Raw genomic sequence first — 915,838 nt, 5'->3', positions numbered from 1 at the left:
CCTCTGCACCCCAGTCTGTACCGAGTACTTGGCTCTGGGTGCACATCGCCGCAGGCTGTGCCTCGGGCTGGCTGATCCACTGCACAGCCTCGCAAGCATCGCTTTCCGCACCAAAACCCACCACCTCTCCCAACCTGCAGCGTTGCTAAGTGACAGCTGATTTACCACATCGCTTACCCACCCTGGGATGCAGCAGGAAAGCCAAGGAAGAGGTATGGGCAGTGCTGGCTGGACCTCAGCCCCACCGTGGCCAGGCAGTGTGTAACCCACATCTGGACAGGCCACCTTAACCTTTTGCTGTCTGCTGTTGAAGGTCTAACACTGGTGAAATGGAGAAGGTGGAGAGGTTTGGCCGTGCGTGCCAGGAGCTGGTGGGCCCAGTGGGTTGTGGTGGGTATTGCCAGGGAGTGGGAGAGCTCAGCCACACGTGGTTTTCTCCATTTGCGCCTTCTCCTGCAACAGCAGCACCTGATGCTCCTGTAATGCAACCCACAGAGGCTAAAGGGAAAAGATGCCTTCCTGCAAAATTTCCTGTGCAAAATTAGTGGGCAATGGGGTTAGGATTAACAAAAAATTCATTTTCAAGTGTCTCACCTGATCTTCATTCTCTTCTGCATGAAAGGAGTCAGTGAAGGAGTCTTCTTGTAAAGAGCAAACCCCCACATTTCATCTCGGTGCAGTCGTGCCACCCTGAGGGAAGGGGGTAGGGCACCATCTTAGGTGGGAACGTGCAGGAGAGAAGCACTGTGCTCCCTGTTGACAAGATTTCTCACCAGCAGTGTCATGGTGCCGTTCCCACCCAAAGCCTGCACCGACGTACAGCGGAGCGAGCCAAGGAGCTCTGGGCCCATCACCAGGGGAAAAGCCTGAAGTAAGAAGAGGGCAAGGTTGGCTCTTGTGCAGGAACCATGGTGACCTGCAGCTTGTTCCATCACTTCACACGAGTGACAGCTGCTGCCTCCGGTAGAGACACTGGAGCCTCTGCAATGGAAAACCAAGGACCGTTATCCCACTTTGCCGGTGTGGAAACCAGCTTACCCAGAAAGATCATGGCTCCCTGGTTTCCAAATGTAGAGATGCTTCTGTCCCTCAGTGTATTAGGCTCCAACTTTTGAACTTATTGGCTAATTTGTAACAAAATTGGAGAACAAGTTTTGTGAAAACAGAGTGTGCGAGATGTGCACACAGAGGACTGGTTGGTCAGCACACACGTGTGACCTAGGCATGCTTGAAGAATATCCTTGTTTTCTGCTGTTACCTTAAGGCTTATAAATGCTCATAAAAGCCTGTTGGCTTGAAGGCAATTATAACGCACACAGCACCGGTGTTGAACTGCAGAGAGCCACAGCCTGTCCCAAAGCAGCAAGTCTCTCCCTTTCAGAGTAAGCTTGGAGGAACATGGCAAAAAAAAAGCCCAACACAACCTCCAAAATCTCATCCCATCAAATGAGCAAATGTCTGTACAGAGCTAGTAAGACAGCAGAGCACCATATTGATGTTATTTGTTCATTTATTTATCACCCTTTCCCCGTGCAGCCAAAGGGAAGAGATGGATCTGCTTCCCCTGGCCTTTCCCCTGGCAGCTGAGCCAAGCAGGCAAAGGCAGCACCGACGTTTTTAGGGCACCATCGGGACCCTTTGCACGGGTTAGGAGCTGCTGCATGCATCTCACTTGATGGTTGACCTCACCCAGGCTTGCACCTGGGTCACACTGCCACCAGGATGGTTCTAGGCAGGGGGCAGGGGAGGTAGCTGTGGGGGCAGCACTTCCACCACCCCAGCAGGGCAGTGGCTGGTCTGCTTTTCTCACCCCATTGCCTCCCCCAGCCGAGCCTGCCCTGGGGCTGATCTGCCACATCCCTGCACCTACCAGCCCGTTCTGGTGGGGTTTGTTTGCCTTTGAGACTGACATGGAGAGTGAACCTCCCAGAACCCAACTCATTTTGTGTTTGCAGCAGGAAGCTCCCCACTCAGATTTCTGCTGGTGAGAAAACAAAATTCCCTGAAGGATTTTTGCCTGTAGACAGACATTTACATCCTTAACACCATTTTTTTTTCCTCTTACTTGACAGTATTTTCCTAGTGTGGGTTTTTTTGTTATTATTTTTACTTTTTCCTGGCTGTAAAAACCTCTGGGAACACATGTAAACTGCTTTCTCCTTTCCATACTGCACATGCTGTATGGATGGGGGGTTTAATGGTTTGTTAAACTGTGATGGATCTATCAGCTTCCCTCCTGATCCCCATCCTGCAGCTTTGAACCTGCAAAGTCTATTCAAAGGGGACTGCGAGCTCTCAAACACCCGTGGGTTTTGAGCCAGCTTGTCACCAAAGAGGAGCATCCCATTAATGTATCCCACAGCTCCCTGGGGATCTGGATGGAGTCGAAGGGGAGAGGCAGGGAGCAAGGGGCAGGGCACCACCAGCTGTCTCAGCATCCCTCTCCCTCAGTGCCAGCTTAGTCTGAATTAAAAACCAGCATAAAAAAATATAATTCTGGGGCGTGTTGCTGCACTCGTACGTGGTGAGGGACACCAGCACTGGGTAGCAGTGCGTGCTCTGAAGGGCAGGGCTGCAGCCGGGGCAAGCAGGAGTTGAAGGGTTCCCCCAGCAAATGGACTCAGTATCGCCTTGGGTTCATTCCCTGGGGGTCTTGCTCCTTTGGATCACTTGGGGATAGAACTGACGAGCATCCCGGCACCTGGCTGAGCTGGCAGGGCAAAGGACTAGAAATAATTCATCTTAGCAGGACAGCAAGAAACACACTCCGCTGCTGCCGGCAGGGCTGAGCACCCCCGCCTCAGGAAGGCAGTGGGGAGAGGAGCCCTGCAGTGGGTGCCTCTTGGGGACAGAGGGAGGAGGGCGGGTGAGGGACGAGAAAGGGAAACCTGTTGGGTGGCAAAGACCTGCCCGTGGGAGGGAAGGCTGCGCATAAGCAAGAGGCCAGGGACAGCCTTTGGGAGGCCGCTGGAGGCAGGTGCCCGCAGCCCTGCCTGCGGTGGGTGTCCACAGAGGGGGCTCCGGCTGCCCTGACTGGGGCAGAGGGGCTTCTTTGGGGAAGAACAGCAATGCCACAATCCTGCAAAGAAGAAATGAAGGTAATTAGTCAGCCTGTCAGGCTGGTACTGGTTTACCTTGTCATAGAGACTGGCTTTTGGTGCACCCACAGCATCTGTTCAGTGTTCACTTCCTCTGGACAGTGAGATGGAGGTGCTGGGTGAAGCTGAAGCCCCCCAGGCCTGTTTCCCCACAGAGCCCAGAAAAGGGTGTGCAGGGATGCTGCAGGGGGGCTGGGGCAGCTGGGCCACCGTGTGGGTCCTGGGCTAGGGCTACGGGGGGCTGGGGCTGAGGTCTTCAGGGTTGTCTGAGCAGGACTGGGGGGATGTGCAGAGCATAGCGGCTCTTGAATACCGACGTGTGTGTGTGTGTGTGTGTGTGTGTGTGTGTGTGTGTGTGTGAGAGAGAGAGAGAGAGGGAGAGGGAGAGGGAGAGGGAGAGGGAGAGGGAGAGGGAGAGGGAGAGGGAGAGGGAGAGGGAGAGGGAGAGGGAGAGGGAGAGGGAGAGGGAGAGGGAGAGGGAGAGGGAGAGGGAGAGGGAGAGGGAGAGGGAGAGATTTCCTCAGCCCTGGGAATGCCAGTACATCACCACTGTTAGGGGCTGGGGGGCCACAGCTCTTCTGTGTGTGTGTGTGTGTAAATGCATGACGGGGGGCACAGGCTACATCTCCCCAGCCCTCTTCGGAGGAGGCACATGCATCTCTGCGTACATGTACGTCTGTGTTTGTGCACATGGGAAGTTTTGCACATGTGTGTGCACATGTGTGTGTGTGCATATACAGGGGGTGTGGGGGTGTGCCCATAGGTATGTGCACGTGTGTGTATGTGTGGGTGGGTGGGCATGTGTCTCCGCAACTGCATGTGCTTATATTTGTGCCTGTGGAGATGGTTGTGTGCATGGCCATGCATGCACATATGTATACATACATATATATATATATATATGTATGTGTGTATAGTTTCCAGGTGTCTGGCTGTAGCCCCTGGCCCGGGCTGCACCACCTGCCTGCCTGTATATGTGTGTGTGTCTGTGCCATACGTGTGTGTGTGCATCTGTGCCATATGTGTGTGTGTCTGTGCCGTACCCACATGTGTGTGTGTGTGTCTGTGCCGTACCCATGTGTGTGGGCCAGTGCCATACGTGTGTGTGTGTCTGTGTTGTACCTGCATGTGTGTGTGTCCGTGCCATACCCATGTGTGTGTGTCTGTGCCATACATGTGTGTGCGTGCCAGTGCCATACGTCTGTGTGTGTGCCAGTGCCATATGTGTGTGTGTGCCTGTGCCATACGTGTCTCTGTGTGTGCTGGTGCCATACGTGTCTGTGTGTGTGTCTGTGCCATACGTGTGTGTGTGTGTGTGCTTGTGCCGTATATGTGTGTGTGCCTGTACCATACATGTGTGTGCCTGTGCCATACCTGTGCGCGTGCCTGTGCCGTACCTGCCCTCCCGGCCGCGCGTGCCCAGGCCCCGCCGTGCCCGCGGGGGTGCCGTGCCCCAGGCTGTGCCCGCCGGGGGGCGGTGCCGGCCCCGGCCCCCTCCCCACTCCCGCAGCCGCGGCCCCGCCCCCGCTCCCGCCCCGGCCCCGCTGCCGCTCCCGCCCCGCTCCCTCCCTCCCGCCGCCGCCGCAGCCGCACCGAGACACAAAAAGCGGCTGGGGCAGGGCTGGGCAGGGCCGGGCAGGGCCGCGCCGGCACCATGACGGAGACCACCAAGACCCACGTTATCCTGCTGGCCTGCGGCAGCTTCAATCCCATCACCAAGGGCCACATCCAGATGTTCGGTCAGTGCGGGCGGGACCCCGGGGGGGGGCGGGGGGCGCCGGGGGGGCGCAGCCAGCGGGCACCGCAGCGGGGGCGGGGCCGGGCCGGCCGGGCGCTGTCCGCGGCCGGTGGTGCTGAAGGCGCGGAGGGCGCAGGCGGCCCCCTGGACCCCCCGCCCGCCCCGGCAGGCAGCGGCGGAGGGGCTGGCAGCCAGCCCCGGGCCGTGCTGCCCTCACATAGCCGGGTCGTGTCCCCCCCCGCACTCACCTGGCCACGCTGCCGCCCCCGCAGCCCCCCGGGTCGGTGCTGGCGAGGGCTCCTGGCCGTGTTTGTGAGCCGGTTGGCTCTGCGAGCCTGCGGCCGCTGCAGCACTTTTCTATCCTCCCTGGCCGGGGAAGGAGGGAGGGAGGGAGGGAGGGAGCGGGCCGAGCAGCTAAAGCCAGGTATGGCACCAGTGAGCAAAAATATAGGCAGTTAACTGAAACGTAGGAATATCCAAGCTTTAGACTGATAACAGGTCAAAGGAATCGGAAATGTTTATGTGAGATGATTGAGATTACTGAGCATCCATGAGATGATCCAGATGACGGGGATGCTAGAATTGCTGCTACAGCCTGTTCAGGCAAGACAAGAGGGAGGGAGGGAGGGAGGGAGGGAGGGAGGGCAGTCTCTGCCAAAGGCAGTCTGACATGCCATAAATACTGACGGTTTGGGGAGAGCTTGAAATGCCTGGAGATCCCTGTGTGAACGGCGACTTACCTGGGGTGGCAAGGAGTGCCGTAAGGGTGAAGTATCCACTGCAGAAAAAAACGGGAGTAGAAAGATCAGCTCCTCTAATATCCCTTCCCGGAGCGCAGAGAGAGGAACCATCCTTGATGTCTCATAGGAGATCTGAGGCTGGGGAGCAGATGCTGAAGGTCTCATGCCACAGCTGGAGAAGCATCCCTAGGGTTTTGAAAAGCTGTACCTAAGTTTCTAAGCACAAAAATAATTGAAAACAGCTTGGGGTATCTCTCTGTCAGGCCTTGGTTTTGCAGATCTTAATGAGTTGGGCAGCAGGCTAGAAAATGATGGCTTTCGAGATGCAAATGATCACATTGTTACTCCATTTCATAACTGCCAGCACAATGTAGTCCTGGGCACCAATATATCTGAAACTTCAAAAAAATCCTTTTTCCTAAGCTAAAAGCAACTGCGAACAACAAGGCACAAGAGGAACTATTCAAAAAGAAAAACAATAATTAAATGAAATTACAGGGACTTGGTTAATAGAAGCAACTATTGATAAAACAGATTTCTGTAATTCATATTATTGACTCTAGATGATATTTTGATCGAGAAAAGTAATACTAAAAATATTAATGTGGCCCATATTCAGTGAACTGAAAACCGGTAACAAAATATATTTTAGAAAATAAGGATTGGTGAGATACTGGTATGCAGTGGGTGTTTTTACTAGGCTCGTGATGAGATTTTTTTTATTTTCCTCAATACTGTTCAGTATCTTTATCAATGACCTGGAAGAAAACGTATAATTCCCACCAGTGAAAAAGTGCCAATAACCCCAAAATGGGTAGAATAGCAATTAATTATGGTAATGAGTCAGTTGCGCTGCCTTACTCTGGTTGTTTGATATAAAGGGCTTCTTCAAATACCGAAGTCAAATGCAAAGTCATATGTCCGGCAAGGAGGAACGCACGTCAATTATAAACAACAGGCAAATGTCTTCTGCCAAACAGCGACTGTGTCAAGGACTGAGGAGTGATTGTACACAGCCTACTGAATACAAACTCTGTGTGATGCTGTAAATAAAACAGCAAATGCAATCCTTGTAGATACAAGCAGGGGAATATCAGGCAGAGGAAGAAAGGTTGTATTATTTTCATGTATGGCATTAACAAAACCTTTCTTGGAGGAACAGTAACAAGAATTACATTAGCTCCGGAAACCAGGCTTTGTGGCAAGAGTCTAAAGAGGCTCAGTCCAGACCCATCCTTAAAGATGTTAAGCAGCAAATTGATCATGGCCTTTAAGGATCTGCCTGGGGGAGGGGGTATGTGATATGTGAGGGAAAGGGGCTCTTTATTCAGCAGAATAAGGACTGGTGAGATGCCAGGAGCAGGTCTGGAGACCACACAACTTCAGACTAGAAATATAGTGTGTGGTTTTGAGTGAAGGTAATCAAGTAGTACAAAGAAGTACTTGGGTAGCCGATGGATTCTCTGTCATGTGAAGGCTGTAAATCAAGACTCAGACATCTTTCAGGAAGATACGTTTTAGCTCCAAGAGGATGGCTTGCTGTGGAAATTTTCTATGTGTATGTCCTATAGAGATCCTGGAATTTAAGTCCTGAGATACCTGATGGGGACAAATGAGTCTTTCACAAGGAAAGGACACAATTTAGCTTCTAAGTCCCTCCTCATTTTTGCTTGAGGAAGACTTCTCCTCAATTCTAAAAGAATAATCACGTGAAACCATGGGAATCTCATCCGAAATCTGTGTTACTCATTTAGCTCTCTGCTATATGAATCCAACCCAAACAGTACTCCATCCTGTAAATGTTGCATTTCAAACAGCTGAATCTGTGCAAAAATATTGTCTTTATCTTTCAGGCAAATATCTGGGCTTCGTGAGCCTGATAGGAGGATGTTTTGCTTAACACAGAGAGATACAAGTTATCTATTTAACACATGGTACTAATTAAGCCAAAAGGAAGTATAAGATTTGCACTGGTATGCCACTATAGACATACCATTGCATGCCAACCATAATTTTTCCCAGTATGGACCTCACCATGTTTTATTCGTGCCGAAAGCCAACCTTTTCCCATAGATTTTTCCCTGACTAGGAGATGGGTTACATATTTGGAAGTCTCTCCTAGTGGGGGGAAAGGTTCCCACTGGGTTATTTTTTCCACCAGTCATGTGAACTGAAGACTCAGTATCATCATTATACTGAAAGCTGGGCTGCTTCTTACAACCCCAGACCAGCAACTGCAACCACTGCTGACCCTCGCATCTGAGCTGAACTTCTGAGCTCTGAGCTCGTATGGAGCTGAACTTACTGCAACAGGGCTCCCTCCATCCTCTGCCAGTTGCAAGGCTGGGTCACTAGGGCTCGCCAGATGAGACTGATTCAAGTCTGTGTATAAAAAATCAATATCATGCATATAAATTAATACTTAAGATATATAATGTATAATAAAAAGGTAGGTGAGATACAGTGCTATGCAGCCATCCATACCAAGGGGTTGAGACAAACACCCACATAGCCCTGAAAACACTTGGAGTTATTTGTGGTATCAGATGTGCTTTGAGATATACATATGTTCTGAGTCACAAATATGAGTTGTATTTTCCAGCTTTATGGGGCTATGAGAAAGAGTTTAGCATGCTAATGTGGCGGGGAGGCAGGGTGAGAGGAGAGAAGAGGGCAGAGGTGGTTTCTAAGGCTTGACATGAACATTGGTGGCCTTTAGCCTGCAATGAAGCTCCAGATATATCCTAAAGAGGTATAGAGAAGGAAAAGCGGATCTCATGCAGGAAGTCCTAATAATTTGAGAAAAATAAGATTCAGAGCAAAGTCCCGCATTAAAGCCACAAGAAACCCCCCACTGTTTGGTGCCGGCGAGCCCGGCTGCTTACCTTGGGCACCGAATTCAAACCAATTCACTTTAATTTCCCATTGACACTCGGAGAAACACTGAACACGGGGTAGATGCTTAACCCTCCTCCCCCGCAGCCAGCTCGGGAGGGGAACCTCTGAGATGTCCCCATGGTGGCTTTGGCATCTCGGTGCCAAACCACTGGGGACATGTGGAGCGGCACATTATTGCCAGCCTCAGGATTTGCTGCCTAAAGGACATCTCCTTCCATCTTGGCCCTGCTGCAGTTCCCCTGCTGCTTCCTCCCCGTGCAAGTGATGCCACCCAAAGGACAAAAGCCAACGAACCAATGTCAAAAGCAAAACCTAATCCGTGCAGCCCTGCAAACGAATCAAGGCCCGTGCTGGCACTCTTCCAGCTGATGAGCTTGTGCTTGCTTTGACAATTCAATCATTTCCCCACCTTGTCCCAACTCAGGGAACCCAAACACGACCTCTTCCTGCCTGGGGTTCAGAGCATGAAAGACAAAGAGGAGCCCTGCAGAGTAAGGTAGAAAGCATATTTTTTCAAATTTTTTTTCAAAAAGAATTCACTTTGAAGGTGGTCTCGGGTAAACTACTGGGATTAAAGATGTCACTGTGCAAGGTCAGAGGCTCCAGATTTTGTGTGGTTCTCCCTCCTGGGGAGAACCACACAGATTTGAGGATTGGAGAAGAAGCCAAAAAACCACCAGATTTGGAAGGAAGATGCTGAGTTTCTTCATAGTTCTGCAGGGGAAAGGTCTTGTACTGTCCCGTGGGCATATGAGAACTCAAGGATTGTTCTGATGATTTCTGCAACCTGGAATGAGGGGTTTGGTGAGGCGAGATGGTAGCAGGTCGATCAAGATGCAGTGTTTTGATATTGATTTTCTTTCTATTTTCTTTTTATTCCTTTTTCTTAAATTATAGAAGAAAAGGCCTCTCTGTAAATGCTCGCATTCCTCATTTTAGCACTTTAGACATTTTTGTCTTGCCTTTTTAAAGTTCTGAAATTCCTCACAACCCATCCTTTCACGTGCAAACTTCTGGCTTCAAGGAAACGGCCTTGGTCATCAAACACAGTTTTGTTTCTGCCCAGCTCTAAGAACAGCCTGACACAGCTTCATCTTCAGGGCTTGGGTCACCAATCAAGCCCAACCCTTTCTGACACATCTCTGTCCACCTTTCCACCTCTGCTCATCAGCCTTTGATTAGAAGAGCTTTACTGGGGACCTCCCTACCCTTGTAGAGGAAGGTTTCAAGCTGTCCTTCCCCTCTCCCGGTGGCATGGTGCCCACGAGGTCCAGCGCCGAGGAGGCTGGGGGCCACGGGGATGCTCAGAGTTGGGCTCAGAGGCAGCAGTTTGGGTGACCCCCAAGGAAAGGGTTGGGACATTATTATAAGACTCTGCCAGAAGCACTTGGCCCTTTTTACAGCTGTTTTTGGGGGCATTATCAAGCATTTGGCAGCAAACAGGCAATTTCAATCAAATCTGTGCCATCTGCATGTACCTCCCCTGTTCCATCTCCTGCACGTTGGTTTGTAGAGTTGCTCCAGGTCGGCTCACATGGGAGGAAGGGATGTGTGAGCTGTCGTTCAGCTGTGGCCTTCTCAGAGGGAGCCTTGGTACCTTAGATGTTCTAAATCTGTTTGGCCATAGTTTCCCATTCACTTCATTTCAAACAGTGCCAAAACCTGGACTTATGCAGAAAAATGTAGCTTGTAGATGGGGTGAATCCTGAAAGTCAGCAAATCTCCACTATTTTTCCTCTTCCTCGCCCTTTCTGTGTAATTAAAATTAAGTTTTCCCCTATGTCCTAGGTCCACCTGTTATTGAAGAGAGTTTATATCCCAGCCAACAGCTGGGTAAAAACCATTCCTGATGGAAAACAGTGAAAGAGGACTCTGCCATGAAAGTAAAACTCTCTGTTGCATGGCTTCTTACGAAAATTTGAGCAATTAAACATCCCAGCAGGCTGCTCTTTGATTATGCCATGCAGCCTTTCTCGAGGAGCAGCACCGAGGTCTGCTGCATCGCACTATGCGGGTTTTAGAGATGAAGGGATGGAGCTTTGTTAGTAAAAAGAGAGGAAGAGGCAGGAGCTGCGGCTTTTGTTTATGGTGTGTTGCTTTAATATCCTGAATGTCAAGAATCACTTTTTCGTAGTTTGTTGAGATGACTGAACTGCAGAGCAGTTTAATGAGAGCATTGCTGCCTGGGACAGAGCTGGGAGAAATGTGCGAGCAGGATGACAGCTCACCCTTTCCCCTTGGGCTTAAACACGAATATATCTGCAAATGACCAGAAGCAAAATTCCCTCCCTACCCCGCCTCTAGCAAAAGCTCATCAGGAGCTGGAGAGAGGCTTCGCCTCCGCTGTCTGCAACATGAGTGAGAAGTCAAGGCCTCTGCAAGGCTGCCTCGTGTTGCCATTTCATCTCCGGGCTGAAACCTGAATGCGTGATTAGCCGTAGTGATCGATAGAGCAAGCGGAGGGTGATGGGACTGTGGGAGGAGGTGGCAGGCAGGTGGCCTGGCTGAGCCCAGCACGGCTTAGCACCGGCAGGGCTCATGGAGCACAGGTGGAGCGGCAGCGGGCAGGATGCGACCTGGGGCAGAGCCAGGACAGGCATTACTTATAACACCCCGAGTGATGTATTGGACATGGGGAGTTGTAGTATCTGTTCTCACCTCCCGGCAGCTTTTGAAATGCTGGCTGGGCTCTGTGGCACAGTAGAGGAGCTTCCACTGATACCCAAGTTGCCAAAATCTCTGCAAACAGCCAAAATCTTCCATAGGCACAAGGGGACTGGGAGGGCAAGATGTGCCTGGCCTGGCGGCAGACAGGGCAACCGGTCAGCCCAGCCTGGTGCTGTGGCTGGTGAGTCACCGACACCTCCACTCCCAGTACTTGCCCAAAATGTGCTGAAACAGCAGGTTTTGGGTGCTGTGCTGGGAGGACAGAGCAGCGCCAGCAGGACTGCAGCACCCATGGCTCTTTTGGGTGCCATTATAGATCAGTTAATGTCACATTCCCATCGCTGCGCCCCATACAGACTTTTTTCATGGCCTTTATCACCGGCTTCCTGCATCTCAAGCATCTCATCTCCTTTTTATGACCCAAGGAGAGGAGGAGTTTTCCCAAGCACCAGATTAAACTCCATCAATAACTACTCAGGGATTCTTTTAAAATATTTATAGGCTCTTAAATATTTAGCAGTATTTATTACTGTCTGTGAGACATTACATTGTCTCTATGACAATGCCACCCCCCAAAATGCGCCACGTACCTTCTCCTACTTCCACTGACTATAAACAAACCCAGCAGTGAGAAATCCAGTCCTACAACCTCATTCAAGAAAGAAACAGGGGCTCTGCTTCTATTTAAATACTGTTTGCGCTCGCTAAGATGCTCGCACCTCCCGCATCGTCTTCTCTGATACATGTTGATAGCAGCCTGTGCAATGCCGAGGGTATAAATTAGCTGAATGCTACATCCCAACAGCGGCAGCCCACATCTTTCCTGTGACCTTGGGCAAGTCACTTAATCCCTCTCTACTGGTGCAATGGGGGGGACTCACATCTTGGCTTTCCCTGCCATGCTGTGGGTTAGCATCAGGTACCGCAGCAATGGGGGACACAAGTAGGAGCGGCTCGTGATTAGGCTGATCTTTGTGCATCTGAGCAGCAGCTGGCCCAAAATAGACATCCTCACCCCTGCATGCTCTGATCTCTGAAATCCCTTCTGGCAGCAAGGCAGGGGGGCTGCGAGGGGTCCCCTGAGCTGAGGAAGAAGGTGTAGAGATGCATTGAAGCTGGGGCCAAGACCACATCCCACCACTTGTGGCCAGGGGGCAATGGGCAAGCAGAAACAGTCCAGTTGTGTTAACTGTGCAGCACGAGTAACCCCAGCATTAATATCTACCTGGGACGGGGGAGCCCAGAGCAGCTACAGAAAGACCCAACAACCTCTAAGACAGAAAAATTACCCTAAGATGGAGACAATTCCAGGGCATCTCTGCATTTTGAGACAAACGTGCCCTCTCTGACATTTATAAACCCCGAATCCAAGGGTTTGTGTGGTGCCACTGGTGCCCAGCCAAGCAGGGCTGGAATTTTGGATTGCCCTTCGTGGAGAAGGTCAGGCAAAGTCTGTAGTGCCCATCACAGCCCTGAAAACAAACCAGGGCCAGGGCACAGCTCTTGTCCCCCCAAAAGCAGCATTGCTTGCACATGTTGATGGTGTGCAGTCATACCTGGAGAAGACAGGCTAGGTTGGGAGCACGTTTTTTTTGCTCTCCCTTTCCAGCATCAACTAGTTTCCTCCAGTAAACCTGAGCTGCTGGATGTAGCTTGGTCATACCAGCAGAAAACTGCCAAATCCATATTTTGGGAAAAAGAAGAAGCTGGAGTCTTTAGAAATATATATTTTCAAGAGCCACTATAGGTCTTGCCCTGGGAGGAGATGTACTGGGAAAAGTCTGTTCTGGAGGTGGAGTAGGAGGCCAACACAGAGGAGATCCCCATGGGATAGGTGGGGAGCCCGTCTCTCAGCCAGGCAAGGACAGACTTGCTCAGCCCCTGCTCCACAAAGGTTTCTACTTTCACTGAAAATCCAACAGCCCCTAATAGAGCTTAAGCCTTCCCTGAGGAGATCACATTTTGCTAAGGCTTATTGGCAAAGGAACTAAGAAAATCCAGTTTTTCCAGCGAGATCTTGTGAGCTGTGTTGGGGATGCTGAAAGGCATAGCTTTGCTTCTGGTGCCTTTGTTTTGTTTAAAGACATCATTGATGCTTCTTTTGGGGGAAATGGAGTCTTGGGAATAGATCTGCAAAGGCAGAGGGTTCCACTGAGCCATACAGCCAGGTGAGATACAGCTGTGGTAATGGGAACGTGACAACTCTTTGGTGTTACCATGGGACTAAAGTCCTACCCTGGCTGCCTCCGCCACCCCATGTTGTCACCAGCATCCCCCCAGATTTTCTGCATCTCTGTAGATGGGATATTTTCTGCCTGCACAGTCCTGGATAAGCCAACACAAATCCCTGCCATGGTCAGCATCTTTGGATGCTTTGCCAGCAAAGACAAGCCGTGGTTAGACTCACAGCACAGGGGTCAGCTCCACATAGAGGCAACCCACGACCAACAAAAAGCCGCCAGGAAAACGCTCCCCATCTTTGCTCCGTGGGGAATCAGGGACCGTAAATCCTCTGCTGCTAGTAAGGCTGTGATCCCACAGCACGTCATCCCAAAGGAGCAGCACGATACGCACCGGGGCGTACAAAGCGCTGCCTTTGATGTGCTACAACGGCTTGGAAATGAAAACAAACGGAGCGCTTGCACAGGGAAATTAGGGCAGCAGAAAACAAGTGTGGAAATCTGTTGGGGCTTTTTTCCCCCCTCCGTTTAAAAAAAAAAAAAAAAAGTGACACCGATTTCCCAGCCTGTGGCTGGCTGAGATGGGGACTGGGACCTCTCCAGGGATGAGCTTTGATGTGCCTGTCCTACTTCGGACGTGCCACCCACATCCTGGTGAAAGCAAAACACAAACTCATGGCAGGATAATGAAAGTATTCGCCAGGTGCCTTTTGCTGCTTCCCTTGTCCTGATGGATGCTATCGGTGGGCCCAGGGTGATAAAAATCATTTTGAAACAGAGCAGTTGGGGCTATCTGGAATACCCTCCCCTTTGCTTGCCAAACAATTATTTTTGCTTCTGATATTTAGACTCTCACTGAAGCTGAGATACAGCCACAGAACATCAGCTCCAGGCCAGATTCATGCCGCAAATAGATGCCACTTTACCTTGGGCATTGAGTTTACATCGCTTTACACCAGCTGGAGAGCTGTTACCCTTAAAAAACCCCTAGGAGAGACAGATTTCAGTCAAACCCACACTAACTGCTTTCTGCCCAGTCCAGCTGTGGTGACGTTCACTCCCCTGGTTTGTACTTAGATAAAGCCTGATGCTCAGAGGAACGTTTTACACCGAGCATGGGCAAATGCACACTTTGGTACATTTGCCTCTGAAACCCAACGAAAATACTGCGGAAGAGGAAAATTTTCTCCTCCCCACCATGCACGGCCCTTGCTGACTTAGGGGGCAGCCAGCGACTGCAGCAGCCAGGGAAAGGTAGTGACCTCTCCCATTTCACTTCAACACTGTGTGTACAGACACTCATCTTACCTAGAGACACGTAATCCTTTTCCAAAGCCTTCTAAGCAGGGCGTTTCAGTGATGTCCTGCAGCAGGGAGCTCAGAAAACATCTTTCTTTAGGTGAAGTCATCTTCTTCATCCATTTTTACCTGCTAAGAGTTGCTTTTACCAGGTTAAATGCTGACCCTCACCTGGCCAGCCTCAGGACCTCTAAGATGCCCAAGCAGCAGCTCTGGATGTCAGATACCAAGCGGAGGATGGTCCACCTTGGCAGAACTCAGCTGCCTAGCCTTCAGGTGAGACCCAGCAAGGTGCTGAGCATGTTCCTCCTCACCCTGTGGTACCAGGATGGGGATCTCTGGGCAATAAATGATATTGCTTCTCCTTAGCAGTAGTGACAGTGACAGTGCTGTGCTAATCACCTGCCTGACAGAAAAGTAGGTCCAGTCCCTACCTAGAGGAGCTGGTGGCAACTTCAACTCAAGAAGCATCTCCTTGTACTTGTCCTTATGGTGCTCACCTGATGGTCATTGCCTGCTCCCACCTGCTTCAACACAGCCAGGTGGGATGCTCTAGGAGGGAAAAGCACTTCAGCCTGTGTTGTTTTGCCAGGCTCTTCCTCAGATGCTTCTTCTTAAGCTCTGGGAGCTGGAGAGTTTCTTACTGGGCTTCTGCATGCCCTCTCACACCCACTGACCCCTTGCAGTACTTCAGTGCTGAAAGAAGAGGGGAAAACAGGATGATGCCTTGAATTTAAACTTCAATTTCAATAATATCAAACAGCCTGTTTCTCCCCAGCTTCATTTAAGAAACCCAGATCACCTGAGACCAGCCAGGTGCCCTGACCAGGCCCCATCTTGTTGGGTCTCCAGCAAATGCTCTGCTATTTCTAGGTCAGCTCACTGTGACTCAGTCTTCAACCTTTTTTTTTGGTTTGTTTTAAACATCTCATTCCTCTTTTCTGTCATGAAGCCATTAGTGGTCAACAGATGGTGCTTGTTAGTCATCACTCCGGCAGCTCTCGGAGCTGGACACTGGTGGGGGACCTCGGTGGGCTGGCAGGTAGGAGGGTCAGGTGCTGCAACATCACTTCTCTGGGGCCTTCCGTAGTATCTGCGTCCACCCACGAGTTTTGAGGTATTTGGTGGCCGATGCTTTTTTGTGCCTAAGAAAAGCCGTTAAAACAAATGTGCAGCAATGAGTGAAGCCATTTAGCATGGAAGCCCCTTCCAAATCTGTTACTTCTACAATGCCTGGGTGCAGCTATGGACTAACGGGGTGGGGGGAAAAACATGTAACAGCAAATTAGCTCAGAGATGAAAATCATTAAGCTTTAGGGGGCTTAATGGGATTTTTCTACCAATCAAAAGTCTCCTGGGAATCTGACTGAGATCATCTAAAAGGCACTGAGCTCGAGGCAGGACAAGCTGTTTGGGTCAGTGGGACACACTGGGATCTCCCTGCACTTGCCTGGGGAAGGGTCAACCCCATGATGAAGAATTACTCTCTGCTCCTCTTCCTGCTTCTTCCCAAAAAGAAACGTCCCTTGAAGAGCAGTCAGGGCTTGGTCTCCTAAAAGAAACATCACCTCGTCCCTCCAGGAAGTCCAAGGAATGAGTGTGCCAGTGGTTACTCCAGCTCCAACCAAGGGGCGGCTGTAGGCGGTGGGTGGGCAAAGACACAGGAGGGGGCAGAGAAAGTGGCCCTGAGGCAGGCGGGAGGGCTGGGCTTTGAGATCAGTACATCTCTGATGAGTACATCCCTGATTTGGCATTCCAAGTTGGTTTTTCGTTTTGTTGGGGGTTTTTTTTTGGTGTTGTTTTTTTTTTTTTTAATATATATATAAATATATACACACGCACCACTCAATTAGACTGAGAAAAACTGCTGGCTCCTTGCCCGAGTTGAGCTCAGGGTAGGAAGCAACATTTAGGTCCTGCAAGTGCTGCTAGCTTGAGAATAAAGCAAAGTGTGCTGGCGTATCTGGGTCACTCTCCCCTGCAGAAGAAGGTATTTTAGACAGTGAGAAAGCGCCTGCCTTGCCCTCGGCACCTCATGGCTGCCTCCCGCCTCCCACCCAAGGATGTCGGGGGCCAAATTGCTCGAGATGAAAATGAGACAGCTGGGAAATGGTTTTGCTGCCTTCATCACTCGTGGCTGTGCACCCTCCTCTGCTCTGGCTCTCGGGGAAGAGCAATTAAGACTGTGCAAAACTTTCTTGCCTCCCTGCTACCTCCTGTGTGTTTTCAGAGGGCTGGTGCGGAGCGGGAACGGTCTGCGGCTTCAGTTCCCCGTGGTGAGAAGGGCATAAATCAGAGCTGGCCAGCAGCGTAAAAAAAAAAAAAAAAAAAAATAAAATTAAAAGAAAAAAGGAAGTCTTAGGGGTGTGGATGAAAGAAGTACAAAGGCAAAGTAAATAGAATTTGAAATTACACCTTGAAAAGTTGAACACAAGGAATATTTGATTTCATTAACATCAATTTAGGTGATGGAGCAGTGCCAAGGGAACCGAAACGCCATGATTAAATATACTCAGTGAGAACCGCCAAAAAGAAACATCTCTTAAATAAGCACTGATTTCCTATTGGGGAAGCAGGATGTTCTTTTTTCATTCAATCTGGGCAAAATCATCACTTATGTTTTTGTAGCCCTGGACCGTATCTCTGATTGCTCTTTCCCCACCATCACCTTGCAGGAAAGTGGTAGACCCAAAAATATTTCTGCAGGGGAGGTAAGCAAAGCTGGGCTGGGGCAGCAGGGAGATGTCACCAGTGCTTGGGAAGGGTCCTAGTGTCACCCCTGTCCCTTCCTTCCCCAACACAGCAAGACTAAGCCCAACCACGAGCCGGGAGGCGTGGAGCTGGGAGCCGCGGCTGAAAGCTCTCTGCTGCAAAAGCACGCTGCCGGTGGGCTAATGCACCTCTTGGCAGGGGCCATCACTGGCAGTTTATTTCTGTCAGGGTTTAAAAGCCATGCAAGACTGCCTGGAGCATTAAGGACAATTTATACCGGAAAAGAAAAGAGCTTTTCTCTTCCAACCCAACATCCTTGCATTGGTATTGCAGGCTATGAAGTGCTTCTAGAGAATGAAAATACCAGAGGGTGTTTTCTGGGGTCTGGTGTGGTCTCTTGGACATCACAGGTATTCAACAGGCAAGGAACAGGCTGGGAAGCCGTGACAGAAGGGTGAGCTCAACGACAACAGCCAGGCCAGAAACCCAACACACCAGCCGAGAAGCAGGAGCAAGCCTCCCCAGATGGATGGCTTTTAGACCAAAACCTAGTCTTTCCCAGGCAGAAATCTTTGTACAAGCAGGGAAGAAATGTTGGGAGCTGCCCAGATGGCTGACTGTAAGGAATATGGATGAGAAGAGAAATACAAAGCTGCTTCAGTGTCTTTGGCATCAGTGACGTCTGCAGGGAAAGCATGAAGCTGGTCTCCACAAGCAGCGTATTTTGCATGAAAGATGCAAGAAATTTTATTTAAAAAGGTCTTTTCTGGGAACATGGACCTGGGGGTTTGGAGGAAGCACCACAACATCAGAGCAGCCACAGCAGTTCCAAGAAACGACCCACCCATTTCCAGAAACCCAGAAGAACAACAAGTGCAGTGCTTGAGTGTGGACCCTCATGCCATGCACAGCCCTACTTTCTTCATTTTGGAAGACCCAAAGGCAGCAAGACACCCAAGGACAGCAGGAGACTCACCCTTTTTGCCCTTTCTGTGCCAGCCATGACCTCCATCCCATCTCCTTACCCTGGCTGCCCAACTCCTAGTGGCTTCTCACATGGAGCCACGTTGCTGATTGCCCATCATTTCAAGATGCTGAGACCCACACCTCCTCCTGCATGTGCCAGGAGCAGATGCGGTGGCAGGAGGCACTGTGGCCTCAGCCTGGGGTGGGGAATGAACAACCAACTTCCCTGGTGTCTCTTACAAGAGCTAAAGCAATTTTGTCTTACCTTGTACAGAGGATGAGGCTCCAGGCTCTATGAGCTAATGCATTCAGACAGGCTCAGCTACAGCTGCCTATTGCCCTCTCCATTTAGCCACTGAAGAGCATGTCAGTCTAAGAAGATTCAACCTGTTAAAAATATTTTTTTAAAAAATATATAAGTACTGAAGCTTTAAACGCAGCATCATGATTGCAGTGCGGACACATCTAGATGCTGCAAGTTTGCCCTGCAATCTTGTGCCACCCCAAAGCCACAGTGCCACTGGCTCCGAATCCTCTGCCACCATGCAGTGAGGATGCCCGCCCCTGCCATGGTGCTGGCCCCACTAGTGGCCTCCCACTACCCCCCACAGCTCCTCCCCAAGCAAGACTTGAGATGGCATTTCAGAAAATGCAATCTTTTTAAAGGCTTTTGCTTTGAAGTGGATGGCTGTGAAGGTCTGGCTTAGCTGACAGTTACACCAACCAGTGAGCCAGCCAAGCTGCGAGCAAGCAGGCAGAGCCACCTGATGGACACAGCCCTGCAAATGGACGTGCTCTGCCCCCAAAACAAGTGAGAACAGACTAGTTTGGGATGCAAAGAGATGTTCTGCAAGTTGTAGGCAAGGCGGGACCAGGAGGCATGTCTTCCCATTCCCAGCTCAGCCCTCTGCTATACCATACTGCTGCTTCATAGCCTGTGTGTTCACCCAAATACTTGCCTGGCAGAGATTCAATAGTCAATAAATATTTATTTTTTCCCATGCAGATTTATTTCTGTTTGGTATTTCTAAGGTAGACAACACACTCTGGAAAATGCAGATCTCAACTTTTATGTATGTATTTTGGAGAGCAGCATCATTTTTACAGGTTTCTCTAAGTATCATTGTGCAGATTAAAAACCAAATGAACAGTTTCGAGGGTGACTCAGAGAGCAGCAGCACCCATCTCCTCCCAGCAGCACACCCCTCCATGAGCACTGCGAGGCACCAGCATCCCATAGGATCTGTCCCGCTGAAGCTGTTGGCCTTGCTGTAGAAACAGGCAAATATGTTTTCCACCTCCAGAATTACATTACTTTGTTTCGATTTCCAATACTTTGCATGTGTTTGGAGGAGATGAACTGTTTTCTGCAGGAAAAGGTGTTTTATTAAGGCAGGTGGTGAGGACTTGGCGTGAGCTCCCAGGAGCCAGAGCTGAGATGTTGTGCCTCCAGCGTGGATCACGTCCCCTGAAGATGCAGGCTTGGCACCCGGCTATTTAAATACAGATCTTGATAAACTGATGGCCAGGCAAAATCTCTGGCTTTTGCCACCAAAAATCAAGGTAAATTAATACCATCAGCCACCCTGAAGCAGAGGTTACGTGCAAGGAGTTCAGTCTCTCTTCAGAGCGAGCTTTATAAAGGTGCTGTATGCAAAGGAGACAGGTGTGGGGATGAATGGATCAGTGTTTTTAATCTCCTTCTGGCAAGGAAAATCAAGTCGGGGCAAAGCAGGGAATAACGAGAGGATGTGTTCATTTAAAATTTGATGGCAACTTTTTTGTTAGGGAATTTCCTTTTCATTTTAATTTCCATTTTAAATAGCATTACAATGTAAAGGTAAATGCGGGTCCATCGATCTTGGCTCCTCTGCACACTGAAAGCCCCAGCTCTCCTGCATGGCAGCATGCATCGGGGATGCTCTGCTTTGGCTTTTCCAAAAATCTTGCCTAGATTTGTCCCTGCCTGGCAGCAATCGGCTCTGAGCGTTTCAGCTGTCTACTTGTGCATGCTTCCAAGGAGGTCAGGATAGCTTTCCTGCAGACTTCTCTGCTCCTAGGCTCATCCAAAACCACTTCTTCAGCCCTTTTAATTTATCTTCCAACATCATGGCTCAATTCCTTTTTTTTTTTTTTTTTTTTTTTTTTTGCTATAAAAGTGTCTTGATGCTGTTGTCTGTAACTTATATGCTATGCAGTCTTCATCTTTCTAGAATTTATCTAGAAGAGGTCCCAGGACAGGGTTTGTGTGAAAGATTCCCCAAAAAGCAGAATCAGAAAAAAAAGGCACTTTTTTTCTCTCCCTCTTGATTAGCCTTGAAAGCACCAGTGGGAAACCCAGTAGCATTTATAAAGGCAAGTGCAGGACAGGAGAGGGAGAAGTGCTGCTGGCACCCACTGATTCCTCTTTTTAAAACTCAGAATGGAGAAGAAAGAGGAAATTTTTGCACATTTGGCTTTCTGGGCGTGGGATTAGGGAGGGCTGTCATGGCAGGCTGTGAAGGGAACCCCACCACCCACAGAGTTTGGTGCTTTTATTTACTATGCACCTTCAACCTCAAACCCTGCTGCCCATGGAAAAAAACCCAAGAATATTGCATTTTTCTGTGCATGCTCCCCTATAGGGTGCTTTGCTGGGTGTCCCCTGGTGCACAGATAGCCATGGTCATGCACAGGGCTGGGTCCGGTCCCCTCACCACCCCAGCAAACCCGCTGGCAGAGGGAGATGCTCCCAGCAGGCGGATAGCTAGCAAAAAATACAGTTTGAATGAACTTGCTGGTGTTAACCCCTCTGAGCTCAGGATTTTGAGGGCAGGGACGGAAACTTTCAGTACATCTAATTCAGGCAGTTGAATTTTACTCCCTGCACCAAGCAAATGATTGAAGCCCATTTTCCTCTCCCTGGGGGCTGGCACGCCCAGAGCACCAGAGCTGGGAAGAGAGCCAGGGAAAGGATTTCAGGTGAGTCTGAGGAAAAGGTTTTATTGATACTGGCAGATCTCCCACAGGCTGTCACGGGGGCCTGGAGCTGCTCAACACTCTTGGCAGGTGAGGAAACAGTCCATGGCAATTATAGTTCCTTAATTGACTTTTCACCAACCCAATAGCTGAACAATATTCCCTGGTAGAAATTTTAGAAATTGGAGGGGGAAAAAATCATTTCACTGCAGCAGTTCTTCACCAACATGCCTACCTCCCTGCCCTGCTCAGCCCCTCTCGCCTCCCTCGATGTATGAGTGCTCCCCATCCATCCCAAGCTGTTGCAAGGGAGCTCTGAAATAATTTCAAAGCTAATTTTTTGTCCCAAAGCAAAGCAGGAACAAGGGCATGGGAGCTGCAAAGATGCGCCACTGTGAGAACAGTCCTTTCTAAAACAGCACAACCCCATCCACACCACCCTGAGACAATAATTTGACCAGGAAACGTGCAGGGAAAACGTACCCATCGATGTACCCATGGAAAAGCCCCTTTCCCCACAGCTGGTCCTGCCAAGCTATGCTCTCATCTGCCCATCATGCTGAGCTGTAGCCCAGGGCTCAGCTGCCACTTGTACGTGCCTGAACCCAGCTGGTGTCACCCTCATGGCACTAGCAGGCAGTAACAAGCCAGTGGTTAATTTTCAACCAGCAGCAGGACAGCAAGGTCTTTCTGCTGCCATTAGGAGGCCAGGAGCCCCAGTTCAGCTCAACAGCTCCAGAAGATGTAGCAGGATCCCCAGTATGCTCATCGTTCCTCTTTGTGGCCACTGGACTGTGCTTGGGCACATGGCAAACACTGGCTGTTCTCTTTCCCCTCTTTTTTCCTATTTCTCGTTGGGAAAGTTTGTTTTGGAGGGGAAACAGGAACGTGGCTGCTTTGGCAAAGATGTGTTTGTAGGCTGTGTCCCCTGCCCCAACAACCAGTGCCACATTGAGCAGCCGGGATGGGGAAGCATCTCCCCAGACAGCAGGAGCGAGCCATGCTGCTTTTTCCCAAGGAGTACCACAGCTATACCGCCGAGGGAAGCAGGAGCCATCCCACGCAGGCTGAAGAGCTTTGCATCAGCTTTAGGAGGTGCCAGCTGGGGCTGGGTGCAGGTGGCAGGGGGGGGGAAGGCTCCCTGCCAGCCTCTCCCAGCTGCTGGCACACAGGCGGGCACCAGCCCTTCAGGCAGGGCTGCTCCCGGTCCCCTGGGCGAACACCGGCGGCTGGAATGGGCTCCTGCAAGGTATGATGCGCAGGGACATCTTGGGATGGCTGATGGATCCCGGACTCACCTCAGCTTCAGAAATGCTTGCTTTCTTTGTAAAGGCAAAATATTTTCCAGATCCTCCACTTGCAAAAAAAAACCAACCAAAAAAAACCCAAAGAGGCACTTTCTACTGACTCATCAATCTCATTTCCCTTTTTGCTTTTGCCGTTGCTGTATTTTTTTCTTTCTACTCTCTCAGTAGCTGGGGTGGGCACTGCTGTGCTGTTCACTCCCCGACCACCCTCCCCATGTTGGGACAGAGACAGGGCCAGCCCAGCTGTGGCCATCGCCACCACCGACCTGCCCCACGCTCACACCCCCAGCCTGTTGCTCCTCACTTTCTGCTGGGCTGCAACCCTGCTGCGGTGCCGTACTCGTGCACAGGCATGGTGGGCCTGAGGGACCAGGCGGCTGCAATGCACCCAGTGGGAGAGCTCGAGTAAAGCAGGGGGTTATACAGCTGCAAAAGCTTGGGGTGCAGGAGGTATCACTGCTGCAGCATGAGAAGGTGGGATGTTCCCTCTCCGGCATCAGTGAGAACCCTTCTTTGCTTCTCTGAGAGCATCTTCAGAGAACCATCGGGGCACGAAAGCATGTGCTCTGGGGCAGGAGGAGGGAGGCTGGATATGCCATAGGAGCCTACGGCAGATTAACAACTCCTCACCAGCATTTTTATCCTCAAATGTCACCATTTAGAAATACCAGCCTGAGCCTGTGCATCAGGCTTGTCTCTTGGCAGTGGTGGGACACAGGCAGCAGGTGGTGTTGAACAGGTAGGGGGGGTGTAAGAGCCCTTCGGCTGCTGAGGAACCAGCTGGGCTGCAGGTGATGGGTGCCATAGGAAGGGGACCCAAGGGAACCCCCAGGGATGTCTCAGGTGACATTCAACAGCGTGTGTCGGGGGAGTGGTGAGGATTTGAGGGAGAAAGGGCTGAAGGTGCATCTGCAAATAACAGCATCACTGAGGCAGAGCCATGATGAAGGTGGGTACAACCCCGCGAGGCATTGGCAAAGAGGTTTCTAGAAGGGGAGAACATAACCACTATTGCCCAAAGCCTGAGGCAGCCCTGCCAACAGGCAGGGGGGGAAGCAGGGTAGGGGGCTGCATCAGGGGGCCATCCCAGAGAAAGAAGAGAAAAATGTCAGAAGCAAGAACCTGGGGGTCAGCTGGCCACCGTGGGGGACCATGCTGTGACTGACCCTGCATTGCTCTTGCAGTGGGGCTGCTGCTCCCCAACTGGGCAGCTCCATCCGTCTGTCTGAGACCATGCTGGGCAGACCCCAGGAGCCCATATGCAGGGCACTGGAGCCCCTCACTCCCCCCAGTGCATGCAGGAAGGGCTCTTCCCTGTCCCACTGTGATGACATGCTCTCAGACCAACATTCCCTCTCCTCTGCCAAGGCTTCATCCCGCAGCTCCCAGCAGCTGCTGTCTGTGAGTTGGATCAAGCAGGGAGCGAGCAAGCAGGGTACAAGCAACAGTTGGAGCAAGCAGGGTTAGAGCTCAGAGGTGGTGAACTCACCTGCAGCATCCCAGCACTTTCCAGCAGAGAGGAGCAGATAGGGACGAGGGTCTTGGTCCTGGTGGTGTGCAGCTCCTGGTGAACTCTTCAGCATTTCCAAAACAACGGCACATGAAGTGTGGGTCTTGTGGTGAGAGCGGCAGGGATCCATCTGTGCTAAGGACCCATGCCTGCAGCCCTGTACATGACAGCAATTCTTATTTAGGCGGTCAACCAACAGGGACATCTTTCATCAGGTTGCTCAAAGCCCCATCCAACCTGACCTTCAATATTCCAAGTAGTGGGATATCCACAACTTCTCTGGGCAAGGTATTCTAGTGTCCCACTACCATTGTAAAAAAGAAAAAAAAAAATCTTCCTTATATTTACCCTAGATCTACTTTCTTTTATTTTAGCACTGTTGTCCCTTGACCTGGCACTACAGGGGTTGCTAAAAAACCCTGCATGTTTCTTATAAGCCCCCTTAATGTATCGGAAGGCCAGAGCAAGGTCTCCCGGAGCCCTCCCTCCCCCAGGCTGAGCCACCCCAGCTCTCCCAGCCCGTCCCCACAGCAGAGGGGCTCCAGCCCTCCCACCGTCCCCGCGGCTGCCTCTGGGCCCGCTCCAGCAGCTCCATGGCTGGCGGGTACTGGGGACCCAGGGCTCCAGGGGGGTCTCACCAGAGCGGAGCAGAGGGGGGGCACCCCCTCCCCGGGCTGCTGGCCACGCTGCTGGGATGCACCCAGGGCACGGCTGGTTTGCTGGGCTGTGAGCGCACAGTGCTGGCTCATGTCGTTTGTCACCCAGCAGTGTTCCCTTCTTGGCAGGGCTGCTCTCCATCCATCCATCCATCCATCCATCCATCCATCCATCCATCCATCCCCCCATCCCCCCCAGTCTGTACTGTTCTCCTCCTGCAGGGAGGCACAGCTGGCTGCCGACGCATGAGCTAGCAAAAGTTTTCGGCTCACAAAACCACAGTGTTGTCCCTGCAGCCCAGCAGCAGGTGAGGTGGTGGGATTTGTTATTATCCTGGGGTTTTTGATCTTGCCCACATCTAAGGGGTCTTTGTCAGCTCGAGGTTAGGAGATCCCTCTGTCATCTTCCATCTGCTAAGAAATCTTTTGCCTGGTAGTCAGCAGCAAATCATAGTAGGCAAGGAAGGGAGAAGTCCTGGGGAGAGAAAGGGTGGATGTATAGTTTATGGGCAAAGAAAAATAGAAAGAAAAGGATGTGTCTGCAGGCAGTGAGTGAACCAGCTTCACGCATCACCTCGTGAGCTCGATCTGGCTCCTCCAGTGCTGCAGAAAGAGCCCATCTCTGCTGAGCAGCTCCCGTCAGTGGTGCAGGCTCTTGGCTGCCCCTCTGATGCCCTGGCGAGGTGGTTCAAGGTGATTTGGGGTCTGAATGTGATTTAGCTTTTGCTAAAGACCTGTCTTCTTCCACCGAATCCTCCTTCCTGGAAGGTTTGGGGTCCCCAGGAAGGTCCATGCTCAGAATCACCAAGGATGGCGCCAAATGATACAGGCAGTGAAGATGAAGCCAGTCCTTCCCTTGGTCTCCTTCCCCACACAGCGCTGCCTGAGCTGGGATGAGCTGCTCCACAGGGAGCAGCAGGGCATTGCAGGGGCTCAGTGGGTCCAGCTGAATCACCCTGTACCCTTTTCCTTACCCTCCTACTCCAGAGCGAGCCCGGGATTACCTGCACAAGACTGGACGCTTCATCGTCATCGGTGGCATTGTCTCGCCTGTGCACGACTCCTACGGGAAAACGGTGAGTGGTCCCCATTTTCCTTTTCTGCCTCCTACAAGAGATGGTACCTCTGAAGCCAGGGCTGAGCTCTGGGCAGCACTGCCTATACCTGTGGTTCTTTCTTGGACCTCTTCTGCCCTGGGTGTCTCCTGAGCATAGGAAAGACCCTAAGAGGATGAGAGGATGAAACCACTCACTCTTAGATAAAAAGTGTAGGAAGATCCTACAACCAGCCAAAGTACTAGACAGCAAGGAGAAACATTCTCACCCAAAATGGTGGTGGTCATCTTGCTAGGTTGTTTTGGGCTTTGGTTGTTTGGGGTTTTTTTCTGTTTGAATGATTTCAAAGCCAATTTTATTGTGGGATGGTGACAATGGAAACAGGAACCTTTAAAAGCACTTTCTGGGGTGGGGGAAAATCCAAATTAGGAGAGAGTTTCCTCCTCTTCTGAAAGCTGGAGAAATTTCATCAAGAAACCACCATCCCGGGTCTGGCCCCGCTGCAGTGCAGGGCTGAGCGCGGTGGTGCTGAGCAAATCTCACCGACCGGTATTGTAACCAGGGCTGAAGCGAGGCAGGAACTCCTCCCCTCCAGCAAACAGGAACTTAGATAAATTTTTGTGGGTAGGAGGGAATCCTTCTGGGCTGTCGTCTGAGCAAGCCCGAAGCTCTGCCCCAGGAGGGTCTGCAAGCCCAGGCTGGCCAGGGCACAGTGCTTGCCTCCCGTAACTGTTCCTCCATCACCCCCTCTTGCAGGGTCTGGTCTCAAGCCGGCACCGCCTGACCATGTGCCAGCTGGCCGTCCAGTCCTCCGACTGGATCAGGTGAGTGGCGGAGCCCGCACCCACTGCGGCACCCGCAGCCCCTGCCCCTTCCCCGGAGCCGTGGTGACAAAGTCCTGCATGCGGAGTGGAGATGCCACCAGCTGCTAGGGCTCCAGGATAGACTTTCTCGTCTCCCAGCCAAAACCTGATTAAAACCCAGAGGCCTTCCTCTCCTAGTCCATGATGAGGGATGCTGTGCCGTCCTTCAGAGGGGTCCTTTGGCTATAGGGGGTCTTGCAAGCCCTGTCCTGAGTCTGTGGTGTCTGGGTGAAGCTCAAAGTCACCCAGCCCACCCCAGCCTTGTGCCGTGGCACCTTCCCTTTCTCTACACCTGCTGTACCTGTGCATGGACTCTCCCCTTCCCAGCATTGCCACATCGAGTCCGTCAGCTGAGGCGGGACCAGAAACATCTCTGGGCTGCCCTAAGGAAACAGTTAACACATGTAGTTAGATCCAAGCCAAATGCGAGCTTTTGTACCAAGAGTTGGGTACTGAGAGTGGAAAGGTGTCCAGGCACACATTCAGCTTGCCAAAACTATTAGGGAGAACTGGATGGAAGGGCCAGAGGAGGAACATGGTCCATGGTAGAGCTGAGGGACTGATGGTAGCTGCTCACGGCACTGCTGGCTGGCCCACTGAGGAGAAGGCAACATGGCCAGGAGGTCCAGGCAGTGGCCACCACCCAACACTGTTGCCTTGCTGTTCTCCCTGCAGGGTGGACCCCTGGGAGTGCTACCAGGACACCTGGCAGACCACCTGCAGCGTGCTGGAGCACCACCGCGACCTGATGAAGGTGAGGCAGCCCCCACGCCATGGGTGCACCCGGGCTGAGGGCGTGGGGAGCGTGCAGGATTGGGGGTGCTCTCCACACGGCCATCAACAGCCAAAGCACGGCTGGGACAGCCAGAGAGAAGGCTTGCAGGAACGTGCCTGAAATCCTGACCTGGAGGTGGTGCGAGGTGCCTTGTCACGGTGGCTTTGAGCTCCTTGCCCTGATGGTAAAATCCAGTTGAGCCCTTCAGTTGGAGCCAGCAGCCGTCCCAGTCCCACTTGGGGACTGGGGAGCAGGGGCAACTGCAGGGGTGGGCATAAGCCAAATTCATTGATGCTGGCCACCACCCTGAGGGGAGGGATGGGTGAACAGGCATCCCTGCGCACCAGCTGAGCCAAAACTCAGGGGGAAAATTCATCACCTGGGAAGCCCCCAGGGAGCACAAAACCCAGGAGGAAAAGTTCCCCCAAAGCCCAGGCAGGCCTGAGAGCCAGGGAAGAACGTGACTACACTCAGGTGATGGCAGGGACAGGGAGGGCAGGGCTGCTGCCAGCGCCGGGCATAGCGAGCAAGCCAAGGAGGGGAAATGGGGAGAACAGCATCACGCAAACTCACGGGCAGCCCGGAGCAGAGGCGCAGCAGCAGCGTTACCCAGCCCGGTGGGGTGTCCAGTGCATCCAGGGACCGTGGTGTTGAAGGCAGGGAGCCCCTGGAGATGCCTTCCTTCTCCTGCAGGGGCTGGTAGAGGAGAAGAGGGTACATGTGCTCCTGAGGTAATAAGCCACTGGCTTTGCCCGTTGATTCATCAGCCACTGTGTTTTTATTTATTCATCAGAATGGTGCCTGCCTGCAGGCAGCGTGGCTCCAGCCTTGCCAGCCCCGTGAGTCCACGCAAAAAGTTAATCCCACCATCCCCAGCCTTAATCGCAAGTCATTATCTGCAGGGTCCTGCTAGCCCCAGGCCCAAATGAGCTTGGGTGTACCTGTCACCAAAGCTGACCTTCACCCTGGGGTGCCCAGGCTTGATACGGGGGTCATAAAGAGTTTGGGGGGTAGCTGCGGTGAAGGCTACATCTCTCCCTCATTGCAGAGAGTGACTGGCTGCATTCTCTCCAACGTCAACACGCCCTCCATCACCCCCGTGATCGGCCAGCCCCAGAACGAGTCCTCGCAGACTATCTACCAGAACAACAACAACGTCTCCAACAAGCCCACCGCGGGTAGGTGGCAGCAGGGTAGGGAAGAGGGAGATGAGCACCCAACCCCTCACCTCCCAGCAGGGCTGCTGAGCATTAGGAACAGTGCTCCATCACCTTATTTTTGGATCACTGGGCTCCATGCACCAAGCCCAGGATTGGGTAGGTTTGTGATGGAGGAGTTAGCATCCAGCATAGGAAGATAAGCTAAGAAAAAGGTTACCTGGTACCCATGCGGCTCGTGCAAGGGATGAATTGGCAGAAGAAATGACGTGGCTGGATACTCCATGGGATGTGGGACACTGAGGACACAGCTGGGGAGGAAAGAGGACATTACTTAAATCCCATTAAAATGAACATCCTATGATTTTAGCTGTCCAGCTGGTTCCTTCAAGGCACAGCGTAGCGCTCTTGGGAGTTAAGACCATGAAGGAGGTGGTGGGGAGATGCTGAGAGCAGTTCCTGCACCCGGGCTCAGGAGTATCTTGCAGGACCAGGGTGGCTGAAGTGCTTGTGTGGTTTGGTCACACAGCTTTTCTCCCATTAATTTCCTTCTTCACTTTTAGCAAAGATCCTGGGGAAGGTGGGAGAAAGCCTGAGCCGGATTTGCTGCGTTCGCCCGCCCATGGAGCGCTTCACCTTCGTGGGTATGTAAGAGGAAAGATCCATCACCTCCACTTTAGCTCCAGCCCCCAGCCTTCCTCCAAAGCCCCCTCTTCTAGACTGGGCACCATCACCTCTCTTTTGCTTCTTTTCCCCAGATGAAAATGCCAACTTGGGAACGGTGATGAGATATGAGGAGATAGGTGAGTATGCAGCCTCCCTCCACGTCACTCCAGCTCCTCTGGGCTAGTGCCATGTGGCTCGGGAGCAGCTACATGACAGACCCAGTGGTGAGCGAAGGATGCTGGATCATCTCGCCCTGGTGCCAGCTATCAGGGCTCAGGGGTGAAACAGGACCAGTGCAAAACTGGCCTGAGCCCATTCCCATTGGCAGGCAAGCAGCCTGAAATAAGGGAGCGAGCAACGGGGACCTGGCTCCCAGCACTGGCATGGACCTGCCATGGCATCATGCCTTGAAAGTTGCCCCCACGTGCCATCAAACTTGCCCTCCCATGGTGAAGGGCACATCCTTGCGGTGCCTGGAGCCCTGCAGAGCTTTGCATGTGGCAGCAGGAGGGATTTCAGCTGCCTGACCAGCCATGGTGCCTCTTTCCCTAAAGCCCTTTAGGGGTTGTAGACCCACCAGGCTGCCATGCACTGGGCACCACTGTACATCACCCAGGGCTCTGCATGGGGAGCTTGCTGGTGATTTTAGGACCTGTTTCATGGGCTAGCTCACACACAGCCTAGCACAATACCCGTCCTAGCACCAGCACCCCGAAGAGCGCAAAGGCTTTGGCCACCTAGAAGTGCCACGCAGGGAGGCATCTTCCCATGCAGCTGCCTCTTCCCCCCACTCTGGGCAGGTTTATGGCTTTCCTCTGGTGGTTGTGCAAATAAATTAATCATCACAGGCCCATCAGAGCAGAAAGCTCCTCCCCACAGGACAACTTTCTCACTGAACAGCAAAGCCAACCCTCTAAGGAAGCTGTCAGCAAGCACCAGTCCCAGCCTGGGGAGAGAAAGGGAGGACATGGAAATCCTTCAAGATAAACAAGGAAAACCTCCAGTGCTTCACCACTAGCTTTGCTAATGCAAACACAGCCATGCCCAGGGCTTTGGGCAGTCCCCTGGGCTCTCCCCATCACCCTGTGGCCGGAGCCTCTGCAGCAGATCACAAAGTGGTGGTGGGTGCCCACAGCACGGAGAAATGACTCCCTTTCCCAGGGATACCCCACCTCCAGGGCTGGACCACAGCCGCAGTTCACCAGCACTTAGCAATGCTGACAGCAACTCAGCAGCATGGGAGAGGAGCTGAAGTAAATTAGGGTGGGGGGTGTTTGAAGTTTGGCACCTGCAGGGATGTGGGAAGGACCACAGCATCTTTAGCAGGACTTGTTTTGGCAGGGGAGGTCTGTGCAGAAGAAGGTGCCCCCGAGCAGTGCAATGGGGTGGTGGGAGTAGCAGTGCCTGCTCAGCCCTCTTTGCTCCTACGTCTGAGCTTCTCCTCTTCTTTTCTTCAGAGCTTCGCATCCTACTGCTCTGTGGCAGCGACCTGCTGGAATCCTTCTGCATCCCTGGTCTCTGGAACGAGGCAGATGTGAGTCACCACCACTGGGCACCCCTCCGTGCTTCTCTTTCCCTGGCTCCCTTCCTCCTCCTCCTCCTCCTCCTCTGCTTCCCACACCCAGCACTCCTGGGAGCTGCCCAGGTCCCCTGGCATGGCAGGAGCTATCCCCACCATCCCCGCTGCCTCCCCCATCCCAGCCCTGACCCTCCCCTCTCCTACACACAGGCAGCCTGAGAGACAGGGTCTTCTGCTTCGGGGTCACCAGCCCTACCCTGCCTCCCCTTCCACAGACCTGAAGCCCTGCTCCCACTCACCATTCACACAGGGGATGTCACTTGGGGTGCAGGGTAAACCCCCTTCCAAGGGATCTCCAAAGGCTTCGCTCCCACTCCTTGTCCCTTGGAAGGAGTCAGCATCAAGTAGATGCCAGTCCCAGCAGAGTGAGGTGTGGAGGTAGGAAATAAGGGATTTACAAAAGTTGGCCAGATGTTAGAAATTAGACATGTTTACAGCCAAAACAACAGCTTTCACTTAATAAACGGCTTTTTCTGCAACGTGGGATACCCAAGTACCCATCTTTACAAAGATCGAGAAGTAAACCCATCCCAGCCCATCTCAGCATCTTCACTGCCTCAGCTCAAAGGGATGAAACCCACTGCCCACTTCTCTGTGCCCCCACCCCCCACCAGTAAAACATTGCAGCAGGACACCTTGAACACCACAGTCCCTGCCTGAAGAAGCCATACTTTCCTGGAAAGACACCAGCACTAGAGAAGAACTGGGTTACCAACCCACATGCTGCTCCTGGCAGCCAGACTAGTGCTGGGTATGGGACCTCACCTGGCTCTTCACTGAAATCGGCCAGCCAACACAACCTCCCCACTCCTCCCGGTTGAGGTTGAGCCTCTCAACCAATTCTAAAATCAGTTACCGCATCTTCAAGTCCCAAGGTTTTTAAAACAATGAGCTGGCAGATATCTCCTCTGAAGGGCTGCAAAGTTGGAGATGAGGCAAGTCCTGATGCAAAAAACAGCACAAAGGATACAAAAACTGGACACCAGAGTGCAGGCGGCGGAGTCATTCTGCACCAGCACCACCTCACGGGCTCCTGCTGCCTGAACATGCTGACCCAGAGCTCTTCCAGATGAGCCTGGTTTGTCTCGCCCAACACAAGCGGGAGCAGAAAATATGGCCACCAGCCTTGGTGCAAACAGCCTTGGAAGAATGCCCCTTCAAGACCTCTCTCAGGACCAACATGTCCATCCTGCTCATAAAGCCTTCCAGCAAAGCAGAAGTCATGTCCTCTCTGGGCAACCTCTTCTACTGTCACTCTCCTTCTGCTGCAAGCCCTCCCTAAAGCCTAACCTCAACATCTAGTAACAGTACCTGACCCTGGGCCTCTTGATTTCATCCCCTGCAGACCACTCGCCATGCCATGATGGTCCCAAGTTTCTGCCAAAGGCAGTTGTGATAGCCTCAGATTCACTTTCTATCTCATCCCAAACCACGGCCCAGCTCTTCTGGTGCAGGGGAGCTGGTGGACAGTGGCAGGTTTTGCGTGGGGTGGTTATAAAGATCACTCCACTTTGGTTTTTCCTAGATGGAGGTGATTGTCGGGGAGTTTGGGATCGTGGTGGTGCCTCGGGATGGAGCAGACCCTGACCGGATCATGAACCACTCCTCCATACTCCGCAAGTACAAAGTAAGTGGGTGCCAGCATGGCCAGGAAGGCTGCAAAGGGACCTGCAGCCCCTCCTTACGCAGGGCAGTGCTCCTGCCACAGGGCACAGAACACCTCAAGGCCAGATGTTCTCAGCTGCTAGGTGGGACAAGCAACGGGGCGACCGCACAGCAGCCCCCCGAGGCCAGCGGGCTGGGGAGGCTGGCAGGGCAGACGCCCACGTTCAGGCTGGCCCTTCACTCCTCGCTTCCTCCTTCCCCTGCAGAACAACATTCTGGTGGTGAAGGATGACTCAAACCACCCCATGTCGGTCGTCAGCTCCACCAAAAGCAGGTGGGTGGTGCAAGGGGACTCCCCCCACAGAGCGGGGAGAGGGGTGCCCCCCAACCAGCCGCTCTGCTTGCGGGGGGCACCTGATGCACCCAGGAAGGCTCTGACCCCTTTCTCTCCCCCCGCACCCCTAGACTGGCCCTGCAGCACGGGGATGGCCACGTCGTGGATTACCTCTGCCAGCCCGTCATCGACTACATCCTCAAGAGCCAGCTCTACATCAACGCCTCCGGCTAAGCGCCAGAGGTCCTGCAGCAAGACAGCCCTCGTGTCTCGCCTGCCTACAGCTCTCCATCACTTTTTTTTCTCTCTCTCTCTCTCTCTCTCTCAGTCCGTGTCTCCATCTCTCTCCCCCACCCCATGGCGTCCCGCCCGTGCCTGCCTCTCACCCCCGGCACCAACGCTCCATCATGCAGCAATGTCCAGGGAACCGCAGCACGGCCCCGAAGGGAACGGTTTGGTCTCTTTTTTGGGGAAACTGCCCTCTTCGCGTATGCAGGCAGGGAGGGGGTGGCCGGTAAAAAGGCGATGTGCTCAGTGCGCTCGAGGGGAGGTAGCTCAGACACCCCCCTCTCAGCATCACTGGGAGATGGCCCCCCTGGTCGATCCTCCCAGCATGCTCAGAGCAGGGGCTTTCTCTTCCGCATCATCTTACAGTACATCAGCTCAATAGATCTAGGTGGACTGTTTTTTTCTTAAATAGTTTTAGTGTGAGCCCGTTAGATCTCTCAACATGATGACCAAATGAATCCTGGTTGGCAACAGGCAGTTGTAACCCAGCTGGCTTGGTGCCCCACGGCAGGTGAACCTCCTCAGGGCAGCAGTAAGACAACCCAGCTCACAAAACCCTCTTCCTGGCCCTGAAAAATCACAGGGAGGGCATTTCTGAAGGGAAGCAGAAGCCTTGGCAAGCACTGCTGCCAAAGCATGACTAGGGGGGATGTGTCTCACCTTGCCTTGGCTGCAAGTGAAACCAAGCCACCCCTTAGGCAAGTGGAGTTGGGGTGATGCTCTAACTCTTGACTCAGTGTTGGAGGGGGCAGCCCACAGCACCGAAAAAGGGACCTACCATTTGTGAAGCCAAAAAATGAGGGAAGCAGCAGCAGGTAGTGACCCAAAGCCTCTGGTGAGAATTTGCCCCAAACCCCACTGAGCTTCATGGGGGCTTGGGTCCATCCCCATCCTCCAGCTCTCTGTTTCTGTCTGTAAACTTCCCCTTTCTCCCTCTGCTCCTACCCTCTCCTTGAAGAGTTTATTAAATGCATGAAACTTTCCCCCTCCCAAACTGGCTGTGGCTACTTCACACATCCCTTGGGACATGCCAGGCTCCTGCTCTCCTGCCTGCGACGTGCCCTCAAATGCCAAGGATGGATCCTAGTGGAGATGCTGGCATTAAAAACGGGGCAGGTAACATGGAGCAAGAGAAAATTACTTAAGACCTGCAGAGAGGAGGGTTGCTGAAGCAGGCCCTTGCCCTGCTGAGCATCCCTGGGGTGCAAGGACCCTGCAGAAGCCCTGGGAAAGGCCACAGCCACAAGGAGGAAGGTATGGTCCTGCTTTACTCCACACCTTTTCCTCTCCCTTTGCTCCATCTAACCTTGTGTTGCTTTGGGTATAGCCCTGCTGCCTATAGCTCCTGGACACCTGCACACTCCCCACCCATTTGGGCTAACTAGGCTCAGGCTAGTCCACAGCACCACCCTCTCCCAAAGCACAACCATTGCCCATGTTGGCTTTGTGGCTTTCCTAGGGCAGCGCTGTGACTAGCTCCCAGTCCCCAGCAAGGGACATCATCACACTGAGACACCTGAAGGCTAACAGTCCTCCAGGGCATTTTAGGGAAAGATCAAAAATTACCTTTTTTTTTTTTTTCTTCCTTAAAAGTTTATGGAGGGTCACAAAAGTTTATGGAGGGTCACAAGCTGCTCTCGTGGAAGCTCCCAAGATGAGACATAGTGCTGAATTTGGTGACCTGCTGAATGCTGCTGACATCTCCATAACAGCAAGCAACTTTGGGCAAAAGCAGGTAGCCTACAGCCACAGGCTCTTTGCAGCAGGCAGGGTTTCGTGAGCAATAGCTAACAGCTTCCAAGGAGGCACGGCCCTTCCCAGAAGGGAAAGCAGGAGAGACAGAAGTGATGTGACTTGCCCAAAGTCCAGAAGAGGTCTTTCCTTGCCAGGGATTTCCCTCCACATGGAGAGGCTTGTTCTTGAACTGTCGTAAATTCATCAGCCAAAGCCCTCAGCACCAGCTCTGGTATCTCCAGGTGGTTGCGTACATATGCCATGGGGTGAGGAGATACGGAGATGCCAAAGCAGAGAGGGTGGTGAGTGTATGTGGGACTCTGAGTGCAGGGATGTCCCTTCTCCAGGGAGGTCTTCAGCCACTTCAAGCTGTTCACCAATACCCTACTGAGCTCCCTTTAGCTGGCGCGCTAGGCCGGTGCCCGTGGCGGGACATCTCATCCATGAGACACCCACGTATGTAGCTGGACTCCTCCCCACCCGTTCTTACATGTTCAGTTTTTCAGTGTCTCGCCCCTCTGCACCCCAACACAGAAGTGATTTCAGACAGCCTCCCCTCCTCGCCAGGCGTCACACCCACGTGTCTTGGCTCCAAGCAGGAGGAGAAAAAGCAATTGGTGGCAACCAGCCTCCAAAACACACACACACACGCAAAGAGAGGGATCTCACCCCCCTGGGGCAGCGATGCCTCTCTGAAGGGGGAGGAAGGACAGTAGGTTTTCACTGAGGAAAAGGCACAGGGAGATAAAACACAGGAGATGGAGAAGGCAGGCAGGTGACACATCCGAGAGCCATCTCAGATCATCCCTCCCTCCCTCAGGTACGCAGGATGGGGCGCAGGGTGAGCCTGCCGGCTTCCCATCCCGCTGCGGTTAGGACGGCATGCCTTGGAGACGTAGCGTTGTGGTACGGGTGATGAGTACGTTCTGTCTTACTAGTCTTACCTGCGCCTTCGTGTATCCGCTCAGCAAAACTCACGGGACCGGGGGGGGGGGGGGGACGGGGGGTTTGTAACTGGTTGTTCAGTTCTGGGAATGGTTTGGAAATATGTCTTTGGGAAGGTATGGAAAAGAAAAGAATTATCCCTGCAGATCCACGCGACTGCCTGGGATTGGGGTTTCCAGGGTGCAGGGGAGGGGTGGGAAGAAGCTCGTGGGTTATGGTCTTTGAACCTCCACTTTTAAACAGTGCAATTTGCTGAAAGAAAAATTAATTTCAAATGCCTTTTGGAAAAAATAAGTAAAGGGGGGGGGGGGGGAGGGGGGGGGGGGAAGGGGCTGAAGTTGCCATGCCACCGATTTCACCTTTGTTTCAAGTTTTGGAGCCTGATTATTTTTTTTTCTTCTGTTGCTATATGAAAAAAAATGGTCATTGACAAAAAAAAAACTTTATCAGCAAAATGTTTAAATTATGTAATAAACAAAACAAACCAAAGATGTTACTGGTGTCATTTCAATACAGCCCCAAGACTGAGTCAGCACAAAGAGAACAAGCAACTGCACTGCTGGGACAACTGGTAGCCCAACTCACCCACACCAGGGAGCCGGGAAAAATAAAACAGGCTGCAAGATGCCACCCAAAGGTATTCATTATTTACTGACCTCCTCCCTTGTAAAAAAACCCAGCTTGTGGAAGAATGAAGTCAGGTCCATAATACCTGTCCCTATGATGTACAACGGGAGAAGGAAGATGTACCAGAGACAAGGAGACATCTGGCTTAAATAGAAGTATAAGGCAAACAGAGTACTCTGTATATCCTGATCAAGCAAAAGCATGGGTGATGCTTTATCAGAGCATCAGAGCTCGTGAGGGGTGAGTCCCCCGGAGTATCCTCCTGTCCAGGACCTCCTCTTTCACCACCACCCAGGTCAGGGGCTTCAGCAGAGCTGACTTCTAGCATCTGCTAGATCTTTTTTCCCCTGAGATGGCATCTGAAGGGAGCTGGGAGCGGTGTCAGAAGGGAGCTGGACCCACAGGAAAGCCGCAGGCGGGTGATGTGAATGCTCCAGTCCTCAGCTCCTCCAGCTCTGCTCAGGCGTATGGTGGGAAGCATAGGGCGGGCAACTGCTCGAGCCTGAGAAACATCCAGCACCACACGGGAGGGAGCGGGACCGGGCAGCACCACACCAGAGGCAGAGACACATTCCAGACATCTTTGATATTTCCAAACCGATCAAATCAGGGCACAGGCACTCCAGCAGGATGGGACTGGGCTCTCGGACATGAGAGCTCGTGGCTGCGGGTCCCTGGAGAAAACCCCCATTCCTGCGACATGTGCTGCAGGGTCCTGGGTGCTTGTGCCGAGGGGACAGCCACCTTGCTTCTCCTGGGCTCTGGAACACCCAGGAAGCTGCCCAGTACCAAACTGAGCTGTCTTGGAAGGAAAGGTTGTGCTTGAGCGCAGAAGGTAAGGAGACCTGTGTCTGCCCAGGAGGAGCTTTGACAAGAAAGCCACCCCTCAGGGGCTTTGGGACTTGAAAAGAACTGCAGGAGAAAGCAAGGGGACCCTCTCCTCCTGGCTGAAGGGATCAGGTGGAGCAGGAAAGATTTTCCACTTCAGGAGACCCAGCAGTTCTCTCTGCTAACCTGCTGTGCCTGGGACCCCCCCTCTTCCTCCACCCAGCCCACCGCTACAAGCTCGGAAGCAGCTGGCAGCTCTTCCCCCCGCCCCCTCCCCCCGCTTTAGCAGAACAGTAACCACCTTACTGAGAAGCACCATGGAAGACCTGCAGCTTTATGAAAAGGGTCATCAGTGGCGCCTGATGCCAAATGTCTAAGCCACAGCCGTACCATGCCAGCAGCACTCCCAGCAAGGTGAGGACTGGGCAGGCTGGGAGGAGGAAGCCACGTGAAGCACCAACGGTGCCACAGCTCAAAACTCATCTCTTCCAGCTGCCTCTTCACAGTGCTCATTCCTGGCCTCCTGAGCTACTGAAGGCGAGGAAGACGCCGTGGAGAACATAAGGAGGAAGGAGGTGGCAGTGGCAGTGTCAAAAGTAAGGCAACTTCTAGTCCTTCTGTGTGTGTGCCAAACTGGGAGAGGGGATCCACAGCGGGCAGAGAACCTCTCAGCCATGAACTTCAGGCTCTGAACTGTGCAGACTCCCAAGGCTGACAACACAAGCAACCCCCCACCTGCATCTCAGAGAAATGTTGGAACGGGCTGTTCTTCAGCCAGTAGCACCTTCACGCAACCAGGCATCTCCTTCCTCCCGTGACCGAGGGACGGACCACTTTGAAAAATCAGGGAATCTCCAGAGCCAGCGTGATGACGTGAATTTCAGCCGCCACGCTGAACTGGAGGATAAGGGTCAGTTCAGCACAATCGGTGCCACCAGGTTTGGGGAGGGCAGCTGGGCCAGGCTCTCCTGCCTTCAGCCTGGCAGGCGCTGCAGCCTTTCCAGAGCTTGCTCACGGCAGCTCAATGGCTTTGGTGTTGTAGCAGCCTGGAGGAAGATTCCTCTGGATATCCTCCAGGTTCTTAATATCCACCAGGATCTCATCAATGCTGCTTTCCAGCACCCGCACCCGGGCCTTCTGCAGCGCAGCTGTCTGCTCCAGCTCCGACATCTCATCCTTCAGCTGGTTGCTTCTGGTTTTGGCTTTACGAAAATTCATCTCAAGCTGCTTCAGGCCATCCTCATCCACAGCACCAGGCTGGTCTGTTGCAAAATAGGAAAATCAGGAAGAAGGAAACATGGATGGAGGCTGAGGTCTAGATCTTTCTAGATATTTCATCTCCATTCCGTTGCTCGGCCCGTTTACAGGCACCATCTGAGGCAGCTCCCCACCACACTGCCAGCAGCCCTGCCTAGAGCCCAGCAGGGACCCATCTCCATCCATACCCTACAGCAGCATTGCAAAACCTACTCATCAGACGCAGCAGCTCTTCCAGGGCACTCAACATCTCCTGCACGACCACCCCTGCCTGGCCAGCCTTGGCGTGGACCTCCTGGGCTTCCTGAGCTGTCTGAGGAAGGCAAGGCAGCAGCTGTCACGTGAAGTCTAGTCCCAAAGTCAACAGGGAAGGGGGGCAAGGCAAAGAAGATGGGGACCGACCTCCTGTATCACAGCAGCATCTGCCTCAACCTCCGAGAACTTCCTCGTAAATTCAGCATCCACTTCCTTGGCCTCACGCTGCAGGGAGGCCACTGCCTTCTCCAGGGCGAGGACACCATCGGCTGTCTTGTTGGCTTCCACCTTCAGCCGTGTAATCTCCTAGAGAAGGCAAAGGCACCTTCAGAGGGGCACGGCACAGCTGAAATCAATCTGGGTGTGCTGGGACATGGAGCTGGTGGAGACTGGTTCCTTTTACAGGGACCCAACATTGTCACAGGCTGTTCTGCATCCTTCATGTCCTCCCACCAGTTGCTCCAGAGGGTTTTCTACAACCATGGATCAAGCCCTCCTGCACATATTAGCAGATCCCTGGGGAATTACAAATCTGGGAGCTGAACCCACCAACATCAGTTTTGGGAGTTCACAAGCCTGTCAGTGACTCAGACTGTGGAACTGGAAAAATCCCCTTGGTCACCAAAAGGTGGCTACAGAGATATACCACAGAGATCCGCATGGGACAAAGGTGCCTGCAGAGATCCACCCCGCCCCCGCCCCCCCCAGTCATCTACAGCCAGCTCTGGTATCTGCAGGATCCATTGTAGACAAATCTCAGGCCAAAACCCAACGCATCAGGTCCACCACGAAGGTTACAACCATCTCCTCCTCTTCCATGGTTTTCCCTTCCAAATGCTTTTCTGCCAGCAACAGGGCCAGAGCCTGTCCTCACCTGCTGGATCCCTGCGGTGATCTCCTTCGCTTCCCCTGCCGCGCTGCTGGCCGCCTTGGATTCAGAAGCGGCGGTGCCCAGGATAGCTTCAGCTCGGTCCGTCTTCTCCCTGGCACTCGCAACCATGCTGCTGATAATCGGGAGCCTCCTCATGGCATCCTCAGCTTCCCTTCTCTTGTCATCTGCTTGCAGGTTAAAGCCTGAAAAGAAACACACGCGGAAATGAAGCAATGAAGCTGTGCTGCCTTCGTGAGATCCCACAAGGGAGGGGAAAGGAAAATTTTTTTTCTAGGACATTACCCCGGAGGCTCTTCAGGATCTGTTCCACCTCGTAGAAGGTGGCGTTGCCAGCGCTGACGGCTTGCAGGGCTGTGCTCCTGGCGAGGTTGGCTCGGGATAGCAGCTGCGTCAGTGTCTGTGACAGGCCAAAGGGACAGGACAGATGAAGGACACTGCACGGGAGCACTGGACAGTCCCAGAACAGCCTGCAAGGAGCCACACTGGGGGAAGAGACCCATCAGCCTGTTCCCAAATGCCTGAATCCATCTACCACAGCCTGATCCATCAGCAGAAGCTTGTGCCAGTGCTCCTCAACCAGCCCCTGACTGGACTCCGATCTTTCCGGGAGCAGGTCTTCAACCTGCCTCATATGGAGGAGATGTGCAGCCGAGACCCTGCCCGGCAGCTCCGTGCATGCGGTGGGGTCCCACCAGCTCCAGCAAACCGAGCCCAAGGGGCTGCACGGCTGAGGACGGGTGCTGCCCCGCAGCAGGCAGGCAGGGCTGCGTCCCCGTGGTCGTGGTGGTGCTGTGGCCGTTGCACCGTGGCTCCAGCTCGGGCTGAAGATGCCCCAAGCTGCAGCCCCCAGCCAGCCTCTTACCGCTCTCTCGCCCTCTCCCTGCCGCAGCAGCTGCTTGATTTCCTCCTCCCAGCGCCCCGTGCGGCTCTGCAGCTGCCTGTACTGTGCCAGGTAGGTGTCCACCAGGCTCAGGAGAGCACTGGCATCCTGCTTCAGCCGGGTTGCCTCCCCCTGAAACAGAGATGCAGTGACTGGGATCTCTTGGAAGAACCCAGCATCTTCCTGGTGCTCTCCAGGACCCACAGCAAGCAGCAACAGATGCTTCTCTCTTACTCCTTCTGCCATGGCCAGCTACAGGGCCAAAAGAGTGGGAAGATGCATATCCAATGGCTCTCCAGTGGGACAGAGCCCTGGGAAGGGCTGAGCTGCTAGTAGGGAGGGCATAGGGGAGAGCAAAAGGGGGTCTCCTCGTCCCGCAGGCACAAAGCCCTCACCTCAAAGGACCCAATGTCAGTCTTGGTCAGGCGGGACATGGAGTTGAGGAGCACCAGGCTGCCCTGATAAGCCTTGTCTGCGTCAGAGGCCACCCCATCAGCCTCAGCCTTCAGGCCTCCGGCCAGCAACTTCACCTCCTCGTACCTGTAGGGATGTGAGGTTGAAGGACACTGCACCAGCCACGCTGCCAGCCTCCCACCACAGCACTGACACTGCCTCCTACATTAACCTGTTCGTGCTTTCCAAGGCCCCATGCAGATTGATCACATGGGGAAAGCTACTTGCAAACACCCCCCACATCCCAGCCCCTCTGCCCAGCGGGCACCCGCTGGCTTCTAACTCCCACTCCAGAAACAAAACGTGCTCCACACCAGCTGAACCGGCACAGGCTCCACCTGGGTGCTGCTAATCCCTGCCCTACCGCTGGATGTTTCCTCCTACACAGCCCCATTCAGCTCCATAACTTTGTTCGGGGCTGTTGCTCATACCCCCCAGGGGTGTGAAAGATCCTCACGCCATGGCGGGCTCTGAGGAGGCACCAGCCCAACCTAGAGAGCCACCCAGCCAACGCGGGGCTGAATCCACCCTGGGGCTAAACCCAGCCCAAGTTTGCAACCGTGTGCGGAAGGTGCTCCGGGGAGCCCGTTCACCCACGTGGTGTTAAACCCCTTCCCGCAGCTGCAGGCGGGCCCGCAGGAGCAGCGTGGTCTGCGGGGTGGGAAGCAGATGCTCCACAGCGCTGCCCACCCTGCACCTCCGCCGCTCAGACTGCCTGGCCACCCAAGTCCGGGTGATTCCCTGCCTCCAACCACATTTCTGCGGCTCAGCTGGGTGGGCACGGACCCTTGGCCACCCCACTCCTCCCTCCCGCACCCCCCCGTGACACGCGGGCGAGCGCAGCCTGAACTCACTTGCCGAGCAGCCCTCGCAGGGAGCCGGAGACGGCCGCCTCTCCGCCAGCAGCCGTGCGCACCAGCTGCAGCGCCTGCCGCGCGTCCTCCCGCGCCGCCTTCGCGGCTTGCTCTACGGTGTTGGCAGCTTGCGCATGGCTGCAGGGTACAGGGGAGGGGGCGCGTGAGAAAGGGTTCCCACCCGAGTCTTCTCCACCACCTCGCTTTACCACTGTATCCAGCGGTGATCACACCCTCTCAGGAAACACATTGTGATGGAGAAGGGCGCCCACGTTTTGCTTGCCCCTCCTGTATCTCCCAAGGGTAGAGAAGCACCAGGGGAGATGCTGCCCATGCCAATGGGCCAAACTCTGACCCCAAAGATGCTTCCAGAACACACCCAACTCCCCCCTGAAAGACAACTGAGGGCAGCCCTGTAGGGCAGCGAAGCCAGCCCAGCAGCCACATCTTCCCCTGCTGCAGGGCTGGCACAGAGGTGGTGGCAGCTGCAGCCTGCTGAATAGACAAGGACCCCCAAAAGGACCTCTTGGGTGCCCAGCAGGATCTCAGTCCCACTCCCCTCCCTCTCAGCTGACAGCAGAAGCGACTCACTCACCTGTTGGCCAGTCTCAGAGCCTCCTGGGCTAGCATCAAGAACTGATTTGAGCCCCCAGGGAGGTTTGAAACAGGAACGGTCTGAGGAGGGAGGAAGAGAGGCATGAGTGCTCTTTGCTGCCCTTCACCCCGTTCAGCAAGCGGCAACTGCAGCCCACCAAACCTCCACAGCCCCACGAACACCCCCGTCAGCTCCTCTCCAGCTCCCAGCCCTGCAGACCGGGCCACCAGAATATTTTCCGCTCTCACAAACAAAATGTAATAACTGGAATATGTTAAATTCTTGCTTTCTCCATGGAGTTTTTTCAGCCCTGGGCTAGACAAGCAGCACATTGCACATGGATGCTCTTACCACTCGGCGCAGAGCAGCTGTGCTGCGGTCCAGGTCCAGCCTGGCTCTTTCCAGCAGCTGCCGGGTGTCCTGCACCTGTGTCTCATACTGGCTCCCAAGAGACCTCAGCCTCTCCATTGTTGCCTTGATCTCATCCAAGCGGCTCCAGAAACGGGACCCTTGCCCCTTCATCCGGCCCACACGGCTTTCCAGAGACCTGTCAGAGGCTGGTGAGAAGGAAAGAGGAAGGCTGAATAGAAACTCATTGCTGAGCAAAAAGACACAGGCAGCAAAACTCTCCCCTGATAGAGCACAGATAGCCCCGTCCGAGGGCAGGGGGCAGATGGTACCTTGGAGGCTCAGGGCTTCCCTGAGGATGCTCCTCAGCATCTCCTCAGCCAGCTGCATCCTCCCCTCCAGCTCCTGGCTCTCGGCCCCACCACCAGCTTGCACCTCAGAGAACAGCAGCTCCAGCTCTGCCAGCTGCCGCAGGTACAGGTCCACCTGCAACCACAGCAGATCAGGCCATCAGCCGGTGAGATGCCAAACCCACGTTTAGAAAGACTAGGGTAGGAACCATGTCCACGGTCCATCCAGAGGATGGAGAGCAATGCAAGGACTCATTTCTTGGATGGTGCACAGCAGGCCAGCAGTTCTAGGTCATCAGGTTTTTTTATCGGTTGAATTGGGTACAAACCCAAAGTTCAGGTGCAGCTTGAGGGGGTCAGGAGGAGATGCTTGAGGCTAAGTGTATCGCTGCACCCCCAGCCACTCAGTGGCCCTGGGGCTGGCACAGATGCTCACCTGGGCTTTCACCTGGCTGTAGCAAGCCGGGCACTCACTTTCTTCACAGTTGGGACCCTCAAAGCCGGGCTTGCAGATGCAGCTCCCATCTCTCCCACACTTCAAGGGCTCAGCACCAGCTGAGTTGCAGGCGCAAGCTGCAGGTCAGAGCGGCACAGGTTCAAAAGGAGCCTGTCCCCACCTCAAGTCTTAGCACATCCTTCCACCCACCCTCTCCCCCTGCTTTCCTCCCACCGTTTACCCCCTCTGCTCCAGTTCCTGCTCTCTACTCCCGCTTTCCAGCCTCAACTTTTGCAGCATCCCATTTCCCAACAAGCACTCTGCACTCTGGCACGGATTTTCTTACTCACCCCCAGCTCAAACAGCGCCTGGCTCTCACCTCTGCACTTGTCAGCGGGATCGGGGGCCAGGGGGTTCCCAAAGAAGCCATCTTTGCAGCGGTCGCAGTAGAAGCCAGCGGTGTTGTAGATGCACTTGAGGCACTCGCCTGTCCGGCGGTCGCAGTTCCCCACGGCGTTGGGCTCCACGTTGCCGTTGCACCGGCACGGCTGGCAGGCGCGGGAAGCCGCTGGGTCTCCAAAATAGCCGTCAGCACAGTACTCGCAGTTGGCTCCTGGGAAAGAAGAGGTGAGGAGAAGCTCATGCTCTTGCCCAGAAGGCAGAGGCTGCTTCACTGTTCCTGCCCCTCAGAAATGAGGGTGTTCAACCCCATCAGGGCCTTCACAACATCATCTCCCCTCCCCGCACCGCCAAATGCACAACACACTAGACAGGTACTCAAAAGCTGGGTGCAACAACTAACCTTGGGTAAGTAATTTCCTTCTTGTTTGGGTTTGGGGTTTTTTTTGCTGTTTTTCTATTCCCCTCCCTCTCCACCCATCCTTTTTCCATCCACGTTATCTGTTTAGATAAGAACCTTTCCCAGGATGGGGCAATGCATGTGTACTCAGCCCTTGGGGCTGAAACACCCCCTGACCGGCAGGAGCGGCAGTGCCGTAGGTAAGCCGGGCTGAGAAGAGGGGTTGATCTGCCTGGCTCTGAGCATCCTGGCCTGCTGATGCCTGCATCTCCCTGTGCAGCAGGTAGAAGTTCTAGAGAAAGGCAGAGCAGAAGCAACCTGGAGAAGGGCATTACCAGCAGCTCCAAGAGGGCATTGGTCACAGACGACCTCCTCGCCACCTGGTGCCACCGAGCAGCCTTGGCCGTTGCTGCAGGGACATGCCCTACAGCTGTGCGGCTGCCGTGGGTCTCGGTAGAAGCCGAAGGGGCAGCTGACACTGTTGGCCACGTTTTCATCTCCCGAGTAGCATTCGCCTGAAGGAGGAAGGAAAGGGCTTAGGGCAGTTTGCTTTCACCCCCAGTGGGACACCCTCCACCAATCCACCTCCTGGCTACCCTTCACTGGTGGCCATGCCACCCACAGCAGCACAAGCACCCATGTTCCAGCATCTTCCACTGGACTCCTTGAGATCCCCACGCCTGCCCATAAGTGCTCCATTGCTCTGCCCATCAGTCCCTCACCACGCAGGAAGGACCATGTCCTGCTCCTGCAATGGAAGCCCAGCGAGACCCCACCAGGAGCCCATCCCAGGGCGGGAAGGCTGGCCATCACCACCCAAAGGTGGCTGTATCTCATTTGTCACAGCTCACATAGCTCCCAAGGAGCCACACATTGCTTTTTGTGCTTCCTGTTCAATGCTCAGATTTTTAGAAATTCCAACTCAGACTTGGAAAATACCGATAGCTTAATTTCACGTTACTTTGACTTTACATGGCAACACTGTGGGCTATTTTAACAAGACAGGTAGTAAAACATGATCATATGGTTGATATCTACTCACACCACATAGAATCATAGAACGGTTTGGGTGGGAAAGGACCTTTAAAGGCCGTCTAGTCCAACCCCCCTGCAGTGAGCAGGGACATCTTCAACTAGATCAGGTTGCTCAGAGCCCCATTCAGCCTGACAAGTTACCGTGCTTACCTTTAAAAGAAAAGGTCAGAAGACATATTTTTAATGCTATCCAGGCAGTAGGAGATGCTTTTTCTCTCTCGAATGAGCATTATCTAAACCTGATTTGGTCCAAATGCATCTTACCCATATTTCTGACTGCAGCATCTCTAGGCTCTGGGGAGTTTTGTCCATGATGTTCCCCACACTCCAGCCCCCCAAGTCAGTGATCTCACCCCATTCAGTGCCCCACACCCCCCCCTGTAATTCAGTTCTTGGGAAGCAGGCAGCCACCCTGTGATCCCATACACCCTACAAGCACAGCGTGGCAGTGGCTTCTCTTACCGGTGTCAGGATCACAAATTCCTCCCCCCTGGCAGTTGCACGGCATACAGATGCTGAAGGGCCCCAGGTGGGGGTCACCCCTGCGGTAGCCAGGGGCACACCTCTCGCAGAACTGCCCCCCGTACCCCGCCGGGCACTCGCAGTGCTCTACCCAGGGCGCAGGGACGCCAGCCACGGGCTGCGCCGACACCAGGGTGACGTTGTCGATGTAGCCGGTGCCTGGAGGGAGACAGAGCTGGTTCACCTGTAAGTCCCCTGCACCCGGGACCTGCGCAGGTCGTGTGTTTCATTGCAAACCCATGGGCAGATAGACTGGAGCCCAGGCTTTGCTGTCCCCACCGTTGCCATCCTGCTTAATCTCTCCATAATTATATTTTGCCCATCTTAAGGCACTACTTTTATTTTTATTATTATTTTACTACCTTTTAGAAAAGGTGCCTCCATCTGGAGACTTGGCACCTCCAGCAACAAGAAGTCAACCTAATGCTTGCAAGCTCTCCTCCAACTTACTGTACTCCCCAAAGGTGGCTCGGATCCAGATTGCTGTCAGGTTTCCCAGCAGCCTGCGATATTCAAAGTGATTCAGCCTCGGGCTCCACTTGCTGCTCGGGTGCTCATCCAGCCTGCCCGTGGGAGGGGGGAGAAGTGGAACCGGTTTCAAGAAAATAAGATGCCTTGCAAAGAAAACGCAGCAGCCCTCTCCCCATCTCCCTCCTTCAGCTCAAGGCTTTGGAGAACAACCTCCACCCATGCAACTGACACCAAGCACAATGCCCAGCCCAGCCTCAAGCCAAATTTTCTACTGCCCCTCTCACAAAGTGCCCTCCTCATCCAGGAGAGAAGCACCTGAGATGCATCCAGCCCAAACCAGGCAGCTATTTGCCACCTCCAAGGGATCACAGCTGAATCCAGGAGCTCTTTAGAGCTGCAGCCTTCCCTGCTCACCCTGCCCCAAATGCCCCAGTGTTCCATTTACCTGAACGTGTACATCTGGCTGATGCCACAGGGAAGGACCTTCCCCTGGGGCAGGAAGGGGGCAGTGACCCTCAGGCCATCTCCTTCCAGGACCACGTCATGTGGAGATGGCTGGCGTCCCCCTCGGTCCAGGCGGTAATCGAAGGAGAGCATCTGGCCGTAGCTCAGCTGCTGGTTCCCGAGGAATTTTGCTGTGAAGGGAAGAAAGGGAGGAAATTAAAGCCTTAAAAGCTGGCCTTCCTCCTTCCTGAAGGCTTGGTTCCCAGAATCAGACCAAGCAAAGGGGACACCGTCACCTCTCCTGCACCTACCGGGCGCCACAAAGTATATCGGCTCCGATCTCCTTGCCGCTATGAAGGCATCCTGATGGCGCGGGGACCACTGGAGCTGGGCTGGGGAGCCACTTTGATGGATACCTCTCCAGCCTTCAGCACCTGGAGCACCAACAAGGACCAGTCAGCAGGGACAGTGAAGGTGCTTCCAGGACTCCAGCAAATTTCTCAAGCTGTGTCGCATCCAAACCCTTCAGCTCCCTACCTCTTGACCTCTGAGGGAGCAGCACAGATATCCCTGTGCCAACACATCTGTAAATAAGCCAGGCTGGGCACAGAGGTTTCCTCCCAAGTGTCAGGAAAGACATGAAGCAAGCCTATGGTCCCTGCCACCCTCACACCCCACTTCTGCCTACAACCAAGCCACCCCACCCGTCAAAGCACAGGGAGCCCCCGCAGGGCTGCGAACCAGCCAGCTCCTCCAGCACGTCAAAGAGAAGGGATGGCAAACACCCTCAGGCGCCGTAGGGATGTCCTGCTGGGGCTTCACCTTGCTGGAAGGTGGAGGTGATGTTGTAAATGCTGTGGTTGTCCGCGCTGACGCACACAGCTGAGTGCCCGTAGCAAAAGCAGGGGGAGCATCCCGCAGGGTTTCCCGCATCCAGGTTATAGAAGTTTCGTTTGCACCTGGGGAAACACAAGGTGACAACATTCAAGTCCACTTTCTTTTTTTTCAAGACAGTCAGCCCTCTAATGACAGCAGGGCCAAGGTGTCAAGGTCATTGCCAGGCTGGGATGGTGAGATGGGCAGGCACAACTGCCAGGGGTGTGACTGCCAGAGAGACTGAGGACATGCCACACAGTGGTTCCACAAGTGCTCCTGCCACCCACCTCTCGCACCGCTGTCCGGTAGCGCTCGCCTTGCAGACGCAGCGGCCGGAGATGCAGTCCCCCGTGCTGCCGGCCGGGTCACACTCGCACTGCAGGGTCCTGCAACAGGGACAGCGGGGACCTCCGCCTGCATTTCCAGCTCAGCCAGGGAGCTATGTGGCCCCAGCTGTTATACAAGACAGTGGAGAAACCCCTCCCTGCCCCACCAGCTACCAGTCCCATGCTAGAAGAGGAAAAACAACCAGCAGAGCCATCTCCCTAATTAATCCAGCTGCACCAGTATGGGTGCCAGGCTGAGGTAGTGCCCAATGCTACTGCCCCAGGACACCCCCGAGCACCAGACCCACCTAAAAGAGCAAAGCGAAGCTCTGCTGAGCTTAACAAACCCTGGTTGAGCTTAACAGTCCCTGGCTGGGCTCCAACAGGCAGCAACACCCCGGGGAGGCTCGGGCAGGAGGCCAGGCACGGCAGCACAGCTCAGGCAGCCACCCCTCACCCCCACCCTTTGCCTGCCAGGGACCCCGAAGGAGCAACAGCAGGGTGAAGCAGGAAAGAAGAGGACACAATGCTGAGGAAACCAAACCAGAAACACTGTGGAAGGTGCTTAAACAGGGCTTCATGCAAAGGAAGGGGCTGATCTTTGCGTGCACATCTTTGTGCTGGAGCAGTCCTCGTGAGCGGCACCGACACCAGGCAGACCCACGCGTGGGTGGGTTTTATGTCACATTGACTAGCCTGGCTGTTGCCTGTTTGGTGTTATCTGGATAATAAAGCCAGCTCCTCAGAGTGTGGTTAAGCTCAGCTTTTGATGCTGTTGCATGGCGGTGAGCCCTGCAGGCTGGAACGGAGGTCCAGCCCTGGTGGAGCCCACTCTCTGCCAGCAAGGTTAGCTTAAGGCTGTCTGTGCTGCCACGAAACACAGTGCCTCTGCCCTCGCCCAGGGTGCTTTCAGCCAGCGTGGGCTTCTTACAGCAGCTGGGAGAGCTCTGGAGACCGGCCCACCAGCTGTCCCCGTGCCACGGGTAGTGGCCAGCACTTACTGCCCGCTCCTCTGGCACCCGGCCTCCGAGAGGGACTCGAAGCCTGGCTGGCACTGGTCACACTTCTTGCCCATCACGCCAGGTTTGCAGCTGCACCGGCCGTCACTGCTGCACTGTGGGCTGAGGGCGCCTGCGGGAAGAAGGGAAGGATCGGTTTGGGCAGGCACCTCCCTAGGATGCCACCAGTGGGCCAGGGGAACAAAGCACCACACCAGCGTGAGGAGCAACCCAGCCCCAGCAGCAGGTCCCACCTTGAGATCCCAGCACCGTGCTGAGACACCAGGGCTGGCTGTTTAAACTGCTCTGGCCTCCCTGACTGATGCGGGAGGAGATAAATTCCAGCAGGCATCGACCACATGCCCAGGACAAGGATCCTCTTTCCTACCATAAAGGTCATTGTGGAGGACAAGATGGACTCCAGGGCATGCAAACTGGGCAGAGAAATTTCTTCTTCTTTGCCAGACCCTCTGCTAGTAAACATCAGTAGAACTTGATTTTGGTGCCTCTTCAAGGACCCTAGGGGGCCAAAGGCCATGGCAGAGTCTTTGGTTTGACCTATGCTGTGCCCACGCAGGTGCCAAGGGGAGAGGATGCCAGAGCCATGGGCACCCATCCTGCTGCTGGGCCCTCCCTGCATGCCAGCGTGGGGGGTGGCCAAGGGGATATTCACTCTCCTACCACCCTAAAGCCTATTACTCTGCCTCCTGCCATCTGTTTTTCATGTGCAGAAAACAGGCTGAGACCAACAGGCATTTCAGTACCCACCACACCTCAGTGCCACATGTACGAGCCACCTACTTGCGGAGCAAGCTGAAACCTGATGAGGATGCAGGAGCCATCACATCTACTGTGTAACCACCACAAGACCCATCGAAAACACCACAGAGCTACAGATCCCACCTGGCAGCCCTGCAGTCTGCAAAGAGCTGCTGGAGGAGCTGGAGAGGCTGAAGCCACCAGTCCATCCCCAAGCACCGGGGCACTTTGCACCACCTCCCCTCCCAAGGCACAACACTGTGAACTTGGGAATTATCCTTTTGCTTTTATGGTGCAATTAAAAGCCTTTGCAGAGCCCACCAAATGTTGCGACACTCAGGAAGCATCATCAGCCCGACTGACAAAGCTGGCAAAAGCCGCCGCTCCCTGCGTGGGGGTTGGGCCGCAGTCCTGGAGAAGGGATGGCAGCTGGGAGGGGCAAGCAGCTTCCCGAGGGCAGCTCCTGCAGGTGGCAGTGGGTTCATGCCCACCCCCCAAATTCAGTGGGGAGCAGAACAGGGTCCTGCTCAGCGAGGCAGGGATCAGTGGTGGAGGTGCTGGAGGGAAGGAATGCCACCCAGAGAGATGCCGAAAGGCTGAAGGAGTGGGGCCATGTCAACCTCATGAAGTTCAACAAGGTCAAGTGCAAGGTCCTGAACTCGGGTGAGGGCAATCCCCAATATTGGGACAGACTAGAGGAAGGATGGATGGATGGATGGATGGATGGATGGATGGATGGATGGAGAGCAGCCCTGCCAAGAAGGGGACACTGCTGGGTGACAAACGACATGAGCCAGCACTGTGCGCCCACAGCCCAGCAAACCAGCCGTGCCCTGGGTGCATCCCAGCAGCGTGGCCAGCAGCCCGGGGAGGGGGTGCCCCCCCTCTGCTCCGCTCTGGTGAGACCCCCCTGGAGCCCTGGGTCCCCAGTACCCGCCAGCCATGGAGCTGCTGGAGCGGGCCCAGAGGCAGCCGCGGGGACGGTGGGAGGGCTGGAGCCCCTCTGCTGTGGGGACGGGCTGGGAGAGCTGGGGTGGCTCAGCCTGGGGGAGGGAGGGCTCCGGGAGACCTTGCTCTGGCCTTCCGATTTATAAAAGAGGGCTCAGTGTGTAAAGGCGAGCTTTGCAAAGGCTTTTAATTGCATCATAAAAGTGAAAGGGTAATTTCTGAATTCACAGCGTTGCACCTCGGGAGGGGAGGTGGTGCAATGGCAGAGAGGCTTTTTGCCAGGGCCTGTAGCGACAGAACAAGGGAAAGAGGTTTTAAACTGAAAGAGGAGGTTTGGATGGGACATAAGGAGGAAATGCTTTGTGATGAGGGTGGGGGGACACTGGCAGAGGTTGCCCAGAGCAGCTGTGGGTGCCCCATCCCTGGAGGTGTTGAAGGCCAGGCTGGACGGGGCTTGGAGCAACCTGGTCTGGTGGGAGGTGTCCCTGCCCATGGCCGGGGGTTGGCCTAGGTGATCTTTGAGGTCCCTTCCAACCCAAACCACCCTGTAAGCCTGTGATAATTTCAGGGGGCAGGTGGGTTTTGAAGCCTGGCTGCAGCCCTGAGCTGCTGAGGGGCTCAGCACTCCCAGCACCGAGCTGTGAAGCACCCAGGTGGAGGAGCAGCTCCTACAACTTATGGTGCAGCAACACGGCGCTGGGCTCCAGCACCCCCCAGTCCCACACCTGGAGCCAAGCTGGCCCCGCTCCCTCCTCCCACAGCGCTCAGGCCCAGCGCGCAGGGACCCAGCGCCTGCCCCAGCCCCCATGCTCAGCAGAGCCTAGGGACATGGTGGCAGCAGGCACCGTAAGCCCCCCGACCCCCGCAACCCCTCCTGGCTATAGGCCACGTACCCTGGGGGTGGCAGCGGCAGGGCAGGCAGCAGCCCCGCTCGCGCTGGCGGAAGAAGCCCTCCTTGCAGCGCTCGCAGCGGGCGCCCTCCGTGTTGCCCTGGCAGCCGAGGCAGCGGTACCCATTGCCCGTCTCCCTCAGGAGGTGCCAGTCGAAGACGCACTGCCTGGACATCCCATTGCAGTCACAGACTGGGGAGAGGAGAGAGAGATAGAGAGAGAGACACACATCTCAAACCATCCTTAGAGATGAGGGCACCAGCTATGAAGCTGTAAACCCACCCTGCTGGCCAAGGAACAAGCCCGGGCAACGCAAACCTCCTTCTCTTGCCCTGCTAATAACCTCCCATCCCCACGCATCTGCATCCACCAACCACCCCAGTGCCACCAGTGCCCACACCACACTCAGCATCCCTCCTGCTCTGAAGCGATGCCAACATCTATTTCCCTGCCAACACAGCTCAGGATGGACAACCCCCCCCTGAGCCAGACAGCCCCTCCCCACAGTGCAGCATGGCCAGGGATGTTCTCCATCCCTTCAGAGGTCTTCCAGAACAACAAGGTCTTTGAGTAAGCAGAGATGATAAGAAAACCCCAAACTTTATCCTGAGAAAAGCACGGGGAATCGTACAGGGAAAAGGGAAGGATCCCTGAGGTTATGTGTTGCTTCACCCAGCCTCTGACTGGGGTGAGCCCAGAAGGAAAAGCTCAACAAACTTCCACCAGGTCCCTCCGTGCAGGTGTCCTCCCGGCCAAGTGCACGGGTGATGAGGAGAGGTTTCTGATCAGAGGAACCTTGGCAGAAGCATGCCAGCCAAGAGGTAGATTAAAAAAAAAAAAAAAAATGTTTTTGGCAAGATTATACAGGTCATCTCACCTCACCCTCCACAGAAAGAAAGGGTACAGCTGCCCACATCACTGCATGATGGATGCCAGGGGAGACAGGCATGAGATTTTGCATCCCACTGCAGCCAGGACAGACGGGACCTCTGGAGAGCAGACTGGCAGGTATCTCACCAGACATGCCCCCTCCAGCTACCTTCTTCATTGCCTTGCCCAGGTCTTCTCTTGAAGCCACTTCTCATATACCTGCCAAGCCCTCAGTGGCCAGTATAGAGTGTGTAAGCCTGAGGACCTTTATTTCAGGTGAGCTCCTCAGTGCCATGGAGCAGAGCAGACACAACCGAGGGAATGGCTGGCAGAGACAGGCAGGAGAAACACACACCCTGAGGGAAAAAGCAGGGTCTGCAGGGGTGCAGAGCCTGCCGGCGAGCTGCTCCAAACCACCCCGGTGCTGCCAGGGTTTCCTCAGCCTCCATGGGTGAAGCTCTGCTCACTGCGGAGCTCCTTGGGAGTCGAGAGGTGTCCCCAGCTGCCCACCCCCCGCTCAGGTCACCTCCGGCAGCGCTGGCAGGATGAAACCCAACAGCAAGCGGGAATGGCAGCAGGGGTGCAGACAGCGGGTTGTACCTGGTACATTCCTCTGTCCCAGCGCCCTTCTGGCACCGCTTAGCCGAAGGCTACAAGGTCCCTGGCTTCTGCATCCCTGATTGCCGGGACCAGGCGCAGCCTCCTGCGCTCACTGCCCAAGCACGCAGCACCCAGCGCTCACACCCGCGCCTCGCACACACCCATCGCACCTGCATACCAGACGGAGGCACTCAGCGAGCCGCGGCCCAGCCTGCTGCCAAGAAGAGATGACCTCATGCACCAGCAAACAGAGAGGTATATTTTTTTTTTCCCCACAGCCCCAGCAAACATGGTCCTCCCCTTGCAGTCTACCAGGAGACCGAGACCTGGCTGCAGAAGGTGTCCTGCCACCCCAGCCCGCTGGGAGGGCACCTGTGGGTGCACAAGTCGTGCCACTTAGGGTACGAGAAAGCATCTAGAGCCTCAGGGGACATCACTAGTGACCAGAGGGCAGAGATGAAACAAGACAACCCACCGAGAGCAGCAGTGCAGGGCTTCCTCCAGGTGTTTGTGATCACCTTCACAGCGGGACTGCTTGGGGTCCATCCCACCCCATCCCTCCACACAAAAGCTAGGATACCTCAGACTGGAAGGGACCCATACAAGGATCGTCATGTTAAACCCCACCCATGCATCACCCTACATCTACGTAACCCAGAGGATTACTGGGTTGCTAAATCACAGGCATGAACACCATTCCCCCGGGGAAGGAAAACCTTTTTTCAGGTCTTGCTCTGAGGCCGCAGCAGTTAAGAGCCAGCTCTCCAGCGCTGGCATGGGTTCAGGGTTCATTAATCTGAAGCCATTTAAGATGCTGTTACAGATTAGTGCCACCACCTCACCAGTGTAGCTGTTCCTGTTGCTGGTCTTCTCCTGGAAACTGGAAAGCTCGGGCAGGTTAATCTTTACCAAGAGCGAGACGCTGGAGTTGCTAACGAGACAGAGCATGCAGGAGCTGCTGGAAGATGAGCACCAGCTGAGGACAGGATCAGTTTTGGATCCAGGTGCCCTGAGGCTCTGCCCTGAGATCATCCAGTTCTCAGACAACTGTGGAGAAGAACAGGCTCTACAGAGGAGAAGTTTCCAGCCGTATTTCTTCAGCACTGTGTTGGGATGAAGGAGGTCATGGCATGCATCCGGCAAGACATCACTCCCCCAGCTCCCACCCAGTGGAACGAAGTGTGAAAAATGCCGGTTTGCTGTGCCAAGACAAATTCCCACATCAGAAAGGCTTGGAGAAGGAGTCGGGCAGCTTCGGACGTCTTAAATTGTCTTTTTAAATTCACAAAACCAGAAAATGAGGTTGGCCCTGGGTCTGCAAGGAGCAAATCCGATAGCCCTGTACGCACGAGCTGGTCTGCAATGTCTATTTGTTTCATCAAGAGATCCAGCAGAGCTTTGCATGCAACGAAGCCTCCACGACAACACAAGCCATTCCCTGCTCTGTGCTTTTGGGACAGTGACCCAGAAGACTGTCCCACCTGCTGCCCCAGGTCCTGGGGATCCCCATTCCCCCACCCCACAGCTTTCTCGCTGCAGGAAGACCTGCCCGTGTCTCCATCAGCATCGTCAGGGAGAGACCACACACCAGGAGCCAAAAGCTGGTGCCTTCTTTCCAACACACTGAGTTAGACACCTTGTTGAGCTCTGACCTCCACATCCAGCTCTTCCCCAAAGCCTGGGAGACCCCTCCAGGGTCTGAAGGTGATGCAGGCACCCACCACCCAGGCCAACGCTCGCCTGCTCAGGCAAGGCTCCGTGCAGTTTGCCGGACAAGCGCCCTGACCAACGCTCGACCAGATGGTACATGAGCCCAGTGTGACTCAAGTACCTCATTTGCAAGCAAACGGTTGCTAGTTACAGGCACACATCTAACGCCACAATCGGAGGAGTAACAGTACAGGAGACTAATTCGCACCACTGAACCAGCTCGGAAGGTCTGCTGCAGCATAAAAGCACAGTCAGTTATCGGCTACGGCTTTTACCTACGTGCAGAAAAGGTTCAAGAGCCCATGGAAAAGCAGCAGCTGCCCAAGTGCTGCCAGGCAGAGCCAGGGGAAGAATCTACATGAGTATTTTAAAACTTGCATGCAATTAAGGCTGCTGTAATAATTACTCAAGTGGCATGCAAAGCAAATCAGGTTTAGTGGTTGGTTTTTGTTTTTGGTTTTTTTTTTTTTAAAAAAAAAGGAAAACCACTTATTCAGCACTTTTTTCCCTTGTCACATTTCACTACACTTCAAGATTAATAAAAGAGCCTCTTTTGGAACTTCCAGCCCTGTGAGTGTGTTTCAGAAGGCCAGGAGTGCAGACAGAAAAAACTTAAATCATTATGTGTTCACAAAACACATGTGAAAACCTGGTTTTGGCCAAACATAGCCATCTCCAGACTATTCACCAATGCAACTGAAACCCCATTCCTGTATCGCCACTGGGCTGCATGCACGCAGACATCCCTACATTGCGCTCTCTGCTACAATTACACGTGCAAGGGGATTCTCTGGACCTCTACAGCTCGCCGTCAGTCTGTGTACCGTGGGAGACTCGCCACCTCCCGTGGGGTGCAGTGGGGCTGGGGGCATCTCACAAGCCCTACAGACTTGCACAAAATACAAACACCACACGTGTTGCTACAGCAGACTGGCTGCTTCCAGCTCCGTCTCGGGCTTAGGGAAGGTTTTGGTTCCAGCAGCAGCAGCAGGCAGATCAGCCACCCGCTCCCTGGGCGATGCTCGTGCTCACACCCAAATCCCACCCAGGTAGCAGGGCTTTATACAGAAAGCAGTGAAGTAATTGCACAGAAGTTATTTAAAGGGAATGACAGCAAAAAACCCAAAAGCCTTCATGGCCATGGGATATTTAACCCCAGGGGAAATGTAAGGAGAAGCACCTATAGATCCAGTTTTCACCCCAAAGGCAGGAGGGGCGAGCACCCAGCCGGCTCCCCGGCGCTGGGGCAGGGCTGCCAGCCGGACCACACGCCAGCACGAAAGCAGGCACAGCCGACCTCCCCGAGGCCTCACCTTCTCCTCCGTTGGCGCTCCGGGCTGCGGGCAGGAGAGAAGCCACGAGGCCGCAGAGGGGCAGGAGCCAGCACCCAGCCATGTCTGGTGCCGGGAGCGCACGGCCCCCGCTCCAGCAGGCGACGGCAGGGCTCCCCACCGGCTGCCTATTGCTTTTTCCCCCCCCTGCGTGGTTTTTATCGGCTGCTCCACCGGAGTCACTCCCAACAGGAAGAGCACGTGTGCCGTGGGCTGACTCACGCCCAGCCGGGAGAGCCCAGCCCAGGGCGCGCAGACAGGCGCCCGCCCCGCCACAGCCAGGCATGGATGGGGCGCAGCACCCCGGGGACCTCCTGCCTGCACCCTCCTCGGGGCGCGACCTCGCAGGGAAACATAAACCGCAGCCCCCGCAGACACCCCTCCTGCCCATCCCCTCCTCGCCCAGCTCATCCCGCTGCCGCGGTGGGCAGGGCACTGGTGCTGCTGGGGGAGCTGGGCTGCCCGGGCACGCAGGCTTGCAGGGAGGGAGATGAAAGCGATGAGCTCACAGGAAACCTGGGGAGGGTGGATGGGGACCGCCGGCTCACCAGCCACCTCCAGCCACCCAACCCACAAGAGCAGGGCCCAAAACCAGCCACAAGAGGTGACTTAGCGGGACTCACAGCCGAGGGCTGCTGGGGGTGCAATGAGGCCCCGCGATCAGCTTGGCCACATACTGGGACCGCAGATCTGCTGGGATTTACCAGGCAAGCATCACGTTCAGGAAATTGCCAGACCTAGAAATGGGGTGGATGCCGGGCATCACCGCACATGTTTGTTTGCATTTAATGCCGAGACAGAAGGTGAGGTTAGATAGCTCCTTGGCCTGACCTGGTATAAGCACTTTTATGCTAGAAAGAGGATGAGGAGCGGAGACAGAGAGGGGAAAAGGCGTCCTGAGGCTGCTGATGGAGCTGGGGTGAGGATGCCAGGCTCCACAGCCCAGGCCCATTAGCATTTTGGCCTCAAGGGTAGCCAACAAGCCACAGAAGACATGAAGGCCAGTTCCACCTTATTTCCCACCTTAGCTTCAAAGGAGGACGTAACCACTTCTACAGGGGAAGACAGAAACCCGGAGGCTGGAGTCCCCCTGGCCCTGCATACATCAGGATAAGGGAAATGCTGGTACATCCACCTGGTCGGCAAAAGCCACCCACCGGAAGATCACAAGGAAGGACGGTCCCACAGCATCTCCCCTGCTGACTGTCCAGGGGACACCTACAAGTGACTGCGAGTGGTCCACGAGTCCCTTTGGGTGGAATGAAGACACCTAACAAATTTGCCCCCAGTCTAAGACACAAGTTGCCTTTCAGGTCACCTTCTGCACTAGGGACTGGAACTCCACCCAACAGTGCTGACACGCTGCTCGTTTCAGAGCTAACAAGCCCGGGTGATTAATATTTAGGTCCTCATCTGAGACTTACATTGCCCAACAGCCTCCAGACATTGTGCACCTGGAGCTGACTCAGAGGGCTTTCCTCTGCGGCTCCTGGTGAGCTCATGGGCACAACCAGCCCAAATTCACCACATCTTCACGCCTCCGTTTGTCAAGCTTACCTGCCTCCGCCGATTGAGTCAACTCTTATAAACAGGCCGTTTCCTTTGAATTTCACACAATGGGTCTTAATATAGTTGACAAGGAACCCAGCTTCATGAACTCGCTGGTAGCATGTAGGGTTTTAGCACCCAAGGTTGTCTTCTGTGTATTTTCTTTATTATTATCTTTTTAAAGAAGTGAGACAAAACCACTTACGGCGTTCCCACCGATTTGGCCGTTCATAGGGTCTACCTATTCCTCTAAGAAAAAACACTTAACCCCTTCTGCTCTGAAGTACATCACTTGCCCCAAACACCTCTGCTGCATCCTTCCCACCCACAGAGACCCCTCTGCTCAGGAAATCCATCTCCTCCAGCAGCACCATCGATACAGCGGTTCCCTTGGACCTTGCCCAGCCCAAGCGCTTGGCCGATTTCTCTCTTGGAAGACCAACTTTCACCATCAGGAAGCTTTTCCCTTATCTGGCTCCTCCACGTTATTGCTTCTATCTCACCGTTATCACCCCACCTCTCCACTTGGGCAAACAAGGGACTGACACAGCTCTCCAGTCATTTCTGTATATTTACTTAGGTTACTCTTACCTTCTCGTCCTCCACCATCCTTAAGATCTCCTCTGAGAGCCACATGACTGCGTGCCACGAGTGTACCAAAAATACATTTTCTGGGGCCCTGATGTTCTAAACACACCAGATCTGGAACAAACACCACCCTCCCTGATGCCCACCACCCTCCCCACAGGAAATGCTGCCCACTGCAACCCATCACGACAGCAGCACTGTTTGGGAAAGGTCTCCTATAAACATGGGTAACAGAAATGCTGCCTTTTAGGGTGAGCAGAAGTGTAAGCAATGGGAGGCGTGAAGAGTAGCGGTGCTCATCAGACACTGCAATGAAACAGTATTTCTTTGCTGCAGAACCCAGGTCTTTTAATCTGCAACATAAGAATAGTCCTTCTGAAGACGTCCCGTTTCTCATTCTTCATAACAGAGCTAAGAAAGCTGCTACTGCAGGGAGACACCTCAGTGGCTGGCAAGTTTATCAGTCCTTGAGGACGTGGCCCTGGCAGCTTTAACCACTTCCAAGGTCATCTGAATCCACGTAATAATCTGAATTTCACCGACGGTTGCCAGTGGCAAGCAATGGATGTGTGAAAGCCCGGAAGCAATAGTTTTATCCATGTAAGAAAACCCATTTTGGTGGCTCGTGGCAGATAAACGACACCAGGATGTTGCACATGTCCTTGCAGCACAGCTCATCCCTGGCACCCACAAGCCTCCCTCCACAAGGGACATTCCAAGCTGCAGCATCCTCCTGCAGCTCAGGTCCTGGCTGCTTCCGCAGGCTGGTGCTGCAGGGTTTGTTGAGAACCTTACCTCGAGCTATTTTCTCTTTGCTTGCCCACTGTCCTTGCCACCACACACATGCATGCACGTGCTCACCCCCAGCCTCCTTGAGCCTGAGGAGTTTCTCCTCCAGTCCAGCAGCAGACCTTGATCCTGCCACCCAGGATTTCCTCAGTGGGGAAAATCAGGGATCCTGCCGCGCCGGTATCGCCAGGTGCATGGTGCAGCAGCAATAAAGCCTGGACTTCAGCCTCTCCTCTGCCAGACGGGTGCCCTGGGCTTCCCGAAGTGGCTTGGGGCCAGCACGCCCAGCTGCCTTCCCCGTGCCGGTGCGGAGGTGGTTCCCTGAGACAGCGCGATTTCCAGACAGAAAATCTGTTAGGTTTTAAAGGACTGTGATGTTATCAGTTGATCCTTTAAAATTAAAAAAAAAGAAAAAAAGAAAAAAAGAAAAAAAAGCGTGTGTATACCTGTACATATCTCTATCTCCTTGCTCGGGAACACAAGGGCTTCCTTCAGGAGACATCACTTTCTGGCAGGGTTGGGTGGGTCCAGAGGTGCGGTTGGACAACTGGGGCAGCCCTTGCTGGGGGGTGACCTAACTGCTGGCAGCCAGAGACATCTGGGGCAGAGGAGGTGGCTGGGGCAGATGGTCCGTGGGGACGGGCAGAGGCAGGCAGGGAGCCGGCAGGCAGCGGGACACGGGGTCACGGCGGTGAGCAAGCAGGGCAGCAGCACGGCACAGAAGGGCTGTCACGTCTGGCCTTGCCTCGCCTGTGCCCTGCCGGTACTAGTGAGGGGTGGGACGGACAGACAGACCGACAGGCGGAGATGAGGGAAGGCAGCACTGTATCCCACCGCATCCCCGTCTCCGACCCGTGCCCTGCAGCGGTGGCTGCGGGCTCCTCCGGGGACCGACGTGGGATGTATTTTTAAGTGGCATTCCTGATATTTCTCAGATGGAGCACACTGAAGGTACCAGTCCAGCAACTAACTAGAAAGATTAACTAACCAGAACGTGGTCCAAGATGTCACAGCTATAGATGGGGAGTGCAGGACACTGCCAGCTTGGTGGGACAGCTCGATGTCCTCTTCTCCTTCCTCAGACCCACACAGACATGCTGGAGCCACTCCCCGCACTTGCTAACTCCTGGCAAAACCTCACCCTCCTCAGAAGCGAGGAAGAACCTGGCTCTGCAGCCCCACGAGGTCAGGTCCTCTGAACCTCAGCCCCCCGCCCCGAGCAGCCCATGGTACCTCCCATCCCCCAGGGAGCACCAAGCCCCCCTCCTCAAGCAGCTCTCTCCCATCCTGCTGCGAGAAGCACCCCCATGATTTTTACCCAGCAGCAGAGACCCTGGCTGCTAACTGATCCCCTAACTGATGCCGCTCTGTTCAAGTCCTTCCCACGGCCACCTGGCTCCCCCTTGCCCCCTGCCAGCCTCTCACTTCTCCAGAGAGCACATGAGAGATGATGGAGCTTGAACTTGGACCATGAGAAAAAACACAGCGAATCAGAGGATAAAAAACCCACCCGAGCACAGCTCAGTCCCTCATCAGCAAGGTCCCTCCCCTTGCACCTTGAGGTCAAGCTCAGCCCACGCTGAGCAAAGAACATCTGAGGAAGGTGTTTCTACCTGGACTTCAAGTCAGTGGAACACTCTGGCAAGCTGGAAGCAGTGCTCATGCTCCCCTGGGTCTGCTGCTCTCCCTGCCGCGGACGGCAGCACACGTTGCCCCCAGAAACCTCCTATTTCAGACCAGCATTATACATCTGCTCCAGAGTCAGCAGCAACCTACAGAAGCCAAAAGCTTCACTTGAATTTGGGATTTTGCCCAGGCTTCACAGGACGAGCACTGACAGTGGGTGATCTGAAGATAAAATAAGAGGCACAGGCTGGCTTCCCAAGCCGGGTATTTCAGCCCAAAGATGTTCCGAGAGGCTCCGTGACAAGCCACAGCCAACGCAAGGTCAGCACTGTCCCACAGCCCGACTCCCCGCTCCCTGACTGCTACCTACAGTCCCTCTGAAACATCAGACAAGACAGGAAAAAAAGGTATTTTAGAAAACAAATGCATTAGTGGCAATTGGAGTTGAAGAATGGAGCGCTGAAGCTAGACAAACCGGCATAAAAATAAGTAACGAACTTACCGACTGAGAAGGGATTTGCTCCATGAAGAGACAAACATTTTCCTCTGGTGAGAAAAATAAAAGAAATCCAGTCTGCAGCTGTGAGACAGGTGTGACCGCAGAACTGCCCAGTCCCTGTCACAGGAATCTGTCGTAACATTAAAAACTTGCTTAATTCAGGAATTAAATTTATCCCAGGCTCTGGCAGACAGGACCCATGGAACAGCACAAAGCACCAGATTTATGGCAGCTCCTAGTAGAGAAGTTTCGGCTCTTTCATTTAGGATTTTGGGTTTTCTTCCCCAGGAGCCCTTTTCCCACGTATTCAGCAGCAAGCAAGAAGCATTTTACCCTTCTGCTGTAAAGAAGCACCCCCTGATTACCCAGGGCCTTCCAGGACAGTGCTGCTCAAACAGCATCAGCACCAACAATCTGATTTTTTTAAGGCCTGGAAAGGAAAACCAGCAGGAAAAAATCAAATTCATTGTAGCCATGGCAATGGAGCAGTGGACGCGAGGAGAAACCAGCATCGCTAGGCCACCCGCAGCCCATCACCTGAATTTCCAGGCAACTTTTCCCTTTCTCCCACCCCAATCCAGTTCATCTAGTTAAGAGGCAAATCTTACAACTGAGACACACCCTCATCAACATCCCTCCTCCACGGATCCAAAAACAATACTCAAAAAGAATGGCAAGGTATAAGGGGTTACAAATATTCAGACTTTATTATAAATAAGAAATACTGTTTTATACATAAAAACTGCAAGTGTTGCATTTTGTTCACCGCCCCAGACAGCAAGACCACAGATTAAGGCAAAAAAGCTGGAGTGAAGGCACGTACTGAGGGGGCCACAGTCAGGAATAAGGTGATGAAGGGACTGTCACGCATCGCCCGTGACACCCAGCATTCCACCAGCAGCTGTTGCATCATCACATTACGTAAAGAAATAACTGGACTTATACAATGAATAATGGCTGTAATGCAGTAGTGATTAAGAGATCGCTTATAAAGATTTTTTTTTTTATTTAAAAATAAAATTCTGTTAAAAACAGCTTAAGGAGAAGAGAGGGAAAAAAAAAAAAAAAAAAAAAAAGAGAGAAGAAAGCAGGAAACCTTAGGCCTGAGGTCAGCCAGGGCATGCGTGCATCTTCGCATCTGCTCTTCTCACAGCCTTGGCAGAGGTGACGCGGTTGCAGCCAGCCATCTGACCAGAGCAGCCGGCCGGGACACTGAGCTCCACATCCCCCACCTGTGTGTGGGGGGAGCACGGGTAAGCTCTCCTCCGGGTAACTGGGTATGTTTGCAGGCAGGGGGAAATCCCAAGCTGGTAAAATTGTAAGAATCTCTAAAAGAAGGGGTACAAGAGCGCTGCGGGGTTTGCTGGGAACACCCTCCACCCAGCAGTGCCATTCCTGAGGGTGCACCAAGCCTCTCGCCTCGCACAGTGGTACCGAGGTGTCCCCAAATCCAGCTCTCCGACCACCTCAGTAATGGGTCTGATCTCCCAACAGTGCTACAGCTCCTCACAGCCCAGCTGCAAAGCCACAGCCCCTGCGCTCCTCCAGGCACAACGTTCCTGGGGACAGGGGACACAGAACGGGGTGCTGCGGGCACCACGCAGTGGGGCTGGCTTTGGAGAGAGGGCTAGAAAGCATCCACCCCGCTGGCAAAGTGGTTATGGCTGATGCCCATACAGGTGCGGAGGATACAGGAGACGGAAGAAAGCAGGAGCCCAGCTAGGAAAAATCCTGAGCTCTAAGGAAATAATACGGAGAGAAGCAATATATGGTGCACGCGCTGCAACGGCTGTAAGGGCAAGTACATAGAGGAGGCCAGGCTGTGCCACTCTGGAAATATGGCTGAGTATATTTACACACACATACGCACACACAAGAGACTTCCTCACACTATAATCATGATAAAAAAAAAACGGAAAAAAAAAATCACATTCACACAAAAAATATAAATTTGAAATAATTAATAGCACCAGTGTGTGTCAGATAATAATTTCTTCCCCGCTACGCAAACGTACAAAGTTGCATAGTGTTTAAAGATAGATATATACTGGATCTCAGGGAAGGGGGGCGAGGGATGCCAGGCTGGAGGCAAGGAGGAAGCCGCAGGGGATGCTCTCGTCTCAGAGGAGGGCTGCAGGAGGAGCAGCGGGCTCCCACCCCGGTAACAGCCGGGAGGCACTGCCTGGGGAGGGATGCCAGGGAGGCTACGCGGTGTGAAATGCAGACCTGCCACCCCAGCCTGGCCTGAAGTCCCCGTGCTGCGGTGGCTTTACGGTGACTGGGAGATAGGCAGGCAAAAAGAAAGGAGTGCACTGGTAAATCCAGCTTATAAACAGGCAAAAGGCGAGAGCAATATCAGGAGGTGGAAAAATGCCACTGTCCTCCTTCAGGAAAAAGACGGGAAGAAAGACCTTTCCATATCCACTTGCACGCCCCCTTCCTTTTCCCCCAGAGACATTCAGCAGGAAGGCCAGTGCAGCTGTCAGAGCTCTCTGGATGGCAGCTCTCCTCTTCAGCAAGACTCCTCCCGCTTGAACAAACTCATCTGTCAATCAGACATTCGTAGCCTAAAATAAACAGATGCTCTGGCAGTTCAGTAGCAACACCTACAGATGGGAACGCAGCTCATGGCTTCCACACTCCTCAGCCCCGACCCAGCACGTAGCGGCTTACAAACCAGACCCAAAACTTCTCCACAGGCCAGGAGTGCGGCTGGCAAGACCTACCACTCCACCAGTACAGAGCTACCACTCCACCAGTATCCCATCTTCCCAAAGAGCTCCTCTCAGAGGCTGAGTTTTTCTCAGAGCGATGCATCATCACAGAAAACATTTCAGAAAGAGGCTTCGGCTAGTTTGTCAAAGGCTACCAACGCTGTTGGATTGGCCACTAGTTAACAATAAAAAAAATAATTCACAGGGTTAGAAGTTGGGAAGAGGGATCTGAACGAGTGCAGCTATACTGGCCATTACAGTAATACTTTGGTAGCCATCCCCTTCCTTCATAGGGACAGAGAGCTCCAGGACAGAGGATTGTACAGTCGAGGGGAGAAGAGGAGAGAAAGGGTTAGTTTTGCCTTGCTGTACACAGCTCACATGGTTATTTCTGAACCACAGTATAGAGTCCAGAGCATCTCTCATCCTTGTGCTAATCAAAGGGAAACCGTGTCTGAGAAAAGGGCAAAGGTGGAGTGCTCAGGAAGACAATTTATATTAAAAAAAACCCTTTGATGCCCAAAGACGGATATTTAATTTGCTTCTCTTAAAAAAAAAATAATAAAAAACCCACTTTCAACGTATCCTGATTTGAAAAGAAAACAGCGGCTGTGAGCAGCGAAGAGTTGGGGATTTGAAGAAGGTAATGTGTGTTAAGGCACTCCATAGCCAAACCACCGCTCACAGGGGGAATACCCCCCACCCCCAGCACACCCTTAGGGTTTTTCAATGGACGGGGTGTTAAAACAGCCAGATGGCAAGGTCTTCTTGATGTCTTCCAGGTTGCTAATGTCCTTCAGGATCTCTTCAATGTCCCTGTTGTAGGCCTGTATCGCATCATCTTGCTTCCTGGCCTCTCTCTCAAGGAAAGACACTTTCTGGTCCAGGTCACTCTCTTTCATCTGGTCTTTGGCACTGTTCAGGGTACCCTCGATTTCATTCAGTTTGTTCAAGTCCACCGTCTCCAGTTGCCCTGAAAAGCCAGAAGCAAATAAAGTCCATTAAAAAGCCTTTAACACTCCACTTTTGGGTGCTTACACAGCTGAGCCATACTGACACCTCCATCAGGCCCTCTCTGCATTAGAAACAGCATTTAAAACAGGACCAACCAAATGGGTTACACCTTCAGTGCCTCAAAAAGTCCTCAAGCTCGCAGAGAAACAGTACCGAACACTGCACAAGCTCTGAGGCTACTCCAGGAAAGAAAAAAAAAAAAAAAAAAGAAAGAAAAAAACAAAACACACAAAACCCTAAGTACTTGCCAAAACCCATGCAAACCCCATTTCCAGAAGCCAACAGACCCATTTGATTCCTTGCACAGCAGCAGCAGGGAAGCCAGCACACCACACCAGCTGCCAGCACTGCCACATCAGGAAAACACTCAAAAGCATATGGCACATTAAAGACAGTGTTACCTAATTGATCCAGCAGGTCATTAATGACAGCAAGCAAGCTGTTCACAGAGTTCTTCGCTTTTCTTGCACTGTCTTCTGCCTCCTGGGCAGCCTGTGAGGCCTGCAGGGTAGGAAAAAAAAAAAAAAAAAATGAAAGCCCAATAAAGGCTGTAGGGATTACGAAACTGCTGCCTCTCCTCTTCGCAGGTCTGCCCAAGCAGTTAGTCACACACCTCCCTGCCTCCTCCAGGATAACACTCCTGTGCCGAGATCTTTTATCACAGCTCGCAGAGACTGACAACATTCAGTTTTCTGACTATTTCAGGATGGAAATCCCTGATAACTGAGCAGGATTTTGCAGAACAGAGTCAACAGGGCTACAGTCAGGTTTCTGACCTGACCAAAATTAAAGGAAGGTGTTGCACGAAGAAAACTGGCTTTCAAATTCCAGCAGGGAACCTATGCTAATGCCACCAGAGGAGCTCCTTTGCTCGTCTCATGTTTTTAATCCCACCTGAAACTTTGAAGACATGGAATACTGGCTGGACCCAGCGGTGTGTTTACAAAAGGACAGCAGGGAGAAGGCAGTTCCTTGCCACTGCTGCCACCTGCCATCGTTACTTACCATGCCTGCCATCATCATATCCTGCTCAGCATCATCCTGCTTCCGCTTCAGCTCTTTTTCTGCATCCTGTAATTGCTTCATCATGTCATCCACTTCTCTGGCCAACCCCGTCACATCAGCAAAAGTCTTGTCAGCTTCGGCTTTGGTAGCAGCAGCGCTCTACAGCCAACAAGGGGAACAGGATGGAAAAAGGTGGTGATGGTGCACAACTTCCTTCAATCCTTTTCATTAAAATGCACCAATTTTCTATCATGCCATAATTTGCATTCCTTGGTGGGGAATACAGCAGAAAGCACGTGGGACTCACCAGGAAATACTGGAACAGAGGATTTTACTTACACACCAATATCTCAGGGAGGTGGCCTCAGAACCACAAAGGACTCACCTTCTGAACAGAACCGGCGATCTTCTCTGCATCATCTGCTTTACTCTTGGCTTCGCGGGCATCAGCAGCAGCATTGCCAAGTGCCAGCTCCGCCTGGTATGTCTTGTTGTTGGCTTCAGCAATGGTCTGGGTAATGGCAGGAATCTTTTTCAGAGCCTCCTCAGCTGCCGTCTTGTTATCATTCACCCGTTTATCAAAATCTAAGAAAGGGCAAAACAGATTCTTATCACTTGCTCCAGAAGAACCTTTGGGTGCTTCTTTGACCAGACTACCCAGGCTTTGCCACCTTGACATTAGAGGGACAAGGCAAGAAGGTTGTGGGGTGCATATGCTTGCAGCTCTCCCTATCACACATCTTCTGATGCTAAACAAGGAACTTAAGAGAAGAGTTCTAATCGCTGAAAACATTTCTGTTTTTTAGCTTTGAAGAAAAAAAAGAAAAAAAACACAAAACCCAAAAGAACCCCCCCCAATACGCAGGTACTGGCAACAGCATGGCCTGTTTAACCAAGATACCTTACTGCCAATGACTTCTCACACAGGAACTGAAGGATTTACTGCAAGTGCTTTCTCTTTACCTTTCAGGTTGCTGAGAATAGTAGTAGCCTCCTGCAGCGTGCCATTGCCTTTCCGAGCAGCTTCTTCAGCCAGGGCTTTCGCTGCATCTGCTCGAGCCAAGAGCTGGTCTGCAGTCTAAGGAGACATGACACGTATCAACATATTCTTATCTTCTGAAGGACAACTAATCCAGGTGTACCAAAAAGCACTGCTCACCCTGAAACACCAACACCATACAAAACAGCATCCATCCCCAGGTGGCAACGCTTTCTCTGAAACCAGGTGAATTTAGGTACCTTCAGAATACCGTTCTGAATACAAAGATGGCACCACACCTGGCAAAAATCCCCTGTTCTCCCATACAGCCTCAAGGCCACTGCTTTTACCAGCTTTTTGTACTTCCTTTCCAGGACCGTTCTTCAGTGTTAAGTAACAAGCAGCCCTAAGGTAAGGCTGAATAGACCAAGTCTTTCATATCTGGCCAGCTACTTGTTTTTCCTTTGTTTTTTTCTAGGGAACAAAAGCCTGCACAGAACAGAACTGACCTGCTGCTCCGTCTTCCCTTTCTCCAAGAGGTTCTTTACTTCTAGTTCCTTTCCTTTCATGTCTTCTCTCAAGTCCTCATAATCTTTCAGCTTCCTGGCAATTAGCTGATCTAACTCCTCTGCTTCCTTCTTGATTTTATTTGCTTCATTCTGCAAGTGGAAATTAGAAACAGAGATTCCTGAACGTTAAAGAATTTCTGAACAGGTGGAAAAACATGGTATAATTTCCAACAGTGAAACAGGCAGAGGCTACGACAGGTTTCCATCTCTTACAACTACAGTTGTAACTTTGCCTTCAAAGCCCCGAATATACAAGGGTCAGTGCAGTGAGGGACTGAGGTTGCAAAGTGTTTCATGTGCAAGAGAATCTACTGTACTACGATGAGCACAGGAGGGGGAGCGGTTCTGCAGGCTTTAGAGGGAACCAAAACTTTTGCACTTCTCTGTTCAAGTCAAGATGTCTGGCAATCACCATTTCACTTTTTTTTGTCCTTCAGAGACTGGGGGAGATGGGGGGGTTACATACATAGTTTCCTGCACACAAGTCTCCTACATAAAAGCTGAAATGCACAAGCTTGGACTATGCCTAGATGGACAAAAATTCCAGACTGTCCTCACGCAGAAGAACATTAGTAGAGCACGTACAAGGTATGTCAGCAACGTAGCACACTGCCATGATGCTTGTCCTCGTTAATCTTCAGAAAACACTGCGCACATGATGCTTCCTGCACATACCTCTAGCCCTGTGGAATCCACGCTAGGCAGACTGGTGAGATTAGCGTAGATCTGCAGAGCTTTGTTTCCGGCTTCCTCTGCCTCTGCAAGCACCTTGTTGGCCTGTTTCTCTAGGTCTCGAGAGATGTTCCTTGCCTGATTATACCTGAAAAACCCCAAGGATCCAGTTATGCTACCGTTTTATTTTTTAGAACTGGACTTACTAAGAAAGAGAGTAGAGGAGCTAAGAAACTGAAAGACAACTCCAATAAAACCCAAAGCATGCAATGCTATCAAAGACACCTTTGTTTTAAGCGCTGCTCTAAGGCCAGGAAATAAAACCTGTTTTCTGTTACTGACTCACTTCTGGTTCAGCTCATCAATGTCATTTGCAGTTTGGTTTTCTCCAGCCAGGGTCTTCAGCAGCAGTTGATATGCTTCTGTGGAAGTATCATTTGCTGCCTTGGCTATGCGAACGATTTCATCAGCTTCTTTTTTATGCCTAAACAAGATCACAGAAGAAAAATATTGTCATTAGAATTGTCAGCCAGTAGTTTCTATCTTCAATTCCAGATTTTATTCTTTCTTCCAGATTTTAGTCTCTCTTCCTTCCTTCACCTAGATTTGCACATGGAAGATGCTGAAACATTTGCAATGGAAGATCTTGTTCGAGACAACCTCTGCAACCAAGGCATCGCTCCAGCAGTGCCCGTGAGATCAGCTGAAAGGCACCGCTGTGGTTGTACGTGTCCCTCATTCACATGTGGTTCACCCTCGGTCATCCACAGGCACGCACTCACAGTGCCAGTCTCTTACTCAATGGGTATGTGTTTTGTATCAAGCAAATGAAATTTTGCTTCCCCCTTGCAGGGAAGAGCAGGGCCATGACGTGGCCTGTGAGGAGTGTGTTTTGCCACAACCTACCTTTCAGCCAGCTTACGGGCCTCTTCTGCCAATAGAGTCATGTTGTTAGGGTCCCCGCTTGACTCCGGAGGTGTAATGGACTGGAATAAAGAAAAAAAAAAATCTTCAAGCTGTTTTTTCATCTTTTATTCATCTTTTCTTTAAATATTTATTGGCATGATCTAAATGCTTACAGATGTGTCTAACCTACTTCTGACTTCTCTATATTTTTTTTAAGCCCATGCAGTTTCCACCACTGGTTATCCCTTAAAAACAAATGGGCTAATATTTATTTAGGGGTTCTTAACACTGGTTTCTTTGAGCATAGGCTAAGATACAATCTGTAAGAGACACTGATGATCTTCCTTTATTTATTTCCCATTATCTTGGGAAGGGGAGAAGAGATATTTCCATAGCAAAATTTACTATATGAGCGAGAGAACAAGCAGAGAAATACACCAGAGGGACAGAAAGGCCCTCTCCTGTCCTAACCACGGGGGATCTGGGCAGCACACTCACCACATTGTCAGCTGCCATCTTCGCCTTCTCAAGCATATCGGAAGCTAAGCTGATCAGGTCCTCAGTGTCCTCCACCCGCACCCGGGCTTGCTCCGCCAGGTTCTCAGTCTCCCGCACTGTGCCCTGGATGTTCCTCAGCCTGTTGAGCTGACTTGCTAGTGTGCTGTTGATGTCTTTGAGACGATCCAAGAGGCCCTGATCTACATCTGAAACGCATGATATAAAAGAAATTTAGCGAAATTAATTACAGCGGGAAGAGAAGCTGGAGCAGCCGCTTACCACTGCGGGCAACACATTGGTAGGTTAATTCCCTCTTGAAAAGGGACCAGCAAAGCCATTTCCTAAGTCAGTCAGCTTGAGATCAAAGCCATCATCAGACTGTGCACCAAATATGACAAATGAAAAGTCATTAACTACTAATAAGACAATCCTGCTGGGTGTTAGAACCGACTGATGGGGAATTTTGTGTTCAGAATCATGTTTCACCTCTATCATTGACTTTAAAAAAAAAAAAAAAAAAAAAGACAACAGAGTTGCTCCTCAAGAGGTACGGGATAAATTCTCTTTAGCTTAACTCCTAGAAGGTAAGCAGAGATTAACAGTGGGACTGTACGTTATTCCCCACTTTGGGCACTGGTGACTACTGCTGAGCCAGGCAGTCTCCATACAGAGCAGCTAGAAGAGGTGCGGCATAGCAAAGCCACCCCAAACCAAAGGGATGACAGAAGCTGGCAGGATACAGCCTTGGTCTCCAATCTGTAGGACCCGTGAGCCTCACAAGCTTCCCCAGATTTCTGGACCACCAGGTAACTCCCCACAACAGCATTTTAATAACGGATCCATAAAAGCACAGACACATGCCTCATGACCAGGGGCAACTGCTTTTCAAAAGGTGAGAGCCTTATTAAGAGATTAAGTACAAGCAGAAGCCTGCAAGTCTAAGATTTTTCCCCAAATATGTTGCCTTGACCTTGCAGCACAACTTAAGCATTGCACAAGAGTATTTGACACATTACAAAAGCATATTACAAACCACATATAGAGTAGAAAACCACAAATAAATGCTACAGGCATGCACAGGTTTCTGCAAGGGTAGTTTTTGTTGTATTTGACTTGCTTCTTAGGGAAGAGCAACAGAGCTGGTGAAGGAGCTGGAGCACAAGTCCTGTGAGGAGCAGCTGAGGGAACTGGGCTTGTTTAACCTGGGGAAAAGGAGGCTGAGGGGAGACCTTACCACTTTCTACAGCTGCCTGAAAGGAGGTTGTGGCAAGGTGAGTGTCAGTCTCTTGTCCCAAGTAACAAGCAATAGGATGAGAGGAAACTGCCTCAAGCTGTGCCAGAGCAGGTTTACATTGGGTATCAGGAAAAATGTCTTCACTGAAAGGGTGGTCAGGCACTGGAACAGGCCGCCCAGGGAGGTGGCAGTCACCATGCCTGGAGGTATTTAAAAGATGTGTAGATGTGGCACTTAGGGACATGGATAAGTGGTGGACTTGGCAGTGCTGGGTTAATGGTTGGACTCTCATACCTTAATGGTCTTTTCCAACTGAAATGACTCTATTGTTCTGAGGTGGAAAGAAAGACTAAAAATACCACCACAAAATCCAATCCATTCCCCCACCTTTCTCCAGTCCCCATGCTCCCACCTCCATACGTAGGACTATTATCTAGGCACGGATGCCAAGCAGGCAGCATAAAGCTACCTCAGCTAAAACTGAGAAAAGTTTCAGTGATCATTCCCACTGGCAGGAATCTTCCCAAGCAAATGCAAGCGTCAGATGTGTGTCTGCTTTTTCCCAGCTTCACGCAAAGGAAACAGATTTTTCCAAAGTGGTCTGAAATCACTGAACCAACTCCCAAGGGAACATCTTTTACTGCAGTCAATAGTCTTCAAGTTGCTCTTCCCCAAAACACGTCAGCTTATACATTAAATAGACCCTAAGGAGAAACCACTGTCATATGGCTCAACATCCTGGTCACAAACGTCCTATGGTAGAGGTGACAGTACAAGAATCAATTTGAAGCAGAGTTCAACAGAAAAAAAAAAGCTACATGCCACCACAACAGCACTTTTCAGAACATTACACACTTTATAGTGCAATAACTAAGCTTGCCAGCAGGATTTTGAAGCCTTCATTCTCATCACTGACAATATCCCAACAAGAACTACTTCATCCCAAGACATCTGAGCAAATTTAGAAGCGTAAGTAAATAGATTGCAGTCTTCTGCTTGCTTAGCAAGTAAAAACCTCCTTTGCATCTGGAGAAGAGGTTAACGCACACAACGCTTGCATCTGTACAGAGCTAGAAGCAGATCATTACTCTGCATGCACAACAGAGACTACTAGGAAAACAGCATGGATAAAAGCACAGCCACTGTTGTTTTGATAACAACATACAGCCCCAGCGCTACCCAAAATAGCTGTCTGTCCTGATGCACAGTATAGGCTTGAAATAAGACACGCTGTGTCCAAAGGGAACAGGAACATCAAGAAAAGAGCTTATTTCACATTGATCCATGTCTGATCAGGTCAACTCACCTTTGCTGTTTTGTGCTTCCTGGAGCAATTCCATAACATCTCTTTCTGCCTGCTTCAATCTCTCTTCAAAGGCTTGATCAGTTACAGTTTCTTCTCCCGTACCCAGATTTGCTATAAGATTTTCCAGTTCCTGCAGCCTCTCACGTTGCTCCACCACCTACGCAACGGGGAAAGAGCACAGCTATGACACCTTGAACCTCTCTTCTTTCAGCAAGCATCAGCCAACCACGGGCATAAAAGCTACTGCACAAGCAAGCACGTGCCACTGCCTCCAGCGGTACCAACAGTGGCATTTGTAGCCTTACCTTATCTTTCACTAATCTGTAACAGGCTGGACACTCCTGGCAGCCTGGCCATGAGCGGTTGTAGAAATAGTTCTCTTCACACTGGTCACAGCGGCTTCCCACAAAGCCTTCCTTGCACTCGCAGCGACCGTTCTCCCGGCACTGCAGGGAGCGTGAACCCTCAGGATCACAGTCGCAGGCTGCAGGGAAGTTAAACCTCAGTCAGGCTGGAGGAGAGGCAGAAATACCCTAAAACCCACAGGGCAAGAGCATACCAATACCTTAAAATACCCTAAAATGTCTGCAAGAGCAATGTGGCACAAAGCCACAACTGGAGTCCTGCTCCTGATCAGGGTGCTTGTACACACAGCAGGGCACTGTCTAGCTGGATGCAACATTTATTGTGTCTGTTCATACTGTTGCTACTGCCCCTCCTGCAAAGCATGACAATTTTCTATCCCATTTCATTTTAATCAATTGCAATTAATTTTTCTGCTCTTCACAGGCAGCGATACTGAGGGTAAAAGTTTGGATGATACTGTTTTTCAATCATGTTTACAAGACCTGTTGCTTCTCAAGACAGAACCTGTACGTTCAGGTCATTTGTAGAGGAGCTGCACAGAGATTTAACACTAGAGAACAGGATTGTTGCAGGACAAGATTCAGAGAACGTATTTACACCAAAGGTATCTAACAAGCCGGAGTTCTTCCTACCCCCGGTTTAAGAAAAATAATAAAAGCAAAAGGGGATAAGCTATTGTACAGACATCAAATTTCACCAGGCAGGGTGTGGACATGAAAGTGCCAGCTTCTGCTGTGATGAAGAGCGAGGTGAGAAAGTACCTTCCCAGAGACAGGAGGAAAGGCAAGGCAAGGCTGGTTGTGCAACACCCTGACCCTCTGCCCCGCTCCAGCCTTTCAGACTTACGTTTACAGCCTTCAGAGCTAAAGCCAAAGTGGTTGACCTCGCATCTGTCGCAACGCTGGCCAGCGACACCAGGCTGGCACTCACACTGCCCGGTTCGGATGTCGCACTGGCCGTTGGTGGAGCCCACTGCGTGGCAGTTGCACCTAGGGGAGGCAGCCACACGTCAGGCATGACACAGAAGGGAGGCACGGGCGAAGTGGCTCTTGGAAGGAGCCCTAACGAGCACAGCTCTGTCTCCATTTGTCAAAAGCCACTTTCCTGCACTGCACAGCAAGAAGGTGAGGCACTGAGCCTTTGAACTGTGCAAGGTCACTTGGTGCCTGCACTAAAAAAGCAACCCACGAGCCCCTGTGACCAACAATCACACAGTCACATGGCACTTTTCTATTTAAACCCCTGATTTAAAGCTATTTATAAAGCTATTTATATCAGGCTTTTTGTACAGCCCTCATAGCTGCTCCTTGACTGCTGCTCTTCCCCACCCACAGCGGCACCAAGGCACACCAGCTACTTGTGCCAAACATCACATTCCTGCACAAGCTAAGCACAGATACACCAAAAGCAGGCTCTTTGCCCCGAGTCAAAGCAAATGTCACCTCTCACAGCCGCGTCCGCTCTGGAGGTTGAAGAAGCCAGGCTCACAGGCACTGCAGTCCCTCCCGGTGACGTGAGACAGGCACTCACACTGCCCAGTCACTTGATTGCAACTTGTCTGCTGATTCACAGTGCCATAGGGATTGCAGTGACAAGCTGCAAAAACAAAATGGATAGAGAAATATGCAGAAAGTTAGTAATCCCTTGTGGTGCCGGTACTCTGCTAGTCAGTCCCTAAATAGGCCTGGATCCAAAACACATGGCAGCCCCACCCCTGCATCGCACAATGCTTTTGCTTCGACGGCACTAAGCACCCACAAACAGAAGCATTTCAGCAAGCCAGAACCACCAAACCGGGATAAAGCCATGCCTCGCTGCTGACAGTCACAAACAACAGCCTGACATTGCATCCTGACAACACATTAGGAAACAGCAGCTCCTGGGGACAAAAAGATTTTCAAATGCAAGGTAAACCAGCTCTCACCTCTGCACTTGTCAGCGGGATCGGGGGCCAGGGGGTTCCCAAAGAAGCCATCTTTGCAGCGGTCGCAGTAGAAGCCAGCGGTGTTGTAGATGCACTTGAGGCACTCGCCTGTCTGGCGGTCACAGTTCCCCACGGCGTTGGGATCGATGTTGTCATTGCACTGGCAGAGACGGCAAGGCCTCACAGCACCGTTTTCGCCCAGAGGGTCTCCAAAATAGGCATCATCACACAGCTCACACCTCTTGCCTGGGACACACGGGAAACACACGTGCTGCAGCAGAAAGCCCTTTGCTGCCTTCTTACCTGGGCCCCTCTTTGCAGTCCCTTCTGAAAAGTAAATTCTCCAGCTTCCTCCCCTTTCATCCTACCACTGAGGCCAGAAAGGTGCACAAAACCACACACAAATCCCTCCTCATATCTAAATTTAAGCCCTTTTTTCCCTGGAACATTGCATTATGAATTGTTTCAGTTCTTCCTTTCCCTCCTATCCCTTTAAGCCAAACCTATTTGTTGTAATCTGTTGTTAATTTAAGAGTCCAAGCAGGTAGAGCTTTGTGGGGCATCACTGCTCCAGGAAGCCCTGCTGTCAATGAGATCTGCCAAACCTCCACAGGCAGCCACTGAAGCATCCAACTCGGCAGCTTCCTACACTTACTGCAGATCTGACCTCCCCAGCCAGCTACAAGCTCCATTTCTTAGGCAGTTCTTGCACAAGCAAATCCTCTTTTCCCTTGCTTTTTCCTTCACGTCCCAAGAGGGCAGCAGGGGACAGGATGAACTCTTGTGCAATCACACAGCTACAAGCAAAGATGAACTTGTACTGACACTGGAGCTGCAGAGGACCCCGACCCCTGGACTCCACTTCTGTTCACAAAGCAACAGCACCCATGGAATCTCCCACAAGCTGCCTGTGTGCTTGGTCAGGGTTTGTTGGGGGTTTTTTTAGGCATTTCAAATATTTACAGGTATTTTGTACCGCGGACCCTGCCATGCCAAGCAAAAAATCAGCACAGAAGCATGGAGGCTGCCAGCCATCCTGAGGCTTCCTTGCAGTTTACAGGCAGAACAAAAGGCTCTGCTTAATGACTCAGGTGCATGCTCAAATGCCACAGTTTAACACCAAGAAAGCAATCAAACAAAACAAACAAACAAACAAAAAGATCTGTACCCCTTCACATATTTCTTTAAAACTGCTAAGCATAAATTTTGCCTTTTAGTTTTTGGGCAGTGTTTTTGAGTCACTGCAGCCTTCCTGCTTTTCTTAAGGCAGGGCACCGGTCCTCCCCTCCAAGCATCCTGCAGTGCCTCTCTGGCTGGCAAACTGTGTCTTCTAATTTTGTTTGACCTGCCCTCCTGGCTCTTCCAAATCTATCCTATTTTCTGCCCCACACCATGCAACTAACAGAGCTCTCTTAGAAGCTAGCATAGCTCACCTACATAGCACAGGAACGTTCAGACTTCGTACAGATTAAGCCTTTGTTTCCCTTTTATCCTCAAGAGACACGCACAAAGAACATGGGTAGGCCTGAGCCTCACACAGGACAGAAAATAGGGCTGAGGAAGGGAGAAGGATTTGAACCAGAAGACACAGCAGCTTTCAGCACTGCTTGCTGTGGGCCAGAGCTCCAGAACTGGCAGAAGACTTATTTTCACAAGCATGTAGGGGTGCAGAAAAAACAAGACTTTTTATGCAGGAACACACCTGTAGTGCCAGCCTGGCAGCTGGTGCACACAACCTCCTTTGTGCGGGGCACGATGGCACAGCTCGAGCTGCCTGGGCACGGGCAGGGCTGGCAGTCTGAGGCTGTGCCCGCTGTCGCATCTCCATAATACCCGTCACTGCACTTCTCACAGTGAGATCCTGCTGTGTTATCCCTGCAATTGCACACACCTAGAACAGAGAGGGACATGGTTTTTGCTTCATCCAACCCAGGAAGAACCACCGTCCCCTTGCTGCTCCCTGTTTTATCAGCCCCTCTTACCCGTCTCGGGCTCACACGTCTCACTGTGTCCGTTGCAAGCACAAGGCACGCAGGGGCTGTAGGGCCCGAGGCTCGGTGTCTCTCGCCGGTACCCAGAGGAACAGCGCTCGCAAAACTGCCCCTCATATCCCACTGGACAGGAGCAGCTCTCCACCCAGGCCACGGGCACACCGGGTCCAGGACGAGCACTTGTGATAGTAACATCGTCCAGGTGGCCGGCACCTAGAAAGCACCAAGGAAACATTTCATAACCACAAAGGCTCTTCCCACCGCCTCACCAACCACACATCCCAGTGCTACCAGAGACAGACAGGTGGATGCTCACAGTCGGTAAGGTGAACCAAGCAGCAAAATCCTCCAAGAGAGTTTAGACTGATGAGAAAAGATGTACTATAGCTCACAGAGGGCATGTGCAGGGCAGCAAAGTTCAGAATAACAATACAGAGGATGCCAAGAACAGCACGTGAGCAAGTACGGTCAGCTAAAATAAGTTACGTTTTGTAAGCATATGGTTTCCATTTCCAAATCAAATATCCAAACCAATTCCTGTCTTTCTAGGGAGGACAGACCTTCTCTCGGGCAACCTTAATACACTGTCTCTAACACAGTGTCTGCAAACCATGCCTCAGGGCAAACTCCAGCTATTCCTCTCAAGCCATTCCTTCACCTGGCATTTGAGTGCTCCCCCCACCCCTCGCTGTCCCTTCCCTGGAGCAGAACAGAGCCCAGCCACAACACAGCTGTTTTTTAACTTTTAGCTCTCCGAGGCACTGAGCAGGAGCCTCAGCTCCTGCATATCTGCAGTGGCTCCAGCACTCCGGATGGCTTGCTCACACCTTTCCTCCCCTCCATTTCACAGCCCCACTTGCCTCTTTATGAGCCATCTCTAGTAAAAACACTTATAGCTGTCCCACCTTCCCTAAATCCAAATTAATCCTTTGCATCTTTCCACAAAGATTCTTTTTTCACACAACAGTACCCAAGGACCCAGATATTTTTGCTCCTTATTTGTGCCGGATTTTCATAAGTTGTCATCACAAGGAACTTTCACTCAAGTTCAGCACAGGCACAGCTTTCGGGACCTCATCCTTGCCATTTGTCACGCCAATGCAAGACCAGGAAACAGGGAAGATTTAACCATTCCCAGTGTAGCAGGAACAGGCCAGATGTTGTAAACTCTCTACATCACTCCTACCATGTACTTCAGGACTCTGTGCTATGTATTTCTATCAGTTTAGAAGACACTGGCTGTGCAACACACCAAAACCATACATTCAGAACCAATCAATCAGCAGGGGGATGGGTACTCCACGTCCAGACTCTTGAAGGCAGCCCCTTTCTTTCCCATGTCCTCTTCAGGAGGCCTGGGAGAAGCCATCACACAGGAAGGGCAGGTGAAAAGCGATCGGCAAAGGCTTTGCCAAATAAACTGCCACTTATGACTGAGCCCTACAATAAAGCAACCCGAGCCCAAGGTGAATGAGTCTGCTCTTCTCTGCTGCAATGTTCTGCTCAGCAACTTACTTCTCTCACTGTACGTCCCACGGATCTTGATGGAAGTCAAGTTGTGGAGAAGCTTCTGGAAGTCAAATGCTGTAAGAGCAGGCCTCCACGGGTAATCTGCAGCCTCGTGGAGCCTAAGGAGAAGAGCCGTGCATCATCAGCAAAGCTTTCAGATACTAACAGCTGTGCCCTTTTAAAGCACCCTTGCCAACAGTGGTATGCTATTGCAACATAATTCACATATGCTTATGCAACGCTGCTAGACAGCAAGCTTCAAATTAACCTGATAAGACCACTCTTCCGAGCTAAAATTAATGCTGCTTGTTTTCTCAAGAGCTCAGAGGCCAGGGCACCACAGGCTAGGTCCCAGCTGCTCCCACCACACCTGGGGAGTCCTCTCACCTGAAGGTGTAGGTCAACGCATTCTCACTGGGGTAAGGGTTGCCCTGGGCAATGAGCGGCACTGACACTCTCAGCCCAGCCCCTTCCAGCACCAGGTCCTCTGCAGAAAGGCGCGTGTCCCGTCTGTCTACGCGGAAGGAGAAGGTCAGGTTTTGCCCATAACTCAAAACTTGGTTGCCCAAGAACTTGCCTGAAAGGGGAAGAAATCCTTACAGTTAGGGGACAGAACAGAAACGGCACAAGCAGCACAGAAAGCCCCTCACTTCTCAAATGACCTACGTGGTGCCACAAAATACATGGGGAAGTAGCTGTCAGAGATAACAGAGATATCCTGGGTCTCTGCACTCCACTGGAGTAAGACTTCTGAGCCATCACGCTGCTCAGCACGCCACTCATCCTCTCCTGAAAAATCAAATACACAAGAATTAACACCCTTTGGAGACACAGCTTTGCACACACTTGTCACATCATACTGTATGCTGCTCATACAGAACTAACACACAGTCTGTACACTGGCACTAACAGACTTCAGAAAGCAGCTGTGCAGAAGAGCATAGATACCAAGCATCATCTTCCCAATTTAAGACCCTAACTCCAGTGCTGATGTGAACCCTCTGAACTTCGAGCCCTATGACAGCTTCTTGTTCAAAATCTGCTCTTCTAAATAGCTTAAGCAGGGATGGGAAAAACCTGTAGCCCCCTATGACCTGACGAGAGTTTCACCCTTTGTATAAACTGTTCTCCTGTGGAATTTTCAAACTAGGCAGCACGAAAACATGCATACATGCAGGAAACGGACCATATGAGAAAAGATTTTTCCTGAGCTTACAGACCCACTGGAAACACAACTGTTTTATTCAGAGCCATGTATATCCCAAATCTGGAGTGATAATAATCCTCTCAATCAGAAACTCCTGATTTGGTTCTAAAACTGAGGAATGCCCCCTTGCCAGCACCTCTCCCAAGCTATAAAAGATTTGCATTTGTAATTCCCACTTGCACCTGCACTGTGTACATTATGGCTGGGCACCCAACACCAGAGCTGGGCACCCAACACCAGAGCTGGGAATTCATTCCTCCCTAGCTGAACAAATGAGCTGCGGGCATGGAAGCTCCCAGTAACTTCAGAAGTAACTCAGTACTTCCAAAGAGAGATCCTAGACCTGCCTGCTGAAGGCTTGCAGCCTTGCACAGAGAAGGAGGAGCAAGGGTTTTTTAATTGCTTCTGACTTGAGTCTACAGCCTAACCTGAGATACAAAGGAAGGCTCGATTTTACCAAACTGGAAGTTGGAGGTGATGCTGTAGATACTGTAGCCGACAGCACTGGTGCAGACTGAAGAGTGTCCAAAACAGAAGCAGGGAGTACAGCCCCTTGGATCAGAGGAATCCAGATGGAAAAATCCAGGTTTGCATCTGAAGATGTGAAGAGAATTAATTTCCTTGATGCTTACCCCAGGCCATTGCTCAAATGTTTCTCATTCTTGAAACAAAGCCACGGGAAGAGAAACTCACCTCTCGCAGTGGAAGCCTTCAACATTGTCCTTGCATGTACACCGTCCTGTCTCAACATTGCATTCCCCTGTGCTGCCAGCCAGATTGCAAGAACAGGGCCTGAAAGAATCAGGAAAGAGGATAACTCATTAAAAGCCACACAGAAAGCTTTAAAAAGGTGCCTAGTTTTCTGTTTAGAGAGCTGCAGTCCCCCTTACCTGCATCCAGCTTCAGACAGGGAGTGGAAACCTGGCTGGCACCGATCACACTTATCGCCCATCACGCCAGGTTTGCAGCTGCACTGGCCGTAGCTGTCACACTGTGTGCTGAGGGAGCCTGCAGGGAGAGCAGGGACACGCACCTCAGCAGACCCACCCAGTTCTATGAGGCTGCTATTTTTTCAACTTCGTAAAACAGGCAAGAAATACGGGAAAAGAAAGTGGGAAGCATAGCTTCAAGCCGATGAGTAACAGCTTACCTAAAGACTGCCTCTAGTACACAGAGATTTTTCCCCTAGCAGCTCTAGAGATGTCCGAACTATATTCAGCTTTTAAGGATTCTTACCAACCAACCTCATAATATATAAATACAATTTTTACTTTAAATAGCATTCTCATCCTTTTTCCTGTTTCATCCTCAATTAACCTTTGCATATCTCTAACTCCATATGCCTGTTTTACCCTGCAATGCACCATTTCTGAGATTTTTATTCTTTTTATTCCCCAAATCCTGTGTGTTCTCCCTAATCACCAGCTCCCCTTTGCCAGGGGATATCCTGACTTCTCCCTTTCATGCTCAGATTTCCTCCCTAGATTCCCAAGTTGGATTTAAAGGCTAAACTGCCTCCGGTGAGGCTGCATGTACCAGTATTAACCCTAACAAACCCTTCAGTAAACCTCTTTTTTTTTTTTTGAAGGGCATCTTCCTTAGTACTGCTCCGTTCAAGAGGACTGGCACAAAACACAGCAGCAGATTTCTTTAATCCACAGCAGACAAAATGCTTTCTCCTCTCCCAAGCACCAGTACAGCTAGCAGCCCAGGAGTTCTCAGCACTCTAAGAGTTAACTACCAGCACAAAAGTATTTCAATATACAGAAATAGTTGCTTCTTTCCACTTCAATCCACACCAGAAATTTATAACAAAGTGAAGAGTTATAAGATGATTAGGCTGGACAGGACAGAAGAACTCACAAAACCTTTACCATATACAGCCAAAGTTCAAATCCCCTTTGCAGTCCCACTTATGGTTATTTAAGAAAAAAACAGTACTTAGACAAAAATAGCCATCTAAACCTATCCAGGGGCTTCAAATACGCCCTCGGTGCCAGTGTGCCATGGGATACAAGCTGATGGCTAAAAGTTATAAAGCCCTTTGAAATCTGTCCTTAAAGACCTGAGAAGTCACCTCCCTGCTTCTTCTTGACCATCTCAGCTGACACCAATCCTCACCCCTCTTAAAATAAGGTCTGACACGAGGACCTGGGAGAGCAGATGGAGGAAGAGGCCTTTCTTGGTCAAAACTTTCACAACTGTACAACTTTCCAACCAAATTAGATAGGAGATGTACCCTGGCAGACCTCTCACGGGCTGCTTTTAGGACATGCTGCAAGCAATTACTTATTCCAGCTACTCTATTTTGGAACCTCACATCATATCTTACTATCTGTTACCCTTTTGTCTCCTTCCTCATTTGCTGTGGGCTGCTGCAATTATGGGATCACACCATACAGGTCAAGCGGTTCCCTTGACGACAAAAGATTTGCCCTCCTGCCAGAATTTGCCCCCCCCTTTTTTTTTTTTTAAAAAAAGAAGTTTATATATTTTGTTTTTCTCACCCCCACCCCTTTTTGTGTTTAAGGTTTCACTGGTTTGTATTTATAGTGCTTGGATACTCAGTAGGAGAAACTGATGCAGCTAAAGTTCACTACAATTATTCAGTATGAAGAACTTCCAGAAATATCCACTCACATCATCTTGTTTATTAAGGATTTAAATGAGCTCTTTAGTACTGGGAGTGTCCAGGGTAACACATACACAGTGGGGGAAAAAACAAAGACCAACCCAAAATGGATTTCAGAACACATCTGAAATAGTAAATGCCGCAGTGGTGAACCATCTGCCCCTGCCACCCCAACCCCAATTAGATCCAAGGATAATTTAAACCAAAATACAACCCAATAAAGATTTCCTACGTGCTTGGGGGGGGGGGGGGGGGGGGGGGGAAGAAGAAAAACAAACAAAAAAGCCTTCTTTTTACCGCGTAGTTTGCAATTTGCTGCACAAGTGAGAGAAGAGCTAGCTTTTGTGCATGCAAATTTGCAAGCAGAAAAGTTTGCTGTCACGACTTACCAACTGGGTTGCAGCTGCAGGGCAGACATCCCTCCTCGCTCCCCAGGCGATAGAAGCTGTCCCTGCACCTTTCGCAGTGGGGACCATCTGTGTTACCCAAGCAGCCCGTGCAGTGGCCCCCGTGGCCCGTCGAGCGGTACAGCTCAGGGTCGAAGTAGCACTCCTGCGACCTCCCGTTGCAGTCACAAGCTGCAAAGACAAGGGTGCTACCCGTGAACAGCGCGTCCGGCCACCCCACCCCAAGAGGCACAAAACCCACTATGCAGAACTCGGTATTAAGTTGTAGGGGAGCTGAAGTAGGAACCTTTAACCATCCTGAGACCCACACACCGACCCCCTCATGTTGTGCCTCAACGCAAAGAGGGAAGCATGTCTTTGTGGTGGTTGAATGTGGGGAGGGGGAAGCAAGGCTGTAACAATGCAACAGGCTCCTCGAGACCATTCTCATCTACATCCAGAGAAGAACCAGCATTTTCTACCATACTCCCTTCACTGGCAGGCTGTCATTTGCAGCTGAGATGCCACTCTCCTACCCAGGAACTCCAATCTCAACCATGCGAACAAGCATGAGGTGATACCAGCAAGACTGACTCCATGTTGTAAGGACAGTTTCTTCCCGGGACTACAAATCCTATCTGTCTAGGCAGCAGGAGACCCAGGTTTCACCAGCCTGCCAAAGAAAGCCACAGGTCTTGACCAGACAGCTGGGACTGATCAACACGCAGAGAGGTCAGACAGCAAGAAAGCTTTACTGTCTGAAAAAGCTTCCCCATAAAGTAAACTACCAGGAGCTGTGGTCTGCAACACAAAACCAAGCAAAATAAATTGGCGTTCTGTCACAGAGATCAACATTTGTGGTCCAGAACTGTTGCAACAGCTTCGGAATTGGATTAAATAGTTGACAACTGTAAAAGCCAATAACCTAAATACAAGAGGAAATCAGCGATGCTAAATGAGGAGCTTTTTAAAGGGCAATTATACTCCGGCATACTAAATGCAGAACTTTTTTTTTTCCCCTATAGGCCGCATCAAGTACAAGCCTGGACATTTTTGTGGCACTCCTCTTTCCTAAAGGTCACTCTCATCCTTCTCCAGAAACGGGATACCCCTTTCTAGGGATCTGCCAGAAAGCTCCCACAGGATACGAACGGATTGACCAGGAGTCTCAAAAAGTCTCTGCTGAAAGACACCAGAACTATCCTTAACACTGGCTAACTGCAACTGAGACACCTTAAAACCATGTAGGGTCAGCTTCTGGAGGCCAAGAGAGGCAGGGGACCCAACCCCTGAGAGATTCTGTCCTCAAGCGTGGCCGCACATACGCAAGCATTCATTGGCGCTCTCCGCTGTCGCTCTCCTCCAAGGACGGTCATTGAAGAAAGGAAGACACTTTTCACAGTCCACCCCAAAGGTGTTGTGCTTGCAGTTGCAGACCAGCTTCCCCAGGTCATTCTTCACGCACTCGCTCGCATGGCCGTTACATTTGCATCTGGTTAATGAGAGACAAGGAACAGGTATTTAAATTCCAGGGATCCAGGTCACTCACTGAGCGATCCCAAAAACAGAGCCCACATCTGAAAACCTAAGACAAGGCAAATTACAAAAAAACCAAAATTGAGAACATAACTGCTACTCTTCACCCTGAAGAAGATGAGACTAAGGAGACCTTATTGAGGCCTTTCAGCGTCTAAAGGGGGTTTACAAGAAAGGTGGAGACACACTTTTCATCAGGGTCTATAATGACAGGACAAGGGGCAATGATTTTAAATTGAAAGATTGGATGTATGGAAGGAATATTTTACAGTGAGGGTGGTGGGACGCTGGAACAGGTTGCTCAGGGAAGCTGTGGATGCCCCATCACTGGAAGTGTTGAAGGCCATGTTGGATGAGGCTTTGAGCAACCCAATCTAGGGAAAGATGTCCCTACCCGCTGCACAGGGCTGGATGACCTCTGAAGGTCCCCTCCAACCCAAACTGTTTGATGAAACAAAGTGGTGTAGCATGCTCAATGTAGGCATTTAGAAATGCAAGAATGTTAACCAATTCCTTTGCAGTCTGTCACTAACAGTAAGATGAGTAGGAGAAGCAAAGATTTTTTGGGTTTAGGTTAGCAAATTCTCCATAGTTTCTCTCTTGTGAGAGTCCAGGAAACAGCACGCATGCTGGCCACCTGCTACTGCTTTATCAGTAAGAAACTAAATAGCACAAAGGTGACTCATCCAGAAGCCCAGGGACCTCCAGAGACTGGTGGTGGAGCCAATGCAAATCTCCATGTTGTCAAATCCCAGTCTCGGGACTGCTCTCTGCAAACAGTCCAAAACACTGCACTGGTCTCAGTTCTGTTTATGGAAACATTTTATCATCAACAATTTAATACTTCAGCATTCTGCAGTATGCTTTGGTAGAAGGAAGGGACAACTACTGTATCACACAATGTTTCAAATCTTCATAGGAGATAGCTCCCAAAATACACGTGAAGCAGAGACACTTAGGTTTTCTACTTACTATTATTCTAGCTACAGATACAGGCATTTAACATGTTAAAACATAAAACACAGTAGAAAAAATCCGGGGTTTCTTCTTTTTTGTTTTATTTTTGTCACTCTCTTCACCCTCCCAAATCACTTAACATTTAATCTAATCAAGGCGGGGGGTGGGGTGGGGTGGGGTGGTGCAGTGCGAGTTCAGTCTTTGCCCTGAAATTATAGTTACAAGAGGTTATACACAGTATTTGCAAGCTTCGTAAGATTCATTCTACTGCATTTTTGGCTTAGGACAGCCAATAAAGACCTGAGCCTAATGGTACCATGTGAGTATAATCAAAATCTTTAAAGCACTCTAGTAATCCTGACCAAAAGCTTTAAATAAGTACAAAGGTTTATTGTCTACTCACCTACCACCCACAGCAAAATCAGAAATTGCATAGTAATAAGACTTGAGGACTTTTGGGTCATTGAAAACTTCATCTCCAAATGTGTTCAGACGATTGAGGGTCACTCTGATATCTGTAGCCGTCACCCATTCCTAGAGCAGACAGAAATCCCATCAGATTAAACATCAACTATCTCCCTCAAAAGCGCACCACAGCATAATGCTGTGCCATTAGCAGTTCTATTTACAAAGCCATTCACAAGCGGCAAGTTCCTTCCTCACAATTTTCTCTGTGCACCTTGGAAGCTCACCCATCCCTGCTCAGAAGACCTTACACCGCATTCTCTTGGTTTGAATGTGTTTTCCAGACCCTGCTCCTCTCTGGGTACTTTCCAACACCTCTTCAGGTCTTGACTGCTCTCAGCTGGGAAGCAGTGGGTAACCTCTCCAGCAAAAAGCGCAGTGCAGGCAATCACGTGAGCTTGCTCATGGTATGCATCTGAGTGCAGTTCTCCTGCAAAGCTCCACACCACCAATGGGAAAAGCTTTAGGGTGCACTTGTCTGCAGACATATCCCACCAGACAAAAAGACACAGACAGTGAATGAGGCTGGGGGAGGCTGACAAAGAAAAACAGACGGGCAGATCTGACTTACAACACAAGAGCTTTTCATAATATTTACATAGCACCTTCAACACACTACTATACCCTCCTCCAGCAACAGCCAGCAAGTGTAGCCTGTCCCCAAATTTCACATCACCTTCAGCCAGTGATTCTCATTAGTATCTCCTTGGTTTTATTACAGCTTTTTGTAATACACCATTTTCCTTCAAACACCATAAAAAAAGAACACAAGAAAAACATCCCTGTATGCACAGCTGTGCTGCAGCTTCGTCCCCACTTAACCAGTACAGTAAGATTTACTGAATTACAAACACTGGCATAAAAGGAAATGCTAAGCACAAAATACACATTTACTTCAGTTCTGAAAAGCAATGCCAGGTTTGTACATATTTTGGGAAGCTGACAGTCAGGTCTCTATTCCTAACACAGAGAAGTTTATCAGAAAATTATACACCACACCCCTAACTTGAAATCTCTCTCTTCACCTTAAAAATTTAGGCCCCGTTTTCTGCACGAGCTAGCTACATCAACAAGATGGCCAAACTGATTCCTTTCCATTTCAGGAGTTCTCCCTTTCCCATTGATCTTTATTTTCATTTGTACAAGCAAGCCCCTCCAGATTCCGCCCTGCTGCCTGCTGGCTGGGGATCAGAGACAGGCGAGCCCTGGGCCTGCTGGGTGCTCCCACTGCTCTAAGAGGAAAGGGCAGAAGTGGTGATCACGGCTCCGAAAGGAGATGAGCGCCAGTGGGGCAAACCCCACAGCTTTAGCTCCTTGTTGCAATATAAACTAGAAGTCATCAAGCAGAATACAGGAAGTGGCAAGTAAATCAGATAAACTGGTGCTCCCAGTATGCTCCTGACCACTGCCCAACCGGCACTGTGAATTCTAACAACAAAAAACCCCCGATCAAACCCCATTGCTGAGATGCTTGTAGGAGAAAACAAATACTGTGGATAAAATCAAGCTCTCCTGCCCCAAAACAGGTGTAAGAACAGGTTATGGTTTCCAATAGCCCTTTATTTATTTAGAAGAATCTCACGTTTCTTAAATTTTTGTGCTCAAAACATACATGCAGATGCCTCAAATACTCATTTCACTTGGGCTTTACCTTCCTCTGTACTTCTATCTGAAACAACAGCAAAATGCCCACAGCTGCTTTCTAAGCAGGCAGAGATACACATCCATTCTCTAAAGACTTCCCATCGTGCCTAATGACAAATCATCCTCAATGCCACCTACCTTACTTTTTGTACCATAATCCCACTAATACGAAAGTCAAGAGTTTAACTCTTCCTTCAAAAGTGTCTCTTTGGATTGTCCATTCCAACTTACTTGTGCAAGGAGGGCCTTCCAGTATAAGTAAGGGCTGCAGAGCAGCCCACAGTCAGCACAAAGCCACCACCCACAATGACTGAACAGAAAGGCTCTGCCCATGCCACCCGACTGATTTAGTCCTGTTCACGTACCTGTAGCACAGGGCTGTTGTCAAAGTTATAGGCACTGGGACGCCCCTCCAGCGTTGAAAATGCCACATTGCCCCCAGTGAGAGGGGAGATGTCGCTGAACTCATCTGTACAGAGCGCCTGCTGCTCATCCTCTCCAGTCCGAATAAAGCCACGATTGACTTTGTGATACGTGCTCTCACAGGAACCACTGTAATACTGGTAGGGCACCCACGGGCCATCTTCCCTGGTGCGTTTGTAGATTGCAAAGCTCTCTGGTCGACTGGTGTGAAACTTCAGACGCACGTACGTGATGTCAAAGGCCTTTCCTGCAGGTGAGAGAAGACAGACATGAGAAAGGCTCAAACGAAACAGAAAGAATGGAAAGAGACGCACTGCAATGCTCTCTTTGGAAGAAACATCTCCTCTAGTACTATCCAGCAGGATGAACAGCATCCAGTAGCACCACAAGTATCTCCTCCAGTCCTACATACTGCCTCTCCTGGGAAAGACCAGGCGAAGGAATTGAAGGCACACGCTGAGAGCAGGCCCAGTAGATAAGCAGCCCTACAGATTTCTGTGCAACCAAACACACATCTCAAGGTGCAATTCTCTTCTGCAGACAGCACCAACCCCAGCAGATGACAGGTTACATCATACCCACAAACAGTTTGTGCATATTTAAAACCCGGTCCAAGTTAACCGTGCCATTTGATAACAATTCTTCCAAACACACGTATGGGATAAACAGTATTAACCAGAGAGATGAGACACACTGTAGAGCCAGTTTTGTACCTCTGCTTCCTCCCTAAAAAAAAAAAAAACACAATACTCCAAACTCTTTCTACTACTCATGAAGCCTCTCCTCCAGTACTGAACTAATTGAGTACACCCTCTTCTACGCATTCCCCTGGAAAGACAAAACAAGGGTTAAGTTTCCCAGACCATATGATTAAAGTTGCCAAGACACTTTTCAGATCAGTGCAATGATTTACAAGCTAGCCACGTTCTTCCTCTCCTAGGACTACAAATGTAAACCTGCCTCCCTGCCCTCTCTTCATGTCCTAACAGGTTTGCAGCAATCAGCAGATCGTCCTCCTTCATGGATTCTTCTCCAGCAACCTGAGCATCTACCCCCGTGCACATAAACCAACTGCCCAGGGGATTCACACCCCTGAGAAAGCCTGTTAGGGGAAAAGGACCACAGCACGCTTCAGCCACCTTCCCCTGCCATCCCTGCCAGCTAAGGGGCATGTTCCCAGGAGGAGGTGTACAGCTGGAGACCAGCTGTTCTTGCCCCACCTTGGTGAGCAGACCATGTACAAACCTAGCACACATGAAGAGCTTGCTAAAACCTGAGATTTTTCTGGGACAAAACCTCGCATGTTTAGTCCCTGCCATGCTCTTCTACACTCCTACCACCCCCAAGAAAAACACTGCTGTCAGCAGAGGTTGCAGCTGTTACTGGTTCCTTAGGTGACCAAAAAAAAAAGCTAGTAGAATGTTTCAACTGATTGAGAAACAGGGTGTTTTTTTCCACCTGTAGATGTCACACAGACTTAATCTCAACTTGTAAAATGAATTAACTCCACCACATTAAATTTTAACACGAGGCTTTGCACCTGATGAAGAGTGGCTCATTTCTCATTAAAGCAGACCAGAGAACACCAGGCAACAAGAACAGTGTGTGTCTCAAAGCACACACACACACACAACCTGATGGCAATGAATCAGGTCACGAACCACTGTTCTCTCTTGCAGGCCACCCACCAGGTAGACCAGGACCAGCCTGCATTAGGCACATCACACTCATGTCACACTCAGAGCCTGGCCAGTGCAAGGGAGGAACCTTTGTCCTTTCCGATTGCTGGAAACATCAAAGTAGCAAAAGCAGCACAGCAAAAGGTCCAGAAATCAAAACCGCAGAAAAAAAACCTAAGTAAAAATCAAAACATACAGCACCCAAAAAGCCTACACCTACATGACCCAAGGATAAAAAAAAAGCCCCATCTTTCATTTAATGCCAAAGAAATCTGCCAGTACTCCAACGTACAAAAAGTACTATCTATGCGGGATGTGCAAGACAGCTAGGACACTGCAGAGCTACAAACCCTCCAATACGTCCCACAAAATACCCTTTCCTATTTATATCACATGTGAGGTTACAGATGATCTAAGCACAAGACTGGAAGCCAGGCTTTCACAATCGGTGGCTCTTGCTCAATACTAACTCATCGCTGGTTTGGCGTCAAGTTATTTAATGAGATTTTCTTACATGCAGAAGACAAGCGAGAAGCAGTCACACTATTAATGCCAAACGGCTTCCAAAAGGGCTAGACACTGCAAAGGATCAGCCCTGTAACAGCTTAGGCATGCCCTCCCTCTGCTGCCCAATACAAGAGATTAATCCCATTCCATTGATTTGGAAGGATTGTTCTTATTGAATCTAAATGCAAGGCAAAAAGCAGGCATCACACGTACAGATCAGCCCCTCCGAGGTTTTCCCTTTCTCCTGCTACAGGGTCTCTTCTCAAGAAGAGCTCCTCGCTGAGGACAAAGCGTGCTTCAGCGGTGAGGAGCATACACATGCAGACACTCAAGATGAGCACGCTGGACACCAGCCAACAGGCCAGACGTGCACAAATATCTTTTTCAGGCCCATGGTATAAAAAACCTCAGGATATGCTCCCCATCTCTTCCAGATAAAGGCAAGGAGCCCTAGAAGCAAATGCTTCCTCATTCTTCTGCAGGAAAACCCCAGTATATGTGTTGACCTGCAACTCGCCAGCCTATCTGAGAACTTCACCAACACCTTGGATGGGGGGCAGAAGGGGAAGCCAGAGCAACAGCATGAAGATCACTTGATTAAATTGTGTCAACTGAATTGTCAATAATACCCTGCTACTTAGACTTGGGAGGCTAGTGTCAACTGAATTCTTATGAACACCCAGCTACGCTGACTTGGGGTAGTTAGTTTATTTCTACTAGCACTGCATTCTTCTAGCATGAAGCAAAAGCCCTGCATTCAGGCTTCGTCAAGATGATTTTGAGGAGGAAATGCTTTGAAAGAATCCTGGGAATGGCGAGGGGGCCAGGCACGTGCTCTCACTACACACACACACACCTTTCTGCTCTAGCATAAAGGCCAGGTCACAGCCTGCACATCCCAAAGAAGAATTTTATTTTTTTTTTTGACTCTTCACTATAACTGGATTACAGTCCCTGTTCCCCAACAAGGTCTCCTACAGCTCCTTGTGAAAATTCCAGCTCAGCTAAAGGCATAACATGTGCAAACTGCACTCTGGACAGCACAAAAACATTTTCCATAGAAATCTCTTGTGCTAAATGGAAAAAGCACTTCCTTTTTCATCTTCAGTTTTACACAGCAGCCAAAGAAAATGCATTCAAAACCCTCCCAACTAGAGCAATCCAGGTGAAAAAGACATTTATTTCAGCTGGCAGTGTAACTACTTGAGCAATCCTGTTAATGGCATTAAACAGGAATGCAGTTAATGCACACAGCACAGAGCGGCTGTGCACTAGCACCGTATCAGCTTGCTGTGGGTAAATACTGCTGGAACAATAGAGTTTACCCAAGACCAGCTGACACAGTGTTGAAACGTGTTTCCCCGCTGTTCATACTGAATGCAAAAGCTGTGCTAAGCAGCCTGGCAGCTAGTAGGGCTCTTGAAGGTTGCAGAGCCCTCTTCTAGCAAAGATAAGCCACCTAGGTCACTTTCAAGTCTTGCAGGGCTAAATAAATATATACTGCTATTACACGGAGAAATGGCGATAGCAATAACCAGGTGAAAGGTAGTTTTAAAGGTTTTGTTTGGATGACAAAAAGTCATTGTCCTCCTCTTCCTAGAAGCTGGTAATTATTTTGATCTCATTTGGGCTTAGAAGCTCTGATAGTGTCAGGTATCAGATAGTAATTCCCTCTGTGTACTGAGAAGCAGCAGATCTACTTTGCAGGAAGAACTCCAGATGTTTGTTGTAGAAGTTCATTAGTAGAAAGACAACACATGGCCATTAGTGACTATGAGTACAGCACTTCCTAAGTGCAACCTGACATGTCTTTAAAGCATCCAGACCTCAAAAGCAGGAGCCACACATTTTAAAACTGCACCTTTTCTGAGGCATGAAGCTATTCACCAGCAAGTGACAAGGTGACAAAATATCCAGCCTCCTTCACTAATTCAGGCTGATGTAGAAACCCTACAATACCTTTCTCTAAAGTAAGCAAGCATATGTAGGAGCCTTCAGGACAGTACTACAATTACAAATTCAACAAGGAAGCAAGTCTGGGTGCCTGCAGAGATGGCAGCAGTGGCATTGGAAATGTTCAGCGTTGTTCGATGCAGGGGATGCTCCCCCGTGTTCACATTGTCGGGCTGACCACAGCCGCCACATGTCATCGGCAATTAAAGCCCTTCCTCAGCAGGGTTATCGCCCAATACTGTATCCCAAGGTCCACCGGGAAATGCGCCATGCTGAAACCCACAGACTGGAGAAAATGGAAGCAAATGCTATTTAGATCTTTAGAAACTCCTCCTTTTTCCCCCAAGTTAGGAATTTGTCCCTACACACAAAAGGCCTCCTTGTATTCAGACCCCTCAGAATGGATGGATAATTTACATCAGGAAAATGTCCCGCCAGCTGGCACAACAGCTACAAGCACTGAATTGTGAGCAGATGCCTGGATGAGATAAACCCAGACAACACCCGCCTCCATTATCAGTTCACTCACATCCCCTGCACGGGAAGAAACCACACTACCTCTTCTGCGCTCTCTGCCATCCTTTAGAGCATCCTCCCAGCAGAGAGCTTCAATATACAGCTGCTGAGTTTTGCTGCCCAGGGAAGGAAAAAAAAAAAAAAAAATCCACTCGAGAAGACTGTACTGGGCAAGAACCAAGCCTTTGCAGATTTGTTTTCAGCAAAATTCGCTGAGCAGTAATGAAATGGTTAAACTCTGCTCTGTTTCTCTTTTGGTTGACTCCTGCTTCAAGACAGCATTTTTCACACAGGTACCTGCTGACAACTGATTTCTATGTAAAATTAGAACTGAAAACAAACCAGTAAAGAAATACAGCCTACTTACTACTTTTTGATTGGATTTTGTTTTTGTTTTGCAGTGACAGGACAGAGAGCAAACTACCATTTGCATTTAATTTTGCTCTTATCTGACCTGTCTCCCCATCATTCCCAGGAAGAAATGCCAGCTTTCCTTTCCCAGTTTGCTAGACTGGAACATGCCTCATACCATTCACCAATCTTGTCCTTGCTCCTACCTCAACTCTGCCCTCCTTAAACCATCAACTCTCCCCACCGCCCAGCACAATGGTGGTGGACCAGCTATAAGCAGACAGACTGACTCTGCTGCTTGAAGATGCTCATCTGCTGCTCTAATAAGGAGCTACCAGCCACGACAGGAGGCAGCACCTCCCACTCTCATGCTACACACAAAGGGTAGTGCAGATACAAGAACCTCTCACAAGCAACAAATTGCAAGGGACAGAAACGTTAATGTCAGTAGACAGAGGCCAGCAAGTTCACAAGAGCTTGTTCAAGACTGATCACTGCTTCTTGAGTCAACCAGCCGCTCCAAGTTCTCAGCTGCTGTGGTATTTTGTTCAGCCTCCCATGCCAGAAACCCTCCTGGAGGCTCTCCTCCTGGAGCACAGGGGCCACAGATGAGAGGGGACTATTTAAGGAGAACGAGTTCTCCCATCCCATAGAAGGGACCAGGCTTTTCTGGCATGCAGATGTGTGTGCAACAAAAGCAGGACAGTGCTTAATAAGGAGGGGAGTGAGAAACATCCTGAGCAACTTGCTCTTTTGGAATAAAAAAGTTTTCATAAACAACAGCCCAACACCTGCAAGACACATAAGCGATAAGTTATGCTGCTTGCATCACATGTGCATGAAAAAGCCAAACTTATGACTGAAAGCAAGCAATTACTGCAGTTGTAGAGCAAATGTCCTTTGCAACTACACCCTAGCTTTTTCTGGGAAAATTTGCGGAGGAGGAGGAAGATGAGAGCACTGCTATTGCACAAGCAAATGGAATATCCAGCATGTGAAGAAAGAAAATGAAGGATTTCCATTTTCTGATGATCTTCACTGGGGAAATAACTCCACACAGGAGCACGAATGACAACTCTCAAATGCCGAGTAGTGAACCTATAGGAACACAAACTAGTAATACTAAACCTTTGGTTTATTTTCTTGTCCTCACTTAAGAAGCCTGGAGATTTAGGTGCGTATGTCATGAACAAGAAACAGCTGAAGGATTTTAACAAGTCTTAGCATAAACCACACTCCACCAAACCAAAGACTTTGGCATGTGGAGCTCTACCACAGACAGGCGCCTGGATTTTAAGAAAGCCCAACTGAGATGTAAATACAGGTTGCTTTTTCTGGGCACCCGTACTAAGACAGGACAGAGGAAGGAAACCGGTTTGGGACACTGAGGGAATAAGCGCAGCCTTGAGCACGCTGGAACGAAGGCGAACTCCCACCACCCCATTAGATCATGCATTCTTGAAGCGCTCCCGAACAAAGGCACCATTGACTTGTGCACGTGGGCGGTGCTGGACAGCAAAAAGGCTGCCCAGTAAATTATTGCATGATAATCCAACATTGATAAGTCATCGAGGCTGCTTGTTCTAGTTATGTTTCCAAAGGGGGGAGGGGAAGAAACTCATTTCCGCCCCCCCGCGCGCCACATGGGCTGAAGGCTGCCTAAGAAATGCGTGTTTTCATTTGATTGCTCCTAAGTCAGCGTAAAAGTCAGAAAACATTATCCAATAAATTCAGCTTGCTGCCTTATCTGTACAGCTTTGATGCAAAGATGTGAAGTCCGTTTCCCAAAACAGCCAGCTGTGTTTATTCACTAGGGACTGGAAAGATCCCATGTACAACACGGAAGTCCTATCTGCACAGGAAGCCTCAAAGTCCTTTTTCAGCACAAACTATAAAGGCTCTTTTAAAAAGGCACTTCATACTTGGCAAGCACCGCCAGATCACAGATGATCAAGGACACCACGGAGCCCTCCCCAAAACGGCCCATTTCATTCACGTATCTAGATAAGCAAAGCTAATCCTGCCACCAGTGTCAGCACCAAGACGAGCAGGATCTGGGTTACAGCGGGTTGGGACCCTTGAAAGTTCATCTGCTTGTAAACATCCAGAAGCTGCTCTGTGACCCATCCACAACAGGTACAGGTGAGACCAAGTCACTCCCCCAACTGAAGGGGCACAGAGAAGTGGATAGCTACTCTTCCAAAATGGAAGTTTTAGCCAACGAGAGGAGAAAAAACCACTAACACTGATCTAAAGAGCTTGCTTACCAAGACAAGAAAAAAAAGCTGTCTTTTGCCCTTTATTCTCAGTAGAAGAATGCACAGCAATTACCAAGAAATCATCACTTCATCAGCAACAGTCCATGACACCACCAACAGTGACTTCACTAATAGCAACCCTTTAAAAGTGCCAGTTTCTACCCATTACTAGTCACTGTGGGACCTCTGTGCCCCAGCAAATTACATTTTCCCAAGAGTTTTCCTCATGCTGGAGATACAGCTATCACACAGTCCAAACCTTAGCAAGCAACCACCACCACCCTACAGGATCAGAGCAGCTGGCAGCAGCAGGCCAGAGGAGATTCACCAAAATGCTTTCAGCTGAATTGTACAATGCAATACTTCTCATCCTTGGCAAGACATCCCTCGTGAATGTTTCTCGTATTAAGACCACATCCGCAGAGGTATCACAACAAAGCAACAAATCTCACCCACTTTCAAGTCATTCTCATTAGCATTCAACTTAAAGCAAAAAAAAAAAAGCAAAAAAAAAAGCAGCAAATCACAGTTGGATAATCTCCCCTCAGATATTTTAATTTGACAGTAGAAGATACAGGAGGGAGTATTCCTGACGTTTGGCTCTATCTTTTCAGATGTGGAGATGGAAGAAGGAGGGTGGGGAAGATGAGACTAAAAATTACTTTCAAACTTTGAAAGTTTAAATAGCTAAACAAAAATGAAGTTGCAGCTTCTTTAAATACCATATTTGTCCAATTAGCAAAGACATGACTTCTTGTAAAAAGAAAATAAGTTTATTGGACTGTAGCACAGTACCTTGTAAACCAAATCTAGTATCAGATAGTCTGCTGAGAATTACAAAACTGTTTAAAAGACAAGTAAATTTTACTGACTGGTGACCAAAAAAAAAAAAAAATCCCAAACAAACTAAAAGCATTTTGCAAACGGTGCAAATGGAACAGTTAGAGCAGGAACATTAAGGGCTTTCCCTGAGGTCTGCTTTCTTTCTGCATGCCCTCTCAGGAGCCTCACTCTCCAACAACTCGATGTCCCTTCCCTCGCCCTTAGCATGCATGCTTTCAACTAGCACACCTAAAGTCAAACCATACGACTTGAAAAACTTCAGTTTAAGAAGTTCAGCAAACCCATTAAATGACCAGAGTTGAAAATGCCCTGACCAAAGGCCGGACAGAAGTTATTTTGGATGATGTCCGTGCGTGGGGGTGAGACGCCAGACATCCCCTGCTCCAGCCCCAGCACTCCTGAAGGGGAGGTACACCAGCTCCCACCGCAGCGCTGCCTCTCGACCCTGTTCAACGGCTCCATTGATTATGATAATCAGCCACTAGTTTCTATTAAATAATATTTTGAAGCCTTTTCCCCTGCCTGTTGAAAGGCAGCGCTTTCCCCACTTGCCCCCCTCCTCCTCCACACGCACTCATAGCCCACAACAGCTCTAACGCCTGGCTTTGCTCCTATCTGAATTAGATATCAAAAACACACAGCTTGCATTGTTGAGCCTAATTAAGAACAAATTAAGTGATATGACTATATATGAGTGCTCTGAGCAGCAGCAAGTTCAGCAGCTCTGGGAGCAAGACGACCTTACAGACTAGCTCCCACACTGCTGGCTCTACAGCCATGGAGAGGCCAGAAATGTTCCTTACAAAAAACACTGAATTCTCTGGAATTTTGATGGTTTAATCTCTCTCCCGCCCTTGCCCTTCTGCCTCCCACTCACCAGCTACAGATTTTTTTCAGACACAGGCCATAATTAAACACCACAGCTATTTGGAAATAATACTGTTGCTATTAGCATCCGTCACCTGGACCCGATGCAGACAGGACAGCTTTCCTTTCTTGAGTATTTTAAGGAGTTCTTCGATAAACATTTAAGAAAACTAACTTCTAGTGAATTTGAGTCACGCTGCTAAATGTTGCACAGAGTTTGCACGCCATCCCCCACTGAGAACTCTCCCCCTCCTCCTAACAGACTCCCACTATGGATTTTAAGTAGCAGTTTACATGCCTTCATGCTATCTTTCAATGCATTTTCAGTCCATTACAGGCTTATGCACAAGCTACCATTATTTATGAAACACAAATTACAGCAATATCCATACAGACCATTTTCAACCACCCACCCACACAACAGTTTTACTTTCTCAGCCTATTAAGCTGGTAAGGAATTGGGATAAACAAACCCGACAAAAACCATTGTTGGAGCAAGGCCATTTCCAAAACAAAGCTTGCCACTGAGTTATGCTTCACATGTGTTTTGGAAAGTCAGAAGCAAAGCTCTTCCAAATTTTTCTTGAAGCAGAGAGGGGAATTGCACTCCAGTTCTCAACTTACAAGTAACAGCCAGCATGTGCCTTCAACTATCTCTGGAGAAGAAAACCGCACAAGCTGCCAATGTTCATGGAGGTTGCAAAGGTGTATTAAACACACGATCGTGCAAGTTTATGTTCATCCACACATTCTGTCTGGAGATACATGAAGAACAAGGAACTAAATGTAATGACTATTTCTAAAGATAGCAGAAAACCACATGTACTTGAGAAGGCAGTGTGGCTTAGCATGACTGGTCTCTCACAGAAGCGACTCCCTGAGATTATTTTGGAACACCCTGAACAAAGGAAAATGAAACTAGATGCTCTCTGCTGACCCTTCAAAGATAATACTAACTCCAGGCTTCTCAATACTTCCAGCTGCAAAATCTGAAGCCCTTGATTTAATTCACAAACTAGAATGGAGCCAAATCTGCTTTACATCAGGCTCCAAAACACCTCAATGCATCCACAGGAAACCTAGGTTTGGAAAGTTACCTGCAGGTCAAAACTCCTTCCACCCAGGCTAAAGGCTGCCTATCCAGGAACAGAGAAAACTCTGAAAAAGCAAGAAGTATGTATGTGCAGAGTCTCTCCTTATCATTTTTTGTAAGAGGGAGATGTCCAGACTGCGACAGCATTACTTTGCTGCTCCTTTGTAAAGGAAGGATTTAAAATAAAGTACCAACATAGTCACTCAGCTGGGACCAAAAACCACCTGGGATAGTGCTGAGGCAGTATTACATCAAATGAGTTTTCTACAAAGCACGTTTTCCTACAACAGCCCCAGCAGAAAAAATAATTTAATGTATTTAAAAGACCTTCCACAGGGACTTCAATTTGTTGAGCTTACCTACTGCTCTTGAAACCACGGGCCATACAGCTCATGTCAGTGCCTGGTTCCCCATGGCAGGAATGCAACTGAACCCTAGTAATTCTGGATGTGCAATTAATTCACCTTGTTAGCAATGCAGCAGTGAGGCAGCTGTGCTGTGAAGAACAGATTGAGTAGTCTGGTGGAAGCTACACAAAGAAATACATTTTATTCCCAGATGGTCAGAGGTCATGGTGCTCGAGAACTCAGACCTGCATTTAAGTAAAAAAACATGTGGATTACAAACAGCTGCAAAAAACACTTACAGAACAAAGTCTGGACAAGGCAACAGAAAACCCATCCAATTCACAAAAATTAGGTCCATCAGGCCCTGGACTGTTGCAGAAGACATTGCCAGCAAGGCCACCATGGAAAGAGGATCCCTGCAGGCAGCCTTCCAGCAAGTGCCCAAGAAGCATCTTGCACACTAGAAGACAAGCCTCCCGTCCCCAAGCACCGTGCCGAGGCACATGCTCCGGCTTGTTAGATCACACTACATCCTCCCCAGTCACACACCGGTTCTTCAGCAGCGTAAGAACAGCTCAGGATTTCCTTAGGTAACAGCACTGCCCAAGAGAGGGTGATTGCACAGAAGATGAGTTTAACCATTTGCACTGAATGCCAAATGGTATTTTTTTCAGGCACACTACATCACTGAAGCCCAAATGAACTCTATCATAAGTATTTTTCCCAGGAGAGAGACTATTAAAAATTCATTTTCTAGTTAGTACTGCTAAGGCAGTAACATTCTTTAAAAAATGCTGAATCCCAGCATAGTTGATGACAAAAAAGGCCTTTTTTCAAGTTATCTTTTAACTCTCATAACTCAAATTAGTAACATAAACCACCACACATTAAAACTTCAATTTGTTGACCATCAGTGGCAACCCATGAAGTAGGGGCCGAGATATTTCTCCCTATGCTTTAGGGTCCTTAGTATGCATGCTGACTCTTTTGACAGTATTTTTGGGGGGAAGGGGGAAGAAACAGCTGCTTAAACGCATCTGTAAAGCCACTGCCTTTCTGAAGTCTCTAACAATGCAGCAATCTCAAGCCTTTGTTTCCACTAAATCCCTGCACTTGGCAATAGGTCAAACCCAAACCAACCTACCTGCAGTCCTTCAATCTACAGACATCCCAAGAAAGCTGAAGAGCATCACACTCTTTAAACTACCACTGAGTTACAGCATCGAGGGCTTGGCTTCTCCAGAAGCTCAGACTTTCAGGACCCCGCAGTATCCCCATGTCTCTGTTGCCTGGATAGGTACCTCAATTAGGAGTCAAGGGAAGCTACCACCATGCAACCCCAAACATTGATCTTCACAGATGGGACTGTTACCAAGATGTCAAGGTGCCTGTACAAGATCGAAATTTGGAGAAAGCATGGACAGCTCAAAAGGAAGCCAAAGCTATTTCAGTTGGAGAACTGAATCATTTGAGAAACCCACAGAGCCTATTAAGACTTCATTTTCCACAGGAGATATGCAGCCCACCTTCACCAAAACACTATAAACCCCTTGAACTCTGGAAGAACTTGAACTAGGAAGACATGTTTCTCACCTTTGCCCTCTTAAAAACTGTTACACTTCTTCATAAACATGGATCTGGCTAAAGCAATCAATGCCTTTATCACTTCAAAAAAAAAAATTGTCTAACTCAGTGCAACAGAAATGGAGAAAAATCCGAAAGATACCAAATGGTACAAATTCTTGAGGCTTGCTTCCTTGATGGCCTGATCAGATAATTGTTTTTAGAAGTCTACCATTTCCCAGTAAGCTTCCAATATCAAATGAAGATTAGTCCTTATCCTTAAAGCAATTAATAGGGCCAGTCATAGGCAAAAGTACCCTAATTTTAAGCCCTCAATAGCAGCACACATCAGGCGTAGTAGACAGCAGCTATCTTCTGGCACAATGCAAATCATGCTGGGTCTCTACTTCAAAGACATAAAATGCAGAGACAAAACATTTTACCAAAGGGATTCAGCAGCCACATGAGCCTCTCAAAGAAGAAAATAAGTCAAACCCAGGATCTGCCCATGTTAAGGAAATGCTGCAAATACATTGGAGCAGTGGGGGACAGATCTTCATTCACACACACGCAGCACCAACATGACCTTTTACCTTCAAACCTACTCAAAACTTTTACTTATAGAACTTAATGCTAAAATAAAAGTGAAAAGCCTTGCTCTATAGTGGTTTTAGTTTGAAAGTAAGAGTTGCTAAAGATTAAAAGCTTACCAAGGACTTCATCACTGGTCTTAAAAAAAAGACATTTTGTTACCATAGAGCAGCAGATGAACACAAGACAAGCAGAAGGACAGCCAATGGCTGTCAAGATCTGCCCAGGTAAAGTGGGACATTTTAAGCCACTTCACCCAGAATTACACACAATTTCTGATATTGCTAACACAGGAGGGGTAGAACAGAAGGAGCCTTGCAAGTGGAGGAATTAATAACATGTGGCTTCCTATATGTGAGCCATTGGGTTGAGTTTTAGAAGGGAAGTCTTGCTTCTTCTCAATTCCACAACAGCGGTATCTTCAGAGTCACCCCTGACTGCAGAGGCTAAAGACTGTGAGAGAGATACTTGAATCCTGGTTTCCTCTTTGGTTGAAATTTTCCGTAACACCAATGAGAACTGTCATTATTGTGGAAAGCTTCTTGCTGCTACCCACCCAAGCAGAACAGCAAAGGGTTCAGAAACTATGTGGGACATGACGAGGCACAGACCGAATTCTTAGGCAAGTTTTACTTCCATAGGGCACTGCATTCCAGCAAGAGACGGAACTGCCTCTTGTTTGCAAAGAGTAAACTAACAGCCATGCCTTCCTGACTCATTGCAAAAAATTCCATGAGCCTCTCACGACCGTCAGGAAAAAGCCTTTAACATATGAAGTTAATGGAGCAGTATCAGATATAACAGCTTCCCTCCAAATGAGCAAATGGACAGTGACAACCTTCTTGGACGTCTCGCTCCTTCAAAGACTCAGAGAGCAGTTTTAGTAAGTGGTTTCATTACCGGTTTCTACTCTCAAAAAATAAGAATACTTGAATTACTTCAAGTGCACAGACAAGCGCTCAGGTTTCCGTTCAACAAGGTCCGATGGCCCTGTATTTTGCTGTAGATTATTCACATTACTAGGAAAATCTTATTTTATCTGAAAAAGCCCTTTTATGAGATACAAATTCTATTCCCTTTAAAGCCATTTAGAGTAATTTTTAAGCTCGTTCAACATTTGCACTATCACTTGTTAACTCAGATACTTGCTGAATTTTCTTAACACAAGGGAAAAAAATGCTCAAGTACACAGTATAGTTTAATTTTAGGTCTCCTTATATAAGCTGATGCAAAGAAAAGCACTGCTATTAAAAAAAAAAAGCTATCAGCCCATGATAAGATACACTAAATTTCACACAAATGTCAAGAGGAGAGCCTTAAATCAATACCAACAATAACATAATTACTTCCAGATCACACTGGGATGCTTCTGCAATAAGTTATTTGGATTTCTTATCTCGGTTTTGTTTTGCAAAGCTAAGGATAGCAGTAACAACTTAATTTTCAGTCGACTGAGAAATGGCAACATTCATTTCTTTAACAAGTGTATAAAGACATCCAGATCTGCATTGCTGATTTCTGAAACACAAGTGACGATGATGGGGAAGAGGTACAATCCTGGAGAAGAAGTTGACAGTGTTGGCAACTCAGAGGGAGGATTTTCCTGCAAAAACTGATTTTGCTGAGGATAAGGGAACAGCTTTCCCTAATCTTCAAAGTGCAGAATTACTCTGGTAAAACTGCTAGAGTAAGCAAAGCTTACTTTGCGTGAGCCCTGGGAAAAGACCTTCAGGGAGTTTTAATATTCACTCATGCTTAGCCTCCTACTCCTCACTTCAGCTGCAAGACTGCGATTTCCTTCCTCCTCCCAGTCTTCCTTCACCTAGACCCCCTAAGTACTGGAAGTAAGTACATCGGGGGGTGGGGAAGAGATAAAAAAACCCACAAAAGTTGGAGAGAGTACAGGTAAAAATTTGTATACAACCCACACAAAGGTTACTGCTAAAGAAATAGCCATTATGCTGATCACATACTGCTTCATTTTCTCAAGTATCACAGAGTTGATCACCTAATCAGGTCTGGTTACTTTTTATTTTATGTTGTAGAAAGACAGGGCAGTTGAACAGATAGGCTTTTTAAAGGCATTTCAATCTCCCAGGAACATTAAGTACACAAATTATTCACCGCTTCATTAACCAAGTGACCAGATAGTAATCACCTTCAAATTTAAGCCACATTGCCCGACATGAGCATATCCTCCCCCAGACTCAATGGTTGAAGACTAATCTATTCTCCCACCCGCTCATTCTCCAACAACTCATGGGAAAACAAAGCCAGACTGTTCCCAGCCTTTTCAAAGACATACCAATAAGCTCTGGAAATAAGATGAACTTCAGCGGGTAAAGCTGTAAGCATGAAGATGCAGAAGAAGAAAAGTCATTGTGCTGTCTAGTTGCAGTCATATTATATTGCAACTTTTTTTGTAATCAAGTCTTCTCAAGATTCAACTCCTTCCCTCCAAAGACAGGGCTCTCAAATATTTCAAGGTCCCTCTGACACAGCCATTTTTACAGCTGAAAGGTGGATTTACTCATATATTTGCTAAGCAAAGTCTCTCTAAATATTTGTATCTCTATAGCAAACAAGCATGAAGCTGTGCCACAACTATTTGTATAGGACAGTCTCCAGATAGTATTTAAATGAGCACTACACTAAGGGGAAAAAAAAACCCGAACAACAACAAACCACCAACCAAAAAAAAAACAGTAAGTCCTGGTTATGAGATCTTTGAGCTTGTACTCCAGGCCTGCATAGATGCTCAGCACCACCACGCAGAAAACTTACAGCTCTCCCTTTTCCCACACCACTTTTAAACCCTTTTAAAAGCAACTAATTCACCCAGTTCCCATTTCTGAGTCTAACAATGAAGTGCCACAACAGCTCCCCAGATAATCTCTCAATCCTAATACCCACCATTAACTGCAAATCCTAAAAAGTATACTCAGACAAAATGCCATTTAGGGGAAAAGAAAAATGTACCTTCACACCTATGTAAAATAAAATAAAATAGCAAAAGCTTGGTAACAAACTTGTAGGCGAACAGATGGTTTAATGCTTGGTCTGATCCATTTCTTTGTCTAAATCGGGGGGGGGGGGGGGGGGGGCAGGAATTGAACATCTCCCAGCTAGTCAAGATATTAAAAGATTTTAAGGTATCCCTCTTTCTTTAATGATTCTTTATGTGTGTTATCTTCAACAGTGTGATACTGCTTTTATGCTTCAATTCCAACTCAAAATTAAACTCCCAAGTTTGTTTTCCAAAATAAGATATCAGCTCATCCTCTACAACATATTTTTAAAGACTTCTTTCTTCCCCCAGGCTGTGTAACTATGAAGACCTTCAGCATCAGCATTATTCCAAACAACTGCCCAAATACTCAAAAAAGAGAGAAAAGCATTAATACTGGCATTATATCTGAAGTCCTCTGGCACTAGCATAGACTGGAGGAGAGGTGATCATCCCACACTGGTCCCTGCACAGCTTTGGGAATGCTGGATTAGGGTTTTCCTGCTGCACGTTAAGTGTTTATTGTTATGAAAACTGCTCAGATGAACCACCTCTGTTGCTCAAGACCCTCACCATTCTCCCACTCCCAAAGGGGAAGCATTAAGAAAGAAGAAATTAATAAAATTCAGGCCTACAGCGTGGTCTAAAGGCAGAAGCATATAGTGTCCTGCATCCAGCTGAGCACGCAACCCTGGGGAAGGGCTGTGCTCCACAAGGACTGCCAGATCCACTCGAACCAGATAGACTGCATCTGCTCCCTTTCGATCACCCGGAGTCGGGGCAGCCCGGTTGAGAACAAATTGTACGAATAGTTCTGTTTTTCCTCCTGTTTACCCTTAGAACTTGCAGCTGCAGTGGGAAGCCTTTCCTCCTCATCACAGAAGCCCCGCCGGGCCATGAGTTGCAGAACAGCACGTAGAGCAAATCCAGCTCCTCCGCCCCCACACGCTGGACGCCCACATGGAGGAGCTCCAAATCTATGGCTGACCCCACCCCACCAAGCCACAAGGTCCAAAGCTGCCCACACAAGGGTCCAGGACCCATCCTGGCAGCAAGGGACCACATTTCACAGAGCAACTGTGTCAAGTGCCATCAGGGACAGATAAATCACCTGTGCTTCAAAAGAGCCTGTTTGGGGATTAAATGAAACAGATGTCAGCACAAAGGACATGGCCTGTTCCTCTCTTACCCACAAGAAGCACCTGCTGCTTCTCTCTGCCTCTTGCTCCAGCTTGCAGATCCTTCCTGAACGTGCAAAGGAGCTACAGCTGTTTCAGGCTGCGGAGCAGGGACAAGGAAACAGCCAGTGCCTTAGAGTATGCTCCAGGCTTGCATGTTCCCGAAATGAGTGGCAGGATGGCCAAGAGAGATTTCTGCCCTTGCACTCATGGCCAACTGCTTTGAGGATAAGTGTCCATATGTGGGGTAGTGGAGCTGACCTTCCCCCTCCTCCCAAAAATACATAAATGGAAGATTTTTCTATTTATTCAAGCACTGTATATTTAAAATTAATCAGGGCATTATCCAATAGTAAGTTAGAGTACTGTGATGCTGGCTTAATAGTTGAAGTTCTTCAGTGTTTGAAGATGTTCTGCTCCTTTCAGCCAGTACTGAGGTTACCACCCACTCCATCCCAATTTCAGAGAACAGTAGGGAGGGGTTTAAGATAATATAGGCACATACTCCTTCAAAACTCAATCCAAAGACCTTTAACTAATATTCAGCATCAAGTCAGCAGATCTTAAATGATCCACAGCAGCAGTGGGTGCCGAATGAGGTATTTTGCACCAGGTGCTCCTGTTAAATGATATGAAAGCCCAGTAAGCTCTGTGGTGGGACTGCAGCGATATCCAGCTTCACCACAGTATGCCCAAAACCATCTTACAGTCACATTGCCTACACTACAGCAAAGGATGCTGTTTCCTACACCAACTTTTCTCAAGTCTTTCCATCTCTGAAATTTTTCCTCCCCTTCTCCAAGCTCTTCTAAGTTTAATCCATGCTGTCAGCCCCCTCATTTCTCCAATAACTTCTTAAATTCGATCGCCAATTCCAACCAGCACAGAGGTCTCAAGATTTATGGAGTTCACATGAGGCTTGCAGAGCAGTCATAGTGGTAACAATTTAGTGGTCATCTGACATTCCCATTCTTGCTTGGTTATATTTTCCATTACTAAAACAAGAGCCAAGATACAATTAATCCCACCTACCAGTGGAGATGCATCCAATAACTCTGGGAAAAACACTTAGCCATGCATTAATTGAGACCTCATCAATAAGCAAACAGCTCTAATATTTCCCTTCCGGCACGCAATACAAAACACGTCCATGGGGTATTTTATCTGCTGAGGCACTACTGAATAACCTGATCTTGCTGCAGCCTTTTGAAATTCATGAGAAACCACATAACCAACTTCATTAGCACTAACTTCACTAGCTGTGTCATCTGAAAATATTACCTCTTCACTTTTAAAGAGATTAAAAGCCACAGATGCCAACAGAAGTTCTTGAGAAATCCTATTTCTAACCTCTGATGAAAAGTGACTGTACTTGTTTTTCCCTCCCCACCACAAGCAAATCCTGGAGCATAAAAAGCTTTCCAAGCCTACCCCATGCTCTAACAAGTGTTCTCAGAATTTTTAGTCCCAGGAACACAGGTTGGTTTTTTTTTTTTCTCCTTTCACTAAAGAGGCAAGTTGAGCTCAGGAGCACCACTGCACCCATCTGTCCTATATCCTACTCCCAGTCTAAACAGAGCCATAAGCCTGTTCTCTCCCTCTCTTCCAGAAAACCTGCCACTCACCAAGTACCCTCTTGGCTGCAGATGAGGAATACGAACAGGGTGTTTTCCTTTTATTTTAAATAACCTTAAGACCACTGCAACAAAAACTTCAGAGCTTGAAGCATTTACTAGTAACTCAACCACCTCACAGCTAAGCTCCTATGCTCCTTGCCTTCACTTTGAGGCAATGTCGCTGTTTTCTCCGGACCACAGCTGTCCTGGGATGGGCAATTCCATCCAAACGTTGTTAAACTCACAAGAAACAGTGAGCACCCTCCCTTGGTAACAATGGCATTTGGCAGAATCTACCAGCTGAAGCTCAGCAATGAAGAGCAGAAAACGGCTTGTGTGTCACTTGTTCTACCAGTCAAACCTCCAACTAGATGGTCAAACTGACCCAACATCGTGCCCAGTGGGGCTTCCCCCAACACTTTCAGTGCAGAGCAGCAGAAACCCACATAACTGGTAACATCAACCCTTCATGAGTTCAACATTGCCAGCTATAAACAAAGTTATCAGTAAAAACAAGGATGCTGCCCTGGAAAGGGAGATCAGCGCACCGGGAACCCCTGCCAAGGATGTAATGCGGCAGATGAAACCATGACCAGGATTCATCCACACCCCAACACAACAGCTCCTTTTGTTCCAAGGTCCACAACAGCAGGTGGGCTTTAAGCCTCTGAACCCAGCAGAAATGGCTGGGGTGACCCTGTCCTGTTGGTAGCAAGAGCTGTTGTACCAGCTCAATAAGTGCTCCCAAAGAGGTGGACTCAAGCAAAGACAAGAAGTGACCCACACCTGAGCTCCTTCTGCCACTCCTCCTCCTCTGCCTGGAGGCTGGGCGCACGTTTTGTAAACCACTGCTCCCACACGTGCAAACCAGAGCGATCAAGGATATGTTTACATGTATTTACACATTCTGTTTACAGAAGTCTCAGGAATTAATAAGATAAATAATTTCATCTGTCCACAGGGGGTGGGGGCAGGGGAGAAAACACTGTAAATTCAGAAATAAGCACCATCTGCTCCTCCTGACTGCCCCAGCCCACCCTTCCAGCTCTGATGAGCTCTTTGAACCAGGCTTCAGTACCGCAGAGCAGAGAGCTGCCTTCCACATCACCCTCACTTTCACACACACACAGAACGATGGCTCATTTGGCCAATAACCCACACATGAAGCAGTGGGGATGAAAGCACCGTACACATCCTGCCTGCAGAGGCAAACGGACAACATGGGCACACACACGCAGATGTTTTCCAGCCTCCCCAGACACCTCATCTGTGAGCCTGAGACACTGCAATCTCTGCACAACCCCTGCATGTGCTGATGACTGTCCTTTGTAACGCAGCTGGTGAGATTTCAGCTTTCTGTGTTGCCTGAACTGCTGCAGAACCACAAGTACTACGTGGGGAAACACTTACTGCTATAATCAAATCAGCCACAGAAACCTCAGCTGTATGTTCGACCTGTTCTTGGAGTTTAGTATGTTGACATCCTGAACCATGAAAGATTGAAACAAATAAATCTAGCAGTCCTCAGATTTTTACTATAACCCCCAAACTGTAGCTCTTAGATCGGTAGGGATCAAGACCAAAAAGAAAGACACGCCAATTTATCTAACAATCCACGTACCCCTCCAGCCTACTTTTCTTGAGATGTATTTCTACTACAGTTTCTGCTTTCCAAAACAGTAGAAAAAAGAAAATAAGAGATCAGCTCACTACTGACAGTAGTAAAAACCAGCCCAGGGAAGATGTGGTGGGGAGAAGGTTTCAGAATTATCCGAATGGGAAATCTCAGTTGAGGGTTTTTTTCCTACCCACCTGCTTTTACTTTCAACCATTTTAAAGCTTCAAAGCTAAAAAAAAAAAAAAAAAAAAAACCCCAAAAAACCCACCACCAAACCCAAAACAAAACACCAAACTCAGAAGTAAGGCTTTTTAGGACAGCTCAGGGCCCTTCCAAGCTCTGGTAGCAGGACATAGCAGCTGCTCCATCACACTAACCCAACAAGAGGGGTCAAGTTCATATATTCCTAACACTCAGTGAGCAAAACTCACCTTGCATGTTATTCTACCGTGTGTCAGAACCAGTTCCTTGCTCTGGGGCGCAACCACCAGTGGTGCCTTTCAGACTTCGGTTTTAATAACCCGATAGGGAGAACATGACAATTCACACCTTTCACTTACTACTACAGTTACTGCAATTGAGGTTTGCAGAGCACCCAAAGAGAGGGACACTTGCAATTTCTTAACATGGCTTTGCAAACACCTAATTCAGGAGATTACTTCTTGAAAGAAAGTACGAAGTTCTGCAGAAAATATAAATTAACAAGAAAGTCTACAGACCTTCAATGCAAGCACGTCCCACCATGAGGAACAGCAGGGGCAGCAAGACATCCCTCGATCCTACCCAGCATGTTCTCTGCACAACCACTGAGACGTTCCCAAGTTGCCAGCTACAGTAAACGAGTGAGACAGCAGAGAACTTCACCAGTTCAGCTTCCCCTTTATCTTCTTTCCTGTCACTCAAGTGTTTTTTGTGAAGGCAGTATCTCTATGTTAAGTGGATGTAAGCACCCAAAACAGTGTTTTCTGACAAGTTACCTTCTAACTGATGTTTAACCACCAGGAGCTCAGCAGTCCGCTTTGTGATCGTTACCTGGAAAATCAAGATCGTCATGAGCAAGAAACCATAAAAATCCCAAGAGGCACAACTGCACAGGGGGAAGTCCTCAACATGAACACCAATGCAGTGAGTTACTGTATTACTGCATGAGGAAGTGTCACGAAGAGGGCTTGGAAGTTTTCAAAACCAGATGGGACCAAGTCCTGAATAACCTGGTATAAATTCAACATCTATCCTACTCCAAGCAGGAGTCTGGCTGAGAGGGGCTCCTGAGGTCCCTTTCAACCTCAGTTCTTCTATGAAGAGAAGCAGAATGGGATTAAGGTCCAGGCTTTAGACAAATAAACTCAGACACCTCAATATACATGACTGACCTCCTATGACAGCCAGTGGCACCCAAGTCAAAGCAGTCAGGAGACCTGGAGAGCAGTCACACTAATGCTGATTCCAAGCCAGTCAGGTGAAAGTCTCAAGATTCACTAACCAAAAGCTACACTCAAGCCCCACACGGCCACATACCACTGGGAGTGAACTATCATGAGCATATCGCAGATGCAGACCTACATGTGCTGCTGCTGAAGGCTGACCTCTCAGTACACACAAGGGTCCAAAAGGGTTTAGAAGCACACAGAAAGGTTTCCTCATTTGGGCTGTTTTCCTTCACAGGACAGATTTGTTCAAGTCTGATTTTTATAGAAATTACCTGAAATGAGCAGGACTGCTGCTGAGCACCACAGATGGGAACAGATGCTGCAGTCCCCTGCGCCGGCTCCGCGGCCCTCAGCTAACCTCTGCTGTACAAACCCAAACCCACACCCGCAGTCAGTCTGCGCATAGCGGACGCGGCAGATGCAAAGGCAGTGTCAGTCTCTGGCACAGTCTTCTCTGCAAACAGCATAAAGCTTTCTGCAGGGAAGTTACTAAGAAATCAGAAACCCTTTTAAGGAAACTGAAAGCTGGGGGCAGGGTGGGGGGTGTGTGCGTGTGAAGCATTGCATGCAAGAACATTGTATTTGCTAAAATATTTTCAAACTAGTAGAAAATTGAAATAATTTTCCACCACCTGCACAAAACGGGAACAGAATACAACCCTGCTCTGTACCATTACCACAGGACAGGCGGCACACAGCACCCTAATTCTGCCTGAAACAGTTCAAGGAATCCACAGCCAAGGAAACCGTTGGTTACTAGAGAAGACATACCTACCAAACACACACACCACCGCACCCCCACAGCAATAGCAAGGAAACTCAGCAATGAGCATATTTAAAGCCTTTATTTAACAGGGCCAAGGGGAAGACAGTTCCGTTTCATAGCAACCTCCAAGGTTTTGAAGTTTGTTTCTGTTCTTTTTTTGGGACAGAAACAAAATGTCCCTGACATTTTTCAGGAACAAAACTGTAATATGCTATCAGAGCTGGAAATCACCACCTTGCCCCTTCCAGGGGCATCACTCCACAAGCAGGCTGGGTAGAGATGCAAAATATTTCATACTCAAGAAAAATTATTTGGCACTTTCCCTACCAGTTCAGATCAAGAACTTGAAACCCTGTCTCTGCAATCCAGGCTCGTGCTTTAAAAAAGTAAATACATAAAAATGTTATCAGGCTACACCAGACCAACTTCTCTTCCTAAAGCTTTAAAGCCAGAAGTGTTCCTGGTGATACACAGCTTTAAGTAAGAACGCCTATTCTGGCAAAACCTCATTTAGCTGAGGGCACTCTGCTCTTCAGGAGGTTAGGAAGGAAGCATCCAGCTGAGAGCCCCCAGCTATCTCTGCTCTCTGAAAAAAAAAATCCTATTTCGGAGCAAACACTGCTGCAAATGAAGTTGTATGCACCACCTTCAGAGGAATAAAGAAATCTTCACTCTAAGCCCATGCCGCTGCAGCAGGCATGAACGACAAAAGCCCCCCCAGGCAGCTGCTCCTCCTGGCACAAGCCCACATGGAGCAGCACAAGCGCATCGCTCAGCAGCAGCTTCACAGAAGAGTCCCCCAACAGAAGGATTTGGGCTTCTTTCCCAAAACAGAGCTGCTACTCCCAGCTCCACCATGATGTTGTTAACTTCTCCTCGCCCACACAGACCAAGTATATCAGAGGGTCAAAAACCATGTTGATGTCAAGTTATTAGACGGTCCTAAAGGCATTGCTTGCCCTAGGTCCTGCTAGAAGCTAAAACCCAAACCCAGTGCAACGTGCAGCAATGGAAAAAAAAATATATATTTTTTTTACCCCTTAAAGGTTCACATGTGTAGAAGAATGTCTCCAGGTTTCAGGCAGCCCCAGGGAAGGCAAGAAGGAGAAGAGGGCTGCAGAGCTGTGATACTGTGTGAAAGGACCAGCCAGGTATTGCCACCACCTCTGCTTCCTCCAGATTCCAGTGGGATTCCCAGTTCCTCAAGTCACAGTAAAAACCACTGCATTCACACAGGGACCACCACAGCTATACCTGCTGGGCACAGTCTGCACACAGGGGACCCCATCTGCGCTTCTGGCACCCAACATGAGCCCCGTTTCTTTGTGAGGCAGATCAACCACCGTTGTTGCCTAGATTTGATTCATGTCTCCACACCACAACCAACATATCTGTCCATTTAATCTTCTACTTCTCTGTCTGGCCACTAAACTTCTTTAGAGCGGGGACAGGCAACGGTCAATTCCTAATACATACACACACAGAGATTTATTTTTATAATTGCCTTCAAAGAGGTGTTCATAGACTACTGCTTATATTCTTTCCCTCTCATGCAACCTTTGGTTGCATCACATTAAACTGCAGGTGGGATCCCCTCAATTGTCAAGTAGTAATTACTAATACCAGTTTTATGATCCAGCACAGAGTTTTGAAACACTGTTTCACCTCAAAGGCAGCCTCGATCAGAAAGGCCCACTGACAATCAGTGCCTGACAATGATCAGAAAGGCCCACTGACAATCAGTGCCTGACAATGTCTACCTCTGCAAACCCTCATTTCAAGGGGCTGTGCTGCACTTAGGAGTATAAAGACAAAAAAAAAAAAAAATAGAAGGAACTAAATACCAGTTTGGGGTTTTTTTTTAATGGGCTGTTGGTCCAGAAAGAACAGAAGGGAAGGAAAAAAAGAATTGCCAGTGCTTTATTTTTGCACACTCAAAGACAGGGGAGGAGAGGTTTCCCTCTGACACTTCCAAACTGATGTATTTTCAAAACCAGGAGACAAAAAACACACATGCAAAGGGGTAGACAAGAGTCCTGCAGATCAGTGCAAAAGCACTTTACTTCTAAGAGGCAGGACAAATACTTGAAAGCCAGGCTGAGTAAACAGGAAAGCTGTAGACCCCAGAAACAATAGGATCAGTCGGGTTCCTTTTTTGGGTTTTACCACCAATTATTTCCCTGTGGTTTTGGAGAGAAGTTCCTCTTCAGCAATCCTCTCAAAAAGCATATTAGCTCCCAGCAGTGTGATGAGTATCACAGACTGGATGGGCTGGAGAGCAGGCCCTTGCAGCGCTCACCTGCAAGCCTCTGAGTGCTGTGACCCACCAGCCAACATAAGCAGGACAGACATCAGCAAGACAAACAGGGCTGTTCCCCAGATAACTTGGGAAGGGGTACTCCAGCTAACAAGGGCCAACACTTCTTATGTCATTATGAATAAAGTGAACCTAGTTTGGGGGATTTGGGTGCTTTTTGTTCAGGTGTGCATCACAGTGCTGCCAGCAGCCCATAGACGACATCTTCCGCAAGCCTAGGAACAGGTTATAAGGAACTTCTTGCAGCACACTTGAACTTCTAACACCATGCAACTCAGGCACCAAGCCAGACATGGTGGTTTTTCCACTCACCAGTCACTCACAGCACAGACCTGCCTTGAGGTTTCAGGCTGGTCCAGTACCATTTGCACCCTTTTCATATACATGACAAATTCATGGAAGTACCCTCGAAAAGATCAGGTGCTGGAGCATCCCAGGTCGTTTGGGTGTGGACCACGACGTGTTATGTCTGACACGCACCAGCTGGAAGCACTAACCCAGCTGACTACTAGCCATTGGGTGTGCTGCACAGCCCTGCCTGAAGGGCAGACACCTACAGACTTGGTGGGTCACATACTCCCTTGTGTTGAGCATTCCTTCTAGTCAGCAGCATTTGATTTTGGGAAAAACACCAGTAAATGGAAGAGGAAGGCATGAAGAACAGCTTGGCTTTTCCTATCACTTTTGCAGGAGAAGCCATATCATTTGACACCATTGTTAAAGTCCAGGCACTAGCAGCCAGGTGAAGATCAGTAATCTCTGGGTCTGCCTTTTTTTTTTTTTTTAAATAAGAAATTTGACTAGCTAAAATACTGGGGGGGGGGGGGGGGGGGGGGAAGGGAGTGGGATTTCTTAAAAGCAAAATAATGATATGCAAAATACTGGAAATAAACACAGAAAAACCCTAGATCTCTTTCACAGATTTTCATCACACTCTACAATTTTATGCCCCATGCAGTTGTGCCTCTATCACACACCAAAAGCAAAGAACAACTGTGTGGAGATTCTCAAGCTGGTACAAAGCCACAAGTGGGAAGTGGCTCTGAAATACAGAGGTTTGGCAGAAAACAATGAGAAACCACAAAGAGGAAAGGCCTCGCACGAGAGGCAAGACAAACGTGACGCTGAAAACCAAGCAGCTGCAACAGCTCAACCACTTCAAGCTTCACTTTCTTCCATGACAGTGGAAAAGGCAGTGAGGAATACAAAAGCAGTGGAAGCAAAAATGAGAGGAGAAAAAAACCCCTGAAACTAAGAACCTTTTTCCCCTCAACAGCTAAGTAGCTAAAGCTTTCTGTACCAACCTGGCAAGAAAGTTCCCAGGGAAAAAGCTAGCTGCCAGCTATATTCCCAAATTTAGCACAGAAATGTTGTGACCTATGACAGTAAATATTTCCTAACTTACAATCACAAGGATAAATAGAAACTGGGAAAAAAAAAAAAAAAAAGACTTATGGAAGCACACTGCTCATTTGAACTCCAAAAAAGCCTCAAAGCATAATAGCATTTTCTCACACACACAAAAAAAATTAGTAGTCTCCACTGTTTTTTTAAAGGAAGTTGAAAACTACTACTGTTCTTCAATGAAAAACCTCCAGAAATAATAAAATCATTTGCCAAAATCTACAAAATTAATTTCTGAAGATGGAAAGTGAATGTATGCACTTGCTCTGAATGTGTTTTAGCTGTGCACCATGTGAAGTTGCAGGGGGGCTACTCCTCTCACACTCTAGCCCCAGCACTACCACGTACCTACCAGGTCCAAACAATACACTTTTGCATGTTGGAAAAAAGGCACAACCAGCAAGTGACATGGAGTGATCTGGTTATTTTTACAAAGTTTTTTATATACACTTTTTAGGATCTCTTTATATTATTAACACCATCTGTTGCACAAGTGTCAAAGCTGCATAGAAAGCAGCATCCCCCTGATGACGTATGATCTGATTTTGGGATCATTCCAAGTCTGGGTGAGGAAGCACCATTACTTGCTCATTATCAAAATACACATTCCCCTGCTGAGCTCGGTCTTGAAGATTAGATGATCCTACTAAATTAGGGGGAATACTAATTACATGAGGAAGAGAGGAAGGAAAATCACAAACCTGTGCAGCACAGAGGAAGAAAGAAGGGAATAATCACCATGTTGAACTGAAGTTCAGAACCTTCCCTGATTTCAACCATTTTAGGAAAGCTAAAAAGAACCCTCCAAAAAAACCTCACAACCCCACAGCTTTTTACCTTTCCTTTACGTTAGTCCTATGTCCCAGTTTCCCACAGAACTGTGGTTCCACACAAGTTACAGATGACTTTCACAGCTGCACAAGAAACAGTTGGACACAGAATACCACCTGGCAAGCATTGTGCAGGCTTGAGATAAGCCTGTGGATCTGCTAACACCATCAGCAATGGCACAGTAAAATCTGTGTGGTCACCGTAAGATTTCCGTGATGACAAAATGCAGATACCAACAGCTAACTGCTGCTACTATAAAGAAGCCAACTTGAGACTGAGAGCTCAGGAAATTGCTCCCCATCATTTCATGCACTATTTACATTTGGAAGTTCATCCCTGCAAGCGCGATGGTCAGAGATGCTCATGGTTTAGGTTTATATTTGGGGACACAGCTCCACAGTTACAGAATCCCACCAAATAAGGGCCTGAGTGCCTCTGTCTTCTCTTCTGAAAGCCTGCCTTTGGTTTGGGACAAGCTCGGTGAAGTTAGGGGTCCTGAAAAAAATTCATTTGTTTTTTACAGTGGTTACAACTGCTGGGGAGAGGGAAAATACAGAAACTTATTTGCTGCATGGTACAAATCGGTACAGTGTCATTCCTTCCTCTGTATCATCACTTGTGCTTTATTCCCTTATATATATGGGCTTGCCTGCACAGCGGTGAGACAAGGAACAAAAGAGGTTTTTTAGTAGAGAAAAGAGTTGTACCAGAAAGCAAATGGCTTATTTCAGGTTCTTTCACCAACTAGCTTTGCAGTTGGTGCCCCTTAATTACAAAAGGCACCAGTTCTTCAGAAATCCCAAGCTCAGCCTATTACTTGCAATAATTGCACTACCTCGTGAATGGTATCACTCTGAAAACCTGATTTATCCCAAAGACAGTCTCTTCTTCACTCAGAAAAGCAGCTCCTCGTGTAAGGTCAAGAGGACATCGGAGAGCAACCCCTTCCAAAATCTGGTGCTTCTTAAAATACAAGGCGTGCTTCAGCTTCCAGCAAACCTATCAACACCAACACAATGGCCCTGCCTTGAGCATTTCTATTTTTAACATTTTCCATCCATGCAAAGGACATCTATTTAATAAACATAAAGAAAGCGTAACAAAACAGAGTTGAACAAAACTTGTTTCAGGGCCAGCCTGATGTACATGAGCACAAGCTATAACCTTAGACAGCCTAAACGTATAGCAGGGGTTACCTAACTGCCAGTGTGTACCAGCCTCAGAGACAGGGGAGGCGCTGAGAACTGATGCCTGATCACCTCGAAGCAAGACAGCACACGACAGAGTTGAATCTGATGCCAATGTTGATGCACGATATGCTTGTGTCACACAAGTGAGTGCCATCTGGTATGGCTGCCATGAAGAACAGATGCTACAAAGCATAAAGTTGACCTTAAATAGCTCGTTATTCATTAGATGTATCTGATCTCTTTAATTTTCTTTAGGATGCCTAGGATTGCACTGTAAATCCGAGTACTCACAGAGCGCCTTAAAAACCCCCTGGACCATGTACATGTGTGCACGCTATCTTTAGCAAACAAGCCTTTGCTTGCCTTGCTGGCAGGATTTGTCTTGCATTCAGGCTGAAGACACCCTGCTCCACAACGATCACAAACTCGGAAGGAAACTGTGTGTTTAGCATCAAAAATAAAGTGACCTGGAGGTTCTCCAGTCTCCCTCCCGGCAGAGAGGGCTGAGTACTCCAAAACCCCCAGCAGGACTCTGTGGCTTACATACCCCAGTGACTTCATGCTACTTTTGAAACCAAGCCCATTTTGGACAGCTTTCTAACATTATCTGGGGAGGAGGGAGTTGACTATTCACCACCTTTCCCCCAAAACGGAGGGGAGGGGAAAGGATGAAGTTGCACCACAAAACTGTGCCGGCACTTGCAAAGGAGCTTTCAGTGATCTGACAAAACAGCATCTGTCCCTATGCTCTACTTTCAGGCATCACTACCCATACATCCCTTACAGGGATAAAACAAAAGTCCTCGGTGTGTCCTCTGCCCAAGCACCCTCACAACCCCCCACCAGTGATCACCAAATCTCTTCCCAGCACATCAGAGGCAGCTCCAGGCCAGCAGATGGGCTGGATCCTTCCAGCAAGAGTCGCCTGGGCAGGAACTGCTGCATACCCATGCAAAAATGCATCGCTCTAGGGTTTTTTCTTGCTCATCTTTATCTCTGTGTGGGCAGGACACATACTAATGGGAGACTTCTGTAAGAAAAGCCCTCAAGTATGCTAAACTCGTTTTCCATTCCTCCAGGAACCTGCAGATTAAGCAAATAGGTGAAAGTTGCATTAAAAAAAAAAACCAAAAACCAAACACACTCCTTAGGACTCATGAATACAGTTTATTTGCAGGACCAACAAGCACTTATTTTGTGCCCATAAACAGAAGGCAGAGACACAAGAATAGTTATATTCTACAAAGATTTATAACCATTTACTGGCTGACTGTTCACAGCAGCGCTACAAGCTCTGTAGAGGTGGCAGGTGACTTGCAGGAAAACCTCCCAGGAGACACACATGCCAGTTTTTCATCTTTTAGGAAGCTTTGCTGACGCAACATCAGCCCAGCCAACCTGACACGTGAAGTACAACAATTCTGCAGGAGCTGTTCTAGTGATTAACCCAAATCGCTGAGACTCTTCAGCCTCCTTCTCTCCTTCAGCATACATTTAACTCCTAAATATGCCATGAGTATCAGCAGCACAAGAGTCTTTTATGGGCTCTATCTCATCCATCGCTATGGGAACTCCAAGCCCACAAAGAGAAAAGCAAGTCATTATGGTATTATTAATTCTAAAATGAGTAAGCCTACAAATTGGATTGCATGGGGATATACCATCTCAATCTTCAGCACCATTTATGAAAATTAGTTTCATAGAACTTTTTTAGCCATTCTTTGTGATGAAAAGCTTTTTAAAAAGACAAACAAGTGAACTGTTTATCAAGTGATTCTTCCACTCTAGATCAATCTGTTAACCTTCAGTCTGCTTCCAGAATAGTCAAGCAGCTGCATAAACAACAGTTTGCCTACTTATTTTAATGGTTTATTAATTTAAAAAAAACAAATTTCATTATTACTGCTTATGCAAAGTCAGCTAAAACAAGCTAAGACAGCTGAATCTCTAAATAAAGACGTTTTGCATAAACTGAATTCTTGTAGAGTTTTACTTTAACTTACACACATGAATGTCTTCTCTATGAAAATTCTGCCTCAGAAATGCTCTCTGATCTCTGCTGATCTTTTTCTCCAGTTTCTTACTTCAACCAATGACCTGCATCCATGTCCAAGGCACAAAAGTGGAAATTTCAAATTGCTCATTTCCTTCCTTATACAAGCCTCAGCTTTCAAAGCTCACAGTAGCTTACCATAACCTGAAGTCCTCACTTTGACTTCAGCTTATCACAAAAGTCCTTTAAAAAAAAAAAAAAACAGTTTTAGGGTGTTCTCAAATTGGCTGCAGCTGATAGAAGTCAGTTCCCCCATCCCCCAGCTGTGCATCCCCAGTGCCTCCTTCCCACCAGCCAGCACTTACACAGCCACAGGCACATCCCAGTATCACCAAGGCCACCAAAAGGTTATCTTTCCATCAAATTAGCCGCTGGGTCTTAATCAAGCAAGCTAATACAACTAGCCAAGGGCTGTGTGACTCCTTGCCCCCAGCTGCTGTGAAGTGGGTAGGGCTGAAAGAAGCTAGTGTGCCCTGAGGGACTGCGAAGCCACACCTTCATTCCTTGCCTCCCAAATTTTAAGCACCCCACTGAGCCACAGGACCCCTGTTCCACAAGGACACTGTGCAACTCACACACACAAAAGGCTTCTGCCTTGCAATCTGTTGTCACAGCAACTGACACAAAACACACGGTATCAGCACGAAAGGCTTGCGAGGAGTGGAGGGGGAAAGGGAAGCGGTACATGGGCAAGCACAACGGTATAGAGATACAGGGCGAGTATTTGATCACATCTTGACTGCTGTTAGTCAAGCCCAGAACAGAAAGCCCGAGCCTCCTACAGCTCATCCTCATGGTTTATGCTTCGTTCTGGAAAATCACGGGAACGTTTGGGTGAGAAGGGACCTTTACAGGTCGTTTAGTTCAAACCTCCTGCCATGAGCAGGGACATCTTCAGCTCAATCAGGTTGCTCTGAGCCCTGTCTGACTTGACAGTTAATGTTTCCAGAGGTAGGGCACCTACCACATCTCTGGGCAACCTGAGTTGTTTCACCACCCTCATTATAAGAAAATTTTCTTTCATCTAGTCTGAATCTACCCTCTTTTAGTTTAAAACCACTATACCCTGTCCTATCGCTACAGGCCCTGCTAAAAAGTCTGTCCCCATCTTTCTTATAAACCCCCTTTAAGTACTGAAAGGAAGTTGTTTAATGACGATTTGGCTGGTAATGACTATTTACCTTGGTAACGTTCTTCAAAGATACAGGCATGGTAGACAGAAGGTGCTGCAGGAATGCCTTACCAATTATTTATTAACCTCTTTTTAACTGCTGATTCAGAATGACCAGTAATCTTTTCCAACAAGGTAAGAATCCTCCCCTTCCAAATCTTTAAACAAGTCTGCCTCAAGGATGGAGGGAAAAAAAAAAAAAAAAAGCACACAGAGCTAGGAGTTGCACACTTTTAACTACAAATGCTTGTTTACACTTTAAAGAAAATCTCTGCTACCAGAACTTAAATAATCATTAACTCCATGACAGAAAGACTATGATGTTCCACTCCACAATATGCAAAACCATCATCCCTTGTCCCAGAGGCTTTTTTCTGCTTCCATCTCAGCAAGCAGATGGAAGAATAAAGAAGGGGTCTTAGCATCTACCGCAAGAAGCAGGACAGTCAGAAAGCCAGTACAATTTTTTTTATTTTTTTCCCCCTAGAAAGTAGTGAGACTGCCCTTATTTTGGACCTGGCAAGACACCTTATAGTACCACCTGAAGCAAATGCCATCTCTTTCCCAAGGGTAGCCAGGCACCCCATAACTTGATGAGTAACTGCTACATAGAAAACAGCTTTCACAAGCTCCATGCCTACTTTCCAACCAAAACTTTCTGCAATGCATTACCTTTTCTGCTGAGTTACCTGTGCTGAAACCTGGCTTTAGAACACCAGCAGCAAGACAGCAAAACTAACAGATTTAAACTGTATGTTTTAAGACAAGCTGCCCCTGAGCAGCCAGCACAGCTACCTGAACAAAGCAAGCATTTCTGCAGACTGCTACAGGAGCACATTCTCCATTTGGATTTTGGACTACTACCAGCAAATTTCTTAAGCAAGTCTGGACACACGTCACTCCTCAGAGGGGGGCAATAAAAAGTTTTCCCCTGTTACACTAATTACACACAGAGATCAGAGGTATGACCCAGCACTCTACACTTTCACATCCTCCACAGGTCCAATGGCAACACCAATTCATTTACTTGAGGTTTCTTCCAGCTGGTCTCTTGTGGTTTCCTGAAATCCATGAGCAGCTTTCTGCAGCCAGGGAGGAAGCAGCAGGGATGCCAAGCACATGGGATGCCCGAACCAAGCAGCTGTGTGTTTGCAGGAAGGACAAAAGCCAGCAGGGCTGCCAGCACTGCTGTGAATTTCAAAGACTCATACAATTTAGCCAGGCACAGTTTAAACTTTCCGTTACACAGTGCTAATGGCACAGGTTAATGACTCCAAACTCTATTCCTTTTGCTGAACCACATCTCTTCCCACAACCCCTCTCTATGTGCTGTATAAACACTCAATACCACTCCTATCGATAGGATCACCATTTCAAAACGCGTTTCATTCCCTCCCACTGTTTTCAAGTTAACGTCGACTTTTTAGAGGTGGGAGCAATTAGAAAAAAAAAAAGTTAAAAAAGCAGGATTTGGGGGACAGAAAGGCTGAGAGACAGGGTCCTTTCCATCTGCCAGAGCAGCATGTTTAGTTTCTACCATACAGTTCACAAAAGAACATGCCATAGCCCTGGTGTTGCAACACAGGCCAAAATGACATGAAAAAGGTGATTAACTCACTGACAAATTAACAAGGAGACATATTTATTACAGGGTTTTGCAACTGGAAGAATTAAGATTCCTATAAAAAATGTAGCCTTTTCCATGTAACAACTAGTGACACTGTCCAGGCAAAGATCAGTGTCAGCAGCGCAGACCGTAGCACAGTTATAACCACACATCCAAACCAATTTGGTGAATAAGAAAAGAGAACAGTCAAGCACACCAGAAAACCAGTCCAGTTCGTCCCCTGACACAAATAAGAGCTTTAACCAAAGCTTTCAACCTCTGCTGGCAACTGCAGTACTCACGAGCAGCTAGTGCTGCAGCTGCACCACAGCTGCACCACAGCTGCTCCAAGCTTTTTCGGGCACCATGGGTAGGTGCTATGAATGAGCTGTAAAACATTACTTGTCACCAAAAACCCCAGGACTGTTACTGCCATCTTTCTGCTTGAGCTTGCAGAGAATCAAAACACAGAAAGGCAACAAAACAGACTTTGGGAATATTCTTACGTCCTTCCCCAGTGCCACCTATGTACATTCAGAGCCACAGACAAAACACATTTCTCCAGAGATTTCTAAATATATCGGTGGATACCAAATTAAAAGTCTTTTAAGGGAGCCTCTTGGATAGTTTTTCATTAAATTGTGTGCTCTGTACCCAAAGACCAGTGGCAGTCTGCCAAGGAATGGAGAGAACCAGCCTGGAGCGCAAGGGGTATGCCATGTTCAGGATTTACAATCTTTCCAGCATTTCCAAGCAAGTTATGGACTTCTCATGGCACAGCTCCTACATCTTACAAGGAATGGAAGTACAGAAACATAAGGCCAGAAAGAAACCAGTGGCAGAGAAAATACACCTTAGGCTGACCAAAACCTTTCAGTGCTATCCCTTGCCTGCTCACCAGGGATAGACAAGCAATATGGTGTCATCCCGCAGCCTTTCAGCCAGATGCTCACTCATGATCTATGCTGGCAACTTCTAGCAACTTCTTCACCCAATAGCCTCGACACTCTGATTTAAAGAAATTTAATTCTGGAAAAGGAAAAAGACGTTACTTGTTCCTGCCTTTTTTGGAAAGGGACAAGCAATACTAAAGTCACTTGCAAGGGAACTGTGGTTTCAGAGCTGTAGTTCTGTTTCCTAGAGTTATTTACCAAGACTGGAAATAGCAATCCTTCATGAAAACCCCAAGCTTCCCTTCCTAACCACAAGCCAGAGACTCTGACACTGCAACAACCTACTTGCAATGTTTTCAGCTAAACTGCCAAAAAGAAACAGACATTATATGCACACTTTCTCGCAGTAGTTATGATAAAAGTAAAAAAGGCCCTTATTTCCTAAAAGTGCTCTGAAGCCCTTGGAAAAGCTTATCTCTGCATCATTACTTCCAAAATAATCCGTAGTTTGTTCAATAAGGAACTCAGATTTAGCTGTCTCAATGCTGGAGGCACCAGGGACGGCCCTGCTTGCTCCCTTGCAACCGGGGACTGCTGGCAGGAGGGTGAGAAAGGGGCAGCACACATGTAGGGATGTATGCCGAGTCACTCTGCTTAGAAAGCAGAAGAGCAGTGACTCGTGTAATGCTGGTAATTTAATCAGTTAACTCATGCCTGCAGAGCACGGATAGAGGGGACCAAAAAGCCATCTCAGTCCAGAGCACCCTTCCCAGCTCCACCAGCAATCCCAGCAGAGGGGGGACAGGAGAAGGAGCAGGCTGAGAGGCAAGGTAGGGAGAAAAGTAGATTTCATTAAACAGACACTGCATAAAAGGCGAGACCTTGCTTTATTTAGAGTTCACATTTCACTCTGGCAGCACCAGCAGCCCCTGCAGCAGCTGCCCCATCCCTGTTTGTATCTTCTTCGTAACCCTGCTGGGAATCAACAGTGGAAAACATTAGTTCTTTCCGACAAAAAAAATGGCTTCAACTCAGGAAAACTTGTCCTTCAACAAAAGGCTTCCCCTCGATCCCAAACCCTAATGTGTGCAAGAGGAAAAGCTACAAAACAGTATTAAGCATTTAACAATTTTGGACTTCCATCATACTTATCTGAGCATCGCTGGAGTCCGACCAAAATGAAAACCACCAGCCTCTTGTCCGAAGACATGTATAAAGCGGCGAGCATAGGAGGGCAGCAGCCACACTACCCACGCAGGCTGAGAAGCTACTGCTGGGATGAGAACCGCAGGGACATCTCAGTTCAACAACCCCATCCCAGGGAGCAGGGGGAACCTTCCCAAACTGGACAGCCCAGGAACATCTCGGTACCCAGGGAACGGGAGCAGGAGGGAGGTGAAGCCCAGGCAAGCTCCAAGGAGCTTCAGAAAGGAGAAGAAAGGGAGAGGGGTCTAGAAAACACAAGTAAAGCAAACAGGAGGTCTGCAAGCTTAGAGCAACCACCGCCTTAAGCATCAGCTTCTTAACTAGTCCATCCAGAAGCTGATTCAGTGTTGAGAATTACTCCGGACAGGACAGCAGGACCCACAAGACCCGTGAAAGCAGCTACCGAAAGCAGAGAAAGCATCAGCTGGAAGGAAAGCATCAGCTGCTGTAACAGAAGTAGGTTGCTGGGCCAGCCCCTGCACCCCTACCGCCACAGCCAGGAGGCAGGGCAGAGGGAGACACTCCAGATCCCCACAAATAAACCACATTTTTTTCAGAAGCTGGGAGGCAAGGGCAGCAGGCAGGGCAGCCTGTCCACAGCTGCTCCCCAGGGACCAGCCCCACACGCTGCCGGGAAGAAAATCCCACTGCAAAATCTCACCGGATGGGAGCATGTAAAGGACTGCAGATGAAAGGGCTATAAATAATCATCATGCACCACAGAAGTCTTAGGACAAGAACATTTTCTTTTTACTCAGTCAAGCAGTCCCACTTAACACTTTGATACCAAGAAGCATCTGATGGTAGTTTTTCCAGAAGGGACTGATTTTTATTCCACTAACCTCAGTAAGAGATCCTCCCAACACAAAGCGCTCCTTTCAAAGCACGTAGCTTATACTCCACAACCTTGTAAGCACAGCATAAGAAAGCACCAAGAAAACAGCCCATCTATCCCTCTTGATGAGGTTCAATGCAACCATTTGCTTAAAGCGTCTGAGACACATTATCTTCTAATTAGAAGATTAGATGGATTCACTTTCCTGAAACAAAATACACAGGAAAAAATATTTAAAAAAACAAAACAAAACCACAACTGTTTGGGATCCTTGATATCCCACCCACCCACCCCAGAACAAACAAAAAAACCCACAGCCCAAGTGCGACATGCTGCACAAGCAGCAGCGCACAGCGGTGGGAACAAGGTCCTTCCTGATACCAAGTAGGTTGAGCTATAAAGCAGACCTTGAAAACTCAAAAGATGAAAGCAGTGTTGCTTAGAACTGGGCTGGTGCCAACCCCAAAATCTGCAGTGCTCCCTTGGCCCTGGAGCACCTGAGAGAGTGAGCATTTCAGGCAACCCACAGGCTACTACATGCAGTCAGCCACTGGCCACTTGAACACACAGGTGCTGGGGAAGAACAGCCCCTGCTACCAAGCAGGTTTTGATGTTTGGTAGATTTTTAGGGGGTTTTGGTGGTTGTTTTTTTGTTTTGCCTTTAAAAAAAAAAAAAATACTCCCTAGATATAGCTGATCTTTCTGTTGTAAAGGCCCCTACCAACGCAAGGGCCGAGTCTTCCTCCTTTCCACTTCAGGCCATTGATAGGGGCCAGCTGCCAGTCCTGACACCATTTAACAGTTCTGCACCCTGATCTTCCCACACCTCAAGATTCAAGAAAATTACCTCGTCCTCCTGTAAAACACAGGAGCCACTACAAAGCCAAGTCAGATAAGTAGTTCTCCAAACATACCAAACTCTGCAACAGAGACTAGAACATTCAGAAAGCTGACCCAAGAACCCAGAAATGCTGGATCTTCACAAGATCTCAATAGATAGTCTCTAAAAAAGCCTTAAAAATCTTCCCCTTCCCCCACAAAAACAAGAAACCCCCAAACCAACTGAACAAAAGAAGCCCTCAAGCTACCTGGAAGTCTACCTCCCATGTACAAGATGGTACTAGCTTACCTACCAAAGGAAAAAAAAAATCCAATAATAGTTTTTGGATACTATTTCTAAAAGAGGAAATTTTGAAATTCTCCATTACTGAACACAGCTGTGTTGTGTCAGAACTGCAGGCATGATTACCAGTGGAAACAGCTCTTTGATGACTATCACACTGGAATATCTAAAACAAGTAGAAGCATGGAAACCAGAAGCGCTTTGCCACCCAGTTTCAAAACAAAATGCTGAAGATCACTGAATAATATATAAGGGGGTTGGCTGGGGTTTGGTTTTGGTTTGGGTTTTTTGTTGGGGTTCCCCCCCCCCCCCCAAAAAAAAAAAAAATCTCTCTCAAATAGGCTGGACTGAGGAGGAGATTAAAGACCGAGGCTCATTTGTTTTCTTTAACTTGAAACAAAGTTACCTTGCCATTTCAGAGCCTTTTTACAGGTGATGAGTTTTCACCATTTTCCAAGCTTTTACATCTGATAAATTCTGAGAAATCATTGTGTCTTACCTCAAAAGCACCTAACACACCCCACAAAGGCTTACAGCAGCTTGCACCTGCAGTCTGGCAGACTACAAAAGGCTGGCTCTCCTCTCAGCATTCCCTGTCCCATTTGACAACTGTAAATGCCTACTAGTAGCAGCTCTTTAATCTCCTGGTGCAGTTGCTTCATTAGCAGCTGTCCTAAACCTCTCATCAATGCTGATGCGACAGCCAACATCACCATAGTACCAGCAAGCTGCTAGAAACACGACATTATTCAAGGGATGCTACGGAGAGCAATCCCAAGTACATCCTTTGCAGATGGCTTAGCATTAGGAGATTGTCCTAGCATTACAAAGAGCTTTAAACACAGCTAGTGATGCCACAGGTCCTCCACACCAGGATCCACATTCATCCCTCACTTAAAGACCATAAAGCTTAATTTGAGACACACAGGGCTACTCTGCACCTGGGGGGGGACCCCAATATACTCCTGTTTGCACGGCAGTACAACATACCCAGCAAGAGTTTTTTGCAGAAATACTTCATTTTCTTATCAAAACACACCGTGGTGGCCACCAATAAGCAAGATTTCATGGTTAAGTGACACGCAAAAGCAGGCTGAAACAGCTCTTCTCAGGCAGGAGCTTACAAGAGGGCTTGCAGCCCCAGGCTGAGCTCCTGAAGGTTATTATGAACCAGAGACGGTGACGTTAGATGCGACTAGTTCAATTTAACACACCAGACCTCGTGTCCCAGCTAACTCACAGGTACAAAAAAAGAACCAGACAGTGAGCCTGCGTGAAATCACTCAGCACTGCAGTCACCAGTGATGGCAAGTGATGAATTAAGGCCCTGAGGACACAAGCGGGAGGTCTCCGTCTGACAAAGGTTGCATGATTAAGGACACACTCACAGTCGTGTTTTTAAGAATTATGGTGAACTAGAGATCCAAATTTCCCATCCTATCCATCTGCGCTGGAAATTATTTTCTCTACATGTTTGCAGAGCAATCCCATTTTTCATTTCCGCGGGAAGTGGCAGCCTCGGATTTTCACTTGCAGAGTCAAAGAGACTGCGAGAGCCTCCCGAAGCCTCAGGCTGCAAGAGAAATGCTACCGAATAAGCCAGAAAATTTTCAGCAAGCTAACCATTCTGAGCAGCAAACGACAGTTTCCAAGATTTAAACCTACAAAAGCAACTATCTGACTGTGTCAAAACCAGTAATTAATCCTCCCAGCAACGCAGGGCAAACACCACAAATAGCAGCTGTTTTTGCAGCAAAATACCACACAAACTCAGCTCTCTCCATCCCCCAAAATAAACGCTCTGCCACATACAGTACTCCCAAAGACGTCACACAGTGGCATCAGCACCCCAAGAAAGATGCAGGACAGAGGAACTGGAGAAAACCTGGGAATTTAAAGGGTATGCGGGAAGCGATAAAGAGCTTTAAAGCGACTTTATATAACCGCACTAAACAACTGCTGGCCATTAAAAGCCCTGATCTCTTAACTACTCATGTTGAAACCTGCAAATTGTAAATCAAGCCTCTGCAAAACCAACTAAAATAGAGTCCCCCCCAGGGCTCCTCAAATACCACCGCGAAGCCACTGTGGCGTAGGGCTGGCTCTTCCCAGCCCTGGCTCAACAAGTCTGCGAGGGCTTCCCAGCGCACCCCGTAACGCCAGCCTAAGTGCCGGAAACACTCTCCCAGAGCATTAATTACCATTTCTCAAGAGTTTTCAAATTGCAGCTATGCTACGCAAAACTTCACGTGCGTCCGTCCTGCTTGCTCGCAGTTGGTTTCACGGTGGTTCCCTAGGAAGGCAACGAACCGCAGCCTCATAAACTTTTGATAGGATAAGCAGCAAACCAAGGGCATCGCTCTGCTGCACTAAGTAAAACAAAGCAACTGATTGCGTCCCAGCAGCATAAACTAGGTACTTAATTTAAGGCACACTTTATAGCCCTCCATTAAATGAAAAAAAAAAAAAAAAAAAAGCTGCTTTTCTGCACTAAAGAAAAAAAATCTCACCTGCTACAAACAACTGGCAAATCAAGCTGAGGCTGAACACAAGAACTGGCATCTTGCCTAGGTTGCCTTGTAAATGCCTTCAAATGGCAGTCATACCCCAAACTACACTTTGCAGACAAAGTATATATAACCAAGCATCATCGCTCTCCTCAAAGCCAAATAAAGGACTGAGTGGTTAGAAAAGGAGGACGTGAAAGAGACAGGCAATCCATTTCTCCTAACCACCAACCGCTTTTACAAGTCTTTCTTTTTATACATACAAGATACCATCCGGCTGGGTGACATGGGTTTCTAGGCTGGTCTACAGCAGGGATTTCAGAAGAATTCAAGATCAGGAACACTCAGCTCTAACCACAATCCATGCCCACAGACGCAGCCGACATATTTTTAATGAAGGTAACCAGCAATTTCATTTTTCTTCTTGAAAAGCAGGCTAGCAGAAGGCTGCCTCCCAGCACCAAACACCAGCTCCTCTTCCCAGGCAATGACAGGAGTAGGAATTGGTCCTTCCTGCCTACATGGTATCCCTGAGTTCACAGCAGAGGCCACCAGCATCATCGGTCAAGCACATCTCCTGGGCACTGTCCCTGCTGAGATGCAGTGGGGACTCACCTGCACTGGGAAAGCCAGACCAGAGCGCTCCTAGCTTGCAGGCTGTTGATAAAAGCACAACTGCTCTCAGCAGAGGTGGGGCCACCCCACAACCACCAAAGAGCCACCAGCATGCTGAGGACGCTGCCTCTTTGTCCGAGGAGCAAAACACCAGGATCATGATAGCTGAAATCAAGCAGATCCAAGCAGAGAGTAAAAGTGGTGGGGAAAAATGAGAGATGCCTCCAGCAGGGCCAGCTGGGAAAAGAACAGGGAGGCACACGTAAAAGTGGATTTTAAAAGGTGTGGAAACAACAGAAAGCACAGCAAAATTAGAGCTCCAGAAGGAAGAAGTGAGAATCTGCTCTGAAAGAAGAGATAAATCTGAAAAAATATAAGCCCTTAATTAACACCATTCAGCACCAAAAATACTCCACGCTACTTCTTTACCCCTTCTTTGAGTGCTCAAAGGAGCATCTTTAACACACGTCTTTGTTTTGGTGCATTAGGGGTCTAAATAGCAAAGCTGTGCTAAAACATACGCACACAAAGTGCTGGGGAGATGCCAGAGCTATCCCAATGCTCCCAGCAGAAGCAAACAGCACAGACTGTAAAAATAACGTGACATTCTGGCTTCAAAAAAAGCAGACAACTATCTACATACTGTAATGGCTCGGCTGCCATCTTCTATTTAAAAGCTGGCACCGCTGCCGCATAGTCCTTTATTCCTGGAATATATGGGAACATGGCGGGAGGGTAGTGTTGGGGGGCTGGCGGGGGGGGAACTAAAAGACTGGTTGGGCCAAGTCAAAATTAGAAATAATTCAACCTGAGGAACTGGAAAACGGAGGAAGTGAAAGGAAACTTTTAAGATAAGTGGAAGAAAGGACACAGCAGTGCTCCCCCTCCTCTCGCCCACTAACCTAATTACCCAGACACCACCCTGGGAATGGGTTCAACTTCCCCCTTCTCCCGATTCACAGCTGCAGACTCACGTCTCCGAGCCTCTCCGGGGAGGCCTCTTACTTAGGGGGTCTTAATACCCTCTCATACAAAGAGAAACAGCTTTTATAACTCCAGATGTTCCTTGTGCAGGGACTGGTAATTACGCCAACTCCCCTCTCCCCAGGGAACACCCTAACTTCTGGGCACGTATTTCCTCTCCAAACACTTCCAGGGATCCAAGCCCTTAACTCGGTAACAGTGATCTGCACTGTATTTTTCTGTATCAGGCTCTTTGCTGGCATCTAGTCCCCAAACCAAAGGGGTTTTTTAACTTGTTTTGAACTACAAGTTGTAAGATTCAAAGAAACCCACATTCACATGTTGGCAACAGGCCCACAGCTCTTACTGACCTCTTGCAGGTTCCTCCAAAACATTACTCTGATCTACACTGACTTAACATCACTGGATGTTAATTGAGACATCCCAAACTGCAGAAAACTCAGTGCAGGACGGCATTTACATGCTGAAAGCCTAGAGTCGATGCTGCCGGTCCTGAATAGGTGCAAAGCAGCACTAACCATTCAGGATACCAGTGCCTTTAGAAATAAAGGCAACTGCGGAATCAAACAAGGATACGGGTTTGAGCACACAGCCTAATCCTCAAAGATCTTGCAGAACTAACTGCATAAAAGGGCTTTGTGTCCCAGAATGCATTTACGTCCTACCGAGTACAGAAATACTTGTTAAGCTCTTTGCCTCTTCTCTCACTGAGGTCAATAATTAAGTGTCCCGCAGACCATGGTGCGCCATGGGGAATGGCCCTCAGGCACACAGAATCCAAATGCGGCACCCAACAGCTCATGCACACAAAGATGGTTTGAAGAGTTCACAGAAGCAGAGCAGAGCAATGCTGCAGAGTTTGGGGCACCGGAGATGCCCCAAATGGCACTTTGCAGTGCTTGACGGTTCTTCAGCCTGCAGTGAACTCAGCAACGCATACAAAGTCATACAGGAATGTCTACTGCTCACACAGCACATGCACAGATAGCTTAATGCTTCGCGGCTAGCTGTCTTAAAACTAAGTCCTGCCACCACTACCATGCCAGTAACAAGCTTCTGATCCTTCAAAGGCTTTACACTACAAATATGCCACCCAAAACCCTAACTCGGGGCGGGGGGTTAACAAATGGGGAAAAAAAAACATCAAGTATCTGAATGTCACGCAGCTTCTGCTTAAAAGTTATACTCTAGCCTAAAATACGCCAGAGCAAATATACAAAGCTACAAGAGCCTGCAAACAAACCTAAAACCCAAGTGACTAGGAATCATATTGCAATATTACAGTATTTTAAAGATGCAGTTGTTTTCTTCACAGAAACATGCACATTTCTTCAGCGCTCAGGACATGGCACATTGTTTGCTTTAGTGTGTTGAAACAACGTTATTTTTGTAATACCCATGTGTATGTATGCATATGGGTGCACAGAGTCAAGGACAGCAGTAATGCAGATGTGTCTATAAACTAAACTTTACCTTGTCAATGAAGAATGATGATGATTTATATTAAGAAGTTGAGATAAAACCTTAGCTTACTGTTTTTTCCAGGCACCTCCCATAAAAATTTCCAAATGTACAAAAAAAAAAAAAAAGAAAAAGATAAAGAAGCCTTAGTGACTACCTCCCCTCATCCAAATGACTACACATGCTTCTGTGGTGTATTTATTTAGAAGCTCCTAACACAAAGAAACACTTCAGGGCAGCAAGGCACTCCCAGCTGCTGGGGCAGATGGATGCGCTCAGGCGACCCCGGTACAGGGCTGGGCACCATCATCACCTCACCAGCTCGGGTGGGAGCTTCCACACAACCTGCTCGCAGGCTGTCAAACCCAAGATCCAGCTGCCTGACCCCTAACGCAAGTTTTTTTCCTCTGGAAGTGAGACGCGTTACTGACGCTAAACTTAAGATTCAACAGGCTGCTCTTGATTAGAAACTGTGAATGGTTACAGCAGGACTTTTTTTAATTTTCACTTTATTTGATGACATGAGGATATAAGCTGTGGTTTTAACTTTCCGTTGGCTGGCTTGTCCTCCAGTTCTAAACAATCACCCTTCCTCCACGTCATGAGAGCTTAAACAACTGAATGCACAGGGGAAAAGAAAAGCTTGCCCACAAGCCAAAGCGAGGGCTAAAACACTTTATCCCGAAGGAACCTCTGGACATGCCAATTATCAGAAAATTCACCTTCTTTGTTATTGACTCGATGTTAGGAGTTCTGCGGCAATGCTGACCGCTCTCTGACAAAGCAGCCCCCCCCCCCCAGCACCTCACGGGCAGCGCTGCCCCGGCGTACGAGGGTACCGGGCAGACGCGCCCGGCAGCCTGCAGGGCAGCACAACGCGGGCTGCGAGGGAGCGACCCCTTCAACACTCGGTTTGGCTCTGCCTCTGCGGAGGAGGCTGAAATCCAGGTTTGGAAAGGGCCGTTCTGCAGCTCAGGTTCTCCTCACGGGCCAGCAGCCGCGGGGCGAAGAGGAGCCCGCATCGCGCCCTACGGGACCGAGCCCTCGGCCACAGCCGGGACTCCGCAGCCAGCCCGGACCCGGGACGAGCCTCCCCCAAGCCGGCAGCCAGCCGCTTACACCCACCGACACCCCGCGCCAGCCACCCGCTGCCCCCAGGGGCCCGGCCACAGCCCCCCGAGCGCCCCTCAGCCCGGCGCGGCCCCGCCGCCTTGGGCGCCCTTTTCCCTCAGGGCGGCGCGGGGCGGCGGGCGCTCCTTACCCAGGTGGAGGGTGAGGTTGACGGCGGTGGGGTGCTGCACGCCCGCCAGCATGGTGCGGCTCTGCCACCAGGTGGCGTCGGCCGGGCTGTTGTAATCGGTGAGGAAGGCGGCGCCGTGGCGCAGGTGGGGCTGGGCGGCGTCGCAGAGGTGGCAGGACTGGGTGACGCCGGTGACGCCGGTCTGCACGCAGTACTCCTCGGCCGGCGTCCCGCACGTGTGGGTGGCCAGCACCGTGGCGTTGAAAGCGGCGTTGACGAACTCGGGCATGCAGCGCTGCGGCCGGCCGCTCCGCTCCTCCGTGCACTCGTCCATGGCGCCGCCGCACCGCCCCGGCAACCACAACCACAGCACCGCCAGCCACAGCGCCCGCGCCCGGCGCTGGCCGCCGCCCCCCATGGCGCTGGGCCGCCGGCGGAGGGGCTGGCCGAGCGGCGCGGGCCGGCGGAGGGGGGCTCGCTCACTGGCTGCCGCCGCTCCGCTCCTGGCCGGTGGACGGGACGGGATGGGCCCGGCCCGGGCGAGGCGAGGCGGCGCGCGCGGGCGGGGGCGGGGCTGCCGGCGCGGGGCAGGCCGGGAGCGGCGTCCGTGCTTAAAGGGGCGACGGCGGCGGCGGCGGGGCCCGCCCTGAGGGGCAGTGGCGGCCGCGCGTGCTGCGTCCCTCCGCGCCGCTTGGCACCGCGCTGAGGCCGGCGGGCCGCGCGCCACCCTTCCCCCCCCCGCCTCTGCCCTGACGGGGCCCGGCGGCTGCTGCCCGCTCCGTGCTTGTGCGGACTTTTCCTAGAGGAAAAAACTCAAGCTTCTCAAGAAATGTGGGAAAACTGCGTGCGCTGTGCCAGCCCGCTCGCCCTCGGCGCGGCTGGGGGTGTGCGGGCCGAGCCGCGGGTCAGAGGGGGCCCGCCACCTCCCCCTAGTCATTTGTAACGAACGTACTTTCATATCTAAGTCCACATCTCTGTGCTCCTGAGAGGCATCAGCTCTGTCAGGCGTGCCCAAAGGCCGGATTATGATTTTAGCTGTCACCATGAGATCTCCCTGTGACTTGTCAGGCCGAGGGGCTGTGTGAAGATCAGCTCTGTAAAATCCAGGAGTGGTGTCAAGCCAAAACCACTTCTGTGGGAGAAAGTGCTTCCAGAAGCCTGCTCAGGACACGGGAGACCACTCATCGAGACAGAAATTGATAGGCGAGTCAGGGAAACACTTTGTAAACTCTGTGTTTGTTATATTCTGAGGAAGCGTGAATGCAGCCTGTGGCCGAAAGAACAGAAAACACGGTCTGTTCTGGGAAAAAGATGCACATTCTTCTTTTAAGGTAAACACACGTATCCCTACAGAAGCCAGCCCTTCGCTTCCTGCATGAGGAGCCTGTGTTGGACTGTTCACAAGGTCCACACAACACATACTTGCAAGCCAGCCTGGGAATTACCCTGCTGCTGGTAGATGTTACTGTTACACCTGGTGCTACGCATCGGTGTGGTGGTTCCTCTCTCTGCTTCCCTAGCAGAGCATTAACCTGGCGGCGATGAGAGAGCCGCCACGCTGGGAGGCCCCTGGACACCCCTAGCACCAGCAGAAGGGATGCGGTTGCATTACAGAGTCATTGCTGCATCACTATTGTTTGGGCTGGAATTACACATCTCCAGCGGAAAGTCTGATTTCCGCTGCTTCCCCCGCCTTTTCCTCAGTTTCTGAAAACAAGCCAGCTGCTGTGAAAGCGATGCTGAGCTGATGACATCGAGGCAGAAGCTCTGGAAACGGCGTGTGATGGAGCTTCTCGGGTTCTCTAACAGCCTGGCTGATGCCTGCAGTTGAGAGTGGACACAGCAGGGCAGGCGACAAGGAACAAGAGCGCAGGAAGCCACGTGGAGCAGATGGATGGGAGGCAGGGAAGGATTAGGATAGAGGGGAGAAGGGGGTGAGGACTCTGAGCAGGATCAGAGGGTACTGCCACAGATCCCACTCAGTGGAGTAACAGGATCATCTGTCCATGCATGGGAGGTTCCCATGGATAATGGAAAAAATTCAGCTTAGTGCAGAATTCTTGGGTTTAAAGGTACTCAGTTTAAATACCTGAAAACTATAATTTGCTAGAGTTTTTTAACTAATCCATTTTCCAGAATTTTACAGTACATATGTAGGACCATTCTCAGCAGTTTATGTGAAGTCCGCCCTGTCATTCCCAAGTTATTGATTCTAATAAAGAAATCCTGAAAAAGAGATGTCGGGTGATATTTGCCATCAAAACCCACTTCATACTCTTAACTGCAATTTCATCTTTGGCATACATATTTAAAGTACTCGGACAGATCGAGCGATGCAGTTATATTTCATTCAACAAACCTACACTCATCTAACTAAAACCAGAATTAAACCTCATAGCCCTATAAATGCATGGCTTGTGCTTTCCTTTTAATGTCTTACCTGCTGAAATACTCAAAGTCTTGCAGCATATTCCCCACAAACCTGTTTCATTTCCAACACAGGAAAAAGCACCCTCATGTGAAATAACTGTGTCTTAAAATACAGAACCTGGATAGCTTCTCTGACTTTGCAATGCCTGCAGAGGTGAATAATAGTAAAAACACCTCGGTCAATAAATTCTTGCGACTGGAAACTCCCAGGAAGTTGAGTGAGTCATCCTGCATGGCAGGAGTGGCCCGAAAGGAAGGAAGGACTGTTGGATAGGATGGGCACAACAACGAAACTTTCAGTTAACCATCTGTAAAATTAGAATATTTGTGGATAAGGTTCATGACTGTGCTGGGCTTAGGCAGCACGGGCATAATGAAACAAGGGTGAAAAAATGTCATGGCTGCTGCTTCAGAAGCAGGTGCAAGTCTTCAAGTACCTACTGCCCCAAATTGTGCTAATGACAGCAATACCAAGTCTCAAGAAAATTTGCTTTCTATTTAATAAAGAGGTGGTCAGGGAAGAATGTAAATACATGAAGTTAACTGTAGAAATCAGCATGTTATTACTTCAGTTCTTTTTTGAAGTACACAGATTCAAGTTAAATGAATGAGAACAAGTGGGGAGAGAGTAAGAACAAAGAGAAGAAATGGAAAAAAGGAAAAGCAACATAAAAATCTGAGAGGAAGCAGCCTTTATAAAAGCAACTCTTACAGGAAATTCTGTCAGCTTTCAGAAGGGCAGAACTCCCAAGGCTGGCAGTCTCGCTCTCTGAATAGACCCCCTTCAGGAAAAAAAAAAAAAAAAAAAAGCAGTATTTTCTTTCCTTTTGATCAAAAAAAATTAAAATTGCAACAATGTGGTGATCACCCACAAGCAATCTGAAATAACAAATTAAGAGCACAGTCAGTCTCTGTCCTACAGCAGCTCAAACCAAGCGCTAACACAACTGTGCACTAAAACATCTGACCCATTTGGGGCTTATGAGGTCCAGAATGTCTTCAGGAAGCGTCACGGGGCAACAAGCACTTTAATTATCAGTCTTCACACACTGATTTAGCATCAGCATTTGTTCACAGGCAAAATCTGAGTGCATAACACTAAGGTAAACTGCTTAGAAGTTTCAGACTGTGATAGTGGAGCTTGGTTGCTCCATGGGTGCCAATTATTAAAACAGACTGATAAAAGTAAGCCCCACAGAGAAAAACAACCCGGATTTGCTAATAAAAGTAAATAGCTACGATCCCCAGATGAAAACTGCTGTACAACCAAACATTTCATTACCAGTACATATATGTCAGTTTACACTAAAAAATGAAGGACAGAAAAGCCCCGTGCTTGCCATCAGCCTTAGAGTTACCAGCCACTGGATGAGCTGCCCGAGCAACCTTACAAAATGTCATTTGTCACAATCTGGCTGCTTTGGGCAATATCAGATGAAGTTTCCAGCAATTTCCTGCCCTGCTCTCCATCACACAGGGGCTTCCCGCAGGCCCCACCATTTTTCTCAGTGGACGCAATCAAAACAACAGTAATTGCAGCAGACAACCACTCCTCCGCCACCAAATAACCAAAACCACTTAAACAGAAGCAAGCAAGTCAGCAGATTCACCAAAGAGTCAGTGCAAAAGAGTCAAAATTCTGGAAGGCTGGGTGATAAAATTCAGATGCTTTTACAGGTGGATGTGAAAAGAATCCACGCTGCAGTCTCCAGTAGTGCATTGGGGAGCATGGAAAAAAACCTGCTCTAAACCATTTCTTTTTATGAAGATAAAAGCCAAGCTTTAGGCTTGGTTTTCTATCTTGGTTGAAAACTTTATTTTACCAAGTCAGAACAAATACTCTACAGTCCCAGCTGGCCTAATCTCTGTGATTCCACTGAAGCATGTAAACTGCTGCAACTTTGATCAACGGATCCGTCACATCTTTCTACTGCCCAAAGTGCCCGTATGCTGTGCGAGGTGGGATTTCAATTCTGTTCTTACCAGCCGGGCGCTGCTTCAGTCTCAGCATCAGCAATAATGACAAAACATTGATTTCTGCAGGCAATGGCCCACAGGCACATCTAAAACGGGAGAGAAAAGCTGTACAGAGTTAAAGCGTCTCACACCTTATTTCAACGGGGCTGGCAGAAAGTGCAGATGGGGGAATGAGGTTAAGGACTGGACGATCTCCTTCCACATGCAGTGCAACAAATGCAACTTAGGACCAATGTTACAAATGTGTAAGAAATGCGCTGCTCTATTAAAATATGGTTTAAAGCCACCCATTTAGAGAAGTTCTTCTGCAATCAACGATAGGTGTGCAGAGAATGTGAATTAGTGTGGTAAATGTCTGACGTATCTACTATCAGTAGAAGTACAGAATAAATCAGAGAACCATACTGGTTACTTAATATTCATACCTGTCATGATTTTATGGAAGCAGAATGTTACTGTAATCTTATTACTAGAACTGAAAAAGAGAGCTAATAGGCATGAAAGCAGAAGGTGTTTCATAAAATGGTTTAAGTTTGACTTCCTTAGTTGCTCTTTTGAAGATTATCCTAAATAATCCTGTAGAGTGAGTACAGGTAGGTGAATAAAAAAGTATCTCTGAACCTGTTCATGAGAGGTAATCTGCTGCTTACAAGTTTCTGCAAACCAGGAGAAATGAAAGACATAAGCTGATTATTTTATCTCTTTTCTGAAGTGAGTCTGGGATGTAGCCTCTTCTTAATACTGTGATGTTGGGAAGCAATATGCTAAAACAAAATAAAATATGAAAGGACTGTGCAGCTTTTCATCTTCCTATTGTGGATTCAAACACAGCCCATCCTTTTAACCAAAACCCATTTTGGTTAATGGATGTCTGGTGATGTATATGAAATGAATTCATAATCTTTGATTCCTAGCAGATAAGATTTTTATCTTTTATCTTTACTCCCTCTTTTTATTCTGCGGTGTAGTCCTGTGCTGAATTTAAGGAACCACATCTTGCAGCCTACATTAGACCATGTCAAGAACACCAGAAGGACCCGAGCCAGCCCTAGCTCAGCTTCCTTCCCCTCTCCAAGACATCCACTCGCCTGTCCAGTATCACTGTGACTTTCACAGCTGCCTTTGTAAAGCCCACTGATGAGGGAACTGGGAAAGGGTAGTGCGTGGATGGGCACACTGAGCCTTGAAACATCCAGTGGGATTCTTGGAGATGAAATGTTCCTCAGCGCTTATTCCCTTCCAGCTCTCCCATTCTCAATCGGTAAACCAGCAGTGCACTGCACAGATGAAAGTGTGCCAAAGATTAAATTTATTTCTCTATGATACTACATCTATAGTATAGAGCCACTAAATTCACTGAGAAGAGGCTGAGGCTCAGTGCCACCTTCATTTTTGCACTACAGAGTCCATTGATGGATGCTCTGCTACCAAAAAAGTCCAGCAATATTTAGGTTTCTGACATGCTGATGTAGTTCTCTCTGTGAAGAGCAGAACTTGTTTACCCAAATCCATTTGGATAATGTCTGAGTCCTGTTCTTCACTGACTTGCATAGCTATGCAAATACTTCACATGCATGAGCTGGGGCTGTTTACACTAACTGTAAAACATTCCCAGTAGAACTATCTTCCAAGCCTGATAAAATGCCATCCCAAAAAGTAGTGCACGTCTTGGGGGTGGTCATGAGTATCTCACCATGAAGGCCGTTAACCCATGTGATCACAATGAAGTTGTTGAACAAGTATCCTTCCTGACCTTCCAGCAGAATTCCCAGGAGTGTCTTCAGCAGAAAGTTGGATAACTTCTTTTGACCAGTGCCAACAGGGTTGAAGTTGTCTTCCGATAGTTCTTAACTATCGTTTATGGTCACAACCTCTTTTTTTTCATAGCACAATCTGCCAGTCAGTCTTGCCATGATCATTATTTTATTAATAGTAAATTGTGTTCCTGTTTTATCGTTTGTAAAACCTTTCTTTTCTTCATGCAAGATGGCTATTGAAAGCAACCTTAATTCAAGCACCTCCCTCATTGTAAGAGCTCACCTTTGTAAGTTTGATGTTCTTTAAGCATGGTGTTTAGGAACTTTCCCTTGCTTTTCAAAAACAGACAAAACAAGAAAGCAGTCTCTAAGAAACTCCATCTTCTTTTAGTTCTTTTTCCTGTAAAAACCTGTAGTGCTTTGTATGCTGTATGCTTTTAGCCGAAGGTCTTTCTTCGCCATTGGACTCATGCTTTAAGACTTGCAGAAAAATTGATGTGGAATTTGTAGATGTGGTGTAGGTAGCATTTGTGTATGGTCATGGTCATACATAAAAGCGGGAACTAATGATTTCCTTCTGCTCTGCAGTTTGCTATAGTTTGCTAGCCATGTTTTAGCCATTTCTAGCCATTAGAACCCAAACTAGACAGGTTAGATGCAGAAAATAACTGGAAAGAAATCAAAAGGGATAGTGGCTTTATTTGCCGACAGGCCTCACCAAGCAGTGGAGAGGGTTATTTAAAAAACTGTCGACAGAAGTCCTAGCAGATTCAAATCCACTTGAACTGCTTCAAGAAGGAAACCTCATCACAGGAAGTACATGATTCCCAGTGATCCAAGGTCAGATCAACCATCTAACGGAGGGGACATTCAAGGAAACACTGTATAGTTGGACAGGGCTCAGAGCAACCTGATCTGGTTGAAGATGTCCCTGCTCACTGCAGAGGGAGTGGACTAGATGGCCTTTAAAGGTCCCTTCCAACCCAAACCATACTATGATTCTCTGACAGTCGATTGAGAAGGCTAGTCTTTCGGATGACGGATCTTAGATGAGCAGAGCTCACGTTTCTCCTGCTAAATAAATAGTTTGTCATGATGAGCAAGCTGCAGTTTGATTTTTTGTGACACCAGAAGAGTTAAACCTGGATGCCCAGCTGGAGGATGGCAACACTAACATGTAATTTTAGTATCTGGAGATCACTATCTCCCCAAACCACTTGTTTCTCTCCCTAAAGCTCCTCAGCAACTTGTCTCTGCTCCCACATGGAACTGAGCTGAGGCAGAGCTGCTTCCCCATCGCATAACCTGGAGCATACAGTGAATGGTGAGGAGCTACAAGGAGTCTGACCCACAGAGCTGCCTTTGGGGTACATACCCATGCCTGTTCTTGGCCATCTGTCAGCATGCCCCATCTCTAGTCCCGGTACCCTCCAGCTCACTACGTTCTCCCTTGCACTGCCTGTGTCTGTGGATGGTCAGACAATGACCAGCTGAGAGGACAGATAAGACATTCTCTGTACTCAAAGCCCTCCAGCCAGCAAAGACTAGACAAAAGCAATTCAGAGAAAATCTGTTCCATCCCTGTAGCCAGAAGCAAAACAAAAAACCAAAAAAAAACAAAAACAAAAAAAGGACTTGGAATGAACAGAATCTTCTGAAAATATAGCTATTAAGCTCTACAAAGTCTCTGCAAAGCTACAAAGCATACATGAACTGCAATTTTCAGAGGCTTGTAACTCAGCCATCTTAAGGTATATGTTTGTGAGAACACCAAAAGCTTATTTTTCACATCAAGACCATTCCCCTATCAAACATTAATCCCTTGATCTACTGTTCAGAAAGAACAAAGTGTTGCTGTGAAATACGTACAGTGGCTTTGATATAAATTGCTGTACACTGTAGTATTCCCTAATGTTTTTGTTTGACCCAAATCACTCTTAGCTGAAAATGAGCATAAAAGCTCAACAACCATAAGGATAATGAGACACGGACTGCATGCAGTTTCAGTCGGGGGAAAAAAAAAAAAAAAAAAGAATCAGTTTTGCAAAATTACAAACCGCAGAAAAGACAAGGTTGAAATTGCTACGTTTGACAATACTACCAGCTTTCTTTACAGTAAAACAAGGAACCACTAGTTTTGGTTTTAAAAAAAAAGAAAAGAGGGGACACCCTAGTGGCTTGACCTTCCTACCAGCATCACCACTGTAATGCTGACTTTGTTTATGTTCCTTGGCAGAGCATTTAAACACTACCCTCATTCCTTCCTGACTATAAAAGGATCGAATACCTATCCATTAACACATCGCTATGAATGCTAAGTGCCCTTAGGCAAATCATATCAAACTCATCCCCCTCTGTGGTCTGTCACTTCTATTGAGACTGAACTTTCCATTTGAGCAGTAGGTAGCCAGAAGATGGACCACCTCAGTGGGATAACATGGCACCATTACTGACTTAATATTACTTTATGTTTCTTCTTTTTCTTTCTCTGACTCTAGACTGTTGGGATTTATGACTCCTCTCTCTCTTGCTATGCCTTCTGTTGGTAGTAAATAAATAAATAGCAGGTAGATAGGGGTCTCGGCAGCTTCTGAAGAGCACCTGCAATTCATGCTGCAAAAAGCTGGGAGAAACGCCAGTGCTCTGATACCCTACCTGCCTTCCCTTTTCTTTGAGCCAACAAAAGATTCTCCAAAGACCCAGAAGGCCAGGACTTAGGGCAGAGTATGCAGTCTGCAGAGGCCAGAGGTCGTGTTGACCCTACCAGGTCCTCAGGTAAAGAGAGCAAGCTACAGCTTCCTGGGAGTATTAAGTCTTATGATCTTCTAGTCATAATAGGAACTGGGAAGAATGTAAATGTGCAAGACAATTCCCTGGTTGTTCTGTCATTCATAGGTATCACGGGACTGGAAGATACCTTAATTTTGCAGGGACTAGGAATTAATCCTGCTCCATAAGGCAGAGTGTTGGAACCTCATTCATTGGGAGCAGCTGAATTCCTGTTTCCTTCTGCATCTGTAATTTTTTGAATAACAAGAGAATTTATCCTAGTATAAAGCATGCAAAAAGCTGTACAGATGCTCACGCTGCTACTTATGGAATATCAAAGCAAAGAGAAAAATTAAGATTGTTAGGGAAGGAAATGACATTTTTAAACTTACCAGTGGATATGACAAACAATGGAAAAATGTCAAAAATGCCTTATAAATATATATATATATAAAAGATTGTTTCCTTCTAAATGTCACTTTTTTGTGCTTTTTGAAATACCAGTAGCAAGTTACCTAAAGGAGAGGTTTTGAACACGTATTAAAATAAGAACTCAGTAGGCAAAAAACCCTGTAGTTTTCATAGCTGTAAGCTGCATTTACTTGACGGGAACCTCAACATACTACCCACATTTTTATTCCTGACCCTCAGTTCATGGAAATATCAGAAAGACAAGGTCAAGTGTTCAGAAAAATGCAGTGATTGCAAAGGAATGGGAAATTTTAAGACCTGTGTCCTGCTTTTTTACTTGTCAGATGTTTAAAGAATAGGAAATCTATAGTCTCTTCAACTGTTATTCATTTCTTCCATTTTGGAGCACAGGGAAATTATTACATCAGAGAATATAATTACATTAAAAGCATTTATACTAGTAGATCAACTGCAACATTTACCTGATAATTAATTTTTGATACGTTAATTTACCTCCAGCTATGAGCATGTTATTTTAAAATCATACAAAGAAGTTAAAATCAAGATTTGGCATGTTGATTTATTATACAATCAACTGTAATTGTTTGCGTTATTTTGTAATTGGGGTTAACTTATGGTAAGCACCAGGAGAGGGTACAGAGGATAGGTGACGTCTTTATGGGATGGTAATGTCAGTCCCTCCTGCTCCTGTTTTCTCGCAAAGATTCAGATGCCTGTCAATGAAAGGCCGGTGTATTTTAATTAACATTGAATTGACATTAGACACTTGGAAACCAGAACATGCTTCTCAAGTGTTATATGATTTTAAATCACAGAATGCTCTTTAAAATAGCACCTCATTGTGAACTGTCCAGTGGTTTTTTAACGTAGAATGTAGTTTTCGTTGGTCCACTTTTTGGCTTGAGTCATTCTCAAAACACATTTCACACCACCCCATCAGCCACTGGCTTGTGGCAACTGAGTTTTTGCCACACAAACTGTTTAGCTTCAAAGGTTAAGAAAACAAAGACTCCAGAACATAAACATCTTTATATAGTACTACATACCTAGCATACCATTTTCATCAGTGCTTCAGTGCAGCCTCCAAAGCTCTAACACAGCATGTGAAATTTTGTAAGTTTGTTCATTTCTGCATTTCCCTGTATTTCGAACTAGCCAAGTGTCCCTGGCTACGGACGTTAGCAGGGAAGGTTGCCTTATGGCATGTTACTGATTTACCAGACACCACCAGATAGAATTGTTATGAATTTTATACCCTTGTTTGAGGGCTTTACAAATCCGCAGAGATATTCATCTTCTCTTTTATTGGGCTGAAGCGCCTGTGTTTCTTCTTACAAGGAAGTTGGTTGCATAGCGGGTGAATTGGATGTAATGAGTTTTGCCCAAGGGGGGGGTAATCCCTTCCAATTCGTTTACGCATATGTAAATGTCATTCCCCGAGCAGTACCTGAAAGCACAGTAAGCTTCCAGATAATCACTAAGAGTTCTTTTCAGCTTGCCTTAATTCAGGAAAATATTTAAAGTCGATTTCTTTTTTTTTTTTTTTCCCCACCTTGTGTTTATGTCTCCCAGACATTCCTTGCCCTCCTGGATGTGAGGCTGTTAAGTCCCAAAGGAGCCAAGCTGCAGGAGACTTTCCTGGTTTGTTCACCTGCAGAAGTCAGGCTTGAAAGCTTTTACTCAAGTTTTCACCTTATCTCCCACTCAGTTGTGGACAAGTACAGGTGCCCAGTTTTAAAATTCTGTCTCTCAGGACAAGAGGCAATAAAGAATATTCACTCACTGGAAGTCACAGGGCCAGGTCACAGTTTAGTAACATCTGGCTTTCTGAACAGAAGGGAAAAAAAGAAAAAAAAGCTGCACAAACAGAGGACACATAACTTCATCGGTCCCCTGAAGTGTACAACAGACAGTTAGCATTTTTCTCATACTGAACCCAAGTACTCACGGTCACGTTTCCTTCCAGGTCGCAGTTGGGATGGCAGATGTTCTCCCAGTGTGTTACTCTCCTCGCATCCTGTAGTTGGGATTGCCAATGTATTCAAGTTCCAGAGTATAAACAGGAGTTAGCTCAATGAAGCAATTGTTCATTCTGCTATTTTATTTCTGCTAAATTATGTGAGCTCATTTTGCAGGCTTCTCTCGGATTCCTGCTTTGGGGAAGCTCAAATGTGAAGAGGTGAGGGACAGACCTGGTGGCACCGTCATGGTCTAACCCCAGCTGGCAGCCACGCACCAGGCAGCCGCTCCCTCACTCCCCCACGGTGCTTGCAGTTGCTGTCAGTAAGAATGCCTACTGCTGTCCTGCATGGCTGGGGGGCACTGGAAAAAACATTTCACACTCATTATTAAGTCATTAACATGCCTTTTTTTTTTTTCTTTTGCCCTACATTTGGTGTGTTTAGGGACTCGTCAGTGCTAGTTCTTTATAAACTGATCTGTGTGATCAACAACGGACAAATTCAGTGTCCTTTGGTAGATCAGACATATACAGGTTTATCCTGAGATATTACAAAAAAATTTTAATAGGGTTGTAACAGGAAGAAAAAACTTGATTAAATGTATTGGTAACAGCTGATACTGTTCAGCTGAGTATCGAGTAATGAAAACTCAGTATGTGTTGTAGAATATAGCGATTTAGAAAAGGCAAACAGAAATGAGCTGACAGATGGGCTGTGCGGAAGACAGCGCAGCGCTTACTACCCTTGTGCTGCCTGGAACTGGACAGAAAGATTGCAAGTCTTCTCAACAAGGACAGATTGCCAGTTGTCTGTTTGGTTGTTGTCCCAGCCTGAACCATAATGCTCTTTCAAACCGTGGTCCGTACAGTGCCACCAAGACTCTTCCCAGCACGTTAGTTTCTGTAGCTGCACACCATAACTTCCTGTGTTTTTCACATTTCCTGGAGCTTGGGGAGCTGGAATTCTCCAGTGACTGGCTAGTCTGAAGAACGATTACCAGGGGTGGCACAGAACAAGCACCCTTGTTAGGTATGTGCAGTCCTGGAGCTGTCAAGAGGCAGAACCAACCTTGTTACCGGGGTCTTAAAATAGTGATACACTACCCGGTTAATACAACAGCAGAGCAGAAGATAGATAGTCTATAGGCAGAGGATGACAGCAATGCAATGGCCAAATACCTCTTGGAAAGATGAAAGAAAACTGGCTTGGGATCTGCAAGAGTAGACCAGAACATGTCATCATCAAGATTTAATTACATCTTCTGTTGGAATACTTGTTGAGATAACTTCTCTGGCCATCTATTTTATGTATCCTTGATGGTATCCAGGATAATACGTATCCTGATGATCCATAAAAACTCATGTTAAAATCAGTAGGCTAATGACCGATATAGTGTATTTAATATAAGAGAATTTCACCACGGGTCTCTCTCAGTGAAGGATGAGCATTACCAAGCACAGTATGTTGTGATTAGAGATATTATTTTTTTCTTAGAAAGACAACTAACGTTCTCTTTTAAGACTTCTGTTATGTAAACACTTTCAGCTGAAGATTAGGTTCCCAGCCATCTCTTGAATAAGCTAACTAGGCTGAAGTCTTTTCATTAGACCCATTTTTGACCTTGATACTTTATAATCACTTTGAACTCTCTCCAAATTTTCAGCACTGTAAAAATGCTGGATGTGAGAATTGGGTACATTTTAGTAAGTAATCTCTCCATTAGCATATGGAGAAATAGTATAAATGTTCTTATACACACACCTGTCTTTGCAGGCACTAAACTTGCTTTCCTGACAAAGATTGTTTACTTGGAACAAAACAAACCAGACCTGAGTCCCTATTTAAGTTTACAGTAACTCCTCCTCCACTGATCTCTTTTGGAGAGCCTCCACTCAGAGTTTGAAGGTCACCATTACCAAGGCTGAACTGGGAAGGTTTCAGTCTGAAAACAAACACTCCATCGAAGCTGGATGCAGCTCAAAGTAAGTTTTATAGTGCGGGAAAGCCAAGTAAGCTACTTGCATTGTTTAGACAACTTTGAAGATGTAAGTCACAGGCCGTGAGGAAAGGAACCATCCTTTAAAAATGTACATTCAGAAACCAGCATTTGGGACAGCTTAAACACACTTCTCTTGCTCACTTGTAGATATATATAGTGACTATAGCTACCAGCATACTGGACATAGACTCAAAAACACTCTGCCTGGGAAGAATGACAGGGTGAGATGCTGTTCTCACAAATACTGATTTTTAGTTTAATGCTATAGACAGTTATTTAAGCAGCTCTGTGCGTTGAATCGCAACATCATACAGCTCCATCTGCCTCTGTAGCTCTTTGTGCACATGATGATGCTAACGTCAAGAGGTACCAACATGCGTAGGCTTTTGTCTGAATTAGGTTACTTGCAAGCCACCTCAGAGCTCATTGTGTCAGCAAAAAGCCTCCATATCTTTTGCCAAACAATTTTCCTCTTATTTTGAAATACACTAAGAGAACTGGTTGATAATGTTCTGGAGGAACTGGAGCTTGGCAGAACATTGTTGGAAGCCCGGCCTGGAGAGGGACAAGGGTGATGCTGGATTTGAATTGCCCAGGTGTTGGAAGTTGTAAGGCATTTAGCTTTTTGCATTATTTTGCCATTCATAGATGATACAACATTAACTGAGGAGCTGTAGCCACAGCATAAATATTTAAAAGTGTACTTTGTGTTGTTAATGGTGTAAGAGGAACCACATAGAAAACCTGAAGCTAAAATGCAGTAAAACTGAACATGAGTTTTGAGTAAATCTATGTCACATTGCTGGGAAGCTTGTCTGGCTGAGTTGACCTCATGTAGAAATCTTTATCAGTTTCTATTGGCCCATCCTTGGCTCTACAGAAAAGTGGCACTTGGTCTCCTCACTCAAGCTGTGTGTCCTCCCACCTGATTCTTGTTACTTCCAGAGGCGTTGCTCCTTGTCGCTTTATTGTTCCCGGTGCATGGCATTTTTAAAGCTTCAGCAATTTATCTTGAGAGCTGACAGGACATTTTAAAACATCTCTTCAGTCAAAAATGTCAAGTAGGCAACATTGGTATGGATCCTGATGACCCTTGCGATTGAGAACCACTCAGGGAGATAAGGTTGTTGCAACATTGTCTTTGTTCCCAGTGATAAATTTAAAGTGACAGTTCTAAGGCAATCAGTTTGAATCCCAGAGATTTTTCTTTGCAAAATAATGAAGACTAAATTGTTTTAAAACTTTGTTGAGTAAAGAATTTGGAACTCTAAAAGACAAAAGTTTTTCTAAGTTTTGAAAAACATAGTCTTGGACTTTGAACTGAGTGACGGAAGAGAAAGAAATCTTAATCTCAAGGTCTCAAGAGTCTGCAAATGTGAAAATGCTTTCACATTTAGCTGTTGATTTGTTTTGCTTCATTTTTGGTGCCTCACCCTTAGAATAAAGATTCATAAGCAGATTTTTTTCCTAATGGTTTGACTTTGGTTTTCTCACTTTATGTATTATAGCCTACTTCAAAAATTGCAGACCCTTAACAACAGAGTAGATGAGGGTCATACGAGCATGCAGTTAGAGGAACCTAGGGAATGCATGATTCCCAGCAGAGAACAGCAACATTCATTTACACAGTGGGTTTCGTACCTGTTGAAGTCTTTCCTGGTAATAATATTCAAAGTATTGTATGAGTAAATCATCTCCAGGGTGTTAAAAATTTTTTGTGTTATTGCCAAGAGTGAGCACGGAGGATCTGCTTCCAAACAAATGCAGTAACTGCTTGCTTTTCATCCAACGTAAGATTGCCTCTTTCAGGTTTTTTAATACGTTTGATGTTAGTGAGATGGTTGTTGTTGCTGCTTTGGTGGCTGTTCACTATGAGTTTTGAGAACAAACTGATATTAAACCTAGTGTCCAGCTCTGAGTCTCTCACTGTCTGATGATGATGGTGATCCTTTTTTTAGCAGTCACTAGCATATGCAGAGGAACATCTTCCTGCGTGATTTATCCTAATTTACATAAAGCCAAGATCAAAGTGCATTGCACCTTCAACTTCTACCTAATATCCACATCCTCCTATAGATGCTTTGTGAACCACTGTAACGACGTGAAAACAGGCACTCCTATGAAAAACAAAAAAAAGCTCTTTGGAGACAAACTTCTGTGATAACTGCTGCATCAGAGATGCTCCGGAGGCTGACAGCCTCTCCAGTGCCTCTCCTGGGCTGAAGAAGTTGGAAGTTCCTTAGTGAGCTCCTTGACAGGCTCTTTATCTCTCTGCTGTGGGAAGGATTGGCACAAGATGAAGATGCTGACCCACTGGTGTCTATTTTCGGTCTGTTCTTGTTGGTCAGTGTGGCTTAACCCATCTGTTTTTTCATCGCCCTTGCTCACCTTCTTCTTTACCAGCGTAGCAGAGCCACCCAGCACCTGCTGGGCTAATCCAAGTGCAGCTCTCCCACCCGAGTGCACCAGAAGAACAGGTTTTTAAAGACAAAGGTGTGATAATTTTTTAACACCTCTTCTCTTTTTCTCCTCTTGTGGCAGACCACTGCCTCGCCCAAATGATGAGCAAAGCCAAACTCCATTCCAGAAGCATTGCTGACTCTCTGGCTAGTCCTACGAGCAGCCTGCCAGCTCTGCTAGCCAAACCAAATGTCTGCATTAGCCCTGAGGGAGGAGGAGGAACCATTTTATGGCAGCTGTAAAAGGTCACGCAGTAAACACCGGCGCTACTGCTCATCTGTTGTCCTAACTGATCCAAGCAGTTTGGATGCGTGTGCGGTATGCATGTGAGCAAGCGCTTCAAAGCTCTCTCCTGGCTCTTCGAGATTCAGGTTACAAACTAGAGAATTAGCAAAATGTAGTTGATTAATTTGAGTTTCTTCTATCTCATCTGAGACTGGTTGGTCAAATGAGATGGGTCTCAAGACCTATAACGCATGAAAACCTGTCCTAAAATACACATTCTGCCTTTCTTGCATCAATCTGTGCAAGATCCAGGGCTTTTGGGCTTTGTTTGTTTATGAGCATAGGGGCATTCCAAGAGATTACAAATATCTAAAAGTCTAACGTTGTTTCACAGTCAGGGATGTACCAGAAATCTTCTGATTTGGCTTCTCCTAAGAACAGAACCAAGCTAGTTCCATTGTTGTGATTAGTTTTCATATTCTGAGTTTAGGAGCCTTTCCTTCTGCTTGCACAGTTGGTTTTGCAATATGTTTACATGTTCCCATGTCTTTCAGCCATATCTCCCTGCAAGGATGTATTCAGGAGATTCCCTGAAACATCCAATAATGCTACCGACCTCAAATTCTTGTCTTTAAGAAAGTTTTGCTTGTTCTGTATGCTACCAATTATATTCTGCAGAACAGGTAAGTTTTATTGTCCTGGAATGCTTCCTACTCCTCCTCTTCCCTCCCACAAATGATAGTTATGCCAGAACTTTCCCTCATTTAATTATATTTTTTGCAGTCTTTCCATATTAAGAAAATTATTTGCAAGCTTTTACATATATGTTTTTTTAAAAAAAGACAAAGTTTTCCTGCTCTCTATTGCTGCTGTATCCACTTGCATACTGTAACGTGATGCTATCCTTTCCATTCTTCAGTGGCATCATCCGGAGGGGCCGGGATGATGATGAAAGTTGTGAGAAATAATCAGCTCTGACTGAGGAACTTTTTTGTGCTGCAGCAGGTCACCATTTTAACAAAACATCTGGAAATTTATAAAATCTTGTGTTTGGAATTGATTCATTATCAATGTAATGTTAAAGAAGATCCAGCAGCTGGACAAGCTGATGAATACTGGAAAAAGTGAACTTGTAAGGCTGTCTGAACTGCTGAAGATACAGAGGACCTACGTCTCCAGTAACACTTTTGGTTCATTATGCCCCTGAAAATTTAGGAGAAAAAAATAGAAAGAAAAAAAACCCTAATTATTCCAAGGTACGTTTGATGCTTGTTATCCTTCCAAAATGACTTTTTGTTAACAAGTGCCACAATTGTACATTACAAAATTTGTGTGTTTTTTTCCTGATGCTTTGTAACACTTGCAACAGCATTATTATAAAAAAGTAAAACACTTGATGTTGCCCTTTCCTGTAGGGCTACTACACGGGTAAAATTTAAATCTTTAGCAGTCCTGCCTTGGTTTAGGTTTGGTGAAGAACTGGTAAATGCTAATGAATGAGCAGCTGCAGGACTGTATTGCATCTCAAGAGGGCATGTGTGTAGATTCATACTCTCAACAGTCTACATGAAATGAGGTTAAGATCTTAAAATCATTTAGAAAGCAAAAACGGATGCCTGTGCAGCTGCCTTAACACATTGCAGAAGTCAGGCGTGACCGCACACTGCTTTTGAGCCTCCTCCGAAGGCAGCAGCTCCGGGATTGCCTGCCCACCACTTTCCCTGCACATTTCCAAAACTCCTGGCAGACTTGGCAAAACCAGCTCAAGGGCTGAGCCGCACCAGTAATTTTCGATGAGTTTGAGTAGTGCAGATAGGCAGACAACTGCCTGCCGTGAAATTACATACTTTAAAGGCAGCTCCACAGCAAACCATATTTCATCAGTGGTGGGGTCCGTAAAATAATGGCATTTTTAATTGGATGTCTGCCTTGTTTAACGCAGAGCCTGAGTACTACCCTCTGAATGCACAACTGATTTATTACTGTCCTCAATAAATCCATTTCACTGTAAATAAATGTTTACATTCAATCCACTACTATGAATATTTAACATTTCCAGCATGATCTCTTCATAGTCTTCAGGTGAAAGTACATTGGTTCAGTATGAAAACTAATGAATGTATTATTCTACTGCTTCTAGTGAATGTGGGGGTTTTGCCACCATTTTAGAGATAAGAATTAAGATAAAAATAGTTCAGCGGAGGGGAAAAAAGATTGTTTTGGTTGAATAGTCTGGGGCTTGTTTTCCAGGTTATTTAGCAATCTGTAAGTACTTTGAAATTGCAGTTTTCAATGCCTGCATATTCATGGGCTAACCTACAGGTGCCTTGCATTGCACACAGAATATAAAGAACGTACAATTAATGTGAAACTGGATTAAACCTTCTGGTGGGATTACATAGGCAGCGTCAGGGAGAAAAATCTCTTTTCTCATGTAAATAAGTGTATAAAGTCCTTAATTATGACTTGAGTGATTATGTGCCAGAAGTACTAATGATAAGAAATATTTTGTATTTTAAGAAGTATATTGGGCAAAATGTTCTATTTGGTATCTGGCCCAGTATAATAAAGGTTTTTTTTGCTTTTTACCGTAATGTGTCCTTGTATTAGATAATGTACTGTGTTTTAATCCTGACTTTTACATCCATGGTCTTTGGTTGTCCTGAGACTTTTGAACTCTGATCAGCAGCTGTTATTTGTGGTTCTTTCTCCTTTCTTCTACCTTGGTTCCTTAAATTCATCTTTAATTGGATTAGGAGAACTCCTAACGTCAAAGTCTACCCTTCCTCCCACAGCAGATACTCATACTATACCAGCAAAGCTCATACTTCAGACAGTGCCAGATTTCTGAGTCACTCGAAGATTTTAAAAAAATTAAATTTATAATAGTGCCTTGGAAAATATGACATTACTGGGAGTTTCTCACAGAAGTTTTCTGCTCTGAGAGCATCCGGCAGGCCATGCTTATACAGTTCCCACCGTGCAGAGTTTAGATCATTCCTAAATCCTCAAATTCTTTCTTGCCACCAAATCCCAGAATTGATCAAGCCTGCAGAGTGAAGGAGTAAAAAGTGGAGGATGAGTAGAAAACAGATATAGAAAACATCTTCAGGAATGTCACTTATGGGTGGATGGAATGAAGCAGAGTTCCTGTGTAAGAAAGAACAGAATTAAAATTACAGTAAATCCACCATGAAATGGTGATTTAGGTTCTATAATCAAACTCCATCAAAGCAGTTTTGGCTCCAGCTGTATTAGTTTGTCAAACAAATGTTCTAAAGGTGCTACACTGGAAGAGCTGTGTTTAAGACTTCAGCACTTGTTTTCAAACAAGCCAAAGCCCAGAGCCTTGGTATTTCATGAAGCTAAAGTGTATTTTCAGGATTTGGATGTGGCAAGTAGGTGGTCTGAGCCACTGAGCACGACAGGGAGAACCAACTGAAGTGGTTACTGCGCCGGAATTATCCCTAGTGCAGCATGAAAATGGGCCATCAGTTGAAAGAGAAATCATCTTCTAGGATGCTTTACAATAAGTAACATCAACAAAAAAACCACAAAGCCTTGAGGTACCTTTTCTTCTTCCTTGGAAGTCTTTCCAGACTCCTAGGTACCACCTACTATGTATCTTTTCAGGCCTGGACCTTCAACTTTTTGTTTTCCATCCGCAGGTGAGAATTCTGGGCCATCATTACTGTAATAGTGGCAGATGGCACAGAGTACGTGACCAAATATATTATTATTCTTTCTGTTCACCACAGTCAAGAATTCTCTTTTTCTTCCAATTTCTTTCCTTGAAAAGCATGCTGATGCAGTTGAGACAAACTCTTACTCCCCTTCCCCCCACTCCCACCACCCAAAAAAACAAACAAACAAAAAAACCCCACAAAAAAACCCCAAAACCCAGTTGTCTACATTGAGCAACTAATTTCTTTAGCAAAAGGCAAGAGAAACAGTGGGGAGTTACACAACAGACACTAACTATAGGACAGGAGCTTAGACGTGCACAAAAACAGTAGCTAGGAAAAAACCCCAGTTCTTCATGTATTTTCCAATACAGTCTCTCTGAATGTCTCTTTGCAGATGGCAGCGTGGGAGGAAAACTTGGAATTCCAAACACAGTCCTGCTATCTAAAAAGCTCTTTGCAAAATGAACTGACTGCAGGAAACAGAACAGGGTGGAACATTTTTAAATTGCTCGTAAATCTGAAAATTTACTTTTGCCTTTCTTTAAGGTTGCTCAAATGTAGAAAGTGGTGCTCACTCTTTCCTGTACGGGTGGAAGATTTCTCTATGGACACTCCATTTGAGCAACACGATAATTGGAACATGGCTTTAGAAAGCTGGTACAGTGGAGACCATGCAGTCGTTTTCCCAGGAGAATACGAGGCTGTAAACTTCAACTACAGATGTTATTATTGGACCTTAGTATTGCATTCTCTGATAATATACCTCTGTCTTTCTGAAACATAGCTCAAAAGCAGTCCTGGTTAACGGTTTTTACCAAATGATAGGAAACAGGAAGTTTCCCAGAGCTTTTAATGGGATTTAAAACTCTCAGTGTGAAAATAAACAGCCGAGTATGATTTGTTAGCTACTACCTAGGGAAAACATACTGTGCAACTCGAATACAATATAGCAGGAATTCAGTGAAAAATCAATTTCATAAAACATATGTATATATAAAAATATACATATTTTACGGCAGCATAAAGTTAAGCAGTAGCAGCACCTCTAAAATAGACAAGCCCTCTTCCCTAATGGATATTGAAATGTGTTGTTTGATGTTGTTGGTTGGTCGTTTTTTTTAATAAGAACACCAACATCGGCACTGTATTTAACACTCCCATAAGGTAACAGGCTTAATAAGAAATGAGCATCAGCAAACTTTCCAGCCACACTTCAGTAACTCACACCTTGCAGATTCAAAGCCTGCAAGCACTGAACACCTGCATTCACTCGTACACGTTTCCTTGTTCGGGTTGATGCCTACACCATCACATGTATCTTGCAAAACATGGCATTGGGTACCAAGTTTTATCTTTTACTCCATCAGGTTTTTTTATGCTTTTTAGTATTCCAAAAGTAATACAAAAGCGCTCCTTCAGCTGTCCCTCGGTCCCAGTGTGCTGTTTTAATGGGCATTACCTCCAGGAGCGAAGGGTCACTGCCACACATCCTGCTAAAGCTGGCGGTTCTGCGACAGGAAGGCTTGTGCTAAGCGGGAAAGCAAAGCTCCCAGCAGAAGAAATACAGATAAACGGAATCCGTTACTTGCCCTTTTAGCTCTGCCTTTTCTGCCCAGGCACACTGCAAACGCACATGCTTCACCAACACTAAGGCAGCACCTCCTGCTTCTTTAAAGGACCTCCTCATCCTGCTAGACCCAACGTAGCCTCACGCAAAGCTACTGGTGAGGACTTTTTATCCAGTTTGCTTTAAGGATGCATTAATGTATCTTTCCATTATTGCCAAAAGGAAATACGAAGCAGGTTTCAGAGCTCTTGACAGTGTCAGGAGAAAAGCACGAGGAAGCTGGTGAGCAAGCAACAAGGGAGATTTGGAATGAGGCGATGGAAAATGTCAGTGAGTCTCAGAGCTCATGTGTGCCAGTGCAGCATGCCCTTCTGCTGCACACAGCGAGGCCACACACTCTTGGCAGACAATGTTTGAACTGACAAAGTGCTTGTAGGCAGCCATTTTCAGATCTCTCTCCCGTCAAAGCACAGGGTGAGCAGACACATTCCAGATTAGAAGCCTTCATCTCAATTATTTTGCTTTCAGAGACAGGTAAGGCATCACAATCTCGCATGCTAAGCCGCTCACCTTGATAAAGTTGTACCTGTGACATGAACTTTCCTCCAGCTGGCATAACTCACCCTATTTTTTTATTTGAAGGCAAAAAAAGAGATCAATTAGCTAACTGCAATGCTAATTTGGTCAGTGTTCTTAGGAGCAATTCAGTGTGGGCACACTTTTAACACATGCTCTACAGACCAAGTACAAATGTTTCTAAATAACTCCATAGAGAGACTCTTCCTATAAAGAAACCGCTTAAGGGAAAAGATTTCCTTTCAAGAGAAGGACTTATCCTCCTTGGAGATGATGGGATACCATGTCGATGCCACAACTGACCACTTAGTTTTCCTTTAAACTTCCTCCAAGCAAGGATCATAGCATAGTTCATCCGATCACATGTTGAATTTCTCTCCACTGGTGGCGATCTCTCTATGGCTAAAGACATTTTTCCAGTTGTTACCCTGGAGTACACTGTGCAAAGTGCTCCTGGAGTACCAGTGTGTAGAGTAGAATAGCCTGCATATTTACTCAAACAAAGCAATAAAAGGCAGACACTTAGATTTCCTCTGTGACTGACTAAATACCACCTCAGAGACAAAAGCAAAGATGCTGTTTCTCATCCCTCTTGTGCAGAGACACACAATCTATGCCTTTGTGCTTTGTGTTCCGCTCACCAGGCTTTTGAAACTTGAGCCGTTCGCATTTTGTTTAATGCACCATGCTGCATTAAAATCACGCAGGCAAGCACATCGTCCATAAATTAAGAAGTTGATTTAACACCAACTTCCTAATGAGTTGGTAGCATTGTTAGTATTTATGTGAGAGGTTTTTAAACACAGCAGATTACTTAATCAACTGACCAGTGTTGTCCTTCATATTATGGGTTTGACGCTATTGCCAATATTACTTTTACTCCTCTCCTTTTCCACTTGGAACCGGAAAACCAGAATAATCTGCAATTGTTTCCAAACCCCCTCATGAGAGCTTTGTGGTATCAAAAGCCCAAGACACAAAGCTAAATGTACCTTAGGTTGGGACAGCAAAGAACAGTCAACGGTGGCTGCTGAGCGTGGTCAGGTGACCATAGCAAACTGTGTACGAAGGTGCGAAGGAACTGGTGTCTGTGCTCGCTGGGGCTGCTCTGACCGCCAGACAGCGAGCTTACTGGGGCTCAGGTAGCTCTTCCTGAGTTTCAGATAACTGATTTTGTTGCACAAGAAACATGAGCACTCTGACAGGTTGGCTTCTTGAAACAAAGCACAGATCAACTTACTGACACAGTAAATTCATTGCAAGCTCATTTTTTGCTCTGAAAAATGTACATGTCATTTCAGGTTAATATTCAGTTTTCTGTACCCAGGCTGTTTAAGCTCCTCATTAGCACATCAATCCTTGTTTAGACTGTGCTATTAATTTCTGGCGTGGGAAGTGCAGGCAAGGCTTACTGCTTTCCCACTTAATGGTCCTGATGGATGAGATATTAAAAACCAGACTGAATATTGATAAGCAGCATTTTTGTGCTTGACACTCCTTAATATGTAAAATACTAGGCACATAGATAAAACCAACTAAGCTGTAATTTGTAGACTGTAATTAGTCTGCGGCACCTGCTCCCTCTGCAATCTGTGACATGAGCGCTCCTCAGGACCCGTATCCTTGCCAGCTCCATCCCAGCAGCAACTCCCAATGCAGGTGTGTGAACTACGCAGTCTCATACGTTATTAAATCTGGCTGTACCCTCAAATACCCATATTTTTTTTTTAACAATTCTTACAAGCAACATGAAATTACATTTAATCTTTTTGTTAATGAACAGGGCTCTGGTGTTGAGCTGTACCCAAGAAGCACAGCTATCTTGGAGTTACAGAATTCATCACTGCAATCATACCAGTACCAGGGAGACCTCCTGTCACAGCCAGGGCTGCACTAATGCTAAGGTGACTTATTTTGGTCTTTATTCATTAACAGTGAAAAATAGCTTTGCAGATACAAATTAGAGTAATTTTTGTAAACAGACTGGAGAAACATCAACTTTACTCTAAAAAAGGGAATTTCTTTAGCTAGGACTTAACATCAAAGTGTGCCCAGTAAAACCATTTTTTGCTAGTATCATAGAATATTGTACACATCCTTGATAATCCCTGGTATCCTATTCCACCTCCTAAAAGTTACCAGTAACTTACCAGTAGAAGTATGGAAATGCTAATGGTAATTGTGTAGTTGAAAGCAGGCTGCTGCAAAGGGCCCCACTACACATGAAGACCTCACCAGAACAAAACCTTCAGTGAAACAGCACGACTCAGTCATGGAACCGCTGGCAACACTGTGCTCCAAGGGGAGGCCAGCTCACTGGAGTTCATCTGAATTTTTCCCAGTACCTCTGGTTCTGTTTCTGCATGTGTAAAGACTGAGGCAGTGCTGAACAGCCTGTTGCTGAGGGGCCCTCTCTTAAGCTCTGGTCTGTGCTCGCCTTTCATCCGTCTCTCCTTCCTCCTGTTTAAATGCTGACTTCTTTTGAAGACCAGTAAGAGCTAAAGGAAATTAGAAAGCTTTAACAGATACTAGATCATACTTCAGACTTGTAGGTGAAATACTAACATTATTAACTATAGTTCTTTTTAAAATCGTTTGCCATCTGCTTCATGTTTCTGGGTTTGTGTTAGTAATGCAACTGAGCTAACACAATGTTTGAGGGACAAGCCAAGGAAAGCAAGTTTTGTCTGGATGCAATAAATACGTATGTGGAAAGGCAAGGGGGCCAACACTACAGCACATCTTTCAGCATCCATCCCTTCTGATTCCCTAACAGGTTGTTCCTGAACCCAAAATGGACTGAGTAACCGTTCTTCAGTCTACAGAAAAGTCTACAATCAGCCAAAAGGACTGGGGAACTTACTGCGTTAGATGACGCAGAAGATAATACATGCTCCAAATGAATCCCATATTGAAGTTTGGAGATGAATACTGATACACTTGATGATATAGTTCATAGCTGGGTATCTAAGCTTCATGTGCTGTCTGGCTTTTAGCAGTTTTGATTAAGGAAAGTCCTTCACCCTTACCTACGGTTTTAAGAACTCTGTTAGAAATACGAAATATGTTGGACTTGCTTTGAACTTCACTCAAACACCAACATCTTCCACACCCCAGTAAGCACAACTAATTATTGGTTCTGAATAAGCATTCCAGTTGGATTAGTGGTGAGTTTAATCTCATCAGACTTGGTAATGTAACAGGATTCATACCGAGCTGTGCCCACAGATGTCTTCCTCTGCTGCTGCAGTACATGGCACATGCAAGAGGCAGTACCTGCCTGCTGCTGCCCCAGGCAGCACAGCTGGTATTGTGGCCATGCAATAAGAGGCAAGAGAGCCCAACAAGTTTGGGCCAAAAAACCCCATTCACACACATTTATAGTAAGCTGGAGCACTTCTCTCCTCTTGCTCACACAGGTGTTCCTACACAACACTGCCTGACTGTAGGAAACCTTTGAGAGGAACCTGCCCCTGAGCGCACCCCGTGTCACTCGCCCCTGCTCAGGGTCACCTCCCAGGTGCTAGTCTGAGAGGTACGGAGGAACCCACACCTCACTGGAGGGCTTTTTACCCCCTCTGTGTAAATATACTTCTAGATGCACCAGGCAGCTAGCTGACCTTTGAATGTCTGGAATCCACAGGCTGCAATCAATTTCAATGAATTCTCATTAAAGAATTGCTGTTTTTCACATGCATTTGGAAGAAGGAAGCGTGACTATTTTGGAGGAGCGATGCAAATGAACACTGCCTCAGACGAAAGGCACAGTTCACGCTGCTGAGATCACTTCAGGTTCTGCAGAGACAAGAAGCATCACATCAGTCCTGAAAAAGGTATTCCGTGTTCCTGCGTTATCTGGATCAGCAAAAGAGCTCATCATCTGCTGCGCCATGAAGTGTAACACAGCACGCAGCAGGCCAGCGGCTGGCTGCGAAGGAACCAAGTGCTGCCTGGCACAGGCAGAAAACCACAGCAGCAAGGCCTATTTGTGCAGTTTATTAGACAACAAAGAAAAATCCTCACTGAGCCCAAGTTCTGTAATTCGGAATTTGTTTGGCAGAGGATGATTTTAGACACTGAAAAGTTTCCTCAGAGTGCCTTATCCCTCCTACAAACAAAACTAACAACAGACTGCTTCAAAATCTGAATCTAAATCCAAATGCAAAATTAAATGTATCGAAAGTAAGTCTTTAAAAACAAACTCTTTATTAAGACTAAAATCATACAACTTGCAGTAAATTCTCTAAAGGCATGATACATATTACAGAGCTGTACTTGTCCTAAGGAACTGAAACGACAAACTGGTAACAGCATGAAAGGAATTCGGGAGAGAAATGCACTTTTGCCAAAGTGGAAAGACCTCGGTGAATTTCCCTACCACCCACCCCTCCCCAGATCCCCACAGCCTCCTCTGAAGCCACCACTGGCTCCTCGATAGCCTCCTCCTCGATAGCCACCCCCACCTCCGTAGCCTCCCCGCAGGCTACCTTGGTATCCCCTTCCCCCTAAGCACCTGCCAGGGTAGCTGTAGCCACTGTACCCTCTACCTCTGTAGCCGGAGCCACGCGAGTAGCCTCCCCAGCCTCTGAGACCACCTCCACTGCCATAGCGAGCCATTTTGGGGGGGCGAGGACCATCCCCGAACCTGGCAAAGAGAAACATGATACTTGAGATATATCCATACTCCATGCAATCTTACAGATTCCAGTTTTTAAAATATTACAGGAATAATCAATTGCCAAGACACTCTGTTAAGATGCCTCTATTTTCTGTTAACAGAATACAATGTTTGAATTCCAGTTGTACTTTTGCATCTTTTCCACTGCAGTAAAGAAAAGCTGGTGGCCTGCCCTGCCACATAAGCAGTCCCTCCTCTAAATTTCCGACAGGACTACACCTAGAAAGTTTTCCCCTCAATCCCACTTCTGCAGCTCACACAAACACATAGGGACCCCTGTTCCTGTTTACATGAGCACAGTGATATTTACTTAGCTCCTCACAAGACACAGTGAACCATACATCGAAGCTGGGTTTTGGTTTGTTCCTTAAATTACTAACAGCTCACCGGTGTTTTTTCTTTGTTTCAGAAGCAAGACATGAAAACAAGGGGCAAGAGGGGTGCAAGCACATCCAAATAATCATTTTAATTCCAGAGGCAAAGATGAATAGGTTCGCCCAAAATAAATGTGGATTGTCTTTTCTTTAAAAGTCATTGTGTTTTGGAAGAGGCAATGACAGCTTTTATTCCTGAGAGTCACTTGTCCTTCCTGTGGAAACAGGTAGTGACCTGCCTGCATCAGACTTCGAACATGACAGTTTTACATACACTAAGACTATTGACTTTGAAGTGAAAGCCTGAAGCTCCTGACCACATGGGACAAGACTCTCCAGGTTATTTGAGCTACAGACTTCTGCAGCCACTGTGCAGGGAGTGAGCAGTGGAGCTGACAGCTCGGACCTACTCTGTTTGGGTTCTGTGATGTCCCTGGGGGCAAGAGGTGGCGAGCGCTCCTCACCCCAGAGCTCAGCCTGCACAAGCCCACGGAGCCCAGCTAACCTTGCACTGGCAGCCATCAGAGTGATGCCCGCGGCTGACGGCCTGGAGATCTGACGGATCACATTCAACATTCGCTCATGTGCTGGATCCAGCATTCGAACAGTCTCAGGATCTTTAGTCACTTCCACAACCAGAGCCTCCATCGCAGCACGCAGAGCAGTGATGCAGGCAGCCACATTGTGTGGCATCTTCAGCTTGATCCTAGAGCAAAGTGTATTAGATGTATTACTGCTCCTAGGAGAGAACCTGTTTCAAAAGATGTTCATTCATCTTTCCATTGAGTGCTGCACACACTGAGCCAGACATTATATTCTCATCTTTGCAATTTTAATTCATCAACGAAGAGGCATGAAATTCAGGAAGCAAATTGGAAAGATCCCTAAAATTTAGCATTGTTAAAGCATAACTATCCTTCTGCTTAAATCTGCTCTTCAGATGTAACATACTCAGATCCAATACATAACCCCTAGCGTCAAAACAGAACAATAAAAAACCAGTAAATAAAACCATGAGGCTCCTCAAGATTTTGAAAACTCCAGGCCACCCTCAAAGTTATTAGCGAATTAAGCTTAAGCAATTCTTCACCTTCATTTTACTGACTGGGGAGCAGCAGGGGGGAAGACAACATCCAGATGGTATTTGGTCACGGCCATAAAAAGTATGCTGCTAGCGGCAACCATTTCTCTCCTCAGGCTGTGTTTCCGAGACTTAAAAACAAGGCTTCCTCAGCCTCTGTCTGAAGAGGAGGCCCAAAATACATAATAATTCTGATTCACATTCCAGTTAAAGGGGAAAAAACCAGCAGTTTTTATGGAAACTGCCTGGCACCATGTTTTCGATTTAAGCAGACAATCTGGATGACAGTGCTGCTAATATAAACCTCTCTCTTCCCCACAGGAAACAAAGGTAACACCTTCACAATCAACCTGCTTGCTCTAGGGTCCCTGTTCTAGGGAGGTTTAGGTCTGTATTAGCAGCTGCTCCCCCTCAGCCTGTGCTCTTTCATAGACCTGAACATTACAAGCACCAAGGAGGCCCATACCAGTCATCTACCAGAATGAGCTCTCCATCCGACCAGACTTCCTTGGAGGCAAAGAAAAGCAGCTGCAGCGGGCTCACCAAGGTCATTGCTTTGGCAGAGATGGCTCGTGTTCGAATCTGCAGGTGGAAGAGGAATATGATCCTTGAAATAGAAAACAGATCCCTACACCCTTCTCTGGTCACTGAAACCAGAGAATTTTGTGGAAAAATAACCCAACAACCAAACACCCCACATAAAAATCTAGGCATAATGTTAGGGAATTACAAGAGCACACATAGACACAAAATTGAATGCTAGGCAGGGATTCAGTACTGGTTGGTGTGAAAAAAACCCAAAACAACAACCTCTACCACCAAAAAACTACCTGCCACTTAAAAGTATTCATTTTTCCATGAGTGCATATCTACAATTATACAGCTGACATTTTTCAAGGGCCATCTCATGCTTTGCCACCTAAAAATGACCAAGGCATAGCTGAATTATCTTCCTGCTTCTGCAAGTCCTACACATGCAAATTCTGAAGTAGCTGCACATCCATGCAACCAGCCTGCTTTGTCATTTTCCAGAAACGAGACCTTAAGCTTGTACTTGAAATGAGCATTTGGACCATATCAAGCCGTCTGACCAGAGCCAGAGATAACAGCACTGACTACATGGGTTACTGCCCTTCGTTTTAAAAAGGAACTGAAGAGCAGGACTTAGAATTTCAGCCTCCCACCCTGACATTGCCTCTCTCCCTCCTTTCTTTTACACAGGAGCACAATGGGCAGAATCTGTTGTATTTGTTTATCCTCAGAGAGATTTGCTCCTGCCTGGAAGTTACCAGCCATGCTGAAAAGAGAGAAAATTCCAGAATAGAAATTGTGGCAGAAAAATGGCCAGTGCAAGGAGCATTGAACTTGCAGGTCAGAGGGATATTGCCAAACGCAGCAAGAAACAGATGACCAGACCTCAGAAAGAAACTTTCTTTTAGCAGGTACATAATGGCTAGGAGAGCACTGCACAGAAATCCCTCCTTCACCCCAGCCTCCCCCAGGCGCTGTCGTAGCCACAATTAAACCACCATCTTAGCTACTCTTAGTTTTCCATCTGCACTTTGATTTAATAAAGCACAGCTTTTTAAGTTCAAAAGTCTTTTGGTGTTTTTAGAAAACCTCACTTGAAAGAGATGGTCAAGACATCCTGACATCAGGGGTGAAGAAGAGGCAAAATCTCACCACAACTCTGAACTATGTATGTGGAAATCCAAAGTATCAAGCTGAGCCCTCAGCCAGTGCCCAAAGGAATCAAAATTCCATTTATAACCAGTGAAATGGTTTATCTGCCATTACTAAAATAAGCTGCATGTCAGCAAAAAGGACTGAGGATATAAAAATCAGAATAAATAAACCGTAATTCTGAACGGCCCAGTGTAGACAAGCTGAATAAAAAACCCTACAGCATCACTCTGCTGTAAGATCTTAAGAGGCTCTCCTTACAGCAAGATACTCTGCTATTTTGATGCTTATTCGCAAAAACATCTTTACAGCACCTCCCAGGCAGGAGGAACTCCTATTGCGCACAGCTGGTTTTGACAACAGGTGACAGAGCACTTCAGGGCCTCCCCATTGCTGTGCCAGAGTAAATGTGCACAGGCAGCACAAGCAGGCTGGCAGCCCCAGGACCACCTCCTGTGCATCCTACACAAAGGCATCACCTTCATTTGCTCCTTGAAAGAAGGGTGAGCAGGAGCAGCTGAATTCATTATGGCTATCACTGGAGCACAGGAGAGCACCCAGGAGCTTAAGTGTACGTGTACGGTATGTGGTGAGTACACGGAATTAACGGGATGGAGGAAAAGGTCATGGAGACCCTGGCGAAAGCATCTCGGGGGTTTTATGAGGTGCTTGGGAAATGGGAGTTGTCCTCAAGAGATGACCAATTACCTACATGCCAAAAAGGAAGCACTTCACTGACATGTTACATGTTCCTGTTTTCTCTCTGGATTCATAAGTAGCAGAAGTGCTAAGGGCAAAAATTCTCTAGTGCCTAATTAGTATGGAAGAGCTCCTGAAGCTATCTCTTAAAGAAGAGAATAATTTAGATCTTTGTCTAGGAACTGGCTGTTTCCACAACACTCACAAGAACTTTCTACGCAGCTCTACTTCTAGAGACTGGAAGTTACTGGAAGGCTGAGTGACACCATGACCTCATAAGGTACACTTTGGGGGGAGGGGGCAGGGAGAGAAACACCAAAAAAACAAACCCACCAACAAACAAAACCCAAACCCCAAGCTAAATATTGTACAGTTTAGGGTTTTTTTCATATGACTTGTTTACCAAAAAGAGCCTCTTAGACAACTTGGCAGCATGTGATCAAGAACAAATTCAAAAGGCTTTACCTTTTCTCCAAAAACAAAGAAGGGCGATGGATACTTAATGTCCTGGCTGCTGAAAGGGCAGTTGACAGATGACTTGTGGATGAGCGCATTGTGCCCCTCAGTGGTAAGAATTTTTCTCTTCTCCTTGTGGTAGCAGACATTGGGGTAGACCCCAAAAGCAAGCAGGGAGATTACAACATCCAGATTATTATCTGGTCCAGTGTTGTTAAACGGTTGAGTCATCAAACATTCTGTTGACAGAGAACAGAAGACTGGCTTGCATCCACAAGTCACGTAGGACAGCACAGCAGAACTGGTTAGGATCCTGGATCAATGTATTTTCTGATTCAATCAACTGGTAGATGTGCATCTTTTCTCAAATGACCTCTGCACTCAAAGCATTTCAGTTCTACATTCAATTTATTCACGAAGAGCAAAAAGCTGAAAAATACTACTACAAAGAGGTATTTTTCTCTCCCAAGCTCTTCAAAAACAGGGAGAGAGGGGTTTGATTGCTGTACCACAATGTGTTTACCATCATCTGTTTTGGAGACAGATCTTTTGAGGGAGGTCAGAATGGATGTTTTCATTAGTTTATTTGTTACAAACCTCCCCAGAGACTCTGGTGGCTTGTTTTCAGGTCATCTTGCCCAGAAATAAAGTTAAGGATAAATGCAACAGTGATCCTAGCAGCATGAGGAGAAAAAAAATTAAAGGAATTTAAAAAAAAAAAAAAAAAAAGAGCGAGGAGGGAGATGAACATCTGCTGAATCCAGCCAGCCATGCTATTTAACTGAGCAAGCTTCTCAGGAACATCAAGCAAATTCAGAACCTGGTTAACTTCAAGCATTTTCTTTTTCCTTAGTGTCATGGTTTAACCCCAGCCAGAAACTAAGCCTATCCCAGTTGAAACCAGGACACTTCGAAAATTGACTATTATGCCACACTACTGCACATCCCTCCTGTAGCACAAACCCAGAAAATCACAGGGCACATAGCTCACTGTTTAGATCACACCGGCTTCTCCCCAAGGAGAAAAGGATGAAAAGGAGCGGGGAAGCACAGCACAGCACATTTTGGAGATGCAACAAGTGAAGGAGAAAGAAAATCAGGGATGTAAACTCTCTAAGGACAATTGCTGAATGGATTTTTAATCCTGCAGCCTCCAAAATCTCCCCGTGTTGCACCACAGCCATCACAACTTCTCTGGTTTAGACAATTATGAGAGAATGAGACAGCACTACAATTTCATCTGAACACAGCTGTAAAAGCAGAACAGCTTTATGGCAAATCCACTACAGGCCTCTGTGCTTGTGTGCGCATGATAGATTATCTTGTTTATTTTTCTCTCATCTCAGAACAAAAAATGCAATCATTAAATTATAATTTCCAAGCAGGATCACCTTCAGGGAAGCCAGAATTAACAAGTATATCTTTTAGCTGGACCTTTGCTTCCCAAGTCATTCTAAGAGTAGCCATGCTGAGTCTTCTGCGTTCACAAAATCTTTTTTCTGCTTCTTCGCCACCCATTCTAAAAAATAACAGAGTGAATTAGAAGTCTGTTCAAGAAAAGTGTGACAGCCAAAGCATCCATTGACTTAATCTAGTCTGGTCACAAAACTGCTCACCCTGCATTACCCTTAACTTCTCATCAAATTTTGTGCCAAGACAATATACCTTGCATCATTCCAGGCTTGGAAGACAGAGAGCAAAGCAACATGATCTGAAAACCTGTTCCCAGCAAAATTCCTATGGATATAACCCAGGCGTTTGCCTTCACTGATGAAAGGTTCAGGGAAACAGGTGGCTGCAGAGATGGTACAAATAGCATCTCCCACACTGAAAGAAACCACAAAAGGTATCAGGATCGAGTTTATTCACAGTATTTCTGCCAGCAGCTGTTATAGGCTGTTGATACTAGTAACAACATCTTTGCTAGAGACCTTAGTAATGTGGCCCTTACCTACCAGAGTTCTTCACAGAAACACTTCCCTGGAAGTGGATGTTAAATTAGCTCCAATTCCAGTACTTACACACAAATCCTTTTATCTTCCCTCCCCTTCCCCCCATGCATACATCATGGTGAAGAGCCATCACAATTACAAACAACATATCTTTACTTCTGCTAAAGTAAAACGTGTGATTCATTTTTCTTCTTATCTAGGTGTCAAATTTCACATCTCCCCACCTCTAGCTCACTGCTATACTTCAGTATTTAGAGCCCCACTCTTAACTCTTAAGCATTCAGCCTCTACTGGTCCCTTGCAGTTAATTCGGACTTTCGTGACTACTCTATTCCCTGTACTGTTAGTTATTTATCCTCTGCTCTCATGAACATTTAGTTTCCTGTCCGCAGGTCTAGTATCTTCATCACAAAGGCAACCAGAGGGCTGGAGCACTTCCCCTATAAAGACATGTTGAGAGAGCTGGGGTTGTTCAGCCTGGAGAAGAGATGGCTCCGGGAAGACCGTATAGCAACCTGCTAGTGCCTAAAGGGGGCTTCTGAGAAAGATGGAGACAGACTTTATACAAGGGCCTGTAGCGATAGGGCAAGGGGTAATTTAGATTAGATATTGGGAAGAAATTCTTTACTGTGAGGGTTGTGGGGCACTGGAACAGGTTGCCTGGTGAAGCTGTGGACGCCCCATCCCTGGAAGTGTTCAAGGCCAGGTTGGATGGGGCTTGGAGCAACCTGGTCTAGTGGAAGGCGTCCCTGCTCATGGTCAGGGGTTGGAACTAGGTGAACCTTAAGGTGCCTTCCAACCCATCTAGATGTATTGTTTTTTCTCTTGTACAGTGCACATCTAGAGGCTCAGGAACTCAGAGAAATAAGATAGAAGAAAAAGACCAAGGGGACTGTTAAACTTACTAAAAAATACAGCCCATTATCATCATCTTGCCAAGACGAGGCTCAATGGGAAGCTTAGCTAGAATTCTTCCAAGAGGTGTCAACTCGTCATTGGAATCCAGGGCATCAAGCTCTGAAACAAGATCTCTTATTATCAAAGATGGTTACCTAATCCCAGAAATCCTTAGATAAAAAATTCAGAATTTTAATAATTGTGTTTAAACAGAAGCCCACCTATATTTAAGTTTAATGTTGTTCACAATATTGCCAACCTGATTTTCAAAACTGGTCCTACAAACAATACCTTAGTGCATGCTCTGCTTCAATGACAATTTTACTTCAGATTTACCGATGTTTTATACCTCCTCCACAATCAAAATAGTTGCTATTTAAGTCACATACATATTTTTCCATTTCTTTTTAGTTTGCTTCTGTACAAACCACTGTTACACTATTAAACCTTTTCAAGTCCCTGTATTTGATCCAATTAACCTAAACTAATTCCTGTCCCAAGAAAATCAAAGCAGCCCTACCTCAGCCAATTGTAGTCTTCATTGCAATTACCAAATCACAGAACCCTCTGTTCATCAAAAAGAGAACACTACACTCTCTCTTCCACGAGGCTTTGCCTGCCCTTGTCTCCTTCCATTACCTAAAAATTATCACCTGAGCTCATCCTCAAAGCTATTAACCACTGTCAATAACAAAGTCAAACAAGTTTCTGTGGCTGTTTGACAGACTGAAGGATTTCATGAGTCTCCTTATCTTTCTAGCCATTTGGCCATAACCATTAAACTACACTTCCTAAAACTCTTAAGTTTGCACAAGAAAAACCAACACAAGTGTGATCTTTAAAAACCCTTTTAAGATATAAATTAAAAATGCAAACTCATAGTTCATGTACTCCATTTACAGATTACTTTGGGAAACTTCAGCACAGCTAAAAGCTTTACACAAAACAAAAAAAAAAAAACCACCAAAAAAAACCCTTGCAGCCTCAGCAATTAAAAGGAAAAATGAATAAAAAAAAGGATTCCTTAGCTACATTTTTCTTGGTATCTACTGAACTGAAAAGCCTAGGGAATATTTTGAAGAACAGCATGTCTCATCATCCTAAAAACACGCTAGTACTATACATGCACTGCAAAAAAATCACAGGTCATCCAGGAAATGGAGGCACATACAGAAAGGTCTATTTGGCGTCAAAGCTGAAAACATTTGCCTTTTTCCCTGGTTTTGCATTTCTTATCTGAAGTGCAAGAAACACACTAATATTTTTTAGATCAGAAAGTCATTAAACTTTAATATGTATCCCTAGCTATGTTCTTCATTCTGGTCTCCCTTCTATATACAAGCAATCTAGACTCCTCACACATTTTTTCATAAGATCAACAATTAAATAGATTATTTCAGTTCTTAAAAATGTTAGGTGCTTATTTAGTGACATTTACAAAGCATGTTGAAGTTTGAGATCACTGCTTCAAATCTGAAGCATGAATTCAGGGTTCCTCCCTGCTTCGTTTTACTCATATTCTGGTTAGTTCCTTGAAGAAACTGGGGAGACAGCTTAACCCCCACCTCAGTTTCTCCTGTTTTACAAGGATACTGACATTTGCATATTTATAAGCTGAGGATTTAATTGCTTGACAAAATACTGAGATCTTGGGTCAGCAAACTGTACAAAGCAGTAATCATACAATAAACTACTAACCTCTCTTTCTCAGTACTTCTATAGTAGTTTTTTAAGCGCCTTAGGCACTAAACTGAGTCTGTCATACACAGCAGTGCCACAGCTGGAAAACAGGAAGCTGGAAGCTAACATAAGTTACTGGTAAAATAACAAAACAAGCCTTAAGTTTGAAGGCTCAAGTTTCTTAAAGGAATGACACTCCACTTGGGAATTTAAGTATTTCTTCAGCTGCAAAAGACACTGCCACCCACACGATGCATCCAGGAAACACCTTGCTGTTTCAGACAGCATGCTACTACACAAACAATCTAACCAGAGATGTTAAAGCAGGTTCATAAGTGATCATTATACACGGGAAATCACTTGGAGTCAGCTCCATTAAATACAATTTTGTGGACAATGGTACCTCTTAGCGTGCGTTCTGCTTCAATCACTGCATCCAGAGGTGGTGGTTCTATTGCTTTGGCCAAAAACTGACCAATTCCTCCCAGCCGCAGCAACTTGATGCTCAAAGCAATTTCATGAAGTGGTGTTCGAAACATTTCAGGTGTCCTATGAGTCTGAAGTCTGGAATGAGAAAAGAACAAAAAAGCTCACGTTTTTCTGAACATAGGCTTTGATCACCAGCATGGGTCATTCCATCAGCAAAAACTACCACCCTCCAAAGCAAATACAGCCTCCCAGCCCACCCATCAGCTCTCACTGTGCTCCTGTAATTTAGGCTCTTCTACCAGTATCTACCTTTCATGCTTCTCAATTCTCATCTCTGGGTAAATTTACGCTGGAAATGCACAGAGGGTATAGCCCTTGCGTCATCACTACCTGGTGTAGTTTCTAGCATAAGCTGAGCACGTACAAAGTTTGCATGGCTGAAGCCAGATTCACAGCATGGCTGTGTCCAGCCCCACACTTGTCCCCTTACAGTCATCTCCTACTTTGCTAAGGAAGGTTTTCCACTCCTGAGATGACAACCTGCTTTCAGTCTGCCTTATGTAAAAGCACTTCTCCGCTTGTCCTTCTATCAACTCCAAACCACCCAACTTCTGCACATGTCTGCTTTGATCACTAAGAAGATGAAGTATTTTTCCTGGATGCTTTCCAAAGGTGTTTTTCTGCTAGGAAAAAGACTCGATGGAAACAGAGCTCTTAAAACTTCAGCACAGTATCATTAGTGATCCTTTAGCTTGTTGGTTGAAATACGAACTCCTAGGAATGACTGCACTGAGCAACAGACAGCCAGAAAAGGTTTCAAAACACCTCAAACAGATTTCCAGATTCAGCTGGCACCAGATTTAGACAGTATCTCTCAAAGGATTATCTGCACCAGTGACAAACAATTTTTCTTTCCTAGGCACCACAGAGCTTATGATTTGGGTTTATATTTTTTGAAGGAAGGTAACCTTAAAGTCATGAAGTCCCATGATTACTGCAGTAGCCTAAAATCCGTTCACTGTCAGAAATTCTTCATTAAAATCACTCCACTGTACTAGAAAGAACACAAAAATAAATTTGAGTGATTTAAGGAAAGTTTTTGATCAATTGATGCTTTCAGAGGTTACAAAAAGTTGAACATCAAAACATAGCTAAGCTCTAACAGCCATCTGAGAAAGGGGCACTGAAACTTTCATGGGAGAGATCAAACACTGAGCGTAACAGCTGTGTAGACTTCTGCAACCAGCAAAAAGATTTCCATGGCTCTAGTAACTGAGAAAAAGCTTGGCAGCTAGAAGAGGTCAAAAGTTGCAGCAGCAGGGAAGGTGCTAGGGCAGCGTGAAGGGCCTTTCTGGCCACAGAATGGGGATGGAGGGAAAAGTAACATCTGTATTCCCTGCTTTTTACTACTTTCATGACAAAATTGCCTGTTGGGTGAAGATGCCAGGTGCCAACAATATTTAAAGGCAGACTAGAGCCTTACCCTCATTACAAAGCTTTTTTCTGCCTTACCTCCGTCCCCCAGCAGCATTGTTTTTCTCCCAAGAGGTTCTGTAGGTTGCAGTGAAGTGCTTACTAATAAAATCATGAACTATTTATCCATCTCATGCCATGAATAAAAGCATATAAACATGTAATTTTTTTTTAAGCAAAAGAATGGAGATATTCCAGTGTGAACAAAGTTCATGCACCTCCTCTCTGTGCTTTCTAAAATTATTTCCCCAGTTTGATCAGAAGTAGCACAGAACAGTTCTGGGAGAAATCTCTGAGGTTATTTCTAAAGAGCACAGCCTCACCTTTCAAAGCGAGCTCTGCTGCACAAATGGAAACAAAATCCAGCACGCACACGTCCAGCTCTTCCTTTCCGCTGCTCCAAATTAGTTTTTGATGCCCAGACTGTGGCATAGTTTGTCATGTTATTATGAGCGGTAAAAAGCTTCACTTTTTGTCTGTTACAGGAAAAAAACCCAACACTTAAGATCAGATGTTCTTCATCTTAAGTCCTGCCAAATCAGTTCTTATTTTATTCCCTGCAGCCACACTGCTTTTAAGAAGCAAACCACCCCTGTTTGACTAGCTAAGATTTGGCTAGTTAGGCATCTATCTGGAAGCTAAAGTATCATACTCTTTATAAAGCAGCGCCCCAAGCTATACGCAGAATGAAGTTTTCACAGTTGTCTCAAAAGCTTAAAATTCTTATGCAATTAATGAGATCCCTATGTGTAATCTGCTCAGAGAACATGCATAGCAACACAGGATCTGTAACAGTCTACAAAAATCTTCCTCTTTCCCATCAGCTATACACTGAGCGTTTGTAGTACTCATTTGGCAGATAACATATTTCAAACACGCATGGAGACCCAGTGACACCTCACATGAATAGTGCCAGCGTGAATGCAGCCGACTGAAACCAGCCCACTGAAATGCCAGTGTGGTTTATAACCCTGCCGAACAGCTAAAGACAATGTAAATTTGTCTTGAGTGAGTTAAAGCCCTTAAACTCAGCTCTGCGACTATGGGAACACAAGGCAGTTCTATGTGTTCAGAAACCCTTTTTGCATTCCAAAGAACAGGATTTACACAACAAAAAGCTGCTTCATGAACTCACTTGCAGGAGTCTATAACATAGACCACATCGTTGATGGTAATGCTAGTCTCAGCAATACTGGTAGATAAAATAACCTACAAAAAACAGGAAATGCATAGTGAAATATATTTGGTCTGAAAAAGTTAAGGATGGACTGCAAGATCAACTACATAACTTATACAAGTCAGCAATACATTCCACAAAAGCACAACAGAACTCCACACAGAGAAGGCTGTCATACTTTCGTTACTCCAGGAGGCACAGGATCAAACACTCGACGTTGTTCCTCCAAAGGAATTTGTGAATGCAGAGGTAAAATTCTATACTGGCGGCCTCCTACAACATAAATACAAGAAGGTTGGTAACTACTACTATGTGAATCTCATTTCTTCTTTGCACAATACAAATACAAATTTCTATCCATGCATTCTCATGACAAATTAATTCAGCTCCCTAAGCCACTCATCCAAGTCTCCTCTTTACACAGTCAATAGTTTCCTTTGGAAAAGATGAAATATAATAGAACACAGTTGCTTGTACCAAAGTGTGGATTCTTTTCTAGATGCTTCTGCATTGTATATATCAAGTTCCAGCCAGGCAAGAAAACAAGTACAGCTCCCGGGATGTTCAGAGTCTTGATATAAATTAGCAGGGCCTCAATGAGTTCAAAAGAAGTTTCTTTCTCATTCAGCTGAGCCATGGAGTGCTTTGTTTCTGGGCCATATTCATCACTGCAAATAAGGTTGCAATTGGCCTACAAAAATCAAAAACCAAACAAACAAAAAAAAGACACAGAAGAAGTCATATAAATTAATTTATGTGGAGACTGGCTGGCCAGGCAAATAAGAAAATGAAATACATGGGTAGCTGATAGGGAAGACCATCCTGGGCACAGCTCACAGAAACACTTGCAATAAGCAGTTCAGGTTCTGCTCCCCAGCTTTCTAATATAAAAACTGAACTATGAATCCATTGCACTGAGTTACAGCTCAATACAAATCTGCACCAGTAAAGCATCAAATTAATGTAGCTTCTGTTCAGGTGAATGGGGATAACATCATAAAAAGGAGAAGAAAATGCTTTTCTCATTAAAAACTGGTCATTTTTTAAAATTTCAAATAACTTACTTAAACAATAGTTTCAGACCTACAAATTAAGAGCGGTATCATGAAAGTGATAGATTCTTGACAACGGATGTAAACACTATTAACTGCAAGGAAAGAAGCAAAAGAAGGGACAGAATCTAAATTTTCACCTTGAAAAGATATCACCAAGCTCATATTTCTGTATCTATTTCTTCTTCCAAGGTCACCAATCTTTTCACATTTAAAAGCATTCCAAGTTTATCTTTAGAGAGAAGCAAACTGACAAAACATGAGAATTTTAGCTTTAAAAAAAAAAAAAATAAATCTTCAGTTTACAGGGGCAATGAGAAAATTCAATTCCATTTCTGAAGTTAACAGCAATCTTGGATATTAAAAATACAAAAGCTGCTAAAGATGTTGAAATTCAACAATGCCAGAAAAATTACACTTGAGCTAGAGTCCTAACTGGCACTTGTTTAATTTTTCGTATTAAAAAAGTCAAACATACATCATCATCGTCAGCGCTTTCCTCATCCTTCTCTTTCTTCTTCTTTTCCTTTGGTGGAGGAATGAATTGAGTCATCTGAATGCAATCTTCCAGAAAATAATCTGCAAGGACAGACAACCACTGGTTATCAAGACTGACCACTAAAAGCCTGTGTAATGGAACATAACTCTTTTCATCTTCTCTCGAGATTCTCCTGATATAATTGTGATGTTTCTAAGTATGAGGCCAAGCTTGGAGAAAACTTCTTGGCTGTACACTAGGGGATGAGAATTATTCCCACATTATCCCAATGATTATTCCTCTATTCAGTATACTTCCACATATTTTTTTACCTTTTTTTTTAAATACTGGCTGATTTAAAGCTATTTCCATTACCCCCAATATCACAGACAACTGATCTGAAACACCATAGCTTGATATTACCATGTCTCTGGTCCTTTGAGGGGGCAGAGATGTGATTTTTTTTATTTTGGGGGGTGGTGGGTGGTGTAGTGGTGGTAGTATTATTTGTTTGCTCGTGTTTTTAAACCAAATGGTGCTACAAAATGGTTTGTGAGCCACATCTGTAAGACGTGACAATACAAAAGAAATTTATATCTTGCTGTCCCATAATCCTGAAGCATATAACCGAAAAAATAAAAACTAAAGCAGTTCCTGAAAGTGCAACTAATGATTTACCTTGGACAGGAAAGGTTCTGCCGAAGACCTCAACGATAGGACAGTTGAAGAAGTATTCACAAAACATATTAGTATCGATGGTGGCAGACATGAGGATAACCCTGATTTCAGGATATGCCTGAACTACATCTCTCAACACCACCAAAAGAAAGTCAGTCTGCATATAAAGAGAATAAACACACCATTAATTTCCCACCCATACAAAACAGTGTCTTCCCAAGAGACCAGAAGGAATTACAGACATACACGTTCACTGAACAGGAACTTTTCGGGACAAGAGAAGTAACAAGTATCACAAAAATGTTCTATAAACAGAAACAAGTTGTCAGTGCTTTATTTAGAAAATACAGCAATTCCTGGGATAAGTGAATTTTAGGATTTCCAGTGTAAAGGAGGGTTATTCTTTTATCAGAATGAAACAAACTAAAGAAATGCATTCAAAAATGGTTTGCTTCCTTCCTAACAATACATTACAACTTAAGGTACTTTTAAACTTGGTTTACACATTAAGTAGCTATAGTTCATAAAATTAATAGGAATGACTAGCTGCAGTTTTATTGCAAAGTTTTATAGTTCTATTTGAACATGACATTTACTTAGTTTTGCCATGCAGCTAGGCAGGCCCTTAGTTCAACAGATAAAATTCTAACCTCAGTCAAAATTTCAAAACTTATATTTTACATCATTAATATAAACCTAATAAATGAAGAGATGCACCAGAAGTATCTGCATTGCAATTCCATCCAAATGAGTCCCCAAATTCTGTCAAAACAAGCTTAAACATCATGTCAGAACTCAGTGGTTTCTCTCACTCATTCTCTGCCGCACTTGGTGTGAGAATCAAAGGGACAGAAAAGGTTTCTCATTTCTTAAATTATATATAATCCCTCCCCTAATTCTATTGTCAACTTGTGGCTTTTTTCTTCATGTCAAAATCAAATTTAAATGCATCACTCTCAAGACTGCAGCTTCTGTAAATACTACTGCTGTTCTGTTACAGTAATACATCATTGTCAGTAGAAAAAGCACTCCAAAATAAAAGCAACATTCAGCATGCTCCCACATTTGGACAAGAAGCGCTTGTACCACAATGTTCTATTTTCCAAAGAGAACAAGGAGATAGAAGGAGATTCTAATAGGAAAAAAGACACAGGGCAGCAAGGTCACACAGGTCCTTGCTCTTCTAACCAGGCAAGGAGTAATTAAGAGTTTCTGAAAATCTTATCAAAGATGGAAAACTCACATATATGGCATTTAGTAAGACACAGTTTCCTTTCATGTTAGCTATTACACAAGAACACACACAAAAGTTAAACACAACAGAAGCACAGAGAGAAATAGGACTGTAACCACCAGCTAACTCACATTAATGTCTCTCTCATGGATCTCATCAACAATAACATGACTAATGCCACGGATCCCAGCCTCCACCTTTCTCAGAAGAACACCTTAAACAGACATAGTAGTTAAATGTTCATGTAACAGCTCAATCTTCCCCCCCACCATTTCATCACAAACAGTTGCAGCGGTTTAAAAATCAAGAAGTGTGCCGGCTGCCCAGCACCTTTTACAACCCCACCTCTAATCACCATTTCACAAGTGATGGCGAGGGTATAAAGTATTATGACTAGAGAGACTCTTTCTTCTTTCCCACCCGATAGTGCTTCCCCTTCTGTCTTCTACAGACAATCAATATACAGCAATTTTATCTCTTCAAGAGATTATTTCTGTGTGGTATTAGACCTGTATTATCATACATCTGAACAACAATCTTTCTTTGCACAACAGCGTATCAGCAAACTTCTTGAATCCAAAAAAAAAAAAACTTTAATCTTTCAAACAGACCTTCCAAAGATTTTAATCTCCCTCTGCTTTTGTTGCTAACTCGAAAGAATTCAGATCCATAAGTAACAAGCTCCAAACACAAACAAACCAATACAGACCTACAGTGCAGAACATCACACTGGCATGCGGCCGAGGAAGCACAGATTCAAACCGCACACTGTATCCACAGCTTTGCCCAGGTTGCTCTCCTCTCTCGTATGACACACGCTCTGCTACAGAAACAGCACTAATCCTCCGAGGCTGAGGGATGAAAAAGTTTTCCCTAACTTAATGATGAGGTTTTATAAGTTTATCAGAACACAGCTGAAATAAGAAAGTAAATTATAGAAGTTATAGGTGCCATGTCCTAAGATTCCTTTACAGAGTAGTCATTAAACAGTAGTATCTCTAACAGCAGGCTTTTTTCCTTCTACAATGGTTAATTCTGCACAAAAAATCACAGAGGAGAGAGACAAGGATACATAGGAACTACTAGCTGGCATTTGCCAAATCGTTTTCCCTCAGTCTGCCAGAAAGTTTTCACCTGGGCAAGGTACAAGCCAGATTATCCCAATCGTAGATACATGAAAGAGTAACACTCCAAATGAAGATACACATGATGCTGAGGCTTCTCCTACACGTAGCACTAAGGAGATACTTCTATGAACAATGTCCTGCAATGATAACTATTAGGATGTGTTGAGAGATCTGATTTTTTTCCAGTATCCGATCACAAAATTTAAGTGGTTGCATTTTTAATGTATTTCTCACCTGTGTCACTATTACGTTGCACTCCGCAGCTCTGTTGGTTTTGATGTATTCATCCAGGATGTACTGTGGCACTTGTGTGGTTTTGCCACAACCAGTGGCACCACGAATTACAACAACAGAGTTGTGACAGATTGCATCCAGAATTTCACTTTCAAAATTCTTCACAGGTAAGGCCTCTCTCTCTTTTTGGATCTGGAAAAGAACGCAGCACATTTCCAAAAATCTCCAAAAATCAACCTATTCGGCTCCATGTCCACACTTCGTCTCACTTTCTACACAGGTTTTGCTGACACAAAGGAAAAACTGTGCAAGAACAAATCATAGTTTGTAGTTTTTCCTTGCACAGCGTGACATATCCCCACATCCATCCCAGCGTAACATCCAGCACTTCTGAAAACCTACTGAAATCCAGTCTTACACAACTTTGATTACACTATGTTCAACCACTTCTGGAAAATAAAAAGATTACCACAAGCACACCATGTTACAGGAAGCACTTACCCTTTGTAATTCTTGATCCTGCTCCAAACGGTACAAGAAATCAGTTTCAAATCCATGCTTATTGCTCTGGACTGAGCTGTAAACACAAGACATTATTTGGAGGCTTTTTGACCCCTCTGCTTATCTGTATCGTAACTCCAGTACAAAAATCAGTCACACTAACATAACGATCCCAAATATCGTAAAGGATCATTTCCTACATAAATCCTGAAATGAGTTACAACTATGAGCAATTTTACTTCATTCATTCCAGTTTGTTAAAATTAAATGGCCATCCTCAAAAGTTCTCAGAAAGATCTAAAACACTGAAAAGAATGACGGTCTGAATTTAAATACTTTAACTGCTCAAGAAACACACTCCATTTAGCAGTAAGCCAATGAGATACTTAGATGATCATTCAGACAGGATTTTTTTAATGTAAGGATGAAATAATGTAAGCACATAACCACCCACAGAACGGTAGCTGAAAAGGGAAAAAGTGAGCAGAGAGGGAAATTTATCAGGCAACTCCTGTATTTCAAGTAAGAAAAAAATTCTAAAGATATTCAATTTGTTATCAAACAGCTAATTGGTTTTACTGAAAATGAGTTAGCTGCACCATGACTAGTACATAGAAATGTGAGATTTGAAGCCAATTCAATCTGCAATGTCCTAAATAACATTAGGTGTTTTAAGCAGCAATGCTCAAGTTTATGTCAGTTCCATATTTTTAAATCAATATATGATGATCCATGTTAATTTAATGTCATCTATGGAAAAAACTGCAGTCAAAGGATTATTATTAAATTATTGTTTTGGTCATAAGTACTCTGGTTCCCTGTCATAGGAAACTGACGTTCCTGCCCTGAGAGTTTTTTTCTGATCATATTATACCAGTGGCCAAATTACACCACTGAGCTTGGAAGCCTACTATTTGTTCCCTTCTTCCTCATTTTATCATGCCACATGGATGTTTTTTATTTGTTCTGTGTCAAATGGGACAAGAAATGACAAAAAAAGAAGCAGGCCGACTGGGTAGTGACACTGGCTTGCAGTACTTTCTCCTCCCAGAAAAGAAAGTCCTAGCATGGAAATACGAGAAAGAGAGGCTAGTGAATTATAAAATTACATGCCCTACACTTACCTTGCAATTTCAATTAGAACTTTGTATGGCTGCACAATAGCAAGCAAAAGTGAAACAAAGCAAAGAACTGGGACATCTAAGACACTGCTGCTCAAGAACCTAATAAAACATGAAGTAAATACAAAGAACTCCTACCAATGAAAAGAATCCCTTCCTCCAGGTCAAGAAGGGAAGAAATTTATCAGTGGACTGTTTTCCCTCCTTTGGAATAGCTCAAACTTTAAATCCTGGGGGAAAAAAAGCATTTAAAAGTTCTAGAAGCATGGGAAAACAAACAATAATCAATTTTAAAGCTATCTTACGTTTGCCAGAGGACCCTCATCAATATTGCAGCTGGTCCAAGGGTTCCAGTTGGAATGAGGTGGTGACCACAAGGAACAACTCCCATATGACTTTGTCTCTGCGATGGTTCAAAATGTGCCAACTTTCCAACATTAATCAGAACTGGTTACTGGGATCCTCAGAGCTATAAATCCAAAGTAAAGTGGGCCAAGAAAGATAAATACATTAAACAAACAGGCCTGATGGTTAAACACTGGATTATATGAACCACACACTCACCAAAGGCACAGTCTCCAGCGACAGTTCCCGTACAGTCTTTTTGCAGTTGATTTTCTAGGTCAAAGACAGCATGACCTCATATGGTTCCACCTAGTAAATGTTTAAAAAATTACATGTTGATATACAGAAAAAAACAGACAGTGGAAGCCAGAACCTGCAGGCTACTAGGGAGTATACTGAACTATCAGATATTTCCTTGGAAACCAGGCCCAAAGAGCACCATCAGTTCAAAATTCACATTCTTGAAACATTTTGCTGACTTTTCAATCCACCAAGAATCTGCAGAATGTTTTTAAGTATCTAAGTTTAATTTCAGAGGAAAACATTCCCAAACTTGTAACTAAATACCAAAAAAATGCTGAAGTGCCAGAGAATTAAACCAAATAGATAAGAATTGTATGTAGCATAAACAGAGATCTTTACACTTGTAGAAAATTTATGCTGAAAAAAGCATTTGTTTTACTATTTCATTGTATACTATTTCATTTAATATGTTGTGAAACTAGTTTACTGCTCCATTCACATACACATGAAACTCTATTTCTGATCCACACCACTGACCAGAACAGAAACAGCTGCTGGTCTAAAGAATCAAAACTATTAACTTGTAAGCTGTTAAATATCAAGAGCAAACTCACTCACTCATCTTTATCAAGAAGTGCTTGTGTGTTATTAAAATGAAAGCAACAATTCCTGACCCTTCTACCACACTCACCGATTCTCCTTTTTTTTTCTTTGTCTGTCCAGAATAAGGTTCTATGACACCAAGATGGTAGAGCTGTCTAACCAAGGAAAGTGCACAGGACTGTGCTGCCAGCTTTTTGTTTGATCCATGTTCACGACTGAAAATCCCTGCAGCACAAAGGTCAGAGCTGTAGTAGCTGATGAGCCAAAGAGCTTCCACAGAAGATACTACTTTGAAATGGGCAAATGGGCTTTCTGATTGTACACACATGCTAGGTTTCATGGAAAGTTTCAAATTTTGGTAAATTCAGAGTTTCAACATAAAATTGAACCAGGCTCCTCCATCAACAGATGCACACTAGCTGTGTAATGTTACTTACTGACTTCCTGGGGAACTCCTGAAAAGTTTTTTCTGCATTCAGTGTCTAAGTAGTATGATTATCTTGTACCACCCAGCAACACTGTACAAATTTCACAGCAAGCTCTACATAATGAGGTATGGACAGCACGCCCATTGCCTGGAAACATATGAGACACCTGCGTTTCTCAGATATGTGAAGAAAAGTAATTAAGAAAAACAAAAGCTACCATGTCTCACAAGCGTTTCTTTGTGCCGAGACATAAGTGGAAGCACGTAATGCACAAGCAGTAGACTGCAACAGGCACAGCACACAGAAAAAAGATTCCACATCAGGAAACAAACATGAACCTTCACCTCCAGAAGTGGCTCGAACACATTATAAAAGTCTATACCCACAAGTACAATCTATTCCTCTACACCAACATCCATCTCTTGTTAAAATAAAAAATTAAATAGGAACACGTACTTCGGCCCAGCTGCTTCACATAATGTTCATTTCTGCAATAAAGCTCCTTAAGAGAAAGAAAGGACACAAAGGTATGATTACCAATAGCTGATACTGACACCGCAAAAATATCCACTCTTCCAGTTTCTCTAGGCAAAGATATCTATGTCCTCAGTCAGAAACTCTTAACAAGGGCCAAGCTCCTGTTTTCTGCTGGGATAGAGTTAATTTTTCTTCTCAGTTAGCTGGTGCAGTGCTGTGTTTTGGATGTGGTGTGAGACCAATGCTGATAGCACACTGATGTTGTAGTTCTTGTGGGTCATTTTTATACTAAGTCAAGGACTTTTCAGTTTCTCAGGCCCTGCCAGTGAGAGGGCTGGAGGGGCACAAGAAATTGGGAGAGAACACGGCCAGGATGGCTGACCCAAACTAGCCAAAGGGGTGTTCCATACCACAGAAAATCATATTCAGTATAGAAATTGGGGGGAGTTTGCTGGGACCTGCCAGTCACTGCTCAGGGACTGGCTGGGCATTGATCAGCAGGTGGTACGCAATTGTATTGTGCATTATTTGGGGTTTTTTTCCCTTCTCTTGGAATTTTATTCCTCTCCCCTTGTCTCTCCTATTCATTATTATTATTTTCTGTCAAGTATTAAACTGTTCTTGTCTCAAGCTTTGAATTTTACCTTTTTGCATAATCTCCTCCCCATCCCTCTTGAGGCAGAGGTGGAGCGTGGAGTGAGCGACTGGCTGTGTGGTACTTAGCTGCTGGCTGGGGTTAAACCACGACACCAAGGTAAAATATTACTGCTTTTAGTCCCTTTAATCCCAAGTTAGTAGGTTAATAGACTTGCCATCAATAGAACCAGTAGATCTGTTAAGAAGAGTCCAGCAAATGCCACCATTCAGTGCCAGCATTGAAATTTAAAGCTACATTATTAGGAAGTATGCTCTGAGCTGCCTAAAAGTTTAGGGCAAAAATTATAAAGCAGATACCATGTTACTGCAATATTAACATGCATCCCACTGTACCATTAACTGTATCCCACATTATATTAACATAACCCACTAGTAGCCTGGGTTTATTAACTCAGATGCAACACTTTACATACAGCCACCCTGGGTTTTGCCACACATTTGGTCAGGTCAGAGCACAGACAAAACTCAACCAGATCAGTCTGCCAAAGACCAGTGCACATATCTGTACAGAAGGAGACAGTATACTTGAATTTTTATTAAGCTCTTATTCCCATACTCTGGACAGAGCATACAGTCAAAAGTAACTCTGCACAGCGGATGTAATAGTTTGTCTAGTAGGCATGTAACCCATTAGAAGTCAACTGGTATATCAGTTTAGGTTTAAAAATAAATGAGAAAGCTATATGTCAACAGAGGAGGATGGAAACCAAGATCCATGTCTTTAACAATCAGAAACCTAAGCCTGTATTTGCACAGATTAAAAATTAAAGCCAAATTCTGGTAAGACAGGATTTAAACTGGCAAATGTGATTCAAGATGTATGACTGGGCTTTATCAGACTGAGATCCTCTTTGAAAACTATGCCTTGGTACTTCCACAGCTGCAGGCTGAGCCTTGCATCTGTGTCCTTCATTTCTTGCTGTAAACAAACAAACAACAAAAGGTTAAGTGAGCAATTTAAGTTTCACCTAGAACTCCTTCCTGTACTATCAGTGAACTGACCTTCAGGCACAGTGGCTTCATGGGTCAAAGGCCACTGGCTTTCAGGGACACAACAGCCAACTAAGGCACCGAAGACAGTATGTTTCTCAGCCAGGCCTATAGTCAGCATTCAATCTCATTCTCCTCCACCTAAGGGGACAACAGCAACATCAGAAATCAGTTCGCAGCAAAATCCCGTGTGATTCTTTAGTACAGCCTCAGTAGCCTGTGTGTGAACGCACAGATCTTTAGCATCACCCACTGCTACCACCTTCAGCAGGAACACAAGGAGGCAAAGGTATCCCACACTACCAATGGAATCCCAAAAGAGAAAAGCCACATCCCATCCCTTAATTTTTAGTTCATACTTTGTGTATTAGGAGAGCTATGTTTACATTTATGATTTATACCCTCCTGTCATAATTAAAACAAAGTTTCCAAACCCAAATTTTCCAGCTATTATTAAATTCTTGTATCAAATGACTATGATTAATTGACAACAAAAATACATTTCTCTTTTAAAAACCTCTGAGAGCAAGGCTGATATTTCTGGTATAAAGACTGGTATTTAAAAAAAATAATCAGATTGGTAAGATATAAGGCAACTCATACTCCTTAACAAAAAACCAAGTAAACTATATTACTGTCCTCAAACCTCCAAAGCCATCTGAAATTACTCCTCTCCTATTACACATACCAAAAGGATTAAATCAAATAGTTTGCCCTCTCTCAATGATCACTAGAACACATCAGAATTGTCATGCCTATACAATCCATTCAAGCAGATAGTTCCCCCTTCTGCCATTCCATCCAGGGCAATTCACAAGCTGTCTTGGATATAGTAAATAGGAAACCCTGAAATGCTCTCCAGAAGAATGGTAAGCAGGCTGAGAAACATACTGTCATCTGTGGTCACTCCATTCTGCTCAAGATTATATACATTTAAAATAAAAAATGGGATTTAATGCTTTTACCTGCAGAAGGCATAACAAAATCAGCTGCACAAATAATCTGCAAGTTACAGAATAAAAGACATGCTGAAGAACAACACCTGCAACAAGCTTATTTAAAATTCCTAGTACCGTACTGATTTTTTATGTCACTCATTTAAGGGAAAGAAACATCCTTGCTTGAGAACATAAATGGAGATAAACTGAATTGAAGATAGTTCCAAATTAAAACCTTTCTGACACCAATACACATATTTTAGCTGTTCTAAATGCTTGTAAAGCTCAACAACAAAAGAATACCAGAAGTCCTGTGAGTAAGATTCTCATGGAAGACTGTAATAAGAAAAGTCACTTGTCTTTCTAAAAACAGTAACTCTCATAGAACACAAGTTTCTAGAATACAAAAAAAAAAACCCAACCCCAACCTCAGCTACAAGAATCCAGCAGCAGAAGCCAGCTACAAGAATCCAGCAGCAGAAGCCAACATTTCTGACCACAAAATGTAATTATATTTCACAAGAAATAATACAATGTCATAAAGTTTTGATGACTTGTAAAGAGTATTCCAAACAGAGGTAAAAAAAAAAAATAATCATAACAAAACATAAATTCTTTATGCACAATCTATTATGCATTATTTTCATTTGGGAGAAGCACATGCAAATTTTCTGATGGAATGGGCAGAAAGTCAAAAGAGTAATATCCAGCTGGTTTCAACTGAAATTTAAGACCCTCAAAAACTCCTCTGGGAGAATTCTGCCAAACTATTTTTTCCAGTAGAAGATTCTGCTGCCAAAAAAGTTAATTGTAAATAAAAAATATAAATTTAATGTCCTAAAAGTACCTTTCTACATATGCAAATATAAGCATATTTAAGATTAACTCAAAATGTACAAAGACAACTACAGCCATACAAACAATTACTGCAAGCAATTAAGAGCTCTTCCATTCAAACTGACGCCTCAAAGTTAGCTAGAGCATAGCAATCATTTTAAAAGCTGCACATCCATGAAAATCATCAGACAGAAACTTCTTCAGTCGCTCAGATCTTGACACCAGCGTTCAGCACACCCATTTCAAGATTTAGGGATGTTGTTGGTCCTGGTAAAGAACACTGCTTTCTCAAACAGCACTACGGAGCACTGCAAACAAACATGATTAGCCACTGTCACCAAAAAATATTTCTAACGCTTCATACGCAGAATGTGACTAAAAGGTGACTAACAAACCTGTTGTGATCAGGCCCCACTTCAGTGTATTTATATTCTTCCTGAATCTTCTCCTTTTGGAAAAACTGGTTCAGACGTGCCTTGGCATTTTCCAAGGTCCAACTCCCATGAAGATCAGCATTTAAGTCCACTTCTGACTCTGAGGACTAATATTTAAAAACAATACCATTTACTAGTTTCTAACAGATTTCAGTTTTAAAAATTCTTACAAGTCTTAAAATAACTTGTCTAGATGCTCTAAATTAAGACATTCCAGAATATGCTAGAAAGTCCTCATTATTTCCTTATTTTCACAACAAAATGTCTATATGAACAATTCACAGCATCCTGAGTGATTTATTTTGTTCCTAGCTTAAACAAGTTACTTTTGTTGAAAATCAGCAAGTAATCTGAAGCTTAAGTTAAAACCAACAGCAAAACATCAAATGAAAACAGAAAGCTTGATTATAAATGCTAATAAATCAAAGGGACTGAAAGATACCTAAGAACTAAAGGAGAATTCCACAGAATGACTTACTGCCTGCACTTCTTGTTCCTCTTTCCTTGAATAATAGTCTTTCAAATTCGCACCTCGATCCCACTGACCTCCAAGATTGCCACTGTTTCCAGGTGTTGTACCTAAGCCATTGCCTACCACATGGAAAAAACAAAAACAAACTAACTCTCCCGAAACATGTTTTTAGCAATAGAGAGGTACTGCCTGGCCATCCCGATAGGACACGACCAGTCCCGCATACCTCATGCAGTCATTCACATCTCTGCTTCAAAACCACAATGACTTCTAACTGTCTTCTGTCTGCAAAATTACGCTATTAGGGAGAAAAGAACCCACCTAAAGCTATATATGCATATATTCCATCTACGTACATGTAAATTACAGTTTTCACAATCTTACCTATTTCAGCCTCTATAATCAAATGTGGAGGAAGAGGTCCACCCAAAGTAGGACTGGAACCAGTAACATCTCTAGCTGCTTCAGATCCTCCACTGGGGGTATCACCTACAGCTGGCTAAGAAAGAGAATGAAGGAAAACCTCAGCATATTTGTACAGAGTAAGTCTTTTTACTATTTAGCTAGAAAACTCAGGCAGTTTGAATAGCTCATGCAACATCACACAACAGTTACCCGTAGCAGTAACACCCAATAGTAACACCCTTCTAAAAACTGAAAGAAATGCAATTGCTTGAATATTTGGCTTTTTGTGGGTGTTCTGTAAAAAGATTTCCAACCAACAAGTAGCCCTGACTTACTGAAGTTCAACAGTTATAAAATTGACTGTTCCAGCATCCAGGGAAAAATAACAGATGTATTTCATATTGTAGATTCAAGGGAACTCAAAAGTACTTCATGAACACATAAGAAAAACCCCGTAAGAAAACATTAGTATCCTTAGGAAATGACAAAATTACAGTTAACCATTACATTTTGAATTCTTCCCATTTTGAGATATGTACATTCAGCTAACTGATCACACCACCGCTGCTTTATTCAGGACCCAGAACATGCTGTCTGTGTTTAGAACCCAGCCGTGCAGCACGCTGCATTGCCATGAAACTAACTGCTACACCAGAAACAATATAGGTTCTGTCACCATAGGGCTTCACCTAGGCTACCAAGGCAGGGACACTGCTTCCACCAATCAAACTATGTCTCTTATGCAGATAAATCCTTGATAAGGCAGTAGAAAAAGATTCTTCCATCCCAATGTATAACATGTAGCTTTGTGCTTTATTTAGTGTTCTCTAAAATTGTTGTAAAGACAGAGTTGCCCTCCTGCTCAGCTTTTGTGATAGTCACTGCTGGTACTTGCATGGTTCATAAAACATCATAAAAAGCAGTGATCCTGTTACACACGTGAGGAGTTAAGGCAGAAAGCATTTACAGTTTAAAAAGTGCCAAGTTTTGAATGTTCGGGTTGAGGTATCTGTGATCTTTTTACTGTTGTGTTTTTGGGGTTTTTTTTACGTACATGGTATAATATATCATAACATGCATTTAAAACAATTCCAGTGTTAGGTGTGAGTATTCAGCACTTTTCATATCAGGCTGCACCTTACAGCCTCTCTGAATTCTTTCCAACCTCATCAGTTATGCAGACCAACATGCAGCTGTTTTTACTAGATCACCCTACAACATTCACTGCGTGTATTCCATCCAGCCTTCCAGCACTGCGAGCAGACGTTCCACACATTCAGTCTTCTTCACTGCACATGGGTGCCAGACTGAACTCCAGGGATGAAATGCAACTGGACGCACAGCACTGCAATCAAAGATTAGTCTTTGGTAAGGAGAAAAAGCAGCTTACTCCAAACGCAGGAATTTCGTCTCTCTTCATCTCATTCACCCGAACTAAGTAATTGACGAAGTCTCGAGCAGCGTTGCTCTGCGCATCTTTCTTGTTAGTGGAATTACCCATGCCAACATAGTTAAAGCCTTCCACTCGAACCTGCAAATAAAAACACACATCTGTAGCACGTACAAGTGAAAGGGTCTTGAAAACCAGTAAAACTGACTGAAACACCAAATTTCAGTTGTTAATAAGTACAGCAGAAATATTATTACTAAGTGTTGTTACACACTATTACACATCTATATATTTCTGTAGGTTGTGAATGTATACTTTATACCTATTGAAGGAAACACCCACAGTCCTTTCTCAGAGAGCATGAGGGTCTCCCAAAACCTCACTGAAGAATACGAACCAGTGCAGGAAGGGATCCTGGCAACACAGAGCAGCAAACTGTGCAGGTTCACTTTCCACAACCCTAATCCCAAACCCTCAGACAACAAGGGCAGGAGTGAGCTTGCGTGTCCTCTGCTGTAGCTCCACGTTATTACAGCTAGCACCGTGCAATATATTTCATAGAGACAAGCTTCAGAGCAGCAATTTCATATCCCACTAGCATGCCTGACAGGCTGCTGCAAAACCTGATCACAGGCAGTTTATTCAAAATTTAGACTAACCAGGTATTTTACACCTGCTTTTCTGCAACCACTGACTGCCCCTCATCTTAAAGGTTATTGTCCTTCTTTTACATTTACAGTCAGCAACTCCATTTCAGTTTCACTTGCGCAGACTGCTTACACATTTCTGATTTCCACTGCTGACCACATGAACAGCTCTTTACTAGTTAGTCTGTATTGGGGGGGGGGGGGGGGGGGAAGTAAACAGACTTGCATATAACATTCCAGCTAGTCCCAACCAGTTTTGTACACCCCCAATACCAAACTGAAGAACAAAGGCAGTGTTGAATCCACTGGTAGCCGATACCCATTTTCTCATCAAACACCACATTTCACTAGTATTTTGCTTAACAGGTTCCAAACGATAAGCTTCTGCTCCCAGCAGACTATCAATCTACCAGGACAATGGTATCACCAACAAAACAGTAACCTCACCGGATCCACAACCATCCCACCAGACCGTGCAAATCAGCAAAAACAAATGTTTCAGCAAGACCGGTCCTTTCATCTCTTGTTGGTATGGATGCTCACAGGGCAGCAACGCACAAAACCGAGAACAACGTAGCTGTCCATACCACCATTTCAACCAAGCCGTGCCCCAGCTCAGTCCCAACACCTTTCAAACTGGTTTACCATCATTAAAACTGGTTTACCATCATCGCACTTCTCAGCTGTGTAACAGGTGTGGAAGATAAACGGGGGAAGAATGGCAGAATGGCAGATTCAAGGCGTTTCGTGCCAACCCGCGGCATGGCGAGCGAGCCCGCTGAGCGCCCGGCCTGCCGTGACTGCCAGCTCCGCCGAGCCCGGCCCGGCCCCGCTCCTGCCGCCGCAGCCGCCCCCCGGCAGCGCCTGCCCCGCGGCCCGGCCGACAGGGGTTTCCCAACACACCCCAGCTCAGGCTCAGCCGGCCCGACGCTCCCCACCGGGGTGACACAGCCCGCGGCGGCGCTTGTCGCTGCGAGCAGGGTGGCACACGCCGTGCGAACGCCCTTAGGAAAATCCGTTCCTTTTCACCGTAAGAGCGCGGTGCCAGGTGCTGTACTCTCACAGCCCCCCGAGTTTACCTCACGCCAGCCCCGCACCCTCCCGCCGGAGCCCGGCCCGCCTCTCCCGGGCGGCAGGCAGGGCCCGCACCTCGCACTGGAAGGTCTGGCGGCTGCGGCCGCCGCCGGCGCGGATCTCGTAGGCCGGCGTCACCCGCCTCCTCCCACACCAGGCGTACAGGTAGTTCTTCACGTCCCCCATGGCTCCGGCCGGCGGGGCGGGGGCAGCACCGGCCGAGCCGCGGCCCGCCCGCGCCTCACAGCGCCGGCCCAGCGGCGGGCAGCACCGCCCGCCCGCGCCTCACAGCGCCGGCCGCGCATGCGCGGCGACGGCGGCCGCGGCGGGGCGGGGCGGGCCGGGAGCCGGTAGGGCCGCGCTCGCCCTCCGCAGTGCCGCCGAGCGCGCCCGGGCTCGGAGCAAAGCAGCTGAGGCTTTGGCAAGGCTCAGCCCGTCCGCAGGCGCCGGGACCCGTGAGCCGCTGGCAGCGCCGTGCCCACGCACTCCCTTACCCTCAGCCGGCAAAAATAAGCTTCCCTCTGGGTTTACCAAATGCACGGCGGGGGATAAAAAAAGGACCCCTTTTTTCCTGGGTATGCCAGGCTCGGTGGTTATACAGCCAGAGGAAGATCGCAGTTTTTCACGCCCTCACATCTCCGCATTTACCCCCCTCTCTCCCCTTTTCCACCCGTGCCCTGTCCTGGTGTTCGCACGCAGGAGCAAGGCCCAGCACCTCACATCTGTCACCTGCCCGCACGATCAGACAGTAAAAGCTCGAGCTGGTGGAGAGAGGTTCAGCTCCGGGTACAAAAGAGCACCTTTCCATCTGACAGCAGGTGACTTTCCGTCATGTACAGGTCGTGCCTGTGACGTACAGCTCAGTCGTGCCTTTGGTTTTGGTGTAAGGAAAAAGACATCTACAGGAAGACACAGAGGAAAGACATGTAAGCAAAACCATCTGCTTATCAGACAGCCAAAAGCTTTCTGTTGCAAAAGGTTGCTTTTAATTTTGCATCAAGTAAAGGTGTATAAACACGGTAAGGCAACAGCAGGATTTTACATGCACAGTCAAGTGTCCCAGTGATTCTCACAGACAGTGGGATAGCGGTACGAACAACCAGGCGGTGTCACTCCGTGGTTTAAACACTCAGTGTAGTGCTCATGAACGTCTCCCTTGGACAAGACATAATCTAGCTGTAGGGAGGCTGGAGACAGATCTTCCTTCTTTCTAGACAAAAGGAGTCAGTATCCTCCAATTGGGGAAAATTTGCTTATTTTTTATTAAAAGAAACCACCTAGTCCTGCAATGTGCAGAGCTCCAGGGGAACAGTTGTGCAAAAAGGTGGCTACATGTGCACCAACAGAGCCAGTCCTAACGGGAAAGGGCTCAGGCACATTGCCAATTCCCTGAAAGAAATTGCAGCCCATCGCGTGGGGAACGTGCCATGTGACAGTCCAACTCAGAAAAGGAGCCTCCACTTCCAGAACATCAATTGCCATCAGGCCACATAATGCTATCCAGCTTGGCTTTGGCCTTGATGATGAACTCCTCAGAGGCATCAACAAGTGGAAGCCGTGGAGGTCCCATGGGAATGCCAGAAACAAAAGTCATTACAGCTTTAGTCTGTGCAACACCAAAACCTGGGTGGACAAAAGCAAAATCAGAACATTTACAGATCATTTTGCTTAAAGCAGTCTCTAGACAGGTGTCAAAAAGCAGCAGCATACACATTCCTGTGTAATCTGGCATAAAGCAGGGTCTAAGCACTTCATGGAAATGACAACAGTGTAACTAAGAAGAAATGATTGTGCTTGCAGACAGGAAAGACATTACAGTAAAAGTTAATGCCTAGTTATTACATTTGTATATCTATTATACCATTATTGTTTCCCTCCTAAAGATACCAAGCAGAGTATATTCCTACGCACTTCAAAAACTACTGTGTCAGTTTTACAGATAATCAGGGCTGTACACGTGTTCCGTTCTCCTTGCCAAAATCTACTGCCACACACAGCCCTGACAATTGAAAAGATGGTGCAAGTTCTCCATACGCAAAACAAGCAAAAATCAGGCCACTTCCAACTCCCCTTCACTGGTAGGCTGAGCTAGCCCAGCCAATTTGTCTCCACAGCACCCCGATGTCTGCAGCCTTGGAGGTACCCCCTGATGCAGGCTCACGTAAAGGCAAGCCCTGGGAGTAGTAACATCCTGCTGGCACGTGACAATGACATGGGGTGCCAGCTTAAACCAACACAGGAAACTTATGGAGGCCTCTCTGTTCATAGCTCCAGCCCCCTTACGTACCTCTGGCATTTTGCCTCTTTATAAGGCTAAATAATGAAGCATTTCCTCTGACTTTTAACCCAAGAAACACAACCAAGCACTGCAGCTCCGCCAGATTCATTGGGGCTTGCCCATGTACAGCAAAACCACAGTGAACAGCTCTCTTCATTAAGTGAAAACCATGAAACGTCCGATTCTGTCTCCCTACACTATTCTGTCTTGGTTGGTTTTAATTGTTTTTTATATTAAAAATTGGGCTTGTTCCTAAAAATCATTCCATTTTAAAATGCTTTGGTTTTGTACAGGCTTGAACAATGTTACTCTTACAAGGCAGGAGAGACAAGTGTCAGATCTGTTTTCCTACCGGAGCACCACCATTTCAGAAAAATTACTCTAGAAACAGAGCTAGAAATGAGCTTTTGGAGACTGAATGAAGAAGAAACAACCCATCAAAAGAGTCAGGATAAGAAAAAGGATAAATCACAGACCCACAGCTTTAAAGCTGTGAGACTTCATAGAAGGAAGGAAGTGAGAGTGGAATCTGTCAGGGGTGCTTGGTCAGCTCCCTTTGTTGAGCTCCCAGCTGCTACTAACTTGGGAAACAGCAGATGCAGCATTTTCTTACTGCAAAATCTTCTGGGAAGGAAGTTCTCAGGGTACAGCAACATGAGAGTTTTGGGAGCACCAAATCGGCATTTTTAGATATAATGAGGTAGACGAGCAGTGCAGGACTTACCTAGTTTGATGACAAAGTTGAGAAATTCCCCAGTGAGAAACTAGAAAAGACACAGTAGTTTATTAACTCCTTCAAATTTTAAGATGTAAAAACATCTAAAGCTATTATGATATTTACATCTTATACAATGTTGCACAGCTTTGAGAAAAGCCTTTGGCCACCAGTCTATGGGAAATACTAATTGAATTCCTTTGGAATAGTGGAGGGAGGGAGGGATACAATAAAACGATCACTCCTTCTCAGTCTGTCACTCCTGTTCAAGCCATCCCTCACTGCAAGCAGTCAGAACACTGGTAAGTCTCATACTGGGCTCTAAAGGTTTACAAATATGAATATCCACTGTCTAGTGAAGAGATTTCCCAGAGCAGATAATCTCTCAGATGTCTTTGAGACTTTCAACCTGCAGTCACTTCTATTTTAAGGCAAAAGTAGGATACCTCAAATGTCCCACAAAAACGTTGAGTATAGATTGTACACTGATTGCTCTCACAAATCTTCAAGCTGCCAAGACCAAGGGGGTCCAGGCAGAGCTCATTTGGGACACCTTTCTGCCCTGTATCATGTCAGGTATCCCCAGAATATTCCTTGTCAAGGGGCCTAGCCATTGAGGGCTTGTTCAAGGAAAAAGGCCAGGCCATCGCTCACTTTGCATAGATCACAGAATCACAGAATGGTTGGTGTTGGAAGGGACCTCTGAAGATCATCTGGTCCAACCCTCTGCTAAAGCAGGGTCTCCTAGAGCAGTCTGCAGGCAGGTTTTGAGTGTCTCCAGAGCAGGAGACTCCACAATCTCTCTGAGCAGCCCGTTCCAGCGCTCTGTCACATCAAAGTAAAGATTTTTTTCCTCCTATTCAGATGGAACTCCTTGTGTTTCAGTCTGTGCCAGTTGCCCCCTGTCCTGTCGCTGGGTACTACTGAAAAGAGCCTGGCCTGATCCTCTTGATGCTCCCCCTTAAGATGTTGGTGTACATTGGTAAGATCCCCTCAGTCTTCTCCAGGCTAAACAGGCCCAGCTCTCCCAGCCTTTCCTTCTAAAAGAGATGCTTCAGTCTCCAAATCATGAGATGAGATTAGAGAGTTGAAGGATAAGCAAGGCAGATCTTGGTTAAAAGTTAGTATGGACCGCTCAAAAAGATGAGGAGAGACGAGTAACAGGCAGAGGGGCTGGAGCTGAAGGAAGTTTGCTTTAATAAAGCTACCTTAGGGTATGGATGACAAAACCACCTGGAGAACAGCCCCAGTAAAGCTACAGGAGAAAGAAGGCTGCTCCCAGTAGGGACAGTGAAAATACTGTACCTGATACTTCCGTGCTAATGCAAGGTCTGGCTTTGCAAAGGCTTGCAACATCAGATTGGTTTTTCGGCCCAAATAGTTGTACGTACTGCCAAAAAAAACCCAAACCAAAACCAGAATCGGTACATGCAGAGGAGGAGCTCAGAACCACTGAAACAAAAGACGGAGCCACACACTTTTGCTGATGACATTATAAGAATGCCATTATTACGATAGAGATTCATGCAAACTATGTGTGGTTTATACTGTCAAGCATCTGATGTATGCTGAGCCCTATGGAGGAGTTTAGAGAGCAGATTCCTCTTCCTAGTTCTTTCCAAATAGAACCACTTTTCACAATTAAAAATCAAAAGACACAATTAGGCAATATGGAAAGTCAGTTGCTTAATTTACCAATTTCTTGTTCATTTAATGGATCATCTAGACAAGAACACAGATATCAACAGTAACTCATCTAAGCAGTCTGGTATGAGGGGCAGAAATGCAAATCAGAAATTAAACTCAGTGGAGCACTCTTCCTCATAGACTTCACATGCAAACTAATAATTTTAGTCTCTATGGGCTTTGGTTCCTTACCCATATAATGAATATAAAAGCGATTCTCTACTTCACAAAGTTGCTGTGAGGTTAAAGAAATATGTTGAAACCTTTGCGTCGGCTTACAGGCTGCAGCCATAATCACCCCAACGAACATAATCCAAGATCCCAGGTTATATGACTGTCCCACCACTAGCACCAGAGCTAGCTTATCTGTCTGCTTGCTACTGTACAGCCCTACCCTGCAAAATTCTCCACAGCGTTGACAGAAGATTGTTAGAGAAATTCTGTGTAGGTAGTGGAAGATACAACAATACAGTGTGTGTGTTGAGGGGAAGGAGTCCAAGCCATACTGACCTTCCAACTGCTCCGTTTGCCCCTATTGCCAGTGCACTCAACAGTTGCTAGTTTGGGGTAGGGGGGGAAGAAAAAAAAAATTACTTCATGTAACAAAATAAAGAAAAAAAAAGGGGTGGTGGGAGGTCAAGCAGCAAAACTACCCGGCACCAAATGTCCAAGGTTATTTTTTTCCCCAAGGCTGAAGCAAGAGAACGCCTTAGAAGAAACTATTTTTAAGAGGAGCCTCTCACCTCATCCACCCCATACAGGAATGCAAACTGCTCTCTCTCATTCTTGTTTATACACTGTGCAAGGTCCAAGAGGTCCGTGTCGCTGAACTTCACTCCCTGGAAGGTGGGGATCTGCTCTTTTATGCCATCCAGCAACTCTTCAACGCGAACTGTGTAGAACAGCAATCTCATATGAAGAAACGCACCCCTGTTCTGGGAGATTTCCCTGCCTTGTCCCCATGAGGGAGACTTACTAGTTCACAAGTTGTTCGCTTTTGGCCTAAGCCTAGTAAACTATATAGTTCTAAAACAAAGAGTAAGACAACTTCAGTGTAATTATTTCCCAGAGTTACACAGAAGATATTTTTCCACCCCCTCTGAAGCATTCCTTTTACCAGATCAGAACGGAAAACCCCTGGATAACAGATTAGGAATGAACTGTCAACAACATATTTAAGAATAAATATACATTCATACGTCCAGAAGCACCACATAACCTGCTGTCTAGAGCAAATAACCAAAGATCTGTATTCTATTTCTCATTCCTCTGCTAAATAGTAAGACTTGAGAAGCATTGTGGTTTCACACGTAATTTACTAGCAAACGTGACTACGCAGTCAGTGCACACCAAGAGAGATGGTGGCTGCTATCTTGCAAAAAAATCAGGATTCAACTATGAGTATCCAAAGCAATATCCTATCCTGGTCCACACTAATTGCAAAGCCATGGTCAGCACCTCCATCCCAGTTGTGCATCACTCACAAGCCATGACTTTTCTTCTGATGAAGAGGAATTAAATTTATTTTCCAGTCTTGGAATCACCTCCCATTTTCAGAAAGGAGCCTTTCCAGTACGGCCGGCATGTGATGGGAACAGAGACCACATACCTAGTTTGGTTTGGCAGACTAATCACACCAGCCACAGGATTACTCAGGTTGCTATGAGCCTACATGCTTGAGAAGAGCTGACTAAGCAGTACTTACTCTTCACACCTGTCAGAGAAGGAATGTGATAGTAATAAAATGGAACCTCAGGGGCTTCAGACGCAATCTTCTGTAAGAAAGCAGTCAGTTCATCTGAAAGAAAACAATCGAGTACCTCCATAAGGGAAGGAGACTACCTGTAGTGAAAGACAGTTCAGATTCACAGCAGCCAGGGTGTGTGGAGAAGCCATCTACAGCTTGTGTACCATACACAGGAAGTACACATCATAAAAAATTCAACATAACAAAACCCAGTGGAAGACCTTAGGGAAGGCAAAGATGATACTTATTTCAAACGAAACCAATTTCAGTAATGCACACTCATCCTCTTACCGAGGTAACTCATGCATGCTCTCACACATGCAAGGCCTGTGTGCCAAAGTGGTCTCACCAGGATCACTTGTGTGCAACACAGAGGACAAGGGATTAAGTTCACATTCACCTCCCTTGGGGTCCTGCTTGAGGGTGATGACAAACAGGATTTTGGCCAACTTTTTCATACAGTTTTAGGAATCAAAGAGTTATCATGGTTGACATTCTTCCTGAGAATCCTGTACACTGCATCCTTCATAGATCTTGGGCAATCTTCTTATCACCGCAGCAGGAAGAGGAATGGCAAAAAAACAATGTGCTGAAACTTCGCTTCCATCCTACTACTATCAGCAAGGTCTTCTGCTGATCTTTGTGCTGTTCCTTTGTGCTGACCAGTTTGATTGCCCTGATTGTATCCTTGGCTGTCAATACTGGCCATTCTTGCAATCCGCTCTGGTTTCTTCTGGTGCTTTCATATGAACATTGCCATTCATAATTAATTCAGGCAACTTTTACCATTTCTGTTACATCCCTCCACTTCGTGTGGTTCTTTTATGTTATGTTGATGATATTAAAAGCAAAACACTTAATGTGTAAGTTCTGAGGAAACCTTATATGCACAGAACCAAACCTGATCACCTCAGTAACAAGAGGCACATCTGTGTATCAGCAGTTTATCAACTTGGTCAGTGTCCAGCAAGGATCAGCATGGAACCAACTGCTTCCTAGAATGGCCCAGATCAGGCGTAAACTCCGTACTATCTATTCAGAAGACAGACTGGTTAACTACTCTTTCCATAAGCAACTCCCCCTTGCACAAGAGGCTAAGAAAATACATCCCAAAAGACATCCTTGCCACTTCTTACTGGGAGAATTCTGATACCATCTTTAAAAAATGCTGCTTCTGGGTTTTGCTTTTGCATGGCAACAGACATGGCAGGTGTACAAATGTCATCACCAAAATATTTTCCCAAGAACGAAGATGGCATTAATCCTTTATCTATGATAAAGGATTTGGAGCGCAATATAAAACTGGCATTAATCCTTCATCTATGGTAAAGGACTTGGAGGGCAATATAAAAGGCCTCAGCAAGTCTGGCAATCACATCTACTCACCTTTGTTTGCGGGTCTGAAGAAGAAGGGGGCTATTACAGCAATACCACTGGCACCTATGGCTGCTGCGTGTCTTGCCTGTGGAAGAGAGAATGGAAAGTACTTTAAGGTACATCATCTTTATATTTATTACACACGTAGTGAAAAGAAATCATAATATATACACACCAGCTCTTGGGATTCTGGCAGACTCAGTGCTCCCACATGAATGATCACATGATCCAATCTGCACAAAAACAAATTCAGAAGGTTTGGGGAGGTTTCAATGATGGTGAAAAATACCAGTGTGTCAAAATGACTCGTTTCACACCAGGGAGCCACAGAAAAAAAACTTCACTGTGCTAGATAAAACCTGTGTTGATGCGACAAGCAGACACACAGGAAAAATGCTGACATTGCCAAGCAGCTGGTGATGGAAAAAAGAAAACACATTTGCAAATATCAGTCGTGTGACTCCTCGGTGTTATCTTTGCAAGGTTGTCAGGAGGGACAAATCTTAGCATTTTATTAGGAAGTTAATATTAAGACATTAAGGATTTAAGGAGAAGCTGGGAAAAGGAAAGGATATTGAAGCACATATTTGCTTTCTAAACCTGCATCTCTGCAGAACTGCCAGAAGAGTTCAACCTCACAGAGCACCTTTGTCTGTTCCTGCCAAGGGAATCTCTCAGGTTCCAGTCCGTCAGTCCCATTGCTGTGTTTCTCCTTTATATCCATACAGACTGTGAGCCTTCACACCCGTTTATTTCTGCTCACTCTCCTCACCCAAAACACCTCCTCCTCTTCACATCCTCTGACGTAGCAACTAACAAGGCAGCAGCAGTGAGTAATACAAGACTGTTAACAGGTACAAGAGATGGAGAATGGAGCTGCAATTTGGATACACAGCTGCAGATCCAGGTTGAATTCCTTCTTCTGGCACTAGTTTTCCACCTTTAGGGAGGCAGTTAAACACTGCACACCTCAGCTTCCCCCATACCAAATCATTTAATATATGAAAAGGTTCAGAAATGCTCACAGGGCATTAATAGGCAGATTGCTCTTTACTTCCATTTCTTCTCCAGAATCAATTGCAACGGGCACAGCCCTTTTTCTCCCTCTGAGCCCTTTTTGGTCCCTCTAGCCTTCACTGTACCAAAGAGAAGGACTCTTACAAGCTCTGTAAGCAGCAGAAATGGACACCAGCTAACTGACAGTGATAAAAACACAGACTTCTACGACAAAGGAGCCGGGGGGAAAAGCCCAACAATACTCAGAAAAAAAAACCAAAAAGCAGGTCTTCAGCAAATCTGACTTTGCAATCAGGTGTGCCTATATCATAACACGAGATCGTGAATCCCCTGTTCCCTCTCAGCTACTCACTTGTCTTTTCCTTGGTGTATCCATTCTTCTGCCAACTGCTTCCTCTCCTGGATGTTAAGGGACAGTCCTTCTCCTGTTGTGCCATTCACTGTTTCAACACAACGCACACACTTGCTGAGGCCTGGCCTACATGCATTGGTTTTATCAAAGATAAGAACTGATGATTTTGACATAAAACAGAAATATTTTTCCCCAAACTCATTTTAAGACAGCAATGGCCTGCACCAGCATCTGCATGGGGATTGCAGGGTTATCATCACTAAATGCTTGTGTTCAAAACCTGGGTGTTTCAGAACCGGCAGCTTTGGGAGGCAGGAGGCAGAATCAGTTGCTGAAACTGGGTAACTACCCCACAGCATCTCCTCCCCAGCAGACACTAACTACCTCCTTTTCCCAGCAGTGAGGCAGGCTGTGAAAGGTGCACAAGGGGTTGCTCAGCGAGCCAGGCAGTGACTGTCTATCCTCCAGCCCAAGGAAACAGCCTGACCCGAAATTTGCTGTCTCTGTTTTCCAGGGGTGCTTATGACAACAAGACATCAGTATGTTCAGTCACAAACAACAGATTAAACTGGGATAGCTGAAGTCACTGCCACCCTCTGCTCTGCATCTTGGCAGTCTTTCCACTGAAGCTTTGAACCACAATCTTATCACTTTCAGCTTACTTTACTATGGCAGGCTGTGAACGGAAGTGGTTTGGCAGATACTGTATTCTCTATCCAGCCATCCCTGTTGTCCCTGCAGTAGTCCCCAGGACAGGAGCAGAGCAGAGAGATGGGAGCAGCAGCCACCTCAGTATCACTCTGCACCATGGGTCTCCTCAAGAAGCCTATTTGGCTTTGATGAGCCCATTTAATTTCCTGGCCTCCCAAGCTGATGTTTTTTAATCAGATGATTGTATCTTGCTCAAGCAAAGGGGAGAATCATTTGGTTGAGTCTTCTCTCCCAACACAGCGTTATCCATTCATCTTTGGGAATATCACCATATGAAAGCAACACTTATTTTATCCCACAGAGAAATAGGGTGTGGGCAAAAGCAGATGCCTTAAGTATTGCTTGCACTCTCTCTACTGGTGAATATAAACGTCTAGGATGATCCCACATTCACAGTCCTCCCCACTACAGCTCTTACCAGGTAAGATATCACAGTATTCCCATCCAGGCAAAAGGGTTGTAACATAGTTTCTGTCAAAAAAAACACTTACAAAAAACGTTCTTCACATTCTGCTCCCCTACCAGATAATCCACATATTGACGAATCACCGAAAGGTTAATTTGTCTGAAATGAAAGGAACCAGAGCAACTGTAAGGCTCCACCCACAGATACCTTAAAACTTGGAGATTAAGAAACAACAACAAAAATACATGCATTTTTGAAGCCTTGCCTTTGTACACACACAGATTACCCCAAGATACGATACCCTCAACATGTATTTAACATTTCAGGTAAACAGCTCAGTTCTGAAATTCTTTCTTCCAGTTTCTCTTCTTCCTGACAAGTAGGTCACTGTCCTAACCTTTTATCTCAATTGTTAATTACTGCAGGCTCCTCACAGCAAAGGACTTTTTTAGGGAGATATGAGAGAACAAAAGGCACTCAAACCTTTTTGACTGTTGAAGGAAACACAAGTCCTCTTGAGAGCACAAAGATTATTTGCGCAAGTGCTGGCAAATAGTTAAACTACACTTGTAACTGCTGGACACAGAAGGTGAAATGGCATCTGCTGGATGTGACTTTAACCTCTCTTGCATTAAAGGATGAGGAAAGCAACAAACTTCCCTGACAAACAGGGGAAACTGGATTCCAGATTTATCTTCTCAGCCAGACAAACTTATTTTGTTTATCAGTGTCTGATAAACAAAATTCTCATTTTGTTGTTCTCATTTGTCGAACATACAGACCAACCCTACAGTCTGGCAGTCAATTCTGGTACCTTGACTGGGTTCACTGGTTTCACCCAAAATGTCATTGCTGCTTCCCCAGAACATATCTTACAAAGGCCGTGCATTCCAAGCAGAGGGCCCAGGTCACTCTCCAAATACCATGTTGCAATAAAATTTGAGTTCTAATAAAAAATTAAATCAGAAATAAGTTTCCTTTAATGCAAGAAACAAAGCAGTGACTGCAATGCAATTGAGTTCCCTGAGACAGAACCATGCTTTACAGGGCTTGTTAAAAGCAAAGGCTCACTTTCAGAGGACTGTACAAGCAAATCTTCACCACCTCCCTAAAAACCACATACAGATCTTTAAACATCACCCATCAGAGAAGCTCAGGGTCCTTTGCTGACTCCAAACAACTTTGTCATCTTGCAACATCAAAATGCGGCAGGAAGGACATCTGTTTACCATCACTATTTTGAGGAAGGCTGAATTTAAACTTTCAATTCTATGTTATTTTCAGCACTGTGCAGCCCTTGCAGCATCTTCTTCAGATTTAGACTAATTCCACACACATATACATACACGTGAACCCATGCATGAGTTAGCTAGGGTAAAGTCTAAAAGGCCTTCCAATTTTAACAATTATTTTCTAGCTTCCAAGAACTCTCATTTAACTAGGACTGTGATTTTCCTTACTCTGACTTAATTTGTACCTACAAAAGCAGCAGAAAGAGAGATGTGAGACTGATCCAAACTCTCCAAACCCAGACCTATAGCACTTGCTGGGCAACAGGACAATGCAAAGGCTAAGGGATCCCACTCTAGTCCTATGGGACAAACATAATAGTTTCCTTATCACACCAGAGATCTGATTTAAAAAAAAAACAAAACAAAAAAAAACCAAAAAAACACACAACAATGAAACAAAACTGATCAGTCCCAAGTAAGAGAAAAGGAAAACAGGGGTTCTAAAGTGACGGTAACCAGTGCAACTTCGACAACTCACCCATCAGGAGTCATTGGAGTGACTGTAGCAGCTACAAGACCCTGCAGCTTCTTTCCGGGTGTCATTGAGCTGTTTGGAAAAGAGATAAAACCGATAATGATCTTTTATTTCAGAGATGCTCAACTTGTGTTAAAGACCAAACTGGAGAGGCAAAGTTCAGAAAAAGTGGACTGTGGGAGGCCGTTAATGTTGGTTAGAGAGCGGTCTTTTCGCTGTGTTGAAGGAACAGTTTACTGGGGCCAGCCCCACACAGGGCAGGGCTGGGAGCACCAGCAGCAGTTACACTGCAGAGATGCCCCCAGTTTTACCTTTCCTCACCCACACGCCGGCGGTGCTCTGCACCCACCCGGTCACGCCTGGCAGCCGGGAGGGGAGCACCGTTTTGCAGAGGACCGCGCTCAAACCCTCCCCCGGCCAAAGGCCGCCTCACCCCCACCCCCAGCAGATCCCAGCCGCCCCGCCACGCCTGCGGGCAGCAGCCGGCCCAGCCCGGGGTCCGCCCGCCCCGCCCCGGCCCCGGGGACGCGGGGTGAGGCCCCCCGGCCTGCCCCCGCCTCGCCTCGCCTCGCCCGACCGCCGGCCGGCCCAGCTCCGCAGCGCCTCCGGGGCGGCCCTGCCGGCCGCGTCGCTCCGCCCTCGGCCCGGCCCGGCCCGGCGGGAGGGGGCGCTGCCCCGGCTGCCAGCGGCTCCTCCGGGCCCAACCCGCTGCCCCGGCCGCGCTCCGGCGGGCGCCGCTCACGGCTGAGGTGCAGGCGGCGCGGCGGAAAGGCGCGGAGCCGGCAGGAGGCGGGCTGCCGCCGGCCCGAGGGCGGGGGAAGCCGCCATCACCTGACAGCTCTCCAGAGAACGCAGCCCGCCTCAGCGCGCCGCAACGCACCTCACCCCTCGCCCCGGCTTCCCATGCCGGGCCGCCCGTAACCTGCCCGTAACCCACAGCTGCTGCTGGAAAGCCAAGGCTTGTTCGGATGGTTAATCGCTATTTGGAAACTTTTAAAAATAAATAAATAAATAAATAAATAAAGAGATAGATAGACTGACTGACTTTTAAGAATAACTACACGACAGGGTGGAGAGGTAAAACAGAGCTGGCTGCACACCTGAGGAGACGCCAGGCTGCCCTGCAGGAGATCTGCAGGAGAGCCAGGGGGGGCTGGTTAATAGCTCTATGGATTTCAGCAGGGATTTCTGCCCAGGCACAAGCCACTTGGAAAAAAATAGGGGATATCTTTTTGTTGTTGGCTGGAAAAAACGCAGGAAGGCTAGCTGCAAACGGGAAGGGTGTCCACCTGAAGGCCTGCGGCTCAGCTCTCCTCACGCCACCTTGCCCTTGCAGCGCAGCACATGTACCGCTGCTGCTCGAGAGACATCTGCTGCACCACGCAGTAGAAAGAAAAAACATGTTTTCTGCAGTTCAAGGGTCCTTGAATGAGAAGGATTTCAACAGGCAAGTCATAGTGAGCGGGGAAGCAAACCCACCCTGCCTTGTGAGGGAAACAAGCCCCACTGGCATGTCAAAAGCTTGTGAAGGCCTGGGCATCACGGATTAACAGATTTTTTCGAAACAAATTGAGTTAAATTTCATCTTTTCTCTGTTCCCAGACAAAAACAAAGGTGCAAGTGGAGATGAAACCTTGCTTGGTTCTCTGCAAGGAAAATTACAGCTCAGTAATTTAAGGGTGATCATCAAAATATTATCATTATTGTAAAACAAAATCCCATATGCCCCCCCCAAATTCAGCATTGTTCCAACTCACCTTACACCTCTGCATTTCTTTTAAGTGACAAACTTGCACATTTCACCCTCAGGGTCTCAAATCTGTACTCTGCATCAAATTTAAAAGTTGCAGTGTTGAAGAAATAAGCCAGTCATTGATCTCTGTGCCTTAGTGCCCCTTTGTACAGGTTGTATTTAGCTCTTCTGTTCCTTGCCACAGTTACCTAGCTGCAAGCTAAGCACATACTAATTGTCTCTGATGGATGCTTGCTGTGGCGGAGACCTGCTGTTACTCAGTGCCTCCAATTTGCTGTTCTTCTACAAATCATCACTATTTGGATAAGAGAAACCCAAGCCAGTTAACATACAAACATACAGTGTATGAATAGAAAAACCATGCCATAAATCAAAAACCATGAGGTGCACAGAAATGAGAAGTTAAGGGGAAGACCTGCTTCATTTTGCCCCCGCTATGTACACCACCATGACCTGGGTGCAGCTCATGTCATGGGGGCTGCAGGACACCAGGAAAGGCTCCGGCTGCCCATTTCCTTATCTCCTGCTTGTTTCTTGTTCCACTGTGGTGCTGGAAGCAGTCCCAAAACCAGTGCAGTGCTCTGGCTCTGGGACATGCAGTGTGGGGAGCTGGGAGGATCCATGTTGCTGTGTGAGTAAGGCAAACAGAGGAGGTCAGGCTATGACAATCGAACAGAAAACAGTGGCTCATGGGGAGCTAAACCCACTCCTTGTGTGCAGCCCATGTGGCTCCCGTTTTCCTCTCCAGCATGTGGTTTTACCAGATGTGCATCACGTGCAGGGTCTGGGCCCCATGGCAGAAAGGCAGCTGTGCACAGCACAGTCCCCCTCCGCCCTACCAGACCCGCAGCTGGTGCTGAATTCAAATCTTCACCCAGCAGATCCGAGCAGCAGACCACCAGCATCTCTTAAGACAAAGCAGTGCCCTGCACATATTTGTGGCTGACATTTAACAGACTCAGAAGGAAAGAGGCTATGAAAGGCCATATAGAGTGCACATGGACTGACCACCAAAGGCATCAATAGATCTTTCTTGAACACGCCCCAATGCCTGCAGCTTCCAGCTCTCCTGTGGGCTTGGTTTGCTTCCCGGGGAAAATCTTTTGGGTTTTCTACACCCATCCATAAAACGGGTGCAATAAAACATTCTGTCTTCAGTGTGTGCTTTCAGATCTTCTATTAAAGCGCGTTTTGAGAGCATCCAGTGCCTGCAGTAAAGAAAACAATCCCCTCTTGTGCATTCTGGGAGCACATTTTTCATGTATTCACATAATAATCTCAGGAGTTTGGGTTTGTGGTATTCCTCCTCCGCTCCAAAATATGCTCACTGTGGGCTGTTCACATGCTCTGGGGTTTGGATTTATTAAGAAGTTCTCACAAAGCACATGTATTTTTCTTTTCTTCGAGGCTCATCTTGTTCTTCCAGAAATCCCCTCTTCTCTACGCATTTCCATTCCTATGGGTAATTTCTCTTTCTCCAGGCTGAACAGTCCCAGCTCTCTCAGCTTCTCCTTGTAACACAGATTTTGCAATCCTATGATCATCTTTGAGGCCCTTCACTGGAGTCACTCGAGGAAGTCCACGTCTTCCCTTTACTGGGGAGCCCAGCACTACACATGCACGTCACCAGAGCTGAGCAGAGGGGAAGGATGACCTCCACCAACCTCCTGGCAGCTCTCTAATGCAGGATATTGTAGGCTCAAGTTCCTCTTGCCCATCAGGACCCCCAGGTCCTCTTCAGCTAAGCTACTTTCTTTCCAGCTAGGTGGCCTCCACTCTGTACTAGTGCCTGGGCTTATTCCTCCCTTCTGCAGGACATTGCAGTTCTCTTTGTTGAAGTTCATGAGGTTCCTGTTAGTCCATTTCTCCAGCCTGTCAAGGTCCCTCTGCAAACTTTCTCCAGCCTGTCAAGGTCCCTCTGCAAACTTTCTGAGGGTGCTCTCTGCTCCTTCATTCAGGTCATCAATGAAGAGGTTAAGCAGTACTAATCCAAGAAGAACAGTGTATTTTGGGAGGTTCAGAGACAATTCAGTGGTCTCTAGAGTAATTTAGAGAATGTTGAGAAGATCCTCTGATTATTTTACGAGCCTGCTTTGTGCTGTTTGATAGCATGCGAGAGAAGTTTTACAGTGGTTTACTGCTGCTTAGAACAGTTTTTAGAAGTTACAGATTGGTGTAGAAGGGTTTTAGAGCTGCTTAGAGCTCTTTAGAGGAATTCTAAAGCTGTATGAGGAGTTTAGAGTTGTAGAGATACAGAAGCATTTTAGATGTATTTAGAGACACATTAGTGCTGATTACAGCAACACAGAGGATCAGTTTAGAGGTGCTCTGAGGTTTTTAGAAGAGGTTTAGAAGAAGTAAAGGAGTTTACAGTTGCTCAGACAGCTTTACAGGAGTTTTGGCACACTTTACATGATTTTAGAGCTGCTCAGAACTGTTTATAGGGGTTTTAGAGCAGTTACATCAATTTAGAGTGGTGTGAAGCTGCTTGTGTTGTTCAGAGTGGTTTTAGAGGACTTCAGAGAAGTTTTTATCGCTGTTTCTCTAAACAGGAGTTTAGAACTGCAGAGAGGAGTTCTAGAACAGTTGCAAGGAGACTGAGAGGAGTTTGAGATCCATTTTGAAGCATTTTACTGCTGCTTAACACAGTGTGGAGGAATTTTAGTGTTGTTTAGAGGATTTTCAGAGGTAGAGTCGAGGTTTTAGAGGAATTTATAGCTTCTTACCATTGTTTCCAACTGATCAGAAGTGTTTTAGAACTGTTCAGATGGGTCATAGAACAATGTAGTGCATTTCAGAGATATTTTGGAGCTGTTTAAAGAAGTCCAGACTGGCTAAGCGGCACCCTAGAGCGTTTTAGAATCAGTTACATGATTTCAAAAGGTCTCATTTAGGGGGTGTATTAATAGCTCTTTTGGAGCTCACCAGAGGTGTTTTGTAGCTATCTTGACAGTATTTTAGAGGGGTTTAGAGCACCTCAGAGTACATGCAAGGAGTTTTGGAGGTCCTTAGCAGAGATTAAGAGGCCCAAAGGAAATTCAGGGATCTTCAAATCCATGCAGAGGAGTTCTAGATAAGATCAGTCAAATCTGAAAGCTGCTTAGAGGAGGTTTAGAAAGATCTTAGTGCAGTATAGAGGACCTTAGCACTCTTTCAAGGGATATTACAGCTCCTCAGAACTGTTTAGTGTGCTTCTGAGGAGCTGTGGAGGAATTTGGAGTTATTTTTCAGATCTTTGAGCTGTTTACAGGATATATAAAGACATTTTTGAAGTGGTTATATATTGTTAGAGATGTTTAGAAGCATTTAGTGGCAGTTTAGAGCTGATTAGAAGAGTTTTAGAGTGGTTTAGAGACCACTTTGAGTTGCGTAAATTTCACCTGTTTTGCGGCAGTTGCCTCACTGCAGCAATACAGAGGTCCTGACAGTCTTTTAGAGCAATTTAGAAGAGGTAGACAGTGATTTAGAGCTGCCTAGAGGGGATTAAAATCTTAGAGTAGTGGGTTAAAATCTTACAGTAGTTCAGAGAAATTCTGAAAAATTTTAGGGTTGCCCCAGCTCATCACCTCCCCCGTTCAGTGCTGGTTCACCGTTGAGACTCTTCCCACATCTTTCAAAGCCTCGATCGCCGTTTCTGACTCCCCTCACTGCCTCCATCCATCTCCCCCAGTCCTTGGGTGAAGGTTTCATGTTTGAGGGCAGTCTTTGCTCACCTTTGGAAGGAATGCATTTAAGGAAATGATGGTAAAGATTCTAAGACTCTCTGATATTTACACTGATAAAGCCCTATGTTATTACCAGAAGGAAACAGAACTGTGCTTTAGCTAAAACAAATACCCAAGTTATTCTACAGGGGTTTAGAGGACAGCTCAGGTCCAGTTCAGCAGTGCTACGTAATGCAGTGGATAATCACTAGCTCTCTTCATTCCTCCTGCAGTCACCAGCAAATGAATATCTGCATGTCCTCTTATGCTAATGTCCCGAGTGCTAGCATACCGCATGCAATCAGCAGTCCCAACGATGCGTATGTGAGCTCAGAGTCTCAAGGATAAAAGAAAGAAGAAACGAGTTTACTGTTGCCATTTAAAATACTTCTTCTCCTTTATACTCATTTCAAGTGCATGCTTAATGCCAAATATATCCTTCCAATGGGAAAACACAAAAAAAACCAAAACAAAACATTCAGGAAGACTTGAATGGCTGTGGGAATTTATATTCAGGCAAATCTGAATACATGAACTCACATTCAGGTTCCAAAATCTGCATTGTAAATTTTGGGCAATTTGCAGCTGCAGCATGCTGTGCAGTGACCGGAAAAGTGCCTTCCTGCTTCCCACTGAAATAATCAGTAAAGTGTAGTGGTGCCAAAGCTTGAAGGAGAATAAGGATACCAGTGAAAACAACAAAAATCAGTTGCTATTTTTCCAAAACAAGTATAGGAATAAAACCACAGCTTTATAGATCTAAACAATTTTTCTAAGGAAAAGAAATAAACATGAATGTCAAAACCTTATCTAAGTAACCCCATAAGGTAATTTTGAATAGGGAAGTTATGAACACTTTTTTGTGGCCATGTGCCAACATAGGGGATTCACGTATCTACTAAGAACTCCATTACTCAAATAACTGATTTGCTGAGGCAGCTTAACTACTAAAGCCAAAGGCCCTGCAAGTTTCCTCCAGACTTCTTTGTCATTGCTGTGTTAACACTTCAAACATTTTCTACGCTGACTACAGTTTACCACCCTCGTCCTTTACTTCTAGTTTCCCCAAATTACACTTCTCTCTACCTATACACTGTTTTGACATCTGGATTTTCCTACTTCTCAGGTTACCATGAGCGCAGTTCTGGTTGGCCGTAATTAAACTACAGTTCTGCTTCTGTTTCTCTCTGAAATAAATAAATGTATCCAGACACAATATTCTTCCAAAGGCAGTCCAAATCTATTTTCAGAACACATACAAAGGGCGCAAGCCTAAATGATGGCAGAAATTCAAAAAGGCAACACGTGTGAAAGTGATGAAATCCTGTTAAATCTCGTCTTGTCTGGCTGGTATTCAGAAGGTCATCATCTGAGAGGCTGACATGATGTCCTTACATGCAGAGCATCTACCTCCTCTTCTCTAAATTGAAAGATGCAAAAATCAAAAGAAATGCAGATTTTAAATTTGAGTTTTAAACTGCATCGTTGGATAGCAATTCTGCCCAAAAGCTTGCAAGTTTAACTCTTCTAGAACTGAGCATAACCTGGAGAATCACTAATTTAGGATTTTCTTAACTGTCTTACACAGACATTCAGACTGGTGTGTCTGCTGCATAAAAGATCTTTAACATGCCAAGATGTTAATTTAAATGTTAGGGTGCTTAAATATTTAATCTTCCCATTAACAGTCAACTAATAGGTACTAGAGTATATTGAAATGTAAGGCTTTAGAAACAGAGAACTACTAAGGTACACTGGATCCATTAGTGAGCTAAAGTGATCACTGCCAACCAAGAGTTTGAGGGACTTTTGTATTGAAGTAAAACTCACCTCTGAACACAAATAACAGTGCCATCTGCTGCAGAATGCAGCACTGGATCATCTTGGGAAAGGAGTGAAAGAGAGACTGGGTTCTTAAAAAAATCCATCTCTGCAGGCCTTACTTGCAAATCTAAGTAACAAAAATGCCTACCGAAACCCCACACCCACTACCAATATCCCCACTGCTAGAGAACGGGAGAAGTTCTGGTATGATCCATACCCAAATAAGATCAGGAAGCAGCTTAGGAGACAAACGCTCAGCTAGGGTAACTGGTCAATTTATGCTTAGGTGGCGAGTTGGATTGGCAGGCCAGAAAGAGAACATGCTCCTACAGGCATGCATTGCTAACGCCTGTGCGCTGACAAACACTGTCACGCTTAGATTGCAAGGGCTTCACATTCACGCCACCCAATTCTGTTTCACGTTACCCAGTATGTACCACAGTGGTCCTCAACTCATACTGCTGAAGAGCTGTCACAACAGAGATGCTCCGAGCAAGAAGCTCACTAGCTCAGTTTCAGTTACCTCTTCATGTCTTTTTGGTAAAAGTGGAAAACAGTATTTTAGGAGCGCATTTTATTTAAGTAATGAACCCTTATGCTCTGGGGCTGTTTCCATCATTTCTGGACATGTCCTTAGGTCCTCGGGACTCCATATGGAAACCCTGGGCTCTCTAGGGCAATTTCTGCATACCTGGGACTTCTTCAGACTCGTGGGGCTGTTCACATCATTTCTTAATGACCCTTCAGCACAGTCAGGACCTTAACCAAGGTCCTGGGGCAGAGGAGCTGCCAGGTGGTCTCACCCCATGCAGCACATAGACTGGAGAAAGCTGAGAACGAGAAGGAGGGAGGAAGGGAAGGTAGGGGCCAAAGCAGGTGAAGAGAAAGGAAAAGATCATCTTACAAGTCTAGGAAGGTGGATTGAAGAAAGAAAATGCAGAGCCACTGTGTTCCTGCCCACTGAGACAGGACAGAAGGTATCTGGATGGTATCTGCTGGAAGATGCAGATATAAAAATTATTCTTGCTGGAGCTGACACTGAACTCCTACCTTCATCTGGAGAGACTGCCTAGCAGGTGAGATGTAAGAGGCCTTGGGCTGCCACGTGCTTGCTAACTACTCCCTTTCTCTGTACTGCTTGAGAGCATTATCTGTGGTACGGGTTGTCAGTGACTTCAAATACTGGACTGTCCTATTGATAAGAAACATTCAGTAAATATTCTCCTTAAGGCTGTTTTTTTGAGCCCTCTGAGTCATGTTTTCAGATGATTGATGCCTGGTTCTTTCCTCCTGTTTGCAAAGAAAGTGTATTCTCTCTCACCTTAGGCTATAGCTTAAGTCATTGTTAAATACCATTTAAAAAAGAAAAAATGCCAATTAAATAGATTTGTGTCAAGGCTTTGTTCTAGCAAACATTGTTACCTATGTGACCTTAATCCTGTTTCCCTGAATGAGATGTTCTTATCTTGGAGATAAAAATTCATCTTCTTTCACGTTCTTGTTTCTGAGAAGAATCTGTCAATAGCAGAATGCAGATGGATTTGTAGGGAAAGAATTCACTTCCACGTCTTCCAGCACTCAGAGAGAACTGCAAGTTTTCTGTGGTTTTGGATGGAGACAATTACTTGTGGGGTTCAGCTGACAGCTAGATCCCTAAACAGATCTATATTTAAAATAACCCTTATTTTGGAAATAATCCAAGTGAATAAAGCAGTATATAAAGCTGAGACAGCTTCCAGTCTCTCTCTCTGGCCTCTATGGACAGAAGACAGAAAGGTTTAGGAAGGTTTTTCATGCAGCTGGAAGGAAAGATTAATTTAGGTTTAATTCTCCAAACCTAGAATGATTCTAAAATGTGACCTTCATCAGAGAAATCTTGGAATATGCCAAGTCAAAAGTGCTCTGGAGTGGTGTTGGATGTAGGAAGTTTTTTATTTGGTCAAGAGCAGTCATTTCCATGCAATCTCTGATGAAGTGAGCAAAAAGCCACTAATGTAGCAAGATTTTAGGTAATGCTGCCATTGAGTCAGCTGTTTGAAGTAGCAGGGAGATGCAATAGTTTCATGTGTCTTTTTTAACAAATTAGCTGGAATCAGGCAAAAAGCAGATGGACAAAATCCACATACGCACCTCCAGAAAGCAAGTGATTTTTGGTTGAAGGCCAGTCCAACAGTAACAAACTGGTGTGCTGACATAAGATGCATAGGTTAGAGCATAAGTTCTAATTACCACCTTATCAGAGTTAAAGCAGAGATTTCATTTCCACAATTTGCAAAGGATAATATAGAACCTCATTGGAACAGCGCTATAGTACGTTCAACTGCTTCCTTAGAAGCTGCTATGCTTATGCTTCTTCATTTTCCTTGCTGCAAGTGAGCATAAGATATAAAATAGAATTTGCTAGAAGGGCTTATCTTTCATTTAGAGCAAGGAGATAAAGATAAGAGCCTTCTTTTGAGAAATGAATTTGCAGAAAATCACAGTTCATCTAATAACATATAAAGACAATTTTGTTGCCCTGGACTGTTATTTACAGTAACTACAGTAACATCACATGCTCAACTTCTTTGATATGAAGGGCTTCTGCATCATCTGAATGTGCATTCAGAAAAGCAAATGCCATTTAGATATAAAGAATCTCAGTTCTTTTAAATCAAAATCATTATCAAACACGGGGCCAACTGATGTTCTCACAGGCTTAGGCAGAAGTGCAAAACTGCCTGGGGCATCTGGGTTGAGATCACTTGCTAGAACATGTGAGTGGCCAGCCTGGAGACACCTGCACCCCTCTCTGTCCCTCACACACAATTTTTTCATATTACGCTACAGACTTGTCAGTTACAAGAATATGACTCACAGTTATCACTACCCATGCTGTAACAAAACATCTTTTTTCCCAGGCTTCTCCAATCCTGACACAATTAGGTCAATGGAAAAGATTTATATTTTTTGTGCAAGCGATCTGTGCTTGCTTCTAGGGCTAAAGGCAACTTGCAACACATTTGCATGAATTTGACAGCAGCCATTGTAACGTCGCCACAGAGCAGACATCAAGCATTTCTAAGGTCTGTGTTTGTTATAGATAGGGTCTATCAAGAGGAAAAATGGAAATTGCAAGTGATCATATCACAGGTTTGTCCTTATCCAACTGAAGCTGCAAGCCTGAAAAGCCATTGCTTAAGTACAAGTTCGTTATGGTGTTCTGTGCAGAGGCGCATGCTGAAAATAGTAAAGTTAAGCTACAGACCACATGCTTTAATGTGCTTGTGCCATCATCTCTATTCCTTGTGTTTAAGGCAAAACTAAAGAAAAACATTGCTTTGCCAGCTATTCTAAAAAATACCAGTCAAGTCCCAGACATTATGTATGACATTAAAACAGAAGTGTCATAGGCTACTGTTGAGAATTACTGCCTGTTTAATTAGTGCATTTAGGGCTCCTCTGTGGGCAGCAACACTTTGCACTAGAGGTATAGCAAATGGTACTTATATAAGCAGTATGAACCTTTATTACTGTCTGGTTTTGCTTTTCCCCCTGCAGTAGATAGCCATCAAACTAGCAATATATGTATGCTGTTGAACTTCCCTGCCATATGTTCTGCAAAATACTGGGAACCTCAAGGTGCTAAAACAGTTCTTTCACGTTACTTTCCTGTGTAAAAGGGCAAGGGGTACAGAGTATAGTGCACCCAGACTTTCCCCTATTTGGAGGTACCAGTTCAACTGTGTGTCAGCTTCCATCATAATCCCTTCCCCAGTTTGGGTACGTATAGGGTTATGTACAGAATACATGTCTTCATGCCTGCCCTACTGACTCTTCCAACTGTTGACATGTTCTCTCAATGTATATGTGAAAAACAAGGGTGTTGGAAAACAACCTCTCTGGAAAACACTGATGATTGTTCTCCAGCCTCGGGCTACTCCACCAGAACAGTTAGCTCTTTGTCAGGACATCAGCTGGGCACATACAAACTGACTGGGGAATTGTTCTGGGCATCTCTGCTTCAGAAACAAAATGAGAATCCACAGTGGGCTTGTGTTTATCCACAGATTAATTGCCCCCCGTTTCAAGGCAATCCTTCTCTGTGCTCATGATTGGAGCAAATTTGTGGAGATTTGCCAAACTGTTGCGGCTGGGTATCATGGTTTTTTACATAGCCTTCTCTACTCTGTAGAAAATAATTACTAGTACACGCTTGACAGGAATGTTGGAGTGTAAGTGAAATGTAACGGCTAACCTTACACGAGCACGTGCCTGTGCACGCCCATAGCTCTTGAGCAAAGACCACCAAGCAGCAGCTTCTCTTTCTCCAAAATGTCCTGCTGGTCTTCCTGTTTGACCCAAACACAACGCGAGTAAAACTGAAAGTTTACTCTGGAATACAGAAGTACAAAGCAGGCACAGAAATGGTTCTGCATTTCAGGCCTTAGCACGTCCTAATAGGCTCCCTCACTAAAACACTCTTTACACCACCCCACTTCTGTGGCTTTAGAGAGCTTTGTGGCTTTAGAGGTAAGTTTGCAATTGCTATTTGGCATGGTTTTGGGGTTTTTAATTTCTCCTTTCAGAATAGGAGTGTATCACGCAGCATCCTGACGAAGTTCTGTGCAAGCAAAGCATGTTTCCTATTAAAAGTCAATCCCGCCTATTGATTTCAAATGTCCCAGAGAGCTTAGCTGAATTTGCCTGCAAGGAATTTGCACAAACCATGGCAAGCACAGGAGGTGTTCTCAGGACTCAAACTGTGAAGTTTAATCTGCCCTATTGTGCTGGTACCTAAGTATGTCTGGAATTGCGGCTGGTTAAATGAAGAGTTCAGCTTCACTCTATGTATTACAAGCAGGAAATAATTTCACAATAGCTTTGTATAACCCCTTTGTGCAGATATCCAAGGGCTAAGGGGGCTGATTAGTCTCAAATACCGCTCAAAACAGACAGCCATTATAAAACACTGCCTGCCTTTCATAACATGCCAGCAGAAATCTCGTGAGGATGGTCTCAGCTTAGTTTGCAGCCAGATTTCTACCTACCATTTTACCCCGGGGTAAAAAGGACAAGCTGCCATTCTGTACCATCACTCTCATGTAATCTGAGTCAGGGGGGACATGGACAGACATTATTTATGTGAAATTCTTTCTCCCAAGAGCACAAAGCCCACTGCTGACCCCGACATAAGTAGGAACAAAGCCATGGAAACCAGGGGAAGTTACACAAGGGTGCAAAACTGTTTATGGAGCCAGATCACACGCTGGCTCCAGCGTTGCCTCGTGGGCAGTGTGGGTGGGGCTTTCGGCATCTGTGTGGGAGCTCTCCAATGAGACCCAGAGGAGGACAAGGCTACAACGTTCTGGTTTTTGTAACAGCATCTCCCACCAGTAAGGCTGAGGCATGGGCGGAGTCTGATGAAACTAAAATAAACACTGCCATGCAGCATCTTGTGAGTATGTGCAGCCTCAGACAGACTGCGATAGCTGGAAGGATAAGGACGGCTTAAAACGTAAGTATATCTACTTCCTCCACTTTCTTAATATAATTAGTGGCTTGTGAAATGGTATGTTCTGGTTACAGTTACTTGTGGCATCAGTAACCTGTAAAAATGCCTACTATGCTTTCTGTCCCTTTGGCCTGTGTATTAACAGCTGCAGAAAAAGCCCAAACACCCTCCAGTAATATTTATATAAGCAGATGGAAATCTCAAAGCTTAAGCTTTCCTGTAGATCTGAAAATTCATTCAACTGTAAATATTTGGAGGATTCTTCTCAGTTTGTCTTCCCCCCAAAAAACCCCCATTTGTTTCGTGTAATTCAAAAATACTTCTTACATGTGGTCACCCACAGTACTGGCCACAAAGTTATAAAAGACAGAGCTGTGAGCCATCTCACCAGCAGTTAAGAGCAGGTGTGTTGGGGAGGGGTTGGAACCGGCAAGTACAGAGACAAGCCAGCTCACACTGCAGCTACTACAACAGCATGCGTTGAGACAGAGAAATGCTTACTTCCCTGCTTTCTAACATACCCAGACAGCACATAAAAGGAAGCAATGTCAAGGTGTAGCAAGGCGAAATGGAAAGTGAAGTGACAGCAAAGGAGCAGCATCTTTGCCTTTGAAATGGCAACGGATTGAAAAAAAAAAATACAGGAATTTTCAGTAACATTCCTCACATTTGCTTCTAATAAAATGATTGCATTCCTGCTTTACTGTTATGCTTCGTTGACTTGTAAATACTATTGACACAGAGGTTTTTAGAGTAAAACTGTCCAGCTGGGGACCGTGCACCAGAGTCCCCGGTGGTGAGTCATTCTGGTAAAGACTGCTGAAGATGTATCTTCAGGCTGGGACAGGGCAGGGGACAGCACCTGCTTTTAACTGCTGGCATCAGTCTCCTGCTACATGGTCCTCTGATCCTCCCTTGCTCTACAGTGACAACTGAAGGAGCTGCTAGAAAAAGCTCAGCACGCGAGTGCCCAGTTCACTGCTTACTTTAAGGATTGTAAGCGAAATCAGTGCCATCAGGTTTTTGGTGTTTTGTGGATTTTTTTGTTTTGGATTTTTTGGTGTATTTTTTTAAAGCTTCTCAACCTCATAGATGCCCAAGAGAAAACTCCTTGTAGCCACCTCTAAACCAGAGTATAGAGCGGGATTAATAGCATTCAACAGTGGCCTGCATGTCAGAAGAAAACAGAAACAGTGAAGAAAGCAGTCAAGTAGCACAAGGCAGTTCTTGATTTTACAAAAGCAGCCATGGTCTTATATTCACAAACCATGTTTAAGATGGCATACCTTAAAGGCTTTAAAAACGCCTACCACAGATTACGAATGGTCCATCACTCCTATTTAAGATACCACCGCAACCCAGAACATTGTTCTGGACCTCAAGAACAGACAGTGCCGCTGCCGGCAGTCCTAGGTGGCAGGATTTCCCCTTGCCACTCAGACATGCTGTACCACTACTACTGCAGGCAGCATATGCTGTGCTAATACTAAAAGCCCATGGAGAAAGTAGAGCCTTGAGTGACAGGAGAGTGGCTTCTTGTTGTATGGGTAGCTATAAACAATTGAGGAGATAGAGAAATAAAAAATAATCTCAAAGTCTGCTGTTACCCAGGAAACATGCAATTAAGTTATACTCTGAGAAGACAACATTCTATGATCTAGGAATCAAGATAACTGCTGAATTAACTACATTATGTTGTTGCAATGTGAAGTGCAAAGGACATTGTAACTTAATAGAAAGCAGAGACTTTCTCAGGATATAGATTATGGGCTACAATCTGCCCGGCAATGACAAAAATCCAAAATCAAAGCTCCTAAAATCTCAAGACTTTAACCAGATGCACTTATTTCAATAGTGATTTTGATTATTTCGTCTCGCTTTGTTTTAGGATAGTAAGAGGAAGTTGAGTGTTTTCACGCTTTCAGCTTCTTCCTTCCGTGAAGGCTCCCTGGGCAAGTAGCTACATATTCATAAACACAGAAAATCTCCTCTATTCACAGGACTCTGGGGCTAAAGGCCTTTAAGAAAGGCATCAGCTATTATGAGAGGCCCAATAAAGTTACAGGCAGTGTCAATACCATCACCACCCATGCCTTCTCATCCAGGAGCAAACTGGCTGAACTCTGCGAGTCCTTTTTACTTGTGCATCTACACAGACGTGCCACTTGTAGGATTCCAACCTTCTGTTTTGCACCCAGGAAATGGTCTCACTAAGGTAGAATACCTTGAAGGAGGAACACCCCCACACCAGCCTGGAAGTAGTTTGTTTCTTGGTCCTGGTTCTCCCTGGTTCCTTCAGGGCTAAAAGATTTCAGCCCTTTTTGTTGAACCGTTAGGGATAAGCCTTTCACAATTTCAGGGACAACTGAAACATCAGGCAGAAAAGCCCTAGGGGTTTCTTCTGCCCCATTCATACTGTATTGGTTGGGAGGCCAATGAACTGTGTCTGCCTTTCAGCTCTGGCAAGATGATCAAATCCTTCAAGCAAACGTTTCTGTCCCTGGATCTGCAGTCCCCTCGGTGGAGCTCAGCAGAGATGACGGTAAAGGCTGAAGGCCAGGGGAGCAGAGCTCTCTGCAGTCAGGGTGCTGCAGAGCCAAGGTGGATTTGGGATTCTGTCTGATGAGCATGGAGGAGCTGGGAAGTCGCTATACACACCATTCACACCTCATTGTAAAGGGGCAGAGGAACACGTGTTTCCAAGCTCTGCAGAGCTCAGCCTAAAGCAGAACAGCATGGTTTTGCAAGGGAGGCATCAAACACTTTGGACATTGGGGGTGTGCCTAGTGCCTGCAGCAAAGGACACCCAGTGTTATCTCATTGCAACAGTATTTTCATGCCAGTTTGGGAAAAGCAGCTATTAATTTGTTATGCTTAATATTCATCTCATGGTTACTTTTGCTACCTTTCAGGCAAAGGATTACGAACTGCGTCAGTATGAGACAGCCAAGTGGGTCAGCACTGTCATTAGGGGAGAAACCCAGAAGGAGGCGATGCGCCAGGGCTTCTGGAAACTCTTCCACTACATCCAAGGGAAGAATGAAAAAGGTAGCGTGCCGATTTTAAACTGCAAGAAGCACACACAGGAGATGAAGCCGAATAGTATAAAGCAGTAGATGAGCTACAGGATGCAGCAGTTCCCCTTCTGGGTCTAACACCCTTGTGACTCCACTAAGCCATTACAGCCATGAGGCTGCTTGACCACCTGCTTTTAGGATAAGCCTGCACTGCCATTCACAGCAGCATTCAGGCACTGTCTTTGCTTGCAGCTTAGACAATTTCTTTCCCCCACCCCCCCTCTAGAAATGAAGATCGACATGACTGTACCAGTGACATGCCTGATAAAATCTGGCTGCGCAGACTTCAAGATCTCTTTCTTTGTGCCATTTGAACACCAGGACTCCCCACCACAGCCCACCGACTCAGATGTGTTCATTGAAGAGAGGAAGGCAGCAGCCATCTTTGTTCGGTAAGCAGCACCAGCACAGCTGACAAAGGCAGCTACTGAAAGGAGTTGATCTACTAGGAGTCTGAACTAATTTTTCATACAGCTTATTTTTAACCATGGATATATCCTGCTGTTGAGCCCTGAACTTCCACAGAACACGGCAGTTCTCTCATCGCATGAAAAGCGCCCAAAGCTATACTTGCCCCCCTCTGCCTCTATCAAAGCCACAGGCAACAGTCCATGCCAGCTAATGCTCTCATAATTCCAAGCAACTTAGGTGTGGGTTGTTCTGTTTTTAAATGCTACTTTTTAAAGTAACAAATACAGCCATATACTCCTGAACAGCTAGTTCTGCTGTACCACAAGTGTTTAAACACTAATTTTTTTTTTTTTTAAGTCTGGAGCTCCCTTCTGTGAAAAGAAGCAGCAGGGGGGCTCAAACTCTTAACTCCTCCCTTTTCACTCCTACCAGGTCCTTCGGTGGATTTGCTTCCCCAGAGAAATACGCTGAGGAAGCTGAAGTCTTGGCCAGAATCTTAAGAAACAGAGGCCAACCATTCCATGAAGACTTCTTCTACACTGCAGGCTATGACAGTCCCTTCAAGCTCTTTAACAGGCACAATGAAGTGTGGTATTTTAAAAAATAATAATGCTGGGGGGAATACTAAGAGGCTACTAATCAGCTCTGGATGAAAACAGACCTTAATAATGGCTTTTGCTTTAGTGCAGAAGAGATTTAATTTGCACATGGACACAGAATCATGTCTAACTCATTTCTTGAGGATGAAATACTGTTCTGGCCAAGAAGATTTAAGCTCTTTCTATGAGATGTAACTTGACATATATTGTACCAGCTGGAGCAGGAGATATTGCTCTTAAGGTTCCAGGGAACACTAATCTGAAAAATATTCCTGCAGAACAGTCTGAATGTCTAAGCTTTAACTTCTCATTTAAAGTGCTACAGCAATAGCTCAAGTGTTATGGAGAATCAGTTCTTCATAGAGCTGATTTTTCGCGTACTGATGGAACTCCCAAGACAACAGAAAGATGGGGAAAGTTATTTTTTCCAAGAAACCCAAGCAGGAATACCTTAGCAGGCCTTAGTGCCTCATAAGCAGTTAACTTTAAAAAGTAGTACTATCAAAATCAACCACCTCTTCACTGAAGTATTTTTTTTTGCCCTCATGGAGGCTGAATGCTCTTTTCCTCCAGACTAATGCCAGTGATCAGGTTAGACCAGGAGTCCAGCAGAAGAGGGCTGAGCCTCCAAGGTGTATGCTTACTCTATGCACACCTGCATCTGTACATGTAACACCAAACTTACTGGTGGCCTGTAGTTTTAGGAGCAAATACAAAAGTAGTGTTTAGCTCTCACCTATAAGCCACTAATTACTACAATTATTTAGCTTTGTCAAATTCTTGGTATTGGTCAGGTCAACTGCAGTCTGCACACTAGCAGTATCTGCCACCTAGAGTTAAGACACCTGCAGAACTACCATATAAAGTAGTTTAGTCCCTGCTCTAAATCAACCATTTGAAGCTCTTGTAAAGCAGCCCAGAGCTGTTTTACAGCAAGCAGTTCAAGTCACAAAGCAGTTCACAACAACAGGTAGAGTTTACAGATTTTTATTGGTTCCAATCAGTATCAGGCAAAAAATATCAGTGTGGTAAAAAAACCCCTTGGCTTAAATGCTGTTCATGCAAGTGTAACCTATTATTCTGCAATCTTCCACCTATTAAGACAGACATAAGAACCATTGTAAGGCACCAAACCAGCACAAGAAGCTTGCTGAGAACACCTCAGACCTTAGATTTTCATCTCTGTTCAGAGAGAGAGTTCAAGCTAAGGTTTTTATCATCATTTGTTCCAGCAAATAAATTTCATTATTACTCCAGTTACACTCACCTTCTCAGTTTTTTATACAGTGGTTTCGAAGTTGCCTCCCTACCTAAAGCAAGAAAACACAATTAACATATGCAGCAGCACAACTGCTAAAAGCTTCACAGCAGCTTTGTAACCTCAGACAAAAGTGGAACGGAAATTGTAATATCATAGTAATTCATCTGGCAGAATCAAGTTTCATCAGTGGGTACAAATATTCCCAGAAATTTTTAAACAATTCATCTGCTGTGTGATCTTACCTAATGAGGTTGCAGACAGCACAGTCCTTTCCTGAAAAAGAAGTTGTTTCAGAATAACGGACATCACTATATCCAAGTTAAATTACTCATCTATGAAATTCTACTCACCAAACCAATTTTATCTACAAAGAGGCTACGTTTCGGCTGGCAGCTGACAAGAACTTCAGCTTGCAACACCCAACACCAAATACAAAGTTTACAAATCCTAACTAGATTGGAAATACTAAATTACTAATACTGGAATAACTGGGGAAAATTACAATGTTACTAGTTTTTTGATACTGTCTCTCCCCAACATAGCTGTATCCACTGAGTTTTGATACCTAAAACAGAAGTCCCATAGAAATCATCTTGAAAACCTATAGACAGGAAAGCCAGGCTTGTTGGAGGAAACAAGTTTGTGCAGTAATCATTACAACTTAATCTTAAATTTGTATATGGCCAATGTAACCAAGATCAGCAAAAAATCCTGGGTAGTGACAACCACAGCATATAGGGTTGTGTCTTCTTTTTAGTTTAAGTGCAGCATTACAGGGTCAGTTCAGACTAATTGGATACATCGGATGTGAGTTGTCAGAGTTACATTTGCTGATGCGTTTTGCACTACTACATAATCAACAATGTATTGACTAAGTGGTCTCCACTGATCCAGCTCCTTTACTATTTCCATTGTGTGAAGAAAACCAGCAATAAACACAGTTTTTAGTCATTGAGGCCACACCTTCTGTTCATACAAACAACTCAAATTCACCATTGACCACAGTTCAGGAATTGTCAGGGGATCTGCACAAAAGCAGCCCTTTTTCAAGTCAAATTCAGAACTGCATAGAAGTGCATTCTTCCTTCAAGCACAACACTTTTATTCCCACAGTAGCAGAGTAGGAGAAAGAATACAACAAAGGAAAGATCGGATTTATTATTGGACTAATTTTAGGCACCCCTGTCTAGGCATTTAGCACAAAGACACGTATTCCAGTAATTACCAAAATCCAAGTACTCTACACTTACCTCAGACTTAAGTTACTTGTTTCTCACACAAACTCCCCAGCAGCTTCACCCTGTAACAAGTGAAATTTTATTAACACACTCTCCTTGGCAGAGCTTCAAGAGTCAGTTTGCACATGGGTACTGTTTCAGCATAGAAGTCCTCCTCAGCCTCTCTCAGAGAGATTCCCATTGCTTAGAATTATTCATCATGAACAGTACACACGCTTAGAGAAGGTTAATGTTTTGTTACTTTTGTTTCTTAAGAGGACTCAGCCTCAGTATTTCAGACCTTACCCCCACCCACATGTTCATTCACATCAAATCTCTAACCTAGCTGTTGAGGTAATTTACCACATTACTTCCAACTGCTGAAGATCAGTGCTACTCCCTGCAAAACCCCCACTACTTAACCAGCAAAAAGTTAAAACAGCAAGTAACTGTATGGTCTTTGGTTAGCACAAGCTCTGCACTGTCAGGCTACCACACTTAACTAGAAAGTCAGGTAGTCCATAGCAGTTATGTATTTCAACTGGCCCACACTTTCTTTTCAGTTACAGAAAGGAGTTAACATTTTCAAATAGTAAAAAAATTATGGCAACTGAGAAGCAAGCTTCTTACTTGGTAAGTTTCATTTGTCTAAGTACTCAGCAGTTCTTCCATTCTCAAACCTAGGATACATGTAAGAAAATGAAACATCAGTCTGATACTGATGTTGCTTCTAAAGCCTCATTAAGGCTTCCAGAAACTCCTCTGTCCGTTACTGTTACGATCATCACTATCTTGGTCATGAAGTATGAGATTCAGTCCCTGGCACCTTGGGTGAGCGAGCCCTGCAGGCTGCTGGTAACCTGTGATCTATTGGGAGAGGCAAGAATCCTGCAGGAACCTTCTGCTTAACACTGCACCTGCACTGCGATTAGAAGCCAGCATCTAGCAACCTCCCCATCCCCTATCACACAGTTCCAACCAGTCACACACATTTGCCAGCAACTTACTTTCACTGGTAGCACTAGTAACTGCACCACTTCCCAGCTCCAGCATGCCAGCCCTGGAACAAAGCAAGGCATCAGGACAGCGCACAAACAAGCACGCAAGGATGAAATCTAGTCAGGTGCCTGAAGTCAGATAGAGCTAATAGGAGACCTCCATGATTGAAGTCAAGGTAGTCACATCTCATCACGCAGGCAGCTCACAGGCACTGGACAGCTATCTGCTTTAGGCTAAGACTGCTACAGGGAAGGGGGCAAATACACAAATAGTGCCACCAGAGCAACTGCAGCTCACACTGCCGGGCCTTGCCTAGCAGTTCTCCCCTTAAACATCCTCCCATTTTGGACAAGATGCACGCAGCAGCCAACGGTGGCCCCTTGCACCACCACCCCCACAGCTCACATGCAGTTAAATACTTCACTTCTAGGCATTTTTTTTATGCCAATACTTGCAAAGTTAAAAGTACTTACACCCAATGAGAAACACACTGGAAGCCTGCAAAGGAAAATTTGCTGTTAGACAGGGTCCAGCAGAAAGTTTTCATTTAAGAACAATTCCACTGAAATACTGTATCAGCACTTAGTTAAGTGTCCTCATCAGGATCAGAGACCTGATTCAACATCATCTACAGTATACTGCAACACTCCCATCCCCTCCACAAGGAGGGTGTAAAGCCATCCCCCAGCATTCAACATCCTTGAGACACAAATTCCTTCACTCCAAAGACTGCTGATGTTACAGAAAGGAGCAAGCCTCTCAGTTGCAAAGTTCAGCAACATGCACTAGGCATAAACATCTAAATTGGACTAAAACAGGAAGAACATTTCAGGTATCAAGTTCATTGTACTGCCACATTCACCATTTTTGTCTCAACAGGCCGATTCTACACATCTTTAAGACTACAAAACACATTTATTGTTAAACACAAGGGATCTGAAGGCAGCTTACAAATACTAGTATCTTGGCTTCAGATTTTCCAGAAACAAAATAGATTTTCAGACCCTCTTATCTCCAAAAGCAAACTCTGAAGCTCAAACATAGCATAAATCTTAAAAGTGTTTTTCAATTACCTTCAATTAGGCACCAAGATCAGTAACAGGTTAAACAGCTTCTCAAACTAGAGGCACAGGCATCCTCTGTCCAGAGCAGCCTGCAAAGAAACAAAACACTTCTATACAACTTGAAGCACTAACACCAGATCAACCAAGATATTTTCAAAACACATTTATGAAGCAAAAGTAGTTTCACTCTCAGTTTTCCACATAAGTTGTCTAACTGCCTAAAGGTACAGGAGGCTGCATCAGATAGGAGCGAAAGACAGTTGCAGTATGATCACCACGGGTCATCTGCTGAACTATGCAGTCATCACACACAGCCTTTTCACACATCAGAGATACAAATTAGTTTTTACAGATACAGGCAATACAATAGTTACCTTGCACAGCTTATCACTTCATCTCCCAACACCTGCAACAAAGCGGAAAAACAGATTGCCTCAGCTTTTGTGGCCGAGCCTACAACTCCTACCAAGAGATCACAAAAGCTAGATACATCAGACAGGAGCGAAAGACAAAACTCTACTCGTCACAGGATATTCTGCTGAACTATGCCATCATCACTGTATCTGCTTTGGAACAACAGTACCAAGCAATCACCTCTTGTGACAGCTTTGAAAAATTGAAGTTCTCCAAATAAAACAAAGAAATATTTAAGCTTTTGAATACTAGCAAGTTATCAAATCTTTCTGCAAATTAATTCCAAAAGAGAAAATTAATCCCAAAGTACTGCCCTCCCACTTTACACAGCCCATCCTTTCCACTGCAGTGTTTCAGCAGCTCCATGGAAGAAATCCCATATACAGACTACACATTTCTCACCAGGTGATGTTTCTTCTGCAAGTCTTCCAAGTGCATGATTCAGATCCTGTAAGAAAGAAGCTTATGAACACTATATTCAGAAGTCAAAACATCGGGGGAGTTCTCAGTTGTCGTGCCTCAGCGGAAAGTTATGGTGGTAAAAGTGCTCGTCATCCTCTAGGTCAAGAGTAGCAAATAAATGTCATCATTGTGGCACCACAGGGAGAACTTGGCTCCAAGAATAAAGTCTGCCTGCTGATGATGGTATTAGAAGACACTATGTTGAATTTTCAATAAGTACTTTTTACCTTGTGAAGTAGCATCAGGTCCCCATACTCTGTGGCAGATCTGGAAGAGAGGCAACAGTTTCAGATGCTTGTAGAACTAGGTAGTACCCTGGCAGCAACACTAAGCACAGAAAAAAAGCCTCAGCACAGGGTTTTCAGAAATCACTTCTGTCCACTACTCTTGTACTGAAACCATCATAGGCTCTCTGATTTAGTCAACATCAATCCTGACAGCTACATGTTTTTTCAAGCATGCATCAGGCACTTTTCTCCAAACAAACTATTGCTGTGGATGATGAAACAGCAGTAGTGAAGGAAAAAAGGCACCTAGGGTAGGTACTATTGTAGTCTGAATACAGGGTGGTTCAGAAACAGGAGCCCCACATCTACTTTCCAATACAGAGAAACAGGTGACTTCCCAGTAGAAGAGTGAGGTGCCTGAAGAGACACCACACTACTCCAGGCCAGTTACTGTTAAGTGCACCACACATTATTTCTTCATTTAAACTATTTCAGAAGCAACACCTACCTGTTTTGCAGCTGTAAATGCGAAAAGTGTAGCTGATGCATCTTAAACTGTAAACAAGAAAGCATCTGTAAGTTTTAAGAATGAAGATGTTCACATACTCTTTGAAAACTACGTAAAATTCAACCTTATAGCTCTCACCTGATGCCATCTACACATCAGGCCTTTGAAGAGACAAGGCCACAAAAATAACCGCTAGCTCCTATTTTTAAGCAGGACAGAACCACCCGACTTGCTAATTTTCTAGTTTCAATTCCAGCACATAACCACAGAGTTAGTCAACCAGTCCCAAACTTCCTCTGGCTGCTCAGGAAGGACTGTGCAGCGTTTCAGCCATCCCAGGTACATCACCACACACTACTCCATGCCCAGCTCAGATATGTTGGTATTCATCACCCTCTCAGATGTCCCTACCAACATAGTTTTCATCATGTGCAGGCACGTGGAACTCCAAGTGAGCTAACACACTACTTTGTTATCACGAGGCCTTTAGCTGTAACACTTAGAAAGTTAACTATTGCCCAGAGATCACGAGACAGGGAAGGCCGTCTCCTCATCTACTAATAAGATGTTCTGCAGGGGACAACCTCCACCTCCCCCATAATGAAATGGCCCTCCCCGGCCTGGCAGCTGCTTCCAAGCATTAGCTTAACAGAGGAGCGGGTAACCCTTAATCCTACAACAATACATTTGGCACAACACTTCTTGAAGTCTAGTGCAGAAGCTGTGGGCGGGGGGGGGGGAAGCCCTAGCGCTAATCTCTGCGGCAGGCACATGCCAGCTCGCCACCTTTCAGGAGTATTTCCCACGGGAAAAGGGCTCCCAGGCGAGTCTCGGTAAGGGAAACCCCGCCTCAGCAGGCACCCCGGGCCGCCAGCCCGGAGCCCTGGCCGCAGCGCTCACACGCGGGGCGCTGCCCTGCCCTCCCCGCCGGGCCTGCACCGGCGGCCTCCGCCCGCAGCTCGGGGGGGCTCCCCTCTCCCGCACAAGCGCCCGCCGCTGCCAGCCCAGCCCCGTCCGGGCCGCCACGAGGCCAGTCCCCTCACATTGCCCCAGCGGCCTAGGCCGCAGGTCGGGCCCCGGCGACTCAATCCGCCCCCATCCTTCCCCGCCAGCGCCCATCGCGGATCAAGCCCCATCGGCAGCGCCCGCGCATCAACCCCCGGAGGGGCGCGGGCCCACAGCAGGCACGAATCCTGCTACCCCCCACTCACCGGCCGGGCGGCAAGGAACCACCACACCCCACGCCTCCACGGAACTAAAAGGCCGGCGGTGGGCCTGCGCGCCCCTTATATACCGCTGGCGGCGGTCACGTGAGCGCGACGCGGGGGCGGGGCGCGGCCCCCTCGCGCGGCGGGGGCGGGGCACGGCGGGGCGGGGCACGGCGAGGCGGGGCGAGGGGGCGCGGCGCGGCAGCGGGCGGGGGAGCGATGCGCGCCGCGGCCTCACGGGCGGGAAATTTCTTCCGGGGTGCGGCCCGCTCGGGGGGTTTCGCTTCCGGGACGGTGCTGCGGGCCCTTCCCACCCCCGCCAGGTAGGTACCGGCGCGGCGCGGGCCCGGCGGGCCGGGCAGGGCAGGGCGGGGCGGGGTGGGGCGGGGGGAGGCCCGGGCCCGCCTCGCCCCGCCCGTGAGGCGCCGTCACGCCCGCGGGGGCCGGCGCAGGGGGCCGGGGAGTGCGGCCGCGCCCCGCCGCCGCCCCTCCTTCCCTCAGGACCGCGGGGCGGGGGCCGCCGGGCCCGCTGCCCCCTGCCCCCGCCGGCCGGGCCCGTCCGTCGGCGGAGGCCCCGCGGCGCCCCCCGGGCTCGGCCCCGCCGGCGCTGTACCCCGCGGGAGGAGGGCGGCGCGTTGTGCGCCCCGCGGGCGGGACGGCGGGGCTCGCGGTCGCCCTGGGGGCTCGGGCGGGCGGGCTCCGGCCCTTCCCCGGCGGGTTCGGGTCCGCAGGCGCCTCTCGCAGCTGTCAGCGCTAAAAATTCCCCGGGATTGCCTCGGGAGCGCAGGCCTGGATCCCCGCTTGGGAGCGACTGAGCGGGAAGAGCCCAGCCCGGTTAAATCCGCTTTTTCAGCTGAGGCAGGGAGGGATGAGGAAGGCACCATCCCTCCTCTCAATTTAGAATTGCTATTGTTTTAATCTTTATTAAGGTCCCACCGTAATTTGAAAGTAGTCGAGTTGACCAGTCGTGGTAAATCTTAGCCCTAAAAGCAGAGTTTTCGGCTCCACCTCCTCTGTAGCTCCCCGGCTTGACAGCTGTCTGACAAAGGACAGATTGGAGCGAACATCAGCTGCTGCGGGCGTCCTGTCCCGGCGTTTCACAAGGGTCTGATGTGTGGAGAATTTCTCCTGGTCTCAGTACTTGGCAATTGCCTCGAAGGGTGAAAGGCATTTTCTGAGATAAGCAAGTCTAAATCTCAGCTGGTGCCACTTTAAATTGTATTAGAAACAGATAAGTGTCTCAGTTTGTTCTCTGTGAAGAGCACTGCTCAGCAGGAGATCCTGCTCATCCTGCAGGGAACGGCTGAGATGATGAACTTGCAGTCCAGTGCCAAGAAAGACAAAAATTGGGATGTCATCGTGCTGCCAGCTGAGGTGCCTGAGCTTATGATAGACCACTTACCTGGGAGGACAGAAATCATCCTCTGACAAGGGCAGTTTGAACCAAAAAGATAGATTCCCCTTTGCCAGCCTCCGACTGAGGTTGTCCCCAAAGCATATCCTAAAATGCTGCTCCTTGATACTAAGCCGAACGAAGCTAGGTGGGTCCTTTTCTCCTGCCATCAGCAGCAGTGGACTTTTCCCTGCCTTCAGAGCAGAAGCTCGCAAATAGTTTTTCGGGCTCCCCTGGGAGCAGCTGACTTCTGACCAGGGCTGTACAGCCACGCTCAGCAGTTAAGTTTTTTCCCCTTCTCTGTGTGTCCTGAGCTGACCCCCTGAGAAAGGAGAAGTCAGCCTCTCTCTCCATCCTCGCCTCCCTGCGTGAGCCTACCTGGGCGCTTGCTGCCTCGGCAGGGGTGTTTCACCTAGCAAGGGCTGCCTGCGCCCCTTGCCTTCGCTTGCCTTCCTTAAGAGAATGCTTTGGGGTTTATTGCTTTAGGAACTGGTGGTTTGGGAAGATTATGAGATTACAGGCTCCCCAGTCCTGTAAACATTTGCACATGCTCAATGTGATTTTGGCCGTGTGAGTGTTCCTGTAAGTGAGACGGCTCATTTGAGGAAAACCCTGCATGTGTTTAAATGCTGCAGGGTTAGTGCCAGAGACACCAGCTTCTTAAGAGAGGAAATGACTGACGATGTTTGCACCTCCATTTTTTTTATTTTAACAGCAATCAGTACAACACAAACACTGAGCAGAGAGTGGGGAAAGATCAGTTTGATAAGATTCAGTGTTTCTCTGTGGTTTGGGGTGGGACATCATGTAATGGTTAGCTAATCCTGCTGCTGTATCCTCCAGCAAAACAAAGAATGATGAAGCTTGACATTCTTGATTGTGCTTAGGAGAATCCAGTTCTTCTGTGCTACATTTTTTCTTTCTTTTCTTTTTTCCTCCTAAAGGGGAAGGGGGCAAAAAGCTTTCAGACCTTCTTACTACATCAGAAGAAAAAAGGAAAACAACAAGTTAACAGCCCCGTTTCCTCCCCTTTGCATGTTACTTGTAACGTTACAGGTAAGGTGTCGGATTTTCTATTTTACCTTGTTTTGTGCATTTGAAGTTCTGCTCTTAATGTTGCGCTGATGCAGACCTGTGTGCTATAGTTCCTTGATTTTTGTGGGTTTTGCTGCTTTCTTCTCAAGATAGGGGAAGGGGAGAAGAAGCCTTAAGACGTGATGCTGTTAAGCTGTACCTTGTGAAGTTCTGTGCACCCCTGATCTCACCTACCCCAGAGACACGCAGCCATCCAGCCATTTAGTAATCTCTTTGCATGACTTCACAAGATTGACAGGCTGTCCTGCAGCTTCAGGTTTAGTAACATATTGTAAGAGACTGCGTCAGTTAAAAACCACGGCCACAGCAGATGTTTATCTCAACACTGCTATGGCAGGAAACTGACACCACCACCACGGCAGATGTTTATCTCAAACTGCTATGGCAGGAAACCGACACCACCGCCAGGGCAGATGTTTATCTCAACACTGCTATGGCAGGAAACCAACACCACTGCCACGGCAGATGTTTGTCCCAACATTGCTATGGCAGGAAAACCACCGACTGACACCGCAGAGCAATGAGGGGAGCTAATTCTGAGAAACTTAACCAAACCCCTGTGCATGCGCCCAGACCCAGGGTTGTTGTGGAGATTGAGGGGCCTGGAGACCCCTGAGGACCACCTGATGGTATTGGGCACATGCACCACCGCCGGGTGGAAGGTGTGATTAAGCAGGACTGCTCATGACAACCTTATGAAAGAACGGAACCAACCAACATCGGACAGAGCGTTTCCCCACCGGACTTGGAAACGAATCGGAGTGTTGGGACACCGCAGCTCCAGGGTGGTAGCTATTGCTGTGAACTCTTTCCTTCCTTCTTTCTTTCCTTCTTTTCTCTCTTTATCCCTCACTCTCTCCTTTGCATTTGCAAACCTGTTGTCGGGCAAATAAAATTCCTTGGCACTTGACTCCGTTTTGAGTCTTAATTCTGTTCCCGAGATCACAAGCAGAACCTCGCTCCCGTCTTTGATCGGCGTGTGACACCTATTTTGCCAAGTTTGCACAAAGTCTGCTTGGGCATATGAACATGCGCTATCCTGCAGCATTCATAAATTTTAAAAAAATGTCTTCAAAGGCACACATGCGTTCCTGTGTGCTAGTCCCTTCAGTTCTGAGATTTCTCAGAGTGGGCACTATGAGCCTCAGTATTCCCAGCCTGCCTGAAATTGTTTTGATATCTGCAGCACACTGCTTAATTGACACTTCAGATGCCATCCAGCTTGGAAGCTGTTCATGCCGTGAGTGGTCTTTAACAAGCTTATTTACTCTCCTTTCTTTTTTTTTTTTTTTTCTTTTTGGGCGAGTTTACGTCTAATTTTGGATCATTCTGAATTTTTACCATATATGGTCAGGGCTCCTTTTCAAACTTTGCCAAAATGAAATGCGATGATTATAGGAAAATGAATTATGGAAGGGAAGCTAGGAGAGCTAGGTTGTTAATCCCCATTGCTCCTAAGTTTTCTTTTGCTGTGTGCAGTATCCCAAACAACACAAACGCCAGCTTTTTGCTAGGGATTTACTTGTACCCAGTGGATGCTCTGATAAGTTGGTGTTTAGAACGGGATTCTGTTCTTTTTCTTTCGCCATCCTGTTATATCTTTTCTGCCATGTGTCAGAAACGCCACATATGATGAGTATCTTGGTTTTAACTGTGTACCTGAGATGCCCTGAGGTCAAATATGTGCTGGTCAGCTTTTGAAAAGTCTCTCAGGAGAACGTAGGTCCTGGTGTCTCCTTCCTGATTCCTGTTCTAAAAGGAGGGATAACAATATTGCTTTTTTTTCAAAGTGCTTAGAAGGTACAAGTGCTAAGCATTTTAATCCATTATGCAATCAGCAGTCTATTTTTAGTACCTGAACCATTTTTAATGTTCTTTTTACAATGCAAATGTGCTTTTATTGAGGCTGACAGAACAAACTGTTTTGAGCACTTAAGGCATGGGGAATGGGGATCTATCGGGGACTGGTTTAACATAGTGGTTGTGAAAGGTGGTGTACAGCGCATAAAGATCAGAGAACTGCTGCAAGGCCTTGTAAATTAAATGTTGAGAGAGTTGTCTCAAAATCCCAGTGTCTCAAACTGCATCAAAGTAGGTGAAAAATGTTTTAAATGCAAATGATAGACTAACTCTGTTAACAATGGTATTTTTCCCCCCTTTCCAGTAAGGTCGTGCGCTTGGAACTGGGACAGCCATGGAGAAGAGTGGGAACATTCAGCTAGAGATTCCCGACTTTAGTAACTCTGTCCTGAGCCACCTGAACCAGTTACGCATGCAGGGTCGCCTGTGTGACATCGTGGTCAACGTGCAGGGGCAAGCTTTTCGTGCTCACAAGGTGGTGCTGGCTGCCAGCTCTCCCTACTTCCGTGACCACATGTCCTTGAACGAAATGAGCACCGTTTCCATTTCTGTCATCAAGAACCCTTCTGTTTTCGAGCAGCTCCTTTCCTTTTGTTATACCGGTAGGATATGTCTGCAGCTGGCTGACATCATCAGTTACCTAACGGCCGCCAGTTTCTTGCAGATGCAGCACATCATAGACAAATGCACGCAGATTCTTGAGGGAATTCATTTCAAAATCAACGTGGCAGAGGTGGAAGCGGAACTGAGCCAGACCAGGACAAAGCATCAGGAGAGACCGCCGGAGTCTCACCGGGTGACGCCAAACCTGAACCGTTCCCTGAGCCCACGTCACAACACCCCAAAGGGGAGTCGCCTGGGCCAGGTTAGCACAGTGCTGGACATTCGGGAACTCAGCCCACCTGAGGAGTCCACCAGCCCCCAGATAATTGAGCAGAGTTCGGATGTGGAAGGCAGGGAGCCCATACTACGGATTAACAGAGCGGGACAGTGGTACGTTGAGACGGGAATGGGAGACCATGGGGGACGGAACGATGACGACGTCCGGGTGTTGGGAGGAGTACGAATTAAAACAGAGAACCTGGAGGAGTGGCTCGGGGCAGAGCATCAGCCATCAGGAGAAGATGGGAGCAGCGCTGAGGAGGTCACTGCTATGGTGATTGACACCACAGGCCACGGATCTATGGGCCAAGAGGCTTATGCGTTAGGGTCCTCCGGGGCCAAAGTGGTTAGGCCAACCAGCAGTGAGATTGACAGGTGAGTTTTCTTTAATTTAATTACTGACCTTGACCCTAAGAGGAGATTGTGCAAGATTTTCACTTGGCTGGGCTAGTCGCTTTGGAATGTTTCCCCCTTCTTTTTCCTGTGGCCATCTTAAGCGTAAGAACTGAAGGAATGTTTTTTCCCTGGTGTTAGGAAGCGTGTCTGGTTTGGGTTACAGTGTTTTGGCTGGGTAGTGATCAGACCAGATCTCTAGGTACAGGCTAGCTTGGAAAATTAATTATTAGCACTTAGAGGTGCATAGGTTGGAATCTCTACCGCTCGGTGTTTCAGCTGAGGTGGGATTTTTGTTTAAAGGTGTTCAGCCTCAGCAGGTACCGGGCTCAGCATGAGAGTTAACGAGGTCACTATGTGTTATGCAAAGTGTCATTGCAACGATGCCTTCTGGCCTGAAGATGTGAGGGTGGTTCTGTCTGAGAAACAAGACGGTCATCAGCTGTAGGTCAAAAGGAAATATTCTTCCCAATGCTTCAGGACAGCAGTGGGTCATGGGTTTACTTCTTCTGAAGCGGTTGAAGTGGGGAACCCATCAGCCTCTGCCGTTGTTTTGATTTATATGAGAGAGCAGAAAGCCTTTGTTGAAAATAGGTGGTGAAATCCGTTGCGTTTTGATTCTCCATCCATCTGCTTCCCCTCTACTCCAGCATTTGTTTTCTTGTCCTTAGCTCAGACCAAAGAACGGATCTGGTAAAGGGCAGGTCTGTTGTGTTTGGTGGGGGGGTGTTTGTATTTCTGGGGTTTCCCCTCACATCTGCCTCTCTTCTCTTCTAACTCAATCCCTCTGGTCCCATGGGGGAGCAGCTACCTGGAAGCAGTGGATATTCTGTCACTTGTCACTTAATAAATCAGTCATTAGGAGTGATCTTGAGCTCTGGCCCTTGGGAAAGCAATCCTTTCCTAGTTCCTTAACTCTTTTCCATGGATCAGCTAGCCTCAAGCATAGTTTTTTGCAGTGCACTCAGTATCCACTGTTTCTCACCTGGAGTCTATCGCGTCACTTTTTTTTCACACTTGGACAGGGGGAGGAGGGCGTGGGAGGTGAATGCAAGGTGCCCTTAGAGAAATGGTTTCTCCTCCTGTTGTGCAGTTCCTGAGTCACCGGGCCCATACTGCTGTACTTGCGATAGCAACCAAAAAGCACTGTTACTGAACTGGAAGCCAAATGACTCAGTTTTATTTTTCAGATGTTAAGACTGAAACCACAGACCAGTATGACTTGGTTTTTCCTTTATACTTGCGCTGTTCCGCCTCCTGTGTGTTAGCTGGTGAGGATGAAGAGATGCTATACAGGTGCCTCTATTGCTCACCCGTTGATCTAAACACCGTAGTGACCTGATGCCCTAAAAACTCCGTTTACACTCTTCCCCCACCCCACAGATTTAGCCCTTCTGGCAGCATGGTCGCTGTGACTGAGCGGTACAGATCAAAAAGCGAGTCTCCCGGGCGGATGGATGAGCCCAAGCAGCCCAGTTCCCAGGTAGGCAGATCAAGAAGTTTGCAAGTAAATGTTGGCATTGAAGGTGAAGGGGACTGTGTTGTGATGAAGTGTATAATATTTTATATTTGCAACCAATGCTGTGTGTGAAACAAGGACCTTTTACTGTTGCAAAGGGTTTAGTTGCCCACACTGAGAACATATGCCGTCCGTATATGATTTAAAACTGATTTTGGCTGTCGTTTGGGATTTTGGCCAGATACCTGGCAAACACAGGGAGTTTCTCTTGTTGTCTGAGGGCATAAATATCAACCCTCATTCTGGGCAGGCCACCAACTCCCGAGGAGAAACCCCGTTTGCCTGCGGGGTTGGATCTGCCCTAAAACACTGGCAGCAAATGCCAGAGCTGAGGGAGGTGTTAGTTGGCTTCTGTGGAAGACTGAGGGGTGACAACAGCTGAACCTGTCCATGCTAGCACCAAAACCATTCCAAAAAGCCCTTCAGACACTACACCTGTAAATCTTGAGGGTGGAGTGTCAAAGGGCTGTGAATTTGTACAGAGGTCTCTGTCTCATCCCCAAGGGACTGTGTTGAGTAGCAGAATCTGCAATGTAAAGTAGCTCTGAATTCTCTGCTTTCTTCGGGTATGGGCACAGTTTTGGGGTAGGAGGGAGAGATATGCAGAAACACGGGAGGGCAGTGGGCTATAGAGTGCAGCGAAGTGGGACACGGTGGTATTATCTGTGCCTAATCATTTTGGTCTGACTTTTTTGTTACATACAGTCAGCATGGCAGTGCCACTGTAGTGCAAGTGTATCACCCAGCACTGTGTAGAACGACTCTTGTGTGCCCGGCAGATAAGTAATGTGTAAGTTCGTAATCAAATGACTTTTCTGGAGGCAGGTGAGGAGTCACCAGGCTGCTTTGCCCTTGAGTAAGACCGAATGAAGCAAGGGGGAAAAAAAATCACGATTGCTGCCTGCTAACTTTGTAATACACTTCCGTAAAACATAAGATACCTTTTTGATCTTGTTCTGCCGAAGCTTTGTTTTGTGTCCTTAGATTACACCTAGAAAATTTCAGGTCAAACTAACCCTCCAGGGCAAATGCGACATACAAAGCAGTTTTAGCTCCACATACAGAAAAGCTGCTATTATTTCTCCATTGTGAGATGGCCTCAAATGTAAAACCAGAGGCTTCCATATACATGGGGAAGTACCATCACCTTCCACTCTTCTGGTATTGCCATATTGATGCTATAAGTAGTCTGCCTGTGGTCCCTGCTCAGTGGTAGAGCGGAAAGAAATACCACAGCTTTGTGCATCTCCTTTAGTCCTGAGCAGCTTACCAGTGCTTGTACAGCCAAATTCAACAGCACCTGGCAGAGTTATGCTGCTGCTGACACGTGCACAGCCCTGGTTGCCAGAGGAGAGGCCCTCCTGTTGTTGCACTGGTTGGTTGTCCGCGTTTGGCATTGTTGGAAAGAAGCATAAGGGGTGGGAGTGCAAATACTGCATCCTCCAGCGTGGAGGCATTCAGGAGACTGTCTGTTTGTGCTCACTCTGAACACGATAGCCAGAAGCGTCAGTCCAAGAACCGGAGCTTGCGGTTCAGAGTTACCCTTGGCTGTTTGTCTTTCTGGCTTCAGAAAATAACAAGGAGCCAGCTGGTCCTTGCTGTGTGACTCGGGCCAGGCAGGCTAGTTCTCTGCGCTGCAGATCCTCACCTGCAGTGCCGTGGGGCTGGGATGGGTTACACAGCCGTTTAGGCAAACATGATTCGTTGTAAAATGAATCCTTACTGACACCTGAATGAATACCTGTGTAAAATCACACCTGAAGAGGTTCAGGTGTGATTTGTAGTTTATTCCACCTTCGTTTTTCTGCAAGCTCATCAACTGGCTTCTTTTTTTAACCCTCAGTAAGTAAACCAGAACGTGGTATACAGTATTTTAATCAAACTGGCCCAAGTTTTAAAAAAAGTAACATGTATTGACATGTTTGATCCACAATGCAATGCATGGCTAAGCGCCCTTCTGACAAGGGCTGTCATTTCTTCCCCAGATCTGGCAGATGACTTGGCAGAAGGGGCTGCCATAGCAGAGGTTTCTAATTGATTGCTCATTTGTCTTCAGCCCCAAGGCTCCAGTTAAGCACTTAAATGTGTGCCTGAGGTTGAAGATATTAGTGCTGCTGATTTCGAGGTTTGGCACATGCTTCAGTGCTTTACTGGCTGGACTGAGGCCTGATCTTCTTTCCTGCAGTTTGTGTTAGGCTGCTTGTTATTTAAATCTGTGTTGTTTCCTTCGCAGGGGGAGGAATCGGCCATGCTTGGAGTGAGCGGTTACGTGGAATATCTCCGGGAGCAGGAGGTTTCAGAGCGCTGGTTCCGGTACAACCCACGGCTCACTTGTATTTACTGCGCCAAGTCCTTCAACCAGAAAGGCAGCCTGGACCGGCACATGCGTCTCCACATGGGCATCACACCTTTTGTCTGCCGCATGTGTGGGAAGAAGTACACCCGCAAGGATCAGCTGGAGTACCACATCCGCAAGCACACAGGCAACAAGCCCTTTCATTGCCACGTCTGTGGCAAAAGCTTCCCTTTCCAGGCCATCCTCAACCAGCACTTTCGCAAGAACCACCCTGGCTGTATGCCTCTGGAGGGGCCTCACAGCATCTCCCCTGAGACCACCGTCACATCTCGGGGGCAGGCAGAGGAGGAATCTCCTCCACAGGAGGAGGCTGTCGCTGTGGGGGAGACGGCACAGGGATCTGTGTCCACGACAGGGCCAGATTGAAACACAGCTGCAGAGTCTGGGGAGAAAGGACCGTCTTCCCATTTTTGGCTCTAAAGAGTCAGCACCAACCTGGCAGGCTGGTACTGTAATTAGTGCAATGCCACCACTGGACAGAAAGAAGCTCCCAAGATGTTGCCAAAATAGAAAAATTTCTCTCTCTTTCTCTCTCTTTCTCTCACACCCCCCCCTGTACACACACGTAGAGTGTTTAAAGTTTTTCTCCCTTATTCCTCCTCCTCTTGGAGAAAAACAAAACAACTGTGTCAATCAACTTCTTATTCAGGGATCGACAGGATTTTAAATTTTTTTAATGTTCCATAGTGATCTGGGACGAGCAGTCATTTGTATTTCTCGACAGCGTTTTGGCCCAGCAGCTAGGTCCTGCCGGCGGTGCCGGCCGTCAGCCATGCAGATGCAGCGAGCCTAGCGTGCGGGGCTGCTCCTCGCCATATCTGCTGGTCCAGCTCAAGGGGAGAGCAGGGGCAAGGTGCCGTTGCCTTTCTCCCTTGCCCAGGTAGTTGCCACATTAAAGAAAACAAAAAGACTGTCCTGGTGGAACCTGCCTTGCCCGAGTGTATTTATCCCTGTCTTATTTTTGGTGTGTCTCTTTACGTTTTTACTTAAACTATTATTTTAGGGCTTTTGGCTTGCCCGTTCCAGACGTGTGGCCTCAATGCCCCTTGTTACAAGCGGGCACGGCTATACAGCGGTATTCTAGAGGTCAGCAAAATTTGAAGCACTTCGGCTACTGAACGTGAAATTTAGCAGCTGTGAGGTTTGCATTAGACACTGATGCATTGGGAGAAGGGTTGGAGGGGTTGTTCCAAGGAGGTTGTCCTTTGCTGTTGCTGATCTGTAGAGTTCAGAGCACTCTTGACGCCCTGACTGGTGCACTGTTGTGCTTCAGGTGTTGCCGAGCGTTAGGAGTTTTTCTGGACTGGCTGAATTGCGGAGTTAGAGGCTGGCTACCAAAGTCGTCCTTCACCCCTACTCCCCCCTCGACACGCACTTGATCTTTTATAACAGCAATATGGTATACTGAAATACTACCATCCCAGCTGAGCAATCGTGGGTGGTTGCTTTTAAACGTGTTTCTACAAACTGGTTTGATAACTTTTTTATCAATGAAATGCAAAAAGAAAAGAAAACCCTACTTTATTTCCTTGTAAAGGTTCAGGAAACTTAAAAGTGAACAGTTCCTAGAGCAATCACAACTCTGTCCCCTTGCATGGACTTAAAACTTTTGTATTCTAAGCAGCTCTGATGTTTAGAGCAAGTTTAGCAAACCCGGAGAGACATGCCTGCGTTGTGTATTGTAGGTGTTTGCACGTGCTTACGTGTTTCATAAACGGAAAAGCATGGGACAGGTAGAAAAGTGCAAATATCTTGACATCTTTTGAAGAAGTCTTTAAAAAATATGCAATACTTTAAGAGTTTTCTCTGGTTCTGATGCCGAGTTGTTCATGATGGAGGGGGAAAATGAAGGACAGGTTGCGCAGATTGGGTTTGGGAGAGGACATTTGCTTGAAGGAGTTCTCTTGAGGATGTATAACATGTACAATAAGGAAAGATGAAGTTCTGATCCTTAAGGTGATGGGAGGAACAAGGAGACATTGAGCAAGAAATACGCTTCATCGTGCTTTGGCAAAGAAAGCCGGGTGAGCGGTTAGAGCACGGGCTTGGCAGGCAGGCGACTTACCGAGTGAAAATAAAGCTTGCCCCGCAGTCTTAACTGCACAATTTTGGGCACGTGAGAGCATCTCCAGCCCTCACTTTCCCCACCTGTAAACTGGGACTCGGGGTCATTTTCCTGCCTCTTTAAGAGGGAAGAATTTGTAGTCTTGCCTCACTTTATATACTTTTATAAGTGTGGGGTCTCACTGTTCCTCCCATCTCTCTCTCAAAGAGCAGATGTGGCTCTAATGTTTTTTTTCATGTGTGTGGGGAAGAGAAGGGCTTGGTGCCAGGATCACGTGTAACAGGGATGTGCTCCTAAGAGAGGAACCTTCACAGGTCCTGAGCTGGGCACCTGCAAAGTACGATTTCATTGACCATTTCAAACAGGAAAACTGATATTTCACCTCTGTTTTCCTTCTGTCCCTTCTTCCTCCTCTCCTGTCAAGTGCATCGTCACACAGTGAATGATTTTCTAAGCGGCCACCCGAGGGACCAGCCCCATTGGGTTTCCTGTCGAAGGTCACGCAGGATTGTACCGAAACAGTAAGGTTGCCAGAGAGCAGTCACGGAAGATGAGATAAGAGGGTGGCTAAGGTAGGTTTCGTTGCAATCGAGGTGTGGGGAGGAGCGGAGATGTGCAGAGTATGCTGCTTTAGTCATAGCTTTTGAAGTTACCAAAAATCAAAAAGAAAAAAGTTAAAAACTTTGAAATCCTATGCTGTTCACACTAGAGAGCATCAAAAGTTACTTTTAGTTGCTTAAAAGATTTTTAAGTGTTTTAAAATAGAAATTTTAAAAGAATACTACCGAACTATAAAAACATAAAATTATTTATATACATATATTATATATAAATATAGTGGGAAAGTTTCCCTGCTAAGCTTGCTGTGAAGAGAAGGGTGAAGGTGCAGTAACTGCTATACAAGCAACATTTTTCTGAAACAGATGGCAACCGATCCATCAAAACGCAGCGATGAAGGGCTGACATAAAATGGTAAATGCCTTTATTCATACGGCATAGCTGTGAGTTTCTTGAGCAGGTTTTTGGTTTACTGTATTGATACTGTGAACGGAGGAGCATCCTGACAGTCAGGGATGCCAGCAGTGCGTCCCGTTTTGCTGATTCACTACTTTCAATTGGCCTGGTGAAAACCGTGACATTCGTCCTTCATATTGTACTGGGCTAGTCTGAAAACAAAGCTTGTGAAAGGATTTTGTTTTTTCCTCTTTTATGTTCTGTTTTGTTTTGTTTTGGGGTTTTTTTTTGGTGCAGAGGTTGCCACTGTATAAATGATCATTTCTGATTGCATGCAAAAGAGCCAATATTCTTGCCCAGGCCTCGCTGAGGTGAAGTTTATAGCTTGTAGCTAGAGTCAGTATAAGGTATGGTAGTGGGAATCATTTTAATATTATTTCTGTACATTTAATGGATGTTTATGTGTATGTATGTGTGGGAATCATGGTGTCTCTAATGTTTTCTTGAACAGCGCTGAAAGCAGTTTAGGTCCATCTGCACTAGAAGATGGAACCAGTTCAGAAGGAATAGTTTATTAAACTTTTCTTTCAGTGGTTGACTTCCTCAGTGCAAATAAGGCCAAGGTTCGAGAAGAAGGGGTTGGAGGTCATATACAGTATGGAAAAACCTCATGTGAATTTTCCGGCAGTGGTGTAGCCACTTGGAGCGGCTTTCCGTAACAGAACGGTACCATCTTTTGTTGCCTCTCCATTGGCAAACCGGAGCTCTTGACGGTTGCACCGAAGCTGTGGAGAATCAGATGCCAACTTTCCAAGTGCGAATGATTCTGTGATGGGTTGAGGCAGAGCTCTGCATTTCCACGTCTAGCTGCAGCTTTTTCCCCTCTGCCAAAACTGTGAGTTCAACTGTGATTTAAGGAGGATGTGAAGAGAACTCTGTTGTATTTTAATACCTCTGTATGTAACTTCTCTGTCTGCTTCAGAGTTAGGGCTTACTAACCCGTTTGTTTGCTTGCCTCGGGCAAGAGGGGGAGCACACTCTGTTTCTGCAGTTTTCTTTCTTGGAGGTGGAACACATTTCTTAATTCTTTGCTGTGGCAGAGAAACCTTCCAAATGTGAAGTGTTGTGGTTATCTCCTTGAGCCTGCAGAAAGCCCCGGTGCCAAGTCGCAGCATGGTTGCCGTGGCCGTTCTCTGCTGCTGCCAGGTTCCCTGGGAATAGCTGTGAAAATAACAAGAATTGTGTTAATACTGTGCTGCTGCTTTCGGGAAAAGCTAAACCTCTTCCTCTCAGGAGGATGACTGACGTGAAGCTGGGAAAGGGAAAAAGCAGAAGGTCTTTTTGCTCTCTTGCAATGGGAGTATGTGAAACCAAACCGTACTTCTTATTTCCAGCAGCTAGATAGAGAGGGATGAGTAAGGAGGCTTTATGAAATGTGAATTTATAACAGGAGGCTGAGAACACACTTAGAGCCACGTAATAAGATCGGGGGATATCAGCCTGGTAAGAGTCAGAGCAGCTGCTGCAGATGGGCAATCCCTCACTTGGCCTCCCCACGTTGTCCGGCCATCGGGTTCAGTCCTGTGACTTACCTACATCTTCTCTACAATATTTTCAAGCTGTGATCTGTATAATTTAACTTTCAAAAGTTCAGGTGGCTGAAGGGCACGCAGAATAGAAAGTGCTTTGTGTCCCTGCTGCCGTTTTAAATCCAGCTGATGTTGGTAGTGACTGACTGTTCCCAACTGACAGCGATTCAGAGCTGAACCTGCATTTGGAACAAGCTGGGATCTTGCTGAAAAGCATAGCGGGGCCGGCTGGGGGGAGGGCACAGAGCCAGGCTTGCAGCCCCCTGCGAGATCAAGGTTGAAATAAATTGACAGAACGGGTCTCCTCGCTTGTCCTGCTCTTGTTTTGTGACAGCTAGGTGACTTTGTGTTCCAGGGCAGGCTGTCCCATGCCTCTGCGCAGTAGTAATGTCACTTAAAAGTGTGATGCCTGTTTTGGTAAATGATTCTAAGCGGGCTGGGCTTCGAGCAGGGTCCTGCTGCTGCCTTTGGGTGACTCAACCTTAATGATGTATTTGCAAGAGCAGCTTTTATTTGCTGCTGACTTCATATCTCCTGTAGAACCTAATGTATAAAGAGAAGGACAGCTGAAAAGGTGCATTTTATTTGGGTGGAAGGTAGCGTGTGAGGTAGACAGAGTGATGCACCTTTAAAACTAACGAAAATTAGCAGCCCTTCAACTTAGTATTTAAACTTTATAAAATTCTCCTCTTCGATTCGTGCCTGCCGATTCAGCCATACCAGCATCCAGGTGACTCTGGAGATCAGTGACACCGAATGCCGTTCTTTCTCTACCGGAAATATTTTGGGGATGGGAGAAGCCAAGGAGCTGTAATTTAGGAGACTTCTAATTTTTGTCCAATTTTGGGCTCCAGGTTTCCCCTGGGAGCTGAGCCTGTAGCCAGGACCGCAGTCGGAACACCTGGGGTCTTCCGATGGAGCTGTGGCTGACGGCCAGCCTGGTCTCCTCCAGTGATAGTGACATTCTCAGAGATGAGCATTAGTCCTATCATGGGTGAGATTCATGCTCAGAGCTTCGATGTCTTCAGTGGAAGGTCCTAAAGAGGAGCTAAGTATCTTAATTTTAATCATCGTCACTCAAAGGATATTTTAATATAAAATACATACGTATGTATGTATGTACACATATATATATATTTGTAACCAAATAAAAGCTAGAACTATGCAAACGCTACTGGCTGCTGCTTGAAACTAATATCCGCCAGAACATTTTGGAATAGAGTAGATTCGGAGTAGGCTTGTTGTTTTCTTGTTTTTAAATAAAATGCAGCAGACCAAAGTTTTGCTGCAGTTAGTCTTACTAGAAACTTAGGTTATTCCTAACCTGGAACCCACTCAGGCGGGTTATAAAAATTATCTGAAGAGTCCTGCCATCTCTAAAATATTTCCATCTGCCTTGGTATTATTGCTGAAAGGCCTTCTTTTGCGAAACATGGGAAAACACAGAGGCTGGGACTAGGAGAGATTGAATGTGATGTTAGGAATGATAGAAGAGAAGCAGATTCAGGAAGGGGCTGGGAGCATTTTCTTTTGGACGTAGGATTGAGTCGGCTTCAAGGAATCTTCATGCTTGTGCAAATGTCGGTCGCTGAGATGGAGGCAGTGATCAAAGCATCCCCAGGGGGAATTCTGGTCCTGGTGGAGGTGTCAGAAATCTTCCCGCTGAATCTGATGGTACCAGAGTTGAGTCTGCTGGGAGGAATTTCATGTGGCTTCTAACGCTTCTTGGTGTCAGATCTGGTCTTTGCTTTTAGGATTAACTACCATATATCCAGCTGTAATCTTCAGTGACCTTTGACTTTTTATTCCTCGTGACTGTAGAAAATTCAGGTTTCCTATAACATTACCTTCATCCCAACTGTGAACAAGTTACTACTGCTTCTTATAATTTATTATCTTTCTGTTCTTGAACATCTGTATGATCCAGCTGTTCACCAGCACCACCTTCCAGTGCTTCATTAGCTTTTATGCACAGGGAATTGTTGCAATGGATAAGCTGACCACGCTAGTTGGAAGAGTAGAAGCCTTTGGAGAATGACTTTTGCTTCCTCTAGCTGTCATTAGGGAGTGCACACACACATACCTGTATATACATATATATGTATACATATATAAAGTGTTTCAGTATAAACTCATTTAGCATTATTCTTATTTAATTTATATTTTAATCCAGATGTAAACCAAAGTATTACAGCTTGTGAAATTATGCGTCTTGGAAATAGGAGGAACCTTCATAGATGGGAGCTCTGAAAGCTCTTTGCTGACAAAACCACGAATAAGACTTAAGAACTTGTGCTGCTGAATCCTAGAGATTTGCAGCCTCAGAAGGATTTAAGACTTACTGGGTAGAGTTTGACGGTGGGGAGGCAGTGTGGGTTACCGTTTGAAAACGCTGTTGTTATTTTTCTCCTGCAGTGTAACTTGGTATGGGAGGAATTGCTGCAAGAGCAGTATGGCGGGGCATCTGGTGGAGATGAGGCATGTGGTTAAAGCGTAGTTTAAGCTAAAAGAGTGATGTCATGTAGTGCTGTTTGCTTCTGGTGTCTTCCATTCACAGGTCTGGATTGAGGTGTGCTGTGTTCAGCTCAGGGCATCTCGGTACCACCTCGCCAAACGACCCTGCAGGGAGCTGGTCAGTTGATGGTTTCAGTAAGCACATTAAAAACGCGTCTCAGCAGTGTTTCTGCTGCTGGACTTCTCCAGCAGAATCACTTTGGAGTCTCTGCCATCTCGCTGTGCCTGCTGGTCACAAAACCTGGCAGTTCTGCCCTGCCTCTTTGAATTGGGGTACTTTAAGGAAGCACTAGGACTTGCCTACTAGAATGCCTCAAAGAAATCCCCTGCAAGGGACAATGAGGCAGGAGCTTAGGTGCGGGTTTGCTGTGTATGCTGTAACAGGGATCTAAAGTGATTCCGTACGGTCCTCTGCCTGGCCCCTTCCTTATAAATGCAGGGTTTGGATGAATTTTTGTAAACACACATAGAAAACATGGGACAGGCTGCTCAGTGCTGGCACTGCGTCTGCCCGCGTCCCCTTTGGCTTGCTGTTTCTTGCTGTGGTATCCAATAAAGGCTGGAGCTGCGAGGGGTTTGCTGAGATGAAGTCCAGCTGCCATCAGACCAGGAGCTCCTGGGCTTTGGCTCGTGGGTGCTGTCAGAGCGGTTAAAGCAACCCTTGAGGCGGGGTTCAGGGCCTTCTAAGGAAAGCTTGGAGATTGTGGTGTTTTTCATGAAACTTAACGGTTTTGTAGGAAAACAAGTATGTTCTGGCAAGCCTAGAAATAGAAAGGGAGAAAACAGCAGATGGGACTGTAGTCTGGCACAACTGGGAGCTAAGAGAGAGGAAGCCACAAAAACAGCTACTGATGTATTTAGTGTCCAATTTATAGTTTAGAAAACCAGCTGTTGCTATTTACTGATGTCTAGAGGTGACTGGGGTTTGTTTTAGTGACTTCTGTGGAGATGCATGTTCTACTGTCACCAATGGGCAGAAAAGATGAGTTCAAAGATAAGATCTTACTGATTCTTCTGTGCTGGGAGTAATTGCCTTTCCAAGGAATTCTCCGGAATCTGAGAACAGATTCACTTCTAACAATCCCCCACAGGCTTGGCAGCGGCTCTGCTTCCTCTTGTTCTTCTGCTCAGCCCGCAGGATAGAGTCTCTTTTTGCGGAAGGTTTCCCTGCATCCCTTATATTGAGCACGGTGATGGTCCACCTACTTTTGTTGATCAAGTAAATTCATTTCATACTCCCCAGCAGGATTAGTGCATACTCCCAGCTCATGGTGCATCAAGCACTCTGCCAGCCACACGCAGTACAATTTTTAGCTACTAGATCTGGCAAATATAAAAAGACTGTAAGCTAATCTAATTGTAGTCACCAGATACTGTGGGTTGAGTACAAGACCCCTTCTGTGCTGCATGCTGTAGTAGCCTGTAGGAACATCACCCATCACATCTAATTCCTTTTGATCGAGGCATCCTGTAAGCAACCTCAGTGCAAAGGTGCTTCTCAGGGTGGCTGACAGGAGAAACTGGTCTGAGAGCAGCAGCAGATCCTGTCTGGCTGCTGTGTCAAATAGCGGTTGCTGTGATGAACCAGGCAAAAGAAGAAGGGAGAGCAGGCTCAGGAGGAGAGAGGTACCTTAGACCAAGTGCTGGCTGAAAAGAGTTATTTGAGTGAGACAGTGATCTGTACGTGGACTTTGTCATTTTTATTCAAAGAACTTTTAATAACTTTTTTTTTCTCCACCAAAAATTTCCCAAGTTGATTATTAAGTGTCAGTATGCTGCATCCAGTGACTCCTCGGTGTCTAGTTGGTGATGATACATAAGCTGGAGCTTTGGGTGAGGGGGTTGTGAATGCATGCTGCTAGCTCTCTTTCCCTATAATCATTCCGATGGCTTTGGGACATGGACCAAAAATGCTTCTTTTTGTTGGAAAGCTTTAATTTTTTTAATGGAAATGTTGAAAAATCTTAGCTCCCCCCTCCCTCCCATTATTTTTATGTTCAGTTCAGTTGAATTCTTATCTGGTATCAGTTTGTGATCTAAGAACAGTTTCTATAATAACCATCGAGTAGAACTTTGCAGATCACAGAAGGTTTAAAAGCTGTGGCTGTAGGAGGTGATGTTGTTAACGCGGTTTTTGTGCTGCCGTAGAGACTGGGAGGAATGAGGAAGGGTCTCGGTGGAGAGCCAGTCTCTGTCGCGGTGTGACTCAAGTCGCTGGGCACTGGTGTCTGCTTGCAGGAGTCTTTGAGGTTAGAGGTGCAGATGGGCTTTTCTTCAAAGATTTTCCCCATCGTTTCCCATTGCATGAGTGCCTCAGCTCTCTGCTTCAGGAGTGAACAACAGGCTCTGCTGCCTTCAGCCTCAGGAACGCAGTCAGCATTGAGGCTGTCTGATGGGAGCCCGTGGGGGGGGGTTAGGAGGGCAGCTGTGCACCTTCAGAACCAAAAAGTTGAACTTGTCAAAAGCTTTTGTGAATGAGGAGTTAAACCTGCGTTCGGCAGGGTGGTGGAGCAGGCTGGGGGCTTTGGCTGTTAACATGTATTCAGTTCCTTGTTTTTCTGCAGGGTCAGATGGGCCATTTCAGAATCTGGGCAAGGAAAAGTCGTAGCAATTGAACCTGTGTTCTTATTCCGGGTTTCCATTGAGAACCACACCAGGTATGTCAGTGCCATCGGTGGGGTGGAGGGGGAGTTGTGCAGCATCATGTTAGGCAGCTGGGAGGGTGTATGGGTGACGCTGGGGGGTGCTGGGAGCCCCGTGCCAGAGATCCCCCGGTGAACGGACACCCGTTGGGACCAACGGGATGGGGAAGTGTTCCTAAAAAGTGGTCTGAGCTGTGCTGGTAAAGTTTGTGGGTTAGTAGTTTTCTGGTGAGCTGGCAGTGAGTGTCGGGAGAGGAAGGGGATACATTTCACCTTAAGCTCCGTGCGCGGTGCTGCTGCAGAGCCCCAGGGCTGCGCTGTACCAGAGCCCTGCACGAGCTCCCCCAGCTCATCCCTTACTGCTGCACGCAGCGTCAGTGGGGCGAGCCGAGCATGTGGTGCAGGAAGGGAGGCAGAGCGAGGTGGGGGTTGTGCCTCAGCTAGAGCCCAGGCCTTTTAGCCCTGGGGACAGAGAGCTCAAGACCTGCTGTGTGTCAGCGAGGGACACCTTTGCTAGAGGGAAGCTGTCACATCTGCTAGAACAAAACTGCGTGTAGGGTCTAGGGTAATTCTTGCTAGGAAACCTGTTACATTACTGGTTATATTCCAGCAGCAGAATAATCCACAAAATACTTCTTTTGATTAAGAAAAATAGTGTTAATTCTAATCTGGTGATGGTGACCGGCTTACATCATGTAGCATGTGATCCACATCACACCTTACAAAGCTGGTTTGATTTTCCCACCTTAGAAGTGGTGGCAAAGCTCCCTGCAGCCGCTTTCCCTGCGTGCTGCTGAGCGCTGTAAAGGATTCAGCCCTCGCAGTGATTGAAAACAGCAGCACTCCAGCCACGCAGATAGTTTGCCTACGTTAGCCAGAGTTTTTTTAGATAGCCAGGGACACGCCATCTGGTTCTTCCTTAGCCTGAGCCATTTGTTGTAGCAGGGAAGAGATCTGCAACGTGCAAACAGCAATAGCAAGGAAAGGAGGTTGGCTTAGCAGGGAGGAGGGAGACACCTGGAATATGAAGAGTGCTCATCTGTTTGCAGCGCTGGCTGGGGCTGTTGGCACTGGAAACCAGCTGGAGGTGGTGGGTAGAATAGGTGAAACAACAGCGAAGTGTCGTTGGGAAGACGCATGTGTGTGTCTAGTGCGTTGGGGGTGCTGCGGGCAGGGAAATGCCAGTGTTAGAACGTGCACGTGTCTGGGAGCGCACAGGAAACCCTGCTGCCTTGGGCAACGGGTGTGCAAAGACACCCGTACCCTGTTCAGAAACATTAGAGCTGAGCATCACCGGTGTCTTCCATCCTGGATCCGCAAATGGTACCGAAGGAAGATGAATCAGTCCCTAGCGGAGGTAAATTCGCTGCGCAGAGTTCAGAAACTCCACTGGAAGGAGCTGAAGGGTGGCAGGTGGGCAGTACAGATTTCTAAGTGCCATTTTCTGAATGTTAGGTTTTCTGTCAGGTATTTAAGCTGTTGAAGACTGAAGTTGGCTTTTGTTTCAGTACTCTCTCCTTCACCCATGTCACTTCTTCTATTGAAACTCAGCAGCCAAGGGGAGGGTGCAGAGAAGACAGAGCCAAGCTCTTCAGAGGCACACGGTGGAAGGAGGAGCAGCAGTAGGCAGAAGCTTATACAAGGGAGATTCAGGTTAGGTATTACAAGATTTTTTTTTTCAGACTGTAGCCAAACAGTATTGGAACAGGTTTGTCCAGAGAGGCTGTGAAGTCTCCATCCTGAGAAATAAGCCAGACTTGCTGGGGCAAGACCCTGAGCGCCCTGCTGGACGTTAGTCCTGCTCTGAGGGGGGAGGCAAGGCTGGGACCCAGAGGCCTCCCTCCCACCCTCCATTCCTCCCCTGGGCTATGAAATACTGCCCCACGGCATAACACAAAACAAGGGGTAGAGAGTTGTATCCTGCCAGTGCATTTCCAGTTGCGATATTTTCATTTGTCCATGATGAACCCATGCAATAGTATCTTCTCTGCCACAGTCTACAGAGAAGTCCAGCTGCTCCCCATACGTGAGTGCAGCCTCCAGGTTCCCGTTTCCATTAGACTATGCCAAGCTGTATTTTTGTTACCTTTTTTTTTTTAGTATTATCATGTAAAAATGGGCAGCTTCAATGGGCTTCCTAGTTCGTATCAGTTAAGCTTTTGAAACATATTCAGGTATCTTTTAAATACTGCTGTGTAAGTTCCTTATTTAATCTGACATATTCTGATTTATTATTTTACTGCAGTTATCTAAGGCAGTACTTTAAAAAAAAATCAGTGCATTAATGTTTTGCAGACTGTCAGTTATGTTAAGCCTCCAGCTTTATTTAGTTTTTGTCAATGTACTTAACCCCCTCCCCCCCAGATCTATGGTTAAATGTCTTCATTATGTTTATATTGCAGTGAAGCTCATTTATTTAAACCTTCCCGTTACCTTTGCAGTCAGACCCAATACCATTGGCTGTGAAACTGTCAAACGAATTAGAAATGAAAAACGAGACTAGACTGGTTCGTTTTACTGCTGGTTGTAAAATAACACAAAAATAGCAGCATAAAAGAGAAAAATGCAATTCAAATTACTCAGTCTGGGGCAGGGGCAGGAATTGCAAAACTACGGCTGAGAAACTTCTTGGAAAATGGGTTTTAACCTGATGATGTTGCTTCAGTGGTTCCCCATTTGGTCAGGTTTAAAAGCTGTTTCTTGAGACCGAGAGGTTTGTCCGGGGTCTGTTTGTTCATCTACGTGTCTAGGGCATTGGTCTGATACGGGAGCTTGCACTCCTGGGATGTTACTTTCTTAGGGTTTACGTGTCTAAGGAAACTCTGTGGATTACTGTGAAGCTTTTATCTAATACTTCATCGCATGTCAGTTGGTAACTGAACACAACTCCTGGCTGGAAGAGGTGAGGGCTGGCGGGGAGGAGGAAGGTGCCGCTTCATGGCGGAGGCCGGCAGCTGGGAGTTACCCTAAGAGGAGGTGAGCAGTGCGATGCTCCCACTGACACCTTTGATTTTGGCAAGAGGCGTGAAGCCCCGTCACCCCTGCGGCTGTCCCCTGCCCGCGGGGGGCTTTTGAGCGGCTGCACTCATGCCAGAGTCAAGGTGAATCAGGCCTAAGCTTGCCCCGTACAGCCACGGGGACGCGTGTTTGCACGGGCTGCCATCGGTGGGTGCGTTTACAGGCCGAGGGCCAGCAGGCTCCCCGATGGCGATGTCGCAGGGGGCACAAAGGTACTTTTCTCACATGTTAGAAGGTTTCCCAAGCCAGGGTTGTGCTGTTGGGGGAAGCAGCCCGTGCGGAGTGCGGGTGAATTTGGGACGGAGAGCAGAATGTTGGCATACCCTTTGCTTATGGCTAATTCCTTTTGGCTCCCCTAAAGTGCTTGCCCAGGCAGGAAGCTTGATGTGTGACAGCTTGCAGGGCCACGTTGTCACCGGGCACGTGACTGTGAGAAATATTTTTGAAGTGAAAAGGGAGTTTTGTCATTCAAATAATGCATGTTTCTTTTGTGTTTGTGTATGTAAAATTGCTGCGAGCGTGATCCTTCTTGGTGGCAAAACAGGGACTTTTCTGAACAAGCTCTTTCAGAAGCCCAGAGAGGAAGACAGCAGTATGGGGCTGGCTGTTCTTGTGGTAACGTAGCCCTCGCCTCGTGCCCCACGCTTACCGGAGGGTTAGCGCAGGACGAGAGGAGACTGTATCCGAGGTTAGTTCACAGAAATGGAAGCGCTGCCTTTGGCTGAAAAGGGAAAGGAACAAATGGGGGCTGCCCCTGAGCCTCTGGTCCCTTAAACACTAGCTGAATCCCGTGAGCTGTGCCCTGCTTGTCTCTGAATCTGCCCTCTGCCCCCTCCTTCCCACAGCGTCACCCCCCACCTTTCCTGGACAACACTGTGAATACGACACCGGTAGCTCTTTGTAACGTTTCCTTTAAAACTGCTCGGAGCACGAAATGCTGTGCGGTGTGAAATGCTGTGCGGTGTGAGGGAGAGCCCTGCTCAGCTGGGCGCTGACCCCAAGCAGGGCACCGAGGGTTGAGCACTTCCCTGCAGAGCAGCGGAAGGGTATCCTGACGGGAGTTCACAATGTCAGCGGCTTTGTGTAGCAATTTGCTAATCAAATTTGATTTCGTAACGAACTAAACTGACAATCAATTTCTAAAAAACTAAAAGCCTCTTAGAGGGAATAGTCAAGTATGTCTTCAACAGAAAGATTTAACTGGGATAACTTTTAAGAAAGAGCACAGGATTTTTTTTCCTTTTTTTTTTTTTTTTTTTTTTTTTTTTTGAGCAATCACTCCAGAAACTGAGTTGCGTTAAGCAGCAGAAGATTCACAGGACAGTAACTACCTCTCTCTCTCAGAGTGCTGAGGTTACCACGCTACACACTCTATATCAGCAAAGCTTTCACTTAAAAGAGATTTCTTTTCCTTACCTCTGTGTTTCAGAAATGCAGGTCTGCTCTGTAAAGTGACTCTATGAAAATGGCATCTGGCAGGAGCAGGGGGAAGCCGCCTGGGGTCTGTTGTCCCTCTTTGCTGCCAGTTTCTTGCTGTGACCCTCGCAGGTTTGCCCTGGGGTTGGGACAGTGCGGGGTGCGTTCGGTACTTCGTGTATTCTGTGGAATAGTGAACTGTCCCGCGGGCCAAGGGCTGCTGCGAGGCTGCGGCTCCGCTCCCTGCGCCAGGAAATTAGTGGGATGGAAGGTAAGAGGAGAGTCCACCTCCCTCCTGCCTCCAAAGGAGCAGGCAGCATTTTAAAAAAAAAAAAAAAAAAAAGCAATAAGATAAAATACAAAACACTTTTATATATTGTTCATTAGTCAGCAGATCTGACTGCAAATTTATATATATATACAAACACATACAGAGAGCAGATCTCTCATGTGAAAAGGTGCCATTTTTTTTCTAAACAAGAGTCCCTTTCCAAACTAGAACAGCACTTTAAATAGGTTCCTCTTTTAAAAAAAAAAAAAAAGAAAAAAAGAAAAAAAAAAAAAAGAAAAAAAGAAAAACCCTTTACTGAAGAAATGCACTTTAAATCGTAAGATGAGTATGGCTGTTGCTGGCTTTTGACACAGCCGTACAGGCAGGCAGCTTCTTGTCAGCCAGAGCCCGGGAGGGAGCGATGTTGCCAGACCCTCGCTGCCATCGGCGGCCCACAAACTACCGCAGCTCTACCTCCCGCTCCCGCAGCCCTCCCGGCCTGGCGCTGCCCCTGCCCACACTACAGACAGGAGTTCCCACCGCAACCGCAAACCTGGTTGCAGCTCAGCCGTGCTGTAGCACTAACAGGGCCGGCATGCAGCGGCCTGTTAGAATACTTTTTGTAATCGGTCAAGAAAAACCCATCCTTGCCTGTAAAGAATATTTAAACCCCATTTATAATAGGTCAGAAGTTACACCCAGTTGCAACACAGCAGATGGGCCGTCTGCCTGCACAGGGCTGAGCTAAGTCCCACGAGCAAAGCCACAACAAAGTTGTTACTGGGGTTGTGGGGTTTTTTCCATAACATGGATATGGAGCCCTAGTCAGTTCAGTATTTTTATTTTTTTTTTTTAAATCCAAGTTTGTGCATCCCACATTGATTCCGCTCTGAGCTGGTTTGAAGAATAACCATTTGGAAGAAAAGTTGTGCTGTCACCTTCAACTGTTGACCTATAAGTCATGCTTTTTAGGACAGGTGTCCTAACACTCAAAGACTTACTTTCACAGTTAAGATTTCCTGCTGTACTAATTCTTCTTTTTTTTTTTTTTTTTTTTTTTTTTTAAATTTTTGGTCGCAGTCCTTATTTCAAGAAGAAAAAAAACAAAGTCAGTGTTCACACTAGTCTGCAGTAGGTTGAAGTGTAAGCCTGCTGTAACTTGTGGATATCAGACTGTTCTATGATTTTAGAAGCTGGTCCCAAGCTGGTCCTCAATCATCGCTTTCCTCTTCCTCTCCCAGCGGAGCGGGCAGGCAGCAGCCCTCTGGAGGGGCTGGTGGCCCCGTGGCCAGTGGCATACAGGGGTGGCCAGTGCTGCTGGAGGAGGGACAGGCAAGGTGGTAAGAGAACCAGAGTGGGGGAAGGGGGAAATAAAACCAAGGTAGAGGGGACTGTACAATTGCATTGAAAGCAGTTTAGCAAAAAGTGCGCTCGTTGGACAGCTTTAAGAACAATGTGAATGAAAACTTAGCAACTTGGGTAGGAATCTTTGAAAATTCTATAAATGTATACTTGAAATTCTGTTTGTATTAAAAAAAAAATCGCATTTTCTTCTTTCTTTTAACACTGTGTAAAAGAACATTATGCATGTGAGTGGTTTGAGAATTAAATGGTTTAATACTCAGATCCTTGTCTGTGTCGTGTAGCTGACTGCTGGGATCCAACAATTTTCTCTTTGCTGCCCACCTGCCATCATCGGGGTGCGAGAGCCTGGTCCCTGCTTTAGGCAGCTCCGCGCTGCACTACGTCTAGTGACGTGGGAGAGGCTGGGAAGCGCCAGGCTGCTTTTCCTGGCGTCTTAGATGACTTCTGTCCTCTTTTCATGAGCTTTGTCTCACTAAGTACGTAGACTCAGCCCTTTTTAGGTCTCACCAGGTGGAGAAAGCACTACGCTCTCACTGCAGGCCAATTCCTGTTGCAGCAAGAGGCTTTCCCAGCTGCCGAGGGCAGGGGAAGCAGTTTGGTCTGGTGCCACGCCAGGGAGACCCAGGCCCGGCCACAGCAGCCCTCCTCTTCCACCAGCCTCCACCTCCGCAGCCTGGAGCACAACGGCAAAGGCAAAGCTTGCAGGAGGAGCTGGTATGTTTCTGGAGCTGCACGGTGAGCAGATCCTGCCAGCAGAAGACGGGATCCAGCAAGAAAAGCCACAGTAGGGCAGCGAGAGGAAGAGCAGCTTCCTGAACTCTTAGCTATTTCCAAAGTGCTCCTGCTCTTCTCTCCCAGGGCCCCGGCTCCTGCGTTACACGCAGCTGCGTTCCGAGGGAGCGCCCCAGGCGAGCACGTCAGCACGAAGGGGTAAGTGCTTTATGGGTCCCTTCAGCCTGTAGGGGACCGACGCCATCACCCCGTGATACAGCACAGGAGGTGACTCCCATGGCCAGACCACGCGCTGCTGGCGGCACACGCACCGCGGCTCAGACCTTCCTGCTGGGGCACAGGAGTGACGGTCCTGCCAACCCCCTGACCGCTTGCAGGGCTACAGACGGAGCCACTGGACGCCTTTTTGCAGCAGCTCTGCCACAGCTGGGTGCATCAAAGTGAAGCCCCTTGGTGCTTGGCTTGCTGTGGCCACACTGCTGGGGGGAAGCCCTTCCCAAGGCACATGTGTCACTGGTTTTACACAATCCGGTGCAGATGGCACGCTGGGCAATGCCATCTACTGGTGTTCTAGCAGCTGTCTGCACGCAACGCTCCCATAACGGACTGCTGAGGGGGCAGGCACCTGCTGTCGCTGCCCTTGTTTTAAACAGCTGCCCTCAATGCAGGAATCCTAGAGGAGAAGCTCACCAGGCGTTCTGCAGCGTCTTGAGGACAACCCCATCAGAGCTCCTGCAGCGGGACGGCCACCTTGCGTGGCCCAGAGGCGGGAGCACACGTGTGGCAGGGCGGCAGGCCAGGACACCTCAGCGCTGGGAGTAAACTTGCAGGTGAAGGAACAGAATTTCAACCGAGTTACAGGTACACCGGGTTGGGTCACCTTACCTGGGCACAGCCACGGTTCACCGCCACCCCCACCGCATCAGCTATTCGCACAGGGCCAGGTTAAATCTTTCTACCCAAAGGGACAGATTCGGAGCCTCGGCTGCGCAGGGCTTTCCCCGAGCCGTGGCTCAGCGCTCGGACACGCCGGGGCTGCCGGCAAGCAGGGCGCTGGCGTTGGGCAGCTCCGCCAGCTGCCCGCAGCACGGGGAGACGGTGGCGTTCCTGGCCCAGCCAGCACCGGCCACCGGGCTGCTGCCCCCGAGCCCTCCAGCGCGGGGTTGTCCCGCTGGGGCTGGCGAGCGCTGGGGAGGGCCCGTTTGTGGAAAAAAGAAAGTTTAAGTCTGGGAAGTGACTTAGTGAAAACTGCCCATTCAGAGATCAGCTCGTTAGGTACAGATCTATAGGTTTTTAATGAACCAGGGGAGCAGAGTTACAGCTTGAGGCCTGAAAGGGAGGAGGGCTGGGTATAAGAGGGACAGCAACCTTGGACTCGGGTTTGGGTGCCAGAAAAAAAAAAAAAAAAAAAAAAAAAAAAATACAGCTTCCCTTTGAAGGCAGGAGGGTGCAGCAGGTGAGGTGCCCTCGGAGCCCCCTCACCCGACACGGCGAGGAGGAGCGGTCACAGCCCACCCGGAGGCAGCCCCCCTGCAGCTTGCACCAGCCAGCAGGACCACCCACCCCAGGAGCAGCCTGGGCTTCGTGGCGATGCCCTACCCCTCGTGCGGGGGCGGAGGAGGGAGAAGCGAAGCCCTGAGAGCCCCTCTAGGAGCAAGGATCGGCTATTCTGCCCATGAAGAGGACGGTGTTGAGGGCGGCCTCCCGGATGAAAAGCAGGAAGGGCCTGTTGGCGTTGAAGATGATTCTGTTCATGGGGAAGGAACGGCCGGAGACTGTGACAGCCATAGCAGCCGATGCCTCACTGCCTTCTTCGTTCACCTAACAACCAAAACAAAAGAGATGGGATTCAAATACGGGCATTACGCCGAGGGCTGGCCCTCCTCCTCCACAGACAGCGGGTGCCAAGCTCCCCGCTCCCCCCAAGGCCCCAGGAGGCCGAGGAAGCCAACATCGTGGGTTCAGAGCTATTTTTTTTTTCCTTCAACGCTTCACGGTTTTGAAAACAAAGAGGAAGATGCCGCTGGGACAAAACCAAGGGTTACCTCGAGGAAGGCTTTGTGGAAAGCCTCGGATACGTAGAGGTCTGTACGGCCCTCTGCAACGATACCTGAAATACAAAATAAAGATGGTTCTAACTAGGTTTTTAGACAACAGCTCAAGAGAGAACAGCCTTCCATCCTTCATGGCCTGCGTTCAAGCAGAAAGCACGTCTGCCCTAGAGCAAAAAATAGCCTCCGCCAACTGCAGCTGACTGCTTAACTCCACAGCCTCAGCGCGGAGCTGGGCTGCGTTCCGTGATGGGCTTGACCACAGAGCGCATCACTGACTGCAGCAACATCTCAACACCTTCGTGTTCTTGTTCCTCATGTGCTGCTACACTTAGTGCCCTGGTGCCTGTGGAGGAACGATTACCCTCCACCCCCACCCCGCACCACCCTGTCCCCACATCTGACCTGGGAGTCTGGCACTTTCTGGACTGAAGAGATCTTCCAGCCCCATTTTTCTTAGCTTCTCTTTGACACTGAAGCTGTCCTCGACACGGAAGCGAGGGAGGTAGACGAAGAGAGAGACCTCTGTCATGGAGTCTATCCAGTCCTGCAGCTTCTCCGATGTCAGGTCCCGCTCCACCTCCACCAACGATGTCCCAGGATTGGGCAGGACCAGCACCATCGTGATATCATCCCCTTTGTAAGGCAGCTCCAGCACCTGGACTTTGTCCTGGGGGATGAACACGTGATTGAATTTGGACTCTTGGTACATCACTGGGACCTTGCAGGTCTCACCGTTGGCTTTATGAAATGAATCCAGTTTTGTGTTTGGAGCTGGGAACTGCGATTTCCAGTGCCCCTAAAAAGGGAGAAGGGGAAAACAAATATGAGTGCCGTGTTTCCCCTAGGGAAGTGGGCAGCACCCCCAGTTTTGTTAGCCATACCTTAAAATAAATGGTGTTCACCAGGACCAAGACAGTGAGATCATCAATACCTTTTTCTGGGATCACTTCTGTAATACGCCTCTCTGTCTTATTAGCCACCCACTCATTAATGATCTTCCTGGAAAGTTCTGGCTTCTCCTGAAGGATGAGACCAAAAGAAGTTAAGTCTAGGGTTTAAAACACTTCTTTGTATCCCTTCTGCAGCAGGCAGATTAACAGGACACCGATCCCAGCGTAGTGCTGCAGCGTTTAGCAGTCAGGAGTGGGGAAGTGACTGCGGTTAAGGCAAGCTGGGACAGGAGGAGCTGCATCCCAGATTCCCTCCTGCCTTCCCCGACGTCCCACACCCCAGAGCAGGGCACTCCCTGTGGGCAAAAGATAGGGACGCAGCAAAAGCAGGAGGACCGGAGTGGAGGCGGTGGACACGAAACCAAACAAAAAAAGATAAATCCTGAGCACTTCAAACTCACTTTGAAGTTCAAGGGCCAGAGTTTCGCTCCATAAACTATTTCGCTGATGTTCTGGTAAGTCTCATTAAAGACCAAAGACTTCTCCCCGAAGAGGCGGTTGGCTGATACCAGCTCTGAGGATTTGTTGGCTTTCTTGTAAAGGCGACAGTTCAGCTTGGCAAAGAAGAAGTGGATCTGATCAGATGTCTTTTCCGAAATGGTGTCAAACTGAAAGACCTGGAGGAGCCAAACAGTGAGGAGGAATCCATGAGCAGGCCCTTGCGTCCCCACAGCTCCCAGCGCCCACGGCAAGTGTGATCCAGCCTTTGCTTTCTGCTCAGCAGCCTAAATCACAGACGCAAGAAACCTGCAGGCCCTCGGAGCTTCACCCCCCGCGTTTATTTGGGAACCCAAACCTACGTAAGAGCAACACGTCACCAGCCTAAGACCTAGTTTGGGGACTCCCAAAACACGGCACGCAGAGGGGCTGCTCCTCTTTCTAGCTCTGGTTCCCTTGCTCTCCATACGCCACCTCTCACAGGTCCCAGCTTCTGTCTTCGAGCCCGTCTTACCCGAGGGAAGACTCAGCTCTTGCTCACTGCAGTCCCTGCCGGGATCTGCCTCTTTCCCTGCCTCTGTTCCCCACCCCCTTCCACTGCCCCAGCTGTGGGCAAGACACATGGTCTTGCAGATCTCCGGCTCACAGGTGGGCATGACTTCGCTAGACCCTTTAGGTGGTTGTGCAGAAGCCTAAGAACTTGGCGAGCTGCTCACGCGCACCTTGGTTTTCGGGTGTCAGGGGACAGATTCTAGCTGGGTGCACGAACCACGGGGCTTCCCCCGGTGCTGCTACAATTAGCATCACTCGTGCACGGTGCTCACAGCCCCTATGCCCCATGGCCAGAGCCTCGCAGGAGATGAGCTTTGCTCTGGCCATGGAAGCTCTGGGGCCTGGAAGCAGCTCCCAGGTCAGTGCAGGTGTCGTGGCTCCAGCTGGGACAGGGTTAATTTTCTTCTTAGTAGCTGGTGCAGGGCTGTGTTTTGGATGTGGCGCGAGAACAATGTTGATGACCGATGTTTTCAGTTGTTGTGGGTCGTGTTTATACCAAGTCAAGGACTTCTCAGTTTCTCAGGCCCTGCCAGCCAGAGGGCTGGGGGGGGGCATGGGAACCTGGGAGGGACACGGCCAGGACGGCTGACCTGAGCCAAAGAGATATTCCATACCATGGGGCATCATGCTCGGTGTATAAACTGGGGGAAGAAGAAAGAAGGGGGGGACACCTGGAGTTATGGTGTTGGTCTTCCCAAGCGACTGTTAGCCGTCCTGGATCCCTGCTGTCCTGGGGGTGGCCAGACCTGCCTGCCATGGCGAGTGACGGATGAATTCCTGGCTTGGCTTTGCTTGCGTGTGTGGCTTTTGCTTTAAGCTATCAAACTACCTCAGCCCACGAGTTTTCCCACTTTCACCCTCCCGATCCTCTCCCCCACCTCACTGCGGGGGGGTGAGCGGGCGGCTGCGTGGGGCTGAGCTGCCGGCCGGGGTTCGACCACGACAGCAGCTCCCAGAAGGACTCACAAGGTTTGTGCTAAACCCTCCTGTGAGGGACAGTGCCAAAAAGACTGCTCCTTCCCAGGAGCAATTGTCATGGCCCGTTGAGTAATTCTGGCACCCCTTACCTATTTTTGCAGGGAACGGGAATACGTAGCAAGCGTTTTGAGGGTTGATTTCTGCAGCACAGCGTGTTTGGTCTTATTTGCTCCCAGCTACAACGACAGTTACACTTTGCCTACCGCTATCTAACCTCAGGGCCTTATGGCACAGAAAATCCCACAGCACGTTGCTCCACACAAACACCCAGGATCTCTGGCACAGTTTCCTACCAGGCAAAGTTGGTGTTCCTGGCGCTTTTGGAGGGAAAAGGGCGGATTAGGAGCGCAGCTCCGCAGCCTGGGTGGCTCAGTGAGAAAAGGGTCCCCATCCAGCAGGAAGGGCTGCCCGGGGGGGAAGGCCTGAGTGAGGGTTTTGGAGATGCAACAGGAAACCCCAACATGACTTACTCCAGAGACAAGATCTGCCAGGACAGCGGCAGTGGGGACAAAAGGAGCAGTTGGATTCACACCTCCTCGTTGCAGGGAGAAAGTGTCCCACCTGCGAGGAAGGTAGGGGCAGGACTAAACCCCACGGAGCAGGCAAGCGGGGCTGACACTGAGAAAGGTGCTTGGACAGGCAGGGAGTTACCTGGTCCCACGGCAGAGCCAGCACTCGGGATTACCCCTCCAGTGGGACCAGGGCTCCCCGCTCCGAGCGCAGGAGCCACGGCCGGTGGGACACGGTCCCCGCGCACGGGCTGGCCTGCCTGGGACAGTCTGCTGTCCTAGTCCTGGCTCAGACTGCTCTTACACGTACTACAAGGAGGCCCTCAACCAGTAACTGATGTTCCTGCGTTCCCAGAGGGTGGCAGAGCCCTGGAAGCCAGCTGGACTGGGGGGTGTCCCACCTGTCTGATTTTGTCCCAAGGGAGAGAAAGGGAATGTGAAAAACAGCCTCTCCCAATGGGACTTGGTATCCCGGCTTTTCCTGCTTTTTGCTTAAGAAAAGGCTTAGCCACCTGCTCAGCTACGTGCTGGCCCAGCCTGCAAGGAACAAACCGTTCCCGTTCCCTCCCCTCAGCTCCCGGACAGGCGAACGCTAACCTCCCAAACCCAGGAAATCCACCCTGAATGCCGGATCCGAATAGGCAATCAGAGGAAAGAGCTGGGATCTAACCAGATCCAGAGACAAGTGCAGCCTGTGCACGTCCTTCCCGGGGGCTTGTTTAACTGGAGGCCTCCCTTCCCAAGCCACAGAGCCATCCCGACCCGGACGGGTCACCCGCTGTCCCCTCCGCTGCCTTCCCAACCCTCGGCACCCACCTCCATGAGCTGCTGCAGGGTGCTACCGCAAGCCCCGAGCTTGGTCATGGCGAAGGCTGTGGAGATGCTCAGGGGCGACATGAAGATGTTTTCCCCATTGTCCTTGGAATCAGCCAGGTACTTGTAGAAGACAACAGCGAAGCGCGAGTTGGCCTTCGACAGCTCCCAGACCCGGGGGTTGGTGGCCTCCGGGAGCTTGCTCTTCCCTGGCTCTTGCCCCTCGCCCTCCTGGGGCTTCTTCTCAGGGTTGCGATAGATACAGATGGGATTCACCGGGATGTCGCGTGGCTTCGCCGTGCAGATGTCTTCCACGACGTAGTGCTCCGGGGCAGCTAGACCCCAGATGCCGAAGAGACACAGCACAAAGAGACGCATTGTCCTGGAACCAGAAAGAGGGAGCTTACACACGCTCACCTGCCCAGAAAGCCCCATGCTGCCGGCACAGCACACGAGCCCCGTTTCGGCCAACATCAGACAGGAGCCCCGCAGTCCTCTCCAATGTCCTCCTGTCCTGTAGCTGCAGGATAAAGCAGGAGGGTGGACAGACACCACCAGCGCACCCCTGAGCACACACCGCTTTTAGAAACACCACGCTGAAACCTCTGCTTTCCCAGAGCCCTGGGAACCGTCTTGTTTAAGCAGCAGGCTCAGCCCTCACCAGGTTGCCCCAAAGCCTATGACTTGAACTTCGGGGGTTGTCCCCAGCAGCCAGCCGAGGTGGCTACAGCACGATGCCCAGGCGCGCCTGTGCCTGGAGCCGCTGCTGCCCACTGCCTTGCCTGGCTGGTGGCAGGTGGCCCAGGCTTCACTTAGACAAAGTGGGTTTGACCATTCCCTTACCCCCTTCCTGGGGGAATCCTCCTAGTTCTCCTGGTCTCTTTTTTCTCCCTTCACCTGAAGCCCTCAGTCCCCTCCAGGTGCTGTCTGTGCTCAGACTCACCTCGGCTTTATGCTATTTAAGTTACTGATGCAGGAAACACCACAGCCAAGAGAGGTGATGAGGAAGAAGTCTCCACAGGAGTTGGTCCCTTCATTCATTCAGCATCTTTAATCCCTAAAAAGTATATTTTATAAGCGTGCATGGTACAGCTGGTACGGGACAACTATTCCTGTCCCAAGTCCACACCACCTCAGTGCAGACTGTCCCTGGCACCTGGGGAGCGGAGGCTCACGTTAATAACCACGCTCAGCACAAGCAGGTCTCTGCAAACCTCCCAGCAAGGCAGAGAGAATTTGTATTTTCCAACTTTGCTGAAGCAGGGAGGGGGTCCGCACATCCCACCACCGCTGGCGGCCGGACCTCAGAGCCATCCTGGGGCTGAGTAGGCAGCACGCGAGGTGTCCCGTGTGCCGTGGGTTGAGATGCCCGGGACACGGCTCCACGTTGGGTTTGCTCACACCCCTCATGGGAGTGAGCTCATGGACACAGCCACAACAGCTCGGGAAACGGCTGCTGGGAAAGGCTGGCAGCCCGCCCAGGACCCGCCTGCCATGGGGGACTTTTTCAGAGATGTGGCTAACGCTGGTAGGGCTCTGCCTGCCCGTGTACTCGCTGCCACCGCAGTAACTACAGACCGGCTGCGTTTAGCACCAGCGACCTCCCCGCGGTCTTGCCAGTGCTGGTGGGCCAGCACCGGGGGGAGGAAAATGGGAGCAGCCCCAGGGCTGACCTGGGATGCAGGAGACCTCTGGGTTCTTTCACAGCCCCCTCCCCAGGCTCTTGGGCAATGACTTCATGTTGGCTCCGGCTCCTCCGCAAAAGCATTAATGACCTCATTTGGCACCGAGGCCACACCGAGCCCCCGGGGCCCCTCTCTAGCACACGCTAAGAGCACAGCAACAAGCTCTGCATGAAAACATGCAAAACAAGACGTGCTTGCTGCGGCCATGGCCACCGCTCCTGCTGCTAACAACAAACCAGTTATTTTCCAAAGGGTTTAGGATAGATACAACACCACAAAGGGCAAAAAGAAAAATTATCTAAAAGGGGAGAGGAGTCAACCAAATACAGAAACAAAAACAACACCCAGGGCAGGAGGGCAAGAGAAAGGAAAACTATTCAGACAATTGAAAGTACTCCAGGAAGCACTGCTCTTCCGAACCTTTCCCTCTTACAGGAAAAATCCGCCAGCAAGAAGCGAGGCAAGCGTCTGTGCTGCGCAGCGCCAGGGCCAGGACCAGAGCGACCCCCCCCCCCCGCTGCCTGCCAGCCCCCCTCACCCACGCTCGGGTCCTCCTGGCTCCGGCAGCACCGAGGCGCCTGCGGCTGCCGGTCCCACCGTGGAAAGGACAAGCTGGCTGCCGTCCCTGCCCTGTCACTTCGCTCACCTCCCGGGACAGGCATGCCTGAAGCGGGTGTGGGTCTGCCCCTGCAAGCACAAGTGCCTGCTTCTGTCCAGAGGCAGCCCGTGGTGCCCGCTGTCACACGCAGTGCTGCCAACTCATGCTTAAAACCCAAAGGGCAAGACTGGGGAGAGCACCTCATCTTCATCCTGCCCTGATTAAACGGGAAAGACCCCCCCTGCTTCTACTCCAGTCCTGACTCCACCAGCTTAGAGGAGATACAGGACTTTAATGCCTTAAATCAAAATTTATCAAGTGCTCAGGCTGGCGCTGCCCCTAACACGTCCTATCTTGTCTCTTACAGGCAAGAGCCCTTGCGAAGTTTTGGGCCAGCTCTTCACTGCAGCACTTGGCTGAAAAACACTCCTCCTCCCTCCGCAGCCCTTCAGCACAGCCTTTTCCATCGCAGCACTGCCACGTACTCCATATGTCAACTGCTTTCATCCTGGAAGGATCCCAAAAGCATTACCGCAACATCACTGCCTGAAAGGGGTTACTGGCAGGAAAGAATGTAAAAATTAGGAAGGGCTCTCTTTTTCCTGCTTCACCCCTGTAAGGAGCATAGAACGCCACAAAACAAATTGCTGATTCAGCTCAGTATCAGGCTGCTCTGGGGAAGCGCAGAGAAACTCCCCCATCCCACGCCTGCCCTGCGACACGCCGGGCTCCAGCCGGTGCAGGCCATCTCCATCCCACTGCTTCTCATGGCTGCACGGAAGGACAACGAACCAGCTTGCAGACCCCGCTCGTCTTCCAGCAACCACCCTACAGAACCCACCCGTGCTACCCACGGCGGCGTGACCGGCCCGCAGCACCCTGGCAGCATGCCAGCCGGGCAGCAAATGTTAAGTAGCTCAAACCATTTTGAGACTGAGTCGGGCTCTTGAGAAGGGAAGCCTTCCTCGCCCCCACGCACCCCAAAAGCAGAGCGCAAAGCACGTCAGCGGTGCTCTCTTACAGCCAGGCAAGGGATCAGTGGACCCTGGGGGCAGCCTGGTCTCCTGACTTGTTCTCCGCACCATGAAGCATTGCTACAGCTTAAGGGTAGAAGTCAAGCAAGACACTTCAGCGAGCTGTACAGAAGCGAGCTTTCGGAGGACGCTCCTGAAACAGCTCCTCGGGCCCATGCCCAGAGCAAAACAACACTCTGGCAGCAGCCACAATTCTCAGGCTCCCACAAAGGCAAAAGAACCTGTTACAAGGACTTAATTCCCAATGAAAGATAAGCGGAATCAGTTTCTCTTACCTGCCCCCGTACCTCCAGCCTTCTGCTTTCAGGATGCAAATGCAACCACTAAGAGGACAGTCTTGCTTGAGCCCAAGCCAGTCCAAGGCAGTTTCCCCACTGGAATTCTGTGCTCAAGCAGAGCTGAGACAAAAGCAGGGGACGGTGGGAGGGGAGTAGGATGCTGAGGCCAAAGGCTGATGACCAGCTACAGAAGGTTAAGCAAAGAGCGGAAAAAAAGCAATGTTTAGTTTGAAAGAGGTTTTAAAGTTCAATCTGACAAGGGAAAGTTCGACCACCCACCTCACGCAAGTGCCTTCAGTTCTTGCCAATAGAAAATTAACTGCTTACACCATGAAAGAACCCCCCAAACTTTCAACAGTTCAAATGTGATCTAAAGTATTTGTAGATCTCACTTCGGTATCTTGTAGCTCAGCAAAACGTTTTGCTCTGCCCCCGGCCCCGTCACCCCCCTTCCCAAACCGGCACAAGCTGGGAGAAACTGCCCCACTTCACACTTCGCAGCTTCAAACACGTCCCCTCTTAAACACACTCACCTTTTCACTTGCACAACGCGAAAGCTGATTAACAGCATCTCTCCTCATCTCTGGCTCACACAGAGCAGCACTGGGAGAAGGACTGAGCAACACCATTTCCAAGGTACAGTGCGGCTGCTCCCCAAACCCAGCAGCGTCGCCTGCCGAGCCCCAAACCCAGCAGCGTCGCCTGCCGAGCCCCAAATGCCAGGAGCTGGCTGGCGCAGGGGTGCTCAGCTGCACTGCTACTGGCCTCCAGTAAGAACCCAGCTCCTAATAGAAAAAGCAGCTGCAAACTGGTTTGAGGGAAGTAAAAGACCTTCCTATACCAGTATGGGCTAAAATTAAATGGGACAGGGATTGCAGAAATAAATGAAAGGATGCCATGCTCAGGACTCAACTTTGCTTTCCTGGGCTCCCCTCCACAGCCCAGGCGCACAAGTGCCACTCTTAAAACTGCCTCTGCCCAACATAACATCATTCTTGCTCTCTCCAGTTCTATAACCAGGGCTTCATCCAAATCTTCATTAAAAAATAATAAAAAAAAATCTTCACCGCAAGCGAGCACAACAGCTATGCAATCCACACTGAACACCGCCCAGCAGCACGCCAATACCTGCTCCCCAGAACCGCTTTCAGCCCGACAGCAGATCGGGGCAGACCTGCCACGCACGTCAGTACCCGCGGGTCCGGGGTTTGTAATTCGCGGCAGGAGGCAAAGCATCCTCCACGAGAAGGGAAGGACTTGTGCACCATACCACGTTGCTCCAAGTGGCTGCTGGTTTGGTTTCCCAAGGTAACTCACACTTGCGGGTCCCAGGGGTAAATTAGGGATCCTCCCCAGCCCACGGAGAGCAGCAGGCAGACACCCAAGTATAAGAGGTTTCCATTTACCCAATGCTCAGATGGAGTTTAAGGCAGCCAAAACGAGAGCAAACACCTTTGTGTCCTGCACATCCCATACAGCTCCAGCCAACGTGGACGAACTCCTGCCAGCAGGACAACGCACGCTGGCATCACGGCTGCATGCTTGCTTCACTGTAAAAAAAAAAAAAAAAAAAAAAAAAAAAAAAGAAAAAAGAGCCAGACGGCTAAAACCGTGCATAGAAATGCTTTCTTTAACGATGGTGGCCCTATTAACAGCGAGGTTAATTGCAGAATTGATGCTGTAGGGCTGAAGGGATCCGGATCCGTCGGCTACCCAAGCCACATCCTCCAGGGGAGCGGAGTAAATCTGTTTTTTGAGTGCAGCAGTGGCAGTTAGTAGCTGCTTGAGCTCAAAGCACCAACCCAGCACTCGCACCCGAGCAGAGCTGTGCCTCGGAAGCATCCAAAGTGACTGAGTGACCCAAAGCCCCCCCTGCTCTGGAAGACCACAGGCTCTGCTTTGCAGACAGAAGAGCCCCCAGCAAGTTCACAGCAGCAGGGAGCGTGCTTCCTCCGCGAGCTTCCACTGTCCTCTGAACTACCCCCTTTTTTTGGGGGGGGGAGTTGGAAAGAAACAGCCCCTAAACACACCCGAGCCATGAGCAGGAACACAAACGTACTTGGGGCTTGGGTTGTGCTTTGGGTGCTCGCTGTTGAGTTTTACGGTGACACAGAGGGAGGAAGACTTGTACAGTCAGAGCAAGACAGGATGAAGCAATCCCACGTTCTGGGCTGGCCTTTCCCAGCGCCCTTCTATCCTGGTACCCACACCCAAAGGGAAAAGAAATTGCCAGCAGCTGCTGCCCACTTGAGCCCAGTCTACCCTCTTTTCATTATACAAAAGCCTGGAAATTTCTCCAAAGCCCTTCTGATGCAGAGCAGCCGTGGCTCCCTTCCAAAGGGATCTGACTCTTCACAGCACTTCAACCTTCTTCAAAAGCCAACCGCTGCAGAAATACAGCTCCCCCACCCCCAAGCGACCGAGTACCTGAGCATCCAGGACCCTCAGACTGGTGGGGAAAAGGGAAACCAGCACCAACTGAAATACCGTTTTCTGGACTGCCCACAAAATACAACTCCCTTTACAGAAACATAAGGTTCCAGGTCACCCAGCAAGGAAGCACCACTGCGTGGAAGTGTGAGGGGGCCCAGCAACGAGCAGCGATGGGCTTCAGTCCAACAAAGCACACACCTCAGACTGGATCTGCGGTGCCTGCGATCAAAAGTAAAGACAGAAGTAATAAACGTGCATAAGCTTCCAGGGCAGAGGGCTGGGCTGGCCCCACAATAGGAGAAGGAACAAGTTTTTCAGCAAAGCAGCAGCTTATTCCGTGTCAGACTACGTTCAGCCAGTCTCAGACTCAGAGCTAGCTAACGGCCCACAAAAAGCAGGGAAAAGGTTAAAAACCACGAAGCCGACTGTGCAGCAAACGTTATATTCGCTCTAAGGCAAGTTCCAAACCTGGTGCAACACCAGAGGCACACTGCGTGCTCCTTCAGCTACAGGGTTTGTTACGTTCGGGTTTGTTTTTTAAATATGCAGCTTCTCTTCAACTAGGAAAAGTGATTATTTTGAGTATCCTTTCTTGTTCCGAACGCAGGAAGAAGCCACTTTATTCACAGGCAGAGTCAGAAGAGAACAGACCGGACCTCCAAACAGAGGCAGGCAGCTTCTCCACTATTTGGCATCTCTCATGCTGCAGCCCGGCAGAGAACACACACATCTTGACCTGGAGGAAGCCTTACACAGTCAGTCTTACACCTCACACAAAACTTAAAGAGGAATGCACATTCAACCCAGACAGAAAATGAGAGATATTTCAAAGGGTTCTCCATTAATTTATCATTTAATATAAATGCCGACAGAAAAGCAGGTAAGACCTTGTAGACACTTCCATCTATTTACAAGCCAAGTAGCGAATCACCACCTTTCCACTTTTTTTTTTGTTGAATCAGCAACTCAAAGGACCCTTAGACACTATGTGAAAGCAAGGTGAGGTTGAGTCATCTTTATGAGAGAAAAGCAAGGTGAAGAAGGAAGAAGTAACATTTCAACATATGGCTTTTTCTATAGAACCACCATGCACACACAATATGTCTCCGTTTCCTTGTTCTTTAATATAAAAGTGATACTGTTGCTGTATAGTTCTAAAAAAGAAATAAAGGAGACAAATACTGACTTCCAGATCTCTGGATCCTCTTGCCTTTTGCCTCCTTCAATCCACTCTGTCCCACCTCAGCATAGTTTTTAGAAGGCTTTTCTTTCAAGTTTTAGTATATTGCAGGAGTAAAGACACAGGGAGTTGGATATAGCAAACTCTTTCTGCTACTCCTTTTGTCAGCTCAGATTTTTTCCAAAAGGTAGTAAAGCATCTAATCTTTCCAGGAAAGAGGTATCACTGCCTTTTGTGCCTCTGAACGTGTCCCTCGTGACCAGGCCTGTATGTACAACACTCGAGGATTCCCCTGAACTTGCAAAGAATTCAGATTACAGAATTCTTCTCATATATTCTACTTAATCTCTACTCCTATTACAAATGTTTTGATAGTTACAAACAATAAATATTCACAATATCAACCCAGAGTCAGCCATTCCCATAAAGGCTCAAGAATTTTGTTGATGGGGAAGAGAAGCAGGAAAGGAAGAAAACAGTAGAAGAAGAAAAGCAAGAAAAGAACCAGTTCAAACAGAGAATTCATGACATTTTGTTTAGCATTGATTTATGATAACAGCAGACAGTGAATTTCACTTATCCAGGATCCTAAATAAATTCAAGAAACAGTTCATAACCTGACTCAACAGATCTCACGGTCTCCTTTATTACCTAGGCTATCCTTTTTATTTTATTTTTTTTGTTAAATATACCTCTGCAGGGCACAATCACATACAATCAATACGATTGGAAAATTACATGAGCTCTATCCCAAGCATATATGCACCAATGTTAAAAAGTTATTTAAAAAAACCCAAACAAACCAAAAAATAAACTCCACCCAAAAAGGTGATAATGACTGCAGAATGTCTCGGGGAGACTTGTACAGAACTAACAAGATCAAAGAAAACTAGGCTTACAAAAAACAGGAAAAAATGTCATCTATAGAGAAATCCCACAACTGGAAGTAGATGATTCCAAAGAGGGAGCGGGAGCTATCCTGTACGAGATCCCACAACTCTTCCTCCCTCCTCCCACACGTGCCTTGCCTCACCGTCTTCCTCCCCCATAGCAACAAATACAATGGGGAAAGAGCTCGACACTATGCCACCGGTTACAGAAAACAGGGCAAAATAACCAGGCTACAGCACAGTTGCTAAGCTGACTTCAAGGAAAGCTCCTCTTCACATAGAGGCTGCTTACACAGCAAGCAGAGGCCAAAGGGGTAATGGGAACTCCTGAAAATTAGAAGAAACAATGTCATTTGGTGCGCCCACGTTAGAGCAGCTTCGCTTAAGAGGCTGCAGATTAAAGGTACCAATTGTAAACTGTGCAGCAGCTGTGATGTGAACAGGGTTTCTTCTGTCTCAGGTTGCTTTATACATCTACAAAACATTTTCAGAAGGCTAGAAATGAAGAGGTCAGTGCACACATCCAGTTGTGGGATCCATCCAAAACACAATCTGGTTTGGATGCCAAAGACTTGTGAGTACTGTCTGCCACAGAACTATTAATAAATCTTTTTAACATTACAAAGAAGCAAGTAATTTCTTAAACATCAAATACTCCACAAGATTTTCTTTTTTTTTTTTTTTTGCTTACAGATATATTTTCCCCATATACATTTCATATGTAATTCCATCATCTCTAATGCTTTTTTATTTTTAGAGACACTGCACCACCTGTTGCTTCCATCTTTCCCAAGACGGTATTTTTCAAACTGAAGTTGATAATTGCGTTCTCCTAAAACTTTCAGATCTCAGAATCAGTTGTTTCCCAGAATATGAAAACATTCAACCTGTATATCCAAAGACACCCGTCTTTCTTGCTGGACGAAGCCAGGCACCTAAAACTTTCCCAAATGCTGAACATCTAGCAATCTGCACTAAAATCATACACAAGCTCACTGGAATTGCGAAGATTGCCTGGGAAAGATCAGTTTCTTATTTAAGTTACTAAGCTACAGGCATCCGATCGTCATTACGGTTATGTATTTCAACCTTCCAGTGATGGGATGTGGATTTTTCTGCATCAGGAACATTCCCATGAGCAATTTTTATTGGAAAATTTCAGAAAAAACTGCACCCTCTTTGCTTACCATAGTGTTCAAAGAGTTTCCAAGGCATGATATTAGACTCGCCATTGGGAAATAAAATTAAAAAGAAAACCCAACAGTAAGCTTGTTCTCCTTTCCCTGCTAATCAAGGCTCTACCTGCATCTTAAGAAGTGCCTCGAAGACTGTGACAACACTAAGCAGTTACATTCTTCTTCCTACATAAGAATGAAGACCACACGCTGACTGTATAAGGACACTGTGCTGGGACAACCTTCCCTCCGAATAACTTACTTATATTGTGTAACTTGAACTAACTTACTCTAGCCTCTTTCAGCCCCCTGACATCTCAAAAGAAAAATAACGCAGCTGATAAAACAGTTGAGTATGGAAAAGAGAATCCCCAATGAAGTTTCTGACATTTCAGATTACCTGAATAAATCAATCTGTGCTACATAATCTGTATGCTGGTATACTGCAAGTAACAAACACCCAACTCTTAGCACCAAGGCTACACCTAAAATGTGGCTCAGAGGAGCTGCTTCACTTCCTTCAAATTCAGAGTTTACATTTACTCAAGCAAGGTAGATGTTTTGCCAGTTCATGTCTAAACTACCATTTATGAGAACTCAAGAACTTTTGCTTCCTTTTTTCATCCAGGGGAACTGATTTATTGTTAATACAAAAAAATAAGCTGCTGACACACTGACATTTTTGGGTTGTTTTTAAATCAGTGCTACCAGCATTAGGAGGCGGGAATAGGAAGCACGTATTTTGGGGAAGTGAACAATGACAACATTTGAGTATAAATGCCCCAGCCTTGCTCTGTGTTCCTTCTATCTACTGTAGGACTACAAAACCTCCTGCATACACACACAGCCAAGCAGAAAACTTGCACACTGCTTGTATGGGGTTTTCCCCCCCATTTTAGAACAGAGATGATGAGTTAGCACTCCTGCTGTTGAACTTCCCGATTACTAGCACTGAAGCTCTTGGACCATAAAAGTGGATCTGAAATAACTAGTCAACTGAAGATATATTAGTTGGCTGAAGAACCCCAATATATCTTGTAAGTCTGCTTCATTATAGTTCAGATTTATAAATGGGAATGGAAATTAGGGTTTATGCTACTCTGACTTACAGATTTCTCTCTAAATCCAAAAGCCTTAACAGTCTGCAAGAGTTTAAGTTAGATCAAGGAAGGGAAATGCAAGCGGCTTTCTTAACATATTATTAATGAAAAGCCTCACTCCTAGCCCTTGCTAATAGAGGATTTGCCCCACCTTACTCAATTGGTGCTGTCAAGAGACAGTATCAACATACAAGTTTGCTTCTTCCACATCTAATTTAATGTAATGCTACAGTTTGACAAGTCTTTTCAGTTCCAATGGGCTTAAAAGTCAGTTACATTTGCAACACAGATTTATCTTTTACTGTAACTGAAGAAATTTTAAAACAGTATTCAATTTAAACACTTAAAGACAAGGCTTCTTTGATTATATTACATTTCTATGTTCCTTCTCCCTCTTTAAATGAGCCATTCCATCAGCTGAGAGAGTGCATGACAGACCGAAAACATGTCAGAATACCCCAGATACATCTCAGTATATTGCAAATTGTATGACTAAATGGAATGATTTTCCACAATTCAATGCATGGATAAGGCTTGACAATCATTAACTTTTGTAAATTGTTATTAGGATAATACAGTCAACTCACAAAACCCTACAAAGATCTGACAATCAAAATGGTTACACCAGGGAAAAAAAAAAAAGTGTAAAGCACAAGTCTTTGGCTCTCCTTTAAAGAAAAACAGCAGTTTACCATGTTTATACAGATCCCCCGTTTGCCTACCAGTAGGGGCAATATCACATTTGTGCATCACTGAGTAATAACACCATTAGAAAAGGCAACTTCACAGAAGTTATTGGCTAAGCGAATTCCTTTGAATGCTCTGTTTTGAGGCAGCAAGCTGTCACTGTTACACAATCAGGGAGGGTGAATGGGCAAGCCACAGAAGGAAAGGAAGGAAGATAAGGACAAAAGGGAGAGAATAAGGCTCAGAAGAAACTAGGACAGAGAAGAACTTAAAGGGGATAACAGTGCTGCAAGTTTAAAAGGTGCTCTGGTCTAAGTAAAATAAGTCCTATTCTGAAATGGGACAGAACACTGTAATATACAAGAGGGCCAGAAGAAAAAGTCTAAATTTCTCCTATTAGGAGAACTGGGTCAACAGAAAGGAAGAAGAGATGTTGACAGGAGGAGGAAAGTAACACTACAGAATAAACAAACATCCTTTCTACAGTGCCTGAATCACTGACATACTAAAAGTTAACCTAACACTCGAAGCTTCCTGTTCCTGGGGGGTTTGTCCATGCTGGGGCTGAAACCCAGGTTATCAATGAGAGTTGAAAGTTGTCGACTGCAGTAGAAGATCTAACCTACCTACCAAACGATGCAGTCGTGCCCCAACACCATTGTAATACTGCTTCCTCTTGCCCAAGTAGAAGAAAGTAAACCTTCTAGCAAAACCAATTTCACTGAAGCAGACAGCATTCCTGTAAAACTGGGACAATGACAGGCTGTAGAAATGAATGTATCTGAATACAGAGTGACTCCAGAAATTTTCATTTCCTGCTTATTTGTTGTAACCATCAATGCTTCCTTGATATGGACAGCTACCTGTCCTCCCAGTTCTACCAGCATGCTTTTCCACAAAAGGGGACAATTTTAGGGGCAGCTTCCAGAAAAGACTTCAAAGCATATACTATGTTTTGCTGTTTGGCTTGTTTAATCAATTAAACCTGAAAAAAAAGCAAGAAAAGGGTAAGAGGAGGAGGGGAAAAAACAAAACCAAAAATCAATACTGTTAGTAGACATTAAACAAACTATTTAACAAGCCAAACTGTAATACTGGGCAAACAGGGCATTCACCTGGACACACTGATCACAGCAAGGACACCATGCACAAAAGTACAGCACACAAGAGCTGGATGAAGGAGAAAAAACAACAGTAAAGTTTCCTTTCTAATCCACAGGTTTTGGAAACATTCAGTATATGCAGGCCAGCAATCTGGATAGCTCTTACTGCAGAATTCCTCCCAGGAGGAAAAGTGGAGAAAAAAAAATTAATCCCTAATCTGGCAAGGAAACTAGCCGGCACAAGTAACGAAAGGTAAAAAAAGTTTTTGCCCCTTCAGATTTTCTTCCTAGTGTTCAAAATGAATCTGTAGATTCAAACATATCATAACCGTCTTTGAAAAGTCATTTTACACCAAGAATTATAGCAGAAAAAAAAAAGGTACATTCTGGGCTTGTCCTCCTAGGTTAGAATATTGCACTAATTATCTCAACACTAGAATGAACTCCCTGTGTTAATAAAGACACAGCAGGAAGAAGTACACTAATTAAAAACAAGCAAGCTGACCTGACGGTGGTGCTCTGCACTAAAGGATGGGGAAGAGGGCACCGTGCCTGTATCAGTTGACTTGTGAGCAGGCTGCCAGGGGAACTCGTTAATCATCATCATATCCAGAGCAGAGATGGGAGAACAGACCTGACAGGCTCAAAACTGCCTCACCCTAGGTTCTGCTCGGCTCAGAGCGGGGAGGGTGTAACGTTAGGCCTCAAGTAGGAGATACAGATGGATGGGGGCAAAGCGTAGATGAAACTATTCTAGTACAGAGATGATTCTTTGCCAAAAGTTTAGAAGGGTTAGAAAAAAAAGCAAGCTTCAAAACTCCTCTTGGCAATTAAGAGGCCAAAGTTCAATTAAGAGCAAAATAAACCTGTGTGGAGACATATGGAAAGTGTGGGGGGGTGTGCCGAAAAAATGCCTTTATTTTCATTCAGTGCTTCTACCTCCCAGACATTTGATCACAACAGCTGCGCTCATGCGAAAAAATTCTTAAAACATACCCAATATATATACATATATAACTATGTATATATGTATATATATATTTATATATAAATTTTTATTTAAATAAAAAAGAAAGCTCGAATCCCAAGCCAATATGTGTATCAAATCCTTGACCAGCCAGGTCTGTAGGGCATAATCAAATTCAATGTGAAATAGTATATAAACGCGGTGCCTTGACTGGGCAAATTAAATAATTGCTACTCAAAAGAGTCTTCTGTTTGGACTCTCCTACTGGTAGGCAATACTGGGACTGTATCCCCTCCCACCCCCCATTTTGTTTTATTTAACAGTATGATGAATGCAAAGCTTAGCCCAAGGTTGCTATGACCTCAGCAGGAGTTAAGGTTAAGGAAAAAAACTAAAAACCAAGAAAATTTATTAACTCTTGCTTTACCCAACCAAAGCAATGCAGTAATTTATTACATAACCAGTGCTTTCAGATTTAGTAGTCTAACCCAGAAAGAAAAAACGAGAACAGGCCAAGAAGGTGCAGAGAGAGCAGCACTTAAAATTGTTCTCCACAGAATTCTTTGCATACAGGGTCTCACCCCAGTGCATGTCGACAGAGTCAAAAATGTGCAGCAAGAACAAGATTTCTTTTATTTCTTTAAGAAAACGTCTAGAAAGGCCTATGGTTTCTTCAACTTTTTTTCTTTTCAATTATGAAGACCTACCTGGAGAAGTAGCACACTAGATCTATCAAGCAAGATTTGCCTTTCAGTACTCCTAACTACTTCTGACAGATTCTGTGCTGCACCTTCAAGTGATAGGTTTTGATGCAGCTTTTCCCCTATGAAAGGGGAATCTAGGAAGGATTCACCGCAGCAGTGGCAGACAAGCTGCAGATTGACTCTCAGATATCAAATTGTAATACAAACACACACACACCTTTAAAAATGCCAACTTTGAAAAAAGAAATTAAAATTCCCCTTTATATTTTAAAGATCACCATCACTGACAAGCACAAATCAGAGATGTTTGTCTCCTTCAGTAAAAGGCCCTCACAACAGCATTACAATTAAATAACTGATACATCACTGAACAAAAGAAAGGGGGGAAAAAAAAAAAAATCAGGTTGTGAAGAAAATTGTAGTTTTAATAATCATCGTAAAATAGCAATGAAGAAAAAAAAGGCAAGATTTGCTGAGAAGGATGCATATATGAAAGACCTGTTTAATAAGGCAGAGAGGTCAGTAAGTCCCTCTGCATCAATTTTTAGTATGGACTTTGGGTAAGCTTGTTTTAAAGGCCTAGTGAAAGGGGTGGGGGGAAAACACAACCAGCAGACGCTAGATGAACTAAGATGGATCACCAGCTCATCAGCAGCTAACATCCTTCCAGAAACTGTGTAACTTTGCGTTCCCTCTGCTTCCCATTTACTAGAAATACTACCTTGGTCATGGCTGCACAACCTTTACTGGTTAGTTAAGTGTCTCTACCACAAGCCCCAGCTAACCAGCTTCAGAAATACTCATGCTGTAGTAGATCGGTCTGCATTCTGCTGACCCCTTCACTCCCAACAGAAAACAAAAGGCCAGCAACCTTCAAATAATGTAACATATGCCTGACAGTCGTTTTGTTATCCTCTTTAATTACACGTGCTGTGCTGGGACATACAGTAAGGACTGCACCTGTTGCATTGCAAAGATTCTGTCACTTGTAGTTTAAAATAATTTAAGCAAGAAGTCTCGCACAAGCTAGAGTTTAGTTCCTAGCCACAATGGGGGGAATTGTTTTAAGAACAAAGTTTGCTGCACATCTTTTGACACTGCAGTTCACAGCTACCCTCCAACCCTCACTCCTTGTCTACCCTTAAACCATACAAGGAAGCGGCCAGGTTGTTTTAGTTGTTGAGAAATTAAGGTGATAAGAAATTATGCACTGGGTATGTAATAATACCAAAATAAAAGAAGAAACCTACTTCATTAAGATCATACAATTAATCAAACAGAGTATATATATATAATATCTTTTTTTTTTAAGCCCTGGGATCCAAGGCGTCCAAAGTTATTAAAATAAAGTTCATTCACAGAACAAAAACAAATTTAATTTGAATTGCTTGCAGATACTGCTAATTTTCATTTTTTTTTTAATTAAAAAATGCGTTAATGTGAACTATGTGCAGGATTTGTTTCTAGTAGTTGTGTTTGTGCACATTGCCTCTGGACCTGCTGCTCTGCTACTGCTGTTGCTCCTGGGTTTCTCCAATCACCCCTGGAAAAAAATGTGATGGAAGCTACCAACACCCCAGCAAACGAAACTCTGGGGTATGCTGGCCTCACTTCATGGAGCAGATGTGGGTGTAACTCCCGCTCTCTGGGAGTCGTGGTTTTCTCCTCCTCCCTCTGGGTCCTCTGACAGGCTGAGAGACACTGTCTTGCTGGACAGGAGGCCAATGTTCTCTTGTGTCAAGGCTGATCCATTTGGAACATCACTGCTGAAAGAAAGTTGAGGATAAAGGGGGAAGGGGGCAAAGAGAAGTAATTACTGAGATTTTTTTTATTTAAGTAAAAGGATGTCAGTTATTTGTTTCTGCAGCATCTCAATGAACAGTTGGGAACGCACGTAAAGACTTGCCTTGTATAACAAATAGGTCGTCTGGTATGCTGCAGATACTTAACAGAAAAGAATGAACCAAGATATGGCTAATTGAAAACAAATCAGTCAATGTATTTTTAAGGTTCTAGATTAGTTATGCTTTGCAAACTATTTCAGCATGTGCCTTAAGATGTACAATCTGTACAGTGCAGACATTCCAGAACATTTAACTTATCTGGATCATTTATCTTGATTTTTTTATTAAAAAAAGAAATATTTGTTGCAGTTTCATTACTTCCAGAGTTCCATATGGAAAAATTAGTTTCTGCTCTGGAGGCCTCAACCTAATGGTGCAGTGCAGAACTTAATAATTGGTGCAGACTTCATAAGCAATCGAGAGGGATACATTTTCTGAATAAATATTCAGATTCCAAACTGCTCACATCAAGTTATGTAAACTTAATGAAACGTCTGAGCTTTTCTGTTCAAAGCTTTTAGCTTGAATACACGCAGATGCTTGCAGCCATCTGAAAATGGTTGCTGTATAGATTCCCAGCATTCCCAGGCAACATCTTATTTCAATTGAATATCAAATGTCAATTGAAATCAACCCCAACATCTACACAGATAAAGATTACTGCTACAAATCAAAGTGATCTTTGTTTCAAAGCTACATACCTTCCTAGATATGACCCACACCACAAACATTAGCAGGATGCAGTAACTTTCCTCCCACATTTGGAACATTTCTTTTCTTTGAAACTAAAGCAGCAGATAAATGTTTCTTCTAGGGTTGTTTATCTCCTGCTCCTCCCTACTAATAGTTGACTAGATGGACTTCTGGTCTTACAAACACTGAAATTCTTCTGTTGTGCTAATTGATACAGAGCCTCATTCCACTCACCTACTCATCAGCTGAAAGGGCCCTTAATTCACACATGCACGATAAAAACTTGTTTTCTATCTTTTCCTAGCAGATGCTTCCACATCAGAGCCAATGTGAGACCAAGGGTTATTATTATTCATACACCAGAGAGTGACCCTGATTAAGTCATTCTGCTGTTTCACGACGAAAGGTTGAAAACCCATGTTACCTGAATGTCAGTGCGAGGTCTTCAGCTGGAACCTTGCTTTGCGGTTCTAACTGTCCATTTTCTGTCTGTTTATTCGTGCCCAGTTTGTTTTTCATATCCAGTGAAGACTGGCTTTCCTTTTAAAAAAAACCAAAAGGACAGAAGAAAAATTCTTTAAACACAGTGTTAAAGGTATTTGAGACTCGATCCTTTAGGACCAACGATGAAGGCCTGTAGATTGGGAGTTATACAGCGTAACCCACAAAAACCATGAGACAGGAAAACAGACTAAGACATGCTTATCCTCTCAGGACATTGTATTTCCTGAAAGAAAGGGATGATTCTCATAACAACAAGCAAAGACCACAGACTGTAACAGCACACAGACTTCTGAATGCTAGCCTGTACCTGCAGAAGATGATTTCTATGTTAAAGCAGTTTACAGCGACCTTGGAGACTATGCAGTTTTCAACTAATTCAGTGGCACGCTTATTTTCAAATGGCAATAAAACAGCAGTAGAGTATTTTAAGGTGGCTAGAATTAAAATTCTTCATGAAGAAGAATCAAAGAACTCCTCAGGAGGTTTGGAAGAATAAAGAGGGAGATGGATGACTCCAGCTGTGGTTATCCCAGCAGAGAGCCCTTCTGCCAGGCTAAAAGGGCTGCAGCCAGCTGCACAGCTCTCCACTCCACCTCTCTGCCTCCCACCCCCACAGCACTCACCATGCTCAGCTCACGGGTTCTCTTCCCAATTTCCCTTTCCACCTGGTGTAGCTCCAAGCTCAGCTGTTCACTTGAGATCATCCCAGGCCACTTGGGAGGTGGGGGTGGGGGCTGTGGTTGGCCTGCCAGGGTAGTCGCCTCCCTCTGCAACAGCAGCCTGTTACTAACAGCCTAAATGCATAAAGCCAAGCACATACACAACTGAGCACACAACACACCAAGCACAGAAAGAGCTCTAGGCCATAACTCTAGAGTATTGCTTATTTGCAAACCCAAGGCTGCCTCTCTCCATGCTTAATAAGGTCCCAATTGAAATCACTTCCAATGCAAGTTCAAACGTTTTTTACAGACTCTCTTTTCACTTTAAAATAAGCAGTGTTAAATACCTTTTACTATAATAAGTTTGCATGAGTTTTCCCCATATGCTGCTCAAAACTAAGATTAAAAGCACAGGAACAAGACCACTACTCTTTGTAAGCTATTTGTTGAACAAAAGATAACAGCAGATAAGCAAATCTGCTGCTTTATTTTACAATAGTAGAATTTATCAAGTTTTACAGTAGAGCCAGAATTATTGCTAAATCATATAAAATATCTTGAGATGTGGGTGTCAATTTGTAGCGCTTTACTGACCCAGATTAGGAAGCACAGAAACAAAGAGGGGCAAGCAACGACAGTTATTCACAAGTTGCAAGCTACTAGCAGCCAAGTAAAAGCAGTAACCCCATCAGCCGCTTCAGAAATCTGCTAATACTTGGGTGTCAGTTCTGTAAGTGTGTGCTCTGCATTTAAACACACTATCTACTACTCCATGCAACCAAACATGTGCCTAGTCTTCAAGCAGAAATGCTCACTCATTTGAGAAAGCACAACAATCTAGCTCTTCATGCTGTGACTCAATTAAGCAATTGCTACAACCTTGTAACAAGTAAATCAGCAAAGCCTCCTGGATTCCAAGTACCTACTTGCCACTTTGAACACAGTAGAAAGCTGTTATTACTCAAAATAGCTGATTAGTTCTGAGAAATTCAAGTTACGGTAAAAAAAAATAAATCAATGCTCAAAACTCAATTATGTAGGACTTAACACTGACACAATCACAGTAATAACGGGCAGGAGAGGCAGGCTACTGACGGGTTTTGCAACTTTCCAATACTTTTGTATTATGGCACAGGAAGACATGCAAGATTTAAAACATTTTCTCCTCTTGTTCCCAAACAAGAGCACAAGAACATGAGTTACGTTTTAGCTAAGAAATCCGTACTACTTGTAACTGCTGCTGCAACTTAAAAATTGTGAGCTCTTGCAATTACTCTGCAATAACCCTCCTCTATTACATGTGTTCTTAGGTAACTATACCTTCAGCAGAAGCTGTTCTCCATTACCTATAGCAATTCCTTCTGGGAAAACATTAATATGAACAGTTGCTGAGGTACCTAGAATAGCTTTCTGGTAAATATTTACTGATTTTCTCCTAGAAGGAGGAAAAAAAAGTAACTAAAGCTTTGTTAAAACAATTCTTTGATTATGCCTTAACATTTCCCCTTCTGCATCTCACAAAATACAAAGATTTCAGATCATTAATTCTTTTATGAATGCAGACTCCCATCCTTCCTCATGTTGCAAATTACTACATTTCTTCTACACAACGAGACATAAAATACTAAGCTTTAATTTTTCAAGCTGAATATCTTGGATATTTATTTTCTTGACTCTTCTGGTTTGTGCTATTTAGGAAGAAACAGGTACAACACGAAGCCAAACATGAAACAGATGAAGGTCAAAGACTTCTGTACATAAAATCACACATTTTCAATGGCAGTAAAGCCAAGAGGAACAGGTTATCTACACCACAAGTTTAACTCCGTGTAGACAGGTGAACAGAGGGGGCGGGCGGGGCAGGGGGGGGAAGTGAGAGAGAATGAAAGCAAACATGAATAAGCATAGAGTGCAGATTCAAGTATGTTGTCAATTTCCAGCTGAAATGCAGGGAAGTTTCTGCTGCTAAGCAGAGAGGTTTAGACTTGTACCATAGTCCTGATGCCTGACATCACAGAATTAAGTATTGTTACTGAGTAGTATTACAATCAAAGAAAGATCAACACATGAAAAGCAACTTTACCAGCTTCATCTCTCATACCATCACACCACCCCTCACCATTCTTCCAAACACTGGCACCAACCTCTAGTCCTCGCATCTGTGTCTGCTGGCTAATCTGATGGTCTACTTGCTGCAGCTCCATGCGCAGCTGCTGCTCTCGTTCTGCTGAGGGTAACTGTTTCCCATGACCAGCCACATCTGACATGGACAGTCTCTCCCTTTGGGATCAGAAAAGGAAAAATAAGGAGATTTAGGGGAAAAAAAAGCTTTACTCAGCTGGCATAGAAAAAAGATAAAGAAAATTTTAAAAAAGGTAAACTAAAACGAAGCAATCCTACCTGTCATTGAAACGTCCCTGAGAAGGTATATTTTGATGAGGAGAATATGGAGAGCCTCCCCAGCCACCGTGAGTTCCGTAAGGATTGTAGTCTGTCAGTGAACAGAAAGAAATCCATGTCACATTACTACAGAAGTATCCTTTAAGTAGTTCAGCCAATACACAGAACTGGACAGACATTAGAGAATAACCAGAAAGGCCAACCCTCTAACAGTGCTGGTCTAATGTTTCTTCTGCTGAAACAAATACAGAAACATAACATGTCACTAGTCTCATGTGCATAATGCATGACCCTTCATGTACATCCAACAGATTTGTGATAGTCTCCCAGAGTGTGAGATTGTGAAGGACTTCAGACACTGAGAGACAGGGACACAAACTTACATTCACTATGTGAATTAAACAAACATGGGTTTGTTTTGTTCCCAGCAGCTAACTCCCGAAAAAAATCTAGAAGGAAGTTTGGAGGAATATAATTACATTTTTTGTTATGATTATTTAGTGCACCTCAAAAAAGGACCACTTTTGGATTAAGGTATACAGCCACACTATACATATGGTTAGAAAATATAAACTATTCCTACTTTATTTGCTCTGCCTAACATCACACAAAACCTTGGCTGCATTAAGCTTGCAGCGGCAACTATCCATAAAGTAGGAGTGCTGTACAGTACTTCATTATGATGCTTTTGAATTATTTACTTGAGAAAGCAGTAAGTTTCTGCACTGTAATACAACAGATTTAAAAAACCTCCCACCACAGGGGACCAGCAGAACAAATTAACTTTTTCCAAATAGCAACAAGTAGTCACCAACACATGCACAAACCTGTCCTTGGGACAGAAAATTGCAGCAGCCTTCTTCCTCAGGCTGCTCAGCATAGCCCTACCTAGAGTTATTTTTAGTAGTGTAAACACATACATCTCATCTATATTTCTAAGACAAGAAACAAGTTTACAGGGTTTGACTTCCAGTTGTACTGCGCCATAGCACTAAAGGATACAGCAACAGCCAGGAAAATCCAAGAGCACACACTGTACCTGAAATGACCGATTTGGTGGTAGCTCCCTGAACAGCCATGGCCTGCATGGGACCAGAATTCTGGTACATCGCTTTGGAAGTACGAGAGATAGCCCCAAATCTCGACACAGTTGGTCGGTCTCCAAATGGAATGAGGTCATCATCACCAGTCTCTGCTGCTCTTCGCTGCATGTCTAATCGTTGGTCACGCATGGCTTTACTATCTATGTTCTAGACAAGACATGGAAAAGGCAGTCAAAAACTTACTCAGAAATGAACAAACCCACATTCCTTTTACAAGCTGGTACCAGTACAGTAAGTCTCTTTTGTATTCTCTATTCCCTTCATCCTTCAACTAGTCTTCCAATTCTTCAGTTTGTAACTCCACTGTTATACTGTTAACGAGACATCACTCCCAACTTCAGATGACAATTACTACCACCACTGTGAAACAGTTGCATAATTATTTACAAACAAATCCAAGAGAAGGGAGCAGCAGCAAAAGGAAATTAAGACAGAGGAAAGTCTAATGGGACAGAAGGGAAAAACCCCTCCAGAATCAAGTCAGACGAGATCAGCGGGCATCTCTGAGGAATACACTCCTCCTTCCAAAGTCCAAAAGAAATTTCTCTGAAGGCAAGTGTTAACAACCATATCATCTAACAGCTTAAGAGATGACTCAAAATGGGAATTACGCAGCACAGCACTTACTTGGGATGTCTGGTACATCTTTTCAGGCACATTTTTCATTAACTACTAGTACTGCTTGGAACATCACAGTTTCTAACTAAGCTTCAGACTCAAACACTTTAACGGGCTAGCATATAGATAAACAGATAAAATGTTCCCTCTCTACTCACAGACCTCTGTCAAGCAGTCACAAGGGAGATGATGTGCATAGAAAACAAGCTCGATTTAGCAGGGTAAGTCAATGTGATTTAACTTACTGAGAAGAAGAAACAAGACATTATCATAAAGATTTTTAACAAAGCTTTTCCTGAGATACAAGTTAGGCCAGTTACGGGAGAAGTCACCTGGAGTAACTTAAAAACACATGTCAAAGGGTTGGTTCCATGAATAAAAATTGATTTTAAGAAGGCTCCTCAACACAAAACAAAACAAATAAACCCCACCCCCAGAATAATCACCCCATCCAGATAAACACAAAACAGTGAAAAGAAATAAACAGATTTAAAAAAAAAAAACAAAAACAACCACACAAAAAAAAGGAAAAGCACTTAGTTAAATGAGAAGCTGTCTGTTGGCTGCCAGAGAATGTAACATGGTAAGAACTTACAAAACAGAGTTAAGACTGCTGAAGAAGTAAAACTGTAGCACAGTGCTGTGTACAATAAAAAGAACAAGGTAAGTGGGGCTACTACACAAAAAGGACAGACTGAAGGCTAAAAACTTCATTATGGTCCAAAATTAAAATGAAACTCTGCAAGCTTTCAGTGACGTTAAGGATTGCTAGAAACAGACACAATAAGATAACTAAGGGAGGAATAAAGGGGTGAAAATGGCAGTCACAACAGAGTTGGAAGCTAAACTCAAGAAGTGTAACATGTTGAAACTGGAACAGGCATTAGACACCATCTACTTTGGAATTCTAAAAAAATATTGTATCAACCTTGAGTCCATAGGATGACAGTACCAATTTAATTTATTTCCATATACTGAGTGGGGGGAAAGAACACAGTAGAGGTGCAATGCTATCTGCATAAAATCCAGCATTATGTGCTCTTAGATGATACTATTCTTATCCTTGAAAAAAGGAATCTCTTATGAGCAATTAAAAAAAGGAAGAATTAATTCACTCGCCATCTGCAGTAAAGGTCTCCTGAGAATTTTTTCCTGCGAGGAAACGAAAAATGAAGAGCAGCAAAGATCCTATTTGCTTTCTCTGAAAATTACCTCGGGGGCAGAAGAATGCTTTGTTTAGCAATGAAAAAGGAGGCTGCTTCTCCAAAACTCTATTACTTCTCTTAATTGAGTTCCAGTTTGTTTGCACAGTTTTTTAGCAGCAGGGATGAAAGACAAGAGCTGTTTGTTGGTTCCTGAACACTGCCACTTGGAAGCAATAACCTGATTCTGAGCCACCTTACTTCCCCAGGTCAAACGTGACAGCACTATAACTCAAGGCAAACACGCTGTGTAGGACAGAGAGCAAAAGGACATAAAAAACCCCAAAGCTGCAAAGAAACGCCTTTTCTTGCCCTGCTTTTTCTGAGAGAAAAGCCTCCTTTTTGCTCCCATTCACACAGTGCCTTTGAGGTCTTACAGGAAAGCAATTCAGTGGACAGAAACCAGATGCATTTAATTCCAATAAGGCAGATGGGAAACAGGGAAGCCTGCTTGTGCACAAAGAGAAGAAACTAGACAGAAAAATCCTATCATTTAGTTAAGTGGTTGCAATAGGTGAGCACCTGTCCACAGAAGATTGCTTCCCCCTCCCCTTATTGGCCAAAGAAGAGTCGCCATGACAGTGACAATATATAAACAAAAGATGATTGAACACTTTTGCAGATGGGAATTGAAGGAGAAAACCAGATCCATCTCTGTAAAAATGTCCCTCAGACTAAACAATCCTTTCTCTTGAAGACTTGAAAGTCTTCCTACTTGCGTGGGCTACCATGCTACATACCTACCTCTTGCTGTTGAGTGATGCTTAAATGTTAGGAAAAAAAGAACAGTGGTGGTATTTCAGAATCCTATTTCTTTTCTTCACATTCATGACTCCCAATAATGACACCCTAGTAGTCCCTTCTTTTTGCAACACTGACCTAGCAAAAAGGCAGCAGCAAAAGTAAGTTCAGAGTAAGACACCCATGGCTTCTGTGAAGGACTGAATGCGCACAGCATAGAGCTAGAAATTGCCCTCAAGAAGAATCAGCCTGGTATTATGACTACACCTCTCTCAAAAGCTTCATGCAAGTTTTGGGTATTCTCGTAGTCACAAATCACAGAGTCTCCTTCAAGTAAAGATGTTGTTAACAACAGTAACAATCACCTCAAAAGGAATTAATAGCACAAAGTTAAGTTACAACATCTCCCCCGACAGAAAAAAGTACAGATGGACACGTTTAATTAACAAACTGCCATTACATAGCAATTTCTGGATTTCAAGTTAAGTGTTAAGAATCATGGCAAAGTATCTCTTGCTATCCATGCCTTTAGAGCAGAGTGGTTAGCCTGCATCTCTACCCAGAGCTTTAAAGCAACTACACAGATGCAGGACTGTTGATAGCTGTGAAAACAAAGCACTCTGCACACTTGCAGATGCATTTGTTGACTGCAATGCACTTCTGAGCTTAAATACAGGCACTGCCAGCATACTGGAAAGCAAATGAAAAGAGTCCCTCCCAATCCACAGAAGAATCAGCTTTTCTTCTGTGCTCCCCTCATCCCTACATACCGCCATCTCCACACTCCTCGCTGCCACAACATCTTTGGGTTTTGCATCTTTGGTTCCAATGTAGGAGCCGATGGTGTCACAGGACCAGGGAGAGTACTGGCTGTAGTCATTTCCTTTGTATTTCCCAGCTACCTTCAGGTCTTCATCCAAGTACTGTACGAAAACAAAGATCTGGTTCTGTAAGTGAAGGGAAGAAGCAGCTTCACAGCCACCACTACTTATTTCAACAGCAATGAACTTGAAAAACACCACCAGGATTATTTTTTTTTTAATTAATACATCACCATTTGGAATTGGGCCAGAGCAAGCATGAAATACAAGAAATTCTGATCACCTGGCTACACTCCCAGTGCTGACTGTTCGCTTGGCCAGTATAGAAGTGGTATTTTGACCTTGGTTAAAACCCACAAACTTCTATCAAGCTGTTACTTAATTTTAAACATGTCAGAAGCAAACAAAGCAAAGTCCAGTAATGGTGAAGACTGACTATTTCAATTAATAATGGCTCAAAACTAACTCCCTTCATTGCACCAAAACCAGCTTAGGATCACTGGTAGATCCGGCAACCAACAGCCAATCAAGAAACTGGAGACTGCACTATCAGGGCTTCCCATCTGAAGCACAAAATCTACATCCCCCATCACTTGCCAACACTGCACCATTCCTATTTTTTTGTTGTCTTCACCTACTAGCACACAAAAACTCCGAAGCATTTTCTAAACATGAGAGCAAGTCACATTTTTGTCAAAATATGCTTACCTCCTCTGAATGAAAAGGATGAGGCAAGGTTGGTGAGGATGCAAAAGGAGGTGGAGAAATCACCTTCCTCTCTTCTAGTTGGGCCATGATCTCTTTTCTGCGTCGGTGAAGTTCATCCAGGCTGGGATGAGGCTGAAATGAAGACAGAAATACGTTACAAAGCTTCTGAAGCATTAATGCACGAAACTAGTAATTTCAAAAAGGTTGTTTACCCGAATAAAATACGATAACCATATACTGCAAAAAAGGAAAAATACAGCGAATAGACAGTATCATTAATGAAGTGATCATTACTTGTTATTATCCAGTCTATCTGTTAACTTTCATGTTTAATATAGGACACAGATGCTCCTACACTGGCCAGCGTTAGTGCAAGACATGCCAAAGGCAGGGATTGTTATTTGCCTACAACTGATTAGATCCTCAACTAACCCAGCATTTCTAACTTTTAAAATTACTAATCTTTAAGTCACTGGTAGCTCAACATGAACTCTGTGTTCCAGCTTCGCAAAGTTTCCCCTGGAACGTGTTCCAGTATGGCACATCCCCCTTGCAGTCATATGGGGGAAGTGTTGATAAGACACTGATGTTTTTAGTTATTGCTGGGTGATGTTTATACTAAACCAAGAACTTTTCAGTTCCTTGGGCCCTGCCAGCAAGAGGGCTGGAGGGGCACGGGAAATTGGGAGGGGACACAGCCAGGACAGGCAACCTGACCTAGCCAAAGAGGTATTTCATACCATATGACATGCTGAGTATATAAATTAGGGGAAGAAGGAGGGGAGGGACATTTGGCATGATGGCGTTTGTCTTCCCGAGTAACTGTTACGCGTGATGGAGCCCTGCTTTCCTGGGGGTGGCCAAACACCTGCCTGCCGATTAGAAGTAGTGAATGAATTCCTTGCTTTGCTTTCCTTGCATGCAGGGGTTTTGCTTTAGCTATTGAATTATTCTTATCTCAACCCTTGAGTTTTACATTCCTTTCCGATCCTCCTTCCCACCCCTCTGGGTCGGGGGAAGCGAGCAAGCGGCTGCATGGTGCTTGTTTCCCAGCTGGGGTTAAACCACGACAACTTCTACTTTGAGCACTAAGTAGCAACCCACTCTTTTACATATTAACATCATCACAGTTACAGAGTTGACCAGTAACTAAACAGCTTTCCAGATTCCGATCAGCTTCATCAAATATACCCCCTCCCTAAAGTTCAAACTTCTAATTCCTCACAAAACCCACCACTTCACTGCAAAAATATTCAAGTAGTTTATAGTTTCTCTCTCAAACAACTACAAACCCACCACATAAAAACCATACCCTGTGGCATGAAGGTCTGATCTGACCGAGATGCGGAGCCACTGGGCAATAACCCTCCGTTTGCTGGTATCTGTCTCTGGATTCAGGAACGTAGGATGGTACAGCTGCTTGTGGAATTTCAATGGGTACAGGGCTTCCTCGGACAATCTCCTCTCGCTGATACGGCTGGACAGGGGGATACACGCGACGGCTGTCATAGTGCGGTGGGTATATGGGTTGTCCCATGGGAGGATACTGCTGTGGCTGCGTGTACTGTGGGCTCACCACACGATCCTGAAGGTAGGGTGGGTAATGGTCTAAATAAGGTGGACCAGGTTCAGGAGCCGATGGAGGAGGTCGGACAAAGCGAGACATGGACTGAGTGGGATAGTAAACTCCTGAAATAAGGCAAGAGGAAAAAACACAAAAAGGATACAGAAAGTAATCATCGCAACCATCCACAAAAAAACCTGTTTCAAATACTCGAGTCTACAAGTATTGTGAAGAGAAGGGTGTAAATTAATTCACATTTGTTATTTTCCCTCACTGTAACTCGTATTTCTACTCAAAAATTAACCACAGAAAACCTTGAAAAAGCAAAAGCTGACCCAAAGCTCAAGTGACACGGTTCAACCATCTAAATGTGATCTCAGGAAGGTGTAAAAGGTATAGTAGCTGGAGAAGAGGTGGTGTGACTGAGCACACCACAGGTACCACAGAGGTGCTGCTAGCATACCAAATGGAAATAATGTCTCTGCAGATTGATAAGAATGCTTTTAGCTAGACAAGACCTAAAAAGTAAACTGAAGATTAGCCTGCGTATCTCTATTTTATGCAAGTAAAATTCTATTTGTCCCAAGGTATCAGAGCCACTGCCTGTGTTGGATTAACTATTATTTAAAGTTACCTAAAGAATTGTTCTACCTCTTGAAGAGTAGAAGGAAATTTCAGTACCGTGAATCACCAAAGACTTCCAACATCACACCTCTTAGTTACCTGACGCTTTTAGTAATCTGTCTGCGATCTCTGGATAATTTAAAAGCATGCATGAATATGAACACATGGTCAACACCACACACATCAAATTCTGTGGACAACCTCAGATCTTCATTTGCACACAATCAAATGTTAAGTTTTTTTCTCCTTCTTCAAAACGCTCTGTCACTTTCTCAAAAATGGTCTGTACCCCCAGCCCCCTTTCCTTTCTAGGTTTTTTTTTTTTTTTTCTCTTTCCGCTTCTTTTGGTCTTTCATTCTTATTTTTCTTTCATATTAACTTCACTTTGTATCATTTATCTCTCCAATCTTATGCTGCATAAGAATAGCTCCCTGTCTTTATATACAGCTATAAATTTTCCTTTTAATCCCCTTCAGTATTATCTTTCTCTGCTTGGTCTCGTAAAACTTTTCCTCTTAGTTCCTTTTTTTATGATGTTTTCTTTTTGCGCCCTGCCCTTCTCTAATTTCACTTGTCTCTACCCATACACATGCAGACATTTATGAAACACACACACTTTTCATTAAGGACGTAAGTATTTTCATCCCTCAAGCACAAACCCCTCTGCTGGTTAAAGTTTATTTCCATTCCCCCTGCCCCCCAACTCAAACTGAATTAAGGTTTACCATATTAGATCCTTGACCTAGCCCAGTCAGGAAAAACTGAAGAGAGGAGCATCTGCTACACTGGATGGATACCTCTGCTTTTGCTCGCATTAAAGTCCTCAGTCAAGACACAAAAAGCCTGTCAATTTCTATTTTATTATACCATCACCACATTAGTGCCTATACTCCATGCGATATGCAAGACAATTTCAACTTGGGGCTTAAGTAAACAGCAGAGTGGGAAGGAAGAATAACATCAGTACAAAGATGAAAGAGAGCTTGGTCTCAAAACCTACCTTGTTGGTAGGGTGCTGGCTCGAATGGTGGGGCAGCTCCTCTAGGATCTTGATAAAACATATCCGCTTGTGGAGTATTATACAACTGAGACCCCCGTGGTACCATTTGCAACTGCTTGGTGACAGACACTGAAGGCAGGTCTGTTGGAGCCCGAGGGGGTACAGGATGAGGGTTCACTGGCAAGGCAGAAATAGAGCTCTTGGGGACAGATTCCAGCCTAAAAAGCAGAAAGATGGCACTGCTCATTAAGGCCTGATATAGCACACTACTTAAAAACACTGTTCTTTGCCTATACTCCATGTTCTGAAGGCTTACATCACCTTCTCCAATTAAAATAAGCAAACGGGGAGAGTAAAGCAGTTTAAGAGTTTTAGCTTTAATTTTCTACTCTTTAATCACTTAAACTCAAAACCAAACCAAACAAAAAACAAACCCTGTTCCATTTCTTTTCTAGAGAATGGGTTTACTTTGTTTCTACTGCATATTTACACACATGACACTTGGAACAAGTTAGGAAGACCCGTACAAGTCAGGAGGAGATCCAGGGGCACTGCTACTCAGATGTTCCATCTTCCCTGGCTTCAGAGCAGTTTCATAACCGGAGTCAGTCCCTCGAGAAATAAGTTGCGTCACCGTGCTGCCTGTTGACACAATTCCATTTGGCAGAGCAGAAGCTTTTCTATTGGGCAAGTCCACTCCCCCTTCCTCCGAGAGGATAGCTCCTGAAGGCAGGCCCACCTCATTTAGCTGGCCCAGGGAGGCACTCAGGGGTCTTCTGGGAACCAGACGCTTGTTCATTTTACGGAATCTTCAGAAAAAGAAGCCACACAGGAAAAAATTGAAACAAGAAACTAAAAGGAATTGCATTTTCAAGATTTTGCAAACGCAGATGCTACCAAAAGTTTCAAATTTTAATTCAAGCTCCCTAAGGGCTTGCAAGAATATCTATTAGACTACAACTTCACTGCTGTCTGAACAGTTAATAGCAGTTTCAATCAGAAGAACAAGGATGGATTTTTAATGACAACTCCACCAAGAATTCACAGCTAAACCTCACGCAGCAAGTTTAAAGTCTTACTTCCTGTACATATATGCATTTCAACTGTACAGAAGAAAACCAAAACCAAACATCACACAAAATACTACCTATAGTAACAGAAGCTTCAGAATATAGACCACAGACTATTCAAGCCCATTTTATTCAGAGAAGAAAGTAACAGCAGAGAGTTAGTGACAAATAATGAGGATTCACTTGTGCATCATGTGGCCAATAATAAGCCAAGTCAAGTATTTATTTGCATGTGCTATCCTTTAAAGCAGTTTGTTAAGATTTATGTTACTATACTATACACAGCTTATACCATTTGTGTGGTTTGACAAATAGACTGCAGAGACAAAAACTCTGAACGTACTGTAATTCAAAAAAATGTAACTGCTTCCGACAACAGTCTGAACAAGCATGAACCTTTTAACTAATGTTCCACAAAAATCAGCAGACTTATGGCACTGGAGCACTGAAGAGAGCAAATTCCAGAGTTGAAAGTCCTCCACTAAACATCCTGCCGTTAGCTTAGACACCGGAATGCAAGTGGGAGGGTGTATTTGTAGGCCTGCGTGTTCCTGCTGTTTATATTGCAGAACAAGAGGCAATTTCTTCAACAGGGTTGAAGCCAACACTTTGATATCATACCTAACAAGCTAAGCGAGATGGTAACACAGCCTAGGAAGGTGCATGCATTATTGTAGCAAAAGGGGGCTGTTATACTCTATTGCTCAATCTTCAGATAGTCTTTGTATTTGCCCACATGCAACAGAATTAACAGCAATACTAGAAGCAAAATGTTCTTTTTTGGTTTTGTGGCTGTTTTGTTTTTTAGATATGACTGAGCATAGAGTCAGACAGTGTGATACCACTGTACAAATTTGAGCCGTTGATCTCTTAAGAGTTCATTGACTGTCTTCTAGCCACCTTCCTAACTCTCCCAATTTCCTGTCTGGATTAATCTTTGCCCACATAATCACACTATAAATTCAAGCTACAGCTGACAGTGGGCATCATTCAGAATGCATTAAAAGAGAGTAAACAAATTAGGCCATCGCCACAGTAGAAGCACTTGAGCAGGGGCAGACTACAGCTTTCTAAACATGCTGCTCAGAAGTTCTTCTGGCATCTCATGTCAGCTGGACACAAGAGGCAAGCCAAGTGAGCTTCCCAGGCTGAACTTTGGGTTTTACTTGGGCATCCTGCTCAATACCCAAACCAGTTGCTCCCTGAAAAGCAGCAGCAGGACACTGGGAAACCACTGCCGTGTTCTCCCTGCCAGTTACTTCTGGATGTCTGCCTCCCATCAGGTCCCCTGGAGGTACATTGTCCAATGGCTCCTGACTCTCTGAACGCTTGCACACTACTTTTAAGACAGGAGGACTGGCCATCCCCACCCATTCATCTAGAACACAAAAGAATGCTCAAGAGAGACAGGAGCACGTATATAAACACCTATTCAATCAAAGGTGACAGGAAGAGTTGATACAACACCCTCTCATGATAAAAATACTTAGAATAAAAGTAGTACTATGCTGCCCTCTGGATTGTTCTGAACAGGTTTATGAACCTTTGTTGCAGTCTCCACATGTGCAGGACACAAAAATAATCTAAAAAAGTTTCATATATGCCTATGTATACTGGGTCTTTGTCCCTTGTCCAGAGGGGAATGAGCTGCTGCTGTTCAAGCAAGTGCAGACTACAGTTTGCTATCTAAGGCTTTACTACACACTTCCCCATAATCCTCCTGCTAACTTAAAGCTACATGTAAGATACAGGAACTACATAACAATGGTAATGCATATTATTCATACTAAGCATTTTAAAAAGGAGTAACCCTAATGCAGTATCTACTCAAAGGAATTAAGCCAAGATAAAAGGTACAAGGAAGAATTTGAACTCAGAAGTCCCCCAGCCACCTACAGAAACCACTGTACCTTGAAACAGAACAACCACCCCATGACAACATTATTACCAAGACATACAAGTCAGTCTGGACAAAACAAGTCTCTTACATCTGCAAAGCTGACAAACAGCCCTTCTTGATACATACAGCTAGTTCAGAGATACTAATACTGACTCACCACTCTTGTTAACCATCCAAACCAGCACCACCAATCTCTATTTTCTTAACATCATGACGAAAGAGGAAAAACCCCAACTGCTTCTGCAGAACACAAGTATCAAAGTCCTATTCTCTGTTCATTTGAGTAACTGCCTTTGTCATTCTAACACCATGTGCTCTGTTATTTTTTTCTTCCTGTCTTGCCTATGCACCGCATGCTGGCTATACAGCCAATGAACTGCCATAATAATGTTTCAAGTTTTAGATTAAGGAAAATTAAAAAAGCTGCATAACATTTCCAAATCTTTGGCATTTTATTCTGATTGGAGAAAAAAACACCTCTTCTTTAAAAGACATTAACTATTTTAGCCTGAAAACCAAGTTTTATGTACTGTATAAATTATATTGTATTTTTTTCTTTCAACTCTTAAATAATCCATTTTACTTTAAAAAAAGTTAAGACAACCTTCAGAACAGCAGATAACTGGGTGCCCCCTCCTGATCTGTAATGCATGTAGCTTATTTACTGCAGGCTTTGTATGACCACCATCTTTTAACCCTTCAACAATAGCTTTAACCACTTTAAGGTTACTGCATGTGCAATCTGCCAAGAAGTTTCAAAGAATAACTGTTGCAGGAAAAAAACAAATTGCAATGATAATTTCTAGCTCTCTGGATAGCCCTAGCAGCACAGAAAAACAAGAGAACCCCTGCCATCTGGAGAACTGCCAGGAACCTAGCTGAATATAAAGGCAAGATGAGAAGTACACACAAATAAACGAGCATAATGGATGCAGACAGCATGTTTAGTCACACTTAAGAAATAAGAAAAACAGCCCACCTCCAAAGTCTCAAATAACACCCGTGTCAACATAAGACTTTCAGAGCTGCATTACTGCTGAACAAGGCAAAATATCCTGTATTTAAGAACAAACAATTCCAAAACTTGAGATGACTGCTAAGTTTTTCAAATTATTTCTTGCTAACATGACAGACAAGTGATATCAAGGAATGAGTACAGGAGGCACGCATGACTCACGTGTAAGACAAAACAGAGACTGGACCCATTTCTGCTATAAGAGGTAACACTTACTTTTCTAGCTCCTCCTGTGAATGTGCAAAGGTGCAGCTGGCCCCTCGGGGGCATCCTCCTCTCTGTTTCATGTCTCTGCACATGTATGTCTTGTACTTGCTGTGTTGAGGAGGCTGACAAGGTTAGAGACACCACGTGAGATACCTGAAGACAAGTACGCTTAACCAAGAGCTGAACATACCCCTCTATTAAAAGGCCCAATGTTTGACTGTTAACAACTCCTTCAATTTAAATGTTCCAGAAGTACCTACTGTGAAATAAATGACTGGAGCAGTATTGGTATTTGGTTCTTCAGAACTACTGGATTCAGGAATTAATATTTTGACAACTAAGTCACTATCAGGTTTTTAAAACATTGTTATCTGAATTCCTTACTGAAGCTTGATTGGAACACAGCTGTATGTTTCAGGCCACAGTTAAGTGGACAAAACTGATACAGGCTGAAAAAATTATCATGCTTAACCAGAAATCACCAGATATTCATCAAACTTTGTGGTAGATTGAAAGTTTAGTCAATTATTTCTCCCTTGATTTCTCTTAGCTCAAAATGGCACTTGATGAAATCCAACTCTCATAGACAAAGGGATACTCAAGACCCCTTTTAGCCCACTTTGGACTAAAAATCTCTTCACCATCTATAATAATTATTTCAGTCAATCGCTGAGAATGCAATCTTACTCCTACACACATCAGCAGGGTATGGGTTGTCTTCTGTATTTTTCTTAGTTAAGTTTCCCAAGAAACAATTTACTGCAATCTTACTGTCTGCATATACACCCATGTGCCAGTCTCTCTAAATAAATTTTGACAGAAGGCCAGAGGTGGTCTCAAAGACATTTAGGTTCCTACAGTTTTTAAGGCAGAATTACATCAGTGGCAGAAATACTTTATCAGAGCTCCCACTGAGGGAAAAGGTCTGTAAAATAAACTTTTGCTTCCTGAAAAACAGCCAAAAGATGTAAATCTGTAAGAAGCCACCTGCAAACTGATTATTTTTATAATTTTTTTTTTGTCATCTACTGCAGTGAAAAAAAAGGATTTAGGCAGGGTGCACGTAAGCTGCACAGCCTTCTGCTGGCCACTGCTGCCAGCCAGCAGTACTCTGCCCAATGATCAGCAGATGTCCCCTTTCTCACTTGGGAGGCTCTGAGTTCCCTTCCAAGCAGCACAGCATGTACCAGGTCTAGGCGATGGTCTCACCAGAACAAAAACCCTCACTGTTTTTCCCACCACGATTCCACTTGTGTATTCCTACTGCTTTTCTTTCTGCTGGTAGCAGTGCTCATTAAGCTTCGCAATGAATGCAAAAAAGGTAGAACAGCAGAAATAATTCACTTCAATTTTGCCTCTTTTTTTTTTGTTTTTGGCAGAGATAATCTTTCTACTAGTTCTGCTCCCCAAACCAGCTCTCCAAAAGGATAAGTGCCAAAGCAAGGGAGGGGGTGGGGAACTGCGTGACAGGCAGCTCTGTCTTGCAGCAGCAGCTAGCATTTGTATCAACTTAGCTATAATACAAAATGAGATCAAAGGAACATGTGGTAAGATAACTATGAGGTAAGCTAATTATGTATGTGACAACATCATTTTCTTTCAGATACAAAAAAAGTTTCAGGAATGTGAATTGCATCTTTATATGATGTTACCCCAAATCTTCAAACTTTACAGACCACTAAGTACAGGTATAAGAATAATTCATTAACACAGAGCCATCTGGCTGAAATATGTCCCGTTAAAACAAACCCAAGAAAATTCACACAGATGATAGTGCCAGGCACCCCGACCTCTCTTCCCCACCCTCTAGTCAGGAGGGTTGTTTATTCATTTCCCTAAACTTGCAGCACAATCAGACTGTTTTCACCCTAGTGAGCTGTGCAAATTAATGCCACAGGTATAGGGGGGCGTGAGGCGTAGTGATTTGGGTTTTTTCCTTTCTTGTTCGTTTCTTTTTTGATAAATATGTCACAGCAGTGATGTTTTCCATCAGCTCTTTGTCAAAGCAAATCTCCTCCAGGTGACATTAGTAAACCTCTACTATTAGGTACTGCCAATAAAATTTAGGGGTAAGCACTTAAATTATTTGGCTTTTACCTGTTGCTGATCTGTTCCTTTCTTGCTGTGATTCTGGATATAATCAACCAAGCCGTGAACCACAGTCCTCACAGCAACTAGTCCGTTTTCCAACTGTTCCCATGTCGGAGGTGGAGCATCTATTGCATTGACAGCAAACAGAATATAAAAAGAAAGATCAGAAGGAGTCTTCCAAAACCAGGTATGGAGAAACCATCAGTATTGCAAAACTTCACCAGACAACTGAAGAGTTTTTATCAGAAATGTGTTATTAGATAAAAGCATTCAGCACCTTAATTCAAGGGAAAAGCACCACTTAAAGAATAAAGCTACCTATAGACTCAAGATTAAACCACACAAAATACCAAACGAGCCAGCAAGACTAGTATTAACACGTCAAATTATTTCCTTTTACCAGAATCTCCACATATCACAAGAACTCCAGAGTAAATGCATTGTACAAATTCCGCATGTAATTAAAAAAAAAAAAAAAAAAAAATCAGGCTGAAAATCTCTCTTCACATTCAGACCCCAGTAGGTAAAATCATTCTGTACAAATACCATCACTGGCCTAGATCACACAGACACAGTCACTGAACAGCAACAGAAATTGCTGCTTCTCAGATGGAAAAATGTCACAAGGCGCATCTATGTATCAGAACACCCTCTAACAGAGCAATGTGAATAAACTCTACAGTCGCAATTCTATAGGGGCACTTGTTTCTTCTAGCCAATTTCCTTTTCTAATTGTTTAATCCATTCCAGCAGATGACACTCCCACCACGTGCCTACACACCCTGCTGTAAAACAGAAGACCTCAAAGTGCCTTTCAAGATCTTGGCATAATTACATTCTATTCTGCTCGCAAGGACTACACTTCCAGAGGAACCTCAATGTACCTATAGAACAACAGGGAAGCAACTCAACAGCACAGAAGAGAAGCATCAAGATCAGACTCACCTACTGAAACTGATTAAGACTACTAGCAATTCCACTTTCCATATCAGCCTTTGGCTAACAAATTTGCAGTACACACAGAGTTTTGTCCCTGACTTGTTACAGCATGAAAGATTTGGGAAGAAAGCACTGCATCTCCTTTATCTGTAAAGTACAACTGGTCCCCATTTGAGAGGTAACTATTTGCTTGAACAAACAAATTGGTAACTAAAAATTTTTACCTCCCGAAACCAAAGTTTAGGTCTTCACAGCATTTTGATATTGATTTTGATAATACTAATAGGTATAAAACAAAACTTCAGCCACAGCACTCTGTTCTGTCCCTTCCCTTCTCCCTCAGGCAGTCCATCCTCACAGTGCCGCTTTTTCAACAATTTCCATTTTTCTCTCCTGTCAACAACGTAAGATTATTTCCCAGTTATACTCTTTCCAACTATCGTCCCCTTCCCCGACTGTCCTTCACACCTTTGCAGAACTACGCATGAACAAGGAAAATACTGAATTCCCTAGCATAACAAACCTTTCTTGCCTAGACTGATTTTTTCCCAGCTTCTGTCTAATCAATCCATCAAAACTGTACTTTAGAATCCAAAACTGTTTACACAGAAGGTGCCTTATGATTTAACGCTGCCTCTGAGAGTCTTCCAAGTGAAATGTCTGCAGGCTAGAGACCTCAGATCAAAAACTAATACACAGAATTTCTAGAACAAAGAAAAAGACATCCTATTTTTAGATAAGTTAATAGAAGTCCTTAATTTGGTGTTTTCTTGACTACTTTCCCTACTTGTTCACAAATTATTTCCTCTGGTGAAGGACTGGAGAGAAAGATCCCAGTGACAGCTAAGGCTCTGCATTAAGCACAGTGGTTCTAGCAATCTTCCTGTTGCTTTGCAAATCTGATTTCAAATGGCAGCACATGTACTAAAAAAGGGGAAAATAAGGAAGCCAAGACTGCTGCCACTCCCCCTGGTAGCATTGCCCAATATCAAGTACACACCATGTCACCTCGCAAGATTGTATGTATTCAACATCCTCATCCATGCTCATGCAGAGCAGTCAAACAAGGAAGCTCTCTTCAGAGAAGCGGTGAAATTATTCCTGCCATACTTTTGAATCTTTTTTAGCTTCAAAATAGTTTAGTTCCTCACAAAGATTACTACCGTTCCCAGGCTGATTATGAATATCACTCAAGAATCTTAAGTTTATGAGTTAGAAGACGTTCCTTGCATTTGATGAACAGCTTTCAATCCTTCAACAGGGCTAAGCTCCTCTTTGTAAACTGTAAGTCAAAGGTTTTTATAAAACATCTAAAACTTACCTGGACTGGGATCAATGTTTGCCAGGAGCTCTAGGTGAGGTCGAAGACGATTCAGGTTAGCTGGATCTCCGGTCCTCTGAAGAGCAATAGTTAGTTCCTGAACACTCTGCGCAAATGAGGCTGGGGTCTGCAACTTAAAAAAATTATTATAATTAACTTTCTACAGGCAAAGCAATCCTCATGGTTTCTGAAGGTTGGTCCACAGGCTCACAAGAGCAGTCTTCCAAAACTGGAATAAAATGCTTTTCACACAAGCCCATTTCAGTCAGTACCTTCTATTAAATTCTTTCTCTGGCATATGAACACACAATTCTTTGACACTGCAGGTTAAAATACAGCTCTAAATAGACAAAACAAAGGCTGGTATTTTTTCTACCAATACAACCTATTTCTTTTCTGTGTTGTGCTGGCACCCAGAGAATATTAGAAACCATTTAATTTAAACTTCAAGGGATCAGAGCATTTCCAGAATCAAGTAATTTTATTTAAGGAATGTGCTTCCACATCTTTCTTACTTCAGGTGTAGACCTGCCTGGAAACATGAACCATTAACCCCTGTTACTACATTGGCAGTTATCAGCTGTTAAGAAAGGACACATCCCAACCGTGTAGCTAACCTTTGTGGCTTCCCACCTGCAGAAAGAAGTAAAGTAGAAAGAGATGGCAGGATGGCAGAGGGAGCAAGATTCATTAGGTTGGTTACAAATACATATTTGAATTAATTAGGCCACAACAAGTTTTGAAATAACAGGGGAAATGATTAATGGGCGAGTACACATGGGCACAACTTGTAAAATCATGTTACAAGCATTTAAATCTACTACAGTTGCAAACAAGATAGACAAGGCTGATTTTAGGTGGCTTTACCTTGTCAATGATGGACTGCATGTGGGATTTGTGGGACTGGTCTCCGTATAACAGTGAGGACCACTGATCTGGTGCAATGCGTAAACCTGCTTCCATAGCTATTTGAACTATCTGGGAATCATGTTCCCTTCTCAGAGCTTCGTAAGTCCGAAATTCCTCTTTCAGTTGCATCAGAGAGGAATCCTCATCCCGCTTTGTCACCTAATAGGGAGAAACGAGCCAAATACAATTAAGCAGGATAAAGCAGAGATTACGTAAAGTCTAAGGCAAGTGAAATCTTCAGTCAACAATGAAGTTCTTCCTCCCAAACTCAACTATGACACCACGCAGCAAACGCTAGTTCCTACTAAAATAACACACTCCTCATAAAGCTGAACCTCTATGAAATGGATTATTGAACGTAACTTACTCTGACCCAGATACTGGTGGAAGTGTCAATACTTCCTAAAACAACTTTATAGCATCCACACCTTACTTCTCCGGTCAGGGTGTTTTGTGTTTTTTTTTTTTTTTTGCAGAATTTTGTTTGAGGGTACAATTAGAAGCACACAAAATGTTTTTCACCTCAGTTAGCAAAAGTGAATGACATTTAAGTTGAGGACCTAGGAATGGACCATTAAATACTGAAAGCAGATCAAGCAGCTTAAGTTCCCTTTATACAACACTGATATCCAAAAGCCTCACATTCCTTTATTTCTAACTACATCACTACTCAATTAACTGAACGGGGGCTTTTCCAGCTTTAAGCCTCCTTTAAGGAGATAAGCCATGCTGACTTACATACAAGTTTTCTTACTGGGCACCTATTAAACCTGGACAGAGTCAAAACCTAGCTTTACAGCTTACAGTTGCAATTTTAGCCTACATTGCCATCATAGCTGTACAACAGAGAACTCTCCAAATATGTGTGACTACATGAATAATATTTTCTAGAACTACATCTATTTTTATGTTACAGAACAATGAAAACTCAAAGTGTAAACCCAATAGTTTTCACAGCATTATGAAATCTCCAAAAAGAATCTTCTTCATACCTTGAAGCATGAGGCTCTGTAAAGAAGCTGGACAACATGCCCAATGCTAGTTTTAGAAGCTTGAGGAAATCGCGGCTCCAGCCTCTGAACCACAAAGAGAACCAAGACCTTTCGTGACAAAGCAGATCCATCTTCCAGAGCCAGCAGAACCAGCTTTAAAGCCTCCTCTTGCATTGCTGGTGGGGGGGAAAACGCAAAGAAGAGACAAAGAATGAGAGAAGACCAAGAAAGATTTCTGCAGATTCTTGCTTTCCTACAAGTGGGAGATGGCTACAGGCCCCCTCCCCCACAACACACACACTCACAGATGGGAAAGGGAGCTCAGCAAGAAGGGAGGGAAAAGAGCAAAGGAACATCTTCAGAGTCCTAGACTGTGCCCGGGGAAATAAGACTTAAATTTTAGTAGTAGTAGTAGTAGTTCTATTTTGGGTTTCAGATGATAGGAAGACTTCTTTGTTCCTGTCTCTATGTCCCTCTTGATTATTAGCAATTTTTCAAAGTGTACTATCTACATCCCACATCTATCCCAGCAGAAAAAGCTGACAGGCTGAGTGCAAGGTTGGTTCCCACACAGGTAAAAGAGAACTGATGTCCACACAAATAAATCAGGTGCTGTAACACCACATATTTTGCCATTTAACAAGCCTCTCTTCCCCACAGTAGTTCAAAAGTTAGCATCCCAAAGTTACTCTTCCATAGTTTGGTTCAGTGGGGGAAAGCTTCTTCATTTTTTTCTTTAAGAAACTGGCTTCCTATTTCAAGGCATTCTTTCTGTTGGTCTTCAAGTTAAGTCTACATTTTCAGTAACAAAACTTCAATTATTTAAGCAAAATTGATTGCTTAAGAATTCTATGAAAAGGAATTTAATTTTTAAGTACTTTTTAAAAATGCATACACACACCCCCCCAAATGTAATAAAACTCCCCACAACTGTTTTGTATGTTTGTTACCAAAGAGAAGGAAAAGCAGCTATGTCCAGTCACTTCTAGTAACATAATTTTTTTCCACAAGGGTCTTCTGAGTGTAGCAAGTGATGAACTACTTCCATTTGAACTTAGCACAAGAACAAAAGGACACACATTATTCTGAATTTTATAGAAGACTTGCAAAAGCACTAAAAATGCAAGAAAATCTGTGACAGCAGCCCAATAGATGTATCATTAGTTCTGAAGACTTACTATTAAGAAATTAATCCACTGCCTAATTAAAAAAAATAATAAAAATCACTCAGGCAATCTGACACCCATTTATCAATCCTCATTTCTCAGTTGCTTCTAGTATAGAAGTAGTACTGTGATGTTACCTACCTGGTCCAAGGAACTGGCACCCCCTGGCTCTCACTGCAGCCCAGAGGTTGGAGGAGAGCTGCTGAGGATTTTGATGCTGAAGAATGAGCTCTGTGACTGTTCTTTCACCAAGTGACCGTGCTGCACGCATGGCTCTGATCCGCCCTTCTTCCTCCACTAGCTGGCAATGAACTAATGTCACAAGTTTCCGTTGCATGGGACGACTTAGCACGCTCTGAGTAGTACTGTTAAGACCCACACCTCCAAAACAAAGTGAAGCAGAAAAAAAATAATAAACTACCTCGTATCATCTCCTCTTCTTCTGTCAGCCTTCAACCACTGTACTGCAGAAGTGTAAACCTAGCTGTCCTGATGTCCACTTAGTTAAACAGAACACTAGAGAAGGCATATCAGAAGTTCATTTTTGTCAGTTTACTTTACTTGGCATTAAAAGCAAACAGTTCCTGGGAGTCAGCTTTCCCACAGGTTTTAAGTAGTGCGATTGACTCTTTTGGCTCTCTAAGAAGGTGGAACCACTAATGAATTCTCTCCTTGTGTTGGTAATCTGTCCTGCACCTTCCCATACAGATTCCCAGGTGTCTCCTCAAAGGTAAAATCATCATGCAGTTCCCTTATTCATGGGCTTCAGGGATCACTGCTGCCTTTGATGTCTGTCTGTTTTCACCAGACATTTAGCTTCTTATCTGCATCTAGTATCTTCACTGCTTTGGCCTAGCCAAACAAACTTACACCTAATTTCAAAACTGCTTGGCTGATATTTTTTTATGTGCAAAACCTGCGATTCACAGATGCGCTGGGAGCCACATAAAGCAGGTTAAAGGAACAAGTGACTTGCGGGACATATGGCTGCCATACCGAGTTTGTTCTACAGCACCCAAGCTTATTCATTGGGCCACTGCTACTCAGAGTAGTATTGCTATCACACTGCGCTAGCTGGAAAAGCCTGAGACAGCATTTTGTAAAAAATTCAATAATGCCCATGATGCTCACCTCTACTACTTAAGTTGACAGATTTTTCCCCGAGTCCACCATATGTAATACAGATAAAATCCATACTCTTGAACCCAGTGCAGTTTAGCTAAATTAGAACTACTCAGATTGACTCAGCTCTTGTGTAAGACCTTGTATAAACAGACTATTACTTATTTCTCTTATATACCCCATATGCAGTAACTTTCTCATTTCAGTTTATTCCTCCTCCACAAACAAGCTGTGTTACTACAGTTCTCAAAGCAAAGCATAACTCAAAAAAAAAAAAAAAAAAAAAGCAGAATTATCTATTTGTACTTAGTCTGCAGAAGTCAACCCCAGTTACAAAGTTTGGTTCAACTTACTATACCATGGCCAAATACCACAGCCTTTTCTCAGTATCAGTTTTAACAAAATGCCTTTAGATTCCACTGCCCCCCACCCCCGCTGCTGTGAAGACATAACCTTAATACTTAGGAAATTTGTTTCATTTTGTTTTTTAAACTAGATTTATATCTGTTTTTCAAACAAGCTAACTAATCATTTGGATAGTTTGTTTTGCCTCTTATTTGTTTCTAGCTTTCATTTTCAAAGGAAACAATGCAGGAACTACCTCTCGCGCTGCTGAGTGGTTTGAGGTACAACGCCAACTCTTCCACACATTTTTTGCCCTCCTCATAATGCTTGGTGTCTTCAGCTCCACTACATAAAGTAATTGGCTGCTGCTCAGGAACCTGAAAAGAGATGACATGTACATCTACAATGAATATACACAAATAAATGGCAGCCATGCTTACAAACACTTGTTAATATCAAGTATTTCCTGTTTTCCTCCCCTTTGGGTTTCTTTCTATATTAGTAAGCATTTTTCCAGCTTGTTTAATGAACAAACAACATTAAAAAAAAACCAGTGTTAAAAAAAATAACGTAAAGAATTTATGTTTAGCAGACTTGTTTTATTTAGTGGCTAACAGGAACGAGAAGCAGAAGGGTTTATTCTGTGACAAAAAGTATTACATGATAACATGCTGCTACTTATAACTGCAAAACTCTGGCTGAAATAACACACATATCGAGACATTTCCAAAGCTGGCTGGCTGGCAATCAAATAAGACAAACCCTGGTTTGCAGGTAGCAGAGATTCATATCTAGGGCCTCACAGCTCTAAAATCATCCAGGGATACGTGACTGGAGTTATTTGGATTTGTGGGAAGAAAGACTTAGCAGCAGATATTTTAAGACACCCTTGGAACGTATTCTAACTAGACTCAATTATCAAGCAGCAAGACCAAGTTATGTTACACAGTGCATATGAACACACCCTGCAAGTATTAATCTGACACCACAGGCCACTTACATCCTTGGGGTATATGTGTGTGGGGCTTTTTTTGGTTGTGGCATTTATTCCTTCATCCAGGCATTCAGCAGAAATTAGGATTTTTCAAAGGGATGTTGGACCACCCCTCCCCCCAAGTTATAATTTTAGTTTTGTTTTCCTCCAGGTAAACTCTTAAAGCTTTAAACAAATTTGAGAGTGCAGTATACAACTGTACTAATGTTTCTCAACATCACCATTCAGCAATCAGTTATCTATGTGATAGTATAGGGAACAGGAATTTCTCAGAAGACTAAATGCAATAGCATAACGCAAAAAGTGCTTGAAGTGCAAATAGATCTCAGACTTCTATTTCTAAGTCAATCACTATCCCACTGGTAATAGCACACTAATCTCACGCTAATCTCTGCTTACAGGGAACAACTCAGGCCCTCAGTGTAAGAGCACAAGCCTTTAATGCTTGAGTTAAAGACAGCTACAAACCCGCTAACCTTCACATGCAACTCAGCCATGTAGAGAGTAGCATTATGATGGCAGCAGCAAATAAAAGCACTGAACATATCTAAATAGATATATCTACACACACACACATAATGTTGTCACCAAAGCAGACAGGAGCTTTCCTATCAATTTTAATAGAAAATAATAAATTTTCATAGGAAGTAATCAATGAGATCATACTTCTCCTACAGGTTTATACAACTACGCATGCTAAGTTGCTCATTTGACACACATGGCCAAATAAAAAGTTACTAGCTGGATCACTCTGGCTTTTACAGCAGGTGACAAAAAAGTCTCTGAGTATACATATCAGCTGCAATTAAGAGAGCTGATGCCACCTCAAAACTGACATAATCAAGATAGCCTGGATCAGACAACGCCCCTTTTATCCCTATTAAAGGGAAAATCAAACCCATGTTTTATCACACCAAGACAGCAAGGTTAGCCTGGATGCTTTTCACAGACTGCAGTTAACATCTGAAGTTCTGTGGGGTGGTTTTTTTTGTTGTTTTGTTTTAATTTCGGTAATAGGGTTGTCTTTCTTTGGGGTGTTTGTTTTTTTTTTTTTGTCTGTAAGCAAGAAAGCTTACAGGCAATTTTGCAACTATATGTTACAGTGGTCAGTTGTAACTGTTGCAACAGCAACAGCCTCAGCTGGACTGGTTTCTCAGGATTTGGGAAACAAATATTAACACCTTCAATATTTGCTTTCATGTTAACAGAACACACCAAATACTCCACCTCCTTTTCAAAGCCACTGCCATTTTAGCAGTCTGCCTCTGTCTGGGAAGTTATACAAGCAGAACTGGCTTATTGATCAAACAACACACATCTCATGCATTTGTGCTGAGACAGAGACTACACAGTCCGTGTGCCCTATTTACTGCTGTAATGTATTTTGTGCAAATTCCTATTTACTCCTGCAAGCATGCAATCTGGCACTGGCAACAACTTGAAATACAACCACAGTGTCACAACACGCAGCAGACAAAGGAGGTTTGGAACAGACATGGGACAGGAAGCTGTGTTCAGCCCTGGATTTCCATCTTGTTAAGGTAGGTTTAGCATACATTCACTGCAGCAGTTTGGAATGCCATATGCAACACTAACTCCATCAGCGAGGCACAAGGGCTGTCTAGGCAGCTAACAGAAAGCTCCCCCCTGCCCCAGGAAAAAGCTGGCATAGAAAAGCTTCCAAGAGTTAATCAAGCTGTTCAACACTATCTGCATATCATTCCCATTTCTTCTCTTTGCAAGTGAAGCTTCAGTGTAAAAATCTAAATGCCTTGCACAACTGTACTGTTTGCAAAACGAGGCTGAAAGATTACAGTTTAACTTTCATCCCAAGCTGGAGCCAGTGTAGTAACTAAACAGTAAAACAAGATGATTATTTTTAAGTTTCACCCATTTTCAGGGGAAGAGAATATATTTCACCTCACACACACTTCCATCTTCACTCATGCAATGCAACACACAGCAAAACTTCCAAGTAATCTGCCCTTTTGCTGCTTCTCTTATATGCACTTCTGAGACATTTAAAATATTTTAAGGCTAGAATGATTATAACAATGGTATCTACCAAGAGAAAAATGGTAAACACATGATTCATAAAAGTCACGGGAGATCTGTGCATTAATTTTGGCTCTTATCATGGAATTACTGACGGACAACTGAGAAATAACTCTAAAGCATTTTTGCTTCCCCTTCACAAAATAGCCTTTCAATACCGTGCAGGACCCTATAGTCACTTATGTTACAACACCTCTTGAGAGTCTCAAAACAGATGCCCTGCAGAGCAAGTTCATTATTTTCATCCTCACTCAATATTCCACTCTTCCAGACACCACACCCTTATCACACTTTTCAGTGCAAATATATTTACATAATATAATAAACACCTCCCAAGGGGGACTAGAACAAGACAGGAAAAATAATCTCAGCTGTTTAATTACTTTAAATTTGTGATAATTCTGCATGCATTTGCCTTGGCAATGACTGCGAGTACCTTGGTAGTGGAATGCTGCCCATCAGCATGACTACTTGTGGCTGTGGGAAGAGGCAGGTTATGACGGCATGAGGAAGGGGACCGGAAAAGAATGCTAAAGCATCATCTCATACCAGGCAGTGATTTTGAGTTGGTCATTTAAGCGTAATTTGATGAAAGATGTCAGCTTGAGTTGTTGCTAATTACCATTAGACATCTAATTGCACAGTATGAGAACATGTTAAAAAGACCAAACGCCTTCTTGTTGGGTCTGAAAACTCCTTCCCTCAATATACCACCCCCCTGTGAATGGATGATTCGCTTCCTGCCAAAAAAAAAAACAAACCCCAAACAAAAAAAACCCAAAGCCTACTGTCTTCAGTTCCTCAAGAGTTCACACTAAGGACAGCTACTTCACAGATAAATCTTCTTTTGAAGTACCTCATTCCACCAGAGATAACAATAAAAATATTATTGAAATGTGACACTAATATCTCTGTGATTGTAATCTTCCACTTTTGAAAGGGCTGTTAAGATCACTCACCTGTTCTCTTGTCATATGCATGACCCCATTGCCTAATGCCTAGAATTTTATTTATCACATCCAGCAGGAGACTATGAAAGAAATTAAAGCACCTCAGTAATTTTTGCCACTTAATGTCACCTGTTTGGAACGTGCACACTGCTGTTTCATGTGTTAAAAAAACAGGAGGGAAGAGCTTAGATGACAGATCCATGATTCTGCACCTTCAAAACACTGGCCTGGGGAATGTTTAAAATAGGTGCATATAGCGAGTACTATGTGGATGCTTGAATAGTTAAAACTCAAACCCTCATTCCCATAGAAACTGGCTTAAGGGATTTCTTTACCCAAGAAGTTTAAAAAGCAAGGTATCCCATGAACGCCTTCCTTAATTTGTGTTTAAGGCAGCCACTGTGCCTCTCCCTTTCCTCACAATATGCTTAGCTCCTGCTTAGGCACTCAGCTATTTCCAGCTCTCCCAGGAGTAATTCTCATCTTCCCCTTACAATCCCTTCTGCCCCTCAACCCTCATCTTATATGGCTGAACTTATCTATATGTGGGCTGAATTGCCTGACCACTGCCTTCCAGAACAGGCCCTGTAACCACTGTTGATGTGTGCCATGCTACAGCAGGGCAGCAGGAATTTGTGTGTCTGCAACAGTTAATTTTCACATCAAGGGTGGCTATAACCTGAGCAACAGGTTTCATTTTTGCAAAGGGGTGGGGAAAGGCAAAAACCGAGAAACAGCCTGTTATTCGAGAAAGAAACCAACTCTCTTCACCATTAAAGTGACAAAATCTACAGAGAGCGCAAGCAACCGCTATTGTCTGAGAAATAGGTTACTGCTTTCTCGGGTGACTGTGTGACAAATTTAGCACATTTTCCCCAGAAGTACAGTTCTGCTCATTTCACCCATTGTGCCTGTGCAAAAGCCAAGCAATGTGACTTGCCCTGGAATCCTATCATTGCTGCCAGTCATGACAGAATAGATTTGCTTCTTCAAACTGCCTGGTTCCCTCCTCTGCCTCCAGCAAAAAAGCACTTAACACTTATAAATGTGTGAACTTCTCAGAAGCCTCCCCACAGGGAAAAGAACAAACTGTTCTTTCGCCCCCCAGATAAAAGCTTTCATTGTGTTGTATTGTATTTCACTCTAAAAGGAAACCTGTACTTTGGAATTTATCATTTAAAAATAAAGTATTACAAGTCTCCATGGACTCAGGTTAAGGTGTACAGGGGGTTGTTTGAGAGATTAGAGGACATTAACAACGCATACACCCTCCTGACGCCAAGCAGAAGAACAAGAAAATGGACTTAGTTTCATCAAAATTTATGATACTACTCATGCTTCATAAACCAGCTTGCTGCTCACAGATCATTTTCATTGACATGTACCAAAGAGCCCACCTTCTTAATGGGACAGAGTTAAAAAATCACTGTAGTTTCTCTAAAGTACACACCCCCCACCCCAAGCCTTTTTCTGTGAAAGTATTTTTTAAATGGCCTTAGAGATACTAGTGGAAAACAGCAAATGTTTCCCTGTTCCTTCACTGAAAATAGTGTACTTGTTTTCTAGTACTCCACAGGTGCCAGGAAGGGAAAGGGAGGGTGAGTTACACTGAACACTGATTTCATTCACATCCTCATTGAAATTAGGAGCTGGGGGGGTGGGAGGTAGTGCAAATGTCTCTTAAGGGGAAAGTTCATCAGTAATAAAAACTCAGCTAAGATGACCCATTATTGTTTAGGTAACAGAATGCAGCAAGCAGCATACGTAGAATCATAGAAGATCTCAAGCTGGAAGCAACCCGTAAGGATCATGCAGGAACAAGCAGCTAATGAGAGCGAAGGGAATACTGTTTCTTTTGGTGATATTTCCAGCTTTTTAAGGTCACCAAAAAAATCCTATGACTCGTGATCACATAAAAATTTAAGATATAAAAATGAGCACAGAAATAGCGTCATTAATTCAAAGTTGGAACCTAGAGTTCAGAGCACTCTCAAGACAAATACAACACCACCATAAAGCCATTCTTCCTTCTTCATACCTCACACATATGCATAAGGGAACTGGCTGCCTAACTAGCAAAACCAGAATAAAGTTCTCAATTACCTGTGACAGAGGCAGGGTGATTTTTCATCGTATTTCAGAAGATCTTGTTTTTATGGAAATTTTAATTCAGACAAAGTTCAAGTTAAAAGCTATCACATAGCTTCTCACAAAACTTAACAAATGCACACAGAACAACCAAAAAAATGCAAGAGGAAAAGGCATTTATCGTAAGCGTGGACATTTGGATACAGCTGGAACTTTTCTAGAAACTCCAGAGAGGAAGGAAGAAGATATAAGGAAGATAAAGAATTACAGCATTTATTTATTTATGGCATCACCCACAGATTTCACACTGTTTGGAAGCTCTTCAAAGATGGCAGCATACGTATATCACAGAAATGGAAGCACACAGTCTCATCACCGTCTCCTGCAGAGCAGGATGAGTCACTTGGCACAACCAGAAACAGAATTAAATTTAAAGCTTCTGAAATAACTTCTATGCCATACACCACAACAGAACAAATTAGCTGTATTACTTGATAAATCAAATGAAAAGAAAAGCGGCAAAAGCACGTCTAGATCTCTAGGTCCCAGTGCCTAATAAAAAGCATTCTAAGAGCATCTTTCCTCCACACCACAGCTCTTCCATTTTCCCTGAACTATGGATCTTCTTGAATTTCGCTGCCTCCAACTCTGCTGAACCCAGACACAGAAGCAGAACAAAACAAAACAATAATCCCTCTATGATAACTGCATCCCATCTACATTTTTGTCCCTCACCCGTAAGTTACACAACATTGTCCCTGCTCTCCCCAAGTCCACAATCCTTTCCACTCCCGGGAGGTATGGGTCACAGGATCTAACCATGCCAAGTTTATGTCAATTTAAGTCTGTGTTGCAACTGAACAGGAGGACAATGCTGCTTTCCACACATCCTTGCCCTTTTTCTCAGGCTGCTGCTGTCAGTACCAGTGCCACTGGAGTACTCACCTCCATCAGATCAGCGGTGCAGCTGACCTTACGAGTGCCCTTTCCACCAGAAAGGGGAGTTCGGGCAGGCTCCCCCCATTCACCTATACAGGTTTAGGTTAATATACCAGCTCAGAAAGTTACATTTCCAGAGCACAGTTTCAAATTAAACATAAAGCAGTACAAAGGCTGCTACCAGAAGGGTCTGATTCACTTCTCTTACTCTCCCCCTCCTGGCTTTCAGGACAACTGATCACAAGCCTGTAGGGTGAACATGGTAAAGCAAGTAAACCACCACAGAAGAATGGCTTCCCACCAGTTAAGCTCACTGATTCCAGTTCATCCTTTCAGCAAAGAATGGCTAGGGAAGAAGGAAGCAAACAGAACCAACGTGTTCTGGTGGTAGCTCAGAGTTACACTGAATTAGATGAACACAAAATCAGTCAGCTACCAGCAGAATCAAAATTTGAACAGTTGTTCAGGGCACCTTTACTACAGCATGCCTAAGGTCTAAAACCTGTATTCATCAGTCTACAAAAAGGTAGATGTCTACTCTACATACTGTTAACAGAGTCATTATTCTTTATTCATGAGTTGTCCTCCCAAAAGAAAGATGGATAACAACGTAGAAACAGATTTTTTTTAAAAAAAAGCACCGATACCTGAGCACCCACTAGTTGCAGCAAGGCTGAATTCACAGGAAGGAGTTCAATGTCTGTATTGATAGTGGTCTGGTCAAAAGGGCATGCCTTACGGTGGAGCTTGTTGAGGCACATCTTGCAGACAGTGTGGCCACAACCCAAGCTGATGGGCTTCCGGATTGTTTCGTCGAAAGTCTGTGTGCAAATTGGGCAGGAGAGAAAATCCGTCCATTGTGGAGCTTGTACAGGCATTGCTTCAGGAGTTAACTGACAAGACAAAAATCTAAAGCACAGATTCCACTGGAATCAAAATCTTTGAAAAAAGAAGTCTGTTTGTTTTTAAATATCTTCTGTAAGTACAGACAGTCAGCACATAGTGTGAAACATAACCTGTAAGAAAGCAGAAACAGAAAATTAGCATTCTCTGTTGGCACAGGCATGTGAAATCTTTTATGCTAGGTAAACATCACTTGTAAAGGTACAGCTGAACTAGGAGTACAGTACTGATATCAGAGGACTGAGTCATAACTTGCTTTAATTCCAGCTAGTCTCTAGCATTGGAAAAGCCACTTAAAACCATTTCTGCTGTTATGCAGCTTAAGAAAAAAAACCCCAAGTTAGATAATTATCTCACTGAAGTTATAAGACAAATTAGCTTTTAGGTTTTATGTTCTTTTTTTTCTTTACAAATGAGCCAATTAACATCAACTAGATTTGAATAAAAAAGGCAATTTTTGAAGGACTGTTGTGCTTATTACATTAAAACCACTTTTTACTGTATTTAATTGTGAGCTTTACATATTTTTGCTTAGACAAGGCTTCATCCAAAACCTCCATCACAAGCAAACTTTCTTCTGAGTTCAGTGGGCTCTGAACTGGCACACAACCCTGCAGAAACAGCCCCAAGAACTGGATGAATGGCTCGGAGTAGAGTCAGACACTACCTGCATGCAATACTGCTCACACACATTGCTAGGTAATACTCAGTACTGCTACTACAGCATCTTCACACTAACAGATCTGTACAGAGCTGCCCAGTACCACGTGGACTTATCCAGTCACGTCTGCATTACCCTGGGAATCTCCATGCATTACTGGGTGTAATTGAGCACTGGTAGCTTGCTCTCAGTCTGCCCACCAAGCAGCTCTGTCCTTCAAAAGAAGGAAGAAAATTTCTAGAAGTTGTTTTTGACTGGAAGAGTGCCAACTGTTTCTCAAGGACCCTTTTCTAACACTGGTTTATAGCATTCATTGCCTATCTAGAGATTATACTGACAGTGAAAGTAACATCTTTAATACACTGAGAAATTACACTGAAACACAATAGAGGAGAACCTGGGAGGTCTTTATTCATGGCACTTTTGAACCAAAATGCTAAGAAAATCAGATGTTACTAATTATAAGGGAAAGGAAGGCAAGACATCCCTTTGAGACAAAGAAAAGTAAATAAAAGCAGAACTCCACATGTGAGGAGAAATATAGAGGAGTAGAGAGATGAAGCGATATGAAAAGAACCATTATCAAAAGAAAAATTGGTAATAAAAAAAAAATTCTGATCACTGGTGATAGAAAGCCAGACAAGTTTGCACAAAACCACTGCAGGTCACATAGGCTTACTACTGAACACATTTTTCTAAATCAAGCAGCAAAGCAACAAAAAACCAAACCACCCCAATCGCCCAGATATGTTAAGTTTCTTTCCCACACACCAGGGCTTTGGTTTCATACCAAGGAGTGTGCGCTTGCTTGCTAATTATGTTCAGATAGAAAGTTCTTCTATAAGCAAAACAGCAACCTTTTATCAAATCTTAGCTTAAAGAACAACCTCAAAATCAAAATCTCAATTCCAAGTAAAGGCAAAGAGAAACTTCAAGTTAGGACTTGTGCAATTCAGAATCAAAGCATTTTAAGACAGCAACAAAAATCTGATGCTAAAACAGAGCGACTCTGAAAAGCCTCAGGCTTTTGTTCCAGAATTTAGTGCAATGCTGTTCAGGGTTAGCATCATTTTGCTAAGGCACACAATGAGGAGCTACTAGTTGAGCTTTTAATCATGTTTCATCAAGAAAACATTAAAGTTTAGTTCTAAAGCTAATGAAAACAATTACTTCTGTCTTCAAAAGAATAGGTACAATACCACACAGCCACTGTTTCCCAGCCAACAAGGAATCAATAAGAAATCAATACTACCCAGACAGAGTGGTGCTGAGGCAGAGGCACTGCCTGTGGTTAACCCCACCACCACCAAAGATCTGCCAAAGTTGTTCTGGGCTCCCACTCTCTGTCACAAACCACCTCTTTAATAGAAAAATCAGTATATTTTTTTTCATCTTGTCAGCAGGCAGTCAAATTGCTACTGTATCATCATAACCCAAACGAAAACATACTTGGTAAGTTACTTGACTTGAGCTAACTTCCTAAACCATCCAGGATGTTTATTTGCAAGCCTTCCCTGCCTCCCTTTATATATTTTAAAGTAAACCTTGGTATCTATTCCAGCTAGTATCATTCTTTGTAAAACAAAACCATAATAGACATTGCCTTTAAACTCCATAGAAATCCTTCTGCCAAAAGCAGTACACAGCTTGGTAAATTCCAGTGTACATATTGTTGTGCTATGAAATACCACTTGAGGTTCAAAATTTAAGAGCTGAATCATATTGCTTCCTTCCTACCACGCTGGTATTAAAATACCTATGAACAGTTTCCCAGATCATCTGCAATTCAGAAACCATTTGAACACTCTATTTGAAACACTGATTATTAACCTGGCATTAAAAAGCAGTTTTTTACTACTTGAGGAAATCTAAAACCAGTAGCTAACATGAAGCTATACTATCGACACTAGAAAGTAGATGTGGACATGGAGATCCCACCATCCCAGGCTCTGAACTGGAAAAAAGGAGTTGAACACAACTTTAACATGAGTTAACTCACTAAAAAACAAAACAAAACAGACATGTTCCCACCTGTACCTCTGTCCACTCCAGATAACTGGCATAATGAAACAGGTAATATTTATTTACAGTCTCAACAGTTGAAAGAAATGTTTGGGAAGTCTGGGAAGGGAAGGAGTAATTAGTGGCATCCCTGATCCCTTATCAAGGCAGGTCTCAAAAGGCTAGAGAATGGAAGAAAAGCTTACATACAAGCACAACTCTCTGAAGGGTTCTAATGAGCCCAAGCCTGGCACCGAACTGCCAAAATAGAAGGGCACATCATGCGTGAATGGGAAACCCACAGCCCTGGCAGCAGGCATGTAATCACTAGAGGTACATTTCAACAGTGGGTGACAGTTCCCCCTTACCCATGATAAACATCTCTCCTACTCCTCGTTTCACCAAATTCTGCAGCACCTGTGGACACGTACTGATGCCTGAATGCCAGAGGAAGGCCACAGATAACACTGACAATAGAAAGTAAGTCTGGGAGAAACCTCAGGAAATCATCTATTTAGCACAGTCTAACTGCTGGAACAGATGGCTAACTGGCTTGATCCAGCCAACCTTTTCCCTACAGGAAAAAAGAATAGCTGTTGGAGCAACAAACCCTACTATGCTAACAAATCTCCCAAGCAGATCAGCACAGAACTGTGGAATTCCTCCGGTCCCACTTAAGACAGGAATGGCATTACAGGGACTGAGGGTTCGTGAGCTGCACACATACAGGCTGGCACCAAGTCAAGTACTGCTGCTGCCACAGCTTTCCACACACGCAGTCCCATTTTCACGCTGGATCTTCAATCTTCAGACTAGGAAGCAGAGTCAAGCGCTGAGATACAATACAAATACCTCCCAGGCACAAAGCGTATAGATGGGTTATACGCCTGCGAAGTGAAGCTGGGAAAGATGCATGCCTTTTTGCAAGGTTTGTGACTTGCTACAACCTTGGAAATAACTAGAAACAAAATATTCTTTAACTTCTAAGAGCTACTTTAAACAAGAGAGATTACAAATGGCAGTAAAATGATGGAAACAAGACAGTTTCATTATCACAGACAGCTGTTGGAACCACCATCGCTACAGAAAGGACACTTGCTTGTACATATAGAAGTAGGGAAAGCATATTCACACTTTCATGGTATATGGGTTTTTTAAATGTTTCTCTCCACTATTATGCCAGACACAAGCAAAATGCAAAGAATGCAAACATTTATAGAAGACATACCCATTTAAATAAAATCCCCTTCCCCTTATGACATTTTTAACCCACCCTCTCAATTTGTTAAGTTTTTCACACCTGTTAGCTTCCAACACTTTGTATTACACACACATTTCTTTGTGCATGATTGAGGAAAACAAAGATATACCAATAACCACGAAAACAAAACACTAAAAAGACATATCCACAGTACCTAAGTTGGAAGACAAGAAGCTGTAATTAAGAATGAAGATGCACCCAGACATAGACCTCAAATAGTACACTGGGACCAGTCAGATTTATTTCATTATTTCCAAGTTTGATAATATAAGATACCTCTATGCATGTCTCCTCCTTCTGATTAGCCCTCCATAAACTCTTTTTAGCCAGTACTAGAAACACCTGAAAAATTCCTCCTCTCTTCTGGGCCTTCCCCCAACCCTCAAAAATTCCTTGAAATTCCAACGTTCAAGGCAGACTGGAAATGTCACACTAATCAGATCAGTGACCCTGCCAGTGCTTCAGAGAAAGAGAGAATCATTCTACACATCACCAGGACAACTGCTCAACGCTTTATCACATTCCTTACTCTACTGCACTAACCACAGAGGGGTAACACAGTCTCCTGTCCAAGCTGCGTTATGTCCGTGATGGCCAGAGCCTTCCACACATAACTAGAAGGCTCTGCAAGTTTTTAAAATGCAGAACACTTTGTACCAATATCCACCGGCATCCAGTTTCAGATGATGACATACAGAAAAACTCTTCTGCTTTCAGTTAGAATTCAACTCCCTTTACATTAACCGCAGTCTCCGACTGCTTCAGTACAGGTACGAAGTACATACTGACTCCCCTCACCAATATGTTATTTGGATCTAACATGTACCAGCACACGTGTATCATGTGCCACTTTGTCACACACAAGTTAGCACTGATCATTCCCAGCAGCAGTCCAGAGCAAGTCATGTTACAGGAGTGACTCAGCACACCTACAGGGCACCCTCTGCTCAGCTTCTGCTCAGTATACACAGCTCCTAACAGCATTACCTGCTCCTGTGTTTTTACACATCTCTATATGGCCTTTCGCTAAGCTTTTCTTATCCAAGCAATATCACCATCTTCTTGACAGATGAAGATCAAAATTCTGAATAATAGTAATTTTTACTGTCTTTTACTTTAGTCCTGAAGCTGTTTCACTTTTGCTGTCGTACTTAGAAATAAAACGAGCAGAACTTCCTGTAACAGTTAACAAGGAACATACAAGTCAGCTTATTTAGCACAAAGCTTTACACTGTAACAGCTCCTCACTGCCAAAACAAACTGAGGCTCACCAACCGCTCTGCTCATGCAAATACAGCTCTTGGCTAATCTATATTTTAATCTAATAAAGACAGACAATATAATTTTATTAGCTCTTTTAAAGACTTACTCCTTGGTAGTAATGTACATGTTTCTGAGAAAAAAAGTAACCTAGCCAAAGATGCACTTTTCTCCTATGAGAGTGGTTCTGCAATACATTAACTACTTCAAAGCCTCTCTGACACTCGACATTAAAAATAAATCAACAACCTAAACGAAATTAACAGATAGTAGTAAAACTCCTAACTAATAAGGATTAGCAGGCACTGACAGTGCAATCCTGACCAACAACTGGACCCCCTCCATACTTGCCTAATGTCAGACACCACTGATTTTCACCAGTGCTTCACAAGACCTATTTAAATTCAAGTCAGTTTTCTGCTCCAGGGTGCTCTACGTAATAAACTACACTTCTGAGAGCACTTAAGTATCTTTCTCCTTTCCCTGAGAAGTGCAGGACCTAATACTTTCTAGACGAGTCCTGATCTTCATTTTAGGGGAAAACTGACCTGACAACCCATAGGAAACCCTGACTAGCCAGAAGTAATGGGTTGTTTTATAAAGACTCACCACTTTATTCTCAAAAGGCATGCTGAAGCCACACACACAAACACCCCATACTGCCAACTTCACGGTTCACAGAATAGGATAAATCATGCTACCTGTGTTTTCCAATTCCAGTCTCACAGAAAAAAAAACTCTGAAGAAAAATAAAGAAGAGAAAGCAAGCCTATGCATGGTCAGAGAACAGTAGGTAGAAGAAAAAGCTTCTTACCTCCACACTCAGGGAGCCCCATGAACAACACATACCATAAGCCCAGAACAGTATTTCCAATAGATTGGATATTTTTCCCCCCTCTCGTTTGTTCTCTGAAACTTCGCCCTACACACCATGGCAAGTGCTTCACTTCCTCATTCCTCCTCCGCGCATGCCTGCTCGCATGCCTGCTCCCCAACACCAATGCACACTTGCCCAGAAGACAGAGCTCTGTAACAACAGAAATTCCCACCCAACAGCAACTCCTGGAAGTTTGTGTGTAACACAGGCTCCTACCCTTCCCTCAAAGCTACATAAACACCAATGGGCTTCAGTGGCCATGTTATAAATCTTTAAAAAGAGGAGGAAGGAAAAAAAAAAATATTGTATCATGAACACCATCAAAATTCTGTCAGAAACTCACTGAAGCTCAGTTAAATCACATTCAAGGTTTACTTTTTATCCTCAGTAATTTTTATTTTGCCAGTGAAAACAAAGGAAGAAGTTTACCTACTTTCATGCAAAAGCCTCTTTTTTCATAGTCTCTAAAGTACCTTAGGAAAATGGGGCCAGTTAAGGACAAGACATGATTCCTCATTTGAAGCTTCCTGCCTGGCTTGTAACACCACAAGAGAAACAAAAATAAACCCACCCAAAACACAAACCTCCACCATCATAAGTCTACCACAGTACCTCCCCAGCAGAGGATCTAAAAGCAATTTACAACGATTTACGCTTCACAACATCCTGCGAGGCAAGAGCTAAGGTCTTAATGTAGAATGGAAAATTATTGAATATTCCCCGCCCCCCGTGAAACACTGGATAAATACGGAATGAAACCTAATACATCATTTTGTTAACCTTTTATTCCCACTCAACATTCCATCACTAGTCTTGCACCATTAGGGACATGAACATTAAAAGACAGCGCTTGGTTAGAGGACACTTAAACCTCCCTGGTCATACCCTCCAACACATACAACCTGCACATGGCTCAAATAGTAAATTTTCAGGGAAGATATACATAACTAACTTCATTTCTGGCTGATACCATACATCCCTTACAGCTTATTTATAAAAAAAAGGGGAAGTGACCAATTCTTAATAGTAAATGGTTTCATGATCTATTACCCAAGAAATTTTTTTCTACCAATCATAAGGACTCCCAAGACCATAGATGATTGAGTCTAGGGAGTTAATAGCAGACAAGCATGTCTAGAATGTGTTCCTTTCATTTCAAATTAAAAGTTCTTGCATTTGTCAATGGCAAATGACTATAACTGTTAACACAATGAAAAAAACAGGATTCATAATCAAAGAAAAGCCAAACAGATTAACAGAAGAAAGGCAGAAAGCACTTAAAATATCCTCAATGGTTTTCAGAAGAGACTGTGGTTCAACTGGTCAAACACTCAAGAGCTATCAATCGTGCTCTCAAGGAGCCAAGCAAATTATCTGCTTTTCCCTGAAGCAATACATTTGAACAGTTGCTTTCTGAACACTCAAATAACCAAAAGAATTTCAACAACTACAAATTTGGAAACTAGAGCTAATAATTAAGCAATTAATGTGCCCCTGAAGTATTATATTCTGACATTACTTAGAGTCTGAGGCCTTTTCCAAGTAATTGGGGAAACTGGAGAGGGCAATTTCCTATCCATCCATATTGGAAGACCAGAAAAGACAGGTTAAAGTTTGTTCATCCAGAAAGACTAATCCCTCCTATGACAGTTTTTCAGAGTTTATACATGACCCTATATTGCAAAACGTTTTGGTTCGTTGGTTTAAAAAACAAACCAACCCCACAACTTCCAGATTTGCTAGAGCGTGCCATTGCTTATGAAAGAAGCTATAGTAAAGATAAACAGGACAAGTTTGTAAAAGTCTTCAGGCTCAAGGTCACAGCCACGCATTACTTCTTGGTGTCAGCTAGTCACTACTCTTCTCTCCTCATTCCTTTCCGAGATATTCCAGCTGAAGTTTTGCATAGTTGTTCCTCAGCTGAAGCTAGCAGTTTTAAACGTAGATTTTTATTAATAAACATGGGTAGGCAGAAATGTGGGTGGACAGCAATTACACAACCAATACGTCATTTGAACTGAAACAGGGCAACAAATCAGCCATGCAAACAGCTCATCTAAAATAAAAATCTAAGTCATAAATTTCAAGAAGAGAAAGCAATGGGAAGCAGTTAGCATTCTGGAGACTGCAAACATTTCATTCAGCTGTACATGCACAGGTGAAAGAACAGGCATCTTTGAGTCCTAACCCGCTGAAGCAAAACTTTTCTATAAACCTTTTAGTGATCTGAAGTATCAAAAGTATCATAGCAGTAATAAGATTGGCATCTGCTAATGAGAAACCATATTAAAGGTCAACATCACTAACACAAATCATTTTTTTCCATCCAGGAATAATCTACAGTTACCTGACTACTACTATAGGCGTTTGGTAGATGAAAAGTAAATTCAGGAAAGGAGGGGAAGATCTGGTTGCCACTGCAATGCCTTTATCGTTTGTTAGACTGAGATAAGCAGACATGAATCATTTTGTTAAATCCAGCACAATTCAATGAAAGAGAAAGCATAAAAAACCCAACCTAATAAAAAAATTAGAAAGTGTTTCTTGCCACCCACTCTCCAGTAAGAGCTGCTCTCCCAGCTTGATTCAGCAGCTACAATTCTGCTTTGATGTCCATGACACTACACCTACAGTAACAGTATCATGGCAATGAGAAACAATGAGACAGAAGGAGAGAATTAAAGACTGGCTGGTCAAAAACTATTCAAAAAAAGCTCTCCAGCCTACACCACCACCTTTAATAATTGTCACTCACCCCCTGCTCCCCAGCAAACTTTTACAATACAAATACTCTGTCTAGAAAAAAAAAAATACATCTAGAAATCACCAAAACTGGTCGAGTGCTTTCGGTGTGCATGCACATGCTTTTTTTGTAGCGTACTGTGAAAATATTACTGAAAGTATTTCTTTCATAGACTTACAAGGCAAGAAACAAGTAACAGTCTGAACATCCCCCTCACCTCCTTCCCCTTATGTTCAAGGGTTAGCATTACTATTCAGCCTCCCAAAAGTGTTTTTGTTTTCAAAGTGCCTAGTAATTTAAAAAAAAACAAACCTCATATGTCCAAAATTCCAGGTGCAGTAGTAAGGAAATGTTGAAATATACTCTAAGAGCAGCATTAAGTGAAAATAAATGCTACTGCCAAGCATAGGAAAGAAGAGGCTTCTATTTCAGTGAGTCATTCAAAGTGTAAAACGTAAAATCCTATTTTACATAAAGCTCCACAGGTATTCAGAAAACAAATATTTTAAGTGTCCATTTGAAAACTTACTCTCAGAATTTCCTCTTTAATGTTTCTTTTTCCCCCCCCTCTCCCTTTTAATTTATTTGATTTACAGGTGCTTTTTCTTGTCACTTAGTAGATGCTGCCCCCATTTTAAAAAAAATAGATGTCAAACAGCTTCATGTTAACAACTGTTTAAATAACAGTACTCTAATATAAAGTTTCAGTTATTCTATTTACCTTCAGAGCAATTTGTTTTGGAAGATTGCACTTAAACATCAAGAAGATCTTTTTAATAAAAGCACAAAGTCATCCAAAAGTAGTGAAAACAACAAATGAATTTTTAAGTGAAACTACCAATGCAGTTGCTCATCTGCCTGTTTTTTAAACACATTATAATCACAAGAAAGCTTCTCTTATTCTATGTTGTATATAAAAAAATCTCTAGGCTACTGTGGTGTTATTTAAAAAGGCAATGGAGCAGTTTGCTGGCACATACATTTCACCATAGCCAGAGTTCACAATGACAAAGTTTTTTCACTCCCTGAGCCTTATAATAATTCTATACCCAGTTAGATCCTCCTTTCAATGATTTTTGAGACAGAATTATTAACCTATATCAGCTTCAAGAATTCAGCTCCTCTACTTCAGGCATCTGTTCAGTCAATCTCGTGGTATCACTTCTATGTTAGTAAAAAACTGCATGGCACCATCAACTTCAGAGAAAAGATGCACATTTGAAAACAGTTGTCAAAATACTGTTCTGCTTACCACAACACTGCAGTCGTAACAACCACTTCCAAAAAGCAGAGGTAGGCAGACTGTGGAGCTGCTGATAGAAGCTAATCAAGGTTTTCTCCATCTGTCTCCCAGAGAGACAACTTAAGGCTAGCTACACTCATCCTGTCTAGAACTAGAGAGTTGTTAAAAGATTCGTGAAAACACCCAAGCTGTAAACAAAGACCAAATCACAGCCAGTACCTACAAGGCCTAGGAGCTTACAAACTCTTGTCTGCAGTATTAACTTTTTATTATTTTTATTATTACAGTATATTATTACATCATATATAATATATTAGAGTATAGTATAGGATTACAGTATTAACTCCAGATGAAATGTAATGCCACAGCAACAGAATCTCTTCTCCTAAGACAGCAGATGACAAATGCATTGCTTATCACAAGCTAACATTGGTTAACCATCTTACCCTTGCGAGGATTGAAACATCCAGACTTAAGTTTTCATTCTACCACCAATGAAGACGGATAATGAAGTTTTACCTATCTGGCATTTTCAGTACCATTTCGTGCATGGCTTACAGCGGGGCAAGTTAGGAAACAGCTTCTCGGAAAGTATTCTTGTGCCAGCTCTAGACCCAACATGTGTCGTGTACACCAGGGATCTAAGCCTGTCAAAACAAAATCATTTTCCTTCCCACATTAGCTTCTGACTGGCTCCAAAAGCTGTTCCAGATCTGTTAAAAGGTCAAGCAGTCCTGCAAACATAAAGGAAAGAGTGGGGGAAGCACAAAAAAAGGGAAACTTCAACAACATTTCTTTGAGGATCAACACAGATTTGTCACGTTTCTCGGTGTAATTTCCTGAGCAGCTTATTTAGGCTCAACCAGGGCAACACAGATTTTTAAATGTGTCTTCATTAATGAAGGCCATCTAAAATATTGGCTAAAATTTAATTACACATTTAAATGCTATTAAACAATCCTAACAATGAGGATAACTAGACTAACAGTTTGGAATGATGAGGGTAGGTGACATGGAATAAGGAACTCAAGGAATAACAACCTGTGGAATTGTTCCTTCATACTAAATCCACCTCAAAATCCATGTTTCAAAAATGATGCTTCAGCCCTACATTTAACCAATGTTTCCTGACAGTGCAAGTCATGCAAATACAGTCAAAGCCATCCTTTCAGCTCATCATGGTTACAGCACTGAGCAAAGTGCTATCTAAAAATGAAAATGCTGTAGCAGTCCCAAAGTTTTCTTACTGCTCCCAGAACTAAGAGTTGCAAACAAAGAAGCACTCATGTAAATGGTACAACAGCTGATAGGAAAATAGTTTAAAAGGACCAAACTAAGCCAGATATCCTCCTTTGGCAAGCAGTGTAGTAGCTTCACTGGTAATAATAGCAGGAATATCAAGATAAAGAACACAAATTTCACAGATGACTATTCTGCTTGTTTCCATGACACAGGCTGCAGTTGTGTTTTAATAACATAACCTAGTCTACACTAAAGCTCTCAAGTCATCCAAGGTTAAGAGGCAGCTTGTTGCAGAAATGGCACCGAGCCTGAAGAGTTTCAGCTCTAACAGTTGCATTAAAAAAATAAATTAGCTAGTCAACATACTGTTCAAGATTTTCTCCACACCTCTGAGCATAGTTTCGTCGTAAAAATCCAAACACTATTCAGCATGGACAAACCTGTTCATCACTTTTAAGTAGTGTTACATTACTATTCACACAGGCCTTAAAGTCTTTGTAGGAGAAGTCACACGACAGTTGCTGAAAAGCAGGTTAATTCAGGTACTTCTGACTCAGAATGTAATTGAGCCTCATTTGCTTCAAATGCTACTGGCACCCGGTGATTCAATTTGTAGCATGCTAAAAAGAGCAGTTCCAGAGGCCTGAAATAGCCTGGGGCAAGGTACTCCTTTTGAATGAGACTTTTCATGTAACCTTCAATTATAAGAAAAAAAGACCCACTTAAATATTTTGCTGCTTTGGTGTTAGTCTCACCTTCCAGATTTATAAAAATAGCATCTTTTCTTTACAGCTTTACAAGATCATTAAAAACAGTATTCGTGGTTTTAGTGAGTGGAAACAAAAGGCTCATCTCAGGGTTTCCATTAAACACCTACTCTTAACCAATAACAAACATCTCAGAGCTTAACCACAAAAATGAAAGCTCCTGCTCTTTTTTTCTTTTTTAATTATTTAATATAGCAAACAATGCAAGATAGTCATGTACAAGAGAAAAAATCCTAACCTCCAACATCCCATTGATTCTCCTATCAATAATGGATAACAGGTATATTTATTTTTGGCAGGAGACTGAATTCAAATGGAAAATGGGGCGGGGGGGGGGCGGGGGGGGAGAAGAGTATCTTACATCCTCTTAAAAACAGGTTTTGAATTATAACCCTACTTATAAAAGCTTAAAGTTACATAACCTGAAAATCATCCAAGCAAGAGGGCAAAATAAAATATTCCTGGGAAGTTTCTATTAAAAATCCACTGCCAACTTGATGAATTTTGTTGCTCTGGACTTATAAAAACAGTTCTATTCCAGATATGTAATTTTGTCTTTTAGAAGAAAGTTCTCTTATTTACTGCTTATTTTGCAAGAAGCTTTTTCTAAATGGAACGGTCTATGAAAAACAATTTTCTCATTCCCAATTCATAATGCTAAGTCTTAAAAGATGTATTAATCACTGAAAATATCACAACTACATCAGCAACTGGAATGAGGTAAAATATAACATACATAGGACACAACCTATAGACTATTGCTAGAATTCTATCAGTAAAAAGTATATAGTTCTCCAGACCATACTGAACTACCCTACCTTTTAAAAAGCAAAGGGTAAACTATTAATGAACATTTTTCACAGATTAGACCTAACTCATGAAAACCTAAGGACTGGAAGCTAATAAAAAACCCCAACAAAACAACAGTATCTGCACAGCCAAGCATCTTTATACTTAATTTGGGTGTTTTAACTTCCATTAACAATCTCCTCCTTGAAACAGCCACAGCCCACCAAGAGCTTTTAACAGGTACAGCATCACAGACTGCTCTGAGACTGCAAGTGTTCAAGCCTTCACACACCCTGGCTGCAATATTACCTATTCCCGTACTCAGAGCGTATCTGATGTTTTACAGCTACTGCACACATGGACTACATGGAAAGTTACTTCTATTTTTAAAATTTTCTTCTTTTAGTCTTAAAATAAAACCGATGCATTTAGCTGCGAAACACACCTCTACTAGTGCAGACCAAGCCAGCGTAAGTGCCAAGCAAGCCTTGCACAGGCAATAATATTTACATGTCTTGATCATTTAAAAATCCTTCTGTCTTGTGTTGTATAAGCCCCTGATTAAACAGCAGGTATCTAAATACATAAGGCATAGGAAGGGAAAACTAGGCATTGAAACCATCTTACTACCCATGCACTCAACATCCCTTTACACATTCCTGTATTTAGCCACTCACTGTTTTGGGAATAAAAGTAATGGCAGTAAGCTAAAACTGAATGACAAACAAATCAAAAAAAGAAAATTCTCAAAATCTGCAAACCAAAGCCACCTGTAACGTAACTATTGAAGCCCTCATAATTGCACTGGGAATTACTTTAATACTGAAAACCTACCAAGAACAAAGTATTTAAATTTATTTATTAGCATATTGCAGTCACTGGATTTTCAAAGGCTTGCTGTCAATTTTCATTCTGTAATGACAACTCACAGACCAGCTCGTCACATCAACATGACTGATTCTATTCCCACTTCTCAAAAGCTACAATAAGTTCTGAAATTACATTAATGAATTATCAGATGTATTTGAAGGAAGGGATTGCTGTCACTCACTTCCCCTTCCTGAAGGCTCCCAACTATTGTCACATGAACTGGCAAAGGAACCCATCTAAGGCTTTCTTTTTCCCCTGTCCTGGGGAAAGGACAAATAGCATTTTTATGTATCAGGTGAATGCAGGTATTACTCACAGGAAGATACAGTGGAATGTGTTGGGTTTTTTCCCCCCTCTTCAGGTTTTACATAAAAGAAAATACGCCTGTGATCATTTTAATACCTAGTGAGTAATACTGACACCACACCCCATTCTCATCATGCTGCGCCTAATGCAATAGCCGCGTCATTACATCCTCAAATACTGATGTATAATTTACTTAACCGGTATCAAGCATTTCTGGGGATGCCTTTCTTCCTGGTATGTCCTGAAATCATCTACATCATGCCCAAGCTTCAGCTTGACGAGTTCAAGTTGTTCTATTCTAAACTGGCGGAGCAAAGCTGAAAACCCACATAAAAACGGCTGATCACGTAATTCCTCCCCAGAAACACACCCAGAGACATCCCCGCCCAGTCCTTGTGTGGTACTTTGTTATAAACATTTGACTGAGAAGTTCCACTGAGAAAGGAGTGACCAGAAAAGCCAAGTACAAATCTCTCTGCTTGCTGAAGCCACGTAAATCCTCAGACTTCAAAACCAGGGGGGGAAATATTTAATTTCCATGAACTACAATGCAGACACTAACACTTAATGTAGAATAACCCACCTGATTAATTTCCAATACACCTGGTACAGGAATAAACACAAAAAAGCCTGACTTTCCAGTTTTTATGTCCTCTTACTAGCCTTATTTTTATTCCTTCCTTTTTGCAAATGGTACAGACATGAGAGGAAACATCACACATTAAGGAGAGATTAAAATTTTGCCAAGTATTCCCCCCTCCCCAGGAACCTATTCTGCAAAAATTACAGTGCTCAGCGAGAAGATAAGTCTTCTTAATTCTGGTAATAATTAAAAGGGAGACATTTAGTACAAGTCTAATCTATGGAATTTATTTTGCTTTGCAGCCACAAAGCTGTCAAGTCTCTGCTACCAAATCTCTCTTGCTCTAACCAGAAGTCTGCCCTTCTTTACCAGCAGCCCTCAAAACAGGAGGCTGAGAGAAATGCTACTCGCAAAATCCAAGCTGGCCACCAAAGGTGACTTAATACAAAACAGGTCCTTAGCTTGGAAAGTACCAACTGGGCTGCACCCTCCTGCCTTCTGGAAAAGTCCTTAGGAGAGCTTTGTCCGCAGTCTTTCACTTTATTATTTTACTAATAAAAATAACAACTCTTTTGCCCTCCGACAGAAGTTTTATGACTATGTCCAGTGTCACCAGTAAAATGCTAAGCAGTGTCACTGAAGGGAAAACTGAAAAGCTGTTTCCCAATGCATTCTGACAAGTCGTCCAGTTACCTACTGTTATCAATAGGCAGCCTCTTACTCTTACAAAAAAACCAAAGAGATTTGATAATTTAGACTGTTTCCAAAGAGTCAAGCCTTACTTAGAGCATTTTCTGTGCACTGAATCACACTCGTCAATGCAAAACAGATTATCCGTCTCCGTGAAAATTCTTAACACAAATACGTCCTTAAACTTGACAAATGGAAGAGATGATTTAGTAGAGAAAAGCAGAGGGAATTGTAAAGTAAGCCACGTTCAAGTCATGAAAAGGCTCTGTATAAAGTACAACACACCAGGTAAACAGCACAAAGGTATCACAGAAGTGATGTCTTGAGAAAGAAGTCACAACATGATTTAATACAGGAGACAAACAACGCACACAAGCATTAGCAAGTCCAGAGGACAACCCTGATAGTTCACACCTCTTCTGCAGAATCCAACAACTGGCAACAAAACAGTCACATTTAAAACAGGCTGGACTACTCCAAGCAACTGAAGTTTAACCGATTCTCACCTCCCTGAATAACATTTTCTTTCCATCTGTTGTATGAATCACCTACAAAGAAGTTACAGTGTCCAGGCTTCCATCCTTAAGGCCTGGTTAAACAGGGAAGACTAAAATTAACATTCACCATTTTAACTAAAGTTTTTTACAGCACTACTAAGACTTCTCTTTTAATTAATTCTACAGGAGGCCTTTTCATGCAATTAAACAGGAGAGTGACTCACGAACAGGAAGGACAGCCCAAGTTGTAGCCTCTGGTTTAACTTACCCAGTCCATTCCATCAAGCCAGTTAAGCCTAACTTATTTTTATCTTTCTCCTGTCAAATTTACAGCAACAGCCAAAGTAGTCACGAGGGAGTGCACCATGAACAATGCTCCCTAGCTTCTCACCAGTTCCAGAGGAAGCAGTGACGTTTTGATAGTCGCCAGTAAAGTCCAAGAACAAAGAGTCCCACAGTTGCTCCATTATCCAAACAGCCCATCATGCATGTCTGAATGGTCAAAGCAATGAAATTTATAGGCAACATGCCATCTCTGTTACCTGCATTAGCTAGCTGAATTGAATACTGGCTCGTATCAGACCAAAATTTGAAAAACCCCAAAACAACAACAATAATGCATTTAGAAGGAAAGGAGCCAATACCACAGAATGAAAGATCATTGGAGAAGTGAAGACACCCATGGATCCAGGAAAAAAACATCCTACAAGAAATCAGCATTTTAGCAAGCAAAGTAGTAAGGACTCCTTACAGAAAATTAATTCCAAGTCTAAAAAGATGCATGGGAGAATGGTATTTCTTTGTAACTGCTTTAGTGATTTGTGACACTTTGCCCTGTTCTGATCTGTTTTTTAAACAAAATCTACATTCTGTTTAAAAAGCAAGCAAGATTTAAGAACAACTGTCCTTCTGGAGTTACTAAGTAAGAGCTAGTCATTTTCCAGCTTCCAAAGTTTTTTTAATTTTAATGTCTACCCACACAATACTTAGCAACAATGCAGGTGACCAATGAGAATTTCAGTTACAATAAACAACTATTCATCAAGATCTTTTGAATTTGATGAATTGGTTCTGTTGTTTACAACAGGCTACTTTGTCAATTTGGTACATAGCATCTAAACCCCTGAGCTCCTCAGACACGTCTAAAAACAAATGCCCAAATGCCACGTAAAGCTGATTTCTTAACAGCTCTATAAGAACTCAAGAAATACCTACCTAAACCAAGCTAGAAAATATGTTTTACATTACTGTGAAGATTTTTCACTTATAGAGAGCAGAGGCTGAGACTTCCTCACAGTATGGATACACTCCTACTCTTTCTTCCACACCTCCCATCTGAAGCAGGACAGTATTTTGCTGGTTTGTATCTCCTCAAACCATTCAGAGCACTTCACTGTGGCACAAAACCCAGCCTTGATTTCTGTGAGGTGTAATAGGACTTTTAAACTGTGAAACATCACAGAGATGATTGCTTCACTGGACGCATGGTCAGCTTTTTCAAGATTTCATTAGCACAACATTCACTTGTAAAGGCAGGGGAAATTTTTCTACTGAGCCTCCCAGACAACAGCTTACATTCAGAAACACGAGATTTGATTATCATTAGGCCTGCGTAACACCAGAACTACTAAGTCATAAAATAATGCTTATGCAACATGTCACTATTTCAGAATGTCACGTAAGCTAATGAAACTCACTTTCTACAATTTCTTTCAAATACAGTGGTCATTCATTTCGAAGTCTCTCCTTTGGTTGTTGCATCTTGGCATGGCATTCAAAAAAAAATGAAATGAAAGGCACAAAACAATTTTTTCTTGCCATACTTTGAGTACCAGATTCAACCGATACAAACACTGGATAAGGAAGCCTTAACACTTTCACTTGTTTGTACAGTTCTTAACATCAAACAGTAGCTGAAGGACTTCCATTCTAAACTGATAACAAAGGGGGGAAGGGGGGAACAACAAGCTGAAACAATGTGACTTACAAGAGAAGTCAGTCAACAGTACAGTTTTATTTCACTCACTTTTGAAGGACATTTTTATTGCAGTCACTGTAGTAAAACATGGAAGAGTTAGTCAAGTACAACTGCTATAAAAAGTGAAGAGTGCTAGGACAATATGAATAATGTTTACTCTAAAAACAAAGCACAGAGAAAGTTAAATGCTACTGAACACTAGGAGTGTTCCACAGAAGCTGGTTATTAATAAGGAGGTAATTAAAACCATCCCCCTTGGCATGAATTTCTATTAATTCACTTTTTTTATACCTTCCCTGAACCTCACTCCTTTTGCCCAAAAGACTGCTCTTAAATTTGAGCTGGAGACCAACACTGTCTGCCACAATTTATCAAAAAATAATTAGCTGCACGTCCCTGAAGACCTTCAATGCATAATAAGTAGACAAGATCTCTGCTACCCTAGTAGATGTCTCCTTTCAAAACAGTAAGGAAGTTAAAAGTCGTAATTGAAAAACTTCCAATTTGCTCATCCTCTGAGCTGAAGCAATTGCTAGAAATTATTTCAGGATGAAGTTCTGAGAAGACCTTTAGAACCAGGCTACAAGCACTACTGCTACACCAGCTGATCAACCAGAATTTAATTACTAACAACAGGTTTAAAACCAACCATATCTCAACCTTTAGAGTTTATCCTGACAGGGTCTGATAAACACAGAAGCATCCTGAAAAATAACAACATTTGCAATGCCCAGATTTTACATTAAGATTAACAGCCTGCTTTTAAACAGTAGTTAATTAGATCATTCTAAAAACACCTATTAAACTGGCATAGTACAAGACCACCAGACTATCCTTGTTAAAACAAAAAACAAACTAAAGAAATGAGAAGCCACCTGCAAGATCTAGATTCTTCCAGATTAGGGCATTTCAGTTATTTCAGCTACTCCACACACTTTGTTTCTTCAGTTGTCTCGTAGCTGAAGCTACAGAAGTCTCAGATTAACATAAAATGCACTCCCCAAACTCCAAATATTTGTGCAATTGAGAAATAACACTTTATGTGAATGATTAAAAAAAGTGGTTTTGCAAGACTTTTTGCAAAAATGTCAGCAGTGAGAGGGATTTATACAGCAAGAAGAACATGTCACTTATGGCTATTTTAGTGACTTCATGGCTGGAATTAATAATTGTCAATAAACTGTCCAGTTTTTGTAATGCTAAACTCGGGACTCACCCCAGTATTACCTGACACACTCTCTTCTGTGTTCTTTGCCTCAAATTACATTGTAACCTCTGCCACAATCTATGTGAAGCAAATGAAAGATCTATTCCTTCTTTCAGCCACACTGACACTACTTTTCAGTTTAACTGCATATCCACCATTTCTTCTGTTGCAGAACAGGACAATTTGTATTCTTTGATCTGTCAAAACAGTCCTCTTCCCTTGCCTCCCCTCTCCTCCTCCCAACCTCCTGTCATATGAAGATAGTTTTCTCCATGTTCCTAATAATTCCTCTTTTTTTAACAGTGTAGCTAACATTGTACCAAATAGGTAAAGGCACACAATCAATTGAGAGAACTGTATTATTCTACAACACCTGGTCCTTATGCTTCCCAAGATCCATTCCCTGTGCCTACTTAAAAAAAAAAAAGAAAGAAAGAAAGAAAAAAAAGAAAAGAAAAAAAAAGAACCTACAACCCAGCATGCTGAGCAGAAGCTTTCATGTAAAAGTCTGCAAAGGTTGTCCAGGTCCTTTTTCTATGTGAATTAATGTTTAAGTCTTCAGATTTTCCAGATGTCAATGGCTGGTGCTCAGAGGATGCTGCTAATTAGGCAATACGACGTTTTTTTATATGCATAATGCAAGTGTCTTGCTCATATCAATTCAAGCTTGAGCCACCACAGCCAAGAGTACCTTCTCAAACACACCAGTAATACCTACTCACGAGTTATTCTGCCAGTCTTACCACAAACTATTGGAAGTCTGCATGCGTAAGAGTTCTTCAGTATGGTGCTGATGTAACTAACAAGCCATCTCTACCTGCCAGAAGTTGACCTAGACAACATGTAGCTGCCTCCCTTCTCAATGATTAGAAAGAAATCTCAAAGGAGGGACAGTGACACCCATCAACACTTGCACAAAACACACTCCTCTACAAATTTCCACATAGAACAGTGCACAACCAGCGCTGCTTCTGACAACATAAATTTGCAACAAATGATTTAGAAATCTTGGTATTTCTATCACAAAAGTCCCTTCCTTCTCCAGCTCATAGCACACAATATCTTGCCACTGTACAGTTGACAGGAAAATTATTTCCTCAAGCACTTTAATCAGAGTGTCTTTTTGTATCAGAAAAATCTATTTACAGTAAGCTGATAGGACTTTTGCACCTTCTTGCCCATTACGCATTTCCACAAATAAAAAAAACTCATTAGAAATCTGTTAGCCCTTTGAAATCTAATACTATTTCAACTTTTACCATACTGGTAACCATGAAAATGAAACTGATGCAAAAGATAATCATCAAGAGACACAATTACCGAGAAAAACAAGTGGTCGAACTAAGTGATGGGAACTGCACCTAACTCAGCATGCACTGTGGAATATCTCTGTACAGAAAGGAAAGTAACACAACAGAAGTAAATATTTGTGGTTTTCTTTCTCAGTTATGGTGAGTCCACAGACTTCAGACTGCATTACTGTAATATAGCCTACACAGAATCTTGAAGGTCACACTGAAATTTCAGCTGGTGCAGGATGTTTACATAATGATCTTTCACAACAGAAGCACATTATATCTTTATTCCTATATAATAAGTTTTGTATTCATTACCAAGTACAGTCCAAGGCATTAACTTCCAAATACAAATTCCCTATGGCTTATTTCTCATGAACTTTGAGTCAGAATTTTTTTTGCCTAACAGCCAATATTACTTGGGATGCTCCAGCAACCAGCTATCCGATGTATGGGGTACAGGAAGAATCACCACAAAACCACATATAGGATTTCACATGAAAAATGATTCAGTGAATCCACTGGGGAAGAAACTTAAACAATGAGCAGGCTTTGCAAAAAATTAAAAAGGTTTTATAAAGGGTCATCTGCTTAAAAGGTACATCAGAGCAGCTGCTGCATAGCTATTTTGAGATGTTTGGGAAGTCTGAGAGCCTGAATGAAGGTGAGTTCGTTCCTTCTAGTTCAGCTTTACGCTCCATACTGTTTGAAAACTACGACTCCACAAGTTCTTTCAAATGGATGAACCATTTTTGCCAGGTATTCAGCTTGTAAACCGTATGATTTCTTGGGTGGAGTTAAAAAAAAAAAAGGTGGTAATTATCCTTCATATTATTAAAATATTACAGAATGTGAAAGGTCTATTTCCAGAGTATCATGAAACAACATTTTATAGCACTGGTTAGTCCTGACATACAGACCCTAAATAAAATGGGACATCAGTCTTTACTATCATTACCAAAAGGTGACCACCATCAGCATCACTAGAGACCTCTGAACAACATATAAAGAAATTAAGCCAATATTTTAGCATACACTCACTGAATCTCAGCTCTTGCAATGCTTAATTCAACAAGACTGATAATGGTTTCCACCCAGATTGCTGGTGAATCACTGACAACATGGCAGAAGTTTCCGAAAGCAATCCTGTTAATTTCTGTTCATCTGCTTCAGCATGACCACTTTTATATAATAATATACATGTCCCAAGATGCCTGTAAATTAAACCCCAACATATTAATGTATGCAGTTTCTGGATTCATACATTCATCTGCTCATTGGACCATTCATTTTAAAAATCATCAGCATACAAAAATCTCATAAATTTCTAAAATATTTTGCTTTAAATTAAGCAAGCTTGGATACAAAGCTGCCAAAAAAACCCAACTAACCACCAGAAAACATACAAGTAACTTCCCACTCACCTCCACTTAAGGGTACTGCTGCTCAAAAGCGATTGACAAGCACACCACTCAAGCCTCTGGTTGTCAAAACAGACTGCACCGATGATACCTGTGTTTCTACATTTTCCTCAAAGCAGCCTGTCAAGCTGTCTGCTTTGACAGAACCTCTTGTAGGCCAGGAAAGTAAAGCAACAAGCTATTGCGAGGAAAAGAAAAGGTTCCTAACCAGTAACAGCTGCTTCTATATGTTAGTGGAAACCATAATTTCATATGAACGTTGTGTGTTAATGGACTGAAGCAAGCTGCGGTGCTACTGGTGAAGCTTAGAAACCACCAATAAGGTACACACTCCTCCTAGGAACGCTGGGTTATTTATACAACTATGAAGTCTCTTCCTAGAATCATTCACTTCAAACATGGAAATACTGACATTTGTAGTTGATAAGATTCATGCCCTCCACATCCTTATAAGCCTGAAGGGGGTAAAAAAGTTAGGTTTAGGAATACATTAGTTTCTGCTTCATAGTATTGCTGTGTTGACAGCTCTATAGCTATATGACACGAATAAATACTAAATGCTGAATTTAACAACTGCATGTCTCTTCCAAGCAGTCATTAGAAGATAGCATTGCTAAGCCAGTTACAATGATTAAAGCAGGTCTGCAACAGTCCAGGTGACTTTGAACTTTGTAATTATTTTTGTAATTAATTTTTTTTTCCTCACTTCAGCCATTTTCAGAATAGTAAAAACACACAGAAAACAGCAGCTACCACCGGAGGGACAGATTTTTCATTCATACTTAAGCGAAATAGATGGAAAATAATAAAAATAGTAAGAGCTACTCTGAGAAAAAAGGCACACATACATGCGCAGAAAATTAAATATTCTCAGTTCCTAGGAAAACCCGTATCAGTTCTCCGTTTCAAAACGGCACAAGGCCTCACAATGGCTTTTGAGGACAAAAACTAGCACCAAGACATTCCCAACCACCGAAACACATTAAATAGCAGCTACACCAACACCGCACTCCCGGATAAAAACCCTACCCATCCTCACCCTGCTAATCCAACAGCTAAACCAACGAACTCCAGAGTGAGAAACTAGTGAAAGTAAGCGGAGTTTCTGTTTGGTTTTATCACGGTTTCTCCCCGGGCAGAGGGAGGCCGGGGGACACCTCGCTCTTCCCTCAGGCGCCACAGACAAAAGAGCGACAGCCCGGGGCGGGGGCGTGCGCCCACCCGGCCGCGAGCAGCGCGGGACTCTGGCCTTACCGCCGCCCCCGCTTCTAACCGGGCCGAGGGCGACAAGGCGGGAGGGGGGGCGAAGTTTTCTCTTCTCTCCAGGCGCGCAGAGCCGCTGGGAAAACAACAGCAGGCGCAGGCCACACACAAAAGCCGCCTGTCCCTTCGCCGCCGTAGCCTGAGGCGATGCTGCCTCTCCCCACCCCCCAGCCCGGTCCCTGCCCTCCCCACCCCCTCCGCCTCTCCCGCACCGGGGATGGCGGCCTCCGCAGCTCGCTCCCTCCCTCCCTGCCCGGGGCGCTCAGAAATCGAGCCTGGTAGAAGCCTGAGGCCTAGCGAGGCAGGCAGCAGAAGAGGCCCCACAGGCAAGCACACCGTCTGCCCCTCCGTCACGCTTCCCCGGGAAGGGAAGGCAGAGCCCTCTCTCCCCCGCCGGCGCCCCTGAGGACAGCCCCATTGTTCCCCACACCCCAGGCTCTGCGCTCCCCGCAGCGGCACCCGGCAGCGGAGCATAAAGAAGACGGCGCACTCACCACACGGGCCGGGCTCCCGGCAGCGGCCACCGACCCCCTCAGCTACGACACACGGGGGTGGCCGCAGTGCCCTGCTGCTCCAGCACCCGCAGGCTCCGGGGTCCCCCCACCGCCATCGCCTGCCGCCTTTCTACCGCCGCCACTGCAGCAGCGGCCATCTTGTGCGTCGGCAGCCTCGCCTGCCTGCCTGCCTCCCTGCACCGCCTCGCCGATGCCGCCCGCCCCTTCCTGCGCCCGCCCCCCGCCGCCAAGCGGGGCGGGACCGGGCAAAAAAGCCGAGTCACGGGCCGGGTACGGCGGGGGCCGCGCTCTGGCCGGGGATGCTGTCCCCCGTCGGCTGCTCTCCATTCCCATCTGGGATGGTGGCTGCTCCCCGCTGCCCGCCCTCGCTGTTCGGGTGGGTTGTTCGCTGCCTCACCTCCTCTCGTTAGCTGTAAGGGCGGCCGCAGCCAGGCCACGGGGTCGAGGTTGTGGCTGTGCATACGACAAGCGTAGGCTGAGAAGGTCTCCGTGTGTTGACAGCCTCCCGAAGTCCCCAGCCCGCCATTTTCTCTCCCTCAAGTGCCCACGGCAGGGTGGGAGCCTTCTCTGTTCGCTGTACACTGCGGTTCCCCCCTTCTTCCCCGCTGTGGTTGCCTCATGCCATCGAACCTTAGAGCTTGGGGTTGTTTTATTTTATTGCTTAGAGAGGGAAAAGAAAATACAAAGGTTGTTCTCCCTTCAGGTGGCTGGGCAGGCCAAAACCCTGCGGCTTTGCCCACCGGATCCCTGGGAAGGCACAGAGTTGGGCTTGCTGCTGGAGAAGGTTACCTCATAGCTTGCTTTGCTGCAGGACACATTTAATTCATCCTCAGTCTCAACCAACACCTCAGGTAAGATGTGCTGGGGCTCCTTTGATCACACAGTACCTGAACTACAGCTGGGCTACTGAAGAAGTTTTAAAATGAAGTTATAAAATACAAGTATTTGTAATGGCTTGCAGCATTTAGTTAGCACGTACACTGACTGATACTTGTAAAACATTAGGTGAGCTAATTAAACATCAGGATATTTGAAGGTAACATCAAATTGATTCCTATTTTATGGGGACAGGAACTCTGGTGTAAAATACTAATGGATTTATCCAAATTTATTTCCCAATTTAAGAACCAAGACGGCGTTTGGTGGTCTTGTCCTATTCCCCAGGTATTTTATCATGCATATGCCCAGCTGGAGGCTCTGCGGGGTCTCTGTATGGGATGCTGTGTATGGGAGCGCTGCATTTCTGAAGGCTTTATAGTGCTGCGAGCAGCACGCGCTGCATTGTCAGTTCAACATCTGAACTGCAGAGGACTACATGACCTTGAGACAATTAAAACAGGGCCATGTCGGGTCAGAAGTAACCAGGCCCAGAGCCAGGCTACTTGAGGCAACCTGCAAAAGGAAGCTGGGTCATGTCATGCAGACGGACCCATGGAAACAAATCACGGAGCTAGACTCTTAGACTGGAGGGAAAAACTACATAGGGTGAGGTTAATCTTTAGCTCTCGTTTCTGACTCTTGTATTGATTGTAGACAGATTTTCATGTTAACTTTGCAATAAGTGTGGCCATAGTAGCTTAATGTGTAACTTCTATCGTTTTGCTAAAGACATTTTCTCTACTATTTGGTCTTTTCCACCAAAACTTTTAAGCTTAATGCTTACTGAGGATCAGTGCTTGAATAAAACAGTGCTAAAAACAGCTATTAAATTAATTTCTGAGAACAGGGTTTTCTTGCCATATTCACGGGCATTTGGGATCTCATGAACTCAGAAGACTAAGACATTTACAAAGACCACCTTTAACATAGTGGGAGCCTTAATACAAGTTACAAAAGAAGTGGAAATTGGGAAATTTAACATGGAAGTGTGGTTCTTAAGCATTATGGTTGTTTTGTCGTTATTTCAAAGAGATTTGCAGGAAAGATTTCAGTCTACCAACAGAAGTCTAAACCAATCAATGTTTGTAAGCATCAGAATCCTTCGTACCATCAATACACAGTTAAATACCTGAATGAATGATTTAATCAAGAATGTCATAGCTAGCCAGATTCGGAAGTTGGGGATGATTACAGATTAGTACAGTATTATATTTTTATCATTATATTGGCATTGTAATACTTCCTACAATGCCCCCGTGAAACATTAATACCACTTGTTCTTAATGACTGTATAAATTATGCAACAGTTTTTGTCCTGAAGCACAGTCTTTTATATAACCAATTGGCAAATTGCAGCATAATTTGTTTAAAAAAATTTTTTTTAAAAGTGAATCATTATACGCCTATCTAATTAGTCCTCTCTCTTGGAAATGAACTACTAAGCAATATCTCTGCATGTTATTCTAGGTCAATTTAAATACTGTCTTCATCCCATTACTCTAACCCAAAACTGTACATACCACATAAAATTTTCAATGAGCAATTGCCATCTTTTGCAGACTCCTCTCCTAAATGTTACACTAGAAATGTGAACCTTATTGAAATTATTAGTATCCCATTCAGGTGCAGAAGACGGCACTAGGAGCTAAAATGTTAGGTATTCTTTGCGACCTTTGTTGCAAAGTCGCAGAAACTAGAAATGGTGAAGGTCTGAGGACATCCTGTTACTTTCTAGTTTCTAGCAAGTGACTGTACACCACACATCATTCTGATGTTTTGTTTAGTCTGGTTTTTAATACTTCAGTCTGGAGACTTCTACCTAGTCCTAATACTTAGTTCCTGTATATGGTTCCTATATTGCGGAAAGGTTTTCATTTTCAGGTAGGGTGTGTTTTCCCTCAGCATTTCATTCTGTTACCAGTATTTACTGGCTAACAACAATATTCAGTGTTATGACATAGTTTACCACAGTACTGCATTGTTTAAATTTAAGGAAGTGGCATCTGAAATAACCTATGGTTCTTATAAAGTAGCATTGCAAAGATGAGTACTGTAAGTCTCAAAACCCCTTTTAGACCTCCAGCAGAGTAACACTCCTCTAATTCTTTATTCTGGATTTTAAAAGTTCAGATATTTTAGATGAGCTTTTTCTCTCTTTGGGACCTGGACCCACTAGATACCTAGATTATTTTAAAATGTTCTCCAGTTATGCAGCATTTTTCTTGCATGACACACTGCTTTAGCATATGAAACACACAACAGTGTTTGCTTTTAGGATTACTGTTTTCATATTTCATTTCAGCTCATTATTAAATCTGCTGTAATTTATCTCCACTTGTTCACATTGTTCTTTTATGTCTTTAAACCCCCACAATAATTAGGTTTGATTCTACAATATATCATCTCAATTTCCCATTCCCTTTTCTTTTTTTCCTTCCAAAAGGGGATAATATGTAGGCATGGTTCTAGGATTTGAGATTTGTGGCCACCCTAGTAACATTCCTCAGTTTATACATTAGAAATTAATCCCCATATTAGCCTGTATGACTGAAAGAAATAGCTAAAATACCAGTGTAACTGTCAAATGGTATCATCTCATGATTCAATTTTTACATTACTTTTTCCATATAAAACTGATATAAACCTGTGGTAGCACAATAGCTGTCTTCATAAAAAGAAAGATACTTTTTTTTTTAATGGGTTGGTCATATTTCAGTTTTCTATTTTAGTTATCTATTTGACCTGTAAAGCTGATAATAATGGAAAATTTCTCATTTTGAAACCTGTGATATCAGAATGAAAGGCAAGAATTAAATATTTTTCCAGCTGGCTGCAAGCATGTAAAAAAGGTCCTCGTTATTTCAAACAGCCAAGATTCTTGCATGTATCTTATAAACCAACAGATAACAAAAAAGAAAACCCTTAGCACTTTTGTGTGCTTGACTGTCACGTTAAGAAAACTGAAAATTCCTACACTTTTATAAAATTCCACTGACAAAAGCAGAAGACTGAAGCATACCCACCCAATGTAATCATAGAAAAAACCACCCCAGTACTCTTTAATGAGTATGCTGAATATCATCCAAGCCCATGTAATTCAGATGCAACTTTTAGAACTAGTTATATATGCTTATTTTAAACTAATAAGAGAATGATAGCGGAGTGGAAGGACGTGCTCAGTATCTTGACTATAACACAGGAAGTTTAGATTTCCTTTTGTTGATGCAGAAGGCTCAGACACAATTTAAACGACCAATGTGATCAAGTTAGTGCCACTTTATTAAGGGATACACAGCAATTTATACACTAGCACAAAGCACACACATTGCTTCTAGATCGCTAATAGGCTAAAGCTGCTTGTCTATTCACTCTTCTGCACTCTATGATTGGTCATGGTGTGGTATCCATGCTCCTCGCCTACATTCTGTTTCGACATTCTATTTTCTTATTTTTCCGTCCAACTTCTTTATCTCTTTCCTATGTATGCAGTTCCTTAATAGTCCAGCTTTCTTATCTCTCTGCCAGTACACGATTTCTTTGTCTCTCTTGGCCTTGCATATGTCCTTCACAACAGCTGCAGCTTGTTACAGCTTCGGCCTGCTCGGTCTGCTATTACAACAAAGTTACTTGGTTTGGATTGCTCGTAATATGCCCATTTTCTTCCAGCCACTCCACATCCTTTATACAAGAGAAGCCTGAATGATCTAAAGGAATGTGAAGTGCGTAAGTGTAAAATTAATATTCCTCCATGAATGCTTCTCTCTCAGCCATTCAGTTTGCACAAGCAAATAGTCCTGTATAATCCACCAAACATTATCGGATCCGTTTAAAAACTTCTTGCAGTTCTTTGATGCCATACATAATAGATTTACAGGATGACAGTGCAGTTAATAACATTTGTGTTTTCAGGCTGCTTGGAATGCAAAAACTATGTAAATATACCCTGTGGCTGCAGTTGCTGTGAAAAAAAAAAAAAAATTATAAGGGAGGTAAGAAACTTCCCTTTGATGATTTCTCATTAGAAGTTTCACTTAACTGTCCCATCTCATTATCCTCCTTGTCCCACCGGTATTTAGGGATGCAATATGCTGACTTAATATGTGCCACAGATTCTCATGGTACTCCTTACTGCCTTTTTGCTTACATGTAATTGCCTAGTTTGCTTTAATCCCAGAGCTTCCAGTGTCATTCAGCAACATCTCTCTCTCAGCATGACAAACATTTTGAAGCATTATAAAATACAGGAATTCTCGGTGTAACCAGTATACCCACTGGGCAAAGCGACTCGAAGTCACTACCACATACTTGTTGTTCTGGTGCCCTCTGCTGAAATAACCATTTGTTTGGCTTCTGAATCCGACCCCCGGGAGGGTCAAGAGCCTCTGCCAAGTGCCACGTGCTGCCACCTCTTTATCTTGCACTTTAGTGCCTTGATTTATTTCCTTTTCTGTTCTGTCTCAAGAAAAAGCAGAAGCATGACCCTTTATTTCCTTTCCTTCCTCCAGCGGTACTTAAGTTGAAATTTGTTCTTTTCCTTCATAACATTATTGCATCACATTTTACAACAGCCTTTTATTGAGCTTCAGAAAGTAACATATGAGTTGACGTGATAAAGAATTAAGAAAATTACATTTTATAAGAATTATATGTTGGAGCCCCCAACGCGGGAAGGACGTGATCTGTTGGAACAAGTCCAGAGGAGGCCATGAAGATGCTCAGAGGGCTGGAGCCCCTCTGCTATGAGGACAGGTCGAGACTTGGGGTTGTTCAGCCTGGAGAACAGAAGGCTCCAGGGATACCTTATAGCAGCCTGCCAGTACCTAAAGGGAGCTTATGAGAAAGATGGGGACAGACGTTTTAGTAGGGCCTGTAGCAATAGGGCAAGGGGGAATTTTTTTAAGCTGAAAGGAGGTAGATTTAAATTAGCTATTAGGAAGAAGCTCTTTACTGTGAGGGTGGTAAACCAATGGAGCAGGTTGCCCAGAGAAGCTGTGGGTGCCCCATCCCTGGCAATGTTCAAGGCCACATTGGACGGGGCTTGAGGCAACCTGGTCTAGTGGAAGGAGTCCCTGCCCATGGCAGGGGGCTGGAACTAGATGGTTTTCAAGGTCCCTTCCAACCCAAACCATTCTATGAATTCCATCTGGGGTGTGTGTATAAAACCAAGAACCACCTCTATTAGCAATGTAGTTTTTATTTCTTTCTGGCAGATTTGCCCATATTCTGTAAAACTGGTGAAGAATGAAGGACTGGCAGGGCAATACAGTCAGCATGAGTTTTCTACAGCAAGTCAGTATTTTTGTTTAGCTGTGTGTTAAAACCCTAGCCTTACTCTCATTTTGCAGGGGAAGCTAAATTGTAGAGGTTGAGCAACTTTTCAAGTTCACGTAACAAGCAGTGACAGGATGAGGAATAGACCCCATGGTCTGGTATCCTGTTCCGACCACTAGACCTTAGGCATCCTCCACACTCGTGCAAGCTACAGTAATGACATTATGAGTAAACTGCTATTCGAGTAATTTTTCCAATCAAATTTCCCAGGTAGAGCACTCTTACTACAAGTAAAAAGTGGGACTGTCTTACGTCTCTGTAGTCACATCACATTTCTGCAGTAAAAGAAAACATGCCGATGGTTTCCTGGAGTTGTCCTTGCTTAGTGTCACCTATAAAGACTTGAAGTGTTCGCTGGTTTGGTTTGAGAACGCCTGATACAAGAATTCCCCAGTGCATCTTCCAGCAAATGGGACTCTCTGTTCCCACAGGAAAATAAAGGGCCAACCTTAGTTAATCCTAACGTACAAATAACTGTGTAAAGCAAGTTTAGGTGTTTTTATATAGGTGTGGATCTCAAATAGCTGCTATTCAGATCTCAATTCTAGAAGTTTTTTAAAAGTGTATTGTTCAGGTAATTGCAGGGGGACATTTTTTACATTTCATCCCTCAGTGGTTTTTGAAGAGGGGACCTATCAACAAAAATAAATTTTATAACACGTAGCTGCAGTATGTGCTTGATCAGCAGTTTACAAAAAGGTTATTTTCAGCGGAAGCATGTCAAATTTGTTTAGGTAGGCTGAGATGATTTTTCAGAGATCATAGCTGTAATTTCCTTTATTCTTTTTCCACATTCTGCCTATCACGTCTACTTTGACAGGCAAATTCTCACACACACAAAACCCTACCTTTTTGCTAAGAATTTCCTCCTCCACTTTTAAATTTCTTTTCAGGTTTCCTCTCTGTCATTACTGTACGGTTAAAAAGCTGTTACACACCATTCCAGCAATTCAGTTTCAGAGATTTCTGAAATGTAAATGTACAGTACAATTTTTTCCTGTTGTGTATGTTCATCTGTTTCTGGTAAATTTTCATAAAGAATTACATCAGTAATCCTAACATTGAAAGATTTTTTTAAATTTAATGTTCCAACTATTAAATATTTCTTTTTAACTTCGTTAAAAAGCACACAGGTTTTGTAAAAAGAAATTGCTATCTTTTGTTGTTAATAAAGTAAGATTTTTTTCAAACTTGGTGATTTGGCTATAGGAATGTGACATGCCAGGTGATGCTGCCTACTCTTCCTTAATTCCAACAGCATTTACAACAGAAGAAAAAGGAAATTCACTAAAGGGAATCGGTAAGCTGACTTAAAAATAGTAACTGATAGTGGGATTAGCTCTCATTACCAGACAGGAAGAGATAGTATTTGTGGTTTGGCTGGTTGACTATATTTGATATTATTTTTCTACATAAGCTACAGATACAATTGCTAAAGAAACAACAGTGAAAGGATTAGAACATACTGTGAACACAGATGGAGCTTACATTGCATATCTATTTTAAAGGCATTCAATTAATTTCATTTTAGCAAGACTGACATCAGTTTCTCAGAGATTAATGGATATTTATCACATACTCATTGAAGCACATGAAAGCCTATGGTATGGGCAAAAGTTTTAGCCTGTTAACAAAGTCAGAATATTTGAGAAGCACGCTTTCTGTTCTGTTAGGGAAATTTCTTATACATAAGGCCACAGTTTCTCCAATCTATTTGTCCTTAGTGCTTTTGGTATTCTGGTGGCTCCGCTAGGCAGATGCATGCTACCTGCACATAAAAGCAGGTGTCAAAGTAAGTTATTCACCTTCCTCGTAAAGTTCTTAGTCTTTACAATTTGGTTGAAGTCGAATTTCAGTTCAGGAATTTGATATCGGAAGGTTGTTTATGTCACAGTTTATCATTGTCTGTCCCAGGCAGCTGCTATTCTTATCAATGTTTCCATTAACGCACAGCACTGCAAAAAAGAGAGAGAAAAAAAGTGGCCTCTATTTTCATACACAAACTCCAACTTCTTAGATTTCCTTCCACAGGAAGCACATATGCATACATACACTTATTTGCATATTAAATAGAGAAGATAAAACTGTTTCTACCCTACGTAGGTGAGTCAAACATTGAAAACGAGTTGAGAGCAAACATATTAAATCACTGATCTCTCAAGTGTAACAGCTACCATTCACAAGTGGCAGGAGGCAGAGACTGAACCAAACTGGCTTTGTCTTGCACTTCTCAAGCTCACAAATCTAAAGGAGAATCCTGGAAATGCAATTTTACAGTTCTAAAAATCTGACCCTCAGTCTACTTTTCCATGTCAGCTGCTAAAAGAACAAAACCATATACAAACCATATCAGAGAATCATTTAGGTTGGAAAAGACCCTTAAGATCAAGTCTGCCTAATCACATTACTGGGCTGTCTGGTGTCTTCCAGCTGGGAGATCCTTGCTGGTCTATCTAGAATGGGTTTTTCCTGCTCTTCTTCAGGGGTTGTGCTGTCCAGTACTAGCTTCCTGGCCTCCATGTACTCCACCTCCCTTCGCACCAAGGATTTCACGAGGAAGGCTGGTCTGCTGGAGGAGTTAGGATTACTAAGCACGCCTTCTTTGTTGGCTTCTATAAAATCGAGATCTGCAGAGGACCTGAAGGAAGGCTGTCATCCTGAATCACGATCAGCAATTTAGGAGGAGATTTTGACTCTCTGCTTTCCTTCTGCATGATCTTCAGCTTCTTTTCCAAGTGTCAGTTGGCTGCCTCCTCCCAGCTCTCAGCAACCTCCTCCAAAGAAGCGCACTGTGACTTGGCTAAAGGAGAAGATTTCTGCCCCCAGTGTGGCAGGGAGTCAGCCATGAGGGTAACCCAGAGCTGAAGCGCTGCCTTCCCAGCAGCCACAGCCTCGAGGGGGACAGGAGTTGGGCTCAGGGTGGTAACTGTGACCCTGGGTGAGGGGCAGCACCCTGGTTTGGGCCAGACACCTCCCCAGGGCTGCGAGTGTTGGGGATCTGTGCTGGGCCTGTGACCCCCTCCTGGCTGTGGGGAAAGAAATTCCCCCTCTGGGACATTGAATCCCCTTGGAGGTAAATGCATGCCTGAGTGGGTAACAGTGGTTGAGGAGCAGTTCTGGCAGGGTCCTGGGGGGCTGGTGTCCCTGTAGGTCTCTGCCGATGGTGCCTGCATTAAGGCCATTGTGGGGCCAGGGCAGGTGGAGCTGGGCACAGGTGCGGGTCGCAGGGCAGATCAGGGACATTGCGGGCAAATGTATGGGCAGGAAGGAAGGCTGGTGCGTCTCCCCCAGGGGTACATCACTCCCCATGGGTAGGTACATCCCTAAAAGGCTCACCTTCCTCACAGGGGAAATGCCTTGCCCAGGGGCAGATAACCCCTCCCCATGTGTAGGTCCACCACCCAGGGGCAGATCCCCACCCTGAGCTCTGTGTGGGGCAGCTGAGGAGTGTAGATGGCCTCTCCCTGGTCTGGGGAGTGGGCAAATCCTGCCCCTGGCGCAGGATCCAGGGGCAAAGCTGGGAGCCATGGGGTGAATTGTCACTGCAGGGCTCAGGACCAAATGGTAGGGAAACTTAAAATAAATGGCAATTGTCAAAAAAATCTATGTGTAATAAAGACAAAATAATTTTCTAGTAGCAATTAATAATTTACAAATACATTTATGGCAATTTATACAAATAAGCAATTTCTAACAATATATAACAATTTATAATATGTTAGAAGGGTGCCTGGGTCCGCCATGGAGGGACTAAGCCTCATGGTTTCCCTCTAGTTTTCCACCCTGAGATAGTTTCAGGTGTAAAAATGACCCTTTCTGCCATCACATCTGAGCTCAATACCAATTAAATCATCAAATCCACATTTCTCAGGAGGCAGCTTCCTTGGTACCTATTGTGTTCCACTCCCCACCCCAAAATAGGGGAAGGGATGCTCCTTTCGTTTTACTGACCATTTACTGAGCTGAGTCCCCCAGTTTAGCAATGCCATTTGAGGCCTGGCACTCAATTCTGCTGTTACAGGGCAGGGCCAAGAAGGGCACACACAGCCCGGTCACTCTTTAGCAACACACAGAAAAGACAAGCACAATGCCTTTGCATGCTTACAGTCCTGTATATAGTTATAATTGGTGAAAAGACAGTAAAAAATTAAATTTACTATGAGAAATAGAAAAGTGAAAGGAAACCTTATTCCCATCAGGAACCTAACAGCTACAAAAGTCTTCTGCTGAGCCTAGTGAGAGACAGAGACATTGTTTCTCACCACACAGGCACAAGACACGCTAACAGGTAGCAAAAGGATTTTATATGTTTGTGGCATTATTTATATGTGTCCAGCTGTGTCTTGCAAACTGCAGATCACAGCTCTAAAAAGTGTATAGCTATGGAAGGGTTGCTGCTCTTTTAATGTTTAGAATCTGAGCAGAAAGGATTTTGCACTTGTAATTAAAATTGTATTATGGAGTTACGCATTTATACACCACCTGAGCATCCTGGATGTAGTTTTCAAATGGTTCTCAACTGCTGAATTGTGTCTTAATTCACACAATTGTTATAATGCTCTTTGTCATTCAGGCTATCTCATTCCCTTCTATTACTTCTCTGGATTAAGTAATTTTAGTACACAAATCTTTTGTCAGTAATTCCTCATAGGTCTTTATATTTCTGCTATTATGATACCTTAAGTCTATCTGGTATTAATATTCTAAAGAGGAACTCTATTGCTAAATGAATCATGCAAAAGTAACAAGGAAATTAAGCCCTAAATTTGTAAATCTGCAACAGACAAAAAGATGATACCAAATCCCATTAAAATATAGCACTAGTATGTAAGAATAACAAATAATTGTTTGATTCCTACAAGAAGAATGTTTGTAATTTTTTATATCTTGGTAGACATGGTCTCACTTTTAATTAAAATTCATTTGTATGGTTATGCATTTATACAATATCTCATTAAAATGTCAAAATACTTCATAGTTGTTCATTGGGAATCCAGGACTAAATTCCATTCTGTCTCATTTCTGAGTGACTGTGGGCAGCGTAGATCTCAATGTATTCTCTGTAAAACAGAATAATATTGTTTTTTAAGGCAGCTAAAGGTGAAAGAATTTGGAAGTCTCTAGCTGTAACTCAGCACAAAGGCCATATTTTCATCCCAAAGCCTCTAGAAACATTTTCTGTGTTTTCTCCCAGTTAATACTGCTGAAAATAAGCTATTGCTTTCATTGCAAGCATTGTCAGATTTTTATCGATTTGTTTTGTCAGAAATAGCTTGTAAACTCGTTTCTGTACTATTGAACCACCAAATATGGGAAACTATCAATCACATTACAAAATAGATTATCTATATTCTGTTCTTGATTATGTGGACAGTGTATTTATTTAGGGCTGTGTCACGGATTAATTCAAATATTTGAAATGTGCTGAACATTTTTAATGCATCAAACTTAGCTTCTCCACAGTTTGTGTCTAGACAGTCTCAGTGAGTATTCAAAAAGTGAAATGCTTCCCATACAGTTCAAGTATTGATTAGTTACCTGTTGAAGGGAATTTGACCCCGTTTTACCTCTGGCATATGACGTTTGGCACCAGCCTTATGATTTTAGGGGTACCAAACCTCTCTAGAGAAAAGTCACTGCATAAGCTATTCTGAATTCCAGTGCTGTTAGTTCTAAAGCTGTATGAAGTCACTTGCTCTTCTGGGTTTTAAAGCTTACTCCAGCAGTAAGATACACAATGTAAATCCCAATGTATTCTCTGCAGAATATGGCAATATATTAGGCTAGTGTGCTCAAACATGCTGTAAAGACCTGAGGCAAGGTCCCTAGGATAATGCTAGTGCCAAAGCTGTGAGAGAGAGAGACCACAGCGGGATCAGTTATAAACAGTCACTACAATTTTGGTTTTATTTTGGAAATTCTGATTTAACAAGGATGATACAAACATACAGGAAGTTGCGGAGACCATTCCATCCATACAAGTCACACAATAGTATGTTCTAAAATAGATGTGTAACTATGTTTTCCCAGCATTCCTGCCCTCGAATTTGGTGCTTTTATTCTGAACTATGTATTTTCTTTCTATTATATATAGGAAGCTTGGCTTTCCAGTGTCCTTCAGAGACGGTTAAATGGAATTCTCTCTATCAAGTCAAATATTTCCATGTGAGCCCTGTAGAGGTGAGGTTGTGGAAATCAATACATGTGGACATTATAGCTCCAGTTAAGTGCTCAACTGCATTCCTTTAGCACCATTTGTCCAGCAATATTATGCTTCAGCTCCCCATAGTGGATAATGCAGGAGAGGCCTGCCACTAATATTTATTCTTGTGGATTGTAAAATAAGTTAATTTTTTCCTAACATGTGGATGCTCTAAATCTTCAGGATTTTTATCAGGATATTAAGGATATGAGGATTCAAGTACACTAAAAAAAGCAGTCTCATTAAGTGTTTTAGTTTGCAAGTTCATTATGCAGCATAAAGTTATTTCCATTATTAAACAGATGGGCTGGTATGTGTATTCGCTTCTGTATACATACAGGCTGCTTTCATTACACATATTGTCCTGTTTTTCTAGGCTGTACATTCATAGGACTTTGACTTTTCAGGTGTCCAACTGAACTTCTTTCAGCCATACTTGAGTATGATTCAAGGTGAAGTTGCCAGACTGCTGGTTCTTTATGTTCTCCACAGCGATCTTCCTTAACTGAAAGGAGGTGCCCAAAACTGAGCACTGTTCTTCACCAAAAGCCTTCTTGAGCTCAGTGGAGTGCAAGAATTATTTTGCTCTTCTTGTATTTGAGAGTCTTTTTCTACATTCCAGTAAAGCAGTCACATTTTTTGCAACACCAAATCGCTGTTGACTCATTTTCTTTGTGAACTGCTTCAAGCCAAGACTTCTTTCTGTAAAGTAACTGCTTCATCAGTTTGTCTCCAGCTTACATTTTTGCAGTCAATTATTCCCAGGTATACGTAATAGTTTCTTGCTTTACTGAATTACATCCTATTTACTTCAGATCTTTGTTCTAACTCGTCATGATTTGTTCAATTCTAATTATATCTTCTAAAATACTTGCAGGTCTCACCTGAACAAGATATCTTCCACAAATACGATAAAAATATTCTCTATCCTGTTGTATCACAGAAGCAGTTCAGGACTTGGGGGTATGTAAGCATCTGGAGATCTCACTTGCTACAAACTTCTTACTTGGCTGTGAATCACCTGGCACTACTTCCGAGTGTCATTTTCTAACTATTTCACGTAAGTTTCGTGTAGCTACTGCTCCTCTATCCTTCTTAATATATTAGAAGATACATAGTTAGAAGCCTTGCTGAAGTCAAGATTCCATGATTTGTTTTTGAAATGTTATTGTTATTAATCTTATCATCCCCAGGCCCTACAAATAATTTGCTTAATAAGTTGTTCCAGTATTTTGCCTGATACAAAGTAAAGCTAATTTTGATTGATGGCCTCTGATTCCCATCCTTTTCTTTCTTAAGGCAGGCACTGTTTCCTCTTTCCTGGTCCCATGGAACATCAGCTCTCTTTTCTGAGTTCTTGAAGGTAATTGCTAACAGCTTTTGAGACTGCTGAGCCATTCAGCTAAATATGTTGCCTGAAACTTGCCTGGCACATGACTTTTGTAAGCATCTTTCTTGAACAGAGTTTGTTTCTTTCCTTAGTTTGGCTTGATCATTTATTTTTATGTTGCTAATGTATGCCATCAGATTACAGCTGACATTTTGGAGAAGAACAAAGCAAAAAAATGAGGCTTTGGTCTTCCTCACATAACTTGATAATAGTTTCTTCACCCATCTGAACGGAAATCAGTTCTTCCCAGATAATCTTAAATTTAATGGTTTTATTATTACGCTCTATGGCTCTTTGATAATTTTAGCTCGTTTTGTACGTTAACCCTTCTGGATTTTCCATACATATTACAACAATCACTTTGTTGTCAGTTTTAATACTTTAACCTAGATTCTGCTTTTTTCAAAAGGTGCAAGCCATTGAAATGGTTCAGATTTAGCCAGACTTATCTTGCTTTCTTATTGCAATTGTCTGTTTGCAGCCTTCATGTTGATTCTACAGGAAAGGGCAAACTGTCCACAGTGTACTTTTTCTTGTATTTGCTACAGCAGAGTTTGGCATTCAAACAGTGAGTTTACTGAAACCTACTTTCTTCAAGTCTATTGGTCTGATTTTCCTTCTTTCACTTTTGGAGAGTCTTTAACTTAGTTAATGATCACTGTATAGTCTCCCAAAATACTTTCCGAGTAGCTATTTCGCTATTTCAGATCTCATTATCACCAGTTCCTATGCTGTGGATGATTTTATCCAAATTAATGTATGATGTACTTTTTTGTTTGTGGGTCTTTGCTGTGACACTGTTCCTTTCTTTTGCCATTATCCAAATATTTCCACCAGCTCTGTACCTTGTGTTCATTTTTGCCTACCTATGCTTCCTGAACAAACTGGACATTTTCATAACAATAACCAGTTACAACAATTTATTCATAATTTTGGTTATGAATAGAATGACTTTCAGTTCCTCCTGTTTATTACCCATATTCTTACATCAGTGTGCAGCAGCTGAGTACAGTTCCAGGGAAACTTTTTTCTTATTACTCTGCTATTGTAATAGTCAGTAAAATCGGTGTCCGTCTGTCCGTCCAATTTTTTCTTCTCTCTCCATGCTTTTGTGGTTCATCTGAACTGTATGGTGTGATAATAATAACCTGAAGATAATTTAATTTACACTGGCTGCAGACAACAAGGAGAGATAGGGGATAGTAACAACAAGAAAGCAGGGGACTGGCATAGCATGCAACTGGCCAAATAGTCCTGCTTTGCTTTTCTCTGGGAGAGGTTCGTCTTTGTCTGCTTGCCTTGCCAGCTTTGAGACTGGTTTGTTACAGCATCACAGTGCAAAATGACCATGTAACTGAGCCATCTCTCCGCCTGTTTGCATATTCAGAATTTCCTTTGCTTTTCTTACAGCATACAAACGAGCACTAAGGGGAATTAAACCCTCAGATGCATCAGCTGTCAGTAGCCGCGCTCTTACAGTGTGTTAAACAGATCTCCAAAATCAAATCAGACTTGTGTGGTGTTGCTGCTACAAGTAATTGTGCTTCAACCTTCACTCAAGGCAGGGATGGGAGAGGGGAGGCCAGCGGCTGTGCGGCCAGCCACCCCACATTTCAACACCCGCGTTATCTAGACAGAAGCTGTCGCAGCCTCTTTGCTGTCGTCATGAGGAGCACGGTGCTCCCAGCGCTTGGGCCAGGCGACAATAAAACCAGGTAGAACAGCACCGGCGTGGGGAATCTGGCTGTCCCCAGGTGGCGGGACACGGCCCGCTGGCGTTCTCACAGCACAGGTCCTTTAGTTAAGGCTGTGGTCTGACATTCCTCAAGGTTTTGCTGATCCACATCTGAAATGGGAAGTACGCAGACAAGCTGTATAAATTTTGTGGTTAATTTAAATGTAATTTGTTACACGCACAAGACAAAATGAAAAAAACCCCAACAATAGAACAACCTTTCATTATTTAAACATAAACAGCGCTGATACTTAAACATACACATGTATTTACTATTTAAATAGTAAATGTTTGTTTAACCGTACAAAACCACTGTTGATAAGCTAAACACAATGTGCCGCTTCGTGAGACGGGGGAGCAACATCAGAAGGCGAACTGAGACCTGGAAACCCCCCGCGACCTGCAGGTCGCTCCCCCTGCTCTCCAGCGGCGGCCGAGCGCCCTGACGCGCCGGCCCCGCCGCCAGCCCCGCGGCCCCGCCGCCGGGAGGCCGTGCGCGACCCGGTCCCGCCTTGCCAGGGCAGCGGGCCCCGCCGCGCCGCCTCCGCCGCCAGCCCCGCGCCGCGCCACGGGGGTTGGGGCCGGCCGCTCGCGCCCCGCGCTCCGCCCCGCCGCCCTGGGTGCCGGCGCTCGCGCCGTGTCAGCGGGGGGAGGGATGCGGTGCGCGCGCGCGCGCCCCCGCCCGCTCCGCCATCCACCCGCCGCCGGAATGTGGACGGCGCCGGCCCGGCCCTGAGGCGGCTGCGCGGCCCGCCGAGCACTTCTCGCCGGCCTCCCGCTCTCCTGCGCGGAAAGCCGGTGGCGGGGCCAGGCGGAGGACGGGCTGGAGGAGGCGGCGGAGCGGGGAGGACGGCCTGGTCGCCGGCGGCGAGAGGGGTTGGGACGCTGCCCCGGGCCTCCTTCGCCGGGGTGAGGTGAGGGGCGCGGGTCTCGTGAGGGGTGAGGGCGGGAAGCGTCGTCGCTCCCTCCTCAGGAGAAGCGGCGGCGGCGAGGGGAGGAGGGCGGGCGGCGGTGCTCCCCGCCCGCCCCGTGTCACAGGGTGACAGGGCTCCGTGACCTGAGGTGGCTTCCTCCTCCCGCGGGCCCTGCCGCCGCCTCCGAGCCGGCCGCTCGGCTCCGGGCGCTGCCGGCCCCGGCCCCCTCACGGCGGCGGCTGGGGAAGGAGGAGGCGCGGGGCTGCTCGGGGACGGTGCGCTCCTTCGCCTTCTCCGGTGCGTGGCGTTGGGGGCAGTGCCTGGGGCCGTCTGGGCGCTGGGGAAATGCCGCTCCCCCCGGAGCGGAGCTGCGGGGAAGGGGGGAGTTAAAAAAACGAAGTTGTTTTCGCGGTGAGGGGAGAGGGTTGTGGAAGCGTTCGTCTCCCTTCCTCCTCCTCCTCCTTAGGAAAAGTGAAGTCACTTCCCAGGAGGCAAAACTAGCAAACTACTGTCCTAAAACTGTGCTGTCTGCACGGCTCAGATTAATCCACGTATTTTTTTTTTTTCCTTCCTTTTTTCTTTTCTTCTCTGTGTGTGGTGGTGTTTTGTTTTAATATTTATTTTTATTTCTCCTCCAAGCCCCATTCTGTATGTAGGCCGTCCCTAACTGTGATCCAGTACAAGGATCCTTGTCTTTAGATAGAGTACCTCAAAACCTGCTGAAACCATCTGAAGTGGGTATGGCACTCTGAGTGACATGGACTTAGCAGCTCCGCTCGTTTCTTAAGTTTCTGAAGTGTGGCGTGGACTTTGCTCTTGGTGTCACTCTTTCAAAGCTGTGTTGTTAAGATTACTTGGTTTTGATAGTGTTGTATATAAGTGTCGTAGCTTACCACATATTATAGTTGCATGCATGTATGCATCCATTCTTTTGTGTAAGAAGGAAAAAATAATATTTAAGGTGTCAGCTTTTCTTTAAAACAAACAAATCCAGCAACAAGAAGTAGCTTGCTTAGGTAAGCATTGTTCTTCTGTTTTCACTGTCAAGCTGTAGTCTTGCAAGCATGTTGGTGACTTTTCAAATAAAACTTTGGAGAAGGGTAACTGTCCTTTCTGTCTCCAAAGAGAGGTTCTGGTGATGTTCCAGGAAATGTTTTCTTATCTCTTTAAATTCAGGGAAAGTACCATGCCTTTATTGGACCAAATCGCTGTGATATAGGCCAAAATCCTGAGTGCCTGTCAGACTGACTGGCGCTGCAGATCTTGTGAAGATTTACTGGGGGTATAAGATTAGTTCTGCAAATTATGCCTGTGTCTACATTTTAAGTAGGACTGTAGCCAGTAGTGTTTATGTGGGTTAGAAGGTATTAATGATACTAATTAAGAGTTTAGTTTGCAGTTTAAACTTGAAGAGATAGAAGTGTAGTCACACACAGTAAGCACAAATTCAGTTGAGTGTTACAAGATTTGAAGCTACACTAGAGCATTAATGGAAGTACTGTGCAGTGTTTTCTTGAAGATGATTACAGTGAAGTGTATTGCTTTGTTAAAAATAGCATTCAGTCCTTCAAAAAGTGATTCACAGATTAAGATTTGGTAATGTTAGTAAGGGAACTGCAAAAAGATCCAGGGCATAATGTGGCTTTCTGTGGGAAACAAGTTCCTGGTGCATGCTTCTGAGCATTTGAAGGCAGTCTGAGTTGTGGCTGCTCCTTCCCTTGTGTCATCAATGGGACTTCCACAGCCAGAAAGTGAGTTAAGGGAACTAAACTGGTTACAAAATAGTACTTTTATTTCTTATTTTTTCCACTCCAAGGTTAACTTTTTGGTTACAACAACTTCCTGAACCAGCTCGCTTGTCTAGCTGTGCGGGCATTGTCTCAGTGCAGGGGAGGAAGTGTGCTGGGTGTAACTGCAGTTCTGACACAGTCACAGAAGTTGTGATGGGTGATGCACTTATCTGGGTCATGGCTTTATGGTCAGTAAGTTAATGTAAGAAGACGCTACTAGTAAAAGAAGCTACCCTGTGGTTTTGATTGGCTTATGCCACTTGTGAAGAAGGTAGCAAATGATAGTAAGGGTGGTAGGAGCTCTTCTTTTTATGGCAGTGCTGGCTTACATTGATTATGAAGCCATGGTGGTGTTTTTTTTATTTACTTTTGGCAATGTTAAACGGACCACTGCTTTTTAAGAGGTACCTCTGTGTCTCTGTTTTTCTTCCATGAGTCCACAGAAGTAGTTGTGGTTTTCTTCTGCTCTATCCTTTCTTCGAAGTTTTTTGTTGATTCATTAGTTTCGAGGAATGATCTGGGTATTGTTAGATGGGGGCTTTTGTAAATGTATTCAGCTCTAATTTAAAAATAATCAGTTGTATATTGTTACTACCCCTGCTATAATTGGAAGGATATTTCAAACTTGACTGACCTCAGTAATTACACATCTCCTGATTTCCAGTCTAGATTAATTTGTCATTGGATTATACCCATTTTATGCACCCAGTGGATTGATGTATTGGCACTTTTGATCTTGGTATCAAAAACAGCAGCACTCTTAAACAAATGGATGCAAAAAAGTGTTGAAGTGCAACACCGCATGTTTTCTCTGTTGACCAGTAGCTATACTAATCTTCATCTAATATCTCTCGGTTTCTCACCATTAATTTTAGTCTTGGCCTTCAAAGTGAAAATTAAAATGCACATTTCAAGTATTAACTCTGAGCTTCATAGGGGTGCCCTTTTAAGGGAGATTAAGATGTTTTCAAGCATATTTTCATAAGATGTGTTTTCTGAAATTCATGCATTTGGCAGTTTGTTCCAGCCTCAGTCTTACTCTTCTATGCTAGTACATCTGTAACGGGAGCCGTTTAACCTGGGTTGCTGAAGGGATTCTTTGACAGAGTCCTGGTTTGTAAGCAAAGGCTGACATATTTGAAAAGAATTTGAAACTGAATTATTTCACCTTTTTCTGTATTCTTAACTTTAAAAAGAAACAAAACCAATGTGTAGGTTATTAGGAAATACCTCTGTGGCTTTTAAGGTGCTTGCTTAATTTTGGTATCAGAAATGTTCCAAGAGAGGACTTTGTGAAGCTGGGGGAAAAAAAAAAAAAAGAAAAAAAATTTGTTGGGTGTGTCTGTTTGGTAAATAATACATAAATTGGATTCCAAAACCTGCTTAGTTAAATAGATTACTCTGAAAGATGAGTAAAGCCCTTGTGCAAAACCTCTACTGTATTGTTTCTTCGGTGGAATGCTTCTTATATTTTGGAAAGAATAGCAGGGACAAAGGTCTTTCTAATGTTTTTGAGTGGACAGAGGAAAAGTTAGTTTTTTGCATCAAAGTGAGAGGAGTCACAGCCCTCTGCTTTCCTACTCTCATCACCCCTGAAACACAGGTCAGGACACTGAAGAACATGTGGGTTGTTTGTTTGTTTTTTTTTTTTAGATCAAGTAAGCTTAAAAGTGCAAAATTGTGCCAATGCTGAAAACTTATGTTCCCTAGTTATGGGGGAAGCACAGTGGTGCAAAGGGGAGAAGTTCAAAGGGCAAGTAGGTAAGAGATGTTTACAGTTTTGCATACCACATTGGATGCATGCTTACTATATGTACAGGGCAACTGATTTTTTTAAATATATGATTAGAAGTAATAAACTTTATGGAAAAATTGCTGAATAGAAATTTATGAAATAGAATCACAGGCAGATGAAATAATAGGGAAGGGGCTTCTGGAGGTCATCTAATCCAGCTCCCTGCTTAAATTAAAGCAAAAGCAATTCAGGTAAAGTTGTTCCAGCCCCTAACACCTTTCTGGGTGACCTGTTTGCACATTTGACTACCCTCATAGTGATCCCTCCCCCCCTTTATAAGCTAATTGGAATTTCCTTTCCAACTTATATCTGTTGCCTCTTGTCGTTGTGCACCATCCAGAAGAGTCCAATTCTGTCTTTTCTGCCCCCTTCCTTTAGATAGTTGACAGCAATAAGGATTCCTCTGAGCCTTTTCTTTTCCAGCCTGCGTAAACTCTGGTCTGTAAGCCTCTTGTACATCACGTGCTCTTGCCATCTGGCCAGCTCGGTGGCCTCCACTGGACTTGCTCCAGTGTGTCAGTGTCTGTCTTGTTCCGGGGAGCTGAAAACTGGACACAGTACTCCAAATGCAGTCTCACAGGTGCTGAAGAGAGAGGATGGATCACTTCCCTGGAGCTGCTGGCTGGGCTGTGGGCTTGGCCGCCTTTGCTGCGAGGGTACGCTGCTGAGCAACTTCTTGCTTGCTGGGATCTCCAGGAACTTTTCAGCAAAAGTCGCTTTTTATCTGGTTAGTGTCCAGCCTGTCTTGTACCATGGGGTTTTTCTACCCTGGATACAGGACTTAGCACCTGCTGTTGTTGAGCTTGATGAGGTTCCTGCCAATGCCTTTCTCCAGCCTGTCCAGGTCCCTTTGAGTAGTTTGCCCAATTTGGATTCATTGGCAAACTTGCTGAGTATACCCCCCCTTCCCAGCATCCACGTTATTAATAAAGGCATCAGATGGTACTGGTCTCAGTGGTAATCCCTGAGGGATGTGACTGTAACCACTTGTTAACAGACTTGGTACTGCTGGTTGCTGTTCTTTTAGCCTAGCAGTGCAGTTAGTTTCCCACACAACTTGCTCCATAATCCTCTCATGGACTTAGGTTAGGCTGGCTGATCTGTAGCTGCCTGGATCCTTCTTCTTGCTCTTCTTGAAGCTGGGTGTGATGTTTGCCTTTTTTCCTGTCAGAAGGAACCTCCCCTAATCTCATAGCCTTTCAAAAAGTGGCAGTGTGGTATCTTGGTGGCATTGGCCAGCTCCCTCAGGATTCTCAGGTGTATCCCATCTAGTGCCACAGACTTTGCAAAGTATTTTCAACTTTCTTGAGTGCTTCCATCTTCCTCTTTTGGAGTAATTTGTTACTCCATCAGACTGCTACTAGGCTCAGGGGTCTGGGAGGCTTGAGGGTGGACCTCACTAGGGAAAACTGGGATTAAAAAGCTATTGAGTATGTCAGCCTTTTCCATGTACTTTGTTACCAGGTCCCCTGTCCCACTGGGCAGAAAGAGCACTTCTTCCTTCCTTTTGCCTCTGAGACAGGAATCCATCCTTGTTGCCTGTCATCCTTTGTCAGTTTTAGCTCTGGTGGGATGTTGGTTTTTCCTAATGCTATCCTTGTGTGTACAGGCTGTGTCTCCGTGTTCCTCTGAGGTAGCCTCTCCTGGCATCTACCTTCTGTATGCTTCTGCAGTAGAGATTAAAATGGTTTCTTTTTAGACTTTCATATCTAGAAATGTGTAAAACTTTGAAATTTTTTGAAGTCTTGGTTAATAAACGATTCTAACCTCAGCATGAAAAGTCTGAATAAAAGGTGTCAGTTCCTCCAAAGCAAGCAGTAAGCATTACCAAGCTCTTGTGATAAGGGGGTAAGCCCTGTCTAAAATTTAGAGTGCAGCTTGCACTGTGGTGCCAAGGAGACAAAACAATGAGGTAAATGAACCACACCCCCTCCCAATAACTAAAATAATTAACTCCAGGTAGCAATTTACATCTTCAGTATGCCCTTCCCTTTTTTGTGCATTGTAGGTGAAAAGGAGATGTTGATAATTTAGCAGCAAGATGGATGGATAAATATTTAACTTAATGCAGTCTGTACCTAAGTGCTTTCAATTGGAATTCATTTAATGTTTTTCTGTCAATGCATAAATCCATTTTAGAAATCATTGGAATAAAGAAAAATTTTGGAAATTGAACCATTTTAAATGAGTAGTGGGGGATCATTTATTTCATGTATGCATTCAACCCTTTAGTTATGTGTGAGTTTTGTGTTTCTCATTTATTTGAGAAAAACGAGGGTGAGAGTCCTTGAGTTACAGTCTATGCAAACAGTTTGGAACAAAGCTCTCAGTTGATTTAAACCCTCTGCATGCGCTTGACGTGTCCTGTGGTTTCTTAATTGGTGCAAGTGTTGTGATTTGTGCTGCGTCTTTGTTGATGAAGCAGCACCAAGACACAGCTTTGGTTGTAAACTCAGGTATGTTACTGGTCTAGCTTTTCTGTCTGAAGAGCTCTCTCATATCCATTTGGACTAGAAATATAGTTTTTACATGGTTGGGAATTCTGAGTTGATTTCTAATATAGTAGAAAGGTATTTGAGTGGATTTACATTTCTGTGTAAAAGAATGCTCGATAACTATGGTAGCTAATGGTGCAATTGCAGTCTGTGCATTTGCCTTTCAAATGTGATCTTTCATTTTACATTAGGCTACCGGCAGCCTCTTAAATAGTGAAGCTTATTACTAACGATGGTAAACTCCCTGCCTTTACTGCTTAAATTCCTAGTGTCTTGCATATAATTTTTAAATAGGAAAGAAAAGGTCAAAGGGCAGAAGAAAAGAAAAGTGGAAGGTGTTTCGAAGAACCAGTAAGTTGCCATTTAGAACAGGATTTTGTTCAGTGACTGCATCTAAGAGTGAATCTAAGGGTGGATCTTGAAGGCCATTTGCGAAGTGGCAGAGTGTGAATTCTGTGTTGCTGTTGGGCTTAGAAGTGAAGTAACCTGCTCAACGGTTCAGTCGTGGTCAGTGGATGAGGAATGAAATGGATGTGAATGTAAGTTGACAGCAAAAGTCCTTTCTCAGTACTTGCTATAAAGCTTGTGTAGTAGTAAACCTTTTAATGTAAAATCAGTTTTGAGTAGTCTACCATTTATGACCAATCCCTGGTCTTTTCTTGCAGGCAAAGAAATATGGTTGTCATAATGTCTCTTACACTATATGTATTTTATATATATTATAAAAGTTATTTGTTTCCTCACCAAAACTTCAGTATGGCAAGTTTTGTGTTGCAAAATTTGATGGTGTTAGTTTCCAGATATGGCATAGTCTTGAAGTTATACTACTTATCAGTGATAAGCAATTCTTAAACCTCTGTACTTTTAGGGTGCTGAGCTAAGTTAAGTAGCTGTACTTTCAATTCAAGTGTAGCTGAACGTTCTGGTTAGGTCATGTTTGTTGCACATACCTTAAGACACACAGCCACCTTTTTTTAGGCAGGAAGCAAACTGCATACGCTGATCTGTTGCGGTTCTCCATGCATTTGATAAGTAACATTATTTTTCCTATTAGAAAGAAAAAGTGAGAGTTAAGGCTTTGTCCAAGAATCTTATTCTAAGGATTGACTTCTAGTGTGAACTCATTTTTTAGTTAATTTTTATAATCTTTATTACTATTCAGGGAAATAGGTCCCTTTATTGTAAATTGGTTTCTATGTTAACTAGAAGTGCACACCTCTCCCCCCCCCCCCCCCAGTGTTTTATTTTAAAAGTAGTTACGTAGAAATAAATTGCTTTTTCATTCAGTACAATTACTCATGTGGTGGTGTTACGGCCTTACAGTGCTGTCATACTGGCATGTCTCCAGGTATTTTTGAATTTTGATTATAGATTCGGTAGCAATGTGCACTCCCTGAAATTTCTCTTGTGGAAAGTGGTTTAAAGTAATTCAGGTTAGATATTTTAATGTGATTACTGTACTTTGCAGAGATCTAGAGTCTTGTTATTTACTGTTTCAGCATAGTAAGATGGTTCTAATTTGTGCTTCTATTGTGTATGCAAACTTACTGCATTTCTTGTGGAATTAGATAAAATGATTTTGCTGAGATACAGAGATCTGTTCCATTATGTATTTGTGTATTGTGTACACATATTGTATACACATATTTGTATTTCTAACAAATATTACAGTAAGAAAAAGTTTATATGTTAATTTTTTTCTCTTTGATGTCTAACCCTTTATTCTCCTCCCAAAACTTTAACTTGGGATGAAGGCTCTGCTATGTCTTTTCAGTTTTTCAGGCCTTTGCAAGCAAATCAGTGTGAAAATAAAATGCAATTAATCTGAATCTAATGCATTGTCTTTCTGTATTTTGATACAGAATACAAGATCCAGAATTTTAATTTAGAAATAGGTGGAAAAGTTCAACAACTGGCTAAACTTTTAAAATAAGCTTGCACAAATAATGTAGTGGGTTTTTTCTTTGTACTTAAAGAAGGTACTGGTGTATTTCCCTTTGTTAAGAGTTTGAATGCTGCAAAAGGATATGTTTTTCATAGGACCATGATTTTTTTTTTACATGTTATTGAGAAACAAATATTAGATAATGTGATTTAAACTGAAGGATTTGAAATACATGTGGCAGAAAAAGGTTTTGTTCCCTGCCCCCCCCCCCCTTCTGTGAACAGTTTGTTTTGGTTTGTTTCACTGGTGTATACTTTCATTATTTCCTGTTATTTTGAAAAAATGAGAACTCTCACAAGTAATTTACTGGTGGCAGTGCTGCGTAAGCCATAGCTGTCTGCAGTCCTAGCTGCTCGGTTTTGTCTGTGTTCTCTGCATTATTGTGCTAACGTAGGTGCTTCTGTAGTCAAGTGTTGAACTGGCTGGAGAAATGCTCTAATCCTCCTTCCTTTCTCTGGGGTTTAGTTGTCAGTCACTTAAGCTGTCCAGTCTCTTTCGGTGTGTGACTGCCCAGATACTTGTGCAAACTTAGCAGAGAAGGTGGGAAGAGTTGCAGCTTTTAAAGGCATTTTTTCATCTCCTGCACCTTAAGTATGTTACTGAAATATCTGTAGTGTGTAAGTATCGACATTTCCAGTTGAATTTAAGTGTTTGTGAGCCTTGAAGTGCAAAATAGCAATGGAGTTGAAAGAGAACTTTTTGTGTGTGCTAGCAGTTGCTTTTGGAGTAAAACTTGAATTGGAACTCAGATCAGGTGATGCAGTGAATACTAGCCCTGGGAGATATTAGACCTTTCTGTTCACAGAGGCAGTTTGTGTTTGCTCATAGAGTTAGTTACACTTGTATCATAAAAAGGTATTTTGATTCCTGTTCTACTTGATCCTAATTGTTAACAATTAGTGTTGGCAGTATAAGCTTCCAAGAAATGGGGAGCTGCTAGCTAGAATTCTTCTTGAAGATAACTGTTAAATGATTTTGAGGAAACAAGAGTAAGGCATGAAAGTGACTTAAGGGCACAGTAGAAAAGTCAGTACCTGATTTTTACATTGTTTTGAAGTTAATTGTTACTGTTTACTACTATAGGGATGTATAAAAGCTGTGAGAGGAGAGAGGAAAGAATTGATCAAACTGTCCAGGGGAATACTTTGTCGAGCCGCAAAAGAGTAATGTGGAGTTGAAAGTTCCCCATAGTTGTTCTGAGTGCTAATTTCCCTTTGACCCTTAGAGCTTCCCCTTTCTGATTCTTCTTCTTTTTCATCATGAGACATCAGAAAGTCAGACTGACCGTAAAGAGGTCAGGCTGAGGTGTAGTATAGTATCTAGCTTTTGATCAAAGAGTATAATAAGACAAATAGAAGTGGTCCTGGTTCTAGCAGACCCTCCCAGTTTCTCTTCCTGGCCTCTGTGATTCTGCTTTTTGTTCTTTCTGGTAGTAAGTGAGCTCCTGGGGTCTTATTGTGGAGTATGGAAAAAGTAGTTGCATTATTCTGTACGTTTCCCAGAAAAATCATGTGAGGTGCCATAATAAGATTACGTTCTCACACTGTGCAGATTTGCTGTTAGTATCATCTGGTTTGCGGGGGCTGCTGAGCAGTCGATTTGATTTTGCACAGTTAGGGTTTAGGTGCTTTGTTGGGCTCCTTGGACACTCAGCTTTGACTTGGATGCGTGTTGGAATGCTGGTGCTCTTCTGGGTTGCACTTTGTATTTTGGATTTGGATTCCTTGTGTTGTAAATGATTTACTTATGCCATGGGTTTGTCACTGGTGGTGCCAGCATTACCCATTCTGACACTTTGGTTCTGAGGCTGGTTGGGGTAGCCCACCTTTGATATTTGCAAACTCTCAACTGTGTGTTTCTCATTTTCATAGCTTGTACTGTGTTTAGGGACTTCATAATTTACCACTCTCCCATAATGGAGACCAAGATAATATGCTGAAAATACTGTTGTGGAAGGGGTATGATTTTATAACTACTTTATAGAACATGACTTTTCATAATGCTTCATGTTTCTGTGAATTTTATATTTTAGATTAACTGCCTGTAACTTCCTTCCTTTGTTTCCAGAAGTAGCAATGTTTTGTGGAAGTGTTTACTATGTAAACATTGATAGTAAACGTTCATATCTGCATTTAATGACAACGTGTATCATCTCTGTTGAAACTGATAGTAGAGTGTGCTTGTGTTTGGATAGCCATCTTAAACTTTGAGAGAGAAACTGTGATTTTTTTTTTTTTTTTTTTTTTTTTTTAAAATAAGGCACTGCAATTGCACACACAGCTTTTGGCTTTTCAGGATTTCTTGGTTTATGCAAGCAGGTGAATTTATCAAATTAGAAATATAACACTTAAAATTCAAGCTAGTGTGGATAGCCTGCCTCAGCAGATAAATGCTGTTTGGTTTTTTTCAAGCTTGTTGGTTAATGTTAGACAAGAAAATGCATCAGGAAAATGAGGGTTCTGTCATAGCTTTTTGCAAGATCTTTTCAGTTATATTTGGTGATGATATAAGCAGCTATATTGTATTGTTTTAGATACGTTTCCCCAGCAGGAGTTTATTCTGTGATTTTTATAGATTGCTCTAGATTAGTCATTCATTTTAATAGATGAGGTGCATAAGTTCTAAATAGTGGTGATCTGGCCAAGGGGCTAAGTTTATTTATTAAAAAAATAGTTTTGAGCTGTTTTTGTTTGAGCTCAGTGATAGTTTCACCATAAGAAAGATCTAAAAAGTCTTTTTGTCATGATATTTTAATGTAGAATTTGTCCTTTAAAGCAATTCTACTTACCAAATTTGATAACTTAACAAAAACTTTCTGTGGCAGCCCAGATTAATTTATCTATAGAAAACCTTTTTTCTTGTAATCATTGTAAAAGATGGCTTTTTATGAGTCTCTTCTGTAATACCTTGAGATGTACTTGTTTGCTGTTTAAAGGAATTCTAAAAACAAGAATGTTAAACAGAGTGAGCAAAAGATCATACCTGTCTCTTGATTACATGGGATTTTACTTTTTTTTTTTTTTTAATAGTTATTTGTTCCTTTAAGCCTTTAGGAGGAAAAATAAATTCTCATCATTATGGATGTCTGGGGTGAAGAGAGGAGAAATTGTGCCTTGGAAAAAGGGCATGTGTATTCTCTTTTCCGTTCCCCTTTTCACGCAGTCTGTGGAGGGAGCACTGAGCTTAAGAAGTACTTAAGCTTTTCAGGTCTTGGTGTGAAAAATGTTTTGGAAGGGAACATTATGCATAGAATCTTCTGAAAATCAAGGTTGTATGCAGTTTGTTAGTGTGAGATTATATACACACACGCACACAGACCATCCTTGGCTTAGAATTTAAAAGTAACTTCAGGTAATGCAATAGGAACATGTTTCTTCGGATGATTTCACCCCCCAGCCCACCCCCCCAGATAGTCAATCATACAGCTTTGAAGGATACTTCCTTTAGGTCAAGTAATTTTTTTGTCAGGATTACAAAATACTCTGAATAGTTTATGAATTGAATGAATAGGTTTTTGTATAGGGGTTAGTTGATTTTTTTCATGCTGCTTTTCCAAGCAGTAGTTCTTCCTTGAATTCCAGAATTGATTTGGAATAATTTGATTAGTGAAGTTGATCACACAGAGAAATCTTCTCAAAGAACACATTGTCATTAGAGGGGACAAAAAAAATTTCTGTTTTACAGACACATTGTTCTTTGGTATGTGTCTTTTAAGAAACTTTCATGCACACATCTCATACTTGCTCCTAGAATAGTTTAGGTACTTCAGAAAACTTTTAACAGTGATCTGCATGTTGAGGCCAAACCTTGTTTTTCTCCTCTTCATCAATGACGTGAACAAATTGTTTGGTTCTTCAGACTTTAAATGGAAAAAACAAAGTTAAGGAATTTTTTTTTTTTTTTTTTTTTTTATTCTAATGCAATTAGAATGGTGTATCAGTACCAGCTATATCTGATTGCATACTGACCTGTTCTTACCAATGGAAGATCATCCTTCTATTGAGGAAATGGTTTTATTGTCTTGTATGAAGTTTCATTCTCCATTTTCTAAAACCTATCAAGGCCTTTGAAATTATCAGTAAAGCTGCATCGCAGAATATATTTATAAAAACTTGCCCTGGGATGTGGACTTTCATCAGATTAGTTCCAACATGCAGAGGCTGTTAAGAATTTATTGGTCAAATAAAAATTAGAATGCTAGTTGAACCATAACACCTCATCATCCACAGGGCTAAGCGATGGCAGTTATAAAGAGAGTCATTTGTTGTGGTGTTTGATTGCCAGGTATACCTTTCTAAATTTCTCAATTTCAAGCAGTTAACTTTAAGGAGGTTTCACTTTCAGTTAATCCTATTTTTTAAAATAGCTGTGATTTCACTCTCCATCTTTTCATGTTATATCTAAACATTTACATTTTCAAGCAACAATTTTATAGCTTAGATCTTAAAGGTTTTTAAGCATATAATGTGTGTGGAAGTATTTATTTTTAGCAAGAACTTGGTTTTGTTTAATATTATTAAGGAAATGTTTTTCTTCCTTATAAATTATCTGGGGCACTGTTGAAACTCTACAGTTTTGATAGAAAAACTAGTCTAGATGGCTCTCAGTTCAAAACTCATAGTCCTTATGATTTTGGAAAACCTGTGAATGAATAACCACCACATGTGGTGTGGTTATTCATTTACAACTCATGATTGCCTTTGACAACTGCTAGAATGAAAGACAATATTAAGAAAAATATCTAAAGAAAATGAGATTAGAAGAGAACATAAACCATTTTGTCTAGTCCATCCCACAACGCAGAGCTGGACTGACTACAGTTTAACAGTTTTTGAGAAATAGCAATCTCATTGTTTGTGGTTAGCAGTATAAAGGCAGCTGCTGTGGTTATGAACAAAATGTCCTGATTTCAGGCTAAATCTGCAAAACCTTATATTCCCCAAATGCATGTCGCATTAATCTTAAGATAACAATTGTCATAACTTTGTGTTCCTCAATGCCAGAATACTGATGTTACTGGCTCTGAAAGTAGTTTGTGCCAGGCAATGAATCAAGATTTTTTTGTTTCACTTATGTCTGAAGTGATACTTTATAAGGCCCTTGTTTGGCAAGGAGAAAGATTGGCACCCAGGGTCACTACTGCATTGTGTCATACTGCTGTTCCGTATGGTCTCTTTTGCTTTACATCATGTAATTCTTACTGGAGATAAGAGCTTGTGATGAAAATACCTGGTTGAAATATTCAATATATTTAATGGAGAGAGGTTGTTCTGTTGGCTAAATTAGACCAACACTGTTATTTTTACTATTAAGGAATAAACCATGAAATAATCTCTTTAAAACAATCGTTGTCCTAGGCGAGTGCTTTCCTCTGGAATATAGGTCATTATTTTTGAGCGAGTGACTGTACATACAGTTCAGTAAATCATCTGGTGCTCAGTTTCAATTTGAGTGCTGCCTGCAAGCATCATGTAGCAATGAAAGAGAAATATGAAACCCAAATTTGTTAAGCTCCAGCCATGAAAAGTTGGATGCTCTTTGTTGCTACTTTTTATTTTCCAAAGTAAAAAATTAATTACTGGCTCAAGAATCTGAACTGTTAGTGTGTAGCTGATGACAGGGAAACAGAGTAAAGGGGTGCTAGAGTTGTTTTATTTGCATTGTTTGCTTTATCCTTGGGGCGGAAAGAGCTACTCTGCTTAAGCTAGTTGTTTGAAATGGTGGTAGGCTTCAGAGTAAACCTGTTTGCCAGAACTTGACATGTAACTGCGATTTTTATTATTACTTATTTTTATTTTTAATAAGATACACATGAAGACTGGTGACATCTCTAGAGATGTAGCAGAAGCCTTCTTATTTACTTAGTTCTGAGTTGTACTTTTTGGAAGGAGATAAGCAGGAAAAACATTTTTTTTCTTTTAATTGGCAGAAAATAAAATGTATTTCCTTAAATTGGTTAAACACTAATTGGATTAGCTAGCATGAATTATACTTGTAAGCAGAATAAATTAGTATGTGTCAGGAAGTGGCATGTATGCTAGTGTAATTTGTTCTTCAACTGATGTCTCCTTACACCACTAACTTCTGTGTGTAGACAAATCTTAGGCCTGAATAATTGTTTAAATAATTGTTGAAAAGAATCCCCCCCAACCTTATTTTTAACTGTTTTGTCTAGGGTGTAGCTTATTCTTCATGACTCTTACTTGCTCAAACTGCACAAATGGAGGAGGGGAAAAAAAAAACCCAAACAAGTACCCAACTTGATGGAAGGCTACCTTTTGTAGCTAGCAGCTTACCTGATACTCTCACTTATCTGGGCCGGTATTTCATCTAGTGTTCACCATGCTTCTTCCACCCAATATGTTAATTTTAGGGGTTCAGAGCAGTGGGTTTGTTTTTGCTTTTCATCTTCTTTCATGCTTTTGACTTGCAGTGATTTGAAGAGGAGATGATGCTTCTCTGTTTGGCTGTACTGTCAGCCACTTGCTTGTCGGAGCCATTCTCCAGTTAAGTACCAACCACATGCCTACCATTCCTCTAGAAGGATTCTTCATCCTGATGATCTCAAAAGTTAAGATAAATGAAAATAGTATTTTTCCCTGAGCGACTTAAACATCACAAAGATTCATAGTTTGGAGTGGTTCAGTGGTTTATGAACATAATCCAGAGATTCGAGTCAGGAAAGCTGTTTCTCTGCTTTATAGTAAATATCTCGGTATTCATAATGCAATGTGTTTAAAAAGTGCTGGTTACAATTTATTTGAGAATATGTGGATGTAGTATGTTTTTGAAGGAGAGGAGACATTTTCTTGTTTATGTAGTTCCCTCTTGATTCTCTTTTCCTTAAATTGTTATTCATTGGCTGTAAGATTGATGGGTAAAAACAGCCTGCAAAACCTCCGTATCTAGGCACCCGGTACAACAATTAAAAACAATTTGCTCATGGAGGGACTAATTATTTGCTGTTGCCTACATAGTAGATGTTTGCTTTCACAGAGGAAACAATGTTGCCAAAATAAGCTTTGTGGGTACTTTCTAGTTGTGGGGGTTTTGTTTTATTTTTGGTTTTAATTTTTTTTTTTTAACCTTTGGAAAGACTTTTGTTCTTAACGTAGCTTTCCTGCAAATTACAGGTATTTTTATGTGCATATACATATATGTATTTTACAATATATAGCAGTCATCTCTCTGTATTAGGTTGATTTTAATCTTGGGAAACCTTATCAGTAACGCTTTCACTCCCAGAGATAAGACACTAGGAAACAATTTATGGGTCGTAAAACAACAGCATGAACATAGAGACGTAGCTTCTTATAGAAAGATTGCCCAATGAGAAGTTGTGATTAAGGATACAATTATAGTGCTGCTTTTATCAGTGAGCTTTAAACAAATTGATTTTGTGACACCTAGGATTTTCTTTTGCCTATGTGTCCACTCAATCAATAGAGAAAAAGGTTTTGGGGAAGATGATTAGCTGTATTGCTTCGATATACGATATAATAAGGAATTTTATAAGGTTGTTCAGCCTTTTAGTGAAAAAGCATTGAAAAGGTAAAGCTTTGTGTGTTTGAAGCATTTGTTAGCTTTCTGGGGAAGGTATGCCTCTCATTAATGTTAGCAAGCACATAGGGGTGAGAGCTCTGTATGCCACTCATTAAAGTTAGCAAGTCATGGGATGAGAGCTATAGTAACACATAGTTTTAACACACTTCTTAAAAGTAAGGTGCTGTAGTTGACACTTAGTTATGTGTGTGTATAACTGTCACTGTCTGTCCAGTGTCCTGTTCCTGAAGTAGTAATTTAGACTGTAACCACATCACTTCAGCAAACTAGAGATCTGAGTCATGTAGCATCTGCAAGTTCAGTTAGCGTAAAGCTCTGTTTGCTGTCATGCGTTGTATTGTGTAGCTCAAAAAAAGGAAACAACCCAAACTTTTCAGTGTACATTTGTACTTCAGACATCTGTTAGCAGAGGATGAATCTCTGCATATCTGTGTTGGACCTTCCTCTTCAGAAAGAGGAAATAGGTAGAACTTATTTCCCAGTATGTTATTTGGGGTTTGAGATCATGAAGCAAACTATATGGCTTTGAAAGCCTGTCTTTAATACAGGACTTGATTTTTGTTTGTCTGATAAAAGAAAGTAGGAATTAGCCAGCTCTTGATTCCCTTCTTTCAAGCAGGCAAGAAGCTTCCTTTTAAAACATGTTTCTTATTGCTTACTGAAAACAGATCAACATTTATCTTGCATGTTTATTTTCTTTTCGTAGCTCTACCTTTTGTCAAAGTTTTTTTGGTTTTTTTTTTGTTGGTTATAGTGCTGAAACAAAATGTAAATATTTTTTTTCTTTTTTTTCCCAAACCAACAGTGAACTTGAGCAGTAACTTTTGAAATATCTGTTGAACACAAACTGGAAGTAAACCCAAAAATGTCTGGTAACTGCTTTAGAAGACCGGTTTATGTAAAAATTGGTATTTACTTTTTGGGGACCAGCTTGATGAGGAAGTTTTTTCATCTATCAGGTCTGCAAAGTGGCTGCCAGTGGCTGGCTCTACCTTATGATTCTTTTTCTCCTGTGACAGTGACTGTGTTGCCAGCCATGCCCTGTCCTGAGCTACTCTGCCCAGCAGTCCCATGGAGATACAGGACATAGATCCCTACCTACCTGTTTGTGTACGTGATGTGTTTCTGCAAGTCTGGATTCAATACAGAATACATAGAAGAGTTAGGAAGGGAAGAAATTAGGAACATTTCTGTCCGGTGCCCTTTACTCTGATTAAGTGCTGAGTCCACCTGGGTCTTCCAGGATTGCTGTTCTTTATGTTCTATTGTTCTTCAGCCACTCAGGCTAACTTCCTAAAGGGAGCTGCAGCAAACCTGGAATGCCTTTCTGGAATTAAGTGGGAAAGCTGCTAGGTTTGGGCCTCTTAAAGCTTAGTGCTGTTTGTTTGTATAGTAAGTTCCAATCTTTGTCCCTGAAACACGTTTATTTCAAGTAGTATGGCTTAGTTTTTAATCCAGGATTTTGTGTAAGAAAAAAATTGGGAACTGAAGTACAGCGGAGCGGAGCGATTAAATAACTTGACCAAAGCTCACAGAAAGCAACAGCTTTTCTTCAGTCATTGTAATATCCCTACAGCTTAAGATACTTTTCAGACCAAGATTCACCGCGTTCCCCTTTTAAAACTAGGTTAGTCTAATTACTTTGTATCTTCAGAATCCTTTGATCTGAACATCAGTTTGTCAAAATGTCTTCTCTGAAATGGTTACTTTTCAAAATTTTAATCCTTTTGTCATAGTAGGCCTTATTTAGCTGAGTTTAAAAAAAATTACTGCTGCGTATTTGTTGCTGGGTTTCTGAATTTGTTTTCTGTGTGGTATTGTTCATCAAAGTGTGGAGGAAAAACTGGCTTCTCTATAGGGAAGAACATAACTGTTCAAGATAACTTCTTTTGTAGAAATAGCTTTCTTGCGGTAGTAGTACCTACTTCCCCATATTTCTTACTGTACCTTTCAAAGCACAATTTGTTGTCATCTTTGTGAAGGCGTTGTTGGAAAAGCAATTCTGACCCTTGGCTCTGGTGGTCTGGGAAGTTACCATCTGGTCTGAGGTTTCAGTCCTTGGAGCAGTGTTAGCGGAACAGAAGGTGTATTCACAACTTGGTCCCATTTGCTCATTTGGAACTAAACTGCACTAGAAGCTTAAAGTAAGCTGCTGGACTTCATGCAAAAGTAGCTGAAGTGCATTATGTTTGCTGACTTTCCTGTTCCTGACTGTTAGCCTGTCGCTGCTGGTTACTGCCCTCCCAGTAACTTTAGCAAATGCTAAACCTCTTTCATCAGTATTCTGAGAAAGTATTCAGCTCCAGGATTGTCAGGGGTTAACAGAGAATAAACACGATTGTATGCTGTACAACTGTCTAATATGTTCTGAGTATTGCCATCAAGAATAAATCCTTACATTCTTAACTTTCAACTTTTCGTCAAAAAAATGAGACTTATTGATGAGTTTAGGAGAGGGGATCTGTTCTTAGGGTTTGCACATGTCTAGGAGGTGACACTGTCATTTGTTCTTTACCTTTTGTAGGAAGAAAGGGAGTTCAAGCATGTAACTCAGTAATGAGTAAAAAAGGAGTAAGTTCTCAAGAGGACTAAAGCTAACAACAGAAGGGAAATGACATAACCATGTACTGACTGGAGGTGACTGGAAAGTCCAGAATGCACATGCCTCTTCTTAATTGAAAAAAAACACCCTTCAGATGTTCTAACTTCTCTTCCCCAAATAACCTTAATGCCTGATTCTTTCAGAGAGATTTTTATTCTTTTTACGGCTTTTCCTCAAAAATGCTTAGCTGAACATTAGATCATGTACCTTTGTAACATAAAGCCAGAAACTTTTTCCATCCAAGTAGTATACTACTTAAGATGGTATAAATCTCAATAATCTTCCTGACACTCACAGTTATATCCTAAAACTCTAACATGATCTTTACTCAAGTTGTTTAATAAGAAAAGTGACTTGATCATGATTTTTGGTTCTTAGTTTTGAATGCCAGAGACAAACTATTTTTGATCAAAGCCTGATCATAAGATATTGTGCATAAAGCTTTTGCTTTCTAAATAGCATGTGACTAGAATGGGGGAGGAAATGAACCGTCTGTTCACTGTGATTTTCATTTTTAGTATATACATTTTCCATGAACGATTTAGAGCACTGGTATTAATTTATCATATGGCAAGTTCTCCAGCATGGACATCGAGGTTGTCTTAGTAGAAGACCCGAGCAGTTTGTAGGCTGGTTCTTGTAACTGTACTGTGTGTGACCTAGAGGGCAGAACTAGAACTGCATTCTTCTGGTTGAGGTGTTTGCTTCCTGGATGTCTGACCTGTTTTGTTGGTGTTCTGCTATTAAACTGAAACTATTGTGGCTTTGTTTTGACTGTAGTGGGATGGAGGGCATTTACGTGAATAACGCTGATGGCAGGTTGGAGTAGGCTGGAATGAAAAGCTGGAATTAGCTGTTCTGGGGTGGTAATTTATTCAGCTGACACAGTTGTGTATGGAAAAGGTATGTGTCTTCACTGGATGTGGTCCTTGAAGCTGATTGCAAAGACAAGCTTGAAAGACACTTAAGGATATTAGAGACCTTGCAACTCAAATGTAATTGCAAGAGTATGTTTGGTATGCTTTTAAGTATCTGATCTGAATGAGAAGCTCCTTGCAGTCATCTCATGTTTATAATATTTCCTTTGTCTTTCAGATTAAAATATAGGAAGTAAATACTCTCTTAAGCTGCCTTTATTCACGTAGGGCAAGAACAAATGTTTTGTACATCAGTGTGCTTCTCTAGTTGCATTATCATAATTTTCTTTGGCTTTACAAATGTTACATTTCCCTTGGTTTTATTATAAAAATATTGCTACAAAAACCTGTGCCTAGTTCACGGTGTGCCTGTCAGTTCTTACTTTGCTGAAGAAAGAAGAGAGATAAGCTAATGCTAGCAGTTTGTGTTTGTCTTTTAATAATATAGTAGAACCATCTTACATTGGTGTTCTTGTGTTATTCTCCCATAAGTAAGCACAAAAAATAGATTTAAACACAATAAATTGTCAAAATAGCATATCTTGTGATCACTCCTTTCTGCAGAGGTGCTAGAAGTAGTGATGGGGCTTCATCCTTACAATCTTCAGTAAGTCCAGCAATAGTAGGTATAGGGTGGGAGGGAGAGAGGTTTGTACTAGACTAGATCTTTGCTCCTGATGTTACTGACAGTCACCCTCCACTGTTTTCTCCGACAGTGGTGACTGCAGAGCTAATGATTACTCAGGAGGATATGCTGTATTTGGGGAGCATAACTTTACGTCCCCTTGTTGCCTTCAAAGAGTTCTCTAAGAGTGGACCTTCACTTTTATATTGAAATTTAGTTTTAAATTAGTGTTGATTTTGAGCTAGACTTGCTGTTTATTGCAAATAATACACAAACTTTTCAGGAACATTTTTACAACATAACATTTGTTAAAAAGTACATGGGGTTAATAAACTGTTTATAACACGCTTAAAATTTCCTGTATTAAAATTGTTTCTTTTGCCAGAAAGATCTTTTTAAGTAAAGATGCTTTTAAAAAAACTGAAACAGAACTTATCTTAGTGGTGAATCCGTTACCTAGGCTTGGGTGGAGCTCAGATTGTCATCTGTCTGAAAAATATTCACACTTGTGAATTAATCTGGAGATATGAAAGACAACAGAGGGCTGAACTGCTAATCCAAATTTGTAATCACTCTCTGAGTAGCTGTGGTTTAGTGTGGTGTTTTTTTTTTAATGTGAATCTTGTAACAAGTGCTTATGCTATTCAAGTCAGTTATCTGAAGAACCTGAGTTTTTTTAGGTGTTCTGGGATTTCTATATATAATACCCTCATTGGGTTGATGGGTAAAATTGTGGTTAGGTTAGGGAGAGGGAAAAGTCTTTTTGCAGAGTCGCATGTTTAAATGGTGAGGAGAAGCCATCTTCCGAAGAGCATGTTGACTGCAGTTTCAAAAGAAACAAAAAATATTTTTTGTATCAAAAGTAGTCTATTTCCAACACTTGTTTTTTGGTCTGAAGTTGTTGCTAAACTGCCTCTGGTGGCTAGCATGTTAAGTAATGCCTGTTCAGATGGTGGAGCATGTGCATGTCTGTTTTATGTGAAGTTTTTGTGGTTCCCTATAGCTAGACCTAAATTTGCATGCTTTTCTTGATCTCTTGGTGTTTTTGGAACTGTAACTTAGAAGCAAGCATGGCACAATTATGCATCTTGGTGCTGCTGTGAAAGGTGGTGTGAAGCTAAACCTATCCTTGTTCACCAGTCACAACAGCCGTTTGGTTGAGCTGCCCCTCCTTGGGCACTCTTCAGCTTGGCAAAGGGGCACTCTTCAGCTTGGCAAAGGTGACAATAGCAGTTTGTTTCCCCCTGTGCTTTATGTGACTCTTCTGAACTCTTGAGTTTTAAGCACAATAAATCTCAGCACTCAGGCAGTATTTTTCAGGAAACTGAAATGGAAATAGACCATATCTGGAAGCGCATGCTATTTCTGAAGTCTGTCTGAAAATATATTTTCTCTTTTTTGACACAGAAGATATAAAAACATAGATCCATTTAAGATAGGAAAAATTTAACACAGTGTTCTTCATTCTCCTAAGGAAATCAGGGAAGACATTCTGAGTTAACATAGGTGATACTGTCTTTATTTTGTGGATACCAACAGTAGCTGTCCTCATTCTGAAGTGCTAGGAATGGTTTTGGTTTTGTATTTTTATATGAACTCATAATAGGCTGACTATTATTCTGCCCTCTTTTTTTTTTGTTTCTAGATGTAGTATTTTGCTATGAAAACAAGGGGAAACATGTTCTTGGTTTCCATACTATTTGTAATTTTTTTTTTTTTTTAAGTGGTGTGGTTAATTTTAGCTCTGTTGCAGGCGGTTTCACAGAAGTTTGCTGAGAAGGATGTGATTGTGGTTTAGTATCACCTAGAAATATAAAGAATGCTAAAAACTACTCCAGCATAATTGTTTGCTAAATGTGTTTTCATGTGGAGGGCATACACTTTGATATGCAGTTTTTGGAAAATTAGTCTTCAGGTAATCCCTAACTTCACACAACCTGCGTGACACTCTGGGTAAGAAATATGTCTGTATGAGGGAGAACAAAGGGCAGGAATTAAGGACACAGAGGGAGCAGAGTATGGAAGATGAAAAATGGGGGAAGTGAAGCTCTGAGGTGAACTTCCTCATGTGTTATCTATACACAAACAGTCACTACTGTTAAATCATAGGATTTTTAAACACACACCCTAAAAATCATAGTTCCTATTTAAAAAAAAAAAAAGCCTTATACCAATGAAATCAGAGGTTGAGGAATATAGTATAATGCATTCATGTAAAACTAAGTATTATATTATTCTACAGTAACTTTGTATTACACCTGTTAACATAATATTTACAGCTTTAAAACTAATTATTTAATATTTTTCCTTCTTTGTTAGGTGATTGAGGCAGGAAGAGAATACTGATCTGCAATGGAAGTCAAAGCATCATTTAGTAAAGCCAGTAGGATTCTTGAAAGTGTGCCCACATTAATTAATGAAGAATTTGGCCTGGTTCATCAGCAATCCGAGGACACACCTGGAAAAGATGAAAAACCTCAGCTAAAGGTTTACTATTGCTATATTTTAAATGTGTAGTAAGATTTGTATTGATCAAAAGATTGCGCCTTCTTTTTAATATTTAATTAAAGATACTTGTGTGTGCTTGAGGAGACTTAGACTTTTGTCTAAGTAATTTTTGTCCTTGCTGATTACCAGCGAAATTAACTGTTCTGATTAAGCAAATATATCCAAAAGCGCGAGTACAGTTTTTCTTTTAATAACTTCTTCAGGGGTCAGCTTTGTTGGTGTTCTGTAAATTTATACATTAGTGAAGGACTAAGAAGTTCTTTTAATCTGAAGCTCGTTCTTTTAAAGCTTGGGAAGTATTCTTGGTTTAATGGTCAGAGACTCTGCATGTTGTTACCTTAAAAGCATGTAATTAAACTGCATAGAAATAGACCACAGAGGGTCTTGGTTTTCTTTTTTAATTTAGTTTTCCTGCATAGTGCTGCTCTAGGAATGACTAAGATCTCTTCTAAAAGCTTTTAACCTCTAAATAGCAGAATATTTTACTGTCTGGATGACAGCTGATTGGTTGTTTACAGTTTTTCCTGCTTCGGTTGCAGTAGCTGATTTAAAGGTTTTGGTCCACTTGGAACAATAGGAGTTTGTTCCCCTTGAAATGACAATAAGTATTTAGTCTGTCATTGCATAACTCTTTGGCAGTAATTTATAACTGATGTTTTCTTTCTATGTTAAACACTAGCTGCTTCTTTAGTAATAACGTCTGGAAAGATGCAGGTGAGCTGGGACTAGAATCCATGATGCAACTTCATTATTGGCCATGGGGTTTTTTGTTCTGAAAAGCTAGCACTTGTGAAAGATTGGGTTTTTTGTGGTTTGTTTTTTTTTTTTCTTTTTCCTGGGGAATGTGTCTCACCACTTTCTTGCCATAGACTTGCACACCTCCCTGTGGGTCGATTGGTGAAACCACTGAAATGGATTGGATATGACTAAGAAATAATTTTCTTTAAGACTGATCTATAACAAAGTATGTTGATCTTTGTTTTGAATGGAGGATTTGAACACACAAATCTGTTATTTTAAGAGAGGTCTGCAGTTTTTAGGTGGATAGTTGTTGGATTAGCAGTGAGAATATATGCATTGCCTGTAATGAGACGGTACATTGTATTATATTTAGTTTAATTTTGTTAATTCTTGTTGTCTTGTTCAGCAAAGTTTCTTAACTTTTGCAGTGAGTAAGACTATATGTTTGAAAAATAATATTGAAACTACAAATACCTTTAAAAAACGTCACCTCTTTCTGCTTATAGGTATTTTCGAATGGAGATGATCAGCTGGAGAAGGCAATGGGAGAAATACTGAGAGATTCTGAAAAAAATCAGAACAATTTCACTGCTCTTCGAGAAGGCTTCAGTGATGGAAATAGCCAAGTAGCTGGAGATGGGTCAGCAGATCAAACAAATCAGCCATCTTTGCACCTTGTTTTAGACCCTTCTACTACAGGTACTGCTGAAGTGCTTTCCCCCTCAGTCTACAGGTACTGCTGAAGTGCTTTCCCCCTCAGTCATATATGGCAGTTTTTTTCTTTATGCAGTTTCAATTAACCTTAAAATGAATGTAAAGCATTCTGGAGCTTCATTCCAAAACTGTACTGGAGAATACCCTGAGGCCTTCTCTCATTTCCTGATTTAGTTGAGGATCATAGACAGGAATAGATTATCATTGGGTTGATACCCTGTGCAGCTTTGTTTTGGTCAAGATAATTTTTATTTTGTTTCCAGCCATAGAGGAATTAGCACTAAGTATTGTGCGACTTGCTGAATGGACTACAGTTGAGGTAGAAGTGCTACTGATGGAGTATTGGAAGTTTCAGGGCAGTGATCACTGACAGTACTACCTGCCAATGAAATACACCCTGAGCAAACTGATAAATTTTTCAGCTCTGGTTCTATCGCCAGGTATCAGTAAGGACACCTTTAGATTTGATATTTGCTAGGAATGATTGTGGTACTTTTGTGGTATTTGAAGCTCTGATGAAGAAGGGAGGACTAGAAATTTTTTATATAAACTGTATTGTATATGTTTTATGTAAAATACACTGTATCTTTTTAAAAAAATACATATATTAGGAATACAAGGCTGTGTCCATCTCTGTGGGCTTTGAATTAGAATTCTTGTTCCCTCAGCAGTATGCAGAGCACTTCTATGGCATTGTGTCAGTTAATTCCCATAGCATCTGTTTGGGAAGTAAAACAAAAAAAAAATTTGTAGTAGAATAAGGTAGACAGTTTACACATAATGGAAACGCCCATCTTGTAATTAAGTGTATGCTGTATTTTTGAGAAACTTACCTTACTGGCTCCCTGTTTGGAAACAGAACACAACCCTTATCTTGAATGAACGTAGAAGTACTTGGAGATACCTCCCTCCCCCCACAATAGGAATAACTAGATTTTGTAGCCTTTATGATTTAAGTATCATGGAAATACTGGGTATACTAATAAGAAATAGAAATAACAGGGCAGATTGCTTAGAGAGGTTTGGAATGTCCATCTTTGGAGATACCAAAACTCAGCTGGACTGGGCCCCAAGAAACCTGATCCAGTTTTGAAACTAGCCCTAATCTAAACTGATCTGTCTTTGAGCAGGAGTTAAAGCTAGATGACCTCTAGAGGCCTTTTCCAACCTAGATTACTTTGATTCTGTACTTAAGAAATTTTTCTTCCACCTCTTCTCGTTTCTCAAATGTCAGAGTGCTTTAAAAGGCCCCACCAAAACTAACAAGAACAGAAAAACTTGCAAAAGCTCTGTCAAGATTGCCCATCTCCATAGTAGTGTGATAGTGGAAAAAGAGCACCTCTCTTCTGAGTAGAGGAACAAACAGATATCCTTTTTCTTCTCTTCAGCTCCCTGATGGTTTCATGCATTTGATGTAGCTATCCCAGGAATGTGAACCACATTTAATAATTCTACACAAGCTGCAAAAACATGGCAGAGAATTCAGGGCATCTTTATGCAGAATGATGAGTAGGAATTGAAAGGAGCTATAAGCAAACTAAAGAAAAGAACATCTGGGGAATGCAGCTCAAAGAAAAATTGTGTTCTAGCATTGCTGAAAAGAATCAAAAGGCAATTTGTCCCTGTGCCTTACTTGGAAACATGTATTAGGTTTAATGTTACTATTATGCTGCTAAATGGATTTCTTACTACTGGGGCTGGACTTTTGACTCCCATGTCCATTCTCAGAAAAAGTGGGAGATTTTGCTATGGAACTCATTCAGAAAACAATGTGTAAAAATGAAAGCAAATGGTTAAAGAAGTGGTTTCTTAATTTTCAGAAATCTCTGCACCAAGGCCATCTTCTCCTAGTGAACCCCTGGAAGAGGACAGCGTATTGTTTAACAAACTGACTTATTTAGGTTGCACGAAGGTGTCTGCCCCTCGAAATGAACCAGAAGCTCTACGTGCCATGGCAAACATGAAATCCTCAAGTCAGGCCCCTTTACCTGTAACACTTTATGTTCCAAACATTCCAGAAGGCTCTGTAAGGTAACATACAAATGTTTCTTTTGTTACTTGCACAGACACATGAAAAACGGATTTTGACTTGGTTATTTGCATGGGGAAGTAGAATCACTGGAGTTGTGCCTGAAGTTCTTGCTGAAGACAGTATTTTTGAGGAATTCCTCTGAAGCAACAAAATGCATGCTCAAATTTATCATGCAGTACATAGGTGGTGGTAACAGTTGCCGTACAGTGTCAATAAAAGCATGTCTTTCTACCTGCATCTGTTCAAACGTGATGATAAGAGAGAGACTGGGAAGGGAGAGCTGATGACTGTTTTCTCCCAGCCTCCCTAGTCAGTAATCTCTTCCAAGGTAAATATGTTGAGACAGTAGTAGTCCTGCTAGTCTTGGGACAACTGAAGAAATTTCCATTTTAGACTCTTCCATACATCTTGAGGACATGCGATGCTAATCTCTGTCCCAGACGTTGTGACATTAAAGCCAAGTCTCACCTGTCTGCCTCAAGATGTGTATGCTGATGGTCTCTAGATACTAGAAAACACTTACTTGTTCCGTATGAGAAGGGTCTTTTAATTAGTGATGAGAGTGTCAAGGACTGTTAATGAGGGTGCACTGAAGGTGCATCTGTAGCAGTCTTGCATCCAGAAGTAGGAAGCATTTCAATATTCAAGATTTTAATTTTTATTTTTAAACTCTGATACTGAGATATCTGAAGGATATGGTTAGATTTCCTTCCTTTCCTTTGCTCTGCCCATGTGTTGACTATTATGTTGTGCGTAAAGACAGAAGGACCTTGAAGCACATGTACTATTTTCTTCCATTTTGCTCTTTGGACCCAATTCAATGTTTTGTTTGACATTATTGCAATATTTTATTTGAATTAGGAAATTACACTGCATACTTTTACACTGGCAACTGTCACATAGACACAAGATGTTAGGTGTGTCATACCTATTTTTATAGCCATTGTGGCCATTCAAGAAGGTTGTTTTGCAAGTGAAACTGCAGATTCCTTTGATCTCTAATTGCAGAGAACATTATTAAGCAAAGGACTGCCTAAGAATCTGAACAGAGCTGTAAAGGTGAATCCTTGTGTGGCATAACACACTCCATCACACAGTTCAAATGACACTAGGGTCATCTTTGAGGAGTGCTTCCGTTCCTTTTATCTGAACACTTGTCATGTGGGTTTCTGTTTAACATGTCCCACCAGTATGGCAATATGCTGAATCCTCTCTGGGCTTTTCTTGCCTTTAAAAGTTTACAAAAACATTTACATCTTAAATTTGGGAAGCTTGACATTTCTGTTCCTACTGCCCATCTTGTGTACTTGAATTTAGTAGTCATTACAGGTTAGAGATTTGTTTATCTAATCGGAGGAAAGCCTTTTAGGTAGGCCTGTTTATTTTACTGACCTTTCTCTTTGATATTCCCTGTTCCTTTCCTTGACAGAATAATAGATCAATCAAGCAACATGGAGATAGCCTCTTTTCCAATCTATAAGGTGTTGTTTTGTGTGCGTGGACAGAATGGGACTTCAGAGAGTGACTGTTTTGCATTTACTGAAAGCAGCTGTGGAACAGAAGAGTTCCAGATTCATGTTTTCTCCTGTGAGATTAAAGAAGCAGTAAGTATTAAATGCTGTACCACCCACTGGTAACAAGGATACAAGCAGTGTTTTAAGAAATTATTCCAGATACAGAAATGGTATATATTGAAAAATACGTTAACACATCTATAATGAGTTTCACAGAAATGTGCAGCTAGTCGTACATGAATATTTGATATAACTTATTATTTTTTTTTAGTATTTCAATAATAAAAATAAAAATAAAGTCCAAAGTGCACCATAATGGGAAGATGTAGAAAGCCTAAGTTTAAGACAAATATTCTGTTTTTCAGGCCTCATTTGGGTAGGTTTCAGAATAAAGTTGCAGTGTAGACCTCGTAAGTTAGACAGAATCATTTTACAGTACTGCCTTAGGTATTTTAGGAAGACGATGTGATAGTTTGGGAGAAAAGGATTTTCTAGGGTGGAAAAATTGAGGTTGAAAGAGAAGAAATTGCCTTTTTGTTTGACATCTGTGGGAGGAAGCTGTAAGCTGTGTTATTAAATACAAAACCTGAAAAGTACATTATTCAGCTCCTCTAATGAGTTGCATTCCTAGTCTTGCTCAGTAAATTAATATATATTGCATGAGCAGTGAATGTGACACAAATGGAAATAGGAGATGATGTTACTGAATTTGCTTGGTTGTGAAGCACCCAATCTAATGTGTTATATGTGATCTGTGTGATATGAGGCATACTTTGTGTGTTATAAGAGCTAAGTGGCAGTAATTTTATGACCTTCAAAAAGATGTCACAATATGCCATCAAAGATACTTCTAGTTTTGATAAAACTTTTAATTCTTTTGCATTTCTGCAGGTCAGCCGAATTTTATACAGTTTTTCAACAGCGTTCAAACGTTCTTCCAAACAAGCATCTGATCATGTTAAGGACTTTGTTCTTCCTACTCCAGATAGTGATGTGTACACTTTCAGTGTTTCCTTAGAAGTTAAAGAAGACGATGGGAAAGGAAACTTTAGGTAATTTAAATGGAAAAGGAAAAGTATAAATCTATTTGAAAAAAACATATAGCTACTTGCAGAATGCACAGCTACTATGTTGCAGTAAAATTGATTTGGCCTCTTTTCATAAGTAGCCTTGTTATAGAAACGAAGCTGTTTCTTTGCTTTTACAGTTTTCTTCTCTGTATCTTTTCTGTAAAAAGGTTAAAAATCAGGATACCCTTTTTAAGTTATTTTCTTTTAAATACATGCTTTCTTTTAGGGGTGCTCAAGATAGGCGTGTGTGTATGGAAATAAGATAGTAGGAAGTCTGTTAAAAACTTTAGTCAAACCAGTTGTCTTGAGATATACAGTCTAGTGGTCTCTCTTCCCTGCCCACCCCCCGCACCGAGTTGTTTCTTCTTAGTCTAGGCTAATGAATTCCAAATTTATTGAAGATTTAGAAAACGTAAACTTCTCTAAGCATTACAGGGGACAAGGGAACAAAGTATTATTTGCCTAACAGTTAATGACAAGATTTTTTTTAGTGGAAGAGGGAGTTGATAAGAAGACTTAATTCTGTGAAAATGTATTTATTTTTTTATTTCCCAGGCAATGTACTACGTTTTCTATCCTTTTAAAACCCAAAATACACCATGCATTTTTGGATATGTTTGTCTGATAAATCCCCCAGACAGTTATTATATGAAGTGTGAGCCTATAATCTCTTTCTTCAGTGCCAGTTTATTAACTTGTGAATGAAGAAATAGAAGGTCTCTCAAATGAGTTGAGCCATTTAAGTGGGCTGCTACTCTCTTTTCTGTGTTTAATAGTTAGTGTTCCATACTGTGCTAAAGAAATTTGTTTCTTTGTTCTTTTAGCCCTGTGCCAAAGGATAGAGAGAAGTTATATTTCAAGCTTAAACAGGGAATTGAGAAGAAAGTGGTGATTACAGTTCAGCAACTCTCGAACAAAGAACTGGCCATTGAAAGGTGAGATTCCTATAAAAATAGTGCAGTTTGAGCTTTTGAGAGAACAGTATTTAATGTTCTTTTCCCTGGCTTTTCAAGTTATGTGGAAGGAAAAAATACAACAATAACACAAAGTATTGTTGCACAATGTAATTGATTTGTAGGTGTGCAGTTTAGTTTTAAATTTCTTTTGAAGTATTTGTGTCATTTTTAAGTGAAAACAAGAAACATAGTCTGTAATACTCAAAGATTCTTGGGTTTTTTGCCTTTTAGTTGTCTTTTTGAATGTGGTGTTAGGATACTTAGGACATTGAAATGCTTTTGCTTTCCATTGTTTTTTAAGTAGTGCAAAAACATGTGTTTATTGTAATCCTGCATTACCAGCATCTCACTATTTAGTAAAAGTAACCATGTTTGGTTGTCTGAGCTATGTTAAACCTTGGAGCATATTAATTTGTTAGATCAATATACTGGAACACTGCAAGTTTGTACTCAGCCTGCTGGTTAGAAGCAGCAGTCTTCTGGTTCAGACTTCAAGATGTGTAGGATTCCTTTGTAGTTTTGTTACAGTATGATTCTAACGTCTATCTTCGAGTGGTGGTGAAGAGCCCAGGAATGGTTGATGTTGTATTTCCTGGAAATTACATGAAGGGAATCTCTTTTGGACAATATAACCTGACCTTCTGTGCAAAGCTTTTGCACGAGAAGTGGGCCATGAAGGTGAAGAATAACTGTTAGTTAATGTTTTCATTAACAGCAGACTCTTGTTACTACAGTAGCACTAGGTATTGTATTAATTTAAATTGGGGAATTCCTTCTCAATAGCACAATTTTTAAAAATAGCAGATGCCACCAGATGGCAATCTTATCAAAAGAGTAGCAATAGGAGAATTCAATTTTAGTGAAAAGGAAATTCAAGATAACAGGAGAATCAAGGAAAAAACCCCACAACCCTCCCAAAACCTAAGACTGATCTCTTGACTTGCTTTCAAGCTTTTATTCCAAAAATGAAACTAAAATTTTAGGCAAGGAATATACAGCAGATTTTTTTATCATTGTTCTTTTGTGTTGTAAAATTGTGCTTTTGCTATTCAGTGGCTTTAAAAAAATATATTTTCAATGTACTTTTAATTTAAATAATTTTGGTTTCAGAATTCAGTTAATGAATGATAAATGCTCTTTTAAGCATTTCTGAATAGCATTTGATTATTGGGTTTTTTTTCCCCAAAAAAGTACAGATACCTTCCTTTTATTTTGATGATGTACCTAGCTTTAATTTTTATGTTGTTTAGGATATTCAATTAGGATATTATTTTTATCACCACAGCCTTTGCTGATAAAAAGTTATTTAATTGATATGACATACACAGGCTTGTAAGTCATTTTATGTGCTTACCCTACATAATATTAAAATTCAAAACTGGTATAGAAGATCAACAGAGGTTAAAGCAGACAGTGAGCTTCCAAGCAATTTAATGTTTCTTCAGAAGTATTTCTAAGTGGAAATTATAAAGTGAAAAAATGTTGCTAAAGAAATTTGGTCTCTGGTCTAAAGAATTAAAGAATCTTTCTTCATGGGCTCAGAAGAATAAACCTGGTATCACTCAGAGAAACTTGCCACCTCGTGGTATTCACATGGGGCTTACGGCTGGGTTAGGTTGATAGTGTAGGTTACTGCTGGTTGAGTTACTTTGGTCCTTTCTGTCTTTGTGGCCTGTTTGACCTGGGTTTTGCCTGGTTTTATCTAGGTCAGAGCAAGTAAAGAAATTATGTTCATTCCTGTCTCCCAGGTTTGAGTTGTGTGGTGCTACATAGGTTCAGTTCCCACAATGTGGGATATCAAGTCTCAGTTGTTTACAGGACTCAAGAAGAAAATTCTGGTTAATGATCGGGGGCTTTAAGAAAGTTGTTCTGAAGAGTGAAATAGCCTTTCTTTCTGAGAAATGAGAAGATTGACTGTTCTCAATAGAGTGGTGTTTAAATATAGTATGCTACCAGTCATATGGGAGAGTTAATACCAAGTTATGTAGGTATAGCTTGAGTTAAAGTCTAGACTGGTGTCCTTAGAGCTGATGTACAGAATATTGGTTGGTTGCTCAGTAGCAGTTGAAACTCTTAAAGATCATGTTACCATGTTAATTCAATACCATTAGCCTTATCAGTGGGTAGCATTTGTATTTATATAAATGGAAATACGTATTAGTGAAGAATAATTTCAGTTCTTTTTTTGCAGGTCTAGAAACTAGTTGAATTTAAACAGAGCAGTGCACCTGCACATAGCCACTTGGTAGCAAGCTGGAAGTGCAGAAACCCCAACATGTCAAAAGTGGCAAGACTGAGGGCCACAGTGTGTGCTGGTCGTTTCAAATCCTGGGTGTGTGGTTCAGCCTCCTCAAATCAGAGGCTAAATCTGTCGATAACTGTTTGTGTAAAATCTAGCTGCTCTGCAAGTGAGGGTCCTGAACTCATTTGAACTCATTTTGCTCTTTGAACTTAGTGGGAAGAGCAGCCCTGAGTCTTCTAGTAGCAGGGTGCTGCCAGTAATCATAAATATCTGCTTCTGTGAGAGGCAGGGGTTACTTGATCCTGACTCCCACTGTTTTGGAAGCATACTTAGCAAAAATTTCGGCTGGCACACATTAGAACTTGTGCTCATCTGAGAGATGCACAGCACGAGCTAGGATCTGTGAGCTGTTGCCTTTGAAAAGCACAGATATTTTGCCTGCCTCTGAGTCTTCACCTTACAGTTTTCTTTAGCAGAGGTACCAGAAGCTAGTGACCCCTCTACTACTATAAATCATAGACGTCTCAGAGCTGTTCCTACCCCAGGAACAAAAAGTAGTAAGCCAGTCTGCTGTAACGTTCTGCCTGGTGTAATTAGTTTAGCAGAGAAGCTGGCTTGTGTGTTTAAATACAAGTCCTAGCATCATAGCTGGCTTGGTTGCTTTACATGGCACTGCATTATGCTAGACAGATAAGTCAAAATTCTTGTCTACTGTTTTATTTACCACGTTGATTTTTAAGATTCTAGTAGCAAAAGAATATGGAAAAGGAAAAATACAATTGTGGACGTAAGTTACTGTTTAAGTGTAATGAGGTGGAAAATGAAAATCATGTAGCCAAATGTAATAGGGGTAAACTTACTAGATGGTGTAATAATTGCGTATCTTCAAGACTTTTACAGTTAATAGCGATAATGAAATGATAGTTATTTTATATATATATATATATAAAAAAAAAATTACATGTCTGTTCATGATATTGTGCTTTCCTGAAAGCTGTGAAACTATTTTATCTTCATTGCTAACCTGTGAATGTTCATATAATCTCTTACAATTTGTTTGCTGAAAACCCCAAATTATCATTTGGATAAATGGGTAGCCCAGATGACAGAACTGCTTTTGTTCAGATATAGAGAAGGTGGGAATGGGGGGCTCTTCCTGGTGCATTCAAATACCTAGTGGAAAGGTATGGAGGAGATGGAGCCAGACTCTTCTTGAAGGTGCAGAGTGGTAGGATTAGAGTCAATGGACACAAGTTACTTCACTGGAAATTCCTCTGCTGAAGTAGGCCAGTTGTTGTGAATTCAAAGGGAGTTGAGCGCTGGAACAGGTTGCCAAAATAGATCATTCATTCCCTGTTCACAGAGCTGCTCAGAACTTGACTTGACAAAACCCTGGGCAACCTGGATGAAGTTGGTCATACTTTGAGTAGAGGTTTGGGTCAGATTGCTTGTAGAGATCAATTCTGGTTTACACTGTTCTGAAAGTAAGTGATAGAAAGTGCTATGTCTGATTATTAGAGAATTGAGCTGTACAGAAGAAAAATTCTCAAAGTAAAACCCTCTGAAACATGACCTGATTTTTCCATAACATTACGTGATGGAATTGCTTTCAACTTGGGGTTTTTTTCCTCATTTGAGATCTAACATTTTTCAAAGTCTGGGCAAAATGGCTTGCAGCTTATGCTACAAATACATAATTCTGTTTGGTATTTTTTTTTATTCATAATGGAATATATTCAAAGGAGAGAAAGATAAAGATGATTTGCAGAAACTTCAGACCTGGCTTTGTGCCTTCAGTATTCGGAAAGTTTGGAAAGTCTGAATGTTTTAGGAATTTTTTTAGGTTTTTTAGTTTTAAAAATGCTAAGAACATTTTGTTGTCAAATGATTGGGTGGGAATTCTGGAATTCGAGGCCCTGTATAGCACAAGTTCAGTTTTAAAAAAAATTAATAAAGAATGGAAGTCTAAAAATTGAGCAAATAGGTGTTTGTATTTTTTTTAAGAGCCCATGATGCTACATGATGTTTTATGCCAGTGACGTTATGGGTGTTAGAATAGGTGAATTTGTAACTTTTCTTATGATTATATGTAAGTGATTTTTAAAATGGACTGGGAAGAGAGTGAATTTCTTCTTGCCGATCTCCATCACTAATGTACAGGAATTGTTTGTGTCTTTAAACTCAGTATTCTGAGTTGTCTCTAAGAATAATTGATTGTTCACAGATCAGACACTGATTTCTGTCATCTTTATTCTGGAAAGTAATTTCATTGTTGTTTCTATAGTACATATTGTGATGTTTCTTGAGCGTTGCCATAACACTAAAAATATTTCTAAGAAAGGTTTTCTTTAAATTAGAAGCAGTAGGTGGTTGTGCCATTATGTTCAAGAAAATACTTTTGTATTTTGAAGAGCTAATATCTATCTATTTTTTCTTTGCTTTTGTTTTTTTTTTTTTTTTCTTTTTCCCTAAATAAACTTCACAGGTGCTTTGGGATGCTACTAAGCCCTGGACGAAATGTGAAGAACAGTGACATGCATTTACTAGACATGGTAATACTTAGCTCTAATAACCTGTTTGGTAAGATAGAGGTGATTTAAAAAAAAAACCAAAACAAACCTCTCATCTGTTTGGTTTTGTTTGGTTTTTGTTTCTTAAATCCTGGGGTTTAGATCTTCAAACTAGAAAAAAACTTGTTACATGCAATGGACAAAATATTTCAAGTAATGTCAAAACCTGTGTCATCTGTTTTTTGTTCAGTTGGTGAAGCACTGATTAGGTCAGCTGACAGCTGGTTGTTACAAATAACTATGCTTTCTGTATTGTATCAAGCATGTTGCCTAGAAATTTAAAGCAAATATTTTTTTTTTTTATATTTGGGTGTTGGGGAGGTGCTCATATTTTTCCAAGGTGCTGAAAATTTTGCATTTATTTTCTTTATTTGAATTTCAATTCTTGCTCTGTTTGATGTATTCTTGTCTTCTACAATCTTCGTTTCTTAGAGTTGCTTCTAAGAGAACTACAAAATAGTATGGTATTTTCTGTGATAATATCAATTTACTTTCACACTGTGGATAAGAACATCCCTTTTCAACTCAAGAAGTGCTTTAGTTAAACCAATCAAACATTTTGTGGCTATGCAGTTATCCCAGTTTTGTCTAGTCCATTTTATTCATGTTGATGATTCTAGCTATCAGTTCTCTTCTCAGACTCTTTTATTTACCTGTTTGTATCTACTAGCTCATTTTTCCTGGTTTTATTGGCTGACGTTATTTCTGATTTTCCGTTTTTATTATTTGATTAGAAAATCAAATAAATGAGAGTTATGGAGTGTAATGAATTGGCTTCTATAAATCTATGCAACACTTCTTTACTGCATGGATTGTATATTTGAATTCCTGTCTTTAGTGCACCTATAATTCTATTTACATTTACATTCCAGGTGCATTTAACTGCTAGATGTAATGGCTTATTAGTTCATTTCTTGGCTATAGCATATGCATATAAATTTGTGTTTTCCTTTCAACCCCCTTTCTCCCTCTTTAAATCTGGAGAACTCGGTCACTCTTACTGCTCTACCACAAATTGGATTGCAGAGTAGGAATGTCAGTCTCCTTTCAGCTATAAAGTGGCTACCCTTACAAGCCTGTCAGATCCATAGGAACTGTCCCAGAAAACTTCAAGAGCCATGTACTTGCCTCATACTAGTAATGGCTCATATGTGCAGGTCATGTACTTTGATTATTCCCAGCAGGTCTCTAAGAAATATTTTTAGAAGTAACAGATGTGTAGCAAAAGATTATCTTAACCAGATTTAGAGGCGTTACAATTAATACTAACTTCATCATATGTGCCTGTTTTGACTTTATCTGCATTTTGTCCTGAATGTAAGTAGAGAGCCTGAAATTTGGCTCTTTAAATCTCAAGTTCCTATGGACTGGAATTCCAGTTCATTGGCATACATACAAATGTTAAGTCCATGCCTGAGCAACTCAGGGAGAAATCTGGCAGAGGTATGATTATGGATTGGGAAAACTCAGACTGACCTCTGAGTTAGAGTTGTCAAGGCCTTATTCTATTAAGTTATTTTTGGTTTTGTTTTTTAGTTTTTTGGGTTTTTTTCCTGGATCAATTCTGTGTATGCTGTGGGGCTAGTTTAATTTTATGGAGTCTCTTGTAATTCATCTTCTCCTAACAACCATCTTGGCTGCTTAGAAAGCAGAGTGGCAGACATCCCACCACACTTTCACGCTTCTGATATGCATTAAAAAAATATGTTGATGAACTATTTTGTCTAAATTTTCTTATGTAATGTTTCTCCTCTCTTCTTCTGAAGTTTCTTCCTTCTCTCCCATTTCCCTGTAACCATTCTCAATCCGTTATTTCATATTCTTTATTTAGATTGTGTTGTCTAGAGCAAACACAATCTTACTCTGAAGTTCCTACAACTGTTTCCCCTCCCCATATTCAATCTTTTTGATCTCAAACCATAACTAATAATCCTGTGTGGTTTTGTTTTTAGGAATCCATGGGAAAGAGTTCTGATGGGAAGGCTTATGTAATTACTGGAATGTGGAATCCTAATGCACCCATGTTTCTAGTCCTTAATGAGGAAACTCCTAAAGGTAATTTAATCTAGTTTGTAAATTTGTTTTACCTGACATGGGTTTGGTGTATGTATTTTCTCCTGAGAATAGTGGTGCACATGCCTGAGTACATATGCCCTTATGTTCCAAGAGTCTGTGGGTAGGAACTTTTCTGCATAAATATATGCAACATAGAAATATGAATAATTGTTCATAGAACTGTGTGTTGCTCATTTGGAGATGTTAAATGTCTGGGGCTTATGTGCCTGTTCTCTGGTTATTGGGACTTTTTGGACCTAAGCGTGCAGAAGTTGTTTTCCAGCTTCTGTACTCAGCAAAGCAGTATAAATAGTAGGCATTGCTATTCTCTTTCTTTTAGTTTTGAGGTGAGTTGGTTAGAAATAGCATTACATTCCCTTCATCTTGGGGCAGCTGGAAGTGATGCACTGAAGTGCTTGATTATATAGCACCATTTCTTATTGTGAGAATTTATTCTCGATGTGATGTAAAAGGTTTGAATGCAAATCTGGCGTTCGTGAACTCTGCCTTGGGATAGGAAGCATCAGGTGCTTAAAGGCACATTCGAGTATGTACAGCCAGTGTCACTGCTGTTGCTGATGGATTTTCAAACCATCAAACCACATTATTTCTTGTAGCATATAGGCAAAGTGCAGCTCAACACAGTTTCTATTTTACGCTCTGACTTTGTGTGTGTGGTGTGGTTTGGTTTTGTGATGTGGGGCTTTTTCTTTCTTTTTTCTTCTTTTTCTTAAATTTATTTCTTAAATGCTCGCTTTCCTCTTTGGTCTGATAAGACAAGAGATCCTAGGGGTCTGTACTGTCTGGTTCTAAGTGTTACTTTAAAAATCTGTGCTTCCAGCAAGAGAGCTATTGGCTGTGATGCAACGTAGTGGTTACTACCTCTGTCTGAGTGTTGCCAGAAGCAGCAAACCTTTTCTTGCACTGTAAACCTGCAGAATACACTTGGTGTGTTATCAGTCTTGTCCTCTGGTCAGCTGATCCTGCATTCTCCTTGAAAAAGTTGGAGTTATGCTTCAAGTATCAGGAAGATGGAGCTATTACAGGTTAAGATTACTGATCCATGCTTTGCTTCAAAAATATGTTTTGCTGCTATGAGGAGTGTCTGACCCTGAGAGTGGGATTGGGAGGTGTAAGATGTTTTGAGTCCTTTTAACTGATAGGGTATCAGCACAGACAAAAAATGTTGTGAATTGTTTTTCAGTGTTGTGAGAGGATAAACAATGCTTTAGGAGATCCTTGACATTGATTTGCTATACATGAATACATATATATATATATTTTTTTTCCGATAGCAGTAAGTACACTTTAAAACACGACCTTATCCTGTGCATGTTCCTTTTCTCTGAAGGGGATTAGGAATCTTCATGGTGTTTACTTTGCATGGCATTTTGCTCCTGTCTTTAAAACAAAGACATACTGCCTTTGTTTTAAAAAGTTATCAGAGTCACTTTGTATGCTGTTTAACGCGTATTCTCATTCTATACAGCAGGCATATAGGGTGTAAAACTCAGATAAATAAAATAGGTGCAATAGAATCAATAATTCTGTAGAAGGGGTCTTCGATCTGAAAAACTGATTACTTTTGTCATTTGTTGCTTTGAGAAATGTGAACTTTGACTTATTTGTTTGTATGTGACTTATTTTTGTGTTTTAGATAAGTGTGTATTCATGACTGTGGCAGTGGATATGGTTGTTACTGAAGTAGTAGAGCCAGTTCGTTTTTTGCTGGAGACTATTGTGCGTGTGTATCCTGCCAATGAACGCTTCTGGTACTTCAGCAGAAAAACCTTCACAGAAACTTTTTATATGAAGCTAAAACAGGTAATGCATGTTTGTTTTTTAAAGCAAAGTTGATGCTGGTAGCATTTTTTGTCTGTCTTAATTTGGCCTTTATAAAAGCTAGCATGACACCTGCACCTCAGTAGTTTGTTTCTTTTAACTGTTTGTTTTTGAGATGCTTAAATGCGTAATGGTTGTGGAACCTGTATAAATGTCCTGTGCCTATGTGTCACGGATTAACCCAGCTGACAACTAAGTCCCGCACAGCGACTCATTCGCTCCCCACCTGGTGGGATGGAGGAGAGAATTGGAAAGCTAAAAGTGAGAAACCATGTGAACTGAGATAAAGACAGTTTAACAGGTAAAACGAAAGCTGTGTGCACAAGCAAAGCAAAACAAGGAATTTGTTCAGCACTTCCCATTGGCAGGCAGGTGTTTAGCCGTCCCCAGGAAAGCCGGGTTCCATCATGCATAACAGTTACTTGGGAAGACGAAGTGCCATGCCTCCAAACATCCCCTCACCCTTCTTTCTTCTTTCCCTAGCTTTATATGCTGACCACGATGTCCTGTGGTCGGGAATATCCCTTTGGTCAGTTGGGGTCAGCTGTCCTGGCTGTGTCCTCTCCCAACATCTTGTGCTGGGGGTGGTGTGAGAGGCAGAAAAGGCCTGTGTAAGCACATACAAACACTGTTTCCAGCACACATCCAAAACATAGGCCGATACTGGATGCTGTGAAGAAAATTAACTCTACTCCAGCCAAAACCAGCATGCTATGTAAACTCAATTATAATGAGTCATAAGTCCATAAGTCATTGGCTTTGTGGGCTTAAACAATTTTGAACCTACCTATTGAATTCTTTATAGTTTCATGGCCTGTGTGCAGATATCTAAAGCCAAGTCCATTTGGTTGGTAAATTTGGGAAATCACTATTCCAATTTTTCACTCTAAAATCAACTATTATGTAAGAAGGGGAAATCCTGGCTGCTGAGAGGTGGCTGTAAGAATAAGAAATAACTGGTTTTCTAAAACTCTTTTCTCTGAAGTATTTCAGTTTGTCAGTCCCTAGGAGTTTGGCTTTGTAGCCAGGTTGTGCAAACACTGCTCAATTCTACAGAGGGGAGGAGTGGTTAAGGTAAAGCTTAATGTATAGTTGTGTATTCCCTTTTATGTCAGCTTTCCCAGTCCTGTGCTTGTGTGATTAATGTGCATTTATTTCTTCCTGAAGTACTGAAAGATGATATATCCGTCTCATCTGGTAATGTTTCTTGAATAGTTATCTGTTGAGCAGGATCATCAAATGGTTTGGATTGGAAGGGACCTTGAGGACCATCTAGTTCCAGCCCCTTGCCATGGGCAGGGACTCCTTCCACTAGACCAGGTTGCTCTGAGCCCTGTCCAGCCTGGCCTTGAACGCTTCCTGGGATGGGGCATCCAAAGCTTCTCTGAGCAACCTATTCCAGTGCCTCACCACCCTCACAATAAATCTACCCTCTTGCAGTTTAAAACCATTCCCCTTGCCCTGTTGCTACAGGCCCTTGTAAAATGCCTGTCTCCATTTTTCTCATAACTGCCCTTTTAAGTATTGAAAGGCTGCCATAAAGTCTCCCTGGAGCCTTCTGTTCTCCAGGCTAAGCAACCCCAATTCTTTCAGTTTGACTTCATAGGAGAGGTCCTGCAACCCTCTGATCATTGCTGTGGCCCTCCTGTGGACTCATTCCAACAGGTCCATATCCTTCTTATGTTGGGGGCCCCAGAACTGAATGTGGTACTGCTGGTGGAGGGGAGAATCACCTCGTTCAACCTGCTGGCCATGTTTGTTTTGATGCAGCCCAGGACATGGTTGGCTTTCTGGGCTGCAAGTGCACATTGTCAGGTCATGGGGGTGCTGGTGGACAAAAAGCTCAACAAGTCCTCCTCCTCAGGGCTACTCTTAATCCATTCTCTGCCCAGCCTGTGTTGATACTGGGGGTTGCCCTGACCCAGGTGCACAGGACCTTGCACTTGGCCTTGTTGAACTTGATGAGGTTCACATGGGCCCACCTCTCAAGCCTTTCATGGTTCCTTTGGTTGGCATCCCTTCTCTTCAGTGTGTCAACTGCATCACACAGCCTGGTATCATCAGCAAACTTGCTGAGGGTGCACTCAATCCCACTGTCCATGTCACTGACAAAGATGTTGATCAGCAGTGGTCCCACTATGGACCCCTGAGGAATGCCACTTGTCACCAGTCTCCTCTTGGACATTGAGCCATTGACCAAAACTCTTTGAGTGTGACCATCTAGCCAATTCCTTATTTTCCAAGTGGTCCACCCACTTCAATGCTGAAGTCTCTTCTGTTTTTGGCATTGTGAGGTACATAAAGTATCTCTGCCTACCCATTAGCATTGTAGGATGATGTGCAAGTGCATGCTCCTGCAGCAGCTGGTGACTTGCTTTCTCTAAAGGCTTCTGTTGTGGTGTTGGTTGAAAATGTGAACAGCAGAAGCGTACTGTGCCATTTGTATTGGAATAGTGTCCATCATCTTTAACTAATGAAACCAAAGAGCGGTGATTTAATTTTACTTAGCCTAATGGGAATCTTTGAGTTGTTGTCTTCCTGTGGGGTATAGTAATAGGTCTGAAAAAGCAAGCTATGTTGATATTACATGGCAAAAGTGCTGCTGTGTTTAACAGTGAGTAAATAAATCTCATGCAATGATGTTTCTGTATTTCTTCTAGAGATTAGCATAGCAACTTAGAATTTAAGAAAATCTGGGAAAACCAACTGTCATATGCAAATGTTGAGATGATCTACGTTTTGAATTTAAAGAAAATACACTTGAAAATATTACATTCTCAGCTGTTTGATACTTATCTATAATCAGTTAAGCTTTCCTTTTAAATCACTTACAACTGTACCATTTTAAATTGAGTGACATGGATGCTTTCTTTTTTTCTTTCTCACCCCTTATAATGTGACAAACACATGTGCCTCCCCTCTTTGAAGAAACACATGCATTTCTTCCTGCCGTAAAATTCTGAGGAGCTGTTCCACAGATTTTTGGGAAACAAATGCTTTTAATCTTTGTAATCTTTCTATAAGAAGAGGTCCTGATTATGGATGACAGGATCTCTCTGGTTCACCTGTTGCAAGTCCTTATTTAGCTGATTATCCATTGGACAGGACTATTGCAATAGCTGTTCCTGCCCTGCCAATACTGTGAAAGGCACTGTACCTCAGGGCACTCTTCCTCCTGGGAGAATAACATTGCAAACAGCACTGGGATCAGCCATTTGTGACCTTTTTGGGAAAGCAGTTGAGCATAAGTAGACTCTAGGGAATATAACAGCAGATTAATATCAAAAGCCTCAGCTCCAAAGAGAGGTGGCTTCTCTGTGCAGGACAATGAGTCCTGTAGTATAATTTTGTGCTGATGTAAAATCCTGACGATAATGCTGTCCGTCATTGTGCAAATTTAGCATGTTTGACTGTGGGTGAGAAATTCATGCGTGCAGTCTGCCCAGTTTAAGTTCTCGCATGCAGGGCCCTTGCAGGAGACTTCAGATCTGGGCTGTCTCAGGAACGTGCCCATTCCACTAAGGAAGCATCCATTACTTATGTTCCAAAAGAAAGGAAGCAATAAAATGGCATTTTCCTACAAGGGGTAAATGGGACTTGTCTGTATTAGCAGAGTGAAAGCAGAATTCTTCCAAGGAAGGATTCAGGTAGATTTAATAGTCTGAACCAAGACTGGTTGAAGTGCAGTCAGTTACGAGGAATGACATAAATGCAGGTTGCTGCATGATTTAGATTGTTTTATCTATCTATCTATCTATCTTGCTATGTTACTCATGCACATTTTCATCACTAGAACATGATCCTTATAAAGGTGGATTCCTGTAGATAGCAAATTTCTGCTTCAGAAAAAAACCCAAAAACCCCAAATTATTTGCATTGTATGGGGAGACATCTTGCAGTTAACTAGAACAAGCTGAACACTTGTAATTCTTGTAACATGCAACAAAATCCACAGCACCTCACAGCTTATTCCCTCAAAAATAAAGGCTATAGATAGCAATGGTTAATAATATTAGTGGCATCAATACTTCATTGATTTAACCAAGTACTTTGTAATTACTTGATAGTGGTGTTCTGTGAGAATAGAACAGGCATAATGGTGCTAATATCGTCCCGCTAAATGTTACAAAATGCAGGGTATTTATGCCTACACCCTGAATGAAGTTCATTAAGTTGACTTAATGAGAAGTTCAGTCAGCAAAACTGGCTGATAATTGGAGCCACTGCTTCCAAGGAGTATCAGCTTTAAAGGAAACAGAACTGAATGATTAATCTAAAATACAGTAGGGAAGTTTTCTCAGTAAAAAATAATTTGTATTGTATTAGTTCAAGCAGTCCCTATTTAAGCTACCCATCTGCATAATTTCATCAGCTTGTTGCAATTGCAAGTGCTGGTCAGCAGTTCATGTGGATCTCCAGCAAAGGTGCTAATGGAGTCTTTCAACTTTATAATTTTTTTTTTAAATCATGTTTTTTTAAAACACATTGAATATTCTTTCACTGAAATTGTGTTCTTTTTCATGGTTAACTTGATGTTTCTAATATGTGAAAGAAGTTACTTATTTTAACTGGTTAGGCAAGATGCACGAAGAACAAAATAGCAGATTTTGGGCTAGTTCATTTAATACAATCATTAGTTTGCAGTTTTATACAACTCCCTACAAATGTATTAATCACTCAATAATAATTGTGTTCACAACTGTATCCCAGAGGACAACTAATACTGCTTTTATTTTTAAACTTGCAACTTTGTATCCAGTGCTTAACATGTGGGTAACTAACTCTTTTTCATGTGGAAGCCCATTGAACATGAAAGACTTTGATTGAACGGAACCTTTCCAGTTTGACCTAAAAGAACATAAACAACTTCCCCCTGCCCCCCAGCCTTTGAGGTAGTTTGCCTTGAAAGCTAGCAAATTCCTAGAGAGACAGATTTGGAAGAAAAACTGCTTTTACAGAACAAAATTATTTCCACTGATCTCAAATTATTTCTGATGTCAAATATATATATTGTTACAGATACCACATGCAAATTTCCAAGTTAATGTAACTGTTAGATTGACAGATGATTTGTCCACGTGCACACACACACACATATATAAAAGTAAAGAACAAAAAATAACCTTAGGCTACAAACACAAATTTCATAGCTAGGTACAGCCAATACTTTTCCCTGTTGAAAGCAGTATATTACAAATTATGCTCACTGGAAGAAGTATGATTTTTTTCTGTTTTTTAATGAGTAAAACACTACAAAGGAGCTTTTCACAATTTATGGCTTTCAAAAAGCATGAGGTTTTGTTTCTTCTTTAGTCTTGTCTTTACCTACTAAAACCTCTTACCATTAATTAAACACACACATACACCTCAACCTCAGGCATTCCATTCCTGTGTCTGTGATGTCAGTTACTCAGATATTTTTCCTGTTCTTAGCTTTTGTTTTCGCTGCGGTTTCTCTTTGACCTAATCTCATTGTAGCTATTTAAAATGAGAAGCTTTTTTTATCATTGTTCTGAACAATACTTAAAATGGTTTTTTAAGAGGGAGCTTTGGAAATAATGCAGTTTTATTTATATTTCCTACCTATAAAACTTGGAGAAACAGAGCTGTCAATTATTGCCAGTCTGCATGTGCCATTGCAAAGATATCTGAGGGAGCCTTGCCCAAACTATTGTTTAGCCTTGTTAGGAGATTTGTTTGTATGTGTTTAGGTTTGGTTTTGGCATGCTCTTAGAACTGTGTTTATCACCAGTGGGGACCTAATACATACACGATTTTTCTTTTAGTCTGAAGGAAGGAGCCACGCAAGTGCTGGGGATGCAATTTATGAAGTTGTTAGTCTACAAAGAGAATCTGCGAGAGAGGAAGAATTGGTCAGCCCAACAAGTGGAGGAGGGCCTATGTCATCGCAGGAGGATGAGGCAGAAGAAGGTAAGGATAAATGAGCACTTATAGTTCCCATAGGTTGTACTGTCACATTTCTGCTGTTAATTTACTCATTTAATTCTTTCTGTTTGTGTCTGTTAGAAGTACAACTATTCTGGACAAAAAGATCACGTGTAATTTTCTACTAGCAGCAGTTCTTTTTCTTTAGTAATGGTATTTTTACCAACGCATTATTTGGAGTTCTTCCAGTAGCAGCAGCAGACGACGCATGTCCATTTTTTTTCAAAATGTTTCAAAATGTTACTGATGTGCTCTGCTAACAAGATGGAAAACCTTTTTTAGAGAGATTGTCTTCTGATCAGAAGCCATTTGCTTTGAATGTGCTGCTAAAGGACAGCATTGAAATGGGCTTTGAAACGGCAGGCTTTAAATGCCTGTTCGTAAAGAAAACCAACAAAATCCCAATCAGACTCATACCAGGAATTCCCCCACTCCCAGTCGGTCTGCTTAGCATGTGCTTTGTTTTCCCTCATTTATAACTTGGGTTTACCAAAATATCTCCTGGTTCAGGTGGGATCGTGTCAGGGATTGCTGCTGTTCACGGACCCAGTGTATTTACTGCCCCTTCCAAAGCTAACAGTACCTCAGTGTCTCTCCCACTGGTGGTCTTTTTGGTAGGTTGGGATTTTTTTTAAGGCCCTTGGTCTACTCTTGTCTCCCTGTACTCCTGAGGGTTAGCCCATAGCATTCAGAATAGGCTTTATGCCTTTTTTGATCTGGACATCTCATCTACCAGAACTTGTGATCGTTAACAAAATTATTCCTCAGATTTCTGGCACTATTGTGTCAATACTACAAAAAGTCTCAGTTACTACAATTGGAAAAATTCCTTCTTGATTCTTAATTATAGGTAAGTAGTCGGATATTAGTTTATGCAATATGAATCCGAGCCCTGTGATGAATCGGGAGCAGACAGATGCAGTTACATGCTTGCTCTCTCCCAGTTACAAACAAAACCCCCCACCTATCCCAGGTGACACCAGGCTTACAAAACCCACAGCCAAAGTGCTCTTTGGTGAATCAAAAACCTACTGATTCCTTGGGGGAATGGGATGGGCATGGACTATCACCATTATTCCCTCCTTTGTATCAAGTACCACTTCTGAATAGTAAGAATACTATTTTCCCTAAAGGAACTTTTATATTTAATTGGTATTTGGGATTGCTTTACTGTTCATAGCAAGTATTATTTCAGACTTGACATTTGGGTCTTCAGGTTGAGCGTAGTGTAGTTCAACATCTGTGGGTGTTCTCTTGCTGGATGTTTGAGTCGTACAGTCAGAATGTTTTCTGGAGCTTGTTTGATAGGATAGGGTTTAAGTAATTACTTGAATACTTTTTTTTTTTTATATTGCTTCCTACTGGGAAGAGTAAAGCACTGTTCCAGGATTTGATGAATGTAGCACAATTAGTAATAATGTGGATATTGTCCTCTTGATGCTATTGTAGAATGGCTTTGTTTTATTACAGAGTAGAAGTATTCCACTGGGGTATGAACCTAAGTTTAACTTTGCTTTAGCTTCCTAATGCTAGTTTCCATATTTTAAATGTAGATTACTTCCTAGGAGAAGACATTAAAAATATCATGATGTGACTCTGTTCTCATGGAAACTGCATTTAGAGTTCTCTGCCTAGAAGTTATCTATCCTAGTGGATATGCAGGTTAAATGAGTCATTTGCAGTTGTTCTAAATAAATCACTTCATTCTTTTTCTTTCTTTTTCTTTTCAGGGTTCTAATTATGATGATGGGGGAAAAAAAACAAACCCTTGAATTTACAGTGTCTTGTCTTAGCCTTGGAAGAAGGCTTTTTCTTTTCATTATTGTTAAGAATGGCTACCTGGCCATATAGGTTTTTTTTCTGCTTGCAACCTGAGTAGGGCAGGTATGCATTATAAGGACTTCACTATTTCACAAGCCAAAGGCTGGTGTTCCCATTACAGCTATTGCTGATTGTTATCTGTTCTCTCTTTTTTTTTTTTTCCCTTATATATCCTCATATATATCCTACATGCCCACCAAATATTACTTAATTTACTTCAGAAGCACTATATGTTGCAGTTTCATTTGTATAGCAATGCATGCCTCATTTGCACTTTACCTGGTTTCTGTGTACTCTTTGTGTGTGCATACACACAGTTCAGTGGGTTGTCTTATGAGTATATGAATAAAGTTGTTCATAAGAAAGAAGGCATTTTTTTTCAATATTCTTGTTCTTTTTGTTTTAATGAAAGGCCAAACATGATTCCTGCCCTTCACAATAATGATTTAAAATAATTATTATACTAGTGTTAGGCATAGTCCCTTTCAAATATGCAGCAACTGCATATAGAAAGCTGTGATCCTATGTTCCCTAAGTAACGTTACTAGTTTTTAATATTATTTTCTCATTTTAGCTTTATTTTTCATCTGAACAGCTATATAAAAAAACTAAGATCTCTGCGAAGATTGTGCAATAGCTACTTGGGGATCTTTCAGGTCAACCTCATTTTTTTTTAAAAAAAATATTAACATTGTAATAGATATTTCTGGCAACCCAGTCATCTAAGGTTCCTTGCTTTAGAGATAATAATTCTAAAATATAATTAATATTAATGATTTCTTGTCAAAACCTAGGATGTAAAGTACGCTCCTTGATAAGAAGTTTTCTGTTAAATTCAGAACATAATTTTAAAAGATCTATAATGAGGAAATTCTTACATTTTGTGGAAAGGGTTCACATAAAGTGAATGTAAGTTTCAATTTTTATCAATAAGCAGAAATGTTCACTATTAATGTTTAATTTTAAGTAGAACTTTGTAACAAGGTGCAGAGCACAATTGGTTGAACTAATTTTTCTCCTTTTTGGAGTGTTAAGAGTAAGTGAGAACATGTACAGAAGTGATGGTTTGTATAGTGCATTATTCAAAAAAGACAAAGCTGCACAGAATGTTTTTATCATAACGTCATTCTATGGCAGGATGAAATGGCTGGCTGCATGTGTGAGCCAGAGGATTGGAGAAAATTGCTTTCCAGCAGAAGCATTTGCCAGGAGAATGTAGTCCTAGAAAGAAAGGAGAAGGGGGAGAAAAGGTTGGCTTCTTTTAGCAGCAGTGCATACTTAGACCATATATGAAATGACAACCTTCCATTTGCTCTAATATTTCTATTCCTTTTTTTTTTTTAACTATAATATAGTATTTTAGGAGAATACTAGATATAACTCCATTTGAGTTTCTTCTTGAATCAGAATAATGTTGGAAGGGTAAGGATCACTGTAAGTGGGAGCAATTCTGTTTAAAAACAGAAAATAGACTTTAAACCAATTGTATCTGAGTTGCACATTATTTTTAACCCCCCTGAAGTTTTATGTGATCCCAGGTGTCTGGTTACTAGCTCTTATTCCAATCCATAAATTGCCTGCAGAGCAAACTCGGAATGTTTAGCAGATGTCCTGAAACAGCTAATTCATGATAGGTAAAAGATAACATGCTTACCCAGTCTCCAAAAAGAAGTTTCTGAGCATGATTTATAGATTGTCTCTAGAACACTCTCAGATGACTTCCAGGAATACAGTGTTACTTGGATTTGTGTTTTTATTTACTTGCAACAATACATTTCTTGATGGGTTAGATACTACTTTTCTGACAGCTAGGAACTGAATAGGGATGCAGTTGACAGCATAGTGGATACTGATCCATGAACAGTGGACTTAAACTGAGAAAATTCCTATTGAAATGTGTTTGGTGTTTAGTTATTGGCCTTTAATAATAAGAGATTATATACAAATATGAATCTGTAGAAGTAAGAAAGAAGAGCAAAAGAGAAAAAAATAACAAACTCAAGAGGGTGGTACTTTATCTCTGTGTTCTCTCTAGCCATATGTACTCTAAGAAAAAGAGATATTATACAGTAGAAAAATTAACATGAGGTATGGAAACTCAGTGTGGAGATGGTGAAGTCTGACAATGAGAATAGAAATGAAAGGACAGAGGACCCTGAAAGCTTCAAAGAAATCTGTGTGACGTTTTGGATGGCACAAAAAGATGATGTGTACAGTAGATAAGGAGTGGGCAATACTAAATGATTGGAGATGATCAGCCAGACTAAATTAGGATATTGTGTCAAATGTTGTGGGTGGTAGAGCCCGTTTTTGGGATTCAGAAAAGCAAAGGAGTAGAGGTGGTGGTGTTTTAGGAGTCAGAACTATTGAGAGTATTTTGTGATAAAATAGGGGTTTACGATGAGGGATAGTGTGAAAAAATGAGGATGACTGAGTGAGAACAACAACATTAGTAGTGTAGAAATACTCCACTCTGCCTTTTTATCCAAATTAAAAATAGCTTGTTGGAATTCATAGGAACTGTTTGTTATCGTAATCCAATACAGAGTAACCTTGGTGGGTCCTAAACAAGATCAATTAAATCTGCATTGGAGTCTTTTTGCTATATCCATAAAAATGAACTAAAACTTTATAAACCCTAAATTCATTAGGTTATTTGGCTAGTGGCTGTCTTCAGACAAGAGCTCTTTGCTGCAGTTCTATTAAGAGATGAGTTGGAAAATACAAGCGCATCTGAAGAACGCCAGAAAAAATGTGATCCCTTCCTTAGTACATGAAAAAATCCCGAGTGCAGAAGACTCTGGTTCTTTTAATATGCTCTGAATGGTAACAATTCTTGTTGATAGCTACAGTTGTATTTAAATTTGTTCAGGCAAGTATGGCCTTTCTGTTAAAAGGCAAGTATTTGAAATTGAATTCGAAGCACTTTTATGGGTTACAGAAGTATTTAATGAAATTGCAGGGTTGTATATGAAATGGAATAACAGGGACTTTTAAGGTTATTTCTGTTCCAGATGTGTGGGGAGAGGGAAGTACAGGGAAGGTTGCTTGCCTGTGGCTCTGGTTCTTTCCTGTCCTCTAACCTAGATTACTATTGGAGTTCACTTGTAAACTAGGTTTGCAGGCTAGGCCCCTAAGAAATGTGTGACTTGCTCCGAGTATTATATTCCCCTCTTCCTCAGACACACCTGCAAGGTGCACCTGGGAACACATTGTAGGTAGGGATTCTTTCTTTTATAAAATCTGTTGCTCATGCTGACTTTGTGAAGTTCAAGGCAAAATATAATTCCATAATTCTGGCTGGCAGTTCATGAATGCTGCAGGGAAATCTCTTGATGGTTTTGGTTTATTCTTGCAGAATTATGGGAAAAATTACTTTCAGATTAAGGGAGCTTTCAGTTCCTTGGGTACATAGGTGAAATCTGTTTCTTGGATTTCAATCCTTTTTTTAATAACTTACATAAAATCACTTCAAGATTGTGGTACAATGTAGACAATTTTCAGTAATAAATGAGTATGAATTGGTGTTTGCATCTTGTCTGGAAGCAATTACAGATTATTTGAAATGTTTTGGATGCTTTATTTTTAGTAGTGATTACCTTTTCCTTGTCTGCCTATAAACAGTATGGGGTATTTTTGAAAGTAATTTGAAAAAGAATTTGCAATTCTGTCAGTTTATTAGGAATTAGAACTTACTATTGCTAGAGGATCTTCTCAGGTTTGCCATGAGCGCTGTGTTGTGTAGCGCTGTGTTGTGTGGCCCCATGCTAGCACTACTATGCTCATAGCATTTCACATTTCATATAATAAAAAAAATTCTTATTTAACCACTTTGTATAACCACATTATATAGAGATGATTAAAAAGACTTTTCTCAACAGACAGTTTCCCCTGACTTTTTACTAGTCATTGTTAACCTCAGAGTGAGAATCTTGTGGTTTTAGTTTTGGTCACTAGCTTTCGAGTATTTTTTTTAAGTCTGAGTATTTTATAATCAGTGCCTTGCATACTACCTTGGCACTTTAAGTAAAAGCCAGGCAATATATATTTTTAATGTGTTTTATAATGGTGATATTTTTATTTGAGTATATCAAATATGGCAGTAGGTACTACTCTACAAATTTGTAGATCAGTAATACAGAGTAAAGAATTGCATTACTTTAGAATTGCAACATCTCAAATTTCATTTTCTTGTGTGTTCTCAAAGATGTCAGTTTTCAGGCAGCACAGTACATGTGGAAGATGTTTATATTTACAAGAATACCTCTGCTGTGCAGCATTTAGTTGGCTTTGTCATCTGTGTGGGAGAAAAACTACTGAACTGAAGTGATGATTTTTCTTCACTCTCTTATTCAGCTTTAAGCATTTGTACATCAAATTTAGATATGTCATGGTGCCTCACTTGTATGTTCACTACACGAAGGTAGAACATTTGCGCATGTTTCTACACTCAGATTTAGATGCACAGTTAAGGTTTATTTTGTCTGACTTTCTTTAATGATTCTTGTCTAATATGACAATAATGAAGGGCCAGTGTAGAAACTATATGACTCAGAACTAAGATATGTTTTTAAATGCAGAATATTTTTTATTGTATTAAAAAGAAAAAGCAGTTTGGCTGGCCATTTCACACAACCAACAGGTTTGTTTCAAAGTGGATGTATGGATCCTTTGAGAGATTTTGCACAGACTTCTTTATAACATGTGAAACCCGTTACTGTATACAGTGAGTGAAAGAGACATCTAATCCCATGCTGTTCTACCCTCTTTCAGAGGTTATCAAATGTAGGGGGTTTGGGGAACCAGATTTTCAGTTACACAGAGAAGCAATTAAATTTGCAGACTGTTTGCAAGATAATCAGAATTTTTGAGATTTGTCAGCATTAGCTTTTGCTTGAGTGATTTGAAGTGAAAAATGTGTACTTACAATACAAAAAAAAAGAGAATTAAGAATAAAAATACTATTTTTTGTTATTACTGATAGCTTTTAGTGAAGACCTGGGGTATCTTTGTCAGTTTTACTCTCTTTATATGTACTTCAGTAGCTGCCAAATTATTTTTTCTTCAAATTAATGATGTAACTTACCTATAAACAGAAGGTTCTTGTAAGCAGAATTCAATGCAAATCATCTTTGTTCCTATTCATAAATCCATATTTTTCTGCTCCTGATTATTGCCTTTCCCTCTAAATTAGAAAATCTACTGAGGATTGTGGTTTCATAAATATATCATTTGGAAGGCACTTTGAAATCTTTTTGTGTTCATTAAAATATTTTGTAATGCACTGAAAAGTTGGACCTTTCTGAAAATGTACCTAATTTAATACTAGAACGAATTTAATGACTTAAACTTTGTTTCACTCTTGTCTTTCCTGGCAAAGCTCTAGTTCATGCTCTATAATTTCCTGTTACCCTATAAATGGAAATCAGCTTTTTTTTGTGGCCTTTCTCACGATCCTCTTTCATCTAGTATGTATGGAATGATTCCATGTCAGTAACGTCTATATCTTGTTGCCCTGATAATATGCTGCCAACTTGAGCTCCCCCTTCATTTTTTTGTTCTTCTCCTACATAAAAATCAAACTTCTCATTGTTGAAGTATTCAGATTCTATTCCCACCTATCTTCATGACCTAATTTCCTTCTCCTTCAGGCTGCTCCAACTATATTATTTTTCAGTTCCACCTACTCCTTATTTCACATGTAACAGCTTCTCAATTAAAACTCATTAAAAATGCTTTTTTTCTTCTTCACATCAGTGCTCAAAATCCCACCTGTTCATTTTTATCTGCTATATTAATGCATTTCTACTCATTTTAGGATGTACTTCACTTACTTACTTTCATGCTTGGACTCTCTGAAACAACAGTATAGTTTTCTGCCTTATTTGCCTTTTTTATTAACTGACAAATGAGTTTGACTTCCATGGTCCTGTCATATTCCAGGTGATGTAGTAGATTTCTTTAAGGAAAACTATATAATTGGTGTTAAATATAGATGAGATGAGAATTGTTTAAAGGAAAATTTTTGAAGTAGGATGCAAAAAAGGGCCCATTCAAAAATAAAAACAACAACCCCTTTTTCACTGTAAAAATGGGAAGATTAAAAACATTCAAGCTATTCAATATGTCAATGTTTGTTGACATGAGTAAGAGTTCTTAACTGGAATCTATTTCCTCAGGCCAAAAAAGGAAAATACCAATAAACATAGTTGTTTTGTTTTCATTTGAAAGAGATTGTTAAGTACCTGATCAGAGAGCGGAACATCTGTGCTATTTGACTTTTTTCTGGGTTGGTTTCTCACAGTATTTTGTTGCAGTCTTCACACAACCTTGCTGCTGTCAATACTAGTGTTCTCCTCTAAGGATGCTCCATGTTCTGTATTTGATAGCCTCGTGCTATCAAAATAAATGAGGGGAAAGAAAAGACCGAGATTTTGTGTCTCTGTGTGTATGGTTGTTTTTTTTTCTGTCGGGTATTTGCTTATGAAAAAGAGTTACTGTGTAAGTAATTCTGTTTTGAACACTTCATGCCTCAGTATTTCTACCTCTCATTGGACACCTCTCATCAAGAAAAAATATAGACCAGCTGGAGGAAAAATCAGAAATGAGTGGAAGTCTGGAGTCCTTTGAGCAAAGCAGCAGAGTTTTTTAAAGAAGAAAGAATAAAGACAGAAATTGGGGGGTTTTTTTTGGAAGTGACATGTGCTAAAATTTTTTTAGGAGAAAAAGGTAATTGGCTTAAATTTGCCGTAGAAAAAATTACGTCTGAACTGAGATACAGTCAGGTAGAGTAAGAGTAATGAAGTCCTTGGAATGAACTGCTTAGGGAGGTAACCGCAGGTTTGTAGGGTTAAGTTAGGCAAGTATCTGCAGGACTATATGATCAGGACCTGTGTTCTCTTTAGCCAAGTTCAAGAGTTTGGATAAGCTAGTGGAGCTGTCTCATAAAGCTCATCTTAATCATTCTGTTGCTATCTTGGGAGATAGTCAAAGCCTCTTGTGGTTTTACAGTGTTCCGAATGCGTACAGCCATTTTACTGCGTCTTCTGTGGCACTGCATCAGTTAGAAATACTTTATTATAAAAGCCAAACAAAAACCCCAAACGCATGTTTCCCAACATATTAAGGGTAATTGTTGTCATTCTGAAAGCTTTATTTGTTTTCCACTATTAACAGCCTTTCAGGCTGTTCTGGATCTGACTAAGACCAAAGATGTGCCTCTGCTACATGGAAGGTGGGCCATTTTGGGAAGCATTTTCCAAACTATTGGTTATTGAGAATAATGACCCATAGTTTATTTTGCTAAAGGTGCTGCTAAAGTGCAAAGAGGTCTTTCATATGAACAGTCATGCTTCAGCAAGTTGGGGTCTGTTTTTTAAGGGGGTGGTGGTGTATTGTAAATGGTCAATAGAGTATTGTTACATAATAGGTTAGTGCTGGGCTGCTTAAAATACAACTCTTTGTGCCCAGTCTGCTCATGTAATGAATAATTTATGTAATGGGTGTTTCTACATGGAGTAGACACAAACTTATGTATATCCAGTAGGCTGCCAGTCTTCTTTTCAGTTATATTCTTTTTTAATTTGTTTTTGAATGTCCCTATAGATTTTTGAAAGAGACCACTTTTTACACTTTTATGTTTGTCTGTAGGTATAGTAACAAAACAGCCTGGATCCACAATCTACCATCCAGAGATTCTCCCTCAGCCCGAGTGATATCTGTACAGGCTTCCATATTTCTCTCATGCAAATGGCAAATGTCCAAAAGAAAAAAAGCAAATGCCATTGGGCCAGAAGGAAGTTCCAGGCCAGTCTAACCTTGGTTCCTGGGACTGGTTATGGAGCGAATACTCCTGAAAGTAGCTTCTAACCATGTGAAGGACAAACAAAGTCATTGGGAACAGTCAGCATAGATTTATAAATGTCAAATCATTGTAATCAGCCTCATTACTTTCTGTGACAAGGTGGCCAGTACTGTGGGCGAGGGGCATGTGGTGGACGCTGTATACCTTGATTTTAGCAGGGACTCCCAACACCATTTCCATAGTGTTCTTACCATTAAATCAATGAGGTAGGGGCAGGGTAAGTGAAAAATAATGCGGTTGGAAGGTTGGCTGGACTGGTGGTGTGCAAGAATCAATCAATGGTGCAGAGTCCAGCTGGCAGCCATCGAGTACTCGTATCTTTCAGGGATCAGTATTGGCACCAATGCTGTCAAATGTCTTGTTTAATCACTTATATGGTGGGATCAAGTGCATGCTCAGCAGGTTTGTGGACAACAGCAAACTGGGGGGAGTGGTCCATAGTGCTGGAGGGCAGGGCTCCTACTTGGAGGGACGTGAACAGGCTGGAGAAAGGCACGGGCAGGAACCTCATCAAGTTCAACAACAGCAGGTGCTAAGTCCTGAATCCACAGTATAATAATCCCACGGGACAAGACAGGCTGGACACTAACCAGATAAAAAGTGACTTTTGCTGAAAAGTTCCTGCAGATCCCAGCAAGCAAGAAGTTGAAAATGACTCAGTGGCGTACCCTTGCAGCAAAGGTGGCCAAGTCCACCCTGGGCTGTTCAGCAGAAGCCCAGCCAGCAGCTCCAGGGAAGTGATCCATCCTCTCCCTTCAGCACCTGTGAGACTGCATTTGGAGTACTGCGTCCAGTTTTCGGCTCCCCAGTATAAGACAGTCACTGACACACTGGAGCAAGTCCAGTGGAGGCCACCGAGCTGGCCAGATGGCAGGAGCACGTGATGTACGAGGAGGGGTTAAGGGACTGGGGTCAGTTCAGGCTGGAGAACAAAATACACACAGGAGAATCTTATTGCTGTCTACAACTGCTACACTGGAGGACTTGGAGAAGATGGAGGCAGACTCTTAGAGGTGCACAGTAACAGGCTGAGAGGCAACAGACACAAGCTGAGACCTGGGAAATTCTGGTTAGATCAAAGGATGTTTTTGGTGGCTGAGTTGGTTGGTTTGTTTTTAAACCATGAGCATGGTCAAGTAGGAGAACAGGTTGTCCAGAGAGATTCTGCAGTCTCCTTTCCTGAAGTGTTCAAGACTACTCTTGTGTCATGGTTTAACCCCAGCTAAGCCCCACACGGCCACTCCTTCACTCCCTGCTAGTGGAACGGGGGACACAATTGGAAAGGTAAAAGTGAGAAAACTCGTGGGTTGAGAGAAAGACAGTTTAACAGGTACAGCAAAAGCCATGTGTGCAAGCAAAGCAAAACAAGGAATTCATTCTTCACTTCCCATTGGCAGGCAGGTGTTCAGCTGTCTCCGGGAAAGCCGAGCTCCGTTATGCGTAACAGCTACTTGGGAACACAAACACCGTGGCTCTGAACATTCCCCCTACCCTTCCTCCTTCTTTCCCTAGCTTTTTATGCTGAGCATCACGTCCTGTCATCTGGAATATCCCTTTGGTCAGTTGGCATCAGCTGTTCTAGCTGTGTCCCCTCCCAGCTTCCTATGCCCGCCAGCCTACACTTGCTCAGGGGCTGTGTGAGAGGCGGAAAAGGCCTTGGTGCTGTTTAAGCACTGCCCAGCAGTAACGAAAACCACCCTGTGTTATCGGTGCTGCTTCCAGCGCAAATCTGAAACACAGGCCTACGCTGGATGCTGTGAAGAAAATGAACTACCCCAGCCAAAACCAGCACACCTCCCAAGCAGATCCCTGAGCGCCCTGATCTAGAGGTGCTTGGAGTAGGAGATAGGACTAGATCTCCAGAGGTCTGTTTGAGCCCAGACTATTCTATGATTCTAGGCTGATGTCACACAGAGGGATGCTTTCAGGCTTGTTTTAAATGGAGACTGAGTTCAGGGAGGTTCATGAGGCATCCACAGAGTGAGCTTTTTGTGGATCCCATTGCAATTCACACTGAACAAGTAAACAAAAAACCTGAGACACTTACTGTTACCTATAAGTATTCTTAAAGACTGTGTACGCACATTTACAACCCAGGTTTGCTCCCTTGAGACATCTCCCATCCTCCTCTCATTCTGATGAGGCCCGAAGTTGTATCGAGCAGTTGGTAGGCTCTGAGAGGTCAGGGCAAATAAAGGAGGAAGAGAGAAGTACACAGTACATAGAGGAAGGGATCTGTGGCATTCCCAGCAGAATAAAGCTGGATAAAATCATGCTCTGGCTAATGCTGCTGGCTTATAGATGCTTTAGAATGTGGAAAAAAGTGTATAAAAGTACACCTCGGAGAAGAACATCTACAGTTAAATATCCCTCCCCCTTTTTTTTTTTTTTTTTCCTTTCCTCTCCCTCCTCTTAATTTATAACTAAGTGCTTACACAGTTTAGAATATGTAAATAGTCTTTAGAATGCAAACAAAGTAGAGATTTTTAAAGCTGTTTATTCTTTCTCCTTTGCCCTGTTCTATTTTGAAGTTTGACGTTGGTGTCTTTTGAAAGGGAGCATATGGCATTTCTAATTAAGGCCTGTGGTTTTCTGACATATAACTGAATAATACATTCCAAATGCTCTTAAGCCTTCTAGATGAAAGAATTTTCAGGGTTGAAGCACTGTAGCTTTGTGATATATCTTACTGGAGCATGTATGCTATGTAACACTGATCTCCTTAAGAACTTCGAAGAATTTTGCATAGAATACTGCTGGAGTGAGAAAACGAGTTTGTTTCTTTTGTCTGATGTTAGGATTCCTTGGCAAGCTCAGGTTTGGCTCATATAACAACTAGCGTGCTTTGTTTCTGAAAGTATTCAGTGTAGCTTCTTTTTTTAAACATTTCAATCTGGTTGGGTGTTTTGTTCATCTTTATCAGATTTTGTTTCAGGCTGCAAGATTAGTTTGTGTGTATTTTCACCAATAGCTCTTGCAGAGATGCACTGTAGTTCTTTAGTCTCGCCAAAATAATTCATATCTCTCCTTTCAGAATTTTATGCCAGACTGTCTTCCTTTACCTTGAATATGTGAAACTTGTGTGCCATTGTGGTTTATGATAAATTTCTGGTGTGAGCCAGGTTTCTTGAGATTGTTTGTATGTACTAGTATCATTAACCTGTACCTTGTATCTCTGAATGGCCAAGGTGCTCAATCTAAAGAAGGTTTCCTCAGAAATGTTTTCCCTTTGTTTCCATAGGAAATAGAAGGGATGCATTTATAACTGATCTCTTTGACCTAGTTAGGCAAATCAGCAGAGGAGAGAATTTTAAAAATGTAATGCATTTAATTGCTTTAGTTCTTACCAGGCCTGGGTGGTAAGTGAGATTTACCTTTATGGTATTTTTGGTAATGTTAAAATGAAAGGAAAGTTGAGTCTTCAAATGTATTTCATCCGCTGGAACTTAATGGGTACCTTTGGTTACTGGAAAACCTTTTATAGTAATATCAAATTTCATTGAAAATGATAAATTTGGGATTTTTAGGTCTTCATATTTCCATCTTTAGATCTAGTGAATGATCTAATATACAAAAGTTTGAGAAACCTTAAAATGAAGTTTCCTGTAGATTTATGATGAATGTGGATGTTTGTTGTTTTTGGTTTTTTCTCAATTCTAAGGGAAAGCAAATGCATGTTGGTCTTGTAATTTGGAGCCTGTAGAGCTGTGTGAACGGGTTCCAAGTAAAAGAATTTCACTAACCTAATGTTCAGTTCGAAATATAAAGAGATTTCTGATATGCTTCTCTCAGGGCAGTATTTTTGCTGTCAGTTGTCCTTGAAATAAAGTATATGCTATCTTTGTCCTCACAGTTCATTGTCAAATTTAAGCACTAAGGGTATTTTTATTAATGACTTGTATTTGATGGTTGCTGAGACTATAAATTAGAAATACGTAATTGAAGTGACAGTGACAAGAATGAAGACTTAAGAGAATAATTGTACAAGTACCGAAGATCCTCCTCTACCTGAACTACTGCTGTTGTCTATGTAAAGTTGGAGGTGAAGTGTTTAATGTACCTGAGGAATTAAATTAGGTCAGCAACCAGATGTGACTGAGCTGTGTTGAAGAGAGTATCTGAGGGATTTTGGGAGCAGATGTAGCATTGGTCCTCTGGTTTTTGTTTTATTTTAGCTTCTTGAGACAGCTCATTTCATAGGAAAGAGAGGGTCTCCGAGGTTGCAGACATCTAAAGTGTCCATAGCTTCAGAAGCCTCTGAGGGTAACGGGGCTGTTGCAGTGCCTCTTTTCTCTTTAGGTTGTGTTTCATAGGAAAGATGCTGAGGATTGGGGCCCTGTCAGTGTTTGTTGTTGATGACCTTGTACTCAAGTTTAATTTTTAGCAGTATTTTATTCAGATGAAACTGGGAAAATTCTGAATAATTGCAAAACCATATTCACATGAAGAGCTGCTCTAAAGAGTTGGACTGTTGAGCTTCCTGTGGACAGCTACATAGACCCATCAGCAGACACTTGGAAATGGGTGGTTACTTGAATTGGGTGGTTATTTGAGCGCACAACCCAGGCTCACAGTACCCTTCTGGTTTAGTGTATTAGTCATATGACATATATTCCTCCATAACTGTTTTATTCTTAACACTTACGAGGTTACTTTTCCATTTGAAGATTTTTTTTTTGTGTTCCATGCAATATGATCTTTAATGTCACAGTGGTGTTTTTGCTGCTCCTCCATGAATGTGTTTCAATAAAAAAAAGTTATTTTGTGGCTCTGAGTAGGCTTCCTGAGCTCAGAGTATCACACAAGAGCAGAATGGCGCCTAAGGTATGCAGTGTAATGAAGCAGCATTATGTACTATGCTTAGGAGAGTTCTCTTCCATGTGAAGTCTGGAGTGGATGTGACTTTTGCATAATACTGCATTGTGAGTTTTCATTAAATGGATGGTTGACAGCCTTGAATCTTTTCTCACAATAATGTTTTTCTAGATCCTAGCCCTTTTTCCTGTACCGGTGCTGTGAATTATTCCCTAGTCTTGTTCTTTTAAACTTCACGGTAACTTTATTAATACACTTACTTTGTCAGGTCTGCTAAACATTCTTTATGGTTCCACTAATATTTTCTGTCTTTTTGTGGTTTTAAAACTGATATGTCAGTGAGAAGAATTTGTCTGAGACCTATATGTATGCATCTTTAATGTCTGTTCTCTTTGGTAAATCTGCGCATGCTTTTGTTTTCCTTTTTTTTCTTTTTTTTCTTTTTTTTTTTTTCCTTTTGCAGAGAGTGATAATGAACTTTCCAGTGGCACTGGTGATGTGTCAAAGGATTGTCCTGAGAAGATTTTGTACTCCTGGGGAGAATTACTGGGGAGATGGTAATATTTCATTTCTTAAATTTAGATTTTGCATACTAACCTTGCCTTTGTTTTATGACACTAGGCTTTTTGAACAGGAGATTTGAAGTTCTTTAGCTTATACAGTTTAAAAATTAAAATACAAAACAAACCAAAGTGTGGGGTTTTTTTAAACCTAGTTTAAAAGGGACTGGTAAATTCTCTTATTTTAACTTGCAGTTATTTGACAAATCTCTCACAGCATCTGCAAAAGTCTTGTTCCTTCAGTGTTTGAGAAATGCCTGTGTATGCTTACACTGCAGGTGTGAGTGGTCAAATGCAGAACTTTCTGGCCACCTGTGTTCCTTGGGGCTGAATGTTAAGCTCTCATGAAACTCAGTGCTAGAATAGAAAAGAGAGCAACTCCAGTCTATCCTATACAAGCCATTTCTGCTAGCTGACGTACATTTAGTTGATTGATTTGTTTAGAAGTAGTCTTTTTTTCCCCTTTTCCCACCCCCCACAATGTGCTATATGTAAGCACTTGAAAAGTAATTCTAGAAAGACTGTGATCCTTACTGAAACTGTTTTTGTTGGAGAGTAAAAGGAAGAATATTTGTAAGCCTAGAGTATGTTCTTGACAGCGTATTTCTGTGGTTTAATTAAGTGCTTCAGTAGCAGCATATACATTGCCAAGAGAGGAAAAAGTCTGTGTATTTGCTGCCTCTGAGAGACCTTATACTACTAGTAAATGCCAGAACCACTTACTTGGTTTTCCCTTTGTAAGTAATAGCTCTTGCTGCCCAGGACAAAAATAATCAGAGGTCCTTAATCTGGAATTGGCAAAGTTTCCTTTTCCTTGCTCCCATAAGACAGCTGAAAAACATTAAAGGATTTATTTGGGCAATTCCTCCTTTTACTTGGGCACTTTGTAGCTTTGGAGAAATATAGCGTCTTGCTGCGGACCTCATCTTTAATGGGAATCTCATGCAAAAGTTGCTAAATGAGATCACATAATAAAATCACAAAAAAATCACAAGATTTTATTGAGCTTAATAGAACCCTTCCCTCCTTCTTGTTTTTAACTGTTTTGTCATCCAAGTTTCTGGCCTCAATGAAAGATGTTTTTGAGGAAGCACAAATATTTCATGGAATGATTGTACAAATATTCTGACTACGGACCCTCTGAATGATTAAGAAAGTAATGATGAAAAGTGTGGAACTCAGCTGATTGTTGACAAGTGTGTTTTCCTCGCCTGAAAAGGCTATAAACAGATCTGCTGTGGAGCTGTTAAAACTTTCCAAAGCCTATTCTAAAGGACATCACAAGGGAGAGTTTATAAATCGGTTGCTATATCTGGCACCCCAAGGCCAAGGAGGAAGGCCATCCTGAGTCCTTGGAGAACTGTGTGGCAAGCTTGTTTCAGTCTGCATTGCATTTGCATTGGAAGATGCTACTTATTTTGATTTTTATTTTTTTTTAGTTCATCTGTTGGTTGGTTCTTCTAGTTTTTAGCTTTTGCCCTTGACAAATATCTGGACTCCTGTGGATAAGCATGCTCAAGTAACCATCTGCTCGTTCTCTCAAGTTTCACGTAACCCGCTATTTCTTCATATACTTCTTAAGAATACTGTTCAATGGGACAAAATATTAAGACTTCTGAAGTAAACTGTTTTGAAGTCCTAACATAACTTACGCACTTAACTCAGAAATTCATTTAGTAGTTAAAACTCCTTAGTTAAAATGAGTTAAAAATGGGAGATCCCAGCCAGCTTGATGACTAGCAGTAGCAAACACTTTCTTTAGGAGTATCTCAAGAAGTATTACCTTTTGAGAGAAATTCAAGTGTATAAAATACTTTAATTCTTTAATAGTGTTATGTTACATTTTAAGAACAGAGCTTGGAAAGAGTAACAGATGGAAAAACGTTAACAATTTAAAAACTAAAAATAGATTGAAATAAAACCTTGTAGTATGTTAAAAACTGCAGCATATGCTAGTGGAATATCTGTGCACTTGTAAAAAAAGTAAACAAACAAAAATTAACATTTCCACTTGGAGAAATGTGTGTGCTGATTTGTCTTTTAGATGAAAAACTTCTTGCACTTTAATTGCTTCTTGTTGTTTCATTAAAATGTCACTGTAACCTAATGGACTGACTCAGCAGAAGCATTGCTTCAAGAGTCTCCTTCAAACACATAAACAGGAATAAGTTAATTTACCAAAAATACCAACAATAAACAGTTTGAAAGTAATGGATATCTTTTAATTTATTTTACTATTTACTGCATCCTCAGCATTAAAGTTGTTCTTGCAAGCTGAGTTAGTTTAGCTGAGTACTTAACTATTTTTGATGTGTGTGGGTTTTCTGTTGATTTTTTTTTTTTAAAGTAGTAATGGTCAATAGCAGTCTTTGATCAGAAGTATTTTTTTGTCAAGTTGAGGCATAGTCTATGCATCACTATTCTGCATCCTTGCTGTCTGATGTTTTAAAATTGTCTTTGAATTTCGGGCAGGAGAATTACAGCACTTTGTAACAAATTAAAGATGTCAGCATCCATGAATGGCCCACATGAATTTTCCCACATGCTAAAGGATAAGGCTAGAATAAGACAAGCTTTTATTTTATGCTTGTTATAGTCTGGCCAAACAGGTGTCAGAAAGCATCTAGGAATGTAAGGTGCCTGGGCCTCTACACAAAGGACGGAAAAATGCATATTTTTTCATCATTGTAGAATGCAGAGGAATATTTGTTAATGATGGAGCTGTTTCCCAAACAGACATTCAGAAACTGAGAAGTTGTCTGTTAGCGAGTTATGCTTTACTGCATGGAGTAATGTTGCTAAGGTATTACCTCTACCATAAAACTATCAAAATATAAAACAAATCCAGTTAGATCTGGTGTAGTATAGCATAATTAATTCTCAACTGTGAGTATGTTCAGTAGTAAGGATGGTATTACAGCATGGAATATGCATCTCCTTTAGTTGTTGCCATAAGCTCTTTGAATTGTTTTCCAGCTGTCCCTGAAAAAATCCTGGTTATGTTTCTATGGGAATGTACCTTTTTAGCTGTTCATTTTATTTTATCTGCTCACCACATCCTCAGAGGTGGCCTTCTGTGTTTCTCATATAACACGCGTGATCAAATTCATGTAATAACCAAAGTAACCTTATTAGAAGTGTCCTATGAATGCTTCAGTTTCACACAACTAAGTTTCTGGTTTATTTTAATTATTTATTCCTTAATGTACCTTTCATAATTTTGTAACCACTCAGAGTGTCTAGTTCTTTTAATATTTCTGTGATTATTGTTTTTTCTTTCTAGCTTTTTCCCATCACAAGACCATTAGTCTAATATGACTTGCTGCAAAATGTACTGAAGAAGAGAAAAGGGACAGTTGGGTTTTAATTTGGCTAACTGAATTACAAAGTCTGAAATTACTTGTATTGCACTACACACTTAAAATGTAAAATAATAAGGGCATTATATAATCACACTTTTCATTCTTAAATCATTTGGAAAAATCATCCTTGGAATGTAGGAAAAAGAAATTTTAGAGCACCTTTTAAATTTAAACAGTAATGGTAAACTTTTCACATCTTAATGACCTGTTTCAAAGAATGAGTCTCTAAATGTTTACTTAGATTCAAGGGTCAAATTGCAGGTTATTTAACTTAATCGCAGCTTGCTAGCATTTGGCTAAACTGCCGCTCTCATTATTCTACCAGTAGAGGTGAAAAACATAACAGTGGTCAAAACAATAACAGAGCAAAGCACATTAGGAAGAATAAAGAGTCAGTTCATGCAGTCTTCCTGCTGTATTGCAATGAAAATTGCCGTAAGAAGTCAAAGAGAGTTTTAATCTAGATCAGTAGACACTGTTATTTCAAAAAGGATTTTTAAACATCTGTGACCAAACAAAAGCTCTGCAGTCTTGTGCGTGTGCAATGATTTTATCCTAAACGTCTGGGCTCAGTGACTGGATTGTTTTTTAAAAACGTGTCTTTAGTATTCAACCTGTCTAAATACGGCCTTTTCATAGTTCTCTATACCAACTTTTGTAGGATTAATTATGCAGTGTTGGAAAATAAACCCAGCCATCTTGCAGTTGTCTTCCTACATTTCTTGGGGGGTGTGTGTGTGTACAAACCGAGAGTAAAACAGCAGCTCAGACTAATAGGCACATTTATTTGGAATGGTGGGATTTTACCAAGGTATATGCAAGTGTTAACTGCTCTGTGGGACTTGCAACATACTCTTGCCATGAAGTTAAAACTGGAACTTCAGTCCTCATGTTAGTACTCTGAATACTGGCTTTTATTTGTTTTCCAAAATTTAATTCTCTATACAGCTTAGGTTATTTTTAATTTCCTTTTCTTAACCTAAGTGAAATGTATATGTTGGACAAATACTTAAATTGAATTGTCTGCACAGATGGCATATTTTTCTCTTTCAATTCAAATTGTTCTTCATGAGCCAGTGTAGTTCAATTTCTGCAGTTGATTATTGTTTTAATTTTCATTACTTTCTCTACATGTAGAGAATTTGGATATCATTGCATTTTGCCACTGGTTCTTACTGTAAATCCTTGCAGAATTTTTGAGTCTGGCAAATACTAATTAATGCAGCCAGTGAAAGAAAAGTTCGTGTTGCCAGCTGCTGACTCTCCTTTTCAGAATAACATTGGAAAGTTTAAAAACTCTAAATAATGTTTTAATCTTGATTTCTACTCCTATAGTTGAAATATAATAGGCAAGTGATTGTTTGTTTCTCAGGCACAATAATCTTGTTGTGAGACCAAATGGATTATCTACCCTGGTGAAAAGTGGTGTTCCAGAAGCACTGAGGGCAGAGGTTTGGCAGTTGCTGGCAGGATGCCATGACAACCATGCAATGCTGGATAAATATAGAGTTCTCATCACAATGGTAAGTGACTTGGGGTTTTTTTTTCCCCCTCTTTTTTTTTTTTCTTTTCTCCTTTGGTTAAAATGAATTCTGCTGAGTAGCAGTTTTATTCATTAGTAAAGCAGCAAAAGAGTGAAACAGTTTGACTTGTTTTAAGCAACTGAAATTGTGATTAGGTGCCTCTACCTCCTGCCAGGGGTACCTGCTGAATGGCATTAATTGCTAACCTATATCCGTAGTAATGCTTGACATTTTGCTTTCTATTCACTTGCTGTGGTGATAACAGGTACATCAGCTTGTTCAGGTGTTTGTTGTTTTGTGGTTTTGTTCCTTTTTAATAAACTCAAATTCATCACTTTGTTTTTCAACAATTTCTGTTCTCTGTGTGCCTTAATTTTCAAGTTTTTAGTTAAAAAAAACACAACCCAAAACAAAACCTCAGAAAGTTGGGCATTTCTTGTTTTGTTGTTTATTTTAAAAAAGAATATTAAAACCATTTTTACCTAGCAGGAAACCAGTCTCCTTGCTGTATGGGATTTGAGAGGAAAATCCTTCTGGGAATTTCTTCTCATTCTGTATGCTAATGTCATCAGTGCAGTCAGTAAATGTTACTAGGAGTTGTCTGCATAGATGTTCCAGACTGCTTATAACTGTGATGGAAAGACTGGGAACCAATGTGTTATAGTAGCAAAAACTCTGTGCAGTGTCAGGAGGTAAACTCACCGTTTGAGGTTCTAAAATTCTTGCCACTGCAGAGTAGTTAGGCATTCTGGGAAAAACAGTGGTCTCAAAAATGGTCAAAATGGCAGAAATGGATGAAGATAATTTTGTATGTTGCTCATAGAAAGTGTTGGATTTGTTATCTAGAGAATGAATTGTTTGTCCATACCAAAGTTCTGTGGTAGACATTGTTATTGAAGTTCCCTTTCATAATGTTGTCATACCTTTTTGATACTTGTCCTCTTAATTTGACCTACCTGCTATGTTTGTAAAGTTTAAAAGCATCCCCAGAGTGAGAGCTGTCTCATGGCTTCTTTTTCCTTTACCAATAAAGAAGGATGTTTTGATAGTGTAAATTTTTCTTTTTTGACGTTGTCGTTGGGTTATATTTTCCTTAGAAACCATTCACAGGACATCTGTCAGCTGTATGTTGCATCAAAACCACCTCCATTATTTTGCTCTTGCTTTCCAAAAGTGGGGAAGATGTTTGTTTCACGGCGGAGGAGGGAGTGGAAAACGTCTAAAATGCAAGCCTTATCTTGATGCTAGGACCTCATGCCTTAAAAATACCTTGCTACACTTGGCCTTTTCATGATAGAAGTATTTCAATGATGTATATTTTGAAAGATATTGCATACAGTGTTTAATGTGAAATATTATGCTGTTAGGGATTAGAAAAATCAAGTCCTATTCTGAACTGAAGCATTTACACAAACTCGTTTTTTTTCCCTGTAATGAATCACTTTTATTCTGAAATCTCAAAATTTCTTCTATAGTCTGACTGTATGTAACTGCTGGTGATCACATCATTTGGCATACATTGCATGAAAGGATTCAAGAAAAGAAATGAACAGGAAAGAGTCTATGCCAAACCAAAGCTTGGGCCCATTTTTAGGAACAGTTAATACTGGGTGCTCCAGAAAAACTTGTCAGCTACTTTTGTATGAATTATTATCCGATATTTATGTTTGTGAAGAGAACTTTCAGTTTCATTTTGGTGTGTTGGTAATGTGAGTTAAGGTATTTGAGAGAGAGAGGGGCATGTGTATGTTATTCTCTGAATCCCCCCCAAAAGCTTTGCTGTAGTGTTACTTATGTGTGTCAATAATAATATGCATGTTAAACTTCAGAGTTGTTCGGGTATTAACAATTGTTCACTTGCTTCTCCTGTATGAAAAAGCACAACTGATTTATTTTTTTCAGTTGTTTTTGTGCTACCATCCCAATATACCAACAACGTATACTTTATTTTTTCCATAATTATTTATTCTTCCCATCAAATATATAGCTTTCATCTTCATTCTTTCAGGTTATGCATACATTTACAGAGATTCATTGTCCCCTCATATTTTGGTCGTTCTTCTTAATGTTTAGGCTGCTTCTGGAAGCTGGATATTTCTGTTGGTATCTTGACTGCTTTAGTGGTATATGCCCCACCCCTGGAGGTGTTCAAGGCCAGGCTGGATGGATGGGGCTTGGAGCAGCCTGGTCTAGTGGAAGGTATCCCTGCTCATGGCAGGGGGTTGGAACTAGATGGTCTTTAAGGTCCCTTCCAACCCAAACCATTTTATGATTCTGTATTCTGTGTGTGTGTTCATTCCTGAGCATATTTCTTCAAGACATTCCTAGGTGATTAGAGGTGGCAGTGTTCTGCACTTGCAGTCCTGAGAATGAAGTGTGAGATGGAAGAAGCGGGAGGTGGTAGTAACGTCTGTGAACTTGACCCACTGCCTACTCACCTCCTCGTGCAGTTCCCTCCCTTAAACAGCTCCCCATTAGCGCCTAGGCCCCTCAAACTGTCCCATGCTTCCCTTACCTCCTAGCTCACTCTAATAGCTCCTTTGTAAGAGCCTGTTCTCCCAGCACCCCAGCCCTTTCCCCTTTCTGGTCATCTGGCCTTACTGCACTGTCTGGCTGAACTGCCAGCTGCGGTACCTCAGTGAGAAAGAGGGCACTTTGCAATCATCTCTGCACCCAGACATCTGTAAGAAAGTAAGTTTATATAGGTATAGTTGGGGGATTTTTGTCTGATGTTCAAAATAATGTGGCTGAACTGTGTAACGCTAGAGCAAAATGCTGGAGAGAATGTAGTAATTAATACAGTGTTAAACAGTACTCACCAGTAAGGTTAGGAATGCCAGCCAGTTTTCTTGAATGAGGCTTGGCTTTAAAAGCATCTTTGACTGCTTTGATTATGAGATCTAAAGGAAAATTTCAGAAGCCTAACTTGAGGAACCGATCTTGAAAACTGTTGTTTTATCATAGCTTGAAAGGTGATCCCAAGAGCTAGAATTATTAATATTGAATATGTGATACCTAATTTATGACTACCTTTTATGGGGAGCAGAGATATTTGCTGAAAACTGGAACTTTACCGCAGTGTTGCTGGTTAACTCTGGTGAAACTGTGCTCGCTAGTGGAGGAGGAATGTGTTCCTTGTGATGAACCGAATGATAGCAGACTCACTGTTTAAATGTACTTTGGAGACTGTGATATAGACACGTTTGTTGTTCTACTCCAGTTGCGTGCCGTTTGTGCAGAAGTAGCATGTTGTATTGGCCAACTATTAGTCATATCACTTCACAGATCTGTGTTATACTGCATGTATCCATCTGTATGCAGAGCTCTGAAATCTACTGCAGTATTTTTCAGTTAGAGGAGTGATTTGTTCAGTGTGTTCTGTAGGAGAGAGTAATTTGGGCCATGTTTTACTGTTTCAGTTCAGCACAGAAAGCAAAATAAAATCTCTGTCTTATTTAGAAAAATCAATGCTGTACGCATTTTCTCCAGGAGGCATGTCCTCTAGTCCACCACACTGGAGGTCAGCAGTCTGTCAGGAATGATCTAGTGAACGGTGTTTCTTTTCCTGTATCAGAGCATTCGCATGCCAATACATTTCCCCATCTCTAGGTAAGTCTGGAGTTCCAGGAGGGAAGGGAGAAAGAAATACTTCTGCTCTCCCAAATACTTTCTTACTGACAAGCACTCCTGCTGAGCTTCAGCTTGGTGATTACTGTGAGCCTCTCAGAAATTTTGACTGGAGCACAATAGTAGGTCTTGCATACAATTTGAGAGAGTAGGAGTTGTGATTTGGCAGCTGCTTCGTTTCTGACATATATGTAAATCTGTACTGTATGACAATCAAAATCTGCTTGAGTTACCTTTCTGGCATGTGTGCCATAGGCTTTTGACCCTGCTGCACATGTCACAGTATAGGAAGGGGAAAATAAAACATAATCAGTAGAAATGAATGTATATTTTCATTTATTTATTTATCTTAAGGAAGAGACAAAGGTAAATCAGAGTGAGAAAAAGCAGCTTATGTGATGACAATGAAGGGGTGGTATTTGTATATAGAGCTTTTGTAAAAGGGTATGAGATATATTTCTTAAAAGAATGGAAGTAGAAAAACATGCACAAGCTAGGGTCACTTCCTTGATGGAGATTTTTTTCTCCTGCCTCATCGACACATTATTTCATGTTCAGCTTCACTGGTTCCTCTCAAGAGACTCAGATTAATTTTTTCCATTACGAGATATATTTTGAGCTCTGATATATTGACCAGTGGCAAGCTACAGCTTACCCTGTTTACAACCGAGGTGACTGGTACTCAGCAACAATTATGCTCCACGTTTCCCCACTCTGTCCTTTTCAGAATAGGAGTCAGGCACTGTCAATGTGTAAATCATTAAGAGATCTGCTGTCACTTGAGAGCAGCAACAAAGTAACTTACTGTAGAACATTTGTTCCATCTGAACCGGGACAGATGTTTTATCTTTTATTAACATTCTGCTTTTCTGTTTTAGATGGCTTCATTCTTTTGTGTGTTCTCACTGCTGAATTTGTAGGGCAAAATTTCTTTCTATCCTTTTCAGTGTTACAAACTAGGTGCCTGTTTTGTAGTGCTGTGGCTGATTACTCTTGAAATTACCTGCACTCAAGTCCTTTCTCCTCAGTTTAGAAAGTAACCCCTGTTAGGGTTCTGTGTCGCTGTGTAAGTGAAAGAATGAAAGGAGAAAAAGAGGGCAGTCATTCACTTTCTGTAGGTTGAAAACTTTTGGGTGGACCATTTTAAGGTAGGATTTATGAGTAAGTGTATCATTTCCTTATAAAAGACTTTCAGTTTACAATCTGATTTCCATTAAGAAACGAGCTGTATGTATCAAGTTCATCTAACAGCATATACAGACTGCTTCTAAATGCTGCTACTGTTCTGGTTTCAGGAAACAAAACGTGTTTTAAATTTATTATTATAATTGTTTAAAGTATGATCAGAAAAAGAAGCCTGGTTTTAGATAAAGTAGATGTTGGTAGTGTTATGTTACTCAGAAGCAATGGAAGTTTGCATATGAATGTGAATGCTCATTTTTGAGATAGATGGTGACTTTGAGTTGAAGGTCTTAAAGAAAGACTAAATGGCTGTCCTTCCAAATGACTTGTAAGAGAACCAAAAATAAGATTATTTGTTTATTGTCATAATTTCCTTTGGCAATACAATATGAGCATGTGCCCAGAACAGTTAGAGATAATAACTAATTAAAGGGTCAGGCTTCAGAAGAGTTGGCCAAAAAATAGCTTTGTCTGCTGACTGTGTAATGGTGATGTGTGTCTGGGCCCATAACGTTTCAAGTAACTCTGCAGAAGAGTGAAAATCCTAAGAATATGAGAGGCATTGATTTGGGGATTAAATACTGCCATATCATGAAAATAATTTATCTCAGTAACATAATAATTTGAAGTTGGCACTAATCACACAGAGGTACAATTCTCATGCAATAGGGACCAATTACAGGAAAGTACATTCCATTGCTGCAGAACATGGAGCAAATGTATTGTTTTTTGGGCTGGACGAAATGTAATTGATGTAGAGCTAATATACATAGTTCATCCATTCTATTTGGACCAGTATTATTCTTTCTGATTCCTATAAGCCATACCGTCTCATTACAAACCAAAAAGAAAAAAAAAAGTTAAGGAGGTGTCTGGAAACCTCTCAGGTGAACAAGTTTTACAGGCCCAGATAGAAAATTAAACTTTAGCACTTGTTTGCTGAAAAGGATGGTAAATGATGGCAAATGGAAGTAATCTGTGTACACTATTGGAATTACACATTACTCACATTAATTTTCTTGTATCCCTGTAGTCACAAGCCCTACGGGGCATGTATTCAGCTGCCTTAGCCAGAATCGACTGTGTGATGCAGAGGACAAGGGATGGTGACTACAACTCATCCCTACATCTCTTGCATTTCCCTTGGTTAGTTATGACAAACTGTTTTTTTGACAAGTTTTTGGTACTCTTTAGGAGCCAAACAATTCTTGTGGTGTGGTCTTTTCCCTCAGAAGCTTCCCAGCTTCAGCCCATCATTGCTGTCCGTTGTTGCCTCAGTGTGGGTGGGTTTGTGGCTTCCAGCCTGCTTTCCTATAGGCAGAGGTGATGTGCTGTAGCTTTGCTGCGGTCTCTGACTGGCTGGTCATCAGATCAATCTTAGCACTTCTGTTACAAACCTTTAAAGAAAAGGAAGATCTACAGGAGAGAAAAATCTTTGGAATCCTTTAACAGCTATATTTCATTATTATAAGCGCCTTCTGAGACAGACTTTTTCATAGTGGTAGAGTAGACTATTCTCATAGACTATGAGAATCCTACAAATGAATGTTTGTGTCATTTCTCCTCCAGAAAGTAGAATAGTAGTCTCTTGTCCCAAATTAAAAGTTAGAAATAGGATAGCTAAAAATAGCAAATACCATTGCTGAAGTTTCATCATCTGCTTAAGCACGGTCTTCCGTGCATTGTATTATCTTTAATTATCTATTATCCTTGGTGCATCTCTCAGCAGACAGATCTCAAAGGACTGAAGCAAAGATCAACTTTCATGTAAACCTAATGTAGAAATGTATTTACTTTTTAAACTTTGACATTACCTAAATGTTGAAACAAGAAAAGGTATTTGCTGCTTTGTTTCATACTTAATATTTACTTGGCTTTTTTATTTGTATTGCTAGTTTGCTTGCATAGTCAGTAAATGGGAAGTGGAGGAAATTACAAACAATCCACTGTGTCTATACAAATAGGATTAAATGCAGCTGACTTTGAAACTGGTGCTTTCATACCATGTTTGTGGGTTTGGGTGTTTGGTTTTTTTTTTTTTAAATTATTTTTTTTATTTGTATGACACGGGTTGAAACAGTTTAGCTGTGGATTGAGAGAATTACTTACATAGGAAGGTCATTTTAGTTTGAGTAGAAAATTAATCAAGCTTGTTATTTGCAGCAATACCAAAGGATATTAAGTTAGCACTAGGAAGAGGAATATTTTTTGTCCAGATGATATCATGCAGGGTTTCACTGCTCAGTGTTCTGAGACTAATTAATCAGTAAGGGTGTCTAATTAAAAAGATGACTGTTCACCAGCTGCCACAGCAGGTTAGTTAATGAACTGAAACAGGAGAGTATTTCTGTAGCAAATATTTGTGTTCGGAATTCTGCATCTGTTTGTCCTAACTGAAAATGGGGGAGTCTATGCTTCTACGTAAGCAAGGAATAACTTTTGTGTTCACTGCCCAGTACAGTGAGGAGTGAGCCATTTCATCAGAGCTGTGTTACGCACTCTGGTCACAAGCAATAGGAGAGCATCAGGAGCAGTATGTGACATGTTAGCTTCTTCCTGCAGCAGTTTTTCAAAACTGTGTCTATGCAGTGAAGCATTCTCATATTTCTGAATAGACTGCTCTCCTGGACTACGGCCAAACCCCATACGACTGTCATCTTTTCTTTCGACACATGCTTATGGCAGATAGCCTACTGAAAATGATAAAGGGTCCCCCCTTTTGCAAGAAAAGCATCCTGAAATCTTTGAAGGTGGTACCTTGTCCAATTTGTGATTACAAATATTCAGAACACAGCATGCCCGTCTTTCTGCATGGAACAAACTTCCCAGCAATGAAAGCTAAAAAGTTTCAGAAATGCTGACCTATTATATTTTTGTTGTTGTAGTTTTTTCTTTGCATCTTTATTTGTTCTCTCTACTAATTAAGAGTGTTCTCCCTTGACTTTTAGAGAGATTAGGTATGGGGAATGGTATATACGTAACAATTATAAAAGATCCTATTAAAATTATCATCATAAAAAATTGGTTTTTTCAGCTGTCTAAAAAGAGAGGTAACTAATACCTGTTCTGTTGCTTTTTGAATGAGGTACTTAGATATTAAGCAAAATAATTCTAGAGGGACTGATGACTTTGAAATGTATGTACAACTCTTCCAACTTCATGTTTCTTTTCAGTTCAGTATCTATAGGCAGTTTCTTAAGTTTTACTTTACCTTTTCTTAAAGGGTAAGAATAGGATGACTATTATTTAACTCTTAAACTGAGACCGTTCATTTAATGGCAAGTAGATTCCTGATATTTTTATAATTTAATGTGATTTGTAGAGAAAAACCAGATCGTATGATGGTTGGGTTGATAGGATGCTGCATTTTTTGTGTGAGTGGAGCTGTTAGTGCTGACACTTACAGTCTACTTGTTTGAATTATTTTAGTGGCACTGCATACAGTGGAATAATGAAGTATACATGAACTGAAAATACTTATTAGAAATTAGTGAAAAAATATTGCCTCTGAAGAGCATAAGTTGTCAGAATTTTAGTTCTTTAAATAGCTTCATTTAAATTCAGTCTTCAGATAAAAGGTTTAGTTCATTATGAGTGTAACAGGGTACCTAGTTTCATAGTAAATGTTAGTATTACTCTTACAAACTGAGGAATAAAATGTCCCTAAGGTGAATTTAATTTGCCAAGTTTTGATTCATTTAGAGCTCATCTGGAGAAAAACTTTCAATTTTGTGTGCACAAAAGGGAAAATCTTGTGCTTACTCTTCATCTTCAGATAAATGCGTCAATTTAATGACAGCTCTTCTCAGGTAAAAAAGGAGTAGCATCCATTAGTAATTTTTATTTTTATGTCATCTTAATTTTAACTTTTATTTATGATGTTTGAGGTGGAAAATAATGCCAATAATATGTTTTTCAGGGCCTGCATAAAATTATAGAAAGTTCTGCCACGTTAAGAATTTTCCTGCAGTTGCTTTTCTGTACAGAACCCACTTACGACAACACTGAAATGACACTCACAGTACAATTCCTGGCTCTTGGGTGCTGTATGACCTACCAGCACTGAAAGTCACATAAATTGACACATTTGTTCTGAAGGGTAGAGTGCAAATGAGATTTGCATTTGCCCTCTTTGAGACTGTGTTCTGTTTTGTCTGTGTGAATTTATACACTGTTATCTGCAAAAGGAGGGGAGCACAGTTGCCCATCTTTTCAAACGGAATGATAAAACCTTGGGTAATATCAGTATTATGGCCTGAATAGGTTTAAATGATGGTTACTGGAAGAACTGATATTAAGATTGATAGTCTCATAGACTCTGGATATATGTATATTGATACAGATAAGTGTTTTGTTAGGTAGGACGGAGTGGGGATGTCTCAGTGTATTTCTTTACAGTAGGGTGTGCAGTAATAGCTGGTAGTTCTGGTAAATGCTTGGCACCTCAGAGCTCATGTTAAAATCCATGATACTCCTTCCTAGATAAAACATTAATAGGTATCCTAGTTTAATTTGAATATTGGTTTGTTAATAGGCATTCAGTTTTCCTGTAGCAGGAATGACACTGATGCTGGAAGAGCAGCTCATAATAAGAAGACATTTTAAACAACAGTATTCTACACCACTGAGTAAAATTGGATCATTTCTGAAGTTCTCTGTAGTGTGTCTTTGCGATGCACATTCATTCTGTGTGGAGGCATCTCTGTCTTGCAGCGGAGGGCACTGCTTAGATGAAGTGAGTTGTTATGTATGTGGACCACTGCAAGAGAGCTGCAGTTCCCGAGAACATCATTTTTTCTTAAACAATCAGCCATCTCTTGGTATATTTAGATGAAATTCTTTCATCTAAAAGTCACTTCTTCCTAACTGGCCCCTGCTTTCAAACAGAGGTTGTATAACTGGCATTCAGGAGGCTGTGTTACTGGAGGGCTGAAGCTGTTGAAGGTGAGAGGAAGAGACAAAACATCGGGTTTTGTATGTTGCTGTAATGGAGCAGGTAGTATGACAGGAATTAGGTGATACTATCCCCATAGGGTTCATATTCTGGAAATCAGAGTGCTGCACTTAAAATCAGAGTAATTGGATTGCAAATGTTTTTTTTGTAAGGCTAACTAATTTCTGTTATTGCACACGTAAATGAACAGTAATGTTAGTCTTCAAAAGAATTTCAAGCCAGCTTCAGTCTGACTTTGAAGTAAGAAGGCTATTTGTGTGTCACTGGGTTGCTGAACTGCTGTGTTGTGCAAATGCAGTGACTCCATCTAAAAATGACTATGCCTTTCGAAAACCTGAATTTTGCTAGCTGTGGTTTGTATTTGGAATGGTTTGTGCCTGAATTAAGGCTGAGGGCAACTTCCTTGTAGATTCTGTTGTGTGATTTTCTGAAAGGTTGGTTGAAATCATCAGGAACTGTTTTGTCTAAAAGCCCCATCTGGAATCCTGTACCTCCTTACAGAGAAAAAGATGCAGAAGTCACTTTTTAAAATAAAGTGTTTCCTGTGACTATTCTATGAAAGGTAATGTTTCAGAAATCTTAAATACATTTATTTAAGAGAACAAACCACCTTTTCCTGACTATTAATTGCTGGTTTCAATATTTTAAGGTTTGATGCCATAAGAATTAAACAGAGAGCTCTAAATGCGTAGAGAGGAACACTAAGAATCAAAGGATCCAAAACTATACAATCTAGCTTTTTTTATTTCTCTGAAGAATCACAGTTGGTGTTTAAAGTCTCTTAAAATGCCTTTGTTAACAACAGTACTGATGGTCAACATTTTATTAAAGCATGTGTTACCACAGCAGTGTGCAGCTAGCAACGGGCAATTCACTATAATAGAAATAGTAACAAAACCCAGAAAGGCTTGTGCTGCCTGTGTAGAAAAGTTAAAGCATACATAAGTTATGAATACATCACTTAAATTCGAACTGGAATTTAATATAAGGCGTAATTCTGATACCTTTTGCTACCTTAATTTATGTATGACTTCTTTATGCTAAAACCCCTAATGACAGTATTATTCATATATTCTTTAGGATATTCTTCTAAGGGGCTGCACTAGTATTAAGTATGTTTTACAGTAATCACTTCAGAAGACATGAGAGACCTATAGATCTTTACAGTCTATATCTGTTAAACATTTTTAAGAGTAATTTCCCCTATCAGCATGCAAATTTGCAGCTGCTGAGATAAACTAACCAAAACGACATCAGTTGCAGTCTGCTAGTGCATATACTCTTTCTAATAATCTTTTATGTAGGTTTCTGTGGACATACCCAAATATTTTGGCAGCTAGAATTTTTTTTCTTGTGAATTTTCATCAGTTGTTTTTCAAACTGACAACTGAATATTGACGATATAGAGCTTCAAGTTTTTTAATCATATGCTGCACATTATAAAGCCATCTTCATATGGCTGGTTTGTCTCAAAAGCAATCTAGTTTCAAAATACAACCTTTTTTTGACTAGATAGTACAATATAGAGCCTGAATCTAAAACTAAATCATCACTTATGGGGGGGTGTGTGTGTACGGTTTCAAGCTGTGTGCTTGCCATAAGAGGTTTATTTTACTGCTTTTTTCCATCTCTTCTGTATACTCTATCTAGCAATGGCAAGGCTAATCACAGTAATTTTTAGATTTTTAATTAGAAAATGTCCTTCACCCCATTTCTCTGTTAGAGCAATGAGATTGACTCACTGTGTAGGTGTGGTGTAAGGGGTGGGCTGGGAGCATATAGCTGGGGTAGGGCCAGAGGGACAGGTGAGGCCCTTTTTGAGGCAGTCTTCAGGTAGCCTTAGTTAGGTTAATGTCACATTGCAGTCTAAATAGTATGCTTCTTGTTACCTATATGGCAAAGGAATTAGAGCTACCTTTTTGGAGCAATGCCACCTTTCTTTCATGCATTTGTAAATGTAATCCCTGAAAGCACTTTTGGTCTTTGTTGTCACACCTTCCAGGATTTCCTTGGCCTTTCTATGAAGATGCTTGCTCTCAAATTCTTCTTTAATGTAAAATGGAAAATACAGAAATACATTTTAAGGATAAAATGTGCCTGCAACTGTTAAAATAAATACTCTTTTGAGATGCTTTTTAAAATATATGTCCGTATGTATATTCAGTGCAGACTGGCTATACCTGATCCGACAAGAAACAGGACCCTCAGATGCTGACTGCAAGCAGGGGTTTTACAGAGCTGTCAGTTAAGTGGGGGGTTATTTGGGCTGCTGCACGTTTTCTTTGTACTCGTGTTTCGGGCAACCATGCACTTGATTTAAGTTTAGATTATTATACAATAAGGACACTAATTTCATAGAAAGCTCAGAACAACATGCCTTTTGTCTTCAGTAGCTGGTTGAGTCAGCAACAAACCTTGAAAATATGCAGCTTGGCTCCTTTAGCCTAAGCATCAGACAGAATACTTCTAAAACTTTGATTTAAAACCTTGATATTCATATATCTAAAATTTATCCTGACTGATGAAAATTTATGTATAGTGACTGTTGTACATGGAGTTTTCCTTGCAGAAGCTGATGACTTTGTCACAGATGCATTAGTTAATCTATTTCCCTGCCTTATTTGCATCTCTAGAAATACCTGTGGCTTCATGTGATGCTTAAGAGGGAATGAGTTAACTGTGTGTGTATCTAGCCTCAAGGGTTAATACTGAGGAAGCAAAATCAGACTTAAATTTGTCTGTGTTATCCTTGCTGCAGTCTCTTGTGTGTTGTTTGAATTTCCAGTTTACGTCTTGTGGATTTTTTTTGTGCTGCAATAAGGAGTTTATCTGATTCTCTTCCCTTTAGTACAAGTGAAGGAGGAACCTGACTTTGATCTGTATTCTTGTCCATGCTGCTTCTGCACACTGAAGGCTCTTGTGGACTGGACTGAGAGACTTTTCATATGAGTCAGAAAGGAGTTATGAGTTATCCTAGAAGGACCCTTGATTAACTCAGTGAAGACAAAATACAAGGCACATACTGTGTTAAAATCCTGGCTTACACTGGGATGCTAGCACATGCTAGGTGCGTGGTTCCAGTGCAGAAATTTCCACTATAAGTTGCTGTTTCTATTCATAATTCTCTGAAGTATCTTCTAAATACTTTTCGTAGTAGTAATTATGGCTTATCTGATTATGGGCTTTGGAACATTGCGTAGTGCGCACTGTTCTGTTAATTTTTTTAATAAAAGTACCAATTTCGATAATCTGAGATGTGTTGGATGGGAGACAGTGAGTTTGCTAAGATTGTCGTGGAAGTGCTTGTATAGCTAGGAGCCCAGTAATGATGATCAAGCATGTATCTGAAATTTAAATATGTTAGAATCTTATAATTGTAGTTCTCTTTATAATTTCATATGTATACAGGGGCAGAAGTCTGCTGCTTCAGACTGATGAATTTTGGTACTCCTGAATTTTTCAGTACTTAATGTAAAATCATTAAGTACCTTTTAGTTATATAGTGTCTTTTGATCATTGTGATGACTTACATAGATACTGTCCTACTGCTGTTTATTTTAATAATAGGCCAATACATTTTATGGATCTAGGTAGGGTCATCAGGACATTAAAGGAGTGGTGTGTGTTTCTTCCTGCTGACCGTGAGAACTTCAAATGACTGTTTTTCTGTTCACTTTGACTTCCTCCCTTGTACTGTGTAGAGTTCTCTGAAACTTGTACTAATTGTGATCTTTAAAGCAGAATCCAAAAAAACCCAACCACTACTTGTCTCTGAAGCTCTTTCTGAAAATTGAGTCATAGACGTTACATTTTAAGCCAGCAGAATGTTTGATTATTCTACTTTTGACTGCCTTTAAAATTCTAGTTGCCATAACAACTTTATTTCTTTATTTTTAGCACATCAGTTGCCATAACAATAAAATATAGCTTTTTGAATGTAACCATTTTTTCCTCACTCTTTTTTTTGCTTTGTTTTATAAAGAGCCTTCTTTGGGGGTAAAAGGAAATGTAGCAAAACTCTTCCCCAGTGAGCACTTTGGTTAGAACATATCCTGAAAAAGAATTAATTTTTTTTCATCTAGCCTTATTCCATTTCTATGGCAATTTTTTTGACTACTGAGTGTTTTCATACCTTATGCAGAAAAATGGATGCAAATCAGAGTATAAAGCTTTGCCTTTGTAGAAAATTGCTGCTGGGATTTCATTTTTATATGTTGTAGTTAGTGTATTAGAAAACCGTAACTGTTAGAGAGTAATTTCCAAGATCTTTATTTCATTATATGGAATGGCTATAAATAAGGTATAAGCAACTGCTTCTGTTATGGGAATCATTTTTCTTTACGCTGTCAAATGCTGTCCCTCATTCTGTTTGGTTGTTTCTTTTTCGTTACTGTAGGATTGCTTTAAAGATTACTGTTTTAAGTTTTGCAGCAAGTAACTCAATTTTTGCCATGTCATTCTTTATCTTACCTTTCATTAAAAGTAGGAGAACAAATTATGCTTAGCTTGTTCCTGCAGCAGACATCACAGACATGCTGGGAAGAAGGGTGTTCAGGAAACATGCTGTGTGCCTTTTCAAGCCAAATTAATTCTAGTGGCCGTATAAAAATGATGGCCACTAGCATCCTATACAAATACAGCAAGTAGGACCCAGTACTTCCATTTCTTCCTGTATGGCCCTTCCCAGGCATATTGTCAATTACTTAGAGGCCAGTATTTAGTTCAGTGTGTTGATATGCTGAGTTTTGTGCAGTTACATGTGATATATCTTAAAAATATATTAGTGAAGAGATTGACATTTAGCTTCAAGCCATAATTTTGAGCAGAGGGGAAAGGTTTATGTGTAAATTTAATCTTGGTGAAAGAAACTGGGCTTGAATTTAATCTATAGACTTGACTTCTGCATTCCCTGAAAGTGACCTTTGCTAAAGGACTTGTAGCTCTCAAAACCTCTGCCTTTATATTTAACCTATTTTTAGAGCTGATAAAGTATATGTTTAATTTCAGTTTTTTTTCTTAGAGATGGCAAATAATGTCAGGTTTGGTATTTCTTTTTGAATAAAGAAAATAATTTCTCAGCTCACATAACATTTTACATGTGCCAATTTCTAGATATAAACGTCCTCATTATCTAATACAATCAAAGTAATTTAAGACAACATTTGCTAGTTATTGGAAGTTGAATATATTTAGATGTTATTAATCTTGAAACATAGTTATCAGATGTGAGATGATTTTATAAGTTTTAATTAGCCAATTTTTAACTCTGGGTGGAGGTGGCGGGGTGGGGAGGGAAATATCAGTAGTTCTTGCTTTCAGTGGCATTTTCCAAATGTCTGTCATTGCCAGGTTCCATGTCTGTGAGTTAGCTAGGACTCTGCTTCAACTGCTATTGTTCGCAAAATTTTCCCTCTAGATCGTTCTTGGTAGGAAGCTATTCCTGGTCCTTTTCTCATATATGGTTATTGACGCAAGTGCGTGCTGATATAGACTCCATGCTGGAAGAGAGTGTAAGTGATACCTCTGCAGCACTTCCAGCCGGAAGGAAAATTTGGTTTAAATGAAGCTGAGCTTAAAATGCACAAGAAGAAATTGTGCCACGCTTCAGTTTATAAATAGATTTTATGCCATATCCTTCCCATGTTCCTCTCTTCCATTTCTTCACGAAAGTTGTAGAATAGTAATACAGAGTAACACTTTGGTTAAAGATAGTCTTCCAGAATTCACAATTTACTTTGATTGTTTTCAGCTTTATTGTTCTCAAGAGTGGAACTGGATTTACTAGTTCAAATCAGGCGTGAGTACTACCTGCTGTCTTGCAGTAAAACAAATAGTGAATCTTTAATTCTAAACCCATTTTTGTCTACATGAGCAGTTGAAACTGTGACTTTCTCCTAAATGATCCTAGTTGTTTGGTGGTTTTCCGAGCTACCTCTTGTCTCCTTGAGAAAGTACTATTTTTAAAAAAATCTAATAAAGGAAAAGTTTAGGGTGGAATGTGCCAATTATATATGCAAATAAAAAATAAATTGTCCATGTGACTAGGCACATTTCCAGCCAGCCCATCTAGATTAGAATAGATGCTCTGGGAGAATGTACTGTGACCATTTAACATAAGACGCATCCACAGAAAGTGGATTTGAATCTTGTTTCTGCCATGCATCCGTCAATTTGTCACATAATGGTAGCTGCCACTTCACAGTATTTAGAAAAGAGAATTAGACTGAAGTGGATAATTTTGAAAGTTTGAAACTATTTTTGAGAAGAATGATGCACATGGCTGCACTCTGCATTGGAGCTTTCAGCACAGATTAAAAGTAAGTTGCCAAAGCTTACGGTGGGCAGTTTTTGTCAGAGAGGTTTGCCGCTGTGACATTCAGAAGTATGGTGCTGAGATGGAGAAGGATTTGGAAGCCTGTGCAGTGTTGATCATGCAGTAGTTGACAGATGTGTGGCCTTGGCACTGAGTTCCGAGGAATGCTTTAAGGATAAAATAGTGGCGATGCTTTTGGGAGAATTTAAAGAAATAATATTGGATGCAGCTGGTTTTGTTTGTTTTTAAAAGGCAGTGATAAATGAAAGTTAGTTAGGTTTGCATGTATGTCAACTTTATTCTTTGGTGCATCCAAACTTGTGATTTTGAAAGACTGACAGATGTATATGGTTTTGATCCTTGTGTTCGTATCTTAGTAGTTGCTTTTGCACAGGCCTTAGAAATTGGCTTCCTAGTCAAGGCTACAATAAATTATTCATCATTTGACCTCATTAATTCAAAACGGGCTGCCTTTTAAAAGGTCATGCTGTAGTTAAGAGAACTCTTTGGGTTGCAGTATGTGAAAAATCAAAGTAGGTGGTCACAGTGTTTGGGATTTTTTTTTTTTTTAATAGCCTTAAAATCTCTTATTCTAGCTCGGCTGAAATGGAATTACTACTAGTACTGACTGAGCTTATGCTTCTGCCAAGTCAGCTGGAATCCTTCTGAACATACACTGTCTTGTTGCCCAGTTGTGATATGCTTTTAGAATACCAATATTTATGGAATGTAATTCCTGGCTTGACATAGACAAAAGCATTAGTAAAAACACAACTATGTCAAAACATGACTCTAAAAAGTTTAAATGAATGCTGTATTAAAATAATCTTTGAAGCGTTAATTTAAAATATGAGAAATGATTCCCACAGGAAAAAGGGTAATGCTACCTGCACTGTTCAGATTATTCTCTACATTTCACTGTTTCTTCATTTACAGTCTCTTAATTGCTGTCTTTTGTCCTGTGATTTAATAGGTTAAAATTCTAATCATCTCTTGAAAGCAGTGTAATTAATAGCTAGTTCATTTCCGTTCACTCTAATGTACTAATGCATAGAGGCTATGTTTTATGTTAGGACAGCTGCATGGATAGGACATGGGTTTGTTGTGGCACTTGAAATGCAGAGGGACAATTCTGAAAAAAATGCATGTTTTAGACTTTCCGTGTGCTTTTACAAATCACTCACTAAACATCAGTCACATAATCAAAAGCAGGAGCTAAAGGAAAAGCAATGCAAGTAACAGCCCTCTGTTGGGATACCTGGAGCAGTGGTAGGTAGTAAGCCTCTCTTTTGCTAGTATACTTTACTTTTTTCTTTTTTTTTCTCCTTTTTTTTTTTTTTTTTTTAACTACTGCTAGTTTAGGAGTAGGGGGATTAGTTTTAGTGGCAGGTACATGAAACTCTCAGAGGGCACATGTTTAATTTTTGCTTTTCATACTATCGTGAGACATTTTTCTTGTTTTTCCAACGTCCATTTTCATTCATTTTGGCGCATTTCTTATCATATGTAGTCAGTTAGTAAATAGCACCCTTTCATAGCTTAATTGCTGTGTAAAGCAAATACTATGTTTAATTCCTGAAAAATGCTAATTGTCACCATTCATTAGACTTCACAGCATTTCCCTGAAGTAAATTCACTTCTTGATAGTTTATTGCACAGTGCTTTCTTTCAGTTGATTAGAGGCACGGAAGTTTGGTGGTATTTGTCGTTCCGAATTGAGTTTGTAAAGTGAATTCCATTTGTCTTAGGAACATCAATATAATCTTGAGGGAAGCTCCTCCTGAAGAAAAATGTTCTTTAATGTAAAATTCAGAAGAGTAACTATCTAATCCGTGAGATCACAGGTAGGAATGTTTAAAGGGAGATTGTAGCAATTTGCTCTGACAACTTGCTTAATATTTATTAAATACATGAATAATGTTCGTGGGTAATTTAAAAGTTTCAAACTTCAGAATTGTGTAATGTAATTGTTAGATAACAGCATGAAAAGACTGCACAATAAACTTGCAAATGTGAATGCCCATCTTTCTCTACCAATCCACCACAACACACGAAAAAAATTGGTTTTTGCCAGTTTCTTGTTCTGCATCACAGCATGCTAATTACTAAACATGTAGATGATACTGGCTAATATTTGCCTTATTAGAAACAGTATTAGAAGAGGACTGGGGCTGCGAGTCCAGCAGAGGGGTAGGCTGAAGCAGAGCCTGCTGGAGTAGTATTAAGAGAAAAAGGGATCATTAGCTCCCTTCCACATCCCTCACAGAACTTGACCTTTTAGAAAGCTACTATCCCCTTCCAGCCTCTTACCTGAACTCCCTCCACCCTCCACTCCAAATTATACCAGCCACTTCCTTCTTCCCCACCTTATAGAACCTACTGGGTTGCTGCCATCAAATTCAGTTTTGCCTCTAATGTGGAAAAGGCTTATGCAGGCTTTGGGATAAGGTTTTCCTCTAACAGTGAGGTAGGTGCTCCACAAGGGCATTTGCATTTCAAAAACATAGCTGTGTAACTCCTATCACTTGATCTTTTTTGCAGTCACAGGGGTATGTGGGCCATAGCATTGTTAAATGTTTTATGGCGTTCTTTATGATCATGGGGTGGGAGGGAGAAGGAAAGGAAAATTATCTGTGGTAGCAAAACCGAGAAATGAGACTATCAGGTGAAGAAATATTTCATGGGTTTAAACTTTCTACAAGATACTGTAGTTTCCTTGAGAACTGACACTGTTGGGTTTTCACCACTGGCCCAAGTGTGTTTAGTCTGGATGAGGATGAAGAGAAGTTGCAACAAGAAAAATTCTGAGTCGGTACTGGGAGTCACAGTGGGAGAGGTCAAAGGTGGGGGACCCATGCAAGCTGTGAAAACTCCATCCTTGGGAGATTTTCATGACTCAGCTTGGATATAGGACCCAGTGCAACCTGGCCTAAATTTGGTGTTGGACCTGACTTTAAAGTTGGCCCTGTTTTGAGCAGGGTGTTGGGACCAGCTGATATCCAGAGGTGCCTTCCAACATGAAGTGTTTAAGAAGTTGAAGATTGTTTCAAAGCAGGGGGGGGAGAGTATTATACGTGTATACCTCTTATATCTGATATTATATGCCTGTACTCAGGTAAATATTTCTGTGTATTCTGTGTAAGCTAGAGCTTTTCATGGCAGTTCTGAAAATAGACAGCTTTAGTGGGTGGATTTTGGGAAGAGGCTTTATATTCCAAATAACAAATAAAACTGATTTCTGCCTTAAATATAGCACCAGTATGACTTCAGAGAGTAACTTCAAACACCGGTCTGATGTAAAAAAAACCCAACCATGTACACACAAACACAAAATTAAGGCAACTACTGATTTTTCTTATTACTCCGTCTCTTTAAACTGCACTACAAGCTGCAAGCTTTTTAGAACAGAATTTTTCTGGAGGCATTAGAAACAAACCCAGGGTGTTCATACGAGGCGGTGGACATGTAAATGCCAAAGGTAGTTAAGATAAAAATAAAGCAAACTGAAGAAACACCTTTGTTCTATAGGCTGAGGAGAAAGTGGATAAAACAAAATAATACTTCAAAAAAAAAGGGGGGGGGATGGGGAGTCAGGCAGAAGAAAAGAAGATAAGGAGCTGGTATGTATATCAACATTGTAATTCAGGTCTGCATCTAAGTAAATATCTGTTATGTTCCTCATCCTGTACTCTCAGCTGCATCTCCCTGCTCTAATCAATATCTTTTTAAAAGATTTTACAGAAATCATTGTTGTCCATTTAATCCAGCTGACCATTCAATATTTTAACAAAGAGAGTCCTGAAAGACTTCAAACTAGAAATGAGTGGTGCGACTGAGATGCTGCTTTGTGTGTTGCAGGAATTGCTTCTATCAGTCCTGTTGCTTTACAAAAAAAGATTTAGAAGACAAATATTGCTCTTCCCTTCTGAATAGAAGTGAGTAATAGATTGTTTCCTTGCTTGAAGCTTCTAAATCTACCTCTGTATGGACTTTTTCTGTCGGAGAAGCTTTACCTCGTTTCCTTACAGGATCACACACATCACCACTGCTTTAACAGGCTTTCTTCTTGTACACAAAGCTCGAGCTCCTACCACATCTCCTCTGTTTTCAGCAGGATCAGATGGTGCGAGTCTTCTAGTTTGGATGGTAACTTCTGTTGTTTCTAGCTGATGTAATTTATAAAGAAGGTGTGGAATTGCTCCTTCTATTCAGCTTGAAGAACAGCACAGTCCTTCTGCTGGACGTAACCAACTGCAGAATTTCTGTACCATGTAAAATACTGCCTTGGTGACAGCCATTAAATTCTTCCAATATAACTGTTTACTCATTCTCACTTCCTTTCCTTTACATGCCAATAAAAAAAAAATAATCCTGAAGCACATTTTGTTTAAAACCATGCCAGAGTCCCTACTGTGTCTCCAATGTACACCTAGAAAACTTTTTCCATATAGCTTTTCAGTGTTGCTGCCTCTTGTAAAAGGCTGTCTGTAATTGCATCGTTTTGTCAGGACTAGCTGACTTCTGCTTTAATTTTCACTTGTCTCCAAATATACGTAAACCACAGTACAAGTTAGCGCAGTCAGTCAGTTCCAGTTTGCACTGCTGCTGCTTAGAAAATGCCACCAGGAGTTGGGCTCTGGGAATAACTGAGGTGATAAAGCCACTGGCAGCTTGCAGTGTGACTTTTTTTTTTTTTTTTTTTTAAATGAAATGATACTTCCTCACTTTTGAATTACTTTGTCCCTTTAGTTACAATTGATGAAAGGGAAGCATTTTACCTGCATTGAAAACCAACCAGCAGAGGTTGCCATTGATTTTTCTGTTGTCTCGTACCTGCTTAGCAGTATCCGGGTTTCTCCTGCAAGACCTGAAATATTTGGCTGACACGAGCGCTTGCTATCAGAGTTCGGTGTTCTGTGCACACAGTAACAGGCACTGGGGTTTTGTACGTCGGCTGGATCTGACCCGTGAGCAGGGTGACTCAACGGTCGCTGTAACATTTGGAAACTTTAGTAGTTACCAGTATGTAAATCCGTATTGAGCAGGATGCACCGAGCACGTAGTTACTGCGGTCCACTTCATTTTAGGCTTTACCTTTGCTTCTCTTAACATGTCAGTCAGGCTTTCTAACGTCCATTTTAAGACATTTTGGCCCTTTATGTCTCCGGTGCCAACCCCAAAACAGGTGAGGGCAGAGAGGGAGAATGAAGTACTGGTTGCTGCCATGCCTGTGCACACCGTTGTTTGTTCTCCTCCTCCTCCCCCACAGGAGGAGTGGGAAGAGGAGGAATAAAAATTGCTTCCTATTGTTCTGCCTGTGGTATGGAGAGCTATGGCTTAAAGCTGTGCTCAGGGACTAAATTTAGTCATTAAATCTGTTGTTGCAGCCATTTACAGTTCTGAGGTATCGGAGTGATTTTAATTTTTGTTGGTTTTTTCTTTTTTTTTTTTTTAAATCTTTCGATGGAAGAATTTGGAATGATCACACGCCGTTATTGCAAACCACTTTTCCACTGCTGCATTTTCTCTTGCTTCACATTTCTACAGACTTGTCATTCAGTCTTGAATATTTGCTCCAGGCTATACTCGAAATACAAGATGTTAACCTGGGAGCAGCTTATTAAAATTTTGCCTGTGGTTTGCCTCGGAACTAAAAGAATTTATATGACTGTAGTTTCTAATGACTTAGTTTGTTAAAGCCTTCGATCCCGTTCTTGACATGTGTCTCTTCCTGATCTATAGCCCAAAATACTGTTTCGTGGTTGGTATGTTGGTATCTAAATTTGTTGTTTCTGTGTCAGAGGACGTATGGAGTGTCTGTGTACGATAACTTTGATGATTGTACTTCTGTTGCTGGTTTTTATTTCTAGGCAGCAGAAGTAAACAGAAGTTTGAGTCCTTAATGAGGGAGTAGCAGCATCCATTTGCGTGGATAGCAAGATTAGTTAATTGGGTTAAAAAGTCTGTGCTGTGGGGAAGAATGTGTTATTCACAAGTATTTGTATTTAAACCCATGTTTGCAGCCGGTTGAGGCAATTAAAAACTCGCACAGTGTTGAAACCGCTTGCAGACGAGTTTTAAAATAATCTGCCTGAAGTATAAAAATAATTAATTTTTAGGGGACTGTGATTTTGTCGTTCAAGTAAGACAAGACAAACGTGTGTTAGACTGTAGCAAGTATTTTACCCAGCTCAACATTTGCAGGCACCGTATAAAAGCTGCGTGCGAAATCGGTAACCCGAGAGTAACTTTTGCAGAACATTTTTAGGTAGACGGTGATGGCGGTTTCTGAAATGCTGTATTTCCACCTATAGATGAAATGATCGCTCGCTCTGAAGGACGAGTTGGCCGGGCCGGGGCCGCACGCCCTCGGCATGCTGGCGCGGTGTGGCCCGCGCCGGGGCTGCCGGGGCGAGCACCTGCCCGGCGGGCGGCGGCGGGGCCGAGCGGAGCGGGGCCGAGCCCCCGCCGCGCTGCGGGGGGCGCCGCCGGGCCGGGCCGGGCCGCGCGCCGTTACCTAGTGACAGCGGCGCGGCGCGGCCATTGGCTGCGCGCCGGGGCCGGGGCCGGCTGTCACCTTTCCAGCGCCCGGCTCGGCTGCAGCGCCCGGCGGCGGGGGGGGGGGGGGGGGGGGGGGGGGCGGGCGGGAGGAGGAGGAGGAGCAGCGGCGGCGGACTCAGGTGCAAGAATCATTCCAGGGGGAAGGAGAGAAGGAATAGCGACAGACGCTCCAGCCGCACCACAGTAACTAGGACTCCCCTGTCAAGCAGTTCGTCAAAGCGGCTGATAAGGATGCGTGTAGGTGAGAAAAATTGCTATATTGCTTTAACAAAGAATTAGAGAAAGTACTAATTATATACGTGCTCTGTTGCTTATAGACGAAGGGAATGAATAGCCGGAAATATTCTGGGATGTTATAAAATCAGAAGGACTTTCTGTACAGCGTGGCGATGCACGACAGGAAATTAACTCCAAAAAGAATGCTTTCCCTCAAACTGCTGCAACTGAATTGAAAATTTTTCTTTCCTAGTATCTGAAATTCTTCCTGAAGACACAGCAAGGACTATCAAAAACATCAGAGAGATTCTGGTACTTTAAAGAGACTTAAAGCAAATGCCAGCATTAATATCTGAATGACCTTGGAGATCATTTCGTGTGGATTCATTAATTTCCACTGCCAGTCTTCTAGTCTCAGGAACTCTAGGATTAAAGATGGTTTTAACATTTTAGGGGCCTTTCAAAAAACAAGATTGTATACAATTAATTACCTGCCTAATGATTCCTGAACTAATGAAGTATTTCCTTAAAACTGAACAGAGGAGATGCTTGCTTTTAGCGTTTGCTTTCTCCGTAACTGTGAATGAAATGAACAAGGTAATGTCCTGCAATTAGAAGAACATTTTTTTTTTAAAGCAGGTCTTTATTATGCCAATCATCTAATAAATATAGAAACCCTACAACACTAAGAAGATGAAGCTGAATAACAGAATAATGGATTAGTAAACAATGGCAGCTTTTCTAGTCAAATCAGCATTTCGTTAGCTTCACAGCAGAATGCAGATGGAAGTTTCTGTTCTCGTTGTATGGGGGTTTGTGAAATGATTCAGGTGTTGCTACAGAGGTGAGCAATATCATGGATATACCTGTGAACTCCTGGGTACCAATCCACTGTAGCAGATATGGCAGAGTTTCCAAAGATGGTTATTTTAAATTACCATTGCTGAAATTAAATTCAAGAGAATTTATTTTGTCTGTGGGGACCTTGAGTTATGCTTCTGGCATTAATAATTGTAATGGACTATAACTGCTTGAAGGAATTGTGAATATTGACATAAGTCTCCAAATTCTATTCTTAAATTATTTTCATTTTTAAATGAATAGACACAATCTTCCTCATTGTACGTGAGATGTATTTTCTTTCTTGGGAGTCAGAGGACAAATCTGCCTTGTCCCCCACCCGTCTCCCTCCAAATAAAATTCATTATTCATACCCAAACAGTGGTGAGTCTATTGGAATTAACCTTGACAAAAATGTTTTCCTTACCTTTCCAATGAATAGCATGGATAAGACGGAGTACCATCTCCTGCGTGGAGCCAGAAAAGACAGTATTAGATGATGAACTTTCTCCTTTACTCTCCAGTCAGTCTGTGATTTAAATTGAGACATTAAAAAGATTATCTCCAGTAACTGCTGCTGGTCCAGGAAACCTGAGCTGTATGGAGGTTCCTCCTTCCCTTCCTCCCCCTCACCCCTCACTCATCCAAAGTAAATGACTTTCTCAGGAAAATAAGCAGTCAGAGATTCCCCCCCCCCCCTATGTCCTGGGAAATGAATGTGTCTCTTTTGTCAGTTTTTATTTCCGTTATTTCACAGTATCTGTTTGTTTTAGAAGTGCCTTGTGTTTGCTAAAGATTGGTCGAGAGCACTGGAGGAGCTGATCAGTGGCCTTTCTCTTTCTGGCTTTTGTTTTTTTGTTTTGTTTTTTTTTTTTCTTTCTTTCTTTCCTTAAAGCTAAGGTGTGCCAGAGGTGATGCACTGATGCTGAGGCGGCATCAACAGCTATGGGACTGTAATCCTCTCAAATGTAAGCACTGGCAGTGTCTACAAAGAGAGCTCGTGAGACGCTGAAGCAGAGTTTAGCTGCTGTTAAGCAGGTCATCTGCTCACTAAGGCTCAGATTGCAGTGTTCCCTAATCACAAAACATGAACCAGTCCCGATGGATTGAATGGAGGACTCTGAATATGAGCAGTAGTGTTATGAACGTATCTGAGCATCTCTCCTGCCCTCTTGGATTTGGTCACTACAATGCAGTTGACATCTGTATCCTTGAGACAGTTGTTATTGTCTTGCTAACATTTTTAATTATTGCGGGTAACTTAACTGTGATATTTGTTTTTCACTGTGCTCCACTTCTGCATCATTATACCACCAGCTATTTTATTCAGACCATGGCCTATGCTGATCTTTTTGTTGGAGTTAGCTGCTTGGTTCCTACTTTGTCACTGCTCCACTACTCGACAGGTGTCCACGAGTCCTTGACTTGTCAAGTTTTTGGATATATCATCTCTGTGCTAAAAAGCGTATCTATGGCATGTCTTGCTTGCATCAGTGTGGATCGCTATCTCGCTATAACAAAGCCTCTCTCCTATAATCAACTGGTCACACCTTGTCGCTTGAGAATCTGCATCATCTTGATCTGGATATACTCTTGTCTGATCTTCTTGCCTTCCTTTTTTGGTTGGGGAAAACCTGGTTACCATGGAGATATTTTTGAATGGTGTGCTACCTCCTGGCTAACTAATGCCTATTTTACTGGCTTTATCGTGTGCTTACTATATGCTCCTGCTGCCTTTGTCATATGTTTCACGTATTTCCACATCTTTAAAATTTGCCGGCAGCACACCAAAGAGATAAATGATCGGAGAGCTCGATTTCCTAGCCACGAAGTGGATGCTGCTGGGGAGACTGGGCACAGCCCTGATCGCCGCTATGCCATGGTTTTGTTTCGGATAACCAGTGTGTTCTACATGCTGTGGCTCCCTTATATCATATACTTTCTGCTGGAGAGCTCTAGGGTGCTGGAAAACCCAGCACTTTCCTTCTTAACGACATGGCTTGCTATAAGCAATAGTTTCTGCAACTGTGTGATATATAGCCTCTCCAACAGTGTTTTCAGGCTGGGACTGCGGAGACTGTCAGAGACAATATGTTCATCTTGTATGTGTTTAAAAGACAGGGATGCACGGGACCCTAAACCGAGAAAACGGGCTAATTCCTGCTCCATTTAAAGAAAACTGGCTCACGTAATCAAACGCGGAGTTTCGATAGTATTTGCTGTATCTGGAAGCTTGCCAGAAGAGAAATGTTTACCTGAATAGCTTGCTATGATGTTAGAGTGAGTTTAAAAGTGATTGTGGAAAAGGCAAAGGCTGCTGTAAGAGGGGTCACTGAACTTGAATATAGCTCTTGTGAAATTGTGAGGAGAGCAATTCAACAGAGACGCTGAAGAAAGTCAGAACTAAAAATCTTCCAAAGGGCATGAAATAACTACCACATCAGAGGTGGTTCCTCATAAAATAAATAAGTTAGTTACTACCTTACATTTTTCCCCTTGTAGAAAAGTTGTCTTACTATCTTTGTGTCGGAATATACTGTAGCCTTCTGAATTTAAATATATTTAAGAGGAAACAATCAACAACAAAGTAAGTGGCTATCCGTAAATTATATACCTGAGGACTATAGTAGATATTGCAGATTAACAGTCAGCTCTGTCTCTGCTCACATCTTGTACAATTTTCAGTTGTACAAACAATTTGCAATGCATAAAACTTACACTGGGCATGACGCTTTTGGATAAAACGGCACATTTTGGTACAACTTTCATGGGAGCTCTGCCTCTCATTTCCCCTTTTTTTTTCCATGCTATGCATCCCTAGATCCCATCATGTCCAAGTGGTTTAGTCTGAGGGCACCTACGAGGTAAACTGAGTTTCACACCGTTCTTCCTGCAGAAAGCAATAGCCCTTCCTGGCTGGCTGAGTGACTGCAGCTGCCCACATACAATGACTTCTTCACTCTCTCATTCTCTTGATCCTGTTAAATTAGCACACAGTATCGATGTAGTGTCCTTTAGGGTGTACTGAAGCTTTTCCTTTATTGGCTACACAGATAATCCTAATGCAAATATGATAATCGCGCACAGCAGTGTGCCTCACTGCTTAGAAAATTAAAACTAACCAACCCTTATCTTTGGGAGGTCTAAATAGCTTACTGTTGTAGCTGTCAATCCGTTGTGTGAACCTAGCTTGCACATAACTGTATTTTTTTTAGAGAAAACGTAAATCGTGGTCTGTGCCTAATATTTTCATAGCACATGGAATAGGTCAATGCTACAGGATTAAAAAAATTACACTTGCTTTAAGAGAAATACTTCTGTGCTGTTTGTTAGACAAGTGTTCTTGGAGGAGGTGAACAAGACAGTTTAGTATTAAATGCAGGCAAAGAGCTTCAGTATTTCCTTTTGTACTGAACTGATTTTCAGGTCCACTGATGAAATCTTTTTTTATTTTGCAAGGGTGCACATTAGGTTTATGTAGTAAATTGCCAGGGGTTCAGATGCATGCCAATCAATAAAATATTTAAATTACTATTTTGAACCAAATGTAAGTTTCTTAGATGGTTATTGGCTTTTAAAAAAGGCCCAATTATTGGTTATTGGTGCCTTGTAACACTGCACTATCAGTCCTTCTTTCACCAAAATGCATATGTAAAGATCATGCCGATTACTTTTTGTAACGGAAGCTAACCACGCTTGGACACTTGTGGTTTGACTATAGATCTCCTTTAATTATGTATTCTTTGTTCTGTTGAGGTGGTTCTGAACCCCTGTATGTTTTTTAAACCTGTAAGAAAGTTAAAACAATGGAATAAAGTAGTATTATGTTTATCAAAACCAACTTTGGCGTTAGTTCCCTGATGTTATGCTCTGTTCTCTGTGAAAGTTCTTTTGGGTTAGGACTCAAGAGCGAACGATTTAAAATCCAAACCTCAAAGCTGCTTACTGGCCATCTTAAACGTTTATATACTGGTTTCTAGCACTGTACAGTCTTTAAAGCAGATTGAAATATGACTTGAAACATTCCTCTAGCTAAGCTGAGCTGTTGCTGACAATTAGCCCCGATAGATATGGAAAACTGAGCAGTATTCTTTGCACGTATCTTGTAATGCTCCATGTCTACAGGAATGTGGCTGCTGCCTTCTTTTGAAAAGTTGCTGTTTATTTCAGAAGGCTCTTTTCGGCTGACTGCTGCTCTGTAAGGTTGCGTAACACCGTCTCTTCTTACAGACATGACTTGGATTCATTTCGTTTTGTCACTATTTTGTCATTGTTTCCTGCTTAGTAGGTCCTCAGCGTGCAAGACTTAGACAAGGAGCAATGAACTATCTCATTTCTCCCAACTCACAGGGCTGGTTTCATACCAATGAAGTAGTTTTATATCTGTGCTCCAGAGCTGGCTGCTCACTGCTTCTGGGTTTTGTTGGCATTCCTGCTAACAAGTTTCTATGGGACCTCCTGAAATTCAAGAAAATTCTTGAATTTGTGAATTTGAATTCTAGAAGATGCTTGAAGTTGAACTAATGTTTTATTAAACACAGCCTGGAGGCAGTAGATGCATTGTTAGTATGGTACTGTAATTACAAATACGTAGAATTACACAGGCTAACTCATTTGTATTGGTAGTGCCTTAGTTGAACCTTGCTTATATAACCTCAGCAAACGGAGCTGATGTCCAGCACCTTGAAGCTTTATTGCCTGCACACGGTAGGTCAGAAGGAGAGCTGCTTCAGAGGCTGCAGCACAAAGTTTACTCGCCAGCCCACTGGCTTCTTGCCCTAAAGGGCAGAGTTAGCAATATGTTTCTCTCTACCATTGTGTTGAGCTTGTGGAGTTGTCAGGCAGAACTGAAGATTTCCCTTTTCCTCAGGCTGTCGTTGGAGGGAGAGAACATAGTAGAAATCCAATACCCTGCCATCATATCCTAGGTTCTTTGTCCTTTTTTTTGTTTTGTTTCTTGTTTTGTTTCTTAAGCATTGGCTTAGCATTGTTGGTGCAAGAATGCTAATTTGCTTGTCTGGACCCTGAATTTCAGTTCCTGTAAAGTCCCATTTCAGCCTATTCTCTGTAAATCTGTGTCTCCTGCTGTCCTGGAATCTGTCAAATTAAACATCCTCAGCAGAGTTAAATACTGCATTTCTTCTTGCTGTTTCCCAGACGACAGGATCTGACCTGGTGGTCAGTCACATGAATTTTTAAATTTAGTAAGAGTGTTTCATTTTTTTTGAAAGTGTTTTCTAAACTCGTGATTTAAAATTTTGTTTCAGGGAGGTTTGTTATTGTTTTACTGATGCTGTCTGAGGATTCCAGCTGGTGCTAAATTATCTTCCAAAATTATGACTGAATGTTTAATGGATTAAAATCTCCAATAGAAATTCCAGTCACCCAGTATGTCATTTCTGATTTTCATTCTGTCATTACATAAAGTCTCATGTTCTTGTATGAAAATCTGATTAACGAATGAGACTTTTAAAGCTGGCATCTGGACTACATATCCCATTTTCATGTGTCTAAAGATCTTTATGATTTATGAAATACCTTGTAAGTAGGTGACCAGACACTAACTAAAGAAATCAATGTGAAAAAATCATTGTTGATAATACAGTTAATAATAAAATCTCTTCATATACAGATATATTGAAGGAGTTGCTAAAACTTTAGGTTCTTTAAAAAAAAAAAAAGGTAGTGATAAGATTATGCTAAATATTAAATAAAAAGCGTAAAGTGAAGAGATATACCTAATAGGTTAGCAAAACAACAACAACTATATATAAAGAGCTCCTTTGTCTGGTAGGTTATGTTGTGCCATTACATTTCTTTTGAATACTTGCGCTTGTACTGTAACAGAGGCTATGTCAAGGTTGATTGCCTTACTGTTTTTGGAACCTCATATCTTCAGCCTAAGGAAAAAGTAAAAAACCTGTGTAATGGCAGCAAAAGCACTACCAGGAAAGTAATTTTTTCATAACCAAATTCTGTGTGCTTCCTTATTTTCTGTGAATTTCTCCTTAACATAACTGTTCTTTAAAGGGAAGGAAAACTGTAGTAATGAAAAGTACAATGCCGTCTTTGTAAAGTTTACTTATTGTCTAATAGTAAGATATTCCGCCCCCCACCTGCCCTGTTTCTGCTTAAGAATCTGTTTTGTAATTGTACTTGGTAAAGCGTGAGGTATCAAGCTAGGTTTGGTTTTGTGCAGAATCTTTGTGCTTCCTCTACTGAAAAGTTTGCAGTGTTTTGCTTTATTGAGCCACCTTTCATAGATAAGAGTTAATGAGGACTTTTTAAAAATAGCCTTTATATTGTTTTTATGATTATTTTTAATTAGTGTTTGATGACCGAATATCCATAAGCACGCTTAGTTTTCACACTCAGCAAAAATAATAACATGACCATTTTAAGGTAAAATAACTTACCAGTCAATATTAGAAATTGAGGATTGAGAAAAATGTATCAATGTAATGATTAGTTATTTCATTAGCTATATTATATTGTGTATGAAAAATTAAGTTAGACTATAAACAAAAGATAGTTGCAACAGGATATCGAGTTGATGGGAAATGCATCAGTTGTAAGACCATCTCACAGTTGGTTCTCAACAGGAATCTCTTTTATCTTTCCATACTGCAGTTGTAGCCAAACAGATATATCAATTTGTAAGATTTTTGTTTGCTTGTTTTTTAATGTTGGTGTTTGAATGCTGAGGATCTGTGTCTCTCAACCCAAGCTGCTGCTCGTGGTGGGAATGTTGCTTTATCAGACCTGAAGCTCGTTTGCCACGTGCCTGGCAACATGCTGGTCCTGGCGCTGGCTTTGCCAGGAGCAGTGCCAAAGGTTGGGAAGGCCAGCAGCACTGGGGGGGAAGAATGTCAGTGAAGGTGGCAGTGGCCTCCCCAGCCATCCTCCAGGATCAGCTGATTTGCAGACCTTTCAGTTTTATTGTCACTGTCACCAAAAGGATAACTTTATGCCTTGGACTTCATCCCTGCCCCCTGTTACTGCTGTCTCTCTTTAGGCTGTTTTATGGATGGAGTGGTGCATTGTTCTTCTAAACAGCTGAGCTAGATTTATTTTGTTGCGGTTTTTTTGATTAAACATTTTTTACGTATATCATTTGAATAGCAAAACCAAACATTTTGTTAACTTGATGCCGATTAATTTTTGGGCCTTTCTAGAAATCCATCACTGAGGTAGTGTTTTCCTGGTATTTGCAGCATTGCCTGGAACGTTGCTTAAAGGTAGTATTTTCCAAAGGTTACGGTTTTTTTTGCTAAACCAAATACAAAGTTCAGGTAAAATCTGATTTCTGCTGACCCACCCTCCGCCTTTTTAACATAGACATACTTAAATTTTTTTTTAAGCATATACTGAATTTATACATAGATCTCTGCAGCCATTAAGCATTTTTAGTTGTTAACAAATTATTGCAGATTAGTGGGGTGAAAGCGATTTGGAAGGATATTTAAGAGTAGTTTCCTACTCACAGATTTTTCTAGTCATTCTTAAATGAAATTACTCCTTTCTCAATCTGGTATTATGAAAATCCTCTGAGGTCCATGAGCTTTAAGTGCTAAAGGAACAGTATGTGAATGGAGAAGAAGCTGTTAATGGCTCTGTGCCCCAGCGCAGCCTCGGGAAAATACTAAAAACCCCCTCGCTTTAACATCCATAATTTCTGTGGACTTTTCCTTTGTCCAAGTACTGTGAAAGGTAGGATGAGTATAAGGAAACCTTAGTGCTTTCAGCTGCGCTGACAGGAGGCTAGGAAAACCAATTTCGGGCAGTAAAAGTGCCTGGAGTTCTTTGGGATTTTATCACAGTCTTATGCTGACTGCGGTCAAACTTAACCCCCTGGAGAAGAATGTGACAGCAATGCCGAAGGCTTTCGTTTTAATCACCGCGTGAGTCGTCTGAACAAAGAAAAGGTGATTCGGATCAAAGTGAAACTTTGTAAATAGAATGATTACCGGGGAAAAGAGTTTCACTTTTTATATGGGGTATTCGTCCCTGCCTCAAAGCTCCTCAATCTAAATTTGGCAACCAGCAGTATTAAAAGAAGTGACAAAACACCAAGATTTTGAGAAGGGGAAGCTCACGAGATGACAGTGTTAATCATGGGAGGGCATTTCTGCATCCTGACAGCACTGCCTTTTGTTTCTTTATTTTCTTTAAATGAAATAGGTAATGCTTGTTGTCTTTGTTTTTCCCCTTCTTCTATAAGATATTTGAATAAGCACAAATTGTTTTATCATGGAAGAATTAAATTTTATGAAATATTTAAATGAGAAACTGAGTAGTGGTTAGGGAAAGTACAATGGAGCGTTCATGGGAAAGAACTAAGTATGTTACTTGTGGCACATGTACCGCTTTGAATTTCGTACGCTTTGGGTAGGGAAGTCTTCAAATACTTGTACCAGGTTAGAGTTTCTAGTCCTTTCATGATCTCTCTAGTGTTATTTATGCTTGTGCATGTATTATTTAAAAGTTCTACTTGTGTGACATCTAAATTTGGATTTGTAAATGGACAAATGATTCTTTCCATGATCAGGCAAATTTGTTCTGACCTATGAAAGACACTTGCTGAACCCACAGGTTTTTGGCATTTATTAAGTGATAATAGCATACAGGTTCTCATTAGCTGTTTTGTGGTGAGGAAGCAAATACAGGACCTGTGTATTGAGGCAGAAGAGCTGACTATTCCTCAGATGGACTGCTTCTTATCTATTGTATTACAGAAATTATTACATCAGATGAGCCCAGGTGGGGTTGTGGCTTTGGAGGGCCAAATGCTTGAGAGCAAGTGACCTTTTTTTACTTATTTCAGTAGTTTACCTTAATGCCATTCTGTTACTCTATCTTGGTGTTCACATGTGTGCTTAAATGGGGATTGCTAAATACAAAACACTTGTGTCGCTTTGGAATATGTATACTTTCCTGTTCCCTGGCAAGATTTGTGTAGGTCTCTCTCCATCCAACATGCCATTGAAACCTCTGATTCATGTTCACTGAGTAAACTCGTGGTGGTTTGAATTGTTACCATTCCAGCAGCAGAATGAAACATGCCTCCCCTCCTCTTCCCTTGGTGTTTCAGGTTGGTCTGGCAGCTTTTTAGCAGCAGTGGGTAGGGCTGTACGGCAGCTGGCACAGCTGATGAGCGTGCATGTCCTCTGCTTGTACTTTTACTACATGGAGTTAATCCTCCAAAGAAGGGGAGGCATAGACAGCTTAAGGCAATGATGCCTTAAACTGCCTCAACAAGGTTGCAGAGCTTTGTTTATTAGGGTTTTTAATGGTAAGGGAATTTATTGTAATTAAAAAAAAAAAAATCTGTATGAGTAATGAATTGTTATTAGGTCAAGAACACATTAGTTCTGTTCTTCCTCTATGCCCTCAATAGGGGAATGGGATCTTCATAAGGGAATTTTATTATAATCGGGTAGATTTTGGACACTACAATTTTTATAGTGAGTTTTAATGCAACTATACATATATAAGGGATGTAAACAGTCATATGATGGCAAGGTTTCAGTGGCAGCTTTTCCTTCATTTTAAGGGCTTTGGGGACCACTCTGTGGCTAGAGTTGGATAAGTGCTAAGCATGTACTAAAATTACCAAAGCTGGAACAGCAAACACAGGCTGTAAATGAAGGACCTTTATCCAAAACTACTTTCTCTGTAATACTGGCTACTTAATATTGTCCAGGCAGTATCTTGTGTTGGCTTATGAAGATGATGTATAGAAAAGGAAGCAGTCTAATAAATACAACTACATGCTATCATAATTAAATTATTTTTAAGGTTTTTTATTTTTCAACTCAGGACTTTCGGAGACCATATTTTCTGTGATCTCTTACCTTGGGAACTCGCAACCAATTAATTATTTTCCTTTGCTGGGTGTGCTTTACTTGATCTCTGGCTTTTGGTTTTTTTAAAGTTCAGTTTCAAATTTGAATTTGAAATTCAGTTTTGCTGTTATGTAGACATGTTTTTTCACTTGACTCATGTAAAAACTTTTATGAGAGTACTAGAAAGATCATGTCCTACAAGGGAACATCTAGTCTTAAATCTATACTGCATTTCATTGTATCTAAAAGAAGCTGTTGCTGTACCTTGTTTACTAGATTTCAGGTATCTTGGCAGCAAGCCTCATCAACAGATGACAAGTTCTCCAACCTCTTCTGTTGGGCTGAAATTGCCACTGATTTTATTTGTAAATGTTGCTAACTAAAGACACTCTGTTTTGGTGGTGAATCAGTGTTCTGGATGGAATTTCTGGAGATACTTTTATCTCTTTGATTGTATTTCCTTTGATTCTGGTGGCGCGGCGTAAGAGGGTTCTTGCCTAAGTGCCACTGGAAGTTTTGTCTGTATTATCCCTGTGCATTTGCAGCTCCTTTCTTCTGGTTTATCCTGGCTTGAGAAGCTTTTTTGGGGAAAAGTACGCCTGTGATGGTTGGTCATTGATACAATTGTGCTTCAATGATAATCTTACTTTATTAAATTCACTGCATATTAAAATGTCTGTATTTTAAAAATAAAAATTATAGCAAAGTGCTTTTGTAATAATGGTGTTGATTTTGTTTAAAAATAAGTTTATAGCAAGACAAAAAGTGTTTACATTTGGAAAAAAGAGATTTGAAATGTGATATATGTGAGAAATGCCTGTTGATAATTTATTTTGGGAAAAATTTGGATTTCAAGTGGCAGGTGAAATTAGAGGGATTAAATATAAATATTGATTCTGAAGAAAAGCACCTCTTAGTTTTCATACAATAACAAAAAGAATTGTATCTGTTTCCTGTCAGGAAGAGGATTTTGAGTTACTGTAAGTTGCCTTATGAAAATCATAGTTTAATGAGCCATGGCTTACCAAAAAGTATTGAGATATTACTAATGATAAAAATAATAAAGATAACTATTAGAAATCATCACTGCCATCACTTTAGCGTGCCTGGACCTTGGATGCTGGGTGTAATTGGTCCATGGTAGCACAGCTGGAGCGAGTTCTGGGGAGTGACAAAAGAGCCTTTCCTAGGGAGAATTAAAAAATCTCTGTTAAGATTTTTCAGCCTAGAAAGGAAAGGATTAAGGTGCAGGGGACTGACAAGTCTGCAAGGTCATGAATGTCATGGGGGAGAACTGGGTGCGATTACTCATCGTTTTCTGTTCCAGTGTAAAAACAAATTAAATGAAGGTAGCACTATGAAAATCAGCAGTGTCCAGTGACTTGTGGAATACATTCGCAACAGACACTCTGGATGTCAAAAGCTGACATGGGTTACATACTCAGAGACATTCAGGGAGGAATAGTGTATTAAATGCTGTCCTCATGCTTCTGGTTTGGGAGTCCACGTGCTGCAGATTACCAGTGGCTGGCAGACCGTGATGGGGGAATCGTCACAGTATGTGTCCCCTGTTCTTACGCTTGTCCTTAGGCATCTGCTCCTAGTTGCCACTGCAGACAGTGTTGGTACTAGAGGAACTAAGGGCCAACCTCAAGTGTCTGCTCCTACCTTCCTGCTCTGTTCTGTTGTTACATCTTTATTACTTTTCATACGCTAACTCTGGGTATTTCTTTTCATGTTTGGTCTGTCAGGAACTAAGAACACACAATTTACTTCAGCTGTTTTGTTCTGAATAAATTTGTGAGTGAAAAATGAACATCTGTGGCTGTGCATCTTTGTGTGTGGAAGGTGGCTGTGAGAGTAGAAGCGTCAGCAGGATCAGCTGTCCCCACCTCTTCTTGCTCCTGAGGCAAAATACCTTCTGGAAAAGCACCAACAAAGCAGTCGTGAAGGGAACTATATTGCTAGTTCTGTAAATCAAGATTTAGGGGATAAATTTCACTTTTTTTGCAATAATTATAGTAGTTAAGAGTCAGGCTATTATTATAGGCAGTCCACAACAAAAAAGGCTTCTTAATCCTATCTAAATACCGTGATTTTTTAAAATAAAAAGTGATGCTGCAAAAGCAGGAGTGCCTGCCTTGCATGTGGCTAAGCCAGGTACCCCTCCCAAGCTGCAGCTGGCTCAGCAGAGGTCCAACAAGACCTCTACTTTATCACACTGTTAGAAAATCTGTGCTATCATACCAACAGGATAAAAGATAAGGAGATCACTAACAGTGCAGAGAGACTGCAATGTTGTATTCAAGGAGGGACTGAATCGTTGAGAAAATTTCCTTGACAGCCTATTGTGGCTGATGACATAGAGTATGTATGGTAAACTGGTATTTTCTCAAGTATTTCTGCACTCACCACAGTTGACAGCGAAGCTAACAACAAAGTTCCACAGTGAACAAAGCAAGTATCTTAATGAGCCATGATGAGGATTGAGTATGGCTGTGTCGTTCCGCTTATAATCGTCAGCATGTTACCTATTTTGTGAACTAATGTGTTACCCATTGAGAAATAAAACCAGAATTCAAACTCTATATCCATATAACTGGGGCTGATATATTTATAAAGTTGGAAACAGACTGTGGTTTGCTCTGTCAGTGTATCTCCAAAACTATATATTCGCATTAGGTTTTTTTTCTTATAGAGGAAAGAAGTTCCATCCTACTCCTGTCATTTTGCAATTAGATCAGTTAACACTAGTTTGCCCCTAATGACATTTTCTTGTTTTCTTTTAAAACCAGTGTCAATAGTTATGTTACTAAAATGTGATTTTTTTTAAGGTACATTCGATTCTCTATGCTCAAATCTTTTGTGGTGTTGCAGTTCCATGCACTGCTGCATATTCAGGCTAGCTTGAGTCTTCTTCCTCTTGTTCATGGAAAAGTTGGGAAAATGTCAGGCAAAATTGTAGCTTTGGATGTCAATGTCTAAATTATTTTCATGACTATGTCTTGTTCATTTTCTTATAATAGAATGTAAGTGAACTTGCAGAAAGCAGCAAGACAATTGGCACTTGAATTTTTCTTCCTTATACAATAATTATTATTTGAAAAACAATGTGCTTGTAAAGAAAAACTTGAAATTTTAGGTGGATGTTTAGTTTATACTGTCGGTTTGGGTTTCTTTTTCTGTTATCTTATTGGAAACATTCTTGTTACTGGTAATTTAAAATATCGAAAAATGAAGGTGTAGTCACTGGCAGGCATTTCTAATGTGCTTCATAACAATGTTTGCAGTCTAGAAGTCATCAAAATTTGCCAATAATTTAATCAGGAAGCATTTTTGCCGCTTTTCAATGCAGTAGCTTGTCAGTATTATTAATTACGCACATTTTGGTCCAACCCTTCATCCCAGCTGGAAGCAGAATTCCCATTGACTATAGGGGAATCATGGAATTTTAAGGAAGTTTGGCTTAGTTTTCTGTATTCAGCCTCGCAGTGACATGGAAGGCCCTAAACTTCAGGTTTTTCAGCAAGTACTTAATATAACTCATGAGTGTCTCCATTACAGTAGCAGGGAATGCAGCAGCAGCAGCATTACTAATGAGAACAGAAGTCTCGCGTGAAACAAGTGTGCATCTGTGTTTGTGTGCTGAACTGAAGGCAATATGTTAACATATGTTCAAAAAAGCGCGTTTTGTGTCTCTGTTTAAGAAATACTGCTGAAGACCATGAAAGACAAAAGGGAGAGGATGCATAGCTCTGGTTTGCTATATTGCATTTCATGTTTTCCTCCTGTCCTCTAAATAAGCACATTGACAGGCTGGATTGAAACATAGTGTTATTTTTGCACATATGTAAAGATGCTAGTTGTAAGAATATTATACCATATTATTTCACATTATTGAAAAACTAAATATAGATTGTTGTGGTAAACACATGACAGTTTAAAAAGTATAACTCTAGGATATTATTTTAGAACTTCTGTATCTGAACTCCAAAGAATTTGGCTAAATTTTTTTATAGTTTCTTTGTTGAGCCCTCCCCTTCCCATGGTTGCATTGCTCTTATTTTTTTAATGTAACAGCATATTGGCCATTTTTCCTTGATGTGAGTTACGACCATGTGAACATAAAAGGCATTAAAGTACGCCATGACTAGATTAAAGGTAAAGACTGAATCAATGTTAAGTATTTTTTGTTGCTGTCATCTGTTACTATCCAGTTTGTCTGGTGGAATAGTTGAACGTTCAAAATTAGAATTGAAATTTCAAATGCTGTAGGGAGTGTGCGATTTTTGTTTTTCATTTTTTGTTTGTTGTTTTTTTAATGAAAAAAAAAGACTTTTTTACTTAAGTGTGACTGTAATCTTAAAAAAGGTTGTTATATAATTGTTTACTGTTGTGTAGAACTTCTGTTAGATGTGTAACATGCTTCCTTGACTACTGCTACAAAAAGCCTGTTTTCATCCTGTGAGAACTTTCTGCCTAACAGAAGGTTCTTGGTCACACTTCAGTTTATTCATGCCACTATTATTTTCCACAACAAGACAAGACAATCTCATGCATATAAATCAAGTTCATGTTATGTCTTGTGCTGTTATAACTGGACAAAATGGTTTATCTCAGCTCAGTCTCTTCAGTTCTTTCTGGTTCGTTGCAACAGCATCTCTGTGTTTGTGTTGACCTGCTTTCTCATTAACCATTTTCTTTCAAAATTAGGGCAATATCAGCATACGTTGTGTTATATTTAGGTTTCATTTTTCTTGGACTTCCATGAATTCACAGTTAGATTTAGAATTTAGTATTTTGTGCCAGTGGATTTGTATCCTGTGTTGGTAACCATTACAACCTCTTAGGAGTGGTTCAGAAGACTGGTAGAAAAATCTTGGCTCTGAACCCTAATAAAAATACATGTCTTTAATAATTCTAGCGTTAATACTTAGAAAAGTGTAACACTCACATTACATTTAGACTCAGTTGCCTAATTCTCTTAAGATCAGTAGTTTTGATAACCAGCTTGATTGTAAGCCCACTGTCAACAGTGGGTAAGATATTTTTTTTTCTTTCTTTTCATTTTTATTTTGGTCTCTTGTTTTAGAAGACTTGGATCTTGATCAAATATAAAGTTATAGGCTATAAAACGGGCAACTTTCAATTCACACTCATTTCATTATTAGTTAGATGATTCACAGGTGACAAAATAATGTATAGGACAAGGCATGGATCCATTCTGAGGTCTTTTTGACTTGATGTTCTGCAGTGCTGGTTTTAAAGATTTCAAATCTAAAACTCATCCAGAACTCACAAAATTAATACCTGAAGTCATGAATTTTTTAGGCTACATATGTTTATGAGTTGCATTCCCTTGGAGAACACTGGTGCATTTGAGCACATACACTGAATTTGAACCAGCAAGGCAGAAACTACATGTTATGGCCCAAATGTATTTTGGCGCTGTGATAGCGATTGTAAATAGGCCTTAATGCTCTCCCTGGATCAGAGAATTGGCCTGAAGGCACTGTAATTCTGTCGCAATTTTTTTTGTGTGGTTGAAGAAAACAAACAAAAAAAGGGTTATTGTTGGGCTTACATAAAATCTGAGCTGCTTCTCAGCTGAGGTTGAAGGAGGACGTCCTTCCTCCCCACCCTGTCACACGTAGCGATACCATCTGGGTGTATGGGACGGGCTCCAGATCGGACTTGGAACTAATCCAGTAAATGTTGCAGAAACCTTGAAGCAAACCGAATGAAACATAACCAAACGAAGCCGTTTGACAATGATGCATTCAGTGACATGATTTATCTTAATGCGTGTGATACTGCAAAGCATTAATTTCCTCCAGTCAGTGTGGGAAGTTTTGGAAAGGTGTAGATTTTAGGTGTTGTGAGAAGATTTTGCCTTCAAACCTTATGCCTTGTTTTCGACGGTGTTTCTTCTTGTGTTGTTATCAAATATTGGCTTCTGGAGTATTGGTTTTTTACACTTCTGATTAGTTAATTTATTGCTCTCAGGAGGACTGAATGTGAAAGAAAAGAGAAGAGCCTTAGACAGCTGTTCTTACCTTTACTAGGTTTGATTTCTATGCTTTTAATTATTTTTTTTTCTATGGAAAATAATTTTGTTAGACCTGTGAAGAGGAAGATTATTTAGAAAAGCAAGAACCATTTTTCTATTCCCTTTTTTTTTTTTTTTGGGGGGGGGGGGGGGGGTATGGTTTTAAACAGCTACTTTTTATTGTGGTAACACATCATTTTTTATTTTAAAAAATACCTGATGGTCCAAATTTGATCTGTTCCAGTGCATTCTCAGTCTCTACATTTATGTTCTGGTTATGTTACCTAAATTTAATGTTATTTCAGTCCTGACACCAGGTATAAATTCTCTATCCTGTAATAGTTCTGTTTAAAACAAAACAACCCCCCCAAGTTACTAAGATACGACCAAGAGCTGATTAGATGGCTTCTCACTAATCTTGCACTTTTTGATCGTCCTTGTTTCGCTTGGTCTCTCTGAGGTTGCCTTTTCCTGGCGGATCATTAACCTCACTCCTCTCTGTTTCTAATGTGCTGTGTCCACATCTAATTCAGATCTCTACTTGCGATCTTTCCTTAAGTTTCAAAACATCATACCTACTCTGGGAAGTTGTTAGAGGGAGCTGTGGTGTTCTGGATGGAACACAAATCAGTGCTCCTTTGTCATTTGCTCTGACTTCCAGACCTCACTATTATATGGTAGACACCCACAGGGTAAGGTCTTTAAATTTAAAGGTCATTCTCAAATGGCTTTTAGAAAGGCAATAAATAATCAAGAATAGGTAGGACTTTTTGAGGCAAAAATTGTATCTCGTGGCTTTTAGAGCTTTGCATATTGTGATCTTTTTTGCGGTGTAATAGAAAGAGATAGAATGGTGCTTGGAATCCTGGGGATTTAAAGTTACATTCGTAAAACACTACTTTGATTTTTCGGGTTTGCTGAGCCAACCCCACATCCTAGTCAAGTAACTCGACAACTGTGGATTTGTTACTGAAAAAAATAATTCATCTCCACAGATAGTCTGTAAATGTACTGAGATTTCAAATGTGATCATTTTCTTCTAACCATATTACATGATGGGGTTTTTTAGCCAAGTTAAGGATTACAGATATTTAGCCTAGATCATCTTTGTTTCTGATTGTTGAGTTGTCTTACTGGAACTCCGGGTTATACCACGGACGGAAATGCTATTATGAGTTGAGTTTAATGGGTCCGTCAACATAATGGATTGTTTCCATTCCTCCTATTTTTCATTCATTTATATATTATTAATTTCATTTGTTTGGTCAGTCCTATCTTCTCCCACTTCTCTCTTTTCCATGTAGTTTGTCAGGTGCCTCCAGGCTTTTCTAACAAGCAGTGCTCTGCGTTGTACCGAGAGCATCGTAGTTGGAAGCAGTGTGACTGGAGAAGAGGAAGAGCTGTTCTAAGAGGGGACTTAGGACAACTGGACAGTTTGAATTCTTTTCAAAGCTGTGTTTAGGTGGCTGCCCCTGACTGATGAGGGAAGCACCTCACACATACATATAAGGATACTGTCACCTTGCTTTTCATATCTGGTGCTTGTTTAGAATTTGGTTGAGATCAGAAGGGAACAGAAAAGTTAAGTTACCTTTCTGAATATGGATTAGAGTTACAATACTGGTGTCAAATAGCACATTTTATATTACTTTTTTTTAGTTTAAATTGGGAAATGGAAGTCTCCAGGGCATGAACAATTAATACTAAACAGAGAGCAGTTGCAAATCAAGTAAGTTTTTGTTGATCAAAGCATATTTAAAAAATTCAGAGCTGTGCTCCGAAAGGGAGTTTTTAATTGGGTAAAAGACATGGATGAGAGGTAAGGGCAGTGTGTGGAGAAATGTCATCAAATGAAACAATGACTTGCTGCAGTCTGTGTTTTCCATTGCTTTCACGGTGGGTAGCATCCATTGCATGCTTACTGGAGAGCTTGATCTGGCTGGGCTGCATTTCAGTTAAATTTACTTTTGAAAGTGGGCTGTTCTCTTAAACTCGGCAGTCATGCTTATCCAGTGTCCAGGGTGGGTGATAGTATGGGTGACTTACACTGTTCTTCATCTAATATATATGAGGTTGTTTTAAAATATTGCTAGGTAGCAGGTGGGTAGGAATAAATCACATTTCTGCTCTGTTGGAACAGGGTTTGGTTTTTTCTCTCTCTCTTTCCATCATTCAGTAGAGATTTTTTTTGAACTTTTTGTTAATGCCAAGAAGTAGACATCCATTCTGTGACTGTGTTTTTTCCAATTCCACGGTTTGTGTGACAAAATAATTATGTTAGAAATGAAGAGTTTTCTTAGAAGTTGGCACCGTTATTTGTATGTGCTACCTTGATTTGAGCATTAATAACTGTGAAACAGGATTAGAAAAGTAACAGCTGAAACAGTTGTTTGGGAACACCTTGTTTGCTTGCCCCCTGGTAATTCTTGGTATGAGGCAAAATTGCACCGGAGTGATTAGCAGCATCCGTTGTCTAAGGAATGAACTAATGTCTTTAGTGGGCCAGCGATGTGATTTTTGTTGAGGTGAATGATGCGTTTTAGAAAATCCAGTTCTAGAACTGCAGTTCTTAAAATTGTCCCCACCAGCTACACAATTCAAAACTTTTATGTGAACTCTTTAAGTGTTTCCTTTAATGGGGCACCAGATGAAGAAGGGTTTTGCTAAAATTGATATTACTATTTTGCTAGCCCATATGGAGCTGAAGCTGAAAGCTTAGTGAAGGCTTTTTCAGGAAAGCTGTAAGTGTGTTTCTCAGGGTAGCTAGACAGGACAGTTTCCAGAGTTTGGAAATTTTCCTCGTTGAAGTGTGAAGAAAACTTCTGCTTCTGATGAGACTGCATTTTGTAGAGATCAAACCCAAATACAATTTAACAAAAACAGTATAAAAAATCTTACACCGACACTAGTGGCAAGGTCATCCACATAAAAATAATTTGAAGAATCAACAAATCGATGTAGGATTTTAGAAAACTTTATCCTGGAGAGTCAGCACTCTTCAGAATGTGCCTCTAATTTTTGCGTAAAGCAGGAAGGCATTTAGCAATTATTTTTGTTACAGCCAGTATTCTAAAATCTGATGGATGCTGTATCTTTTTGCAGAGGTAACTGTATACACTGCCTGTACTGAGTTTCATTCTGTTACTGTTACAGGAGAAATGCTGTGCAGTGAAAAATTAACAGCTTTTTAAAACCAACCTTGCCATGCTTCCTGTGCTTTCAATTACAGTTAGTTATTCATGCGTATGGAATTTCTAGGTAGATAAGATGATGTGAATAATACTCAAGCTATATGGACGGAGTATTAAAATTCCAGTAAGAGTCTAGGTTGTTAGCACAGAAAACCCTAACCATAGGAAACAATGGTTCTCCACTGTATTTGGCTTTCTAAAGCAGGATATTTCTAATACTTAGGTGGATGTGCCTATGTATGGAGTCTTAAATCACTACTTTATAGGATTGTTGTAGCATTACTTATGGGAAGGTTATATGAATGATAAATTGTGCTGATAGTGTATTTATGGACAGCATGGTCGGGATGAATTATTAACTGCATGTAAATAAATGCAGTTTTGAAGTGCTGTTTGCACTGTAACTCATGATGCTTTATTCAAAATAGGGAGCTGAGGAAATGTATTATTACTGTGAATAGATATCTGTGTAAGTATTGTAGTGATGTTCCTCAGGCTCTTTGTTGTGCAGATGATGCCTACCACAGGTGGTTATCACATGCCTCTTAGTCTGTGTAGGAAGCAAAGGTCTCAGCCCTCCTGCCCTCCCCAAAAGAACAACCAAATGCCTGATGTTATCAAGGAAAGAGCAGAATGGATTTGTTTTAATAACGATTAAAACACAGCTGACCCCCAAAGTAAAAAAAGAAACCAACCAAAAACCCCCAAAGTACGAATTTTGAACAGGGGAACAAGTGCAGTTGTGGTCCTCCTTGCAGAAGAAGTTGAGGTGTTCTGTATGTGAGTAAAATAATAAATAAAAAATAACATACTTTTTCTCAAAGTAAGCAACATAAAAGAAATTGATAGGAGAACAACTCATTCAGAGTTACCTAAATATCAAACAAAAATGTCTGTGTATAATGAAGAAGAATGTTTTGGCCAAAATTTAAAACGAGAGATTTTGTGAAGGACATGAACCTCCCAATCTTTCTCTGCTCAAGCCTGCGCCCCCCCCGCCCCGCCAAAAAAAAATGCCCAATGTAATGTTCTAGCCTTTAAGAAATATGAAGGTGGTATTTGTTAAGTAACTAGCTAGTTACTTAACTTACTCAATTACTTATTCAAAGATGTAACGAATTAATGCCTTTGCAGTCACTGCTGAGTAGTATAGATTTGTGGAGGCAAGGAAGAATGCAATTCAGTGAAAACACTAGTTTTGAAGTTACTTATTTTCTATTTCTCACCTACTGGTAATAGACAGTTTGTCTACAAGTAATAAAGTGGGAAACAGTTAAAAGTGTCAAGCACCTTTCCTTTATGTGTCAGTGAAAATCCTCTGGTGCTGCCCCTCAGGGTGCATATTGGAAGGCAATACAGAGGCAGAGCTGGAATGCAGTGGCTGGGGAGGATTCATTTCCATAAGAAATGAGGCTAAAAATACACTTTAATGCATCGCTAATAGTGATGTATTGGTGAGAGCGAGTTTAATGAAAAGCTGTCTTATGCAGTTACAGGGTAACATTGTTCCTGTAATTGGGTACTGAAAGCAGGCCTTGTTTTTTGTTGCAACAAATACCGGAGAAATGACAAGATAAGGAAGAGGTTGCAGAATGATGATGAAGCTTTTAAAAACAGAATTAAAACAGAAACAATATGCGTGAATACTTTTAATGTTCAGATGGTATGCGAAGTGTCAGTGGTAATGTTTAGTCAGCGATATTGAAGTTACTGAAACAGAACATGTTTTCAGTAGGTACACAAAGTTTTGTAAAGCCTGCTCAACCAATTTAGCAACACAATACTTCAGAAAACAGAGAATGGATAATAAATATATTAAAAATGGGGTCTGTAATAAGCTGCTTTTGTCTAAAGCAGTATGTGAGGATTTTCTTGCCCTCTGGACATTACTGTCTTAACTTTGGATGCAATGGTTTACAGTATACAGAACAGAAATTTAAGTTACATTATTCACTTCGTTCCCAGTTTTAAAAAAGCATGGGACTGAAAGCAGAAGAGAAGGTACAGGCACAGCCTGAGTAGTCTGATAGTTCCTTGTGTTGCCAAAGCCAGTTTTTGTTCTAATAAGGGGAAATACTGATAGACTGTAGGTCTGAAGGAGGCCAGGAGATTGTTCGGTTGATGCTGCCTCCCGTGTCGCACTTGTTACGTACTTGTCTATTGTTACAAAGGCAGCAAACGATGGAGAGCGCCAAGCTGTGCTCCAGTGCTTTGCTGGCCACTGTCGCAGGGAGAGTGGGTATGATGAGGATGACGATGGCTGTCCTTTATCTGACGTGATTGTTTAGTTTGGCTGAGAAAATATAAGGAAAAGCTGGCAGAGTGGGCAGGTGTCAGTTGGGATATTAGCAGATTACTGCTAAGAAGCCAGAGAGAAATAGAGCCTGTGCACTTGGTGAAGCCAAAGGAGATTCCCTTTAGTGTAGAGTTAATTTCCTTAAGGAGGGGCAGGAAAATGCAAGGCGATCAATTTCAATTTATCTTATTTAATTTTACATTAGTAACTGATTAAAATAACTTCAGGTTTTCTTGGAAATTGGTTTACTGTTTTACAGTGTAAGAGGGTCAGTAGGACTCTGAAATACCTGTTGCCCTCATTTCTTGTTGTAAACAGTCTGCGTTGCTGCTGTAACAGCAGGGCAGCAATGTTTCTTTGCCTCTGAATTTCAACAGTGTAGGTGCTAGTCGGTAAAAGGGAATTAGAGAAAGTTACTTCTTCTGGATGCCACTGTCTAAAATAAACCACATTCCTTCTAGTTAACATTGGTCATATTTAACACATGTACTGTACTTATTGCAAAGAGATTTAGCAACAGTTAAGTGGAAGTGACACCTGTCTGCATTAAGAAAGGTTTTAGCATAGTGTTCCCAATCCAGTGACAATGTACTGTATGCTAAATGGGTATGTAGTGTAGTAATTTGTCTTAATTGTAGTCAAGTAATTTTCTTCTTGGAAGAAGTTTGCTTTTTACTGTTTATGCTGTACCTATTACTGTCTAACTTGTATATATAAATACAATTTAGATTGTTACAACTGTTGCACATATCTTAATAGTTATTATAATCATATTCCCCATTTATGTTAAAAACTTCTTTTTTATTGTGTTCATAAGTTGCCTACCAATCTTGTTCTATAATATATGGATCTTTTTATAGTTCTGATTTCCCATCATGCCAAGAAGCCAGGAAAATATTTTGTGATGGATATGTGGAAGACCAGTATTTTTTACTGGCAATGTAATTGTATTTTGTGTTAAAATAAAAACCTAAAAGCCAAGAATAATGACGATTTAAAGCAGTACTCAATCTGACTGTGCTGAGAATAGTGACACTAAAATGTGGATGTGTGAGTCAGAGCTTCAGCTAGAGTTGTGCTGCTCGCATGGAGCCAGGTAAAATGAGACTGAAAAAACATTGTCAGGCCGTTTTCAACGGCTTTGGGCAGAGCAGCGCTCCCATCCTTGTCCCTGCCTCCCTCCGACCTTCCATCTCACCCTGCTGCCACCCTCCTCAGCATCCCATCTGCCCTGTCATAGGCATGACTCTGTTTGAAATTAATTTACATTACCCTACAACTACCTGGAAGGAGGTTGTAGTGCAGTGGGGGTTGGTTTCTTTTCTGAAATAGCAAGCGACAGGGGCACGAGGGGACGCTTAGATTGGATATTAGGAAAAACATCTTCAGCGAAAGGGTGGTCAAGCACCGGGCCAGGCTTCCCAGGGATGTGGTTGAGGCACCATCCCTGTGGGTGTTTCAAAGGCATGTAGATGTGGCACTTAGGGATGTGGTTTCATGGTGGGCTTGGCAGTGCTGGGTTAAGATCAGTTGGACTTGATCATAAAGGTCTTTTCCAACCTAAACAATTCTGTGATTCTGCGAATCGGAGGGGATTGGAGTTTTGCAATGTGATTTTCATATGGAACAATGAGGAATGGAAACTTTTGGATGAATTGCTTGGTAACTAAGAATTAATTCTCTGTACTGAAATAGGATTGCTGTGATGGAAGTATGAACACGGAGTTGCTTATACAGCAAATTCTGGTGGTTTTTTTTCTTAAGTTTTGTATTTTTGATGTTGCATGTGTTAGTAATGCAAATAAGATGGGCTCTAGATAGTTTTTACTAATGTCAGAGTTCTTTATTGCTGACATCGAGGATTTGCAAACAAAAGGGGGACATTTCAGTGAGCCTGCTCGATAGACAAGAAATAGACTTCATGTGGCAAGTGGGTTTTGAGTAATGTACTCACCAAAATTGAATGTTTTTCAGTAATTGCATAGAAAACAGGCAAATGATGTTATCATATACAGTAAATGATAAAAAGGTGTTCCTTTGACTACTGTTTAAGCTAAGGGGGATCTTAAACGTTTGTGGAAGTATATGCAAAAAAATAAATCTTTAAATAATGATAAATATGATTGAGTTGAGTAGTATTTTCTGTTTTGAAAAATTTCAGATAGTTTTTTCAGTTTTCTAAATGTGGGCCTGTATTTTGTTGGTTGTTAATCTGCTTAGTTACAATACCCAACATGGGCCATAGCATTGCTGTTCAAATTTAGATATTTATAATCACTCCCAACCATTTGTGATATTTTCATTGAAAGATAAATTGAGTTACATCTGTACAAGTCATTGAATACTTAGATTCTGATGGTTGGGTACATACATTGTGGTTCCCAGACTGTACAGGTACTAATAAATTTAATTAATTTACTTTGTGCAACTTCCGTACCAGCCCAGGCTCTTGCCTTACTTGTGTTCCTTTATTTGGGGTTCAGATTTTCTTATTTGCTGAGAAGTAGTTAGTAGAAATTAGTAGAAATTTTTGAAACTCGAAGTATTATAAACCTCCAAGCAAGCACATCAGTTAAAATAAGTGGGGGAGCAGGGTGAAGGTTTCAGGTAAGAGTTAAGATAAAAAAATCCTAACCTTGGTTTTGTTTCTTTGCTCTTTTAAAAGTACTTTTCTCCTTCTCTTCACTGTTGGGAAAAATTCATTCAGCCCACTTGCCTGCCCCATCTCTAGTTTGGGAGTGGGAAAAGTCTGTCTTGGTAGGATTTAGTAGTGCCAGTTTCATATCTGCAGCCCTTTGGACAGTGGTATTTGCTGTTTCTGCTGTTAGATATTTAGGTAAAAATGTTTTGGTTTTTTTTATTTGTAGGACTTAAAAGCATTCTCACCGCTGAAAAATAGTGGAGGGGAAAAAAAAGATAGTTATTTACATACCTAGTTTGATAGGTACAAACTGACTTTGAATGTGTTATTTAGCTACATCTACATGCTGGACCAATTCTGGATGTGATTGTATTATTAAAAACCAGAGGAACTGGAACCCACAGGATCTCAGCATTTAAGAACACTTTTTTTAATAAGATCTTGACAAAATTTCTATTTTTGGTGTGAAAAATGAATGGTTATTTGATTTCCTTAAGCACATTCGCATAGGATAAACAGGATTAAACATTTAGTGATGGAGAACCTGGCTCATAGCAACAGGGATGCTGTCTTGTTCAGGAGAAATAATCAGTCATCATTTTTGTCTCTGTAATTGCAACAATTCTTAAATAATTACTGAAAAATAGAAGAACTTTGCATATAGCTTTCAGTAAACCCTTTCATTTCACAAAATCCATTCTTAACTAAAAAGCAGAGTCGAAATATAAACAGATTATCTACTGTCTGCACTTTATTTGTGTCTGTTGGTCTCTGTTAATGTCAAAGAGATGTATGTTGTGGTATTAGCAGGTCTGACATGGATTACTTTCAAATGCATTCTCTTTGTCCTGATTCCCGTCTCCTGGGCCTAGGCAGTGATACAATTACTGCTCTTTCTCCTTGAAGCAAAAGAACCTTGAGGAAAAGGAACCTGCAAGCTCCTTATTTTACAGCCTTGTGTTCTGTCTACACGATGTTATTTTTGTGCATTTCATTCTGATTTAAAACAATTTTTTTTTGCCATTCGTATTTCACTTCTTTCTCTTAAAAATAAAATGTTACTTGTATGTTTGATACATATTTCTTTAAGACCTTCTGTGTTGAATTTGGAGATACTGATTTGTATTCATCTAAATTTAGGGTTGAAATACAGCATATTGTACGTGCATTGTCTTTTAATTGTAGGGAGTACTGAACGATTTTTAGTTCTTACAAAATCAGGTTCTTGTTCTTGAAATGTGACCAATTATCTAATACAATTCTTCGTGGATGTGGGTTTGCATGGAATAAGGCACAGCAAGCGGTGACGTGTAATCTCCCTTTTGCGGAATATGTATTGTACTTCTAAAACACCTGCTGACAATAGCTGCCAAAATTAGGTATAAAATTGAGAGTAAGAAGATATCCAAAGCAAGAACTCAAAATCTTACTTGCCATATGCTTAATATGGTGGACGTGATCATGGATATTTTCCCCAGCCCCCGTTTTTATGTTTCTATCTGTTCTGATATAGGTTTACATCATGAGGGCATTCTGGTAGAATTTTAAAAGGCTACATTGTACTCAGAGGTTTGGGCTTTAAGTTAAAGAGTTAATTTCTGAAACATAAACAGAAACAGATATTTTTGGATGCTACCTTCAAAGGCATATTCAAGGTGAATAATTTCCATACGAACGCTACAATATTTTCAAAATATTTTTGTGGAAGGAGAATCCAGCTCTAAGTGGCCCTAGAGGCTGTGTGGAAGCAGCACTGCTGATGCATATGCCTCACTGTGGGGAAAATGCAACTTCTACTCTGTTCTAGTTAAAAGTTTCAGCATTGCTTTTTCTGTCACTTCTTTCTCCCATAAAATCAAGATGTTTTCGGTCCGGAGCCAAGTGGTAATGTCTCAAACCAGCACGGCTGAGGAGTGGCAGAGCTCTGGCTCCTCTGGTGCCTCCCCTTCAGTTTTTCTTGTCCTTCACAGCTGCAAGTTCTGTTTTCCAGTATGAAAATCAAAGTACAGTTGTTTAAATACTGTGTTAGAAACTAAAAGCAGCATAAAAATAAGGAAAAGCCTTTAAAATGTAATTGTACCTAGTAGTGAACTACTAAAGGCTGCTCGGTACTACATGTCATGAGGCTTTAATTACAGAAGTTAAAAGGTTGGTACTTGTGATTTTCCAGATGATTGAAGACATTCAAAGCTTTTCAAGTCCATGCCACTTCTCAATTCTCCTCCCACCTCTATTTGTTCATTCTCCTTTGGTCGCCTCAGTATGTGAGTCAGGGAGAGATGAAAAGAAATAATTATCAAAGCAGAAGAACACGAAATGAACAAATTAGGTATTTTTAAAAATATTGTCAGGATTTGAGCTATACTTAGCACTCCTTTAGCTTTCCAGAACAATGGAGAGCTGCATTATAGTTTGAATTAACACGTATGTGCAAGTTCCACAATAGTAAGAATATTCCTAAAAAGCATTTATTTATCCAGTTCAAAATGTCTAAAAGAGTGAAGCCTTTTAAATCAAACGGCATGAATTTTTTATACTTTGGGATCTTTGCTCCTTCTTTATATTCTTCACCTTTTAAACTTGTGTTAATAGACTCTCTGCCAAGATTTTGATTTGTTACAAATAGTTTTTCATGGTAATATATTGATATATTTTTCCTTTGTTGGAGGAGCACTCCCTACTTTATCAATCGTTTGACCCCTTTTGTGATGATGCACCTTCTGTGTTTGAGAAAGAGCTTACAGAGAGCTCCCTCTGAATGCCCACTGGGGAGGATGTGGAAGAATTGGATTAAATTTTGTCCTCAGTTTAGGAAGGATTTAAGTAGATACTTCTCCTTTCTCAAGGTCCCAGCTTTGAGGTAAACAGCAGATGTGAGATGGGTGTGCTCTGCCTCTCTTGGTACAATCTGCCATTGCACATTAAAAAAAAAAAAGAAAGGTTTGGCCAGAAAAAGCCAGCCTGAACATGACTCTGAAGCCTTGTCACTTAGGAACTTCCCTGGAAAAGGAAATTTTTTAAAGATATTTTGGACTCTACTTCCAATTCAGAATCCTGCTTGTGTGTGTGTTAGTCCCATGACAGTTTACTCATTTTTTTCCCTGTATGCGTAGTTTCTCTGCTTTAAATCTTGAAGTGTTTGATGTAATCGATGTGTCAGTTTTTGCTGGGCTGCATCTCTTTACAGTTATCAGTGGGCAACTTCTCCCTTCTTTCCAGTGAGCTGTTCTCCTGCTTTTTTCCCGGTCTCCATGTGTACGGTTTGCCTAGCTGTCCTGCTCTGGGGCGCTTTTGTGGCTTTTTTCTTCAGAATTTCTTTCAACGGTTCAGTGATGAGGATGGTTTCAGTGCTGGACACCTTTTACCTAGGGCCTCCAGAAAGACTTCTTTATCTTCTATCTAATTCAGAACTTACATTTAGCTAAGGTAAGGAAGCCTTCTTAAGAAACTGATGATAAGTAAAAATTGAACATTTTTAATATTAATAATTATGATCCAATAGAAGTATTTAAATAATACATCAAAATTTTTTGGCAAATACTACAGTTTTTAGTGACTCTGCAATGCAAGAGACTCAAAGTGATGATAACTAAGAAACAGGTGCTGTGGCTTTCGTTTTCCCAATGGATGCATAGAAAACGATACTGCATAAGTAATAAAAATGACACCATGTTGATATGTGTTTAAATTATTACAAATTGTATTTCCACTGGATAAAAGCAGATCTTTTAATGACCACTTGCCTCTACTAGTGAAGTGTTTTGTAGTGATAAATCATCCCAGTACATCACTTCTGTTTCCCTTTTATAGAGTTTGTTTGTGTTTAACTGAGAACTTTAACCTAGGGTTGTGTCTGGAAGTTGCTGGTGTTAGATTGATAGGTGTGTAAATATCCTGTGGTACTTTCTACACAAATATGTTAGGTTTTATTTAGAATAGACCTGTATAAGTAGGGAAGAATAAAATCTGTGTTAACTTAGTATAATTACAGAATCGGTGGAGGAGTTTAAAAATAGCTAGTCTCAGATGGTATTTGATAAAGGTAATTAAAGCATGAAGAACAATGATAAAAACCTTTTGTTCTGCTGCTCTCCTCTAGTGCTTCAGGCTTAATGTTTTACAATCAAAACACTAGTTTCTGGCCTGGAAACCTCACAGTGATGGCAACTTCCTGTCTGCTGCAGAGTTGGAAAAAATATCGTTAGCCTCCTCTAAATATATACACTAATAAAGAAAGTCACCATTTCAAAAGCTGTTGGTTTGTGAGCTTGATATGTTTTAACCATTTGTAGCAGTGTTGCGTTTTTGGAAGACATACCATCCAGAGTGATGTGTTAATAAAAAGTGATCTTTTATTAGCTGCTCAGGTATATAGTTTTGATATTAGTGGCAAATAAATATAAAGGGAATGTTATGCTGGTTAGTGTAGCTCAGTATATGGATATTCTTGTGCGGAAATGTTGGTACTGAGCTGTTGTCCCAAAGGTGTGCAAGTGGCACTGGAAGGAGGTCCATCGTCCTTGGGGCATTAAGCGGATGGGGAGGGAGGGGATCCTCTCCCTCTGCTCAGCCTTGGCGAGGCACGGTGGCCCGTGCTGGGCTCCCAGGGCAAGAGAGGTGTGGGCATGCTGAAGTGAGCCTGGCACAGGGCCACGGAGATAATTAACCGCTGGCAGCATCCATCGTCCAAGGAGAGACTGACAGCTGGAATTATCAGGCCCGGAGAAAAGAATGAGGCAGATCTTAACCATGTGTACAAATGCCTGGGGAGAGGGGCCGTTAAGGAGGCAGAGGCGGTGTTACCCAGTGACAGGACAAAGGTGCTGGGTGCAAACTGAGATACAGGATTTTCTGTTTAAGGACAAGAAAAATCTTTTTCTCGTGAGTGCTGTGAAACACTGGAACAGGCTGCCCGCAGAGGCTGCTGAATGCCCGTCCCTGGAGATGCTAAAGCACTGACTGGATGTGATCCTGAGCCACCTGCTGTAGCTGCCCTTGCTGTGAGCAGGGGCTCTGACGAGACAATCTCGAGGTCCTTCCCAACCTCAACAACTGTTGAGGCTGTATATTTCTGTACTCATAAGATTTATTCTATTTTTTTTTATGCTGTGTTGATTATACCTCAAGTTTCCCGTGGATTAGTATTTCTCTGTGCTTAGAAGAAACTCTTCTGTAGGTTTGGGGGTTTTTTTTTGGTTGGTTTTTTTTTTTTTTTGCTTATTCAGGCAGGTGAATTTATCTTTTCAGGTATGAGATGAAAGTTTTACAAAGGATGTGTTTTATCCAATTTGGCAGTCTGAACATATAATTGAAACAAAATAATTGATAGAGTCACTTACGAGAAACTAAAATTCTGCTAGCTGCCTAGAAAGAGGGAATGGATGTTCCTGTTTTGCTGGCTCTGCTGCTGAGGCGAATTCCCATGTGAAGCAAAAGTGGATATTTAAAGTGTCAAGAGTGTGCAAGTCAACAGTATGTGGGTTAAAAGTACATTAGAGATTACTTTGTCAGAAAGATTACCTTGTAAAAAGTAAATGTGAATATTTGCTATCTCCTCCTACAGACTTGCTCTGTACTTGCTAGGTACTTCAGTCACAAACTAAGCTCTTTTGTGTGGAGGCAGGCTCCGTGTATGCCCACGCAGTGGAAATACGAAAGCTTTGGAAGATCCTGGCTGCTGTCAGGGGAAAAAAATACTGATCACTAGATGCCATCCTTCTGAGCCAGACAGCTGAGCTGGGACAAATTCTCACCACAGCAGGTGACTTTGAGCTAGAGTTAGGAGCCTGATTCATGAGTGGGATCTTCATTTACCATGTTTTTTCTTCCTTTCTCCAAGGCTTTTTGGAGAACTCTAATCCTTTATAGCAGAGGTCCTAAATAGAAGTGGGGATGGGACAAGCTACATCATGTGTCTGAAGGGTTCATCCGCTTCAGGATGGCACAGCCAGAGATGGGGAGGGGTTGTCTAGAGGTCACCTAGTCAAGCTTTTCTCTCAGGACAGGACTGTGGCTGTCACTAAATCAAGGCAGCTATACAGCTTGGTCTGGCAAAGTCTTACAGATCCCCAAGGTGGAGTTCTGAACCTGCTCTTGGTCACCCGTTGTACTGGTGTGCTGCCTTTCCAGTGTCCCGTCAATGCACGGTGTGAGCGTACGTGCATAGGGCACATCTCAGAGAATAACAGCTAGAGGTAAGTAAGCTGTCATTATTCTTACATCTCTCTCATGTCAATGAGTGGCAGTACTGTTGGTGTAACTGTGACCAAGCAGTTGGTAGTGTACATAGCTCATGTGCTGGCACTGTAGCTTACCTGGCACTTAAGTCCCAGGGGTGGACAGGTCTGAATCTTCAATTCCCAATGCCATTCTGCATCTGTTAGATTTTATAGATAGTGGAAATACGTATTTCCCCCCTTTTTTCCAAAACGCTGGAAGACTGCAGGCTATATCGAGCTTATTATGCATTATAGAGTGATGGAATTAGCATGATTTTTTAGGGAAATAATCAAGAACAATTTTGCTTAACTTGATGGTGAAACTTAAAAAGTAGGCTTGAGCAACGCTTGGAGACATTTATGTACAGGCTGTAAAATTACTCAACTCTTCAAAGTGCTTCATATAGTAAACAAAACAAGGTTATCACTTTATGTTATCTTTTCTAAATGAAAAAGCTTTAGGCAGTTATGGTTTATGTCAAATCATTTTTTGTATAAAAGTTATAGAAAAATAGAATTTCCTGTATTAAAGGAAATTCCAGTGTACCAATGCAAACAACCCATGTCCTAATAGCAGAAAAAAAGTTATTGACCTAAATGACTGAGATCTTATACATATAGAACATAGAAAATAATAGGAAAACATAAGCATCTGCCTCCATCTTCCCTGTAACCTCCCTCTTGATAGACTGCAGTTAGCTTGCACTTGAGCCTTCTCCTTCTCAGTTTAACCCAGGCAGCCCTGGGCTGTCCTTTTGTGTCATGGGGTTCAGCCCTCAGGTCATCCTGGCAGACCTCTGCTGCACTCCCTCCCCTTTGTTGATAAGATTGCTTGTACCGACAGCCTTGCCACGGGGCACACAGTATCGCAAGTGCTGGGTACAGAAGAATTACGGCTTCGCTTGATCTGCTCTGTAGGATATATACGGGAACGAGCAGGGAGATGAGAGATCTGTTCGGAAGACACCAAGAATATTGGGAAACCAGATATGTGGGATATGACAAATGTACTCAGAACTACACTTGTTTAAAAAAATAAGCAAAATGTGATCTATTGATAACAACTCTACAAGCATCGATTTCAGCAATGTGTTATATATATTTATATTTCTAATTTTATATAACTTCTGAGTAATGGTAACCTGGTCTAGTGGAAGGTGGCCCTGCCCATGGCAGGGGGGTTGGAACTAGGTGATCCTTAAGGTCCCTTCCAACCCAGACCATTCTATGATTCTGTATCAAAACCTTTATATAGACATAGTTGTTATTTTAGAACAGTGAAGCCGTAACGCTGCTACATCAGTAGCAGTTCTGCTTCTGACCACAGTGAAAGGAGAATTAAGCCCCAGAGTATTTAACGGGGGGGTGTGGGGATCAAATACCGTGTCTTTTTCCCAAATCAGGAACTTTATTTGGCAGTGCCAGACAGTAATTTTGTAGTCAGCTTCAGTGCAATCTATTTTGTAGTGTCAGGCGTTTATCAGCCACGGTGGTCGTTGTTCCACGTGGTGGGCATTGCATGAAAGATGTCAAGCTACAGACGTGCCAATGGCGTGATGGTTTGCTTCTGAAAATCTGAGCTGTCTGGATTACTCTGGAAGTGAAAAGATGGTTTCTGTCTTGAAACGGCACTAACAGAGTCTGTTCCTGGTGTCAGTACGCTGGTATGGTGATGGTGGGCAGAGCTGGGGGGCTGGGGAGAAGAGGGCAAACCCTGGGCTCTGAACTCGCTCCACATTTTTGGAGCTGACTCATTCAGAAAGTTAGATCTGGCTCCCCAGCTGGATTATTTTTGGCTACTGCAGTTGATATCTGAGGTTTATTTTTATCTATTACTAATTTCTGTGAAACTGAAAGCAAGAATGGTGTCATTGTAAGGAACCATGTCTGAACGTTACAATAAGAAAAGTGCCTGCAGACTGTACACAGTATTATTAATTATACTTTTTAAGGTTCTCTTAGCATTCATCTGATTTCTTTATGGCAGCGGCTATCAAAACAGCAGTTAATTACAGCGGTACCGTTTTTGTTGCTCACCTCATTATCTCCGTCTTGCACTCGGGTTTTGTGCGGCTGCTGGCTCCCCAGCCGCGGGCCTGGCAGCACGGTGCGAGCCCAGCGCCAGCAGTGCCGGCGGCACAGGAATAGAATGGCAGATGGCAGCAGGCACTATTTATAGCTCCGGCCAAGCTGCCCGAGGTGAGCACTGCTGAAATAGTCTATCAGGATTGTTTTCAGCCATTAGGGGACTGAGAAGACAATTTGGGGGTGAGGGGGTGGTGCAAAAAGTCAGGGTTCGCATTCCTCAGGAGCACCCTGGAAATGCAAAAGTCTTGCTTAATATAAATTTGTACATTTTCTAAAGGGTGGCAGTTACTTTTTCCACTTGATACCTGCCTGGTCTCCACCAGTCACCCTGCAAACCTTCCAAATGCAGCCTGCCTTGCAGCTTTGTAGCACTGGTCGTGGCTGAGCTGGAAGAATTTACTGTGCTGTGGAAGTTGTGCTGCCATGGCAACTCAGGCACACGGAATTTTAATTGCAAGGCACAATATATATTTATGAAAATAATTAATAAAAATGCGAACAAGGTTGTTTTTATTACATTACAGTATCTTTTATACTGAGTTTCTTTTGCTTTTTTGCACAAAAGGAATTCAGTGGGGAAGGGTTTTTTAAAATGACTGATTTTACTGTTCTCATCGTGAAGTTTAGTTTGGTGGTTTGGTTTTTTTAATTGAATCAGGTGAAACGTTGTTTCAGTGTTTAACCTAGATAGGTATGGTTGATTTGGGGTTTGATGGCATTTGTGTGAAAAGCTGCAAACTGTATTTTGTACCGAAGCAGTGGAACTGGGTGCAATCAGATGCATGCAACCCTGAAAAGGCAGGCGTTGGGCTGATAGGAGCCTGTGAAAAGGAAGAATGAGGAGAGATTATTTTAAGGTTTGTATTATCCAAAAAACCATAGCTTTCCAGTTTGGATTGCCTTTTTGGTGGTGTGTGAGGATTTGCCAGGTGCTCAGCCCGGTGCCTGTGCCGCTGTGCCGGTGCAGCGTGTGCGGGCGCCTGCCTCACTCCCCCCCGTGCATCCTGCAGCGCAGCCATGATTTCATAGAACACCATAGGGCTGGAGACGCTGTGCTGGCCATAACTCGAAATGGAGGCGTAATGCACTGGGCGTACGCTGTGCTGGAGGTGAATGTTCTTCATCTTACTGACAATTAAAGTCTCTTGTAGGGTTTTGTTATTGATTAAAAAAAAAATATATATTTTTTGGACTGTAAGCCGGGCACGAATTCTGTCTTCCTCTGAGTAGTTAATATTGTTTGTTATGAAGTATTTTATATTTTTATTTTAAAAAGACTTAAAGACAACCCAATAAAAACACAGGGGTTTCAGTTCTGAATTGAATGCAGTACTGAGATAGTGATTTAGACATGGTAAGTCTGCTTAGTTACTCCACATGTTTTCCTCGTTTCTCTCTGACCCTCAAGCATGAAGATTTTAAAGCTGTAGCTGCTAGTAAAGTGAAATGTCATCTAACTCATTACCGTGATTTTTGCTGGGTATGGGCAATATATAAATTTAAATGCTACTGAGTGGATTTTTTTATTTAAGTGTGTTGCCTTGTAAAGTTTCTTTTAAAAATAACAAAACTGAACAAGGCTTCTTCCTTTAAAGATTAATAGTATGTGATATCAATTAAACTTTATACTGGGACAGGAAAGCCATCTACAATTCAATTATGTCTATATATTTCATCATTTGCTACTAACTTTCTTAGGTGTTCACAAAATACTACCTCTATTACAATACATTGTGCATTTAATGTGCTGGCTTAATGATTTCAGCTGTGTGATAGCTTTCAAATGGATGAGAAAACAAAAATACATTGTGCTCATTAAATTGTTGTGTATCAAGTTCAACTTCATTAGTTTTGATTGGGACTGAGTTGGTGCCATCTGTGCTGTCAGTATTGTACATCTTTCACAGAAAAGATGAGAGATTTGAAATCCAATTCTCTCGTGGTATATTGCCCTCTTAGTTTGTGTGGTTTTGTACAAAATTAACTTGGCTGGATTCCATTTCTTTGTAGCTGAGCTTTTTATTTTTGGCTTCAGTTACCTGGCAGTGGAGTCATTGGGCCAAGTTCTGATCTTATGTGCCTGACTGGCTACCGTGTATTATTATTTTTTAAAGCTTCAAGTGTGTTGCTTTCAATGTGTTTTCAAAATCAAGAAATACCACAGTATGTTATCACTATGTTTAGAAATACGTAAGAAATACCACTGTCTGAGATAATACTGAAATACACTTAAAACTATTTAAAGGAAGAAAATAGAACCGTGTTGATTGCTAGAGGCACAGACACATTTGAGAGTAGAGAGCTAACCAGTGAAAAAAAGAAAGAAGAGCTGTTACAGGGAGCTCTGAGCAAACACAGGAAGCACTTAAAACTCATTACTAACTTCTAATAGATGTAATCAGCTACCAGGAGTCAGACAAACCTGATTCTTTATTGTTTATAGGTGACCATCCCTCCAGTGCTTCATAAGATGGAATTATTTGGAGAGATATATATATATATTTAAGTGATAGAAGTGAATGTAACAGATACACAGGTAATCTGGGAGATTCTGTGTCAAACCTGAAAATGAATGGGGCCAGGTCCTGCCTGAGCTATCATTTTGGGAAGCAGCTTCTGCGCCAAGTGTTCTTTCCAGTACTTTCAGTTGCAAAGGATCTTTAAACTTTGTCCTACATGAAATATTATGTGGCATGGAGCTGCCGCTTTTTGAAAAGCTGATAGATAGAGTTCCTTGATAGCTTCAGCTGATCTAAATTGGGGTGGCTGCAGTCCTGACCTCTCGCCTGCCCCAGCTGACCATTCCTACCCACTCTGCTTTTCCACTGCCACTGGAGCTCATGTGAGCGGCCAGCAAGAGACATCAGGGAGCTGACCTGGATGGAAATTAATGATATATTTTCCTCTGGGGTAGCTGTGGCCTACATTAGTTCAGCGTATGATCAGATAAATGCTGGTACTGGCTTAAGGGAGTGTGTGGGGATGCATAGCCAAAGGGAGGGGAGCACAAGGCTGTGGCAGCCTTAAGCCACATGCAGCGTGATTACTGTGTGCTGTAGTATCGTGATACAGTATTTTGGAAGTGGATGGCTAATTGAGGCAGAGGTTAGCTTGCCCTTTGACTTGAAGTGATGCTCAGTATGTTTGGTCCCCTTAATTTCAAACAGGATTTTGTTTTCTTTTTAAGGTTAAATTGCCATCACTTCTGAAGTATAAAACGCACTTCTACGAGTTATTGACCCTAGTTTGTAAGAGTGGCCATGCAGGATGGAGATGCACAGTTTTCTGTAATGACAGTTATATCCTTACAAATGACAAATTACTTTTCGTCATTCATGTTACACACACTCCTTGAGGTCTTGGAAAAAATTCAGTAAATTTGCTGTTTTACAAGTAACAACAGAACCCAGGCAGTATTTTTTACTAACTTCGGTCATCCCTTGGTGCTCTCTGTAGTGTTAAAAACTTCTAAAAACGTGAGTTTTAGATAATTCCTGGATTCAAAGAATGCTGTTGCTTCCATTTGGTTTTGGCTAGTTGGTATCAATGCCTTACTTGGCTTTCTCCCTGTCTCTTTGAAGTGATGGGTGGTAAATGCTGTGCAGTCTCATGTGTTCACAGTGCTCAAGCTGTAATTGTTGCCTGTCTGTAAGATTCTCTCCTCCTGTCTCTGGGAGCCAGCTGTAAAATAAGTAGTAAGCCTAACGAAGCATGAAGAATTATTGGCCTACAAATTAATGGTTAAATACTTCAGGGTTTGGGTTTGTCTTGGTTTTGACGGGTTTTTTTCCTTTTTTGTTGTGGTTATTTTTTCAAACATCCAGAAATACATGCTTGACTTCTCAAAAAACAACTCTGCAACATCATTGATGTGTTCCTAGGTAATCCACTAGGAAATAAGTGTGACAAATACCTTTGAAAAATGCATTTATTTTGCACCTGCAGTGAGAATAATGCACTTCAGTCTGAATTTAAAGTGTGTATTCACTGTACTTTGAATGTAACATTTTTGTGTCTGTTATCAGTTTTGTATTATTTCATGAAGATACAGACCTCTACCAACTCTAAACACCATCCTCGTTTACTACTACACCCCATGATTGTCACAGCATCAGTGATGAGTGGGAATATTATTTTAACCCATGCTAGTGTAATTTGTGAATGTTTTCTTCTTTATTTTTCTTCCTTATTTTTGTCCAGAGGTTTCCCAGTACTTTTTATTTCTCTCTTGCAAGGTTCCTCCTCTCAGTCTGTCAATTATTGATGAGGTCTGCTCTTGGGGCATTTGTTCATAATGAATAATTTCAAAGACAAATAAAAGACCTCTCTGCAAATTTAATGTATTGCCCTTTTGTAGTGTGTTATATTGCTTTCTTGGAATGGTGCACTGGGAAAAACAATGCAAAGCGAAAGCTATTTTGTTTGAAGTTTTATGCATTATGTATATTTCTTCTATGAAGCTACAGTATGTGACATATCTAGGATGACTGAGAATGATAGGCGATTATGTGATTTGCAAATGGAATGACAAATACTTCTTTTAAGTTCGTAATTTAATATATTAGTATTTTGGTTTATATGTTAAAGAACATTTAAGCAGGAGAGGGTAAATCAGGAAGAATTAAAAGAAATTCTATGCTTAGAAGTAAAAAAGCCTGGTTTACAAATAGTCTGGAAAGGAAATACTTTATTTTCGTAATGTGCCTTTTTTACTTTTTCAATTATGATCGACTTATTTTCACCACAAAGGGTAACATTTTTTCACGAATGTGTTTACCATATAAAATATGGATTGATTTAATCATGTGATGGGCCTGAGAATTAAGGACAATCGTCGGACTGCAGTCTTTTTTCTTATAAACCAGCATGTTGATTCGTGGCTGTATCATGATGGGTTGGCTTTTTCCTCTTTGTAGCCCAACCGACAACGGGCTTCATGGAGGAAGGGATAATCGTTAGGTCTGATGGGAAATACGCCGAGTTAACATGTGTCCTGGACATCATGAACCTGGAATTTTTGTGGATCTTATCAGAGGAAAGGTGCCCTTTTCTGGGTTTAAGGCATCGTTGAGTCTGAAGTCAGGAGTACTAGATGTGTGGTGTGCCCTTTCTTCTCTTTCTCCTGGACGCTTTGATTTGTGATGAGCTCTTTAAACAGTAGAGTATAAGTAACATAAGGCAACTTAAAAATTACCATCGTGATATATTAGATTTGATAGATCCCTGGAGTTTTAAACCTGTAACCTTCCCTTCCCCACACTTTCTTAATTTTTGTATTACTTAAGTTTCCCTTTTTTGATCTGTAACTGGTACTGCTGCTCAGGTTGGGGAGAACTTTCAGGTCCTTTTTCGACTGCTTGCTTTGAAACAGCAAATTTAGCTGCGGTAAAATTGTAGAGATAATTTTTAAATGTGTTTTCAGGATGAACTTCTATATTTTGGTTTTTTTCCTATGACACAACGTAAGGCTGAAGTGAAAATAGTAGGCTCTGAACTTTAGTGTTGTTAACTGCTGATTGAGCCACTGTCACACTGCATGTTTTAAGGCAACAGTGTACAGAGAGATTTAATGGGGTTAAAAAAAAATCAGATAAAAACACTTTTAATCATAAAAATACAATTATCTGTTAAATAAATAGCTCCCTACCTTACTCTCAGATTATAATTATTTTTTTTATTTAAATTTTCATTATTAGTAAGATACCGTAGTTTCTGATAGCTTTGCAAGAAATTATGCGTCAAGTTGAATACTTTTTCAGTCTTTGGAGATAAAGTAATTTCCAATTAAGAGAAAACTTGGGAAGATGGTAGCTGTCACATAGAAAAGTACTAAGCAGAATCGAAGAGCGAGAGACTCCGGGTGTTTCCTGAACACACATTTTTTGTTTTGCCTAAAAATAGCAATCTGTGTTTACACTTACTGATTCTTTGCAGAAAAAGCTGCAGGTACTTAATGGAACACTTTGTACCATATTTTGTTCAGATTCAGATCTGGTTTTATATATTTTTGGTGTTTTCTATCTTTTATATTCTATCTTGACAGGCATTTATATAGCAGAACATTAATCTTTTCTCTCTGCTTAATCTCTCCGTGAGAGGCTGTAACCCACTTTTCTGTAACAGCAAATTTAGTTTTCTGTCTTGATCTTGAGAAGGTGAAAACGCTGGTAAGACTCAATATTGCTAATGCCCTGATCAACGTTTGTTCTGCCTGTTAAGATAATTAGTCAGGTTTTTGTTAGAATAAAGTCATTTAGATGGATTGCTAGATCAGGTACATCTGCCTTTTGGAGCTGTAAAGCAGTTTGGGGAGTTTTACCATGCCAAAATCCACATTGAGAATGTTCACCATCATGCTGCCCTATGCTAGTTAGCATATCCTGAAAGAAATGTGCTAATTTTATTTTTTGTTTTCTGAACAAGGGTCTGTTTGTGTTCCACTAAGCTGATCCTTCAACTGGTAGAAATGTCCCTCTGACTATACGCTGAGATTGTATGGGCTGTGTGCCCTGAAATAGTGTTCTGTGATTTGGAAGCCTCTGTGCTATACTAAAGGTATTAGGAATTGTAAAATCAGAGGGGTGAATGGACATGCAAGGGTCTATAACATTTGAAGTTATAGAATAAAATGGAGTAGTTCTTTTGGAAGGGACCTACAATGATCATCTAATCCAACTGCCTGAATATTTCAGGGCTGACAAAAAGTTAAAGCGCATTATTAAGGGCATTGTTCAAATGCCCTTTTTCACTATCAAAAGCATTAGGTACCCGTGTAGGGCAGCAAAATGAGATTCCATTTACAATGGGTTGTGCAGCTTTATCATCCTTCTGCCCCAAAGATCAGATTTTTTTGCAATGATGTAGCGGGATAGCTGTGTTAAAGTTCTTATGATCACTTATTACAGTTGTTTGGGTTTTTCCTAAATTTTTTCCACTGTTCCTTACACACAAAACTGAAGTTTCAGCAACTGCTAGCAGCACATCCAGTCTTCAGTAAGCCAATATTTAACAGGAGAGCCCTTGACTGAGCAGAGATTTCTTCCTCAACTGAACTGCTCTGTAGGTTTTGCCTGACCTGACGTAAAGGCACTAACCTCTCTGCCATAATCTGTCAGAAGAGTCCTTATTTTGAAAATTTGGTACATAGGCTCGGTTGCATCTAAATTAAGATGCACGACATATTTTAAGGAAAGAGTATCAGCTGTCCTGCTGGTTGGTGCTTCTTTTTTTTGACATTAATTTTTTTACTTGTATTGTCAGCAATAAGAATAACTTCTGTAAAGTAGTTTTGTCCGTATGGTTTAGTCCTTTGACCTGGGAAAAGAATGTATTTGAGAAGCTTGTGGTGTTCTTCGGGACTTATTTAATCCTCTGACCATGCTGTATGATCCTTGGAAGTGATGATATACACATTCCTACAAAGCTATAGGGCATCTAGCTTTAAAACAGTACTAAATACCAGTTTTTTAAAAAAAGAACATAATAAATTGCTTTTTACTTTCTAGATTGAACCTTCCATGTTGAACATTCTAAAGCTTGTATGGATCTTATTTTTATGAGAGCCAAGTGATTCAAAGTGGTATAGGCTATTGGTCTATAAACCCATAGATACTTAAAGGCTACTACATATTGCAGAGGGAACACCTTAAATGGTATGTGATTCATAAATGTTACCTGCAGGGAAATATGGATTTTATGTATAAATTGATGTATAAATGAATGTGTGATAATTACAGAAATGTAGATTCAGAAGTAGTAAGAAGCTGTCTTTATTTGCAATATTTATACACTTTTAAGTAGATATTTCGATTAATATTTCCTTCCATTTGCAAGCTAATGATTGTACATGATGGTAAAAGTTGTAAAGAGGCTATTACACCCCTGTAAGTTAAGCATAAGTGAGCTAAGGTCAAATAGATAAGGAATTGCACATTGTAACCAAATGAGATCTGAAAGTGTCTATTAAGAAACACAATGGTGAAGTGTAATGCAAGGTACAGGAATCCTTGTCGAAAGGAGTAATGAAAAGAAGACTGAGCCTTTGTTACCCGTATTCTTTTCAGTAATAACTGGAAGTATCCAGATCAGAGAGTATTGCAGTGCACGCAATATTTTCTTAAATCTTGTTTTCTAGCTGCAATAATCAAGTACAAGAAGTGAGCAGTAGTATCCAAAGCCAGTACCCGCTCCAAGTCCAAAGTGGATAAGCAACTTTAAGAAGTTTAAATTTTAATCTGCATCAGCTGTATATTGTAGGAGTTCAAGAACGGAAACAGTAGGATTGTTTTATTAGTCTACTATGCTTATAATACTCAAAAAGGAAAAAACCCTTTTCACCTATCTTAACAGCTAGAACTAGATTTTATAAAATTCCATAGCATGCATAGTATAAAACTAATCTGGATTTTCTTTCAAACTGATATTAATCAGTTTAATTGACTATAAAGTATTTGATTTATAGCTTCCTTTTATGAATCAATGAGAACTAAATTCAGTCTATCTGGTACTTCTCTTGTCGCCCATCCTTTATCTTGTTTTATTTCTTATTGGTCCTCTCCATTTCACCACCTCTTCTTGTCTTCATTTCTGTGCCTTCTGTTTGTTTCCCTCTCTCCTGCTTTACATTTTCCTCTGTCCCATATTTCAGTCCCTACTGGCTGCTTATTGTCCATTGACTCTTCAGCCTGGTCTGATAGTCTGATAGAACTTTCTTTCCCATTTTGTTGTTCACCAGCCTGTTGTAATCACATTTTTAAAGTACTGGGGGTCATTTAATCAGAAGTTGAAGCCTCTTCTTCACCTCAGGCAAGTATACGTATAATGAAGTAACAAAATTTCATGTGAAGTGTTTTGTCTGGAAAGCCAAAAGGAAAACAAGGAGGAGGAAAAGCTCAATCAAGGTTACCCGTTCGCTGTAACCTTGTCTCTGTGTGTTACCCTTCATTACACAGCAAAAGCATGCTTGCAGTTGCACAGCTCTGGGGGATGCCTTTGCAACAGCAGCTTAACTTGATCTGTCTTGATTTATGAGTTGTTTTGCTGGCAGTGTTGAGAGGGCCTCTGAAGTCCTGCGTACCTTCCTTCCCAGCCAGACCTGCTAGGCCGTGGGAGGGACCTTTTGTGGCTTTCCAGTTTTCCGTCATACCCGATTACAGGATGCCTGTTTTGTTACTACTTCAGCCCCTATCTTTTTAGATATTCTTGGAGGTGAAAAAGATACAGTGACAGGGAAGTTACCGAGTCAGTTTAATTTTCTGGGGTTTCTGTAGGTGGCTTTTGGGTTTTTGCAGACTTTGCAGTAGTACTTGGTGTGTGAGAATTAACTGTGTATACAACCTTACTTTAAAAATGAGGAAGTGGTTTTCTTTGTGTTAAATACAATGGTCTAGTAACACAGCAAACAAACCTTCCAGATGATAAAATTGTGTTTAATTGATGGTGACCCTCGAAAAGTATCGTAAGAAAGTACAGTTGACTTCAGTCCAGCTGTGGGTTTTTTTTCTTGGGGGTGGTGTTTAAACCTCACCGGTTTAGCTTTACTTAAATGTTACATGGGTGCTAGCTTTTAATAGAGACCTTAACTGAGTAACATAGCTGAGCCATGTTATGACTGCAAATGTGTGGAAGGTGCTTCTGTAGCATTAAAATGAAGTGCTGTCTCATGGTATTTTATTCCAGTGATATCCTTTATATGAATGGATTATCATCTCTTTGTGGTTTGTTTTCATTTTATCATTATAAATTTGTTTTATTCTTCCATGCCTGAGGGCTTATACTGAACTTAGTTAATTGCATCTTATGATGATGAAAGTAGCTGTTTTCCTGTGTCTCATGGATATTCCTTGCTTCTTAGGGGATGGGGAATAACTGATTTTCCTGTTTGTATTGCTCAGTGGCGTAAATGTCAGAGGTGCCAAGAAGGGCAGTGTTGGTTCATGTGGAATTAGCATATTTAAACAGATTCACTCTTGTTTTGTCATGGAGAGTGTATGCATAGACATTACAGAAATTTCGTTTGTGTGTAACCTCTGGAAATGAAGGGATTCAGTAAGAGATAGTTGTGAAGTAACAGTATTACCTGTAAACACAGATAACCTCCCCGTTACAGTCAGAATAATTGGAATAACTAAACTTCATCATTAAATAAGAGGTGGACATAGACTCCTTTGTTTTTTACAAGGAGGGACAACAGAAGAATATTCCTGAAATCTGCTTATTCCTATGCAATGCTTATATAAAGTGCTTGAGAAATCTTCGGATACGTTAAAAAGCACTATACAGAAAACTGATAACATTTGAAACTAAGTTAGGATTATTTTTGTGTGCTGTGCTGTCTGCACTGTCTGGTCTTTATTGTTATGACCCATATGTGGCCAAATAAATACTTTCTAATGCCAGTACTGTATTGATCTAAATCTTAGGAGGCATTGAATCTAAAGTGAATTTCAGTTTTCAAACAATAGGAATAAACTAGATCAATATACAAGGGCAAAAATGGAGCTTCTTTTGATGATTCACACACAGCCCCACAGGTCCCAATTACACACCGAGCGCTGTGGCATGGCTCGCCCTTTGCCATATGCAGTGGTTACACTGCTGTGTCTCAGCTGTGAGGAGTGGGACGGCAGGGGTTTTGGGGCTTATGCTGAATTCAGAAATCACCGTAGCCTGAAAATGCTGGGTTTGCTTGAGAATTAGAGATGCAGTTAGAACAAGCCAATTGGCATGCTGGTTTCTAGCACCCTGGAAGCTGACAGGCTGGAATGCAGCTTTGCAGAAAAGGACCTGGGGGTCTGGATGGCACAAAGTTGAACATGAGGCAGCCTTGGGCCCTTGTCACGTAGGGGGCCAATGGCATCATCCTCCTGCATTGGGAGGAGGGTTGCCAGCAGGTTGAGGAAGGGGATCCTCCTCCTCTACTCAGCACTGGTGAGGCATACCTGGAGTGCTGGGTCTAGTTCTGGGCTGCCCAGTGTGAGAGAGACACGGACATACTGGAAAGGGCCAGTGAGAAGTTGAAGGAACTGGAGCATCTCTCCTGTGGGAAAAGGCAGAGAGAGCTGGGACTGTTCCGCCTGGAGTGGAGAAGGCTCAGGGGGATCTTGTCAGTGTATATGAATACCTGAAGGGAGTCTGTAAAGAAGACAGAGCCAGGCTCTTCTCAGTGGTGCCCAGTGAGAGAGGAGAGGCAATGGCCATGCAGAAACCTCCCCCTGAACATAAGGAGAAACCTTTTGACTGTGGAGGGTGAGCAGGCACTGGCACAGGTTGCCCATGGGGTTGTGGAATCTTCACTATTAGAGACGTTCAAAAGCTGTCTGGGCATGGTCCTGGGCAATAGCTCTAGGTAGCTGTGCTTGAGCAGGCAGGTTGGACCAGATGACTTCCAGAGGTCCCTTCCCACCTCAAACATTTGTGATTCTCTTCCTTCCAGTATTTTTCTTCATTAGTTCATCTAAAATTGTATCCAAGACTTCTAGTAATAAGCTCAGATATCGAGAAGTCAGTATGAGCCTAGGCAGCATCTGCTTAAACCTACTTTCAGCTACATGTAGTGCTGTCAGGAGGTGGAAGTCCCTGTGTGCTGCATTCCCTCTCCTTGTAACTGGGAGAAGATTTGAAGAAAGGGTTAAGGGAGCTCTGTAGTCTCCCCATATCAGCATCTCTAAATCACTCATGTCTACGATTCATCTTTCAGCAAATTCCAGAGCTGCGTTTGCTGTACGTGCCACCTGTAGTGGCAGCGGTGGTTGCTCAGCAGAGACCTGGATAACTGCCATTTCAGCAGCTGTCTTCAATGTCTTATGCGCTCTCAAGGATCCAGTGAAGAGATGTACATGAAGTGTTCAAATTGTAGATTAATAGAACTCTTTTTCATAAATTTATTTTAAAAGCAGCAACAAAATAGAAAAAACCCTTATAGTCAATGATATACTAGGCTTACATAACTTTTCTTTTTAGTATGATGTTGTGGCATCCCCATAATTATTTTTGTGTTAAGTATAAAAGTGTTTGACACACATTAATTGCTTATTTATGGATATTATCACTCTAGATTTACCAATGAAGGACTTGATGCTCAGAAATAATATACAGTGTTCAGTATCTCCACAGCTGAATCAGGCTTTAACTGAGGCAGGCATGAAAACCATGTGCTTGTATTTCTGTCCTTTTCCCTAACCGTCTGCCTGTTCCCTAGCCTTCATCTTCTGCAATTCACTGTTTCCTCAGGCTGCATAAAGACTTTAAGATCTTGTCGAAAAGTGGTTTTGATCTTCTATTCTCCCAAAGAGCCAGAGTCTTTGGTCTCATAGTCTGATGTCAATGCTGAGTGATACAAAGGGCTGTCAAGTCAACAAAACCACCAGATTTTGGATTTCTTATATAAAGAATAGAGAAGATCGTAATGGGCTTGTTGATCTTAATAGTTCTGGGAGATGAGGGGTTCAAAAACTACATACTTCCAAATAACAGGATGCTTTCACATTAAAGAAGGTGTGAAGATGGTGTTGTAAGAGCAAGTACTAAAATGAAAGCATCCAGATGTCAAATGAGAGGTAACTGGGAGGTAACTCAGTTGTAAAAAAAAATAATGTTTTTACTTATTGTAAAGATTACAGCTCGCCGTAGGTCTTGCTGAAATGTTTCTGCCTGGATTATTGAAAGAACTCCATTGTTAAAGAAAATGAGGGGCAGACATTTCCTTTTTGAAGAAATAAGCATCACACTTCAACAGCTGCAAGCTTAATAAGCTTTTCAAAATCAATGTATTGGCAAATCTTTATCTGCATAGTGCTGCAAGGCTTTTCCTCCTTGTTAAAAATCAGCATCACTGAACCAGATAAACTTCCTTGATATTACAGCATTTTCTCTTTTTTATTAATATTTTGCCAGCAGCAAGCAATACAGATGGTAAATTGTTAGGGTGTTCTAGGAGGCCCTGCATATAGAATACTTTCTTAGACCGGGAGTCACTTGGCTTGTGAAGGAAAAGTCAAGCAACTCTGGAAGGCAGCTCTTTCTTTAAAATCATAAATGGACCAGTTATATGGATCATGCCATCTTTTGATTGCCAAAAGAAAGTTTAATTTCAGAATTCATAAAAACATGTTGAAAGAAACACTGACTAGACAGGTATCTACTTGGTCAGTGATGCTGCAGGAAACTAATCTTTTTAAGGCATCAGCTTTTAGAAAACTTTGCCTTTAAAATATTTTTTTTTCTTAAACAGTAACTATTTTTCTTTTTTGTGCTTCTTGTAGCTAAAATGTGAAGGCACTTGTTTAAAATTGAAGTAAGTTTTGTAGCAACATCAATTAAAGTACATAAATAGGAGTCAGGAATTCAAATATGTCACCTTTTCCATTCGCTGTAAACAGTTTCACAGTTTTCCACAGCCGTCTGATCCTGCTGCAGTTAAGTATTGTTTGTTAGAAGCAGGCCTTACCTTTCCAGTTGCTTCTGGAAATTACCCAATGACTTGATGGTAGAATCAGAAATATTTGAATTTCAAATTACAGATTAATCACAATAACATTTTTCCAACCTTTGCAAATGCAGTTGTGCCTCTCACAGAAGAGACGTAATCAGAAACCTAAACTAAAAATTGGCAAACCAGAAAATTGGGCAAAATTAACTTGCTACAGGGATAAATCTGTGGGTTACCTTTTTACTTGTCCCTTTAGGAGATAGCGCCTATACACATTTCAGAGAAAAAAGGTGAAATGTTGATGAGTAAACTGGATAACATGCCTTTTAGTTGGTCTAATGTATCTTCATGTCCTTCGGAGAGGCCAACCTTCCTAAGTCATAGCTATTAAAAACAAGAGCAAACCTAAGACAAAACCCAGAGCTTAAAAAATTCTTTTAAGAAAAGAATGCTGGATATCATATCTGCTAAAGATTGGGTGACCCAAATAAAGCCCCAAACATAATAAAATGGAAACTGATATACTGTGATATCTTCAAAACAGATGTGCATGGCCCTTCATGCCAACTGTACATCATATGAAAAAAAAACCAAACAAAAAAAAAACCCCACCAAAACCCCAAGCCCCATCAGCTAGTGTACAGAGCACTTTATCTCTTGTGGGAGATCAGGGAGCCTTCAAGATTAGTGTTTAAGAGTAACTTTGAATTCACAGCATAGCATGCCGATGGCAAAAAATTGAGCCTGCTGCATTCAAAAGTTGATCTCTTGCCCAGCAGCACAAACAGCGTTTTTCTTTTGACAACATCTTTCAGAAAGGATATGGCAGAGTAAGAAGAATAAATTATATATCAGTAGCATACAAGAGAGGGAGGGTGTACAGAATAGGAGAGGGAGAAGGAAAACAAAACACAAAGATCATAAAGGTCATGGATATTTTTTGTTTTTCAGAACAAGAGAGTGTATGCAGAATTGATCGGTTTGTGTCTGATCTAGTTTTGCTGTGATTTTTTTACAGAGAAATGTCATCTTGTCTGTTGCTGATTGATGGCTCAACCCTGTTAAGATCTGAGCTGTTTCTGCCTTACCTCTGTGACTGCTACAATATCACTCTCTTTTATAGCCACATACAGAATAGTATTTACATAGGTATCTTTATTATTCTAGTCCTGCCTTTTTCTTCTGTGCAGTCTTTAAGAATATCTTGGAGTTGTCATTTTCTATGGTCCAGATCTACCTTGTCCAGCAGCTTGTAGCTGGAAACTATCAGCACCAGCTTCTGGGAGGGTTAAAAACCTCATGCTGGGCAGCTGGGCAGAGTGTCCTTGTCACAGCTGCTCCTCCACTCAAGTAGTTTTAAGATTGACTTAAGTGTTGAAAGAAATAAAACTACAGCCTTTCGAAATGAGCATCATTGCCCATTTCCTTGGCACTCAAATGGATGATCTTATAAATAATGGATCAGGTCACAACAAGGTCTTGGCCTGTCCACTCCCAGTGGTACTGTATCTAAAAGGATTAGGGTCCCAGCCCGCAAGCTTTGTAAAAAATTAGAGAATTTGGTATTTAGAAGCGATAGGCAATTTTGTGTTCTTAGTCTAAAAAGGGACGTGTTGTAGATGCTTTTCTTGGGATCCTGTCTTGGGAATTCTCAAAATTTGAGGCGTGGAGCAGCTGCCTCTACCTTGTCAAACACAGCTTGAGAAGAATGGGAGATAATTTGATAAAAGATGATGTCTGCTTCCTTGGGCAGAGCTATATTAGTAATCCAATACATTATGCTGATGAGAGAGGAAAGCCTTTGACACTAAATTTAGATCCAGGCGTGACCTGCTGGAAGCCCAGGACTGCTTAGATTTGAACTATTGATTTGGCCCCATGTCCAGTAGGACTCTTCTTTCTTTCCGCTTGTAGAAAGCGGTTTTGCCCAAGCAGCAATAAATACAGCTGATAGTGAGCCAGAATTTGCAAAGTTCAGCTGGCCAGTGTATTTACTGAACTAACCTAAATATTATGTTCACTTTTAATATCTTGATATGTAACTGTTAAAAAAAAAAATTCTCTAAAGAATAATCCCCTGCTTTTTTCTGTTTCTATTTCTCTGTTAATTAGTACTGTTTGAGTATTATATGTTCTCAGCTGAATAAAACCTGATGATGACTGAAAGAAAATCTATTTGTAGAAAATAACTGAACTATAAGGTATGCATTACAGAAATGCTACAGAAGAACTGAGCATAAGCCGTATGTCTGTATTCAATGTTTTTAAAAGGAAGAGCTATCGATTTTTTTTTTCTTCCAAATACTGATTGGTAGGGAACCTGGGATTTTCTTGGATCGCACATTCTACTTGGAGGGTTAAAAGGTGTATGGAAAATGATGAGGGGAAAGGGGCTGGTGGTGTGTATATATATGCTGGCACAACATAATGTCAGGTTTCAGTGAAAGCATGAGTTTGTGGGGACACCATTAATAACGGGGGGCAAAGCTACATGCCAGTTACGCAGATCATTTCAAACCTCAACTGATTGACTCATCTATTTTCTGTGGTTTGTATTTGCTGCGTGTTTGTGATTATGTTTTAGAGAATTTAAAGTTATTAGTCATATTCCCCTGTGGACATGTGTGGAAACTGTAGAGGACCACAAAGAACCGTAAGGAACAAAACGAACAATATGCAAAAAATCTGTTCCTTCAGCAGAACGCTTAGGGTACTGAAAGTGTCATAATGTCTAATAATGTGCACTTGGCAAGTCAATATTTAAATTTACAGCTTTTCAGGATTAAGAGGCATAGATTTATTGAGGGCACCTCTAACTCCCGCTATCAGCAGATGGTGTGTTTCCACATCATCTGACTCTGGCGAAACAAGAGTGATGAGCACCTGTGGCAGCCTGGGAGGTTTTGCTTTCCATACAATGTATAGAAAAGTTTCAGAAATGTCTAATCCTGAAGGAGCATGACACACCAAGATTTCTAGGGCATGGTAATTTTAGAAGTTGAAACCCCATTTTGAAATTATTTTATTCTTTTTTTTTTCTTTTTTTCTTCTGTTTTGGTTTTTTTTTTCCTTTTTTTCCCTTTTTTTACTTTCCTTATAATCTGGATTCTGGCTATTTTTAGCTAGTGAAGAGATGAAGCACAGGTGGGACAATGAGATGCAAAATCAGTTCTTTGAACCTCACCAGAGTTACAGACCTTTTAAATGGGCCCAGTCAGGTGAACTTGTACTGAGCCTTCAGCATATACAAATCATATTGTTTTCATATGTAAACATATTTGATAAAACCAAACTTTGAAGGAGTTTAAGATTAGAGATAAGCCTTTGAAAGTTGAGTACAATATGAACATTGCCTACCAGAATGTGTAATGACATATTCATTATCACGCATAGTTCCATGGTTTTGGTTGTCTTCTTCCCAGGACCTCTGCCCTGTGTACAGAAGGAATAGTGCTAATCTAATGAGCAGCTTTTTTTTTTTTCCTTTCTTTTCTTTCTCCCCCCTTACTATTTTTCATTGTGTATTTTCATCATGTAACCCTGTGCCTTACTATATGCTATTCAGATCAGGATTTGAGGTTGAAGTTGTTATTTTCCAATTTGGCATTTCTGCAGGATTCATCACTATGGTATTTCAGTGCTTCAGATGTTAATTGATTTTCATCACACCCTACTGAGATGGGGAATTATTATTAACCAGGGAAATGGAGCACAAGGAGATTGAGGTCAGAAGTACTACTCAGTTTGAATGCCAGGTTTGACACACCTGTGACCTATTGTTTTTTTTTTAGTATTCACATGAAACTCTGAATACCTTTAATTGCAACTGTAAATAATGCTGCGTTTCTCCATATTGAGCCAATGGCTGTAGTACAGGCAGCTGTATAGTAAAGAAAACGCAGGTGATCACTTGTGGAATTCTTTGCGTAATTGGTGTGCCTCCTTTCACATAAGTAAATTTGGGCAGAAGTGGGGAAAGGATCCAAGTCAACACAACATTGAGATGTTATGCCCCAAAAGATTTTTCTTTCTTAATACATTTTTCTGGCTTGTACCATACCTGTCTTCCAGTTCTTGCAACAAAGGAAGCAAGGCTGTACCTACAGGACTCTCTTCTACTCCCTAACTGTAACTCATCACTAGAATGTGTACGCCTATGACGACAAATGAGTAGAGGTCCTTTTTGGAGAGAGTGTGAAATGTTCTTTATTAAAAAATAATCCCTGATGTACGCGCATTAGGGTTGCCAATTTTGAGTGCCTATGTACCCTTAATTTTCTTTTAACATTTATTTAATATAAACGGTTTTCTGTTCCCTTCTGTATTTCTATGTCAGTCTGCCTTCTGGCATCAAGTGTCCACATTCAGAAGCATCTTAATAGTTTAAAATGACAGCACTGTCAGGGAGTCAGTATTCCAATGCAGTTGCTTCACAGTTGCAGAAGTTGAGCTGTTTTAAAAGTGAGACGACTCAAAGTAGAGAGCTTGTTCAGTAGAATGTCAGCTGTCATATAGTTGACATATGAAGATAATTCTTTTCCTCAGTAGAATATTGTTTCTCTGAGTTGGCAGCACAGAAATGATTATGAGATGTGAGAAAGATTATTAGAACTCTGAATGCTTTGATAGCCATCTCACCTTAGCCTTTTTTTGTAATAAATTAACTAATCATGACTTTCAGAAGAATAAAAATAATCTGAAAACCTTTATTAGGATAACTGTAAGCTCATCTGCTGTGGTACTCCTTGAGAGAAGCGCTATCAGCAAACTCTACCTGGAAAAAGGTAGAAATGTAACCAAAATATTTTTAATGTATTTTAAGAAGTAGTTCTACACTTACCTTCACTCTAGAGTAATTTCTTGTTTCTGTTAAGATTCTAGGTTTATCTTATTTCAGATGGATGTTGTCTTTTGAGAAGGCATTAATTCTCCTGTTTTTCAGCTGAGATTTTATTTTTGGGTCGGTTTTATTGTTTTCCTTCAGTTTTTTAGAACCATTTATTGTTAATAATGCTGAGTGAAAACTCTGCTTCTGTCTCCTCCTAACTCGGTAAAAATGAATTTGCATTTGGGCCTTTACACAAATACTTTTTGGTCCTATCTGGGACATCTACCCTGTCAACTTCCAGTTGTGCTCAGTTATACATTTGCCTCCCAGTTCAAGGAAAGAGAGAAATCCAGGGAAGTCAAACACGTTCTGTGGCTTGACAGAAAAGCGATATATGTGCTGGACGTGGTGGCCTTCCTGTAACTTTCTTTAAAACGCCTGGATCTTTTCAAACTTGTGCTGAAGAATTAATATAACAGGTTTTTATAACGGACTCGAACTGTGCTGTATTGGCGGATCTTCAATGTTGTTTAAGGTGTTTCCTTACAATGTAGCTCAATAGTCAGATAAATCTGCGAGGATGACTGCAGTTATTTGGCCTCTCTTGTGTTTGAAAGCCATGTGAATGAAGATACTCATTAAAGAAGTCAATTAGAGAACTGCTTGTTACTAAATTTTTATTATTATTATTATATATTTTGTTGAGTGTGATTTAGGCTGTATGGTTAGTTTTAGTTACTGATAGTCGCACGATGCTTAGATGTCCTGAAAATTGTGATGATAACCCAGTGAAAGCTCAAAAGTGTGTTTAATTTCTTCAGCAATATCCATTAGCATAATAAAAACATCACCTCTCTTTGTAAGCTTTCCTTTTCATAGCACATAACAACATGCCTGGTACTTTACAAAATACAGCTTGTGTCATTACTACTTGTGTCTAGTACTAAGGATGTTATTGTCAAACAAAGGGGAAGCAACAGCTGAGATCACTGAAAATTAGGACAGTGTAAATGGATAAATTAATGATAGCAAAGATTCAGAGAAGCAGTGAACTTTAGAGAGAGATTTGAGAGAAGAAAGAGGAAGACTTCTATGTGCAAGGACTGGAAGACTGTGCCCAGTGCAGAGAGGGATGAGGAGGAAAGATAAAGCCATAGTTTAACATGGAGGGTGGAAAAAATGACAGGGTATGAGAAAACAGATGAGAATAGAAGATAACTAGATTAAATAAATAAATAAATAATAATAATAAAAAACCCCATGACTTCTTTTTTTTTCTTGTCTGTGATACTCAGTTGAGTGCTCTTATCAAACCTGTTAAAGTGATGTTTATGCTTGTGATGTTTATGCTTGTTGCGACTATAGCTGTTTCCTTAGATGCCGTTCAAGTGAGTAGAGAAACACGATGATGGGGTTTCCCCTCTGGGGTCCTGACGCAGCCCGGGGTGATGATGCCTTTGTGTGCGCTGGTTATGGGTAGTCCCAAAGGAGGCTGTGCTGGGGAATTGCTGTGGACTGCTGGGCAAGCCCCCCGGGCAGCTGCCTTACTGTATGGCATAGGCTCACAGGAAGGGCTTTACAGGCTTGGGAAACTGCCCAAATTCAGGAGATCACCCAGTTGCTGACTCCTGTAGGTGTGAAGAAGCTTTTTTATGGGGAGGCCTGGATTACAAACTGCAGTTTGAGGGTTTAGGAGCTTTTCTATAGCAGATACTTTGTTTTCAAAGTAGAAGTATTTATAAAGGATTTATCTTCTGAGTCACAGATGAGGGTTCTGTTGTTTTTTTCCTTTAGGATTAAAAGGTAGTAGAGAAAAGCACCATTTGATATTTACCAACCTAAAGAGGTACTATCTCATAGTGAAGGTAACTGAACCTGAAGATAATTGATTAACTGGTGTAGTTTCAGCTCTGACATTTTGATACCAGTTCCTCATACACACAGTGGTATTACTCAGGTCTGATTGCAGTGATTTCCCTCATTTTATAGAAACGCAGTATTGTAAGCAATTGCTTCTTTTATCTGCAGAGCTAGGTATGTCTAGGGAACAGCTCTGTTGCCTAAACGTGGGCATTTGGTGTCATTTTAGCTGTCTTTGTATATGCAGATCACCCACATGAAGCTTGCAGAGATGATGCAGCACTTACAACAGACTTGTATCCTTCTGCAGTAGCAGCTCCTTACCAGGCGTTATCTTTGGGCTTCTAAAATGGCATCTGACACCAGTGTTAAGGCACCTGACCTTATCCTTAGGTGCTAGTCAATGTAAAAGTGTAACTGAAAAAGAGATGGTAGCAGGGAAGGATATGGGATTTATGGGAAAGTGCAACAGTTCTGATACTTCATCTGATTTTGTTCTTTTAAAGACCATTTAATGGTAAACTTTTGAATGTTTCAAAGTAGTAGTTCCTATTTGTAATTGACACCGCTTTTATGGTAAATGGATGTACATTTAAAATTATTACCACTGAGCTTGCAAGAGAGAGACAGTCTGATTTTCTTTTTTACTCCCAGAGAAATACATAAACATATGTTCTCTAGTAAAAATGCACCTACAATTAAATAACTAGTCATTTCCCATGAGTTTTAAAAATGAACTGTAAGCCTGAAGGACAGAAAACATGCCACGTTGCTCTTGTTAAACTGTCAAATTATTACTGCATATGAGACTAGAGGATTTTCAGTTTCTTCTCAAAGCATTTTTGGAGGATGAGTCAGTAAAGCAGTTATCTAATGTATCCACGTTGACTGCACATTGAATTTTATATTCTGTTATGTTTAATTACACTGTTACTGGGCTAATACCTCGGGATTTTTCTCTCATTTTTTTTTTTTTTTTTTTTTTTTTTTACAGGATTCTGCTCAAGAGAGTGTCATTACACGAGATATTCATCGTACGTTTCCAGCACATGATTATTTCAAAGATACGGAAGGAGACGGTCAGGAATCTCTATACAAAATCTGTAAGGTACAGTCAGTACTCTGAATTTTAAAGTGTCTTCCATATTTTGCTATGACTGTATTTTGCTCTGCTAGCCCTGTTCTGATCCGTGCCACTAATCAATAAGATTTTAAAGCTTTATTTAGCTTGCATGTGGAGAATGTACTCTTTCTGCAGTACTGGATAGCATGCAGTACTTTTAACAACTTAGCATTTTGTATCTCCTGAAATGCATATAAGAAGAGCAAGGCTCAAGCTAGCTTTAATAGTGGGCAGTTTGATATTAGAGGTCTGCTTCAGTAGAAGTGTGATGTAGAAGAACTTTTTTTGCTTTGCTGGTAGAGGGGTTTGCAGAGGAGGAGAAATCCTCAGAGCAAGCTCTGCTATAAGCTTAAGCAAGAATGTCTCTAGATAATTACATAGAAAACAAATTAGCTGACCATTCCACAAGCAGTATTGTGTGCATAACTTTTTCACTCTTAGTTCTCAGATCACCTCTGATCAAAGAAAACTCCAAATTTTTTTTTTTCCAATTTGCACATAGGAAATTGAGGTACTATATGAACAGATTTGTCCAGCTTGTACAGACAGACTTTTGCTGCTCAGGAGAGATCCCGGAGGTAGAATGTTGCATCTAGATAGGTAGTTCTCTTCTCTGTCTGTCAGCTGCAGATTTTATTGTGCTTCTGGCAGTCAGTTTTCATTTTACATATTTCTCTACATGTAGAATAAATTATTGCCTTAGACAAAGCCGTTTCCACTTCCCTTCCTTTTCCTTGTTACTCTGTTTCCACCTCCAGTTGATTAATAGACAGAAATGATGGAGTTGTCATAACAAGCAGAAAAGAGTGTCCTGCCTTTGGGATATAATGATACATATTCCCGTTCTCCAGAAAAATTCTATGGTGATACTGACTCCTATTCAAACAATAATTTGGATGACTGTTAAATATAGCTGCTTAGGTTACATATATTGAAGTTCATTGTCATGAGCAATTCCCATTTAAAAAAAACCAGTAAAAAATAAAGGAGCAGAGAAAACTTTTAACGACTTATATCTTGCTAATCTTGGAGGGCTCTAAAGGGCTACAAGAAAACAGTTCCTCTGCCAGTCTTTGAAAAGAATAACTAGCATAATGCAGGTAATTGTGGGCTTGTCAGTTTGATACCAGTTAAGTAAAAATGATGGAATAGCATTCAGCTTAGCAAGAATTAAATGTGATAAGTGTATTATAATGAATGCCTATGAGTTTACTGAAAATAGATCTTGACAAGCTAATAAAAAATACAGGTTTCATTGGTGACGGTAACAAGGTAATTTTATCAAAATTCCGTTGTGTAGTCTGTCATCAAAAAAATGCTTAAATGCTGGACAAGTTAGAACATGAACAAGATACACATTAAAGAATTAAAAACTAGCTAGCTAGCAGGTTACTATACATCAGCACTGAATAGATGCATTTCAAACAAAGCATCGTGAAGATCACTTGTTCATTCAATGTATTCCAGTTAGTCACCTAAAAGAAAATAGAAAAATAATTTCTGATACAGATATCTTGATGTCACAGAGAAGGTGGCAATGGTGAATGATGAGGTGTTATATGACGTATTGATAGATCAGTTTTGTGTAGGAACTGAATGACTTGAGTAATTTGGTATTTTCCAGTTGCTGCAGCTGTTTTTGATTACTGTGTCCTGAACTAAATCATTGGAAAGAGTCTGTAGAAGTTCCATGAGGATGATGAGAGGATTTGGGAACGTACTTTGGAAAGAAAAACATTTTCATGCATTAGTATCTCAGTCTATTTTGTTTAATAAATAGAAGATAAAGTAATGAATCTGTCTGAACTAGAAACAACTTAAAGGAATTATCTGTCTAGCAGGCAGCTTCACAGAGGCAGAGATCCCAGACCTTCCTGGATTTTCTGTATTAAAAGTGAAGAATTTTACTTGTCTTCCAAAGCTGGGAGCCTTCCCTGCTCTCAGGGCCTCGACTGCTCCTGCAGAGGAAGCTGCTGCAGATGTTGTTCCTCTTTCTTGAAGGATCTTGAAGTTCTGGAGCAAGGCATGCCAACACAGAGGGGGTCAGGCAAAAATACCGGGAGGCCTACATGGATGAACAAGGAGCTCCTCGACAAGCTCAAACACAAATAGGAAGCCTACAGTGGGTGGAAGCAAGGGCAGGTAGTCTGGGAGAAATACAGAGAAATTGTCTGAGCAGCCAGGGATCAGGGTAGGAAAGCTAAAGCCCTGAAAGAATTAAATCAGGCCAGGGATGTCAAGGGCAACAAGAAAAGGGTCTATTGGTATGTTGGTGATAAAAAAAAAAAGACTAGAAAAAATGTGGGCCCGCTCAGAAAGGAAATGGGAGGCCTGGTTACTGGGGATATGGAGAAGGCTGAGGTACTCAGTGATTTTTTGCCTCAGTCTTCACCAGCAAGTGCTCCAGCCAGACCACCCAAGTCACAGAAAACAAAGGCAGGGACTGGGAGAACGAGGAACTGCCCACTGTAGGGGAAGATCAGGTTCAAGACCATCTAAGGAACCTGAAGGTGCACAAGTCCATGGGACTTATTGATGCATGCATTGGTCCTAAGAGAACGGATGGTATCCATCATATTTGAGAAGTCATGGCAGTCCTGTGAAGTTTCCACTGACTGGAAAATGGGAAACACAACCCCCATTTTTAAAAAGGGAATAAAGGAAGACCTGAGGAACTACAGGCCAGTCAGTCTCACCTCTGTGCCTGGCAAGATCATGGAGCAGATGCTCCTGGAAACTATGCTAAGGCACATGGAAAATAAGGAGGGGATTGGTGACAGCCAACATGGCTTCACTAAGGGCAGATTGTGCCTGACAGATTTGGTGGCCTTCTGTGATGGGGTTACAGCATGGACTGATGAGGGAAGAGCAACTGACGTCATCTACCTGGACTTGTGCAGAGCATTTGACACTGTCCTGCACAACATCCTTGTCTCTAAACCGGAGAGACATGGATTTGATGGATGGACCACTTGGTGGATAAGGAATTGGGTGGATGGTCACACTTAAAGAGTTGTGGTCAATGACTTGTTGTTGAAGTGGAAAACAGTAACCTCAGGGATTGGTGTTGGGACCAGCACTGTTTAACATCTTTGTTGGTGACATGGACAGTGGGGTTGAGTGTCCCCTCCGCAAGTTTGCTGGCAGTACCAAGCTGTGTGGTGAGGTCAACACACTGGAGGGAAGGGATGCCATCCAGAGGGACCTTGATAGGCTTGAGAGGTGGGCCTGCGCAAACCTCATGAAGTTCAACAAGGCCAGGTGCAAGGTCCTGCACCTGGTCAGGGCAATTCCAAGCACAAATACAGGCTGGGTAGGGAATGGATTGAGAGCAGCTCTGAGGGGAAAGGGCTTGGGGGTGCTGGTGGACGAAAGGCTCAGCATGGCCCAACAATGTGTGCTTGCAGCCCAGAAAGCCAACCGTGTCTTGGGCTGTGTCAAAAGCAGCGTGGCCAGCAGGTCGAGGGAGGTGATTTTCCTCATCTATTCTGCTCTTGTGAGACCCCACCTGCAGTACTGTGTCCAGCTCTGGGGCCCCCAACATAGGAAGAACATGGATCTGTCAGACTGCATCCAGAGGAGGGTCATGAAGACAATCACAGGGTTGCAGGACCTCTCTATGAAGTCAGACTGGAAGAGAGTTGGGGTTGCTCAGCCTGGGGAAGAGAAGGCTCTGGGGAGACCTTCTAGCAGCCCCAGTGCCTGATGGGGCCGACAGGAAAGCTGGGGAGGGGCTTTTTACACAGGCCTGTAGCAGTAGGCCAAGGGGAATGGTTTTAAACTGAAAAAGGGTAGATTTAGATTAGGTATTGGGAAGAAATTCTTTACTGTGAGGGTGGTGGGACACTGGCAGAGGTTGCCCAGAGCAGCTGTGAGTGCCCCATCCCTGGAAGTGCTCAAGGCCAGGCTGGACGGGGCTTGGAGCAACCTGGTCTGGTGGGAGGTATCCCTGCCCAGGGCAGGGGGTGGAACTAGATGGATCTTTAAGGTGCCTTCCAACCCAAACCACTCTGTGATGCTGTGATCTAGATCAGAGGCCTGTCAGTGTGTACGTCAGGTTAAGGACTGCTTTTCCCATGGAAGCATTTTGTATTTATCTGCAGTTGAATGACCTCTGCCACTTTGCCACTTTCTCTTGATACGAACATGTTCTGCATAACATCTTTGCAGTCAGCTTTTAATTTACTGCTCCAAACAGCATCAGCAGTCTTTGTTACTGTGCTATTTTTTATGTAGTCTGTAGAATTTGTGAATATTTTCACCAGCATCAGCGCTAGCACGGCTTTGTGTAAGGTTTTGGGAGTGACCTCACCTTCACTCTGTAGGTGGGAACTGTTTATTCCGACCTTTTGCTTTTTCTGTCCTTTAATCAATTATATGAGTATAGAAAAGGACCTTCTATGGCAGCTTAGTTCCCTCAGAAGCCTTCAGGAAGGGATCTTGTTGAAGGTTTGCTAAAAATCTTAGTAGACTCTATTGACTGCCTCATTCTCTTATATGCTTACTGGTTCAAAGAAGGCTTTGGGAAGCATCACTTCCTGGTAGAACAGCCATATCTAATCTCCAACATTGAATTATTCATAAGTTTACTAATTTTATTCTTGACAGTTTCTACCTACTTGCCAGTACTGAGATCAGATGCAACTGCTACATAGATTTGTAGGCAGCAACTTTTCCTTCATCCTTGCAGAGTTTTCTTAAATGCTTATGGGTTCCCTTCTTCAGATGACCGGTCTGTGGCTGGGTCTGCCTAGACCTTGAGTTTATGATTGATGTAGTGAGTTTTAGAGAAATATTGTTAAAACCTAAATGATTTGCTTATAATTTTGTCATTCTGTTGGAAAAAAATAATCATCTGTGTTGAAAGTAATTTTGTGGCTGCTTTATATTACTAGAATAACTTTGAACTGAGGTGCTATGCACTCATGCCCTTCTTCTAATATGAAAGCAAGATATTTGAAGAACAGGATTATTGAATAAGGCTAGAAGAGTTCTGTCCTCAAGTGGGAGGGTAAAAAAGCTGAAGAGCATTTTCTTCGTTCCCCACTGAAATGAGAGATGATCTGAGCTGTCAGATAAAAAGGAAAACCATTAAAAGCTCACTGCCTCATGTTAACAGGTCTGTCAGTTTTAGTTCCGTCTCTTAATCTCTTCTTCAGAACAGTAGGAAATCAGGAAAGATGGAAACTTTTTCAGTTGCAGAACATTTATGTGACAAAGTATCTAAAAATAAAGTTTAAGGCTGACAATGGTGATAAGGAATGAAAAGAGTTCCAGATTCTAGATTGGAGATTTCACTTGAGGACATCTCATAAACTAGATTGCACAGGGCAAACATCTTTAGGGAAAATACTTCTGTTACTTGCATACTTTCTGTTTAAATACTATGCGAATTCCAGCTCTGTTTAACGAGCTCATTCTCTGCCTTACAATGCATAACAGAATAGTACTCACAGCCTACTTCCATGCGTGCATATGTAGTTAACAGCTCGATGCTCCAGGGAATCAAAGCACTTGGCAGAATTAGTCCTCTCAACTGTTTGGAGTGTATGTAGTGCAGAATTTAGCGTGAGATGCGTTTTCTCTATAATTTTCTGACTAAGGTAACTCCTATTCAACGACCAGCCACTGTGACTTTAATAGGAGAAAGGGTGTATGTTGCAGGGAAATCCATCAGGTTAGCTGGGTGAATGTTCTTGCTGGGCAAACTGGAAAAATAGGCACGAGGCCTCCCTGTTTTTCTAAAAACGGTTGAATCACTTTTCAGAGACTCAAAGCTGGTGTTAGTGTTTTCCAGTAAACAAAAGCATTATGGATGTATATGACTAATTTTTATCACGATATATTTTGTTACTAAATACTTACCTAACCTTGGTTGATCAAATGTAGTGTTTTTCCTAAGCCCAGTCACTCTTGCCTGAAGGTTTTAGGTGCAGGATAGATGCGATAGTTGGGTTACTGTAAAACGAAACACGCTGGTTTACTTGTCGTTCCAATGTCTGTCTGTTTGTTGGTACGCACATTAGTAGAGAGAATAGTAAACTGTTTTTCTAGCAAAGCTAATACCGAATGGGCTGCAATAGGCAGGTTTGGGCTTTCTTTTCTGTATAATTGAAATGTGAAAATGTCTTGGAATTGCTCTTCTGTGACCAGTAGCCTCTATACCGTGATAAGCTGCGAATGATGGATTACTCTTTGGCTCATCCTTCAGCGTGGCAGAGCTGCTGCTTAGTACTGTCCTGTAAGCTGATTGTCTAACTTTCATCCTTTTTTTACATTTTCATTTCAGTTTCATTGTAGCACCTTTTTTGAGATGATCACCTCTTCTCAGCATGCACAGATTCTTCCACATTTTTCAATCCTTAGTATCTCCTCAGATTTACAAATGGAGAATTTCAGTATTTGTCCACTTTGGTTTAATTATTTGTCAGAGAACTGATCTCTTTCTTTCCTATAGGAGTAAATAAATTCCTAAAATTTGCTAATTTTAGAATAAACGTAGTAGCGTAAACAGGATCAGTTAAGAATTTTTTTTCATCTATTTTTAGTTATTTATTTTCTTTGCTCCTGGGTTGAAGAGCAATTTTCGTAAATATTGTTGTCTTGTTTCATGCAAAGGATATTTTACGTTATCTTGTCTTCTTCCATTTACATATTAATAAGGTTTCTTCTCCATGCGTCTGTGCTCAGCACGGGAGCAGCAGTACTGGTGTTGCATATGAGGTTTCTGCTGAGACTGTACTAGTGAAAAGGTCAAGACTGTGAATCTTGGATGCTGGAAGGAGAGTAAAGGCTTTAGCATGTTCGGAGATCTGCCTGAATAAATGTGAAGACTTATTCATTCTCTCAGCTCTTATAGCTCTGGAGGAGGCATATTGTATAACATACATGTGCCTCTCCCTGATACTCAATAAATGAGTAACTAATTTCTAAAAATACAGTTTTCAGTTAACACTGAAAGTCTTTGTATAATGTGATACATCCTAAATGCTGCAGTCGTAGGAATATTATTACTTTCAGACTGTTAGCCTTACAATAAATTTAGGTATGGAGTTTTAAATTATACTATCACTAAAATTATTCAGCAATCAAACATATTGTAAAATACCTTGTTGCTTGAGAAGTCTGCATCAAAGTATGGATGTTTTCTTGACACAGTCTGGTTTTCAGATACCATGTAGGTCTTTTAACTGTACTAAAACAGACTTCAGCACAGACCTATGTCTGCATCAAACATAGAGTAGATTCCTTAGATCGTTTCTATCATCTGGTATTGACACAAAGGTGAAGTAATTAGAGCAAACGAGGCTTGTCATTCTCTCCCAAAAAACTTGCATTCAATTCCTGTTACATTTTCCTTTTTCCTGAGACACAGATGCTGGATATCTTGTATGGCTGTTAATGAGCATTGTGCCAGCGTGCCTGTCACTTTTTCAGAGGAGTGAGTGTTTCCTGTGCCAGGAAACGTTATTACTGACAAGAGAGATACTGTTATTGCAGATAAGAGATGGGGATCTGTGGAGCCTCTGCTCATACCTTTCCCTCTGCATTACCGCGAAGAAGGGCGGGGGAAGTGGAAGCTCTGGAAATAAAACCTTTGTACGAGGCAGACACTACAGAAATATTTTTCATGAGCTCTCTTGAGTTTCTTATATAATTGCAACGTTTAGTTTCTAATGTCATTGAGTTACTATGGAAAAAGCAAATTGGCAATGTGATTGTAAGCTGGTGTTTGCTAGTTAGTGGTTTGCATTTCGTTAAGTACATTTGAACCTTCAGCAACTGTTAAGCGATAGTTTTCATGCTTATGAGGATGCAAAATGATGAAAAACATTTCATTCTGGAACTTGAGATATGCTCTCTACTCTTCAGTTTTAAAAACTGCTGGAACTTATACACATTAGCTGCAGAAATCCCAAATCTGGGGTTTTAAATTCAAGTCAGCAGTCTTTTCATTCGTCTTTTAAATGCTACTTACTTGGAATTTTTCTGTCTACAGAAGATTCTGATCTTGGGAAATTTTCCTCCATTAATTATTTTAGCAAAGAATTTCTGTCCGTCTCTGGATTCTTCATTCACTTTCCCAACATGCATGTGGTTCTCTGTCACTGAGGAGACCGTTGCTTCCAAAGTATTCACTTTCTCTAACGGTGTTGTACTAACAACTGTGTAGTAGGTCTCTTCAGAAGACAGATAAGTATTAAAAAGACATTTTAATTCTGTAAGATCTTAATTTAGTTAAAATGAGTGAAAGTAGTCTTCAAATCAGTATCTTCATTAAGTCCCATTTATGAGACAGAGAATATTTAAAATCTCAGTTAACTAGTGAATTGTGATTGGAAGTTCCCCAAGAGATTAAGAAAATAATAACTTAAAAGACCACAGCATCGTCATAGGTTGTCGTGGGAAAAATCCTGTTTGCTTGAAATTACAAAGTTACAACGACTGCAATGGAAATAGGGGATTTGGGATTTTGCTTTGGTTTTGTATTTCATGTGGAAAGACAAAGTTAATGCTCCTCAGTCCCTTTAAAGGATAAATCTTAAATAATTAATCTTAGATCTTTTGTTAATAATACGATATTATGGTGGTGGCTGTAGGTAGCATCCTTATTTCTGACGTCATATTTCAGCAGTATCAAGTCCCATAGGTTACTTAAAACTGAAAAAGTATAATTGGAAATGTAATGTGCATAAAGCTCCAAAAACCTCTTTTGCTTTGGGCAAATACAATGAAATCATTTAGATTTTAGAGACTTCATTAAAAAATAAATCTTTTGTTGTCAGTATTACGATGCTTTGACTTAACAGCAGAATCTTTCTCAGTTTTATCTAATTCCCGTGTAGCACTGCAGTTAGTAGCCAAGTATCTGATAACAGCTGCTTTTGAAGATCAGATTTTGGGGGTTTGGGGAAGGACCTGGTGGAAACTAATTTCAAAAAGCAAGCAGATCAAGTAGTTAATATTTTTTTCCATGGTTGTTGGTTGCTTCGAAGGTTTGTTAATGATGATGTTCTTTTACTTTTTACTGTTCTTTTACTGTCCTTCAGATGAATTTATTTTATATATCCTATGTATACCTGTGTCCACTAATTAATTTGAAATATTTTTTAAAACCATATTATCCAGTACTTACTGATTTGTAGTTCTGTAGATCACCTCTTTTTACAAATGCTTCAAATTTGTCATCTGTTCTTCTGATTTAATCAGCCAATTAATGGTTTACCAGTTCACCCCCCCCCCCCCCCCCCCCGGCTTTTTGGGTGAATATTGTCTGTTCTTAATACATTTTTAGTATTTTTATTCCTTTCAACTTATCATCTCTTCTGATACTCAGTTGGAAACAGGTCCTTCAACACATCCCCTGTTGGAAATGGCTGGATGACAACCTCTGTGATTCTTCTGTAATAAAACAGACACAGGGAAAGTTCCTGTGGATTTTCTGCTCTAGTTTAAATACAGCTTTTCTACCTTGATCATATATTTTCCAAGCAGAGGCTTTGCCTTCCTGCTCTGGATGTGTTTGAAATGGATGTATTACTAGTTTTAATGTGTTTAGGAAGTTGCTTATGAGAAAATTTATTGGTCTTCATTCATATTTTTATACTGAACATGCAGAGTGAGGATTTTTTTGCACCCTCCCCATTTTTCCTCTTTTGCCATCATTTCAGCTTGCTTTCACAGTCTCAAAAGGAGTATCTTTTTATTTCTGATAAATTTCTGTACTTTTTAACCTATGTCCATTTTGGAGACGGTTTGTTTGTTCCAGTGTGTTGGTTTCTCAGTAGTTATTTTAAAACTTGTTTGGATTAATTTATTGCTGTTTTCAGCAAATTATTATCTATTGTGCTGATAGTGCTTCTCACAACAGAGAACCCATACGTGCTGATAATTTGCTATTGATTTTTCAGTCTGGATTTTTTAAGTAAAGTAAAAAATGTCATATAGTACAAAGAAATCATAACTCCAGATGCATTATTTAAAATTTTACACATCTGTTTCTACACAAGGCTAGCGTTTCAAAGGCAGAAATAACACATCTTTTAGGAATGCTACAGAAATAAAATATTTGACATCAATGAACTAATAGATTTTGGAATAAGTAGATAAAGATTCATTATGATGATGATTAACCAGTGGATGGTTCTAATTAGTCCTATGCAATATTAATTTAAGTTTTGAAAGTAATTTCTGTTATTTCAGAGCTTAGTAGCTAAAGAGTAATTTTAAATGAACTTTTTCTGAGTGAGCATCCTTTTTTTCCAAGTCAGGTTTTGTATTTGCTATTGTAGACTTAAGGAGTTATTTTTTATATTTTACTTTTGTGGCTAGAGCTGGTTTAAACTAGTAAGCAGATTGTGATGGTTCATTTAATATTTTTCAATATTTTTTGTGGCTAGTCTTGTATTTGCTTCACCATTGAAACTGAGCAGTGGATTTGGATTATTTTCACTCAGATTTTAACTCATCCCATCTAACGTACTTTAAAAAATGGTAAGCAATATAGACAAATAGCAAAAAGCTGTAAGTCACAGTTCAGTTTTTCACAAGCTACAGACATAATTGGAAATGTATGGGTTAATTGTTTATAAACAGTGAACTGTAAAGAAATACTGAGGTTGTATTCTTTACAGAGATCTTCTTTTCTGGAATCATGACAGAATTCCTTATAAATACTTCTTAGTTTTTGCCCATCAGAAAGAAAAAGGAAAGATGGTGTAAATTTAAATGTTTTGGCCTCCATTTCAACATTTCTGGCAGAAATTATCTGCAATTATGTTAATAGGTTTGGCTGGAAAGGGGTTGCATCTCTTTTTGAGACACAATTCTTCTTACATTTTGAAGAGGCAGCTAAAATATTGTACGATAGACCCACCAGCGCATTCACCTGCCATCGTTTGTTCAGGCTCTCTGTGCTCCTGTTCAGTGAATTTGCAATCTTGAGTTCATTCAAGACTTTAAAAAAGAGATAAGCACGGTGTTCCAGTTTGAAACGTTCTCATCTGTAAACGGTCGTGGGGGCAAAGCCCATGTTCTGATTTTTGTGGCTTGTTCCTCCCCGTAGCTCTGACCTTGTGCTTTTGCTTTCCCTGGCTGTAACCTTAGTACCTTGCTTGTTCTCTCAGGATGTCTCTCCCCCCGATGTCAATCCTGCTGCTGCTTATACTTTCACAAGTTTTCTGAAATTCTTAACATCCTCTGACATCTCTTTAAAAACAGTATCTGTCTTCTTGTCTCGGAAAAGTAAGGGGGGAAGGAAAGGTTAGTTATTTTAGTGTTGTTTTTTTAAGAGTAAGAAAAAAGTACTATGTCAGTCATACAATAGGAAAATGAGTCTTGTTTGTTCTTCAGCATAACAAGGAGATGAAAAAACTGTTTCTGATGAAATTTTCAGGCTAGAGCAGTTCTCAGTGGTTTTCTAACAGCCAGCCTCAGGTTCTATACTTCCGTGATGTCAGAACTTGTGTTTCCAAAACCAAACAAGCATTCCCCACAGCACAAGCTAACCTGGTTTTTACATCATATTTGTTTTATCCTTAAAGTTACATCATTCCGGACCTCAGCAGAATTATCCTTGATTTAGGTGAAAGGAAATTACACCCAACTCTTTTCATGCTGTTCAGAAAATAAAGACAAAAATACACCGATATGGGATCTATGGGAGATTGAGAGTGATCTGTAGATGTTTTCTTAAGTGCCCTGAAAGCCTACGCAAGCACGGTTACAGTTTCACTCCCTTTATTATTTCAGCCCGCATTGCATTATGAATTCTGAATAGCTCATTGATTATAGCACATTTTGATAATGCCTGTGTGCATTTTAAATATATGTTGACTTTTCTTTTTTCTAGGCATACTCTGTCTATGATGAAGACATTGGCTATTGCCAGGGACAGTCTTTCCTTGCAGCTGTGCTTCTACTTCATGTGAGTTAATTGCAAAATGAAAGCTTTGATATTTGAAACCAAAGCAGCTTTAAAATCAGTAGTACTGTAACATGCTATTTGACAGATATTTAATGTTGTTTATTTGCCTGTATTCATTTTCCTATTGTTGCTTTTTGGCAAATAGTGACTAATGGGTTCTATCTTTATGAATGCCCATTTCCTTTATATAGGAGAAATCCATTAAATTGTCAAGTACTTCTGTGTCAAAACCTGAAATTAATTTGTTACATATTAATGTTTTCTTTTAATGTAGTTGTCAGGTAGGTGAACTCCCTTTGGGTTTATGGGGAGTTTAACTTTGGGAGATATTCTTGGAGCAGCAAACAAGAGCAGGCAGTCTCATTAATTTTCAGTCAGCCTTTTTCTCCTAAGGACATTTTATAATGTCTTTTGTGTGAAAGCTGAATTTTAACCTTGATATTTTTGCCTGTAACCAAAACCTACAAACTTTGATCTGTTGCTTCCTATATATACACATCCATGTATATATAGAGATAGATAGGTAAATACATAATTTTTATATTTTGAAGATGCTTTAACTTTTGATGTGTCAGTGGAAAAGCAGCAGATTCATGTAGTGTGGGTATCATAAAGAGTATCTGAATAAACCACCCAAAACCCCAACAACTCTTAGTCAGGCTCTTGCCTGCTTTTTTTGTCAGGCTTTAATTAATAAATTTTTGAAATACACTTTGGATTGTGGTTTTGAGTCAGCTGGTGGTGGTATAGATGTTACACATATGCTTCCTAAGGCATCAAGAATTCAAATTCAGATTAATTTAAGTGTTAATTCCTGGTGAGATCTGTGACTCCATGAAGACTTAAGGAGCATAATGTACAGTGACAGTGTTGCAGAGAAGCTTTAGACTCTTTTAAGGATAAACCTGAGTTAGTCACATTATTGCAATCCCACATACCGTGCAAATTAGCTTATCTAACAGTTATTTTGCAATTAACTTTTTACCCAAAGAAGGATTTTTAAGTTCCATTGGAAGAATAAGCCATTTTCAATACCAGAGTTGTTTAGAAATGAGTGGGTGTCGCATTCTTAACATTTGACTAATACTTCGGCTCCTCTCACTTAGTTGTGTGCTGTCATTACTATAGAGAATCACCTCTGTTTCTAGTCTTTCTGGAGTTAGAAGAAATTGCCCTGTACGTTGGGAATTCTAAATGGCAATTACACTCATTTTAATATGCCCTTTATAACATTTGCTTTCATAATAGGATATTAAACTGAAATAATCAGAGACAGGGGGAAAGGGAAGCAGTCTCAATGAGCTCATGTAAGTTGGGAGCTTCCCAGGATGCCCTCAGACTCTTTGTTTTTCTCAAATTCTCCAACCAATCTGTATGCTGTGAATGCTTGTAAGACCCTCTCTAACTCTTTATCTTTGCATGGATTTCTGGACCCCTTCCTTTCCCTTTTTTTTCTGGGACAGGATATCCTTTCTCTTCAGTGTAGATATCTTTCAGGGATGGTTGGGTAGCCTGAACCTCCATCCTGGATTTTTGTGGTTTTGCTGCTTTGGTGAAATTCCTATCAAAGGTGAGCAGGTAACTTCTAATTGCAGGGGAACAGTGTTGCCAACTCTAATCATTTTACTGTAAGTCTCACAGTATTTAACTTTTTTTTCCTTGTTGTCTATTTTTGAAGTCATTGCTATGTGAAAAACTAAAATTTCATTTTAAAAAATTGTAAATTTTTGGCTTTTTTTGATTCCAAAGAAAAGATAATTAGGGGCAAATATCTAAATGCCAAAAAATCAGAACAGAAATGCCAAAAATATGTGTTTTGCTTAAATAAAATAAGAAATGAAAACTTGATTTATGATTTTAAATTCTTGGGGTTGGTAATATTGGAGAACCTCTGTCTACTGAGAGTGAGGACTTGGTGGCCTCTGCCTGTAAACGACTTTGGCTTAGTACTTACTCTGTTCCCGTTCCCACTCCCTCTCCCTGTCTTGGGGGAGGAATGATTGTCAATGCACGTGCATTTGATTGAGCATGCAAGGTAGGTGTGCTTGTGCATGAGCATCTGTCATTTGATTAGAAATAATTGTTACTTTACCAAAAAACCTGAAATTTGCATTCATCTGATTATACAGCAGATTCAAGCCTTTTGGTCAGGATAAAACTATTTCTCCCTTTACTTTGTCTGCAGCTTTTATCCACTGTCAGTGGGGATCCATTCCATCCAGATAAAATTGTGTTAAAGAGCTTTGAGATTCATAAGAGCTTGTCCTGGGCAAATCTAGCCTAGACAGGTAGCTAGCAGCTGATCTGGCAGTTCTTTATGCTAACTAGTTACTTTCATGTATGATGTCTGAAAACGAAAATGAAAGTGTCTGCCCATGGAGACAGGCCATAATCATAGGCTGAACATAAAAGATGAAACCCTGGAGGTAAATATCAAGAGACTAAAATTCTCTTTGAAGAAAATACTGAGCTTTTTATCCATTGCTGATATTTGATGAGGGGTTGGCAAGAAGCTGAATGAGTCAATACACTAAAAGGTCAAGAGTCGTCATTCTTGATACTCAGTAATTGTTTTCATTTGTTCCAATCTGGTGCCTGCAAAAGAAAGATTATTTTTAATGTGTTTGGAAATCTGATTTGGGGTCTGCGGTGACTCTGCTTGTGCCTACCTTGTTCTTGTGTTACCTGAAGGTGTGGGGGAGATGTCTTGTCAGTGAAGGTTTCATGACACAGGGCTTCCCACAAATTCAGTGTTCAATGGGCTCAAGCCAACAAATGAAACGTCAGAGTGGCTCACATACTTTGTCTTTTAGTGCCACCTTCTAAAACTCTGTTGGATGAGAAATTCTGGTCAAAATTAAATAGAAATGACGGAGATAGGGCTTCTGGAAAAGTCATGATGTTTATAGATGGAATCAGCGCTCCTGAGGTCACAAGTAGGTTCTGATGGCAAAATTTGTGATTTCCTTACTTCTGTGGGAAACCTGACTTTAGAGAGTTTGATGTCCTGGGGTTTGCATGAAAGAAGATAAGTGTTATTTGCACTAAGAACTGGTTGTACCTTAGTTCTCCCAATTTTTTCCTGTTTAACCAGATCTCTCTCAGAAATCACTGTCATTAGTTGTTGTTTTTTCTTTTCTTTCTGTCTTTTTTTTTTAATGTTGTTTTGTAGATGACAGTTGTGTACTGGTTGTTCTCATATGTATTTGGCAGAAAGAATACTGACGACAGTTGTGCTGCTGTGGGGATGTATATGTATATGAACCTAAGATATGATCCCACATTTTCTCCAAAGAAGGTCTTACTGAGCTAAATCTAGGTGCTCATCAAGGAGAGTAGGCCCCTTGAGATTTTAATTGCTTAATTCTACATTCATAGTGCTTTGCTAAAAAATTTAATATATCCCTGGTTCTGAATTCATCATGCATAAGGTTTTTAAGTGTGTGTATTTGTGTAAGGCATTTCCAGCATCAGCTCAGTTTTTAATATTATATTTCTGTATTTTTCCAAACAGATGCCAGAGGAGGAGGCATTCTGTGTATTTGTGAAAATAATGTATGACTATGGCTTGAGGGACCTCTACAGAAATAACTTTGAAGATCTCCATTGCAAATTTTTCCAGCTGGAGAAGTTAATGCAGGTAGGGCCAGAATAACAAATTATTCTACTTTGATTAATGGAAATACTGGCATGAAGAGATTAATGCTTTGCTTCCATAAGCTACTGGACAGTAAAACCCCTCTCCTTTTGGGGGTGGGGTAGAACTAAAGCAAGGAAGTTTAATATCTGGGTCCAAACCTTGTGAGCCAGATGTGTTTCTGATTTCTTTAGTCTTTCACAAACCAGGCTTGCTGCTAATCTTTGTATCCAAGCAGAGTAGGTATCTGGGTGTTTTTCTCTCTGTTTGCTTGTTCTCCCCCCTGTTTTGTGATGGTGGTTAGAGAGAAAATAGCTGTTCTGTTAAGGCCAGAGTTTCTTTTGGACTGCCACCATCAGTGTCCTACTTTCTATGAATTATGTTGATGGTTAAGAGGTCAGGCAAATCAGGACATCCTGATGCTTATGAAATATGAATCAAGCATAGGTTATTTTGTAGATTTTACTGTGTCTTCAATACGTTGCTCTTTTATCAGATGGAATTATTTCACAGTCAGAGCAATTTAACATAAATAAATGGCTGCAAGTTTAACACATTGTTGTTCTGACTAATAAGCAGTTACTAACAGTTCATTAAGCTTTGACCTGTGCTTCTGTTAGCATAGGGAAAGCTAGCTGATGAAGTCCATTACCACAGATAACCATATATACCTCTGAGAAATATTAAAGCCAAACAAAACAGACCACTGTTAATTTAATGATCTTTTTTTCAGATGTCAAATTGTACATATTTCCCACTTGATGGATTAGAATTACATACTAATTAATTTGATACGTTGGCATATGGTGTTCTCAGTATTTACATGTGTTAACAAAGATTTTTACTTTGTTAACTGAATATGAATGTATCCTCAGTGTACAGTAGGACTATCAGTGCTTGGTTTATGTTGCTTAAATATATCCTCCTAGTTAGAGGAATGGTTTGATGGAGTTGTGTGCTTTATTGCTTCCAGGCTTTGCAAAGTGATCTCCTTGTTCTAGTATCTGTTAGTTTTTATATCAGGAGCATTTTTAGCAAGACCCAGCAAAGGAGTAACTTAAACATTATATGCTATGCATGACATACATTTCACAACTGCTCCTCCTTTCAATAAAGTTTATGTAACTTCTCAATATAATCTCAGTACATTATTTGGTACTGTGATAGGATCCACAGTGGATATTTTACTAAAAACTGTAACCATGGGCACTGAAATTTATGAAGAAACATGTTTCCATTGCTCAAAAGAAGCCAGGATTTCACTTTGTTGTGTTTTTCAGTGTTTAGCAACCTGGTAGTTACTGGCAGCGTAGATGAAGAACTCGGATTAATGAGTAATACTGAAGCATTTATTTTTTTCCTTTACTCTAGGAGCAACTACCAGACTTGCATAGCCATTTCTCAGACCTCAATTTGGAAGCTCATATGTATGCGTCCCAGTGGTTCCTCACTCTTTTTACTGCCAAGTTTCCACTCTGCATGGTCTTCCACATCATTGACTTACTACTTTGTGAGGTAAAAAAAACTTTTATTGGAAAGCCTTTTCTCCTCTCCATGCATGTTTCTTCTTTTTTTGTTTTGTTTTGTTGGAGTCATTTACCATTTAATTTTGAAGTGTGTGTAACTAAATTATGTAGAAACCATGGTTATATCGAAGAGAAGATGTTCGGTGAAATGTTGGTTTGATTTTAAAATTAGAATTGTGGATTCCCTCATTCATTGCTGAGGGATCTAATTAAGAATATCTGATGCACACATCTGTTCTTCATTTAATTTGTTAAATAATTTATTCGAAGGTAGGAATTCTAATTTCTTAAAGATACCTAGTAGTAAAAGCCTAGCAGGCTTTTAGAGGGAAAGCTCTCCAAATTGTCTGATTCAGAGTGCCCAAAGACAGTAAGGATATTGCGTGTTGCTTTGATGGCGTGGTATTAAACAAACAGTGAGAGGTGCCAAGCAGCACAACTGAATAAAGCTCTTCCCTTTTGTTTTTTACCACTGTTCCAACTGAGGAACGCATCACTGCAGATGCAAAATGGTACATTTCTGTATTGCAGATATATCTGCACTTCTTTTAAAAAACCAGACAGAATAGTGATAAGGCTGGATGGAACGTTTATGTTGGTAAAATACTAGTACTTCCTTTTGTCACTGGGAAATCAGGACATCCATGGAATTAAACCTGGTTTTGAACATGCTAGTGATTTCCCCTCTGATTTACATCAATCACAAATACTAAAAAATATAAATAAATAAAATAATTAAGAATTTTAAATGCAAAGGGTTTCATGAGTACAAAACACTGTTGACTCTAGTTCATTCTGTTAATTTTTATTGGGAAGTATTTTACTGGTGAATTTTCAGGCTCGTGGCCCATGCCTTGATAGGATTCATTATTAAACCAATATGGTTTACCACTCATAACTCACTGTTTTTTTCCTTGAGAGTATTGTTTCTTCTGCTTATTGGTGCACAGTTATCAAAAAGAGGTAGGTTAATACCACCAGGTAGCCAGGTAAGTGTGAAAGTTAGTAATGGTGAAGTGTTTTCACACTTCCATATAAATAACTGAGCTTTATTTCTTTCACAATGTCGATGATTTTAAGTAAGCAAATAGAAGAAGTAGAAAGGTTGCTAGTTTTTCTGCTCTTTGTCCTCCTCTTTGGTCATGCAGTAGGTGAATGCAATCCCTTGATCACTTTTCAACTGTTAGCGAGTTAATTTTCAGAATGAGCTGCTGGTGTGCATTTGATCATTCTTTGTCAGTTCAGTTTATTACTTCCTTCTGATCTTGATGTGGAGCTGCACTCAGAAATGACCATTTTAAGAGGTCGCTTGTCAAAAAGTACAGAACATCTTTTCATAGTGGTGATTATTGTGATAGCACTGTAGTTACATCCTGTCTGAAGCTCCTGCACTTTTTGTTATATTAAGCTTGATGATAAAATATGCTGAAGAAGTCTTTTAGTCATGGTTAATATAGATTTAATATTTAGAATGAAAAAAGAAACAACTCTTAAAACATTTGCATTCATCTCACATCTGGCAGTGTTTATCTCAGCATGCCTGAAGGGATTACTCTGGGCACAAAGGTGAAAGAATCCAAGGAGAAAGTGGGAGAGTGCAACACTAGAGTCTGCTAGAGCAAGGGAAACTTGTTAGCATTTGTGGAGGGTAATCACATAAAGTTAACGGAGCCTCTTTTACAACAGCTAAAAATAAACCAGAAATGGTTAGAAAATGGATTGCAAGTGAGAAGATACTTGTAGACATCTTGAGAAACAGTGGGGCAGTGTGAGGCAATGGTGTAGACTATCAGGAAGCTGTTCCTAAGATTCATGAGTCAACTAGGCTGAAGTAACAGGCGCTTCTGAGAATTTGTGGGAGGAGTGTAGATTAAAATCATATTAAAATAAAAATGTAGTTGGCTCTCATCATAGAAGTAAAATCTGAAGGCTTATGGCTATAGAGTAAGAAAGAATCTATTCCTTAATGGAGGACTGAAATCATACTGTGAACCTGTCTGTCTGGTCAGCCTCCAGAAGGAGGAATGAAGCCGTCAAAACTAAATAAATAAATTTGTCTGCATTAAATTGTTCCTTACTTTATCTCTGAACAAACAGCATGCCTGTAATTCCAGCAACTGGAAGGAGAAAAAACAGTTGCAGCTGCTAACAGTGGAACAAAAAAAAAATCCTGCAAAAAAATCCTCAAAAAATCAAGAAGTCTTTGAAGTGTCATATGTTTTTAAAAACAAGCTTCCAGCCTTCTCGTTAATTTGTCATAGATACAGATGAATTTTAAATAGCCTTCAACTTCCTTCCTGACTGTGTTTTCTCCACATCCCTGTCCTGTCTGTTGTTGACAAAATGTTTACATCCTATGTAACTCCTTTATGAAAGAAAAATACTAGGGGAAGAAAAACAGATAAAACCATTGCTGAATGGGTGCTGCCAACTAGTCATTCCAAGGGAGCTTCTCTGGAGTCCATGGAAATATTTGAATTATGGATGAACAGTTCGTGTCAACCAAGAGGTTTTGCATGTGCTTCGTTTTTTTAGATTTTGACTGCAGCTGGAAGAATGAAATTGGTCTTTACAGATACTCTTTAACTCTCAATCCAGAGAGGAAAAATACCTGTGGGAGATCCTGCAGTTTCGCCACTAACCAGGGAAGGTCATGTCCTTCTCTTGCACGCACAGTGGGACAGCAGCACAAGCCGGGCTGTGGACCTCCTGGGCAGGAGCATATCCTGGGAAAAAGTAGCTAAATTTATGATGGGAATTAAATTTTATGGAGAAATTTTTAAAATTCCATCAAAGCGAGTGACATTACACTCCAGGTCTTTTCATTGTTCTCATGTTAAATATGACTTGATAGAAAGAACAGTTTTCTTTAAATTCATATGGATTTGGGACTTGCCATGGCCTCTGTGTGATTCTGAGTTCTTTTATCTTGTTGTCTTCCTAAGACCTTTTGGTGTTTTGTTTCTTTAAGTTGTCTCCAGGCTGTTGAGGATGTGACTCAACTGCCAAATTATCTACATTTCCAGTGGCCATAGAATATTGTCTCAGTGACTTTGGGACAGAATCCGTCACCCATCCTCATCTAAACAGAAAATATTTTGGAGTTCTTTGTCTTTCCTACAACAGAAACTTGAGGAAGATCTTGGGCTTGCAGGCAGGTACTCCATACCATGGTACATACTATAAGGCTTGACTGCCCATTATAAAAACACAAACATATTGATCTAGTTGAAACTTTTCATGTGATTACAGCAAAGTGCATGTTTTTGTCTACATAGGTATATTTTAACAAGTCGGTATCAACTGAAAAGCTTTCCACAATGTTCCTTTCAGGTGCCTGTTTCAAGTTTCCTTTGTCTCTTCCCCTTTCACGATTTCTGTTTGCATTGAAGAACAACTTTGTTGATGAAAGTCAGAGTTGGTTTTGGACATGCCAATCTTATTTATCAATATGACATTATGTTACTGACCACTCTGAGCTTGCTCTGCTTTGCTGTCTCTTTTTCTTCCATCTTAAATTATTTCAAGTCATGCTCAGAAGTAGCGACTCGTCTAGATAAAGTGCTTGTTGCTTAGAGCTGTCCCATGTGCAGTAACTGCACCTGGGTTGTACTATAGATTATCAGAGAGTTGACATTTAACTTCATTGTGCATCTTTAAATGTTCACTTTAAAATGAAAATGTGTTTTAAAAGCACTAGATAAGTTACCTTAATTAGGCATTTAGAAGAGGAAAAAAAAAAATCAAACGAGTTGACAGACAAGTTTTAAGCATTTTTAAAATTTTCATTATTTTTTCCTATTTAAAAAAGAAAATACTGTAACTGGTTGTGATATATACAGTACTGCCAAAACTAAAGGAGGGTCCGAGTTCAAACTGTCAATTCCATTATTAACCTACAATTTCAAGTTGCTACTGGTCACCTCTGTTTTGAGTCGATTTGACTATTTTTATGTGCAGTTCTTGTCGATATAAAATACTTAAGGATTATGGTTTTCTCCTTTTAAGGAGTATATAAAAAAAACCCTACTACATGCTGCCTTTTCTGGGCTGGTACAGATATTTTTGTATTTTAGTGTCAGTAATTACATAGTCTTGTTACAAAAATTAATACTTTGACTACTAAGCTGCTGCTCTGTGATCAAGACTGAATAGAAGGGGATGCAACTGATTATCAGTTTTGAATAGGAAATAATTTAATGTGTTGTAATATAAGTGATAACAAAGAAGTGAAACTACCTTTCACAGGACCACATAGCAGCACAGTGGAAGAAGTGCGAATTGAAAGGTAGATAGCATCATTCCTTAGTGTTTGTTTGTCAACTAGAGCTTTCCAAACTTTGTATGAAATAACTGTTAGAAGAAGTTTTGAGAAACTGTGATAAAGGCCAATGGGTGTTTTTAAAAATCTTTTACAATGTGAATGACTTGGCGCTAGTAAATGCGCACCTATTGATAGTAAAAATGTGGCACCGTGTTGAGTAGTTGTGGTTCCTAGGAGCACTGCTTCGTAATGAAATAATGAAAATCTTAGAGGAATTATAACTATTGGCGCTGAAGATTTGATGTCTGTCTTATGTGCGTCTTGCTGAAGAATGGATGTGCCAGGAAACACTACACCGTATGGTATCCCTCAGATGCTAAGACCAGTCATCTCTGTGTGTTAGTACTGAGTAGTAGATACCATAATAGCCTGCTATTTTTTATCTATCACTGTCAGATACTTCTGTGATGCCTTCCACAGAGTTGAGAAAGAACAGATTAACATTTTAATTTGTTAAACTTCCTCAGGAATTGAGTCAGGAACAAGCCCACTTCCTCTTTAAATCTGCACTCAGGTGAAATGTGAATTAAATAAAAGATTGTGTACAGTTACTTATCTTCTGTAGATCTATAGGGGAAGAAAACTTGAACTTTTTGGAATTACCTATTGTTGACATATTGTCTATGTTTATTAACCCTTCCAGTTATGAATGTTTTAATAGATCTTATAAAACAGCAAACTGGGCTTGCTAGAAACAAGATCGCTTTTAGTAAGAGCATATTAAAAGCTAGGCTTAAATTCTGAGTAGGTATAGGTCTGTGCTAAAGCTGCTTGCATTATTTCAGTACTCTTTGCAGAAGTAAAGTCAGTGGAAAAGGGGGTGGGTGGGTGGGTGTGCGTGGGTGGGTGTGGGGTTTTTTCCTTCTTACAAGGACAGGAGATTAGACTTTGGCATTTGGACTGCCTTTCCTCCTGTCCATTGCTCTTTCCATTATGCCTGCGAGGGAGCTAAGTCTCCTCCACTGCTGTTTCATGTAAAGACACTGGAAAGGATTTCTTTCTGAGACTGCTGTAACTAGCTTTTAATTAATTTAAGAAGAAAGAGAATAGGTTGTCTCTCAGACTCCAGATGGAAGACTAGAATTTGAACATCCATGTCCAGTGGTAATGCTTGTTTGCTACATTCAAGCATCTGTTGACATGTCAGCCATTACAATCTTTTTGGTTGCAAAAACTTGAGGTCTGCAATGGAGTTAGCTCAGGTTTCCTGGCTGTGGATGTGGATGTTTTGCTTTTATGTATTTAGATGAGTTATTTAAATCCAAGCTAAAAGTAATTTCAGCGTAATTTATCTGATGACTACAGCTGTATTCCACTGTGGGGTTTTTCCAGTTTTAATTTCAGCAGAAATTAAAGTAAAAAGAAAGGAAAAAGGACGTAGTATTTTATTGTGTCTGATGCATGAGGAACTTTTAAAGCCTTTGTTGAGTGTATGCTTATAACATTGAGATTATAATGATAAAGAATTTTAAGTTTTTTTCAAAGTGAAGGTCATAAGAAGTACTAGGTGTTTGGATATACAATTTCAATTAACAATAGAAATTATGTAATACCATGTTCTGTATTGCCACACGGACAGGGGAACACAAAACGTTCTATTTAATTCTAAAGCTACACAGAATTTATAATAATTCAAGCCTGGACTGAGGAGAACAGTATTTTAATAGAGTACATCTGAGAGGTTCTTGGAGAGCCACAAGGTTTAGCATAACCCTTTACGCTATGTTGTCCAGCTGCTCCTGTGAGCATCCATAATTTATGTGTCTTCCATTCATAGCTGCAGCTTGTTGATCCCCAAAATAACAAAGCTGCAATAAATGCTCACCATGAGCAAAGAAAAAAAGAGTCTCACAACAATCTGCAGTTCAAGATAACTTATGTGAACAGGAGGTACCTTTTTGGTGATGTTAATAGATGTTGTGGTCCTGAAATGTTGCTTCTGTTTCAGAAAATGTTCTAAGGTACCGGTGACAGTCGCCGAAGATGAGGGACCTGTTTGAATGACCTAGTTTGCACCTTAGAGGGAAGAAGCATCTAATGCGATGTCACAGTATGGCTCTGAGTTACTTTCCCAATTGCTACTGAAATATTTTAGCCACTTACTAGTTGATGTTCACTTGGCTGATTTTTCTAGGAATACAGTAAATTTCCATAATGCTTACTTAACACCAGTGCCATCTGCTGTATTTGAATAACAGCATATTCTAAGCAGTCTTGGCAGTCCTCAAAAACGCTTCAGAAATAACTGAAAGAAAGTATCACAAATGGGAGAGTGATATTCCGTGAACAAATCCAGGAAGCTAGGCTAATTTGGGGACTGTTTTTAAAAAAGAGGATAGCACAGTCTGCCTGTGCCAAAACATTTTCCATTACTTCGTGCTTGGCATCTTGAGGCCGTACTGAATTTTCTGAGTATGTAAAATCAAAACGTGAACTTTGCATTCAGGTGGCTGTCGGAAAGGAAGAATGAATGTCGGAGTGTAGAGGGACAAGGGCCAGGACTGTGTGGTGGCAGAGAAAGGGCGAAGATGGGGAATGAATGCTGGGAAAGAGATCAGAGCGCAGGGAAGCAGGACATGGATTTAACATGGGCAGGCATTTGTCTTTGTGTTATGTGACCACATGTGGAGGGGGAAGGAGGCACAGCTCTCTGTCACGAGGTGTTCTCAACCCCTCATCTTGTCTCCTCTCAAGGAAACTGGGATCTGGAGGATTCCTGCTCCTCCAAGCATGTCTAACAGCCATTCCCTGTTCCCCATGAGAGCTGGAGGACCTGTGTTAGCTACAGAGATACAAGACCTCTGTGTCTGTCCTCCTTATATGTATGTGATACAGCCCTTGATGCCTAGGCCCCTTTCTTCATCCCCATATTAATCAGGTTTGGGAAGAGGGAAAGGATTGTCTAAACCCCCTGTAATTTAAACTTAAACTTTGGAAAACCAGAATAGTAATGTTAGTGCCTATAAGCAGCTGCCTGTGAATTAGGAGCATGTCACTGCAGAAATACCTGAAGGCAGGGAGCAGTTTGGTACATGAAAATGAGTTCAGATTCTGTGGCGGTAATTTTTATTCTTCGAAAACAGTCACAGAAGCTGGAGACAAAAAGGCGCTAATCTCATAGCACTCTACCTTCATTCAGCCGTAGCAACATCTCAGCAGCAAATTATGTGAAAATCACCCAAAACATGTAAACATTCACTAGAACTTCTAAATCCCATTCATTTTTGTTGAAAGCAACCAACCAAACAAAATTTCATATGAAATCATACTAATACAGGTTCATGGTTGCCTAGTAGTAGTTATCATGTGCCTTTTCATGCTGCAAAATACACAAAGGTGGCACAATAAATGCTGAATCCCATGGTGCCATTTTTACCATCTCCCTGGTACCTGCTTACCTAATAATTGAGTCAACTGGTTTTAATTTGGTTTGTGTATTAGTCACAGCATCATCGTATCAGGATGGAGATTGCTGTGTTTTTTTTCTTTCTTGTGTTGTAGCGTTTCCCAGTGTGAGCTCCTGTGGTAGGCAGTGTGTATGGAGTCACTGGGGGAAGCCCAGTCTAAAGAGTCCAACTGTACCTCATATGTTAGCAGTAAGATCTCTATGCAGTTTGATTTTTCTTTTCTTTTTTGCCTTTTCTCTCTCTAATATAACTGTTAGTAAGAAAGCTGTATCTGTTGCTTATACAAAGCTTGCTATTTTATGTTGTGCCTTATCTGAGTGAGTTAACCTTCCTTCCCCTTAGTTGTCATTGAAATAGAATGAATGTACAAGCTACACAAACTATCCGAGTAAAAGATGTTAATTAACATGTGTATCCCTGCAGAGCATGCTCCGAGTCTGTTACTTACAAAGAGAAATCTGAGCTCCAGACCATATATTTATTTTGTCAGCAAGTTAAATACATTTGTGACATTCCTAAAGTTTATTGTGTGTTCTCAACATATTACAGTTGCTAAATAAGTATTTTGCTGGAAACAATCCAAACCGTAAATAGAATTTTAATTCTTCTTTAGAGTTTGTAACCCCAATTACCCTCTGCAGCTCCTTTGAAAGAGTATGCAACTGAACACATAATTATGAAACACTTTCGAATTATGAAACAATGTCAAATTAACTTCAGTTGAATAGCTAATCTCTCTTTAGCAAAAAAGGAAAATTCAGTTATTAGAAAGCTGGAACAGGTTAACTGGTTTTCCTGATGGCATGGCATGTGAGGCTTGAGACTTCTCTGACCTTAAGGAGGTGCTCAGTTGACTTTCACATACATCTGCTTTACCTGGTGCTGAACTTCAGAGAATATTGCATCGGTGTCTTCACTGTTTTCTTCTACATGTTGTGCGTATCTAGGAGCAAAACCACAGATAAGAACACTGATAAAAAAAGTGAATTTTCAATATTTTTTTTCTAAGAGATTCACTTCCTTTTGTTTGTGAAAATGATGCAGAGGGTATTGCCATGTAACCAGAGGAAGGTCCGTTAGGTCACCTTGGTTGGAGGGGGAGAGATGCTAGCAACTATTATAGCCTACCTTCTCCCAGAGGCTTCTGGCATTGAAGAGAAGCTTTAAAACAGGACCTAAATTCCACAGTCATCCCCTAGGCAGATGTGGTCCAGATAACCGCGTGATTAAATCGTTTGGCCTAACTCTTCTGTCAGCTTCATGCGGGGCTGTTGAGCTTTGCTAGTAGCAAGCGTTAGTTTGCTGCCCCCTTAACTTCCCTTTTTCAGGTCTCTGGGTAGATGGGCTGGGTCAGATGGGTATATGTGCTTCCTCCCTTCCAAAGGAAGCCACAGGCATCCTGTCTGTCACAGAGATCTCATTAAAGACAAACTGGATCCTGCAAAATCAGATCTTTACCATTTGCTGTTCTTTGTTCCCGATCTTCTTTTCAGGCCTTTTCAAAAGTCACCTTGTTTCAGAGTGCAGAGGGACTCAAAGTGAGGACCCTTCAAAGAGGGCTTCTATCTGCAGAAGGAATCTTGGCTTCAGAGGGAGTTAAGGAACAGTGAAAATCTCTTGCTAGAAGAGAGTTAACATAGTAAGATTAACACTTACTTTAAGCCAGTCTTAATTTCGTGCATGTGTATCATGCAGTTGAAGTGTTTCATTTTTACAGTCTCATGAGATACAGTTTCACGATTTTGCCCGAGAGAATGTTACCTACAATCCTGTTGGAAATTAGGGTCTTTTGGCCATAAATAAATAAGCAGATGCTTCCGTAAAGCGCAGTCTAAGTGAGTTAAATGGTGGTTTACTGGATGGTGAGCTTTCATCCCAGCACTATCGTCCCAGTAAGTACAAAGGGTTCTTCTGCAAAACGATGGTCCTTCTTCTGAAGTAAGTGCTGTCCTACGCAAGTCGTCATAAAGCAGAGCACGGTCAGTGTGGCAGGCAGCAGGCGCTGGAAGGAGGCTGGAAGGTGGCACAAACGCTAACATTTTCCTTTTCCTGACCCTTATCTTACCCTCGTGACTGCAGAAGTCGAGGGGTTGTCTGCTTTGAGACGAGCCTGTTCCTTCTCCAGAACTGCTGAGCTTAATGAGATCTCTTAAAATGCTCTGGGCCTCTACACCAGCTTAAGAGAATTTTTAAATAGCACCTGTCGGAAACCAGAAGATCCTGTGCAGATGCTTAACTAGGCAGATAAGCCAGGCTGTCATAGAAACTGCTAACCTTCTGCAAAAGGCTAGTTAAAAGCTCCGAAGAGAACGATACCCACATGCCTTGTTTCTGGGATTTTTGCCTGTGGGCTTAATGTCTGTGCAGGCTGCACACTCCTCCTGCATTTACTCACCAGCAGCAAAGCCTCTCAGGTTGAAAAACACAGGAACAGCAGCATCATGGAGAAGCAATATGACATGATGATAAGCCCCTACCCATTCCTGTACTCTTATAACAGTTCTTGTTTAGTGAGTGTATATTTTTACTTCTGTCTGTTGTATATTAACCCCCCCCAAGCGTTTAGGCAATTACAAACAACTTTCACATTTGCATTTTTTTTAAATATTAAGATGAGATTTGCATGACAGTAAAGCATTTATTTCAAAGTGCCTAGTTAAACATATGACCTTTGATTTTAAAAAGTAATTATCCAAAGCTTATTTCGTATGGGCTCCCTTCTCTTTCCCCCTTGTGGATGATTTGTATGTACTTTCATGTTTCCATTATAAAATTGCTGGAGGGATATTGCTAGCAATGATTTATATGTCTGGTGCACATTGGTATTTTTGGTCCTTCTTCTAAAATAGATGGAGAAGTTTAAGCTGAATCTTATAAATCAGTGTGTGGTAAATGAAGTAGGATTTTAAATAAGAGATTGGGGGAAAAATGAGCAGAGCCTTCTTTTTCATAATCATTAAGCTTGGCTATGTCAGAATAGTCTTGCATGCATTAGGAAAAAAATAGCTCAAGTATGTGGATCAGCGGGTATAAAGTGCCTTGTTACGATGGGTAGGTAAGGCACTGCATTTGAAATCTAAAGCATCTTGCTGTAAACCCAAACACGAGTAGATGCCTCACTGTAGGTGGCCAGATGACACCTCCAGTCCCTCAGCTGTCGGGGGTATGTTAATCCTCCAGGTCCAGCAAGTCCAGGCTGGTCAGTGTGGAGCTGCAGCACCTGCTGCCTCAGGTCTGAAATACCGCCTGGATTTGGGGGTTCCCTCTCCTGCTGAGGAAAGAGGGAGGTGCGGAATGTTTTCTGTTCCCAGGAGTAGCAGAGTGCCACTCAGGACAGCTGTATAATGAAGGTTTTTAAGTCCTTTTGGTGTTCTGATTTTAGGGGGCTTGTGTGTTGTCAGTAATGTGAGGGAGTCTGCCTGCTGCCCTTTGCCCAGTGGGGCTAGAAAAAGAGCTGAAGATTCTCAAAGCAGGAAAACTATTCTGCTGCGTTTGCTATCCACGTGAAGAGTGATCCTCTAGGAGGAGTACCAGGAGAGAGTCTGATTAGTTTGAATTCAGAAGTGATGTGAATTTTGGGCAGATCAGAAAAAAATTATATCGAAAATAAATGAAAACTGGTTTGGTTTTCTTTTGGGTTTTTTTTTTTTTTGGTAGTGTCAGAAAATACACAGGATACTAATTCCTCAGTAATCCAACAATTAGACAGAATACTCCTACTCATAAAATAACAAAATCTGATCAATCAGTTAAGAAGAAAGCACAGTGTTTGTGATGCCTTGTAGCAGTGTGTCTCTGATTTGTAGGTTGTATGTTCACAGCAAATCCTCTCTGTTGGGAAATAAAAGTTGATGTCATGACCATGTGGAATGATATGTTGACTTCAGGTTGATATTTGGAATAAAACTGAGAGTACTATGAACTTATTTTGCTGCTGGTGGTGCTAGTATTATCAGTGTCATGACTGAAATTCACAGATAGACTTTTTTTTTTTCCTGTTAAAAAGAAGTATAAAAAGCGAAGTAACCTTGAAATACTTGTTCTATTTGGAAGAAGGGTTTCCTGTTGATGAAGCCAGGTTCAGTCCTGCTACAATTGTGACCTCTAGTGGAAAAAGTCAGTTTGATATCATAATGATTATGCGTCAAATTGCAAATTAATTCACAGAGTGTTGCAATATTCATTATATCTAATGTCGTAGCATTTCCAAGACTAATTAATGGTACCTTCAAGGCACCATACTACCCATGTAAAAAAATGCAATTTCTTCTCAAGAATACCTCTGAACAGTCTCTGCAGATTTTTATGAAAGCTAATTTTTATAGAAATATGATCTCAGACTTCCAGTAAGAGACTTGGAAAAATATGCAGTTGCAGAAGCAGAAATTCATTGGAGAAGTTTCCCTTAGAAAAAGTCCTGTTGTTATCCCACAATGATATGTATTGCAACGACAGTATTCCTTGTGTGCAAATTTTTAGGTATCAGCTCTGAAAGACATTATAAGAAAAGATTTATCATGCCATTAAACAAGCAGGCAAGAGGATTTGTAAAATACAATCTAGGAAAATAGTCTGAACGCAAAGTACATAGTACAAATGAGACTTGCATATGGTATTTTTCATTATTTCAATGAACACAAAGCTCTTTATAATCTTAAATAATCAAGATATGTAGGCTACAGACAGGAGAGGTGCTTCCAGCAGCAGAGGCAATGTGTGCTTTGCCAGCAAGGCTGTCAGCTTGCATCCTCTGGCCTGATCTGCCCCTGGCTACTTTTCCAAGCAGGACCCCAGGAGCAGTTTCAGTTAGGCTGCTCCAAAGGAGCCTCATTCAGGGTACATGTTGCCCTTCCCTCTGCAAAAATCTCCAAGTCTTAATTGTCAAAATAAAACGATGTTGAACAAAAGCAGAGGAATACTATTTCATATTTTTGTATGCAACGTAAGTGGAAATGTAGCCTTTTTCACCCCTCTGTGATCAGTCACATGAGTGGGTTTTACTTTCTTTGATTTTTAAATAATTTCACATCATCACTGTATTTTTCACTGAATAGATTTCTGTACACTTGTGTTTCCAGCTTTATCAAAACAGAAGGCAACTCTTTGATACAGACATCAGCTTGCTTACCTTTGAAATAGTTTGGACTTTTGGTTAATAGCAGCGAAAAAGGTGTATTGTGTACTCGTGGGGTCTTTTTTCTTTCATTTTGGTTCTTTTTTTACAGTTTGAGCATGAAAGATTGTACATGGTTAAACTGAGCTAAGCTCAGTTACTTGGCAAAAATGCTATCAACTAGAATGTTTATTGTGGTTTTTTTGATGCACTGCTCGTGAAAACCAGCATTGACAGGTACTGAAACGATGTAGGGATATTCTGTCGCATCCATAGCACCTGATTAATTGAACAGTAACATTCCAAAAGCTCCAAAGAGCTGTCTTCTTCCCCAGCCGGGAGTTTGGAACCTGTGCCTTGGGGCTTTAATGATGAACTTTGAAGTGTAGCAGGGAAGAGGGAGGCATTCCCCAGAGACTGGCAGCATCTAGTTTTGATGCTACATAGTAAGTAATAGGGAAGAGAGGCTGGTATGCTGGGACTGACTGAAGTATTTTTCTTCTTATTTTCAGGGTATGAACATAATCTTCCATGTAGCCTTGGCTCTCTTAAAGGTAAGTCATTGATTAGAAAGGGTTTGTTTGTTTCTATTTTCAATGTTATTAAACTGTATGGACTATTTTCTTAGCTTAATATATCATCTCTAAGGGAACAATAATAGTGGGGCTTCTGGAGGAGAGAACGCATGACAAATATCTATTTGGATAGAGATATCTTCAAAATTGTACTTACAGTAGGTCTGTTTCTATTAAACTTGATCGTGTCACAAAGTTCATGGAACAAGGAGTGCAGTCTAAGGATTTAAAAGTCTCGTGTAATTACTATTAAGAAAACAATTCTGATTCACAGCATATTTATTTTGTGGCTGGGTTCTTTAATATAAATATTCAAGATGCATGTGGTTGAATATTATTTGGTATCGAATGTATTTGTAATGTTAAGAGAGGAATGGAAGTCTTTTATAATATGGAGAACTTCTATCTTTGGCTTTGACACAAAATTTACCTGAACAAACAAACAAGTAAACCTTTAAGTAAAGCATTGGCCCTTTTGATGCCAGTGAGATAGCTCAAAGTTAACTTACATCAACCTTCACAAGTTGGCTCTAGTTGAAATCCAGTACAGGTTCAGGCATGTGGTATGGAATTTGAAATGCCACCTTTGAATTCAAATTATATCCTTGTCAAATAATTTAGGCTAAGGCTCAGGGTAGAGCAGCCTGTCACTCCTAACACAACAGCCCCACGACATGTACGCTGACTAGTATCATGACGCTGTTGCTAGTTCTCCAGTGGGTTTTCCTTATCATTTACCTTGAAAGGGAGAACAACTACTGGTTGAGTTACTCAGTAAAGAGTAATTTTCAGAGATTCAAATTCTGTGGCAGTTTTACAGAAAAAGTGCTCCATGCCAGGAATATATGTATGCTGCTGCTGTGAACAGAGCAATTGGAAATTTCAGAACACATATATTTTCACTTGAGGTAGGGTAACTTTGGCAAAGTACTGCAGTGTAGGTATGAGACAGTATTTAGCGTTATGGTAAGCAAATGTCCAAAATAATGTGTTTGACACTAACAGAGTTAATGTGTCAAATGGGGCTGTGACTTTCTGCGTGAGTATATATATTAAATGAAGTTGCCTATAAACAGGAAATTTCTTCCTTGTACGTTTCCAGGGAAGTGCTCCTACACAAATCTAAATTTGTAAAAAGGGAGGAGGGAGGTGTGTGCTCTTTTCTTCCTGTTTCATATTTTATTTGCAACTACGGGGGCTTGTTAATGTTCTGGTTTTTAAGGCCAGTATGGATAAAGGGAAATCTAGTAGGTTACGGTGTGATAGTGAAGAAGTGAAAGCAAGCATTCAAGCAGCACCCAACAGGTATGCTGCCACAGTAGTAGGTTCTCAACAGAGGTAGAGATGATAGCTTATGGATCTTAAAACTGAAGAAGAAAAGGAGAGGAGTACTTGGACTGAGCTGAAAATAGCTGGCAAGGTTTCTGGGAAATGGGAGCTTAGTTCAGTTTGGTTGTGAAGGATGATTTTGAGCCCGTGGGGATGCACCCAGTGGGCCGCTTCCAGCTGCTGGTGGTGGGAATGGTTGAACTGAGGTTAGCAGCAGAACAACTATTCAGAAAATGTGATGATGTTGGAAAGGACTAAAATCCTTAACTCACAGATGTCATACAGCACGTAAGGATTTTTTTTGTTGTTGAATAATTAGCCCAATTTTGTATTAAGAGTTGGTTTCAATTCTGCTTATAGCAATTCTTCTTATATATGCATATATTTGCAGTAGGCTGTATCTGCCTGCTCTGGCAGTAATAGGCTGTAAGTGGTAAGGGAGGTATAATCCTGGGAAAGTATTTCTATATTGCAACCAAAAACAAGTACAAAGAAAATACAGGTAAGACAGACAAGATTCTGGGTCAGAAACACTCACGTCCGAGCACAGTTCCATGGTGGTACCAAGATGGAGCTGGTGATTATATACAATTGAATTAGCGTTATGATTTGCTTTCAGCAGGAATTGCTGTTCCGTTAGGGAGGAAAATATTTTCTACTCCAAGACCTAAAGTAATTTTTTTCCTATTCAAATGTGTTCATAATCTTTCCTAATCATTAGAAAAATCATTAGAAAGTGATTTAGCATACAGGTCTTTTTAAGTTACAGAAACTGAATGTGCGTGCTGCAGAACAACCACTTTAAAAACTGGGTTTCTGAGCTCTTGTCTCTCTCTGATTCTGAAGCAAACTAAAACAGCCTCTAAGGATTTGTTCCTTGTTAAAACAGAGCGATTATTCTCTCATCCACAATCTTTTGGATTCTTTTTAATTTGGACGAGGGAATCCTTCGTCAGTGGGATATTGAGTGTTTATTGTGTAAATGCCGTTTTGCTCACTTCCTTGTGAAGCGTGTGCCTCAGTCCCTCATTAAATAGCAACAGAATAAAGCTTTTATCTTGAACTCCCTTCTACTCAATGCAGTTTCTCACTGTTACAAGCAGCTGCTAGTGTTCAAAGCGAATCTTGTTAGTTTTGAAATGACAGTACTACTTCTGTGACCAATTACCCGAGACACCTTGATGCAGTAATCTTTGGAAGATAAACATGTATTTAAGACATGAGGGCAATCCTTCCCTTTCTCCTAGTTCTGAGTATGATTGTGGCAATGAATAGCTAAAGCTTTGTGACCTCCTATGGAGGCCATAATTTGCAATAGGGCATTAATCTGATTTCTTATAGAAGGAAAAGCATGGTCTTTTTTTCCCGTAGCATCCAAATGTTACGCTTTTTAATGCATGTCACTGCTTTTCGTGTATTCCACAGTGCTCATCAGCCAGGCTCTCCAGCTGGTGGCACTATTTTACAGTTTGAAATTAATCACTTTGTTCGGTCATGGAGAGACTGCAACTGAATTAACATTTAGTAAACCGAGCTGACGGAAGATTGAATCCTTCACCTTTCATTTTCTGAGCAGCAGAAATACGGTGAAGCACTGGGGTGTGCAAAGAACCCCAGTGTTGAAAAAGGCAGAGTAGAAAACTGGTTTAGAGCAACTCAACAAACAACGTCGGTATTTTTATTTTTAAAATCCCAATTAAGACCGTTAATTATGAATGATAAAGGAAAATACACCATTCCAGTGCCGGCATGCTTTCTGATCTGTTTTGTCATCAGCTAGTTAGTTTCTTACTTGGAAATTACAAAGTAAGCATTAAAATCTTCATATGTGCTAAGAAAAAAATATCAATAATAAGCTTTCTTTCATATTGTAATATTTTGGTAATTATTTCCTTAATCCTCTGATTGTGCTACCTTAGCAAAAATAGCTAAACACGTGCTTTGTTTTTGAATTAGCTAACTGAGGCAGACATCAAAACGTGATTGTGGACAAATCGGCCTCTAGATTAACTACTGTTGTAGTTGCTAACTGCTGAAAAGGCAGGGAGGAGTACACGTGCAGGGATGAACCACGGGGGTTTAAAATGGGTCCATATCCCAGCTTTCTTTTTGAGGGTTCATCTACTCATGGAGTGCGATTTGTAACAGCTCTTAAGGTCGATGCTTAGGTTGTTGAGCTTTCATCTGGCTGACATTAAGGACATGTTACTTAATGCCAGAGAAAACCCATAGTTTTGAACAGGAAGATGTATAATATTCCAAGTAAAATGGGTTGAAAATAGTGAGAAGCAACGTGTTTGTTACTGCTTGTGTTTCCCAGCCAGTGCGTTATTATCTTACAGAGTTTCACTTCAGTACCTATGTTACCTTAAAACCAGTACTTCTATACATTGTTCCTTGAGCTCAGGCAAATGCAAGCAGCATTTCTAACGGTGCTTATGAGTTCTTACACTTCTCACTGCGTGTTATCGAGTGATAACTGTCTACTACACAAACAAAACAGTTGTGTTTATCGGTTATTTCTGTTGCCACCTTTCGGTCTCAATGTTGTTTGTGTCAGTCTGTGCCCAGCAGATTACGGAGAAGCATACTGGTTGTAGTGGCGGGGACAGCAGATGATGCTATTAATTCAAGTAGTTGATACAGAGGCTCCCTAGATTAAAACAAAAAAAACCCCAACAAAACAAAAAAACAAACAAAAAAAACCCCAACAAAAACCCAAACCAACAAACTGTCAAACCTACCTTGTATAAGGAGGGTTATTTTTTATCTTTATCTTTTTCTGTATTTGGACTGCAAAGGACCTCCTGGGCCAAAGAAATGCACCTCTGCTATATGATGCCATTATGTGACACAGCATCCATTTCATAAACTAGTAACAGCAGCAATATTGCTGATGGAAGGCCGTTGCCCTTATTCCAGTTTAAATTTATTACTGATCATTTTACACTTATCTACTCTTATATCAGCATTGTCCTTTATCTCAAATAGTCCATTTCCAACGACACTCACACTAGTGTTTATCACCTTTAAGTATTTATAGATACCATTCATATTGTTTACTAAATAAACCAGTATTTTTAGTTTTCTTGAACTCTAGAGCATCTTAATAGTTCTGTATCTCCTCAATTCTGTATTAATCGTTTTAGAGGTGAATGACTGAATCTTTAAGAGAGGTCACAATGTTTTCTATATTAATGTATTTCCATATTTCTAAAAAATCTACTGCATCTGAGAACTATGGGGGCTGTTTGCATGAAATAGTATTCATGACGAATGAGCGGGTTCCACAAATACTGTTTCACCACCTGAAGTTTGGGGTTGTGTAAAAGCACAAATTTTGAATAAAATTATGATGTACTTCTGTATACATTTTGCATTTCACTTCTTGATGAATTTGCAATAGTGAATTGTAGGTTTTCTTTTCTCACTTTCAAGACATTATCTTCTTTGGATAGACATCTGACTTCACCTGTCTTGGATTTTGTCCATCCATCTCCTGAATTACTGCTTGCACCCACCCAGAACTTGAAAATCAGATCTGAAATTTTGTTCTGTGTTGAAGGCGTAGCTGAAAAATCTGTGCTTGTGAGAAGTGTACATACCCAAAGATAGCCAGACCCGTCATCTGGGTTTGTGCAGCTTAGATCTTGCTGGTGGTGGGGAAGTGACACCTCTTCCTTCAGGAAGCTGTGTTGCTTGCAGTGTAAACTGAAGTGACCAGTGTGACTTCCCTTGAGATATGTCTCACTTTGTCACCTGCTTCAGAAATTATCACTTGCCACAATCTAGCCTGGGGCGTTTGTGTTTTAAAAAGTAGTGTATGTAGTCTTTTAAGAAAACAAAGAAGGCAAAAGCCGAAGGGTTCAAGTCGTAACAGCAAGTAAGGAAATAAAATTTATTGGTTAGATGAAAACAGGCCGTAGAGAAGGAACAGTTAAGTTGAGCAATCATACTCTTCCACATCTTACCGAAAATTTGTGTAATCTTACTGGCTAAACTTCTGAGGATGTCAGTGAAGACTGGACAGGTGCCCATTTTAGGTAAAACTTGCATATTGTCAATGCAGATAATTAAAAAATGTGGATTGTCTTTCAGTTGGGAATGAAATTGTGATAATTACTGTAACTTTTTGAGAGGTATCACATGAGAAGTTCACTGAGTGTGTAGGTAAAGGTACTTAGGCCTTGTATCCAAGAGTTATTTCGTTCTCTCTCTGCATACAGATGCTGTTCTTTGCATTTGCAATGGCTTGAGGAGCCTGAACTGATTGTTAAATTGGCACTGCTTTAAGCCAAGGGTTGGGTGAATTGACATGCAGGCTTCCTTTCCAACCTAAACTGGTTTTGAATCTAGGTGATCTGGTTTAGTCCACTCTGTAAGTGCATTAAATCTTCAAAAGACTCGTTTCAAGATAAAACAGAAGTGTCCACATTAGAATATAAGGAAAAATAGATGTTCTTTGTATTTCTACTGAAATTTTTTTTAGCTTCTTTATGTGGCTGATCCCAGGATAAGAGCTGAAGCTTCTGGTAGAGAAGATGATCCTAACTCTTTGGTGCCAGGGATCAGAACCAACTGTTCTGTTTTCAAAGCCTTCTCCATTAGGTAGAGGACAAGAAATTCAGTTTTCAAGAGGCTCTCAGACCACTGTTTTTATATTTCTAGTTCCTAAATTGAGGATGTCCTTAAACTGTAGGTTTTGCAGGGCTGAAGAATTCCTCCCCGACACCCGCACCCCCTACCCCAAAAACCAGTATGTGGTGACTGGTTGGAGATTATCTCTTTCAAATGAAAAATCTGTGCCTGAAAACTTCCAAAATCATTCAACTCCCAGACTGCTGATTTCCCAGCCTTAATATAACCAATTTTCTCAATGTCCGCATTTATCTGCATGCTAAAACTCCATCCTGTCCTGACTAGTTACTTTCTTAGCCCATTTGATCTCCTCATGCCTGAAATTGGTTAAATTTCTATTAGGTGAATGTTCACCATAAATTTGGAATTTTGAGGGAGGAGACGTTCTCTTTTTAAAGGAATAGAAGACTGAATGCAGAGAAGGTAACAAAAAATTTGTTGGACTGCATTTCTTTAGCAGCGCCGGACCCTGATTTATATATTGATGACACCTCCCCATTATATTGTCTGTTTGTAATTTCGAGATGTTGGAAACTGAAGATGGTGTTTTCAGGACTGCATACAGTTCTGACTGATGCTATTAGTTTTTGTTATTTATTATATTTTATTATTTTTTTAATATATTGTATATATGTGCCTAGCAAATCTTGTGACCTTACGGAAAAATTGTTTCTTAAGTATGTAATTGAAGTAAATAAAAACGTAAAATAGTTATTCCAGGTCAGACTTGTAGGCTTACCTACCCAGTATCTTGTTGCCAACAGTGGGTACATAGGAAAGACTGTAAGAAAAGGGCAATAATACTCATAATACTCTTTCTTCCCCTGCTCCCCCTGGCAATTTGTGTCTTGGAGACTCTGAGAAAGAGGTGGTGTCTCACATTTAATAACTCTATATGATTTGTTATTCCAGGGGTTTGTCTGGTGACTTTTTGGACACAGTAAACTAGCAGCCACAGAGATTTTCTCAGTTTATCATTCTGTTTGCTTTGAACCTGTCACCTGTGAGTTTCATGTGAGGTTCCTGTGTTGGAAGGCATTTTGGACAGATGGTACCTCTTCATTTTCTCCACACCACTCATGATTTTATAAGTCTACATATCCCTCATCAACAGTCTATGTTCCAGGTTTAATAATCTTTGTTCTTATTATTTGTCTCCACATTTGGAAGCCTCCGATGAGCTTATTCACTCTATAAATACTTTACTGTCTCTGTTATCTCCTTTTTGAGATGGGAGGACCAGAGTAAAGCATAATATCAAAGATTAAAACACAAGGAGTTATACTGTAGAATAATGGCATTCTCTGTTTAGATCTCTATTCCCTTCCTATTAATTCCTACTATTTGGTGTATTTAGTTGACTGCTGCTGTGCACTGAGCTGATATTTTCATAAAACTGTGCAAAGTGACTCCAGGATTCATTCCTGAGTAGCAATTGTCAGCTCAGAGTCTATAATTTATATATAAAATTGATAACTGTTCTCCATATGCATCAATTTACATTTATGTACATTGACTTTCATTTACCGTACTATTGCCCCGTCATTCAGTCTCTTACAGTCCTTCTGCAATTCTTTACTGTAAGCCCCTGTCTTTAAACCCTGAATAATTTAGTAGCACTTGCAAACATTGTCACCCCGCAGTTCACCCTCTTCTCCAAGTCATTTAAGAACAGACCGACCAGCGAGACGCCAGCACACATTGCTGGTGGAATCTGCTATGGAAATTAATTTTTTTATCATGTTCTCTCTAATAATGGTAAAAATGTAAACTTCACTAAATCCAGATTACAGTTGTAATTAGACCTGAAGAACAGAAAGGACAAAGTAATTTCTGATAAGGTAAGAGGTGAGGTTCTTATGGTGGGCATGATGTAACGCAGATGGATTTTTCAGAGCTGTTCTGGTGCAGAATTTTTCTTATCCTTTTACAGGAATAAACTTCAAGGGGAACTTTCTTTTTTGTTCTTCCAGTATTACAGACTGTTCAGCTTTTCAAAGTCAGTAATTTTTGCCACTAAAATGTGAAAGGCGATCCAATTTGTTTCCTTTTTCTGTTTTTTGCAGTTGACATAGAAAAGAGAGATGCTATCATACATCATCATTGATCAATTAGGAATTGATATAGCAATTATGAAAATGTTTAGTTTATCTGAGTAGTGACCTTTCAGTATTGTGCCCCATTATCGTAAAAATTTGATATTCTTGTCAACGCAAAGTGCAGGATAGGAGACGAGACCAGTGGTGGTTTTGCAGGAAGGACTGGGGTAGAGGGAGGACACAAAAGGCTGGGCTGCTTGCTCAGGGGGAACGTGGGCAAGCAGCGGGAGCAGAGAGGGATGAAGGAAATCTGTAGTGCTCCCATAGGGCCATCATTTTAAAATAATGTCAGGTGGGCAGGTTGCCAGTTTTTACAGCAAGTGGTTGTGCCTTGTTCAACATGCAAGTGAGAATACTGTTACCTGGGAACTAACCCACTATGTATACCTTAAAACTAACATGTTTGTGTTCAGGCTCTATGCATTCTTGGCAAAATATTAAAGATAGAAGATAGAAAGATAGAAAATCTAAAGGTAGAGGCTGCAACAGTCCTGATGGCACATACTTTTTTCCCCATAGAAAACAGAAGAAGAAGCACAAAGCTCCCACTTCAACTGTCATAAAATGATAGATAGAAACCCATCATTTGTCGTGGAATTCCATGAGCCTTTCCCAAATATTTTCTCAGGTTTTATATACACTTATTTATTTATTTATTTATTTGTTTATTTATTTATGTTCTGTAGTGTTTCATATGTTCTTCTAATTTGGTATATTTTAAAGTATGGAGATTTACAAAGGACTTATCAAGATCCTTGGTATCTTGCTACAAGATTCAGAACATATAGGTAATTTCAACTCGCATCCTATATGGTTTTATTTGCTTAGAAAATATTTTGCCATTAGCCACTTCTTCCCAGTTCATTGGACATCAGCTGTGTACATCTGAGCAGAACTGAACTGCATCAGTCCCATGTGAGTAAACATGGAGGATTTAACTGTACTTAAAGACCAGATAGATAGTCTGTGACATGGAAATCAAAGCACGACTAATATGTGTTCATCCGAAGATATTCTACTTGCTGTACCAGTTACTGCCTTTTGAGCCATTTTTAGTTTTTAAGTTCGCTTCAGTCCGGCCCTTCTGAAGAAGGCAGGACAGTAATCTAATGGCATGGATGAGAGTAGTGAAGTTTACATGAAGGGAAAACTGCAGTTCCTGGTCGGACATGCATTAAAATAACATATAGTGTTCATTGAGGATGTGGAAGTATTTAAGAGTGGTAGGGAGTGTAAAAAGTCTCTAACTGCACATCTGAATGACAGTTCACTGTTAAGCTGTGTGAAAGGAGCTCCTGAAAAACACAAAGTGTTGAATTTCAGCTGATAATTAAGGTGTGGGTTTTTTTATTTGAGAGACCTCTTTTTAAACAAGAAATCCAGGCCTAATGTAAAAATTGTAATGATGGTAGTAGACCACATCTCTTGGGAAGCTAATCCTGTAGTTAATTTTCCTCTTTCCTAAAAATTTACACCTTATTTATAACCTGAATTCATCTGGTTTTATCTTCTAACTATTGGATGCTATTATAACTTTCTACAGCTAAAGACTTTATATAATGATCACTTCATTTTTCGTAAGCCTAGGCCTTGCACAAAGTGAACCAAACCTGAATTTCTATAAGGATGAGAGTTAGCTATTAGCTTATTGAAGTCTGGTATATGCAAGGAAGAATTTAAGGCTTTTGACATGGATGGTGCTCTGAATTCTCTGACCTCTTTCCTGTTTTGCCCACAAGTCACCGGTGACTGCTGGTTCACCTCTGTGCTTCTAGTCAGTTCTGTAACTTGCCTCCCAATACACGCAGTATAATGCTCTTACTCCTTTTTAACGTTTTGAGCAACGTTTTCATTCACATGTGGAAGATAAAACCTGATGTTTCTAAAATACCACGTTTACCAGCATGTGTTTAAATTAAATGGAAACACTTAAGAAATTCAGAAAAAATACGGAAAGCTACTCCCTTTTCTTTGAAACGTTTCACCCTACAAACATAAGTCTGGTTAGCTGATAATTTAACCTGTGATGTATAATTTAGCAGCATTGTGGTGTTTACCTATATATTTAATAACAAAATTCATAATAAACCAGAATCTCTGTAACTGCATGCAGAGAGATTTTGGAAAGGAGAGTTCCCATCACAATCTTCACTATAGTCTTAACCTGGAGTTGTTGCTTGTGCTTTTGTTCTTGAGTCATGGCTTCTCTTGTAAAGGACCTCATAAATACCCCTCATCTCAGGACTGCTGTAGCCTCCACCTCTTCAGAACCCTGCTCTGTGGACTGATCCGTACGGAAGATTTTTATCTGCAAAACAGTGGTTCATAACCTGAGACACTTAAATCAGCTTCCAGAAGACCACCTGTATTAAACAGCTTATCCAATACGGCGCAAAATTTGCAGGTGCTTTAGTTGACTTAAACCCCATGTCACCAGAGGGTAAGTGGGTGAGGCCTCATTGTCATCCTCTGTCATCTTTGACCTATGACTTCTGCTGGTTCTGCTTTAACCATTTTCCCACCTGCTTCGTGTGTCACCATGAGCCAAGGTGATCTCTGTGGGTGGGACTGCTTTTGATAATAATGTCCTTTTAAAATAATAATAATAATAATAATTCTCATCCAAGAGAATTTACTTATATTTGAAAGGAGTCCACTATGGGTGGTATGTCAGACTGAATGCAATTAGTATCTTTTTCTAATTTTCTCTGCTTTTGTAGTACTTGTCTAGTCATGTTCACAGTAAACATGTTTATTATCTCCATGCTACAGACTTTTGCTTGGCATTAGTATTTTAACTAAATATGTTTTTTCTTGACATGTTAGGCATATGATATTTAGAGCTATATTTGCAGAAGTGTTTGCTATTAATGTGTTTTAGATCCATAGAGCTCCTCGCAATATTTTAAATTACCACCTTTCTGTATGTTAGATGTGTATGGAATGTTGGTGTCTGCTCTGATGGGAAATGTGTATTGTTCTGTTACATAGCCCATTTTATAACTAGGCAATTCGAAAATGAAGCAGCATTAAAACGTACTTCGTAAAATCCATGAAATGAAGTAATACCTGCCAGGCTGTCTTTACCCAGATGGCAGAGGCACCTGGCCAGTTCCCTGCATGGGAGCGATGTGAGGCAATTTAAGGTGTGACATCATAGCATTTTCCTTACAAGTGTGCAGTTAATTTCTAGAATCAATTCAAATGCATGTGCTGACATCATTCCCTCTCTGCCCGTCATCTCTAGATTTAGAAATGCCTCCTGAGAACACAGCGCTGGAAATTATTATTATTTAAATTATTGAATTCAATCCTGTACAAGCTATGCAAAGATGGGCTATGGCTTCTCAGCTTCTCAGAAGCCGCCTGCTGCTCTCTCCTCACCAGCAGTCCATCATGATGTCCTTGCTCCTCTCCCATCCATCATCTGGGAGGGATGAGGGTCTCCTGCCCTACCTGCCCGTCTCCGGGTTGTGCTGACTCTGTATTTGCATTATTCAGAAGTGGATTGACTACAACTCATTATACCAGCTGGCAGGCCAGTTTCTTCCTAACCATCAAACGTTAGAGGATGCAGTTCATGTGCCGTGAGCCTGGGATTCAAAAGCAAAAACCCTTACAGCTGAATTGATTTAAGGTAGACGGGGAGGGGGAGCTCAGCTGTCCAGCCGCTCACTATTGGCTTCTTATTACGGCATTCTCCCCCGAGAGCTCTCTGCATGCTCATTCACCCCCTCCTCCTCCTCCCAGCCCCCTCCTTGCCTACCCCTTCATTACTGATTCACAGCGAGAGGCAGCAGCGGCAGCCGCCACGCTTGTCACGAATCAGAGATTGCAATGAGCTCATCCTTTTCTCTTTGCAGCTTTAGAACTGCCCTGGCTTTATTGCTCTTATTGCTGCTGCTTGCACACACGTCCACAGACACAGAGCCCTAAAAGCTCTCCATTGCTTTTCTCCCATTCAAGCTTTCCTGCACTCATTTTCTGCCATTTTCCTGCTTTTTAGGTACATTTTTAGATCCATGTTTTCTCTGGTTTGTTTTTCAAATCTACTTTGGACTCTGGCTGAGCCAGCAGGGTGGATCATATTTTTCCTTGATTCTTAGCAAAGATGCCTTTCTCTTTCTGAGAGACCGACGGGCATTGCTGTAGGCGGCCATCCAAGCCCATTTCAAAGATCTGAGGCTGGCTCTTCTAATCTTGCACTTTTTTGAAATTGCGGTTCAAAGCCTGTTCTTCTCACTCTGGATACTTACTACTTGCTGCTCATGGAAGAAGGGGTGCCTTGCAAAACCCCAGCTGCCAAGCTCACACCACCTGTCAAAAAGTCCCAGGACATGCATGACGAGAGAAGCAAGCTGGTGAATGAGTATGCATGTCGGGTGCTGGAACTTCTGGGAATGGGGCATCGCCTATTTGTGCCTCGGCTGCTTGCGGTGAGATCATTTTCTTGAAATTAATTCATTGCAAATTTGGCATCTTCCCTCCCAAACCTGCATTCCCTTCCCCAGGATTGCTGACACTGAATGGAGGCATGAGAGGTCTCTTATATTTTTTCCTCTTGGCTTCTCATAAACCCATCTGCTAAGCACTGAGTCTTTTCTTTTCTTTTTTTTTTTTTGATGTCAGCTGGGAGGGCTGGATGCTAGTCCTGCTAATGGGGATCGGTGCCACTCCTTAACTAGCTTGAAGGGTTCACGAACAGGGCTGCCTTACAAAAAAAAAATATCTTTCCTAAAGCCATGAATGCTTTTGTTCTTAGTTCTGTAATGATTCCAAATAAACAGCATGCCCAGTCTACTCCTAGATACTGATTAAAAGTGCGATAATGCTCAGCATTTCAAATTTTATACTTGTGACATCAAAGGTTAGCTTTAAACATTCATAAAAAATCAATCTGTGTTGATGTATTTTCGTTTACTGCTGTTTCTGTGTTTGATCTTGAAAAGGCAGTTGACAGTATGTAAAAAAAGTTTAAAATACATGTGTAGAATTATCTGGGAATTAAATTGTTAAAGATGGTTTTATCCATCATAGCAAATGATGTCTGTGTGTGAAATGGCCTGAAGTTGGTGTGGTGTGTTACGGTACGGAGGAGCACACTTACCATTTCTACTGCTGTATGAAGCAGACTCAAACCCACAAAAGAGTGGCAAATCCAGGAGTCAGTGCCTCCTCCTAGCTGAGTCTGCTCTGGGTGTTGTAACTAAACCTGGCTGCAGCTCAGAGGTACACTTGCTCAACAGCCTTGTACATCAGAATGTCATTTTGATGTGATGCATGTGAAGACAGTTCTTTACTCGTCCCATCCCATTTCCTAGTGGGATGGTGCCTTTCCTTTATTTCCATATGCTGTACAGTCCTTTCAGGTGGTTACAGTGACCTGGCTTAACATTTTCATCGTCCTACGGAAGCCTGTACCCGTGTTCTGCAGCATACTCACAGAAATGAATGTGCTCTGCGTATTATGTTTGGTGTTAAAAAAAAAAAAAAAAAAAGGGTGGGTGGTTGAACCAGTGTGTCTCTGCACTGTGAGATGTTGGATAAAAATAAAAAATCCACAAACTCTTTTGATTGCTAGTGAAGCACAGATGAATTTGCATATCTACAGTCACTTGTGGAATTGAGTGTAGTAGCTAATAACGCATGGTTGAATCTGTTGTGTGAATGTTATTCCAGTTTACCTCTAAGTGTACCTAAACATTCATGCATCCCATCCTGCTGATGGTCTCTTGGGCAAGGACTGCCAAATCATTGTGAATTGTTTTGTGATGAGCTCTAAGGAGAGCAGAGACAAAACCACGAAGCTCTTTTTCACTCTACTTAATCAGGCTTTGTATCTGGCCCTCCAGATGGAGAATACCAGGAAATTTAGCATACTTCATCACCCAGGCAGCTTAGCTTTGCTGCGTGACATCATGCTGTTTATTAAAAAAGAAAAAAAGAGGGGGGAAAAGGCAAAATAATACAAATCACGCTTGTGTTATTAGAGAGTCTTGACTTGTGGAGTCAGCGGGGTTTCCTGTCAGGTTTTATTAGCTTAATATATCTCTTCTAACATATATCCCTTTTGACATATACCCCTTCTGTAGAGGAGGAGAGACCATGTTCCTGATAATTTTTTTTTAGAATGAGAAATCTCTAGAGACCAGGAATCTATACTTTAATCAGAACTGAAGATATTTCAAAACCTCAGTGTTGTCATAAAATTAAGAACTAGATTCTTTTGTACATGCATAAGCTTCTCCATCGCCTGTGGTTTTGGGAATAAATGCCTAGAACAGGCAGAATACGTGCCATTGTATTGTTAAATGAGAAATATAATCTATAACCTTTATGCCAGCTGTAGAAAAATTCAGATCACCTACTCACTGCATCAGCTACCTGCGTTGATGGGCAAGTGAAACAGTCCTAATTCTGTGTGGGTTTATCCCCTTTGGGATGACTGTGGGTGGATGAAGCAAGTAGATTTTGTGTTTGTCTTTATCCACATTCATCAGTATTTTGTGTGGCAGAACGAACATTAGCTTTCTAAGTCTGGAACTACGTATAAATGCAGTGGTGAAATTTTGAGCAGAGGGATACTACTGGGTGTACACAAGATTATCCCCATATTTATGGATGCCAACTCATTGCACACAAACCAAAGCTATTTTTTTCCCATAGTGCTTTGGTACCAAACAGCATGTTACAGAGATCATAGATTTTCTTTAGGAAAAAATGTGTTTAACAGTGTAGCTTTCACAGTAAAGAAATGTACAGAAGCTGTGCCAGTAAAAGGAGTCCTTAGGTGTATTGTGCTAGATGTGTGTGCCGGTGTGGCTGCAGCAGCGTAGCTTCCCCCATCGGTCTTCCCCAGGCCTGGATTCCAGGTTTATCCACGCTCCTGGTCCTTGGCAGCACAGGTGGTCAGCTTTGTCCTCTTGGACTCACTGAATGGATGCCAGGTCTGCAGCTTGTGTTTGAGGGCAGCACAGTGCAAAGTCGTACGACGTGCAGCATTGCAGTCTTGTTGCTCCCAGTGGAAGAGGAACTATCAAGTTATAAAAAAATAGCTTGAATACCTTGATTTCACATTGCATGTCTTAAAAAAAAAAGTTAAAATTGCATCTGTGTGTGTTACAGATTAAATAGTATGTTCTGAAAAATTAGTGTGAGGACACTTGTAAATGGTTTGAATTTACCAGTAGTAAATTAAATAGTGGAGCAGAGTACAGCCAGATTCTTCTCAACCTTTAACTTGGTCTTGTTCCTGACACATGCACATTAAAGTGTAAAATAGGCAGTTTATGTTCACTGACATTCTATAGAAATTCTAAAGATCTACGTCAAAATCAGTAATTTTTATCTGTTTGTATGAAAGAGGAATCATTAAATTAAGGAAGTGTAGTGTGGTTGATCTGAAATTTCTTCTGCTGTATTAGTTCCCATGTGGGAATAGGAGTTTTAGTTATATAGTCAGTAATAAATGAGACAGCAGAATAATAGTTGAAGACAGAAATTAAATTAAAGAAAAAAGCTAAGGCTTCGTCCTTTATCTTAATCACATTTTCCTAAATATTTTGGGGAAAGTAGTAGTAACACTATTTACTTTAAAAAAAAAAAAATATCAAAGTTAACATAATCTAAGTCTCTCAAATTTCATTCCTGTTTTTGAACATTTGTGGTTTTCTAGAACTTTACCTTTAGATTTGTAAGCTTTGCTAGTACTTGTAGGAAAGGGCTTTCCCTTAGTTTCAACTAATCCATATAAGATAATTTTATGAATATATTGAAATACATAAGCGATGTGGGAAGGACATTTGAGGGCGTATTTAGTCAAGTGCTAAAAGGCAAGCTGAAACTTTTGGTTATAGTTCTCACTGAGTTTCCTCTTTTGCCCGGTTTTAAAAATATATTTTAACCAAAAAGATGACTATTTGGAGATTACATCTAGAATAATAAAAAAATGCCCTGAAGTCTCTGAGTGCACAAAAATCCAGTGCACCTGCCAGACTTTAATTATTGGTTCATTAAACTTACAGATGGTTTGGTGAAATAAGTTGTTGATGAGTTCCACAAGCTGAGTGACGTGAACCAACGCACTTACAAATCTCCGCCTGTCAGACAGCTGCCAAAAGGGTCCTGAGATATCTTTATGCATTATTGATTAAAAGCACAAAATGTCAGGAAATGTGAATCTTAGGATGCCAACATTGCTATTTTTAAAATTTTTAAATTTAAATTAATTTGCAGAAAATATACAAAGTACATGACCCAGTTAATATTGCTCTCAAAATGTTACTTCAATTTCTTGTGATTTTAATAGTGAAACTGATTTTTTGATCAACAGGTTATTTTCATGATATTAAAATCCTCAGCAAAGTAGAAAGAGCTGAGCAATATAGGCTCTACCGCTGATGTTGCCAACTGTACAATGTGATGGTTTACAGTGTTTCATGACTATAATTCTAGTTCAGTAAACTCTGTCAGGAGTTCTTAGTTCCATGATTCGTCATTATTCTTATGGGAATTACGTTGACTAAGATTTTTCAGGACTGAGAACTCAAAATTCAATGAGAGTAATTTGTTGTGGGCTATTACAATATTATTATAACAGTGATTCAAAGAGAAACCTAGAAGAGTTAAATGTGACTTTAAATGTTTTATATTTAGTTGCTGTTTTTCTGATGTATTTGCCTCTGTCATTTTTTAGTATTTATTTTAAAACGAAGTGCTATGGGCATAAAGGGTAGAGGCATCTGCTTTTCTAAAGTTTGGCAGGGTAGTTTAATTGCTGATTATTGCCCTTTTTTGGGGTGTTTTCTCCTCTGATTTCTAAAAAAGAAAAATAATTCCAAACCTCTTGATGCATTATGTTGGTTTAAGAAAATTAAATTCAAAATTAAAATACAGGTGTTTAGTCAGGACCTCTAAGAAGACTACACGCTTCAAATTAGGATAGCTCAGCCTCTGACAAAATGATAAAACTTTGGCAAAAAGTGTGTTTGGTGTTTGTTTTGTGCTGGGAGCAACTGTCCAGAAGTCTTAATTGAAAACACCCTCCCACTCTGTTGGAAGCGTGTACCAGCTGCCTGCCGTGGAGACTGCCTGTCTTCCAGCATCGCAGGCACTGAGCACCTTCAGTGTGAAACCACCAGCTGCAGCAGAAGGGGCTCCCCGGGGTGGCCGGTGTCCCTGTGCACTGGGGTTGGAGCCGTGTCTGGGGCCAGATTTTGGAGGAGGGAGGGAGAGGCTGCCATAGTACTGGAAAGGGGCTGGAAATGTGGGAGGGCTCGTCTCCCAGGAAAACAAATTTGCAGGGTAATAGGGAAATGTAGTTGTATTGGGTAGTGATCACAGCTGTCACCATCACTGAGAGGGAAGGAGAGGAACTGCTTTCAGGTAAGCTGTTATCGTGTACTGCTCTTCGATCCGCATCACCCAGCTGAACTTTGCCCAGGCGCAGCTTGGTTGCCAGCGCTGGTTTTGGCAGCGATGCTGCCTGCGTGACAGGCTGCTCCCACCGTGCTCTGCAACTTGCAGATAATCTTAAATATAGCCCCGTTGTGGATATGAAATGGTGATCTCGTCTCAAGTGTGACAGAAGCATATATAACCTCAGTAAAAACTTGTCCAAGAGAAATAACGATGCGAGGAGGAGGAAGCAGATGTGTTGGCCGTGGCTGCATTTGTGAGTGGGTCTGATTCATCAAATACCCAATGGCTCCAGCTTTCTGTCAACACTACCCTGGTCGTGTCTGATTGAGTCTCAGCCAACCAGTCCGTCTGCCAGATCTTTGTGGACAGAATCAGATGCAATAGGTTGTAAAGTTGAACATTTCTCATCAGCATCCTGAAGGCAGTTTTTCTTGTGCCCCTGCAGTGGTGACCCAGCAGCTTCCTTGGCTGTGAATGAAGGGAGGGTCAAATAGACCTTAGGAGAACTCAGGATTTTGCTGATAGAAAGTTGTCTGCCTTAAAAATGCTGCAGTCCTGTGGAAACAGATATGCTGAAGCTACTTGAGTTGTATTTGGAGTTTTCTCAGGCTTTTCATTCGGTTAACGTAGCAAAAACTACTACAACAGTGCCCATTGGGGTACACAGTGTAATAATCTCCAGAAATACACCGGTTGATGGGTAAACATGGGGACATCACAGGTGGCATTGCTGTGCCTGTTCCCCAAGTGAAAAATTGGACACGGTGATGGTGATGATCAGTGTTGGAGGGGCACTCCCCTGATGTCAGGTCACGCTCTCCACTATCAGAGAGGCTGTATAATCATCAAGACACCCCCTTAACTTCTGTTGCCGTTCCAAGCTTGGTACATAATTTTAAATCCCTTCCAAAGCCCTTCTTCCTTCCCCCCACCAAATAAAGTTGGGATAAATCGCTGGGTTTGATAGAACCTCTGGGTAGGGTGCTGTAGCATTTTCAGCAGAAATGTGGAATATGGCAAACTAGGTTTGCATTATTAGGTATTATGGTTACATGTCTGCAGCACCATGCTGAAGTTCAGTTTGCTTTGGGAAACAATACATTTGTACTTTTAAGAAGGGTTTTTACATAGTAGATGTAATTATTTTCACGTAAATGAACTAGAGATGCTACTTTGTAGGGTGTGTAGGGAGGATTTGTAAGTAAAAGTAAAATTTTCTCTGCATTGTAGTGATAATTATTTTTATTTTATTATTTTATTCATTTAAAACCAATTTAACACCCAAGAGAAATAATAGTATCATCGAGCCTTACGTCTGGCATGTCAAAGGCGACATGGTTTCTCCCCATTCTCCCTGCATAGAGCTAAATCTCTTGTGTTTGGCTAAGGTGTGTTTTCTGGAAAGTCTGAAATTAGAGACAGCGAGGGATTTTGAGTGGATAACGACATAGTTAAGAATCAAACTTGGAAATGATGTGTATGTAATACACCTACTGCATAGAACAAGGTGAAAAAGGATGTTACTCATGAGGAAGCGGGGGATGCACACATGAAAATGTTGGCGGTGGTATTTCATTCAGCAATTAACCTTAACAAAAGGTACCGGTGCTGCTCCTGAGGTATTTGCAGTCATACTGGGATACACAGCACTGGTCTCCGTTATACTAGTCTGTACATTAACACGTTTTTGTTAACTCTTTCTAGGGTAAATATCTTGACATTCACATTTTTGAGATGATGTCCTACATGTCTTGTCTGGCCTTTCAGCTTCTGTGAACATTTTACAGGAGCTATCCCAAGGCTTGGTATTTCCTATCTGCTACATCTGTTGGTGTAGCTCTTAGTAAATCCAAAGATGAATGCATTTGTCCCTGTGAATCATATTGCTCCGTCAGTAGCAGAACTGGATTAATGTTGAATGTTTAATGTTTTCTGACCTGTTAGGCTTGGTACCACACTGAGAGGTACAGTATTATGAGAGATGTAGAAATAAGCTTGTAAAACATTTTCTAGCACAGTGTTCTTTGAGAAATTGTGTCACAGACTTCTGCACATTGACTCGCTGATGCCTCTTATGAGTCATATGCATTTCTGCTTCTGCTGTTCATGTCTGCAACCATACATATCTATATATACGTTGGGTTTTTAGGGCAGCATTATGAGAATCAGCAATGGTCTAATGCACAAGCTCTCTAGAAAATACTATACATTCTCCTAGGTTTCTTTTCTTTCCTTGGGTTCTGTTTTTCTCCACACTAAGTGACATCTTGACAGGCTGAGCCAGAATCCCTTTCTTACCCTCCAGGTATAGAAGGATAAAATGCATTAATGTGTTACAGTCCTCTGATTGTGCTGCTCTGCCTGGCATTCCTTGGATATGCTTTAGCCTCTGGTTTGTTTGATGAGGTTGGGGTTAGAGAGCTGAATTCAAGGAGGGTGTTTTTTAGCTAATGTGAATGTTGGTGGTTTGGAATACATTCAGTAAGTGACAAACCCAGGAAATGAGCATGACTGCGTGTTCTCAGTGTTTACTTTAGTTCCCTTTGTTTAATTGCAGACCTCAAAAGAGGACCTTCTGCAAGCAGATTTTGAAGGAGCTTTAAAATTCTTCAGGGTTCAGTTGCCCAAGAGGTACAGAGCTGAAGAGAACGCCAGAAGACTGATGGAACAAGCTTGCAACATTAAGGTAAGGATGCTCTTCTTTTCTTCTCATTCACCCAAGGTTTTTACAGGGAAAGTAAGGTGTGACATTAAGAATGGCAGTAGCATGTGGAAAGTGAAGCAATGAAATTGTTATTTTATTACTTGTTATATGTTTGTGTAATTTATACATGCCCACCTATTGTTATTTAAAGAAAGCTCTGAGGTTTTCCCTCTGCTTCGGTTCAAGTTAATAATTCAAATAGAAAACCAATGCAGTATCAAACAAACTGAATTATCAGAACTCAGTAATTCATTAATTGATTTATAAACAGTGTTTACACTAACCCCGTTAATCAAATGTATGATAATCGTGCAACCAAAGGTCAGATATTATTTGTTTAGCTCAGAAGCTATTTATTTGCTGAGTGCTGCTGTATAATACACTTGTATTGGAGTAGAAACTTAGTTTTGTTTGTATATCAAGCATACCAAGGCAGAATATCTTTTATTTTCTACCCTATCCAAGACCATTCTGTGAAAAGGTAGGCTGCTTTGAACATTTGGACCACAAGTACTGGGCTTTTAATGAATGACGGCAAATTAGCAGAGCCTCGCTGTAAGCTTTTGAGGATGGAAATCTTCCATTTAAAATGGCTGCAGAGGTTCACAGAGGTGACATTTGAAAAGTCTGCTACTTCTTCTGGGATTTTTTTGTTGGAATATGTATAGCTGTGGGTGGGCTTAATACTTGATCTTGAAAAAAAGTTCTTTTGTTATTTCTTGGAGTGTGAGCACTGATGGGAAATGCACATTTAGTGTGGCCCAAGAACGGACTGAGTATGTTCCATCAGAAAGAATGTTCCTCTAACACCCAGCCTTTATCGCTCTCACTCATTTCCTTTTTTGCTGCTTAATTTCATAGATTATTAAGCAGGGCCGTTTTCCGTACTTGTTAGAATACTGATCTTGTGAAACAGTGGGGCTTGCCATACTAATGTTTATTTCAGCCAGAAAAAAGATCTGTGCAAAGGTTTTATTAAAATTGGACTTGGATTTCAACTCTGCTGCTGAAAGAGAGTATTTGAGAGTGAAAGACTACAGTTCACTGTTTAGTATTTAGTCCTTTGCTCAGTTCTTGAAAATGAGTAATTTAAGGACTTAGCAAGTACAGGAAAACTATCTATATGTTGTTTACTTAGTCTGTGCATTTTTCTGATGGGCATTTATAATAGAAGTCCTCATGGTTCTTTATGGAACAGATATTTATCAATTTTCTTGGGCATGCCTTTCTTATTTTCTTGTGCAATATATTGTGTGCCACGTGATGTTATTTTTCATTATTTTTTTCTATTTGTATGGGGTACATACGTATACAATGTGTTTTGTTGGGAAAGTATTTTGAAATGCATTTGAGGCAGATGTTCAGTGCCTAGTGCTTCATGTGGGTTCAGCATGTGGGGCCTTTTAGAAGCAGGGAATAAATTCTGAACTGTTCATCAATGTGAACAGGGAAACAGCTGAAGGATCTGACAGTGAATCTATTGCACACGCAGGATTTTGCACATTCTGGATTCTGTTGTATAAGAGAAAAGCACATATGAGTACAGCAGATGCAGAGTCAAGGCGCTCTCCTGAGTGTTGCAGAAGTACACAAGGACTAGTAGGAATTACTGGAATGGAGGGAGACTTTAGCATCAAGACCTGGGGTTAGCAGGGATAGGAAAAAGTAGAAGATTCAAGATACTTTCTGATGTATTAGTAACTCAGCCCTTGTAAGGAGTATAGTTGGGTTCTGCTAATTCACTGGGAATGCAACTCATTCCTCATTCAGGTGGGAGTCACAGGAGGGGGTCTAACCTGTGTCCCGAGCAGTATTTTGATAGTTAAGCTAGGAACAACTAAGCTCTTGGAGAGGAGCATTCTGAAACTCAGACCCTTTTAGTTAAGGTTGTTGTCAGGATTAATGGCGTAGTCAGAAAAGTTAATCTAAATCGGAAAGACTCTGAACATAGGTGATGCGTTTAAAACAGTGAAAATGTGAAAGACTTCAGGAACTTAATGTGAGGAAGCTCAATGCAAGACCTTATTGGAGGGGGGGGGTGATATTTACTTTAAATTAATCTGTTTTCACTCATTTGCACTCCTTCTGTCATAGATGCCACTCATACTGATAGCCACATGCTCACCAACACGAAGGCATCTGTGCAGGATCACCTGCGTGGGATGAGTGATGGTGGCTATAAAGTCCCCTCACTGTGTCTCTTGGGCTCTTCTTAGTTGATGGCAGTAAACTGGCTTTTAGACAGATTTTCGGTATTCTTTAGGAGTCAAACAGTTCTCGTGGTGTGCTCTTTTCCCTCAGAAGCTTGCTGGCTTCAGCCCATCATTGCTGTCCTTGGACTCCATTGCCTCAGGGCGGGTGGGTTTGTGGTGTCCAGCCTGCTTTTCTGTGGGCAGGGGTGACATGGTGTGGCTTTGCTGCGGGTTTCCGACTGGCTGGTCATCTCTAGTTCAGCCTCACTAGAGCGCTGGCCTTCTGATCTAGATGTAGCAAGAAGTTTCTCATCGTTGGCTAGTTTGATTGCTGGTACTTGTGTCCTTGCTTGTCAATACATACCATTCCTGGAACGCGTTCTCTGCATTGTTTTTTCTTGCACTTTTGCGTGCAGACACTTCCATTTGTACTTCTTTTAGTATCTTAGCATTTGTGTTACGCATCCCCACTGAGTGATTACGCAATGCCTTGACTTTGTTAACTCGATGTCCTGCGTTGATTTAGGACACACAAGGATTGAACTGACTTCACATTCACAGTGTTTATTTATTTGGATCAACTTTTCACACTTTTGCCATTTAGAATGTCCTTAGAGAGCCAAATCTGAATCACAGGAATGTAACCTCTGACTGGAGATGGCACATTAAATATTTGCTAGGCAGAAGAGAAAATCACCTCATAAGGAAGAAGGTGATCAGGAGTCATCAATATGGCTTTAGGAAGGATAATCATGCTTACCAACCTATTAGCCTTCTATGATGAGATGATTATCTTGGTGGATGAGACGAGAGCTGAGAATGTTATTTATCTCAAGTATAGCAAGTATAGGCACTGTCTGCCGCATCGTTATAGACAAACTAATGAATATGGACTAGATAAGTGGATGTTGAGGTAGATTTAAACGTGGTTGAATCACTTGGTTCAGATGGTTGTGATCAGCAGGATGTCAGGCTGGTGGCCAGTGCTGCTTGGCCTCTTCGTTAATGACCTGAAGGACAGAGCGGAGAGCACCCTCAGCAGGTCTGCGGGGGGGACAGGGCTGGGAGGAGCGGCCGATGGACTGACAGGTCTCCAGAGGGACCTTGACAGGCTGGAGAAACGGGCTGGCAGGAATCTCATGAAGTTCAGCAAAGGGCAGTGCGAGGCCCTGTGCCTGGTATGAGCAGCCACATACACCAGTGCCTACGGGGGGGCAGCTGGCTGGAAAGCAGCTTGGCAGAAAGGACCTGGGGGTCCTGCTGGACACCAGGTTGAATGTCAGCCAGCAGTGTACCCTTGCTGCAAAGAAGGCAAGTGGTGTCCTGTGTTGGGAGGAGTGTTGCCGGCAGGTCAGTGAGGTGGTCCTTCTCACTCTGCGCTGGTGAGGTATGTCTGGAGTGCTGTGTCCAGGCCTGGTCTGCCCAGGGCAGCACGTAGCTACAGTGGTGAGGGTCTGGTGAAGGGCCTTGAAGAAGATTATCAAGGGACTGGAGCATCTCTGCCGTGAGGAAGGGCTGGGAGGGAAGGCTGTTCAGCCTGGAGCGGAGCAGGCTCTGGTGGGGGATCTTACCCCTGGTGTAGAAATACCTGGTGGGAGGAACTATAGTATAGAGCGCCAGGCTTTTCTGAGTGATGTCCAGTGAACAGACGAGAGGCAGTGGACATAAAATGAAATAAAATAATTTCTTTAAAAGCTCTTTATTTATTTATTAACTTCAGGGGTGATCAGACACAAGAACATGTCACCCAGGGAGGTCGTGGAGTCTCCATCTGCGGAGATACTTAAAATGCAACTGGTCCTGAGCAGCCTGTTGTAGGGAACCCTGCTTCCTAAAGGGGTGGTTTAGGCAAGATGTTCTCCACAAGTCACTTCCAACCTCAACTGTTCTGATTTTGTTTCTGATTCTGCAATTAGGTATTATAATCATGGTATTTATTTACAAACAGGAGCTAATAATTGCAGGAGTTGACATGCTCAAATAGGAAATTATGGTTTTGATAATTATGACAAGAAGAGGTTCTGGGGAATGCAGAGGTTATACAAAGAATAATTGTCTGTTTTGTTGAATGCAGCAAAACTTGTTGTGTTAAAAAATATCCAAACAAGACCCTTAAATGTGATTATTTTTTTCTGCTGTATGGATGAGGCACTGTGTGTCTTTCAACTGTTTCTCACTTCTGTATCAGTATTTGTAAACTAAACACCAGATGTTTTTAGAGTAAGTATCACACAGTAAGTGTATTTTCTTTAGGTTTCTAAGCTAATTACTCAGGCATAAAAACATGAAAATAGAATCATGGTGTGGCCAGGTTTCATGTTCTGGCTATATCTTTTCCAGTGTTTCTTTTTATTTTGTTCCCATACTACTGCAAAACAAAACACTAGTTTAACATGTAATAAAAATCCATTTCTCCTTGCTTCCTTTTTTTTTTCTCTTGAGCTCTAGTTGACGTTATTCTAGAAAAGGCAAATGAAAAAATACTTGGTGGTTTTTCTTCTTTATTTCACAACTTCTAAGTTTGACTCATCAGTTCAGGACCTAACCCTTGGATTTTGAAGCTGCTGCTTTGGAATTAGTTTTATCATCCTGATTTTGAAACAAAAAGAATTAGCATCAATCTTTCCCTCAAGAACAGCTCTGCAAATACAAAGAAAAAAGCTCCTGTTAATTGATAATTGTATATAAAATGTGGTAGAGAATGTCTCTTTCAATTAGGTGTTATCCATGGTGATTACTCACCAGGTCTGAATTCCAGTCATCTACTGGTAAGGAAATCACTGTGAACAAAGTCAGTGGAATCGGCAATAATAGTAGTATTTTCCAGCAGGTGATTGTTGGGTAGTATTCCGTGGTTTAGGAATGTTTGGAACTAATTCATACTGTGTAACAACATGTCCCAAGAAACTTCCCTTTGGTTTTGTCATATGCATGTTACATGCATTTATGCAAAGCTGGGGTCCCGTTAATACTGGGCTGAAGGATTACAGCAAACATTTGCAGAGTAGAATATACATCCAGGTGGAAGAGACTGATTCTATGAAGGTATTTTCTGAGGCTCTTAGGGCAGATAGAGCCCAATATTGCACATGTTTCCCAGCTCCCAGACAGCCAAACAGAGGAGAAAGACAAATTCTCTGAGTAGGGTGTCAGATGCTAATTAATTACATAAATGAAATGTAATAAAATACTAAGTTTTAGAGTTAATGAATGGGGGATTCTCCTCCTTTGTTTGCTGTTAGTTTTCTAGTCTATGATGACCATACCTTTCATTTTGCCAAGGCCTTCACAAAGGGAGGGTCATGTTCCTCCTAGAGCATCCAGTGACAATTACAGCTGTAAAAATGGGTTTGGGGATGATAAGTTTCTGCCTGACCAGAGCAGACTGTGTATTGTGTCTCTAGAGTAAGGAATTACCCTAATTTCCTACTTCATGGAATGATTACCAATGCTTTTTGTACTCATGCTTTTTTTTTTTTTTTTTTTTTGGGGGGGGGGGGACGACACGGGGAGGCGCTTTTCTTCCTCCTAATTTTTTTTGCTTTACAAGAGATTTCATAGTCTTTCCTATGTCTCTTGAAGCCCTGTTTGATAAACAACCAAATGAATGAAGAGCCTATTCTAGATTAATGAAAGCTAAGCTTAATGATGCTGTTTCATTAGAACAACTAGCACGTTCTGCAGACTCACTAAATCTGCCTCAGTTGCCTTTTGCATCCCGTAGTGCAATTTCTCTCGTTAGAAATCTGTGTGTGTCCAAAAGGAATTGCAGTGTCCTTTGATTTTAGCATAGGAAGCCTATCATACCTCTGTTCTTGCACCTAACTTCAGTCAATTGAGTTGTAGAATGGGAGAAAGCAAGTCTCATTGGGAGATTTTCTCCATCCGAAAATTTCCTGGATTGACGTTTTTCAAGTGAATTCAGGGAGCTGTGCCCATTTCTCCATGACTGTCCTGTGATATTTGGAAACAGAGCAGAGCCAACATTCAAAATGCATTACATTGCAGATCTGGAAATGCCATGAAGTTGGGTGTAGCAGACAGGTAGGTGGAGAGATCCTGGGAGGTTAACTGGGAGCCCAGTGAAGGGGGGAGGAACATGTGGGATGGGCTATACAGGAACTGAGCAAAGGAACCTGCAGGGAAGATTTTTCTGTTTATGGAGCAGTATCTGTAATGAGACTTTCTTTTATGTGGCTCAGGGATTCCAGTGACTCCTTGTCTCATCTTTCATCATCATCAGTGGCAGGAAAGACGTGGTATATTGAAGTTCTTCTAAGAGAAGCTTCTTCCTAACCACGTCAATCTCTACGCTCTTTGGAGGAATTACGGCTCCCCAGCAGTGTCACAGGGTTGCTGCTCTCAGTACCTTAGGTGGGAGGAGCAAATGGCCTTGAGAAAAAAATGTGCCTTTTTCAATGCAAAACACACACACGCATTTTTGTCACCTCTCACTGTACTGACAAGGTGACTGATCCCACCTGGGTGCACCCACAGGGCTGGCTTGCCAGGAGCCTTGTACGGCTCATGGAGAATAGCTCTGCTAGAGGAGTCAGAAAGAAAAGGCTCAGGTAGCAGGAGGCGTGCTAAGCTTTTCCTCGTTTCAGAGTTGTCCTTTGTGCAGTTTTAAAACAGATTTACTTTCATAATGTTGCTATTTAAATGTTTTGAATTCAAACCGGTGTTTTGAAGCTCGCAACTTACTGATGGGGATGAATTACTTTATTCACACCTCTGGCACTGTTTTACCTGAAAGTAATTTTTTGCAGGCATGGTTTAACAGAGGATTATATATTGATTTATGTGAGTTCCAATGGAAAGGAGTAAAATAGCTGACTTGCTCTCTGTCTTCTCTCTAGTGCATTTTCTCGCTTTGTGTTTATATGTGTATACGTGTATTTATCTAGATACTTGGGGTTTTTTTGCGATTGTGAGAGGTGGTAAGGCAACCCAAATGCAAGAGAAAAGCAAAGGAGATAACTGCAGAAACGCCCTGAAACTGCACAAGCCTTGAATATTCGTTTGCTTCTACCAGTGATGTATCTAATTAATCTTCCAATATAAAGGACAGGAAAAAAATTGCTCGTTTATCAACTTCTCAAGAAAAGGCCAAACTGAATTAAAAATTGTGTTTAGATCTATAGAAAACCCTGCCATGCCTGTGTGTGATTTCTTATTAAAAGCCAATGATCAATTCCACTTATTATGTCTGCCCTGTTATCGCCAAAGTGCAGGATCCAATTGTCCTTGTGAGGAGGGTCATGGTTTTTAATGCCTATTCTGTTTTCGGCTTCAGCTTCCTTCTTTCTGCTTGCCTTTGTGTTACAACGAAGCACAATGAACTGGCACCTGACAATCAGATGGAAGTGCCTACAGTGGAATTGGATGTTAAATATTATTGTAATCTTGGTAGTAAGTGTCAACAACTCATAACGTGTAATGCATTTTTAAAAAGTGTCAGTTCTGGAATACTTACTTATTTGAACTTTTTTGCATATCTAGCTTTCTGGTGTGCAGACATATTGCCTAGTAGTGAGGTTATATTTTCATGGGGTTTAAGCATTAGGAAAACCATTCAATTTTTACTAAGTGGGGGGGTTTTTTTGTTTGGTTTGGTTTTTTGGGGGGTGGGTATTTGTTGTATTTTTCATTTCAACAATTGTATTTGTTGTTTTTTTCATTTGGTCTGAGTTGGCATTTTAAATGACATCAGGTATATTGTTATCAACAGAGAAGGAATGGGATTTTTTTAGTAGTAGTTAAATGTAATCACATTTTAGCCATCTAAAGTAGCTTTGCAGCAACCTGAGTGAGTACAAATATTTTAGTGTCCTTGCAGTAGTCATTTGTTGGCATGTGTACTTGTGCTTCCATGAGTAATGGCATCAACAAGAAGCGCTGAAGGTAAGGATCTTCAAAGAACTGTAAAAGTTGGAGGTAGAAAAGTGGATAGGAATATCCATCGTCTGTATCCCCAGCAATTGTATCACAGCGCTTATCATGAAGAGATCTGCCCACAGTATTCACTGTTTAATTCGGTAAGGTGAGGGGGACGTCTGAAACCCATTCCACGGTCCAGCAGGCCACCTACATTTGTTTTGTTTACCTTGGTGCCGTCAGGAGCCATGGCTTTCCAGGCTGACAGATCTTTTTCCATACAGAACGGAAGAAGGAAGGCATAGTCGGAAGGTCTTTTGGCTTAAGCTTCTTGTGTCTGGCTCCTTCCTCCTGGATGAATAACAGCTCCTTTCCATCCTTGATTCTGAAAATAGTACAGAGAGCAATAGGTGAAGGTAGCAGGCAGTTGCACTGTTTAACAGTTCTGTCTTCTGCCATCTTTGACACAGTTTGTCTAAAATAACTCAGCTCTATGAGTAAGAGGAAGTGAAAATTTTTCCCAGGCTGAACTGGCTGCATTCGAATCCCAGATGCAGGTTGGCTGGAGGATTGACTGACTTCCTAGAAGGTGACACGATAAAATGTTCCACAGAAAGTTTCATGCGTCCAGTGGTCCTTATGTCAAGTGGTAGCAGAGTGTCTAGTTACTACTGTCACGTAGTAGTCATCTTAATTGTTCTTTAGAAGAGAAAGTCTAAACTCTCGCTTCCTTTGAATGAAACAAACCCAGGAACTTGTACTTGATTCTTCTGAGGGATGTCTTGAGTTTGAAAATGGAGAAAGACTGTGACAGTGGTGCCTGGCAGGTTTGCAGTGCCTTGTGTTCTCACAGTAAGATGATTTCCTTTTTGAAGGCACTTCTGTGATGCAAAAGAGACCGTAGAGGCTGAATAAACGTATCCCAGGATCAGCACTTATGTCCATAATTAAATGGAACAAACCTACCGGCTTTCGGATTTTGTGGAGAAAGACGCATAGGTAGAAGTATTGATGCAGAAATGGCTGGTAATGAGCTCTGTGCCCCATATTTATGTTGGCCAAGACGTGTTCCTTGGTATCATCTTCACCATCAACAAAACCATTGAGGCTTAACATGGAGAAATCTCCCTGAGGGAGAAAAGTCACCCGCGCTTCTCTTAAACCTCTTTCAAGCAGTCGGATCTGAGGGAACAGGTAGCATCTCAGCACTAAGTAGCATGGTGGCAATTCAGAGGAAATCTATTTCTTCCCATACAAAAGACCCTGTGGCACAGAAGCTGTGACCCTTGTGTTGTCCGTGACCAGTCTTTTTTAAACTGCAGGACCCTGAAGAATGTTATGTCTTTAATTTTTTTAGAGCTCACTTCCTGTGGCCACAGAAACTCTATTCTCCCCTCTGACCAGTGGAGGAAGAAGCTCTGTTATCTACCGGGAATTCAGTGCACACAAGGAGAATTATCTTTTATTTCTAAGCCTAGAAATCTTAGAATACATGCATGTGGAAGAAATGGCATTTGGACAAAATTTTTCAAGCTGCCTTGTGTCATACTTGATCAGCCTTTCTGATACGTGCCTGTCTCAGAAATGCTGTGGTTATTTTATTTCTGCAGATGTTACAGAATTTAAAACAAGTTATTGGAAACAAGTCATGACTATGTTACAGAAAGCTTAGGTAAGCTGGAGCCAATGGTTATTGCATGCGGTGGCTTGGGGAAAAAAACCCCAGTGATTCATTCTCAGTGTAGTGCAGAAAACAGTTGGGACCGGACATTTGTTTAATTTCATTTGTTTTTTGACAGATTAAATGAAGTGACAAATTCTGAAGCACCATGCTATACTGAGACCTAAAGCTAAACTTTTAAAAATAATTGGGGGGGGGGGGGGGGGGGAAGGCAAAGACTAACAATAACAATGTTCTCTTTTTTTTTTTTTCTTTTTTTCTTGCAGAGCTTTTGCAAATAAACAAAGACACTGGGGGCAGTGTGTTTACATATTTTTGCTGGTGTTTGATTTCTCAAGCACCTGCAGCTGAATTTCTCCACTTTGAAAATTAGTGAACAAACAAAACTAAGGATAGAAAGATGGCCATACGCGTTTTATAAATGCAGAGCTCTGCAGTGACAGTAGCTTTAGAACTCAAGTCCCTGTTAATAACTTTCCATTGCAAACTCAAGGCAATATTTTTGCCATTGTTGACACTGTTCAAAGTTAAATTCAGTGAATGGTTACTTGGCTGTTACTTAAGCAATATGTAGCTACTGGAGTAGTTTAGTTAGGTGCTTCATAAGGGCAGTATTCACATTTTTAGGATCTCCTTGTTGTTTTGCTTCAGGATTCTCTGTTTCCCTGCAGAATTGCTTTTATTTTTACCATATTATAGCCTTGTTTCTCTTGTGGAGGTAAATAGTATAGTAAATGTAGGATTAAATTGTTTATGTTGTTTAATTCATTTGTGTTTGGACATAAATAAGTTACATCAGGCTGGTAAATGGAGGTGAAGAGCTGTATGTCAGAGACTTTGGAGAATCCAGCTAAAGTGCTATGTAGAAACGTCCTGGTATATTTATCTCCATTTGTAAAAGTGCTTAGTTTTATTTAAGAATGGCAATGTGCCGGTTTACTCGTTCACAGATTTTAAAGTAGTGTTGTGGTGTTTGGCTGTATCATGTTGCTTAAGTCTGAAATAATTTGTGTGTAAGTGATTATTTTCATGTAGTGCTGTGAACTGCCTGGGCAAAGTGGTGTCAACCCATTGCCATGTCAGCCAGCTCTCTGCAGAAGTTCATTGCTGTTACACTCGTCGTTTCAGAAGCGCACCCGCCACCCTACAGGTGTACTGATGAGGTGTGGAAGCCATGGGGGGGATGACAGCTTCCTTCTCTTTGCTCTCACTCCCCTATGTTCCTTATCTCTGCAACAAAAATTGAAAGCATAGGCAAATGTTAAAAAGTAGTATTGTAGGTCTGTTCGTTGGGAAGCCTTGACCATGTATCTCATTTCCCTGTTCAATTGTTCAAACAGCAGATGAAGATCAAGCCCTTGTTACGTTATTGTATCTCTTTATTTTTCTTTCAACTTCCTTTGCTTAATTAATGCAATTTCCTTGACAATAATTCTTAACCAAAATTTGATCCTTGAGTCCGTCAAAAGCCATGAAAAAAAAATCTCATTGCTGAGTAATTAATCAGCATCATAAATAATATCTTAAATCTGGAAGTATAAGGCATGAATTCAGTGTGTATGCATGGCTCGGGCCCAAAGACAGCGTGTCAGGTTGAGTCACCCAGTTACTGTGACAACAAAGCTGCAAAATCTTCAGCTTCAGCATCCTCCAGCCCAGCTGCGCCTGCACGTTGCACCAGCCTGCAGGGGGTCTGCATCGCTCCTCTCCCAAGAAATACAGGTGTACTTTCACCAACATAAATCTGCTGGGGGTGGTGTAGCTTGGAGAGGCTCAGAGGTTAAGGCCTTGACCTCTGGGGAAAAAAAAAATAAACTATAGCTGAAGTTCTTAGCAGAGTCAAGTGATTGTCTGAACAGCTCTTTTTTAATCTCAGAAATCCTTTTGTTAACCCATAGCTTAGAGCACGAGATCAATGACCTTATCGTACATCCTCACAAGGAACCATTTCATGGCAGTCTGAGTAAGCCGCCTGGGATGCTCCATCTTTACACGGTGGGGAATATTGATTATATTTCAGCTAGTCAAGAGCAGTGGAAGAAATCAGGAACAGATCAGGGCTTTGATTCCTCACTGCCTATCGAGAATGCTTTGTTCTGCTTGCTCGCACGCTTCCACTCTCCCGACAGTAGCCTGTTGCAAGATGCTCTATTCAATAACACCTTCATCCCCTGATAAACTATTTTTTCCACTTTGGGCTCTTTTCTTTTCCCACCGGCAATGACACACAAAAACATATTGTCAGGCTGTTAGTTTTGGTGACTTTGCAATCTACCTGACCTGTCAGAAACAAGAAAAAAGATTTTCATCACCTTGTCACCACTGCATTACTTTCAAGTTTTAAATAGGCCTGAAAATAGTAAGTGCGATTTCTTTCTTCAGGAGGTAGAAATGAAACAGGGGCTCTGTGCTGAAAGGAGCTGCCATTTGGTGTCTGCAGAATACAGATCCCAGCTCACAGTTTTCTTCATTACAGGAGCTCATCCAGACCCTAACATTCACATCGGCCTGTATAGACACAAATCCCAGTGGCTTTTAGGAGCAACAGGATGCTTAGAGGCAAATTCAGCCCTCGGGTTTCTTCGAATGCAAAGTGAAATTTAGGTTTTGGTTTTAATGAACTTTGTCCAAGAGTGCTTAACCCATTTGTCCTTTTCTGCGCCCCATGTGAAGCAGTGTGTACCTTTCAGAGGAGGAAGGACATGGTACAGAAGCAACATCTTGCTTGGGATGGTTTGTTTTTCCAAGCAGAATGTTTTGATGAGAGGGTTCTTGCAAAGGCAGTGACTCTAGCCCAGGGGAAATGGATTTTACATGTTTTTCAGCTCTGCCCCAAGATGCACCAGAGCCGTCTCCTCCAGCCGATGTGACAAACCCCAGCACTTCAGGGCTTGACAAAGACACACCTGGGCCAGGGCCAGGGCTGTGAAGGGGAAGGAGGCACTGCCTGGACCTGGACTTGATAACCCTTGAAAACCTCCTCTTCTTGCTCTCCAGCAGCAGAGGACCTCCTAGCCTGAAGCAAAAGGGTTCCTCACAGGCACAGCACTAATTGCGGAGGTGAATTAGGAGGACGGGTGGTTGCGGCCCATGCCAGAGTCCATCTCGCATCCTGCTGGCTCCCATCCATCTCTATCCATTAAGCAGCTTCTCCTCCAGAAGCAGGCTGAGGCTGGAGCAAGCAGGGAATGAGCAGCACATCCATAGATCCAGGGCTGGGCCGAGAGCTCACACGGGGGCTTGTTGGGAACCCTGGCTCCCCTGGGAACAGCAAAGAGTACCTCTTTCTTTTCCTTCCACCTTCATTGTAACATCCACACGGTGTTGGTAACAATGTCTTGTAGAAGGCCTTGGCAGAAGCAGTGTGTGCAGGCGACGTGTTCATACAAGGGAACTATTTACCTATGTACCTTGTGGCTTTTCAACCTTTGATCCATCATACAGGAATATTATACAAGATTATATACCGTCACGGGGATTTGGGGGCAGGGGGAGAGGTGGAAAAAACTGAGGAATGGTTTTGAATCCCTGGTGTAAGGGATTTTGCAGGTCCTTACTCATTGATGAGGGCACGTGGAGAATGATCACCTGTCCGAATGTTGCATGGGTCTGGGTTTCATATTTGTTTCCTTTTTGTTGCTTTTATGATACAAAGTGAATTAGAAAGGATTAGGAAGAGGTTAAAGATCTCTGTGCTCTGGGAGGTTTCTCAGAAAGATCAGTAACGACGGCTCTTAAGTTTTTAATGTGCCTTACACTACACTAATGGACCTAAACCAACATTTCTTTTTGAAGGCAAATTTGTTGACATCAGAAGAGGAGACCTGGCTGCTACAGGAGCATAAGGAACATATAGTAGACTGTAATTTAGGAAGGTATTGAGCTTTTATTTTTGTGACCTTGTCCAAATAGGAAGCAATTACAATATAATTTGATTCTGGACGTCTGGAAACCATGACAGTTGACAGAGAGTGACATTTTAAGAGAAATAAGCATGTATTTTAGTACATCTCTTTCAGACTCCTAAGCATTGCTGATGCTATTTGTTCTTCCTGCTTCACTTTTTCCACTCTTAATGATTCGAATGCAAGATTCAGGCTTGTCTGCACCTTCACTTATTAAATCTCTTCTCCCTGGTAGTTTCCAGTACTTACTGTTTTCCCTGGCTCTGCTTCACTGCTCGGTTTGTGTCACAGCTGAGGTACCAGGGCAAGGGAGCCTGCTGCCTGTTGGTGTTACACCGAGCCTTTAGCCCGGTAGATACTAGTGAGCCAGCTTCAACAGGCGCTGCACACAGATACTAGTCCTGCGAGCAATGCCGTTTCCACATAAAACGGGGCTCAGCACTTGAAAACATGCAGCATTGGGTAATAGTTAACCATCTAAATCAAATCCTGTGTGCTGGAGAGTGATGTAAGCTAGTTGCTGTATGCCTGGTAACCAGTATATTTGATTTAATATAGTAGTATTTTTTTAATCTCCTTGGGGAGATTAAATCCTGGGGTCCACACCTGCAAGGACTCATTTAGGAAAGTGGAGAATACAATTCCTTTTGAGTTTTGATACCATCTTTGGTTCTTGTGACCTAAACTAAGACTATCTCCCTTCAGTCACTCATTTTGCTCAAGTTCAGGGAGCACTAACAGTTTCACCAGACACTTGAGTCTCCAAATACCCCAGAGATGAATGTATACAGCAGCTCCATGAAGCAGGGTTTTATCATCTCCCATTCGGAGGAGGAGATGGGCAAGCAGGTGGGCAGGCTATCTCGGGCACAGCTTACTCTGGCCATGCAAAAAGGCAGTGTCAAGGTATTTTAGGCTGATGTACTTCTCCAGCAACAGGATCATGTTGTTCCCAGTTAACTGTTGTAGCCTGTAGGTTGTTTTCTTGTGTACATGTACTAGGAAAATCCTGGGACACTGAGTTGTCTCTCTGTGTTTCTGTCCTCTGAGACTTGTCATTACACCTTTGATAGATTGATGACTTAATAGGCTCATTAAGGAAATGGAGGACATCTCACTTAAGTGTTTGCCATATCAGTGAGCCTCGGTTGCCTTCTCTTCAACCCCAGACAAACAGGAAAACAAAACATTGCCAAAGGCTTCTCTGTGTGCAGCCCCCAAGGACACAGAAATCATTCTGAAAATTATAAAGACTGAAAATAGTCAGCCTGCTCTACAATACATAATTTATTGCCAACAGAACTGGTGACAGCTTGTATATACTCCACCCCAATCTCAGGAACAATTAAGTGCTGTGCTGGGGCACTAAGACGGATGAAATGCCGGTGAGAAGTTTCCCTGCTCCAAGCAAATTTGATTCACATGTAGGCCCCTAGATAGAATCATAGAACGGTTTGGGTTGGTGGAAGGCACCTTAAAGACCATCTAGTTTCAACCCCCCTGCCCTGGGCAGGGACACCTCCCACCAGACCAGGCTGATCCAAGCCCCGTCCAGCCTGGCCTTGAGCACTGCCAGGGATGGGGCACCCACAGCTGCTCTGGGCAACCTCTGCCAGTGTCCCCCCACCCTCACAGTATAATAACTGTTCTACCTCTACCCTCCTTCAGCTTAAAACCATGCCCCGTGTCCCATCACTCCGTGCCCGTGTAAAAGCCCGTCCCCAGCTGCCCCGCCGGCCCCACCAGGCACTGGTGCTGCCGGAAGGTCTCCCCGGAGCCTTCCCTTCCCCGGGCCGAGCAACCCCAGCTCTCCCAGCCCGTCTCCATAGCAGGGGGGCTCCAGCCCCCCAAGCATCTTCGTGGCCTCCCCCAGACGCGCTCCGACAGGTCCGTGCCCTTCTCGTGTTGGTGGCCCCAGAGCTGAAGGCAGCGCTGCAGGGGGGTCTCACCGGAGCAGAGCAGAGGGGGAGAATCCGGCCAGCCACGCTGGAGGGGACGCAGCCCAGGATTCAGTTGGCTTTCTGGGCTGCAAGTGCACATTATCATGCCACGTTGAGGTTTTTGTCCACCAGCACCCCCAAGTCCTTCTCAGGGTTGCTCTCTACCTGTTCTCTGCCCAGCCTGTGTTGATACTGGGGGTTGCCCCGACCCAGGTGCACTTGCACTAGGTCTTATTCTGCTTCTGAAGTGCCACACAAATACAAGCTGTTTTGTAAATAAGGAGTAAAATAAGTTACCACTGCTCGGTGCGTGTATAAAAAGCAGGGGAAAGAACCACAGTGTTTTCCCTTTCCTCCTCCAGTTTAATGCCTGGACAAGCTAACTTAGCATCTCTCCTGCCCCAGCCACCATCCTACACCACCTTTCAATGGATCACGTGCCATATGGGTCCCTGGTTGTGTCTGGCTGCCAGGGACCAGCTTCATGCACGATTAGCAGTGGGAAACAATTAACTGGTACAACCTGGCCCCAGATGATATGACCCAGAAAAATCTTTCTTTCAAAACTCCTGTTTAAGTCTTCCCTGAAATGTGTACACATGTTTTTCTTGCTGTTCTCATTAGTTCTCTCTAATAGCTGCTGTCTATGTAATGATTCTCTGCGTCCACACAGGGTTGTTCCAGAAGACTAGAGAAGCAATATGATTTGGAGGAATTATTTGGTCAGAACATGTGGATCCATGATGCTGAGATTCAGTTACTCAAAGGATTCACAGGGACCAGATTCCTTAAGTGAATGAAGCGATAGCATCAAGATAACGTAGACCTGAAATGATGGGGAAATATATTTGATAATTCTGGAACTGTAAACATGGTGTATAGTCAGCTGGCACTAGTATAGCAAAGTCTGATATGGTTGGGTTTGAGCTATTTAAGATCATTAATAAGTAATTAACCCATGAGGTGACTGTAACAGCCATCATTTTAATCAAGATTGGATTATTAACTTGCCAGGCAGGACAAAGGCCCATGGCTGCATTAATTAGATCCCCCACACTCAGGAAACACTCCTAAAAGATGCCCACCATATCCAATTGACCAGTTAATGCTTTTCTCCTTGTTGCCACTCAAAGGCCACCTCCCCAGTTTTACATTCAATTTGTTTTTTTGCTGAAAAGCTGCTAATTTCATGCTACTTTAGCCCTGCAGCAGCCAGCCTGTTGCTAAGCAACCTTCAAAATACCGAAGGGGCCATGGTCTGGCTGCTTTTCTGCAGCCCATCCGTATTCTTATTTATTTACTTATACATCTTATTTATTAACAGATTTCTTCCATAGCGCGGAAGCAGAGCCATAAGCGTCGGAGTTGCAGCAGGGTGCCTTCACTTGTATGGCTGTTTGTCTTCTCTCCAATACCATCCGCTACCCTATTTTTACTGGTGTTCCCACTCATCAGCTGAGCACGCTCCTCATGGTATTTGTCAAGCTGGAGCAGCATCTGGGAGTATACTGGAAGTATATTTTAAAAGTGTAGCTGGCAATGGACTGCAGTAGCTGGTGTGAGATAGCAGCTGGGAATCCGTTCGATCCCAACAGTCCTTGATGGAAGAAAAAAAAAAGGGCCAGAACAAAGATGGCTTTAAGCCATTTTTCTGCTTACTGTGTTTCTGGCTGCTTTAACTTCAGCTGTGTCCATGTTCCAGGCTTCTTTAGCCGAACTAGATCTGCAGAGAGTGAACAGATGGTTATCGTTCACCTGCCCGGCAGCGCTGGGAAAAGCCCTGCTGTAGGGGCAGTTCTGCAGGAACAGCTGCATTTTTGTCGGGTGGGGTTGGGATCCCAGCCAGGGCACAGGTTTGCCTGAAATTGTGTCAAGGAGAGGAGGAGGTTGCTGATGGTGGAGTAGTTGGCGCATAGGTAAAGTGGCAGAGCGTTTGGAGCGGCTGCACGTGGGTAGAGGAGGACAGCAGAAGTGTAATGGAGCTGTTAGGGTGCCAGAGATCCACCTTGCCAAGCCAAGAATCAGAACCGCTGACTTGAGTCACTTTTCACATGTTTCAGGAAAACATGAGGTGGATATACTGTAACAGTGCCTGGCTGTGTGTTGTAATAGCATTGGTCACGTCAGCATCAGTGTTAGATGGTGACGATAACTTTGATGAATGAACTGCCATGCTCCTCAGTTAAAGGCATCATAGACTCATAGAATCCTTTAGGTTGGAAAAGACCTTTAAGGCCATAGAGTCCAACCATTAACCCAACACTGCCAAGTCCACCACTAACCCATGTCCCCAAGTGCCACATCTACAAGTCTTTCAAATACCTCCAGGAACGGTGACTCCATCGCTTTCCTGGGCAGCCTGTTCCAGTGCTTGACAAACCCTTTCCGTGAAGACATTTTTCTGAATATCCAATCTAGACCTGCCCTGGTGAAGCTTGAGGCCTTTTCTTCTTGTCCTACAGGACAACACATTGAGGAACATTATGGTATATAAACCTCTTTTGAAAAACCTGGGGGGGGTTGTTGTTGTTGGTTGTTTTTTTAAAAAAAAATCATCCTAAATTTTATCGCGTCCTCTGATTTAATTTGTTTGCTGTTGTGGATTTTTGACTTCAAATCAAGCAAAAATTAGCTCTTATTCATTCCAGGCACTTTCCTTGCATTCCTTGCAGAAGGAATTTTGCATAAACGCTTACCCTATATAAAAGGTATGTTGAAAATCAAGAACAGATTAGAAGTTATGGCTCAATTTTCTCTCTAAATATGTAGCCTTTTATTTGGATGTTGAGGGGAGTCAACATGAGCACTGGGAGCGAGTGGGCTTCCAAGGGAGCAGCCCTTGTGCATGCATGGCAGAGACACTGAACTCAGCTTGAGCAGTACGTTGTGCCCAGCCAGAGCACATGGACACGAGGAGAAAATGTTCTCTTGCCCTGTGGACATCTGTGCTAAGCTGGACCGATTCCTGAAATTTTTTATTTTTTTTTTTTAAGGGAGTATCTCATTTCTTCTAGTTGCATAGATATAATGGTAGCTATAGTTCAAATTTTAACTAAAAGACAAACTTGGAATAAGACAAATGGGGAGGGTGGAACAGTATATGGAAATATCTCTGGTCTCCCATATCTGAAGAATTACCTCCTTATCACATAGAGAACTCTGATAACTTGTGGAATAATCTGCCTTCTCTCACCCTTCTATACATAACCATTTGAGCTCTTAAAATAAGCTTATTAACAGTCAAATCAAGACAAGTTAATCTTTAAATCATATGTAAATACAGATGTTTTTCTCATTGTGGTATATTGAAGCATTAAAACCTAGATGCAGATTTTCACAGTAGGAGACTAGATCAGCACAGTTAAGCACTGAAATAGTTTGTCTCCCAAATCATCTTCTGAGAACAGAATTTCCCTTTCACTGTACTGTATGATGATGAATAGGGATTTAGCGGCAAAGGATTACGTGGAGCTTAGATTAGTGGATGCTGCTGGTAGTCTTACACGGCTGATCAGCTTGCACAGTCCTGAGCTGCTTTCCTCCTCTGGAGCTGACCTGTACAAATGCCAGGGGAACTGGTCCAGGGGAGTACTGAGAAGTAGCTGTCTTCTGTCTTTCTCAGCAAATGGATCTCTCATGTCAAATGCTTTTTCTATCAGATTGCTGTTAATCATCTTTGGTATAAATATATACTAGCCCGTGCTGTTTTCTGGACTTTTTTGGCTGCATTCAGTTCTTTGACCTCCAAGCAAATGCTTGCATTTTTAACTCCAGCATTGTGGGACACATTGCTCTCCTGGAAAGTATCAGTAGTTTGTACTTTTAATGTATAATGCATGGAATAATCTCATTTCGGAGTCTTCAGGCATGCCTTCGTCTAGACTGCGTCTCACAATCAAACTGTCTTCTATACCTCAGCTGCCGAGATACTTGGACTAGTCTGTCTGGTTTAGCTTAGTTTAGCTGACACCACGTGCCATTTCCTGCTCACCTGCGTCATTTCAGTCTTAATTACTCTTTATCTCATCATCCAAGCAATCATGCTGCAGATTTATTTTTTGTTTTGGGAATATGCCATTACTATTGTGCTGTTTACACATCGAAATGTCTCACCTTTTCCATGAGGCTTCTGGCAGGGGGTCCACGTGGAAGACATGGTTACAGCCCTTTCTGGGGCTCTGCTGTGGTGCTCCAGGGGTACAACAGCTCCTGCCTACTCATTGCACAGCAGAGTATATTACGGTGGGTTTGTGCCTCACCAGCTCCTGTGGTTTTGGGGGACAGAGGATGTGCTGTGGTCCTGCCTTTTTCTTTCATTTAACTACAAGAATTTCTCATAGTGCCTGGCTCTGCAGCCTTTTTGTTCTTTCTCCATTTTTTTCTTGTCCCAGGCTTAAAGGTCAGGTGCAAAGTGAAAGTCAGTAAAAAAACTGAAATCTGATGTGGTATAGGGTGCTTCGGATAGGTCATCCAGGTGACCGCGTCATTGCGCTCTCCCTCTGCAGCGTGGCAGGTTTGTAAGGTATTTAACAGCACTCTGGAGAAAACTTGACAGGCAACATCACAGTAATAACAACAATGGTAATACAACTTCCACGTTTGCATTTTTCATTAATTTCACCTTTTTTTTAATCTTCCTCTGGGAAGTAGATAAGGGCTGTTAACCCATCTTTGGGGAGGGGAAAGAAAAAATAGGGAGAGATGTATCTACCTTGGGATGGAAAGTCAGGTGTGGGCTTAGAATGAGAAGCCCTGAGTTCTGGACCCTGTGTCTTTTCATGTGAGAGATGTTCACTATTTAATGTGCTCCTTGATATTAATTAATATCTTTTGTTTGCTGATCACATGCTGCAAATTAAAAGACAGCAGAACATGGGGGAAGGTATGATACGGATCTATACTTGCTACTTGCTGTCTGATTATTGTTGATACGAAGCCTGAACTAGCTCTGTTGCTCTGATGAAGCTTTTGCTTGATAAAAGTTGGCTCTACTTGCACTAACTTGCAGGCTATTTGGGTGAAATCCCTGAATCATGCTATATTGAAGCCAGGCCAGAAATCCATATAAATAATTGCAAGTGCAAAGCATTCCTATATACCTGCTATGATAATTTTCTTGAAAAATATGCTTGACGCCATTTTTTTTCTTTTCAATACCAGTTGAAATGATAAATGCAACAAATTTAAAATACATTTTGCAGGTTAGATTAGATTATTGTTGGGTTAGAGTCAGTTTATTATGGAACTTAGCTCTCAATGGCATTGGCATGGTCTGAATGCCATACAAGCATTATTCAGTTGGATTAATAGCCCCGGGGAATATATATCGGAGACATTCACGATGGCAAACAGATTGTTTGTCCCTTCAGCAGCCAGAGGGACTTGTTTGTACTGATTTGTCTTGGAGGGGATGGAATTTGGAGACACTGGCGGTGGCCCTGGGGCAGCTGGGGAAGGTCCCTGGTACATGGGCTTGCTCTTGGACGGCTGCTGCCTCCCTCGTTGGGGTGTGAAGTTGTTCGTGGTCCTCTGCCATCACTGAGCCAGGGGGGAGATAAAAAATGGGTCCCCAAAGAAGAAGGGTGGAACATGAAACAGGTGGCTGAAGCCAGCTGCTTTCCAGGAGATGACGCTCAAAGTCAGTTTAGGAATTTCTGCCTTTTCCTTCTAAGTGGTTTCTGTGGGGCTGTCTGCCGTGCAAATTAGCGCGGCCCCACTCAGGTTGTGCGAGGCTGGAGTAGGCGTGCGCATGTTGTAGAGCTCACCAGTACCACCCCTTCCCTTTGTAAACAGAAAAAAGAAAAGAAAAAAAAAAACCAAAATCCTTTATTTTGCTAAAATAAAAAGATGGGAAGGAGGAAGTATTCTCAGCTCCTTTTTAAACCTCAGTCGGTTACATCAGGTTCTATGCACCATTTATGCCCCAAATATGCTGTAAAAACCTGTTTTTTTCAACAGCCAAAGGCTAGGATTTCCAAAATCTCACAGTAAGATTCAATATTCCTTTTACCTGGTAGCGGTACTGGCTCAAGGATGTCAGGCTCTTTCCCCAGCCCCACTGCCTCCATCACCCATCGCACCGCGGCTCGTTGTGGGGCCGGGCAATAAACTGCACCAGTGGTTCGGGCTGGTCAGAGCCCCGTGCTGCCTTTGCTGCTGGAAAAACACAAACAAGCAAAAAGTCATCCCAACTCTAATGCAGGTTCTTGGCAGACAAGAAGGAGGTTTGTTAAGTGAGGTATTTCTGCCAGGCGGCTGATGTTTGAGGGAAACGTGACTGAAGAGGGGAGGTAACTTCTAGTGTCCTTAGAAAGTGATTGTGGCAGTATGGAAAAAAAAATACGGACACAGAAAGTTAAAATGTGGGTTTAATTAATCAAAAATCAGAAGAGAGTTGTGAATTAATTTAAAAGGCTGCAGAAGAATCTGGAATGGACTGAGCTGACTAAATATGTACCTGTACGCTGGCATCCCAGCTGTGCTGCTCTTCCATCTTTTTCAGGTTCGTATGGCTTTTAGAAGTCAAACGGGTGGATTTGGTTTAGGCAGCTTCATGCCCTTGTTTAGCGGTAATTTCAAGTTAATGTAAAACTCGAAATGAAGTGCAAACTTGACCCAAACCTTTTCTAACTGCGTTAATAACCACCTCTTTGAGAACAGAACAAATACACAGTACAGAATTAATGGAGAATATGCTTTTATAAATACAGGGAGTGACCTTCAACAGGTTGGGGAGGTAGCAGCTGGCCTGGCCTTCCACCCTCTGTAGATTGAGGGGTGAGGCTGATGGTTTTACTTCTTTTAATAAGCTTTAAAGATCATCTAGGAACTTTGTGGAAGAAAATCCTTATGCAGCAGTTGTTGCATGGGAGCAGGACTAGTTTTTGTGTGGCACGCAGCTGATTAGGGGAGGCTGGGAGAGGGGAGTTGGGGTATTTTCTGCTCCGTTCGTTTTAATCCATAACAAAGCAGATGTATTTATAAAGGTTCCTCCTGCTTTTGCAGTGAGTTTGCTATTTGTGCTTTCCCGTAAGACTGAAGGAGACCTGGGCGATAGTGCTCTCTCTTCCTTTGGGCTTACAGTAAATAATTCAAGAGGCAGAGCTGGCAACAGAAAATGAAGACTTAGAAGTCCTCAGCTTTTCCCTGTGCTGGGCTACACGTTTACATGGAGGGGGAGCACACGCCAGCATCACTGGTTTGTCTTGAATGCCTCTGCCTCAGCAATTCCAGCCACGCTGGGAGAGAAACCCTCGCTCTGCCCGTCGGGATGACTTTACTGGCTTTAATCTGTAAAAATCAGTTTATAATCTTGCCCACTTTCAAATCAGGAGAATGCAGAGTAGCTGCAAATTGGGAGGATTTACCCCTGTAAGTACATATGCTGAAGCACAGCAAGCCCAGATTTTTCCACACATTTGGAGGATTATTTTAAACGAAACACAGGTGCATACACCCACTTCTTTGGGGCTGGGGGGGCGGAAATAGGCCGTGTTATTTGACATTTTCAATTAAAAAAATAAAACTTGAAGAAGCCATAGCGGAACTGCATGTAGATCAGCCTGAGCCTGGCAACTGCTTTTCTCGAAAGGTGTGGGGCATTGCTGCGAGCAACGGCTTGGCGTTCATTTCTCACTTTGAATCCCAAAACACCTCTAAAGGTATTTACCTTCTGATGTCTAAAACTGGAACAGGGTTATGAATAAAAGCGCAGCCTTCTGAAAGGCTGCACCACCACAGCGGTACACGCTTTGCTTCTTATTTCCCTGGGATAAGCAGGCGTGCGAGGGACGGGCAGCTGCTCCCCCACCTTTCACCCCAGCACGGGTGTTTGGGGTGGCCGAGGGTCCGGCACAGCACCAGCGCTGCAGGGGTTTAGTGTGTGGACAGAAGATCTGGGCTCTCCGCCGTTCTCTGGTGGTTGGGAAGCCCTTTGTGGGCGAGGAGAGAATGGAGCTGTGCTTTGGGATTCACAGTGTTTGATGTGTAACCCGGTCTTTTTCACCTGCTGGTTGTGTTTGAAACAGTTCTTACAGGTCATTACTGGGTAAGGCAATTAGGGAAAGAGCTGATACTACCGTTATTCATTCCGATCTGGGGGGTGGGGGGAAACCCCTGTAAACTTATCTTGAAGACTGCCAAATGCCATTCCAAGTGCTCTGAAAGGAGTTTTATGTTTCCTTATCTGAAGACTGCTGTGATCTTCCCAGTTTCATTAATACACGGAAAGCAAATCACAGAAAACGCCTTTGCATTTCAGAAATGTGGTGGCAGGAAGGGAGAGCTTAGCAAGAAGCTGCACATACCTCACATACGTAACGCGATTTCTGTCTATCAGAAGATCCTATCCCCGTCAGATAGCAGCAAGACATTCCTGGGGGTGGAGTGAGAGTGAATTTATCTTGGGAGTGAGCAGGATTTGGCTTTGCTAAACTGGCTGTTTTGCTCAATTCAGGAATTTTCCATTCATCTCTATTATCCACCAGTATATAAATCCCAACAACTGTAATTAGGACTACTTACCTTAATTAGTTAAGTTTTCTGCAGCTCACCTGTCCTTCTGCTGGCTCTCCTTTGTCGGCCTGACTGCTTGGTTGAACCGCTTCTCCAAAAATTCCTGCTTTGGAGGTATGCTTTCAAACCTATGCCATGGAGGGGGCTGCGTTCCTGTTCTTTGAGGGAGGCTACTGCAAGGTAGACGCGGTGTTATACGGAGAAGCGCTATTTGCTTTAAATAAATATGAAGCTGCACTCTGTGGTTTTTATTGTCTTTTGCTAGATTATTCATCACTTCAGCACTCAGAAAGCCTGGCTGAGGGGAAGGCTCTGTGCTGAAATGCTGGGAGGAGTGTGTTGTGTGGCCTGAGAAGGCGGTGAAGGGCATCTCTCTGCTTGCCTTGTCCTTTCCAGTTCCTCTGGCGTGAGCATGCTACCACTGTGTCTGGGTGGACGGATTTGCTTCAGTCGGTTTCATTCAAAAGATTTAGTTTAACTGGTTTGATACCTAAGATGATGTGCGCTGATTCAGGTTACAGCACAGACTGTTATCGCGGATGTAAATTGCAGGTCTATAGGGATCTGTGGGCAGCTCAGCTCCATTAGCTTGAAAAGACAGCTGAAAAACATTCTTTTTAAAGTAAAGATATGCATTAGCCAACATCCAAAATCAGTTATTAGTTCCGGCAATGGCTAGTTAGAACATGCCAAAATTACAAACCCTCTGTAGATATGAAAAAAAAACCTGGGGGGGGGGGGGGGGGGGGGGGGGGGGGGGGGGGGAGTGTAGGTTCTGGTCCATAATTCCTTATAAATAGAAATGCCTGATGGTGAAACCAGGGGAGGGATTCGAGTAGCTGCAGCTGGGGAGTGCGTCTGATAATTTGCATTCCCCACCTCCTGCCCTTATTGCAGAATTAAATTGGTCTCTCATTAACATGGGAATGTTTGTTGTTGTACCGCCTGCTCTCTCCCCTGCGCCTGTTCCAACGTAAGGTCGGTCCCTGTTGGGAGCCTCCGGAGCCGGTGCCAGCAGGGAGGGGTTGTGGGAAGGGACTTTCTTTACCTCTTACAACAGGTGCCTTTGTCAGCACACCTCAGAGGCAGCCAAGGAGGAGCCACTCTTAGCCTGACGCGTTGAACTTTTGCTACAAGAGCAAATAAAGGCACCCCATGAGGCAGTGGAAGCGAAGAGGAAGCCGTCATTTCAAGGGCTTCGGAAAACCTGGGCAGGATTTAGCACAGCAGGTATGATTTTTGCATAGGTGACACGGAGAGCGATCTCGTGAGCTGGATATCGGAGCTTCGGGATTGGCATCTAAAGCATTTCTGCTGTGGGAATTAATTGGAAAAAAATTGCAAGCCTTTGAAGAAGAACTTTTAAAAACGCACGATGGGTGCATTTCAAGGAAAAAATACCTTTCTTCTTCCTGCAAGGGTTAAGCATGATCAGAATCTGCTTTATTCTCAAGGATTTAACCTCAAGTGCTGCGGTTTTTGTTTGCCATAAGCCTATTAGAACTCTGTTTCCTAGCAATAACATGTAATTCCCCCCCGCCCTTAAGTGAAAGACGTGGTGGGGTTTTAATCCTGTACGCTACAGCTGTTGCTCAAGTCTCCTATTCAACTGCAAATAGCACCTGGTGCTATTTAGATACCTGTGTAATCTTTGATAAGGATACTCCAAAAGCACAGGAAAAACAGAAAAGCAAGGTGGGTCTGACCCTGTTTATTCTGGAAAGCGAGAGTGTAACCATATGCTACCGCCAACTGAACTGGAAATTTCTACCGGATTTGCTGCATCCAGCACATATTCTTTTTGAAGATGGCTGAAATGATTTATGTTTCTTGATCAGGTGTGATTTTCCACCAGGAAGAACTAAAGACTTCCAGAGAAGATAAAAATGCGGTGAATGAGTCTAAGCAGAAGAGGTGAATTTGGTTAGGAGCTTTACCTTGTCTGAGTGTCCTGAAAGGAGTTTCTTTTGGAGTTGTTTTGTTTGTGTTTTCGAATCACTTACTATTTTCTAGATTTTTGTTTGTAGTTTTGAGAATACAGATTTTCAGTTATTTTTTTTCCATTTTTTTCCTTGCACTGTTTTAGATAATGTTACGATAAATGAGTTGGAAAGTGAGGAGCAATTTGGAAGGTACCTATGCTGTTTAGGACACATAGACAAGAGGTACCATGTCACTTCTTGATTAAAAGCAAACCAATCCCCACTTCAAGTTAAAAACCTTCAACTGTGGGAAGTTTTGATTGTGTATGTTGGTTTTATTTCACTTGTGGTGGTGTGAGTTTATTCAGGGAAGAGCTTACAGCCTTCATTACATTTTGCATTGCTGTTTTACCCTCTATGACAAATGGAAACTGAAAAACTTTTTGGAGGGTTGGGATTTGATGCCATCGGTGTCTGCGTGGCACAAAATGCTGTTCAGATCTAGTGAGTGGTTTTAAAGACTTTAAAGAAGAGGTTTAGAAACTTGTGGAAAAATTCCAAGGAATGCCTGAAAGAAATCATCATTACACCCCTCTCCATGAATTTACAAATAAGCCAGAAGAAGCAATTCATTGGAAAGCAAGACTCTGCTAACAAGAATATCAGCTTTTGTGGGAGAAAACCGGATCTAAAGAATAAACAATTGCGACAAAGCTTGAGGAGAACAGAACTGATTCCAGTCCCGCTGTCAAGCACTGACAGATCTTTTCTTGCTTAATAATAATCTGGTTTGGCTACTGCTTCCTCATCCTGAGCCTCAGACTGCAGTTAAAGCAGGTTCCCTGGCCTTCCCCAAGCTGCAGCCAGTGCCTTTTGCAAGTTGGGTGTTGGGAGGGTGAGCAGGTGTTTCAGACGTGCTTCCCGTGATACCCAAAGGCGCCCTTGAGAGGAGGACCCCCAGGGGAGCTGGTTTGCTGGGTCATTCTCTGGTGACGCTCCTTCCTCATTAGCTTCTTCAGGTGGGTGTGAGCAACCGACACGGAACTGAGCCAAGGTTCAGCCTTGGATTGTCAACCTGCTTGGGCCGCTAACGGCAGATTGCCAGCAAAATGATGGAAGAAATCTCCATAACGGTGGCTTACGATGCCCATGTTTTTAGCCAACTGTATGATGAAGACTTTCTGGCCAATCTGGTGGCAGTCAGCAAACCCAAATCTGTGGTAGGTGTTGCTCTTGCTCCTTTGCCAATTATGCTTAAAGTTATACTCTGTCCAGTGGTTAAGTCCTTCTGCTGGAAGCTATTTGCTGTTTAGTTTCTCTTTTTATTGCTTTTTCAGAAATTTGCTGTCATGCATCAATAAAAATAATTGATGTCAGAAGAGATAAGATTGTTAAAATAAGATCTTTCTGGGCTACTAAGTTTAGAAGAAGGTGATTTGCTCAGTATGAGAACAGTTGAAATAATATTGAAATAATAGAAATAATAATTAAAGCAGCAAATGACTGAGCTTATCTATCCATGGAATCAGCACTAAATGATATAAACACTTCCTTTGCCTTAGCACATCAGTTAAAAGTTCAGGGCAAATGCTCAGTGTATGCCGAGGATGTGGGGTGTAGGTCACCATCATCACTAAATCTGAGAGAATCTATTCCTTGCATGGCACTGGTGATGTTACACTTTTATATGTTCTCCTGAAATCAGCATAAATATCTGTAAAAACTTTTTAGTTAAATGGCCGCTTCCTTTTTTCATAAATAGCCTATGTCTTTGTGTAAATGACACGTATAGTGTGGTCATCTTCTTCCCTCATGGAGATCCCAGCCCCTGTGGGGAGCTGCATTCAAGTCAATAAAGTTAGGTTCTGAGGATTGGTGCCAAAGTTCATCTTTGGTCTCAAATTCTACAGATGAGTCCGTGTGGGAGCCAGTCCACCTAGAAGCAGTCAAAGTAAGGCTTGGAAAATAAAAGTGCATTTACAGGTGTTGAGCTTAACTTGAAGGCAGATACCGTTAAAAAATCAGTCTAAATACGAATCAGGCTAATTCTTTGGCCACCCAATGAAGCATTTGTGTTTGCACACTTCGGTCTGTGTATGTGTTTGTGTCCAGGCAGTTCGCTAAGCTGTGACGAAGGGAGGTGTTCTCAGAAAAGGAAAAATTTGCTTTATTGCTATCTTGTGTAAAACCTCTCTGCGCACAGTTCCTGCTTGGGTTTTTCTGCCTGTCCACGCTCAGGAAATCTCGGGTGCACGAACTCCTCTCCTGCGTCTCCCGTTAGGCTGCTGGACTTAATCCAGAGCTCTGCCCAGTCCCTTTTATTATGGTGCCTTTTTCTGTCTCTGGCCTCCTCTAGGCTAGAATTTACAAGGCCCGTTAGAATAGTTAAATAATAAATATGGAAATCCAGTGCAGATAAAATTGTTACTTTATTATGACCTGGATGGAGACTGGGCTCCAAAGAGACTTTAACTTCACCGGGGTATTAGGAGTTACGTACTTTTCTCATGCTCGTGTTTTGAAATAGGTGGTATACTTTAGTTAATTTAGTTTTTTACTGTTTACAATTAGTTAATTGTCCAGGCACAACCCTTCCTCTTCTTCTGCCTTAGCTGATTGCTGGGGCAGCATTTATGATTCTGACTAGAAGCCGAGAGAAGTATCCTTCAGACAGGTAGGGATGCTGCAACAGGACTATCGGGAGCCGGGTGCTGGCGGAGAAGGTCCCACCGGCGGGCTCCGGGAGAGCCCTTCGGATGAGTTTCTTGGAGCAGGTGATGGTGGCAGTGGGGTTTCCTAGATGCCTCCTGTCCTGAACTGCTTGTGTGGGCTAGAGCCTGTACTGCAGTTGTTTAAATTAAAATCCTTGTGGTAGGAAAACATTTCATGGATGGCTTACCCTATAATTTCAGTCTTTGGAAAGTGCTACTGAAGCTGGCTGGGTGATGGCCTCTGAAGTTTTGTATAGCTTTGGAGCAAAAGTACTGGACATTGCAATATGTATCTCGCCGTTCCTCCGGGTCAGCTGCAAGTGGCTGCAGGAGACAATAACTGGTATCAAGAGCATCACGTTACAGCTCTGGCTGGTTTTTGCCACTCTGAAAATAACACTAAAAGAAAAAAAATTCTCTATGAAGTAACTACTTATCTCCTAGTAAACGGAGATACTTACACGGAACAACCATGGGAGGAAAAGTATCATTATTACTAATATTTATCAGATGTGAATGATTGACTTAAGTTAAATACATGTTCTCACCAACTCTTTTTTTCCTGGAGTATTAACATGTTTCGGTGCATTATGTACTAGTAAATAAGTTAAGAAATGTGGGGTTTGCAGGGTTTACATAGGAAATACTTAACTACCCATTTAAATGGTTTTGAATTGTATTAACTAAGCAAATAATGGTGCAAACAACCTGAGGAGGTTTAAGATGAAGCTCGACAGGATTATAATAGGGTTAGACAGTGCGTGGGAGCCTGCGCTACTAAGGGACGGGACCTGATGACTCAGAAAGTTTCTTTCAGTTCTCTACTGCTATGTTTAATCATGGGACAAGTTGCCAGCTGGGATAAGTTGGGGCAAATCCCCTCGACTGTCCTGGTCATTCTACCAGATTGCACAAAGGTATGTACTGTACATGAAGTAAGATTCTGCAGAAGGAATTTGCAGTGCTTTTGTTTATTCTGAGAGTTCATGTTAATAGCACATGTATTTTTGCAATCTGGGATTCATCTGTTTGTTTGCAAAATCCAGGCTTCATATACATTTAAAGGAATTTCTACTATGCTGCTCTGGTTGCAGAGTGAAGTTTTAAAAAAAAAAAAAAAAGTTATTTAAAGGCTTTCATTCTGTTCCGTGGTTTGGATGGCAGGATCGTTATCGCTGTAGTTCCAGAAATCTTGCAACTAGTAACTCATAGTTACTTGGGTAGTGCCATAGGCACACAGAGTCTGTCTTGCACAGAGAGCGCCACGTGTTACGACATGAGGTGGCAAAGGGTTAATGCCGAAACCAAACCAGGCCCAGCTGGTAGCTGTTGTGGGGTGCTCTTGCTTGAGGGCAGCCTTGCCTAACCTTCTGACATGTCCGTGGTAATGAACTTCGTTAGGAAAATCAGAATTATCCGCTGTTGTCCAGGTCCCGTCAACTCTATTCGTATTTTTCAGTGGCAAATATGAATTTTTCCGTGGAAGGCGTAGCAGTGGTTTTGTAGCATTGCTTTGATGCACATAAATAGTAGACAGTGGAACAGTTTGCAGATGATCCGAGATAAGGGGTTTTTAAATATACTCCAAAGCAACGCTGTGTGATAGCAATCCTCCAACATATATTTTAATAAAATTAGTCATATTGCAGTGTGACCATGACACATGGTTGTTTTGCTGTGTGGTCCTGCTTTCGAGATTTCCAGTTATTCTGAAACTGCTTCGTACAGACATGCAAAGCGACCTACGAAAGTGGACTGCTGTGTAGTTTGTGCAAGGACTGCGTAGCTTTACTCTGGGGAATTTCAATTCTCGACTTATCTGCAGAAAACTTGGACCCAAGGGGTTGCAAAAATGGTATGCTAAGTGGTATAATCCTCTTAATCCAGGGTTGAAGGGCATTCTTCTGGAGAGCTTTGCTGTATTCTCATTTGCCTGCCTGCCTGGTGTTTAGCGCTCTGTTCAGGGGAATTAGCAGCCATTTCATACAAGCGATTTGTAGTTACACGCCAGCAGGCTCTGCCGTAATGATTTCTAGGCTCTCAATTTCCCGTCAAAGCCAAACTAAGGAGGTTCAGAGCGGATGGGTGAACTGCAAATGGGGTGAAGAACTAGGTGGCCTGGCAGGAGCACAGGGCATAGCGGTCAGTGGGTTTAACAGGCGGCTGGGTAAACGTTTCTGGGGTTTATAGTGGGACTGGGACTGTTTAGCATCTTCAGGCCTAGACACCAGAAGAGGATGTGCCCTGTTTTTCAAGTGGCAAAACCTTCATTTTCAGGCAGCAAAATCCAGAGAATAGGTGGTGGACACACGGAAAGACAGGTCTGCTGATCAGAGGAACCTCAGCAGGGGTGGGCTGGACTTCCTGAGGTTCAGCAAAGGCAAGTGCAAAACCCAGGGCTCCTCCCTGGGCAGAAATAACTCCATAGTCTGTGCAGGCTGGGAACCAAACGTCGATAGTATCAGTGCAAAAAGGGCGTTGGGAGTCATGGTGGGTGGCAACAGGAGCGAGCAGCGTGTGGGGACAAGGGCGGGCTGGCAGCGTGTCGGGTGGGATGCTGATTCCTCCCACCCAGCAGTCCTGAGGCTGCATCTCACACGCTGAGTCCAGGTTTGAGCCCCCCCAGAGGAAGGGGTGCCCTGCTTTTGGGTGGGATAGAGTTAATTTTTCTTCTTGGCTGGCACAATGCTGTGTTTTGGATGTGGTGTGAGAACAATGCTGATAGCACACTGGTGTTGTAGTTGTTGTGGGTCATGTTTACACTATGTCAAGGACTTTTCAGTTTCTTAGGCCCTGCCAGCGGGAGGGCTGGAGGGGCACAAGAAATGGGGAGGGGACACGGCCGGGATGGCTGACCCGAACTAGCCATAGGGGTGCTCCATACCATAGACCATCGTACTCAGTATAGAAACTGGGGGGAGTTGGCTGGGGCCTGGGCATCGGTCAGCAGGTGGGGAGCCGTTGTGTTGTGCGTCACTTGGGGCTTTTTCCCTTCCCTTTGGATTGTGTTCCTCTCCCCTTCTCTCTCCTTGACATTACAATTGTTGTTGTTATCATTGTTATTATATCAATTATTAAATTGTTCTTATCTCAGCCCTCAAGTTTTACCTTTTCCCCAGTTCTCCTCCCCATCCCGCTGCAGGGGGGCAGGGAGGGAGTGGTACTTAGTTTCTGGTGGGGGTTAAACCACAACAAAGGGATATTCAGAGCCCAGGTCCGGCAGAGGAGCCCTGGGAGGGCAGGGGGCAGAGGAGCCCTGCGAGGGCAGGGGGCTGACCGCAGCAGGGAAGGGTGAAAGGGTTGGGGCAGCTTAGCCTGAAGACCAGAAAGCTCAGGAAAAGTGATCTGATTGCAGTCTCCTGCCACCAAAAAGAAGGTCCTGGAGAGGCTGGAGCCAAACGCCCTTCAGGGGCACACAGTCAGGAGATGAGAAGGAATGGTCTGGATTTCCAGCGAAGCAAATTCTGGCTCAGTGTAAGGGGAAGCAGCGCTGCCCAGGGTGGCCCTGGCTTCTCCGTCCTTGGAGAGACTCTCACGAGCAGCATGCTCTGCCTTTGAAGCTATCCCTGCCTGAGCAGGACGTTGGTCTGTGCCTACTGGAGAGCCCTTCCAGTCTACACTTTTCTAAGTCTCTAACTCTTGCAAATGAGGAGGAGCTGACAGCGTTTGAGCTTTTGAAGACTATTTTTCCCTGGGTGGCATTAGTGCTGGCATGCTGCTGCTGTTGCTGCTGCCAAAGGAGCAATAAGGGAGCTTGGGTGGTCGCTATTAGAACTGGCTGTTTTCAGCAGATAGAATCCTTGTCTGCGCCCTTCCCTGCTCTCGGGATGTCCCTAGGAGTGGTCTGGCCTCCACTTCTTCCTCCTCTGTGGGGCAGGAACAGCCAGATTCCGCCCTGATCCTCTCACCTTGTCTTTGGAGCAGAAAAAAATTTCTTTTTTCTGCAGATAAATAAGATACACAGATAATAAAATAACAAATTTTATTTATTAAGCAGGTGATGCAGAAAAAGAAAAGCTCTAATAGTTTTTGTCTTTCCTTTCCTTTGATTGCTCAAGTCCCTTGGCTTTTGTGATTTCACGATGCAGCTGCTCTTCCTTTAACTCTAAAATTTTTAAACATTTTGTGTATTCTACTCTCGCTTGTCATCCTTCCAGCTTCACAACCTTTTCTGTGATTTCTTTTGCCAGTACAAATCTTGTCTTCCCAAAAATTCAGGTGAGACATGTTTATATGGAATAGCACATGTTATGTTTACCATCACCTAAATTTTTGTTTATAAGAGTTCTACATGTTTATTCTGCTTTAAGGAGTCAGCCCCACAACGTTGTTGTCTTCCCCCAGAAATCATCAAGATTTGAAGTCAGTGAAGGAAACTGCTTATATAAAGTTAATTAAATGGATCGTTGTATCAGACTGTGGTTTGCTTACTACTGTATTTTAGGTTTGAGAGTAGAACTGATGTGCACAAATACTAGTTTGACGGCAATTTTTTCTCAATAAGACTTGGTTGGCACCTTTTGATGTTAAAACTAAATGCATCAAAATGAAATCTCTTCCTTCCTTGGATTTCCCATGTTTTAAAGTCTTGGAGTTCCAGCATATTTAGGAAAACTGGCGCAGCTTCTGCAGTGACAGTGTTGAAAGCCCCGTATGTGTCATATACGAATCCTTGTAGCCTGAGAGGAGGCAATGTCCCCGCAGTGGGTAAGCTCCTGGTCCCTCACGCTACTAAACCCAGGCTTGATCATGGAGTGGACACCCTGATAAAACTCGCGGAGTGCTTGTTTAACATACACAAATCTGGCCCTAAATGTGGAACACATAAACAGGGAAGAAGCATCTGTTTTATATTGTGGTAACCTGTAGCTGGCATAGAATGTTATTCTTCTTCATGTTTATTTGACCTTCATCACTCATTTGTTATTCAATATGAAAAGTAATAATCGGTACTAAAATACCTTCAACTATTTATATTGCATCGCATTTGTTTTCAGCTGTCTTAAACCTTCAATGCGCAGCACATTTTTGCTGCTGCCTGTTATTAAGTGGAGTAGAAACCATCAAAGGTGAAGCCGTAGCCTGTGGTATCTGTGCAGAAAACATGGCATTTGGGGAGTGGGAGGGCAGGAGGGGCAGCTCCCCACTCCGTGAGAAGCCCTCAGGTGCTGCTGCATTGCGCCAAGCACTGGTCTTCGGTATCGCACCAGTGCACATCAGCCCAGTGGTTTCCCTGTTTGGCATCCAGGTTCAGTTGCATGGAAATGGGAGAGCTGGTTCATCCTGCCTGTGCCTTCACAGAGGTTACATCTTTCAGCTATTGAAGCTTCTCTCTTTCATCCAACTTTATTCCAGTAGCATTTTTTGAAAATTAAGAACTATTAAATGCTGTTCTGGAAAAGCATCCAGCTCTCACTGGGGTGTAACAGGAGGTGGGAAAGGTATCATTTTCCATGGTAATCTCTCGCTGTTCAAAATCTCGTTTAGATTCTTTCTGGTTTCTGCTTCCCATCTTGGATCCGGCATGTGGTTTTGTACCCGGGTACAGCATTCTGCACCGTTACTTATTTTATCCCTGTGAAGGTACTTGCATGCTGCGACCAGCTCAGCTGTCCGTGCTGTCTTGTGCAAACTGAGGAGCTTGTGCTCTTAAATCTCCTGCTGCGAGGCATTTACACCCTGCGCAGCACAGTGGCTCTGCTCCGCATCCTCTTAATTTTTTATTTTTTTTCGCCCGACTGCATCTTCCAGGCCTAGATGCAGTATTCCAGTATTGGTCTCACTGGCAATCCAGGATTAAAACTTCCCTAGTCACCTTGCTTTTTCCTATCCTTGTACATACCAGGGCTCCCATTAGCCGTTCTGCCGCAGCCCAACTCCGCGTTTGCTCGCTGCAGCTTCTCCCCATACCAGTGTTTGCTCCCAGCCCCACGCTGTGCTGTGTGGCCTCCTGCGTGGGGCCGGTGCAGCTTCCCTGTGGGGCTGCTGTTATGAATGGCACTGATACAATTAAAAATTAGAAGTGGGGGGAAAAAAAAAGCATATTTCTGAAGGATTATTTTGGTCCGCTTGCCATCGAGGAGTGAGACAAGAGGGAGAGCCAGGTCAATGGCTGGCATTCACAGCACATGCCTCTCATTCCCCCCCATCCCTGGTTCTTCCCAGAGAGCAGAAAAAATACCAAACTTTTGGAAAAGTCTGAACGGTGTTTTCCTGGGGCTGAGCCCACCTCTTCATGGGATTCGACCCCAGCTGGAGGTCTGTGGCTCTGTGCTGTAGGTAAGCCCTGCGTCCTTTTGGTCTGGAGTCGGCACAGCGGTGTGTTTCATGCGAGTATGCTGTTTCCAGGAAGTCAAATATATGTCTGCAATTTTCTGGCCCTTCTTCTTGTTCTTTACAGCTCTTTCTATCCATGTGTCATCTGCAGATTTTATTAGCAGGACTGTATTTTTCACTTCCAGGCCACTGTACTGTTTGATAGTGCTGGATCTTTTATGAGTCCCAGAAGACAGCCTTTAGAATGTCATTAACCAAAAATGAAAAATGTTATTGAATAATGATTCCCTTTGACAATGGCTTTTTGACCCATTTCCTAAGCTTTTTAATTCATGCTTTAAGGCTATCGGATACTCTTCTGGGGGTTTTGTTGGTTTGTTTTTTTTTTAATACAACTATCATGTAGTCGTGAAGCCAGAGCTAGAGAAGACTTACAACTGTAAAGTTACTTTTATCAATCAGTCCTGTGAATAAAGAATGAAATAGGAACTACAGTTTATAGAATTATGTTGCTGTGGAGCCAGTTCCGTGCCTTAGCTGCACACTCACCAGCTCTGCAGAGCGTGGGTTTCAGCCAAGTCCGCCGGGTGGTTTGATTTGTGATACTTAAATACTGGGAACACAGGATTTTCTTCTGGTCTGCATGAATCTCTGCTGGTTTAAGCTTTACAAAACTCAAGAATTTAAATTTTTGTCTTCTGCTTTTAGTTTTAGTTATTTTTTACTTGTTCCAAATTAATATGTTATATTAAGTTTTTGTTTGTTTTCTCTTTTCTTCATGTTTGAAAGCATTCCTTATTGCTGCTCTCTTATTGTCATTGGATCCAGAAGGAATTATTTAAGCAATGTTTCAAATAGACATTTTATAAATAAGAACAGAATCTTTGTGATTAAACATTCAAAAGCGGAACATCTCAGTATTTTGGAGCTTCCTCATTTTCTTCTTAAAAGGAATTTCAGGAAAATTGATGCAAGTTTTTCTGGACACTTGAGAAACTGTGCTTCTGTTAGTGTCACTGTGTTAAAAGCCCATTTGGGAGCAGAAATTTGAAAAAAGTTTCTAGACATTATTGGTTCTATAGATCTTTAGTTTTAATTACCTTGAATGTGTTGGGTATCAGCATGGAGCTTTGCAATTAAAGAAGAGCCAGGTGGTGAGTTACTTTGTGAGGCCATATTTCAACATTTAAATGCAGAAATGGTTAAATTAGAATAAAGAACCCACAGGTGAGGTAGGTCAGGTGTGACTGATACAGCCACTTCGTACCTGTTAGATACAGTAGTCATCATATTAAGATGAGAAAATGAAGTGGGTCAAACGAGACATGTGAAGCTCCTGAACTCTAAGCCTTCAGCTTTCTTCCCTCCCTTGCCTTTTCTCGTGGATTGCCATTAATGTAACACGTAACACCTTAGTAAAGCTATATACAAACCCAAAAGCTTTGTTGTGTACTCATAGCAAATGCAAAGTTTGCGTATTTATGGGTGTTCTGTCAGTGTCTCCGTGATCGGTAGTCACCAACTTTGAAAGGAGTGCTAAAACTAGATGAAAAGGTAGTTAATCCCTTTTTTCTTAATTTCTAATTACTTAATTACTTTGTAATTTCTTAATTACTAGAAAATGGATTAGAAAGTTTGAGTAGGTGAATGTGGTGGTTAAAAATATTCTGTCTTCATTGCCTACAACTATTTTCATTCTTTTTGAACCTGATTCTTGGAGGAATTTGGCATAAAGACAGTGCTGAGGTTGGAACAATGTAGTTTGGTGGGTTTTATCTTGTTCAGTTGGTGCTTTCTTGCACCATTCAATACACACATTTTTTTCTTTGTTGCTTCCTTCTAGCTGTGTCAACATGAACTCACAAAGAAAAAAAGCCACCCGTGTTGGCTGGGGTGCTGGTTACGCTGGTCGCTGAGGGTTTAAAGCCGTAGGCTTGTCTTTTGTGCTGAGAAAAATCCAGATGGCTTGATTTCAGAGTCATGGGTTAGCTCTGCCAAGACAAAGCTCGGTGTGTATACACAGCGTTGCACTTTTGCTACAAGGTAGACTCACCAAAGTAATCCCCAGTTACGGTACCGTGGTACGAGGTACTATATTTGTTTGTCCTTCACCTTGGAGATCACAGAAGCTGAGTGCTTAGGCAAGAACAAGCACACAGTGATCACCCACACTCAGGTTGAACTTCCAGAGCAGGTCAGGCAATACTGGAACAGGGTAACAGGAATTCAGTTATCCCAGAAGTGGGGGCCTCATTCTTTCCATGGCCAGAGGAATGGGAAATGGAATAGACAGACCTGGGACAGAGAGCTCAGAAAAAAACAGAAGAGAAGGGCCGGCTGGCTTCTCTGCTGCTGGTACCCGGGGGTTGAAAATGGTGGGAGCCAGATGCTGCTGCTAATACTAGCTGGCTTCCTTTTCCACAAGGAGTAGCTGTTCTCCCTCTGTGGGAGCCCTTTCTGTTGTAGACCTCCCTTCAGTGGCAGCAGGGGCTTGGCTTGCCAGCTGCGGCTGGTGGCATGGCCACGCTTCAGCTACTGCCCTCAGCCCCTCCTGCCTGACGCCAACTTATTGCTTTTGTCGGTGCTTAAGATGCTCGTGGGATTTTCCATGCGAGATGATACAGCAGAAGGTCTCGAGTTCACCAGTAATCGGTTAGCTTGACAGGGTCTCGGCTAGACGTAAAGGATGAGCATCGGTCTCCACGTGGGTGAAGTGGCACGCTCAGCCGGCGGTGCTAGCGGTGGGGTGGGGCCATAGCTGGGCCAGCGGAGACCACAGAAGGTTGAAAAACCCAAAAAGCAGCCTTGTGTATACAGGTGTGCGAATCGGTGCGCCTGCTCTGTATCTCTTGGGGCTGACGTGTGGTGCTGCTGCGCGCTCCCATCCCCAGGGGTGCTCCCCAGCAGCCCCTTACTCTACAGGGATGGCTGGCTGGTGTTCCTAAACTGCTGGCCAACCTTCCTCCAGTTACCCGCCAGATCCGTGCCGAGGTGTTTCGCCAGTACCACAGTGACTGAAAGGTGCAAGTATGGCAAAACCCGAAGCCTTATTACAGGCAAAGAGGAAATCTCAGCAGGTGAAGGATTAGAGAGAGAACAGAGGAGAGCAAGGATTCATTACTGCACTAAGATGCTGTTCCGTGCCTCAGCGAGCGTTTCTGATACCTTGGAAGTTGGACACTGTCCCACTTGTTTTCAAAATGCTGATCGTCTAATGTGCGGTTTTAAAGAATTTATTTATTTATTTTACTTTGGGGTTTTAGCAGTTGTGTTTATGGAGCTGGGCAAGCAGAAAAAAAGCAGGGCTTTTGAGAAGATATGGTAACAGCGTTAGTTGCTGAAATAAAGATAAAAGTATTTTATATAACAAGGGACTGTGGAGCCCTGAATGTAAGTATGTAATGGTTCAGCTGTTATATAGAAAATGTATATATTTTTTGTTAATGGCATAATGCACTGATAGGGAATTGCTCTTAGTAACTTGGGAGTTTGAAATACTTAAAGTAATGAAAGGTGTTTTAGCATCAAGGGCCTCACCACACATCAGAGAAGCCTGATGGTGATTTTAAAGATGCCAATTTAAAGTGTGACAGCAATACAGTTTTCTTGATGCTGTGACACAGAATTGATCTAAAATAATATTAACACATAGAACGTGTGTTCAAGGAGTACGTGAGGCTCTTTACTGGTGAATATAGCTCTACCTGGCCGTAGGGTTCAGTTATGCTCTAACACCCATCCTCCATCTCAGGAGGGAGAATTTTTTTTTTTTTTTTAATCTTGTGCTGGGCATGGAGTGTGACAGGAGCCAAGACGTGGCTCGGTAACTCAGCAGTCAGGATCTAGCCTGGCAGACACCGGTCCCAGGTTTCGCCACCCTCCTGGCAGGTTTCAGAAGACACACTCAGCTGGGGGTTTATTAGCTGGAAGCTGTGGACCCTGCGAACTAAATACATTCAACATGCCAGGTTTTACAGCCTTGATAATACCAATATTTTGGACTTGGCTACTGATCAGTTGCTAGCCATGTGTCAGTACTTTTCCTTAAGTGTGCTTGTGGGGTAGGTCTGTGTTAGTACCAGGATAAACAAGGTTGGAAAGTGAACCTGAGGTGGTTTCTTTGCTTAGTGGTACAAGAAAATCACCGGGGACTTCTGAATTTCTGATGGTGTTGTCCCAGGGATGGTGGAGAAGGCTGCGCTTGCCTTCCTGCTCGCCCTTCTCTTCTGCTGCTGTGATGTGCCAAGCAGTACAACCAAAGCTTTAAAATTATTGTGGGCATGGGTTAGATATAAATCAAAATGAATTATGTACCTCTGAATGGGGGGAGCCGAGGGCTGGATTTTGCATAGTCACTGAGGAGATACAGGAAACCCTTCACACCAAGTCCTGTATACCAAAAGGTGTAAGAAAGACACAAAATCCCCTGGAACTCTTACGTTAGGAGGTGCCAACCAATGAATAAATTCTGTGCTGGAAAAATGGCTGGTGATCATAGTAACTGTGTTACCCAGAGCAGGGCCTTGTCCCAGGCGGCTGGTCAGTGTCAGTTCCCCAGTTACCTGGTCCTAATCTGTGGCCTCGGGATAGATACGCAGTCTCATTTAGCCTATATAGTCGTTTGTGACAGAGATCTCATTGCTCAGGCATTCTTTGAGTTATGTCGAATAATAAAAATGACCTGTACACAGATATTTTCCATCTAGAATGTTCCAAATATTGGTATCCTTAACCACAGTATTCCTGTTGACCAGAGCCAATTTAAATGCAAAATAGGTGCTTGCTGACAAAGTGGATATAGCTGTTTCCTTTCACGGTGTGCAGCTCAATATTAAAGCCCTTATCTGTACGCGTGAGAGGAAGCACTGTTTGTCTGGCTGAGCTGCTAGACATCAGCTGCAAGGATAGAAAATAATCAGCCATTTCCAAGCACTGCTTTTAAGCCACTCGGGGTGTCTCTTTTTCGCTAAAACAAATAGAGTTGAAGTGGATAATAAGCCCTCCATATCTCAAAGTGAAAATGAATTTTTGAATGCTGAAAACCGTTTTGAGGATCTGAAAAGGAGTGTTTTGAAGAATCTGTGCCGCAAGGCAGAACATCCTCTCCTTGAGCCTTTTTGGTTGTTTTTTTTTTCCCCGATGCAGATTCCCCTGCAGTCAATAGATGCGCGTCTCGAACATGAGCACTGTGGTGAGTGCAGAAGTACACACCGCTGTTTAGAGCTACAGTCCAGGGAATCTGAATTTTGTTCTGTTTTCCTGAGTTGCTGCTGGATTGCTGTACAGTGAGGCTGATTGAGGTCCGTTCGGTCTCCGCTTACTCTTTAAACTTGGTTAGCTGCATTGCTAGCTGAGCCTAACTAAGCAGATATTTCAAACAGCGGGGCTATGGAAAAATAATGGGGTTTGCCAGGTTCAGCAGGTTTCGATGAACGGAAATATGTTGTAGAGATTAAAAACTGACAGAAGGATCTGGTGTTGGAAACCATCCAGCATCACTGGCTGCGTGGCTGCTGCCGTTCTGAATCACAGTAGAGCGTGCAGGTATGCTATAGATTTTGCAACCTGCCTTTACCTTCTTCTTGTAAATTCCTGTGGGTGTCTAAATTGCAGTTGAGATCTTTTGATAATGGACTTACATGGAAGAATTAAATAAAAATAAAAATTCACAGCAAAGCTGGTTTCCTTTGCCTCCAGCCAGCTTTCAGATTGGATTTGTGTTATCCTGAAGACTTTCTTCAGGAGGTCTTACACCTACAGAGCTGGCAACGAGGTGACTTGCAGAGGGAAGAAGACTCTCCCCCTACAAGGAAAGAATACTTAGGTGTGCTGGTGTGGAGCAATCTGCTTTGCTGAAGTAAAAAGAGCATTTCTGTTAGTTCTTTTTTCCAATCGTGAGGTGGAAGAGAAATGCTGTTCTGTGCAGGCACTCAGACAGGCACGCACTGAGCAGACGATCTCTCCAACACAATATACATTTCCAAGGAATTTGAGGGAACATCTTCCTGCCAACATAGACGGTAAAATAGCATCTGACATTTGGGGCTTTTATTGTGCTGCATGCAGCGTGCGAGCTCAAGGGAAATAACGGCACCATGGACCCACCTGTATCCACGGCGCTGAGAGGTGGCTCGTCAGCCCCAGCACGGCAGTTTGTGCTGCAGGCTTGCCCGGAGCCAGGCTGCAGTGAGGACCCTGCTGGAGTCAGATGATGTCTGAGAGGCTGCTTCACAAAACTTAACCGCTCACCTCGCCCCAAAACCAGGGGTTAGATGTTTAATGAGATTTAAGGTGTGGTTTAGAGTGGGGGATGTCTGGATCCTGACTGCGATGCTGCAGCTAGGTGAAACACTGATGAGGGCTGTTCCACTTGATTCAAACCTGCGGTGAAACAGCTTGTGATCAGCAAGCCCTTCACCGCACGGTGACAGAAAGAGAAATGGGAATTCTTCAAGCTATGCTACAGCTTGTGATTTTTCTTTAGGTAACAGCTGATTTTAATCCCTGCATTTTTTTCTGCAAATTATGCTGCAGATTTTCTTCTCTGTGGACTACCCATCACCAAGAGAGGTTTGTGAGGAATTAAGATTTCCCCTTTTTCCTCCCAGATCTCATGCTTGTGGCTAATACCTCATTGGAGGTACAGTTGTTCGGGTTGTATGGCATAATACCTAAATATGACATCCGCTCACCCCCTTTAAAGTCTAATCCAAGAGACGAGTCTGTTGTGTCAACATGTTACTGTGGGGTTTGTTCTTTCTTTTTCATTCCTGCATCTCTCAAAAAGAAAAATGAATTGCTTACCAACTTCTGGATTTTACTCCCAGTGACCGATATCACAGGATACTTCATCATGCCTTTGGGCAACCACTTTTTAGGAAAAGGAGGATACAGTTACCCATAGCAATGACTGCACAGAGCAGCAGAGCACTGAGTCAGTTTCTTCGTATGCTTTTGTTACATTAAAGCCTTAATTTGGCCTAATTAAGTGTTTAAATGGAGCTATATTATCCTTCTTTGAACCTGATTTAGTTGTCTTTTAAATGTGGAGTATTAACTGGAACAAAAAGATACAGCTTTTGAGTGTGAACTAAGATGATGCGTGGGATCTGAAATTGTTGCTAACCTGCTGAGGTTCCGTTTAAAGCTCACTGTCTTCACAGGACACACTTCACAGAGCCAAGTGTAATTTTGAAATTCACTTGCTTTTAGCGTTGTTTTAAATCAGTGTGAAGACACCTAAGTATGCACAAGCATAACTTGGGTCTCCTCAAGAGGGGCAGACGTGGCAGGGGTTTAGTGAGAGCCTCTTGCAGCTGGGGCTCCTGGCTGTGTGCAAGGGCTGAGCTGAGCCCGAGTGAGCTGGAGCTGGTCCTCTCGCCTCTGAGCCGGGCTCCTGGGCATCACACGTGCTTGGAAATGGTCCTGCTTTGCAGCAGTGAGAAGAGTCTGGGCTTATCATGGGGACCGCAGCCTGGGGTGTGTGTGTGATGGATGAATAAAAGAGAAGCTGGGCTGCAGCCAGTGGCTGTGGCTGCTGTGGGTGCTCGCCCAAAGCAAGCTTGGCAGTCTCCTGCATCGGTCACCAGCACACAGTGCAACCCTGCCTTTGGAGGGATGCAGGTCCCTCACCTCAGTCTTGAAATACCAAGCAAATCCATCACCAGTGAAACAGAAAATTAAGTCACCTTCTTCAAAGAATGGGAAAGGAAAGCATTGCGTGTTTGGCTAATTGGTTTTTTTTCTTTTTTTTTTTAACTTGCACATTGAGGTGAGAGCTACAGAGGAAAATGTACAGAGTGCAGAGATCACAGGATGCTGGCTACATTGTTGGTGTGGTGGTACAGTATATTTTTGGAGTGTTTATGCAGTGCTAGATAGAGAAGTGGGAATCTGGGAGATACTGTGTTCAGCCTGTCATTGTGGCAGTGCTGGAAATCAGAAATCAGGTAATAGGATTTTCCTGTCTGGATCAGCCCCTGGCTGTCTTCAGTATGTTCAGGAAATCACTTTACATCCCTGCTTCCATTTCCTTGGCTGTCAAATGAACATAATGATAACTGCCTCCTCTGAGTGCTCATGCTTCATTACAGCAATAAAACATTTGGGGGGAAGGAGTCATAGGTGTGTGATTTATTAATCCAGCAAGGTCAGGCTGAACTGTCTGTAAACAGCGAAAGAAATTGCAAAACGAGGGAGAGGTCTCCTGGAGCTGGGCGGCTGCCGACGCGTGGCACGCTGCCCACGCGCAGGGCTGCAAGGGAAGGTGGAGCAGATCTTCCCAGCCCTGTCTGAGCAGGGGGGCAGCTAAAAACAAAGTAGGTTTGTTTCTCACCTGCCATGTTATCCTCTCACTGCAGTGAGTCCTTTGCACGTTCACTGTAGTAGCCTGTTGGGTTTTTTCAGGAAGAGGTTTTGCTTGTTCAGTTCTTCCGCGTGGATGTTTTATTAAGATGCCCTGCATGGCTTTTTCTCTATGTACGACTAGTTGTGACATGATTTTGTGCTTGAACGTAATAAAATAAAACGAGTCAAGGAGATAAGATACTGAGATAAACAGATGAGAAATGTTTGTAAACCGTAAGAGTCTCCTAAATTTGATAACCATCAGTTCTAACCAATATACCCAACGGTGCTAAAGAAAGAAGAAATCAATACTGCAGAAGCTTTTACAGAAAATTTATGAGCACACTCTGTGCAGGATCAGTCCATGAAGATTGAAGCATAGCTAGCACTATGCACTTATGAAAGGGCTTACAGAGAAGTCCCTTGTTGAATTCACAAACTGTTCCAGGGAATTAAATTGGGGAATATGGAAATGGGCTTTTTAATTAATTTATTTATTTATTTATTTATTTATTTATTTATTAGTGTATACTCAGAAGAAGAAAATGCTGGAATAAATTATCAAGCTCCTTTGAGTAATGTAGCCAAACAGACAGTAACAGTGAAGCATAGTCCCTGCCAAAGTCATTAAGCATATCTGTTCAGGTATCTATTTTATAAGATGGATTAGTATGGACTGGTTTCCTAACAGGAATTTCTCCCCCCTCCCCCCAACTCCTTAAGACAGACTTTCCCTGTGTTTAGGTAACTGCTTTCCAATTAAGGCAAAGTTGTAGCATAAATAGATTTGAACACGCCTAAGTCATGGTACCCTTTCAAAAAGCACAGAAGCAGTTTTCTGGTTGCAACACGATGCTTACACCCTGGTGCTTACACCTTTCATGATTTGATCCCCGATTCCGGTACGATTTACTGTCAGTATTGCCAAGACAGTGTTGCCATGCTGTTTGCTTGTTGAAGAACGTGCCAGGCACGTGAACCTCCCGTCATCCCAAGCCATGGATAGCTCTGGTAGTGGTGAGGGAGGGAGCTTATCCCACACGCAGCCACTGAGGACCCATGTGTCGTCCTCCTCACAGCTATGAATTAGAATTTAAGAAAGTAAAGGAGAACATGTAGGTAAGAAGGGTTGGAGGGATGAATTACCGGGTGTTAAGAAATGGTTGTGAATTGTCAGTGAGTGGAAACAGGGGCTGTGAAGGTGGTGGAGAGCAGAGTTAAATGAAGCAGCTGACTCTTGTTCTCCCCTGCTCATCATACGGTTTTTGATGTGATGTGTTCAGGTTAGCTTCTGGTATTGTCGAGGCAGATGACGAAATGCCAAACAGACTCTGTGCAAGTTAAGTTCTGCCTCATCTTGATACAGAACGCAAGGTGAAACCAGAGAAATAAGGCTGCTCTGAGGCAGCTTAAAAAAATCAATATTTAATGAACGGGCAAGGAGAGCTGCACACCAGTGGCTCGGCCTGGTGAGGGACACCAGTGGCTCGGCCTGGTGAGGGACAGCTGTGGCACAGCGCTCAGCGGAGGCACGGGGGTCATAGCGGTGCTGTATCCCTTTTGCTCTCTTGGTAAGAGTTACTTACTCAGATTATTACCTTTCGGCTGTAGTATGCCTGGATACCCTGGATTGCAGATTCTTGTTCACAAGTCATTTAAGCGAATCTCGTGGTTAAAGCAAAAAGGAGGGTGCTGCTGCCGGCAGCTGCAAAGGTGAAGGCGTTGGTGGGTCCCTGCGATGGTCAGAGGAGGCAGTCCCCAGCACCCAGTGCCAGGCTGAGGGGTGCAGCAGCGCGCACATGACACGGGGGGGTTCCCCTGTGCATGGGGGAATTGCTGGGGGGAAGAGGATTGGGACTGGGTAACTACCTTTGCTTTCCACGCTTTTCTCACTACACCAAAACAATCATGTTTCCCGCTCCTTCAGAGGACAGGGTTCTTACTGAAGTCCTCGTGCAGCTCGCTCTGTGTAATGAGACTTAGTTCTTATGTGTACTTTAAAGTCTTTAGTGAAAAGCATCAAGAATCAGGAAAACGTTTGGTTGAACAGGTCATCTTCTAAGTTACACCTATGTTGCACCTTTTTGCCATACTGTGCCACAGTGTCTCCCTCATCTTTATCTTCCTTTTCTGCTGGTCGCGTACTGGAGCACAAAACTCCACTGCAGCACAGGGCTAGGTTTGGAGGTCGTCCTCTAACACCCCAGCCTGGGAACCTTGATCCGGTTCTCCAAATGAGATCCCAGTAAGCATCATGGAAGGAAGGAATTGATCAGGCTTCGGATGTGTGACTGGTTCACTTCATTTAGAACACCGCTTTGAAATGATTTCTTGCTCTTGAATATTAAGTAACCTGAACAGTTTCAAGTTGGAGCTAAGACCAAACGGGCTGGGCTTGCATCTTGAATGTCGTTCGGTTGAAACATAAAAAAGCATCTCTGATTTAGTCATTTTCCTTTCGTTGTGGTTTGCACCGTTAAGTGTCATGGAATCGAAACTGTTTTGTATGTTTATCCAAGTTGCTTCATGTTTTCATGTTTACCCTTTCTCTTTGCTTTCTTTAGGGGGGTTGGTTTAAGATTTCATCAGGAATTGTGGGCGTTAGTGACCTCTGTGCACGGTGCTTTGCAGACCGTGGGTTTCACGTTTTCTAACCGTACCTCCCAGAAGCTTCTGCAGCAACACTGAGCACTTCCTCGGCCCCTTCCTGTGCTGCAGAGGAAGGAGGTACTGGGCCGAAAACCAGTAAAGGGAAACATAAGCCAAAACTGCATGTAGACATGTATCTCTGCTCATTGGCAGTAGTTTTTTGCCCTAAGGCAAGGTGACAGTGGCATGTCCTCACACCAGGAGTGAGCTAGACACTATCAATATATGCAAGAAGAGCAGATACCTACAGGACAGATCCAGGAAAAGCATATGTTTACGAGTGATGATGGTACATGGCGGTAGGGATCTGCCAGCAGATGACTCGACACTCAGCAGGGCCAGCTTCTTGTGTGCGCTGGGGTAGAGCAATGCCATCAGAGGTCCCCAGAGAGAGACGGGATCACTCACACAGCACTGTGTATCCAATTAAAAGGTGAAAGTAAAGCAGAGGATCTTGGAGCTTTGTTTAAAAGAACACAGGTGTTCTTGGTGTGCCTTGGTTTAAGTTGAAGCTGTGTTTCCCAGAATCGAGCGGTCTGGAACTTGACCTTTCTGCATGGCTGTTTACTGAATTTGCTTGTGATTTGTATGTGGTTGCCTCACTGTTTCCCTGCTGCAGCTGGAGCCAGCACTGCAGCGTCTCCACCTTTGCCAAGCAGAGTCTGCTGGCAGACTTCAGGAGGGCATTGGTCACATTAGACATTAATACTCTTTCAGCAATAAAATCCATTTCTTGGCTCTCCCCCGGGGAATTGTCCGCTTCTTTTGTATGAACGCTCCTTTCTTCTAACCTCACTTTTAACATTTTTCTTGCTAAGGCATTGTTTTGGTGAATCATATGTACCACAGCATATTTTCCTCTTGCTCTCTTGCTCGCTGTTCATGCCTTTTTTTCTTCTTGTTACTCTTACCAAAATGTCTCTGCATCACTCTTGTTTTCCTTTTTTTTCCTTATTTGAGTAACAGCAGTAGGCACAGAAAGATTTCTGTCGATGTGAACTGTACTGGGAAGTGTTTGACATGGCATGCTGAGGAGGGAAGGCGGGGGCAATGGGAAGTGACCGTACTCAGCAGCAGCTTTCCAGCACTTCCTTGGCTTCCTCTTTGCAAGGAGAGTTTTCAGACAGCCTTTCTGGTGCTCCTCTAATCTTTAAATGCATGTTTTCCAAATCTGTTCCACAGGTGCCCACAAAAAAGCTGAAGAAATATGAGAGAGAGTACCAAACAATGCGAGAGAGTCAGCTGCAGCAGGAAGATCCTATGGACAGATACAAGGTACGGGGAGATGCTATGTGGGAACCTGTTTCATTGCCCGAGTCCCATGGGGAGTGACCCGGTTCCGGCGGCGAAGCAGGGGTGCGTGTACTGCGCTCACCTCTCTGGGATATGCTGATGCAGACCGTAGGGAAGTTAGGTGGCAGGTGAAACTCATCCCCTTTCTTGAACAAGCACTTGGAACACTTGGATTTAGTGTTTTTTCCGTGAATATTTCAATCACAATTTGCAACTCTCAAGACGTCTGCAAGTAGCCACATATAATATTTTTCTTCTTTCAGTTTATATGTTTGTAGGTAACTCTCCTGCTGTTGCACTTTTACGGGAGATCTTCATGAGACGCAGAAACAAAGGGTGATTCTCAGCTACAGACACAAAAAGGAGAAAATACACATTGTTCTAGCCCAAGCTGTGTGCAGTGGCATCCACAGAGACTTTTGGAAGATGAACTCTTCCTTGACTGATGCGATCCTTGCTATTCGGCTCTGTTTATACCAAACATTAGTCGTTTTTTGTTAACATAGTGCCTAGTACAGTGGCACCCAGAGCTCTCCTGGGGTCCCAATGGACTACTGCAATAGAATAAGTAGTGATAAATATCCTGCTTTAAAGCAGCAGATAAATAAAGGTTCACTTATTAATAAGATAGCTTGATAGTTCACTGAAAAAGAATAGTTCTTCAATTTTGGGTCCACATTGCTTATCTTTCCAATGTATTTGCATTTATTGTCATAGCTGCATTCTGTTGCCATAGATTTTTGTGTAGTGGAGGCGCTGCCTCTAGGCATAGATTTCACTTAGAGTTCAGGATCCATTTATTGCTTACCCTGTTTTGAAAAACTGAGTTTTCTTTAGGTGAAGCTGCCAGAGATGAAGCACTTTACTGCCCGTTGCCCGGTTAGCTGGGAACTGACATTGCTTACATGTACCAGTACTGTTTTCCTGCTGTACTTCATTGTGCCTTAATATGTTAAGTGACATTGCAGTTGGTACAGGGTCTGCCAGGAGTGTGGGGCAGTAAATAATCATACAGGGTGCAACAGGTTTATGTGGTCTGTGAATATAAGGTAAGTGCACCATGTTCAGAAAACCGCAGTATGAAAATCTGTAGTGAAAGACGATGCCGTAATTCATAAATGTGACAAGACAGTTACAGGTACAGAGAAAGTAAAACTGACCTTTTTTTTAAAAAAAAAAAAGCATTTACCTGTGAAAAATGGTGTTTGGAGTGTAGTTCTTTTGATGTTAAAGGGTGTAGATTTTATTGTTTGTGAGAACTGGGACTGCTGTAGCAGCCGAGAGCCAGTAGTATGGCCTATTTAGAAAAAACCACAACATGCTGATGATTAACTTCTGACTAAGTATTTTTCCAGCGGTTCACTTACAGTATTGTGGAATTAAAATAATACTTAGAAAACAAATAAGGGTTCTTTAAAGCTCTGTGGAAGCATATTAAATAGTTAATCTTGGGTGGTGGACAGTGAATAACATTATCCCCAAGCTGCAGATGAGGATGCAGAAAGTGACTCTTTGGCCACTGTTTATGTGAGTCACTGTCACAGTCAAGATCACACCTGGGGTTTTGGTTTGCACTTTTGAAACTTGCTGCGTGATTATTTTTTTTTATGAAGGGGGAGTGAGTCTCATCCTCTTAGCGATGCTGTGATTAGAGAGAGTCCCCACAAATCCTTCAGCTGATGAGTATCATGGAGAATTGCTTGTAAGTGCTCTCTGTTCCTTTTCTTGCTTTTTCGATTTTATTAGTGTCTCCAGCTGAGGCTGGTAGGAATCGACATTTCAAGGGTTTCCAAAGGGCAGCAGGAAACGCAGGCTGTGTGGGTCCTTGCAGGCAGAAAGTGGAGAGCCAACTTTGATTGCCCCTCAAACAATCACTCCGCAGCCCGTGTGTTTAGAAACGCCTTTCATTTTGGCAGCCGCAGAGCTAGACTTTGCCCAGCCAGCCTTGGCTTGGGAAAAGACCCGAGTCTGCACTGCCGAGGAGCCAGCGTTGCCTCTGAGCGCGGCGCTGCTGTCCGCTCCCTCTGCCCCGTGCGCTCTGTGTGGGCTGTGCCCTCGGGACCTTCATCGGTGTCATTTTTACAGTTTCTCTTCCCAAAACAAAGCGAGTTCTTGGTTTACCGCCCAGGGTGGGGATGGTTCTTGGATGGGATCACTGGAGTGGAGATCCCTGCAGAAATATTCCTTTTATAGGTCAAGAAGGAAATGGACTTTCAGCCTGTTGGTAGTATTTAGTTGTAGTTGTTAGAGGTTTTGTTGTTTGCAGCATGTTTTGGTTTTTATTGCCAATAGCCGTTTGTCAGGACCATAGAGACGCACTTCGGAGTTGAAGGATGTCTTGAGTAAGACACCTCGGTGTGACCTGCCCTCGGTGGAAATGGCTGGATGGACTGTTGAGAGAGTAGGAGATGTGCCGCGCACAGCGCCAGGGGTGAGCAGCCGCTGCAGTGGCGGTGGGGCTGCTGCTGCGTTGCTGCCTCCTCCTCCTGGTCCATCCCCACTGCGCTGCGAGTGCTGCGGGGGGAACGTGCGGGAGCCACTGCAGCTCTCGCGTGTGGGACTGTCACCTGGGCATCCCAGGGAGACCAGGACTGAACCAGAGCAGTGTGCGGGCACAGTGCGTGGCTTCCCCTCCTCCGCAGCACTCGGGTCCTAGAGGTGCTTCTGAGCGTGGGAAGGGTGTTCCTGAGCAGCCTCCTACAAAACGCCAGGACAGAGATGCTTCCTGGTTGAGGGCAGCTGGGGATATCCCGGCAGGACGCTCCTCCTGACCCCTGACCCCAGACCCCCACGGGCTCCAGAAACGGGCTGGGTTTGCGAAATCTTGCCCTGCCATTAACCGGTCGCGTTCTCTTGACAGGTTAAATTCATGTGCTGCCACGAGCTGCGTTACATGCCGCAGGAGTTCCTGCCTGGCTCGTATTTTACATGTTGATTGTGGTTTGACTTACCAAAGGAACAGCATTAAAGAGTGCCATTGGTTTTGGTGTTTGTTTCTTTCTGTATTTACAGGTATTACTTAGGAAAAGCGTGGGGGTTTTATGGACACTTTTTCATTTTGTTTTCCGTTGCTTATAACCAATATCACATTTTTGTCAGATTTTTAAAAGTTGCAAAAGTAAATGTGCTCTGAATTGCTGTTTGTCACCAAATTTCATGACTTTTGGTTAAAACAAATTACAAATTCCCTCTAGAAGCCGGGAAGAAAATTGAGTTGCACATACAGAAAAAATAGCAATATAGTTTGATATTTTTCTATATATTATGGGGTTTTTTTCTGTGGGTGAGAACAACTCATGTAACAGGGTTTGGGTTTCCTTGATGAGAAATCGCCAGAGTTGGGCTTGGGACTTCTTAATTTATAATAAAGGGTATGTAAGCATGCAGAGAAGGGCTGCAGTTTTGCAAGCAGACCCTGCTTGTGCACACAGGTCTGTTCTGAGAGTAGAAACACCCTTTCCTCTGTGGACCTTGTGCAGTGGAGAAGTTATCTGTCTGAATAAATGTGTGATTTGGACATAATGGCCTTTCACGTGTTTGAAGTGGAAGCAAAAATTAATAAGCTGGTCATTTTTATTCAGAGTCACGGGTAACTGAATGGTAACCGTCATGAGGAAAAACATAAGATGAATCTTTATGTGGATGATTGTTTGTGTTTTTTCTAAAAAAAAAAGTGTGCTGGGGCACTTTGGGGAATGCTTCTTCAGAGTCAACAAACAAAAGAGAAACCACCTCCAGGAGCTTCTGTCTTGCTTCCCATGAGAGGTTTTCCTGGATAGTTTGCTGTAAAAGCCTTTTGGGTTTCTAGATGGAGGAGGTTCACGAGGTTTTCCTATAGAGCTCCTTTCCAAAAGCTCTTTCCAATGGGCTTAAAAAGACTTCAGTTTGCTCACACCAGAGAAGTGAATTTTAATCAGTGTTTTCATTCCACCGCTGAGGATCTGTTCCTGCCCAAAGATCTGGGGTTTGGGTGTTTGCTCATCAGAAAGTGTGACACTGAATTGCTTAACAAGGTTTGTGACTCGTTACACCCAGCTCGAGCAGCAGCACAGAGAGGATGCATCATCGCCACTAATCTTGTCAGGAGTTGGTCCTTGGTGCTGGCTGGAGGGAAGCAGAGGGTGGAGTTCAGCCTTTCAGTCTTCCTGAACTGAGGCTTGCCTGCTGCTTTCAAATTTACTTTTCTCCGTCCAGTGTGTGATGGAAGCTGAAGTATATATCCTCTTTAAAACTCAGAACCAAAAACACACTGAAGAATCAGCGACTTTTTTTTTCTTTTTTTTTTGGCTGTCTTTGTTGGTATTAAATATTATTTTATATCCTGTTTTCATTGTCTTTACACCAATGGTTGAAAGCAGTGTTTGGTCTGTGACTTTATAGGAGGTAAGTTTATTTGTGTTTGTATGTATCAGCGGTGTTTGTCCCTTGTGGAAATGCGGTATCCTCCTTTTAAAAGCTAACCAGAGTTCACCAGCTGCCTTTTGTAACTGGGAGGCAGGCATTTGGGAAAGAGGAATCTCTTATTTTACTGATTGTAGAAACTGCGCGATGCCGAAGAGAAGGAAATTGTTGTCATAGTCAGTAAATTGTTAGTGGTGTGTAGAGGAAAGGCAGGAAGCTGTCTGTTTACACCAGGGACAACCAGCAGGTCTGACTAGTTGGCTTATGCCAGGTTACAAAATGCTGTCTGTGATGTGAGTCCTGCTGTAACGAGCCAGCTCCATCTGCTGAACTTCATGCCCTTGCAAACGGTATTTTATAAAACCCCGCAAATACTTCAGAGCCATTGAAAACAGGTCGCTACACATGAAAAGCACTATTTGCTATTTTTGTCTTTACTGTGTACCGTTAGGTTTTATTTAGACTTAAGCAGATTAAGAGTTTCCTCCTGAGGAAGGAGGCAATGTTTCACGGCTAGATCTGGGGGGAGGAGCTGGAAAAGACAAACCATCTGATCGCACATCCTGCCCTGTGTGGAGGAAGAGTAAAGGTGCCCCTGTAAGAGACTTTCAGCTGGAAATTAAAAGTATGGTGAATGAGATAAAAACATCTCTTAGCTATTGACTGGATGCCCAAGGTAAGAGATCTTTACTTCCTAACAACGTGCCATGTACATTCTAGTTTAAGAGGAGGATAACGCATTTCCAGCCACGTAGCTTGCTTACCCACTTGTCTGTGAATGCAAAGCAGGAACTTCGAACTTCACGTTGTGCAGCTTGCTTTGCGGACACCGAAGCTTTTGGCAAAAGCATAGCAAAAATGTTAAAGCAAAATTCTTTCTGGGTTATTTTGTGGGAAGTCTTAAGAATTTGCTGATTTCTCCCTCTAAGCAACATCCCCATGAAAAGGGATATTAATGCTGCAGCTGATCTGGTCCCGGTTTTTAGGTGAACTCAATTCACTTTCTGACAGCTGCTCACGGGCAGATCTGTGTCTATAAAAATCAACATTTCCAAGATCGCCTGAACAAAATACAGAAGTAGAGACACATTAGAGCCTTTTTAATTACTATTGTTATTAAAGACTGCAGTTTGATTTTACACTTTGTATTATCCCTACAGAAGAATTTTACTTTTAAAAATTCCTTGTCCCAAACAGAATACAGTGCAATTAAAATAAAAAAAGATCCCCAAAGTTACGCATCTTTTAGCAGTGGTTATTTTAACTGTGTTAAAACAGAAGTATTTTACTTACAGTTTTGGTAACAAAACAAGTTATTTAAAATACAGTCTTTTGGAAAGGAAACAAACTTACTTTCCTGTACAGGGCAGTGCACAGTCTAGTTGCACAATAGGGTCACATTAAGGAGAGTGTATTTGTAGAGGTTCTGGTTCCTGCCACAGAGGAAGCTCCACACAGAAGAGACCTTTTTTAGCATCCTCTTAGAGCGGTAGTTGGCCTTTTTTGTTTAAGCAAAGCATGCGAAATCTTCTTGCAACTGAAATGAAAATTGCAGTTTCACGGTGGTGAGTTTGGAAAGATCTCTGAGTGTAGCTGGCGAGCAGGAGGAAGTGAAGGCAGGTGAATAATGTGCTTATGCAAAGAAATCACATTTTGTAGGAAGGCATTTGCTGAACAACTCTTGGAGATTTTTCTGCTGTCTTAAGCACTGACATATGTTCACTTTTTCTGTTTTGTCTTGGAGAACATAACTTACCTTTCAAGTGAGCACAGGTCCATTTTGAAATCTCAGCATGTAGGTTATTGTTCCTCCACCTACGCGTTTCCATTTTTCCTTCCGTTTCCATAGTGCACAGATTCCCTTTGCAGTCTCTTTTGGTATGAAAGAGACACAAGTCAGCGTGCGACTGAAGGCCAGCACGTTGTTTACTCTCTTAAAATCCGTTGGAGGAGGGCACCTCCATCTGTCCCGCTTGGCTGTGTTCTTCTGAAGATGTGTGTTTGATGTGGACTCCTGGAAGTCCACTGACCCACAGCCATCTTTTGAATGTGATTCTGTTTCTCAGCCCTAGAAGAACAGTCACTGAAACCGATTTTGAAAAAACACGAATTACTACTGTACATTCTTCTCAGGTGTACTCCCCTTCTCTAGCTAGTGCTCTCCGTAGTCATTTCTGCCGGTGCGGAGTGGGTAAGGCAGGCAGCGCACCGAGGACCAGGGCCTGCAGTCTCGAAGTTGTGCATTTCACGTTGCGGCACGCCGCCTGCCAAGCGGGTTCTGGGCCTGTGCTTGGGGTGTGAGGTCCCCTCTCCACCTGGCACTTTTTCTCAGCAGCTATCCTGGAAAACACATGCTGTTGTCACTGGCACAGGTTACGCAGAAAGTGCACAAATGGCGATAAGGATTATATGAGCTAAATGCTGTTCTTTAGCGGTCCCACAGAAGATGGGAAGTTGGCACTACGTCATTTACAAAATGGACTGTTTTTATGGATTCCTGCAGACAAAATTATGTAAAATGGAGCAGGACAGCTTTCTGCTTTCAATTGGAAACATTATTATGAGTATCTTTTAATTGGTCCCTGTTCACTGCTTCTGGGTTAGATTTTATCTGCCTGATTTCTTTTGATGATGGGCAAGCAGAAACTAAGTGCTTTTGTGGAGAGGACTGTGTTTACATTGGACAGAGAAACCCTACAATCGGTGTGTCACTAATGCGACACAATCATAACCATTGGGATGTAAGTGGAACAGCTGCATTTGCACTGCTGGCTTAATTCACTGTTGTTTCCCAGAGCAGCAGTCCTGTCTTAATGTGCACTCTTGCCTTCTCGGTGTTTTACACACACAATATACTCGCTTATTGCTCTTTAATATTGATAAGGATTAACTTCTTTTTCTGGTTCTTCCTTTCTTCCTGCAGAGGGAAAACCGCAGGCTCCAAGAAGCAAGCATGCGGCTGGAGCAGGAGAACGATGACCTTGCCCATGAGCTTGTAACAAGCAAAATTGCCTTACGGAATGACCTGGACCAGGTAATGCTAACACAGATGGGACCCAGCTCAGGCTTGGCAACACCGATTTTAGGAGCCCTGCTCTGTGCTCAAGTGAAAGCATGAACACAACATGAAAAGTATAATTATATGTGCCATTATTTTCTTGACAACCTCACTCCTGGTTGCAGGCAGAAGGCTGGATTTCCACATGCGTGCAGCTGTAGGTGTTCACAGCGGTGTCTTGCCAACGCTAACTGCGCCTTCTCTCTTATGGATTGTTTTAGAAAATGTAAGCCATAACCTTTAGGTAGATACCAAAGTACAAACATTTACTTGAAAAAAGCACCACATACTCCTCAAAAGGCTAATTTCAAGGGAAGTTGTCTTGCAGAACATCTTGCCACCTTACGTGGATCTGTTTTTCACAGCAGTTTTAGTGCAGCCAGCAAAATTCAGGTAACAAAGTGACATGGCACCAAAAATTAGAAGGGCTCCTGGGTGTTTGTTGATAACTGCTTTTGTTTCCTGTGAAGACTGGAATGTGGAGGGCAGCTGCATCCAGAGCCCTTTATCTCAGAGCTGAAGAGAACTACCCGTTCAACCCTCCTGTTTCTGGAGTGGTTTATGCAGTACCGGTACGTGCTGTAAGAGCTCTTACTAAGGTACTAAATACAGGAGGGCCACACTCCACCACAGCCTGTGATTAGTCCCTTGCTCAGTGAGGGCTGTAGTGCCTTTCATAATGTAAAATCCTTTCCTGCAAGGGCCTCTCAATTTGATTTCCTGTAGTTATTTGGCTTTCTTTATCTAACCTCAAAATTGTAAACATCAATGACCGCCGTTGTGCAATTTGTATTTCTGTTTAGGCAGATCCTTGACAGGTAGGCTCTGCTGATTTGGATCCACGTGACTGTAAAAATCCAAGCTGTCTTAGTGAGCAAACGCAGGCAGAGATGCACGTTGGGTGATGGAGTGGGCAGGCTCGTGCTGAGGCCGAAAGCAGCGCGCTGGGGTGCACAGTCCTCCCTGGGTATGGCTGTGCATAAAGCAGCTGTATGCCTGCTGCTGCCCGTGCCTGCTTTTTCTCAAGGCTGCCAAGCACACCCCTTTGCCAGTCCCATTCCTTCCTCTCCTGCATTTTAGCAGTCTTTCTGTAGATGAGAGTGGCTCCGTGAAGTTTTCCCACACCCCACCTGAAAGAAAAGCTTTGTGCTCCTGCACTCCTCATCTGCGAGGACAAGTGATACTGTACACCACCGCAGGTGTTTGGAGAACCTGGAATGAACACAAAAAAGGAGGAAAGATTTGTAGTTCCTTCAAAGCATATCTTAAACAGATCTTTCATCAAAAATATCCTTGTAATCCCAGAGTTCTTCTGTTCGAAGATGCCAGTCTTACCAATTTTCTGTTCTTTCGCTGCTTGTTTTCCTTTCTCCTGTACAGCCATAGACACACTAAGCAATGCAGGAATCCTCAGTCCGCCTTTTCAGTCGTGGCCCCTGGTGGAGCTTCTTCTGCTAGCCACAATTGCCACTAGCACTCTCATTAATAATTAACACTGTAGCAGCTAGATCAGCTGATACCACCAGCAGTGGCAGAACACCAAACTGCAACAGAAAGACAAGTCCTGCACCGTTGCGCGTTGTTTCCAGTGCCATTTTCCCTCTTGTGTTTTCAGCAAACTAAGTATTATTCCACTGCAAGCATTGTCTGTTCTGTCACCTAGTTACTGAACAGGAGGAGCGGTGTGCTGCAGTACCTCCCAGCTGGGGAGGTCAGCAGAATATGTCCAGACACTGAGAAACACATTTCTCTCCCGCTGATCGGTGAGGATAGTGCTCCCAAAAACAGAGCAGTCCCAGTATGTTTCACCATAAGCTTGGCCCTTCAGAGAAAGGAGAAAATTCATACTCTCCAGCACGCACACAGTATCAGCTTTCTCCAGGTAATACTTATTTGCACTGATAAACCGTTTTATCTGGGGTCCTGTTTGTCTCTTATGCTTGCCTTTGCCTTTGCGTGGGCACCGTGTAGGGCACAGTGCAGGCACCCAATGTTTTCCGTACTACCTGGTTTCCCCACTTGCGATACGAAAACCCAGTGAGTTATGTGAAGTTCCACAGGAGCTAAATCATGCTGCTCTCGCTTAGATTAATATTGTTCCCAACAAAAGTATTCTATACATTGTTGTATTCGGTTTGTATTAGGACATAGCATCTATACTTGCTTGCCATCTGGGCGTCAGTAAACATTTGGCAAAAGGGTCCTTGTGCACAGTTGTTGAAACACAGTGAAGTAACCCAGATAAACGGCTTCTTGAAGAGGGAATTCCATCTAAAACATGTTAGGTGAGCCATCAGAGGGCAGGAAAAGGCAATGCTAGAACCTGAATCTGCAGAATTTCTGAGATGTGTAGACCCACACGTTTGCTTTGGCACAGATAACATCTGATTTACAGCAGCGTTTCTAATTCTAGGCTGAAGACAAAGCAGATGTCTTGAACAAGGAACTTCTCTTGACCAAACAGAAGCTAGTGGAGACTGAGGAAGAGAAACGGAAGCAGGAAGAGGAAACTGCTCAGGTAAGGCATTCTCCAACTTTAGCAACATTTAGCAAGGAAATGTACACAAAAGGATATGCAGAAGAGCATGAGTATGTTGCAGTTGCAGCAAGGATTTTGACTTCAAAATGCAGTTGCAATTACAAATTTACAGTGCTGGGGTAAATTTTTTTTAAGTATGTTTTTCAGTGTTTTCCTTTACTTGAGCTCTGAATGTTCAGTTCTCTACACCTTATCCTCTTCCCAGTATTGTAATATTAATTTTCACTGGTGGTGAGCAATCACAACTAAGGAGACATGATCAGACCTCTTTTAATTATCTAAACAAGGAGCTGGAGGAATTGTCTTAATAAGAGGCCATTCTGGGTTCAGCTGCTGGTTCCCTGCAGTCAAGCTGTGAACGTTCCTGCCTGAAGCTAGGACCAACAGCAGCACAGGGTTGAGGGCTGGGAGGATTGTGCTGACTAGACCTGGCCTCCTGCTTGTTTGCAAAATGTTCAGTCTTAGTTTGTTAATCCTATGTATCCGACGTGCTGAATACTGCCACACGTGAAGGTATGTTTCAAAAGTGATACCCCAGGTTTTGTTTTTGCCGTTTGACAGCAGTCACTACAACAATCAAACGGTAATTGTGTGTGTCTAAAATGGAGGAGGGCGAGTTCTCTATTGGGTGTAAACAAGCAATGGAGGCGTTTTTCCTAGTGAAAGGGCTCTCAAAACTTAGTGGTTCTGAACGGTGGAGGAGTGAGTTAGCTGTATTTTAATGCAGCACCACAGACCAAAACAGATATTATTTTTTTTCTTCTGTTAGGGAGATGAAAATGATAGTGCTGAGATTCTTCTTCCTGTTCCATCTCCAAAAAACCAAATAATCTGCCTGCCCAAACCTGCTCTGACAGCGTGCAGAAAAACAAAACCAAAATCAGTAAAATCCATTTCACAGTAATGCGTTTGTTTTGCATTCTGTGGACCACGCTGTACCACCATTTAATGCGGAGGAAGAGATTTACCCTCCAGGAGAATTCTCTAAGCAGGCATACGCTGCACCGCAGCGTAGACTTTTTGGCTATAACTGAATATAGTAAGTATTAGTATAGTGAATAAATCAGACACTTTTCTGAAGAACTGGAGTGTGGGAAGAAGGTGTAGAACCGTTGCAAACACAGCAAGGCTTTGAGAGAACAATCTGGTGATGCATTTTGAGAACTTCTTTCAGTGTACTGTGTAACTTCTCTCCCTCACTGCCTAGCTGAAGGAAGTCTTCAGGAAGCAGCTAGAGAAGGCAGAATCTGAGATCAAGAAAACCACAGCCATTATTGCAGAGTACAAACAGGTACCATTCTAGAGACACTTTCTGGTATTTCTTCTTTCAGCCTGTTCTGAGAGCTAAGCTTTCGGAGTTGCAGATGTCATCCTTTAAATAAGAGGTGCTGTATTTCAGGCTTTCGGAGAGCAAGCATTGTAATTTGTCATAAATCTTTTTGTGGTTTTCCTAAGTCTCCTAATTTAGGGAATCAGGTATAACCTGTCTGTAGCTAATTTTAGTACTGTAGGGTGAATGCTTCTTTACTTTGTGACATAATGTAGTATAAACATGATAAACCAGTGCATCCATAAAACATTCCGGTCTCTGTGTTCAGGTTCCGTACTGAATGCTGCCGTTTTTCGGTCTCATTATCAGCAGCAGTGCATTTGTTAAGGGGGGGGGGGGTGCATAATCCTGAGTGAGGCAGAATTTTAAGAAATGTTGGCTCTAACAAAAATTGTTAAAAAGCACAGGTTATATTTGAGTATAGTTAACATAAGCTAAGAAACTGCTTTCTCTGCTCCAGATTTGTTCCCAGCTGAGTACCAGGCTGGAAAAACAACAAGCAGCCAGTAAAGATGAACTGGAAGTTGTGAAGGTGAGAGCGATGCCTCTACATAGGGGATGTTTCTAACGCAAGCACTGCTAAATGCCAGGGCTACAGAACAAAATGTGAGCTGAAGTTTAACGTAACAGCAGCGGTGTCCACCCAGCTACACTTGACAGTCCCACATGCATGTTTCATCAGGTGAAAACAATGAAAGGGCTCATTTCCTTTCACGGTTCCTTGCATCACACTCAAACTGAAGTGGATATAGTACTTGGCTTTTCTTTTTCCTATTGAAATGTATACTTTTGGCAAAAAATGTAGCGAGACGGTGTTTACTTGGATGTTTTAATTACATGGGGGAGGGGGAATAGCCTCTCTAGAAGAGAAAACATGTTGCTTCTCCGGTGTGCACCGTGAGGGGTCAGAATTGGCTGAATGGGACAATGTTAATATTTGGGTTTCCATAATGTAAGCAGAGTCGGCTTAATTAATTGGCACAGCTTGGGCCATCCTCAGAATTTCCATAGCAGTTCCTCTGCCTTCTCTAAATGCCCTTACCAGGAACAGCCACACTAAATGATTCCTCCTCAGGTAGTAATTCCGTCCCTCAGCCTGGTCACTCCTGAGTAGGCAGAATTGTTTTCCCTCTGCTGTAGCTTCTAGTTTTCTTTAGTACTCAAGCTGAACCAGATTTGTTGCTTTTTAGTGACTTTTTAATGTCATTGATTAAAAAAATAATTTTAGGATTGATATTTCTGTAATCTGCTGAAGTAGCTCAATACCCCGTCTTAGTTTGTGCGAGCCAGGCCAGCTGTGTTATATTTTCAGCTGTAAGTAACTGGTTCACCTCTCCAGGCAGCATGAGAACCTTAGCGCCGTGTGTCGGGCACTGTGGCCAAAAAGGGCCATCCTGTACGATGCTAAGCCGGCACCAACGGGACAGTATCAGCCCTTGCAGTGAGCACAGGCTGCTTCCTTGCTTCTGGAAATACGGAAAAGCTGCCTGGCATTCTTTAAAATATCACAATCTCTATTAATTTGGTCAAGTGCTTTTATGGAAGATGAAAAGTCTCTGCAGTATAATTCACTCTTCTGAATTGTGCTGGCATAAACACTGTAAAATATTACAACGCTTTGGTAGCAAGAGGGCTTGAGTAATTCTAACCTAGGAGCAAAGTCTCTGTGTTTAGACAGAGCACGCTAAGTAGATTTTAAGAATTTGTATACTGGTTAATATACCCTGGAAATTGTTCATGAAATTCTCAAATTCTTTTCATGCCCCATATGAAAATTGCAGTGCTAGATAGTTCAAGATTACTGACTTGAAAGGCAGTCTAACATAAAAATGGCTCTTCCGGGAAGTATAGCGACTCCTGTGACGTGGATTAAAAATGAGCTTTCTGGGTATTTCAGGGTAAAGTGATGGCCTGCAAACACTGCAGTGAGATTTTCAGTAAGGAGGGGGCACTGAAGCTGCCTGCTGTAAGCATGGAGAACAAAGGCATAGAAATAGATGATGAGAAGGATGCACTGAAGAAGCAGCTGAGAGAGATGGAGCTGGAACTTGCACAGACCAAACTGCAGCTTGTGGAAGCCAAGTGCAAAATTCAGGTATGTGGAACCGAAGTACAGCAGCAGGGCAGTCTCCTCAACCTCGTGCTCAGTCCAGAATAGTTCTGAGTCGTGCAAAAAATTGTTCAAAAAGGGAGCCATATACCTGTAACGCTGTGTATCTGTGAAGTTCCAGAACAATCTTCTCTCTTTAAAAAAGAAAAAAAAAAAGAAAGAAAGAAAAGAGACTGTTATTTGTATATCTAAATATCTTCTGCTGTTTCTGCAATTTCAACCTATTTTCTCTCCCCAGTGCCTGCGAGGTCACAGGGAAAGTGCTGGATTGCAGGGACTGAGTTTGAATATGCTTTTTTGTTAGTTAATTAATTGTCGTTTGATCAATTCTGACTATTCTGCTTTCTTAGGAGCTGGAGCACCAGAGAGGAGCCCTTATGAACGAAATCCAAGCTGCCAAAAACTCTTGGTTTAGCAAAACCCTGAACTCTATCAAAACAGCCACAGGCACACAGCCACTGCAGCAGCCTCAGCCACCCCTGCCATCCAAGGAGGGCAGCACATAGTTCCAGCCAGACCCAATACAAGAGCACAAAGAACAACACAGCTGAAACCCTGGAGGATTCTTCCAGTGGTCTCTCCTCTTGGGGAAAGGACAAAAGGCAGGAGTGCAGGCTTGAAGTGAAATTCTTCGGTGTTTTTCATTCATTCTGATGTGACCCTTTTCAAAGGGGAAAAAAAAATAATTCTTGTTTTATGTTGAATTCTTACTTCCCAAACTGCCTTGCTGAAAGCCACGTTCTGATACCTTCATACTTTTACACTTTATTTTATATGACTAGATGTTAAATAAATACTTCAAAACTAGGTCTTTAATACATGACTAATTATTCAAAATTATTTTTATCTTGCATAGAAGGTTTTTCTTCTTCTGGAGGAAGAGAGAGAATGGAAAATGTAAAGTACTGAATCATAATCTCTTCATAGAAAGCACAGTGTAATAAGTACTAGTGTGTGTGCGGGTGTCTAGGATAACTTACGCCCTGGGACCATCTCAGAAGTTTATCGCAGTGACTGCGTCCTGCAGAGAAGCACTTTTTGTAAAGCTTAGGCCATAGCAAAGATAGTCTTGTGCTCTCTTGGCACAATTGTTTATGAGCTTCCCTGATAATTTCTTAGTTTTGATTGTTTTTTCTTCAGAAATGCAAGTAGTGCAGTTCTTTGTAGCACTGTTGTTTAAAGGCTATTTCCAGCTGAACTGGAATTTAACATGCAGTTATCTAGTTCCCTTTTTTATTTAGTGTTTATACAAAGAATTCCGAGAAAAAACCCCTTCCACTGGGATAAAGGGAAAACTGTTCAACATTTATTTGATGTTTTTGCTGAGAAGCAGAGCGGAGACCTTGCATAGTTTTGATCTTTTGTAAATCCTGTGCAATAAAGGGTAGGTTTTATGAGTAAAAACAATGAAAACCTTTCCCTGGGTCTATATTCAAATTCTGAATTTGACACAGAAATTGAGGTATCAAATAGAAAACTCAAAAGGCTTGTGCTGCACTGATGAATAAAACATCACAGAAGCAAGATCGGTTTGCTAGAAATATTTGGTTAGGAAATGCTGCATTGGTATTACTTATTTTTGTAAAAACAAACATTTTCAAATGGAATACAAAACCTAGACTTTCCCATGGGGTAGACTTCTCTGATGATTCCCAAACCTGTCTGGTTGTTTTATATCTCTTAAGGTAAGAAAATTCAAAAGCATTTGTTTTGACTGAACATAAAGTGTTTATAGAAATACTTATTTCATGGAAAGCTAAACTATTGCTTGAACTGATGGAATATTTTTTTAACTATACCTGTCATGTCTAAAGATGGTCTTGCAGGTAAATGTCATTGCTGGACTAAAGGTTGTGTATTAATTGTTCCATTTACAAAATTGTTCCAGGGACATTAGTTCTGTTTTATTATTTTTTTTAATTCTAAGGAATGCCATATCTTGTCAGTTTTGTACAATAAAATCTAATGTTACCCATCTTGTGCTTTGTTGTCAAGCATAATTGTGAATTATTTTAAACAGGGTAGTACAGATTTAATGTTACCTGTGCCAAATGAATGATTCTGAAAGGCAGTCAGCTGTTTGAAGTAGAGATCAAAATAAAATCAGTATCCTGACACAACTGTACTGCAACAAAATTCTCTCTTCTAAGATTAAGGGGTTAAAATTTTTTAATATTTTAAAATGTAGCTGCAAGAATAGTGATTATCTGGATATATTAATACAACGTGAAAAAAGGGGAGGAAAAGCAGAATTTCTTTTGCAAATATTTGTAACAAAGATCTTTTTCCCTGGTCACTTTTTTGCTAATAATATTTACATAAATGTTTCCATTCTCTTGACTGCCTAAACCTAGTATTAGTCATTCACTTACCAGTTCTGCTTCACACTTGAAATGAACTGCATAATAAATTCAAAGTGACATTTAAGAATAGCTGGTGGGCATCTGATTGTTCCATTTGAGTACTGTGCCAATGAGTGACACTGATGGTTTGACAAGTGTCCGAATTTCTCGTTTCATTTATCTTAAATCATAATTAGAAGTGAATTTAAAACCTTGATTGGAAAAATGCAATAATAATAATAAAAAAATGGGTAAGACTGTGATTCCCTGAGTAGCTGAGTTAACGTTAACAGCTCAGTGCTGCTCAAAGATATCACCCCTCCAACTCCCTGCTGTACAGTCGTGTCCCTTGTCCTTGTTACGGCACTTACTGGAGATGATCAAAAACAAACAAAAATATGTGGGTGGATTTCCTGCTCCCCCGGTTAGTGTTTTGCCAAGTTAATGAGTTAAATCATCTCAAAGGGTCCAGCGAGTGCAAGTGGATCTTGGCAGTGGGACTTCCCAGTTCATCAAAAAAGAACCATTAAATAAGGTCACCACATTTCATGGAACAAGCTTTGACACATCATCATCTTCCTGAGTGTAGCAGGCTTTGGAAGTTGAGTTTCCATAACATGTTTGCTAACGGCTAACCGTGATGGTTTCAAAACCTTCTAGTATGGAAGCTGGCTTACATCAGCAAAAAAAGTTTCAGAAGTCAATGGCATAAAGGCAGTAAACAATTTTCACCCTTCATCTGTAGATCCAAGGTAGTGTTTGTAGCAGTGGCATTTCGAAGAGTAATATTTACGTGGATACTGTGTCTTCTCAAAACAACTGAAAGAATAAGAAAATAGCTCTATGGCATTATCTTAATGAAAAAACCTAGTGATATTCAGAAACAAGGAAAGGAGCAAGACTGCAGGATTAAACCAGGCAAGCTAAAGTTCTACCTGCTGACTGTACATGCTATTGGAAAACTTAGCTTCCTGTGAGAAAACAAATCTGGGTTTTAATTAGCCCTTTCAGCAGCAGGTGACAGAGCTACACGCACACGTATCCCAGACCAACTCGTCAGGGATAGCTGGCTCGTTCCTTTTCAGCAGGAAATATCATCAAAGTCTCACTGAAACTGTTACTTTCATGTGGTACTGGAACAGCTAACATAGCTCCCAAGTCTGGAGTGATTAATACTTTCTTCCTGAGTCAGTATTAAACTATGCGTCCACATCAAACTTTCATTAAAGGTAATTTGAATTTTATAAATATATATGTGGAACCAAAACTTATTTTTTGATTTTATTGAGAATGCACAGTTCTGAAATAAAACCTTTGCTTTGACTGGGGACAGACCTCCAAAGAGTATTTTTAGTACAACTGTTTTACCTTGTTGGATTTTAATCTGTTCCTGAGATGCCCGATATTGCGGGGTGAGGTGCCTGAGGTGCTTTTTTCACTTTAAAAAGAATCTGTTTTTACTTTGACTGTAATACTTTACAGGATAAATGAAGCAAGGCTGATTTAGTTACACGGTACATCTGTGAACTAGTCTTGTATTATCTTTGTCAATCAAACTTAATATTCTAAAGTAATAGGACTTACTTCACTTAGTTAAATTCTAAATGCACCCAGAGAGAATTAAAAACAATAAAATAGAAAATATCATGTGTGGTGTTAATCCAAGAAACTGCAAAATCCCTGAGGTCCCTATGCATTAATGTTCAGGAAAGGTAGTCAGCCATGTAATCGGTACTGCCACCTGACAAACAACATCCTTTGTCCTGCCCATTAATTAGCATATGATTTGCTACAGCTAAGTTTCATTGCTTACACAGGTAAGCATTTTTTTTCCCTTGTTAGACATTTTAAAGGACTTCTCTTGGTTGGCCCTTAAAATTTCTTGTAAGGTAGATGCTTTCATCTGTGCCATTGTGTTAAAAACAAAATAAAACCAGCCATTTACAAGGGGAGAGGGAGATAAGAAAGTCAAGAACAGCAAGAATCCAGCCCCTCAACAAAGCATGAAATATCCCATTGACTTCAGAGTCACAGTGACACTCACTGACTGAATGTGGCAATTTAGGAGTAAATAAAAACCTGAATTTACTGGCACTGAAGTATCAAAACTTGAAAGCTATGTGCTTTCTCCACGGGATAAAGGTAGGGTTGTTCCCTTCCATTAACCAGTTGCAGTGAAATCCATGAAACTACTTGTACTATACCTCTTACTTTGATTCACTGTTAGACTCAGGGATAATTGGCATACTTCTGCATAATCTAATAAGCCTAAATACCTTTGGCATTGAAAAGAGAAACACTCGTATCTTACAATGCTGGTTTTCTTCCAACTGCTAGAGAGAAAACCTTAGTATGTGTTATTCTCTGAATGTGAAGATCAGGGCAGAGCTTTTTCCCTCAAGACCGAGGGACTGTACTGGCTGACCAGCCTGCCTCTCTTGCAGCTGAGCCCTGCAGAACGGGCTGTTGTGCAAACAGCTGGCTGCGCTACACATCTAATGCTGTACATACCCCGGGTGGTGAGTACACACAGCGCCAGGCATCATGTGGTTCTTGCAAACACAAAGGCTTGAACTAAATTATTTTTCCGTTTGTTATCCTACTATCCTACTGGAAGCTGTCCCATTACCTCCTTCCAGGTAATACTACTAAGGGGAGACACAATGAAGCACTCAAGTTTGGACCTTTCAAGTTTGGTTAGGTATATATCACAGCAGCCCTTAAAGCTGGGCTGATCCGTAGGTGGGGTTGGGGAAATTCAAAGAATTTGCAACTGGATAAATAATACTCAGCATTGATCAAGATTCTATCTTTCCCAAGTCAGAAGTCTACATAATTTATTTCGGATCGTGACTTAACACGTACAGGTTAATCCTCCAGGAATACAGGGCTCTCAACTTCTCCTGGATTCCAACTGCTTCGCTACTGAATGTATTTCATGCTATTTTTACCTAAAAAAGAAAAAAAGATATGGGTAGAGAATTAGGACATTACTTCCTCTTATTTTCTTATTCAGTGGGACTTGCTTTTATTTAACCTGTAAAGGAATATATATGTATCTTTGAAAAACTATAACTTATATATAGAATAATATATAGGAAACTGAATCACAAGGGGATAAATACATCAAAGGGGTTTGGTATCATAAATTCCATTTGTGATTTGATACCACCAGAATACTGGGCTGTACTAATTTCCTTTCCATTTCCCTTATTTTTGTATTTTATATAATACATGGATGGTACTACTAATGCAAACAAGAACAGATGTTCTCAGATTTTTCTCCAAATCCCAATTCCCTGCTTCCAGTAATCCCTGGGTTTGCACCACTGCTGATACCACCTTCAAAAGCTGTGCCAGGAGCGCTCTCTCAAGCTTTGGGAACGATTGCTTTCCCACGGAAGAAGAGTCTGTGGCTTCTCTGAACATGGCACATGAATGCAGAAAAGGGTCTAATCGAGCATGATCCAAATCCCTCAGTGTCTGCCATCCAAGGTGGATTCACTTTAGCACAAAAAACAGAGAGTAGCCTCAAAGCTCCAACTCCATTACAATGAAGTTTTCCAGGTTTGGAGTTGCATTTGTTTCCTGGGTGTGTCCCAAGTCCACAAATCCTAGAGTGCTAGGAAAAAAAACAGCAATGCCAGACTTCTGAGAGCAATTCAGTACTGCCAGTACTTGTATAACAAATCCACGTATTATATAAAGTACAATATGGAAATATAAGTGTGATGCTTGTTATTAAAAGTGCAATTCAATGTACATGGTCACAACAAATGTTTACTTTTTTAATTGTTACAGAATTGTTTGGATCGGTACCTTGTTATCATTGTGTGAACGATACCTTGTAAAATAAATGGAAATGCAAACAAAATGGGAATAAGGTGCTTATTTTCATAAGCCATTTACTTAAGAAACAGCTTAAATCTGTTTGCAACAATAAGCAGCTGCTGTGTCAGGCCTGCCAATACAGGTCACTCAGCTGGTTATTTTCAGGCGGCACTATTGCACTAGGACACAGTGACTTGGCAAACCAGCTGTCCAAAACGTGTGTGTGCTACATAGCTAACTCCAGCCCGTTTGTTAGGATAAATGTACTTGATGGTTCACAAGGGATAACCTGTTCTGCACGGCTCTGACAGATGCTGTGTTAGAGAGCTAACAGGTCACCCCGGTCCTCTGTTCCAAATGCTAATCTGAGGTTTCCAGCACTGAGAATATACTGGTAAATATGCTTTTCTTAAAGGTTGTTCATATAGAGCAATGAGGCAACAGGAGTTGTTAAGGACTTCATGCTTCCCTGGAGTACACAAGAGAAATAAGCAGGTAAGCCATGAGGCAGCGTGCCTGAAGGAAGACAGGGAGCAGAAGGAAACAGCAAGAGACTGAAAACTCATAACAGAGCAAGAATAGGACAGAGCAGAATTTACAGCAGTCAAAAGTATTCAAATGCTTTATAAAACCATTTTTCCGTGTCAGCATTTGCTCTAGGATTTTTTTTTAATTGAGATGAACAGCCATTATTCCCAGATAACTGGAAAAGCGCACAGCACTTCAGCAGAAGATATGAAGGCAAAGCAGTAGAAAAGCTGAAGATTAAATTTACCAGACCTAACGATTTGTATTGATTTACCTCCACATCACTATTCAAAGACTGTTTGTCATCAGTTGCTATCTATGCCTGCAGACAGAAGCAGAAGGAATGGTGCTAGATAAAGAGAGCACATCCTTTCAAAGCCCTCTCAGATGCTTCCTTCCCTTCCCCCCGACCCCCAGCTGATGGGCACTGAGGAGCACTCTGTACTGCACTTTGGCTGCTAGACTAGACCAGCATCTTCCTGCTGAGTTTCAGTACTCCTGCTAACTCTAACCTAGCGCCTTTTCCCCCTCCCGATGCAGGAACTGTTCTGATTCTCACCCCCAACCACCCCTCTCCCCCCGCCCCCGGAGAAGGCCTGCCACTTGGGATGGAAAGGGATGCACAGAATAAACTTGGCTTTGTCAGGCTCTTGTGTCTCCAGCCAGAGGAGGATGCAGCATCCAGGCGCTACTGCAGTTGTATGCAAAGGAGAGCTGTGTGGAACTTGTTTTTGCATTACAGGAGTGGAAACTCTTCCACACAGGAGCTGCCACTGAAGTGGAAGTGCCACGGGCACCAAAATGCTCCTGATTTAAGGAAACAAAATAAATGGTGGTTTTAAAAAAATCCCAGGAAAAAAAGGCAAATTACAGGGTCACTTACATATAGTATACTTGCATTTATATTGTACATATATACGTGCATTTATATAGCAGTGAAAGCATTTTCTTCTTTAGCCAGAAATTAAAACTATAAAGCAATACCAATTTAAATTCTAAAACTGTGAGTGCTTCCTAATATAAGACTGCAACTGGGAGTGAAGAAAGTAAAGACTAGTAGCTAAGAAAAAAAGCACAGTTTTTTCTTGTCTCAGTGGTTGCTCACCAAAAAGATCATAAGGAAGCAATTCCTGAATAAGCGACTGCCCGTAACCTATTAAATAACCATCACACTGAAGGACATTCCAGTTGACCATATTGTATTTTGCAGATAAAAATCAACAAGCCCAGCTTCAAATGCTGTTCCTGAAGGCAGACAGGCTGAAGCTCATTCCTATGAAAATTAAACCAGAACCTCATAGTTAGTTATGTAGATCTTTCCTGACCCTTTCTCAGTTGCAGATCTTGAAGCACTGGACCAGAGGGTTATAATAGAACAGTTCAGTACAACGTATTAAAACTGTTTTGTGGAATGCAGACTTGAACATAAAGCCTTGGCTTCAGCTTTTCTGTGTATTTACCTTCATCCAGTCTGTTCTTCCCTCCACACCTCTATAAAAAAAGCCACCTCTTTACAGATTAATTAATTCCTTGATGTTCCCTTTAGAAGAGGAACAGAAAAAAAACCCTAATCCCACAAATCAGCAAAGGAGCTGGTATTCCTTGGTTTGGTAAAATAGATGTTATAACTGGCATCCTCTTTTAGAGAAACCTATTTTGTAAACGCTGAGGGGCTGCGTCCTGCCTCGGGCTCCATTGTTAAAGAGAGGCAAACGCTGACTCTTCCATTTACCTGCTTACTGAAAGATTGTTTTTTTAATTTTTTGTTTCCTCTGGGAAATTTTAATGCCCGACTAGGACTTGAGGATACAGAAGCTCCTTCGTTGCTGTTGAGTACGCTGACGCGGTAACGGCGGAGAAACACCTCGCTACAGTTTTTGTCTCGGGCAGCTGCAACCGAGGTGACAGTACTCGGGAGGGGCACGACAAATCTGCTCTAGAAGAGTTACGATCGCGGTCGCACTGGAGCCCGCCCGCCTCAGCCGCCCGCCCGCCTCAGCCGCCCGCCCGCCTCAGCCGCCCGCCCGCCTCAGCCGCCCGCCCGCCTCAGCCGCCCGCCCGCCTCAGCCGCCCGCCCGCCTCAGCCGCCCGCCCGCCTCAGCCGCCCGCCCGCCTCAGCCGCCCGCCCGCCTCAGCCGCCCGCCCGCCTCAGCCGCCCGGGAGGCGGGAAGGGCCGTGGCCCCACCCCTCGGCCTGGCCGCGCGGCTGCGTGTCGCCATGGCAACACGGCGGGTGAGGCGGGGCCGGGGGCGGGAGGAGCAGTTCCGCTCACCCGGCGGAACGGGCGAAGCTCGCGCCGCGCGCGCCTGGCGGCGGCAGCAACCCCAGCGCGTCACTTCCTCGGCGCGCGCGCCGGCGCAGCGGGTGAGCGGGGCGGGGCGGGAGGCCGGAAGGTTCCAGAGGGGCCGTGGGAGCCGCCGCACGCGCCATGGCCGCAGCGCGCGAAGAGGTGAGCCCCGCGGCTGTGCCTGTGTGCCCGGGGGGCGGGGGGGCCGGGGGGGGCCCGCGGGGCGCTGTCAGCCCGGGGCGGGGGGCGCCGTCCTGCGCTCGGCCCCCTCCCGGTTGCTCTTGGGTTTGGGGCTGGCGCAGCACGGGCTGGTGGAGGGGCGAGCGCACGGGGCCGGGGCTGCGCGGCGGGCGGGCGGCCGCGGCTGCGGGGCGGGGCGCGGCGGGAAGCGATGGTGCTGGCGGTGACCTGGAACCGCTGCACCTGGGGAGGCTGAACGTGCGAGAGCTCGGCTGTGGGTCTTGGTTGGAGAGAGCTGTGTCAGGGACATGCGTGTGATCTTTTTATTCCTGAACCAGTTACAAAAAGATTTGGAAGAGGTTAAAGAATTGCTCACCAAAGCCACGAGGAAGCGGCTTCGTGATGTCCTGATGACGGAGAAACACAAGCTAGAGCTAGAAATCAAGAATCAGCCCCCTCCGAAGCCAAAAGATGTGGTAGAGGAAGACAAGTCGTCGCTGGGGGGGTACACGGTGAAAATAAACAACTATGGTAGGACTGTTTTTCTGAACGCTTACTGGAGCCTCTGTCTGAAGAGAAGGCAGGGCGGCTCTAGTATGATTTACAGTTGACACGTAGCATTATAGAAAAGCCTTGTTACATGGTTATTTCATACTGGAGACCCAACTTTCACAGTGCCTGCTGTGCTGCCCCAGCCATGGTGTGTGCTAATTCCGTTTGTGTGATAGTACTGGTGGGATGCACCAATGATCCTGGTAGACCAGCTAGTATTTTTCCATTGCCTGGTGCTTAGCAGGAGTGAAAGTGAGCTTTGGCTTCTCTGCTCGCCATGTAGGTGAAAGGAGAGGGAATTGCTTAAGATACTCATTGTGCAGGGAGCAGGAGAAAAAGTGGGTCAAGGAAACTGCAGCAGAAGCAGACAGCTACCTCTGACTCCCCCTGCACAGAAGGTGTTGCTCTCCTTTTACCTGAAGCTGGTTATGTGTGTGTTTTCTCAGAATTTGCAGGAATTGGGGAACAGGGCCACATGTGATGACCTCCTTTTGCTCTCCAGTTATGCCTGAATAATTCTTGTTTTTCCCTTATCCCTCTGAAGATTGGTTGTTTCAATAAGGCAGAGAGATCCTCGTCATTGCTAGGGAACTTTGCAGAGGGAGTTGGAATGGAATGCATGAAGCTTATGGAGGAAAATTGGAACTCTAATCTCTCTTTTTTTTTTTTTTTCTTGTTTTTGTTTTTACTTGCAGGTTGGGATCAGTCAGATAAGTTTATTAAGATTTACATCTCTTTAAGTGGAGTCCAGAAGCTTCCAGCTGAGAATGTGCAGGTGAATTTCACAGAGAGGTGAGTTTACCTTGTTCCACCACAGCACAGGGGGAGAACATGGGTGAAGATGACTGTTTGAAATGCAGGGATGTGTTGAGTTCTGTTCTGGATCAGCCATTACTCCCCACCCCCTTTTTTCTTTTTTTAAACTTGAGGAGTATTAGCTTTCAGTAGCACTTTGCACATTAAGTGTAGCCCTCTTTAGAGGGTATCAGGGTATTTTCATTTTACAGATGCTTGTGGTACCTCGTGCTTGACAGGATATGTAGTCTTAGTCCAGGTTTTGATGGTGATAGAACTGAAGTGTATGTGAAGTAAATCTACCTTTTCAAGACCAGTGTAGGTAGAAAGAACCCTAAAGTTCTTGACTTGTTCTGAAGTCTGGATAGGTCCTTTGAAGTCCTCAGTATTAAATCCGACTGAAGATTTGAGAGCCTTGGGAAGGAAGTAATTCAAGCCTGTTGACAAGCTTTCCCAAGAAATATGCTATATAAAGGGCTTTCAAACACTGTTTTCAGCGGCAAAGTACAACAGTCTTACAGTGATTGAAATATGACTTCCCTCCACTTTCTGGTTCCAGGTCATTTGATCTGCTAGTGAAGAACCTGAATGGGAAGAACTACACCATGACCTTCAACAACCTCCTGAAACCCATCTCTGTGGAAGGCAGCTCTAGAAAGGTCCGTGCACTGTCTTGTTAGAGGTGTTTCAGTCCCTCACAAAGTACAGTGTTCTTTGCCTGACTAGTTAGGAAACTGGGTACTAACCTTCAGTCCCTCCCTTCTGTCTGTAAAGTCTCTTCACTGTGAATTTGATTCTTACTAATTGGTAACAGTCATAACTGTGGAATTATCCTCTGGAATCCACGGGCTCCTGTTTCAAAAGATCATGTCTGGATATCATATGCTTTTTTTAACAGCTCGCCAACCGGATTTCGGAAATCAATAAGCAGAAAATTCCACAAAGCATCTATTTGCATCCTTGTGCTTTTAAATACCTCTGAGAAGTTCTTTGCAATTTTAACCTCCAAGAGCCTTAGCAGTCTGGAATCTTGGGAAGCTTAAATAGGCTTAATACCCAAAGTAGTCTGAAACGTGCTTTTGCCTTTGTAAGGGTTTGTTGCTCCAGAATTGAACACTAGTAACATTTTACTGCTGATAGTGTCACTACTCTGCTACTCATAGCACCTTTCTGGGCTTAGGGATGTGTCAAAATACCTTGTGTGCGTTCTGTGCTTTGTGTGCTGTGCTTAGTGACATCAGATGTGAAGACATGATGGTTCAATTTGAAGTTGCCTTAAAACTAGGCCAGTGTAAAATTAGAACAACTGAAGTAAATGAGGGTGATGCTCTGGTAATTTTTAACATGGTGTAAAAGTGAGCAGTGGTCACGTACTGGCTAAGCTAAAGCTCCAGCAGACTCTTGTGTGCCGTGGCGCACAGGAGTTTTTTTGCAAAATTTAGGTCAGCGTTGCAATTAAACAGGCTTTGCTTGGAGCTTGAAAGATTTAGCAATGCCCTAAAACTAGTTTCTTATTCTTGAAGAAATAAATTGCAAGAGCCTCTACCTTTGTGTTCTTGGAGAAGTCTAGTAAGTATAGCCACCCTTCACCAGACAGTCCTGGGTACTTCTAGCATCCTGAGAATCACTAAATGGCGTTTCTGCAGCCCCATAAGCTCTTCTGTATTGGTACTACAGTTCTGTACTGGTATTATATTAATTATGCCACCTAAATTGTCCACAACGAGGTTGATACTTTGTATCCTGAAGCTGTGTACGTACTATAAATTGTGTGCTACATACTGATCAAGAGGATAAATGTTTTGGGGAATTTGTGAGTAAAGGAGCAGGTCTATGTTCAAAGCTACGTTCCTTATTGTGGCTGTGACTGGCATCCCTTTATGAAGCATTCTAAATTCACACCTTGCTGTTCACCATACAGATAAAGACAGACATGGTCCTTGTGATGTGTAGGAAGAAGCGGGAGGAAAAATGGGAATGTCTCACTCAAGTGGAGAAAGAAAGCAAAGAGAAAGAGTAAGTGTCTCTTCAACCCTTCATCTCGTATTCCATTTCTTGTCCTACAGACTGCTTTAGGACTGCCAGGAGAGCCGGTCAGTACGATACTGACTGCACGGTCAAACTGAGAGTCACTCTTGTGGGGGACAAGCCCTTAAGATGTTTGAGAATCATTAGGCTGAGATTTTTTTTGGTACTAGTAGGACTGGCAATGGAGGAGATAACACTTTGAGTAGCTGTTTGCCGCTGTTCTGGTGTGTTATTGCTGTGATCGAGGCTGCATCGTAGGAAAAAGGATAGATGAGACCTGTAGTGAGAGTGCTAAAGGTAATCAGCCAGTTAAAGATTCATTTATATATTTATATTTTGATGGCTGCACTCCTTGCAAGAATGTCTCTAGTGAAGTTGACTTTATTAAAAGAAATACATTCCCTGCAGCTGTGCTGGTAAAATAAATGTTGTAGTCACCTGTGTGTGAAGCGCCTGTGCAAAAATCCCAGGGTCCTTTTGGCAACACAGGTCTTTGTTTACCTAGATCATTATATAAGGTCTCAAGCTAATTTGTATCACTTCAAGAGCTTGGCAGCAATCCTGCAAGCAGCTTAGACACTGGATATATAAGGGTGGTGAATTACAGCAGGAAACACCTGGGGACAAGAGATTAAATATATATAAAAGTAGTATATCTTGTAATAATTTTATTTTACTGTACACATGTGTTTATCCAGAATGCATAAGCTCACGTTGAAGCATGGAAAAACTCACCCTCTCAAAAGTTACACCTGCCAACAACTATTCATATTGTGTTTTATAGGGTGGTTTGCTAAAACTTATTAGTCTTAACTAACCATACCTGCATTTAGAGCAGAACTACCTTCCCCTCTCAAATGAGATGACTGGAGATTAAGAGAAGGTGACTTGACTACTCATGCAGGTTGCTGGAGGGACCGGGTCATTTTGTGAAACCTGTATCTTCTGCAGAGAAGCCCTGCATGCTGCCCAGCCTGCTGTGATCAGTATTGCTGCCTTACTCAGTGTTGAGGATTTACAGTATGGCAAACGAGTAAATTGGGAAACGTACCTCAGCTTCTGAGTGCTTGTGTCTGTGAGGCTGGTGCTTAGCCCCGAGCTTGGGGAACTTGTTCTCTCTCCTAATCTACTTCAGTCTACCTGTTTTGCAGATAGCTTGCAGCTGCATTAGTAACTACCTAGGGGGTTTTAGAAAACAGGCTAGAGAGAGGCAATTTTGCCAGAGAGGACATTATGTATAGTCTGGTAATATGGGGCATGTCGTACCCAGGTGCTTACCGTCTGGGTGGCACCGATTGTCAGCTGTTAAGAAAATTGCTTTGAAAGGCAAGGTGCTAAAACTGACTCGATTAACCTCTGGAAATAATCAGAAGAATGGGAAGCAGAAAAATACCTTTTGAGTTGTGAATGTGGTCACTTCGAAGAGCTCAGTGTGGTTCTTTTTCTATTTTTATTCACTTGTCACATAACATCATGGACAGATACTGGCACTTTCTGTGACTGCTATATTCCACTTCTGCATTCTAAAATTAACTTTGGGTGGTGCTTCCTGGGTCATGTTTACTGCAGAATGCTTCCCATCATCTTTAGTGGGGGGCAGCTCTGGGTGTACTGTTCAACTTGCACTTACTTCTCGCTCCTTGGAAGCTGAGTGAGACTGCCAGGGTCTGAAGCCTTTGCCAAAGCAGAATCCTCACTGTTAACCAGGACGTTTCAAAAAAAAAAAAAAAAAAAAGTCTTTTTTTCACAGAATTGTTGAATATACTCTCTTTTCTCCTATGTATCCGTTTTGCAGGAAGGCTGCCTACGACACCTCAGATCCTAGTGAAGGGCTTATGAACCTTTTAAAAAAGATGTATGCAGAAGGGGATGATGAAATGAAGCGCACCATCAACAAGGCCTGGGTTGAAAGCAGAGAAAAGCAATCCAAAGGGGACATACCAATGGATATTTGAAAGTACTCTAAGGGCCGCCTTAACACTGATCTTCCATGTGAGACACGCTGTGCTGCAAAGATCATTGTTTACACAACCTTCTTCCAGGCTTCCAAGACAGTCATTTTCCATTTCAGGTTGGAGAAAATATTTAAATAAAATATAGCTTATAAAGCATTTCCTTCAGTCAAGTGCTTCACCATTTCCTGAAGAGTGGAGGATAGGTATATCCTTACCCCTCCTTGAAAAAGCATCTCAGATGAGTGGAGAGTGCTGTGAAACAGAGAACAGAATGTAAAGGAAAAGGAACCCTGAACTAGGATGGGTCAGGGCCTCTGCTGCAAGGGAGAGCTGTACCGGCTGGTTGCTGGGGCTAATGTCATGCTCACTACACGGGCTGTGGTTTTTTGGTTAGATGTGGGAAAGTATGTTGAACTGTAAAGCATGTCACAAAGGGAGAAATGCTGAAGAAAGTAGAACCACTATTCAAGCACTTGATAGTTGAGCAGAAACAGTATGATGTTAATTCTATGGTATTAAAATTTAATTATTCTCAGAAGTTAATTACTGGCTGTTTAACCTGGTATGAATTTTGAAAATGAAAACAGCTCTTTAGTGCCTACGCTGTGACCTCCTTGGGGTGTCTCTGAGGTGGGGGAGGGGGGCAAAGTAGCCATTACCCCTTTATTACCCTGCTTTGAAGAAGAGTACAGGGCAAACATGAGCTTAGCAGCAAGCTTCTTGTTACTCTTTCCTGCTTCCTTCTCATGTGTCTCCCAAGGACAGATGTGTTTGATGTTACTGTACAAATTAAGGAAGCCATTATTCTCTTATGGTCTGGACTAGGACTTACTTGCTACTTTGTTATTAAAGCATTGGACCAAGTGCTGTACTACAAACAGTAGACAAATAGTAGCACACTGTAGTTTCTAATAGGTCCTTTATCCACTTTGTCTGCTTGTTAATACATGTGTACTAAGTTTGCAAAGTGACAGTATCTAAACTTGAGGCCATGTTATATTTTCAGTTTGTGCTCACACCTGTTTGTGGCAGAATACCCCTTTACCCTGTTGTACAGTTTCATTTATGCTTTTACCCAAATTACCATGGTGAACTTACCGTACGGTAGCAAAAAAACCTGTTTAAATGAGCCATTTAAATGAGCCTTGTGCTGTATGTCTTTATTTCTAATGTTGCCCATATCACAAACCTGTTTATTTCTCCAGCCATCAGGTAGTGACTTCTTTTTCTCAAAATAAAACTGCCTCTCATACAGACCAGTTTAGTACAGTTATGCTGCTTTTGTCAGCTGATGCCACTTGCACTCCAGTGAGTTTAATGAATCAGCATGGCTTGTCATTGTTCCTTTTATTAGTTTGATATTGATGCTGGACTCGTAGACAGGTCAGTCTTGCTTTTATTTCTCAAATACACCAACGGAGTGTATTCTGTGTTTTCTGCCTGAATGTACATCCATGCAGTGATCTACCACATAGCCCTCTGTATCCCCGACATCTGAGCATGGTCAGCAAAATGGCGGAAAACGATTCTGCTGAGCCTCCAACGACGCTTCACCCCCCGGGGGCGGGATGTCAGGACACACCTGTTTTGGATCCTCACAGGGCAGCTGTCCCGGGGCAAGTTAGCAATTTCTTTATCAGCCACTTCCTAAAAGAGAAGACCACAGCACAATGTTTATCCTGTTCCCCAGGATTCTGAGGCGGCTTATGGCCCATCTTCCTCACTTGACCCTTTCTAGGCATCCTAACAGTGAACGTAAAATGATCCACACCGAGACCCCCGAGTTAACCTTATTACACAGACTAAACAACCTCATGCCAGTAATGATAGTTTGTCCTTGTTGCAGGGTGGGCTAGCTCTTTAAGAGGTCCAAAATTTAACCTTACTACAGACTGAACCACCTCAAACCAGTAGTTACAGTTAGACAAAATCCACTTGGCTTTCTTGTTGCAGGGTGGGCTAGTCCTTTAAGATAAGCTGAATGTAAATATATTGTCCCTTATCAACTGCCTTCGCCGGTAACGTGGTTTGATGTCAGTAAATGGGATATCACATAGTCTAATTCAGAAGGCATTACAGCCAGAGGAGAACAAGTCAAAGCATCTCTGTTCTAATAAAAAGCCTTAAGAAAGGTCCTTCTGTGTACAAGACAGCTTAACAGTTTTCAGGAAGCACCAGGTAGCAGCAACTGAAATGTCAGAACAAGCGAGCCCAACAACGAAACGCAGCCAAAAGGAAGCTGCTTGAGGCTAGGGAAGCATCCCTAACTGCAGCGTTCCTAATGTGCTATTTTCTGAAAGACACAAGGGCTCGATGAATCCCGTGTTCAGTCATGGTAGGAAGTCATTTGCAGGTATAAGGAAAGACTGAGGCCGGCCTACGTAAACAGTAATAGTATAAGGCTGTCTTCTAAAGTGATGTTCGCCTTCAGTGAAAGACATCATCAAGAAAGCAGGAATATGACTTTCGACTTCACTAACAGGAAGGTCAGTAGGACTTTCTGTCTTCAGAGCGTATTTCAGTTACTGGTTTTGTACAGTGTATATAGCTCTACCTATACACTGTCTAGTACAGCCAAACAGTATTTTTTTTTGACCCATTTAATTCCCAGGATTTTATTCAGAAAGTAGCCTATGCTTTCAAAAACTCTTTAACTTTTTAAGACATTAAATTCAGAGCCAAATAACATTTTGTAGAGGAGAAAAAAAAAAGTTACTTTCCTAGAGTCTTTTTCTTCATTTTAACTGCTCCTATGACTTAGTGACTTCAAAAGATTACAAAAGCAGCTGAGGAATACTAAAAGCAAAGCCAGCTGCCATTTTTGTGTTTGTTTTTTTGGTTTTGTGGTTTTTGTTTGGTGTGGTGGGTTGGGTTGGTTTTTTTTTTGGGGGGTGGGGGGGGGGGTGGGGGGGGAGGGAGAGGAGGAGGAGAAGGTCATGTTTTGCTGTTGCTCTCTAAGGACACCCAACAGACTAGACTTGCAATTAATACAATTAATTACAGTTAATATAGAACGCAGATTCATACACTTTATCAGGATGTTTAAATGTGAAAAGATCTTGCCACAACTGGGCGTGGCCAGATCAACATCACAGAGAAATATTTCTGATACTTGCAAATGTTTTTAATGCTTAGTAAGGAAGACTGGGAGCAGGCCATCAAATAACTGCTTTTTTAAGAACAGATCTAACTGCCACATTTGATGCATCTTTTTACATGCTTGAAGCTCAGGGAAGGAGTAAAATTAAGTATTTCTTTTGAACAAATTGGTTTTGGCTGGATCAGGCTTCCAGGTTTTTAAGTACAAAAAAAAAAGTAAAGTTTACTTAGGAAACTACAAAATATGTAACATCCCATAGTATCAGAAATAAAGAAAACAGCTTTCCGAATGTATGTTAGTAAGAGCTGTGACAGGAAAAAAAAAATGAGATTCACCATATGTAGCGTTACATATACTGCTTACAGGAGAAGCACTGGTTTAAAAAAACCCACAACCCAACATACACAAGCTCTAGTCAGGTGGATACACTGTTCTAAACACCCCCAAAAGGCAGAGGCTCTGAAGGCACCTGGGTGCCAGTGGTAACCGTGCAATGTACGTGCTTATGCGTTAGGGAAACGCCATCATTCATGACCTGGCACAGCTGCTCGGCTCCGTATGGCGGCCGCTGCAGCCCAGGGCACACGACGGCAGTGAGGCCGGTGCGGGCCCATGCGCTGCCCTGGCCGGGGCACGGCCACCGCTACCTGCAGCTCCTTGGGCAGGATGGTGTTCTTCCGGATGGCGTTGATCCGCAGCCGCTCGTCCGCGTACTCGTACGCCAGCTTCCTTCTCTTGACGTCCCGCAGCATCCTCCAGTCCACGTAGTAGCTCCGCACTTGCCACGTGCGGGGCAAGGGAAGAACCTAATTAAAAAAAACCTAAATTTATAACACCCACCTGTTGCACATACCGTTTGCCCAGGTCAAGTATGAGTTATTTCCTAAAGTGTATCTTTTTTTTTTTTTTCCCTCTCCTGTCAGACTTTTTCAAATTACATTCTTGCAAAGCAGCTGCTTCCCCTGAAGGTTCTGTGCGATGCAGTTCAGCTCCCGCACGGCTGCGAGCAACGTGCGACAGGGGACACACTGGTGACACCCCCGCCCCCATTACACCCCAGCGGCTCAGGCCCGGTCTGCGCTGCCGCGGGGCCCAGGCCGCGGCCAGCCGCCGCCGCCCGCAGTCTAACAAGCCCCGCCGGGCCCTACCCGCTCCCACAGCGCCTTGGCCGGGCCCTGAGGGGAACAGGGGCGGGAGGGAGCCGCGCTGACCTGCCGAGCGGCCCGCAGCGCCCAGCCCAGCGCGGACGCCGCCATTTTGTCGCTGCGCGGCGGCGCCCCGCGCATGCGCCTCGGGCCGGCGGGGCTGCTGGGGGCGGGAACGGCGGGAGCCCCGTTGGCCGCGCCGCTGCGGGCGGGGAGCGGCGGGGAGCGGCGGGGAGCGGCGGGGAGCGGCGGGGAGCGGCGGGGAGCGGCGGGGAGCGGCGGGGAGCGGCGGGCCTGGCTCGCCAGAGGGAGCTGGCAGCTGCCACAGACACGCAGGATCCGATTTTGGGGGATCCCGTGTTGGGAAGTCTGTGTGGAGGACAGGGAGGGAGCCCCGCGGGGGGAATGGGGTGCAGAGGCCTCGCATCGCCTTGTGGGCCCCTGTCTAGAAAAGCGTACCTGCCCTTGCTCTTACAGGTTCTAGTTTTATTTTGTAAAGAGTTTCATTGTATGTCACCTAGGACTGTGCCTAAATTTGTATCAGCGTTTTGTATTTCTTTTAAACTCATGAATTTTGGGTAAGTTACACCGTTTTACAGACAAAATTGAACAACCATAACCCTGAACAGTAAAAAAAATATATCTGGGAAATTCTGCTTCTGTTGCTCTTAGCTGCCCTGTTGTCGGGTGAGAGAATCTGTCCTGTTCTGTTGACTGGGACTTCACTTAGGCAGTGTTTAAAACATCTAGGTCTTGATCTCAGGGCGAACATCCATTAAGTTTTTGATGTTGAATTAATCGTTTTGATTAAATTTTCCCTTTGTATCAGTTTGTCAGCTACATCCAAAAAGTCATGTGAGAAGGTGGATTCCCTCTGTTTGCCATGCTGCTTGCTGTCTGTGCCAGGTGTATTGTGCTGGTCCTGAAGTACATACATGTCATCTGGAAATGGCTAGATTGGCAGGCTAATGCACTTAAATTTTATTATCCGTGCTGCAGACAGCAACAACAGCTTCCACAGTAACTTGCCCACCTAGGTTGCCTGGTGCAGGTGATGGTGATCAGTGGAAAGAGACCATTTTTGGTGCTGATGAAGTGGTTCATTCTCCACAGCCTGTTTGGTTTCTGGCTGCCCTGCCAACTTGGGTGTTAGCTACCCCGAAGGTGTTTGTCCTGTGATGTGCCAAGCTGAAACCACTAACACCTGTTAGACAGACCCTTAAACTGACATAGAGGTATAGCCATTTTCCCTTTTCCTTGCTTTAGATGGGTGTCATGAGCCATGGAGAGGTTGAGATGCTTGTCACTGGCCTTGTTTCCCACCTTTCTGCGCTCCCTTCGTACTCTGAGAAGCTGAAAGGCTGCTCTTAAGCTGCAAGAGGGTCTGTCTATGGAGGGAAACTGCAGCAGCAAGGGCCCAGCTTGCACAGCCTGTGGGCTGCAACCCTTCTGTGAGTATCCAGTTCAAAATTCAGGCTGTTTGTGTTTCCTGGTGGTGTGGTGTGTTGACAGCTTGGAATTAGGTTTCTGCTGTTTGCAGGGAGAGAATGTCAAGCTTTGTTCCCTGATGTTACTGTCTATAACTTGCTATTTTTTCAGCTTTCAGGCTGGTAAAAGCAATCTGTAGAATATCAGCAGAGCAAACAAAGTAGGGAGCTGGATGTGATCAAAGTGGATTTGGATGTTAGAGCATGCCTTTGTTTCTACAATACCTTGTTCCACTTCCCCTTTATCTCTGTGTTTATTGGATGCTCCAGGTGAGTGAGGAAGCAGTGAGTGTGGGAAGGAGAACTGTTTCTTCAGCCAGGGCTGAATCCTTCCCTTGCTCAATAGCATCACCTGTGTACACAGCACTTTCCCACTGATGGCCCTGGGGCTATGCCTGCTGCCTTGCAGCACTACCTTTCCCTTTTTGTAACAGGGTTGCCCAGGACAGAGTGTTTGGTGCTTATAGCTTTAATAAATAGAAACTAGGTGAAAAAGCACGGACCCTCAGCGCGAGTTAGCAGTGTTTGCAGTGTTCAGTGCAGTTGCTGCATTTGACTTCACTCCCCTGTTGCAGTGACAGCTTGGCAAGAGCTAACGATGCATCAGCTGCTGCTGCCTTCAGCTCCTTCACCATGGCTTCTGGTTGCAATAAAGCGAAGCAACTAGTCAGAATCTGAGACAATTTCTAGCTAAAACCTGGCTCACTAATCCATGTGGTTAAAATAATCTTATAACAATACTTACAACACATAATTTGCTTTCTTTGAAGTTCTTGAGGGTTTTTCTCAAGTATTGTGCTGGATAAGTGCGGTGTTGTGTTCAACTACTGCTGGTTTTAAAAGGTGTTTTATTTTTACTTGTTATGTTACTGCACCTGAATTTCACATCATTAATACTACAAATGTACTTGTCAGTATCTGGGTCTCAGTGATAATTCTGGGATGTTTGAAACTAGATTTACAAGGCTGGAAGGGTTTTCTGGCTTTTGCCTAGAAGCAGAGCATAAAACAAATAGGAAATTAATCTTCCTGCTGGTATGCAAGACTGATACTGAGTAGGGGAATCGCTCCCAAACCCAGCGTGCTCCTTAGGTGGTTTGTGGGAAGGAAACACCCTGAGGCCTGTGTTGGTTCCTTTCATCTGGTTCATGAGGCCTTAAATTCAGCACAGGGACTACTGCTAGTTTGCAGCTGGAGTGGGAAGAGGAGAGGATTTGGTGACCTTTCAGCTTGCTCGAATTACCTTTGAGCTGGTGGCTGCATCAGAAGGACTCTGAATCAGGCAGCTCTCAGAAAAGGTAGGAGAAAAGTATTTTTATTTCCATTGAGATTCCTGTTGTTTGTTTTGAATGAAAAACCCAGTTAATTTTTCTTTGACTTCCTGTAGCAGATGCCATCCAAGACTTTGGAAGCCTTACACAAACATCAATAGTCCTGTATCACGGGCACGTATTACTGTAAAATGTATAGTGGTATTTAATGTTACTCTATTTTGAAGGGCTTAAGCTTTCCCAGGTTGTCTCCTCCAACCGTATGAAACCACCTATCTGCTCAAGTAAATGGGAGTTTCTCCTCTGGCTTTAAGAGAGTTAGGGTTTCACCTAGAAGGTGATTATTTTAGATGCTTTTTCCTAGTAATTTCCCTTTTAGGCTCTGATTTGTATGTGACAGTAGTTGTTTTAAAAGCCTTTCCTTTCGTCATGAGATCATGCTGGAATTTAATCACACATCTTGTGATTGCAACAAACACTCTTGGTAACTGTTCTGTATTTTCTCATCCAAAAGCTCTTGCTATGCCTTCTAGTGTACCTTTTCACAGACTCGGTGGTGAAAGCCAGTAGAAGTTTCTTACCACATAAAATGAAATATATCACTATTTTCACAGTAAACTACTTTATTGATTATACGATTTAGAATAAAAATGTCAGTCATTCATTAAGTTAAAATTATCAAATGCAGGAGTTACAAAATTCTTGAGCTATGCAGGCAACAGAACAAAGATTTGCTTCAGGAAAGACTGACTTACACTGAAAGCTAATGATTTAACAGAGGGGAGCTAGGAAATTTGTTACAAAACATGATTATATTATAAACATAATTTGTAATATATTACAGAAGCATATCTATACTAACTAGTAAATGTACAAACTGTTAAGCCTCTCTGCACTTTCTAATGAGTATATAGGATTTCAGAAGCAACCTCTCATTCATATATGAACAGTTAATACACTTTGTTTATCAGACGTTGCAGAATAATTTGGGTGAAAGAAAAGGTGAATATAAGGATGAATCCAGAAGCACAGTGTCTACCTGGCTGATTATAATTATGTTTTTCTATTAATTATTTCAAATCATCCCAAACTTCTGTAGCATTAGGTAAAGTTTGTTCAGTCTCAAAGTAAAAAAGGTAGATACTTGCAAAAGAAACAACCTTGCTAAGATAGTGATTGCTATTTTGGCAGTCATTGGTTGCATTAATTGCAACCATTAATTGTGTGAAGATTGCATAATAGTGGCTTATTACAGCAGTTGCATCAAATGACTTCTATGACCAATATCAGAGAAAAGGGGATCTGATGCAGAGCTTTTTGAAGTAGATGAGGTTTGCAACAGTAGAATAGTTTCACCACAGAAAATAAAGACAAATAATCCAGCTGGTTAACTAAATTATACTTATCATACTTATTTGTCTGTAAAATTAGTAGCTTGTCTCAGCTGAATGCTTCACTAAGAAAAATAGGTAAAGCAGAAGTAAAACGGGCTAGACTGCTTAGTGTTTGAGCAGTAGTATCATCGTTTTGTGCATGTTTTGTCCCTTCATTTTTGTCAGAGCGCCAATAGAAAATAGTAGCCCCCAATGACTGAGTTCGACTCTTTGGTGTTACTGACTCGTGTCATTCTTTATTGCTAAAAGTGTTACAAGATGTAAGGAGTGCAAATGCATTCCAACTTGCTCAGAGATGAGCTAGCTTACCAGCTTCTGTGCTGCTACATCTGCTTCTGTGTTGAAGAGCACAGCTTTGCTGTGTGCCTCTGCAGGTGCATTTTCTTCTCTCCACAGGCTGCTGCTACATACTCCCACGTTGTCATCTCCATGCTTTAAGCAGTGTGGCGTTTTAAGGTCAACATCCATGGAAAAGCAGAGTACATGATGAGTGTCTGTCACTGGTAATGTTTGTGTATCCTGACCCTAAATGCTACCTTCCCAGTGTTGGTCAGACAGGGCCATTGCTGCTCTTCTCAGGAGTTATTGAATAAGTGATGGCTGTTTGGATATCAGCAGCACTTCTGTGAACTTGCTTAGGACTTTCTGAAATGTCTTCTTGTATTTGTTATTCCATTTGCGTTCCTGAAGAAATCTCCCCTGGCTTTAGGACAGTCAAACATGCCAATTTTCTGACTTGGCAGTTAGGAAACTGCCAGCTCTTGTGTCTCCTGCATTATGGTGCAGCTTGGCGGCTTCTGTTATAGCCTCTGTGTGCAAAATGCTGTGCTCAGAAAATCACACAATGTACTTTCCCATGGTACTTAGAAATCTCAGTCTCAGCCTATGGCTCCTTTCACTGCACCTCTTTTTTTTTTTTTCCTCTTTTTCTTCAATTTTAATGTGTGTTGTTTTTAGTGTCACGTTGTATAACACTTGCTGCTTGGATATGTACATATTCTGCCCCATTTCTCAATCTTTGCTCTTATAATTCTCTATTTTCTTCCGTTTCTGCAACCCTGGAGCTGTCCTAGACCTGCATTTCCTTTTTCCTGTGACTACAAGTCCATCCTTTCTCTCCTCAATCCCATCTCCACATTGCCTGGGTGGCACCCTGGTAAGTACATCCACATCTTTATCAGCTCTTGCCTTGATTGAAGCAACTTCCAGTCATGCATCTCTCCTGTGGCTGACTGGGCGTTAGCAGAAGATAATGCTGTGAAGGCCTATGCCCAGATATTCAAGCATTGACCTGTGGGATGCAAAAAGACTTAGAGAGTTAGGTCATTGGAGTCTTTCACATAATTACTGTAGGTTCTTTCCAGCTTTGATCATCCCATGCTTTCCTCTGCAAAGGTTGGAAAGACGTGAGCAGGGCTTCTTGCGTCCCTTTCCTTAGGAGAGTATTCTGCGTGTAGTAGATCTGACTGTTAGATGTTCTTTCCTAAATTAGTCCTTTCCCTAATCTGCTATTATTGCCAGTTATATGTGCGGCATGATATTCCCCACGAAGAATCAGTTAAACCCACTCTTTTTAACAGCAGGGGAAAATCTCTTCATTACATGATGAAGAAGCCAAAAAAAGCTGTCCTCTTTCATTATGCTTGACAGAAATGCTTATGTTCAAGGGGTTTTCCTCCTGAATGATCTTTAAAACCAGGAAAATCTGACCTCAATTTGTGGTTCCCATGAAGCCCTAATTAGTAATGACATCATGTTACAACTCCAAATGCTATTCAGCACTTGGTGCTGGGCGATTTTGTGCATGTGCCTGTGTGGGGTGGTGGGGTGGTTTGGGGGACTCACCTCTGTGGATAACTTGTTAGCTGAAAAAAGGTCTCATAGACATAGTCCAGCTGGCTGGACAAAAATGCACATCGCTCTCAGCTTATCTGAAGTAAAGCAAAATACACTGTCTTTGGCTGTCCTTGTTACACAATAACAGGAAGATTTCGGTGGGAAAAGAATGTTGCAGGTGGGAACAGAAAACTACAGAAGAGAAACTAGGGGCGGGCTTGGTATTTAGGCAACTAACCAATAATGAGCTTAACTTTTGTAATATGTATGAGCTAATTATAACAAGGCATAAAAGGTGACTGTAAGGTACAATAAACGAAGTCTGCTGATCGCTCATATTGAGTGACTGTGTCTTCCCTCCGTCGCAACACACCTGCAGGGGTTTGGAAATAAACCCTGCAAAACAAAGCTTTTGGGGTTTCCTGCAGTAGGCTATGATGAGAACCTGTGGAACTTAGGCGTTGAACTTGTTCAGAGCTTTGAAGCAATCTGTTGATTTGTTTCAGAAGTCTGCATAGCAGAAAAAGAAAGAGATGATTAGTTTCTGTAGCTCTTTGAGGGAGAGGAGTCTTGGAAAGCAGAATAGCAGTGTGTGTCTGTGGGAAGGCTGTATCTTTAGTCATAAACAGGTATCTGCAAAACCTCATGAGACAGAGACAGGGAAGCTGCCCTGCCTCTGCAGAGCAACATAATTTCCCCCCCCTCCATTTCTTTTACTGTAAGTTAAGTGTAGATAAGTGCTGAATGGAGGCGGGAAAACCCAACCAAACAAATTGCTACAAGTGGCAGCAGAGATAATTCCCTTATTTTATTACATATAAAATATAGGAGTTGTAGACCGAATCTTGAAATCCATACCCTATTTTGGTTGATATCAGTGAGGACTTTGCTTGAAGAGAGATACACTAGAGTGGCCTGCAGTATAGGTATAAGCAGATATAATACGTATTTCCAGTGTTGGTGGTTTTCTGTTTCTTGTGTTAGCAACCAAAGCCTCGTGTTTCTGAGCATGAAGGACACCTTCCTGTAGATGTGCATGGTAAGGCATGACTCTGATGGTAGGGGTGTTTCCAAAGTTCTGGCAGACATTTAGGAGATATAAGAATGTTTCACAGAAACAGTTAATTTTCATCATAACTTGGGATTGTTTGACTTTCAGAAATGTGACTATAGTGGAAATAGCAGAGGAGCTGGAAACTTGGTATGACTCTTTAGGAGTGGAGTCTTCGGTTACTTCAGAGAGTATTATTTGGGGCAGCACTGTTATCTTGAGTTCAGAAGTCCTGTTACTATGGATACATATTGGCCAAATGCTTTCTAGTTCTCGCATTACCTAATTTAGCACTTAAATAATGTTTTCTCTTCTGCTTGTGTGATGAGTAACATGACTGCTTAGTAAGCTACATATGGTGTGTATCTGCATCCTGTTGATACGAAAGTGTAAGTATTTAAGCAAGCATATATCACCTCCTCTACAGATTGACATCTACCATTAATGCCAAAATTTAGCTTGTAATGTTGAATAAGCCAATTGATAAATTTAGGTTTCTAGCTTTACACTTTATCCTTCTACCCTTGTTTGTTCAGTTCCTTCCTTCCTGTTATTCTTATCTATGAGGTGTTAATTTCTTAAGTCCAAAATTCTTGCTTAGTTGCAGCACAAGACTTTTACAGCAAACAGATTTGGTTTTGTTAAAGACTATGCCTGAAAACTTTAAACTAAATGTTTGGACTTTTGACATCTAAATATCAATGCAGTTAAACAGTAGTGTTTTATTTATTTTTAAGACTTAGTTTTGAGGCTTAATCAGCCTAAACCCAAGCTCATCCTATTTATTTATGCAGGGTAGGAAACAAGAAATGTTTTTGAAATAAAAGTACAGGAAAACAAATGGGTTTGCAACACATTCTCTTGCTCCATGTGTTAACAGATTTACTCCAGTATCTTCTAAATTAACCTTGCCAATGCTAAGATAACAAATCAGATAACTAAGTCAAAGCAAGACCTTGAAATCCCTCAAGTGAATCCAGCGTTCAGGCACACAAAGTGCCGATGCGTTGGTTTCACATAGAGGAATTTTTTTTAATTCTCCCTGATCCAGATAAAAGCGTAGGCTATGCGCTGTATTAGAAGAGGAGGATGGGTTTAATTTTATGTATCATTTGAATCCAATGATGAAAACCTGGTAACTTAAATCTGAAGGGCCTTTTTGAACTGGTGGACTAAAATCAGGAATCATTAGTGTGAGACCTTGAAGCTGAAGACAGCTGGTTCAGCTCTATCAGAACAGTTGTACCCGAAGTGAGGGTTTTGTGAGATGTAATCGACAGCACATGTGAAGCCAGATAAGGTTCTCAGTCCTGCCTGTACAGAGCAGATGTCCTCAGCTCCACAGAAACTCAGCCCCTCTGCTGTGTCTCCAGCAGGCAGAGATGAGGACTCTAAGGCTGGGGTTCATACTTGGTCAGGTCAGCACAAGGTGCACTTGCAGCGCCACGGGCCCTAAGGGATGGGAGAAGGATAGGGATGTTTAACAGCGTGCTGTAGAAAGGTGTGAGTTGTTTTGCAGCTGCGTGCAAACATGTCCAGTCTATCCCAGTGACACCTGTTCTGTGGTCCATTTCTCTTAGCTGATCTCCCTCCTTGAGCAAGTGTTCCACACTTAATAGTCCCTGTAGAAACAAACCCTTGGTGTCCCCTTGAATACCTTCCTGAAAACACTTCCACCCATGCCTGAAATGCAGTTGTCCTGGGAGAGATATCTCATGCATGATGCATGTTAAGTGAGCGAAACTCTCTCTCAAACTTCTTGTGCCAAAAGATCAGTGTTGACTCTGAATTTTTCATGCGTGCAGCACTGCACAGTTATCACACTTCTAGGTGAAAACCGTGCAAGCTGCTGAAGATTGCCATGGCCAAAAAGCAACCAGTAATGCAGTTCACAGCTGGGAGACTAATACAATGTCTGTTGTAACTGCAGGGGAATGAGAAGTGCTATGGCATAATTAATAGTTATGGTGGACTGTGATACTAAGTTTTCCTTGAAGGTTGCAAACTTAAAGCTCCTAGTTGGAGCATCTAGAAGCTCTTTTGTATCTAATTTATCCAGTGTGACTCTTTTTCCAGGTACTTGGCCAACCTAGTACTGAATCATGGCAAAACAAATAATTTGTCTTTTAGAAAATAATGAAAACCAGCTTTATATATATATATATATATAAACTTCTTAGTTATATATTCACCACCACCACCACCACCCCCTTCTTGAAAGCAGCTTTGCTGTTTGAGGGGTCACTGTTTCTTCTAAAAATCTGCCAAACGGATTTCCAGAACTGGCTTGCTTTGTTAATGGGGCTATTGCTGTGCTGCGCTCTTCAAACATCTGCTATTCAACATCCTGCATCTCACAACTGCACCAGTGATGGGCAAAGAATATCCTTCAGCCACTCCTACAAGACTGACCTGCCCACATCCTCCCAGATTAAGGTGGAAGCAGACCCATTACAGCATGAAGACAACAGTGGAGTGCAGCTAGATCCTGGGGAGGATGAGGAAGACAAAGACCAGAATATAATCTTTAGGCACAACATCCATGTGCACACACCCAAAGGGGATTGTGAAACTTTGACTCACATTAAAGATCTGTTTAGAAGGATGGAGAAGCTTGAGAAAGAAGTGGTAGAGCTGAGAGAAGTTTGCAGCCCTCAGAATTGCTGTGGGGGAAGCCAAGGTAAGTTACAAATGCAGTATCGGTTCTTAGATCCCAGATACAGCCTATTTACCTTAGAGATTTGGGGACTGGAATCCATTTCTCAATGTTATTGGGAGTTCTCTGTGAGTGAAATGCTTGAGCCCTACAGATGGGGTGGTGCTCTGGTTTCTGTCATATAAAGAACCAGTGCAGGGCAAATCTCCACAAGCATCTCTCGGAACTGGAAGGGAACAAGTTCCTGAGTTTCACATAGGTGGGAGGGTTCAGTGGAGGAATTTCTGGAGGACAGGAGGGTGCAAGATGAGGGAAGCACTTCTCATTGCTGCCTCTTCCTTTCTCCTTTTTGCCTCCAGAATTTTGCAATTGTTGAGAATTTGTCTTTTTATTTCCTTCTTGATAACTGACTAAAAAGAAGAGCAGAGTTTACGATGATGCTGTTTTGTGGTGGCCACTGGCTCTGCCTGTGATCAAAGTTTTATACTGTGTGGCCTCTAAGAAAAGATTTAATAAACTGATGTTTGGGGAATGGAGACAGGGAGAAGTGCTAATTCTTTGCTTACATAAAAAAATACAGGTGGGACTGGGGGAGATGGGCAAGGTGATGTCTTTGGTCTTTTTCAGCTCATACGTTCCAGCAATATTTATGCTTTTTCTTTAATGACCTTGAACACACCTTTGCACTACCTGTCTATTCTTATGTTCCTAATTTTTCTTGGTTTTTTTTTTTTTCTCTTTTTCTTTCATCTGTGTGTCACACTTGCTGTTGTGCATCTTGGTGCTGCTCTGGCCAGGTGTCTCACACTGCAGCAGCCATGGGACTTTCCTCTACAAGACTTGCAGCTCTAAGTGTGCCGAGGGCTTGGAGGGCAGTGACTGCTCCCACCCCACCTGCCCCAGCCACTGCAGCGGCCATGGGCACTGCGACAGTGGGAACTGTATCTGTGATGAGCCTTACTTTGGTGAGGACTGCAGCTATCAGCTCGGTCCTGAGACCTGCAGCGGCAATGGGATCTGTGACACAGCCAAAGGGGTCTGCCAGTGCTACACGGAGTTCATTGGAGAGGACTGCAGTGAGAAACGATGTCCCAGGGATTGCAGTGGCAATGGGTTCTGTGACACAGGAGAATGCGACTGCCACGATGGCTTCTTTGGCCTTGAGTGCTCCCAGGGTGAGACGTGCCTGTGAGTTATTTCTTCCTTCATTCCTTCAATCCAACTTTTCTCTTCCTCCCATAAACATTTGATTAATCCTATAGGTAAGCCAAGCTTGGGGTTGCCATGTTCCTCTCAGAGTTCCTGCTGGGCTAGGGGTTGCTGACTGGTCCTTGTTTTCAAGAATAGCCTGGAAAACATTTCTGAATTGCAGAAAGGTAGTAAGGCATAAAAATGCAGTTAAAGTCAGTGCTAACACAAGCCTGTGTGCAGCAGTTGAAGGAGAGAGCGAACTGGCTACGGAGCCTATAATTAAAGAGGGAGCCAGAGTCTATTCCTTGACATACAAATGAGACAATGGAAGGTAAAATCATGTTTGCTGCAGAGTGTACTGCTTGCCAATAAGGTAGTTGATTTGATAAAATCTGTGAGACAAAGGATGTATAAATCCTTTCAATAACCACCCTTTGAAGTGAGGTCTTTGGGAAATTCTCCCTTATCCTGCTTTGTTACAATGCAGTAGGATTTGCCTGAGAAGACCTGACTGAGATGACCTTGGGGTGTGTGTCCAGCAGTTCCTGGTTAATTCTGAAAAAGCTATAATCTCCTTATAACCGCAGGTTGATACTCCAGGCTTCAGCATTCAGCCTTTTACCCTGGAGGCTGCCTTTCCTTCTCAGCACATCACTGCTTGGTCTAATCCAGGGGTCCTCAAACTTTTTAAACAGGGGGCCGGCGTGCGGATGAAGTGGCAGGCAGTCATCTGCGGCTGCTTGGTTCCCCCCCCCCAACTCCCGGCGGGGGGTGGTTCTGTAAATACGGGGGGCTGGATTGAGGACCCTGGGGGGCTGTATCTGGCCTGCAGGCCATAGTTTGAGGACCCCTGGTCTAATCTTTCACAGCTTCTCCTGAAGGAGAAGTAGGTAACAGCCACCCCCTGTGCTCAGGTATTGCTCAGAAAAGGTTTGCAGTGACCTTACTCTCAGGTCTTTTCCGCTCCAGATCCTCCGTCGCCTCTCAGGCTTGATCTATCTGCTTAGAGAGTCATCTTTTAAATAAAAGATCATTAGCTCAAATTCTTCATCCAAACAAGATCTTTGCATCAAAACTTCACTCCTCCTATGCCTTCCACACTATATAGGGATGTTTCTCTGTGACTCCAGCTCCCTTCTCTCCTGTCAGTAGACTGGGATTTGCTGCTTGGGAGGCAGCAACTTTTACAGAGGTGGCAAGCAGAAGAGTTTCTTCCAGAGAACTATTGCTCAGCCAACCTCTCCCAAAGGGCTGGCTGAGTCCAGCTTTGGATCCTTACACAACACCCTCAGCTCTTTTACAGCCTGTGAAAGTGGCCTCTGCTCTCTCAGTGAGCAAGCACTACAGAGTTAATACACACAGCATGATCCATTTTGCTACTGTTTCTGAGCACATCTCCACTCCTACTTAAAAACTTCTGAGTCCAGAGGCAAATGGTTCCTTTCTCAGCATCTGTAGCCAAGCATTGCTCTCCCATAGATGTCAGATTGCCTTTTCTGTTCCACTTTGGGTTCTGTCTCTGCATCCTGGGAGATTTACACAGAGCACTGTATTTATTTATCATTATTTTCTTTTTTTTATGTGTCTCAGATCATGACATGACATATTTTGTTGTATATCGCCATAGTAACTGGAATGCCTGAACATCTAGAAGTTACTATCAAGCATGCAACAGTATAATTGAGGACTTACAATTCCTTCTGATGGAGAAATAGAGGACAAGGACATATTGAACAGCAAGTATTGGCCTGTGCTCTTTCTAAACTTTGTTTCCTGTCACTCCAAGAGTAGCACTGTGGGATATCTGAAGATGAATAAACCAGCAACTTAAAACAAGGTATCCACAAAAGCATTTTTTTGCTATCTCAGCAGTTTAACTGGGAAGTCTTTGTGCTGATGCTGTAATCAGGAAATTGGAAAAGAAAGAGGTACTCTTTGCTGTTCCCAGGGGAGCCAGGGTTCCCAACAAGCCCCCGTGTGAGCTCTTGGCCCAGCCCTGGATCTATGGATGTGCTGCTCATTCCCTGCTTGCTCCAGCCTCAGCCTGCTTCTGGAGGAGAAGCTGCTTAATGGATAGAGATGGATGGGAGCCAGCAGGATGCGAGATGGACTCTGGCATGGGCCGCAACCACCCGTCCTCCTAATTCACCTCCGCAATTAGTGCTGTGCCTGTGAGGAACCCTTTTGCTTCAGGCTAGGAGGTCCTCTGCTGCTGGAGAGCAAGAAGAGGAGGTTTTCAAGGGTTATCAAGTCCAGGTCCAGGCAGTGCCTCCTTCCCCTTCACAGCCCTGGCCCTGGCCCAGGTGTGTCTTTGTCAAGCCCTGAAGTGCTGGGGTTTGTCACATCGGCTGGAGGAGACGGCTCTGGTGCATCTTGGGGCAGAGCTGAAAAACATGTAAAATCCATTTCCCCTGGGCTAGAGTCACTGCCTTTGCAAGAACCCCTCATACATGTTCTGAAACACAAGTTGTCCTAGGCATTGTCCTAAATGGATGATATGCTTTCTTATGCTACACTTCTCCTCTTCAGAGAGGTAGATACAATCCTCTTCTGAACCACACCATACGTATTTGGGTACCTTGTTATTTTACTGCAAAGCTGGATTATTGAAATTCGGCTTCTATATCACAAGGAGAGGCAGGATCAACATTTTCCTATTTTGTACAAAGTTTTCATTAAAGGCAATGTCATGCACATATTGAGGGTGGAATTTGGTGAAAGCTGTGAATTACATGAGGGAATGAATGCTGCCTTTCAAGTGAGAAGAGTCTCATGGTGTTATGTGACCTGATGTTGCTGACACATGCCTTTTTACAGGCAATCGATATCTATTTTCTTCTGTTGGTTAGTACCTTGCTAATGAAATACAGCTTGTAGATGGTTTGATCAGTTTATGATGTGCTTACTTGTAACTAAAATCAGATAAACTACCTGACAGATGTTCGACATTGACCGCTTTCAAGGGCTGCTTCAAAACCTGATGAGCTGTCTGTCTTGTGGCAAAACAGTTAAGGCAGATTTGCCCAAATCTCCTCTGGGCACCAAGTGTAAGTTTCCATCAGGATAAAAGTTCAGTTTTCTATCTCTGCCATGGAGAAGCTGTGTTCCCCAGTTTTGGGGACCAGTTGACATTTTGAAATAACTCTGACAGTGATGTGAAAAGAAGGTTTTGGCTTGTCTTTCTCATGCTAGAGGTATTGGAAGGGACAGCTTTATGAGAGAGTTTTCCCCATGCTAGTGTTGCTTTAGAAGCTGGGAAGAGTTTTCCAGGGAGTTATTTTATTTTTTACTGACTGCACTATTCATGTGTATTTAATGATATGCTGTTAAGCAGAAAGAAGTGGACAAATCCAAGATTACTGCAGCCTGGGAATTCTAGTTCTGCATTCTCTCTGTATTCAAAATAGATTCGAAAAAATTTCTTGCTTGGCCATGTGGCAAGACGTCGTCCTCATTGTAATATTTTCCTTTGTTTCTCTTCCAGTGCTCAGTCCTCAGAACCTGCAGCTGCTGAACTCTACAAAGAACTCTCTGGCTGTCAGCTGGGATCCAATGGCTGATGTGGAAAATTACCTCGTTACCTATCATCCCATAGGGTATGAGACATTGGTGAAATAAGTCCACATGCCCAAAGAGCAGCTCAGTTATGAGATTGTGGGTCTCCACCCCAGCACCACATACAATGTCACACTTTGTCATGTGAAGAAGGGGATTGACAGTGAGCCAAAGTATCTAGAAGCAAGTACAGGTAGGAGCAGGCAGTATTTTCTTCAGTCAGAAGCTGTAGATCTTTAAAGTTAATTTGAACAAGTAGAGTGAATTGTTTGGCTTTGCAGGTTGGTAACATCCTGTCTGAGTGCTGGAGTGTGCTTTCTCTTCCCGGCCTCAGTTGCAGATTCCTGTCAATGTTCTTTTCTGGGCAATCTATTCCCAGATATGTATCATTAGGGCTGAATATATTGCAAACTTCCTCTCTTTCCCTTTATCTTGTCCAAATCCTACTTGCATTGACACCCCTGAATTCCAGGGAATCCATAACGTTGTCTGCTGCAAGAAACAGGAATGGAAGCGTGCAAGATAAAGCCAGCATGTTATTAAGAATAATGCACTGTTTGACTGGATGCAAAAGGGACTTTAAAGTAGGCAGGTTGTCATTCCTAGGTACTAATTTGCCGAGCATATCTGCAGCAGCAAGTTTTCTTCATAGTTTCTTCCCAGGACTAAATGGGCCTGATGCTGCTGAGGTTAGGAGGTTGAGTGTGGAAAGACTGCATGTCTGAAGCAGTCCCTTGAGAACCGAAATGCCGTTTTGTTAGAAGGTGATATTATGCTGTCTGCCTGCACTTGGCAAGAGCAGTGAGAAGTTTGGTTATTTTGACATTTCTCTCGCTTCTAGCATAACAGGTGGGAGCTGAGAGCCAGAAAACTCTTGAGCTGGAGTGAAATAATGATTATGCTGTACTTGCTTAACTCTTCAGTTTGGCTGAGGAAAATGTCTGGGGTCTTAGAGCAGGTGACTGGGTAGGGAGGAGGACTGTTTAGCAACTTTGTATCTTATATTTACCTTTTTGTGCAGAGGCTGCTTCCTCATGGCCCTCTGCTATCCTTCCCAGTCCTGTCTGCACTTAATGCTGTCTGGATAACAGAGGAGATGGAACACTCCCTGGAAGTGGGGTGGGAGAACCCGCCAACAGATGTGGATTATTACAAGCTGAAGTTCAGATCCCTGGTGGAGATGGATAAGAAGCAAGTTATGGTGCCCAAAAGCAATGACCCTAAGAGTGGCTACAGTATGACTGGTGAGTACTTGTGGGTATTCCAAACTGGGCAGGGAGAAGTGGCAGGAGTGATTGACAGTCAGACCACAGTCCTGAGACGATTTTTCTTTTGTGTGTGGATGGCCAGTTTCAATTCACCTCGTGCCTGCTGTAGTCTAGGGTGAGATCTGCTGGGGTTCCCCCATCCTGTAATAATGGGTCTCCACAGGGATGAAGCCTTTCTACCCTGTGGATAGCAAGTTACAAGGAATAGTCATTCAGCTTTAATTCTGTCCTTGTTAGGGATAAAGAATATGCTTCTGTTTCCAAGCTGGTAACACTGATGTTATGGAAATCCCCACTTGCTATAGTTAATGTCAGCAATAAGGGTAAGCCTAGGCTAAAAGTGCTATTGAGGCATTCTCAAGACAAAAGGAAGTTAGATAGTAATTTTTCTTAAAGCTATTTTGTTTAGTCTATCCAGTTCTAGGTTTGTAGTAGAAAGGAACTTAAAGTTTAGATTTCTGTCTTCCCTAATTGTTGGTAATGCTCCCTTTTGCTCTTTGTAGGCTCGAAACCTGGCACAGAGTACAAGGTCACTGTCGTACCTGTGAAGGACAATACAGAGGGGAAACCATCCTCAGTGAGTGGTAGGACTGGTATGTGGAAAGTTTCTTTGATAGTGATGTTACTACAGAGTTCAGGGACAGATCTGTCAAGATGGCAGCACTAAAGGTGCACAGCTGGCTGCCTTCATGCATGACCTGCAGCCAGGTCTGCTTATATCTTGTTTGGGCTTGTCTACGTTGTATATTAAACACTAAACCTAGCCATAGCTGAGTCTTTTGCCTTGATTTTTAAACCTACAGTAACTTCTCCCTTAACTTGACTAATGACTCTAGCCAGACTCAGGGTAAAGCATAGTAAGCTGGCCTCTGTATGTAATAACAACCCTCAGACAAGCTCAGAGCTAGGTCCAACAGTAACTCAAAGTTTTCTGGTTCATGACTTCCCTAATGAGATTGTTGACAGAATGACCTTGCTTAAATCTAGCGCACACGATCTGTGATCTGGGTATGGCCCTTCCTCGTGGATCCTTGGGGCAGCTGCCGCCAACTGCCTCACGGCTATTTGCCACTGATATGTCTGGTCTCTGAGCCCAGGAACAGCAAGGAAGACAAGATGTTCTTCTTCCTTCTTGTATTGCCCGACTCCAACATTATTTTTCTGGTCACCAGACTGAACAGAATAGTTGGACTGAGGAGCATATTAGCACACTGTTGCCAGGCGTGCATTTCCACTGGGGGCTGTAGTCCCAGCCTGCTGTGTGATCTGGTATGCCTGCCCCATGGTGGTGAAGTTGTGCTTGTCCAGCGGACTGCACAGTGTCCCAGCCCTGGCATTTCTGTAGTAGCTTTAGTCTTCACCTCTTATATCTGAAGTGACTGAAAGGGCTTCAGCTCCTTGCTGGCCCTTAGAGGTTGAAGCTTTGGACTGCTTTATCCTGTAACAGAGCCCAAGTCAGACATAGTAATCTCCTGTATGAGGAGAGCACAGAAACATCTTTAAGCTGGCTTCTGCTCCAACTGTATGCTCAGCGCAGCTCAGAAGGCCTGGCAGGTTCTACTCTTACTTGACTGTTGTCTTTCCTGTAATGGAAGCCTAGCCATTCCAGACCTGACTGTTAAAACAGATCTGGAAACCCTGTTGGTTCATTGATGCTTCAAGGTCTTTTTTTTTTTTTTTTTTTTTTTTTTTTTATGAAAAAGGCAAAAAAAAAAAGGCAGAATAATTTTGAGCTATTATATTGCAAAAGAGAGCTTGAAGAATTTTGAACTCTTGTTCTACCTATAAAATTCTGGGAACTCTGAAATACGTCTACCCAAAGGATAGGCATGCTGCATTCAAAGGCTGAAAAACCCCAAATCAGGCCTGACATTCCTGAGGTTGTCTTTTAAATTATTCCATTAAAATAAAATTGATTTGAAACAACAGAACCTACAACTCCATGCTGCCATTGAGGTTGCTCTTCTTCCCTGTGTAGATTCTGATTATTTGCAGCACCCTTGGCTTGTGTTTTCAAGCTGTTCTTCACAGACATGGGGCTGCAAAACTTCTTAAAAAGGAAAAAAAATCCACAATGAGTAATTCTGCTCATGTTCTTATGTAATGCCTGGAACTTAGGAGCTGTGACTAAGACGAATACCAGCTATTGCAAGAGTTACCACTAAACTTTGATTCATCACTTAAAATAGCAGAAGCCCTGGGGGAATCTGAGAGACAGGTCTGCAGGGTAGGCAGAAAGGGAAGAGCAACAAATGGCTGATACTGCAGGCAGAGAAAGGATGGGGCCTATGCTTGGTGCTGTGAGGAGGGCAAGCAAGAACGTAATGCTCAAGTCTGTACCCATGGAAGGTGAGGCAGGTAGCATGCAAGCTATTCCTGCAGAAAAAAAATTGGAAGTTTCCTCTAAGTGGTGGAACAGTCCTGCTTTCTAATGTTTTCATCTAAATGGTGGGAACAGTCCCCACTCTGACCATGCTGGTTGCCCACAGATGCCTTTCTTCTCAAGGGGCTGTAGGAGGGAACCTAGGTGATATGTTTTAGCTGGCCATAGCAGCAAGGCAAAAATGAAGGAAATGGGCATGTGTCGTGGCAGGTTTAATTCAGCTGGAGTTTCCTAATCCTGTACTCTGAAATGTTCTCTCAGGACTTGATAGCCCAATGTGGCAACTGATCGGGTGACAGAAGATACAGCCGCTGTCTCATGGAATAAAGTTGAGGCTCCCATAGACAGGTATTGGTGAGATACACCTCAGCTGATGGGGACACCAAGGAAATAGAAGTGGGGAGTGAAAATGGCATGATCACCTTACTGAATCTGAAGCCAGGCATAGAGTATGTCACCCACATCTGGGCAGTGAAGGGGCCCCAGCAGAGCAAGAAGGCGAGTACCAGAGCTGACAGGTAAGCTGCAGCAGCAGAGGGAACTGAGTTTGACATTCAAACTCCTTAATCAGTTTTACTTGTTTTAGTAAAGCTTTTCCTGCTTTGCAGAGGTTTGAAGGCTCTTTGTTTTGAGCCCTGCTGTGGACAGGCCCTGTGGTAGGCAGCATTTACTACTGGTATAAAAAACAGTGAAACACAGCCAAAATGAAAGCCTTGTAAGTGGGATGTGTCGTTTGTGCTTTTCTTTTAAAATGCCATAAACCACCTCCAAGCTTTTCTTTGGGTGGCTGTTGTGGCCTTTCCCAATAGAACGAGGCGGGTCATGCACATTTTGTACAAATAGTCATGAGTGTTTGTTAAAGAGGAAAACCAAAGTTATTTGGGTCATGGCATAAATTGAGAATCACTTGGGGAATCAAATCTCCCAAACAGGACATTTGGTTGCTGTCCCTTGGTGACAGGGAGTCTCCATTGGAAGGTGCTTGCATTTGCAGCTAGATTGGGAAACTCCTTGAACCAGTTTTGCTCAGTTCTTATAATCCAGCCAGTGATGGTCCAGTGTGGCTGTGTGTGTACAGGAGCAGCTTGTACTGGTCACTTAGAAACATTATATGTGTGCAATCTGGACTTCTACAGCAGAAATTACCTGGGGGAGTGTTTGGGATGCTCCACTCAGGATGCTAACCAACACATTTAAGCATATAAATCAGACCAGACACAACAGGAGCTGCCTCGGAGGATTTGTAAGACTGCCTCAAGTTCCCACCCAGCAAGGATCAGTTAAATGCTTAATTATGAAGCTTAGTCAGTCACCTGCTTTCAAGTTGGTCCATTGTCTCAGGCTAGCCCATGTTCTCACTTGTACAGGTGACTGGCTAGGAAACTCTTGGACCACCCAGGTTGTGAAGGAGTTAAATACATTGCATATGGGTACAGGCACAGCCCATATCCAGCTGCAGTACTTTTATAACTGAAGAAAAAACTTGATTTTCATATCACACAAGAAAATCATTCACTTGATTTTTCTTGCCACAGGTGAGCATCTTACACTGCTAACTAGCCGAGTTGTGATTATTCAAATACATGTTCCCAGTGTGCACTGTTCTAGGGTGACACAAACAAACCTCAGCATCTTTCATTAAAATGAGAAGTAATGTGTTTTCATCTCACAAAAGAGGCAAGATTAGTACACACAGGTGGAAAAAGCACAACTTTTACCATAACTAATGTGTGGTAAATCATAGTGCAGCTAAGCTGGTGTGTGGTAAATGACAGTGTGGCTGTTAGATGGTTGTGCATTTGCGCTCTGGAGTTTAGAGCCTGCAGAAGACTAAGCCGGAATAAAATGCCGTTGCAATCATTTGGGATACATCTGCAAGTGCTTCATTGCTCTGACTGCTAAGATGTATTTAGCAGTTAGTGAAGAAAAACCAAAACCAATAAAAACAATGCTCTGTGTAAAGATCATGGACTGTTGGGCTGTCCTCGAAGGGCCATGTTCCCGCAGGCTGCATTGTGGTAGTGACTTAAGGCTCGTGAATTCTAGCATCATGTTTCCATCTGTGAAAAGGGCAGGGGAATGATTGTAATAATGGGAGGAGATTGAAAGCGGCTTTTTTTTTCTAGTGGAGAATGTGAGCGTAGTCCTCACTCCTTCAAACCTTCTCTTAAAAAATTTGCCAGTGTAGCGTAGTGCCCAGATGGCTGACAGAAGACACAGTCACAATCTCCTGGGATAGGATCTGGCCTCTGGAAGACAGGTACTTGGTGATATACAATAAAACTGATGAGGACACAAAGGACATGGAGGTGGGGAAGGACAAGAGCATTGATGCTCTGACAGGACTGAAGCCAAGCAAAAAATATGCCACTGGCCTCTGGGCAGAGAGGGGAGCCCAGCAGACATCAGGGCTGTGACAGGTAGGATGTTTTGCTTTAGTATGAAATAACCTTGTTCCAGGAGAGCTGCATTTCAGACAGATTCTGAGAAGGTGATTTGGTCTTGGGGTTAATTTCCAGAGCAACCCAGGCAAGAGGCAGTGATCTTCAGAAGGCAGTTGGGCTTTCCTCTTTGCTGGTGCAGGGCTGGCTGTTCTTTTGTCTCCCCCCAACAGAAAGCCCTGCTGTTGCCGCTGTGAGGAGGAGACCTAGACCACAGCTGAAATACCTCAGAACTGAGCACCTTCCAGCTTTGTAGTTCAGGTCCATCCTTGATAAGAAATAAAGGATGACAGGTGGAAGACATTGGCAGGGCCCTTGAGGGGAAGGGTGTAAGTGTAGCTTCATTGGGACAATCTGCATTCTTCACTCCTAAGTGTTCCTGCAGAAGCCAGCGGCCTAGCTCACCTAGCACAGGAGCAGAGGGCTGGCTGCCTTCGCACTGACATGCAAGCATGTTTACCGATGTGTCAAGAGTGGCAGGGCTTGCAGGTGGTTAGCACCCACTTTTTATCTGTATCCAACAGTACAAAATGATTTGGCTCTGCAAATGGTGATATTCAATGGGACTCGCTTAAGTGTCAGTTATTTACACTGCATGATCAAAACTCAGTTTATGGCTACAGATAAAACTTCTGTTAGATTTACCAGTTTGAGCTGGAGGAAAAAAAACAGGCAAGCTTTTGGACACACAAGCTCTTTTTCTTTGGGCATAGAATTCTTTCTCAAAATTCACCTGTTTTTCCAAATATATTTGATAGTCTTAATAAAACATACTACCTCTGCCTATAAAAACTTGTGTTGTCTGTGTCTTTAGACCACTGTGATTACCACAGCACTATACTGAAACTTCTAATAATTATGACTTCTGCTTACAGAAATCGACAGCCCAACTGAGCTGACAAGTGATGGAGGATGCAATTACTGTTTCCCGGAACAAAGTCCAGGCTTTAACAGACAGATACAGAGTGAGCTACACTGCAGCTAATGGGGACACAGAGGAGAGAGAGGTGGAGAAAGACAAGAATATCACTACCTTGGCAGGACTGAAGCCAGGCATGGAGTATGTCATTTGCATCTGGGCAGAAAAGGGAGAACAACAGAGCAAAAGGGTCAGCACTGAGGCTATAACAGGTAAGTGGGCAATATATTTTGTTAAGACTGTAAGTTACAGCCCAGCTTGCCCTTAACAACAGTGAGTACGTCCATCCCAAGACAGTTTCACAGCAGAGGGAGATTCAGGCTTAACAGATCAAGTCTTGAGGTTAGTGCGTCTTGCTGTGAAACCTTTTCAGCATCACCACAGAGAGATTCTGGTTACCTGTATGTACTACAAATGGGCTGTGTTGTGAATACTAATAGGGATTAAGGAAAATGAAGCCTTTGCAAAAGTGTCTCATGTATTTGTGTAGTCTTGTTTAATTGGTTAATTTGTTTATCCTTCATCGTGGAATAAGGAAATGCTCAGTTCCTTTTTGCGGATGAAAATATTGAAATGCAGAGAAATTAACAGAATACAGGATGCCTTTTCTTGCAATAGGATGATTAATCCTGGTTCCTCAGTTGTTCTTATTAGGACTTTCCCCTGTGTTGCCAGTCCTAGTTAAGGAGGTATAAGGGATCTGCCCAGTGTGAGGGTTGCCAATTTATAACAACACTGTCAAGCTGAACGTCTGAATCCATTGCAAATGGTTGTAAGCATTTGCAAGACTCATGCCCTAGGTCATAGACTGGCTGAAGTAAATGTGTACCTGGGTCACTCTGATCTCTTAACAAAAGAGCTTTGGTTGGCATCTGACTTTCTGGAGAGATGACGTGTATGTGAGCTTTGGAGTCTTGTGGCCATGAGGAAACAAGGAAGTAACAATATCTTGCTTTGAAAAGGCTCTTTTCTGTCCAGGTAGGACTGGCTGTGTAGTTTCCTAGGAAAGCATGTGTAAGGATTAAAGACAGACCCCAGTCAAACCACCTCAGACCTTGACACCTCCCAGCTTTATGGTTCTAATTAATGTGTGATCAGAAATGGAACTTGAAAAAGGAAGACACTGGCAAGGCCCTTAAAGGGGGAAAGAGTGTCACAGTACAGCCTGATTATGACAGCCTGTGTTCTTCACTTTTAACTGTCTCTGCAGAAATCAACAGCCCAGATCACCTGGTGACTGACCAAGTGACAGAGGACACAGCCACCATCTCCTGGGACAGGGTCTAGGCTCTCCTAGATAGGTGAACTACACCTCTGTTGATTGTGACACAGAGGAGATGGAAGTGGGAAAGACCAAGACTACCACAAGTCTGACAGGACTAAAACCTGGCATTGAATATGTCATCTTCCCTGGGCAGAGGAGGGAGCCCAGCAGAGCAAGAGGATCAGCACTGAGGCAGTGACAGGTATTCTAGAGAATCCTTTTGCTTTTACATGACACCGTTGTGGAGGTGACCTCAACTTCTGTCCTGTTTTCTTCTGACCTATTATAGAGCATATACTAGACACTCGTTTGTCTTGAGGGGGCACCTTCAAGCTTCACATAGAGATAGTGCCAAGTGTAGAGAACTAATAGCTGCTCTGTTAGTTCAGAAACTATCAGCCCAGTATGAGCTTCACAGCACTTGCTAAAGCACTGTGATCCTTCGCTTAGCAACTTTGCCTGCTCTTTTTGGTCTTCAGGTATGCTAAGGTTTGCAGTTGTGGCTTAGCTCTGCCCCACAGTATATGCTACTGCTGTTGAACCGTCCTAAGTTTAGGCAGGATTCAACTAGTTTCACTTATAAGAATAGTATTTATCAATGAATCAAGACTTTGAAGGAAACATGCCTATCCTAATCGTCTTCTCCCAAAACATGAAAGGGTAGCAAATGGTTTGAGCCTGGATTAGGTCTTTCTTAACTGTCAGTAATTCCCTTTGTATAATCAAGACTTTTGCTTGCAAAAGTTGACTGCTTAGCTAGGCTGAAGACTGACTGTTCGGCAGAGGACACTGCTAGCCTTTCCTGGGAATGAGGGGGAGACAGGGCAGGACACAGGTCTTGCTGTCCTGGTTAGCTTGAAGCCAATTGTGGTGTGTGTCATCTGTATCTGGGCAGGGAAAGGAAGCAAGCAGAGCAAGAGGGCAGGCACACTCTGAGTGGCCTCTGGAAATCTTGGAGTACGATGGTTGCAGCTATGGAAGGAGGAATGTAGTTTCACGTGCTGAATTAGCTATGATTATGTTCTCCCTTGGCCACTTCTTTTACCGAGGTCTTCCTTCCTCGGTTGTAATGTAGAGAAGTGTTATACCTTGCTGGCACCTCACATCTCAAAAAGAGGTATTTGTGGGAGAGGCTGATAAAGGGGAGCAGGGTGTTGGTGCTGCCTCAGTCTCTCACATCTTTTTCTTTGCCTCCCTGTATCTGTGTCAGCCAGGACTCCTGAATAATGGTCTAATGGATCTTGCTTAAGGTTCATAAGAATTTAGGTTTGACATAGCCTCAGATTTCAGTTGGACCTTCTGCACAATCATTCTTCCCTGTATCTCTGCTTGATGATACTTAGGAGGCCTCTGTCTGAATATGGCCATGTCTCAGTGCCTTACTTTGTCTTACTCCAGTTCTGCATTGTCAATAGCAAGTGTGGTGATCAGCTGCTGAGATCCAGTAAAGCTACAGATGGGTTAGTCCATGTCATCCTTTCCTTCCTGAGGGTAGGGTCATGGGGCTTTAGAAAACAAAAGCTTTAAAGGGAGCATGTGTCTTTTAATTACCCGCCTTTTCTACTCTGCACTTTATTTCTTAGAAATGGACAGTCCCAAGAATCTGATTAGTGACGTCGTGACAGAGGACTCGGCCACCATCTCCTGGGACAACGTCCAAGCTCCCATAGACAGGTATATGGTAAGCTACGCTTCTGCTGATGGGGACACCTATGAAATAGAAGTGAGGAAGGACAGAAGCACTACCACCTTGGCAGGACTGAAATCAGGCATGAAGTTCCCTATCCATCTCTGGGCAGAGCTGGGAAGCAAGCAGAGCAAGAGGGCAAGCCCTGACACACTGACAGGTAACTGTGGGCAGAAGTGAAAGGAAACAGGGTAGAAGGGACCCTACTCTCTTATTATTCTGTGTTTCGTGATCTCCCTTTGCATTACTGGGTGATGAAGATGCACAGTGGTAAACCCATTCTGGAGATAAATGTGTAAGTATAGGCTACTATAACAGACTGCTGCTATAGATGATTATAGAAAAAGCAGATGTCGTCATACAAGAGTGATGACAGCTGATGGTACCCAGCTTATTTCAGTAGTCCTTAATCAAAAGCATGTAGTGCTTCATGTGCTGCTATCAAGCCTAACAATAACAGAGGTTTAACAACCAAAGTTAAACCATTTTAGAATCGCGCACAGTTAAAAAGAATGGCCTGCCCTTTGACTACTAACCTTAGACTGGACCTTGGAGACTGCCAAACAGGCTTAAATCTGTCCTGTTCAGTCAGCCATAAGGATTATGGTGTACTGGGAACATGTCAGGGTCATTCCAGATCCATTGCCTTTGCTAATGTACTTTTTCTTAGTTTATGAATCAAGCTGGTGCGAGTCTCTTGAGGCCAAGAGACTGAACCTATCTGGAACTAGAAATGCAAGCAGAGTTTCTGCGAACTGAAATGTTATAGTGGGGTTTCTTAACTGGAATGAAAATGGAGACACTCAAGTGAAATGAAATTTCTGGGAGAGGGAATGCTTTAAGCATTGGTGTAGATATTTTTGAAATACCTGCACTAAAAACCCTCATGTATTCTTTTTTTTTTTTTTCTTTCATCTTTTTTTTTTGTGTGTGTGTGTTATATTTCCAAAAGTAATGACACCTCTGCTAAAATAATACAGGTACGGAGGGGGAAAAAAATCCTCCAAACAACATTTTCTTACACAAGGTGAATGCTGATTATTCCCTAGCGTTAAACCCGGCTGCAGCAGCGCCCATGGAAACTGCGGGCCGGCCTGCAAGAGCAGCGCTGTGTAAGGCCGCCCTTCCCACCCCTTGCTTCTCGTCGTGGATTTGGTACCTTTTAGCTCCCTCTTCTGTCCAGCGGGGGCTACACACGTAGTGAGCTACTCCGAGGTGTCTGGGTCGTTTTACTTTAGCCATTGTGTAGTGGTCTCCCAAATGAAGCATAAGTTCATTAGATATTGAACTAATGCTTAAATCATTAGCCTATGGCCTTCAGTTATAATGCATAGCCAGTGTTTTAGACACGGTGCTGTGTGGATCTTGGTGTCACTGTCCCTGTTGTTCTTGTATTTGGTGGTTTGATTTCTTCTCTGCCTTGTTTTTGTTTGTTTTTTTTTTAAGCGGTAACTCGATGCTTGAGGAGTGCAGCATTTCCTGGGAGAAGGCGTGCTGCTCCACTCATTTATCTAAGACAGACGTTGCTTGTCCTTGTTCTTTCGCTGTGGCTTTTAACAACTGTAGAATTTCACTGATGTGTTATGATTGTTGTTACGCTTATCCTTGTAGCACTCTTCAAGGTCTGGGAAATGTTGTGGCCTGGTTTATATGGAGAAGAACTGAATCAATGGACAATGACATGTCCATAGTCTCCCAGGGAGGTTTGTGGAAGAGCAGGGAATTTAGATGAATTATTTAGTTACCGTTTGCTATAAACTCAGGTGTACTTCAGGGTTGGAGCACTCTTCGCTGAAGGCCAGCACTGCCCACCAAGAACATTCTCTCTAAAACCTGGAAAGCCAGACAAATCATACTCTTTACATTGTTTTCCTTAACACGTTCCCAAAATATATAGAATATAGCAAGCACTGGATGAAAATTAGGGAGAGGCTGCTTCTATTGTTATTATTTCCAACTGAACTTTAGAAATAGTTTTTATCCTAAGGGAAGAACTGCAGCCCTGTTGTGGGTATTTCATAAGATACTTTTTGACAACTGCTGTGATCTGGCATTGCATAAAAATAATTCTGTTTGGGCAGTCTGACTGCACAGGAGAAGTCTGGCTAAGCCCTTGATGTCAGTGAGGGAGCTGGTGTCCCATATACAGCACAGACCAAACTGTAAAGCTGTGGGTTTCCTTGTATTCCTGCACTTGCTAAAGAAGGCTGAAGCATGACAACAATGAAACCCGTGAAGTCATTCTTTATCTGCAGTAGGGCGACAAGGTGTAGGGGCTCTCAGCAGGGCACACTAGGACCATGCCCCAGGATTGAGGCATAGAGCTCAAACCTGACCTGTCTGTGAATGCTCCTCAGAGATGAGCCTGATGGCAACTTCTCAAACAGGCATATCAGGAGCTCCTGTACAGTTGAGCCAATTGCAGGGCTCACAAAGCATCCCAGACCAGATCCATAGCAGGCCTTGCCATGTTTGGTCCAGGCTCCTACTGCTTTCTGGCTATGAAGGTCACTGGGTGACTTCTGTACTTCCCCATTGACAGGATCAGGTTTTGAAATCTCAGCCCAAGCCCTGCACTGCCGTTGCCGTCTTTCATTGATGCAATGGGACTTGAATTTTATTTTTCAATAGAGATTCATCCTCCCAAGAACCTCCATGTATCAGTTGTGACTCATTCTACTGGTGTGGTTACCTGGACTCCTCCTGCAGCACAGATTGATGGCTACGCTCTGACCTTCCAGGGTCAAGACAGCACAAGTAAGGTACAGTGAATTCTTCAGTCTTGCAGACCCCACCGAAATCACCCTGTGATTATGGGCTCTGCCAGTTGGGTCTTGTGGGTATATGGACCACAAGAAAACAATTTTGAGGGCGAATCTATGCTATCCACAGCCCAGGGAGGGAGAGCTTAAGGAAGGAAATGTGTTACTGTCAGGAGTAGAAGCTGTGGAGGGACTTTGACAGTGGAATGCCTCTTCCCAACAGATCTCTGGGTGCAAAGAACATTTGCTGCTTCACTTCACTTTTCTAACTTATTAGCTGGAAGGGCAGCACTCACCAGGGACAGGGTATCCTCAGTGTCCCAACAGTGTTTCCTGAGACCTTGCCCGGAACTTTCCTTCTGAGGAGATGGCCTGACTGCATGTTTCACGGATATACAGTGAATGTGCCTGTCTGAACCCTACGAGAAGAGCCTGTAAATGCATATGTAGTATGAGGCACTGTTTGGAAAAGCTAAATGCCGTTCAGAGTTGGGTTGACCTTTGATCTGTTTTATTTGGCAGGAAGTACAGCTGAGTCCTGGCAAACAACCGTTTGTGCTAGAAGGACTGGAATAAGGAGTGAGGCATGCCATCTTTTTGATGGCCTATAAGGGAGATCACCAGAGCAGAACAGACAGTACCTTCTCAGCAGGTAGGAACTGGCCTTAGGTGTTGCACTTTTCCCTGTGCTCTGCAGTTGTTGTGCTTTATGGTGGAGGTCAGCCATGGAGTTCATGTTGTACAGATGCACTGAGGAACTATGTGATCATAAGCGAACCATCCAGCAGATCAATGATGTGTCTCCTGGCTGGGTGTCTAGTCTAAGCCACGCCATCTGGAGGCTTGGAAACACAATGGGATGGCGTGAATGAAGATTGCCCATGCTGGTCAGTGCTGCTGGCAAACCTCACTAGCCAAGCACAGGACAAAGCCTGCTGGTGAGCTGCCAGTGGGCAGGAGAGATGATGACATGCTAGAGATCTTTCTGCACCATCCGGTAATGGTAGGGCACAGATCTTTAAGTACTTTCGCGGCATTGGGTAGCTGCCGAGGTTGTTTTCGAAGGTCAGGAAGTGAGGAAATGCACACTAGAATGGTAGCAAATCAAACAAAACCTCATGCCAGCTTGCTGTGGGAGCCTCTTTTACTGTGCTAGTGCCCACAGGGGTTGTCCATTGTGGGCAAATTGTGAAATGCAGAGAAACTGAAGTCCCTGTTTGCTGACACTCCCACCTTCACAAACAAGGGCTCCTTCTCCTGTATTTCCTGTGGCCCCTGGGGACCCCATCCATGTGCCAGCTCCCAGGTGGCGGGAAAGGCTGCCAGCAGCAACCTGCTGATGCAGCTGGGCACTGTGTGAGTGTACAGTGGGAGCTGCTGCGTTCTTTACATCTCTTCCAGTCCTGTTGTCCTTAGGAGATTCCTAAGGGTGTGAAATGCCTCCTCCAGCTCTATGGCCTGCTTTGCTGGTGTGAAGTTTTGCCCTCCCTGTTCTCACTGTTACCTTCCTCTACCCGTATCCAGCAGGCTGCAGTCAGAGACAGCAGAAGTGCCTCCAGCAGCACGTACACCATTTACCTGAATGGGCATGGCAGCAGGCTGATGCAGGTGTACTGTGACGATGGAGGTAGATGGATAGTCAGTGATTCTCTGCACCTCTTTGGTTTTTTTTGCCCACATAATCAAGTGGACTTGGTACTGATGTTAGCTGAGGCTCCTTTTGCTCTACTGTGCTACTATGTTTCAGCTCTTTCTTGATGGAGTGACATGTTTTAGGAAGGGTGGTGGATGCTGATCTCAGGCTGTTGGTAGGAATGATGTGGGAAGCTAAATCACTCAAAGGCTTTTTCATTGTTTGGTTGTGGATGCTAAGTCCCTCTGATTTTGGTGAAGTTTAGAAACCCAAATGTCTGGTGTATCTTGTCTCTAAGTCTCTTTTGTCTAAACTTTTAGATCACATTCAGGCATTTGTAGAAAGTAAACTGTAAAATTTACACAACTAAATATTCACCCCAGCGCTTCTGTGCAGTCAGAAAATGGAAATGGATTCCTGTGCATACCCTGCGCAGGTGCAGTGTACCATCGGGTAGAGCTGTCTGTTCCTGAATGTGTCACCTTTTCATCTGCGTCTGAATCAGGATGAGTATTTCTGATCTCTGTCTTCTTTGTATCTCCTCAACCTGTCATGAACTCACACTTACTTTGCAGGTGTTTCAGAGGCAGAGCAGTGGCCGGGTGGATTTCTACAAACGCTGGGAAAATTATGTGGAAGGCTTTGGAGATCACACTGGGGTATTTTGGCTTGGTACGGTACACGGGTGTGACTAGTGAAGAGCTGAAGATTAGCTTTGTAGAAGCACTTAAATGCTGAGCTATCCACTTCCCGCCCCCCCCAAGCCTGCAGTCTTGAACTGTCAGCTTTTGTGTCTTCCTTAGAAATGCTAATGAAGTATTGAGGGATCTCTAAAGGCCCACTAAGTATTTCTATTGACATCTTTGGGCTTTGGAGAAGTCCCAGAGCAAGCCAAATTCTGGAAAGGTTTATTTCAGGCTCGGGTGTTCCTAGGAGAGGGGAAATAAGGAAATTGCATTTGTGAAAATGCTAAGACCAGCATACTACAAAAAACTTGGTGTACTTGGTCATTTTTTGTCTGTCCTGTTAGTGAACTCTCTGTGGATCAGAAAATCCAGCACTAAATAGGTCAAGGTCTTTAGCGCAAGGGTCTTTAAATGTTCTGGGAAAAATAATGTTGCACTACAGCCAGTCTTGTGTTGGTTTAGGCTGTTTGATTTTTTTCTGATGCTGCTGCCTCTTGCCAGAAAATGAGATAAGACAGCATAAACTTGGCAAAATGTCATGACAGCATCAAGCAGGGAAGGAGGGAGGCAGGAAATAGCCGATTTAACCAAAATGGCTACAGGGTAAGAGTCTAGGACTGCAAAGGTTAACAAGCTTTTCCCTTTACAGAGGTTTTTTTGGGTTTTTTTTTTTTTTTTCCTTCTAGGTCTTGACAAGCTGCACAATCTCACAAGCAGCAGCTCCATCCGCTATGAGCTCCGGGTGGATTTGCAGACAGCTAGTGAATCTGTCTGTGCTGTCTATGACTTCTTCCAGGCTGCCTGGAGCAGGGACAGATAGAGGCTGTCAGCGGGGAATTACAGAGGCAATGCCGGTGAGGAGTGCCTTGTACTTGTGCTGTCTCTGCTTGGCACAGGGAAGTGAATCTGGGACCTCTGTATTTGTTTTTCCAGTAGTGTGGGAGCTCGTTAGGTCAGGTTAGAGCAGATGTGGTACCCTTTGAGGAGAGAAGCCTGGAAGTCCTAGGAAGACGGAGGAGAGTGTGCCCACAGGCCCGTCTCCTCAGAAGATAGGAGAAACAGTTGCTTTTCCATGGGGAAGAGAGGGTGCTCTAACCCAGTGAAACGCCAGCTGAGAAGGCAGAACGGGAAGCATTTCCATGAGGTAACCTATGCTGACTCGGGAGCAACTTCTGGGGCTTCCCAGGTGAGAAGTGCAAAGAAAGTGGCTTTTGTTCCAGATGGGAGTTTGCCCAGCAGCAGTAGCCATCTTGGTGCTGGCTTCTGCCACTGGTAGGTCCTTACCATTGCCATTGTGTCCTTGGTCTTCCACTTAATGCTTTAATATTCTCTTGCCATAAGGTTTAGTTCTTCAGCTGGGAGGATCCGGCCCTAGGATATGCCCTCTAATAGCAGCCCTCTAGAAAGTATTGTCCAGATCTATGCTGTGCTGTTGCTTTTCCCTTGACAGGCTTGCTGTGTTCTGCCTGAAGGGTGTATAAGCCCTTAGGCTGAGCAACTGCAGTGTCTTACTCCTATTCATGTCTTTCATCCCTTCCCTTAGGGGATGCAATGACCTACCACAATGGCTGGATGTTCACTGTGTGGGACAGAGACAGTGATGTGGCTCTCAGCAGCTGTGCTCTGACACACCGTGCTGTGTTGTGGTACAAGAACTGCCACTTGGCCAACCTGAATAGGAAATATGGAGAGAACAAGCACAGTGAGGTGAGCAGCAGAGCTCTGTGTGGTGGTTAACTCTTTTCCCTAGCCCTGAGAAAACACATGCGTGGGATGTCCCTCCTTGGAGCAGGAGAGATTGCCCAGGCTATCCTAAGTAACTTCATTTGAAGGGAAAATAATCCATAAAGAAACTTCCAGCTCTTATTCTGTCCTCCCTGGATCCAGAGGATTTGAGCGCATAGCTCCCTTATTCTTGTGGGCAGAGATACTTGATGTTGAGCTGCCTTGATTTCTGAGGGGAGCACATAAAAGAACAGTCACTAGGAGACACAGTGGGATGCTGGCTCACTGTCTCATGTAGCCTGTGCCTTGGCTTTCAGTGCGTGCTTTGGTGTGCATCTCATTGTACAGGCTTATTTTTTGATTTGAAGATGACTCAGTCCTGTTGTGTTCCAAACTGGATAGAGATTTGATTTATATTAGGAGTGTTTGGAAGACTGGTTATAATTACAGTCAAAATCTGGTAAACAATAGCGTCTCTGTTTATTGGAGAGTTAAATGGTATTAGAGGGGGGACAGTAGTGGTAGACTCTTAACACCTGGTCTGGGTGCTTTAGTAATAGAAATTCCATGGGTTTTTTTTCCCAGGGCATGAACCGGGAGCCATGGAAAGGCCATGAATTCTCCATCCTTTTTACTGAGATGAAGATCCATCCTCAGTCTTCCAGTAATAAGCCAACCATGGGGAGGAAGAAGAGGTCCGTATCGGGGAAGAGGAACAAGATCAGGGCTGAACTCTGTGAAGGACAGTACCCAAAGATTCAGTATTTCTTAACAAGTTAGATTCAGACAGCTTTCTCCAATACATTGGACACAATCGCTGACCAGCATGCCCCCAGAGATTGCATCTGCAGCCTAGCCTGCTTCCAGCCTTTGGAGCTCTTGGTGGATGGTCTGTTAGAGACTGGGAGAGGGCTTGTGGGGAGCATCCCTGTAGCTCCCCTGACTGGCTAAACACAAACACCTGCTCGATCCAATGTATGCACCTTCTATGAACTTTACATAAAACAAGCTTTAACACATGTTGTTCTTTCTTAAACCCCAGGCTGCTGACTCCCCTTAATTCTGTCCTTCTCTCAGGTGCCATCTGCTTCAGACTTCAAAAAAATTAAATTCGAACCCACTAAAAAATAACATCCCCCTAATTTACATCAGAGAGCCCTTTCCTGAGATTGTCCCCTCTCCCTGCCTTGGTCTGTGGGTGGTCCTCTTTTCCTTTTTGCCTCATCATTTGGGGCACATTCCCTACTCTTCCTGCAGTCAAAGAGCTGAGTTTTGGGAAATGTCAGGCTGCTGGCAAGGCTCGTTAACCCAAGTGAGGTCTGTAGTCTGGGTTCCTCAACCTCCAGTATCATCTAATCTCCAGGTTAAAATCCTGCTTTCTATTTTGCTTGTGTCTTCTTGTCTCCCAGCCCAAAGAAAAGCCTGAGAAGACATGCAGTAAATTAATGTTTACACTCCTGGGCAAGGCCCAGAAGAGGGTGAGTGCAAGGGCTATACTCCTCCAATCCTCTGCTTACCATTCCAAACCTGCCTCTGCATACTGCTTGCCTGAGAAGGCGCTTACAGACCATGAAAAAAATTCTCCATGCAACTGTCCCATCTGCCACCTTCTGTTTTTTCATTAGCAGTGCGGTAGCTACTGATGCTGAAATGATAATACTTGTCATCTGCCTCTAAAATGAGTATCTCTGAGTTAAACAAATCGTGCGTGCTCTCCCTAGCATGGTTTCACATTTGGCTACTTTTTTTCCTCACAGCCATAAAGGTGAGTTTTATTTTCTTTCCTTGAGCAGATATTAAAATTCTGGACCATCAGCTACAGCCAGGGAAAAGAAGTATGAGCTCACCAACAGATGCTTGCTCAAAGGCTTCCTTGTCTGAGCAGATTGGAGCATGGTTGTCCTATGTCTTAATGGCCTTTTCTATCCCAGTGCTAAACTGAGTAATACATTTTAAAGAATCCTTCCTGGATTTGGGGGGAAGTAATGAAATAGAAAATAAAGGAGCTCATAAAATTTTTCTGTCTGCTTTGGGTGGCAGAACTCTTTTTCTTCCCATTTAAACTAAGCCTTCCTTACGGAGATGGAGCAATACTCAGGCCCAGACTAGGTCTTCAGAGTCTGCTCTAAAACAGGGATGGGGGCTATGTGATCTCTTAAATGACTTAATACTGCAAAGCAATTAATTGGTCTGTGGTTGCTAGGACCTGGCTGAGGACAGCTAGCTAGAGGATTGATTCTCAAAGCTGAGTACTATCAGGAGTGTGCCTCTTGTGTGCATGGGCAGACAGAGACTCATCTGAGCCGTGTTAGGATATCCAGGCCCTGGTTTGGGGGAAGGAGGAGACTAACAGAGGGAGGAAAGGAAAATAGCAGAGGTTCTGTGCTAAGAGCTTGAGAGAAAAACACAGGAAAATGATGAGGGTTCTTTACTGTGGTGAAGTGATTTCTTCCTGTCGCCTGTCTGTAGGCAAGAACAGGTTTTGCTGTGTTGTTCAGTTAAAGGGCACAGTGTAGACATGATCTCCTTCTGAAGCTGAATCTTACATGAGAGCAGGGAATATTCTCTTAAGAGGTATGAGCTTTGTATTTCAGAGATAAAGGTAAATAAGACACCTTATTTGCAGTTTCTCAGGAGAGTTTACTTACCCCTTCTAATTATGGGTCCCTCTTTCACCAGGAAGGGCAGTCAAAGTGGAGGCAGCTTGAAAACCGTTGCAGGAAGTCAGTGTTCCCAAACAGCCACAGGATGGCATCATCTCTTCGTGCTAGTGCAGGAGAAACTGCCCTGCGTCCAGCTGGCCTCTGTGGAGAGACCTTTTTGGGGTTAACGGGAGTCAGTGCTACAGCTTCAGAAGCTGGGACTACTCAGCTAAAGCAGTTCGTTTGCTTTAAGGACTTGGCCGTTCTGGTTTCAAGGTTCAGGCTGGTTCGGGTAGTCCTGTAAAAAATGTCAGAGCCTCTTACTACCTTGTTTTGCTGCAATACTCAGCCCTGTAATGGTGATGCTGTAGGGCCAAAACATATTCTGAAAACCTCTGCCTTGCCTTGAGGTCACCTGAATTTTATATACTGGTCTGCAACACGCCCAGGGGCAGAATTAGAATCCAAGAAGGATCCTCTTTGCCTTGACATCACTGTGTAGATGGGGACTGTCCTGTTGCTGGGTCCCACCAGCAAGGACCCATCTGGTGTGACACATCTGGGGTGCAGTGTGGCCAGTGCTGCTGTAGGGGGACCTCAGTGAAATGCTGCTGCGGGTGGAGAGGTGGTGGATTCTTCACTCAGTTCCCCAGCATTTACCCAGGACGAGGAGGGAGAAGGCCTGCCTCTTCCCAAAGATAATGTCCTCTGAACGGTGTAATTTGGAGAGAAGATAGAAGTGTCTTATTACACTGGGCGCTGGCTTGCAAAGCAGCAGTGCTACTTCTGGTCACGGCTCTGAGCTTTGTTGGCTGAGTAAATAGAGGGGAAGAGTCAGTGAAGATCCAAATTTTCCCTCCTAGTGGGGTTTCATGGACTGTGGGGGCAATTTTTGCATCCCCTCAATCCCTGGACTGCGCCAAGATGCTCAGCTTCACCCCAACCCCTGCCTGTTTCTAACCTAGGACCCAGGAACTTCCCCTTCCCTCTGCAGCCCGTGGTACCCCTGAACGCCTGGCCCTGAATACAATGTGCAGGGCTGCTGTCTGCAGAGAAGCAAGGTGGGCACACTGCTCGTTCCTTCCCCCCAAAAGTGTGTGTCTGCCATTTCTAGCTGCTCGCTGCTGTGGTCCTGCATGCCTCATACCACCAGCCTCTTCCAGAGCCTCAGCTCTGTAGGCAAGGTGCAGCCTGGTGCATCACCCAGGTGAGAAGCAGGTTTTTATTTTTTGCCGTTGTGGAGGGAGACCTCAGTGGTGCATGACTTGGAAAGCTCTGCCCAGTAGTGGTGTGTGCCTGGTCTTACGACTTACCCAATGCAGGCAGCTGCGAGAAGCTGCAGACACCGTGAAATACTTGTCTGATCAAAACCAACTGGGGTTAACTAGTCTGTGCTGTTGACCCTCTGCAAGTTAAAATAACTCCTCTGCAGCCCACCTCCTGCAGTGCACAAACACAGCTTTTCTTCTTCCTGCTACTTTTTGCCCTTGGGTAGAGGAGCTTGGCTGAGTTCGTTAACAAGGCAAGACCATTAAATTTTATTAAACTAAGCTGTTTCTTTAAGAAAATGTCTCTGAGCTGCACAGCTGGCTGCAGGCAGACTGCACAGCCTCTGCCCGCCGAGCTCTCCCTGTGTCTTATCTAGGGCCAGGATGCAGATACAAGAAAGATTTCCCCAGGAAAATAAACACACGACTGAGCGCTAGAGACACAGCATTTGTTTGCAGTTTGAGTCATTTATTTTTGGGTTCTTTTTATTAAAAAAAAAAAATAAAACCAAAAAATTTGTTTTGGTTTATCTTTCCCCCTGTTACGTGAACTGTTTAGGGAAAATAAAAGGTTGATATTGAAATGCAGTTGTGGGGAGGCAGTGCGGTGGCTGGAGAGTGGGGACCCATGCAGCAGGGTTTGTGTACCATGCGTCTCCTGCTGCCTTGTTAGCATGGGTTGGGTGGGGTTGCTGCTGCTGATGGGTGGCGGGTTCTGGTGCACCTCAGGCTGTTGCTGCTCTTTTGCTTTTGTCTCAAGAAGCAGCTTATTCAGTGCGTGGTATGGCTAAACCAGCACCCCTCGAGCAAGGTGGCCCGCGTGCTTTACAGGGTGCAGAGGCTCAGACCATCCACTGGTCGGATGGATCAGGGTAGGGTTGTATCCTAGTCCCGCCCTGCCCAGCCCTGGGATGGTCTGAATGATTTTGGGGAGCTCTTGAAATTCAGACTTGACTCTGAACTCCCCAAAGCCTGGATCAGACGTGTTGCATGCAACACAACACACGTTTTCTTGACAGTTCTCTAGTTCTGGTAGGAATTGGTTGCTCTCACCTAACATTACTTGCTTCCCCTTCCAGAGAAGGACCTTCCTGCTGGGAGCTGCGCAAAGCCCAGCAGCTCCACACCAGGCAGGTTGTACTCTGCTGGTGCTGCCTGCCTCCGTGCCTCTGCTTGTTTGGGTATGCCTCTGACCTCCCATCGTGTTTCCCTTCGCTCTGATATTTTATTTTTTTTATTTCTCCAGGCAGCGCCGCCCTTCCTCCAGGGCTGCCGGTGCCTCTGGATTGCAGCAGGAACACCTGCCTGGGCAGGGAGGCTGCTTTGCCCACCTGGTAAGCGTGGAGGTAGGAGGGCTGGGAAAAGTACCTGGATGGGGGGAAGGAAGAAGGAATATTACAAATATAGTGCTGGCTCTCCAGGGTCTTGGCTGGGCTAGGGGTTTGGGACAGAGACCAGCGCTATTCTTGCATGTTTCTCTCTAGGATTAGCTGTGGCAAATCCTGATTTTTTTATAGCATTGTATATTGCTTCATGTTTTGGAGGAGGAGGGAGTTACTTATTTCAATGGTAACAAAGCAAGCTGGAAAATTAAGTCACATATGGGGTCAATTTAAGGGGCTGTTCAAGGAGGAGCCTGGCCTCCCGGCTGTTACCAGCACAGCCACACACAGCCAAACCCCGTGAAGTGACGTGATGTTAATATTACCACCCTCTCCGCATGGGTCAAAACAGGCTGTGCTGGGATTGGGTGGCACAGGCAGCTGTTTCTAACTGGTGGCTTTGCCCCGCAGTGGCACGTGCCCTGGGAGCCAGGGGAAGGTGGCATTGTCCTTGCCTGGGGTGGAAGCGGTTGTGTCCAGCAGCTCCATCCAGGCTTGCTCACATGGATTTGGCTGCTCGTCCCCCCAGATGTCTGGCTCTGGCTGGTAGCTCTGGTCTGCTCCAGCAGCTCTTAGGAACTGGAAGAAAACGGGAGGAAAACATCCAGTGTACAGATGCTGGGCAAAACCCAGATGTGATGGGGCTTGTCATCACACGCGCACACTCCTCGTTGGCAAAACAAGCTGGGGGAGACAAAGCCTGGCGGGGTGGAGAGTGGGGAGGCAGAGACCCTGAGCTCCTTGGGAGGTAGGCTGGGCACGCAGCCCTAGGGGAAGCAGAAGGTTAAAACCAGAGTAGGGGTGAGAGCTGTGTGTGGTCTCTAGCTGCTTTGCCTGGCTGAGCCGTCATGCATCCAAGGGAGATGAGGATGGAGAGGGGTGCAGAGTCCAGCTGTACGCTGCATCCCTGAGTAAGGGATGACTGTGGGCATGAACTTTACCCGCCTCTGCTCCTACAGCACATGCCAAATCCCAGAGCAGGCAGGCTTGACAGCCATTCCCAAAGCCCTCTGCACAGCATACAGAGCTGCCCGCATGGCATCAGCCTGCAGCAGCGCGTGCTCGTGGGTCTGCGTGTGTTTAATGCGTGGCACAAGGGCTGCAGGGAGAGGGGGTGGCTGAGTGTGCTGGGAGAGCGTGTCTGCTGCTTCAATACCGCTTCAGTGTGCCTAGCCCCACAACAGAGGGGCCTTTGGTCCTGTTCTTCTTTAGTAGTCATTCAATAAATAACTCTAATGCCCATAGCTAAGCCTTTACACAGCCTCAGCTTGCGTTTCCACTCTTGCAGTAGCGTGGTGGGCTCTTTAAAGGCAAGTCTGTATAAAACAGTCTTTCAAGAAAGGTTTGTCTTCTTAAGTGCTGGTGCAAAAGGGCCGGTCTTGCAGCCTTCTCTCTCCTCCCTGCCTCTCACCTGGGTGGCAATGCATCCTTCCGCTTTGCTGCCTTAAGGTGGTGTCTTGAGGTCTCTAAGGTTGGGCTGAGGGCATCTGGCTTCAGGTGCTCTCAGTTGCCTTTGATGGCCGGGAAGATGGCACATCTTTGAGCTGTGGGGTAGCTGCTCTCAGCTTTCTTTGCATCTCCAGCGTGAGCTGAGTTTGGGCAGAGCCTAGACAGTCAAGTTGTGCCATCTTCGCGGCCGGGCAAGCGAATGAGGCATGCCTGGGCTCACTTCATTATGCGGCCCTCCGTGTTTGTGCAGGGGGAGCAAGCAGGTGGCTCGGTCTTTGAGTGCACATGGTCCCCCGCACTCTTGCCTGCGCCACAGTGCGTGTGCTTGCATATGAGTGCAGAGGGAGAGCCTCGCACCCGCTTCACTGCGTGCCAGCCCGGTGCATGCATTGTGCTCATGGCAGGAGGTACGTATGGCCCGGTGGCAGGATACCCTTGCATGCTCAGCAGGGCACGTGTCCACATGCACACCTGTCCTTTGCCGGGGTTTCTGCCCTTGGGCATGCTGTCATGGTTGGGCAGAAGTGGCTTACATAAACCTGCGCCTGACTGCCTTGCTCTCTGCTGGCCCTTCAACACGCTGGTTAGCCGCTGGGCTCAGCCTCTTTTGAAAGTCACCATAAAGTGGCAGCAGCTTTGGCATCTCCTCGTCCCTCCTAGTGCACAGCTGAAAGGACTGGTGGCATCTCAGAGAGGAGGGCCTGAATGCCCTCCTGTCTGCTAGATGGGCAAGGAGGGTCTCTTGTCCAGCAAGAGCAGCTTGGGCTGAGCCGAGATCCACAGGTCCTCTTCATCCTTCTTCTTCTTCTTCTTTTTCTTCTTGTTCCTCTCGGCGTGCAGCTGCCCATTGCTGCTGGGGCCACCTTTCTTCCTGCTTTCTCCCTTTCGGCTGCAGAAGCAGCAGTGGCAGCAGATGAAAATGAAAGCAATGAGGACGACGAAGGGCAGACCCATCAGCACAGCTAGGCAGACAGTGTTGAAGACACCTTCCTCGTGCTTGGTACGGATGAGCTCCAAGATGGAATTAAAGAAAGAGCTGATCTTCTGCTCCATGTTGGCTCCTGGGCAGGCTGCCTGTGCTGCTCTCTCCACCTGAAGGCCCCCTGGGATACGTTCTGTAAGCAGCTAGTGGGCTCCACAAATGTCCTTGGATGGTGCCTGCAAAGACAGGAAACCACACGGATCAGGTGCCTGCTCCCTCAGCAATTTTCTCCATGGAGCTGCCAGCACAGCCAAAGCCTCAGCAGGATGAAAGGTCTGCTGCCTTGGAGAGGTCTGGGGTCACAAGGGACAGGCCATGCTGCCAGCCACATCCTTTTGGGTGTCCCCATCTGAGAAACACAGCCTGTCAACCTCTTCTGGGGTTCATTCGTGGTGGTGTGGATGGGCAAGGAGGGCTTTGAGCATCCCTACATGCCTTGTCATCTAGCCAAGCACAAATTCTGCCCCTCTGGACATATACCTCAACTCTTGCTTGGCAGCCACAACACGGAGCTCTTATTAGACCTCTGTAGGGCTTATTTCTTAGAAGAGGAAATATTGTCTGCAGGAGCTTTCCTGTCCAGGAAAGGACTTGCCTGGTCCACCTTGCAAGGGACCGCACCACAGAGAGCAGTTCTGCTGCCATCGGAACTGGGACTTGACATGTCACAGGTCTCTCTTTACTCCCATCCACCCTGGGATGGGGTGTCTCATTTGAACAGCCCATTTCTCACGGTCTGGGACAGGCAGCCCAGCTGCTGTGGGCAGGACACTGCCCTGTGCTCGGGCAGCGCAGAGGCAAGGTGTGCCTGTCCCAGCCACCACACGGGGGTCTGGCCCTGTCGCTCTGGCACCCGGGGCACTGCCAGCAGGTTTGGGGTGGGGGCTGTGGTTAAACAGCCTGGATTTTTGATGGGGACTATGGTCAGTGGGACTCGTAGGTGATAGGCAAGTGGGTGGACCCCAGCCTGGTGCCCAGGGCTGCCTCCATGCGCCCAGGGCTGGCCACAAAGGCAGCGGTGGGGGAAGACGAGGGTTGGCTGGGGATGGAAAAGCCGGTGCCGTGCCTCACCTGGGAATTGCTCCAAGGGTTTGGGTAGGGCTGAGGAGCATTTCTGCGGCCTGACGTAAGGTTTTCCTCTCCCCTCAGGGAGGGAGAGGTGCTGCTGAGTGGCGGGGCTCCCAGGGAAGCCCTCCTGCTCTCCTGGGGCCAGGCAAAGCTCCTGGGGGTTTTGAGTAGGGCAGGGGGCTTTGTACTGTGAGTTTGCAGTTCTGGTTCAATATGAGGTTTGCTAAATTATGGGTTGTACAGATGAAGAGCTGGCAGGGGCAACATCAAGCTGTAATACCGTGTTTCACCCTTGCTCAGCTTTTTACATCAGCGTCTTTGCCAGCCTTTGGGATTCAAGCCGTGTAGCCTCTTGAGGGAATGCAAAATCCCCGTGTGCACAGGAGGGGAAACTGAGGCATGGGAAAAGAAAAGCCAATGCTTCCATGTAATAAAAACTTAAAAGGTACAGCCTGAGCTCCAAAGGTGTCCTGGAGCAGTTGATCCACTTGTCCCCTGTGACCACCAACTCCTCGGCTCTCCCTCTGGCAGCTCTCCCAGAGCCCCAGCACCAGATGAATGAGAAGAGCACCCAGGCTGGTTTCAGCTAAAGCCTCCTTTCTATAGCATCCTTCCTTGCTTTGCATCACGATTATTTCTGCTGCGGCACCTGCTAAGGGATGCTTTCCTGCACCGAGCGTTTTGGGATGCTCTGCTTCACCCAGCTGGTGCCACTGCGTATCTTCCTGCCTCACTCTGCAATTACACCCTGCCTCCTAACGAACCAAGCTGCCAGCCTTGCCTGAAAAAGAAACCGCAAGTCCCACCCAAACCTAACCATAGCCCCTGTGCCGCTGCCAAGGCGGGAGCTGGTGGGCAGCCCCCAGATAGATGTTTCCCAAGGGAAAAACCTGCCTTCAGAAACAGTGTCCTGGGACCTACAAAGCTGTATGGGGGGTCTTGTTTCCCCAGCTGCCCCCAGCCACTGGCTTTCAGACCTGATTGCCAGGATCCCAAGAGCCATGTCCTTCAGCATAGATGCTGAGCTCTCAGTTTGGGCTTTTTTGGGGAATTTTGGACAAGTGCTTAGATCCTATTAAAAGAAGGGGTTTATCCTCCCTGCCTCTCACAGAAACAGACTGACCGCTGTAAATGTATTGTTTCGATATGCACGAGAGCATAGCTGAGCTGGCCCCAATTAGCTGGTGCTGGTGCTTTTTCTTTCGAACACGTGCATGGGAAATGTGATGAAAACAGGCGTATGAATTTCTGTGGGTGCCTTTCTGAAAAACTCTCATTGGAGATTTACCAAATGAAATGCAGCACTTTGGGAGGTGGTTTGGGCTTTGGCTAAGTGAAGATGTTGAAGCTAATCTTTTATTGCTGGATTTTTTTTTCCAGTCTGCTGCATCTTCCAGTTTCTGCTTGCTAGAAGGGGAATTTAAAAAAAAAAAAAACAAACCACAAAAAGACAAAAAAAAAGGACTGTGGTGGGGCTTTTTCTGGAGGTAGGCAAGCAGGATGGGGGGGGGGGGATGCCAGGCATGCACCCAGGAGGGAGGGATGGTGCTGCAAGACACAGAAGAGCCTTTTTTACCCTACCTCTGCCACTGGGCAACTTGCTGGCCTTGGGAAACTGGCTGCTCCCTGCCTTGCCTCATGCCCTTACCCGGCAGAGGACAGTGATGTCCAGTCCCCACCTGAGAAATCACAGGCTACCACTGAAGGCTCAGAGACCGAAATCCCTTCCACCCTTTTCCTACCCGCTGCCCAGGGCCGGCAGTGAGGTTACAGATCTGCTTTTGCTGACAGGAGAGATAAGCAAGGGCTCTCTGGGTGCAGCTCTCTGCTGCCTGCAGGCATGACAAGCAAAGGGCAGCGGCTTCTGAAGACTGCTCCTGTCCCAGCCTTCCTCCTTGCTAAGGCCTTTTTTGGGGGCAGCTGTCGTAAAGGTTAAACTGCAACACAAGTAAACAGAGCAGCTTTTCCTCAGCCTGAATCATCTGTGTGATGCAGGTTTGCCATTTATCCATAAATATCCTGACAGCTCATTATCCAGGCAGGAATACTGGACGCCTAGGATACACTTCATTCCAAAAAAGAAGTACAAAAACCCAACCCCAAAACAACAACCGCCTTTAATTTCAGACAAAACAGGATGTACAATTTTATTCCTGGGCTGAGCTGCTTTATATTTATTGCCTCTAAACTTCTGGGGAGGGAAGGAGGGCTGGAACTTCCTTTTAAACTTGTAATTAATTGTTTGCAGAGAAAAAAAAAAAAAAAGAGAGAAAAAAACAACCCAGGGAGCAGAGTCCTTTGAAATGTTTCCACTTTAAACTGGAGTTGAATGCGCTCTAGAGGCTCTGGCTGCTTGTCCTGGGAAGTGCCCAGCTGGGGACATGTGGCTGCTCTGAGCAATCCCATAGCAGCAGGGATGCGGCCGAGTGTCCCTGGCAAGGGGAAGGCAGAGGTACCTGCTACCACCCTGACCAAGCAGCACCAAAATCCTGGGGCCACCTTTCAGCATAGCTATGCAGCTGGTTTTCAAATGCCTTTTCTTTTTGGTGTGTGCGTCGCCTTTTGTTTTGTAGATGAAGGGATGCCTGTGCGCTAAATAAAGGGGTTCTTCAGTTTAATTAAAAAAAAAAAAAAAAAAAAAAAAAAGCAGGGGGGAGGGGAAAGTAGAAAAACTGGTGCCTTTTGAGCCAGTGGCTCCGAGGGCAGAGGGGTTACCCAAGGCCATCACCAGCTGAAAGCCTGTGTGCACAGTGGGGAGCTGCATCTAGGAAAAATCCATGCTGCCACTGAGCGTGGTGCAACAGCAACGTCTCCCCTTGGAGAGGGGACGAACAGGGAGAGCTGCGTCCGTGCCGTGGTCCATGACGGGTGTGAACCGTGTGCCCAATGCACGTGTTGCCACAGCTGGGAGGTCAGCTGTTTTTTTGGGTCAAGATATGGGACCAAAAAACAGGCCCAGGGAGGCACTGGGAGACAGGGCAGCATCTCGGGGAGGGCTGCCGAGCGCCCTGCTAAATGAGCTCTTTGTTTTTGGGTAGCCGGTGCTGGCAGCGAGTCAGGGGAAAGCTGACACGGTAACTTGCTCGGGAAATCCTGTGGCCAGGGATGGACGGCTTCTTCTGACAGCAGCTCTACATGGCTGGGGTTTGCACGTCTTGTGTAAGTTTTAATCGAAGTTGGGCGTCCAATACAAGGTTCTTTAATCCACATTGGCTCTGCAAGAGCCGGTTTTCAAGGGTGGGGATCGTCTGCCACTCCTCTGGAGTTACAGGCAGCCGTGGGTGGAAAACAAGCTCCTTTGGAGGGCCAGCTTGGGATGGCACCACAAACCATCGGCATGCACGGCTTGCCTGGCTGGGCTGGAGGGGTAAAGGCTGCCAGCCTGAGCATGGGGAAATCAAAACAGAGGGGTTGCCTTGGCAATGCTGGCTTGCCCACATCCTGTGCGCTGCAGAGCGACCGCAGCAGCTGGGGATGGAGGTAGAGTTTGCAGAAAAGTTGCAGTTTGCTGGAAACAGGGGGCATAGAGCTAGAAACTGTTATGCAGGGTCACTGTGGCAGAGGGGAGAGAGCTGGAGGTGGTTTAGGACCTGATTTTGCAAGTTAAGTCCTTTAGGCTCAACCCTCAACTGGCTCTTACATCTGTGTGTAGTTCCCTCCAGCCTAACAAAGCTCAGCTGCTCCTCTTGGCTGACATGCCTGGCTCAGGCAGGAGCGGGGCTGTTCTAAGGTGCTTCTCCCTGCATCCATGTTGAAGCAGGGGGCAGCTCTGGAGAACAACCAACTGACAGCCCATGACCTGCGGGGTTTGACCCCGTGTGCCCCTAGGTTATTTGAACTCCCCCACGCTTGGTGTTCAGCTGCAGCTTGGGACTTGCCGTGGTAACACAAAAGCATCTGACCTGCAGCTGCCCCCGTTTCCTTAATGCGGACCATACCGGATCTTCTGGTGAGACCTCACTTCATGCAACTGATGCTACGTGGTGCAAAGCAGGAATCACAATATTCAACTTGACCGTTTCCTTCTGTTATTTGCTTTGTATCAAGCTTTGTACCCACTTCTGCTGGCAGTGATAGCTCAGGATCCAGCTAGGAGAGGCTAACTTCTCTCTCAGAGCCTGTGCACTCTCTGGTACAACTAGCAGAGACACAGCTACGCATGCATGCACACCAGTGACATCTATTTTCCCATTTGCACCTGCAGACTTAAAGGAAAACTGGATGAAAGCTGACACTGGGAGTGAGCAGTTTCCTGCGCTGGGATTGCATGTTACTCTTTCGGAAACGGTGAATAATACGAGTTTTGCTGCCGGTCTCTCCAAACTCGCAGCAGGCTCCAGAGACCTTCCTCAAACGTTCAAAACCAAACACCAAAAGCTATCCCCCAGCAAACAAAACCAACTACAGCTCCGTCTTATTCCCACCGCCGTCAGACCTTCCAGCCAGAAGCCGTGCGGCGATGCTTTCGTCCCCTAAAGGGAGCGAGTTGGAAAACTACCCCTCCGAGTGCTGGGTAAGAGGGTTAAAGTGAAAGTATTTTGCAAAATGCTGCCTGGAGCCCGCTGGGACACCATCCGCACGCCGGCGGGATGGCCGCCCTCGGTGTACGGGCCAGCTCTGCCTTCCGACATCACCCCCATCACCCCGACAGCACCGGGCGCCCCTCTGGGCCACGTCCACCCCCTCGACACTGTCACCGGCAGCGCGGTACCCCGGCCGCCCACCCGTGCCCCTCCGCGGCTGGGCTGCCCACAGCGCTGCTTGCGGGAGGCTCGGGGGGCTGCGGACCCCCGCAGCAGCACCCGCTGGCGCAGCCTTACCTCGAGCTTTGCTGACCCGCACCCCTGCGCTGGGCTGGCGTGGCCCCCCGCAGCCGGCTGCTCCTCGGCGCCGTCAAGTGCCGCTGTCCCCACCTGCCCCCGCCCGGAGCCACCCCCAGCGCCCCCCCGCCCGTTAAGCAAATGGTGTGGCCTTCAACCCCCGCACAGCGGAACGGCGCTGCTGGGGGGAGCGCAACGCCCAGGGTAACGCTGCGGCTCCCCCCGGGCCCCCCCCCGCGCCCCGACCCCCGGCCGGCCAACCTACCTCGGCGCCCGCCCGGCCCGGCCCGCAGCGCGGCGGAGGAAATGGGCCGCCCCGTCCCGCTGCCCCCGCCCCCGCCCGCCCCGCCGGGGCTCCCGGCCCCGCGCCCCCGCCGGGGGTGGGGGGCACAGCGGGGGGGTGCGCAGCGGGGGGGGGGGGCACCGCCGGAGGGGGGAGCCCGGGGGGGCACCGCGGGGTGGGGGGACACCGCGGGGTGTGGGGGGGCACAGCGGGGGTGCCCCGGGCGCGGCCGGGCGCTGCCGGAGCTGGGGCTGTTCAGTCTGGGGCGGCGGCAATGGGGAGGGGGTACAAGCCCGGCCTGGGCAGTGGCGGGGGGCGGCTGGGCTGCGGCAGCGGTTTCCCCAGGAGCTGTTTCGGGGGCAGCGGGGGGTGGGGTCTGCGGGGCGCCGATGCTGTCGGGGGGCTTTTAGGGACAGGGCAGAGCCCCGTGTCCCAAAGGGAGGTGCCACCCCACGCCCCTGCAGCGGGGAAAGCGGTGGGAGGTGGGGGGGCACACCGGGAGGCCCCCCCCCCCCCCCCGCCGGGGGGCTGCTCTCCGCCGGGCGCGGGGCACAGGGCACAGTTTGGTGGCTTTTTTTTTTTTTTTAATTGGTTGGAAAGCGAAGTGCTGAAGTACCGAGAGGCCGAGTCCTGCCCCACCTCTGCCCTCGAGTGGCTCCAAAGGGTGTTTATCAGTATAGTGTAGGGTGCTTTATAGATACATATATAAATATAAATATAAATATAAATATAAATATAAATATAAATATAAATATATAAGTGGGCACCCATGGGGGCTGTACGTGATGTTTTCCCCCCAGGAAGCCGCTCCAGCCTGTGCAGGGCTCTGATATTCCCAAAATTTGATTTTGGCTCAGCGTGGATCGCCGCCCCAGCTTCCACATGCTGCTTTCCCTCCCTCTTGCTTCCGAGCATCCTGAGGGATGCCAGGAGTCACCGGCTTCCCAGTGCTCCCCAGTCTGGGGCTGAGCGGGCTCTGTGCAGCGTTGTGATGTTGACAGCTGGGCAAGCCACAACTAGAAAAATGTTTTGCTGGAATTTTTCTGGCTGGCTTGAATCATTCTGGATTACAAAAACCCCGTGCTTGCCTGCCCTCCTCGCCCTCCTCCCCGCTTCAGAGCCGGTGGCTTTGCTTTTCCCCTTGGGTCCTGGTGCCAAGGCACCGGGCTGGGGGAGCTGGGGCTGCCAGACCCTTCCAGGCTGCTGGAAAATAGCCCCGTGCCCCGGCAGTGCCAGCAGCACAGTCACGGTGGGAATAGGAGAAAAGAGGGGCAGAGGAGGGATGGAGCCAAGGTGCCTGCCAGCCCCAGCTGCCTCTGCTGGCCTCCCTCCTGCTGCCTTCATCCTGCTGCTGGGGCCGGGGGGTGTGTGAGTGAGAGACCCCCATTGCAGGCTGCGGCTTGTGCCAAGTGTCTCCTGGTAGCCTTTGGCAAGGTGTTTATGTGCTGCGGGAAGTACCAAACCCTTTTAACGTAAGGATTCACTGCTTGTTAGTGCCAGGAACTTTTTTCTCAGTTTTTATGCTACAGGATGGAGATCCCTGGGCTTTGCACCATGTTCATGGCTCACCCCATCCCAGCTCGCCCCTTTCTAGCTCATCCCTTTCTAGCTCACCCCATCCCGGCTCACCCATCCTGGCTCACCCCATCCATGCTCACCCATCCCAGGTCACCCCATCCCAGCTCACCCCATCCCGGCTCACCCATCCCGGCTCACCCATCCCCACTCACCCCATCCCGGCTCACCCCATCCCGGCTCACCCCATCCCGGCTCACCCCATCCCGGCTCACTCATCCCGGCTCACCCCATCCCGGCTCACCCATCCCCACTCACCCCATCCCGGCTCACCCCATCCCGGCTCACCCCATCCCGGCTCACCCCATCCCGGCTCATCCATCCCGGCTCACCCCATCCCGGCTCACCCCATCCCGGCTCACCCCATCCCGGCTCACCCATCCCGGCTCCCCCCATCCCGGCTCCCCCCATCCCGGCTCACCCATCCCGGCTCACCCCATCCCGGCTCACCCCATCCCGGCTCACCCATCCCGGCTCACCCCATCCCAGCTCACCCATCCCGGCTCACCCCATCCCAGCTCCCCCCATCCCAGCTCCCCCCCTCGCAGAGCTGTGGCAGTTCCCTCATTTGCAGGTACCAAACCCTCCTGTGAAACAGCCTTCCCAGCACATGCACGAGAAGCCACCCAGCCACTCCACAGCACCAGGCAGCGTAACGTCACCTTTGAAACCAGCCTAATAGGATTGCCTGGAAATATTGTATCATTAGAGGCACCAGGCTCAGGGGTGTCCAGGGCTGGGGTGATGAAAGCCCTGCCCATCCCCAGCAGAGCTGCTGCTGTGGCGGCTGGGAGGTTTGCTTTGCTCCCTGGGCAAACAGCCCCGCTGGGGCTTGGCGCCTTCTTGTCGCTAATTTAATTTGGCAGAGGCCTCAACAAGGGAGGAGCTGCCAGCCTGGGCACCTTCCCTGGCTTTTTGGGGGCCCTTCCAAGCACGGTGCTTCAGCATCCACTTGGCTTCAGGCAGGAGCATTGTGGCAAAGTGGTGGAGCCAGTGGGCACTGATAACGCTGAGCTCAGCGTTTAAACCTCCCGTGATGCTCCTACCTGTAAAGGGGAGCCTTGATGCCATTGAGTGTAGTGACACCATTAAACCAAGCTGGGAAGCACTGGATGGACTTGAAGAAACTTAGAATTAATGCAAGTATATACAAATATAATCAGTCAGGCCACGGCCCTGTCTAGCCGGCATCCTCTTCCCCATAGTGGTCCACAGGAGATGCTTTGAAAGAATCTAAATTCCTTTTGATGCCTGACCCTGTGGATGTCTCCTGCAGTGAGGAGTTCCACAGCTCCTTCATATGCAGCGTGGGGAAAAAGGACTTTCTGGGGGTGCGGGGGTGTGTGTTTGTGTGTTGAACCCACCACCTCCTAGTTTTGTTTGGCATCCAGCGTATCTGGGCTCCAGGGGATTGCCCTTTGTTTCTCGGAAACTCTAATGGGCGAGAGGAAGCCGTGACTCAGCTGCTGATGAATAGCTGTTGCTCCACATTACACATCTCCCTGCTTGCTGGTGCCCCTCAGCACCAGGAACCAAGTAAGCCCGTGCCAGAGAAGCCCCTGTCACATTGTGGGATGTCGGTCTGAGCCAAAATCCTACCTCCAGCCCCTGTTTTCCATCCATCCTTCTGAAACCCCTCATTTCCTTGCAAGATCAAAACCTTTCACATGCTGAAAAGCTCCCCTGATAACTTCCATTTCCTCCAGCATCCTCTCAATTTCTAATTTTATTTGGAACACACTACTAATTTTACACTGAAAATAAAACCACCCTCTTATTTTCCCCTTGTTTCATCGGATTCAGCTGATTTATTTACTAGTTTGCCCCATTGCACAGCTGGGAGCTTCACTCCTGCCTTGTAACACCCAGCTGGTACCTAGGGCTGGTATATTTGGCTTTTTCTCAGCACGGTGGGATGGGAGGAGATGTGAAGTGACTGCAGATGTGATCACACCTTTCTTCTCAGCTGCTTGCTTTGCTCTCCGGTTGCGATTTCCGTTTGTAGGCGCCAGCCTGGCTTAAAGTAAGCAATGGAAAACTCTGCTCCCGGAGGAACATTCCTCTCATTTTTCCCCCATGCTTCTGCCTTTCTCCCTCCCTTTCCCCCTCCCACAAAAAAAGCCTGCAGTTTAAATACCAAAAATAAAGCACGCCTAGTTGTGTGCTGGATAAAAATAGCAGCCCTTGGTATTTGCTTTAGCAGCAGCAATGGATTTTCTGGCTTTGGAGAACAGGGAGGCAGGAGCAGGATGGGATGGGGTGGGATGGGATGGGGTGGTGACCCTTGGGGGGGGGTGGGTGGAGAACAAACACTGAGCTGGTGATTTTGGGGCTGGCAGGCTCTGTGGCTGCTGCTTCATCCCCTCTTCTCCCTCTGTTGGTGCCTGCCTGGCTCTGTCCCCTCCTGGCAGGGGGAAGCCGTGGGGTTGGGGTGGGCTCAGGTGTCCAGGTCCCACCTTGGTGCCAGTGTGCTGGTTTGGGGCGCAGTCCTGCATGAGGGAAAGGCTGCTTTTAGGGGAAATGCCTCAAAACTGGGGTGTTTTATGGGGGTGGCTCTTCCCCACCCGTCACCTGTGCGGCTTTGGGTGCAGCTGGGCTTGCTGAGGTGGGTCCAGGTCTGCTGGAGATTCCCTCCCTGGTGCTGAGGGGAGAGAAAGGGCTGGGGTGGGAGCAAGGTGGGGTCCTTGGGTGCCTCCTCAAGTTCTGCTTGGTGTTTGTGTTGAGAAAAGATGGGGTATGGGGACCCGCGTGCGTGTGGGAGGGCGGGAGGCTGTGTGTCCCAGTGTGTGCTGTGGGGATCCGGAGGGAACCGGTGAGGGCTTGTTCTTGGTTTAGAGCTGATGATTGTTTTGTGTACACGAGCCTTCAGGAACTCCTTCCTGAGGAAATCCTATGCGCAGTGCTGGCGGTGGGTGAGGGGGGTGAGGAGATGTGCCGGGTGGTGCCTTCCCACTTAGGAATGGCTCAAGGATCAGTTACATGAAGGCCAGGGGAAGAAAAACTCGTTGGTGAATGGGGGTGCTCCTTCCCTTGGCATGGGCGTGGGATCACCTCCCAAGGGCTGGAGTTGTGGGAGGTGGGAACCAAAGGCAGAGGAGCAAGTGATGCTCGGGCGCAGCCCCAGTGCCCCCTGAGGACCAGCGTGTGCCCCCAGTAGTGGGAAGAGGTAGCTTGTGCCTCCTCCCAGAGCAGCCACTCCCGGGGGTTTCCCATGCCGGATGGGTGTTGGATCTGATCTGCCAAGGTGGATTTTTAGGTGACAAACCAGTTGTGCTGGCTGTGCCATCCTGTGCAGTCCTTCCTTTGGCTTAGCCCTGCGATGCTGAGGAGCAATCAGCAGCCATCCCTCAGTGCCCGGAGCCCAGCTGAGGTGGGCAGGGAGATCCAATCCCATTTTTTTCATGATAAGTGGCTGCCAATTTTTTAATTTTTTTTTAATGTTTTTATTACTCCTTCACCTCCATAAGCCACTTCCATGGGGGAAGCTGTTCCTGGAGACCTCCAGTGAGCTGATGTCCCTTAGCTTGGGACCACATGAGGATTTTGGCTGGTGGCCCTGTTGCAGTTGGCCAAGGTATGCCTTTGTGCTGGGATGTTTTGCGCTGCCTTGGGGCTTAGCTCCTGCCTGGGGATGGGGAATATTTGACCCTTGCTCTTCACAGTTCAAAGACTCTTCCTCTTCCTCCTCCCCATCTTGCTTGCTAGCAAGGCTTGGTGGGGAGGATGCAGCTGGGTGCTGGGGCTTGGGCAGGGTGGCTTGGGGGGGCTCACACCCTCCCTAGAGAGGGAACCGAGAGCAAAATGCAAATTATGGTGGGTCAAAGAGTTAAACCACACTGAAGACCTTTCTCCTGGAGGTGTTTTGCCTCTCTCTGCCCCCTGTGAGGGAGAGCAGGTTCCTTTATTTGGAGGGGCAGAGTCCCGCCTGGGCAGGGGAGAGGTGGCTTTGGGTCACGGGAGAGGAACCGATACGAGGTGGTGAGCAGGCAGGTGCTGGCTGCTTTCTGCATGAGTGCAGCAGGGGACGTGGGACCAGGAGGAGGGCCAGAGCCTGTCCCCAGGAGCAGGGGGACAATGGCTGCCAGTGATGCTCCTCCAGGACTGTCCTCTCTGCTGCTCCCGCCCATTTCCAACGCCTTCTCCTGAAATTCTGGAAAGATCTCCCACTCCCCTGCCCACCCCTCCACCCCTCCACCCCCCTTTTCTCACTTATGGGGAGGGTTTTTCTCCTAAACATTTGCAGAATTACTTCCTTCAAACCCGTCTTTTGTTGCGATGTCACCAAACGCAGGGGATGGCCTGGGAACAAGGTGCCCTTGTGGGCAACAGAGGTGGCTTGTGTCCCCACCAGCATCCTGGTGTGCTCCACTCTGCTGTCTGGCAGCTGTGTCAGGCCCTGGTGCCCACGGGGGAGTGACACCCAGGGGATAACTTGGGTGGGAGAGAGAGGATCAGCTACGTCGCTGGGAATGAGTGGGCTTATTATACATTGCATGGTGCGTGCTGTAGGAGGGCTGCGCACCTTCAGCATCCCCACCGACAGCAGGAGGCAATCCAAAATAGTGGGAGTGAAATGCCACTGTAAGAAGGTCCCTAATCATAGCTAGGATCTTGCCTCAAATATGATGTATACAATGCAGATTATATTTTTTTGGTGGGGAAGATTGTTATAATGTCTTAGAAGCAGAAAAATTACTGCGTGTCGAGGCCATGGCTGTAGTGCTCCTTATCCCAGGGAGACGGGACAAATCAATGAAATATAAAAGCCCTGCATTTAGATTTGATTAAAAGAGATATTTATTTTTGTTTTTACACTCTACGTAATTAAGCTTTAGAGCCTGTAGCCACAGGATTTGAAAATATAAAAATGGGAATGAGGTTTTAAAGGGATGATGAGCACATCCAGGCTTACGAGGGGGAATTAAAACCCAAGCATGTTAAAGATGGTGCTATCAAAATCACATCCCGCCAGGCATAAAGCAGCTGTGAATTCATGGGACGAGGATGCCCCTTCATTGATCTGTTCCAGCCTTGCTCCTGCAGGCGTTGCACCTCCTCCCACAGTGCTGCTTGCTCCTGTCTGAGCATTTCCCTTGTGGTTTTTTGGGCTGAGGTTGTGGGGTGTGTTGCTGGGAATGCCTTGCTTGAGCTCCAGGTTTGGGATGGATGCCCAACGCCCTTGCTGAGGACCTTTGTACACCCTCCTGTTGTTTGCTGGTGGAACAAAGTTCTCCAGCATCGCTCATGCAAGAAGGGGACTTTGGTAAGAGGGCTGTGATGAAATCTCTCTGTACAAAGTGCAGCTGGGGGAGCTGGTGATGTGATGCTCTGTGATGGCTGGAAGTGCCCAAAGAGGAGCATGGCTGCCTGCAGTGTGTGCCTGCGCAAAGCCTGGGTTCCCTGGGGACGTGTGCTCCTTGGAGTGGCTGGAAAAGTGCAATCCCACCACATGTGATACTGCAGGACTGTGTCTAGAGTATACAGATGGCTTTGAGCAAGGGCAGAGGGGGCCAGGGCGATGAGAGTGGTGGGCACCTGCAATGGGTGACAGGGAAGGAGCTCCCCAGGGGTTGGCGTGGTGGGGCAAAACACTTTCCTGGCTTAAGTCAAAACTTGGAGCATTTAGGAAAGAGCTTGTGCCAGCCCTGACCCCTTTCTCATCCCATCTGAAGCATGGAGTTGGGCCATGGCTCTGATTTTGGGAGGTGGGTTATGGTCCAGAAGGATGCCGCGGTCCCACATGCGCCTGCCTTCTCTGGGTACCAACTTCTGAGCATTGCGTGCCCAGCTCTCATGTCTGGTTATTGCAATGGGAAGACCGTGTTTCCTCCAGGTGAGCATTTTTTGGGGTGCTCTGCAAGGAATGGAGGTCCTGGGGTCCCCAGCTGGCCCCAGACATGCTGCACGAGGGGTACAATGGAGAGCAATGCCCTCCTCTAAGGGACCGTAAACAAAACCCACTGCATTGGATCAACTGTTTGGCCAAGCATGGTGAGACTGGGATGTCAAGCACTGGTGCAGACAACCCTTCCTCTCCATCCCAAACCCATCTCCATCCTGGGCTTGCCTGAAGGGTCTTCCATGGCACTGATTCCCTTCAAACATGAAAAAGTTCATTTGATCCAGACAGCTGAGTCTACCAGGCTTCAGGCTTGGCGTTTTGCTGTGCCGGTGGCTGTGGCCAAGGTGGGCGATCCCCCTGCTCACAACTTCCTTTTTTTTTTTTTGTTTTCTTTCTTTTTTTTCTTTTGAATCAGAGCAAGAAAGAGAAGTTGAGAAACTGCTGCAAATTCCCCTGTTTTGCCTCTTAGAACTTAAATTTAGAAAATATTGAACCAGTCTGGCGGAAGAGCTTCTTTTGGGCTTTCTCATCCTGCCTGGCTACGTGTCAAACTTGAAAACTTAAGACAAGGAGGTCTAAATAAAGTCTGTCTGTGAAACAGCTTTCAAAATCCTCTGAAATTCTTACTTGTCCCAGAGATTTTTGCTAAATCAATATTGCTTTTTCATTTTTCGTGGCTTTTTTTGTTTTGTTGTTGTTTTCCACTGGGGAGCATGTTCTGCTGGAAATAGCCTTGCAATTTGGTTTTTGGTGGGGTTTCCATCATGCTGGGAACAGATTGCTGTCTAAATTGGGAGAATAGCTCTAACTGAAGACTCTGGGGTTGTTTTGCTCTGCTTCTGAGCATTTACACTGTGGCTTTGCTTTCTCTGGCTGCAAGCTGCAGAGCTGAGGGCCTCTCTAGCTCATGGGAGCAGCTAAATTTATTAACAAAATGTTTTGCGCTGGGCTGAGGCCAAAGCACAGCTCCCTGCCTTACCGTGGTTAAAGGACCGGCCACACCAACCCAACTTTGGGGTCACTTTATTGTTATATATTTTAACAGAATAGTTTGGGTGGGGGGTGGGGGGCGGGGTGTGGGGTGGGTCTTGGGAGCCTCTGAGCTGACCTGCTGCCTGAGGCAGCCGTGGGGGCGGATGAGGTTGCTCAGGGCATTCTCCAGCCTGGTCTTGAGCACCTCCAAGGATGGACATGGCACCACCAGCTGACACTGGGCTGCCCCCAGAATTTCCTCCCTCTGTTTTGTTTTTTTTTTTTTTTTTTTTTTTTTATCACATGGCATGTGATTTGTCTCTCAGCTGCTCTATTCCTCCTGGTTGGTGTTTCTGGCTGTGCTTTGCAAACAAGGAGGATGTTTTCTTGGGGCGGCTGCCTCGACTGTGACACCTTGCAGCTCAGCTGCAAAGAGCAGAGCAAAAAAACAAGCCTCTGTGGACAGCTGCTTTGGATGCAGAAGGATCTGAGCTCTGCTGGGGCAGGGCATGTCCTACAGGAGGGTGAGAGCGTGCGAATCCCTGCTGACAAGCCGCCTGTGCTCCTTCTCCTGTGGGATAAAGGATTAGGGGCAGGGAATGCACGTCCCTGCTTGGAGTGGGGTTGGGGGGGGCTGTGTCGCTGCCGGGCTTGGATGCACCAGGACCCCGCTCCCACCCCGCTCCTGGACAGGCACACGGCTCGCTTCTTCGGTATCTTTTATTAATGTATAGAAAATGCATTAAAAAAAGGAACTATACATAGCCTAAGAGCGGTCAGGACTAAAAATACTAGTTAACAATGGTTAACAAGCGTCGATCCCATTCTCCGAGCTACGTTTTCATTACAGGGTGGGGAGGCTTGTTTAATATATTATTTATTTATATTATTTATTTTATTTATGCATTTATTTGCTTTTATCTTCCCCCTCATTTGGTTGCGTTGGTTTGTGTTTGAGTTCGTCAGAACCTGTCCAAGGGATTTCGTCGCCTCCGTTCTTCCTTCTTATTTATGGTTTCTAAATTTTTTTTAAAGTAATAAATACAATTCCAGGGTAACACCTGTACACAAGGGACTGCTCGTTTTTTTGTTTAGGTCTTCGTGTCACCATCCTTCTGAGAAACCACTGAGACCTGGAGAGCTGTAGGCTGGGTGCCGAGGTGGGTCCAGGCATGAGCACATCCCCAGGGATGAGTCTTTCCCTCCACCTTACCCGACCCCCACCCCCCCCCCCCCCCCAGAAGGGGCAAGGACCTGCCACCGCCATCTGGGCACCATCAGGTTTAAGGAAGGGGGAAGGTGAGCCTGGAGGGTACCAGCTGGGTTTGATGGCCATCCCAGGGTGCTTGGTTGGCAGAAACACGGATGGGCTTCTCCCTTGGCCCCGGGATGGAGCCCTCTGTTAGCGGTGTAAGCAGGAGTTAAAGGGTTTTGGCGGGGGCGGGGGGGTGCTCTTTGCTGGCAGTGTCTGGTAAGGTCAGAGCTTGTGGGCATCACAGGGGGCCACAGGGCAGGGGGTGATGGTTACCTCAGGGTGTGACGGTGGGGACATCCCAGGAGGGTGGCTCTGGGTCTGGATGAAGGGCATGTGCTGGCACCGAGGTGATGCACCAGGTGGGTGTTTGAGCTCCTGCTGTGTTTCAGCAGGTTGCTCTAAGCCTGTGGCAGGCACAGGGCTGCCCCAGCGTGGGGACACCACTGCTCGAGCCCTCACCTGCTGCAGCACTGGCAATGAAGATGGCATAAGCTGTGCTGTCCGCACCCTGATGCTTCCTGGGGGGAGCGTCGCTTTGGGAAGGAGGTAAGAGGCTGGGCAAAAGCGCGTTTAGGCTGGTACTACGCCTTGAGATGCCCATGGTAAAGCAATGCAAAGGAAAGCAGTAGAAACAAAGGCTTCTCCCAAACTTTTGTGTGGATGCTCTTCCAGCATCCTCCTGCCAAAACCCAGCTACCTTTGGGGAGGGCCTGGCCTCTCTCCTTCCCCAAATTATTAATTTATAAGTGCTGTCTTAAGGATCACTTTAGTAAAAGCAGCTTTTCCTTTCAAGAACTTTTGGTTTTGGGTTTTTCTGTTATGTTTTAGTGCAGTGCATGGTGGCCTTGGAGGTCTGGCTGGAATGGAAACAGAGGGAAATCAAAACTGGGCAAGAGATGAAAGTCCCTTGGTGTTTTCTTCCAAGATTTTGGGGTTAGAAATAAGAGGCAGCTTTGAAAGGCTGAGAGGGTCCTGGGTACACGTGGTGCTCTGCTGGGTGAAGGACATGATGTGCTTCCTCCTGCTTGATGTTGTGGGAGCTGGCATCTCGCAGTGGATAGTGGGGTTTGGGTAATGGCTTCAGTTTCCTTTCTGGGCTCTGGGGCAAGCCTGGGTCGTATGAGCTGGATGGCAGAGGAGCCACCAGAGCCCAGTGATGGTTCACGTGCTGGAGTCAAGGTGAGATGAGCACTGGCAGCATCTGGGCTTGGCTTCTGGGAATTTCATGCCAAGACTTAATTCAGTCTCAGCGCTGTGCTGATGGGGGACAAGGGCCAAACCTGGTCTGGTTGGAGAGTGAATTCAGAAAAAGGGCTTGCCCAACCACTGATGGAGGGTGCAGAGAGATTGTACTTCATCACACTCTCTGACGCTCTGTAGCATCAACGTTAAGCACAAATTTGCTTGAAACTGCTGGCAGGAGCTTTGTCCAGGAAAATTCATCAGGCAATAATGAAAAATGAATTTCTGGAAAATTGTATCTTGTATGTGGGCAACTTGAACAAGGGACAATGGCCCAAATGACCATGTCATCCTTGCTAATTGCGTGCTTAGGCTTGGGTTAGGCTATCACCAGGAGAAAACCATGACGTGTAGAAGTCTTTCCTTTAAAAGATTTTAGCAACTGCGTTTCACCGAGGTAATAGAAAGACAACACTCTGGTACCATGTGTGAGAGCAGGGACCAGCAATGGTATATAACAGCACCAGAAGGTCAGGTGTTATCTCCAAGAGTGTCCTTCAGACTCAATGATGGCATTGTGTCAACTGGGCCCTCTCATCCCAGTTACAGGACTTATAAAAGGGATGACGGACGTGAGCAGGGAGGGAGAGATATGTGTCAGTAAATCTGTTAAGAGAACAATCAACTTTTTTGAGGATCTTCTTTTGAACCCCCTGGAAAAAGCTTGTTTTGATTTTTCTGTTTGACTCATACTTTTCAAAAGAGAGTTCTTGCCTTCCACTTGATTGCTAGTGATGAGCTCTCGTGTTTCCACGGACGTCTCCTCCTTTTGCCTGGGTAGACAAGCAAACAGCACCATCTGAGCAGCCATGAACACCATCCACTGCCCGTCTCTGCTCCTGGTTATAACCGGCGCACTACAGTGCTTCTGTTAGGACACTTCTTGCCCATAAACTCTTGGTGATGTTGGGAAAAATATTACTCTGCCAGTCCACTAGGAGGCTTCTTAGGTTTTAATCGGCTGTGGCTGCTGCTTGACTTTTAGGACCTAAAACAGGGCAGGCTGCTCAGGAGGTGTGACATGCTGCCATCTGTGACACCGGCCATGTCCTACAAGAGTTCCCATCATCTGCAGCCTCTCTGACTGACCTGTTGCCCAACTGGTTGACTTATTGCCTGATTTGATGCTGATTGGAAGTAACAAGAGATGCCTCATTTACACACGTGATGTTGCTGAGCTACAGCATCCTTCCTCCAGGTTGGACTGCAGCTTGTAAGCTGACCATTTGAAGGGCTGGAGCCTGGATCTGATCCTGACCTTGGGGTTAGCTATGATTTTGCGTGCCAGTACATGGACAAGGAGGCTGCGTTTCCTGCTTAATGCCCTTCTTCAGCTCTGCAGCCATGGTGAGTAACGTCAGCAGATCCAGGAGCATGGCCATGAAAGAGACACTGGCCTGAATTATAAGCTACTGTAAAGATGCCTTTATGTTGCCATCTGGTAGATGTTTCTTGAGACAAAGCAGCTTCAGTGTGATAAAATAACAAAGCAGCGTTTAGCATTTGTAATGCTCCCTTGGCTGCAAACCCAATGATGAGCTGTATTGTCCTTGGCTGTGGGGACAAGTCCCTTCTCCGAGACCAGACCAGTGACAATACCCAGCATTGATCCGAGCACTCAGCAGAGGAGTGACTCCGGTGGGTGGTCATTTGGGCTACATGGAGGTGGTGTCAATGGTAACAGGACCCAGCCAGAGCTATCCAAAGGGTCCATCTTCCTTAAAAGAGGAGAAGTTAAGGGTGGGAAGAGTGAACTCATCTATTCTTTCAAGAGTCTTGAAGAGCTCCAGAATCTGGATGGACTAAACATTCCTTCCAGGAAGGGAAATGGTTGATTTCCTGTTAGAGAGATGCTGATACCAAGGCACTGAGATTTGTGTCCCTCTTGTGATGGCAGCGAAGAGGGGTGGTGCAGGAGAAGGGAAGGAATGGGCATTTCTCAGCTTGCACTTCTCTTCCCTCAGCTGTGTTGCCATCCTTCCCCGTGTACCGTGGAGGTCTCTGAACAATAGCACCTGGGCTGTACCAGCTGCCGGCTTCAGGCTGGGCTGCGCTTGTGTGGTGGCTCTTTTGGTTGCTGCTCCTTCTCTGAGACTATTTGGTTTGGGACCAATGCCCTCAGTGAAAGCCAGCGCAGTGGGATGTAGAAATAGCAGAGGAAACGGGCCCTAGGCCTCAAGACCACAAGTAGTGATTTTTCTCCCAGGTCCTCTCCTTTGACTCCTTTCTTCTCCATCAAGCTCAGCACAACCCAGGCAGATGTTGTACACCTGGAGTGGGATGAGTTCAACTGGAAGGCGTGGATGATACAGGCTGGGGCTGGTGGAACAGCTCTTGTTCCCCTACACCCCATGTACATGAGGATGAGTTTGGCTGTGGTGGGGCCAGCACATGAGCTGTGGGCTTTCTAGAGTTTGCCTACATATGCTGATGCTTGCCAAGCCCTCCTGGTGTGATGTGTGAAAACTGGGGATGGGATGAGCCTTGCGTTTGCTCATCCTCAGTTTGTCTTCATGTGTGCAGTGCCTGTGTGTAGGGGAGGGATGACCAGGCCAGAAAGAGAGATAGGCCTCTGCCTGCTGGAAGAGTTGGTGTCTACAGGATGGCATGAAGCTTGGGACTTCCCTTCCAGGAGGCAACAGGGAGGCAGGGAGAGGACGGGTGTCCCTGGCCATGACTGGGGTGGAAATGGCTGCCCCAAGGTCCCTGTGGGGAAGGTTTCTGCCATGAGCCCTGTGACAAACATTTCTAACAGGCTTTGCTGGGGATTTCTATGTGTTTTAAAAAAATATCAAAAAAATCTGTCTGTCTCTTTCTTGTTCTCATGTTAAGGGCCAGAGGACTGGGGTAGGGAAACTGGAAATTTGGTATTTCTCTGGGACAGATGCAAAGCAACGAGGTCTTCCCTTTCACACGGCCTTTGCTTGTACCCTGGTTCCCTCCAGCACTCGTGGGGGGGCAGGTTGCTATCTCAGATGAGTAGTAATTGGTTTTTTTTCCCTTTTCATATTATAAAATACAAACAAATGACAGAAAAGGTCAGGTGGTGGGAGGCAGGAGGGGTTCAGCTGGCTCAGAGCTGTAGGGACCGTCTCTTCCTCCCAGCGATGTTACGGTGGTTGTAAGGTCGCATCTTCATTTCCACAAAGGGGATGGAGAACTCGTGGCCTTTCCAATGGTACCAGTTAATCCCCTGGCAGGAGGGAGAGAAAGGCACAGGGTAAAGAAAGACCCTAACAAGAAACCAGAGCTGGAAAGGAAGGAAACAGGGTTGATGGCTGTAGAGAAGTCAGAAGGAAGAACTTGCTACAGGAAGGGTAAGAAACTCTTCTGCAGCCATGCCGTTGTTTTTCCCACTGCTCAAAGGCTCCTGATCAGATTTCCAGTATGTATATTTTTTTAATGTAATGCAGTAAGGTGCCATGGTAAATGACCATGGCAGCCAGTTTGAGGCACAAAGCATCAGCTTAAATGGCTTGAAGGTGGTTCCCTTTGCTCCAGCTGGTGTGGGGTCACCCCACCGGTGCTCCCACCCCTGGTGCATGGACTGTGCGGCCCCAGCTCTAGCCTAGGCTTGCTGTCAGGCTTGGTCACACCCCTAGAAGAAATGCCGAAGGCTTTCAGCCCAGCTCTGTCCTTACCTGACTGTGCCGGGACTCCCCGTACTTGCCGTTGAGGTTGGTACGGTGGCAGTTCTTGTACCACCAGGCCCCTTTGTAGGACATTGCACAGTTGGTCACAGCCACATCGTTGTCCCTGTCCTTGGTGGAGAAGGGGCGGCCCTGGTGATAACTGAGGGAGTCCCCTGTGGAAAGAGGTGCCGTTAAAGGTGTTAGAGCCGGAGTCACCTGGTCTTTTCACAAGGAAATTAAGATATTCTGGTAGATGTGGCAGCCTGCCAATCCACGGCTCAAGCAGCTGAAGGTCTGGGAACAACGTTAACTGGAATTGCTCACAACTGGTTCATCTGAGGTCCTCTGCTGTCCGTTTAGGATCAGTACAGACCATAGCAAAGCTCAGCGGCTGCTTAGGCTTGGCAGATAAAATGCTGTCTGAGTTTGGATCTGAATTTCAGTGTTTCAGAAATGAACTAAGTCCTAGATTTGGGCATCCCTGATTTTCCAAAGCCTGGCTCCACTACTTAACTTCAGGACTCTTTCAGCCTCCTTCCCTCCTGTGAGCCAAAGGGAACTTTTTCACCTAATGGAGACCAAGCATTTGTCCCTTGAATCAAGATGCTTAGCCTTCTTTTCTCACTTTGGATAAGGGCAAGAAGCTTTTGGGAGGTGTGTGATGTCTTATTCTACCAAAACCACAAACCTCATCTCACCTTCTTACTAAGGACCAAAAGAGCTGCTTTTGGGTGAAAGAACATCCAAGTGAAACATGGTTATTACAACTGATGTATTTACAGGAGACATTCTTACTATGCTCCTTGGTGGTCCCTAAGAAAATACAAAGTGGACTCATGCCAGCATCATGCAGTCCAGGCACAGAGAAGCTTGCTAGGACACCTCTTGGCGATGAACCATTGGGCAGGTCTTGGCTCTCTTTGCTCAAGGGGGAGCAGAAGCTCCTTGGCTGGGCGGCTAGAAGGGGAGCTTGTGTGGGGAAAGGGAGGGAGTCATGTCTGCAGTAGTTACTGGCATTTTTGGTAATAGGTTGGGTGCCTCATGCCCTAGGACTTAAGGTCAGAGCAAGTGCTTTGTTGCACACAACCAAGATTCCTGTTGCTGTTTTTCCAGTAGCAGCTACCAGGTTTGGAATAAAAAATTCCTGCATCTTGGATATGGTGTGTGGTTCCTTGCTAAGTACATGGTGGTGAAGTTTTGTCTATCCTATCTATCCTAGCTAAAGAGGCTGCAGCCGTCCCCTCTCCGCCTTCTTGGGAAGAGACCTCCGTGCCCTCCCTCCATCACCCACTGTTTTCTGGTGGGCAAAGCCTCATGCTGCTGCATTGACTGAGCAAGCAGGTGTGACAGTGTCCTTGAAAAACTGGCCATTGTTTGGCCTCTGCAAGAGGAAACAATGAAGAGGATTTCAGATTTTTCCATTGCTGTGGGAGGGCAATAAATACACCCTCCAGCACAGCATCAATAGTGCTCTGCGGTTACTGCCAAGTGAGATGACACCTCTGATGATTGACCTGGTTATCTGAACAGTAATGCCTCTGATATTAAATATCTAATCCCCGATGGAAAATTCCCTGTGTCCTTAGTGGGATTTATCCAGCCTGGCTTACATGACGGACTGCAGGGAGGCAGAAAGGGCTATGGGTTTGTGTCTTGCTGCTCCAAACAAGTGAGCTTTGATGCTGGGATTTCCTTTATAGTTTCAGACTCACGGGTGCCAGGATTTCCTTACTACTTGCTAGCAAGGAGGTTGTACCTGAAGTGCCGTTGTAGTCCCCGATTCGCAGCTTGTACAGGCTCCGGGAGTCGCCGATGGAGAACTTGTCATAGTAGGCGTACGCTGCTTCTTGGCCATCCCTCATGTCTATTCGCAACTCGTAGCGCCCCTGGGACGTGATCTTGTGGATGTTGTCCAAGCCTGGTGACACAAGCAGCAAGACACCCGGTGAGACCCAGTGAGTGCCTGGATCCACTCCGTGAGCAAACAAAAAGAGCTCTAGGTAAATAACACAGCTGTGGGAAATGAGGGCGAGGAGGGGAACCAAAAAGCAACAGCGCTTCTGGCTAAGTCTTTGTGTCTCCTGGCAGCGGTGGGGTCTGAGCTCTGTTTGCACTTGAGCTTCACCTCCCCGTGGCTATGAGAGGTGGGTTCAAGGCCCAGGCTCAGCTTTCTCCACACTGCTGCTGAAGCTGGGGGAGTTCAGCTGCGGAGCCTTGGTGCTTCTCCCATTGCTGCTAAGCTTCCACACGAGCCAGAGCGTGTTCACGCTGCAGGGCTGGCCTTGGCTTGTGTTCAGGTCTTGGGGCAGCACGCTCCGTTTCAGAGCTGTGCTGGGTTTCCTCCCACTTGCCCCTTTCCTACTTTCTTCGGGCAACTGGCTTGCTGGCCAAGGCCAGGCGAGGTCCGTGAGCCATAGATGCTACTGATGCAACCTGTAGTCATCCAAAGGAGGATGATGCTTTTTGGTCCATGAAAACTCCCAGCTTAGCCCCTTCTCTCCTAGGAGGAGCAAACTGGGGAGCTGCTGGCCTTCACAATGTGCTTTTATGTTGTGTGCCCCTGAGTGACTTTCTAATGTGAAGGGCTGGGAATGAATGGAAGAAAAACTGTCCGAGGGAGAGCGTAGAGGAGTGGGGTGAAAGGCAAGGAGCCAACAGCTGGCATGGGCGAGCAGCAGGGTGCGTAGGGGGCTCAGGTTTGACGTGTCATTGACAGACAACCAGTGAGGGTCATACCCAGCCAAAACTCGTCCTCCAGGTTTCCAAAGCCAACCCGGTAATCCGCCCATTTCCGAAAGAAATCAGTCAGCCCGTTCTGCCGCCTCTGGAAGACCTGTGGTGGGGGAAGATCAGTGTGAAGTAAAGACAATACTTTTTCTTTCCATTGCCCCTTTCAGAGGCACAAATTGCAGTGCCCATCCAGTTAGTGTTAATTGTAGCCATGCAATTAATTCATGTGCAGATGGAGAAACTGAAGAGATGTTAGATGATGTCCGAGGCAAATCAATGCTCTAACAGGAAGGAATCAGCCGTCAAGCTTTCTGCTCTACCCAATGCATGGTGACTGTTCTTCTAGCATGTGATTCTGCTTTCAGCTGGCTCTTTCTGTGGCATGCAAGGGGATGGTCTGAAGCAGAGTGAGATGGAGGTAAATTTCCTAGCTAGAATAATACCCATGCTAGAAATCAGCATTTGGGCAAGTCCTTTTTTTTGTTGTTTTAGCTATACATCTAGCAGGGTTTTGTGTAATGCGTGTAAGCAAGCATTTGACATGAATAAAATCAAAGCACCAGAGCATTATTTACTTAAGCTGTCAGTCCATCTACATCAAGACAGGCAGTGTTTGTGCAATTCAAAAGCCAAACAGGCATTTGCTTCTAAAGTGCTCCTGTGCGGACTCAATTGGGGTGATGCCTGACACCCTCCTACTGCAGGCAGCGTGAATCATTCTCTGTGAAAGCTACCGGCCATTAATTTCATTTCTAGAACAATAAATCAGCTTCATTCTCAGATTTTGCTCTCCAGAAGCACTGCAAACATGTCAAATAAATCAAAGGGCATTTCTCCAAGTGTAACTATTATTACTGGAGCGTGGGCCATTCCCTATGGCGTGGGAAATGAAGCATGCGATATTAAGCCTGCTGTCGTTCCCGTGCAGCGTGGTGCTTGGCTTTGCTGGTAGCGTGAGGCTCGGTTACTTTGTGATGATGACAACACAGAGGACAGCCACACGGCTACTCACAATCCAGCCGCCTCCATCCGTGGTCATGTCGCAGTACACCTGCACTCGCTGGCTGAGGTCCCCGTTGATGGAGATGGTGTAGATGCCACTCAGCGTGTCTCCATTCATCAGGTGCTGGGCGCAGTCTTGAGGGTTAGCAAAGACACGGCCGCCTGCAAGATAAAAAAAAAAACAAAACAACAACAACAACAAAAAACAACCCAAGAAAAACTTAAGCAGAGCAACACCCTTTCCACACGCCTCGGGCCCCACTGCTTGTGATCCAGGAAAAGTCTAATTTGGCTTCTGCGTCTCAAGTTACTCTGTGAAGTGGAGGGACTTCACCTCTGCCAACAACACTGGAGGATTTAGTGGAAAAAAGTGTGTGCATATTGGAAAGGCGCATTGTAACCTCGCTGTGAATGATGAGGGATGTCACTTCTTGCATCATCTTTCTGCACTGTGTCTGAAACCCTGGGGTTTGAGCCGTGACCGGCGTATTTAGACAGCTGTGACAATACCAGAACCTGTCCTCCTCTCAGGATTGCCAGCTACAAGCAAGTTTTATGACTTTACTGATTCCAGATGGATTCTCCTGATCCATGCCCTTGGAAACAATGGTGGACTTATGCCAGGCTGACTGTCACTTGCAAACTGAGCAGGAATTAGGCTGTGCCAGATACTAGAGATGGGCAGATAGCACGGGCTGTGTGGCTGTGCTCCAGGTGTCCTCTAAGGAAGAAACTTTTCATTTAGGGGTCAGAGTTTAAAAGAGTCTGAACTACAAGACCCCAACAATATTGGGATGTCAACTCTGAGTTTGATTTTTTTCTCCTTTAATGCAAAAATGTGGAACTACATCTTTCTCTTTGCCATTGGTGCATATGGATGCTGGAGTAAATGAGTGCAGAGCTGGAAATACGGATGTGGCTTTGGAGGGTGCCTTGGTTACTCATTGAGAAGGTGCAAAGGGTGTGCTGTGTACATCTGTCACGACTGCGTGATACCCCGTAGGACCAGGGTACAGACCCTTGTCTGTTATTTCCCACTTGGGTGTATTCCCCCCCATTCATGCCACCTGGAGACTTTGGAGGTTGTCACTTTGTCCAAATGTTGAAGACCCCCTATTTTTTCCTGTCTCTGTGCTCTGTAACGCAAGGTCTGGTGAGGCAGTGTTTGCATTTTAGAGTACCCAACAATGAAAACTGCTTCAAAGACAACGACTTCAGGCTCCCCTGAGCTCTGCAGAGATTACTCGTTTCTTAATTTATATTCATATCTTTAGGAGCGAAGGAGACCTTGAAAGACATTTCAAACCACTATAAATTATAAATACTGTATCTGTTTCTTCCTTTTGTCCCATCTGTATACAATTCCCCGAGAACCTTATGCAAACATGAAACAAAGAGGCTGAGCTATTAATATGTCAGAAGCAATGGCAGAACCCCGGGATGTGTACTGTGAGCAGAAGGAAGCAAAACAATTTAAATTAAGCCTGGTTGGTATTTTTGTTTTCTTTCTTTTTTTTTTTTTTCCTGTCTCCTTAAAGACAAGTCCTTATTCTCTGCAAAGTGCCCTGATGTGCTGCCAGAGTAAATGAAATAATTGAATCCCAGACCCCGATTGTTTGCTGAGGATGCTGCCCATGGATTGTGTTGCCTCAGCGGTCGTTCCTGGGTGCTTCTGTCTCATTGATATGGGGGGTAAGTGGGGAGAAGCTGGTGTCTAGTTGATGCCTATCTTCATCTTAAAAGCAATTAAACATGTGTTTGGATGCTGCATCAGCTGGCAATGGTGTCTCTAATACTGCCGAGGTCTGGCATTTGTGTTTAATGGAAACGGTGCTCTCCTTGCCTGACGTGAGTGGATTTCTGCTGCTTTATCTCAGTGGAGAAGCCAGCCCCATGCAGTTTTGTCCCTGACTTCCAAAGAACCTCAAAGATGACATGCATTTTTCCATCACCTGCCTGAATTGTGCTGGGTTTATATGCCTGCATAAGAGGTGAGAATAACAGGAAAACCTGATCCACAGATGCATTAGGGAAGAGTCTTTTCTGGGGTTTTTTTGGTAATGTAAATAGTTTCTATTATCTCTTAAAAGCAGATGAAGGGACCTTTGCATGTAACTGAGATGGGAAAGTGTATCTGCAGCAGATGCAAAGAAAACTCTCCTAATCGAACTGGCAGCACAGATAGGAGGAATTTTGGTGGACATCATCTTCAGGTTTAGTGCTTTTGAAGCCCAGGAGAAATGCAATTGGATTCAGCCCTGAACAACAGGCACTCTGTCTGTTAAGTGCCCAGGCCTAGCATGGCTTTCAAAGAGGCGGAGGGACAACATGCTTTGCACAGTTTCTAACATGAATGGTTGCAAAAGGTGGGGGCAATGGTGACATTTTTATACAAGTGTCATTCTTGCAAGCATAAGCACTCTGTCTGTGAGGGTTGGATGTGGACGCCCACCCTTTGATTTGGAAAGGAAATCCCCGTTACCTCAGTGGATCGTGACTTCTGTGGAATGAGAGGAGGGAGGAATAATGCCATTAGGTAAAATCTGTGGGATCGCAGTCCTGCGGGCATGTTGGCTCTGCTGTCCGTGACTCCACTGATGGTAGTGGAGATGCACCTGCTTGATATTTCCAGAGATGCCCCATGCCTGGGAGCACTCAAGGTCTGGTTGGACAGGGCTCTGAGCAACCTGACCTAGCTGAAGATGTCCCTGCTTATGGCAGGGGGGTTGGACCAGATGCCCTTAAAGGCCCCTTCCCACCCAAACCATTCTATGATTCTATGATGTATCTGAGAGGTTGGACCATGTTTACAGCATGGAGAGACCAGCTGAGTCTCTCCCTGCTCACTCCAAGAGCATATCTCTTGATACATGTTGTTAGCTTCTGGGTTTTTTTCCCCCTCTATTTATGCATTTGAGGAGGGGCAAGGGCAAGGTGAGGGGTTTGGTTGATGGTTCCTGGTCTGAAGCTCAAAACCCCTTGCCCTGGACTGGGTCTTGTGTTGTATTATAGATATAGGTATAGCCATTAACTTTGCATAGCAAAACAGCTCTGTAGGTCGTGGCAATGAAGATACCTCTCTGTGGATCATGGTGAAATGCTGCCTGAGAAGGGAGAGCCCACAAAAGCAGTCTGTGTCTGCCAGCATGGTGAGTGGCCTAAACCCCACCTGGCCAAGCTGATGCGGCGCAGGTCCTCACCTGTGGTGAAGGTGGTGGAGATGAAGCCGCTCCGCATGGTGTTTTGGGCAGCTTGCAGGCGCACGGTGTACTCTGTGGTCTCAGAAAGCCCTTCCAGGCGGATCCATGTGTCCTCGGCATCCACAATCAGCTCCTGTACATGGGTCCCAGAAGGAGGTAGACACCAAGAGCAACAGATGAGAAAAGCGATGGGGAGCCTAAAGAGCAAGCGAGGAGGGAAGGGAAGCTACAAACTGCTGCAGCCCTTGGTGCCTGGCCGAGGAGTGTTGCATGGCTGCTTACACCCCTGGACTAAGTCAAGGTGGTGTCAATATATATGCAACCTTTTGGGATGGTTTGGGCAGGAGAAAGCTAGCTGGTTTGGTTTAGGCACAGGAGATGTAAATGTTTGCAGTCTGTGTGCTCTGTTTACCGACTGTCGGGATCTGCGTGCCCTCAATCCGGGGCATGACTGATTGCCCAAGCATTGCAAGGAGCAGAGCTGGCCAAAACCTGGTTATCAGCCAGTTTTGGCTCCATCAGTTCCTGTCATGTTAATTTTTCTGGTCGTCAGCCAATGCCACTTAGCATTATATCGAACCCCTTTGCAAAGCTATTATCCTCCGGCTGCGGCGAGCCAGTTGCACCGGCAAAGGCAATGAGACTCTGCAGTGACGTATTCCTGATAGTGTTTGTAGCAGCCTCCGGACAGGCAGATATGGACGTACTCATTAAATAATCAAATATATTGTATTGCGGGATTAATTAGCTGTCTGCTCCTATCTTCCTTTTGCAAGAAGGGCAAATGGCTTTTTCAGCATCTCTGTTTGCAGGGTAATTTTCTCCTGCCTCAGCTTGCTTGTGTTTCCCAAGTTGGGAATTTCCCCTGTTCCTCCAGACTTCCCAGGTATGCCCTCGTTGCCCAGACCTGCAGATGTACATGAAGATTTTGCCCCAGGCAATCTTTTCCTGTGTTTTCTAACTTTTTGTCTAAAGTATTGCTTATGTAGAAAGCAGCGTTTGCCCTTCTGGTCTCTCCCTGACCTGGTGAGCATCATTCTTTTACTTCGTTGGGTTTCTCCTGCTCATTTCTCCACAGTTGTGTTATTCCCTGACTTAATGAGCCTCTTTCTTTGTGAGGACTCGCTCACCTTCCGGCTGCCATCGGTGGATCTGTAGGTCATGACGTAGTTCTCGATCTCTCCCACGGGAGGCACCCAGGAGAGCAGGGCGCTCCGTCGAGTGACTTCACTGGCAGTCAGATTTGTTGGAGGATCCAAAACTGCAAGGGTGGATTGGGACCAAGGGAAGTGCAAGTTCTCACAGACAACCAACCTCCCCAGGCCTGCTTCCCAACTCAGTGCACTGGGATTCGACCTTGCAACCCTGAGCTACAGCCCAAAGTCCATCCTCACCCTCAGTTTCCAGACCCCACCACCCATCTCCAACCTTGATCAGAGCTCTGTAAGCCCTCTAAATGTCCTTCTCTACTTGCATGTTCTCTGAAGGGTAACAGCTCTGAAATTCATGTGTTATGGGGCCTGCCGAGCTTCCTGTAAGCAAAATGGGTTGTGGGACTTTCCTGGATTATAGCCTGGGGCAAGAAAAAGACCTGGTCAAGGGTCTTCTCGGGGAACCACATCCAGGGGAAATCAAAGAAAGAGGTGGATGGAGGTTGCAAGAGTGAAAATGATGGTTGATGCTTGTTGTGATTAAAATTCTGTTCTTGTGTTGTGCCCAGCACTGGTATCTGGGTGGCCTTTTGGCACATGGCTACTTCTACACCCATGTGTATGTGACAAAAGCTTTGGCTGAGCCTTGCTGGCCGCCTTTCCTGGGGTGGATGTGTGGGTAGGGGCGCATAACAGGCGATGGGGGAGGTGACTGTACGTACGAGTTGTGAAGTTGGTGCTGATGGTCTGGCTGGTGAGAGGCCCGTTGGTGGCGTACATAGAGACTGTGTAGGTGGTACTGGGCAGGAGATTGGTCAGCTGGTACTCCTGGTTGACTCCATCCACCAGAATTGTTTCTCCTGCAACTGTAAGCCAAAAGAGATGAGTTAAGGTAGATGTTCAAGGTGGTTCTCCAAAATGTGTCTATGGGTATGACACACCATGGCTGAAACACCGTGAGCTCCAGTGCAGCAGGTGAGCTGTAGTGGTGGTGGTCGGTCTGAAGGATGGTCTTATTTTTCCCACGGTCCCTATATTTGTCTGATACTTTCTTTGCCTTCAGTGGTGGGTTTCATTGGTGTTGCCACACACCGAGTTTCTTTGCGATGGGTACTTGCTTGCCCCAGGGCTGCTGCTGGTGGGCCAGTTAGCAAATTGGGAGGATCCCAGTCCTTCCCTGTGTGGACTGCTGTGCTCTGAGGCTTGGTGGGGGCAGTGCAAGGCGCATGCCATGGGACCTGCGTGGGAGGAGCTGGTGTCTGAGGATGGGGTACAGCCACGCCACCCACCAGCTGCTGCCCTCCTGAAGCAAGGGCTCCTTCCGTGGAGGACACCTACTGAGCCCTGGGCTTTGGGGTGGGGGAGAGGTGGAGGTGAGGTGAAATGGAGCCCCAGCATACCTGTGCGGCAGGTGAGGACGAGGACATAGCTCTCCACCTCTGACAGCGGTGGGTTCCACTGCAGCAGCGCCTCGGTAGGGGTGATGTTGGTGGCCGTGACCCCCAAGGGGACATCCATGGCTGCACAGAAGACAGATTCAGAGTCAGAAGTGTTTAAAAGATGGGAATGTGGACTGGAAAGGCTTCTTGTGGCCCATCGCTCGTGGTCCTGACTTGCTACCCAGGTGTTACAGATCTGCTAATAAGTTAGAATTAATTGACTTTATTTGATTTTGTAAAATCATTTGGAATAAGAAACAGATTTTAATGAAACTTGTAGTTGCACAGCAAAAGTTGCTATGAAATCCTCTGTACAGCCCTGTACCAAGGCCAGAAGAATGGGCTAGAATCATTGTTTAAAACTTAGGTAACAAATTTGGGATTTTACAGATTTCTTTGTATTTGACTAGTCTTCTGTATGTAGAAAGTGTATTGAAATGTCAGAATGTAGAATTAACGGGAACTGGGGAGAGTCAACTGGAACAGCTTGTAGTTACCTGCCAAGAAACCGTGAGCTTTAGTAAAAGGTAACTCCGGCAGGGGGGAGATAGCGACCACCGACTCATGTACCACCTACCCAAATCGTACCCCAGACCCATTTCTGGACCTTTCTAACCTTTACTGTGCAGAATCGGATTTGGGAGGAGGGTATGTTAATGATTTTTGGGAAATACCATGATTATGCGTGAATACTTAATGAATATGTATGAATAAGTTCTATATATGGTGTATGATTTTGAAACTTGGTGTGCATTGATCGTGAGAGGACTCACTCACGCACCCGGCTGTCAATAAAGAAGTGTCTGCTTATCTGCATCACATTGGTGTCGATAAGTTCTTCATTCTGAGATTTCGGTAACACAGGCACATGTGCCTGCAGAGGAGTTACTGCCGCCCTAGCTGGAGAGCAGAGATGTCATAGCTGGTGCTACTCTGCTACCGGGGCTGCTCTTCCACTGCTTTCCTGACGCACAGCCTGGGATGTTAAGGAGTTTTTTAGGTTTTGAGGAGTTTGAAGTTAGCAGAGGGTTTTATTCTTGCAGCAGATGCTGTCTGTGTCCGGGCTTCCCCGGGGATTATTTCTGGAAGTCTGTACTTCCTTTAGGAAAGGTTGTCATGGTTGCCCACCATCGTATCTCTGGCTTCCCTGTGCCCAGTACACAGATTTATCACTCCCTCCCATGACTACCTACGCATATTTGGGAAAGGCTTTGCTTAGATATACTTCAAAAGTACACACTGGGCCCTTGTGAGCCTTGCTCATCATCTTGAGCTTGCATCAGGTCTAGCTTGCTCTCAGCTGCCTGATTACTAGTGCAAGCAGGGGCTGCCAGGGCTGGCCCTGGCACAGTTTGAGCGCTACCTGCCCACCAGGAGCTCCTTCCCACCTGTGTACACGGTGATGGAGGCCACCTCGCTCTCCTCCCGGCCCCGCATGCTCTTCACCCCAATCTCGTACTTGGTGGCGGGCTGCAGGTGGCGGAGGGCGTACTCGGTGGCGTCGCTGCCGATGGCGGTGCTGTCTGTCCTGCCTGCTGGGATGGAGCCAAGAGCTTTGGCATCACAGCTGGCCCCATCCCTGGGCTATAGGAGGTGCCTGGGAGGGGAGGGCAATGCCACCAGTCCAGGGCTGATACTGGGGGTAACTGGGTTTTGTGCCTGCAGGTGCACACCTGTGTGCCTATCGCTGCTGGCTCAACCTTTTCAGCATCAAAGGCAAAACTGGGACCAAGGGAGATGAACCTGGGAAGCAGGTGAGGGAGGTGGGATTTCAGGATTGGGCCCCGAATTAACCATCCCCAGGGAGAGCTCACTGCAGTGAATCACTCCCTGTGCCCCTCTGTGCTGGGCTGGCCCTTGGCTGCGGTGGTCCCTTCCCATCCTTGTCCCAGACACCCCGTCCCTGCAGCCTCTTGGTCCATCCCAGCTATTGGTGGCTTTGCCCAGGGCACCAGGATGCTGCCTGGGGTGAAGATGACCTGGTGGCTTGCTCCTGTCAGTGGGTGGAGGGAGGGTTGGCAGCTGTGAGCTCAGGGTATGAGCAAGAGCGGTCTGACCCATTACCTTCGGCGGCACGGTAGGATATTCTATAGTGGTCAAAGGCAGCAATGGGAGGGCTCCAGTAGACCATCATGGACTCCTGAGTGACATTGCCCACCCTGAGGTCCTTCGGCGCATCAATCCCTGGTGAGATGGAGCAGAAACCAAAGCTGTGGGAGGCAGGTCCGCTCCCTGTCCCCCGGCCCGCCCTCCTGGTAGGGTCCTGTGCCCGGTGGGGGGCTTTCCATGGTACCTGTTGTGATGGAGCCCATGACAGGCTCAGAGCTGATGGCGCCGTGCACAGCCACCAGTGACACTAGGTATTCGGTGGATGGCTGCAAGCCCGCCAGGCTGGCGTGCCTACGGGTGCCTTCAAGTGTGACCTGCTGTGCCTCCTCCTCATCCCGGGGGCTGTAGGTGAGGATGAGGCGGTCTGCTGGTGGGGATGGGTCGCTCCATGTGACATTCACACTGGATGATGTCAGCTGGGAGAAGTGGAGCTGTGTGATGGGCCGGACACCTGCAAGATGGAGAGGGGAGATGCAGCCCCAACCATCTGCAGATCCTGGCCTCCACGATGTTCTCAGTGTTTGTGTGGGAAATACCCAAGAGAGGTGGCAAAGCTGGAGCTCTGGGCTCTCTATTGATCTGAAACTGTGCTGGGATCAAGAGGCAGAACCGTGAGGGGAAAAACAGTGCTTTTTTCAGCTCTGCCTGCACACACGCTCCATCCCAGACCCATATGGTAGGTGGTAAGGCTGTCCCACTACAGATGGTATGTGTTGTCTGAGCTTCTCAGCTGCAGGCTTTCTACCCAGAGGTCCTTGTAAGGTCCCTCAAGGCTTCATTTCTCTTTCTTATGGACACACAGGCCACCCTGACCACAGGGGAAGGCATGGGCTTTCCGTTCCCCCAACCCTGCCTTGTCCTTATGGGAGCCTCTAGCCAAGCAAGTGTGCTCAGAGCTGCAGGCAAAGGGGACAATGCACCTACACTGGTAGGGCCATCCTCCTTTTGAGGTCAACAGACCTGTTCCCATATGGATGCATTGCCTCCAGCTCTCATCCCCATCACCATCTCAAGAGTTTAGGTGCTGGGGATACAGCGGGCTGGCGTAGATGCCAATGTGGGGTGGTGGTCTGTGCCCTTGGCCCCAGTTTATCTTTCTCTACCTGTGAAGGCATCCACGGTGGCCTCCAGGCTCTGCTGGCGTCCCCTTTCAGCGATGATGGATATGGTGTACTCTGTCCCGGGCTCCAGCTCCGAGAGGGTGAGCTGTGACTCATCCCGGGGCACTGTCACTTCGGATGCCATCCCTGAGGCAGGGGTGAAGGTGACACGGTAGTGGTCGATAGGACCCATGGCTTTGGTCCAGGCCAGTGAAATGGATGTCTCTGTGGAGGCCGTCACCAGGAGGTCCCGGGGGCTGTCAAGCTCTGTGGGAGAGGGTTGGTGCACACCTTTGTTCCCATGCACGGACTGTCCTGTGGGGACATCTGAGCCATAGGAGCCAGCTGTGCTTGAAGCATGCAATGGGGCCAAACTCACCGGTCCTGGCGTTCATGGTTGCCGGCACGCTCTGCTGGCTGTCCATCACCGCTGAAATCCCAATGCCATACTCTGTCCCTGGCACCAGATCTGCCGGGGGGTGCAAAGGACACAAAGGGGTGTGAGAGCAGCACCTGGCTGGGTGGCCTTGGGGAGGGACCCCCCCACCTCCCACAGCTGGGGACAGGGGGGGACCCTCCTGAACATCCCTGGGGTGAGCAGCCCTCCCACAGGTCAGCGGTTCCTCTGCACGTTGCAGAAGAGCTGAGCCTTTTTAAAAAGCCACATGGATGCCTTTGGACAGGGAATTTGGATTATTCAGGCTCAGTAATAAGCAATTTCTAAAAGTTGTTGCTGAGGTCTGCTGTAATTGCTGGCACCGAGACAGAAATTGTGTGTATGTGAGCTGAGATGGGAACGATAAAGTATCTTACATTTGTTTCCAAACTGATTCAACATCAAATATTGTCACAGGGCTGGTGTCTTGAAGAGAAATAAATTATGCAGAGTAAATGAAATGCACATTAATTAGGAAAGGCGCAGTCTTTCTGGGAGCTGAATCAAGTGCTGCTCCTTGGGATGGATGCATCCTGCGGTGCCTTTCTCAAGGGCTATGGGAATCAAGCTCATCCAGCTCCTTTCCCCTGCACCTCTTGCTGATCGATGTTTTATCTCTGTGGGACATCTCCTGCCTCTGCCTCTCACTTCTGCTTGGCTGCTGGCAGCTCTGTTCCATGCCTCCCTGTGCTTCATGATCTTTCCCACAGGGTTAGAGAAAGCCATAAACCCTCCAGCCCAGTCTCACCCTGCCTTGCCCAGGGGCAGCATCCCCTGAAGCCACTAAAACCTTCCCTGAGAGGCCAGGAGGGAGGGAAACCCACATTCCCTGCTCCTTTCCTCTTGCTATGGTGCAGTCTTGGTGCCAGGGGGTGGAAACGGACCCCCTTTGCCCCTGCCTAGTAAGTGTCAGAAGTAGCCTGGAAAGGAGAAGAGCCTGGGAGGAAGGGGGAGGAGAAGGAAGAAATGAGCAGGAATGTATAAAATGATGCCTTTTCTCTCCCAGCTCTTCTGGATGGAGCAAACTTGTGGCTGTTTCTGTGCAAATGCTGATTTTGAAGAGAGACATATGGGGCAGGGCAAGGCTTGCTGTATTTTAAGCTTAAATCTTTGATAAGCTCTGCTCAGCACTGTTCCTTGTTGGTTTTCCTGCAGGCAGATGAAGGTGGATGAAGGAATTGTTGGTTGCTTTCACTCCATGGATCCCACCAGGTCCTGGCTGGCTGGAAACCCACCCCAACGGGCTTTGCACCACGTGCAGCAAGACTTTGGAGGACACGACTACCATGTGCGTAATGGAGCTATGGGAGAGGCTCACGTGCTATCCTGGATTATTTTTTTGCCAGTAGAATGTTTTTGTGGTTATTTTCTGCTGTGATTTTTTTTTTTTTTTTTTTTTTTTTTGTAAATTTCTTTGTTTATTACATAGTACCCTGGGAACCAGAAGAAATGCACTTAGGTGATGATGGAAGCACTATATAAAAATCGCTCACTGCTGTTGACTTAAGCTTCTGCATTTCTGGAGCTTGCTCCCGAGAGGCTTTCCTGTAGCCCTGCCTGAGTCTGGCAGAGACTTGTCAGCTTTTTACGTTATTATTCAGGAAAACAAGAGCCTTTGGGCTGCCATGTCCTCCGAGGCAAGCTCAGCCTCTGCCATGGGTGTCACCGCAGTCTGGGTCGCTGGGGTGGTATTGCACCTCTGCGGGAGGGGGGATCTGGCCCATTTCTAATGCTCTTTCTCCCTTACCAAGGTAGTAAATGTCCTAGAGGAAACCTAGCAGGCGACCAGCACTGGTTCTTTGATCCCATCCTGGTTCTCCATGCGTGTCCTCATCATGAATGCAGCAGAAACTATCCCTAACATTTTCCTTTTTCCCCACATACCACGTTTTTCAAGCTACCTGCTTTAATTGCTTTCCTGCCCACCAGCCTTTCTCGTGACTTGGTGCCACTGTACTTGTAACTTCGCGTTTGACTTTCCCACTGAACTTACTCCTATAGTTCCTTACGGCAGAGATGCCTGAGCCCCCTTTGGACTGGGGCGATCCCAGGAGGGCAAAGACAGTTGATGTGGAAGAACCTGGTGTCCTGCCATACTGAAGAGCTTCAGGATGAATGAGTGATCTTTTTTGTACATGCCTAAGTCTTGTATTTGTCCCCAAAAATGCCACCGGAGCTGCAAATCCAGCAGGCAAGCAGTTGCTGTTGAAAAAAAATGGAAACCAGACCTCACACGGTGCTTCACCATGTTGCTGCAGAAGGTGTTTGGGACTTCCCGGGCAGCAGGAGGCGGGTGGTGTTTGCAGCCCCCAGTGGCACACCCTGTGCTGGCCTGAATAATGTACCACTTGAAGGACCTGCTCAAAAATAGCATCCCTGGATTTGGATCTGTTTTGTGCTTGATTAGGAGAAAGGCAATGAACTCGGGCAGCCTGGCTCCCCATTGCTCTTACGGGGCATTGGTGCCCATGGCTCTTTCTCAGCAAGGAAAAGAAAGAACGGTGAAATAGTATCTTCCTTTAGATCAGTCTAAAAATGCTTCCTCTCCCCATTTCTCACTTTGCTCCTTGCCAGCTCTCTTTGGCGCCTGGACAGACTGGAGGTGCATCACTGGGAGGTGCGTTGTTCAGCTCATGGATAAGCTGTGTCCAAATGCAGACCCACAGAGCGGGAAATGAACTTCATCCCAAGGAACCTATTTTCTCTGGTAACTAGTAAACTCCAAAATAGCCTCAAATATGTGGCAGCATAAGGGCAACCGAGCATTGGTGCTGACGGGGCTCTCCATTGCCCTACCTGCTTGAGAGGAGGAGGAGGGGGAGGAAGGGCGTGTGGGTGCACGCATACCTGCGAGGGTGGCCCGGGTGGTGGGACCGGTGTCACGCGGCACCAGGACTTCGTGGTAGTGCTCCCCTGCCAGGGTGCTGTAGACCACCCTGTAGCTGTGGGCCTCGGCCTCACTGTTGTCCCAGGCGAGCTCAAGGCTGGCGGGCGTCCGCGAGCCCACCCGCAGGTTCTTGGGGGCATCAATCTCTGTGCAACACAAGGGAGAGAGGCACCGTCTCATCGCCGGGCACCAGGAATGCACCCCATAGCCTTTCCATGGCTAAACGGCAGTGGAGGGGTACCCAAGTGTGATGTCCATGAGGTCCCACGTGCGGTCCCTCCTCCCCAGGGCATGTCCCTGCAGACAGGGCTGGGGCATCTGCTCTCACCTCCTGCTTAGCACAGACCGAGAGATGCCACCCGTGAGACCGATGCGAGTGCTGGGATGTTTGCAGCATCCCTCAGTAAGTTCAATTCAAGATCTAATGGTGTGTTATTTGAAAAAGAAAAGTGTTTCCCCCCTATGTTAGAGTAAGAGAAACCGAGGTAGCGTGCATAAGAGAAAAAGGGCTCTGTAGCAGTTACGCCTTAGTAACAGCCCTTAGTAGAACCTCAAGCATCTTTACCAGCTCATTCACACTCAGATGTTGCCCAAAGGGTTTGTTTATTAGTGCTGCTGAGGCTGTGCACCAAATATGCTCTGATTTGCACGATAAACCTTGCTGGTGAGCGATGGGTTAGTGCCGGGCAGGGGCTGGGTGCCAGCGGACAGGGGTAATTACTGCTCCTTGATAGATCTCAGTTTAGGGGGGGATTTTTTATGTTGCCTTTTAGAAATAAAGCAAGGAAGGCCAACGCAGCAAATCAGTCGGGGTGAACATCTCGTCCAAAATATTTATCTATAAAGATACATACACACACAATTCACACACCGCAGTTATTATAGTAGGAGCCTAGTATCCACCAGAAATATACATGACAAATAATTTATATACCATAAACCAGCACTGAAATACACGCTCTACTTTCTCCTTTATGGCACGGTAAATTAAACCTGTTAGCTATGTGCAGGCTTAACATTAATTAAAGTTTTACCGACCAGTTAGGGTATTCAGAGAAGATATAAAATAAGATAACCATGTTTCTGACCGGGCTGCTTTCAGCTGCGTAACTGCTGATTCCTTGGGCAAGGCATCTGCCTTGGCTTTCAACACTGAATGGGAGCAAGCATCGCCTTGAATTCAGACCTGTGCTTGCTGCTTTGGTGCTTTTAAGAATTGCACTTTGATCCACAGCTGCTATTAAGGGTGCAAACTGCTGGGTTTTAAAGTTTTAGCAGTAAACTCAAGCTAAGCTGTGGGTCTGAATGGGCACTGAAGCTGGTGGGGCCGTGTGTCCCAGGCAGCAGCAGGTTCAGCCTTGATGCTGCAGCAGGGTGCGGCCAAGGTGGGGTTTGCTCAGGCATTGCCATGGAAATGTGGGGGTTTGAGTCACCTGCCGGGTGCTGGCATCCGGGATCACCTGGGCTGCCCTGGGGACCATGCCAGCATCCCTGGGGGGCACAGGGCATGAAGAAGACCTGTTGCTCTGGAGGTTTTAGGGACTAAACAGAAATGTAGGCACTAGTGGAGGGGGGTCAAGGGGTGGTATAGGTTGCGTGTTTTAGGGTGAGCTGAATAATTTGCGCTGCCTTGCTCTGTACTGGCACCGCAATGGGATGCGAGGCACCTGCGTTTGGGCATCTCCATTTGAACCTGCACCTTAACCATAGTTTTCATTGCGCTGCTTCCTCCCAGTACACTGGATTAAACCCGAACTCACTCATGCCAGAGGAAAACCAGGTACCACTAAATCCCAGATGCCAAAAAAACCCTCGATTCAGCTCCAGATATGCAACAGCCCACCTGCAGACTGCAGCAAGCCATCTGCCCGTGCTTGCTGGAGGCTTACAAATTCACGCCAGTTCTCCCAGCAAAGCCAGCTAGCTACCTGTGGTGAACTGGGCGAGGGCTGGCCGGCTCTCGTTGGCACCCCGGAGGGCGCTGACGGCGAGGCGGTAGCGGGCGCCGGGACGCAGGGCCTGCAGGGAGTACTGGCTGAGGGGGGGCTGCAGGCGGAAGGTGGTCCTCCCGCCCTCCCCGTCCGCCAGCCCGTACTTCAGCAGGATGGCGTCCACCTTGGCACGTGGCGGTGTCCACTCCACGAAGGCCACCGTGTCGGAGACATCTCTCACCAGGATCTGCGTTGGGCCATCGATGACTGTGGAGGAGGGGGGGAAACAGGCACCTGTTATTTTGGGAGGGTTAGATGGGGCAAGGTGGCATCTTTGGGGACACCAAGCTTCAGGCATGCTTCGACCTGACCTTCAGAGTGGCCTGAATTAACATTTGGGGATAAGGCAGGGAGGTGGCATGGGCAGGAGACATGACACCCTACCCCAAGGTATTCAGAGGGTTTGGTCTTGATGGGTTGCCAGTCCCTTGTCCCAATTTCCTGGCTCTTTCCTGAACCCTCTCCACTTTCACTGATGTCTCTCCCGAGCTGTGGGCATCAGAGCAAGGCCAGCAGCTCTTTCATTGATGCCCTTTACAGCTGTAATGCAACCCGTGCCCTTCCCTCGAGCTGGTTGTAACAATTCCTCCCTGGCTTTTTCAGGTGACATCTCCCAGGATAAAACCTCCTACGTCTGACTGTGGTCCACTTCCTTTGCTCCTAGATAACTGCTTGTACTTTGCAATGTGTTGAAGAACACAGTTTTCCTTTGTGCCCAGCTCTTTGAGCCATTCAGACTGCTTTTATCGATGATCTCCTTCCACTCAATTTACTCTTGTCTGAGCCTTTCCATCGCTGGCAAAATTTATCAGCAATGATATTATGTCTTTTGAAAGGTGTTGACAATGTGTTAAATAACGTGGGGCCAAGGACTGATCCAAGCATCAAGAACTGAGGCACATATCTAGAAATGTTCCTGTTTCGGTGCCAGCTCCTGGTTTGTCGTTAAGCTGAGGGATTGGCTCATAAAGCTGTTATGTCTTAGCTGTGGGGAGAGAAGAGAAAATGCAACTGCTCTGGTGAGTCTTCATAACTAGCTGGGTGCGGGGCTGTGGTGGGTGTCTACCAAAGCCTCTCAGATAAAGGGGTTTTAGTTAAATTCATACTGGGGATCTACCAGGAGATCATTTTGGACATTTCTGCTTTCTTTTGCAGAGAATTGGGCCCTTCCCTCCTCCTCATCTGGGAACACTTGACCTCTGCAAATCATGGGCTTAAGCCCAGGTGATGGATGCTTTGAGTCCAGCAGGACCTCACTGCTGCGCAGGTGGATGGATGGGCCAAGCCCGGCCATCGCTCCTGTGCCATGGCAGCACTGATGCCTGGAGCCCGCCAGTCAGCCCGTTTTACCACTTACATGACCACAAGGTGGGTGAAAAACCCCACACTGGTTCTGTAATTCAGGCTATACTGCATGCAAGTACATATTAGAAAATGACACTATGTAATAAGGATGTGCTGAATGCTGCACCCCAGGGTGGGAAGTTCGGGGGGAGATGTGTGTGGGCAGGGGTGGGAAGGACCAGGGAGGGTTAGAAAAAGACATGTGGGAGAAATGGGAGCAATGGGGTGAGGTCTGGGGGTAAAACAGCAATGGAGGAGGGAGGACAGCTGGGAAGCATAGTGTTTAAGTACAAGCTGGCTGCCCAGCTTGGCCAGGACCACATCATGCTTATCCAAACCCTGAAATCTCCAACTACTTCATGTTGTCCAGTCATCCAGGTGATGCTGGGGAGCATCAAGTTCTAGTTAGCTGTGCAGCATAAATCCATGCTTTTGCTGCTCGATCCCGGCACAAGGTGCTGAGGCAGGACGAGGATGATGGAGGCAAAGCTATGGGGTGTGCCCCAGAGGAAGGCAGACATACCAGCATGGGGACACCTTCATGGAGCAGGGAGCTGGGAGCCCACCACTCCATCTGCGATCCCCTGCAAAGGTCAACTGCAGAGTCTGAAGTACCAGCCTTTATTTTTTGCTGTCTTCTTAGGGAAAGGAAGGTTTGGGCTTGACCAGGAGATGTCTCTGTTAAGCCACTTTGAGCTGAGCGTGGAGGCAAGGCAGGAGGACTGTGCCGAGGAAGCTCAGACCTGCAGCAAGCTGCTGCTGGTGGGGGGTTGCTCCCTTCGCTCTCACTGTTGCCTCAAATTAGCAGCCCGAAGAGAGCATCACCTCGTTATAACCCTCTGGCAGCTATTTAAATGCCGATTCCATTCACAACAACTTGGATGGAGGTAGACATCTGCCTGGCTGCCAAGGCAGACTGCAGCAGATCTGACACGGAGAGCCTTTTCTCCCCTGTGAGCTCTGCCCATCACCACATCTCCTTCGGCAAGGAGAAGATACAGTTGAATTTCCTGCAGCCTATGGGGTGGACCAGTGACCAGCCAAAGAAATTGGTTAGGAAGGGACATGCTGTTGCTCCTGGCTCCCTGTCCTGCTGCCTGATTTGCCTGAATTGCTGGGAGTAGAGGGTGTTTAGTGGCACAAAAGCAGGTGGGAGTTTTAATCTGTTATATATGTGCAGGCGATACATTTATAGAGATGTTTCTTGGGGGCGTTCAGCCTCCAAATTGTGAGATTAGTGGAGAAGAGCTATGTAATAACAGTGGACCCAAGCCTTCGTTCCCAACCCCATTAACCTCGCCACGGTTTCTGTGCTTGCAGCACTTTGGGAGGGAGAGGGACGAGATACCGCATGAAGAAGCTGTTTCTGCGATGCACCTGTAGCTTGGGCAGTTGAGTTGTGCTAGTTTCAGCCCTGCCATGCAGTGCTGGGCTGTTCTTGCTGATGGGACCTTATTTTGGGGACCAAGCCCTGGGCACTGCCGTGCTGCCCAGGGTCAGGCTCACTCACGGGTTGAGACGCTGTCAGAGGTGGGAGGGCTCCTGGCTTGTTCTTTCAGGGCCACCAGAGTGACGGTGTACTCTTCCCCCGGCTTCAGCCCTGTCTGGTTGAAGGTGGTGACGGTGCTGGGGAGCTGAGCGATCACACCGCCCTCATTATTCTGCCAGGGAGCAGAAATAAGCGTTAAAAAAACACAACTGAAAAAGCTGGTTTGGGGGGATTGATGCATGGTGAGAAGGTGGTCCCCACGTTGCAACCTTCCCCGCCCAGCCCTGCATCCCCAAATTGTGTTGTCACCCTGGCACATTCCACTATGGAGGTGCAGAAACCCCGGGTGAAGTCACCCACCAACATGGAGCACTCACATTGCTGGGCTGAGAAATCCTCCCCCATCCCTTCTCTCCCCACCCCTAACTTCTGTATTTTGCCATCTGCGTGTCTGCTGTTCTCCAGAAGAGAAAAGACAATAAAACCAAAGCCTGGGCTAGACTCCTTTTCCTACTATTCAGGTGCCAGGAACCTTTTGTTGTTCATATATGGGTATGAAACAGTAAGGTCTTTATTTTGCCATCCCCTGCTTTTTACATATCTTTATTAAACTCATTATACTTTGTGGTTTTGCTCTGAAAAACTGTAAGGCTTTAAGCAACTGCAAATGTCACCTTTCCTGCCAGTGTTTGGACAAAGGATCTTTTCTTGCCGCTGTCTTCACTAATAACACGCTAAACAAATCTTTGCACATAGCTCTCAATTCATATTAATCTCTTTTCTCATTAAACAGGAAATCTTCCATTTTAGCCATAAATTGCCATCTTACCTTTCCTAATTTTCTTTTATAAATCTGTCTTTGCTTCACCTTTTTCGCACCCCATCCCCAGCACACGCAGCTGACAGGCAATCCCTGCCTGACCCGGCTTCTGGGGGGCAAAAGCATTGCGGGTACCACAGGAGGAGGATTGCTCTGTGGGAGGGTGTGAGCAGCCTCACGGGGATGCTGAAGACCAAAGTAGCATCCTCTTGCCCAGTTTTTGGGAAGACAGAGTGAGCTTTGATTTTGCTCGTAGAGGTTATTTGTGCTGCTGCTGTTATAACTCTCTTGTTTTTAGTCTCTGGGACTTGGTTTCAGTTTTATTTGGGGTGTGGCAATGGTTTAGAGTTTGCCCAAGGCAGTGATGCTTCCAGGCAATGAAGGAGACAGCACCCTCTGCCTTATTTTAGGAGAAAAGCTGTGATGGAGACTCAGTGAATACAATTTCAGCAGTCAATAAGCAGAGGCGTGAGTGTTCACGCTGCAGGACCATGCGCTTGACCGATGGGTGCAAGAACCTCAAAGCCCAAAGAGCTGCATCCTTTCCCTGCTCCAAAAACCTGCACCCAGGAGCTGCCATCCTTTTGCACCTTATCTCTTCCTTGAAATCCTGAAATGTTGCTGTGTGGTTTTAAGTGTAAAGCTTAAAAACGGAAAGGAGGGCCAATGGTTTGTATTTTTGGGCTGGCTTGAGAAAAACCTATCGTTTCTGACCCTGCAGGGAGATGTTTGCTTCTATCCTGGTGATTCATCACCCTAAAATGGATCTATCCCCATTTATCTGCTTCAGGGGGATGCTGTTGAGCTTAATTCCTGAGTATCAGTGAAATGCTGGCAAGATAGCTACTTTTTGTTACGAAATGCTCTTCCCTGATGTTGCCTTATCATTTGGGCTTTTATCCCACCGGTGAATGAAAATTATCCTGGAGTTTGTACCTGCAGTACCTGAACTTTGACTTCTGACAGAATTTGTGTGTAGATGTACCAAAATTGCATCCTTCCAGCCTTTTTTGGAAATGAGGGACTGAGTTATTTAAAGCACTTGGGCCCTTGCTTCATGCTGCATAATGGCCCTTTACAGTTAAGAGCATTTAAAACTTTGGGGCCAAGTTTTAAAATTCTCCTCTGCCCAGAGCTGCCTTTGACTCCAGCAAGGGTTTTGTACAAGTGAAAACGTCATAATTGAGCACTTAATCAGCATTTCTTTTACTGCTGGGGCTTGACTGCTCTTGTAAAGAGGCTCTATATACAATTGAAGCTATACTTAGGGCTAAATGGTGTAGAAATTATGAATATAGATGAAATACTTGATGTACAATTTTTGTTGCCGTGCATAGAAAATTTGCGATATTTAGGGCAACATTTTCATCCTTTCATCTTTTCTGGCACAATTTCTACCTGTGATTAAAATTCCGTGGCAGGAATTAGCTGTGCGTGTGACTCGGGGATGCTGAAGGTTGTTGTCTGAGAGCCGGCAGCTGCTTGGTTTGAGCCGGGCTGCTTTGGGTAGCTTAGCGTGCAGAGAGCAGGGGCGAGGGAGAGGAGGAGGAGGAAGGGTCGTGGGAAAGGATGTGGAAGGAAAAAAGGGGGGTGTGTGTGATGGTAGGTGGCAGCAAGGCTAGAAGGTTTATTTATTTATTTGCCTTGATTTTATTGGGGAATTTCTTAGAGAATGTGTATGTGTTGACACCAGACTACTGGGGAACCTGAAGCTGGCAGTTGGAGGTTGAGGTGTTTGGGGCTGTCCGAGGCGAAGCACACAAATTGCAAACAGAGGTCAGGTTTGTGAGGCGGGGGTAACTGGAAGCTGATTTAGGATCCGTTCGCTCGGTGTTTTTAGGGTGACTAGGTGATGCCATGCATGTGGCGGCGGTACCTTGGGGATGAAGCTGATCTCCCAGCCATCAAAGGGGAAGGAGAAGGGCTCCCACTGCACCTCCGCTGTCGTCTCTGTGATGGTCTTGAACGTCAGCCCCTGCGGCGTGGCGAGGTCTGGAAGGGAGCAGGGTGGGTGAGCAGAGCAGGAGGGGTGTGCGGGTGCTGCCCATCCCCACCCTGCTCCCTGTGGGTATTTCATTATCTGGGCAACAACAATGGGGAACCTTTTGGTAGCTGTTAGCAGAGCCCCTTTGTCCCTCCTCAGCGTGGGTTGGGGGGAGAAGAGGGAAATGCCTGGGCTGCCGGACACTGCATTACTGTGCACACAGAGTGAGCGATGGGGTTGCAAAGGGGGTGTCTGTATAGTTACTGTGTTTTCCCCTGCCCTCTGTATCTTTATTTTCTGAGGAACCTTTCTGCAGGTTGCCATTACAGCTTGATATTCCTGTTTTCCTCTGTGCATCACAGTCCTGGTCAGGACTACGTATGTCTCGATGCACAGAGGCAGCCCCTCTTGCTGCACTATCACCCACGTCGTGGGGATTCACCATGGGCAACCCGTTCAGGAGTGGGAGGATGACCTGTGACTTCTGCAATGTATCGTGATATTTTCTATGAGGAGAAAAGTGTAATATTTTGGGCCGTATTCTGGGGGCTTTTGTCAAACACTGAAAGTTTCTTTGATTTTTAATCATTCAGGTTGTCATCCAGACTAAGTCTTTCTGCAGAGGGTGGACGTATTTCCTGCTTTCCTATATTCCCGTACAAATATAAATGGGGATAAAAATATCCTCATTTTTTTTTTTGTTTTTTTTTTGAAGGCTCAAGTTTCTACTGCTAGAAGGTTTTTGTGGAAAAAGCGAGACAGCTTGAGCATCACCTCTGGTTATCTGGTTACCAAGTGACAAGTGCGGTAGGATACTTACTGGTCATCACCTTGGAGGTAACGGGGGTGCTCAAGACATCGCTGATGACTGCATAGATGCTGATGTTGTAGGCAACGCCTGGCTCCAGCTCTGTGATGGTGATGCTGCTCCAGTCCCCGGGCACCCGCTGCTGGAGCTGGATGCCCCCTGGCCCCGCCGGCTGGTACGAGATGACATACTCGGTGGCTGCCCCGGGGCTGTCCCAGGTCAGCTCGATGGAGCTGTCGCTGATCCCCGTCACTCGCAGGTTTCCAGGAGGAGCCACTGATGGGAAGGGCAGAGGTAAGGAGAGCGTCAGGGTGTGTGTGGCTTATCCTCCCACCCCCCCATGGGGAAGGGTGTGTGGGTCTGCTGGTGGGACACGGGCATGGGCTTTGAGCTGGGGGTTACGTGCTATCTGTGGTTGTACTCAGTGCTATAGCAAGGCAAAGGCTCAGGAGAAACTGACTGCAGCTGCTGTTGCACCCAGGGTTTGCCACTGATGTTGGGATGGAACTTGCTGGCTTTTTGCTTGCCTCGCAAACCTTTGCCCATGGTGTCTCTGGGGACAGGGACAACAGGAAGGTGGTCAAACTGCGGGGCCTGAGCAGGTCCTGTGTGACATGCTCTGCTGGATGGGAGTTTCTCCCAGGCTTCATGGTGCTCTTAGGGGGCTCTGGGAACTCTGAAGCCCTTGCTCATACGTTAGGGTCTGGCTTTCCCCCTGCATGCCCCCACTACCTGCTGAGCAGTCCTGCCCTTCATAGCCTTCCTCGCAGATGCAGAGACCGTCCTGGCAGACCCCACGGCCGCTGCAGGCGTTGGGACAGTGCAGCCACCCACAGTCCTCCCCGGCATAGCCCTCCCGGCAGATGCACGTGCCGTTGGCGCAGTGGCCCTTCCCTGAGCAGTCGTGGGGGCACCGCAGCTGGGAGCAATCCTCCCCGGCGAAACCCTCCTCGCAGACGCACTCGCCGTCCACGCAGAGCCCGTGGGAGCCGCAGCCGGCAGGGCAGCGGAGCTGGGAGCAGTCCTCGCCCCCATAGTCGTTGTCGCAGATGCACTGGCCCTCCAGACAGACGCCGCGGCTGGAGCAGCCCCGGGGGCAGCGGGGCTCGGAGCAGTTGCTGCCCGCCCAGCCCTCCATGCACACGCAGCTGCACGACTCCAAGCTGAAGTTCCCGTGGCCGCTGCACTGCGGGGTGTAATCCAGCTGCCCTGAAAGGAGGCAGGACCGAGGGTCAGAGCCCACCAGGTGGGAGGTGGGAAAAGGTCAGCGTTGGCACTGGGTCAGCCCGTCCATGGGTGGTGGGGAAGGGGGGAGACGTGTGGGGCAAGCATGGGATGACCCTCTGTCTGATTCAGCACGTCCAGCTCTGGGGAGCTGGTGGATTTAGGGCTGGCAGGGGCAGATTTGGTGATACGGGCTCATGGTGTGGTTTGGGTGGGTCTCTAGGAGTTTGTCTGTCCCCTTGGGAGCGCTGGCCTCCATAGCTATGGGTGCCATCAGCCTTGTTGGGGTACAAGTGCTCCCTTTGGTTTCTTTTCAGCTCAGCTCCCAGTCGATGGGAACTTCCCTAGACCTCTTACTGGGAAAAAGCCTTCCCTGGCCAAGGTCTCTGCACCAGCCGTGACTCCTGTTGTCTCCTCTCCACCCCCTGTTCCTTTTTACAGGTGAGCAATCCCTGTCTGCTCACCCTCTATCCTACAAAAAGCCAGTATATACCCAAAGACATCATCTTCATCCCTATCCTGGAAAGCCTGATTAGCATGGAGCCATTGGCTTTGCACAAAATATCAGGGGTTTGGGTGTGCTAGGGTTGTGGGAAAGCAGGGAAAGCATGTGGCCACCATGGCCACCACCTCTTATGTCCCGCTTTTATCCTCAGCAGGGTTCAGTTACATGCTGTGCCAGACAGACCCATTTGGGTTACCTTGCAGGACACTTCCCATCTAAACTGCAAATGCTGGGAATGACAATCAGGGTTTCTTCAGATCTCAGTCTCTAGTTAAGTTATCAAAAGGAGAGAGGATGCTTGTAAGTGTGCTGGAAGAGGGCGGCTCTCCCTGGGGAAACGCCTCGGGTGGTGGGGTAGGGATCCCGATCTCCTTCGTGGTGCAGTGAATTAAAAGCAGCTCCAGTAAAAATAAATGAAATTACTCCAGTTTTAGTTCAGTGCATCTGCGATTGGAGTGGAGACTCCACCGAGCGATGAATGTTTAATGGGACTGCCTGCCTATGCTGCAAGTAACCCAAATAGGCCCATCAGAGTTTCAAATTAATTCCTTTAAAACAGTTTTTTTCCCACGGAGTTTCCTAGATGATTTTAACCCTTGCTTTGCACACACTGGTGGCACGTATGTGTGTTTTCTGTTTTGTCTTAATTATTAATGCAGCTGATGACTGTCACATGGGGGGGGAAGGGGGGGCTGTGGGCTGAGCCTGCGGCTGGAATGGGAGATGTCAGCCCGAGCCTCCCATTTTCTTCCTCCTCAACCCACACACCCTTGATCCAACTCTGTTGACCTGAGTGTGGGTTGCACCTATTTCATTTTAATGTGTCCTAGTTGGGGTACCACCGGAAAAATTACACTAGTAGCTGCAAAACTTAAAAAAAAGCACTGGGTACTGGGGGGAAAAAGTTGATTTTGATTTTTCTTCCTCCCTGTTGTTGTTCTTGGCCTGAAAAGCAGGCCCTGGAAAGATGCCCTGCGGGGCTTTCCTTGCCTGGTGGCCTTTTCCTGCAAGGAGCCCTGGTGTGTCAGAGCCCCAAGCAGGGCTGGGCCGTGTGAAGGTTGGATGCCCTTTGGGACAGTCCCTCTTACCAGCCTCCCCAAGATGTAAGGAAAACCATCACTATGATGGCTCCTGTGCTATCAAAATGCAGCCTCTAGCCCAAACCTTTCCTAACCCACCTGATTTCAGCTGCATGTTTCTTCCCTGGCTCTGAGGAATGGCCGTGGTGAAATGAGAGGCTCAAACCACAAATATTTCCATTCAGATAAAATATCCCATTGATGGTTTTGTGCCTTTGTAATAGGTTTTGTTTGCATCTTTCATGGCAACAGAAGTTATTCCCTGGATTTTTTACTCTTCTTATTTTTTTTAAACTCAGCTTTTCATACAGATTCACTCCTCCTACAGAGAAGATGAAGGGGTTATTGCCAGCTCCTGCGGTGCTGCCTTTAGCCCAGGGACAACTTAGGAGAGCAGCAGCTCCGTCTCTCCTCCCTGTCCCAGGAGCGGTGGCAGGTCTCTAACAGCTTTGCAAAGACTGCAGGGCTGGGAGGTCACCCTGCCCACCCCTTGGCGGCTCTAATTTTGTCTGTAATGGGGCTGTAGCTCTGGCCATTACAGGGTTTCTGCAGCAAGCGGGGCATGGGGACTTGAGTGGCCAAATCCCTCCCAGAGGTTTTCCTGCCTCAAAGGACCTAAGCTGAACTTTTCCCCTAAAGCCGCAGCCACATCACAGGTGAACATGGGTTTCTCTCTGTTGCCACTCTGAGTGGCATCACCCGTTCTGTATTTATCTCTCCTGCCTTTTGCTTGAACCCTCAGTCCCCAGCGAGCGCTAACAGGATGGCGTTACTACCTGTGGCTGCATTTTCTTGGCAGCAATTGGAGTTGCATTGGTCCCGGAGCATGGAGACCTCCCTCTCCAGCATCTCAATCCTGCTCAGCAGCTCCTGCAGGGACGGGAGGGAGGTGGAGCACTTGCAGGCCTGCTTGGGCAAGTTTATCCTGTGGGTGAAGGTGACCTGGCTCTCGCTGTCGGAGGTCTGCTCAGCGTATTCTGCCAGCCGGTCGTCTTCTGAACTCACCTCCTCGGCCGAAGACTTGAACATGGATGAGCAGCAGCTATCCAGGGGGATGTTGATGTTGTAGATGTGGTGGAAGACCATGGGCTGCTCTTTGATGGGTGGGCTGCAGTTGGCAAGGCCGCCCTCCTCATCCACCATCGGCCTCTTGGCCGGCTCTGTTGTCACCTCCACCCTGCACTCGAAAGGCTTGAGGATGGCACCCAGCAGAAGCAAATTGAAGCTGATGAGCACGTTCCTCAGGACCGAGTTTTCACTGTCAGTCCCCATTTTCTTGGGAGAGGGAAGAGCCTTCTAAGCCAGCTTTGGTCAGCCAAGCGCAGGGAGGACCTGGGGACACAGAAGAAAAAGAGCACACTTGGTGTTAGCCCTGAAACTGTGCTCAGTGCAGAGAGGCAAGTCCTTCTGGGCAAAGCCATCCAGGGAGACGTGGGGCTGACTTGATGCACACTCAGTCCTGCTGGTGTTGATGGAGCCTAAATCAACCCTACGTGGAGCCTGTGACCTGGGGGGAAACCCTGCCATAGCCCTTGAACAGTGACAGAAGCAGATTCTTGTTGCTATTTTTTTTTTTTGTATGTGTGTAAGGAAACAGTTGATCTGGTACTAACAAAGCATTGAACAGCCACGTTTTCAGCAGAAACACCCTGCATGGGACCTGCCTTCAGTGCCAGATCAGTACAGTGTGTAGGGTCCAAGGGGTTAAAGTATGGGTGACAGTGACACATCCCTGCACTCTCCTTCGGTTGTCTCCCGTGCCCCAGGAGCTGCAGCCAGGGTTGCTAAGCTTCCTCCAGTAGCTATAGGAACGGTAGCCTTGATGTTAAACACCGTTAAATTACAGGCAGGCTCCAGCTTGTTCAGGTCCACGCTCTGAGCAGACAAATCCCTCCTGTTAAAGTGGCTTCACACCCTGCCCATGCTCTGGATTACAAGTTAACCTTGCCTTGATTTGGGACAACACAACTTCTTGTTCTGGTATCGATCGCGAGCCCCTGGATGGTAAGCCAGCCTCCGAGAACCGCATTTATCTCCAGCCTGAAATCAGCAGTGCCAGCCCAGTTGTGCTGTGGATGGATTTGGCCCCATTACTCTTGCTGGGACCGTTATCTGCTGACCAATACTTAACTCCAAGTGGTTTGCCATGAGGAATCACCACCAGGTCCGTCACAGGACAGCACAGAGGCTGTGTCTGCAATGTCATTGCACCCAAAGATACTGTTTGCCTTGTACTTTCCCTGCAGGCCAGGTGGGATTGCTGGAGTGTGGCTTCTCCTTGGGCACATTGTGCCATGGTTAGAGGCTCTCAGCTGAGCCCTGGCACTTGCTTCAGTGTCAGGACAGCTAATTAAAGATTTCCAGCTAATGGCTCAAATGCTCGATTGGATTTCTTGCAGCATTTTAGGATGGAATGTAAATCACCCTGTTTGTGGCTCCCTACCTGTGTTGTGTTTGTAGGACCTGGACTGGTGAGCGCTGGAGATGTGCTTTGTGGTTCTTTCTGCACCAGCAGTGTAAAAGATGCAGCAGGCACATTACATCTGGGCAACAGGCTCTTTAAAGTGCTGGTAAAAAGATGCAATGAGCTGAGGATTACCAAAGCTCCAAGAAGTTGTGGGGTTTAGGTATTACTCAAAGCCAGGACATGCCTCTTGCAGTGTCCAGCCCTAATTCATAATTAACTTTAATAACTCTGGTTTTAGTCACATTAATATCTCTGTATTTAGGCTGTAAGAGGGCTTAGCCATTTGTACAGGTTCAAAGGCTACAAATAAGCCCATAGGACTATCTGGGTTAAGAAGGACTTTAAACCTCAAGAACTTCAGAGGCCCGAGTGCTGCTGTGACGTGTTTGAATGGGACCTGCCTTGAAGGGCCACTACATGGAGAGCTGCAAATTGCCAACATCTGCCCACTGCAACGTGATCCTTCTTCTGGGACATCTGAGGGCAAAAGGAGATGAGACATCAACCTGATCTGACTCAGTTGCCTATTGCAGTAGCTCTGATACCAGTTGCTAGAACTGGGAAACGGAGGTGGAAAGGAGTGGCAGGTTGAGTGTTCCCAGCAAGCTGCCTAAAGCCAAATCTCCCAAACTGCATTTAGTACAGACCCTGTAGGGTCTGGACTTGGGGTTTCACATCTGCCCCATGCTAGGGCATGCTGGTCATGGTGAGCAGAGGTGCAGGGCAGTGATGGATGCTTCCAAATCACTCATCTGGGATCTTCTCCAAACCATGGGAGCTGGTCTGGCAGGGTGGGTGCTCTCCCAGCCAATACTCCAGCAATTTAGTATTTGGGGTTTTTTTAGGGGGGTGTGGGAGAGGATGACAGTGCCGTGTTCGACTGTGATCCACAGCTGAGCCATGCTCGGGGCTGCTCACTGCATCTGACTGCTGGTATCTGCCAGTGCCATAATCCTGAGCAATTGCCCTCCCTTACTCGTAATGACTCTTCTGCTCTGGAGCAACTCTCCGGCTCCCTGGGAAATGGTCATGCCTCCCCCCATGCCCTGTTGCTGGATGAAAATATTTGTTCACTGGTTTCTCTCCAACAATATCATGTTACTCCAGAAAATACAACTATTCAGCCACCTCACAGCATTCACAGGGTTGTTATCCCATATTACCACAATGTTTCTGCTGCACTTCTCTTCCTGGCTCCCTACTTAATGCCTGCTTCTTGTGAGCAGGCACCTGGGACTCCTTCGGTAGGATCTCTGTTTTTCTAGTGTTAGGAAAAGCAAGAAAAATAGAAATAACTCTGTGGCGGGGTGTTCTCCTCCTTCCCCTTGGCTGCCATGGTTGCTCTGGCCATGCTTGCAAAAGACAGAATGGAGGAGGGCGCTGGAGGTGACAGTGTGAGGGAGGGAGTGGAGTCGATGCTCTGTAAGAGGCGATTTGGGGCTGGACTCTCATACTCTGACCCCCCAAATCCTCCTCTGCCTTCTGGGCTTTCCAGTGGCTCCTGGGTGGCCCTGGCTGACCCATGGAGAGACTTCTTGTCCCTGTGTAATGGGGCAACCGTGACAGGGGAAGGCACAGGGACTAATTAGCACCGGCTGCCTTTGACTGACTCGTCAGCATTCGGGGCTAACTACCTGCTCCTTGGCCTCTCGCTCAGCTTTTTTGTGTGTGCTTGGAGTGGAAGTAATTGTGGCGATGAGCCAGCTGCGCCGAGCTGGGCCAGAGCTTCAAAGCCAGCCTCCTTGCAGGATTACGGGAACAGCTTAGACATGGGGAAATGAAATCCTCCCTCTCCCTGCTCTTCGGATCCAGCCTGGCTCAATACAGATGCCAGAGCCTGTTTATGAGCAAAACTGGAGCCGAGGGATGGGGGGAGAAGGGCTCTAGGTGGATGCAGGGATGAGGGAGTGGGAGACGGGTGGGTGGATAGAGTGGGGTGAGCAGATACAGGGTGGTGATCGCTCACGAATGACAGTGAGCAGGTTGGGTAGTTAACGACTCTCTAACCCATAGACTGAAAGCCATTTGTTTGCTGGTAGGAACTGCCAGGATCATTGATCTGAATCTCGTTATCAGTATATTCATCACGGCAGACACCGGTGGGATGCTGCCCAGCTCTCGTTTCTGAGCGGTAAGTCACGGCATCCCCCTCCAGCCCTGCTCAGCGCAGTGGCCTTGGGCAGGGGGTGATGCTGCGGGTGCGGTGGCATCCACATGGCACTATGCTAAGGAAGCTTGCTGGTTTTTATTATTATTAGGAACAGGATCATGGAAGGAAAATAAATAAAGAAATGTAATCCTGCATCGATTAGGTGCTGGATCAGGCTTAATGCCACTGTGTGGGCTCTTTTCTGTGAAGTTGTGAAAAGTCACCTCGTTTGGGCTGTCTCTGCCTCAAACCAGGCTGAATCCACAGGGTCCTGCAGGGCAGGAGGATGCTCTTTGGTGCCCTCCAACCCACAGCAGACCATCTGAGCCAGACATCCCTATTAATCCTCAGCTTCTTCCTGGAGGCTTGGGCTGACAGCTCTGAAGCTCTGCCAGATCTGTGGATGTGTTCCCAGGGTCTGTCCTCTCCATTCCCTATCTGGTCCTGCTTTGTCTCCTGCTCCTCCTGTCAACGATTTGCTTTTCCCTAAAGGACACCACCACCGTGGGCTTGGCAAGGGTGGGCTAGTGCTGGGATTTGGCTGGCAGGGTGCCGGGGCTGCATGCATGGTCTGACAGCTCAAGGCTTGTCTGTCAGGGAAGAGAAGTTGCATTAATGTTCCTGCTTGGGGTTCCTCATCCTCCTGTCCTCCCAGCGCTTCCCAGCCCAGCTCATGCTGCCCATGGGCAGTGACAGAAGCATTAGAAACCACTGACTGAGCAAACAGATCCAGGACTATATATTTTTTCTTTCTCCCTGTACAAGGAAAAAGAAGCAAATTTCTGTGGTCATCTCACATGTAAAATTAGTTGTGTTAGGGCAAATTTATCTGGGGTGCTTTTTAATCTTTTTTTTTTTTTTTTTTTTTAATTTTGCCTTCGTTGTCACCAAGTTCAGATAAAACTCCAAGCTGGTGGCATTCCTGGTGGCTTTGCTCCCTCTGTCTCTGGAGGTGGCCTTGGAAATCCTGGCTGGGGCAGCGAAGGCAGCTTTGAGCTTTGAGCCTGGCCCTTCCCTGGTATCTGATGGCAAAATCTTCTCCTTTGTTTTCCACTGGGCTGGGGCAGTGCCTCTCCATCTGCTCGCTCCCAGGACAGGATAGTGGATCTCCAGTTGCCTCTGGCTTGAGGCTGCAGCTTTACTTTACCAGAGCTGGTTTCCCTTGGTTTGCTGTACTTTTTTTTTTCCCACCCCTCCCTACAGTCCCCCAGAAACATGGGTGTTTGAATTAAAGTTTAAATAAAAGAGTTATTAAAGTTAATTACGAAGTTTGTCAGGTACTGAGCTTTCAGCTCCAAAGCATTTCAACTTTGGGGAGCTGTGAAAGAATCAATCTGCTGCAATTTCTGTGTGATGCTCAATAAAAATACACACAATATACAACTGAGAAAAATATTTGAGGGCTTTTGCCAAACATATACCACAGCAAAGCGTGCTCTTTCTTTCCCGAATGGCCTCTCTCCACCCAGGATTTGTGTCTTATGGGCCAGCAAAGGAAGAAATAGCAAAACCCTATTAAATCCACAGTGCATCCACCCCAATTATATATTTTCAGCTATTTTTACATTTTGCTGATGGGCTGTATCTGTGTGAGCAGCTCAGCGCTGGGCATGCAAAAGGGAACCTGCGTGCAGTGATGCTCAGAGCAGCTGTGCCGAGAAAGTTATTAATGGTGTGGCAGCAGTTTTTGGGGGGGCAGCTTCACCCAGAATTACAGCACCATATTCCCCAGCAGCATCTGCAGCCCCTTTTTTTATTGCTTAGCAATACGAATGTAACAAATGCAAACTGTGCCCCAGGGGCTGTTGCAGGATGGGAGCAGGGACATCAGATCTGCACAACAAGGATGATGCCAGAAGTGTGACTGCCAGCATTTGTTGGAGATAATTTAATATCTGGATGGTCCAACAATATTTCTATTTTCATGCCAGTTTTGGTGAATTGCTCTGGTTAAAAACAACCACTCAATGTTGCCTGGAAAGATGCTTGAAAAATTAAAGCATTTGTTTCTCCAGCCAGATATTGTTTATTAAAATATTTTTGAAGTCACTAAACATTGAATTGTTTTTGTAGTCACTAAAGGTGTGAAAATGAAGTGAATGTTTTTGTTTTGGGTGAGAAACATTTTAATCTACCCAGAGCACATAGAAATATATGTGTACATATACGCATTTCATGCATTTATTGCATTCTGCTTTCCTGAACACTGGATGAACCACAGACCCTGCTTTTGGTGCAGATGGCAAATTGGAAAATCGGATCTATTTGGAGCTCACACCAGCATCCATCCATAATACCAACCAACAAACCATTGAGAAACGGAGTTCGCTGCCTGCTTCCCCAGCACAGCAGGAGCAGGCAGATATTAGCTGACACCCAGCGGTCCCCGAGCTGTGTCGGGGCTGGCTCATTGGAGCTGTGATGTGTTCCCTGCCAGAGCTCGGCTGGCAGGAGCCAGACCGCCGTGACGGATTTGCTCCCAACTGCTGCTGATGGTGGGAGCGAGCCCGGGGCATGGTGGTGCGTGAAGCAGGCAGGCAGCCTCCGAGTGTATTATTTGGGGGTTTATGTTGAAAAGTGTGTTGGAGGTTTCCCATAAGGCAAAAGACCCCCTGATGGACAGTTTTCAAGTCTCCCCAAACCCCCCTGGAGGTACCCAAGCACTCAGTGCAGAGGGTGGCTGCTCCATGCTATGGCGAGGTGCTTTGCTCCCACTGGCTGGGCTCACAGGGAAGGAAATTCAGCTCTGTGATGTCTCTGGTCAGCTTCCCACCGTACACCTTCCATTCCAAAGGGACCACACAGCTGGCAAACCGAGGTGGATTGGAACCTCTGAAGCCCATCTCTGTTTTTTTCTTTTTAGACCTCCCAAAAGAGGCTGCGGTACTCGCTGGTTTAGAGCAACCCATCACTCCCGTGCATCAGCATCGGTACTGGCTCTACGCTGAAATCGCTCCTGGGTGCCACAGTCCTCCAGCCATGGCAGGTGGGGATGTATGCACGGGCAGGCACACGTCTTGCTTCTGCTTTGCTTTGTGATCTGGTGAGAAACTCTTGCGGTTTGCCCATCTCACTGGAAAGCACTTACGTTGCAAGTTGCTAACTGAGAAATAGTGGAAATAATTGGCTTAGCTCCTCAGCAGCTTGAAACTGCTGCAGATTCGGTGTCATTGAGGCTGATTTGCCCCAGAAGGACTCTCCTGAGCAGATGTAGAGATGCAGCCTGTCCGGCAGACCCAATTCCCTCCTGCAGCTTTCTGTAGGGAAGAGCACTTGCTCCCAGTTATTACTAACCTACTGATGTATAACTTGTCTGTTTAAAAGGGTTTTCCTTGCATTAGTTCCTTGGGCTTTGTGGCAGAATGCAGGTCCTTGCTACGTGCAAGCACACAGAGCCCTCTCCCTGATCAACCCCTTCTGCACCCTCTGCCTAACTGCAAACCTCGTCTTCCCTCACAACGCAGCCTGTTGCAGGCTTTTGGGAGAATTAAAGGAGATGGAAAGCTTCGAGGAGCAAAGCATCATGTCTCCTCATAACACTGGTTAGCTGAAGGTCAGACCTTGTGGACTCATGGGGCTGGAGCTGAGGACCAGCAGGTGACACCTGCACGGCGCCGGAGAAACCCAACCGAGTCATTTCACGCCACCACCAAGCAGCCCTCAGAGAGAGAACGATTTTCACCCCACTGACTAATAACATATTTAAGGATGAAATACTTCGATGCTTTTACCAGCGTTCCCTAACCATATGTGGAGGAAGAAATCTATAGTTCCCCCCAACTGACTGCAAATGCTGCCAGCTTAATAATTCATGTACGCCTCTATGATTGCAGCCTACGTTATATCTTGCTTTCATTACATATTCTTTTATTCAATTGCCACGACATATATCAATAGTCTCTATAAGCTCCCACAGGAAAGCAGGCAGTGGCTTAGCGCAAAGGTTTTGGGGGAATCTCATTTCATTTTCCCATTAACAGGTGCAGCCGGGATGCAGCGTGTCTGGCTTCACATCGTCTCATTCAGCCGCTGCCTCCGACCTGCTCCCCTGTGAAGCCTGGGGAGTCACCAGGCTAAGTCTCATTTTCACAAGGGTGCCAGCTCTAATCCAAGCCCATCCCAGCATTTTACTGAGCAATTTGTGACGCTGCCTGTCTTAATTTATATATATATTTTCAGGCAGCAGCAGGTACGTTATCAGCTCTCCCTTCGAAGCGACTGCGCTGAACCACACACCATGAAAAACACTTGCTCGGTGCAAAATTCACTTGTATGACCAGCTTGCAAAGGTGGACACCTAACTGTGCAATGAAAGCCAAGGTGGATGCCTAATTTTGTAATAAAGGCGGTTAACAGTGGGCTTGGGCAGTGGCCTGGCTACTGCCCGTACCTCTTTGCTGTGACTGGCCCCAGCGCTCCGTGGGTGACGTTGAGATGCAGGTGCAGACTGCAAACCCACGGTGCAGCATGTCATGGCTCATGGTTAGATGCTTCTCTCCATCCTTTAACACCAACATGGTGTCCGGTGTCCTGCAGGAGGGTGACGGCGTTCCCTTCTGGGTCTATATGTAACACCCCGGTCAAGTGGCACCTGGACTCCCAGGTCCTAATGGGAGTTGCTGGCTGCTAAAGCTGAGCCCTTCCATGCCTACTTACAAGGCTGGATGTATGATTTGAGTTGTGGCAGGTGAATATTTCGTAGCCCAGCTCTCTGAGCACTAAGATTTGATGTCTGTTGGAGATGGCCTCGCCTGCCCCACTGCTGGGACAGCCCTGTCCCTTGGGACTCCCTACCCATGAAAGGTCATCACGTCCTGCACTGCACAGCATATATTTATTCACACTCAGTTATGAAATAAATCACCCCTCAGCAGCCCTCTCTGTTGCAGAATGGTTTATTTAATCCTTATGCAGTGTCTCTGGGAGTTACAGCAGTTTTACCAGGGAGAGCTTGGGGGCAGAGGCTGGGATGGCTCCTGCTGCTGCTCTCCCTTGCATCACCGTTTGCCCATAATGATGCTCCTGGGGGTATCGCTCCTGCCCCATGCCTAGGGAGAGATTAAACTGCTAAAGGAAGATATTGGGATGGGGCCAGGCCTTTCTGAGATGCCACCATTCAGCGTTAAAGCTGTGCACGCATTTCTGAGCCCCACGACAGCCGCTCTGCCTGCCCTGGCGGCTCCCGGAGCTCCACCGGAGATGCTTGGAAGCCGTAAAGGAGGAATTAGCTGTAATTATGGAGCATTGCAGGGCGTAAACAGCCTCTAAATCCTCTTTAATTACGTGGCAGTACTTAATTACACGACAACTGGAATGTAAGCGCAAAAATAAATATGATTTCAGTTTTATCTTCAGCAGGGGCACCAGTAATTAATTTTGGAGGGTAACGTAGGACCCAGCTGAATGTGGGCGTGGCGTGGATCCTGCAGGCACAATACTGCAGAGGTGCTGCTGCCCAGGACAGTCAAATCTCCTTTCTCCTCCCTCTCTAACAGCCATGGCTTTGCCAACCCTTCCCACTCCCCCCTCAGCGGCATCCCACTTTCTGCCCATCCATGCATAGGCAGTCAGGGTGGTGATCCTCCCGGTCATCCTCCAGCATGGGGAAAACCAAGCATGAGAGCCTCCACGGTTAATTGATCCCACCTCAATTATGCTGTGAACTCACAGCCCATAACCAGCGGGTGGGATTCGGATTGTTCTCAGCTGTGGGCACGAGGCTTTTTTTTTTTCCCGTTTGCTCCCAGCACTCAGCTTGGGTGCCAGCAGCAAGCCCTCGTGCTCGTGTAGCCAATGCTTGGCTGTCATGTTGCATTAGAGTCTACGAGTCAACCCGGACCTCCTCAGGGCTTAGTTGAAGCAAATGAAAACGGCCCAGCTTGGGATGCTCCATCGCCAAAATGCTGCCACCCATTACCCCTGCCACAGATTGAGCATACGGTGTGATGGAGATGAAGGAGTGTGCGACGAAGTAGAAAGTCATGTTGAAGAAATCTGATGTGCTGCAACCTCCATTGCCCTGTATAATCTCTGAATGCTGCCGGCGCGACCACGTTTAAATGGATAACAGCACTGCAGACCAGGAGAGGAAAATCCCCGCTATTATCATGGCTTTTTTTAACCATAATTAGGGGATTGCTGCATTTTTCCCCAGGAACTCTGAGCAAGAGCACCCAGGAACTCAGTTTGCTTTCAGTGAAAGCAAAGCCACCTGCTGAAGTCAAATGAGCACAGTTTTTTTAACTTGCTTTTTGGTTTGCCTAGTCATTTATACCTGACCCGAAGTCAGGGGAATGGAAAAGAAATGCTCATCTGGTGTGTTTTTGCATTTGTTTTCCCCCCACATGTGTATTTTTACACTGTGGGGATGAAGCAGAGGTCAGGGCCATGTGATCAGGGTTGTGCATGCTGTGGCTTTCCCCCACCTGCTTTATAACGCACCCCCCCTCCACTAGAAAAAAATCAGATTTTCCTTGCTTTTTAATATGTTGCTCAAACTAAATCACATCTTACAGCTGATTTACACGCATATGCAACCTGGCAGGTAGCACCAGGGTTTGTGCTGTTCGAACCCTCCAGTAATTGGTATTTTCTACTCCCCTTCCCACTGTCATTTCACCCGGAATATTCAGAGCAGCAGTAGGTACTTGTGCAATGGATTTGGGGCTGGAGCAAAGTTGCTGCGGTGGGGCTGGCTGATGATTTTGCTTGGGCAAAGCTTGTCCCAGGCCCCTCTTGGTGACCTACAGGGTCTCCTCAGGAGGGGAACAGCCTTGCAGCAGTGACCACAAGGAGCCTGCAAATGTTTTCTATCATTTCCCATTGAAAAGACAGCTGAAGGGAGCACGAGAAAGCCAGAGTGGAGTAATGAATTGTGGTCCTGCTGCAGAGACTTCATTTGATAAATAATGTATATAGAGTTTGCAGTAATAACTGTTTTTTTCTGACCCAGGCAGCTGGTCTGGGTTTGACACATCCTGGATGTATTCCTCCTTCCAGGTGGTGAATGGGATGACGGGTGCTTGCTCCCGCAGAGGAAGGCAGGGCAGGCAGTGACAGGCTCTGTTGTGTCAGATAGGTTAATCTGGGGCTTTTCTCACTTCTGATGAGCCACACGTGCGTGTACGGAGAGGAGGCAGCATTTCCAGGCACTGCAGGGGGAAAGAGACGCACTGGTGGTGCTGTGTTTAGGAAAGCTCCCCAGGTTAATGCGTGTCAGGGACATATGGCCAAGAGGAGACCTATAGCCCTGGGTTGGCGCACGCGTACCCACCACCCCAACACCAGGATGCTGCACCCTGACCTACCCACCAGCCCCGGTCCAGCCTGATGCTGGAGATGTGGCTCCCCCACCCCAGGACAGTGCCCCTCATCCTTCCCTTGGTAGGGACAGGTCCTCCTCTGAAACATCTTTTTTGGCTGCAAGCATGCTTCCCAAAGAGCATGTGGCATTGCCCGCAGGTGGATCCCCCAGGAAAGATGGGATGTTGGAAATGACCAGCTAAATCACCCCTGGTCATCCTTGTGCAGCGCTGGGAGCAAGGATTTCCCTTTGCAATTTGTGCTGCTGTTACAACGGCGTTACGTGAGGTGGTCGCATCCCCTCCTCTCCCCAGTTTGCCATCCCTTTGACCCTAACAGCCATAGCAGGGGGGCAGCCCAGCCAGTGGGTTTGGCCCTCGTCCTCCCTCTTTTGACATCTCAGGATGTGGAGGTAGGAAAATAAGGGCTGCAAGTGGGTCTCTTTAGGGAGCCAAAAGAAAGGGGAGAATCCCCCCCTGCCTCTCTGCCCTGATGCTCTTAAAAACTGCTTTCACAACAGCTAAGAAAAAAACGTGCACCTTCCCAAAGAACAAGCTGAGACTCCAGATTGCTTAATATTCCAGGGGCTCAGTTTTGGGCTCTGGAAAAAGGGCAAGGGGGGATAGGGGAGAGGAGGACTGTGATCACCCACCCAGCCTTGGAGGCCATGGTGGTTCAGGGCTCTCCTAAGCCTCGAGAGCCTGTCTGCCCCAGGTAGCGAGAGGGGCTCACAGGGGTAGGACAGAGCTGGGCTGGGCTTTTAGGATGGGAACCCTCTACAGCAAGTAATGCCGAGATGTGCAGTCCAAATCCTAGATTTCCTTAGGTTATACCTTCCTGACAGCTGGGGTAGCTGCCACAGACACGTCTGGGTCTGAGGAGCTGGCTGGGTGCCTGCACAGACCCCCCAGTGCCTCTGGAGGAATATAAAATGGCTTTAATCAAGGTATGCCAGAGATAATATTCTTCAGTCATTTTTATAGCAGGTCTTGAAGGCTTCTACTGGAGCGGTTTGGTTAAAAATAGATTTGTTTCTGTTGTACTTTGGCGGAAGACCTGGGCTACCGTATTAACGAAGGTGAGTGGGAAAATCTGTATCTCTCCCCATTTTACATCCCTGGGGAAGAACTGGAAATAGCCTCAGCGCTTTTGTTGCAGGGAAGCCCAAGATCCTTGGGAAGGGAAAACAGCTGCAGTCAATGTGGGCTTGCACCAGCCAAAGATCTGAGTCAGGTTGGGGTTTTACTGCCCTATAATAGGTAAGTACCTCATTAAGGAGTGGATATAAGTGTGGAACATAATTTCATTGAGCCTGGAGCTGGTGCAGGGCATGGGAGCTTGGAGGCAAGCCCACTGCTTTGTGATGTTTTTTAAGCTAGAGCTTGGTTTTGCTCGCTTTAGTTCTCCCACTAGTATTGTAAGTGTTGGGGTTAGACAGTTCACCAGCGAGCACTTAAAATCAATTTTAAGGCTGTTTTTATGCTGAAGAACTGTGTGGAGATGTAAGACTCAGCATGAAGGAGACCCCTTCAGGCCTGTGACAGGCAGTGATGTGATGTAACCCTTTTCATGGACGGGTCAAAATTCATCTTCAGGTTGACTTCTGTGGTCCCCAATGTCCCAGAAGGCTGGCTCAGCACCTCGTATTTCGGAGACTCTGACAATCTCTAATCCAAAATTAACCACAGTCAGTTGAAACACACTTCTGTGCCTGCCTTTGCTGCCCTCCTTCACTTCTTATGGAATGGATAGATAAATAATGATAAATAACACACTGCAGCCATCCGAGCAGGGCTTGCTGAACTGAGAAACGAGATCACTTGGGCAGCAATTGCAGCACTGTGGGAAGACGGGAAACGGCCAAAAAATATTTGCAGAGTTGGAGCGTAGCAATTTGAAAGCAAGGAATTATTGGCTGCAACCTATTCCTGCAGAAAGTGAGGAGCAAACGCCCCTTGATGCCTGCTGGGAGCAGGACAGCCCTGTCAAATTAGGCAGACTCAACCTGCTAATTGAGTTGGACATGGACTGCTTCTTATGCACTTTAAACAGAGCAAATAGGACAGTGTTCAGAGGGATGTCTTGGTGTATGGCTGGACCTGGCCTCTCCCTGGCTACTCCCACCCACCACCAGCCTGCAACGGGCCATGCGATGAGGGCTACACAGCTGCAATTTTCTCTTCAAAATCAGAGGCATTAGGCACTGTGGTGCCTCCACTACCTGTAACTCCAAGCTGTGACTGCTGAGCAGGGCAGGGAGGATGGCACTTCAGAGGATGGGGCTCTTTTGTTGAGTCTGGAAGCTAGGCATCCCTGGAAAACTGCTGGTGAGGCCACCAGCTGGGAAGGCTTGAGATGCATCATGGTAAGACTGGTGGGACCTCTGTGGTTCTAGTGAAGTTCAAATTGTTGCAGTAGGAGAAAGGGGTTGAAGCTTTTGAGAGATTTGTGCAAGAAGCTCTGCATGGGAAAATGAATGGGAAACAGCAGAAAACACTCTATTCACTCAACTGGCAAGGCAAGGATCCCACCTGGGAACAGGCTTGGGTGGTTCCTTGCTGCAAGGAACAGATCCACTGACATTTCAGGGTGGTCCTCCTTGAGAGGGGGACAACGACTTGCACATGAGTATGATGTCCCCAGCTGGGTTTTGCTGTGGGTTAGGGCGTCCTTCTGGAGTAGGTCACCATGAGGCTTTCAAGCAGGCTGGTGTTCTGGCACAGCCATTTCCATTTTGGAGCAATTGTTTTACCTTTTGGGATATAATTCATTCATTTGATGTGGCTGAGTGGATAGGGTGGGCGGCAGCAGTCAGGCATTTCACCCCCACCCTGACCCTGGCCATGCTCTTTTGCCATGGATACATCTTGCTGGTGCACTGCTGCTTAACCCCTTTGAAAAATGGGGATAACATAGGGCTAGCTCCCTATGAAATGCTGAGATGACAGCCTAATGAACAGTACCATGAGCTGGTGGAAATCTGTTTCTCTGCAGAGGTGCCAGTCTAATTTTCCACTCTAGATAGATATTTAATTACCCAAAGTCCTTGTACTCTGGTGGGATTACCTATAGAACACTTCTCTTCCACAAAGTCCAAAATACTCCGCTAAAATGCATGTGAGGAAGGGAAACAGAAAGCCTTGTAACAGACTTCTCAGACGTGTGCTCAGCTGGGCAGGTGACAGGGACAACTCCACTGCCAAAACTACGGAAAAAGATTAATTTTACAATCTGGTCACACTGAAATTTGGGTGGGTTCTCTTCCTATCTTGGCTGGCCTTGCCAACCTCTAACATGGTGTTTGGCTGGTCTGTAGGAGATAAAATTGAGCTGTGATGTCTCTGATACCTCATTTTCTTTTTTAAGTGAAGTAAGTAGAAAAGAATGTTCTTTTAACACAAAGCTTGGCTGGAAGATCAATAGCAGCTTCACATGTATTTTTGTCTAATATTTGGTTTTGCAGGGCTCTGGGAAAAAAAAAATCATGTTGCTTTTCATGCAGCACGTGGATGTGACGAGCTCTGCTGCCAGGTTCTGGGCTTTCATCACAAATTGCCTCCTTGGACTGAGGCCAACACCATGTGGCCAGGGCCAGGCCAGAGCAGCTCAGATCTCCTCCTGCCCAAATAGGTGGGTGCCCTAAAGCCAAGGCATGGTTGGTGTTTCACCTGTGGTGTTCTGGTGTGCCTTGCAGAGGGGCTTTCACTCATTACGGCTTGTACGGTGCTGCAGCATGCTCCGATGGAAGGTTTTCTGCTTGCAAGTCATTATAATCATTCTCATATATGATTATGTTTCCTGGCAGGGGATCTAGTCTGCTAGATACACACCTGCCTTGGCTGTTCTGGAGAAACCAAAGGAATGCCAAGCGTTGTTGATAGTTATTTTGAAATTCCATCTCCTTCACCCTGTGTTTCTCCTTTCTAAAGCTGCTGCAGCTCTCACAGGTGAGATGGCTAATTACAGGGGTGGTACCAGCCATAAGTAATTAGGTTGGCTGATCAACTCCTTTTAGGTCCATGTGGCTCTGCTGAGTTCTTGCTTGTTTGTATCAGCTCAGGAGCAGAGTATCTATGGTAAGGATGGGGCTGGGGGTTTTGTGGTGCTGGGTGGACACTAAGTGTGGTTAGTGATGCTCTAGATAGATAGGAGATATAGCTAAGAGGGAGAAGACAGGGAGCTGACTTTTTCTGTAAGGACTGTGCTTCCATGAGGAACATGGAAGTCTGGTGGGGTGCCTGTGGCAGTGCTGCCTTTTGATACCAGGTGGAAGAAATACCAGAAGATCCTGGAGTGCTACTTCTGTCTTGTTCCAGTATGTGCATTAACATGCTGTTGCTCTGCCACGTGTTGGCCCCTGAGAAGCCTGAACGTTGCCTGTGGCCTTGGAGGAGGAAACACATTGATCTTCTGTGACCTGAGTCCTGTGCTCCGGAGTTCAGGTGTGCTTGTTGTGTTGATTTTTCTGCAGTTCTTCCTTCTCTACAGTGTGTGCCCTGTGTGGTCCTCTGTGTCTCATGCATATATAAAGATGTAAACTTTCTTTTTTTTTTGATGTAAACTTTTTTTTTTTAATGTGTGGTGGATCCCTTGCTCTAAGCAAAGTTGGGATGCTAAATGGGCCAAGCAATTAATTGTAAAGAAAGCCATGTGTTTGGAGGGGGTTCAAGTATTTTCTTTAAGTATTTACACCCTGAGAAGAATGCTATTTAAAAATAAACATTGAATCTTAAGCTCCTCAGAGCTGGCTCTCAAGCATGGGGTGGGAGAAGACAGGGTGGGAAGGTCTCATTACCTCACCTGGCTCCCTGCCCTGTATTTCCTATCAGTGGGTTTGAGGTGGGCTTGGTTCATGCCAGGACTTCCCTGTGTGCCCAGGTGATGCTCTGTCTCTGAGCTGCTTTGGTATCTCCTCTGGGCCACTCCTGCAGCTCTGAGCCTGCCAGTGCCTGTCACAGGCTTTTCTACCCCTCCTGGGTGACCCACAAGCCTTCCTGCTGACCTAAACATGGGCGCCTTGGAGCACACAGACTTTAGCATCATCTAAACCAAACTTGGAGAACAGCTGAATGCAGTAAAATGCTCTTTGTTTGCAAAAGCCAGGAGGCACAACTGTTTCTTTTTAAAAAAAAAAAAGATCAAGGGTTTGTTCTGGTTTTGAAATTTTGCAGGTAAATCAGTGATTTCCAGAGTAATTAGAGCACACAGCCCTGAGCTGGCACAGCTGCAGCCAGGGTTATCCAGCGGGTATATGGTTTTTATAATGGCCTTCTGAGGGTTTTTAAAATTTATTTGTCTTTAGACAAAGCTGCTCTGCATTTGCTGGGTCTGAGTGAAAACTGCTGGAAGAGCTGGTCAGACAGTGAAGGTGGGAGCACCTCTGGAAAGCATCTTGGGATGCAGTGCAACCATGGGCACAGGGACAAGTGTCTTACAGGCAGTGGGGAATCAGTCGATGCTCTGTGCCTGCTGCCCTGCTCCCAGTGCAAAAGGGCTGCCCTTGCTTGGGGTTACTGGTTACACTGGAAACCTCTGCCCTGAGCAAGTTAGGCAAATGTAATCAGTGTGCCCTAAGGCTTCTTCTGAGTGCTTTGCTTGGAGATTTGCCCTGGGAAGTGATGAGTGTGGCTCTTAAAGCTGGAAGAGAGGTCTCGTTCCAGCTAGATGCAGTGCATCTGGATGGGGAGAGCTGCTGGATGCTTGGCCGTGGAACTGCTTCCCTTCAGCTGCCATGCTCCCTCTCCCTGAACTGACTTAAAACCCCATCAGCAACTCAAACTCTGTTTTTTCCTTGCTGGGTATCATGTTTTGCATTTTTGCTAGACTAAAATCATGGGATAATGCTTCCGTACGTGATTATAAACCTGATCAAGCCCCCACTGAAGTACCTGCTTTTCAGAGGAGCTTAAGTAATATTTTTTCAAAAGCACTCCAGTGACCTTTGAATTCCCATGGAACACTTGAGTACACGCAACCTGAGGCTTCGGTGTTACAAATCCAACTCTGAAAAAGCCTGGAGATTTATTTGTGGCGGTGAGAGATGCATGTAGGCTTTGGAGACATAGGAGAGATGATGACTTGTTACCTGACTCTGGCAATGCTTCAACATCGGACTGTGGCCATGGGTGCACCCATGGTGGGTCCATCCATCCCGCAGCAGACCTGCTTATGCAAGTTCATGTTGAGCTGACTCTGAAAACAAAGAGTTTTGCTAGTTTGGAGAGCCCAAGAAGCTTAAGTAGAAAGTGCTGATGTCAACAGGGACATTCATCTGACAGTGGCTCTGCTGTGCTTGCACACCTCTGGCTTCAGGTGTGTAGTGATGTTCTTGTTAGCATAAGGTTTTCATAGGATGGTTTGGGTGGGAAGGGAGCTTTAAAGGCCATCTAGTCCAGCCCCTCTGCTATGAGCAGGGACATCTTCAACTAGATCAGGTTGCTCAGAGCCCCATCCAAACCTGACCTTGAATGTTTCTAGGGGTGGGACATCTGCCACCTCTCTGGGCAACCTATGCCAGTGTTTAGGCACCCTCATAAAAAAAAAAATTCTTTCTTATAACTACTTTAAATGTTTTGGTTTTATTTTTCTAGGGGGTGGGGATAGGTGAAGGAAACTCACCTGCATTTCATGTCAGCCTTTCTTGGCATGTTAAAAAATATTTTTTCTATCTTCCATGACATCAGGAACTTAAATAAAATCTTAAATGTCCATAAAAGTGTATCAGTTGTGGAAGTCCCTGCTTTCCAGGGCTGGGAGGCAGTACTGTGGCTGCTGGAAGGAGCCATCCCATATTGCAAATTGCACAGAAAAATGGGACCTGGGACAAGTTAAGACACTGAGGGAGCAAATCTGATCACAGGCAATAGGCAACGTGTCTGTGAGCCCTGTTGAGGGCAGTGGAGCATCCTGCGGGCACTGCTCCAGCTCCTGGCTTCAGTCCGGGTCTGGCTGCTGGAGCAACGTGTTGGTTGGCAAAGGCAAACTGAGGCACATCAGAGCAGCTCCCAAACCTGTCTGAAGTTAAGCTTCGTATGGTTTTAGTTGGAAAATGGCCTTGAAGCCTGAATATCTATTTTAAAGGAAATCTCTTGAGCCATGTTTCAGGGTAACTTGTTTTCTGAGTAACCTTATTCTGTTTAAGGGGAGGGCTGCAAAGCCAGGTTTTTGGTGAGTCTCGGGGTCCTGCTGCCAAACCAGGCTGGAAGGCTGATGCTAAGAAAACAGAGTGACCTTTGCAGAGAGCCAGATGCTACCCACGAGCTGAGCTTGCCAGGGGAGAATAAATTACCCAAATACGCTGCTCCAGAGAGCGCGGCCGAGCCTGCAAGGGAGGTGGCAACAGCACAAAAACCAAGGGATGTGGGTGAGGATTTACAGCGTGGTGGTCACAGCCTTATGCACCGGCTACCTGGGACTTGGCGTGGCCTTTTGGATGCTTCCTTTGCTTCATTTTTCTTTCCTCCCTAAAAATGAGGGCAGGAGATGGTGTCATGGGGAGCTCCCTCTCTGTTGTGAAATGCAGCTGATGTTGCTGCACACCCAGCACGTTCAGCCCAGAGCTGTGCTTCCAACCTCCTGGACTTTGCCATCTCCTCTCAATCTCAGTGTCCCCTGGGGGGCTCTGGAACAGGGCTGGAGCTAAGAATATAATTTTTTTTCCTTTATAATTTTATTTTTAGACCCAACCCTGACTGTGCAATGTCAGGACTGCTGCTGCTTGCCTGAAGACTGACTCAGACTGGGCTGATGCCCAGGTGAAATGGCTCATGAATCCAGTCCTGGTGTTTGTCTGCTGTGGGAGCTGACATCATGGTCCTGGGCTCATCAGCAGCGTTTGGATGCTCTTCCCCCAGCTGCACGTAAGGTATATCCTGGCACCGATAGGTGCTCTGCAGCCCCTGTGTCTCACTGGTGCTTTGTGCCATTCAGGTGGGGAAAATCATGTTCCCCAAGAGGCAGAAGTGGCCAAGGGCAGCCAGGTTGCCTTGGCTGTACCAAAACCAGCTTCTGTGGTGTCTCTACCCCATTCACACTGGCTGCAGGCAGGGTTGTGGCACAGCTGCCTGCACCCCTGGTATCTCTGCTTGGTGCTGCAGGCTGGTCGTGGTGCTAGCAGGATGGTGTCAGGTCCCCAGGACCTTGCTGTGACATCTGTTTTATATTCCTAAGTGAGGAGGCTGCAAAGAGCATCCCTTGGAGGGGGTCTCTGTGTGTGACTGAGGTGACTGCTCAGCTTTAACCCCACTGAGCAGCTCTAAGCAAGAGATGTCACCCCACCATGTGTGCCACCATGCCACACTCCATGAGGGCACCTGTAATGCTGCAGGACCTGGACAAGGCAGGCCCATCTCTGCAGGACTCTTCCTTTGGATCAGAGGACCCCCTTTCTCCCCTTCTTCCAAGCTCTTCACCACAGCTCTCTCAGCAGATCCCACATCTCTGAGCAGTCCAAGAGTCGACAAGAAATCAAACGGCAACATTTTGGACAAGTAGGTGAAGTGAAAACTTACACCCCGGGGGAGGAGTGAATGCACACGCATCTGTGCAGGCACAGGGTGAGCAATGCCCATCATGGAAATCTACAGCAGCTGAGTGTACCTTCTCAGAGTTGAAAAGAGCACGTCTTTAATTTCTACAACACCAGCAACAAATCGGTGTGGAGGCGACGTCGCCACTGGTGGCTTTGGCACAGTCATCCAGGAAGGTGAGGGGAAAGGAGAACCAGAGCTTGCAGCAGCCTGTTCCCACAGCAGCCAGTTTGACTCCCAGTTTTCACATGGATGCCAATAGACGATTTTTGCCCACTGCTTACAAATTGTTTTATAAAACACTCAGTCAAGACTTCTCACTACTCTGATACCACAGCAACGACCATGAAAACTTAATTTGTTTGCCTGGCGAACCCTGGGCTGAACATGTACATTTGGGTTCAGCCCAAAGCTGGGTCCTGGTGAGACCCATGAGCTCCTTGGCTGTGACATGCCTGGATTTCATTCCAAACTAAATGACCATGGATGCCAAGCGTGCAGAGTCCAACTCTCAAATCCTTGTAAGACTTTAAGAATTAAAAAGAAACTATAACTTTGGGGAAACTTCACTTGAGTTTCATTTCCTGGCTTTTTTACCCCCTTGAAAGCAATACAGGGCTTAATAGAAAATGGCTTTCTTACAGGTTTTTGTGGCTCGTGCTCTATGAAAGGGCAAGAATAATTCCCCCTGCCATAAAGAAAAACACATTGGATGGTTAAAGCCACTATTAGAAAGAGCATCCCGAGCTATTAAATCCTGCAGGTTTCAGGGTAACTCCATTAGCTGCATTGCTATTGCATCCTGTAGGATTTTCCCCACAAGGTACCGTTTCTCAGGGAGCTAGAACAGTGTGCACTGACAGCTGGGCATCTACAGAAGCCAAAATAACACTGTTTCTTCTCTTGCATAATGGGAATTTTTATCTCCCTTTTTATTTTCTTTTCTCTCCAACTATTTCAGCAACATCCTGAGGTTATGCCCAGATGCCGATACCCTCACAAGCTTGGGCAGAGGGGGAAACACTGGAGAGATGCAGCAGGGCATGTGGGATGTTTATGGACTTTTCCCTTTGGCAGCAGGCTGCTGGCCTGGGTGGCTGGGCTTATGTGGGGTAAGGCTGCTGAGCACAGGGCATGATCAAAGCAAGCATGCAATGCCTGAAAAGGTTGATTCTTTTTTTTTTTTTTTTGAAAAAAAATTATTTTTGCTGTGCCTTTCCATGCTAATGTGATCTCTGCAGGCTTGGGACAACCAGCTGTGGCTGGAGCCAGCTCCCTGGGGGATGACCATATGCTTATTACTGGTTTTCCATCCTCCTGCCACACTTCAAGGCTGACTAATCCCTCGGTAGTGGCAGGTTGTGTCCCTGTGATGAGGTGTGAGGATGCAATGCCATCAGGAGCTGGTCCCATTGCTGTAGAGACCCCAGTGCCTCTGGTCCCAGCACAACAGCTCACCCCATAGCACCAAGCCTTACTGCAGCCAGCGCTCACCCCAGCACCCAGGTTTGTCTTCCTGGCCAAAGTCACCTGCGTGACCACGGAGCCTGGAGGGGCTTTGGCTGCTGCCCAGAAGCTCTGAAGACACCAGACTGGGGGAACTTAGTGAAAAGAAGGTGGCAGAGAGCAAAAAGAGAGATCAGCCCTTACTCCATGGGATTTCCGTTAACTAGGAAAAGGAGTCCTGCTCCGAGTCTCCCTCTCCAGCCAGCATCAGGTCAGCCTCAGTTTTTTCCCCCCAACCTTTACTGTAGTTCCTTGTCTTTATCTTGCCACCCCTAAAGGGAAATCACAGCTGCTAATCTGCAAATGTGGGGGGCTGGGCTGGGGGGACACCTTGCCTCTGGGCATTTCTCAGTGTGGATAATATTGTTCCTGCGCTTAAAGACCGGCTGAGCAGAGAGCTCTGCAGGAAAGCAGGCTCCAGACAGCTTAAACGCTTTATATTAAGGCCGGTGGACAAAGTGTTGATCCTTTCCAGTTCTGTGTTGCTGGTGCCTTCCCATGCACTATCACAGGTTTTGCATTTTATTTCCCTTCTGCTCTGGCTTTTTTCCAGGTTTTCCTCCTATATCAGGCAGCTATAAGCAGCTCTGCTTCAAAATGACCAGCAAATATCCTGATCCCTTGAAATCCTCAGGCAAACTCCTCCTGAGCTTCCTGGCCAGCCCTATACTGGAGATGAGGGACATCATCCCAGTACAAACCTCCCAAGCAACAGCATGTGAAAGCCAACTCTTCCAGTTTTGCTTCAAGGCTCCATTGCCTTCCTTGGTCTCTAGGACACGAGTGCCCACAAATTTTCCAGCTTGTTATTTATCAGGGCTGGCGTTGCTGGTGATGACAAAAATGGGAGTTTTTCTACTAAATTCCCCAGGCAGCCAGAGCTGGTTAGTTATTAAGGGCTCTCTGCACAAGTTCATCCTGCAGCTGGGCAGTGTTTCTTTTCCAATTTCCCCTCCTATCCTTCACCCTCGTTCCCTGTTTTCCCTTTGGGAGACCTGTTGTAGAGTATTTGCCCCCACCCCCCCTATCTAGCAGAGTTTGATTTGGCAACCAGCTAGCAGAGAAAGGACTTGCAATTGCTTTGTCCTTTGGTGGGTTAGGTTATTGTGACTTGGTGGCTTTCTGTTGGGAAAGCGATTAAGAAGAAAAAGTCCCATCTGTACTGAAAATGGACTTTCCGTGATACAAAAATGTCCCTAGGTTATCTCCAAGGCTGGTACAATCTCCTGTATTCCTCTTTTTCCAGTTTTTTCACCCTTAATATATTTTTTTATTAGCTCTTCTATTTATTTCACAGGTGCTTAAGCGTTTGAAGGACACTACTTCTCCCCTTCTTCTTGGACACATGCAGATGGTACTTTAAACCCATTAAACTGTCTCCTGGAAGCAGGGGTGGAATTGCAAAGGTCTTGAGGAGTTCTGGGTGAAAATGAGCTGAGAGGTGGCCGGTGGAGACAGGCTCCCTGTCATCTTGGGTTGTGGGTGAGGAGTGGAGAAATGCTCTCATCTGCTGTTGGGCTGGGGGTCAGCGGAACCAGAGGCTCTTGATGTGTATGGAGAAGTCCTTGCTGGGGGGAGGTTGGGATCCCCTGAATGAGGAAAGGCACCTGTCATGCCAGCAAGGCAAACAGAAGAAATGCCAACAAATGGCAGGAAAAAAATAAGTGGTGAGATCAGAAAAGGGACAAGAAAGCAAATAACAGGGCAAATGTTTCTGTACACGTGTGGCAGAGCATGGCAAACAAACAGGCTGATGTAGACATCTTAGTACCTTGTTCAGTCTAGGGCTTAAATAACAGGGACTTGGTAGGACACATAGGACCCTCTGTGACTTGCTGGGGAGAAGCAGGCAAGGAAAATGAAGGAAAGGAGTGTCCCGAAAATGGGGTTCCGCTTTTCCTGAAGGTTAGCAAGGGGTGGGGAACAGGTTACATCAAATGTGGTTAACTTAAAAGGGGTGCAGCTGGTGGGACAGACTTCATGTGAGGTAGAAGAATGAGGTGGATGGGTGTGAGGGACTCTCCAAACCCAAAGTACCTCTACATGACAGAGCCTGGTGGTAATGGCATCTCCATGGACATCTCTGGGGTGAGCGATACAGCAGGACAGAGCCATTCAGTTCCCTGGGTGTGTTAGTGCAACATCCCATTTCCAGTGATGGAGAAAGCTACTGGAAAAGCTGCTATTTTGGGCTTGATTTGGGCTAACAGAGAAGAACTGACTGAAAGAAGTGGAAGGTAATTTCAGGAAATAAGTCACAAAATAGCGGATCCCACAATGCCAAGAGAAAGGGAGCGTGAACAGCAGAGCAAGGATAATGCACTGCAAAAATCTCAGGGAACCAGTAGGTAGCATCTCTAGGGAGGATAATCTAAGGGCTAAAGAGCACAGGGAAGCTGGCAATTATCTAAAGCGAATGCATTAGGGGCACCACAACAAGCCATCCTGATGCAGAGGAACAAGAGGGAAGTGATGCAGAGACCTGATGGACCTCAGACCCAAAGAAGAGCTGCAGAGAAGGGGAACTGAGGCCAGAGACCTGGTGATGGGGACAACAGGGCAGCTACAAGTTGGAGATGTGAAGGTGCAGAACGAGCTCCAGCGCACTGGCTGTTTTAAGGCTGGGCAAAACCTTTTTGTAAATGCACAGGAAGGAGAGGGAGAGCTGAGGAAAGCCCAAGGATGTTGCTTAAATGCAGGAGGAAAACTAAAGGATTCAGAGTGGGCTTTGCTTGAGCCTTTCCTTGCACTCAGCTAATTAGGACAGGATGATTATATTGGGCAGGAGCCCAACTCAGTGGGCAGAAGACCTTCCAGGGTGTTTGGATCAGCCAGGTGTGCTGGTGTTGGCAGGGCTGCCCAAAATCTCCCTTGGGCGTACTGCCAGAGCCAACCCAACCCTGGAAGCATTCAGTGTTTCTCCAGCACTGCAGGAGCCCAGGGCAAGCTGGGGGCTGAAGTGGGGCAACCCCTGGAGTTAGAGGCTTCAAAACAGGAAGGCTTGCAAGAGGAACTCATTAAGCAATCAGTTTGTACAAACCTGGAAGATAATGAGGTTAGAAAGTAACGACTGACATGGGTTTGTCAAGAACAAGTCAAGTGGAACCAATCTAATTTTACTCCTCTGACAGGGTAACTGGGCTGGTGGGTAGGGGAGTGGTGGGGGACAGGCTGGGGCTTGGCTGGTGGTGTGTGGCAAGCAGCTCTGCAGGAAGGGTTGGGGACCTTGGGCTGAGCTTCAGCGGGAGGTGAAGAGCAGATACGTTGCATGGGATGTTGCCATTATGGATGATGCCATTAACTGCTTTCTGAATTGTCCCCCTGTGGAGGTGCCCAAGTCACTACAAGCTGATGTGTTTGCTTGTATGTCTGTCCTGATGCTGCAAGAGCCAGCCTTGCCCTTGCTAATCCCAATTCCTCCCCCTGTGGTCATCAGCCGGTCCCTGTCACCATCATCTCTGCTGCAGTGGCTCCTCATAGTTGCTGTGGGCTGCCCTCCCTGGGGACACATGGCCCCTGTCAGCTGCTGTCCCCCACCCCATCCCTGTCTCCTAGGTTCAAGACTCTGAAGGGCAGCCCTGCACTAAAGCAAACCTCAGAGGACTTGCCCAGATAATTTGTCATGGTGCTTTTTATTGTCTCCTCTGCCTTGTACCTCATGATGCAACACCACATACCCCCTGCCCAGGTTTTGCACCTCCACCTTGCATCTCCAGGGACTGCAGTCCTGCTGTGCTCGTTGTGTGGCTGCATTTGTCTTAACGATTGACCCCTTCAGTTATTATTAGCCTCATGGTCACCTCCAGCACTGCCTGTCATGATGAATTAGAAATAGAGTCCTCTCTGCATCATAGTCCTCGTTAAACCAACCATCCCTTCTACCTGCCGCAGTCGTCACCTCATTATAACTCCATTACCTTTAACAACAACTCCATTACCATCCATTATCTTTCTTATCATCTCCTTTACAAGGCTGTTATGTGCACCTCCTCCTTTACAGCCATCCCCTCCTCAATTACGATTCCATTATCTTTATTACCACCCCATTACAGTCATAATTATTCCCATTACAATTTCAAGATCTGCGTCTCCATCCAGACAAGTCGGTGTCTCCATCGGCCCCGTCACCAGCAGCGCGCCTTTCCTGCTCCTCATTGCCTTCATCGCCTAGCGCAGTTACCGCCACCTTCCCTGCATTCATGATTATCCCCATACCAATGGTTGTATTTTAATTATTTTTCATTATGGTTTTATAGTCTTTTGCTGTTATTGCTTCATTTATTGGTCATTCTCCTCTCCCTGAAGTATCATAGCTGGGATGGGTATCGGGGTGTGAGCTGAGACTCAGGGCAGTGATATTACACTGATTTGCATCAGCCCTGAGCAGGTGCCTTCACCCCATCACTGTCCTCCATTGCAATCCCAGCATTTAATCTCTGTTGCAGCCCTAACTACTGATGTTATCATTCCATTATCCTTCAGCTTATGTCCATTGCAGCTTCTCTGATGGGTATGACCACGTCCTCCAGCTGGTGGTGCCCCTTCTCTTCCTGCCTGGGTGGAGGAGCATCCCTGACCCACTCTGGTTTTCCATACCTAGAGCTGGACAATGACTCTAAGGACACTTCATTCTTTTAAATTAAAAGTGTATCTGGTGTGATAGTAGTAGTAGTAGAAGTGGGTTTGTTGCAAAGGTACAAAATTTTGTAAGTTCCTGCGGTGCAGCCCTGAGCTCCACATCCCACTGGTGCTGCTCTCCCCATGGTTTCAGCTGCTTGCCCACCCCAGGCACTGCCAGACCCACCTGTGCTTCCCCCACGCTACCTTCATCTTCCAGAAACCACCCTGGTGCCTCACGAGCAGCGTTTGGCACCTCTTTCATCAGCACTAAGAGGAGGGAAAAAGCTTCTCTGCCAGCAGAGGGTGGGTTGCATCATTTAGGGTGCCATGGAGGAGTAGGGTACCATTTTATCCTCTACATAGCGCTGATGCAGCTGAGGACAAGTGCTTTGACAGCAGGTCCAGTGGCCGTGCTCCTTGAGAGGACATTGAGAGATTGGAGTGGTTACAGAGAGAGTCGCAGAACTCCCCAAGGATGGGGAAGCTGCCAGCTTTAGAGAGCTCAGTCTGCTTAGTTTATCATGAAGATTGAGAGGTGACTTCATGACTTCCTATAAGAACTGTCAAGGCAGGGAAATACTAAAGAAGATACTAAAGAGCTCTTTACAGCAGAGGAGAAAGGCAGAGCGGGAGTGATGGCTGGGAGCTAAGGCAGGCAAATTTAGATGACTGATGCAGCACATGGGGTTTAAAGTGAGAGCGATGCCCGTTCCCAGCATCTCCAGGAGGCTGCTGGAAAAGGTGTGATCCAGCAGCTCGCGAGCTACATTTCCTTGCATCCCTAAACTCTCCTGGTCTGCGGGTGATGCTCAGCAGCAGAGAAGCCAGTAACAGCTTGCAGGTAATTAACATGTCTGGTGTAAAAGTGGATGTAGCTCATGTTTGAACGCCCCTGGGTTATTTCCCACAATCGATAAGCTTCGTAAATAATGTATCCTGCAGGGGGAAAAAAAAATGCTACCTTGCGCTTATCAGATTTTGTACTCTGTTTGGTTTAGCAATGCCAGGAGGAATATGGCTCAGAGAGAAAAATAAAAGATATAAATAAGTCCAGGGGTGAGGGAGGCAGCCCTAGCCAGGGAGCTCAGGCTGGGTGGCCCTGTGCTGCTGCAAACGCCGCCCCCCGCTCCCCACCCCACCCACCCCCCGAGATGCTGCTGGCGAGCACTGGGAGTGGAAAAGCTAACGAAGGGGGAGCAACCTGCCATGCAGCCACACCACGGATGGGGCAGGTAGCAGCTCCCAGCACCACACTGCGACCCCGCTGCAAACTCTGGGGGAGTTTTTCCTAATTCTGGCTAGGTTCAAAGCGACCAGAGAAAGGGAGGTGAAGCAGTTGGCATCTCTCTCCTGTTATTTCCTTGCTGCGCTGCCTGTAAAGGCACCTGACGGAGCCGAGCTTGCTGCAGACCACGAGGCAGTGCTCTCCCCGAGGGACATGGGGACAGCTGGCACTCCTGCCCTGCTATGTCAGTCCTCTGGGGATTTGGGGGAGCACTTCAGTACCCAGCAATGCCCCATCTATATGGGGAAGGCTGAATATAACACGGCGTGACAGGAGATCTAAGCTCTTTCAGGGTCAAGGGTAAGGATTTTATTGAAGAATTGGGAAGCAGCACTGGGGTGGAGACTGGCTCTCCTGGCTTTTTGGTTTCAAGCCATAGCCACAGGTTGCCTCTTATAAAAAAGCATAAACTGGGATTGCCTGAGCAAGCAGCCAGAAAACTGCCTTGCTGCCACAGCCTATTGCCTGTACCTTGGTTTGTTGGTTGTTTTTTTTCTGAATAAAAGTCATGAGATGGTAGAAAGCAGCCATTGTGGTGGCAAACACATTCAGGATTAAAATAACACCCCCCAGTAAGCCCTCACTAGTGGGTTTGTGTTGCCCAGGCTGCTCACTGCACATCTGGAGCCAGAACATCTGGGAGTTTTTATAAATTAAAAGGAAACACAGGTTTCCCTGCTGTGACATGCAGATTATGACAGGCAGTAGAGCACGGCAGTTTTTTGCAGGCTTCAAGGCTCTGGAAACTTTTGGTGAGGCCAGTAAATGATTTTGGGGTTGAACTGGGGTGGCTCTGTTTTCCACAGAGCCCCTTGCAATGGTCTGATCCTGCTGCTTGGCAGCCCACCTGCCCAAACCAGCAGTGGGCAATTTCCACTATGCACAGACAACTGCAGACTGCAAATAATCCATCATCTCCTGCCTGGGGCCTGGACTGGGCAGAACTGCTTTTCCCACCCACCCCCATCGAAAACCAGTTGCAAACAACAGCTGGGGATGCTGGTCCCCCCAAGAGGGATGCACTGGGATGTGCTGGGCTGCAGTTGGGAGCAAGCACACTGCAAACTGCCAGGCTGAGAAGGGAGCACCTTGGGGAGTCTTTAAATGCAGCTCAATTACATTAGCTATACACCAGCCGAGGGGATAATTTACTGTCTCCAGACAGATGCTTTACTCCTTGCAACAAGATGAAAACAAAAGCGAGCGCAGCCCCACGCAGGCACCGCTCATGCCGAGGGGACTCTCTGGTCCCTGAGCATCTCTGGCGGGTCAAGAACCACAGCTAAAAGCGCTGGCGTTCCCTTGCAAAGCAGCAGCCCTGGGGCTTTGCTGACAAGTGGGTTTCTACGTGTGTCTGGCCTAGGAATACCCATATACAGCCCTACCTGTAGGAGTAAATGAGTATTTGCTCAGCTGGTATCTAGGGGTTGGGTTTGCTCCCCGCTGCCCTGGGGAGGGTGTTTTTCAAGGTGGTGTGGATGCTCGCTGCTCTGCGCTGGCTGGAAAACTTTGTGCTGGAGCTCGGCTGCTGGACCATTCAGCTGTTCTATAGTTTAAATTTCAAGCTTCGAGGGGCTGCCTCCACCTCCCAGTTTAATTTTGCCCCCAACCCATCACCAACCCACCAGAGCAAAACTCAGCCCTTCCAGAGAGATGGTGCACTGGGAGTAGCTTTGCATTGCAGGGACTGACAGGAGGCAGCACATCCCCATTGGGGTATCTGTCTGTCACCACATCTCCAAAAAACCCCATCTTCCCAGGCTGATGGGGCTGGGGCTGGTTAAAGCTTTCCAGCTCTCCCTACCGGGGCTGCTCCAGGAGCTGGAGCCCAGATGGTCTGAACAGATTACTGCAGCCTACGGGGCTATCTGTCCTGGGCACTTTGGCAGGCCTGAATTCCCTCCAAATGACAAAAATAAATAAAATCTCTCAGCATTAAAAGCTGGGAAGCCCATGAAAAAGCTGTGTACACAATGAAAACAAATATATGGTTAAATAACCTCTCTAACAGTATTTCTATAAAATGCCTCTCTAAATAACACCAAGTGAAAGGCTTGCTCCGTCCTGATTAACCTCAGTTGGGGAAGATTGTCTGTATCAAATCATTACCGTCAGCCGATTAAAAATGAATTAAACCAAGCGAAAAACAATTCCCAAAACATCCTCTCTCCTTTCCAGTTCAGGGCCAAAATAAAAATAACAATAAATCCTATAACACCCATGAGCAAATGCAGCCCTAAGTCACCACAGCCTGAGAGATGAAGCAGGTGATGGGGACCTGGGATGGGATGGGATGGGATGGGAGGGCTTGGCCACTGTCACCCCACAGAGAGGTGGCAGGACCAGGTGCGAGGGTCATAAGAGATAAAGAGGATGCTGGTAAAGATTAATTAAAATAACCCAAACAAGCTATCCAGTCCTTTGCCTGTTGAAAAGACACCCCTATTTTTAAGGGCTGGAGCCAGCTAAAGTGACTTTTTAACATCTCTCTCTTATTTTTGCTTTATTTTTAGGAAGCCCAGCAGAACCTTGTGGTCAATATATCTGAAGGAAAGTGCAGTTACAAATTTCAAGTGTCAGCCATCCCAGCAAGAGCATGCACCAGCACCAAAATCCAACAGGAGATGCTCTCTTCCACTCAGCAAAACCCCATCCCAGCCTGTTTCCAGAGGACACAACCCCACCAGCATCAGCGGTGAGTGCCGAGGAGAGGAAAACGGTGAGCAAACCCTGCATTTGGTACCCTGCACAGGCACCCTCTTTCCCCATTGGAGCAAGCTGCATGGGGAAATCCTCTGAGTTATGGAAAGGCCTCAAATATCCCTTTTCTGCTACTTATTTTTCAGTCATTTCCATTTGCTCAATTACTTTCTCAATAATTGCATAGCAATTGTTGGGTCCCAACAGAACCCATCAGCCGAGGTTCTCCAAGGTCCTTCCCATCCTGGAGTTGAGCAAGATGCATCCTAAGCTGGAGCAACAAAGGAGAAAGGTCCCAAAACTGAAGCTGTGCTGGTGACACTGCTGTGATGTCCCCATGGTCCCTCACAGGAGCCAGCCAGAGAGTTTTAGGTCTTTGGGTAGGGCTGCTGACAAAATCCACGTTGCCAACGCTTCTTGGACACAACCCCACCGTGTTATGAAGGACAGTCTAATTAGTAACTCTAATTACAAAGAGGAGTAAATCACCTAGATTATTTTATTTTTTGGCCTTTGCTGAGTGTCTTTGATATAATAAAGAAGAATAATTGGCCACCAAAGGGACCTGCTACCCTGACACTTTAACGACAATCTATTTTGAGACACCAGAACTGCAACTCAGTGGTTCTAGAAGTTGTAAAAACCGTTGTAAAAACTACTGTCTGTCCAAGCAGTTGTAAAAACTTGTCTCCAATGATGAGGGAAGCACAACTGCTGGGGGGTACCCGAGGGCACAAGCATCCCTGCTGGGTCCTGTCCATGTGAAAAGATGACTGTCCCCCCTCTCCATCAGTATTCGACTCCGTAGAATGTGCAGGGACCTGATGGCTGCAGTGGAGAGCAAAGCATCACTGGGGGCTTTTTCTCCACCCCAGCCATGCCATAAAAAGAGCATTTAATCCCCTTGCTGGTGATAGGGAGCCAGGGGATTGAGCCATGAGCAAAGCCAGGCATGGCGCGGCTGTGGCAGGGTAGGCTTGCTCCCCCATGAGATGTATGGCCCTCAAAAATGCCTCTATGGATGAGTGAGATTTTCTCCTTTTTGCTCTGCCCCTCTCCAGCTTTCCAACACAGGGACATCCCTGCATCTTCCCCACAGAGCTGGCAACCTAAAACCAGCAGAACCCCCCACTACGGATGTTAATAGGAACACTGTGCATGCTATAGATGTATGCACATATATATTTTGGACCATCCTTTTAGGGTGCAAGGCAATGCAATTAATGGTGCCGCCCTGTTGGGGGCTCATTAAGGGTCGGGGAAGGCAGTGTGGTGCTGGTTGATGGTGCCTGGCTGCTGCTGGGAATTAGCACCATGGTGCCACTCGCTTTGTTTCGAATAGCTCTGTCGACTTGGGCTGTAGAATTAATAATGTCTGAGCAGAGAGCTGGGAAAACAGGAAGCTGGAAAAAGCAACTTGGTGCTTGGCAGGGGAACAGAGATGAGCTGCGTTTGGGAGATGCTGGGTTTTGATTTTATTTCTTTCCTCTCCAATGATGCTGAGCGCCCTGGCACAGTCAGCACCACATGCCCATCCCTCCACCCTGCGCCCCAGCTCTCCCTAACCCCAAGCCCCCTGGTGCTGTTCTCATCTCGCTGCTTATTTATCCACCTGGCTTTTCTCTCAATTCCCCCATCCCTTGCATGTTTATCTAGCCCTCTGGCCACTCACTCCCTGCTTTATTCACTGTCTTTCCTGCCCAGCCTCTACCTCGCACTCCTGGTTGGAGCTTTACCTATTTATATTCTTAACCTTTGCCTCTCTTTCCTCTGTCTCTTTAATCCGTACATCAATCTTGTTTATGGCCTCCATTGCGCTGCTCAGCTCGAGTGCGTTACGGGCGAGATAATACGGCCCCGTCTCTGTGCCCTCTCTTTTAAGCCATGCTCAGCTCTAGCTCAGCAAACTGTGGTGGAAGAACACCCATTGGTGCAGGAGCATAAGGTGCAGGAGCTCAGCATCCCACCCCAGGGATGCTTCCCTGCCCTGACACACTTTTCTCCCCATTTTTGGGGTTAGGCTTTGTCCTGCACATGGGCACCAAGAAACCTGCAACTGGTGAACACATGTACCCACACTCCTGCATCCCTTCGCCCTGGGATGCTCGGGACCTGGCCACCCTGCAGAGGACAGTGGGTTTGGGGACAAAGCCCACATTTCAGTGATGCTGTGAGATTGGTACCTGGGGCAGCTTTCCCAGGCTTCCTGGCAGCTGGAATTCAAGCCTGCAGGATCATCTGCTGAACATACTCCATACATTGCCCTGCTGCTATACATCACCGGCTGCTCTGGCACCATGCCTCCATGCCTTTCCTTGCCTTCCCCGTTCCTATCCCATCACTGCATCCCATGAAGTTGCCTTGCAGAGTCCAGCATGGTTCTGCCTGCAATTTTTCTGCCTGCTCTCCCTCCCTGAATGGTGGGAATTTTCCTCTTGCTGATTCACACCTCCGTTGTGTCATATTTTTTTTTTTAGCGCTGACGCTGGCTGCGCTCACCCCAGGGAAAGGCTAAAACCCCAAGCTGCTGCTTCGGGGACTGGCACTTGGCCAGCCACGTGCTGCCAGCTCAGCCAAAAACCTGCACCTGTGCTGAGCAACCCCAAACCTCTCTGGCTGCTGGGTTCAAATAAGGGAAATTTTGGGGGTTCATTTTCTCCCTGCTGCCCTATCCCCAACCCTGTGTTCCTGAGCCCCCATGCTGGAAACAGCACAGCTCGAAGTTTTAAAAAAGACTTTTTTCAAGTATAAAAAGCCCTTGGTCTTTCCCTCTGAGCTGCTAAGGTGGCAATAAAATTGTCAAGAGGTTGGTCACAGCCCCACAGGCATCACCCATATCCCTGGTGGATCCCTGCAAGAGTTTTGGGGAGGAGGAGCATCCAGATCCCCCCACAGGTACCTTTTGGGGGTTCAGCAGCTGGATTGGGTGTTTGCCTCTGCTAATTCCTCCTTGTGATAGTCATCACTGGTGATTTCCCCCTCCCCTCTGTTCCCCCCCCCCCTCCACATCATGCCCTGGATGGATCCATCCCCTGCAGAGGGGCTTTTTTTGCCCAGCAGGACCAGCAGTGACCCAAGGATGCTCAGCCGAACGGAGCACCTCACGCCGCGACAGGCACTGTCAATGGGCTTTGCTATTTATTTTCTGTCCTGGGAGGCTATCTTTTATTTTTTGCTATTAAAAAGGCTCAAGAAGCATCCCACCCAAGCTACCTCCTTCCGAAAGCCCATTAATCTCAGCATCCCTGCCAACCTCCCTTGCCTAGCAGTAATCCTGCCTCCCACCAGGGAGGTACAGCAGGACCATGCAAGACCTCACTACCCCAGAAGACATTCCAAGCAATTCCAAGCAATTCCCACTCAGCACAGGGATGCCACTAGCCCTTGTGATCTGCTCAGGAGTGCCACTGCCTGCTCAGCTCAGGCAGGGGAACCCTGCAGGCATCTGGGGGATTTCTCCCCAAATGCCATATCGCGGAGGAATGATGGATGGGCACCTGGTTCTCTACAGGATGGGGACAAGGCAGCAGCCTGTGAGCAGACTCCCCTCCAGGGTGGGGAGAGCAGGATGTGACCCATCCCTGCCTTGCCCTGGGATGTTGGCACATCCCTGCAGTCAAAGCCCCCAGCTCAGTGCCCATGCCTCAGTCTCCCTAAGCAGGATGAGGAATAAACAAAATAAGGAATTACAGAAATAGACTAAAAAATTAAATTCTTCACTCTGGTGCTTCACCTTCCCATTTGCTACAGCAACTGGAGAAGCCCACGCAGCTGCCTGGATAAACCCCCTCCTGGCTGGGGAGGGGGCGCGATGCACCTTGTGCATCCCTACAAGGAAGGTGAGTGGAATGAGTTGGGAAGGTCTCAGCCACACCAGTGTGCTCCCCTGCTGGCAAAGGCTGCCTGTCTCCTGCCTGCACGCCCAGTCTGGGGTGGGAAAACCCCACTGAGCTGCCTGGGGCCAGCACACTGCTGTGTTCCCCGCAGTCCCCGGGGGCCATCCCGGGGGACATCTCCCCTTTCCCCCATCATCTTGGTGAGCCCAGAGGATAATAAGTGAGTAACAAGCCCCACAGTCCCAAAGCCAGCGTGGCCTTAGCTCTGGCTGCACTGCCGCAGTGCAGATTACAGGGAAATGGGGAATTTGGCATTCAGCTGCATTCAGCTGCATTGCCATCATTAGGGATAATCAAGAGGCACCCCTAATGGGGATGTGGCTGCAGGGTGCAGGAAGGCAGACTGGGGAATGAGAATATAGTAATTACCAGGTAATTACAAAGCAACGAGGGCAATTAACGCTGCTGGGCTGTGATGTAGTGGGGTGGCATTTGCAGCCGGGCTTGGGACACTGAGGGGCACCAGTACAGCCACTCTGGGGACCAAGCGAGCGAGCGTGGCATGGGCAGATGTGGGCAGCTGCTAGGCTGCCTCCAACCCAGCAAGCAAGAAGTTAAAGCTTTTTCTTGTGTAAGCAGGGGGTATTTTACTGAGACCAGCTCCTGCTGGAGGCTGGGAGTTGGAGATCTGGCTCTGGACTTGTCCCAAGTGTCATTTTTCATACCAAACACACCAGGGCATAAATGGGATGGTGGTTGGGCTTCCCCCCAGCTCCTCCTTCCTTTACATTAAAACATTTGTTTCCAAGTGACCATGAGGAAAAAAGAAGGGAGGAGAAAGGATCCAGCTGAGATGATGGGCGGGGAAAGACTGGTGGTACCCACAGGTGTCATGAGTTTGCAGCACCTTTGCCAGGCTGAGCCCAGGGCTGGGGCAGAGCAGCTCCAGGGGAAAGCAAAGAGCTGAGAGCTTTGTCTTCTGCAAAGCCGTGGAGGGGATGCAGCAAGGTGAGATGCTCCCTTGCTGGGGACAACCCAGCACTGGCCATGTAATTGGGGTGTCCCACACACCGTCACCCACCGCACTCTAAGGATCCCCACAATTCAGGAGTGGAGCCCAACCCAGCAATTAACTGTATTTGCACCTCTGAATCTCATTTGGAGTGAGTGCTTTATCAAGGTCAAGTGGCGGAAAATGTATTTCTGTAGCTGTCTGCAGGATTTGGGAAGAACCCCCCCACTAAAAACCTGATTTTTCGCTCCAATTTAATTTTTAGCCTATTAAGGATGGCCAGTGCTCCCCCCTGAGTCTGCTCTGGTTTTGGTCTGGAGGACCCCAAAGCATCCCCACCCTTCGATGCAGGAATTATTCCTGGGTGGCTGTCAGGGTCTGGGCACAGCCACGTCAGCGGCTTAGTGGGATTCGAGGCAGGATTAGACACCAAAAGGGATAACAAGAGAGGATAAAAGCTTAGAGGGGATAAAAACCCCTGGCATATCCAGGCACGAGGCAAATACTAATTGCCCGAGGTCAGTGAGGCAGTTTCCCTCCAGGAAGGTGATTTATGGCCACAGGTGGGATGTGGCTGCGCTGGAGCTGGGCACACTGGCATATTGCTGTGGCCACAGCCAGCAGCCAGCACTGGTCCCTAGAAGCAAAGCTGAGATTTTCCCCAATTTGGATAGAGAGGTATGGAGGTTCAGGTGCAAAAAGGACGCGTATGTGATGGTAAGTTTGAAGAAAGCACCCCCAGCTTGGCATCAGTTAACAGTTCAATGTGTACCCCAAAGACTTAGATCTGTTCTAATTCCCTTGGTGTCCTGTTTAAGACGATCCCAAGCATTGGCACTAACAAGGTAAATGATGAATCCTGCTGCTTTCTGCAGCGGGGTGTTCCCCAAATACCCTTATTTTAGGAGGAAGGGAGCCCAGGCTGGACTGGATCTCAGCAGCCTCCTCCGCGCCAGCTCCACGGGTCCCATGGCCACATGCCCCCCGGCAGGAGCAGGCAGCAGGAGTGGGCAGCACATCCTTCACCCGCATTGGGGCTACCCAGCTCCCTCTGCCCCCGGGAGCCGATCTGGGGTCCCTCCTGCCTTGTCCCAGCCGATGGAGGACTGTCCCTCCAGCTGGTGGGGGGCACCACATGCCCTGATGCAATGAGAGGTCTGTCTGCACCGGGCTCAGTGGAACCCAAACTCTTGAGGAGGGTGGAAATAAAAGCCACCAGTGCCAACCTACTGGACTCGGTGGCCTCGTGTCAGGCAGTGGCTTATGAAAAAGTCATCAGCGCCAGGCTGCCACAGGCCGTATGCCAGGGCAGGGGAGAGGTGTCTGCTGGCACCATCTGGGCATGGTCTTGGGCTTCTCTCTATCTCACTGGTGGTGTAAGTTGGATTTTTCTCCAGGGTGGTGGCACTTGAGGGGTTCTTATGGGGCTGGGTGGCTTCAAATCAGTGCTGGGGGTGGCTGAGGAGCCGCTCTGGGGGAGGAGGGCAGGTAGTCTGATGCTCTGCAGTGTGGTCCCTGACTGCATGTGGCAGTCACATCACCACCCTACCTCAAATCCCACTGAATTTGGAGAAGAGCATTTCGCTGGTGCTGGGCTGGGGCTTGGACATGCAAGGATCATCATCCATGGGCTGCTGAACGGGCTCCTAAATTCCCCTGCACCCAGCCAGGCTGTGCTGCGCAGGACCTGGGTATGAGCCTGCCAGCGACACGCATACGTGCGGGATGCAGCGATGGCACACACGTCCCCTTCTCCAGCTGTAAGTAGAATCAAGATAATGCCTTATTCTTCTCTGCAGCACGACCAGCTCCATCTCTGCTCTGCTCTACCCGGCCTGGGCCAGAGGAGAAGAGGTTCGCTCCCAGCTGAAGGGAGGCACATGCCTTCCCCAGCTCCCAAGTGATGCTCGTCCTGCTGCTTGCACAGAACCCCTGTGCGCAATGCCCCACTGATATTAGGAATCTGTTTTCTTTACCTGAATCTTGCTCTGCCACCAGCCTCACAGGATCCTGTATGAGGACTTCTCCTCTGGTTAGGATGGGACCCAAAGGGGATGTGCAGGGGCAAGACTGCAAGACAGAGCTACTCCTACCCAGGAGCCGAAATACACACTGAGGCCAAACTACAGACAAGTGAGAGTTCACCTGGGATTTACCGGGTATTTTTAAGACCAGATGTAAAACCCAAGCCCTTGCTATTTACAGTCATTAAATGTCCCCCAGTTCATTCTGCAAAGGGTAGGCACATTAACCTGCTGGCCCAGCTGCCCTCTGCAAACCACATCCTCATCACACAAATTCCCCTGACATTTGAAACTGCTCTTTTTTCCAAACCTGCTGCCTAGTCTCACTTCCCAACCCAGCATTTTGAGGCTGGGCATTTGCTTCTTGTCTTTCCTGAGGATCTTATAGCATAAATGATGCTGCGGAGGAAGAAGAAAAGACCTGTTATCATAGCAGCAGGCATAAGAATGTCTCCATTGCGAAGAGATTAATTTTTGCTCCAAGTAATACCCGGGAACTACAGGGAGAAGCCCTCCCTCGGGCAGCGAGGGGCAGGTGGGCAGAGCATCCCCCCTGCCAGGGCTCACTGCTGCCTGTTCTGCCTTTGCCACCTCTCATGCCAGCTCCCATTTCCATGGAAACCTGCCCTCCTCGCTCCTTCCCCTGCCTGCACTCCTGCTAATTTAAGGAAACCGGTTCCTTTCTGCTCCCTAAGGAGCTGCCTGGACCGGCTGGAGACAACCCACCTGGGCAGGCAGCGAAGCCCCTCTGCCTGCCTGTACCTGGCAGCCCCTGCCCACCACTCACAGGGGTCTGGGCAAAGCTTGGGGTGTGTGTGTGTGCCCCTATTTCTGCTCTCTGGCAGCTTGGGCAGGGAAGGGCAGGATCCCTCCTTACTTCTGCCCCTTTAGCCTCCTCTCCTCCCTCCTGGTCCTTTCTGTGGCTGTTTCTCCTCTCCTAACACTCCTTATCTCTCCTCCCCCCCATCACTCTCCCTGGCTCTGTTTACATCAGTAAAACACTTGTCCAGGTCAAACACGTTTTCCTGATAAACACATTTCCATTGATTGCTGGAAAGAAAAATCCTCCAGAGAAGCAGATTCTTTGCTCTGGGAATTGATAACACCTCCAAATTCCTCTTATCCCCTGCCACAGCCCACCATCCTGGTGAGGAGGATGTGTTTTGGGGACACCCATGGAGTGGAGGCAGGAGTACAGGTACAGGACGTAGGATATGACACCCCCAGAAGATGCATGATGTAAAGCACCTATAATTCCACCTGGGAGACTGAAAGCAGGGCCCAAAGCACTGACCTCTTCCATGCTGCACCCATGGCTGACAAACCACCTCCAACTGCTTCCCCAAGGCAAGCGCCTCAGCACGTCGGCACCTGCACCCCTGTCCGTGCAGGCAACACATCGCATCCCACTTCTCTTCCCTGGGCCTGCCCAAGCATTCCCGTTTCATGCTGGAAATCAGGGATGCTTGGGTGCTGCCTGAGCTCCTCTGCCAAGCCCTGTGGAGGGGATGGCAGGTGAGGTGCCGCTGTGCAGTGCTGTGCAATGGCTGGAGTTCCGCAGGCCACTAATGCACTTGCGATGGGGAAGATCATGCATCGCTACATCGAGTGATTTAGCCATAAAGCTGCAATCAATAAAGAGAAATTTAAAGGGATTAAGCTTTCTGCCTCTGCCACAAATGAGATGCTCCCCATCAGGGTCTCACCTCCTGGACCACATCAGCTGCCTCAGGACCTCATGGGTGAGAAGTGTGGCCATGGGTACCCACTGAGACCCCCCTGGGTACCTGCAGGGTTCACTCAAGAGGCATTTTTTTAGACTAAAAGTGCTGAATGACATATAATCTACTGTGAAAAATGATGCTTTTCCCACCCATCTGGTCAGTGGTTCACCATCCTCTACAGCAAAATACACACAAGGTGATGCTGGGAAACATCACAGCCCAGTGAGCCTTGTCACTTGGCGTGGGGAGAAAACATATTCATAATACATCATAATAATAATTATATATTGATAAATAATTAATAAATACATAAAAATGATAAATAATAATTTGGGCTAGGAAGAAACCAGCCTAAGTACTCCGTATGCCTCCTATAAACTACCGGAGCCCTGACCCGAGGGAGCCAGAAAAGCGCTGTGTGCTGAGGCATAAGGAGCTGTAATAAATTCAGAGTTTCCAGGAGACTTTCATAAAGTCCTTCTGCAGAGGCTATTAAGGGAACTAAGACAAGAGGTGAAAGTTTGTTACAGCTCAGAAATGGTCTAGAAGACCGAGAAAAAGATAGATAAAAGAGATGAGCAGTGATGAAGGCATCCGATGGGGTGCAGAGCTTGGGACAATTCCTGCCCCAGGGAGGTGGCTGGACCGTGTAGGGGGCTGCAGGAGGATGTGCCATGCCTGTCCTCGGGAGCTGGGTTGGTTCTGAAGCAGAAACTAAACCTCATTCATCCCTGGTGTGGGTGTTCATTCAAAACGAACGCTGCCTTTGACGCTGAAGATGCTGATGCCATCTCCCTCCCGAAAGCGTCCAGCCTGCACACTAACAACACAGCCCTTAACCCCCCCAAAAAGGTTGGGTTTACCCCAGGCTGGCCTCACCGATGCCGCCAGGCACCCCGCTGCTGGTCAGAGTCTGTGTACCCCAGCTCCATCATGGATTTCACCCAGCTCCAGCCCAATTTACAACCTGCATTGGGTCGGGGGGTGCTTGGGAGGTGCTGTGGGGACATCCCTGCCTCTCCTCAGGGCACCACCTTTGGGTCTACTCCTTGCTTAGAGGGTGAGGATGACCTTTCCCAAAGGCCAAACAAGACCCTGGGGTATCCATGAATTGAGGGGGGGGTTAAACCCCACCAGGCTCACCCCCCCCGCCCCGTCCCACCCAACTTCACATCTCCACACCCCCGGTGTGAGGGCTGCAAACGCCCAGTGCCTACAAAGCCCTGCCCTGCTGGGATGGATTTTTTTAATTGGATTGTGACAAACATTTAATACCTAATAGAGCTCACACCGGCACAGTTAATTAAGAAGGTGACTAATCCAATTCACTCGTGGTAGTGCAGGAAGAGAGGAGCAGGGGGGAGTGAGTCTGCGTGTATGAGGGGGGCAGTGGTGGGGAGGGAGCAGGGGATGGGGAAAAACCAGCTCAGTGGCTACCACCCTTCGTTTCATTTTGTGTGCGTGCATAAAAGATGAAGAAGGACTTTTCTCCCATTTCCTCTTCCCTTTGCAAGCACCAGAGATGCTGGGTAAATGCATAGCTGTCTCAGGCTCTGTGTGAGCATCACTAGGGTACCAGCCTGGGGGAGGGTAGAAATTCGTGGCAGATCGGATGCTGGCAGCTGAAGGCTTCTTGGGGCTTGGCCACAGAGATGCCCACAGCCCAAATCTTGCTCTGTATTTTGAAACACCCCTCAGCTGGTTTTCCAGCTCTGGATGGGATGCCGAGACCCAGACACCACAGAGCATCCCCCCTCCAGAGGGGACCCCACTGCAGGGCCAGTCGCAGGCACGTGGGGCCAGCAGAGCCAGCTGTGGCAACATCTGTATGCCACTCACTCCCCGTCCCCCCGGAGTTGATAAATAAAACAAGTGGAGTTATTTTGGCCCCGGGGACAGGGCTGTCTCCCAGAGCACAGAGCTGCTCTTTCTCCATCTCTCCATGGTGCCCAAGTTCATTGTTATTCCCCAGTGGAGAACAGGACGTGGATTGAGCCGAGGTCCCCATCTGCGGAGGGCAGACGGAGAGAGACTCTCTTCATATTAGCGCCTAACAGCATCAATAGCGCTTTTAAATGAAGCCCCAGGGGGAAACAAAAGGCCGGAGTGGGGAAGAGCGTGTGGGCGAAGCCAGAGAGGGATGGGGGGGGGACGACGGGGACAAGCCAGGGAGGAGGGGAGAGCAGGATGAGCTGCAGAGGAAGATGGGGCGGGGGGGAACAGAAATGAAGCAGCTACATATAAACCATGTTTCCTACCGAAAACAGGGCAGCTGGAGGACCTCGAGATGCAGCCAGCAGTGCCACAAGTGCCAGGTACCAGGGATGCGGGTAACATTGCCTGCCTCCAGCTCAGCCATTGCCCACCACCTCCCGCCCAGCAGGAAAGTGCCCAGCAAGTTAATCGGTGTCCCGCTGCAATTAGTCCTCATTATGCAAGGCTAGCAAAAGGAGATGCAGCTTTAGCAAAATGACAAGTGGCTATGTTAAAATTGGGGATGAAAAAAACGCAGCAACCCAAAGGAAAACCACCCAGCCTCTGCCCAGGGATGCTGCCAGGCTGGGGCCAGCAAGCACACACAGGCAGCACTGAAAGCGCCCGCTGGGACCCCATTGGGGTGCGTGGGGTGATGGGTGCACGTCAGCCAGACACGGAGCAGGTGACAACAGCATCCAGGAGTTAATGAGGAATTACACAGAGGGTTCATCCCTCCTGTGGCCATGAATGAAATGCCCCCTGGGACACTCCCTCATCATCCCCCTTGCAGGAAATAATTACTTAAGTTAAAATTATTTACTAAATGAGGCAATCCTCGGCGTGCTATCTTAGAGCCGTTTACCCATTTTACTTTGTTACTAGTGCTACATAATAAATTAACTGTGTAATTAAAGATAAGTTTAATGCTGATGCTTTGCAGAGGGATTTTCTTTTAAGTCTCCATGCAAGTACAAGCATCCCTTCCAAAAACACGGGCATCGAGTGTTGTGTGAGGAGGGGCCGAATCCTGCGCCACAGCCGTGGGCACAGGCAGGCAGGGCCAGGCGGGGCACCGATCCCCCGTGACAAACACTGGGTGCTGTCAGCGCCAGCAAGTCCCCTTGGGGAGCCCCTCGCTTCCCCAAGGGACAACAACCAGATCGAACTCAATCAATCTGCGTTTTAATTACCGGCCGTGCTCTCGCCGCGGGGATGCTGAGCTGTCTGCAGTGTGAGCTCAGCTGCCAGCAGCCAAAATTGCCGCTGGTGGAGCTCCCTGCATGTCCCCTGTGTTGTTTAGGAGGGACATGGTTGTGCTCTATCGACAGGACCTATTCCTGGCTGCCAGGCTGGGCAAGGCGAGACTGCAAAACCCCACGGGGACTAGAGGACTCCTCCACCAAAACCCAAAGGAAAATAAAATACCCACTTTAGGAATCCACAGTTTCAGGGATTTCTGCTGACTAACATAGTTTCAGCCAAAATGAAGGAAGCCAGCGGGGAAACAGCTTGAGACCTTCACCCAGAAACATTTCCCTGACGGAGATGATCTTCCAGGACCACAATGGTGGGACTGGAGCCCTAAGGGTGGGATCCATGAGGGGCCGCATGACCCGGGACATGCTCCTCCTGCTTGCTCACACGTCCTGCACCCACCACCCCGCTCCAGCACGGTGCAGCGGGGCTCAGGGGTCACCTCTCCTGCTGGAGATGAGCTCAGAAAGCCAAAGCCCAGCCTTTCCCCATGCTGGCCATGGGTGGGGGCAGCCGTCCCGAGCGCTTGCCTCCCGCTGCAGGCAGTCCGGCATGGTCCAAACGCATCAGTATTGACTCAGCAATCAATTTTCAAATCCCAGGCAGCGGGGCCAAGGAAGAGTAATTACGCCGGCCAGCCGTGTGCTCCAGCTAATGCAAATGGAGCAGTTTTCCCTTGGGACATTGCCTCACATCCCATGATGGCAGGCTCTGAAACAGAGAGTGGTGCTGGGTGGGCAGAGTTAAGGCTGTTTTTCTTCCTCCAGGGAGGATATTTGCACTTTGGATGGAGAGCTAGCACCCACTGGAGCATGTCTGCTCCCCAGGCGCCTCTCCAGCTCCCCATCCACAGCCCCCAGCCCCACACGATTGCAAGTCGGGTCTTCTTCCCAAGTGAGCGAGAGGAAGAGGAGGCAGCTGTCCTGGGGATGAAGGACGGAAAGCTGAAATAATTTCTCCCTCATGTGATGGCTCTCATGAGCGGAGGGAAAGGAGAGAAACAACCCCTCGCCTCTGCCAGACCTCTCTCCTGGAGGTCAGCCATTACCAAAGGACATTTCTACACTTGTAGTAGCTACACGCACCTCATTTCCACAAAGTGTGGGTGATTTTAAGAGCTCCTGCAAAAGGAGAAGGAGTTCCAGTTGGGCCAAGGGAAATGAGGTGGGCTGGCTACATCCCACGCTTACCCAGATACCAATTAAACATCCCTGAATAAGTCCTCTAACGATGACCCACATGACCATGCTCTAGCAGGAGGCTTCAAATCTCATCCTCCTGTGGTGGCTGGCTGTGGAGGACAAGCGCTGGGGTTCTGCGTGACCTGGGAAAAGGGATGGGGAGCAGAAATGCCTGCCAAAAAGCGCTTGTTTAGCACAAAAGTTGAGAGAGGGGCAGGGAGGAGGTGGGAGGTGGTAGCTGGGGTGGGTCTTAGCTTGTTCTGGGTCAAGCTGCTCCCCAAACCCAACAGTTTAGAAGAAAAAGGTTCGGATTAAAATCTCTGCCCACCAGACCTCCGAGAGACAGGGACCTCAGTGAGCCCATACCCCCTTTGCTGTCTCTTTTTGCAGGGGTTTTGGGGGGACCCAGCCCCCTTCCTACCCTCAGCAACCCCAGCGAGCATGAGGGGAGAATTTAGTGTCCCTGGAATTTCCACCCTGCAGGCAAGTCTGGCAGCAGCCAACCATGGGGTATCAAAACCCATACCCCATGAGGGTCTCCAGCGTGGGGAAGAGGAGAGGGGACATGTGACATCCCGCAGCTGTGACACCTCCACCACTCTCATGTGTTCCCAAACTCTGCTGACTCGGATGCACATGCGCCCGCAGGACGAGCTCACCGTGCTGGCTTATTAAAAGCGTTGTGTTTTACTGAAGGCGGCCGGTTGAAGCTGGGAGACATAAGACAGGCAGCTGCCGGCTTTGCTGCCTGCACCTTGCCAGTGCTGCTGCCCTGCAGATGCTTTACCGGAGAGAAACGTGCTGGCTTATGGAAATACAGGGCTTTGACATTGCAGAGCATCAAGGAAAATAGAGGGGTTAAAAAAAGGACCAAACAATTACAAACAAGGGGCTCATCAAGGAGCTGCCGGGAGAGATTGCAACGGGTAATTAGAAAGGGAAAATAAAATCAAGCTCCGAAATGAGGATGACATGCTGGGCCGGACTGGGGAGGCACAGGAGGAGAGGGGCTCTTAGCACCCCACAGCAGCCCCTGAGTGGGAGGTTTGCCGCTGAGATTTTGGCAGGAAAGGATGGTCCTTTGAATATTAATTCAGTCAGAAAACTCCCCAAGCTGGTCCAGAGGCCAAGAGGCGGGTGGGGACGTGATGTCTCAACAGGCAGCACCGAGCTGGCTGCCAGCTCCAGCTGCCCATCCCTGGGCTGGATCAGTCCCACTCCTCCAATCTGTTTCAGGGAATATCATCATCAGTTAATTAGTGCAGGGATGCTGCTGCCCCAGTGGGAAGGGGCTCTCTCACCCACACTGCAACCCCCTTCTTCAGCCAGGGAATAGCGGGGAGGGATGGAGGGGAGAGGCCCTGCCAGTCCCCATAACACCCAGCTGAAGCAGCTCCCTGCAGGGCTGAGGGAGCATAGGGAGCTGATGGAGATAATCCTTAACTAAAGGTCTTTAAAGTATAGAAATTAAAAAAATTTAAAAAACAGAAATAAAATCCTTAACTAAAGGTTGGCTACAAGGGAGCCCAGCACCCCGGTGTTAGTTTCAGGCGCATTGGTAAGGAGGCTTGAACCGCCTTGTGAGACGTGGGAGAGCACTGGGGGGGAAAATCCCTTCCAGGCCAAGGGATGGACAAACAGTACCCGCCAAACGTGCCCCATTATTTTCTATTTTTGTTTTCAATTTCCTATCCCTATTTCTTTCTTATTTCCTTATTTTATTTCTTGCACAGTGAAGGTGACACCGGGCTGAAAGCAGTGATGTGGGTTAGAGAAGACAGAGAACTAATCATGTTGTCAAACAGGTCCTGTAGAGACCTCGAACTTAATGCACTTAATGCCACAGGATTTACCAGCCACCTCCCAGTAACTCCAGCCAGCACACTGGGCACAGTTAGAGACCAGTTCCCAAGGGCTGAGAGGCTCCAAGGAGTCCCAGGCTTTGCTTTCTCCGGGATTTTAACCCTGGCCTGGCTGTAGGATGCTGCTCCCTTGGCTGGGACCACCCTACAGAGAAGCAGCATCTAACAACATTGACTTTTTGTTTCTTGTTACAGGTGCAATTAAAAGGAGAGAGGATTACAGGCAACGGCCACGCTGTGTCCCCATCCCTCGGCTGCTGTGCGCTGCCTTTCTCTCTTCTGCCTGGGCAGTTCCATCAATGGATCGACTTCTTCCCCCACCTAATTTATGGCTCCTTTATGTTTGTTTATATAATATGGTTAAACATCTACTTTACACCCTGCATGCTTGTAGTCACTAATTAGCATTTTTCTCGGTGTTTATTGCATTTGCTACGCGCTCTGGCAAGATGAATGGGAGCAGGGAGAGGGCTGGGAGCCCCAGAGACATCCTGAGCCTGGGGCAGGAGCCCCGGCCCCCAGCCCACCCCAGCGCAGCAGGTTTGGGTGCCTGTCCCCTGCCCTACCCAGAGCTGCAGATGAAGCTATTGGTGGCCAGAGCTGTGGCTGTGGCAGGGAAGGATTCCTCTAGGATTTATTTCTGCCTCCTAACATGGTCCTTGAGCTGCCTTAGCAGGGATTGGGTAGCCTGGAGCATCACTGTCAGAGAACAGCAAGAGATCTGTGTCCACCTCCAAGGCTGCTGCCCTGTGTCACCGCAGCCTTCTGTCCTCACCTTGCTGGTGCCCAAAGCCACCTGCTGAGTCCCTCTGAGCAGGTTTAGGGTACAGGGCAGGGTGGGGAGTTCTCCGTGTGTGTGTGTGACTTGAGCTCCCCTGTACCCCACAAGCAGCCCCCTGGACACGGGCAGCCCAGTCCATCCCCGCCCACAGAACCGCCTCTGCTCACCGGGAGCTGAGCCCAGAGGAAACCCCAGCTTCAGCCCCAAACAAGCCTTCTCCTCAGCCTTGGTTTGCCAGAATTTACAGCCAAATCCCACCCCAGCAGCAGCATGATGAGCCTTGGCAACCAGCACTGTACCTTCCAGTTCCGCTGATATGGATCTACATGTGGGTCCATGCCCCTCCAAGGGCCACCTCTGCCCTGTGGCCCCAGTGAGAGCCCCAGCCCCTGAGGAGTCACCACCTCTTGCTGCACAGGTACCCAGGGGCAGACCTGCTCCTCCTGGCAGGCTGGTGGGGCCGCTGATGCTCTGGGGCCCCTCTCTCCCACCAAACCCACTTGTCCAGCATCCCGTCCTGGGGATTCGCACCCCATCGCTGTGAGCACAGACCTGAGAGTCAAATAAACAGACAAACTCATGCTCCACCAAAGGTGCAGGAGAACCCTCATCTGGCCCCACCTGCCTGCCTGCCTGGCCTCCTCCTGCCCATTCCCCATGCCGCAGTTTCCCTGCCTGCAGACACTCGTCCCATGGGGGTGTGATGCGGGGGGCAGCCACAGCGATGCTGCTGGCAGAAAGTGACCCGCAAACCTGGCCCTTCCTTGCCACCCCAGTGCCACCGCAGGAGGAGATGTCTAGTCTCAGGTGCCTAGCCAACACACAGCCAGGAGCCTGCAGCAGCGAGGCGCTTCCCACTTCCAGCCAGGAGGGCAGGATACAGGGATGCTTCTTTCCCCCTGGCTCTGCAGAGCCTTGGCAAACCCCTTGCCTCTTCAGGAAGCATCTCCCCACCGGGCTCAGCCTCCTTCTCCTCTCTGGACAGATGGATTCTGCCAGAAGCCGTAACAGGTAACTGCTAACGAAGCATGCCTAATTAACGTGTGCCTCAGAAACACCCTTGCCGCCCCTTCCTCCAGCTGCTCGCCCCCCCTTCTGCTCAGCGGTGACCTCGCCAAGCCAGTGCTCTGCTCCCCGGCTTTAAAAGTCGCAGCTCAGCGCAGGCTCGGGGAGCATCGTTCAGCCCAGAGCTCTCAGACGGCCCCTTCCAGGGGTCAGCTCTCCCAGAGAAAGGGACCCTCGCCGCCCACCAGGCACTCGTGAGCAGGCAGGAGAGAAGGCAAAAATCCCATTCAAACTTTGGTGAATTGAGACAGAAAGCCGGGGTTAGGGCTCCGCAGCGAGCCTGGGGGGGCTCCGTGTCGGCCAGCAGCGTGCGGGGGCAGCCGTGTGCGGGAGGGAAGGGCTGCGCAGGGCTGCTCCCCCCGCCGGGGTCGGGGATGCTGCGTCCCCGGCACGGCCCTGCGGGGACCGGGCTGCGCTGGGCGCCCGGCGGAGGGGAGCGGCGGGCAGCGGGAGGGAGGGAGGGCACGGCGTGGGCAGGGAGCTGGAGCTGGAGGGGGAGAGGGTGTGAGTGAGCCCCCTCAGCGCTGCCGGCGAGTATGCAGCAAGAAACCTCCTCCCCTCCCCGAAATGTCTCCTCTCGCCGTATGACGCAGGTGCCAAGAGCCAAATTTCTTTAACCTCATTCCAGCAACAAAAGGAACTTGCAGAAAGTGCGGGCAGCGTTTGCCCCCCGCCCCAAACCCCTACCGCCTTCCCCCGCACAGCCCCCCGGGGCCCGGCCGGGGGCAGCCCGCAGCGCGGCGGGGGAGCCGCGGGTCCCTTCCCGGAGCACAAACGGCCGCGGGCCGGGGCGCGGCCACCCGCGGGGCGCGGAGCCCGGAGCGCGGACGCGGAGCCCGGGCCGCGGAGTCCCGAATACGGAGCCCGGAGACGGAGCGCGGACGCGGAGCCCCGAATGCGGAGCCCGAGCGCGGACGCGGAGCCCGGAGCCCGGGACGCGGAGCCCCGAGCGCGGAGCCCCGAGCGCGGCCGCGGGGTGCGGAGCCCCGGACGCGGAGCCCCGGACGCGGAGCCCGATGGCGGCCGCCCGCCGAGCGCGGCCGCGGAGCTGTCCGCGGTGCTGAGCAGACTCACCGGGCCGGGCCGGGCCGGCGCCTCCTGCCGCCGCCGGGAGGGAAGTGGGGCGGCCCCGCTGCGGGGTCCCCGGGCTCGGCCTGGCGCCCCGCCTGGCGCCGGCAGCCCCGCTGGCTGCTGCGGCGGAGAGGAGGGACCCCGGGACTGCCGCGCTGCCGCTCCCTCTCCTGCTTAAATTTCAGCAGCTCGGTTTTTTTTTTTTTTTTCCCCTTGTTTTTTTTTCCCTCTTGCTCTCCCCTCTTCTCCCTCCGCTCCCCGCTCCGGGCTCTCCCAGCACGCAGCCACCTAGTGGGCAGAGGCGGGAGGAAAATCCCACCCGCAAACCCAGGCGGCCCCGCCGCATCGCATCCCACCGCCCCCCGCCGCCCCCGGGGACCCCCACGGCCCCGCACCGCCCGCCGCCGGGCACCGGCTCCCGGGGGGAAGCGCCTGGAAAAGGGGGGGGGGGGGAAGGATGCCACTCCACAAAATGGGATGCAAACCAAAAGTGAGAGCCAACTGAGTTCAGCCTCATCCTTACTGGGCTCTGAATGTGAACCAGCGTGGCCGCAAAGATGGTCCGAGGGCTGGAGCCCCTCTGCTGTGCGGACAGGCTGGGAGAGCTGGGATTTGAGCCTGGGGAAGGGAAGAGACCTCCTAACAGCACCAGTGCCTAACAGGAGCTTAGAGGAAAGATGGGGATGGTGGTGGATTCCCCTACTTCGGCCACATTTAAGATTCCTCTAGACAAGGTGCCGGGCCATCTTGTCTAGACTGTTTTTGCCAGGAAAGGCTGGACCAGATGATTCTTGAGGACCCTTCCAACGTGGTAGTGTAGGAGTCTACGATTTCTTTTACAGGGTATGTTGCAATAGGACAGGGAGTAATAGTTTTCAAGTAAAAGAGGGTAGTGATGAGAGCAGTGAAGCACTGGCATAGGCTGTGCAGAGAGGTAGTAGGTGCCCCATCCCTGGAAACATTCAAGCTTAGGTTGGATGGGGGTCTGAGCAACCTGACCTAGCTGAAGATGTCCCTGCTTAGGGCAGGAAGATTGGACTAGCTGACCTTTAAGCGTCCCTTCCCACCCAAACCATCCTATGATTCTATAACCCCACACAACAAAGTTTGGGTCTACTCTCCCTCCAAAGGTCTGGGAGGGATCTGGGGGGGATTTCCTACCCAGCTGGGAGGTTGGGGTATCAAATTGTACATCACTGCCCGGACAGGGGAACAGAGCTGCTTGGTTGGGGAGGAGAGGGCAGAAGCCTCAGCCTCAGCATGGGGACTGAAAACCGTCCTCACTCTGGTCCCTCTTTGAGGGTCACCCCCAGCTCCCCTTCCAAGCAGGATGGGGAAAGAGAGGGATGTTAGCATTATACATTGCCTCCGACCGGCTGTCAGACCTTGGGGAAGTGGAAGGATAAATGGTCAAGCTGGCAGTAGGTACTTCTACACCCATCCTTACTTGACTTGGTTAAAAACACCCGAGTTTATCACTCCCCACTATTTCTGTACAGCCAGAGGCTGGCCTCACCAAGACCACCAGAAACAAGCCTCCATCCCCAGTGGTCACTGCCTCAAATACAGCCAGGAGAAATTTTCAATCGAATTCTCTCTTTGCAGGTTAAGAGCCATTGAAGCCATTTGTGAATTCCTGACAAACTCACCCAATTACCATCACTCAGCCAAAATAATTCAGGAAAGATGCCGAAGAGGCTGTAATGTCATATTTTAATATCTTTGGAGCACTCTAATTCCTTTTAACACCAGAACCTACCTGGATATTCAAAGTCATAAGCCTCCAAAAGCTTTTTGCTCAACAATGAGTAATGTTCTGGTAGAAGATTTTTTTTTCCAGCTGAGCTGGTAAACCAAAGTTGAAAAAAGCAAGTCATTCTAATTCTGCGTACAACTTTTAGATGCAGTTTCCACAGGTGGCTCAAACATTTTCCTGGTAAGCTGCTCCGTCAGCTGAGAGACTCCCATCCTGATAAGTTAAATCAGACCTTCCTTAGTCACGGTAACCTGGTGGCCCTAAAAGTATCCGTGACTGCAGAGATATAATTTCATTTCCCAATTTCCCCACATCGCTTTGGGTAAATTGCCTAATCTACCTCTACCTCCATGAAATGGAAGTTCATTGAGAGATGTAAAGCCCATTAAGAACGATGAGATGCTTCAGCTTTGTAGATAAGTGCCCACTTAGATGTACAGGGAGTCATCTATCTGCACCTACGTGCACAGACATCCTACAGAGTGAAACCCACAGCCGCAAGGGAGTAGGCAGGGATTTTTGATGGCCTCACTTCAGACACCAGAGCTAACTAAACCTGGTTGACCTACACCCAACGGGTACCACCAGTGAGGTGGCATGCAACTTTCCTACCATAATGCAAAAACCCGAGTTGGAAATGAGGTACCTCAGCTGCAAGAAAACTCCCTTTTTGGTTTTACAGATGTACCAGCAAGACAAAAATTACGTTCCTTGGACCACACATACAAAAAACCCCAAGAAACCATATGCAAGATTGAAACTGCTGATCAGGCCCTCCTGGCTTTATTCACCCGGGCTTCTTGTTGTGGTGGGCAAAAGGACCTGGCTGGGTCCTGCCTTGGAAGTTGAAATCACAGGAGCTGGAGACAAGGAGGTCACTGCTCCTCTTCAGCTTCCAGTCATGATGACAAGCTTGCAAGTCAAAGTGGAGGGCAACATCCCTGAAAGTCATGGCATTTTAACCACCACCATGCATGAAGGAGAGGTTTTTTGCCCAAGTTGCTCAGGGCAGGGTGGCTGGGTATCAAAATGGCACACTTGAATTCCTGTGGTAGTGAAGGTGCAAGGAAAAAGCAGGGTCTAAGGCTGTCACAGCCCGCCTAAGAGGAACCTTAACAAAACCCATGGCGAAGCTGAGGAGCAACACACAAAATCCCTTGCTCTTAAATGTACTTCAGAGCAAAACACACCCCCAAAACGGGAAACTTGCTTGTTTTGTATTGAACACAAGACACACCTTGGTCTTGGTCTGAAGGGGTCCTGGGGCATCATTCTGGGAAAAACTAGAGGTCTTCATTTCAAAGATATCTTTGGGGACATCATTTCAAACCCCTGTCCCCCCTCCGTTTGTGCTGTTTCCTGCTCCTTGGGGCTCTGGCCCATAAACACACATGCAGCCCGGGCACCTTCACGCTTCCCAAGCCTGCCTTGCTGATGCCAGCGGGATTTGGTCTCAGCTGGACACCCCAGGAGTTTCTACCTCCCAATAACATGGTGCATTAGGGAAAAGCACAAGACCTTCTGGCCTGGCCTGGCCTGAAAACCCCAGGATCCCTTCTCTGTGCGGTCCCATTTGGGGAGATGCCCAGCAGTGAGCTGCTGCTGTTTCCAAGCTCTCCCCTCCTGCCATTCCTCTCCCAGCACAGCCCTCAAGAAACACCTGGATGGAAACACAGCTGGCACCCACCCGCATCCATGGGCACTGAGCATCCCTGCCGTTTCCCCTGGGTGTGCAGGGGCATGGGAACTCTGTCCTTTCAGAAGAAGTTTGGGAAATGTTTGTTTCTTCTCCCATCACCGATGCTGGGGATGGCAGCCCCAGGGAGGGGATTTTACGCAGACAAAGCGAAACTGCCTCTTGGCAGCGGTGATCCTTGTGTGCACGCAGAGGAACGAGCTGGGGTTCCCAGCTTGAATTACCAGAAAATTAAACATATGTCTCCATTCACCCAGGTGAGGAATTAGACGTTGATCCATCCTGATCCCATCTATTTAAATTACAGCCGAGGGCAGGCGCTGCCTTCCCCATGCAGAGACCCCAGGAAGGCTGAATAGTCTCGGAGAGGTCCCCAGCCCGCAGGGCTTCTCCTGGGCAGGGGAACACCCCAGGCACTGCAGCCCCACTGAGCCCCATGGGGGGGATGCTCAGGGACCTGGGGTGGATGCTTAAGGGTCATGGGAAGGTGTTCAGGGCCATGGGAGGATGCTCAGGGCCCTGGGGGGATGCTTGGGGCATCCAGGGGGTCTGCTCAGGGCCATGGTGGGGGATGCTCAGTGCCCTGGGGGAATGCTTAGAACCCCAGGGGGATGCTCGGGGCCATGGGGGCTGACAGCATCCTGAGCCACTTCCCCAGGAACCTGCAGCACACACAGGGTGGCATGTCTGTGGATAATAAGAGGGAGCGTATCATAAACCAGGAGTGATATTAAAAATGTTTGACTGTAATCATGAAAGCAATAAACCCAAATCTTTAAATCCATCTAATACCCTACAATCAAAACCCCCGAAATTATCTGCTATCATACAATGGCTGAATGAAGGCGAGCACTGGCAGGGGTGCGGAGAACAGTGGCGGAGCCAGCAAACAGCCCTGCAAAATAGATGCGAGCTTTATGGCAAGGCAGCCCAGGTGTTTTATCGGTCCATAGCACCAAGACATCAGTCCTCCCAGTGATGGGAAGGGAAAGCCTGATCCCAGCTTGCTGCAAAGAGCTTCCTTAGTGTAGGGTTTGTGTTTCTGAGAGAGAGCAGAAATACCTTGAGATGCTCCAGCAGTGGGAGACATGGCAAGCCTGGGTGGGAGATGTGCTGGCACCTATGACCCGTGTTGTCCATGAGGGTGTCTCCATCTTTGACCCTGCTGGCAAGAAGCAAACGGCCTCACTGTGAAGCTGGGAGAAGTTTGTGCTTTCAATGACAAAACAGTTCATCTAACATTTCATATGTGAATAATAAATATTAATATTATAGTATGGCATCACTGTGATGTCCAACTACTGCAGCAGGTGGGTTGAGCCAACATGGCTCTATACACAGTGCTCATTAGGAGAGAAGACCTTTTAGAAGACATCCAATAAACCCGTGCTTAGGGATCACCAAAAGCACATAAGAAACCAAATGGATTTTTTAATTTTACATTTTAAGGGAGGACATAACTTCGCGGCTGAGAGCACAGAGATGCATTGCCGGTTGTAAGAGGTGCCAAGGACAGGGCACCTCCTGTCTCTAGGTGTTGGTCATGTCCATCCTTCTCTATCCTCAGCCCCTCCTCAAGCATCCCTGGGAGAGCCTCAGAAGACGACAGTCACCCATAGGGCAGGGCTGAGGTTGGTTGCTGCTGCTGGGGGGGAGCAGCTGCAAAGCCATGCCCCATCCTTGGGTTTTAGGGTGCTGCTAGCAGCAATTTCCCTGCTTCCCCCTAGCATCAGCTGCATCTCAGTGCACTTGATGGCCTCTAAAGACAGTAAAGCACCTCGGATGGAGGTGTTGCTGCTTTGGGAGAATTTTTATTTCTTTATAAGAAATAAAAGCTCTTTATTTCAGCCTGATGTACAGGTGCATGAGCTGCTTTGCTGCTGACCTGTGCTCAGCCTCATCCCCAAATACCTCTCCATCCCACCTGAGATGGCTGGTGCCTGGACCCACGGGCCACAGGGAGAGTGGGGGGAGAGGTGCCACCCTGCAAGGGCTCCTCTGAGGGTCCCTCTTGGAGCTCAGACCACGCAGGAGGCTTTTCACCCAAGCCAGGCTGGCAGCGCTATGGGACAGCACACTGCCCCAGTGGCAGGGGACTTTGATACGATGCTGTCACCTCTCAGCATCAAAACACACTGCAAACTTGGAAAGCAACTAGTGGCACCCATGCCTGCAGCAGGGGATTTGGGCAGGCAAGGTGTGATGAGCTTGCAGGGACCAAGAGCTGGCATTGGGTTGAGCATCTCCTCCACTGACAAAACACAATGCAATCCCGGCAAAACAAGACACTACCCAGCTTTGCCAACCACGCTGGGTGCTCTGGGGCATTGCCTTCACTTTTTGTCTCCCCCACCACACCCCTGCTTGTGGCAGAATGTGCAGCAGCAAGGCCACCCTTAGCTGCTCAGAAATGCCCAGGTCAGCCGGGTCCCCTCCCTGGTCAGGTGGCACCGATGTGGTTTTTCTCCCCCTTTCCACCTGTCCGGGGTAAGCAATGCTGACGCTAACACTTCATCATCATTAAAGTATCATTGCCGTGACAAGCCCTTGCTTTCTCATCTGTCAGCGGTACCAGCCACGCAGAGAGCATCTCCATCGCCAGAATAAACAGCCCTTAAAAGTGCAGGCAAGAGGCAAAGAGCCTACGGGGGCTCGGAGCATCTGGGCAGAGAGGAAGCCCCCCAAACCTCCTTTCAAGAAGCCTTCTCCCAAACCTCCTGCCTCCCCAGGCAGCAGCACTGACCCACCAGCCAGCACAGCTGAAACCCTTGGCTTTACATCCCCATAAGAAGAGGCTTTGCAGGCTCGAAGACAGACAAATAGCTGTGTAAACAGCCATGGGGAAAACAGGCACCGGGAGACATCAGTCCAAGGACCGCATTAAACAGAAGGATTTTAAACCCTGATTTTTTATTTCAAACAAGCATAATGTGTTCTCCACACGATCACTCCCTGTGGTGAAGCTGAGTGGGGAGGGTTTCCTTCCCCCTGTGCAGAAGAGGCCAAAAATCCCCCCAGATTGTCTCCTCCTCCTCATGAGAGGCTGGTGCCTGGGGGCTGCCCTGCACCTGGGACACCCCATGCTGGGGATGTCCCCTCGCCTGGGACACACCATGCTGGGGATGTCCCCTTGCAGGCTGCGCAGTGCCGGGCTCCTTCCCCTTCCTCCTCCTCCCAGCCCCATGGGGCAAAGGCAGCTTCACAGCTCTGGTGGGAATTGCAGCATCCCCCAGCAACATCAAGGCATTACAAGCTCCTGGGATTTTTTAAAATGCAAAATGCCCTTTAGTGCCGCTATTGCCATGCACTAGGTTTTTCAATGTCGCAGGAGTGTATTCAAGTAATTAAAACCCATGTTCAGGCTGAAAATCTGATATTAAAATGAAACTCTGGCAGCTCCAGTGCTGTACAGCAGCCCCACAGCTGCCCACAGGAAAAACGAAGGAGGGATCTTTAGAGCCATGTCTCTGCCTTGGGATAAGGCCATGCCATCCCACCTTTTCCAGCAGGGTGGGCAGATCCCGGTTGCTTCACGTGCCCCCCCAGCTTACCTGTGTGGAGCTGCTTTCCTGCAGGAACCACCATGGGCCTGGGGTTTGCATGGAGGCAAATTTGTGCCCATTTTACAGCTGCGTAAAACCAAGCCCAGAGGCAGCGAGGGCAAGGCAGGAATTACGGGGATGGCTCAGCCCTTCGGCCACCCCAAACGTCACTTCTGCCAACAGACCAGGGTGGGTCACCAGGTCCTGCCAAGTTGGAGGCGCCGGGGGGGGCATTGGTCTGCAAGGAACCAGGACACAGTTACCGGCATTTCCATCGCTTGGCTGCACACAGGTGGTTAGGAAAAAAAATACGATAAATAAAGATAAATGGAGGAGAGCTGAGCATGCCGGCAACCCTTCTCCATCATTCCTTTTCTTCCCTAAGCAGATCAAATTATGACCTGAAATCACTGAATACATATTTTATTATGTGGATAATTTAAAGGATGAGGGTGCGACAGAGAATTCATAAGGTACAGTCATGTTAGAAGACAAAGAGTTCCCATTAATCTCCTACAGGAAAAAACTGAACAGGAGAAAAGGGGGGGGGGGCACAGGATGTAATTGATGCTGCCCTCTCCTCCTCCTTGTTCTTGGGTGAGCTGGGGCACACAGGGATGTCTTCTCCACTAACATCCAGACATAACCTGTTCCTTAAGATCTCACAAAATAGATGTGGCGCTCCTAGATCTTCCCAGCCCCGCCGCCTTTTGCCAGCAATGTAAACCCATCATTTCTCATCGCGTTTAAAGAGCTTGGAAATTAGCTCTCCTCCTCCATGCAGAGCTGGGGAGCATGGCATTGCTCCCATGGCGTTGGGATGCAGCTGCACCTTCCCCCCAGCCCTGGGCAGGGCTGCCCTGGGTGCCCCCCAGGATTTGCAGCCCCCAGCCCGCTGCTCGCCTTCACCAGGGCCATGCCGAGGGCAGGGCCATCGCGGTCTGCTGGGCTTTGGCTCATTTCACCCTGGCTCGGGTGCCCGTCTGGCGCCAGCTCGAGCGTGAAGCTCTTATGACTTTGAGGGGTCGGCCCCGCTTTGCTTCGTCTCAACACCCCCCTGCCCCATTTAGTCACGGGTCGCTCGGTACTCCACAGATCCATGCCAGCTTCAGGATGTTTTTTAGTCGCCATGGGATCAGGCAAGAGCTGTCAGCTCTTAATAATTACTTTAATAACAATTAAAAAAATATAAATTAACTAACTCTACATAAATTAACTCTATATAAATTAACTCTGTATATTTTATAGGTAGCTGAGCCCTGGCACTGGGCTGGACAGTGAGGGCTCATCCGCGGAGGCAGCATCTCCAGCATGTACCTCTGACCTGGGCCACCAGCAATGGGACAGGAGCAGCTGGGCTGGGCTGGCAGCTTCAGACCAGCTCCTGCTCAGGTCTAGGAGGATGAGGGGAGTGTGTTTTTCCTCTTAAAGTCCTAAATGATTTTATGAGGATTTTGACAAGTCAGATTAAGTACCATAATCAAGACAAACTTGTTTAACTAAGGCCTTCCTGGGATCAAAGCTGCTGAGCATTTTCCCTACCCAAGCCCGCACATTTCACGGGTGGAGGGACAGGCAGTGGGATGGGGTCACACCTGCAGCATGAGTTGCTCGTCCTCTGGCAGTCACTGTCCTCACTGCAGGGTCCAGAGAAGGGGACACATGGGATGGCACCTCCACAGCTCGGTCCATTGGAACCCAACACCATGCCCGTGGCCCCCTGCAGCGCTGGCCAGCCCTATCAGGAAGGCTCACGATGCCGAGGGGGTTGCGAGGTAAGCTTTAAATAAACACATTTAATTTCTGAATTAAAAGCCCCTGGGGCTACTCTTGTTCCCAGCAAGGCTTCTGGCATGGAGAGGGGTGATGGGAAGGGCAGGCAGGGCTGGAAGAGCACATTGGCACTTGCTGGTTTGGGATTCGCGTTGAGCACACGCTGCTGGCTTGTTGTCAGCTGTCACATGCTATTACTCACGCCTCCATCTAAGGATGGCCTTTATGGTTTCTTTTTTTTCCTGAAAGTTTCCAAACTATTTTCCTTGGCTGCCTGAAAAGAGACCAGGTGACAGCATGCTCCTCAGCCCTCAGAGGGCTGGAGGCACTGGGGGGATTTTGGGGAGGAAGACAGGTTTAGAGATGCTCATGGAGCTCACACCCCTCTGCTACTCACACCAGTCTCCAGGTAAAAGCCAGTCCTATTGCCCCCCCCCCCCATATTCGTCAAACAAGAGCATCAGGGTTAACACACCTCCCTAAACAGAGCAGGGAGACAGCGACAGCTTTAAGGGAAGGCAAAACTGGGAGAGGAAAAAAATTAACCTGCACCTCTCTGCTTTTGCTGCTGCATTCACCAGAGGCTTTGGGCAAGCAGCTATCGCAGATGACCCCCCCTCCCCCCAGCGAGCTATTTTCTGCTGCAGCCCACTGATGATGCGCACACTTGCTATCCCAGGGAGATGAGAAGATAGGCTACGAAGGGTGTGTGAGGCCTCCTTCACCTGAAAGGTTCATGAAGCAGCGAGCCCTGCAGGATGCTGTGGTCCTGCAGGAGCTGGAGCCACCTCCTCCGTGCACTGCAGGCTGGCCAAGGAAGGCGTGTACTTAGTTTTCTTTCTAGAGATGTCAAACCCTCACTTTTTCCCCTCCCAAGAATTCTTTCTGCTGCTTGCTGTTAGAGGGTAAATTCTTGTCCTGCCTCTACCAAGTAACAATGGCCAGCCATCAGCCAAAGCCAGATTTAGGGCGTGAGAGTTCAGCTGGCAAGATTTAAAACAGTGTTTTGGCAAGACCTGCTCATCAAAAATGTCTGGTTAACACATGGACCAAAGAAAGAAGTCTTGCTTTAACCCAACCAACCACTTAAATTCATTTATGAAGACATTAAAGACTTAGAATACCCAAATAATGCTTTGCAGTTGAACAGAGATAAGGATGAGAAGACCCTCACTTCGAGAATTCATTTGCAGCTGTCAAAGCAAAACTAAAGCAAACTACATGGTGACAATTACCAGGGGGCTGTGGGGACCAGGGCTACAGGTGTCTCTCCAGAAGAGAACAGATGTGGGCTCCAGTCCTTATGCCACAGGTGCTGCTATGATTCACAGCTTCCCATAGTCTCAAGCACAACTCCCTGCTAGCCAAACCCCTCAGCTCCTCAACATCTACAGCAAGTGACAGTCCTTGACCTCCCACAGATGCTCAGTAAGAACCCTCCACCCATGACCAAGTGCAGCACACGGTCTCTGCACTGTTGAGAGGAAGGAAAAGCCCCTCGCGGAAATCGAGCGAGGAAGATCTTACGAGGCTGGTCCCAAGAAAAGGTCTTTGTGGACGGCGGCACGACTGGCAGGAGGCAGGATGCAATTACCTTCTCTGGATGCTGGCCAGAATGCTGGGGCTAACGCTGCCGCCTGCACGCATGGACGCTGCCGACATGCAAGATGATTTCTTCAAAGCAAACACTGCAGCCAAACGCTCTCCTTCACCCCTGGGCTGCTGCAGGTCCTTGCTGGGTGTTTCTGGCCTCCAAAAAGCAGCAAGAAAGGAAAGAGGACTTTTGAGCAAGGAAGGAGTTAGATTTGCCTTTCCAATTATCTGCTGCTGTCGTTATGACCTTCCATAGTTAAACAAAATTACCCTAAACAAACGAGGCTCCAGTGTTTGGGTTGAACGCTGGCATTAGCAGCCGTCTGCACTCACTGCTGAAGAGCCCTGACATATTGATATTAATTTAAATTTCCCCTTGACCATCATTTTTGATTCCCTCCAGCAGTGAACTTCTTTTTAGCACTGAGGGATGTTCCTCCTACTCTTCTATTAAATGCTTTAAAATTAATTAAAGAGGCTGGCTGGCCAGGCAGGGTTTTAAATTCCCCTTATCAGAGAAAATTCTGACTCACCCAACACCTCTCGAAGGGACACAAGCGCTGCAGGCAAAACCATTCTGGGGCAGCTTCCAGCCAAGGGCTTTGTAACCCTTTTATTTCAAAAGAAAAAAAAAAAAATAGAATAAAGACTCCAAAGTGCCCACCATCTGCAATTAATTTTCACAAGGAGAGCAGCTGAGCACTGGAACAGGTTTCCTAGATCCCAAAGATCTCCAATCCTTGCTCAGGTGATCTGGGAACACCTCCAAGCCCTGAGCAACCTCATCCAACTTTGAGGCAAGCCCTGCTCTGGACAGGGGGGAGACCAGAGCCCTCTGGAGCCCCCTCCCAAGCTCAAGCAACTCCCCAACTCGAGAAAAGCTGAAAACCTGATAGGAACCATTTGTTGAGGAGGTGACTAATTGAAAAAATATTGACCAAATGCTGTTGAAAATAAAAAGAGATTATAGTAAGTAATTATATGCGACTTAATATGTCAACTGCAAAGAGTTACCTGAAGGAAAGAAGATTAAGGGGATTAAAATAAGGAGCATACCACTCGTGACAAAGAGACAAAGCCAAAAATGCTATCAACTTGTGTTTATGAGCTGCTGTGTTTCTAATTAGGGCCAGACACCAAATTTGCATTTTATCTTGATTGAAACAGAATGAAAGCTAAAAAAATAAGGGCAGCCAGTGTTAAACTGTTTTCCCTGTTTAATTCAAGCCGCAACCTTACAGCATTCAAAATAGCTGGTTTTCTTCTTTTCTTTTTAAGATCTCAGCTTTGTCAGAGCGATTTCAACTTAAAACCTTCAAATAGGGGAGAGAAGGAATGAGGTCACCTGCCAACCAGCGGCTGCGCGGCACGGAGCTGGGGTACAACAGCAGCCACAGCAGCTTGCAAAACAAATTAGTAGGCAGCAATAAACAAAGACAGCGGCTGAGGGAAACCCACGCCTGAAGCAGCAAGAGCGATGGCCATTGCTCCTCGTGCCGGCAGGCTGGGAAGGATGCTTCACACAACCCAGCACAGTCACCCAGCACCGAATTCTCTTCAAATGCTGCAAAATAAAAATCAAGCTAGTGCTCAGCGGGACGCATCAGACAGCTGCCATCAAGCAGAAGGAACCAATTTTGTTTCCTTCTGGCACAGTGACTTGGGTGACTCATACGATGGAGACCTGCAGGTAGCACCTCGGAGCAAGATGCAAGCTAGTATGCTCTCTTCTCTTTTTCTTCTTCTTGCTCGTCCCCACTGGCATACCAGAAACAGCAAGAACACCTGCACACAGCACCCAAGGGCCACCCACGCCTCTTTTGGAGCCGAGCATCACGTTTTTCCCCATTGGGCAAGATTCCCCAGAAGCCAACAGCAATTTTCATGCGTCCCCACACCCTCCTAGCTTTGAAGGAGAATGTATGTGCCCTACAGCCAAGCTAGAAACTGGCAGCAACGTTGAATCAGGAAAGTATCTGTCCCCAATTCTGCTGTAAGGCTTCATCCCTGCTTCTTTTTTCACATCCCCAAGAGCATCCTTGCTTTTCTTTTCTGCTCTGTGTGACCAAAGCATGTGAGAAGACCTCACAATCCTCCTGGGAGGATCAGAATCAGACTATTAACACCTGGAGGACATGAGACACCTTTCACATGCCACTGGTTACAGTTCCTTGATGGGTGGCCCAGGACTTCAGCATAGCCTTGCTTTGCTAACATGGAAAGCAAAGTCCCTGGGGCAATCCCAGCCTCAGAGGTGTGAGGGAGAAGCCTACTGCAACGAATGAACATAGAGAGATTCTGTTTGCAAACCAAAATGCTTCCCACAGGTATCACTGTATACACATTACACCTTTGCCACCCACAGCTAAGACAAGATGGTACACCCACCAATTCCACTTTCAAGCTTAATGAGTTCTGGCAGCAATCCTGACAGCTCAGCACGGCTGCTACTCACAAAGACCGTCTGCACCTTCCTACCCTCCCTCCCCGCTATCCTGCCAACAAAGCAACAACGACTCTTCGCATCATGGTTTATTCCCCCTCCATATGTACAATTAAGTGTATGCATGACCATTAAAAATAAGGCTACTTATATCATGGCTCTGAAACACATTACAAACCAACTCCATCCCCCCTCATGACAACATTCAAAATGCTTGGTTTCCATGGTGTGCAGAAAGGGGCAAAAACAACCAGACCACATGGGCGATTAAGTGGTATGGGGCTTTGGTAACTGGATCTAGAAGCTTCCTTCTCTAGCTGAGATAGTCAAACACAGCCAGGCCAGTGGGAGGGAGATCGTTATCCCACCACGTCCTGGTGAGGTCAGTCCAGGTCCCACGCAGCTGCAGGTCACCTCATCTCAGCACGTTGCTGGTGGCAGGCAGCAGAAGCCCAGGCTCACAGACAGCAGGACAACTTCAGGCTCCCCTTTGGAGCTGCCCCTCCAGGTCGAGGCAGGGGCGTAAGGAGAGGAGGAAGGAGAAGCTGCCCTTCTCGATGGCCAGAGGACTTCAGTCTCCAGAGGTGTCAACCTGGGTGACATTTCTCAACATTTAATGCATCTAAAAAAAAATAAATCAAAGAAACAACCAAACTGTATCATTATGGGATCTCAAAGTGAATTGCTTGCATGTCCAGATAAGGCTTAGAGACTTCTTCCAGTGGGGATGAAGAACAGTCCGGATGAAAGTACCTGGAGATGTGCAACGGAGGATAGCCCTGTGTGGTCCTGTAAGCTCCCTTCCCAAGTAAATCTGTTCCCATATGCAACAAGAGAGAATCTTCCAGCTTCAGCTTGTGGCTCAATAAATTTTATTATTCCTTTTTGTTTTTATTTAAAAGAATTTGTTCTCCTATCATAAAAATTAGACAACCATACCACCACCACCAGCAGCAGCAAAGTCTGTGGAGTTAATGTTGATGGCAGACAGTTCACTGGTGTTTCCAGTGTCTCAAAATGTCCTAGAAAGTCCATAAATGGAAAAAAAATCCAAACATGATGGTTTTGGGGAGGAACATCAAGGTGATTTTGGTTTCTTGTCCCACTGAGGATCCCAGATGAATACTGTAGCATATCAGCAGGACCAAGTACCTCATGCCTTGAGAGAAAACCCTTCATACCAGCTCCAGTACCTGATTAGTAGGGAAGACAAGACATTTAGAATAGGAATTTATGACACTCATTATCTCCTACATCAGCATATAGATCACTAGGACAGGACTGACCCTTCTGTCTCCACCCCTTACCCTTTATTCACCGGCATGCAATAATATCACGCAAATGGGATAAGCACTTGGCAAGGATCCCAATTTTGATGTCTCTCCGCACTATGATAAATTACAGCATGAAGCAAAAAAATCCACAGTTGCCTCATTTCCACACTCATCCCAATCAAGCAGCTCTTGGAAGCTTTGTAAAATGGAGATCAGAGATCTTGTCCTCTCAGCCCTCTGTGCTCACAGTTCCCTTGCCCACGCTAAGACGGTACAGCAGCCTCTCAAGGCGTAGTCTCGAGATGGCAGAAGAGTGACCATGAGGGCTGTCACAGCCTCTATTAACCTCGTTTGGTTTTACTGGGGAAGGCTCTAGAGCTTTAGCTTGTGGGTACTGTCTAGCACAGCATCTGCCCCCAGACTGGATTCGTCCTTTCCCAGACCACCCCACCTCCCCCCTGCACGCTGCCAAAGGCAAATGGACATACCCGAGCTCTGACAGCCCTGGCTGTTTGCACATTTCTCTGCCTTCCCTCATTAACAAGCAAACTGCATGACCAAAATCTCTCCCAATCACTCTCCTGTTGCTGCTGGATTCATTTCAAGATATTAAAAATATCTGTGCATTTTTTGTCCATTTTACTAAGAAGGAAGCAACCAAAGTAATGAGCAACCAAGTACAAGGCCTGCTATGTACAAGAGGCTATGGCATCCCATGCTGCAACAGCAGGAGTAAATAGGCTACTCATGGACTAAAAAGGTGGAAAAAAAATATGTTTTCATATGCAGTCAAACACAGATGACTCTGGTCTCTCCCCATTCCTTCTTTTTTCTGTGATTTTTCTGGGACTGTTCAGACCAGATATTCTGGTCTGGCTCCAAAGAGCTGCTGTTGTCAGAGGGATGCGAGAGGAAATCAGGATGAGAACCCCAGCTTCATGAAAGTGACAATTCAGAGTGTAACCAAACAGCAAGTAAAGCCCTTTATCAGTAGCTACAGAAAGCTGCCAGAGCTCTGGGCTACAAGTTTACGGTGTTAACCACCAAGCCTCAAAAGCACGGTGGAAGTCAATGTTGCTGTGTACAATCTGGGGTGGCATCAGACCTGGGGGGTCTCCAGAGGATCAGCACCAGCCTGGGTTTGAGTTTTTCCTGGCTGTCTGATAGACACGTGAAGAAAATACCAAGTATTTTCCATATTACACTTCATGGATAGAAATACATTGAACAGACAACCTGGAAGACTTTTAATTCAAGTGCTGAAAACCTGGCAAAATGCTGGCACCTCAGTGCACAGGGAAGGCTGTTGCTTTCACAAAACCCTGCGCTGGCAGCTGCCGTCTGTTACAGCCAGCCTGGGCACCAGGAGTAAGCAAAGCGAAGGAGCATCCCTGCTCATTTCAAACACTGCTCCAGCCGGCTGCACATCAGAAGCTCAGCTTCGAGCTCTGCTGTACCCAGTGTCAGCAGCAGCCGCCAGAGGATGGGCTGTGGTTAACGCACAGCCTCAGCTGCCACGAGAACCAGTGTGAGCCTGGGGAGATGCTTGGGCCAGACTCCCCATACTAGTAAGACCTCAGGAGCAGCGGAGGCATGGCAGGAGCTGGACGGCCACCAGCAGCTTTTCTACACCTTGCTTTAACTGGGTTTCATTGCTGGTGCACTGTCTGCTCGCTCTACCACATGCCAGAGGCAAATACGTCATTTAAATTACAAACTTCTACAGTTGGGATGACCTCCTCTAGTGGTTTGTCCTGGCTGTATGATTTCTCTGACCTTGCTCTTCACTAACAACAGATTCCAGCATTCAAGAGGAGATCTATGAAATAACTTACCTTAATTGTACCCTGACTGTTAGCAGCAATCAGCACGTTGGACTCCTGGAAAAAAACAGAAGAGGTACTATCACAATCTGCATTGCTTTTTTTTTTTTCCTCGCCACCCCCCCTGCCTTTTTTTTTCCTTCCTCCTGCTCCTTTTTGGAAGAATGAGCAGAGAAGCAGCAGTTGTTTTCACCTTAGCCATTAGAATTCTAGATAATTTCAAAGGGACTTAATTCTTACTATTTCCAAGATGCTTTCCAGGCTAACTCTTATAAAAGTTACACTACCTTGAAGAATTAGAAAGCAATAATCCTTAGTGCTTGTACAGAGCTTTAAATCTCCAAAGCAATTTACAAACATAAAATAATCCTCACAGTCTCCCCGTGAAGTGGGCTAATAATAACAATAATAATAATAGTAATAATATTAATCTTTTGGCAGCATATGGACAAAGGTCTCCAGTGCCCTAACTAAACTGCCTATCACCATGACAAAACCTCCCCAGCTCTGAGGCCACACCACCTCTCCCACAGCCAAGAGGTTTCAGACAAGTAAAACAAAGAGAAGAGATGAGAGTAATAGTAGATACACCCAGTTTGGAAGGGAAGATAAACAGAAGTCTCCAGCCCTGCTTTATGCACAAAGGCAGTATCTATTTACCTCCTGCCAATTGATGGAGTTGCATTTGGAGATGTCCTGGTTGTCTGCAAATTAATGGTCTGCTGCATCAGTCAGGCAACCCCCAGGCAAAAACTAGGAGACAGCGGCTGCTCTTCAGACTGCATTCCTGATGTGGCCAGCAAGTGCAGATGCACAAAAATTGTTCAGCCAGGGGAAATCCAAAGGAACTTGACTGTGCCAATAAACCTAAAGCATGTAAGTGCTGGGGTGCTGGCAACAACCCTGGAGATGCCAAGGTCAAACCGCTGCTCCCAGACCAGTGTCCCGCATCCGCTTTATATCCCCACTACTGTGCCAGTAGTAGCACAGACTGCCAAACTGCCTGCCACGAACCGTTTTCTCTAAAGACAGCTGATATCTTCTCAGACACATTTTTCGATTTCTCTTGCTGCTTCTATCCATCCCCAGACAAACTTGCTGCAATTATCCCATCGCTTAACACATGCATTTTTAATAAACTCAGTGACTAGAATATGCCCCGCTCCAAAGGGAGCAGACAGGCAGCTCAGCCCAGCCCCAACAGGATTGCACACTGCCTCGCCACGAGGTTCAGGACTTTGCACTGCCATCAGCTTTGAAGCAAAGGGAGAAAAAACCTTTTCAATGCACAAACCCACTGATCAGGTAAGAGTAGCCTTGTGGTGGACCACTGGGCTAATTGTTATACATAGATTTGTTCACCCCGGTTACAATCATTAAAGGATTAGTTAAAACTCCTGATATTATCTCACCAATGATCCTGTAAGTCAAAGCTCCTGAAAAGAAAGTGTATCCTCAAAGGAAGCATATACTCCAATTTCCATTAATTTGGTGGCTAAAAGGGTCTAATCCCATGAACTGCTCAGCTTCTGGTTAGCAGCATTAAAATCAAAACCCACCAGGGGGAATGCAGCTATAGATGTGATTTGGGGACTAAAACAGGGACCGGGATACCAGAAAGGATTTTGGACGCAAGGGAGAGAGACCAGCAGCTATCTAGTGTGCAGTGCAAGAGCCTTGAACTCCTGAGTACAGATGATCCAAGGTTTGAATGATTCCTGTTTGCACCGTAAGCGATTGGTAATTCATCCTGCTGCTGCAGTCTGCTGGGGTACCACTGTAAATGAACTCTGGTTCAATGAACAGTTTTACCTGCTAAATAAAATAAAAACGCCAGAGGGTAATATACTCTCACTCCCTTGTTCTTCAGAAGCCACTGGGTTCTTTTTTCAGCAGGGTCTGAGCTAATCACCGCTCTGCTGCTTTCAGCCACAACCATGAGACGCAAACGGGAGCAGACAGCAACAAAATTAGCACCAAATCTGTCATCGAACAAACAGTGACTTGCTTGTTAAGGTACTCCAGCACTGCTTCCCTGGGAACGCAGCTAAGTAACTTGTTTTTAATCCTCTAAAGAAACAATTCTCTTCCTTTCGTGCTGCCTGTAAAACAGCCAATATATTCAACGTGTTAAACGCCTAAGCAAGTCGTGAGGTTGCTTAGATCCGTAGGTTTGTAACTCATGACAGCTGTGTGCATGCTGAACCAATCTTTTTGCCAAGACATGTACGAATGGAGTGACCATGTCCTCAAAACATGACCACCATGACCACTGAACTGGTAGAATACCCACGTCACCCACTGCACCACTACAAGCACCTGTATCTCTCAGGCATGAAAATAGAAGGTATCACCATCCATTGTGGTTGCATGTTCTACTTTACCATAATTCATGTTTCTAGGCAGAACAAGAAGGTTGAAAGGCTGGCCTTCCCTCCTCATCCCTCCTAAATTTGTTGTCTGCAGGAGCCAGGAACTCTCAAAGCAGAGGCAGGGGCTCTATTGGAGATCCACCCCAAGTGAGTAGTCCTGCTCTGAAGAAATCAGTTATTAAAGTGCCCCTTCTATGCACGCACCTCCTCCTACGGGTGGTTAGCACTTGTAGCCCTACTTCAAAGAAGAGGCAAAAGGTGCCAGCTACCTTTGCTAAAATAAAATTGAAGGAAAACAAAATGAAAACTCACAACAAAAACCAAGAAATGAGAGATTGCTGCCTGGCAAGCAACAGCATTTTGTTCCACGTGGTTGCTAATCTCAAGCATTACTGCACACTGGTGGAAAGCCACCGACTGTGTAACCTGATGAAATGTGGCAACCTCTCTTCTGCACATCAAAGCAGATAAGGAGAGATGGGTGGAGACGTGGCATGGTGCGCTCTGGTTCGCTGTGATGAGATAATGTGGCATCTCAACAAGCCAGGGACAGCCATAAAATTGATGGGGAACAGCTTAAAAGTTTTGGTCCTGTTAAGTCAACAGGAAAGAACAAGGCTCTGGGGATGACAGGAGTATGCATCTTCTTGTCTCTTGGCATTACATACGAATTTAGAAAGATTAATCGACAAATGTAGGGGCGTCTTAGGACTTACATTAAGATTAATACAGGGTGCAGGTCCAGTACTGCTCTAAGATGCTCCAGGCCTGTCCTGTGGTAAGCCTTATGAACAGCCTTCCACACATGCCAACTTTTTCCTTGACTGCAGAGGCAGTGTTGTGGGAAGCCTGAAGGACAGTTCCTTGACATTGGGAAGGACTTGACTCCACCACAAATCTTTGTTATTGCCTACAGCCTGGACACATATCCACATGGAGGTAGGCATTATGCAAAGTGAAGCTGTAAATCAGTCCTGAGTGCAAAGACAGACCAGGCAGAAGCACCTCTGCCTTCAACCTGACGCATCCCTGTTCTCCCAGATGTGGCACTGGATGAACATGACTGGTCCACCCATAGGAACTCAGGAGCATTTGCCCTTGGGATTTGAAGGGACTTTCATTGATTGTGCCAAACCAGCACATTCTTGATGGCAAAGAAAAACAAAATCAAATCTAGGACCTTCCTGAGTAGATGAAATACCTGCTACATTCACCATTCCAACAAATTATTCACCCAGTGACAGCTGGTTTTTGAAGCACACCAATTTCCTTCCCTCCTAGAGCCCTGTGTTTGGATGGCCCTGGGGAGACAATTTGTACAGGGAAGGAAGGGAGGAGAAGGAAAGTCTGGCTGACTGCTAGTATTCATGCAAGAGCAGTCGCATTAAGAAAATCAGAAATGCTCTGGATGTTTCGCGAAGCTTGAGGAAACCCAGCTGAACAACTGAAAAGTTGTCAGTGCTGCTTCTGTGCAATAGGGAGTAAGAGACAGCTGAGGTTGTAGCTCTTCCACTCTTTCTTTATATCTTTGTGCAAGAAAACATGGGGGTTGGGGGGGAACTAAATTAATGTCACCCCAGATAGCTGTTAAAACCCCACACATCTCCTTGGAGGGACACACACTGATGCCCAAGCAGACTCAAACTCTATGGAGCAAGAGAAAATTCCAGACAGACCCTCTAGCTAAGCTGTAAATCCAGCCTCCCAGTAACTGCAGGGCTCATCTCCAGCCATCCCTCTTCCCTTCTAAAGAGTCACCATGGACACCTGACTGCAGCCACAGTGCTTCGGGAGTTCAGCATCCCTCCCCATCAGAAGGCTCAGGCAAAATCACAGCTGAGTGTTTACTGTCTTCTTTCCTGACACAAAAGAGACAGCCTGTCCCAAAGGGGCTCAAAATAGGCAAAATGAGCACAAATCACTTGGACAGTTTGTTTTTCCTTTAATGTAATCCTTTGTAAAACCACGCCTCCTCCATTATCCCGCATGTATCAGTCCTTGAAGTGAAATACAGAAGCTCACACTGAGGGAAAAGCTGGAGCATGGTCTACAGAAGAGGAGGAGCCTGGATGCTGACTTTGAAACATCTCGGTCCCCCTGTTGGGAGCGAAACTGTCAACCAGAACATTTATATGTGAACATAACCTACACTTTTGTAGCTCATAAATGCAGTAGTTTTGCAAAAAGAGACTCAAGAGTACTTGAAGGTTGGGAACTACAGTGGGTAGCTAACAATCACAGCCTTGACCATGTAAGCCAACACATAAAAGATACAGCAGCACTTCTCGGTGCTGTTAACCTGACAAAACAACCCTTTAAACAAACTTAACCAACAGTGTTTCCCTGCAAGGCCCATGCTGAGGAAAGAAGAAAGTTTGGCTAAAGGAGAAATGATACAACACGGACTTATTTCCTACTTCTGCTCTCCATCCTACCTTCCACAGATACCAGCAGTAACACAAAAGGCTGAAGAAATTGTCCCTTCGAATTGTAAAGATGCCAGTGGCGAAGCAAGATGTGTCTCCAGGTTATACATGCATGTGTTCATGCAAGGGACTGTAAATCATATTTCAGACTTTCACCATATTCTAAAATAACTACAGGCCACAAAGTTTGTGCCTCTTACGCCCCTTTTCTGCACAAATAAGTCATATATGATTCAAACTTCCAGCAGAGTCATCACTGAGGTAAGTGTAAATTTTCTGGATTTTCAGCTAGGTTTGTTCCATGGATTCACAATTAGGATTCCTAAAGCTTTCATTTTAAATTAACAACTCACCTCGCCACCCCAGCAGACATTTTTGCTAATGAATGGCTGGTTCGTCAGCAATTCCCTTTCAAGCAGACGGACTCGCTGCCAGCGAACTCTGAACACTCACTCAAAGGAACAGGAGCCTAATTAAGTAAAGTTGTTGATACAATAGGAAAATACACTGGGTGAGAAAGCCTGCACTCAAGTGGCCATTGCCTTATGTTATTTATAGGCAGAATAAAAGTATATAGTTGAACTAAATCTAGTGGTGTTTGTACAGAAAGCCCTTTAAGTAAAGCTACTCAGTCCTTACTGAAGATGGCAGCTATTACTTAGGTGCTGGCTTTTAGGACTGAGCTGCAGACCATCTGCAAGACATATTTCACCAAAACTTTTCCCATCGACATCACACACAAAGTCTTTTCATACATCAAAATACGTGAAAGCAGTTCCCCAACAGACCACCACTGCTTGACTGCTCTTCATCTTGTAATTAGCAGATTCTAACGGCTTTTCACTCAATTCCCCTGAGACTCAGTTATTTTCTTGTTGTATGACTCAAGTCAGCTTTTGTTTTTGAAAGAAAATTACAAATTCTAACCTAGGAAACACGATGAACCTCCAGCGTACAAAAAATCAAGATGCTTTTAAAAGCTAAACTGCTAGATTAGATCTCTTCCCAGCAGGACGATGTGCGGCACATGGAATTCTGTTCTTTTTATTTCCATTGTTGTGATACAATTGTTAGCAACGGAGGGGTGCACGATGGGGTTGTTAAAGTGGTGCACAACCCTCTACCTCTCTGTGTGCCAGAATTTGCCTTATATGCCATCACACTCACCTAATGTTAATCCATTTTGAACAATTTTAAGGGATTATTTATTATGTATACTTCGAACATCAGGCCCAAGCAAAAATTAATTACTTCTTTAAACCAAGTACTTTAAAGAACAAGGTCTTACATATAAAAGATGTCACATTTCAGGAGTGGCAACACCTGACTTGTTGTTTGAAACCTGGAATGGAACACACATGCCTAAACTGTGTCTTTTAATCCTTAGAAACTGTATTTTTATCGCATTCTGAAGGTAATTCCTTTGTACACACAGAGATAAAGCCTCCTCAGGCTTATCTGGACACCCCCCACCCCCCCCCCCCCCCCCCCCCAAAGCAACAGCTCAATATATCTGGAAAAGGTCTCGCCTGTGCTTCCTTCTAGATCCAGCCGCAAATACACAATCTTTTGGGTTTTTAAGTTTATAAATGCTGCACAATTACACCCACAGAGCATAATAAAGGTATTTTCCTAAAACATTAACCCACAGATTTACAGATGACAGCACTCCTTTGCCTTGCTTTCCATAGAAAGACTTGCCTACGGTCACATGCACACATGTATAGTTTCTTCTCACGTAGGAATTCATGGACACAGTATAAAGGGGAAAAAAAGCTTTCAAACAAATTAGTGTTTTCATCATCCTACATCACGCAGAGTTTGCAGCTTCTGCACAAGATGAAGCACGTCTCGCTAGGAAACATGCACAGGTAGAAATTCAACACTCCTTGAATCCCTCCCCTCATTTTTCTGCAATTCCAGACTTTAATCTCTGTACCAGGGATGCTTTTATCAAGTTTTCTGACACTTCCACATCTGGTATTTTCTAACCGCGACACTCAATACATGAATATATCCCTCTTTCCTGCTCCCTGAAGCAGCAGTCTTCTCATTTTTGGATTTTACACTTAATGCATTTTTTTACTTCTATTTAGACCAAACTCAGCACAAGAAGATGCTGTATAACTGGAAGCTTATTTGCTATCATATATACTCAGGTCTCTGTATTCACAGAGCATGGGTGCCCAGGGGAAGGCAGTCCAAGGCTTGCTCCAGTGACACACTCAAATGAGTAGTAAGCTATCTCCCAGCCAAGTGAGAAATCACTTTTTCTTAGCATGACCTTTCTTTTCAGCATGTAGCTCTCAAGAAAACGAGATCAACAAGGCAACTGAAGACCAGGCTAGAAGAAAATAGAGGTACACACGTGCGGTGCTGCACACAGACACGAATTTGCACCATCTTCTGAATTCAAGATGGAAATGGAGGCCAGTGAGACTGATGAAAGAGGGCAAAGAAAGCTCTGCAAATTTCCACCTCAGGAATTGTTGCTATATTACAGGCGACTGCCTCTATAATTTAGTCTTTCTGGAACAAAACTGGTTTTGATGAGCGCCTAATTTATTTAGAATTCAAGATGAGAATAACTCATCAGACACTTATTATTCTGCATCTACTGCAAAGTGAAGTACACAGCTCTAACAGCTGTTGCACACTCCCGATCAGGCAAGGTAGGGAGACATATGCTAAAACCAAATTATGGTGGCATTAACCCCCCTCCCCCAAAGGGCAAGTCTTCTCCTCCTTTATATGTAGGAATATTGAGCTCCACTGCCCATCTATCTGTGACAAGGTCTCTAAAGCTACTTGTTCCTGTGGTCGTATATCCTGGGATTTCAGACGCTCCCCATAAACAATATGCTCCAGGCCTTGAACAAAGCAGCAGCAGTATATAAATATAGTTCGCAATAAGCCTACAAAAAACGTATACATAAACATGCAACACATTAGCATCAATATTGCAAAACCACAGGAAATGGCTAGGCATTAGTTTAGTGAAAACAGCTTTTAACATCTATTCTCTTAATACTTAACGCTCCCCAAATATTCGTTTGGCAATTTTACATAATGCAGTGCTGTATGTCCCTTGACAACTGCACAGTCAGAGACCTGCATTTCTACCGCTGATACATTTTCCTCCTTTCTTTTCTACTTTTTCTTGCAGTCAGTCATTACATCATGCTGGAGGTGATGAATTTAATCTCTCCCTAGCCAAGGTCATGTTGCCCTGCCCATCAGTGCCGTATGTGGCAAAACCAAGCCCTGGGGTTGTATCATTACTATTGCTATCACTTACGCTTCTCTTCCGAACCGGCCTCAAAACCAAAATGAGCCATCTGAAGTAACGGCCACCAATCTGCATGACAGTATTCAGAAATGTGACCTAAAGCTGGTAGTTTTAGGTAGTGATTTTGTGCAGACCAATGGCAAACCATCGGGGACTGGAGCCATAAACAGAAATCAGCAGAACATGAAAAGCCTCTTCAGTCAAAACTACCCCAGAACAGACAAACAGTCCACCCTACAAGCACAGCCTACCATGAGTGCCACACAGCCCAGTCCTGAAGCACAGCAAGGACCACCACTCCCTGATGTTGCACTGGGAAGGAACAGATGCAGCTGGGAAACTCCTGAGAAGCTAAAAACCATCCTTTCCCACACCTCCTCAGTCCTCTAATTTACAACATATTCCTTGCCCTACTGTGAAGGGCAAACTCCAGTTTAAGCCCTGCTTCATGTTTAGCTGCTTGTCTTATGTCTCTTCCTTTCACTTTCAATGTGTTTCTCCCATCCCTCTTACCCTCTCTCTTCTTCCTTCTCCTTTTTGCCAGGTCAGTGCTTTCTCTTCCAGCTCAACTGTATCCAACACTCCTCAGTTGCTCAGTTCCCTCTTTCAAATCTTCTTCACACTTAAATCAGCAATTCCCTAGTTTGTGCAAGAACGCTTTTCATCTTTCCCAGACCATCTGTCCCATATACCCTTTAGGGCTTTTGTATCTGTGAGATCATTGTCCCTTGCATGGTATCTCTCATCAAACCCTGCTTCCAGCACTCTGTTCTTGAATTTCAACTGCCTCTTCCACAGCACCATGTACATCTTCCCACCTTCCCTTCCCTCCCCTTGTGAATCCACCTTTGAAAATCCTACTTACAGAACAATTTTCATTTCTTTGCAACGCCTTTGCCTCCAACATACCAGCACCCACACCAATGTGCACAACTTCCTTGGGTTCAGAACAGTTAACCTTCCTCTCTGGTCCCAGTAGCCGATCAACCAACCATATCTGCTCCCACAGGCTGCCTTCCCTTTTTAGCTCTGTTCTTCTAGGTCCTCAAACTCATTACTGCACTAGGATGACATATCTGTTCCTCTGGTCCCTGCCTGGCTGTCAGCTGCAGCTCATTCCCACATCCACCTCAGAAACATCGGCCTAGATAAAGAACAGAGGATAGATGAATATAAGGAGGTAGAAGTCTTAAGGTTAGACACTGAAACACCATGTTATTTTGTGGGAAAAAACCACTGCTGGGTCAGGAGCTTTGAACAGGAGAAGGTGATCCAAGTCAGCAGCCTTGCAGGCGCACACATGCCCCGGATAACCTTTCTTTCATGCTTTTTCCTGATACACAAGAGTGAATACCACACATCAGCTGCTGTGCTGAACTGATGCACGCTCCTCCGAAGGCCGACAAACTGTTTCTAAGTTGGGCCAAGAGGGATCACTGCTAGGTGATGCATCTCCTGTGCTCTACGAAGCTCTCAGCGTGCTGTTGATGCTGCCAGTGGTTTCCCTGGGCCAGGCACTGGAATCTGGATCCTGTTATCAAACCAGTCCCCAAATAGAAATATCACAAAATAAGCTGTTAGCTGGGCCAGCTCCTGCTTCCCTTCCTCTCCCAGTACCATTACTTTCAGTCTCTAAATAGCAGAATGATACAGGCTTAAAACTGACCCAACCACCTTGGCATTAATATTTTAAATTATTAAGTCTTAGCTCTCTAATGCCAATAAATCATTTATATGTGCACATTTAATTAACAATCCAATCAGTAAAAACAACTTAGCATTCGCCCAGCACATTTTATCAGAGGAACCAAAGACACATTACAACATTAATTAAGTGTAACAAATGCTCTGGTAAGGTAGCTGAGTATTATCCTGCTTTGACATGTGGGGAAACCGAGGCAACACACTCAGTGGATTTGCCCAAGGTTAATCCAGATGTTCACAATGAGGTGCTGAAGAGAGAAAGCAAGGAGAAATACCACTGAGATTTAACTCTCCTAATAAACATTCCTTTTCTGAACTGCACTATTTACTTATTTGCTGATGAGAAATCTGTTCCAGCTGTGATCCTCTCCCAAACAGACTAGGGGCACAAACCACTGCTGTCAAGTATGCTAAAAATCAACCCTAAACTGCAGCAGCCTGCCAGGTGAAGCTGAATGCGCTGGGTCCAACTCGATACCCAGCTAAAGCCCAAGGTTTTGACGAACACTTAATGACCCTTTCCACCCCACAGTTCACACTATGCACACATGTAAGCTCATGGGATGCTGGACACTTGCCCAGCAGTCATAGGTCCTAGATCTACACTGAGTGTCTCCTCAAGGGCTCCAACAACTCATCCAATCCTTGGCGAGTTTCACACCAGGTTCCCATGCCAGGAGCATGGGAGAAGAGCAAGAAATTCCCGACTGACGCCGAGTATGCTCACAACATGCTGAACAGTCATGAATCTTGGAAAATATCAGGTGTCCCAGTATCCTCACTTTTCTACAAACCCATAGTTTAACCAGTCTTCAGGCCACACAGAGCCCATCTTGCCATCTCCTCTTTCCTTCCCACACCCAGGTGACAACCCCCACAGTGGCCCCAGACAATGGTGGCACCCACACTATTGCAGCAGCTCTGTTTGAGGACATGCTCCCTTGTGCCCTCAACTTAGGGGAGTTCTAGATCCAGCAGTTTTGTTTGCTTTCCCCATTTGGTACAGAAAAACACTGGTTTTGGGACTAAGGGTACAGCTGACAGCCAAATTTGTTTGCCCAAAGCATCAGGGATGGCTCTTTTGATAGTGCCTGGCAGCCATCTAGAATTCGGTCCAACAGCTCATACTGGAACAAGTTCATCCTCAATTTTTCCAAAAATCATGAGTTCTGCTCTGTATGCAAATTACATGCTGTGGAAACACTTTATGTTTCCCAATTACCATGTGATGAAACGTTTCAGACCCTGATGATGATGCCCGCTGCCAGTCCCTTTAACCCAAGTGCACACCTCTCGGCAAAGCTGGATGGATTTTTGCAAGTTCTCACTGAAACCCAGAGAGCTCATCTCTTCAACATCTTTGGCAACTGGATCTCTATGATTAAGGGACCCGAGTATAGACACAAAGTCTGTCTCATGACGGTAGGATGCAAAGCCTTCCTTCTCCAAGCAGAAGGATGCACAGAGTTGCTTATGAGACAATAATCACAAAGTCGACGGCTCCTGCATGGCTCCCAGTCTGAGACAGGGCACGCAGAAGATTAAATAACACGGAATTCACCTAATTAAAGCAAGAAAGAAAAAGGCTTGGCTATTATTAAGGTATTGAAGCTACCATAGGCTTAAGACAGGGCAGATAAAACCCTGAACTAACCTCTAGAGAAAGAGGTCTTGCAACTGTGTAACTGGTGGGAACACCTCCTGGCCAGTGCTAGTGGGACAGGGTGGGAAGAAAAGCCTTACTAAACCCTTCACATGAAACCATCCCCTCAAAGCAAAAGTGGAAGAACAATTAATCCATTACAACCACAGATGGTGGCAATCAATACAGGAGAACAGGTTAATCATAGGAGATGTCAGGAATGATGAAGGGAGCCAAGCCGAGTCAGGCTGGCTGGGTCAGCAAGAGGGGAACACTTTGGCAGGAACTCATGAAATGTCTGATGGACCGAGGAAATCAATTTATTTAAAACTGATAATGCATTCATACTCTGCTATTGTTCATTTTATACTGTTTGGCTGTCAACGGTTTGGGGCAGGGAGCTGTCACCTGCTGTCTGGACAACATCTAGTGTGGTGGGTTGGTCCTGGCTGGATGCCAGGTGCCCACCGAAGCTGGTCTGTCACCCCCGTCAGCCGGACAGGGGAGAGAAAATGTAACTGAAGGCTCATGGATCAAGGTAAGGGCAGAGAGAGACCACTCACCAATTACCATCACGGGCAAAACATGCTACAAAATTTAACGTATTGCCTCTGAGAAGTCAGACTACAGTAAAGAGAAATAATCCCCAAATCTTCAAACACCATCTCCTTGCTCCTCCCTTCTTCCTGTGCTCCACTTTACTCGCAAATTCTCTATCTGCTCACCCACAGGGGTGCAGGGGGACAGGGAATGGGGGCTGGGGTCAGTACACCACACACTGCCTGCCTCCTCCCCCTCCTCCCCAGCAGGTGGTCCCTCCCACAGGACCCCAGACTCCACAAACCCCTCCAATGCAGGCCCTTCCCAGGGGCAGCAGCTCTTTCATACTGCCCCAGCCTGGGTCCCCCCCGCGGGGTGCAGCCCCCTGGGCACAGCCGGCTCCAGCCTGGGCCCCCGTGGGGTCAGAACTGCCCCCAGCACGGGCTTCTTTCCCGATGGGCCCGGCCAGGAGCTGTGCCAGCATAGCTGCCCATGGATCAGGGCTCCTTCGGGCACCCCCTGCTCTGGGGAAGGGGGGGATCTGCCCCCCCATGGGCTGGGGGCTTCACCACGGGCTGCCCAGGAATCTCTGCTCCAGTGCCTGGATCCCCCCCGGCCTCCTCCTGCCCTGACCTGGGTGCCTGCAGCGCTGCTGCTCTCACATTCTCATTCCTGTTGAACATGCGGTTTTCTTTCTCTATTTCTTAAATGTGCCATCCCAGAGGTGCTGCCACCGCCGATGGGCTCAGCCTTGGCCAGCGGCTGGCCTGCCTTGAAGCCAGCTGGCATTAGCCCCACTGGGCGTGGAAGCCTCTGCTATCTGCTCACAGAAGCCACCTCTACAGCCCCCTCTACCAAACCCTAGCCACACAAACCCAATACACCTCATCCATTGCATCTCCTGCCAATTTTAACTTCTTTGCATCGTCCTAACAAAAATAATTTCCACCTTTAAGACTGGCCTGACACAATGCAAGCCTTCGAACTGTGTTACTGGATGGGCCAAAAGCCCGGCACCCACAGAAATCAAAGCTTTTGTTTCCCTTTAAGCCAGGAATAGTGTATTTAATAGCAACAAGAACAGAGTCACGGGTCTAAGTGTCAGCGCTGAGGATGCTGTCTGGGGGAGGGGGGGAAATGACAGCATGTAAGGATGCTGCATCTCCAGCAGAGGCTGCAGGCAGGGAGGGTGGGGGATTACACATCTGCAGGGTGAGCAGAGCTACAGGAAGGGGAAGGGAAGCACAGCAGGAGAGCAAAAATATCTCATCCCCTAGAGGCTACTTCCACCCAAAGGGCTGCAAGCTGCTCAGTGGTAAGAACAGAAGAGGGAAGGGTACCTGCCTGCAAGGTGGCCCAGCTCGTAGCTGCATAAGCTACTACAGGAAACATAGTTCTTGTATTTTCTATGTGACATGTGCCACAGAAGTGAAATCACCAGGACCCCATGAGATAACAGAAGAGACAAACTGTTTCTTGCAGAGAAAAATCAGGGCACAAACATTAGCATGCATATAAGCTTCATACCTATACTAATGCTATTTATAACATACACCGATTTGGGAAAGAGGACTTCGATATAAGGAATGGAAGTTTAATTAAGGTAAAACTAAAGTTTCCATTAATCTTGAAAGGATCATAACCTGCTGCCTCTCCTTCAGCATTCAATTCAGCTAATGCTGTAACAGGATCAAGCACAGCATTACACACCTGAATCCTCCCACAAGGCAGACAAGGCTAGGCAAGCTGTACCAAACCACACTGCCTTCTCTAGTCCTGAGAAATAAGAAGAGCCATCTCCTCAAATTATTGTTTCAAAACTGCCCCAAGTGCAGTGGGCAAATATTTTCACTAGCCAGGCATGCAGGAAAATTATGAAGGAGAAGAGATGTTGATAAACTTGAGATTGGCAATGAAATATAGCAAGAGCCTATACCTGCAAGCAGCAGGTTCTGAGGATACCCAAAACTGCGTTTAAAGTCACGAACAGAAGTTTACTCTTGAGCAGTAACTACACAAAACCCCAGCTATATTTAAATCTTCTCCCTGCATAAAGTCATAGGGTTAACTGTTTCCTGTCTTCTGTTCCTGTGGTACAGGGTAGCACAGGTAAGGATGGGGCCGCAGAGCAGAGCATCCTCCTCCAGCCAGCAGAACAATCTCCTCTTCATCTACAGCCAAGAACAGCTCTAAAGCTGGCCTGGCTTGCAGTTAGCATAGTCTTTGTAAATTTGTTATGACCATATGCAAAAGGGAGCTGAACTGGACTTTGAGCTGGGGCAGGTCTGCAAGGCTGTTTGGAAGAGAGCAATCTTTCATTTGTAAACTGGAAGATGATGGAATCTCTGAAAGCAGATACACTGAAGCCCACAAGCCATTTCTGCAGGTCAGTTTTCAAAGTAAGGCCACACTGCAAAATATCAGCTTTGATTACCAAATTTTATAGCTGGTATTGAAAAAGACAGTACAGTAAATGGAATTTTAATAAGGTCTGACTGTACATAAAAGGTGAAGAACTTCATTAAAAAAACATACAGAGTGCAGGTGACATGTATGAGGTTGCTTCTCTAATATCCTACTGCTGATGCTTTCCCCATTGCATTTATCTCGGGGGAGAAGGGAGTGGGAAGAGAAGACAGCTATGCCTTTGGTATTAAGAATGATGAGAGTACAGCTTTATAGCTTTAGTACAATAAATGCAAAGCATGACATCTTCCCTACTTCGTTCTGCAGAATGAACTATTCAAAAGATAATAATGAACTTTGCATCATCTAGAAGACTCAATTGTGTTCTGCTGCCTGCTTCCCTAATCCCATCCATCTAAAACACCCTCGAATCCAGAAGGATGAGTGAAACCAGCAACAAAAATGCACCTGAGAAATCAGAAATCACTGGGTCATTCAGCTGTTGAAAAGCATTTTACATTTAAAAACAAAGGATGTAGAAAAGAAAAACAACTAAAAACCCCACCAAGGACTAAGATTAAAGTCAGAAGAAAAATGAAGGATGTCTTTAGACAAGTTCATTGATTGTGAGAGGGGAAAAAAATATCTGAGCTCTACATATAATTTTTACTAGAGAGAAACTCCCTATTCTTTCATTCACCTTCCACTTTCCCCACTCCCCAAACTCGCTCACTCACCTCTCTCCTTCACCTTACCCTCCCCTAAGGAATACCAGGAGGTAGCCCCTGAATTCTAATTGCATTCGCTATTCTACTAAATCACATAGATTAGAATGGGCAAAATTAGTGGGACTCGCCTATCAGGCATTCTCTGCAATACTGGATGAGAAGTCACCTGAAGCTCTAGATGGGCTTTCTTTTGTTTATGGCCTTTAAATAATTCAGAGAGAGGAGCTGTCAAGCTGAATCTGCAAAGCTCCCTTGACTTTGGGCTTGCACTATTAGACTGCCTGCCTATTGTTTATGAAGACAAAAAGGAAAAACGTTACAAGATTGTATGTCTGCATGGGAGGGGAGTCAAGGACTAGAAGAACAAGGGCTGTCATGACAGAAGTCATAAAAAAACCAGATGGGAAAGCAAAAGTAGGCAATAGGTGAAATACAGATATACCAGCAAAGCAGCAAGAGCAAGTTGCCTGTTTGGTCGTGCTATAAATAAATAATACTAGCAGTTTCTTGTGTAATATAATGTAATTCTTTAAAAAGGAAAACTCCAAATGCGAATGGTAACTCTAATTAGCAATTAAAAGCACAACTTCTCAGCTATACAGTTGCAGCCACCTCTCCGAGCTCTCTCTCACTTCTGCAAGCCAGTGACAGTCATCAGGCACCGGGCCAGCACTTAATAATCGTCCCAAACCACAGAGAATAATTTCATCCTTTTTCCCTTTCTTCCCTTCTTTTTCCTGGGCTCTTCGTGCAGCCAAAGATTTACTAGGTCCTGCTTGGGGACACCAGCAAACTACAGGCAATGGCCCCTGGCATCCAGGGAGCTCACACACTTCAAGGTGCCTTTTAGATTTATTATTTTTTTAAATTACTCTGGGGCATGCATGGCTTTGATGGGGTTTTGCACAGTCATTTTCAATCAAAGCTGCAAACCTGGCTTTACGGCAAATGACTCTTCCTTGAAGCAGCAAGAAGAATTGAGAGGGCAGGGGAACCTCAGGACATGCAGCCCTGCTCCACCCATGCACATCTCTCCAACCAGAATGTAATCACCTCCACAGCCAGCTTGCTAAACCTAATGAGAACTTAAAAAAACCCCAACATTTTAATACAAAACCAATAAACTATGATTACAGTCTTGCTTTAAACTACTGAGCTGGATTAACTCTTGGCAATTATACTTAGCTCTGGATGCTGCAGACAAAACCCTGTCCAAGGGCTGTCCCCACGCGGTGGGCCACTGCAGCTGGGCAGCTGTCTCAGCACATTACGGGATCATGCACATGTATGGAGGGGAACGATCCGGTTTAGTTGGCTCACCTAAAGCAGACAGAGACCTCCACTTTGCTCTGGGAAGACTGCAACGGTGGACAAAACATATTTCTTTTGCCCACGTCTGGTCCCAAATGGTCCCAGCAGCTTCCAGTCCTACAAAATTTCATGATTAAAACAGCCTTTTCTAACACTGTCTTTTCTCCCGGGCTTCTCACTGTATCAAATCCTAAATGAAACATGATGTAACGCATGCAAATAAGCTGAAGAAAAGAGGATTCAAATAATAGTAAAATACCATTAACTGGGAAAGTTTAACTCAGAAGGTCAAAGACAGAAGAAAGATGCTGCAAGAGATGCTGCACAGGGCACATATGCATGCCCAACAGCTTTAAACGTGGCACTGCCGGCTCCCTTCTTACTTGCTCCGTGACTGCCAGCTAACAGCAGGGCCTGAAGCTGCAGTGCCATTAATAAGTCCCTAAATCTCCTGGCCTTGAATATGCTCCTAAACTCCAGGGAACAGCTTGCCAACGGTGTGCTGCCTGCCAGTGTCCTTACAGCAAGGCCATTACACAGCAAGCTGCTCCCCCCCATCTTTTTTTTTTCTTCTTATAATTCTAAATAAGTATTGCCATCTGAAATAAGTATTGCCATCTGAAGTATTGCCAGCTCCCAAACATTGCTACCTGAGAGCAGGCTGTGATCAGTAGTCCTGAAATTAACTGAAGGGCTGTCAAGCTCACACGTCACAGGTCACAGCCTGGAAATCCTTGAATTAGATGCTTCCCCCCATGCTCTCTCCTTGGCCCTCCAAAAAGGCAAGAACCAGATGACACCCATACTCCTTTCTATGCTGTAATGGGGGATTTAGGACAACCTGATGGCTCTACATGCTTCCTGCTGGAAAACAGATTAAAAAAAGCCCCAACTTTAATTCTTAAAACCATGGTTTTGTTGTTAGCATCACTGGCAGCGAACATTTGGGGCTGGTGGCAGCAAACGGGAGTGGTGGATTGAATACGCTGCCCGATGGGCTTGGGTTGCTGAAGCCTGAGCTAGTCCTTCTCTGGGTTCCGAAAGAAGAAACAAAGCTGCGTCATGGTACTTAATTTTCCATCCTGGCCACTCCACAAACCCAGCAGCAGCTCATTTAACGGCAGACCTTCAAGCCACCAGAGGCTTTTGCAGGTAGAGTGAACCCTTCTTACTGCACGCCAAAATCATTTCTAGTTAATATACTACACAGATTTGACCCATTCCATACAACACCTCCTAAGAACTTAATTCTCAAAAAACAGAAAGCATTGTACTTTTTAATGAGCCAGCAAATGAGGAAAAAGCATCCTTCTTCATGTGACGTACTCACAAGCAGCTCTCATACACTTGTGATCTGTCAGCACTGCAAGACCGAAAAAGGCTTTCAATAAAGTGAGATCTGGGTAATGTTCTACATCGCTGTTTAAGGACAATTCAATCATCTTTGTTCTGGATTAAGTCTTGCTCCCGATTAATCTTAACAGAGCAATGAATAGGAAATCCACAACTCAGGAAGCAGGCAGATTTTATCTTTAAACCCAATTCACAAGCAAAATCATCTCTCTTACAATGGATAATTCTGCTACTGTTCAAGTTATTTTCACACAGTGGGTATAAAAAAAATTATCTCTAGATACCTCAAATTGAAATGAGTGTTTTTAACACTCCCTGTCATTTTGAACGCATGCAAAGACTAACAATACTGTATCAAAAAGAAGAGCTCAACAATCAAGAAATCCATTAAGCTACCAACGGCACTAATAGCAAGAAAGGAAGTTTAAAAAGACTCAAGTATATAAAGAAAGAAAACCATGTCATTTTCCTACTGGGATTATAGGAGTGAACAAAACCCCCTGTATTGCAACACAGTACTTTTGATTTTATAATATCCTTCAGCTACATAAATACTGGAATACAAACCTGTGCTCTGCTGACAAAGGGTGAGGAGAGACAGACAGACATTTGATTTTTTTAAAATTTTTTTAAAATTTTTTTTAAGCTAACCTGCTTCATTCTCCCTCGATTTTAGATACTCCTTCTGAAGAGATGCTGCTTTTGACTTACTCCTCAGATGCCACAAAGCTGAAGCTGGAGTGTGCAGCAGGTACCCCCTGCTTTTCTCTCAGCCTGATGATGGCTCAAACATTTCAGAGCAGAGATAGCGAGAAATACAAGACAAAAATACAGTGGAATACAAGAAAATAAAACCAACTGTTCTCTGTAAGGACCACACATGACATTTCTTGTCACAAACCCATGTGTACTGCTACAATCATGAACAGAACAGCTCCTGTGAAGAGTTCATGATCATCTACTGCCCTAGCTATAGCTTTCAAGGAAGAAATAAGTGATAGTATAAAAAATGGCCTCTAAAAAAAAAAAAAGCCGCACATGGCACATAGACAGTATGCATTTCTCTGAATAAGGATAGACTGAGATGATGGGGCTTGGCATGCATCACATCCATTACTTCAACTTTGATTTGTAGTGAGCTAGGCTCAAATTCCATATTCATATTTTACCTGAAATTAACACAGAAGTCCCAACCAGGCCAAGAATACACTTGTGTCTACATCATAAACCTCAACATTGCTCGCAAAGGGAAACAATGGAAACTTCAAAAATCTGTACAAAAATGAGTTTTCATAGCTTCTCTCCCCACTCTAGAATGGGTAATTCCCAGGATTACAATGAATAGCATAACCCAAAGACTGAGTGATTGTGGTGGGCTTACGAGGAGACTGTTCTTGTCCCTGCTTCTGCACTCAGACAGCTCTGCTCTTGGAGGAAAAAAAAAACACAAAAAAACACAAAACCAAAAAAACCAAAGAACCTTATGATGGGAAGAAAAGGGATCACTGCAGAGGGTGGCCAAGGTTTGATTTTGCATTCAAGGATACAACAGGAAAGCCGTAGCCAAACTGCACCCCTTCACCCTGTAACCATACATCTAGCCAAACATTTACTCAAAAGAAATCTCTGAAGTGGTATTTTTCTTATACAAACATATGAGCATCAGCAAAGTGATTTTTCAGTGTAGATCTTTACTTACTTTTGGCAAGGTAAATATATATTCTTAAGTTTTGAAACAAAAACCCACCCAAGTTCCCAGTGCAGGCTGCTGCCTGCTGTAATACTAGAATAAAAGTTTCACAAGCTGCTAACTCCTGTTTTACTCTGGATTTTCATGCATTTCCTAACCATTTAAATTTCTTCTTTCGCATTGTCAAGCCAAGTGTGAACCTAACAAAAACAGAAAGCTGACAGTGAGATGAATCTTTGTACTAAACAAAGACATTTCTATTTTACTGCCAGCTCTTTTCCCCTCCCTCTCTCTTTTTTCTTACTCCTGCTGGCCCAAATTTATCTTTTCAAATGCTAGAGCTAATATGCCAGTTGTGAAGCAAGGCACATAGAGAAGCACTATTAACCTCCTATTTTAATCAAGGATATTTCACTCTAAACAAGTCAAGACATCCTGCAAGCACATACTCCCCAGCCTAGACTGGCTTGCTATTACTTGTTGGTTGGAAGAAACCTGGACAGAGCAGTCTGCTTTGTAGAAGGTCTTCCTTGGAAGAAAAAAAAAATCATGTATGCCTGATTTACATTTGGAGACTTGGCTAGTGATGCTGAGCTTCTGCCAGCGCAGGTAGCGGGGAGAGAAGCAGCTTCTGCTGCAGTTAATTTATGTGCTATCTGCAGATTACAGGCAAAATGAACTTTTTTTTTATTATTATTTAATAGATCTGAACCAATCTTTCTTCCCAGTATATGTAATATTGCTTATCTTCCCTCTAGTATCTCTCATTATTATAAACGGGAAACAATGCACTGTCTCATCTACCAGCTCCCCAGGCTGCCCCAGCTATACCTCTTTGCTTAACTTAATATTCACTTCAGACATACTGAAGTAAAACCAGAAAATCTTGTACTGCAAACAGCTCACTTCTCTCCAGCTTTAGCAACTAGATAAGAGCTTCAGAAGTGATTATGATATAACAATAACATATAAAAGATGTAACTGTTTGGAACAGCGCTTCCCTCGCAGAATTCAAAACACTTTGTGCAAGAGCGAATGCAACTCTTTTCAGCCGCACAACCCCAAATTTAACAGTATCATTTCTGTCTAAAAGGTACTCATTAAATCACTAAACATAACTTTCCTGCCATACTGGCTTTCTCTTTCTTCAGAAAGAGTGATTATTATAATTTCTGTGTATTCTATATAAAATAATTACATATCCTAATTACATATCCAGGTAGTTTCAATTCAGACACGAGATTGCTTTCTAAGGAGTGACTATTTTCACTCTGTGCACATAGCTAGCTCATCCATCATTAGCTAGAAATAGATCAGGACACCACAAAAAGGAAACTAAGTCTTATTTAAATAGGTTAAAAGATACAAATCTGTGTTGCTGTTGGAAAACCAGTCTGAGCAGTTGTTTTTACAAAGAGTATCATAAAAGCCTTAATTCTTGCTTTACTAGCTTGCAACATAACTGGCATTAAGCTGGTCACAAGTTACTGGGTTTCAAAATGCTCTGGGATTTTGTTACTGATAACAGAAGGGCAGGAAACATATGAAAAACTTCAGAGCAGTTGCCCAAAGCCAAGCAGTAACAATATTAATGCAGAGACCTACATAAAGTAATGTTTTTGCAGAGAAAACCACCTGTGCATAAATGCTTCTACTTCCATTTCACCCAGAGGTTAAATTATCTGATCAAAATCTTGTGCTGGAAAAAAAAGCCAACCCAGTTCATATTTTTCCACTTCATTTAGACTCTGTAAAACATTAAATCCTGCCATTAAAATTGCTTAATTAGGAGCGTTAGAGCAAAAGGTTGATGCAGCTCATGAGCTGTGACTACTGAATGGTGGTGGCCTGGCAGGCCTTGCCATCAATAGATACGCTGAAGAATACGGAGAAAGAGAAAAAAAGACAAAATTGTGAGGTTGCTTTGACTGTAACTGAGGCAGTGCCACTTGTTAGAGGGAATGAGGTTATAAACCCACCTTCAAACAGCAGTGACAGCAGACCACCAGCAGCAAGGGTTTCAAACACCCTTGACGTGGGAATTCTGCTGCTGCACTGAAGCAGACTTCAAAGGCAGTGGTTAGCCCAATGCCAATGGCTTTTCAAAACCTACCTTACTCTCTCTCACTTAGCTCTTGCTGGTCTGAAACCAGAGTCCTCCTTCAGCAGTAAGTGTTGAGAAACGCAGCTTTATCCCTGCAGCTTCTACCTGAAACGACCCCCTTCATCTGCTTGACAAAACACTGAATACTGCCCGACTCACTGAGGTTAGCTATGAGCGTTCAGACCTCATCTCACTGGCACTTCGTGCCAACCAGGGACTTGAGCAGACAGATGGCACTTAAAAACCCAAAAGCCAGCATGAACCTAGCAGTGGAAAAGTAAAGCAAAGGCTGCTCGCACAGGAGATGCTCTGACTCAGAGGAGACCAGCTTTAGTTGGAACTTGAGATCAGGCAATAGATGTTGGCTCAGTACCCACAAAACTTGCCTGGATCCTACAACGCATTACTGGTTTCACAGGGCTCTGCTCCAGGACACTACACTATACATAATAATCCCCCCCGAAAATACTAGGGATTAGCCTTCCTGCCCAAAGGCTAAAAGTTGTCAGGGAAGAGAAAGATCACGCCTGCCGCCCCCAATTCCCAGGGCAATAAAGGGGGAAATGCTGGTGAGGCACAACACTAAGAACAAGCATGGAAAGATAAGAGCTTACAACTCACATGAAGTAGGCTTCCAAGCACCATCTAAAAAAACCCCAACCAACCCCTAAACTGTACAACAGCCCAATAAAGTAATCTGTGTCTCTAGAACCCAGCAGGTTTCTGTATCAGAGTTCAGACCAAGGGGCCCAACAACAACACTGCAGAGGTTGGGTGAGAAGGGAAAAGAGTTGTTCAACTATTTAATTCTAAAAGCAAATGCTCTCTAAATACAAATCTGCTCTTTTTCTCTCTCCACTTCAATACACAGCATAAGGGTAACCGTGAGTATCACCCTAGTACAATTAATTTTCTATTAGGTTGTACTGTTTGGGACATAGTTTACCCAAAGGGCCACATGACACATACTGCTGCACTTCAGCCTGTACCTTGTAACATTATGGTTCAGTAGGGAGTTGGGGACAGAGTCAGGAATGAAGTCCAGGTTCCAGGTGAAATCCTGACTAGGGTTCATCTGTTATGAAACCCATACTTGAATAAAGAATTTATGGTTACTAAAGCAGCAGAGTCCCAACAGGAGAGAAACATCCACCTAGAAGTTTAATGACAGCCACAGAGAGACTTCTTTGCATCCCCAGTTCACAGTGTGTATCACTGCGATACAATTTGTGATTGCATTGGGATGCTCTTATTTTTTAAAGCCTAGGAAACAACAAGAGCCTGCTTGGACCTCTGCTTCCACCAGCAATGAACTGCAATCCATTATCTCTACAGCTGCACCATTGGGATCACCTACTGGAACTGCAATGTCAACAGCACTCAGAGTTATGTCGACTACTGTGTCATTGACTCGCTCTAGGAAAGAGATGACTCTAATAGGTCTGAAGTCCTCCTTATCTACAGCATGCTGTCTACTTGCCTTGGCATTAGGAGAGACTCATCAGCAGGCAAACATCAGCTGTAAAAGTCTGAAAGAGTAAATGCTGTCTTCATTCAAGAAACATGTGAGACTTTGATCTGCCTTCACTTCAAAAAAACATCAACTCCTTGGCAATTTTCTGTGATTATGCAGGGGAAAAGAAAGATATATGCCTCACCTTGCAGAAGGAGAGAGAAACCAAGTTTGCAAATGTAAAGTTAAAACCAAAAAAGAAGAAAAGCCTAAGCCACCTCTATATTTCTTGAAGAAGCTATTCTTAAAATAGAAGCGAGAATATCAGAGTGCTGCAGTACCACAGGGGACCTGAACTTCCAGAGCTGAACAAAAGCTACAGACTCATCCCCTCTGTTCACAGCGGTGGCTCGGCCAGCTGCTCTGCATTTCAGAAAGGAAGAGTTAACATAGGTGCTGATGTATCAGCCACCCGCTGGCATGCCACCTTGAGCCCCAAAACAGCAAAATAAACAGTGCGATACACTTCCCCACCCCGGACAGGAGGAGCACAGTGGACAGAGATCGGAGTTACCAGGGGATCACCCAGCTCCTTTCACCCCTGCCCACACTCCACTGCCCTGACCTGGAGGAAGCTCAGAGGGTGTTCTGCAACTGGGGAGAAGGCAATACAAAAAAAAGAACATTTACCAATATTATTCTTCTTCTACAGAAGACTCAAAATTAAACACTTTCTCCTAAAGCCTGTCATTTGCATAATCACATTATCAAGATGGTCTTTCATATGGACCAAAGTTTCAACACACAGATTTCAATATAATGCGTGAACTGTCTGATTATTTCTTCTTTCTCCGCCCCCCCCCCCCCCCCAAAGTTCTGTGGCTGGACTCCAAGGGTTGTGATGGGAAATAAAATATTGTTAGTCACCTGAGTATTTTTAATTAATTCTCCTTAGCCACAGAAAAAATAGAGCCCAAAATAAGCACTTGAAGAGATAGGGGCAACGAAAGTACACGAGCATGTTCAGCACAAAGGAGCATACATACTGAACTTGCAACATCTTTTTCAGCAAGGTAAAAAATTTATTCTGCATATGAAAATAGTTTTCAAGCAGCATATAAAATAGTCGTGCTGGTATACATAGGTAACACTAAAATTTTTTGGGAAAAATATCAAGCATGATATATTTTTTGATATTCTGGGTTTCACTCATTTTTAATAAGGATTTGAGATTTTCAATTGAGTAAGGGAGCAATAAACATGAAAAAGGTAGGATGAAAGAGAAATAAAATACATTTACTACTAAGGAAAGTGTGAAGCAGCGAAGTAAAAAAAAAAAAAAAAGGCAAAGAAAACACTTCTTGTTTAAAGCATTGCCAATGGCCAGAGAGCAGAGGGCATGTCAAGAGGAGTGTGAAGCCATCACACAGACAGCTGTGAGCTTCATAGCACACGTGCTACAGGGCTTAGACAGCTTCCACAGGAGGAAGAAAAATCTTTGAAGATTTTCAGGCAGGGAAGAAAAAACAGTAGAATAAACCTGATCAAAGTCACATCTTGCTTTTTTTAAAAGCTGATCATTCCCCGCTTCCCATAAACTGCTGTGCATTTCAATCACGAGAAAGAAGATGAAGACAATCGTATTTCCATGATAAAGCAGTAGTGTGACACTGCACTGGAGAATAACGTGTATGAATACCAGTTTGGGAGATGCTGCACACAAACGGTACAGGCTAGCCCTCGTCTAGGAAAGAAAGGATGAATCAGAAAACAGCAGGTGCCCTCCCCGAAAGTACTGTGGTTAGAGCTACTCATGCTGCTACCTGTGCCACAGCTGGTATCAGAGGCAGGTAAGGGACAGCTTGGGTCTGATCACTCCAGGCAGGCATTTATCTCATAAGCTTTAGATTACTACCCAGGTATATCTTAACCAACACTTGAACAACTAGTTGAGGATGCTGCAAAAATAGAACACCACTGAGCTGAAGCTGGAAGTCAGAATCTTCACCAATTTTGAGACTTGAAAATTGCAGCAAAGCAGCACACACACAAAAAATTTTTTTTAAAAAAATCAAGTATTACACTTGTTTTCCCTCAAAAATCCCACTGGAATTCATATTTCAAGCTACAAGAGATGTAGTTACAGTCAATACAAGTTGCTTAAGAATGACACTGAATAAGCATTTAGTTATTTGGGAATGACAAAGGAGGTTTCATTTTTAATGTTCATAAGTCATCCAAATTAATTAGTGCTTTAAAATGGCAATGAATCACTTCCCGAAATAATTTGTATCGGCTAAATTAATTCCAGCGAAGCAAGCCAATTTGCTGATTGTAAATTATCAAGAGTCCCTGACTAGCTCCTGTGTACATTGTGTACCATTTATTAGGCTACTGGGAAACAAAGGATGGCTACTTTTCATCGGTGAACAAGATTACAGCCCTATTAAGTGACCAGCTTATTGTGGTACAATTATAGGTTTCTATTTAAAGAATTAAAGCCAGACATCATTACCAAAGTTGAATGTTCAGAGGAAAGGAAAAATAAACCGAAGGAAAGCTTATTTTCTGAAGAGATGCACCAAAAACCTATTTGAAGGGAGTACTTCCTATATCATCATCCTCTTAGATGAACAAAGAGAAGTTCAGAGATGCAAGACTAATTATGAAGATACTCCCATCATATGACAACGCCTAACAACCTGAAGCCTGGAGTACCAGAGCCTGCTTCTTTCACTTGTGGCTAAATGACTGTTTCTAGACTCCCCTAAATTAAAATGAAGCAACAACAAGGTGAGAAAACACGTACATGGATTTCTGCTCTCTTTGATCAGGCAGAGGAGATGCTTTCACAGAGCTGCTATGCCATTGCTCCGAGAGCCTTCCTCCCAAGCACCAGGAGACCTCTGCATCCATCCAGCATGTACCACCACCCGCCTGCTCACCACAATGAGATGGCTTGGTTACAAGTCTGCAGTGCTGTTCTCAATGGATCTGCCTTCTTTACCCCTCTAAAAATACATACATATATGTATATATGTACATAAAGGTTTACCTAAATTAATTTGCATGGCATTCTCCTGCTCTTATCTGCATCTCCTCACTGGTATCAAAGCCTCAACATTTCTGCTTGAGAAATCTTTCCCCAGCTAACCTGCTTATCGGCAGTAATGAATACTCATGCAAACAGGTACAAAATTAAATGGCTTCTTTACAGTGATTATGATAGATTGAGCCATGCTTAATCTACATAATCAAATTGCTTCTGTGTTCAGTAGTAATACCTTTTTCCTGTCCTGGGAGCAGGTTCAACCTTGCTTTCTCTTTTGACAGCTTCTTTCTGAGAAACACTAACCATGACTGGGAAAAGGGCTACCTGAGATGCAATTACTTAACACAGCTGTATGATGCACATCTTGAACTCTGCAATATGACAAAGCAGGTCTGAGCAAAAGGTATCTCCTTTAGGGAAGGGGAAAACATCACGTAGGACATAAAGGAAAAGAAAAGAAAGCACAAACCAGTCTCCTCCAGCTGCTATCCATCTACCTAGACATAACTGGAGTGACCCTCCCAAGACAGATAAAACATCTCTATCCACCTAGCTGCAGTGAGCTACTACCACTACTATAATTTCCTTTCCCTATATGCAAAAGCATCCCTATATGCAAGAGCACTGTCTGCTTACATGCCCATGTAATAGAAGGTACTTCCCAATCTCAAGACCAGATTCACATTTCAAATCAAGCTGGCTACATCTAGCCAAGGTACCAAGAACAAAGGATGGCAAAGGTATATTATAAAATCCATAACATTGGAAATAAAAGGATTTGGTTTAGGGAAGGTTCTGAGAAGCATCTCTCTCTAACTCATATATCAGGTCACTTAGGCTGAAGGCATCCTGATGCTTTTTCTACTTCAAAATATTCATCAATTTTTAGAGTAAAATGAGAAGTGGGAAATAATTTTCCCCACAAACTATAAGTGCTATTTAAAAAAATAAACAGCCTATTTACCTTTGTCCAAAACACAGCACCAAAAGCAGCAGAGCAAAGGTCTGCTTCCTGATGTACCTGCTGAAAGCTTTTTGTTTGTCCCTTTCCCCCCCAACTGCCCCCCGAAGAGTCTAACAAAACTATTAGCCTACAAGCTAGTGCTTATTCCTAAACATTACCTAAGAGTTGAAAAGTGAGTAAGACTGATGCAAAATGCTAATAAGCACTTATGGAGAACAATTTCTCTCCCTCATTATGGTTTGACACAGGTGGAAAGAGGGTGCTGGCTGGACCTCTACAGTTGGAAAGGTGACAGCTCTAGCAAAAAGGTCCCTGCATCTCTGTAAGCAAAGGAAAACCAATGCAGAAGGGAAAAGAAAAAGGGATTCTGGCAAAGGCTGCTGGCACAGCTTGACTTTGGCTCAGGAGGAAGTAAAAACTTGAATTACATAAAAATAGATTTAAGAAAGAATCAATGACATTTCATCTGAAAGTTTTAGTTGTTTTAATTAGGATCTGAGATTTTGCACTTAAGTGCATGAAGAAGTACATGTCCTCATGCTTCCCAAGATAACTGACAGATCTGAAACTTACTCATCTCATCTTGAAAGGTTAATTAAAGAACAATCCTTGAGAGCAGCACTGTAGGGAAACAGAGGACAGTCTGCTTTGCCGGGGAGCCCTGGGGAAAGGCTGGCACACAATGCCTGCATGTCCCCCCTGAGACACACTCCAGGTAGCAAACTGAAGCTACTGCCCAATGACTGTGGCACAGAGACAAGGAGACTGCTTTGAACCAACGCAGCAAAGCACAGAGAACAGGATGCTCACAGCAGCTTACTCATCACACTGCCTGCGGCTCTGGGGCAGGTTTCCCAGCCTGTGCTGGGCTCTGCAGGGCTGCTAGGCTGGAGATGCTTCGATGCATGCACCCTTAGGCAGAGCAGGCACGATCACCACCAGCGGTGGAAGGTAGGTGTGGTAATTCTTCTAATTAGGAAACTACAGCAGCCTGACTCACCCAGGATCTAAGTCTGCAGTTAAGCCAGAAATAGGCTGTGGGTTCCCAGATTCCCACAGATGCTGATGGCACTACGAGGCAAAGGCCCTCCCTAGTTCACCCGAGCACCATAAAAAAACACACGCTAGCTTTTAGGGGAGCTTGTATATATGAAGCTCATTTTTTTTAAAAAAAAATTGTGCCAAATTTAAGAAACATTATCAAAATGGAGAATAGAAGAGTTTCATCATTCAAGCAAGATTTTGCGGACATAAGTGACCTTTGGCTGTGCAGTAATTTAATTTCCTAAGAACATGAGCAAAGTCTCAATTAGGTCGGAGAGGACCGCTGTGCCGGTAGAAGAAAGAAGAGAAACGTGTAGCTGCATCGGTGAAGAGGTACTTCTCATCTCAGGGGGGGCTGGGGATATGGTATGAGAAAGCATTAAGGCCTTTTGGCAAAAGCAAGAAAGGTTGCTTGCTTGGTATGTAAAGCAGGACAGCATGCACCACAGGCAGAGGTGAAACATGGAAGCTAAACACTCAGCCAGTGGCTCTCAGATCACAGGCAGCTTTTTGCTGCTTTCTTTACAAACGAGAGCCAGGTACTGTGGCTGCCATGGGAGAAACAGGCTAATTTAGAAGAAGCCCAGGGAAAAAGAAAGGAATGATAGAAAAAAAAAAGATCAGAATAGCAACAGATTCTGAATGCTGCTTAATGGAGTGAAGGCTGAATGTTATTTGGTGCAATCTTGACGGCCCCGATTTAACTATTACGTTTTTGCACAGTATTTTTCAAACTTGTTATGAAGGATTGCTTCACAGCCTCTGGTGACTGCTCAAAAGTTTCTCAGTTGCTTAAGCAGAAGGTCTATCAGAGTAAAACACGTTAATCAGAAAAGACGACTGATAAGGTGCAGATGCAACAGGAATAACTGCAGGAGTGAGACACCACTGTTAGACTGTAGAAAAAGTAGAAAAAAGTGCCTGTAGAAAAGCTGCCCAGGAGGCCAGTGGGCAGGACAACCCAACACAGAAACACCGCAGTGAAGTCAGTTCAGGGAATGGTATTTCTGGACACACAGGTTCTTATGTAGCAGAAAGACAAACTATGCAACATCCAACAGCCACTCTCCGTTGAGATGTCATGTCTGTGTATACCAAATCCTCCTAAATCCCCAGCCAAAAAGAAGGTTGGTGACCCTACATGAGAGTCTCATGCCCACTGTTCAAACTACAACAGCCCACTTTTCACCTTTAAATCCAAAGTGCAGTTTCAGACACTTGAGTTTATTTTTGTTTTGGTTCAGAAGCATCTATCTGAAGTGAATTTATGCCAGTGACAACTGAATCATGGTTGTGGGGGCAGTTTCTTCATACAGAAACAGATTGGTAAAATTTACCCTTCCGAAACGCTATCTTTGTGAATGCAACATCTCAGGACATCAATTAGGCAGCATTCCACTTTAGCTAAATGGAAGACTGTATTTAGGATGAGCTCCTTTCCTCCTCCTCCCAACAAGCCCATTAAGTATCTGATCTGCAAACCCTTGTACATACAAGAGAGTTACTTGCTCAAGTTTGGTTTTTTTTTTTTTAATGCAAGGTTTTCAAGAGCACTCTGAATTTAAAAGCAGCATTTTGTTCTCCAGAGCAGCTCTGTGCCAAAAGGCCACTCTCACAAAAGCTGTGTCAGGTTTGCCTGCAGCATTAGTACACATGCTACGTATATGAATTAGGTGTCACTGGAACAGTCATTGAGGTGACTGAGTCTGGGCTCGCCTCTTTTACATATCTACTCATCTAAACACGGGGGCTGTATTTCAATGACCAAGCCCATACAGAAACAGTAACATCGAGATAAGGCTCCACACCGAGTACCTGCAGGTGCCTTCATTAAAACATCCAAAAACCTGCTAATGTGCCTACAAAAACAATTAAGTGCCAGAAATACAATGCTGCTTTTGGGAATTCAGATGCCAAGTAGAGAAATTCAAACACCCAGGTAGAAGAGTTAAGAGCACAGCAGTCCCTTCGCCCCCAGCATTTCAACTACCCTGCAAATCTTCACATTCTCATGCCTATCTGCAATACCCATAAACGGGAAAATACCAAGTGCAGTCAAACCCTCAGCAATTCTATTTTGTGAGAAAAAGCAGGAGGCATTCCTTTTGCACCCAGCTGGGTGTCTGAGCAGAAAGCTTACCCCATCTGGTAGTGCCCTCCAGCATACAGCACTCACAAACTCATTTGTGTCATCTTCTTTCCGGTCCTTGTCCAGGACACTTTTCACTGTATCAAACTTGAATGTCAGCAGTGTCTTTGAGAGGCCCTTATAGTATAGGTAAAGGGAATTATTTTCGCTTCCTAGAGATAAAAAAAATAAATATACAAGATTAGGCCCTGGTAGCAGGAACAGAAAGAAACAATGAAAGAGCTAAGAAGCCTTAAGACAAGACCAGATATTTCCTCCTTGTAGTTATCATCATCACGGTGCCCTGGCAACTGGGAGTACTCCTCAGCAAACTTTCACGATGCTTAGTAACAGGACCAGCTTTTATTACAAGACAACTGCAGTATGCAGCACACTTGCAAAATATACAGGATCCCAACCGTCCCCCATAACTTCCTTAGGGCAGAGCATCTACGCTACCACATGAAACACCACTACACTCAGCCTGCTCGGCGTTACAGCCCTAAGGCAGGTAACACTGTCACAGTTTTGCTTGCCATAATCAAGTATGACAGTTTGGTCCGTGGAGGTTTAAGTAAGAGAGACTAGACAGTGTGCAGGCTTTATTTAGAAATCCATCCCAATTTCTGCCTTGCAAATAGTACAGAGATCACAGAGAATACACAAGCTAAGCTCCTCCCTTCAGTGCTGGCACAGCTGTCCTGCTTACCCCACAGCTATGAGCCTGTCGCTGCTTTTCTACCAGGACCTGTGGATTTACAGAGGTTCAACAGTGTAACTTCGGTGGTGAAAGGACAGAAATGGCCAAAGGGCTAACTGCTTCAGGATGATTCAGCCTTCTAGGGAGCTGTTCACAATGAGCGTGTAGCTTCACCACACAGAATGCTGCACTAAGTGACAAGTACAGGACCCTCGTGTGGTCCAGGCTACTACCTTTCCTTGGGAAGATGTGTCAGTTCTTAAACTTGAAAGACTTAAGTCATATCAACAGCAACTACATTAGCAGCTGATTTTTGGTGACAGCAAGTCTGAATCGTCATAGACAAAGAACTCGTCTGAAGCAGGAGGAAACCAACAGAGCCCCTTAGGTCAGGGCTCCGTATGCCATTCCCTGAGAAGGGAAGGAAGGTAGAAGTTTAGGAAAATTGTCTGTTAAAAAGCCTATGCAGCTATGTAACACAACTTCTGATGTGCTTTGCAACTGGAGAGGCATCAGCTCCGAGGAGTCCCATTAGCGTTTGTCAGGATGGCTGCTCTACTCACCGCAGGCAATGTAGTCTCCGTTGGAAGCAAGCCCTACGAAATTCTTCTCATTGATGTGACCCTTGAAGGAGCGCAAGCAGTGAGGCTTCCCTACATTCCACAGCTTCAGCTGACTGTCTGTTGACCTGAAAACAATACCTAAAGTTACCCTGCTGCCATACAGCAGGAACTCCTCGCTCACAACCCTGGTCCTTAACACCCTACTTGCAAGGTAAACATAGGAAGTCTTAGTGCACTCCAGAAAATTTATCCTGCTTTCAATCATATGCAACTCAGCTTGAGCTCGGAAAGGTATCACATTATTTTAGAAGCCTGTCAAAGCATATTACACGTTCGAATAAAAAACTTCCCTGAAATATTACTCTTCCTTTTTCCTATCAATTGTGGAGTCCTCCACTGAACTGTACAGCTTTTGGGACATCACTGCCCCCTCAAGATCCAGGACACACTGATTTTTTTTTATTATTATTTTTTGGTTTTAAGCCTTTACAGCATGAACAAAATCTCTTCCCTTTTCTGTGCTGGCTGCAACTCTCATTCATGCCTTTACAGAACTGGTAAGAAGCAGTCTCCTCCCCCTCCAGCTGCCCTAAAAGCATGTTCTCCTGCCCAATACCAAGCAGCAGCATATAAAAACCTATAGGGGCTCAGAGTTGCTATTACCATTCAGCTGATGTTGTTTACTCATGTGTAATTGAGACTGCACGGATACAAATCTCAGACTTCCTCTTTTTTCACCTTGGCAGCAAAGCTAGACAGGACAAGTAAAAATATCCAAACTCTGTCAGGATTAAAACAAAACTGATGTTTTCCACTGTTCCCGTACATGCAAACATACATGCCTTCAAAATGTTTTTTTTTTTATTTGCTGTAAGCATACATCTTCCCTTTGGCAAGAGAAAGAAGGTGGAGGTACTCTCCTCTGCCTGGCAGAGCTCAACTGAAATGAAGATCCCAGGTTTCTGGGAGATACAGGATTAATTTCTTACCCCAAACCTGAGGGGACACCAACCTCTCTTACTTCACAAGAGTTATTCTTCAGCAGTTGCCAGGCTCATATTCTGGCACTCACTGACTTAAGGTGATGGGCTCCACAGTAAGGGAACAAATGGTGACGTGGTGGGATCAGAGCCCCCTGAAGCTACCCTTGAGGAAAGGAGTAGCGCTGTTTTGATCTTCAGTTCAAAAGAGACTGGGAGCAGGACCTGACAGCCTCCTGGGTGGGAGGGAGGGGAGGCAGGCAATGCTCCCCTCATGCAGGTTGTGTCACCCAACCTTGCTGCTTTCCAAATATTTAGAGTTGAGGGAAAAAAACCTCACCCAAGATCCATCAAATATTGCCAACAACACAAGACATTGGCCCTGCACCAATGTCACATTTACCTAAAAATATAGCACAAAAGAGGAGAGATGCACCTCGTGCTATACTGCAAAAACCTTATCTCGATCCTCAATGACAGCTGGAATGACAAAGGAGCGATAAGGGAGTTGCAGCAAGATTTGTTAGTCATTTGTAATAATAGTATGAGGTCAGATCAGAATGAAGGTATGAACTTTATCTGTAATACTATGACTTAAGCAAGAGTGCATTCCTCATCCCAGGTCTTGACTGGGGGAGGGGAGGAGGTGGGGGTGGGGTGGGGAGCTAAAACACAGTATTCAGCTTGATCTTTGTTCCAAATCCATCCCTGCACTACACTGCTGCTCACTCTTCCTTCCCTTCCCTTGTCCTTACCATCACAGTAACAGCACAGCTCATAGAAATGGCAAAAAGATATACACTGCTGCTTTTTTGGCCCACAAGTATAGGGAGGTACCTTCTGTGCTATTAGGGCAGATGTATTTTTAAAATGCTGCTTTTAAAAGCTTCAGAGTTGCCTGGAAACTAAACTTTCCTGAAGGCAGGGTAAAGCAGCAAAAGACTAATCCCTGGTCTACAAGTTGTCAGATTCCTGTGACAGCTTCTGCTATTAGCTAACCCATCAAGAAGACCTCGTATATACAGGCACTTAACCTCTATATTTTAGTAGCACACATTTTAGATGGCTTCATTAAAATAAAAACACTTAAAGACTATTACTAATAGAATGCTTTACTGTTAACAAATCCCCATCAAGCTCTAGCCACATTTGTGTTGTTTAGGATAAACATGCCATAAAAGAATATTATCTGCCACTGGACTGCAAAGAGAGGAAAAGACCATTGATCCTCCTGGTGTTGCACTGCTCTTCTGGTTTCATACCCTCTTCCAAAAAATATCATGGATGTGCTGCTCTGTTAGATCTGTCTCTCTGTAAATCAGCACTGCAATCAATGTGTTGTGCTAAATACCAGGCAGTTCTGAACACCCTTGAGGTCAAAAATCTAACTCTACAAGGCAAAGTAAATCAATGCAATCTATAAAACAGCTTTAGCTAGAAATCTAAAGAATCTGAATATACATATAATTTTTTCTTAAAAAGAAATCAGTGCTTGATTTTCGGGAATCACTACTGCTGCCTCCTCGCCTCAATTTGCAAAAGAAAGGCACGAAAAATAATCCTTTCTCTCTGACACTTCTTTCTATTCCTGCAGAAAAAGGTAGGTGAATCCTCCAGTTAGTCACCTCACCCTGTTGTTGCCTGACCAAGTCTGACAGCTCTATCGATATTCCTCCCAGGACTGTGGGCTAAGCTTTCTCAGACAGTTGGTTCAAGCAGGACAAGGCCACTCCGTCCTGAAACATCCCAGAGATGATGCTCCACTATATCATGGCTGTAAAACATTTCTAGCCTCCTCCTGCTTCTATTAAACCTTTTCTTCTTACTCAGATTTGGTTCAAAGCATTACATTTAATTTTCTCTGTGTTCTAGGTAAGAATCTGCACCCTTATAGACTGTTAATGGAAATAAGAAGAGTGGAGCTGATTAAATATAAACAGTATCAGAAGCCACCAGGGAATCTTCCATCACACAGTTCAGCTCAGAGCAACTCACTAGCGGCCTGAATACAACTTAAAATGCCTTGCGATGGCTCCAGGCTTCTAGAGCAAACTGTTGAAAACACGGGATAGAGCCAGGCTGGATAATCATGGGCTGGATACAGTGGTACACGCTTCCTAGGACTAGATCTACCCGTGTGATCCATCCCTGCTGCCCTCAGATGTTACCCCTGAGTGTGTTGAGATCAAAGATTGCCCTGCAGCCCCCCAAGATTACCTGGGTTTTCCCCACCATGTAAGAGGGGCTCACTTCTGGTTTATTGAAGAGGTTTGTAGCCAGCCCGTCAAACCTTTCACTGTGTTATTTGACAGACAAGCTCATAGCCACATGACTGAAAACCCACCTAGCCCTGAGGCAGCCACATCTGGCCACACAACTGAACAGAAGCTGTAGAATATTATTCTTCAGGGCCTTCATAGCAGACCTTATGGTCTCCTCTGGCTGAAAAGCTGCATCATTAGGACCACAAAACACAACACTTCTCCTTGTCTTACTTTCTAACTCAAGTATAATCCTAAAAAGGGCCTTCACAGAGCAGATAAATAAACTACCAAAGAAGAGATCAGTCAGTCCTACTCGATTTGCTTTCAGGCTGTGGCTAAACCTCCTCTTCAGACACAGTAGCGCCATGTGATCACTTCTGTTGCTCATCAGCTCTGTTTTACCACAGATTACTGCTCTCAGGGTTTTGCCAGCAGCCTTCTCTGCAGCAGAGCTCTGGTCAGAAGCACCCTCAGCACTCACAGCACTACGAGAGTCCACCTGCAGCTTCCCAAAGTCAGGGCTCCTGGTCTGGATCTGCATCTAGTTGTCTCCATATTCCTCTCTGTCATTTTAGCTCCACAAGACAGAGCAGAGCTAAGTGACACCAGGAATAATGTCTATTTTTGTCTTAGAAAAAAGCAATGATCTGCTTCCCAAAAGCACAGCAGCTAGTGAGCACACCCACCCACGCAGGCGAACTTGCACGATGGCCCTGAAGAACGCCAGCAAGCAAGGGCTACAAAGTTTTTAGCCTACATAAAAGGCAATACTTACGCAGAGACTATTTCTTCCCCACTCACAAATTTTGCGTAGGAGACTGCCTTGCGATGCCCTTTGAACACCATAATTGGCTGCTTAGTGTTGCGAAGATCGTAGTAGTGAACACAGTGATCTGGAGATAAGAAAGAAAAGGGACAAAATTTAATCAGCTGGGAAGGATGCACGGGACCTCTAATAGTCAGCTCACAACAAAAGTCCTGCCTGCAGCTTCTACATCTCACTTAAAGCCTCAGCTGGGATAAACAGTCTGCACTATAGCAAAGGAGTGTTTAAACAGGCTTCTTAAAATGGCCCCAATACTCAGTCCGCAACAGTCTGAGCAGCCTTTCAAAGAGTCAGCAAAGGAAAAAGGTGCACCCACATGTGCATGCACATACACACATCTTCCTGCAAACCCCACGTGGCCGGTGGGCAAGCCAGCAGCCAAAAGGCCTCTTGCCTCTCCTGCCTGCCCTCTTGGCTCCCTGCCCAGCCACTCACAAGTGCCATTTGTAGTTCCCTGCATTCCCTTCTTCCCCAGGCGGTGCCCCCTTGGAAAACTGCTGGAGAGCTCAAAGCTAAAAACTCGGGTCTCCTACTTAAATTGGATCATGGAAAGTAAGGATTAAATTTCTCATGCTTACACTAAATGGGTAACCTCCATACTTGTGTTTTTTGCTTCTTTCCCTTGACTTTATTAACAATCAACAGAGAATTAGCATTTCTGTTAATGAGAGAACAGACTAAATTCCAGTTCTTAAGATTTAATTTATAGATGTTCTTCAGTGACACAACCACATAAAGGGATCACAGAATTAGTGATACATTTTATTTTCTGCACAACCAAATGTCAACTCCCAAGAAAACAGAAAAACAAGAACAGAAAACCCCACAAGACCCAAGCCCCCAAGGCCCATAGTGCTTTTTCTGGCTCAACAAGGTTAATAAGCTTCTCCCTTCCTGACTTTCAGCCTTTAATGTTGAACTTCATTTAATTCTTGCCTGCTATTTTGGAAGCGCAAGGAGGGATGGCCACACACACGCAGGGAAACAGAGCTGGACGCCTTTCTCACCAAGCAACTTGTGATACCCAGACGTCAGCTGAAAACTGCTCTGACCCTCCTCCCACTGAAATAACACCCCACCAATGGAAGTTAATCACAAAGATTACATAGAAATGAATTTAAATGCCAATAGCTATGGTTATTTTTGTATTTGCACAGCATTTCAAAGCAGGGCTCTCAGCCGTACAAACAACACCCAGCTGTCTCAAAATCCCATGTGGTTTGAGAGATAACTGGATTTACATTGATCAGGCTACAGCAACCACCATCAAACTGGCAAGGGTAGCTTCTCCCCCATATTAACAGACTAATTGGATGGGGGGGCTGTGTCAGAAACACCTTCAGTAAAATGAGGTAAGCAGGCAAGTTGCCTTCCCCTCTAACTGCTTCCAGCACCTTGCTCTCTGCATAATATGATGGGTTCAGAGACTTCTCCTCTAAGAGCTTTCTGGCTTTCTCCCTCCTTGACAGATATGTAAAAGCGGACACTCCAAGCAGACACACCAAGTTTTCTCCACCACTTACACCGAACTGTCAAATTACCCTGTCGTGTTGAAACCCAGCAGCTATTGCACCCATTACTGCTAGCGCTGAAATGCTGGCAAGTGCTGTACCCCCGAGCACTCTCCTTCCAACGCTCCTGTTTCTTCCACCTCTGAAATATTAAATCCCTTCCCAACAGCCAACATCTATCAACCAAAACTGCAGTGTGTTCCTACCCTTTGGGTATTTTAGTTAGCTTTAGAACAAGATGATGCTCCGACAGGCTAATTCAATAAAGGGGTTAATTTTCAGTGGGACTCTGAATTAAGCATTAACACTCCTTTAACAAGATTTGGACATCCTGGTCCCTTACACCTCTCTGAAAACATGAGCTCAATATGTTTTCTCATCTGGCCAGTGGACCTGCTGCAGGAGCTATGAAACAGTTAACTAGCAATTGTTATTTTAACGAGCAGAATGATTCTAGCAGGGCTTTTTATTAGGAGCCAGTTAGCAGATAAACCTTTCAAGTCTGTTTTTGCTTACAGTTTCAACCTCCTCTCCAGCTGGCCAGTCATTAGGATACCTTTTGAGCATCAGATTTTATCCTTCAGAGGGTGGCAGTGAAAGGGGTACCTGTGGATGGCTGCATGTGAGCAGCTGGAGCAATGTGGAAAGGAAAGAGCTGTAGCAGGAAAGACAAGTCCATTTGCAAAGCAAATGCATGAAGCTGCATTCACCTTCTAAATATCGCAATAAACAGCTCTAAGCCTGCCGGCATCTGGCCCCACCACCGCATGTGCCTCTTGGCATCGGCAGGGCAATCAATCACTGTCTGCTCTCATCACAATAAGTCCGAGGGAATGGGCAAGGCCAGTGGGTTCTAAAATTAGCCACTTAATTATTAATTGATTATTTCAGCAGCTGAAGTGTTGGTGCCCAACTGAGGTGGTGGGTTTTTTTTAATTCAATTGAAGCAGCTATTTTTAAGTAGATATATGAAGACGAATGCTCACTGCATTCATTAAAATCAGAACAGGTGGTCATGTTTTACAATTAAAGAGATACTCTCTCTTGTAGGCCATATGGACTTTCCGAAAAACATGATAAAAATGCCATCTGCTGAGGAAGTAGAAGCCCAAAAGTGAAGCTAAATGAGAAAAATACAACTCCCAGGTACTCCAGCAGCAGACTCGCCTAGCAGAGTTTGATGAACCAGAATTGTCCGTGATGGGCTGCATCCTAAGCACGCCAGCGGGTCCAAGGCAAGGTGGCAGGGTTCTCCAGAAAGCTGAGAGAATGAGTTAGTCCTAAAAGGCAGCTAAAGGTAAAGAAAACAGAGTAGGCATTGAGGGGAATCAAATGCTTCTTGAACTCTGCAAGAGCCTGTAAGTGGATCCAGCATCCCACCACCGGCTCCTGACCTTGGCATCCCTGGAAGAATCATGGAACATACTCCATCGCTAACTAGTGATGCACAAGGTATTTGCTTCTCAAACACCAGCATTAAAATTATTATTTGGCAAATTTTTTTTGCAGCTCTACAGTTACCACCCCAACCAGAAAACTCACTTAGAACAATTTCAACTTGGAAATGACATTTCCACAGTTAAAAGCCTCATGGCCTAACCCTTGGGCAGCAACAGCTCACTGCTTTACTTTTTCTTTAGCGTTCAGGCTAAATTGAAATATATATGAGATAATAGGAAAGAACATGTATATATACCATAACAAATTAAACACTCTGAAGCAATTCTCATCTAGTTCAATGTCACTGCAGAAGCTGAACACGACAATTCTGCTGCTGCACCTTCTGAATTCAAATGTTTCCTGGCAGACCATATTTTATTTTACATATATTTTTTTAAATTTTTTTTTAAGTTATCTCAGAAGGCAAAAAGGGCAGCCAAGCTCTGCCACTGCTGCTGAGAGGTCTCTGACCACAAGCATGAGTTTTTAAATAATGCTTTTCCAAAACGCTCAAGAACAGCTGAGCCATCCAATGACAACTGGTCAAGAACTCAGATTTTTCCAAACTTCAGAAAAATCTCACCACCCTTTCAGTAAGAACCTGCGCCAGCAAAGGATGGCATCCCTGGTTGCTCAGTAGTTCATAAATTCGCAAGGCTCCAGCTGACAGGAACAGGGCAAAAAGGAAGGATGGTTTTGTGATGTACAAGGTGAAGTGATCTGCCCCTTCTCAATCTCAGTCCTCACACTCAGCTTGGTTGCAGGGGTGAGGACACAGCAAATAAACTGATGATATGGTTATGTGATCTTAGGAAATCAGGTTAAAAACTTCTAAAAAGAGAGAGCTGGAAATCGCTAATGGAGCCAGCAGCATCTCAGGTAATTTCAGAGTTGTTCAGACAGATGGAATTGCTCTTAGATTTTTGGTTGTTCAAACAAAAAAACCAAAAAAGACAAAACCTGTTTTTGCTAAACATGATTTTCCTTACTCTTAAGTCTGTTAATAAAACTCACAAAACAGCTGTTACTAGCAGGCATTAGGTTCAACATCACCTATTGCAAAGCTCTTAATGCGTGCTGACGAGCAGCAGCTCCAGAAAGAGAAGGCAAGGGTTAGGAAAGAGCATCACACAGCAGCTGTTTATCTTTCACTGAGTACTAGTACACGCTGGGTAGCAGCAACACACAGAAACTGAAGAGCAGAGCAATCCAAAGTAACATTCATCTTCTGGGTCATCTACTTCACCCACTTTCACCATGAACATTAACCAGCATGAGCTAACTCACAAGACACCGCCCCACCCCCCAGCTTTTTTCAACCAAAAAACACCTACTCAAAGGGATATAAAGCCAAGGACAGCATAACAAAAATTTACCTGCAATGCAACAGTTTTATATTCAATGGATGTAACAACTAGAAAGCCAAGAGCTGCATACAAAGGTTCTGTGGCTCTACTCTGGAAAACCAAACTGCTAGAGAATCAATGACCATTTTTCTTATTTCAATCATTTAGAAATGCGTATTTCTCGACTGTTCAATATTTAGATTATCAATCTATTAAAAAAAGTAATTTACATTACTTGGATTTTTCAGTGCTTATAGACTTGAGAATATAAGTGGTGCTCACTGCTACACGCCAGATGAATGTTACAGCCAAGGAGATGCCCATATTCAAAACCAAAGTTTAGGGTAGGCAGCCAGATGTTAAGTGATCTGTTAGAAGTCTTCTGTTAAAGCACATTTTGGACTTTTTTTTTTAAATAAAAGATCTTCAATACCAAACTTGGGCTCAAATTCATTTCATATATTAATGCTCTGGCTATAGCCTGTAGTGCTGCTTGCCTCATACTACAGATGCTTTACTGAAAACAAAGTTCAGGCTGGAGCACCACCTTTAATGTGTTTCTGTTGTGCTTCTTTGACCATGATGATCTGATCTGCTGCATCTAGTAACTCATGCCCTCAGCCAATTATTCCCTCAGCTTCATCTGTTTGTTTACCTCCACACGAAATTCAAGCTTGGATCAAGGCTGCCTGTTTTCACCATTGAAATTCTGTACATCAGTAGTAAGATTAAGAGACATTTATAGTCTGAGGGATGCATCTAAATGAGTTGTTCAACAAGATTTAAACAGTCAGAGCAGCTATGGTGCAAGATACCTCTGCTTGCCTCCAAATAGTCGTCAGAATTCAAGAGGAATGATTTTGTGGCACTTCATTCTGTATTTACTTTCATTGGTTAAAAAAATTATTCCCGAGATCCTGAGGGATACTTCCATGGCTCAATACATATTGAAGGGGTTAGCTGAAATCCAATTATTCATATTTAAACATCTACCTATAGAAATTGATCTTTCCTTTCACTTGTTTCTCCTCTGTATACCAAGTGTAAGCAAAATTATGCAGCATGCAAAGCTGACAGAATGAAGCCTTCAGAGCTACCTAAAACTGTACCTAAGCACCTCGTTCAGCAGGAAAATCTCATCATATCTTTATGCCTTCAAGTGTCCAGAGCCCAGTCGTTCAAACCAAAGCTGGTGTTTCAAGTGTCTCTAGATGAAAGCAAAGAATACACGTTGTCCTCCCTTAAGCGGTATGCCATGCAGGAGAGGGCAAGCCATCTTAAAGATTTTTTGTTGAACATAGGTAAACAAGCAGTAGAAGAACAGAACTTTAACGTCAAGATGGGTTAACCAAAAGTCTCTTTCAGCCAGGCTTGGTGTGATTTCTTGTATAAAAAAGCTTGCATCCTCAGAGGTAAAGCTTTTGGCTAGACTAAAAATGGAAACAGGATCAGGAAGCTCCCATGCAACCTCAATTTTCACTATTAAAAACTTCTGTTAGCGAAAAGAAAAGGGGAAAGAGGTAAAAAGGAACAACATCCTGACTTAAAAATAAACTCAGATCACTGTACTACAGCGTACTTTATCATAGTACACTGAAGATTACCTGGCACATTAGATGCCTTGGTCCTTACAGAAACCCCAAAAAAGGGCCAGGTAAACAAGTGCTGCTCTTTCTCAAAAATCTGAGAAAAGACAGACAGCTGCTATCAGAACCCCAGTCTTGAAGACAACACACTTTAATAAAAAGCTCCTTTAATTTGAGAAGAGACCTACAAAAGCTTCAGCACTCTCTTGACCTCAAAGCCATCTAACAAGCTTCATACTTTCTTAGAGACTAACTAAAAGCTATTAATAAGAAAACTCAACCTCTCCAGTGGATCTTTTACATATCTTCACGCCAGGAAACCGAGCCTCCCTGCAACGGCAGCGATATCAAAGGCTGGTCAAAAGACAACTCGGGATTTAATGATAAGGAAGACCAAACTGAAACTTAATCCTACGTAGAGTGCAACTTCTGTTAGAAACCCATTTTTGCTCAAGGGCCCTGAAAGTTGTAGAATAGCAAAGGCTGGAAGGGAACTCTGGAATCCAGCCAGTCTGACTTCCCATTCAAGCAAGTGACAACTGTGAAACTGGATTCAACTTGCAAATTAAATAATTGTGTTCAAGGGTCCTAATCAGTCAAGCTCTGAGCACTTGCAAAGACAGAAATTCTGTAGACTCTTCTCCCATCTTAGCTGCATTTAAAAATTGCTACTACATCAAAAAACTAGGGAGAATTATTTTTTTTTTAATCCAAATTTGCTTAAACTGTTAGTTATTGACATAAGAAAGGAAAGGCATTAGCCCACCTCTCAGCATTACAGCATTAATGATTAGGCAATTTTTGCTGCACAAGTTTCTGGCTTCTCAGATATTTCAGGTTTTGTTTACCTACTCCCACGTGATGGGGTGGCATGAAGCCCTGCCATACAACCTTAGTTCTTCATTAATTCATTTTTTTTTCCTTACTAGTGAAGAAGAAAATTGAGAACTGCTGAACTGCTGCCAAGCCTGTAATACCAAACAACAGCACTTAAAAAGATCTTCATGTGACTGAGGTGGCTTGCTCAAAAAGTTTAGGGTGGAGATTTAATCTCTCCTATGGCAGAGAGGCAGGCTGGAGTTTGAACATCACACGCGGGTCCTGCTCTGGAGAGTAGACTGGTGAACATAGGACAGTTGAACACTCCATCTTTGGCAATAATTCAGCTCAACAAGACAGGAGAACCTTCATGCAGGGACCACCAAAAAGACTATTTTTAATCTTGGGTCTCTTCCAGGGCAGAAGAGAGTACATAGAGGAAAAAATCAAGGGTCTTTATTACAGCAACAGAAATGCAGGGTGGCATTTGGGCATTTGACAAAGAACGGTGAGGAAGCCTTCCAGCCAACACACTATAAATGTCTTTATTTTACTTGACAGAGTAATACTGGAATGGGATATGATCAGCACAGGCTTTGGCCTATCACAAGCCATTTCAGAGAGAGAGGAGAATGTGATCATTTCCACTACATAAAGGAAACAGATGCTCTGGGGAGAGAGAAGAGATGACAATGCATTAGGGATGGGGGAAAAAAGTGGACTTTAATTCAAGTGAACAAAGCCTTGCACCAAAAATTAGCACAAGAATTTTCTGAAGAAGAAATTAGATAATATCGACAACAATGAGTTGACATCAGTGCCCTCTTTACAAACCATTTCCCTTACTGTAAGAAAGGAGATTAAAAATGGGTTTCATACAGCCTGAAGCAAAGAACCTTTGACAGACAAAACTATCTGGAGCATTTTGCTGAAGAATGCAGTGTGCTGTTTTCCACTTGCAGCATGACAAATCACATGAGAAGGAGAGAGCAGAAATAAATCCATTTTACCCCAACATCTTCCTGTAAAACACTGCAGCACAGGTAAAGCTAACTGGTATTTATTTTTCCTGTCTAAAATCTCCCCGCAAAACAAAACCACCACCCAATAAAACAAGAAAATTTTATCCCAACAGCCACTGTTACAGGCACATTAAAATGTTTGCTGGATATGGCTTTGTATTCACAATTTTCTGTTCCAGCAGAAGAAATCACAAGTACTTTGTTTCTATAACTAAGACAAAATTACCCATTTGACGCATTTGCTTTTTCTTCCTCTTTTTACCTGGAGTTCCCTTTGCAGTAAAGGAACAGTCCTTTCTCTGAATAACCTTTCTGTTGCCCTGCAGGAATCTGAGCAATCTCTTCTAGAGGCTATGCTCTGTTCCAGTTTGTTGCTGTGGGCCAATGCCCTTATTTTGTATTTCACATGTGTGCCCAAGCTGATTTGGGATGTGGTACTTCATGTTTGCTAGTTAGTTCTGCCTAGAAAAGTGGTCTCATACGCCATTCTACCAGACCCCCAGGGAGCTCCCGCACACCCCATCCTCATAGGTGTCAAACATTCAACAGCCATGCAAAAAGGGACTGAACTTTGGAAAAGCATTCAGTAGATATTCTCCCTGCAGGTCAAAGCCTCCCCCACATGCTCTTCCCTTACAGCTCTGAAGGCTATACAAGATTAAGCAAAGATTTATTTTGCTGGTGGCAAAGATCTTTTAAAAACCTCCAACCTTTCAAGTGAGGAAGCCACAGAGCCCGTGATGTTTGTGAGGAGATGAAAGGAAGTTTCTAAAGCAGAGGAAGGCACATGGGTATTTGGGGATGACAGCTCAATCTCATTTTCCTACTCTGCAATACAGATGATAGGCAACAGCCTCCCCCCAAAAAATTTTATTTAGGGAATTCAATACAAATACAGCATCCAAAATCTTATATTTAGGGAATCCAACACAAATCCAGTCCAGGTTTTCATTTAAACAAAGGAAGAGCACAGCTTTGAGAAGGAAAATGCCTGTTTCTGTTTGGCAGACTACATGACAAAGGAAGAAACATGAGAAAGGTTCACTCCATGAGAACTGAATTAAAAGAGAGCTAAGGTTAGATTAAACGTGTCTGGTAGCCTCAGTTTAATCTCTGGCAAAACCAACAGCACAATAAGCATCTTCTGCCTTTCCTTCTACCAAGGAAAGGCTCAGGAATGCGACAGCACAGGGTTTCAGGTTAGCACTTGAAATATTTTGACAGAGCTCTGCAGGGAAGACTATACCCTGCTTCCGCCAGTGACTTTCATCTCTTACTAACACCAGATGTACTACTCTTTTTTTAAAAATGTATATCAACACTAGCATTTCACTAAAGATCTATATCTCCCTCTGCTGAACAGATGAAGGGAACAGCAGCCTTGATGGGAACCGCCAACTGGGTTTTTAACCTTTGTATTAGACAGATTCCCTATGGCTTGAAGTTACAGATGACATTTGCCAGGTTATGGATAATGGTCTTTACACACTGGGGACATTTTTTACTGACTTGTCTAAAGCTTTTGACACAGCAGCCCATAAAACCTCCACCCTAAATAACTATTAAGGAGAGAAGGAGGAGACATAAAACATTAGATATCTTAATCAGTTGAGAAAAGGGCTCTGATGGGAGGGGGAAGCAAAACAGATTTCTCTAGAACTCCTTTGAAACTTTGACCTTTATGGTTTTAAAGAGCTACAAAGATTTCTCACAGGAGTAAGGGATATATGGGTTTTGTGCAATTCAAAGATTGCCTTCTATCAGACTGTTGGGAGAAAAAAAAATATTCAGTATGCATAAGGAAGACTTACTAATGTTACAAGACCAGTGAAGACAAGACAATAGCATTAACAATCTGTAGCTTTTGTAAGAATTCATTCTTTATGTCTGAAAGAGAAAAAGGAATTGTATACTGTTCAGACTCTTAATACAACTTTTCTCAATGGTTATGTAACATGTATGGCTCGATGTGCACCAGTGCATGTAGGCTGATGTCCAAAACAGGTTTCAAGACTCCTAGAACATGTGAAGAACAGTAATTTTACAGTAAAAGGTGCTTCAACCCGTGCTGCCTAAATGGACTACATCTCAGAAGATCCAAAACTTCTCACATGAGCACCAGGAGTCTTATTTGTCCAATGAGTGCTGGATCCACCTACCAAAGCCAAAAGTACTACTTCATTTGCTGAACAGATCTCTTCCCATTCAAGATACTTTCTGCATGCAGTATTTGCTCTTACTGCAAACCCCTGTCAGCTCTGGTTCTTGAAAGACTCCAAGTCCTGCATGTCACAGAGCTGCGACAGAGGGAAGGGGCAGCACAGTCATGACTCCCAGGGACCACATGCTCCAAGAGATCAAGATCACACAGATAATAGCTTGAGACATTAAGAAAGGCAGATATGAAAAGGAACATCTTCCCTAATATTTTAGGAGTGTATTTATGAAGCAACAACTTTAAGGTTTCTGTCACATCAGCAAACATCATACAAGAGCCACCAAACAGGCTTCAGAGCAGTCAAACTGGCTCTATGGAAAGCACAGGCTGCTGCCATATGCATTACGATATGCAGCTGAAGACCCAAGTTTGCCAAATCATCAGTCAAACCCAATTTTAGTCCGGAATGACATTTTGCTTCACTAGCCTGAGGAGATATAAGCCTTCCTATACTAGGTTCTGGAGATGGCGATCTGATTCATTACGTAAACTGCCCTCAAAGCAGACTCCACTGCAAGAGACAGCGGATATTAAATATCGTGTCACAATCGCTAATATTCAAGCTTCAGATAAGAACTTTTAAACCAAACCCCCAAAGGTATAGTGGGTCATGCAGACAAGGAAATAAGCACGGGAAAGCACATGATGATACACGGGTATCCAATGTGGAAAAGAAGCAATGTACACTAGCTAGGCAATGAAAGAAGTCATGTGAAGAACGCCTAGATTTGTACACACATCTTCTCAAATTACTTTGTCATCTTGAGATTCAAATGGCTAAGAGGGCATCTTCAGAGGAACCTAGCCCAAACATTCAAAATCTCTTCCCTTAAAAACTCATGCAATGCTTAGATACTATGAAAAGATACCTTTTGAGATGAAAGTCCGCACTGCATCTGCGGGTTACAGCTTTTTCTATGCAACGTGACCATCTTCACCAGTTTGTGTGGGAATAGAAGTGTATGTTACAAAAGTCTAAACGTGCACACTACCTAAATAAAAGGCTGGAACAGCTAATTATGCAGCAATCTGAACAGGAGATAACACAGGAAGCCATCACAGAGGATGTCATTCTAGTGAACAAGTCCCTCAAATAAGCTACCAGGAAAAACGCAACTTTGGAAACTGCCAAGGTTAGAAAGGATTAAACTCTAAGGGATGCAGCAACAGCTCATAGCAAGAGCAATTTGGCACTGCGAGGAAAAGATGAATCTTGGAGTTGCCTATCTGTTCCTGGATTTCAAGGCTCATTTCAATTTAAATTTGAATTTTGTAACACTGACTAAATGACTTCTACACCACTCGTAAGACAAAATGTTCAGGAAAAGAATATTTAAGCAAACAATTAGCAGGCTCATTTCTGCTAATAACAGATTTATCCTTTTCTCTAGAGAATCAAATGGAGCTTTTCAAGTTCATTTTATTCGTTCACTTGTTACTGAAGTGTGACGACCTCTGGGATAAAGCCAGGAAACTCCCAATAGGTCTCTATACTGTTACTCACTACTCATTGCAAACACTTTATCCAATACAAGTCAGAAACTACTTTTTGTGTGAGTTATATAGGCTTTTAAACTCTGAAGCTTATGTGAAATTTGCACACGCAGCATGCCCTGCACACCTCTGAGTGGTTTCACGACCCTTCATGATTTCCTAGGAAGCAGCTGCAGTGAGGCAGGAAGACACTGTGCACTGCCTGGCTGATCTGGCAGCATCTCTGATATGCAGACACAGGCAAGTCAGTTTAACTGCAAAAAATTGTAGGTTTAAGTAACACTGCACAGCCACAGCTCTCCTAATTGTCAGTCCTGAACAGAAGCAGAATGATCTACCCACCAGTGCCAGAAAGATTGTCTTCACCAGGACAGAAGGTAAGGTTTGATATTTTGCTTTCATTTACATCCCAGCATCCATGAATAGTGGTAACATTTAAGTCAAGTCTTCAAGACTGTGTTACCTTAAACAATCCCACTAAGCCCAGTGCTTCCCCCACAGTAAGTACTGTTGGGACAGAAATATGATCATAACCATACTGGCCAAAACCAGAGATTCTTCCAAACAACCGTCAACTGACTGAAGTGCTGTACCTGCTTTCAAAGGTTACAATAAATAAAACCTTTGCACTGAATCCTGGAATGAGTTTAAGTTGTAAGGTGACAAGCATACACTTCCAAAACACGGACCTTGTCCCCCTGCTTCCCCTGCCAATAGCCTCAGAGATCACGGACTGGAGGAAGATACTGACCACCCACAAGAAAAGCCAACCTGCGGGTGAAGTCCAATACAAGTAACAGCAAAGTCCTGGACTGCTGCACGCCATACATTTCCTAAAGGCTGAATTCTGAGCACTGCTGTGAAGTTTTTACAGGCTTTCAAGAAAAGCCTAACCTTTGTCTGTGCCTTTGAACACTGTGTTCAATTCATACGCTAAAGGTAATCTTGTAGCTTCAGCCCAAGGAAGCTGCCTAACCCCACCCTAAACATGTCATATGTTCACACAAATAGATTCTTTCTGAGTGACGGCAGGCTCGCAATAGAGTACTTACCCATGAGAATCTATTAAGGTAAGACCTTGCTTTCAGCTGGAAAACATTAATTCTCTTTCCAAAAAGGTACACTGCCTTCTTGGTCATTAATATCACATCATTCTTCTGAGCTGACTGACAAGCCAAGCAAGTCACCCAGATGTGAGGCAGCATGAAAGGCTAGCTCTACAGAGAGATGTTGGGAAAAGAGAAATCACTGCTCCCATTACCGCAGCAGAAAAAAAATAATCAGTATTTCACCGGTCAAGGAAGGTCCCCAAAGTGGTCCCACTTGGACAACAGGTATATTAGCAAAATTGAACAACGCTGATGAAGCCACATGTGACCCTGAACTATAAGTGTATAAGGGCGATGCTAAGATCTTAAGAGGTGGGTAAATAGTTGCAAATGAATACAAAGCTGTTGACATAGCAACAGTAGTCCTTCCCACAAGCTGGATGCTGTGGATCGGTATTGTTAGTTTTGTGGTTGTTCAACAATGAAAGAAAGGCAGCAGCATTCAAAGCCAGAATACGATGCAAAACCTGCTGGGGAAGGGCAAGACCATCTTTGAAGGAAAAGCACTTTCTTGGGACACAGTCTTACTCAGCGTCACTGTATAGGTAGCAAAGGGAATAAGGAGAGAGAGCAGGAAAGGGGAGAAACCTCAGTACTAGGAGAAGACCTCATGTCTGCTGAGGATTTGCCCCTTTTAGTTAATGCTGGTCGCAATTTAGGCTGCCAAAAGACTGTCTGGGGCTAGCACTGCTGTTCTAGGATCAGGGCATGACCTGATCCAGAAAAAAGGCAAATTTTGGCCACACAATTGCAAGTATGAGGAAAGAGATGGAAAAGCACAAATTGGCTATCTCCAATGCAGGTAGGTAGTCTCAAACTTTGAGGCTTTAAGTACTAAACCCAACACACATCAGCCCTGCCCCACATTTCCCTGCCTTGGCCACTTTATCTGAACCCACACCATCACGAGTCCAAACTCGTGAACAGCACAGTGAAGTGCTTTAGAGACCTGATCAAGGTTAACACTAACTCCACAAAATCTTAAGCTCTGACCATGTTGCAGCTGTTCTGTTTCTCTCCTCTACCAATCTGCACCTCTCCTCAGCTTCCACTTATTTTGTGAAGCTCCAGGAGAGCAGATAGTATATCCTGCATCTCTCCACCCCTGAGGAACTCCTCTCATCCCCCAGTCCAACCTGCTAGACTTGTGGGTCCTGCAAGATAAAAACAGCGTGCGAAATGATGATGCATCTAATGTTAAAAACTCAGGAATCTGAAGTTTTGATGACATGATCTCTGCATAATATATAGGAAATAAAAGGTCAGTGGTAGCTGCTGACAGTATTACAGCATGCTGGGAATAAAGCATCACTACTATCAATAGCTACGCTTAGCTCACTAGAGCTAGCAGACAGTCTGATCTCACCCAGACTACACAACTTGGACATTCAGGCTGCACACTGCATGCATTTTCAGCCTCTTTTTTTTTTAAATTAGGGAAACTGTACTGCTAGAAAAATATATGGGTTGAGGGCATCAGTGCTATTGCTGAGGCAGAACAATAATAACTTTGGTCATGATTTATATAGCTAATTTCAGGATAAAACCCTATCTATTTTTAAAAAGAGGAAAAGACCACAAAATTACCTGTTTCTGTATTCGGCAGTGATTACAGTTTATACTGCCCAATGTTTCAACTCAGTAAGCATGCAAATAGAATATTTTATTAAAGTAACAGACAAAAGGGATCTTTTCTTCTTTATGTGCCCTCTCCACTGAACAGATTTTATCAAGCTACAGCCAGACATGCTAGCTTCCCTCTCACCTGAAGTGCCTGTCTGATTTTAAAAGACTTATTTCCCAAACCAAATACCTATTCCTCTCTTGTATAGGCTCTATTTCCAGTTTATTGCTCATTTATTAAGTTTTAAGCTACCAGAATGATCTTTTGGTCATCTAAAAGCTTTCAGAGTGAAGAGCCCAAAAAAGAAACATGTATATCATCCATATTAGATGGTAATCCCAGGATTTGCTTCTATAGCGGCAACTAAAGCATGGTTTTCCTATAGCATCTGAAGCCAAGCCAGTACTCTGTACTAAAGGAGAGTGCTCCACACAGAGATACACAGTCCAACAACACTTCTGACAATGGCTCCATCTAAATCAAAGCATCACAGCAATGCCTTCCATTATTACTACTGGTGTTTACCAACAGGTATACTGAAGCACAGAGGGTTTGACCAAGAAATCCATACAAATCCCAATCCTGACCCCCATCATGCCTTTTTCAGGAGGCATCATTCAAGGCAGTTGCTTTGTGTTCTCCTTCTGCTGCCAGTGATGGACATGGATCTGCAAAGGAAATTGGCGCAAGGGGGAAAAAAGATGTTTTCCACGCAACAAGATATGAACAGCAGTGCACGGTCTAGCAGAGTCAGCAGTCTTGTCAGGGAGAAAAATAGAGCCAAAGCTGCTGGAGCACTAACCCCCAATTTGCTCATTGTGCCACAAGGTTCACAGCCTGACCTTGCTTCAAAACCCATCACCACAGTCCTTCAGTTCACTCCCTTTATTTGGCAATACAGCATGGAAACTGGGCGCAGGTGGAAATACTATTTTTAAACCAAGCTGCCTGGTTCAGGATTTCCTACAGAGCCCTGACACTGCGGGTACATGACTGGCTATATACACTCCATTACAGCTGAGGGACACAGATGAAGGCCAGGCTGCCATCACACTCAGCACCAGACACGCAAAAGTGACCCAAGAAGCCCCCAGTTTGAGGACCAGAGGTCCTCAGCAGATAAAAGCCACACAGGGAACAAAAGGGCAATGAGACCATTTCAATAGGCTGCTGCATCAGCTCATAAAATTCATGGCATGTGTTGCTAGACCTCTAATGGGATTAAGTATCTTCCTTATTTTTCTGTAAAAGGGAGTTCTTCTAAAATCACAGAAAGTGACAGAAAGCACAAAAGGTACCTCTGAGTGTTTCACCTGTGCACAATATAGCACAGGCAGAGCTCTGTCACAGTCAAAACACTACTAAAATGAGAAGGGATACGTAAACTGGAGACAGGGTAGAAAGGACCTTAAGACAGCCATCCTTTTTCTCTGCAGAATGCAAAGAAGGAACCAACACAGAGATTTACAGAGATGCTGATTAATTGAAGCATCTGATTAGGAAAACCTACTTCAAAGAGGCATTCTGAATAGATAGATGTAAGTGGGCAAGATTCATTTGTCAAGGGCAGAGGAAAATGGTTCCTTAAGCAAGGTGTGAAAGAAAGACCTTATGAAAAGGTGTTTCAGCTGTATCAATAGTTAAGAAAGACCCTCAAGAGCAAACAAAACCAGGAAATGAAAATTGAGAAAACCATAATGTCAAAATGTTAACACCAAAAAAAGTTAGAACTGCAGTCAAAACTGTGTTGAAGCGAGCCATGCTAGCTTGTAAGCTATTCTGCCTACAGAGAAAGGGGGAATTGAAATATGTATGATTAGTAATTTAATAACGGTGTATTAAATCAATTTACTTCCTTCTTTCATCTCAAATATTAAGCACCAATACTTCCCCCACCAAACATTTCATCAATTGCTTATCTCATCAAGTCTTAAACCATAAATACATATATAGACACACATAAACACAGACACATATATAGCATTAATTTCCATCAAATGAACAAATAAAACAAGACAGCATATACAGGAGCAGCACTTCTGCATAAATACTGTACAAAACTGTTGGGCATGCAATGCTAGGGAGTCTTGGCTCTTTCACCATTGACCAAATCACTGAATAAGTAACTGAAACTATTTTCAAAACTGAAAATCCTCTTAGCAGGTGAACAAGCCAAGGCAGAGCTAGGACAGCTTTCTAAAATTGCTCACTACACTGGTCGCTGAATATGTGTTTTGCATTGCTTATCTTTATTCTGATTGGGGGCGGGCAAATAGGAATGGCCAAGTAAGTGTGCCCAATCTGCCTTTTATTTTTTTTAAAAAAAAACCTACAAGGAAACCAGCTTTGAGTCTTCCTTTATTAATTTTTACATAAAGTTAGATTGCTTTTTCCATAGATTAGATTAAGTTAAACAAGACTAGCTGAAACTGATGGAGCAAAAAAACTTTGTCTCCATCATAACACATTAAACAGGACTGGTTTACTATATGGAGTACGAATGCAGACACTAACTCATTTCTTTGATTTGACTTTTTTCAGAGTTCAGAAATAACTTAAAAACTCCAGTATTTCTTTTAATTTCATATGCCATTTTTTCACATTTTTATGGCTGAAAGATCAATTAGAATTCCTTTGTGGGAAGTCATTCCCATCAGTTCAATTACTCCATGTAATTGTTTCAGCAATCATAGTTAAATATCCATTTTAATTTTTATTTAGAGACTCAATTACCAGGCATCAAGCAGATGTAAACACTTTTAAAATTTTAATCTTTTCTCACTCTTATGCCTTCTTCCTGAGTACAAATAGCATTTCACCCCTCAGCATTCTCTAAGTCATAAAAACGCCCATGTAGACATTTAAAACCTCCATGTAACTCCTGATGCTCACTAATGCCTCTTTCCCAAACACACTTGTTGAAGACGAGCCCCGCGTGGTTTGCTGGATGTGGCTTGGGGATAGAGATGCTCCCATCTGCTTCCATCCCACGTGCCCTACAGCTCTGAAAGCCTTCATAGATTTATGTGTGTGTTATCCCCCCTCCGCCTTTCAAGTGGAAAGGAATCCCAGTTACTGATTTATCAGGAAGAATTCTGTTTTGTAGTGCTTCTACATATCTATTTTAATCAGTGGCTGACGCATTTGGGGCTGGTGCGCTCATCTTTCCCTAGAGCCTTTCACAGATAGCCCCTTTCATTCAAATGCTGCTAGTAGGTATTGTAATTCAATTCTATTCTTGCATGTAATTCACTAAACTTCAGCAATATGCCTGTCGAGCAAGTCAATATTTTACACTCCAACTTGAATCCATTTTTTGCAGTGTATCAAAATGCAAATTTATTTTTTCCTACTAAGAATCACAATCAAAGTAGAACCAGCCTGGAAATGGGAACACCTAAATGAAATGGCAAGCCACTGGTTGCAAGAACGATCAACGTATCTCCTGAAGTCCAGAGATAACAAATGTCATCAGAACATCTAGTTACAAGTGCATTAAAACTCCCCAAGGGGAAAGAAAATACGGAGTTGGTTAAATATTTATAGGTACCTCTAAGTTTCAGTTGTATTGTGCTATGCACGCAGCAGTTTCCTCCCAAAGCGATACCTGCTCTGTTTTCAAAAAATCTTTGTATTATCACCAAGAACTATTTAATGTAAGTGAATGAAAGGCTCATCGTGCCTTCCCCACTGACTACTTCAAATAAAACCATTAACAATGATCTTTGCCCAATGTAGGAAAACAAAAGCCCACCCATGGGGACTGTAGTTGCAGCTACGGGAAACACGCACAGCCACTGTTTTATGGCACACCTCAGGTAAAACCAGTTAAAATTCCCAGTATGGCTTTGTAGTATTTATAGAGTAATGCTATAAATCAGAAAGAACAACTATCACAGTGTTAACACTTTGCTACGAGAGTCTCACAGCTGAGCTTTGCCTGGTTGCCTTAGTGACCTCAACACACACACTGGGAGGCCACTTGCTTTCGTGAGCTTTTATCTCTGATAGAGGCACCCAAATTAAAAAGCCAGGCTGCAGGATGAAGTTGACACTTGGGTATCATGATGTCTTCTGGGTGACTGCACATTTGAAAAGCTTTGCCTCTGAGGCGTTTTAACTGCAGACACCTCAGTCTTGGGCACAGCAGTCAACCTCACTCACATCTTGGGGGGGAGGTGGGGGGGGATAAGAAACAAAGGAAGGAAGAAACAATATTCTTTGCCCAAAACCCCTTTTACCTACCTGCACAGCCAAAAGCTAGGTGATACCTAGAAGAGGGGCTGAATTTGACGCAACACACATTAGCCTTTGCCTCGATGCTTGCTACTGAGTTGTCCAAGTTGGTAGACCACAGCTTCACTAGAGGAACAGAAAAAGAGAAATGAGGAAACAGGAAACAACAAGAAAAAAGTCAACCTCATTTGAAAGGCATAAAATCTAGTTATTTCATAAATTAGATCCTGGAAAGCCTCAGTTGCCAAGATGTTAGTGATTATAAAGGGTCAGTTGTCACCAGCAGTTGCCAAGTTTGAGAACATTCTCAGGTGCACACTGTAAATATTGTGACCACCTCTATACACACACGAGATCTTGAAAGTCTCTATCCTGCATGGCTGAGAACATCAGAGCAGGTGACTAACCACGTTATAATCTCAGCATTTAAGACTATGGCATGCAGATTCACATAACCAAGAACAGGAAGGCTTCCATTCTTTTTTGTTTTGCCCCTTTGCTCCAACGCAAGAACTCTGTGCTCCATGGCAGAATTGCTTTGCACAGAATAAATATACGCAATTGTATGCTTGAGCACAGCGAGTGAGAACAACTTGTTTTATTCTCGAGAAACTGGCACAGGCAGGAAAGAAATCAGTATGCTGGCTTCCTATGATGATATATTCCCTCAGTACAAGAACTCTACTGTTCTACTAGGCTACCGTGTGAACGCCGATTAAACTATGCAGTACAGAATGAGCTCTTCCCCCAAGTACCCACTTCAGTGCTTCACAGGACAACCAACAGAAAAAAAAAAAGCAGCTTTTCAAAATACAGCCTCCCCCCACCCCTCCAAACATTTCAAGTATCATTTAACCTTAAGATGAAGACTGACAGGTGCTCCCCACGTAGCCAATCTTACTACTAAAAGCTAGAGATGAAACACTTTGCCCTCTGCCCAGGTGAAGGGGCAGCATATTGGCATCAAGCCCCACTGATGCCTACAAGGCAGAAAATAAGATTTCAGTGATAGCCCCCCCCTCACTTTTCTTGCTGAGCGGGTTGCACAGTACTTGAGTACCACGATCGGCACGCTGAGGTAGGAAGCAGAACAAGCTGAAGCCGATATTTGAACGCGCAGGAGCTACATGTAGGTTTAATCCCCTAACACAGCTCCTCATGAGCCTGGGCTTCTTCAGATCTATGGCCCATGGCTCCTCTGCTGTCTTTTTACAGAACGCTCACTTTGGAGGTGAAGTGAGCAAAAATGGCAAAAGAACATGAACCTTGTTACCTACTGTAGTTGACACATGAGGTAAGCAGTCTTACGGTATGTCTCCCCACCATCTGACAGGTCCTCTATCACCTCTTGGTCGGTTTTCCCAGGAGCTTTTTGAAGGAGAAGTAAGGCTGCCACATGGATAACCCAAGGATGTTTTACGTGGTCAGGGATAAGGAGGAACACTGGCAGGTTCACTCTAGTACACCCGCTTTTAATAGTACAGGAAGCAACGAAAAGCAACGATATTGCGCTACTTGTGACCATAACTAGGAGAACTGCTTCAAGATGAAGGAAATACAGGGCTGCTCTGAGCACACCAAGGAGTTACTTTAAATACCGCACTGTGTGGGTATTTGACAGCTGCCTGGAACCATTATAAAGCAGCACACACATACACTAGAAATACAAACACTGATGCATACTGCATTCACATAAGCATTATGTACAATTCAACGAAAACAGCGCCCACCCTGTTGTTGGTTTTCAGAAATAAATCCATTCTCATTTACCAGAGCTATAATACTCATCCAGAACATCTAGCTACATTACTAAATAAAGCCAAGAGCTTTGCAAGCACGGCTTAAGATGCTCTCTTCTCCCACGTGAGACTGGATGATATACCTCCTCCATCATGTTCTGCGCTTGGGGGCAGGGAGGGGAACGAAGCCAGGAAAGACAACTTTGCAAAACAATAAAACATTAGCATTTTGCTTCAATGAACAGACACCAGGAGATGTATAGTTTAAGTTGCAGTAGCAGAAGAGGACATAAACTTTATGGATGAGATGCTACAGGAAGAAAATACCACAATTACAAGAGGATGCTGTCAGCAGACAGCATTGCTTCAACTTGAGGCACGCAGAGAGGTTCATGACTTCACAGTTCAGAGCAACCTTCTGCCCAAGTCTAATACCAAAACCACACAGGCTTGTCTTGAAGCCTTCCAACCAGGTATCAATATTTGAAGTTGCATCTAAAGCAGCCAAGTCTCTCCTTGACACCACCTCTAGTAAACTAACGGCCATCTGGTCTCAGTTTTGTAGGAAAAGCTGAGGGCTCAGTTTCAATTTGGCTCCTTTTTTCATTCAAGTTTTCAGGTCATAAACTGAGCTATTTAATCTGGTGAAGTCAGCCCATGTGTTCAAAGCCATCATCGTATTTGTTACAACTGACAGACAGATAGCAGTCTGCAATTTCTGTGATCTAACTGCTGTGGGATACACCAGGCTCCAATTACATCTTAGTCAGTACCATAGAAAAGGATGTATGCGACATATAACGGCACGTAATGAAACATGTCAGGTTTTACCTGGAACTGCCCATTATTTTTTAAAAAGAACTGACAGGTTAATAAAGAATAATTCATAAGGATAGAGTTTATTTGCTGTAGCTTTCAGCAATTTTGCTGAGGTTGAGGCAGTAATTATACAACATACAGATGTCTTGATAACACCTAGAACTGTGTTGATGAGACAAGCAACTATCTGAGATTGACTATTTCTAAAACACATGTTCTCAAAGCATATGTTTCCTAATTTTGCAGCTGCTGAGACAGACATCTCTATATGGTCAAATGTCTATACCTTAAAATAGTAAGAAGATGCCTCCAGAACCCCATTTTTGATTTAAAATGTTTAGGTCTTTTCAAGATATTTTTTATTTGGTTGGAGCTTTACACTGAATGTCTAAGTTTCTAAATTAATTTTCTGTACATCAGTTCTGTATCTAAAAACCAGCTAGAAGTGGCAGAAGCCTATACTACAATAGCTGAAAGTGCCAATGTGTACAGTTGGTACACTGATGGTAAGGATATTTCATCCAGACTGTCATTCCTGCAATTCTTATCCTCTCACGTGATGGAGAGCCTGCTGTTACTCAAAAAGCTGCAAACCAGGAATAGGGTATTGCTACCAGAAAACTCATTTGCACAGATTAGAGGAATCCCTAGGAAAGGAAGGAGGAAGCTACTGAATTGTCCTGCCAGGCAAAATTTTTGATCTATTGCCTTGCGCGGGGGTCAGGAGGATGATGTAAAACTGCTGACTGTTAGCAGGCAATGACCACAGGGTACTTACTCCTCCTTGCATAAGATGCAGCCAGACAGCTATTTCAGCTGATATTTTAACTAACAACATGATCTTGACCTTTCAAGGTATTCCCAATTGAATTCAACAAACCCACAAATCTCCAGGAAGTTTTTAACCAGGAAAATGAGCAAGCTGAAACTTCAACCTGGTATTTTAAGAGCAACAAACACCTAGACCTCCAGCTGGAGTCAGCAGAAGCTGAAGTAGTATCACCAAAAAATGAAGCCCCAAACAATCTTCTGAAGTCCTCAACAAAGCTGAGAGGCAAACTGTGACCTGCAGTTCTCAGGCTAGTTCCCTCTCCAGAAGGCCACGCTTGGTTTTTTATGAAGCCAGCTCTGCAAATCTGTGTGTCACCCCTCTGAATTCAGGGGCACTATAAAAAAAATAAAAATAGAAAATAGCTGTAAGCACTGGTACCAATGGTCTCAACTAAGGCAGCATGGAATACCTTCCTTAGATGTAATGAAACAGATGCTTTCATTTCTCCTTGCTGTAAGACAATAAAAAGTCTCCTCTTGCTACAGCTCAGAGCTCTCAGGTGCTCCTGTTCTGCTCCACCTCTCCACTTTGAGCCAGGCCCAGTAAAGGGACTACAGCTTGCAGAAAGGACGTAAACCCAGGACTTTTTTCAGTTGAATTTGTCAGTACTGCTTGTATCTCCTCGAGCTTCAAAAACAACCCCAGAGCAGAGAACAAATGCTTGATCACTCCAAAACAGGTCTCTACCCCAGTGGAGACTTAAATTCCACCCACATGGCATCACAAAATATTTTACTCTATCTTATCTGCTAACATCACCATGGCCATTAAACTACTTTCCCAATCCAGAAGAGCCAGCTGTAAGTCATTAGCTAAGTGCACTCGCTCCAGCCCTATCCTGGCACTTTGATAGCATCATTTTGCCTTCACAAAATTAAATAATCTTTTCCCCTCCAATAGCAGAAATACACTCTTTCCTACTTACATGAGCATCATAGCTCCTGCCATTATTACATGCATAAAAACTGAAATTAAGACTGTGCCGCTTCCCCAAGCTGCCTGCAGCACAAGTAAACACTTTAATTTTGCTCACTGCTGTCTAGTTGGCATACTCCTTTGGGTCCCTATAGACATACAAAACTACCTCTGCCCCTTTAAAAGAAAAGGGCAAGACAACTGTAGATTAAAGTAAGGTTTTCATGCACAAAGTAGTTACTTTTAATACAGTAATGCTTTTATGCCCTTATTTTCTGCTATTAAAGTAGAAAGATCTTCCACAAATAAGCATCTTGAATTATCTTCAACTAATGATCAGGACAACGCAGGACCTAAAGCCCAAGGATGCTGTTTCTAATTATATCAGAATCATTTTATCCCTAATAGCACTCTGCTTCTTAGCACGCCCTTTGCTGTGCCTGAGCCCTGACAGAGACAGCTGCGAGGCACAGGATTTTATCTAAAAACTCCTTCCCCAATACATGCCTACCAAGCATACCAAGTACTTCAAAAATTAGCTTCCAACTTGAAAAGACCGAACAGAGACAGGCAGATACACAGGCAGGCAAGCAGGAAGCACGGGCGAAGCTGTCACTTTTTTGCTGGCTTGTCCTGACCACTTGACAGGAAAGTGTTTTACTTGTGCTTTCTGGGGAAGCGCAGCGAGATTAGCTCCAATTGCTCTGGTCACACCAATATCTATCAGCACTGAGATTTCTTGTTAGACAGCCCAGTGTGGCCTTCAAGGAGAGAAACAAAAAGGACAAGAACAGTACATAGATCTTGGCTTTCCACCAGATGCTGTACCTGCCCAGACATGTCTGACTGTACCCAAAGCTGGCTAGAACTCCCCCACGAACATAAGCAGAAGGACAAAACTTTACGTTAGGCAGGTTTGAGCTATGACACTTGTCATAGGTGTTACCTTTTCCTCACATCTAACCCTTTCACTGTGATCACTGATATGCAAGGTGGACACTCGATTTGAACATTTGCTACTCCTGCTCTGTACCTTAAGGACTTCTAAAATCCTTGTTTATTTCAGACAGTTCCACACAGGTCTCCATTTGTCTCTAATGGGCTTGTTACACATGCAAATCACAGACAAATCATGGTAGAAGTAAAGGATAAAGTGTTCTAGCCCAGTTTTATCTGGAGAAAAACCAATATACCTTTGAAAGACCTTTATGAGTTGAAATGCAAGTTAAGTAGATCTGCAGACTTTATTACAATAATTTCTAAGTAAACATTTCTAGAGACTATTACTGATGTAGTGAACTGTTCAGAGACAGGAGCCTTGCTTGCAGCTGGCTTTGTAAAACTGGACAACTTGTTAACATGCTAATAAATGCGTGTCTACCTGGCAGATAAGCTTTTTCAAATGCATAGCATGAGTTGGGAGCAACCTGATGAAGAGGTTGATAGTTTACAAGGTGAATGTTCACTCCTCCTGCATTTAAGCACATGGAACACACTCTTGACATCCACCAAAAATCAAAATAATTTAAAAATCCACCCTAAATATAAAGTAATCATTAAAGCTGCATTTTTAAAGTGGAATTACCAGCTACATTAAGACTGCCAAATGCAATTGAGGAACACTAATACAGCTTCCTTTTGAAACAGAATTTAAAGTATTTCAAAGGGGGGAACGGCTTCCAAGGTTTAATGCTTATGAAAAATTAATTTATCATTTCAAAGAAAATCATGAGGAGCTCCATCCAGAGTAGTATCAGTGGAGAGTTGATCCCCACTGAATACAAAAGGAATGCTAAAGCTCTTGCTGCTTAATAACAGTAGTTTGATATTGTAAACTATGTAAACAAGATAAAATCTTGTTCATTAGGGATGAAGAGGGATGAAGAATACTACATATCACTCAGAGCTATTTTTTCTTTAGAAGTTTCTTTTTTCTTTGAAAAGGAGGAATATTCTTCCACCAGTATGTTGGGAAAGGGCTTGTCTTAAGGGTCCTCCAAAAGCCCCTGGTCAAACGGATCCCAGAGTGTGGAAATATGAGTCACTCCCAGAGCTCCCATATACCACCCAGCTCTGTTAAACTCTGAATGACACATTGCACATCATGAAAGTGGGAAGCTTTTTGTTGCACACAATCTTTAACATTCAGAGCTACAGGTAAAATAGCAGCAGGCATTTTTAACTTCTGCTTTTTTACCTACAAACTCATTTTTGAAATATAAATACATGCTGTTCTTTTGGAATGCCCCAAGGCTTTAATTCAATAAGTTTAACTAATGTTAAAACACATTTTGCTTTGTTTAGTGTTCTGGAAAACGCTAGCTAGAGAGCATATTACCCAAAAAAACGTGAACATCACACCCAAAGATCTTAATCCAAACAAAGCCTCTCTTCTCTAAGATTCAAACAGTTCAGTAATATCTTGACCCACTGCCACATCAACTACAATACTGAGGAATCAGCTGCTTGAAATACCTCAAAGGGAACACGGAGCATAAGCCTTCTGCACAGAGACTGAAGGAAAAAAAGAAAAAAAAAAAAAAAAAGAAGAGTAATACCTTTGGCATCATCAGACCCTGAAGCCAACAACTTTGGATCCATCAAGTTAAAGTCAACACTCCAGCACCTCTTCTCATGCTCCTGTTTAGAGAAACAAGAAAAACATTGCATGGTAGTGAGCTATAATCTGCTAAACTAGTAACAGAAAACACACATGCTGTTCAGTATAAACTGTCAGCAGAGTCCAGAGAAGTTTACTGTGTTTAGAAGTTTCTCAAAACATACCTTTTCTCCAAATCAGACTAATGCTTGTAGTATGCTAAATGTGCCATAAAATCAGAAAACAGTAGAATGTCAATTTTAAAAACTAAAACTGATATATTGTTGGGGGGTTTTTTACTTGAAAAAAAAATTTCCAGAAATATACATTAAAGGCCTGTTCTTGCAGCATGGTTTAACTGGCTGTGGTTCCACTGGTCCACTGTTGCTTCTTATTCTAGGAGATCACAACTGTATCTCCCAATACCAGTAAGATGTCCTTTCAAAATCATTCCAAACACCTCCTCTCTCTGGAAGTCCAGGAAATCCTCACCTTTCTGTTGAGTTACTAAGTGAAACTGCCAGTGTCTAATCCTATGGTTTTCCACTCCAATATTCTTATAAGACTGCACACTCTTCCATAAAACACAGAAGAGCTGTATTTGCTATGCTGGCACATGCCATGTGGAAGCAAACGCTGCATTGAGTGAAACCTGAAATTCAGTCAAACCGTTTAAAGCCTTCACACGGACTTGCAAGACTATGATGATGAAAAGCTCGCCAGGACAAAGTCACTAAAGAATTTCTAATACGTGCCAAACAGATGTCAGTATGCATGCCCCTATGCAAATCCAAATAAAAAAATAATCAAGTAATCTGATAGGAAGCAAAATTAGTTTGTTTTAACATAAGCAACAGCTGGTCCTCTCTAGGTTCATTATTCAGCCTCAAAGAAATGCAAAATGTATTTGAGAGGAAAACAGACAAGATTTATTTTGTCCAGTGTAATTTCTTTCTAATTGAGATATGCAAAGGATTAGTGAAAATAAGCATTATAAAGTGTCCAAAACACAATAAAGTAGTAAACAAAGGCTAAATGAGGAATTAAAACCTATGCTGAACTGTCAAGAAGGGGGAACTAAAGGCCAGTCTGCTGTTCATTCAACATCACTGACCAGTTTCAACATACTATGCTCCCTACGCAACATCCTGCAGCACTTCCAACATCTCCGCAGACAGAACCACCTCTCTTCCAACCTCCTTGTTCTGATCACAAGCCTCCCAGAATCCATATACAGAAACACAACGCTCAAACTGCACAAAGACAAAATGCCAGATACTTCTCCTGAAACAGGTCTTGCTGTTGAGCTCAACCCACTCGTGTGCATACACTGCCCTGCTGAGCACAGGACTATCAGGAAGGGTTCTACCTACTGCTCCATTCTCCCAGCCTTGCCACTTAAGTCTGCATTTTGCTCTTCTGCTTTATGAGCACCTGCAGCAGCAGTCACTGCAGGATTTTGCAAAAGGCTTTTAACAAAGACTGAAGTGGAACAGGTACGGAGAGACAGAGGTTTCTAAAGAAAGGCAAGACAAATAACTTCCAGAAACTCATTTCTCCCTGTGCAGATTCCCTGCCTGAAGAGCAAGAAAACGTCAACTGCCTCATGACTGTGACAAGAAGATATAGCTGCCTCCATCAGAGGACTACAGCTTAATAAAGCTGTACGGATAAGATGCATTTAGCAAACAGGAGGAACATCCATTTCACCCTTTGGAATGGAAAAGCCTATTTGCTGAACTAGAAGCAGAACGTCAGACTGAATGCCGCTCCCTCGACGTGGACCATGGTGTGGGCAAGTGTTGTTCACTGATCGCGTTTTACCTGGTAGACCTTGGATCTTTGTCCCGTGAATCCATCCCAGAGGATGACTGTGCCTTCATAGTCGCTGCTGGCTAGCAGGTTCTTGTGGTAACTACTCCAGCTGATACAGCTTAAAAAGAAAGACAGCCCTGGTCAGTCCTATATTAAATCATACTTAACAACTCAAAAATCACTCTTGCAATACGTCAGGAAATAAGCTTCCTTGCAGAGCAAGCAGCATTTGATCAAGCCACCCACTGAAATACTCAGGAAAAGACAAAACCAAAACCCACCAGAAGTAACAAACCTTCTTCTAGAAATGAAAAGAAAAGCTTTATTGGCTGAAGTGACATTGCCCCTCCACCCCCACCCCCTAATACAAAGTGCTAGTTTTGGGGTGGTTTTTTTTATTCATCTCTAACACCGCAATTCTTTTGCTATTTGAATTTCACACAAATTCTCACAGAAGGCTCAGGGTTTGACTTCTTAGCCTCTTGCCAGTAGCTACTACTACTACCATCATAAAGATTACTACTTACCTAACAGAAGCTATATATGAAAAACACATAGCTTGGATGTTAAATCAACCTCTCATCTGGTACATATGTAATGTTCTATACATGTACCAACATGCAAATGAAAGTATGACTTCTAAGAAACTACTTCCAACTTTCTGTAAATGCAGAAAGACTTCTCTTCCTATCAGAAGGGAACAGCAGTTTTGTTTGCTATGGGCAGTTGAGAAGATGTTTCTGATTGAGAACTGCAAAGTATATTGCACAAGTTTATATTTTAAACTGAATTAATTGGCCATGCAAAACTAAATGACAATTCCACCAGCAAATTCTAACCATCAGCAGACAAAACAAGAGCAGTGACACTGCCAATTCACATTCGTAGTGTTCTGGCACCATGCCTCCACTGACTCCCAAAAAATGTGACAGAGATAAGAATTTGTAATACTTGTTCACCGATTTTTGGACCATCTGGCAGAAAAGCATGCCAGCTGGTATCAACTGTGATACATGCAGGAGAAGCTGAACTGACAGGTCCAATTCGTGCAGTTCAAACAGCTCTGACACAGTTAACTAGATTAGGGTAGCCTGGGGGCCAAGTTTTAACCAACAATATAAACTAGAAGTCCATGATTCTGTAACTTTTTAGTACTGCTTTGATCAGCGCAGCTACCCATTGAAATATCATGTAGGTACAGGGATACTGACTTAAGATACTGACTTATACCTTGGCAAATTCTTGGTTCCACTGCACACTTGTATCCTTGGGATTTTACACACAGAACTGGAAAAATCCTTCTCCTTTAAGGTAGTTAAATATTAACACTTACTTTTCAATTATTTAAACAACAGCAAGCAGCACTGGTGTTCTGCTCCTGACTACGGTCAAACAACTTACTGGGGTGTGAGTTTTATAACTACAGAGGGACTACGCACACCAACCTCTACTAATAGCTCACCGCTATTTAGCTGCGTGGAATCGACAAGGTTATCTGAGGTTCTGGAGCAGCCAAATAACAGGAGACAAGAAACTCATCTGTTTTTTAAAACAAATTTGAAGAAATACAAGGAAGGAATAACATGCTATTGGTGCTTGCAACAGCAGGAAACCACTGAGTGATCCAAAAGACGTCTAGCTCTGACCACCTCTGTCTGCACAAGTTTACCTGTAACTTACAGAAACAAGACAAAGTCATCCAACAGAAGCTGCTTTCTGCAAGCCTCTTGCACCACCGCATGACACTTGGAGAAAGCCTTCAGGACACACCTTCCCCAGTGGATCACTGGGAGCTTTCTTTAGAATGGCCAGTACAGAGGGACATGTGACAACACTGCTTTCAACCTGTCAAACACTTCTCCCTCTACGGACCTTATCTATAGTCTGTTCACACACTTGCGCATTTCCTTCTTATAACAGCAACTCTTGATTTTAAAACTTTGTGTTCAGAAACTTAAGTAGTTTTATCTACCCAGCGACATTGTCTTTAACCACTACCGGTTAAGGTGATGGTTGAGGTGACACAGCTCAGGCAATGCTTTCCCTGGTTTCACCTCTTCCACAATATATCACTAATTAGAAAATGTTAAGTCTTCTCAGCCGTTATAGCTAACAAGGGCTGTCCATAAGTGTATCATCAAGGAGCTATGATTACACCAGCTCTACTACCGTTAGGTACCCACAAAGAGAAGTAGGTCTTGACAATCCATGATTTACTAGAAAGCTCATTCAGAAAGGCTTAAGTGGCTCCCTAAGGACCAAATGAAGCTGGCAGGCACTGCCCACTCAGACCACAAGGTGAAGGCTGCAGCAGCCTGGAGATAAGTATGTCTGATGTCTGGAGTCTGGTTTCCAGGCAGAGCGGTCAGTCACTGATGGAAGCAAAAGCAGTTCAGAGCCCTAGAGCTACAACGCAGTGAGGCTCTGGCTGGGAGCAGTCTCCAGCTAGTAGCAGGGGGAGCAGACACTGCACTAGACATTTATTGATTCAAACCTGTGCCCCCTGCCATCTTACCTCCACTCAAGTCAAGGCTTCAAGGACCTTAAGGGAAAAAAAATAAATCCGTAAAGTGTAGCCATCACACAGAAGCAGGAAGAATAGCACCCAGGGTCAAATCTTAGAGACAGCAGTCTTCTACCTGGACAGCTTTGAGAGTCCGTCAGGCAAGCAGCATCAGCAGGTGGACAGGGTCCTAGAGAAACGCAGACATGCTGGTGCCACCTTGGCTGGTTAGAGGACAGATGCTTCATGCTAGGGAAGCACAAGATCCACACCTGACCAGCAGAAGAGAACCAAGTATGGCAAGTTGAACTATGAAGAGGATAATCATAACTGAATCGGCCCAGACATTGAAAATTAGGAATTCCTGAACAGGCAGAAAATTAAAGGACAGTTTAACAGTTCTGTTTGAGATGCGACAGATCCAAGGATATATGAACTGTCAGGTTTGTAGGGGCAGGTAATATGTTATTGGATCAATCAATACAGAAGGAGAAAAACGAAGGGTTTCTGTGCCCAAACCCACGTCTGTTAGGTCTGGCACAGCAAGGATCAAGCTAAGCTTTCTGTCCCACTGAAGTCTGATGGAGTTAATGAGGGGTTAACACTCACTTGGAAAGCATTTGTAGATATCTGAGAGGGGAAAACAGAAACTGACAGGTGAAAGATGTTTAGGGATTTACAGCCACTAAGTGGTTCAATTAACACCTTTTAAGTCACACACCATAAATCTTTCATTTTTAAGGAATATGATTAAAGGATCATAATCAGACAAAACTAACCCTGTTCCAGCTCTCTGCCTTAATTCTCCCCTCATCACCACCCAACTCTCTTTACAAAGTCTGAAACCAGAACTTTCTCCTTGATACTGCAATATCTGAGTTTCTTTATAACTTAAATTCTCAGAAGTAACCATTGTACAGCACAAATCAGGGTTGGATCAGGTGGAGGGGAGCTCTCTCCCCAGGTAAAGGATGCTTTTTACCAAGGACTGACTGTCCTTTGGCTATATTCTCTGGCATCTGTAATGATACAGGCCTGAAAGAAGGCTGTCCTGGAGCTGGGACATTACGATGTTCCTCTCTTCACATGGCTTCCCTGGGACCTACAAAGGGTTGAGAAGCTACTGCCATTATCCCCTCCAGGGAAGCACTGATCTTTCTTCCACACCCAACATGGGCAATTTTACTGAAACTTCAAAGACATCTACATTTTGGGGTTCCCTTGAGATATTATCATGGGTAACAATTGAGTCACAGACTCAAAAATGCAGGGGGGGAACAAGCTGGAGAAGAGGAAAGGAAAGGGCAAAGGTGAGACAGACCAAAAGAGGCAGCTTACAAAGTCCTCAAACAGGCTAAGCATCAAATCCCCAGAAGTTAAAAAACAATAGCCTTTGGTAGACAACATTTAGATGGCCTGCAGCACATTCAGTAAGAAATTGAAATGTGGAGGCTATGAGATATAATACAAAAATAGCTACCTAAGGATGAGATAACGTATAATTCAGCACTGGATTAAAAGGAGTTGTGTGAGGCCATCTTTCATTTTAATTAAAAGTAGCTCTACCCCCCACCCCAAGTTTTGTTTTGTCCTTTAATGCAGAAACAGGGCGACAGTTACACCCCATAGGTTTATCTTGCCATTAAGTTGTGATAGCTTTCCTTCCTAAGAGACTGGCCTGGAGAAACGCTGGCTGAAAGCTAATCACAGACCTGTGAAACTCTCTCCTAACCTTGGCATCTGATCCAAACACACAGAAATCCTGACCCCATAAAGATTTACGTGCATCCTTCATTTTATTCAGAGACACAAGTTGGCCAGCTCAGTTAGCTTTGTCAGTTACACTGATGTTTATTTCATGAGCCAGTATTTTTATGGCTGAAACATCTCAAATCCAGGATCAAGTTACCTGGTGTCAACCACCCCTCTGGCAGTGAGAGTTAAACAGAGTTAAAGCTTCTAATAAGGCATAAACTGCTGTGGTCTGACCTGCTTCCGACTGCCAAGTGCTTCGGATGCAGTCTATTACCATGAGTCAACCAAGGCCCAGCAGTTTTAGGACTGAAATGTTTTTAAAGGGAGCGATCTATTACTGCAAGGAACATCCACATGAATAACAGCGCTAACCAAATACTTCAGGGACATACAGAACTACATTACCATTATAAATATTTTTAAAAACCAACAACAAACTTTCTTCTAATTAATTCAAAGAAAACCTCTAGCAGGGTTAAAAGACAAATGCTTTCAAAGAAAAACTTCATCTTATTGTACAGTAAAGCATTTACTCTGAAAAGCGGAATTAATGAGAAGTTGAAGGTACAGTTCCTTATAATGTGTTTAGTGTCAAATTTTTTCTGCCTTGGAAATATGGGTATTCAATACAACCACTTCTAAAGTTTCTTGGCATAAAGAAAGTTATACCTCTTCAAATAGCAAAGACACTGTGATGAAAGACACCATACAACAAGTTTTTGCTTAATTTAAGCTTAATAGCAAGAACTGACTGCCATTTTAAAAACTGACAGCAATATGCCCATGAACTGCTATTAGAACAGAGAAATCACACATTTGATCTACTGACACTGAAAAATGAAAACAATCAAATACTAGCAGCCTCCTAAAAAAAGCCTACCAATGCTTTGCTTTTACTGCAGTTGACTAAACAGATGCAGCCGATTTTGGAGGTTTGTGGTAACATCTATCACTGAAGTACAGATGCTGCAAACACAGAGTGGTGAGCATGCAGAATACTAAACATGGATTTCAAAAGCGTGTTTACCTAACCACACTTGCACATCACCTATTGTCGATTAATGAGGCCTAAAGCCAATTTCTTTTGCCTGAATGCTAGCTCTCCTTATTTTTCTTCCCCTGGAACCTATGGCAAAACAACAAATCTGCCTCTTGAATAAATCAGAGAAAAGCCGTGGCTCGCTGCTAGCTGTTCATCCTCTTCTTGTCCTTTCCCATCTCCTCCTGCGCAGGGGGAGCCGCAGATTATAGTCTGCCATAGCTAGGGACACAGCAAGTCATAATTAGCTCACAGGGTGCTGTTTATAGCTACTACACAATGCCAGGATTTGTTTCTTGTACTGAAGCTATGAATCTGTAAATGGGATTTTTATGAGGATTTATGTGTCATCTTGTGTTTTTCCTGGAAGCTTATGCCACTGTCGTTCCCGGGGGATGCGATGCACATTTACCAGAAACCCAACACACCAACTTCCTCCCCGTTCTTAAAAATAGGGATAAGAAAGCTCAGCAGATCATGAAAAAAGAATGTATTTAAGAAGCAGGTGGGTGTAAAAAAGGGGGTTGGAGAAGAGGAAGAAAGACTCAGCTACAGCTGGTACCAGGGCTCTGCTCCAGAAAAGCCTACAATCAATTACTGCTGGCATGAAGCTCAACCTTTCAGCAGGCGCCCAGCTGGCACACATCAGAGCACAGCTGGGCTGCTGCCAGCCCTGTCCCAGGCAAGGGCTTCCCTTCCCGCAGCTGCTCCAGGCCAGCAGACTTGCTCTTGGCCAGACACGAGTTCTCACAAATGCTGTCACCTGTCTGCTTTTAGAAAAGCCCATCAGAGCTGCTGCTCCTCTGAAAGCTGAGTCACCAACATAACCACGAACAATTTATGTTCCAGCATCATCACTTTGAACAATGTTAACCAGGATCGATTTAACCAGAAGAGACATGTCACCAAATGCACACAGACCCCCCCCATCTCTGCTAGGAAGAGAGGTACCACCCATGTGCCACAGCAGAAATACATCTGTTTGCAATACCAGAAAGGGCACTAGCAGGAGGACCAAGTCTCTGAAAGAAGCTGCACCTCCATCCAAATTAAGATCAACAGCTTTAAGCCAAAGTTTTTTTACGAATAGCAGGCTCCACTTGTTTAGGTTTTTTTATTATAATACAGGCACATTTTCAGCATACTGCAATATTCCATAATGAAATTACAGCCTTCATATACAATTTCTCCCTCAAGCTACGCCACTTCAGAATAGCAAGTTATTATGCTGCTCGACACTGCGCCAGCAAGCCCCAGCGCCAGTGACTGGCAGCACAGCTAATGGATACAGCAAGGATGCATTTGACTGACAGCCTAACTTTATTTGTCAAAACCAAAAGCACCCACATGCTGAAGGAAGGTTGAAATAATGTGGAGGTGCCAATGGGGAAAAAAAAATTAATGCGTTTCTTCAGAGGAATGAGAGAAACTAGGGCAAGGAAATGAAAGAAGAGAAGCCTGTCCACCTCTGCTGAGGCAGAGGGTGTCAGAGGATAATGCATAGATATATGTATATATATAAAATGTATATATGCATGAAATTTAAGAAAGATGAAATCTTGAACGCAAGCAGTGTCTTCTCTGGAGCACAAAGCTGACAAGAGTAACATCACTGAAGGCGCTAACGCAGCTCTCCTCACCAGCGGCTGCCGTAGAAGGGAGAACAAACAACTTCTTAATGCCTGGCAGGATCATTGGGGCAGATCCCTGTCAAATTTGAAGCAGCAAATTTGGAAGTTGTCTCAGACAGACTGAGAAATACCAAACACATTGCTTTTCCCCTTCCAATTAAGGTAAAAGGTATTAATCGGCTGCTAGATAGTTCTCCTATTATTCTGCTCTTGTCTCCAGAATAATGAAGCTGAACAGCGTGAACCTCTGCCATGACTCAGGCAAAAATGCTGAATGTTTCCCAAGTCCAGCAAAACACAAGCTCCATAATCAGTATGGCTTATCAATACAAATCCTTCTCAGACTGTTTTTACCCATCTTGAAAGCCAGTCCCAGTGTCAGTTCCATTTACATCTTTGCCTTTATAAAATAGTGTTACACAATCCCCAAGAATAATCAGCCTGAGTGACATGGGAGTGCCTGATCTATCTTAAGAAATGTGTCAACTACAAAACTAAGTGCGACTTTTACACTATAAAGTAGGCTTGCAAACATTATTAATCTTGCTGCACAACACTTTTTGTAGAAGCTGGACTGTTGTATTAATTTATTACTTACACTTTTGTGGGTGCTTTACTTTAAAGTGTAGAATACCAAATAAAAACAAACGAGTTCAGAGAAGCTGGAGAGTTTTATTATACTACCAGATCGGTTTGATTGCCTGTATTATTTACTTTTGAGCTTTAACGTAAGTTGAAAAGCCTAATTAAAAAATTCTGTTAACCAGATTCTTTCAACTTAAGTTCTGACATGACAATCCATTTCTTTGGTTTAAGTCATCTAAAAAGTTAAAAAAATAGGTTGACAGTACCGATAGCAGCACAAAAGCAAAAAATCAAGCAAGGTCTTTTCCCAAGAGCCTGACATTATGAGGCCCAACAGAACAGTCCTCCAGGCAGACAAAAATTCATAGGCAGAAGGTGCAAATGAGGCACATTTCCTGAGGACTAGTAGCCTTTCAGCAGAATGGAAAGGATCTGGTTGATGAAGAGAAGAGAGCATGAAGGAATTGATGGCTATTATGAAGAAGTAGGCACAGAAGTTACCTTGAGACAAGCTAAGACTTTACCTGGAGTATATCCGCTACTATGCTTTTACCCTCCTTTTAACTGAGTAGGTATCCAACAGCATTTGGAAGGAACACAAAAGCAATCCACTACCTTATGTCCCCTTCTCCTCCAGATATGTTGGCCTGCTACTATCTTGGATGAGCCCAGCATACATAAATAGCAGTGCTTGTACTACTTGATTCCACCCGGAGTTCAAAGCAAGCTCTCCATCAGCTCCTGCTTTCCTCCTTTCCCCTCCCATTCCCACAGTGGATAAAGAAAGCAAAACAGCTACTGCACAGAAACAAACAAATGGAAAAGGCCCTCTTGAGTTCAAATGCAAAGTCAATGCCTACCTGATTTTGGAATTACAGGTCATTTCATTCTCAGGGTAGTGAATATCCACCGCATCTTGAATGACTGTACCATACTCATAGACTTTAATCTTCTTTGTCACCCCAGCGATGGCAAAGTAGTCACAGTCTCGGTCGAACTCAATACTGAGGAACAAAAGCACAGGTTGAGAACTGTGTAACACAACACACACACTTACCAGCAGGGTATTATACCACCCAAACATCTTGGTGTGGTAGAGCTGAGAATCACTATCTGCAGTTAGCAAATACCCTGTTCGGAACACCTTGGTGAGGTCTGGCACACACATCAACAGCACGGAATTCTTGCTCTTGGGCACCATTTTTAATCCCCTCCAAATATACCCACAACTTCATTTATTGAAACAAGACTTTCTGTGATAGCACAATCTCCCTCCCTCAGCCAGGATCTTTGTTCAGATGCTCTAGAGGTTTTGCAGTTCAGCTACACCATCTAACACAGTGTGGCACCCAAATGTCAAAGCTGACAACTCACCCTGAAAATGTGCTTAACATTCAGCTGTATGCTCGACAACCAACATGCTACAGGATGGCTACCCATGGATTTCTCTTGGTTGCACTGCTTCATCTCTTAGCTCCTATATATAGCAGCTCAGTGAACTTTAAAGTGTTAACACAGAGCAAATGAGTCTCTGTGGAAAAAAAACCTTCTAAATTCCCTGAGTAACAGAGGGTCAAAACATATATCATCAGTAATGTAAAAAACATGCTTGCTATGACTTCCACTCAGAGTTGCTCGTGGAAACAGAGGCAGCTTCTTTCTTGAACTGCAGGGCAAGTTTGTAATAGATATCAATGAAGTTGGAAGTAAAAGCAGTCACCTCATAACAAAGTTAAGCTGAAAATGAGAAAAGCCCGAGGTTGTACATGAAATACATCTGAGAGAAAGGCAGGCAGCCGGTTATAAACTGCTAACGTCACTGCTACCTTCGCAGCTTAGAAGGGCTTGAGAGAAATCTATTAGACATCTAGCAGTCGGGGAAGTAAAGCTGCTTCCTAGGAGCTGGTCACTGGAGGCAGGGAAGGGTGGATGTGCCTACCTCCCACCTCCCTTCAGGAGCATCAGCCTCAGTGAGACAACAGTTTGCTACTCTTCCCAGTGAGGGTTTGGGGGTAGCATTTCCCCTTAGCGACCAGGTTTCTGTGATCAGCAATCAGTTATCCTCAGTCTCTTGACTAAGCAATCAATCTATTACTTTGAGAGGTCTCTTTCAGGGTTCTTCCACTCAGTAATTCATTTCAATCTCTACCGTCCCCATCACATTATTTCCAAGAAGCCAGGGTGTTTGTGAACCAGGCAGCAAGCTCTGAATGGCAGAAGAGATGACTGAGTTTACACTGATTTCACACTCATACAGCTTGAAAAATCCTGAAGGCAGAGGTATTTAAGGTACCTTTTTACAATTAGGAAGCATTAAGCTAATTACAAGAAAAGAGAGGGCTCCTTGGGCTGCTCCCACAGCAGCTACAAGCTAGAGTTTTCTACCCCTCAACATAACTGAGAAGTCAAAGGCACTGCAATGCTTTCAAGGGAAGATAAATTTAAATGGCAACAGAGCTTTCAAGTCCTTTTAAAGGAGATATCATCAAGTTATTTTTAACCTATGGAGAGAAAGGATTGTTGATATGCAGTCTGATGGTATAAAATAATTCAATGAAACAGTCTGCAACTTGGCCTTTTAACTCAGGCAGCTAAACTTCTCCAATGCAGTGGCAGGAGACAGTCCCACTCACAATTGCTTGCTTGCTAGAGGAGAAATGAGCTAGTCAGGTCAAGCCTACAAAATCACAAGATGCCAAAAGGAAAAAAAAAAAAGAACATGCTTACAGCTGGGGAATCAAGCAAGCATGCATCTATTAAAATAAAACGGGAGAGGGAAAGAAGTCACCTAGGCAGCCAGACTGCTCTCCCCCTACCCCAGATCTACCCTAGTCTAATCATTTTTTATACAAACAGGACAAAAGCACCACGCAGGCCTGTCTTGTCAGCTCACCCCATTCTACAGAAGAATTTTACAATCGAAAGCCTCTAACAATAGAACGGATTTACTTGTACCACAATCTTAATTGAACTGCTGTCTCGGCTCCTGCTTGCTGCCCTGTGGATTCAGGTAAAGTGCAACTAAACTGATGGCAGCGATTCATCCTCTTGGATTCAATTTATATCCTTAGCCTTCTCCTGAAGAAAAAAATTAATGTTTTACAATGTCTGGTAAAAAGCCAAGTTATTAGAACAGAGCAGAACCTCTCTCACCTGGGGTGGGTTTGCTTCTCTAGCATTAATTCCTTTATTTCTATTTTTTTTTTTGGAAGAGGCATACTGTAGACATAAAACCCCTGAGTACTTCATTATGTCTACAAAAGTTAACACATCATTAGAAGAATTAATAAAAAATACTAACCAATGAAATTGATTATCAGACCTGTGACCTTCAAACAGCATCGAAGAGGCTGCAGGGAGAAAATGGATGCAGAAATAAACCACCACCTGTACAGATGTTTGTTGGCTGCCAGACAAGCAGGCAAACCCAGCACAGGATGCCTGACACCACCTTGCACCTTGGCCTCCGTCAGCTACGTGCAGTCCTGGTGCAACAAGCGTTCTCATTATCTGCCATTTGGGCTTTTAGTAAGCAACTTGGGAAGAAAAATATGAACAAACAGAGTAGCTAATCAAGTGGATTATTTACTATATAAAACTATTTCTAATATTTGCAGATCTCTGCTTCCCCCTGGACTAATCAGGATTAGGACAAACAGCCCACTTGCATAGCAACAGTTATTTTGATGCTTTTTCCTACAAATCTTCTAAATATGTTTAGTATTAAGCAAGGCTTATTTGCATTTAACTAGCTCAATGGTATTCCTGTCACTTACTGCTTGAAGTCTTTGTGTCAGTGTAAGCACTTGCTTATACACAAGCTTATCCATATGAAAATTTGCAAGCAAATTTAGTTTTGTCAAAAGCCACAACAGGGCCAGCTCTGAAGAACAGCAACAACATTCTGGTTCACAGGTGATACATTTCTACAGTCAAAGTGAATTAGTCATTAGCACATTAACATGCAATAGAGTAATAGGAAATACTTTATCCTTTTTGTCAAAAAAGGCCATTGAGTCAAGTTATAAACCAGTTAGACAACAGCATCCACTTCACATGTGGCAAGAGGCACAGTGCCACCGGCGAGTCAAAGCAACATGTAAAATGTGTGCGCTATGGCTATTAGCATCCTGCTAAAATAAGAGCAATGTGTTTTGGTAACACTATTTTAATTAGACTTAACATAGGACTGACAATGAATGTTTTCACTATTTCAGAGGGCAGATGGAGCACCAACTGTTTGTGCGTGCTACAAACCTACCTCAGTGCTAGCATGAAGCAGCCTCCTCTAGAGACAGGAGACCAGTTCAGACATTGTTTTTCATTTGTTTAAGGAAGCACTGGTAGTAAATCATATTTTAGATCATTTGAATATCCAGTTAAGTACCTTTTTGGACTAGCAGTGGTCCTTGCCCCTCAAAGATGTAAATGTCAGAAGCAACTAACAATTGCACTTTTTTTTTTTTTAAAAAAAAACCCTACTTTTAAACCCCATATTTCTGACCAACAAAGATTAGCTGAATTTTTATAGGAATCTTTTGGGGACACAAGCCTGGATATTTGAAAGAGATATGTGCAACATAATTTACTTATAAAAATCAAATTGAAAGGAATTGATTGTTTTGTTTTAGGGAAAAAAGAAGAGAGACATCTCCCATTCCCAAGTCACTGTTTTTGTTTTCTTAAGTAGTTAGTGACCAGCATCCTACACATTCTCAAGGGTTCTGGTTCCTTTGCTGCTTATCTTCATTCTCAAGTCTGTGAGATAACAAATAGTTTTATTTTAATGCTAAAACCTATGACCTTGGAGAGCACTTGTAGCTAACAGATGGAATTATGAAATAAATGGCTTCTGAAATGTGTCTGAAGGCTTGGCGTGGTGTTGAGGGTAGACCAGTGGGGAAAGAGTAAAGAACAAGTATTTGCCAGTTCTGCCATTGTATAAAGCCTTCCTACATTTGCATCCTGATGGCTCTCCACATCCCAGGAGGATGCACTGGAGTTAGAGAATGCATACAGATGGGCAGCTAAATTGATTAAAAGAATGGAGCAGCTGCCTTACCATAACAGTTATGAACAAGGCGACAGCAGAGACTAGTGTTCAACAAGTCACTCCACTAGAGCTAGGAAGCATTCACCAGAACATTAATTTGGGACAGATGAGGGTTTCCCTCCATCCCAGCTACCCTTTAAAAGCCACACGCACATTCCAGGTACCTACTCCTGCAAGACATGACGATGCCAAAGTGAACGTGACAACAGTAATCCGTGAACAACTGGTCCATACCAAATATTAACAGAAATAAATACAGATATACCCTTTAGAATCTGTGACATAGCAACTGTAGATGCTGGGAGGCCGCAAAAAGACAACACTGCAGGCGGTGACCAGGTTGACATGCTCTGTAGTCTTCCACAGGGACAGCATGGGTCAAGATGCCCTCCAAACCCACCCCTGGGGCAGCTCACACCGTACTCAAAATCATGGTTTGAAACTCCCCAGGTGTCAGACTGGAGGGGCACCTAACCCAGCAAGCCTCCGTGAGAAGCAGGTACGTGCTATATCCAACTCCTCCAAATCAGGAGGGGAGTTTCCATCTAACTGCATTAGCCTTTAACTGCATCACTAGTTACAATTAAAGGTCTGCAGCAAACTGCACCTCTTCCTTTTCCATACGTACACTCTACAATTGCTACTGTAATCATAAATGCCTCAGCCCTGACTTGGTAACGAGATCTGTGACTGTAGGAGTTGCCATTTCCACAAATTAGATGACTCAGTTCCTCTCAAGGGACTATATATACACATTTTTTTCCTTCCTGAATATACCAAGCCTTCAATTCTACTTCTACCTAATATGGTGCTTTTTTATTTCTGTATCTAACCCCAACTCCTGTCTTGCTGTGGCCCCATATTTAATTGCAACATAAATAAATTTTTCTTAGTTTGGGGGGACTTAATTGGTGAGAGGAAGGAGAGATGACAACAACAGCTTTTGCTCTTCACTTACACTTCCTTGAAGTCTTTCTCACTCTGTGCTTTCACTCCCTGGCCTCTGAGTGATACCCTGTCATTTCCAACAATTACAAGTCCCACACCTTACAGCCTGGTTGCCTATTTCCAAACCCTTTTTGAGGCACTGAAGTCAAAGATTAGAAATTTAGGTTACAATTCAACACCATGACAACTAGTGCAGATTGTTCAGCATCTGGGACCAATACAGAAATTGGTATTAATATCACACACCTGAGAGACTGTTTTTACAGCAGACTGATATTTTAAGGCTAAGTAATTAGTGTCACTAAGCATGCACTAGCATACTAATTCGTAGTTTTTAAAAAACAAAGCTATACTCAGGAATAGGAAGCTGCTATTATAGTCCTCAGATTTTGTGCTCCATCAGCTCAAAGTCTAAATCTTGTCACATAAAAATAAAGGCTACTGAGACAAGGTGTATCAAGTTTCATTATCAAAAGACTGTTTTGCTAAAGCTGTGAGTAGCTGAAAAAAAATGTTGTGTTTTTTTTTAATAAAGCAACAGTTGCATTAGTTACTTTTACTCCAGACACCACCTAAATAAGGTCACTGCTGCTATTTCCATCCTTAACCCACACCACAGGGACAAGGACAGACCAGCACTGGTTGAACATATTCCCCAATTCAGATCCCTGTGCTACAAAATGTTTTCCAAAAATATAAACTGAGCAAGCACACCATGATCCCAGACAGGTTACTGCAGTTTCCACTCAGGAAGGACTGCTTAAAGAAAAACTCTTGAATTCTCTAGACTGCTATACAGATAGGTAAGTTAAATGTATAAATGAGACTCCCCTTAAATGCATTCTATTGGAGAGCAAAGACCTTCATCTCCAAGATTCACATTAGTTTGTGTTAAGACATTACTGCCAGATTACCAGAAAACTGCCAGATTTGTCCTTTAATCAAGGTAAAGTTGTCTTGGCTACTATAATTACAGCCTCTCAACAGATCAGATTCAAATCTAATGGAAGTGTAATGAAAACTGTGGGACAGAAGACCCCAAGCCATTTCAGTTTGATCCCAAACAACTCCAAGGAATGGGATATTTCAGCTCCAGGTTTAGCAGTACCAGCTGCTGCTGAATGCAGCCCAAGCACCCATCCCTGCCACAGCACCTCCTCCAGGCTTCAAACATCTGCTAGGAATACACTCTCCCTAAGCAAACTTCTATTTGTAGCATAAAAATAACACTAGCAAGTCAGCTCTGTGTCGATGATCTTGCCCCCCAGCACACTCAGCTGGGAAACAGACAGGAAAGGGTATTACAACAGTTCATTGAAGCCTGCACCACAGAGAAGGATGGTCCTCAGCTCCAGGCTCCTTTGGGAAGATATTACCGCACGCGTCATGCTGCAGTCACACTTTCAGCATCTTTCTTGCAGCCACAGTAGCCTGGAGTTTTATTTTGCTCTCTTTGAAGAAAGGTATAGAAAGGTACCATGTTGACAAAGTAATGTCATTAGACCTAGTTCCAGGCCTGCTTCATGCTTACAAAAGTCCTTTTAAGGGTAATGAAATGCCATCAGTTCTAAGAAAGACTACTTAGCAATACTCCCATTCCATAAAGAGCTTGTTTAAAGGAGAATATTAAATCTGAATTGAGGAGGTTTGTTGGACTTAGATCCATCTCACAGCTCTGAAATCAAAACCACCGGAGCTACTTTCATGTTTTGTCATCACTAGATAAAACAGTCATTCCTTTTTTAAACCCAATGAGACACTCTACTATGCTATGAGATTAATTGTGCTTCCTGGGATAGCTCAGCTTTCAGAATCAGGATCCCCTCTATTTCAGGGGGGAGCAAGGGGAAGTGACCCTGAACCAAGCCACCTCCAAGTACAACCCCAAACCTCCTGGGAAGCCACAGCACACTTCCAGCCTTGTCTGTAAGACTACAGAGCTAGAGACATACTGTTCTACTGCATAAGGGGTTTTTTCATACATGTATTCAGGGGAACCTGGCGTAACTAGCACTAATGATGAGAAAGCCTATAGGGAACTACTGAATTTTGCAAGCAACTGAACCTAAAGCGTATTGATAAAAAGCCACTTTACTGCTAGGCGATGCTCTTCTGCATGCTGAAGAGAAGATGACGACAATCCCAGGGTTTATATGCCAGATACACAGACGTACAATGAGCCAAAGCCACTGCAAACAACTACTATGCAAGTTAATGAGGATTAGATTCCGTTTTTCCATAAACACCATTTTAAATAAGCTAGAGTAGGGAAACGTTAACTAAAAGTGCCAACAGTTAAATACAGAATATTTCTTACGGCACTATTTAAAATCCAAGCCAAATTATCAGTCTGCCTGCTGCAGTATTTTGAGTAACCCATCTAATATTTCAAAACCAGGATCTGCCATTTCGCCCAGCTGGGCTGATACACGGTAGGTTACGAACACCTCTGACAGTAGCAGGAACACAGCCTCAACATTAGAAAATACTAAAGTGGAAGAGACTTTAAGTCTCTAAACATACTCATCTGCTTTCTTTCTGCATTCAAGCTTGGGAAATGTTTCCAGAAAGGAAGGTGGCAGCCTCTGCCTAAGCTGTAAAAGGAACAGGTTTGAGGGGAAAAAACCCACCCCTGCTCCACAAGTTGCAAGGTTGTATGTGCAGCAGTACTGTCATATCAGGACTATGCCATTAAGTAAGAAGGAACTCAATCAGTTGTGATAGATGCTGAAGTACCTTCTAAATAAAAGGCCATTCAAAGTTTGCAAGCTTGCTTTCAAGCCACCACATTTATTACTACAACAAGAATCTTGTTTCTCTAAAACTGAGCATGGCAGCTGCTGACAGAGCTGAAGAGGCAAGGGAACAGATATCTGAAAGAGTTTAGCACAGGGGACATCCACCAGTGCTGGGAGACTGTGAACAATGCAGTCCCTCCAATTCATGATTGCTGCATGATTTAGCTGCACCAGTGAAGATGTTTCTGCCTCCAGCTGACCACACTGCCAGAGGTCCCACTCCTCAGAACAAATCACTGCCCAGCCCAGTGCCCCAGAACACAGCCTGCTATATCATTAATCCCAGCCTCCCAATTCACCTGACACCACCACCAGCTCTTCTGCCAGACACCCCACAGCAGAGAATCAGGAAGGACAGCTGGAGACAATAACCTCTTTAGACCCCTCAGCTAAATCCAACAGCAACTGTGAGTCAGGACACCAGCCTCCATAAATACTGCATCCATATGCCACTGACAAGCCATTTTGAAGAGCCAAAGAATAGGCTGGGACAATTAACTCCCATGGTCCTGCTGCCTGGTATTGACAGAACAAGGTTAAAACACCATTTGAAGTGTTTTTTCATCCAACTGCCAAATCTGTTGCAGGAGATTGTTTTGAACCTTTTTCTGGTCAGTATTTTGTATGCTATCCTTAAACTATTCTTCAGAAAGAGGTACTTATAAATACCCTTAATTTCACAGTCTCGTACAGAAAAACTGATCTGACTTCCACATTCATTTGCACAAAAACAGACACACAAGCGTCACTTTGTAACTTCCTCTACAAAACATCCATGCGGTATATAAATCCCAAATCTGTCTTAAGAGTATTTATTAATACAGATGATAATAATCATTAACTCAACCCCTTTTTCAGACTGAGCTGCTTGTAAGGTGATTTTTTTCTCAGAACTGTGTTTAAGCCCACATCATACATCTTTGCATGCCTTAACACACCACCTCAATATATTTTTTTTTTCAGCTGCCTACATTTAATAGACTAACTCCTTCAGTTAGCAAGGAAGGAACAAACAAAAAATCCAAAGGAATACTAATGCTTTTCAGATAATCACCTCCTAGCAAATTCAGACACTTCCAACAAATACGGCTAAAGAATATGGCTTTAATAAGCTACAGAAAATCATATCCTATTAATAACAGGCTTGTTTCTTCAAAGCAGGCACATAAGAATTCACTGTATCAACACTCAATATTGAAAGCAAGCTATAAAATTGGGGGGTAAATTAAGGGAAATTTGCCTTTTACCAACATTGTCACCATGGAAGTTCTGCATATAAGATTCTGTGAAACCACACCTTTCGTGGCTTCCAACTCATGAGGCCAAGATATAGCACTACTACCTGATGATAACCGTTATTACATGAACATCAGGAGGAACAGAAGGGCAGCTGCCTGCAGCCTCACAGAAAAGGTTTCTGTCCTGATCAACAAGGGGTGGATGCAATGATGCAATGCAACTTGGACATGGTACCATCCTCCTACCCTGAAAATAGATCTCTCAGAGGACATTCCTGATGCTACAGCATCCATTTTAAGTTCCTGCACTTTCACAAATCTTCTCTTCAAAAAAAGCCCAGTCTTATTCTAATAAATACAATGTTTTTACATTAACCCCCATTTGTGAGTGAGGGATCCCAAAGTTCATAGGAAGTGAATTTCACTTTGCACTATGTGGCAAAGCCACATGAGGACATTGCCTCTCCTTAAAACCTAAGGCCAGAGGAAGATGCTAGGCAGACAGTCAGGGACAGAACCTGACATTTCTATCAAGCTAACCATTTATCTTTATCACAAGAGTATAACCCCCAAGACTTGGATGGCTCTGGTCCAAAATCCTGCTCAGAGCAGAGGCAGCTCTTTGGTCAGACCAGTTTGCTTAGGGCTTTCTCCAGCCAGTTCTTGAATACCTCTGAGGATGAAGCCTGCACATCATCTTTGGGAAGCCTACTTCAATGCCAGACCAGCCAATGCTGAAGCCAGTGACCACAACACAACATTTGCCAAGAAATGGAAACTACTTATATAAACTGCACAAAGTTTCTTCAAGATATAAACCAAAAAAACCACCCAAAAAAACTTTGAGCAATCACTGTTTAATACATTTGTTTAAAAAGAGACTTCCCGAATTCATCAAAAGGCTCTTCAATATTTTAACATACCATTTATAAAAATTCACAAAGTTTAAATCAAACTAACAAAACGTCACCTAATTATCTGCAGATGGAGACAAGTTTAAAGCACTAAGAGAGCTTAATGGGAAAAAGATCTTCCTACTACCAAATAGTCTGAAATTACTAGGAAAAAAAGTGAGGTCCCAGTGGTGGTTGTGCAACTTCATTAACTTCCCAATTTCAAATTATTTAAGTTTAACTCCTAAAAGTGAAAGCTTAAGTTCATGGAAGAACAGGCTCCTCTCTGCAGCATCACCACAGTCACCAGAAAGTTTACTTTTCAGGTCAGGACTGGAGATAGGAGCAGACATGCTCTTTTCTGCTTTCCGAGTCCCTTTTTGTACTAGCAGCCCATCCTGAGAACTCAAGAGGGCTACATGAGAGCTGAGAGCATAACTCTGAATTCAGAGATCTTAACTGACGTCTGTATAAGCCTTCTGCTGGGCATGAGTCACATTTAGCTTCTGCTTGAGGGATCCAGACCACAATTATGTACTAGGAAATGTATCAGTTCTGCACTCCAGAGAAGGGAAAGGCTCTGTACTTAGCTCTAATCAAACAAACCTCCCTCTCGGCCCCAGACAACCTCTGGTCTATGGGCCAAAACCTCTGATGAAATAATTTAAGAGAACCACAGGATAAGCACAAACTTCAGGTAGGTTCACAGCATTAGACTTCAAGTTTCCTCAGCCACTCTGTAGTTCAAGTCTCTTTATTCATGCATTTCTCTCCCTCCCAGCTGTGGAAACAGTCCAAACAAGACAGATCCATCCACAGTTTTGAGCTGCCACTTGTATTTAAGAGTCCATTTAAAAAATGATTTATTTAACACAGTATAAGAAAAATTCAGCCCTCCTCATTTCTCATCTTCTCAAGTAGCAGTATCTACTGCACTCTGAAGCACAATCCTGTGAGGGATAAACCCACTTACATTTCTTTCATTTATCTTTACCACCAAGATAGAAGCATTGCTGGTCACAAACTCAGTAAAATGGTTCATCTAATCCTAGCCAGCCCAGGGTACTCAAAACAAGGAGGAAAAAGGAGCTTATTATGGTAGACACAGGACTAAAAGGCACTTTGTTAAAGTCTGGATCTGAGAATTTATATGGACAAGTAATTGTAGTCCAAAGTAAAATGGAAACAACAAACAAGAATGGTTCAATGAATACAGGGGGGGAAAAATACCCCTAATGGATGGGTTTTATTTTAAGCTCACCTTTGAAGAAAGGATTTCAGGTCATGTTAATGAAAGGGTCAACAAAAAAATTACAATTTTGAAACAGACTTAATTGTACTGTTTGAATGCTAAAAGAAACCTCTTAATCTCTTATTCATTACATAAAGGCAATGGAAAAAGCAAGCAATAAATTTTTTTTTAAAAAAAGAATAATGGACCCCAAATGTAAGATCCAGTTTTTGAACACTGTCTCAAGATCAAACAGATGAGATTAGTAAGGTTTCAGCACCCAAAAAACCAAGCTGTTTCTTTCCCTCTGTGTAAATCACTATGCCTTTAGATAAATAGTTAGTCTTGGCCACACAAACCCCTTTGGATGTAATTTTAAGACCTTTCAAAGAAATGGCAAGCTAACCCAGAAGAATTTGAAGTTTGAGCAGATGACAAAACCCACACCATTTGCCCCCAAACATCAGGGCCTCTGGGAGAGATGTATTCATGCTTCCACCAGACCTGGGAACCACCCAGCAAGGAGAACCAGCTTTCCAATAACCAGGTTTCAGACAGACATCTTTCCATAGTCTGTTTCTTGGATTTTTCTGTTCTTTTTTTTTTTTCCTTAAAATATGACAGACTGCCACATTATTCTCTGAAGGCCTCTGACAGTGCTAAAGCAATTTTCTACATAAATCATTGTAATGCTAACACTGCAGTTTACAGACTCATCTTTAAAAGAAAGCCTTTACTATTTACTGCCACAGCAAGAAGAGAGAAGAAAAGTTAAGCTCTGCGACTGCTCTGTCTGGGGGCTTAATAAATGGAAAAATTTATTCCTTGGCCCAGTTCTAACAAAACTTAATATACTTGTGAAAACCATGTAAATACTTTGTACTGAGGAGAACAGAGTGTATAGTAAAAAAATCATTTAGCATATCGAGGTACATGTACCAGCAAGCATGCTGGAAGTCCCCCTAATGTTAAAGCAAAACTGAGCTACCAGCAATTGCAAAGCTTTGAATGCATTTTCACTTTACATCTTCCTTCATCTGTTTTTCTTGAAGCAAATGGGGGGGGCAGGGGGGGCAGGGGGCGGAAAGCACTGATGGTTGTCAGTTTTGCTTGTACCATGCTTCTGAGCAAGGTAAGAAGGCTCTCCCTCACTGGGCTTACGATCACACTGCGTGCACCTTTCCAAATAAGACCATAACCCCGTACATGAAGATGCACAGCTCAAGTGTCAGCGCTGCACCCCCTGCCCACAGCCCTGCGCTGCCAGCACTGCAACAGACGGCTGCCACCACGCGGATGCTGCACGGCTGCCGCTGGGCTACCAGCCCAGCCAGGCTCAGCACCAGCCCCCTGGGCACGCTCCCTGCCAGGCTGGGGAAACCTGGAACCGCAGAGCGCAGCCCTGGCTTGTCCCCTCAGCCCAAAAAGCAACTCCAGCTTTCTTAATATTTCATCACGTTTTTTACAGTAACACAACATACATAGTATTGTTTATGCTCTTTTATTAGTCCTCAGAAGCCCAGACATTCATAAATATGCTTGTGGCAAGACACTCAGGAGAGTACTGTTGCTGCTCGGTTCCAGAGGTTTATCCAGCCTGTTTCTATACAGCCTTTAATTACATTTTTCATCCTGCTACCCTAAACTCTTTGCAAACATAAAGCTAATATATCTTTAAAACCTCTTTATTTAAGCTAGCTGATCTTTTGGAGTCCAGTGTGTTAACCTTGTATAGGCTTAAAAAGCAAGGCAAGCCAAACTTGTATTCTATCTATTTGTAACAGCAGTTTATTTTCTTAAAAAAAAACAAACCAAACAAACAACAAACCAAACTAAATTAAGTACAAGGAAGTTTAACTTCCAGTCAATTCTACTTTTATTCTTAATATAGTTAAAAATCTCTTTAAAAGACTTTTGAAAATATTTGAGGATTGCTTACTTATTGACCTTACGTTGGTTTTGTATTTAAAAGCATTTGTCACAACAGCTAAGCAGCAGGACTCACTTTTTACCATTTAATCAGTGTTTCCCACTGCATGCCCAGGAGCACCTTTAAAAAGCAGTGCAGGGGTCCAAACAAACAATAGAGCTTCTCACAGCATTTAAAAGTGAAAGTGATAAGCTTTTCAAGCGCCCCAATAATTAACCTGGCTCATCCACGGGTACCTAAAACCTGCTCCTTTATTATCTTAAGCTGCCATGACCAAGACACACACCTCATTTAGCTTCACACTCTCCGAACTTTATTAAATAGTCTATTAATTTGGATGAACAACAGCAAACACAGAAATGTGTTCGCCAACACATACCTACACGTAAACTCTTGCTTAACAAATTCAAACTTTAAAGGAACTGTTTGGATAGCCAGAAGCTAACAAGAGCTACTGCAGCAGCACATTCAGCAGCCCCGCTTCACCAAAGCACTTAAGGACATGCTCAGATGTGAACAGCCTTACTCAGCTCACACACTAAAACCCCCAAAAATTTCTTAAATGCCTCGATAAATAAAAAGCATGAGGAGGGGAAAACCTTGAGCTGGAAGCCAAGTTATTTTGCAGTTAAATGCATTTAACTACAGATTCTAGCACTAGCTTGGCAGGAGGCCCCACAGTATCTTCATTTTAACACCACACATACTTCACAAACATATTTCACCCAAGAATTATAATGCCTTCAAAATAGGAGCAAGATTTACTGCCCTTCCAGCATTTTCTAACCAAATACCACAAAAACGCTGCTTTTGCAGAATGTCAAGGAGAAGAAAGGGCAAAGGAGCCAAATCCAATCCACACTGAAGTTCGTAGCTGAGGAAGTTTGTCTACATTGCAGTGAGATTCCCATCTGCATTTCATTGCAGCTAGTGTGAACCCAATCAGTGCGGGTTAAATATACGTCAGATCAGCGATTACTGTGTTCTGGCCTCTGTGGCTAAGTCAGACATTGTACATTCCTGCTACATATTGCAGTAGTTAAGGAATCAATGATTCTTTAAAGAAATATGTATTTCATGCTACTCATGCCTCCATTTCTTCACACAGTGCATATTTCTGGGGTCTTTCAAACATCCAAGCTGTTCTGTCACTGTTCGAATGGCCCCTTTGTAAGGCATCAGATCAAGATACAGGAAATCTGAGTTCATCATGTCATTGCAATGTTTTTCAAGACCTCAGGTATGGCCACTTTGGATCTCCTGAACCCCATGTATAAAAGTGATACTACTTCTCTTCCTCAAAAGGTTGCTGTAAACAAACACACTTAAATTTGTAAAGTGTGCCTGTAAGAAGCTAACTGGTCTTCAGTCTATGCCATGCAAAACAGATCTCCCAGTTCACACATTGCATCATTTTTTCCACCAAACCAGCTCCAAACAAGCTACCACAGACTAATTAAGTCCCCCCCAGGGTATGCTTCCACAGCTGCTGAAACCAGTTTAAGGTTAGGGCTGTTGTCAGGTCCCAGCCTCTCCCCATCCTTTGTGCTCACTTAAGGCTGATCCCTAAGGGAGCTGGTTCATGGAGTTAAACTAGAAGAAAGTAATTCTGTTGAAAGACAAGCCAACGGCATCTCACCAGTTAAGTGTTCAAACTGATCCACAGGAGGCTCAGATGAGCTTCAGCAGCAGTGCACAGGACGTGACCACCCCACACAGCAGGGTATACAGAGTTGTTGTTAGCAAGAACGGAGCTGTTGAGTTGGCGTTACCACAACCACCCCCTCCCTAGTGTTTAGCACTGTAAACAGAGCTTCCAGTACCCAAGAGTTCAAGCAGTCACAGTTAAAAACAACTTTTTTAGTATTTGCCATTACTACTGGCTCTACCGACAGCATTTAAAACCAACACTTAACACTACCTACACCAAGCAAGATGGATGTTTCTTAAAATGCTAGGACTGCATCACTTACAATGCAACTACACTGACACGAGGAGGGCTGAGCCTACAGCACAAAGCCTGTTGTATCACAACAGCTGCAGATACTGGCACCGCAAAGGTTCTGCACTCCATCTTGAGCAGCACCAACGGGAATAAGAGATACTACTGTGGTACTTGAGTGTCTTTGCAGATCGATGATAACCACACATGGGCAGAACTGGTTTTGGGAAGTGACTGCAAAGCGTTATGTACAGCCCATAACTTGTTTAATACAGGTTATTAACTCTGCCTCAACAGCCTATGTCAGCATGAGATGCACCGTCAGAGCTGCAGTATATCTTACCTGGATACTATGCTGGAACCATTGTAGAGGTCACTAGCGTAAGACAGCGTTGCCAGGGGTCGGACAGAGTTGTAGCGCGTGAACTTGGATAGACACTCCTGAAACTCATCCAGCTGGCTTGTGGTTCTGCTGTCATCTAGGGAGAGGCAGCAGTATGGGGGAGGACAGAAAGAGTGAGAAAAACTCAGCAGCAAACAAAACCCCCCCCAAGATTCATGTTTTCACATGACACTACCACTGCTTGCTACCTGGGGAGAATTCTTGGTCAAAACCTGGTTCTCTCTCACCTCTAGCATTCCCCAAAGGTGGTATGATTTTTAGAGCACAAATTAAGTCTTTCCACTGCAATGCTGGGTGAGCCTACCATGCTGAGAATCTGCCTAGAAATCACAAACACAACTTTCCTGATGAGCTCTGAATTTGAATAAAATAAATGAGCTTAAGGGCAATAGATTATTTACATAAAACCTTTAAGCATATCAAAATGCACTCAAACACATCTAGTTTTCTGTGGAGGTGAAAGTATATTCCTTTCCCTATACTTCTGTTACAATATGCCTACATTTGGCTTCAATTAAATTCAAATACTTTTAGTATAAAATATTTGTCTTGTTATTCCAAAAGCAACAGAGCTAAGAGTTGTTTCAGAGCTGGAGAAGGAAGACAAGCACGGAACCAGAAGACTCCCCATACTATACATTTTTTGAAAATTATGACCTTCAACAGACAAGGTGAAACTGAGCCAGCTTGAATAATGATGATAAATATTCTGTGGGAAATGGAACAGTATACTACAAAAGTTAAAACTGAACTGTAATGTAGATAGCTGAAAGTCATTCTCCGATTCCTCAGAAGACTCAACTTCTCTTGGTATGAATGGAATTCTATTTAAGTGATTTTTAGAATGCAGTATTTCCTGATCAAGGAAGAATTCCTAACTTACAGCGATGCCACATGGGCAAGTCAGGGTTCCTAATAAACTCATACACCTGCAGTCAAACATCAGGTAGAGCCTTCAGGCTTTGTAATAATCCCCAGAATTTCCAGCCATTCTCATTTCCCTCCTCTAACGCTCCCACCTTCACTTTGTCTTTTTGCACCAGTGCAAGGCAAGGGAACTACAGCGGAACTACAGCTATCACTGCTCTCACAGCACTAACACACAGCACCTCAGTTTACAGCTACTGTACACCTTGTCTTCTGGTAAACTACAGCGTCCACTGTAGCAGCAGAGAAACCACACACACAGCTTACACAGTTGAGATCAAATTCCACCCACTCCTTAAGTTATCCTTATCTGTTTCCTTATCAGCAGCATAAGGAAACAAAGCTCCACTTATTCGAAAGCTTTGGAAATATTCGGGTGAAAAAAAGGAAGATGCTGATCTATAAAAGCAAGATACAGCTGTGACTTCTTGTGGGGAAAACAGAGGGAATAATCACTTTCTGCACGCTGGTAATTCCTTGCCATCAGAAGTTATCTTGCTCTACACTTGTAAAGTATTTTGAAGCGTCCCTTATATGCTATTTAATGTTTCATCATATAAAGGCACAGTGAAGGCTAGTAATTAGCATGTTCAAGGGTACTAGCATATACATTACTCACATCAGATGGATTAAAAGGGGAAAATGAACAAAGTGCTGCTCCAACTTAAAATCATCAGCACCTGACCATTACAGGAAACAGCTCAAGAAGAGCATAAACATCCGTCAGTGTTTTTCAAAGACTGTTGGCTCCTTCGACACTACGATAGGAACAAACAACTGCTACTCTTCCATTTCCCTCTTTTAGAGATCAAGCACACAGTCATCTTATAATTTATTCTGTGTCTGTGCTTGGAAAATGGAATGTTATTTCTCCAGACATTTTCCCTAAAGTGCAAGGCCATTTCATAATTAGTTATATTCTGTCTCCACTCCCTACTAGAACAGTCACCAGCACTTCTTGCAGAAAGCTTTAAATCCACATTAAATCCTATTTAAAATGTGTCAAAAAGCAGGAATGACTTGAGAAGAAAACTTAAATAAAGGATAACCTGTGATACTTGATTAAGAAAAAACTGCACTTGCAAATCCTCCACTCTGTGCGGCTGACATGAATACAAAAACAGTTTCAACGCATTCATATTTATAGCTCCAATTATGAAGAAAGATGTCTTCTACAAGAGAATGCTGGGAAAAGCCCCAGTTGTTATCCTTTGTTAATAAGTATTATTTTAACAAACAGTTACGCATCACCAAGGTAGCATTGCATGCAAACATCTTGATGTGATCTGAACTACTGTATTCTGCCAAGCACTTGCCAGTACTTCACACAAAACTGGCTGGTCACATATAACTGGCTTCCCTGATGTAGCTGAAGCACTACTGAAGCGCCCTCTCAATGTGCTGCATTCTCTGTTAAAATTATTTTGCTGTGCTTGATGAGAACTGAGCCAGTCATTGCTCTGAAGTAGGCAGAAAATACAGACATAGCTAAGAGCAAGCTCCCCTAAAACACGCTGCAGCCTTTACACTTAAAGCCAATTTTTTTTAAATTAAAAAAGAAAAGCCTCATTTTTATTTAAAGTGAATAAAACTTAAACTAAATTCATGGAGAAAAAAAAAAAAGAGCAGGGGTTTCTATCCCAGCTGTATTGCTGAACTCTGTCCTGTGACATTGGTCCTTGCCTTCCAAAGCTACAAGATACTCCACTGCAGCAACCTCTGCCTGGTTCCCTTTTGTCCCCAGGTTTCTCCCATCCCCTGACAGCTGGCTGTGCCCCACTCCTTGCTGCAGTTTGTTACTCTTCATATGGGCTGCAGCTCGCAGGTGCTGAGTCTTCCCTGCCACAGCCCATTGCCTGAAACTTTTTTCCCAAAGCTGGTTTCCTCCCTAGAGGGGCTGCAGAGCAACCCTCCCTGCCCTCAAGACATCTTCATTTGACCCATTTGTTTAAGAGAATCTTGTCATGTAATTAAGAACCATCCATTCACTAGGTAACAATTACTCTAGCTGCTGTCACACTGTTACTCAATTATGAATGAGGCAATCTAGGCAATTGTGAAAACAGCTTCTAATTCTGCAAAACAAGCCTTAAATCTAAGGTGTGCCCCATGGGACAACAATGCTGCTGCACATTCAGCTTCTATACTCCAAGCCATTTGTTAACCATGTCTCAATCTAGACAACATAAAGGATAACCTCCAAGTGTCCTATTCCATGCTAAATACAGGAGAATTTATCAGTTTATGTTTATACCTCTGTAGTATTTCAACAGCAGTGTTTTTTAACTACTGTGTTTATACCACCATCTAGTAGAAAGACAACCCTACTTTCAAAACATTTGCGTCCTCAGAATGAGCATCAGCTAAATTGTTTATTGTGGCTTACGTCCTTCGTTGTAAATAGAGAGCAATACATGTGCCCCCCAGAAGTGACAGGATGAAGTTTTCCAAATTTAGCAACTTCAAAGATTGGCCAAGAACAGCAAAACTGGATGATCCGAGTAACACATAAATATGTATGTATAGCAACATTCCTGTGCAGGGAAGAAGTGAAAGCTGCTCTCAAAAGCAAGTCTTTTCTGAAGACTAGGCACTGTAAGAGGTAACGGATGTCAGAAGCTGAACACCACACAAGAGGAACTCACCCGAGACACGTGTCATCCTGGTGGAAAAATAGCAGTGCTCTAGGTCCTCAAAATGAGCTGTGAGCCGCTTGCGTCGTGAGGCTAGCGTGCTGTTATACCACGGCTGCTTTTTGGTCTGAATGGAAAAAAAAAAAAACCACTTCAGAAAGGTAAAGCCAGGCCTGGGTTCCATTTCAACAAATTTTACCAAGTTATAAACAATTGATACATTATATGTGAAGGGTAAGAAATGTAAAGTGACAACAAATGAAGATCTTGCCACTCTCAACAGCTCTTAGGGTCCTACGCTGCACCCTTTCACTTGACAAACAAGAAAGGCTGCGTTTAGGCAGTTCTTGTTTCCTGAACCTTTGCAAATTTATCAATTCCAGTCTCACACACAGGACAGACAGCAGCAGCCCTTTGGGAGTCACAGCTTGCATTTATACAGATAGACACCAGAGGCCAAAGATAGCAGGCTTCCAGCTTCACAAATCAGACTGTACAACAAATACTTCCTAGATCCCTGGCAGAGTTCTCATTAAAAAGAGAAGGAGGTGTTTAAAGAGTTAGTGAGTTGCTTCAAAAGAAGTAATTTAGTAACTCTCTGTAAAGCTAAGCAAATAAGGATAGAAACAGAAGACACCATTGAGTTCAAAGGTTAATTGAATAGTCCATGAAACTCGCCATTTCCCAACCTACCCAAGCAATAAGAGGCAGAAGCAAAGGAGTGAAATTACGTAAGTAAGCTCTCCTGAAGCAAAACAGAAGATACAGTACTTCTTGTTTTAATCACTAGTAAGAACAAGGAACAAGATCCCCTACTACACAAAAAGCATGACAAGCACCTTGCTTTAAATTACATTTAAGACGACTCAGATATCACATACTGAAAGCTCATGGGGAAGTTTAAAGTAAGATTTGAGACCTACCAAGCTCCTTAATGAGCCACCTCCCTGACCACATACAAGGTCTGCAATGCCACTCAATGGCACTAACAAACCCACTCCATGTACAACTGCCCCTCAATCCATGCAGAAGAATGAGCTTGCCCTCGTTGCAGCCATCAAGAATGAGCTAAGTTTACAGCCCACTCAAATTCTGCTTATACCTGTATGAACAGTAATCTAACATTTCAGGGAATAAGCAAACCCCAAGCAATAAAGCCCTGCAGACACCACATCCCATGTGGGGCCCCGGCTATACATTGACACTATGACACAGACTTGCATGTTGATGGCACCTACGGTCTGTGCAGCTTGTTTTGTATTGAAAGCAACTCCAACCTCAACACACAACTAAGACACTGGACAGTAACCCTACAGCAACAACTTTCGACCACAATTTTCTCAAGTTTCACAGCTTTAAGAAATGCTTAACACAACACTTTCACAGCATCCTCGTATTAATTCTGTGCACCAGCTTGCAAGGGCTCCAGCTTCTCTCAGCACATCAGGAATGATTAGGGCTCAAGATAACTTCAAGCAAAAAGCAATCACTTCAGTCTTAAGACGAGCCACCTGCAACATGATGAGCAATAGAACCCAAGGCCAAGCCTGATCTGCCAGATGAGTCCAGTCCACATCAAGATGGAATCAATCATGGTAAGTATACGCCTGCCTCCAGCTCTCCAGAGGCAGATCCCTACAAGCAGGTCTCAAGCTGGCACATGGCAACCCAGCTGTTCTGGGAATCAATCTGTATTAACCCATCTCCATCAGATCCTCCTCACCCAAGCATTTTAAACTGCTCACGTTTTACCAAACATACATTCAGTTTCTCTTAAGTCTGTTCCCTGGCTACTTGTTAAGCAGTGCTGGGAAATGGGGGGGGGGGGGGGAGGGGGAACCTACAACTGAAAAGAAACCATACCCAAGCAATTTTTATTCAGCTGCTAAAACTACTATGGTTGTCCAAGTTGAGGATTAGCTTGGATTGCTCAGTTATCATCAGGAGCTATTTTACTGTTTTATTCCCATCAGGTGCGCTGAAGAGTTTTCTAGCAACTGGGGGAAAACTTCATAGCTACACTCAGGATCCTTATTTCTAGCAGAAAAGAAAGGTACTGCCACTAAATACTGCCTGCAGAATTCCCCAGGGCCTACGTCCCCTATTGTCCACTATTTACTTCTGAAGTTCACTTCCTGGAAGAAAACAGTCTTGAAGCTTTGCAGTATATAAATTCTTCTCCAAAATGTTTCTGAGTAATGTGCTGAGTAATTATATTGAGAAAGAAAGCTATTCTCTCCATCCCAGCATAGCTTATTACTGCCTGCGGTGCGCAATCTGTAGTATTGCCATGACTGACAATTAGGAAAAGGTACAATTGAATCTTTATTCTTACAACTGTTTTTATAGTAAAGTCTTGCTGAAGTTAGGCTACCTTTAGAATGAAGTGTTTAACTTCAAGAGTTCTCTTTCAGCTCCCCATCCAAATGTATATTAAAGTTTAATACAAAAATTTGTACTAGAGTATGATCTTGCACTCTTGAGGACAAAAAAATAATAATTGCATTTGACAGAAAAGATTATACTCACACAAATAAGACTGTCACATGCAGAATGACTAGAAAGCCTAGGTTGTTTGGTTTTAGGCTGCTTGTTTTGTGTACTTACCAGCCACATAGCTATGTTATTGATTTTATCTTTGAAATAGAAAGAAAAGTAGGAGACAGGTAGTGTCAGTGGAGAACAAACACACTACCAGAATTCTGAACATAAGCTTTCCACATTTCACTTGCCCTCTGAAGTGAGGTAGAGCTACAGTTCTTTGTTCAAGCAAAAGCCTCCCAAGACCACAGAAGCAGGAACAACAATTAATTTTCCCACAGACTAATAGATGGAATTTTCTAATTACCAATTAGTTATAAGCTGCAAACCCAAACCCCTGCATGCACACCAGCCCAAAATTCAGGTGTTTTTTCTTCGTATCAGCTACTCCACCAAATAAGATCCAACAGCACTTCCACCTGTTAATTTACACTGTGTGCCATGGATGGCCCACCACCAAAGGACACCAAAGGCACAAGCTGGCATATCACCAACAGTTTGTCTGTGTAAATCAAAACTGTTTAACCTTTTTGAATCTGTGAGCTGGAAATCAGTGTCATCTTCCCAGCCCAGCTGAATCACTCCAAGCTGCAAGACTACAGTAGTGCTGTTAGGCATTTGGCAGGCGCTGCAGATCAGACAGTTTGGAGGCTGCCTGCCAAACAACTTTACTGTGTACACAACTTTTTATTCTCTATGTGAATTTATAATACAGTCTGTAAAGCCTTAATGGGGGCAAACTACAAGACAGCTGTATGTTTGGAGGATTAATGTTTCTTGTTTTGAAAGTCAAGCTTGATCTAAAGCTATTTAAGTCAATGCAAAGGGTCAGGGATTTGCCTTTCTTCCCAAATGCTGCCCACTTGGGAGATGAAGAGCAAAAAATATCCCCTATTCCATGGAAGGGTCAGCTTTGGGAATAAAGTCAGACGTCTAAATATATTACTCCAGATTTCTCCGATAGTGTCAGTGTAAACACTCAAAACCATGCAGTCATTCCTACAGCTGTAGTCTTGGCTCCAGTTTGCCCATATAAACCAGTTAAAAGCATCTGCGAGACTCGAGCTGACCAGCATGCGGGAAATGGATGTAGTTATGCCTGATCTCTGCCCAACCTCCACGTTCACTCTCCTGTCCCCCCGGGTGCAGACACATGTATTACCTTACCTGAGAGCTGCCACTGAAGCCTGGGGACTGGCTATACTCCGTGGAGTCAATGAGACTACTGCAAAACCAAGAGAAATAGTCTGCTTAAATCACTGTACAACCATCCTTTATCATTTTTAACCTGTTTACTATTCTCCCCTTTACATCCTGCAGCATACTTGCCATTGAAATCCATTTTACAGACAGGGAACACAAGGTTATTTTTTATCTGGGAGGATTTTTTTCTTTTTTTAATACAGGGGTCTCCTACAGCAGAATGCTGTCACACACAATTACGTGTAGTCCCACCTAATAATTTCTAATTAGAATGCAAAAGCATATCTTTTGTATGAAATACACAGGATGAGATATTTTGAAAATAACATGCTACCATTGGTTTTCAGTTCCTTTAAAAAAAAAAAAAAGAAGTTTAATGCCATGGCATTTGAAACAGCACTGTGAAGAGAAAAGCTAGAGAAATCAGCTTAAGACAGACACCAATATTCCAGACATATCTGAAGACAGACAAAACTGACAAGTAATGAAATACAGAAATAAACTAGAAAATACTGATAGCCAAGATTACTATTATTAGAAAGTGCTATACCATATATAGCTACATAGTATCTATAATGACTCAACATACCTTAGATACACGTTTTCAAAATGTAGCACAGATATGCAAACTCAAGATATTTAACTTTCAAAACTGCAAAAGGTTATACTGATATAAGCAGAAAACATATGCAAGAATACTGAACCACCTATGGGCAAAATATTTAGCTCTCACAGTAAGACACCAGAGCCAGATAAAAACACCCTTATGACTCCAATTCAAAATACTTTTAGGATAAATAAAAGGTTACTACACAAGAACACCATTTTATTAATTATCCAGAACCCGTTACAAACACCACCACAATCATTTCTAGAAGTCTTTATAACTCACTTGCTTCTGCTACGTCATTTGGACAGAAAAGAAACTATCTGGGTTTGTTATTCTCAGATTTATGAGGTAACCTTAGATTTAAACATTTCTTGGGAAAACTGAAGGTTTCTTTAAAAAGCTGCTAGAATACCGATAAAGGTTCCAGGTTCTTTTGAATAGATGATTGTACCTATTGACATTTGCCTAAATGCTGCTAGAACTGATGCACAGATTTGCCATTCTTGGTCACAAAACAAGTGGTTTGGCTGAATTGCCAGTCAGGGAACCTGTAAGTCTAAAAGGATGAAACAGTGGTACTAGTGCTTAAATGTTTCTGAATGTTTTAAGGCTCTCCAGGAGGTGGAAGGAAGTAGAAAAAGAAGATGAGAGATGATTTTAAAGTCTCAGTGGTTAACTTCTAAAATAAGATTGATTTGGCTTCTGTTACAGGCAAGACAAAAGCTGCAAAACAAGAAAATCTGAGAGATAAAAATCATTTGTTTGCTGCAAGCTATTGCAAGGGAGAAAACAGCAGAGCTCTTTCAGCCATGGTCAGGGATAATGAACTTTAAATTAGAACGTGGCCACATGAAATAATGAAACACATACAGCACATCCTGCCAGGAACTGCATGAACAACAGTCTCTGCTGGAAAGTGATGAAAAAGTACTCCATTCTGAGACAGGTACAGTGGCAATTAACAGCAAAACACACAGAACTTATAGCATCTGGTCTCATTTTGCTGCAGGTTGTCTGGTGATGTAAAGCCTTCAAGAAAGCAGACGTAATCTCCCTAACCAGAATACAAATTCAAAGTCATTTCTGTGCAGTGCCTGTAGCCGAGTTAACTGGCATATGCTTGAATGTTTTTCCTTTTAAAAACAGGAAGCAAATAATCAGAAAATCACAAGAGCTCCCTCTGAATTCTTTTTAAAAAGCTGTAACATTAGGTTCAGTTAGGAAATTCAGCTACACTAACATGACAGATTTAAAAACCTGTAACAACAAAACCACTGCAACCCATGGACTATAAATCCCATTTGTTACACCTTTAGAGGGGCAGAAGGGGGTAATTAGAACAAATGGAGGGGAAGGAGATCAGGATTTTACCAACTAAATCAGAGTTACCAAGACACTAATTTTTAGATCAGAATTTTCCTCCAGAAATTGTTAGTGACAGTGTTATTGCTATTACTCATGAAGACACAGTCACAGAGAAGTTGCTTATTTGTATCTCCTGTTTGCACCATTTACTGGTAGCAAAAGTAGCATGCGCACCTGTTCAGAAAAAACATACAGAGAACTATTTGTTCTTTTCCCTTATTCTTCCCCTCTTGTTCTCTATTAGTATACAAACCCAGCAATCTGCAACACGGTAAACAAGTGCTGTGCTATTACCCAATTTAATATTTCATCATACCCTGTACAGGCTTAAGGGAAAACACGTGTTTCTCGAAGCCTAGAATGTATTGAACATGATAACCATACTTTTTTTTGCTACAGAACTTAAGGAAGATGTGGGCAGGCATAAAAAAATTTCACATTTTGATGTTAAGAGTGTGGGAGAAAAGCTACAAACAAGAAATAGAGAATTAATGAAGCAAGCCTGAGATTTAGAGGAAGTAGATGAATAAGGGGCAAGTCACTAGAGACCAGATAAAAACAAACTCTCAAGAACTCTATTTTCTTGAACTTTAAATTCAAAGGCTAAAGAGATTTTTCTTTATCTGAGTACAGGTCTGTGATAACCTTGTATAAAATTCTACCAATGTCTTACAGTACAATTATATTTCATTAGCAGGGTGTTCAGCATGTTAACAAGTTATATTCCAATTTAGATATACCATTTTAATTCACTGATAAGTCATACAGTCTCCACAAGTTTAATAACATTTTAACATGGAAGTGCAACCACCTCAAACTATATTTGTATTTCATTCTTAGTGGTTCACAGCATCTCTAAAATACACTTCAGAGATTAAATATTTCAGTTAACAGAGCTGAAAAGAAATCAGCATATTTTGAAGCTCCTATCAGTTGTTCTGCAGCATTCTTTCCAAGGTGGAATCAAAGTTACAGTTGAGATACTCTCCAAAACTTACATTTAATGTTGAAAAGAAAATTAATTTCAAGTGGTAGACCTTTAATGGAATCCGAGTTCTGGTAATTCAAATCAATTCAATTACTTGATTTACACAAAAGTGTCAGGGATAGGGCAGAGACAGAGGTTACAAGAGTCTGGCAACAACTGACACCTATTCAGACACTTCATGTATTATTTTCTCTTTAACAACTCAAGACTACTTAACACAGGAATATCACAGAAAAAAAAACCAAACCCACACAGAAAAGGGATCTTCAAGCTGAGAGAAAAGGCCCGTCTCACATACTGTAGAAACCCCCTAAATATCCTATTATATCACACCTTTTTTTTTTTTACTATTGGTATTTTGTACCAAAGGAAAAGCCCAAAAGTTCAAGACACAGCCAAGATGGAACCAGACAGGCATAAGAAGATGGGGCAAGAAAGAACCAACGGTCTCTGCACCTGCCATGGTCTAACCCACCACCATCTTCCAGCAGACCTCAGGTGAAGCACATCAATCCAAAGTCACTAAAATATTTTGGATGTTATCTTTTTAAAAGCAGGAATGAGAATGATTGACCCTAGGGATGTGAAATAAACAGGCATAAAGGAATAAACGGAAACCTCAGTAGGTTGTGATACTAGTGTAGGTATCACACAGCAGATTCCACTGCCTGCCCACCCGTGTTCCCCCTGCCCCCAACTCTTCCACCAGAACTCTTGGGCTTAAAACATTACTGCAGCTGCCAACAGATAAAGTTCTTTGGTAGCTTGTTTATTAGCCTGGCTCAAGTAAGGGGCACATTTCTACTCGTAAGTACAATCTCCTGTTAAATAGAGAAAGGCTTCTAGGCCTGAAGGCTTTCAACACATAACAAATTCAGCCCAACCAACACTCAAGCTTTCCCCAAGCATCAGTACCATGAAGCAAACAACAAGCAATCTATTTAATAGCCAATAACCATTAAACTACTAGTAGAACCCAGCAAGTATCCCATCAGCTTCACAAAACTGTTTCTTGGCAGAAGAGCAGCAACCCACACAAAAAAGCAACGCACCTGCACACAAAAAATTAAACACGCAGTGAAGAGCTGAATAACAAACAGTTCCCATCCATCCTGGCCATATTCCTGTGCTTTCCCTCAGGACCAGCCAGGGCTTCACAGAAACATGAGAAATTCTGGTCTCAGTGTCCAGAAATAGCATCTTTGTACGAAATCCCAGCCAACAGTGCTAGGCTCCTTACCAGAGCACTTATCTAAATCTCCACAGGGGAGAAAATCTGATCATTTTTTCTTACTTCTGGGCTATTAAGTTTAGAGCTGCTAACTGCAGAAAAAGTACCAGTACAATTTCATAACAGAAGTCAACAGTTTAGAGAACTCTTAATAGTAGAGATAGAGATTATAACTCACTAATGTAACCTGGCCCTGTGATGCAAGAGCTTTCTTACAATAAGAAGACATGGCTATAAAAGGAGGGCACTTCAAACCCTGGCATATGCAACTTGGACACAAGAAGTACCTGCAATTTTGCCATCAAGAAACCAGACTATGCGATATTCCAGACAAAAATCCAGATTGAAAATGTTCTTAGAGGCATTTCATTAAATCAAAACAGACAGCAGATAAACAGAATCAATACACTGTATGTTTTAACTTTTGACCCTGTCAGCCCATACCTTTAGCCATTCACAGTGAGTGGGGACACCAAAGGACACCAATATCATACAAAATTAAGACTTTCACACGTCAAGTAGAACTGCTTAATGTTCAGAAAAGGTAGCATGTATTTAATAGTAATGTTTCACACCATAGCCAAGCCTTATGACTCAAGTTCTCTGATCCACACACTACATTTAAAAGCATCAGCTTTCCACAGCATCTGGTTTAGAGTAGACTTTTCATCCCACTGCAGACTCTGGTGGCTTCTTCTTCACATATAATTTTATACCGATCAAAAACAAAAGGTGTAAATATGGCACAGCACTGAAAACTGGTTTTGCTTGTGTTTTGCCCATGGCACGGAGAGGACTAGCAAGCACAGTGCAACATGTACAGCTTGGAATACAAATTCTGACTTGTGAGCTCCATACCTGTGTGAAGGTGAGGGAGCCTCGAACTGTGGCACCGTACTGTCCTCACTGACTGGGGAGTACAAGCCACTCATCTCCTGGAACAGAAAGCCATGTTACAGCAAAGCTGACAAAACATGAATAGTAGGCACTGCCTAATGTATGGTGTTCACACAGTAATTTTTTGTTTTTCTAAGCAGTTAACCAACTGTATCTATATTTATTCAACTCTCACCTAGAAGTCTTTACTATACCCGAAGAAACACTGATTTTATTTCCCCCTCCCAGTTATCATTCTAACAGAATTTCAAAAAATCCTAAACTGTGGCGCTTTTTGCCCCCAGATAGGCAGTTCTGGCGTTTAAGCTCAAAAAAAAAAATCCATGCATTTGGTTACCATCCAGTTGTTTCTAACCCAGCACCTCCCTTAAACATGGCAGAACAAACAAGCTGTAACTTTATTTTTGAGCTTGGTGCAAACTTATCTAAGAGCCTTTGGAGCTGGAAAGTAATACTGGATATGTGTCACAGCAACAACAGCCACGAGACAATAGGGCAAAGGTGGTATCACACCCCAGACTTTAAAAAGGATCTAACAGTTTTCCATGGGGCAAGTACAGAAGAGACAGACTTTGCACATAAACTTGGCTTTGCCATTGCCAGACTAAATCACTGCTGCATACCCAGTGTGAGACTGCCTTTCATCCGTTTTAGAAATGGAAGCTATGCAGGATGCTGCAGCTCATTAGTTAGGGGGGCAAAGTGTTCCAGGACAACATTAGTGGTGCTTTTCAAATTCCCACTAGGTGCCCATTAATTGTCAGGTAGAAAGTAGGATATTTGTGACAAGAGGGATCCCAGGCTTCAGAGGTCAGAACCAAGGTCACTATCACACACCTGACAGGTACCCCAGCTCCAGACCACTGAAAAGCCTGATTAAAGAACAGAAAAGTAGGTAGCAAGATATTCTTCAACAGATCCCACAGCTTTGGGAATAGCTTTTCCTAGATCTGAAGGCCTATTTTACCAGTCTCAAGGAAACTTGCTATAACATGAGATTTATATATATAACAAATTTATTGCCCAAGAGCTGAGAAACATTTAGGGAAACAGGTCTGAAAAATGCCGTTATCTACCAAGTTAAAATTTGTGTAGCTACCAGCTGAAGGGAAGTTTCTGCAGTTGTCAGTTCTATTTGTATTTTGGTAATTCCTCAGCATGTGTATAAATTGGAAGTGAAGAAATCTAGAAGGCTTTTAGGCAGTGGCTGGGAGCTTATGTTGACTGCTCAAGACAAGCAAGAAGAGAGAAGCAGACCTGCAAACTGATTCACAAGAAGCTTTAAGGGAATGCTATTTTGAGAGGTGGCAGTCTGATGCATTCCTGAAACATCAGTTTCCTATTCAAAGATCAAACTACTAGAATGATTAGAGGGAAGGACCAAGGAGGAACCTAAGGACTCAGTAAGGACAGAAGGATTGAGTTGATGGGTTTACAAACACTTGGAGAATAATTCTTAGCAAAAAATCTCAAGAGATTCCCATCATTAAAGAATTAAGATAATTATAGCAGGAGGCAGCAGATTGCTTCTGTTCCGATATGCAGAAGGCACTGGTCCTGCTCCCACCCAGTTTCTGCATCACAGCTCTCTTGTGCACCCCCCAGTACCTCTCCATTTTAAGAGTGGCACACTGCTAAGATTTAAGCAGCCTGTGCAAATAGCCAGAACACTGCAGCATACAAAAATCCTAAGTTATGATCAATACAGTGGCTGCTGATTTCTAGCAATTATTCTAACTTAATACCAACACAAAGAAATTGAAATATATGATTATATGAGTTAGGTTTCAACAAAGCCCCCTCTTACCAACCTGCAGCTTGCACACATCAACTAAATGAACAAATTAAAGAAAGAGCATCATCTGTTCATTTTCCCATTACTGACTCAAATGCCATAAATTTAACACAGCAGCCCCAGAGCAAAGCAGACAGCTTGATGAAAATGAAAAATTGCCAGAGTCAGAACAATGTCTGGGCACCTCACCTCTACTCGTTTAATATCTTCTTCGAGAACACTTAGCTCCTTCTGGATCTGCTCCAATTGCTGTGGATAAGAGAACGGGAGACATCTAAATCAATCTGCACTGCACCACCAACAGGGTAAATTACAATCTTTTCAGAGAGGAACCCGAACCATCTTAACTGGCATGCTACACAATTCAAAAGTCACTAGGAAGTTCATATGCATAGATTAATATAAGGGATGCACGCAAACCATGTTTAAGATAAAGTAGTTATTGTGGAAACTGCAAAACAAGAGCACGAGGTACTTTGATATCCATCACCTGGAGACACACATAATTGAAAGTAATACTATTATGCTCCTCTAACATCTTTCATGCAAGGTATTGATAACTGGTTCACAAACACTGAATGTAATTAGAAAAAAAAAACACCATGCAAGACAGTGATCATTTCACCTTTCAACAAAATACAAAATGCTTTGCTAAAAGGTCTCAAGAGTCTCTTGCTAGCAGTCAACCTGCCATTTGTCAATTTAAACTTACTGATAACTTTTTCTAATAGGCAAAACCCCACCTATTATGACCATGGAAAGATTTGCTTCTGGCACCAAGCAAGCACCACATGGCATTTCTTTCAAAGGTATGGTGTAATCCAAGGTAAGTATCACAAACTCAAATCAATTAGAGGGCTATCCCTGAAAGGGTCAGAAGCGGACTTCCCCTCTCATCAGCCAACATTTTCCCTTCTTTGTGTCACACAGGATTTTTCAAGTTTTTCCAATTACTTTTCAGTCAGCCAGCAACCTGGCTTCACTCACCTCTAGCAACTATGAAGCCACAGACCTGACAACTGCTCACCCCTAAGCGAGAACATCATCTACTCACCAGCTCCAATTCTCACCCTCATTTAGAAGACATGTCCCATCCAAACACCCACAGAGCCTATACTCACCCTTGCAAGCCTCACACATGCACTTCTCTAGGCAAGAGCTCCAAGCCTAGACGTAAACAAACAAAACTCAGCTCCAATGCGTGTCTGGTTCACTAAGACACACCAGTCTAACAAATACACTGAGAACTGCAAGTCCACCTGACTCCTCAATTCACAACAAAAATCTACAGACAGCTAGCACTGTGGCCTGTGAACAGAAGCTGCTAACAAGTTAGCAAGTCCGCTGAAAGCTTAAGTACAACACATTCTCTAAAGGCCAGGCAAGTTTCTGTCATTTTTAATTTACAAGGGAATATCAAATTACCCAAATCCAAAGTTACTAGTATTGCAAGACATTACTCTTAGTATGACACTCTCAAAAACATTTGGCAAGCTACTCCCAAGGACTTAGTCACTTGAGTGTTTAAGCTTGATCCTTTAAGTGGTAGAAAGTTTTGCTTAAACAAAACCCCAAGTTAAACCCTCTATTGATCAGCATTCCAAATATCTGTGTGCTCTGCATTAGATAATCCACCATTTTAATTTACTTTTTCAACATTAAAAAAAAAAGCTTCTGTCCCTGGAGAGAGGAGAAGAAAAGACTGCTGGGTCCACTCCTATTTAACATGGCTTCTTCTTCCTTGGAATGAGATGTGGTATTTATATCCTAATCTTTCTACTCCACAAGTTTCCATTTATATTTAATTTGAGTCACAGATAGCACAAGTTTAATGGTTTAAAACTAGACTGCCACGCATAATTTACAGACCACACCACAACAGAGAATTCCATTCTCACTTGTGAAACCTACAGCAAGAATAGCAGGTGGTGCTATAGCTCCAAGATTAGCGGTAAAGTTAAGTGACACTTGCACAGCATGGGTGCTGCCTGTACTCAGCCCTAGCAGACAAATACCATTAGTCCCCCACTTTTGTAAATCCCATTTTAAAAAGTTACAAAACCACTTCGAAGTTCCAAAGTTACAGCAAGGAAATTAGCTATTCTGCAACATACTGGCTCACAGCCAAACTGGATAACTGAAAAACAATTGACAGCTATTGCCATCACATAAACAGGAGACCTTTTTATAGGAACAAGAGATACCTTTTTACTGGCCAGCTTTTCACTAACTGCTACACAGAGCCAAAAGTATAAGATCTGGGACTTCATTTACTAATCCCTCCTTCAGTTACAGTAAGGTAAGCAATTTGAACCTACCATAAACTTACCCAACAGTAGCAAGCCTAAAAACTAGGCAAGTGTTTCATGCTTATTTTAGGAAAGGTCTTCTCATACCATCAGCATCAAATGAGTTACTAATGCCCACTTTGAGGCTTTTTTTTTTCCAGTAGGTTGGCTGAAGTGTTCCACAGTTTAGCTTTAATCTATGAAAGACCTTAAATCAGTCCACATTCATTCCAATTAAACTTTGAAAAATGAGCCTACTGATTTATAATTGCCAGCCATTGAGGGACATTAAGGAAAGATAAATGAATTACAGTCCTTGCAGTGTATCCAGATTTATGGGCCCTTAATTTGATTTTCACTACGTTTGGCACAGAAAGCAAGCCAAGACCTGTCCCAGTGATGGGCAGAATCATGCCTGTCAAACTTCAGATAAAGTCAGCAAAGAGAATGAACACTGAAACATATGCTAAAATAGAGGCACATACTATAAACTTTCTTCTCAGATACAGATGCTTTCCCAGAACGGAAAAGGCCAATGTGAACAAGGAGAAAGTTTCAATCCAGCAGTTAAACCTCATCATACCAACTCCACTGCATGAACTATACAGTAAAGTAGGTATATTAACATCCTGGTCCCAAGTTACTCACAAACGCATACATACAAAAGAAAAACAAAGACCTCTAAACAGCCTAAGTTTCTTAATAATCACTGGAAAAGGGATTTCAGGCATAAAAGTCAAGAAGGTACCACAGTAGGAAACACAGGCTCTTTATCATTCTTTTTAGGTAACCTTTCAGACCCAAACCCCTTTCACACCCACAAAACACTCCCCAAATCCCTCTAGTTTGAATCTCAAGCCATCTTAGATACATGCGCAAAGAGTTCTTCAAAGACAGCTCTCAGTCTGGACTACATTGGTGGGAAGCAAACCCCTGGTTAGAGTTGCTCAGAGGCAGAGACATCCTACCATACTACTTCCACATAAGACTCTTGGGTGGAAATACTAATTTGAACTTATACAATGCTAAACACCGGGACACTGTCAGTGTGTTTTCAGTTGGCTATCTACAAGTGCAGCTGGGCACAGCACTGAGGTTTCATCCTTGGGCTTCCTGCTTGTCCTGGGCCAAGGGCCCCTCATGAGGCAGTGACTTCATTCTTTACATTTGTACAGCAGACAGAAAGCAGTTCTGACTGCATCTCCTGGTGCCAGTTCTAAACATATGCAAAAAAACCCTAAAAGCTCAACAGAGCCTCCCAGTGCCACACAGACAGCCTAGAAAGAAACAGCCTTGAAAAATGCATAAGGGAGTCATACACCCTTGACCAACTGTCTTTCCAATTCTAGAAAAAGCATAAGTAAAGAACAACAGAAGTTATTTTCTACAGAAATACTGTGAAATCCCCAACACTATTCAACTGAGGGGCTTAAACAGACCATCTGGATTCATGCTTTTGAAAGCTCAAGTCACATTATGCTCAATCACACACACCTTTAAGGCTCTGATCCAAACCCCTCATGCATTCATCACAATACACACTGTAGAACAAGACAAACAGATGTGACCACTACCAGAGGGAGCATCTTTTTTTCCCCAGACACACATAGCCATTGTACCAACCAGGACAGGGCAAACAAGTATCATCTGTCCAGCCGAGGACGACAAACCAGGTAGCCTCCACAGATAATCCCTTCATTCTATCCCACAATTTCAACCATCCAACATGATTCTCTTCCTACTTCTTCCATCAACTATTGCTGTAACAAACTTGAGTGTAAACTTAAGTATCAACAGCTGAACCTCTCCTAAAGGTACCCAGCGAAATGAACTTCTTCCTGCAGAACTATGTACCTCAATAACAACTATACAGGAGTAAGATCAATTTCTTTCTCTGGAAACCAGTTGAAAGTTTTGTCTGTCTCCGGGTTTTCCTTCCATTATTGCTTTGAATACAGAGCCTGTTATACCAGGCAACTACGGCAAGGAAGTAATCTTCAGAGTTTAGAAAGATTTTAGCCCTCTTGTAAGTCTCACTTATTTTGATGTAACACTTCACTGTTACAAAGTCTTCCCACAAAAAGAAGAGGTTTAAGTTAGAAAGATAAGAACACCTGAGCCACCACAAGTTACTTTCTTTGGTGAAACATGGCATCCAGGCTGTAGACACACTGGGCAGTCCATCTATAACACATTTATCTGCAGGGAGTATTACTTCTCTCCGATCAGTATTTCCTCCAGATAGCAAATGTTTCCTCTTAACCGCGGTAAAGCTAAGAGAAAGGTTTGAGAATATCCTGGTTAACACACAGAATTCCTAAAGGTAGGAGATGCCTGGCTGATCAAAAATACATTTCATATCTTGAATTTTCCTCCCCCTCATTTAAATCCTCCAGTTTGGGTTGCAGGAGTAATGCTTTGAAGACTTACTGATAGGGTCCGATAGAAAAATGTCAAAAGAGACAAATATCTAGGGCAGGGAACAAAGCTGTCTAAACATTTAGATTAATTGCCTTAAGAGTTTAATACATCTCTGTACATACCACTTAGCTCCTAGTACTAGGGTGCCCCCTCTTTCTTTGGAAAGACCTGTCCCCTGCAGAAAGGGGTCTGCTATTATACACTGATATTTATACAATAATCTCTAGCTTGCTGCTCATATACTACCTGTATCCTTGGCTTATCATCACTGCAGTCAGAGCTCATCTCCCATTGAGTAGCTTAGAAATGCAAATAGATTTAAAATAATCAGTTAAAGTGCAGTGAATAGGAGGGAGATTACTATAGCTATAAATTCACCTTAGGAGTCCTGGAACATAATCAAGACTATATGACAACATAAGAGCATGACTGATTTCTAGATCTGTCACCTCCTCTTGCTTACTCATTAGTTCATCCATGTGTGTATGCGCAGAACAGTAAGACTTGACAGGTGAAGCGATTAACACAAGGTAATGACATCCCTGGAGAATTCATGCTTATAATTCCCTGCAATTATCCTACAATAACTAATAACTCCTCTTATTTTTAGTATTTAACATGCTTACAATATGGAGTAAGTGAAGACAGCTGGAGAGATACATACACTTAAGGCTGGAAAAAATTATAGCGATTCTGCTGAGCAAGCACTCAGCGCCACCAAACTGAGACACTTCAGGGTTACCTCTCTGTCCCAGGATGTTTACCATCTAAAAACAGCCCCAGGCATTAGCAGATGTGCAAGAGGGTTTTTTTTGTTAGAGAGACTTAATGTGATATTATTAGAAAGCAAAAGCCCACGAAACATAAAAACAAAGTGACAGCTGCCAAGAGAAACATGAATGCACCTAGGGAACATCACCTGCATGTTGTTGAACTTCATTTGTGATACTAATAATTAAGCTCAATTGTCTTTCAGTAAGCAATGGCGCTACTTCACAGATATAGCATACACCCTCCATCAGGTAGCTGAGCTAACAAAGTTTTAGGACAAAATATATATATATATAATACATATGGTAGTGTCTAACTTCATTTCAGATCCTGACAGTTAGTAAGGCCTCTTTTTAAAGAGATAAAATTCTCCCCAGTTTTATATTCTTGTATTACCCGATATTATCAGTGCTCTCACAAAGCATTCAAGATGAAAGAACATGTGATCATATGAAAGTAAACAAAGTTAAACTTGCAAAAGTATTTATGCAACACAGCTAAGCTAACAGCATTAAAATTCTGGCATGAAAATATGAATTTTAAAAAGTCATGAGCTGTTGCATTTTGTTTCCCTTGAAAACAGGAATAAAAAACCCGAAATTGTTTCATTATTAAAAGTGACCTTCCAGACTCCTTGTACCCTTGGTTTCAACAGAAGAGACCGTTGGATAAAAAAAATTGGGGAGTGTGCATTCAATTAACTGTGCACACATACAGAAGCCATGCTAAGTTTGCCTTAGAGACAACTAACTATTGCAGATGATGGATACATTTTGGAGGGGAAAAACACATCTGTTATTTTGTTGGAAAAGTATTTAAGCTTTAGCTGTTTTAGCCATTTTCAATCTTTTTCAAAGTAAGAAAATGTTTTACTATTGCCAAGGATTTATTTTTTTGCCACATTGCCACAGGTCAAAAAGAAAACAAAATATATTAAGAGAAAGGACTTGCAAACACCTTTGTGCAAAAAAACATGCAATAAATTTGAGCTTGAAAGATCAATGTTTTGGAAAGTTCTGAACACATCAAAACAGGATTTCTAATAGAAACTTCTGCAGGTGCTGAACCTCACCTTTTTCTCTTAGAAAAAGTTATAAAAGTGCAAGAAATAGGTATTTGTCAGAATACCTGACTACAACAATATTCTGAATGCTTAAGCACAAACCTATAAACATACAGTTTTCTTTAGATATAAACCCCCTCCAAGAAGCTCAAAAGTCACCACAGCTTGAAGGCAGGAGAAAAAAACCCTCACAAATCTTATGAGTGAAGCAAGCGAAGAGGGTTACATATGGTTAACTATATGCTCTCAATATATTATGAAATTATACTAGTACACCAACTCTAAGGCAATATCTGTATCAACTAACAAAGTACCTAGTCTCTCTGCCAGAACTTGCAGTATGTAATAAGTAAAACCTGTTAATAAAATTGTGCAATAAAGTTACCAAGGAATATTACATTCCTTTAAACTTTCAAGCAAAAAATTTGAAACAAGCACTGTCATATACAAAAGAAGCTTTTTTATTTTTAAGTTCTTAAATGTTACAGGCTATGGCTTACTAAGTGAAATTGCATTTACTCTGCAGTCATCTTTACTAGAACCAGGTTTAAATTAGGAAAGTAAAAAAAGGTAGTGTTCCTCCCCAAATAAAGACTGTTCATATGACTCAGTTATGTGCCGTACATTGTGGAAGTGTTCCAGGGCCTGAAGTGTTCTTTAAGTTCCATTTGTACTTAAACGGTCACGTGTTACAGCATCAAAAGAAACTACACTGAAGTTTGAAGCTCTGATAATGCAGTAAAGCAGAAGAGGGTTATTAATATGGCCACTTAAACCCTTCTTCTCAGCTTCCAAACTAGCACCTCATGCTTTCTTCAGTTTGGATACATCTTCTCAACCAGCTTAACGCAAGCCTTTTTTTCCCCCCCAAATAGTAGCTCCTCTTATTATCCACACAGAAAACTCCCTCCAGAAAAGAATACTTGTCACAAACGCCACCAGCTACAGAGAGGACCTTGGCACTTAGTAGAAAGGAAGCATCAGCTGGCTTAGTTTACTCTATGGGTATAGGTTTGTGACTGAAGACAGATTTTGGTAGTTTTCTAAAACTATCCTACTGACTGGTCTGCATTTTCCATGATTCTACCCACTGGTTTTCATCTTTCTTATCCCAATCAAGTAAAAAGACAGACTGCCATCAGACTTGCTGCTAAGTCCCCATTTCCCTCAAAATAAATGGCAAGACCAGACGCTAACCACTATGGCAAGGCAAGAACTGACAGGCCTGCACAGAGGTCTTTGGAGATGTGACAGTCTGCAGAGGAAGTCTTGGAAACGGAGGGAACACATAAGCAGGGACACAGGGAATCTGAAATAAGCCATGTGTCCCAATAGGTTTCAGGATGTTCCCAAGACTGTAGAGGATCTGCAGCCAAAATTAAATTTCTTTAGCCTTTAAAGAGATTCTGTCCATGTACATTATTACTAAAGCAAAGAGGCAGATACAATGAGATGGGAAAGGGTTCCCAGCTGCTTAAAATCAGTGGTGGGCCACTGTGCTATAGTATGTTAAAAACCAGAAGCTACACAATTTCCCTTCCCTTCACCCTTCCCACTCAGCACATGCAAACTAAAGGAGGTGTCAACAGCCCTTCCTTCTGGGAGAGTTGTTCTCAGTTTCAACTGGGAGGGGAGAAACCAAAGTCATCACTGACTTTATGGTACTGCCCCAAACACTCTTACACTTGAATCACCACAGGACTCCTCACAGAAGAGCACCCTGCTAAGTTGTGCATGAACCTCCAGAAGCACTTCCTGCTCAATTCACCTCCTAGACAAAGGCAGCATGACCAGGAAATACCTTAATGGTCCTTCAAGCTGCACTGAATCCTGATGGAAGGTGTTTAATGAATGCTGATTAACAATGGCTAGAGCCTGCATTACTTCTGTAGTGGTCAAGCTTCTGAAATTCTTTGCATAATACTAAAGACTACAAGAAATTTCTTGAATACAAGAAAATAAAAGGAGATATTCTGAAGATCTGAGAGGTGTTTGTAGACTGAGTCACCATAAAGTAACTTGTACCAGCACTCAAAAAAATGAAAGCTAAGATACCTCAATGGTTTTGAGCAAGGCTTGTATCTTTACTGTTTAAGTAAAAATAACTGTAATACCTATTTCTCCTTTTTTTCCAGCCCTGAAGGATCAAACAAATAGTATGCTTCATAGTGAACAGAAGTGGAAGCGTGCCATTTTGTCTTCACCAAGACGTTAAGTATGGAATATCTTGGCTCATTTTCCTTTGACATTAAGATATCATAATAATATCAGATATAATAAACAGTGTTTTCATCACTTTTCACAGGACATCATGCCTAGACTAGTAGGTCTTATACTCTACAAATGCAGCTTTACCTTTGACTCAGTTTTCCCCTGTAGTTAGTCCCTTTCCATTACCATTGTTGGTTCTAGTCAGAAGGCCATGGATATCTGTTGGTGGACAGACTTCAAACAACTTGCTTTGGGATGATTCCGTAACCAGGCTTTCAACCTATTCTGGACAAGCATTCTTACACCCTTTGCCTTTACATGGCTCAAGTTTGACCTTACAGTCACACTGTTGGGTCTTATGTTCTTCACATCCTTTATCAGAAACCATGACCTCCAAGAAAGCTTGTCCTACCTGTGTCCACAATCATTTTTCTAGGTTTCTGGATTATTTCTGGTATTATGTTTTATACATTGCCTGACATTAAAAATTTTAAGTCCCAAATGATAAAAGACTGTATACATGATTATGGAACCCTCTTGCATTCCTTGAGACATTCATAGAGAAAAAGGAAAGAGCAAATGTATTCTTTTATGGCACAGAATTAGTCATGGCATTTGATACACTAGAAGAAAAAAATTTGAGAGTGACAATTTCACTCCTTCCCCTTCTTTCAGTTTTCTCATCACAGAAAAAAAAAATATGGTTTCAAGAAGTTGATGTAATTTTACAGCAAGGAATCTCTACCTTCCCACATGCTTCACCAGTGTGAGACAGAACGGCAAGTGATTAAAAGTTGAAGCTGTCATATGTAAAGAGTAATTCTCCTTAAAACCCACATGTCCTCTGCCTGAGATTTCCCCAAACACGCCTTGCCTTTCTCTTTGCAGAGGTAATGCCTGGCTAACACATCACTTAAATGAACTGGTAGAAAGCAGCAGAAAGCACCTCACCCACTGAAACACAAAGCAAGTTACCTCTCGTTTGTTTCTCCTGGCAACTTTGAGAAATTCCATAAGGATCTGCAATTGGGCAGCATGGGACTCCTGTAAAACAGTAAATAAGGAAGTGTAACTCTTCCATACGCATTAAGAGAAAACCATTAGTTTTATCTACAGAAATCCAACTTAGCACAGAAACAGCTTTCACTTAGAGGTGAGGAAGAGAAAATAGCTTAAGGCAGTTTTAAGAATGGTAGTTTTACTTTGCCTCACAGGTTTTAAGGTGTTATTTGACTCACAACAAGTTTTTACATGAAGGCAGAAATTGTAACACCTCTTGTTTGTGCATTACTGAAGACTAGTAAGTTGAGATGTGTTTCAGGTTTTTTGGCTGCTGCATCTGAAATCGGTTTTGGAATACAGGTTCCTCACAGACCCACCTTTACTCTGGAGAATCATTAGCATCCACTTCATGATTAAAAGACTAAATCATTAAGTATTTTATATAAAAACACCTCCCCTCAAAATTAACATTTCTGTTAAGCGATTTCTGAAGATTTCTCCAGAGTGGAAGAAAACAATAAAGCCACTGATGGAATTAAAACAACCCTTTCCAATCTTTCTGTAACAGGTCATTTTCCTTAACCATTGGCTTAATATTTTCACCCAAATTGGCCACAAACTTGACAGGACAAGATAAGAGAAGCACAGGAGAAAAGAAATAAAACCTATATTCCAGCATTAATATAGCCCTAATCCTATTCCAGCATTCCGAGACTTATTTTCACAACCTACCAAAATATTTATTGTTAAAGGACTGTGAACATACACTCAAAAAGAATGAAGACTTAGAAGCACACAGAATCAATAAAAGGAAGATGGGACAGGACAAGTAAAGAGATTAGGATGCAAGACTACTGCTTTTCCGAGGTTATTTTCTTCTTCCCCACCCCGTGACAATAACAAAAGTGAAGCAAGTAAAACTAGAAAAGTTGTTTTAAATTGTTAGTGTCAGATGTGTTTCTGGTTTTTAAGGCTTAATATCCTTAAGAGATATTTCTGCTCAGAAGCATCCATACTTCCATACTCAGTCCTGTGCTGCCTTTGTTTCAGATTTGACACAAGAATGCTTAAGAAAAAACAAAAGAGGTTTTACTCTGAAGTAAAAAACCATACTCCCACCATAACTTCATTGAACCACAATTAAAAAAAGTTATTTACAAGACCCATGCAATAACATAACAGAAAATTTCTGCTAGTAGTCAGTAAACATTTTTGGGTTATTTTCCTTCCGCAAGAACCACAAGTTGTGTAAATATTGACTCTGCAAGAGTAAGATAAGCCATTCCCAAATATGACTTTTCATCACCCGTTTTAAAGCTCCATTAAAATCCACCCTCCTACCTGAATTTCACTAGGCCAGATTTTGTCATCCAGTTTAGTTTAGAAGGTACTGGCTCTCCTAACTAGAAAACAGTCACTTGAGAACAACAGCATGGAATGGCCAGATGCATGAGAACTATCCTAAACCAACTACATTTCAGTTAAGTCCTAGGAACAGCTCACTTCATATTGTATAAATCTTCAAACCAGGCTCATAAACAAGACATCCGAGCTTTTCTTTCAAGCATTAAATACTAAAAAGTCTTCAGAGATGGCACTCATTCAGATTCCATCAATTGTGGCAGATACTAAAAGGTGTTATCTTTTTCACATGTTCATTGAGTTTATTCCTTAACCTATATTTTGGACTTCTTCATGCTTACTACCAAGAAATATCTGATATTTACTTGTGCAACAGTCAATTAGCAAGCATTTTCATATGCACTTCCCTGTTCTGCTAGCCATTTCTCTTATCCTTTTCCATTTTCCCCTGCTTGCTTATATAACCCTGTCATGTCAGCAGCAACACTAAGCACGTTATGGGCATTGCAGTTGAAATGTTACTTTGCTACAAAGGTCAGTGAGATGGTCAACTTTTCAACACCAAAACGCAAGAGAAAATTCTGACTCATTTGGAAACAGAACCTTACTTCAAGAAAATCAAACCCTGAAAAGAGAAAAACTAGACAATGGTGTTCATTTAAATAAGACAAGAGAAACTTCTTACTGCTTCCAACTGCTTCTTCTTTTGCACCAGCAGCTCCAGCATGAGGTTGACGTTAGCCAAGTCAAGATTGTCTTGATCAGTTCCCAAAAAATCTTGAATTATCTGCCACCTATGGCCATTCTAGAAAGAACAAGAGATGTTGGAGAGACAGTGAGTTCAAGCCACCCAGGGCTATATCTAGCAACAGATACTAAAAAGAACACTACAATAACTTCATCCCTTCACAAAATTTCAAAACAATTTTCAGGAATCAAAATTCTCAATTCTACCACATGTATAGGATATAGCTCTTCTGTCTGCTGTGTAACTGCTTATCTTATTTGGGAGATATTTGTGCTTCATGACAGCGCAGCTGCTGCTGCTAGGAAGAGATTATTTCACAGCCACAATTTTATCTGATTTGTGCCCTAGTTTCTGAGATGTTTCTATGGGGAGAAAGAAGAAAAATGTTTATATAAGCTTAGTTGGATTACATCTATCTGAAATACTGTTAAGTGGCGATACCTTTTAATTTTTTTAAGCTAAGTAATAGGTAAGCCCTCATGCTAAATTCAAATGGAAGAAGGTAGTATCAACTTATCTTTTCTGCTTTCACCTCCCACACTACTTCTCTTAAGAGTATTTTCACAGGAAATGTGAGAACTGGGAAGAAGATGGAGCTCAGCAGGTTGATCTCATTTAACCTGTTAGAGCTGAGGACTCCTCAAGGAGCCAGCATACTACTGTGCTGCCCATTCTTCCCTACAGGCTGCTTGGTCTTCTTGTCAGTAGAAAAGTATCTTTTAGTACAGTAAAACCCAAATAATAGGTTAATGCTAATACAGCCTTACATCAAAAAGCCTGAGGAGCCAACAGGAACAGCTCAAATGTCTTTCCCTTCTAAGAAACAAAGCTGGATTAAAAAATCCTGTTCTAAAAAAGCTATGACACTAGATTAAGACATTTAAATTTGCAAGTAGTAAAAATACCATCCAGTCTAAACCAGACATATTCTCAGAAATTGCAGCCTATTTGTATCTACTCAGTTAAGAAAAATAAAATGTAACAACATCCATATGCAACAATTTACACAACTCAACAGAACCTGTGGAAGCCACACAGGTAAAAAAAAAATCATCAATCTGGAACAACCAGAAAAAAATGTAATTTATAAGCAAGTCAACAAGATTTGAGACAAACTAACATATTAATGTACTACTGCTCCACTACTTGAAAAATTTCAAAGATGCCTTAAAGTAATTTCTTCATAGCACAAACCCATGACCGAGAAATGGTGCATTTGCTACAGCACGTCTTGAATTACTTCTCTTAATAGCAGAAGTAATACAAGCAGAGAATAAGCACATTAAGGAGCTAGTACAACAGCAAGGTTTCCCTTTTTAGAGATGTCTGTATTTTTTATTTACTGCCAAGAGGTAGACAACATCGTTTTGGGCACGAAGTCATGGTAGATTTCCATGTACTGGCAGTTATCCAGAACAGATGCATCTACAGGCATGGCTTTTAAAGGTGCACTATGAGAGAGCAGAATCAATTTCCAACAAGTTACTGAACATACCTTCAGGTCAATTGTGTGCATTTTAAACCAGATATGGTTTATGCATATTTTATATTAAATATGGTGTATTCTATAATGAATATTAAAAACTTACTGTAACTAAGCAAGCCAATGAATCCTTAAAGCACCTAAACCATACAACTGCTGAAAACATTGGTTTCTGCAACACAGACCCTAAATTAATAACACTTCAATGGAGGGGGGTTAACTGACAAAACAAGGGCTCTGTAATTGTTAATATTACTTTATAATGTTATCTGTGAATTACAGAAGTCAAGGAAGCCAGACATAGCAGGACAAATATGCAAGTTTCCTGGTTCATGTCATATATTCTTTTTGATCTTAATGTACAAGAGCATCCACTACTGCTGTACAGGGGTTTTCATGAACTGAGAACACAGATCACACTCTGATTCTATGACATGAAGCAAGTCTAGAAGATACCCAGGCAGTTTTATCTGGGATCAGAGCCAGAACACCAGGACTCTGAAAACATCCTTCTCCCTCTTGTGGTTGGTATTTGCCTTCCTCCAATTTCCCTGTAGAACACGGCTTCTCGCACATGATCAGACAAGCGCGTGGCACTACTAGTCATCCATTACTCTCATTGTAGCTGTAATTTCGAACACTGAATGAAAATTATTACCTTTAAACAAGTGTTCTTCCATGGACAGTTTCCCAGGTTATATTCAATACACCATATGACACCTCGCTATGCCAGCGCAGCTTGCCTCTACACATATAACGCTGGCAGGAAGACCGCGAGTTAACAAGGTTGGGGGATCTAGTCCCACTGCCACTGATATTGCTATTATTCCCTCATGAAGCAAGCTAAAGCATCAGCTCAACAGTGTAATTTCTTTTAAGCCAGCCATGTAATGACCCAATTGCTGTACAAAATCATAAAATATAAAGTAAGAAAGTTGGAACATACGGTGCTACTCACTGAATGGTCCAGTTTGAGTCTTTTCTCCTCAGATCTTTGCTTCTGTTTAAGAATAAGTTCATTGACTAAAAAAATATAAGTAATTAGGATGTCAGAGAAGGGATGGATTTAGAGTTAACACCACCAGTACAAAACTCCTCCTCTATATTTTTACTTTAGTTTAGTTCCACAGTAGGTTTATCAGTAATTAAAACAGTAGAACATGCCTCTGCTTTTGTCCTCACAGATTTATTCCTCAGTTTATTTTTGTAAAGTATATAAATATTATCTTAAAATCATCAACTCATACAAAGCCTACACGTTCCCCAAATTGCTTCAGTTCCTTTTGCTAAGCACCCATGGTTCTTTGACAAAGTTTTTCAACTCCAAGGCAGAAGTATATCATAGAAGAGTATGCAGGAGATAAAACATTAACTGGTTTATCACTGGCTGAGAACAAGTACATCTGAACAGAACTTTTTCCTTTAATCACTATGTGCATTTCTAAAGATATATTTTTGCTACAGTTTTATTTCACACCAATTTAGTGAATGGTGCAAAGAGAAAGATAACTTCAACCCTTCCCACACACACAAAAGCTCTTCCACCTCCAACACAGCCCTCAAAGCCCTGAACAGGCACATGGAAGCAATGTTCTCCAGCCTAACATATACTTCCGGATCTGCCTCAGCATCATCTTTGGCACAACATCTCTGGATCTAAATCAGGATGCTCATTTCCTAAGCATTCCTTGGCAGGTGTGGCTTTTGATCTATTTACTATTAAATGGGTGGTATCCTAGCACATGAAATCAAGATTTGATTTAGTTTTGATATTCCACATTGCAATGTGCTTCCTTTGATGTTTTCTTCCCATAACTAAGTTTTAAGTTCTATTTCCAGTTAGGAATATTTCCTTCTTCTGTTTACAAAGCAAACAATTAGGATTGCATATAGGTATGTGCATGAATATTTTCTCTCCAATTTACACATATATACATCACATGGACCTTACTACAGTAGCCAAAACAGCACAGTATGCAATTTGCACACACACCCCCCCCCCCCAGTGCCCATGCTTTGTAAACAGGGCATGTTCTCAATAAGACAGACACCGGTGCAAAAAAACACAAAAGTAAATAGAGATTCAGATCTCTAGCCATCAGAAAAACATCTTCATTTTGCCTTTCTTAGCATGTAAACAGCAAGTCAGTGTCACTACTTCAACTCAGCATACAGAACTACTAGAGGTAGTGGAGTATTAACCGTTTACACCACTAACCACTCTTTTTAGTATATAAAACCCACAGTTGACCACAGGGCTGATGTTTGGATTTTGTTTTCAATATCCATAAGCTAGCTGTTTATAGAACGAATTTATAAATGCCTGACTCCTTTAAAAACTAAGGTGTTTCTCATGCAAACAAGCCTAGAGCTCACCTAAGAAGTTGGGATAGAGATGATCTATGTTGTCCACAACATAGTTGCATTTGGGACATCTGTTGTTGTCCTCCAAGCTCTGGTGAATACATTTATAGCTGTTTAAAAATGTAAAAAACAAACAAAAACAAGTGAGCAAACATGAAGGAACAGAACATAAGCAAGTAAGTAAGTAAAATCAACCTTTTATAACAGGTACTCTGCTTTGCCAGCTAGCAGCTGCATTGCCAAGATCCTACAGTGGAGTCAAAATGTTCCAACATTAACTCAGAGCATGCTACAGCAGAAAGACAGCAAAGTTTCTTGGCAAGGATTACAAGAGGTATTTATGTACTTCACTCTTACTTCCCTGAGGATTGTGGTGACACTGGATACTTCAGCCACGCTTCCCTCCCAAATTCATGCCCCTCTTCTACAGGTACAGCTAACAGACTGCATTATCCAGAAGCAACTCTTCTAGATTAGCCAAATACTTAGCAAGTGACATTAAAAGCTATTACACATTTTGGGAAATTGAGCAACCACCTTCATCACCTTCTCACATTTCCCCCCCCCACTCTCTGGCTGTTATACTCTCACCAGAGACTTCAGAGGTGCTCACTGTTGAGCTGTTAGCTATCCGAGGGACAGAGTAACTACAAAATGCACTATAGTACCAGATTTAAGCATCATATCAAGAACCTAGCTTGATGTCAACTGCTGGTAAAAGACATGTGACAATGTTGCTCTGCTCTTTCTAAATAAAGATATTTGAACGCTTCTCATCTTGGACTTCTAAAAAAAAGTTAGGGATCACAGGGATGAAGTGTTACTATAGAAAGCACAAAATCAGCTGTTATCTTACCTGTTGCAGGTCAAAGCATTTCTGAAAGCCAACTGAATCTGCTGCTTGAGGAAGTGGTTTACACTACTAAAATACTACTTCTTGTAAAAGCTAGGTCATTTATTTCTAGTTAATGGACACTATGAGAATTCAACACACTTGACATTAGAACATCATGGCTCCACACCTGCCCCTGGAGGGTGTGGTTTTGTTTTGTTTTTTTAACTTCTCCACAAAACATTCGCTCCTCATGACAGCCAGAGATAACACTGAAAAATAAGTGGACCCTGGGTAAATTCAATACAACAGAAACAAGTCTGAAGCATACTCCTCAATTTTTGAGAGGGAATTGCAACAGACAATGTGCAAGCCACTTCAAATTGTATATGGTCTTGCACAAAGGCAAGGAGGACCTCCCAACACCAAGAGTCAGTCCCAAGACCTCTACAAAAGGTGGAACCAATACAGGTAAGTTGACAAACTGTTCTGATGCTACCAGAAGTTTATGATCATTTTGTTTCTTTACAGGGGAAATATGGTAGCACAACATCTTTTGTTTTAAATACTAAGACTACTTTTCTTTAACCAGACTGGTACTCATCTTTTAAAATCTTATTTCAACCTCTTTCTTCAATGCAGGGATAGAAGACAAAGTAACAAGAACTCTGAGGGAAAGGGATTCACAGCAATGTCAGTCCACACATGCTGTAAGAGATGGACATTTTGCGCAATACAAAAAAATAATCTTACCAGAAGCTGTGTCCACATTTCGTCATGTAGGCTTCTTCAATCATATCAAAACAGATGGGGCTGAAAACAAAACAAAGCCAAAAATCACAAAGCTGTCTTTTTATGTTAAAAAAAAAGGAAGGAAAGTATTATTAACTCAAAGCAGCCACCTAATCACCCTTAGGGAATATTTTCTATTTGTAAAATGAAAGAGGACACACAAGTACAACAGCAACTGGGTAGTATAGAGATCAAAAGGGGCAATCAACAGCTTTTCGAACTCAGAATGATACTGCAGTTTGCTACAATTAGCAACCAGGTAAGTGTTCAGTCTTGAAGCTTTCAACAGTTGCAAACCCCCAAAAGCCTGCAACAAGCAAGGTTACAGAAGAACCTTCTAACCATCTGTACTAGCTCTCAAAATGTAAAAAAAATGGTTTTGACATGAACAGACATAAGGTGTTTATAAATAACACCAAAATTAGTTTATTCTTCCTTTTCTCAGCCAATAGCTATCTATAACTTTAAAAAAGGATGCAAAGAGGCAGAGCAGAAAAGAAATAGTTATTAGTTCTTGTTTGCATGACATTATAAGTAGGAGAAGGTGCCAACAAGGGAGGTGTGCCTGCAGAGCACTGCCAGGCAGCAGGCAGGGCTGAGGCTGCTAAAGAGCACAATAAGGTACAGTGCAACCAGAAGATAGAACAAACAGTCAAGCATGGCTTTAAAGTCAAAGGAGAAGATGGGAAAGGTAGAATATGGGTCTGTTCGTAAGGAAGACAGAGGAATGAATGGAAACAAGGGCTTTAGTTTTTTCCAAGACTATTTAGTGACCAAAGCACAGCCAGCCCTCCAGGAGGGATCACCAAAAACCAAGCAGGGAGCTGAAGAGTGGAAGGATGTACAAGCAAGCAGTGCTCTACAGGAACCCAAGTACGACAAGAGACAGGAATACAGTGAGATGGGTAGTGGAAGAAATCAGTCTCATCAAGTGGCTATGACATTTGAAGGAAACAAACACAAATGGAAGTAGACAAGAGCTGTGCCTTACTTCCAGTGACTCCTATGGCTACTGTCCCCAGTAGCTGGTAAGATATTCCGTCACATACATGCTCATCTTCAGGTCTTGGCTAGCTATCTAGTGAGACACTGTGGACAGCAACGTCACAATTCTGCACATAACACACGTACCTGCTGTGTCACAAGCTTCACCTTGCTTTCAAGCCCTTACAGACATCCAAATGCTCTCCTCACACTCCTGCATGTCCACACCAGTCTCAGTTCAGAAAGGTTTTCAGCAGCATTTGTTTTCTTCAGAAACAACTTCCTCCCACCTTCTGCCAACAAGGCAGTTCCCACAGAATGAGCCGTTAATAAACTGTTAACTTTTGAAAAGCAGGAGTCTTTTTGAATCCAAGATCAAAAACCCAGATCAGACTGAAGCAAGCAATGCTTGGCAGGGGAGGGGAGCACCTTAATTTCTCCCCTTGTTAGCACTCCACAGAAGTCACTCCCCCTTTCTATCATCCATTGTAGAAGATACTAAAACTTGTTACCCCATTAGGCATTTAAAAATAGGGATGAAAAATGCTCTTAAATAGTTATTTTTAAGCCCACAGAAGGGAAGCTGTGGCCTCTGCCAATGCAATCCCGCTCTGAATCACCAAACTGAAAACCAGGGATGCCTTGAAAGGTTTGTGCAATCTAACACACAAACCAGGTTGTCTTAAATATTCCACCAAACTGTCTGTATAAACACAACATATAGGCAAACAAATCAAACTAGAACATTACTCTGAACCAACTGAGCCACCTCAAATACTTTACATGCACCTGTCGCTCTTCCACCCTGACAGACACTTTTCTGCACTTTTTTCTTGAGTAGCACCAACTTCAAAAGTTCCAGTCTGTGTTTCCGAGTTAGAAGTTATTTAGTTCCAAGGCACTGTTTAGTCAGAATAAATTATGACCAAATTTAGCCAAAAAGGGAAGATAATAGGAGGAGAATTAGGCTTCTTTGTACTCTATTAGCCTGGCATGTTTTAAGAAGTCACACACTTAAGTGTTACATGAGCATCCAAGGCTGGTTTCCCAAACTTCCTCTTCTTCACACCAGTTTGATTGGAGAAGTGACAGAGGCAAAACAGTTGAGAAAAAGCTATCAGAGCCAGCAAAGACGGCCATTCAGTGCCAGGGTCATTGTTAACCGAGCCTGAAGTTTCCATTAAGAACTGTTTCCCCCGAAACGCTAACTGATTTACAAGTGGAAACAAGATTGATGTTTTTTAATATTTACTGAAGCCAAGCTGGCTATAACACATGGAAGTTGCTATGCACCAGTTGTTTTAAGTTAATCTAACACACAGGGAAGGCTAAGAAAGTAGTGGAGTGATGGGGACTTGAGACACACTACAGCTTGCAGTATACACCAAAACTGAGAAGAGGTATGGTGAAATCAAGGCTTCTCTGCATGAGATAGTTCTTAACTCTATTTGTTTTAAACAGCAGAGCCAAGTACAAAGGATGCAAATTACTTCAGCAAGCCAAAAATGTCACTGCCTTATTTACTAACAGCTTTTTTTATCCGACACTGCAAAGACCTACCATTCTTTCTCTATGCAGTAGACCTCAAACATTTTAAAAATAATTTTAATCAAGTTCATGCCTCTAAGTTTTGCCAGCTGTTGAGAAGTGCCTTGAAAAGAGCACTACCGTCACACTGCTGCTGCCCAAACACCTGGCTGGAGTGGTCACTATAAAATTAAAACACACTTCAGATTTCCTTCTGCTCCACAGCAAACAAGACCTATTACAGTTTCTCCCTCCTATTCTGCTGCTCCTTGGTCTAAACATAGAGCAGGACTTGCTGCAGGCTCTGTCCTTCACGTGGAAGGTGGCCAGGATGAAGATCACTACCATTAGTATCTACTGAATATGAAGCTCCAACAAAACAGATCATAAAACCATCATTACACATGGTACATAAACAGCTCCCTGTGGTTTTAGCTTGTGACCTCCAGGGTCAGTTTGCAGTAGTCTTTAAAGGGGTTTGCCAGATCACAAACACATGAATAACTACACCCAGCCCATGCCTAGCATTAACAGGTAACCACCTGAGGTAAGAACTGTTTTAAACACCCATGAACCTGCAAGTCCACCTTCAAACATGGCACACAGTCCTACCCATACATAAGCTTGTTGTGCGTACCCCTGCAGGTCAGTATGCAACATCCCCTTTTCCATATGTTCTTACCTATGGCAGAGGTCAGAAACAACTACTGGTATGAAGCAGCCACGTCCAGGGACCCAAGCAGATAGTAACTGGTTTAAAAGACATTTAGTCAACCACTATTTGGGAGTAATGTCAGGGCAATTACATTGCTGGACAGGCGAAAATTCTCTGATCAGAGGATTCCCTTTCAGATCTTCTCAGGCAAGTGGAAAGAGGCCTGGCTATAGGAACAGCAAGCTACCTTTAATTCTACACACACCCTGCAGTAAGAGAAACAGTTTCCCCTTTTACCATGAAGTTGTCCAGTAAGTCAGACCTATTTGCCTTCCTGACTAGTTACACATTTCCAGTCAGAAGCTGATACATACCACACTTGCAAACTTGTGAGCCTACACTTGCTAAACATTTCACAACCCAGACTAGCAATGTATGCCAATGTTTACGTTAAACCTAGGCCTCATATTGCTAAGACAGCACTTTCAGAAGACAGGCAGGGAGGTTGCACACATTAACACTATTTACAGACTTTCCACTTGTACCTTGAAGTTTGAAACTCACCCAAACTTCTTTATGCTTTCCCACTTTCAGTCGGGTACAGACTGAATCTACCACTGAGTCCACAGCTGTGGCTAACATCAACTCACAGCCCATGTTCAGAAAAATTATCAAATGTTCCCTGCAGCTGACAGCATCTTGAAAGTGTCCTTACAGGGAAAAAAAGAACAACCCAGCATATGGTAAACTTCTGCTTCTCACACCAAGATATCCAAAGCTTGTTTAAATCAATTATTTAAGGCTGCACATTCACACACACCTGTCTTCTTGGACAATGCTCAAAATTCCAGAGCTGCCCAGTTGAGTTTGTTTCTGCACTGTATAACTGTATTGCTAACTAAAAAAAAAAAAAATACTACTATTAACTTGAAGCTAGTGTTAATACTTAACAATCAGCCCCTACAGCCCACAACAATACCAGAGTTCTTCACTGCTGTGTAAGTTAACTAACTATAACCATTGTCTGCTCTTAAAAGTGTCTGACCTGCACTTCAAAATGCCCAATGTATTTCTCATAAATACCAGGAAAAGGGGGACAGGACATTTTCCCAGTTACCTCAGTTGATTTTTTTCCCCCCCTCTCACTTTTTCAGCCAGCAGCGCTCCTCAATGAGGAGTGAACAGCTAATTACATGTTCTCCTTGAAGCATGCACAGTACTTACCTGCAGGGGGAGGGGGAAGATACAAGAAACTCAGCTTTTTGAACCATCTCTAAATACTTCAACTGGCCTACAAACTTGTTATGGGTGTTATTTTCCCTTTAAACACCTTCATTTCTACAACAGACAACAAAACAAGAAGTGACAGCTGACTAGAAAGGGATGGGGAACAATGGTTGTAGACCACTACTGCCAGAGTATAACTGTGAAGGGAACAGAGGGACATGGACATTTGCAATTGCATTATCCCCTCTGATCAGAAAACCCACGAGCAACAGCAATGCAACCCTCTCCCACACCAAATGCCCTTAGATCCACCTAACATGGCCTAGAGCCTTCAGCCAGAGCAGGCCAGCTGATTACAGCTGTTCTCTCATCTTATATCTGTTACTGAACAAACCAATACTTACAGTAATAAGCAGTAATATTTTATTATCACTTACTACTAGTAAGAAGTACTTACTGTTTTTTCTGCCACTAACTTCTTCGCAGCTTCAGGTTCTCACTTTGGTAGCAAGGATGTTTGCTACCTACTCTGCTAGACAGTTTACAAAGCTGTAAAATCAAGTCTGCATATTTTTGCCACAATTCCTGTCCCATAGAGACATCAGACATCTAACCCTCACCTGTAAGTCAGAGCTGTCAATGTCATCTGGGAAGCTGTGGCCCATTTCTCTTCCTTTTTTTTTAAAAAAAACCCTGTTTCTTTCCAACACATGACTTCCCCACAACTCAAGCTTCTTTCCAGTATCTCTTCACTGTTTGCCTCTCAGATGTGAACACTTATCCCTACTTTCTGTTCTCACATTTTAGTACATCCAACCAGCTATAAAAGTCAAACCTATTCCTTATGTCAGGAGGTTTGAAACCCATTAGTAATGGGCTCTCTTTGAAACTGCAAATCACCAACAGTTCTCAAGCCACCACACATTGCAGCAGGCCTTGGTCTACCAAGTCTGCTGAAAGAGTATTTCCAGCTACGAGCTGCAGTTTTGGCTGAATATTATAAGGACAGCATCTGAATGGCCTCAAAAAAAGAAAAAACCTTTATCCCATCATCACAGAAGTTTCCCGCTCATGTGGTTTTAGGTGCCAGAGCAACACAAACCTTCTTGCTGTTTGAAACTAACCAACCTTTCCCAGCAACAGAGCTTCACTGGATGTGTCAACCACCACGGGACTCCCTGGATCCCCAGCCGGAGGGGCACCAGCTCCTGCACTGGCTCCTCGTCCTGGGCTCAGCGGGGGCCGTGTCCCCCAGCACAGGCCCGGCCCCGCCGGCGCCACAGGGCCCAGGTAACAGGCACGGACTGGCCGTGTCACCGGGCTGCGTGAGGACAGCCCGCACGCCGCGGGTCCTGGCCGCAACGCTGGGCTGCTGGAGCGCACCCGGGGGGGAACCTGCCAGGAACAGCCCGATTCGGCTTAAGAACAGCGAGGGTGAAAGCAGCGCCGCTGCACAGGGCCCAGAGGCGGCCCCAGCCCCGCAGCGGGGGAGCCCCCGGCGCCATGACCCCGCCAGGGCGAGCTGAGGTGAGGTGCGAACGCCCCGCTCCCCGCGGGGAGCCCTGAGGGGCCGCTGCCGGCTGCCCCGGCCTCCCGCCGCTATCACCCACCCCCTGGGCTTCCCTCCGGCATGGCGGCGCCCCGGCTTCCCTCAGCGGGGTAGCGGGTGCCGCTATCGCGATATATCGCGCTCACCAGACAAAGTCGTTGCTCTTGTCCTCGTAGGAGTTGATGAGCCCGTTGCAGAGCGGGGTAAGCAGCGGCCTCTTCCTGCTGCTGCCGCCGCCCGCACCGCCACCGCCGCCTCCCGCGGAGGAGCCGCCGCCACCGCCGGGCCGCGCCGCCGCCGCCAGCCGGGCCAGCCCCGCGCCCGAGCCCGACACGGCGGCCGCCACCAGCACAGGCCGCGCCGCCGCGCCGCCCGAGGAGGACGAGCCCGGCGCCATGGCCGCCGAAGAGGAGGAGGAGGAGGAGGAGGAAGAGGAGGAGGCCGGGGTAGCGGCGGGCGGCGCGGCGGGGTGCGGCGGCAGGCGGCTGCCCGACATGCCGAGGCCGAGCCGGGGCGGGCGGAGCGGGGCCGACGGCGGAGCGGCCTCAGCGCATCCCCGCGCGCGGCACCGCGGGAACAATAAAGTTCGTTCAAAGAGAAAAAAAAAAAATTAAAAAAAAAAAAAAAAAGCGAGAGAGAGAAGGGAGGGGGCAAAAAAAAAAACCACCAAAACAAAAAAAACCCAAAAACCCAACAAAACACGCCCGCCCGCGCGTCCCCGGCCCGGCGCTTGTTCAAGCTTTATTGACAGGCGGACAGCCCGCCGCGCATGCGCGGCCCGGGGCGGGGCGGTGCTGCCCTCGGGGCGGGGCGGCGGGGTCGGGCCCGGCCTCCCGGCCGCGGCGAGCCCTGGGCTCCCCGGCGGCTCCGCACGGCTCCTGCGGGCGGGCGTCCCGCCGTGCCGCCGAACCCAGGCCAGCGGCCGGCCGCGCCGGGGGGACCGCGGGCCGGGAGCCCGCCCCGCCGCCCGCCGCTCCTGCCCGCCCCGGTGCAGGCCGCCCCCCGACAGAGACATCGCTCCCTCAGGGACCCTCACCCTCAGCGCACAGAAGTCCCTCGGCGGCGCCGGACTGCGCCGTGCCTCACAGGCCGCTCCCGCCGGCGGCTGTCACCTGGGCCGTGCACCCCGAGGAGCTGCCCTGTGCCTGCACGGCTCACCCCGGGTACCGAACGCTGTCCAGCTCCGCGGAAAGGCCTCCAGTAGTGAGTTAACGGCTTTCGCCGGGCTTCAGCCAGCTCCCTTCGCTGCCTGGGCAGGCAGGGATCCCAGTGACATGGCCCACGGCGCGTCCCTGCTTCCCTACAGTAGCCCGTGATTTTACAGAAGCCAGGGCAGACTGCTTTCTGCATTAATTAATGAATAAAGTTCATTTATGAATTAAATAAACGAATGAATAAATGCATACAGTTCATTTATTCATTAAGTTAATGAATGAAGTGTTAATGAACAATGCCTCAGAGATGTTTTGGGTGTGAGGGAAAATGTCATCCCAAGACCCTGACTTCTGCAAGCCAAACAGAAGGGCTTATGGACCACGGCACTTGGCAAAGCCAGAAGTACTGCACAGAGATACCTGTTCCCCATAATTTCTCTTCCAGCAACCCATAGAAACGTATTGCCTGCTTTGCATTGAGTAACTGTATTGTCTACAGTCAGCTTTACCTGTCTAGGGTTAAAGAGGCAGCTGGCGAAACACTAGGGCATTCCCTGAGGATGGTAATCCTAAACCCAGGTATGGGAAAACGCCCAGAGAGATCAGCTCTGTGGCACTCCTCCCAGGGAAGACAGCAGAGTGAGCTTTCAGTGGGCTGTAAAACCAGTATGAGAGCTGGTAAAACTGGTCTGAGAGAAAAAAAAGGTGGCTTCAGGTAGGCAGTGTTGGTCAGGAGACCTCTCTGGCATGCAGCAGGGTGGCAGGGACAGAGGATCACAGGTGTCCCAAAGAGAGCACAGGGAAACGCTGCTCCTGATTCACTCTGGAGATGCTGCTACACATGGAGAGCTGTGGAGTGCCCCTCTTGACATCTCCTCTCAACTTCTGCTTGAATACCGTTGGGTATTTGCCTCTGTGTATTTATCCCTAATGGTGGGGGGTGGGGGGGTGGGGGGGAAACAAACCAAGACAAAACAAAACCCAAACTGTCTCTCTGAGGAATGTTAGTGTGTAAACATGGATCTGTGCAAGACAGAAAATACAAAGGCAGCTTCTTTTTGAGATCCAGGTCAGTAGTCTTACCTTTACAAGTTGACATCTGCCATTATAGTCACTCTCATGATTTAACTCTGTTGCTGTTATTAAAAAGTTTCCTTCTTAGAGTTTTTGAGGTTCTTTTTAGTGGTTTGGTTTGGGTTTTGGTGGGGTTTTTTTAGCTGTTGTCTTCCCCTGCTTTCTATAAATAGCCTTCTGACTGGCAGGTCTCCATAAAGACACTGAAACATATCAATTCCCCCTGTTTTCAGTGGGAGCAAAAAAGAACTGTCTAAATTTGAGCCTGTCTGTTTGGGTCTGTGTGCATCATATTTCCTATTGCTAAGAGAAAGCAAAGTCTCATTTCCTTGTCTTTCAGAGGGACCAAAAGCTTTATGGATGAGTGTCTGCAATGCAGTAGTATTGGCAATAGGACATCTAGATGCTTCACACGTACTGAAATACTGGCTGATCCTTGAAAAGTCTTGCCATTCCTGACTGTGCTTCAGGGAGGAAAAAATGACACACATAAATGCTGTTAAAGATCAAATATGTGCCCACTTATGGCCTTCACAACAACACCTACACCCACAGGCCTGGCAGCAAGTGTGGCATCCAGCACTTTCAGCACCGAAGGACCAAATCCCTAATACCTGAGCTTCAGGATATAATTCTGAGCTCTTGGAGGCCCTCTAAGCAAAGACCTTCTCTTCACTGCCCTGATGCATACTGAACAGCCTCAGGCTTCTGGAGATATTTTTTTCCTGGGGTTACCTTGCATTACCAGTTCCAAGATCAATGTTTGCAGCCTGAGGGAAGATTAGATGCTACTTCCTCGAGATGCCTGTGCATTGTAGTGAGACAAAGGACATGGATAAACTCTCCCAGTTTTAAAGTTCACTGTGGATGGAGCACTGCTGGGTCAGGTATCTTCCAGGCCCTGTTAGCATGAAATGAGGTCTAAGAATTCATTTGATACAGTCCAAGTATCGACAATGCTGTTATTAGATCCTATGGCAGGGGTACCAGAGTGAAACATGATATATCAGCTGTAAGAGTTTTTTTCATAGAACTGTAGAATGGTTTGGGTTGGAAGGGACCTTCAAGATCCCCTAGTTCCACCCCCTGCCCTGGGCAGGGACACCTCCCACCAGACCAGGTTGCTCCAAGCCCCGTCCAGCCTGGCCTTGAGCACTGCCAGGGATGGGGCATCCACAGCTGCTCTGGGCAACCTCTGCCAGTGTCCCACCACCCTCACAGTAAAGAATTACTTTCTAATATCTAATCTAAATGTACCCTCTTTCAGTTTAAAACCATTGCCCCTTGTCCTATCACTACAGGCCCTACTAAAAAGCTTGTCCTCATCCTTACAAGCCCCCTTCAAGAATTGAAAGGCCCCTTTCTCCTCGGAGCCACATCTTCTCCAGGCTGAATAAACCCAATTCTTTCAGCCTGTCTTCAGAGGAGAGGTGCTTCAGCCCTCTGATCATGTCCCTGTGTCTCCTTCAGCCAGCAGCGTGTCAGATGCTTGCACCTTCTTGCGGTTGGGATCCCGCATTGAAGCACAACTCCTGATGAGTTCAGGACAGACTGGGGTTTCTTGGTGTGAGGACATCCATCTGCGCCCTGGTGTAGGTCTTTTTATTTTCAGTAGGTCTTTCTGGGGTCCTGTTTAGGCTCAAATCTGCCCCCAGAAGACTGCTTGTGTTTCCTTGCTTAATCTGGAATTACCTTTGTGTCTCCTCTTAAAGGAGATGTCTATCTGCCTTCAAAGGTGTGTGGAGCACAGCAAGGCAAACACCTCCTGCCCAGCCGGTAAACATGACCCATTCCTGACTGGCCTAACCCTTAGGCTGAAAAAAAATCAGTTACTCTGGGTAAGATGTCTCCAGCTACAGCCCTTAGTGGTTACTTTATACAAAGTATAGGTTTCTGACAGACATACATTTTGGAAGACTGGCTGTAGTAATCTGCTTTTATTTTTCTCTGTTTTCCAGCCTCTGAAGCCGGTTGATGACTGTGTCCCTATGAAGTACCAGTTCTGTGCAAAAAGGGATGATGATCTCTACCCGTGGCATTAAAGGAAGGAGCAGATAAGAACTGCCTATAGATGAATGAACCTTAATAGCGATATAGATCCTGCTCTTCTGGGTACATAAATCCTACTTATTATAAGCCCTGAGTTTGTGACTTTTACGACTGCGGCTCCATTTACCTGCGCAGTTGCAGCTGTGATACCCAGTGGTAGCACAGTTGCCGAAAACATTAAGGGCACTCTGCATGGATCACCATGCAGCAAGACTGAGACTTCTTCCGCACAGAGCGATGTGTCAGCCAGATGTTTGTGGGAAGTGACAGTCACCTTCCGGGCTCTGTTCCTGACTGCTGATGACTTATGAGGAAAATTACTTCTGTTTCCGTTTCTGAGCCCGTTGCTACCACCTAATTTCCACCGGGATCCGTTAGTCTGTTCAGGAACGCAGCAGCCCCCGCTCAGAACAGCCACCCTGGCTTGAGAATTGCTGCTCCAGAGGTCATTAGAGTCCTTTATTAATAATCATTGCATTAACCTCCCAGCTAGCCAGTGACAGAAATGCCATTTCTCCCATTTTATAGCTGAGAAAAATGAAGCGTGGACAGATTCATCACCTGGTTACAGAGTCGATGGGAACTCTTAATGCTCCATAAATCTGAAAATTAGGCTGTCAGCAACTTCTCCTAAAGAAACCTGCAGCAAAGCTATCCAGGGGACCCAGTTCCTAACCATCAGGTACGCTCCCTCCCCAGTTTACTGGGAGAAACCTGGACACTTCTCCCTGAATTTGAATTCCTGCAGTGAGACACAGGTGTGGGGATCTGGAGGGCATGGTCGGGCAGGGAAAGAGAGCTCAGGACTCCCTGCCCACAGCAGACACATCTGCTCTGCAGGGCAGCAGTACCCACTTGCTACGTGCACAGGGGAGGGCCTCTGAGGAAAGGGCGCAATGCACTTAATGATGGCGTTTTGACAGAGGGGTAGGAGTTAATGGCTCTTGTAGCAACTCAGGTACATGCACAGTCATCACTTGAAACTTGACTGTGAGAAAATATTTGCTTATTAAAATACTCAAACTAACTCAGGCTGCATGGGATATGAGGGCAGCAGGAACTGGGGGGACTGGTTTTGGTTTTTTTAATTTCTTTTCTAGTTCAGTAATGCAGAAGCAAGTAGTGGCAGGAAGGAAGATGCTTAGCGACATCTATTATAGTTAAGATTATACAGAATTATTAAAAAAAAAAGGATTTCTTTCAATGCTTTATAATAACACCTTTGCCACCTGCAGATGGAATTTTATGCACTGGCCTTAGGCTAACTCCAAGTTGGTGTAGAGATTTTGAGCAAAAATGTTGTAACCATTTTCAGAAATGAAGAATCAGCAAAATAAAATATTAACATTTACTGCTATGTTTAAAAAGCTCTGATCCTTTAAAGCAAAAAACAAACAAACAAAAAAGTGTCTGGGAGAAATGTCACCTTTACACTGCAAACTACATCATTCAGGTCTTCTGAAGAGGCATTTGACTTGATAGAACTAAAATGAGGTTTAAATCATTTGGTGATTCTTCTGTAATGAAATACTGTCTCCAAAGTTTCCAGGCGCTACAAAGACCCCAAAAGAAATGCACATGCAACTGCTGTTTCAATGTGTGTGCATTGAAGCAAAGCTACAGAGGAGCTTGACTTCATTTCTGACCTACACAAGCAGAAATACCTGATTCACTGCTCAAAATTATGAAATTTCCTTTAGAAGTGAAAAAGGAAGATACCATCTTGTTATTAAACACCGCACTGTAATGCATGTGCCCGGGGGTAGAGTGAAGGTTCTCTTATGGCACGTCCTTTTGCTCTGAGTCTTTGACCTTGTATTCAAAGAGTGGGCTTTCTAGGAAAATATTAACCAAACCCTCCACTTGGCATAAGCCGAGCTAGAGGTAGTTTCTCTCCCACACGTGCTTGGCCCAGCCTCGGCTTGTGCAAGCCCAGGTCGGTCTCAGGACGCTGCAGCTCTGCCGAAGTTTGCTGTTTCTCATGCACTGCAGTAGCGAGGCGAGGCTGCTCCTTACCCAGCGTAGCTGCTACCGTTGACACCCCCTAAAACCTGGCCAAGCTCAGCCCCTGCTATGGTTCCCACTCTCAGCTAATACACTATGCCTAAATACAGACATGATCAAATTCATTCCTTCTGTAACTGCACTAATCCTTTTAATAAAGATGAATTCGGCATCTCTGTCAAGGGTGATTTCTTTCCCACAAAATATGATTGACGCTGAAGTAGTTTATGTGCCCTTATAGTATGGAACAGGTCTATTTAGTGGCTTGCAATTGTTTTTTGGAGCGTTAACATGTGCTGCTCTCTCCTGTGAACTTCCCCCGTTATGTTACAGACAGCAAAAGTCATCTGTCTTCAGTGTTGCCACCTGCTAGGATTTACTGCATGGCTTGTGAGCGCTGATATTTTCTTGTAGCCCCGGCTGCCTAGATTTGGTGTTTCCCTGAGCCACGTTGCTCTGCAGTATTTTTAGGGAAGTGCGTACCTGGTCTTTGCGGTTATAGGGGCAGACTGGAAAAAGTGAGCTGTAAGATTCAGGAAGTGAAACACATATAGAGAAATCTATTTCAAATTTCAGTATTTTCAAGCCTATTGAATGACTATATTAAGGTTGACCAGCCTGAATATTTTCCAGTCCACTTTCATTCGTTGGGGTTGGTGCAGATCAGTGGGTTTTGAAAAAATTGCCCTTCTAGGGAAGGCAGCTACCAACAAGGGCATTTCAAGGTGTGATCCACTGAACTACTGACGGTTTGCAGCCTGGGAAATTTCACACTGCCCTGTTGCTTCTGCCAAGGATGAACTCTGCCCGCACAGGTGAGCTTCTCCCTCTAGCCCACGTGCTATTCTTCATTGCCCAAATCAAACCCGTGCTGGGCACAAGGAAATATCTGGTGCATCTCCTCCTTCAAGTAGGAAGGAAAATGATGTCTCTGCTGGTTATCTGGTGAGAAAAATTATCCTAAGGCCTTTGCAGTTGGCAATAAAAGTTGCTGTCTGAACCGACCTGAAGATGCCTGTGAGCTGACAGGTATGCACCACTCCTGCCCTCAGCTCGCTGCTCTGCTCTCCTGCATCACCTCTGCCACCTGCAGCCCAGGATGACCCACCACGATGCTGTCTTGTCACCCACAGGCCAGAAACAACAAGGGTTTGTTATGATTAAAACCCCCAAAGTTCTGCCTGCTCTCATCCCTCCCTGCGCATGTGACCAGGGAAATGCGGTGTGATGCCCAGGCTGAATGCCAGGGACTACGCACAAAACTCAGCACCTCACCACCCCTGGCCCTCACCCACTGACCTACTCTGACACCCTAACCCAGCCAGGTGTCCTTTTCACTTTTACTACCCCCATACATTTCTTTACCCCCAGGTCCAGCCCTGCAGTCCCCAGACGTGTGCGTGTATCACTCTCTGTGATACCTGATCACTGTGTAACCACCGTGCTCTTACAGCTGATTTTTTTCTCCTTCAATCTAAAGTGGGAGAAAGATGGGCAGGTGTCAAATTCTCTACGTCTCCCCCCATATGAACATGGATGGGAGCAAAGTCCTTGCTTAGTGCCTGCTTTGGAAGCAGATTCCCATGAAAAGCAAGGAGCCAACAGCTCTGTCACTGTGGAGGTGGGCCCCAGGGTCTGACCTCCAGCAGAGAAATAGTGGAGAGGCAGGAAAAAGGAGGGTGACAGGACAACTTAAGCTCTGCCCCTGCATGCAGCACTGTGCCACCTGCCAGGACCCTGGGGGCACCAAAAAAGCCTTGGCCCAGGTGCTGTATTGAAAGTCAAGCCTGAGCTTCTTCCCTTGCGTGGGATGTAGTGCAAGAGTGCCTATCCCTAGTGCTGCCTTCTGGCTGGACCTGGTGCCTGTGCTGTAGGCAGCTGGTCCCTAGTCCTGCCTCTGCTGCTGCTGCTCCTGGATGCACCTAGGGCCGGACTGCTTTGCTGTGCCTGGGAGTGTGGATGGACCCGGTCACCAGCACCCGGCCCTGCCTGCTGTGCTCACGCTGCACCTTGCTGGTGGGTGCCCTGCTGTGCTGGGGTCACCCGCAGCTCCTGGCTTGTCCCCCTGCATGGGGCAGCCCTCTGCTCCCTGACATTAGCAATTGCAGGTGTGGCTGTGCCCTGGCTGCTTCTCCTGCCTCCTTTCTCTTTGCTAAGCTGGGCTGATGGCAGGTCACAGGGGTCAGTGCTGCAAGGACGCCCCCCAGAAGAGTCCGCTGCTGGCTTTGGGTAAGCTGGCAGGTGGCTGGCAGAACTTGCTTGTGTTCCTTCAAGTTTCCTGGTACCTTTTTCAAACTAGAGCTTGAAAAAAGCGTTCTGTGGCCTTGTTGCCCCCTTTGAGCGACTGCAGCACCCCTGCACTGCCTTGCTTGCCCTGTCCCAGCCCCTGCCCGCCCAGCCCTGCTTGAGGCAGGGCACAACTTGGGCTTTTGTGGCCAAGGGCCTGCCTGGAGGAGCTGCCCTCGCTGGGACAGCCTTCAGCCCAGGAGCTGAGAGTGGGTTCGTGGCAGTAACATTCTGAAATGCTTTATTAGCATCAGGGGATCAGGCGGGGAATGGGGAAACCCCCCAGGCTCCAGGAGAGAGGGTGGGTTTGGGAGACCTGCTGCTTCTCACTACCAGTGTTTACCATCAGAGGGCAAGCTCAGCCCAGGCGAAGATGCTCCATGTGCGGTTACTGCAGCCTGCTGCTTCCCAGAGCCAGCTCTGCCAGGGCTGCTGCTGCCAGGTAATGACAAAGGAAAGGGAGGCCATTTACCGTTCCTCTCTCGGGGGACAGACCCAGCTTCCCATCTCTGCCTGCTGCCAGGAAGGGCTCTGCTCTCCAGTTCCCCTGAGAGAAAATCTTGCTTTGCAGGAACAACCCTGACCGCAGTGAGTGGCCAGGATGATGCTGTGAGCTCCAAGTCAGATCAGTTTAATGCAGAAGAGATTCCCAGAAAGCAGCAGGTTTGTGCTTTGGCATCCCAAATACAATACAACCTTCTTTACCCTCTCCTCCTGCAGCAGAAATTGTATTTATGGCTGAGAATAGACTTTGAGCAGCAAGTGGAGAAGTTGTGCTGGCTGGCACTTGCTTTCTATCCAACATCTTGCTGCTCTCCAGAGCCACCAGTGAGCGTGGCTGCAGGGCCCCAGCAAAACTAGTGGCATTAAGGTAACCTCTATGGGAGTGGTGCCCCTCAAGTGCTTCAGATGCATCATAGAAGAGCAAAGAAAATTGCTTTACACTGCTGCAGCTCTGACCTCTCCCAGGAGCCCCATGTGCTGGCATGTGGTCTCTGCTGCCAGCCCAAGACCCTCCATGCTTCCCAGGGCATTTGGTGAGGATTTACATCTTGCCAGCTCCCCCCTTTGCCTCTTCCAATGAATCTCAGTTTTAATCCACACCCCCCTCGTTGCCCAGAGTCGTCCTTTAAAAAGCCTGACGCTGGAGAGCTTTTCAGAGGGGAATAATGAACCAGACGCTTTCCCCGGTGTCTCTCTTTGTTTTTACAGCCATGGGTCTCCCCTGAGGACAGAGAGCCCTTTGTACTATATGGGGTCCCCTTACAAAAGGGGGCTTGTGAACAGAGCATCCTCCCATTGGGTACCACACCAAATTGTGGGGTGTTTTTTTCTCCACCTGCCCTCCTAGGCAAAGCCAGTGTAAAAACCCTTTCTGCATGCAAGGGACTGAGCCAATAGCTTTAACCTTGGAGATGCATGATGCATGCATGTAGCATCGCCTGGTGCCATCATGCTGCCCGCCCTCTGCCTAGCTGAAGGGTGAACAAGGGGTTAACCTGGTTGTCATCTTCTCCCCTGCCCAGTTGATATTGGAGTCAAGCCACATTTCATTCTCTAGATGGCTGATAATTGAATAAACTCTGCATCTCGAGTGAATTTAAAACCAAGACAGGAGCTCTCCCCACCAGAAGTCGATACGTTTTTGCTAGCAGGGATTTTTGTCTGGAGTTAATGCTGCAGCTGCCTCCTCCAGGGGACGAGGGCATGCTTGCAAGCTGTCGATTTTGCCTTATACTGGGCTTTAAATTTAGGTCTCTGTGCATAAGGGAGATCCCTATTTCTATTCCCTGCTAAGGGTGAAATCTAGGGCTACAGCCTCCAATGGCCTTAAAACTGTTCAGCCTTAAATAACTTGCTGATGGTTTGGTCTTGCCCAGGTAATACAGGGAAAGGAAGGCAGAGGGCTGCCCGCATCGCTCAGGTGCCCGACTCTGCTTAGATCCCAGTGCAGATAGAGGAAAGCAATGTGATGCAGCTAATTAACATAATGCTAATTAAATATTGGGTACTCCTCATGTACCCTTTGCAATAAATCACTCTTAGTTTCAGGTGGCGAATTCTCTCACTGTCACTTAATATATGGATGCACCACGGACCTAAAGAAATCCGTCTCCTGCAAAGTTGAAACGGGTGATTTACTGAGCTGTTTAAAACATATTTGCCTTGGTCCTTCTTTGTATTCACTCTTCACAGATATTCAAACAAATGCCTTTGAGTCTGGGAACCAGCAGCTTTTTGGCACGTGTTCATTTTGCAAACAGGGGCATTCACACCAGAAACGCAGTTCTAGGATTTCAGAGCCACGTGGTGGGCAGACAGAGATGTGCCATGCAATCTGTGCCCCATCAGAAATACCTGGCGCAGCTCGTGTTTCAAACTTCACTGAGCAAAATAATTGCACGGAGCTGTTTACTGTCAGTCTGCTGACTGCATGTTATTAATAGGAGAGATGGAGTGAATAATTAGGATTAATGACTAAATTAGAGAAAGTTGTCATCTATTCATGAAGAGTTTGCAGAGAGAGGCACTGTTCAACAATTAAACTGGTAGGGAAAAATGATTCATTCCTCTTTGCAAACATGCTTTACGTTATGCCAATACATAAACACCCACACCTGGCCCAATGTTGAGACTCCAGCTTCCCCCAGCCCCATTTTGGTGCTCAGGCTGGTGTGATGTGATTGCCAGAGGTGCTGGGGATCCCCTGCTCTGCTGAGCTTCCCTACCAGGCTTCGGATCTGGCCATCTGTAGGAAGGCAGGGGCATCTATTTTAAAGTCTGAATTGTGGTCTGAGGATCGTAGAATGGTTCGGGTTGGAAGGGACCTTCGAGATCCCCTAGTTCCAACCCCTCTGCTGTGGGCAGGGACACCTTCCACTAGACCAGGTTGCTCCAAGCCCCATCCAGCCTGGCCATGAACCGCTCCAGGGATGGGGCATCCACAGCTGCTCTGGGAAACCACTTCCACTGTCTCACCATCTTCCTTGTATCTACCACAGATCTACCCTCTTTTAGTTTAAAGCTGTTACCCCTTGTCCTGTCACTACAGGCCCTGGTTAAAAAAATATAAATCCATCTCCATTTTTCCTATAAGTCCCTCCTAGCTATTGAAAAGCCCCAACAAGATGTCCCCAGAGTCTCTTCTTTCCCAGGCTGAACAACCTCAACTCTGTCAGCCTTTCTTCAGAGGAGAGGTGTTCCAGCTCTTGGGTAGTTTTGGTGACTCTCTAAACAGGTCCATGTCTGTCTTGTACTGGGGACCCCAGAGCTGAACATATTACTCCAGGTGAGGTCTCACGAGAGCAGAATAGAGGGGGAGCACGCCCTCCCCGGGCCTGCTGGCCACGCTGCTGGTGGTGCACCCAAGGCACGGTTGGCTTGCTGGGTTATGCTGGCTCATGTCCAGTTGTCACCCACCAGCGTCCCCGGGTCCTTCTCTGCAGGGCTGCTCTCAACCAGTTCATCCAGATTTGGGCTTCTGTTTTGGATGCTGACAATCAGTTTGTGGAGTTAGAAGAAACTTAATGTTTTCTGCTGCCCCAAATACTGCAAACTCATGGTGTGACTATGGTAAAACTAGCCAGAATGGGGACACCAGGAGGCTGGGGCTGTTGCACCAAGAGTGGAAAAAACTGAGAAGACGGCACAGGAACAGACTCCAAAGACACCCAAAACTGTTAGAAAAGGAATAAACTGTGTCTTGAGGAAAAGGCAAGGAGTGATTGGGTTAAAAACTCCAGCTAAGGAGTTAGGAAGAATGGAGGAAAGAGCTTTCTGCCAGGAAAAATCAGTGAAGCACTGGGAGATGTTGTGGGGAGTCCCCGTGGCTGACAGAAGGATCCAGCCTTGCTGCTGAAGCACCTATAGAGAAATGCCAGCTGAGGTTTGCCCCATGACCTGGGATGGCCCACCAGTTCCTCCCCCACTTCTGGCTGAAGGTGCTTTGTCCTTTCTCACGTAGCAACTGTGGAGGATAACACGTGGAACTAGACGTGGATGTTCAGACAGTGGGGGAGGCTTGCAAAGGCCCAAGTAGGCGCCAAGGGGTAGGACTCACTTTAGCTAGCTTCAGCCATCCAAAAGCTGTTGCCCAAGATCCCTCAATTACCAAAGGACTGAACAAGCAACTGTCTGAGAGTGATTCATCCCTTCTGCTCCTCAAATATCTGGGATACATCAACCTCTGGACCGAACTCTTGCTCGTCCCACCAGAGAGGGAGCCTGGGTGATTTGCTTGCTTTAGACAACCAAGCCAACCAACCAGCCTCACAGGTACCTGAGGTGAGGTGAAGTGAATTCAACCTGAGCATTACAAGGATTTTCCATGGAACTGCCCAAGCGAGGCCAGGTACCCAGGGGTCTGCTCAACCTGTACAAACCCTCCTTAGACTGCACCAGGAGTTATAGATTGACCAATGTCAATATACCAGCCCTCATGCACACTTACCTCTCCTCAATCACCCTCTGCCTGCAAACCCTTTTTTTTTTTTTTGAGTCTGGTTCTCACCAAGGCTGGGGAACTGCTGAAAAAGGTCATCCCACAAAAGTTCACTTCATATGTTTAAATCCATTTGTTTCCAGGCAGGAACTGTACTCGGGGTGCTCACTATCCCAAGAACTGTTGAGCCAACTAATTTTCTGGTGGGAAAGCCTGCCAGCGTGTTGAAGGCTGAGGGAATTCTGTGGAACACGTTCAGAAAGCAAATGATTGATTCATCATCGTCGGTGGTGGAGAACTGATTCCAGGAATTATGCATGTGCCAAGCTGAAGCTTGTTGAAGCCAGGGAAAAGGGATCCTTGAATTCGGGTCATCAGTCAGCACAGGGAAACACATGGAGGTCCTGGTACAGGAAAGCTTAACTTCCAGCGTGTGCTCAAGCCTAACTAACCTCCGTTAACGTCAACGGAGATAATATTAAACATGAGGTCAAGATTTTGGATAAGAATGGTTTATGGCCTGGAGGCTTACGTGGAGAAGAAGGTCAGGCCAATGAGCTGGGGTGTTTGATACTGAGGAATCTAATCAAGGAGCTCCTGCGTAAGCTGCCGCATGAATCAGGGAATAATTCGGGATAACAGACACATCTGAGTAATTCATGACCTACTGGCAGACGATTCACACAGACAGGCAACATTCATCACTGACGTTATTTCTTGCAGAGGTCTTCTTGGGAGGCTTATGGGTCTGTGGGTGGCTCCATCTTGGTGGAGTTCATCAAGGGAGAAGCTGGGAGCAGCTGGGACCACAGGGACACCCTGGCATGCGTTGCTGTATGGGGGCAGAGCTGGTCCTTCACCCACCAGCAGCCCAAGAGCCATTGTGCAATAGGTGCTTTGGGCAAAGAGGGACCCTCAGGTTTTTCAAGCTATCCTTGAGAAGAAGGGGATCAAGGTGAGGTGTGGGGGACATTACTGTAGACCCTGTATCCTGTCCCTGCTCCACCACACACCTCCTGTGTAATCATGTTTAGACCTGCTTTATAACCTACTTTCCCACCTGGAACATCAGTGCAAGTCTCTGCTTTCAGCTCCCAACATTGTCTGGGAGATCCATCAACCTGCTGTTCACCAGGAGTCATCATGAAACAGTCAGCACCATAAATATGGAGGGAGCCTAGCCTGGAGCTCTAAAACTTGAAGTCAAAGCATAAGACTGAAAATCTGGAGAAAACCAAGCTTCATTATCGCTGTTCATCACAAAACTAGTTTTCCAATAGCTAAATACCCACTCCCCACCCTCCCACCCCCCGCAGTGACATGCTGCCATGGGATAAAATACCCACCTTACCTCTCCAGCCCGGACACACACCGATGCTATGGCACTTCAGCTGTATCTACAGTTCGGGTTGTGGTTTGCCATGCTGTATCTGAGATACCGCATCAAACAGGGAAAGGTTTGAGCCTGACACCATCAAATTCCTGTTTGACAGTGAAATGGCAGTGCTTTTCGGGAGCTTCCTTTGGGTGCACCATACCTCTGCCCATCTTCATGGACCAGGTGACTCCAGGCAGTGCCAGGTACCCCAGAAACAGGAGATCCCTCTGCCCCTTGGGAGACATGGTCCAGCTGTTCCACCCAGCTTGAAGACACAAAGGGGAGAAGGAGGCACCAAGCTGTTGGCAGATGAGGTAGGAAGAAAGTATCATGGGGCTGACATGGCTGGGTTGCACCTGGAACACCACCAGGGAGGCAAGGGACAAGGAGAGCTTCCTGAGACCCCAACAGGAGACCTGCACTGACTCCAAATGCACAGGGAAATCTGCTCCAAAACAGTCATCTGTGCGACTGGTGATTTGCCAGAAAGTCTTAAAAAAAGTAAAATAATTCCAAGCACAGCTGGAGACAGAATCAACAGGGACAAAGAGTATCTTCACTGCGTTTGTATGGTCAGCATCAGGCCTGGAGATGCTAGAATAAGGAAGAAAAAGAAAGTAATCGCTTTTATTGCCCTGGAAAGCACAGGAAAGGGAGGCAGCAAGTCAGGTCCCTGCTCAAGTTTGGTCAGGGCGTCACTGGGCTCTTGCAGAAGATATGAAAGGACTTGCAGCCATCCTGCTCACCCTCTCCTTCTGCGGGATGTACCAGCACAGCCCCCATGCCACCATGCTGGCACCCACCAGGCACCCAGCCACCTCCCTGCAATGGGATGGAGCATCTTGCTTTCCCCAAAGGGCTCCCTCCTGGCCTTGGAGATGGGGAGTAGCTCGGGGCAGTACAGATCTCCTCATCCTCACCTCAGGACGTGAACATGGACCCGATTTTTGTGCATGTCTCCCAATTTTTGTGCATCGTTTGTACCATTGTTGGTGCTTTGGACCCTCCTGCATGGGAACTGTGCTCTTTCCCTGCTAGCTGGCATCTGCCTGCATGCCCCAGCGTGGCAGATAGACATCGAGCGGTTTCCACTTAGCTTTAAGAGTGCCTATAAAAAGAGCTTGACAAGATCAAATGCTAATAGAGAGGTTTTCTGAAGGTTGAAACTGATCTGCTCGAGGGCATTTGTGACGGGGAGATGCCAGAAGAAACCAAATAACCAGTGCATTGTGGAGTAAATCATTTGATCTTAAATATTCTCCAGGAAGGGATCCTATGAGGGGGGAAAAAACCCTGCTAAGTGCTTGGAAAGCTGTTGCTCTTCTAAATCTCCCCTTTGCTGCAACATGTGTAGAGCATTGCCATCCAAAGCTATGGATGACAAGCGGGTCTCTGTGGGGGACTTACTTCCCCAAATCTGTCTGAACCATGTAAAACTTCAGCACCCACATCATCCTGCCCCCGTGACATCCATGGATGGTGTGGAAAGCCCCCTCCTGCTGCTTGTATACTTTGGTGCCCCCCCCCCCCCCCGCCCCTTTTTATATCTGAAGGGGCAGCAAACAGTCCCCTGGCCCCTCGATGGCTGGAGAAGTTTTGGTCGCATCCTTGAGTACTAGCCCTCCTCACAGTGGGCAGGAAGGTCCTACCAGCAGAGCTACAGCCCCCTGCCACCCAGCAGCAGCACAAAGCAGTGCCCATCTCTTACATGGGCTGGCTGGGTGTCAGTGTTGGCTGCTGGGGGTTAGCTCAGTGCAATTCAACCTGAACCATGGTGTCTGGGAAGAGGTTCACAGGTTGGTCCTTGATTTCTCTGAAACGGGGATAAGGATGTCAGTATTGCTCCTCCAGGACAGGGATCAAGAGTTGTAGCAACAGCAGGGCAAGCTGGAAACACCAAAATGGCTCATTCGAGCCCTGCCAGCATCTGTGTCCTCCCCCTGGGTGAGGATGAGTGTCTACACGAACAGCACCCATATAACTGGAGCCATCGGGTTTTACCTCTCATGAGCATCTAGGTGCAACTCTCCCAATTTCCAGTCCACACTGGTGGACAAAGGCTCCATCTCCACTGATTTTTTTCACAGGGTAGATGCTGAGCCAAAAATGGCCTCAGTCCTGCTAGCATCATACCACGGCTGAGCCAGGCCGTCTGTTTCTGAGCAAGTATATTGGTGGGAGCACAGGACCACACAGCCGTAGTTACACAGCCCTTGGACCAGAGATGGCTCCCAACCAGCCGTGTCTGAGCACAAGCATGGGTCTGGCCCCAGAAAAGCCAGGAAGATGGGTCTTTAGGAAGAGCTGGTTCAGATCATCCAGCAAAGCATCACCAGGCAGCTTGGGGACCAAGGAATCCCCAGCTGTCCTGCGTGTGGTCCCCATCCTTGCACTCCCACTCCTTCTCCCCCCGTTTCGTCTCTGCCGTTCTCTCTCCACTTAATGCATCCAGCACATAAAAGTGAGGTTTCCGAAAAGATCTCTGAACCCAAAGAGACAGCGGGGAGATGGAGAGAGAGAGGGAAAGAGAAAGAGGTTTTTTTAATATTGAATTAAGGCTGTCTCCAGTATTATTGGATTCCCATAAGAAGGCAGCCAGTTAGCCCACTGCTTTAGTGTCCTATGAATATTTCATTGCTTGACTTAAGCTCAGTGAAAATAGTTTCACTACACAAAAGCACCTCTTTGGCTTGTGGACTTCTCTCCAAGCATGTGGTGACTGTCCGCTTGCTCACACTGGCTATGAAGTCACCCTGGCTTGCAGACAGCCATCCGACACTACAGCAAACTGAATTTGTCCAACCCAGGTGATTTTTTAGGCATAATCTGCCCAGGAATTTCAAGAAGATAACTGGTCATGGCTCAAAATGTGTTGGTGGCTTGCTGGGTCGGACTGCATGAGTGCTGCGGTGGTGCTGGCAGCAGTGATGCTCAGTGCCCGTGCTTCCATCCACCAAGGCAACAGTGGAGAAAGTACATGGTCAGGGAGGTCGTCTCACCTCACTTTGACCTACCAACTTGGCTGCAGAACCGGGGATAGAAACCCTGCATCTTAGTACCCAGCTATGGGCACTGGTCTTGAGGATCTGGGTCTGCTTTGTTCCCCAAAGTTTAGACTCTTACCTGGAGTTTCTCTGGATAATCCAAACCATGAATTGCTGGAAATCTTTCAAAACCAGGCTCTTGCACAAAGAGTTGGTGACTCCTGCTTTCAGACAGGTTGTGAACCCCACTCACCAAGGCTACGGGGAATCCTGATGCAAGAGCATTGCTTGCCCCCTCTGCATAGATGAAAATGGTCTCAAATACCATGAAAATAGCTGCATTTTCCTTTCCAGGACTGCATTTTTTGGAAGTGCCAGTGCCCTACTCCTACCAGCCCTTGCTTTTTCTCCACAAACCAGGCAGGAGCTTCTTCTAAGGTTACCCAACTGTCAAAGGTCCCACTCAGAGACAGTAGCAGCAAGAACCTTTTTCTTGTTTATTAGATGAGCTCAGAGGTCTCCTAACCACAGCACTTAATGCCTCTCCTTGCTCTGCCAGTTGCCATCACATGGATCTGGAGTGATTTTAGACCGGAGGGGGCTGGCTAATTCCATTCCTTTCTTCTTTTTTTGTCCTTTTTTTTCCCGCAGTCTGAAAATCCTCTTCAAAGGCAGAGAGGACAAATTAATGAGAATTAATTATTTTATTATAGGCAGGGCAGGTAACACTGCTTCTACTGAGGTTACTCAATACTTCCCATTATAAGGCTGTGTTTCCCATTGCTTAGAACAATGTCAAAACATGGACATGTAGGCAGAAATTGTCTCCCAGGGATTTGCCTTGGCTTGAACTTCTCCAGAAAACTTCAGCCAAACTGGGTCAGCTTTTTCCAAGAGGCAAGGCAGGGGAAGGCCATTTGATTTGCCTGTGGCCAAACACCCTTCCCAAACCTCCTCTGGAAAGCTGTCACACCCCATGCTTCATGTGGGGAAGGGAAATCTGGAACCTCTCGATGGACCCCCACTCTCAAAAAATACCTTTTTCAGCTGCAAAACCCCTCCCATTTTCCCCAGAGGGGCACAATGCCCTTTGCAGCTTATTTAAGCTTGTACATTTGTTTTTCTTAGCTAAAGTTTCAGCAGCTGTCCCTCAACCTGCTGACCGAGAGGTGCAGGCGAGCACTGTGGTGGTACACACGGCAGGCAGCTCCAGCGCCATCCTCCCTGAGCCATGGCTCCTGGAGGGGGGAGACCTGCATGTCTCCTGCACGACTGAACCTCTGCACTGTCCTGTCCATGGCCAAGGGGTTGAACTGTCCCTGTAGAGCCTAGGATAGGGACAGACAGCAGGAAAGGGAGCAGAGATCCCGTTTCTCCTTGCTGGGCACCCGTCTGCTGCAGACAAGGGGCTTGCAGGCACCTTCAGACTGTCACAACCACTTGTCCCTGATGAAAGATGAGAAAAGAGGTGGCAACACACTTCCTGAGCAAGTTTCTTATGGTCATAGATCATAGAATCATAGAATGGTTTGGGTTGGAAGGGACCTTCAAGATCCCCTAGTTCCACCCCCTGCCCTGGTCAGGGACACCTCCCACCAGACCAGGTTGCTCCAAGCCCCGTCCAGCCTGGCCTTGAGCACTTCCAGGGATGGGGCATCCACATGACACTTCATTTTCTCCTTTTCTACAAGGTGGGGAACCTCTCTCCCTGAAGTTACAGGAGGGTTGCAGCCCACTATTGCCTGTGACACCCTGTGAGGTCTGACTGCAGAAGGTGCTGCCCCTCTGCAGAGTCCCAGGTAGGGAGAGCCAGAGACTGTGGGCGCAGCTGTTGCTGTTGCACACTCATGAAGCACAGGAGCAGCACGGTCTTTTCCTCACGGATGAGAAGACGCTGCTCCAGGACCGCACCACCTGTCCCCTTTTGCAATGTAATCAGGAGAAACAAGAAGTTCTCTGGGTTAAATGGGCTCCTTGCCTGCTGATGGCGTGGGGTCGGCACGCGGCACGGTGGCAGATCGGTCCCAATTACAACGGCAGACCCCTCCCGTGCCTGCCTTGGGTCTGCCCGTCCTAGGCTTTAATTTTCTAGGAGGGTGATGGCGGGCGGCTCCGGTTGACGTCAATGCAATTGTGTTAGCGCTGCTGAAAACCAGGCCTGCGTCGTCTGCCCCAGCAGAGCCCGCTTGGAGCGCAGCGGCTCGCCGAGTGGTTTGGCATACATTAGGTTGGGTAAGATGGATTGCTCGGCTCCTAACTAGGACAGATAGATAAGCATAATGGATGGATGGTCAAAGAGCAACCGTGCTTTAGGCAGATGAATAAATCACTTTGATTGGTCATAGATAAACAGGAGATGCCAGCGGGACTCGGCTTTCAAAGCGGGGTGCATCCAATTTGAGCCCTACGATTGTGTTTAAGGATCTAAAAGCCATTTGAAATGGACTTTGTTAATTGAGGAAACCCCATTCACAGCACTCCTGTGACAGAGCCAGGGTCGCTCAGCACTTGGGGCTTGGCTGAGAGCCCCAGTCCCTCCGGTCCCCTGGGAGGGAACCTCCATTCTGAGATGCTACTCCCCCATGCTGCCTTTTCTGCAGAAGAAGAGGTGCTCAGGAAAGGGAGAGGGGCTGCTGAGGGAGGCTGGCTGCAAGACCTGCCTTCTCGCTGCCTACCTGTTGGCAACCACCACAGACCACGAGTTATCCTGGGTTGCATCCTGGGAGCAGGAAGGTTCTTCAAAAGGCTTTGCAGTACATGCAGTACCCTTAATTTTAAAGGAAATTTCAGCTCTGGCATCTCCAGCATCTGGGGATGGGGCGATGAGGTGATACAGAGTTAGTATGAAGGACACATCTCCAGCAGCTGGAGATGGGGCACTGGGGTGATACAGGGCCACCATCAAGGAGGTGTCTCTAGCCTGGCCTCCTCATGCTGCAGAGGACTGCATTTACTCACGGAAGCCTGTGTGCTCACTGGGATGGCACCCAGCAGGCTCTCAGCCTGTGACATGGGGACATCTTTCCCACCTGAAGCAGTGGACAGTGTGTGCCTGGTTTCAGTAGTTTGGGCACAGGAGTTGTGGCTGTTCCCATGAGTGTCTGATCCCATCAGGATCCACACTAAGGGCATGTAGAAATGCCACAGCAGCTGCAGATCAGACAGAACAACACCTCCAGCCTGTGCAGGGATGGGGCAATCTCTCAGTGCCCATCCAGGGCAAGGGGCAGCCCACAACTTGCTGTAACAGGAACACTCAGTGTGTTGTCACTGCAAGGGCTGTGCCCACCCAAAGCAGCTGGTCGGGATGTCCCTGCAGATGTGCTCTCATGCTCCGCACTGGGCTGGTGCAAGTTCTTGGTGCCCATGAGCATCCCATACATCCATGGCCTCCCTGCATATGCCCAGGTGAGTATGGCTTCATCAGAAACTCCCTCTGAACCTCCATCCCCAAATAACCGCACTGGTGGGTCTGGTTAACAGTGCTGGGCTGCTGTGGCTGCTCCCCCATGCCAAACCACAAGAACCAGCAATTAGGCTCTATCTCAATTAGACTTTGCTCACACCACCAGCTGCCAGCTTGTCCTCAGGAGCCCAGCTCCAGAGATGCTTCCTGCCTTCCTCTGAGGGCTGAAGCAAACCCTGAGAGACTCCAGGAGCCAACCAGCAGTGTCTATCTCTTGATCCATCACTCCCACCAGCTCTTTAATTTCCCCCAGCAACGGAGCAAGCCAGGATGATGCCTCGGCCATCCCCTCCAGAGCAGCTGGGGTCCTGGATGCAATTCTGCTCCCTTACCAAAAGCTGATCCAACCCCTTCCCACCAGCTGGCCCCTTCCTTCTCTGTCTGCTCGTTGCTCTAATAAGCCTCTGATCAATCTCAGAAGGAACCAGCAATGCAAGAATGGCAGATGGGGAACAGAGCATGAATATTAATTAGCAACGAATTCCAAACAGAGGACTTTAATTACATTAAGAGCACAGGCTTGGAGGCAGTGACTTACTTCCTGCTGTAAATCTGTTGACAGGTCATTTGCCACAGTGGTGTCAGTGCTCCTTAATGAATACATACATCTCAGGTGCTGGTATATGGGAGGAAACAAGGTCTTACTTCCAAAATGCGAAAGCAAGCCGTTGCACCAGCGAGAGGGCTTCACTCTCGGGGAGGATTCAGGGAAGTAATGATTCGCATGATTACCTGGTAATAATGCACTCATTCTGGGAGCCAGGAGCTCTGCTCGTGGGGCTGGAAACCTCCCATGCGTGAGCCAGACCTGCCGCTTTGTTATATGTGGTGTGGTCACTGGGGGGAGACCAAGAACCGCAGCGACACCGCTGGGGATGGGGTGGGTACTGGTGGGGTCCCCACCGCGCTGGCACGCTTGGGTGAGTGCAGTGTGCCTGGACCACTGCCCACCTCGGACATGGGCACCCCAAGGATGTCCCTTGCTGCGGCATTTCACCAGCTCGCACGGGGCTGACGTGGCTTCGTTGGGGTGGGGACACGTCTCAGCCCCTTTGGCAGCCTGGCAGGAGAAATCAGTGCTGCAAGGGCAAAGGGTTAGCCAAAAGGTCCACCTAGCCAGGACTTTGTCTCAGCCCGTGGGCAGCAGCAGGTGGAAAAGCACATTTTCCCCCAGCACGGTTTAACCACTTTCCCCAGGAGGAAGGCAGCTGACGCAGGTGACCTTCTCTACCAGCAAAAGGGTCTCTTTGTTTTAATCCCTCAAACTGGCACGGGATGGCGATGCTGCCAAATGGCCCCTTACAGGGACAACTCTATCTATACTAAGGGATTTTGCTGGATGTATTTGCCCTGAGGTTTTCCGCACTGCTAACCAGCTTGAACTAAGAGGGTCACATGAGTGTCAGCATGCTGATATCCCAGCAAGACGAAGCTTTAGCTTTATCCTCCTTCATCCTAGCTGCCTTTAGTCTGTGGAGCAGCACATTCCTCTGCAGTCCCCTGCAGTGATGCTGGAGAGCTGTGCTCTGGCTAGGGGTAGCACCCATCCACGGACCCCTCTGGTGAGTCTGCTGGGCAATGGGTGATGCTCAAGGGATTGCTACATCCTTGGAGCTCCTCCAGCTTGGCCCAGTAGCCCCATATCTATGGTGGTGGGCAGTGTGGGGCATGGTACGTTTCCAGACTCTTCAGGGCCTGGGTGAAGGCAAGGAGGGAAAGAACCACTCTGGGCAATGCGGGTGGAGTGGCAGCATTGGGTGCGGTGGCGTGGGCTGGAGTAAGGAGATAATGTGGGTGTCTCTGCTGGGTGGGCACACTGAGCTGCAAGGGACTCTAGAGCAGCAGATTCAGGAGCTGGAGGCTTGCACGGGAAGGGCATGCCAACAAACACTTTCTCATCTCCATGCTTAACTGGAACGACCTTGCCTAGTGGGTCTGTACCCATCCAAAGTGATCTCGCTGATTTTTCTGGCTCACCTTGGACCGGGACTCCCACTCTTCTCCCGTGTTTCTTGCCAGCACAGTGAGGCTGGCAGAAGTTGGACGTGCTGCTGGCCAGCTCTGACAGCAGCACCGGAGTGAGCTCAGAGGTGGCTCCAAGTAACCCTCAGCACACCAGGGATCACTCATGCATCTACAGCTCCAAAAGAAGCCACAGAAATGGTTGAGGGGAAAACCTGACACAGGAATGAAGCTTAGAAGAGCTAATTAGGTCTGGCTGAGCTGAGGGAAAGTCTACAAAAGCAGGCTACAAAACCACAATGGGGTTAGCACCCAGGAAGGGACTGATTCGGAAGGGGTGGTCCTTGCTAGCAAGGACCAAGGCTTTCACGTCCATGCCTTGCCCTCCTCTGCTCAACAGCTGTGGTGAGCATGAGCACTCTGGATTGAGATGGTCTTGAGGTGGCACCAAAGTGGGGATCAGGTGGGAAATGCCACAGACATTTTAGGAGCAAAGGTGCCAGCCATCCTCAGAAGATGTCTCTGTGCTTTGAGGTGGGCCAGAGAGGTGGGCCATGACCACAGCACCATTACTAAACAGACACTGAAAGCTAAAAGCTCAGGAGCATGAAGCCAGAGATTCAAGGGCTTATGTGAGCTTCAGCTAACTGGCATAGAAAGTGCAATGTGACAGAATACGTTCCAGTGCTCCAGCAAATGGAGATACCCGCTCTAGTTGCAAAGGCTGGAGGAACCAAATGCTTTTGGTGCCTCCAGCTCACACTACTTGTATAGACTCACAGGTACCAGGATGCCACTGGCACGAGTCTTTGTACACCCAGGGTGCACACCCAGGGCTGCCATCACCTCTAACAACGTGGGTGCAAAACCAAACTGGTTACAGAGTCACATGGGCAATGTCCAGCAAGCAAACTAGGAAGCCACTGGGAACTTGCTGAATAACAGGTGGTCCCAGAGTCCAACTTTTGGTCTCCTTCCTGGTCCGGTGAAAACCAGAAGGTGTGTTTTGCCCAGCCTGGGATAATCACTTTTTCCTCTTGCTTGGGAAGAGCAGGCATTTCTGTTTGCTCATCCTTTCTTCCACCTTTTCACCAGGGCTCCAATCTGCCCCGAGGTGGGACACAAATGAACCGAGTGATGCATGTCCATGGCACAGATGTGACCTGAAGGCTACAAGCTGCCTCAGCAGCTGGCACGTGGGTTCCCACCTGCCCGCTCCCCTGCCTGCAGCTCTCCTGGCAAGTCTATTTTTGTCTCTTCTAAAAGTGAGTGGGGAGGGCAGAGGTGCTTCCTTGTTGTGATGAACTTGTCCAAACCTCAAACGCTTAAAACCCTGCTAGCCAGCTTTTAAGAGCTGAGTCTGACTCTTTCATGCTCCTTTTCATTGCTTGCTGCCAAATTATGAAGCAGGTTCTCCCTGCTGGCCCGGGAGCAGGACAGAAGATGTTACAATGACAGTGTATTTTGGGCCAGCAGTCAGGAGGCACCTCTAACCCACACTGCTGACCAGTGCCAAAAATCCTGCTTTAGCTGGAGGACAGAGGCAGCAAAGCTAACAAATACAGACCCTTTGCCTCCACCCCAGCCAACATGCTCATTTGCTCCTGCTCCATTTCTTCCTGCAGCAGCTGTTCCCTGGCTCAGCTCAGATGGAGAGATGTTGGAGCTGGATTTTGAGGAGCTGCTGAGCTTTGCATCTGCAAAGCCGCCGTGCCGGGGTGGCACAAGCCCTTTCCCCCTCCCCTTGTCCTTCAGATACCTGTGTGCCAAATTGAATGTTCGCTCTGTGTCTTATTGACTGGCTTTAGCAAATGGCTCTCCTGCTTGGGTGACACACGGAAAGCGTATATAAATGCAAGAGGCAGAGCGAAGGCTATCTGGAGATGGTGAGGCGTGTTTGTACAAGTAATTGCTCTGATACTCCTGTAAGGAAAGTCATGCTTAGCTAGGGAAGAGATGCTATCGTATGAGGGGCACATTCAAGGGGGACTAACAAGCAGATGTTGGCGTGGGCACGGGGGCAGTGAAAACACAGCAAGGTCATGTAATTATGCCCCCTGGATTTACTACTGGAGCTGCCATGAGCATGGTGCTCTCCTGGAACTCCTGCCAGCATACCTTGGCTCTGCTGGGGTGGAATTTTGGAAGCCTGAGTTTGTCCCTGCGGTGTTTGTACCAATGTGCTCCTCCCGTGGGTGCCTGCGGAGCTCACCTCCTCCTCTAGGATCCTGCCTCTGCTGCTGGCACAAGAGCCATGCAGCATCGTGCCTCTCCCATCTCTTCTCTTTGGCAGATGCTTCCCACCCAGCTGGGATACGGAGATGCACTTGTACCATCCTGACTTAATGGGGCTGAAACTCCCCGATGACAGCGGCAGAATGGAAGTGAGAGGCTCATTTCCTTTCTTCCCCTGCTTTTTCATGTATGCTTTTCCTCCATGGCTGCTGGAAGAGCTACATTACATAAAGGCAGATAAGTCCCTGCCTTTTGCCTTTTGTGAACGACTGGAATAATTTTCAATATCTGAGACACCCCATCTGGCAAAGGTCATGCTCTGTTCTCTAGATGGTCTTAATTTAGCACCTGCAAGTTCTTGGTGAAGTGCAAAACTCCAGGGTGTGGGAAGACCCCTGGAGGCTATTGTGTAGGGAATGTCTTCCCTATGTGGAGATGTGAGCATGCTGCTGATCATTGTCCTCACCTCCCAACTGGAAGTAAATGGTTTTTACTGGAGGCTTGCAAGAGCCCTTCAGGGCACAGCTCTGCTGCAGCTCAGGGCTCCAGTGTTGACATCCAAAGCTGCTCTGAAATAGCTGCACCTGATGGTAATACACCAAACCAGCTTCAAAGTGCCTTAGTTGATGTGCCGACGAGTGCCTGGCTAGTTGGCTTCCTCCACGGGCTCCCACCTGTTGCCAGGGGGTTGGTTGCCACCCACTGTCTGCAGGCTGCGTGGCTCAGAGCAGAGGTAAGGAGGCAGATGTGAGGTGTGAGGATGATGGAGCAGACATATCCTTGGCTGGATGTTCTTTGCTGTTATTTAAAGTTCATTCCTTGGCTCCATTGCCAAAGAAGTTGAGGTTGTGTACATCGCTCATTGAATTCTTGAGGTGGGTATAGCTGAATTCGG

At 44.3% G+C, this 915,838-nt stretch overlaps 17 protein-coding genes, 5 long non-coding RNA genes and 8 other non-coding genes across 83 annotated transcripts; 11 read left to right on the top strand and 19 right to left on the bottom strand.

Annotated features, from left to right (window-relative positions):
• Positions 1-4,649: 4,649 nt before the first annotated feature.
• Positions 4,650-36,310, top strand: NMNAT2 (nicotinamide nucleotide adenylyltransferase 2). The gene is made up of 11 exons (XM_037404854.1): positions 4,650-4,837; positions 25,717-25,805; positions 26,541-26,608; positions 27,323-27,401; positions 28,471-28,600; positions 29,143-29,223; positions 29,338-29,382; positions 30,703-30,779; positions 32,350-32,451; positions 32,696-32,763; positions 32,895-36,310. Exons 1-11 carry the CDS (start codon positions 4,753-4,755, stop codon positions 32,995-32,997), a joined length of 927 nt encoding a protein of 308 aa, XP_037260751.1. The 5' UTR covers positions 4,650-4,752; the 3' UTR covers positions 32,998-36,310.
• A 1,210-nt stretch (positions 36,311-37,520) lies between these two features.
• Positions 37,521-56,148, bottom strand: LAMC2 (laminin subunit gamma 2). The gene is made up of 23 exons (XM_037404048.1): positions 56,067-56,148; positions 51,577-51,765; positions 48,980-49,109; positions 47,940-48,038; positions 47,599-47,735; positions 47,088-47,210; positions 46,778-46,967; positions 46,312-46,424; positions 45,802-46,020; positions 44,640-44,819; positions 43,885-44,118; positions 43,506-43,642; positions 43,052-43,205; positions 42,723-42,928; positions 42,372-42,451; positions 41,777-41,914; positions 40,865-41,009; positions 40,452-40,601; positions 39,872-39,986; positions 39,572-39,771; positions 38,845-39,003; positions 38,656-38,755; positions 37,521-38,447 (listed from the first exon to the last, which is right to left on the bottom strand). Exons 1-23 carry the CDS (start codon positions 56,146-56,148, stop codon positions 38,197-38,199), a joined length of 3,531 nt encoding a protein of 1,176 aa, XP_037259945.1. The 3' UTR covers positions 37,521-38,196.
• A 5,667-nt stretch (positions 56,149-61,815) lies between these two features.
• On the bottom strand, positions 61,816-131,218 carry LAMC1 (laminin subunit gamma 1). Its single transcript, XM_037404047.1, has 28 exons — positions 130,712-131,218; positions 87,014-87,318; positions 84,943-85,073; positions 83,372-83,538; positions 82,050-82,238; positions 79,919-80,036; positions 79,722-79,820; positions 79,486-79,622; positions 78,488-78,610; positions 78,209-78,398; positions 77,828-77,940; positions 76,304-76,525; positions 76,024-76,212; positions 74,322-74,567; positions 73,840-73,993; positions 73,244-73,386; positions 72,337-72,515; positions 72,032-72,188; positions 69,492-69,697; positions 68,994-69,073; positions 68,434-68,571; positions 68,091-68,235; positions 67,356-67,505; positions 66,831-66,945; positions 66,253-66,452; positions 65,868-66,026; positions 65,264-65,363; positions 61,816-64,821 (listed from the first exon to the last, which is right to left on the bottom strand). Exons 1-28 carry the CDS (start codon positions 131,106-131,108, stop codon positions 64,565-64,567), a joined length of 4,809 nt encoding a protein of 1,602 aa, XP_037259944.1. The 5' UTR covers positions 131,109-131,218; the 3' UTR covers positions 61,816-64,564.
• Positions 131,219-156,509: 25,291 nt separating this feature from the next.
• DHX9 (DExH-box helicase 9) lies at positions 156,510-185,755 on the bottom strand. The gene is given in 30 exon segments (XM_037404079.1): positions 156,510-157,174; positions 158,087-158,287; positions 159,129-159,244; positions 161,510-161,739; positions 162,892-163,019; positions 163,166-163,327; positions 164,358-164,469; positions 166,433-166,593; positions 168,255-168,407; positions 169,067-169,140; positions 169,287-169,381; positions 169,586-169,799; positions 170,639-170,739; positions 171,317-171,473; positions 172,682-172,764; positions 173,260-173,401; positions 173,912-174,103; positions 174,413-174,473; positions 174,475-174,488; positions 175,839-175,907; positions 175,910-176,002; positions 176,098-176,187; positions 176,813-176,949; positions 177,609-177,632; positions 177,635-177,654; positions 181,447-181,592; positions 181,964-182,076; positions 182,342-182,456; positions 183,753-183,893; positions 185,549-185,755. Coding segments are annotated over 30 exon segments (3,726 nt in total). The 5' UTR covers positions 185,660-185,755; the 3' UTR covers positions 156,510-156,903.
• Positions 185,756-186,436: 681 nt separating this feature from the next.
• Positions 186,437-221,860, bottom strand: NPL (N-acetylneuraminate pyruvate lyase). 14 transcript variants are annotated; one of them, XM_037403601.1, is made up of 24 exons: positions 221,755-221,860; positions 220,544-220,590; positions 220,036-220,075; positions 219,749-219,794; positions 219,307-219,338; positions 218,942-219,021; positions 218,342-218,366; positions 217,877-217,929; positions 217,500-217,549; positions 216,903-216,952; positions 215,895-215,925; positions 215,659-215,701; positions 206,233-206,409; positions 197,533-197,601; positions 195,848-195,921; positions 194,646-194,733; positions 193,452-193,509; positions 193,286-193,361; positions 191,858-191,950; positions 190,896-191,044; positions 190,663-190,709; positions 189,772-189,856; positions 188,476-188,515; positions 186,437-187,096 (listed from the first exon to the last, which is right to left on the bottom strand). In XM_037403601.1, exons 13-24 carry the CDS (start codon positions 206,292-206,294, stop codon positions 186,945-186,947), a joined length of 993 nt encoding a protein of 330 aa, XP_037259498.1. In that variant the 5' UTR covers positions 206,295-206,409; positions 215,659-215,701; positions 215,895-215,925; positions 216,903-216,952; positions 217,500-217,549; positions 217,877-217,929; positions 218,342-218,366; positions 218,942-219,021; positions 219,307-219,338; positions 219,749-219,794; positions 220,036-220,075; positions 220,544-220,590; positions 221,755-221,860; the 3' UTR covers positions 186,437-186,944. The 14 variants fall into 14 exon arrangements, 13 of the variants coding, with proteins under 13 accessions (XP_037259498.1, XP_037259497.1, XP_037259502.1 ...); XM_037403600.1 differs by lacking the exon at positions 217,500-217,549; XM_037403605.1 differs by lacking the exons at positions 206,233-206,409; positions 217,500-217,549 and adding an exon at positions 202,799-202,995.
• On the top strand, positions 210,087-215,750 carry HEBP2 (heme binding protein 2). The gene is made up of 5 exons (XM_037403615.1): positions 210,087-210,307; positions 212,762-212,846; positions 213,217-213,352; positions 213,608-213,773; positions 214,225-215,750. The coding sequence occupies exons 2-5, from the start codon at positions 212,772-212,774 to the stop codon at positions 214,397-214,399; spliced, it is 552 nt and encodes a 183-aa protein (XP_037259512.1). The 5' UTR covers positions 210,087-210,307; positions 212,762-212,771; the 3' UTR covers positions 214,400-215,750.
• Positions 215,769-215,844, bottom strand: LOC119155878. The gene has a single exon (XR_005106886.1). It is a non-coding gene; the product is annotated as a small nucleolar RNA SNORD47 (small nucleolar RNA).
• On the bottom strand, positions 217,021-217,099 carry LOC119155871. The gene has a single exon (XR_005106879.1). It is a non-coding gene; the product is annotated as a small nucleolar RNA SNORD79 (small nucleolar RNA).
• On the bottom strand, positions 219,164-219,249 carry LOC119155883. The gene has a single exon (XR_005106890.1). It is a non-coding gene; the product is annotated as a small nucleolar RNA snR60/Z15/Z230/Z193/J17 (small nucleolar RNA).
• Positions 219,416-219,498, bottom strand: LOC119155882. The gene has a single exon (XR_005106889.1). It is a non-coding gene; the product is annotated as a small nucleolar RNA snR60/Z15/Z230/Z193/J17 (small nucleolar RNA).
• LOC119155870 lies at positions 219,862-219,943 on the bottom strand. Its single transcript, XR_005106878.1, has one exon. It is a non-coding gene; the product is annotated as a small nucleolar RNA SNORD24 (small nucleolar RNA).
• Positions 220,152-220,218, bottom strand: LOC119155886. The gene has a single exon (XR_005106893.1). It is a non-coding gene; the product is annotated as a small nucleolar RNA SNORD75 (small nucleolar RNA).
• On the bottom strand, positions 220,905-220,982 carry LOC119155881. Its single transcript, XR_005106888.1, has one exon. It is a non-coding gene; the product is annotated as a small nucleolar RNA SNORD74 (small nucleolar RNA).
• Positions 221,861-221,949: 89 nt separating the features above from the next.
• On the top strand, positions 221,950-249,208 carry ZBTB37 (zinc finger and BTB domain containing 37). Of its 6 annotated transcripts, XM_037403628.1 has the most exons (6): positions 221,950-222,074; positions 224,089-224,200; positions 224,329-225,027; positions 226,404-227,356; positions 228,758-228,857; positions 231,127-249,208. In XM_037403628.1, exons 4-6 carry the CDS (start codon positions 226,434-226,436, stop codon positions 231,613-231,615), a joined length of 1,512 nt encoding a protein of 503 aa, XP_037259525.1. In that variant the 5' UTR covers positions 221,950-222,074; positions 224,089-224,200; positions 224,329-225,027; positions 226,404-226,433; the 3' UTR covers positions 231,616-249,208. The 6 variants fall into 6 exon arrangements, 3 of the variants coding, with proteins under 3 accessions (XP_037259525.1, XP_037259526.1, XP_037259527.1); XM_037403629.1 differs by lacking the exon at positions 224,329-225,027; XM_037403630.1 differs by lacking the exons at positions 221,950-222,074; positions 224,089-224,200; positions 231,127-249,208 and adding an exon at positions 229,599-231,097 and having other exon boundaries at positions 224,943-225,027.
• SERPINC1 (serpin family C member 1) lies at positions 249,092-257,887 on the bottom strand. Its single transcript, XM_037403631.1, has 8 exons — positions 257,702-257,887; positions 255,053-255,166; positions 254,113-254,491; positions 251,221-251,436; positions 250,751-250,888; positions 250,272-250,665; positions 249,861-249,925; positions 249,092-249,636 (listed from the first exon to the last, which is right to left on the bottom strand). Exons 2-8 carry the CDS (start codon positions 255,148-255,150, stop codon positions 249,463-249,465), a joined length of 1,464 nt encoding a protein of 487 aa, XP_037259528.1. The 5' UTR covers positions 255,151-255,166; positions 257,702-257,887; the 3' UTR covers positions 249,092-249,462.
• Positions 257,888-260,971: 3,084 nt separating this feature from the next.
• RC3H1 (ring finger and CCCH-type domains 1) lies at positions 260,972-327,085 on the bottom strand. 9 transcript variants are annotated; one of them, XM_037403618.1, is made up of 20 exons: positions 326,882-327,085; positions 303,178-303,546; positions 295,761-295,881; positions 294,179-294,418; positions 292,872-293,047; positions 291,838-292,038; positions 290,971-291,103; positions 288,717-288,835; positions 286,629-286,741; positions 282,955-283,236; positions 282,428-282,645; positions 280,552-280,928; positions 279,240-279,371; positions 278,481-278,651; positions 275,086-275,296; positions 274,047-274,137; positions 273,791-273,926; positions 271,608-271,778; positions 270,905-271,020; positions 260,972-269,709 (listed from the first exon to the last, which is right to left on the bottom strand). In XM_037403618.1, the coding sequence occupies exons 2-20, from the start codon at positions 303,406-303,408 to the stop codon at positions 269,556-269,558; spliced, it is 3,393 nt and encodes a 1,130-aa protein (XP_037259515.1). In that variant the 5' UTR covers positions 303,409-303,546; positions 326,882-327,085; the 3' UTR covers positions 260,972-269,555. The 9 variants fall into 9 exon arrangements, with proteins under 9 accessions (XP_037259515.1, XP_037259518.1, XP_037259517.1 ...); XM_037403621.1 differs by having other exon boundaries at positions 290,971-291,097; XM_037403620.1 differs by having other exon boundaries at positions 260,972-269,706; positions 326,882-327,084.
• A 12,121-nt stretch (positions 327,086-339,206) lies between these two features.
• Positions 339,207-601,900, top strand: RABGAP1L (RAB GTPase activating protein 1 like). 10 transcript variants are annotated; one of them, XM_037404166.1, is made up of 29 exons: positions 339,207-339,292; positions 339,691-340,079; positions 340,192-340,374; positions 340,614-340,677; positions 365,405-365,572; positions 366,841-367,033; positions 368,869-369,079; positions 370,510-370,684; positions 371,486-371,646; positions 372,489-372,599; positions 377,348-377,414; positions 379,385-379,487; positions 381,145-381,311; positions 387,116-387,260; positions 402,239-402,332; positions 407,070-407,220; positions 484,353-484,466; positions 496,333-496,407; positions 499,922-500,047; positions 501,416-501,559; positions 514,927-514,968; positions 535,033-535,161; positions 582,375-582,467; positions 589,810-589,920; positions 592,358-592,462; positions 593,691-593,774; positions 594,274-594,345; positions 595,711-595,908; positions 596,274-601,900. In XM_037404166.1, the coding sequence occupies exons 5-29, from the start codon at positions 365,438-365,440 to the stop codon at positions 596,427-596,429; spliced, it is 3,162 nt and encodes a 1,053-aa protein (XP_037260063.1). In that variant the 5' UTR covers positions 339,207-339,292; positions 339,691-340,079; positions 340,192-340,374; positions 340,614-340,677; positions 365,405-365,437; the 3' UTR covers positions 596,430-601,900. The 10 variants fall into 10 exon arrangements, with proteins under 10 accessions (XP_037260063.1, XP_037260065.1, XP_037260069.1 ...); XM_037404168.1 differs by lacking the exon at positions 339,691-340,079 and having other exon boundaries at positions 340,258-340,374; XM_037404172.1 differs by lacking the exon at positions 499,922-500,047.
• GPR52 (G protein-coupled receptor 52) lies at positions 425,320-442,797 on the top strand. 3 transcript variants are annotated; one of them, XM_037404179.1, is made up of 2 exons: positions 425,320-427,231; positions 430,175-442,797. In XM_037404179.1, exon 2 carries the CDS (start codon positions 432,001-432,003, stop codon positions 433,084-433,086), a length of 1,086 nt encoding a protein of 361 aa, XP_037260076.1. In that variant the 5' UTR covers positions 425,320-427,231; positions 430,175-432,000; the 3' UTR covers positions 433,087-442,797. The 3 variants fall into 3 exon arrangements, with proteins under 3 accessions (XP_037260076.1, XP_037260075.1, XP_037260074.1); XM_037404178.1 differs by lacking the exon at positions 425,320-427,231 and adding an exon at positions 429,956-430,094; XM_037404177.1 differs by lacking the exon at positions 425,320-427,231 and adding an exon at positions 429,956-430,098.
• On the bottom strand, positions 587,981-589,803 carry LOC119155458. The gene is made up of 2 exons (XR_005106730.1): positions 588,643-589,803; positions 587,981-588,423 (listed from the first exon to the last, which is right to left on the bottom strand). It is a non-coding gene; the product is annotated as an uncharacterized LOC119155458 (long non-coding RNA).
• Positions 601,901-604,948: 3,048 nt separating the features above from the next.
• On the top strand, positions 604,949-610,964 carry LOC119155504 (calcyclin binding protein). Its single transcript, XM_037404264.1, has 6 exons — positions 604,949-605,073; positions 605,430-605,622; positions 606,339-606,435; positions 606,998-607,097; positions 608,360-608,454; positions 610,262-610,964. Exons 1-6 carry the CDS (start codon positions 605,053-605,055, stop codon positions 610,419-610,421), a joined length of 666 nt encoding a protein of 221 aa, XP_037260161.1. The 5' UTR covers positions 604,949-605,052; the 3' UTR covers positions 610,422-610,964.
• A 602-nt stretch (positions 610,965-611,566) lies between these two features.
• MRPS14 (mitochondrial ribosomal protein S14) lies at positions 611,567-614,832 on the bottom strand. Of its 2 annotated transcripts, none has more exons than XM_037404266.1 (3): positions 614,733-614,832; positions 614,169-614,327; positions 611,567-612,068 (listed from the first exon to the last, which is right to left on the bottom strand). In XM_037404266.1, exons 1-3 carry the CDS (start codon positions 614,805-614,807, stop codon positions 611,886-611,888), a joined length of 417 nt encoding a protein of 138 aa, XP_037260163.1. In that variant the 5' UTR covers positions 614,808-614,832; the 3' UTR covers positions 611,567-611,885. The 2 variants fall into 2 exon arrangements, with proteins under 2 accessions (XP_037260163.1, XP_037260162.1); XM_037404265.1 differs by having other exon boundaries at positions 614,670-614,806.
• Positions 614,833-615,058: 226 nt separating this feature from the next.
• On the top strand, positions 615,059-620,732 carry LOC119155200. The gene is made up of 3 exons (XR_005106640.1): positions 615,059-616,117; positions 617,325-617,451; positions 619,215-620,732. It is a non-coding gene; the product is annotated as an uncharacterized LOC119155200 (long non-coding RNA).
• Positions 620,733-623,566: 2,834 nt separating this feature from the next.
• Positions 623,567-646,894, top strand: TNN (tenascin N). Its single transcript, XM_037404434.1, is given in 22 exon segments — positions 623,567-623,584; positions 623,944-624,385; positions 625,159-625,536; positions 629,037-629,300; positions 630,166-630,351; positions 630,879-630,979; positions 633,030-633,108; positions 633,111-633,270; positions 636,067-636,105; positions 636,107-636,330; positions 637,329-637,418; positions 637,421-637,525; positions 637,528-637,584; positions 638,966-639,229; positions 641,701-641,831; positions 642,354-642,478; positions 643,327-643,377; positions 643,379-643,469; positions 644,040-644,136; positions 644,837-645,004; positions 645,694-645,857; positions 646,461-646,894. Coding segments are annotated over 22 exon segments (3,429 nt in total). The 3' UTR covers positions 646,656-646,894.
• Positions 646,895-650,961: 4,067 nt separating this feature from the next.
• On the bottom strand, positions 650,962-656,127 carry KIAA0040 (KIAA0040 ortholog). Its single transcript, XM_037403892.1, is given in 3 exon segments — positions 650,962-653,707; positions 653,710-653,774; positions 654,670-656,127. Coding segments are annotated over 3 exon segments (477 nt in total). The 5' UTR covers positions 654,711-656,127; the 3' UTR covers positions 650,962-653,336.
• A 104-nt stretch (positions 656,128-656,231) lies between these two features.
• Positions 656,232-698,940, top strand: LOC119155352. 2 transcript variants are annotated; one of them, XR_005106698.1, is made up of 6 exons: positions 656,232-659,179; positions 688,610-690,161; positions 692,936-693,351; positions 693,488-693,700; positions 698,685-698,776; positions 698,861-698,940. It is a non-coding gene; the product is annotated as an uncharacterized LOC119155352 (long non-coding RNA). The 2 variants fall into 2 exon arrangements; XR_005106699.1 differs by lacking the exons at positions 698,685-698,776; positions 698,861-698,940 and adding an exon at positions 697,826-697,895.
• Positions 668,457-750,125, bottom strand: TNR (tenascin R). 3 transcript variants are annotated; one of them, XM_037403889.1, is made up of 22 exons: positions 749,933-750,125; positions 702,362-702,917; positions 699,510-699,986; positions 698,790-699,053; positions 697,862-697,977; positions 695,187-695,337; positions 692,270-692,539; positions 690,302-690,487; positions 687,398-687,487; positions 687,022-687,285; positions 686,103-686,369; positions 685,874-685,993; positions 685,198-685,344; positions 683,771-683,890; positions 683,093-683,236; positions 682,350-682,480; positions 681,220-681,352; positions 678,030-678,181; positions 677,024-677,120; positions 676,044-676,205; positions 674,297-674,460; positions 668,457-673,848 (listed from the first exon to the last, which is right to left on the bottom strand). In XM_037403889.1, the coding sequence occupies exons 2-22, from the start codon at positions 702,855-702,857 to the stop codon at positions 673,729-673,731; spliced, it is 4,071 nt and encodes a 1,356-aa protein (XP_037259786.1). In that variant the 5' UTR covers positions 702,858-702,917; positions 749,933-750,125; the 3' UTR covers positions 668,457-673,728. The 3 variants fall into 3 exon arrangements, with proteins under 3 accessions (XP_037259786.1, XP_037259788.1, XP_037259787.1); XM_037403891.1 differs by lacking the exon at positions 685,198-685,344; XM_037403890.1 differs by lacking the exon at positions 749,933-750,125 and having other exon boundaries at positions 673,729-673,848; positions 685,198-685,341; positions 702,362-702,857.
• On the top strand, positions 698,987-722,600 carry LOC119155351. Of its 7 annotated transcripts, none has more exons than XR_005106693.1 (8): positions 699,936-700,023; positions 700,319-700,442; positions 706,092-706,183; positions 709,065-709,244; positions 710,182-710,295; positions 710,381-714,581; positions 714,662-719,815; positions 721,183-722,600. It is a non-coding gene; the product is annotated as an uncharacterized LOC119155351 (long non-coding RNA). The 7 variants fall into 7 exon arrangements; XR_005106695.1 differs by having other exon boundaries at positions 710,182-714,581; positions 714,662-714,762; positions 715,099-719,815; XR_005106694.1 differs by having other exon boundaries at positions 710,182-714,581; positions 714,662-717,450; positions 717,820-719,815.
• Positions 750,126-762,806: 12,681 nt separating the features above from the next.
• Positions 762,807-890,668, bottom strand: COP1 (COP1 E3 ubiquitin ligase). Of its 3 annotated transcripts, none has more exons than XM_037403678.1 (20): positions 890,057-890,668; positions 883,930-883,989; positions 882,357-882,454; positions 880,927-881,003; positions 878,435-878,554; positions 876,361-876,429; positions 866,821-866,880; positions 864,798-864,874; positions 859,710-859,767; positions 856,014-856,128; positions 852,382-852,517; positions 836,866-837,009; positions 828,502-828,610; positions 826,637-826,718; positions 819,783-819,899; positions 801,318-801,435; positions 797,299-797,423; positions 796,048-796,208; positions 765,842-765,886; positions 762,807-763,925 (listed from the first exon to the last, which is right to left on the bottom strand). In XM_037403678.1, the coding sequence occupies exons 1-20, from the start codon at positions 890,404-890,406 to the stop codon at positions 763,908-763,910; spliced, it is 2,139 nt and encodes a 712-aa protein (XP_037259575.1). In that variant the 5' UTR covers positions 890,407-890,668; the 3' UTR covers positions 762,807-763,907. The 3 variants fall into 3 exon arrangements, with proteins under 3 accessions (XP_037259575.1, XP_037259576.1, XP_037259578.1); XM_037403679.1 differs by having other exon boundaries at positions 880,939-881,003; XM_037403681.1 differs by lacking the exons at positions 762,807-763,925; positions 765,842-765,886 and adding an exon at positions 782,218-793,950 and having other exon boundaries at positions 796,044-796,208.
• On the bottom strand, positions 782,219-782,363 carry LOC119155884. Its single transcript, XR_005106891.1, has one exon.
• LOC119155270 lies at positions 890,667-896,367 on the top strand. Of its 5 annotated transcripts, XR_005106662.1 has the most exons (4): positions 890,667-891,113; positions 893,609-893,730; positions 893,851-893,976; positions 894,097-896,367. It is a non-coding gene; the product is annotated as an uncharacterized LOC119155270 (long non-coding RNA). The 5 variants fall into 5 exon arrangements; XR_005106660.1 differs by lacking the exons at positions 893,609-893,730; positions 893,851-893,976 and adding an exon at positions 892,479-893,025 and having other exon boundaries at positions 890,667-892,133; XR_005106663.1 differs by lacking the exon at positions 893,609-893,730 and having other exon boundaries at positions 890,672-891,113.
• The last annotated feature ends 19,471 nt before the right edge of the window (positions 896,368-915,838 follow it).

The sequence above is a fragment of the Falco rusticolus genome, chromosome 11 (assembly GCF_015220075.1).
Source record: "Falco rusticolus isolate bFalRus1 chromosome 11, bFalRus1.pri, whole genome shotgun sequence".
Taxonomy (NCBI): Eukaryota; Metazoa; Chordata; class Aves; order Falconiformes; family Falconidae; genus Falco; species Falco rusticolus.
Note: the sequence above shows the minus strand (reverse complement) of the source record. Positions and strands in the feature narration are given on the sequence as shown.

Excerpts from the sequence above, each read along its gene's own strand:
- MRPS14 (XM_037404265.1), bottom strand. The coding sequence starts at position 614,777 with ATGGCGGCGTCCGCGCTGGGCTGGGCGCTGCGGGCCGCTCGGCAGGTC. Across the intron at positions 614,328-614,669 it reads CCAAGGCGCTGTGGGAGCGG|GTTCTTCCCTTGCCCCGCAC; the intron begins GTAGGGCCCGGC and ends TTTTTTAATTAG. Across the intron at positions 612,069-614,168 it reads TCCTGCCCAAGGAGCTGCAG|GAAGTGGCTGATAAAGAAAT; the intron begins GTAGCGGTGGCC and ends CTTCTCTTTTAG.
- LOC119155504 (XM_037404264.1), top strand. The coding sequence starts at position 605,053 with ATGGCCGCAGCGCGCGAAGAG. Across the intron at positions 605,074-605,429 it reads TGGCCGCAGCGCGCGAAGAG|TTACAAAAAGATTTGGAAGA; the intron begins GTGAGCCCCGCG and ends TTCCTGAACCAG. Across the intron at positions 605,623-606,338 it reads GGTGAAAATAAACAACTATG|GTTGGGATCAGTCAGATAAG; the intron begins GTAGGACTGTTT and ends TTTTACTTGCAG.
- LAMC2 (XM_037404048.1), bottom strand. The coding sequence starts at position 56,148 with ATGGCTGGGTGCTGGCTCCTGCCCCTCTGCGGCCTCGTGGCTTCTCTC. Across the intron at positions 51,766-56,066 it reads GAGCGCCAACGGAGGAGAAG|TCTGTGACTGCAATGGGATG; the intron begins GTGAGGCCTCGG and ends TCCTCTCCCCAG. Across the intron at positions 46,968-47,087 it reads GATATACTTTGTGGCGCCCG|CAAAATTCCTCGGGAACCAG; the intron begins GTAGGTGCAGGA and ends TTCCCTTCACAG.
- HEBP2 (XM_037403615.1), top strand. The coding sequence starts at position 212,772 with ATGATCAAATCCTTCAAGCAAACGTTTCTGTCCCTGGATCTGCAGTCC. Across the intron at positions 213,353-213,607 it reads CCAAGGGAAGAATGAAAAAG|AAATGAAGATCGACATGACT; the intron begins GTAGCGTGCCGA and ends CCCCCCCTCTAG. Across the intron at positions 213,774-214,224 it reads GCAGCAGCCATCTTTGTTCG|GTCCTTCGGTGGATTTGCTT; the intron begins GTAAGCAGCACC and ends CACTCCTACCAG.
- NPL (XM_037403601.1), bottom strand. The coding sequence starts at position 206,294 with ATGAATTTTTATCTCCAAGATAAGAACATCTCATTCAGGGAAACAGGA. Across the intron at positions 193,510-194,645 it reads ATACACCAAGGAAAAGACAA|ATTGGATCATGTGATCATTC; the intron begins GTGAGTAGCTGA and ends GTTTTTGTGCAG. Across the intron at positions 193,362-193,451 it reads TGCCAGAATCCCAAGAGCTG|GCAAGACACGCAGCAGCCAT; the intron begins GTGTGTATATAT and ends TCTCTTCCACAG.
- ZBTB37 (XM_037403629.1), top strand. The coding sequence starts at position 226,434 with ATGGAGAAGAGTGGGAACATTCAGCTAGAGATTCCCGACTTTAGTAAC. Across the intron at positions 227,357-228,757 it reads ACCAGCAGTGAGATTGACAG|ATTTAGCCCTTCTGGCAGCA; the intron begins GTGAGTTTTCTT and ends CCCACCCCACAG. Across the intron at positions 228,858-231,126 it reads CCAAGCAGCCCAGTTCCCAG|GGGGAGGAATCGGCCATGCT; the intron begins GTAGGCAGATCA and ends TTTCCTTCGCAG.
- SERPINC1 (XM_037403631.1), bottom strand. The coding sequence starts at position 255,150 with ATGAATGAAGGGACCAACTCCTGTGGAGACTTCTTCCTCATCACCTCT. Across the intron at positions 251,437-254,112 it reads CCCTGCAGCAGCTCATGGAG|GTCTTTCAGTTTGACACCAT; the intron begins GTGGGTGCCGAG and ends TGGCTCCTCCAG. Across the intron at positions 249,637-249,860 it reads TCCACAAAGCCTTCCTCGAG|GTGAACGAAGAAGGCAGTGA; the intron begins GTAACCCTTGGT and ends TTTGGTTGTTAG.
- COP1 (XM_037403681.1), bottom strand. The coding sequence starts at position 890,406 with ATGTCGGGCAGCCGCCTGCCGCCGCACCCCGCCGCGCCGCCCGCCGCT. Across the intron at positions 852,518-856,013 it reads CAGGATGACACGTGTCTCGG|ATGACAGCAGAACCACAAGC; the intron begins GTGAGTTCCTCT and ends GCCTCTCCCTAG. Across the intron at positions 837,010-852,381 it reads GGTTCCAGCATAGTATCCAG|TATTGAGTTCGACCGAGACT; the intron begins GTAAGATATACT and ends TTTGTTCCTCAG.
- RC3H1 (XM_037403618.1), bottom strand. The coding sequence starts at position 303,408 with ATGCCTGTACAAGCTCCACAATGGACGGATTTTCTCTCCTGCCCAATT. Across the intron at positions 291,104-291,837 it reads TGCAGTCCATCATTGACAAG|TTGCAGACCCCAGCCTCATT; the intron begins GTAAAGCCACCT and ends AATTTTTTTAAG. Across the intron at positions 275,297-278,480 it reads CGAGGAGTGTGGAGATGGCG|AACATAGATAGTAAAGCCAT; the intron begins GTATGTAGGGAT and ends TGTCTTGTCTAG.
- RABGAP1L (XM_037404169.1), top strand. The coding sequence starts at position 365,438 with ATGGAAGTCAAAGCATCATTTAGTAAAGCCAGTAGGATTCTTGAAAGT. Across the intron at positions 369,080-370,509 it reads ATTCCAGAAGGCTCTGTAAG|AATAATAGATCAATCAAGCA; the intron begins GTAACATACAAA and ends TTTCCTTGACAG. Across the intron at positions 496,408-499,921 it reads CAGCTGTGCTTCTACTTCAT|ATGCCAGAGGAGGAGGCATT; the intron begins GTGAGTTAATTG and ends TTTTCCAAACAG.
- GPR52 (XM_037404179.1), top strand. The coding sequence starts at position 432,001 with ATGAACCAGTCCCGATGGATTGAATGGAGGACTCTGAATATGAGCAGT.
- TNR (XM_037403889.1), bottom strand. The coding sequence starts at position 702,857 with ATGGGGACTGACAGTGAAAACTCGGTCCTGAGGAACGTGCTCATCAGC. Across the intron at positions 697,978-698,789 it reads TACCTCCAAGGTGATGACCA|ACCTCGCCACGCCGCAGGGG; the intron begins GTAAGTATCCTA and ends GCTCCCTTCCAG. Across the intron at positions 677,121-678,029 it reads CGGATGGAGGCGGCTGGATT|GTCTTCCAGAGGCGGCAGAA; the intron begins GTGAGTAGCCGT and ends CCCCCACCACAG.
- NMNAT2 (XM_037404854.1), top strand. The coding sequence starts at position 4,753 with ATGACGGAGACCACCAAGACCCACGTTATCCTGCTGGCCTGCGGCAGC. Across the intron at positions 29,224-29,337 it reads GGAGCGCTTCACCTTCGTGG|ATGAAAATGCCAACTTGGGA; the intron begins GTATGTAAGAGG and ends TCTTTTCCCCAG. Across the intron at positions 32,452-32,695 it reads CCATACTCCGCAAGTACAAA|AACAACATTCTGGTGGTGAA; the intron begins GTAAGTGGGTGC and ends CTTCCCCTGCAG.
- LAMC1 (XM_037404047.1), bottom strand. The coding sequence starts at position 131,108 with ATGGGGGGCGGCGGCCAGCGCCGGGCGCGGGCGCTGTGGCTGGCGGTG. Across the intron at positions 85,074-87,013 it reads ACAACAGCCCTGTGCTACAG|GAATGGGTGACGGCTACAGA; the intron begins GTACGTGAACAG and ends TGTCTGCTCTAG. Across the intron at positions 72,516-73,243 it reads TAGCTCTGAAGGCTGTAAAC|CCTGCGACTGTGATCCTGAG; the intron begins GTAAGTCTGAAA and ends ACTTCCCTGCAG.